This window comes from Lontra canadensis, unplaced genomic scaffold, assembly GCF_010015895.1.
Source record: "Lontra canadensis isolate GAN:19392208 unplaced genomic scaffold, GSC_riverotter_1.0 scaffold15, whole genome shotgun sequence".
Taxonomy (NCBI): Eukaryota; Metazoa; Chordata; class Mammalia; order Carnivora; family Mustelidae; genus Lontra; species Lontra canadensis.
Window position 1 is genome coordinate 19,875,990 of NW_022631009.1, and position 1,153,433 is coordinate 21,029,422.

The following is a 1,153,433-nucleotide window of genomic DNA, read 5'->3' on the forward strand; positions in this document are numbered from 1 at the left end:
CTCCTTCTCATCCTTCAGCCTTCTGCTCAAATAACCACTCCCTCCTAATTTTCTACACAGAACTTATTCTAGGAGGTATGGACATGTTCAGACATTTGTGTATGTGAGGAGGCAACTTGTTTTACAGGTTTCTCAGTTTACAACTTCTCAACTTATAATTTAGTCTTATGAATGGCTTTTTTTTTTTAATATTTCTAAGTAATATCTACACCCAGCATGGAACTTGAATTCACAACTGTTGAGGGTCAAGAGTTGCACGCTCTACTGACTGAGCCAGGAAGACACTCCTGAGACTGTTGTGTTTTTTTTTTGTCTTTTGTGGGGTTTTTTGGAGAGAGACAAACACAGAGTGGGGTGGGGTGAGGTATGCAGAGGGGAGAGAGAAAACGCTCACCTCACAACTCTGGGTTCATGACATGAGCCAAAATCAAGAGTCCAACGCTTAACTGATTACGCCAACAAGGAGCCCCAAGACTGGCCATTTCTGATTTCAGCTACTGTTTTTACATTTTTCACAACTTTAATCTCTGAAGGTAACTTCAGAGCCTCAAAGCACCATATAGACCATCATAAATCCCTCCACTTTGACCATGAAGCTTACATTAAGTGAACTGGCTAGTCACTGAGAAGCAGGGCTGGATTTGATTCAATTTCCATGCTTTCCTCATGGACATGCATGTCCATAGTCATTGGTAAACATTTTAAGCAGGGGACAAGTTACGTGTTAACTTTAAGCTCAGATTTACTGATATTTATACTTATACAACACTATTTGAAAGTCTTTTTTTAAAGATCTGCTGTTACTTGTTTTTGAAAGAGAGAAGGGAGGGGAGGAACAGAGGGAGAGAGCCTCTGCGCTCAGTGCAGAGCCTGACACTGGGCTTGATCCCACAACCCTGAGATCATGACCTGAACTGAAACTAAGAGTTGGATGCTCAACTGACTATGCCACCCAGCCACCCCCAAATCTTTTAAAGCAATTTTATATCTATTTTACCTTTTTGCCCATTAAAATTGTCCAGGTAGGCAAGAGGTAAAATCACTTCCATTTTTGTAGATGAAAGGGACACAAAGAAGTGACTGGTTGAAATGTTGGTCTTGAGTTCCAGTGGTAATACTTTTTCCACTAAACCACTGTCTAGTTAACCAAATAATAATATTCAATTAAACTAATGATACATAAAAGACCTATGATAAAATCAAAACAGCTAAGAACAATAATGTCATCCCAAGTGTTAGGGTTTGTTTAGGGGACTGTCATATTTATTGGGACTCTTTTGTCTGAAAAAGACAAGGTCAAGAAGAAACAGAGCAGAATTACAAAAGTACAAAAGGTATGGCTAAAGGAAAACCTGGACCTAGGAAGCACTCTGAAAAATTTGAGCATTGTAGTACTTTGTATAGCACTTAAAACATTTCTAGAACTTAGTATTCAAGGATGGTAATAGAAATACAAGTGCTTTTTTAAAATGGCACAGTTAATTTTTTGAATGTCAGAGACACACACAGCTAATAGTGAAGGTGGAATATACCTATCTTCAAAATGAATGTTAGGTGACATCCCATAATGATGGAATCCTGGAACAGATGGGAGTATCTGAGTATCCATATCCCTAAGATCAGGGCAAAACTTTTAAACATTTATCCATAGGCCAGTGTAAACCAGAAATATACATATTTTTTTAAGTACCCTGAAGGCAGAATTTTTTACCTTCCTGATTACACCTCAGAAACTACACCCGCCTTAATATCTTTCATCCACTTTACTGCGAGTTTTCCTTACAGATGCAACCATTAAAGTTTCTTTTCCCTCACCCAAGACTTAAAATACAGTCAAGCCTTATATACAAATACAGAAGGCCTACATCAAGTAAAAATGAAAAATTTAACTCAAAATAATGCATGCATGCTAAGTACACTGGTATACTCAATACAAAATGAAAACGGAGAGTTTACAAAGTTGGTGATGTAAAACAGTAGTTTCCAAGGAACTTACTTAATCAGACCTTCACAAGGCCCTAGAAAACATTTTTAACAAGGCCCCCAAAAGATTCTAGGCCTTAATTAGAAGTGTGGTTTAGGGAAGCACTTTAAAACTTTCACTCTGTGTCAGATCACACACAATAAAAGTTATAAATCAGGTAATTTTTTTTAAAGACTTTATTTATTTACTTAACAGAGAGAAAGAGAGGGATAGCAAGAGAGGGAATACAAGCAGGGGTAATGGGAATGGGAGAAGCAGGCTTCCCGCTGAGCAGGGAGTCTGCTGTGGGGCTCTGTCCCAGGAACCTGGGATCATGACCTGAGCAGAAGCCAGACTGAGCCATTCAGGTGGCCATAAATCACATAACTGAACAAAAAACTTCTTTATAGAAACTATCAAATAAATATCTACATACAAGATGGTTTTTAAAATGAAATGCTATTTGTATTCATAAAGATATATACACTAATCAAAAACTATGTAACATTAATAGCAAATCCAAGTACAAATGAAGATAATCCTCCAAATTCCATGTTTCATCGAGCATCAAAAACCACCACTGTATTAAAATGAGTTAAGGACAAAAAAAATATTTAAAAATTATATGAAGGATTTAACACTTCCAAGTCATTTTCTCTTTGCAATCAGCTAGTTATTTAATCCACAGCGTATAATAGATTGGAACTCAGTATTTACTATGATATTTGGAAACGGAAAAAAAAAGAAAAAGACTTCAATTTTTATTAGTCCCCTTTCCATGACACAAAAGACTAATGCACCAAAAAAAAACACTAAAGCAATGTTATCAAGGTAACTTAGCGGTTTAAAAAATATTTTAATTGTACTATTAATTACCACATAATAATATACTTTCAGTCTTGTGGCTAATTTGTAATCCTTACTTTATCCATTAAGTAGCATTCATATACAGTATTTGTATTTATTTCTCTTTGTATAATTTAGTTTGTCCATAAACTCAAAATCAAGGAGTATAAGTAAAATTCAGATCCTGTAAAACAGACTTATGAGAACTAAAATCAACTAATATTCAGATATTTAATATATGCCTCTACACTGAATTTTTATTATGAACATAAAAATTAAATGATTATGAAAATCCTAATCGAGCCCCTTTTTTGGTAGTCTGTTATTACCATTTTTTAACACCAGAAATTAGTGTTTGACTAACACAAGCATTATTCTTCACGTCCACCTACTTCATATTTACCAAATTAAAAGGATACATCTTTTAGTCCTTTTCTTGTACATTATTCTGTATCCACATTCTCTGCATCTGATTGGATCCCTGGATTTTATTTCATTTTCTGTGTGACATTCTAAAAAAGAAAGCATGTTTATTCAGTGTCTAAAGGGCAAATAGGATAAAAAGGCAAATTATCTTAACTCTATTTTTCACCCAAAGCACTAAAATGTACTCAATCTTAAGAGTAAGGTGCTATGACCATGCTGAAAAGAAAACCACAGGCCCCAAACAGCCTCACTCAGGTTAAGATGCCAAGTCAGTAAACCCAGTAAACCAAGGCTTAACACTTAACCTAACTGCAGTTTCAACCACGCAGAAATGTAACCTCTGACCAGTCACCATAGGAATTTCTTTGTCAGCATTAGGGAATTTACTGCTTTTCTGTTCCTCCTCTTAGAAAGGCCATCTTACCTCAAACAATGGATTCTTTGCTAATAATTTCCTTTTTTCCACTCCTCTCTACCTTTAAAAACCTTTCTTTTTCTGTAGCCCTTTGGAGCGCCTATCTACTTGCTAGACAGGATGTTGCCTGATTCACGAATCCATTAAATAAGCCTATTCCACCTTTAAAATGTACTCAGTTGAACTTTTATTATTTAACAACAATATACTAAGGAGGAAAGAAAAAAGAGTTATGGACAGTGCACTTTTTCTTGGACAGAAAATGAATTCTTAATGAGAGAACTCTTTTTTTTTTTAAACAGTTGATAGTATTCTGCTTTATAAATTTAAAGATGAGAGACTCATTTAAGACAAAGTTAAATGTAATTACTTCAAAACTCTGAAGTAAAACACTCCTACTTTATGTAAGTTCTATTCTTACCTCCGCAGATATATATCATAGGCTGCTGCTTTGGGGGTTGAACGTCCTTCTGCGTGTCCATCGATAACCCCTGAAATCACAGGCTCAAATACTGAGTATCTCAAAAGGGCTCTTCACAAATCCAACCAGGCCTCATTTTTCTCAGGGAAACCGAAAAAAGTCCCAATTCCTAACCTGTACTTTTTCAAACCCTATGGGTAGAGCTAATGGACGAAAAACACAACGTACTGCGCACTTACCCCCAAACTGGACACAGTAACTTTACACATACTATTTCACTATAATCTTTACAACAATCCTAGGAGCTATTACTCTTACTTTACAGATGAAGAAACCCAGCCTTGTAGAAGTCAACTTGCGCAGAGCTATTCAGCTATTAAGAGGTAGGGGGACTGGGATTTGACGGCAAAGCTCGGTTTCCATTTAACCCCAAGTTCTACTTTTCCAAAATTCAGCGGAAGGCAATAAATTATATCCTTCAACACGGGAACGTGCGAATCGAAAATAAGGGGAGAATAACCCTCAAAAGCCAAACAGGGCAAAGGATTAACATCATCTACTCAATCCCCAGCTTCTCCCAATTCTAGTTCCATACCGGACCCTTTTAACCTTGAGGGTCTTACCTGTTTGGGTTCAAATACTCACGTCTAAATACAATCCACCAAGTCCCTAACCACGCAGCCCAAAGAAACTCCGTACTCTAAAACTCTCGGCGGATTATGGCTCCTCGTAGTGTCTCACCCAACTTCCGGCGCTGGCCTATGACGCCCCTAGTCCCCGCCCCTTCCGCCCCGGGCGTGGCAGGGGAACCCTGATTGTACAGGAGCTGTAAAGCCGAGGTTTTGTGGGTTAGGCTCTGTAGGGAGGCCGTCCGTGTTTCGCCCCAGCTTATTTCGCTTTTCAGGATAGCAGAACATTTCAGTAGTTCCTCAAATAGGAGGGAGTCTGCTTTTCTGACTAGTCAGCAGAAAGTAAACTTTTCCAGGAGGGCTGAGGGTTAGAAGAAAAAGTGAAATGACAGCTGCCCCTGGAATCCTAGGCTGACCGTTACTCGGAGGAACACGGAAGGAGCGACTCCATCATTGATTTTCACTTAAAAAAGCGCTTTTCAGATTGTTTTTCCTTGGTACCTGTGCTGGGCCAGTGGAGCAGGCGCCCCCTAGCCACATAATTTCATTTTTGCTTTTTTGAAACTTTCGTAGGCTCCTGTCGTCCCTCTGACCTTCTCCTTTTACTTGTTTTAAAGGAAAGGCTAGGGGCGCCTGGGTGGCCCAGTTGGTACGGATTTCGGCTCAGGGCGTGATCTCAGGGTCCTGGGACGGATCCCAGCATCAGGCCCGGCACTCAGCATGGCGTCTGTTTGAGAGTCTCTCTTTCCCTCTCTTTCTCTGTCCCTCTCGCTCCTGCTGTCTCTCTCTCTAAAATAAATTAAAAAAAAAAAAAAAAAAAGCAAAGGCGGCATGAAGGCAGCTACATAAATTAATTCCACTTAAAACTGAGGGATATTGGTAGCAGTCACTATCCCTTGATTGACCTTTACATCGCATGTATTCCTCCCTAGATGAAACAAAACGGTCTGCGCAGTGGAGGTGTGTTTTTTGAAAGATCAAAATCAGTGAGATTAATAGAAGTTGGATTAACAATGTTTACATTCGTTTGCTTCTTTCACAGGTTTTCACTGATAACAGAAGAAGGAAGAAGAAAATAAAGTAATTAAAATTTAGAAAATATTTGTTTAATTATAGTTAAGCAGAGAAACAGACTTTCTCCCCAACATGTCTTTGATTTCTTATTAAGCAGAATATACTGCTTTCTAGTCTTCCCTCCAGCAACCTGAGAACTTTCAGCTTCACCTTTCACTTCCAGAAGGAGTTCAAATTGATTGCACCTCTACAGACCACGTTGGGAGATTTAACTTCATTTTCTTGGTCTTCCTAGCTGCCAATTTTTTAATTTCCAGGGAAACATAATGGATTTTCCTGCTGCTTCCTTCACAGACCGGCCAACATACAGCCTAAGTATTTTGACAATTAGCTCTCAACCAAAGAGAAGAGGGTAATGCAACAGAACAGTCGACACGGGCTTTCCTGCAAAAATTACTAAATAAAACTGTTGTTAAAAGAGAAAGATGATGGAGGGGCGCCTGGGTGGTCAGTCAGGTAAGTGTGTGCTTTCATCTTAGGTCATGATCCCAGGGGCCTGGGATTGAGCCCTGCATTCGTCTCCCTGCTCAGCCTCGGAGCCTGCTTCTTCCTCTCCCTCTGCTGCTGCTGCTCTCTCTGTCAAATAAATAAATAAAAATTAAATTAAAAAAAGAGAAAGATGATGGAGTGATCCAGAAAGTATAACTTAAATCATTGCACACTTTATGGGATTCTGACTCTCCAGTTGAGGTACAAAATGATTCTGGCACATAACACAGTCTATGGAGATTAGACTGGATCAGCACATGTAGGATAGAAATGGATCCTGGGACCCTGTGGAAGGGTAGGGTAATTAGAAGTGGTATCAAGGAGATCCAGAATTTCAACAAAAGTCCATGTTAATGCTAGTTCCCAATCCAACACCCTCTTTCCTATCAGCAGGATCCATTAGTCTTAGGATCACTATGGAGCATGGTCAATGGAAATTGTTAACACTGGTAACAGCTAACTTTTCTTGAGCACTTACCATGTGCAGATATCACTGCATTGCTCTCTCCAAATGAAGGCAGTTGTCTTGTTATCTTGGATACTAGTGCTTTTAATTCCTTAAAATATGGTTATGGAGATGCAAGTTGCTATTTTCCTCCCTGAATCTGTTTTTCATATTCCTTGATCCTATTTTTTTAAAGTATATCAGCATAGCTTAAGTTATCGTGATTGGAAAAGTCTTTCATTATGTTTTGCTGGATGGTCCCCAAAAGAAGAATTAGATCTTGTGGAAAACAGATGGGGTTTAGAATTCTAAGGTCAGTAATGGTATGACTTCCAATCCAGAAAGGAAGCAAAAAGGCCAAAGACTATGGTGGGCAAAGAATAGGAAAATATTGCTTAGTTATTTGTATTTGGAGTATATGAGTAAAGCCAGGACAAGCGATAGGTAACTAGATTCCTTTTTTGCCCTTTTGGTTGGGGGCAGTGGGGAGGAGAGTAAAAATTATTCTTAGGATAGAAGGGAGTTATGTTAACTTTTCTGCGCTTTAGTTATGCTAAAATAAAGAAAAATTAACTAGAGAAAGAGAAACCGCAATGTTTAAATGGTGTTTGGGATTTTGTGGATTTTTTTAAGCCATAGGCAAAATTCCCTGCCCTGTTTACATTATAGTGGGAGTGAGGATCGGACATTAAACAAGATAAGTAAGTAATATGACATTTTTATTTTTTTAATTTTTTTCTGAGTAGTTTATTTGTCAGAGAGAGAGAGTGGACAAGCAGGGGGAGCAGCAGGCAGAGAGAGAAGCAGGGTCCCTGCTGAGCAAAGAGCCCTAGGACTTGATCCTAGGACCCTGGAATCATGACCTGAGCTAAAGGCAGACACTTAACTGACTGACCCACCCAGGCATCCCAGTAATATGAGATTTTTAGAAGGTGTTAAACTACACAGAGAAAATTCAGCAGAGAACGACGATTGCAAATGCTGTCATGGAGCAAGGGCAAAATGGCTGTAATAGAGATTTGTTTGAAGAGCTAGAGAGGGCACTACTCACTCTATCTTGGTACGTGTGGGTATCTTCTAGACATAGCACCTTCTAGAGAGGTGCGATCTTGAAGCATGTATAATTTACCAGTTCCTTACCTTAAGTCCTACAGGTACCTGAAACTTAACAACCTCATACTAAATTAATCTTATTTTCTTCCAAATCTGTCCTCTGTGCTTCCTCAATCCCTGCCCCCATGAACTTGATTCTGCTAACAGAATATGTTGAGTCCAGGTTCTTCTCCAACCCCACTGGCTTCCAGAGTCATGCAATAGCTCCCTAAGTGGTCTCCTTGCAACCACCCTCACCTCTTTTCCTTCCGCTCTCCCTTCTGCCACCAGAGTGATCTTTCTAAAATTAAAATGCTCTGCAATGCTTAGAGGATCAACAGACTCTTAAATGCATCTGAAATTCTCCATGACTTGGCTTCTTCCCCTTCTCAAAAAAAAATTTTTTTTGCCCCTTTCTTCAAATAAATCTGAGTTTCTAGGTATAACAAACTATTTAGAGTTTGCCCAGCTATTCCAAGTTTCCTGCTCTTGCACATTTTGAGATTGAAATCACCTGTTATCTGACTTTTTAAATTGTCATTCATCTCAAAATCCACCTCAAATCATGGTCTTTATAAAGTTAGCCCCATCCCTTCTCCTTCCTTAGGGTTAGTTGATCCTCTTTCCTTGGTGCTACTACATCCCTCTATTACAGTGCTTGTGAGCCCCTTAAGGCCATAACTGTGCTGTGCTCATCTTTGTATTCCCAGTACCTCGCCTAGTGACTGGAAGACTTAGTGAGTTTGATATATTTCATTTTGGATGACTAAAGGGCATCCAGACAGAGAAAGAAATATCCAGTTGGAGGACAGTGGTGGTAGCTGCTATTATTGGCTTAAAAGTGATGGGAGAAGTTCTGCATAAGAATTATGTAAGCACATAATGGTAAAGTTAAACAAATGCTGAGGTAGGCCGTCTCGTTTAGGGAAAAGGCAGAGAAAAAGAAGCCAGAAAAAGGAGACTAGGAGGAAGCTGCCAAGAGTAGAAGGATGGAGCCTTGCATAGGTAGGTGTCCGGTGAATAATATAAAATACCCCCTCTAGCATAATCAAGCATAACCCCGTGTCGGGATGCTGTAACCAAGTTAGTCATACCCTTCAGACCTCATCCTGTGTATAGTTCTACTGCTAAAAGGCGTCGTTCGGTTTGTAACCTGCCTTTTATATCTCAGCGAACATTTTCAAGTGAATACTCGCCTGCATTATTTTTAATGCAGGACCCACTATAGGATTAGTGGCCTTTCTATATAATGCTCCCCGAGGTGAGAATGGGGTGAGGCGGAGCCCATGAAGTTAGAAAGGCCGGCTGAGCTTTGGGTGGGGGTGGAAGGGTGGGAAAAGGGAGGACGAGACCTCCTCTGGGGAAGCGGGAACACGGCCGCCGCCTGCAGGTCGAGGGGCGGCCGGCGGGGGCGCCGCGGAGGCGGAGGAAGGGGCGGCGCGGGGCGGGGCGGCGCGTAGCGGTTACTCAAGGCGGGCAGTTCAAACCGAAGGAGGGAAACGCGGCGGCCCCACGCGAACGTGGCGTGGGGGTTGCCATAGCCGGGCATCCCTGGGGGCGAGGCGGCGGCTTCTGCCCGGCGCTCCCAGCGGCGGCTGCCTGTCTCCCCTCCCGCCTGGCCCCTCGGCCCGGTCGGTGCGGGTGCGTCTCGGTCTCCAGGTGGGCGGGAGTGGGGGGCCCAAGTGTGTGCGGGCTTCCGGGAGGTCCCGGGTCCGGCCCCACTTTGCTTTCCAGGTGCTGGGACTAGAGAGGTGCCCGGAAGCCGATCTCTTACCCGCTCGCTCCGCTCCAGGGGACGCCCACCCACCCTCCGCCTTTCGGTGGCGTTCTGGGTCCTGGAGGCGGAGCCGAGGCGACCCCCGTTCCCCCGCTAGCTGGGCCTTGGGAAGGTCCAGGAGGGACGAACGGGGCCAAAGGACGCCCTGGTGAGACCGTTAACCCCCCACCCGCTGATAGCACCTTGGGGGAGTAAATGACAGCGGGGCGGCTTACACTGCATTTTCAGAAAACCCGAATTTGGGAAGGTTCCTCAGTTCCCAGACTAGCTGGAGAGAACAGCGTTATTGAAATTACCATTATCTGGAAAGCTGAAAGGAACTCAGAATCATTTAGGCCTTTTCATGTGTTAGGAATAATCCGTGCAGTATGTACTTTACGTATCTTTCAAATCTTAGCGGTCATCACGCTGCTGCACGTTCCAGTTGTCCAAACTAGAGTTTCTAAATGGTAATACTTTGGCATCAGTTTTAAAGGCAAAGTGAAAGATTTTCTTGTTTGGAAACTCACCTAACTGACATCTAAGAACTCAAGACTTACAGATGGTAAGATTTTCCACTTTAACAAATGAAAATTTGGTTTTAATATAGTTAAATAGTAAGTATTACATTCTCTAACTTGACAAGTGGTCTTCAATTGAATTATAGTTGACATACAATATTACATTAGTTTCAGGTGTACAGCATAGCAATTCTATATTTTTATACATTATGAAATGATCACTTTGATAGGTGTAGTTATTATTATCTAGTTATATACCTAGTATGATACATATCATTATTATATAATGTATATAAGTAATCTAGTATGATCTAGTTATTATCTAAGTTACTACAATATTATTCATTGTATTCCTTATGGTGTATACATTCCCAAGGCTTATTTATTTTATAACTGGAAGTTTGTACCTCTAATTCCCTTCACTTATTTTGACCACCCTTTACTCCCATCCCCTCTGGCAACTTGGGATTTGTTCTCTGTATCTATGAGTCTGTTTCTTTTTTGTTTGTCTGTTTTGTTTCTTAGATTCCACAGTAAGTGAAATCATATGGTATTTGTTTTTGTCTGACTTATTTCACTTAGCGTAAGACCTTATGAGTCCAGTCATGTCACAAAGGGCAAGATTTCATTCTTTTTTATGGCCGAGTAATATTTCATTGCATTATATGTACCACATTTTTATCAGTTCATCTATCAATGGACAGTTAGGTCTCTCCCATATCTTGGCTCTTTTAAATAATGTTGCAATGAACATAGAGGTACATATATCTTTTCAAATTAGTGTTTTCATTTTCTTTAGATAAATAGCCAGAAGTGGAATTGCTGGATCATATGATAGTTCTATTTTTAATTTCTAAGGAAACCACACAGTTTTCCACAGTGACTGCACCGATTTGCATTCCCAGCAGCGGTGCGTGAAGGTTCCTGTTTCTCCATATTCTTGCCAATTTTTTCTTTTTTTAGAACAAACAGAGGTGTGTTCTCAACACTCAGGAGCCTGGTGTTTAAAATATGAGTACCAAGGAGGCCCATTTGATTAATTAGTGAGCTGTTGAGTCAGTAAAATTAAGTAAGTCAATGGCCATTTCAAAATTTTGCATGAGTCTTTTAAAATGATTTAAAAATTAAGTTTTGAAGAACCAAGTTTTGTTTGAGACCAACATCTTGGGATAATAAAAAGATGGTCTTGATGACAGAAGAGAAAGCACATTGGAGGTAATTTCAGATGTATAGATGAACAGAAAAAAATTATTTTTTTCTTTACATGTGTATGTTTATATCAAGTGGCTTATGGGTGGTAGGGGGAGAGGATATCTGCCTTCCCATTCTGTTTCTAACAATTTGCTTGTTTCCCAAATTCTAGCATAGTGAGACACCTAGTGGTAAGGTAGAATAGTTACAATTGCTCTAAAATTTAAGAAGGATTTCTTGACCTAATTTTAACTTGCTTTGTAGACTGATTCTCAAAGAAGAGGAAATATTCATGGGTGGAGGTGCAATGTGAAAGCTCATTATATGTCACTAACTTAATATTTGGAAAACAAAATTGTCTTGAAACATAATACAAGTTATAGAAAGCAAAGTTTGATTATCTTGGTTGGTAAGCATGTACAGAAGATAGCAGTCATTCTTATGATCTCTGTGGTCTAGATCAGAAAATAACATGTATGAGATTTACCAGAATTGAATATAAGTTTAAAAGGTTGAAAAACACTTAGATATTTTTCCTAGTAGTAATCATCCCATGATCATTTTACCATAAAAAATCTTGTTTTGTGGTTGAAATAGCATTTGTTGTTGTTGTTGTTGTTGTTTTTAAGAACTCATTCACTTAAGCACTTAATTACTATGCATAAATATATTACTCATTCATAAATATAAACTCATTCACTTAGGCACTTAACTAACCTAAACATAAATATATTACTTTCCCCATTATAGACAACTAAAATATACTTTCCCGGGATCTTTTAATAGAGAAAAATCATGCATTTGGTCTGGAGAAAACTTTGAAAGAATGACAGTTTTCTTAGTGTTCTTTGAATAATCTGGAGAAATACCAGAAACTATGATAATTTTCTTCCTTTCACACCCTTTAAGATTTGAGTTTTGAAAAAGAAGGAATGTGATAATACTGTTAAGAAAAGATTGAGGAACAGACCTGTATCCCTGGGGCAAATAGTACATTATATGTTAATAAAAATAATTAATAAAAAATTAAAAAAATAAATTACCAGAGTTGACTGCTGAAAAGAACAAAACACTGAGGAGAAAAAAAAAATCAAAGAGAAAAAGTAAATTTAAAAAAAAAAAGAGAAGGTTGAGGAGTATTTCCTAGTGTCATTCCTTACACATATAATTACTGAATAATTCATTAAGTAATTACAAAGTAATTTACTTGAATTCTGTACTTGTAATTTCAAGAATATTATTAAGGGTGAGTTTCCCACAAAGAGTTGTCTGTTATCTGTGAATTCAAGCCTGCAACTGGACCTGATGTCTCAAAATATTTAGAAAATGAGACAAGAATAACATGCTAGGTTTGTAATGGCCTTGTATCTCTGAGGCGCTGGTTCATTTTGGTTAGCTCAAGAAGAATATTAGTAATTTATCAAACAGCCAAGGAGTCTTTGCAAAGTTATGCGTCTGGGAGCTCAGACCTTGAGAATGGTCATGGGGATTGGATTTCTGTGACAGGCCTATCTTACAAGTATGAATAACATTATCCTGGCATTGCTTGGTCAAGTTGCAGTCAAATCTTGTGGCAGCACTCATTTGACACATTTTCAAAAACTTGTTCAAAAATTGGCATAAAGTTTTTTTTTAAGATTTTATTTATTTATAGAGATCACAAGCAGGGACAGAGGCAGGCAGAGACAGAGGGGGAAGCAGGCTCCCCGCCGAGCAGAGAGCCCGATGCGGGGCTCCATCCCAGGACCCTGAGACCAGGACCCGAGCCAAAGGCAAAGGCCCAACCCACCGAGCCCCCCAGCGCCCCTGGCATAAAGTTTTTTAAACAGCTTTACTTAAATACCAGAACTTTGAAGGGAAATATCCAACTGACTAGATATAGGCCAGTATGAATAAGCTAGAATGTTAAAACTATTATTATGTTCTGTTAAAATCATAAGGTAATAAAATCTAAAAATGATGCTGCCAGATTTTTCCCTCAAGTGTAGTTTAAGAAAATATTTGTGCGTAGCACTTAGACTATGCTTAATCGAATTATCTGTGAATATGTATAACCCCCATATTTTGGTTTTTATGATGCTAAAAGTTGGGTAAAGTAATATACAAATGAGTATATAGTAGAGTAGATTTATTTTTTGTTTATTTTTTAAAAGATATTATATATTTACTTGACAGAGAAAGAGAGCACAAGCAGGGGGAGCAGGCAGAGGGAGAAGCAAACTCCTCGCTGAGCAGGGACCCCCCCACGTGGGGCTCCATCCCAGGACCCTGGGATCATGACCTGAGCTGAAGGCAGACACCTAACAACTGAGCCACCCAGGCGCCCCCTAGATTTATTTTTTAAAGTAACTTTTCTTATTGCCATAACATTTTCTATTATTATTCTTATTCCTAACAAGTAATATATTTTGGTATAAGCTGCTAGGCTACTCATTTCAAAGGAAGAATAAAATTTGTTTTCCCTTTGTAGAAACAGATTTGAAGATGTCAGAGAGACGTTCAAGTCAAGCTTGCCGTGGAGCCGGAAATGAGGTGGACCGTCCTGCTGTCAATTTCGAACACTCCAGCTTCAGAGACTTTTGCTCCACATCTTCATTTCAAGATAGTGGCTACAATGAGCTGTTACAACCTTGCAACTTTGATAATACAGATGAAGAATTTTTTGGAGAGAAAGAAAAAGGCCCAACATTAATCCATGAACATCCTGAAATTTCAAATCTGGGCTTAACTCATACTTTAGAATCTCCAACTCAAAAAAAGAGATTTTTCTTTTCTAGGAAGGAGAATGATAAAACTCCAGAACTTTGTGAAACCCCTAAAGTCAGTGGAAAAAAATGTTTACTGCGTAGAAGGTTGGACATATCTTTCTCTCTCCTAAAGGGGGACTTTGAATCACAAAGTAGTTCTTTAGAAAGTAGTATAAACCAAGTTCTCAACTTAGAAAAAAATATTCCAGGCAGTGCTTCAAGTTTTCCAAGACAAACCAGTTTTAGTCCTTTAGTTACTAGTTCTTTGAAAACAGAAGAAGCAACTTCCAGCAGTCAAAAATTGAGACTTAATTTTTCTCAACAGAAGACTTCCACAGTTGATGATTCCAAAGATGACTGTAGCCTATTTGAGGTTGAATGTATATCTCCGATTCAGGGTAATAGTTTTAAAGACTCTATCACACATGACCTTAGTGATAGCAGTCTATTTGTTAATGATGAGAATATATATCCCAAACTTCTGGGCTCTTCTGCTAGTGGAACATCTTATGGAACAAACAAAAACTTATGTGTGACTCCAGTAAGTAGTCTTGTAGCAAACATTAAATTTAATGCAAGTCAAAGGCTCTCTCCTACAGCTGAAGTGAAGGGCAATATTTCAACACCTGAAGACAGTGGTTTTAACTCACTTTGTTTGGATAAATCAGAAGATTCCCTCTCTGACCAGGAGGGTTCTTTTCGAGAACTTTGGAAACAAAAGGGAACAGTCAAAGTAGAGGACACCATAAAAAAGTCAAGGCATCTTCGAAGGCTGAGAAGATTGTCCACACTTCAGGAACAAAGCTCACAATCTGAGACAGAGAGGGACTCTGACTTGGAAGCAACACCAGCAGCTGCTTCAGACACCTCGGAGAATCAGCTGAGCAGTTACAATGAGATTTTAAGCTTTAAGAATTTATCAAAGACCCCAGCCTTGCAGTTAGTGCATGAGCTCTTCATGAGAAACAAAAGAAAAAGATTCCAGCAAACTGGTGCTCATGAATGGTTAGAAGAGAAGGATGGGGGGCAAATAGCCATACTACAGTGTGTCCTCGCAGGACTGATTGGCAAGAAAATGGGTATAGAAAAACTGGACATCTTAACAGAATTAAAATATAGAAATTTAAAACATATTCTTGCTATGGTTTTAGGTTCCTTGACTGCAGAAAACCTATGCAGGTAAGAAATAAAAATTTTTTTCTGAAGTAAAACTTCCTTCTTGTCACTTTTTTTTTTTTTTTTTTTTTTTTTTTACTTAAAGTTGGAAAGCTTTTCTATGAGTTGAGTAGTTGTCCTGTTTTTTATTTGTTTTGTTTTATTATTTCTGTCTTTGGTCGTCTTACACTTTATCAAAGTGTTTTGTGAGCCTCCTAATAGTGGTTTACTGAGCTTCCTAATAGAGCTTACTAATATGGTTACTTCTGTTTAAATTCTTGTTTTAGGGATGCCGGGGTGGCTCAGTTGGTTGGGGGTCCGACTCCTGGTTTTGGCTGGAGTCAGGTTGTGGGGTGGAGCTCTGTCTTGGGCTTGGATCTCAGTGGGGAGTCTTCTGGGGGGTATTCTCCCCCTGCCCCTCCACTCCAACCTCTGTTTCTCTCTCTTTAAAATAAATAAGTAAATCTCTAAAAAAAAAAATGAAATCCTGTTTTAGAAGCATCAATGTAGTCTTCTGGATAAAGTTCATGTCACTGTCATTTGGGAAGAGAGTTTCTAAATGTTGAACTTTAAATTTTCAAGATGGTAAGCTATATTCCACAAAAGTTATTTAATGATTTATTAGTTCATATCGTGTTTTCAGATTGCAAATTGTATTAAAGTTATGACACTTGGCCAGAAATAATGTAAAGTATTATGGTGACTAAGAAATGATAACATACAAAGGGTACCATTTAATTATTTTTTTTTTTAAAGATTTTATTTATTTATTCGACAGAGAGATATCACAAGTAGACAGAGAGGCAGGCAGAGAGAGAGAGAGAGAGAGAGAGAGAGAGAGAAGCAGGCTCCCTGCTGAGCAGAGAGCCCGATGCGGGACTCGATCCCAGGACCCTGAGATCATGACCTGAGCCGAAGGCAGCGGCTTAACCCACTGAGCCACCCAGGCGCCCACCATTTAATTATTTAATCTAAATTCTAGAATCCAAAATGATGGTTAGCTTTCATTTTAGGGCTAAGTTGTTCAAGAAACCGAGGGAATATGGATTAGTGCATTTTCATTACTAACAGGGCAGTGTAAGGTGGTTACTTTTGGGAATTTCAAGGAATTAGAAACTGCTGGATGCTGCTACATAAAGAGAAACAGACATTTAGGAGGACTGAGGACAGGAACTAGGGTTACAAAGACTAAAGTGAGACTGTGTTCATACTGGCAATTTTGGGGAGTTGCAAGACTATCAGAAGACAAGACCCTTGGGAATGCCATGGCTAGGAGGGAAGGAAGTCTGTAGAATAGGACTTCTGCAGGGCGACAGTTGGGGAAGGGTATGCAGGAGCATTTGTGAATTTGATTTTTGATAGAGATATGTCAAGAGTTTGGGTCATAGAATCCTTGCTGTTTTTATGGCTACTACTTCTATTAAAGCCCTCCTTCACCTTTCCTCCACAAATTATTTATAGGCCGTTGTAGAGAATTGTAGAATTTCATAGCTGGAAGTCTTTTGAGACATCTAGTCTATCACGTATTTTGAAGATGAGGAAACTGTGTTCCAGAGAATTTAAGTGACCTGCCAACAGTCATTCAAGGAGATAGGAATATATCTAGGTCTATAATTGAGCTCTCTGATTTTTTTTTTTTTTTTAAGAGAGGGAGAGGTAGGGTCAGGGGCAGAAGGAGAGAGAATCTTAAGCAGGCTTCATGCTGGGTGTGGAGCCCAATGCTAGGCTTGATCGCACAACCCTGAGATCATGACCTGAGCTGAAATCAAGAGTCGGACACTTAACTGACTGAGCCACCCAGGTTCCCCGAGCCCTCTGTTTTCCAATCTAATAGTGTCTCACAAACTCAAATTAAGATTTAAGGCCTTTCTAAATAAACTTGACCTAGAATGTACTTGGTGTAATCCAAGTGGGACATAGTGTACCTGTATGTATATGTCTTCTAAAAAATGTTTGAATGAGATAAATTGTTTAAGAAATCAAGGAGATGGCTGAAATATAGGAGGTTTATTTTTCTATGCTGTAGTATTTGGATAGAGACCAGTTAAAAACTTGGGTGATACTTTTGGGTGCTTGCTTGTGGGAACAGTTGATATTCAGTCATATTTTTGTAATTACCTCTTTTCCACAGCCCTCCAAATGCATAGTATTTGTACTGCAGAATGCATGTATAATGTTAGCAGAGTTGATTCTCGGTAATGTGAGAGATTATGGTCAGTTGAAATAACTGTGGCAAATACCCAATTGCATAGCTCATTTCTGCCCCATTAACAGGTGACTTCCTGCCTTTTCCTTCCCGTCAATCTGATATAAGACACATGTACTGGCTTAGGGAGAGGCAAGGCAATTGAAGTGGCCACAGTAACCGGAAGGACAGTATTATCTCCTTAAGAGCAAGCGAACTTTTTGTAATTGTCTGATCTTATTCCCTTTGATTTAAGTTAGAGTAATAAAAAAGACCAGATTAGCAGCTGAGAGATTATCTTTTCTTTCATAATTTGTATAGCCAAAGTTATTGATAAATGGGCAATCACTGGATATAATTGAGTTTTTTTGTTTGTTTGCTCTTTTATCTGCTTCATTCTTATCAACTTTGGTTTCTAAAACAGAAACTTTGTAGTGTTACCCATCATAATGATTGGCACTTAGTATGTCCATTGAATTATTGATAGTTCTAATGTTTGTTTAAACAAAATGATAAATTTGTTAAGTGCATTCGTAGGAGGAATAAACACCCCTTGCTCTGTATGGATGATAATCATTTTCTACACGTTGTGTTCCAAAGTTTTGATTTTAGTTGCACATTTGAATGTAAATCCTCTTAATCAGTCTCCCAGTGGACTTATATTGGCTTTATATGAAACTATGTTTTTCCTTTAACCATTTGTAAGATAATAACGTATTGATATAATGCTAGCATGTACTTAATATTTTAATGGGAATTCTTTTGTATGGTGAAACAATATGGGACAACAATGTAGGTCAAGTCATATTTTACTGTCCAAAATCTTTAAAACAAGTTTTTCTTATTAATTTCCATATGCAAAAATGTTAATTTTATGGAATATGTGCACTATAAAGACCAATGATTTTGTTGTAGTGTTTGGAAAGTGAGCAGAAATTGGCGTGAAATTATTGTTCAAGATAAAAAAGCAAATCGGAGGAGGAAATTCTATATCTCACAACTGAAAGCAGATTCTGAGGTAATGTATACAATATTTTCTCAAATGGATTTGTAAAAATAATAATCACAAATTGCCAGACAACCTAATTTGGTTTTCCTGCTATCTTTTAACCATTTTTCATTTAGCAAACATTCACTCATGGATGTTTTATCTCTCCCAAACTCCATTTCCTTCCAGTCTATAAGTGAAGTAGACTGCCCAGCATCAAGAGCGTCCTAGGGTTTGTTGTTGAAGTGTGTGTGCTGTTAGCAGGGTTTGAATACCAGGGCTCTGCCGGATCCTATTCATAATTAGATGTCCTTATAGCATTTTCTATCTAGTCTTTTGAGTGGATACTATGTGCCAATTGCTCAGATTACAATGGTGAACCTTTCTGAAATGGTGCCCACTCTCTTGGAGTTCATGCCCCATGGGTGATACAAATAAACAGGTGATTATAATATAAGTGTGTTAGGGGCAGCCCAGAGTTTTTTCTACCGGAACATCTTAAAGGGGCATTTGACACTTGGGAATCAAGAGAAGGCTTTTCAGAAGAAGCACAACTCTGCTGAGACCTGAAGGATGGAGTGAGTGGCTTACTGAGTGAAGATGGGGAGGAGTGTTTCTGTAGCATCGAGGAAGGCCTGGAAGTGAGTGAGTGTGGCAGACAAGCCCTGGTAAAGCATCATAAGCTTGTATTTTCTTGAAGATTTGAGAACCAGCTTTGAATTGACAGGAAAAGTTCTGCAGAAGCTGATTAATTCTTCTGAGTGACACTACTTTGTGCATCTCATAGACATCTCATAACTCTGGCACCCGTGTGTACTGTATATGCAACTTTCAGACCTTTCTTGGCCATCAGTATTAAGAGAAACCACAAGAGTTCACTCTCTCATCCTTGTTCTAGTAAAAAGCATTTAATGACATAAGTAAATTTCTAATTTGACAAAATATGATAATTGAGCTGACACATGGTTTAAACAAATATTAATACCTACATACAGATTAGTAGGTTTCTCATTATGATGAAATATCAGGGACTGCACCTAACTAAAATGTTGACTCCATTTTACTTTGAAGAAAAGTTTTAACCTTTTTCACCTATGACATTGTCTTATAGCTTATAGTTCCTGGCCACTTACCTGTTGCAGCTTCTGGCCCTGGGAGCTTATAATCGAGAAAATATAAATCGCCTTCTTAACTTCTGATCTTTTTAGAGTGCTGCTCTATGTGCTAAGGACTTATTTAAAAAACAGTTTTTTTTAAAGATTTTATTTATTAATTTGAGAAAGAGCAGCAGAGGGAGAGGGAGAAGTAGGCTCCCCACTGGGCAGTGAGCCAGACTCGAGGCGCTGGATCCTAGGACCCTGGGATCATGACCTAAGCTGAAGGTAGACTTTTACCCAACTGAGCCACCCAGGAGCCCCTTAAAAAGATAATTTTTTAAAAGATTTTATTTCTTTATTTGAGAGAGAGAGAGGGCACAAACGGGGAGAAGCAGGCAGAGGGAGAGGGAGAAGCCAACTGCCTGCTGAGCAGAGAGTCAGAGTGGGGCTGGATCCCAGGATTCTGGGATCATGATGTGAGCCAAAGGCAGATGCTTAACAAACTGAGCCACCCAGGCGCCCCCAAAAATTTTTTAAGCAAGCATCTATTAATATTAAACTGTTAGCTCCATGTATATTGTACATCCTACAAGGAAAGAAATGTGGTTGTGTTTGGCAACACTTAAGGTCATTCTAGATAAAATATTCTGTCTTCATCTCCTGGCCACCACTTCTTTGTTCCAACTTTCTTTCTTTTTTTTTTTTTTAAAGTATTTTTTTTTTTAAGATTTTATTTATTTGTCAGAGAGAGAGGGAAAGAGAGTGAGCACAGGCAGACAGAATGGCAGGCAGAGGCAGAGAGAGAAGCAGGCTCCCCGCCGAGCAAGGAGCCCAATGTGGGACTCGATCCCAGGACGCTGGGATCATGACCTGAGCTGAAGGCAGCCGCTTAACCAACTGAGCCACCCAGGCGTCCCTGTTCCAACTTTATTTCTTAAAGGACTATACTTTTTCCTTACTTGAACCTTTTTCTCTTACTATGGTTTGCTTTTTAATTTTTTTTTCAAAGTAAAACAAGTACATGGTTTAAAAAGTCAAATTGGGCTACAAGGCTTATAACAAAACACATTCTCTTGCCTGTCTCTTCCTACCCTTGATTCTTGCCCCAAGTTAATCACTTTCAATTCTTCATTTGTTCCTTTTCAGATTTACCTCTACATTTCTAAATAGCATGCCTTTCCTGCTATTTCTTCACTTTTTTTTTTTTTTAAGAATTTGTTCTCCAACCTCTCACCACTTCTACCACTACCTACCCACCCACCGACCGTCTCTCTGAACTCCTTTCTTCTTTTCTCCTGTCTCACTAATGTAACCACACCACTATTTGGGAGTGAATCAGAATTAGGTGCTGACATTATTAAGACTGTGTTGACGTTATGAGTTTTTGACAGCTGAAACATGCAGTACACTATGATTACACCTTTTTTCTATATAACTTTTTTTTCCAGAGTTAATAATTGCCTAGTTTCTTTCTTTTGTTTTGCTTAGTGTTTCTCTGTACAGATCCCCGATTCATCTTCTATTATCCACCAGAACTGGAAATCTCCTCTGTGTAAGTCCAGACAAATCAGGTATTCTTCCTGTTCCTTCCTCTCCCTAGAGACATCCTTCCTGGTGCACTTTGCCACCCTATTCTGATATGGACCGGTTGCTTTCCCCGTGAACTATCTTAATGTGTATCATTGACCCAAATAGAAACATTACAAGACAAACTTGTTTGATGGTTTTCCTCATACTTGTATAATGTCTCTGAAATCTCCTTACGTATAAAAGTTAGAAGGCAAACACCAGCTACGTGTCATAGGATCTCAATTTCATCTATTTGCTTTGCAGCCGTGAGAATGAGTGTTAAAATTGGGATACGCCTTTTCCATCGAATTTCTTAATTTACTGTATTCCTCACTATTTTCTTATAACCATGGAAATGAACAACCATACAGGGACTCCACTCTCACATTTAAATATCTTCCTGTAACATGATGTGACCATCTTTGAAAAATTTCGACCCTCACGAATATGTGCCTTGGTTGACTGCTTTGCCTCCTTTGCTCAGAGATGGAAGCACACGTTTTAAACTCTAGGAGGCCTGGGTTTAGACTGTTTTATTCACTTGGCACCTTTAGGAGTTCTATAAATATTTGTTAAATAAATGAATATTTATTCTGTAGCTGAAATGTGTTTCAACAATGTATCTCTATTCATTTTGTTGGTTCATACACAATCACTGTGTTTACCAACCACATCGAAATCCATCAAAATTTTGGTATGCTATTGTGTCGTGTTCTTGTGTCCTAGGCTGCAAGTTATTTATACAAATGTCCTATAAAGAAATGTATTGAGTCCTTGAAAAAGTTCATTTGTATTCATTCTAGTTTTAGAAAACCAATATTCATCCATTACACTTATGCCTATGTTGTTTTAACTGTTAATCACAGAATTTTTCACGACCAGCTAATCTTATTTCCTATATTTATCATTCTATAATTTCTCTTATTTTCTCTCTCCTTACTTTTAGGAGCCAGTTGTGGCAAAGGGAAACTATCAAGGGAGAGGAAGCACAGTTTTAGGTAGACACATGAGGAAATTCACTCTCAATACATTTTATTTTGCTAAATGTTCAAGAATGCCAATTTGTTAAAAAAAAAAAACAAAAACAAAAACAAAATCTTGTATTTTTCCATTATCAACCTGAACAAAATAGAGGGCTTATTGAAAATATTTCTAGGCTGAATATTTAAGTAATGTGGAAATCCAGTTCAGAGAAGAGATACCTTTTTTCTCCTTTTAAAATACCAAAGATTTTTTTATTAAAATGTAAGTATAAAAATGATTCCAGTACTTACACATATTGTAAAAACTAACTAAACTAACTAGATTTCATGGTCTAACCAGGCCCATTATTCTTCTGACATGTGGCTAAGGTAAGAAACCTTCAAAGAATTCCATGATACCCCATAGCAAACTTTACAAAGATTTGCCTCTTCTTAAACCTTGACTTAAACAATGAATCTTGGAACACCGAAAAAATAAAATAAATCTTTAAAAAAAAATTAAAAGTTCAAAAAACCAAAAAACAAACCTTGACTTAAAAGAGGGGTTTGGCCAACTCTAGTCTGTGGGCCAATCCTGTCCATCATTTCTGTTTTTAAAGTAAGTTGCTTTGGAACACAGCCTTGCCCTTTCATTTACATATCACTACAGCTTCTTTTGCTAAAATGGCAGTTGAGTAGCTGTGACTATCTGGCCTGCAAAATGTAAAATATACCCTATTTGGCCCTTTTCTGGAAAAGTTTGCCAACCCATGCCTTAATCAGAAAAATAACCAATCATGCAAGCTTAAAGCTAACATTTTTGTTTTAACATTGTTCCTCTATATTTCTTTGACATTTAAATGTTAGATAAGAGATTTTTCATCTAAAAAGGAAAGTTTAGGGAGAAAATTCTAGTGGAATTTAGTGTGAAATCACTTTCGGTGTTTAAATACACGTGCATCAGAAAACTGTTCTGGAACTTTTGATATTACGGTACTGATCCTTCTTCTCCTTTACTGCAGGGAGCTAGAGTAAATGTTGAGGATGCCGCCACTAGGCTCCATCTTTTAAATCGATCAGCTTTAAGATCCGTGCAAGCTCAGGCTAAGATACCAGGTTTTCAGAAAGGAGAAGTTTCAACATTTTCTCCTTGGGGAGAAGTTTTGACACCTATAGCAAGTTCTTCTGTTACCCCCTTAAGTAGTAAACAGGAAGCATATGTTAAGGTGAGTATTTCTCATAAGTTATTAGAAATAAATATTTAGAGTTTGAAATAAAGTGATTCTCTGGATGAAATTGGAAGATTTAGTGTGTATGCTCTCACTGCAGGTTGCCAAAACACTATTTATTGATGAAGCCTTAAAACCTTGCCCCAGGTGCCAATCCCCTGCTAAGTACCAGCCATATAAGAAAAGGGGACTGTGTAGCCGCACAGCCTGTGGTTTTGACTTTTGTGTGTTATGTTTGTGTGCTTACCATGGGTCTGAAGAATGTAGTAGAGGAGCAGCAAAGCCAAGAACTAGAAAAGATGCTCTTCCAGGAAGTGCCCAGAGTAAGCGGAATTTAAAACGCCTTTAAAGAGACTCTCAAATAAAAGAAGCATTCCCCGTAAACAACGTTTTGTCTGACTTAAAATTATGGCTATTTTGAAAGCATGCAACATTTCCCATTAATGACAGATGGTGATTTATTTCCTCTTTTGTATATATCATAATCTATGTCTGTATTCTTTAAAGTGATGAGTTTGAAAAAATTTTTATTTTACTGTGTCACATTTTCCCATTTTAGTAAGTGTTTTTAAATAAAGAGTTTTTAATGTTATATATATGTATTTAACTGTTTCATGTAACCTTTGAAAATTGTGCATTTCATCACTCTGTGTTGAAATGTTCTTCAATCACTTTTTAAAAATAGTTTTCCAAGTAATATTACAAATTTTAAACTTGAGACAGATGGCCTTATAGATTTGGAAAATAAGTATTTGACTAAAATGAAATATAAATAAAATGTTTTCAGACGTTCTATTGAATTTACTCTATAATTTCAATATTTTAATTTAGTGAGTATCATATGTGAGCAGATTAAATAAAATTTACTTAATGATTACTAAGAAGACATAAAAGTAACTTCTTAGACATAGATTGTTATTCAGAATGAGAATCTCAGTTAGTAAATCCTTATAAGTCATGTACTTCATTTAAATACTTTTTAAAATTCCAGAACTATAATCACAGATTCCATTTGTTTTCTTTTTTTAAGATTTTATTTATTCATTTGAGAGAGAGAGCATGAGAAGGGAGAGGGTCAAAGGGAGAAGCAGACTCCCTGCTGAGCAGGGAGCCTGATGCAGGACTCAGTGTTGGGGCTCCAGGACCATGACCTGAGCCAAAGGTAGTTGCTTAACCAACTGAGCCACCCAGGTGCCCCTCCATTTGTTTAATCTAGGCTCGGTATCAGTATTGTGACAAATTTGGACTAGCTAGGAAAGATTGTTGTTGGGTTTTTTTTTCCTCAACAGTTAGTTTTGGGTTGGGTTTCTTTTTGTTTGTTTTTAAGATTTTATTTATTTATTTGACAGAGAGAAACACAGTGAGAGAGGGAACGCAAGCAGGGGGAGTGGGAGAGAGAGAAGCAGGCTTCCCACTGAGAAGGGAGTGCCATGCAGGCTTGATCCCATGACCCTGGGATCATGACAGGAGCCAAAGGCAGACCCTTAATGACTTGAGCCACCCAGGTGCCTCTGGATTTGGTTTCTTAAATAACAAAATTTACTGAATTATTTATAATGTACCACTTTCCGAAAATGATTGGGGGTAGCATGTTCCATTTATAGAATAGAAGCAAGAAAGAGCTAACTTCTATTGTTGAACAAATTGCTACGACCAGCGGAAATTTGAAGACAGTTTCATATTTGTTTGTCTTGAGGTAACCAATGTGTGTATATCTCTGTGTACACACTATACACACAGATTTAAAATGTAACTCTTCTTTTTTTTAAGATTTTTTATTTATTAATTTGACACAGAGAGAGAGATCACAAGTAGGCAGAGAGACAGGCAGAGGCAGAGGGGGAAGCAGACTCCCCGCCGAGCAGAGAGCCTGATTCAGGGCTCCATCCCAGGACCTTAAGATCATGACCTGAGCCGAAGGCAGAGACTTAACCCACTGAGCCACCCAGGTGCCCCTAAAATGTAGCTCTTCCTATACAGTATTTTAATAAGATAATTTAAAAGTGTGAATTGGGTATAGATACATTTTTTTTGTTTTATTTAAAAGATTTTATTTACTTATTTTAGAGGGTGGAGGACAGGTGAGTAGGGCTAGAGGCAGAGTGAGAGGGATAAGCAGACTCTGTGTGGAGCCCGATATGGGGCTCTATCCTACCACCCTGAGATCATGACCTCAACCAACTGGGCCAGCAAGTCACCCTCAGATATAAATATTTTGGAAAAATCTGTCTTAAATTTTAATTTGTTGTTTAACTCACTGAAAATTTTAGCTGCTAAATATTACATGTTATCTATATGCTTTCTAATTCCACAAAGAATTTTTGGAGGCTAAATATAAATATAAGTAAGTTGTCAGTTGTCTTTAATAAGTTACAAAGTCTGTACATTTTCTATCAGATTTTCTGATTCAGTTGATTCTAATCAAGTTGAGTTCTCAGTGTCTGCTTAATTTCCTGAGGTATCTTCCACATCAGGGTCAATATACTTACTAACAATGTTAATAAATATTGTTAATTAAAGTTTCTTTGCATTTAGAAAACTTGTTCCCAGTCCTGATTCTTTTGATTTATGAAGACAACTCTTTGATTTAGTTTGACTGTCTTTGACCTCTCTTTCTGGGGCTTAGATCAGATCATATCCTCTTCTGTCATATGAACATTTTTGTTATTTTATGCTCTTGATTTCTGCCTGGCCTAAATGACATTCCAGAAGTGACTTTTTTTTTTTTTAAAGATTTTATTTATTTATTTAACAGAGAGAGAGATCATAAGTAGGCAAAGAGGCAGGCAGAGAGAGAGGGGAAAGCAGGCTCCCCGCTGAGCAGAGAGCCCAATGAGGGTTTGATCCCAGGACCCTGAAACCATGACCCGAGCTGAAGGCAGAGGCTTAACCTACTGAGCCACCCAGGCACCCCCAGAAGTGACTTCTTAAGTTGTAAACATCACAGATCCAGCTTCATGGTATGCTTTTTTAAAAATGAAATGCAAGATTTTCTATTTTATATAATTTAAAATGTTTATTTCCCAATGTCCTATGGATTTTTATTATTCTATTACAGAAAATGAAAAAGGAAGGACAAGCATTTCTTTTGACTCTTTATACTTGAAATTGTCAGCATTGCACTGTAAGGATCTGGACTCCTATTTCCTGTCCATTAGGGAACTAATGATTGTTTTGTGTGGTACGATCCTCCTGCCCCAGTAGTGTGATCACCTTTGTGGTCTTGTGGCTACTCAGTCTATTCCAATGTAATATTTTATCTTACTCTGCTGTTGAAAATGTAGATTTTACCACATTTCATTTTAGAAATCAATAATATCCATGTATGTATTCTTGTCTACAGCAGGTACTGTTAGCAATGGAGTTTCACATGTTTTATATTTCTAGTTTTGATTGGGATTTGAGTACTGTGATCAAGTAGTTATGAGTAAAATAGTATAAGGACTTAATACCACATATTCTAATGATTTCATAATAAAAATTCTGAAGAAAAAAGATCAGAGTAGGAATTCCAAAGGTAAACTTTTTATTGGTAGGCTTTATATTTGTGATGGGGTTAAGAAGTAGGTTAACTGGAAGAAAATCATCGGGTATTCCTGAATAACTTTAGTAAACAAAGGCTTTAGCTATCCAGAATATAATCGGCATTCTCATTATTGTGACTGATGATGTACTCTAGTAGCTGACTGGAGCTATCACCTCAGGCTGTCTGCTCCTGTAGTGCCCTGTGCTTTCCCTGTCACAGGACTGAGTTTACTTTATTCAGATCGTTTATTAATTTTCTTTCTCTGTGAGACTATCAGCTCCAGAAGACTGGAACCATATCTTATTTGATTTAAATACTGTTGCATCCCTAGCACCTCGCCCAATGCCTGGCAAGTCGAAGGTACATAGTAAGTATTTATTGAATGAGTTGATTTTTTTAGTGCGACTAGTAATTTTTATCAAGTAAACCATTACAACTCAATCCTAATGATCTGTTAATTTCATAATATTTGATCTTAGTGATTAATGCTTCATTACACAAAAAAGTGAGATCAAAATGATTTCTTTTTTAAATTTTAAAAAATATTTTATTATTTATTTGACAGAGAGACACAGGGAGAGAGGGAACACAAGCAGGGAGAGTAGAGGGAGAAGCAGGCTTCCTGCCAAGCAGGGAGTCTGATGCAGGGCACGGCCCCAGGACCCTGGGACCTGACCCAAGGGCAGATGCTTAACAACTGAGCCACCCATGTACCCCCTAAATTATTTCTTAAATTGCTTCACACATGTAATCAGTTGACTTGTTTGATTTACTCCTTTTAGCTACTGTTCTTACAGTTTGTTAGAGTGTAATGGAAAGAACGATAAACTAGGAGTCAAAAAGCCGGAGTGGGTATTCTAAACTACTTACTAGCTGTACCCTTATGCAAATCACTTAGTGATTCTGAGCTGATTTCTTCTGTCTATAAATGAGAGAAATTAAGAGAGTTGATCACTGTTGAAACTCTCACTGTTGAAAGTGTTACAGTAATCTCTATGCTATGCTTTTGGCTAAATATGGATAGAATAAAACAAAATACCATTTGTGGGGCTAGAATATATGATCTTGATATCTTTAACATTATGCTGAATGAAACTATAAAGCCAGCCTCTAACTTGCTTGTAAAAAATGCCTGCTTAAAAACAAATTAATCTAAAACAAACAGACAAATTCATCTAGGGACACCTGGGTGACTCAGTCAGTTAAGCCTCTGTCTTCCGCTCATGCTCATGTCCTGATTCCAGGGTCCTTGGACAGAGTCCCACATCAGGCTTCTTGCTCAGCAGGGAGCCTGCTTCCCCCTCTGCCTGCCACTCCCCCTGCTCAAGCTCTCTCTCCTTTCTCTCTCCCTGACGAACAAATAAAATCTTAAAAAAATTCAACTAACCATAAACTGAGTGTTTACTCTGTATAGACATTGTCCTAAATCCCTTGTGTGTTAACTCATTTATTCCTCACATTGACTCTATAAGGCAGTTATTATCTTATTCCTCTTATATATCAGGAAGTCAAGAATCAGGTTAAATAATCTAAGATCATTCAGATAACAAGTGAGGGAGCCAACATTCCAACCAGAGGTAGTCTGCCACTTGTATGATAAGACTCTGCAGAATCCCTGTTGATAAATTCAATATGCATATAATTACCATGTCTTAAATGGAAGATTGTTTTGCCATTAAAGGAAAATCTATTGGTATGTCAGGAAAAAAATTCTAACTTAAAACAGTTCTGCCCTAAAGTAGTTCCTTAGCTCCGTAGTTCCTCACAACTTTGTAATTTGGAAAACTAAATAGATTGCACAAATATACTATTATCTGAGAGCTCCGTTCCAGAGAAAGGCTACTGCTCCAGTCCCAAGGTCTTTGTAATTAAAGACACAAGTCATGAAAAATAAGTATTAACACATTCCAGTCATCACTACTTTTTTGATTATTGAGTGAAAGTAGTAAGAAAAAATTTACCAGTTATTGATAAGTCTACTCTGTGTTTCCAAGAAGATTCCAATATAAGGTTAAATTGTATGATTCAATCATTGAATGATTAAATTTGGCACTTCATTTTTGTATTTTTTCTCAGTGCTTAATAAGAACATAAGGGAAAGGAGGAGCAAACAGTTAACCTTCTACTGGTTTAGGATAATCTATCTTTCCCCACTGTCGTCTGCCCCCTTGACAGTCTTGTTAGCTAATGGATAGGAATATTTTTTCTATTTTGACTTCTACTTGTCTCCAGGAAAGACAGGAATTTCCTATTTTTCATTCCCTAGTTTGGAAAATAAATGGTCAGAAACTTGTCATAATTGATACAAAGAGAAAAAATACTTTAAAAGTTACCTGATCATTTAGGGGCCCCTGGGTGGCTCAGTGGGTTAAAGCCTCTGCCTTTGGTGATCTCAGGGTCCTGGGATCCAGCCCAGCCTCGGGCTCTCTGCTTGGTGGGGAGCCTGCCTCTCCCTCTCTCTGCCTGCCTCTCTGCCTATTTGTGCTCTCTGTCTGTCAAATAAATAAATAAAATCTTAAAAAAAAAGTCACCTGATCATTTAATACTAGCATTTTTATGGGCACAAATATGGACGTTTACAATTATTTCAGATATTTAAATACTTCATAAAGTCTATGGATTCGTTGGAAATGATTTAAGGGTAGGAGTGCTATTGAGAAAATAGTTTTGATACTTAGCATGGTGTAAAGCTAAGTTTTTCCATTACCTTTGTTTAATTTATGATTCACAAAATGACAAAAATTTACTGAACATTTTCAACATTTGGTCTCTTGTGTTTCTTGGTTGAATTAAATTATTTATATGGCCTGTTTTAAATTATGTCCCTTAGGGATGGTGTAACATATACAGAAAGTACTTTAAATGTCTTAAAATATGGAAATAACACATTACTGTTTCTGTGTGAAAGGGAAGTATTTCAAAGATCACACTAAACATTCCACAAGGGGGCATCAAAGACTCATTTATGGTGCTTTTGGCCCTTCTTCAAAAAAGTTAATTAACTTTTATATATTTGACAATAATGTACTGTGACATTGCCAGGTAGAGGAACGTGTTCCTTGACTCAATTTTAAAAATGCATACAGAATAAATTTACTTAATAGTTATTACTCAGAGTTACTAATTAAAATATTTTAGCTGGTTTGCAAGATTGCTCTGTTTCCTGGGATGACTTTTAATAGAACACCTTCTTGGCGGGTGGGTCTGTGCCTTGGCCATCTGTATTTACTTGCCCAACAGCTCTGCCCTCCTGGCTCCCTCTTCATTGACAGTGGAGCCAGAAGAGTGGAAGGAGCAGTAGAATCATGGAGGTGAGTTCTGGTTTTGAACGATGGTGGCGTGCTACCAATTACTTACTTCTGGCATTCTCATTTCTGCAGAAAAGTGGTGCTTGCTTGGTTCAGGTCCTAATCACAGTCTGCCCTAGATTCTGTAAATGCTTCCTAACAGGTCTCTTTGCTTTTACTTTGTCCCCATCTAAATCTGTCCTAAATAGCCATTGCCAGGTTATTTGTACTAAAATGTGGCTCCAATTATATTGCTTCCTATTAAAAATGTAGCTGAATTTAGGATCTCCTAATGGTTCTAACTTTCTAGCAATCTCTCTCACCATTCCACTCTGTACACTTTGTTCTGGCCAAATTAGACTCCTTACTGCTTCCTAAATTTCCCCTCTGATTTTCCCATTCCCCTCTCTCTTGCCATACTAAATCCCATTGAACCCAGCTAATCCTTAGTTCTTTCCATGAATCATCTTCGACAATCTCTCCAACAAAATGAAATTTTTACTTTCTTTGAATCTAGTGTTTATGTCTTTCTTGTACTGTCTCTGACATCTCCTTTTTGTGTTAGATTCTTATAATCTTAAAAATAAATAAATAATGAATAAATAAATAAACACATTCCTGTAGTCTTCCCCCATTAGCAAGTTCCTTAAGAGCAGAATGTCTTTTTTCACCTCTCTACCTCCTTTAGCAGAATGTCTTATACATGATAGATGATAGAGCAAATATTAATTGAATTGTTGAATTAATGATTGTCACATGATATGATAATGAACCATATAAAAATGATATTCTGAGTGGGAATTAAAATACGTACATATGTATAAGTGTATATATACATTAGCTGTTAGGGGCAGAGGATATTGCCTTTAGAGGTGAAATATGCATCACTTTAGAATTATATGGTAAAAAACTACCCATGCAGAAAGTTAACAATGCGACATTTAAATTTTTATGTGCTAGGGCAGCAAAGATATTTTTGTGTTGGCATTCAAAAGAAGGAAATATATATTCAAGACATTGCGCTTATATTAAATAAAGGAAGAAAAGTAATTTTCCTTTTTTTCCAGCTTGAGATAAAATTGACATAGAGCGTTGTGGACATTTAAGGTGTACAACATTGATTCTATACACTTCTATATTTCACAACAATCACCACCATAGTGTTAGCTAACACCTCCATCCCATCACATGATTACCATTTTTTTTCTGTGATGAGAACATTTAAGATCTACTCTCAACAACTTTCCAGTATAGTTGACCCTTTAACAACATGGATTTAAACTGGTTGGGTCTACTTTTATGTAGATTTTTTTTTATATAGTAAACTATTGTCAGTATATTTTCTTTCTTATGACCTTCTTAATATTTTCTTTTCCCTAGATTACTTTATTATAAGAATACATTATGTTATTCATAGAACATACAAAATATGTGTCATTTGACTGTTGATATTATCAGTAAGGCTTCTGGTCAACAGAAGGCCATTAGTAGTTAAGTTTTGGGGAAGTCAAAAGATATGTATAGAAAAAAAAAGATACATGTGGATTTTCAGCTGTGCAGAGGGGTTGGTGACCCTAACCCTCACATTGTTTAAGGTTCAACTGTATTCTATATTTGTAAAAACTGCAACATCCTGGAGCAATATTAGAGTTTTAAAACTTTAACTAGGGAAGGGTTAAAAATGGAATTATCTCATCAGTTTGTGCAAGAAGCAAAGTAATGTAATGGAATATATTGACAATTATAATTAATCTAAACCAGCAGGTCCAGATGGTAGTTATCTTGGATAAGTTAAGAAATTGCCTAATGAATGTATTAAACTAATTATATTCCTTTTTCAAAAAATCATGAACTGTTAAGAAATAGAAAAAAATGCTCTTTTCTAGTTAAATGTGATACGAATGTGGGCAGTTGTTATCAAATATAGATATGCAATTTCACAAAAAGGAAAGATAATGTTTATCAAAAAGAGAATGGAAATAAACAACATATAAATTTTGTGATTTGTGTTTCTGATCTTGCCGCAAGGGCAGTTACTTTAGGGACTGAGGTGGGGGTTGGTATAATATGTTACTAGACGTTGAGTTGCCATCCATCTCCTAGGAAAAACATTCTACTACACTGTTCTGTCAGTCTGGTTCTTGTGTGTGTAAAAATTAAAACATGGTTTAGCTATGTGGAAATAAATGAAAACAACCCAGAGAAGAGCAAGCAAAGGGCATTTATTCAGAGCTTGCTCTGGCAAGGGAGTCAGCCACCACCATATGCTTTTGGTAGAGACTACAAGGCAGGCATGAGGGGGAAAGCTGTGGAGTGGAGAAAGGGGAAGATTCAGGTGTGTTCTGACCGAAGGTTGCTGGCCTGGGGGCTAACTGTAATCTACAGGGCATCCTATGTGATTGGTTGGGAAGTTTTTTTGCTTTCTCTGGTTGGTCCTTAACCAGAAATAGGGACAAAAATTAGGGAAACTGACAGTTACTGACCATGACTTGACCATTCTGGGTCTACTGCTGTAGAGGCTGTGGTTTGGTTTCCAAGACTGGTTGCTGCAGAGATTTGAGAGAGTTTTATTGGCATATATGGTCTGGCCGTTGTCCATTTGTATATTCAGACTCATTACCATTAAATGAGACTCATTACCATTAAATCTCATTACCATTAAAAATTAAAATCACAGGGATATAAATTTCAGCCTTTGGTATTATTTCTGTTCACATTGAGAAAAGTTTAGAACTAGGCTTAAGTGGGACCCTACCACATCAAATTCAAGAAAAGACTAGTACTTCTAAATCATTAAACAGGTATGATGCCTGAAATCATGCTTTTGGTAGTACACACACACACACACACACACACACACACAGTACCATATCTCTTCAATAGTACTTGGGAGAATCATTGAATAAATCCTTGCAGCTTCTCCTCCTGAGCAGGCCACAGACTAGCCCTAATGCAAATAAACATTTGCAATTTAGTCAGCCCTTGAAACATTTGGTTTCAGGCTCACCTCTGAAACCTGATCATTTTTCTTTGTCCACAGCAGCTTAACATGGTATCGCTTCTGTCCCATGGTCATGTTGGCTTCTCATTAACAGTTTTAGCTGTTTTTCAGGGAGACTGAGATGCTCTCCAGAGTTCCCCAAATTGAACGACAGGTGTATTACACAGTCTGTTTCTAAATAAGGCCCTCTTGAGCACATCCTTCAAACTTCCTAATGATATGTCCAGAATCAGAATAAACAGAAACTTAATTTCATTTATGTCGATACAATTCCCATCATAAACTTTTGGTTTTGGACAGCACCCCCTTTCAACAATGATACAGACCAATTGTAAAAAAAAGGCGTTTCTGGAAAAATGAACTAGTTGGGGGGCAGAGACAGAATAAAATATTTTTAAAAGTAAATTAAATCTAGTCATCAGGAAATGCACATCAATCCCACCAAGAGATAACCACTTCACACCTGGTGGGATGGCTATAATAAAAAAGTTAGATGATAACAAATGTTAGTGAGGACGTAGCGATACCAGAACCCTTAACTCACCACTGGTGGTAATATAAAATGGTTCAGCCAATACGGAAAACAGTGTGACACTTCCTTGAAAAGCTACACAGAGAGGCCAAACAAAGAGTAGATTACCCTCGGCCCCAGCAATTCCACTCCTAGGTATATATAACTTAAGAAAGTGAAAACATATGTCCACATAAAAACTTGTACATAGATGTTCATAGAAGCATTACTCATAATAGCTAAAAAGTAGAAAACCCAATGTTTACCAACTGATGAATGGACAAACTGATATATCCACACAATGGAATATTATTCAGCAATAAGAAGGAATGAAGTACTGATTCATGCCCCAATATGGATGAAACTTAGAAACATGCTAAGTGAAAGAAACCAGTCATGAAAGCCCAACAGATGGTGTGATTCCATTTATCTGAAATGTCCAGGACAGGAAAATACATAGAGGCAGAAGATAGGTCAGTGGTTGCTTAGGGGTGGGCGAGGGGATAACAGCTAAAGGCATTGGGCTTTTTTTGAGGCAATTAATGTTCTAAAATGGATTTTTTGATATAAAATGATAGTTGGATGACTTTGATTATATTAAAAATCATTGAATACTTTAGATAGATGAATTGTATGATATATGAATTACATTTCAATAAAGCGATTACAAAAAAATTAAATCACCAAAACATTAGAATAACTTATAATCTACACATGTGGATTCAAGTTACGGTCTTTGTGATTCTTGGGTTGTTTTTTTAAATCGCGTGAGAATATTTTTAGAGGGAAAGGTTGCATAGCAGTGTTGTTAAAGAGCAAAGGCTTTGGAATCAGACTTGGATCAACTTGCGGCTTCAACACTTTAAAGCTGTTTGTCTTTGAACAAATTATCTCACCTCTGGAAGTCTCGGTTTCCTAGATTGTTGGGAAGAATAATACCAGTGTCTTAGGGGTATTGTTAGAGGCCCATAGTTAAGTGTGCAATGTTAACCACACTTGATGACAAAACAATTGACTTCTTATTGGTGTGGTTATCTGAAACAGGGATAAACAGATCTTTTCTGTGAACAGGGCACAGTGTGGATTGATTGTAAGGCAGAGAAGATATTCCAATGAATATGTACTGAGTGGCAGGCATTCAGTAAGGGTTGCTGGGGTTAGGGGTTGGGGGTAAAGTAAGACGGTTCTCTTTCGATCCCCAGGAATTTACTGTCTGCTAGATGGCATTGGAGGTAGTGGGCATACCTCTCTGTACAGATTATTTTAATATTAATATGGTTTTAAGATCGTCGTTTTTACCAAATATACAGGAACAATAGGAGAGGCCAATGAAAGGAATTCATAGGAAGCTACAGTAGGGAAGATGACAGTTAAACTGAGTACTGAAGAATGAGAAAATTTTGCTTGAAAAATGCCAGAAGAGCTTCCCTAGCAGCAGAAACAGTGCAAGCAAATAAATACCTAAAAGGCCAGCTCTCAAATTTACATCTCCTAACTTCCAGGTGTCTATAGCAACTGCAAATTCAGAATCTTCACTTGTAGGGCTCATACACTTCTTAAACTCTCCCCATCTACATTCTCTAGAATGAGTGATCCTTTTCAAATAAAAATATGATCATAGTACTTCTCTGCTCAAAATTTCTATGGTTTGCATTTCACTTGGGATGAAAGCTGAGGTCCTTACAAGAGCCAACCAAACGTTCCATGGTTTTTTGCCTCACGCCTCCCTTTGCCCTTCTATTTGCTTCCACTACTCACCCTTGACTTCATTTGGCCCTCTGATTTTGTTTGGTCCAAGTAGTGGTTTATAGTTTTATTTTTCTCTCTGTCTTTGTACTATTGAAAAGGCAGTAACTATAACTAGGCACGTACTGTGGTTCCTTGCTCTACAAGCAACCACTGTCTGACTCCATGCTTGCTCAAGCATTCACATACCTGCAGGACCCTGACGGGCTTTGTATGTCCCCCACAGTGTAGGAGGAATATGTGGAGAGACTGAAGGTTTTAAGTAGCTGAGATCCTTACTATAGAGATGGTTTCTCCTTCAGCAGGGGAAATGGATTTAAGGGGATCTCCACTGGGAGCAAACAGTGAAAGAGGGACCAGTTAAGGGACTTTTCACAACTCTCCACATGGAAGCCTGTGCTAAGGCAATGGTTGCTCATGGGAGTGGAGAGAAGATTCCAGATTCCAGAAATACTTTAATGTAGAATTGGCAGGACCTAGTGCTTGTCTAAATATGGGGTTTCTGTCTTGAGTCACCTGGTGGATGAAGGTACCACTTACTGAACACGGGATTTATGCAGAAAGAAGAAATTTGAAGATAAGTAATGGGGGGAAATGTAGATTTCCGTCTGGATATTTTGATTTTGGAACATCCAAGGACGAGCCACCACTGTGTAGGTACAGGAAGACACTGGATTTAAGGTTCTTAGGGAGCAGGGGGAGCCTGAGGTGGAAATCTGGTTGGACTGGATATTTGAGTTGACTATGACTTTTTCAAAAATCTTTTTCTCCTTCCCTTCTTCCCTTCTCCTCCCCTCAATCAGAAGTACCGTTTTTCTTTTTTCGAATTTCACTTTTTACTTCCATCATAACTTTTCTGGGAACACACACTACGGCCATCCTCGGTTTATTGTCCTTCAACAGCCTCCTCGGGTAATTTTTAAAGCTGGAATATCTTGAAAATGCAAGAGTCGTAACCGATTGAAGAAAAAACGTAGATCTCGTTCCTAAAGCTTACGAATATTTAATTTTTGACTAGGCATTTCCTACAAGTGGGAATGAGTTCAGGCGCTGTGTGTGGCTATGTCCTCCGTCGTATGAAGGAAACCCCCGAGGCCCGACTCGCCTTTCGTGCTCCTCTTCTCAGGTCCAGCCCATCTGTCCCTCTCTGTCCCTCACCCGCTCGCCGGCCGGTCATTTCTACCTAAGCAGTCACCCAATTTCTTGGACGGTGCGGCCAAGGTCTCGACGTGCGGGATCAGGCCGAGGCCGCCGGCACCGCGGCACGAGGCCCGGGAGAGTCGGGTCTCTCTCCGGGGGTGGCCGCGCGAGTCCCCCCCCCACCGGTGGCGGCGGCGTCCGCCCCTGGCCGGGAAGGAGGACTCACTGCCGCGAGCTGGTGCCCCGGGAAAGGCGCGCGCCGCCGCCCTGGCCTCGGGCGCCCGCCGGCCCGCATTGTCTCAGCTCCATAGCAACTGCGCGACGGCGGGGGCCACGCGCGCTGCGCGGCGTCGGCGCGCGCTCCGGCTCCGGCTCCGGCTGCCGTGGAGAGACGGGCGCTACCTGGGGATGGCGCCCTGACTCCCCCGCGCGGGGGGCGCGGGCTACGGCGGCGGCATGCCGGAGAAGCGGCTCACCGCGGGTAGGTGCGGCGGCGGCGGGGACCACACACCCACCTCTGGACGTGACTTCTCGTCCGGGAGTCCCCCCCCCCCCCGCCCGCAAACTTCCCCAAACCTGGCTCCCCTGCGCTTTCTCAGCGTTTTATTGCAAATCTCACCCCCCCTCCCACCACCCTCCTCCCCTCGCCCCGGACGACCCTCCGTTTGCATTGCCTCATTGGCACCGTCTTATTTTGTCTTGCTTAATTCTCCGTTTTGCAGCTGGAATAATGGAAGCCTACAAGGTTAACTTCAGGGTCACAGTGAATTAGTGACCATGCTGGATTCCAGAGGCCCTTCCTCCCCACTTCCACCTTGAATTCCAACTTAAAATTCAATCCATGTGCAGAGAATGAACAGAGGGCCAAAATCTTCCAGAGCTTGCCCGTGTACAAAGCAGGGGCTAGGTGCTGTCTCAAATTATTTCATTTACTTTAAAAGGAAATCAGATTTGAGTGAGATAATGTCATATTTTATCTTGTTTCAGAGCCACCAGATATTACAGAAGAAGGATTTGTAAGTATAATTTTAGAGGGCCATCCCCCCCCCCCGGCTTTTTAAAATCATAGTTTGTAGGAAAAAAAGCTGTATATTTTCTTTTCTCCTTTTTGCCAAATGAATATAATAGAAGCTTTGGCTTCGTAACAGCGGTGGTGAGTATAAGGCATTTTTTCTCTCTCTCTCAGGGGGTGGCCACTGCCACCGGTGGGGGCACTTTCTTGAACAGGTACCTTTTTAAGAGGAGGCCAGCGGATTTTTATGGTGGATGATATTTACTGTTCAAGTTCTTTTACATAAATGACCTCATTTAATTTATCTAAACTCTTTCATGACTCCGGGAGAGGTAGTTTTTATCTCCATGGTTTTATTGCCAGGTGGGGGTGCAGTTTCTGGTTTTCTAAACATTAGTACATGGCACTGATTGATAACAAGTGGTCAATTTATAGTTGTAATTACTTTTAAAAGGTACTAAATGTTTTCAGGCCAGACTTCTGGTGAGTTGAGTAGTAATAAGTACTTTGCCTAGTACCTGATATACATGATCATTTCCGTGAGTGCTATATTTAGGATGGGTTCTGTTGTAACTCCTGTTGGATAATTAAGGAACTTGCTCAAACAGCTAGATAGGAGGTAGCAGAGCTTCTTTCTTTCTAAGGTTGGAGTCCAATTCCAAGAGCCCTGGTTAGGGGGCCCTGTAGGGGCAGAGGGCAGGCTGCCCCAATATGGGCTGCTTTGGCATGAAGATTATTTTGGGTTAAAAAGCAGTTGAAATCTAGCAGATTCAGGAACAGCTCTTTACCTCTCCCACAACTGCCTAAAAAGGATTTAGGTAGAGAATCCAGGAAGAGAACCACCACCACCAAGAATGACATGATGGTATGAACGAGGTATGGTAGACAGGGAGGAACCTGGCAAGGCCTGTTTGATCCAAGTCTTCCATGTCCCTTTGTTTCTGAGTGTCCCAGGACACATTTGTTTACCATTTACTTGTTCATCTTCCTATGAATTGCACTCTCTCCCTTGGAAGTCCCGGACCCCTACCCTTCTCCTTAAGTCAGAACAAAATACATGCCTCATTTTGCCTGTTTTTGGAATTTCCATGTCTTTGTGGATTCTCCGTGTGTACACTATTAAATCTGATCTTCTCCCGTTAATTTGTCTCATGTAAATGTAATTCTTAGTCATGCTGGAAGACCTTGAGGGCAGACAAGAATTTTTCCTCCCCTTCACCACTTCTCTGTGCTATTTCACTTATGTCTTCTAGCACTTATTTCTCTTGTTGGCCAATTATCTTATTTGCTTTTGACTTTTTATTCAACAAACATGATGCCTCTGTATTCACAGTCACTACTACATGCCGAAGAGAAGTCTCGAAAAGTTTGCAGTCTAGCAGAAGGGGCTGTGAGAGGAGAGAGTGAGGGACTCCATCTGTTAGCACCTTCCATTTTCACCCTTCTGGACCTTTGGTCCACGACTGAGGGAGAGAGAGACATACAGAAAAACGTCAAGTTAGAGACACAAACAGCCCGCCAGAAACTCCACCCATCTTCTTGTTGCCTCAGCGTAACCCTGGGTAGCGGCAGATTTTTTTTTAAACTCCTTCCAGATTGTTCTTCATTCCCGCAGGAGGTCAAAATTTCTGGAGCCAATCTTTCCCATACAGTTCCCCCATAAACTGTCTGAGGAGCACTCATCAGCATTGAGCTTAACCGTTTGAATAGCCCGCTGACCCCTCAGGTCTTGGTAGCTGTTTGGGAACTCACAACAGCTCCAAGACTCTACTGGCCACTCCTCTTTGTCTTGGTGTCTCCAATACCACCATCTCCTGGTTTCCCATCTCTCCTGTTCATGTCCTCATTTCTGGCTTCTCTTTCTCTGCCCATCAAAGTGTTGACTTTCTTTAGGACTCTGTTCCACAGACTCCCTCTTGGGGAGCATTTCTTCTCCTATAGTTTTAGCTACTCTTACTTCCCAGAGTTTCCAGATCAATACCTCTCCAGCCCAGACACATTTTCTGATGCCAGACCTTGATAACTGTTGGGTTATGGAGCACCTTCATCAGCTGGATGCCCCTGCATCACCGCCACAGTCCTATTCCACACACTCTTTCTCAAAAGTATGATAAAATGAGCTTCTCTCTCTGCTCCCCTCAGCCCCGTGCTGTTTTTCTTCCCCTTTTTCTTGTTTTGGTTCATGGTGCCACTGCTATTCTGTTGTCCAAGAAGCCAGAACTTTCTTCCCCTTTCTTCCCTCTCACCTGCAAACATTTACCAAGTTCCTTTCTTAGCTGGGTCTCTTTCTCCATACTCATAGCTACTGTCTTATTTCAGGCCCTCATCCCTGGGCCTGAACTCTGGCAGTCGTCCTAACTGATATCACTGCCTCCAATATTCCTCTGTCGACTCCAATTTTTCTTGGCCTAAAGCTTAAAGTGCAAACTCCTGTGCATTGACTTCACTGGATAATATTGCTTTGCTCTGTCTACCTTCAGATTCTCCTCCCATCACTCCAGCCCCGGCTGTCAGATTGCTATTAACTCTTTTAAAGAATTACCATGATCCTTGATTGCTCAACTCTTTTATTAATCCTACTATTTATTGACTGCTGACTACAGGCTAGTATTTAACCTCAAAACAACTCCATTAGGTGGTTATTAATCACCCACGTTTCCCAGATGAGGAAGTTGAAGTCCACAACTGTTCACCAACTTGGCCTGAGGCCACACATCTAGGAACCGGCAGAGCCAGAATGTCAAACACCTCCCTTCTGCATTCAAAATCTTTTCTATAACTTTTTAGCCTTTTTAAACCTTACCTCCCAACACTTTCCGTGTGATAGACAATGTTCATACCATTTGAGGATTATAAAGTACTTCCACATTTCTTCTGCTCCAGCCGAACTGCAAACTGCTCCTCCTTGCCTTTGCCATGGGTTTTTGTCTCAGCTGCCCTCCCCGCCTCTTTCCCAGTCTTTCCCGTCAGGGCCCAGCTCACCTCCTCAAGGTCAGCTGACCAGCCTCTTGCCACTTGTGGTAGATACCAGTTTGTGACCAGCTTCTCCAGTTCAAGTGCTCATCCAGCATTATCAGTAGATGAAATAATTCATGCTTTGCACATCTATTTACTTCTGTTTTTCAAAAGTAGTCAAAATAATTTTTTCTCGTTAATATTCTTAGAAAAATAATGTGGCAGAGCTCTCTGAATCCCTCCAGATCGATTCTACCCTTTTCCCACAATATATGCTAGACACATTGCTTTCTATATTAGACTTCATTTTCTAGCTGATGTTTACACAGATTAAATAACCAACCACTACGTCATACAGCTAGTACCTGGTCAAGCCACAGTTAGAACCTGGGTCTAACTGACTCCATCTCACACACAAAGGGAGAAAAGATGCCCTTTTCTTCTTTCCTGCTGGCTGGAATGAGGATGTGATGATTGAGCCGAAGCAGTCAGCTGGGATCATGAGGTAGAAGTGGCATCAGCTTTCCAGAATTAAGATGCAACACGTCTGCTCACATTCCATTGACCATTTGGTTACATGACCACATTTGGTTGCAAAGAAGCTTAGAAAACGTAGTCTTTTAGAATAAATCATTTGTTGTCAGGGACACATTGCCTTGTGTCTATTTAACTTTTTATGTGTATAATTTGCAGTTTCTTCACGCAATTGTGAATTCCTGCAGGGCTGGTACTGGGTCTCAGACAACTTAATATTCCCTGTGGTGTGTAGCACAATGTCCAGAATGTGCTATTAGATGATTAATAAATTTTGGTTGATGGGTATTTTCATATATGATAGTGTGATGTGTTTATTTTTTATTTTGTTTTATTTAAAACATTTTTAGAGTTGACACTCAATGTTAACATTAGTTTCAGAGGTACAACACAGTGATTCAACTTCTCTATATGTTATGCTATGTTTCACTTATCATTTTTTGCAAAGTTTCTTTTGATACATGTTCTATATTTCTCAAGCACCTCTCTCGTCATTCTTCCATGCCGAGACACTGAAAAGTGTCTTTGTTAATTTTGTATTTGATTGGTTTTTGATAATTATCTCTTAGGGAAAATACATACAAAATGTTAATACATTCAATTTTCTCATTGGTCCCTCTGGGGGAATATTTTTTTTTTTTAAGATTTTATTTATTTATTTGAAACAGAGAGAGAGAGATCACAAGTATGCAGAGAGGCAGGCATAGAGAAAGAGGAGAAAGCAGGCTCCCCGCTGAGCAGAGAGCCCGATGCGGGCCTCGATCCCAGGACCCTGAGATCATGACCTGAGCTGAAGGCAGAGGCTTAACCCACTGAGCCACCCAGGCGCCCTCTGGGGGAATATTTTTAATTACAAAAGCAATGTATGAATATTCTTATAAATGATCCAGATAATAAAAGTGATAAAGTGAATGCTTCTTATCATCACTTCCCTCTAGTCAAGCCCCTTTCATTTTTATATTCCATAAAACCTGAAATATGAATCTGTCATGGCAAGAGAAGTAGAGTTCAGACTGCTTTATGTAACACTGGGATTTGATTACGCATTAGGTATACATTGAGAAGAGTTTCAAGTGAGAGTGACTGCTAAATTATTTTTAACTTTAAAATAGAAAATAAATTCATTTTAAAGACTTAATTACTTGACTCTTAAATCCAAAATAATCACTTTTTTTTCTTGTGCCTTCAAATATTTTTTAAAAGATTAATTTTTTAGAGGGGGAGGGGCAGAGAGAGAGAATCTTTCAAGCAGACTCCCAACTGAGCAAGGAGCCTGACCCAGACCCCTAGATCATGACCTGAGCTGAAACCAGGAGTTGACGCTTAACCAACTGAGCCACCCAGGCACCCCTAAAAAGTTGCTTGAATCTATGCAAGAGGGTAGGTCATGTCTCAAAAATAGTCTTTGTAGAGTAAAAATTTTGTAGTATGATGATTTCTTTCTTGGATGATTATCTGATACATAAAGCCTACAGTTTCATTAATTTTAAAAGCAGATGCCATTTAAAAAAGAAAAAGATTAAAAAAAAAAAAGCAGATCCCTTTATTTTTACTACCAAAACAAGAGAGACTAGCTTCATGCAGTATTTACTGTATCTTACTTGTTAAAAATGATATGCCTTTTTAGCTAATCCTTAGCTCATTCAAATTCATACTCTGTGTGGATAGGTTGAATGAAATTATAATAAACAGAGAGGTGGCATTCTGTGGGAAGGGTGGAGGGCAGGAGCCGGTAGATGTAGGTACCATTCCTTCTTTCTCCCAGTGCCCTTTCTTTTCTTAAGAGGGTGTGCCAGAAGTGTTTCTAGCAAGTCATTTGGAAACTGAGACAGGTCCTGGAGGTCCTTTGGAAAGTGTTAGGCCATTTGGAATTCTTCCATCTCTGTGGAGTCCAATTCTCTGGTTGAAATCAAATTCTCTGGTGTTTTCTGGAACTGCAGAAGCTGCATTAGAATTCCATCAGTAAGTTAGTGAACAAGTATATTGTTAAGCAACTACTTGCACATAATGCTTTATTAGGCCCTACTGGGGATCCACATTCAGTCACTATTTCCCAAAGTGGTATAGTTTCTGATTGCAGAGATGACTTTAATGTGAAACGATAAGAGGATAAGCAGTTTATATTAAAGTGTGAATTTTGAGGCTTGAAACAAAAGTGCATTAGGACTTAGGGAATCTTTTTACCCATGCGTAGGGTGTAAAATGGAAGAAGAGTTGATAAAGAGTGGAAGATGCTGTCTTTAAAATGAGAATATCAGGTTGTAAGGGCCTTTGTACAGGGTGAAAGCCTTAGGGTAGTTGGCCAAATGAACTGACTAAAGCCACGCAGGTATGATTCCAGATGAAACTGAATGAAAGGAAATGGAGAGCTTCCTTTACCTTCTCCATATCTTTGAGAGTTTCTTCCAAGGGAGAGAATCAGAACAGAAATCAAATAAGTACTGCTGGATAGGTGCTGATTGTAGTTTGTGATGATTATTCTTGGGAATGAAAGGAGGAGAGTCCATACTTCTGGTCTTCATTGTATGACCTACTCTTATTTTCTTTTTTAAGATTTTATTTATTTATTAGAAAGAGAGAGAGAGAGAGAAGAGAGTACAAGCAGAGGGATCAGGGACAGAGGGAGAAGCAGGCTCCGTGCTGAGCCAGGAACCTGATGTAGGACTCGATCCCTGGACTCCTGAACTTAGCCAAAGGTGGACGCTTAACCAACTGAGCCACCCAGGAGTCCTGAGATACTCTTACTTCCTCCCTCATTCATAGATTACATTCATAATACAGTCAATTTTGTGATCTAGAGAGGGTCAGAGAAATATACTATGTGCTCTTGAATTTCCCAAAATGCTTTGATGTAAGTAAGGTACACTTTCAGCAAGCCACTTGTGGAGTTTGTTTCATCTTGTGTCCTCCTTTTCTGACTGTTTTCATCTTTTAACAATATCTCTCTTTTTTATTTCATTAATGTTGTTTTATTAGAGTCTATTAAGTTATTAGTCTTTTCAGATTTCATGTCCTTAGTGTAATCATTCAAGTATTCATGCAACAAAAATGTTGTAATCATCTATTATCTAAAAACATTGAGAATTTATTTATTTATTTAGATTTACTTATTTATTTTGAGAGAGAGAGAGCAGGGGGAGGGGCAGAGGAAGAGAGAGAGAGAGAGAGAGAATCTCCAGCAGAGCCCACGCTGAGCACAGAGGCCAATGTGGGCTTGATTCTGGGACCCCAAGACCATAATCTGAGCCAAAATTGAGAGTCAGGTGCTTGACCAACTGAGTCACCCAGGTGCCCCTAAAAGCACTGGGAATTTCAAAAGTGAATAAAAAACAGTCTTGCATGCCTGGGTGGCTCGGTGGGTTAAGCCTCTGCCTTCAGCTTGGGTCACGATCTCAGGGTTCTGAGATCAAGCCCCGCATCGCATCGGGCTTTCTGCTCAGCAGGGAGCCTGCTTCCCCCACTCTCTCTGCCAGCCTCTCTGCCTGCTTGTGATCTTTCTCTCTCTCTCTCTGTCAAATAAATAAATAAAATCTTTTTTTTAAAAAGGTCTTTTTCTCCCAAAAGTTCACAATCCAGTGGGTGAGATGTGTAAACAGGCAGTTTTAGTATGAAGTATTAAAGATTGTGATGGGGAAACATAGATACTTTTGTTAAAGAAAAAGGATAGATAGAATAAAGTAAGAAAAGATTTTCTAGGTAGAATAATTAGCATGTGCAGAGGTGCAGAACTGTAAAAAAATTGCTATGACTGAAGTGTGGTAGTCTGAGTTGGGATTGGACAGCTCGGCAGTAGCCAAATTGCATTCAACATAAACTTTTTGTGATACAAAGGATTGGGGATTGGGGGACAGGTGGATCTCTTTGTATTATCTGAGATGTGGTTAGAAAGTCCAACTCATAGTGTGGTGTGATTAAGGAGGGGTAGGGAAGATGAGGTTTGGCATGTTATGACCAGGAGGGTGGAGCAGAGGTGCTAGGGGTCTGACCCTTAGTGGGTTGGATCCCAGGGTAGTGGTCAGAAGATGTCCAGATGTCCAGGGGTTTATTCCAGAGAGAATGATAGTGATTTGGGATCTGTCATTCAGTACGCAGGAGGCTAAGAAGGCTGTCCGTAAAGTGCCAAGAGACTTGGGTATTGTTTCCTTGTACATAAGTCTCTGCTCCTTTATACTATGAAAAAATTAAAACATACAAGGAAATTGAAAGAACTGTATAGTGAACCCCTATATACCCACCACCAAGTTGTCACAGTTATTAACATTTTGTGACATGTTTTTACATGTTTCTATCCTGTCCACCATGCCATCTATCCATCAGTCCATGTTTTAAATCTGTTTTAAAGTAAGTTGCAGGCATGCACCCTAAACAGTTCTCTCTGTTTTTTTAGAAAGAGACTGAGAGCACAAGCAGGGGTGGGGGGTAAGAGCAGAAGGTGAGGGAGTGAGAATCCCAAGCAGGCTCCATTCCCAGCGCAGAGCCCGATGCAGGGCTCGATCTCACGACCCTGAGATCATGACCTGAACCAAAATCAAGAGTCAGATGCTCAACTGACTGAGCCACCTGGGTGGCTCTGTATTCATTAGACAGTAATTTCCCATTACTGTAATTTCCCATTCCCTCATTGTGGTTTTGATTTTAATTTCTCTTATTGCTAGTGATGTTAAGTGTCTTTTTACATGCTTATTGACTATTTGAATAACTTCTTTGGAGAAATATCTATACAAGACTTGTGCCCATTTAAGAAATTTGGGTTGTTGGGGCGCCTGGGTGACTCAGTGGGTTAAGCCTCTGCCTTCGGCTCAGGTCATGATCTCAGGGTCATGGGATCAAGCCCCACATCGGGCTCTCTGCTCAGCGGGGGACTGCTTCCTCCTCTCTCTCTGCCTGCCTCTCTGCCTACTTGTGATTTCTGTCTGTCAAAAAATAAAATAAAATCTTTTTAAAAAAATTGGCGTTGTTTATCTTTTTCTTGCTTATTAGATGTATGATTTGTAAATATTTTCTTACATTCTGTAGGCAGTCTTTTCCCTTTCTTAAGAGACGCCTTCGATGCACAAAATTTTAAGATTTTCGTGAAGTCCAATTTTTCTTTGGTTACTCATGCTTTTGGTGTAATATCTAAGAATCCATTGGCAAATACAGGTCATAAGGAATTATCTTTATGTTTTTTGGAAGTATTTTATAGTTTTAGCTCTTATATTTGGGTCTCTCACCCATTTTGAGTTAATTTTTGTGTATGGTAGAAGATAAGGTTCTAACTTCATTTTTTTGCATATGAATATTTAGTTTCCTAGCACCGTTTGTTGAAAAATAGTGTCCTTTCCTCATCGAATGGTCTTAGCACCCTTGTTAAAAATCATTTGAGCATGTATGAGAGGGTTTATTTATGAACTCTATTCCAGTGGTCTGTAGCTCTGTTTTTTATGCCATACTGTTTTGATTACTATAGTTTTGTAGTAACTAAGTATTGAAATCAGGGTATGTGAGTCTTCCAAACTTGTTCTTTTTCAAGATGGTTTTGCTATTTGAGATCCCTTGAAATTCCATATGAGTTTTAGGATGAGTTTTTCTATTTCTGCAAAAAATAGTGTTATTGGGATTTTGGTGGAGATCTGCTATAAATAATGTTATTGGGATTTTGGTACTGAATCTGTAGGTTGTTTTGGGTGGTATTGTCATCTTAATAATACTGTCTTCCAATTCATAAACATGGTATGTCTTTCCAGGTATTTATGTCTTCTCTTCTTTGCAGCAAATTTCTTTGTAAATGAAATTATTTTCTTAATTTCCTTTTTGGATGTAGATAACTTTTTAATATCAAGTTGTATGGTCAAAATGTCTGCATGCAATTACTAATCAAGATTTTTTAATGGTGATCTCTTAAAATTCTTGAATAGTCTCTGCTGTTAAGAAACTATTTCACCCAATAAGAGTTAAAAAATTTTTAGACTATTTTTTGTAACCATTCCAAATTGTAAGAGTTGAAATTAAAATTTAATAGTTATTTTTCTCATGACAGATATAATGTCAGAATTTCTTAGGACAAACAAATTGATTTAGCAATCAAAGAAATGTTTGATATGATGAAACTATGTATATGAAACAGCATATGCCTACATTTTTTAAAAATTATTTTTATTAACATATACTGTATTATTTGCCCCAGAGGTACAGGTCTGTGAATCATCAGGCTTACACATTTCACAGCACTCACCATAGCACATACCCTCCCAATGTCCATAATGCATACATTATTTTTTGAGTGATCACCTTGTGTCTAGCTTGGCTAGGCATACTACAGGCACACATCCGTTGCCAATAGACAGAAATATCTGATGTATGTGAAGGTAGAGATTCAGGGTGATCATCTGCAGCCTTCCACAATCTCCCTTTCCCTCTTCCTCCAGGCTGTCAGCACCTTTGGCTGTGCACATTTTCTTGGACATCTCAAACAAACTCTTCTGGCAGCTTCGTGGGACACTGATACACTCTGCAGATAGCTAATAAATCTGTGTCTAGGAGCTTGAGCAACTCCTTGGCTATGCTCAGCGTTTTACAGAGGAGCAGTGGGTGTGGGATATAACTCATCAGTTGGCTTCTCCAGGGGAGGGAGATGGACACAAGGAGTCCCAAACCAGGTTTCTCACAACCAGAGGTCACGATCTTGGGAGCTCTAGTCACCCCTGGCTTTGCCTGGTTGCCCTGAAGGATGAAGAGGTCCACTTTGACTTGACCCATTGAATTCTGTTGTCTGCACATCACTGTGTCATTGCATCCTAGTGGGAAGCTCTGTTTAGAAAGGAGAAAAGAAAGGCTATGTGTACTTTAGGAGGAAGCAGCAAAAATAGGTGCATCCTGGTGGATGTAGTTTTGGAAATATGGTCTGTCCTATCCACTGATTGATGACAGTATTCCTAATCTAAAGTTTATCAGTACTGTATTCTGCATTGGAAATTAGATGAATGGCTTTGGTTTAATGTGTGAATGGCTTGAAAGGAAGTTGGAAACTTGGATTATTTTTCTACTTCTGCCATTAGCTAGCTGTGATCACCTTTACTATGTTTTGCTTTCCACCTTTCTTTGCTCAAGCATTTCCCTCTGTACTCTGCATTATTGCCTCTCATAAATGTATTTCTAATTATAGAATTTGAAGTTATTTCAAATGCAGTTTTTTCCACTCAAGTCTCTTCTGATTCCTCCTACCAGATAGTATGTTTCCTTCCTTTGAGAGGAAACATTTAATATTATAATTTTCCTTTGGTATGTATCATATTCTTTCTCAGACTTTGGTTTATGTCTGTCTTTGCCTTATGTCATCCTTCTCATTTACAAGGTCTTCTTTGCATATCTTGCATCTTTTAGAGTGGTGAACTAATTGTAGTTTATCTGATTTGAGGGTGCAGCAAAATACATTTTTAAGTAAAAAAATTTTTGTCCACCATAATTAGCCAGCACATAAAAACTATTTTGCTTAACCCTCTTTCAAGAAGAAACTTGAGAAGTTTGGACTAAAAACGGAAAAGCTGACTTCACTTTCACAGATGGCACACCTGTAGTACATGAAAAAACAGGTTTCAAGTGTGTATTCAATTCTGAAAAAACGTTCCTGCCTTCCATTGCATCATTCAGCAGAGAATCTGTGTTGCAAATTTTGCAGCCGGGTTCATGGAATGATGTAATGGAGGAATTGATTGCAACTCCGTGTTCTTCTTGATTGTACCATTAATAACCATCACCAGTTTATTGGTTATTTGGAATATATTAATCCCAAATATGGCGACTTAGTTCCTTTTAATAGAGCCACATGACTAGATTATGAAGACTTACTAGAGAAACTGAGCTGCTTCTTTAGATCAAGACCTTAGAAAAAAAAATTTTTAAATAAAGAGTTTTGAGAATAAAGGGTTTATTAAGATCCTTAATAAATAAGGATAAAGAAATAGTAAGTCAAGGGTTGAATCAAGATTCTTGTTATGACAAGATGTCTGAATGCATTGGTATAGAAACTTCAGTGAGAAAGTAATGCTCTTTTTTTTAGAGAAGTGCAGGCCTTCCTGTTAAAGTGCAGCAGAAGGACGGAGAAAATGGCACTCGAAGACCATGCTTCTTCTTCTTCTTTTTTTTTAAGATTTTATTTATTTATTTGTGAGAGCAAGAGCGAGAATTAGAGAGAGAGAGAGCAGGGAGAGGGGGAGAAAAGAAGCAGAACCCCCAACAGGGGCCTCCATCCCAGGACCCTGGGATCATGACTTGAGCTGAAGGCACATGCTTAACTCACTGAGCCGCCCAGGTGCCCATCATGCTTATTTCTGTTGTAGAACTTTCCTAATAGCAGCAGGAGTGCTGGTATTTCATATGGGGAGAAATTAAGATACAACTTCAGAAAAGAAATCCAAATTTTGATGTTTTTGAATACTTTGAGTTTCTGTGATTGTGGATGCAAACCCAAGGGCGTAACTGAATGTCCAGGAAAGGCCCTACCGTGTGGCTCGGTTTCAGGGGGACCCAAGGTTACTGGAAACAAACTGCTCACCAGGGTGTTGGGACACTGCTGCTTGATGAAGGTCTGTGGACCAGAGCCACCCAAGACTCTTAGTCCTTGCTGAGATGAGTCAGAAATTGAGAGAAAATCCTTAGAAACTTTATGGTGTGTTGACAGTATGCATTTATCTATGGAATTTAGTAATCAACAATTGGCCTTTTGTATTATGTATATCTTTTATTTTATTTTCTTGTTAATCCATTCTTACTGTATTTTACAAGTTATTTGTCTGAAACTTGAGGATTAGGGAAAAAAACAAAACAGTTACCTCATCACAGAGAGTTTAGAAATCACTGAGTTATAGTCTCTGAGAAGGGTGAGGCATCAGGAAATGAATATATGAATCTGAGGATTATCTAGAAGTTTCTGGCTATGTGGCCAGCCAAATTCTAGGCAATATGTAGGTCCACCTGACTCTGTGAAATATACATTCTGTTTTAGAGATGAAATTTTAAAATACGATGCTATTTTAGAGAAATTAGCAAGGGACGGTACTCCACCACTGTTATTAATTAAAAATACTCACGCTCCCCATCTGCAGATTTTTGATCATGTGCCCAGTAGTGCAGAGTTGGGTCACCCTTATGGTGGTACACAGTGCCTTCTTCTACCTTGGAGCTCCTAAAAATGTTTATTAAGTTCAGTTGATTTCTCCTAAGAGTTAGCAGAAAGTAGGTAGTTCACTAAATAAAAGTCCAGAAAATTAAAGTCACTTTGAAAGGTAAAATTTGAAAGCTTATTAGCTGTATGGAGCTTTCACCAGATGTTACCTGCTTTGTTCTTCTTTATTGGATCTTTGGGAGTCAGAGCTTTGAGAATATATTACTGAGGCACTACTATGAATGTAGAAGATTTATGAGATCCTAGGTTACTTGTTGTTGTTCTAATCAGTTGAGATTTTTAGTAAATGAAATCCTTAGTTTGGTGTGGTTTTAAAAGCTCACAGATTTTTAGTAAGTTCTTGATATACGTCCTGTTGGTTATTTATCACTCTGTTTTTCAATTGCACTACAGATACTTAAAGAAATTACCCTGAAAAATGTATTTTCCAAGTTAATATTCTACAGTATCTTCCTTTTACCACAATGTTATATTCAACAAATTTTTAAAATTGACCAATATAAGAAGAAAATAATCAGTCATATGGAAATAATAGCATTGTGACATATTGTCAACTTTCATGTTAGATTTGCAAAGTGGAAATATAATTATGAATAACAAAATAAACACATGTTCTATATAACAGAGTATGCCCTGATGTGCTTTTGACACAATGGAAACAATTGCTAACAAAATAATAAGGTGTTTTATTTGGAAGAGAGAATTTGTTCTTGGCAGTGGCTTTCCAATTTTGCCAATTTTAAAAGCAACTATGTTGGTGGGTGAGATAGTTATGGAAAAAATATACACAATCTCTATGCTTAGAACACATGCATTGTCAAAGTTTCTTCACACAAAAGTTAAGCAGGACGCAAATTACTAAGGCTATCTCATTCTGAGGAGAAAGCAGTAGAATATTTTCTTTCCTTGGTTTATCACTTCCATGGGGGCAATTTAAGAAATATACATTCTGAATTTCATTTTAACTCCGAACACTGGTTCTGCCTTTATTGATTCTGCAATGATTTTTATGAAATATATATATAATATAAATATAAATACTATATATACATCAATGTAGGAAAATAAGTTTGTGGGAAATTGTGTATGATGGTTTGTACTACATTTCGTTTAAGTACTGTACTGTATTTTTCATGAGCTCTGTTTTCTACTTTGGCATACTAGCAAAATCTTCGAAGAGTATGCTCTGTTTTATTTTGTTGTGTCTTCCTTCCAGAGATTGTAGCACTGTATTCTGTTTATAGCAAGGACTTGCTGTGGACAGACTAAAAAAAGATCTGAAGATCTACCTTACAATCTATTGATAAGCAGAATTAGAGAATAATATTGACATGTTTTAAAATACCTTAGTATAAGCATAATATTGTGTTTTATGTTTTTGCAGGAAGATTCTTTGGCAACAGATGATTTTCTTGTGGACTACTTTAATGAATTCCTAAGCCTTCCAGTGAGTGTATTATTATGTTCTATGGAATTAATTATCAAAGCAAATACTGTAATTACTGGATTATCTTGTAAGACAAATTTATCAGGGATAGTGTTTTTTAAAACCATTAATTAAAGCATTTAGGTAAAGTTTATATCTTTTTATGGAGTTAATCATTTGGGTTTGAATCATATTTAGGAATTACTGAAGAAAGCTGAGTCAGTTATACACAATAAAAATTAATGGATGGATGGATGATATGAAAGCTGGAATTTTTCTAGCCATTAAAAGTATTCTGTACAAAAATTAAATAAATAATAATAAAAAATATGGCTAAACTAGAAAAAAAAGTCTTCTGTACAAAATCTGATGCTGTTGTATTTGGCACCATTGCTGGCTTTGAACAGAGGAGGTAAGGACAAAATATCAAAAAAATTAAGAAACTATATTTCTTGCCTTTAGGCAATTGTTGGCATCCCCTTGGACAGATATTAAAGTGTAATTTGTGTTTAAGTCAACTAGCATTTTATATCATTAGTAAATAAGACATAGGTGGATGTAAAATAAAATATATATATATTTATTTATTTTAATTTTTATTTTTTCCAAATAATAGATTTTTAGTCTTAAGGAGCAGTGACTGATAGACTACGCATTACAGAGGGTTGGGAAAAGTGAGATGGAAGTGCATAAAAACACATTACTTAGTAAATAAAGTTAATCAGGAATGTCAGATAAAAGATAAGATTTTCATTATTTGTTATAAAAATGCAAAAAACTTTTTTCATTAACATATTTACCAGGGAAATTTTGGAATATAAAAAGTCACAAGTTATTTTATTTTTTTAAATTTATTTTTAAGGATTTATTTATTTACTTACTTGATAGAGGGAGGGGGGGAGAAAGTGCTGGGAGGGGGAGGGGCAGAAGGAGGAGGTGAGGGAAAGAGAGAATCCTGAAGCCGACTCCCTGCTGAGCATGGAGCCTAATCTGGGGCTTGACTCCAAGATCCCGAGGTCATGACCTGAGCCGAAATCACGAGTCGGGCACTCAACTGACTAAGCCACTCAGGCACCCCACAAGTAATTTTATTTATTTATTTATTTATTTTTAAAAAGATTTTATTTATTTATTTATTTGACAGAGATCACAGAGAAGCAGGCAGAGAGAGAGGAGGAAGCAGGCTCCCCGCTGAGCAGAGAGCAGAGAGAGGGCTCGATCCCAGGACCCTGGGATCATGACCTGAGCTGAAGGCAGAGGCTTTAACCCACGAGCCACCCAGGCGCCCCCCCCACAAGTAATTTTAAAGGGAGTGGGCCATAGTATGTAAAGCCTCTTAAAGCCTAGCCACTGAAAATGTCTTTTAAAAGGAAAGTACTAGGTGCCCTTTCTCGCCTAGATTAGTTTTTCTATGTCTGTATGTATCTATGTGTGCAGGTTTGTTATTTTGTCTTATTTTCCTTTTTCCAAAAGAATTTGTGTTCCCTCTTCCTTTTGGCCAACCTGGGCCTCTGGAACCAATATGGGGGTTGAGACACCTTTCTCTTTCCAGCAACAGGCCTGAGTGATATTGTAGGATACCTGATGGGTTCTTATTTCATCTGATTTTTCAACTTTCATCATCCAGTTTTATATTATAAAAACCCCAGCAGTATCACAAAACTGTCAGAATTTTGCTCTTCCAGATTATGTAGTCTTTCCTCTAGGCTCTGGATTCTCCATTCTTCCTCCAATTTGGGGGACATTTTAAAGAGAAAAAAAAATCCCTCTAATGGGTCTGATTGCAGCTTCTCAAGATTTCTATTTCATTGTCTCAAGATTTGTGATTATCTTGACTTTTACTTGCTCCAGAATGTAAATTCCCCTTTCTTTCTTTTTTTTTTAATCTATTTTAACCATCTGAGCCACCCAGGCTCCCCTTTAAATCTATTTTAAATTACAGAACTGATACAGGAACACTAGGGAAAACCTATCTTATATGTAAGAAAAAATCAGCCACAGTCTTGTCATCCATTCAGGATCGACGTTATCATTTTTGTGTGATTCTTTTCACAGTTTAGATGAGATGACAGAGTGTCTCTTCAGTCATGGGTTCATCCCACCCCAGCAGATCCCTGCAGTTTCACCCTTTTGTATGTCCCCTGCAGCCCACTGGGGACCCTTCTCACCTGTTTTCTGTCTCTCCAAATCCTTTTGCTTTTCATTCTCCACCCCCCAACCCCCACCATCTCCCATTCCTTTGCATCTGCATATGGTACCATACAGTCTGCCTATTAACTACCTATGCTTCGTGCCATATATGGGAGAAGGGAAAATAGGGTCACAGGTTTCCAAAGAAGAATTTAGGGACAAGAGGGGAAGGAAGATTGATGGATTCTCAAACCAAGCCCTGGGCAAGGTTCTAGAACAGATTAGTAATATGTGGTTTATAAGCACTTGAGTAAGAATTAGAAGCCTGCATGGGTTTACTGAGAAGTGTGCCAAACTGACCTCTCTTTTTTGGAGTGTCATGGACTTGCATTTTAAGGAACCATAAATTTAATGTATTATGGTTTCAGTAAAGCATAATAATAACAATAACAGCCACAATAATAATAATACAGATAAATGGAACCATGTTACTTCCTGCTCAAAGCCCTCGCAAGTGGTTTCTCACTACATTAAGAATAAAAATCCAGATTCCTATATGATCTAGCTCTTGCCCTCTCATCCCCTGGTCTTTGTCTCCTCTCCCTCTTCCCCTTGTTAATTCTTTCCCGGCCTAACTGGCCCTCTTCATGTTTCTCAACCATGAATATGCCAAGTGTACTCAGGGCCCTTCAGGCTGGGGTGCTCATCCCTGAAATACTTCTATCACCTTCTCCCTGATTTAAGTCACTTCTGTTCAGGAAACCTTCCCTCCCAACCCTGGCTAAAATAATATATGCTCCCCTTATGCTGCTTTATATGTCTCCAAACCCGTTATCATTATCTGTGAAATTTGTTGTCAAATCTTTGAACGGATTCTCTAACTATAGCCAGTAGGGTTGACTCTTATTAGCCTGCAGATTTAAGTCCACATTCCTTAGCATGGAGTTCAAGATCCTTTGCAATGTGGTCTCCATCTCACCTTCCTAGTTTTACCTCTAGCCTCATACTGCTTGTGTCACCTGCACCATCCTTCCTGCCTTACCCTAGCCCTCTCCTCCTGCCCCCACTGACCACACATATTCTTCCTGCACTCATACCCCCCAGTGTAATGGTTAGGAACAGGAACGAGGCAGAACTGTGTTTGAGCCTAGCTTCTCAGCCTACTACCCATGTGATCTTAGACACATTCTTTAATTAGAGTTCCTTAGTTTCTTCCTCTGTGAAAACAATATAACTGTCTTATAAGGTTGTAGTGAAACAAGCTAATGTTTAAGTGCCTGGCACAGAATTAGCATTTCTCTTTCTTTTTGCTTCACTGACTGGACCATCTCATCTTCCATTCCTGAAACATGAAGGCAGTCACTCCTTAATTAGACGGTGGATCATTGTCAATCTAGAGAATAATCTTCTGTGCCACCCAAATCTACCATTGGCAGATTTTTTCACAATATTTTTTTTATCAGGTTCTTGGATGAAACATTGCAAGTGAACTAGTGTTTTTCCAGCTTAAGGTCACTCAGCTTGTAAGTGACAGGGTCTATCCAGGTCCACGTGACTCAGAAACTTCTCCTACTACCTGTAATGTCAATAGAACTGATAGCAGAGGAATAAACTGGTAGTTTGAATAACAGAATCTGATCTTGTTTTTATTGCAGTAATCTGAAATGGTCTAAAACAAACCCAATGTGTTTTTAGGATGCATTAACAGAAGTATAGTTAAAATCAAGAAAAATATTAGTCTGGAGTATAGAAGGCACTCAATCAGTGTTTTCTTGAATCAAATTGAGTTGTCAGGACACAGTTGGAATATTGTGTTCCATTCTTGGTGCCCCAAGTTAAGAGTTGGTCTTTCAAACCAGATTTAGGGAGACTCAGCCAATGAACACTCTTGAAACCACATCAGATGAAGAAGTGTTGAAAGAATGTGGGTGTTGAACCCGGTTGGGGAATGGGTAGAAGGGTTGGAATAGACCAGCTTTTACCAAATATTTCAAGATCTGATTGAGGAAGAGGGGTTAACATGTTTTGTGAATCTAGACGCAGAACCAGGGCCAGCATTTATGAGGAAATTGATTTTTTTCCCCTGGAAGAAAGATGTTTGAAGTGTGCTTTCTAACAATAGAACAGCACAATAGGTCTGGCATTGTTCACAGGGGTAAACTTCCTGTGATCGGAGATATTCAGATAGAATGTTTTATGGAGATATATGTATCAGGTGGGAGATTGGACTTTTCCAGCTAAAGAAAACTTGATTAATCTTCTTCTCTGTTTATTTTTATCTCAGGAGCTACATTGTAAATTTCCTGAGGCCAAGGATAGGTCCCTTTCTTCTATATCCCCCAAAGCTTCTTGAGGATGATTCTGGTTTTTTATTTCTACGTCTTTTGTGTAAGACTTTTTTTTTTTAATAAACAAGTAAACCTTCTAATCTTCTGCCTTGCCTCCTCTACCATCTCCACCCCAAAACCCCAACAGTCTAAGCCTGAGATAGTGTAGATAAAAATGACAATATTCTCAACCTAAATGTCCCTCCAGTCAGTCATCTAGAATTTCTAAGACTTCTGAGTCTTCTTCCACATCTGTGGTGACATGCCCAAGGTCCCAGAACCGGATTGTGGCAGAAAAGGGCCTAGGAATCAGGCTTTCTGGCTCCCACCCTCCTCCTTTCCATTACCCCATTACACCCATGGGACACATTGTAAGATCCAGAAATTAATGGCTGGTAGCCTGCCTCCATGTTATTTTGATGAGGGGAATCCAGGACAGTTGCCGCTATTATAAATGATTGTGGCACTTTCCAAATCCGAGCTTTCATAACTTCATTCTGTTTGTTCTCTTGCCAGGTTCATATTCAGATATTGTTTTCATTTGGTGTCTGGGAGGTTTTTTTGTTTTGTTTTGTTTTGCTTTTTTTTGCTGTCAACTCTTTATGGGTAAGTGTTTGCTTATTAAATTTTCTTCTGTGCTATAGTGTGAAAACATTTTTTTTTTTCCTTTTGGTTTTGTTTTGTGTGTTTTATGCTCAGTGACTGTTGTGGGATTGGGTAGATGAGCCCACATACAGATTTAGGTTGGTCCTCTGTGGGTGGTTTAGAATGTTTGTGACATTTATGGTTTGCAGAAGCTAGAGGGGTGGCCTGTTCCATACCCTCCTTGCAAGGATAGGTATGTCATGTGTTTGCCAGACCATACTTAGCTATGTGCCTTTGGAATTTTACCAGAACTTCTTTTTTTGGGACTGATTCTCCACACTTTTTGTCTTTAATCTGTAAACTATTATAATTTCTTGCAGCTTTATGAAGGATTTATATGTTGGATGGATTGTTGGGTAAGTAGAAGGAGAGAGAAAGAGAGGAGAGATTTGGGGAATCTGTGGTACGGAGTGGGATGCGGGGCGCGGGTCTTCCGCTGCCAAAATTTAAATACTCAGAGATTGATTTTTAAAAGTGTTGATGGAGTCTAGGTGGTACTGCTTAGTTCAGTGTTTACACCTCTGGGTGTTTTGATAAGCCTTGTATCTCCAACATAAAGCACTCAAATGACCTAATGTAACTGCTTTTAATAACTAAGGATATTTTCCCTGCATTTTATGTAGCACACTACTCCTTCCATCCCATTGGCAAATGTGTCCAGTAAATAGTTCATGGTTAAACATCTAAAATGACAATAAAAACTAGATTGATAGAAGTCATTGGTGCCTGACTTCTTATATTCAAGTAGTCACATGTTTTTCATTGCCGACTAGGATGCATGTTTAAAATACAGCTTCAGAGCTCAATTAGTAGAGACGGAGTTGGAGCAGAGATGAACATGTATTAAATTAACCTAGTCATTAGTTTTTAATTTAAATACTGTTCAGCTAAATAATTTGGCACCCGGTAAGTTTCAGTGGTGCTCTGCTGGCAGCTTAAGCACATCACTAATTATTCACAGGTTTTTGGGGTTTTTTTTCCCCCTCCTCTTCTCAAAGAAATGTGGAACCAGCAATTTATTGTGGTAAAAATATTTTCGTGCACTTGCTTTTTCTGTGAAAATATTTTTCGCACATGGATGACTGGTACTACAAAGTTAGCTTTCACCACCTTCAGGTCAATGCGTTTTAGAACATTTGGAATATGATACCCTTGAAATAAGAAAATTAAGTAAGGGAAAGAGCAGTCTGCAACAGCTTGTGGAGGGATGGGTTTGAGGCTCAAACTGAAGATTTTTCCTGTCATATGATTAAAAGCGGAGTGTTCTCTGAATCAGCCTACTCAGCTTTTTTGGGAGAAGGACTGACTTCCTACATTGTTCATTCCTCACTCCCCAACTTTACATGTGTCTTACTGTCACATATTAACCCATCTGTAGGAGTTTTGTGGATAGGCTGAAAAATGGTGAAAACAAAGGATCTGATGCATGAGGGAGTTTTTTTTTTTTGTTTTGTTTTGTTGTTTTTTTTTTTAAAGCAGACAACAGGACTTTGCCTGATAAAAACCAGGGTTCTTTCTTCAGCATACAGAACATAGATGGCCGGCAACTCCACTTACGTGAATATGGAGCAAAGTCTATAGGAAATAGTGGGCAGAGGTGGGCGTTGAAGTTGGTGTTGACCAGGATTCTGTCTCCCCAGTTACAAACTCTTCACTGGCTTCCCATCCTCCTAAAGCAATGATTTTCGAACTTGAACATGCATAAGAGTCACCTGAGGGTTTGTTTACACAGAGTGCCGGGAATATAGGGAGGGGCCTGGGAATTGCATTTCTCGCAGGGCCCAAGGTGATGCCAATGTTGCGGGTCCAGGCACCCCAGTCTGAGAACCAGGGATTGGAGAGAATTCAGTTGAGAGTTAGGCATGTAATAGAACGTCTTTGATGAACTCGTCCTCTGCGTTTCTCTCTAGGCTTATATCTTATTCCCCCCTCGAATAGTAAGCTTCAGCAATGTCAAACTGCTGTAGTTCATCAATATACATGTGTTATTACTCAAAATGAATTATCTGTGCTCTGCAGAGAGAGTGAGGGTGATTTAAAGAGTGAGGATGATTTTGTCTGTTGTACTAATCCATAAACACACATATACCAGTCCGTGAGCATCCCGATGCGGGTGTGAGATGGAAGATGAGAACCTGCTGTTCCCTCGGGGGTCTCTTCCTGCTCTCCTCTCCTAGTGTAGTCAACTGATGGTGCTGAGGGGGATTCTAGTGTTAAACAGGCGTCTCTATATGACATGAGCTTTAAACACAAGCCCACCATTTCATCTGGTTCCTAACTGAAGAATCCACGACCCATTTCAAGACCAGAGGAAAAACTGTGAGCAGCTTCTTGAGAGGTAGGACAATATTGCACGTGATGGGTGTTCTCAAGGATTTCAAGGGGTAATTTTGACTAAATATGATTTTGCCTTATATGCCCACTGTAGGGCTCATTGCTTTGTGGGATGAGTCTCTACTGTCTCTGCGTACTTATGCATCTTTCTTCTCCTGTTGTTGGATCAGCCTGAGACCAGATCTGTGTCTCGTTCTTTTCATTTGGACCTTTGTGGAGAATGCTCTGCATTGGCTCACTCAGTGTAACAGTGTATCATCTATCATGGTATCTCATTTAATAAGGAGTCAATAAATACTTATTGTTGAATAAATAAAATAACAAAGGAACAGTGGAATTGGTTGATCTTATTAGAAAGCAGAAGATACAGACTTGGGATGCTTGGGTGGCTCAGTTGATTAGGCGTCTGCCTTTGGCTCAGGTTATGGTCCTGGGGTCTTGGGATTGAGCCCCACGTCGGGCTCCCTGCTCAGGGGGAAACCCGCTTCTCCCTCTCCTTGTGCCTGCCCCTCCCCCTGCTTGTGCTCTCTGTCACTATCTCTCTCTCTCTCTCTCTCTCTCTCTCAAATAAATAAAATCTTAAAAAACAAAGAAAGAATATACAGGGTCTTTTTTCTTCTTCTTCTTCTTCTTCTTTTTTCCCGCCTTGAAAGACCATTGTGTTTCCCGAGAGACAATAAAACAGTGTTTTATTCAGCTTGTATCCTCTTTGCTTGGTACTTGGGCATTCATGTTTTGTTTTTGTTAAAATAAGTGAACTGGGGGAAGCTTTGAATCAGTTGTTTGCCCCTTTTATAAACTTAGAATCACAGTGTTGCTATGGACCTCCAGAGATCCACTGGAAATCATAGCTTTTAAAGCAGGAAAACGCTTGGGGCACCTGGGTGGCTCAGGCGTTAAGCGTCTGCCTTCAGCTCAGGTCATGATTCCAGGATCCTGGGATCAAGCCCCAAGATGAGCCCCAAGTCGAGCCCCAAGTCAGTCGACCCCTAAGTTGAGCCCCGCGTCAGCCTCCCTGCTTGGCAGGAAGCCTGCTTTCCCTCTCCCACTCCCTCTGCTTGTGTTCCTGCTCTCACTTTCTCTCTGTCAAATAAATAAAATCTTAAAAAAAAAAAAAAAAGAAGGCAGGAAAACACTTATTTCCCTGTGGCAAAGACCCCATCACATTTCAATTCCACTGAGAAAAATTCTTAAGTTTAAAAATTGTAAATATTTTAACATATAGCTACATTTCTTTAAAAAAAAATAAATGGGGATCATTTCGTGTCATTTAATCATGAACACAATAAATGGGCTTTTTATTTTATTTTAGTTATTTTTATTTTATTTTAATTTTTCCATAAAGTATTTCTTTTTGTCCAGTTTCTTTCCTCATTTTCATGTGCTTATGTCCTTGAGCTTTCCTTCCTCAGGATGGACAGACCCTACCTCTTTCCCCACTAGACTCTCTTCAGAATTCAAGCCTTTCATGCACACAACTAGCAGAACCTGAATCACACATGAAGCGGGACCTGCAAGGGATCTGGGTGATACAGCTTTTAGTGGTCCAGATTCTACATTTCAGGAGGTTGGAACAGGTCCTGAGTGAGCTAATCCACGGCATCTGCGGACGCCTACTGATGTTATGTGTCAGGCCTGGGTTTGAAGCGGGTTGTCATCGTAAGCCCAGAGTTCTGTAGCGAGCTCACTAGAGGACTTGCTGTAAATCCACAAAGAGATCACTTAACCTTTTTCAGCAGCATTTTGGCTTTGTGAGTTGAAAATGAAAGCAGTTGCTAACCACCTGCCTTAAAGCCTGCCCTGGGCCGTGTGTGTGCTGGGGACAGGAACCCATCCAAGAGAGGCAGTAATTACCACATGGAGCCTGGTTCCCATGGCAGCAGGTGTGAGGTCCCAGCCAGCCTCCCCAGAGCACAGCCACGACTCCGCTTGTGGGATGCGAGCTTCCTGCCTCACCAACTCAGAGCCTACAAACAACACTCCAGGTTACTACCTGGAGAATCTTCCCAAAACCCAAATCAGATTATGTTACTCTCCAATTTAGGATTTTCCCATCCCACACTGTTTCCCACAGCATCAAGATAAGCCTATGCTTTTTAAAATGCCACGCACAGCCTCCCATGATCTGGTCCTATCTACCTCAGCCACCTCAAGTATTTTCTCTGTTCCTTAAACTGTTTAACAATGAACTAGTCTAGTTATATTCTAACTGGGTGGAACTGCTTACAATGACCCATGTACACCATGCTGCTTTAAGCCTCTGTGTCTTTACTGGTTAAACATCTTGGTTTGAACACCAGTTCCATGAACTGTATAAGGATATTGCTTAGTACAGTACCTGACCCAGAGAGGGTGGTGAGTGTGTGTTAGTTTTATCGTATGTGAGACAATAGGATGGTAAAGAAGGGGAAATGTGCTGTCTTTGGGACCAGATAGACCTGTTTTGATAGCCCTGATCTAGCACTTTATAGCTCTGAATCTATCGCCTATCATATAACCATCATGAGGGTCCACTTTCTATAAAGACTGATCACAGGGATGTGGAAGGATTCGAGATAGAGCATTTGAAGTGTCTGTCACACACCTGGCACGTTAGGTAGATGTCCAGTAAACAGTAGTTCTTGTCGGTCCTAGTATTCTACCCGCTGTACAGTCACTGTTTACTAGTGAGTAACACTGACTAATCAGGGGCTCAGAGTGTCACAGTCCCTCTAATTTTTTTTATTTTTAAATTTTATTTATTTATTTATTTTTTTACTGGAGCAGTATTATTTCAACTTGGGTAGCAGGAAATATTTTATTTGTTCATAGAACTAATTGGCATTCTTTGCTTTGGATTATCATAGCTTTGTGTTCCTCTGTCTACCAGGTGTGAGGGTAAGAGGCAGAAAAAAGAAAGGAAAACAAACAAAGGCCAAACCTGCTCTCTTTCCTGGATACTCAGAACTAGAAGAAATCTTTTCCAGATGGTCTTTTGCCATCGACTACACCATTTTCCCCTCTCTGGTTAATATTTTACGTCCATTTTCTACCAAGTTCAATTCAGTTCCTTTCTCCTACCCATTGAATCTTGTCTCCGTTATCAGCAGACTCATTAATCTGTTTAGTCTAGTGATAGTATAATTCAGAGATAATATTTGACATTCAGATAAGTGATGCCTGTGTGAATCTCATGTTTGAAAGACAGATGCAATCAAATATTTACTGAAGAAATCTTATACTTGTAATTGTTGGTACTTGTCCATTGAGCTATACTTGTCATTTTTGAGGGAGAAGTCTTAGTCCTGAGGCCTTTAGGCCTGTAGACTGCCATTCATATTGAACTTTTTTTTTTTTAACGTTTATTTACTTATTTGACAGAGAGAGAGATCACAAGTAGGCAGGGAGGCAGGCAGAGAGAGAGGGGGAAGCAGGGTCCCTGCTGAGCAGAAGCCCGATGTGGGGCTCCATCCCAAAGATCATGACCTGAGCCGAAGGCAGAGGCTTAACCCAGTGAGTCACCCAGGCTCTCCCATACTGAACTTTATTGTCCATGAACATTAAACTCCTCAGAAGGGGAGTCAGTCAGACTTTAGAGATGTGATGTTACCTGACATTAGAAGAATATGTATATATACACACACATATGTGGATAGTTATACATAGGCACATATATATTTCTAACTCCAATTTTATGACATCTTGCCATTCATTAAATTTTAACTATATCTAGCAATCTCTTAATAAAATTGAAAGAATTGATTCTCTCCCTAGGACAGTTATTGATCCAAGGGGAAGGGCTAGATGTCTTCTATCACCTAGCTAAAAATATATAAATTAATCTATACGAGTACGTAGCTCATGAAAGGTATTCTAGAATAAGTTCTAGAATAAGTTCATATTCTGAAAGAGGAACCTGATTCTAGATTTAGAGGGCAAAATGGGAAAAGACACAGACAGCCAATCCACTATTTATTTGTTAAGGAGATGGAGGCTCCAAACATGTTTAAAGATTCACTCAAAGTCACAGAGCTACTTATTGGCAAGCTGGCATTTAAACTCAAGATGCCTGACTGTTGTATATTAACAGTCTGACTTTAAATAAAAGTTGGCAGCATTTAGTAATTACTGAGAAATGCTCAGAAATGTTATTGTCTTTCACTCTCTCTCTCTCTTTTTTTTTTTTTTTCACAGTGACAGGAATGGTGTTGAAATAATCTTAAATGAAGAACACATTGTACTTAATTTTATCCTTTTGGGCCAGGGAGACTTTAGCTTTCATGGCTCCTGGGGATGAAAGAGATAACGGGAGTGTTATTTCTTCTTCCTTTACTCATTCTTCCCTAGTAGTCCACCCCCTCCTAAGAGAATAACATTGCTTCATAGAGACCAGGTGTGTATTTCTTTCCAGTTCCAAAAAAGCACAGGGATAATATGTTTATGCAAAGGGAATTTCTGCTGTAATACATCCTTACTTCTTGGCGTAAGTACATTGGAAAGGAAGGATTCAGTGGGTTCCCTTATCTGTAATCAAGAGATTTCCAAGCTCCTAAAGAGAAGAGCTAATGATTAAGTACACAAAACTCTGTGTGTGTGTGTGTGTGTGTGTGTGTGTGTGTCTTTGTGTGTGTGTGTGCATGCATTTATTAAGTGTCAAGTATTCTTAGAGAGTTTCTGGTTTATAGAAATTTAAGGTCTATTTTTGCAAATTTATTTTGCAGACCTTTTCAGAGGCAATTAGATTTAATGTGGATTTTGGAGTTTTTGAAATAGTTAACAATGCTCCACAACTTCTGGAAAAACAACTGAAAAAAATTCTACAAAACCAACAACCTCGAAATCCTATCTATGATGTCATAAGGAAAGGAAAGAATGATGTTAAACCCGTTCAGATGAATGACCCCTATGAAGATAAGACCATTAATATCAACTACAATATCATGGTAAGAAAGTATGTTTGAGTTTATATCTTGCTAGGTATATAAAACATTAGGATAAGACTAACATGAGGTTCCTTGGGCTTAACTTTCTGAAATTTAACTATATTTATTAAGTTTTATTGTACTTAAACTTAGTATTTGTTATTCTATCATCTTATTCATGTCAAATGGCCAATTTAATCTAGCAATTTTGTTGGTGTTAGATTTTCAATATGAGAAGATTCATATAAATCCCTTTGAATATTTAGGATATCAGGTTAATTTGGGGCAGCAGAAATATGTGTATCCTTTATAATTTAGATGCATTCTAGAAAATGTGGGTATACAGTGAATTTATCTGTTTTGGGTTCTATCCTAATAAGAAGTTGGGAATTATGATTTCTGACCCTCAAGTTACATTATGTGTCCCTGACCTCCCTGGCCTTAAATTCTACTCTCAGCTTCTGGATTTTGGATTTTGTCTCCTTAACATGAGGTTAAAAACAAAACAAAACAAAAACAAACAAACAAACAAAAAACAAGCCCAGGTTCTAATCTTGGCTCTTTAACTTACCAGCTCTGTGTTCTTGAACAAGTCATTTTGATGAACCTTATTTTCATCATCTGTCAGATGATTCCTTCACTACCTACTACTAGGTTTGTTGTGGATCAACTGAAAATAAAATGAATGTTTAACATTTTCCATGATTTGAAGTGTCTGATGAAACTAGACTAAAATATGTTCAATACTTATGATATAGCTCTTTTCCAGCCTGAAAGTTCTTCAATGTTTCTTTTATTGAATTCCAGTATATTTCTTTCTTGTTTACTTTCATCAAATTAAAGGTATTAATAATGATAAAAGTCTTTAAAATGCTTTTATAAATACTAAAAATAAAAAACCATGTTATATTTTGGCTTTTGTTTCCTTTGTCTTTGGAGACATATCTTGAAAGAAGTTGCTGTGGCTGATATCAAAGAGATTATTGCCTATGTTCACCTCTAGGATTCTGATGGATTCCTGTCTCACGTTGAGGTCTCTTATCCATTTTGAGTTTATTTTTGTGTACAGTGTAAGAGAGTGGTCGAGTTTCATTCTTCTACATATAGCTGCCCAGTTTTCCCAGCACCATGTATTGAAGAGACTGTCTTTTTTCCACTGTATATTTTTTCCTATTTTGTCGAAGATTAACTGACCATAGAGTTGAGGGTCCATATCTGGGCTCTCTACTCTGTTCCACTGGTCTATGTGCCTGTTTTTATGCCAGTACCATGCTGTGTTGGTGATCACAGCTTTGTAGTAAAGCTTGAAATCAGGTAAGGTGTTGCCCCCAGTTTTATTTTTGTTTTTCAACATTTCCTTAGTGATTCGGGGTCTCTTCTGGTTCCATACAAATTTTTGGATTATTTGCTCCAGCTCTTTGAAGAATACCAGTGGAATTTTGATTGGAATGGCATTAAAAGTATAGATTGCTCTAGGCAGTATAGACATTGACAAAGGAAACAAAAGCCAAAATAAACTTTGGGACTTCATCAAAATCAAAAGCTTCTGCACAGCAAAGGAAACAGTCAAGAAAACAAAGAGGCAGCCCACGGAATGGGAGAAGATATCTGTAAATGAGTATAGACAAAAGATTGATATCCAGGATCTATAAAGATCTCCTCAAACTCAACACACATAAAACAGATAATCATATCAAAAAATGGGCAGAAGATATGAACAGACACTTCTCCAATGAAGACATACAAATGGCTATCAGACACATGAAAAAATGTTCATCCTCACTAGCCATCAGGGAGATTCAAATTAAAACCACATTGAGATATCACCTTACACCAGTTAGAACGGCCAAAATTAGCAAGACAGGAAACAACATGTGTTGGAGGGGATGTGGAGAAAGGGAAACCCTCTTACACTGTTGGTGGGAATGCAAGTTGGTGCAGCCTCTTTGGAGAACAGTGTGGAGATTCCTCAAGAAATTAAAAATAGAACTTCCCTATGACCCTGCAATTGCACTACTGGGTATCTACCCCAAAGATACAGATGTAGTGAAAAGAAGAGCCATCTGTACCCCAATGTTTTTAGCAGCCATGGCCACAGTTGCCAAACTGTGGAAAGAACCAAGATGCCCTTCAATGGACGAATGGATAAGGAAGATGTGGTCCATATACATTATGGGGTATTATGCCTCCATCAGAAAGGATGAATACCCAACTTTTGTAGCAACATGGACAGGACTGGAAGAGATTATGCTGAGTGAAATAAGTCAAGCAGAGAGAGTCAATTATCATATGGTTTCACTTATTTGTGGAACATAACAAATAGCATGGAGGACATGGGGAGTTAGGAGAAGGGAGTTGGGGGAAATTGGAAGGGGATGAACAATGAGAGACTATGGACTCCGAAAAACAATCTGAAGGGTTTGAAGAGGTGGGGGGGTGGGAGGTTGGGGGAACCAGGTGGTGGGTATTAGAGAGGGCACGGATTGCATGGAGCACTGGGTGTGGTACAAAAACAATGAATACCGTTATGCTGAAAATAAATTTAAAAAAATGATTAATAAAAAAACCCAAAAACCATGTTATAGCATCATTTTGACATTTGAACAAGGAAATATATTCTGAACTATAAAACACTATATAAATTATTACAATATTCATTCACGATAAAAACTCTCAACAAAGTATGTTTAGAGGAAACATACCTCAACATAATAAAAGCCACATGTGAAAAACCCACAGCTAACATTATCTTCAATTGGAAAAAATTGAGAGCTTTTCCTCTAAGATCAAGAATAAGACAAAGATGTCCACTCTTACCACTCTTATTCAACATAGTACTGGAAGTACTAGCCATAGCAATTAGACAAGACAAAGAAATAAAAGGCATCCAGATTGGTAAGGAAGAAATAAAACTTCCACTAACTACAGATGACATGATACTATATGTAGAAAACCTTAAAGACTCTACCAAAAAACTACTAGCACTGACAAATAAATACAGTAAAGTTGTAGGATACAAAATTAGTATACATAAATCTGTTGCATTTCATGCAAGATCATGCCAAATAAAAACTCATTAAAAAATAAATTGCTTAAACATGTTAAAGCCTACCCCAAATCAATAGTACACACTGTATATGGTGAAATACTGTAACCATCTCCATTAGATCCTAAGAAAAGAAAAAGTATATTTTTATTACTAATTCAAAATTATTTTAGACTTCCTAGACAAAGCTTAAACACAATAAATATAAATAATTACTATCAATTTGCAAGAGTAAGCTGAATTGTCTTTATTTATATATTAATAAATAAATGGTTTTAAAAACTGAAATATTACAATAAAATCCGTTAAAATTTGTATGTAAACTTAACATCTGAGCCATCCTGTCACAAAATCAAGGACTCCAGAATCCTCAAAATAATAAAAAAAAAACCTGAACATCAAAATTAAAATATTTCACATGTTAGAAAATGACAGAAAGCAATGATTTAGAAAAAAAAAATTTCAAGTTTGAGGAAATGCATTTTACTTAATTTCTTACCCATCTTATTCAAGAAAAAGACAAGTAGTCCAGTAAAATAATTGAAGTAATTCAACAAGCTATGTACAAGAGAGTAATTAAAATGGAAAATGAGCAAATAAAAAGATGTTTAATAACACAAATGATCTTAAATATGCAAATGTAAGTAGAGCCAGAAACCATTTTTAAGACATTAAATTGACCTATAATATTTAATTTAAATTCAATTAGCCAACAAATAGTACATCATTAGTTTCAGAAGTAGAGTTTGATAATTCTTCAGTTGCATATAATACCATACAGTACTCATCACATCACATGAAATGGGCCTATAATTTAAAAAAATTAACAACATCTAGTGTTAGTAAAATATTAATTGCTACAATCTTTGGGAATTAATCTGGCACAGTTGGTTAAAATTAAAAGTACTATGACTTATGCCTGGGAAGCCACTTTGGGATTTTTATCCCATACAAATAAATGTGTATGTATAGGAGCTGACTGCAGCACTGATGTCAGTAGTATAAACACATTATATGTTTATCAACTGAAGAACTGTGGAATAGTATATGACTATTAGAAAGAATGTGTTTGCATGCAGAAAAATGAAATTGGATCATTTCCTTACATCACACACGAAAATAGACTCAAAATGGATGAAGGACCTCAATGTGAGAAAGGAATCCATCAAAATCCTTGAGGAGAGCACAGGTAGCAACCTCTTCGACCTCAGCCGCAGCAACATCTTCCTAGGAACATCACCAAAGGCAAGGGAAGCAAGGGCAAAAATGAACTATTGGGATTTTATCAAGCTCAAAAGCTTTTGCACAGCAAAAGAAACAGTTAACAAAACCAAAAGACAACTGACAGAATGGGAGAAGATATTTGCAAACGACATATCAGATAAAGGGCTAGTGTCCAAAATCTATAAAGAACTTAGCAAACTCAACACCCAAAGAACAAATAATCCAATCAAGAAATGGGCAGAAGACATGAACAGACATTTCTGCAAAGAAGACATCCAGATGGCCAACAGACACGTGAAAAAGTGCTCCATATCACTCGGCATCAGGGAAATACAAATCAAAACCACAATGAGATACCACCTCACACCAGTCAGAATGGCTAAAATTAACAAGTCAGGAAAGGACAGATGCTGGCAAGGATGCGGAGAAAGGGGAACCCTCCTACACTGTTGGTGGGAATGCAAGCTGGTGCAACCACTCTGGAAAACAGCATGGAGATTTCTCAAAATGCTGAAAATAGAACTACCCTATGACCCAGCAATTGCACTACTGGGTATTTACCCTAAAGATACAAACGTAGTGATCCGAAGGGGCACGTGCACACGAATGTTTATAGCAGCAATGTCTACAATAGCCAAACTATGGAAAGAACCTAGATGTCCATCAACAGATGAATGGATAAAGATGTGCTATATTTACCCAATGGAATACTATGCAGCCATCAAAAGAAATGAACTCTTGCCATTTGCGACGATGTGGATGGAACTAGAGGGTATCAATGCTTAGCGAAATAAGTCAATCGGAGAAAGACAACTATCATATGATCTCCCTGATATGAGGGAGAGGAGATGCAACATGGGGGGTTAAGGGGGTAGGAGAAGAGTAAATGAAACAAGATGGGATTGGGAGGGAGACAAACCATAAGTGACTCTTAATCTCACAAAACAAACTGAGGGTTGATAGGGGGAGGGGGGTTGGGTGAGGGGGGTGGGGTTATGGACATTGGGGAGGGATGTGCTATGGTGAGTGCTGTGAAGTGTGTAAACCTGGCGATTCATAGACCTGTACCCCTGGGGATAAAAATATATGTTTATAAAAAATAAAATTAAGTTAAAAAAGAAAGAAAAAAAGAAAGAATGTGTTTGAGCCATGTCTGTTGTCCTGATGAGATAGATGCTCATGTTGTATTGTTCACTGGAAAAACCAAGTTGTAAATTAAAGCATGTAATATGATTCAGTTTTTATATAAAATAAATCCTACATAAGTGTTCCCCAAAAATCTATTGCATTTCTATACACTAAAAACGAAGTGGGCAGAAAGAGAAATTAAGAAAACAATCCCATCTGCAGTTGCACTAAAATAATAAAATACCTAGGAATAAACCTAAGCAAGGAGGAGAAAGATCCATACTCTGAAAAGGATAAAACACTGATGAAAGGAATTGAAGAAGATACAAATGGGAAGATACTTCATGCACATGAATTAGAAGAACCAATTTTGTTAAAATGTCTGTGTTACCCAAAGCAGTCTACAGATTTAATGCAATCCCTCTCAGAATACAAACTACACTTTTCATAGAACTAGAACAAATAACACAGAAATTTGTGTAGAGCCACCAAAGACCCTGCAGTTAATCTACAACAAAGGAGGCAAGAATATACAATGGAGAAATGACAGTTTCTTCAACAAATGGTGCTGGGAAAGCTGGACGACATCATGAGAAACAATGAAAGTGGACCCTGTTCTTACACCAAACACAAAGATAAACTCAAAATGGATTAAAGACCTAAATCTGAAACCTGAAGAAAACATAAGCAGTAATTTCTTTGACTTTAGCCATGGAAACATTTTTTTAGGGATGTCTCCTCAGACAAGGGAAACAAAAGCAAAATTAAAATACTGGGATTACACCAAAATAAAAAGCTTCTGCACACAAGGAAAACCATCATTAAAACAAAAATGGGAGAAGATACTTGCAAATAGTATATCCAGTAAGAGGTTAATATGCAGGCTATATATAAAGAACTTGACACTGGATAAACAATCTGATTTAAAAAATGGGCAGAGGACTCTGGAAAACAGTATGGAGTTTCCTTAAAAAGTTAAAACAACTACCTTATGATCCAGCAATTGCACTACTAGGTATTTACCCAAAGGATACAAAAATAATAATTTGAAGGGATATATGCATCTTAATGTTTATAGTAGCATTATCAACAATAGCCAAATTATGGAACGAGCCCAAATGTCCATCGACTGATGAATGGATAAAGATGTGGAGTTTGTGTGTGTGTATTTATAGATATTATTCTAATATATTATCTAGTATATATATTATTCTAATATATTATCTAATATTCATATATTAGAATATTATTTAGCCATCAAAAATAATGAAATTTTGCCATTTACAACAATGTAGATGGAACTAGAGAGTATTATACTAAGCAAAATAAGTCAATCAGAGAAAGACAGATTTCACTCATATGTGGAATTTAAGAAACAAAACCAATGAATATAAGGGGGGAAAAGAGAGGCAAACCAAGAAACAGACTCTTAACTAAAGAGAACAAACTGATGGTTACTAGAGGGGAGTGGGTGGGAAGATTGGTGAAACAGGTGTTGGGGATTAAAGAGTGCACTTGTGATGAGCATCGGGTGTTGTATGGAAGGGCTGAATCACTAAATTCTACACCTGAAACTAATATTACACTGCATATCAACTAACTGGAATTTAAATAAAAACTTGAAAAAAAAAAGTGGGCAGAGAATTTAAAAATACATTTTTCCAAAGAAGACAGACAGACGGCCAACAGACACCTGAAAATATGTTCAACATCACTAACCATCAGCAAAATTCAAATCAAAATTACAGTGAGATACCTGTCAGAATGGCTAGAATCAAAAAGACAAGAAATAGTAAGTGTTGGCAAGGATGTGCAGAAGATGGAGCCCTCATGAACTGTTGGTGGGAATGCAAATTGGTGCAACCACTGTGGAAAACATTATGGAGTTGCCTCAAAAAATTAAAAAATAGAATGACCATATGATCCAGTAATGCCATAGTGGGTATTTACCGAAAGAAGATGGAAACTCTAATTCAAAAAGGTACATGAATGCTTACGTTTATTGCAGCATTATTTATAATAGCCAGATATGGAAGCAACCCATCTGTTCATTGATAGATGAATGGATAAAGAAGATATGCTATATATGGCTAAATCATTCCCATAAAAAAGAATGAAATCTTCGAGATCTTACCATTCGCAACAACATGAATGGACCTAGAGGGTATAATGCTAAGTGAAATAAGTCAGTCAGTGAAAGACAACTGTCATACAGTTTCACTCATATGTGGAATTTAAGAAATAAAACAGACAACGAAAAGAGACAAAAAACCAGACTCGACTATAGAGAACAAACTGGTGGTTGCCAGAGGGGAAGGGGTGGAAGGGTGGGTGAAATAAAAATGATTAAGGGTACACTTACTGGGATGAGTACTGAATAATGTACAGAATTGTTGAATCAGTATATAGTACACCTGAAACTAATATAACACTGTATGTTCATTATACTTCAGTTTTAAAAAACAGACATAGGATCTGAATAGACATTTCTCCAAAGAAGATGTACAGATGACAAAAATGCATATGAGAAGATCATCAACATTAATCATAAGAGAAATGCAGTCAATACTGGGAGATAGGGGTGGCGAGTTGATGTGGAATGGAGAGTGACTGCTAATGGATATGAGGTTTTCTGGAAAGTGATGAAATTTTATCATGGTGATGGTTTGGGAATATACTAAAAACCATTGGATTATATATTTTAAATGAGTGAATTGCATGAAATATGAATTATATCTCAAAGTTATAATAAAGGGCAATGTGTATGTATACACACATCCACAAATCTCAATGAACTATTTCTACACACCTTTTAGAATGAGTAAACTATGCAACACACATTGACGATACCAAGTGCCAGTCAACATGCAGAGCATTTGGAATCCTTACATTGTTGATGAGAATTCCATTTTGGAAAACAGTTTGGCAGTTAGCTTTCTAGGTTAAGCATATGCCATACTACACATTTGCCCTACTTCTGGATATTACCAAAGAAAAATGAACAGTTCTGTTCACACAAAAACCTGTATGTGAAAGTCTGTAGTTCCTTTATTTATATTCACCCAAAGCTGTAATAAACCCAATTTTCCTTTAAGTGGGGAAGGAATGAAAAAAAGTGGTTTATCCATACAGTGGAGTAGCACTCATCTAAAGAGGAATGAAGAGGAACGAACTAGCGATCCGTCTAAGAACATAGGTCAATCTCAAATGCATCATGCTAAATGAAGGAAGCTATGTCCTATATTGATTCCACTTATATGACACTTTGGAAAAGGCCCATCTGCGAAGAACCAGTTGGTGGTTCCCAGGGCCTGGGGTTAGAGGGAGTCATTGAATGCAAAGCGTCAGGAGGAAGTTTGGAGGATGTTGGAACTCTTCTCTATGATTCTAGTCATGGTTATTCAACTGTAAGTATTTGTTAAAATGTGTAGAGCTGGGTCCTAAAAAGGATGGATTTTTGCTGGGTTTTTTTTTTTTTTTAGTTTTAAGGAGTAAATAATTTTACCTTAGGTAAATTATTTCTGTGCTTTTCATAGGTATTTATTAAGTTGCCATTTTATGTTTGGCCAGATTGTTCTGGGGTTTTTTGTTTTTTTTGTTTTTGTTTTTGTTTTTTTTTGGTCTTTATATTTTAGTTATTTGTAAACCCCTTGAAGGGACATTTTGGCAGTCTGACTAAAGACTTTTCATCAGTTTTGATTTTAGTCCTTTTAAACTTTTCATTCCATTTCATTTTTGGGCCAGATAGAAACAGACATTCAAAAGGGGATGAGTTATCAGTGAACTGTTTATTAAGTAAATATTAGGCAAATTGATTTTTTATGACTGACTAGTCTTGACAACCTTTTAGTATTCCTCAAGGGGGTGTTAATATGTCTTAATATGCGGTCTGGTGTCTTTCGGGGATGCACTGAATGCATTGCTAATGAGAATCCAAGAGTCGTGTGTGGCTGTCTGTGTGTAGCGTATGTGGAGGTCTCTTTGGAGTTTTTCTGACTACAAGATGCACGTGTCCTTCAGATCTCACTCATAAGCAATAAGACCATCAACAAGACGCTACTGTTCAGGTGCTGGCTGCTTCCGAAGTTTCTTCTGTTTTTTCATTACCCAGAAGATAGTCTTTGGTCAGGGCCAAATGGATGTTTTGGGCTGAACAGAAGGAAAGCATTGTTTTCCAGCCGTGGGGAGCTTAAGGACTTCATGCCACGTGCGAGCAGTGTTGAGCACAGGTGCGCGCTCAAGAACATCAGCCCATCAGATGTTGGCAGCGCTGCTCTGTGAGCCTTTCATCTCCTCACTGCAGTGAGCAGTGGGCTGTGCTGACTGAGGTTAATATCCCAGCACAACCATTGCCTCAGCAGATAAGCAGCGGAAGTCCCATAAACGCCTCCACCCTTGCCTCACTGGGACGTGCGGTGTACCAGTGGTTTTACTTATCCAGGAACATTTGTTTAGTGTTCAAAGGACTGACATTCCTTAGATTTCTGGGGAAAAAGTGCATATAAGACAAAAAAAATCATTAGTGAGTAAAAGTTTGAGAATGAGCCGCAACTCAGTAACTCTTCCATGACTTTGTACGGTCCTCACAACCGCTAAATAAAATCTGAACACTTTAATGTCATTGGAAAGAGCATCGTAATTATGCCTGCCTGCTTCTCCAGCTGGCTTCCCGCCTTTGTTCTCTGGGAAAACCTTCGCTGTTTTCGTGCCCGGTGCTCTCCCACAGAAGCCCGAACTTGGGCACTGCACTCTACTACTATTACTTATTGAATTATCTGTAAATTCCTTAAAGACACTTCCTTCCTTCCTTCCTTCCTTCCTCCCTCCCTTCCTCCCCCCCGCTTCCTTCCTACCTTACAACCTTCCTTCCTTCCTGATTTTATTTACTTGACAGAGAGAGAGGGAGCAGCAGGCAGAGGGAGAGGGAAGAAGCAGGCTCTGCACTGACCAGGGAGACTGATAGTCTTCATCCCAGGACCCTGAGATTGTGACCTGAGCTGAAGGCAGAAGCTTAACTGAGCCACCCAGGCCCCTCAGGGCCTTATCTTTCTTGCTAACCTTGGTATTCCCAAATAGTGCATGGGGATGTTAAACAGTTAACCAAATTTTCTAAAATTGGAGGGACAGGGGCCTCTCGTGACCACAGTGGTCTTATCAAGTGTTCTGGTTAGCTCTTTTTCTGTTTGTGATTTTTTTTTTAAATCCATTTTGCAACTGTGCAAATACAGAAAGTGACTTTTTTTTTCCTCACATCTCTTCCTTCAACAGGTTACCTAACTTCTCTGGATTCAGTTTGTTAATCTATAAATGGGGCTAATAGTTGATGCAGGGTTGTTGAGAGATTAAGCAAGTAGCGGAAGGCAAGCAATGGCTTCAAATGGATTCCAAGGTCTTTGCTCTCTCTTGTGAAACAGAAGGTCGACGCAGGGCTCCGGGTAATACTACTCTAGTGACTAGGTCTTGACTGTACTGAAAGGTGATTTTCTTTGACTCTTTTTCTTTTTCACTTGTCCTCTAATAGTGTCTCAGTCGTGAAGAAGGTATTGAGTGGATCAAAAAAGAAAGACTTCCAGCGTTCCTGGAAAGTGATTGTTACTTTGAATACAGGTATTGTAGTCCCATCAACAAACCTAGTTTTTAATTACCTGTTGTTTTTTTTTTCCCCACCTAAAATCATTTTTCTGTACTTTCTTAATAAAATCGTATACTTTTAAACCCACGGGAATTTGTATCCCACCTGCTATAGTATGTGAGTGATAGAGCGTTTGTAAAAATCACTTAACTTTTCCAAAGAGAACTCACAGGGATAGTTCTTAATAAATGTACTTTAGCTGTGCTTCTTTGATCATTATGTTTTAAAAATTATCTACTTATGGGTATTAAGGAGGGCACTATTGCATGGATGGTGTGGTGCACAAACAATGAATTCTGGAACACTGAAAAGAAATTTTTAAAAATAAAAATAAAAAAATAAAAATTATCTACTTGTGATAATGGTGCAGGCTGTTAAAAAACAAATATAAGTATGTCATGAAAAACAAATATAAGTATGTCATAGTGGATCAAGTTTTTCTTTTATATTTCCTGACTTATAATGTGTAAATACCTAAACATTCTGAAATTTTACTGAAATTTGACCTATACTTAGAATCTCATTTTAAAAATCAAGTAAAATAAATTGAAAGAGTCATTATTAGTTAGTAGTTCTGTGAATAAGCCATTAATTTGAACAGATCCTAAGAGAACCATTGTGCAAAGTGAGGAGATTGACTTGAAAATAAAACAAAATAAAATTTTAAGGTTTTTTTTCCCCCTGAATTCTACCATCTTTGAAACTTACTTCAAGTTTTGTATGATTTCTAAAATGCAGATTAGCCAAATTGGTCTCACAAGTGAGATGGAGTGGATCGGGTATGAACTTCATACTCAATGCAGATTTTTCCCCGTGGGTCCTGAAAAAACCAGCCAGCCCACCACCACCTGTTGCTGAAGAAGAGAATGTTATCATCATGAAAAAGTTCTACATTTCTCTTGGCGAGGTAAAAGTATGAGTGTTTCTTCATGACTTGGCGCTTCAAGGAGACTTCTCATTTTAGGGATAAGAATTGCATTTGTACCACTTGAACAGGGGAAGCGATTTCAAGTACTTCTGAGACAGGTTTAGCAAAACTTTTTGTGGAGTTATGCTGACGCCTTTGCTCTGCACTTGTTCACTTGAAATGTAATTGGTATTATTATCTTCATGTGTACAGAGGAACAAATGAAAGATTGAAGAATAGGCTCAGAGTCACCCAGGAAGCAAGGAAGGGTAACTTGAATTGTATCCATGGTTTCATCATTCATTCCAAAATTGTCATTGTTCAGAGTCTCTAATTTTTGTACAAAATGATGATAAATTGGGTCTTCTCCTCCCTATTGTCAAGATTATTCCTCAGCAGTAAAAGACATGACCCTTTCCCTGTTATCAGATAAATTTGTCCTCCGTGAAGAAATGTTGGGTTGGTATGGGTGCACTGGAAGAGATCTAACCTAGAATCAAATGCCTTTCTGGAGAGTCACGTTGTAGTGAAAACCGTTGTTTGATCTCTGGCCTCTAATTATCAGGTCTTCTTTCTGGGAATACATTTCCTATACACAGCTCTGTACAAAACCAGGAATTGCAAATATGTGGCCCATGTGTTGCTGCTCTCCTAGCTTCCATTCACGACAGACATTGCTAATCAATCACGGCAGTTTTCCTGCTGAGCTAGGACTTGGCTCCAAATTCTTTTCAGCACAGCCCTCTAGGCAAGCACTTCCAATTGATCAAAGATGTCATACAAAAGGAAAACGATTTACCATCTCTGTTGGAATAGATAGACTTAACCTGTCTTACCTGACCATTTATTTTCTTGTGTAGTTCCTATTTAATTTTGTAGTTTGGCATTTCTATCATTAATATTTGGCAAAAGCATTTGAAATTTTGCCAGTTGCGTTATTTCCACTGAGTTCATGCTGGGAATGTATGAAAAGCATATTTTACTTCTCTCTTTATACTTATTTTTAAGTATTTTTTTTCTTATGTATTATAGAAATGTCAGGAATGTCATAAAAAATGTACTGATAGTACAGGTCAGTAAACATACAACAGGAAGAATCAATCTTGGGAAAGAAGATCTGATTCTTTACATGTAAATTAAATTGAATGTAAGAGTAAAATTTAAACTAGTTTACTTTTGCTATTTTCTGTATGAAAAAACTCAATTCTCTCCACTTGATTGATACTTTACCTAATATCCTTTTTTTTTTTAAGGTTTTATTTACTTAGAGAGAGAGAGAGTGAGCACAAGAGAGGGTAGAGTCAGAGGGAGAAGCAGGCTCCCAACTGAGCAGGGAGCCTGATGTGGGTCTTGATCCTGAAACTCCAGGATCATGCCCTGAGCCAAAGGCAGTCGCTTAACCAACTAAGCCACCCAGACACCCTCTAATATACTTTTTAAAAAAGATTTTATTTTTATTTATTTATTCTAGAGATAGAATGAGGGATAGGGGCAGAGGAGGAGGGAGAGGGACAAGCAGACTCCATGCTAAGCTTGGAGCCTGACATGGGGCTTGATCTCACGACCCTGAGATCATGACCCTAGAGGAAATCAAGAGTTGGTTGCTCAACCAACTGAGCCACCCAGTCGCCCAACTGATATTTTCTTATTAGCTTTTGAACTTGGAGGACTCAAAATTCTTTGAGCCCCTAAATCATTTAAATCATGACTATGGACAAAGATTAATCTTTATGATGATAACTGTTAATATTTCTTTGAGTCTTCAACACGAACAATTGACTCATCTCTTAAACATATTAAGTGGTTGTCTGACTGACTACTTACTACTTCTCTCCTAATTTTTACTTAGCAATCTTTTTTGCCAAGTTGAAATAGCATGGACTTTTGTATATTGGCCTCCCTCAATTCCCTGACAGGTCTTCTTTATTTTGGCCTTCTCAGTGCTTAGGATACTGCTTGGAAGAGAGTAGTCACTCAATAAATATATGTTGAATGAACATATATTAATAGTAAATGCCTTGGTTTTATTTTTTTAAAAGATTTTATTTGTATATTTGAGAGAGAGGGAATGAAATAGAAAGAGAGAGCACAGCGTGGGGGAGGGTCAGAGGGAGAAGCAGACTCCCTGCTGAGCAGGGAGTCCAAAGTGGGACTCGATCCTGGGACTTCAGGGTCATGACCCAAGCCGATGGCAGTCACTTAACCACCTGAGCCACCCAGGCACCCAAATGACTTAGTTTTAAAGGAAGGAAAAGCGAGAACAAAAGGAAATTAGAATCTTTCAAAGCTTTTATCTGTGTAGAAAACCTTACTTCTAAGAGGGGCAGTGACTACCTAGGTGACACTTTTCATTTCTCCCTCTTGCTTTTTGGTCTCCTTGTGTGGCCCAACTTGCCCTGCTAATTCTGTATCACAGTCAGAGAACAATACCTATTCCATTTGAGGCCTACCTCTTGTGCGAATTCCTGACGCGAAGGGCCAACCTGGGGACAACCTATCTGGAGAAAGGAGAAAGGAGAGTAATGCTGAGTAATGCTGGATGCTCCCCACTCTGCTTCTCTTGAACAATCTGGATTATCTTAGAAAGATTGTGAGGACATTACTGAGAGAGGCAGGCATAGGAATTTTCCTAGGACAGCTGAGAAATGGGCTTCTCAGGACTGGGATTCTGGAAGCTGAAGGTCAGCTGGGGAACTGGGTCAGCAGGCTCGAGGATGCACAAAGCGAAGGAAAAATTGAAGGCTCCATCCAGGGGCAGGTGGAGTCAGGAATCAGTTGTCAGGAAGCCTACAATCCAAGCAAAGCTGGGAAAACTGAATCAAAGGTGTGGATTGTTGAGCCTGGGCAGGGGGGTGGGTGGGGGGCCAGTACTCCTGAGAGTAAGTCTGTGATATTAGGGAGGTGTGGTAAAAAACACAGAGCCAGATCAGACAGAATTAGGGGCAGGAAATAATTGGGAAGTTATAAATGTGGGAGTAGCTGGCAAAAGATACAGCCAAGAACTGAGGAGTCAGATGACTGCCAAGACAGCGTGGGATGGTGTGACCCTATAATGCAGCCAGGAAGGAGGGCTGCAATGCCTCTGGTGGAAGAGTGGAGAAGGCTTTAGTGAACACTGGGCTCCTTTTTACCTTTGGTCATCTAATATCCAGATAATCTGAGTTGAAATTTCCTTCCCATTATTCTCAGGTAATGAACTTTTTTCTGTATGGCATTCTTTCCTTCCATGGCATCATTTTCCTTTCATGTTGTACTATGCAAATTTAACGTTCTAAGGACTAGTGGAGGTCTGCGATTGGGAGAACACTGCTAATCTCAACATTAAACAAAGGTGCTCCTTTCTTCCTAGGCCTCCTATACTCAAACAAAAGATTGGTTTGCCTTAGCGAAACAGAGTCTGCAAACAGCATCCACGTTTTCATTACCAACTTATGTAGTCCACAGCAAACTTGAAACACCGGTTGTTTCATCTGTTTCTGGTAAGCAGAAAGGACAAGAATGATTTCAGAACTCCTTTTTAAATCCTTGCTTATTGTTCTACTCTCTCAGTACAACACGTGGTGGGGGAGGGGGGAGGAAAATAATCTCCATTCCTACCACTTACCCGCTTCACTTTCTACTGTTTTTATCTTTAAAGACTTATTTGTTTGAGAGAGAGAGAGAAATCGAGCTGGGGGAGGGTCCAAGGGAGAGAGAGGATCTCAGGCTGACTCCCCATGAACGCAGAGCCCAGCGTGGGGCTCTATCTCACAACCCTGAGATTGTGACCTGAGCTGAAATCAAAAGACCAACACTTGACTGACTGAGCTACCTAGGCGCCCTTCTACTGTTTTTTAAGAGGCAGCTCGACATGGGAAAAAGATAATGGGTTTAAAGATTGTATTTATTTATTTGTCACAGAGAGATATCAAAAGTAGGCAGAGAGGCAGGCAGAGAGAGAGGGGGAAGCAGGCTCCCTGCTGAGCAGAGAGCCCAATGTGGGGCTCAATCCCAGAACCCTGAGATCATGAACTGAGCCGAAGGCAGAGGCTTAACCCACTGAGCCACCCAGGCGCCCCAAGAGAATGGGTTTAGATGGGTTAATGCTTATTAACCATGTGACTTTTTGAAGTTATTCAGAAAGCCTTGCATTTCTCATCTGTAAGATGAGAATAATAATATACTCTACATGTCTAGATTTGGCCTAGTGCCCTGTCCCTCATAGGCAGTTAGTAAATGTTTGTCTTGTCTTTATTTCCTGTGACAGTTTACAGATTCTTATTATTAACTATTTGAGTTTACGTGGGTGGAACCTTTCTCTCTTCTTGAAAGTATGTAGTCGTTCATGCAGCTTGAGTTTTCCTTCTGAGTTTAGACTTGTTTTTCTCCTTGAAAAACAGGTACATTTCTACTGTGGCGAAATGTTGTGGATGATACCAACTTTTCGTAGATAGGAAACTTGCAGAAATGGGTATCATCACCATGACATTGTTAGAGGAAAAAAATCTAGCAATGTCATTCAGGAGAGGAACTTAGCAATTCACTAAATTCTTACCTAATTCTTTTGACAAGTGTAACAACCTCTGAAGAAAACAAATCTGGGTTCTTTAGAGCTGAACATAAATCTGGGTAAAGAGGAAAATACTCTTCTTAATTGCAAATAGCTGAATTTATAGGTTTCTTGCTGTTTCCCCCAAAGAGTAAAGGAGAAAATTGGAGAGCAAAGATAGTGAAGATGATGAACAGGAAGGGGAAGGGTAGCAGGAGCCTGGTGAACAGAAACGCTAGCCTTGCTGTCTCCCTCCGCTTCTGTAGGGTTGAGTGTATACCCAGCATCGATTTGCAAAAGTCTAGTCTCTTAATACTGGGGGGACTTAGTATCTTCATTTTCAGTACAAATTGTAATAAAACCCTTCCAGCTCATTGGGATTTGAAACCCATTACTGAGAAAATGGCCATTGAAGTGGAACATAGATGACAACAGTTTTCCTGCTGTCTGGCATTTCAAGTGGTAGATTTATCACGTGGAATAAAGCACTGACATCTAATATTTCACAATTTCTAATGAAGGAGAAAACAGGAGCTAAAGACTCTGTTTTTAGAAAGAGTTTAAAACAGTCCATTTGTATTTATAAGCCTTCATAAGTACCTTATGCCATTTTGTAATTTTGATGGTAAGTTGTAAGTATGGTAGTAATTGAAGCTTTCTGATAAAATAGTGAATTTTGAAAATTACTGATATTTCAGACTCTAGTTCTGATCTGTTCACTGATTGTCTAATTTTATTTTACCTTCTAGCATGACATATTAGAATACGTACAATTGTTTAATGTACACATTCTAATTGTTTAATAGATTTGGCCTTTACATATTGACATTCTATGTCAGCCGCAAATATGACATTTTAAAAGCACATAATGTCTTCTTGAAGATCTTCTGTATTAGGGATGTCAAGTATTTTGTTCATCTGCCACCATTATTCACTTCCGTGTCCAAGGAAGACATGGCCAGTCCTGCTGGCAGTTTTTCCTCTGTGGTATCAAATGTGGCTTCAGAACTCTCTCATGGACACAGTCATGACCTGTGCCAAAACCACTTACCATTCTGTCTCTGCTCCTTTTAGTTAAAAAATAAAAGCAACTTTGTATTCATATCTGATCTAATAACCCTTTACGATTTCATGCAGACAGCTTTTTCTTTGATGATGGAATTCACCCAAGGACAAAAAGGGACTCATCTGAATCCGTTAGATTAACTTCTCGTTTTGAAGACGATGATGATATGGGCTCCATCTCTCTACAAGACACTTCTTCTCAAGCCCTTTTAAGAATATACCTTGAGAGGCAACAGGATGCTGATGAAAGCCTTACATTGAGTTTCTCAACATGGGAGGAATTTTTAAGATCTTATATAGCCTTTATTTTGAGAGTAGCAATTCATCAAATTTTTGAAGAGCCACTGATAGAAAGCCCAGATTATATAAACTTCAACAAGGTAACAGAAGTGGTGCTTGAGGAGGGGTTTGAGCCTCTCCTTGGCAGAAATATTTTGTTAAGTGAAACATTTCAAATCACAAATGAAAAGTCAAAAGAGATGTTAGAACAAGCAAGTTCAAAGAGTGAGAGCATTGGACCAGAAACCAGGGCTGACTGGTGCATGTCTCACAAAACCTATGATATTGGCAATAGAAAGGAGTTTGAAAGATTTAAGAAATTTATAAAAAATACATTAGGAGAGAGATATTGGTCATTATGGATGGATATTGAGAGGCTGAAAGTTCTTAAGGACCCCGGAAGACATCAAAGGTATGTCTAGTTTTACTTTCAATGGTTTTGTTTTTTTTTTAATTCTGGAATATTAGTTTACTTCCTAAAGCACCGACAGAAAGCCTGAAATAAAAATAAAAATGTAATTTATGCTTTTAGAGGAATGAATAATAATATTCATTTTATTATAATAATAGTAATTTTATTACTTCTGTGATTTCATAATTTTCTGATGCAAATAGAGGTAGTTGTTTGGGTTTACATAATATTTCTTCCCTTGGATTCTAAACCTGCTTTCAAGTCAATCATTCTGTTTTATTTTTATAACACTGTAGTGATAAACATTTTTGTAGAAAAAAACCACTTTTCCATTATGTAACCATGTTGGCTTCAGATATCTTATATAAAAGGTACCTTATGCCATGGTTAAGAGACTGCTGTTCCTAGCAACCTGCTCAGTTGACAAATCTCATGATCTTTGGTGGGATGCCACTTTGACAGACATATCTGAATAAGATATCTCCTAGATACACGAGATATCCTCTAAGGAGGCTCCTGGTTGTCCAATGCATCCAGGTCCTTGTTTGGCTATCCCATGTGCTTTAGATCACAGTAAGTGGACTCTTAAGTGGACTCTGCTTTAGGAACGTTTTTCTCCTGTCTCTGTTCTCCTTTCTGCTCTGAAGCAGATCAACTACAGTAGGTTGCAATTCCTAGGAAGGGTTTGACAGGGTATATACTAGTAACTGGGTTATTCCACTTATTTCAGTGGCATGCAGATCATAGAGCTCATTGTTGTACATACTTATAGGATCAGGGGTTACCCTATGGTTGATTCTGCAACCATGACTTGATGGATCATGGAGGAGAAAGCCACTACCACTTTTCAAGATGTATTAGGGAAGTTATATGCCAGCACCCTATATAAATTCTTCAGGATCAATACTGTATTAGTTCCTATTGTTGCTGTAGCAGATTGCCACAAATGTAATGGCTTTTAAAGCAACAGAAACTTATTCTGTTACAGTTTGGAATTAGGAAGTCTAACATGGGTGGGCAGGGCTACATTCTTTCTGGAGGCTCTACGGGAGAATCCATTTTCTTGCTTTTTCTGGCTTCCAGAGGTCACCTACTTTCCTCAATCTTCAAGCCAGGAACATAGCATCTTTTCTCTGACCTCTGCTTCTAGCCTTACGTCTTTTCTCAATGACTCACCCTCCTGCCTCCATCTTAGAAGGACCCTTGTAATTACATTAGGGCCATCTAGATAATCTAGAATAATCTTCTCAAAATCCTAATCGCAGTGGGACACCTGGGTGGCTCAGATGGTTAAGCCTCTACTCAGGTTGTGATCTCTAGGTCCTGGGGTTGAGCCCTGTGTCGAGGCCTACATTGGACTCTCAGTTCAGTGGGGAGTCTGCTTTTCCCTCTGCCTATCCTGTTCATGCTCGCTCTGTCCACTTCCCCGCAACAAATGGATAAATAAAATTCTTAAAAAATATATCCTAATCACATCTGCAGAATGCCTTCAACCATATAAGGTAACATTCAGAGGTTCTGGGGATTAGGACATGGACATCTTTGGAAGACCATTGTTCAACCTACCAAAAATACTCTTCCTATTCCCATAATTGTAAGAAATAGTTTTATCTCCACACTGGTCTCCCATAACTTGGTGTTGGTTTTGAGATAGTTCATTACTTATCTGAAACATTTTAGAAGTGAAAACATTTGGCTTGTTGAATGTCATAGCAATGTGTGTGGGTTTATTTTGTTTTAGACATCTTGAGAGGATGAAAAAACACTATCTGGTAAGCAATGGAGATTGCTACCTTTCTGCAGAAATATTATCAAAACTTAAGCTGCTGGATGCATCTCAGTGGAATGAAGAACACTTAAGAAATATTCAGGCTGAGGTTGTAAAACCCTTACTTCTATATTGGTAAGAAAAATAAAGTGAATCAAACTTAATTGCTTTAAATTTTTCTAGGCGAGTTACAAGTTATACATTTTTGTCTTACTGATTTATAATTTATGGAGATTTAAAATGATAAGATTATTCTATCTTTTGCCTTCCTTGAAGTCAGTCAGAGAAAGATAAATACTGTATATTTCATTCATCTGTGGAATTTAAGCAACAAACAACCGTTTAATGAATATCATGAAGCATATACTTATGTAACCACTTCGTGGGCTGGGAAATAAAACATTGCCAAGACCCTTGAAGGTCCCTTATCAATCACAACATCCTCACTCCCCCTTGGAGGTAACCACTATTCTGACTTTCATGATTATCATCCTTTTACTCTTTTTTAAATTTTTTTTTTAAAGAATCTTTTTTTTTTTAAAGATTTTTATTAATTTATTTGACAGAGAGAAAGAGTGAGAGTGAGAGAGTGCACAAGCAGGGGGCGCAGCAGGCAGAGGGAGAAGCAGGCTCCTGGCTGAGCAGGGATCCTGATGCAGGACTCTGCGCCCAGGACTTCAGGATCGTGACCTGAACTGAAGTCAGACACTCCACTGCCTGAACCATCCAGGCATCTCCTCTTACTTTTCTTTAGTTTTACCAACCATATATGCAAATAAATACCCAAGCTTATACTTATTGCTGCCTATTCTACGACTTGATATAAATGGAAACATGTTGTATGCATTCTTTTGGGTCTTCTATCAACATTACATGTGAGAATTGTCTGTAATTGTGTTTAAGAGTTTTATTGATTTTCATTGATGTATATTGGTATTCCACTTATTGAATATATGATAATTGTTATTTTTTTAAACACTTAGGTTGTTTCCTACTTTTCACAATTAAAAGCAGTACTATAATGTATATTCTTGTATACATATCCATTTTTCTACAGCAGTTGTACCCACTTATGCTCTCATAAACAGAATAAGAGAGTGCCCATTGCTGTAAATCCATGGTGACATCTAACATTGTCAGACTTCTCAATTTTTGCCTATGTGTTTGGTGTGTCATTGATGTCCTGTGGTTATAACTGGCATTTCCCTGAGTACTAGTGAGGCTGGTAATCTTTTCCATGATTGGTCATTTGGTCATTTGGATTTCAGTTTTCATGAATTGCTTATTTATCTCATTTGCCCATTCTTCTATTGGGATCTATACACACACACATATGTACATACTCACATACATACACACACCATGTTGAATACAGTTCATTTGATGGTATTATGTGACAGATACCTTCTCCCACCCTCTAGAGTTTGAGAATTAAGATGTGTACAGTGTACATGAGAGCTCATATGGTGGAAGCATGAAAAATAATACAACACCAGTTTATAATTAGCCATGAAATTTATACCACAATATTTGATGAATTTACACAGTGGCTAATAAAAAATTAATGCTATGAATGAAATAATAATTATGCAAGATTATAATGGTAGGGGCAACAGAGACTTATGGGGGTTTATATGAGTATAGTAGAATGATGGAAATCAGCAAATTGAGACACTTAGGTTTTCTGATCAGCACATGTCTGCTTTACTGGATGAGGACCTTGTAGATATTCCCACTTACTGGTTGACATAAGAATAAGAGGTCATTTGGGATATTGCCAAGTCTGCAAGTAAAGGTTCTGAAATATAGTTAGGATGACCACCCAGATCTCTGTTCTCTCTGAGTGTTCTCTCTGAATCTAAAGTAATTATGAACTTCGGATTTTCTTCCATTCCCAACCTGTGTTCACATCAGGGCAATATCTGCTTTTTTTCTATTTTAAAGGGAGTTTCTTGCCAGGACCTGAAATATGGAGTGAAAATTTGTCTTTGGGCTGTAGCATCAGGGGGAAAACCTGGTCCAAGCTGCAATTAGCATCAGGCCTGACAGCTGGGATTAGCTCTGTAGCCAATAAAGAGTTAGCCCACAGACTAAATACCAGGATAGCCATCCAATTAAGCGTGGCCTTGACATTGTGCCAAACATTCTTTTTCTTGGGCTTCTGGAAGTAGTGTTGGTCTGTCATTTATATAAATTGTTGTAAAACTAATTCTTATCTTTAAATTTAAGGCTTGAAAATAGAACATATGAATCAAAATCCACTTCAGTTGTGTAGTTAAACATTATAAAAATGTTTGTATATTTTAAAATGTGAATTTCATCTACCAGTTTTTTTATTATGTTCAATTAGCCAGCATATAGTATATTGTAAATTTTTGTTGTAGTGTTCAACGATTCATTAGTTGTGTATAACACCCAGTGTTCATCCCAACATGTACCCTCCTTCATAAACATCATCCTCCCAGTCCCCTGCCTTCTGTAACCCTCAGTTTGTTTCCCAGAGTCCAGAGGCTTTCATGGTTTGTCTCCCTCTCTGATTTCTTGCCATTCAGTTTTGTCTCCATTCCCCTGTGGTCCTCCGCTCTATTCCTTATGTTCCACATATGAGCGAAACCATACGATAATTGTCTTTCTCTGTGACTTATTTTACTCAACATAATCCCCTCCAGTTCCATCCATGGCAGTACAAATGGTGGGTATTCATCCTTTCTGATGGTTGAGTAATATTCCATTGTGTATATGAACCACAGCTTCTTTATCCATTCGTATATTGAAGGGCATCTCCGTTCTTTCCACAGTTTGGCTATTGTGGACATTGCTGCTATGAACATTGGGGTGCATGTGACCCTTCTTTTTACTGCTTTAAAATGACCACAAGTGCATTTTGTGTTCATTTTACTCGAAACTGAAAGTTATTTTAAAAAATTCCTTCATCGGGGCGCCTGGGTGGCTCAGTGGGTTAAAGCCTCTGCCTTCGGCTCAGGTCATGATCTCAGAGTCCTGGGATCAAGCCCCACATCGGGCTCTCTGCTCAGCAGGGAGGCTGTTTCCTCCTCTCTCTCTGCCTGCCTCTCTGCCTACTTGTAATCTCTGTCTGTCAAATAAATAAATAAAATCTTAAAAAAAATTCTTTCATCAATAGATACATAGATTTCTTTTTCTTATCAAGCAGATAGTAATTTGAATGTAGTTTTATTAATTAATTTTTTCCTAATGTATATTGCCTCTTTGAGTGAGTGTGATTTTAGGCAGTTGATATATCATAGAAAAACTTTTTTTTTTTTAAGGTGAGGCAGCAGAAAAAAGTGGGAATTTTTAGAAAAAGGATTTGGTAAGACATAATTGTGAGCATTGGCATTCTAGATTTTGTAGGCTTTCAAATTTTGAGGCTTATTGCCTAGCTTAATCTTAAATTTGTTTTTCCTTTGATTAGGGCACCAAGATTCTGTGTTACTCATTCGTCCTCAGTAAAACACGCTAGTGCTGAACTGAAATTCTGGCACCTCCGTCAAGAGAAACCAAGGAAGGATGTTGACCCTTTTCCACAAATGGCAACCCTCTTGCCATTAAGACCTAAATCTTGTATTCCACAGATATCTGATATGCAGGTCAGGTAGACATTGCTACTTTGATCTCTTTATTAAGTTTATGATAAAATATCTATGCTTGCATTTTGTGCACTAATACTTATGTTAACTTTTTTGGGAGTTGTTATTAATGTACATGCTGCAACAATTACGCATTAGGAAAAACCCATGATCTGTTCTTTACCAAGCAGCCAGAGTGAGCCTTTAAAAATATATGACCAGGTCACTCACCTGCTCAGAATTCCCTAGGGGCCTCCTCTCTCACTCAGAATAAATCCAAGGTCTTTACACAGCTAAACACATCCCTGCTGACCTCCTGGCCTCATTTCCTGTCTTCTCGAACCTCATCTACTCCAAACACACTGGACTCTCTCCTGTTCTTGGAACACACCAGGCAAAAATCTGGAAGTGGTGCACTTGCTGTTCCCTTCACTCAGAGCACTGTTCTTCCAGATATCCATGTGGCTCCTTCCCCCACTTACTTTAGGTGTTTCTTTGAGCATCACGTATGAGTACATGTGGGTAGGATGACCCAGATGTCCTCCATCACTGTGCAAGCTCACAAAACAAATTTAAGGTGGATGGGCAGAGTATGTTTTAGTCTCCGGCCTTTTTTTTTCCCCCCCTTTATATGGCTCATTTTTCACTTCGTGTATTATTTTACCACTTTTTAGAAAGAAGAGTCCAATTTATTACAACGTCCTAAATCTCCCAAGAAACCACCTCGAGTAAAAACAGCAGTTCAAAAACCGTGGAGGAGCAAGTCTTTGTCTCTAATTTCTTCGAAGGGCAATGTGATTGAGAAAGGGTAGGTACACCTTTGTATGTGTCAAGTGTTATTCTGCAATGATAAGATTTTTGAGGAATTGAAAATTTAAATAGAAATGAAAAACTGAATACACTGATTTTTTTAAATAGGAGTTCCTTATATTTCAGTGATAGATATTAGAGTCATGCATACTCTGAATTAGGGGCAGAACTCCTGAGACTAGCCTTTTGAAATAGATGGTGCCTCTGATCTCCACCCTCTTATGAGCTGTATGGTCAAAAGACTTCTGAGAAGATTTCCCTCCAGTTCCTACTTGACCTTATTCAGTAGTTTGGTATTGCTCAAACTTGCAAACTTGTAAGACTCTCAAGAATTTTGTCATTACTTAAGACAGCATATATTACCTTATTCATTTAGATTTGCCCACATACATACTCTTTTCACTGTTCTTTATTTCAAATGGGATTATTTTCCTTCAACCTAAAAAACACCCTTTGGTGTTAACTTTGGTGTGGGATCTGCTGGTCCATTAATTTGTTATTCCACTTTTATTCTTTTTTTTTCTTTGAGATAAAATTCATATGACATGAATTTCACCATTTTAAACTTATCTTTTTTTTTTTTTTTTAATTGTAGACTGCACCAAGGCTCAGCCTGATGTAAAACTTAGGGTCTTCTTAGGTCTTTTCTAGTATGTGCCTTTTCCTGGAATTGTGTGGTCTCTTTCTAATTTTTTCCTGCATATGCATTTTGCTTTTGAATGTCCTAATCTTTCATGTCTGGCTTCTGAAAGGAGGCAAAAGAGAAAACGAAGTAAAAAGGGCAAGGTTTCTTTAAATTCCCCGGAAGTCCCTTCAGCCCGAAGGGGACTGGGCTTGCAACCAAGAGGAGAGGAGCAACCCCAGGGGCCACGTGCCTCTTCTGCACCTCTTTGATCTGCAGCAGCAGAGATCAGAGCTCAGATCCCTGAGATTTGGTAGACAGGGTCCTTTCTGCTCGCCCTGGCTCTTGCAACTATATGCAGAACGCTCCAGAACACAGACACAACTGTCTGCCACAGGGCTGGGAGTAGGGGAAGGTTAGCTGTTGCTGTTGTGCCAGCAACTCTAATTGACCAAAATGAACCACAATTTACTCTCCAAGCCTTCCTCTGGAAGTTCAAAGCCTTAAGCAAAGACTCCAGAGTTCTAAAATAGTTACTTTAGATCCTGCCAGTGAAACTGTGGTCTGGTGGGGAAGCAGGTTCCTGGTACTTCCTACTCTGATACCTTCCCAGAATCCTTGCCTCTGGGAATTTTCCTTCCTCAATGAGTTTTAGCCCCAGAATACCTTTTTTAAAATTTATTATTACTATTATTATTATTAATTTTAACTCCAATGTAGTTAACTTACAATATTATATTAGTTTCCGTATATATTAGTTTATAGTGATTGAATAGTTACATGTATTACTCAGTGCTCACCAAGGCAAGTGTACTCTTCATCCTCTTCACCTGTTTCACCCATCCCCCCCATAATCATCAGTTTAATCTCTGTAGTTAAAGGTCTGTTCCTTTAGTTTGTCTCTTTTTTCCCTTTGTTTTTTTCCTTAAATTCCATATGTGAGTGAAATCATGGTATTCATCTTCCTCTGACTTATTTCAGTCAGCATTATATTCTCCAGATCTATCTGTGTTGCTGCACATGGCAAGACTTCACTCTTTTCTATGGCTGAGTAATATTCATTGTAAATATAAACTACCTCTTTTTTTTATATTGTCAGTTATATTACCTTTTTAAAAGTTTTTTAAATTGTAATTCTAGTATAGTTAACATACAATGTTATATTAGTTTCAGGTATACAATATAGTGATTCAGCAATTCTATACATTACTCAGTGCTCATCATTATAAATGTACTTTTTAATCCCCAACACCTCATTTCACACGTCTCCCCACCCACCTCCCCTCTGGTAACCATTAGTTTGTTCTCTATAGTTAAGTATGTGTTTCTTGGTTTGTCTCACTCTTTTTCTCTCTGCTTGTTTGTATTGTTTCTTAAATTCCACATCAGTAGAATCATTTGGTACTGGTCTTTCTTTGACTGCCTTAATTTGCTTAACATTATACTCTCTAAGTCCTTCCATGTCATTGCAAATGGGAAGATTTCATTTTTTATGAGTGAGTAATATTCCATTATGTATGTATTCCACATTTTCTTTATCCAATCATCTATTGATGGACACTTGGGCTGCTTCCATAATTTGACTATTGTATATGTACAATATACATACATGAATTAGTGTTTTTGTATTTTGGGGGTAAATACCCAGTGGCGCAATTGCTGGATTGTAGAGTAGTCTAATTTTAACTTTTTGAGAAAACTCTGTACTGTTTTCCACAGTGGTTGCACCAGCTTGCATTCTCACCAGCTTTGCAAGAGGGCTCCTTTTTCTCCACATCTTTGCCAACACTTGTTGTTTCTTGTGGTTTTGATTTTAGTAATTCTGACAGGTATGAGGTGATATTCATTGTAGTTTAGATTTGCATTTCCCTGACGCTGAGTGATGATGAGTATCTTTTCATGTCTGTTAGCCATCTGTATGTCTTCTTTGGAAAAATGTCTGTTCATGTCTTCTGCCCATTTTGTAACTGGACTCTTTTTTTTTTTTTTTAGTTTTGAGTTGTATCAGTTCCTTATATATTTTTGATACCAACTCTTTATTAGATATGTTATTTGCAAATATCTTCGTCATTCAATAGGTTGTTTCTAGTTTTTGTTGGTTGTTTTTGTTGTTGTTGTTTTGTTTTGTTTTGTTTTTTTGCTGTGCAGAAGCGTCTTATTTTGATATAGTCCCAATAGTTTGTTTTTGCTTTTGGTTCCCTTGCCTCAGAAGACATCTCCAGAAAAATGTGATTATGGCCAATGTCTGAGAAATAACTGCTTGTGCTGTCCTATAGGAGTTTTATAGTTTTAGGTCTCACATTTAGGTCCTTAATCTATTTTGAGTTTATTTTTGTGTATGGTGTAAGAAAGTGGTGCAGTCTCATTCTTTTGCATGTAGCTGTCCAATTTCCTCAACCACTTGTTGAAGAGAATGTTTTTTTTCCTATTACATGTTCTTGCCTTTTTTTGTCAAAGATTAATTGACCATGTAATTGTGGGTTTATTTCTGTTGGCCCTAGAATTCTTAACTACATTGTTAGCACTCAAATTTCTTTTAGCAGATTAATTTTTGTATTTTTCAGTTTATCTAATTAGTCTTCAAAGGGAGAGTTGGGCCAAATCACCCTGCCTGCCATTTCCAGAAATAGCACTTAATGAGCTTTGTGTACTTTGTTTGCATTATATCAGTTCTTACTGCACCTTATGAAGAAAGCATTACCTTAATTTTTCAAGTGATAAAAATATACAAGTATGAATTGAGAGAAAAGTTTAATTTTGAGAACTATGCATTGTTTTTATGTCTTTTGTGACTAGAGAATAGGGTATTACAGTGAAAAGGCAAGAAACAAGCTAAAACAATAAATGAGGTTCCGATAGTCAATTTTTTTGTGTGTCACATTAGGGAGTTTGGAGATTATTTTCTATGCAGTGGAAAATATCTAAAAGTTTTTTTGTGTCATTTTCTGAAATTAAATTATTTTCAAAATTGGAAATATATGCATAGTTGAAAATTAGTTACATGCTATCCACTTATTCTATAATTTTGTTTTTACTGAATTCATTGGAGAAGGTGTCTCATAGCAGTATATGCTATCTATTAGTTTAGTTATAGGTATACTATAATGTGTTTTTTCTGTTGTTTCTTATTATTATAATCTTATCTCTCCTTATATCTAGTTATCTTTGATTTTATGCCAAACATTGTATTTATATTCTATTGAGGGACATGGACATTATTTCCAATATTTTTCATTATTAAAAACAATGTTGCAATGGATATTCTTATACATTTGATGTATTTCATGTATGCATATGTCTGCAAGATTAATTTCTCAAAGTCAAATTTCTAAATCAAAGTTCATGTGATTTAAAAATTGTTTTAGATATCAGAAAACTATATTTCATAAGAGTTGTAACCATATACTCCTTTTAGCATGTATGAGTGCATTCAAGCCACTCTGTGTCTTTTAACTGGAGAGTTTAGTCCATTTACATTTAAAATAATTATTGATAGGTAGCGACTAACTGTCATTTTGTTAATTGTTTTCTGGCTATTTTGTAATTCCCTTATTCCTTTTTTTTTCTTGCTCTCTTCCTTTGTGATTTGATGATTTTCTGAAGAAGAAAACAATATTTTTAAGGTGGAGGAGACTTGAGCCTGTTTATATGCCTAGGGTAGTATCTAGTGGAAAGGGAAAAGTTAAAACACCAACAAGAACGAAGCAGCTCTGTATTTTCAAAGGAGAATAGAAGGAAGGATTCAAGAACAAAGGCCATGAGATTAACCTTGAATATGAGATGGGATACTTTTTCCTGAGACAGGATGGAAGGAAATAAGGATAAGTATAGGTGGATATGTTTGTTGATAGTAATTTAAGAGTGTTCAGCTGCAAATAACAGAAAACTTGACTAACAATGGCTTAGACAAATAGGCTTATTTTTCTCACAGAGCAAGAAATCTGAGCGTAGGCAACTGCCAATATTCGTTCCTTGGACTGAAAATATTAGGTCCTGAATTTTTGTAATGTTCTTGTCCATTCTTTCATATTCATTGGTGTTATAGCTCCTGATATCTGTCTTTCAAATCATAAAGAAGAAGCGCAATTTTCATTAAATATTTCCCTTTGGTCGGGAAAGCAAGCTTTCTTAGAAGCTCCCCAGCAGACTGTTTTGTATCTCATTGGTCATAACTGTGTCACATGACAATCCATTCCTGCAAGTCGGTCTTAGAAAGTGAATATTTAGCTTTCTCAGTATCTCAGTGGTGCTAGTTACAGAGGCATGTCACTGGGAATGAGTGCTGAGTTGGCCAGTCAGTCAATAGTGTCTGCTACATCGGGGAATGGAAACAGAAGCATGTCATACCTATCTTTGGTCTGAGAAGAGTCTGCAAAGCAATCTGCTGCTGGATTGGATCAGATATATTGGTGAAGTGGATCAGCATGTTTTATGGAGCTGGAAAGTAAGGCTCAGAATAATTGCAGTGAGGTAAGGAGAGGCAGCTGGATATGAAAGTATAAAAAGATAATGTGCCAAGTCATTAGTCTAGCATAGTCTTCCATTATCTCACCCTGCACTACCACATATAAATCCTTATGAATCCCACCTGTTGTGAGGATTAAATATGATAATGTGAATTGTATTTAGCACAGTGTTTGGTTTGTGTTATACAGTGTTTAGTTTGTGTTATATAGTGTTTACTTAACTGTTAGTGTCCTCTTGCCCTAAGCAAATCAGTTAACTTACTGCCTTTTAAACAAGGCTTTCCCTATCTACTTTCACATATTGCTCACTCTTCTCACCATCTCAAGAACCCCTCTAAACACACACACACACACACACACACACACACACACACACACCCTACCCATTTTTCAGGGAAATCCCATTTTTTTAATTACTAATAGACCTCAAAGGGACTTCTCATTGTTATCCATCCCAGTCATTTGACATCTATAATATATTCTTGAATTCATTCAACCAGCAGTTAATCATATCGAGAGTTCTTTCTGTAGGACTATACTTCATTTTCTCAACCACTTCTTAAAGGCTGGACTTGATAACTTGCACTTTTTCCCCCCGCTATTCTCTCACAGTGCTCAAATGCATTCCTAAGATTTGGTGTCACGTATACCAAAGGTGCTCAATACATATTGATCAATGAGTTCTTATCCTTATAATTTAGGCTGAGGCACAGGTTGGAAAGCAGCAATGTTATTCGCTTAACATCTTTTACTGACATTTCTGAATGTCTGAAGCCCCAGCTGGATAGAAGATACACTTACACAGAAGAACCTTTGGTAAGTATTTTGAGAACTGATTTATCTGATCCTTCATTTAACTGACCAATGTCCCCTGATTTTAGAGAGTTTTTATTGATTTACCGTAGTATTTTTTTCTCTACTAAACAACACATTTTATTTTTTCCTTCCAAAAAGATTTTTTTTTAAGATTTTATTTATTTATCAGAGAGAGAGAGGGAGAGAGAGCGAGCACAGGCAGACAGAATGGCAGGCAGAGGCAGAGGGAGAAGCAGGCTCCCTGCCGAGCAAGGAGACCGATGTGGGACTCGATCCCAGGATGCTGGGATCATGACCTGAGCCGAAGGCAGCTGCTTAACCAACTGAGCCACCCAGGCGTCCCCCAAAAAGATTTTTATCCAAAAATTTTCTCTGTGTTTTCTTTTGTAATACCATGTTGCTATATACTCCATTGATTACTATCTTCAAGGACAGCTGTCTTCTGGTTTGGTGTGAGAACACCTTAGGTACAAAATAAGACCATCCATTATTTTTATTAAATTGCTAGTAGTTGATAAAAAACAATTGTGATGTTATGTTTTGGAAACAGAATTTTTATAAAGCAGAGTATTTCCAGTGTGTGGCTACCTTGATAATGTGGATTTTCTACACCAGTTAGGGATGACAATTTTATATTCCCTAAGGATTATACTTTATGTAGAAACTTTGGTAGTCCCAATATAGTCTGAATACTTAGCTATAATTTTGTATAACTTTTTATTTTATTCTAAGCAAACAATTCTTCTTTACTTCTAAGAAGGGCTTTTTTCCCTACCAAAATAATGTTTTTTTTTTAGTTTTTGGAATGCCAACAGTTAAACATTATTAAAACATTACAGTTTCACTTTAGAATATGTTTAGTAGAGGAATAAAGAGAGAGGCAGAGAAACACTATAACAATACCTTAAATTGTTCATGCCACAGTTATCTTAAGATTACAAAGAAGTCTGAGTTCCACACAGCAAATACCAAAGAGTTCCTGTGAACAGTAGATGCTTTTTCGTATTCTAAAGTTACTCTTATGCTTGGAGAAGTAGCCAGCTTTCTGTGTTTCAAGAATGGTATTAGGGTTGCCAGCATTGTTGGCACAGAGGCCCCCAAATAACAGAGTTTTATGAGAACTTATATTACTATTTACATTCTGAAGGCTGTGACCTGTACAGGGGGAGACTGTCTAAGGAGGGCCCCCTGAGGACAGTTAATGAGCAGCACTGAGAGGCCTTGAAGATGGTTTTTTTTTTATCACTCTCTTGTAGCCATTACAGCATCACCTCAAGGCTAACATAACAGTAAATATGTAGGAACGAGGCCACCAACAGAGATCTGGAAGACTTCTAAAATGGTATCGCTATGCCTGAAATGTGAAAATAATAGAGGTTGAGAAGTTACCCTAACATTAAGTTTGAAATTAGATTGGTTTATAATAGAAGGCAGTCTGCTGTGGTAGTTGGCTCCATAAATGACTCTTAAATGACAGTCATATGCAAACATACTGCTTTAATTACTTATATGGTACAAAAAAAAATTTTAAAGTCCAGCAGGAAAATGACAGCCTGGCAGAATTTATGAAACTGTGTTGTACAGTGTCATAAAAAAAATCATCATGTTTCTGGATGGATCATGGACTTCTGTTTTGTTATCTAGGTTAAAACCATGGCCGATGGTGCCTTGGGAGGATTTGACATGGAAAATTTGTTGCAATCTTTGTATGTAGAAAATAGAGCTGGATTCTTCTTTACTAAATTCTGTGAGCATTCAGGAAACAAGGTAGAAGATAATGATTTTAATTTCATGCCTTTACTTCATTTTAAAGTAAGAAAAATTGAAGGAATTCAGTGCTCAAATAATTACATTTGATGTTAAAATTCCCGTTTCTTCTGGTAAGAAATTTTATGCTAACTATTTAGTAAAAATATAAACATCTCTATTGTAATTCTCTTGGTTCACTATCCTACTAGAATTACAAAGAAAACTAAAAGATTAACTTATATTATTTTTTTAAGAGACTTATTTATTTATTTTATAGAGCGAGAAAGAGTGTGCCAGTGGAGGGGAGGGGCAGAGGAAGGAAAGGGAGGGAGAGAATCCTGAAGCAGACTCCTCAATGAGCATAGAGCCAGACATGGGCTTGATCCCAGGACCCAGAGACCATCACCTGAGCTAAAATCGAGTTGGACACTTAACTAAGCCACCCAGGAGCCCCTTGACTTGCATTGTTAACAATATTTTATTCTCATGAGTTTTTGTTTCCATGTAATATATATTAAATTCAGAGTTGATTTCTATGAATCCTTTAATTTTCATTTTTAATAGCTCTTACAATTAGAAGTTGCAATGGATAGTGCATTAATTAACAAAACTCATTGCCAGTTTTGTTTTCTTTTCATTTTGCTTAAATTTAAAATATTTCACTAGCTCAATTATTAGAGTAGTGTTTGGTTTTAGTATGATATATATTTGTCCATATATATCAAAATACCTCCAGGTTTTGGTTTCATGCCAGAAATATGTGATTACTCTTCGTTAACTAGATTGCTTCCTGTTTTAATGACTAATTACATAAGAGGCATACATGTAAAAATATAATTATTTTAGTGACAATACCAATAAATATTTTCTATATTGCCAGTTTGTAATAGAAGATAAGACCATCTTAAATTGAACCTGATTTATGGTAACACCAAGAAGCTAAAAAATTTATTTACATTTGAAATTAGAGCTTTAATAATTGGGTGGTAATGATTTATATATTTTTCTCCATCTACAGTTGTGGAAGAACGGTGTGTACTTTTGGTTTGACCTACAGGCTTATCATCAGCTTTTCTACGGAGAAACACTTCACCCTTTTAAAGTATGCAAACAAGCCCAAGTAAGTAGTAACTAATTAGGGTTCAATGTGTGGCTCTAAGTACACAAAGAAATGAAAAATTTGTGTCCGGCTCCAAACAAAAGAAATCTGGGACTACAGGCAAAAAGACAGCAGTTAAATTGTTGTCATGGGGTTGCTTCATTAAATGTCAGTAGAATATTATTTTATAATCTGATTTGTGGGTTTCCATTTTATTTGTTTTATTTGGTTTGCTTTATTTTCTCTTTGCTGACAATTACTTGTTCTGCCAATAAAGGACATCCCATATTTTTTGTAATTTATGTCTCTTTGGTTTGGTTGTGAGTGATTTTTTAAAAAGAGGACCCTGAGAGAGGACTTGCCATGAGTCACTGAAGTGACGGGGAGCAGAGGCATGGACCAGAGCTATTCTCTGAGCTTACTGTGGGAATCAGCTGTTGGACATCCTCAGCCTGGTGACCTCGAGGGGGGGAAAGAATGTTGACTGTGTGGTGTAGGCTCCATGTCATCCCCTGTGCTTCTGTACTACACACCATGTAAGACAGAGACCGAGAGGTAAGGAAAGAACATCTCAAGACCACCCTGAAGCAGAACAGAGGAGGATTCTCTGCAAAGGGAGACAGAGTCAGTGGCCTCTTTTGAGGGGGGAGAAGGAAAAAGAATAGAATTATGACTCAAGCTGACTTAATCTTTTCAGTTTTTTTGTTCTTAGCATCTTAATTATCTCCCCCCACCAAAGATTTTATTTATTTACTTGAGAGAGAGAGAGAGAGAGAGAGAGAACATGAGCAGGGTGGTGGGCAGAAGGAGAGACAAAAGCAGATTTCTTGCTGAGCAGGGAGCCCAACGTGGAGCTCAATCCCAGGACCCTGAGATCGTGACCTGATCCCAGGGCAGACACTTTACTGACTGAGCCACTCTGGGGCCCCAGGATCTTATGATCTCTTATGGAGAGAAGTCTTCAAGCCTAGGAAACCGCTAACCACTTCTGTATCTGTTGACCACGTAAGTGGCTCTAGCTGGAATAACTCCATTCAGGAGACCCTCTCCCCAGATGATGCAGAGATAGTTTTGTCCTATTGTGTTTTACCTTACGCTCTTATTCAGGCTCTCAGAGAGTGCTGCTGCTGGATGTTTGTTGTTACTTCCACCACCCGGACTCTGGTGTTGTAAATCAGCTGACAGAGCTTTGTACTTTTACTATGAGAACAAGGGCTTCAGCACCTACCCAGCCCAGATCTGGCTCGATGCGGTCATGAAGTTTTAGCCCTAATTTGCCAGTACCATTTTTTGAGACCACACATGGGACTCTTTTGCTTGTTCATCCTTGACCTGTGGGTCTCTACCGCTCCTCCTCCCCCTGACATATTGCTCTTGTCTGGAAAAGTACCACCTGTTATTTATTATGTTTCCACTACTGCAAAGCCCACTCCTCCAAACATCGTCAGCTGCTCTGTCAAGTGAGTTCTCTATTGTTGTTGTTGTAGTCACCATATTTCCATGCACTGGTAAAAGTGGAAATTCTATTTAAGTTAAATCAGCTAACTAAGTTAAATTAGTTAAGTTAAATAGAATTTCCACTTTTACAAGTGCATGGAAATATGGTGACTACACTACCACTTTTTGGTAGACTTACTAGTTCTCAGTAATGATCTTATTCTATGTGCTGTAGAAGTATTGTGAAACAGGATACAGGCAGATTTTGTTTATTCTGAGATGGATTATTCTGCTTGGGGATCATCAAGGTCTGTAAGCTTTTTATCCTCCTCTAGATTATCTTCTAGACATTTTTTAAAAAATAGAAGTATAATTAGCATACCATGTTAGGTTCATTTCAGGTGTACAACATAGTGATTCAACAATTTTGTACATTACTCAGTGCTCATTATTTCAAGTATAGTCACATCCGTCACCAAACAACGTTATTACATTACTGACTCTATTACCTATGCTATGCTTTTCCTCTCCATGACTTATAACTGGAAGTTTGTATGTCTTAATTGCCTTTATCTATTTTATTCATCTCCCATTCCCGTCCCCTCAGCAACTACTAATTTGTTTTTGTATTTAAGAATCTGTTTTCTTGTCATTTGTTCATTTTGTTTTTTAGATTCTACCTATAAGAACGGACCCTAGAGGGTGTTATGCTAAGTGAGATAAGCCAGACAGAGAAATATAAATACCCTATGAATTCACTTATTCTTCTCTATGTTATCTTTTGGGGAGTCACAGCAGGTGGAAGGAGGGAAACAATGGAGAAAGTTGCCTTCAGGTGAATAGAGGGATACTGAAGGAGCAAGTCATGTGATTTTTTTCTTTTTTGGCTTGTTTGCTTTTTACTTCTATGGCTACTTTATTTTTTGGTTACTGGAGCAAGTTGTCTAGATTGGTTTAGGTTTTAATTATCCAAGATTTCTATGCCTCTAGATATAAGAATTACCTCTAATACCATAATCCTGTAGATTTGTTTCACAGTACGAAATAGCATTCATTTCTTTTCTTTTTATTAACTTATATTATTTGTTTCAGGGATACAGGTCTGTGATTCATCAGTCTTACACAATTCTTAACATTCACCATAGCACATACCCTCCCCAATATCCATCACCCAGCACCCCATCACTCTCACCCCCGTCCCCTCCAGCACCCTCAGTTTGTTTCCTGAGATTAAGAGTCTCTTATGGTTTGTCTCCCTCTCTGGTTTCATCTTGTTTCATTTTCCCTCCCTTCCCCTATGATCCTCTGTCTTGTTTCTCAATCATTTCTTTATAACAGAAATGGCATATGGCCTTCTTCAAGAGTATATTTACAGTACAGATATTTGGATCAATAATGCGAATGCAGAATGTAATCAGGTATGTTAAAGTCACTGTCAACTTGATTTTATATTGTTTTTACACATCTTACAAGTTATATGGTGGGAGACTGAGAGTTGGTTCCAAGAGACTTACATGTTTTTCCTGTATCATAGTAAGCAAATTACGTACCTTGAAGTTTTATTGACTCATAAAATATTGCAGAAGTATCTGTAGGCAGACTAGATGGGGAATCAGTTTGAACTGAAATCTTGGGTACATACTGAAGATTTTACTGCATGGTTTCAAGATAGAATAGTTCAGTTAGAACCAATGGAAATGGTCTTGGCAAGGAGAAAAGGAATCACTTATTGTAGTGCAGAGGTAAAGTCTTTGACTCTAACAAGGGTTTGCCAGGGGAACATGAACCACTGCTAAGATTTGGAACCTAGATTATTCCCACAGATAGTCCTACTGCTTTTTTTTTTTTTTTTATTTGACAGACTGAGATCACAAGTAGGCAGAGAGGCAGGCAGAGAGAGAGGAGGAAGCAGGCGCTCCGGAGAGCAAAGAGCCCCATGCGGGGCTCAATCCCAGGACCTTGAGATCATGGCCTGAGCCCAAGGCAGAGGCTTTAACCCACTGAGCCACCTAGGCGCCCCTTACTGCTTTTTTTTTGATACTACATACTCCCTTCAGTGATAGGGCACTGCAATAGAATGAAGCAGATCTGGGTAGCACTGTCTTTTATGACGTCTTCCATCTTTGTAGAAATCTTTCAAACAAAATGCATTCCAGCAAAAACTATGCATTTAGAATTTACCACTCTCTACAGCATATATGTTGAGAATTTTTTTGAAACTAGAAAACAAGTATGATCATAAATATTGCACATGTTTACACATGTGTAGACACTTATTAATCACATGCATATTTAAGTGGGAAAGAGGAAGAGAAGAAAAAAAAAACAGAGCCCAGGAGAAAAATTGTTTGGAGGATGTAGGAATTAATGAGTGGAGAGGGTAGGTAAGAAAGAAATGGAAATGAGGAATAAGAGGATTTGCTTATTTTTACTAAAAAGTGCTATTCAATATAAAGATATTCTTGCAATAGTATGAGATTTTTAGGCTTATTCAAAGGAATGTGTGTCACCTAGATCAGAGGGTATATGACATAGAAGGAATAAAAAATCACAGACTTGGAGTTGAAAGAAATGAATTTACATCACATGCTCTTATTATTATGGTAGTTGTTAGTTGGGTAAACTTAGTCAAGTCAGTCAGTTTAGTAAGCCTCAGTTTCATGTCTTATAAAATGTGGGTGGTAATAATGCTTCACATTTTATTTCCTTATTTCTGTTTTCACCTTTATAGTTTTAACATGCATACCAAAGTTAACAAAGTCTACAATTAATCATTATCTTTATCCTTTCAAATAATTTAAGGATCTTAGAACACTTTAATTCCACCACACCTTGCCCATTTTATGTATCATTTTTGTATGGCATTTAAATTTTTTAAAATATACCTACCAAGTAGCTATCATCACTTTTTTTTTTTTTAAGATTTTATTTATTTCTTTGACAGAGAGAGACAGTGAGAGAGGGAATACAAGCAGGGGGAGTGGAAGAGAGAGAAGTAGGTTTCCTGCTGAGTAGGGGGCCTGAAGTTGGGCTCAATCCCAGGACCCTGGGATCATGACCTGAACCTAAGGCAGATGCCTAATGACTGACCCACCCAGGTGCCCTTCATCACTTTTGTTTTGATACCTTTGATGGTGGTGTAGATTTATTTACACATTGATTTCATGCTTACCATTGCCCTTTGCATCATACTCCTTCCTTTGGGCTTCATTTCTGAAGGATATCTTTTAGTAAGTTTTCCATTAAGATTTACTAGTGGTAAAAATCAGGTTTTATTTGTCTGCAAATGTTTAATTCTCTCATCGGTCATGTAGCTGAATATAGAATTCTAGGTTGACGATTTTCTCTCAGCACTTAGAAGATACTACTCTAGGGGCACCTGGGTGGCTCAGTGGGTTAAAGGCTCTGCCTTCAGCTCAAGTCATGATCCCAGAGTCCTGGGATCAAGCCCTGCATCGGGCTCCCTGCTTGCAGGAAGCCTGCCTCCCCCCCTCTCTCTGCCTGCCTCTCTGCCTGCTTGTGATCTCTGTCTGTCAAATAAATAAATAAAATCTTAAAAAAAAAAAAAGAAAAAGAAGATACTACTCTATGGTCTTAGGGTTTCTGTTGCTCTTTTTGAAGAGTCTCCTGTTGCTCCTTTGCTTTTTCTCCTCATTTGATTTTTAATCTTCTCTTAGACTTCAGTGTTCCATATTTCATGTCAGTGTGTTTACCATGATTATCTTTCTTGGGTCTAAGTGGCTTCTATAATCTGAAGAATCATGTCTTGCATCAATTCTGGAAAGTCCTTAGCTGTTATTTCTTTCAGTCTTTCTACTTCTCTTTTCTGTGTTCGCCACATTCGGGATTCCCTGTCTGGTCAAGACTGTCAATCCTATATCTCTCTTAATCTCTCTTTTGAGTTTTTCTTTTTTAAAAAAATTATTTGAGAGAGAAAGAGAGCACAAGTGAGGTAAGGGGCAGAGGGAGAAACAGACTCCCCACTGATCAGGAAGCCCAATGTGGGTTCCATCTGAGGACTCTGGGATCATGACCTGAGCCGAAGGGAGATGCTTTACTGACTGAGCCTCCCCAGTGTCCATTTTTCTGTCTTTTTACAGCTTTTCAGCAGCTATTTAATCCATCCATTGAGTTCAATTATTTTAAGAATTATTTTTTTTTATTTTTAGATGTTCTGCTTGTGTTTTTCAAGACTTCTTGATGTTTTCATCTTTTTTTTTCAAGTTTTTAATTTCTTCCTTTATGTCTTTAAGCATTTTAAACATATATTATAGTCTGTAGCTGTGTTAGTTATCTATTCCTGCATAAGAGTATTACTGTAAGTTTGTGGCTTAAAATGATATGCATGTGTTATCTCACAGTTTATACAGGTAAGGAATCTGGGCACAGCTTTGCTGGATCTTCTGCAAGGCTGTAAATCAAGAAGTTGGTCAGGGATGCTTTCTCATCTGGAGCCCCACGGGGGCAGGATCTGCTTCATGGTTATCAGCAGCATCTGGGTCCTTGCAGCCACTGGCCTGAGGAGATCTTGGCTTCTCCCTGGCTGCCAGCTAGAGGCTATGCAGCTCTGTGCCATATAGTGTGGCCCTCTCTATGGTGGCAAATCACAACATGGTAGCTCGCTTCTCCAAAACCAGCAAGGAAAGGAGTTTCTTAGCAAGACAGGCATTACTGTTGTGTGTAACATAACCAGATACACATAATCACATATATCTCATCACTATGACTGTGTTCTGTTGCTCAGAAGCAAGCCCTGCATTATAGGCCCACACGGGGAGAGAATTACAAGAGGGCATGAGCACTAGGAGACACTGAGTAGTCTGATGCTAAGCATCCAATAATTCTATGATTTGTAGTTCTTGGAAGAACTAATTTTGCTATTTATTATTTCTGTGAACATGTTGGATTCCTTCTTATAGGTACTGGAAGTCTGAATTATGAGCTCTTTAGTGAGGTTTTTACCTATGGTGCTTATCCTAGGCACATTTTTATTGCTGATTTCTCACTATGAAGTTTCCTTATTTGCCAAGTATAATCTTTGAAAAACAAACTCATGAGATGGTAAATTTATAATAACAGATCCTCAGAAGTTATTCTTTTATTCTCTTGCATGGAGTCTAGGCCAGGGCAAGCAAGCTTCCATTTTGTTTCCTAGGTTTGGTCAGTGTAGATGTAGGTAGTGACAGAGATAGAGACAGACATAGAGATATACCCATGCATGCATTTTTTTTTTTTCCATTCTGCATTTCACATTGTGTATGACCCTTCAAAGACCTTGTGGTATGTATGGCTCTTAGTATAACTTTTCCACCCTAGTGAGGATCCAAGGCCTTGTCTCCTGTACCCAGTGACTCTTATAATCCATGTTCTTGCTTTGCCCCATGGTCCTCCCTTAGGCAGCTCATGCTTATCATCCTGATTTTTAGTATATTCCTTAATTTTGGCCCCTGTGCTGGTTTTCCTTCCTATCCAGCCACATGTTTAGAAGAATATTTATTATACTTTATCCAGTATTTTAGATATTTTATAGAGGAATGATTTTCAACTAATCTAGCCTGTCAGCATACCCAAAAAGGAAGCAGTCATATATTTTCCAATTTAATACCCACAGTCATTATACAGGTATTTTTATCCTATTTTTTTATAGATAAAAAGAAACTGCATCTCTGAAATGTTAACCTTGCTGAAGTTTCATAGCTAGAAACAAAATTAAGCTCAAACTTGAGATGCAGAACTGATTTCAATGCTGCACTTTGCCTCCTTTACCCTACCAAAGTTCTCGTGCCTACTTCACAGGACTTCTGTAAGGATTATGTAAGACAATGTAGGTGGGAATATCTTGTAGTAATACAGACATACCTGGAGATATGGTAGGTTTGGTCCAGACCACAGCAGTAAAGCAAATATCGCAATAAAGTGAGGCGAATGAGGGTTGTCTGGTGGTTCAGTCGGGTTAAGTGGCCGACTCTTGATTTTGGTTTAGAACATGATCTCAGGGTCATGAGATCAAACCCCGCACTGGGACTTTGTGCTCGGTGTAGAGCCTGCTTAAGATTCTATCTCCCTCTCCCTCTGCCCGTCCCCTCCCACTTGCACGCTCTCTTTCTCTCTCTCTCTCTAAAAAAATAAAATTAAATAAAGTGAGTCCAGTGAATTTTTGTGGTTTCCCAGTGCATATACAAGTAATGTTTACATTACACTGTGGTCTATTAAGTATGTAATAGTCTTATGTCTAAAAAAAATGTATATGCCTTAATTAAAATTGCTTTATTGCGAACAAATGCTAACCATCATCTGAGCTTTCAGCAAGTCATAATCTTTTTGCTGGTGGAGGGTCTTGCTTTGACGTTGATGGCTGCTGATTGATCAGAGTAGAGGTTGCTGAAGGTTGGGGTAGCTTTGGCAATTTTTTAAAACAACAGTGAAGTTTGCTGCATTCATTGATTGACTCTTCCTTTTAGTTAACACTTAGAGGCCATTGTAGGGTTATTAACTGACCTAATTCTAATTGTGTGTCTCAGGGAATAGTGAGGCCTAAGAACAGGGAGAGAGACAGGGTAATGGCTGGGTGGTGGGGCCATCAGAACACACACAACATTTATTGATTAAGTTTGCGATGTTATGTGGGCACGGTCTATCACTCTGAAATAATTACAATATCATCAAGGGTCTCTGATCAGAGATCACCGTAACAAATATAATAATAATGAAAAAGTTGGAAATATTTTGAGAATTACCAAAACATGACACAGAGGCACAAAAAGCGAGTAACTTCTGTTGGAGAAATGGTCCCAATAGACTTGCTCCATGCTGGATCGCCACAGACCTGCAGTTTGTAAAGAAAATGCAGTATCCACAAAGCACAGTTAAGTGAAGTGCAGTAAGAGAGCTTTTGCCTGTATACTGTAGAGCACTCTACGGAATAGATAAATATTATTAGAGTCCATATTAAGGTTCTCTCCATTACCTAGATAATGGGGAAGGAACAGAGGAACTTGGAGCTCCGAAAGCAAACAGGATGGAAGAGCAGCAACTCCTAAATTCATAGCTGTTCATTCAATCAATACTAGAACTTACTGAGTTTTCAAAATACACTTCATAGAATCACAACCTTTAAAGAATATCTTTTACAATATTGCTACTTACTAAATAATATTCACTGAGAGCTGCTGTGTGCCAGGCAATGTTCTATGAATAAGGACATGACTGGGACAAAGTTCTTGGCTTAGGGGCTCCTGGGTGGCACAGCGGGGAGCCTGCTTCTCCCTCTCCCACTCCCCCTGCTTGTGTTCCCTCTCTCTCTCTGTCTCTTTCTGTCAAATAAATAAATAAAATCTTCAATAAATAAATAAATACTAAAAAAAAAGCTCTTGGCTTAAAGAGCTCACTTTCTAGTGGGGGAGAGAAATAATTACTGAAGTACTTTAATTATATTTAAAATAAAACCAAATTAATAACATCTTAACTGGGGTTAAGTTTTAAGTTAAGATTAAGGTCTTAACTGGAAATCAGTTCTTTCTTCACCAGCAGGTAACAGTTGGTTATTTTTTTTCCCATTTTTTTAAGTTATTGAGGTATAATTTACATACATTGTTTTATTGGTTTCAGGTATACAACATAGTGATTTGACAATTCTATACATTACTCAGTACTCGCCATGATAAGTACAGTCACCCTACAAAGTTTTTCAATATTATTGACTATACTTCCTGTGTTATATTGTCCCTCTCTGTGACTTCTTTATAATTGGAAGTTTGTAGCTCTTAACCTTTTTTTTTTTTTTTAAATCTATTTCACCCATCCCCTCACCCATCTCCCCACTGGCAACCACCAGTTTGTTCTCTGTATTTAAGAGTGTGTTTGTTTGTTCGATCATTTGATTTTTAGATTCCACATATGAAGGAAATCATATGGGAGTTCTCTTTATCTGTGTGACTTATTTTACTTAGCATAATTCCCTCTAACTCCACCCATTTTGTTGTAAGAGGAAGTTCTCATTCTTTTTGTGGCTGAGTAATATACACACCCACCCCCCAAACATCATCTTTATCCATTCATATACCAATGAACATTTAGGTTGCTTCCCTATCTTGGCAATTGTAAGTAATGCTGCAGTTAACATGGGCGTGAGTATATCTTTTTGAATTAGTGTTTTTGGTTATTGTTTTTTTAAAAGATAATCATTGGCTTCTTCTCAAATACCCATAGGAGAAAGAGAATGGTTTCCTTTTTTTCTCACTTTTGAGCCAAAATCTTTCATGCTTTGGTCTTATTCTCACCCTGTGAAACAATACAAAATAAATCTCTTTTGGGTGACAACACTTAAAACAAAAAATTATGTCATGTTTTATTTGGATCAACAACTTTAGACTAAATCTCAAATCTTTGCAGTATCTTTTACCATAACTAGATGAAATCTTGACATTTGGAAGTCTCTCTCCTGACATATCCCTCAGTAATTTGATAGCTTGGAAATATTCCAGTCTAATGCTTTTGTGAGAGACTGTTGCTCCTATGTGTGTACCTTCTTACAAAGAAATCACTTGATGCAAATCCCGTAGCAAATAAGTCAGTCTAAGTGACTACTCCTATCTACCTAGTCTGTAGTACTGTCATTGGCTTACCCTTGGGTTTACAAAATTTCACCAGAGAGAAAGAAAACACAAAAGCTGAGTCAGTAAATGTCATCAAGACCTGTATTATGCATTAGTATTTTTAGGGAAGCCATAAGTTTATGATGTGATAGTAATGCAGAATTCATCAATATATTCATTCAGCAATTATTTATTGCTATCCATCTCATTCTCTCTGTGCCCAGATCACTCTAGTTTCCCATTAGGTGATCTTAGAAATAGTGTGGAGCCAAATGAAGTTCACACTAAATTGGGCAGCATAATCCTACCTACCTACCTACAGGTGTGTCTGTGTTTGACTTTGCTGTTACTCCTATTAGTGTGGAAGCAAAAAATCAATGTAAGCAGGATAGCTATTAGATCACCAGTTACAAGCACATTTTCCCTAGCTTGAAAACTTTTATACTGACATTCTCACAAACATCTATCAAACATCTATCAAACAACATATATACCAGGCTCTGATCGATGATGGGAGCACATTGGGGAACAAAGCACACACAGGTGTTGCCACTCAGGTTCTGTCAAGGTTCAAGAATGTACTCTTCTTCTGCCCACTTTTCCAGAAAACACTAGGGAGATTGAGAAAGAGGAGACATTGTAGCTCTTTCCCCCATAAATTCTGCATTGTCCTCACAATGCAGTTTGAGCTTGACCCAGTTTGAGCTAAGTTTAGGTAACCAAATCCTTGGGTGTTACCACAAATTCCTTTGAAAAAAACTTATAGCACAAGAGGAGCAGTGTCAAATTTTTTTTCTGATAATCAGCTTAGTTTTTTTTTTTTTTTTCCCCCATTGCTTGCTGTCATCCATGACCTTAATTGTTTAGCTCTTCTCCTTCCTTGGCATTTACAGGACTTAAATACTTCAGGGTGGTCCTGACATTTTCATTAAAGTGCTATGAGCTAAGTGCTCTCTGTCTAGGCTGATGGTGTATTTTCAGGTGCACTAACAGAGCTCATTATTTCTTTATACAGCAGCAGCCTTAAGAATCACGCTGTGTTTCCTGAAAGATGAATGGGCATGGGTGAGGGGTGAGGTTGGGATGGTGATTAAATGTGGAAAATCCTGTACCTCTTCATAGCTTTATGGTAGGTTGCAGTGTCTTTATAATTAGGCTGCTTCTTGAGTGCTGGGCACTTATTATTCAGGCTTTATTACATTGCTTTTTTTTGTTACCAGAGAGATGGTGTCCCAAGTAGCAGCCAGGCTTGGAATCGTGAGCACTATGAATCACTGAGCACAGAATCAGCAGGGTTCTCATCTTACATCCCATTTTATCATGCTTGCTAGTGAATTCAGGAAGAACACACACAACAGCTCGCTTTCTGGTGTATTCATTCATTTCTCCTATTCCTGATGTTTATACCAACTATCTACATTCAGTGTTCAGATTTTGAATATTATAGGATTATGAACCAAAAAAGGATCTCCAAAGATCCACTTTTAATCTTCTTGTTTCTGGAAAATCACCATATGAAGTTCTCTAAATCATCATTAGTATCCTACCTGACATTTATTTAATGTTTGCTATCTATTGGTTTCTCTGATGGTCACTTTAGAAGGGTAGTTTTATTTAATTCTTCCCATCCGAACAAGCAGATGTTGGTATTTTCCCCATTTTACAGATGAGGAAACTGACATTTGTAGGAATCGAAAACTTTCTTAAGGCCATCCATTCAACAATTAGTGAGCTTGGGATTAGACCCAAATATGTGGACTCCAGACTCTTAACTTCTAAAGTCTTTGCTTTCTTATTGTCTCTAGAAAAAGGAGTGTCTGTTTATCACCTTGTTTAATCTTTCAAGGTAATATCTTTATAGACACCAAATGCCAAAATACCAAATTTCACCCTTAACATTTTCCCCCACTGGACTGTAAGCTCTAAGAAGACTGTTTTTTTTACCTTGTGTCTTCAAAACTGGAGCTGGGATATAAAAGATGCTCTAATAATATTGATTAAATGACTGAATGAACTCATTAGCATATTTATATCCTTAGCAACATATTATAAATCTAATTATAAATAGTCATTGATTATATATGACTGCCAGCCAAGTGTTTTTATTTAAAAACATTAAAAAAAATAAAAATACTTTAAGGAGCCTACATATATCATCACCCAGCTTCAACCATGGTCAAGATTTTTTCTAGGCATGCTGTGTACATAGCCCAAGTTTGCTTTTATTTTTTTAATATTTTTTAAAAGATTTTATTTATTTATTTGACAGACAGAGATCACAAGTAGGCAGAGAAGAAGGCAGAGAGAGAGGAGGAAGCAGGCTCCCTGCTGAGCAGAGAGCCCGATGTGGGGCTTGATCCCAGGACCCTGGGATCATGACCTGAGCCTAAGGCAGAGGCTTTAACCCACTGAGCCACCCAGGTGCACCCCCCCCCCAAGTTTGCTTTTAAAGAAGAGCTCTTGGATGGGGCGCCTGTGTGACTCAGTGGGTTAAGCCTCTGCCTTCGGCTCAGGTCATGATCTCAGAGTCCTGGGATCAAGCCCCGCATTGGGCTCTCTGCTCAGCACGGAGCCTGCTTCCCCCTCTCTCTCTGCTTGTCTCTTTGCCTACTTGTGATCTCTCTGTCTCTCTGTCAAATAAATAAATAAATTCTTAAAAGAAAAAAAAAAAAGAGCTCTTGGGGCTCCTGGGTGGCTCAGTCAGTTAAGTGCCCGACTCTTGTTTTTGGCTCAGGTCATGATCTTGAAGTCAGTTGTGGGACTGAGCCCCACCTCAGGCTCCATGCACTGAAGCAGTGCAGAGTCTGCTTCAGATTCTTTCCCTCCTTCTACCCCTCCTCACTTGTGCACACACTCTCTCCCTCTCTCTCTCTCTCAAATATATAAATAAAATCTTTAAAAAAAAAGAAAGAGCTCTTAAGAGATTTCCCTAGAGCATCAGTGAAGTCTCCCTGTCCCTTTCCACCTTACCCAAGGAACTTAAAAATAAGGCTGTTTCCTGAAACTGAAACTGTGAAATCATTGTGTAAAACAGTATGTAAATAAAACAGAGCTATTGTCTAGAGAATGGTTTCACAGGCCTGCAAGACTTAACATGAAGGTACCGGGACATTTAAAGAAAGTATGTTCCCATCAAGGGGAAGCATTAGTCAACAGTGCATCCAGAAAGGGAAGTGTTGCAGAGGCTGACCTTGACCTTGCACTAAAAGCGCTCTGCTGAGCAGTCCACTCCTGTGAGCACCTGATTAGTCTAATAGATCCCACAGAGAGAACATTCATGGGGTCCATAGTTAATTTCCCTGACTTGACTGTAAGCAACCTCTACATTTGCTTTGTTTCTAAGGGGATGGGCTGGCTGACATAAACATCCAACCTGTCTGACGGTTGATTTTCTCATTGTTAAGTAATCCCTCAATGATCTGGTTTCATGATCAGTTGCTCTTGCTTTGTTCGTGTGGATTAGCTTCCTTGTGAGACAGGTTTGGGGGTTTTTTTTCTTAAGCCAAAAAATGTTAATATAGTCATGCTTTTCTCAGTGAATTATTCTTTGTTCACTGACTTTAAAGAAATTATTTTTATTGGAGGTGAAATGATTCCATTAGTTTAAACACATATTTTGCTTTTGTCAGTTAAAAGGCTTTTTTTTTAAATGAATCCCCAAATTACCAAAACACTTATTTTTTGCTTAGTTTGCCTTGAACTACATAGTAGTAACTTTTTTGTGTGTAATTGTTTACTTTCTTCCATTCTGTATTAATCAGTTATGTTTAAAATACCTGAAGCAATGGCCCAAGTTATTTTTTTTTCCTTCTTCTTTTTTTTTTCCAAGTTATTCTTAAGCCTCGTATATTTTGTCCCTTGAGTTTGTGGTTTGTTTTTTTGCTCTTAACATGTTCTGTTTTCCCTTCTGATTTTTCATTCTGTCCAAAATTATTCAAGTTTGTCTCATTCTTTTATCTATCCTACCAGCATTTTTTTTTCTTTAGGTTCTCTTTTGCACTGAGTTCTTCTATAATAGAGTCAGAATAATTGCCAGAAATTCTCAGATTGATTGTCATCACATTATCTTTTTGTGTGCAACTCCATTTTGTGTTGATCTCTGCAGTGGTTTGCCTCTCAGTATCAGGATGTTGCAATCTCTTGGAATCTTGAAGATTCCTAATTGAAAAACCCCAAGGTCCTTCACATGAAAAACCATTTGTGGAAAGCTCCGTCTGCAATTTATTCCCTCTCGGCGTAGCTCCTCAGTAATGTTTTTGAGCTCCTAGTGGGATTTGAGAGGTCATTAAAAACCATCATTTTTTCCTCTTTTTGCAGAAAAAAACAATACTGGATTGCCTGAACTTGCTCATTATTTTCTTTTTCTGTCTCATATGAACTCAGATAATGATGTTCTATGCCCGGTAGAGCTGTGAATGGTTATGAAAACAGACCTCACTTTTTGTTGAAGTAAATATTTTGTAATTTCTGAAAGTGTCCCGTATCAGGGCATTTATGGTCCTCTTATAAACCCCTCTGGGGACCCTTTGCCTCTAGCTGTTTGGAACACAGTTTCATCATATTGTTTCATATAAATTCCAAGGATGGAATTATTGAGCCCAGCTGAGAAGATCCTACATTACTTGCTATTTGCCTTCCAGCACAGCAATATGTTTAGGTAATGATGACCTGGGACAGCGGATGTATATTCTGCTGTGTTTGAGGTTATCTGTGAAGCCATGTGGGGCTTTTTGGGTCCAGACATTATATCAAGATGCGCTAGCATCAGTTTTCTTTCTCATGATGCTTTGTGTTTTGTACTCGTAGCTGCTCCTTATGTTCTCTCAGGAGGACGAGTTTACAAGCTTTTCCCCACTAAACTCTTACTGCCTCTGATGTACCAATGGACTGAAGGGAAATTGACGTCGAAGCTCGAAGCTCAAAGCTCGCTTTGCCCTTTTCTAAATAAGGGCTATTCAGGATGTCAGGTTTCAAAGAGGAGCTTGTTTGTTCTCTTCTTGTAGTTTAGCCTTGCTGCAATTGAACTACTAAAAAGAACTTTACCATATCCATATTTTTAAAAATTGGATGTCAGTTAAACACTATTTAGGTAAACTGTTAGAAATTGGCATATTTTGGTATGAACTGGTATTTTCCAGTATATGACTTTGCCTTCAGGGGGTATTTGAATTAATTGATGTCGATTGCCTCCCCCCCCCAACTTACTTTCTTTTTTTAAAAAAGATTTTAAAAATTGGTTTATTTTAGAAAAAAAGGGAGTGGGTGAGGGCAGAGGGGGAGGGAGAGGGACAAGCAGAATCCTCTGCTGAGTGCAGAGCCCAACTTGGGGCTCGATCCCATGACCCTGAGATCAAGGCCTGAGCCGAAATCAAGAGTCAGACGTCTGACACTCAGCTTACTGCGCCACCCACGTGCCTCTATTTGTCTTTCTTTAGCCATCATGATAGGAAAGGAGAAGTATATTTGCCTTATAATCATTGGCATGATGATAAATATTTAACGACCAGCTCTCCCAAAAGGGGAAGGTACCCCTGATTCGCAGATTTGCAGATTTGTGTATCTCTGGGTGTAAATACTCTCACCGTGGGTAATTTCAAGCTGCCGACATGATGTCACTGAATGCAGAGCTGGGAAGGGATGTGTAGTAGAAAAGGCAGTAGTATTTCCACCATTCAGTTGTAATAGAGTAAATAACCTCAAGAGCATGGATGATAGTAAAAACAGTAAAATCATTGGGAAGTGATGAGTTTTGGGTATTCATTATTCTTGTTTCCAGTTTGATTTCATTACAGGCTTATGTAATTTAGCTTTGAATAATAACTGCATTTAAAAACCTACTCATGTAATCCCTGAAAATCCGTGAACTGGTACGAGGTGGTTCCAGTGTACCATTGCTTAAGACAGAGGAAAAGAGATGATGAGAACTTCCACTCTGATTCTTTCCCCTTTTAAGTTTCTCATGTCACAGCTACCCTCCACCTTTATTTTCATCGTGTGCTATTTAGAGACTGCTTATGAATCCTTTGTCTATACCTACCAAAGAAGGCTGCATCACTTTGCTCCAGAATCTCTAGGTCCTGCACAGTTTGTTTATTATGAACTGAAAGAAGGAGCTTACTGGGAAGAAAAGAAAGAAAGAAAGAAAGAAAGAAAGAAAGAAAGGAAAAAGGAAGAAAGAAAAAGAAAGAAAGAAAGAAAGAGAGAGAAGGAAGGAAGGAAGAAAAGAAAAGTAAAGGAAAGGAAAGAAAAGAAAAGAAAAATTCTGTATATTTCAGTAGCCAAAAACTATTTTCTTCAGGGTGTTTGCAATAGTATCATGGGTTTTATGGAATATGTCTTCTTCTCAGGGAGTCAGCTAGGGCTTTGTTGATATCACCCTGTCAGTCCATCTGGCAGAACACTAAGTCTGCCTCCCAATAAGTAGAAGGCAATAGCAGCAGACAGTTTTATATAACCTGTGCTCTCGGTGGGCATCTTGGACACTCACCAGAAGAATGTGAAAGATACACATCTTCCTGCAGCCTTAGTAATTACATGATTAGAATCCCTTATTTCACCGTTGCAGCAGGGTGAGACATCTTAAGAAAAAAATGGGCTTGGAACTAGAGGGTATCATGCTTAGCGAAATAAGTCAATCAGAGAAAGACAACTATCATATGATCTCCCTGATATGAGGGAGAGGAGATGCAACATGGGGGTTAAGGGGGTAGGAGAAGAGTAAATGAAGCAAGATGGGATTGGGAGGGAGATAAACCATAAGTGACTCTTAATCTCACAAAACAAACTGAGGGTTGCTGGGGGGAGGGGGGTGGGGAGGTGGGGTTATGGACATTGGGGAGGGTATGTGCTATGGCGAGTGCGGTGAAGTGTGTAAACCTGGCGATTCACAGACCTGTACCCCTGGGGAAAAAATATATGTTTATAAAAAATAAAATTTAAAAAAAAATGGGCTTGCAAATAACACCAAAGGCTGAAGCATAAGCATGTTCTCCTAATATCTAGCAGACTTTAATAGGTTATATTGAAAATCCACTTTTTAAATGTCCCCGATTTTAGTTAACCTGTAGATAGACTCTGCTAGATTTAGTAGTTCTGACACATCTTGTTCCTGTTGTACTGAGGGACTCCCTTTAAGTCGTACACTTCTAAAGTCCAAGCTCTACGTTTTTCCCCCCTTACTTCCACTCCTGGCCTGGTGGTGACAGCAGAACATCATGCAATCAGTGTTACCAGGCAATCACAGAAAGATACATACACACGATCATTAAAACAAATCCTTCAAAACCAAATATGTGAAACTGTTCCATTAACATAACTAACAGCTGAAATGTAACATAACAAATCAACACATGTGCTCCAGCATTTGCTTTATTCTTGACTTTGCCTTTTAAGGCTACGCAGAAATTGTTCTTGTTTTCATTGGAGCACAGATGAGCATCAGGCTGAAGGTCATCAAATGGCCCCTGCTTATGGGAAAGATGCTTTCCCAAAGACTTAGCCCATCTTCCGCCCAGAAAGACTGCTTCGCCTGGGTGCTTCCACAGCATAGCAATTGGAATCTTACCCGGTAGCTGTCATCATTTTGTCTTTGGTACAATGAGAAAGCCAAATAGCACAGGCGGTTGTGGAAATCATTTTATTTTTTGCTCTTGACATTGTTAAAAATAACAAAAATAAATTCATTAAGCCTGCAGTTGTCCTGTCTTAGGTATGTTTTCCTAGGCTTTGTGATGCAGTGAGAAAACATCAGTCCATTCCAGGGCCTATGAGAATGAATCAAATGTGAGAGAAAACTAAGCCTGGAATACATTATGGTATATTTGAAAGGAGATTGGGGTCCATTTCCATCCAAGAATATGTTTATCATGTAAACTTATCATAACCATTTCAGAATGATTTTGAAAAGTACTAAGCGGCAGGGCTGAAATCTTACGTGCAAAATTACCTTAAGGTTGGAAAAAAATACAAATCACAATGGAAAATTGCATAATTTGAGCCATCTCCTGGGTTGTGTGATATGCTCGTCTCGTTTAGGATATTGGCTCTAATTAATGAAGCATCAGAGGTTTCCTTGAAGCAAGCATAGAAACATTTTTATGGTTTGTTTCTTGTAATGGCTACAAATTAACGTGTATCATAAGTAATTTAGGTGAAATACTGTCCATCATTTTGCCATTCTTTAGAAAGCAAAACAAAACGGTTGTCAAAAATGTTGTTTCTTTCTCTCTCTTTTGTCTTCATTTCTCCCAGTTTGTTTCTCCATTCCACTCTCCAATTCAGCTTTTCTTCCTCATGTCTCCAGGGTATCCATCCTACATGTTTTTCCTCTTGACAGGCTGGTTAGCTATCCTATGTTCATCGGAGATTAGTTAAACAAGAAAGTTCATTCCCAGAATTTCAAGACCGTAAGGGATTTTTTAAAGGGGAGGCATTGCTTCCCCCCGCCCCCCCATCTGATAGAGAGGCCAAGAAAGTGAGTCAGAGGCACAGGTGTAGAGCAGTCCGGGCAAGCCGCCCATCGTGCATTTCCTGATTACATAACCTTTGAGCATCTCCAGGAGAGATGGAGCCGAGAGCTGTGCAGTGTGCCGTGCCAGGCAGTCTGATCACGGACAGGCAGTGCTTCTGTCCCTTCTCAGAAACTTTCCTGTTGGGTTGTTAAAACATCACAGGTTCATGTTTAAATTGGAATCTTGTTGGCCACAGCTGTGCGTGAGTGAATCTCTGCTTTAATGTGAATCAGAGTCGCTGACCGGGCTATGAAGGGCGCATTTTCTTCTCCAACATTAGCTACATTGTTATTTCCTCAGTGGTTAGAAAGGAAGAACTGGGTGGCCAATAAAAAAGCAAATGACCCCAGACACTTAAGCAATGTTTGTAAACCACAATTAAACTCTATTTTTTAGTGATCACATAGCATAGTCTTCATATTCCTTCTTCAAGTAAGTTCACATCAACTTAAAAATGATCTTCATCGTCTTTATATGGTTTTAAAAGGTGTTCTTTGGCCTTTGTATTTGTTATATGTAGTCGGTTGTCAGTCCACTTATACATTGTCCCTGGATTATTAGAAACATACTAGAAAGACATTGTCAGATTTTAGCAGCATATTTCCGTTGAATGTACTATAAATTTACAGAGTGGCCCAATAAAGAATTGACAATCACATCCATTTTCCCCTTCTTATCCCCTTACCCATTGTTGTCCCTACCACTCTGGGAGCAGAGAGTCCCAAGACTGAGTCTCAAAAGAATAATAAACGTGCATTATGTGATCTTGTGATGTGATTATGTGATCTTGGGACACTCTGGAAAGGATGATCTTTCAAGCCCTTTTCTAATGTTTTCAGTTCTTCAATTTTATAATACTGGTAAAGAATCAGGGAGGTGGTGGGGAGTATATCCTCCTAAGGATTGTGCTGGTTATCATAGGGGTTGATACTTGAACAAAGAGAAATTGCTTATGTGATAATGAATAATGTTCAATAAACAGTGAGGAAGCCCTCCCCCCAAAACAGGAGAGAAGACAAACAAGTATCTAAAGTTAGGTGCGATGGAGAGGGGACAGATTTTTAAATTTCTGTTAAGATTTGCATTTAATGTATTCATTCTTTTTTTTTTTTTAAGATTTTATTTATTTATTTTACAGAAAGAGAGAGAGATCACAAGTAGGTGGAGAGGCAGGCAGAGATAGAGAAAGAAGAGGAAGCAGGATCCCCACCGAGCAGAGAGCCTGATGCGGGGCTCAATCCCAGGACACTGGGATCATGACCTGAGCCGGAGGCAGAGGCTTTAACCTACTGAGCCACCCAGGCGCCCCTAATGTATTCATTCTTTAAAAAACATTTTTTGGGCACCTGGGTGGCTCAGTGGGTTAAGCCTCTGCCTTCGGCTCAGGTCATGATCTCGGGGTCCCTGGATCGAGGCCTGCATCGGGCTCTCTGCTCAGCTAAAGCCTGCTTCCTCCCTCTTTCTCTGCCTGCCTCTCGGCCTATTTGTGACCTCTGACTCTCTCTCTGTCAAGTAAATAAATAAAATCTTTTCAAAATTAAAAAAAAAAAAACTTTTTTTAGTAATCTCTGCGCCTAGTGTGGGGCTTGAACTCACAACCCCAAGATCAAGAGTCATATGCTCTTCTGACTGAACCAGCCAGGTGTCCCTAATGCATTTAGTCTTAACAGAGAAGTCTGTGAAGTTCAATCCAAGTTCTAAATAAAATAGTTGGGATTTTGGCTTGGGTAACAGCTATTCAATTCACATGATTGCAATCAGATGAATGTGTGTTTCTTAGCAAGTAATATTTTCTGCCTGTCTTTCTTTTATGTTCAGCTCTAAATATGTGTCGAGCATGTCTAGGATTCTTGTTTTAGAGAAATATTGTAGTTTTATCTAACTGGTGTTGGTTAAATATGGGGGGAACATATAATTTATTATCTAAACCAGGATTCTTTTCAGAGTGAAAGGGAAACTATTAATAATTATGCCAGGACAGTAGGCTTAAACTAGAATGGGGTTATATGGCTACCCTCGTTAGAGCTTCTTGAGACTATGGGAATAGACCTTTAAATAATATGCAAAAGCCCAAACTCATCAAAAAGAGATCAGATTTGTAGTTACTAGAGGTGTAGGGGTTGGGGGAAGGGGAAGCTTAATGAAGGTGGTCAGAGGTACAAACTTCCAGGTATAACATAAGTAAGTACTGGGGAAGTAATGTACACCGTGATGACTGCAGTCAACATTGCTGTATGGTATATACAAAAGTTGTTAAGAGAGTAGATATTCCCTTCTTCACAAGGACAAATTTTTTTCTTTTTGTATCATTATAAGGTGATGGATGGTTGAACTTATGGTGGTAATTATTTCACCATATACGTAAGTCATATTATGCTGTCTACTTTAAACTTGGACAGTGCTGTATGCCAATTATTTCTCCGTAAGACTAGACAAAAATAGTTCAACAACAACAACAATAACAAAAATATGCATGGGCCCTTGGGGCTTCATAGAGAGAAGTAAGTGTGAGGTCAGGAAGGAAGGTCATAGATAGTAGCCTGAGAAGAGTCTCACTGAGCTTGGCCGAAGTCTGAATTATATTTTGTTTCTTGTGGGAATGGAACTGCTGCCTCTTATTTCCTCCTCATATTTTTATATTTGTTCTGATCAGTTACTCCTTGTTTCAATGTAGAGAGGTAAATTCATAGGACTTGCATTTGAGGAAGAAGGCAGGCAAAGTGGGAAATAGTCAAAGGCTGTGCTGTGAGTGGTATGTTATTAATGGAAACTGGAAATACAGAAGGAAGGGAGGGGCTGGGAGGCTCTGAAACAACAATTTGTTATATTATTGAGTCACAGAGTTTGAAAGTCTATAGGCTATCCATGTAGTAGTAATAAGTTAGCAACTAAAAGCAGAGATTTTAGTTTGGGAAAGAAATCGGGTCTAAAACTATATATATTTGGGTATCTCCTACAAATAGTTAACTGTTAAATCTCTGGGAGTGGACAAGTCTTTTATTCATCTGTTTGTTCATCCTAAATTTAGCATTACACGAAATGCTAGGGATATAGTAACAAAGTAGACCTAATCTGTCTTCATAGACCTTGTGGTCCAGTGGGAGAAACATGCAAGTATGAGGCCCCATCAGAGCATGTAAGAATGATCCTGAGGACAAACTGTAGGGGTCCGACTGAGCAAAAGGCAGAAAGAGGATAAGGCTGGAGTGCACAGAGAGCATAGAAGACATAGTATGAAAGTCCTGTGAGACGGTGTCTGGCATGTGTGAGAAACTGAAAGAATGTGAACTGAGAAGAAAATATAGTTGAACATAGACTTTTATGAAGATTTTATTTATTTATTTATTAGAGAGAGAGAGAGAGATCACAAGTAGGCAGAGAGGCAGGGAGAGAGAGAGGGGGAAGCAGGCTCCCCACTGAGCAGAGAGCCCGATGTGGGCCTCAATCCCAGGACCCTGAGATCATGACCTGAGCCGAAGGCAGAGGCTCAACCCACTGAGCCACCCAGGTGCCCTAAACATGGAATTTTTTTTTTTAAATTTATTTTCAGCACAACAGTATTCATTGTTTTTGCACCACACCCAGTGCTCCATGCAATCCGTGCCCTCTCCAATACCCACCACCTGGTTCCCCCAACCTCCCACCCCCCACCCCTTCAGACCCCTCAGATTGTTTTTCAGAGTCCAGAGTGTCTCATGGTTCACCTCCCCTTCCAATTTCCCTCAACTCCTTTCTCCTCTCTAACTCCCCTTGTCCTCCATGCTATTTGTTATGCTCCACAAATAAGTCAAACCATATGATAATTGACTCTCTCTGCTTGACTTATTTCACTCAGCATAATCTCTTCCAGTCCCATCCATGTTGCTACAAAAGTTGGGTATTCATCCTTTCTGATGGAGGCATAATACTCCACAGTATATATGGACCACATCTTCCTTATCCATTTGTCCATTGAAGGGCATCTTGGTTCTTTCCACAGTTTGGCGACCGTGGCCATTGCTGCTATAAACATTGGAGTACAGATGGTCCTTCTTTTCACTATATCTGTATCTTTGGGGTAGATACCCAGTAGTGCAATTGCAGGGTCAGAGGGAAGCTCTATTTTTAATTTCTTGAGGAATCTCCACACTGTTCTCCAAAGTGGCTGCACCAGTTTGCATTCCCACCAACAGTGTAAGAGGGTTCCCCTTTCTCCACATCCCCTCCAACACATGTTGTTTCCTGTCTTGCTAATTTTGGCCATTCTAAGTGGTGTAAGGTGGTATCTCAATGTGGTTTTAATTTGAATCTCCCTGATGGCTAGTGATGATGAACATTTTTTCATGTGTCTGATAGCCATTTGTATGTCTTCATTGGAGAAGTGTCTGTTCAGATCTTCTGCCCATTTTTTGATATGATTGTCTGTTTTGTGTGTGTTGAGTTTGAGGAGTTCTTTATAGATCCTGGATATTAACCTTTTGTCTGTACTGTCATTTGCAAATATCTTTTCCCATTCTCGCAAATATCTTGCCTCTTTGTTTTCTTGACTGTTTCCTTTGCTGTGCAGAAGCTTTTGATCTTGATGAAGTCCCAAAAGTTCATCTTCGCTTTTGTTTCCTTTGCCTTTGGAGACATATCTTGAAAGAAGTTGCTGTGGCTGATATCGAAGAGGTTACTGTCTATATTCTCCCCTAGGATTCTGATGGATTCCTGTCTCACGTTGAGGTCTTTTATCCATTTTGAGTTTATCTTTGTAAACATAGAATTTTAATGAATGCTTTAAGGGGAAAGAGAGGAAAAGGATTCACCAAAGGAGTCTAAGAGTGGAAATAGGCAAAGAATCAGGAGACACTGTTGAGGTCAAGGAGAGGTAATCAACAATGTAAAAGCTGCAAGGGAATACAATATAGTGAAGATTAGGGAGAGAAGCTATTGGACTGGTGTTTGTATGGTTTGTTAGTGATCTTGGAGATCAGTATCATTGGCATGAAAACCAGATTACTGCAGACAGAGAAGTGGGTGAAAAGGGAGTAAGAAGATTTGTAGAGATGGGAAATAGAGAAGGGCGATAGTTTATGGGCAAAACAGCCAAGGAACTTATTTTACAAAGGGAGAGACACCTCACCTGAACAGCTTTGTAGCGTAAGAAAGAAGATGGAATCAATGGCAACATAAATTAAGGACATGGGCACTAAGGAAATAATTGATGTTGCAAGGTTCTGGGGAGGAAGGGAGTCAAGGCCATGCATGAATGGTTTCATCTTGGAAAGGAGTCTTTCTTTGAAACATCGGAGAAAGAAAACTATTTAGAAGAAGGTTCTTGAGGAGAAAGTTGAGGGCATCCATACCAGAGTGAGTTTTTCCCAGTTAAGTGGAAGGTCAATCTTCTGAAAGTGAAGAAGCATAAGGAACAGTTGGGAGTTTTATGGAGAATGGCAAAGGTTAGAAATGGGGAGATAAGATTTTATTAGAAATATGCAAAAACTTACCAAGCTTTGTGATCATGGCTAAGGTTCCTCTTCTTCTTCTTTTTAAGTCTATGTATAATGAAGCCAGTTGTGATAGTTTTTATTGGGAGCTCGAGGACAGAGTTGAAAAAATGGATAAATGATTCAGCAGATTCAGAATTGGGCAGAAGATCAAGATGGGAGGAATTAAGGATGTTTTAAGAGTGTACTTGAAATGATGGACAAACTTCAGACCCAATCACAAAAGAAAGAAAGAGAAACTAGGTGGTGGCCCCATTGATCTGGAGGACAGGAAGAAGCTACAGATTGTGCTGAAGGTAAAGAAAAGCTTGGTGAGAGGTATAAAAGGATGAAGAATAGTGTTCAGAGAGAGAAAGTTGTGCTATTAATATAGTAATTGGTAGAGGGAACTGACACTCATTCTGAAGAAAATCATAAAGCAAAATTTCAGAAGGTAAAAGGCCAAACTGACTGGAGATAGTTACAACCTGAATGGCCTTGCCATGGCATTGTGAAATGTTCACCATAGACAATATAAATAGCACCTAGAGTTTCTCATGAGACTGTGGGTAGCAGCAGATCTTGAAAGACAAGAAGAGTGAAGGCAAGACTGGGAGAGAAAGGGAAAAGGATGGATTTGGGTGTCCACCAAAAGCTGACTGTCATTTCTATCACTGGTATTCTAGTCACCATTTCAACTTCTTTTGTACTTTACCCTCTTCACTGTTACTATGTTTTTTAAATCAAAGAAATTGTCCTGATTTCTACACGAAGAGTTTGATATGTGTCACATCAAGTGTTTATTTATACTATACTTTCAGTGTAGCTGACCCAATGATTAAGCATTTACTTTATTTTTCCATTAGAAGCTGTTCAACCCCAAATAAAACCTGACCATCAATTTTTAAATGAAGTAATTTGGGGAGTCAAATTTACCCTTCTTTGAGGTAAATTTGAAATTATTGTAGCAAATTCTAGAGACATTCTTACTGTTGTTAATTTGATCATTTTTGTCTTTAGTTTCTTAATTTACCTTAGTATGACATTATTTTAATTTATATACTTAAAAAATCTCCAGCTTAGAAAATCTTTAAGAATAGATTTCAACCTGATACAAACCTAACTTGTTAGACTGGTTAGATTACAAGTACCAATCAACTGATGAATGGCTAGAACTGATGTGGTATATATTCATGATGGAATATTACTCAGCCATAAAAAAGAATGAACTCTTGCCATCTGCAAAAACATGGATGGAGCTAGAGAGTATTACACTAAGCAAAATAAGTCAGTCAAAGAAAGGCAGATACCATATGATTTCACTCATATGTGGAATTTAAGAAAAAACCAAATGAACAAAGGGAAGAAAAAAGGGAGAGAGAGAGGCAAACCAAGAAACAGACTCTTAATTATACAGAACAAACTGATGGTTACCAGAGGCGAGGTGGGTGGGTGGGGGATGGGTGAGATAGGTGATGGGGATTAAGGAGGGCACTTGTGATGAGCACCAGGTGTTGTATAGGAATGTTGAATCACTATATTTTATACCTAAAACTAATATTACACTGTTTGTTAACTAACTGGAATTTAAATTAAAAATTTTAAAAAACTAACTCCCAATGTTAGAAAAAATTGTGTGTGTACAAAGCAAATTTCATTTTAAATATTATATATATAATCATTTGGTATGAACTATCATTTGATGGTTCAATTTCTGCTATTCTGCCCAATGGACTATGTGTCTTTGTCTTAGGGAAGGAAATTTCCAGGCTGCAGATTGCCTAATTAAATAGAACATCCAGAATGTCTTCTAAATATGCCCCTTCTCCCACATTTCACAACACTTAGGAATAAAGAGAGGTTCTCTGCTGCTGTTCAAGACTCATCTTTAAATACTTCAAAAATTTTAAGTAGCTCCATCTACTAATATCCCCTATCCTATGTCCCACTAACACTGCCAAAAGACCTTTTAAGTTCTCTATCTTTCTAGAAAGTTTCAATGAATGAATCATGAAATTTCTCTCTCTCTCTCTCTTTTTTTTTTTTATCATATGAAGCTTTTTTGGCATCTGTACAAATAACTCTTATAGCATATATGCTACAGTGCTTTTTTTTTTTTAATTTCTTTTCAGCATAACAGTATTCATTGTTTTTGCACCACACTCAGTGCTCCATGCAATACATGCCCTCCTTAATACCCACCACCTGGCTCCCCCAACCTCCCACACCCCACCCCTTCAAAACCCTCAGGTTGTTTTTCAGAGTCCATAGTCTCTCATGGTTCACCTCCCATTCCAGTTTCCTTCAACTCCCTTCTCCTCTCCATCTCCCCATGTCCTCCATGTTATTTGTTATGCTCCGCAAATAAGTGAAACCATATGATAATTGACTCTCTCTGCTTGACTTATTTCACTCAGCATCATCTCTTCCAGTCGCGTCCATGTTGCTACAAAAATTGGGAATTCATCCTTTCTGATGGAGGCATAATACTCCACAGTGTATATGGACCACATCTTCCTTATCCATTCACCCGTTGAAGGGCATCTTGGTTCTTTCCACAGTTTGGCAAACGTGGCCATTGCTGCTATAAACACTGGGGTACAGATGGCCCTTCTTTTCACTACATCTGTGCTACAGTGCCTTTTAACTCACCCAATTCCAATGTCTTTTATTTCCATTTTTCCCATGTTAACTATGGAGATAGCCATGTGTTAGAATCCATCATAATTTAGAATGACTTCAGGTTTAAATGTTGGAACTCTGAAATTCCCTTTTCAGACCATCATTTCACTTTAGGACATTAACCTTCCATTCATCCATTTAACAAATATTTATTGAGTGAGTGGCACATTATATACTGAACTTTATAAATACTCCCTTTAAAATGCTCTACATGTCCTTCTCCCTTATCTTCACACTATTTTTTTTTTTTCAGTAAGCTCTACGTTCAGCGTGGGACTTGAACTCAAAACTCTGGTGGCAAAACATGAGAGACTATTAACTTTGTAGTAAATGAACTGAGAGATGCTGGAGAATAGGTGGGTGGGGGATGGGCAAAATGGGTGAGGGGGTTAAGGAAGGCACTTGTGATGAGCACTGGGCATTAGATGAAGGGGATGAACCACTAATTCTACTCCTGAATCCAATATTACATTGTATGTTAACTAACTCGAATTTAAATAAAAACTTAAACAAAAAAGAGTCATGGCTATACTGACTGAGCCAGCCAGGTGCCTCATTCACTCTCATTCTTTGAAATTCCTCTCTGCATATTGTTATTACTATCCTGATTCTAACCTCATTTGCTTTCCTCCCTACAGTAAGCTCCCAATAGATCATTTCAGTTGCACCTTAACCTGACCTTTCAGTCTCAACTTATCTTTCTTAGGCTCTTTTACTATTTCCTCTGACTTCATTCATTGTTACTATGCTTTACTATCAGTATTTATTCATCTTTACCTATATATTTATGCATCTGTTGTTCTCTATTCCATCCTGCTCTTACCTTTGTTTCATGTGCATAGCGCAGGTCTGCTGGTGATGAATTGTCTGCGCTGCTTGTTGATTTATGACATCCTTGTTTTCTTTTCACTTTATAAGGATATTTTTGCTGGGTACAGAATTATAGGTTAGCAGTTATTTTCTCTTGGCACTTTAAAGATTCAAGACTAGAGTCTATACCTGATCCAACTCTGATATTAGGGTGTTTTGAGAGCTAAAGTATTTACAGGGGCTTCCCCAATGGCAGGCCCTGAACTATAGTCCTTGTCCTCTTGGTATTGAGAAACTTCCAAAAATCCCAATTATAGGGAGTCATAAGGTCTTTGGCTGTTTTGTGTGCAAGAGGAGAAGTCGCTGAAGAGTTGAACAGAAGAGTGATAGGCAAAAGGCCTTGTCTGTTTGCTGTAAAAAGAAAAGACACTAAGAAAGCAAAGAGGAACATTTGAGGACCAGTTAAGAGGCTATTGCAAAAAAGCAAGTGAGAGATGAAGGTGTCATATAATTTCTTGTCTGGCCATTGAAATAACTTCCAAACCTTACTTGAACTGTTTTTCTTTCCTGACGCCATAGTGATTTATTTCTAAGATTTATATCCAATGATGTCACTCCCCAGAGAGACCTCATTACATATCTTTAAGTAAAAATTCAAATTCTTCACCAAGGGACAAAAGGTCATATGCACGTTCTGGCTTCTGCCTCCCTTTCTAGCATCCCCTCTTATTCTACTTCTTTCCTTTAGCCAGTGGTATCTATTTGGAGCCCAGAATCTCTCCATAGGTCATAAAACTTCTGTAAGCCTTCACGCCTCACCCATATTTTCCTCCTCCTTAAACCATCCTTCTCATCAACTCCCTTTTCTTGCCTGATTGACTCCAACTCATCTTTAAAGATTCAGCTGAAGGATTAAGAGTAAGAGAAACTTATCTTCTCTTGGAAAAGTTTCTGAATCTTTTCCTTTCCCATTCCAAGACATAAATGAGTCTTTTCTGCGGATTTAGTAAAATTCAATAAACATTTATGGCATCTTCTCTCTGCCAAGAACAGTTTTAGGAGTTGGAGAATGACAAAAGAATAAGCTGCAGTATTTGCCCTCAAGGACCTCGTTTTAGAAGAAGATACATAGTACATAACTTCATTATAGTGTGGTGTGGATAGCAGTAGAAAATGATTTTGGGAGGAGGGTGTCAGTGAAGGTTTCCTGGAGGAGGAAAAATCCATGTTCATTTTTAAAGAATAAGAGTTTATCAAGCAGACAAGGTGCATGGGGTAAGGTGAATATCGAAGATCAAACAAACAATATATGCAATGGTATGGAATGGCAAAACAACAAGGTTTAGGAAAATAACAGAAGAATTGGTATTTGAGTGCAAATTTTAAAAGGCAATTAATGGGATGTGAGTTTAAAAAGAATGGACAGGCAATCATTGATGATCTTATTTACAATGCATACTTCTATTGTAGTATTTATCATACTGTATTGCAGTGACCGATTTTCATCTCGAGGTCACCACCAGTGGCTCCTCCGAGTAGGTATTGGGTCTTAATCATTAATCGTTGCATACATAGCAGATATCCACGTGTCCAAGATGTAATGGATACTCAGTAAAGGCTTATGTTATTAGTGCGGACCCTTTAAAACTTCTAAGAAGATTATTTTACAGAATACTATTTTTGTATTTGGTACAAGCCTATCTATCGATCTGTCATCTGTCTATTGCCTGGGTTGAATCTGGACATGATCAGGTCCAAAACTAAGTAAAAAAATAAAATTAAAATTGAATGCAATTAATTAGAGATTGTTAGTAAAACTACATTTAAATCTGATACACAGAGCATGACATATTCGGTATGTAATATTTTAAAAATAAAATGTTATTAAATTACTTCTCAGATGTAAATGGCTGTCATTTAGAGAAAAGACAAATGAGTAGAATGGAATAGACATTTATGCAGCTTTTTCCAGGAAGCTTAGAAATTCCATGTGTATCTGTGTATCTTTCCATTCACTCCTACTTCCTTCTCATATCTCTTCCACAGTATTGGACATCAGATGGAGATATTTTTACAGCAGAAAGAGATACTTGTTACAGTTTTAAGAACTCTGCAGCTCTGTTGGGTAGGGCAGGTAGTCTGTTGGGTCCCTATCCTAGAAAACTGATAGCCAGTTTTTCAGCCCCAGTGATTCTTGCCCCTTGTTTCCAAATGGGCATTTCAAGCCATTTTGGGAGGTAGCAATAATTTGTTAGAAATAGCGTGAACATAAGGGGAAAAGGACCTATAGCCTGAAATCAATCATAATAATACATAGAAGTAATCTGATAAAAAGTTGGAATATCCAAATGATATACTCTTGAGTAAGAACCACCACAAATTGACTAATTACCACTGAAGAAATAGGAAAAGTAAAGAGAATAAACACAGTGCTTTGACTTAAGTAGTTCCATGCATCTTTTCAAGAAAAAGACATCACTTGAGCTTGTTTCCCTTCTCTTACATTTTTTAAATGCCTTTACTGAGGAACCCACTCACCATTATGGCTTCTCCCAATATCCTCTCCTTTCTTTCTCCCCTTTCTCCCTTAGTATCTTTTTGCCACATACATTGCTCCTTCGGCTACTCTTGACATTGGACTCCAACAGGAAAAGAAAAAAGAAATCTATATGAAAATACAGCCACCATTTGAAGACCTTTTTGACACAGCAGAAGAATATATCCTTCTCCTCCTCCTTGAGCCCTGGACAAAGATGGTAAAATTCGACCAAGCTGCTTTTGGAAAGGTATTGTGGCACTAAGAAATGGCATGTGACCATTCAGGTTTACTACAAAACTGAGGATAAGCAACGTTATTAACTCACAAGAGAAAAACGGAAAAAGAGAAATACTGGAAAAGATCTCATATGGGCCAGGGACTCAGTTAAGATTTGGCAGGTTCAAAATTAGAGCAGCGGAAGTATTTATTAACTTCATTTTTTGCCAGTTTCTCAATTGTCTTCTAACAAAAGACTAAAATCTTTGTCATATTTAGTTCTCTGTACAATTATGTCAGCAGAGAGAAATCTGAGGTTTGGTTTCCTGTGAACCAACAAAATCTGCCGTGATAATGTCCTGGCTTTGTCCCTTTTCACCATTTCTCAGCAGTGGCCTTCATTTAGATTAATGGAAAAATCCCATTTAATTTTCTCCTGGATGAGTTATGGTAAATATGACACCCATGGAAAATAGAAATGTTCGGTATGTATTGTGGGAAATACATTCTGTAACTTCAGTGTTGCTATTTGAAGGCACTGCTTATGTTCATTATGTCGGGCTGTTTGATTGGATACGAGTTTCAACACAACTTTTTTAATTCCAAAAGAGGTCATTTTAAGTCTCAATGCTTGAATGTTTTCACTATTCTTATTGAGGGGTGGAGGAAATTTATTTCAATATTTATTTTGAACCACAGATTTGAACCATTCCTGGGCATTTTTTCCCTATGAAGTTAACGCATGGACCCTGTACATCAGGTCCCTGTGTGGAACTCTGCTGTCTTCATATTGCTGTTCTTTGTTCCTCTCTCCTCAACCACTTCTTAGTCTTGTCTTCTACCAGAAAGAATAACTTAGGTAAACTAAGATAAAATTAATACCAAAACACCATGGATAAAATTACCTTTTCAGATTGTGATTGAACAACTCTCAGGGCTTACTAAATTCAGTGATGAAAATTAAATTTTCTGTCCTAATTTCTCTTTGTCCTCAAAAATTAGCATTACAACTTTTCTACAAAAATACATCTATTACACTAGAAAAGTTAGGCTATTGTATGAGATTTTTAAAAAATTCTCTCCAGTCATTATTTTAAATATAATACATGGCATAGAGAAAAAAAAGGACCTGAGATAGGGTCCTGACATGTTAAAAAAAAAAAAAAGATTTAGAATTATAACTAACTTCCCTAAACCAAAAAGTTTTAGATTGGTGATGACTCTTATAAAATGTGTGGGAAAATGATACACTCTTTTTAACAGGAAACTAGAAACTTCCTTAAATTCAGCCCAGAGGACTTCTCTGAAAGTCCAGTTGACTTGGTTATGTAGACTTGCTCCCAAAAAGGATAATTAAGGAGACTACCAAAGCTAGTTATTAAATGTAGAAAGTTCTCAGTCCACCAAACTGATTTTTCCCTGGAATCGAGAAATTGAGAATGAGCTTGTTTTTGTGGCTCTAAAACAGTGCAAAACCTGCTCTGCAGGCTGAGATGTACAATGAGGTTAATCTGATGAATGACCTTCTCCTTTCTCGCTACAGCAAAAAACCTTAGGTCACAGACTATTACGAATGGAGTGCAGTCATTTCTTGTTCTGCTGTGGATTATTTGATTATTAACACTAGCAATGCCTGTCTTTGTGACTCTTACCCTGTTGTAATGGGTAGAAAATGGAAATGTGACCCAACATGTGTGCAGTGTTTGTTAGTTCGCATGGGGTGTCCAGAAAGGAGGAATGATCTCTGGTGTCACTATATCATTACGTAGAAATATTTTATCGCATGCACGCAAAGTCAGAATTTGCTGTAGTTAATATTTTTATGTTGGTCTTGCTGCTTTTGCTGCCAAACCAATTTATTTTATTGGCAAATGTATTCATTCTTGAGCCCACTGTTACTGGCAAATTTTGCATTCTTTCCCCACTTTTTCATAATGTACATTCTATTGATGTTATGAGCTTTATTATTATTTTATTAGGTGGAGCTGATAGAAGAAACTCGACAGTTAGATTCCACATACTTCAGAAAGCTACAGGCTTTGCATAAAGAGACATTTTCCAAGAAAACTGAGGTAAGACAGCTCTCTACTTAGAAAAATCAACTTTTTATCCTGGAGAGGATTACCACTGTATATATTGGCATGGGGCAGGGGGATCATATATTGAGGAGATCATGTCCTGATAAAGTAGGGGATAGGCAGTTTCATTTCTCTGCTACTTCTTTGCCTAGGATGCTGTGTTTGACAGGTATCACTTTATACTGACACATTAAACAACAAAACCCGAAGAACAAAGCAGATGAGGTAATGTAGTGAGCCAACCCACTTGCCTGACTTAGTTAAGAGCCTTAAAGCCACATTATTCCTTCAAATGTTTCTGGTTATTTTCTGTATGGCAACTGTTCTATTCATTGTCAATTCAAAAAAAGAGTTAAATTGAGTTTTCCAAACAGAAAGGGAACTGTCGTGTGACAGCAATAGGCAAAACAATAAAGGGAAGAATATGGAAGGGATCTGGGGGAGTCCGTAAAAAGATCATAGGATTAACTAGGATAGTAAAGTGTTATTTTGATTTATAAATTTGCAAATTTGGGATTAGCTAAATAAACCATGGTAGATCCTGAAAGTCATAAAATGAAATTTGTATATTTACATAAAAGTGAGAGTTCATATTCACATTTATCGACATGGAAAATGCCCAGGACGTATTATTATATAAAGATAATGGGGGTGGGGCCTGGGTGGCTCAGTGGGTTAAAGCCTCTGCCTTCGGCTCAGGTCATGATCCCAGGGTCCTGGGATCAGGACCTGCATCGGGTTCTCTGTTCAGTGGGGAGCCTGCTTCATCCTCCCTCTCTCTGCCTGCCTCTCTGCCTACTTATGATCTCTGTCTGTCAAATAAATAAATAAAATCTTTTAAAAAAATATGGGGAACAAAAAATACTGGTATCATATAATCCTATTTATGTAAAATTATATGTATGTATTTCTCCATGTATTCATATATGCAAAGAGAGGTATCTGGAAAGATGTTCACCAAAATGTTGAAGACCGTTAGCTCTGAGTGATAAGGTTTAATTGATCTATTTTTTTTTTCAGGTGATAGTTTTACTTTCTCCTTTGTGCCTATCTCAAATTTTTACTGTTTTACAATAAAATTTTACACAAACAGTAAATTTTTTTTTAAGCTTTCATTTGTCAAAGAGAGAGAGAGCACAAGCAGGGGAAGTGGGAGGCAGAGGGAGAGGGAGAAGCAGACTCCCCACTGAGCAAGGAGCCCAATATGGGACTCGATTCCAGGATCCTGGGATCATGACCTGAGCTGAAGTCAGACACCTAACAGACTGAGCCACCCAGGTGTCCCAGGAGAGTTTTTTAAATGTAACCTTCATGAGGGGCACCTGGTGGGCTCAGATGATTAAGTGTAATCTTCATGATAGTTGCCTTTTTAACACAGAAATTCTTTATTTGAGAAACTACTTATTAGTATCTTGGAAAGACTATATAAAAATCCAAAAAAGTAGCACATTTTGTTGCATTTTAAACAATGAAAATGTTCATAAAATTGTGTTTTAAGTTTGTGTTTTAACCTTATGAACTAAAATGTAGCATGTTAGTTGTATTTTAGGTTGTTTTTAAAAATTTATGAACTAAAATGTGTAATTCTCCCCATAATCCTTTTCCACACTGGAAATTGGTTTTTTAAATATTGGTATTCTCTCTCATGGTCTGATGCTTTTCAAACACAAATAGAGGGGCGAATTAATTATATAAGGAATTCCATAAGGAAAGGAAAGGTTTTTCAGAGAGTAAGCTTCTCTAGCTCTTTGCCCTTAAATAGAACTTATAAACTGCAAAACATCAGGTCTTAAAAGACCTAAACATTAACTTTTATATGAAGAAGTTTACATGTAAAGAATGTGCTATTAGAAAACTATGTTGCCTTATCTATAACTTTCAGAATTGCTATAAATAAAAGAACATTTTATGTTCATAATACATAGTTAAGAAAAAGAACTAAGTTACAAAACCATACATAGTTGTTCAGTCCTATCTTGGCTTTTAATAAACTACATGTGTGTACACAAAAAAGACTAGAAGATTTGTATTTTAAAATGTTAGCAGTCGTTGTCTCTGAGACGAATAGTAAGTAGAATGTATGTTTTTTGTTTTCTTATTACAAAAGATATATTACTCTTGTACTAACAAAAATAAGAAAATTAAATATTTTATAAGCAAATACATGGTAAATGTTTACTAAGTGTTCCTAAAAAGAAGCGAATGGAACAGCAAGGAACAGAATCGAATTTGAGAGGAGTTAGAGCCAGATTCTAGATTCTAGATCCTCACCTACTTCTACCATTGCGTTGTGAGATGGTGTTGGCCTAATTGTTCATTTTTATTTCAAATTCCCTTTCTAAATATGGAAAACAATTTGCTGTATTTAAGAGATTTTTTAGTGAAAAATTTCATTTCACTAGGACACTGCTAGTGAAATTGGAACTGGTATTTCACGGCTTCCTGAGGTCTCTAAAAAGCCAGAATACTGGAATAATGTTCCTGAAGAATATAAGCACTTTAATTTTAATGACCTGCTTAACAACAAACTGGAGTTTGAACATTTCCGCCAGTTTCTTGAGGCTCATTCTTCAAGGTAAGGAACATAAGCATTTTAAAATGTATTTATCCTTTAAAGCATCATTTTCTAAGCTATTTATGATTTTAAGCTACTTATTTTGATTGAACATATTATAAAAGTGATTTGGTGCAAGATTTCACCCATGATAGTAAAAAGTAATGAGCATACCTCTTTGAAATCTGTATGGTAACTTTTTGTTGGGGAGTGCATTTTGATAAGAGCAACCTCCCCAATGTTATTTCAAGTCATCGAATAAGATTTGTTAGTAGTTTTTAGCATCGGCTAAATAAAAACACCAAAGTGTTTTATTCTTTTGCTTTTCTACTTTCTTTCTTTTGCATTTTTCTAGACAGCTGCTTTAATTAGTATTTCTAAAAAGTATCTCCTTTATATTTTTCTAAACTGTTAAAATTATCACTATAATACTTGTGATTTTTATTAGCTAATACATCAATGAAATACTAGTTTTGCACAGAATCTTGGAAACTTATGACATATTTATGTAATGTAAACTGAAATATTGATCATATATTTTTCCAATAATTTTCTCCCAAGTTAGCAGAAAAGGTTTAGACCTGGGAGCCAAATTTCACATATATAGTTTCCCTTCTTATTGATGGGAATTGTGAATTTAGCATGTTGCCAAATATACATGCAGTAGATGGAAATTTTCCCAGATTTGATATAAACAATATGAGTCCAGCATTGATGGAGGAACTCTTGAGACCCTGTCAATAACAGTAGTAGATTCTTTTCTGATCCCAGTACTCCCGTGTTCATTCATATATTTATCTAGGATTAGGCATATTATTGAACTCATTAGTTTCATTACCTAATCAGTTCGCTAATTAGTTAAGACAACTTTTTGGGTGGGTTAGTAGAATTCAGAGAAAAAAAGTAAAAAGGCTTGTACTTTGTTTTTGTTTTCATTTTAGTATGGACCTTATGTGCTGGACGGACATTGAACAGTTCAGAAGAATAGTTTACGGAGACCGAAAGCAAAGGGAAGAAAAATCTATATATATTAAAAACAAATACCTTAATAAAAAATATTTCTTCGGTCCCCAAAGTCCAGCTTCTCTATATCAGCAGGACCAGGTATCAATATGTAAACATATATTCTTTGTTGAAGTATGAAAACCAGTAATTTTTTAAAATTTAAATTCAATTATTTAATCTATAGTATATTATTAGTTTCATAGAAAGAGTTCAGTGATTCATCAGTCTTAAATAATACGCTGTGCTCATTACATCATGAGCCCTCCTTAATATCCATCACCCAGTGACCCCATCCCCCTACACCCCCTTCCCTCCAGCGACCTTCAGCTTATTTCCTATGATTAAGAGACTCTTATGGTTTAGTCTCACTCTCTGGTTTCGTCTTGTTTTATTTTTTCCCTCCCTTCCCCTGTGATCCTGTTTTGTTTCTTAAATTCCACATATCAGTGAGATCATATGATAATTATCTTCCTTTGTAACATATTTTGCTTATCATAATATCCTCTAGTTCCATCCACATCATTCCAAATGGCAAGATGTCATTTTTTTTTTATAGTTGAGTAGTATTCCGTTGTATTTATATGCCACATCTTCTGTATCCATTCATCTGTTGGTGGATATCTGGGCTCTTTGTATAGTTTGGCTATCATGGACATTGATGCTATGAACACTGGAGTACATGTGCCCCTTTGGATCTCTACGTTTGTATCTTTAGGGTAAATACCCAGTAGTGCGATTGCTGGGTCATAGGATAGCTCTATTTTCAACTTTTTGAGAAATCTCCGTATGGTTTTCCCGAGTGGCAGCACCAGCTTGCATTCCCACCGACAGTGTGAGAGGGTTCCCCTTTATCCTCATCCTCACCAACATCTGTTGTTTCCTCACTTGTTAATTTTAGCCATTCTGACTGGTGTGAGGTCATTGTGGTTGAAAACCAGTAATTTATTTCTTTTTGTCAACAACTTGAAAGTCATCTATTTTGCTTTGCTTTTATGATTTATATGTTAGATACTTTGAAGATCTTAACTTTTTAAGTTATTTCTAAGTATCTACAAATTAAATGCCTTTAAAATTCACTCAAGTATACTATAAAACTGTTATTTTTTAAAGTAATTTATAGAACAAAAATAACTTTTTTTCATCCGGTCATCCATTCATTCAGCAAATATGAATGCCTGTGATATATGTTGTCATTATTTACTATATTATTACTGTCATTATTACTATATGTCATTCTTACACTATGTGGTGTCATTATTTATAGCAAAAAGGCCAGACGGGAATTCAGCAGTGTGACTTGAGTGTTTATGTAACACTTTGATCACATGAAATATGGTTCAATTTTTATGCTTTTGAAATGTAAAGAATTAAGTATTGTAATGAGTTTGAAGTTTGCTAGTACCACATTACTACCTGGAGATCAAATGTGTAGTGTTTGATATTTTTATTTTGGTAGTTTAAAAGGATATCTATTTTAATGGTATACATCTATAAAATACAAGTTTCAGATAAATGCTAAATTTAGTCAATTAAAGGAAAATACAGAAGTGTTCATAAGTAGGGCATACCACATTAAAAAGCTAGATCTTACAGGGGTAAAATAAGCAATACTTTTTGGGAGTAAGAAGGAGAAGGAATTCTGAAATTAAGCAACCTTGACAAAATGCCTTGCCATTAGTTCCCTGAGATCCAAATCTGGGCTGTATTAGCAAAAGTATTGAGTATCTCAATAAGCACAAGTATGAAATAAACACATGGAAGGCATTTGTTTTCTGTTTGGCTTGTGGTACACTGTATGAGGGTTCCTGGTATCTGATGCTACTGTGTGAACCTTCCATACTAGAACATGCTGAGAACTTCAAATTCAGTAGAAAAAGTGATTCATTGTTATCACAGCAAATGACTGTGTTTACTCCAGAGAGTGTCCTCAATGACCTTTCTTCCTCATCTCTGGCCTTACTTTTATTTTTGTTTAAGTATTTTATACTTAAGGATATTCATATCACATTACATTCCATATAGATCTTGCTAGTTCTAATTTCAGCTGGGTGGACCAAGTTTGCGTTTTGATCAGCAAAGCAGTCTTTTCCTCTTTTTCTTTTTCCTTCCTTTTTTATATTAAAAAATTCAGTATTATTAAAGGATGGCTATGAGGGTTTCTCATCTTTTAACAATTATTAGTAAGATTTGATTGATTTTATTAATCAAAGGTGAACTAGGAAGGAGGTAATTTTTTCAGTGAGGAGCCCAGAAGTTTTGAATGGTGCGTGCACAGAACAGGCAGAAAACAGAATGATTTATAGCAGGAAATAGTCACTTGTGGCTTGTTGAAGCTGAGACTTCTACAGAAGGAAGATCTGGGCCACCAAGGAATTATATTTTGTAAAAGGTGTCTCCTGTGCAGGTCAGAGACTCTTCTCTGTATAACATGGTCTCTCTCTACTTCTGCTGCTTCTGTTTTCTTCTTCAGAGTTGTTGCAGCAGCTCTGCATTGCTAGGACCATCCTCTTCCCACCACGTCCAACCCAACATTTGTTTGTGCCTATTTAGAATTTATGAGTCAAGGTTGTCTCCTAAGTAATTCATGCCCCATTTTCCTCATACACAAAAGAAAACGCTTTCTCCAACTAGTCAACTTGACCAGAATCACAGATTCACAGAATCTTAGACCTGGACGAGCCTTTAGAGAACACATAGACTAACAATTCCCCTCATTTCATAGTTGAAGATGCTGAGGCTGTGGAGAAAAAAATGGCATTGCCTGTGGTCACACAGGATAAAAACCCAACACCTGTGTTCTCTGAAATATATCACGAGCAAAATCAGACATCTAAAAAACCATCACATAAACCACAATTGTCTATTTGATGTTATAGGGGAGTTCTAGATTTTTACCATTCCACAATAGAGCCAGGAGATATCTTTCAGCAAATGAGAGTTGTGCTACCTAACACGTGCTTGGGAAACGGTTTGGGAGTAGATGGATAAATGAATGACTATTAGTGTTTCTTCACTAAAACAGGAGTTTGCAGTTTTTCAGTTTCCTTTGTATTTTCTTAGATAATGAATTTAAGTGGTGGCTGGGGAAGAATGCTCCATGAGCAGCTTGATGCCCCTGTCCTGCTTGAAGTTCAGAAGCACGTCCTCAATAAGCTGGAAAACGTGTGGTTGCCATTGTTTCTTGCAAGTGAACAGTTTGCAGCACGCCAAAAGATAAAGGTATATCAGTTATTGGAATATTTACATAGCAATAGGCAGTACCTCTTAAAACATCACATTTGTCTACCCGTGGACCCAGCCATTGAACTTCTGTGGTGCAGTGGTTAAGAGCATGGAGTCAGCCTTCCCAAGGTTTTGCCTCAACCCTGCCATGTGTTAACTGTTCACTTTCAAGGTTTGTTTTTTTTTTTTTTTAAGTATATTTCATTCATTCATTCATTCATTCATTCATTTACACTTTACGTAATCTCTACACTCAACATGGGGCTCGAACTCATGACCCCAAGATCAAGAGTCTAACGCTCTACTTGACTGAGCCAGCCAGGTCCCCCAACAGCTTTTAAGTTTTATAACCTTAGTTTCCTCATTTGAAAAATAACTGGGGTTAATAAGAGTAATTGCTTCTAAGATAATTGTGAAGATGAAATGAAAGAAGGCATGTGTAGTTTCTTAGCGTGGTACCTTGCACACAACGAAGATTCAAATAGTACTTATTAATCTAGGTGTTATTTTTTTATTGTTATGAAGTCTTCATATAAACGGGCAAGGATATACAGGGGGGAATAGTTAAATGCTTTATGATAATTCTGTGCTATGAAGATTTCTATATAAAATGGGGTTATAAAATGAGATTAAAATATATAAATGAGATTTCCGCAGGAACTGATGTGAAAGATTATTTCTTGAGGGAAACAAGCAGATGCAGAATAGCATATAGAAGATAATCCCATTACATGTTCTTATATCTCTGTATCGATTTATGTATTTATTTTTCTATCTATCTGTATTTGTGTTTATGAAAAAAGTCTAGAAGTATCTGCCTCCTGGGGAATAGGAAGGATTTTTACTTTGTGAAATGGGGTGTTTTTTGTTTTTGTTTGGTTTTTGCTTTGTTTGCACTTTATAAAAAGTTTGTGTTACTTTGATAATTTAAAATGTCATTGTCACACCAAACACAGGCAAACCTTATCTTTGCAAAAATAACATAAAGGGACAGAAGGTGAAATTTTGGGCTCTAGTATGCAAAAGTACATGCCATTAGTGTTGATCAGGAAGAATCTAAAAGAACTCTCCTCTATATTCAATTTATCAAACACTTTGAGCCTTACTTATGTGGAAATCATCCTTAGTCTTATGAGCACCTTAAATTATGGAAAACACAATACAGCTGGGAAAAATAGAATTTATAGTCTGAAGAAGAGCTGACTTGTTTTAGGCAAAAAGTTCCTAGAAATAAACTTTGAGGCAACTCAAATCTCCTCATTTCCTTTCTTTAGGCTTTGGCTTACTAATATTATTTACCACGTTTTTTCACTACGTTGACCACAATAACTTTATTGTAACTTATAACCGTTTCCTGACTGACTTAGCGTTCTTTGGGTGGCAAACAACATAAACTGATTCTGGCAACCTTCAGCCAAGGAGAAAGGAGAGAATTTGTTATAAAATGGTGCTAGAACATCTCACACACTGAGGGGAAGAGTTGACACCCAAGCTCTAGAAAGGCCAGGGGCTGGGACAGCCCTGGACATCCAGCAGAAGTTCCTGGATCTTTTCTCTAGCTGTGGCTATCAAAAAGCAGCACCTATGATCCAGTAGTGGTCTCTCTAGGTCAGTGCCTATCTATCTGCTGTGGACAGGGAGGTAGTTTCACATAGCCCAGATTTGGCAGGAGTGGTTCCCAAGGGAAGATAGTGCATATAGGCAATAACCTCAAGAAATATCCACTATATTTCCTCCCTGTGTTGAAAAACTTCTGTGCTTTTCTAAAATTAGTTGTGGCTAGAAAATAGCACAAAAATCTGGGGAATCCTAATTATCTCTCCCGCTTCAATTTCCAGGGGACCCAAAGTGAACTATTATCCACATTTGGGGAAACACACTTAGGTATTATTAGCTTAATTTTGCAGATGGGGAAACTGTTCAGAGAATTTGAGTGACTTGCCAGGCACCTAGGGAAAGCTTCCCTTTCTAAGTCTGGTCTTTTTTCTCCTAAACTGCATTATCTCTTATCCATGCTGACCTTTACCTCATTTTTAAAAGCTGTTAAATTAGGGGCACCTGGGTGGTGCAGTCAGTTGGGCGGCCAACTGTTGGTTTCCACTCAGGTTGTGTTCTCAGGATGGTGGGATTGAGCCCTATGTGGGGCTCTGTGGTCAGCATGGTGTCTGCTTGAGATTTTCTCTCTTTCTTTCTCTCCCTCTGCCCCTCACCCCACTAGTACGCACTCTCTTAAAGAAATAAATAAATATTTTTTAAAAAATAAAATAAAAGCTATTAAATTAGTAAATGATGTAAAAAAAGGTAGACATTCTGAATAATTGGGATAAAATAACTGGTTTTGCTTTCAGGTACAGATGAAGGACATAGCCGAAGAGCTCTTGTTACAGAAGCATGAAAGGAAGATCGGGGTCTGGAAGGCAAGTAGTTTGTTATAGTCTTCCTCTTGCCCCTCCACACTGTCAAAGTATTGTTTTTTTCCTCCCCTACTTGTTCAAAGACCCTCATTGTAGACACTGCTTTCTAAGCCACTGACTCTGTTTAATTGGCTGATGGAATCTGGGGGAGAGGGTGATTCTGCCATAGCCCTCTTCTTAAAGTCCTCTCGATCTGCTAAACCCTAGAAGTGTGCTTTAAATATTGGACTTAAAATATGCACTTTAGTTTAATTTGCTAGTGGTGGATTTATTGAGGCAAGCTGTTCATTTTAACATATGGTAGCTTATTGATTCCAGAGCGTGAATTGCACAAAAAGAATAGGTATGCAACAGAATGAGCAAGTTAAATTATCTTGCATTATATTCTGTTGAAAGTTACATTTTGGCTTTAAAAGGATTAAAAACTATCATTTTATAATAGGATACCTAATTAGAAATTGCCTATTTTGCTTCTTAACAAGCATGATAAACACAGTCTTCCTTTTGAGCCTATAAATTTATATGTATTCATCCTTCTACAGATCATTCTGGAATGTCAGACTAGACCCGGGTAACCCCCTACATACATAAAATTTTATTTGACTATTAGAGGATTGTATGTATCTGTTAGGATGCTCTTTTTCTATATTTTCCTCTTGAAAGGAAATAAACCATTCTTATGTTTGTCTTTTGCTATATTTTTTGTTGAAGTGCTAAGGAAGATGGGCTTACATTTCATATTATTATGCATTATAAATTATGTTATTTTCTGTTGTGTTAAATTACTAAGTTTTGTATATTAAGAAGTAGGTCTTAAAACATTATTTGCTGAGTGCATTTTAAATAAACATCCCAGTCTAATACATAATTATTCCTACTTATAGGGCTGTAATTTTAATACAGAACGTATGGTGAGGTCTTAACTTTTTGACCAGAGAGTACGTGCCTCACTAAAACATGTTAGGCGTCTAATCACTTTATCAGGGTTAAGGCACTGTTGTTCACCTCAATTGCCTAGTATTGCCTTCCCTTTTCAGTTTTCAATTCAAATGTTATCCTCAAGACTCTTCTGCAAAGCTTTTGCTCCTCTGGGCAGAATGAGTTACTCCTTTTGTGTTCCCATAGTGCTTTACATAACTTTCTTCAACACTTATGCTGATAGTCACACATGATTTGTTTCAGGAAATTTATTTTATGCATTGTCAGTAATGGATATTTATCATGTGTTTTGACTGAGAGTTACTGTAATTCCTAAATTCATTTAAAACATTGCCTTTGGAATGGTGCTTCTTTGCATGATTGTAGACTAAACTCAGATTTGGGGAACTTCAATAAAATTTATCCAGTAAAAAAAAAAATGTTCTATTCAGTAAATTCAGTAAAATCTATGTCTTATGTTTTTTAATCTGAGAGGCTAAAGAGGGATGGATATGTGATCTAAAATGGTCAAAACTGGGCGCCTGGGTGGCTCAGTGGGTTAAGCTGCTGCCTTCGGCTCAGGTCATGATCTCAGGGTCCTGGGATCGAGTCCCGCATAGGGCTCTCTGCTCAGCAGGGAGCCTGCTTCTCTCTCTCTCTGCCTGCCTCTCTGTCTACTTGTGATCTCTCTCTGTCAAATAAATAAATAAAATCTTTAAAAAAAAATAAAATAAAATGGTCAAAACTTAGAAAGTAAGCATCTTGTATTTCAAAACTGTGAAGATACAAACTAAGTAATACTTGTAAGCGTTACTAACACATCATAGGTCCATCTGGCTTTTTTGTTATGTAAAGTAAATCCTCAGTCAGAAGAAGCTTATTACTAAAAATAATGTAGTAATGATTTTTCTTCTTGTTATCAAGTACTAATATCAGTTTTTATTAAAATAATATGAAGGTGTCTCACCTAAAAATATGATTTGTTTTCTAGTTAGAATCTCCACAGCAAATTTCCTGTTTAAATTAACAGGATTAATTGGTAATTTTTTTTTGTAAGATTTAGAAAAAATATCTTAAATGTTCTAGTGGTCTTATTTTTTAAAAGGCAAGCGAGTTATATTTAATATATAACATGATACATGTATAATAATATGCAGTTTTAAAATACATAATAATAATGTAACAATATGTAATCATAAAATTATGGTTGCATTTTTCTGTTTAGGTACAGAATTCACACAATGCATTAAAATGTAGCTTTCCACCATAGTCCCAAACTGTAATGATTCTTAACATTCTTAAACAACGTAGTTATATGTTCTGAATCATTCAATCATTTCTTTTTCTCTCTACCTCTTTAAAAATTGAACAAGATCAAATAAAACTCATGGATACAGAGAACCAGAAGGTTGGTTCCCAGAGGACAGGAGGGAGGGTGGGATGTTAAGTGAAATGAATGGAGTCAAGAGGTTTCAGTTCTAGTTATGAAATAAGTAAGTCTTGGGATATAATTTTATAGGATGGTGACTAACGTCAATAACATTGTATTTCATTGCATATTTGAGAGTTACTAAAGGTAAATCTTAAATGCTATATTCATAAACAGAAATGTTCTGTATCATTGTATGAAGACTGATAGTAACTACTTATTGTGGTAAACATTTGGCAGCATACATAAATACTGAATCATTATGTTGTATAGCTGAGACTAATACAATGTTACATGTCAATTATACTTCAATAAAAATATTCATAAATGAAAAAAATTATGCCATAAAATTATGGAGACAAAAGAGAGAAGAACATAAAGGTATAAGTTGCCAAATTCTGTTGCATCCATGCCATAAATTCCAACAGCCCAAAATAAAGGAGGTTGAAGTTGGTAATTTTTAGCCTAATAAATGACCTTATTATTACTTTTTAGAATACAGCTAAATTTTCTATATTATCTACTTTGGACAGCCTGTGGAGAGTAAGTGGATATCTTCGTCTTGTGAAATCATTGCTTTTCGTAAAGCATTATTGAATCCAATTACTGCAAGACAGTTTCAACGGTTTGTGGCAGTAAAAGGAGATTTATTGGAAAATGATGTACTCTTTTGGCAAGAAGTACAAAAATATAAGGTATCATATTAGAAGCTTGAGAAAACCACCTTTATGTGTGTGTGTGTATGTGGAGTAAATGTCTTAACACATCAGATTCTTACCTGCGACTCCATAGACAAGATTTTTATGAGATATCCCAATTGTTTCATCTTCGGACCAAAACATAACTATTAAGGTGTTTATTGTTCTATGTTAGGCACATCTCTTATTATACAGTGAAAAGTAAGAGTGAGCCCTGAAATAATAGAATTAGATTTTTCAACATAGTCACATATATTACATATTCACATATATTATGATTTAATGAGATCCTTCCTGAAAAGAATTTTAACTGTATTTTTGCCTATCGCTCCTCTATAAATGGACCATACACATTTCTTCCTGAAGACATCCATATTCAGTACTTTAACCAAGATTTCTTTACCGGAATTCCTCCCAACTATATTGTCAGCAGTGGTAATCAAAGATAGACAATTATAGATAAATAAACCAACAGAGATGAGAGGAGCTTTTGTATTAGGAAGAATGGCCAAATTTTTAACAAAACAATTAATTGAAAGAACAAGTTTAGGGGCAAAGGCAGTTTATTTTTAGGTTTAAGTTTAAGTGTTTATTGAAACCATATTGCATCTTTGCGTTGAAGAAAGGAAAGGACTTTCTAGGTATTATAATCTAGACTTAAATATGCAATGTTATCAAGAAATACCTAAGAGTAGGCATCCAGACTCTGCTTCATGCTCCCACAGGGAGCAGATTCATTTCTGGGTGAGCAGCCTATTTATCCCATTATAAAGGTAAAGAATAAAAATAAAACTGGAAGTTAAGATGATAATACTTTCAATTCGTCTATACTCTAAGTATGAATTATGCAATACTAATATTCTGCAGCATTTTTATTCCATATAGTTAGTAATTGCTCGATAAAATCTATTTCCAAACTTTCTCCAACTTACCATGAAACTGTTTTCTATTCCTTTCTGTTATGAGCAATTTTTGTACTATTCTCACCTTAGAAATTTTCTCAGAAAAAAAAAAGTTTCAAGATAAAATTTTTCAAAATCTATCACAAGGTAAGCAATATTAAATTTTTTTTTGAGAATTAAGAAGGAGGTAGAGTCTGTTTTCCAGAATAGGCAGTAATACGAGTAGGCAGAATTATTTTTAAGCTGCTATGAATATGAGTAAGCCCAACCCCACTAGGATAAGAGGTAATGCAATAATCCTTGCATGAAAGACATTAAAAAACACCCATTCTGAGAATCAAACTGATGGTTTTAGAGGGGAGGGCAGTGGGGGTTTGGGTGAGCCTGGTGGTGGGTATTAAGGAGGGCATGTATTGCATGGAGCACTGGGTGTGGTGCATAAACAATGAATCCTGGAACTCTGAAAAAATAAAATTAAATAAATAAGTAAATAAAGTAAAAAAAAGAACCACCCATTCATTCAAATTCAATCCTTAGTTGTGTGACTATTTCTCCTTTAAGGTTGCTCTTGGTCTTCATTTAAAAATCTTGTCTGTGGTATAGAACGGAGGACATATAATTCTAGGTAACTAGTCAAAATCCTGCTATAGGAGGGAATTTGCTCATTCAATTAGCATTTATTAAGTACCTAATGTGCCAGCTATTATGCTAGATCCTACGAATAAAAATGTGAATGCAGTACATTGCCTTCCCTCAAGGAGGGAGACACCCATGAAAACAAATATCATGAAATAATATTGATTTGGATCCATGTTCTAACTAGATACAGTTTTGGCACCAAGGAGGGAATGATGCAGAGAGGGTTGCAGGTCAGGGAATTCTCGGCAGGGATAACATTTGAATTGGGTCTTGAGAGTGTTTGCTAGGTGGAAAGCCTTCTACCTGGTATGGTGAAATCTTACTGAGCTCACTTTATTATAGCTTAGTCTTACTAAATGTTTACTATCTGCCAGATATTGTTTTAATTCTTTTCATGTAATAATGCATTTATTATTCAGAAGAATACTATTAGGTCAAAGTTGTTATTCTTGCCATTTTACAGATGAAGAAGCTAAGGCATGGAAGGGTTAAGAAACTTCCAACATCATGTAGCTAATTAAGTGGTAAAGCTGGAATTTGAACCAAGGCATTCTGTTGCTAAAGCTCATGCCCTTAAACACTTAAGTTATGTTCCATCCTCCCAACCCAGCTGTGATTATGGTAATACGCCAAGAAATTGAGATCTAGATTCTTCCCAAATTTTCACAATTCAGAACAATGTTTGATTAACCTGTTTAAATTATTTAAACTGAGACCTTAATGATAGGTAAAAGTTCACTAGGCTAATGATATAGTAGGGCAGAACAATTAGAAAAAAAAAGTTCAATTCTGACTTTCATCCCTTCACCCTCAAAATGAAAACTCCAAAAATTTGTTTTTATTTCACAAGACATATTCCATAATTATAAATCAGGCTCACCAAATAATTATATGTGATATCTTATGAGTGATGGAAAAAAATACACTCTTGGTAACATATGAAACATATGTGGTATAAATAGGCATTTTCTGAGGTTATGCTAAATTGAGTTAAAAATGCTAACTTTTGTCTTAATGTAACATTCGTCAAGCTTGTTTCATATATAACTTATTCCGAATTATTTGCAAGATTTTATATGGCCTGCACTCAAATTTTTCTTTCTTTCGTAGTGTCATAAGATAACTATAACAATGCCCATCACACAGTGAGTAATTAATAAGTGTTAGCTCATTTCCAGCCTGGAATGATAAGTTCCAAATGTGTTTGCTTCCTAGCAATTTAGAGAACAATGTCTTTGACAACTATGACAATGCCATAATTCAAACTAAGCTACCTCTTTATTTTAAAAAATGATAGCCCCACAACTGTGACATAAAACTGGCTCTTTTTTAAAGTACAATCACTAGTTTTAAGGAGGATAATTTAATGGGTTAACTATAAGCGTTCAAATACTAAGAGATACATAATGACATACCTGTCACGGCCAGCATCCTGGTTTTGTTGCCTTTTTGTGCCTCAGTCGCCTTAGAGTAGAAGCAGTTCTTGTTGGAAAAGCTTTTGCATCCACCCCGTCAGTTGAGCTAGGTGTCTGTTTTCAGCGCTCGCCTAGGACCCTGTGTAGGCCTCTACTGTAGCACTTCCTAGCTAGCTCAGATTGAAGTTATGTGTTCTCTTGCTTCTCCTCCTGGAAGATTGAGCCTTTAAAGGGCAGGTACTGTCATGGGGCTCAATTGGTAGACAGCAGGCATTCCATATAAATTTGTTCAATGAATGAAAGTAGACATTGAAGCTGTTCCTTTGCCTGGCCATAGAAGCACTCCAGATTAAGTGAAACATGTTTTTATAGGGTATATGCATCAAAGGGTTAGGTTCCTCAAACCCAAGAGAAATAGAAGATATGTTGTTGTTGTTGTTGTTGTTTTTCTAAGATAGCCTTCACATGTTCTAGTGCCCTCTTGACCTGCAGCTAAGCAGTATATATTACTGAAAGATATGTTGGCACAATTCTATAAAGTATTCTAGGAATGCATTAATGATATATTGTTCTATCTTATCTCCTTGCTCAGGACTTGTGCCATTCACATTGTGATGAGTCCATCATTCACAAGAAGATCATGACTATTATCCACTGCTTTATTAATTCTAGTATTCCACCAGCTTTACAAATTGACATTCCAGTAGAGCAAGCCCAGAAGATTATTGAACACGGGAAGGAGTTAGGACCATATGTGTTTAGAGAGGCACAGGTAAGAGATGAGGGCATGCAGCTAAGGGTATTTTATTTTTTATTTATTTTAATTTCTATTTTTATTTTTTTTTTTTTAGCAGCTAAGCATATTTTAAAATAGATGAACAATCTAGATATCCTTTTAAGGCTTTTGCACTATTCATATTTGACAAGGTTCCAACCTTCCTAATACTGGGGTTTATTCTATTTAATTAAAATATTTTCAGGGGTGCCTGGGTGGCTCAGATGGTTAAGTGTCAGGCTCTGCATTTTGGCTCTCAGGTTATGATCTCAGGATCCTGGGGTTGAGCCCTGTGTCGAGTCCATTTCAGATTCTGTGCTCAGCAAGAAGTCTGCTTGAGATTCACACTCTCTGTCTGCCCACCCCCTAAAACAGATAGAAAAATCTTTAAAAACTTTTGCATATTCCCCAGATCATAAGAAACTAGTAACTTATTATTTTGTTGAGACTATATGGCAAATACAATTATTTAAATACTATCCTTGACTCTCCACGATTATCGTTTTTGTTTCTAACTTCTGGAACTCCAGCCAATTCCTCCTTCATTTCCCACCATCCTTATTTCCTATAGAAAAATCTGCTACCACAAATATGTGGTAAAATATGTGTGTCCCAAGATTTGTGTATTTTTAAAGATTGGAATATTCACATAGCTCATAAAGTAAGTGAGAGGAGATTTAAGTACCCGACCAGCATAAAGTACACAAGCTCATGAAAGGAAAACCATGCCTGTTAACCTGCTCAAGTTACTTCTTTTTAAGATAAATAATAGAAAACAGTGAACATAATTTATTTGCATTTTTTAAAAGCCTTTTAGTGATGTTGTTCCTGAAAAATGATTAAGAAAAATAAATTATAATAGAGGTAATAGGGAAGGCTATGTCATGATTTAAGTGATATGAAACAGAGATTTAGGATATGATTGCCCTTGAGCATGGAAAAAAGGCCCTTATTCCTTAACATTCATTTGTGAGCCAGCTGTGTTCTAAGTCCTCTAAGAAACTGAAAATGGACTCCCAATCCAAATTATACATTAAAATAAGTAAAATATAGAGGAGCCGTTGAGGATGTGCTGGAGAGAAATAGAGAAAACATGGTGCCAGAATTAGAGTATCTGTTAGTGAAAAGAGCTTAGTGATCACTTAGCCTAACCTAGGTCACTGGATATCCAGACCAGGGCTTGCCCATGTAGCTCAAAGACCTTGAGTCTCCAGGTGCTTGTCTGGAGCTGCTTATATTGGTTGGTTCCGCCATACCAGGGATTGAAGCCAGTAAACTCTACTGGAGTCCTCTAGTCTATGCCTTCTGCTTGATTTCCTAAAATGGAGTCCTGGACATGTCTTTGGAGTCTTTGGAGCATCAGAAAATAAGAGAATCTTTGTAGTCCTCACCCCACCAAACTGGGGATTCCTTCTGCATTTCCTAAGGAAGCTCAGAGAATAGCATCACCTTCTACCCAGGTGTGCAAGCCAAAGATCTGATTGCCATCTTTATGTCTTCCCTCTCCTTTATTCCTTTACCCCCATATCTGCAGTCCCTAAAATTTATCCATTGGTCTCTTTGTTATCTGTCATCCTACCTACTTTTCTCTGACTCTGTGCCATTACCTCAGCTCACATCTGCAATACTTCACATTAACTGCCAAACGTGCCTCTGGGCTCTCTCAAAACCATTTAACTCACTGCAGACCAAGCCACCTTTCTCAAAATGTCTATCTGATCATGTCGCTTCTCTGCTTTCTATTTCAGTTACTCCCTACTGTCCTCAGCATGAAGACCATCTTCATTTATCTCTCTAGGCATATCTCTTTCCACTCCCTGCTACCCGACCCCCAGTCTTCCTGACATATCTATAGTTCCACAGACAAGACTCACTCTCTTCCCTCCTGAGTTTTTTTCATTATCATCTCTCCCCTGTGCTTCTGTAAGATCCTGTGTATGTCTCTGTTTATCACACAAAACTGAAAATGCCTATTTTCATGCTGACTTTCCCACTAGATTGTAAGGTGTTTGAGGGTAGGGAATGTTTCTTATTTACCCTTGTGGCCCAAATCCTGGCACAGAATAGGCATTTTTGAACACATAGATGACTGAACACGAGAAGTGATCGTTTGTGACAGAAAGGAGTAAGATCAAATTGGAAATGAGAGCAAACTTGACTGAAAGGGCTGCATAGTAGATTTGAAAACCTGTTGCCTGTTCCGGTATTGTTATCAGTTTAGCCTTTGCCTGTCTCCCACCTGCACCCCTAATAGCTGGGTGCAAAACTTTAAAGTTTTCTTCATCCAGCCAAATTTTCACTGGCCCTTTTTATTCATACTAAAGCCATTGCGCCTGGGTGGTTCAGTGGGTTAAGCCTCTGCCTTCAGCTCAGGTCATGATCTCAGGGTCCTGGGATCGAGCCCCATATTGGGCTCCCTGTAGGGAGCCCGCTTCCTCCTCTCTCTCTGCCTACTTGTGATCTCTCTCTCTCTATCAAATAAATAAAATAAAATCTTATAAAAAAAAATAAAGCCATTGCCCATCTCCTGCTTGTGAGCAAAGTAGCTCTAAAATTATTAAAACCTTTTGTTACATACAGTTTGATTTCTTTTAAGGTTCTGGAGGCATGGGGTAATTTTCATGACTAGCACATATGTTATTAACCTAAAATCGTAATTGCAACTTTTAGGAATAAAGCAGTTTTATGTCTCCTATTGAAAAATTGTGTTCTACTTGGGTGACTTCTACTGGAAGACTTTCTAGATTGAAGTCAATGTATTTGAGAGCTAGGAATGACTCCAGTTTTGGAGAGATAACTGAGATTTAGGGTCAATAGTTGGTAAATAGAGGAGGAAGAGGGAGAGTATTTAAGTTTAAGAAGTTCGCATAAAAACCACCATAATCCCTTGACATTGGAGCAGGGACTTACTTAAATAAAGACGTGGCAGGTAAATGTAAATGAAATTTTTAAAAAAACCTATATTTCATCAAATAAAGGATCTTTAGCTTTTGTATTCAAAATACCAAGAGGCTACAGAATTCAATGATAAAACTGTCTTTTTTTTTTCCTTAATTTAAATTCAGTTATCCAACATATACACTTATATACTACATCATTAGTTTTTGGTGTAGGGCGCAAGGATTCATTAGTTGCATGTAAACTGTATTTTAAAAGGAGTAAATAATTTTAGAATTACTGATAATATCTGTGTACAGAAAAAAGGAATAATGAAATATACCAACCAGTAGAGGACTCTTGATCACTGCAGTGCTTGCTTTTTTAAAAATTCCTCCTTTCCCCTGAAGAGTTGGCTTGGAGCCTAATGGGATGGTTCATTTTTCTCTGGGGCATTAGGTAAAGGTCATTCCCAGCAACAAGATGTTGGGCTTGATCTGATGTGGCAAGTCCTACCTTCTTGGAAGTAATGTATGCCTCTGGAACTAATGGAAATACTTGGCATGGGAATTTGAGCAACAATTCTTATCTCTATAAATATCACAATTAATCACTTAATGTAGAATGTGCTCGTAGAAAGCATTTGTCCAGGATACCACCCTGCTTTTTAAATGTTACTTTTCTTGCTCTCACATAAAAGAGATTATATCATTTAAAAGTTACTCAAGATTTATTCTTAGATCTGCAGCTTTGTTTAAGAGCTTTTCCAGAGGTATTTCCTTTCTCTAAAAGAAAGAAAAGGGGGGGGGCGGGCAGAGAGGAGTTCCTCTTGATGGACCGAATATTTGGAATACTTGCATAAAACAGCAGAGTGTGTGGCAGATCAACTAGTGTATGTTTTAAAAGAAGACATAAATTTCTTATTTGAAAAGACCTAATGGATTCTTTATTAATACAATCAATTGGTTAGGGAAACATAAAGAATAAAGTAACTTTTAAGTGGTTTTTTTTTTTTTTTTTTTTTTTTTTTTTTTAAGAAAGACTTCTCATTGGTAGTAAAAAACATTGATCATAAGCATGTGCTGAGCTAAACTATACCAAGATGTCTGGAGACAATAAGTTGGAGGAAACATGCTGTATATTAAAGATAGAATAGTTAATCCATTATTATGGTGAATTAGAGTTTAAATCAGTACATTTGTATGAAATTGTAACCTGAGACATTGTTTTTTATACAGATGACAATTTTTGGGGTTCTATTTAAATTTTGGCCTCAGTTTTGTGAGTTTAGGAAGAACTTAACTGATGAAAAAATTATGAGTGTTTTAGAGAGGAGACAAGAATATAATAAGCAGAAAAAAAAATTGGCAGTCATAGAAGACGAAAAATTTGCAAAGGTAAGACAAGACTCATTTTGAGTTGAACCATACTTTTATTTTTTATTTTTTAGTTATTTTTTTCTTATGGTTTGAATCATACTTTTAAAAGGTATGTGATGTGTGTGAATTTATAGAAGAAGTTGGGCCAGGGGAAAAATTCAGAGACGTTATAGAGTACAGATTTTACTGGCTTTAATCCTTTATAAAGGTTTCAGCCTTCATTGTGAAATTTTCAAAATTCATCTCAAATATCACCTCTTCCCTGTGGAAGCTTCGTTGACCCCGATAGGCAACACAAGCAGCTCACATCCATGTAGCAGCATTCCTAACTCTCTTGGAGAATGCTTTATATAGCCTCATGAACAAATTTTTTCGTGTGTCATCCTCACAGGACTGATTCCCAAAGATAGTATCTGTCTTGTGCATCTGTGTATCATAGCACACAGACCAGTGTCCAGCACATGTTCAGTTATTAATCACTGTTTACTGAGTAAATCAGGAATAAAAAAAGGAATGAATGAAAAGATGTCATGAACTCATGGTAAAGCATTTTCAGTATTAAAATTACAGTATGATACATTCACTGTGAAATTTATAAATATGAATTATAAATTGCCCAACCTGCCTATTTGTCTGTTAGTCTGTCCATTTATTCATCCATTCATCTGTCTATCCTTATATTTATCCATTTTCCTTGAATTGAAGAAGGGTAAAGGCTCCCAACTAATGTGTTTTATTTATAAGCTTATGCTTATTCTATTTTTTAAAAGAAATTTAAAAGTTATTGAAAGATGCAGAAGTAATAGAATAATGCTCATATATACAGAGGTCAAAATAAACACTGCTAACATTTTGCTTCATTTGTGGGTTTTGTTTTTCCTCTCTAAAATATTGCAGAAAGAGTAAATCCTACAGAAAGAGAAAATTCTCTTAATCCCAGTTCTGAATTCTATTACCCTCCCTATTCCCAAGAACAACCACTAAGCTTGGGCTATATTCTTCCAGATCTTTATTTAAAGATAGTGTTTTATACATGTATGTATACAGTTTCATAAACAATATAGAGAACTATAGAGGTTCTCAAAAAACTGCCAAACTCCTCCAAAGCTGCAGAAGCAGCTTGCTCTGTTTTGATATTTTTATGGTGTATCTTTTTCTATTCAAATATACAGGATAGAGTTGGGTCATGGTGGTTTTGTAAAAACTCTATTCTGCTAATCTTCTGTCTTTTAATTGGTGTATTTAGTCTCTTTATCTTTAGTGTAGTTTTTTATATGTTAGTTAAGTCTTCCATTTTATTTCTTGTTTTGATTGTTCCTTCTGTTTTTCATTTTATTCTGTTTTCTTTGTCTGCATTCCTGTGGATTACTTGTCTATTTCTTAGAATTTTATTTGGGTGTATCTTTGTTTAGATGTTTTAGTGGTTGCTTTAGATATTACATTATAGATATGTGATTTTTCCCAGTCTATTAGTGTTGACATTTTACCAGTTTGAGTAGAGTCTAGGAATTACTCTCCCCCTTTAAGTCTTTTTCCCTCACTTGTTTATACTTATTTTAAATATTTCCTCAACCTATACTGAGAACCACATCAAACCACATCACTATTACTGGTGGTTGAGGAAAATATAAGTCATTTCAAAATGAGCAGAAAATGACAGGTGATATCTATATAAAGCCATCATAAGAATAAAACAAAATGAAAACTCTGAAATTTTATAATTTTTGCCTCAACCCTCAAACATAAATGAGGAAACTCAAAGAAAGAAGAAAAGTCTATTCTATTAACCCATACTTTTGCTCTTTCAATTTTTCTTCCTTCTTGATGCTCCAAGATCTGTTATTTTATTCTTTCTTTTCCCTATAGATAAGGTATTGTTTCTCACATACCACTTTTTTTTAACCTCTTTTTTTTTAAATTTTTTAACTTCTTTTCAGCATAACAGTATTCATTGTTTTTTGCACCACACCCATGCTGCATGCAATCCGTGCCCTCTCTAATACCCACCACCTGGTTCCCCCAACCTCCCACCCCCCGCCCCTTCAAAACCATCAGATTGTTTTTCAAAGTCCATAGTCTCTCATGGTTCACCTCCCCTTCCAATTTCCCTCAACTCTCTTCTCCTCTCCATCTCCCCTTGTCCTCCATGCTATTTGTTATGCTCCACAAATAAGTGAAACCATATGATAATTGACTCTCTCTGCTTGACTTATTTCACTCAGCATAATCTCTTCCAGTCCTGTCCATGTTGCTACAGAAGTTGGGTATTCATCCTTTCTGATGGAGGCATAATACTCCATAGTGTATATGGACCACATCTTCCTTATCCATTCATCTGTTGAAGGGCATCCTGGTTCTTTCCACAGTTTGGCGACCGTGGCCATGGCTGCTATAAACATTGGGGTACAGATGGCCCTTCTTTTCACTACATCTGTATCTTTGTGGTAGATACCCAGTAGTGCAATTGCAGGGTCAGAGGGAAGCTCTATTTTTAATTTCTTGAGGAATCTCCACACTGTTCTCCAAAGTGGCTGCACCAGCTTGCATTCCCACCAACAGTGTAAGAGGGTTCCCCTTTCTCCACATCCCCTCCAACACATGTTGTTTCCTGTCTTGCTAATTTTGGCCATTCTAAGTGGTGTAAGGTGATATCTCAATGTGGTTTTAATTTGAATCTCCAGATGGCTAGTGATGATGAACATTTTTTCATGTGTCTGATAGCCATTTGTATGTCTTCATTGGAGAAGTGTCTGTTCATATCCTCTGCCCATTTTTTGATATGATTTTCTGTTTTGTGTGTGTTGAGTTTGAGGAGTTCTTTATAGATCCTGGATATCAACCTTTTGTCTGTACTGTCATTTGCAAATATCTTCTCCCATTCTCCCAAATATCTTGCCTCTTTGTTTTCTTGACTGTTTCCTTTGCTGTGCAGAAGCTTTTGATCTTGATGAAGTCCCAAAAGTTCATCTTCACTTTTGTTTCCTTTGCCTTTGGAGACATATCTTGAAAGAAGTTGCTGTGGCTGATATCAAAGAGGTTACTGCCTATGTTCTCCTCTAGGATTCTGATGGATTCCTGTCTCATGTTGAGGTCTTTTATCCATTTTGAGTTTATCATTGTGTACTATGTAAGAGAATGGTCGAGTTTCATTCTTCTACACATAGCTGTCCAGTTTTCCCAGCACCATTTATTGAAGAGACTGTCTTTTTTCCACTGTATATTTTTTCCTGTTTTGTTGAAGATTATTTGACCATAGAGTTGGGGGTCCATATCTGGGCTCTCTACTCTGTTCCACTGGTTATATGTCTGTGTTTATGCCAGTACCATGCTGTGTTGGTGATCACAGCTTTGTAGTAAAGCTTGAAATCAGGTAACGTGTTGTCCCCAGTTTTATTTTTGTTTTTCAACATTTCCTTAGCGATTCGGCTCTTTTCTGATTCCATAAAAATTTTAGGATTATTTGCTCCAGCTCTTTGAAAAATACCGGTGGAATTTTGATCAGAATGGCATTAAAAGTATAGATTGCTCTAGGCAGTATAGACATTTTAACAATGTTTATTCTTCCGATCCAAGAGCATGGAATGGTTTTCCATCTTTTTGTGTCTTCTTCAATTTCTTTCATGAGTGTTCTGTAGTTCCTTGAGTACGGTTCCTTTACCTCTTTAGTTAGGTTTATTCCCAGGTATCTTATGGTTCTTGGTGCTATAGTAAATGGAATCGATTCTCTAATTTCCCTTTCTGTATTTTCATTGTTAGTGTATAAGAAAGCCACTGATTTCTGTACATTGACTTTGTATCCTGCCACATTGCTGAATTGCTGTATGAGTTCTAGTAGTTTGGGGGTGGAGTCTTTGGGGCTTTCCATATAAAGAATCATCACATACCACTTTCAATATTTTTTCTTTGTCTTTAGTTTTCAGAATTTGATTATGATATGTCTTGTGTGGATTTCTTTGGATTTGTGTTGAGGATTGATCGGTTCTTGAGTCTATTGGTTTATGTTTTTGCTAAGTTTTGGGGGGGATTTATACATATATTGTATATGTGTGTGCATGTATATGTATATATAAATCTTTTGATCCATATATATGATTTATATACATATTATATATCATTTATATACATTTACATGGGTCATAAATAGAGTGTACATAAATAATATGTGTTTAAATCCCCTATCCAATCAAATTTCTTCTCCCTTGACTACCTTGTACCTTCACTTTTGAGAGACTTTTATCTTTTTCTTCTGTCTTAAGTTCAGTGAACTGTCATTTTATATTTCCTTTTTATATTTTTGGTCTACTTCTGGACTGAGTTTCTGCATTTATGGTTTGGGGTATTATTTCATATATACAAATATTTTTATAGGAATAGTTTGTTTTATGGTTTTCCTCTGATTCATGACTGAATTTCTTGGACAGTACTGTCAGCAACTGAAATATGTACACAGCATCATTTATAATAATAAAAAATTTTTAATGACTTAAGTTTCTAATAGCAGGCATTGATTGAATTATCTATGGTACATACTTTCACTAGATTACTATTCACCTGTTGATGTGATGATATAGTTTTTTTTTTTTTAATCATTCAGGATTCAAGTGCATAGGATAGTTCATCATTGGAAATGATGATGTATTCATTTCATCATCCAAATATTCGGGTGTATACTATATGTTGTATGGTAGGGATACTGGTGATTGATATGAAGACCCTCCCCTTTATATTCCCATTCTATATTTATTAACATAGAAGCATTTTCACAACATTTAACGTGAAAAGGGTATTTCAGCAGAGGACATATAGTGTGATCCCATTTGCATGAAATTTAGATAATAAAAATATTAAAATTATAGATTATATCTATATCTTTCCCTGATGAGAAGTTTGGATGTATGTTTATGAAAATGTTCACAAGGGTTTTTCTTAGATGCCAGAATTTGGGAGTGATTTTTATGTTCTTCATAATTTATTATTTATTTCAAAATATTTTATGTTAGTATGAAAGAAAATTAAAGAGTTCATGAATTATGTCACAGTAGTAATATTGACTTGATGAAACCACAGGTATGGTACTCACCACAAAATATTTTTTCATCTGATGTTATGACTTCTTTACTGTAAGTTTATACTAATATAGTGTTAATCCCTTTTTTGGAATAACTTCATTTAATATAATTACAGGATGGACTCAGACAATATGCAAGTTCTTCAGCATCTGCTATCAAAACAGTTACTCTAGCCACTGACCCAGTTTTAGGCCTACAAGCATATGGTCGACAGGTAAGCAGTCAAGTTGTCTCCAGATACCACTTCTTCTTTCGAGCATTGGATAGTAGAATGCAGTCACTCAGTTATTCTGCAATAGTAGAGGTGTGCTTGTTTGCAAATGAAGGTAACTAACAAATCATTGGACACTACATCAAAAACTAATGATGTACTATACACTGGCTCACTGAACATAATAAAAAAAAAAGAAAATTAAGGTAAACTTCTATTAGGAGAGGTTGGAAGGGATTTTCCATGAGCTTTCAAAGAACATTAAAATTTCAGCTCATCTTGGACAATATAATCAATGAAAATACTTTCTGATACATACAAAGAAGATTTAAGAGGCAGAAGTTGAAATGACTCTTATTGGAAAAGGGAAAAAATTAGGCAGATAGAGAACAAGGTAGAATACATTTGGTTGATACATTCTTGGGTTTAAAAAAAGAAAGAAAAACATCAAAGGCTTAATGTCAATTTTTTTTTAAAGATTTTATTTATTTGAGAGAGAGAGTGTGAGAGAGAGCATGAGAGGGGGAAGGTCAGAGGAAGAAGCAGACTCCGTGTGGAGCTGGGAGCCAGATGCGGGACTCGATCCCAGGACCCTGGGATCATGACCTGAGCCGAAGGTGGCAGCTTAACCCACTGAGCCACCCAGGCGTCCCTTAATGTCAATTTTTTAATTCTTTGAAGTGGTCATAAAATTGGCCAGTAAATGACCATCAACAATACGTTCACAGTTTTATGTTTATATTGACGTTTATAACTTGTACATTAATATCACTTTTATGACATTTCATAAATTTAATTCATGTCTATTTTTTAATGTTTTGTGGCAAAAGCATTTGTGTCTTAGGATAACACTAGTCCAAGAAACAATTTGGCATTTAGGAATGTCAAATAAATTCAGCCACTCAGCTAAGATAACTGATAGACTATAAAACTATTTTTTTTTTATTGAGAAGAAGGGAGATGTCCATATTTTGAAAAAGGTAACATCTAAAAGTGTGTGGTATGTAATAATGCCATTTGGAAGAACATTCATTAGCAAATGACTAGCATTAAATCTCAGAAACACCATGTAAAAATAAAGGGGGAAATGTGGAATTTGTAATAACAGGCTTCTAATTTTCACTATCATTTACAAGTCAGTGTTACCTGGAAACCTGAAAAAAAAATACCACAGAATTTGCTTTAAGGCTGTTTCTTTATCTGTTAAAAGGAGAAAGGGGAGAGAGAAGGGAATGATGATGATGATGGTGATGATCTCTTGTCATATATCTTAAGAGTTTTGTAAGAAATCGTAAAAGCTTTTGGAAACCAAAGGCATTCCATAAATGTAAATTATTATTGTTGTTGCTTTTGAAGGAATCCTTGTGAATTATTCCAGCAATTGGTAGAGTAATAATACACTGCCATTTTGCAAGTGTGGATTCTCTGTATATACATTTGTTCAGTTAGATTTTGCACATTTAAGAATTGTCATTAATCCAAATGTAAAATACCCTCCCCAAACTTGGATCTCACTTAAGCATCTAAATTCACAGGGGCGCCTGGGTGGCTCAGTGGGTTAAGCCTCTGCCTTTGGCTCAGGTCATGATCCCAGGGTCCTGGGATCGAGCCCCTCATCGGATTCTTTGCTGGGCAGGGAGCCTGCTTCCCCCTCTCTCTCTCTACCTGCCTCTCTGCCTACTTGTGATCTCTGTCTGTTAAATAAATAAATAAAATCCTAAAAAAAAAAAAAGCATCTAAGTTCACAATCAAATTGAATATAAATGTAGGTGCCTGCATAGCTGTCAAGAAATCCATAAAGCTTCGCAACATTGATTCATTAAGAAATAGTTGTAACACATATAGTTATGGCACATCATTGAATAGTTATATTCAATGATCTGTTATTGAAGTTTGTTATCTTCAATAAAAGGTTTAAATGAAGAGGCTTATGAAAGCCATTTTACCTTCAGTTTATTTCCTGGTGCAAATGTTTCCAAGATTAAGTTTGAAAATTGTCTTTCTAGCCAACCTGGTGCTACTCCAAGTACATAGAAGCCTTAGAACAGGAAAGGGTTCTTCTTAAAATTCAAGAAGAGATGGAAAAAAAGTTATTTACAGGTAATGTTTGCTTTTTGCCTACAGGGTTGTTTGGTTACCTTCTACCATGGATTAGTTCTAGAGGATTTTACTAATGATTACTTCTTTCTCTTATTTTTGGACAGCCACATCATCTTTCACAAATTTTAAGACTCCTGCTTCAGCTCTGTCTTTCAAAAAGACCGTATCTTCCCACAACATCCAGAGTGAGTTTCCAGCAATAGTCTACCTGCCGTTCTTTCTTCCTTCTTAGGAATCCAGCCTTCCAGGAGGCCATCAGCACAGAGACAGCAAGAAGGGATGAAGACTGCCTCCCTCCCGCCTGACTCACAGCTTAGGAGAACTTCAGTATATGTGTGTGCATGCGTGCGAGCGTGCGTGTGTGCGTGTGTGCATGTGTGTGTGTGTTCTGTCTCCCTTTCTGTTTTTTCTCCTCTGCTGAGAACCTAACCCTTCATCCCATTTTCAAAGTGACAGTACTCATGTGGTTATAACCTATTGCTACCAAATGCAAGGTAAGTCACACACTGAAAGTTGTTCAGTGCCATACACATCCCTCTGACACACACGCTCACGCACATACACACACCATGCAGGTACCACACACACGTGCACACACATCCTGCTAACAAACTGATGGGAAGGAATGAGCACATTGTGTCCCTTCCAAGTGGCCCAGTCCCCTGAAAAGGAAAGCTTCAGGGCATGACCATTTATTGCTTCTATTTACACCTTCTCTGTTCTTTTCTTCCACGAAGAACAACAGAAGATGAGGCTCTAGCTCAGTTTCCCCAGGTTTTTTCCAGCAGAGTTTTTCCAAGCTCCATCTCCCCAAGTTGGGAATACAAGAAGAAACAAAAAACAAAGAACTGGAAATCAAGCCCAGTCCTTCTCTCCTGCAGAGACTGATAGGATCCTACAGTTGGGACTGGCTGCTAATTGAAAGATGTCAGTGCCTTTACAAAGTAGCACAGTAATATAGTGTAGCCCGTGTGTGACCCGTGGAACCAGTATTTGAAGAACCCAGTAAAGGTCCTGTTTCTCTTTTCTTCTATCTTCCTGATTAGCTTTTTGTGGATTTTGATTTTCTGGTTCTTGGGAGGATTTGATGAGCAGGCCTTTATGCTCTTAGCTGGTTCATCTTTTTTCTCTCAGTTTATCCTAGCCACTGCACCCTTCTGCAAGTTCCCTAAACCCTTAGACTACCCTCAGTGTCTCTTAACCTGGAGGGTTTGCTGACCTATCTGCTCATTTTTGGGGGGATCCTTATTACAACTCTTAGCAAGTTTTTTGTTTGTTTGTTTTCGAGTTAGATTTTCCATAGCTGTTTATGTTTTCAACCATTTATTTTTCTCTTGCAGGAATCCCTTAAACCAAATTTAACTGATATGGAAGCTCAAGTGATTTATTGATGGCCTGCTTTAGAGCAAGCCTACCATCTAAATAAAGTTTGGCATGTTGTACTCTCATAGTTTTAAAATGATATCTATTCTGTACACATGACATATGAGACCATAAGATTTTTAAAAAACTTATTTAGAATAAAATGATTTCCATCTAGGTTAGAAGAATCAAAATGGTTTGCTAGTCACTGAACTTAAGAAAGTCCCATGTTATGCTCCTTGGGTAATCTTCCAGTAAATATCCTTGGAGCATTTACTGTCTTTCGTTAGCAGACGTAATCAGCAGGGGGCTAGGGGCAAATATTCCAAGCAGGACATTCACCCAAAACATAAAGAGAAGTGACTTCGAGCCCCATCCCTTTCCCCAGCTCCAAAGGAACCTTACATTAAAGCAGTGGTTCTCAAATGCAGACTTTAGTGTGTGTAACTGTCACCTGTAGCATTTGCCCGCAGGGCAGATTTCTGGGCTCTCCCTCCGAGAGTCTGATTCAGTAGGTCTTGGGCAGAACCCATGAGTCTCCCTCCTTTAACAGTCATCCTAGGGGATTCTGATAGATGAGCTCTGCGGATCACTCTTTGCAAGGAATGTGAGGGTAAAAAAGAGGAGCTTGAAACGGCAAAAGCCCCCCTATTAACTGGAGTCACACGTGAATCAGAGAGAGCCCAGACATATACCCTCTTCTTCTCTTTCCCAGAGAGAAAGGACAAAGTGTCAGAAATGATGCAGGAGAATGAACTTCACCAGCTGTAGGTCTTGGGACGCAGAAGCTCTAAAAGACTGTGACCCGCATTACCGGATTGGAAGCAACGGACTTCCGCTCTCTCAGAATCCAGACAGTATTTTCAAAGTAAAAATTGCTATTCCTGATTCTCTAAAGTCTTCAAGAAACATTTTAAAGGGGGAAAGGATCAGGAGGCACACTTCAGATAGAGTTTTTCTTCTAAAGCAGTGGTTTGGACACTTGTGAAATCTTAAGAGCCCTTTGGTTTCCTCTGCTTCCACTCCAGTCCACACCCGCGGCGGGGAGGGCTGTGAGGTGTGTCACTTTTCTGTGCTTTGCACCTGATCATTGTTTCTTCCTTTCCTTTCCTTTCTTAGCTTTCTCCCTTCTTCCCTCCCTTCCTCCCTTCCTCCCTTCCTTTCTTCGTTTTGTTTTTTTTTTTTTGTATTTCACTTTTTTTTTTTTTTGCTTTCCTTTGGTTTTAATTGAACATTTTATAAGATTCCATTTCTCTCCTCTCTTAGCATATCAGTTATACTTCTTTTTAAACAAAGTTGCCCCAGAATTTGCAATATACATTTACAACTAATAAAAGACTGCTTTCAAGTACTACTGTACCACTTTGTGGGTGGTGCAGGTGTCTTAAGACAGATCATGTCCATTTCCTCCCTCCTGTCCCTTATTACCTTGCTATCAGTTAATTTCACTTGTCCATGAACTGTAACCACTGAATCCATTCTTGCTATTATTATTTTAAATGGTTTGCTATTAGGTCAATTAAAAATGAGAAGAATAAAACATTATTTTCCCTTCATTTATTCCTTCTCTAATGCTCTTCCCTTCTTTATGTAGATCCAAGTTTCTGACCTATTATCATTTTCCTTCTCTTCAGAATTTCTTTCATCATTTCTTGTAAGGCAGGTCTACTGGAGACAAATTCCTCAATTTCTGTATGTTTTAGAAAGTTTGTATTTCTCCTTAACTTTTGAAGGATAATTTCACCATATATAGAATTTGAGATTAGCGGTTTTATTCTTTCAACACTTAGTATGTTTCACGCCACTCTCCTCTTGCTTACGTGTTTTCAGAAGAGAAATACAATTCTTATCTTATTCCCCTGGCTTCTTTCAAGATTTTCTTTGTGACTTTGTATAGTTCAAATATAGTACGTCTAGGTGTAGATTTTCCGGTACATATCCTGCTTACGTTCTCTGAGTTTCCTAGATCCGTGGTTTGGTATCTTTCATAATTTTGGAAAATTCTTCGTCATTATGACTTCAAATATTACTTATCTTCCTTCTGATATTTCCTGTCTTTCTGATATTTCCATGACACACCTTTTGCACCTTTTGTAACTGTTCCACAGTTCTTGGATATTCTGTTCTTTTCCACTGTTTTTGGTTTTTTCCTTTCTGCATTTCAGTTTGAATGAAATGCAGAAATAGAAAATAGAATTTTCTATTGACCTTTCTTCAGGCTCACTGATTCTTTCTGTAGTTGTGTCTAATCTGTTGGGAAGCCCACCAAAAGCATTCTTCATTTCCATTACAATTTTTCAGTTTCTAGCATTTCATTTAGATTTTGTCTTAGAACTTCCATCTCTATGCTTATATGACCCATCTGGTCTAACACATTATCCACTTTTTACCAGATCTCTTAGGATATTAATCATTTTACATTTCTGGTCTGATAATTCCAAAATCTCAGACATATGAGTCTGGTTCGGCTGCTTGCTTTATCTTTTCAGACTTTTTTTTTCCTTGTCTTTTAGCATGCTTTGTAATATTTTATAGAAAACAAGACATGATAAAAGGAACTGAGGTTATATGGGCCTTTAGTGTGAGGTTTTTTGTTTATCTGGCTAGGCATTAGGTGTATTTACTGTTTGCTGTGGCTGTGGTGTTAGAGGCTGAAATTTCCCTTATGTCCTTATTTTTGTCTCCTCTGTTGTTTGGGGTTTTCCTGGAGTCTCCTTGATAGGGTCTGAGGCTTGCAGTCCTCTTAGCTGCCATCACGGTTATTACACCAGAACCCTGTTGATGAGGTAAAGTGTAGGAGGAGGGGAAGTGTTTTACATTCTGATGGTTATAGGTCAGTCTTCTGATGAGCCTGAGTTGGGTATTTCTCTCCCCCCAGGTCATTTAGGCTTTAGTATAACCCCAGTTCATTAGGCTCTGGTGAAATAGTTTCCCTTGAGGGCAGGCCTTCCTAGGAAGAGAACTCTGGGTGTATTCCAAAATGTTTACTTAACCACTCCCTCTACCAGAGGCAGGAGGGGATTTTTCTCTGATCTTTATAGTGAGAACCTGGTGTAGCTACTAGAAGTAAAACCCAAGACTGTGGGCACCCCTCCCCCGCCAAAGACAGGGCCCATTTCAAGCTGGTCTGCCCTGAGCCCTGGAGCAAGTAATCAATTACAACTTAAAGAATTTCTCCCCAAATTAACTCCAGCTGCTGGCTTCTGCTCCTGGTAAGCTGGAATTCTCTGTATCTGCCTGTCTTTCCCTCCAGTTTTAGGGGCATCAGTCTGCCCTGTTACCACAGTTCTTTGAAGGATCCAAGGAGAGCTGTTGATTTTTCAGTTTGTTCAGCTTTTTTCTTGTTGAGGACGGTAGTAATGACTTCTAGCTCTTTACCAAATCGGATGGGACCCTCAAGTTTGACACCAGTATTTTAAAGAATTCTGTAGTCTGTTTTATTTATTTTTTTTTCTATTTTAGTTTTTTTTTTAACTTTTTTTAAATTTATTTTCAGCATAACAGTATTCATTGTTTTTGCACCACACCCAGTGCTCCATGCAGTCCGTGCCCTCTCTAATACCCACCACCTGGTTCCCCCAACCTCCCACCCCCCCCACCTCTTCAAACCCTTCAGATTGTTTTTCAGAGTCCATAGTAAAGAAAATTTAAATTATTTGTTTTTATTGTGTTATATGTATGAAATTGATGGCAACCTTTATATTATAAATATTAACATGTTCATTTTGGCCTGTTCTCAAAGCATCCCCCAGCATGGGCTAATCTCAACTTTTTGGCACTAGAGACAATTTCCTTATATTAGCATGCTCAGAAGTATCTTCTGATTGTGGTTCTACTGATTCTTCTTAACATCTCTTCATTCATCTCCTTCTTCTCCCAAGCCCATTGGATGACTGCCTTATTCCAGATTCTTATCACCTTGAATCTGAGTCCTAATTAGTATCTCTCTCTTCTGCCTCACCATCCTCCAACTGTGCTTGATGATTTTTTTATAAAATCATACCTTCTTATGACATTACCTTGCCTAAGCTTCATTAAGATGATCAGTGGGGCACCTGGGTGCTTCAGTTGGTTAAATGTCTGATTCTTGATTTTGGCTCAGATCATGATCTCAGCGTTGTGAGATCAAGATCTGTATCAGGCTCCGTGCTCGGTAGGGAGTCTGCTTGAGATTCTCTCTCTCCCTTTTCCTCTGCTCCTCCTCTCTCTCTTAAATAAATAAACAAATAAATAAATCTTTAAAAAAAAAGATGATTGGTGAACTTGTTATTGATAAAATAGTTTGTTTTTGTTTTTCATTTTTTTTTTTTCTGAGAGAGAGAGAGAGAGAGAGAGTGTGTATGTGCAAGCAAAGAGGAGGGGGAGAAGGAGAGGGCGATTGAGACTCTTAAGCAGGCACTGACCCTGAGATCATGACCCTAGCCGAAATTAAGAGTTGTATGGTTAACCAACTGAGCCACCCAAGTGTTGTGTGCCCCAGGAAATTCTTTAGTTACCATGACATATGTATAAGTCCCTCCTGTCTTCTGATATAAATATTCAGATCAGGCATTTGTTTTTCTGGGAAGCTATCTTTGATATTCTTCTCTTACCCTAGCCCCCTGCCCTCAAAACTACAGTAGTTATCACTCCCTCTTCTCTCTTACCACTCTGTGACTTACTTATTCCTCTATAATAATCTTTGTCATATGGATTCTAATTTTTGTTCACATGCCTGTTTCCCCAATAAAGCTGCTATTTGAACTTTCATTCCAGCCCCTTACATAGAATATCTAGGAAATAGATGTTCATTAAATATTTCTTGGAAAAAATGAAGGAAATGTCTCTACTGTAAAAATCACAGGCAGGTAAAAATCACTGCATATGTAAGAATGGTCAACACAAGGTCATTCACAAAAATTTACCATTAGTATTTTTATAGTTAAAATACATAATAAGGTTACAATTCCATGTAAAGTATATAAACTTTGGTCTATCTATGTCATTTTTCATATTTATGAAAAAATACCTATGTGTCATCATGTCTTTCAGAAAAGAAATTAGTGCTTATTAAATTATACTAAATCACTTAAATTACTTCAGGCCTGAGTTTCTCAACCTTGGGACTATGACTTTTTTGGCCAACTAATTCTTTGTTGCAGAGGGCTGTCCTACATAGTGCTGGGTGTTTCACAGTATCCCTGGCCTCTACCCGGTAGAGGCCAGTAGTACCTCCCCAGTTGTGACAACCAAAAATATTTCCAGTATCGCCAAATCATGCCTAGTCAAGAACCACTGCTTTAGACTTTGGAACATTTTTATGTTTAATTTCTTGAGATCTCTACTTACAATGGAACCTTTAAATTCTAGTTCCCCCAGCATATCCTTTTTAAAAAAGTATCATAGTACCTAGCCCCATAATACTACCGATAGTGCATTCTAACAGATGACTTATTTCTTTTAGTGGTATCTGTATTACATCCATTTGAATAATTTCCCTTCTTTTACATAATCTTTGGACATGTAATGCTCAGTCAATATTTGTTGAATTAATAAAACTTAAATTCCTTACTTACGTTTAATGAAATATGTATGTTAGGTAATCTTAACAGTGTCCCGAAATCTGACTTGGGTTTGTACAAATAAATAAGTTAATTCTGATTGTGCCATTTATATCTGATGTGCTTCTTGGTTTTATGAGTTGAGTTCTCATAAAAAAAAAAAAAAAAAGAGCTTACTTTTGGAAGAGACTTGCATTTTAAAACACATAAACTACCATGTATACTTTGTCAACTTATACCCTTCAAAACATGGGAAAATTGATTATATTATTGTTTAGGATGAGTAAAGATATTTTGAAATAAAAATAATAGTGAAATAATCCAAAAGTTATTTGGCCAGTAGGGTCAGATTTCAGCTTGTGTATATTATTTTCTAATAAACAGATTTAGTATTAAAGGTATAATCTAGGGGCATCTGGGTGACTCAGATGCTTTTGAGCCAAAAGCATCTGCTTTTGGCTCAGGTCATGATCCCAGGGTCCTGGGATCAAGCCCTCCCTCGGGTTCTCTGCTCAGTCAGAAGTCTGCTTCCCCCCAACCCCCACCTCTACCCCTTGCTCATGCTGTCTTTTTCTTGCTCTCTATATCTCAAATAAATAAATAAAATCTTAAAAAAAAAAGTATAATCTAATTCATGTTATAGTTCTTAAATGTGTATCTTTATCATTTATCATATAATTGAAAATTACTTTATAGTATGTTATCTGTGAATAAATGTGGGTTTTTTTCTTAATTGGAATATTCTTAAAAATTACAGTGAACTTTCTGCTTCAAAAAATTTCTGTTAGGGGCACCTGGGTGGCTTAGTGGGTTAAAGCCTCTGCCTTTGGCTCAGGTCATGGTCTCAGGGTCCTGGGATTGAGCCCCGCATCGGGCTCTCTGCTCAGCAGGGAGCCTGCTTCCTCTTCTCTCTCTGCCTGCCTCTTGGCCTACTTGTGATCTCTCTCTGCCAAATAAATAAATAAAATCTTTTTTTAAAATTTTCATTCTTTTTTTATTAATTTTATTTTTTAAACATATATTTTTATAAATAAAATCTTTTTAAAAAAAATTTCTGTTAGTATATATCCAATGACTCAGTAGAAATGATTCTAATCTTGGATCTGTAACTGCCTTTCTGATGTGGGGCCATTTATTTTACACTTTGAGCCTCCATTTACTTATATTTATAGACAAAATGTCCTTTTTTAAAGATTTTATTTACTTATTATTTGAGAGAGAGAGCAATTGAGAGAACAAGTGGGAAGGAGGGCGGAGGGAGAAGCAGACTCCCTGTGGAGCAGGGAGCCTGACATGGGACTTGATCCCAGGTCCCTGGGATCATAACCTGAGCCGAAGGCAGATGCTTAACTGACTCAGCCACCCAGGCACCTCAAAGGGTCCTTATTTAAATTTTAGCTCTAATAGTATGTGATTTGTGAGTTTATAGTACTGGGGCTTTTTAATGTGTAACTCTATCAAGTTGTGGTGTATTTCTCAATGAACAACTGTTTCTATATTTTGAATTAGAACCTTGGATATGAAGATGAAAAAATTCTGCTTCTGTGCTGTTTCCTTTTCCAAAGTCAAATATTTAGTGTGTAGGTCTGTTCTGAAATAGTTACTGTTTCAGAAATCTCTTCTTTATTGTAATTATAAAATTGATATATGTACTTAGGGAAAAAAAGAAAAAATTCAACAGTGCGTGATGATATTGAATGGTAATCCCCTTCTTTACCCCCATTGTGACAGAGACTGTTTCCCAGCATCTGTCCACCTCTTATTCCTTTTAATAATGGAATCCCTAAGTTTTAGCTGTGTCCATGACTGGTGTTTTTTTCTTTTTTTTTTTTAATTTTATTTATTTCTCAGAGGGGGAGATACAGAGCACAAGCTGGGGGAGCAGCAAGCAGAAGGAGAAGCAGGCTTCCCTCTGAGCAGGGAGCCCAATGTGGGGCTCGATCCCAGGACCCCGGGATCATGACCTGAGCTGAAGGCAGACGCTTAACACCCAGGCGCCCCTGTGTCCATGACTGTTAACTGTCATTTCCCAGTCTAGCCTGCAGATAGACATTGCCATGTGAACAATGTCAGGTCAGAGGGCTTTGAGCAGAAGTGTGAAATATCCATTTGAGTTTTTTTGTTTTTGTTTTTTTTTAATGAAATATCCCACCACATAGATGGGACACCTCCCTAAGGAATTATGTAGCCTGGGTCTGTGGATGACCTCCTGAAGGAGAGATGTCTCACTCTGGACTATTATGTGAGAGAAAAATCCCTATCTTGTTTGAGTCACTTTATTTTTGTGCCTTTCTTTTTTAAACAACAGCTTATCCTAGATGTTAAGTAATATAAAAATTGCTGCTAGTAGGGTAGTGCCATAACAAAAACCTAAAATGTGAAGTCCATGAAGCAGTTAGTCATGGGCACCAGGAAACATAATTGAAGGTAAGAAAATTGGTGACCTTTGTAATGTCATGGCTAAATATTTGGTGAAGCTGTTATTTCTGGTAAGTTGGAAGGCAGACCATGTGTCTGCTGTGCCACAGCTTTCTAAAAGAAGTGGTCAAAAAAGAAAAGAAAAGGATAGAATGTTGGTGTGTTTATGCATTGTTGGTCCTTGTTGCTTTTAGCTAGGTACCATGAGAGATATATCAGACAAGAATTAACCTGTAAACAAGTAAAAATGGAAGTTAAGGAAGTTCTATTTTCTGATTATGGCTTGCAAATAAAATTGATATAAAGTCTAATAATTTGGACCCTTCAAAGTTGGAAAAGTCAACTGCAACTCTGCCTCATTAAGCAGAGTCTTTGGTCAGTGCACTTTCTGGTGTTTCTCAGTAAGACCTCTTATCTGGACAGTAGTGGCCCTGTAACAAAGGTCAAAGTGGAGGGATTGCCTTCTTAATCTAGCCTGTTGTTTTATATGACCTTACAATAGCCACCATTAAAATAACAGGGAAGTGTGCTAAGTATAGAAGTGAATAAATAAAATAAGAGAGTTGGCAGGCTTAAGAACTGAGACCAAAAGAGATTTTGACATGGAACCAACTGGTAGTAAATAGACTGAAAGCTTACTAAATTTTGATGGAATTGTATTCTCGACAAAACCACAAGCCTGGCCTGAAAATGTCTGTAATTTTTCAATCTATAAAACAACCACCAGGCCCCCAAACTTGCATCATCAGAAAGCAGGCTGTGAAATTTGTACAACCTCCAAAGAGGCCCACTTTCCAATGCCAATTACAGATGTAGCCTAGAGGATAATAGATAAGGAAAATTTATTTCAGGAAGCAAAGCCAGTGACCCCAAAGGAGTAGGGAAAAGTTGTATCCCCCATGGAGTAGCATCAGAATCCAACAAGGTATCTTAGTTCAGGCTGCTACAACAGAATACTTTAGACTGGGGGGCTTATAAACAACAGAAATTTATTTCTCACAGTTCTGGAGGCTGGAAGTCCAAGATCTAGAAGACCCCAGCAATTTTCAGTGTCAGGTGAGAACCCCCTTCTTGGTTTATAGGTGGCTGTCTTATTTTTTACTCACATGGCAGAAGGGAGAAGGGAGACTTTGGGTTATCTTTCATAAGGGCACTAATCTCACTCATTAGGGCTCTTCTCTCACACCAAAAGCCCTATCTCCTAGACTAACGTATTGGCAATAAGGATTTCAACAGAGCGATTTGAGAGGGGACATAAAAATTCAGTCTATTATGCAAGGTGTTTTCACAGTTCCTGCCAAGGAGATGAATTGTGGCTTCTATGTGTTGTCCATTCTTCCCTTTTCAAAGCATCATAATTGTAGTTTCTGTTCTCAGCTTTGTTTTTTATGTCAACATGATCCCATCAGCTTTCTACTGTCGAAATTTCTGGGCCACCGACAAGTTCCTTTACCATCCTCAATACTGTTAAATAGTCGTTCTCTTTGTGCTTCTTTATTATCATATCTGTGGGACTTTTAGAAAGAGGTGTTATAAAGCATGTATTTAGTTTTGACATATGATATTTGGTGTCTTTAGCAACTTTAAAAAAAAAAACTACTGAATTGCTAAATATGGTGGGACTTCTAGAATGGCTAAGTGAGAAGTTCAGCAAATCATCTCACCAAATAGACAACATTCTATCTCACCAAAACTAGACAACATTGTCAAAACAACCATTTGAGAATTCTAGAAATTGGAAAAAATATATACAACAAATAGTGTTTATTCAAGAAAACTCCTTAACCTCAGGAACAACTGGGATGCCCTAACTTTCAGAGCCTGGTTTAGGGTCGTTTTCATTCCCTCCATCCTGTTCCATGATACAGTAGTTCTACCAGCGTGGAGTTGGCCATAAGGACCAGCAGCCTTGCTGCTGATTTGATTTGATTTTTGAAACATGGGAAAACTCATGCCCAGGAATTTTTTCAAAACAGTAGGGCAATCTGGGAATAATAGCAAACATCTAGGAAGGCCAGGAGGTCATGCCCATTGGTTGGGCAAGCTACATACTAACAGACCAGCTAGGAATAAGACAGCCATCTGGGATGAGGGAGGCATAGTGGTCATTGGAAAATTTTTACATATCCGTAGTGGTTTGGAAGCTAGTAGGCTTGCTCAAGGCTACACACATGTTCAACAGAAATCAGAGAGTATTCTGTCTGCTCATAGTTTATTAACATGAGGCCTGTTTAGTCAGAAAGTAAAAGTTGTTTCTATCTTATAGACTGCATAAACTTTGAATGCAGTCCTTTAACTATACATCAAAGCATCAGCAATGAACAAAAGCCTTACTAAGCTCCAAGCGTTTAAGTGCAACTTCTGACCAATCATTGGCTAATCATTAAATTGTACTAATCCATATGCAATTCCTAGGAAGATGGCTTAGAAGCAAAAGCAAAAATATCATTTTAAAAAACAACAGAGACATAAGCAGCTGCACACTATAGCGGAGTCTTTTCTATAGGATTAGTCCAGGCAAGTCACTAACAAATAACAAATGTAACAACACCCCCAAAATGGGTGGTGAATCCAGAATGTGGAGATGCTACTATATATTATATAAAATGCCAAATTTTCAACAATAAAATAAAGACATGTAAAGAAATAGGGAAGTATAACCTATACATAGGAAGAAAAGTGGTCAATAGAAACTGCATGGGGACACATGTGTTAGACCTTTCAGACAAAAACTTCAAATCAGTTATTATAAACATGCTTAAATTAAAAAGGGAAACTTTAAATAATTAAAGAATTCTGATAGTAATGAAACAGAATATAAGCTTAAAATTTTTTAAACAAATGGAAATTCTAGGGTTGAAACATACAATAACTGAAATTTTAAAAATGTACCAGGAAGTTTAACAGCATATCTGAGTAGGCAGAAGAATGAATCCGTGAACTTGGAGGTAGATCAATAGACATTAGCCAATCTGAAGAACTTAAGAAAGAATGAAAATAAATGAGCCTCAGGGAATGGTGGAACACCATCAAGTTCACAATACATATATTAGAGGAGCCACCGAAAGAAAGGAGAGAAAGGTACAGTTAAAAAATAAATAAATAAGAAATAGTAGACAAAAACATCCCCCAAATAATGGAAAACACTAATCTACATATCTGAGGATCTCAAAAGCAAATTAGATGTAAATCACTTAGTGTTGTACATTTTAATTTAAAAAGGATAAAACAGCTTGATCATTTCAATAGACAAAGAAGCACTTCAAAAAACCCAATACCCATTTTAATAAAAACTCTAAACAAATTGGGAACAAAAGGGAAATTAATAAAGATCATCTACAAAAAACCTATAGCTAACATTATACTTAATAGTGAAAGGCTAAAAGCTTTCCTCCCAAGATTAGAACCAAGGCAAGGACATCCACTCTTGTCACTTCTTTTTATCATTATAGTAGAGAGCCTAGCCATTACAATCAGGCAAGAAAAATAAAATGTATTTGTACTGGAAAGGAAAAAATGAAACTGTCTATTTGCAGATGGCATGATTCTGTGTAGAACATTCTAAGGAATCCACAAAAACTAGAAGCAATAGACAGTTCAGCAAGATTGCAGAATTCATGATCAAAACACAAAATCAACTGTATCTTTGTGTACTAGCAATAAAAAGAAACCAAAACAGACACACCAAACCCATTTTATTCACCATGATGAATTAAAGATTTATGAATAATATCAAAAGGAAGTATAAGATTTGGACATTGAAAACTGCACAACATTGCTCGGAGAAATTAAAGATCTAAATAAGTGGAAATGGGGACTTAAGATGGTGGCATAGTAGGGGGATCCTACGCTTGCCTCATCCCTTGAATATAGCTAGATAAATAGCAAATCATTCCGAACACCCAAGAAATCAATCTGAGGACAAGAGAACAAATTGTACAACTAGAGGAAGAGAAGAGGCCACATCATGGAAGGTAGGAGCTATAGAGATATGATTTGGGTGTGGTGGGGGGAGAAATGAATGAGCTACGGAGGGGAGGGAGCCTGAGGGGAGAGCAGGGAATCGCACAAGAAAAACACTTCCCCCAAATCACTGACTGGGATAATGAGAGGGGATGATTATAGTGAGTTTTTATAAGCAGTGGAGCTCAAAGACTGAAGTTTTCAAAAACCACATGGTGTGGAGCCTGACGGGCGTAGTGGTGCTTTTGTGGAGAAAGAGGGCAGAGCCCCAGGAACAGACACATGGTCTGAGGATCCCCTGGTTGCTTGGGAAAAATAGTTCCCCTTCTCAGAGGGGAGAAGTTCCCCTTCTCAGAGCACTGTCTCTGAGGGGACAAGAGAGCCAGCATTTTGCTGCCCAATTCATTAACGTAGGGACAGAAACACCTGCTAAGGGCAGCTAACCTGGACACTGGCTTTTTGCCATGTTTTACTATAAACTGCAAGCCCTTGTGCATTCATGCAACTACCCTTCTGGGACAAACCAGCACCAGCCATAGTGCGGTGAGACCCTCCCCCAGAGGATCAGTGCAGATCCATACCACACCAGGTCCCTAAAATGTGGAGTTTTGAAACTCAATTGAAACACCTGAAATAAAACATAGGAGCATTGTGCCACTGGGTGGGCAGACAGAACACAGGGTGAAGGGAGGGGTCTGAGAGCTGCCTGGGACACATGTGAGGGGAGATTGTTTGCTCTTTTCTGAGGGCTTCCTGGACAGTGGTGAGTGGCAACTCCCCTCTGTGGGGACAAAAAAGCTGGTTGATGCTATTTTTCCCTGGCCCATCAGCACAGATGGACTTCAGTGAGCACCTCACCACTCACATTGGAGGCTTGAGTCGCTTACACCAAGCCCACCCCCCTGCACTCAGCAGGTACGTTTTACTAGGGTAAGTGTGCCTAAGACCCAAAGTGGCAGTGGGCCCTCTCCCAGAAGCCCAGCACAAACCCCCTTGTGCACACTACATCTACTAACCATAAAGTGTTGCAAAGTTTCAGCTTTACTGGAAATAGGATCTGACCTCTTTAACAAGCAGACCAAAGCACAAATTGGTAAACTTGCCACACACTAGACAAGATCTAAACACTCCTCACTGCAGGTAAGGAGAAACTCTGCAGAAGACTGAACTGAAAGAAAGAGCAGCCAAAACCTAATAGAGTACACACAGCATTCTCCAGAAACACACCCTGAAGCACCAGGTCCTGCATAGTGCATGACCTCTTACTAAAGTCATTATTCTCAGGAGCAGGAAATATAACAGGCATTCCTAATGCATAGAAGAAGACAGAGATCTAGACAAAATGCCAAGACAGAAGTATTCACCCCAGAAGAAAGAACAAGGATGGGTCATGGCCAGGGATCTAATAAAAGCAGTTATAATATGCCTGATCCAGAATTTTTTTAAAAAATCATAAGGATACCAGCTAGTCTTGAGAAAAGCATAGAAGACACCAGGAGGTCCCTTATTGCAGAGGTTAAAGACATAAAAACTAGTCAGACCAAAATTAAAAATGCTATAACCAAGATGCAAAACTAACTGGATGTAATGACCACAAGGATGGAAGAAGCAGAGGAACAAATAAGTATTATAAAAGACAAAATTATGGAAAATAATGAAGCTGTAGAGAGGAAGAAAAATATTGGATCACTAAGGTAGGCTTAGGGAACTCAGTGACTCCATAAAGCATAATAATATTTGTATCATAGGAGTCCCAGAAGAAGAAGAGAGGAGGAAGGGGACAGGTTTATTTGAGCAAATTATAGCTGAAAACGTCCCTAATCTGGGGAAAGAAACAGACATCCAAATCCAGAAGGCACAGAGAACTCCCATCAAGATCAACAAAAGCAGGCCAACACCAAGATATATTGTAGTAAAATTGGCAAAATTCAGATATAAGGAAAAAATCTTGAAAGCAGCAAGGAAAAAGAAATCCCTAATTGACAAGGGAAGACAAATAAGGTTAGCACCAGACCTCTCCACAGAAAACTGGCAGGCCAGAAGAAAGTGGCATGATATGTTCAAAGTGCTGAATGGGAAAAATATGCAGCCAAGAAAATTTTATCTAGCAAGGCTGTCATTCAAAATAGAAGGACAGACAGAGTTTCCCAGACAAACAAAAACTAAAGGAGTTTGTGACTATTAAACCAGACCTGCAAGAAATATTTAAGGGGACTCTTTAAGTAGGAAAGAAAGACCAAAAGCAACTAAGATGGGAAAGGAACAGAGAAAATCTCCAGAAACAATGACTTAACAGGTAATACAATGACACTAAATTCATATCTATTAATAATCACTCTGAATGTAAATGCACTAAATATTCCAATAAAAGACATAAAGTATCAGAATGGATAGAAAAACAAGACCTATCCACATGCTGCTTGAGTAAGAGACTCATTTAGAGCTAAAGACATCTGCAAGTTGAAGGTGAGGGAATAGAGAACCATCTATCATGCTAATGGATATTAAAAAAAGAAAAAGAAGCCAGAGTAGCTGAACCTAGATCAGACAAACTAGATTTTAAACCAAAGATGGTAACAAGAGATGAAAGGTACCATATCATAATAAAGGGGTCTATCCAACAAGAAGATCTAACAATTGCAAATATTTATGCCCCCAACTTGGGAACACCCAAATATATAAGTCAATTAAGGAAAAACATGAGGAAACTCATTGATGATAATACAGTAATAGTAGGGACCTTTTAAAACCCCTCTCACAGCAATGGACAGATTATCTAAGCAGAAAACCAACAGGGAAACAATGGCTTTGAATGACACACCAGACCAAATGGACTTAACACACGTATTCAGAACACTTTATCCTAAAGCAAGAGAATACATATTCTTTTCATGTGCACATGGAATATTCTCTGGAAGAGATCACATACTGAGTCACAAAGCAGGTCTCAACCAATACAAAAATATTGAGATCATACCATGCATATTTTCAGACCATAATGCTATGAAACTTGAAGTCAACCACAAGAAAAAATTTGGAAAGGCCACAAATATGTGGAGGTTAACGAACATCCTACTAAAGAATGAATGGGTTCACCAGGAAATTAAAGAATAAATACAACATACATGGAAGCAAATGAAAATGAAAACATGATAGTCCAAAACATTTGGGATGCAGCAAAGGCAGTTCTGAGAGGGAAGTATATTGCAATACAGGCCTACTTCAAGAAGCAAGAAAAGTCTCAAATACACAACCTAACCTTACACCTAAAGTAACTAGAAAAGGAACAGGAAATGAAGCCTAAAGCCAGCCGAAGAAGGGAAATAATAAAGAGTAGAGCAGAAATAAATGATATGGAAACAAACAAACAAACAAACAAAAAACCGCAGTAGAACAGATCAAAAATGAAACTAGGAACTGGTCCTTGAAAGAATTAATAATATTGATAAAACCCTAGCCAGATTTATCAAAAAGAAAAGAGAAAGGACCCAAATAAATAAAATCATGAGTGAGGAGAGATCCCAACTAATACCACAGAAATACAAATAAATATAAGAGAATATTATGAAAAGTTATATGCCAACAAATTGGGCAATCTGGAAAAAATGGATAAATTCCTAGAAACTTATAAACTACCAAAACTGAAACAGGAAGAAATAGAAAATTTGAACAGACCCATAACCAGCAAAGAAATTGAACTAATCAAAAATCTCCCAACAAACAAAAGTCCAGATGGCTTAATAAAAGAATTCTACCAAACATTGAAAGAAGAGTTTATAGCTATTCTTCTCAAACTCTTCCAAAAAACAGAAATGGAAGGAAAACTTTAAACTCTCCTATGAGGCCTAAAAGGAGAAATATAGGCTAATATCCCTGATGAACATGGATGCAAAAATTTTCAACAAGATACTAGCAAGTCAAATTCAACAGTATATTAAAAGAATTATTCACCATGATCAAGTGGAATTTACTCCTGGGCTACAAGGGTGGTTTAATATTCACAAATCAATCAACATGATACACCACATTAATAAAAGAAAGGATAAGAACCATGTGATTCTCTCAATAAATGAGAAAAAGCATTTGACAAAGTACAGCATGCGTTCTTGATAAAAACCCTCAACAAAGTAGGGCTAGGGGGAACATGCCTCAATGTCATAAAAGCAATTTATAAAAGACCCACAAGTGGTACCATCCTAGGTGGGGATAAACAGTTTTTCCTTGACGGTCAGGAACAAGAGAGGGGTTTCCACTCTTACCATTGTTATTTAACATGCTATTGAAAGTCCTAGCCTCAGCAATCAGACAACAAAAAGAAATAAAATCATCCAAATCATCAAGGAAGAAGTCAAACTTTCACTATTTGCAGATGACATTGTATTCTATGTAGAAAAACCCAAAAGACTCTGCCAAAATATGCTAGAACTGATACACAAATTCAGCGAAATCACAGGATACAAAATCAAGGTACAGAAATCTGTTGCATTTCTATACACGAATAATGAAGTGGCAGAAAGAGAAATCAAACAGAAATCAAGGAACTGATCCAATTTACAGTTGCACCAGAGACTGTAAGGTACCTAGGAATAAACCTAAACACAGAGGTAAATGGTCTGTACTCTGAAAGCTATAGAACATTATGAAAGAAATTGAAGATGGCATAAAGATATGGAAAAAATTTCCATGCTCATGGATTGGAAGAAAAGATATTGTTAAAATGTCTAAACTACTCAAAGCAATCTACACACTTAATGCAATCCCTGTCAAAATACTGCCAGCATTTTTCACAGAGCTAGATCAAACAATCTTAAAATTTCTATGGAACCAGAAAAGACCCTGATAGCCAAAGCAAACTTGAGAAAGAAAAGCAAAGCTGGAGGCATCACAATTTCAAGCTTCAAGATATTACAAAGCTGTAGTCATCAAGACAATATGGCACTGGCACAAAAACAGACACACAGATAAAGAGAACCAAATAGAAAACTCAGAAATGGACCCACAACTCTATGGCCAACTAATCTTCGACAAGGCGGGAAAGAATATCCAATGGAAAAAGTCCCTTCAACAAATGGAGTTGGGAAAAATGGCATCAATATGCAGAAGAATGAAACTGGATGACTTTCTTATTCCATACACAAAAATAAATTCAAAATGGACCTACATGTGAGACAGGAAACAATCAAAATACTGGAGGAGATCACAGACAGCAACCTCTTTGACATCAGCCATAGCAACTTCTTATTTGACATATCTCAGGAGGCAAGGGGAACAAAAGCAAAAATGAACTGGTAGAACTTCATCAAGATAAAAAACTTCTGCACAGTGAAGGAAACAACAAAACTGAAAGGCAACCTACAGAATAGGAGAGGATACTTGAAAATGACATATCTGAAAAAGGGTTAGTATCCCAAATCTATAAAGAACTTATCAAACTGAACACCCAAAAAACAATCCAGTTAAGAAATGGGCAGAAGACCTGAATAGACAGTTTTCCAAAGAAGACATACAAATGGCTAAAAGATACATGAAAAGATGCTCAACATCACTCATCATCAGGGAAATACAAATGACAACTACAATGAGATACCACCTCTCGTCTGTCAGAATGGTTAAAATTAACAACACAGGAAAACAACAGATATTGGTCAGGATGCAGAGAAATGGGAACCCTCTTATCCTGTTGGTAGGAATGCAAACTGGTGCAGCCTGTCTAGAAAACAGTATGGAGTTTAATCAAAAAGTTAAAAATAGAACCACACTATGGTGGTTTCTATATCTAAAAATAGAATCACCCTATGACCCAGCATTTATTTGCCCAAATCGTTCACGTGTGTGTGTGTGTGTGTGTGTGTGTGTGTGTGTGTGTGTGGTTCTCAGGCTCATTCTCTACTAAGTTAAATAGGATGCTACTCTGTCCCTCCACTGTAGGCATTTCATCACCCTTGCCCTGCCGGGAACTTGTGACCTGGCCTCACACCAAGGACACAGAAAAAAAGACATGTCTCTCAGCCTGCCCAGGAGGGCAGGATCTTTTTGATGTTAATTAGAAGGCCCAGACTAGAACTGCCCACCATGGAGTACATTCTAGAGTTTCTGAAATGCCAGAAACTGGTAGAGGCGGAGGAGGAAAAAACAAAAATAAAAACCATAGCCAGGAGTAGGAGGAACAGAGGCAGAAGGAAGCTGGGCTGGGAGGATGAGTACAGGACAGTGCACATGGGGTCCACCTTGGTCCTCAGATCCCCCTCCTCGATGAGCGAACAGACATTTCCTCCGATTCACATCCTTTTTTTTTTTTTTTTTACCAAAAATACACAGTATTTACCCAAAGGATACAAAAATACTGATTTGAAGGGGCATATGCACCCTTATGTTTATAGCAGCATATCAAAAAAGCCAAGTTATGGAAAGAGCCGAAATGTTCATCAACTGATGAATGGGTAAAAAAGATGGGGTGTGTGTGTGTGTGTATGTACACAATGGAATATTACTCAGCTATCAAAGATGAAATCTTGCCATTTGCAATGATGTGAATAGAGCTTATTATGCTAAGCAAAGTAAGTCAGAGAAAGACAAATATGATATTACTTCCGTCAGTGGAATTTAAGAAACAAAACAGATGAACATAGGGGAAGGAAACCAAAAAAAGAGGGAGGCAACCCATAAGAGACTATTAAGTATAGAGAATAGACTTAAGGTTGCTAGAGGGAAGGTGGGTGAGGGATGAACTAAATGGGTGATAGGGTATTAAGGAGGTGTTAAAGTTCTCTTTACTTATTGTAAAAAGAACTGATTATTATATGTGTGATAAATCACTAAATTCTATGCCTGAAATCAATATTACACTATATATTAACTAACTAGAATTTAAATAAAACTTGAAACTAACTAATTAAATGAAGATGCATTACATATTCATGGAATGGAAGACTCAATATTGTCATAACACTAATTCTCCTGGAATTTATCAACATTCAACGTAATCCCTATCAAAGTTCTTCAGATGTTTTTATAGAAATTGACAAGCTGATTTTAAAATTTATATGGAAATTTGAAGTATCCATGTCAAAATAAATTTGATAAAACCAAAATTAGAGGACTTACACTTTCCAGTTTCAAAATGTATTCTACAACTACAGTACTCAAGTCAGTATGGTATTGAAATCAGAATTTAAAGTCTAGAAATAAATCCTTATATTTATCATCATTTAATTTTCAATGAAGTTTCCAAGTGAGGAATTATCTCGTCTTATGCAAAATTTTTCTCAAAATTTTGATGATCGACCTAAATTGAAGCAATAAAACTGAAACTTTCAAAAGAGAACAGGAGAAAAATCTTCATGATCTTGGGTTAGGCAAAGAATTCCTCAATATTAAATCAACTACATAATGGATCCATAAATGAAAAAAAGAAATAGCACTTCATAAAACTGAAAACTTAGTACTTCAAAGAGATCCCATTAGATAAATGAAAAGACAAACCAAGGACTGGAATAAAATATTTCTGCCAAAGGACTTATGTCTAAATACATAAAGAATGTAATTCAATAATGAGAAGACAACGCAGTTTTCAAATCATCGAAATATTGGAATAAACATTTCACCAAGGAAATATGTGAATCACCAATAACCACATGAAAAGGTATCCAACAGGGGGCACCTCGGTGGCTCAGTGGGTTAAAGCCTCTGTCTTCGTCTCAGGACATGATCCCAGGGTCCTGGGATCGAGCCCCACATCGGGCTCTCTGCTCAGCAGGGAGCCTGCTTCCTCCTCTCTCTCTCTGCCTGTCTCTCTGCCTACTTGTGATCTCTGTCTGTCAAATAAATAAAATCTTTAAAAAAAAAAAAGAAAAGGTATCCAACATCATTAGTCATTAGGGAAATGCAAATGAAAACCACAATGAGATACCAACTGACACTCACTAGGGTAGCTATAATCAAAAAGACATTAACCAGTCAGGGCAAGGATATGGAGAAACTCATATATTGCTGGTAGGAACATAAGTGGCACTTTGAAGAAATCTGGCAGTTCCTTAAAAAGTTGAATATATATTTACTATACTCCTTAGCATTTCGACTCCTAGGAATCTACCCAAGAGAAACAAAAACATTTCCATAAAAAATTTTGCATACTTATGTACATAAGTACTTATGTACTTATTCATAATAGCCAAAATGTGAACAATTACACAAAAATCAATCAACTGATGAACAGATAAATGAAATGTTGCCCATGTATACAGTGGAATGTTACCCAGTGACAAAAAAGAACGAACAATTGATACATGTTACATATATGAACCTCAAAAACATTATGCTAAGTGAAAGAAGACAGACCAATAGCATTTATTATACGATTCCATTCATGTAAAATGTCCAGAAAAGGCAAATCTGTAGAGACAAATTAGATTAGTGGTTGCTTGGGGCCTAAGGATGGAAACAAGGATTAACTGTACATAAATGGGCATAAGGGATCTCTCTGGAGAGATGGAAATGTTCTAAAACTGGACTGTGGTGATGGCTACAATACTCAAAAGAATTAAGAAATCGTTGAATCTTAAAATGAGTGAATATTGTGGTATGTAAATTCTACCTCCATAAAGCAATGTACAAAAAATTACTGCATTACTCAATTGCACATACCAAAAAAGTATATTTATGTGTATCTTTACTTTCCATTTGTATTTAAAGTGTTTTTCTGGTATCATCAAAGGGCTATTAAAATGATTCCCTTTCTTCTAGGAAATGACCATAGGCCTTATCATGAAGTACATGCTCCTCTATCTTACACACCTTATCATGTCTATTGTCTCTCCTTGCATACAATAAAACCAGAGAATCTCCACATTTTTGCTCTCAAGTTGCTTTTATACTCCTAAAAATATTAAGGACCCCAAAGATCTTTTGATTATTTGGTTTATGTCTATTGATAGTTACTGAATTATGAATTAAAATAGAACTTTCAAAAAGATTTATCAAATCTTTTATTTAGATTTTAAATCATGTCATCATCAAGTATACATTTTTATTTTTAAAAACTGTACCTTTTGAGACAATACAATTTAGGGGGAAGAGTGGCATTGTTTTACATTTTCTCAAATCTCTTCAATGTCTGGCTTAATAAAAGATGGTTGGATCCTTACAACTGCTTCTCTTTCCAGTCTGTTGTATTATGTTGTTTTGGTCAAAGTATACAAAGAAAATCCTGCCTGACACAGATATGGAGTTGGAAAAGGGAGGGGTATTTAATAGCCTAATAGTTTTCTCAGATAAATATGGGTATTTTCTATACAACACTAACTGGTATATTCTTTAATATACTGGTATATTCTTTAAATTTAGTTGGCATATAAAATCTGAAACCATATCAATACTATCAGTATTTGGTTACATGAAAATCCATTGATCTATGTTGCTCTTTGAATGGATCTTTTATCCATGTATAATTTTGTAACCTCATATACTGGTTCTTGGGGGAAAAAAAAACAGTTTTCACTGAGTTATGGAGATGATCCAAATGTTGACATTTTATTGTACAATATCAAAGTTCACTAATCTCATCAGAAAAATCTTTTAAGTATTAGGAAGCTGTCAAACTCACAATAGTAGATGTAATTTTCGAAAATTCTGATTTTCATTTATAAGCTTGTATTTTATTATCAGAAAAAAAATATTGCCCGTTGTTTTCCTTGAAGTAAGAGTCTCACTTTGTACGTTTTTTTTTAGAAAACATATGCCAAATAACTATAATTTGTATGTTAATCCTTTCAAATGAAAATGGTGTTCCATGAAAAAAGTGGCTAGGTCAGCTGGCAACTCAAACAACTGTGCAAGTGCTTTTCAGGAAATAACCTTTATACTTTGGTATGCAGCAGGCATGCTTTCTGTTTGTTTACTTCCCTATTTTGTCAATTAGGGTATCAAAAAGATGTGTATTGGAGGGTCAACATTTAGTGAAGTTAATAATTTTGGATAATTTTCCTCCCCAATATTTATTTATTTATTTTAGAGAAAGAGAGAGCACACACACAGGGGGAGGAACAGGGGGTGAGGGAGAGAATCACAGGCAGGCTCCCTGCTGAGCACAGAGCTTGATGCAGGGCTCCATCTCACCACCCTGAGATCATGACCCAAACGAAAATCAAGAGTTGGCTGCTTAACCAACTGAGACATCCAGGTGCCCACTTCTAGACATTCTTAAGTGAAACTTATTTTTTCTTTGAAAGGAAAATATGTCATCATTTTGGTGCTACCTCCTTGATATCTAGAAAGAGGTCAGCAGTTTCACCCACTGTTGCATTAACATCTTCAGTGTAAATATCAACACAGTAAAAAAGGCACAAAACATCTTATTATGAAAATGTATTTGACTTCATGGACCCCCTTAAAGAGGAGTCTATAGACCACACTTTAAAAACCAGTGAGCATTACTTACAACTCACAAATAGGTCATGGTAATTTCATACCTCTTCCATCTGCCTGAGAATACCTTCCCTCTTCTACCTGCAGAACCATACTCATTTAAAAAAAATTTTTATATAAATTAAATTTAGTTAATGTATAGTGTATTATTAGTCTCGGGTATGATCAAGTGATTGGTCAGTTGCATATAACACCCAGTGCTCAATATATCATGTGCCCTCCTAAATGTCCATCACCCACTTACCCTATTTCTCCACCTACCTCCCCTCCAGCAACCCTCAGTTTTTTCCTTATAGTTAAGTCTTTTATGGTTTGTTTCCCTGTTTTTATCTTATTTCATTTTTCCTTCCCTTCCACTATGTTCATCTGTTTTGTTTCTTAAATTCCATATATGAGAGAAATCATAAGGTAGTTGTCTTCTTCTGGATGACTTATTCTGCTTAGCTTAAAACCCTCTAGTTCCATCCATGTTATGGCGAATAGCAAGATTGCATTCTTTTTCTTCTTTATCCATTCATCTATCAATACACATCTGGAGTCTTTCCATATTTTGGCTATTGTGAATATTGTTGTTATAAACATTGGGGTGAAGGTGCCCATTCGAATCACTATTTTTGTATCCTTTGGATAAATATCTAGTAATACAATTGCTGGGCTGTAGGCCTACTCATTTTTCAAAGGCCCAATTCAAACCTTCTCTCCTCCTTGAAGCTTTCTCTGACCCTGGTTACCCCTCACACACAATCAACTGAGTTGATCTTTTTCTTTTCTCTCTTGTGTACCTTATACGTATCTTTCTATCATACTTATCAGTTGTGTTACACTTGTTGTTTACAGGTCATATGCATATCCTTGGCACTTATTAGGCATGCAATAACTTAGTGAGGCTGAAATTTTATAATTGCCTACCAGACAATCATGGTTATGGATTTCTTCTTACTTGTGTGGGCTATTTTCTGTCTAAATACAATAGCACTGCTGTCACGTTACTCTGCACTTGCATATGTGGCTTACCCACTTCTGTATAATTGTGGCTCTCAGATGCCCTTATTTGTTAACTCTTCACATATACATTCTATAAATAAATATAAATCCACCTATTCAATTCCCATCATGAGTACTGATCACGTGTATTTTTAATCAAATCTATTTATCTTTTAGGTACTCTTCTTTTTAAGTCAAAATAACATGTATGAACTAAACTTTTCCATTTATCATCAAAAGAAAATAATTTAAATTTCTTTCCAAGAAAGAAAATAATAATTATTATGAAAAGACTCTTTATAATATAATGCTAACACTTATTCCATCTAAGAATTTCAAATGGATGTTATAAAAAGATCAGTGTGCATTTTTTCATTTTGTGTGTTATTCAGTTTTAAGAGTTGTCAGCAGACAAGAAGAAGGATACACTTAATGGATTGTGGTTCTAGTTGAAGAATTTTTTTGTCCATTAAGATTATTATGGGCATGGTCCTCCATGCCATATGTGTTTGAAGTCCTTATCCTGCCAGAAATATATTTTTTTTTCAAATCAAGAGAATTATATCTTCTCAGGAAACTATTCTTGCACACAGAAAAGCAATCATCTCATTAACTAGAACGTGAAATGAGACAAATGACAGGACAAAGAAGGAACAAACACATTGTCATCCAGGAAGAATGTGCTGGCGTGCAAAAGCTTATGCTGTTAAGACTAATAATGTGATATATCAACAAAATGTAACATACTGTGTAAAAGTTTTTATAAGTGTGCCTGTGGAAGGGGTGGTGAATGTGTTTGGACGATGGTTGTTCTTGTTCATAAGTGTTCATTATATTCTGGCCTGAGGAGAATGACGGTTTTAATTCAGATGTAATTCAGCAAAGACCACTGTGTAATCATTATAGCCATCAACAAACTGATTCATGTGCAGTTGGTCCAAAAGTTACAAAAGCTGTTTCGGAGTTCTTGTTTGTACCCACCATTTTAAGATTACATCAGAATTAAAGCATGCAAAATTTGAACTGACTTCAAAGACTAAACTAAGACTTCTAGCTAGTTTAGCTTTTTTCTTTTATTGGTTCATGTTTTCCATTTGGCTTCCATATCCTGTTCTAGCTTGATGCCCCTTCTAGAATTTCATTTACAAATCTTACAGCCTTGGTTGGTGAAACACACTAATTAATGTTGTGGTGGAGGCTGAGGATTTTAGCAATCTCATGCCTCCTGCTTGGAAAAACCTCTGCTGTTTTTCCACCCATGTCTAGCACCATATTGAACATGGCAAAATGCATCTTAACTGGAACTCTAAATGTATTTAATCAAAATACGTTTAAGGAGGACTGTTTACTCTATTTGCTGCCAATACTATTAATCATGAAGCTCAAACCTTTCAATGCAACAGAAATACAGAGATCTACTTTCTCCTAATTAGATTTTTTCAAGAAAAAACAATAAACTGAAAACAAGTCATTTTATGATTTTCTTTTAAAAGTCCCAAATAATGCTTAAACCAACAGCATTCTAGCTTTATAAAATGGACAATTCCATGACTTTGTAAATTCCTTATGAGTGTCTTAAGCAATACTAATTTAAGGGATAAATTCAGTTCCTTGGGTCTTTGGCCTACCTACGAATCCTATACAGACAACCAAGCTCAAATATGCAGCTGTATGCTTGAAGACACTTGGTCTGTGACCAAATTTAAAGGTTTTGGTTAGTGCTGTAGTACATCCATCATATTTTAGTTGAATAAACCTAAAATTAATTGTATTAATTTGCCTACCAAGATTTTAGCGGAGGGGTACCTGGGTAGATTTGTGGGTTAGGCCTCCAGCTCTTCATTTTGGCTCAGGTTATGATCTTAGGGTCCTGAATCAAGCCTAGCATCGGGCTCCAAACTCAGCAGGGATTCTGCTTGAGGATTCTTGGTCTCTCTCTCTCTCTCTCTCCGCCCCTCCCCCTGCTCTCACTTTCTCTCTAAAATAAATAAATCTTAAAAAAAAAAAAAAAGATTTTAGCAGATCCAGAAGGTACCATCTATTTTTGGTTGGTTTTAAGGTTACCTTATCTGCATGCTGTCTCGTGGTGGTGCTGGAACATGTCAGTTCAAGGTGTTTTGAGCAGCTTATGAGGTGAGCCTTTTCGTAGGTTGTAAGTCTTTGAAGAGATAGTCTGGGTGGTTTTATAAGCATTGTACTTTGTAGCTCTTGAGGTTATAGTTAAATTTTCGACTCTTGGATTTCTCCAACCCTAGTTCACTGATGAAAAGGAAAAACAAGCTACTCTTGAAATGCCAAGTTCAGTGAGCCTGGAACATAACATCCTTAGTTTGTGGGCTGACTTGGCTATGTAAGTTGGCCACCTGTAAACCAAGGGAGATGGAAAGGATACTTTGCGAATCTGTGCTGTAGATGGAACAAGCTACACTGCCAAGTTCAAAGCTCTACTTGCCAGGTTACTTTATTCAAATCCTCACATATTTGAAAGCTTTATGTGTCCCTTGAGACCTTCTGATAAATGTGATTCCACCATATTTCCAATAACTTTGGTATCCAGGATTAACTAATGAAAAGGTAATTTATAATGCATTTACCTTCAGGTTTGATTGGCTGTAATTGTGTTAATATAAGCCCTGTGTTTTGTCTAATGTGTGCAGTGTGCAGACACAAAGGAATCACAAGTTGATTCCCAAACAACTTTTTTTTTAAAGTATGAGGGGAAAAAACCCGTATACTGCTTGCTTAAGGCTGATTTCCTCACAATTTAAAAGGATCTTTCCATCATGGCATGCTCAGGTGCCATCTGAGTTTTTTCTAACATCTAACTGAAAGTTTCTTTTGAAATCTAGAGAAACCTGGTTTAGAAATGTATTCCTTGATTTCTACTTTTAAGACATTTACCAAAATTCTCAGGTGTTTAACATGTATGCTAGTTATAGTGATACTTGTGTTTTACTCAAGGAGGAAAGAAAGATCCAAAATGATGTTGCCTACATTCTTTTTTCCACATTCTTATACAAAGTGGATGACAAAGTTGTGGTCAGTACTAATAACATCTGAATTCCCTTACTAGAGTGATGATGATATTGACCCTGATGATGACTGCAACACTAAGTGGCTTTTATGCACCACCTTGTTCTCCATTTCTCACAAGAACCAGAACCATCAGCAAAAATTACTATATAAGTGAGATAACTGGGGCACAAAGAGGCTAACTTATGCACAATGACATTGCTAAAGGCTTATATCATGAAATCATGAGGCCTTCCAGCATTAACTCCCTTTTCAGCCCATCTAAGACCACCTCAAATTTGTAGCATTCTAACCACTAGCCTCAGTGTCAAGGGAGAAATCAAGTACAAGCTTGATATTAACCAAAGGAGTCTTCTCATTGGTCTTAATAATAACAGTGCTTATTTCCTAGAAATGGAATAGAGTCAACTAGTAAGTACCAATTTCATACCTCTGTGGCAGGTGAAATAATCTCCTTAGAAGTATTTGATTTTTCTAAAATGTGATGTTTGACTTTGGTTTAGACTCCAGTTTTTGGCCTAAAAATACTAACTTTGAAGACATAGTTTTTCCCCCTCTGTTACAAAATACATGGATAATACAGTGCTTGTGAGTATGACTTGTGTTACCAGTCATGTACATGATTAGCCGCTTGAACTCTCAAGGTTTGAAGTAAGAAAGTCAATCTTTTTTAAATACGGAAGTTATTTCTCAAATGATCTCTAATGATCTTTAATTGTATGGCAACTTAAATATGTGTGTATATGTGCACATGTGTGTGAGTTTTCATCTAAATACCAATACGTAGCATATACTCATGGTATTGTTCATGGATGATAACAATACGCATGCTACCTACCTTCCTTTTTACTTGTTAAAATAATCTTATTACACGCTTTGATTAATACATTAGTCAAGATAGGCCAGGCTATGCCATTGTAATAAACCCTGAAATCTCAGTAACTTAAAGTCACGTAATGTGTAGTTGTTATTGTTGTTATTTGCTCGTTTACCAATTTCAGTCTCAGTGGGACAGCCAGCTTTCCTTCATGGCTCTCCTTCAAACATTGACTCTGATTTCTAGGCTTCTTCTCTCTTATAATGTGGTCATCTTAAAAGCAGAACCTCCAGGGCTGTTGTGGAAGGAGAAGAGAGACTGATGCTTATCCAAGCATTATAGTTACCATAGTCCAACTGCTGGAAGCCAAAGGCAATGAGAGAACCTTAAGAACACCCAGAGAAAAAAAACATGATACATTTAGAAGTACAATAAGAATGATGGCTGACTTTTTTCAGACACAACGGAAGCCAGATGGACTGGCATCTTTTAAAGTGATGAATGAGAAAGGAATCTGTCAACCAGAAATTCTATATCCAGTGAAAATATCCTCTGAAATTTAAAGTCATTGTCTCACTTCTGTGGCAGGCTAGAATTCTCCTGCCACATCAGTGGGGACAGGGTCAAGGATTTGATTAGCATGGTTGGTGGAGGCAGAGGTAGGAGATGGTCGATATGTTTGAGAGACTGGTTACATTCGAGAGGATTGACACACAATATAATGAGGATAATGAGAATCATATTTTCATATTTCATATTTAATAAAGGAAGTAACAAAATATGGTTACTACAAGATACATATTACTTATTTACTTTACAGTGGAGAAACATGACATGTGCCATCTTTTTAACTGTAAAATCTATATAATATAAAACTTACATTTTAAGTGTACAGTTCAGTGACATTAAGTACATTCACATTGTTGTGCAACTATCACTACAATCTATCTCTAGAGACTTCTCATCTTCCCAAAGTAAAACTATGCACCAGTCAAAGAATAAAACCCCATTCCCCACTTCCCACAGTCCCTGGCAATCACCATTCTACTTTCTATCTTCATCGATTTGATGATTCTAGGTACTTCATATGAATGGAATCACACATTTTTTTGTCTTTTTGTGACGGGGCTTATTTTATTTAGCATAGTATCTTCAAGGTTCATCCCTGTAGTAGCATGTATCAGAATTTCCTTTCTTTTTAAGGTTGAATAATATTCAATTTTATGTATATGCCACATTTTGTTTATCCATTCATCCATCAGTGGACACTTGGGTTGCTGTCATGTTTTGGTTATTGTAAATAATACTGTTATGGTTATGAATGTACAGATATCTCTTCAAGACCCTGCTTTCAAATCTTTTGGGTATGTACCCAGAAGTAGAATCACTGTATCATATGCTAGTTTCATGTTTAATTTTTTGAGGAAATATCATACTCCATAGAGGTTGTACCGTTTTATATTCTCACCAGTAGGGTACAAGGATTCCAGTTTTTTCACATCCTCTCCAACACTTGTTTTCTCATTTTTTGTTTTTGTTTTTTTGTTTGTTTGTTTGTTTTTGATCATAGCCATCCTGGGTGTAAAATGGTATTTCATTGTGGGTTTTTATTTCCTTTTTTCATTGTTGTTTTAATTTGCATTTCCCAATGATTCGTAATATTAAACATATTTCATGTGCTTGTTGGCCATTTGGACATCTTAGAGAAGTATCTATTCATGTCCTTTCCCCATTTTGAACTTTTTTTTAATTGTTGCTTTTGTTGAGTTGTAAGAGTTCTTTATATATTCTGGATATTAACCCTTTATGAAATAGAGGATTTGGAAATATTTTCCTTTAGTCTGTAGGTTGCCTCTTTACTCTGTTGGTTATGTCCTTTGATGAAAAATTTTTAAATTTTGATGTACTAATTTGTCTAATTTTTGTTGTTGCCGCTTGTACTTTTGTACCCATAGCCAAGATTCAATATTATGAGGATTCCCTTATATTCTCTTCTGAGAGATTTATAGTTTTATAGATTTATATAGATTTATAGCTCTTACATTTGGGTCTTTGATCCATTTTGAGTTAATTTTTGAATATAATATAATTGAAGGGTCCAGCTTCTTTCTTTTCATGTAAATATCCAATTTCCCAAGGGCATTTTTTGAAAAGACTGGCCTTTCCCCATTGAATGTTCTTGGCACCTTTGAGGGAAATCATTTGACTGTATGTGTAAAGGTTTATTTTAAGGCTCTTTATTCTTTTGAAGTGGCCTACATTTCTGTCTTTATGCCAATACCACACTGTTTTGATACTGTAACTTTGTAACTGAAAAGAGACCTCGAACTTTTTCTTTTTCAAGATTGTTTTGGCTATTTAGGGACATACACCATCTTAACCAAATAGTAAACTTTAACATTATCAGTAATGAGGACAACTGTCATTGTTGTCACCCTCTGATAGGATGCACCAAGAAGAACACAACATCACTTCTATGTTATTGCTACCAAACAAACAAAAAAAACCTCTTTTGAATAATGAAGACATACCAGACAAACCCAAACTGAATGATATTCTGCAAAATAAGTGGCATAGATTCTTCAAAAATATCAAGGTCATGAAAGACAAAACCAGAAATAATCTTCCAGATTAGAGGAAATGAAAGAGACGTGATAATTAAATGCAATAAGTGATCCTGGATGGGATTATAGATTTTTAAAGAATATTATCAGGAGGGGCACCTGGGTGGCTCAGTGGGTTAAAACCTCTGCCTTCGGCTCAGGTCATGATCTCAGGGTCCTGGGATCGAGCCTCGCATTGGGCTCTCTGCTCAGCAGGGAGCCTGCTTCCTCCTCCTCCTCTCTCTCTCTCTCTCTCTCTGCCTACTTGTGATCTCTGTCAAATAAATAAATAAAATCTTTGAAAAAAATCTTTGAAAAATAAAATCTTTGTGCTTACTCTTAAAAAAAAGAGAGAATATTATCAGGATAATCAGTAAAACGTGAGTGAGATCCGTAGATTAGGTGATAGTATTGCTTCTATGTTAATTCTCTAAATCAGAGTTATTACATCCACAACTTACTCTTTTTTTCTAACAATTTACTTTCAAATGATTATAGTAGTATGTATATTATACAAAATTATTTTATGTATAAATATCAAAAATTGTAATATATATGGAGCATGTACAGAGACAGAGAGAGAGTGGGAAAGAGAAAGAGACAGATAAAATGATTAAGCAAATGTGGCAAAATGTTAACAATTAAATGTCACCAGTTAAAAATAACTCTTGGGAGTTCTTTGTACTATTCTTGCAATTTTCTGTAAGCTTAAAATTAATTCAAAGTAAAAATGTTTTTAAAATGGAAAAATGATGGCCAAATCTAAGCATTTTCAGAAAAACAAAAGCTGAGAGAATTTGTTGGCACTAGACCTGTACTGCAGGAAATACTTAGGAAGTTCCCAGGGCTGAATAGAAATGATCCCAGATGGGAGCCTGCATCTGCAGGAAAGAAAGCCGTGGAAATGGTAAGATTTCTGAACTACACTTTCAGGCCTGTAATTCAATATGGTGGATTAAGTATGTGTGTTTAGCTCCTCTCCCTCCAACCCCTAAAAATGACTGTATTCACAAATGAATGAATGAGCTCACAAAAATAAATAGAGGGCATCCGTTGACCTGAGGTTTCAACAAATTTCTGGAGACCAAAGTGGGAAATAGAGTAAATATTGAATGAGGCAGGGAGGAGGAAACATCACTTAAAAATGCATGGTGGGTGTTGTAGCAGAGGAGACTGTACAGATCTCTCTCAGAAGTTTGGAGGGTTTAGAACTCAAGAAGTTCCAGGTCTGCAGAGATAGAGTAAATGGGGCTGAAAACAGAGGAGTTACTGGAAAGTCTGTAGATAGAATATTCAACACCGGACGCATCTCTGCAGAGAATGCCTCACTCTCTCCAAGCAGGGGGAGACACAGAAGGAGTGAGAGGGAGACATTGATTGATTGATTGAGTCAGTGTCAAAAGAAATGGAAAGATACTTTTTTTTTTGCATGTATTATGAGAAAGCTTAAGGTCTAGTCTCTTAGGAAATTTTAAGAATAAAATATAATATTAATAACTATAGTCACCATGCCGTACATTAGATCCCCAGAACTTAGTCATCTTATAACTGGAAGTTTGCACCCTTTAACTGACATCTCCCCATTTCTCCTCACCCTCCACCTTGGCAACCACCATTCTTTTCTCTGATTCTATGAGTTTGACCTTTTAAAATTCCGCATATAAGTGGGATCATGTAATAGTTGTTTCTCTGCGTCTGCCTTACTTCACTTAACATAATGCTGTTAAGGTCTACCTATGTTGTCCCAGACAGCAGGATTTCCTTTCTTATTTCTGCATAATATTTCATCGTGTAAATTTAACAAAGCATATGTATATTAAATCATCACATTGTACACCTTAAAAAGACAAAAAAATCACATTGTACAACCTAAATAAATACAATTTTTATTTTTCAATCTTAATAAAGCTGGGGGGAAAAGAATTTAAGCAAATTCCTGAAACAACACAAAAGCACAAAAAAAGTAAAGAAATGGAAGAATTGTCTCACGAGAAATTGGGCGGTGAGCATGTGAATTAGTGCCTTGGCACACAGCCCTTTCTCCTTCCATTTTATGAGGCTCAAAGCTGAATGGCTGCCCCCATCTGTTCAACTAAAATGATGCTTATCAGTTGACAAGCCCTGCCACAGACACATAGCTGATGATGAGCTTTCCTACTGCTTCATTTTTTTTTAAATTTTTTTTTAAGATTTTATTTATTTATTTGACAAACAGAGATCACAAGTAGGCAGAGAGGCAGGCAGAGAGAGAGAGAGAGAGAGAGGAGAAGGCAGGCTCCCTGCTGAGCAGAGAGCCCGATGTGGGGCTCGATCCCAGGACTCTGGGATCATGACCTGAGCCGAAGGCAGAGGTTTTAACCCACTGAGCCACCCAGGCGCCCCACTATTGCTTCATTCTTAAGTATGGATGGGAAACCAAAGCCAGAAACCAAAGGCAGAACTGTGCAATATTAACAAAACAAAACAAAACAAAATTTAGTCCCTAGGAGTTGATTCATGGATAAAAAAAAAACTTTAAAAAATTATAATTAGTATCCTCAGATATATATTTTTGAGGGAGACAGAGGGAGGAGAGACAGAGAGAGGTGAGAGACAGAGTTCCCAGAAAACAAAAGAATTGAAAACAATGTCTCAAACTAGTATCTACACACCCATGTTCATAGCAGCATTGTTCAAAATAGCCAGAAAGTGGAAGCAGTCTCAATGTTCACTGATAAGATGAATGGATAAAAAAATATGGTAAATACATACAATGGCCTTACAAAGAAAGGAAAGAAAGAGAAAATTCTGACACATGGTACAACATGAATGAACCTGAGGACATTATACTAAGCGAAGTAAGCCAGTCACAGGAAGACAAATATTGTAAGGCTCCATTTATATGAGATACCTAGAGTAGTCAAATTCATAGAGGCAGAAAGTAGAATTGTGATTGCCAGGAACTTTGAGGGGTGGGGAGGAGGTTAGAGCATGGGAACATGGAACAGGGAATCGTTTGATAGAGTTTGGATTTTATTTTTATTTATTTTATATTAAGATAAAGTTTTGGAAATTGCAAAATAATGTGAAGATACATAACACTGTTGAACTGTGCACTTAAAAATGGCTGAGATGGTAAATTTTATGTTATGTGTATTTTACCATAATAAAAAAAACACAATAATTTAAAAAGACCCGTGAGGGTAGAACCACCCGCCCCCCCAACTAAAGTACAGATTCTAAAATTGGGAAGATAGGAAATAAATAAAGTTTCAAGTCTTTATTTGAAAAAAGTCTCAACACATAGAATCAATTTTACCTTCATGAATAAAAGAAGAAGGAACTTGTAAAAGAAATGTCTTAGTTATTTACACTTTTCAGAAAACAGTGATGTCAATTCAAGTATTAATATGAGGGTCCAATTTACTGAATAAGATAAGCAATAATTGCGGACTTACGGGGGTCAGAGTTATATTTCACAGGACATGAATTTTAAAGTCCACAGTTCTTGTTTTTTAAAAACAATTCTTTTTTTTTTTAAGATTTATTTATTTATTTGTCAGAGAGAGAGAAATAGCACACAAGCAGAGGGAGCATCAGGCAGAGGGAAAGGGAGAAGCAGGCTCCCCCTTGAGCAAGGAACCCCGGATCAAGACCTGAGCCAAAGGCAGACGCTTAAATCACTGAGCTGCCCAGGCACTCTGAGACAGGATTATTCACTCCCATTCTGCTCTCTTTATCATCATCCTTCTGAGATGGGTTTTTTAAAAAGTGCGAGCAATTACAACTCAAAAGAGTTGATAAGAGGGGCACCTGGGTGGCAGTGGGTTAAGCCTCAGCCTTCGGCTCAGGTCATGATCTCAGGGTCCTGGGATCAAGCCCCGAATTGGGCTCTCTGCTCTGCTTTCCCCCTTCTCTCTCTGCCTACTTGTGATCCCTCTCTGTCAAATAAATAAATAAAATCTTAAAAAAAAAAAAAAAGAGTTGATAAGAGACCAAATGATGTGAGCAAACAGAGGTGTTATAGAAAGTGTTAACTAGAATCCTCAAGTGTAAGCCCTATAGCTATGTAGAAAATACAACTCTCTAATTCTACTTTTCTCTAATTAACCCACTTGTAAGTCCTAATGGCACCAGGTGGTGGAAATTTAACTTATCAGCTGGAACACTCTCTCTATCTGGGCAGGCTGACAAGCCAATCCTGTTTCAAATCTCATCTCTTGAGCGAAGTCTCCTGGGCCAGGTTGGACATCTCCCCGTGCTTACTCAGCTCCAGCCCTGTTAGCCTTTTTGCCGTTCTGGAACACAGCAGCATCTTGTCAGCTCAATTGCCGGTCTCTTTGCAGAAAAAACTTCCAGATCTTTATGCCGCAGCTTTCCTCACATCAGTAGGGATTCTGCTCGAAGTTCATCTTCTCGGATACAGTGTTCCCAGCTTCCCTCTACAAAGGCACCACCCCAGCACTCTGTTCATTCTTCGGAGCACTTACCACTGTCAGAAGTGATAGAATGTATTTATTTGTTTTCTAGTGTGCTCTCTGCGTCCCATGTGACAACATAGACTCCAAGAGAGCAAGAACTTTGTCTTTTTCCCACCGTGTCTCTGGTGTATGGAACAGTGCTTGGCACACACTTCATGCCTGGTAAATATCTGTTGACTGAATGAATAGTCAGTGTCACACCAATCTCTCCTCTTCCAAACTTTCTTCTGAGTGAACTATTTCCATCTCATTTTGGTCCGAACTTTATTCTTTTGTATAGGATTTCATGAATCTTCTCCTTAATGAAATTACCAGCTACTAGAGTACAGAGGCTGGGTTTTACAATTTCTTACCATCTTCCATAATGGCTGGCACAGACTGGGGAACAAAGTGCAATGTAAGTTTTTTCTGAATTATAGTGGGAAGACTTGGGTTAACTTATGCTTTAAAATGAAGCTTAAAATGCCATATACTGATTGGTTTATCCTTCATATGCTATAATTTGAAATTGGGTACTTTTAAAATTCAGGCTTTTTCTAATCCAGGGAAGTCTACAGGTAAATGTGTGTGTGTGTGTTGGGAGGGGGGGTAAGTGTATAAACGGGGCCAGGTCTATCCATTTTTCAGACAGTAATTAGTGAGATGGCCTTTCAGAAAGGTTTGCTTGCCCCCCTACCGATTTTAAATGTGGCCGGCCCAGAGTCAGGATGACCATGCAACACCCCCATGGCTGTGTGCCCTAGCACACAGTGACTCTCTACCCAGAGGAGTGTCTGGATGCTACAGATATCCATGTTTACTGAATTTGATTAGTTTAACATATCCACAAATTAACATCGACACAAGTTCAAAGTGGAATCCCAAAGTAATTACTAGGAGACCCCTTTTTTCAAATGAATTAAAAAGTTACCAAGTGTCCTATCTTAGAGTGATAATTTATATCTTCTGGCTCTGTTGTGTCCTCTTAGAAGTTAAAATATGGTATTTCTGCCTTCTCATGCAAGGTTTGTTTTTTCCTTTCTACCTAGTAAACTTTGAGTTTTTCTTTTTTACCCTCTCTGTATCCTTTTTTTTTTTTTTTTTTAAGATTTACTTATTTAGTTAGAGAGAGAGAGAGGGCAGGGAGGAGGGGCCGAGAGCGGGAGGGAGAGAGAGCCAAACAGACTGCCTTGAGCACAGAGCCCACACAGGGTTCGATCTCACAACCCTGAGATCAGGACCTGAGCTGAAACCAAGAGTTGGAGGCTTAACTTACTGCACCGCCCAGGCACCCCATGCTCTCTCTGTGTTCTTAATGCAGTCAGGTTTCACATTATTCTTTCACTTAATAGCTTTGTTTCATAGAGGGCTTTCTTAGGCGAGAGTATCTCTGTGTACAGCTTCTGTGAGTGATGTCGGTTCAATTCTGGAAAAGTTGTTTTAATTACTGCTAACTCTGAAATGGTCAGAAAAGCACCTCATTACTATTCATATGAACTAATAACTTCTTAGGTTTTTCTAAGTGGGACTAGGAGGATATATCTATTCAGCAAAGGAGAAATGGATGGTTATGAAATGACCGAGTGATTTGGGGACTGTCCGCTGTGGCTTCCTAGGACTATACTTTCAGCCATTTTGGGGATAGCAACACAGAGCCCACAGCAGGTGCTCAACAAATCATCATCGACTAATGAGTGGTGCCCACTGAGATAGATTTGTTTCTCTGGAGGTACTCTTCACAGCTGTGATGTGGGAGGAATTCCACTCTAGATTCTAGTCCCAGTTCTGCTATTTTTCTACCACTGTATCTCTCAGCATCTTTTATCTAAAAGAACAAGAATCCCTGTCCATCTCACGGAATTATTGAGAGGACAAAATGAAAATACAAACATGAATGTACTTTGCAAACTACTGGGTGCTACATGGGGCTTACAGATACAGCAAGGCAGCAACTCAGCCTTGGGGTAGCCCGAAAACATGTCCCTGATTTGACATACACATTTCAGGGAGGCCAGAGTCCCCTAGAATCCAGTACCTCATCAGCCTAGGAAGACTTGAGGAGCTGATGCCTCAGGAAAAACTCTCCTGAGGGACCCACATATCCAGTGTTCCCTTGGGCTGGTAGCCAGAGGGCTTGAGCAGCAGAAGGGTTCTTTTATAAAACTCAGAGCTTCTCTGAGAACCTCGAAGCTTCCCTAGAGCTCAAGGGTGGGCCCGGGGATGCCTCTAACATGAATGAGCCATTTTGTTTCAATTTAGGAGAAGGCGTGGTGATCAACATAGCTCATTTTCAATGCCAGCTTAATGTCCCTGTTTCCTCTTCACATTCTCACAGTCTCTATCACTTACCTGTCTCAGCATCTACGCACGCATTCCCTTAACTAAATACATTTCTTAACCTCTTCTACCAGTCATGACAAGCTAAATTTGTCCATAACACCAAATAATCCCTGAATCTCAGTGGAATAATACACGACCATACCGTTTACTCCTCCCTCACTGAGTTTGGCCAGTGGAAGAGAGTAGGCAGGCTCTGCTTATCTTGATTTCTCTCAGATCCAGCAGATGTAGGTGCCAACTCACTCAATACTTCCCTTATAACAAAGGCAGGGCAAAGAGAACATGGCAAACCAGATGCTGTGGTTTTACCCGGGAGTGACACATGTCACTTCCACTAGTATTGCATTGGCCACAGCAAGTCATATCCCAACTTTCAAGATCAGGAAAGTATAGGCCTACCACATGCCTGAGAGGAGAGTAGAAATATTTGTTAGACTGTACAAATCACAACCAGGCTTTTTGTGGTAGGCAGAATAATGACCCTTCCAAGTTGTTCAGGTCCTAATTCCTGGATTATGTTATGGAGCAAAGCGGAATGGAGTTGCAGATGAAGTTGAGGTTGTTCATCAACTGACATTAAAGTAGGGAGATTATCCTTAATTATCCAGGTGGGCCCAATGTAATCACAAGGGAGAATATGGAAGAGGGAGGCAGAAAAGGAAAGTCAGAGTAAGAGATGTGACCTCAGAAGCAGGATTAGAGATAAGCAACGCAGCTGGCTTTAAAAACAGAGGAAGGGTACCATGAGCTAAGTAGGGAAGCCACTGCCTAAGTACGCAGCCACTGGAAGGTGGAAAAGGCACAGAACATTCTGCTCTAGAGCGTCCAAAAGGAGTAAAACCCTGCAGGCCCATTGATTTTAGTTCCGGGAGGCTTGTGTCAGACTTCCGTACTACAGAACTGTAAGGTAACAAATGTGTGTTGCCTTTTTTTTTTTTTTTAAGATTTTATTTATTTATTTGACAGAGAGAGATCATAAGTAGGCAGAGAGGCAGGCAGAGAGAGAGGGGGGGAAGCAGGCTCCCCGCTGAGCGGAGATCCCGAAGTGCGGCTCGATCCCAGGACCCTGAGATCAAGACCTGAGCCGAAGGCAGAGGCTTAACCCACTGAGCCACCCAGGCGCCCCATGTGTGTTGTCTCAAGGTACGTTTGTAGCACTTTGTTAGTGATAATAAGAAACAAACACATCTCTCCTTTAGAAAATCACATTTGTTTTTCTAACTATAAAAGGAAATCAAATGTAGAATACATTTGATTTGATGTTGACAAATAAAATATAGAAAAATCCCTAATACAAGTTTCTGTTGTGGACCCTTTCAACATTCTTTTCTGCACATCAGCACATATGTATATTTTCATGCATGTGTTACAAAATTAGATCATGCAGCATAGTTTTACAGCCTGCCTTTTTAGAAGATTTTGTTTGCGACACAAAGATAGAGTATGGGCGGTGGAAAGGGCAGAGGGAGAGGTAGAAGCAGGCTCCCCACCTAGCAGAGATCCCCACGCGGGTCTCAATCCCAGGATCCCAAGATCATGACCTGAGCCAAAGCTAGACACTTACTGAGCCACCCAGGTGCCCCGTAGCCTGCCTTTTTATTTAACAATTGATCTTGAGCATTCTCCTATGACTAAGGTGTTTTAACTATTACGTCCAATACAATATACACCTTTGAGAACCTGAGATGTGACTAGTCGGAATGGAGATGTACTATACTTGAAAAATAGACACCAAGACTTAGTATGGGAAAAGAATGTAAAGATCTTACTAATAAGGTTTATATTGAGTATATGTTGAAATAATAATATTTTGAAATAATAAAATTATATGCTGGGTTACATATGTCATTGAAGTAAAAAGGATACCATTTTAGAGAGGAGAAAGCAGACTTAGAAAGATTAAGAAATTTGCCAGCCAGGAGGTCATGAGCTGAGACTCAAATCCAGGTCTGATAGGCTCTAGAACAGAACCCACATAAGCCATCCTCTCTATTCACCACTATCATTTAGGTTCTATTCATGTGTCACCTTGGATTATTATGATTGGCCCTGTGCTTCACGCTATCCAGTGCTCGTAAACCACCACTCAGCATTCCATCCTGGCCAGGCTCTGTTCCCTGAGTGTATCTGTCTTTGCCACATTCTTCTGACCAATTTTGTCTCTTAGATTTCTCCACTTCTCCAGGTCTCTCCATTAGACTAAGCTTCATTTCCATCTCTTCCATGACTTCCCTAAAACTTTCCCTAATTATTCAACAGAAAACAATCCCTATGAATTCTGAAATTCACTGCTCGCTCTCTGGGCCAGTTGTAGGGGTGGGAAATGCGTACACGTTACCACATGGGCAAATCCCATGTAAAGATTTTTAGCTGGGTAGATGGTTGGTAAGAGGTCTGAAAAGAATGTTACTGAGGTAGAAACCCACTTGGACCCTCAGTGAGCACCTACCTTTACTGTGTGGCTGAAAGTTTTCACCCCAACAGTGTCTGTTGAGAGCAAAAATTCCCTGATAAGAATGTACCTCCTTGAAGATTTGTCCTACTATACAGCAGAACCTGGTACATAGTAAATGTTTCATCAATATATGTTGAATCTATACCATGTATATTTTGTATCCTAATTTATTTTCCACAGCGCTTGCTGAATTGACTTAACGCTATAAATCCAAGTTATTTCAATGAAAATCAAGCCTGACACACCTACCATACGACTGCCTTACCCTTACACACCACTTTCCATCAACTTCCAGTTGCTTTCTTTTAAAACACTCGTCTTAACAAAAACCCTCTCATAATACATACATTAGAACTTGTTCAGCTCTGCCAGACGGGTAATTGCTTCTGCAGTAGCTGGGTCATGTCTCTATGGAATTGCCCACCACTTGGGACTGATACTAATCCGTTTATGTCGGTTTCACTGGCTGGGCTCTGAGCTCCTAGAACTTGGCTGTCTTAGTAACCCTTTATCCAAACCAAACGATTCTTCGCATAAGGTTAGTTAATAATGAAAATGACAGTTTGTGCACATGGTTTGCGGGATGCGTGGGCCCAGGATGATTTGCACTGTATTTGTAAGGTACATTTAAAAATATTACATACTGAATATCCATGTATCTCTAATAAACTCAGATCAACTCTGTATATGAGTAAGATTAATATCTCCAAATTACTATGGAAACCGACTTAGAAGGTCAAGCCTTTAGTCCAAGCTCTTACAGGGAAGAAACTAACCACGCACTTCAACTAAAGCTGTGAAAATCGGGAGGCGCGCCGGAGCTCGTTTGAACTCTTCCGGCCACCGTCGCTGGGTCCTTTCCGCCGCTGCTGCTTCTGCGCCTGCGCACGGCTGGAACGCCGTCCATTTCATTATCTGTTAGGAAGGACGTTAGGTTGAGGTTGGTGTAGAGGTGAGTCGTGTTGCTTTTGCGTTCTTCCTCAGGGTTCACTTAACTGCTGCGTTCCGTTGCCTGCCCTCGCTCATCCCTGGAGTTGAGTGCTGTCCGTATTTCTGCGGTCGGGGAGCCTCACCTCTCATAGGGGTCGACCCCTGTACGCCCCCGCCGCGGCCTCAGGAGGGTTGCGGGCAGGCGGCGGGTCGCCGGGGCCGGGTGGGCTGCAGCGGCCTGGAGGAAGCAACTTGGATTCGGAGGCGGCTGGCCCGCCTGGTCTCCGCTGTGTTTTTTCCCCAGTGTGACCTTGGTTAGGTCATTTGACTTGTCTGGCGCCAGGGTTTTCACCCGTGATAAGGGAGTGGTGGTTTCTTCCTCAGAGGGTCGCGAGGCAAAGGGGCAACGTGGGGAAAACAGCAGCGTCTATCGCGGTCGGTGCTTGCTTGCTGTGTGGTAACGTTGGTGATTCGCCTGCATAAGCTGGAAAAGGGTCACCGTGCCTGATGGCGGGGAGGGGGGCGGAGGGAAAGGTGAGCGCCCTGCAGCCTCCCAGCGCTCCCACGGCCATTCATCCCAGCCCTCCAGCCTCGCGGGCCTAAGGCCGTGGGACAGCGCAGCAGTCGCTAGGTGGGCCCTGGAGGCCAGGGTTGGGTTCCTGCCCGAGTTTAAATCGTTTACCCCGTGACCTTGGAAGAGTTACACGTCACTTCTATGTGCCCTAGTTTTCTGGTCTATAAAATGGGACTAATGAGCTGATACTTAAGTTCTCAGAAGAGCAAATGGCTGTAAATGCGTTTGCACTTGTCAGTCTAGAGCCCCTGCTTATCTTAACTGAGATTGGGAGATTTTTGTTTGTAGTTTTTGCTTCCCACTTTGCCGCAGTGACCTTGCTTATTTAGGATTGTTGTTCAGCGTGTGGGGCGGGGTTGGGGGGGTGGGAGGCAGCGAAACCCTGAAGCAGACTAAACCTTTAAACACCTTAGGCTTAAAAAAATAATAAAATAAACACCTTAGGTTTTGTGGGAGGAATTATGCCTGTGCTCCTCTGGGTACTAAAATGAATTTTGTGTAAGAGTTCTTTAGATATCTTACTGTGTTCTCAGAGTTTTTATTATTTTACTTATCAAGGAGAATAACTACCATGACTTCCAGTGCTTTGACGAAACCTCAGATGCGAGGCCTTCTGGCCAAGCGTCTGCGATTTCATGTTGTTGGAGCCTTCGTTGTATCCCTGGGGGTTGCAGCTTTCTATAAGGTATGTATGTTTGATTTTTATTTTGGTCCAAAAATGTGTGTTTTAAATTTGAAAATATTTTCATAAGTAGTTCTGAATCTTTTAAAGAAACTCTTCTAATGTGCCTCCTTCCTTCCCCCACTTAACTCAGTGTGAGAGGAAAATACCTCATATTCTCCAGATAGCTTGTTCTCCACCTTTAAAGGAAGCTGTATTAGTTTGCTAGGGTCCAAAGTACAACACCTTGGGAGGCTTAAAACACAGAAATGTATTTATGTTCTAGAGGCTAGAAATCCAAGATAGTTTGGCTGCGAGGTTGATACGCTTGAAGCCTCCCTCCTTGGCCTGTAGATGGTTTCTCCCTTTGTCTTCACACAGTCTCTCTGTTACCATGTTTTTGTTTGAATTTACACTTGAAAGGATGCTAGTCATATTGGATTGGGACTCACCCTCCAAAGGTCATTTTAGTTTATCTCTTTAAAGACCTATCTCCAAATACTGTTACATTCTGAAGTACTGTGGTCTTAAGACCACATGAATTTTGGAAGACAGTTCAGCCCGTAACACAAGGATATAATTTTATTAAAGCAGAGGGATGCGGAAGGTGGTGTTTGGCAGCTTGAAGAATTTGTTGCCACAGAACTGCATTTTTTTTTTTTTTTAAGATTTTTATTTATTTATTTGTCAGAGACAGAGGGAGAGAGAGTGAGCAAGCACAGGCAGACAGAGAGGCAGGCAGAGGCAGAGGGAGAAGCAGGCTCCCCGCCGAGCAAGGAGCCCGATGTGGGACTCGATCCCAGGACGCTGGGATCATGACCTGAGCCGAAGGCAGCCGCTTAACCAACTGAGCCACCCAGGCGTCCCCAGAACTGCATTTTAATTGCTGTGCCTTCTGTGGATTTTAACATTATGCCTTTTGGGGCTTTTTTTTTTTAATATATTTTTTTATATTATGGTAAACTAGAGATAAAATTTAGCCATTTTTAAGTGTACAGTTTGGTGGTATTAAATACATTTATAATGTTGTATGACCATTCCCACAACCTGTCTCCATAACTCATCTTGTAAAACAAACTATATCCATCGGACAATAAACCCAACCCTTCTCCATCCATTCTGTCAAACATTTCTTTCTGTATCTTACTTTAACTCACTCTAGGTACCTTATGTAAATGGAGTAATATATTATTTTGTCTTTTTTAACTGGCTTATTTTAGTTAGCATAATGGCCCTCAGGTTTATCCATATTGTAGGATATGTCAGAATTTCCTTCCTTTTAAAGAGTGAATAATATTCTGTTGTATGGGGTACCTGAATGGCTCAGTTGTTAAGGTGTCTGCCTTTGGCTCAGGTCATGGTACCAGGGTGGTGGGATCGAGCCCCACGTCTGGCTCCCTGCTCATTGGGGAGCCTGTTTATCCCTCTCCCTGCTGCTCCCCCTGCTTGTGCTTTCTTTCTGTCAAATAAGTAAAATCTTAAAAACAATTCCATTATATATCTGTACCACATTTTACTTATTCATTCACTTTTGATGGACATTTGAGTTGCTTCCATGTTTTAGCTATGGTGAATAATGCTTCTATGAACATGGGTTACAGGTATCTCTTCAAGACTCTGCTTTTAGTTTTTTATAGCATATATCCAGAAGTAGAATTGGTAGGTTATATGGTAATTCTGTGTGTAATTTTTCAGGCAACCTGGTGGTTTCTGTAGTACTGTCTGACATTTTACATCCTGCTATTTTGTTGAATTTATTTATTGGTTCCAACAGGTTTTTTCCCTGTGGAATTTTTAGGGTTTTCTACATATATCATCTGTAAACAGATGATTTTGTTTCTTCCTTTCCCATTTAGATACCTTTTATTTCTCTTCTTGCCTAATTGCTCTGGCTAGAAGTTAGAAAATACTGTGTTGAATGGAAGTAACAAGAGTAGACATCATATGGGTTATGTTGAAGTAGTTTCATTCTGTTCCTATAGTTGGAGTGTTTTTATCATGACAGGATATTGAATTTGTTAAATGCTTTTTTGTATTAATTGAGATTACTGTGGGTTTTTTTTTTTTCTTTCTGTTAATATATATTACATTGATTTTGTATGTTGGACCCTTGGTATGTTGAACCATCCACGTATTCCCGGAATAAACCTCACTTGTTAATTGGATACAGTCCTTCTAATATGCTGCTGAATTGAGTTTGCTAGCATTTTGTTAAGGGATTTTTTTTTTTTTCGTTTTCTTTTTCTTTTTTTGCATCGGTGTTCATAGAGGATTTTGGTCTGTAGTTTTCTTGTAGTGTTTTGTCTGTTTTTGGTATCAGGGTAATGCTGGCCTCATAAAATGAATTAGTAAGTGTTCCTCCACTTCAGCTGCTTGGAAAGATTTCAGAAGGATTTGTATTCTTCATTCAGAAGGATTGTCAGTTTTCTTGATATTTTTAAAGAACCCATTTTTTTGGCCTTGTTGATTTCTCCCCCCCCCCCCCCCGTCTCTGTTTTGTTGATCTCTGCTCTAATATTTATTATTTCCCTCCTTCTAGCTATTTATCTTGTTCTTTTTCTAGTTCCTTGAGTTGTAATGTTAGGTTGTTGATTGAGATCTCTTGTTTTTTAATATATGTGTTTCTAGCCAAAAATTCCCCCACCTTTGCACTCCTTTCATTGTGTCCCCTAAATTTTGGTGTGTTTTGTTCTTTCATTTGTCTCTAAATATTTTCTGATTTCATTCGTTTTGTCTTCTTTCTCCCATTGGTGGTTTAAAAGTTTGTTGCTTTAATCTCCACAGTTTTGTGAATTTTCCAGTTTTCCTTCTGTATGATTTCTGGTCTCATGCCATTGTGATCAGAGAACATACTTTGTATAATATCTGTCTTTTTAAATCTTTTGAGACTTAATTTATGGCCTGATATATGGTCTGTCCTAGAAAGTATCCAGTGTGTAATTGAGAAGAATGTGTATGCTGGGGGCACATGGGTGGCTCTGTCAGTTAAGTGTCTGCCTTCAGCTGAGGTCATGATCCCAGGGTTCTGGGGAGACCTGCTCAGCAGGGGAGACTGGTTCTCTCTTTTCCTCCTCCTGCTTGTGGAGTCTCTCTCTCTCTCTCTCAAATAAATAATAAATAAATCACTGTTTTTTAAAAAAAGATTGCGTATTCTGTTGTTGGGTGGAGTGTTCTTTGTATATGTGTTAGATTTTGTTGGTGTAATGAGTTAAGTCCTCTATTTCCTTATTTAGGTCTGGTGTGGTTTTATCTGTCATCTCAATGGGGTATTTTTTTTTTTTTTAAGATTTTATTTATTTATTTGACAGAGATCACAAGTAGGCAGAGAAGCAGGCAGAGAGAGAGAGAGGAGGAAGCAGGCTCCCTGCCAAACAGAGAGCCTGATGCGGGGCTCGATCCCAGGACCCTGGGATCATGACCTGAGCCAAAGGCAAAGGCTTTAACCCACTGAACCACCCAGGCGCCCCGAGATTGGGGTATTGAAGTGTTCAGGTGTTACTGTAGAATTATTTTTTTCTTCAGTTCTGTCACTTTTTGCTTTATATACTTTGCTGGTGTTATTAGGTGAGTAAATTTTTCTAATTGAATAAATTCTTACTGTGTTGAAGCTTTTATGTATAAAGTCCTTCTTTGTCTCTTATGACCTTTTTATTTTATTTATTTATTTTTAAATGTTTAAAGATTATATTTATTTACTTGACAGAGATCACAAGTAGGCAGAGAGGCAGTCAGAGAGAGAGGGGGAAGCAGGCTCCCTACTGAGCAGAGAGCCCGATGCGGGGCTCGATCCCAGGACCCTGAGATATGACCTGAGCTGAAGGCAGAGGCTTAACCCGCTGAGCCACCCAGGTGTACTTCTTGTAGTCTTTTTTGATTTAAAGTCTATTTTGTCTGATACTAGTAAAGCCACTCTTGGTCTTTTTTTTTTTTTATTTTCATAGAATATCTTTTTGCACCCTTTCCCTTTCCATCTGTTTTTGTCTTTGGATCTGAAATAAGTGTTGCAGGCAGCATATATAGTTGGGTCATTTTTTAATCCATTCTGCAATCTCCGTGAGGAGTGTATGTGTAGATGCCTTTGAATGTGCTAGTCTTTAATGTCAGGCTCCCAAAAGGAGAAAATGAGAAAAATGAGAGAGGGGAAGAAAGGTGCTCTATCCTTTTAAGTCTGGGCCTCTGAACAAAAGCAGCAGTTAGCTATCAGAGTGCAGATCCCTGGTATAGGGAGGAGAGGGTCCTTCTTGCCCATCTTTGTTCCAGAAGGCTTCCTCTAAACCCCTCCAGGAACACCTGCACAGCTGTCTGCCTTGGGAGTTGGGAATGGTTAGCTATTAAGTTGCTAAAAGCTGAAAGTGAATCAAATTAACCTGACCACAATTTAGGATTTAAGCCTTCCTTTGGAAATTGTATGCTTTCAAGAGATCCAGAGTGTCAGGAGAGTTACATTATTATGCTAGCACAGTTGTGTTGGTGGGGAGAGATTCTTGGTGTTCCTACTCTCACTTTTTTCCCCAGAATGCTCTATGCATTTTGTGTTTCTCAAAGTCTTAATTTTATATTTACAACTTTTTTCCTATAAAATTGTTTATGATAGTAAATGTATTTATGACCATGTGTCATAATGGTCCATGAGTTAGAGCTTTGCAGTGTTTTGTACTTAATTTTTTTTGTTTATTTCTTCTGTTTTTAGTAGACTGGGAGCCTCTTTAGGGCAAGGTGCCTTTTTTGTTCACAGTAGCATCCCACTGTGTTGCCTTATATACAAATAGATGCTGTAAAGTATCTGTTGAATAAGACGTAGTGTCTGAAATTTAGTACAGTGTTAAGTGCTATAGAGTTCAGGGGCTTTGGAGTATACTGAATGTACGTATATACCTCTAAATATGTGTTTTTAAAGAAGTCAGAGTCAGGTTGGGGGGGTGAAAAATTAGATATTTATTATAAAATAGAATATAAATAAAAGGTCATTTCATTTCTCAGAGCTGTTCCTGCAGCAGATTATAGACAGTTTGCAAGAATGAGGGTGGGCAAGAAGGACCCTGTCCTCCATGTACTAGGACCTTACTCTGATAGTTGATGGCTGCTTTTGTGTTTTTCTTTCAGTAGGTGTGGGGTATTGTGGGTCATACTCTTCGGCATGCTCTTCGATAGAGCAGGTTGAGTTTATGCCTTTAAAGTTAGGGTGAATTTGAAGTGCTGAGGGGAGGGAGAACAACTTGAGCAAAAGCACTAAGGTCTGTGCTTTGGGACTCTGTGAGGATACAGGCATAAAAATGTAAACCCTTTACATACATCCTCCTTGAGATAGTTGCTACCTGGCATGTAGTGGGCATGAAATAAATGTTTATGGGAAAAGGGTGGATGGATGGATGAGTAAATGAAATGGGAGTGAGGAGAGGAATTTGGGGAAGTCATTTCTTCACTCTCATTGTCACTCTCAAACTTCAGGCCTTGGTAACTTGTGTGGATTCTTGCCACTTCTAACTTTAGCTTGTAGAATAGATCTGTTTATGGTATTGAGTTCCTGCATGTGTAGTGTGCAGTGGCTTTCAAAATTTTGACTTACAGTAAGAAATATATCAACTACTGGCTGTAGTGTTCTAAAGTGGTTTCATCACTTATTAATGGGTTCTGGGTGATAGCTGAAACTTGGTCTTGATTTTAAGATACTCTGTGATTAGCTCTTTCTGCCTTTCTGTCATCTTCCCAGTGGTCCTAATATACTCAGCCCTCCAGCCTTTTTATAACTAGTTGATATTAGAAAATTTCTTTCTCCCATGGGTTTGTACACAACAGGAATGTCTTTCATTCCATTGTGTGGCAGATTCCAGTGTATCCTCAAGGCCCACTCAAATGTTATTTTTTGGAGTTGCAGCCTTTTCTTCCAGATGTGTTGGTAGTGTTCTGGTAGGTTCTCAGTCATTTGTACCAGACTGTAAAATATTGGAAACATTGTATTTTAAGTAATATTTGCTTCGGGTTGTGTCTGTTCTACTAAATTAAGAGCCCATGTCAGACCAATTGTCAGTCTGTTCTGAATGAAAAATTTTAAAATTTGGTTGGTAGATTAGCCAGTGTTGTGATTAGTTAATTAGTGTTTGAGTGGAAGGAAAGTACACAAAGCACTGAGGGATCTAGAGTTACTAAAGAGTAAGGCGGGTGTAAACTTAGTTCTTTGGTAAATGCTTGCATCCTTCATTTCCCTTATGCACTTAGTGTTGAATGCTTTTAAAGATTTGGCCTTCATTTTGTTCTCAGTTTTAACTGATTTTTCCAATTTTAATCGGCTTCTTTGCCTTTTACATAAAGTCACCATCCATTAAATCATTTTGATTAAGTTAATCTGCTAAGTCTAAATTCCTTAATATGTTAGATTTTGAGGCAAATGAGCAGTGCTTATCCTGAATAGATCTTTTTTCCATAGGTAATTACTGTTATATGAATTAGACCTTTCCTAAATCTTCAGGTATTTGCTTATCTGTATAAGGCCTCATATATAGATTTTATGGGTTTCAAGGAACTCATGGTGTAGTGGATCTAAATTGATAGTTTGTATTCTTTTTGTTGCTGAAGTCTGGATTTTTCAGACTTAAAAAAGTCTTAAGTGTAACAGAAAACAAAATAATTTAGGTGGGGTTATAACATCCATTTGCTTTTATTTTGGGGTTCGCTGAGCCTTTTACTTTATTTTAGTCTACCATAATTTTATTATTTTTTTAAGATTTTATTTATTTATTTGACAGAGATACGAGACACAAGTAGGGGGAATGGGAGAGGGAGCCCAATGTGGAGCTCAATCCCAGGACTCTGGGATCATGACATGAGCCTAAGGCAGACAGGCTTAATGATTGAGCCACCCAGGTTCCCCATCCTACCATATTTTTAAAAGGAAAATATTCTGTTTTAACAAATACTCAGTTGCCTTCTGGGTAATATGCTGGCCTCGGTTCAGAGGGTTGCATTGGGTCTCCTGTCTCGTGGTCTTACTGGAAGAAGTTGGGAATTTTCATAGGAGGTGAGGCAGGAAAACTGGTCAGGTAAAGGACTCAGACTCTAAGTACCAAAGGTCATGATTCCATATATTTCTGCAGTACCTAAATGGAAGTAGATTGGCACTTACAGAATTTTTTTTACTGGTTTTTATATGAAGGATGGGATATGATCTTGGATTATAACCCACACATTGAAATCTACTAGGTAGTGTTTTGTGGAAAATAAAAATCTTTGCCACATGACAGACCTGGGTTTGAATCCTGATTGAACCTAGTGCTTCTTCCTAGACCTTAACTGGGTCACTTATATTCTGAGTCCCATTTCCTCCTGTGTACAACAGATCAATATATATCCTAAGGGCTTAAATGATATTGAAGTATAAATCACCCAGAACTGTTTTTGCCAGATAGAAAGCTTCGGGTGTCTTTCAGAGGCTGATGGGGACAGAATTGATCTCACTCCTTTGAAGTTAATATTTTAAGTTAATTAAGTTAAATTGAGCCAGAATATATTAGCATGTGTCAGCTTTGGAGATACTAGGTTTTGCTGGAGGGAACGCTGCTGTCTTCTCCCTAAAGCATTTTAGCTTTCTGGGTATCTTCCTTTGGCTCTTAACCAGTCTGCATACCCACACCCAGCAAAAGGAATAATCTGTCCCCAGGCGAAGAAGACCCCTTTGTTGAGTAGTTTCCATGGGGTTGCTTTATCTTCACTTGCATCTGTGTCAGTGCCTCCAACTTTGTCTTAGGAAATACAGAGTTCAAGTTAAAGGTAAACACAAACATCATGATTTATGTTGTCTTTGGATATTGTTTCTAAAATGGCTTAAAAAATAAGCCCTAATGGGATATGTTCTTTTTTAGTTTGCTGTGGCCGAACCAAGAAAGAAGGCATATGCAGATTTCTACAGAAATTACGATTCCATGAAAGATTTTGAGGAGATGAGGAGGGCTGGTATCTTTCAGAGTGCAAAGTGATTTTGGAATGTAAAGGTAATGTCGCTGTTGGAATTACTGTTTAAAATTTTTAAAAAACTATGGTAAAATACGTTGATTGTTAAGTATATTCACATTGTTGTACAACCGATTTCCAGAACTCTTTTCATCTTGCAGGATGACCTTTTGAATTACTCTCTATTCCCTCCCCTGCCCTGGCAACCACCATTCTGTTCAGTGTCTCTGAATTTGACTAAGTACTTCATTTAGGTGGAATCATGTAGTATTTGATAGGCTATAATATTTGGCTTATTTTACTTAACATAATGTCCTCAGAATTCATCCATTACAGTATGTGTCAGAATTTCCTTCTTTAAGGCTAAATAACATTCCATGGTATATATATACCACATACTGCTTATTCATTCACCTCTAATAGGCATTTGGATTGCTTCCCCCTTTTGACTATTGTAAATAATTTGCTATGTTAGGGGTGCCTGGGTGGCTCAGTCTGTTAAGTGTCTGACTCTTGATTTTCACTTGGGTCATGATCTGAGGGTTGTGAGATGGAGCAGGGTGTGGAGCCTGCCCTCTCCCCCTACCCCAAATAATAATGATGTTGCTATGATATGTGCAAATACCTCTTTAAAACCCCTTTTAATACTGGGTATGTACCCAGAAGTGGAGCGGCTGTATCATCTAGCAGTTCTGTTTTTAATGTTGAAAGGAAACACTGTGCCATTTTATACTCTGTCAGTAGTGCAGAAGGGTTCCAGTTTCACTACATGCTTGCCAATATGTTTTTTTCTGTTATTTTTCATAGTAGCCATCCTAATGGGTGTGAAGTGGTACTGGATTTTTATTTTGATTTGCATTTCCTAATGGTTAATAATGTTGACCATCTTTTCTCATGCTTGTTGCTCATTTATATGTCCTCTCTGGAGAAATAACCTAATTAAATTCTTCACCCATTTTAATTTGTTGGGGTTTTTTTTTGTTGTTGTGTTGTAGTTTTTCAAAACTCTTATCAGATATGATTTGCAAATATATTTTCCCGTCCTCTAGATTACCTTTTCATTCTGTTGATTGTCATCTTTGCACAGGCATTTAAAATTTTGATGGGGTCTATGTAATTTTTATTGTTGCCTGTGTTTTTGGTGTCCTATAAGAAATCATTGCCATATCCAATGTCATGAAACTTTTTTACATTTTCTTGTAAATTTTATAGTTTTAGGTCTTTGATCCATTTGAGTTAATTTTTGGATATGATGTAAGAAAAGGGTACAACTTTCTTTTTCATGAATATCCAGTTTCGCACTAGCATTTGTCTTGGCACATTTGCTGGTAATTCTTTTACTGTATATGTAAGGGGTTATTTTGGGCTTTGTTCTGTTGCATTTGTTTATGTTTTTATATCAGTACCACACTACTTTGACTACTATGGCTTTATAGTAAGTTTTGGAACTAGGAAGTGTTAGTTTTTCAACTTCGTTGTCTTTTTCAAGATTGTTTAGGCTATTCAGGGTCCTTTGATAGTTTATATGAATTTTAGGGTGGATTTTTTTTACTTTGGCAAAAATGCTATTGGGATATTGATAAGGGATTACATTATATTATGTAGCTCACTTTGGGTAATACGGACATCTTAGCAATTACAAGTATTCCACTCCATGAACATGAGATGCCTTTCCATTTACTTATGTCTTTAATTTTTTTCAGTAGTGTTTTGTAGTTTCAGTATGTAGGTCTTTTGCATTCTTGATTAGTATTCGTACATATTTTTTTGATGCTATCGTAATTGGGATTGTTTTCTTAATTTTTTTTTCTGATTATTCATTGTTAGTGGATAGAAACACAGCTGGTGTTTGTGTGTTGATTTTGTATCCTGCAACTTTGCTCATTTAGTTTATTCGGACAGGTTTTTTTGTTTGTTTGTTAGAGCATGCGCTTGTGGGCAAGCTGAGGGGAGAGGGAGAGGGAAGGAATCTTAAGCAGGCTCCATGCTTAGCGTGGACACTGATCCAGGGCTTGATCTCACAACCCTGAGATCATGATGAGCCAAAATCGAGTTGGATGCTGAGCCAAAATCGAGTTGGATGCTTAACCAACTGAGCCACCCAGGCGCCCCTATTCTAACACGTTTTTTGTGAGGAATCTTTAGGATTTTCTGCATGTAAGACCTGCAAACAGAGATAGTTTTACATCTTCCCTCTCAATTTGGATGTCTTTTATTTCTTTCTCTGGTCTGATCTGGCTAGAACTTCTAGTCATTTGTGGAATAGAATTGGTAAAAGTGGGCATCCTTATCTTTTTCTTGATCTTAGAGAAAAAGCTTTCAGGCTTTGACCAGTGAGTATGATATTAACTGTGGACTTTTCATATATGGCTTTTATTATGTTGCTGTAGTTTGCATCTGTTCCTAATTTATTTATTTTTTTCTCCCTGTACAGTATTTTTCATCTCCATGACTTGTTTTATAACTGGAAGTTTGTAGCTCTTAAAACCTTTCACCTGTTTTCCCATCCCCCACTCCTCTCCTTCCCCACACCCAGTTCTCTGTATTTAGGAGTCTGTTTCCTGACTTGCTTCACTTAGCATAATATCCTGTAGATTAATCCATGTTGTGGCAAATGGCAACATCTCATTCCTTTTTATGGCTTCATAGTATTTCACTGTGTATGTATGTTTGTATGCGTGCATAGTTGTGTTTACCCAATAGTGGAATTACTGGATCATATTTTTATTGTTAATTTTATTGTTTATAAATAATTTTATTGTTGTTTATAAATAATAAAATTATTTATTGATCATAATTTTATTGTTAACTTTCCGAGAAACCTCTGTATTATTTCTTTCCTTCCTTCCTTCTTCCTTCCTTTTTTATTAACACACAATGTATTATTTGTTTCAAGGGTACAGGTCTGTAAATATTAGTCTTAACCCAATTGATAGCACTCACCATAGCACATATCCTCCCCAATGTCCATAACCCAGCCACCATATCCCCCCCCCCAAGCTATCATGAGTTTGTTTCCTGAGATTAAGAGTCTCTTACAGTTTGTCTCCCTTCCGGGTCCCATCTTGTTTCATTTTTTTCCCCTCCCTACCCACCATGATACCCCCCCCCCCAAATTCCTCTTGTCAGAGAGATCATATGATAATTGTCTTTCTCTGATTGGCTTATCTCACTTAGCATAATACCCTCTAGTTTCATCCACGTGGTTGCAAATGGCAAGATTTGGGGGTTTTTTGATGGCTGCATAGTATTCCATTGTATGTATATACCACATCTTTTTTATCCATTCATCTGTTGATGGACATCTCGGTTCTTGCCATAGTTTGGCTGTTGTGGACATTGCTGCTATAAACATTGGGTGCACGTGCCCCTTCGGATCACTACATTTGTATTTTTTTTTTTTAAGATTTTATTTATTTATTTGACAGAGATCACAAGTAGACAGAGAGGCAGGCAGAGAGAGAGAGAGGGAAGCAGGCTCCCTGCTGAGCAGAGAGCCCGATGCGGGACTCGATCCCAGGACCCTGAGATCATGACCTGAGCCGAAGGCAGCGGCTTAACCCACTGAGCCACCCAGGCGCCCACTACATTTGTATTTTTAGGGTAAATACCCAGTAGTGCGATTGCTGGGTTGTAGGGTAGCTCTATTTTCAACTTTTGGGGGAACCTCCATACTGTTTTCCAGAGTGGCTGCACCAGCTTGCATTCCCACCAACAGTGTAGGAGGGTTCCCCCTTTCTCTTCATCCTCACCAACATCTGTTGTTTCCTCACTTACTAATTTTAGCCATTCTGATGGGTGTGAGGTGGTATCTCACTATGATTTTGATTTGTATTTCCCTGATGCCCAGTGATGTTGAGCACTTTTTCATGTGTCTGTTGGCCATTTGGATGTCTTCTGCCCATTTCTTGATTGGATTATTTGTTTTTTGAGATTTGAGTTTGATAAGCTCTTTATAGATTTTGGATACTAGCCCTTTATCTGGTTTGTCATTTGCAAATATCTACTCCCATTCTGTCAGCTGTCTTTTTTGGTTTTGTTGACTGCTTCCTTTGCTGTGCAAAAGCTTTTTATCTTGGTGAAGTTCCAATAGTTCATTTTTGCCTTAGCTCCCTTTGCCTTTGGCATTGTTTCTAGGAAGAAGTTGCTGCCACTGAGGTCAGATAGGTTGCTGCCTGGATTCTCTTCAAGGATTTTGATGGGTTCCTGTCTCACATTGAGGTCTTTCATCCATTTTGAGTCTGTTTTTGTGTATGGTGTAAGGAATTGGTCCAGTTTCGTTCTTATGCATGTGGCTGTCCAAATTTTCCCAACACCATTTATTGAAGAGACTGTCTTTTTTCCATTGGACATTCTTTCCTGCTTTGTCGAAGATCAGTTGATCATAGAGTTGAGGGTCTGTTTCTGGGCCCTTTCTTCTGTTCCATCGATCTGTGTGTCTGTTTTTGTGCCAGTACCATACTGTCTTGGTGATTACAGCTTTGTAATAGAGCTTGAAGTCTGGAATTGAGATGCCACCAACTTTGGTTTTCTTTTTCAACATTCCTCTAGCTATTTGGGGTCTTTTCTTTTTCCATATACATTTTAGGATTATTTGTTCCATTTCTTTGAAAAAAAAATTTACGGTATTTTGATAGGGATTGCATTAAAAGTATAGATTGCTTTAGGTAGCATAGACATTTTCACAGTATTTGTTCTTCCAATCCATGAGCATGGAACATTTTTCCATTTCTTTGTGTCTTCCTTAATTTCTTTCATGAGTGCTTTATAGTTTTCCGAGTATAGATTCTTTGCTTCTTGGACTAGGTTTATTCCTAGGTATCTTATGGTTTTGGGTGCAGTTGTAAATGGGATCGACTCCTTAATTTCTTTTTCTTCTGTCTTACTGTTGGTGTATAGAAATACAACTGATAAAAAAGCAACTGATGTCTGTGCATTGATTTTATATCCTGACACTTTACTGAATTCCTTGTACAAGATCTAGCAGTTTTGGAGTGGAGTCTTGCAGGTTTTCCACATAAAGTATCATGTCATCTGCAAAGAGTGAGAATTTGAGTTCTTCTTTGCCGATTCGGATGCCTTTTATTTCTTTTTGTTGTCTGACTGCTGAGACTAAGACTTTTAGTACTATGTTGAATAGCAGTGGTGATAGTGGACAGCCCTGCCATGTTCCTGACGTTAAAGGAAAAGCTCTCAGTTTTTTCCCATTGAGAATGATATTCGCTGTGGGTTTTTCATAGATGGCTTTGATGATATTAAGGTATGTACCCTCTATCCCTACACGGTGAAGAGTTTTGATTAAGAAAGGATGCTGTACTTGGTCAGATGCTTTTTCAGCATCTATTGAGAGTATCATATGGTTCTTGTTTTTTCTTTTATTAATGTATCACGTTGATTTGTGGATGTTGAACCACCCTTGCAGCCCAGGAATAAATCCCACTTGGTCATGGTGAATAATACTTTTAATATACTGTTGGATCCTATTGGCTAATATTTTGGTGAGAATTTTTGCATCCATGTTCATCAAGGATATTGGTTTGCAATTCTTGCTGGGGTCTTTGTCTGGTTTTGGGATCAAGGTAATGCTGGCCTCATAAAATGAGTTTGGAAGTTTTCCTTCCATTTCTATTTTTTGGAACAGTTTCAGGAGAATAGGTATTAATTCTTCTTTAAATGTTTGGTAGAATTCCTCTGGAAAGCCATCTGGCCCTGGGCTTTTGTTTGTTGGGAGATTTTTTTTTTTTTTTAATTTATTTGACAGATCACAAGTAGGCAGAGAGGCAGGCAGAGAGAGAGAGGAGGAGGAGGCGGGCTCCCTGCTGAGCAGAGAGCCCGATGCGGGACTCGATCCCAGGACCCTGAGATCATGACTTGAGCCGAAGGCAGAGGATTTAACCACTGAGCCACCCAGGCGCCCCTTTTGGGAGATTTTTGATGACTGCTTCAATCTCTTTAGTGGCTATGGGTCTCTTCGGGTTTTCTAGATCTTCCTGGTTCAGTTTTGGTAGTTTATATGTCTCTCTAGGAATGCATCCATTTCTTCCAGATTGTCAAATTTGCTGATGTATAGTTGCTCATAATATGTTCTTATACTTGCTTGTATTTCTTTAGTGTTGGTTGTGATCTCTCCTCTTCCATTCATGATTTTATTAATTTGGATCCTTTCTCTTTTCTTTTTGATAAGTCTGGCCAGGGGTTTCTCAGTCTTATTAATTCTTTCAGAGAACCAGCTCCTAGTTTCGTTGATTTGTTCTATTGTTCTTTTGGTTTCTATTTTCATTGATTTCTGCTCTGATCTTTATGATTTCTCTTCTGCTGGGTTTAGGCTTTCTTTGTTGTTCTTTCTCCTCCTTTAGGTATAGGGTTAGGTTGTGTACTTGAGATCTTTCTTGTTTCTTGGGAAAGGCTCGTATTGCTGTATGCTTTCCTCTCAGGATCGCCTTTGCTGTGTTCCAAAGATTTTGAACAGTTGTGTTTTCATTTTCATTTGTTCCCATTAATTTTTTTCAATTCTTTAATTTCCTGGTTGACCCATTCATTCTTTAGTAGGATGCTCTTTAGCCTCCATGTATTTGAGTTCTTTCCAACTTCGCTCTTGTGATTGAGTTTCAGAGCATTGTGGTCTGAAAATATGCAGGGAATGATCCCAGTCTTTGGGTACTGGTTGAGACCTGATTTATGACTCAGGATGTGATCTATTCTGGAGAATGTTCCATGTGCACTAGAGAAGAATGTATTCTGTTGCTTTGGGATGGAATGTTCTGAATATATCTGTGATGTCCATCTAGTCCAGTGTGTCATTTAAAGCCTTTATTTCCTTGTTGATCTTTTGTTTAGATGATCTGTCCATTTCGATGGTGTGTGTGTGTGTGTGTGTCTGTGTCTGTGTGTGCTAAAGTCCCCACTATTACTGTAGTATTGTTGATGTGTTTCTTTGATTTTATTAACTGGTTTATATAATTGACTGCTCCCATATTAGGGTCATAGATCTTTAATATTGTTAGATCTTTTATTGGACAGACCCTTTAAGTATTATATAGTGTCCTTCCTCATCTCTTATTAGAGTCTTTGGCTTAAAATCTAATTTATTTGATACAAGGATTGCCACCCCAGCTTTCTTTTGATGTCCATTAGCATGGTAAATCGTTTTCCACCCCCTCATTTTAAATCTGGAGGTGTCTTTGGGTCTAAAATGAGTTTCTTGTAGACAGCATATCAGTGGGTCTTGTTTTTTAATCCATTCTGATAACCAGTGTCTTTTGATTGGGGCATTTAGCCCATTTACATTCAGGGTAACTATTGAGAGATACGAATTTAGTGCCATTGTATTGCCTGTAAGGTGACTGTTACTATTTATTGTCTCTGCTCCTTTCTGGTCTGTTACTTTTAGGCTCTCTCTTTGCTTAGAGGACCCCTTTCAATATTTCTTGTAGCGCTGGTTTGGTGTTTCCAAATTCATTTAGTTTTTGTTTGTCCTGGAAGCCTTTTATCTTTCCTTCTATTTTCAGTGACAGCCTAGCTGGGTATATTATTCTTGGTAGCGTATTTTTCTCGTTTAGTGCTCGAATGTATCATGCCAGTCCTTTCTGGCCTGAGAGGTCTCTGGATAGGCCTGCTGCCAATCTGATTTAATATCCCCTGTTGTATGTGTGCTGTAAACCTTTTGTCCCGAGCTGCTTTCAGGATTTTCCTTGTCACTCTGCGACTTGTAATTTTACTATTAGATGACAGGGTGTGGACCTATATTTATTGATTTTGAAGGGGGTTCTCTGTGCCTCCTGGATTTTGATGCTTGTTCCCGTGGGCAGATTAGGGGAATTCTCTGCTATGATTTGCTCCAGTATACCTCTGTCCCTCCCTCTCTTTTACTTTTGGGATGGATCCCAGTTATTCTAATACTGTTTCATCTTATGGTATCACTTATCTCCCGAATTCTCCCCTCATGGTCCAGTAGTTGTTTGTCTCTTTTTCTCAGCTTTGTTTTCCATCATTTGGTCTTCTATATCACTAACTCTGTCTTCTGCCTCATTTCTCATAGCAGTAAGAGCCTCCATTTTTGATTGTACCTCATTAATAGCTTTTTTTATTTCAACTTGGTTAGATTTTAGTTCTTTAATTTCTCCAGAAAGGGATTCTCTAGTATCTTCCATGCTTTTTTTGAGCCTAGCTGGCACCTTGATAATCATCATTCTGATCTCTAGTTCTAACATATTATTACTGATGTCCATATTGATTAGGTCCCTAGCTGTTGGTACTAACTCTTGTTCTTTTTTGGGGGTGAGTTTTTCTGCCTTGTCATTTTATCCAGATAAGAATAGATGAATGAGCACAATATTAAGAGGGTAGCCATGACCCCAGAAAGATATACATTAACTATACAGAAGAGACCCAAAACCAGGGGGAGAAGAAGGGGGGGGGGAAGAAAAGGGAAAAAAAAGAAAGGAAAAAAAAAATATATATATATATATATATATGTTGGTGAATAGAACAGAGCCACACGTTTGATTTTGGGTGTATTTTGGTCTGTTAGAAGAAACTACCTCCCAGAATTTTACAGAAAGAAAAACTTCTATATATATACAAATAAGGGTAAACATGATGAAGGGTTGGAATAGGACTGTGAAGATGAAAATGAAAAAAGATTCTAAGAAAGGAGTTGATGAGTTGGTTAAAAAAAGAAAAAAAAAGACTGTGATCAGGCTGGAGACTGGAACAAAGCCATGCGCTAGATTTAGGGTATATTTTGATTTGTTAGAAGAAACTGTATCCCAAAATTTTAAAGAAAAAGCTATACGTATACAAAAAATTTTAAAGAAAAAGCTATACGTATACAAAAAGCTATACGTATACAAAAAGCTATACGTATACAAAAAGCTATACGTATACAAAAAATAAGTGAAGGGGTAGAATATGACTATAACAATGAAAATTTAAAAATTTTTAAAAAGGTATTAAGATAAAATAGTTAACATTAATATAGGAAAGAGGAAAAATTTAAAAAAATAAAGTGAGAAAAGTAAAATTTAAAAAATTTAACTTTGAAAGACTAGGGAAAAAGCCCTGAATTCTTTGTGTTGCTTTCCACTAGCTCTGGAGTTCCGCAGTTGTCATTGACCTGTGAACTTGGTCTTGGCTGGATGTTCTTGCTGATCTTCTGGGGGAGGGGCCTGTTGCAGTGATTCTCAGATGTCTGCCCAAGGCACTGCCCTTGCCAGGCCAGGCTAAGTAATCTCAGGTTTGCTCTCGGTAGATTTTATTCCCAGTGTGCTTTCTGTATAGCTTTGGAGGACAGGAATGAAAATGGCAGCCTCCCAATCTCCGGCCCCGCAGGAGCGGGAGAGCTCAGGGCCCCACTCCTCAGTGCGCCCTCGGAGAAAAGCAGTCAGTCACTCTTGTCTCCCTGGTCTCTGGCCACACTCCATGCTCACCTGGCCTGTGACTGAGTGTTTCTGTCTCTGGCACATGGTCCCATTTGGAGTCTCCAAACCCAGCAGATTCCTGCAGTGTGCTCCCATACCACTCCTCCTAGAGGAGGAAGGATGAGGGTCCCTTTGGATCTGCCACTTGTGGGGTTCCTGCCTGAAGAGCAGTGGCTGACTGTACCTTGGATCACGGTTTAAGGTAACCCTGAGCTGGGAGCCTACTTCTCGGCTCTGTCTCTGCAGCTGGCTTCCCCATTCTGATACTTGAGAGCTCTGCACACTCAGACACCCCTGGTCTTTTTTGGCCCCTTGGGTCCTGAGACCACACTGTCCCTGCAAGGGCTCCACCCTCCACTTAGCCTCTGGAGCGACGTCCCTCAGTGGAGAAGACTTCTAAAAAAGTCCAGTTTTGTGCTCCACTGCTGTACCGCTTGCTGGGAGCCGGCCCCTGCCCCCACGGTCTCTCTTCCTGTATTTAGCCTCAGATTCACTTCTCCGCATGTCTTACCTTCCAGAAAGTGGTCAGTTTTCTGTTCCTAGAATTGCTGCTCTTCTCTTTGATCTTCTGTTGAGTTTGTAGGTGTTCAGAATGGTTTGATAACTATCTAGCTGAACTACTGGGACCTGATGATACTTAGGTCTCCTACTCCTCTGCCATCTTTGTTCCTCCCTTCCTCTGTATTATTTTCCATAGTGGTTGCACTAATTTACATTCCCACCAACAGCGCACCAGGGTTTTCTTCTGCAAGTCCTCACCAACATTTGTTATCTTTTTTTTTTTTTGATACTAGTATTCTCACTGGTGTGAGGTGTTATCTCATTCTGGTTTTGATTTGCATTTCCCTAATGATTAGTAATATTGAACATCTTTCAATATGTCTGTTGGCCATGTGTGTCGTCTTTGGAAAAATGTCTGTTCAGATCATTTGCCTATTTTTAGTTGGATTATTTGATGTTTTGGTGTTCTTTATACACTTTTATTAACCCCTTATCAGGTACGTGGTTTGCAGATATCTTCTCCCATTCAGTAGGTTGCCTTTTTATTTTGTTGATGCTTTTCCTTTGCAGTGCAAAAGTTTGTATTTTGGTGTAGTTCTAATAGTTCATTTTTCTTTTGTTTCCCTTGCTTGAGGAGACGTCCATAAATATGTTGCTAAGGCTGACATCCAAGAGATTACTGTCTATGCTTTCTTCTAGGAGTTTCATGGTTTCAGGTCTCACATTTAGGTCTTTAAAGTTTATTTTTGTGTGTGGCATAAGAAAGTGGTCCAGTTTTCCCAGTGCCATTTATTGAAGAGATTGTCTTTTCCCTGGTATATGCTTGCCTCCTTTGTCATGTAGACTAAATGACCACATAAGTATGGGTTTATTTCTGGGCTATATTCTCGTCCATTAATCTTTGTTGTGTCTGTTTTTGTACCAGTACTATACTGTTTTGATTACTATAGCTTTGTAGTGTATTTTCAGATCTGGGATTGATATCTCTAGCTTGGTTCTTCCTCACAGTTGCTTTGGCTGTTCATGATCTTTTGTGGTTCCATACAGATTTTAGGATTTTTTTGTTCTGGTTCTGTGAAAAATGCTGTTGGCATTTTGATAGAGATTACATTGAATCTCTAGATTGCTTTTGAGGAATATGGATGTTTTAACAATTCAAGGTCTTGAATCCATGACTTTCCATTTATTTGTATCATCTTCAATTCTTTTTATCAATGTCTTATAGTTTTCAGAGTGTAGGTCTTTTCATCTTCTTGGTTAGCTTTATTCCTAGGTATTTTGTTAAGTGCTTTTATTGTGAAAACAAGTCAGAATGTTGAAAGCAATTTTAATTTTTACCTTGCCAGGAATTGGTCAGTTTCCTTCTGATCACATTGTGTTGCACCAAGGAGGGGGTGAGGCAAGAGTGAGAAAGAATTCCATGAAATTTCCTGGCCTTTTATGTTTTTTTGTTGTATTAATGTTTGGTTGCTGCAGCTTCTTAACTGGTTCCTAGTGTTCTCACAATTCTTTATATTCAGAATCATTGTACGTTATGCTATTGTTGCTTGCTAGATTGGCATTAGGAAAATGTGTTCTAAAGTACTTTTAGAAGTACTTAAAAGAATTTTGACTCCTTTTATAGTTTAGCTAGGTGTCCATTCCATAAGTGACTAGGTGGCCCTCCAGAGATTCTGATTTGGTTTGTTAAATCCACAAAGTCCTTAGGCCTCATGGATAAGATTCTGCTGACAGTGAAGAAGTGACTTGTGTGCTGATGAAGTGTCCGCTGAATCTGAAAGCATGTGAAACTTTTCATACTCTGCAGTCTTATCATTCATGTATTTAACTTTATTCAAGCTTAACATTTAGATGCTAAGCTAAGTTCTAAAAAGCGTTTAGAACAATTTAAGTAATGATTCCATCCACTACCCCTATGTGAATTTGATGTGACAAGGGAAATGTCAGTCAGCTATCTTTTTAGGCAAAATGTTCCTGAATGAGCATTCCAGCTGTGGTGTGCATTCCAGCTGTGGTGTGCATAGTGGTGTGTGGGTGTGTGTGTATGCATGTGTATGCATGTGTATGTATGTATGATTTTCCTGGGGTATGAAGACCTGCTGCAGTTGACTTTAGTTTTAAAAGACTCAAGGATAATATGAACATAGTAACTTCTACCTAATTTAAAATTAAAGGAACTATCTGAAATGCAGATAGATGCGTGCACAAAGTATGTACTTTATTACTTACAAAAAATAGGAAGAACTTTATTTCCAGCCATTGGAAAATTGATAAGGAATTAGTTTTTCATACCATGGACATGATGTCCATTAGAAATGATATTCACAAAGTAGCATGAGGTTATATAAATAGAAAATATTTTACATAAAGGTGATCTCTTTAATAAAAATTGCACAGAAAAAAGACTGAAGGTAAAAAGATCAAAATATTAATGGTTCTGTATGGACTCTTAACATTGCTGTTTTCTTGCAACTTTGATGTTTTCACAGTTTCTACAGTGGGTATGCATTTCATCATGAGATGTTAACAGTCTAATTTGTAAATGTTTGTTATATTTTTACTTTTTTTTTTTTTAAGTGAGAAGTTATAGTCTCATAAAAAAGCCAGTAAGGAAAAAAAAAAACAAAACAGTAAGAAAAACAGATTTGGAGACAGGAGTAGAAATATTGTTTAGAACAGGTGGGCTGCTGCTTTTAAGAACAGTATGTGGGTATGAGACAGGAATGGAGGAGAGTGGACTTGAGAGGGAGGAAAAAGGTAAAATTTGGTCAATGAAAAATAAGAAATTAGAGTAAGGTGTACTGTGCCCAGAAATGGTTTTCTCCTGGGCAGAACGTGAGTGAGCAAAGTGTAGGCTCCACTAGTAGGAGTAGACCTCATGTGACTTTAACGGTGGTGAGATATTAAGAGAATGCTTGTCATTAACTTAAGCCACTGTTTTTTTTCCACAGAATTTCTTTGGGTTGAGTTCAATTGAAGTTTGTCACTGACCTGTTCCTGAACTATGAAGCACGAATATTGGGTTATGGAATAGTTTGTCTTGATAAATAAACAACTAACAAATACTTTGGACAGTAGGTTTCTGTTTAATTATTCTGATAATTCAGGGTTGGAGATTTTAACTGTGTTTATGAACCTTAGGATGATTAACTTGATTTTAACATTTCTTAAAACTACCATTGTCTTCGAATATTTTTCATTGCTCTGGTGTTTTAATTTACTGAAATACTGGTAGGTGCACTTTCTTCGTCCTGGGGTCTACATGAGCCTGTAAGACCACTCACTATACTGTATCCTCTTAGAAGGGACAGAGAACATCTTTTCAGTAAAATATGTCCTTGGGCTTCATTGTCACTGTTTAGTAGCCCTGATGGATCAACCACCAGTTTCAGTAGATAATTAAAATACCAGTTTCTTTTGAAGAGTTAACAGTATGTGTATATAAGTTAGAATATATATCTGGTCTAGGAAAATACCATAATATATTTTATGGATATGGAATATATGCCTAGTCCAGAAAAAGTATTAGAGTAGTCACAGTTAATGATAAGAGTATGGGAACTTTGGGTGGAGGTCTTAGGAGGATCTTTACCCCCATATTAATTGTTAGTGCTTTTTTTGTGATCAAAGTGATACTACAGAGAGCTTTAAAAATTGTTTATTTTAACCTATGCTGATTTTATCACTGGTACTTTATTAGGATAACAAAAACTTTCTTAGACTTTTTAACTAATGCAAAATTCTTGGGTCCTAATAATGTGAGCTGTATTAAACCCAGGAATTGGTGAAAACCTGCATTTGAAAAACACCTGGTGACAATACACATTTATGTGTGGTCAGTAATTCAAGGATTCCTTTTATTTTCAACAATTTATATAACAGTTCTTACAAGTAGTATGCAAAATGACCATAAAAGATACATTAGTTAATACATATTTACATTCTTAAAAATAGTTAATTCTTGAGGTTGACAAAGCTGTGACTTTCCTAAATGAGCGTAACACAACAAACTAATGGAAAAATCAGTTTTTTTCATATTTAGCCTGAGTTCATAAACAAACAGTCTTGCTTTCCAGAAACAATTACACAGTGACTTCTTATGCCTGATGACATGTGAGACTTGATTAAAAATTAGTAGGCATTTGAAATTGAATTTTCTTAGCATCTCACAATTGTACATAATAGATTGTAGATCCGGATTTGGATGTAATCAGTAAAAATGTGTTTTAATCAGAGTGAGATTTTTACTGAATATTAAAGATGATATCTGGTGACCCAAGATCTTGATAAAAACCCATTCTTAAATGGAAAAATAATATCACGCATTGGGAATATTTTGTGGTTAAGGAATTAAAAATAAACTCTTTGGATTGGTTCACTGTTAAGGTTAACACTCCCCTGTAGTACCCCAGGGCGGTAGGACTATCCTCCTGTTAAACCCCTTCCACAAGAGGGTGTTAGTTCCTAGTAGCACGTTTTCTTTATGGAACTAGAGAAATTCACCTGAGCCCTTTGGGTCTGTTTTCTCTGGTAGACACATAAGCTTGCTTGCTAAAAGATAAACTGGCGAAACATTTTTTCTAGTGTACCTGGACAGTCATGAGAAGGTCTTATAAACTTCAGTAACCTGCAGGCTTTAAAGGAGGAATATACATAGCAGGTTTCACTTAAAGAAGAGCATCACATTTTAAGTAATAAATTTAACAAGTTAAATAAAATCCTAAGCGTTTAAAGATTCCAAACGTTTGCAGATGAAAATATAAGGAAAAGACTGTCTTAGCCTAGAAACGGATGCAGTTGGGAATGAAGTTTTTAACCAGTCTCTCCATTCTAAGGCCTGACCACATTTTTTGTTAGAGCAGAGTTAACAGATCTTAATTATAGTAAACAAACATTTTAGCAAATACCCTTAGACAGCAAAAGGTAGTATATATATGTGATGAGATGACAACATTAATCACGGCCTCCAAATTGGAAAGGAACAAGTTTTTTTTTTTTTTTTATCATTGCATTTTAAGGTGTTTTCTTAGGGAGAAGAATCTGAATTAATTTTAGAAGAGGCTGGGAAATTACCTATAATTATAGTAAAGTATTGGCTTTGTGTCCATATTAGATGTTATTAGAGCTAGTTAGGTTTCCTTTTCAAGAATAAATTGCACAAGCAGGACCAGCACCACCTTAGAGGGGACTCAAGGGAACCCTTTCCTCAGGGCTTTATTTTTCACCAGGATAAACTTACTAATGAAGACTTGAGCAAAGTGTGGCTCAACCAGATAATGGTATGTTTTCACAGTGGAGGGGAGAGGTTCCACAGCCACCACCGGGCACGGGGTCTGCATGGGAGAGCAGCTGGGAGCCAGGTGACAAGATGTCTTTGTGATGTAGTCCACAAGTCTGTTGTACTGTTGTTCCGACAGTCTCTCCCGGACTCCGTCCACCTGGGATCCAAAAATAAAGAGTCTTCAGCTGCCAAAACCTCATAATGGCATTTCGTGACAAATTATTCCTTCTGTTGTTGCCTTAATACATCCATACATTATGCCTTTAGGTACTCTAATAAAGCCATTTTGTCCCAAACAGTGCTTTTTATTTTTCCTCGGAGCTGTGGTAATGACAGCGCACTTGCAGGAGAACGACAGAAGCGCTCTGCAGGAGACTGTTAGGACGGCCTCCTTTGAATAAGCCTTTGGTGTGTAAAATTCCGATGTCTGAAGCTGACAAATTTAGTAACATTTTACTCCTTAACTGTTAAACATCTCTCACTGCTCTTTACTGAGGAGCTCAGGAACAAAGGAGAAAAGTGTCTTTCCTCTGCTTAAATCAACAAACTGGCACCTGAAATAAAAGTTCTCTTTGCTTGTCTCCTTGAACCTCTTCAGTTTGACAGAAAAAAATCGTGGAAAAGAGAACCTCTTTTCAAACCAGTGGCTTTGGACAGAGCATTTAAAAAAATAAATACCTTTTGAACTGTAACATTTTCTGTTTTTATAAACACTAGGATTTAAAGCCAGAGAAAATAAAAAAACTGGGCAGAGGAAGGGGAAATTTTTATGGAAAAAAAAGGGAGGATGCAAAGTACATTTATGGTTCATAAAAGTCTGGCTCATCTTCAGTGGAACTCGAATAGGAGAACTGAGATATACTACCCAAGTACTTAAGTGCGATTTTCTGAGAAAGCACCCATCAAAGGCAGTTGGAGCTGTATATTCTTCCCACCCTGAAATTCTGTAGCCGTCTAGTGTGTAGATCATGTGGACTGAGAAGTTTCCAGTGTAAGCCACTGATCTGTGGGAATCAGGTAGCCACTGACCTTTCAGTGGTCTGTACCTACCAAATGTTGGCAAGATCACTCTGGAAGAATTAAAAACATTTTTAACAAGGGCTTTCGAATCCTCAAGTAGTAATATAAAGAATTTCTGTGTTTCTGTGTAGGGCATGGAAACAGTGCAGCCAAGGGTGTCTTAAAAGCTGCAAAAGCCAGTGGGATGGTAAGGAGTGGAGGGGCTGCCAGAGAAGTAAGTAGGGCATCTGGTACTGTTTGGATCTCGTATTTTTAAGCCTGGGACAGAAAAGAAAAGCCCCCAAAGTTTCGCTGACAGATGAAAGCGGTGTACCACCAGGCAAAAGCCAGAGCTCCGATGATATCATTTGATGGGGTCAGAATTCAGCTGGAAAGCTTTGAATACACAGAAAGTCTTAATTGCTCCTCCTGAACAGCAGCACAGGAAAACCCGTGCTGTGAAAGGAACCTGGCCAAGGAATAAATTGACCTTCTGACTCATTTTGAGCCTCTCTCATAAGGGATTTCAATAATGTGCCAGGCATATTAAGCAATTATTACCCTAAAAATGGCTGCATTTAACCAAGAAAAGCAAATGCTGATTTAAAAAATCTGAATCCTGCCACATTTCAGTATACTGAATGATGTCATCTACAAATTAATTCCTTCCAAAATTCAAAGGAGCTGTGTTTCCTAGCATCTAAAGAAAACCAGAAAAGCCATTTTCTATAAAGATCTTAAAAATACCAGTTCTTAGTTTTCCCTGGAAGACAGCAGGTAGGCTTAAACCCAGCTTTATGTCTACGCATCAGATTGGCATGTAATGGGTATGGACTGACACAAGCATGACAACTGAGGAAAATTCACTATGTCAAGCAGCCCTGCTGAGTGATTCCCCCCCCCCCGCCCACGTTTTGCAAACACTGGATTAGGGCACTCCTAACGAATGCTGTACTGTCTCAGAAAAGAGATGAGCATTTTTTTTCCTTACAGTTTGGGTCTCCTTTGGGGTGAGTAGGGGAGGGGTTAGGCTTTGAATGCAGGACCGAGGAGGCAGTTATTTCCTGTTTCCTAGGAGGAGTTGAGGGGAGAGGTAAATTGGGATAGATTTAGAGAAAGCAGAATTTGGGGGATAAAGGCATACCGGATATCCACCTTTTCTGTCCCTTGCCAGATGCTGCCCTGCAGCATTTCTGCTTTCAGTCATCTTTTCCTGCCTCTTCTGTAGCCATCCCTTAGCCCTACCGCCCCCGCTCCCCCAGCTGATACCCCTGAGTGCCGGTGGGAAACCGGTGTTGGGCATGATGTCCAGTGTGTCAGTGGTGCTTCTGCCTCTAACTCCGTGATCCCATGGTCTCAGCCTTGGCGGCTTCTAGAAGTGGTGACTCCAGCTATCATCTCATTAGCCCCTCGAGAAGCAGAGCTGTTCCCTTCCAGCTATGATAATTCCCCAAGTATCCTCAAAAAAGCCAAAGAGAGAAGGATCACAGCTGAAGACTGTAAAGACAGTTTAACAGCAAAAGCTGACTCTCCAGTCCCAGCTTAAGATACGAAATATTTCCCAAGCAGCTAAGGAATAACGATGGCCCTAGATACTCCTTAGGGCCTTGGAAGTTTCTCGTTAAGGACCAAGGACTTGAAGATAATGATACCATGCCCTGCCAAGTCCTGTAGCCAGATCACTGCTGCTTTATTGTCAATTGGATCAGAAGATTTTGGCAGATCTAAAGTCAGCCTGGACATCTGACCTCTGTTTATTCCCAGAAAGTCATCAACTCGAGGCAGCAATGTACGCCTAGTGCCAAGCCCCAGCTTAAGGCCTGACTGATTAGGATCCAAGAAGCTAGAGAAATCTCAGAGTTGTTGTGGTTGGCCGCTTTCCATCTTCTCAGATAATTTACCCAAACAGTGGTGCGAGGGAAGCACAGGCTCCCATACCAGGGAGAAGATAATGAATTGGGCAGGATGGGGCCACCGAGTGCCCAGGTAGGACAAGGAGGCTCCAGTTTGCCACTGACTGACACTCGTCTTGCTGTGTGGAAAAAGATGTCTGTTTCTTAGGTCAACTCTTACAGCCCCCGGTGGATCAGGCAGTCAGCAGGGAGGCAGGAGCAGACCGCTGGTTTCCACCGGGTACACCTGCTCACCGAACACTGGCCTGTAGGAAGCTGGTGCCACTCCGGGCAGGGCTCCCCTCTGACCTTGGACATCACTGTGCCCTGCCTGAGCATCCGTTCCACAGCAGCTTACGTGTGGCCGGGAGCCAGCATCCAGCACGGAAGCTGTGTGGCCAGGGAGCTGTCTCAAGACCCGAAGGAGCGTCCCCAGGAGGTACCCCACAGTATTTAGGGGGCGGGAATCTGCCCTGTGGGAAAGGGGACACAGAACCACACAGAATACAGAGCAGGAAGGAAAGATCTATGTACAGAATTTTGACCCATGAAGTCTTGGGGTGGAAAGCGGGGGAGGAGGGACTGAGACCTGGTTTGTGAGCTTGTGAAGGTCTGGCCCACTGGCTGCACCTCGTTTCACGACCCCCCACTTCGGTGGCGGTCCTCTCCTGTATCTCCAGTCGGCTACAGCAGACTTGTGCCTGCTCTGTGCGGCAGCCGCAGGGGAGTGCCGCCTGGGCCCTGGCCCTTGCACAGACCGGTTTGTGCTGGAGCTCGGTTGTCCTGCCTGGTCTCCTCCAGCACCCCTGCCCCACGACAAGCAAGCCTCGTTCAGTTCCTACAGTGGCTTAACCCCGGGCCTTGAGTCCACCGGGCCAGCTGCCGCGCTCCCCTAGGAAGGGGTCCCACACACGCCTGGGCTGGGGCTTCCCAACTTCCTTCTGCATTGGCTCCCATGTCCCTTCACGCTGCTTCCTCTGACAACCCTCCTCGTCATAGCAGCCAGGCCAGCGGCTTCAGGCTCATAAACACCCGCGTCCCCGCGGCCAGCCTGCATCTCCGTTGCCGCGGCAGTCAGCCACACGGTCACCCTGTCCCCTGAAATGTACCTCCACGTCACAGGCCACTCTCGGCTGCCTGAGCTGCACGGTGAGCAGGTTGCTCTGCTTGCTGTCCTGGGCGCAGTCGATCTCTGTGACGGGGAAGGCCTGCTGCTGTGTGTCCTCGCTGACGCTCACCACGAAGAGCACCTCCGACGTCAGCAGCAAGCAGCCTTCGTGCTCCTGGCCGGAGCCCCTCACCAGAACTACTTCCAGGGCCATGTGCACCTCTGGTCTGCCCAGAGACTGAAGCATTTTCCTGTTTCCAAGAAGAAAAGTGAGGCGGGAAGCCAGTTTGGAAAAGATGGTCATACACCAGTGCTCACGGTACCAAGGGCTGGGGCGTCCCCACACACGGTTCCCCAAAGGCGGAGGGCTCTCACCGATCTGATTATAAATTTGAGCTTAAAATGTAATTGTCACTTTAATTCTCAAACTGATTCTGGTCAACAGAACCCAGCTCCTCCTGGGGATAAAGATTTCCCTTGGCTCCTTTTCTTCTCTATAGAAACATCACCCTGAGAAGAAGGCTGGTTCTCTAGGGAATCCCGGGTCCCCTCCCACCGCCTGGGCTCCTCTGTCAGTGCGCTGCCTCCCCGAGGGGTGTGCGAGAGGCCAGGAGTGTGGCCAGCCCTGCATCTGGGGGCGGCAGCCGCTCCTGGGCCCTAAGGTGCCCCGGTGCTGCCTGAGCTGCCGAACGCGGTCTGGGGCTGCCCCTGAAGCAGGGCTCATCAGCTTGAGAGCAAAGCAGGCCCCCTAACATCCATGAGCCGTGGAACAGGCGTCTAGATAATTTTACCAGACATATTTGACGTGGCTGTTTGGAGCCTGGTCAGCATGTAGATCACTTGGCTGATAGCGCTGTTTGGGAAGCTGAGAAAGTCCAGCTCCATGTAAAATACCTGTGGTAAGAGAAGTAAGGGAGTTTTACTAGTTGTTTTCTGGAAACGGGTTCCATGCTGCAGTGATGTCATCTGCTTACAGCCATCCATAAAGCGCTGCAAGATCCAAAATGATGTCAAATCCTTGGAAGTAAGTGTATAGATAATCATTAAACACCGCAGTGCTCTGACCTCTGGCGCTCTTACATTAGCTACAAACTGAAAAATGAATGAACCACAGTGCAAGCATCGACTGGACTGGCAATTAGCGGAAGCCTAACGCTCCTGGGAGTAATCAGTCCTGAGCAATGGCTCGCACACTGTTACAATTTATGTGATAAAGAAGCCATGATTGTTAGTCGACTTCCCTGCTTCATGTTACAATACTTCTGTATCGGTGCTGGGGCCGGGCACATAAACAAACACAACACACAGATTTGCACACAAAGGCACACGGTTTGCCTAGATACCGTATTTAGGTGACTTAATCCAGCTGTTAAACAGGAATCCATATACATTTATGAGCACTCTGGGGGCCTCCGGTTTATTACACGCTCTCCCCGGTGCCGGCACCAAACGAGGGCACCCAGCGGCAGCCATGCAGGCTCGGAGGAGACGCTCCAGAACCAAAGATGGTACAGCATGTGTGCTTTCCGAGGGCTTGTAAATGTTTATAAACGAGGCACAGTCATTAGACGAAGAGTTAGTGGTTTGTAAAACCTTCAGTGCAGTAATAAAACTTTTACAAGAATGATGGAGAGCAACAAGGCCATGTGAAGCTCTGTGCTGAGATGCTCTTCCGTGAGGGGGGGATCCTCAGCCCTGGGAAACCTCCTGGTGAGGAACCATGGCATTTTCCACACCAAAGGAATCGGTGAAGTCTGCGTGGACTTCGCCTCCCTGGGGTCCACAGCAAGGGAATCCCGCTTTTATGAACGCGTAAGCGGAGTCTGACTGGGCCGGCTGACGGGTGGCAGCGGTTCTGTCCCTTTCCCTGTGAGTGAAGAGCGAGAGACCCGGGAGGGGGGCGGCGAGGGGAACAGCCAAGAGGAACACATGTTCGCGCCTGTGTGGTCTCTTAAAGGAACCCTCCGGATGGCTGCCTGAGTGTGGGCATTCGTCTCCCACTCTCTCCCTCTCAGACTCTCTCCCCCTCAGACGCGGTTTCTGTGGCCTGGTCGGGCCGCCTCTGTCAGATCTGAGGTGCAGGTGCCCGCGGTGAAACGGGCCCCTCTGACTACCGCCTGACGCAGAGCGCGCGCCTGTGGTCTGGGATGGCAGCGAGGCAGCCCGCTTCCTGACCAAAGCGAGGACACCGCGATTTGGGGGAAAAAGGTGACCGTGCGAGTCCCGGTTTATGAAGTCACTTTCCTGGGCTCTGCCAAGGACGCAGAAAAGCGGCCTGGGAAGACGCGCTTCCGCTCACACGCACCCGCCACTCCCGCGTGCACGCCCAGCGGGGAGAGGCCCCAGCGCGCCCCCGGCCAGGGCCGGCGGTGCCCGCAGCCTCGCTGTCTGCTTGGGGAAGGGGTCTCAGATGTAGGTCACCTGCCTTTGCTGCCAGTGGCCAGGAACTCGGCCCGGGGGCAAGAGCACGGGAGGCTCTGGCGGCGTGGGCGTGCACGCTCTTCCTTCTCGTTCTCTAAAGCACACACACACCTCACAGATATCTTCCTGCTTTATCACCTATTTTTCCTTTCCAACTGGCCATCAGACAAGTTGTCATTCTAGTCTCTGCTTCAATATTTTCTACGTATTGCTCTCAACTGCCCTCCACCTCTAACTGGTTATTCTCATTCAAGTCTGTTTTACTCTCGGCCTTAGCCAAAAGGCCGAGAAGCGATCACTGGAGTCTATTTTTTTAGATGTACTGTAAAAAGAATCTGTGAGATAGATCTACTGAACCTGCTAATTGATTTCTTGGGTCTACAATTATTAAATTTATCATTAGTACGATTCTACTCTTCCCATAAATAAGGATAAGGAGGTGAGGAAGACAGCTATTTCTCCCTTTATGGATTTATCCATTTTATTTTTTCATTGCTTTGCTATGCGAAGGCCTAGATTATCTCCTTGGTATAATAATGCAAGTAGGTGGGTGATATCTGAGCTGGCCTGACAGGTGCCCCACGACTTACCGTAGCCAGTCTGTGACACAAGCTCAGCGGCCCCTCCGATGGGCTTTGTGAACACCCCCATGATTCCTTTCCCCACACCTGAGATGACACCCTTGGCCTTGTGTCCTGCTGAAGCATGAGCTTCAGATGTTCTCTGGAAGTTCTGCATAGGCTGATCGACTATGCCGGCAATTGCACCTGAAAAACAGCAAAAGCCCCTTGTGAGGACTGAGGCTTAAAATCCTGAAAAAGTGAAAACCTTCAATTCAGAATAGCTTTATTTGGACCAAAAATGAAAACCTACCCTCATTATAATGTTCTTTACTATACATTTATTTACCAATTACATAAGCTCACTGGGCACTGAGTTAGGCATTTATGATCTTCATCAAAACACAATGTTCAGGCTGGGTTTGGTCCATCCCAGTGAGGGTCTGAGAAGTTCAGTTCAGAATTTCATAAACACGTCAGACTATTCCAAAGTGACACTCACATGCCTTTGTCCAGAAACCAGGCAACACAGTTTAGAGGAGAGAGCTAATGATTGCTCAGGAGAGGGCAAGCCTGCTCAGCTAATCAATTCTCGCTAATTAGGAGTGTGAAGAAACTGGAAGAGGCCATCCCTTTTAATAATGATAAGACGGATTCTTTGATAATATTAATCTATTACTATGTAAGAGTGTTGATATTGCAGTTACTTCTATAAAGCTAATCTGTTTCGAGCGCTTACTATGTGCTGGGGACTGTATCCAGAGTGTTACTTGTATGAGACCATTAATCCTCATAATCTTGGGAGTCAGACATGGTTTTTATCCTCAGCTCCTAGATGAGGCGGCAGAGCACAGAGAGGTTAAGGAGTTTTGCCCCAAGGTCACACAGCTGTCCTGTGCTTGAGCCAGGATTTGAGTCTAGAGAGGCAGAGTCACAGGCCAGCTCTTCACCACCAAGCTCTTCAGTGATCCTGTTGATAAACAGGCACTTCCTTCTGCCAGTCTTACAAACACTCCCCCACTTCCCACTTCAAATGAGGTTTGGCCACTTACTCTTTACTTTAGAACAGCTACAAACCCCTGCTCTCACTACTCTGCTCTAGCGGTTTTCCCAGAGGGGAGCCGGGTCAGGTACCAAGCGGGCGGGGGAGTCCCTCAGCCTCCTGTGGCTCCCTCCTCCTTGCTCCCCTTGCCCTGAGGGGCCTGTGAGGATATCTACTAACCACCATTCCTGATTTTCTTTTTTTCCTTCAGTGATGGAGCAGGAGGTTCTCTAGCTCAGTAAGAGGTAAAAATTTCATTGCAGTTCTTGATGGAATTTTGTTTTCAACTCAAACCTGCTAGGATTAATGGAAAATGCACAGTCCCCCTGGTAGAGATTTTAGTACATGTCAAATCCCATTACACCAAATGCCACTAATTCAAAGTCTCTTGGGTAAATGGAGATTTCCAGGTCTCTGTTAATGACCTGCTAATTTCAAGTAATATTCCCCTGAACAAAATCCAGTAAAACAAAGGCTGGTTCCTTCAGGTCAGTTGTAAAGGGAATGTTCTTCGTAGATTCCATTCCTCTGAATTTGGACAGAGCCATTTAAATTTATGTATTGACAGATTAAGAATGACCTGAGGCAACAGGTCTGTTTCTCAGCCTAGACCCAGGGCTTCCCAAACCTCCTAAAGAATTGACTGAGGAGGCGGAGGGAGTTGCTTGCCCTTGGCCCCAGCCGCCCTGGCTGTGGAGGGCTGAGGGGATCACTGCATCAGGGCCCTCAACACACTCCATCCTGGCACCTGGGCTGGGGAGCGTTAATAATGGCGGTGGTGGCCGCCTTTGGTGCCCAGCGCACACAAGAACCGTGGGGTCTTCTCTTCAAATTATCTCACAGCAGACAGTTCCAAGTAAACAGCATCAAATCACAGAAGATAGCTTTTGTGACATCGTTATCTGATTTCTTTGAAAGGTCTCCATGCTTAAATTCGTAGGTAAACTGAGGTAAATAATTACAAATTCGCCAATGGATTCAATCACACGAGAAAGGCCTTTTCTCAAGTGCAGATTTCCATTAAGACTATTAAGATCCTGCCGGGGGCCAGGTGGTTACTTCACTGAGAACCTCCCACTTCCTTTAATGTGCCAGGCCCACCGCGTACCAGGAACATGGAGCCTTGATAACGGTGAGTCCCCACACCGAGCTCTGAGGCCTAAGTGCAAACAGGTATCACAGTGAAACTGCCCTTTGATCTTCTACTTTCTCCAGCCACTGGCCACACCGAAGGCTCAGTTACTGGGGCTTTAACAGATGGACTATTTGGGCAGCCCAGGGAGTGGAAAATCTGAGCCTCATGACAAGGTGTTAGATGCTGAGAGGTAGAGAAGGAGCTGTCAGACCGCATGCCCTCGCCCAGCACCAGACCCTGGAGGGGGAAAGTCTGTCACACACACCAACACCTCGCTGGTCACCAGGTGCGAGCTGGAGACCAGAGTGGCGGTGAGAGACAAGCAGCCATTCCGTGGTGTCTGCGCCGTGCCTGAGAGAGGCAGCTTCTCGGAGGGCTTCAGAAGGCTCGCTTATTAAGTCTAATCCAGCTAAATCCCACGACCGGTAAATTATTTACTGTCATCTACTCGAGGTCTGCTCCAAGGCTTTAAGTGGTGGAAACTGATCCCCAAACTTGTCTGTTGGCATCCGGCCCACGGGGTGGGCGGCCACATGGAGACGGCTGTGATGTGATGAAGGCAGGAGAGGAAGGAAGCTCGCCTCGGAGGGAGGGGAGTTTCCGTGGACTCCGGGTGTGCCGGGTGAGGCAGAAACTGGGGGGTGTCTCCTCCGCTCCCCTCTAGCTGGAGGAGGAGGCCTTTCTTTGTTAGGAGAGGGAACTGGAATGGCCCTCCCTTACCTCTTCCAGGATTCGCTCCCCAGCCTCAGGCAGAAAATACTGGCTTACTGACCTAGAAAGTTCCTCTGTGGCTTCTTCGGTGCTGCCCTCACTGCACGCTGTAATTTTATTTTGGACATTTATTTATTTATTTTTAAAATCACAACAGCAGAGGCACAGGCCTAGGCCAGGGCACTACAGCTCACCACTTCAGAGACAAACGAGGCCTACACGCAGCGGATAGTGAGTATTCCAGCCTGAGGCTAGTCTTTTAGGGCCAGAACAGATTAATTCACGGAGAAGGAAACACTTCTGTTATTCCTAAAATTCCCCACAAACTGCCGCCACTCTGCTAATGGCTGATTGTGGCAGCAGAACGGCTCAAAAGGGCCGCATCTCGGTTCCTGGCTCGCTTGCTCGCTCTCTCACTCCAGGGAGAACGTCCTGATGCACCTGGTAGAGGCCCACTTTGTGGGGGTTCCGCACGGCACACTGAGAGTGGCTGTGGAGACCGAGGGTGTGGGTACCGGAAGTCTAGTGATGCTTCATCCATCAGGCAGCAGCCCAGGAGGGCGATCAGAGAGGCGAGGGCTGACATCTGAGAGAGAAGCCACGTCTGGGAGGGAACATGGAGTATGACAGCGACACAGAGCTCACATCCTCGCTCGGCACAGGCTCCAGGGTGCAGCAGAAAGGGGGGTGTCTGGGGGAACAGTTCTGGTAAATGTGGGAAAGCCTTCGTACCAATTCTTCAGGCTAAACAGAATTTTCCCCAAAGACACTGCTTCCTCAAGACTGTGGGGGAGGCTCATCGCAGAGCCTCGGCGGCATCTCTGCGCCAGCCGACACTGCCTCCCTGACGTGGGGCGATGCGGCTGGGCATGGCGGCTGAAGGCTCCCTTTGATTTCTCAAGCACCTCCTAACACTCCACAGTGTCCCCACGAGAGCAAAACAGAGGCAAGAAGGCCCACCAATCCCATAAACATTTGGGGGAAATGTGTTTTTCCTACCCTGGAACCTTCAATTGTTCTGTCTCCCCACATCCTGATTGTTTCCAGGCTCGGAGCCCTCCAGGCTGGGGGACAGGAGGAAAAGCCCAGGCTCTTGTCCTGGTGGAGGTCTGGCCTGGGCGAGTCACTCCCCCTCATACATGCCTGGGTTTGTAGATCAAATGAGAGGACACCCGTGAAAACGCTTTGTCAATGCTGAAGTGTTCTTGAGACACATTTTTACTAGCTGTGTTGTTAGTATTTCTCATAGAGGAGGAAACTGAGGAAGTACTATTTTGATTCCACTGAGCCTGGCTTTCAAACAATATGGTAACAGCTCTAACGTCAACCGGGCACCTAACTGCATTTAGCAGTTTTAAATACCATATCTGGGGATAAATTAAATGGTGATAAATCTATGCTTTTCCAGGTGAGGGGACTTGATCGGTGCTACTCCTTCTCTTGTCTTTCTGCCCCACATGAGGTAGTTCTGGACAGGACGTTTTGAGATAAGCCAGGGATTAAGTGGGACACAGAGTGTTCTGAGAGGGAAGGAAGCAGGTTCGAGCCAGCTCTGAGACACCCACTGAGAACTAACCCATCTGAGGGGCACAGAAATGGGCACGCGGCTCAGGGCGTGCTGCTGGAGGCGGTGCTGCGCGGGGGCCCAGGGTCAGGCCACGGGGGGCAAGGGCAGTCACTGCACACCCGGGAGGGATTTAGGTCATCCACAGAACCCCTGAGTTTTTGGAAATGACCAGAGAGGCAGAAAGACCGCAAGCGCACTGAGGTTTTACAGACGAAATAAGTCCCTTGCACAGATGATGTTGTATAAGGAGTGACTACCGCAGAGATCCAAGTTTTAGGACCTTCTAGCCTGGTTAACAGTGGGCGCCGTATTAAAAAGTATGACAACATGATGGGAGGATCATGGCTCCTCCTGTAACGGGTTTCTACCATCAGGGATGATTTACAACAGTGGCAACTGGGTGGCGGGTGAGGGCGTCTCTGTGTGGAAGAGAACACACTGGTTAGAATGGACATAGCCACAGGCTGGCCAGCTCAGGTCTCCTTGAGCCTGTCAACTCCAAGAAGAGCTTGCATGGAGGGAAGGAAGCTCTTCTGCCCAGAGAAGAGGGCATGGCATGAGCAGTGCTTTTTACTAAACACAGACCCTATGCCGGGCCCATGACAGACCAGTATTATTACCTCTAATAATGTTATCACCAGCCCCAGTTTACAAAGGAGAAAGCCAGGTTCAGAGAAGGTAAGAACGTGCCTGAGGTCACAAAGAAAGGACCTGGACACCCTAGCCTGGGGTCTGCTGGCTTTTCCGGAATGTGGTCTATTCCCACGCCTTCCCCTGGCCTTCCAGACCATTCCTCTACCCGGTAGTTCCATCCCAGGTCATAAGCTCCCAGCTTCCATGCATCGCCACAGAATGTTATGACTTAAACAATTTCTAGTAACTTAATCTGAGCTTATAACATCTTACTACTTCCTTCCAGAGCCTCAGTTGGCTGTGCTGCGAGTTGAGGGCTGCGGCTAGCAGCGCAAGCTGGAGAGCGCGCAAATCCTTTCAAGCTCATCTTCTCTGACCTCCGCTCTCCCTGCTCTGGGGTACTTTGATCTGCGGGAGATGCACACTCCTTCCAATGCGAGCAGGCAGGCTGCCAAGCAATACAGTTTTAAATTCCTTCGCAAACAAATAAACAAAAGATACCCTTGAAAATCCTGCTCTGCAAAATCTCAGCTCTGAAGCTTCCTTTTTATAGGGTTTTCCAAAGCAGCTTATTTTTTGAACATTTGTAGTATTTGGAAATACCCGCAGCCATCTTCACTTCGAACTATACCATCTGGCCGCTTGACGACTGTAATTACTCTGAGTCGGGACTAGCCGGCACTCTCAAAAGAAAATAAAAGGCGAAAGTGGGCTCCTTGCTGAAGTTTACAGGACATTTGCACGTTGCTTGAGAGCTTCTCAAACAAAGGTGAGAGCGTCTGGAGGATGTGGTCGGGGCAGGGGACAGGGGCTTAGAAGGCCGGCGGCCCGTTACTTTCACAAGCCACAGGCCCTGGGCTGCTGTCCCCGTGCTGACACCCACCCCAGCCCTGCCCCCTGCCCCGTGCCACCCAATGCTCAGGGCGCCTCCTCTGGCATGAGGCTCTCTGGATACCCGCCCTGAGGACAGGGATAGGTTTCCTACCAGAAGCAAGGGAGGGCAGAGCGTGGGCGTCTGTGCAGGTGGGCCTTCCTCTCAGAGCTGCGCAAGGGCTCTGGGACGGAGGCCCTGTGCCAGCGCGCCTCAACCGGACCCCCACCCCCAGCTACCACAAGCCTCAGCCTTGTCTGCAGAAAGGATGTAGGCTTCACAACCACCTTCCCCGTCCAGTGTGGGTTCCTGTAGCCCCTTACCAAGCAGGCTGATGCCCAGCCGGGACAGGCCCTGCCGGAGCCCCTCGCCCAGGCTCTCGGGGAGCTGCCGCCGCCACTCCTCCTGCCGGTTGTAGTGCTCCTCATCTAGCGAGAGGCGGTCCATGTTCCGTGCCAGGCTTGTGGCCAGGTTGGTGATGGAGGTGAGGGTACCTGAGGGCACAAGGGAACACGGGTTGGCCTGGTCACCAATCTGGTGGACACCCCGGCAGTGGTTCCCCAAAGGGCTAGGGGGGAGCAGTGGAAGCGCATCTGTGCCTTCTTGACATGCCCACGTGGTGAGTGATGGCAGCTTCCTCTGGGCAGCTTGAAGCAAGAGCCTTAAGGAAATGAGGTGAAGGGCGCCTGGCTGGCTCAGAGTGTGCGGCTCGTGGTCTTGGGGTTGTGAGTTTGAGTGTAGAGCTTACTTAAAAATAAAATCTTTGGGCGCCTGGGTGGCTCAGCGGGTTAAGCCGCTGCCTTCGGCTCAGGTCATGATCTCAGGGTCCTGGGATCGAGTCCCGCATCGGGCTCTCTGCTCAGCAGGGAGCCTGCTTCCCTTCCTCTCTCTCTGCCTGCCTCTCTGCCTACTTGTGATCTCTGTCTGTCAAATAAATAAATAAAAAATCTTTAAAAAAAAAAATCTTTAAAAAAAAATGAGGTGAAGATTAACACTTGTTTATAAGGGTAATGGCACACCTCAAAAGGGGTAGGATAAGAATCTCTGTTGCCAGAAAAATGCCCTGAGTTTCAGATGAAACTGCCATCATTATGGTAGGATTGTCCATGCTTGGCTAACACAGTTTTGAAGTCCTCCTTGAGGCCCAGTTTGAAGGTTAGACTTTGCTCTGATTTTAAAGGTTAAGGTTATGTTGCTGAATCTGAGACAGACTGTAAAGAAACATTTCTACTTAGGAATAAAACGTATTCCCTCCTTAGTGCAAAGGATGACATTAAACTTTATCATTTGACATTCTGAGAAACCAGTGATCGGGCCACAGACAAGATGTGCAGTTTTGATTCTCAGGATTTTAGCTGGAAAAAGTGAGGACACTAAAGGAAATAAATCATGTGAAAGCCATGATTTTGTCTGGTTTTCCCAAGAACAGCTATCTCAGCAACTTGCTTAAAACAGTCCCCAACCCCTCTAAACGAGTCTGCGGAGATCTCAGTGAGGCAAGACTGAAAGACATCAATGGAAAGATCCTGAAACTGACGAATGAGCGCCTTCATTAGTGGTCACCAAGCTGTAGGAAGACACAGAGGATGTCACTTTTGCAGCTGCATCTTTACCAGCAATCTAAAAAGTCTGTGCACACACACAGATACCAAAAAAAAACAAAAACAAACAAACAAACAAAACCGAAATGGATTTTTGCTAAGAGAAGGAGAGAACAAGTGTAAAAAAAATATTCAGTGAGTCACTATGCTAAAATTACCATGGGGTTCAACTTAGCAGGTGTTGGGTGTCTTATTTGAAAATAAAAACATCGGAACCACAAAGATTCAAGTGTCAGGAGTGAGAAATCCACCAGTGACTCATCTGTGAGTTCCTTCGGCTCTCAGCTCGCAGGCCTCCCGGACGGCTGGGGCCTGGGGGAGTGGGCCTGTCCTTGCCCACACAACTCGGTTGACGCTCATGCGTTCCCCTTGCCAGTGCCCCCATCCAAGGAGGATGGGTGCTCATATTTCAAGCTCCTCTTCTTTTGAGCTTTTCAGAGACTTCTATAACCTGCCCACTCATCAGAGAGTTGCAGCACTGTTGACATTAAAAAGCCTTTTATGGGGAAGAAGCCCTTTGCCCTGTTTTCCCTGCCTCCTGCTGAGAAGAAAAGGGGACTCAGATGGCCCTTGTTAGTTCCCGAGTCACTGCCAGCCTGACCAAAATATTGCCAGGCACACACGGATAAAACAAAAACATGCCCCTTCGTGTGGGCAGCACTTTGGTTTCTGTGCCTGACGGACCCTCTGGGCCACAAGATGGCACTGTTGATGCGGCCTGCTGGCAGAGAGCGGCCTGTTAACCTCCAAAGCCATTTCCATGTCAAAATGTATCCATATTCTTCCCAAAGTTATGACAACTGTATCTACATGAAAAAAAAAAATGATGAGGCAACACAGTGTAGGGTTTCTGATATTTAGCAGAAGTCCTGAACACCTTTAATATTTCTGTATTTATCACATGGAATAACAGTTGAGCCAATCCTTGTTTTCCCAATGGGAGGTTTAAAATTCTGAAGTTTCTGAAACATTTTCACACACTGCAGGCAAACAGCGATCTGTTTAAAACATAAGACATTCTGTGTGAGCTCTGTGAAAAATCCAACAGTTCACTGCACCCTAACAGGCCCAACAAAGGTAGAGGCACCCTTCACACACCGAAAACGTCAACGTGTTCTTTAAAACATAAAAAATAAGGGGAGGAATGAAAATGAGGCATTATGAAAAGGAACTGAAACAGCTACCTTTGGAAATGTGCTTTACGAAGGATGTTGTCCCTCTGGAAACGCCACTCACAAAGGCTCCCGGGCCTCTGGTCAGCCCCTCATACGGAAGCCTGAAGAAGTCGGCAATTCCATTCCCGATGCTCCGCACCAAACTTGCGGGGCTGCCGAGGATTTCCAGAGATCCAACCACCCAGCCTGTGGGGGACCAAAGGGAAGGGGTTACCGAAACCTTAAACACAGCACTTTGAACATTTGGGAAAAGTGACCCATTTTCCCTGCAATTCATTTTTCACACTGGAATTGAGAATGTAATAAGCTCCTCTGGAGCAAAATATGGGAAATAACTCATTCACTGTGAATTCATAAATGGCAAGCTTTCATACTTTATAAATCAAAGTGATCCTTTTGGCAGCCTAGCAAATAGCTTTACTCTGACTTCCTTGCCCGAGCCTCCTGTATTCCTGCTAAAAGGGACCTGTGTGCAAGGGGACACACACGCCCCCCACCCCCCCGCCAGAAGGAAAGGGGGTCTCTTAGGGCGCAGGTGTTTGCAGGCTGGGAAGTTATCTTTAAAACCACCTCAGGGCAGCGGAGCCACCGGGAGGAGGAGGAGGTCTGGTCTGGTCAGGGGAGGAGGCAGATGCTAAATGGGGTGTTGGAAAGGAGATGCAAAGTTCTGAAAGGATGGAGGAGTTATTTTTAATCTTCCCCAATCCTACCAAGCTGAGTGCTTCCCTTTGGAGCGGAGCTGGAGCCAGACAAATGTGTCCCCTTCAGCCCCAGCTTCAGTTGTGTAAACACCGGTGACATGGACATACTGATTAGGTTAGCGAGAGGGGAGTGTTCCCTTCCAGGGTCCCGGGAGGGGAGCTTTGGATCTGGTTTCCTATTCGAGCAGGGGGCCTGCCAGGGGCTGGCCTGCTCAGTGGCCTGATTGTGGTGCCTGCTGCCTCGTGGGAATGGGGCTGTGGTGTGAACTCCGGCAGCCGCTTCCCTTCACCTTCCTCCCCTGGGAGTGGGGCTCAGCGTGCTCACGGCAGGGTGGCGGGGGGGACTGGAGGTGCAGGCAAGGCCAAGGGCTAAGTGCAGGATTCTAGATAGGGGACTTCCTCGGGGGAACCACGGGTGCCCCAGCCTGGGGCTGAGAGCGCTCTCTCGTGGGGAGGCCGTGGGGCCGGGACTCGTGTGGGAGCCAATCCTGCCTCAGCAGCAGGTTCTTGCAGGACAAGCCTGGGACAGACCCTCCGTCAAGTCACTGGTCCCAGAGGCTCAGGAAGGTATGGCTGCAAGAAGCAAGGCAGAGCCCTGACGGTTTCTAGGCCCAGCCCCTAGACAGAGAGGGACGGTCTTAAATTTGGAGCCTACTTCTCTTCTCTGGGACAGTAGGACGATGACATGAGGGAATCACTTCCAGAGACGTGAACTAAAAAGGGCCAGCCTATGGGTATCAGACTTTCAGCTTATTTAATGCGCCCAGCAACTATGCACGTGAAGTACTATTACCTCCCTTTACATAAATTCAGAGGAGCTAATGACTGAACCTCTCCCTGGGGGTCAGGGATAGCAGGCGGAGGGGAGAGAGGCGAACCTGACACGGTGTTAACCTGTCTCCACTTCCACTTTCTCCAGGCAGGATGAGGAGGCAAGTGTGGCTCAAATGTTCGCAATTTCCTGCTGCTGAGACACGGGGGCTGGGTCTCCAACCCAGGTTTTCCTGATTGCACAGCCCACCCACCCTCCGTGAGCCCAGGCTGCAGTGAGGAAGGCAGGGTATCAGGGAGGCTTGTGGAATATGGTTCCTTGGAGGGCTCTCTCTGTAGGTAAAGAAACCGCAAACTCCCTTTGGTCTGGGATAGCTGTAAGGTTCCACCTGCAGGCAGCAAATTGGTCTAGAAACATCTTAATTCTCCTCTCCATAGATTTTACACTCACAGATAAGGAAAGGAGAGTATGTAGGCTGTTGCCAAGCAAAGACCATCTACACAAACCAGTGTAGCAGGCCCAGTATGAAGAGACACCACCCAGGCTCACTGCTCACCGCTGCCCTCCACCAAGCTACTGGAAGGCGGGATGTGGGGTGTGGTCCTCCTGGGTCAGGAACACGGCCTGACAGGAGGGCTATGTGTGGACCCAAGGTACTTCTCAGAGGCATTTGAACTAGCCAGAAAAGGACAGTAAGTATCCGAGGGCACTCCTTCTTTATTTTCCTCCAAAAGCCAATATATCTCTTGCTTATCCATTTGAAAACTTTGTTCAAAAAGAGTATCTGTCTGACTTCCCATCAGTTTGAGACTTGGGTGTAGAGGAGCCCCAGGAAATTAGAAAGCTACTGCTTTCCACATGCTTTCCTTCGAATAGGGCTACTCCTATCTACTTCTAATTTATTTTTAAAACCTTTTCAAGGTGAATCCACAAACTTCCCTAGAAATGAAGTCAGGGTATTTCGACCATCCCAGGCAGGAACCTTCTAGGCAAGTTCAATGGGTGAGTCCTGCCCCACATGCAATGCAGCTGCAACTTGCTCATCCCCAGGCCAACCCTCCCCCTTCCTCTGCAAGAATGCTAGTACATTCTCTTGAATGCCCTTCTACTGGGGCACTGGTAACCTCCTACCATCTTCTCACTTTGCCTGTAGGTTTTTAGTGACAGAATTCCCAACGGGCTCTAAAAACTTGGCCCTCTGTATTAGAATTTCTTGTCCCAGTGTATAATGAGGTTGGGACAACAGCTTAGAGGATTTTAGGTGGATTACAAAAAATCCAAACAGAATGTTCTTGTGAAAGCTCATTAAGAACAAAAAACAAAACAGAAAGCGTTTTTAGCTCACAGGCTGCAGGGACATAGCTCCTTGGTGCCACAGTTGGGAGTTTCCCTGCCAGTTCATTACCTACATGGGTGCCCCCCACACCTCAGCGTTACCTGGTGGCCTGATGGGAGCCTTAGTCCTCTGCAAGCCCCAGATCAGAGCCCAGTAATTTACGTGCCTGCTACTCATGTTAAAAGAAAAAACTGCCCGAAAGGTTAAGTTTCTGGAATTGTTTATAAATATACCCATCTATTAAATGTGAAATGTTAACTGCTTATTTTTAAATGATTTCTTAGCAAGAGAGAAATATTTTCTTCATTGTTGTGCAAGCTATCAAAACAATAGTCCCAGCAGGGCCCTCCCCTGATCTTGTCATTTTCAGTTAAGAACTCCTGGGTAACCATATTAACTCTGTGAATTTCATTACAGAGAAAATGTAATCTCCCCAGTCTGGCAACAACATGGGTCATTTACTGCTACAATGTTAGCTTATATGGGAATGCTTTCACCAAGTACAATGTGATAAATGTTCTTTCCTTTGTTATTCTCTGAAAGGAAGGCTGTCATGTTCATTGCTAGGAAGAACCCACAAGACCAACTCTGGTTGGGGTTTGTTGCTTGAATTCGTGGGAACATAAGGGGCTGGATAATCACACTGAAACCGTGTTAGGGTGAATTTAGGCGAGGAACCCGTGTTTCGATGATGTCTGTTGCATAGAATGTTCTCAGACCACTCCGTCCCCTGCACTCTACCAGCACCATAGTACTCACCAACCGACCTTTTGGTATACATATTCAACACCCCCACCCCGACTTTTCCATCTCAGGTCTGTGGAGAAACTGAGACACCAACCGCTTTCTTTTTGCAATCTGTCTACACAGGCCAGATGCGTGGAAGGCTCTTTGTGCGTCTTAGGGACACACAAATCCTCTGAATTGCTCACCTATGGCTATTCATGGGCTCTAATGAGGAGACTAACAACCTTCCAGTGGGTTTCTTCCAGGCCCAGGGGCTGAGGCCTGGGCTAGTTTTCCGGACCGCACTAGCGCGCTCACCCTGAGCCTTGTACTGCAGGGAGCTGCGAGAAGGTGTCTGCTACGAGGAATTAAAGTTCTAAGTGGCGTAACAGCTAATATCGACGCTCCTGGTTGCTTGAGTGTTTCTTAAGTGCGGGGCAGAGCGTGGATGTCCATCCAGCGCTAACGGCCAATCCCGCACTCTTCCCTCCCGCCATATTGCCCCCCCGGGGTCCGCAGGTCGGTAAGCACCCCCCAAGCGGTTCCGTTCCGCCGGGGCTCTGGCTCACTGCGGCCTCACCTGCTCGGAATAGCGCGCCCGCGGCGTAGTGCATGGCCAGGGCGTGGACCAGCTGGCGGGCCGTGGTGAAGACGGGGCCGCGCTCGAACACCGAGAAGGCCAGCGGCGTGTGGTCGGACGCTATGTAGAGCTTGAGGGACGCGTGGATGCTGACGAGGAGACTCACGGGCTGGATCAGCAGCCTCCGCAGCTTGACGGGGTGCGCCAGGGCCCGGGCGTGCTGGCCCACCTGCGCGGGCAGCCCCTGCCTGCCGGCCCCCGCGCCTGCGGGGGGCGCCGCCAGGCAGCCCTCGGGAAGGTAGGTCTCGAAGAGCGTTTTGATGTAGTAAACGAACGTGTCCTCCACGTATAAGCGGGCGGGTTTCAGTTCGAAACGGAACTCGTTGATGTCTTCAAAGAAGCAGCTCTTGCCCTCGGCGAGGGTGAGGCTGAGTCTGATAAAACAGTTCTTCTTGTACTCCTCCAGGTCTCTGCTGGGCACGAGGAGGCTCTGCATCCGGAAGCACGGCACCGGCTCGGTCTTCTCCCCCTGGCAGACCAACACGGCAAAGTGGAAATTGGACTTGTTGTACAGCTGGTTGTCCAGCTGCAGGTCCCCGCAGCAGACCTCCACACAGTGAAGCTGGACGGGGGCGGTGGCCGCCTCTTCCCCGGGCAGGGCGCCGGCCAGGGGGGCCACGTGCAGGAAAACACTGTCCAGCGTGAGTCTCAGGAGCTCAGACGACACTCGGTGGTGGGTTAGGTCATCAAACACCACCAGGCTCAGCTGAGTGATGAACATTTTCAGTGTCACAATCTTCTCCAGAGTTCTGGAGGAGAAAGGGAAAAGAACGTCAGTCTTCCCCTGCTCTTCTTTTTCTTCCTTTCCTTTTCTTCTCTCCTTCCTTCCCTCCCTCCTGCCTTTTTCCTTCCTTCCTCCTGCCCCGCCTTCCAATAGTGCCTTCTTACATACCTCCTGACATCTCATCAGATTCTCGTAAGATGCAAGTAAGAACTCAACTTTCAGTTCATGGTGTCTGGACAGAACCCGTCACATTCCCAACAGCTCTGGGAAATGTTCTCTATGGGACTATTACAAGTTCTTGTCATGTTCTCTAAGTGCTTCCCTTATCAACACCAGATTTTTCCTCCATGAGTCTTCTAGTGTTTGTGCACTAATTCTCTATCACGATCATCTCAAGGCACAAAGGTAAAATCAAATAACCAAAACTCCTCATGCTGAAGTAAAGCAAACAGAAGAAAACTTACCATTCACTCCCAGGACCCTGGCCTATCTAGCCATGAATCGGCTGTGGGTTCTGCTCCTCCACCATTTCTAGAGCTGACCTGCTGTGCTCCTCGGGCCAAGCCCTCCATGGTGCATAGAACCTTCCTGCTCTCCCCTGCTCTGGGGCATCACTCCAGCCTCCCTCTCCTCCAACCTCATTTTCTTCTTCATTACTAACAATCTACAACTAGATTTCTTATAGGCCTAGGGGCTGAGGCCTGGGGCTACTACTAGCTACTGGCTACTGCTCAGTTTTCTGCTTCCCCCTCCCATAAAAACTTCTACACACACTGCTGGCTGCCTTCCATTCCCCCTTCGCCTTGCTCCAAGCGGGCTTCTGCCCCCACAGTCCACCAAAGCAACTCTCACCAAGTGACTTCCTTGTCACCTGGCCTTTCACTGGCAGCCTTTTGGGTCTGTGGCTCACTAGACCCACAATGGCATTTCACCTTGTCGATAACTCCTCCTGTCTGGAAACATTCCCTCCATTTGTCTTCTCTTAGCTCTTCTACTTGTGGTCCCCCATCAGTTGCTGTGTGACGTCCTCTTCTCCCTGATGCCTGCAGATGAAGGAGCCCAAGGCTCAGCCCTTGCCCTCCCCTTGAAGATCTCACCCAGTATCATGGCCTGATATGTCATCTCCGTGCTAAGGGCTCCCACTCACATGGTCAGCTCAGAACTACCCGACTGCCAGCCTACGATATCTAACTGCTTCTTTATATAGGCACTCGTCTCATCTCATCATGTCGCATCAAACTCCAGCTCTTACCCCCATCCCCAGCCTACATATGGTCTTTCCTATCTCAGTGAATGGCAACCACATACATCACTTGTTAGAACACGCATGCCGGAGTCCTTCTTGATACTTCTCGTTTCAACCCTTACCTAGTGCATCAGGGAAATCCCATTGGTTTTTTCTTAGAAAGCACATCCAGAATCTGACCATTTCTTCCCACTTCCACTGATCCCACCGCAGTCTAAGCCACTGGCATCTCTAGTGCGAACAACTGTACCAATCTCTTAATGAGTCTCCGCTTCCACCCTTGCTTCTCTATGGTCTACGTCAATGAGCCAGCCAGCAATTTTCTAAAAATTTAGGTCAGATCATGTCACTTCTTCACTCAAGTGAAGTGATTTCCCCAGGTCAAGAATCAAAACTAAGCCCGACACAAGTCCCGCTCTTTTAGCCTTTACCTCTCTGACCTCAGACGCTATGATTTTCGCCCACTTTGGCCCACATTGGCTTCTTCCCTGCTCCTCCAACGTGCCAGGCATGCTACTTCAGACCTTCGAACCGGCTGCGCCCTCTGTCAGGAAAGCTTTCCCACCAGATAGCCACATTATTAACCCCCTGGCACAAGCTTTTGTGTCTCTGCTCAACTGTCAACTCCGTGGTGAGGCTTACCTACACTGGTTTTTTAAAAATTATTCTCTCTCTGTCCCTAGGCCCTGGCATTCCTGGTCTTTCTACCCAGTTGTTTTTATCCCTGCAGAAAGCCAACCTTCTGCAGTACCTTCAATTTTCCTTTTTTATTATGTTTATTCTCTGTCTTCCATTCTACATCTACGAGAACGTGATCATTTTCTCAAAAGCAGGGATTTTGTTCTTTTTGGTCACCATTGTGTCCTCATCCCTAGAATAGCACCTACCATCCAGTAAGCACTTGAAAAATATTTGAATAAATGAATTAAGGGAATATTAGTAAATATCTGTCCCTTCCCTATTTCTACCACTATATGTATAATTTGTTGCTACTATGATTAATAATGCACTATTAATGCCCTAGGCAAATATTGCTGAAATTATTGTATAGGCTTGAAATTTTGTGTTATGTAATTTTTTAAAAAAGATTTTATTTATTCATTTGACAGAGAGAGAGATCACAATTAGGCAGAGAGGCAGGCAGAGAGTGAGGAGGAAGCAGGCTCCCTGCTGAGCAGAGAGCCTGATGTGGGGCTCGATCCCATGACCCTGGCCCTGGGATCATGACCTGAGCCGAAGGCAGATGCTTTAACCCACTGAGCCATCCAGGTGCCCCTGTGTTATGTAATTTTATATTACGTCTCCAATTTAGTTATGCTGTTGATTTTTTACAAACACTCCTGGGCAAAGAAAACATTCTACCCAAACTTGTTTGAAATATTGTAAGCTCAAATTAATAATAATTACACACGTTGTAACTAATAATTTCTTAACCATATAAGAAAAGCAAGGAACTTTTTTAGAAAAGGGCTTAAACAAATGATGGAAGTTGGTATTATTAGTTTACATTTTAAATACAATTTTAATAACAATAAACTGATGCTGAACTAAATTCTTCTTGTAGAAAATTAAAGTGCAGAAAATTATTAGATAATTGCTTATTACCCCTTTATCTATTAAAAATTTGGTTCCTCCTTTTGAGTTTTAGTTCCTGGAATGTTTTCTGCATGTATGTGTGAGCATGTGTGAGAAGTATTTGTGTATGTGTGTGTGTATTCATCTGTGTATGATATAGGGACTGGTCGTGTTTGTATATTCAATTTTATATTCTGTTTGCTTTATTTTAGATTTATCACCCATATTAATCTATTCCACTGTAAGCCTTGTTTTCTGTGGATATACCATTTATGTATCATCCGTTCCCCTACTGCTGGGCATTTGTGCTCTAAATATTTTGCGCCTCTAAGTGGCAATATGATAAATCTCTCTCATTCTGTCTTTGCCCACTTTTCTCACCACTGCTTTATCTCTTACACTCTCAGAATTCTTAAAAGTGGAGTTTCCAAGGGGCACCTGGGTGGCTCAGTTAAAGGTTAAAGGTTAAAGCCTCTGCCTTTGGCTCAGGTCATGATCTCAGGGTCCTGGGATGGAGTCCTGAATCGGGCTTTCTGCTCATCGGGGAGTCTGCTTCTCTCTCTCTCTCTCTCTCTGCTCCTCCCTGAGGTTCATGCAAGCACATGCACATACTCTCTTTAAAATAAATAAAATCTTAAAAAAGAAAAACAAAAAAGGAGTTTCCAAGCCAAAGGGGTTTTTTTTTTTTTTTTTTTTAAGTAGGGCCCACGCCTAGTGTGGAGCCGGCCCAGCAGGGAGCCAAGCGTGGGGCTTAAATTCAGGACCCTGAGATCAAGGCCGAGCTGAGATCAAGAGTCGGACACCTGACTGAGCCACCCAGGCACCCATAAGCCAAAGGGATTTTAAAGCTGATAACAGAGGTTGCTCAAGTGCTTTCCAGAAAATGCAGTAGTTTACACTTCCACTTGAATTGTAGGTGATGACACATCATTAAAACTTTGGTAATATCTTACTTAAAATTGCGTGTCTTTGATTCTTGTATTTCCCCTTCCTAGAACTTCCTGGTCATGCATGCACCTTCACTTTTAGAAGGAGGGGCTAGTTTCATACTATTCCAACTGGATTATAGGAGTTCCTTTAAATTAAGCATATTAACTCTTTGGTTCATGAGTGTAAAACCTCTAAGAGAGGTAACCCTCTAAGAGAGGAATTTATTTTGTAGCTCTAATTGCTAAGTCAGATTACTAACTACTAGACTGTCAACTGGATACAGAAGTATTAATTTGCATCTCATGCTAATGCTAATATATAATTCTAATGCATGTTTTAGTTTGTAAACCAGTTTATTCAATTTACCACTGGAAGGGGTACCAAAGATCATATCTTGCTACTTTTTATAGGTCGGATTTAATGCTAATAAACATATCCTATGGATTACATAATAATTCACCAAAAGCTATAATGTATATATAGAGATGATAAAGAATGTGAAATAGCAGGTTTATGACTTCACAATGGGAAAGCTTACCATACTGCCACTGGGATAATAATTAATCCTACCTGTTGGTAGTAGTTAGACCAGATTCCACTTTTCCTTCTGGGGCCACAGTGATGAAGACCGTGCCACACTGGAGGACAATGTCCACATATACGTAGCCAAAGCCAGTCAGGAACACAACCTACAAGAATAATATTCAAAATCTGACGAAAAAGAAGTAAGAACCACTACTGACGAAAAAGAAGTAAGAACCACTACTGAAATGGTTGCCTTCCAACGTCTTAAGTTCTGATTCAATACGACAAACACTTGCTGGTTATATTTCTCTCTATGTATGTGTATAGGCTATTCAGCTGACTTGTAAAAAAAAAAAAAAAGAAAAAGAAAAAAAGAAAGAAAGATCAAATCCAGATTTTTCAATATCCAGCTGTAAGGTTCATAGCAAAAAACAATGATGGATGATGACAGAACACGAGTGTCTTTATTCTCTCCTCCTTTGGAATTGGCAAATAGCTCTGTGTGGGCTGGAGTTGAGCCATGGGCCAGCCTGATGTGTGTTTATGGATCTCTGTGGAAAAGAATCTCTTGAAACTCAGGACTTGAATGCAAAATGAAAAAAACTTTCAGACTCTCGAGTGTTGACTCACTACCATGAGGAAGCCCATCTATCCGGAGGACTCAGAAACGTACCAGAAAACCTATCAATACATGCCATAATCTTCTCAAGGTCCCTCAGTCCCTCACATACTTGTAACAATGTCAGATAACTTCATTTGCTTGGAGTCAAAATTAATTCTTCTTCCATGGGAAGGTGGACTAAAGCCTCAGGAAAGTTCTATCTCAGAAGCCAGGTGCCAGGCCAGCAGAACAGATGTCCTTTCAGCATGAAATACCGAGGTTGCTTAAATGGATAAATATTTGAAAAACAGAACAGAACTATTTGAAAAACAACTCCAAGAACATCATGTTCATGGCCAGCCTTACCTGAGAGTAGAGGCAAGAACCTATGTTTGGGAATGCTGATTTTGTGATAATTTGCGGTATCAGTTCAGGCCAAATCTGGGCCCTTTATTATCGTTAGGACAGTACAGAAAAGGAAGACTGAAAATTCCTGGAGGAAGGGACAGAGCTAGGTGCCTGCCTGCCAGGGCATGAAGGTACTCTAACTCTGACCGGCTGAGGAGGCCCGGGAAAGAGTGTACGCAGAACCGCAGAGAGAGCCCCAGACGTCACTTCAATGGCACCGGGCTTCTTTGGTGCACAAGCGCTCCTCCTTCAGAAATCCTAACCAGGGGCGGCACCCCGGGGTGGGTCAGGCAGCTGGCCATGACGTCTGCCTCCTGCCCGTGTCCTGTGGCCCAGCGGCCCACAGACGCTCCCGCTCGGCCGGCTCCTTGGTAGCGCCTTCTCTTGCGCTCCATGGCCACTGCTTCAGCTTAGGCCCTTGTCTGCCACTTGGCACCCCCAGGGCCCAGAAGACTTTCCTTTCCTGCGAGTCCTTTCCAGAGCCTATTTATCTTTGCACCTGCTCCTTAAGGATACCTCTTTCCACGAAGGTACCCTCTAGTTTTCCATTCCTTTCCTCAGCTTGATACTCACTCCTATGTTCCTAAAGTACTTAAACTGCACTTGTTTGGTCACAAATCTGTATTGTTCGCGGCACAGTCACCTGTTTACACACCTGTCTCAATGATCAGACTGTCAGTTTCTTGATGGCAGGAGTGGGGTCCGTTTGTGCTCCACGGACGTGTTTCCCAAATGGACTGTTTTGCAAAAATAGGTTTCAAAAGATCCTGTATCTTGAATTTTCCTTGTCTGTTCTAAGGTAAACATTGAACCTAGGCCACCTGGGTGGCTTAGTCGGGTAAGCGTTTGCCTTCAGCTCAGGTCATGATCCCAAAGTCCCCGATTCAGGCTCCCTGCTCAGAGGAGAGGCTGCATCTCTCTCTGCCTCTCACCCCACTCGTGCTCATGCTCTCTCAAAAATATAAATGAAATCTTAAAAAAAAATGAACTTGACTTGGACAAAATCTAGAATGAAGTCAACTTAATAAATGGCTGAGCTCATGAATCTAAAACAAAACAGGTATTATTTCAAAAACACTCATATTTATCATTTTGTATGATATATAAAGTAAGTCAACTGCTTAAAAAAAAAAAAGATTATTTGAGAGAGAGCGAGAAAACCCATGGATGTGAGACAGAGAGAGAGGGGACAGAAGCAGACTCCCTGCTGAGCGTGGAGCCTGAAGTGGGCTCAGCATGGGGCTCAAATCCACGACCCTGAGATCATAACCTAAGTGGAAATCAAGAGTGGGATACTCAACTGGCTGAGCCGTCCAGGCGCCCTTAGTCAACTGCTTTTCTACTAGGTTTATAGATGTGAGATTATTCATTTGGCACAAACTTTTCTTTCTTTTTTTTTTTTTTAAGATTTTATTTATTTATTTGACAGACAGCAATCACAAGCAGGCAGAGAGGCAGGCAGAGCGAGAGGAAGGGAAGCAGGCTCCCTGCTGAGCAGAGAGCCCGATGCGGGGCTCAATCCCAGGACCCTGGGATCATGACCGGAGATGAAGGCAGCGGCTTTAACCCACTGAGCCACCCAGGCGCCTAGGCACAAACCTTTCTAAGGCCCTGTGCTCCCATCCGTATTTCCCTCTCTCAGTGACTGTTAACTTAAGTGCATGTCCCAGGGTTTTAGGAGAAAACTATCAACCCTCAAAGGAGGGCAGGAGAGGCTCAAAAAGGGAAATATTTACTGCTCTGCCCAAACTCAAAGTCATCCTTAGGCATGATGAAATGAGGAAGGATACTGGTTCCTTCTAAGACAGGAAAGATAAATCAAGCTGATGGTTTTTGTTAACTGCCCAAGAGACTTTGAAGCAAGCAAATGGACTTAAACCTTTAAGGTACTTCTTCTCATCAAAAATCTGGACTCTCTGGGGCGCCTGGGTGGCTCAGTGGGTTAAGCCTCTGCCTTCGGCTCAGGTCGTGATCTCAGGGTCCTGGGATCGAGCCCCGCATCGGGCTCTCTGCTCAGCGGGAAGCCTGCTTCCCCCTCTCTCTGCCTGCCTCTCTGCCTACTTGTGATCTCTCTATCAAATAAGTAAATAAAATCTTAAAAAAAAATCTGGACTCTGGAGAAAAATTTTTCTGGGTGTTCCTTCTATTCACCACTAGAAAGGGAGAAACATGGACTTTTTAAGTTCATGTCTTTTCCCAGGTAGAGAAGCAGCTCACAATGCCAAGCATTTTGTACAGCGGCGGCTCTAGGGATTAGGGAGTAAGGTATCTGACTGCCAGAGAAATTAGGCACCTGTACCTACCTCAGAAGTTTTAAAATAAATCCTTGTTTTGGTCTGATGGTCATTTAGTCATTCAACCAATTATTTGACACTTAAAGTGTTCTTACAAAGAGCAAGGCACTGTATTAGGGATAGGGAAGTTGTATTTTTTTTTTTTTTTTTTAAGATTTAGTTATTTGAGAGAGAGCACATGAGGTGGGGGGCAGATGAAGAGGGAGGGAGAAGCAGATTCCCTGCCGAGTAGAAAGCCTGATGCGGTGCTTGATCTCACAACCCTGAGATCATCTCATGACCCTGAGATCATGACCTGGGCAGAAATCAAGAGTTGGACGCTTAACCGGTGGAGCCACCCAGGCACCCAGGGACCGAGAAGATCTAATCATACCCTCAAACTGCTCTCACCTTAGCTGGTGAAAAAGCCAAGTACACAAATGGTGGGATAATAACTAATGATTTCAGGGCAAAGATGTATAACATGCTTCTCCCTCTTCGTATATTAATCATCATGATCTCTGTATAAGCTCATGAGGACAATGGTTTTATGTCCATCTTTTCAGCACCTGAGATGTAGTCAAGATCTGAATGGACATCATCTCAACGTAGCTGCTGGGGTAGAGACTTCTAGTGTCCATGTGTACCGAGCTCCGTCCAGCACAGAGCAGGACTCTACTCCTCAGCCCCTTGCAGTTAGGTGTGGCCACATGACTAAGTTCTGGCCAATGAGCTAAAGACAGAATTGACAAACGTTACTTCTGAGCCAAAGCATAAAAGAGCTAGTCTCCTTCCTCTGCTGTGGAGGCTGAATACAGGCTCTATGTTCTAGATCGGTGGCAGGACAAATCCAATCCATGGCCTGTTAGTTTGTAAATAAAGTTTTGTGGGGACATAGCTACGCTCCTTTATTTACATATTGTCTCTATGTAACAGCAGAGTGAAGAAATTGTGACAGAGACTGTATTGCCTGCAAAACTGAAAATGTTTACTGAAGAAAAAGAAGAAACTTTTTGAAGAAAAAGCTTGTTGCTTCCTGGTCTAGCTGGTTGTGGCAGACGGTTGCACAGTCAAGGAGCTGCATACCCAGCTTCCAGGCCTTTGCTTGGTCCCTTCTGCTGATCCAGAGCTTGGCTGTGACTGCCATCAGCCGACGGGATATCCTCAAATGAGAGGCAAGAAGCCTGATAAAGCTTGATCCCTGGGGTTTGCCCTCCTGCCAACCATGTGAAGAAGTCTGGTTTAGCCTCTCTAGAGAGGAAAGACCACATGGTGAGAGAGATGCCCAGACTTTCCAGCCGAACTCCTCCCTCGGCCAACTTCTAGCCAAACACAGCTGCATGAGTGATCCCAGGCTCATCCTGCACAAAAATCACCCAAACAAACCTTCAGACTCATGAGATGTTCTTCATTGTCAAGCCTCTAGGTTTGGGGGTGGCTTTTTACAGTGGGGCACACAGAAGGTGACGGAGATTCCATCAACCTGCATCCCTGAGTGACCATGGAAAGTGACCATGAGCCCTGGGCACACAGCAGGAGCAAGCAGTAAATGCTAGGATTCGGAAAGGCCGCAGAGCCTCGCCCAGCTAACTAATGTAATATCGATACTAGAAGTAGGGTTCCTGCAAAAACCTAAAATAGGAGTCCTTGGGTTAATGGTCAGGCAGTAAGGCAGATTATAAACCTAATCCATTTGCGCCTCCAGAAGATGAGGTTTGGGAACAAAATGTTAGTAGTGTGTGTTGGCTGCTACTGGCTGTCTCTGGCAATGTATTCAAGAAGAGATGAGCTCAGATATCAGGAAAGAATTGGCCAGTTGTTCAAGTGACTCAGAAGAAAGTTCAGCTTAAAAGTATACATTTGCCACAGAAACTCTCTTAAATCTAGAGAGAGGCGAAGAAGCAAGATAGCACAGAAATATGCTTTAAAAAGACCATGGGTGTGGTTATCAGTACATGAATCCTTGAGAATCAAATAGTTCTTGAGAAATGACTACCACCCAATAACTCACAAATCTAGACTGGAAGAGACTGTGATTGCTTGAAACTCAATATGAGCTTTAGATGGGATTGAGGAAGAGCTCTTGAGGGTAGATCCAGGGAATAGAAGAAAAATGCTAAGAAAGGAGTTCCAAGAATAGAAATGGGGCTCAGAGACGAGACCTTGCTCTAGGGTAGAAACCCCACAATTACGTGCTCAGAAAATTTTCAGAATTGTCACGGATAAGGGGCTGCTGTTACATCTCTCTTTCTTCTCCTTTCCATTCTAGAGGGGTTATAATGGTTATCCTGTCTTGTAAAATGAGGGGAGAGGGAGGAAACCACGAGCTCCCAGCTCTCCAGATGAAGGGAGTCCCGCGCAGACTCAGAGCGTTGCTCAGGAGTACTGGATTTCCAGTGGGATGTGGTGACTGGATGGAGCCCCAGGGAGGCAATTTGTTTGTTTCGCGTGTAGAAAACGGACGATGACATGACTGATGACCACGGGGGTTTTCTGTTGTTGCTGCCAAGCTGTTACTGCCGAATGAGCTAGGCCTGTCCTGATCAGTGCCATCCCTTAGGTGTTCGTTCGTTCTTCACTTCACACTGGTGTGGGGGTGGATGGGGAGGAGGCTATTGGGCAACATGTGGTAGATTTGCTGCTCTGACCACTAAACCCTGGGAGGATACTCTGTATTTTGCCGTTTGTATCTGTTTGTGTCTGTTTACTCTGATCCAGTAAACTTTCTCTCACTGGTATGCATATAAGAACATCATTCCAGGCCTATGTCCTGCCCTCCACTTGCTACATTGTCTTTTACCACGATTACAAGTAAGAAACACTTTAATAAACTTTAATAAACTTGTGCTTTCAGAAAGCACCCCAGCACAGAAGCTGAGGTAGACTTCAATAATAGGTACAACTGTTACTAAAACAACTTCTGTGCTCTCCTTCTCTAATATTTTACTCATTTCCTCTTCATCTGGGCTCAACAGCCACAGGATACACTTTGCTGGGCCTCCTCCCTTTCCAATTCTCTCTCTTTTACCTGACTCCTGTGCTCCCACCTCAGATGTTTACTTTCTTTCTGTGATGGGTAATTTTGTGTCAACCTGACTGGCCAGAGGGTGCCCAGGTTATGCATTATTTCTGGATGTGTCTGTGAGGATGTTTCTGGATGGGGTTAGCATTTGAATCAGCAGACTCAGGAGACTGCCTTCCCCAAGGTGGGGCAAGTCTGTAGAGGGCCTGAATAGAACAAAAGGTGCAGGAAGGAATAATCTGCCCCCTTTTCCCCCTGCCTCACTGGTGAGCTAGGATATCTCATTTCATCTTCTCCTCGTGAATTTAGCTGCCCTGAACCATCAGCTGCCTTGGTTGTGGGGCCTTTGGACCCGGACTGAATTACACTATGGCTTTCCTGGGTCTCCAGCCGGCAGATGGCAGACACTCAGCCTCCGTAAATAGATCTGCAGGTAATGAGCCATTCTATTTGTTCTGACCTTTGGCTAACATCTCTTTTTCATAAAAAAATTGTACTCCCTATTTTGGGAAGGAATAAATTGAGAAGGTAGTACTCCTATCTCTAGACGAAGTGACTTGTAAGAAAATATCTGAAGAGGGAAAGCCATGATGTGGACCAAGTCAAGCCTTAGGCTTTGAAGGGAAGAAGAGAGTTCCGTGTGTGCTATGGGGCCGGACAGACCCCTTACCTACAGAGGGAGTATGGAAGTAACACGCAGCCTGCTTGTCTCAGGTGGTGGCCTGTTTTAAGCAGTCTAGAGGCCTGGAGGGCCTTCTCTGGGCTGGACTCTGTGTTTTGGTAATCACTTGGGTGGTAGCTGTGGAGACCGAGTTGAAGGTGCGGAGGCTGACAACACAGAGGTCCTTTGAGGGGCTACTGCCAAACTCTGGGAGAGGGAAGACGGATAAAAGGCCTGAAGTAGGCCATGGTCACGGAGAGAAGGGGCAGACCCAGAGAAACTTCTGAGGACTTTCCGCCAGAACCTGGTGATTTACAGGATGTGTGGGAGCAGGAGGAAGAGGGAAAGGAAGGTATTGGGGTACAGCAGGAAAAATATAGGCTCAGAAGACTGACAGCTGGAGTTTGGATCCCAGGACATTTGCTTTGTGAAAGGTGACCTCCCTGGGCTTCAGGCAGTATCTGCCTTTAAGGAATGTGGCAGGGACTAAAGATCGTATTTGTAGAAGCTTGACATAAAGCAGGAATTCAATACAAATTTACAGAAATCTTATTTAAGGTTTTTATAGTGGGAAGTAGCGACTCTAAGAGAAGCTGGCTTAGGGAATGGAAAATGATCACTTTGGTTTCAGACATGCTGGGTTTGAGGTGCTTGTGAGTTTCAGGTGGAGATGTCTGGTGGTTGGCGAAGCACACAGACTTGAAGCTTAGGAGAGACGCAGGGGCCAGAGATGGATCCTAGTGACTGGATGATAGCTGGTAGCTAAAGCAGTGAGAGTTGATCTCTGAGAGGAAAAAAGGTAGACGAATTTTTAAAATGATCAATTTCTAAAATGAGAAAAGGTTGGATAAGGGCAAAAACAAAATAGCGATGTTCAGAGTATAAGTCTTCCCTCTGTATAGCTGCTGAAAAATATCTAGGGGAATCCCTACTCCCAAGTATCTTTAAGAGCAGGTGTGACTCAGCTGGAACAAACTGTAGACACATAGAAGACTCTAGACCAGAGCACTTGGCAGATATGCAGAAGTGGGTACCAACTAGCTGATGTCTGTTCTAGCCTTGATATGGGATGTAGGGGAAGGCGAGGGAACTAAACAAAAAGCCAAAATACCTTTACTGCATGTTTTAGAAATCAGATACTCCCTTGGGCTGATTAAGTCTTCTTCTATGTAAAGGTTCCCGGACAGAGGCTAAGGGTATGTTGGAAAATGACCACATGCTCTTCAAGCGTTAGTTCTCAGGGTTATTCCCTCTGTCTGATCTGCACCAAGTGGACTGATTACATTACTTGAGTCCTGGCTCATCAAGGCATTTAGCAAAGTGTCATGATAACCTTGAAAGCAAGGTAAGAAACATCTTAAACAGTATGGCTTAAAAAACGTTTTCAGGTGCATTTTCTTATTTAAGAAATGTGGCCAGATGACCGTGCATTTTGAGGTGTTAGTGGCTGACTGAACCCATGCATTCGGGAGGTACCCAGTGATTCACCACGGCCTGCAGACCTTGGACTTGCCCTGTTCGACATACTTATTAATGACTCGGACAAACACGTAGAATGCATGCTTACCACATCTATAGATGACATAAAGCTACCAACGATACTTAATATGTTGGATGACAGCATCACAAATTTTTTTTAAGTGATTTCAACAAGCTGGATGAGGCCAATAGCAACAAGATTTAATTTATTGGGGATAAATGCAAAGTCCTGTCACTGGGTTCAAAAAGTCAACTGTACAGCGAGTCATATGATAAAGACCTGGGGGATGTGGTTGACCACAAGTTCAATAATAACAAACAGTCTGAACTTGTTAATAAAAAGCTAACTCAATCTTCCACTTTATTAATGGAAGCACAGGGAGGTAATAGCTGGTTAGACCACATTTGGAATAGTATGTATAATTCTGGCTGCCAGATTTTTAAAAGGGAACATAACACACTAGTGTATTCAGACAAGGGTAACTGTGGTGATGGGTCTGGAAATCACATTTACTGAAGGAATGATTCAAGGAACCAGCAATATTTGGCCTGGATAAGGGAACACTTAGAGAAGATGTTGAGGCAGCCTTCAAATAATTGCAGTGTTGCTATATTAGAGGGGAAGTAAACAATCTGCGATGCCCCAGAGGGTAAAACAAGGATGAAGGAGTGGATGCCACGGAGGGAGGATTTTCAGCTCGACATGGGCAGAAACTTTCCGAAACTTTCCTATAGTCACTGCTGGAATGAAACTGAGCCAGAAGACTGAGGGGAGATGGCATGGGAGGGACTCTTGCTCTGGATAGAGGGGAAAGTAGAAAACCTCTTCTAACCTGTGCTTTCATGAACCTTCAGGTAGCAATATCTGTAGCCAGGGCTGGACTCCAAAGGACAGACTGTGACCTCCACTTGGTACAGGAAAAACAAGAGTGGGTCACATGTGGGCAGATCCCGGTTCCAGTCTGATCCTGCTTAGTTATAAACCACCTAGTTGATTACTCTTTAAGTCTCAGTCTTCTCATCAGGAAAAGAAACACACAAATTATTGCCCTAATGATCCTAGAATTTTTGCTGTGATCAAACGCTCTGTCTTGGGACTTATACCACTTGACTGATTTACTTACTTCTGCTCAGGTCCTTGGAGCAGGAGTAAAGCCTTGTTCAGGGCAAAGGGTTTGGCCCTGGATAGTTCCTCCATTAAACTTGTCAAATAAATGAACCGAAGAATAGAGACTGTGGATGCGCGAGTACTTTGTAAATGGCAGAGAGCTACAGAAACACGAAGGACTGTTACTCCGCCTCTTCCACACACATGGAAAAGAAAACCCTGGTGATGCTGACTCCACCGAACACTTCTGCTAAGCATCAAAGATAGTGAGAATTTACTGGATCTTTTTAGAAGAAAACTCACCTGCAAACCTTCTGGGGTTTTTACAGCTCATTTTTCTTTGCTGCTTCAATGGCTCAGAAATTGCTTTTCATAAACAAGTCAAAGACTTCCCATGGCTCTTAAGATAAAAACCTAAATCCTTGGTTGCAGATACTGAATCTGGCCGGGTTTGGCCTTGAACTGCCTGACTGGTCCCCGTCCCGGCCCCTTTTCCTTCATCTGGCACTCTGGCCACACTGGCATTTAGATCCCTGAAGGGACCAGGCTCCCTGTCTGAGCACAGAAGCTTCAAACATGTTGCTTTCTCCGCCCAGAAAAAATCTCCCACTTTCTTGTCTATTTCATGCCTGTTCAATCTGAAGTACGAGATCCCTTACTGGAGATGATCCCTTACCGGAGAGGTTCCCTTACTGGAGAGGTTCTTCTTAGCCTCGCAAGATCGTCTGCTGGACATCCTAGCAGGACCACTGACCTTCCCTTCACAGTTGCCCCCAGAGTTCCCAACACGACAGCCTTGGGAGCACTTGCTTATTTTTTGTCTCCCCAATGTGTCTTCCTGATGGGATCAAAACTGTGACTTAAAATGGTCCACATAAGCTCATTCTTTTATGTCTTTACTTATTTATTCAGAATCTAGAGATGTTTCCCCCAGAATCAGGCTCACACCTGCTAAAAAGTTAAGGCTAAGAGCACCCGCTGCTGCTTTGGGACCTCTGGTGAGTAACCAAGGAATGTCTTCTAGTCACATGTCAGCTAGTAACACAGCCCACGAAAACCCACACGAAGAATGGTCAGAATTTTATGGCCTACACACCATCAGATCTTCCCAGGAATTCCTGATCTAAAGAACACCTCTTTGTGTGATTATAAACTTATTATAAACTTACTTTCTGCCTGTCCCTTTCATATTCCATCTCAAAAGTATAGGACATGACACTGTCTTGTTTCCAGAGCTGAGGCAAGGGGCGCTCACTGGCAAAAGCTAAAGGAGTTGTCTTCCCTGAGGCAGATTGGTGATTTTATGGTGTTTTTATCCTGCCCTTTTTTTTTTTTTTTAAGATTTTTAAAATTTATTTGTCAGAGAGATAGAGTACGGGAAGGCAGAGTGGCAGGCAGAGGCAGAGGGAGAAAGCAGGCTCCCTGCGGAGCAAGGAGCCTAATGTGGGACTCGATCCCAAGATGTTGGGATCATGACATGAGCCGAAGGCAGCAGCTTAACCAACTGAGCCACCCAGGTGCCCCTATCCTGCTTTTTAAGGTAAGCTTTGAAATTTGCATCATGGGCCTCAGACCCAGGGCTGAGGAAAGGCTCCTGGAAAACGAACTCACTTCTACAGAAGGGCTGCTTCCTTTCATCAGAGGACACAGCTCCCTTTACTCCCCAGTGATTTATACATGCTAGTGTATTCCTGAGATGTCGGTGAGGCTCTGAAACACATCTTCCTGTGGAGTAGGAAACGAACCGCGGTCTGCTGGACATATGGCACACAGCTCCTCAAAGATTAATGGGAACATGAGCCTTTGCTGGGTCCTCAGACCAGGGATGATAAGGGTGTTGGAAAGAGTACCTCCTCCTAGCTTTGAAGTATCTGTGACTACAAAGGTTTGAGGAAATTTAGAGTGAATGGGAATCCCTCAAATAAAGTTTGGCAAGCAGAAGGCCTGTTGTCAAGAATTCCCTAGACACAGAGAAGCAAGCAAGGTTTGAAAAATTTTCAAACTGACGCAGAGCAGTTCTGGAACCCTTGGGAAGCTTGCAATCTTTATTTCATATGTTAATGAGACCAGGAGCTTCTCCAGGGCTGCGCAGATCTGCGGGTTCTCAGTGTGCAGCCAATGAGTGCCTCGGACAGAAACCACACCTCTCTAGGGTGGGGACCACTACAAACGCAGGTCTCCAAGGTGAATGTGGCCCGGGGCGGCTCGGCTAGTCCTGCACCGGTCCCCGGCTGCATCCTCCACCTGGTTCCGCTGCTAACTCACTCCCCCAGGCCCCCAGCCCTTTCCCTCTCCCCTCAGCAGGTGATTTACTCAGTACTTCAAACTTCAGTCCTCAGTGCATCAGTTCCCTCAATGTCCCGGTCCCTCCCTGGAAACAGCTCTTCCTAACCTCTGCCCACCTCTTTTCTGCAGGCAGAGAAGAGGACGAGGTCCTCCTGTTCCAGTACAACCTCACTCCTGGGGCCCTGGGCTTGTCTCCCTGGCACTCCTCACTGTCCTCTCCACTTCTCCTTGACCTCCTCCACCCCTGCAGCGCAGAGACCGGCCTCCTCCGCTGCATGGCCCCACTCCTGGAAAAAACAATTCTCACATGTTCCTCCATTCCCTCCCTTCCACTCACTCTGAACTTGTCATTTCCAATTGCTACCTTACTCCCCTCCTTCCACCACCTTCCAGTCTGTCAACTTTGTCCCTCAGGGCTCTCTGTCTCCCCTGCCCGGTGGTCCTCCTGCCACTCTGCCTCTTCCTCTCCGTCTCTTTTGCTGCTCTGCACTGACATGCGGGCCTTTCCCAAGGCTAGACCCGGGGCTCTCATGCCCTCCTTCACACCACCTCCCTCGCCTAGTCTCATCTTCTCATTCATTCATTCATTCATTCGGTCCTTCATTTACTGATTTGATATTTACTCTTACTGTGCCGACAGGCACTCTCTCCCAGGCCGAGGATGAATTAGGCAGGTATCTGACCACCAGGAAATCTAACTTGGTAGGAAATCACTTAAAGAAATATCTACAGAGGTGCCTGGGTGGCTTAGTCCGTTGTGGTCCTGGGATTGAGCCCCGCATCGGGCTCCCTGCTCAGCGGGGAGTCTGTTTCTCCCTCTGTTCTTCTCACCTCCTCACCCCTGGCTCAGGCTTGCTCTTGCTCTCTCTCTCTCTCTCTCTCAAATACATAAAATCTTTAAAAAAAAATGCAATTCAATGTTACTAGTGTTATATGAACAAATGGGGGGCCTGTAGTGGGGAGGAGACTTCACAGTTGGGGGAAGACAGAGAGTCTGTCAGGAGATGAGAAACAATGTGCCAGCTGGGGAAAAGGGGTGTTCAGGAATCCCAGGTGGGAAGTAGGATTCATACCATAGTGGCATGGAGCAGTGCTTTGGAGTCAGGCAGGTCTGGATCAAATCCCAGTGCCTTCTCTAGTGACGCCAGGGAATTAGGCTGTGTTACTTCTGGAGGTCTCAGTTTTCACTCGTGTAACGTGGAGACCATTGGCCCGTCTCTTACGGCTACGTGGAGTGAGAGAGGAATGAACGGCAAGAGCTTAGCACGATGCCTGGCGTGCGGTAAGCGATCCTTAAATGATAATCATTCTTACAGTAAATATATTTGTAACTTTCATCGGTGTCTTGCAACCGTTACTGTGAATGGGACCTCCTAATGAATGAATAGGAATGGAAGGCCTGTAACAAAGTATGGCACAGATCGCTCAGCCTTAAAATGGAAGGAAGCAGCAGCACACGCCACGCCACGGACCAACACCGAAGACGCTATACACTGAGTGCAGCGAGCTGGCACGGCAGGACGCGTGTGGCGTGGCTCCGCTCACAGGTGGTGCCTTGAACCTGACAGGCTCAGAGCGTCAAGGATAGCTGTGGTGCCCGGGGGCTGAGCGGAGGGAGGGTGGACTAGAGGATGGACCAGAGAGTGGTGATGGCTATATAATAGTGGGTTTTTTGTTATACACCCAAAGAGGGCAAATTTTAAGTATAGGAGACATGAAATGCTAGGTTCGTACGCCATTTTCAACAAAAATAAACCACCACCAACACGGAGAGCAAGACAGGCAAACTGGGACATTTATCTGTTCCAGGTTTTTAAATTGTACTTATGTTTGCAGACTGTTATGTACTTTTAGCAAAAATATGTCTGTTTTTAAATTAAGTTTTGAAATTTTCTAAAGAGGGGATGAATCTAAGGTTGCCGTTATGATTTTCCTAAAATCTGGACAGTAGGACTACCCTCTACGTAGAGAAGTCTAACAATTTTATTTCATTCTTGACCTTGTATTAGACCCAACAGGGGCTTGCCTTTGTAAGTACATTTGGGAAACACAGACTTGTATCTGAGAATTTATAACCTAATGAGGATGGAAAAATGGATACACCTGCATCCTCACACAAGGACAAGAAGTGCAGCATTTGGAAAAGTCTGTTTAAAAACAGACAAGCAGGGGCTGCCTGGGTGGCTCAGTGGGTTAAGCCTCTGCCTTCAGCTCAGGTCCTGATCTCAGGGTCCTGGGATCCAGCCCCGCATTGGGCTCTCTGCTCAGCGGGGAACCTCCTTTTCTCTCTCCCTCTGCCTGCCACTCTGCTTACTTGGGCTCTCTCTCTATCTCTCTGTCAAATAAATAAATAAAATCTTTAAAAACAAATGAACAAACAAAAAGAAAACAAACAAACAAACAAACAAAACAGCCCCAAAAACAAAAACAAAAAAACCAGACAAGCATGGAAGCCTTAGAGAAGGAAATCTGTTTGGGCCACGGCAGGAAGATGCGTGGCTCACTGACCTGTGTCCCCTGGTTGTTGATGTCGACGGCATCACTCCACTCGCTTGTGATGTCCTCTAGAGATTCCACTCTCAGGAAGAGGCTGGGAAGTAAGTCTTTGGTCTTGCAGTCTGGATAACTGGAAATCTGATGATACAGTTCATGATGAATTGAGCACTCAGAAGGAATTCTTCTGCAATAAACCTCGAACTTCGGAATATCTGAAATTAAAACAAAAAGGCATATGAAGACTTAGGCCTTGAAGACAAAGACAAAGAGATATCAAACATAATGCGGCAGGAGAAACTTCTGGAAGAGGGACGAATGATACTTTTATTTAAACATTTTTCACAGGATCACGGGTAGCTACTGAATTAAAAACCTCCGGAAAAAAAAAAAATAAATAAAAACCTCCAGAAAGAATACAGGCTTAATATTATTTAAGTTCAATGTGACAAAATATACCTTTGATATTTTCCTTTATGAGGATTGTTACTGGACATCTGTTGTGGAAAATTATTCGAGGACTAGGGTCTTCAGAGAGGGTTAAGTAAGTCACTCCACAGTGTTCTTGATATGTCAGTACTACTGCCCTAGAATGAAATCAAATCAGATGACAGAAGTGGTTTAGAAAAAGATGAATGCTTACTCTCCTGGTACATGTTTATTCAGGTTTGTAACATTCACCACTCCACAACAGCTTCTCTTTTATCCACCAGAGGAAATGTTTCCAGAGAAAGGAGCCCATCCTCTCATCCATTAACCATCATACACTAATCATAGCTTTACCGATTTTTTTTTTCACGGCAATGTTAGCACATGATTATCATAAAATATTCAAAGACGTAAAAAATAATTAAAAGGGAAAAAACATAACTTCTACCACTTAGAATTAGAGCTAACCTCGCACTAACAACCCTGCTTTCTGCTCTGCTTTCCTCTGGGCAAATGTGCCTTAAACTCTTCACGCAGATCCCTTCCTCCTCAACAGTGCCTGGTAAGTCTTGGCAAGAGAGGAGCTGCTGTGCTTTTAGAAGGAGTGCCGGAGAATCTGGGTCCTCGCTCTTTTTATATTCTAAAAGTAGGTAGGCTCACGACGCCTGCTGTCAATTTGCACAACACTGTCGAACTTTACATGATTTCCACTTTGACTACCAAGAGCGAAACTGTTTTAATTGGCTTTGGAAAAACTGCTGTGCGGGCATAGGCTGCCCTTGGCAATGGAGACACTGAAATTTTCCAGTTTACACCACAGACGACCGAACAACATGTCATATCAAAACAGGAAAAAAAAAAAAAATCCTCTCTGCAGTTTAAATTGCATGGACTGTTCAGATTAACGAAAGGAACTGGATATTTGCCAAAGGTGGCCCTCAGTTTACATGGGTGGAGAGGGGTGGACGGTGCACTGAAGAATTTCTCATTTGCCATTTATCCTGTTCACCGGTGTGAGTCCTCCCCAAAGATCGTATTTGTCTGAAATGCTGAAGTGAACTGTCCATTAGCATTTGGGGAAATCATATTAATAACACCATCAGGGGCACCTGGGTGGCTCAGTGGGTTAAAGCCTCTGCCTTCAGCTCGGGTCATGATCCCAGGGTCCTCGGATTGAGCCCCTGCATCGGGCTCTCTGCTCAGCAGGGAGTCTGCTTACCTTCCTCTCTCTCTCTGCCTGACTCTCTGCCTACTTGTGATCTCTATCAAATAAATAAATAAAATCTTAAAAAAAAAATAACACCATCAAATGTGCAGGGTTGGAGTGAGGGGAGGACAGAGACAGTAGGAGATGGGGCTGTAGGAAGTGAATTCACTTGCAGAGTACAGGCCTTGGACGCATACCAAAGTTCTTTTCCCAGCCTAATTTTGAAAGAGCTGGGGCAAGCCAACCTCAGAGAATTTCTTCTTGCTAGCCAAGAAAGCTGGGGGCCAGGACTAACATATGGTATTTTCAATCGAATATCTAGTTTGGTATTCATAGATAAGATTAAATTATATTAATAAAATCATGTCTTACAATTCTTAGAATTTTAAACATCAATCCCAAATGCAATTTTATTTAAGATTTTGCCTTTCCGTTTTAAAAATAAATTTTGTTTTCTCGACATAAGTTCACATCGCTTTCAAAAATGCTTCCTTAAACTCACCACACTTAACTTCTCCAGCCAGAATATAAATATAACCACTCCTCTCCAGGATCAGGGGATGAAAAGTGTTTATAAAATCAGGGATATTTCTGAATGCTGTGAAAGACGAAGGGGTGTGTATAGGGAGCAGGGCCTCACTATTAACTCATCCATGAGTTAGGAAGTTATCTTTTAAACTATGACTACTAGAAATCTCTGTAGACATCAAAAAGTTAGGGAACTGAAGTCTCAAAGTCTGTAAATCTCAATCATGGGAAGAAGGCACCTCTGGTAAGATCACAGTATGTGTTCTTTTGTCCTTTTTACATATACCATAAATAAGTTATTCCTGAGAGCTACAGAAGGAACGTACTGCATGCAAGACAACCACAGACTAAAAGTCCAGTATGCACAAACCATTACATGTCTCCAGCTAGATTCTGTGGTTGTTATTTGCATAATTGGTAATCGGTAATTGGAGCAACTTGCGTGCAGGAACAACCACAGAACAGAGTCTTCTGTGACTTGTGTTTATCTAAGTTATCTCTCTTAATGGCTTTTAAAGAAAAATTCCATTTTTGAAGTCGATGTAAAATATGGCAAAGGAGAAAGGTTTTCCAACTTGCCTCCCTCATATTTTAACCCTTGACAGAGGCTAAGAAGTCCTCACGGAAGGCGATCTTTTCCTTGTGTTGTGTTACCATCAATCTACGGGACAAACACTATCATTCCCCCGCCAAGGATAAGCTGTGTCAGCAGTAGGGGAAAAATCTTCACCGGTAGGACACCGGGCCAACCCACATGTGATCACAGCATTTGCCCAATTGCGTACAATGTCTAGAATCATGAAAAATAAAAGAAAAACCTAGTTTTACATCCGGGGAGCTCCGCAGCCGTTCCGCTGTCCCTCCCAGCACCTGGACAAAGAGCCGCACTGACAAGCAAAGAAGGGCGTTCACCCAGATGTACCTGGTGCAGAAGCCACTGTCCCCACGGTTTCGGAAGGGCACTGCTACGCTCTGTCTGGGAAACTCTTGTCTAACTACGGCCGGCAGGCTCCAGCACGGGGAGCCAGCGGCACCTGCCGCGGGAGAAAAGGCCAGCAAGATCTGTTTCTGAAGCAGGGATGTGTCCAGTGGTGACTGGCTGACATCAGGCATTAAATCCCAGCAAGGAAGGGAGCTGGATGTCACAGCAGACTGCTCTCCGCCTGGGCAAATGCTAAAAGTAGCACTGTCTGGAACATGAACATACTGAAAAAAAGAAAAAGACAATGCTGAGATAGCACAGCGGCTACAACAATGGAGAGAAGTTAAGCTTTTGAAGGCACAGCTTCTAAGAAACCATAACCGTGGATTCTCAGGAGGTGGCCAAGCAGGGCACTCGGGCATGTTAGAATCCCAGGCCCAAGAGAAAGCCCTAATGAGACCATTACAAGCAGTGGGAACAGGGTCTGCTTTTCTAGACATAATGAAACATGATAAGGCTGGGGCGATTTAGAAGGTGATGCAAAGTTCTCAATATCCCCCAGGTACTGCAAAAATCCAGATGTCGTAAGGGGAGACATGCCATGTGCTAGAGAGGGAGTCCTCTTGGATAGGGATGGGCCAAACAGAAAGGGTGAGCCCTGAGAGGCCTTGGGCAGAAGAGAGCTGATAAGCTGGGAGCTCAGAAGGTAATTTTTGTGTAAGGCTTATCCTGAGGGAGGAGGAAACTCTGACCCCAACCCTCAGTTGAAGTTCCACAGGGTTTCTGGCACAGGTAGAGAGTCTTGGGGACCTTTAGAGATACTTTATTTAAAACTCCTCTTTCACATCTGAGGAAGCTGCTTTCCAGAGAACTGATGACTTGTCCAACAAAACAGAGATGGTGAGTGGCAAAGCCCAGCCAGAGCCCGGCTTCCTGCTTCCTATTTGGTGGTTTTACCACTATCCCACATGGTGTTCCTGAGAGGCGAGGGATTACCATGTCTTTAAAGAAGTTCCCACACCTGCCTGATGCAGGGTGGGGTTGACAGAGGGGACACTCCCCAGCTGCCCAGAAGAACCTGGGCCTTCCCTTTGTCTTCAGGAAGCTGAGGTAAGTTCATTGTGATGCTTGTGGTGTGGCTGCTGCTGGGTACCACCATTTCCTGAGTGCCTCACCTGTTTACTCATATTATCTCATTTAATTGCCACCCAAACCTTGCAAGGAATGTGAAATTATGCCTATTTTCAGATGAAGAAATGTCAGCATGGAAATCCCTGACCCAATGTCTCAGAAAGCCCTAGGGTGGGAAGAAGCAGGAGAATTATCTGCACATATGCTGATTCTCTTGCCAAATCCTCACCTAAAATGCGAACATTGTTGACCTGTACCTCCCAGCTGGGGACTTCTGGTCACCCAGTTATTCTATCAGTACTTCGATGAACCAAGATGAAATTCTATTATTCCGACATTTTTGGCAATACCATAATGCACTGTGAGCTTAGAAGAATAAGACTTTCATCCTATTTTATTGTTCTAATGTAATTTTTAGGAGCTGAAAGGGATAAAAATAAATGCAGACAGAGGTAAAGAAAGAAATATGTTCCTATGTGATCGTTTCAATAGCATAAAACAATAGCAGACCACTTAGCATATTATGTGTTTAAGTCCTTTTAAAAGATCTCTCTCCCAAAACATAAGTGTTCATTTTAATTGTATAAAGAAGTGAATCAAAAAAACCCTTCTTGGATTCATTTCCTGCATATCCTGCCAGCGAGATGGCCACATAAATGAGCAGGGACATTTTCACAGTTACTCTCCTCGTGGGCAGAGAACTCTGGGCTCCTAGGTCCTGGCTCTGCGGGGCCGAGCCTCTGACCACATGGCTCCTCTCGGCCCCGCAGCCTGGGAGGCAGATGGTCTTTTCCATGAGCCCCAGGAGCCAGTCCTCAGGCCCTGTCCCTGCTGGGGGGACTCTGGGTTAGCGAGCATGCTGGAAGTATGTGCCGCAGCCCCGAGCAGATGGGGTGCAGGTGACACTGGTCCGGCTGCGTGTCAGGATCTGCTGCTTTCGTAGGATTTCTGCTCATTAATTACTTTGGAAGTGCTGACCAGGACATCTGTGCTTTAATTCAATAACAAATAAATTTCTTTTTACCTATATTCGGTCATAGTTTTTTCTAGGCTAAAAAATTCATCTTACTTATTGCTGATATATCAAAACTGAAGACGACAAATCAATCATATTCTGAACGGCTTACCTCCTTTCCAGACTGGGGTTTGGAGACAGATAACTGCGGTTTGTAGAATATCTGATATGGCATATTATTGACTATTATGGTCTTGTCTTCAATCTGAATAATTTGTATGCCCTGCTGTACCATGGAGGAGATGCAGAACTGACATAACTGTAAAACAATTGAGGAAAGAATAATTTCTATAAAATACGATAAGGCAAAAAAGTATAAGGCATAACAAACTTTCTTATTTTTAAAAGGTTATTTTATCTATTGGTTTGCCCTGGACAGTACCAATTTTACCTTTTGCTCCAGAGTATTTATTGGTGTCCCCTCTCAGTCTCAAAAATGTCCCCGCCCTTAAAAGGGGCCACTATTACAGCAGGGGATCCCAGCGAACCAGTTCTTTCTGCTGCTACGGTGCAATGACAGAGACTTGTTTTCAAGTTTTTTAACCAATTTCCTCACAAAATATTTATCTATAAACACTTTTACATAACAGATGTCACACATCTTTTCAACATAAAGAATTCAGTTAAGCATTCCTCTCCCCTTCTTCATGCTTATCACAGCAGCTCCCTCGCCAGAGGCCTAGTAGAGACCACTGGGCGTTCTGAGGACTTGAACAGTGATGAGGATTAAAAAAATCAATGCTCGGCCCTCATATGCTGCTTTCTTGTGAGCTGCTTGTTGTAAGTACTGATGTGTGTTAACTCACAGAATCCTTACAAAACCCACTTGGGGCAGCTACTATGATCTCCATTTTATAAAAGACGGAAATGAGGCTTAAAGAGGTTAGGTAACTTGCTCATGTCATAACGACAGAGATGGTCTAGTTGGGATTGGAAACCATGTAGTCTGACTCTGTGGTGTTTCTCTTACCCCCCACGTACCCTGTCATTCCCTCACCGCAGTACTGACAGGTGGTCAGAGAAGATATCTGCTGCCTGACGATCCCCACTTAGTAAGTGGTAATGTCAGGACAGCAGTTCTCAAAGAGTGGCCTGGGACTCGTGTGTGTCTGTGAGTGAGATGGGGAGTCTTTGAGATCCTTTTAGGGGGTCCAAAGGTCAAAACTGTTTTCATAATAATACCTAGATGCTCTTGTCTTTTCCACTCTAATTCTCTAATGAGTGTACCGTGGAGTGTTCCAGGGGTTTTATGACCTATGTCATCACTGTCATGGCCAGCAGAATGTATGCTTGCGTATTCTTGCATTCTAAAGTTTTTGTATTCATTTCTAGTTTGATGGATACCAATGGCTAAAACCCACATAAATAAAAGGGTTTTGGAGGTCTGCAATGATGTTTGAGAGAATAAAGGGGTCCCAGCCCTAAAATGTTTGAGAATCACTAGGAAAGAATAAGGAGACATCAATACATATAATAATGTATTTTCCAGCAGTCCGTTCATTCGTTCACATTCATGTAACACTTGGCTGTGGCCACTCTCTGAGGTGCTGGAGGTACTGGGTGTTGGATGGTGTATTGTGACATTTTTCCTAGGTTTTGATGGTCGATCTCAACTTACAAGTCTTCAGCTTTGGGTGATTCATGCTTACAGCTCTTTGCCATTTACACCCATGTTACAGTCTTCTGGCTGGCAGCGCATAAACATGTGTTGCCCAGACAACTCTGAGGAAATGGATACCAGCCTTGAATACTGAAGAGAAACAACTTCTTTGTATCGGAGAAATTTATTTTTAAAAAGTCACCAAATGACACTAACTTTTTTTCAAGAAGCTCTTCAAAGATGCCCATCAAAATTGAACTTCTCCCCGGAGTAAGGTCATTCTGAATCGCGCTACTCTGATGAAGTAGCCCTTTGTCTGACTGGGGAGGTAACGAAGATGGTAGGAAGTGCAGCATGAGACCTAATGAGACACTATGATATTGTGCTGCCGAACACACAGGTTAATGTCATTTGTGACCGTATTACTCAAATTAATTGCTTTTCATAGACTTTTGAAAAGATGGAGGCTGAAAATCACACACCATCAGTATTTAGCTCAATAACCGAAGAAGTAGGTTTTCTGTATTCGTATAGTCATGGGTACCAGTTCTCTGTTCAGGAACAGAACTCCCTCATAACCTTTGGTTCTATGGGAAGATCAGCATAGCTGTTGCTCAGCGTGCCCTTTTTCCAGGAACATAATCTTTGCTATAGGAGGTTTGCCCTTTCCCTCAGTGCTCAGAATGTTAGCAATTCTACTTCCTGCTCCAAGGAAAGGAGGCCAAGTACAATTTGTGGATATTTTGGAATAAGTTCATTTTTCCCCCACATACAATCCATCAAGTGACTGTCGAGTGTTCTGAAACAGAGCGGTTATTGGATAAATTATGTGACATGGCTTTTATCACTGGTAAAGGGGAAAAAAAACCTGTGAAACAGAGAGGTCTAAGAAATCGTGTGTTTCACTGTTATAAATTGTCTAGAGCATGTGACACCGAGAAGGGATTAAAAAGAAAAGGGTAGACTCATATTAAACCCGTTGAGGGGATGGTATGCTCTTCCCCCTGAGCCATGAAGACTTTGATCCTACCTTCTGATGTCCTGGGAAAGCACCAAGTCTTATTTCAGCATCAACAAACCCTTCTTCGTCCAATGACACAACTTCACCATTACCTCCGTCTTTCCACTTTGGAGATGTCAGGTTATGGACCAATTTAATTGCTACTGACTTGTGCACAGTGTTTGTATTTGCCCAGTATATTCCAATTTGAAAAGCCTCCTGGAAAAATAATGCCTCAATTATAAAGTATTTTTCTTAACTTTGATAGTTTTACCTCTATTCACAGGAATTTTTTATATTATATAATAGGTCTACTTAGGCAACCAAATCCCTTTATGAGTTGTGTTTTTGTTTTTGGAATGGCAACATACATTTTATTTTAGTTCTCAATGTTTTCTTTGATTCACAATGGAATTTATATTCATGGAAGGGGAAAAAAAAAAACCTAACCCAAACTGTGGCTCCCCTATAAATAACAAAGACTTAAAAATGAAGGGCTTCATTTCATTTGACTAGAGAATAATACGCAACCTTAGGTACATGTAGGTCAGCATTTCAATTCCATAAGGAAACATCATCTGATTATTTAAAAAAAAACACAAACACACACAGGAAAAATGCAATTGAATAAAGATGTTCATGAACTAGAACTCAAAAAAGGCCTCTCCAATTGTTTCCCACCAGGAAAACATTTTATTTAGGAGTTCTTTGCATTCTATTTTCCTACAGATTTATGTGCTTTCTTGAAATGGGTTAGCCTCATCAAGAAAGTTCTCTTGTGATGGAATACAGTCTTGCCGTGAAATTCTGTTTTATATTAGGGTCCCACCCCCAATGCCAGTAATGACTCCATATTGTTATTATCAACAACCGGGTAGACATCCATGATTATGGACATCCAGGTCCTTATAAGGGAAAAGGGGCTCTGACAAAAATAATTGCTCAGAAAGCCTTGCAGATCTCTGAGAATTTCTCTAAGAACCCCAAGTGTATTTAGGGAGTGGGTTAGCACAGAATATGGCTCTATATCCTTAACATACCCTGAGTAGGCCAATCATAATGCTTGTCAAATATCCTGTACAGAGTGAAAATGAAAATGAAAATGTAACTAGTACAAGTTATCAAATTTAATGATAACTCAAGTATGAATACTGCTGATGGGGGGAAAAAAAGACATCTGAAATGTCTTTGAATATCAAAGCACATTCCATACCTCTTACATATGCATCTAAGAGGAGAGTTTTCTACAGCTGATTCTGTTAAGAATATAAATGTGACCTCAGAATAAAGGCTAGTTGTTGAAAGAGAAGAATTCATATTAACTAAAAAAAAGTTATCGTACCTGAAAATTAGGAGGGATAATAACTTTGCCAGCAGGAACCTGTAGAACAATCTTCTCCCCTTCAAACAGCCAGAGGTCCCACTTGGATTGATTGATGAGCAGGGCCCAGGGTAGAAGCTCTATCAGCAAGGCTCTAACATATGGCTTCCAGACTGACAGCTTCACTCGCATTGGGCTATCCCACTGACTCAGCTGTTCACTCCTGTTCCAAATACCACATCCAAGAGACTCAATGAAATACAATGACGTCAGTATTCATGAAATATGTTTAAGGATTCCAGACACACAACGCTCTTGTATGACCCCTCTTCACACCAGAACCATCCAATGCTGAATCTGCATTCTGGAGAAACTTCTCATGCAATTATGTTCTAGATTATGAGTAAAGCAGTCCATAAAACACATCTACCCAGACGACAGAAGGTTGGAATCTGATAGATGTGTGCAAATATTTCTTTTTTTAAAAGACTTTTTGGGGTGCCTGGGTGACTCAGTGAGTTAAGTGGCTGGCTCTTGATTTTGGCTCAGGTCATGATCTCAGGGTGCTAGGACAGAGCCCCATGTCAGGCTCCATGCTCAGTGGGTAGTCTACTTGAAAGTCTCTCTCCACCCCTCTTCCTCCACCCCTCCCCTCATTTACCTACTTCCACTCTCTCTCTAAAATCAACCAATCAACGAATGAATCAATCCATCATTAAAAACCTTTTATGGTATCTAACATTTTGGTGAATGGTCATTTATTTATCAATATTGAGAAATGTTTGTAGAAAAAGGTTGCTGGGGACCGTTACCTGTCAGAATCCTTTTTATTATAGGGCCACATGGGCTGAAGGGAACTTTCTGGCCCATAGAATTCATCAAGGATCTGATTTACTGTGCCTCCAGGGTGTATCTTAGTGGCTATTTGCTTGATGAGGGAGGTTGAGATGGGAACGGCACAGTGGGAAGGATCATCTTCTTCTCTAGGAAATGGAAAAGAATAAAACAGGAGTGAATATCAGATTTCTAAAGTGAATTTATTGAAAAAAAAATCGAACTATAGACGTATCATAGACCAATACCTTTTGTGACATTGAGTCAATTTTTTTGGTGATTTAGGGATTAGTGACACAGTTTTTGGATGATCTGGGCCCTGACCCCTTTTCCCTGTCCCCCTCCCCCACATGCTTGGGTGAGAGCTCTATTCATTTCTTCTACTAGAGAAATTATGTCAATTAAATCTTCCAATCCCTCTTGTTTATATCTAAGTTTAATGAAAGAGGCTGAATTTTATCCAAAACCACTGAAGAAGATAAGGAAACACTAGGCAGGGCAATTTTAAAATAACATTCTCATAAGATAAGGGAATCAGACAAAATATTCTATCTGCCTTCTTCCCCTCAATAGTACAGGTTGCTTTTCTACTGAATTTCTCTTAGGAAAACGTAAGGATTTTTCCAGTACCTTGCTTGAAATGTTAGGTGATGCACAAGGTCAGGTTCTATGTTTTGTAGTGGTTTTTCCTGTCCTTTTCCTGGAATAATTTGTGTTTCACTCAATCCCAGACTCCTTTTCTCCAAATGTATGATAATGGGGTCTGGAAGATGACTCCTCATGATAAAAAGAGGGCTGAACACAATCTATAAAAATAAAAGGACAGAACAACTTTCATATTTGCTTTGTTGCAGTATTCCAGCTGTTTGATGCTGAAACAAACTTGTAATAAATCTCTTCCCTGGGTCACTCTGACCTTAATTTATTTCAGAACAGGAAAGGTCAGAGTCATATACCATATTTTAGGACTGGAAAGCACTCACCAGTCGTTGTTGCACTTGAGAATTGGGTTCTAATGTCAAAACTGTGCACCAGACATAAAAAATGGAACTGTTTGAAGATGGCACCTGCAAAGGAGGTAGAAAAGGGTTCTGTTAAATACCGAACAGTTTACTAATTAATCAAAATGAGGCACAGATCGAATGTCAGTTTGGAGGATTAAAAAGTTTAAAGTTATAGAAAAAAGCCATTAAAAACAGAGAATAAGCAAAACCAGACTTCATTATGGCATAAAGTGAATGTGCAGTGAGTCAACGAGGCCAACGCTTTCTTAAAGACAAAGGCATTTGTAAGAGGAGAGGCTGATACAAGACTGGGTCGGAGAATGGCGGGGAGGATTTGTCCTTTGTGGCAAGAAAAAGTGCCGATGGTGGAGTGTGAAGAGGAGATAAAAAAGGAGCAGACCTTTGTGAAGATTCTCAAGTCAGGGGGGCACTCCTTCCCCACTTCTCCCCTGCATCCCCATCCCAAGCCCTGGTGCATCAGGATCCTTCTCAAGATATAACTTGTCTCCACCTGAAAAGGGCAGCGTCTTGGCTCTCAAGGCGACTGGAACTGATACCACAGCTGTGCTGCTGTGGGGTGGGAGGAAGCAATATCCCAAGTCTTTTTATCTTACTTCAGATCTCCCTCTTTTGTACCGGCCATTTTTTAAATAAAGAGCTGTACTGAATAAAGAGCAAAAGGAGAAACTTTTAATTTTAAAAACTGCTCTACTTGGGCGCCTGGGTGGCTCAGTTGGTTGAGTGGCTGCTTTCGGCTCAGGCTCAGGTCACGATACCGGACTCCCGGGATCGAGGCCTGCATCGGGCTCCCAGCTCCACGGGGAGTCTGCTTCTCCCTCTGACCTTCTCCTCTCTCATGCGCTCTCTCACTGTCTCTCTCTCAAATAAATAAGTGAAATCTTAAAAAAACAACACAAAACTGCTCTATTCCAGATTGCCGTACATCTCGTACCTGAATGACAATGCTATACTCAGGGGACTTAGATTCCAAGCACACGTCTCTTGACCAGTCTTCATCTCCTTTGGCCTTCACACACAACTCCGTCAGCTCACTGTTTTCCAGTATGTATGAAGGCAATTTCTGTTTGGCTGTGAGGCAGTCGAAATGTTCTCGAATGACAGCTTGTCCGTCTTGACCGATGTAATGCTGAACGACTTTCAGTTCTATGCTTTGAGACAAATAACTGCAGATGATCTGTCTTCCACAGATGATAATCTAAAACATAATGAACACACACATAAAGTTTCACCCATTCGGATTTCCTGAACTGGTGACATGTTCACTGTTATTACCTGTGTTCGTTTTGAAGGAAAGAACGTGAAGCCATGAGCTTGTTTAGAGCATACAGGAAGAGAGGCTTGGGAGGAGAAAGGGATTTTGCTTTGGTCATATTAGGTTTACCGCACTCAAAGGACAGGCACAGGCAGAGCCCACAGCAGCCAGCTGGAAATGCTGGGTGTGTGCCTGAGCGTGCAGTGGGGCTGGAGACGGCCGACCAACGGAATGAAAGCCTTGCAAATGCGCACAGACGGAAAAGAGCTGACCTGGAAAAGAGGTGCAGGCTTACACCAGCAACTGACCAACAGCCTAGGGTCAGATTCAGGGGCAAAGAGTCAGGGAAGGGGCCTGAGAAAAAGAGGCAAAGGACTGTGGCGGTAAACCAGGGGAAGCTGAAGCCCCGAGAAAAGACCCACCAGGAAGGGGTAGTCAGTGATGTCACGTGATGTGGCAGTCACCAAGGATGGGGACCGAGCACAAGTCTTCAGCTCTGGTGGCTGAGAGGCCAACTGGCGATTTATGTTTCCAAGGCTGGTTTCCAAGGGTTTCTTGTAGTCTTACACAATAAGAGATCACTTTATAAATTGGTAATACAAACAACTGTTAAGTCAGATGCCTAATTATAGTTTATGTTATTCAGGTTTTCCCACAGAGTAGAAGCATGTGGCTTTGTAAAACACACAGAATGATCCAAAGATTCATGAATCACCCCATTTTTCCTCCAGCTAAGAGTACAGTTCATGGTAGGCATTAAGAAATGTTTCTTAAGTTGGTTGAAATTGAAAAGATAATGCAAAACTTTATTCCTATGCAGTGAGTCCTACTGTAGTACAAATATTCACCATGACTAGAAAATATAGGACTTTCACGTACTGGATTTTCTTATTTGTAATACTTTTTCTAGATTTTATGAATAGTAATCATTCATACGCACACCAATATATATGTGGTTTCCCAAGCATGTGATGGTTAATTTTATGTGTCGCCTTGAATGGGCCACGACTGCAGAGATACTCGGCCAAGCATTTTTCTGTGTGTGTCTGTGAAGATGTTTTTGGATGAGGTTAACGTTTGAACTGGTAAACTGAGTAAAGCAGAGTGCCCTCCCTACTGTGGGTGGGCCTCACCCTGTCAGCTGAAGACCTGACTAGAACAAAGAGCCTGTGTAAGAGGGACTCCTCCTGCTTGACTGAACCAAGACGTCGGTCTTTCCTGGCCTTTGGACCTGGGCTAAAAAATATCAGCTCTTCTTGGGTCTTTAGCCTGCTGGCTTTCAGGCGGGAACTACACGTCAGCTCTGCTGGTTTTTGGCTTCCACAGCCATGTGAGCCAATTGAAAAGAAATCTCTCCCTCTCTTTCTCTGCATATACATGTATGTACATACACACAAATCTGTATGAATAAATACACACATCATATTACAAGGCATTTTTACACACTAACTCTCTCATTCTCACAGTAACCATATAAAATAGGTGTTACTAGGACTTGTCATCTTAACAAGGAGAATGATGTCAGATGACTTGCACGGTGTTACCCAGACTCTCTGGCCCAGAGTATGACAGTCACTCTGAAGGTCTGTCTTTCATAAAATTAACACCTATGAATTAAGAAAGCCTAGAAACTATAAAAAAGAGAATGAAGACTGCCCATCATAATGTAAATGTGACAGATGTCACTGGTTCCATTCCAAAGAGGTGGTCCCTCCTTCTCCCTGGTTATTAATGACCCTGATTCAGTTTAGGTCTCAAAAAGGAGCAAAGTAATCAGGGAAGGTGGACACCTCCATGGCCTCCATAGTCTGTGTCACAGCTGGCACAAACTGATCCTTGTGATTCCATTCTCCTTTTGCCAGTGATTACTTTAGGGGTGAACACGGGGCATTGTTTGGCTAATAATATGAGAAGGAAAGACTGCTAAAAGGCTCTGGGAAAGATTTTACTCCTTGATAAGGGAGAGCATTTGAGAAGAGAAAGCCCGCTTCTTGTCTGCCATGGAAGAAGTTGTGAGAGGATATATAATGTACATACAGCTTCTGTAGCCATCTTGAGACACAAAAGGCAAATCCAAGAGGATAGCAGAGAAGCAGATACAGCCCTGAGTGGCTTAATTAACCAAAACCTAACCTGCCTTCCTCATTCTTATTATATAAGATAATAAATATAAAATAGGAACAATAATAGTGTCTGTCTCACTAGCTTACTATGAAGATTAAAAAGCCTACTTTGTTACTTCAAACTGAAAACACCCTAATGGATACATTTTCATATGTGATTAAGAATATTTTGTAAACACCACTGTAAGTAAACTATTATTTATACAAATACATATGATTATGAATGAACGGTTATTTAGTTCATTATAAAGAAACCTGCTACGATGACAGACCAAAAATTAAATGTCATTGTTGTTTCATTAGTTGAACACTAAAGTTTAGCATTTTCTTAAACATTTATTTTCCAACTATCTATTCCTTTGACTTTTCTTTAGAAGGAGTACATCTGTAAAAACCAAGCCGTGCTTAACTGTACATTACTTGTAGGCACTCCAGCCATTATAATCTTTTAAAACAATGTTTTCTCAATAACAAACACAGAAGTCAACTGAACCATGAGTCCTGAGTTAGAAAGCAAGCTTTTCTTCAGCATATGCTAGGGGTTACTAGGCACTCATGGTTAAGTCTTACGAGGCCTTAGCATCATCTAATTTTAAATAAACACGTGAAAGCTCTGAGGCAGTATTTAATTCTGTTCTTCCTCTTGATGTGCCCAGGCCTGGCAATGTATGCACACTGCTCCTGCTTTAGAACCTTTGGGCCCCATGAGATTTAGGAGAGAATTTTGCTGTCTCTCACAGAAACCACAGAATCTTTGCAACCATCTGGGACTCACTTTGTCTAAAGACAAAGATCCTCTTGGTGGGTTTTTATAGTTTCATTTTCAACTATAAAGCCTGTTAAATAGGCTTTCAAATATGATAAAAAGAAAACCCTTAAAAGTGGCCAGGGAGAGAGGGCTACTTAGATGAAGGAAAATCCAAAATGGCTCCGCCTCGGAATGGTGATCTTCAGAGCCGCTCCCACGCAGGGTTCAGTGAGAGCCATGTCTGCTTTTCTTCAAAGTGGCAACACTTACAATGCCTTTATTTTGAAAATTATGGTTAGAATTTCAAGATTAATTTATCAGTTGAGGACAGCTACTTAATTTTTTTTAATGTAGGGTTTCTCTTTAATACACATTTCCAGGTTTCACACTAATTCTCCTCTTTCCCCAAAGCCACAAAGATGTGTATGGAAGATTTCCACATATGATTTTACTTAGCAGGTTTCAGAACTCTTATTAGATCAGTGCCAAGAAGAATAGTGATATTAAAGAATAACTCCAGAGCACCAGATGTACTGGAAAATGATATCTTAGCCCTGATTAAAAGTGTATGTATAAAGATGCAATATATATACATACGTACATATGTACATTTACGTTTTTAGAGTGGTAAAGCTTTTCTCAATGAGGGGATAGGATACGTGGAAGTCACTGTGTGTACATGGGTAGCTGTGTTATGTACAAAGTTCCTGAGAAATTTTGTATGTGGTCAATTATCATTCAGTTGGAGAAATGGCAGGGCCATAAGAAAGGCAGGGTACAGACAACCAAACCTCATTGTTCAGGCATCAGCCAATTCTCCATTACCCGGGGGCGTGTTAATGCAGCTATGGTCCATCAGTGAGCTGCACACACTCACCTCCCAAAATCTTTGAAATTAGGCAGCTGTGGTTTATTGCAAATTTCCCAGCCCAGGTGGGGTAGAAGGAAAGAAGCCAAGATGTTAGAGAGGCAGGAATCCACGAAGCTCTTCTGAAAACTTGATTCCTATCTTCCTTCCCAACCTGGCTAATTGAGGAAATCCTGTGTCTCTGATATACTTTAAATGGAGCTAACCTGAATTTTAGTTAATCTACGCTGACAATAAAAAATTAAACCCAACTGAAAGACTATAAAGGGTTTTCACAACAATGCAGCAGTTATTTTGAAGTTGGTGGTCTGCTGAACCTTTCAGCATTACCTGCGTTCAGTACCAACCATTTTACATTTTGCTTCTTCCTCGGTTAAAATGAATTGCTGTTTCTGTATTCCACTTCTCACTGTTCTGCTGAGTGACTAAAATGGTCCTCATTTAGAGCCCAATCTCATTTGGCTATGACAATAAATGCTAAAAATCAAAGTGTAAATTGTGTGTATGTATGTGTGTGTGTATGTCTTCCAGGACAGAGGGATGGAAATGGACTTTGCCAGTAAGATGGCACTTCTTTCAGAAAAGTAAATAAGTAAATGCAATGGGAGGGTGGCTTATGCTTCCATTATGGATTTCTGAAAGATTCTTTCCTGCCTGGCTACATTCTACATTTTTTAAAAAATAAGATAATTTATTATAATAAGATAGAAGCGGAGAAAAGTGTGAGAGGAAGTCCCTACAGAAAATAATTACTAAACATCCAATGGTTTGAATAACATTTGGAAATCCTGAAATGCAATTTGTCACCAGATGCCTTAAAATCTGTCGATTTGACATTAACAGAGAGGATGATTAAAGGGATTCCTTAAGCTTCTAATGCATGGGAAATTTCTGTGAGTCTGATTTGAACCCCCCCCTTACACTAAGATTTTTAAGAAATTCTAATAGTCTGAAAAACTCAGAGAGTCAGTATATTGGTTGGGACAAATATATATATTTAGTTATTTCAAGGATTAATGTTGCCCTAACAAGTATCTGGTGACACAAAACAATGAATTTTGGTTAAAGAATAAAGTATATCTTTTTAGTCTGGGAAGATGTATCAAGTACCACAAAAACATTCACATCCTTTGCTCAGGTAATTAAATTTTATAGCAAATTATTTTGAGGACAGATCCAGACATTCTGACATATATATGTATACACACAGATATTTATTTAAGGATTTATTCTGGCAACCAGTTGGAAATTATCTAAAGGTGCAGCAACAAGGGGATATCTAAATGGGTCTCAACATACCATGTGGCAAATTATACAACCATTAAAAAGATAGTTCAGCTCTGTAGATAACACGAGAACATAAGCATCATATAATGTTAAGTGAAAAAACAGGTTGAAAACTAATTATAACCAGATCTCAAGTTGGCTAAAAAAAATCTGCATAGAAAAAAAGTAGAAAAAGATACACTGAAGTAGTAACAGTATTTATCTTTGGGTGGCAGAAATATGGGTACTTTTCTTTTCTACTTTAGACTTTTCTGTGTTTTCAGAAATATTTTAAAATAGTTAACACAAAAATAACAACAGTGAACTAATATTTACTAGGTGCTTTATTTTACAAAAGGAATATGATGTACAGAAAGGTTAAGAAATTTGCCTGAGATATTAGGTAATAGATATTAGGGCTGGGAAATCTCTTCTAGTCAGGGGGAAGAAAAGGTAAGTAACATTTTGTGGGAATTTTTAAAAAAGGTACTTCCCATGGCCAACTTTTCTGACTTATGACCTACTGTTGCAATATGTAGTATTGCCTCAGGAACACAGTATATATTAATTTATCCCTAAAATTTAATATTACTCCTTGAAGATATATAATATCTATGCAAGAAGGAGGCACTATCATTTTTGTCTTTTTTTTTTAAAGACTTTATTTATTTATTTGACAGACAGAGATCACAAGAAGGCAGAGAGAGGGGAGGAAGCAGGCTCCCTGCTGAGCAGACAGCCCGATGTGGGGCTTGATCCCAGGACCCTGGGACCATGACCCGAGCTGAAGGCAGAGGCCTTAAGCCATTGAACCACCCAGGTGCCCTGTCTTTTTTTTTTTTTTTTTTTTTTTAAGATTTTATTTATTTAGTTGAGAGAAGGAAAGAGAGAGTTTGAGAACGCGAGTGGGAGGAGGGGCAGAGCAAGAAGGAGAGGGAAGGCAGACTCCTCGCTGAGCATGGAGCCAGAGGCAGGGCTCCATCCCAGAACCCCAAGATCATGACCTGAGCCAAAGTCAGATGCTTAACTGACTGAGCCCCCCAGGCACCCCAGAAGAAGGCACTATTGGCGTTAAGACAACAAAGTCTAACCAATGTTATGGATTCCTGGGACTATTTCATTCTTGTAACTATAGTTTGAGTTATGACAGTAGGCCAGGTGCTACTTTTAAGCACTTTTTAAGCACTTTACATATACAAACTCACACTAACTTTATGACAAAAGCACTATTACTATCCTCATTTCCCAGGTCAGGAAACTGATTCATAAAGAGGTTAACTAACCTGAAGATCACATAGCTAGCAAGGGAATACACAGCCAGACTGGTTATGATCTTAACCACCAGTGATATTCTGTGGAAAACTATTTCTCCATGGAGTGACCCTGCCATTCCATTAATCGGTAACTGTTCTAGCAACCATATGCAAAAGAGCTGAATGAATTGGGAAAGTTCAGACCAGAGCCATGGTGGTCAAAGTGTGGTCCCCTGGACCAGTAGCATCAGTAACACCTGAGAATTTATTAGAAATATAAATTGGCACATCACACCCAAGACCTACTGAATCTGCAGCTCTGAGGGTGGGACCCAGCAATCGATGTTTTAAAAAGCCTTCTAGGTGATTCTGACATACATGCAAGTTTGAGAACCACTGGTCTAACGGAAGCTCAGGGGAAACATCTTGGCTTCCCTTGTGTTTTTGAAGGGCTGTAATACAGAGGAGAGATAACTTAGTCCTCACCATAAGCTATTGCGTACATCTCCCAAGTTCTGAAGAGTGGTAAAAACTGGCTGAACGGTGAGAGATTTGGGTCCAAAATCAGGAAAGAGCTTCCTTTAGAGATGGAAGTAATCAGTTATGGGAAGGGCTGCCATGTGAGGAAATGAGCCTCTTATCATTGGGAGTATTCAAACAGATGCTGAATGACCATTTCTCAGGAATGCTGGTGAATGGGAAGGTGGATAAGGCATTCTTCAAAGACCATGAGTGACAGAATCAGAAAACCAGAATGTATTAATTGGGCAGATATTTACTGAGAGCATATCCATTGTGACAGTTCTGAGGGCAGATGAAAGTCAGTGACACATCTTGTTCTTAGGATTCTGTAGCTCAAAGCTCATGCTCCGTTAGGTTGGTCCCATCGTGGGTCCCCATAAGACCCATATGTCCCATATTCCTATCTTCATATTACACTGTCTACCTGGAATGTCCTCTCTTAATCCAAATTCTGTTTTCCAAAGCCCAACTCGAGTCATTTCTTCCTACTGAAACTTCTAGATTCCCTTCACACTTACTGTCAGTTGTGCGACACACACACGGTGCCCGACATACAGTTGGGTTTATATAAATTTGCAGCTTAAGAGCAAAGATTGTGTCACATAGTGTCTTTCGTTTCACTCTGTTTTACTGTAGGCAATCCATAATTACTTGAGGAATAGTCAATTCATTGGGAAGATTCCTCTGCTCTATTCTTTTCACTTCTGTTGCCCACAATAATGAGAACATGATGTCCAGCTCCCTGATTAGGTGGAGATCAAGAATGTATATGGCACAGGTCCTACTGTTCACCTCACTACTTGCTTCCTGTCTGCCCCTGGCACACGGCAATGGACCAGCCCATGTTGCTTGATAAGAAAAGCCCCCCTTTTCCTTTCCCAGGGACTGAGGGCTGTTTCTATCATGTTCTCAGTTCACATAAGCTCTGGGTAGACTTACAGTCCAGATGCAGATGTATATGTTAGAACTCTTATGACAAATCCAGTTATGATGTGTGCAGTGAAGCCAGTTTTCAGATTTTAATACTTCCTTTTTTTCTTTCTACTCTTGTCATATGCGCCATGCTTGAAAAACATCTTCTAAAAACCACATTTTCACATCTTAAGAACGCAAAAAAAGTGTCAGATACTTTTTTCCCCTTTGCAGTCTTAGAACTTCAAAAACAGCCAAAAGGAAGTTTTATAAAATACGTAAAAATATGTGCTGAGAGCTGAGGTTTTATATGCCAAGAGTTAGACCGTAGTGAATTTTTACTGCAGTTAATATTAACTCCTAGGAAAAGAAAGCTTGCTGGAGACCCAGGCCCACTCTGTCATAGGAGGTATCACAACACTTTCTCGAAGATTATTCTGATATGTGTGAGAACCAACTCCTGGTTATCCGCTGTTGGATTATCCAGAGTCCCCAACACCCAGGGCTTCTTTTCTTCTTTAATAAAGCCCTTTTGGCTATTTCACAGCTCATTAGCACCTCCACCAGAAGGTAGGTGATGACAGGGAGAAGAGGTGAAACTAAAATCAGTAAATTTTACTGCTCGTTAGCAGCTCTTGTAAAAGATGTGGGACAAAGGGTTTGAAGCCATCACCATCCTCAGGATCATCAACAAGCACATACAAAGTGGGAACAAAAATACCCAGGCTTATCACTGTGGGTTTTTAAATTATGAATTATTTTCATTTCTTTAAGTTTCACTTCCATTAATTGTGTCAAAGAACTAAGAGCTGTCTGGGTCACGAACACAAGGAACTCACCTGTTTTTGCACTCCACTGAGCTGCCGAACCTTGATGACGAGGGAAGCAGTCCGACCCTTGTACTGAATAGTTCTAATAAACGTTCCTGCGTGGTCCACACTGAAGGGTTCTGACCAGCGCCAATTGCCCCAACCTTCAATACAGATGTGTAACAGCTGGAGAGAAAAACAATAATCGTCACGATGCCAAAAGTGCCAACAAAAATCTAGTCCTGAAATGAAAGTCTCATTGCTGGAAAACCTTCCTATTTGTAATATTTAGCATCTGTTTTCTTTCTAACCTGCATTATTCATCCACTTCCAGCTTATTCAAGCAGGCTAAGAATAGCAAATATGCCACAGAGAGTCAATGTGGTTTTCCAGATCACATTTTAAACCTTCTTAAAAATAATTGTCCTATCAAATGGTAAAAGGCCTGCTGAACATTTGAGAAAAGCCCATTTCATTCATCTGGAGGACAAGAAGGTCGAAGTGTGAGATCAAAGAACATGGGTCTTGGCTGATAGTTTATTCCCTCTTATGGCTAAACAGTAATTAAAGTAAAATTTCATTTGTTGCATTATTTTTGACCCTAAATTGCTGTTCCTTATTTATTCTCTTGATAAAGAACAAAACAGCAATTTGAGGATGTGGTTCATTCAATATATTCTCTCTATGAGATCACATATATCATATGAGAACTACCTTCAACATTTTGAATGTATGAAAAAATGTCTTTGTTCTACTTTTTGCTAGCCACGTATTTATTGTAGCATTTACCAAACGAGTCTCCTGATTCACATTCATATTTATTCACACATTATTGCCAATTGTGGTAATATTTAGATTTCTTCCATGATCATCAAATATTTTCTATTTCCACTCCTACCTACTAAATGCAATGAAGAAAATCAGTTTAACTGAACAAGTATTCCAAAACAACGTAACAATTACTGCTTCTTTAGGATACATGTTTAAATGAACATAAACAGTATTCTACCCAATTACGAAGAATCAGAAATAAAACTGATATTTTAGGAAAAACATTTGTATAATATACAAACTATTTCCTTCACATTGTATATAATTTTTTAAAAGAACGAACCAAAGGCTGATCGTATGAAACATTTTCCCAATTAACAGAATGAATAAAACTATAAAAACATTGTATAAGAGCGATCATAATGGGCCCTTAAAATAAATACATTAAGAATTTACATGGGAATTGTCATAATAATAATAGTCTTTTGACAGAAAGATTATTTTTCTGCTTTACCATTAGAAGGAGACTTTAGAAAGTACCTAAATTAAAACATTTCCCAAGGTCACTAGTTATCACAATATGATTTTGGTGGAAGGTTAAGGGAGGATTTTTTTGTTTGTCTGTTTTAAAACACCTTACTAAAGTATTTTTTCAAAACCTCCTAACTGATCTCCCTGCTTTTCATATGGCCCCACTCCAGTTCTTCCTCCATGCAACTTCCAGTGACGCCAGGAAATCAAAAAGCTACCATTCAGATGACTTCTAGAAAAGAAAGGTAATAAGGGAAAGGAAGAAAGAAAGAAAGAAAGAAAGAAAGAAAGGGAGGGAGGGAGGGAGGGAGGGAAAGAAAGGGAAAAAAGAAAAAAAGAAAAAAGTCCTAGACAGCAAATACCTTTAGGGAAAATTTGGTCTTATATACACTCTATAACATAAAAGTACCAGAGTTATCTTTGATCTTTAAATATTAGTTACAGAGAAAAAAAAAAGAAAAACAATAGTGGTGTTTGGAACCATTTCAGTTTTTTGTAGCAGCAACTGGGAATAAAGCTCAGGGCACACACAAAACTAAGAGAAACAAGAAAGTTGTTTTCTTTGGAGAGACTAGTAGCTGGAAATGACAAAAAAATAATGAGGCAAGGTACTTAAGGTCAAGCTCGGCTATATTTTTCCTGAGAATTCCACAGCCTCTAAAGGTTTACTGTATACAATGTAATTGGAATTGAGGAGTGCTCGCATTTGCATATGAGCTCAATTTTAGGTAGCGGCTCCCTCTGTGTACACAGCTTCAACCCACTGAATGTCACCAAGGAGTATGTTGTTGGGTTTCGCTTGGCATCTATGTGTTCTCAAAATGTTGGCATAGATATTTTCTTTGAATTATGAAAATCCGGATATGTCTGGATTAAGTTCACACAGAAAAGTTAGGTGGGAGAAAAACATCACACTTCTTCCCACATGCATCACTGGTACAATATTTGTAATGTTTGGTCGACTGTTCAAAGCATTTAAATAGCTATTAGACATATATCATTTATTAGGGAAGGAACTGCATTCCTAAGAGAGAAAACCTACAAAAAGGACCTGAGAAGGCCCAACCCTACTTGGGTCATCCTTCCCATGGTGTGTCCACTTCAGGCACTAGACAGCAGTGCGGACGCTCATGGACCTCCACTGAGTGAGGGAGTTCTGTTCTGTTGAACCAAATGACTACATTTCTTTCTTTCTTTCTTTCTTTTTCTGAAGGTTTTATTTATTTATTTGCCAGAGTAGGCAGAGAGGCAGGCAGAGAGAGAGAGAGAAGGGGAAGCAGGCTCCCCACTGAGCAGAGAACCCAATGCGGGGCTCGATCCCAGGACCCTGGGATCATGACTGGAGCCAAAGGCAGAGCGTTAAATCTGCTGAGCCACACAGGCACCCCAAATGACTACATTTCATGGCTCCAGGTACTAAGTACTCTCCATTTAAAAACAAATACTCATAGATCTACTTTTCTTTCTATACTGAAGGGATTATAAATTCAGGCATAAGAAGGTGAAATTTGTGTTAGACTACTTGATCCTAATGTGATTTCTTTCTATCATTCCTCGATATATTTTCTTACTCAGATACTGTAAGAAAGCTGATATGCTAGCTGCTATGGAGGAAGGAAGGAGGAAGAACCGTGTCTTTTGTCCTGCAAAGAGCTTATGATCTTATGGGGAAAATAAAGCACGCGCAATAAAACAAGAGGCATTTGGAGAGATACAACATGGTACAGGAGTCTAGAGAAAGGACAGCTTGTTCCAGGCTGGTGGGATTAGAAGAGCTTCCGGAAGCAGTTGGGGCTCAGAGTTACCACAGGGTTTCGACTGGCAAAGATGGCAGGTCCTTTCTGGGCCTAAGGGACAACGTGAGATGTGAAAGCCAGAGGGTATGCTTGGGGGCAAGGTTAACAATCTGGAATTGCTGGAGAAAAGGGAACATGAAAAATGGGAGTCAGGGATAAGGTCAAACAGGGAGATCTAGATTGCGGCCAGCACTGATTTACTAAGTGAGGGATTTGTGCTTTATTGAAGAATTAGCAGGTGGCCACTGAAGTCTTCTGTATAGGGGATCGGTGTGTTGAAAGGAGATTAAGAGTGGAGTATGGAAGAAGGAGGGCAACTGTCATAGTCAGGAGGAAAGGCAAGATGGGCCAGAAACTTGCAAGCACGGGAGAGATGAAGCAATGGCCTTAGGCCCCACATAGCTATCCTTTGTTGCCTGGAGCCCATGGTATTTTTACATTCTCTTATCAACTTGGAAACTTTCTTTCCCCTCTTCCCTACTAAGTTTCCCTTACTGACTCACTTCCTCTACCATCCTTTCTGTTCAGGCTTTTCATTCTTTTTGGCCTACTTAGCTAGTGCTAATACTTTCCATTGGGGGGAAAAAGCCAAGATAGGAACTACTCTTGTTTGAACTTCTCAGTGGGAACTGAAACTAAGCAATAAGGCAGGTTGTACGGTGGCCACGCTTGTTGGAAGGTCCCAACGGGCTACATTTTTTTTTTTTTTCCAGCAGCCCCACCACCCCCCAGGGCAGCCAGACTAAATTCATGGTTTTTCCACTGAAGATCTCAAATGGGAGCGTATGCAGCTCTCTGGTCATTTTTTTAAATACAAAATAAAAGTTAAAACTGAATTACTGATCAGAGGCCTTGGGGTCAGCTCTCAAGACCACCCACAGTCACCTCCAAAGGGAGAATTCCTGATTCAGTTACAGAGGAAAGAAAAATAAGACGACATCTAGGAAAACAGGATGCACCAAGGAACAGAAAGAAAAGGGGATGGCTATATTTTTAAAACTATATCCTAAACATAAGTGAAGGTACCAGATACTTGTCTGTGAACTTTATTTCACTATTCATTTTAAAACTGTCATCAAGATGATTCCTACCCAAATAATCACAAATGAAAAATGTCTTCAGGTTCACTTATACTTTTTTGTATTTTATAATTTACTGTACAGTAATATGTAATATTCTAAGAAGAAACTGAAAATTGAAATAACTTCAAAAATTTTCCCAATCCATTATACTCTTGGTAGAAATTTTAGGTGTTCTAAAAAATATTAACATTCAATCCAAGTGAAATAAACTATTAAATATATGTATATATTAATATGTATTGTTAATATATATTAAAGCTTAGGCATCATGTGTATTTTTTAAACTTCTAAACTTACACTATATCCCAAGAGCCTAGTGTATAGTAGGCATTCAACAGATATTTGTTGAATAAATAAATGAGTGAGGATTATTGAAAAATAACCCAAAGTAAACATTAAAAATTTTTAGTGATATCTGTGATATCTGTGCATAAAATGTCATAAAATACAGTATTAAATAAAAATATTTAGAAATAATTCCTATTTTTAAAATATTTTTCTTTTTGTCTCACTGTATTTTTAAAAGTTAAAAATTTTAATTTCAGTGTAGTTAATAGTGTTATTCATTTCAGGTATACAATACAGTCATTCAACAGTTACATGTATTATTCAGTGCTTATCATGGTAAGTATACTTCTAGTACTTATCAAGGTGCTTATCAAGTGCTTATCAACTGTAAGTGTACTCTTAAAAACAATCCCAAGTTTTTGAATGACCTTTCAACAAAGGAGATTTACTTTACATGGATGATGATACTAGATTAAATTAAAAATCAATGTAATCCTTCCAATCCATAATTCAGACTCAGTAATACTGATATTAAAGCCTAAAGTAGATCCCAAATGATATAGTAGGTGAGCATTTTGAAGGAATATTAAGTTAAAATACTTTTAAAATTTCTTGTCTATCTAAAATAATATCTGGAAAGCTATAGATCAAATTACACAGATCCAAGTTTAATTGCTTATTTGGAATGTGCAAGTAGAACTGATAGTACAGGGTGCCTGGGTGGCTCAGTGGGTTAAAGCCTCTGACTTCAGCTCAGGTCATGATCCCAGGGTCCTGGGATCGAGTCCCACGTTGGGCTCTCTGCTCGGCAGAGAGCCTGCTTCTCCGTCTCTCTCTGCCTACTTGTGATCTCTGTCTGTCAAATAAATAAATAAAATCTTAAAAAAAAAAAAAGAACTGATAGTACATGTCATCCCAATAAATTAACATAAAAATAAAATGAAATATGTTGCTCATTACTGTTTTGTCAAGGCAGTTACATTTCAGGATGTTCAGAGTATCTGATGTAATGCTAAAAAACCAAGTGGAAAACTTGTTAGATAATGGCTAATGCCTCACGTCACCCTGATTCAATACTGGAACTCTCAGGACCCTCTATATTCTTTTACATTTATTTATAGAACACAATCTCACAAGTAAGGAACGAGAAGAGTGGAAATAAATCATGTTGATGCAGGGTATTTTGGGGTATTTTGGAAGGAAAAGGAGAAAGAGAAAGAAAGGTTTCCAAATCAGTGGTCCAGGAGGTGAGATAACAGAGGCCACTCTGTCGTCACACAAGCGCTGGGTTGTTGGCTCTTCCATCAAAGAGGAGTTGTTGTAGGTTTTCCCTCACAACTGAATTCAAGGAAGGCCACAAATACTGTGAAATCAGCCTAGAACAACCTGTTACAAAAAGGGAAACCTGGCACACTCCCAACACACGTTAGATTGAACACTGTCGCTGGAGTCTAGTCCTTGTCAAAAATCTGAGTTTCAGATACTGACTCATCAATTCTACATAGGAATTTCTTGTAGGGTGATAATCATACACATGTGCAAAGATTTACCTGGATGTAAGCTTATTCCAGCACTGTTTTAATAATAAAAATTAGGCATTGCTAGGAAATAATATTTTGTCAAATAAAATATTGTAAAAACAATGAAAGCTATCATTTGTTAGACACGTACTATGTGCTGAGCATTGGCCTCAGTGCTTTTTATACATTTTCTCATTTATTCCTTAAAACAATCTTATGAGGTAGGTACTATTGTTCCATTTTACAGATGAAAAAGCAAACCGGGTCACAGAGAGGCTATGCGAGCTGCTCAGGACCACAGCGCTGGGAGGGCAGGGATAAGATCGGAACTCAGAGTAAATGGTGCTGACTCTGGTGTGTTTAACCACACTTAGATTGTAGAATCCTCTCGAACTACCGAAGAAAACAATCACAGCACGAAAAAACATTGAGAATGTTAGTTAGCGATAGAGTAATGGGAAAAAAGCAATTATAAAAAGACATGTGCAGTATACATTCCGTTTTTGTAAAATGAAGAAAAATTCTTGTGCATGTTTTTAGGGGAGAAAATGGCTAGAAATATGCTGAAATGCTAACAGTGGTTATCTTGGGGTTGTGTGTTTTAAGTATTCCTTTGTGTATGTGTTTTGTGTGCTTTTATGTAATTTCCAAATGTCATACTATAAATATGTATTATTTTGAAATCAGATAAACATTAATGTTATTAAAAAGAAAAATGTCTAATAGAAAGCATACAGAGCCTGCATTTTAAGGGAAAAGAAATGACACGTTTCTATTTTAGTAACTCAGATTCAGCTTCCTGCCTGAACTCTCCCCCTCTGTCCCAGGCGGTGTCACCACTTTCTCATTTGCACTGCAGCCGCTTTGCTAAAAAGGGTGACATGACGGTCAGTTCATCTCTGTAGCCTCCGAGCCCCTCCCAGAGGGTCTGGTTTGCTCTAATACTTATTCACATAATCCTTGGAGCAGTTTAATGTAATTACTTGAGCTTTCTTCCCCAGGGTGATAGTTTTTTTTTTTTCCAATATAGCAAATATTTTTAGGATCTCCATCTATTAAATGTTTACCATAAGCCAATGAACTAAGCCACACGTGGTGGATATAGAGATGAACGAGACACATTACTCACACTGGAAATGCTCACAATGGAGTGGAAGAAACAGATATTTAACAAGAAAAATTATGCTGCAAAATTTTATGAGGGGAAGGAAAATTTGTTGCAGGACTCCAGAGGTATTCTGCTTGGGGAGTTAAAAGATTGACCAGAGGACATATTAGTTACGAAAAGAAATAACATGAAAAAACCATGTTGAAATGGAGTAAATAAAAGATAGGGCTGTTGTTTCTACTAAACAAAAGCAGGCGACAGCCTAACTTGGAGTGGGTCTTTCTGCACAAAATTAACGTCCACAAAGCACACTGACTGCATTATAAACAGGGACAGGTCCTAAAAGTAGCAAGCTATAGCTTCAAACCGTTTTTGCCAACAAACAACTTCTTGTCCTACTTCTTGTCAATGTAATTTGGAAAATTAACTTTATGGTATGAACTCATCGGCTTACAATCCTCTGATAGCTTTGATCCTAACCCAAATGGAACCACTGAATTTTGATCCCGGAAAGGAAAGAGTCATACTGGAACAAAAATCATCATTTTAGGAAGCCAGATCTTGCTCTTACACAGGCAGAGGCATGCGTAGGTTCTTGGGGTTGAGGAGACGTGAGGGTCAGAAGAGGACCTGCCCTCGAGGGAGTGGTACGGAAAGAGAGGCGAAAGAGGCACAGAACTCCCCGTCAGTGGCCGCCGCTTCCCCTCCGGGCATCAGTCATCAGTAAACACCAGGGACCCGACGGAGCATTAGAGACGCGGACGGAAAGTAACTGACAGTTTCTTAGGCTGTTTGATGTCGTGCTCTTCACTATCTCCCTGGTCTTTCAACATCTACACAGAGAGAGTAGCTCCCAGGGAGAAACAGGTTGTGGCCATGCGCCACTGTATTTTATGAGCGGTCATCATGAGATAATCGTTACAGAGGAAGGAGGACTCAGGAACAACAAAAACAGATGCGAACAAGGGGAACTGTAGTTTTTCATGAAGTGTGACAGTTTGGGGTATCCGAAAACCATGAAAAGATGTAGGAAAAGGTGTTACCTCTGTATAGCTGAGAAATAGTAGGACATGCCAGCTACAAAGCGGGAAGTGAGACAGGAATTGACTTTGTCCTTCTGCCCTGCAGCTGGGGACGAGAATAACAATCTCATTGTTCCTCAAGTGATAACAGACTCTAACCAAGGACAATCCATATACTATAATCACTGACAAACACTGAAAATAACCCATGTGATCTCTGAAAAAAAATTACAAAGCAAAAGGAAGAGGATAGCATCTTAAAAAGTGAGCAGAAGAGAGTGGTTACCATAAACACCCTGTTGCAGAATTCAGGCAAAGAATATCAAGAAAGTTTTGGTCTTCTTTAAACTGTGTAAAAATACATGATTTTTGTAAAACTGTAGAAAACCACTGAGAGGAAGGAACACTCTGGCAAAAACAGAAAAAAGCCTGAGCTTAAAATAAATAGGTGATATAAAAAGGTAATTAGATAAAACAATAAATGCAAGAAAAACTAAAAAATGCATTTGCAGAATAAGGATTCCTACTGACAGAAGTAGAGCAAGTAGGAATAACTGCTACGAAAAAAACTGAAAACTTTTAAAAGCAAAATAGGACAGAAAATGTCACAGGTATGAAAGAAAAACAAAATATACACGATTAATATAAACAAGAAATAATTCAATCATATTCTCCATCTATAAGGCTCTATAGCTTTAAAACAGTGCATTGTGTCCTTCCATCGTATAGTTTACGGTGAATTATTTAAATTTCCATGGGTAAATACGATGTCAAATGTCACACATTTCTAGCAAACATTAAGGCTTATCCATGTTTCAACATATCTATAAGCAAATCATAGAATCTTTCTAAAATGAGAAAGGATTTATATTTTATAAGTAACTCTAAACAGAAATCCAAATTAAAAAATTCATTTATGGTTTTTTCACTGTTCAGGTATCAGTCTCTGTTCGGTATCTGGCTAAAAATTATATACTTATGAAAAAGAAGTTATAAAGGAAGTAAGATTAGGGTGAATAATTGTGGTACTTCTGATTTATACATTGTCTACAAAACAATGAGATGCTTCAAGTATATTCTTTACTAAAAAATTACCTAAATCCAAATTAGCTAAATTAGTGAAAAATTCTATACTTCAAAAAAATTTTTGCAAGAAGATGTCATGAGCAAATTCTCTTATATATTAAAAATATAATTTTATGGGGGCGCCTGGGTGGCTCAGTGGGTTAAGCCGCTGCCTTCGGCTCAGGTCATGATCTCGGGGTCCTGGGATCGAGTCCCGCATCGGGCTCTCTGCTCAGCGGGGAGCCTGCTTCCCTTCCTCTCTCTCTGCCTGCCTCTCTGCCTACTTGTGATCTCTCTCTGTCAAATAAATAAATAAAATCTTTAAAAAAAATATATATATATAATTTTATGTATAATTTTTGGGATATTTTAATCATAAAATCAGATACAAAGGCACATAGTAAAAGAAGTATGAAAGGACATATTGGTTTTGAAGAGCTCATTTCAGCATTACACATATATATTGTTTCCATGTCCCTAGAGGGTGTGGACTTCCCTATATTTAAATGATATGTGACTGAAAAAACATACTAATGGTGTTTTGTGAGTCTTTTAAGATGGCTTACCCCTGACAACTGCCACAAAGGGTTGAAAAGTGAAGATTCAGAAAAATGTGTGAGTCTTTTAAGATGGCTTACCCCTGACAACTGCCACAAAGGGTTGAAAAGTGAAGATTCAGAAAAATGTGATATGTACGTGTGAGTCTTTTAAGATGGCTTACCCCTGACAACTGCCACAAAGGGTTGAAAAGTGAAGATTCAGAAAAATGTGATATGTACGTGTATGTGTACGTGTGAGTACAGAAAAGGATGGTCTGTCCATAAAATATGAGATAAGTCTTATTTTCTTTTAAACTAATTAAATCAAAAAACAACTTCAATTGCTTAATCTCCAACAGCCAGGAGATTTCGGTGTTGTATAGACACACTCTTTTGACAGAATGATAGCCAATGGTCACCATGCCCTTGGTTGGACCCAACTTTTCAGTGGAAGAGAAAAGAGCATGTTGGACAGAAACAATAAAGAATAATTTAGGTGGACTGAGAAATGGAAACCTGTAAGACAAAAACTAGAGATACTGTTTAATAATCATTCAGGTTTGGAAAAATATTTGGAGTTTGTGAGCAAAACTGTTTTGTCTGAAAATCAATTTTGACTAAATATAAATATAAACAATAGAGAAACCCAACCTAAAAAACTTTCTTTTAAATTGTTCTCAAATGTAACATTCATCATTCAGCAAAGTTTCCTTTACTGTAAAATAGAAGACATGCCAACACGTGTCCTAAGAAAAGATAAAACAGTTTGACACAATCTTTATTTTTAGTCATCATGGCAATTTAGACAATTATAATTGTTATCCCTAATTTTTAATTAGGAAAAAAAAAGAATTCAACAGATGGATTTAAAGAAATCCAAATTTTTTATAGTTATTTATTTTCATTTAACTAAACTGCCTTGCCATACTAAGAAAACATTTTTGTAAAGGTTAAATAAAGTATTTCATGGCAACCGCTGCTTCTCAGTGCCTGTATAACAAGAAACATGAGCCAAAGTTGTGCAAGTTGGTTTTCTTTCCCAGTAAGGGAATGTGGTATCTAAGACCTTGTCCTAACTCATTTTATCCCCAAGTGTAAGTCAAGCAAGTCAAATATGAACTAATGCCTGAAGGGAAGTCCCTGACTCCAAAAGTATGGATTATTTCACATTTATCTTAAAATCTGCTCTCAGAGTTCTTAAAATTCACTAACTTGGCAAGTCAGGAATTATCATGAGAAATGAAATAATTTCATAACTATGAAGTCATCCAACATTCCATGCATCTGACACTCATTGGGCTTGGCCATGTCTTGGGCATTATTCTGACCTTTAGATAATAAGCTCTTCAATATCCTGTTCAGTATGGAAATAATTAAAATGTACCACAGTATAATAGGTGTGCCATTGTCCTTAACAGAGCTAATGCTTTTGTTATAGACTTGTGCTAATAGGTTATGATTAGAGACAATCACATTATGTATGCTGAAATCTTTACAACATTCTTAATCAGTATTTCTCATTACTTAAAAATGGCAAAATACCATGCTTTAATGGTCCAGCTGCATTCCCTTTCTCCAAGTACTCCGTATGAAAATTCACATTTAAAACTAGTTCAGTAAAGGACCTTTATGTTTAGACATCAAGAATTCACATTTCCAGAGCACGGGCTTGTGAAAAGCCTTTGAGTGTCTTGTAAAAAGCTTAAGGAATCTTCAGTACATTTTTCTCCAAAGCTATATTTCAATATCTAAAATTTATTGCCAGAGGAGGGACAGAGAGACCATTAGCAGCACCAGCAGTCATTCCTCTGGGTGCTTCACAGCTGAAATAATCCCCAGTTGTTCTTTTTCATGCAGGCTTGTAGAAAACTCCAGAAATCAGCCTTGGGACTGAATAAAGTGCCCTATCACAATCCTATCTTTGCCATTTCTGGGGAAAGACTTTAAAAGTCTTAACTAGGTTATACTGCAAATCATTTTTATGAAGAAACTTTGGAAAATACAGGAAAAATAAAACTCAGCCCCAAAGCTCTGCCTCTCATTTAGAGTGAAAGCATTTCCCAACAGAAAATGAAGACATTCCACGTACGCTTTAGCTACCAGATACTTAATGACCAAAACTGCTAGGGCCCCATTTACCTCTACTGGTCACTTCATAAGGCCCTCTAAGCTTCCTCAGAGAATGTAAATCTCTTGGAGCCTCTCATGAAGCTGAAATATTTGAGAGAGAAAGGTAAAAGGACAGAGTCTCCAGTCTACTACTTTGCTCTTTCAATTACTGCCTAAAACCGAAATAAAGACGCAGTTGGTGGTGACTGGACAGTAGGTTCCGGGTACTCAAACGGAGTCAGTGTTTACAGAATATTTGGGATTAAAATCTTTGCCAGATGGTCCCAAGAAGTGTTTACCTCACTGTTGATTTTAGCTATCTTAATGTCAGCAACAGTAAAAAGAAGCTTGTTACTGCCACTGGGGAGCAAAGGCACACAATCCTTCCTCCCCTCATGGAATTGCTAGTTGCAGGCAGCTGTGCCCTACACAATAAGAGCCATACTGGAGGTTTCTGGGAATTGACTTCCATGGCCAGAAAAGGAGATTATGTGTGGCAAAGTTAACTTGAAATGATTTACTTTAAATCGGGAACATTTGGTAACTATACGACAGTACTTTTAGTTTATGACAAACAATAAGAATTTTTCACAGTTAATTTGGGAAGAGTTGGGGGTGCTTGGCTGGCTCAGTCAGTAGAGCATGCAACGCTTGATCTCAGGGTCGTGAGTTCGAGCCCCATGTGTGGTGTAGAGTTTACTTAAAAAAAATGAAGAAAGAACAAATTGGGAAGACTTGGACATGCACATGGACTCGAAAGGTACTCTCCTTTGGAGACAACTGTGAATTCCCCCCTGTAGTGACGTCCTAGTTTCGTCTTTGTTTTCACTGGAAGCCACTGGGAGGTCAAGGGGGAGGAGGTGTGGGAGACCAGGGGCTACTCCTAATTAAAAGCCCAACTTCACTGACAGTATACAGAAGATACATTTTGAGATCACAAGACCTCTTTTTGTGTATCTGTACAGCACACACACAATATCCAATTGGATGGAAACAAGTTTACAATTTTCATATTCTTAAAATAATTCAGCTTTTAAGTCTATGTTCTTGAAAAATGTCAGAAACGTTATAAATAAGTAATGAAAACATTTACTCAGTGAACATTTACCAAATGCCTAATATGAGCAGGCTATAGGATTAGATGCTGTGGAAAATTCCTTTTTTTAAAGCCTCCTACTCTTTTTTTCTTTTTACTTTCAGCAAATACCCATTATGACCTTATCTCCATTCACATTCATGCTCATTCTCTCTCTCTTATTTCAAAGTCGGAGGAGGCTTTCCTGGTAAGTTGCAAATGGCCCCCAATTCTCTCAGCAACTCTCAATGAGAGGTAATACCTAGTTCCTTATTTTTTGGATCTGGCCTAACCCTGTGACTTGTCCTGCCCAAGAAGAGATGGTGACAGAAGATGCTGTGTGAGCTCCAAGCTTGGGCTCAACAGGCTTAGTAGTTTCTGCTTTGGTTTTCCTGTCTGGGCTAGTCTGCTGGGGGCAGTCACATGGAAGAGAACCAAGAGTACCCTGGCCAACAGCCTGCCAATTGCACATATGTAGGTGAGGCCATCTTGGACCATAAGTGAGCTGTGCAGACACCAGAAGAACCTCCTGAGGGCATCTAGGTTTCTGACCAACAGACTCATGAGCTAATGCATTTTTTAAAATTTTATTTATTCATTTGATAGACAGAGATCATAAGTAGGCAGAGAGGGCAGAGATAGGAGGAAGCAGGCTGCCTGCTGAGCAGAGAGCCCGATGTGAGGGTCAATCCCAGGACCCTGGGATCACGACCTGAGGCGAAGGCAGAGGCTTTAACCCACTGAGCCACCCAGATGCCCTGAGCTAATGCATTTTTTTAAGCTACTAAATTTTGACGTGCTCTGTTAAGCAGCAATGGATATCCAATATAAACATCCTCCCATGCAGGGTCAATCCTTCTACCTGTGGTCTGGATTCCTTCCTCCTCTCCCATTCTAAGACCTTATGCCATTAATCATTTTTCTTCTCTTCTGCATATCAACCTCTGCTATTTATTGTTTCCGTATAGAACATGCCCAACTTTCTTCCATTTAAAACCCTTGCTTGATCCTGCAGCTTTCTCTAGTTAACATCCAGTCAAGATTAAAAAAAAAAAAAAATTCATGTTGATTCTCTCCATTTCCTCACCTTCTGTTCATTTTCAATCCACTTCAAGTCGGCTTCTATTCATATTTTGCCATGAAGATGCTTTCTTGGAGCCATCAATGACCTCTCAGTTGCCAAATACAATGGCTTCTTCAGTTCTTCTCTTACTCAATCTCTGGATGGCACCTGATAATTCCCCCCCCTCTAGATATTCTCCTTTCTTGGCTTTTAGGACACTGTATGTCCTGCTTTTCCTATTATATCTTAGTTTTCTTATACCTCTTACCCCTTCCAGTGGATCTAATTTCTTAGCCTAATTTCCTTATGACACCTCACTTCCAAGATCACATGAGTGATCCCTATCTTCTGCTATTTGTACTTTTGCATAGTCCCCTCCCATGCTGAATAGGGCTGATCTGTGTAACCACTAAGATATCACAGAAATGACAATGAATGACTTCTGAGCTTAGGTCATAAAAGACACAATGCTTCTGTCTTGCTCTAAATTGATCTGGATCACTTGATCTGGGGGAAGCCAGCGGCTATGTCATGAGAATACTCAGCCAACTCTATGGAGAGATCCTTGTAGCAAAGAGCCAAGTCCTCCAGCCAAGAGCCACGTGAGTGAGCCATTTTGGAAATGGATTCTCCAGCCCAGTCAAGCCTTTAGATGACTACAGTTCCAGATGATGTCTTGATTGTGACCTTCTCAGGGACTCTGAGCTACAACTACCCAGTTCAACCACTCCTCAAATTCTTGGCTAATAAAATGGAGATTAAAAACAATGTCTGTTGTATTATCTACTTGGGTTTTTGGGTAATTTATTAAACAGCAATATGTAACTAATATAGATTTTGTTTTCTCCAAGTGGGGTGCTACTATAACAAAAGCCGAAAAATGCAAGGGGCTTTGGAGCAGGCAAGTGGGCAGAAACTAAAAGGACTTGAGAAGAGTGTTGGTGACTATCTAAGGTGCTTCAAAGTTACTGTTAATAGTTATTTAATGGCCTGAGAGGAGGCTGTCAATGAGGACAATGATGTTGGATAATGGAAGAAGGGACATTGCTATGTCATGGCAGAGAGCTTAGCAACACTATAAGCTAGAGTGACATGGAAAGTATAAATGTGCCTAATCAACTACGTGATGTGGCTAAGGAGATTTCCGGGCAGTGCTGAAGTAACTCCTGGCTTCTATCTGCTGTTTATATTAAAGTCTGAGAGGGGTTGACAGAAGCTTAAGAAAGAAGTGTTAGATAAAAAGGAGCCAGGACTTGCTAGTTTTCAACATTTCTAGCCTTCAGATGGCAAATGATGCTAAAATCAAGAAGTGGTTTCTATGCAAAGATCAAATCCAGGACATGACCAGGAAAGCTAGTTTAGGGTTGAAGCTAAGAATGTGGCTATGAAATCCTTTGTTAGGATTGCAGAAAGATCTAAGTTGCTGTCCCAGTAAACTATTCAAACAAGGGCTTCTAAGACACTCAGCAGCATGAGCAAATCCCAAAGCAGAAAGGAATTATCTTGAAGAGATACGTGATTTTGTCCACTGTAGTAAATCTCAGTAAGATTAACAAGAGACCCACAAAGTCATTTAAAGAATTGTATTGGCAGAAACACTACCAATTTTGACTGAAAGACACAAAGTGTAAGATGGTAAAGAGGTCTGTTGAGTCTTCAAAATTATACTGAATTTTGAAAACTATGAAAACTACTCAAAAAAATCTGAGCAGACTATGAAGTGCAAACAAAGGACACTTTTCAAGAAAAAGGATGGATGACTCAAGGAGGCTTGAGCCAAGAGTCGAAAGCCATGAGCCATGGACAATTACTCTTGAGCAGGAGTATGAATGATTACTAATCAAGAAACTTCTGACATTTATCTGGTTGGATATTAGAATTTTTATGGACCAGTAATCGGTGGGTCTCCCTTTTCTCCTTTTATGAATGGGAGTGTCTGCAGTAGCCATCTTTTTGCCTGTATACCAATGCTGTACATTGTTCTACTGCAAGAGATAACTAACAAAGTCCTCTTCTCTTAGCCCTGCCTCCTTGGGCATTCTGATCTATTCCCAGTGCTACTTAGGCACTGATGACAAACCCAATTTTTAACGTCTTAGGCCAGACTATTCTTATGACGTTCTGACTCTCATTCATTTGCCTCCTCTACATGGCCACTTGGATGTCTGGTTAGAAAGGGAAAAGGGAAGGAAAGAACCTTTGGTTATAGAGAGCTGAGTTCTTCCTTAGAAACTTTATAAATGTTATTGCATGGGATAGTCTCAAAAATCTCTTGATTTTGCAGAAGAGGAAGCTGAGGCTCCAAGGAATTAAGAAACTTTTCCAATCTTACATAGCTAAGAAGTCTTAGGAGTGAAACCCAGGCACGTATGGCTACAAATCTGTGGTTTTTCTAATATATCATCCTTTCTGCCCTGCCAAATAACCCAAAACTCAACGTGTCTGACATGGATTTTAGAGTCACCCTGTTGTGTTCTCATATCCTATTCCATCCTCTGTCTCTAAAACACTGTCTTTCTACTCAGTTCCCTGTCTTGGGCCAACAGCAACACTGCCAACTTGTCCCCTAATTCTGAAACCTCAGAGTTAAACTAGGCCCTTCCCTTCCATGACCAGTAACCAAATCCTGGTGATTGTAACTCCCAAATGACTTCCAAACAGATCACTTCCAGCACAAACCTTCCCTTCTAGCCTCTCCGATACCTAAAGAAAAGTTCATAGTTATTCCAATAGTTTTCCCTACAATTTCTCTCCAGCTAATCCTCAAGATTTTCTCTTTCTCTTTGGTTTTCAGTAGTTTCATCATGAAGTACTTCAGTGTGAGTTTCTTTGAAATATCTGTTTGGGGTTTTCTGAGCTTCTGAGGCCTGCAAATTTTTACCTTTCACAAAACTTGGGACGTTTCTTGAGTTAATTTTTTTGGCCCAACTCTCCCTCTCTCTTCTCATTCTTGGATGGTAATTACTCATATTTAGACCTTTAGAAATTGTTTCACAGGTCCCTGCAGTTCGATTCACTTTGTTTGAATCTTTTTCTCTCTCTTTCACACTGGATGATTTCTACTGAACTATCTTCCAGTTTACTGCCTTTTCTTCTCTGTCATGTTGTATTATATTTCTATTACTGAAAGACAAATTGCCACAAGTTTAGCAGCTTAAAAGAACACACATTTACCATCACTCTGTCTGTGGGTCAGGAGTCCAAGTAGGGAAGAATCCACTTCCAAGTGCACTCAGGTTGTTGGCAGAATGTCTTCCCCTGTGGCTACAGGTTGAGGACTCTGACTTACTAATGACTGGGACTGGCAGCCACCTGCAGGTCCTGGAGGCTTCCCACAGCTCCCTGCCCCCTGGCCTTCTCTGTAGGCACTCACCACATGATATTTTACTTCCTGGCCAGCAGGAGCCTATGGGTCTCTCTCTCTCTCTCCTCACAAAAGGGCCCAGCCCCTCTTTTGGAGCTTTTATCTGATTCATTTAGGTACACAAAATGTTCTCTCTTTTGATTGATTAAAAATCAACTAACTTGGGACCTTAATAACAACTGTAAAATACCCCCTCCTTTATTATAGTTGCTTTAAAGTATATGGTCATTCTAACTTCTAGGTCATCTTGGTGTTGACATCTGTTAATTATCTTTTTCTTGAAATTGAACTACTTTTGGGGGGGTGGTGATTCTTGAGATTTGTTGTATAATTTTGGTTTGCATTATGGACACTGTCAAGGTTTTGTTGTGGAAACTCTGGATTTTCTTGTAACTGCTCCAGAGTGTTAATGTTTTTGATTTAACAAGTACTCAATTCATTTAGACTCAAATGGAAAACTCTCACACCTGGGCGAGTGGCTGCTGGGTTTCGTTTGGTTCATAAAGCCTTGGGTAAAGGCTGCTTCCAGTTTTCCCCAGGCCCATGTGTTTCCACAGTCAGTGGACAGTTAGGCCGAATTATTTTCCCACTTTCTGGCTTCCCCCCATCCAAGGTTTTCTCCTCACTCTCTAGCAGCCTTGGTGGCCTGAGCTCTTTCCCCTGCTACCTGGGGCCAGGAAGACGATGGGCTACCCCTGCACTGAAATGACTGCAACTGCCATTCAGCACAGTCACCAAACAACGGGGAATTCACTCTGCAGGATGCTTGCTCCGAGTTTTGGTTCCCCTCCAAAATCTTCCTACCTTTGTTCAGTCTCCAGAAGTAGTTCTTTTTGTGTTTTGCTCAGAATTTATAGCTATTATTCACAGAAGGATGGGTCTGCTAGGCATTTACCCTAAGTGATGACTTCTCCTCTGCCTTGACTCAGTCACTATGACCTCTGTCACGCCGGGGCTCTGCGGCCAGGTCCACACTGCTCTCTGCTGGCATCCTCCGTCTCCTCCAGACTGTCTTTCCCACTACACCACAGGGATCTCTCCAGGATTCAGCTGGGATCCTGTGAGCCTTCCGCAGGCAAGAGTCGCCCATCATACAGATGGATCTCCTTGGATGGACTGCCGGGTTCTTCAGAACACAGTTCCTCTGAACTGTGGTGTGCTAGAGCTGGCTCGAACTCATTTGTGAAAAAGCACTGCTGAACAGTCAGGAATTTTGTGGTCTGGTTGTTAAATCATTGGTAGCTTGAGATCAGCTATGGTGGGAGCATTCACCCCACCAAAGTTAGCCAGCCCTCCATATCTGGACTTCCGCAACACAGCCAAGAGCACATTACCAACACACATCTCATCAGCGGGGCATACAGTTTTTATGCCTGAGTTACTGTGAACAAAATCCGAATCCCCCTGAACGTGACATGCTACCAATATATCTACATCTCCCTGGTTCTGTGTCATTTCCTTCCTCTACTACTGTTCACCGGGCCAACTTCTGCTCAACCTTCAAACCCAGCCTCCGTGGAAAGCCAACTTTGACCTCTTCAAGTATTTAGTTTCTCCTGCCTTTGTCTTATCACGGCCTCAAGACAGCACTAAAGCTGCTTAGCACAGAATAGAAGGGCTCCTCCTACCTACTTTCCGGTCCTGCGGATTCACACGCGTCCTCTCTACTGCAGTCAAGTCGGTCCAGCTGTCCTACGAGGCCCGGCTGTGTCCTCCCTCTGAAGCTTTCACACAAGCTGACTCCTTTATCTGGAACACCAGCACCGCCACCCTCACTTCATCGGCCTAACTCTTCCTTAAACATTAAACTTCCACACAACTATCTCCTCTACCAGTAAGCCTTGCCAGATTCTCATCCTCAGGTTAGACTTGGAAACATTTTCTTTGCACTCCCATCCAGACCTTGGCCATATCCAGAAGCAATGGACTGTACTTCCTGATTCTCTCACTTTTCTTCCTTATGGTTAGTATTTTAATTCAGTTACCCGTCATTTCCCCCTGCTTTGAATTACTACAATAATGTCCTGATAGATACTGATCATGTCCATAAAAATCTGTTTACTTTTCTGACTCCCTCATTAGACAGTAATTCTTTACAAAAAAAAAAAAAATGAACATATTTAATTACACACAAGAGGTCACAATAAATTAACATTTGTGGATTAAAACTGAACGGGAGGCTGGGAGACCAAATCAGCTGCTAGATGGAATTAATGGCAGACAAGAAGGCTTGTGGAGTGACTGAGTCAAGGCCTTGGATGCCAGAAACTTTGGATATTTAATAGATGATGGGGAGGTTATGAAGATTTTTGGACAAGAAATTATAACAATTAAAGCATTATTCAGGGAAGTTTCTTGAGATGTAGTCTGCAAGATAGACTGGGGTGGAGCAAAGCTGTAACTAAGAGAATATTTGAGAGAAACTTGCAGTCATTCATATGAGAATTAAGATACCACTACTGATAAGTCACTGCACTTGCCACTCTTCCAGTTAGTGTTTGAAATTCCCTGTAGTCTGTGCATAAATTTTTTTTCAGGGTTTTTCTTAATTTCTTTCTGCTTTAATAATCTATATCCCTTATTTTAAAAAGTTGAGACCTACATAAAAATGTAATAAACTGGAAAAATATCATCTTAACCTACCACCCAGATGCAACCACTGGCAACATTTTGATATATATCCTTCCAGCATTTTCTATGCATTTGTTCTTATATTGCTAAGATCATACTATATGTATCTATATCTATATCTATATTTATTTTATATTCTGTTTTCTGACTGATAGGGTATGGTAGCACTTCCTCTCTGTAAAAATCTTAAGGTCTAATAATTGTTTATCATTCAGATATGTTATATTTTACTCAAATTTAGCTTTAAAAGTGACATTTTTAAAAAAAGTTTTTATTTATTTATTTGACAGAGATTACAAGTAGGCAGAGAGGCAGGCAGGGAGAGAGAGGAGGAAGCAGGCTCCCTGCTGAGCAGAGAGCCTGATGTGGGGCTTGATCCCAGGACCCTGGGATCATGACCTGAGCCGAAAGCAGAGGCTTTAACCCACTGAGCCACCCAGGTGCCCCAACATTTTGGTTTTTAATTGACACTATAAATAAAGCTGTGATAAACATTTTTGGAATATAAACTTCTGTTTCAATTTAGATTATTTCCTGAGAGTAGATTACTAGTAGGGAATTTACTAAATCAAAGGTTGTGACCATTTTAATAGCTTTTGTGCTTATTAAATTGCTTTCTAGAGAGGAAGAATTAATTCCATTTGCATCTTCTAAACCAACTTTAACATGCACACCATGTGCCATGCAACAGAGGCAAATACCCGAAAAATTTATCACTTTAAACAGTTTTGCCAACATAGAATATCTCCTTATCTCCCTAACTCAGCTTTTAAATTTTTAAAACTGTGACTATAATAATAAGGAATGTGCTCTTTCTTTATGACATATATATATATATATGCATTATGTAAATGGATATGGAAAGAGTGAAGTGAATGAGAGTTACAGTCTAGTTAATGAGGCTGACAACAGGCTGGACTCACCGCAAGAGAGGTAGATACTCAACACCTATTACTATCCCTTTAGACAAGAGGAAAAGTGATCAGATCTCACTTTAAAATAATTTTATATACAGTGAACTGGAGGACTTTCTATCTATACAAGCCCAGAAGAAGTAAAATAAACATATCTTACTGTTATGTGGTGAGTACGGGTTGGTCATATGTGTTAGATTTAAACTATTACCTGCCACTTCGTAATTTCTGAAACATCTTTCCAAGTTTTCAAGTGACAGAAATACTACTTAGGTCAGAATGAAACAACTGACCATCAACTGAGTTTTGTCAACAGAGAGGCCTTCAAACAAGACTGGCAAGCTATGGCTTGTGGGCCAAACGGGGCACACTGCCTATTTTTGTACAGCCTGTGAGCTAAAATGGTTTTTACATTTTTAAATGGTCAAAAAAAAAAAAAAAAAGAAGGAAAAATACTATTTCGTGATGTGTGAAAGTTACTGAAATTCAAATTTCATAGTCTATAAATAAAGTTTTATTGGAACACAGCCACATCTTTCATTACGGCTGCTTTTGTGCAGAGAGGAATAGCTGTGAGAGAGACAGGAAGGCCCCAAAAGACCTAAAATATGGAGTACGTGACCCTACACAGAAAAAGTTTGCCAACCTCTGTCATGGAGTAATATACGATTTTCTATTTTCTTCACTAAATCTGACTGTTTTAATGAGTATGTCCCAGATGTTCCACTGCTCTTCAAAATTCTTACCTTGTTACATTTTGCATTTCAAAATATCTGCCATTTTTTCTATTAAGTCCCTTTTGGAGCAAAATTTTATTAACTTCTATAGCTCTGTCTAGAGCCCATTTTCACCTTGCTAGATGGTTTGATTACTGAAATTAAGTCACTGGTAGTCGAAATTCTGCAATTCTAAAAAACATATAATCTATAAATTGTGCATGTTTTGAGGATAAAAGCACATGTAATTCCTTACATCCAAGGTAGAGGCATTCCTATTTCAAGTTTAATTAGCCAATAGTGCTCTCTATCAACCAGGAAAGAAAGCCAACTTGAACAGCCTGTTCACGCATCCTACTGGCTGATGGAAGTGTCCCTATATTCAGTTTGGCTACATTAAACAAAACCTTCCTTAACCCTACGCTGCACCTACTACCCATATACTGGGGAAAGATACCATCAACTCACACCTGTAGTCCTTAGAGTCAACTTCCTACAATATGAAGCAGTTCTTTGAAGACCAGTCGCTTGCTGGTTATTCTCACCCAACTGGATCTGAAGTCTACTGAACTGGGATATCTGAGGGCCTGTGGGATGGCACTTATGATTGTGCAGTGAGTATGTTCAACTGTTCCCTGGGAATTAGTTTTGTTCTTCCTTTGTTTATTTAGGCAAGCAACAGTTGCGGGATATCCAGCATTTTAAATGATTCTGCCTCAGAGCATGTGTTAGAAACTATAAGGAGAGTTTACAACTTTTTTGATTTTAAAATCGGCTTTGGATTTCTGGAATTGGTGTGTCCATGTTTCTTCCCATTCTGTTGAGACTTACTGTTGTTAGCAACCTCCTGTGTGGTTCTAAGATCTGCTGACCTCTTTGAAACCTTTCCAGCTGTCATTGCCACTTTCTTGATCTCTGCAATATAAGCTACATTGTTTAGTGGAGTTAAGTTCTATGACCTCTGGAAATCCTCCCTGAGGCTATGAATTGACTAACACCCAAGGTAGCATAAACATGCAGACACAAATGTTCCTAAAACGCAGCCTGCTGGGCAACACAGGATATGACGTGGAGTCTGGAAAAAGCAACAGTTTGCTCACTTGCAGGGCTATGACTACCTCCAGGTGCAGTCTGAAGCTAAGCGGCTAGGTTTTCTGGGCCTCAGATGTAACCTCTCATTAGAACACAGCAGAATTTGCAATTGGGGGTGTAAGGAATTCCATGAAGACCCTGTGGGCCCATTAAGACTTCTGGCTTCAGAGGGTCCTAAAACACACTTCCTTCAACCTATAGAGTTTTGTAAAGAGACACCATTTTTTTTTTCTTAAACAAAGTTGATCTAAGTTTTAGCTTGAAGATTATAATGCTTACAGCTCATTAAAATTTGTATCCAGAGACTGCAGTTGCAAATTGAAAAGGAAAAAGAAAAGTTTAATAGATATCTGTCTTGCATCCAGTTTGTCATAAAAAGGTTATTATTTTTGGTAATAAAGTTAGGACTTTGCAAGGGATTTACTTGGACTAAGAATTCCACATTAGTCTGGCTTTAAACGTGGAGTATCAGACTAGCGATTCTCAGCCTATCTTTTGAAACCTTACAGCTTTGCTATTCTAACAGACAAACCATGTAGCCCAAACCTAGGAGAGCTGGACAATGCCTTAGAAATGACACTCTATTGAGAATCCAAAGATAGGGATTTCAGTCCCAACTTTACCACCATCTCAACCTAACATTTCCATTTGTCTCCTTAGTTATAACACACATAACAACACAAACCGCACATGGATATTGTGAAAAGAAAACTAGTAACAAATACAAAAGGACCTTGAAAACCTGCAAAAGAGTAAAATATGCAGGTGTCATGCTGGTAGCGGTCAGCCATGCTTCTTTCCTGTTTTTTTCCTTCCTACCCAGATACTGCATGTCTATAACATGAAGCCTCCTGTTTCTCCACATCTCTGAGCCAGCTGCTCTTAAGATCACCCTTCTCATCCTGGCTCCAGTATCAGGAAATCTTTTTTTTTTTTTTAAGATTTTATTTATTTGAGAGAGAGAGAGTGCTCGAGTGAGAGAGTACAAGCAGGGGGAGCGGCAGGCAGAGGGAGAAGCAGACTCCCTGCAGAGCAGGGAGCCCGATGTGGAACTCGATCCCAGGACCCTGAGATCATGACCTGAGCTGAAGGCAGAGGCTTAACCAACTGAGCCATGGGGGAATCCCCAGTATCTGGGAAACTTGAGGGTCACCAAGGGTCTCTTAAAGAGACTGGGAGGGGAGGTAAGCTTCCTGCACTTTGCTTTCTGTGGGCTGAGGCTGGATCGTGGGTGGGTGTGGGTGTGGGTGCTGTGGCCATGGGCACAGTAGAGGGCTACATGGAGCTGAGCCTTCCCAGAGGTTTCTCCCGTCCCTGAAAAATGCAATTACTGTGGAAACTTTTCGAACATCTAAAAGGCTATACGACAAGTATTAACATGGGTTGTCTCTGGATGGTTGCCATTGTAGGAGTTCTGGGGGTTTTTTTGTTTGTTTGTTTGTTTCTTTCTTTTTTTTTTTTTTTGCTTTAATTTTTTTGCCATATGTCTGTATGTTCTCACTTCTGCAATTAGTAACACAAAAACCCAAAAAGATATTTTGAAACAAACAAACAAGCAAACAAACTGGCTTTTAACTATGTTATAAGGGGCAAACAACTTAACCACTTAAGAACATGGGAATTTCTAGAGAGAAACATTAGAAAACAAGGGCATGTCATTCACTCTAAAAAGATGAGTACAACATCATCTCATCTGAGAAATTTTCCTAACAAGTTTTATTAAAAAAGGATTTATGTGGTTTTAATGTCCTGTCAGGTTTACTAGAATTAAATAAATATTCTTAAATAAGAATGTACTGTGTCTACCTTTCCAAGTTTTATTCTAGCAGTGTGGCAGTATGATGAAAAAGCGAGCAAAAAATCAGAATCTAGCTACTGGGGGCAGGGGAGAAGCAAAAGGGACCGGAGGGCATAACATATTCTGAAGCTGGTCTATAGACCAGATGGGAAAACTTGCTCTCTAATCTAATGACTTTCTTTTAATCACAAGCAGTAGTTTCCTTATTACCCAGAGTTTTAGAAATACATTATTCTTGAGATGACTTCCTAGGATTTCTTTTACTCATTTAAGACCACATCTTTGTATTTAATTCATCCTCATATTATCCCTGCAGGGCACATCCCTCTAATTATTCCCATCTAAAGTGACAGGAAAATGGAATTATACTACTTGGAAAACAGACATCCTTTGGTATGTCTTTTCTCAGTGCCCCCTTGGTCACAGATTGTGAGCTGTCCTTGGAGGGCAAGGACCATGACTTCCCTGTCTTTGCATGTCCTGTGCCCAGGCCATGCCGGGTGCAGAGTAGGTACGTAGTAAAAATCTGAACAAATGCCTAAATAATAATAGCCAATGTGTAATGCTTACAGTATCTTGAGCACTATTCTAGTGCCATTATACACAGTAACTCACTTAGTCCTCAGAACCCTACAAAAATGCGTGTTACCATTATCCGCATTTTACAGATGAGAAAACAGACGCCCAGAGAGCAAAGCAAGGTTACTGAGCTGGGATCAAAGCTTACGAACTTGGGCTCTAGAGTCCAGCTGCATCACGGCCACACCGAGCTGCCTCTGCAGCACCTGTGATAACCAGGAGACTGTTACCTTCGAAGAGAAGCAAGGTTGTGCTGGGCTCCCACCTCGAACCCTTCCTGGGTTTCAGTCAGAGGCAGCTACGCCGTGTGGTTCCTTGGGAGACTTAAAAAGTGAAATAACTGGACACAGGCACACAAACGCGGAATAAACGAATCCCCAACGTTCACAATTGCTGTGTTTGTAAGGCTGTTTCTCAAATACCTGTGGGGATTTGTGGGAGCGCCAGCTGTACTGGTGACTATGGAGACTCGCCAGCAGAATATTTTCATCAGTATCCACCTGGCCAAACCGCAGTGTCTCCTGTGTGTCATTACAGATCACAAAATGGCTGAAGACCAACTCCTCTACCTCAGGGCATTTGTTCTGAAAGAAAAAGAATACGAAAGCCAACATGCATCAGATTAATTGCAAGATGTTTGGCAGCTGTCTGCCCAGTGGCGATTGTTACAACACAGAAACACTAAAAGATCTGTTGTCATTAGCTCTGGTATACAAAGTATTCTATACTTCCAGGATAAGCACAAAAAATACCTTAAAGAGATCTTAAATGTTCCAAGAATATGTTTTGATTTATACTCCTGCAAAAGAAATCATAGGCACAGAAGAGTAAAAGAACAATGAGATCCCTCAAACTTTTAACATTTTAAAATGAATTAACATGCTACAAAGAATGCAGTACGGAGTAGTGCACGTTTCTGAGCAGAGTACTGGAGGCTAGAATTACCATGTTCCTGGCCTTCTACACTCGACAATCAAGACCAATTACCAAAGCCACAGTTTGTACCCTACAGAAAGTAAGGATCATTTAGGTAATACATCCCCAGATCCCTTAAGGGGGAGGGTGGATGTGTGTGTGTGTAAATCTGCTCAGGGAGAGATGTAAATAAAACCATAACTTTCCCTCTGTTGTTAAGAGGCTGGACACACAAAACAGACCAGCTCTGGAATCAGTGTAAGCCAAGTTGCAGTTTTTAAGAAAGATAATGTTCATTGAAAAACAGTTGTTGGTGTCTGTGTCCGCTAAGAGTCATCCATCAGCTCATGTCTTCCATTCGTCTGCTGAGGCTCAACAAATTAGTAATATGTTCCTGTGTTGAGACCTTCCTTCTCTACTTAATGGTGTCTCCGTCGGTTGCTGTTATATCCAGACACCGACAAAGTGAGCATTTCTGTGTTTCCTCTTCTATCCCTCTGGTTAGGTTATGGCTTAAAAACTAATAAACATATCTTTTTGGTACATGAAAAGAATAGTTGAATAGATGCTCAAGCTGAGAAAGCAAGAAAAAAAATCTTAATTAGCCAATCAATTTGCAGACAAGGGGAGGTCACTGGAACAGATGCTTCTTTTGTGGCCTCTATTTCGTGGTTGTGGAGCTAAATGTCATAATGCTACACTAGGTCACTTGCCATTTTCCCAAGGGGAGGGAGAGTAAAAGGGGACATATGACTCACAAGCATAGTGATTTAAGTGATTATGAGGCCTGAGGAGTCTAAGGACAAAGTACCTGGAATCCAGCCTAGAACAAGACCCAATCTAGAACCTCATCCAGAACAGGTATCTTGCGGGGCAGAATCCACTCCTAGTCATGCACAAGGCCCCCTAAGTAAGGTGGATAGTACTTTCTGGCTGCAGTTGATGAAAGGGCCCTGAAACACCTCATTCTTCCAAATACCCTTGGGGACTCACTCTGTCACCCACCGTTTCTCACCAATTTCCCTATTCTCAGAGTGGAACCTCACTTGACAGCCACACTAATCACACACAAAAAAAGGAGTCTTGGATTAAGAGAGATCAAAGTAATTAGAAGCAACAATTATCTGTTGTTTACCATACTCTACGCTGTGGCTTTTAATCATGACCTTGACTCCAGTGGGGTTGAATGTCCTGCCCGATTCAACCCCTGCCGCATCGTGAGCCAGTCCCCAATTGCTTGCTAAGCCCCAGCTGCACGAGCTCTTTCCTGTCCCTCCAACACTGCCCTAGCCCCCTTTCAACTCATTCAACACATCAAGCTCAGTCTCGCCTCAGTGCCTTTCCCTTGCATGGACCTGTTTTCCTTCACACTTAACTAACTTGTTTCTACTTAGCATTCAGGTTCCTGTTTTCAAGTCATTTTCTCTGGGTAGCCTTCTGGAAGCACCTCCAGACCAGGTCATGTCCCTCCAGTTTAGGCTCACCTCACACTCCGACTGTTTCACTATCCCTCCTGAGACTAAGAAATCATTTGATTCTCGGTTCACTCTTGTCTCCATCACTAGAGTCTTTGGTGCAAGAGGGCAGGAACCGAGTCTGTTTTTTAACCAGTTTACGTCCAGTACTCAGCATAATGGCTGACACGTAGGTACTCGGTAAACACTTATGAAGCAAATACATGAGTAATTTTAATTTTTAAAATTATAAGTGAATGCATGTTCACAGTAGAAAAATTAGAAAATATAGGAAGTAGGGATTTTTTTTTAAGTCTCTAATTTTGCACACAAATAACTCCTGTTAATATTTTGGTGGATTTTCTTCTAGCAATTTGAATCTCTTCAGAATATCCTACCTGTTTCTATTCCGGTCTATCCTATCTAATTCTGTCTTATATGTCTTACCTATTTAAAGGTTTATAAACCTTTAACCAAACTGGAGTCCAGTGTATAATTATTTTAAAGAGATTTTTCCATTTGCCTTATAAAATCAACATAAACTGCTCTCATAAACTTTTTCCTCTCCTTTAGGTCCAAGAGTGCAAACATGAAGAAAGGGATATGATTCCAAACTTTCAGTTAGATGTCCTGAGACTGAAATTCAGTTTTCTTAATGAGTTGGGATCAATCTTCTGGTAACACAGAGGTTAAGTTACCAGATGGGGTTTGAGAAGGAAAAAAAAAGAAAGCGCATATTACTTTCCCTCATCTCCAAAAACTGACCTTTAATAAATGATGAGTGTTTTAGAAAAATGTAAATGAAAGAACACAAGGGGGTTGTTTACATTTTTTTAAAGAAAACTCAAAGTCCTCAGAGAACTGTTTCTCTACTGTTCCTTCATCTGTGGAGTTCATTATAACTGTAGTAAGTTTAAGCATTTCTTGGAGTGTCTTAAATTCTGTGTATTTTTAATAAAACAGTCCATGCACATTTTATATGACATCATATAGTCAAAGTCTCAGGATGCTCATTCAGATTTGTAATTAAAAGATGGCTTATCTACATTTAAGATTCGTGCTGGAGTGTTGTACAGGCATTTGCAATTAAACAGAGACAGACATCATTCTGGTGTAAGATAAGACACATGAGCAAGACCTTCATTTTTAAATAAAAATCCCCTTTACATGTCATTTTGTCCAAACGAGGGGATACAGCATTGAAACATAAAGTGAGTTGCAAGTGGCATTTTGTGTCCTCAATCTGGTTTCACAAAACATTAATCATGTGCCAAAGAGAAAAAAAAATCACAGCCAGAGAAATCAGACACTGATGAAGGCTTCTGTTAATCTTGAGCTTGTGACCTAAAGGTGAAAGGCCAAATTGTTTCATTCTTCAACTGTCTGGTCCATCCACACTGGATACAAATGACTTGTCTCAGATACGAATCCAATAAAAGTATGCAGAGAACTTGAATAACTTATCTTGCTTATTAAATTCCTATTTCTCATTGGCAATAATTAGACTGCATACGAGACAACACACCAATAACCTCCAAGTTTGGGAAACTAATCTTCCCCACTAAGGGAATAAACCACATTCAGAACATCTTAGAAACAATGAACTTAATAACCCTCTACAAACCCATTTCAATGTCAAATGTCCTGTAATTTCAAAGTAGTGCATTTTTGTATTTACTTTAGAATGCGTAGGGTTAGATGCCTACCACATTAAAACTTGGTGGCAAGTACCCTTGACATGGGAGGAAACAAGAAAATTACAGCAACAATTACAGAAGTATATCCTCTTGTGGCTCATGTTAACATTGCCAAATCCCTGTATAAATCAGAATCAACTATTCATAGAATGTACCTGTCAGCAATATGCTACGTGACATATGGCTCTACTTAATCAAATATACAATTCCATTTAAAAAAAAAACCCAGAATATTCCTTCAAGGCACTGTGCTGGCCAGTCAGTCATTCGCACTCTGATGTGGTTTAAAACATTTAAATATTTATGCACCGTATTTTATTTATATGTATAGCTGTGTCTAAGAGAATATTTTTACCCTGGGAGGAAACTGGTATTTCTGAAGGCCATTTTGCAGTAGTTGCTACACATGAGTCCTCTTAGAATGGCCCTGATACCAAGACAAAAATATTCTGGGTTTAAATGCTCTATCAATGACTCTTTTATATTTTCTAGGTTTGTTTTTTATTAAATGCATTGTTCAAAATATGACAAAAAACAGAAATTGGAGCCATGGAGGTTTTTTTCTCATCACTATTCGAACCAGCTGCAAAGATTTAGATCACACTAGCTCTTATTTTACGCATGTCCTCTGCAACAAGAAAACCATGGAATGCCCTTAAAAAAGAATTTTAAAATAAAAAACAGATGTGTTATCTTCTTTCCCTTTGCTATTGTAGTGCCATGTTAGGTAATTAATTCCTTAGTCTTATATAGGTCTTCATGCATATAAAGAAAAGAGTTTATTCCCATAAAAATTCTTAAGTTAGAGAACTCCCAAGTCCCCCCAGCACACCCCCACCCTGGCCTGTCTCCACATGAGGTCAGCGCAGGATAGGAGAGCATTTCTCCTGGGGGGCCAGCTCCGCTCAAATGCAGGTAGCACATACGGAAGTTGGGGGTAGGGGGTAAGTTGTCCCAGCTTTAAGAGCAACACAAACTTGATGGAAATACAATATTATACCGAAAATCAGTACGGAAGTGGAAATGATTTGTTCTTAAATTACAGTATTATTCAAACATTCTGTGAAATTATTTTCATGCCTGTGGCACGGACAGGTTCCTCATCTTAAACACACCATGCAGCACAGACTTACACTTCATCCCCTTGTTTGATATGGCTAATTTCTGGCAAGAGATGAAAGGAAGAAAATAATCAGTTGAGAGTCTTTAACTGATTAAAAAATGGCAGAATGATAGTAAGGGGAAAGACTTAGACTCGGTGGGCTTGCATATTTTTTCTCACTGCTTTTTCCCTTTGAAAAGATGAAATGTTTACTATCGGCAAAGCTCACAAAGGTTCTTCATTTCTGCAATGGATGCTTAGACAACTTGATACATAACTAAGTTGAAGCTTTGGCAAAGGAAAGCCATAATACTTGGAAAAAGTTTCTGGGAATATGTTCCTTTCCACACAGATGTGGTACATTAGTCACAAAAATGTGGGCATGGGCATCTCCTATGCATGTGTAGAGAACCCATATTCTCCAAAGCTTTTAAAAATAACATGCATCACTTTGCTAAACAGAGAAAACCCCAAATATTATGGTGCCCATCAAATTCTTCATTTTCTCACATTTTGGGGGGTGCGTCGCTTACTATTAGAGGTGATAACATAAAGCGTCTAGCGAAAGATCACACGCAGACAAACTGTAAGCTGTTCTAGGATGTGCGTACCTGTTGCCAAGCTTGTACTGCAGTGTTTAGAGAATGAACCACGTGTTGCCCAAAGCTGACGAAGACAGAGTCCACGACGATGGAGCAGTCAAGCAGCTTCTCCCCCGCGTTGCGGGAAATGGCCATCTGCCCGAAGATGCCAAAAGGTTTCACCACGCTTTGCATCGTGACGTTTCTGCACTCGAGAAGTTTACAGTCCGCCTGAGCTGAGAACCGGATCTCCTGACAGACAGGACTGTTGTTCCACTGCCGGAGATACAGGTGCGGTTCTTTGAAGGAAATAATCATGTATTCTAGTTCAGACGGCACATTTTTATCGGAAATAAATGGGTGTAGGTACCGCGGTGGAGCTGTTGAGAAAATAACCAGGAGAAACAGCAGTTGGGATGAGCCAATATTTTAAGGAAAGAAAGACATGGCATTTATTCACTTTTTAAAGCTTACCAATTTTGTGATTTGCAGTTTAATAAAATGCAAACACTCTCTTGAAGGCATTTGATCTCTTGAATTACCATTTGATATTTGCCAACAAAACGGTTTTGTTCAACCGGTATGCCTCAAACATATATTATTTAAAGTTCACATTCAGTTCTACAGACAAAAATTTGATCACAGAAGATGACAGATACAATGAAGAGGAGGCAACTATCGAAGGAGAGTTTTATGAAATGCTCTGTATCTACCAACCAAATCTCAAAAACAAAAACATGACTCGAAGAGAGTTAGAAAAAGCAGGTTAAATTCCATTTTTTGCTGAAAAGGCAAGATGCTTAACAGCAGCTGTGTTTAGTTTTAATCTGATTTTTTAAATCTGATTTTTTTCCTTTTTCCATTACATGTTGGGTTGAAAACCTAAATCAAAATGTACTAACTAGGAAACATTTGGAATAGACTTTTAGGAGTAATTATTCACGAAAGACTGGCAAATTTATAAAAGACCACTTTCGGTGGTGGCAAAATTTTATAAGACTCCACCTCAACAGCTTGTAAAAATGACAGTCCTTCACATTTCTGGAGAATTTGCCCATCCCTTGTAGAATGTATTCATGCTTTTGAAATCAGGTAATATCGAATACTTTTGGAATCTCTCCATCATTAATGTAGTAGCTCAGGACACAGAACAGAAACAGATGTATTTCTTTTAAAAAGATCCCAATTGGAAAAACAGTAAAACCTGCAATTTTTGTAACTTCCTTGAAAATTCTTATTAGGAAGCATGCAAAATCATGTCAGTTCAATAGTACTGGTAATTTATATAATAGGTCCATATGGTGGTTCAAAAGTAAGGGGTACATCTGTTAGATGAAGTCAACTTCAGAATAATTTTGCCAGTGTTCACTGTTGGGGGAAATGAATGCCTCTTCCAAAAATTTCCACCACATGGGTGGTAGTCAGTGGGGAAAGAGCTTTGGGTGGTGGAGTGATTAGCAATCACAGCACTTCGAAACATCACTAATACTGTAATACACAATAAAACCCCTTCCATGTCTTTTCACTTCATGAAAAGAAAATAAATTATCTGGGTAAAAATCGATGAACTCTGTCTCCGAGAACACTCAAGAAAAACAGTAAGTATTAAGTGGGTGCTATTGAGATGCTAAAGAGAAGAGTACCTGTGCCTAGTTGATCAAGGTGATGACAAAGATGGAACTCCAGGTGAGCAAACTGGAAGGAAATGCAAAGAGATGGGACAAACCATGGGGTAAAACAGGAGTCGACTCTGGTACAGGCAGCCAGGGCTGTTGGAGTTACCAGTTGGTCACAAGTGCTTTGAGAACCAGATTCACTTGCAGAGCTATGGGAAATAAGTAATAAAAGAAGATCAACGACCTAGATTTCCCAATACCATATAAGTGAAATGTCTTTCTATAAGTGTTTTTATTTTTTTTTAAGATTTTATTTATTTATTTGATAGACAGAGATCACAAGTAGTCAGAGAGGCAGGCAGAGAGAGAGGAGGAAGCAGGCTCTCCACTGAGCAGAGAGCCCGATGCAGGGCTCGATCCCAGAACCCCGAGACCATGACCTGAGCCGAAGGCAGAGGCTTTAACCCACTGAGCCACCCAGGCGCCCCTCTATAAGGGTTTTTAAAGCTAGTACCCATTATCCTATAGTTAATATATTATCATGAAATTTTATGTATTTACTCACATAAACTAGTTGTTTTTAAAAATTAAGTTCAAGTTGATTATTGTCTATAAGTTAGCAGCAGAAAAATTTCAAAGGATTCTTCAAACCCCAGGTCATGTTGACCTACATCAAACCCAATTTTCTTCCAACCGCATCTCATGCAATTTACAGACAACTTGTTTTTCTATTAGTTCAAGACCAACACAATTAGGAGTATGACTCTGCTGTTCAAAAACTCAATACTTCCAGCATCACCATAAAGGTTTCACTTTGTTTTACTTCTCCAGATTGTCCATATCCAGAGGGCCATGAGTTAGTCACTCCTCTTTATTGAACACCCAGTAAATGCTGTAGTAGGTGCCATAAAAGTTAGGACCACCAAGGTCCCATGGACAGTTACACTCAGTTACACTGCATGGGCCCTCTATTCACTTGCCCATCTGCCTACCACCATTTGAAATAAGTAAAATCTCATTAAAAGGAATAGTGACGGCATCTGTAGGAGGGAAGAAGTTTGTACATGGCAGCTGCTGAAGTGCATAGGAGACATACTGCCTAGCTGCCAGGCCTCAGTGGTAGCAGACACATGGACCTGGGGAGTGGGATGGTGCAAGGGGTATTATGGTGATGGTGGGTCACTGAATAGCTGCTGCCCCATTCTCTCATCGTCCTCTGCCCTCTTCTTTCCAAATCCGAAATTTGTTCTAGAGCTATGGGAGCCTGGCTTCCAAGTCCATGAGGAGCCTAGAAAGAAACGTCATGATTTACAGTATCCTAGGGAGCACTATGACAGGAAAAACTAAGGAAATAAATCCTTGGTTTTATATCACCATCTAACTGGTGATATAAAATATGTAGACCTCTAGAAATCTCATCAAACAGAACCACCACCCAGGTACAGGAAGGTTGGAGGTGCTGCCAGAGTTGAAACCCAAGAGGAATGCAGGATGGAGTGAGGTGCATCACGTGGGATTCTCAGAGTGTGAATCTTCAGCTAAGTTTTGAAAGAGGTTGTGAAAAGCCTGGTGAAAATGAAAGCTAGGAGCATTCCAACACATTTACTGAGCCTTTAATTTTAAGAAATTTATAGTTATATGGTGGTGTATACAGCAATGTTAGTAAATCTCCAGTACCTACAAAGAAAATAAAAAACTCTGGGGCAATTTGTTACTGATTCAATGCTATGCACAAGAAATGCACCTAAGTATATTCTAAAGCTTCTATAAATGGGCATACTAATTTAAATAGCCTTCCAGGAATTTATCTGTGCAGTTACAAATAACAGATTTCATTGACTAGGTAAAATTAAAACTTGTATTTATTCAGGAAGAGCAAAGTGTATTAGGTGTACATGTGTTTTACACATTTGAACTACTTTCAGAAGCTGTTAGAAATAGGGTAATGTTAGTCAAAATATTATTAAAAATCCAGGCGAGAGTTCTATGAGATCAGTTTTAAAACAGTGAGTACACAATTTGAGGTGTTTAACTGAAGCATTTTTCTTGCCAACTACAATTTTTGACACTCCTGAGATTTTCCAAGATTTATTTTTCTATCTTGAGAGTAGCAGATAGTATAACATATATTGAAAAAGGCTGCTAAAACAGGAGTATGTGCTACATTTTTTATTCATAACAAATTGATTAATTCTTTAGTTCTTCCTATATTAAATATACACATAAATTTCAAAAAATAGATATTTTGGGGCTTATACAGTAACTCCTAACATACTCAAGTAGTTAGCAATACTCTTTCAATCTTAAAATCCTAACTAAAGTATTCTTGGCTGCATGTTCTTCTCATTTAGTGCCCTGAATATATCTTGCCAGCCCTTTCTGGCTTGCCAGGTCTCTGTGGACAGGTCTGACGTTATTCTGATGGGCTTTCATCTGTAAGTAGGGAGCCTCTTTGTCCTAGCGGCTTTCAAGAGATTATATCTACAATTATGATTCCTCAATTTGACTATCAGGTGCCTTGATGTTTTTCTTGAATCTCTAATCTTGGGTGGAGACCGTTCAGCCTCTAGTACATGAACGCTGGTTCCATTCATGAGATTGGGAAAATTTTCATGAAGAACTTGTTCCACTATGTCTTCTAGACTTCTTTCTTTCTCCTCCCCTTCAGGGATTCCAATAATTCTGATGTTGGAACGTTTCATGGCATCATTTATTTCCCTGATTCTGTTTTCGTGGCTTCTAAGCTGTTTGTTCCAGGCTTCCTCCTGATCCCTTCTATTTGTTTGTCCTCCAGATCACTAATTCTATCTTCTGTCTCAGTTACCCTAGCTTTGAGAGAATTTAGATTAGATTGGAACTCATTGAGAGCTTTGTGAACCTCTTCCCTGGTAGCTTTCAGCTCAGCCCTAACATTGTGAACATCTTCCCTGGTCGCTTTCAGTTCGGCCCTAATCAATTCCGTTTGGTCATCCATGGCTTTCTCCAACCTAGCTATTGCCTGGATAATTGTTAGCCTGAATCCTCTTTCCGACATATTGTCTATGTTGATAGCCATTAGCTCTGTTGCAGAAAGCCCATCCTCTGTATTTTTCTTCTGTTGGGCATTCCTCCTCCTAGTCATTTTGGTGAGAGATGACTGAACGGATGTAGCTGGATGTATCGACCGTGGTGCAGTCAAGTTGCACCCTGGAACGCTTCTGAGCAATCAGGATTCCCCACCCAAACGAGAGAAAAAAGAAAAGAAAAAGAAAAAAAAAAGAGAGAGAGAGAGAGAGAAAGACAGGAAAAAAAGGGAAGATAAAAGAGAAGGTTCAGCCCAAATGGGCCCCAAGGTAAGATTTAGGAAATATACAAACAAAAACAGACAAACAAAAAGACTGATAAAAGTATATGACAAGAGAGAAAAAAAAAAAGATATATATATATATATATATATATTTATATATATATTTATATATATATATATATTTATTTATAAGCAAATAAAGGAAGAACCTTGTCAAAAAGAACCCCAAGTATAAGATTTATATACTATCAGGACAAACACAAAAACACAGAAACACTGGCGGGAGAAAAAGATGGGAGAGTGGTAATAAATTCTCAGTGTGGGCGAGGAAGGTTGTTTTGATTCTTCCTGGATGTATCTTGATATCTTTGTTAAAGGACTCAACTTTCCTAAGATAAAGGGGGGTTAAAAATTGGTTTACCTATAGGGGTAGCATTGATTGGGGAAAGGGGATTACCTTGAAGTTTAACTCTATATGAATATTAGAAAACAAAAATAAAAAAGGAATAAACTAGACTAAGCTGAAATTAAAAAAAAATAAAAAAATAGAAATGCAAAAGAAAAACACAGGTGTATGAATCAAAAATTTCAGGTTAGAAGGTTATTATGGAGTCTGATGTACTGGACATCTCACTGTGATGGTAAATAGGTTAAAAATTTATGAATATAAAAAAAAATGAACCAGAATAGTGGGAACGAGTTAAAAATAAAAATAAAAATAAAAGTTGTCCTATGAAGTAGTGGTGGTTGTTCTCTTGTCTTTTTTTTTTTTTTTCCTTCAACGGATGAATGGATAAGGAAGATGTGGTCCATATATACTATGAAGTATTATGCCTCCATCAGAAAGGATGAATACCCAACTTTTGTAGCAACATGGACGCGACTGGAAGAGATGATGCTGAGTGAAATAAGTCAAGCAGAGAGAGTCAATTATCATATGGTTTCACTTACTTGCGGAGCATAACAAATAACATGGAGGACATGGGGAGATGGAGAGGAGAAGGGAGTTGAAGGAAACTGGAAGGGGAGGTGAACCATGAGAGACTATGGACTCTGAAAAACAACCTGAGGGTTTTGAAGGGGTGGGGGGTGGGAGGTTGGGGCAACCAGGTGGTAGGTATTGAAGAGGGCACGGATTGCATGGAGCACTGGGTGTGGTGCAAAAACAATGAATACTGTTAAGCTGAAAATAAATAAAAAAAAAATCCTAACTAAAATGGTTGTTGAGTTAAACTATATATGAAAAATTCAGACCTACTAAAAAATTAGATTCCTATCGAAATTAAAATTTCTTAATCACAAAATTAATATGGTATATACAACCTGAATATACTTTAAATGTATTTTGAATTCAGTAAAATTATAGTTTTTTGATATGTAATTTGATCATTATTATGTATCATAAAGGTAGCATATATATATATGTATATATATATATGTATATATATACACATATACACATACACACACATACCTCTTACACCAGGACTAAAATGATGTAAATGTCATTATAGCTCTCATCATCATAGAGCTAATCAGTCATGTATAGGAGAGAGATGACCCTGTTAGGGATACTTAGAGCAGCTATGCTGACATAATTTCCTTAATTGGGTACAATGAACCCTGATCCAGATGTCAAAAGGGAAAACACAACTTATGAGATGTGTAATCAGCAGAAATAGAGAAGAAAGTAAAAGTGGTGACTCCTTGGGGCAGCACCTCGCAAACATTAATACACAGAACTCAAGATTCAGTGGTTAGTTGAACTATCTCTAAGATCCTAATGGAAACTCAAATTCTTAGGATAGTGGAAATATTCTAAAAAGTGGAAAATATGGCAGGAATTTTACACAGCCATATCTGCAGTTTAGCCAAAAGGTTACTTATCATCTGTCCTATAGAGGGGTGACCTACGGAAGGGTACCAACTCTTTTTTAACCAAGGAGTATCTTAGTAAGTCTGTGTTTTGACTGATTAGTAGGCATTCCTGGGACCCAGGCATGCTCCTTGAAGATCCATCCCTGGTGCCATTCTGGGGCAAACCCCTACGGCGGTGCAGGAACCCAACAATCTGCCTTAACTGATGAAGGCTTGAGCTTTTCTCTGGACCCCTTTGTAGTAAGAAGGGTTTTATAATAGAGAGAGATTAAGCAGAGAATAACGGGGTGAAAGAACCTAGAGAAGATACTTGCACTTCTGTCTTTTATATCAGAACCTTCACCAATTTGTATCATCACCTGGATAAATCTCGTTTTTTCACATGTAAAATGAGTACAGTAATTGAATGACTCTTTGAGTATTAAAGGAGATGTTGCCTATGAACTGTTCAGCATAATATCTAACACCCATTAACAGAAAAATATGCCATCCTGCTTTCTCTGGCTGGTAAGCAGAGAACCATCCTGGTCATGTAGTTCACAACACGTTAATTGTCGGTGATTCCTTTAGTTCCCAAGACAGGTCTTGTAACGTCACACTGACATTCATGTAACTGTGGCATGGTCTCTCAATACTGGTTCACCAAACTCCCTCCTGCCTACTGCAAAAACACTGCTCTGTCCGTCCTGGGAGAGAGCTGCATGGTTAAGAAGATGCGAGGATGTGAGTTTCTTGCACCAAGTTCTCTCTAGTCATTAGAATCATCATTTTTTTTTAAAGATTTTATTTATTTGACAGAGAGAGACACACACAGAGAGTGAACACAAGCAGGGGGTGAAGAGGGTGAAGCAGGCTTCCTGTCGAGCAGGGAGCCTGATGTGGGCCTCGATCCCAGGACCCTGGGATCATGACCTGAGCCAAAGGCAGACGCTTAACGACTGAGCCACCCAGGTGCCCTAGAATCATCATTTTTAAAATGCTTTAAACCAAAGTGAAAATTTCACTTTACTGTATTCTAGGACACATATAAAATGGTGGAGGGGGGAGTTAAGTCTACTAAAAATATGATACCCGCTGACATCGTAAAAATTGTCGCAAGCTATATAGATAACACAAATTTACTGTTTTGCCCAAGTGCACATTCAGTGGCATTTAGGACATCTGCTCTGGTGGACAAATCAGTGCTCCATCTCCAGAGGTTTTTCATCTTCCTGCACTCAAACTCTATATCACTAAACCAGAACTCCCCATTCCCCTCTCTCCCACCCCCTGATGAACACACCATCTACTGTGTCTCTAAAAATTTGCTACTCTTGGTATCTCACACAAGTAGAATTATACTTATTGTCCTTTTCACACCAATATTTTTTATTTCATTAAAAAAATTCTGGCTACAACCTGCTAAATTGATTTCATGACCCACTAATTGGGTTGTAATCCATGGCTTAAAAAAATGCAACAGGCTTAAATAGGCCTTCAGGTAAAGGACTCCTTTGTATCTGACTTTAAAAAGAGAGAATCTTCCACAGCTCACAGACTAAACACCGTGACACAGAGACTTGTGAGTCATTTTAATATCACCAGCCTAGAACTTTAGATGAGCCCCGAGGAAAACTGATTACTTTAGGGAATGTGTACAGGGAAAAGGGTTAGCTGGCAGAAGACCAACCCCTGGTGTTACATGGAGTTCAATCATCAACTAAAAGGAAGTAGTAAAAGGCTTCAAAAAGACACTTGGGGAAAAATACAAGCATCCCTTCTACCTAAGGTAGAAAAGGCAAAACTCATGGTTAGCCCGGGGTAAAGAATATTCTGGTTTACACCTGAATGGTTTATGAACGTCAAAAGGTTTTTTTAAAACGGTACTCAACAAATTTAGGTACATTAAAAGTAGACATCCAAGCAGCCAAATGGAAGGAAAGAGTATCTGGAAGCCACAGTCATCTTCTGGTAGGAGAAAGTTCAACTGGTTGAGAGAAGAGAAACACTCCAGGACTTGATCATCATGATGCTCTTCGTCTAATTCTTCCACTATCTGTCTATGCAAGAATCAAGGCTTTGAAAAATGAAAAGCATCTCCTCTTTGGGAAAAAAAAAAAAAAAGCTGTTGACCATTATGTCAAAGATTGCCTAATATGAGTAGATGGGGGCTGCTTTTAAAAGATGTTTAGGGAGTAGGAGGAAATACTTTGTTGTGGCACATCTAAAAATGCAAGTACGCCAAAAAACTCCCCAGAGTTTCCATTTTCATGGTGCGAAGAAAGAGGGCCCTTAGGTCTCTTCTTTTTCTAAGATGCCTTCTTCCATTAACCAGCATGTTGGGGGTGGACATAAAAAGTCCTTTTAAGTCATCTGCTTTCATACATTCTCATGTTGGGAGAAATGACCATGCAACACGCACAACAAACCACCAAAGACTTGGTGAAGGTGAACACAGTTGACCATTATCAACTGGTAATGAAGTTAAGTGAACCTATATATCAAGATCGGCAGTTATTATCATGTTACAGATAGTTGCCTGTAATTTGTAAGACTTTACAAAGTCACAGACTTCTAGGATTAGTCATTTGGCATGAGGGTAAGGCAGGCGGGTGGGGGGGTGGTTGGGGGGGGGACGCAGAGACCAAAACAAATTAGATGGTTGCTCTGGTCCATCAGAAGACATCAAATTGATTCTAAACCCAGGGAACCTAGCAGACTGGCCCAAAACCTGAGAGCTGGGCCCACCACTCTGTTTGCCTTTTTCCCTTGTAGGACCAGTTACTGGGTAAGAAACTATATATTCCAAATAGAGTGTGTAGTTGCCGGCTACCTTCTGTTTGCTCACTGGATCCACACTTTCTAACCCTTCCCCATCCTCTTCTCTGCCAACCAACTGTCTCAACAAGCTGCTTTGTTCTTTGTCTTATTCTCCGGTTCAGCCAGTAGGAGGTGCCCATAGGAGATCAGAAAGTGAGAGGAGATGGAGGGAGGGTATGTATTCCCCAGGCTCCTTCAGGACCAAGAGTGGGATGGTTCCCCAGGATTCTTAGCCTCAGGGTACGGTACTGTCCCTTAATCCTGCCCACACTTTTGTAAAGAGTCCTTTCATTAAACTCGCCACAATCTTCAAGAGTTCTAGTGTGCCTTCTGTTTCTTGTCAGCACCTAACTGATAAAGGGGGTTTATTTAGGCTTACTCAATGGGCGTGGGCAAATGCATACATGATTAGATTAAAGATAAATAGCTGAATAATGGATTATCTTGATTCGGGCTTAAAGGTCGTATCTTTTGCCTCCGGTCCAGTGTGCTGCAAATAGGACAAGTCTCCTAAAAGGTCAATACTGTGGTAGAAACTAAGCTTGAAGTTCCTCTACTTCAAATGCTGCCTTCAAAAAAAACACAATCATTGCCAATCATTCCTCTTCATATGCGCAAGCAAACCACTGGTTAAAGATGGTGGAATGTACTTATTACAAATACAGAGGCACTGAATTAAAGATAATCTACCTCTAGGGGATAAACAGACTAAGGTTTAAGAGACTGGCTCCTTTGTCTCCAGTCCTTTTTTTTTTTTTTTTTTTTTAAAGATTTTATTTATTTATTTGACAGACACAGATCACAAGTAGGCAGAGAGGCAGGCAGAGAGAGAGGGGGAAGCAGGCTCACGCCGAGCAGAGAGCCCGACCCGGGACTCAATTCTAGGACCCTGAGATCATTACCCGAGCCGAAGGCAGAGGCCCAACCCACTGGGCCATCCAGGCGCCCCTCCAGTCCTTTTTTAATGAAGGTTAACTGCCCACCCTTTGGACTTAGCGCCTATTCATTCCTTAGGGCCTCAGCTTAGAAATTTGTTTCTCAAAGTCAAATACCCAGTTGGTGATGGGGCCAGGACTTAAATCCAGGTCTTCTAATTTGCAATTCTCCATTAAATAGTGCTTCCATTTACTTACATATAATGATGCCATTACCACGGAGTTGCCCTACACTATTGCAGCTTTACGCCAATTGTGGGCAAGATGCTCTTTGCTTTTTCTTCCTCTTTTTTCTTAAGATTAACCATGAGAGACTATGGACTCTGAAAAACAATCTGAGTGTTTTGAAGTGGGGGGGGTGGGAGGTTGGGGGAACCAGGTGGTGGGTATTGGAGAGGGCACGGATTGCATGGAGCATTGGGTGTGGTGCAAAAACGATGAATACTGTTACGCTGAAAAGAAATTAAAAAATTAAAAAAAAAACACAGTTTTTCAAACTGTTAACAAAAAAAATTTGCATACATTGTGCTTAGATTTGTAAATGATACAACTACTTTCTAATTATGTTTGGCAATTTCATATAACAATAAATATTCATTTAACTTAAAAAAAAAGATTAAGTTTCATAAGACTTGCTTTTATGAACTTTCTTCCTAGAACGTACAACAGTCTAATGCATATCCTTTTCAAACCACTGAGAATATTACTTATAAGATAATCTCTAATCATAAAGGGTCAGGTTCTAAATTCCTCATGACAGAATACACTGGAGCTAACTGTAGCAGTTTTCTTTCTGCATAAAATGCTGACATATTATTGAAGCTGTGATGTTTACTTTCTAGAAACTGGATGAAATTTATTTACTATCCCTTTTGCAAAGTGTCTTAGCAGGGTCTTACGAAGTTGACTTTTAAACCAGCTCTTTAAATTTAATTTCATTAATATCAAATTCTATCTGAAAAATGGTTAATGTCAAACAAAGCAAGATCAATTGTGAAATATTAGGTAACTTGAAAAATCCCAGGTGAGGACAAAAGATCTGTGATTACAATGTCAAAAGCTTGGTGAAAAATTGCCTGAATTTGATTGTCTGCATAAATTTCCATTCCCTAAAGGTTCCACATTTCTGTAGTGCTAAGCTTACCACAAAAGTAATTTTTATGAATGTTTCAGATTCAGAGGAATTAACCTTGTCGAAAATGCTTCTTCCAGTGCTGAAAATACATTCTTTCATAATTAGAATCAAGAAATGATTTCTAACTTGATACTATTAATGAAACTCAGATTAAAAACATTTTTGTTACTTACAACTCTATTTTCTAAGATTTCCTGGTTTCTGACTAGGTAACCTGTGCTTGGAATAGGCAGTCTTCCTATGCATTTGCTAACTTCTTGAGGGAAGGGTATTCTTTTCATTGCTGAATTCCACATATAGGTGAAATTAAGATCCCACACCTCTACTATATTTTTACTACTTATAATCAATAGGTAATATAAAAGGAAAGCAATTATTCTTAAAGAACCCACATGACCTGGAAATAGAACATATAAAGTATAAAAACACACTATTATTATTAAGCACACAGAATAATAACTGGAAAAGACAATGAAGCTACTGTTAAAATGTTAATAGAAGTTATCAGTGTGATATGATCACGGGTGACGGCATTCTCTTTATTTTCCCACTCTTCAGTGAACAGATAGTATTATTAACAAAAACAAAGAGAGAAAGCATTCACAACTCTTTATAATATAAAGAAGGAATCAGAACACTAAATGTTGTGCTATGATTATAACCTTGTAAAGGCATACACTCATGGGCAAAAATAAAGGTAACACGGAAAAGAGAAAACAGCTGATTTGTGGGATGTTACGAAGGATGGATGTTTTTTTCTCTTCGTTAGTGCCAGACTGTTGTTTGGGGAGAGAAAAGAATGGATTATATAAGAGGAGTAAGATAATGCTAAAGCCAGTTCATCAGGAGAACTGGAACAGGACATTGAGAGTGACAGATGGCAAGATAGGCCTGAGTCCATGGTACACGCATTACCATATGACCCAAGAAAACTATCCCACAGACTCTGATTTAGTATCTTTTTCTTGTCTTTTGTCGGACAGAAAGTCTTGACTAATAGGGACATGTAAATGAGAAGATGGGCTGAAGAACAGGTTACCAAAGCCAATTTTTTTCCTACTCTAAGTTAGTAGACATATTAAGCAGACAAACATTGAAAACAAAGACAGTCTGGCCCTCTTTTGCCACTAATCAGATATCCTGTAGGAGGAAGCTGTGGGGACATGATATAGAACACATGATGAAGTCTACAGTTCTAGGATTCTTTATGGCCAAATACAATGTAGAGCTACCTAGAAAGCCTGTGGTAGAAGTCATTTTGGTTAGCCAAGTTTTTTTTTTTTTTAAATGTCTACAGGTATTTTAAAGTTTTTTTTTTTTAAACCACTTAAGATGGGTGTCTGGGTGGCCCAGTCAGTTAAGTATCTGCCTTTGGCTCAGGTCAAGATCCCAGGGTGCTGGGATGGAGTCAGGCAACAGGCTCCCCACTCACTGGGGAGTCTGCTTCTCCTCCCCCCCTTCCCACCCCGGCTGTGCACACACTCTCTCTCTCTCTCTCCCCTTCTCAAATGAATAAAATCTTTAAGAAAAAAATTAAGCCACTTAAGAAATATTTCCAAAATTTACCTTTTTAGAAGGAGACAATACGATTTACTTAACCTTTCTCTTAATGTCCCAGGGTTATCATTAACACATACTATTTACTGCATCATTAAGAGTCTGTTGAAGAATTAATGGTTCTTTTCTTTATACTTTTTTGCTCAGGATGGCTCTTTTTTTCTTCTGGTAGTTTGTTTTTTGCACTTTCTGTTTTTATACTGAAGGAACAGGTTCTTATTAGGAGGGCTCACAGAGCTATATTATGCATATAACACAGGATTTTTAGTATGCAGACTTTGCTATGTCAGCTTCTGTCTTCTGTCCTATTTCTCATCTGTGGTTTGTACAGATGCAGCTGCTAGCCAGCTGAGATACAGCTAAGCAAGGGGTCACTAGATATGAGGACTTAATGACTGTTTCCCAGCATAATGTCACTATTTCATTTTTTTGCCAACTTACCTTTGGTCATCAGCACCATTTTGATTGCTGTTCAGGACAATTCTCCAAAGATCCGAGGATACCAGTTTCTTTTGGTCACTCACAAGATTGATATCTGGCAACTGTAGCTCACAAACTTTGCTTTCAGACAGACTGAATTCTTGAAATGCAACAAAAACCTTCTGGAGTTCATCCCAGTATTCCAAACTACAAGGAATCTATATTAAAATAAAGATTTTAGAAGTTGCAAATACAAACTATGATACAGTTCTATATTTGTTGAAATGCAAATTAAACCATCAAAGTTATAATATGAATAAGACTTTTAGAAAGGGATGTCTGTAAAAGACAGTAGTTCAGAATTTCTTTCATAGTTATATTTACCCTGTTTACCTACTTTATTTTAAAAGACCCATTCAAGAATATATGAAAAAAAGCCAAGAAAGTTTTTAAATAAAAGAGAAAAAAATGAGGAACAAATATCTACCAGGTGTTAAGTTTATTATAAGGCTATAGCAGTTAAAAGATAAGGTTTGAGTAGTGGCCTACAAATAGAAGAAACAGAACCAAAAAATAGTATAAGATGAAGTACTGATAAATTTTAGTATGTCAGGAAGATACCATTTCCAACAAGTAGGGAAAGACAGGAAATGAAGTTGCAAGAACTGTCCAGCCATTTGGTAAAACCAAAGTGGGTCCCTACATCATTCCTATATGAAAGTAGATTCCCAAAGGACAAAAATGTTAAAGGCCAAAACTGAAAGCAGAGGAGAAAAAAAATTGGTTAATATTTTTATAATAGGGCAGCTTTTTATAAGTATCGCATGAAACCCATAAACCTCACAAAACCACAGTGGATAAATCAAATTAAAAAAAAAAGCAAACTGGGTAAGATAGGTGATATTCTATGATAGTTCCAGGAGTAACTGTTGTGGTAGCAGAGAGAGCTTACAAATCAATGACAAAATGATAAATAAGCATGTAGAAAAAAATTTAAAAAGGAAGTATGTTGGAAAAGGCAATTAGCGATGGGCCCTGAACTTCCCTGCATGTCATTGCTAGGTATGACTAGGACGCAAGGCCCTGAAAGCCGTTAACTGGGGCCAGTTCTTAGGTAGGTCGTGTTTCCAGAGAACAACCCTGAGGCATGTGGGAAAGTCTCTCTGCAGGACAAAGAGAAGACTCACTCTAAAGGAGTGGATTTGACAAGCTCCATGTTCCTTGGCTGTCCCACATACCCACTGCACGCCTACCATCCTCGAGGGCCCTTTTGCATTGCCCTTGTGGGACCTGCGGGCAAGAGGAACCAGTACAAACATGATGCTCATGTTACTTGTGCGCGGAGTAATAATGTTCTTTGTTTCTGACCCGTGAGTCTTACATCTTCTGCCAGCAGCCACGGAACACTAACAGGCTGATTTATTAGCTGGTATATGGTAAAACCGCAGACTCTGACACTAATTAGTTCACAGCAAAATAAAAGTAATCAGCCAGTAAGCCTGAAAAGATACTCAACTTCACTAATACGTAAATTCAAATTCAGATTCACAACATAGTGTTTTTTATTTGTTACTCTGGCAGTTTTAAAAGACGGACAGCTCCAATGTCTGCACGGGTAAGGGAATAAGCATTTCCATCCAGCATTTTTGGAGGGCAATCTGGCAATATCACTTAAATGCTTGGAAGTATATGTCTAAGAATTTGTTTACAGAGATTCCAATACAAGTGTGTATTTAGTTCAGCACTGGCTATATTAGCATGAAATTAGAAATGACTCAGATATCCATTAATAGGGGATTAAATATCACATGCAGATCTATAAATGGATTACTATACAACCACTAAAATGAATAAGGAATATCTATATATACTAACACAAAAGACATCCAAGGTACATTATTAATTTTTAAAAAAAGCTTTAAAATAGAACATGTGGGTTATTCCCATTTGTCTTTGGGAAAAAAAAAAAAAAAAAGGACTGTCCTCAGGTGTGTCTTTTCTTTCAGAAGCATTCCCTAATTACCATCCTCGGAGCTGATTGCTGCCTCTTTTGTGTCACTACTATATCTAATACACTCCTCTATCATAAAACTCATCACACTTTGTAATTCCCTATTTACATGTTTGTCTCCTTTAGTCAACTCTAAGATCCTTGTATAAAAATGACACATTATGTAAAAAAATTTTTCTTAGCATCTAACAGTTTTTGGACATACTAGGATCTTAACAGAAGCTTCCCAAATGAATAGATTTCTCCTTTTCTTTTCTAAATAATGATTCCTAATCTTTCAATGGGAATAAATGTTACCTCTCCACCCATAATAGTTTCTTTTCTTTAAAGAGGGACTTGAGCATCGGTGTGGAGAGATGCTTACTGGGAAAAAGGGGGGAAGAAACTGGATATGAGTAAGAGACAGGGGGATGCAACAGAAGCGTGTGTTCTCTTTAGTGATGAGGACAAGTAACACATTCATAGTAATCCACTTTTACCCACCATTTCTTGAAATTCTCTCTCCCTTCATGCTTTCCATGACCCACATTTTTCTAACTTTCCCTTCTCTGGGTCTTTGTTCCTATATTCTCTCTCAGCCTAAAAGACCTGCATACCCCTTCATTTCTTATTGTCTCATATTTAAATCCTTCCCATCTATCAAGGTCCAAATGAAATACCACCTTATTTTGAGCCTTTTCACCTCCCCAGATGGAGAAATGCTCTCTTTTTTTCTGAACTCTAATAGTTTTTTAAAAGGGAAGCTGTTTCATAGCTCTTATGTCTGTATACCTCATGTTATAGTTATTTCTATACATGACATCTTCCCTCGTAGGCACATTCCTTGAGGGAATGATTTCCATTTGGCTGAGCTTTGGATTTTCATAGCACCTGGCAAAGTGTATACAGTGAATGTTCAAAAAAAAAAAAAGTTGCTGAACGAATAATTCATGAATGAATGAATGAATGAAGGAATATACACAAACTGGGTGATTCAGTCCTTCTCTGGCACATTAAAAATTCTCCACAAAGAAGTACAGAAGATGAAAGCATGAACTTTGGAGTCAAACCTAACGGGATTCAATTCCTAGCTCCTAGCTATGAGTTCTTGGGCAAATCAATTTCTCCAACATCATTTTCTTTATTTCTAAAAGGGAAAGAGTAACAGAACTATCTCAGGAATTGTGAGAATCAAAAGAGACAAAGCATCTCATATAATACCACATAGTAAAAGCTTAAAAAATGTTAGCCATGAATTACTTATCCTTCTCATGCTCAAAGAACACTTCTGAAACTTGGGCATCTTTACCAGGATCTATGAGTTTGTGATAAACAGTCTTACTTGCCAGATTTCTTAACGATGGGCTGGGCTTGTAAGAAGAAAATAATAAGCCTTGAACCTGGATAGGCAGGAACACTGTAATCATAGTTCAATACCGTTTTCTGCTATACGCCTATTAAAACATGGTCCTCCATGTTGGCTATGACTTGAGAGATAAAGGACTATCTCATGGCTTATCTCCCCTCAGACTGCCAGTGACTGCCAATGAGTCAGTCCTTTGGTTTAGGTTAGTAATAACCAGAGGTGGGTAAGATGTGGAAGAGGGCAAATGAGTTTAGAAAAGCATATTTAAAAACCTACTGTTTTTCTGTAATGCAAACAATACAATGTAAAGTTCAAAATTATCTTCTTGGTAGGGAGGTTACACAGAAAGTACAGTGAAAAGAAAAGACTTGTTTCTGGTACTGTCTCCAGAAGTTCTCCATTAAAATTAATATATAATAGCTTATGAAAATTGGCTGTCACATCGGAAAGCAGAGTGGGGCTTTAAGGAAAAAAAATCTAGTAATTTTTGATGTGCAAGGCGAGGGTTGGAATAGGTCCATAATATAAGGTAATCCAAGCTGGGAACCATTGTGGGAAGCCATGAGGCAGTTTAAGGGCAATGTAAGTGGACTGTACCAACACTGGCACTTAGGGGAGGAGGAGTTATGAAGAGTTCAAAAAGAAAGACTTGGAAGAGAGCCAAAGACAAACTTTATTTAGTTCACAACTTTGTGTGAGGCTGGCTCTGTGGTTACATACTTCAATTTGAACATTACAGACAACTCTGAAAATTCAGAAAACAATAGAAAACTACTAGAGAAATAAATCCCCAAATATCTCAGCTATGTGTTTGTTAGGAGTTGCCTTTGTACACCCTATTTTTCTTGGTTAACAAAGGGATATTAATAAATTCACTCCAAATAAACTTCTGTTGAAAAAAATCATACTACATTGGATGTCTGTGAGTACATTTGCTAAAGCATATTTGATCCCTTCCATCATTACAAGGATGTATTTGTCTTCAAGACTTCTGATGGAAAGCTAAAATGAGCATAACTAGTATTTTAAAGGTAATTTTAGTCAGTTATCCATTCAGATACACATTGAGTCATAAACTTATAAACCATACAGATAGAATCTTTGTGTTTTATTTCTCCATCTTAAAATGTCTTTCTGGTATGGCACTCCCATAGGATGAAATCCTTAAGTCATGGCTCTACAATTTGAGCAACTTTTTAATGAATCTGAGCCTCAGTTCCCTCATTTGTGAAATGCAGGTAACAAAAACTACTGTTTTTAGGCCATGTTAAGGATTTTTGACTTTACCTTCACATCAGTGGGATGTCTTTGAAGGGTTTTAAGCAAAGAAATAATGGGTCAAATGGATGTCTCTTTTAAAAGCTTCTGGATGTTGTATAGAGAATGGATTAAAAAGGGGCAAGCCTGGATGTGAAAGGACCAGGCAGGAAGTGAATACTATGGTCTATACCTAGAGTATAGTTGGTGGCAGCAGAGTGATGTGTGAGAGATTCTTGGGACATAAAACTTTATTGCCTGACTAGATACAAGGAGAGGGAGATGTCAAGGTTGACTCCCAGGTTTCTGGCCCAAGCAACTGAGTGAGTGCTGAGGTCATTTACAAAGTTGGGTAAGACTCATCTGTCCCACGGGGGAGTAGGTTTGTGGTATATGTGGGGTAGAGGAGGGGAGATCATGAGTTCATTTTTAGGCAAGCTGAGTTAGAAGTAGCAATGAGTTATTCAAGTGGAAATCTGCAGTAAGGAGTTGGCTATTCTAAAGAGTAGAAGAGGGAGTTAATGTGTTGATACATGGCTCTAGGTTTGCCCAGCCTTAGCCTTTTGTCTGGAGAGTGTAATGGAAAGACAGAGCATCAGAGTTCAGAGTGTTTATTTGCAAGAGGGTGTTTTAAATGATGGATTAAGAATATAAACTGGCTAAAAGGGGATGAGAAAACAGAGTGAGCTGATGGACAGGGAGAAAGAAGAGATAGGTTTCTATGTGATATTTACAGGTTTATATATAGTTTAACAAATGACCATGGTGGAGCCTGCTGAGTGAGCAGGCTGGAGAGACAGACCACAAGTGAGATAAGATGCTGGAATGAGTGATTGAGGAGGCAGAACAGTTGGGATGACTGCAAGGTCCAGGACTTGCTGTTGGCTGGGTCATTTGCAAGGATGTTGATGTCAGTTGGGGGTGGGCTAAATGGGTGATGGGTACTGAGGGGGGCACTTGTAATGAGCGCTGGGTGTTATATGTAAGTGATGAATCACTAAATTCTATTCCTGAAACTAATATTACACTATATGTTAACTAATTAGAATTTAAATAAAAAATTGAAAGAAAGAAAAAAGAAGCCATGGGCCAGAGACTTATGAGAATTTGGAAAAGTGATGAAAAAGTTAGTAGGCGACAACAACAAAGGGGTGGGGAGGACAATTAATTAGATGGAATGAGTCTCAAAGGAGCAGGGAGATTTTATACGAGGATAGAAGAGCAAAGGCAAGTGGCACTGGTGAACAAGAGTATCTTATCTCCTGATCTTGAGGTAAAAAGAGATGGAGGGAATGAAGTCTCCACCTTAGAGGGTTACAATGGTGCACAGAGTCCCAGGGTACAGCAAGACTTTTATCTAAGGTAAAGGGGCAGGGGAAATGCTTAAAGAAGAGATTGAGATTTAGAGGAGTTCACAAATCAAGTGTTCCAGAGGGCTCAGTGGAAGGGTTTGGGAGGTAGAAAGAAGGTCGGTGAGAGGAGGAAAAAGGGATGCGAGTCAGTGTCTATCCATACAAGAGGAGATCATTCTTTGGGGTTTCTGCGTGGCTCAGTTGATTAAGCATCTGCCTTCAGCTCAGGTCATAACTGCAGAGTTCTGGGATGAAGCCCCATATAGGGCTTCCCACTCAGGACAGAATCTGCTTCTCCCTTCCCCTCTGCCCCTCCCCCTACTCGTGTGCACTCTCTCCTTTTCCCTCTTTGTCAAATAAGGAAATAAATAAAATCTTTTATTTATTTATTTATTTATTTATTTATTTATTTATTTATTTATTTAAAAGAGGGGCTAAATCTCCTAGTTCAGGTAGTGACTAGGAGAGAGGGAAGAGAACCATGTGTTGAAAATGAGTCCTGATTTAGGAGGGCTAGAGACAATGGTTGTGGTTCTAAAAGTTACGCTACTATTTGCTCCTGAGGTCTGGCTTGCATCGTGTGTGTTCTCTGAGAGGGATTCTTAAAGAACTCCAGCTATTTCTCCAGTGAATTCATAGCACAAAATCTGGTATCTGGTATATGCTTAATAAAATTTTAAACTAATGAATGTAGTTAGGTGCTGAAAAGTTAACACTTTCACCTTCCTAAACAGTCTTCTATTCTACAACGATCTTGTTTTATGTATACTGAGCCCCTCCATTTTATTCTGCAATCACATCCACTTTGAACAAACTTTTCATTAGCTCACTAATCTTCCTTTGCCTTTCAGTTAGGAATTGACATTGCCCAGCTAATCTCTAGGTTAGTAGTACCACAATTAAACGGACAATTGAATGCAGTCATATTGTGCTTCATATGGTAGCAATTAATTATTCTCAAGGAATAACTCTGGGCTCTGTTTTGTGTGATCTGTTTAAATAACTTTATTATGTGCTTTTAGGTCTGAAAGAGATGATGTGAATGATCTTTAGTTACATATCTATAACTGAGGATTTATTATTAATGCCTGCACTGAATAACTTGAAGAGGACTATTCCAAGGAAGTTTGGTTGCCAAAAAATAGTTTAGAAAGCTTGAATATCTAATACTGAGTCATGGGAAGTGGGAACAAGTAAATTGGTTTCACTGGAAAACATTCCACATGTAACACATGGTACATTTCAAATGACTGTCAAGATTATATATATTTTTTATAACATTTTGTTTTCCTATCCATTATTTGACAGAATCTAAAAAATTAGCCAGCCATACATAATAAACTGTACTCTAAGCATATGTGGTCTTTGCATATGAATATATTTTAGGTTGTATATCTGCCAGTTGGTAAGAGCACATGTATTTTTGCATTTAAAATGTTATTCCACAATTTGTTTCCATTTGATGGCTAATTTGGGAAGATTTGCATGTGTGTTGGCTATTTAAAAATATTTCTGGTACAAAGAATATTTTGGCACTTAATTTGTTTTTATTACTTAATAGCACTGCCAAGACTATTAGCAAGGTTGCAAGTGCCCATCTGTCCTCATAGATAAATCACTCTTATTTCTTTGTGCAGGGCCTGCTGAAGCTGGGCCACTGCCCCTTTGCCCACACAGTCATAATAAGCAACCTAGGAAAAGGATACCAAGAAAGGGTCTTCCCTGTATTTATGTGAATAATAAAGAGTCAGTAGGGAGGAGGAGATCTAGCAAGTGATGGATTCCATCAGTCTTGCTTCAACTGTCTTTTAGTTTGTATTAGACAAAATAGAGGCAGAGTAGCTACATAGGGATGGTTAGCGAGTATAAAGCTGGAACTTTCGTTCAGGACTAGTTATTAAAGCCTGGTTGTAGCAGAGGACATCACTTTTATTACTCTCCCCACCACATTTCCAGATTTCTCAGGATGCCAAGTCAACAGGTGAGTAGGGGGAAGAATAGCTGCTTTTTTCAACATCACCTTTGTTTTGTAATAATAATACTGACAGCAGCTGTGGCAGAAGAAACTACCTTGTGAATAGTCCCTTACAATTTACAAAGATTTTTCTTATACACTACCTTAGTGAGGAAAATATTATTGCCATTTTAAGGATAAGTTAACCATGGCCCAGAGAAGTCAGGTATCATGTTCTAGAACACACATTTAGTAAGACAGACCTACTGGCTATAAATCTTACGCTCTTCAACTCATTTGACCCTTAAAGAAGAAAAACACACCTAATAATGTGTTACTTGCAATTTCCATGTTCCCATTTCTTTAAAGTGTATTCTTGGGAATAAATCTGAATGTGGGATCCATTTTGATCTTTATCATTTATCCCAGTCTTTTTAGTTACTTAATTGGGCAAATGTTTTCTCTTTTTTTTCTCTCAGCACTTTGAATATGTTATTTCTCTCCCTCTGGCCTGCATGGTTGCTGATGAGAAATCAGTTGTTGATCTTATTGATCATCCCACATATATATGATGAGTCAAAAAGTTGTCTTTTGACAGTCTGATTGGGTTTGGTGTGGAAATCTTTGAGTTTCTCCTACTTGAAGTTCTCTGAGTTTTGGATGTGTACACTAAGTTTCATCAAATTTGGGAGGTGTTCAGTCATTATTTCTTCAAATATTCTTTCTCTCTCTTTCCTCTCCTTCTAGGATTCCCATAATGCATAGCTTGATACACTTGATGGTATTCCATAGGTCTCTAAGACTCTGTTCATTTGTCTTAATTCTTTTTCTTTCTGTTCTTCAGACTCAATAATCTCAACAAACCTATCTTTAAGTTTACTAATTTTTTCTTCCATGTTCAAATCTGCTGTTGAGACCGTCCAGTAAATTTTTCATTTCAATTACTATACCTTTTAACTCTGGGATTTCTATTTGATTCTTTTTTCTTTATAATATCTATCTCTTTATTGATATATTTGGTACAAAGTCATTCTCATATTTCCCTTTAGTCCCATAAACATGGCTTTCTTTAGATTCTTGAACATATTTAAAATAGGTGGCTAAAGTTTTGTCTAGCAAGGTCAACATCTGGGCTTCTGAAGGACAGATTCTTTTGATTACTTTTCCCATCTATGGGCCATACTTTGTTTCTTTGCATATCACATAATTTTTTGTTGAAAACTAGTCATTTAAAATGATACAAAATTTTATTATATTAATGAGTATTAACTCTATTACTATTGTACTGTTAATAAACAGTGGCAACTGTGGAAATCAGATTCTCTCCCTTGCCCAAGGCTTCTTGTCATTGCTATTTGTTGTAATTGTTGTTTGTGTCTAGTAACATTTATGAACCGGTTCTAAAAAGTATGTATTCTTTATCATATGGCCACTAGTCTCTAGTTGGTGAGCTTAGTGGTCAGTTAATGATTACAGATTTCCTTAATAGTCTAGAACCAATAAGCCCCCATGTCTGCTGAGATGCTCTATGTGCTGTTGGGACATGCTTTCAACTCTGCCTTAGCCCTCCCTTCCTGCTTACGCAGAGCCTTAAGGTTAGCCAGAGGTCAGAATGCAGGACCTTCTCAGGTCAGTGCTGTGCAAGTGCAGAGCCTGGGGCAAGAACGCAGCCCTAAGCATCCATATGCTGTTGTGGTTTCCCAGGTATCTGCTGGAACTTTTCAAAGCTTCTGTAAACATCTCATTCTGCAGCTTTTCCTTTTAAACTTTTTAGTTAGCTTAAAAGTTTATCTGTTATCCACAGCCTTAAGCAGCCTTAAAATTAATCAATTTCCTCAAAGTTTCCTGACATATACCCCTGGGGTGGGGTGGAGCAGAGACTTTTCATACTGGAATATTCCTAGTTGATAACTTTTGAAAAAGTAATTGTAGTGAAACTCTTTTTCTGTAATAGACAGTTATTTTACCTTATTAACCATTAAGAGTATACACTCCACTTATAACAATATCAAAGTGGTATTAACACTAAATATATTCCACGGGGGAATGCATTGGAAAGATTAGAGATAGATAGGTTATAGAGTTTTTAAGTGATGACTGTAAGAGAGTAGGTAAGTAAATAGTTAAAATAAAGAAAGGTCTGAGCATGAAATAGTTGATTAAGGGGTGACTGGAAGAGACAATGCAAATGTAGAAATTGGTATAAATGGACAATATAATCATTAAAACCTGATAAGCTAAAAAAATACCATACAGAAGAGGTTTCTGTTTATAATTATGATTGGATGTAACTGTACTAAATATGAATAACATTTCTTATAATCAGTTATTTATAATAACAACAGGAGAAACATTCATTACTCAGAACAAATAAAATTGAGTAGAGATACTTTCCAATAGTTATTAGTTTTCAATAGTTATTAAAAATGTAAAATTTATATATTTATATTAAAAAATATTAAAAAATGTAATCTGGGGGCACCTAAAAAATGTATTCTGGGTGGCTCAGATGGTTGGGCATCTGCCTTCAGTTCAGGTCATGATCTCCAGGTCCTGGAATTGAGCCCCATGGCAGGCTCCCAGCTCAGCGGGGAGTCTGTTTCTCCCTCTCCATTTGTCTCTCCCTATGTTGTGCTCTCTCTGTCTCTGTATCTCTCTCAAATGAATAAATAAAAATCTTGAATAAAAACATATTCTGACAATGAATTTGCTGATTTTTTGGTTTCTACTTCAAAGTATAAATCTATCATTTAATTATGACACACAATACAAATATATTTGCAATCTCAAATGTTTTTAGTTTATAATACTATTTCTTTTTATATGTACCTGCTTTTTTAGTTGATTTTGAAGAAGGAAAAGAAAAGATTCTATACATCTTCAACTAATAGAAGTCATACCAAAAAAAAAAAACAACTTAAAATATTGGAACCAGTTGAGAAACCACAAGTATTCAAATGCAGGAAATCATGATTTTATAACATTTGAATGTGATCTACTCTTGGGAAACAAAGTTAACCAAACCCTATTTCTGTACAGGAAATATTCCAGCGTACAGTTGTAATACATTGTGGTGAAGGGGTACAGCTGCAGAGTTTTCACCTGTAATGCCCCACTGGTATTGTGGCTTACTGCATTGCATCAAGACTGCCTTCCTGTCCGGAAAACCCTCTAAGTACAAACAAGACTCTAAGTCCAGATTTTATTTTCCCTTGGTATCAAAATATGGTAATTTAAGAGCCCTGAGAAATACTTTTTAGCCTTTAAAAGGAAATATGTAACATTCTTTTATTAGGATCTATGTTTGGGTTGGTTTTTCAAAAAACTTAACATATGACCCAGTTATCTTATCAATTTATCAAGCTACCAAGTTTCAAGCAAATGCAGGTGTGTAATATGACATCTTTCAAGATAATATTTTTCCTTAAAGAGAAATAACAAAAATATATTAAGAATTTCTGAGTCAAAACTAACTTAAAGCAGAGGCAGTTTTACTATTTTATGGTTTCTTTTAATAAGAATACAAGTCCTAAACTCAGTACTGTGTTCTACTCTCATCTCTAACTGTTCAGGTATTTTATTCATTTGCATGAAATGATGAAATGTACATGGTATACTGTAAAGAACACTAATTGAGAATCAGGGAGAGCTTATTTCTTATCTAAGTTTAATTGCTAGCTGCTTTTGTCACCTTGAGTTGAAGTCACGTAACCAATCTGAGCCTCAATTTTCTTAACTCTAAAAAATTAGGATGATGGGTTAAGATTATTCTAGCTCTTTCCAATTCTAAAGCAATATATAAGTATATAAAGAAATACATATATATGTACAGTATTATATAAATATAAATGTATGAATATAGGGTTTGCTTCTTAAAGTTTATATTTTAGGAAGAGAGTTCATATTTTAAAGTGTACACAAAGTGGGCCAAAATTTACATGATTTTATTCCAATCCTAGTGATAATTCTGTAAGTTAGTTAAGGACATATCCATTTTAGATGAGGACAAGAAAGATCCAAAGGGTTACACAACTTGCCAAGGATCTCAGTGATAATAAATTATAGGGCTTGGACCATTGGATTCTAGAACCCATTCTATTCACTTTACTGTACTGACTCCCATATTTTAGTTACCTGATTGTGCAGGATTTAAAAACTATGCAACCTGACAAATAAGCAATGCTCATAAACCAAATACTTCTACTGCAATAATTTGCTATATGATTGTTCTTGAAACTAAAAAAGTTAAATATATAATAATCATTGATAACCACTCTTAATAACCCTTTACAATGAGAACTATCGTACAGATAGTATAACTTTCAATAATTGGAAAGAAGAAGGGATTACAGAGTAACTTTTAAAAATCTGAAAATATTTTAGAACAAAAACAAGCTTAGTGTATTTTATAAAGGCTTGTCATAAACGTTTAAGCTAGAATGGGGTCAACAAACTTGAGGTATATATACATATACACCTCAAGTGTTTGATACATATACATACATATATATCTCAATATGTATATATATACACAAATATGTGTGTATATATATGTGTGTGTGTATACACACGCACACAAATAATGTGCTATCTGTTTCAACTATATGACTTTGCCTATTATAGGAGGTAGAAAATACCTAAATGAGTATTTGTCTGTGTTCTAATGAAATTTTGTTTACAAGGACAGATGGTGGGCTGTATCTGGCCTTCAGGCCATGTAGCTTGCTGATCCCTCATTTAGATGAATATTGTTGTCTTTACAGAGGTCCTTTAGAGTATGTCTTTTGGGAAATAATTCTCCATGAGTCTATAATGTTTCCACACGTCTTGGAGGTAAAGGCATTATCTTTGTTCCAAACTATCTTTTCAAGGATATATGTACAGCAAACATCCATGGAAGACGGAGATAACGTCTCCCTACAAAAAAAGAGCAGGCATGTTTACCTCCCATTCTAAAACACTCAGGCTCCCCAAGTTCTGGGTTCCTCTCCTATAATGTAACTCGCTGTGTATGCAAGTGTCACCTGGCTCTTTTCATGTTGCCCTAAAGAAACTGGGGCTTGATAAACCAGCACATATGCACTCTGTTGTAGGTATTAAGCTGCCATTCATCCAGCACTTCTGTGTTTTCTATCAGTATCCATGGGAGTGCAGCAGGCTAAGCTGTTAGACTGCAAACGAGGTAAAACTTAGGCTCTTCACAATTTTTGACAATATTTACATTTATTTAATATATATTTTATACATTTCATATATATCACACATATACATAAATGTATGTATAAGAATGTGATTAATTAACCTCTCAATTATTCTTAATTTATTCAATGGTATTGTTTCTATGATAAAGACAAGCTACTAATAAGCAGGCAAGAGTGACTCATGATTTTGATTCTGATGGAAGTATGATGAAAAGAATTATTTGCTGACACATACAGAAAGAAAAAAGAAAAAAATATAAAAAATTAAAGATACTAAGCCTGCCTAATCAGCTCCCAATTAAGGGGAAGATTGTACTGTGTAGTTTCCCTACCTCCCTCCTTTTCTTCCTTCCCCCCTCCCTCTCTTCCCTTTTCCTTCCTTCCTTCCTTCCTTCTCTTAAGATTTTATTTATTTGAGAGGGAGAGCAAGAGCAAGCACATGTATGTGAGTGGGAGAAGGAGCAGAGGGAGAGGGACAAGCAGACTCTGTGCTGAGCACAGAGTCCCCATGCAGGGCTCAATCTCATGACCCTGAGATTGTGACCTAAGCTGAAATCAAGAGTCAGATGCTTAACCAACTGAGCCACCCAGGTGGCCCTGTGTAATTTTCAAAATAGTAACCTTAGTTGACCTCTGATATTCTGAATAAATGTCCTAGGAGAATAAATCTCAGTGTGTTAAAATGATATTATATGCAAATTCCATTAACATTCCCAAGGAATTATGCCCAAATTCTGGCCCCTCCCCATCTTCCCAGACTAATCTCCTACTTTTATACCACATATGCCTTTAGCTGCCTTCAATTTGTCTCCATCAAAGCTTCTTGAAATCTTATCCACCTTTCAAAACTATTCTCTTCACCTCCTCCCAAGAAATCAACAAAACACCCTTCTCTAATCATCCAAATTAGAAGTGATTTCTCTTCTGAACTCCCAAAACATACATAGTTTAAAGTCTTCTTATGGGATTAGGTAATACTATTTTGTGTTGTGGTTATCTATGCATATCTGTGCACACGGAACTCCAGCTTGGATATCATTGTAATTTTCTGCCTTTCCTCAAAGGAACTTTGGGTAGAATAAGTACATAACCTTAGCTGCTACTCTCTTTGTTCAAAACTTTTAACAGAACTATTGCAAGGGTCTCCTTGTCTTCACCCTGCTCATTCAGTAGGCTTCACAGACCCACAAAGAGATCATGAAAATAGTATGTAAAGCCCAGGGCCTTACTTTGGCAATTACTCTGAGGAGACAGTCTCAATGCATTAAGCTAATCTTATTCTATTTTATCTTGGACTTTTAGTCACAGTCAACAACCACTTAGTATATGACAGGTACTGGAAATCAAAGGTAGATGTCATACAAACTCTGCCCACAAGAAGTCCGATGTAAAGGAAGGAATCAGTAATATAAATAGGCCCATGGTAATATGGGTGTTCTAAAAAGGGGCAACATTCCCAGCCTGCAGGGAGATAGACAATACCAGGGAAGGCTTCCTCGAAGAAGGATCAAGAAATGAACATATAAAAGCAACAAATTCATACATGTACAAGATATGTTTTATCTTTTTAAGATTCAAGTTAAGGCATTCCCTACCTGGAAATACTACATTATAAATGTATACAAAATTCATACCATTAAATTAAATGTGAAGTGTCATTTTTTCAGATATACATAAATCTAGCTGATAAGAAGTGCCAATGTAATTGGGAGTATCTATTTTAAAAAACAGATGAAATGTATTTTACTATAAACTTGAAAATCAGGAAGTGTTAATTTTTATGTTATTAGGTATCTAATTAAATTTTGTTCACAGCACACAAAATACTTAGAATTTGAAAATATATGAATGTTCAAATCTGATAAAGCAAATGTAAGTAGACTGTATAGATTCCTAAGACAATTATATTCTCAAATGAACACCTCAACACTATAGCCCTAAAGTGGAATGCAAAAGAAAAGGAGTCAGGGATACCTGTGATATATACCCTTACCAAGAAAACGTGAATGCCTTTGACATTGATTATGATTCTTTTCCTATTATCTGTCATGTCAAATTTGCCTGAAATAATGACTTAGAGTAGTTTAGTGCCAATCACTCTTAGCCTTATACTTCTCTGATTTACCATTAAGAACAACCACAGTGTGTTAGAAAATAATGTGTATTTACATACCAACCAAATATATCTGACCACAGCTCTGTTCACTTGGTTTGTTTTCAGGTTTCAGGTGGCTAAGGGAACAAAGAAGGCTCTCATAGATACCCATAATTTTCTAAGTCTTGCAAAATCATCTCTTAGAAAATCTACAGAGAAGCAAATTTCCTGGGCTAGAATGACTGGCTCTTTCTTCATAAATTAGCAGATAGAATTTCTGGCTGTACTGACCACCATTATTTGGTGGTGACCTATGTCCTGTTAAGCGAATCATCATGTAGAAAGAATGTAATGTGGAAAAGATGAGGATTGGGAATGCTTTTTAAGACAATTTAGTTAAATTCATAACACATTATGGACTAGAAGAAAAGCCACAGACACCTAATTTGCTGTTTAGGGGTACATCACAAGCTTTGCAAATTTTTCTTTAATAAGATTCACAGAAATAAAAAACACAAAACATAGAAAACGAACAAATAGTACGGACAAGGGTTAAAAAAAAAGAGAGACCCAACAAACAGTTGTGCCCATAGGTCAATTTTTATATTCACAGAGAAATGATCAGCACCTTCGTGGGTGTTCCCCATTACGATCTTCTTACTCTGACCCTACCGCCCAAGGGAAAAAAAGTATTCTTGGAACATGTCACTCTTAAAAAAGTAAAAAAAGAAAACCCACAAAGAACAAATTCTTTTATATTCCCTAATATAAGCAGTCCTTAAAATTTTAGTAAACAATTAAAATAGATGGTATTAATTTTATAGTTTTCCATTAAAAAAGAGAATGGCTTATTTTTAGGGTTAAAAAGTATAAACATTTTTGCCTTATTTTCCATGATTAATACAATATTTAAAGGCTTTGATTTTCATTTATAATCCTTGATATGCAAAAGCTGACAATTCCAAAAGGAATCAGGATGATTTTGCCCATGACTGAAAAATATAGGATTATAGATTCTCTAAAAGGTAAAATCTGGCACAAGTCTGAGTTTCCTTGAATGTAATAAGCTATGATTTTTTTTCAAGAATATATCCTCAACCCCAGGACTTTATTATATCTCAACTGGATATTACAGCTTAATAGTTTGATCTAAGTATTTTAAAAAATTCCTTTGGCTAAAAGCCAAATTTAAAGCTCTTCTCCCCCCCCCCTTATTTTTTGTACAAAAACATATCTATTTCTAACTTCTGGCCTGCTTTTCCCTTTGGACCTCATCCCTGACAGACATCTGTATTTTGTAACTTTTCCTACATTCTGGCTCTGAAGATACTCTGAGTTTTGGCCCAATAATCCTTTCCTGTTTGAATTCATCAGTGTGAGAATCACAGGATTGTAAAGGACTTTGGGAGGTCATATAGACATCAACTTGGTGCTCTGGACACTAACCCCAAATTGTGAAGACAAATGATGTTTAAGACATGTAGAAAAGATTTCAAGATTTATCTCATCAAAAGTGGAGTGCTTAACATGCCTCGGTATTAGAAAATGCTTTACGATATAGTTTTCATTTTATAAAAATGTTATTTGGCAGACATCATGGCCTTCCATAAGATGAACTACCATAGAGCTTACATAGTCCATTAAAGCTATATTTAAGACTGAGAGAAATTAGTAGCTGGGCTCCAGTGGTACAGAACGGGGGCACAGAAGTACTTAGCTTACAGGACAGTAACATCACTTTATTGATGGTAATACAAATGCTGTAGACATTGCCATTCTGATTAAGTTTGGCCTTTAGCTTTGATCTATTTTATCTACTTCTACATATTAATGAGAATTACTATTTTCTAGGTTAATTTTTAATAAAAACAACAACACCTAGCATAACTGGGTTCCCTTATTAGCTATATGACCTTGAGTAACTTCTATTTGTAGTTTCTTTACCTATTAAACTCTAATGACAATATGGAATACCCAAAGATTTTGGAAACAGCAAACAAAAGAATGGAGGTAAACTGCCTAGCAAATCTGGCACACAGAAATTGCCCAATAAATGCAGGCTGCTTCTTCCCTCTTAGTGAAGAATGAATCAGTGAATTTTATTTCTGTGGGCTGGAGAAAATATGCTGACAAACTATGGAATAATCAATGTGTAAAAGGGTGACAGAGGACTTGATAATGACGGATCAGACTGATAATGTCTGATCAGTTTTAACATCACCAGAAGTGAAATAAGCAGACACCATGTGAGTCTGCTTGTGATGCAACAGAGGGAATATTGTGTCCCTTGGAAGGTATTCTTAAAAAAAAAAAAAAAAAAAAAAAAAAGAAAAAACACAAGTGAAATATAATCAAGCCACCACAGCCACTATTAGTTTACAGAAAATACACAGAAAACAAGAAAATTTAAACATTATAAAGATAAATTGTGAATCAAAATGTAAAATTTAGAGAATTCTATGGGTCAAATAATCCAATGTCTTCAACAAATAAATGACATGGAGGAGAAAAAACTAATGAAACTAAGGGAACTGATGTATATGTAAAAACCATACTGATCAAACAATGTGTGGACCTCAGTGGGATCTTGATTCAAACAAACCAACTCTAAAAACTATTTTTGAGATGAGAAGAGGATTAAATACAGATGACTATATGATAACAAGGAATTACTGTTAATTTTGCTGGCTATGATAAAGATATTTAAATTATATTTAAATATCTTTATCTGTTAACAATGCTTACTATAGTTTTTAATGGGTGAAGTGATATAACTGGGACTTTAAGAAAAATACTCTAGAAAAACAATATCAGCATCAACAAAAAATGCTGACGGGAACAGATGTAACACGGACAACAGGATATTGACAATTACCAAAGATATGTGAAAGACATACAGAGTTTATTATACTGTTCCCTCCATTTTGTGTATTTGAAATTTTTCATAACAGAAACTTATTTTTTTCAAAGAGAATGATCAAGTTTTTTTTCCCAACTACAATTTATCAAATGATAGATTTCCTTTTTAGGAATAATATAATAAGCATACCAATTAAAATTTTATAAAATTGCTCGAAGCTTCCTTCAAAATCAGTTTAGGAATCATGTTAGAATATGGAGCTCATATAACGGAAACAACTGATAAAACCATGCTCATATCTTAGAAAAGGTCATAATTGTCTTGAATTAAAAACAAGAAAAAAGGAAGGGGGGGAAGTGCCATCATGGGAGAAAATACTTGCAAATCATATATCCAGTAAGGAGTTAAAATCTAAAATATATAAAGAACTTATATAAGCTCACTAACAAAAAAACAAACAATCTAATTAAAAATTAGGCAGAAGACTGAATAGACACTTTTTCAAAGAAGACATTCAGATGGGCAACAGGCAGATGAAAAGATATTGACATCACTCATCCTCAGGGAAATGCAAATCAAAACCACAGTGGGTTATCACCTCATATCTGTTAGAATGGCTATAATCCAAAACATGAGAAATTACAACTGTTACTGAGGATTTAGAAGAAAGGGAACCCTCATGCGCTGTTGGTGGGAATATAAATAGGTGTAGCCACTATGGAAAATAGTATGGAAGTACCTAAAAAAATTAAAAATAAAATTACCATATGATCTAGTAATTCCACTACTTGATATATATCTGAAGAAAATGAAAGCACTAACTTGAAAAGATACATGCACCCCTGCGTTCACTGCCCCATTATTTACAATGGCCAAGATATGGAAACAACCTACGTGTCCACTGATGGTTGAACAAAGAAAATGTGGTATATATACACGATGGAAAAATATTCAGCCATCAAAGAGAATGAAATCTTGTCATCTGTGACAGCATGGATATACTTTGAGGGCATTACGCTAAGTGAAATGAGTCAGACAGAGAAAGATAAATGCCATCTGATTTCACTTATATGTAGAATCTAGAAACGAAGAAGTGAACCATAGAAGCAAGTTCATAGACAGAACAGACTAGTGGTTGTCAGAGGCAAGGGTGGGGGTGGGCAAAATGGGCAAACGGGTTAAAAGGTACCAATTTCCAGTTACAAAATAAGTATGTTGTGGGGATGTAATGTGCAGCATGGTGACTAGAGTTAATACTGTGTGGCATATTTTAAAGGTGCTAAGAAAGTAGATCTTAGAAGTTTTCATCACATACACAAAAATTTTTTTTGAACTATGTATGGTGACAGATATTAACTAGATTTATGGTGATCACTTAGCAATATATACAGCTATCAAATCATTATGTTACCTGCCTGAAACGAATATAATGTTATGTGTTAATTATACCTCAATACAAAAAATTGCCATTAATGATACTATCAAATGATACACTTTAATATACTCACAATCACATCTGAATAATTGCTTGATAGGCTGAGGTTCTTTACCAACCACCAGATGATAGCACTGGGATTAGTTATTTAGTCATTTTATTGGTCTATGTTGACTATATTAATATGACAGTATTTAGGAAGGTCTATTTTATAATCATAATAAAACAACTACTATGAGTTTCAACACTGTATATAAATTTTAAAGAGATCAAAGAATTGCTTGGGAACAAATGTAGGGTTGTGTGTCTAGATGAAGTTTAATCTCCAACAGGATAAGATGCTGGAAAGTTGATTCTTGAAGACCATTTTTTAATTCTGAATATACAAATATACTAAACACACTACAACAATCACTAAGAGTACCTTAGATCAAAGTTTAGCTCTGAATTTTCTTAATGTGCTTAATAGAGTGTTTTAAAAATGATTAAAAAAATCACTAATTTGAGTGCTCATCTTTTAAGATGAACTTTTAATGAAATAGGAAGCAAGTCTGAAAGCTTGCTATTTTACACAGATACACTGTGATTTAACTAAAGAGAAAAAGCTACTAGTCAATGTTTGGAATTAATTTCTCTTCACAGAAGAAAAAAAAGCGGTCATGATAAAGGGTGAATACATGGGTAAGATTAATGGAATTATTGTCTGTTTTCAAAGAATGGCTCAAAGTTGGCTTATGTAGCAAATATTTTTCTAAGGCAAAATATTTTTCAATCAACAAATATAAAACAGAATGTACTTTATGTACATCTCAAGATCACCGCAGTAAAATGAAGTTTGGGAGTGTGTTAACGAAGTTGGTTGGGGTGAAAATGAGTCCTTTGAGAATCCTGGTTCAGCTTATATATGGCGACACTCACGAAAGCAAAGAGCCACATCAGCCATCTCTCTTCACTGAAAATGCCCTTTGAAGAGTGTTATTTCCTTGAGATAATTCAAAGAGGCTGTCTCCTGTCCTGCAGGTAAGCAAACCATTCCAGTCCAACACGTAAGAGAACTGTTAACAAGAAAACACATTCACCAAAATTCCTTCTAATAGTAACCTAAAACCAACATATTATTTAGCTGCTTTTGGCAACATTCGGAGATCTCCACACAGTGATTCACCACGATGTGCCTGATAGAGCAGTGGAAAAATGGTTGCCATCTGCAGTTACTCTTTGACAAAAGTTTAGGCTTTTGAAACGTGACACAGAGACAGTGAAACTGTCTGACACATGCTCTGGCTTAGGTCAACTTTATAAAATGTAAGAGGATCTCTTCCACTAAAGAATAGTGTAGCTAATGACCTAGAATACTCTTTTATAATAGTAAAGCTAATAAAAATGCATTATAGAGTAGAATATAGAATCTGAATGGGAATCAAGAGGTGTTTACAAAAAGTCAGGAAGCTGCTGCTTTGGACCATCCCACAGACAGGCAATACTTAAGAAACACTGATTACATGTGAAAGTGTGTTTCACAAAGGACATCTTCAAGAGGAACCCCTGAAATACCTCCAAATCAACATGACATTGATTTTCCCCACCAATCTAAAATATCTCCATCCCTGTAGTTAAGAATGTAGATTCTAGAATCAGAAAGCCTGAGAAAGGATCCTGCCTTTGCTATTCAGCAGTGGTATGCCCTTGGGAAAGTTATTTAATCTCTCTGGCCCTTAGTTTCCTCATCTGTAAAATGGGAGTGATAACAGTTCTTATGGCCTTGTGAGGATTAAGTGAGATTATGATATAATGCTTTTAACACTATGGATTGCTCTAAATAGGAATACATTAAATGGAGGGGGGGAGTAAAGAAATTACCTCTTCCTGTCCTGAAACTGTAGGGTCTTTTCCCAACCTTTTTTTTTTTTTTTTTTGTCCTCAGCATGCTACTGCTTATCAAATTCTGTTGGCTAGTGTACAACAGCATATGGATGATATAGACCAAAACTTGGGTCTTGTCACCTCATAACTTTAAGTCATCTTGTCTCTAATATCTTCTATCTCTAAAGAATAAATCCTATCACTCAACTCTCTAATTAGAAGACCTCCTACCAATAACTTCCTCCATAGAATCAAGCATAAACTAAATTAATAACTTCTTTTCTAATTTCTAGCTTCTTCTCTCTGTCCTTCATTCCTGCCCCACAAATACTGAACAGCTACTATGTTCCATTGTCTAGGTGACTGGGAAACACGGATGAATGAGGAACAGTGCAGTTTTCTCATGGAGCTTACAGTGTAGTCAGGGTATCAAACAGTTAAACCCAATGTGACCCAATCACATAACCCAAGAAGGAGATGGGCTATCATAGGGAAATGGCTCTGCCACGGTGCCTTGGTGACTAAAGCTTCCAAGTCAACAGTGACCTCAAGTTGTCAAGCTTTCTTTTTTTCCAGTCCATGACTGTCCTCTCTAAGTAGTCATGAGACTGCTGCATCCCCCACGCTTCTTAAACTCTTCACTATGCCTGGATTTGCTGACACTGTTGTCCCTAGTCTTTTCTCTCTAACCACTTTGCTGATTCCTGTATGAGTTTCCTGAAGCTTCCATACCAAATTACCACAGACTTGCTGGTTTAAAACAAAAGAAATTTGGGGTACCTGTGTGGCTCAGTCAGTTAAGTGACAAACTCTTGAGTTTGGCTCAGGTCATGGTCTCAGGATTGTGAGATCGTGCCCCACACTGGGGTACACACTTAGCTGGGAGTCTGCCTCTCTCCCTCAGCCTCTCCCTTTGCCCTTCACCCTGCTCGTCCACTTTCTCTAAAACAAAAATAAATAAATCTTAAAAAAAAAAAGCCAACAATGAGGAATTTATTTTATCACAGTTCTAGAGGCCAAAAGTCCAGAATCAAGGTGTCAGCGGGGCCATGGTCCACTGAAGGCTCTAGGGAAGAATCCTTCATTGCCTTTTCCCAGTTTCTGGCTGCTCCTGGCAATCCTTGGTATTCCTTGGCATGTGGCTATTATCACCTCAACCTCTGCCTCTGTCTTCACATGGCCTTTTTCCTGTATTTGTCTCTGTCCAAATTTCCCTCTACTTACAAGGATACCAATCATTGCATTATGGCCCACACTAATCTAGTATGACTTCATTGTAACTTAATTACAGTTGCAAAAACCCTATTTCCAAATAAAGTCACATTCTGAGGTTCTGGGTAGAAATGAATTTTGGTGCGGGGGGGATACTATTCAAGCCCCACAATTCCTAACCTACTGTTTATTTACTGGACACAGTGAGAGTTCTCATGGTTCTATTTTCAGTTCTCTTATCTTTAAGCTCTTCACACAGAGTCTCTCTCTGTGACTTTCTCTTATTTCACTTTTGTGGCTTCAATTTTTACTTCCATGGAGATGACTTGCTAAACCATTTCTTAAATAACCTGACCCTTTTCTGAATTGGCTTCCTACATTCCCAAACTTGTGGTAGGCATTTCATCATAATTCGTCCTCTAAAATCTTACATTACTAGTGTTCAACACAGAGCTTAGTATCTCTTCCACAATCCTAGACTACCCTATTTCTTCTCTGACATTTCCAGTCCCCATTAATAGTATTCCATCTATCCAGTCACTCAGGCTAGAGTCATTTAATTTTCCCCTCCTATTATCGTCTGCATCTGGACTTTGAGACCTATTTATTTTACCTCCAGATGTCTCTCTCTTACACGCATTTCCTCCTTCCCATTCCAACCATCATTCTCATTATTGCTGAGTGATTGTGCTCTGAACAGACCTCCAGGCAGCCCAACCTCTAGTCTCTAATTCATCTTTCCTGCCGTAATCAGCCATGGTTGGTTGTTACTCAGCTCGATACCCTTAATGACTACTCTCACAGAATAAAGTGCTTATGGAATAAAGCCCAAATGTTTCAGCATGTTACTGAAAATGCTCCACTACCTGGCTTTAAGACTATTTTTCAAGCTCATCAACTATTATGTTAACTTCCTTCTCTGCACTTCCATTAAAATTTACTGTACAATGCTGGGGGATAGCTGCTGATGTAGATGCTTCATTAAGCTTGGACTGAAAGCTCTTTGAAAGAATGCTTGCAAGAACACCTTCTAAATACTATTAATCATCATCATCACCTTTGGTCCAAGTTTGTAGCACAGAACAGAGGCTAAGTAAAGCAGATGAGGATTCACAAAATGCTAACATTCAAATGTCCTTAACTGATGAACGGTAAGATGTGGTTTATCCATATAATGGAATATTATTTGACAACAAAAAGGAATGAAATACTGATCCATGATACAATATGGGTGAAGTGCAAAAACATCATGCTAAATGACAGAAGCCAGTCACAAAAGACCACAAATTAAATGATTCTGTTCATACGAAATGTCCAGAATAGATAAATATGTAGACACAGAAAGTAAATTGGTGGTTGTTTAGGGGTGGGGGTGGGGGAGGCTGGGGAGGGTGATAGCTATAGGGCATTAGGTTTCTTTCTGAGATGATAAAATGCTTTGAACTTGATTGTCATGATGATTGCACAAGCCTGTGAAGAGACTAGGAACCAGTGACTGATTCCCTTTAAATGGTTCAAATGTATGGTATGTGAATTGTATCTCAGTAAAGCTGCTAAAAAAAAAAGTGCTAGCAGCATAAGAGAACCAAGAATCTTAATTTTGATGTAGTATTTAAAGATGTTCCTACAAAACAAATAAGTTTCTCAAATTTTGTTTCTTTTTTCCCAACAAGGAGTTGAGTGAAAAAATGGTTGAAAATGTATGACAAAAGTGAATTTTCCAGGCCGATGCCTTTATGAAAAGGATGGGTAAAGGGATAAAGAATTTATAGTTTGTAATAAATACTCAGTTTTTCTCCAACATTCTAGGATAAATCTAGGATAGAACAAGAGACAAAATGGCATCTGAAGATGGTAAGCTCTTAGAGGAACGTAATAATTGTTAACATTTGTAAAGCACTATGCGTGAGAAACTATCTTAGGTGCTTTTTACATCTAGCAACATTTATTCTTCCTAGCAACTCAAAGAGGTATGAACTATTATCATGCCTAATTTATACAAAAGGAAGCTGAGGCACAGAAAAGTTATGTATCTTGCCAAGGTACTTGGATCTGGACCCCGCCACTTTAGTTCCAGAATCTTTGTTCTTAACAAATGGGCTATATTGCCTCTCTGTACTTTTCTCCTTCTGTATTTCTAATTCTCTTCAACAATGTAACTTTCAAGAAATAATTTATACTTTATGAATAATGGGGGCTTTTTTTTAAAGATTTTTTTTTTTTTATTTGACAGACAGATCATAAGTAGGCAGAGAGGCAGGCAGAGAGAGACAGGAGGAGGAGGCAGGCTCCCTGCTGAGCAGAGAGCCTGATGCGGGACTCGATCCCAGGACCCTGAGATCATGACCTGAGCCGAAGGCAGAGGCTTTAACCACTGAGCCACCCAGGCGCCCCTGAATAATGGGTTTTAATGTGACTTTCACAGAGCAAATATACTTCTGTTGGGGGAGAATAATTCATAAAAAGATGATCATAGACCATCCATTCATACTTACTATCCTTTATTCTTTCTTTTAGACCCCAAACATTTTTCAGACTGAGCAGTAAACATAAACATCAGACACATTGATTGCTAGGCACAGATAGTTCTTTGTTGCCAAAAATAAATGTTCCCCCCAACTTTTTAATGCAACAGCAATAGGAAAAGAGAAACAGACAAAATTTCTACCACCAAATAAAGTGATAGGACAAAAATGACTTCACTATTCTTCCAGTTTGCAAATATTTTCCATTTATTTTAAAAGCATGTCTTACTGACAGATTCCTTTTTTTGAAGGGCAAGGAATGCTAGCATTTTTTTTTTAATTTTTACTTATTTAAAAAAATTTATTTTCAGTGTTCCAAAATTCATTGTTTATGTACCACACCCAGTGCTCCATGCAATACATGCCCTCCATAATACCCACCACCAGGCTCACCCAACCTCCCACCCTCCGCCCCTCTAAAACCTTCATATTTTTTTTTCAGAGTCCATAGTCTCTCATGATTGTCTCCTCCTCCCATCCTTCCCAACTCCCTTGTCCTCTCCATCTCCCCATGTCCTCCGTGTTACTTCTTATGCTCCACAAATAAGCGAAACCATATGATAATTGACTTATTATCTGCTTGACTTATCTCACTCTGCATGATCTCTTCCAGTCCTACCCATGTTGATACCAAAGTTGGGTATTCATCCTTTCTGATGGAGGCATAATACTCCATAGTATATATGGACCACATCTTCCTTATCCATTCATTGTTGAAGGGCATCTTGGTTCTTTCCACAGTTCAGTGACTGTGGTCATTGCTGCTATGAACACTGGGGTACAGATGGCCCTTCTTTTCACTACATCTGTATCTTTGGGGTAAATATCCAGTAGTGCAATTGCAGGGCCATAGGGAAGCTCTATTTTTAATTTCTCAAGGAATATCTACACTGTTTTCCAAAGTGGCTGTACCAACTTGCATTCCCACCAACAGTGTAAGAGGGTTCCCCTTTCTCCATATCCTCTCCAACACACGTTGTTTACTGTCTTGTTAATTTTGGCCATTCTAACTGGTGTAAGGTGGTATCTCAATGTGGTTTTGATTTGAATCTCCCTGATGGCTAGTGAGGATGAACATTTTTTCATGTGTCTGTTAGCCATTTGTATGTCTTCATTGGAGAAGTGTCTGTTCATGTCTTCTGCCCATTTTTTGACATGATTATCTATTTTGTGTGTGTTGAGTTTGAGGAGTTCTTTATAGATCTTGGATATCAGCCTTTTGTCTGTATTGTCATTTGAGAATATCTTCTCCCATTCGTGGGTTGCCTCTTTGTTTTGTTGACTATTTCCTTTGCTGTGCAGAAGCTTTTGATCTTGATGAAGTCCCAAAAATTCATTTTTGCTTTTGTTTCCTTTGCCTTTGGAGACATATCTTGAAAGAAGTTGCTGAGGCCGATGTCAAAGAGATTACTGCCTATGTTCTCTCCTCTAGGATTCTGATGGATTCCTGCCTCACATTGAGGTCTTTTATCTATTCTGAGTTTATCTTTGTGTATGGTGTAAGAGAATGGTTGAGTTCCATTCTTCTATATATAGTTGTCCAATTTTCCCAGCACCATTTATTGAAGAGACTGTCTGTTTTCCATTGTACATTTCTTCCTGCTTTCTCGAAGATTATTTGATCATAGAGTTGAGGGTCCATATTTAGGCTCTCTACTCTGTTCCACTGGTCTATGTGTCTGTTTTTGTGCCAGTACCATGCTGTCTTGGTGATCACAGCTTTGTAGTAAAAGCTTGAAATCAGGCAACGTGATGACCACACTCTTGTTTTTCTTTTTCTTAGCAATTTGGGGTCTCTTCTGATTCCATACAAATTTTAGGATTGTTTGCTTTACCAAGAACCATAAGATACCTGGGAATAAACCTAACCAAAGAGGTAAAAGAGCTGTACTTGAGCAACTACAGAACACTCATGAAAGAACACTCATGAAAGGCACAAAAAGACGGAAGACCATTCCATGCTCATGGATCAGAAAAATAAACACCGTTAAAATGTCTATACTTCCTAGAGCAATCTGTACTTTCAATGCCATTCCAATCAAAATTCCACTGGTATTTTTCAAAGAGCTGGAGGAATGCTAGCATTTTAAATGTATTTTTAAATTTAAATCTATTTATCTATCTATCTATTCTATCACCTATCTTATCATCTATCATCTATCTACTCTATTATCTGTTTTATCATCTATCTACTCTATCATCTATCTATCTAAAATCTCATTTGCTTTTTCAGTTTTCTTTACAAATTCTGCTTCAGCAGACAGCTCACTAGTGAACTAGAAAGCGAGTTCTCTTACTGTCTCCCAGCGGGAACACTGACTCCCCAGCAGGCTAGAAGTGGGTGTGGGCCCCAGGGCTGGGCAGCACAGCAGGCGGGACCCATGGGAGTCACAGCGGTGGTGCCAGCAGGAATTGCTTATTGTGCCTCACTAGCTCTCCTTCCTTTCTTCCTCAGCAAATGAGTCCCCAATTCATTCTCCTGACACTTGGAGTGGCCAGGTACACAGTTCCAGACTCTGGGATGCTGGCAGCACAGTGTTCAGAGTGTGGGTTCCAAGTTTGGTCCCTTCCTCTTCTCATGGTTGGAATGGGGACAACATGCTAAAAGGTCATGCAGCCATATTGGATCATGAAGGAAAAGCAAGAGCCTGAGTGACAGCAGAATAGCGGGAGGCAGGAAGACGACTGGACCCTCATGACTTTGTAGAGATACTGACAGTCCTAGTCCACCTACCTTCAGACTGTCCTCACGTGGGACAGGAAAAGAAACATCAGTTTTGTTTATGTTGCTGTCATTGGGTATTTTCTGTCTCTCATATCTGAACCTAATCCTAGTTGATGCAGATCTCAATAGCTCTAATGTTTTTTCCTGTGTTGTTGGGATTCCACCTCAAGGATTCATAAAAAACTTTATAGGAATTTATAATCTATAAAGTGTCTTGAAATTGCACATTAAATCTATGTTCATTCACATACATTTCAGGGAGAAGAGGCCCATGGCAAGTCTGAATTTTTCAGATTCTCAGCTTTCTTTCCTTAATAAGGGGAGAACATTCACCTCTGCAGAGCTGATTTCAGAAGTAGATATAATCTGCCTATGGTACTTGGCATGGTGAATAGTGCCAAGCTATTTCTGTAAATAGTCTCATCCTGCTGCCTATTGATCTTAAATCTAGCAGTCATCTATGACTTTTCTTACTCCCTGTCATTAAACTACCCAATTAGTTGTCAAGAGCATAGAGCATACAGCATCTCCTCCGAACACTTCTTTTTCCTCATATCCCCGCCCTCTGACCCCACTCCAGCTTATTACAGCCTCTGTTGTCTCCTCTCTGAGATCCCCAACAGATCTTCTCATGTTTGGTCTCTTCTTTCTACCATCTACTCTTTATCAGACTTCTAAATCAATTTACCTAAAGGCCTGGACTGCCAAGGGTTCTCCAGTGCCTACTGAATTAAATACAACTCCATCCAAAAGGAGTCAAGGTAGCACAACACAGAAGAAAAAAACTCACACAAACCTAGCTTTGAGTCCTGATTTTAGCTCCTTATTTGCTTTGCACTCTTGGGAAAACTGTATGACTTCTCAGAACCTGAGTAATCCTAGCTCTAAAGTAAAGATAATAGTATGTAATATGCGGCTTCATAGTGCAGATCATTGGGACACGATATACAAAAGGACAAGTTTAGTGCCTGGTACATTCTACATTCACAGAAAATGTATTGCCTTCCTCTTTCCCTCCATGGAAAGGACACGGACTAAAAAACATACGTCTGCCGCCTACCACCCTTCCATGAATCCCTTATTTGTATAACCTATGCTAGCCAAATCAGATTGTTTGCCACCTTCCAGATATAAGTTATGTCTTCTCTTACTCACTTCTGCAATTGTGCTTAGACTGATTTTTTATCTCCCCTTTCCCTTCATTCTATGTTGAGACCCCGCTCAGCCTTCAGGGAGTCCTTTGATTGATCTCCTCTATGAAGCATTTTCCTACTGCTTCCAGGCAGATGTAAGCTCTCTTTGTTTAAAAAAGGCACATTCTCTGTTCCTTCTGTGGCACTTGGCTGTTCTACCTCACCTCATTTTGTGTACTTATCACCCTTCCTGAAAGAATAGAGATGCCTTGAGAGCAGAACCAGAGCCTCATCGACCTTTGTACCTCTCATGGCCCTAACCCAGGTCCTTTTATCTGTATTTCCAGCATTAACTTCAAAATTTTCAAGCAGAGCTCTTTTCAATATATTCCTAGATCCTTTTTTCCTTCTTTTGCAACACCACAAAGACAGAATGATTAAAAGTATCCTCAGGGAATACTCTATTTTAGGTTCCCCCCTCCTTGTCCAAAAAAGGAGGCAACGCTTCTGGATGTGGGACACTTAGTAGTCGATCCAGCCCTGTGACCTGTCGTTCAGAACCATTTATTACTGTGTCCATGGGGTACACAGAACTTTTGCTTTTCCCTTATTTCTTAAGACTCTGGCTCTGCCTCTTACTTCTCTTAAGCTCCCAGGACTTTTTTTTTTTTTAAATTTCTGCATTTCAGCAACAATGAATCTCATATCTGGGCTTTGAGCACCCCTCCTGAAGATGATGGATAGGAGCAAAGCCTTCTGGGACACATTAGTACAGCTGCCAGTGGGCTCGAGGTGCTTATAAAATAAAAAGGCTCGGGATTCTGGGAACATATTTGCAGTTCTAAGTGAACCGCCCAACACAGCTGAAAAGAAACACCCAAGAACACTTCCTTTTATTCTTTTTAAGCTGTGCATGGAAGAGGTACATCGTATTAGATTGCAAGTAAGTCTCAGAAGGATTCTTTTTATGTCATGTCACCAGGTGCTAATATCATCACCTTTGCCTATCAGGTACATGTGCTTTAGAATTACAGGAAGCTTGTAAAGTCAAGTTTAAAGCAGCAAAGTCCAGTTTTTCATTTATTGGATTATACTGAGTATCATTGCCTGACATGAGACATTTTCCCATGTAATTATGAAAAAGAATAGCACCCACATATCTATAAGGTTTAATGATGCTTTAATTCCACCTGTGGGTAAGTGTGTAAGATAGGAGAGTATCAGAAAACCAAACACGATTAAATCACCGCTAAGCGACAGGCACAAAGCATCCCATCGTAAACTTGATTTCAAAAATAGAAAACAGTTTTATATGAGAAGCTCTCATACTTCATTAGACCTGGGAGAGTAGAGAATCTGTGAGGCTGCTAATTTGCTGCTTAGTCATTGCATTAAAAAGGAAGGGCTCACCAAGAAAGGCATGGATTTGAAGCATTTGGGGGATAAGAAAATACTTCCTATGTGTCAGTAAGACATAGGAGTTTGCTGAATCAATACTTTGGGAGGATGCTAGGAGAGGACAATGAGAAGATTTAAGAAGTGATGTGAGGTTTTTCTCCAGATGCAGACAGCCTTTGATGTACAGAGAGAAACAGCTCTGTCAGATAGCAGCAAAGGGAAAAGCTGGAAAAACCAAAGCAAAAAGGAATCAAGGTTTTTTTAGTGAGGCCGTCTTTCTAGAGACCCTCTGCCCGCATTGAAGCTTCTCTAAACCTTAGACCATATGTAAAAGGTTTTCCTCTTGGAAGAACAGGACATGCAGTACAGACCTTCAGAGTTAGGCTGGAAAGAAGCAGCTGACAGTGTGAGGCCAGTACAGAGCATGAGTTTGGCCAAACCAGGCAGAGTGAAAAATGAGAAGAGTAAGAGAGATCCGATATAAAATGGATCCCTTTTGGGGTATCTACCGAGCTCACAATGACCCCTACTTCACAGCCATGTTGGGGAATGTGACCCTACCTGATGACCATAGTTGAATGAACCAAGAGCACCTGACACCCCTCTAGGTGGATGAGGAATGTGGAACTAGACTGGACGTTAGACTTGGACTTGTGACTCTTGGAGCTTGGCTCTGGGAATTGTGGGGAAACTACCAGCAGTCCTGAGAAGGAAAGCTAGTTGTTGAAAGGGAAGAATGAAGCAAACATAGGGAAAGAAGCAGAGAAAAGTGATAGTGTATAAATACTCCCCATGGTTCCTATCTTCCATTCCTGGCCTCATCCTTTGAGAGGCCCTCTTGCCCTTGACCTTGCCCTCTCCCCACTGTATCTTGAAACTAGATCCCCCCGTTTTTCTTTAAGTCAGCTTCAGAGGGGTTTCTGCTACCTGCAACCTGGAGGACTGGAGCTGACATACTACCTCAGAGGGCCTGACCATGTAGCTTCGGGAAGGTAGTGCCTCTTACAGCAACCAGTCTCTGTCAGTGAAAGCACGCTATTAATCACAGGCACAGCACTCCTAACAACTGTTATGACATTAACAGGCTATAAATACAAAAAAAGTCTTTCTCAGAAAACAGGGCTTTCTTGGTCTACACAGTAGGTTCTTTGATCAATTGCTATGATGACGATAATGATGATACTGACAGCAGCTCCCATTTACTGTGTGTTGTAATAATAACTTACTAAGTCCCGAACTATGTATATGGCTGGGTGCTTTACATACATCATATCTACTTCCCACAACTCTTCATGGTAGTGAGAGTAGAATTTTGTTTGGGAACGTTTGTGACACAGTGCACAAACAGAGATGTCATCTGGGAAGGACCAGCATGCTGGGAAGGCAGGGCTCCACAAGAGGGTACTCCACATGATGGATTTGCCATCATTCAAGATCTGGACATTGGTCTTGTAGTCTTAGGAGATTTCCATGGTGCGCCAGCACTGACTAGACTTAGGTATGCTGAGTCATGCAACACAGTTCACTAGAGACTGATATATAAACCAGATGCCAAGTTATTAATTTACCATGAGATGTATAACTGCCAAGCGGCCTGGATACTGATGCTGGCCTGAGCAATGTACGATATTCTCTCTGTAGACAGATTACATTGGGAGCCAAAGTTTTAGAAGGTTGTTTGGGTGGTTAGATGATTTGAATGTTAGGCACGGAGATCTGACAGCTGCTATATTCATCTCCAGAGACAGGATCTAGCTACCAGGTGAACCAGACGTTTGGGCACCATTTCTTTGGATGCTGCCTGGAGAGCTTTTGCCAACAAATGCTTCTGCGACCTTCCTAGGCTTCTAGAGCTGACCAGTTTTCCTTCTGAAGGGAACATTCTTTCTTTAGCTATCTTAATATCAAATCCATCTTGTGTGTCTAGGAGTCCTTTTATTTGTTTAAGGTTATTTTGCATATTTGGGGTCAGATTCATGATTTCATGCTTTCATAGTCTGAAGTAGAAGGATAATTTTATTCTCTTTCTTTCCACATTTTTGACAGAGTAGCTTACTATCACCTGAATGTATCATCTACGGTATTATTATCCCAATGTTGTATAAATAGGGTAAAAACCATAGGTTTTGGAGTCAGAAAGACCTGGGATAAAATTCTGGCTCTTCCATTTTTAAGTTTTATAGTTCAGGACAAGTTAATTCTCTTGGCCTCAGATTCCTCACTTTTTATAAAGTGGGGATAACGCGCACCTCACAGGATAAAATGAGATTTACCAAGGTTATTATGCAAAGCATCTAGCACAGTTCTAGGTGTGAAACACAGATCATAACACACTGGAGCAAAAATAACCCAGATCTTAACCATTTAGATTCTCCTTGGTTTCCAAGTATGTAATTTTTTCTTCATTATTCTTCCAATCTGGTTTCGCTTTGATTTTTATAATCGTATTAGTGTGACTTTAAAAACTAATTTCCCTGACTTTTGAGAACTGAATAAACAAAATGAACCCTACATGAGTGCACTGATTTCTTTGGCTTACTGTTCTCCTTCCCCACCAGAAATAAACAAATGACACAGCTTGCTTTTGTCTTTTTTCTTCCTGTTATCCTTGTGAAGATATCATTTATGGACTTTAGTCATGTTTTTTTCATAAGAATTCTGCACTAAATTCCCAAGCTTGAAAATGCCTTTTTCACTGAAAAAGTGCTATGAAATCCTACAGCTTTTGTCACAAATTAATTCTTTTGTTCCCAACTAATTCAGTTTACTTTCAGATGTCAGAATTTCCCAAATTACATGATTCTTCCTATATAAATGCATGGGTCTATCTTTAAATTTAGCTATTTTATCTTACGAGTTTGCAGCGTATATAATTATGCCCTCTTTTTTTTCAAGTAGATTATAAACCTTGTAAGAATAGGGACAGATCAATCTCTTTATTTCCTCATTGTCCATACATTATAGTATCCTACACTATATTGAGAAGATATCAAATAATTCTTTGTTGGGGAGAAATGCTACGAAGTGGAAATAAAAATGACAGAGATGTTTACCTCATTTGTTAATTATATGCACATTTTCTGAAGGTATAGATCTGAATCTAAGTATCTAATTAATTCTTTTGGTGTAAACTTTTGTGAACCTGTGTTAATTTTTCCTCAAGTTACTTGAACATTTTCTTTTCTTCTCCTTTGACTTTTTTAAAAAAAGATTTTATTTATTTATTTGACAGAGAGAGAGAGAGAGAGAGGAGAGAAAGACCACAGCTAGGCAAAGCGGCAGGCAGAGGAAGATGGAGAAGCAGGTCCCCACTGAGCAGTGAGCCTGATGTGGCCCTCGATCCCAGAACCCTGGGATCATGACCTGAGCAGAAGGCAGATGCTTAACCAACTGAGCCACCCAGGTGTCCCATCCTTCTCTTCTGACTTTAACACTAGGAATTTTACATACACCCTAGATGTTTCTTACATTAGACGAATTCCTGACTTTAGCTTTTACATCTTTTCCTTTAATCCACATTGTATGTTATCAATGCCAAACTCATCCTCCAATTTACTTCTTTAACTTTGCTTCCCCTCTGTTTAAATTGCTTCAGTGATCCCGCCCCTTTAGTGTTTGTCTTGAATTGTAATGTTCAAACTTTATACTCTTTTTTTTTTAAGATTTTTTATTTATTTATTTGACAGACAGAGATCACAAGTAGGCAGAGAGGCAGGCAGAGAGAGGAAGGGAAGCAGGCTCCCTGCTGAGCAGAGAGCCCGATGTGGGGCTCGATCCCAGGACCCTGGGATCACAACCCGAGCTGAAGGCAGAAGCTTTAACCCACTGAGCCACCCAGGCGCCCCAAACTTTATACTCTTAAGATCCTTGAGGAAAGATGATATTTAGTTTGGCCTATTCTCACATACCAAATGAAGATATCTAAAAATTTAGTGCAACACATAGATGAAAACATATATGAAACAAGAATAATGCAGTACTGAGAGAACAAAAGCAAGTACCATGACAGATCTGCGTGAGAATTAAAATACCCATTATCAATTTTACTCCAAAAATGGATTAAAATTTTATAATCAGGATACATGTGTATTTCCAAAATTGAATCCTGAGTAGGCAGTGTACATGACAAGATGAGGAAAGGAAAATTTAGAACATGCCAGACATAGGGCCGGAAATTGGGACATTTAAGCTCATTAAAATGATACAATATTCCTTCTAGGTTGATGGCATTATTCTACCTTACAAGTTGTAATCCTATTAATACCTAAGTATACTGTTAATACTTATAACATGATAAAATTATGAACTGACCATAAAATAAGCTCCTTTTGCTTTCTGTGAATATTAATTTCAGGGTCTTTATACAGAACCTGGTTAGTTTGATTTAATATTATAAACGTGTTTTCCAAATTTTCATTACAATTGCAAAATAAATTCCATAAACTCATATGGGGAAACTGTCTATAAATGCCATTATCAGTCATGGAAAGATATAAAAACAGACAAATCTGAAGGTGCTGTATAAGTGAACTCTATAAGGTCAGTTTTTTATGAACTAAACGGTCCTCAAGGAAGAAGTCAACCAAACTTGATTCTGTTTTCAGGACTAAAACCAAAGAGATGAACTTATCTTTGTATTTAAGAAGTAGCCTCTGTCTAGGGGGCAGTGGGCTTGGCAGTATATTCAATGATCTCACCAAAAGCCTATGTAATGTAATGACATTAGACTGTGTGTTTATGGTAGATAATACCAGTGAAGCATAACACAATGCATCTTGACATAATTCAGTTTGTAAAACCAAACTCATTCAATAGCCCCACACAATTATGACAAACAATGTAATACTTTGGAATAACACAAAACAGAAACATGGATATTCATGCATTCATTCATCCATTTGCTATACTGAGCATCTCCGGGGCAATGGCTACTATACGGGACATAATGACAGATTGGATACAATCACTGCCTTTGGAAACCTACAATCTAGGAGACAAGATATGAACACATAAAATGTGAGGAGTAAGGTAAGAAATAGCATAAAAGTGGTGCTATGGAGTGTCGCAGGACTACAGAGGAAGAGGGTACTATGTGTGGAGATGGCATCCAGGTAAGGCTTCATGGAGTTGAGGGCATCTGGGCTGTTTGGAAGTGCAGGTAGGATTTCAGCAGAGAAAGGGGAAGATTCAAATGAAGAAGGAGTAGGTGTGGAAGTGGGCTGTCATTGGCAGCTTTGGTAAATGCTGGACAGGCCAGTTTGACTGGAGGGTACGTTATGTATGTAATGGAGTGAAACGTAAAGCTGGGTGGGAGTGGGGAGGCTATGCAGGACCCTCAAGGTCAGTTGACCAGGGTGACAGAACCACTGAAAGCTTTTCTCAAGGAATTGATACAATCCACCTGTTCCTTGAAGAACTTAACAGGATAGCATGAAGGAAGAAAGACCAAAGCTGGAATTTTATTTAGAAGGTTCTTTTAGTGGTCCAGACATTTGCTTGTGAAGGAGGAGTGGCAGGAAAGAAACAAACACTTATTGAAAGCTCACTATGTGTAAGGCATTTATTTGTTTTAGCTCTAATATTTCACTCGATTTTTGCAATGTCTCTGAAAGGTAAATAACATTAACACCAGCATTCAGTTGAGGACCTGAATCCCCAGAAGCAAGCCCAAGGTCTGGCACTGCATGTGCTCAAGGAAAAAGCTGTCATATCGAATCAGAGCTGTGATTCATGCAACATATTTTCTGTTCTCCACAGAAGCTCCAAGGAAACAAAATAGTTTGTACAGTTCTAAGAATGCAACCCAGAGGGTTATTTCTACTTGTGAGGCTCGCCCCAACCCTTGGGTCAAATTCTGCTCCTCGTCAGGGGAACACAAGGGTCTGTCCCGCTTTACTCTTCCGTGCCAGTTGTTGATTCTGGGTGTTCTTACTGCTGGGATCAAGCTCTCCCTTTCAACTCACAGGAGGTCAAGCCTCTCTTCCTTCTTAGACCAGCATCCCTGTCTTTGAACTCTACCCACAAACTCAGTTCCCATCTCTTCAATAAGATGTGAAACCTCTTTGATACCAACTCTCTGCTTGTTGCCCCCTGCCAGGCTTCCTTCATGCAGTGCTTTGCTTATGTGACAAGTACAGTGTCTGGACTGTGGGACTGCCCCAGCTCTCCCGGACTGCTACTAGAATCATCGGCCCCCACTCTCTCTGGTCTAGCCTGTGCTTCTCTTAGATGAAAATACTTTGGACAATTGTCACCATGGTAGTGATTGGTAGTACTCATACTTAACTATCACATAGCACACGCTGTGTGCCAGGCATTGTTCACTGTGCCTTTCAAATATTCCCTCTTATAATCATCACATTATTGATAGCCTCATTTTATTGATTAAAAAAAAAAGCAAAACAAAAACCCAAGGCTGAGAGCTTCAGTTACTTGTCTAAGGTGACATCTAGCATTCTGGCTAGAGCTTAACCAGAATGCTCTTCTGCCTCCCCAATGTCAGTGAGAAGATATAGAACACGTCACAGGCGAATGTATTAACTCAAATGCCTTATTTAATACAACTGACACAATACTATAATAGTTACCAGACTTATGTTAGTTCACATTTAGTTACAAATATGAACCCAGAAAGCAGTTAGAAAGAAGCCCTTACATGAGGCTGAACCTTTGATATGTGAGTATTTTCATTTTAACTGAACATACTAAAGACGTTCTGCATTTGAGCAAGTCTAGTAAGGCAGAAGCAGTCAAAGATACTGCTGTTTTACATAGCAAAAATAATCCATGAATGCTGGTAGAGAACGTAATCATGAATATGATCTTAACAGGAGAGGAAACAAATTTAAGGATTTAAAGAATCAAAGCAGAATTGGTAAGAGGGTAGATTTTAAAAATTCTCATCACAAGAAAAAAAATCAAAGACTGTTGTCAACTTGGCAAATCAGATAGTTCGGCACACTCAAGTTCACTTGACAAAATGATGACACATTTTACTGTAATCAATTCAGAAGGTGAACATCTGGCTAAATATAATTAGAAATTTTAACAAGAATATAATATGTTAATGTTAATATGCTAATATGTTAGCATGAATTTTGGATTCAAATTGGATTCAGCATGGAGTCTGCTTAAGACTCTCTCTCCCTCTGCCCCTCTCCCCCATGTGTGCTCTCTCTCTCTCTCTCAAAGAAATAAATCTTAAAAAAAATAAGTAGAGAGCACACATTAAAATAATTGGGGAGGGCATCTGGGTGCCTTGGTTAGTTAAGCTTCTGACTCTTGATTTTGGTTCAGATTATAATGTCAGGGTTGTGAGATCGAGACCCATGTTGGGCTCCCCGCTGGGCATGGAGCCTGCTTAAGATTCTCTCTACCCAAGGATGTGGAGAAAGGGGAACCCTCTTACATTATTGGTGGGAATGCAAGTTGGTGCAGCCACGTTGGAAAACAGTGTGGAGATTCCTTAAGAAATTAAAAATAGAGCTTCCCTATGACCCTGCAATTGCACTATTGGATATTTACCCCAAAGATACAGATGTAGTAAAAAAGAAGGGCCATCTGTACCCCAGTGTTCATAACAGCAATGGCCACAGTTGCCAAACTGTGGAAAGAACCAAGATGTGCTTCAATGGATGAATGGATAAAGAAGATGTGGTCCATATATACTATGGAGTATTAATGCCTCCATCAGAAAGGATGAATATCCAACTTTGGTATCAGTATGGACAAGATTGGAAGAGATTATGCTGAGTGAAATAAGTCAAGCAGAGAGCCATTTATCATATGGTTTCACTTACTTGTGGAGCACAAGGAATAACATGGAGGACACTGGGAGATGGAGAGGAGAAGTGAGTTGGGGGAAATCAGAGGAGGAGACAAACCATGAAAGACTGTGGACTCTGAGAAATAAACTGAGGGTTTTGGAGGGGAGGGATGTGGGGATTAGGGAAGCCTGATGGTGGGTATCATGGAGGGCACATATTGCATGGAGTACTGGGTGTGGTGCATAAACAATGAATTTTGGAACACTGAAGAAAAATTAAATTAAATTTAAAATTAAAAAAAAAAAGATTCTCTCTCTCCATTCCCCACACTCCCTCTCTTAAAAAAAAAAAGAAAGAAAAAATTGGTGAATATACCTCTACATAACAAGGGCTAGATAAAAGTGACCAAGAAATATAAGGAGGCTTCTTTTCTTTTTAGATTTATTTATTTATTTGAGAGAGAGAGAGAGTGCGTGAACACACATGAGTGGGGGGAGGGGCAGAAGGAGAATGTGAGAGAATCCAAGCAGACTTCCTGCTGAGCACAGATCTCAGGACCCTGAGATCATGACCTGAGCCGTGAGGGTTGACCGACCTGAGGGTTGGATGCTTAATCAACTGAGCTACTTAGGTACCCCCAGGGAGCTTACTTGCTAATGGTAGAGAAAGAAAGACCATGAGCAAGTAAATAAATAAATGCATACAATAACTAAATAGTAATCAGAGTTATGATGAAAGTAAAACAAAGTAATGTAATAATTTAGAATAAAGAAGTGGTAGTGTACCCAGCCATGACCCAGAACATTTGGGCTGGCACCTAACTGACAAAGTTGGGGAACAGAGTAAGAGAAATGACTCTCAAGTGGTATGCTCAACTAGTATGGCTGGAACATAGTAAGGAGTAGGGAGACCGGCATGAGACCAAGTCAGCGAGGTGGGCAGGGCACACATCATGGGTCCTTATAGGCCATAGCAAGATGGTTGACTTTGGTTCTAAGAAGCAGAGGAAGGCACCATCAGGTTCTAAGTTAGAGGAATGATGTGGCCTCATCTTTGTTTTTAAAAGATCACTTTAACTGCTATTTGGAAAATGCATTATAGGGAGCCAAGAATGGAATCCTTGGGACCATTGAGGAAGCTACTGTAACAGTGACCAGAGAAGTGGCAGCCTGGACTCCAGTTGTACCAATAAAAAGAGGGAGGTAGATAGAATAGGGATGTATTCTGAGGCAGAACTGACAGGACTTATTGATGAGGAGATGTGGGGAGTCAGGGAAAGAGCAATTTCACTGTTCGATCTGTGATCTAGTGATAGGTGGGACACTAAGAGGAAAACACATTTTTGGAGAAATTCAGATCTGTAGAATACTGATCAGCAGAATGCTAATGTAGTGATAGCCTCAATGACATTTACATTAAACTCTGGAAAAGAGAAACAACAAACTTTCATCAAGTCACATGGAACAAGATCACTGGTTAGACAGCTTTCCTCTCAGCGACCTCAAGCCCAAGACCATTGTCAGCTCTGGAAATGAAGATGAAAACTGGGCCAACCATTCTGGCCTTACGTGGACATATTTTATTTCATAAAGCAATTCTAGAAATGCTGAAGAGTGTGACACATGGTAGGTATTTGAAAAATGTGTGGTGAACTGAATGACACCTGTCCCATTACAATTAGAGAACATGTGACATAACCTACCTATAAAAAGGGCTAAGAGCAGAATTGAGAACTCTCAAAATTGCCATGAATCATGAATCTGAATTACATTATTCCCTATTTTAAAATTTCTATTTTGTGGGTATGTATATACATATGTATGTATCCATACACACACACACACACACACACACACACACACACACACGTATATTTGTGCGCATTTTCTGATGGAAAAAATAGGAATGCTCTAATCTTTTTAAATTATTATTATTTTTAAATATTTAATTGTCAGAGAGAGAGAGACAGAGAGGACATGAACACAAGTCGGGGGAGTAGTGGGTAGAGGAGAAGCAGGCTCCCCGCTGTCTTAAAGAGCCCAATACGAGACTTGATCCCAGGACTCTGGGATCACGACCTGAGCCGAAGGCAGATGCTTAATTGACTGAGCCACCAAGGCGTTCCTCTAATCTTTTTTCCTAGTATCTAATCAGCACTATTCCACAATGCTTCTATTCGAAATGAATAGTCATTACCTACCTGAAGCATATCGCCAAGGTCTGCGGTGCTAATATCCGGATCCTCCGTGGTGTTGAAGGGCACAGGAGTTATCCGTACAAGGGTGAGCACTCTGGGTTCTGGATATCTCCATAACATCATCCCTGAGCTATCTTCAGTTTCATTGTAAAACAAGACTTCATAGACACCAGGCATTTTCAAAGGTTCTGTTAAAGGAAAAAATAACTGCATGCTTTTGAAATGGAACATGGTACAGAAAGAGAACATTATGAGGATAGAAGGTAAGAATGTAAAGAAGCTGGCTGGCCACTTTTAGATGGTTTAGGACAGGAACAAATTAAGAATTTTCCCGTAAGAGAGACTGAATGGTAATGTACTATTTTTGTACTGCAACTATTAACATACTTTTCGAGCGATCTTGATGTGTTATTTAGTGAATGTGCAGTTAAAACTCTCTTTCACGCTGAAGCTGTCGCTACTTACCAGCATCTCGTATATACTGGAACAGGCCTGTCCGTAGGTCATCTGAACTTTGTTCACTTTGAAACATCTGGTTCTTTTCCACAGGTGACGGCATGTGTGGAACTGCTTCGGGAACTTCAAAATTTCCCTCCTCGTTGAGGTACCCACTGAGTAATTCATGTAGAAGAACTAAACAGTTCAAATGTTCTTGACCCCAGAAAACCTTTAAGAATCATATGAAAAATTTTAGTGGTTTTTAAATACAAACATTTCATGAGGATAATTAGGCACAATCATACCGGAGTTAACGTGAGACCATAATTACATTCTATTTAATTATTGACAATAACTTAACTATAATTTCTAAGTGACCTATGGGATGAATTTCTATTACTTGAGTAAATACATAAAAACAAGAAAATCAATTACATCATATATTGTGTGAATAATAATCAATTTTCAATGCTGGGTTACCAATGAAATTATGTTAGTGCAAGGTAATGTTTATGAGTTAACTTGCCTAAGTGAGAAAACAGTATCTATTACAGTGCGAGAGAAGGTAATGAAGATCTTCTAGGCCGAAATGTTAATAAAAGAATAAAAATAACCTTGTGGAATAGCTTCCTACATTTTGTAATGAGATTTAACAACACCTCTTAATTATAAGTTTCCATTCTTTGCACTTTTACTCTTCAGAGAAAAAGAGAGAGAAGATGCTCAATGAACTTGAACTGACAAGGCTCCCAACTTCTGTGTTTAGTGAGAATGTGCCAACATACAGTATTCCACAGCCTCTGATAATCAACCATAGAGGAGATACAGTAGAGTTTCAGGACAAAGGCCTTGGTATTTTCTCTAATAAAGAGGATCAAATTCTCTTTTTTTCTCCATGTGAAGAGTACTAGTCCATACAGAAGTATGACCAGTGGGTAATAATGATTAATGTCAGAGGACTCAAAATGTAAATAATATTACATTTGTCTGTATATATTGGATAAAGGCAACACAACCATTCTTTCGAAGAGAACCAGATTAACACAGAAAAGAGAAAAAATATAATGAAGTAGGAAAAAATAACCCTACACCTGTGGGTAAATTTTATTTTAAGATTTTATTTATTTGTTTTTGACAGAGATGGACACAGTGAGAGAGGGAACACAAGCAGAGGGGTGCGAGAGGGAGAATCAGGCTTCCCATGGAGCAGGGAGCCCAATGTGGGGCTTGATCCCAAGTCCCCGGGATCATGACCTGAGCCAAAGGTAGATGCTTAACGAATGAGCCACACAGGCGTCCCACCTGTGGGTAAACTTTAAACCTAAGTTTGGGTCCTGCTCTCTGGAATTAAGGCAACAGAAATAAAGGTAAGAGATCTGATACTAAGTCTACTGTGTTCTCATCAATCTTGTTTTTTTTTGGATCTTGAAAAACTCCCCAAGCTGGGCAGTTGAACACTGTGCTTTAACTGTCAAGAGACAGTGACTTTATAATGTAGAGATATGTTTTTGTCTTATTGTTGATTTTAATGAGGAGTTACTTTGCTGTCTTGGGAAAATGGTAATACTGTTAACATTGTTGATAAAACAACATGAAATGATACACTTATTATTAGATACATGAAGATTTCTGATAGATGCTGAAAATCTCCAAAGCAAAACAGTAAGTTATTAGAATCCTTCCACATCTAGCTCCCTGTCAGTAAGAACACTGGTGAAAAAGTCAAGGCAACACGACCTGTAGATAAAAACAAGAAATTCATATATAATATGCCTCTGTTACTAACAAATCAGTCATCTACATTTTCATAATTGTGAATTTCTCGAGGTTTTTGGATTTAAGTTAAACTTAGGGGACATCAAATCATATAAAGAATACATTCAAATCTATCCATCTAGAAAGTTACCAAGAAATAAACTGAATATCCTCACACAGTCCATACATAGCTATAAATCAAATGTATAAAAGGTTGCAATTGATTATATGTCAAGTGTGAATCATTAGGTGTTATAATATCTAAAGAACCTACCATTGGCAAGTGGTTCTTATATATTGCTGATGACACTGTGCTTGAAACACTTATGTATTGAGATGACACTTACAACGTTGGCTACTTCGTAACTAGAAAAGTCTATAATTAGAAAAAAGTTTAATGACCCAGCAATTCCACTCCTAATCACATATCCAAGAGAAAGGAAAACATACGTCCACACAAGAGCTTATACACAAATGTTCCTAGCAACATCATTCATAATACCCAAAGGTGGAAAGAATCCAAATGTCCATCAACTGATAGATAAATGTGGTATGGCCCTACAACAGAATATTATTTGGCCCATAAAAAGGAACAGAGTATTGGCACCTGCAACAATATAGATGAATCTTGTAAACACTATGCTGTGTGAAAGAAGCCAGTCACAAAAGACCACAGATTATGTGATTCCACTTACATGAAATGTCTAGAACAATCAAATATGCAGAATCAGAAAACAATTAGTAATTGCCTAGATCTAGAGAGAGGATTAGAGGGTAATGGGGAATGAATGCTAATGGGTACAGGGTTTTGAGGGTGTTGTGTGAATGTTCTAAAGTGGAGTATAGTGATGAGCACATGTCATGAATATACTAAAAAAAACAAAAAACAAAAAAAAACACTGAATCATACACTTTATTTAGGTGAATTATATGATATGTGAAATTTATCTCAATAAAGCTGCTAAAAAAGCTCAGTAAGAGATCAGTTAGAAGCACCTGGGTGGCTCAGTCGATTAAGCATCTGCCTTTGGCTCAGGTTATGATCTCACCATCCGGGGATGGAGCCCCAGGGAAGCTGCTTCTCCCCCTCCTCCCCTCTCATGCTCTTTCTCACTATCTCTGTCTCTCTCTTTCTCCAAATAAAAAATAAATAAAATCTTAAAAAAAAAAAAAAGAGATCGGATAATACTCTTTCTCACCATATCAAGATTTAGTGAAACAGTTAAAAAAATGAAAAAAGGCTAGTTGAAAACTTATGGGAAAAATGTGGCCAATCCCCACAGACCTGTAGCAGACCTCCTCTTAAATCAATGGTTATTTTTGGTATGGACTGTTCAGGGCCCGGATTGCCACTGTGTTTACACCACTTAGCTTCCAGATGGGCAGAAGCACAGCATGGTCCTATCAGAATCCGATTTCTTTCTTTGAGACTTGTTTTAAGCAGAAAATCATTTATGCTGAGTAGAAACGAAGACCCAAGAATTACGCCTGGAAAAGAAAAAAAGGGAGAGGGGTATAGGTTATAATTATTCTTTGTCAAAAAAGTATGTTTGAGTAAGAACTATCCGCATTTTTAAAAAGCATTAATTTATCCTTTGTTAGTCTTCTTTTTCAGTTGGCTTTCTCCCACAGTTTTACGCTACTTACATAGAATTCTAGTTATGAAGCAGGTATGCCTCTTTCACATTCCTAACAAAAAAATATTTGCCAAAACATTATGACTTTTTCCATGTGTGAGCATTTTAGGTTTTATGAGTAGAGACATTTTCATTAAATTGTGCAAGTTTTTCAAACAACTACATTAAGAATAAGAACAGCTGCTTCATTTGTCTATTGTTAACATGATGGGAAAGGGCAATTTTCTGTGATTTCTTATAGTAACAGAGTAAGGATATTACTTTGCTAGACACTCAAGTTTTTGACTGGCCTATGTTAAAATTCAAAACAATCAAAATATATAACATGTGTTTTCTAAAAATTTTAGTTTAATCCAAACTTCACACATCATAACCACTTGAAGTTTACAAAGTCTTAAAAACAGATAGTGGCAGGTTAGATTTATGAGAAAAACTATATGCTATAGTTCAAAGTAAATATACCCAGAAAAGGAATACACTTTAAAATGTAGGTTTTCTTTTGAACTTAAACTAGAAGTGTAGATCAAAACCTTTTCATAAAACCAACAGCACACTTTAAGATATTTGGATGCAAAGTTAGAGTGGTGGGTTAACTTTCCCCCAAGGAGCTCATATTCTGAATTGTCATTGTGAATATTGAATTTCACCAGACCACGTTTGTAATGCCCATGGCTTATTTTTCTAATGATATTTGATCCTTAAAAGAGATGAAAGATTAAAAAACACCTTAGGCCCATAGTATACATGTTTCAAAGTACAGTACCCACACTGACTCTTCAACTCTGTGGAGAGCTGAAAACTTCACGTAGGTTGTATGCTCCTACTGCAGAAATAAGACCCTAACTTCTAATCTTCCACGGAAGACATCACACCCACGTAAGTTAGGGCTAAGACTTCTGTTAAAATTTAGGACGGCAGAAATCAGTTTCATAAATTTCAACTCTATCATGGCACTAAGATTTCCATTTCATTTATACAACTTTCTTGATTCACAACTACCCCTCATTTAGATAAAGAAAAGAGATAAAACAGAAAATTAAAAAAAAAAAAAAAGAAACAAACAGGTCCCCAAATACCCAAGAATCAACAATCATCTCCATTAATGGAGTTTAGAACACAAGCCATAACTTCCTGACCTAACTGCAATACATTTCCTGAAATATTTACTTCTCAATAGTAAATATCTGCTAGTGAAACATACCAATTAATTATTCCAAAATTTCTCATAATGGGGATTATGGAAGTATAGGCTTGATTCAGTACAGTCATCCAGCAAGTGAGTAGTAAGGGAATGTTAGAATTATATTTCCCTTTATTCCCCAATATATACATCTTCATTCTGCCCTAGAGTGAAATACCCAATTATCTGGTAGTAATCTTAATGTGAATATTCTTTTGGTTCCTCATACACAAAATGTTTAATACCAAAGGCCTTCCAGGCTGCTTACCTCATTTAAGGTTTATTATTACCTTGCCAGACACCCAGACTAAAAAAACTCAGGGCCCACTTTGGGGGCTCTTGTTCTCTTATCTCCACGACTTAATTTCTAGATCATTCTATCTATCTCCATTATGAAGAGAGACTTCGGTAAGCTAAATGATTGAAATGTAGACCACATCACTTTCAAGCTGTAGTAGACTGACCATTCCGGAGGCAAGACCATCTGATTCAGTATAGGACTGGGCACAAGAATAGCCCTTCAAGATATACCCCACCAAACTGAATTGCCGGTATAAAATGTGATCCAACGTTTATGTCTCAACATATGTTTTAATTGACAAACAAAACAGAAGAGTGCTTAAATCTTTGCCATTCTTCATTTTGTATCACTGTTTCATAGAATAATAAGATAGGATGGAGAAGACCTTAGAAGCCATCCATGCCAAGCCCCCCTCCACTAAAAAATATCACACAAAACCCTTTTTATTTTGAAACAATGTTAGAAGCATCTAAAACTTGCAAAAATGTGCGGAGTTCCCAACCATATACCTCTTACCTAGCTATGTAACCTGAGCAGAAATACAGAAATCAGGAAATCAACACTGACAGCATATCAGTAAGTAATCTACAGATCTCATGTAAATTTTGCCATTTTCCCTACAAATGTCCTATGATGGTCTGGGATCCGAACTTGGGATCCCCACTGAATTTAGCTCTCAGGTCTCCTGAGTCTCCTTTCCTTGTCTTTAATGACCTTGATGTTCTTGAACAGTCCAGGCCAATTATTTTGCCAAAAGTCTCTCCATTTGAGTGTATCTGATGTTTTCTCCTTAGAATGAAGTTATACATTTTTGGCAAGAATCCCCGAGAAGTGATGCCCTTCTCCGTGTTACCATATACTGGGGTATGTGATATTGATGTTTCACTACTGGCAATATTAACTCTGATTGTATGACTAAAGTGGCGTCTGCCAGGTTTTGCCACTGTAAAACCGCTATTTTTTTTTTTTTTTTTGAAAATAACAACTATCTTGTGGGGAGATATATGAAGATCATGCAAGTATCCTCTTTCACATCAGACTTTCACCTGCTAATGTTTTAGCAACCATCAATGGTTCGTGCATGCAATGATTATTACTGTGGTGTGTGATATGTTGCTTTTCCATTTTTCTTATTCTTTCCATTCTTATTCTTTTCTTATTCTTTCCTTTTTCTTATTCTTCTACATTTATTAACTAGCATTCTGTGGTAAAAAGAGCTGTCCTTTCTACCCCATTTATCAGTTTAACTATGTATTTGTATTAGTACGGACTCAAGGGTATTTATTTTCTTTTATGGGTTATAATCTAATACTATCATTTACTTTGTTGCTTCTGCCCAGTTCTGGGTACTAAGAACCCCTTCAAGCTGGGTCCTGTGTCCTTCTGATATACTCCCAACATTTTTTGAGAACTTCTTCACTTTCTGGCCATCTAAGATGTTTTAGGTTTATCTTGTATTTTTCCCATCTCACCTATGGCATCAGCCATTTCTCCAAAAAGAGTTTCTTTTGCTGAAGAATGGTATCTAGAAAACAAAATCTGGGTGGTAGGTAAGCTCACTGTTACTAGGGCCTCACTGCTTCTAGGCCGTCTCAGCAGAGAGGGCTAGGAAGCCTATATGCACTAGAGAGTGGTTTCTAGCCTTCTCTCTTTCCTTATTTGTACCTCTTCCTACGACAGTAAGAAACTTGCTGAACATCCCTTCTAATGTGCTGATTTCTAATCATCTCTGGAATATCACTTTGAAGTGGTGAAAATTAAAGCAGAAGAACTAAGACAGACATAAAGGACAGACATAAAGGACAAATTACCTTTGCTCATGGGACCAAAGGTAATTACCAAAGAAAAGTCTACCAAAAGAAAGGGCCAATATCTATCTCTAGGAGTCTTGTTAAGAATGGGCTTGACAACATTTTGTCTGGAGCGTACAGATGAAGGAGATTACCTTTCTCACTCTATAATACTTTTCATTTATACAAAGATATTTGCAAGCATATGATAAAATCTTTTTAGAAGTAACTTAATACATATAGAATTTGGATCTTACTAGATACTTCTACTATGCAGGAACTACTCAAATACTGATATTTTACTGTCTAAAGTAGTTCCTGAGGTTTTGCTTAAAAAAAAAAAAGACTAGTACTGGAATGACAAAATTTACATTATTACATCTTATATATATTCTCAGAAAGAATCTATCTCTTCTCAAAGAACTTAAGTAGGGTTGATAGGAGGCTTTTCTTAATTCCCCAAAGTTATACAATTAGAAGTATTTATCGCCTGGGGTGAGGAAGGACATGAGAAAAAATTCTAAACTTGAATTATTACAAATAAATATAGAAACACTGACAGCTTTTGTGTCACTGCATATACTGCTAAATGCACGAACACTTCACTGTAGTCATACAAATCCTATTCTTTTTGCTTGGGTAGAGAGAATGGGATACCTAGAATTCATGGGAGAATAAAGGTAATCTGTAATCTCAGAAAAATGGCCCAGTAGGAAGCTAATGGTCAGGCCAACACCTGGGAGCCTGCAACAAGAAGAAAGCCAGGCAGACTCAAGTGTGTGGTGAGGAGAGCAGGAGGAGGCACAAAGTACCCGAGATACAGAGACCTTACAACTGAGGCAGGCACTATTCCAGCTGTAGCTTTATTTCAGCAATAATAGAATCTAAGGACTGCTTTGCCAGAAAGTAGGCTTGTAGGGCTGGAAACTGGCCAGACTTATTGATTTTCGTGTTTGATACTCTTCGGAGTTGGCTTTGGTTCAGGCATGTGCGTGAGATTCAATGAAAATCAATGAGGTACAGTAATACTTTGGAAAAGTGACCTTTCCTCTTGCTCCCTGGCTTTGAAGTTAAGAAAATGAAGGTGCTGAAGCTGCTGGCAGCCCCTATGTGGGGTCTGAAGCCAAAGCTATGTAACATGGAGGGGAGATCGAATGGATTCTGCCATGCCTAAGGACAGTACCAAGTCCCAAATCAGCTTAGGTTGGGTTTTCTGTCATTTACAAGCCAAAGCATCCCACCTGATATACAGTCTCTAAGTAAAGGGATTGCCAAGGGTACCCACAGTCTTCTATTCTTACTCCTTACCCCTAATCCCTTATTCTAGTGAATTTCTCTACCCTCACGGCTTTAAGGATAATTTCTTAGGATAGTAATTCATAACCATGCCTAATTTCTTAAGCCAGTGCTACTCCCATGCTTCTAACTGTGAGCCTTCTGGATATCTGAGATCACCTCCACTGTGGTATTTATGTGTACATGGATTCATTACTCAACCACTCAACCAACTCAACCACTCAACCAAGATTTACTGGTTATCTACTACATGGGCATACGAAGGTAAAGTAAATAATTTGCATTTTTTTCTCACACCAGATTTTTCCTTGGCAATTTATCAGCCTCAAGTTCCAAGATCTCAGGAAGTAGAAGAGCGGAAAAAACAACCAACATCGTGTGTAATATTGACACTGTTAAAAAAGTGAACTGTTGGGGCACCTGGGTGGCTCAGTGGGTTAAGCCTCTGCCTTCAGCTCAGGTCATGATCTCTGGATCCTGGGATCGAGCCCCACATCGGGCTCTTTGCTCGGCGGAGAGCCTGCTTCCCTCTCTCTCTCTGCCTGCCTCTCTGCCTACTTGTGATCTCTCTCTGTCAAATAAATAAATAAAATCTTTAAAAAAAAAAGTGAACTGTTAAAAAACAGGGACATTACCCTACTATCAAACAAATCTTTTTTTTTTTTTTTGCTTTGTATTCTCCCTTGTGCTGTTAATTCTTTCACTTGAATCAAGTATTTGCGTACCTATATATAAGTCTCTTGTCATTTTTTTCTTTTCTTTTCCCCAATAATAAGTCTACTTCTCACTCTCTTCTTACACCTCTGTCATCCTTTTACAGTTTGAACTTGCCTCTATCGCAGGTCTACCAGCACGGATTGTGGACTTGCTTAAACACACAGGGGCCAAAGGGAATGGAAGATGCTTATGTTGGCAGTGAGGACAGAGCACAGGCATAGACATAAGTCTATCTCCAAAGGCACAGACATAAGTGTGCCCTGCTTGGTCCTTTCTGCCCCCTTCTCTGTTCTTCTGTGTCATACACCTACAAGGAAATGAGGTGTGGTTCGCTTTGGAAGCATATGCAACTGATTTAACCCATCCCCCACATGCCCCTTGGCCCAGCACACTGACTACACACACCAGTGGGCTGTGGCTTTGCTCCTCAGTCAGGGGTTCCGGTTACTGGTGACACCACAGAAAGGGTTGCCCACAAGTACCAGCTTTTAAGTTTAAAACAGAGTCTCTGTTTCCTTTTGAACAATTCCTGCTATTCTTTTTTTTTTTTAAAGCTATAACAAAATAATAAAAAAAAGTGTTAGTTCAAGTGGTTTTAATCTTGGCGTAAATGACCAGTAATAAGAGATGATGATGATCACTTAATAATAAAGAGTGGTGATAAATTTCACAAAGGGTCATTTATAAATGGTAAACCAAACTTCACACTTTTACCACAAAATATGAAAATAATCCCTGGGACCCGTGACAGGGTTATTAATTTTCCTTTTCCCTTTCTTTCACTCCGTGAGAAGCTAGCCTATGGGACATCGTCCTCTCCTGTTTGTTTTTTCATCAGGAAACATGCTAAATACCTTCCTTAGGATGAAATGAATCTTGTTTTATGTACAACCACACACATACACCCAGGGCCATGGAGAATACTCAGAGTTCATGTAAACTGGATACTTAGACATTTCAAATCTGGTAGAAATGGCAACAGAAAGTGCATTAAGGAATGTGTTCGTCTCCTTCCTAGTGGACTATGAATGCACTGTTGGATAAAATGACTACATGTAAGAACTATAAAGAGCTATCTTCTTAGCACTAGAAAAGGCCACATGATTTTGTGACATTTTATCTCATTTTATCTCTGTGTGTACGTGTGTGTGCGTGCACGCACACTGCAAATATGACAATACGTTTACATTTGTTTCAGCTGGCAAATATATAGGTGTTTGATGTGTTATTCTTTACATCTTCTGAACTGTTCGTTTTCCCCCTAAATTTCCAAAAATAATATAGAGAGAAGAAAAAAAGAACTATGCTGTGGAAATGTAAGATTTTAAACGGTCACTTAAACTTTTAAAGCATGAATATTAGTAAAGTTACTCAAACACTTATCAGGTCATTTTAAAAATCTTTTAACTTCGAAATAATATTAGGCTTTTACAGCAAAGTTGATACCCTTCACTCAGCTTCCCTTCAAGTTAACAATTACATAAGCTAACTTCCGTAAGCTATAATATGATTCTCAAAAGCCGGTAAGTTAACCTCAATACTACTAATTTATAGACGTCATTTGAATTTCACATTACTCCCCTCATGTCCTTTTCCTGTTCCAGGATCCAATCCAGGACCCCACAATGCATTTAGCAATTGTGTGATCAGGTCATTTTGACCGAGTCTATAACCTCTTCTACTTCCTTCCATTCAAAAGAATGCTTCTCTGCCTGATTTTTCCATTGGCCTCTTTCAAAAATCTGTGTTTATATTTTTAATTTCAGCCCTAGCAAACTAATGGCAGATATTTAATTAAACTAAATGAGGTGTAACAACATTGAGAAGCAATTTCAGAAACAACTGGTACCATAAACAGAAATAATCTTGCTTGGTTTGCATACTGACATACTCTTCATTGAGTGTAAAAATTTAGTTCAAGGAACAAGTAGTTTCATGACCTTTCAAATCCTCCTTCAGAAGACTAATAAATGCAAACCACTTGTTTTGGAGAATGTTTACAAAATGCTGCCAGCTCTGCATCGTCAGTCTCTACTAGACACTTGGTCAGTCTCCTATTCTCTACATGCTGACTGTGCAAAACGCAATCCGAATCAGGGCTTCTGTATGTCATGAGAAAGAGTACTCAGTGATGACATGTGCTAGCAAAACACATCCAGGTATTTTTTTATACAGCTGGAAATAATCTAAGGCTACCAGAAAATCAGCAAGCATGGGTTAGATATAGCTACAGGTCAATTTGCATAACAGAGAAGCATCAGGGTGCCTGAAAAAGTGAGGAAGAAAAAAATTTTTATGAAGACCTATGAAGAGATGATCCATAAAGAGATAACCAGAAAAAATTTTTCTCAGTATGGTTCATAAAGAGATGATTAAAACTCTTCTCATTTCTAATTCCTTCAACTAATTATGTTAAAGTACATAAAAAATGGCAGTTGAGTATTTTAACCATGAACAAAATAAATAAACCTTGTCCCCAACCCCATCAGAATATGTAAGTTGATCAGATTGTATTTAACTACATTCTATTTTATAATATGCCTATATGTTTGTACCTATTAATGTAGTAAACTAAAATGTAGCATAAGATTAATATGAACTAAAGATTAATATATATATATTATATATATAATATATATATAAACTAAGATTAATATATGAAACAGAACAAAACAAAGCTGTTAGAGAACTACATTTATGTTGAAAGTGCTGCTGATGCTCTTGAACAAATTTACTACAAAGTCTAGCCTAACCAGGTGGTCCCCTTGCTAACATGTATCCCATCCCATCTGATGATTTGCCATGGGTGGGGTTTCCAATCACCATGTACTCTCTCACCCAGTCCTCACCGCTGAATAACCGCCCGCTGCCCCCCGCCATCCTCCTGCTCTAAGGCTCTAACACAAACCTCTTCTTTTGGCCATAATAAAATGACAAGTAACAGAAATGGGACTTCTTTTTTTCCTTTCACATAAATTAAGGGGGAATTACTCATCAAAGATGAAAATGTCTACAAGTTGGTTATTTTTATTTGGTCTTTGTCTGGGAGAGGTATTTTTTGAGAAAGGTTTTAGAACTCTCAGATTCTAGAAAAAGTAAACTAAAAATACCAAAAAGGGTAATGGAGGATAAGCTTTGCCTCTTTCTTCCTCTCCAACTGCCACAATGCTCACTGTTTTCACAGTTGTGTCGGTTTATTAGAAAAATAAAACTTGATTGGACCATGTAGCCATTTCTTTCTTTTCTCCTTCCTTCCTTCCTTCCTTCCTTCCTTCCTTCCTTCCTTCCTTCCTTCCTTCCTTCCTCTCTCTCTCTCTCTTATAACCAGACCAGCAGATCCAACCGTGCATACTGGAACGTGTATAGCAACCTTCTTACAGAGGAAAGAACAACAGTAAATACACACTTCAAAAGTTCCTTAGATGAATACAGTAGCTGGTTAATTTAATTACGTGAGGAAACTGCTGTGAATCAATCTTTTTTTAAAGTAAGTTACATGGATGGAAGAATTGGTATAAACTTCCTCAAACATTGTTGAAAGCAAAATGACTTGCTTAACAATTTACTACAATCGCTTAGAAATTTGTCTTGATCTGCATAATCCAGGTGTTTTAAGACTGGTATAAGCGACCAATCAAAAGCCAGGAGACATGTTCTAGTCCTCACTCCATCTCAGAATATCGCTGGGCAAATCACTTAATCTTTCACCCTTAGCTCAAGGGGGGAGTTAGGATTAGCTCAGTGGGCCTCCACCCGGGGTACTTTGACCTGAGAGAGTTCCACATAGTAAGGGTGGTTCATGAGGTATTTTCCATATTTCAAAGACCCCGAAAGAAATCATGAATCTATCTGAAACAAGCTTGGAAGTGCAGTAAATTTTTCTTTTTGGTTACAGTCATATCGAGTTGGTGTAGTTACGTTAGCTATCTCATCCTAAATGCAATGTGTTTGGATCATGAGATTGAGGAGAGAAAAAGATAAAAAAGGGTTCTTGATAAAGAAAAGGATGATCTTTAAGATAACTTGCAACTCGAAAATTTAATGACCTATGACTTCAGCATTCACATGGTGCTGAGAGAGGGAAGGGAAGGAAGATACAAAAAAGACCAATATTTATTGAGGAATTTAATAAATTTGTGCCAAGGAATGTGTAGGGTATTCTGAGTACATTATCTCACCTAATCCTTTCAGCAGGCCTGTGAATTCAGTATTTTTGCCTTCATTTCGGAAATGAGCTGTGTTGTAACTTTTACCACCATCAACTGCCAGTAAGTAGCAGGGCTAGGATTCAGATTCTGTCTGCCTCCTTCCAGCATCCAGGTTGCTTTATAAAAACTACTGCTATTAGTTAGCTCTTAGTAATTTTAATTTTTCCAACTGGCAACAGGGTTGTGAATAAATGCTTTTTCCCATCCCCAGCTGTCCTGCATGGCCTCAGTATGTTATGCCAAGATAGCCTACAGGTCCAGATGCCCAGCCAGAAAGTAAAAGAACATCTAGGATGTGTCCCCAGTCACTCATCACTGACAACGTTGCTATGCCAGAAACTTTCCTAGCAAACAGCCTACTCATGGCTTATGTGGATGGGAGGGCAATATGCTGTGACCACAGGCAAAACTAAATGCTGTCACAAGTTCAGTAGAGTGAGGGAGAGAGATTTCCTCCTAATCTTCTCTTTTTCCACTGTCCCAGCATGGAGGGCTACAACAGTTCTTGTTCATTTCACCTACTACTGATCTATAGGGTGCTACCATTAAGATGCAGAGGAGAGGCTACTGAGAGCTCCTAATTACTGGGACTGGAAACTTTCTTCTCTAACAGCACTTTGCAGTGAGATATCTTTATGTCAACTGATAGTATTTGTGTTGTCTCAAAGGCCCTTTTTTCTCCCGTCTATAGAACATTGTTTTAAAAAGGTATATATGGGAAATTTTTATCAGTTGCCCTTGCCCCTTCCCAAATGTATCTAAAACTAGAAAAATCGTTCTTTACCATACCTTTGTTAAAACTAGGAAAAGAAATAAAGAGCATTTTTTTTCCTATACTACTTAAAATATACAAAGTCCAATGCAATGGGACACAACTCTAAAGTATCGAACCTAAGGCCAACAGTTTTCTAGCAGTCTAGATTAAGTTTAGAATCTGGTAACTAAAAATAATAGGAGGAAATAGACCAATGTGGCTAGAGACAAGATTGAAGGTGGATATACTTGGAAGAGTATAATTGTACTGGATTTCTCATTAGGAGGAAGCAGAGTCCTATGAAGACTTCACATTCCCCAAGAGAACCATATTTACATAATTAACAATTCTTTTGTTGGAAAAAAAGCTTTCATTATTGCATGTGGACACATGTGGGCTGTGTAAAAAATATAAAAGATGTGTAACACACGGTAAACAGAAAGTAATGATCTTAAACAGGCCAAATCCTTGAACTCGTCATTAATAAATGTCTCTCCTGCATTCAGCTACCCGGGCTGCTGGGAGCCTGTTTTCTTCAAGTACTTCAAACACTGAAATCCAGGAACATTTATTATTTTAATCCATTACAGGCAGTGCTTGATTTAACTTTATTGGTTGTGGTGGTGGTAGTGGTTATAAGTGGGGGTACAGCAATGTTCTTTTACACATCATTTCAAAAGGGCTTAATTATATTTTATAGTTTGGGCCAGGAATTCTGCTTGTTTTTTGTCTAACAAGGTTCAAATGGAGTTCAGGTCGATGATGAATCAGAAGAAAAAGTCAGAGATGGTTATCTCTCTGAGATGAGCTCATCTCCCTCTACGAAAGGCTGGGCAGGTACATGATGTTCACTACACAGAGCACATGACAGTGCTTGACATCTGAAGCTGCTTGCTTATTAGAGGATTTTTAACACATCAGAAATGCAACTGAGCAGTTATCAACTTAATTTCTAAAGTAACTATCCTATGTATTTTAAAGGTTTCCCATTAGAATCCAAAGCAGCTACGGTGACCACCTAAAACTAACACAAAAAAGGTATGTGAAGAATAATAATCATGTAAGACATTAAAAAAATGCACAAGGTTTTTGAAACAGAAATATTTAAGTATCCCAGTAAATGTGTCTGAACCGCATTCATCTCCCAGTGGGTTTTTGACTTTTTATTTTTTTTTAAAAAAACATCAAATATTCCTGATCTGTTACCTCTCTTTCTAAGGGTGTGAAAAAAGATCAAAGATAATAGTATTAATATTGCCTATTATTATCCAAAATTCCAGCTAATCATATATTATTGTATGTAATAATTACAACAAGGGGAATAAAATTTGCATGGTGGGATTTCTTCTCCATCGTGTGTGATTTTTCTAAGAAGAGGACAAGAGAATTACACTCCCAGATAGCATCTTATACATTTATGATTTTTATTTCCCACCATTTTAGAGAAACAATATGAAACACTAGTTTGGAAAAAAGTAATGAGAATTTTACTTTTTTCTCCTTATTTCTCATTTAATTTTTAGAACTTCCTATTCTACTTCTTTTGAATGTCTCAACAGTCCTCAGTATACATAGGAAAATATCACTGCTGAAGAGAATCCATAATCTATAGGTAATTTAAGAGTAAAGTAAGAGGGACACACTGGTTCATCAGTAGCAACTTTGAACCTTGTTATAAAGTAATAAGAGAGAATCGGACCAGGATTAATAGTGGTACTCAGTTGTGAGGTGAGGGGTGTCATGTTTCACGGACTCTAGGCCATCTGTTCTGCCTGCCTCCATTTTACTTCTGCAAAACTATAAACGCACCTCTACCTCAGGGACTATAGAAAGGCATTAGAATTCTTCTGCTTTTCATTATCACAAGATTCAGTAACTCATTTCATTGTCAAGATAATCCCCTTTTACTCTTTCTTTTGCGCTTGCGGGGTATGCCAAAATGACAAATAAAATCCCAGATGTTACAGACCCGATGAGGTCCCCACCTTTCCTTGAGTGTTGGGTTTACGCTACTTGGGATATAGTGTCAAAAATGACAGGACCCTGATGCCCACACCCAATATTCATTAAGGTTTGTTAGTGATTTGTATAGCTGTCTACAAGCTGTGCCTCCACTTCAGTCCTCAGTGGCAGCTTGAAAGTCAAGTGTGTCCTCCGGCTTTAACTGTCAAAGCATTCATCTCCTATTGTTCAGGCACTGGAAAGAGAAGCTATTTCTTAAAAGTAACAAAAGTCTTTGGGGTGTTGTAAATGGCTTGCTGTTGCGACATATCATTTTAGGTAGTCATATCTAATTTGATGTTTTATTTCCCCTTAGGCTTACTTGCATTTCTGCCGCATCCAACAGCTATGACAGGGCCTTAAGAGATTTTCCTCCGGAGATCCAGTTAACTATGGAATGAAAAGCTGGAGCTCCACTTTGTATCAATTAATGACCAGATTTCATTTTTTCAGTACATGAAAAAGAACTTTTTTCTTTATGTTTTATTGCTCTTGAATTCGGTGAACACGAGAAGAGGCATTTGTCTATGTGAAAAATAATGCGGCTATGCTTTCTTTCTCTCTATTTTTGTTTATACACATAGATAAGTGCATCTGGATGACAGAGGCGGGGGTGGTGAAAGTTATTTAAACAACAGCTCTTTGACCAGAAGGAGTTCAGCTCATTGTTTTCTGCCATGGATGACAAATCCCCTAAGTGCCTATGGATAGGGGATCCTTGCAACTTTTCTCCAATTTCTGACTAAAATGAGAACCAAGATGGCCTCACTTAGGCTCTTCCCCCAATCCTTTGTGCCACTGAACTTGTTCATATCCCATTTCCCTTTTTCTTATCTCCAGGGAGTTTGCTAATCTAAGCGTCCCTGAGCAACAGCGAGGCAGCCTAAAGCATAGCCATTCCACAGCCTGAATCGTGTACCCTCCTTTGCCAAAATCTAAAGGAGTGCCGCCCTAATAGAGCCATAATTTACTCTGACAAGGGGAGCTAAAGTCTGCAGCTCACTCCCCACCCTGCCTGTGGAAAGTGCTACACTGTGTTCACAATTTATAGCTATACACTTATGGTTTCTCCAAAATGACATACTTCAAACGGCAAAAAAAGATTGTGTTATGTGTGTGGGTTGGGGGAAGGGGGTTGTTTTTAAAAGAACACACTACAGAATGGGATGGATTTAATAGATAGCAAAAGAAAGACTATCAGCCTTTCTGAAATAAAAATGTTTCCGAAAATAAGATAGAATCTCTAAAAGAGATTCCTTTTGTTATTTTTTTCAGTATTATATACCAACTGAAAAAATCTAGGCATTACGTCTACTAGAATCAGAACTTCAGAGCCATTTTACCAAAGACATATGGGAGAACGTAAGTAATCTAGCAGAAATAAGAGTTAGGTTATTATAAGTTGCTGTTACACTAGCATCTGCAGAGTAGAATTCGGAAAAAAATTAAGTCCCTTGAAACTCTAATAGTTTAGGGTCATAGTATAGTACAGAAGGCTAAGAAGAACTTGTGGATTTTTTTCTTTTTTAAATTGAAAATATTCAACCATTTCATATTGGTTCAAATGATGAGAACATTTCAGCAAATAATTTGTACATATTTTGTTGCAAAAACCAGTAAATGAATATGAAACCATCCTAGATGTAACTGTATTGCCAGTGTCTTGGGAAGAAGATTAACCTTCCCTTCTTATGCTTTTATTATTCCCTTTCCCCCATACTCTTCCCATAAGCTTATGACAGTTTCGATGATAAAAAATACAATCATTAAATGAACTCAAATATTTTTTGTACCTTTCAGAAGCGAGGAAACATGCCTACAACACATTCCCCATTGTGTTTCTCTAAATATTACTTAGAACATAAGATTCCTCTGGCATTACAAATCTATTTCAGCTCCTAAATTAAAACTCATCTGGAAAGGACTGTTTTACCCTGTTTATATAACATTGTCACATAAAGAGTGTTAAAAAAAATATTTCACTAAAAATAGCTTGCGTAAGTTAGGGATTAGAGTAGTTTCTGCTGCTATAATTGTTCCTTTGTAGTTTTTTCCATGATGTTTTTGCAGTGTTTTTGACTGTGTTTATTAAAGTCAGCACATCAAAAAGGATCAAAGGGAAAGTGAGTGAGAACCAAAGAAACCCCAAGTGTGTTGTCTCATTGGGGAGTTATGCAGATTCGCATAAACAAGTGCAAATTGTTGAGGTTTTAATGAAAATTTTCTACAATTATTTTATCTTAAGTCATTCTATACAATAACATCTGTACAGCAGATGGCTATACTGTACCAAAGCAAAGCTCCTTTTTCTCTCTCTGTTTAATAGTACATCTGAGATGACTACTTTTGTCACTGTGCTCAATTTGGTTCAGCAAATAATTTGAAAAGTGCAGCTGCTGCAGATGGTCACAATAGTTATATAAACTGTAAAATCAAAGACACAGTTAGGTATTTCTGTATTAGATTCAAACTATAAAAATCTGACATTAACTTGGTTCAGCTCAAAGATATACTATAAAAGAGTTTAGTTCAATGCAGAACGATGTCACTTGCAGAATACAAAAAGAAATATAACTACTGGTAGGAGGGTTTTTTTCTGGGGGGGGGGCGTGAGGGATACTTTTTACCACTCATCAAAAATATATCTTGCATGTATATTTGAGTATATTTCATCCAGGTTGAAAAGCATGACTTTTTAAGGAATTCAACTATACAACGAAATTAATGTTCAAGGCTTCAAAATGATATTTGGTTTTTAAAAAGTTTTGCTAAGCTATAAATTAAATTTTGAAAAATATGTGATAATCTTGCAATTATAATTTCCCTAAAATCAGCCATTAGCAATAGCTAGAACTTAACATACTCTTATTTTGATTATAATTAATGATTATCTTGCTAACGTTGTTATCTTTTTAAACTGGGCATGCTGCTCCATGAAGAAGAAATGTAGAGAAAACAGATTTGGCATTCATTATGTTCTCATAATAAAATTGTTCCCATTAAAGAGCTAACTTCAATTTGGTTTGGTTTGTTGACACAAGTAACTCCTTGAGAACGTTTGTTGGACACTACACATTACACTTGTATACAATATGTCTTTGTAGGAGCTATAGTCTCTGTTTCTGTGTTTAACTAGATTGAAGGGCATAATTGTAAAAGGAATGGGGTATGTAGTTTTTCCAGGATGAAGGTGGGGGGGGGAAACAAGCTACAAAAGCAGAATGAGTCCGCTATCTTGTGGAGCTCAGTGAGAGGATTTTAACGACATTATAGAGATGTTTATTGAGGACAGACACCATTAAAAGCGGGTAAAATATGAGTAGCAAACGAATAAAACAAGACAGAAAAGGACCTAGAATTGAGGACAGTCCATTTAAATTCTTCCCCTCTGTTTGCATCCTAACCTTTCCCTGCTATGATTAAGGTACAACTGGAAAGGCGTGGGAACTGGTCAGTGTTGTCTGGGTTGCAATTTATTTGTGGATATATCAGACACTGCAGCCTCCAGTGTTTCATAGTCTTTCATGTCCCACGGACCTTACATTTTTCATTTCTAACTTTTAAGACAATAAAAAAAAATACAGTGCTTTTAGCTGGCTTGGTCACAAATATTTCTGGTGAGAAAGAAATAAATCATCCACTTTTTGGCCTAAAATTCATACTTCTCAACCATAAAACTTTTCCTTTATCTCTTAAACTACTGTGCCCAAACTGGCTATATGGAACTACGTTCCAGGGGGTCTCCAGCTGCCACTTAACCACTTTTTAATAAGCAACTAAGTTATAGAGAGTTTTCGGATTTACTTCATCCCCTACACCATCCCTCTAGCCCCAATTCTTTCCTGCAAATTAAAGTGGAAAAAAAGGTTTCCTTTATGCTACTTTTGCTTTTCAAAGTGAAATTTCTGGCATTGTGCCCTGGACTCCTACAGTAGCAGGTTCTATGACTGAAAACTGCTACTTCCCACCTGTACCTTGTCTTTTCTCTTCCCCTCCTCCCATTCCTTCTGCCTACCATTTTTCAGTGTGAAAAAGCACATTAACATTTCCGTCATGGTAACAAAAGAGAAAGAGGTAGATGCCTGTTAATTTCTCACCTCTCCACCCATCAATGCCATCCAGTTTGCAGAGCCCCACACCACCCTGTGCTAGGCTAGGTACTGAAGCATAGCCTTCCTCTTCCAGGTACTGCTAGGCTAGGTACTGAAGCATAGCCTTCCTCTTCCAGGTACTGCTGGCATGGTCAATGGCATTGTCCTTGCCAAGTTGAACCTTGGTTTTTGCTACACTTTGTGTAGCATAGCTGCCACCTGAACAATTTCTTTTTAAATAAACTGTTACCAGTGACTTCATATAGTGCATTAGAATCATCTGTAGAGCTTTTGGAACACAGATTTCTGGGCCCCACGCCCAGAGTTCTCGATTCAGTAGGTCAGGGGTGGGGTCTGAAACCTGGCATTTCTAACGAGTTCCTAGGTGATGCTGATGCTGTTAGTTCTGCGACCATGCTTCGAGAAACACTGCTCTAAGGGTTCACAAAACCTGATACTCTACTGTTCCACTAAGTTATCTTAGGTAAAAAGGAATTCAGAAGTGGATGATTTTACAAACATTTGTAGGAACATACCCGAAGAGATGGATACCAACAGATTCATTTAAGGTGATAAAATATTTAGGTTCAAAGGATTTGTTACAAACTTCGCTCTTAAAATAAGGTCACAAAAAATGTCCCCCTCTGTAATGGTCCTTAAAACTTTTAACCCCCAAAAAGAAAAAAAAAACAAAAAAACAAAAACAAAAAACAAAAAACTTTTAACCTCTACATTATATGAATCTTTAAAATTACGTATTTTCAGATGCCAACAAACCATATTATCATCTCCCTCTCCCCCTTTCTGCGACTTACCAGGTATTTTCTGTGTTGCTTTGACATTAAGGCTTCCACTGAGGGTTGACAAAGATGCTAACAGGCATGGTTTACTAGGATGGGGGACAGTTTCCATGGAGACCACAATCTGAGTAGTATGGACAGAAATTTTCTGAAAGCAAGAAACAGTTCTCCACATGTTTTCTTGAAATGGAATCTTCTGTGCTCCATCACCATGAACTTTAGATTTCGAGAATTTTCCACGGTAACATTTTGAGGTTGGAAACTCATCCTTATTCAGTGAGGTGTCTGAGGGCGCTGATGTCTCTTTGCTGTGTGTACTTCTTATCTTCTTTAATAAATTGTTTATCTGATCCAACTTGGTAAAACTCAGGTTTGCTTTCAAAGGCTTTGATATGTCCAAGTTGATGTCTGCTATAGAATTGAAAAAGAGAAGAAAAATCACTGAAGCTCTGTCATTGAATAGAAACCCTTGCTTCCCTGTCAAGCTCCTGTTTAAGTCTCCCCACACTTGTATGGTGGATTCATTAGGATGCCAGGTGTTGGAATTCTTTCACTCGTCATCTAACTGTTCTTCCCATGTAGTTACTTGAAGGACCACTTTCCCTGGACTACTCGCGTGCCTTCCATCGTGTCTCAATCCATGTGACTGTTCCTGATAGAGTGAAGGCCACGCGTGGACATCTATTTCCGCCCTCCCACTCTGAGCCAAAATTAAGCGGCTATTTGAGTTTGTTACTGGAACTGACATTCTTTCTTCCAAGGTAAAAGGACTTCCCCTAGGATCTAGCACAATGTTTGACACAAATATAGTGTCAATAAATATCTGTCCAACTGACTAGCTGAAGTAGCCTTCCCTGCCCCATTCCCTGATCAAGTGTATGTAGAAAAGGTTTGCTTCCCCTTTGTGCCCTGCTGAGAACCAGGAGGGTCCCTTACATTGTTCCCTACATTCCACATTCTAAAACATTTAAACACCCCATCCAATGTAACGTGTACACGGAGATCTCTTCAAACCTACAGTCCATTTTATACGCACCATATACCAGGTGTTGTCCTTATTTGCTACTCAGCACCTGACATAGAGATTGACCAACTTTTTTTTTTTTTTAACTGACCAGCTTTAATTTTCTGTTTTTGCCTTCTTACTTCTGTTTTCATTATCAGTAAGACCTAAGACTATAATTGTTGGGAAGGCAGGGCATGTCATATGTCTTTATACCCAGTGCGTGGTACACTATGTCTCGCCTATGTTTGAGCGTACTGAACCTCACAGATGTTCTTTTCACTGGAGACCGAGTATATATAAGACACAATCCCATATGAAGCTAACGGCAAGGTTATTAAGCAGATAAAGTTAGTTTCTATATCCTTCTTCATAAGGAGGACCTCTTTTCACCTTCCTCAGGTGTTAGCACCTTACAGTTTTCTCCTAGCCACCCATGTTCCCTCAGGCAATTCTTTTTAAGTATGTCTTCTCATGTGATTCTTTAATTGGGCCCAGCAAAACTCGGAGAGTCCTGCTTCTGGCTAGGTGTCCACCAGAAAGGATCAGACATCTGAGTTACCCTTTGCAATACCAAAATGCTCCCTGCTCCCCATATTTTCTTAAACAGAAAAAAACACAGTAACTTAAAGGAATTGTTTTTTTTTTTAAACCTCCTATTGACAGGTTAACTCACCCACCACAGAATTTACCTAAAGTGTACAGTTCAATGGTTTTTAGTAAACTCACAAGATTGTGCAATTTTTGCCTCTATCTACTTTCAGAACATTATCATCACCACAACAAAAATAATCCCAAACCACTTAGCAGTCCCTCCCCACACATTCCCTACCTCTAGCCTCAGAAAATCACTAATCTAATTTCTGTCTCTATAGATTTGCCTATCCTGGACATTTTGTATAAACAGAATTACATAATATCTTGCCTTGTGGGTCTGGTTTCTTTTAGTTAGTGTAGTAAAAGTTTTTAAGGTTCATTCCCATTGAAACACGTAGTACTTTCTTCCTTTTCGTGGCTGAATAATACACCCTAATATGGATACACCACATTTTGTTCATCCACTAACAGTTAATGGGCATTTCAGTCGTCTCCACTCTATGGCTATTATAAATAATGCCATTATGAACATTCATGTGCAAATTTTTATGTGATCACTTTTTTTTTTTTTAAAGATTTTATTTATTTATTTGACAGACAGAGATCACAAGTAGGCAGAGAGGCAGGCAGAGAGAGAGAGGAGGAAGCAGGCTCCCCACGGAGCAGAGAGCCCGACATGGGGCTCGATCCCAGGACCCTGGGATCGTGACCTGAGCCGAAGGCAGATGATTAACCCACTGAGCCACCCAGGCGCCCCGTGATTTTGATTTCTATTTCCCTAATGATGAATGATGTTGAGTGCTTTTTTTATTTGGTTATTGGCCATATGTATATATTCTTGGAAAAATGTTTATTCATATCCTTTGCTCATTTAAAATGAATTATTGAATTATAGGAGTTATTATTGAGTTGTAGGAGTTCTTTATATTCTGGATACAAGTTCCTACCAAATATAGGATTCACAAACATTTCCTCCCATTCTGTGGATGGTCTTTTCAGGTTTTTGATGGTATTATCTGTAGCACAAAAGACTTTAATTTTTGTGAAGTCCAATTTATTATTTTGCTTGTGCTTTTAGGGTCATATTAAGAAACCATTGCTAACCCAAGGTCACAAAGACTGACACTTAGTTTTCTTTTCTAAGTTTTATAGTTTTACCTCTTACATTTAGGTCTATGACTTATTTTTTTAAAAGATTTTATTTATTTTTGCAAGAGAGGGAGTGAAAGAGAGAGGGAGAGCATGTGTGTGCAAGCACAAGTTGAGGGGGAGGAGCAGATGGAGAAGCAGACTCCCTGCTGAGCAGGCAGCCAGAGGTGGGCAGGACTAGATCCCTTCCTGCGATCATGATCTGAGCTGAAGGCAGAGGCTTAACTGACTGAGCCACCCAGGTTCCCCAGGTCTATGATTTTGTTGCATTAACTCCTGAGTACTGTGTGAGTGTGAGTACTGTGTGAGGAAGGGGCCCGACTTTATTCTTCTTCAGGGAAGTATCTGGTTATACCAGTCCCACACATTGAAAGGCATTATTTTTGATTTGTAGATTTTGGAGTACTGAAAGAAGCTGGTGGGCAAAATACTTTAGGAGGACTGGATGGTTGAAACGACCCATACATTTATTTGCTCTGCCTCCCTACTCTTTCATGTGGGTTTCCAAATTCTGTGGCCTCACAGTAAATAATACCACCTTTACAACAATGCAAAAAAGAAGACAATCTTAAGAGACGAAAGGAACAAGAGGAAACTGAAACAAAAGCTACAGCAGATAGGAGACTCAAATGTGGTGGCCACAGCGACCTGCTTTGGTCTGGATTTGTAACACACAGACTTCAATTAAGGGTCTGAAGTATTCCTTCTGTAGCCATAGAGCCAATTTAGTGATCCATTCAGGAAGTTGCCCAAATGGCCACCTCAGCCAACTGCTGAACCAAAGGGATCCACTTCCCCTAACTGAAGATTGTCAAAGCACTAGTGGAAGGGTACGTACATATACCCGCCATATCTACGGAGAGTTGCTTGACTACTACCTTGATATGGATCCTATCTCAGGTATCACTGTGGTCCCAGTGACACAGGAGAAAAACATTTAAACCTCTGTTTTTTTGCCTATCTCACCCTTTGAGACTTAGTCCTTGAGTCAGTTCCTTCAGAAGTCTTTCTTGACCCTGCGGCCAACGAAGGTGCTGCCCATCCTCTGCTTCCAGAATACCCTGTGCGCGGTGGCTCGTCAGTCACCTATTTATATATTTTTAGAGTTAACTTCTTATGTATCTGTCCCAGGCCAGTGAACTGTGAGCTCCTGGATAGTATGGGCTCTTCTACATCTTAGTATTCTGAGTGCCTAAGCTACTGTCTAGTCCACAGTGAGTACTAAACTAAGTGGGTATTTAATGATGTGATGAAGGAAAAAATGAATGAATTTTTCCTTTCTATTGAACTCTCCTAGGCTCATCAAATCATTTTATCTAAAACATTCCATTTATTCCTCTTGGACATGCGCTATTCCCTGTCTCAGTTAATGGCTCTATAATCTACCAGGTGACTCAAATCAGAAATATGATTTTTTTAAACACATTTCATGTTCTTTTCCTGGTCCAAATCCACTCAAAGATTAAATTCTGTCAATTTTACTTCCAAAATATTGCTTGAATCCAATCTCCTCTCCAGCATTCCAGCCAGTCCCCATTTTTTCCCTCCATGGCTTTGATATTGTTCAGCTATTATAAAACCTCCTGAATGATTTCTCTGTCTAGACCAATTCCCGCTAATACAGTCTCCAGAGTAATTTCCAAATGATTTGCTTCAAATGCAATCCTGATTGGCTCACTCCTATTTAAAACTCTCTATTGGCTCTTCTTTACCTATGGTATAAAAGACCAAGCTCCTTTTAGAATGGAAAAAAAAGGCCCTGCCTTTCTTTATCTGCCACCATTGCCCGCCTCACACAATAAGGTTCCAGAAATATCAGAGTTTATAGAGCCTGCTTCTCCCAGCTCCTGCTATGTCATACCACTAGGCTTTTTCTACTGTACCCTTTCTTCACCTAATGCTGAATGTTCAGGGTACTGCTCATCATTTTCTGCAGAAGTTGGTCCCCAAACCTGGCCTTGCACAAGTATCTTTTTGTGAGATTATATCTGCCGCCAATCAACAAGTTCTGTGAGTGCTTATTTTTCATCATTAATATGCAGCACTGGGCCTCCAACTCAGCACAAGTACGTGTCTGGTCACTTCATGCAGGAGCACCTGAGAACATTCTAATCTGGTTCTGTCATAGGCAGAATTCTAAAGATGATCCCCTGCCCAAGTCCTCTCCTTTAGTGATCAAATCACACACTACTTTAGGTACTGCTGGGCTATGAAGGGATTTTATAGTTGAGAAAAAAAGCCCAGGCCAGTTGAATTTCAGACAGAAATGATTTGGTAGGCCTAAATATATAAACCGTTTAAAAGGCATATGAAGGAGGCAGAAAGGGAAGTCAGAGACATCTGAAGCCTGAAAAGGGCTCTATTATATACCACTGCTACTTTGAGGATGAGGGGGGTCATGTGAGAAGGAAGGAGTAGCTCTTGAACTGAGAGGTAGCCAATAAGGAGTTAGGGACCTCAATCCTACAACTACAAGGAACTGGATTATGCAAACAACCAGACCGAGTTTCTTCTCTGGAGCCTCCAGATTAGAGCCCAGCCCAACGGACACCCTGATTTTTGCCTGGTGAGATTGCAAGCATTGAATCCATCTGCACTGGCCTGGATTTCTGACCTAGAGGACTGCGAGATAATAATTTTGTGTTGCTACAAGCCACTACATTTGCGCTTAATCTGTTATTCATCAATAGAAAACGAACACAAATCCCAAAACATATTTACTCACATGACATTCTGAGTTTCTAATGTGAGTATAAATGAAGTTTCAAGGCTTAGGAGTGTTTGCCTCAGCTTTTTTTGAACCTTTTCTTCCAAAGCAAAAGCATCTAATATACCTTGCACTTTGCTAGTTGCCAGTTCCCTTAAAAAAAAAAAAAAAAATTTAAGGATCCCAGGGGCGCCTCGGTAGCTCAGTCAGTTAATCATCTGACTCTTGATTTCTTCTCAGGTCATGATCTCAGGGTCGTGAGATGGAGCTCTACGTTGGCCTCTGGGCTGGACAGGGAACCTCTTAGGATTCTGTCTCTCCCTCTCTCCCCTTCCCTGGCTCATGCATACTCTCTCTTAAAAATAAAATTATTTAAGGATTCCAGGGAAGATAGAATCCTATCCCTCCCACTTTATGTAGATCCCAAAGTGGAGAGAATGCAATTATAAAACCTAAAAACAAAATAGCTTTTGGAGGACACTGAAAAGTAAAGGTAACAGAAGACTGCAGAAGATGATTAGAGTGCAAAATACTACCAAAATGGAGGTGAGTTTGTCATTTTTCCCTCTGTATCCCACAGCCTGTGCTAAATGCAGTTCAAAATCTAAAAGTTCAAAACCTAAAAGCTGGAGAGAATTAAGGACAGAATACTAGGAGAAACTCTATTTCTGTCTTCAGGAAATGGGAAGATAATTCTTAGTGCTCACAACAGGGACTATGAAAATCCTTCTTTTCCTTCTTTTCTTCATTTTCTTGTTCCACAGAAAATAGAAGAGGAAAGAATATTACTCAACCCATTTTATGAAACCATCATTATTGATACTAAGACCAGATAAAGACAGTAAAACTACAGACCTTAAGAACAGAGACATAAAAGTCCTCAAAGAAAGCTAGAAATCAAACCAGAAACATGTAATACTAATAATATACCACGATCATAAACACCCATTATGAGGTTGGCTCAGTATTAGAAAATCAAAGTAATGATGTTAACAGTTTAAAAAACAAAAAGATCATACTAATTAATGCAGAAAAAGTTTGAAAAATTCAGTATCCATTTATGGTAAGAACTCTTACGTTCTTAAGAGTTCTTAAGAGGGGAGCTTCCTTAACCTGATAAAGTTCATAGATGAAAACCTACAGCTAACATCATACTTAATCATGAAGGATCAAATGCTTGTTCTCTAAGATCAGAAACAAGGCAAGTATATGCATTCTTACTACTCATACTCTATGTAATGCTAAATAATATTAAACATCCTACCCCATGTAATAAGGCAAGAAAAAGAAATAAAAGGCATAAAGACTGGGAGGAAAAAATGTCTATTCACAGATGATATGATTGCTCATGTAGAAAACTTCATGGAATATATAGAAAAACTCCTTGAATTTATAAATAAAAATTGGCAAGATTTTAGAATACAACATCACCACATAAAAACTAATTCCATTCCTAAAAACCACAGTGTGCAGATGGAATAATTTTTTTTTTAAATTACACTTATAATAGCTCTAAATAAAATAAATACTTAGGTATAATTCCAATAAAATACATACAGGTATGTATGCTGAACATTACAAAATGCTAATGAAATATCAAAAAAGACTTAAGTAAATGGAGACACATAATCTACATATATTCATAGACCAGAAGACTCAACATAGTAAAGATGTCCATCTTCTCCCGACTGATCAATAAATTTGGAAAAATTCCAATCAAAATCCCAGCAGTATTTATTCAGATATAGAAAAGCTGATCATAAAATTTTTACAGGACAGCAAACTAGAATACCCAAAACACCTTTGAAAAAGAAGAGGAACACTGGAGGACTTAAAAGATTTTAAAACTTAGCATGAAGCTCACCATGATCAAGACAGTATAGTCTTGAAGAAAGGATACACACATATGTCAGTGGAACAAAACAGAGCACACAAAAATATAGTCCAAACAAAAACTGTCAAGTGATTTTTGGAAAAGGTGCAAAGGCAGTTCAATGAAGAAAGGATAGTTTCACTAACAAATGGTATTGGCCACCCATAGGAAAAAAAAAAAAAAAGAAAAAACAAAGTGCCTGAACCCAACCTTATACCTTATATAAAATTAACTCAGAATGGATCAAAGATCATGGATCTAAATGCAAAATGTAAAATTTCAACACTTTACATAAAAACAGAGGAGAAAATCTTCGAGTCCTGGGATTAGGCAGGGTTCTTCTATACAGTACCAAAAAACCAAGATTCAATTAAAAAAATTTATAAATTGGACTTCATAACTAAAAACTTTTGCTCTGTAAAAAGTAGTAGTAAGAGAATGAAAAGAACAAGCTATATACTGGGAGAAAATATTAGCAAACTGCTTATCTTACAAAAGATTTGTATCCAAAATAAAGATCTTTCAAAATTCAGTAATAAGGAACAAATAGCCTAATTTTACAGTGGGCAAAGACCTGAATAGACACTTCACTGAAGAGGATATATTCATGACAGATAAGCACATACAAAGATGCCCAACATCATTAATCATCAGAAAAGTAAAATTAAAATGACAATGGGGTATCTATTAGAATGACAAAAATAAAAAATACTGACAATATAAAGTGCGGTAGAGAGGCTGGAGCTAGTGGGTTTCTCATGCACTTCTAGTGGTTACACCAAATGATACATCCACTCCAGAAAACATTTTAGCAGTTTCATATATGATCTATATAACCCACCAATCCCACACCTCGGCATTTATCATAAAGGAATGAAAACTTACGTGCACATAATTTACACACAAATGTTTGATGTAGCTCTATTCGTAAACACTAAAATTGGAAATAATTTCGATGCCCTTCAATGGATGAATTGTGAAACTGTGGTATATCCACACAATGGAATACTACTCAGCAATAAAAAGGCATATACTACCAATACATGTAACACCTTGGGTAAATCTCAGAGGCAGTATGTAAGCAAAAGAAGCAAGTCTGAAAAGGTTATATGCTATGGGATTCCATTTGTATGACATTCCTTAAAAGGGAAAATAAGCAAACAAAACCCCTTAAAGTGATGGAGAGCAGTAGTTATCACAGATTAGGGCTTGGGGGGGGATATAATTATGAAGAAATATGGTGAGAGGTTTTTTTTTTTTGGATGATAGAACCATTCAATATCTTGATTGTGGTAGCAATCATGTATATCTACATATGTATTAAAATTCATAGAACTGTATACCAAAAAAAGGATTTCATTGTATATTAATTTAAAAAATAAAAAAAACAATGTTATTTCAATGACTTTGTCATATGCATGATAGAATATTTTTTTTTCCATTTCATTTCATTAATTTTTAGTCTCATGTGTTCCTCAAAAGGCCAAACTGCTAGGTCCATGGCTCCAATACGTAGGGGAAGTCCACTTTAGGCCTATGTGTTAACCAAACGTGTACTAGGTTAGTTTTTGAGGTTTGCTTTCCACTCTCCATGGCCCCTCCAACAAGGGAGTAGAACATTGTTGGTGGCCCTTCTGTAGAAGGTTAAAAAAATGGAATGCTATTCCTATGTATTAGGGAAGCCACAGGACACTTCTTGATCTTACTAACACCGAATGAGGCATATTAAAATTAGGGGCTTTAAAGCTAGACTAGAATCAGTTAAGCTGGTAAAACTCAAAAGCACAGGTCAATTTGGTGCTATCTAAAATAGGTTAATTCACAAGTGAGAATATATTCTTTCAAAGGACCTAGTTTGTGTTATAAAATAAATTTTATTGTATTTTATTTTTTTAAAGATTTTTTATTTATTTATTTGATAGACAGAGATCACAAGTAGGCAGAGAGGCAGGCAGAGAGAGAGGAAGGGAAGCAGGCTCCCTGTCGAGCAGAGAGCCTGATGCATGGCTCAATCCTAGGATCCTGGGATCATGACCTGAGCTGAAGGCAGAGGCTTTAACGCACTGAGCCACCCAGGCACCTCTAAAATACATTTTAAAAGAAGGCTTCTTTTTGTCAGTAGAGTTCAAATGCTGGTAATTCAGAGAAAGAAATGTGTACTAAAATCTTATTATATTGCTGAATTTCAACTATCAATCTATTTGAGTCACATTATTGACCTTATTTTTATCAAATATAACTACTTTGACTAGTCTGAAATCAGAAAGATCCACTTTCCCGAGCAACAGTAAGGACAGTGCACAATACATACTGCATACAACTCCAACGGCCTCAAACAGAGATGGCAAGTATATAATTAATACAGTTGCCCATCTTGTCCTATCTTTAAAAGTCATGAATCTCTATTAGGTCACTAATTTATACATAACAATTCATCAGGACTCAATAAATTTTTAAGAAAAAGACATTCTTGGATTTTCCTTTCTCATACAGTTTGTCCCAAGAGTGAGGGTGTGACTTTAAACTTTAAGAACTTCAGAAGCATAAATGCCATAGATTTTTAAAATATTTTGAAAGCTTAGTTACTTAAATTTCTTTCATATTTCTTTTATTTAATGAATTTGAAATCTGAATTTTTTTTTAATGTTAATTTTTGGTGGTGCTGGTTTCTAGACAGCCCTCTCTCAAAGCAGTGGATTGGTCAAGGAAGGCTTCTTCTTTGGACACTTCGTTTGCTTGACTTATCCTTCCTGGGGGGGGTCATGTCAAAACTGATGTATACATCAGAACTTCATTCTTTGGGTGACCTTCAATCTAGAAGTACAATCTCACAGTCACTGAACAGCAGCTGGTGAAAGTTTTCATAAAGTTCAAAACTCTAATAGAACTATATATACATAGCACAAGACAGCTGTTGTTAACTTTTTATAAGAAACAAATCGAGATTTAGAACATTTAAGTAATTCACCTTAAAAAATTTTTTTTGTATGTTTGTTTGCATATGGTGCAACATTCTCAGCAGGGTGCCCCCCAAGTGGCACATGCAGTCCTTCATCCCTGCCCCTCTAGAGCTGGGTCCAGGCGTAAACAGAGGGGCTGGGCAGTCCCATTTGGACAAGCTGGAGAGTGCCATAAAGCCAAGAGCCCTAAAAGCAGAGCGAAAATGAGGCTACTCTATAATACCAGGTATTGCTTTCAAAAGTACCAGCTGCACCAAGAGACAGGAAGCATGTACCAGAATGAAAAGCACCACAAATGAAATCATGCCTGTTACAGTTTGGGTAAAGTCCATCAACATGTAGGAATCCTTCAACTAAAATCATGAAGTTACTGTCATATCCGAAAGTGTTACAAATTTGTACTGTTACATTTATTACCCACCCAGTGCCTTTAAAACTTTCACATCCTTGAACTAGCAATCACTTTTTTGGGTAGAAAAATTAGTGCCTTTATTATAAATATTATCAGTTTCATCATGACAGGAAGATGATTTTTACAAATGGGAAAAATTATGCAACAAAAGAGTCTGGCATTTTTAAACAAAAAAAATGAGCAATGTAGTTTGTATTTTCTAGTATTTATACTTGAAAAGTGATGAAAAACATTAACTTCATTATTAAGATGAAAACAGTAATAAAAATGGACTAGAAAAGTTTTCTTCAACAGAGACACAGTGGGAGCTATATGATGTTTTAGAGGAACTGAAATTATACCTGGATAAAGAACCACCCATAAATTGTCAATGTGGATTTTATTCCAGTTATTATCAGAGTGTTTTAAAAGGTTAAGAATTTTTTCATAATCCTCATCAAATTTTAATAAATGGATTACTTTCAAAGTTCAGGTTTTAAGAATATGCAGTAATAGAGAATCTGCCAGCTGAATCATCTGTTCCTTTGCCAGATAGAATTTCTCATCATCCCCAGACACAGTCTATATCTTTAAGTTACCAAGCAAACCCATGCCTGTCAATTATCAGATTCTAATCACCCTTCAAAACTTTCTGAACAGCTACCAGGAAACGGAATGATGAGATGACTATTGAGTTAAAAGGAGATTAGACAAATACAAATAAATTACACTTATTTTACGCTCCCATCACCCTAGGAGATGACTTAATAGTGAAAGCAAAAGAATCATATTGTAGTAATGAAATCAGAGAGCGAATTCAAGCCCCAGAGGTGATTCCCCTAAGTTTATGTTAATACACACCTTGTGGGGGACCAAACATCAACTGGAAAAGTTTCCTGAAAACTGTTCCAGCTATTTTCTCATTTAAAATGTTCCAACTTTACTTGACCCATTAGTCATCATATTACTTACATTTATGATGTATTTTGAAATCTATTACCAAAAACCCAATGGATTCAATATGGCTTGTTATATCCAAATCATAACATTTATGAAAGAAAACTTCTTTGTTAAGTGTTCCTTCCTTTGGAATTTTATTTGTAAGAGACAATTTTTTTTTTTTTTTAAGACCAGTAAGGCTTGCTCAGTAAACAGTACATACATGGTGGTGGCTATGTATAGGCACAGGAATGATGGTGCTTCCTACACCCTAGCCCCATTTTAGAGAGGTAAATGCAAAACAGAACAAATCTGTAATCAACCTTGACTTTATGAACTATAGCATCTCTAAGAAAAAATATTTTTTGTTATTAGGTCATAGAACATTTTTTTCTTATTCAGCAATTCAAATTCAGATTTTTACAACGGTGTCCAAGTAAACATACTCCTGATGATAATGGACAGTGGAGACTGAGTATTCACAGGTGTGAGAACTAGAAAACCTGCAAAGTTGCCCATGACAATGAGATCAATGTATTTTTATTGAAGGTGTGAAGTGTAAAGACCTCAGCGGTGGCACCTGTGACTAGTCCAGTTAACAATGGTAGACCAAAGCAACTGGGAATGAGCTGTCCCACGTGCTGTTGAGGAGGCTCAGAGACATGGCCTGACACATGTTCTTGTCCCAGTCAGCTGGGGCAGTTTACAGTGTTGACACCTGGGATGTGGGCATCATCACCACCAGCATTATTCTTGTACACATATTCTTATGATCAGGCATTGACTTTTTTGACTACATTTTATCCCCACTCTCCAATCACAACATAAATGTTCTGATTGTAGGGTAAATGTACTGGTTTTCTAAAATGAGTATATTAAATTGAACTTCTCTAAATGAACTTCCCTCTCTAAACAGTCATCAAAAAGGGCTCGCCTTTTTGGGATGGGACGCCTGGGTGGCTCAGTCGGTTAAGCCGCTGCCTTCGGCTCAGGTCATGATTCCAGGGTCCTGGGATCGAGTCCCTCATTGGGCTCTTTGCTCGGCCGGGAGCCTGCTTCTCTCTCCACCTCTGCCTGCTACTCTGCCTGCTTGTGCGCTTGCATGTGCATGCATGCTCTCTCTCTCTCTGACAAATAAATAAATTAATTAAATCTTTAAAAAAATAAGGGCTAAGCATATTCTATTGCTCTAATAATTTTGGCTGCTCTTTTGATGTCTATGTCCTTTGTTTTTCTCTTTTGCTTTTCTCAGTGATGGCTTATACTCATCCTGGGTTGGAGACAGCAGAGCTACTTTTTGGGAACAGCCAAATTTTGTTTTGCGATAAGGGAACAAAGATCCCACAGTGAGGGAAGATTAAAAACATGAAGAATCCAGTTTCTAGAGACTCCCACTTCCAATGATGAGATAATTGGTGTAGCATTAAAAATAATGACTTAAGAATAATACCAAGTAACAACTAATTGGCTACCAATGGAATATACTAGAAAAATAATTCATTTCCCCCAGCTTTATTAAGATACAAATGAAAAATGACATTTTAAGTTATTTAAAGTATACATTATGATGATCTGATACATGCATACATTGTAAAAAAGTTCTCTTCTAGAAAATCAACTCATTCTAAAAAAACTCATTTTAAATAAAGGAACAGAACTCAGTATTTATCCTACCTTCCTTAGATGAGCAATAGTATTGAGTAAACAAGTAATAGATGAAGGAATGTTTCTTTTAAGTATCTTAGTTAGTTAATACATGGACAAGGAGTGTTAGTATGAAAATATTACTATTTGCAATCTCCAATGAAATCAGGCATTTAGCATCAATGGCCTTTAACATCACAAAAAGAGACCTTCAGATATTATGTGCTTTCTGATGCAACAACCCAAACCCTTTTACAGAACAGTCTTACTAAAAAAAATAACAGTAATAAGCAAACTTGAATAGGTTAAACCAACTACCAATTTTTATGTAGCAAATACAGAAGACAGGGGAATAGACAAAATCCAAACTGTGATAGGGGCGCCTGGGTGGGTCAGTCAGTTAAGGGTCTGATTCTTGATTTTGTTTCAGGTCATGATCACAGGACTGTGAGGTAGAGCCCTGTGTGGGGCTCTGCACTCAGTGGGGAGTCTACTTGGGGTTCTCTCTCCCTCTCCCCCTTTCTCAGCTCGCTCTAACTAAATAGCTAAATACAATCTGTGGTAAGCTCTATAAGATAAATGATCTAACTTCTTCATATATAAATTACAAGAGATGAAAAATGATAGAGTAGAAAACCTAACAATTAAAAGAAACTAGAAAGACATATCAACCAATAGTCATGCACAGAACATATGTGGTTTCTGCTTAAAAAAAAAAAAAAATCCCAAGAAATACGCATGCACACAAACACCCACACATCCACATACATTTTTCCCTTTCCCCTCTCTGCACACATATGTATGAGATTAACTGGAAATTTGAACACTGACTACATATTTGATAACACTGAAGAATAATTATCTTCATGTTTCATAATAGTATTGTGGTCATGTTTTTAAAAGTTCTTACATTACAGAGATACATAATACTGAAATATTATAAATGATATGATGCACGGGATTCGCTTCGAAATAATACAGAAGGTGAGGAATTGGTGTACTAAGAAACAATACTGCCCACAGCTGACAATTTCTTACGTAGTATACTTTTGTATATATTTGAAAATTTCCATGATGTAAAAGTTAAAAAAGACACAGAGATGAGAATGCACATGGCATATGAAAAAGTCACATTGGAACATGATGTCAAGCTGTTCTGCCTCCAAACCATCATACCCTCTTGTCCCTCTTCAACTTCAATAGGTGATCTTGCTTCTAACTTCAGGGAGAAAGTTAAAGCCATTAGATTTCCACCAATTTCTTGCTACCAAACTAAAAAACTACCTGCATATGCCCCTTTCCAATTCCCTTCCTTAACCTGTTATGCAAATTAGAGAATCTGTTGCTTCTCTAATTTAAAACTGGGTCTCTCAAATATGTATTGGATACTTCTCCTTCCCTCTTTCTTGGACACCACATTGATCTTTTCTCTTTTTTAGTTTACCTAATTCTTCTCTCAACTGGATTCCTCTTGTGAATATTTAAATATGAGAAAACCCAAGTTCCTTTCATCATAAAAACAAAATCCCCAGACCATGATCCCAGGTGTTCCTTCATATACTACCCTTTATTACTACTCTTCACAAACTTCTTGAAGGAATTATTTATACTCTCGGCTTCTACTATTTTTTTTTCCTTCCCATTTATCTCAGTGCATTCTAGACTATTTTCTATCCAGGTTAACCTGATGGGGGAAACACTAGTAGTCACAATGACTGTGAATCTACAAGATATTTTCAATTCCTCATCTTTCTGTGTCTCAAAGCGCTAATGATTTGGCTTCTTGGACATTATGCTTTTCAAATTCTCCTCTTAGCCCACAGTTTCCTTCTGGCCAGTAAAATCCTGATTGGACTTCCTCAAGATGCAGTCTTAGATTCTTTTCTCTACTTCCCCTCTATTCTTCTCTTGAGTAAATTCTCATCCAGGCCCATGGCTTGACTTAGAATCTATATCCCAAAGACTCTAAAACATTCAATCCTTTATCACTGGTGTTCGTCTTGTGAGCCCCAGATCTGTATGAATAACTGCTACAAACTCAACATATCCAGGACAAAACTCATGATCTCTCCATACTCTCACAAATGAAAACCAAACCAAACCAAAAACAATGTGGTTCTCTTCAAGTATTTTCATCTTAGTAATCACGATTACCACCTGTCTTAGCTTGGGCTGCTGTAACAGAATACCAGAGCCTGGTGGCTTAAACAACAGAAATTTATTTTCCCACATTTCTAGAGGCTGGAATGCTGGGATCAGGGTGCCAGCACTATTGGTTTCTGGGGAAGGCTCTCTTTCTAGCTTGTATATAGCCACCTTCTCAATGTGTCCTCACATGGCAGAGGGAGAGAGACAGCAAGCTCTCTGGCATCTCTTCTTTTAAGTGTATTATCCCATCACGAGGGAGCCACCAGCCTCATGACTTCATCTAAACCTAATTAACTCCCAAAGGCCCCATCTCCAAATACCATCATAGTGGATATTAGAATTTCAACACATGAACTTTGTGGGGACAAACCACCATCCATCCAGTTAGACCAGTCAGAGACCCAGAAGCCATGTTTTTCTCCCTTACCCACTATCTCCCTACTCCATTACTATGGTCTGTAGATTTTGCCTTCCCAATTTCTACCAATTCTTTCACTTTTCCCTATTTCTTATCACCATTCCCTGATCTGACCTGTAATTACCTCTCACCAGTACTACTGCAATATTCTCCTAACTGCTCCCTTCCATCTACTTTAGCCCCTATTAGTGTTCTCCAGCCTGCAAATAGTTATTTTTTCAAAATGCAGATATAACCATATCAACACACATACCTCCTCCCTCCTCCACCGCATACATGTCCTGCTGACAGCTCTTTGATGATTCCTCACCACTCTTAAGATAAAAATCCCCAAATCCTTGATTATGGTCAGTAAGGCCTGGTCTCTGCCTCTCTTTATAGTCTTACTTCATAGCACTGGTTTCCTCACTCCTCCCTGTTTTCATTTCCTGTAATCTGACATGATGCCTTTCTCCATCCTGTCTTTTGCACATATCCTCCAAGAAATCCACTTGCCCCTCTGAGGTCCTTGGTCAACTCCCTTGTATCCTGTGCAAACCAGCCGCCGGGTCAGTTACTCTGGGAAGCCTTCCTGAACCTCTAATGAATCCACAGAACTTCACCACACATATATTGGTTTATCATTATATGTTACTTTGCATGATGATTTCACCAACAAACTCTGTCTTTTCTATCTGATTATGTGCATTTCTTGAGAAAAGGCACTGCTTAGAACAACACCAGGCATACTGCAATTGCTCACAATATCTGGTGTGAAAATAAATGAAGAGTTCCGTTAGGGATTACAGCCATCATTTTAGAACTTGAAGGAATCTTAAAATAGCTCTCCTATAGAAGAAAATACTGAGGCTCAAAGAAGTAAAATAATCTTACCTAGGATCACCTGCTTAGTGACAGCTAAACCAGATGATACCAGATTAGAGAGAGCCTTTAGGGCTGAGGAGAGTTTTGACCAGATGAACTGAGGGAGCTGGGTGGTCAACATCATAGGAGTTTGGCAGGGGAGGCTCATTTAGCAAGGGCACAGGGGACGACAGGATTCGTGAGTAAAAGGAGAATCTGGAGGGAAGGCTGCCAGTAAACAGACCGAGGAAGTCAATAGGGAATAAACCTAAACTAGGGAGATAGTAAACATAATGGAGGACCATTTCAAGGGAAAAATGAAGAGGACCTAAAATTAAAAAGAAAAAAGGATGAACCAAAAGTGATAGTAAAATTGTGAGAAAACATGACTGAAATAATGTTGCTATCACTAGCACATGTAAAGAAATTTGAAGACTATACCTAAGGGCAGGGATGAATAAGGAGAGGAGAGAAAAATGGTTTAATTTAATGCGAACATATTGAATTTTAAATAACTAAACACATCTAATGGGCAGATGGGGAAACAGTTCTGGAGTTGAATAAGCCAAAACCAGAGCTAGGCATTTGGGAGTTCTTAGCATAAAAGAGACAGCTGAGCTTACTGTCTATAGAGAGATGGACAGAAGGCCCCGTGCTGTGTCCCCGGGAAAGGCACAGGTTGGAGAGGAAGAAGACCTGCATACAAGCACAAAGTTGCAAGGCTATAGTCAGGAGAAGCCAAATAATGTTCTCTTTTTCTTCCACCTTCGCCTGCTGCATGATCCTAGAAAGATAGCCCCTCAATTACCCTCATTCTCTTCAGTAGAAGAAATAATCCTGACAGAATTGGGCCACATGAAGAAATAAGGAATCTAAGTAATTGACATACCACTGAGTTCCCTGCAGGAGACCTTGTACTGCCTCTTACCATCTGGCCACACCTAAAACCAGCATCCGTGACTCTTCCAGTCCCATTACATAGCCAAGTATAGTCCCCTGGAGGCACCATGGTCACCCAACTTTCAAAGAAGACTTCAAGTCCCCTCACTGTACAGTGTTGGTAAGAAAATTAATATGGTTTCCTAGTTGTACAGTAAAAAATCTGGTATTAAAATCATGTTGTTATAGGAGTAAGAGAAAAACATTTAAAAATTAGAAGTCATCCACTTTTCTCATTTCTTCCAAAGGTACAAGTTAGAGTTGGAAAAGTAAGGTTGAAATAATGAGAGGCTATCTTGGGTCACAAAATTCTTGGTCCATTCCCTATTTGACACCCTGACATCAAGTTTACCATTTCATTTTGGTAAGTCAGGGGGAAAATGAACTATGATAATGTAATGCTGATGCTGCAAATTGGAACCCATAAAACTGGGGAAATGTAAAAGTCAAGGATCCTATTGTTTTATTAACTCGGTTTACATTTCTTAAATGTAGAAGATAGCTTGCAAGTATGGTTGCAAAAGTGAATTATTAAGACAGAGACAGAACTCGAGGGCCTGGGCCTTGGCTCCATTTCTGGAAAGAGAAAAGAGGCAAAGGGTTAACTATCAGGGAAGCATGAAGAGAAATTAATTAAAATGAGCTCCTTAAGATGCTTTCTTTCACACTGAAATCTTGTGTTTAAATATTCTGTTACTTTGTCTTTATTTTCCACTCCAGAAAATGTCAAGAGGTTATTTGGGTCATCCTTTTTAGGTACCTTAATTCCTCTGAACAAGTACTTTCAAGGTATATCTGAATTAATCCCCACTGAGTATTAAATTCGTAGTAAAAGAATATAAAAGCAGAATTCACCAAGAAAAATAAAAACATTTCAAAAATACACATCTGGAGGTAAATAGCTTAAAATCTCTATTTACATAAACCTATTTGAATGGTGTGATACTGTATCTGAGTTTTTTAAAGTAATATTTTATATTATTTAATAGGTATATATTAAAATATATTTTTTTCATTCAAATCAAGGAAGTTTATGCAAATAGGATTATACTAAGATGTTCAGAAATTCTGTAAAAATAAAAATCAGAATCACAACCTATAAAACAGTAAGTTAATCCATAAAACATAAGAAAAGTGTTTAAAATAGGATCACAACCCATTAAAAGTCAAATTTTTAAAACAAAAATCAAATAAAACCAGAGCTGAAACCAATCCAAAGCCAGAATGAAATTAAAATGACGTGAAAACTATACAGGCAAATTAATGAGCAGGGTAAACAGGGAGAGGCTAAAGAAATGATTTTATTAAAAGAAAAAGATTTTAGCGGTTATGTATTTCCTCTAGAAACACCAGTATACCTACCGTATACTAAAATAAATGTGAAATTGCAGTCATAACCGTGTTTGATGCAACCCTATTACTTAAATTATACGAAGATTGCAGTATGCTAATTAATTTATAAGAAAACATAAATGATGTGGTAATGTTCTCCCAGTTTGGCACAGATTTTTCTTTGTTGTCATTTAAATGTCATTTCATTAAATGTCATAACAGTGACAGTGTTCAAAAATATGTCTGCAAAGGAACAATGAAAAAAATACCAGGGAGCTCAAATGTTTTTACAAATGACCCTGAGTTAATTAGAAAAATATGCACCCTTCCCAGTTCTTCTTCTCACGTGTCAGCTCTCATTAAATTAAAAAATTTTTTTTTCTCATTCCAAAGTTAAGGAATCCTATGGTTAACAAAACTTTTAAACTGGGATCAAGTGGGCACATTCCTACGTTTTTGTATGATGTCATACCAAGCAGTTCACAGCTGAATTTGAATTTGCAAGAACTATGAATGATTTTTCAATATAAGAAGTATCTGATCTAATGCTAATTTTTTCTCTATAGGCTAACTGTGCTGGGAACAGGTGGCCCTGCTTTCAATTACAGGGGGCTAGCATGCCAGTGTGAGGCCTGGATTAGTTCACCTTCTCACGGGGAATTCTCCTCGGTTGGGAATGGATTTATTATGGCTTCACACATGGAATAGAGCTCATGTCAGCTGAGGGCAGTGACACATCATATGATTCAAATTAACCTGCTGTGGACTGTTCCGCAGGGCTTAGATTGTGTATTAAAATGACGACATTTTAAAAACAGCTTGAAAGAAACCAGGATTGCTGAACTGCAATGGTTCCAATTTGTTCCAACTAATCTATCACCTGCTGGAGATATTATTCTAGCGGGTTTCTGGTAGCTGCTGCTTTCCAGGTTTCTCCAAGCCACTGACCTTGCTAATGGGTACAACTGTTGCCTCTGAAGGAAGGAGATGGGGGTGAGAGAACTTTGAAGGGCTTTTTGATGTAGAAGTTGGGACCTACTATTTGCTCTATGGTACTATTAAGTGAACAGAGGAAATAAGGGAATACTCAAGAACTCTGAATTATTTTTCCAAAAACAAGTGCTAAAGAGCAGCATTTGTATCACATTGTTTAGACAAATAATCCCTGCAAAAAAATCTGTATGGCTGAATTCAAAAGCTGTTAAGTTTGCACCTTAAGAAGAAAACCCAAGGTTAGGTAGTTATAATCAGTATTTCCTGTATTCTTCAGGGTCGTAACTTTTATTGCTTCTGAAATGTTAATTCAGGAGCAAGGAAAGAATAAGTGTAAATACACCATTTTAGAGCTGTAGTATAAAACTCTGGGAATGTTACTTAAATAGGATGTGCATCTAGATTAAAAAACTAACGGTAGCAAAAGATTCTTAATGATAACACCACATACAAATCAAAATACTTTATTTTTTTTAAAGGAAGGGAATGACATTAGGGAATATTATAAAGCTGAAGCTTGTTCCCATAGTCTTAGCATAAATGATATTCTTCTTAGTATACTATTTTCTAAAATCTGGAAAAAAGAGAATTTTCTTGAGTTGCCAAAAATCTATAAAATAATATAAAAAGTACTTTATGTGTCCTGTGTTTCTATTCATCTCTAAATTAATACAGAGTGGCAATTTGGCTGTCTAGTAAGAGAATATGATTAGTCTATGGACTAACATCTATTTATAGAGTTTACATGAGAAATTATTTGCATTTCGGACATTTTTGTCTAAGATAGTAAATTCTGGAGCAGTTCAAAGATGTTAGGTTAGTAGGTAGTGGAATTCCACACCACTGGATATACCATTCAAACTAATCTTCCCTCAAAGCAAACTACTCTTGGTTAAAATGTTTTAGAGTTTGAAAAACCTAAACCATTACTTAGACACTGTATTTGATTTTTCATAATAAAAGTACCATTTAAAAAAAACACTCATCATTCTTTAGAAATAATTCCCCTCTCCTGTGCCCCAAAATATCTGCAGTTTGGTCCTCAACAGCTCTGTGTGTCTGTGTGGGTGTATGTGTCTGTGTGTTTGTGTATCCATTCATTCATTCATTCACTCATGAATCATAAAAGCTTGTTACAAAAGTGTAGTCCCCAGCACTCATCCCACTTTACCTGGGAGCTTGTTAGAAATGTAGAATTTCATTCCTGCCTTCTAGAACTATTAAACCATTTGCATTTTTAATAGATTTTATGTGCTTGTTAGAGAGAGCATACAAGCAGGGGGAACAGCAGACAGAGGGAGAAGCAGGCTCCCTGGTGAGCATGAAGCCCAACATGGGACTTGATCCCAGGACCTTGGGATCATGACCTGAGCTGAAGGCAGACGCTTAACCAACTGAGCCACCAGGCATCCCAAACCGTTTGCATTTGAACATGTTCACCAGAGATGCTTCAGATGCACACTCGAGTCTGAGAAGCTCTACTATAAAATAACGCTTTCAACCCACTTGTTTAAAAGTTTGAATCTCCAGAAAGATTATCACTCTTATTGAATAAACATAAAATAAGGAATGGCATATATGTAATGTTGAACTTGAAGCATAAGAAACACAAAAGTATATCTATTTTAAAAAATCACATTTCTACTAGTCACATTAAATGCTAGAATTATAAACATGACTTTCCATTCATTCACTGACATTTCTCCTGAAATTCAATTTCTTTGGTTGCCATGAAAATATGGTACACAACTATGGATTTGCAGATCCCATTCTTTAACAAATCAATCAAATATAAACTAGAGGGGCACCTGGGTGGCTCAGGATTAAAGCCTCTGCCTTCGGCTCAGGTCATGATCCCAGGGTTCTGGGATCCAGCCCCGCATCAGGCTCTCTACTCAGTCGGGAGCCTGCTTCCTCCTCTCTCTCTGCCTGCTTCTCTGCCTACTCGTGATCTCTGTCTGTCAAATAAATAAATAAAATCTTTAAAAAAATATATATATATAAACTAGAAATGAACTTTCTATCCCGTGAATGAAGAATGTGCCTGAAAGCAAAAAATCTGAAACTAAAAAAGAAAAAAGGGAAACCCAAGTTTCTTTCTCACTTCTCCATGAACTAACCATGTGTTCGCACCCAAGTTCACCCATTCTAACACGCTCAGTCTTTTACATGTGAACAACTCTGAAGTCAGGAAGTGCCCTGAAATGTACACAATAAGAAAGCACTGTATCATAGTTTAAATAGCAGATATTTTTTTTCTTGGTATATAAAATGTTTTTCCTACAATTGATGATAGCTTGGACTCAATGAAATATGGTATTTCATACTCACTAGCCAAGTACTAGGACTCACATTACTCTCAATCTATCCATTACCTCACCCCAAAGCCTTCTTCCAACTTTAATGACTCTCTTAGCTTTCATAATCAGTTTCTCGCTCTCCTTTGAGTCCTTAAAACCATGTCTAGATACCTATAATGATTAGAAATAGTTCTTCATACTTCTACACCTTTTAAATCCCGGCACTGGGAAGAACAGGACCCGAGTGAAAGGGGCATTGTAGATGGCTTTAGGCTCTCTTTACTCCATACATACTGACAAGTGGCCTTCTTCAATCTGTTGCTACGGCTCATGAGTGCATTGGTCGGCCATGATACACACTAAACCAGGTCTACGCAGTGATATTTTCACTCATCAAAATTCATGCCTTGCAGAATATTGCTAGAGATCTCAAGACAGTTTAACACCATTGTTTTAAATTTTAAATTAAAATGAAGAAACTAATATTCCTTTAATGACTAATATGTTTTGAAGCAATACAGGTATAAAATAAATCAAAATGTAGTAATTTTTGTTAAATAATTAGTTAAGATCTCACTGAAGTGAGGGAGGGATAATAATAAAAAGAAGAGGAAGAGGAGCATGACATGAAGGACAGAGCAGGAAAAAGAAAGAAGAGGAAGAACAGAAGAGAGGAAAAATCTATGGTTATGCTAAAATCAATGTAGTACAGAAGTGATCTAGGTCTTGGAGTCATAAAGACCTAGGTTTGAATGGCTCCACTGTCATTCCTTCACATCGTTAAGTCTTAACTTCCTAATTCATAAAACAGGGATAATTACAGTGCCTCCTCCTTGGGTCTAAATGAGTGTGTAAAGTACTTAGTACCTGGGACTGATAAACACTCAGTACATTTTTTTTTTTTTTTAAGATTTTATTTATTTATTTGACAGAGAGAGAGATCACAAGCAGGCAGGGAGGCAGGCAGAGAGAGGAGGAAGCAGGCTCTCTGCAGAGCAGAGAGCCCAATGCGGGGCTCAATCCCAGGACGCTGGGATCATGACCTGAGCCGAAGGCAGAGACTTTAACCCACTGAGCCACCCAGGCGCCCCCACTCAGTACATTTTGATAACCATCTCTATCTACCTAAAACTGAGTGTTAATCTCTCAAGTGCATTGCTAAGTATTTGAAATAAGTATACTTATCTAATCAAATATATCTATGTATACTATTTTATGTATATATATCACGTATCTCATCCATCCATCCAACCACCCATCTATTTTATTCTTTTTGTTTACAGTAAGGAAACTGAGGCATAGGAGATTAGATCAACTGCCTAAGGTCACACAATTAGCAGAAAAGGTAGAAATAAAGTCTTTGGTCTTTGACTTATAGTCCATTATTCTTTGATAACTACTTTTTGTCAGAACCAAGGACATTTTTTTCTAAAGATTTTATTTATTTATTTGAGAGAAAGAGCACAAGCTGGGGAAAGGCCAGAGTGAGAGAGAGCAGCAGACTCCCCACTGAGCAGGGAGCCTGACTCCGGTCTTGATCCCAGGACCCTGAGATCATGACCTGAGCCAAAGGCAGATGCTTAACCAACTGAGCCACCCAGGCACTCCAGACCAAAGGTAATTTTAACGCATATTAATATTTGTCTTTTGATCTCTGAAATGGGCAGCCTGAGAAGCATACACTTCTGGAAAACAAACGAACTATTTGTTTTTTGCAAGGAGGTCACAATTTCTAACAGACCATAAGTACATGTTAATATACTCACATGAAAAAAGTGTATACACATTTGAATTATGACTTTCTTACCTGGTCCATTAAGAAAGTCTTTAATTTGTAGCGTTACCAGGGAGGGCGGAATACCACTTTTGCTGTCTATTTCTCCAGGCACTGTCTGCAGCCAAACTGTGCAGTAATCAAGGGCTTCGGGCAGAGTCTTCCCAGGATCTGAAGGGACAAAATTGAAATTAAAAATGTCAATCACATCACAAACATCTCATTTTGGTCTAAGAATTTAAGCTGACAAACAGGAAGGAAAAATAGTTAAATTCACTTCTGTAACTTCCATTGGTTCATCTGTTTGTACATATCCTTGTCATACAAGTACTCGTATGGACAGAGAGAAGCTCTCTCTTTCTCTCTACATTGGAACGATGAAACCATGTTTTCCAGAACCAGGCCAAAAAGGAAAAGACATTTCAAATCTTAACTCATATTATCTTTGAATGAAGGTAAAGTTTCTATACTCTGAGCTGCTGCTAATAGTTGTATAGTTGGATTTCTTTCCTTCTTCTTCTTCTTCTTTCATTTTTTTTAAACAGGATGTTGGAAACAAAATTAAAGAAAAAAAGGGAAAGCTTTTCAGCTTAAAAAAAAAAAAAGCCAAATATATGTGTTCAAAGATGCAGTGGATTAGTACTACTTAGTTTCTATTTGATCTGTTTCAGAGTTTTACTGACATTACAATCACTTTTTACTGCTAGGCTTTTGAAGTTAACTTCAGTAGCTTTCCCATAACCTTCTTTAATGATAAAGACTGGTCAATCTTTTATTAGTCCCAATTATGACTAAATATTGACTTTTTTCTGTTTTGACTTTTCTGTTACTGTGTATTTTTTAAACTTCTTTTCTGGTTTATATAGTATATTCTTTTAAAAGTATTTTTTAGCTATTGGTGAATGCAAACAGAATTTGCTTTTTACTGCTTGGCAATCCGGTTTTTATTGAAATAGCTCTTTAAATAAAAACGACTGCTATATCTTGGCATACGATGTAGTAGGCTTTTTACAAAAAAACTTCTAAATATTCACAGTTTTTCTTTAGTTTCAAGATTGTTTTATTCTCTGTGTTTTAATAGGCTCCGAATGTCAATTTTACAGGGATGTTCTTGCCACAGAGTCCATCTATTCCATTTTCAGTCGATTTGAAATGTGTTATTAAAGTGTTATTTATTTTAAGTTTTATTGATTGGATTGCTTTCAAGAATAGCATTTACATACAGTGTATTATATTCAACATATGGTTATATAGTATTACTGTCATATGTGAACTGGGCATATAAATTCTGCCTTGGAATTTGTATTTCTTGACCTTATCATGTGATTCTTATGAAATTTGGCACATATGAACCTTTATGTGATTTCAAAGAAAATACTGAAAGCGATTGATCATGACATTAGATCTATGTGGTAAAGATCAAACACCAAGCTAGTGCATTCTTCTCTTTTTATATGATCAGTGAATTTAAAGCAGTGAGAATATGCATAGTAGATCCATTACATAGTAACACTATACTATTCTCTCTTTCAAATATAACGGCCAAGTATTGTGAAATAATAGCAAAAATCTATTGCTGGTAGGTTCTATAATCAATCTGTAGGAGCTATGTAACTTGACAGGACCTGAGTGTCTTCTTCTAGGGACCCACCTGTGTAGCCATCATCAAGAAGCAGTTGTTATTAAGTAGATGGTACTGTGCTAGACCTGTATGAGGGGGTTTAATTCTTCACTTTGAAGAGAATACAATCTAGAGAGAGAACAATGACCTTACAGAGAAAACAGACATAAGTGATGTAACTAAATAAATAACATACAGAGAAGAATTAAACTGATGTAGAAATATCTATATGATGTGTAAAAAAGACTGGCAAATAAAATTTAGGATAAACAAAACAAGTTATAGGAATCACATATTCAAACTCAAGTGACAAAAAAGAGATATCATTATACAGAGCTCATACAGTCAATGTAGATATTAATAGAGAAAAATGGGTAGAGGAAAAAATAAGTGATTGTTAAATGAAGAAATTAATAAACAAATATCCGATGAAGAAAACAAATGTCATATAAACATTTTAAAATATAAACATGAGATACCAAATCTTAGTAAAAATCAAAGAAAAATTTTTTTAAATAAGTAGAAATTTTCATGTATCAGATAGGCCAAGACTAAAAAACTGATAATGCATATGTAGCTCGCACACACATGCACACACATATGTGTGTGCCCACACACACTGTAAGAATTGCTAATCATAGCAAACAGTAGAAAACAACCTAGACATTAATCAAAGGATTGATGCCTAAATAAACAACAGTAATCCATAAAATTGTTTAGAAGAATCAAGAAGATCTATATGTACTGACATAATAAGAGCCATTTTATATTGTTAATAGTAAAAAATGAAGTGGGTTAAGCATCTTTTCATAGACTGGCCATTTGATTCTTCTTCTACAAAATATTTACCCACTCTTTTTTTTTTTATTAGTTAATGAGTGTTAATGTTTGTCACATGTAGAAAGTATTTCCTCTTGGTATGGTAGCTGTCCTTAAAATAAATTCTGATGTTTTTTGCAAGCATACTTTATAGATGTGAACAAAAATCTATTAACTTTTATTTAATGGATTTATCCCTAGGTGATTACATATTTTCCTATAGTTTCTTGAAACATTTTTAACATTTTGTTTTTGCCTTTAGCTGTTTAATACTTCTAGAGAGCACTGTTGTATGAAAAATGGGAAAAAATGCTCAGCCTGACAATCAACCATAAGCATGTTAAAGCAAGAGGTTTTTAAATTCATCAGCTTAGCATAAATTAAAAATACTGATAATATCTTGCATGGGGGAGAAAGAGGATCTTCCTATGTATGGTTGATAAGAGTGTAAATACTGTATTTCTACACAAGTAGGGGAGAGGTTGAAAATGAGTGTCTACCAAAATCCTAAATATCCATGCCCTTGTAATCAGAAAGGCCACACAAAGGACTCTACCTTAAAGAAATACATCTACCTGCATACATATATATGTACATATTGGGGGGTGATCATCTTTAGGACGATCCTAAGCATATAATGATATATGGACCTATATTCACAGCTGAAGAGGAAAACAGGAAGATGCACCAAGCATCTAAAAAAAAAAAAAAAAAACAAAAAAAAAAAACAAACTGAAGTAAAGGGGAGAGGAAAAAAAGCATGTCAAAGGATATTTTGATGTTCTATGTTCATCAAGGTATAGAGGGGGGAAGCACAATATTCTGATACTGTGGATGAGGGTTTTCTAAGTAGGGAAGATAGGTTTTGTGCAGGTTGCTTCTCTTTTCATAGAAGTTACAGAGCCTGGCCATCTGGCACCCAGGCTTGGAGTCTGCACTGGGGCAATTACAGGGGGATATGACTTAATGGAGATGGAATAAACAAACTGGCAATAGTAGGAAGCAGAATAGGAATTTGGAATTTTAAAAAATGTAAAAGTCCAGGAAATCCATGCAAAGTGCCCAACTTTCAATGACTGTTTTCCCCCCAAATTACTGGTTTAATGATATTGCTGGTTTAATATGGCTACACAACTGATTTGAAAGTACAGATGTATTTATAGAGCTGACAGAAAAGAATAACTGAAATGAGGAATATTCAGGAAAATACAGGTTGCATGGTTGATGAATACTGATGTATGACAGGACAGTGGCTACTCTCCCAGTTTTACCTAAAATCTGTACTTCGGATATGCCTCTAGTCACAGCAGTTGGATGAAGCGGCAGTAGTAGCAGAAAGGTCTGTCAGAATCCCACAGAAATAGCTCAAGTCTGGAAGTCTATTTAGTCCCTCATGTTCTACTGGCTAGATGATGAGGGGCATGACTTTTAGACTTCTGTAATGTCTTCAATTTAACTTCTCCTTAATTCCATCATCAAGTCTAGAAAATGAGATTCATATTACACATTCCTCAGGGTCAATGTAGCTGGGAAAGTACCAGATAAACTAAGATTAGAGGAGCCTGTGAATATAATATAAATAGAATGACAGATAGGGATGATTACTTCATACTGGAAGCTCCTTCAGACTTTGATAGTTTTCTTCTCTGTACTGAGCAAACACCTATTTATTTGAGCACAGGAAGCTCTCGGGCAGAGTAAACTCCTGCTGATGTCAATAAGCACATTTATGCTGTTGTCCCTAAGCCTAAGAAACAGGAGAGAGTGGTATCTTTTTCTTTTTTTAAAAAAGATTTTATTTATTTATTTCACAGAGATCACAAGTAGGCAGAGAGAGAGGAGGAAGCAGGCTCCCTGCAGAGCAGAGCACCCGATGCGGGGCTGGATCCCAGGACCCTGGGATCATGACCTGAGCTGAAGGCAGAGGCTTTAACCCACTGAGCCACCCAGGTGCCCCAGATAGTGGCATCTTATTAGGAGTTGCAGAGTGGGGGAAATGGGTCAGAACAAATGACAAATTGCTCATAGCCATAAATTTTGTTCAAAATCAGTGAGAGTTCACTTCAAGACAATCGTATTGACAAAATTATACTATTTGTTTTCCTTCTGGGTTGACCTGGCCTTCAAAAGAAAATACTTCTTCATATCAAGTCACAAGAACACCCAAAGAGAAGATTCAGGAAGTCTCCAGTCCGTTCACAGATGGAACAAGATATTATTAGTTTACACAGTGACTTATTTCAGATTGTATTCTTTGTGTTCGTAGATTACTTTGCTCTTCTTCACAAACCTTCATGTCACTTAACTGCTTGGGAGGTCCTCTTCTGAATCTGATAAAAGTGGTCTTTGTACTGTTGCTCATTATTATTATTTTTTAAACCTTAGCAAATATTCACAAAGTATGTTTTTGTCTAGTATTTGAATTATATAAAATATAACATGATTCAGCATGACCAACTTTTATTTTCTTTGCAATCTTCTACTTAACAAAAAGTTTGTTTCCCAAATTCTCGTAGAACAGCTGCATGCTACAGATTTTATAAGCTTTATTTTACTACTTTATTCTACTTTGCTTTGTTGTACTGTGTGGCAAGAGTTTTTTGTTTTCTGGGTGTTTTTTTTTTTTTTCCCCCATAACTAAGCTGAATTTTTACTAAGGTCCCAACGAGAAGACATCTCCCCACAGATGTCAGTGATAATTTCCCCATTTTAAAGATTGACTTAACACTGAATGAAGTCCAGCTACTTTTATACCAGATACTTCTAAGTGTTAGCCATTGCAGAGACATGTTTTCATTTCTTTTGCCATGTGAATAATGAACTTCAAATTTTTAAAAATCCCCATGCCATAAGAATTTATTTGAAAGCTAAGTCTCTCTTTTATTTTCTTTCTCACTCTCTCCCTCTTCCACAACAGTTACTTTTATCAGTCTTAGGTTTACAAAACAGTTGATAATCTGTGCCTCTTTCTGCTCTCCCTTGGCCACTTTTGTGCTCAAGAACATCTCCATAAGGAGGCTGATTAAGGAAGGCAGAAAGTGGTTAGCCCAGTGGTGTTTTCCCTGGCAGTTCCAGGCAAAGATTTTGTTGTGCAAGATGCAATTAACTATAGTTGCAATAATGCTTTTGCCCCTTTGATTCAACTGTCTCATGATACCTTTGTCCTTTACATTTTTGCAGAAAATGAATGCTAACGCAAATACAGAGCAAGGTCAAGGATACAAAATTTTCCTTTGATGGAAAGTTCTTGTAAACTTGTGTTTCTGGAAAAAATATTATTAATTGAAATTTGGGGGATGAGTACTGAAAAATAAACATTTGATTAATTGCCTCCTGGCATCCCTCATTTTAACCATGTTTTCTCCAGTAAGTAAATAGTTTGCCATCTCCCTCTCAGTATTAGCTTCTTGCTGTATTCATCTGATTAATCTGATCCTGTTGCTGCTGGCAGTCCTGGGTAACAAAATCCTGCTCAATATTAATAACAACTTTTGAAATTACATCATGCTTTAATTACTAATCCTATTGATGCTAATGTTACCATCCCTAAATCATTATGATTAAAATTAATGTGTTCCCTAAGCTACTGTTGCAGATTTAAATTTCAGCAACTTTTTGCTCCAATGCCATATTGCACTGAGTTTTCTGACAGTACAATTCCTCCGAAGCATAAAATGCTTGTATGATGTAGCACTGCAAATAGCCTCAAGATTTAGTTCTGTCTTCATTTTGTTAGTTCCACGAAGTCCAAAAGGATCTACTGTTTGTTTTTTAAAAGAAAGAAGACTAGATTTTATTCACTTTTTGCTAAGTCTCCAATGACCTGTTATGGCTGCAAGCATGTTACAGTCTGCCATAGTTAATGAGCCCAGGCCAGTCACATCTATAGCTACTCAGGGAGACTGGTTCTCTTTGGCCTGAGGTACACTGGTTTATTATGTTTATGAAATAACATTTAAGTGACTTTTGATGAACTCTTGAGGGACAAGCAGCAGGTGAAAGGATACTGTCAAATGGAAGAGGTTTATGAAATAGATTGCCATTAACCTAGGACTTACTGAACATGGACAGTCCTACTTTCATTGAGCTTTTTCACATTTTGTTCCATAGAAGAGTTTATATCAGTTTATAAAACAGTAGAAAATTCAGGGTAATGAAAAGAACATGAACTTTAGAGGCATACAGATCTGGGTTTAAGTCCTGACTCCTTAAAGTGGGTAAATTTAATTTTAACCTCACAGAGTCTCAGTTTCTTAGTTTCCAAAAATGGGGATAATGGGCTGTGGGTTGTTGAGAATATTATATCAGATAATATGTGTAACATGGTTTGTGTGGGACACATCATGGTAAGACTTCAATGAACAGTCACTATTTTGTTTCTAAAACACAATCTTTAAAGAAAAGAGGAGTACGTGTATGCAGTGTCTTTCAATGTCTACTCCTCCCAGTTTTTGTTTTTGATTTATAATTTTGAAAAATCTTTTTTATCACTGATCTGAAGAGGAATATAACAGATAAAAAACAAAACACTGTCCATTAGTGGAAATTATATCCAATTTCGATTTTAAAAAACAGAGTAAGCTTATTTATATTTAATTCCTAAAATAATAACTACTTAGGTTTAAAATACTAGTCAACGTATTTCACTTCTCTATTAAATACTCCTGGATGAGGAGAACTTATTGACCTAAAAATTTCCCTGCACTTGGGTTCTGGTAATTATCAAAATTATAGTCTTACATTCTTTTCCATCCCTTAGAAATATCTGGCCTATGTATGAATCAAGGAAGTAAATCATCTGTAAGCCAAAACAGACTCCTTTCCATTTTTTAAACCAGAAGTTCGAGACTCCTTTTAGTAAGGTGTCTGGGTATATCAAGTTTTATACAAAGAAAAGATTGGAATGACACTTTAAAATCATTTTCAGTGTTCAATAAACATGGTCAGTGCATCAGAATTTCAATTTCACACAGCTTTCTTTTGTTAAAGAGGATCAAGCAGAGTTAACAGTTTGTCAGAGGGGAAAGGGAAAGAGTACCTAAAAGAGAAGCAGGTTAGTAGGTGAGGTCTTAGAGAGATTCCCTATTCTCCCATCCTCTCTCCAAGTTCACTGAGAAGATGCTCCTAGATGGTCTCTTACCTTAATCCTTTTGTGCAAAGCCAAGAATACATAAAGGTGTTTCTTAATGGAACTTGAATAAACTTTAAAGAAAAGCATCTACAGATGTATTTACCTCTACCTATGAAATTGATATTGTTAAAGCTCCAAAGGGGCCTCTTCTAGAAGCCACTAGGGTGCTTGGTTTGCCTGTACTCAGAGGCTGGAAGTGTCTCTCCCTACAGTGAGAAGTCATAATCAGAACAGACACCTTTTGACCACCATCTATAAAGAAAAGGCAAAGCTACACACAGGCTTACCGAATTTCTCATATTTTCTATATTTATTTCATGATCCTTAGTTTAAATGGCTATCTTTTTCTTTTCCTTTTTTTTAAAATGTAGCTACAGAAGCAAATGTAGTCCATAAAATCCTCAAAATGCCTGAAAATTAAATTGTGAAGGAACCCAGATCCTTAAAACACAGTCAAGATTCAATGTCAGAGCAACAAAATCAATCAAGAAACCAGTTCTAAATTGCTGCGGAAGCGAGGTAAGTGCCACCATCTTCTTGCTGAGACCCAGGCATTTGGCCTATGCTCTGTACCATGTGTCTCATAAGATGTGATGGGAAGGGAAAGAGGAAGTTTCCTAGTTTGAAATCCCAAGCCTGGAGCCTGGGAGAAGAGGAAGAGGAAGGATTAAAGTGGCTGCTTTAAATGTGTGTGATCATCAGTGCCCATTGGCTCTTACTTTTAGAACCAAGTCTTCCATATCTTGCTATGAGGAACTACATTATTTATATTTGATGATGCTGACCAGCAGATAATATGTGAAATATCATTTCAACGAATTCCTTTCAATTTATTTTCTATGCTGTTTTGTGGTATTCTTGATTTCTTTCCTATTTGGTTGTTTTCATGTTAAATTCTAATGTGGGTTTCAGACGTTTTACAGGACATTTGATTATATATATATATTTTTTTTTTTCAACTTAATCCTAATAGCCTTTTGTCTGTTCTGAGCAAAGTCTGAGTTCTGTAGCATTGAAAGTTAATTCAGTGGCTTTAAATAATTCCTCCTATTTTTCATTCATTTTAAGTAAATGCTGATGATTGAGATGGATGCCAAAAGGGCCAGGATAGTAGTCTTTCTCATATTCAAAAAGTGAGGTCTAGTTAGCTCTTCCTTCAACTCCTCATAACTACAGAAGTCCCCACTTGCAGTTGAATAATATTTCATAGTTCCAAGGCATTTCATAAATATCTCATTTGGAGCTAAGATTAAACCATGAAACTACAAAGACCAGGTATTATTAAACCCATTTTAGATATAAGGAAACTAAGACACCAAGAAATTTACTTATTTGCATCAAAGAATCTTGGTATTAGAGCCAAAACTAAAAGTCAAAATTTCTAATTTCCATTCCAGTATCCTTTGCCTTATGTTAATTCCCCCTGCTCGCTGGGGTCAACTTCTTATGTAACAGTCTCCCCACAACTCTCCTTGAGTGATCAACTAGAGTTCCTCTCACTTATGAGACCTACTTACTTGCTGATTTCTGTCAAAGTAATAATTTCATTTCATATTACTGGCCAGCAAGAAATGTTCCCAGCAGCTAAATTTTCAGATAAATGTTCAAGTTGTGATCATTATGACATTAAAGTCACAGGTTAATTCGAAGCCTTTCCAGAGACATTAGCAAAACCTTTAATTCTAAAGAGACATGTAATTCAATCCTTCTCTTAAAGTCACAATAACTAAATGAAATCAAGATATGATTTATGAGGTGTAAGAAGGCAGTTTATGATTTTCCAACTGTTGGTTTACTCAGATGTCTCCGGCACATTTTTGCAGACCTATTCGTGAAAGGATAAAGAAGCCAATTACTGTAAATAAAAATTTCAAAACTACACAATAGCCATAAATTGCACTAAAATGATGTGAAAAAAAATTTTTTTTTGGCTAATTACAACCACTATTTTAAACTCAACTTAAAGATGTTAAGAATGATGATAAAAGCAACAATGGCAATATTAACATTCCTGGAGCCTTGTGCTACACACTTAGCTAAGCGCTCCATCCATACATACATATCACTTAATTCTCACATCAGTTCTAGAAGGTTGCTACCACTGTTCTCTGCCTGTTCTAGATAAGTGTTAACCACCTATTCTAAATAACTTGTCTGAGGTCACATGGCTGTTAAGAAGCCAGGCTGGGATTAGAACTCAGGACTGACTGACTCCAAATCTTGAGCTCTTATTGAACTCTATTCCGTGTTTGCCTCTTAATTAGATCTGAAGTCATATATGTAATGTTTATAAGACTTTAAGATGTGGAAAGTATCCCATACTATAGATAACATGTTGTGGATATTTTTGTCATACCCAGAAATATATGATTACCTGATCTTTCAGTATAAATTCTAATCAAGTTTAATTTCTGTATTTTAGTCTAGCCGATGTTTGAAAAATTACAGGAAGGTTAGGAAGCTGCAGGATGGCTGAAGCAACTGTCTTCAAATTGGTTAGTTCCTGTTACATGATGAGTAATAAGCTACCGGACTAACTGACCATGTGCCTAGGAAGTGTGGGGGTTAGTTAAATTCCCTCAGAATGGTTCAATTCCTTCACAACTGACCAGATGGCACAGTCATTTCTCCAGAAACAAACAAAAAGCCCCAAACAAACAAGAAGAAAAATGACTTTTTACGTCTGCCCTGGGCTGCATAGTCAAGATATGAGGCAATTTCAAATCTGGACTGCATTACCTTAAAACAAAATAAATACCAAATTTTAAATATTTATAAACACAACTAATACGATTATGTTAAAAACAACTACATACATCTTTACTTAAATGAGAACTGCCAATATTACAGCTGCTGCATATAGAGGTGCTGGCAGAAGATCTCATTTCTGTTAGAGGTTGCTCCAGGTAAGGACATGGGAAAGCCCACTGTCACATTATTTTCACATTTTAAAAAGGAACTTGTTGACTCACAAATGTATTATCTACCGGGACTAGATGGAAGATCATGCACAGGATATTAAAAGTCATAAAGGAAATTCAAGTTGATAATTTAGGCTTTAGATAATCTGCCATTTTTAAAATTATATATACACTTACGGGTATAAACAAACCACCATATATACACTTAAAGGTAAAGCTGGCATAATTTAAGATCACTAAATTATGAGGCTTGGAATGGAATTATACTTTATTAATCTTTCAAAATTGTAAGTAAATGTCATCACTTCTGTTTCACTTCAGGTTTCTAAAAAAAAAAAAAAAAGGTGTAGGGATAGGTACAAATATAGATTCCATTTACCATCTGTTCTGGGTAGCCTCTCATAGAATTCAGGTTTTTCAACAGGTATGTGCATAAATGGCATATATAATACACACACACACACACACACACACACGTACGTATCAGTCACATGTGCTGAGAAGGCAGACTGACATGAAGGACAATGAATTTCACAGCACTTCTAACTTGGTTTTATAATATATGAAAGGATATCCCTGAGGACCACAGATAAAGAACATAATTACCACCCTCTGAGTATCCGAACATGTTCTCTACTTGATGGTGACATGGGCAGAATCAAGCTAATGCTGACAATTCCCTGGAAGCAGTTTATTCATTACAATATATTAATTGATCTTTGCTCACAGATGTAAAGATATTGAAGTATCACTTTTGGAGGAAATCCTGTATTAAGTTTCTCAGAAAACCATGTATTGGCAAATAGTCTACAAAACAGTTTTATTATTTTACAATTGCAGGACTTCTGATCCAGCCAGAATTATAATAAGCTCACTGCAACCTAACTCTCATGCTGCTTACAATCAAAAACTTGAGGAAAAATACAAAAAACAAATGCCTGAGGACTTGAAAAAGTAAACAACAATAATGCAGATTGAGGAGGGCAGTCAAACTTGCAGATGTGACCCCTACAGTGATGGGTTTCCTGTTTTGTTTTGTTTTTCCTCTTTTCTCTACTTTGAGAGGGTTGTGGTGCACAGCGACGGCAAGAACAGCCAAAAGTCCTTGTGTCTGGGAAACAAAGCTCCAGTTTCAAGGGCATAAGAAAACCCGCTGCCTTTTATATTTCTTTTTTTTTTTTTTTAAGATTTTATTTATTTATTTGACAGAGAGAGAGAGATCACAAGTAGGCAGAGAGGCAGACAGAAGGGGAAGCAGGCCCCCTGCTGAGCAGAGAGCCTGATGTGGGGCTCGATCCCAGGACCCTGAGACCATGACCTGAGCCGAAGGCAGATGATTAACCCACTGAGCCACCCAGGCGCCCCTGCCTTTTATATTTCTTTCTCTCTCCTGGTTTTGCCCCAAGGGTGGGCACAGTGAGTCGGGGCAGGGGGGAGGTTGGGGGCAGCTAATGTAATGGCTGGGCCATGGCGGCAGTGACACAGCATTTAAGATTCTAGCAGGTGTTATAACTATGCTTCAAGAGGTAAGGTAAACATGCTTGAAATGAATGGGAATACATAAGTTCTTGGAAGAGAAAGAGAAACTACAGAAAGGAACAAATTAAAATTTTAGAACTGGAATATTCAATAGAAATTATTTAATACGAAGAACAGAGAAGAAGAAAGAAAGTAGGAAAAAAGAAAAAAAAAAGAATGGAGTCTCAGGGACCTGTGGAATAATTATAAAATGCTAAATGTTGGTGTCCTCAAAAGAAGAGGAGAAAGATTGGTGCAGAAAAATATTTAAAGAAATAATAGCTAAGATGTTTCTGAATTTGGTTTTAAAAAGCATAAAGTTACAGAGTTAAGGAGCTCAGAGAACCTCAAAAAGGATAAATTCAAAGAAATCAAGCCTAGATGCATTATAATCAACCCATAGTAATCCAAATATAAAGAAAAAAATCTTGAAAGCAGCTAGAGAAAATCAACACATTACATATATGGAAACAATGATTGTGATTATTATGGATTTCTCATCAGAAGCCACAGAGGAAAGAAGACAGTGGAACAGTATCTTATAAAGACTCCACTAAAAAGACCATTAGAAGTAACAAATGAAGTCAGGAAAGTTGCAGGATAAAAAATTAATATACAAAAATATGTGTGTGTTGTATTTCTATACACTAATAATGAAAGTAGCAGAAAGAGGAATCAAGGAAACAAACTCATTTACAGTTGCATCAAAAAGAATAAAGTACCTAGGAATAAATTTAACCAAGGATATAAAAGACCTGTACACTGCAAACGATTAGATATTGATGAAATAAATCAATGATGATGCAAATAAATGGAAAGATATTCCATAGACTAGAAGAATTAGTATTATCAAAATGTCCATACCACCAAAGCAATCTATAAATCAGAGCAATCACTATCAAAATTCTAATGATATCTTTCACACAACTAGAACAAATAATCCCAAAATTTGTATGGAACCACAAAAGACCATGAATAGCCAAAGCAATCCTGAGAAAGAAGAACAAAGCCAGAAGTATCAGGCTCCCTGATTTCAAACTATACTACAAAAATATTGTAATCAAAACAGTAGGAGTGCTCCTGGGTGGCTCAGTGGGTTGAGCCTCTGCCTTCGGCTCAGGTCATGGTCTCAGGGTCCCGGGATCAAGCCCCGTGTCAGGTTCTCTGCTCAGTGGGGAGCGTCTTTCCCCCCTCTCTCTGCCTCTCTTCCTACTTGTTATCTGTCAAATAAATAAATCAAATCTTAAAAAAAGAAAAACAAAAAACAGTAGGGCACTGGCATAAAAACAGATACATAGATCAGGGTTAGAATAGAAAGCCCAGAAATAAACCCATGCATATATGTTCAACTTATGTTCAACAAAGGAGGTAAGAATATACAATGGGGAAAGGATGGTCTCTCCAATAAATGGTATTGGAAAAATTAGACAGCTACATGCAAAAAGAATGAAACTAGACCATTATCTTATACCATATATAAAAATCAACTAAAAATGAATTAAAGACTTAAATATAAGACCTCAAACCATAAAATTCCTAGAAGAAAACATAGACAGCAAGCTCCTTGATATCGGCCTTAGTGATGTCTTTTAGATCTGACTCGAGACAAAGGAAGCAAAAGCAAAAATAAACAAAGGACTATATCAAACTAGAGAGCTATTGCACAGTAATGGAAATCACTGACAAACTGAAAAGACAACCTACTGAATGAGAGAAGATATTTAAGTCATATATCCAATAAGGGGTTAATATCCAAATTACATAAAAACTTGTATAATTTAACAAAAAAGTAAACAATCTGATTAAGATATGAGCAGAGGATCTGAAGAGACATTTTTCCTAAGAAGACATACAGATGGCCAACAGCCATATAAAAAGATGCTCAACCTCACTAATCATCAGGGAAATGCAAATCAAAGCCACAATGAGGTATCACCTCACACCTGTGGGAAAGGTTATTCCCCAAAACACAAAGAAATAACAACTGTTGGTGAGGATATGGAGAAAAGGGAACACCTGTATACTGTTAGTGGGAATGTAAATTAGTGCAGCCACTACAGAAACCAGAATGAAGGTTCGTCAAAAAGAGCTACCACGTGTATACAACACATACACACGCACACACACACACACTCTCTCTCTTTCTCTCTCTCTGAACTACTACTCAGCCATTAAAATGAAAGAAATCTTGCTACTTGTGACATATGAATGGACCTTGAGGGTGTTATGCTAATAGAAATAGGTCAAACAGAGAAAAATACCATATAATGTCACTTAATATATGGGATCGAAATAAAACAAAACAAAACCCAGAACTCGTAGATGGGCAGTCACCAGAGGGGAGGCCTTCATGGGTGCAGGAAATTAAGAAGTACAAATCTCCAGTTATAAAATAAGTTAAGTCTTGGGGATAAAATATACAGCATCGGGAATATAGTCAACAACATTGTACTAACTCTATAAGGTGACAGATGTTAACTGGACTTACTGTGGTGACCATTTCATACTGTATACAAATGTTGACTCACTAGGTTGTATACCTCAAAGTAATATAATACTGTACTATATCTCAATAAATAAAAAAGAATATAAGTACTGCAGAAAGATATAATACATCACTTCTTTCATTTTTAACTTATAAACTTTTTCCAGACCTTTCTTAGAAAGTTAGCTTCATGAGACCAGACTCAGGAATCCAACAAATCTTGTTTTGAATTTTAGCTCTGTTTATTCCTAGGTCTGTAATCTTGAACATGTTATTTAACTTCTGCAAACTTTAGTTTCCTTTTTTCTAAGACGGGATTATATATAACATTTCCCATAGAGCTGTTAAAAGGATTAAATGAGATAATGCATTTGAAGAAGTTAGTACAACGTCTGGCACAGAATGAGTACTCAATAAGTGCTAGTTGCTTCTTCAGTTTTTTTCACTGTTCTATTTTAATTAGTTACTTTCTGATGAATGTCTCCAAATCATGAAATTCATTTTTCAGAAATGTGATCATTTATACTGATAACTCTTTTTGGATAATGTACATGTCGAAGTAGACACATTTTGTGTAGAGAAAGGCACCCACAAGGATATTATGTAAAGGATGCTCCTGGGAAGGTATGGGGAGTCGTTTTCCTCCCACATGGAACCCCCTGTAGTGAACTGGCTCATAACCTTCACTCTAAGCTTCATCTACTGAAATTAGGTTCCATGTTGGCCTATATACAAGAATTTTAAAACTTTTAAAAAAATATTTATTATTTTTTAAAAAAGATTTTATTTTAAAGTAATCTCTACACCCAACATGGTATAGAACTCTCCCAACTCTGAGATCAAGAGTTGCATGTCCCACCGACTGAGCCAGCCAGGCACCCCCCCCAAGGATTTTTTTTTTAAACAAAAAGTATATAATATTTCAGCCTAAGAACTAATTATAAATCAACTGCACATCTTTGATATGAGTCCTGATAGTTCTGCTGAATTCAGTTATTAGTATCTCCTAGTAGAGGTCAGTGAAGCCACCCACCTACAAGCAACGACAGCTGAAAGAATTTCAGGAGGGCCCTGGAATTCAGATTTATTTTCCCATTCCTGCACCTAGTTTTGGCCAATGCTGAGCAGACCCCCAAACAGGTATCAGGTACACAGGCATGTGTTCCTGAATCATATAAAACATCAACCTCAGCACCATGCCCATCTTCAGTGCCCCTGAAGTCCCCACTGCATTGTAGGCACTCAGTAAACGAGGACTTGTCTGAGTAAAGGAGGCAGTGCCTGCTGGTAAACGTTTAACAACTGGCTCTCAGAGCAGGAGAGCTGACTGACGGCATTTGCCACTATATGTGGCAGAAATATTCTCACCGTGTCCGATTTAAACTACCAGTGGTTTAACAACTGTCTTTCAAAGTTCCTAAAAATTTAACAGTGGGCCCTTGCAAGCCAGTTTGAGCTAGTTCCAGCACACCAATGGAGAGAGGGCAAGCAGGCCGTCTAGGAGGTAACCCTAGGGTATGCTCTTCCTTAGCAACAGCCTAGTTTCTCTTTTCTGAAGTAGAGGACCCGTACGATGATTCAGCAAAAGCCAAGGGCCTCTTTGACCTTATTTCCTTGGGCTGAAATGAAATCCTGATCCCCACACCTGTCACCTACTCTCCAGGAGCCTGCCGTGTAAAATGGTTCTCCTTAATGCCAAGAACGAGCCAGCTTGACTTCCAGGTTGGACAGATTCTCCAAATGCCTCACTGCTGGCTTCCATCTGCTAGATGGGACCACCTGATAGCAATAAAATGCCTGATTTATACCTGAGCTTGCTAGGACCTTCTTCCAATACTGAATCTTAGATGGCCCAACTACCTTTTCCAGTTTCCCTGCCGAATCTCTAATTCTACACTTACTCAGGGAAAAGGTCTTTATACCCTATTTGACCCTGTTTCCACTGGCCCTTGCTGTTTAATAGCCAACACGTTTTAAATCTGAACTCCTGATCACTTTCTTACTCTTAAAAGGCAACAAGCTTCAGAAGTTCAATATAATTATTACAATATAGGATTCTCTCTGGTTATAAGAAAGGTATGGATGGAGAAACAAGAGCCAGTTGGCCAATACTACAAATAAATGTGTTTGCTATACATGTAATAAACATCTTTAAACCATCCTACCTTACTAATAAACCTTCTCAAATACATTTACTATAACGCTGTTAGAGCAAGCTGATTAGATTAAAAGAATACCAAAACAATAAACTTCCATTTTCTAAGGTGTTTTTTTTTTTCAACCTGAACAGCTGCATTAATATGAAAAGCATACCTATGGGGTATTAGTACGAAAAAAAAAAAGCTTGACTTCCCAATCAGTGGAAATTCTTAAGCATTTCTATAGGCCAGAAAGAACCCGTTTCATTCAGCTCTTGAAATAAAAAATGAATAGCTCTGCCTACTTGTGCTCTATCTCTCTGTCAAATAAAATCTTAAAAAAAAAAAATGAATATTCAGAGGCACGGTAAGAACGCTGAGGCTAAACCTCGATACATTTCAAACATTTACTTAAACATGATTCAGCTGTGGGACGTGAACTTTACATATTTACGTATTCCACGGAGCAAAGAAGTCTTGTCTGGTCTGCCAGCTGTTTTCTGTTTGATTGATCTTGATACGTTGGGAATAAAACTTACTAGGTAGTAGTAGTTATTAGCACTCCAGTAAATTCGAAGGCTCTTACCTGTACATTTGTAATCAGAGGCTACCCCTTTAAGCACAGCATCAAAAATGGATATTTCCACTCGCTGCTTTCTGTGGTGACAACTTAGAAGCAAAGAAGGCTGGGACACAATAAAGTATAAAAAAGGTTCCAGCTGCAAGTCACCAGTTCCTCTCCGTCCAGGCTGCCGAACGATAGTTATACCGAGTGCTTGTCTAGCAGATGACCTTGTGGAGGCATGAAGACTTTCAAGAGAGATGACCCCTAGTTTTTTCCCCGAAGGAAAAGCTACGCTGGGGCTCAAGAGATCTTCCGCTGTTACGGTAGAAATACATGGCTGGCTGGGCTTAGCAACATCTGAATCAACTTCTGGGAGATTTAACGAACTCTTGCATGTTTTTTCATTATCCTTATGCTCTTGCGATTTTGATTTGGGTATGGCCGTACAGGAATAGGTCATTAGTGAGATTCTACTTGCAGTAATGAATATGTCAAAGGGAATAAAATTGAGATTTTTTACGATTGACGACTGGCGTGAGGGACGGGCGATGCGATGCTGGCTGGTACCGCTGTGCTGTTCTATTTGTACTATTCGGATTTTAACACTGTCACTGCCAATTCCACTATCCTGAGCGCCACTGTACCGGGAGGAGCTTTCAGCCATGCTTCCGTCAAATATATCTGTTTTTTTCTGTTCTTGTCTAGAGATCTGTAAGGAGGAAGAAAGTATTTTAAACTGGTTACGTTCCAAGTGTTATTATATATAAAGGGTGTTATAAATATGTTAAAAATGGCTCTAGCATAACTTGTACCAGAGTGATCATAAAAACAAAGGGACCGTTCAAAAAACTATTCATATTAAAATGCCAAGGAAATACTTGGGAAAAAGCATCACATTACGTTTCTACTGTTGAAGGAGACTTTGGAGTCTATTTTGAATCAGACTTCCTTTTTTTGGACTAACAGTAGTATATACTTAAAAATACCTCTTTAAAGAATTATGTTAGTATTCATTGTGATTTTTCAAGTAGTGCAATAAACTATTTCCAAATCATTATTACTATTGGTTGAAATGATATTTTAGGCAGAAGTAGTTTATATTGTTTGCCCTTGTCATCATAGAATTGTAAGATTTTGGATAGGAAGAAAGAGAGGGAAAAGTCAAGAGTCTTAAATTATGAAGGACAAAGAAAAGTAAAATAAAATTATTCAAAATGAAGTTTATTTTCCTCTGTAGTAGGACTTGGAACAAGAGTAAACCTAAGTGACGAAGCAAAATACAAGTAATTAAAGTCCTCGAAGGTGGATTTTTCTTTTGTGCACTAAAGGCTACTCGTTTTCAAAATTTTCCATTAACCACTCCCTCCATGGAGAACAGAGAACAACTTGGGGGCCACACAGCACTGAGATCTCTACTTTGCTTCTTTGGCTTCCCTTCCCTAAGTCTTCCCAGCCATCAATTTGTGATACGCTAGATGTTTCACTTGCTTTTTCCTCCAAGTAAAACAGACTCATTATTAAGAAACCATGGCCAATCTGAGAAAAAAAAACCCAAATCCTCTTGACTACAGTCTTATCACCAAACATAGCCAATGGTAATATTTTAGTGCACTGTCAGCATTTCTTCCCCACCTATGCAAAGGTGCTCCCCCTGTAGCCCCTGTTTGGTTATGATCATACCACAGAGCCAAACTGTACTCTGATCTGGCATATACTAATTATTCTTCATAGCTGTTTGAAAAAGCTGCATAATAATTAGTGTTGGGGACATTTGTTCAACCATTTTCATATAATTGGATATTTCAGTTTTTACTTTTTGACAAAAAAATCTCTATGAAAAACATCTAACATTTCTTTAGAACAGGCTTCTTTTTTTTTTTTTTAAAGGTTTTATTTATTTATTTGACAGATAGAGATCACAAGGAGGCAGAGAGGCAGGCAGAGAGAGAGGAGGAAGTAGACTCCCTGCTGAGCAGAGAGCCCGATGCGGGGCTCGATCCCAGGACCCTGAGATCATGACCTGAGCCGAAGGCAGAGGCTTTAACCCACTGAGCCACCAAGGTGCCCCTAGAACAGGCTTCTAGAAGTAGAATTATTAGGTAAATGTTATAGGAAAGTTTAAGGTTACCAATATTGTTAACACCCTTCCAAAAAAGGCTACATTAATTTATATTAGCACCATCAATGGAAAAATAGTCCCCTAGGCATTGCCTATCATTTCTTAGGCTTTTCTTTAATTTGAGCAATAAATATAGCATCATTTTTCCACATGGTACAAATTTTTATGAGTTGTTTATGAAAATGTTAAAGGGCTGTTAACTAATTCAAGACAATGATGTAACAGTCATTAAAATTTTCAAAATACTTCTTGCCTATTGATTTTTAAGTGGTTGAAGGAGATGCATATTGTTAATAAAAGCCAATATGAACTATATGAAGCAAAACAACACAGTCTTTGAAGACACTATGTCCTTTTCATCCATTCTTTCTCTAGGGTGCTACTTCCCTGTCTGGAGTGCCCCTCCTGAGCCTGCAAACATAGATTATCCCATCAAGACTCAGAACAAACATGACTTGTCTGAGAATTGTTCTCTCATTCTTTTCCTGCTGGGTGATCCTAACACTTTACACATATTTCAATTTATACCTACAAAGTTCTGTAGTGGCACTATTAGATAGTGTTAAAACATTTACAGGCTTTAGAGGCAGATGGATGTGTGGTCAAGTTCACTGCTTTCTGACTGTATGATTTTAGACAAATTACAAACCTCTCTAACATTGTATAACCTCATCTGTAACACAGGGATTTAAATTTGATCTCAAGAATATGAGGATTCAATGAGCTAATTTGTCTAAAGAGGTCAGCACAGTGCCTGGTATACAGTAAATACTCAATAATGGGCAGCTGCCACAAGCCTGTCTCTTTTACCAGGTGAAGGACTGCCAGAGGGACTGGGCCACATCATGTGGCTCCTGTGTACCACTAAGGAGTACAGGAGAGCCTGGCATGCTACAGAGAGGATCCATAAATGTTTGATGATGGTTTCTGATAGAATATTAAATAAAAAAATTGGTCTGCAGATTAGGAACACATGATTGTCAGCATATACATACATGTGGACACAGACCTCCCCATATGCTGTACTCTTTAAGGTCTTTCCAGATATATTCATGGGCTCTTTCCTGATCTGTACTCTCCACCCTGTGGGCTGATCACACTTCTGCTTGGTTATTCTCACAGTCTCTGCTGGTTCCTCAACTTCACACGGGGGACATTAATACCCAACCCACAAAGTTGCTTCAGCATTAAATGAGTTAATGTGTTGAACATAATACATAGCGGCATGCCATAAAGGGTAAGTTAAAAAAAAAAAAAAAAAGAAGTCACCTTCTTTGCGAAGACTTCTTTAACCCTTCCAGATGGTGCTAGTCTTTCCAGCTTTTACAGTTTCATAACAAGCTAATATTTATTGTCACAGCACTTTTCACACTGTGTCCTGTCTCAGAGCAATTCAAATGCAAGCAATTGAAGATAAAAAATACCACTGAGTTATGTTTGTTATTTGCCAAATGTTGTTAGCACACACCTACATTTTCTATAGTAAGTGTTATAGCCCTTTGAAGGGGGTAGTGTTATTCCCATTTCACAGGTGAGGAAACTGAGGCTTAGAAAGATTAATTAATAGGTCCAAGGTCAGTCAGATATTGGGCTATGGGTAAGACGGAACGCCATTAGTATTCTTAGCATACACCATACTCCCTATAACATAGCAGACCTTAATAATTAAGTGCTGACTGAATAAACAAGTGAACGTATTTAACTGAAAAATTCAGTAAAATAAAAAAATATGGCAATCATCAAAATAATTTAATTTTAAAGCTTTTAGTTATCCCTGTTATAAAAAGTTCAAATACACCTCCAAATCCATTACCAACTAAGAATTCTCAAATAATACATGGAAAAAACTAGTCTAGGATTTACTGGCCACATTTTCACACATTACAAACTAAGTACCTGTATACAACATAATAAAGAATTCCTTTACATTGAGTTCTGAGGCAAACTCAAATCCAGAACTCAACCATTTTCATTCCATCAGGAAAGGCGACCACACTTAAACTCCACTACTTTCTATGCATAGAGAATTGTATTTTCTTTTTCTGATTTAGAGATTTGTATTGAAAATCTGGTCTCTCCTTCCTTAAAGTAAGGGTTCCCTAATGGTGTTAATGTGACAAAACAAACTGCCCGTAGGTAGATATGCAGTGTCCAGCCCTAGTGTGTGTTGAGATTGCCACATTCAGCTCTAGTGAATGTCAAGTAGCCTGATCTTGAGATATAAATAACCAGCAAAGGCAGGATGGCAGCTATCAGCCTGGGTCACACAGGTTACTGAACAGAAGTCAGATGGTAACTAATTCTAGTCACTACTGAGCAGAATGGAATTTGAACCAATGACCTAGAGATGAAAAAACTCTGATCCTTTTTGGGGGGAGAAAAAAAAAAAAAAAAAAGTACAACTTTCTCAGTCCTAGGCAACGAAATTCTTCAAACTGGGTTAAAAGCCAAGATTTCCTCCATTTTTCTAAGTTTCCACACTATTTGCAGCACTGAAATAAATAAGCTGATGATTTTTGAGACATATTTAAAAATCCATTGGTTTGTCACCAGTTCATTGCAGATTTATCTATTATACTAAAGAGTATCTGGCCTGCTCTTGAGAAAAGTTTTATAATTAATTATGTGTGCTAAGCCCTAAACTTGGGCATCAATTTACTATTCCTTTGTGGAAAAAGAAAAGTTCACAGTGTAGTAACTCTGAAAATAACTTTTGCTTTATTATCGTCTGAAGGGACTAATAATTTAAGTTGTCAAAAAAGAGCAGTATCTGCTTGCTCTTAGTGAAGGCAGCAGAAACACGGATCTTGGGGCAGTGCTGTTATATCAGCTCGCCCACTCTTTACCTAACTCATTTAAAATGAACAATAAAAGTTTTCTTTAATTAGCTACTGGTGTGCATTAACATGATCATGATTAAACCATAAAAACCAACTGTACATTACGCTGGTCCCCTCTTCCATATGTTTTGAATTATTCTGTTTGAAAATGTACTTTGCGTCCCTTTTAAAAGTTCGACCTTCTGCTTTCAGAGAATTAAATGCATATTACTGCAGTGAAGAAGATAATGTTTCAGACCTCCAGGCATATATTAAACACACTGGCAACACTTGAGACAAAATGCTTTACTTATTAGATACTTCCTATTCTAAACAGTGTCATCAAAGGCTAAAAACAAAATCCATATAAAAGCTGCACAATGCTTCCACACAGAACCCGTGCCAAAATCCCTGTACTTTCCAACTAATGAGGAAAGGATGTGTACTCTTAACATATGAATGTAAGATTTTCCAAGCATTCACTTTAGGAAACTGGGCTATTGATTCCATATGGGTTATGTTAAATGAAACTGTATTGGTAAAATAACCTTTAAGATATCTGGCATGATAACTATAATTAAACAATATTTAAAAGGCTAAAACAAAAGGGAATTTGGTTCCACAATGGCTAATTAAAATAAAATGAAAAAACACAGCATGCCATCTATCAAGATAAATTGTTATTGTTTAAGAACTATTTAAATACTGTTAAAATATACTTTTAGATAAAATCTGAAAGAGCTGGAAAAATATTTGTGGCTTACAAATGGATAGTTTGGTGAAGAAAAAAGGAGAGGACTCTGAAATTGGATGCGGAGATAACAGCTTTAAAGCCTTGAGCACAACCAGATGGTACTTAGAGGAATTCTACAATTTCACCATCAATGGGTTTCAATATGAGAAGATTTTTCAAGGGCTGGGAAAACATGTCAAGTTGATAGTTTACTTCTTCGATCATTTCAGTGCACTTTCCCATCCTTTCACAGTTCTCCACAGCACAGATACGAGCCACCATGGAGAAGGTGCTGAAAGCTGTACTAGTAGCTGGGGAGCTGTAGCTAATTCCTCCTTCTCACGTATGGAGATAGGTAAGTGTCCAAGCTCACCCTGGAGTCTGGCAAGAGCCACAGTATCTCAGGAGCAGTGGCTAAAACCACACTCAAGTATGTGACAGTACCAAAGAAAGCATTACAATAATTTCGGTCTTCCATGGCCTTGTGGAGCAGAGAAAGATAAGGTTGATTGACTGAAACTTCCGGTTTGGTCATATTGACATTTTCAGGAGCACCTTCAAAGAATCTGCCTCACTAATAAAAATGCTGCAAATAAATGGATATTTAAAATTTTTTAAAGAAAAATATGTCGAAACCAGCCTCTTGAGAATGAACAGGTGTAAAACAAATACAATTTTTGCTTTGATGGATGACAACAAAGGGTAATTTGGCATCTACTTCAATGTTTTAATTCGCATTACTTCTTTTAATTTCTTGATCATTTTAAGGAAACCTTAACTATATATGAGCATAAATATATCTACATATTTTCCCACCTTCCTACCATAACTATGGTTCTATAACAGCAATAATGAAGTAGTATTTCCACCATGCAACAGTCATACTTTAATCCTCATCAGAGTATCATTTGCCTATCACGAGATCATTTCTCATATCTTCTAAATTATGAAAAATCAAGTGTGAAACCACAAAATCAAAGTGACAAACACATCTGTATATCACTGTGACATTTATTCTTATTTTACTGTCCTTGCTAAAATGTAGTAATGTTTTCAAAGAAGTAAAGATCTTACAAAATCAAATACAATAAAAAAAAAATCAGCTAAAAAACTGGTTATACTATTTTAATGGCTTCACATACTGGAATTACAAAGCAGTTTTTACAAACTTGAAAAAATTATATGCCTCATTGTCTAAACATTGCAAACATACTCTTCTAGCTGTATCTTATAGAAGTTTGGTTTGGGGGTTGGGGTGGGGTGGTGTTGCTGAGAGAGGGTCTTTATATATACCTTTAACACAGAGATAGCATATTCTGGAAACTTTACATAAGTAGCAAATTGTTATAACAATCAGCAAGAGAATTCAACTTGATGAATACATTTAAGCAAGTAAATAAGAAAATATATATCTTTAGGTCTCAAATTTTCAGTGATATCAGTATCGCACTTAATAAACATGTTATTTTATACATGAATTACCAGAGTAGGTCAGTGACATGCTAGGTAAAATTTATCTAAGCACATTAATTTTAAAAAATTAGAAGAATAAATTGCCTTCTGCACGAAACATCTCCGTAAGTGTCACCAATCCAAGTTATTTTTTACTTAAAAACCAAACTTGCACAAGCACTGTGTGTACTTGGTACTATGGATAAGAGTGCTTAGAAAATCAGGGCTTTTTATATTTTATTTCTCTAAGCCAAATGTTCTACCAGATCCCACATAATATAATTATTCCCAGTTGGATGGCAAAAAAAGTTTTCACAATACTGCAGTAATTATGCAAAAGAGCAGAACTAATGATACCCATCACTGCTTAACAAATAGAATGGTAAAGAGTACTATAGTTTCAAGTTTTCCTTTTCATGAAGTTACTTTTCCGGCTCTTTAAAGTAACAGTATGAGGCCACTACTGCTTGCTAAGTATCAGTTCAAATATTCACATTTCAAGACCAGCACTAAATGCAATAAAAGAAGCATGGAGATAGTTCAGGCAAGGTTGTGTTTTACTGTAGCCCATGTTTGGTCTATTGTTCTAATTAAAGTTGTAAATTACAAAAAGGGACCTGTTCTAGTGCTAAATGGACTATAATACCTTGATCATTATCAGTGTGTTTCAATATGATAAGCCAAATAAATAAAAAAAAGTATACATACCAACATACCCACACAAGTTCAAATCCTACTTATTGAGATTTTATCTGCAGTATTGACCTTTAAACTTTTGTGTCTGTCTGTCCTTTTATACATATATGATTTCATAGCATAAGCTCATTTTCAGGAGCTTCTAAGTTCATGAAAAAAAATTAGTTCCAGGTGAAACTTTGCATAAAAGGTCTCAACTCAGAAACAGAAGTTTTCATTCTCTTTCCTTCTCTTTCTCTGTCACATATAAAATTGGAATAGGTCGGTCATTTTTGTTCAAGGAGACTAGATCTCATTGATTTATACTAACTTCTGATTTTAAGTTTGACTTGTTTGCTTTTTGTAATGAATTCAGTTTTTTAAAAATAAAACTTGACACATTCTGGGAACTTGGATCGTAATCAAAACAGATGCTTTTACCTTAGAAACAACAACCAGCTTTGAAATGGCCACACTGTTAATTCTTAAAAAGTGGCTACTGTGTGTTACAAGGTAACTACTCTTCATACTGATGAAATCCAAGGTTCATTCCACTGATGTCAATGTGGAAACCATTTTGTCTCATGGCTGCTTAAAGATTTTCAATAGGATTAAATCAGCTGCAAGTCCTTATTATATCAGGGTTTACAATTGTGTCTGAGTTGGAGTCTGTTTCTCATAGAATTTTACCCAGAGACTGACTTAGATTGGTTCCTTAGAGCTAGTCTGATTTTACTAGAAACAACTGTATCACATCAGCCACTCTCATAAACTTGCCTTAAGATTGAATCAGCCCTGACCCTGAAGCAGATGAAAGTTTACCGAGCCTATGCATTCTCCGTTAAGAGTCACAGAAAAGTTTGCATTTAGTTTCTGCAGGATGGCAGTAGAGTATGCTTATTAACCATTCTAGTGGGCTTTTGCCTTGCAACTATGAACCCGATTTTCTGATAAGAAAACTACAGTTGAACTTGGAGAACTTTCTATTGATAAAAATATATACATATTCTTATTTGATTATTTTATCCTTCAAATCACATATACTCCTTTACGGAAACTATGTAGGGTTTATGGAAATGAAGCAAGAGCGTGCTCTTAAAATGAATTTTCCCCTAGGTTTAGTACAAGTTAAAAATAATGAAAATGGTTTCAGCATATCCATAATTAACTTTATCCAGTAGCTGGTTTTCACTGCCAAATAGAACATGGTTATTCAATAAAAATAGTGAACTGATTTTCATTATTATATATTTTATTTTCTAAATCTAAACAAACTTGCTTCAGTTAACTGTAGATTCTTCTCAAATTAAACCTGAATCTCAGTATTCTCTACTCTGTAGCTGATTTCATTGAAGTCCATCAAGACCTAGAATAGAGGGTCACTTACAAACTTTCTTGGCTACCCTTTAACTCCATGATAGCAGATCAAATTCACACTACATATTGATTCTCTGTGTATTGTATTGATTCTCATGCTGTCAATACCTTAATGATGCATGCAACGGGCTTGAAATGCAAAATGGTCAAGATGTTAGAGAAAAACATTTGCTTATGCCCTGCAGCCGATTCTTCTCTTCCATTAGAGGAGTTTTGTTCTGTGCTGTTACTCCATAAAAATCATCACTAGGCCAAAATACCCTTCTGCACAAACTGCTTTGATCACAGCCTCTCCCTTGAACCCTTACAAATCTGAACTATTCTCTAAGTCAGGTAAATATTCCTAACAATTGCTGAGGTCAGCTAGTCCTACACCATCAGTTAATTTTCATATGTTGATATGTCCTAAGTAATTCTTGCTGTTCTGAGAAAACAACTTTTTTTGTATATTAATGAAGGTAATCCAACACATATCTTAAGGATATCCTTGATTATGTGGAATTGTTTGAATAAATGTTCAGAAGTTAAGAAGAAAAGTATACATTAAGTCCTCCCAAGTATCAAGCATCATCTCTATAAACATTAAACTTGTAGGTAAGTCTGGAAACTCCTGAGAAAACTTTCTCAAAAAGCTTTTTAATAAATTTTTAATAAATTTTAATCATAGCTATTATATGATTTCTAGATGTCTTATCAGAATGTCTCCTGTTAATACTAAATTTCAGGGGGCGCCTGGGTGGCTCAGTGGGTTAAAGCCTCTGCCTTCAGCTCAGGTTATGATCCCAGGGTTCTGGGATCGAGCCCCGCATCGGGCTCTCTGCTCAGCGGGGAGCCTCTTCCTCCTCTCTCCCTCTCTCTCTCTCTCTTTCTCTCTCTGCCTGCCCCTTGGCCTGCTTGTGATCTCTGTCTGTCAAATAAATAAATAAAAAATCTAAAAAAAAAATACTAAATTTCAGAAGATCATATTCACAACAGTCAATTAGCATGAATTAGCAATAAATTAGCATCATTAAAGTGGAGTGTTCTTAGTATTTAAAATTTACATGTCTCTAAACTTCTTAAAGAATAAAGATTTTTTTAAATGATAGTTGGAAGATAATGTCACTCAGTCAAGTATGCTTAATGTTTGGACTTAAGCTATAATAATTCTGTTGGGATTAAAGACTTCTTGAGCTTCTTGAAGATAGAGCCAATATCAAAATTATTACTCAAAATGCGTAAAAAAATATTTCACATTATTCATTCATTCAACAGATTCTTATTGAGTATATACCATGTTCCAGGTACTGCTAGGGATACAGCAGAAACAAAGTTCTTGCCTCCATGGAGTTTACACCTTAGTGGGGGAAATCAGATCATAAAATTTATGTGAAACACACACACACACACACACACACACACACACACACACCTGTATGTGCTAGTGATTGGACTGTTGGACTATTATGAGAGAAAGACAGGAGACAAAAATGATTTGAATTTTTTTGCCTGAGCAATTATAAGAATGGAAAAGAGGATTTTCCAGGTTATGCAAGCAGCTTCCCAAACCATCTATGTGTTATGCCAATGCTTTAATAATCTGACTTCCAAACTTTGCCTATTTTCCCAAGAATCATAAATGACACAGTGATCTTCACATAGGGAGATCATAACACTCACCACCATACCCAAAGTCCCAAAGGACTCTTTAGTTTAATTATGATGCCTTCCTAGTTCTTCTAGCAAACCAAACCCCCAATCAGCTAGGAACAATTCAAGGGAGGGCTATAATTAGAGATGGTTTTCTGGGGTTGGGCCTAGACCTCATTCTGCACAAATACTTGGAGGACAGAATAGTGGGCTAAGACATGGAGTCATGCCACATCCCCAGAAAATCAAAATGAGATGTATAATATTTCTTGGGAGGATTTCGGCCCTGAGACAGCTGAGACTACTGGAATATTAGTGAAGCTGAGTTACAGAAAGGGAGAAGAGAGGGATGAACTGTTACAAGACCTTACTATTGCTGTCTTTGAGAATTTCTACTTAGATGTCCCATTATGAATATCATGCATCTAAAAGATCACCATAGGTCCAAGTTGAAAACGGCAATGGCAGGTGGGTACTGGGTTTCTGGGCTGCTAGGGTGGTCCAGGGCACAGCTGGGCGGTCCAAGTCAAAGAGTGATGCCCATGGCAAGGAGGGCTCAGCTGGCATGTGGAAGGCCCTCATCTACTTCTTAGCACTCTTCAGCGTAGGAGTGAGCATGCTGAACATCTTTCTAACCTGGCATCACAGAAAACACGAGAGACCCGAATTCATCTCCCACCCTCATCTCCACATCAGGTCCAAGCCCTTTCCCTGGAGAGATGGTAATCATACTCTATACTGTAACTCTCATGTAAATCCATGTCCGACTGGTCATGAAGATGAATAAAGAGAACCTGGACCACTACTCAATGTGGACCACAGCACTGGTTTGGACCAGGACTCTGTACATGGACTAGAAAAGTAAATGGGACCTTAAGCTCACCTTCCTTACTTATATCAAATGTTGACCAGTATACTGATCTTCCGTTCCTTTGCTCATGGCGGGAGATGGATTGAATAAATAACTTACACTGGTCCAAAAATAAATACATATAAATAAAAAAACTAAAGAAATAAAAGATCACCATAACATTCTAAAATATCTTTTCCAAAATATCATCTTTACAACTTAAGTTCCTTCCCAAAAGGCTCAAATATTAAATATACCTTCCTGGTCCCTACCAAGTATACTGTTGGTCATTCCTTCACTTCATTAGTTATTCTTGCTGTTTCCTTTGTATTTTTTATTCTCACTGGCCCTTCCATTATCCACTGGCTAATTACAAAAGTTCCTTAATTAGTTTCTTTCACTGGTCTTTCCCTTTCCTAACCTATTCCATGTAACACTGCCAGATTACTCTTCTCAAAACTTTAAAAATATTTACTTATAGTTGTCTCACTAGAATGTAAGGTCCATAAAAACAGAGGACTTTTTGCATGTTTATTTTTCTACTTTATCACCAGCACCCAGAATAGTGCTTGGTACACAGAAGGCACCCCATACATATTTAATGGATGAATTAAGAAAAAATTGAATCAATTGCAAGGTGCTTATTTAGATTCCTGCGTGAAAGAGTTGACACAAAGATGAGTTAAACTCAAAGCTTACCTTCTAGGTTAGAGATACTCTACTAAAGATGCTTTTAGAACACATCTGTTCCAAGACGGAAAGAAACCAGGATTTAGACTTGTTGAAATGGCAGTAAAGACACTGAGGCTGAAGGAACCACATAAATGAAGAGACAAAAGATAGGAAAGAGCATGGGTAAATGTATGGCAAAGGAAACGCCCCATTTAGCTCAAATAAGAGATATTTTAATGGGAATAGTGGAGGATGAGGCTGCAAAGGCAGGATAAAGCAAGATTCTAGGTGGCAGGTTAAGAAAATGGAATTCTTAGTTTTTTTGCCGGTCTTCTTGAAAGCAGAGCCTTTTGACCATCGGAATCAAAATAATCTAGGGCACCTGTTAAAATAGAGATTGTCAGGCCCCATGCCAAAAGTATCTTACCTGAAGGTGACACCTGGTGACCTACATTTATTACAAACTCTCAGTAATTTTACGCACACTAATACTTGAGAAACACTGCCATATACAAGGGGACATTAAAAGAACTTGCCAAGTAAATAAATGACAAGTGGTGCTTGAGAAAAATTAATGTGATCAAAATGTGCAGTGGGAGTAGGGACTGGGGGGCAGAGAGATCGCAGGTAGCACCGCCTATGACAAAGTTATTGGCCAGATGACCAACATGGGGATGTAAAATTAAATAATAGATGGTATAGTGGGCATTTCCTCTATGTAGCCTTCACTTTATGAGCCCACAATAACTCCTCTCTCCTACAATCCTGTAGGACATACTATATAATTTATCTGGTACTTAGCATATCTTACCTTCCACTGATATTTTCTTTTAAGCCTTTCGCTCTATCTCTTAACTAGATTGCAGGACTCTTGGGTCCAGAAATGTGCTATGTCCATTTTTTTAAAAGATTTTTTATTTATTTAATTGACAGAGAGAGATCACAAGTAGGCAGAGAGGCAGGCAGAGAGAGAGAGGGGGAAGCAGGTTCCCTGCTGAGCAGAGAGCCGGATGCGGGGCTCAATCCCAGGACCCTGAGATCATGACCTGAGCTGAAGGCAGAGGCTTTAACCCACTGAGCCACCCAGGCACCCCTATGTCCATTTTTGTAGATCCTGCGAACAAACCACGTATATAAGGTGAGATGCATATATTGGATGACAGTGATAATGGTGATTAAGATGGCAATACTGATCACCTAACTAGTTGATTCCCTAATATTCTCTAAGCAATATCAATGCACAGATAACACTTACTGCATGCTTAGAATGTGCCTGATATTTTTCTATGTGCACTTAGTATATGTTAGGCATTACTCTGTATCAACTCATTTAATCTTCAGAACTCTGTAAAGTGGGTACTATTATTATCCCCATTTTAAAGATAAAGAAACTGAGGCCCAGATAAGTAACTTGCTCAAAATTGCACAAAAATCACACAAATGTGTGTTAAATGGTGTAGCTGGGATTTGAACATGGGGAATATGTCTCCAGAGGTCACTTTAAAATCATAATCTATATACTCTCCATTTCAGAAAATTTTAAACCTTGTTGTTTTTGTTACTATGTCTTCCAACCAGATGGCAAGATCCATAATTCCAGGGACTAGTTAATTTTGTTCACTATTACATACCTAGTGTGGGCACACAGTAGATCCTCCACAAACACATGCCTTGTCAATGAATGAATGAATGAATTAATGAAAAAAATAAGGAAAAAAAAGTAGGAGAAAAGAGTAGAGGAATGAAGTAACAGATACCATTATGAGTACCTAAAGGACTAGTAAGGTTTTTATTACAGCAAATTTCAGACAGATGGCTTCCCAGAGAATGCCTTCATCAATACATGAATGTATTTTGAAATACTGAAAGGAAAAATCCATTTGCAAGGTTCTGGGCCCAGGTGTGTCTATTTTAGCAAATCACTGTATTCAAGAACAGGAAGCAGAGCTTGGAGATAGAGCACTACACTAGGAAACTGAAGACCTGGCTGAGTTCCACTGTTTCCACTAAGTCACACCTGTGTGTACTATGTGGGGAAAAAACTGTCTTTGTTCATAGCTTTCCTTTTGTCGACATGGAGTTAAAATAGGGTAATCTAGGCCAAATGCAAATTCTCAGTTCAATGTATCTGCATCATGCTTCTTAGAGCTGGAAGAGGTTCTGGAGCTCATTGTTTCCAGAGATTTTCACACTACTTTTTAGCCATAATACTCTTTCTTCAAAGAAAATCCTACGGGGTGACGGGGTAGTGGGTGAGGGACAGGTAGTCAATATGCACAATTATGGAAAACAGGTAAAAGCGAAGTTGCCCAAGGATGGTTTTATCATGAATGGGATAAGCATGTGGATTTGAGGGCCACAAAACTCAGATCTGCTATCGGCCAACCACCCCTTGATATAATTTTTAAAAAGTTTTTATTTAAATTGCAGTTAGTTAATATACAGTGTAATATTAGTTTCAGGTGTACAATACAGTGATTCAACCTTTCCATACAACACCTAGCACTCAACACACCAAGTGCACTCCTTAATCCCCATCACCTATTTTACCCTTCTCTCCACCTCCTCCTCATTCTGGTAACCATCAGTTTGTTTCCACAGTTTAGAGTCTCTTTCTTGATTTGCCTCTGTATATCTCTCTTTTTTTCCTTTGGCACAACTGTTTTGTTTCTTAAATTCTACCTTCTAGTGAAATCATATGGTATTGTCTTTCTCTGACTGACTTATTTCACTTAGCATTATACTCTCTAGCTCCATCCATGCCATTGCAAATGGCAAGATTTTATTCCTTTTTATGGCTAATACTCCATTGTATATATATGCCACATCTCCTTTATCCATTCATCTGTTGATGGACATCTGGGCTGTTTTCATAATTTGGCTATTATAGATAATGCTGCTATAAGCATTCGTGTACATGTATCCCTATGAATTAGTATTTTTGTATTCTCTGGGTAAATACCTAGTAGTATAACTGTTGGATCATAGGGTAGTTCTATTTTCAACTTTTTGAGAAACCTCCATACTATGTTCCAGAGTGGCTGCACGGGTTTGCATTTCCACCAACAGTGCAAGAAGGTTCCTCTTTCCCTATACCCTCACCAACAACTGTTGTTTCTTGTGTTGTTGATTCTAGCCTCATAGGTGTGAGGTAATATCTCACTGTAGTTTTGATTTGCATTTCCCTGATGATGAATGATGCTAAGCATCTTTTCATGTGTCTCTTCACCATCTGGATGTCTTCTTTGGAAAAATGTCTATTCGTGTCTTTTGTTCATTTTTTAATTGGGTTGTTCATTTTTGGGGTGTTGAGTTGTATAAGTTCTTTATATATTTTGGATACTAGCCTTTTATCAGATACGTCATTTGCAAATATCTTCTCCCATTCAGTAGGCTGCTTTTTAGTTTTGTTGATTATTTCCTTTGCTGTGCAGAAGCTTTTTACTTTGATGAAATCCCAATAGTCTTTTGCTTTTGTTTCCCCTTCCTTGGATAAGTCAGGAGACTTATCCAGAAAGAAACTGACTGCAGCTTATGTCAAAGAAGTTACTGCTTGTGTTCTCTTCTAGGATTTTTATGATTTCCTGTCTCACATTTAGATCTTTCATCCATTTGGAATTTATCTTTGTGTATGGTCTAAGAAAGTGGTCCAGTTTCATTCTGCCTGCTGTTGTTCAGTTTTCCCAACTCTATTTGTTGGAGACTGTCTTTTTCATATTGGATAATCTTTCCTGCTTTGTCAAAGATTAATTGAACATATAGTCATGGGTTCATTTCTGGGTTTTCTATTCTGTTCCATTGATCAGTGTGTCTATTTTTGTGTCAGTACTGCTCTGATCACTACAGCTTTGTAATATAGCTTAAGTCTGGAATTGTGATGCCTCCAGCTTTTTCTTTTTCAATGTTGCTTTGGCTATTCAGGGTCTTCTGTAGTTCCATACAAATTTGCAATCAGTAGAATTTATTTCTGGGTTGTAAGGGTGGTTCAATATTTGCAAATCAATCAATGTGATACACATTATTTAAAAAAAAGGATAAGAATCCTATGATTCCCCAAATAGATGCAGAAAAAGCATTAGACAAAGTACAGCATCATTCACGATAAGAACCCTCAACAAAGTAGGTTTGACCTACTCAACATAATAAAGACCATATATGAACAACCCACAGCAAATATCCTAAATGGGGAAAAATTGAGAGCTTTTTCTTTATGGTCAGGAATAAGACAGGGATTGCCACTTTCATCACTGCTATTTAACATAGCACTGGAATTCCTAGCCACAGTTATCAGACAACAAAAAGAAATAAAAGGCATCCAAATTGGAAGAAGTAAAACTTTTACCATTTGCAGATGACATAATATATATAGAAAACCTGAAGGATTCAACCAAAAAACTCTAACTTATCAACTAATTCAATAAAATCGCAGGATACAAAATCAATGCACAGAAATCTATTGCATTTCCACACACCAATAACAAAGCAGCAGAAAGAAAAATGAAGGAATCAACCCCATTTGCAACTGGCCAAATTATAAGAGGATCCTAGGAATATACTTAACCAAAGAGGTGAAAGACATGTACTCTGAAAACTGTAAAACACTGATGAAAGAAATTGAAGAGAAAAAAAAGAAGTGGAAAGACATTCCATGCTCATGGATCAGAAGAAAAAATATTGTTAAAATCCATACTATCCAAAGCAAATTATACATTTAATGCAATCTCTACCAAAATATCAATAGCATTTTTCACATAACTAGAACAAACAATCCTAAAATTTGTATGGAACCACAAAAGATGCTTGACATATTTTTAAATACATGCTTTATTGTGATATGCTATATGATCTATTTAAAGTGTACAAATCAATGCTTTTTTTCTTCCAAGTTTTTATTTAAATTCCAGTTTACATACAGTGTAATATTAGCTTCTGGCATACAATATAGTAATTCAGTACTTCCATCCAACACCTGGTACTCACCTCAATGCCCTCCTTAATCCCCATCATCTACTTAACCCACCCCCTGCCACCTCTCCTCTGATAACCATCAGTTAATTCTCTAGAGTTTCTTGGTTTTCTTCTTTTCACCCTCTCCATGTTTGATTTTTTCTTAAATCCCATATATGAGTGAAATCATATGGTATTTATCTTTCTTTGACCAATTTTACTTAGCAGAATATTCTCTAGCTCCATCCACATCATTGCAAATGTCAAGACTCTACTCCTTTTTATGGCTGAGTAATATTCCATTTTATGGATATACTACATTTTATTTCTTTATTCATTAGCTTGTTGGACACTTGGGTTGCTTCCACTTTTTTGTGATTATGAATAATGCGGTTATAAATATTCAGGGACAAGTTTTTGGGTGGACATATGTTTTCATTTCTATCGATTACATATGTAGGAGAAGAACTGTTAGGTTACATATACATAACTCTATTTTAATCTTTTGAGGAACTGCCAGACCATTTTCCAAAACAGCTGCAACATTTTACATTTTCACCAAGTGTATGAAGGTTCTAATTTCTCCACATCTTTACCTACCCTTGCTATCATCTCTCTTTATGATAATAGCTATCCTACTGGGTGTAAGGCAGTGTCTAATAGTGGTACTGATTTGCATTTCCCTGATGGTTGATGGTACTAATAGTTTTTTTCATGTATATATTGGCCATCTATATATTTTCTTTGGAGAAATGTCTATTTTATAACTGGGTTGTCTTTTTATTATTTACATGTAAGGATTCTTTATATATTCTGGATACAAATCTCTTACTAGATAGGTGATATGAAAACATTTCCATCCATTATGTGGGTTGTTTTTATACTCTCTTAATTTTGATGAAGTCCTATGAACTAATTAGGTTGCTTGTGCTTTTTGTGTTATATATTTAAAAAATCACTGCCTAATCCTTAGGTCACAAAAATAAATGCCTATGTTTTCTTCTAAGTTTCACAGTTTTAGCTCTTACATTTAGATCTTGATCCATTTTGTGTTAATTTTGTAAGTGGTGCTTCTTATTTCCATAAAGTTGGTATTAATATCCTCTCTTTTATTTCAGATTTTAGTAATCTGAGTCTTCTTTTTCTTGGTAAGTCTAGTTAAGAGTTTGTCGCTTTTGCTGATCTTTTTAGAGAACTGAGTTTTGTTTCTGCTATTATCTCTATTGTTTTACTATCTCCCCTTGATATTTAACACAAGTCACAGAAAAAGTGAAGAGTTTGGGGCTAAGGCAGTAGGAGTTTCCTTTCTATGACCATACTGTACGGGATGGTCCAAGCCAGTTCTTTTCCTACCTGTTGTTTTATTTATTAATAGTATGCAGTATTATTTCTCAAATTTTTGTGTTCAGATGATAAATTATATGGTCACATACAAAGAGCCCTGGAATGAAACGGGATTTCCTGCGGGTTCTAGTCAGCTTCCTCCCAGTCCCCTCTGAGTATTCTTTGTGGTCTGGCCTCAGATATAAAGTAAAAAAGTGAGATAAGGATGATATCAACCTTGAAGAGACACACTTGCGGCGAGATTCGTGGGGAAAAAAGCTTTTGAGAATGTTTGCCAACTAACAAAAAAAGTGTAAGAATTAGTCTTCATTTGGGTCTCTCTCTAACTCTTCTTTTATTCTTTTATAAACAAGTGTAAACATGGTTGAGGTCACAGAGAAATATTCTCAAGAACTTCCGTGGATGAAGCAGTCTGTGTTCATGGGTTACTGACTTCCCCATGGGGCAGGGACCTATATTCCATGCTCCAACTCTACCTGTGCACATACTCTTCTCCAGTGAAGACCGCATTCCTTAGTACGATGCCACCCTTTTGAGAGGGAAGGAATATCCTTACTCTTGAGTGAGAAGTTACAGGTCTAAGGGGTTAAGAAAAAATGGGGTCACACTACTCCCTTTTGCTACTTGCCTCCCAAACTTAATCAGAACCAAATCTATGAGATGCCAGTAATGCACTTTCTATTCTATTTGTCCTTTCCTAGTCCTACACTTTCTGTACTCTTCAAGGAGCAGGAGATGGTTTTTTGATTCCATCTATTTCAGTGCCCTGATTTTCCTAACACAGCCAAAGGCATGTATGCAGACAAACAAATACAATTTTATCAATTATTGCAGTGTATTTCATTCACAACAGGGGTCAGGAAACTGTACATTCAGTATTTCTAGAAAAACTCTCCACTAATCAAGGAACACTGAATATATTTTAATGTACTTTATTTGAACCTTAAAATCTTTTATTTGTACCTTATTAGTCTGGAAATCTGATCTGTTGTGTTGGCTTGATTACTGAACGTTACTCACAAGACTTCATTTTATTTTAACCAAATGTGCTTATTTTTCCCTGCTATATTGGTCTTTAGACTTTATTTAAGAAAGGATATTTTAGGGGCGCCTGGGTGGCTCAGTGGGTTAAGCCGCTGCCTTCGGCTCAGGTCATGATCTCAGGGTCCTGGGATCAAGTCCCGCGTCGGGCTCTCTGCTCAGCAGGGAGCCTGCTTCCCTCTCTCTCTCTCTCTCTCTCTGCCTGCCTCTCCATCTACTTGTGATCTCTCTCTGTCAAATAAATAAATAAAATCTTTAAAAAAAAAAAAAAAAAGAAAGGATATTTTAGGAACTGAAGTTTTAAAATATTTTACAAGAACTTGTTTGTTAATAAGAATTTGCTTGATATGAAAGTTAAATCACAATGAAAAATCTGGTATGTTCAAGGTTTTCACTGGAACTAAAATGCTCATTAAAAGTCATGGAAAAGTATTACTGCTATTTTTGGCAGTGAAACACAATGATGAAACGAAGCTTCCTTAACAATGTAAAGACAGTGGGACAGTGACTCAAGGCACTGGCAGATACTTTATTTTGATACTTAATGTAGTTCACAGAATACCAGCTGACTTTATTCTTAGGAACACATTTAAAAAATGGCAGTGATGGATTTTCAGGCCTGGTTACACCTACCAGGAAAATGATGCAACCATTATTCACCTCTCCCAGCTATGGTTTTTACTGGCATCTTCTATGAGTTACACTTTGGCACTCTTCTAAACATCAGGCCACAAGCTCAGTCTAAATCAAATATTTTTACAAACTAAACAATCCAGTGCTAAAAACTACCCAGGTTACAAAGACCTAATGCTGTTTCCGTTCCAAAGAATGGGCTATTTTATAGGGGGAAAAGTGCTTACTACATTAAAAGGAAAATGGTGCTTTAACCCAAAAAAACTAAGCTGTCCAGAGCATTAAAAAAACAGGATCAAACTAGCACTGGCCACCAAGTGACAGACACAACTGGCTAATGACCTTTTCCAATCTCTGTATCTTATGAGACCACATAATAGATTGCTCAGGTAAGTTAGTTCATCTAGTATTGGGTCAGTTAAGTTAGAGTCATGCAAAAAAAATTCTGTTCACAGCCATAACCTACATCCCTAATTCTGGCCAATGTTCTTACAAGTATGAGCCACCATTCACATTATTATTGCAAAAGAACGAGTCCAAGTATATGTCCTACTGATGATAGGTGAGTGCCATTACCTCTGCATGTAGAGAGTATCTTTTTTTCAAAAAGCTGAGGGAATGCAAACAAGCAATGCTGGCAACTGAAACTAATAAAACAGTGAAACTTTCATTTTCCTACATTAAGTACAGACACACTAAAGCATATTCTTTGCAGTTGCTGCAAGTTTTAATTTGAAATTAGTTATACAGTGCCTGGTACATAATAGACATGTTGAAAAATCCTTGTTGAATGAATGAATGCAAAATACCTGGTTCCCATATAAATCTGTGAAAGCGATATCATGTCAAGTGCTACATAGGTAGTATTTCAGAAGCCATAGCAATTACATCATACTTTATTCTTTCCCTTGAAAAACAAAGACCATCAGTCTTTACCTGAGAAGTTTTGCAACTGGACTAACTGTTCAGCTCTACTGATCTCTCTTACCTCTTCTTCTTCTTCTTTTTTGCTCTCTCTCACCTCTATCACCTCTATTGATGTTTTTATCAGATGGGGCGTCATGTTGGTCATCTACTTTCAGAACCAGCATACGAGCTTCTGCTATGTTCTCAATAATTTTAGGCATGGAGGATGTGTCAGTGAACAAAAAACCAAATTGAAACAAACCCCCAAAACCTGTTCTTGTGGAGCCTATATTCTAAGAAGTAGAAGAAATAAATATAATAAGCAAGTCATATAGCATGTTGGTGAATTATAGGTAGTATGAGGAAAAGAGCAGTCAGGGGACACCATGATTTCTAAGGAAGGATAGCAATTTTTAAAAGGGTAGTAGTCATGCTAGGCCTCATTAAGAAGGAGACATTTGAGCAAGTGGCTGCTGCTAACGGTCCTCACAGAGGCCTGGTGGTGGGAATCATGTCAGGCATACTCCAGAAACAGCCGGGGGCGGGGGCAGTGTGGCTGGAGCAGAGTAAGCAATGGAGAGGGCATTAGGAGAGGAGGTCAGAGACTAATGGAGGGGCCAGATCATACAGCACCTGGAAAGTCATTGTTGTAAAGGCTTTAAGTTTTCTCTGAGAGAAACAGGAGCCAGAGAATAAAGCTTTTGAGGGGACAACAGGATCATTTAGCTCAAGTTTTAAAAGGATTCCTGGCTGTGGTTTTGAGAATATGAGGCAGGGAGAATAGAATGCAAAAAAGGAGATGAGTCAGGAAGCTACCTACTTAGTAATCTAGGTGAGAAGTGATGGCTTAGACCAGGACAAAACAGCAAAGGTGGTAAGAAGTCGAATTCTGGGTTGTTGAAGGTAGAGCCCACAGGATTTCCTGACACATTAGATATGATGTATAATAGAAAAAGAGATGAGTATGACTTCATAAATTTTGGCTTCAGCAACTGGAAAAATGGGAGTTGTCAATGACTGATACGAAAAAAGACTATGGGTGGAGTAGGTCTGAAGGAAGAGAGAGATCAGGAGTTCCATTTTGAACATGTGAACCTCCTACAGTGAAATGCACAATCCTCATATTACCACCCCAGTTCATTCTCCTCATCATGCATTTATTTGTAGATTAAAAAGAAGACTGTGGCCTTTTATATTTTTAGGCCTTCTAGCTAGAATTGTATTGGAAACCTTATATATCTTTTATTCACTAGAACCAACATTTCTCTCACTGCAGTAGCTGGAAATTCTAGTCTACCAATTAGAAATGAAGAGAAGTTCCTGCTTGTCTTTCACTTACCAAAACAAATGTGTTTATAGCTTATCGTCTCCTAGATTCAAGAACAATTTGGACAAGATGAAATGGCTCTAGAATTAGAATCTGAGGATCTATAGGTCAAACTTTGGCTCTTTCACTTAGCTGTGATGAGACCTTAACATCCTTGGATCTCACTGATGACAACATAAAATAAAGAATACACCTACTTTATAGGATGGTGTGAAATTAAATTCTGTAAGTGAAAAAGTTCCATGCATTGTACAAAATTATACCAATGTTAGATTTCACACATGACTTTTCTACTGTTTTTGCTCATTCATTTATTCACTCATGCATCCCTCCATCTTACAAAAAGGAATGAAGGTAGATGGAAGTTCTTAGAATGATCTCTTAACAAACTGGTGAAAGATTTCTGAGCAACTTTCTGGGCATTTCTTCACCCTTTTCACCCTATGCCCTTCTAAGGGCTGCTTAGATAAGTTACCTTAACGATTTATCTTATGTAGGACTGATTCTTTTACAATGAATTCTGCAACCAAACAGCCACATGAAAATGAAAGGACAAAAAAGCCCTGGTGAAGTAACAGCACGCAGCCTGATAAAATAGAAACAGAAATGAAAAGCGGGCCATGTTACACATTACTGGAAGAGTCAACTGGACTGATTCCAAGTCAGAGCAAAGCAAATTCTTAAGAAGACCTGTGAAAGACAAGAACAATGATACATGGCAGGAGAGGAAGGAGTGCGGTTAACGTCAAGGTCTTGGCCCTGACTATTGTCAATTTATTTTGTAAGAACTTTGGCCTGCCCTTGATGGCCTTTTATTCTTACTTATGGAGAAGAGACAGTATGCAAGTAATCTTACTCAACCATATGATCATATGGAGGGAGACTGCGAATTTTGCTGACAAAAGAGGGTAGGTGCCCAGTTTTGGGAGGTGAAGGTTTCTTATGGATCTTAATGAGTTAGCAACAGAACAGATTCCTGTGTTATTAAACAAAATTGTGGTAAATACTCTCAAGCTTTAACAACTTTTCCCTAACTGGAGGGGTCTGTGATGAGGATCCTTTAGTAATTCTTTCTGCACTATGTTCTCAGACACAATTTTATTAGGGCATTCTTCATTTAGTTACGGATGGGGGTGTATTCTGACATAAGGTGTGAACTCTTTCAAGGCTGGGAAGATTAGAGTCATCCTTGTAACCACAGAGCCGCTGGAACATACATTATAGAGAGTTAATAAAAGTCATTTTCCTGATTCTCCTTCTATTCTCCCATCTCTTTATTTCTGAAAGGCTAACTCCAGAGCTTTTGTAGTGAGATCTTATATATACTTCATTATCCCTTTGTGTCATGGGCTGCTCACAAAAAACCGTTAATGAATGCCAAGCAATTTCAAGGCAGGAAACTCAGAATTTCAGGCCAAACATTTCCTTATAAAGAAATGAAATGCTTGAGATATAAAGCAACAGTATCATTCTGGCAATTAACCTGAATTGTCATTTAGATTACACTTTGCTGTCTTGGGAAGAGGAATTTTGGCTTGGTATTTCTGAGTCACCCTTAGTGTTTTTTATTGCAACACTGTGATTCTTGTAAATTCATTATTCTCAATATGTCACCATGAAAATATTCAAACATGCAAAAAGATGCCTTATAGTAAGCATCTGTATACCTACAACCTAGATTCTCTAAAGAACATTTTTTTGTTGTTCACTTGTTTTAATAACTATCTAGGGATGGAATGGGTCTCAGCAGGGAGAAAAAGGTACTTTTATAAACTGATTATTTATACTTTTGAAAATCAACAAAATTTTAATAATTATGCCTTTATTGAGTTCTTATGTGGTAAGTCCTATACCTACATTATTTTTAATCCCTACAAAATTCCTCGAGGGAAGCCGAGGCTTACAGAGTTAAGGAACATGGCCAAGTGCCATAGCAGCTCTCTGAAAGCTAGACTTAAGCCCAAACTCATAGTCTTTAATATTCCATACCGATCCTAAAAGCCAAAAGAGGAAAAAACCAAAACGAAACAGAACAACTGAGGCAGACATTCTTGGTTACCTGCCTGTCATCCTAGTTTCATTTCCCCTAGTTTAGGAGAAATCTAATTTTTCACCTCCCAAACCCCAGCCTCACCTGCAGTTTTCAGGGGCGCAACAAGTCCCTTTCCTGTGACTGGTTCAGAAATACAGGCTGAAGCTATTCAGACAGGGTACTTCCTAACTCACAGGGCTTGGTTCAGGAATGGGCACGTGACCCCATTTGGTCTAATAATTCATGGGAAGAAGTTTCCTCAGGACGTCTGGGGAAAAGCTTCCTCACCCCTACAGAGAGCTTTGGGAAACAACTGGATGCAAGGAAGTACAGATACAGCTATTATAGCTATAGTGCGACTATGAGGAGAACAGTCTAAGAATGAAGCCGAGAGTGTAGCAGAGGAAGCAAGAGAAAGGAAACTGTATTAGAGTGAGATAACCCTCAGGTGTACTCTAGGTCTGAAGTCCAAGTTATAAAAGCCAATAAATTTCCTTACTGGGTAATATTTTTGGTTTTTCTGTTACTTGTGGTCATAGACATCATAGCTGATTGGGAAAATCGGTCAGAGGAATGATAGTTTCAAACAAAATTAGTAACAACAACAAAAAAGATTAAACAGCTAAAAGAGAACACAGTTAAGGATTATATTCACTGAGTTGGGGAAGCTGTGGTCAGTACGTACTCTGTGCAACTTCATTCCGGGGTTGGAGTTAGCAACAGCAACAGCAGTTTCCTGAGGCTGTTCATGCACAGAACTCCCAGGCCCTCCTTAAAGAACAGTCCTTACATTTCTATCAAAGATTATAAAGGACTGAATTCTTGTCAGGTTAAAAGCCTGGATGAGTTCCAGCAGTACCCCACACAGAGACAACCACTTCGTCACCAAATCCCAACACTTTCCCTTCTACTCTTAAGAATTTAATTAAACTAGAAGTCAGCAGACCTAAGTTCTAGTACTAGCTCTACTGGATTACCCTTGACATCTGCCTTTCTAGGGTATAGTTTCCAAACCTGAAAATCCATGGGATTGCTCTATGTAGCAAAGGATTGCATATTCATGAAACACACATGTAAGGAATGATTAAGGAAATACAGTATGCCTGCTACTGCACACTGGTGTGAGTTTTCTTTTTTTTTTTAATAGGTCACTATTAAATAAGAAATAATGCTAAAATAATTGCCAAAATGTCACAGAGAGAATTTAATATTAATAGTAAAGCTAATATTTATTATTTTAGAAAGCAAAGTGTAGCTAAGATGCCTACTTTTTTGGAGAAACAGGGTATCAAAAAATAACACATGCAATAGCTCAGAGATCATGGATCAGTAGCCAGGGCTGGACATATAGTTGGTAGCCAACAAAAGTGGGATAGATAGGGAATGGACAACACATTTCTTCTGCTTAACAATTTTGTTGGAGCTAGGGCTGGCACTATTTATTCACTTGGCCTTCTTAAAACAATAAAGCCTAGAAATGAGGGTAGAAAAGTTGTTTATAAATCTTTCAGTGTGATGGATGTCTAAGTACAGGCTCATGTTGTCCTCTTGTCTCTTATAAGAGTTATACCCAACTCTATCCAGAGCAAGCTATGTATGAATAAAAAATCTAGGTTATACTATTTCAAAGCAATGTTATTTGTAGGTATATCTCATACAATCATCCTCCATTTCTAATCTTAAAGTAGATCAAACAAATATGTGAGGAATTATTTTTGAAATACAGAGAGATACAATTCTTAGCTCCAAATTTATTTACCCATTTGAGTTGTTAAATCTTATGATCTTCAATTGTCTTTTGTATCTGTTGAAATTATTTTAAAAATTAACTTATCAGAATAAGTAATATTATACTACTTTGCTTATAGTCAAGAACCTTGTAACAGTAAACTTTGATTCCTCCTCTGTCAGCTTTTGTACATTGTACAAAAATGTAATAATCAATTATGTAATGTGCTGAACAAAATGTAATGTATTATCCCTTCCATATGTGTAGAAACCCCTACTACACTGTTATTATTTTAGCTTCAGTCAGTTGTCATTGAAAGAGACTTCTAAAGTGAGGGGAAAGTAAAGGAAGGAATAGACAGCAATATCATATTAGTAGGGGACTTTGACACTTACTTACATCAACAGACTAGATCATCCAAATAGAAAATCAATGAAGAACAGCATCTTTGAGCAACACACTAAATCAAATGAACTTAACAGATATATACAGAACATTCCATCTAAAAACATCAGGATAGGGGTGCCTGGGTACTCAGCTGGTTAAGTGTCTGACTCCTGATTTTGGCTCAGATCATAATCTCAGGGTTGTGAAATCGAGCTCTATACTGGATGTGAAGCCTAATTAAGATTCTTTCTCTCCCTCTGCACCCCCTACTTTAAAAGAACAAAAACAAAAATCAAAACCAAACACCAAAACAACAACAACAACAAAATCTATCAGAATATACACATTCTTTCCCAGTGCACATAGAGCATTTCCAGGAAGAGATCACATGTTAGGCCACAACACAAGTCTAAATAAATTTAAGAAGACTGAAATTATATCAAGCATCTTTTCTGGTATGTAACTAGAAATCAAGTATAAGAAAAAAAAAGTGAAAGAAACAAATAAGTGGATGCTAAACAGTAAGCTACAAAACCACCAAATGGTCAAACATGAAATCAAAGAGGAAATTTAAAAACAACTTAGAGACAAATGGAAATGGAAATACAATAGTTCAAAATCTTTGGGATGCAGCAAAAGCAGTTTCCAAAAGGAAAGTTCACAGTCACAGAAACAAGAAAAATCTCAAATACACAATATAACCTATACCTAAAGAAGCTAGAAAAAGAAGAACAACATGAGTAGAAGGAAGGAAATAATAAAGGTGAGAGCAGAAATAAATGACATAGAGACCAAAAAGACAATAGAAAAGATCAGTGAAAGTAACAGCTGATTCTTTGAAAACATAAACAAAAATGATAAAACTTAAGCCAGAATTATCAAGAAGAAAAGAGAGAAGATTCAAATAAAATCAGAAATGAAAAGAAGTTACAACCAATGCCACAGAACTACAAAGGATTATGAGACCACTACAAAAAACTGTATGTTAAAAATTGGATAATCTAGAACAACTTGATAAATTCCTAGAAATATACAATCTTTCAAAACTGAATCAGGAAGAAATAGAAAATCTAAACAAACTGATTATTAATAATGTCACAGAATTGGTAATTGAAAAACTCCCAACAAACAAAAGTCCAGGACCAGAAGGCTTCACAAGTAAATTCTACCAAACATTTAAAGAAGAGCTAATACCTACCCTTTTCAACATGCTCCAAAAAACTGAAGACAAATGAATCCTTCCAAAATCATTATGAGGTCAGCACTACCCTGATACCAAAACCAGACCAAAAACAAAAACAAAAAACAAAACACAAAACAAAACAAAAACAAAAACAAAAACTACAAAAAAAAAAAAAAAAGAAAATTACAAGCCAATATCCCTGATTAACACAGATGCAAAAATCCTCCATAAAATATTAGCAAGCCAAGTTCAACAATACATTAAAAGGATCATCCACTAGGATTAAGTGTAATTTTTTCCAGGGATGCAAGGATGGTTTAATATCTGCAAACAAATCAAGTGATAACTTGCATGAAGAAAATGAAAGATAAAAATCATATAATCATCTCAATAGATGTAGAAAAAGCATTTGACAAAATTCAACATCTATTCATGATAAAAACTTACAACAATGTGGATTTAGAAGGAACATATTGCAACAAAGGTCATTATGAAAAATCCCACAGCTAAGAATATACTTAATGGTGAAAAGCTAAAAGGTCTTCCTTTAAGATCAGGGAGACAAGGATACCCACTCCTGTCACTTTTATTCAAGATAGTACTAGAAGTCCTAGACACAGCACCACAGCAATTAGACAAAAACAAAAAACAAAACAAAACAAAAAAAACACAAAAAAACTAAACATATGGTATGGTTAACTAACTTTATTTTAAATAAAGATCTAAAATAAAATAGAATAAAGTAAAAGGCATCCACATTGTTAAGTATCCCATGCGGAAGCAGTAAAACTGCTACTATTTACAAATGATGTGATACTATATATAAAAAACCCCTAAACACTCCATCAAAAAACTATTAGAATTAATAAATGAATTCAGTAAAGTTCCAGGATACATAATTAATATATGAAAATTGGTTGCATTTCTATACACTAAAAACAAGGTAGCAGAAAGAGAAATTAAGAAAATAATGCCACTTACAATTGAGTTAAAAAGAATGAAATACCCAAGGATAAATTTAACCAAGGAGGTGAAAGACCTGTACTCTGAAAATTATAAGAAATTTAATGAAAGAAATTGAAGACAATTAAAAAAAATGGAAACACATATCATGTCCATTGACTGGAAAGTTAGTATTATTAAAATGTCCACACTACTTAAAATAATCTATAGAGATTCAATGTAATCTCTCTCAAAATATCAATGGTACTTTTCACAGAACTAGAACAAATAATTCTAAAATTTGTGTGGCACCACAAAAGACCCTAAGTAGTCAAAGCAATCTTGAGAAAGGACAAAACTGAATGTAACGTATTACAATCCCAGGTTTTAGGTTATGCTCCCAATCTGTAGTAACCAAAACACTATGGAACAAGCACAAAATTAGACAAATAGATCAATGAAGCAGAATAGAGAGCCCAGAAATAAACCCATACTTACATGGTCAATTAATCTATGGCAATGAAGGCAAGAAGAAACAATGGGGGAAAGATAGTTCCTTCATTTAATGGTGTTAGAAAAACAGGAGAGCTAGATGCAAGAGAATGAAACGGGACCACCTTCTTATACCATATACAAAAAGAAACTCAAAATGGATTAAATACAAGACTTGAAACCATTAGACTCCTAAAAGAAAACAGTCATACCTTGGACATTAGCCTTAAATATTTTTCTGAATCTGTCTCCTCAGATAAGAGAAACACAGCAAAACTAAGCAATTGGTACTATATCAAACTAAATAGCTTTTGCACTGTGAAGGAAACCATCCATAAACCAAAAAGGCAACTTACTGATTGGGAAAAGATAAGGGATTAATACCCCCCCCCAAAAAAAAACCTCATTTAACTCAACAGCAAAAATCCTACAAACAATCCAGTTAAGTAATGGATAGAGGAACTGAACAGACATTTTCCCAAGTGGCCTGAAGACACTTGAAAAGGTACTCAAAATCCCTAATCATTAGGGAAATGCAAATAATAACCACAATGAGATATCACCTCACAGTCAGAATGGCTAGTTATCAATAAAAGAAATAATAAGTGTTGGCAAGGACGTTGGTGGGAATATAAATTGGTGCAGCCATTGTGGAAAACAGTATGGGAGTTCCTCAAAAAGTTAAAGACAGAAATACCATGAGACCAGTAATTCTACTTCTGGGGTATTTCCTGGATGAAAACAAAAACACTAATTTGAAAAGATATACAAGCATACCTCTATTTATTGCAGCATTGTTTACAATAGCCAAGATAGGAAAGCAAACTTAAATGTCCATTGATAGATGAATGGATAAAGAAGATGAGCTATATATAAAATAATGAAATATTACTCAGCCATAGGAAGAATGAAATCTTGCATTTGTGATAACATGGGTAAATCTAGAAGTGAAATAAGTCAGAAAGAAAAAGAAATACCATATAACTTAACTTATATGTGGAATCTAAAGAAAAAACAAATGAACAAACAAAACAGAAATAGACTTAAAAATGTAGAGAACAAACTGGTCCTTTTCAGAAGGGAGAGGGGTGGGGGATGGGTAAAACAGGTGAAAGGGATTAGGATGTATAAAATTCAAATTATAAAATAAATAAGTCAGGAGGATTAAAAGTACAGCATAAGGAACAATAACACTGTAAAAACTTTCTTTAGTGACAGATGGTAACCACATTTTCATGGTAAGCAATTTGTCATATATGTAACTATCAAATTACTATGTTGTACACCTGAAACTAACATAATATTGTATATCAAGCATACTTCCATTTTTAAAAAGTGACAGAAAAAAGCCTTTTACAGTTACTCACATAATTATCATATCCAATGATTTCATTCTTTTGTGTAGAGGCAGATATCTACCTATTATCATTTTCCATTTGTCTAAAGAAGTCCCCTTAACATTCCTTGTTATGTGGGTCTCCTGGTGATGAATTATTTCAGCTTTAGTATTTCTGAGAGAAATTATGATTTTTTCTCAGGTTTTAAAATATATTTTTTCTGGATACAGAATTTTAGGTTCACATGTTTTGTTTTCCTGTATTTCAAAGATGCTATTCCACTCTCTTTTGGTTTGCATTTCCAACAAGTCTGCTGGCGTTATCATTTTTATGTCTTTCCTCCACTTTGGCTACTGCAAAGACTGTTTCTTTTTCATAGCAGTTTTGTTTTTCAAGTTTTTATTTAAATTCTAGTTTGTTAACATATAGTGTAATACTGGTTTTGGGTGTTGAATAAAATAAAATAAAATTCCACAGGCCGCTGGATCTCAGCATCCAAGCGGCATATTCACTCTTCCTCTCCCCAAAACAGAGCAGAAATTAGCTTTTAGATCAAATAAGGTAAAATATCACAGCAATTCAAAGTTGGTTGATAAGAATTAGCTGGGACACATTAAACTACTGATTCCTGTGACCTTCTCTAAATGTACTGAATCAGAATTTCTAGAGATTCTTAAATAGTTTTCATGAGCATCGCTGGTGATTATCATCATGTTTAGAAAACATCCATTTACACACATTTGTATATATGTAACATATTATATAACATATGTTAGCATCAATAAAAAACATGAGCAATAAAAAACTGAAAAGAAGCTGGACCTTCAGAATGAATCAGAATAATAATATTCCAAAAATAATCAACCAATTCTAGAACTGAAAGAGGTTTTAATTTCATTTACTCCCACTCGCTTGCCCTAACTCTCCCATTTTACACTGGAGGAAACTAAAGCCCACAATGCACAAATAACTTGACCAAGATTCTACCATTAGTGGCATGCCAAAGCAAATTTTACAGCAATTTCTCCAACGCTTGTTTCAGATTTATTTCCATAATATCACAGTGTGTAAGTTTCAATTCAGTTTGGATTTTCAGAAAAGTCCAAAGGAAATTTAGTAAATTATCAAATATAAATCATTAAAACACACTTAAGTATGCAGTTTTTCTTATTAAACAAATAAACTCTAAAAAAACTTGTAGATTACCCTATGGTAGCAAATTCTAGCAGTCACAAATACTACAACATCTGAAGGTTATCTACTAAGAACTGAACCTAATTTTTTAATCACATAATATTATCTAGGCTTCACAATAATATTAAGAATTAAGGAGTATTAGTCCAAATTTACAGATGAGGAAAGAGGCTCAGGGAAATAAAAAGTATGTCTACCTTTCAAAGACATTAAATGGTAGTGCTAGAATTTGAACCCAGCTTTTCTGAGCATTCTATGCTTTTTGTACTATGCTGTATCACTGCATTTAGAAGATGACGAACAATAATAGTTGCTAATATAATGTTCAATTATTGCAGTGAGACAAAGGCAAATTTCAATAGATTTGAAAAATGTCCTCACAATGATTTTTGCAGCAAAATTTTACAATGAAACTTGGTAAAAGGCATCTGCCTTCTTTTCTACATTATCACTTTAGTATGATACAAAATAAAATAAATTTATATTTAATCCAAATAATGAAAGCATAAAATTCCATTTTAAATAATCAAATAATGTAGAGCTATTTTTAAAAAAATTTTTTAAAGATTTTATTTATTTACGTGACACAGAAAGAGAGATGGCAAGTAGGCAGAGCAGCAGGCAGAGAGAGAGGAGAAGCAGGCTCCCTGCTGAGCAGACAGCCAGATGCAGGGCTCAATCCCAGGACCCTGAGATCATGACCTGAGCCAAAGGCAGAGGCTTAACCCACTGAGCCACCCAGGTGCCCCTGTAGAGCTATTTTTAAATGATCTGGATCAAGTCCAAATCCCCATGTCACACTCAGATTAAAATCACCACAACCCATGAAGCTTCCTTCTCATAGTGAAACCCTTTTAAAAGAGTAACAATTTAAAATAAGATAAAAAAATTTTTATGCAGTTATTTTTCTCTAGTGAGATCATATTAATCTATGCAGGCTACAAGTAATATCTTAGTGTATATCTATGTATCCTTGAATTTGTCATTTAGTTTATTTTTTATTTAATTGAGGAGCAGTAGAAATTCAGTAAGTACTAAGAAGTTCCCACTCCCATAAAGAAAAACCAATACTTTTAGGAGGTCTTTGTCTCTAGGACACAAGATGGCTTGTTCAGAGTATCTACACTTTGATAGGGTGCCAACATATTAAAATAAACTGTACCTATCCAGCTTTACATTTACAGAACCTATTGTGCAGGTTCTGAAGTGCTTGCACATATATGATTCTTTACCACCAAAAAGTATGAAGGCATGAAAACATCTACACCTTTCACTTATGCTCTAGGCTCCCAATCAGTCCATTTAATAAAACATATTAAGCACTTGGGACATAAAAGGAATTATGCCATCTTCTGTTTGAAGTGCAGAGTGAAGTAGAGATGCTGCTGACAACATTTTCAGTCTTGTTGAACGAAGCAGATGATGAGCAAATGGACAGATGAATAAGAATGTAAACACGTTAAACAAACAAATAATAAATACTGCTGTATGTTTCTCAAAAATACTTTTAGTCTGTTAAGATGAGAACACTGATTTAAAAAACATGAGTTTATAACCCATTATTGGCCTGGCACTATCCAAGGCACCAGCAATGCTGAGCTGAATAAGATCATGTTTTTTACCAAAAAATTGAAGATTGGGTCTTTATCCTTCAAAAATAAATGCAAGGTGTAACAGACAGTGCTATACATTTTGGGACATTCAAAGATTAAATCAGACTTTGAGCCTTCCTTCAAAAAAGGCTGCAGGGTAGTAAATATCTCCTTCACTAAAAATAATTGCAAACAGGTATAAAAAGAGATTTAAGAAGTAAACGTTAAAAAAATATAAGAGTGGTTCATGTAGAAACTGGAGGGATCTGGGAGTATAAGTGATATTTAAACTTGGCCTTGAAGTCTAGATAAGATGGCAAAAGCCTTAGATTTGGGAGGAGAGGTAGAAAAAGTCAAATAAATAGCAGGATAAAGGAATGATGATACGAAAATCAGGAGTATGTTCAGGGATCAGGAGGTACAACAGGTTGACAACCCACATTTGAGCGAGACTTTGTGTTGAAGCTGTTATGCTTATGGAAAGACACTGAGCATCCCTGCCACAAACACTCTAAATGCTGATTGTGGATCCTCAGTAATCCTGACGACCTCAAGTGTTTCCAACATCTGTATCCTCACCCAGATGAAAACTACACAGATTTCTGTGTAAAAAAGATAAAACAAGAGAGAGAAGTTAGAGCCTTGAGTTTTAGGCTGAGTTCTTATTTAATTCAAGAGGCAAAGGGAAAGAATTGAAGGTTTTTGAATAAAGGAGTGCTATGACCCTAAATAAACTTTAGGATGATTACTCCTGGCTACTCTGTATATTGGGCTACCTAAAATGAGACAGAAGGCAGAGTCAAGAAGTTATTTAATATTGTGGCACAGTGGTAAGGGTCATATGGCTGGAGATGAGGTATGCCACAGGAGACTTCATTGAGAAAGCAAAGTGTTCAAGCAAAATTCTTTGTACACAGAAGTGCTCAGTAAATGACCATGACTATAGCAGTAATAATAATGAAACAGTCTCTTATTGCTATAGGTAATATCATTTAGCACCATGAGCACTTCTTTGTGCAAGAAATTTTGCTTTCTCATTTATCCTCACAAAGTCCCCAAAGACCCAAAACATTTGTGACCCTCAGAAAGTTATGAAATGCTAAGAACTATTCTTATTCCCATTTTATAGATGAGGAAATTGAAGAAGTTAAGATACGCCCTAAAGCCAGCATCAGGAACCTAGATTGTTAGCCTGGTGGCAAAGGTCACAAGTACTTTAGACATATAATTTGGGTTGGAATCCTGGCTTCATCACTTACCAATTATATAGTCTTGGGGAAAAAAAAAAAAACTAGCTAATAAATAAATCAGTTTCCCCTTTGAAAAACTGGACTAGGGCGCCTGGGTGGCTCAGTGGGTTAAGCCTCTGCCTTCGGCTCAGGTCATGATCTCAGGGTCCTGGGATCGAGCCCCACATCGGGCTCTCTGCTCAGTGGAGAGCCTGCTCCCCCCTCTCTCTCCGCCTGCCTCTCTGCCTCCTTGTGATCTCTGTCTGTCAAATAAATAAATAAAATATTAAAAAAAAAGGAAAAACTGGAATAAAAACAGTAACTATATTTTATGGGGTTATAGAGAGAATGGAGATAATGCTCATATAGTACTTATCATACTTGGCTAATAAGTATACAAAGAATGACTATCATCACCACCACCATCTTTACCATTTTGAGTCCTCAGATATGAACTCCTAAAATTCTTACACATTAATTTCTCCTACATCTATATTTTTTATGAAAAAAATTAAATCATATCCATTTTATGAGAATATTATTTCTGGAAAGAAAACAAATTATTTTTTAACTTTATAGAAAGGCTAGGAATCTTTCCAGTTCATTTTACTAGTGTTAAAAATAGAAACTAAAGTCAGATTATGTTAAAGAACTGATTTAAAAAATAAAAGGCAAAATACCTACCACAAAGTAATCCCTGCTCTTACAAAGAAGACTGTTTATAAGACTACTTAAGAGTGAAAAGGCTGTTTTAAGGTAAATAAATATATGCCAGAGGTTATCAAACTCAAAGTTGTGGGACTTTTGTTTATTTATTCTTAGTACTAGCTGCATCTAGCCAACATAGCTATTGGAGAACTAAATGAGATAAGGCAGTAAGTAACACAGGATAGTACATGGCATATATGGTAAGCCATTAATACATACTACGCATTGCTATCATCATCATCATCATCATCACTATTGATAACATGTGATTCTTGAGAATTTTAAGACACATACATTTGTACTTTGAAAGTCTTCCCAATAGTATCATTTCTGCCAAAAAGTACATCACAAATAAAGCACTGACAAAAATCAGATTTCAACCAGCTAATTAATATACTATCTATATACAATTTATTTGATGTTTATATTTTATAAAGAAAATTAATAGATTTTTAAAAATATATATATATTTTAAATTTATTTGACAGTCAGAGATCACAAGCAGGCAGAGAGGCAGGCAGAGAGAGAGGTGGAGGCAGGCAGAGAGAGAGGTGGAAGCAGGCTCCCCGCTGAGCACAGAGCCCAACGCAGGGCTCGATCCCAGGACCCTGAGATCATGACCCGAGCCAAAGGCAGAGGCTCAACCCTCTGAGCCACCCAGGTGCCTGAAAACTTATAGATTTTTATATAACTAATCCATTCAGCTTATTGTAAAAGTCATGTATATTTGCAGCAATTAGAAGGTTTTTAAGTAAAGGTACATCTCATTCATTTTTTTAATTAAAAATTTTTTTATTGATGTATGGTTGACATACAATGTCACATTAATTTCATATGTACCACTTAGGGACTCAAGAACTCTATGTTATGCTCTTTCCACAAGCGTAGCTACCATCTGTCACCATACAACACTATCTGAGAGAAGTAAAACTTCATTATATGCAGATGACATGATACCATATATAGAAAACCATAAAGACTCCACCAAAAAGAAAAAACTACTAGAACTAATAAATGAATTCAGTAAAGCTACAGGGCACAGAATTAATACAAAGAATACAGAAAGAGAAACTAAGAAAACAATCCCATTAACAATTGCATCAAAAGAATAAACTACTTAGGAATAAACTTAACCAAGGAGCTGAAAGACCTGTATTCTGATGAAAGAAACTGAAGATAACACAAACACATGGAAAGATATACTATGCTCATGGATTGGAAGAATTTATATTGTTATTGTTAAAATGTTCATACTACCAAAGCAAACCTAGAGATTCAACGCAACCCCTATCCCAACAGTATTTTTCACAGAACTAGAATGAACGATCCTAAAATTTGTATAGAACCACAAAAGACCCCCAAAGAGCCAAAGCAATCTTGAGAAAGAACAAAGCTGGAAATATTACAGATTTCAAGATATACTACAAAGCTACAGTAATCAAAACAGGATAGTATTGGCACAAAAACAGACACATAGATCAATGGAACAGAATACAGAGCCTAGGAATAAACACACACTTATATTTCATTCTTAAAATATTTCTTTAATCTGTTTAAATCAATTCATTTCCCATAGAACACTGCTTAGAGGAATTTAGCTTGAGAATGTTGGGATGTCAGCATAATTCATACGTAATTTCTAATCTAAAAATATTTTTTCCAGCTTTCTTAAGATATAATTGACATATAACACAGTATAAGTTTAAGCTGTACAACATGATGATTTGATACACATATACATTGTGAAATGATTACCACAGCAATGTTAGTTACCAAATCTATCACCTCATACAGTCATCATTACTTTTTTATGTGGTGAGAACATTTAAGATCTACTCTCCTAGCAACTTTCAAGTATACAATATTGTTAACCATAGTTCACCATACTGTACGTGAGGTCTCCAGAACTTATTCATCTGATAACTAGAACCTGGTCCCTTTGACCACAATCACCTATTTTCCCCAATCCGTTTCTAAGAGTATTCACGTGATCACCTTTGAAGCCTGAAAGATGATTACCTGAAGATTTTTCAATAAGACAAATGAGGCAATTTAAGCCTAAGCTTCCAACTTTTACTAAGGCATCATATTTTTTCACACAGGTTTTCCAGTAAAGTAGCCTATAAAAGCTAAAGCACTGGAGTTATGAATTAGAATGCTTGAGTTTCAACTTAAAATGTACAGCAAGCTCATTGGCCCACCTTAGACAAATAAATAAAAATTGATTTCCAATGCTATCTCATTTTAAAATGAGAGTGAAGATTATTTACTTACTAAATGTTGTTCTGATAGGAAAAGAAAACAACAGTATATTCCAAAGTCACAAAAATTTATTTGTTCCTACTTAAAATGACTACGACTTTTCATTAATCTTCACATTTCTGAAAAATATCTTTTTTTTTTTTAATAAAGAGAAACAGAGATAAAAAGTTTGGTGTTTGAGCAGCAGTTCTCAAAGTGTGGTCCACAAATCCTTCAAGGTCCCTGAGACACTATCAAAGAATCCTTAAAGTCAAAACTAATTTTGTAATAATACCAAGACGTATCCATCTTTTCTGCTATGTTGACATTTGCACTGATAATGCAATAGCAATGGTGAGTGCCTTACCAAGAATCAAGGCAGTAGTAGCAAAAGGAGCTAGTTCTTCACTATAAAATTCTAGTACAGAATGAATTAAATAACAGTTTCATGTAAAAATGTCCTTGATGAAGCAGTAAAAATTATTTATTAAATACTAGCCAATGAACAGATATTTTTTAATCTTTGGTGTGATGAAATGGGAAGTGTGCATCAAGTGCTGAAGTGCTGCTGCTACATACCAAAGAACGACAGCTGTCTTGAGGGAAAGCAGATGTGCAACTGAGTTGCTAGCGATAGTAGCTGACTCCCGAAAACACCTTTCTAACTGAAAGTGAGTGACAAGACTATGGTTTTTATCATTGCCAATAAAGATTATCTATTGTTTTCCTTGAAGTAATAATTTATTTTAGAGAAAATGCTTGTGAAATACCCAATTCTGAATATTTAAACTTTTGAGCAAAAATTAGCATTATAGAAAACTTATATTTGCTCTCATGAGTCTGACACTTCCTGATACTTAGACTTTTCTAATGAGGGCACTGGTCAAAATATCAACAAATGTGAATTTTGATGTCACGTAATAAAATGTGTCAACTTTTGGAAGATCTGCATAACTAAGTAAACAAATATTTTCCAAATGAATGATGGTAGAAAATGATGCATGGAAGGCACTAAAGTCAACTGTAAGATAACAGAACAAGAAAAGCCCATTCTTATGGCTTCACATTTCATATGTAGCTAATCTTTAAAGAAATTGCCACGATTAAACATAGAGTTACCATGTGATCCAGCAATTCCACTTATAGGTATATTCTCAAGACAAATGAAAATACGTATCTACACAAGACATCCTTGTGAATATTTATAGCAGCACTATTATAAACAGCCAAAAAATGGAAACTCACCAAAGGTCCACCAACTGAATAATGGATTAAAAAATGTGGTAAACATCTATACAATGGAATATTTGGCAATAAAAAGAAATGAAGCATCTAATAAAAAGAAAAAGGATATCGACATTATGTGAAGTAAAAGGAGTTAGCCATAGAAAACACATATAATACAATTCCATGTATATGAAATGTCCAAAATTGATAAATCCATAGATAAAGAAAGTAGATTAGTGGTTGCCTGGGCTGGGGAGGATGGGAGAATTGGGGGATCATGGTTAAGGGATATAAGGTTTCATTTTGGGGTGACAAAAATGATTTAAAATTGTGATGGCTGCACAACTCTGAATATATTAAGAGCCACAGAACTGCACACTTAAAATGGGTTAATTTTATGGTATGTGGATTATATCTCAAAAAAAACCCTTAAAAATATATTGTCAATAAAGTAGATAAAACGGGAAACTACTATATCTCAAGTTTTACTGTAATAACAAAGAATACCTACAATTATCTTAAAGGTTGTTAAAATACTCCCTCTTCTGACTCCATTATCTGTAAGAGGCTGGATTTTTCTTCCTACATTTTAATCAAAATAACATATAATAACAGATTGAATACAGAAACGGATACTGTCTTCCATTAAGGCAAACATTGAAGAGATTTATAAGAAATCAAGACAATGCCAGTAATCATTTTTGTTTTGGACAATATGATTTTCATAAAAATTTTTATTTTAAGTTAGGGACAAACTGCTACAACAGCACTAACACTAACCTCCAAATTAAAACTGGACATACAATAAACAATTTCTCACAATTTTCTCTGTATCATGTCTTCTCCCAACAGACACATTTAGGCTTTTTCTTATGTTGACTCTGGAGAAGATGCCTGGGTTTGGATGAGTTTGGTAGCTCACTGTTGGCTTTTTGAGTCAGTGAGACTAAGTCATTGGACATGATCATCAAGTGAAAAGAAGGTTGAAATCATACCCCTATGTGGTATGTTAGGCAGAAAACTGTTCTCCTGAAGATGCCTACATCCTAAACCCCAGAATCTGAATATGTTACCAAATATGGCAAAAGAGATTTTGCAGAAGTGATTAAGGTTACAGATCCTGAAATGGGGAGGTCATGTTAGATTATCTGGGTGGGCCTGATCTAATCACACGGGTCCTTAAAAGCTGAGAACTGTTCTTTGCTGTGATTAGAGAGAGATGCAATGGTAAGAGGTCATAAAGATGTCATCCGTGAAGGACCTGACCTGTCATTGCACTGAAGATGGAAAGGGGAGACAATGAGCCAAGGAATGCAGGAGGCTTCTACAAAAGGCAGTAGTAGAAAGCTGGTACAGTGGTCATGTCAGTTTTCACCCAAGACTGCGTGAGGCAGACTTACCACAAAGTTAGTAAGAAATTTCAGCTTCAAGGCTTCTTGGCTTGCACAGGACATTTTACAAGACCCTGAGTCTTTGGTTATTTTATATACGTAATTTGTATTCCTTTTTAAAAAGACCAATTTCAGGTCCCAGAAAACACAGATCCACTCCTGGAGAATGCTAAAAACAGTATTAGAGGATTTCCCCCCATAGGGAAATACCCAACTTCTGCATATTCACAGATACCTTCTGAGATTATTGGGGGTGGTGGTGGTGGAATATCTTAGAATTTATATGAGTATAGTTCCATGAGGACAGAGAAGCCTCAGGAAAAAAATGAGAAGTCAATGTCAGAAAATATTTAAGAGTACTAAAATTAATGACTATAGAAAAACCTCTACTAAATTACTGGGAGGAAATCACCAAAGTATAAAAGATATTTATGGAATGATTATATCCAGAATTAGAGTTATTTATACAAGGAAGAGAGTTTAGACTCATCTTTCCCCAAACGGTTCTAACTGCAGAACAGAAAAAAGATATTTTCACTTCTAGAAAGAAATTTCTTTAATCATATTATAGAAAAACTGAATTTGTCATTAACTATCAATAAATAAGTAAATTAGAAACTGCCTTGCTGTAAGGGTTACTTTTTCTTAACGATTTGGTTGTGTAAATTCATCTCAAGTCAACAAATAAGTATTTATTTCTTGGAGAACAGCACAGATTACCACTGGAGGTCAGTCTTGGGCTTTCCCTCAGGTCATCGAAAAAAAGTGAAAGACTAGAAAGGGAGGTGAAAGCCAAATCTTAATCTTTCATCTTGTAGGTGATACTAGAGCTCTGAGGGACTAAGAAAATGCCTGGCATATAAGGGATTAACCACAGTTGTATTTGATACTATTTATATCAATATAATTTTGAACAAGAAAGGCACACTTATTCTATTTATAATATATATCCTATATGAAGAATAGAAAACTGTCTTGTATAGAACAATTCAAAATGATTTACGTAGTTGTTATGCCCCACCCCAGCATCAGACAAATCCAATTTAAATGAAATTCTATAAAACACCTAACCAGTACTCCTCAAAACTGTTAAGGTCCTCAAAAGCAAGGAAAATATGAGAAAGTGTCATAGTCTAGAGGAGACATAACAATAAATGTAACATGGTATCATTAATGGGACCTTGGAACAGAGAAGAACATTCATAAAATTTTCTTAGGAAAACCGAGGAACTCTGAATAAAGAAAATAGACTTTAAAATAAACTTTAAAATAGACTTTAAAATAGACTTTAGTTAATAATTATATTAATATTAGTTCACCGTAAGTACTAATGTAAGATGTTAATAACAAGGAAAACTGGATGCAGGGTATTTGAGAACTCTCTATAGTATTTTAACAACTTCTCTGTAAATCTAAAACTATTCTAAAATAGGAAATGTATTTTAAAAGACCTATACATTCTAAAAGTCAGCAAACTTTTATGTAAATTTTTTTAGTATCTGAATTTCCTCTTCTTTGATATGCCAGGAAGTTAAGAGTCAAATCTGAGGTTCAGGCCTTATGGCCTGAAATTGTGTTGTATTTTTTGTTCCTCTGGTCTTAATTTTTAGCAATCTTTATATTTTACCATTATTTGTATGCCTTTCCGTAGATTCTAATCTATATTTACGAGGTAAAAAAGTTTAAATAAACAGTTTCTGCCTTCCATCTCTGAGCCCCGTATCATTATTTAACAGATATCTTACATCTTCTTTCTGGAGTAAAAAAGAATCAAATGGGCACCTCCTCATCTCCCTACTACTAAATTCTTGAATCTATTTACATCTACTTACGGCATGTGATCATGCTCTCTTCCTCCCCTTTGATTCTATTAGAAGACGTGTACTTCTTCCTAACATCAACCCTTCTGCATTTGTGGGAAATTATTTTCTCATTATTTTAGGAATGGTACACTATTGATTTTTCCTTCTCATCCCAGGATATCTCAACCTGCCTTCCAACTGAATCCTTTCCACTGACATTTAAACATCATTGTCTTTTCCATATTTAGAAATAAAACCAGTCAACAACTAAATAATAACCATTTCTTGAGTCTTTAAAAAGAACAATGGTCTGCTCCAACATTTTTCTTTGGACGCATAAATGAAATTCAGAGCTGGTTAAGAATTCAAGAAGGTACAAAATGCAGGGGAATCCTAATCTGTGGCTTCTGAATTTAGGACTAACTGATGTCTATAAGCAAACACGTAGCTGAAGACTCATTGCCATGTATCATTCAATTGAGAAAAGCTAGAGAAAGAATGATCTAGGGTACTATCTTTCCATTAACATATGCACTGAGATGAACCAGCTCACTTATCATATTTTTATTCAGAAAGGATAGTAATGAATTATTTATAACCTATTTTCCTAGGGCTTTCCTCCTTTTATACACCTTTTCAAGCAAATGCCGAGATTGCCATTTACTGGTTTTCTTCCCTTCTTCCCTAAATCAGTGCCTCAATTCAGGCTCTCATCACCTGTGTTACTCCTAGAGCATCCAGTGAGCTCCCTACCTAATCCACCTCTAACCATTCCAAATGTGAACTTGATTATGTCATGCTCTTATTTTAGATCCTTCAATGGCTTACCATTACAATAAAAGGTAAATTTTAAATAAGAACAGTTAAGATTTTCTGTAAACTAGATTTTGCTTAATTCTCCCTATAAACACCCACATACATACCAGTTAGGTCACTGAGCTACCTCTCACAACTCCTCTAACCAATACATTCTCAAGTAGCTGGGCCTGGATACTTATTTAGCTACATAACCTTGGGCAAATGATGTGACTCTCTTGAGACTCCGTTTCTATAGCTGTACAGTCTGAGACAAAGCCCCCAATTCAGAGGGTTATTGTTAGGACTAAAGGAGTTAAGCTGTATAAAACACTTAGACCATCTGGCACACAGTGAGTATCTGATGACTGGTAGCTGGTGTTACAGATTCTGGGCGGCCACCTAAGTATAACACACATTCTGACATTAATGGAAATCACTGCTGCCAGGGAGTGGACTTTGTGTCTTCCGAAGCTGGGTTCCAAAGCTGAGTGGCCACACATTTTTTAAAGCCAGGTTTACCAGAGTATAATTTATAAATAACAAAATTTACTCCTTAAAAATGTACAGTGGGTTGGGCTTTACCTAATGTATACAGTTGTGTAATCACCATCACAATCACAAACAGAATAATTCCTTCTCCCCAGTATCCTTTTGTGTCTTCCAAATGGGCATTACTGAAATGGCCAAGTTTTAGAAAGAAAGGTGGGAAGCCAACTATAGCACATTTGCAAAAGTCCAGGCATCTTCAAAAGTGTAGAAGGAAGATTATTGGGTTTAGGCTTTGGTGTTTATTTTATATACCTCTATACTCTGTGAGAAGATTTTTAGTCATTTGCTACAGAAAACCTTTGATGAAGAGCCAAAGTTTTAGAAATAAGCAATTTAAAAATGTATGAAATCTTAGATGAGAATTATATACATTCCCATGGCTCTGATGTTAATATTTTTAAAAAGTTGGTTCTTTTATGTAATAGTGACTGAAATCCCAGAAGTTTGCTTGTTAGAACAAACTGTCATATATAAAACCCAGCAAACCATGGACCCTCAGTTATTTTGAACAGTTAGCTCATTTATCATATTTTTATTCAGAAAAGATAATAATGAATCAGTTATGAACTATTTTTTAGAGTGTTTCTCCTTATATACAAACATTTTGGTAGGTCATGAGGAATAAGGTATTAAAAGGAAGCACTGGAAATTCAAAAAAATATGAGAAATGAGCACGTATTAAAGAGACAGGATTCAGAGTCAGAGAAAAGACCTATAACTTAGTACGAATAGGAAAAAATATGAAATAAAAGAACAGACGAGGAGAAATAACAATCTTGAAAGGAGAGGAGCTAATTGAGGATGAAGATAAAGCTTGGGGAGTTTTACCTGTTCTGATCAGCTTGACTATAACATTATTTTTTTGCAGTGTAACTTTATCATGCTTCATAGACAATTGGATATGGTGGTTTATGTAGTCCTTTATTCTTTAGATAGTTGTAGGCAAGCCAAATACAATAAATAATAGCAAAAAGTCTGGGGAAGTAGAAACCTTACTTCAGTGGAAATATCCATTACTTTAGAAATATTGAAGAAACATGGACTAAATACTGTTTATTTTCTGATGCCTAAAGTAATTTTTTTTTTTTTTTAAGCTATCAAAGAGACTGTCAGAACAGGTACCAAGCCTGCCCAGGATGGGTTACCAAGTCAGTCATTAGCAGAGACTGAAAGGAAAGGAGATCTAAGGAAGTGGCTAAGACCAAGTGGTTAAGAGGAGGAGGAAGGAGAGAGGGCAAAGGAAGAAATGCTCAATTAGTGTTATAATTGTCTACATTCTTCTTCAGGATATGGAGTGTGTGGATCAAAGAACCCCACCTTCAGATCCCCAGTGATGCAGTTCTATTCTTTGCCCCCTAAAAATATGGTTTTTATTTTGCTATAAAAATTTTATTTACTCTAAAACACTGATTTGAAAATGAGCATGTGTTACTCCTTATATACACTACTTCTGTAAGTAGGCTTAATAAGATGATTACTTGCTAGCCAGGAATAACACAGTAATTACTGCATCCAAGTGAACATAACCCAGGGCAATCTCAGCCTTCTCATCCTTCTGTTTAGTCAATTTTTAAGTGTGTGCATTGTTTTCCTTCCTTTTTAAAAGAATAACTCTAGTAGCTCTTGGAAATAGTGGGTGAAGTATACAGCCCATATAATATATGCTACATACAGCTGTTTCAAATCCTAACTGAAATAATCTGATACTACATTAGAATACAATATATTTATTATAGTAGAATAGAGAAAATTGTAGCTATGGTATTTGTTTGAACTACCAACATGTGAGGAAAACTGAGAGGTTCAGTCTAAAATGGATCTGAGCTTAGAAGGACATCTGTTTAAGTTATTGTACAGTTCAATCAATTTCAACTCCTCTCTATTGCTTACTTCAAACATTTCAGTCCAGTATTCAAAGCCTTCCACAATTTGTACCCAACCTGTCTCCATCAAACATACAGTTAATCACCAATACCTTCCAGTTCTTTTGATGTGTATGTTGCATAATCTATCTTTTCTATCTCTATGAACAGAAATAGGAATTCCTATGAATTAAGGAATCCATTGATCAACTCATACTGCAAGCATTTATTCAGCATCAAATTGTACGTATGCTCAGCACTTCGCTTGGGCTTTGTCATCTCCATCTTAGAACACTGAAACATACAGATTTATGTATCCACTTTGCTATCCTCAGTATGTGGTTTTTGTCCTCATGTTTGGTCATCATGTTTTGCCTCATGGTCACAAGTAGCTGGTCACTTCCATTGTCATGATTCCAAGAAGGTGGAAAAGCAAGAAGGTGAAGACTTTCCAAGAAATCTGTTGTAAAGTTCTCTTTATATCTCATTGGCTAGGACTGTGTCAAAGGATGTTAGATGATGTCAAAGACTTTTTCTCTCCATCTTTCAGGTTTCCTTATTTCTATGAGTTCAATTCCTTTCTCTTTCTCTTTAAAAATACAGGTTTTCTTCATGTGATAGTGATAAAGGAGAAGAAAGCAGCACGGTCAAAGAAATCTCCAGTATGGTAACATCTGGACTTAATGATCCACGGGAAAGAGATTTTATTCTTCTCGGTGTATTCATAGAGAACACTGCCCTGGTCTGAGTAGTGTGTCCATATCTGGGCCAGTAACTGATAGGGGGATGGAGTACAATGACTGACCAGGCCTGTGTTTCATGTCTACTCTGTAATGGGAATCCCTATTGAAACTATATAGGAGAATGTTGTTTAGCCAAAGGAAAGGAAGTTCTACTATCAGACTGAAGAGGGTTAGAAATGCTAGGCAAACACAACACTTGTCCCTATAGCAACAGTGAACAATTGGTAAACCAACATTATTTCTGCCATATCATATGGTATGTAACATTAGGCTTTAGTTGACAGTATGTTTAAAATATTGAAGAGAGCCAAAACTGCTTTCTGAGGAGTATTCTAGATCTGGCTTACCTGAGAATCCTGAAGACTCTGTGGCCCCGACTGTCAGTTGTATCCCAATATTCATCATCCTCTTCTTTCATAGTAAAATAATTTTAAGCATGGCATGTAATCACATATTAGAAGAATTATATTTCTCAGCCTCCCTTGCAGCTAGGTGTGACCACATGATTAACTTTGTGCTAATGGAAAGTGAATATATCTGATGTATGCAACTAATTGTGTGTGCATATATAACTGGATATGATTGTATATCTTGATCAAGCTCTATTATCATTGCCTATCTTCCTCATAAAATATATGAACACTAGAACTTGGAAGCACAAACTTTATCTCTTGTTTAATGATGTCACTCTAGTATCCATTATAGTGTTTGATATATAGAAAAGGTTCAATGTTTATTAAGTAAATGAATAGGTCATCCTTCTCTGCCTATTCCATTCCAACATCCCCATGAAGCTAAATCTCTGACCGCCTGGCCTAAAATCTTCTCCTCCTGTCGTGAATCACTCCTCTAACACTCATTTTCCACACAGCATGTTTAGCACTTCTTATTTACTGCTTTGAGTTCCTAGTTATCAATTCATTTATCTATGTTTTATGTCTCAACCAGATTATGAAATCCTACAGGATGGGAACAATAGTGTACTTATTTTTCATACCTTTTCCAGTCTGTATTCAGTATATCTGGTATATGGAAAGCCCTCAGCGAATACTGTTGAATACAACCAGGAAAGACAGTTTAAGAGAGCCTTAGGAAAACTTAATGCATTCACTGGATTTCTGGTCAAGAAATCTGTATGAGATAAACATAAGCATGGCTGGAAAATTAAGATTTTTATGGTTTTCTTGATGTTTAGCATGTACCCTGAAGCAACTATGATGCACTTCTCTCTAAGCATAAGCTTGTTTATCAGGAGACAATTAGGCGATTTTTAATATCTACAAGGCCTAAGTAAAATTGTGACAGGTGTGATAGTTCAATGTACCTAAGAAGTCCTTCTTTTGGAGAGGATAGGCAATAAAATACTTAATAACTTTTCCAGGTCTAGATTGTAAGAAATTCAGGGTATTTCCTCATAGGCCCTCTTGTCCATTTAAGGCTCTGCTTGAATCCATATTTTATTGGTGCCTGTGTTTATTGCTTGGTTACAAGTAGTTGATCCAGGTGCCTCTGAAGGGAAACAAATACTCAGCATAGCAACACCGATGGAAAGTCACCACATGCACATCATCCAAAATCCCTACCTCCTTTTTTAATACAGAAATATGTAACCTCTGACATGGGCTTTCCCATTCACACCTACAGAAAGACAGACAGAACAACAACATCCTCTCCCATACTGGTTTTAGTTCCTGCTTCCAATCCTGCTTCCAAACCTCACCTCTGCTCACCTGTGTTCTCAGGGTATACTTTTTGCCTCTATTTCCCTCATCTTGCCTAATGTTCTACTCCAAAAAACTTCTGTTACTATACAACCACTCAAAGTCCCTTCTTCTCTTCTTACTCTTAAGTTTCTAGTTCTAATTATTCCTAGCAATCCTTAAGTTGGTCAAGTATGTCTTGTAAAAATTTTTACCACTGACTGAAAAATAAGAATTTCCCTTCCTAAATGAGGAATAACCCCAAAGATTATTTCTATGATAAAATAGTAATAATGCCATCAAGAAAACAACTTCGAACACTACTCCATAGGGTGCATACTCAATCACAGTACATAGCAAAAAAGATCCAACATATTTTATTGTCCCATAGCAAACTGTAAAAACACCCAAGCAAACTATGTTAGACATATATCATATTAGTTACTGATAAAAATAACTGCATTATAAAAAATAAACTATTTCAAGTTAACACACTAGTTTTAGTACTTTATCTATATTGCTTATGGTTTCACAGATTTCAGATAGAACACTCAGCTTTCATCTCAGTTTAAAGTAGTCCAATACTTTAAAAATTTGATGCAAATTTTCTTCTAGCTGTATTTTTTGTATGACAGCAACTGAAATAAAATGATAGAAAGGTAGGATTTCTTGTTTGCTTGGTTTTTGAATGATTTCTTACAATGTCCTGTATACTAACAGCTTTAGAAAAACTTAGGATTTTTTAGTTTCCTTTTATCATATAAAAATGGCCTGCATTATTCTATAAATAGACTTACACAAATGAAAATTCTTTAGCTCTTTGTTTATTCATATTCTCTTTCAGAAATTTCCTGACGTTTACTGGTACATGTTACCAAACTATCTCTCTTGTTAATTATTATTGCATTAACGTCATGATTATATTACTAATAACCATTTTTGTATAATTGGGCCTTTACGAGAACAAGATTATCTTGCAAGAGGTAAAGAAACCTCTAAACTGTAAACCAACTGTGTAAATCACCACAGCCCTACCCAGAAATCAAGGATGAATAGTGGAGCTCTATTTCTGGAGAAAAGTTTGAATCGTGTATTTGGGTTTGACTGTGAAGTTATCTAGAAGCCTGACTCTGATCTCATGTAAATGGCAGAGAACTAGGATGTAAGAAACCCAAGTAAAATTCCTGTTGTTCTAGGGTTAAACAACCAATTGTTGTCATAGAGATGAATTATAGAATGGAGTATGAAAGGACATGTACTTTGTACATACGGAATGCACTTTGGGTTTTTGAATATTGAATGTTTATTTCTCTTATGTTCTTTCTTGGCCTATCATATTATGTATAGAGAAAACAATAATTTAAAAAAGAGAAATAATTCTGGAAGCCAGCAATCATGCAAGTCATAACACTCTAAAGGGACAAATGAAAATCAAAGAATACAAATACAGGCTGATTGATCCAGTGGCCTCACCTATCTAGAGTACATTTTTCTGAGTGAAAACATTGGAAAAGTTTTGATCAACATGAGAGGCAATTTGCCTGAACTATCAAGCTGGTCATTTTATTGCCTAAAGTTCTTCTCCTTAAATATGTATTTGAAAGTTTGTGTTAGTTGTCCATACAATCAAAATTAATATTAAATCTTGGCTTTCGCAATAATCCTTAGATTGTTCCACTGTTTTTCACTCCTATTTCCAAAGACTTTTCCATCTTTCTCCCCCTTTGTTTATAGTGTAAATGTTTCCTCTACTAATAAAAATCATCCACCACATTCTTGAATAACTTTTTAAAATTAATCTTTCAAATAAAACTTTGTCAAAGATTGTCTGGAAATGTCATCACCATCCAAAATAAGCAGAAGAAAAGAAATAGTAAGAATTAGAGCAAAAATCAGGGGCGCCTGGGTGGCTCAGTGGGTTAAAGCCTCTGCCTTCAGCTCAGGTCATGATCCCAGGGTCCTGTGATCGAGCCCCACATCGGGCTCCCTGCTCAGCGGGGAGCCTGCTTCCTCCTCTCTCTCTCTCTGCCTACCTCTCTGCCTACTTGTGATCTGTCAAATAAATAAATAAAATCTTAAAAAAAAAAAAAGAATTAGAGCAAAAATCAGTAAAAGCCTTTAAACAGGCTAACTAAAAAAAGGAGAAAGGAATCAAATGACTAATATCAGATCTGAAAGAGGGGACATCACTACAGATCCTATGGAAATTAAAAGGATAATAAAGGGATATTATAAACAATTCCAGGCCCATACATTTGATAACCATTTCAAGAAAATGGACCAATTTCTTGAAAAACAATCAGATAAAACTCACATAAGAGGAAACAGAGGATCTCACACAAGAAAAAACAGAGGATCTAACTGCCGAAAGTAGGTAGATAAAGAGTCAACCACAAATAGATATAGGCCTATATCTATTAAAGAGACTGAAGGAATAATTAATAACCTTCCAAAAAAGAAAGCATCAGGCCTAGATGAGTTCACTGATGATTTCTAGCACCATTTAAGGAAGAAATTATACCAATTGTCTACAATCTATTTCAGAGGACAGAAGCAGAAGAAATATTTCCTAACAATCTACGGGGCCAGCATTGCCTTAATAACAAAACCAGAAAAAGACATTTTAAGAAAAAGAAACTACAGACTGATATCTCTCATGAACAAAGAAACAAAAATCTTCAACAAAATACCAGCAAATATAATCTAACAGTGTATAAAAAGAATTACATATTACACTAAGTGGGATTTATCCCAAGTATTGCAAGGCTTGTTTAACAATTAAAACTCAATTAATATAATACATCACAACAACAAACAAAATGAAAAAAAAAAATCACAGGATCATATGAATGGATGCATAAAAAGCATCTGACAAAATCCAAACCCATTCATGATAAAAGCTCTCAGTAAACTAGGAATAGACAGAAATGTCCTCAACTTGATAAACATTATCTACAAAAAACCTGCAGTGAGAAACCCGAAACTTTCCCACTAAGATCAGATAGAAGGCAAGGATATTCTTTCTCACCACTATTTTTCTACATACTGGAAGTCCATGCTAGCAAAATAAGTCAAGGAAAGAAAATAAAATTATTACAGATTGGGACAGAAGAACTGTTTCTGTTTACAGATGGCAGGACTGTCCAAGTAGAAAATCTGAATGAATCAACATGAAAACTGTGATTATAGCAAGGTTTCAGGATATAAGGTTAAAGTGCAAAAGTCAATTACATTACATTTCTATATACTAACAATGAACAAGTGGAATTTGAAATTAAAAGCACAATAGCATTTATATTAGCATACCAAAAAATGAAATACTTAGGTAAAGTACTTAGGTAAAATCCAACAAAATACATACAAGATTTATGTAAGGAAACTCTGACAAATGAAATCAAAGAACTAAGTAAGTGGAGAGATATTCCATGTTCATGGATAAGAAGATTCAATATTGTCAAGATGTCATTTCTCAACTTGATCCATAGATTCAATACATCCCAATCAAAATTCAAGAAAGTTATTTAATGGCTATTGTCAAACCGATTCTAAAGTTTTCAGAGTCAAAAGAACCAGACTAGCTTATATAATAATGGAGAAGAACAAAAATGGAGGACTAATACTGCCATACCTTAAGACTTACTATAAAGCTACAGTAATCGAGATAGTGTGGACTGGTGAAAGAATGGACAAATAGGCCAATGGAACACAAGAGAGAGGCCAGAAATAGATCCTCAGTGTGGACTGGTGAAAGAATGGACAAATAGGCCAATGGAACACAAGAGAGAGGCCAGAAATAGATCCTCATGAATACAGTCAAATGATCTTTGACAAAGGAGCAAAAGCAATGCAATGGAACAGAGACAATCTCTTCAACAAATGGTGCTGGAACAACTAGATGTTTACATGCAAAAAAAAAAAAAAATTACATATAGATTTAACCTCTTCAGAAAAATGAACTCAAAATGGATCATAAACTTAAATGTAAAACACACACTATAAAACTCTTAAAAGAGAACATGAGAGAAAACCTAGATGATCTTGGGTATGGTGATGCCTTTTTAGATACAACACCAAAGACATGATCCATGAAAGAAACAATTAAAATTAAAAACTTCTGCTCTGTGACAGATAGTATCAAGGGAATTAGAAAACAAACCATAGACTAGGAGAAACTATTTGCAAAAGACACATCTGATAAAGGATGTTATCCAAAATATACAAAGAAACACTTAAAACCCAATAGTAAGAAAACAACCCAATTAAAAAATGAGGCAAAGAATTTTATGGACACCTCACCAAAGAAGCTATATAGATGGAAAATAAACATATGCATAGTAAAAGATGTTCCACTTCATATATCATCAGGGAGATGCATATTAAAACAATAAAATATACCATTACACACTTAATAGAATGTCCAAGGTCCAGACCACTGAAAACACCAAACGTTGGTAAGGTTGTGGAGCAACAGGAATTCCCTCCTTCAGTGCTGGTGGGAATGCAAAATGGTACAAGCTACTTTGGAAGACAGTTTGGCGGTTTCTTATAAAACTAAACATATTCTGATCATATGATCCAGCAATCACACTCCTTTTTATCTGCCAAAGGAGCTGAAAAGTTATGTCCCCACAGAAGTCTGCAGATGAATGTTTATAGTAGCTTTACTCCTAATTGCCAAAAGTAGGTAGATAAAGACTTAACAACAAATTTGCTAAGTTGTATAAATTCCTAAAGCACATCAGAAATATATGAATTCGATTTCACTGATGAATTCGATTTCACTGATTCATAAACTTGGCACAAATAATATAGGAACATAAAATATTGTTTCCAACCCAATTTGTTTCAAGAACCTCATTGAAAATGCCATGGGGAAATATTTTGTGCTCTATTTACTTTCAGGTCATATAATTACATCCTTATGGATTATCTAACATATATTAGAAAAATGCTGATATTTTAGAGAGGACATAGCTCTATAGCCCTTCTAAAAAAGATACTGAGCAAAAGGTGCCTGAATGGTTTGTCGGTTAAGCTTTGACTTCAGCTCCCGTCATGATCTCAGGGTTATGAGACCGAGCCCCACACTGGATTCCATCCTGGACATGAAGCCTCCTTAAAATTCTGTCTCCCTTTCCCTCTCCCCTGTCACTCCCCCACCAAAAACAAAACAAAAGAGAAAAAAAGAGATACTGAGCAAACAGAAATCATGGGTGGTAAAAGATGGTCTGTCAGAGAATCATTTATAAAAGTTAAACGCTTTATCATTTTTAAATATTTTTTTAAATAAAGAAGACAGAGAGATTAATGTAATAGTTATAATCCACACACTGTGATAGAATGGAAACAGCACTGACTTGAAGGACTTAAATATTAAAATTTCACTTCCACCATTTTTTAGCTATGTATGAATGATTTCAGGCAGGTCACTTACCATCTCTGAGCCCCAAGACCCTAATATGTAAAATGATAATGATGCCCATATGAACCTCACAAAGTGGTTGTGATAACACACTCAAAGATACAATGAGTTAATTTACATGAAAATGCCTGGCACAGGGCCTAGCATCTAGGAACTCTCAAAGAACACCTCTTCCTTTCCTTCTTAATAAATAGAACTCAGTCTTCTATTTATTATTATTATAGAACTCTTGACAAAAATAAAACCAATGTCTTTTTCATAGATGAATGGCTTCTTCACTTGAGTTTTTACAGGAGATACATTCTAAGTACAGATAGCATTATAGAAGTATGGAAACAAAAAGCAAAGAAAACATATCTTGAAAAGCATCTAATAAGCAGTTTTCTTTGTTTCATGCTGACATGCTTTGTGGTTTCAATGTAGGCTTCCAGTGAACACTGGGTCAAAATTAAAATTCTAGGCAGGCATTCAACTTTTATGATTGTGTCCATTCTTCACTGAGCATGGGAATCAAATGCTTTGGAAGTTATTTATTGAAGATATTCCCATAGCACTATCACAAAGGTCACTTCCAAAAGAGGCCCTAGCCCTGTAATGTATCTGAGTAAGTGAAGGCTATACCAGGTTTCTTGCATTGTACTTTAAAAAATTGAAGCAGGATACTAAAACCATATTTTTAAGAGGCTTTTCTGAGGCTAGGCCACAGCAATTTTGCAAAGGTCCATGACAGGAAAAGAGACAAAACAAATTTCAAAAATAAAGAACACCAATCTAAAAGTAATTTATGACCATATTTTGAATAAAATTAAATACAGAATAATTAGCAGAAATTATTTAATTATAGTTTTCCTATTATGAATGTAAAGTTGGGAGAGATGCAGTAAGACTAATCAAAATCAGGTAATAGTTACCTCTGTGGCCTTGGTTGATGGTTCCAGTCCAATCATATTTGCTACTATTAACTGATGTAAGAGTTGAACTTGAGCCACACTTAGGAAGAAGTCCAGGTTTGTGGTTATATTCACTTCCAAGGAATGGCCACACACTAAAATCTCCTGAAGGAACAAAAAAGTTGAATACAGATAAAGATACATGATACCCATTAGATGATAATTTATCATTCTTACTTATGTGACCTTTACCATGTTGATGAATTCTCCCGGGACTCAAGTTCATATGTTAATGAGAATAGCAGAAATGGAGAGCACAGCCACTCCACATAGTTTAATGGATTAATTTAATAAACATTTATGAGGTCCTGCTGTGCGCAGGTCCATGCACTGGTTGCAGGGAAACAAATTAACAACACAAACACAATTTTTTTTTTTTTACCATTTCATATACATTTGGCTTTTTTATACCTCAAACTACTAACATCATTCCCATATGTAAGTGATGATGTAATTCTTTAGCATAATCCTGTTCATTCATTCAAACTAACAAATATTTACTGAGCATCTCCTAAGTAACATGCAGTATACTCAGCTGCTAGGGATAGCACAAAGAGGAAGGTTAGCTTTGAATGGCAACCTGCTCTTGAGGAGATTCTAATCTTGTTGGGCAGACAGATGTAAACAGGCCAATTGTAGGCAAGGAATGACAATCACAAGTGGTATGGTTTGAGTATTCTCCAAAGTATACACTCCAAATGATTTATAACAAAATAGTGCTGAAGCCAAAGATAGCTAGACTAATTAATTTCACTTCTTCTTTGAGCTGCTAAAATCTTGGCTGCATCATGTAGACGTCCACGTTTAACTGATGCTGTTCTGCGTAACCTGAGTCACTTCAACATTCATCACTGGAAAACCATTCAGGGAGGGAAAAAAGAAGAAAAAAACCAGACCCCAAGTTTCACTTAATAAGCAGAACTTCTGCCTCCTGTCAGGAAGAGAATGTGGACAATGTTCAAATGCTTGGAAATGTCCAAAGAACCTTCTTCTTACTAGTGTCATCGAAGGGAATGGATTTAAGGAGTCTTATGATGGGTCCCAATGCAAACTACACAGCTTAGGATAGATTTTAACACAGCTCTAAAGAATAGTATGTTGGAAATGAATATTCCTTTTGCTTTTTGGGTTAAATAACCTTCTCCTCACAACAAGTTCCCTGTATTTACTTATTATAATTAGAATTCTTATTTTATTCCTCTTGCACACACGTGTGCTCTTTCCCTCTCTAAAATAAATAAATCTTTAAAAAAATAATAAAAAGAGAGAAGAAGTCAATCGATTGTTATGAGGATTAAATAATTACCTGAAAGGCAATAACAGTATTAAAAAGTATTCATTAATCTTTGGTGACAATAATAACATTAATAATAAGCAATTTGACATACTGTGCATAAAGCTAAAAAAATCCCTAATATACAAAGAGAAGCTATTCCATTAGATAGGCTAAAATGAAATCTAAATTAAGTTCTCACCTCAGTGTGCATATTTTCTGGAGAAATTATTTTGGTGAAAATGATAGCAGGTGCTCCAGTAATTCGGACAGAAAAATCTGTTAAAATGGGAGTCAGAATTGCTCTTCTTTCTTGATGTCGCCGTATGCTAAGAGATAAAGTAAAAAATTATTAGTGATTTCATTTTTCTCAAGGATTCTTTTCATTAAATTTATATAAGTCCTTCCAAAGGGGCACGTGCACTCAAATGTTTATAGCAGCAATGTCCTCTATAGCCAAATTATGGAAAGAACCTAGATGTCCATCAACAGATGAATGGATAAAGAAGATGTGGTATATATATACAATGGAATACTATGTAGCCATCAAAAGAAATGAAATCTTGCCATCTGTGACAATGTGGATGGAACTAGAGGGTATTATGCTTAGCAAAATAAGTCAATCGGAGAAAAACAACTATCATATGATCTCCCTGATATGAGGAAGGGGAGATGCAATGTGGGGGGTTTGGGGGTAGGAAAAGAATAAATAAAACAAGATGGGATCGGGAGGGAGACAAACCATAAGAGACTCTTCATCTCACAAAACAAACTGAGGGTTGCCAGGGGGAGGTGGGGAGGAAGAGGGTGGTGGGGTTATGGACATTGGGGAGGGTATGTGCTATGGTGAGTGCTGTGAAGTGTGTAAACCTGGCGATTCACAGACCTGCACCCCTGGGGCTAATAATACATTATATGTTAATAAAAAATAAAAAAATAAAAAAAATTTGTGTAAGTCTTCACTACAAACAAGTATGACAAAATTAATTATTTTGAGAGTGTTTATTTGTACATTTTATAGTCATAGTTTCATACTTCAATTCGTAACTTCAGATTAATAAAAGATAGCATAAAACTAATGAGAAATCCAGATGTACTTAATTTCATATTAGTCACATCCCTTCAACAAATTACTTGGTTTTTAATTACTTTTGTTCTTATAAACAGTTTAATCTTTTATTACCAATAATAACCTTCCTATTTTAGGATGATTTTTAATTTCCTATTTTTCCTATTTCTGACCTAGTTGACAACTGCCATCTTCTGAACCTATTAGGTTCATAAGCATCTCCTCTTAATCTCTGAATGACCTCCTTTTTTAAGCTCATGGATTATTACTGCACATATGGTTCATGAAATAGCTTTCGTGACTTTGATATCGAACGATTCTTCACAATAACTATGTAGGTGAAGTAAAATTCATTACCAGCCCCATATTACCTACAAGGAAATGAGGATCAGGGGCTATGCTAAGGCCACCTAATGCGAACAAAGTTTCCATTGTTGGACCTGGCAACAGAATAGCATTTGGTCTCTATTTTAATTTTTCCTTATACATTCTCATCTTTGATCTGTTACTTAGCACAATATTTCCACTTTACATTCAAAATTGCTAAATGCTAATGACTTCAAAGGAAGTACTGCATATATGGTAGAAGATGAAACTGGAAAACACTGTTGAGAAACTAAACCTTGTGCTAGTACAGTTCTTCAAGTCTCCCTATCCATATTCTAAGTTTTCATTTTATGAAATAATATAGTTCTACGTTTTACGAGCAATCTGCACCTCAAAAGTTTCTTGGAACCATCAACTATTCCTTATGAATATGTCCCCACTATTCACTTATATAGTGATAAATTGAGATGAGAGAACTGGCATAAATTATCTCGTGAAAAAGCCCAGATGAACTCAAGTCTTTCTACATCCTTTTCTACCAGAGTAGTCTAGAAAGTAGAAAGTGCTAGTATCTTTTGCTCAAATTTGCAATGGGCAAAGCTTTACATGGTGTCTGCCAAAAAAGCAAATTGGATCATCTGGTTCTGTGACACATAAGTATTGGATTTCAAGAAAGACAATTTTAAAGAATTAAGAGATCTGGTGAATAGAGGGTAACAGGAAGAAGTATTAAAATTTGTGAATACAGAGGAAAGGTTATGATCCTGAGAGACACCATAATTATAGCTTAATAGCTCAAGTTCCATAAAATGGTCACTGTGAGAAACATGTAACATCTGATGTGCTCTCACAGGGGAATGTTAAAATATATGATGTATTAAAAATACCTTAAAATGGAAAAGACAGCAGGAAACCAAATAAGAGCAAATATTAACGAAAACACCCAATGGGAAAAAAAAAGAGTATTTATACATATCATATTTTCCCCCATTATGTGATGAATTAAATCAGTAACACAACATATGAAAGACCTATGGCCTTAGAAATAAATTTTTTTTTTTTTTAAAGATTTTTTTATTTATTTATTTGACAGAGATCACAAGCGGGCAGAGAGAGAGGAGGAAGCAGGCCCCCCGCTGAGCAGAGAGCCCGATGCGGGGCTCGATCCCAGGACTCTGAGATCATGACCCGAGCCGAAGGCAGCGGCTTAACCCACTGAGCCACCCAGGCGCCCCAGAAATAAATTTTTTTTTTTAATCTAAGTCAATAGTCCTCTAAAATTATAATTTTCTGGTACATAACATTTTCTTTTGTGTTATTTCTTGTAAGTCTTTGAGGTAATCATATACGTTTTTTAAATCATTAAAGGTTTTTATAGATTGAAATACTTCAAAAGAAATAGATACTCAAAAAAAAATCACCATGTTTTACTAGATAAGAGAATAGGACTTAAAATTTTAAATTTTCCAGAAATGAAAAACAGACTCACTAAAATAAAATACATAATACATGGGTAAATTGCATTTTACATACAGCTCAAGAAAAAAAATCAATAATAAACTAGAATATACATTCGAGAAAATTCCAGGAATGTGCTAAAGTAAATTTTAAAATGGAAAGTTTAAAAGAAAAGTTAAGAGACATGGAGGGGCAGATCCAACATATTTAATTTGTATTCCAAAAAGAGAGAATAGAAAGTAAGGAAAAGGAACAGTATCAGAGAGTTAATGGCTGTGAATTCTCCAGAACTGATGAAATGTAAGAGCCCATGGATTCCAGAAGTATAATGAGTGCCAGTTCAGATAAATACAATAAAATTCACAATCAGGTATCTCTTAGTCAAAGAGCTATCACCTATGATGAATGAAAGATAGTAAAACCAGCTATAGAGAACAGATGATCTATAGTATGCTAAGATATAGGACGTTAGGAGAGTTGTGGAAGAAATATTTCTCTGGTATACCAGGAAAGTGACTTAATGTATTTCTATACTGTCCATAGAAACACGGAAATGGAACAGTTATTTGTACCTGTCAGCTAACACAGAAGATTAAACACACAGAAATTGGGACACCTGGGTGGCTCAATCAGTTAAAACGTTTGCCTTTGGCTCAGGCTCTGGACCCAGAGTCCTGGGATCCAGTCCCACATTAGGCACCTTGCTCAGCGGAAGCCTGCTTCTCCCTTTCCTGCTCCCCCTGCTTGTGCTCTCTCTCTTTCTGACAAATAAATAAATAAAATTTTAAAAAATGAATCTTAAACCCACAGAAATTTATAAAATCCTGTGTGAGGATAAAAAAAATTGACAATCATAAAGTGCTAAACAAGTAACAGGAAAGTAATGATCTATGTTAACAAAAACTATTCAGTTAATCTCTGAGAATAACAGATGGTAAATAAGGAAAAGTATTGTTCTCTGAAATTGTTAGTATGCAAGAAGGCATAGGTACGTGCCACCCGTACTCGTGAAAATACATGTTTAGGAAGGCTGTGGTCATTTTTCCTGGGCTCAGCAAAATAATGCTCAGTTCTTCTGCCCATCTTCCATAGATTTTGGAATGACACTATGGGAAATATTAAAGCAGTTTAAGAATCCTATTTCAAAAACTGCGTATTATGAAAGACCATATATAAATAGGAAAAACGGTACTAAGGTTTCCAAAATATTCCACTAAAAAGAATAAAAAGTGCTAGATGGTCTGTGTGTGCATCAGACAGTTTTTATTGAACATGAAGACTTTCTTGGTATGGCTTTACAGCCGAGCTTCACATAGAAGATACGTGATCAGAAGATACTTATTTAAGTCTTGTTCTGGTAAACCCCTTGTAGTGGTTATTCCTCAATATAAAAAACAGTAATATTCACAGCCATTTATTATAAACAGTCTACTATTTGGAAAGCTGTTATAATTTTATTAACTGTACTTATTTGTAGAGATTCTTCTTAGTTTTAGATAAGGAATATTTTATTTATAAAGTTTATTTGTTTAAGCAATCTCTATACCCAATGTGGGGCTCAAACTCACAAACCCAAGATCAAGAGTCACACACTTAACTAAGCCAGCCAGCTACCTAGATAGAAGGTTCCTGAAGATAATATGAATTGTTTAGAATTTAAAAATCAAATATATAATTAAGAGTTTAAACCTATTTTGGTGTTTTGGTTTTTTTTTTTTTTTCCTCCAAATGAAACACTATCCAGTGATCTAATGCAGTTAAAATAAAATCCAAACTCTCTTTGATATATAAGGCCCTTCATAATTTAGTCCCTTCCCAACCCTAAATTTTCGTTATTATTCTTTTCCTCCCAGCCAGCCATAGTCTTAAGTGTGCAAAACTGATTTCTACTCAAAGATCTCTGCTCTGCCAGTACACTCTTGACACAAACACTCCAGGAGTATTTGCATGGGTAGGTCATTCTTGCCATTAGGTATTAGACTAGGCCTAATGTAAAGAAATTTCCCAGGAATCATGGAATGCTACATCAAAAACTAATAAAGTACTGTATGGTGACTAAGATAACAAAAAAACACCCCACACTAGAGTACATCCACATCATGGAATAGTACTCAGCAATAAAAAAGGAATAAACTATTAAAAAAAAAAAAAGACATTTCCCAGGGACCTTTATCCCATAATATTGCCACATTACTCTCATGACATTTATCATTGTGTGAAATTTTGAGAACATGGACTGAGTGTCCACTGTTGAGCCAGGCCCTCTGCTAGGTGCTGCAAAGATGAATGTGTGCAGCTCAGTTTAGCATAAAAAAATAACTAGAAAGAATCATAAGGTAGGATAAGAAAAATGACAAGTAAAAAACAGGCAGGTGGGGAAACCTCCAGTAGGGGATCCAATTACCTTGTAAAGACACAAAGTATCTATGAATAATGCTACAAGAACTACAACCTGAAATGAAGATAATTTTAAAGGTATATTCAAATAAAATGCTAGTACAAATTTATTTTGGCAAAATTCAATAATGTTAAAATATTCTCATTCTCTAAACAAAACAAGGAGAAATAAACAAAAACTACCCCAAACAAACAAATCAAAAACTATGGTTAATATATTTGTGATGGAGATCACAAGTATTATATTCATTTCAGTCTCTAAAAGAAGGTCTTAAGGGTATAGCTATATTGAAATATCAACCTAATTCAATTTTACAGAGATATTCAATTGTTAACAGCTCTGGTCATAGTTTCCAGTTGTTTATATCTATAGTCTGGATTGCCTGCATCTAATTCTACTTGATAGCTCTTTTTTCAAGGAAAAACTTCAAAATAAAATTTCACGGAGGAGGGATAAATCAGGGGACTGCTAAATGTTTCTCACAGAAAAGGACATTAGAAACTGAGCATAACAACGGGAATCTACTAAGGGAAAAACAGACAGGGGATTTATGTTATTTTATTTCATTTTTAAAGCTTTAACAACATGTATTAATGTTCCAAGTGCAGTACTCACAGAATAATTCTGCATAATATGTAGAAGTTATGTCTTGTACATATATTTTTAAGTAAATGTTGACATAAGCTTCTTTGGATCCTTCACTTAAAAACAAAATGTTGAAGGAAGGCAACCTAGCTATTTAAGGCTTTGAATCAATCAGGGCATTATTATCTTTCTATCGATTTATCTATTCAACCATCCATCTAACAAGTATGATGTTAGGGACTGTAAGAACTACAAATTAATTGACATTATAGAGGGTTTTAAAATTTTATGATACACTACTGTGATGATTATATTCTGTTTAAATATGTTCTGTTTTTTTGAGTACCTACTGTCAGTAACTGTGCTAAGAAACAAAGAAGAAGACTGGCCAAGACAGATCTGTTCTTTTATCTATATGCCACCTATTCAGTTTGCCAAGGACACCCTTAGCTGATATGTATGGAAGAAAAACCACAGCCTCCTCCCCCTCACATTACATCCAAGCGCCAATCACCATGTAAAAGGGCAACAGTGATGAGGTGTGTAACCTGCATATCGTGGACACTGGTACAGTTTATTTTAGTTCTCAGTACTTCATTTCCTCAGGCTATAAAATACACTTAGACATAGTAAAAATGGCTGCTAAGAGAAAAAGAAACAAAAGCGATTCACTAACAATGAACTTTAGTCTAAGTGAAAGGTGTCAGAACACCAAGTATAAGAAAAGGAGTTGAATGAGAGGAAGCAAATCAGGGTTTATACTTAGCTCTACTTTTAAGTGACACTGCACAAGGCATGGAACCTCCTGAAACTTGGTTTCTTATCACTTATCACTCTTGTTCTGTAACAATTTGCTAAGAATGGTCCAGAGTTGAGAGAGAAAACTGCATGAGATCTAGAGGTATGAGGGAACTAAATACTGGCCAATATTTTCTCAAAGTCATGCTTTGTAAAAGAGCAAAATTCCGACTCAGTGGTGCCGGCAGATTCCAGCTTGCTTTCCTTCTTCTCGGTTCTGTGACCAGCTCTTTTTCCTGACCACTGACCCTGCTGACTATGCAGGCTCAACCCCTCCACAGAGGCGACAGCCTCCCAAGGACTTCACTCCCAAACTCTGGTGGTCCCTCCAGTGGCTGGGCGGGCCTGTGACATGTCTTTGATCCACAGTCCCCTTTAGATCCTTACTTCACAGCTTCTTCCACAATTTAGCAAGGCCATATTCCTAAATAAACCCCTTAGGCTAGAACACTTACAGTGGTTCTGCTGCCCTGACCGAATCCTAATGTATTCTCTCAACTGCAAAATTGAGGTTTTAGAAGGAAAAGATCTACAAATTTTAAAATGTGATCATTTTTATGCTTAACTTCCCTACGCCCTTCTCCCCCAACACAGAAACACGTTTTGATTAAAGACAAAAGCTGAGTAATGTGTGCAGCAGGAATGAATGAAAACCATTATAAAGGCTATTATTTAAAATTGGTCAAGAGAGGGAGCAAATTATTCTTCATGGAGTATCTTTTGGTATCTTTTGAATTTTACCTGTAATCCCTATTGAAAAGCAAAAATAGGATCATGTTAAGGTTCTGCTTATATTTCTAGCAAGATTAATTGGCACTACTAGGCTACATCAGATCTAAAATCTCTTGTCTTCATTTGAATCAGGATCTCTCAGAAACATCCCGCTACTTGATCTACTGGTTATCCTTAATCGTGTATCATTCAATCTTTCATTAATTCACTCAGCTCTTTATTAAGTAGCTATTATGTGCCAAGCATAATATTAAGTACTGGCTGTTCAGAAGTGAGTAAAACATGCCACATTTTCATACTCCTACCCTTTGGATCTACTGCTCTCTTAGTTCAAAATGCCCCTCACTTCTGCCACTCAGACTCCTTGGAAACAAATTCAGAAGTTGTATACTCTGTGAGACATTCCCTGAAAACCCACTCACAGAGTTAATCATTCATTTCTTTCTTTAATTTTCTATTTTGTACCTATGTCAATTTTAGAGTTCTTGTGTAATGTGTCGGTCATATTTATTAGCCTACGATATCCTATGTACACGGAAGGTGTTCATCCTGATTTTGATGTGGCTATTCTGTAATCCTAAACATCCTATACTTATGTTTACCACAGCATTTTACTCCCTACACTCTAATAGGTAATTAACTATTAATTCTTTGATTGGACACTGAGCTCTGCAAGGGACAGGAACATATCAGAAATTATTTCATTTTTTTTCTTTGTGTAAAAGACATTCTATGGCATATAACTGATGTCCAAGTCTTAATTTTTGATATGCATGCCAAGGTCACTCAATGGTGAAATGAACAGTCTCTATGCTGGGACAAATGGTGCTGGGACAATTGTATATCCATATGCAGAAGAAGGAAGTTGGACTTTTACCTCATACCATACACACACATACACACAAACACTCGAAATGGACCCACAATCTATAGGAACTAAACCCATAAAACTCTCAGAAGAAAACATAGACACAAGTCACTAAAAAGAAAATACCTAGGAATAAATTAACCAAAGAGGTTGAAGATCTGTACTCTGTAAACTATCAAACATTGATTAAAGAAACTAAAGATATAACAAATGAAAAGATAGTCCAGGCTGATGGATTGGAAGAATTAATATTGTTAAAATGTCCACACTACCCAAAGCAATATACAGATTCAATGCAATCCTATGAAAGTTCCCGGGGATTTTTCACAGAACTAGGACAAATAATAATAAAATTTGTATGGCACCACAAAAAAAACCCTCAATAGTCAAAGCCATCTTGAGAAAAAAGAACAAAGCTGGAGGGTTCACAATTCCAGATTTCAAGATACACTACAAAGCTGTACGTACTATCAGCACAAAACAGACAAACAGATTAATGGAGCAGAATAGAGAGCCCAGAAATAAACCAATGCTTATATGGTCAATCAATCTATGACAAAGGTGACAAGAATATACAGTGGGGAAAAGGTAGTCTCTTCAATAAATAGTACAGAGACAACTGAACAACAGAAGAATGACACTGGACTACCTTCTGACATCATATACAAAAATAAACTCAAAACAGATTAAAGACCTAAATGTGAGGGGCGCCTGGGTGGCTCAGAGGGGTTACCTTCGGCTCAGGTCATGATCCCAGGGTTCTGGGATCAAGCCCTGCATTGGGCTCTCTGCTTAGCGGGGAGCCTGCTTCCCCTTCTCTCTCTGCCTACTTGTGATCTCTGTCTGTCAAATAAATAAATAAAATCTTAAAAAAAAAAAGACCTAAATGTGAGACCTAAAACCATAAAAATCTTAGAAGAGAATACAGGCAATAGTATCTCCAATATTGGCCACAGAAGCATTTTTCTAGATAGGTCTCCTAAGGCAAGGGAAACAAAAGCAATTAAAGGCACAGCATAGGTAATGTAGGGATATTGTAACAGTACTGTATGGTGATAGATAGTAATTACATTTTTGGCGAGCACAGCATAGCATACAGAAAAGCTGAATCACTATGTTGTACATCTGAAACTAGTACAACATTGTGTGTCAACTATATGCAAATAAAAAAAATTAAAACATAGGGATAAATCTTCATGACCTTGGATCTAGCAATGGATTCTTAGATCAATTATAAAAACCTGTGCAAAGATCATTATCAAGAAAAGATCATTTATAAATTATATATCAGATAAGGATATAGCATTTAGAATAAATAAAGAACTCTTACAAATCATCAACAAAAAAACAACTCAATTTAAAAATGGGCAAATGGCTTGAGTAAACATTTTTTCCAAAGAAGATATACAAATGGCCAAAAAGCACATGAAGGGCTCAACATCATTAATCATTATGGAAATGCAAATTCAAACCATACCCAATAGGATGGTTATAGTTTAAAAAAAAAAAAAAAGTAATGTTGGTGAGAATGTGGTGGGATTGGAACCCTTGAGCATTGCTGGTGGGAATGTAAAATGGTTCAGTTGCTGTGAAAAAGAGTTTGGCAGCTCCTCAAAAGTTAAATATAGAATTAACATATGACCATAAAATTCCATTCTTAGATATATATTCCTAATACCTGAAAACAGGTACTGAAACAGGTACTGAAACTTGTACATAAATATCCACAGCAGTATTATTCATAATGGCTAAGAAGCAGAAACAGCTCAAATGTCCATCAGCAGACGAACAGATCAACAAACTGTGGTATTATTTACCTACAGTGGAATATTATCTAACAGTAACTAAGAATGAAGTGTTGATGGGACGCCTGGGTGGCTAAGTTGGTTAAGTGCCTGCCTTCGGCTCAGGTCATGATCCCAGGGTCCTGGGATCGAGTCCCCCATCAGGCACCCTGCTCAGTGGGGAGTCTGCTTCTCCCTGTGCCTACTGCTCCCCCTACTTGCGCTCTCTCTCTCTGACAAAGAAATAAATAAAATCTTAAAAAAAAAGGAAGTATCGACACATGCTTCAATGTGGAAAAACCTCCAAAATATTGCGTTAAGTGAATAAGGCAGACACAAAAGAACACCTATTATATGATTCCTTTCATATGAAATATCTAGAATAGATAAATCCATGGAAATAGAGTGCAGATTGCCATTTGCCAGGCACCATGGAGAGAAGGGAATGATGTAGAAGAAAGTACTTAATGGGTAAGGGATTTTACTTTAGGCTATAGAAAATATTTTAGAATGAGACAGAGATGGTGGTTATAAATAGGGTTGGTAGTTACACAATATTGTGAATGTACAAAATACCAGTGAATTGTCCACTTCAAATGGTTAATTTTGTGTAATGTGAATTTCAAACTCAGTTATTAAAACACACCGAAACACAAACTTTATTTCAATGAATTAAAGGAATAAATAGGACAGATACAGCTGAGTTAAGGTTAGATGGCCATAAAGTTTCCTAGGAAAATAAGGCCCAACTTTTTTGTTGACAGAATATGTAGTTTTTAAGATAATATATAAGGGCTCATGGGTGGCTCAGTCAGTTAAATGTCTGCCTCCAGCTCAGGTCATGATCCTGGGATAGAGCCCCGCACGGGGTTTTCTGCTCTTCTGCCTCTTACTCTCCCTCTGTGTGTGTGTGCCCTCTCTCTCTCTTTCTCAAGTAAATAAATAAAATCTTAAAGGAAAAAAAAAAAAAAAAGATGACCTATAAATTATGTAAGCTGAAAACTGAATGGAGTAGAGGAAAGCTAGAACTTGACCTGATGCCTACCACGTGATGTTTACAGATCAGGACTGGTATAGTGCATGTAAGGTGTGCACCAGATCCTCCATGCAGGACCAGCTGCTCGAAGTGTTGCCTGCATCCCTCTCCTGAAACGCAGGAAATTTTTCACTCAAATTTGCACCCTATTCAGGAGCATGTTCAATCACTTATCAATGAAAGGCTGTAATAATACATTTATATTTTTTATTTGAGAGAGAGAGAGTGGAGGGGGAGAGGGAGAGAGAGAACCTCCAGCAGACTCCCTGCTGAGCACGGAGCCCAACACAGGGCTTGATCCCACCACCTAAAGATCAGGACCTGAGCTGAAACCAAGAGTTGGATGCTTAACTGACTGAGCCACCCAGATGTCCCTGCTGACAATACGTTTCACACTATGAAAGTGCTCTGTACTAGGGATAAATCAATGGACAAGGATGGTGAAGATCTGTCTTCAGGATCAAGACAAAGTATATAGATAATTAGAATTAAATATTCAAATGATATGTTAAGAGCACAGAGAAGAGGTATTAACCTGCTCTTGTGGAGGCTCAGGCAAAGACTTCCTGGAAAATATGAGGCTTCCTGAGGCTTGATGAATGATGGGAGTTAGGCAAGAGAAAGAGGGGAGGGGGGAACTCTCCAGGCAGAGATCATGTATCAAGGTCTAATAGCAAGTGACAAACCTTATTTTCAGGAAGCTGAAAGAAGCTCATTATGAACAGAGCCACAGGGAAATCAGAAAAGAATGAGGGTAGCTGTATAAGAAGAAGCTCATATAGAGCCCACACTACTACTTGGGATTTGGTTTTAGGCACATTATTTATCTTGGTTAGGCCTCAGTTTCCTCATGTGGAATTAGGGAAAATAGTTCTCATCTAATATCATTACTACAAAAATTAATTTAAATAAGTTCGGTAAAGTGATAAGTATTATATAATCCATTATTAAAGTTGTTGCTATTATTAATGTCACGACATAGATAAATACAGTTTTGGTGGTAAAAGGACAGAACCCCAAAGCAATCAGCATTGCAAAAGGATTCAACAAAGTCTATATATAAACAATGTTTTAAAGAAATTCAATCAAATAAATCAGCATGGTATAAGCAACAGATGTTAGTAAATTTTACAAGCAAAAAAATAAATTAAAAAATGAGAAAATAGTTAATTTTTAAAATCATAAAGACCTCCAGGTTTACAATATACAAAAGTTTTTTTTTTTTTTTAAGATTTTATTTATTTATTTGAGAGAGAGAGAGAGAGAGAGCATGAGAGGAGAGAGGTCAGCGGGAGAAGCAGACTCCCTGCCAAGCAGGGAGCCTGATGCGGGACTCGATCCCAGGACTCCAGGATTATGACCTGAGCTGAAGGTAGTTGCTTAACCAACTGAGCCACCCAGGAGCCCCTACAAAAGTATTTTCAATGCCTAGTATCTTTGTTCTAGCAAACAGTTCTACCTAACTCTGATGAGAAACCACGAGCAGCCTGGGTGAGAGGGCAATAACTCTACAAATCGTATTGCTCTCGTTCAGGACTAATTCCTTTAAAAATGTTCTCTGTAAACATAGGTGCTTCAAGTTAAAGTGGACTAAACAAATAAAAGCAACCCAGAGCTTTTGTTACTTTTCTCCTCTTATCATCATAAACAGAAAGGAGAGACTTAGAAAAAATAATCTGACCTTGAATACAGTGGATTTCAAGGGAAAATGTGAATGTATCCTTAGCCTGAAGTGTAACCTTTCATCAAATAACAAGCTTTAAAAAAAAAAAATGCTGATATAACCTTAAATTTGTAATAAGTACAGTGTAACAGTTGGTAGGACCAGATTTCCAAGCAAAATCATTAATGCAGAAGTGGTACCCCACACTTAGGTTGGGCATGCTGAAGACTGTATCACCAACCGTTCTTCTGGCAATGAAACAGTAGAAAGTGTAGAATGTTTCTTAATCATTTCCTACCTGCTGGCCATATTCCACTCAAGGGCTGGGTTTTGAGAATTTCTTTCACTCTCGGTTAGCACCCCTCCTGTGCCACTTTCCTTCTCTGGTTTTAGTTGATCCCACTGTGCAGTACCAATATTGATGGACTGCAGGTCTATTTGGTATTGTCTGTCTTCAATTTCTGATCCAGGGTCTCGAAGAATTCCCAAGTTCGAAGCTCTCCTGTAAAGGTGATGAAAAAATGTAAACACATAAAATATTCTGTTTATTTTGTTCCTAACATAATATCATTACCATTTTTTCTTCCTTTGGATTACTGATGGACTCACTGGGTTAATCAAATCTCTGAGGCAGGTTTTAGGAAGTAACCAGTAGGATGACTTGAAAATGTACCCTAAACTTATGTACAGTAATCTACCCTACAATGATTTTTTACATTGTTCCTAGCAATGTACGGTTTTTCTAAGTACTTTCACATCCATGATTTCGGTTCTTGAGCTGCTGTGGAGGCTCTATTTTTATCACCATTTTTACTAAAGAGAAAATAATTCAGAGAGGTTGAAAGATTTAGGCAAAGGTACTGAGGTAGTTTACCGTGACAAAACCACAACTTAGACCCAGGCTTTCTAACTCAACACCCAGTCTTCTTTCCAAGGCTAATCAACTACCTTCTTCAGGCCTTTCATGTCTCCTGAGGAAAGAGAATAGAACTTTGTCAATCTACTACACTTCCCTAACCCTTGCCCTTGATTCTTTATACAACCCAGTTGCCACACAGACTGAACTGTTGAGAAGACTACACTGTTTTCATATGGAGACACACAGTGAGGATTATTGGCCCATACAGAGTTGAAACTTTGACTTTACTGGACCCAATGCTAAACAAAGAAATAAAATCATCAGTGGCATAAAGCTAAATTAGAGGAAGTAAATTATTACATTTTTTTGTGAGGGTTTTAGAATGAAAATAGCAAAGAAATACAGTAGGAAGAAAAGAACTGGGTTCAGGATTTGGAGGCTAGATAAACCTATATTTGCATGAGTTTGGGAACATTTAGTTTTGTTGGTTCACAAATGTTTTAAAGTGAGTCATCAAAAGGAAAATAATATTAGGTCCCTATGAAGGTTTCAATGAACACAACGATACAGAGATTAAAAATAACTTCACTAGTACAAGTACTAAAAAAAAAAAAAACCTGCAGCTATTTGAAAAAATACAATTAAATTAATTACATCAACTGAACACTAAAGAAATTAATTGATGGGGGTGGGGTGGGGAGAAGGAAGCATGGGTCCTGTTCTGAAAACTACAGAAACAGGTAAGGATCCAATTAAGACTGTGCTGTGGCTAAGTTAAGCAGTGTGGGTCAGACCATGTCCCCGAAGGCTGGTCAAATACTGATGGAAGGTGGATAACTGCAGCGACTCAAGATGGCAGGTGTCTAGGCCAGCTGCTGAGGAATGGAAATAGCATCTGTTGGGCCAGGCGAGGTTCTATTGCGCCAGACAAGGTACGGGCTGAGGCTAATGAATTCAAGTGAAGAAAGGGGCTGGGAAAGAACTGGAACTGAACGAGCAGGCAGTTCAGGTAGGGTGATATCAGAGAGAATTATAACAGAGAACAGGGTAACAAACAGGCATTAGTCTAGAAACCATAGTAGAAGCCAGAGAAAGAAATGGGATGAATTCTCATTTCTAAAGTTAAGAGCTCAACTTGTTGTTGTTGTTTTCCTTCTCTTTTCTAACTTAGAAGAATTGCAATCTAGGAATGGGGATGCAAAGAAAAATAGCCTAAAATTTTACTTGAAGCAAATAATTACATTAGAAATATAGCCCATAAAATGGGATATGAACCTTTTCAATTTGTCCTGATGAAAGTAAAGAAAAAAGAAAGCATGGGGGTAGAGATGGGAGGGCATAACATTTAGAATAACCCCATTTTGGTACAATGTTCTCGTTTTACCTTAGAATTGGTATAATTCTGCTTAAAGGCCCACCTCAGACTTCACTTTCTATGAAGCCTTTCCCAACCAACCTTTCTCCAAACTCATCTCTCTCAAATCTGCGCTCCTGGGGTTTCTCTATACTAAAAGCACAATAACATCACAATGACATGTCAGTTTTTCCCAATATATCATACATTTCTTGAAGTCAAGAACTAACTCTCCTATCAAGCTATCAGTAAATGCTGTTTCAGTTCACTGATTTGAACAGACACAAATCTTGACAAATCTCAAATGGAGAACCTATATGTCCATAGCCGTAAGAAAACAGCTTTTAAACAGCAAACTTTTGATTCAGATGCACATGAATTCAGATATACAGTAAACATCTTGGGCAGTTAGTGGCATAGCCTATTTCTTAGATTATTAATCCCCACACAAAAGTTACATTTCCTTATTTTAAACTAGCCAATGCCTTCTACACTTTAAATAAATTCCCTAAACATATTTTTAAGGTGAACTAAAATACTTTAAGAATCCTTGAAGAAAAAGTATGTTATGAGATACAGTCAGTGCTATATTAAAAGACAAAGTAACTCAGCCCAGCATTAACATCAGTCTATTTCCCTTGGCACATGGATGTTGTATAATTACAAGATTAAAACCACAAAACACTGAGTTTCATATCAAAGTTTTCCATGTAGGCTTGGAATATCCCACATTTTTTTTCTTAGTAAATTGAGCTATATTTCTCCATCTACCCCTGGAGAACATGACTTCCCACAGGTTCTTCTTCCCTATGCAAATAGTTTTGTATCATGAGCAACAGTCAGATACTTCTAAGTATTCTAATTTTAAAATTCCAAACTTTGGAGGCACCTGATGGCTTAGTTGGTTAAGCAGCTGCCTTTGGCTCAGGTCATGACCCCAGGGTCCAGGGATGGAGTCCCACATGGGGCTCCCTCCTCAGCTGGGAGCCTGCTTCTCCCTCTCCCTCTGCTGCTCCCCCTACTTGTGCTCTCCTGCTCTGTCAAATAAATAAATAAAATATTAAAAAAAATAAAATTCCAAACTTTTTAAGTATCAGGGTTGGAGATTTTATTTAATTTCATACAAAAGGAGAGAATATATCTGCCATTTTAACCTGATTTGAAAGTTCAGTGAAATTTATATTTGGGTATATAAGTCCAACTTAAAAGCTAATTGTAAAACCATTTAAATCTGAGTTGTAGAAAAACAGGGTAAGTGAAAGATTCACGTGAACTTTACCCTCAGACTATTTCCAATGATCATGAGCATGAAGACATTATTTAACTTCTCTGTGCTTTAGTTATTTCAATAACTAAATACAGAGATAAATAAAATATATGACTAGAAGTTATTCATAAGTAGGTCTATTATAAATTTAACGACCATTTCTGAATAGACTCTTAAATGGTTCTGAATGAATAAGATATCTAATCACCAACTAATCATAGATGCACAGGCACCAAGAATCAAACAAAGGCCACTCTTCTAATTATGAAAAACCATAATGAAAACGATAAAGGTTTAGTATTTCCAGGGTCACCTGCTTCTAAAATACGGCATATCAGAAACCCTGAATGTACCTTCTGATTGAAACAACTAGAATGCTTGACAAAAATTGAAAGTTACCTTTTTAAACACATCTTAGAGGCAGCACCAGAGAACAGAAACTTCAAAGTACCCCCCCCCAGTGCCCCGCCGACCCCACCAACCCCTCCCAAAGTGAAACCAGGAAAACTAATAAATAAGCACCTGCCAAAGCCAGCTTTTGCTCTTAGGTTTTCTGCTGAATCCTGCAGACACTGATTTTCTGCTCTGATAACTGTGTGGGAGAGAAAGCTCAAGGCCCACCCAAGACGATGAATCAACTTAATCGCAGACCCTATATATAAAGCCGGGGCCACAGCGGGCTACATACGTGGTCAAAGTGTGAATTAAAAACAGCCCTCCTGGGGAGCCTCTTGGTGATAGAGCAGTTCAGGATCTTGATTGCAATAGTGGTTACAAGAATCTACATGTGATAAAACTGCACAGAACTATACACACCTAAATACAAGGAGAACCCAGAGAACCGCTGAATCTGTATACAGCTGTGGACTCTACTGATGTCAACTTCCTGGTTTTGATACTGTACTGCAGTTATGCAGGAGGTTAGGCAAGACTTGAAATGACAAAACTCTCAGAAGAAAACATAGGGGGTAAGCTCCTTGGCATCAGTCTTGGCAATGATTTCTTGGTTTAGCAAAAGGCAACAAAAGCAAAAATAAATAAGTGGGAGTACATCAAATTAAAAAGCTTCTGTTCATCAAAGAAAAGTATCAACCAGATGAAAAGACAACCTCTGAAAATTTTGCAAACCCTATATCTGGTAAGGAGTTATATCCCAAATATACAAGGAACTCATACAACTTAGTAGCAAAAACACAACCAATTTTAAAATGGGGAAAGGATCTGAAATAAACATTTTTCCAAAGACATACAAATGGCCAACAGGGAAATGAAAAGGTGCTCAGTGTAGGGCAGTGAAAATACTCTGTATGTTACTGTAATTATGGATATGTGTCATATGTTATTTATCTGTCCAAATCCACACAACGTGTAACACCAAGAGTGAATCCTCATGAAAACCATGGAGTCTGCATGATTATGATGTGTCATCATAGTCCATCAGTTGTAACTATGTACAACTCTGCTGGGTGGGGGATGTTGGTAAAGCTCCCAAGTAATGAGCTACACATAAAAAGGTAGAATAAACAAAAAAAAAAAAAAAGAAGAAGAAAAAGAAAAAGAGGGAAGGAAATAAGAACAGAAATCAATGAAATAAAAAAGACAGGGAAGGATCAACAAAGCCTAAAATAGATAAACCTCCAGTAGTCAAAAGAAAAAAAAAAAAAGAGCTAAAGATAGAAGGCCTAAGAAACTAAATTTGCAATTAAAAAACCCACAACTATGATGCCGCAGAGACTAAACAGATAAGAGGATATTAGAAAGATTTCTAGTAACAAAGATTTTACAACTTATTGTGGAAAAAAAAATCTCTTATCTAATTTATCACTGTCCCCAAAGATATTTCTTAACCTTTTCACCATGGGATGAATATAAAGGTTGCCCTCTCATTTCTTCCACCGCATATAATGCTACTTTCCCCTTTCATAAGTTCTTTTTCTATGTAAAAATGACTACTTTAAAACTATATCCTGACAGTTAAAACTGCTGGTCATGTAATAACTAGTGAAAAGCAACCACGTACTTCCCTATTCCGTTCCTTACTCAAGACTGTCAACTCTATCTTCCTATCTCAAAGGCCACCAAGCAAACTTGCATTCCCTCATTCAGAGAGTATTTAGTGAGTACTGCATGCCAGGCCCTGTGACAGGCCCTAGGGATGCTGGATCCCTCTGAGGTCCCTGCCCTAATACAGCTTACAGTCTCACTGGGGATTTACAGGGAATAGCAAAAAGAGTTAATGCTATAAAAGGTTAGGTATAGAATGCAACTGGAAGCACAAAAACGGTACCCAGATCTAAGGGACCCAGGAAAGAGGAAGCAGTGCTTAAGGGAGTTCAAAACAGCCAAACTTCATTCCACATAATGAAAAAATTTTAAAAAAAAATTATTTCAGACAGAGGAAACAAGAGGTTCAAAGGTCCAGAGGTGTGAGAGAGCAGCATATCCAGAAAACTTGAAAATGTCCTGAACCATTGGTGTGGAGAGAAGTATGGAAGGAAGTAAAGTCACAGACTAGTGAGGCTTCAAGTCACAGACAGGGCCTTCCATCAGAAAGCGTCCGAGAACAGCACCAGGCCCAGACTTTGGGGGTGGAGGGGTGTGGCCCACAGGTCACGCTTGCCTAGCAAATTGGCATTTTCTCCTCTGCCAAAAAGGTTACAGAAATTATGTATTAGCACAGTAGTCCAGACTAGAGAAAGATCTGAGTTTCTGTCTTATTTTAAGAACTAAGTGAGATAAGGAGCCCAGCATAGAACTCGACACATCATAAAAACCTCAGTGACTATTAGAAAAAAAAAAATCATCCTACTTTGATTCTCCCTTCAGCCTCTGTAAAAAATATTAAATAACAGTGAAATAATTAGAAAGTGAGAGGAAGAAAGACTCACCGGATAAAGTACACATTTGGATTCTGAAAAAACAAAAGCCTAAAGCAAACAGCAGCACTGACCTTCCATTGAATTAATCAAACTGAGTGAATTCTACCCAAGGTATTTTTTTTTTTCTTTTTTAAGATTTTATTTATTTATTTGACAGAGAGAGGCAAGAGAAGGAACACAAGCAGGGGAAGCGGGAAAGGAAGAAGCAGGCCTCCTGATGAGCAGGAAGCCCGATGAGGGGCTCCATCTCAGGACTTTGGGATTATGACCTGAGCTGAAAGGTAGACGCTAAATGACTGAGCCACCCAAGGGCCCCTCTACCCAAGTGTTCTAATTTGTTCTGTTTCATCAATCTAAAAACATTTTAATAGTGTTCTGGGTTAGTTTGTAATAAACCCCCGACTTTCTAAGACAGAAAATAGTTCTTTAAAACTGTTTAAAAAACAGATTTTCTTCAATAATTTCTTAGTCTCCTGAGATATTAAAGCCAGGAAAGAATGTATTCTTGTACATTTTCCCAAGCATAAAATGTAAATCACTGTTACAAATAATATAGGTAGGCCATTTGGCTTATTAGCTTAGGTTAATATAAAAATGAAATATATTTTAAAGATTAGCTCTTATTTACAAACTTTGTAAGTTTGGTTTGAGTTTTCTCTGACAGAAATAAACGCAGGGTAATTTTTTTCAGACTTAGATAATAAAATCTAATTTTTCTAATTACTTGATCTGTATGACTTATTTTCAATTCTTTAAAGCCAGAAAACACACAGTGGCACATTGATTTACTTCATTTTCCACAAAGTACTTGCCTTTTTTTTTTTTCCCCCCTCAACTTGAAATACTCACTGATCTTTATTTTTTAAAGTATAAGATGCCCATTTTGGACATTCAAAGTACTTTATTTTTTAATACTAAATTTAAAAAACCATTCAAAATGTTTTCATTCAAATACCATATGTAAACTCCTACTAAGCACTCTGAGAGGAAGATGTCTTGTGAAAGATGTATTTAACTAGATCTTTTTTTTTTAACTAGATCTTTTTTAAAGGTATAAATACGTACAGTCACAACTTGAAGACAATTAATTTTCATTTTTTCAAATGCTGGAAATCATTTTACAACCTTTAAAATGTGATATTCCCTAAGCAAATGACTTTTAATTTAAAAAATAGCCAGTTAGAAGTGAAAAACAATTTTACTTCAAAGCCAAAAACAAAAATACATTTTAATCAAGAGAGCTTTGATTTAGTGCACTGCATTTTCACAGCATAAGAAACAACTGCAAAACCATCAGAGCAAAGAATTCTAATAAAATGTTACTTTATTAGAAAACTCATCGGAGGAAAAGAGCTTTGGGGCTTTAGTGAGGGTCAGGATGCCTAATATTAATAATATCTACCTTACAAAATAAAACTAACATCCCAAGTGTCCACCAATGGATGGATGGATAAAGATGTGACATACACATACATACAACAGAACAGTATTCAGCCATAAACACACACACACACACACACAAAGAAATCATTTGCAATAACCCAGATGGACCTTGAAGACATTATGCTAGTGAGTCAGAGAAAAACAAATACTGTGTGATCTCACTTATATGTGCAATGGAAACAAATGAGAGAGATCAGAGAAAGAAATCAGACTTTGGTTATCAGGGGCTAGGGACAGGAAGGAGAAATTGGAGAAACATGGTCAAAAGGTACAAACTTCCAGTTCTAACACATATCAGTGCTAGGGATGTAATATACAAGATAACTATAGCTAACACTGCTATATGATCTACAGGAAAGCTGTAAGAGAGTAAATCCTAGGAGTTCTCATCACAAGGAGAAATCTTTTCCCCGTTACTCCTTATCTTTTTATTGTATCTATATGAAAAGATTGATATTAGCTGAATCTATGGTCCTAATCATTTCACAATATATGTAAATCAAACCATCATTCTGTACATCTTACAGTGATGTATGTCAATTATTTCTCAATAAAACTGGAAAAAGCCAATATACATACAAACATAGTTATAAGATGAGTAAGTAGTTTTGGGGATCTAGTGTATAGCATAGTGATGATAGTTAATGGTATATAGTAAGAGAAGATCTTAAGAATTTTCATAAAAAAAGATAACTGTAAAATGATGGCTGTGTTTAATTAGCTTGATTGTGGTAATAATTTCAAACTATACACATATCAAATGATCCCTTGGTACACCTTAAACATATGCAAATTTTATTTCTCAATTTATCTCAATAAAGCTGGGAGAAAATACATGAAAATACCTTTTTAAAAGAAGCTTATATTATATTACTTCCTAATTAAGTTTTTTCCTAGAAATGTTTGATATCGTAAATGGAATAAAATTTTGTCTTAAATCCACATACCTCCAAAAAGCTCTATGAACTTTGCTCTTTATCCTTATTACAGTCTTTAAGAGCTTTTAGCAATTCAAATCAGGAAAGGGGGTGAGTTAAGATGCCCATAACTTCCTTGCCCTTAACACAAAAAGCTGCTTTATTGGCTAAAATGTAGGAGTTATAATTGTAATTGCTTTGCCCTTCCGAAACTCATCTCCCATACCATTTGAACCATTCAGCAGGTGGTGTAGGAGGATAAACTAAAGTCTGCAATAGTTGGTCAATAATATAATCATAAGGAACCAAAGAAGACTTTAAGTATATAACAGGAAACATAGCTTTAATGTTTTCCTTTTTAAATTGATTTAGTCTGGGTCAGGCCTTTTGTATGTTTACATAAGGAACAGCTCATGTTGAATCATTTATACTGCTCACTGCTGAATAGGCATATCTTTCGAGCTCACTGTGAAGAAATAAAATTCATTACTTACAGCTCAGTTGAGATCTACAAAACGTTAAACAAGCCAGAAAATAGGAATGTAAAAAGAAGTAAAATTTATATACATTGATTCAATTAAATTAATCTGCATTTTTATCACCAAGTATCTATAGCAACAGTAATTTTGAGAGTATACAGGGTAGGGGATATAAATAGTTGACCGGGCTGAGGACTACTGCTGATTTCCATGACCAATGGCAGGGGTTCTTGTCCTCAGAGGGTAGAAGAATGACCTGAGAGCTTGTTAAAAATGTTAAGTTCCCACCTGCAGAAATTCTGATTCAGCAGGTCTGGACTGGGACTGAGGAATATGCCTTCTCCCTTGTTTGTTTGTTTGAATGCAAACTAGCATTTTTATTGATTTTAAAACCAAATTCTAATACTGAGAGCATCACTTCTTTGACCTGGAACATCTTAAGTCTAGTATCTAATGTGAAAGGAGCAAGGACAAGAACCAGTAAACCCAAGGCTATTTCTTTTATAAACCAGAGAAATTAATACTTGTCCTGCTTCCTTCACAGAGTTGTCTCTGCTAATTCACTTCACCCTTGAAAGCTGGGTCAGTGTCTATTTTCTCACTTCCATGTACTTTGCCATAAGCCTTGACACATAGTAGGCTTTTAATATATCAAGTTGAATAAATAACTAATATTCTTCTTTCTTTCCTTTACTTCTCTTGAGGACTGTAAGCAATCATTTTTTTCCTTTTTCTCTTCTATATCTTGAACCTTCAGACAAATTATGTTGAAGTTAGTCTCCTTGGAAGAGAGAGAGGCTCTCCCTAAGACCCTGCATCCTCTCCGGCTAGCACCTTTTCTCTCACAGTCCCTTTTAACCAGAAACTTATCTTTCTCTCAGTATTTCTATTTCCTCACAATTTATTTTTCCTAACCAAGAACAATCAGGTATCACCCCTCCTTCTCCTCTGAAATATTCCTGGAAAAGATCCCCAACTGATTTTCTAATTATCAGATCCAGTGGATGACTTTTAGTCATTAACTCACCTGTCTTTGCTGGGTATTTGACAATTCAAAATGGCAGCAGAGCATGCTGGTGAAGAGCACAGACTGCATACTTAGCCTGCTGGGATGGATGATTCTAGCTCTGCCACCTACCACTGGGTACCTTTGAGCAAATTAAATTTACTGTGCTTCATTTTAATCATCTGAAAAGTGAAGTCAAATGAGCTCCTTCATGCCAAGTAATACCTGACACAGAGTAAATGATTAATATGTATTGGAAGCTCTTATTACAACAATCTTTCTCATTATTAAAATTTTCTTCCATGAACTTGTGTACTTCCACACTCCCTCACCTGTCCTTCTCTAATTTCCTTTACTGGATTCTTTTTTCTGTTTGTCCCTTCAATATTAGTGACTTCTAGGGCTCCATCTTCAGATTTTATGTGTTTTTTATATTCAGTAGCATGACTGATTCACAAATGCCACTATATGTACTCTTCAACTGTATCTCCAATGAAGGAGATAGGTTTCCTAGGATCCCCTTACATTTTCTGGCCCAGCCCATTTTATGATGGATGGCATACATATGAAAAACTGTTGGCTACCACTAGAGTTCAATGGTCAAAGAAAGCACAGTATAATTAAACTGTATTAAGAACATAAATTTTATTTTTTATTTTGTAAGATTTTACTTTTAAGTAATCTCTACACTCAACAAAGGGCTTGAACTTCGAAGGCCAAGATCAAGCGTCGCCATGTTCTTCTAGATGACTGGGTCAGCCAAGAGCTTGAATCTTAATATCAAAATTATATTCAAATACTGGTTCTATCATTTACAAGATATAGATCCTTGGAGAAGTCAGCTAACTCAAGGAATATCAGTATCTTCTCTAAGGGGATAGTGGTACCTAGTTACATAGGATTTCTTTGGGATTTAATCTTATAATTTTAATTAACATGTTTATTAATCATACATGTCACCTGGTTAATGTTATTACTACAGTGTATAAGAAAGAATCCACTGGTCTACTTTCAGGCTGAATCCACTCGTCTCACTTATAAAATCCAAAAGTAGACTGATGATATAGAGACTTTAGTTTAAACAAACAGGCCCTATGATAATTCCTTGAGTATGAACAGAACATTACATAAGAAAATGATTTCTCTAGGTTTCTAGTCCAAGTGATAAAATGAACACTAAAACATTCATCATGCATTTCACATTCTCACAAGAAAGAAGGAGCAAAAATGAGGAGTTATCCAATTATTAAATGATTTTTTAAGAATTTCATAACTTTTAGAAACTAAAATTCATTTTTAATTAATACAAACTTTTAATAAATAAATTCCACTTTAACAAATGGCTTTATGATGGGGCAATAATAAAACTCACCTTTTTTCAGTTATACAAAATTAAATGATCATGTACACAAATCCACAAAATGGAGTGTAAAGTAATAATGACAAGACAGCAGTATTTACCCGTTCTTTTTTTTTATGGGTATATTATAGGCAATTTCATTAATATAAAGAATACCTCTTTCTGAAAGTTTCTCAAAATATCCTCACTGGTTAAGAAAATAAGAAGCTAGATTTTCACCTTTTATCTTAAGGAAAATATGAGCTTTGAAGTTTTTTTTGTTTTTTTTTTTTTTTTCCCTCTAGCAGTCAGACCTGAGCTGGTAAGTCCTCTTTTGCTTACAAGTATTATAAATGGGGTATATATTTACAAGACAATGTAAGAAGATACAGGGTATACACTGTATGGTCAAAGTGAAAAGTATATCAAACTACCCCAAACAATTCTCTTCACATTAGAAATATATTCCAAAGGAATGAATTAACTGAACATGTACTGCATTGAAAAATTTGTTGATGTGATCAAAGAACCCTTATGTGATCTCAGAGAAATTACTGACAGACACACTACAATATAGAGAAATGAATATGCTACTTCCATTTTGTAAACTAATTATGTTACTGATCTATTTTTTAAAGATTGATTTATTTAAGAAGGAGAGAAGAAGAGAGAGAGCAGGGGAGAAGGGGGTAAGAGAGAGAGAATCTTAAGCAGGCTCCCTATTGAGCATGCAGCCCAATATGGAACTCAATCCCATGACCCTGAGAACATGACCTGAGCTGAAATCGAGAGCTGGATGCTTAACCAAATGAGCCACCCAGCTACCCCTATGTTACTGATCTTTAGTAACATTGATTATTCATTTATCAGAAGGTTTTTGAGCATGCAAGGATATAAAGTGATCTATATTAAGAGTTGTTTGAATTAACTAAGAATAAATCAGGCCAAACCTACTCTTTTTTTGGTTTAATGATAACATTGAAAAAACAACATCACTATTGTAAAACTTAATGTTATAAAGATGGGCGAATGACTAGGTTTAAATACTTTTAAAAATATATTGGAGAAATACAGACTTGACAAAAACATAGTAAAATGGATTTAGAGTTGGCTTATTACCAAATCCAAATAATAACTATTTGGAGTCAAGTTCCTAATAACATGACAGAGGATTTGGCTCAATTCAATAGCTTTTAGCATTAATTTTAATGAATTCATATAAATCAGCCTTATCAAATTTTCAAATGACAAATATATATAATAGTATACCTCAAAATACTGGAACAGAGTCAAAACTAATAAGATGAAATTTAAGAGGAACAAATGCAAAATTCCATATATAGGTTCAAATAGCCAACTCTACAAATACAGGATGTGAAAGAGATTGCTTGACAACACTTCACCAAAAAAAAAAAAAAAGAAAAGAAAAGAAATAAGAACAACTTAAGAAAGCGTAGAAGAGTTAGGCTGCCTTATGAGAAAGAAAAGAAATATCAAAACCATTGTTAAATGTCATTGCAGACTTTTAATTTTTAAATAGCATAACACATACCATGCATACACTATAAAGTTTCAGAGGATTAGGCAAACTCTTCCTTATTACACTAACAAAGTAGTGTAATTCTTATATACTATTCTTACATTAATTTTTAAAAACTAAATTTTAGAATAAATTTTATTTGAATACTTTCATTTCAAATAATATGCAATAATTCTTTGACAACATGAGATCAAAGTTCTTTTTTTTAGAATGTTACAATATTATATTACAGGTGTGTTTATACAAAATCCTCACAGATTTTCAAAATATCCAAGTATCTTCCATAAAAGTGAACTTCATTTATGTATTAGAACCTAGAATGGTCTTACTTAGCAGTATATTTTACTATAATTCTCACATAGGTGACTTTGAAAAATTAATTATAAATGTAGTAAAATCCTGCATTTTTCAGGTTTATTTAAATTTCATCTCTCTAGGCTTCAAAAGATGGTAATACACTAAAGAGATGAAATTTATAATGTGTGTTTATTAAAGAGACAGACCTCCTACTTGCTTCTAATATTTCTACAACATATCTCTGGCAAGATTCCTGATTTATGATTCTTCTATAATACCTACCATGGCTGCAAATCAACTCCTATTATATAAATCATGAACTGTGTGTTAACATCCTTTATTCCAACTGTTAACATCCTTTTTCATTCAGATATTCTTCAAATCTTATCAAATTTTTTTCATTTTGTTTACTCGAAATAATTGGTCTTGGTAGTTAAAGGGTTCCCTATTTATTTCTAAATCCAATTCGAGTAACCTATTTGAAACTTTCTATAAAACTCTCCTACCATTTTAACATTTCCTCTTTCTTTATTAATCCATCATTATCCATCATCTCCTACTCTTAAAATTATGTTTATAAAAATAGACTTCCTTTCAAAAGTCATTTAAATCAGGATTCATAATTGGCTCCCATTTATTCAAAATCTCCACTAATGATTTTTTCGCAATAATTGCAGCATTTAATCACACTGGTAAATAATTAAAAACAAAGCTTTGAAAGACTAATGACACAGAGAAATGTTCATAGTACATTATTAGATAGGAAAAGCAAGTTCTTACTACATTTATAAATATCTTCTGTAATAAGGAAAAAACCTTTAGCCTTATAAAAACATTTCTAAAAAAGCAAACTGCAGCTGAATTAGTTGGACTACATGTAGCATAGTCCTCATATTAAGTTGCTTGGGAAATCTTTAATACGATTCCTAACAAATCCATTTCCATTTACCTCTTACTAATCACCACCCACAGGATGTGATACGTAGACTTCATTTTATAGATGCTGATGATTTAGGGAAGGAGCCTGGGTAAAGGCAGAGTCCAAACTGGAAGCCACACTTTCTGATTATAAATTCAGACTTTTCTATACTTAACAACAGAATTGTTTTTCAAAATAAAACACAAGATTATACTTTTTTAAAATAAATGTATATAGATGGATGAAAAACTGAGAGACTTCAAATTAATAAAGAATATTTCCAAGACTATAGACTAGAGCAGATATATAATAAGACATTTGACAGGGGAGGGAGCCTTTAGACCTGGCATATAACAAATCACTGCTTTAAAAAAAAGTTGCCATATTATTTGAGCTGCTTCAGACCAATATTTATTACAAAATTGGAGACCAGGAGTCAAGATTCTCAAATTTATGTAAAATAAATATTAAGTAACACTCTACTTATAAAGGAAAATAGTAGTTTTTTAAAAAATGCATCAATAGTTTGAGAACTTAGTATGTGATCTTGAAAATATGAAGACTTCAAAATGCAAAATAATCAGAACAAAGATGGTTTAAGGAAAGGTACCAATCAACAATCTTCTAGTCAGTAACTGGTACATAGTCTCATGTTTGCTTTAACAGTTTGGTATATTTTTCCTATCGTCTGGCAGGGTACTACCCTTTCATCACCATATATTAGAGGGTACATATCTATGCATCTAATCATACCAGGGCATCACAGCTTTGAAGTACTACCTCTAGTTTTAAGGAGCAAATGTTTTTACCTAAGGGCCTTCCACTCACTTCTAGTCCTAAGACATAGTAAAATGTCAAAGTAATGTCTAAATTGTAGTTTGTAGTTGTTTATAGTGTCTAATATAACAGTACTAATAAAAAACAAAACAAAACAAACACAAAACCAGTATCAATGTTAAGTGTTTCTATCAGAATGCAGAGCAACGGTAACTCACATTGAACTACTGGAAAGGTAAGCCTGACATAATCCACTTTGAAGAATGATTTGGTGGTACCTCCTCGCAGCACGGAAGCTATGCCTAACCTAGGACTTAGCAATTCTACTCCTAGATGTACACCCCAGAGCCCAAGCTGTACAGTACAATAGCCACTAGCTGCATGTGTCTATTGAAAATTAAGTCAATTAAAATTCAACACAATTTTTAAAATTTAGTTCCTTAGTTGTAGCCATCACAGTTCAAGCACTCAATAGTCACACTCAGCTAATGGGTACTATATTAGAGCAGATACAGGAATATTTCCATGATCACAGCAAGTTCTTTTGTAAAGCACCACTCAAAAGAAAATATTATATATGTATACAAGGAGAATACTGAAGAATATTCATCACTGTATGTGATAGAGAAAAACTGAAAACTTCAATGTTCATTATTAGAGGAAAGAAAAAACACCTGGCATACTGATGCAACGGACAATTAAGAAGTAAAAATCCATGCATGAAATTAGGAATATCTGAGTGTTAAGTCTTAACATGAATAAAGGTAGAGTTTAAAAAAAAAAAAAAAAAGCAAGGTGCAGAACAGCGGTAGATAGTGGGTATCCAACATACTTTCTTATTTTGTATATTATTCTGACATAGTTGCTTCAATAAAAAGGCTAAAGAATACTATTTTGATTATTACAGATTTGTAATAGATCTTGAAATCTGGGATTATGACACTTCCAGCTTTGGTCTTAAGATTGCCTTGGTTATTCAGGTCTTCTGGGGTTACACACAAATTTTAGGACTATTTGTTCTAGTTCTGTGAAAATGCTTTGGTATTTTGATAGCGATCGCATTAAATCTATAGACTGCTTTGGGTAGTGCGGACATTTCAACAATATTGGTTCTCCCATTCCATGAGCATGGAATATCTTTCCGTTTGTATCATCGTTAACTTCTTTCATCAGTGGTTTATAGTTTCTGGAGTACAGGTCTTTCACCTCCTTGGTTAAGTTTATTTCCAGGTATTTCATTCTTTTGGTGTAATTGTAAGTGGGATTATTTTCTTAATTTTTCTTTTTGCTTGATGATTACTCTATAAAGAAATGTAAGAGATTTCTATGTAATAATTTTGTAACCTGCAACTATACTAAATTCATTTATGAGTTCTAGTTGTTTTCTGGTGGACTCTGCAGGGTTTTCTAAATAGATTATCATGCCATCTGTGGATAGTGACGGTTTTACTTCTTCCTTACCAGTCTGGATGCCTTTTACTTCTTTGCTTTCCTTGTCTGAATGCTGTGGCTAGGATTTCCAATACTAAGTTGGATAAAGTGGTGAGTGGCATTCTTTGTCTTGTTGCTGATCTTAGAGGAAGAAGTCTCAGTTTTCCACTATTGAGTACAATGTTAGCTGTGGGTTTTTCATATATGGCTTTTATTAAATTGAGGTGTGTTTCATTTAAACTACTTTGTTGAGAATTTTTATCATGAATGGATGTTATACTTTTTTTCTGCATCTATCGAGATGATCATGTGTTTTTTTATCCTTTCTCATGTTAATGTGATGTATCATATTGCTTGATTTGTAAATATTAAAACACTCTTGCATCTCTGTAATAAATCTCACCTGATTGTGGTTAATGATTTTTTTTTTTTTTTAGAGTAGTGGTAGATTTGGTTTGCTAATATTTTGTTGAGGATTTTTGCATCTCTGTTCATCTGAGATATTGGCCTATAGTTTTTGTTTTTTGTAGAGTCTTTATCTGATTTTGGTGTCAGGGTAATTCTCGGCTTGTGGAATGAATTTGGAAGCTTTTCTTTTTTTCTATTTTTGGAATACTTTGAGAAGAACAGGTGTTAACTCTTCTTTAAATGTTTAAATGTTAAAAGCAAAATTAAATCATTGGGACTACATCAAAATAAAAAACTTTTACACAGCAAAAGACATCATCAACAAAATAAGCAATCTACTGAATGGGGGGAAGATATTTGCAAATGATATATTTGATAAAGGGTTAATATTCAAAATATATTAAGAACTTATACAACTCAACACTCAAAAAACAAATACCTCAATTAAAAAAAAACGGACAACTGCACAGACATATTTCCAAAACAAGACAGAGATAACCAAACAAACACATGAAAAGATGCTCACCATCACTATTAGGGAATGCAAATCAAAACCACAATGACATATCACCTCATATGTATCAGAATGGCTAAAATCAAAAACACAAGAACTAATGAGTGTTGGCAAAGATGTGGAGAAAAGGGGACCTTCTTGGACTATTGGTGGGAATGCAGAACTGGTGCAGCCACTGTGGAAAACAGTATAGAGGTTCCTAAAAAATTAAGAATAGAATTACCATAAGATCCAGTAATTCTACTACTGGGTATTTACCAGTACAATACAAAAATACTAATTTGAAAAGATATATGTACCCCTCTTGCAGCATTATTTACAAAAGCCAAGATAGTGAAGCAACCAAAATGTCCACTGACAGATGGATAAAGAAGATGTGGTATGCCATATACATGGAATATTACTCAGTCATAGAAAAATGAAATCTTGCCATTTGCAGCAACATGGGTGGACCCAAAGGGTATAATGCTAAGTGAAGTCAGTCCGTCAGAGAAAGACAAATACCATATGATTTCACTCCTCTGTGAAAATTAAGAAATAAAATAAAGAAAAAAAAGAGACAAGTGAAAAAACAGACACTTTAAATATAGAGAACAAACTGGCGTTAGCCCGCGGGGAACTGGGTGAAGGGATGGGTGAAATAGGTGAATGGGATTAAGGAGCGCACTTATGGTGATGAGCACTGAGTAATGTATAAAACTGTATACACCTAAAACATGACACTGTTTAACTAACCTTGAATTTAAAAAAAGGAGGGGGGGCAAGCAGAATCGCAATGTAGTGGTTAAGAGCTGTATGATCTTGGGGCAACCATGAGCTTCGTTTCCTCTTTTGTGAAATATGAGTAACAGTACAAAGGAGTGCCTAGGACTGAAGTGAAAACCAAAGGAGATAAAATGTGTGAAAGTACTCTGTAAACTATAAAATGCTATGAAATGTTAGTATTAAATAGGGCTTAAACTACAAACTGGAAATTATCTGGGAACTTCAAAGTTATATAAACCATCTGAATAGGTTGGCTAAGCTATGGTTTTTTTTTATGGTATATAAAAAATTACAATTTCTTAGTTTGTCATTGAGATTTTACTTAACTTTGTATAAAGACTAAAGGTGCAATCCTTCCCCCAATTTAATCAATATGGAACAGCCAGATTAAGTAATTATTTAAAAATATTCATAATAATAATTATAGCAGCTAATACATATAAGTATTCAGTAAATATTTCTGAACACTATGTGCCAAATTCAGATGTATTTGCATGTATTAATTTATTTAACCCTCATAACAATCCTATAAGGTAGGTAGTATTATCCCTGCAGTACAGATTAGAAATTTTAGGCAACCAGTACCTTATGTTGACCAAAGACGTTCTGTTAGTGAGTGAAAAGCTGAAACTTGAATCTGGGCAGTCTCATACCAGAATCTGTGCACTTCAAATACTTATTATATGGCTGGCACTGTGTTTAATCCTCCAAAAACAGTGCAAACCGGTCATAAATACTCAGAATCTCCTCATTCACCCAGGCAATGAAGCACAAATTCCTTAACCAGGAATTCAATGCTTTTACAATCTGATCAACATCACTTACCCCACCCCTCTCTCATTACACCCCTGTAACCAGTCCTCTGATACAAGACTGCTCATATCTCTAAATGTATCTGCCTTCCTTCTTTGACCCCTTTTTTTCGTCTGGCATATTTGCTAACTCCTACTTCTAACTCCTCCATGGAGAATTTCTCTGGTTACCATGGCCCCAAAAGACTTCTCCTTGAAAAAAATCTCCCTTACCTAACATCTATAATCAAGACCTGATTAATTACATGGATATAAATTAGGACACTCTGTGATTCTAAATAGCAACGTTGCAACAAGGATATTCTAAGAATATTTCTGCCAATAATAAATGTACATAGTGCCAAGACAAGGTGCTACTTGTTTTCTAAGACTTGGCATTAGAATTTTATTCTTTTGGAAACTTTTCCTTATAGAAATTTAATCTCATGAGATGAGGTTCTAGAGAGATCTCAGTTAAAACTAGCACTGAACACAATTCAGATTTCCTGAAACAACTGAATTCAGATTATTATATATTATTATAGACAGGAATTCCAAATCCTATGCATTCAGGATTTAATGAAGCTGAAAATAAATCACTACTTTGCTCAGGAAGTGTAACACACAAGATTCCTATTATGGAAGTATTTTTTCTTTCTCTGGAAATTAAAAACATAAAAATCTTTTCCCCTATTTTATTCTCTAAGTATAAAGATATTTTTATTTACTTTGGGCATCAATGTCTTAGCATGGCAAGAAATATAAAAATATAGAGATAATAAATGTGATAGGTTTTTTCTTAACAGTACACCAAGAGTTAAATGTGCTGTCATATACAGTGTTGATTTCGGTCAGCAAAATACGAACTATTTAACCAAAATATTTAAGTCATACTATTTATTCTGCTAATAAGTTTTATGTAAGCTTTAACTGATACCAGGGAACAATAATCTTAATTTATAATCTTAAAATCAGATAAGTAATATTAATATACAGTATAATTTCAAAGTACATTACCCCTGGACATTTTCCAAGCTTTAATTAAAACAGAAAAGAAAAAGGGAAAATTAAGGCAACATATAAACAATCTAACAATGTAAATTTAGCAGTTTTTATAAACAGAACAATAATGACAAAAAATATTTAAACTTCAGTACTTGTGATTCTATACTGTAACATTTATTTTTTATTTTTTATTTATTTACTTATTTTTTAAAATATTTTATTTATTTATTTGACAGACAGAGATCACAAGCAGGCAGAGAGAGAGGAAGGGAAGCAGGCTCCCTGCCTAGCAGAGAGCCTGATGCAGGGCTTGATCCCAGAACCCTGGGATCATGACCTGAGCCGAAGGCAGAGGCTTTAACCCACTGAGCCACCCAGGCGCCCCGATATACTGTAACATTTTAAGAATAAAATCTTGAAACAGACAATGCTGAGCAATAGCATAGCTCAAAACAGGGACTCAAAACTACAGTGAAACCAGAGAACAATTATGTAGTTTTCAGATTTGGGTTATAAAATAATTATCAAAACAAAGAAGTTTTCCTCTCCCAAAGGGAATAAAAAAGAAACTGATTTAGAGGAGATACAATTTTATTTTACCAAAGAATTCTCCGAATTCAAAAATTTATTTCTGAAAAAGACATGGCATGGCCCAATGTGATGGAAGAGCTAGAAAATATTTTACCAATAAAACTAAGATATAAAAGTGGTGGAAAAAAAGTTTTTCTCTCACACCTTAGCATGTGTGCTAAGGCAAAAGCATTTAAAATAAAATTTATGAACTGAGAAATAATGAGGCCAAACAGCTGTTAAAGAGATGCTACAGAATGACTCCCAATTTAACTGGTGATGATTTTCAAATCTCCTCTTTCTGCGAACACCATAAAGAACTCCTTTAAATTTAACTGTTTATAGAAATGAAGATGTGTTTTCTGCTTTACGGTGCCAAAAAGAAGAAAGAGAATACTCCTTCACCAAGAGTGGCTGCTTCCAATAACAGAGGGCAATATTAAAGTAGCTTATAAGCATCCTTCCTATCACCAATTGCTCTAACAATTATGTACATTTACTCATTACATCAGTTTTATTAGATTAAAATCCAGAATTCTCATTTAAATTAATATGTTTTTAAATTATACATGTTGTATATCTATATCTTAACATGTTTGGAAAAAAAAGAAAAAGAATTGCAGAAAATTATTGCACCTTTTTTAGAAGGCCAATTGAATAACTGTTCACAAGTTATTGATAAAAGGTCTTAGTTATTAAAAAATTTTTAAATAAAAAAATTTAAAAAGTAACTTTTTAACTTTGTATGCTATTACACTTAAAACATAAGCATGATTATTTTGATCCTAAATATTAACATCATAACCCATGATCTGAAACTGATTTAAACTATGGTGCTAATAACTTTAATCTAAAAAACTATAGTGAAATATTTTCTGACAAGATGAAATAAATGCAGATGCTACATTAGTATAGTATGTATGTAAAAATTCAGGGAATTATTTTATATTATTAATGTACCATATATTTCTTTACCTAGAGAAAATGATGTTTCAAAATCAATATACTTTAAACATAATTATAAAGGTGACTAAACTATGTTTCATGAAGGTGAAGATTGTGAAAGTTTTTATTACATTTTTTAGATGCAGTGTATAGATCCTTACATCTAACAAATAGCTGGTAAATTGTAAGCACTCACAAATATTTTTGAAGAAATTAATAAATAACATAATAAAACTGATTATGTAAGGAAGAAGGTCAACTTATTGTCTCAATATTACAGAAAGGGCTTGTTTGGAATCTAGTACCTGCCCATTGTCTTAGTAAAATTAATGTAGTAATGATATATTCAGCAAGAGAGACAAAAGACAAAAACTGAAAATATCCAGGTACTCCTAGGAGGGGAAGAGAGTAAACTGGTTCTTCAAACAAATAAACAAAGTAATCCTCAACACACACACACACACACACACACACACACACGTGCGCGCCCAGAATAGAGCATATATTTCCTTAGAACCAACATTGTTGAGTGCTGAATAACTAATGGATGATCTAATGATATTATACTAAGAGTAAAAAAAGATCCAAAAAGCAAATATAAATGTCATAGAAAAGATAAATATGAAAGAATAAAGAAGATATTTTCATATATTTTACACTAAGGAGACAGAAAAATTAAACCCTAAAAACTTAAAAAATTATCTGAAGACTTAAAGATATACTGAATATAAAACTAACATTTTTCCTACTTTTTAAAACTGCAACTAGAGAATTCGAATTAGTCTAAAAAATCTAGAAAATGTCCATAAGTAAAAACAAGGAAAACAACTTGCCACAGACAAATGATTACAGGTAACCACCTCTGACAATCAGGTGTGTAACAATCTAGGCTATTTTCCATTAACATGTAAACATGTCTGTAGGTGAGATCATGCTATACATGCAGTTTTTTAAAACCTTCTGTTCACTTACCATATATCTAAATTATATTTCATGTTAGTAAATAGACACACAATTGTCCTTTGTGATGATGGTTGCTTAGAATTTTACTGCATTGATATACTCTTAATATATTAACCTGTCCTCTACAGCTGAGTGTTTAGATTGTTCCCAAATCTTTACCATAGAGATAATCAGCCACAGCTGCTCATTTATGTTTAAAACAAAACAAAACAAAACAAAACAGCCTAAAGCTATAGTGGGTTAGAACTTCACTGCTTTAGAAAATGTGATCTTAGAAGAATAAAGAACATGTGTAATTGTCAATTTTGTTTCATTAAAGATACATAATATTGTTGATGGCGATTCTGTCAATACTTATTCCTACTGCCTCTAAGACTCATACACCCAGGAAAACGACACTATGAGGCCAGTTTCCTTCTTAAAGTTTATATGCCCGCAGGAGACTGTGAGAAGCAAATGCGGATTTAAAAACCAGGTACAGGGGTGCCTGGGTGGCTCAGTGGGTTAAAGCTTCTGCCTTCAGCTCAGGTCATGATCCCAGGGTTCTGGGATCGAGCCCTGTATCGGGCTCTCTGCTCAGCGGGGAGCCTGCTTCTTCCTCTCTCTCTCTGCCTGCCTCTCTACCTACTTGTGATCTCTGTCTGTCAAATAAATAAATAAAATCTTTAAAAAAATAAAAAATAAAAACCAGGTACACAAGGTAAAGCGAGGAAACGTAAAGAGCTATCCATAGTGATGTTGGTACTGGCAGCTTCTAACACTGAATCATCTCTTCCGTGGGATTCAGTCCCCAGGAGGATTATCCAATTATGAAAAATAAATACTTTAATGAAAATGAGAGGTGGTTATTTAAAAGCAAACAGTATCCTTAATTATAATAATGCTGCTAGGTACAGTTAATGACCCCATACATTAAGGAACGTAGAACTTTAATGACCTGGACCACACCAGGGTCACAATTGGTAGCAGAACATTGATCAACATATGAAAGCCACCGAGCACATGAAAGGAATTACAGTACATCACACATCAAACATTTTGGCCTGGTGCTTCCTTCCTCTAATCCTACTGGCAGGAAATGCTCTACATAGCCTTTGAGGTGACCAGACACTTTTAAAAGTAGTCCCTCCTTAAAAAAGCTCTTTGGAGACTGTAGTTTTCTCCAGAGAGCACCCTCTGCTCAGCACTCCCGCGTGTCATCTGTCCTTGCGGCGCGGCACGGGAGCCCCACTGATGAGGTACTGTAACTGCATCATGCCATTTCTTCTTTGCAGGGTTAACAAAGAAGAGAAAAATGAACCTATGAAATATGTTCTCACGTTTTTATGATGCAATGTCAGGCAAAGTCACTCATAAATAGTATTGATGTAGCTGTTTTATTTTGTAATATGTCAGTAAAGTGAAACATTATGTAAGTAAATGTGTTTTGACCTACATCGTCTTGTAAGTTAGCTTTTCATCGGAATATATTTATGGGACTAAGAATAAATTGTAAAATTCTCTTTTTAATATGTCCATACCTAACCTGGAAACTGAACAAGTGATTCTGGCACACTATGCAAAATGAAGGCTGCTAAATATCTGAGGATGAATATTTTCCAATAAATGAAGTTAGAAAAAAAATACTGAGAGATCCAGATGGACAGATAACTTTTCCTGGGAAATATCTGTTCTGATATTAACTAAGATTAAAATAAAACATACTTGGACTTTATTGTTTTATTCTACAGTATAAATATTTACAGTATAATTTGACACTGTTTAACAGAATTGACAGGATATTAAGAAATTAATATTTCATTAATACTACTTTTCACCAAACTGAACCAATGGCATTGCAATTCTATAATTCTATGCATGTAATTTTTTTCCCTAGTTTGTGCATAATTCTTCAGTTTTGTGGTACTATACCTCAGTTTTATCAGGTGTTCTTTAAAATCACCTGGAAATACTGAGGTTGTGTTTCACTGAACGTAAGCTTCGTGACTTCTGTTCAGAACCTAAATGACTGGGAATCTGTTCAATGCCAAAGACACGCTGTCCACAGTGTGTTTGATAAGCTGACATGGGACAGGGACTCTTTTCACTGTTGTGTCAGTTTATCAAACCCATACCTGGACGACAGTCAATTCGGTTAGAGGACAACAGGAGTCCTGGAATACAAAGTCACACTTCCTTTTGAGAAGCTATATACCTTATGCTGTACAAAAGTCACATATGTGTATATGACAACTTGCATTAAATAACTATGGCCATAAATACAATTCATAGAAACTAGTTCAAAAGCTCACATTATAACCACAGTTATTAAAGTGTATCCTTGGAATCTAATGTGTAGAGATGTTTATTAATAAAAATTTTTAATCTTCATATGTGAAGTTTTTGTTTTCCTGGCATTCATTAATGATTCAGATGGAAACTATCATAGTGAATGAAAATGCAATTTGCTATTAAGGTATGACCAACTGACATTAAAAGTTGTACTTTAATTCTAATCAAAATCATTTATTTTTGAGTTGTATGACTGAACACTGGCTCAGAAACTATGTCAATTTATACATAAGCTATTTTGAGAAAAAAGCGTTCACAATTTAAAGTCCATGTTAACATTGATTTATGTCAAAAATAATCTATGATTACAGAGATCAGAATAATGATTACCTTTGGAGTGGAGGGCAGTGGGTGGGAAGGGAATGAGGAAAAGCTTCTGGACTTTTAAGTGGTGGTACCATGGCTGTATATGTATGTAAAAGTTCATCAAGCTTATGCAAAGGATTAACGCACTTTCCCGAATTTAAGTTATAACTCAAGATAAAGATATGAAAAAAAGTCTGAGCCAGAAAAAATAAGCTATGTGCTAATTTTTATCTATTTTGGAATCACATTTGTATTTTTATTACTTTTTTCAACATGAATAATTTTTAGGTATCTAGTGTTTGCTCAAAGCTCAATGTTAAAAATGATGGGCAAGAAAAATATTTCAGATTGAGAAAATACCTGTCTTTGGCAGAGGGTAAGTTTTCTACTACACAAACTAGGTAAAATTGGACTTTTTATTTTAGGTCAAGAAACTCAGTGAATACAGATTAATATAAGAAATACAGGGAACTGCATTTAATAGCTTTTTTTAAACTGGTACTTAAGGGAAATGAAAATTTAATTGTTCTCATGCAAAAAACTCAAGCATTTTGGGGGTAGTAGTATCTAATTTGTGGTTAGCCAGTCTTCTAACACAATGTGTAGAAGTAATTTATTATTAATTGTACATATTAAATGAATGCATAGATGCTTTGTAATTAGCTTCTTTCTATATTTATAGAGAGGATAAAAAGTGTTGGTTGAAAATAGACATAAAAGCCAATACAGAGTAAAAGGGGTCTCCCTCAAATTAAAATTACAAAGCCAACACTGCAGCTCACATGTACAAGTCTCTTCAACTCAACGCTAGTAAAACGTGATTTTTTGTTTTTAAGTAAGCTCTAGACCCAACATGGGGCTCAAACTCATGGCCCTGAGATCAAGAGTCTGCATGTTCTACCAACTGAACCAGCCAGGCAACCCAGTTTTTAAAACTACTTACTTATCTATCTTCTATCCTCTCTGTCTCCTCTTTTATACTGATGAACAGAGTACATTCTATGGATAACCATAAGAATAAAGGGTTACTTACCTCATTATCATAAGAATGAGAGTTACTTTTCAGTTACAATATGCAGTCTTTGTTTTTAAAGAGAGAAAAAAATGCAATTTCTTTACATCAGACACTTAGAGAATAGCAATTTTTACTGTTCTTTAAAGAACAGTCTTGTAAGTCAGTGGTTCTGTTAAATAATCATCATTATCCATAAACTCTAGAAATGTATCTTAAAGGTAAACTATATTTTCTCCTGTTTGTCTTTCAGCCCAGAAGGGTTGAGAGAGTAATATCCCATGGTAATGTTAGTGCCTCAGTGAAAATAAAGAAATGCATCTATTACATATCCAGCATACTTTATAGAACCAAAATGCACTTGGAAGAAATATAAGATAGATTTTCCAAGTTCATAATAAAAAACCATTATGATATGAAACTAAACATATTCTATTACTCTGCAGTTTCTTTCTAACTTGAATTTCTAGGGGACAGGATCAAAAATATCAGTAAGAAGGGTTAAATATATATAACGTTCCAAAATCTATGACAGTTAAACTTACAGTCATTTCAACACTGTTATTGAGGTAGCTTTTGGCAACAAACAGAAATACATTCATGGAAAACCTACATCCTGCTACAGGAAGCCACAAAAGACACAGTTACTTTGGAGAGGGCCAAATATAAATCCAAAGCCTTCACACTAGATCAGCTGAAGAACACGACAGGGACTAAAGTCTGCCAATGGTATTTTCGAACAAAGCTTTTAGGCAAGTTACTCTAAATACCTACTATCCCAATCTCTCTGATTTGCTAAAAGGGAGTTATTTGAAACCAACACTAAGCATTATAGGATTAGGGACATAATGTCACTAGATATGAAACATACCTTGCATGAAACCAAAAACAATGGCTATTTTGAGAACATTCATATAGAAAGAAAATTAGAAATAAATTAAGGGCTGGGAGTGGAGGGGCACAGTTGTGTGGAGATTTGTAAAATTTAATCTTTACAATGTATCTGCAAAGTATGGCTTAGAGCTAATGTAGAAGGTAAGCTATGTTTTAAGTGAAACTATAAAAAGATATGGAGAAGAAATACCACACCCTGAGCTGTAGTATTCATATTCATTAGGAATAAAGAAAGGTATTAATATTTCTGGAAAAAGAATAATTTGTTTGTAAATAAAGACAATTTTTCAAAGCATATATGCACAGTTTTTCGTGATGATAAGCTCACCTTTGAAAGGATGTTAATCTCATCTATGAATTTCTACTGGTTTTATGTTTCAATCAGTAATTATTTGGACCTATGTATATTGTTGAAATATACATGTAAATCAAGAGTAAAACAATAAATTAATCTCAACGATGAATTTCACTGGTTACATCAACTTAATGCTATTTCATATTGAGAAGTCAGAATGACCATTAGAAGATTAAAAATTACAAAAAAATTATGTCAAAGCTTTAATGTAGGTGAAATAATTCTGTTGCATGCAAACGTTTATATCTTGGATTGCATCAAGGTCTATCTATCTAAAACCTTAAGTGAGATACTTGATTCCTGAATTTTAGTAAACTATGATTTAATGATTTAAAAAATATTTATGTGATTTACATCAAAGCAAATAAAAAACTAAGACATTTTTACAGTAGTTAAAAAAAATTCTGCTTTGTTTAACAAGTTTCCAGTAAAGCTCCCATTTAGAAAAAGCATTTTTTGTGTTGAATATTTATGCTACCAAAATTGGCGTAAAACGAATTTTTGTAATGAAAGTTAATTTTTCTCATCAACTAAATAAGAACAAAGCATGTTTTAAACTCTGTGACTGGTGGTAGCAGATCAGGCTCACAGTGGACAGCAACCACTACTGCAAAAGTTGTCCATAAAAAAGGCAATAAAAGAATAACAAATTCTGTATATAATGCTGGAGGAGTACTACTAATGCAAGTCTTCTAAGAGTGAAAATGAATCAGCTCCCCTAACTTTTCTAATTCTTTCAAAGTAAAATTCCATAAGTGAAACTGCCACATACATGGTACACCTGTCAGAAACCTCATTTATGAAAGATGTCTTTAAAAAGTTAGCCAAAATTACCATGAATTTTTCATATAATGCTTGTAGACAATTTTTAAGAGAATGAAATTCTCTACGGAGAAAAACTGAAACTCAATACTAGATTCAAGTCTATTAAGTACTGAAGGCACTAAAAAGGATTAGCAAATGTCTGCAAAGAAAAAATGGCTGAAAAATTCAACAACTGACAAAGTTTTTAAAAAGCTATGGGATAAATTAGTCACAGATAAAATCCCAGAAGGGACATCAGAAGACCCACAAATATTTATGGCATGAACCAAAAGCTGTATGCAGAAGTTTGCAAATGTCCAATTATAAGAAGAATACAGTTCTCTCAAGTAAAGGATGAGCATTAAGAAACTTTGTAATTAAAAATACTACAAAAGAAAAGAATCTGTTTTGAATAATTTAAAATGCTTCTAACAAAATATTCTAGAAAAAAGTATAAAGCTTTACTGTTATAAAAATATACTTACTCAACTTTGATATAATTTTGGTATATGAAAAATACATGTGAGCTAATAGAACATAGTTGTTTTAAAATAAGAAAAGCAATACTTTCTTCCACATAATTTAGAGAAAAGTTATGATATATGTGACTACTCTGAGAAGAGAGAGAAATACAACAAAGAAAAAAGAGTTTCAATCTTTTTCCATCTCTTTCATAATTTTGAGACAGAACTACAGAAATAATTAAATTATACTAAGGTAAAGAGAAAGATTTATGTTTTATAATGACTTAAAATATCTCTTATGAAATAAAATCACAGAAATATATAGTCTATTAATCAGCAAATCTACATTAATATTTGTGTTTGGTCATGACTATTTCGGAGCTAGATGGAAGAAAAAGCTTGATGACAAAATCATTAGTTGGGGATGTGAAAGGGGAGCCATTTCCTGTAAATCAAATGTAGTATGAACTAGAACCTAATGAAAAATCTTTTAAAATAGATTATATGTTCAAGTACCCCTAAGGATCAAGGAACTCAAACATGAGGGTTATATGAGTTTTCATCATACATTATAGTTCTAACATCTATAATCTTTCTTTCTAATATCTATAATTAAGTCCATCCCTAGCTTTGAATATTTTAGGGAACCTAAGGAAAATGCACTAAAACTGCGGCCTATTAGTTTATTCAATTTACTCACTATTAACAAGAATGTTGTCAGAAGGAAAAAAAACTAACATCTAAACAGTGATAAAATTTAACGAAATATGAATGCAAAACTTAAAATTAAGTTCAAACTTAGAGTCATACATTGGTTAACTCTAAGTTAAATTAAAGCCAATGTCATACAAGAAACTCAGTTATGGGTGGCAAAACGCAGTGGTAAAGAGCATGGGTAAAGGGATCTGGTTCTGTCACTTAATTTATTTGTGACTCAGGAGAAATTACTTCCTGTCTGCAGACTCAGTTTTTGTCTCTAAAGTACAGATGCTCATGATACCTGGCTCTTGAAGGTTATAGTGAAATAAGCATTGCATTGAAACATCAGGTAGAATCCTTGACACGAGAGAAGCACTCCATCGATGCTAGCTATTACTCTTCCTATTACATCCTAAGTGCAGAAAGGTGGGTCAGGCGCTGGTATAGAAGGCCCAAGAGAGAAGACATTTAAGTGAAATGATTATGAAAGTTTTCAAAAAAGAGAAGGATTTAAGTGAGACATTAAAAGACATATGATTCTTGGGAATTTTTTTACATTAACAACGTTGAAGACCAAAGAAAAAGATTTTTAAAGGATTCATAATCTCTCCAATGTAAACTTTTTGTAACAGAAACTCTTTGAAAGGCTAAGCTGGAAGAAAGCTGTATTTCAAGAAAATTGAAAATGCATACATAAACAAGGGCCACAGAATAGAACATACTAAGCATTACTGGGTTAAACAAAATATCTAATTTGAACAAGAGTCTTATGTAAGAAAACAATTAGTGCTAAGATTTCAAATATAGGTTGAGGTCAGCTCAAGGAAGAAGATGCTTGTTGGATTAAAAGACAGAAATTCTGTCACGTTAAAAATTCGGCATTATTAGATGCTGAACAGATTTTCAAAGTGTGATGTTAAAGCCCAAATGCGCCCATTTTAATTCATGCAGTAGTACTGAATTGTGAATTACTTGGTGTTTTTTTTTTTTTTTTAAAGATTTTATTTATTTATTTGACAGACAGAGATCACAAGTAGGCAGAGAGGCAGGCAGAGAGAGAGGAAGGGAAGCAGGCTCCCTGCTGAGCAGAGAGCCCGATGCGGGACTCGATCCCAGGACCCTGAGATCATGACCTGAGCCGAAGGCAGCGGTTTAACCCGCTGAGCCACCCAGGCGCCCTACTTGGTGTTTTCAATTCAAACGGTAACAAAGAATACTTCAGCTATAATCATTTCAGTTTTCTTTAGCTGCAATAATTCAGTATTCAGGTACTGATATATTTGTTCAAGGACCACCCAGCAACCATCTCACTGAGGAAAGCAACTAAATTTTCTTTTTACAATTTCGCAGGTTCAATATCATTCTCAACTCTGGGAAGTCTTGGTCACAATATGATCTACAAAAGTTACTACAGAGCTTTCTGGTAATGGAGAACATTTTGTTGGGTTAGAAACAAAATGGTAGTCTTTAAATAGTCTTTGGATCTACACCCCTCAAACAACAAACTTTGAAAACAGTTCAAAAACAGGCAAGCATTTCTTAATATGATGACACTGAAGGGTGCCCACAGCATACTACTGAGTTAAAACCAATTTAAGCTGCAGAACACTATGTAGACCCATTATTTAAGACAAATAGAGACAGTCTCTCTCCCTTACACATAGAAATGGTCTAAAAAAAGTGTCAGTCTGTTAACAATGGCCACAGAGTAAGGAAGTAGTCAGCAATTAGAATAGCACTGGAATTCTACTCTCCAGGCACATAAAAATTCAGTATTATTTAATTCAAAAAATGAACACTATTACACTTTTATTTTTAAAAACCTTAATATAGGCTTATTTATAGAGTAAAGGTAGGTCTACTATAAAATAAATCATTCTAACAATTCATCTTATTTTTTTAAATCTTACTTTAACTTTTTATATTTCAATTTGATAACAAGATTTCTGAATAATAATAAACTAAATTATAAACAACTTTTTAAAATTTGGAATATAAAAAGGATTTAAAAAACACCATTAAAATGTCCTGCAAAAGTGATACATTTACTTAGACTCACGGATAACTAATGTTAACGTTTCTATTCTTTCTTATATATTTTTTTTAAAGACTTTATTTATTTAATTGACAGAGAGACAGAGACAGTGAGAGAGAGAACACAAACCAGGAGAGTGGGAGAGGGAGAAGCGGGCTTCCTGCTGAGCAGGGAGCCTGTTGAGGGACTCGATCCCGACTGGATCCCGGACCCTGGAATCATGACGTGAGCCGAAGGTAGATCCTTAACGACTGAGCCACCTAGGCGCCCCTCTCTCCTCTATTTTTAAACAGAAAAATCATTGAATGAAAATGAAGAAGACTTTTCTCTATTTCTTCCTATGAAAACTACAAATCTGGATGGAACTTCCGGAATCATTCTTTCCTCGTATAATAATTTTCAGAAGATGTAAGACATAATGCTGTAAGGACCCTTACAGTAAAACTGGGACCATACAAGCAGAGAGAGTCAATTATCATATGGTTTCACTTATTTGTGGAGCATAAGAAATAACACAGAGGACATGGGGAGATGGAGAGGAGAAGGGAGTTGAGGGAAATTGGAGGGGGAGATGAACCATGAGAGACTATGGACTCTGAAAAACAATCTGAGGGTTTTGAAGGGGTGGGGGGTGGGAAGTTGGGTGAGCCTGGTGGTGGGTATTATGGAGGGCACGTATTGCATGGAGCACTGGGTGTGGTGCATAAACAATAAATTCCAGTACACTGAAAAGAAATTTAAAAAATAAAAATATTTTAAAAAAATGGGACCGTAAAAAAATTTAGGGTACAAGTTCATAACTTCTGATTTTGCTTATTTCATTAATCCAGGTATGATGGGAGGTGTTGTAGACAAAGTATGAATTATTATGCTATCGAATCTATCAGAGCTTCACAATGTAATTGCATCTACTCAAAGTGGTTGAGGTCTTGAGATCAACGAAGAGAGGTACCATTAAATTCTAGTCAGAAGTATATATATATCATTGGTGTCAAGTACATCATAGGCATTCAGTAGATATCTGCTGAATAACTGAAATAAGTAATTGATGAATATTTAATAAATGAATTAAAGTAATAAATGAATTAATGCATGCATACATACATGCAATGTGACAGCATGAATGTCTCCGAAATCTCTACTATTCTCATGACTAATATAGAGCTATTTGTTCTATTTCTCTCAATTAAAGAAATTACTTAAAAATTATTTAAAACAATGGAAATCAAGTCAAACTACTTGTGCACTGTATTCAGGATCACAGTCAATGAAATTTTTAGAAAAGTCCTAGGAGGGGCACCTGGGTGGCTCAGTGGTTTAAGCCTCTGCCTTCAGCTCAGGTCATGATCTCAGGGTCGTGGGATCGAGCCCCGCATCGGGCTCTGTGCTCAGCAGGGAGCCTGCTTCCCTTCCTCTCTCTCTGGCTGCCTCTCTGCCTACCTGTGATCTCTGCCTGTCAAATAAATAAAATAAAATATCTTTTGAAAAGTCCTAGGAAGTAGAAATAATGTAAAGCCAATGTAATTTTTCTATAGCAATTGTACTATAGAATGGCTTACTGTCCTGACTGATGTATTTGCATTTTTAATAGAAATAATCATAAACACCACAGTTAATATGCTGCAGATGATATACCAGCATTTGAAGATCACAAGTTTTTAAAAACATATGTAACCATTTAGATAAGAAAAGTGTAACCAAATTTATCAAATTATGAATGTGTTTAAGTTACAAACACATTTAAAACATTTTACTTCTTTATAATCCTTATTTCAGCCTATGAAGGAACACTTTTCAGCACAGGTAATTTCTTTAAAAATCTGTCTTTATAACCTTTTATCCTTAACTGTTTCTCGGCTACCCTTCTGGCTTGAGACAAGAACCTGAACATCCTTCAGGGAATGAGGTTGTGTAAGACAGAGGAAAATCAATCAGGCCAGACTGTGCTTCAGAACATCGGTATAAGTCAGGAAAAAAAAAAAAAAAAAGCTGAACACATCATAGGAGAATCTCAGAAAGAGGTGAAAGGAAACTAGAAGATGATCTTGTCCAGGAATTAGCAGCTGGAAGCTAGGAAGATCAATTGGCTAGGAGGAAGTAGGTAAAGAGTGTAGAGGGTCAAAAGAGGAACTCATGACAATATAGAGCTGGCCATGAGCTCTAAATAAATAAATTGTTCTAGAAGTTCTGTCGTTTTCTACTGGATCAGATCTTTTGAGAGTAATAAAGTTAAAAAAATTCATATAAGGTATTAGTAATTTAATACAGGTTTTATTTTACATTTTTTGAATCACAGTTTCCAAAAGTTAACAACCACTATCAACTCCAAGTCTGTAAAAATTCTGAACTTAAAAAAGACTCCACTGAGGGGGTTCTTGCTAGGGAGCAGGAAAAGTGTGGGGATGGAGGACACTTACTTTGCTCTCATAGAGCTTTTCATAATGTTTGAATTTTTGGCATTAAAAAGTATTAGCATTTATTAAAATTATTTTTTAAAAATCTTCTTTGTTTGGAAGACTTGGAAACCCTTCACCTCATCTGCTACACAAGGTGTGGGCCTTGAAGGGGCACATCAGTATCCCTCAGTATCAGTGTCCTACTCACTTGGGTGCTGGCGGAATGTGGAATTTCAGGCACCATTCCAGACTTCCCAAGTCAAAATCTGCATTTGAACACATCCCCAGGTGATTTGTATTCACATTAAGTTTAAGAAGCACTGTTCTAATTCAACATAAATCATAATCCCCTCTAAGCCTTTAACATGGTTGATCAGTTTGCTACATCAGCATTGGGGTGGGGCGGGGCTCAGTACCTCCAAAGATAATCAACATTTTAGTTTATTTGTTTTTAAAGGTTTTATTTATTTGTCAGAGAGAAAATAAACTCCTCATCTCCACCCTCCAAACCCAAACTAAACCCTCCCATCGTTTTCCTTCCCTCAGTTAATCTCATCCTTCCAGTTGCTCAGGACATACAACGGAATTATCCTTATCTCCTTCATCTCAAATCCCATGTGCAATCCATCTGCATGCAACTTCTCCTGGCTTTACCTCTAAATTATCTCCAGAATCTGACCACTTCTCATCACCTCCTCAGCCACTACCAGCAGCCAAACCACCATCATCACCTGCCAAGATTAGCACAACAGTCACAGACCCTTGCCCTTCCCTGCCTGCTGTGTAGTCTTCACATATTGGCCTGAATGATCTGCTTAAGTATAAATTGGATCCTATCACTCCTCCAGCTCAAACCCTGAGGGTTTCTCATCTGATGGAGAAATCAACCCTTCAAAAATTAGAAGGGTTTCATATCACACATTCAGTCAATTCAAAAAATAGAGATAATCCTTACCATGACTGCCTTAGAGAGCAATATCAAACTCCCATTTGTTCTTCTGAACTGTGACTCTCTTTACTTTAAAGGCTTATTTCACCTCTTTTCAAATGTGTATTTGTAGTCCCTCCTGGTGATCCCTTCACTTCTTTTTGCAGGTAGATATTCCGTAAACAACAAAACCATTATTTCAAAATTCTGCATGTGTGGATTATCTTCCCCCACAACCACATCAAAATAATAGCCAAACTCTTCACAGTGGCCTAGCGGGTTCTTCCATGTCTCTTCCCCTGTGGCCTACCATGCTGCCTCAGGCCTGTATTGCTTCAGCTACCACTGGCTTCTTTTGCACACTCCTTCTTTAAGATCCTTGCCTTCACAGCGAGGCACTCACTCTTATTAGGCCATGATGTCCCTCTCTAACTCCCCATTTCCTATCTTCTTCCCTGTCTCCACAACATGTATTAGAATATATTAGAACATTTAACTCTCTGTCTCCCCCATTAAATCTAAGTTTCATGATAGCAGCGATTTTTCTTTGTCTTTACAGACACCTAATACCTAGAAAAGTGCCTAGTAAAAAATAAAAAGTGCTCATTAAAATATTAAATAATGAATAATGAACAAAGAGCCCCAATTATTTTTAAATTTTTATAACTGAAAGATCTTCAACCTGTTGAGCTGCAATTAGTGTCATTGCAATATCCACTTATTTAATGATCTTGGGTCTTAGTTTCAGGAGAAATAAAACCATTCCCTGTGATACATGATAGGTCAAGTATTGAAAGAATGGTCCTATGTCCCCTGGTTTTCTCACCTTCAAATTTAAGATCTTTAGTTATTCTAGTCTTTTTTTTTTTTTTAAGATTTTATTTATTTATTTGACAAAGAGAGAGATCACAAGTAGGCAGAGAGGCAGGCAGGGGTAGGGGGGAAGCAGGCTCCCTGCTGAGCAGAGAGCCCGATATGAGACTCAATCCCAGGACCCTGAGATCATGACCTGAGCCGAAGGCAGTGGCTTAACCCACTGAGCCACCCAGGTGTCCCTATTCCAATCTACTTTTGTTCCTTCAAAGGTATTTTTTTTATTGGCTGCACTTAGGAATTTTCTGTTTTCTATATATAAATATCTATTTCTATATAAAAATATTTATATATAATTTATATTTATTACCTATCTCTATCTATCTATGCATTTTTTTTTTTTTAAAGAGAGCATAAGTGGCAGGGGGCAGAAGCAGAGGGAGCATCCCAAGCAGACTCCATGCCCCACGCAGAGCCTGAAACAGGGCTTGATCCTATGACCCTGAAATCATGACCTGAGCCAAAATCAAGAGTCAGATGCTGAACTGACTGAGCTACTCATACATATATATTTTAGTAATGAAAATATCCAACCTTATTAAAAATAAAAGCATATCCTCTCTCCCAAGTACTATCTTGGGCCTTGAAACCTGTATTGGGGGAGGTAGGTGTTGCATTCTCTCTCATTCTCCTTCCGCCCATAAGGGAGAAGTCTCTCTGATTTTCAGTAATTTGACCATATTGTGTCTAGACATAGTTCTCCGTATACTTATTTCGTTTATATTGGGTATAGGGTAGTGGGTTTGTTGGATCTGCTGGTTAATGACTGTTAGTAGTTTTAGAAAAGTCTCAAGGGTTATCTCTTTAAGTTATCCTTTTGGTTCCATTCTTTCTTCTACTTAAACATCATTAGACCATTTGACAGTGACCCACATGTTTTTCATGCTCTCTTTCTTCTTCCTTTCTTTTCTATTCCTTTCTCCTCCTCTCTGTGCTTCGGTTTGGGTAATTTCTATTTAGCTATGTCTAAGTTCACTAATCCTATCTTTTGCTTTGTCCATTTGCTGTTATAGCTATCTAACAAATCCTTAACTTCAGATATTGGTATTCCATTTTAGAATTTTAAATAGATCTCATTTCGGGGCGCCTGGGTGGCTCAGTGGGTTAAAGCCTCTGCCTTCAGCTCAGGTCATGATCCCAGATGTCCTGGGATCAAGCACCGCATCGGGCTCTCTGCTCAGCAGGGAGCCTGCTTCCTCCTCTCTCTCTCTGCCTTCCTCTCTGCCTACTTGTGATCTCTGTCAAATAAATAAATAAAAATCTTTAAAAAAAAAATAAAAAAAATAAATAGATCTCATTTCTATGAAATCTCCATCTTTTCCACATTTTTCTCTAAAATACTATTAACAGTTATTTCAAACTCCTGTCTACTAATTCCAACAACCTCAGTCATCTGTAAGTCTTTTACTACTAGCTAAATTTTCTCCTGATAATGAGTCTAAAATTTTGCTTGTTTGGTATCTTATAATTTTTGATTATATATTAGACATCATGTATAAAAAGACGAGTTAACATTATTTTCTCCCAGAGAAGGCACACTTTTTCCTGCCAGGCAGAATGGGTAAGTGGGGGATAATTTCAATTCAATCATTAACTGAGCTAGGCTGGGGTTGGCTTGCAATGTTAGTTAAACGCAGTTCACCTCTAGTTTCAAGTACAAGACTTGTCCTATATTTGTTGCAAGTTTCTTCCAATAGAATTATGTTATTTGATAGAAATATAATGCAAACCACAACTGTGAGCCATGTATATAAATTAAAATTTCCTAGTAGTCACACTGAAAAGTCTTTTAAAAATCAGTGGAAAATAGTTGTAAAATGTATTTAACTTAATATATCAAAAATATTGTCATCATGGTATGTGCTATGGTGAGTGCTGTGAAGTGTGTAAACCTGGCGATTCACAGACCTGTACCCCTCGGGCTAATAATACATTATATGTTTATAAAAAAATTAAAAAATTAAAAAAAATATTGTCATCATTATATAAAATTGATATAAAAATTATTAATGAGATATTTTATTTTCTTAGTTCTTCAAAATCTTGTGTATATTTTATACTTAAAGAACATCTCAGTTTGGACTAACCACATTTCAAAAGCAGAAGAGCCATACATAGTGACTACTGTATTGAATAGTGCACCTATAACATGGCTTTATCTTTTAAGAAATGTGAAACTTTGAGAAACTCAGTTTCTTCTTACCAGCCTCCTCTCCCCACCCAACACTCAAAAAAAGCACTGTGGATGACTGTGTTTGGGATTCCTGCAGACTCCAACATGTCCCTCTAGCCCACACGACCGACAAGTGTTCCTTGGTTTCCTCCCTTCCACAAGAAAATCCCTCTGGTTATACCCAGATAAGGCAAATAATTCCAGAGGTGAGGAGCATCCAGTCTCCATGCACCTACTAGGAGGGGCATTTCTCTCCCAGGTATTTAATTCCTAGCGACCACTTTGTGACAACAATCTTTGATTTAAAAAAAATCAGCTTTATTGTGATATAATTTATATCCCATACAATTTATCCTTTTGAGGTGTATGGTTCAGTTTTACATATATTCTCTTGTACTCACTATACCTCACTCATTGTACAAGTACTCATTCTACAAATTATACATCACTACTATCTAATTCCAGACAATTATTATCACCCCAAAGAGAAATTCTATACCCATTAGTAGTCACTCTTCTCTCTTTTCTTAGCAACCACTCTTCTATTGTCCTGATGGAATTGTCTATTCTGGTCATTTCATATAAGTGGAATCACATAATACGTTGCTTTTCTCTGTCTGGTCTTCTTCACTTTACATGTCTCCAAGGTTGATCCATGTTATAATACACATTTTATTTCTCTCTATGGTAAAAACTAATATTCTTGTATGGGTATACCACATTTTGTTTAGGCCTTCGTCAGCTAACAAACCTTTGGGTGTTTTCCACTTTTGGCTATTAGGTATCCAATCCATACTGAGTTAAATTTTTGTATGGTGTAAGGTAAATGTCCATGGTCATTTGGATATCAGGTAATCTGAACACCATCTGTTGAAAAGACTATTCTTTGCCACTGAATTATCTTGGCTTCTTTATCAAAAACCAATGGATAATAAATGTGATTTATTTGTAGAATCTTAATTTTATTAATTGACATATATCTATCCTTATGCCAGTACTTCATTGTCTTGATTTCTATTTTTTTATCATAAGTTTTGAAATTACAATGTATGAGCCTTCCAACTTTGCTTTTCCTTTCTAATATAGTTTTGGCTATTCTGGGTCCCTTGAATTTCCATATGAATAATTTCCATATGAATTTTAGGATCAGTCTGTCAATTTCTGCAAAGAAGTTAGCTGAAATTTTGATGTGGACGATGTTGAGTGCAAATTTTTTGAAGGAGTACTGCCATCTAACACTAGTAAGTCTTTGGATCTATGTACATGAGGTATAATTTCATGTGTTTAGATCTTCTTTAATTTCTTTTGACCATGTTTTATAGTTTGCGAAGTGTAAGTTTTGTACTTCTTTTTGTAAATTTATTCATAAGTATTTAATTTTTTGATGAGATTATAAAAGGAATTATCTTCTTAATTTGACTTTTAGATAGTTCACTGCTTGGTGTTACTGTGAGTTGATTTTTATATATTGATTTTGTATCCTGCAACCTTGCTGAACTTATTTACTCAATGGTTTTTCAGCGGATTCCTTAGGATTTTCTATATACAAGACCATGTCATCTACTCAGAGGGCAGAGGAGGAAAGGAAGTATCTCAGGGGTTCACTTTATTGATGGTGATAGGATCTTTTAATATAAAACATATTTCTTTCACCAAAAGTAAAGCAGGACCCTCTTTGAGGACAACTTACTTCTGAAGTGGTAGACAAATGAAGTAGAAAAGACAAATATACCCGAAAAAATTTTCAAGTATTAGAAAATTAAATTATTTTCACCCAGAAAGAACTCTACTGTGATCCTTTCTCTAGATCCTGAGAGGGTAAAATAGTACGAGTTGTGGTCTTCTATCATTACTTGACTAGAGACAACTATTCTTTTGGATCCTCAGTTTCCTAATGCGTAAAATAAGGCAGTTGGATTAGAAATTCCTAAGGCCTCCTTCAGTTCTCACCTCCCAAGTTTCTACATAAGCTAGCAAAACAAAAACAAAAAGACAAAAACCTTATGTAAGGGATGAATATTATAAGCTACCAACAAAAATAATACAAGAAGGAGAACCTGCTACATAATTCAAAGGAAAAACCTATCAACTCAAATAAGAGAAAAATTTAAGAAAATAAAATCCCTAGGACCCCCACTTAAAGTAAAAATTGCTGTCAACCTCTAGGTGGTTACGTGCATTACAAAACTCAGAATCCTTCCTAACAAGAACATTTATTGGAAGACAGTAGGAATTGACACTACCTCATCTGAGAAGCAGACCAGCAGGATGAGTAAGACACTCATACATCTGTGTTTCTGTGATTTTTCTCACTTGGTATTATTTGCAACTGTACTTTTATGTCTGGCAGCAGTGCCAACTTCAGTACGAATGATGTATTATTTTTATCACGTTGATTACATATGTTCACCAGTTTAGCTGTCCATAGATGCTTGGTGTGGTTTGCAAATAGACCCAGTGACAAAATCCAGAGCATGGCATTTTCACAGAAAGTGTTTACTGTGAAATTTCTCCTTAGAAGTTTGCTTTTCTCTACAGCTTTGTTCCATATGACATCCACAGTCCTACATTTCAAATAATGGCTTATAGCTAAATTAAGAAAATGCTTCAATTTGATAAAACATGACTACAGTAGGATGTGGTAGTTCTGGAGAGAACCTCATTTTCTTATGTGATTAGAGATTTGGTCAAATTTAAAGTCTGCTAAACTTTTCCAAACTGCACTTCTTTAGCTTCATGGTGACTCGGTGCTTACATTCTGTTATTCATCAACACTTCACAGAAATACTTGATTTGTCTGAATGAATTTAAAAACCCACAACTGAAGGAAATCAGAAAAACCTGGTTTTAAATATCAAAAGATTCCAAATGAAAAGTATTTCTGCAGGCCACACGAAGCAAGTTTTATTGATCAGTGTACTTCTTTGCAGGATGAAATTGTTGCAAGATTGAATGTAAGAAAATAAACTTACTGGTAAATATCTTTCCTGAGGACAGATCTGCCAAGCGGATTGTCAGCTTGGGGAGCCATAGCAACAGAGCCAATCTTCAAAACCATGGTGTCTTCTTTTGCTGCCTGATTAACTGTAACAAAAGAAATTGACTCATGAAGTATACAGCGGGTCTGTGTGTAACTTCATGCAAACGGAGCAATCTTTGAATAATGGGGTAGAGACACATTAAGATAAAAACCAGTAAATGAGGACAAGGAAAAAAATTACATTAAAAATAAAAACATTTGATGCTTTTAAAAACTATTTCCTTTATATCCTATTTTCTCTTGTACATGATTAAAATGGCAACTAAAAAAAAACCCAACTCCAACCCAACATTAAAACATATGTTAAATACATGTAAGTAGTGCTGAAGTAGTACATTTATCAAATTTCATAAACTTAGACTACTACATCTTACTCCCAGGTGATTGTTAGCCCTAGGATTTTTAACACCGCACTGCTGTGTACAAATATACTACTGTCTACAAATATATTGAAGATCACCATAAAGTCAGGAATAGATTCGCAAAGCCATTTAAATTTACATGATAAATAATAATTAAATACAATATATACACATACATGCACACACACAGTAATAGCACTTTAAGCTCTAACATGTCAGAAGACCCAAAGGAAACACAATGGGTGCAATGGTGAAGAAAGAAAAAACCAAGGGACTGTTTACTATACAAGGATATTTCAACTTGCCATTCTAGGCACTTTTTAATTTTTATAATTTCTGCTGTGAAATTGCTTGAGAAATAGTAAGTTCACACCTATGTAAAAATTCTACTTCTAATGGAATCTATCACTAAGGCAAGTATTCTCAAAAACAATAAAAAATTAAAAAGATATTTATAAATAGATAGATAGATCCTGATCCTTTCTACTGAATAAAGCAATATTTTACCATGTTCTTATAAAGTTCAACAATTTTTCTATGATTCACTGGCTAATCCAACATCTTTTCTAAGGACTATCTGAGATGGACAGAGGTTCTTCATGGCCCCATTAATTTATATTAAATTCTACTCCCTCTTCTCCAATAGATGATCTCACTGTACTAGCTGTTTAAAAACTGTTTAAAATTGCTAACAATATACAACTTTCTGGGTTTTGAAGAAAACATGTATAAAACTCGTAATTTCTCTCAAGAAACTATCATCTGCCACACATGGAACCGAAAAGGACTGGCTGCAAGACCTCAGGAATATCCTGTACAGAACACGCCTACAAAGGCATACAATCCAGATTTCGCAAACTGCGGTGCCCGAAGAATGCAAAAGCTAAGAGATTATTTCCAGCTGCTTCAGCAGTTCACTCAGTATGGTCTGACTTGGATTAGTCTAAAAAAGAAAGTCAGAGTTAAGAAAATCAGAAAAAGTTAGAAGGGAGATACTCAGTGAGGAAAAGAAGGAACCAGAAGAAGATGAAGAAGATGTAAAGGGAGTGGCAAAACAGCAGGGAGGTGGGGGTCAGAAGGACAGAAAACGGGGAAGAGAGAGAGGAGCTATCATAATAAATATTAGCATGCAGATGCTACAATAAAGATTGTACTTTTAAATGTCTGCAGCAAAAAAGATCAAATAGAAAACTACTTCTCATACAGCTGTACTATTTTCAAATGACTAGAGGTCTGGCTTGATTATAGGTCCTTAAACTATGAACAGTGTTTACATTTCACAGATCTTGCATTTTATGCCAAGCTTATCAAATAGTTCCATGTGGGTAAAACCTCTGATTAAGCAGCAGGCATCAATTAAATCAATAAATAGTAAGCCTGGAGAATAGACCATACCACAAAAGTGCAATTAGTGTACTTGCTAACTGTTCTCCCAGGCTGCAGATACTACCCACCATATGAAGTCTAAAATGTAAGAGAAACACTGTAGTAAATGAGGTACATATGGAAGAAAAATGACGTAGTTGGTGTTACATAGAAAGCCAGATCCAAGAACAGAATTCTGTTTCTGTTGGAGCCAAAAGTGTTCTCACTAGATTATACTGACTATAAAGTTATAATAATAAAAAAGCACTTAATGCAGATCATTCACAAAGTAAATAAAAATAATCTTTTTATAGAGAGTAGTTAGCTTATCAAAATCTACCTCTGAGATATAAGAAAAATAATAAAAATAAGTATTTATCAAAAATGTCTTTATTCAGTTCTTTAGTTACTTTATAATTGGAAAAAAATAAGCTTCCCCTTTTTTGGTTTATTTCAATAGTTGGACCATATGAGGAAATGTTCCTTCTAGATGCATTTTCAACATGAAAATGAATGCCTTCCTTCTTTGCTTGAACTGTATTTTTAAAAATTTAGGCTCATGCGGAACTACTTACTCTGGAAGACTCATACTAGATCCAAAAAACAGTCCTCTATTCTGAAATAAATAGCTTAAACTGGAAGTCAAACACCTGTAGTTTCAGGATCCTGATAATGATTGCACATAATACAAACAATATTCAAGTTGAAAACCAGACTTTCAATATCATTTGTTTATATAAAATATTAGAACATTAAATATATTTTTATTATTAACTGATTTCACACATGAACTATTAAAAACTTTCACATTTAATGTAATGTGAAATATAAGTCCGAAAGATTTTATCTTTTCTTGGGGCAAGAGAGTGTGTATTGAAAATGAAAATGTTATGAACAACTCTGAAGTTATGAGCTTAAGTAACCAAGAGCTTAAATACAGAGCCGAATTTTCCCGCAACTGTCAGGTAACATAAGACTATTGCCTATAAATCAGTTTTCTCAAAGCCAACAAGAAATAAAAGTGTTTTGGAGACCTCAGCTTCCTTTTAAGATTCTCAATATAAACTCAGCACAGTAAAACATGTAGAGTCTCAAGAGTATTTGAACTTGCCACTGTGCAATGTTATAGTTTTATAAAGTCATAACTGTAGTGACAACCCTACACAAAGCTATCAACAAAAGGTTTTAGTAGTTATTGCCATATTTGCAGTTGAAGACAAAAAGAAGGTTCAAGAAAACCTTGTGACTATTATTTTACTAGTGGGAAATATAGTTGTATCTATTTTGCCAATTAACTCTGGTCTACAGAACAAATTACTTGGAGATACTGCTTATAGTATAGTTTCTGCTGAGAAGTACAGATATAGCATTATTTAGTTATGCTATCACACTCAATAAAACATGATTTACACATATACTTTCATCTGATACAAATGTAACTCAAGCAAACTTTTTAACACCTTTCTGGAGTAAAATGCTTACTACCCTCTTGACTCTTACTAGATCTTGTCATGTAAGTAATTTATTTCTAGTCGAATTGCTGTTTCAATCATGTTTTCCTTAGTGACATTATATCTTCCAAAATATGTTGAATGAAAACATTCAATCTCCCAAATAAAATATACATTTAAAAATTTGTCTATACTTTAAAGTGACTAAAATGATGAATTTTACATTATATGCATTTTACTCATTGAAAAATTTTTCATGGGTGAATTATCATTTGAATTAAGAGTAGCAACAATGAAAGGTAAAGTGTCAAAAAAATCGAATAGAATGTGCCAAAATCTTTGCACTTTTGGCACGCATTTTTATAACTGTTTATAGACAGGAATGCATTCTGGAAATTTATTACTTCTCAGAGATAGTATAGGTAGAGATATAAGTATGGCTGACCCTTGAACAACATGGGTTTGAACTGTGTGGGTCCACTTCTATGTAGATTTTTTAAAAAATAAATATACTGGAAACAATTTAGAGATACGCAACAATTTGAAACGAAGACAAATTGTGGAGCCTAGAAATACTGAAACAACTAAGGAAAAGTTAGGTATTATTGTAAGAATACTGCATGTAATACAAAATATGTGTTAAATGTTTATGTTATTGATTAGGCTTCCCATCTAAGCAATTAGTAGTTAAGTTTTTGGGGAGTCAAAAGTTATACATGGATTTTCAACTGCAGGTGTGGGAGGGTTAGTGCCCCTAACCTTTGCATTGTTCAAGGGTCAACTATAAAGATACATACATGTAGATACAGATATAGATATATACATAGACACACACAGAGGCAGAGGGCAAAAAAAAATGTATGCAATACAGTACAGGCCAGACAAAAGACTTAATACACAAAGAGCTCTTATTAAGTGATAAGGAAAAGATGAGCAACAACTTAGAAAAACAGTGCGCTTTTCATTAATGAGCCTGACAAAACCCCGGAAAACTCTGTTAGGATGAGCGGAAGGAAACAGAAAACTGGTACAGCTATTTAGAAGGGCAATTTGACATGACAGCTCCTAAACATTTTAAAGGTACATGCCCTTTGATCTAGTAATCCTTTTGCTAGCAATTTATTTATATACATTCTCACCCAAGTCATTGAAAAAATGCCTCTAAAAAGGTGTTTATTGCAAAAAGTTTATATAAGCAAAAGATCAAAATTAACCACAGGTTCATAGAGAAACACAGCAGACTGTATTTTTCAAAAATGGCCATAACAATATGCACCCCTTTCTGTATGCTCTTATTCAAGGCTACCTGCTTAGGAAGTACTTAGGCATCTGAATTTTGAAATTATTCCTTAAAAATCCCACCACAACCACCACCAAAAAAAAAAAAAAAGAGAGAGAGAGAGAAGCAACTTTAAAAAATAAGGTAGCAGAAGTCTGGAAATATTTTTGCAATTACAATCAATTGGGGATTTTTCTAGTTACAGCAGCTGAATGGGAAATTTAAAACTTATAATTTAACACAGTAAGCCAAAAAAACAACAAACAAGACAAAAATGCAAAAGAAATAAAATAATAAAGCAATTTTCCCTCCATTTTCTCAAAGAGCCAGGTTTTTAATGCCCTCTGACATGTACACAAATTACTGAAGCAGAGAACCTGTCCCAATAAACCACTGCTGCATAGCACAGAAAAACAAAGTTAGAGTTCACTACTGAACTTCTGACCTCTGTCTCATTGTGGAGGTGCTTGGGGGGCTCAGTGTACACACGCTCCCATGCTTACTAAGAGTGAGCCCTCTTATTGGCTGAACTATGCCTGCACATTAGTGTTGTTCAGAAAATGCCACAAATTCTGTCCTCATCAAAAAGGTGTCCTAAAATACTGGAGGTTCCTCAAAAACAAAGAATTCTAATACAGAATTACCGTATGATCCAGCAATGCCGTTCCTAGGTACATATCCAAAAGAAGTGAAAACAGGCTCCAAAAGACACCTGTATGCCAGTGTTCATGGCAGCATTACTCATAATAGCCAACTCAAAGCTGGAAACAACCCAAGTGTCTGAGAGATGTAAGTTAACAAACTGTGGAAAATCCCTAAAGTGAGATATTATCTAGCGATAAAGATAAAGTTGATACCATGCTACAATATGAATGGAGCTTAAAAACATCATGCTAAGTGAAATAAGCCAAATATTTATGATTCCACTTACAAGATATATCCAGAACAGGAAAATTCTCAGAGACAGAAAGTAAATTAGAGGTTATCAAGGGCTGGGAGAGTTATTGCTTAATGGGAACAGAGTTTATTTGTGATGATGAAAACATTTGGAAATAAATAGTGATTATAGTTGTAAAACACTGACAATGTAATTCATTCCATTATGTACCCCTGAATAATTATAAATGGAAAAAATTTTGTTATATGTATTTTACCACAATTAAAAAAATGAAAAAGGAAAGACTTCTAATTCAATGATCAAGACAATTTATATTTTACAGGTAACATCTGTCTTAAGAAGAAACATTTAACATTATAAATAAGATCCACCTAGTGATGACCACCTAAGGGCTATGACACTGATATGGATGGTGAAAATTAGTTTGTCAGGTAAATTTCTCTCACATGTATTGTTACAAAAATTTTATTCAAAGGATCCCTGGAATGAACATCTAAACTGAAATGAAAGAACAATTTACTGTGAAAATGTCCCCTGTATTAACAAGTACCAGTCAAAGACATCCCAAATCATTCATTACATCAAACAGATAATATTTCACAATGAATAAGCAAAAGCTGAATGCAGATCAAATGCACACACTGAGAAACAGCTATGTCTAATTCTGGAAGATGTACCAGTATAAACATTCTTGAACATCTATTTAAAAAGTCTTAGCCAGACTGGCATGTCTTGAAAAAGCAACATACTGATACTGCTTTATATTCTAGGCCCAATTTTAAACTTAAATGGGAGATGAAGCATGTACATTATGTTTTTTTTTCTTGTTATTTGTATTTGTGATCACTACTGATTATTTCAGATGTGAAATTTAATGTGTAAAACCTTATATTAAAATAGCATTAGGGACACTAGAAGAAAAAGGATTCAATTTAGGATTAGTTTACATGCAATTACTATTTAGAGACCAGTTCAGCCCCATAATTTGAAGGTCATTTGTAATTCCTGAACACTTCTATATCAGTACTAAAGCATCATGAAGTCAGATAGGTTGCTTTGCTTCCTGATTTGTCTGCACGACCTTTCCCAATTTTATCATACAGCCCTCTTTCTGTATTTCTCTCCACCTCATCCTAACTTTTCATCTCCTATAAAACTATTTTTCTTAGGGCTCAATGAAGTTTTGGCCTTACCAACTGTTTACATTCAAATGAGAATAATCAGGAAACTATGGATACATAAAATATACACTACAAAGAATTTTCAGGAAATCACAAAAGCTTACTAACATACCTTATTTTAAGTGAAATTACAGAAACCCACTCTGGTTAGGAAAATAAATGCTTTTATACTAACCAAAGAGATGTATCAGTAAAAAACCTACCATTAATTGTTTAAAAAAATTTAGAACTTTTTTATAATATAGATATGACTTCATTCTTATTTTTAACTAGATTCAAATTTTCTGCCATTTTATTTTAATGGAAAAAGTTATAGATATGGTAATACAGTGATATTTTTGAAATGTAATGGACTACTTCAAACTTTTACCAAAATAATCATGTTTCCTCTAATAACAAAGCCAAACTACTTCTGCTTTCAGTGTCTTCCCCCTACTCTCAGCTGGAAAGGCCAAAAGATGGTTTGAAAATCTCCATGACCTTTTATGTCTATTCTCTTGTGTGGTTATGAGAAAGTGGCCCAGTTGATTAAGCATCTGCCTCTCGGTTTCAGCTCAGGTCATGATCTCAGGGTCCTGGGATGGAGTCCTGAGTCAGGCTCCGAGCTCAGTGGGGAGACTGGCCTGAGATTCTTTCTCTCCTCCCTCTGCCCCTCCCTCTGCAGGTGCGTTCTCTTTCTCTCAAATAAATAAATCTTTTTAAAAAATACAGTTTTTTTTAAACTTATGTAACTTTAATATAAATTTAGATAGCAATGTTAGATAACAATCTAAACATTCATTAGATACATAATAAAGGATAACAATAAGGAAAAATCATAAATGTCAGTGTCTCTGCAGTGTACATGAGCTTTTCTGGTTTGCTGTTTCCTCTCAGATCACTTGTAATCGCTCAGTGAAGACTAACTTTATTCTTTACCATTCATGTGTTTCTACAAACTATCTGAATAAATGAAAACAATTAGGCAGTTGCTCTCAGAATATAGCAACGCAGAGAGTACTAATTTATCTCAAAGTAATCAACTTTATGATAGTTCTTTTCAAAAATCAGAAGGAAAAGAATAGGAACTAGTTTGTATTAAAAAATCCATTAAATATAATATGCTGAATTTATCTCTAGATATCTTTGTAATTAAGAACTATAAAGCTCTACAAATAATTTTTTATTTATAGATAATGTTTTTTAAAAAGGACCATTATTTTGATCAAAACTTATTTATAGTGTTAGGCAGAATAATCTTCCCTATGTATTTGGGAGACAGAACAAGAGACAGACTAGACTCCCAAGAAGAAAGAGAATGGAACTAGGTGCTTTTCTTTTTTATTTACCATCACTGATCATTCAAGCTCTTCCTCCTCCACATCACAACTAAAAGGAAAAAAGCTACTGTTCTCATGTGGCAGAAGCTATTAGTTATCCCTCTCATACCATTCTCTCTTCTTTCTCAAATTCATAGGACCTTAATTTATGAGCAAGGTGCTCTACTGCCAAGGGAAACACCGTTTCTCAGGCTCTCTCACAGTGGGGTAAAGCCATATGAATAAGTTTTGGCCAATGAAGTACAAGCAGTAGTGCAATGTGGGACTTGCAAATATTCTACCTTGAAAGCGAGGGCACACCTCCTCCTGATTCAGCTCTCATTTACTGAGAGCTTACTAAACAAGGGGTACTATTCACATAGTCTCCATGTAATCATCATTGGAAAGTAAGCTATCGGAAGACCTACTATCAAGTTAAATACCACCATTACCGTTTTGTACATAGTAACTCAGATTAACCTGCTCAAGATTTTATACGTCATAATTAGTAAAGCTGGGATTTGAACTCAGGTCTCTGTAACTCCAAAGTTCATACCATGTGAAACACTACACTCTAATTTCACTAAAAAGTTCTTAAAGTTCTTCACTGTTTCATAGTACGGGGGAAACTAAAAATTTAAAAGTTACTCTCATGGGTGGAGGCAGTAGGATTATAAATTCACTTCATTTTAAAACCTAAAATAATCTGCACCTAGAAGCCTGGAAGACGCCACAGGAGCCTTGGAGAGTTGGCCATTTTTTTTTTTTTAAACTAATTTCTAGTTACCTTAGGTATACAGAACCTAACATTTGAGTTTAATAAAATGACAATAAGCATAAGCTTTGCTACCAAAAGCCCTGATGAAAAAAAAATCCATTTCTTATTCTAGTAACTAATTGAGTCAGTAACATACCCATTATTCTGAAATAACTCCTAAAGATTTAGTTGAGAATGATTATAACATAATTACTTTTTCTAAAACACACTGAAGTGCAAAATACAACCCCCAATCATATTAAAAAATGGAAACTTAACCCCCTACATGGAAGTTTTGTAAAATCAGACCAAAAAAAATCTGAAAGACAATACCTTCAATACTTGGCTGCATTTCTTCTGTTTTTGGAACAAAAATTCTGATTACGCTTGTGTTGATATAAATCAAAGGTAAACTGCGTGAAGTTAATGTATGGCTCCTCATGGGCTGACCTGGAGATTTTCTTTTCTCTTTTTGGGTCCTTGGTAGTTTTGCTTGAAATATACTTGCAATGGCATTAAGCAAAGGAAAGCAAAGGACAATATCAAAAGCTTGTGCTGAAAGAAGAATTTCATGAAGAAAATGGGGGGAACCATCCGTTAAACCTTCAGATAACTTATGAAAACTTCTTCGCTCATTTCTTGATGTTAACTTGTGGCGGACATTTTTTGTTACAGCTTTTGTGTATGTCAAAGAGAGAAATCCATGCTGCTGATGAGAGCCATCTAGAAGTTTTGCTGTTGTCTGTTCCAGAAAAAGGAAATCATAATACACACTTCATTAAAAAGAAAAAAAAAAAACTATTTGAAAGCAGAAAATGATCTTTGTTGGTATTATAACCTCTATTATGTCTATATCCATTGATGAGCACATTACTGATCAATTCCACAGATGGGCAAAACTATCTAAAAATTAGAATGATTCAACTGAAAATTAGGAATCCTGAGTTCTAGTTCTAGATCTTGAGAGGCAATTAAACTTTGTTGTGTCTGTGTCTATGATTTCTACATTTTCTGTAACTTTCAGAATTTGGAACAAGTCATCTCTGGATTTTACCTTTTTGTTCTTCATAATTCTTCACTGACAGTACCAATTTGGTGTTGTAACATGGGTCCGAGAGAGGTTGTTTATGCAGGTGAAACTGAAATAACCATGTTACATATTTCCACTTGTAATCAACAACCTGAATAAAAAAGATGATTGACTTCCCTTGACCTAACATTTAAGAAAACAGTTTTTCCTTAGATAATCTGGCTAATTTATATGATGACCAAGCCCATAAAAAGAACCTCACTGAAACCATGCTTTGATAACTAAAACAACTACTTAATGCATGTTTACTGGAAATAGTAACGTAACACAAAAATAAAACATCTGTCTTTTAGAACCTGCTTATTTTCACTGGCTATCATACTATTTATAAAACGTAACTACCAACTCTCTTACAACTCAAACTCATATTCCTTGGGTTTAATGCTATATTAATATGTATACAACATTTGAGAAAAATTTTTATCATCATAACATCAATATTTCTGACCAAACTTGTCCAATTAACTTACATTCAAATTATACACTCTAAACAAATTATAGTAAAAGAGCATATTTTAAAGAGTGAAGTAAAATGCATACTTTGTATTTGTCAAAATATGAAAAGGACAGCTCTTGAAAGTTTTCCTGAACCATGAAATATACATAAAATCCCATTTTGTAAATTACTCAACATAAAATTACAGTTAAGCTATTATACTCCACATTTCCAACCTCTCTTCCCTGGGCCTAAAAACAAAGTTTTTAGGTTATTAGGATCCAATGTGTGATGTCAAGAGAGGAAGTAAACTGAGAAAGAAGAACAAACAGGAAAAGAGTGAGAGCGGCAAAGCAGCAATGCGTCCAGGCCTATGTTATGCCAGTACTCGTGAAGCTCTTTGGCTTCCATTTCCTTCCTCTCATGCGGCTGTCTGTCATCCAGAGACAAAGCAAGAGGGAAAATAGAATACAACGCAGCTGTTACTGTTAATTTTGCTTTTAATCTGGACTTTACAATGAAGAAAGCTGAGATTAAATTTACCTTCATATATGTTATTTTTTAACCTAATTTTCTGACCATTGAAAATAACTTGGGATGGGGTGCCTGGGTGGCTCAGTGGGTTAAAGCCTCTGCCTTTGGCTGAGGTCATGATCCCAGGGTCCTGGGATGGAGCCCCGCATCTGGCTCTCTGCTCGGCAGGGAGCCTGCTTCCTCCTCTCTCTCCCTTCTCTCTCTCTGCCTGCTTCTCTGATTTCTGTCAAATAAATAAATAAAGTATTTGGAAAAAAAAAAACTTGGGAAGTAGGCATTGAATGGTTGTACAAAATAATCATATTTCATATAACTGTCCTGCCCTCAGAACATTTCTTTAATCGTCCCCAACCTCCTTGTTGCCGTTCTGATTTCTCTTTCCTTTTGCTTTCTACATTCAAAAGGAAATACGGCAAAACAGGAAAAAGTGCCACCAGTCTTATCACCATCTTGCTGGACAGCAGGAAACACGGGATGGAGAAGGGTGGCTGGGGTATGGCCATACAGCAACATGGTCTTTGGGTCTCTAAACTGGACTCTGGGGGGCGCGGGCTACACGAAGCTGCCATCAACCACTAATCTACATAACCTAGCTCAAATAATCCTCACAACGGCAACACATGAATCCTGGAAAAAGCATAAAAGGTGTTTCACTGTATGAATGCTTTGATTTGGAAAAATATTTTAAACATATTGAATGTAGGTACTCTTGAAAGGTAAACTCCCATGAGAGGAAGTTTGTTGAAACTACTACATTCTCAAATCCCTTAATGTAAGAGGAAAAAAAAAAAAAAAAAGAATCAATGAATACTAGCTGGAGTTGAGATAATGTAAATATTACCTTTTATATAGTAATAATATCTTATACTCTTTAAGATGAAAGGTCAGAAAATTATTAAAGAAATATTAGAAAATTTTTAAAACCTTAGAAAAATTGATAAAGAAAAATTTTAAAGGGCACTAATTAGTGGGGTTTTTCATGAATATACATTAAAGTTATTCAAAGTGTAAAAAAAATTAAGAATTTTCTCATAGATACTAATAACAATCGAAGAGGTAAAAATAAATCTGAACAGAACTTTTGCTGATAGGACAGCCACATTTACAGACATCCTTCTCCAGACCAAAAATCCATAAAAACATAAAAAAAATCAAATACAAATTAGCATTTGCTATGCAAATATAATATTAAACATTAAATCTAGGAACACAATTAGTTAAAATATTTGGCTAATTTTTATCATTTTTTAAAAAGATATAGGTCTTAAATTCCTTTTGAGCTACAAAAAAAAAAAAAGAGGAAATAGTTCCCATATGCTAAGAAAATATCTAATAATGTTTGCAGGGATTTAATAAATTCTTAAGAGAATTGCTATTACCACTGTGATAATCTGGTCTTAATATTTTAAAATTACATACATTTGTATTGACTTTAAGAATGTCACTTAAAAGAATTAGCTTAATAACATATCCAGATATATTGTACCACTAGAAAAAACAGGTTTTTAAACATCTAAAAGCCACTGGTGTGCAGTCTAGTATTCATCTTCCAGCCAGTCAATGATGAGCATACAGCCTTGTCCAGTTTCAAGAGGTCACCAAGTAAGGTACTTTGAATTAGTTGCAAGAAGGAAATGGCATAATTGAAAGGGGGGAAAAAAGCAAGCTAAATAAGAATCAAAGTTTGGTCAACTCTTGATCATTCAAAGCATGCACAATTTAAAAAACATTGTACTTAATGTCCTACACTCTGATTTTCTTATGCTCATGGTAAAATTGGGTTGTAATCACAAAACCAGAGTGAAAAATAGGATATGCAAGTAACCCAGAAACAAATTAGATCGTAGTGGAAAACCAGTGTATGATTTAAAAGTACAGCTGAGTTCACTGACAAAGTGGATCATACAGAGGAAGATGAAAATCAAGAGTTGACTCTATGGATAGTTCAATTCCTCCTCTGGATTCCTGTTAGTGGGAGTTCTGTAGCATAATTTTAAAATGATTTCTTACAGAAGGAAAGAAGCCAGAGCAATTACTGAAAGGGTCCTGCTTGCTGATGGGTCGAACCAACAAGGTGCGTCTGTTCAGCTTGTCGGTACAGGAAAGGAAGACACCTCCACATTGCCCCAGAGACCAACACTCTTCCCCAAGGCTTGAGGTGATGGACAGGAGCAAAGAAGGTGAAAAGACAAAAAGCAATAAAAGCCATAAGCAAAAAAATCTAGATACTTTAAATTTTGCTCAAGTTTGCATAGGTTCAGGTTTGAGCCACGGCTATATGGCCTCTGTCTGGACTATCTTCTGCAAAAGCACTGTTAATGGAAGTAAATGAAAAATAATTGTTTTTAGTATAAAATTACTACTTTTAGTTTATGATAAAGGACAATCCAACAAGAATGCATTTATGAATAGGAGGAACTTCTAAAAAGTCAACATAATAATACATTAATGATAAAGTATTTTAATAAAAGCAATCCTACCTTTGCTGTTTGAAAAATTTTCTTAGTACCTATAACAGGAAAATGGTTACAAAACACAAACAGCTTAAAGGAACAATTTTATTTTATAATGTACTTTTGGAAGAATAGGTCAAAAAGAATTTACTTTTGAGCTCTAATTCTTATAACCATTAGTCCTATTGCATGAAAGAACAAAGATAAACAGTTTACAATATATTTTTTAAAAATCATAATTACTAAATGAGTCTCACCACAGGTTTTTCTTTGCACTGTAGAAATACTCCTTCAAAATGTCCTGACTGCCAACCTTCCCCTGGCCTGGAAAACATAAGTTCACCTTATCTGTTCTCTTCAATTTTTCTGAGTTAAAAAATTGAGCATATATAACTATTTCAAATAGTTATTATGTAAACAGCACTACACTGAACTAAAACACGGATCTGACAATGCACTCAAGAACAACTTATATTAGCACCACATGCTGGTCATTTTGCATGGAAGCATTTGTCTTAATGGTAAAACTGTATACTTACTGATTGATTATTTATTTCTATCTCAAAGAATAGACTGACGTCTATTTTTCTCAAACACTGTATCCCCAGTGCTTATTAGCACAGTGCACATAATACACACCCAATAAATATTTTGACTAAGTGAATGAATAATTACCTAAAACTTAGATAAATTTAACAGTAAAGTCACTGATGATCTAGAATATACATTATAATATTCACATCATCAGGAAATGATTTCAGCTATTAACATAATAATCATGTATCATCTGCAGAAATCACTTTCATATAAAGATATGCTATTCATGAGGACTTAAGGAACTGAACATTCCATTATCAAAGATCAATTCATGATTCATGGCTAAAGAATAAAAACAATTATCATTTGCTTTGTAACATACTACTAATAAAAAAGAGTTTAATATATAGCCAGCAAAATATTTTGAACTTCACAATTATGACACAAGGTTTTGGCTGGACAGATGTGATGGTCACTGACATAAGCAATACAATATATGTGATAAGCAATATGATAAAGAATCAAAATTCAAATGTTTTTAATGTAGAATTAGAAACATGTTCAATAAAAAACATTCTGTTTTTAAGGTCTATGATGTAACAGTAAAGGTATAGAAACATATATGCTTCTACAGGGATTCAATAAATAACTGCTGAGTGAATATTATAAATTCTGAGAAAAAATAGACTTTAAGGCTGTTTCTACACCAATATGAAATTGAAAATATGATGCTGTGTAAAAATTTTTTTTAAATGTGTGAATTTTATGGTATGTAAATTATATTTCAATTTAAAAAATACAAATTCCAGAGTCATATTCTAAAGCAAAAAACAAAACAAAACAAAAAAGCAAACAAAAAATACAAAAAGCATTTTTTTATCTTCATTTGGGAAAAATTAATGACAAAATTGCTATGCATCTTTGTGAAGATATCTAAAACTTTACTTTTTTACTACCATTATTTATTTATTTATTATTATAACAAATTTATATTTATTATTTATTATTATAACAAATATGTATATATTAAATATGTATAATTTAAGTATAAATTATAATTGTTTACACCATACTTTTGATAAAAATTTACTAGGGAAAGAAAAATTTGGTTCTAGGAATATCCACCACATGTATATTAATCATGTGTGAGACAAGAAAAGTCTCCAAAGTACAAAGGGCCATGAGATGTCACTACTCCATTTCAATCTGTGATTATTCTAGTATGGAGAGGGGATAGAGAGTACACAGCAAAAACCAAAGCCATCAATCCTGTCTCCAGCAAATTTGCAAATATACAAAATAAAAAATTGTATGAGATGACAGAAAAAGCAGCTTATTTCATTTAATATGGCAATATGGGTCTTCATGAACAGATTTGCCATCTTAGGAAACAAAACTTTGTTATATTCCACATATGAATGAATTCCAAGGAAAACTGATCAATTTATCTATTAAGAAAACAGATAAAAACAGATCAATTTATCTGTTAAGAACCCTCTTTGGAAATAAGTACAGTATTTTTTAAAAAGACCCAAATTAAAATATAAAAATTCTTATATAGACTGTGTCCAAATAAAGTACAGCTTTTCCCGCATTCATTACACATTATTTACCTGCTTCTATAGTGATCAATATTGAAACTCTCTATTTTACATTTCACTTTGGTATATACATCCTGAACGTCTATGGAAGCACTGAGGTCTTCTAGTTCACTGACCATGCAAAGCTCTGCAACAAGAGGCAAACATTAAAATCAGCATAGGCCTCACAATCAATATTAAAACCTTCTATTTTAGATTAAATTCATATATATATTCTTGACATCTACAGAGGAAGTGAGACTTTCTGTTCATTAACCACACAAGATCCTACAACACTAAGGAAAAGTAATACAAATTCAGGTATTATATTCAATATATTAGTACTGCTAATAGAACTCACCTAAGTTAGATCTAATGATGTTTAAGTAACAGTTATAAATAAAACTAAAGTCTATTATTTCTTCTAAAAATAGTGTTTAATATCTTATCTTTTCAGTAGAGAAGAGAAGTAACCCTGTACCTGTGCCTTTATTCTCAGGATCTGGAGCAAAGAGTTTTATAGTAATTTTGGGGAGCACCCACTGCATCCACAGACTAATCCGTCCACTGGCTCCACCAATGTTACTTGTAGTTTGTTCCAAAGTCACAGAATCTGAAAATGGTGAATCATCACCTGCTTGTATAGAATCTCCCTGGGATGAGAAAAAAACAACTGTGTAACAAATAAAAATAACCTTAAAAATTATATAAAATTTGAAATTACCACTGATAAGTTTTCCATAACATATATTTGCTAACAATAAACATTTAAATGCTTATGCTGATAAATGTTAATAATATATGTACTAATCACACGTTTTTTTATAGTTGAAATGTCCATGCATGTCATTCCAGTCTTCTCAAGAGTGCATAAGATCCAGAACAAGTTTGGGTTATACCAATGGGTATTTCCTTAGAGAGCAGGGTCTGCAAGCTAAGCTATAGCCAGGGGCCAAATCTTGTCTATTTTTGGAAATAAAGTTTTACTAGATCACAGCCATACTCATTCATTTACCTATTGCCTATGGCTGCCATGTAGCAGTTAGGTAGTTTCTATAGAGATGCTATGGTCCACAAAACCTAAAATATTTAAAATCCAGTCATTTATAGAAACCAGAGGTTTGTCTACCCCTGCTATGAAGTACTTATGTGAATCTACAATATCCATAGCAAATTGATTAGCATAATTAGCATGGCTTAAGAAACAGAACATTTATCATGCCTCGCATATTTTAATATAAGAAGACATTAAAAAGTTGGATTTGACAGATTTTTAAAAGAATTTAAGTAATCTCTATATCCAACATGGGGCTCAAACTTACAACCCAAGATTAAGAGTCACATGCCCTACTACTAAGCCAGGCACATGTCCCAACAATAGATTTTTAAAAATGATTCATATAGCTAAATAGTTAGAGGTAAATAGCATGAGTTTATTCAATTCAACACATACATAATGAATTATAAATATGTAAGTTCCCTCATTTGGTACTAACAGACTTTCTGTAAAAGGTTCATTTGGTCATCATTGTTTTTGTTAAATCTTTTCAGCAGCTGTTAAGTGGGCTGGAGAAAAATAAATCCTGGTATGGAATTGAATAGCTTCAGCCTCAGAAGCAGAAAGACACGGCACCAGGGACAGTGATCAGTCACTCCTGTATTCTATTCTTGTAGGATTAACTACCAAGTATTTGGGTTTTTAAAATTCCAACTTTGCTGTCCATTTAAAACCTTCAAAAACACCCATTCTCTGAGATTTGATCGAATACACTATAACATCCTTATTTTTTTAAAAGATGTGTATGTACTTTTAAACTTTAGTTATATGTACTTAAACTCAGTCTGGTAGGCAGCATGATACATTAGGGTTAAGGACTTCTTTAGACCCTAACCGTGGGATTTAATCTCTTGGAGTTTGTTTCCTCCTCTGCAAAATGGTTATTTTGATATTTATCTCTTAGAGTTGGTAAGAAGAAATAAGAACATAAATGTGAAGTGATTTACATATAATAAGCAATTTGTAACTAGTAGGTATAATTATCACCATCAAACTGAACCACTACTTAGAAATTGTATACTCACAAGTCTTACAGAATTTGGTATTCAACACTCTCTTGCCTTTCTCATTTTGTTATCTTTCTAACTTTAGCACATTTTCCTTTGCCATATGTCCTCAACTTATAATAGTTTGTTTTTGCTTTGAATGTCTCAAACAAGATGTTCACTTCCTATGCTAAGGAGTCATGACCAGTAGTCAACAGGCAGAACAAGAAATTTCTTAAAATTTGATAAGAAGATAACATAATGTGGTGAGTACACTGTTTTCTATGGAGAGTTTCTCAGAGCAGAAGCCACGAATCTGGCAACTCAGAGCAGGGACAATGAATAAAATCTCATACAAAACCAAACCACAATTTGCGCTCTCACTACCACAAACATACCATCTACTCGGGTCTATTTAGTGTCTACATGAAGTGTTTACCTGAATCTAAGTTCTATAATACCTGTCAATCAGAAGGAGATTTTAATTTCCTTGAATCCCCAGAAGGAGACCAAACGGGGATGATTTTCACAAAAGAACTGACAAGTACTTATTGTTGGAATACTTAGTCCCAGGCATAGCAAAACAAAAGTGTCCTATGATTTACTGTGACAGGAAATTATAGACTTAAATCTGAAGATAGTGTAGTCACTCCTTGTTCCACTTCACCAAGCAAAGCAGACAGCTCACTCTGATGTTCTCATATAAATTCTTTTCCAAAGTAAGTAGTCCTAACTCTGCTATCATTGAAATTCTTACAATTTGAGAAGGTATACAAAAATTCAGGGTTTTGGTTGCTGCCTGAAGTAACACAACACCTAATGAAAAGCACAAACTAATCCCAGAAAATGATGTATTTTACAAAGTCAAATTCAATAAAAGACACATAATGTAGTCAAGATGCCTTTCTTTATGGGTAGGTTCTTAGAGCAGAAGCATTCATAAATTAAATTATCCTTCAAGACTTAGAAGAACATCATAATCCCAAGAATGGAAACTGCAGAGAAAACAGCACCTCAAGTCAATATGACCTAGATTTTTAAAAAAATATTATTAGGTATATTCAGTAGGAATGTTAAGAAAACTGTGGCTTCAAATTTAATAAGTAAGCACTCCTGAAAAAGACTTTTGCTCCTTCCTCACACAGTTCCAATTTTCCTTTTGGATTTACAACATTTGGTGTGGTGTTGTTAAATATGTTTGTGCATTAATTTTCTGCTCGATTTCCAAATCTATAGCAAAAATTGAGCCAGAACTGGAGATGCTGAACTATTTTCCCACACCTCTTTATGCCAAGTTCTAAAATATACAGTTCAATTCTTTCACCGTTTTGTTGCAAATTGACCAAAAGAACTGAGTTTATTTTTCTAGCTGAATTTATCTTTGTTCATCTGGAAGAGCAAACACTGCAGCCCTTCATCCTTGGCCTGCTTCAGAGCTCAGGGATGATCATAGTTTTGGCCACACTGCTACTCTCCCTTATCAAAATAACTCCAGCATTCTTGTTCAATCACAAAACTTCCCAAAGGGCTAAACACTTCCACCACGGTTTGTACTTAAGTCAACAGTAACAAGTGGCCTGCTGTGGTTTCCACTACCTTTGGTCTCACTATTTCAATGCAAGGGTGGGAAAAATGATGAACTGTTTTTAAGCTTCGTACTTACGCGTCTTACTCCTATTTCCCCCTCTACGACCATCCAGATTGATATTCAGGAAGCTAGAGTTAAATTCACTGAAAAGTATGGTACTTCCTATCAACATGTCAACATAAAAAGAATTACTCATAGTTTAAAGTATAAATCACCCAAGGTTCATATAAACAAATACTTCTCTTCTTCTTAATACAAACAACTGTAAAGAGTATGCTTTTTAAAACCAGATTCATGTATAGTGAATTCTTTATAGCCAAAATAATTAATATATTTGACTTGACTCAGCAAGAAAAACAATACTTTAAATAGTAAATGTTTTAAAATTTTTATTAATGTTTTTGAATACAGATATTAATTAGAAATAAAAAATTCAAAACTGATTTCAAAAAATTTCCCAGATATATAATTGGTATAAATAAGCACAACAAATGTAAGGTGGCTTCACAGCAATTTCTTTCTAGATATGTCTCCCAAGGCAAAGGAAACAAAAGTGAAAATAAACTACTGAGACTTGATCAAAATAAAAAGCTTCTGCACAGCAAAGGAACAATCGAGAAAACTAAAAGGCAATCTACAGAATGGGAGAAAATATTTGCAAATGACATATCTGATAAAGGGTTCATATCTAAAGCACATAAAGAAATTATAAAATTTGGGGTACCTGGGTGGCTTGGTTAAGTGTGCAACTCTTGATTTCGGCTCAGGTCACGATCTCAGCACTGTGGTACTGAGCCCCGTGTCAGGCTCTGAGCTTAGCAAGGAGTCTACTCTAGATTCCCTTTCTCTCCCTTTGTTTCCCTCTCCCCACTCTCTCTCTCAAATAAATAAATCTTTTTTTTAAAGATTATTTATTTATTTATTTATTTGACAGGGAGAGAAGATCTCAAGTAGGCAGAGAGGCAGGAAGAGAGAGGGGGAGAAGCAGGCTCCCCGCTGAGCAGAGAGCCCGATGCGGGGCTCGATCCCAGGACCCTGAGATCATGACCTGGGCTGAAGGCAGAGGCTTAACCCACTGAGCTACCCAGTCACCCCTCAAATAAATAAATCTTAAAAAAACCCACAAAACTACTCTATGATCCCACAATTGCATTATAAGGTACTTACCCAAAAAACACAAAAATGTAAATTCAAAGGGGTACAAGCATCCCAATGTTTCAGCCAAATTATGGAAAGAGTCCAAGTGTCCATCAAGACCCTAAGATCTTGACCTAAGCCAAAATCAAGAGATAGCTGCCTAGTTGACTAAGCCACGCAGGCGCTCCATACTAAACTTACTTTCTAAAGGGTTGTTTGAAATAATAATTTGACATAGCTTACTGCTTAATATTACTCTACCATAATAAGTAAAAAACTGACAAAAGTTTTGCTATAGCAGTTAATGTAACACCTTCTCAGTCCAATATTCACTTCTGTTTTTCAATAAATGTCTCAACAGATATAACTGACATGTAACATTGTAATAGTTTCAGGTGTACAAGATCATTATTTGTATATACTGTGAATGATCACAATAAGTCTTGTTAACATCCATCACCATGCATAGTTACAGATTATTTTTCTCTTGTGATGACAACTTTTAAGACCTACTCTCTTACCGACTTTCAAACACAGAATAGAATATTATTAACTCTATAGTCCCTGCTGTACATTATATCCCCAGGACTTACTTATTTTATAATTGGTAGTTTTTGGCTTTTGGCCACATGTACCTATTTTTCCTCATAGTCACTTTAAATTTAACTGAAAATAAATGTTTTAAATAATTACTGCAGACTAAGAAATGAAGCACCTCATGTAAGATTTTTTTAAAATTTAAATTCTCATTAGTTACCATACAGTATAATGTAAGTTTCAGGTGTACAACAGAGTGATTCAGCCCTTTGCTGAGCAACACCATTTGCTCGTCACAAATGCCCTCCTTAATCCCCATCACCTCCTTCACCCATCCCCTCACCCACCTCCACCCTGCTAACCACCACTGTGTTCTCTATAGTGAAGGGTCTGTTCCTTGGTCTTCCTCCCTCTCTTTTCCCCCTCTTTGTTCCTTTGTCTTGTTTCCTAAATTCCACATATGAGTGAAATCATCTTTCTCTGACTGACTTATTTCACTTAGCATAATACTCTCCAGCTCTATCCATATTGTTGCAAATGGCAAGATTTTATTCTTTTCTATGGCTGAGTAATACTTGTGTGTGTGTGTGTGTGTGTGTGTGTGTGTATCTCACATCTTCTTTAAGCTAGGCTGCATAAAGCTATTTTAATCCCTGAATCAATGAAGAATAGAAGTCAAATTCTGCCGTGAACCAAAGCTTCCAACATGAGAGGTTAATCTGTCAATTTTTACTTTTGGTTGAGTTGTAAATCAATATTCTAACATGGACTCAGTATTTTATATTTTTTGCTGCATACTAAAGTTTTTGTTCCCCCTTCTGTATAATACCGAATTGTCTCTAGAAAACAGAATCCATTATGGACTAAATTTCCTGGTCCATCTATCTATTATGTGTGCATACATATCCATGCCCCAATTCAAATATTTTAAATTCTTCTAAGGATAAAGGATGTTATCTTAAATATTTAAAATTTTGTAAAAGGCTGAACATACATTAGGCTAAGCATCCAATTTAAGAGATTAGAAAAAACAGGAGCACCTGGGTGGCTCAGTTGATTAAGTGTCTAACTTAATTTCAGCTCAGGTCATGATCTCAGGGTTATGAGATGGAGTCCCACGTTGGCCTCTGTGCTGGGTGTGGAGCCTGCTTAAGATTCTCTCTCCCCCTCTGCCCTTCCCCGTCTCTCTCTAAATTAGAAAAAGAAAAAAAAGAAAAAAACCCTACAGGATAAAACAGGAAAAAATGCATTTTTAAAAAATTTTATTATTTCAAGAAAGAGTACGTGGAGGGGCAACAGAAGGGGGGGAAAGAGAGAGAGAATCTCTAGCAGACTCCCTGCTGACCACAGAGCCCAACATGGGGCTCAATGATTTTATACTGCCAGAATGTTTAAAAGAAACTTCTCATTACGAAATTAACAGTAAAGGGTTTTCAGGCTAGTAACCTGGATTCCCTCAAAGAAGCAAACACACAAAATCCTTTTGTGGGAAGAAGGCCTCAACCATAATATAAAAGTCTCATAGATAAAGTTCAATTAATGAAACACTCCCAATACAAGGTTACATAACACATAAGGAAACAATCTATTATGAATAAAAGTTAAAAAGACAACAAACAAACAAACAAAAGATTAGACTCTCAAAATATTCAGACAACAGATCTGATAAAAAATATAAAATAATTCTGTTTAAAACAACAATAGACAAAAAAACAAAAACCTCATTATATAGCTTTATGAATTTATATCAAAATATATTTGCAGTGACTTAGTAAATTATATACATGCCCTGTACTATAATAAATCAGATTTAACTTAGTCATAATGAGTTGACATTCCCAATTCATTTAACATCCACATATTCAATAGCAATGTGTTTGAAACCTGCTGTGCACTGTACCAATCACTTAAATTAGGGTTATCCTCTGATAGAAAGATAACAGGGAACGGATGGTAGTGGAGAGTTTTTATTTCACATCTAGTATAGTGCTGAAATAATATAATCATTATTTGACATCTTTACCTCTGAATCAATGGAAGCCTTTCAGTCTAAATCATTTTACTTCTACCTTATTAAAAACTTAACACATATTTCAGATAAAAAACAGCATAAAAAGCACATATAACATAGAAACAGAAAAAGCAACAAAGCATCAATTTTTCACTATGTCTTTTGCTATTTGTACAAAATTTATTAGAGCTAAAACATATTTCCCTTCACACAAAATTACTGGCAAAAGAGAAATTTATGTCCATCTTGAAAATATTATCTAATATTTAAAACTTTAAGGGGAATATTTATTTAATATATTACTGGAAGTCCTAGTCAGAGCAATTAGGGAAGATGAAGAAATAATGGGCACCCAAAATGGAAAGGAAGAAATAAAATTATCTTTGTTCACAAAAAACATGACCTTCTATGTAGAAAACCCTGAAGATTATACATATACACACACACATACACACAAACACACGCACACAAATTTTAGAATTAATAAATTCAGCAAAATGTGTTTCTATATACTAACAGTGAACAATCAGTAAAGGAAATTAATAATACAATCCCATTTAAACTGCATCAGAAAGAATAAAATACTGGGGCACCTGGGTAGCTCAGTCAGGTGAACGTCTGACTCCTGCTTTCCACTCAGGTCATGATCTTAATGTTGTAAAATCAAGACCTGCATTGAGCTCCATGCTAAGCATAGAGCCTGCTGAAGAATCTCTCTCTCCCTCCCTCTCAAAATAAATAAATAAATAAATAAATAAATAAATAAATAAATAAATAAAACAAAACACTTAGGAATAAACTTAACCAAGGAGGTTTAACACTTGTATGCTGAAAACTACAAAATATTGCTAAAGAAATGAAAAAAATATGCACATAAATGGAAAGATGTTCCATGTTCACGGACTGGAAAGCTTAATGGTTAAGATGGGGAGTTACTATTTAATGGGTATACAATTTCAGTTGAGTAAGATTAAAAAACTGGATGATGGTGATGGTTGCACAACAGTGCCACAGAATGGTACATTTAAAATTGTTAAAATGGTAATTTTTACATGTATTTTACAATAAAATGTAATTTTATTGGTGTATTTTACAATAAAAAATTGACATACAAAAGTTAAGTGGGACATAAAATCATAATTAACAACATATCAATATTGAACAATAGTTGACAGTAACAATAGTGAAATTGAGGAAATAACCTAGAAAGAAAACAGAGGCTTATGAATGTGAAAAAAGGGGAAAAACCAAAAACCAAAACAAAACAAAAAGTAGTTCAAAGACATGGAAAGAGAAAAAGTTCTAGAAAGAGAGACTAAAGATAATGTAGAAGTATTTTCTCAAGTGATATTGTCCGAGAACATTCCAGAACTGAAAAAATATATACCACAAAACCACAAGTGCTGAGCGGGATAAATAATACATCTATACTTAGTGGCAACAATTTACTTAAAAAAGAAAGATTTATCAAATGCACTGTGTCCCATAATTCATATGATAGTATACATTACAGACTTGGGTAGAAATGCAGAAATTTTCATTTCAGGTTTGCTACGTATTCTCTCTCTGACCTCAAGCAAATTACTTAACCTCTATAGCCACAAATTTTTTAGTCTAAAAGGGAAATGATAATATTACCCACTTCATAACATTGGTTTGAGAATTAAAAGAAATACTGCTTGCAATGTGCACAGTAGCCAAGCTATGGAAAGAACCTAGATGTCCATCAACAGATGAACAGATAAAGAAGATGTGGTATATATATACAATGGAATACTATGCAGCCATCAAAAGAAATGAAATCTTGCCATTTGCAATGATGTGGATGGAACCAGAGGGTATCATGCTAAGTGAAAAAAGTCAATCAGAGAAAAACAATTATCATATGATCTCTATGACAGGAGGAATTTGAGAGGCAGGGCGGAGGGCCATGGGGGGTAGGAGGGAAAAAATGAAACAAGATGGGATTGGGAGGACACAAACCATAAGAGACTCTTAATCTCACAAAACAAACTGAGGGTTGCTGGGGGGAGGGGAGTAAGGATCGGGTGGCTGGGTGATGGACATTGGGGAGGGTATGTGCTTTGGTGAATACTATGAAATGTGTTAGCCTGATGATTCACAGACATGTGCTCCTGGGGCAAATAATACATTATATATTAATTAAATAAAAAAAGAAATACTGCTAGTAAAGTACTTAGTTTAGTGGGTATTCCAAAATATAAAGCTAATGTAAATCTCCTCCATAAAATTTTTGCATTAGGCCCTTAGGTCAGCCATATTTCTATATATAAATTATGCAATGGCAACATTTTCAGTTTAATCAAGGGTATGCCTTTTATGCTCCCAGCTCTTACAAAGATGAAGACAATACTGGGACTTACTCAGAACTAAGCAGTCAAGTAATCAGTCAAATAACCCATGAAACTTGACAAGAGATTTTCTAAAACCTGTTTTGGATTAAATAAATATGTCATTATGATTTAACTTTTAATTTTCTCCTTGGCCCTGGCTGTATGAAGAAGAGTGTATCACAACAATTAAAGCATATATCACAATTGTCCTATGCTTTTATAATACTACTATTTTGATATAATGGGAGAGGAGGGTAGAAAATAATTATAAAACAATCTCAATGTAACAATTTTATTTAAATTTAACAACAACTAGTTATGGGGCAATAACAAAAACATTAAAAGTAAACTCAGAGCTTCCTAATTATTGTGTGGAAACACCATGGGATGTGTCACAACTGTGCTGAGACATAGATCCTTTGGCTTTCAGAATCATCGGACAGGATCTGAGGTAAATGGAACCTCCAGTGACTTAGAAATTTTTCTGATAACTTCATACACAAATATCATTTTCTATATGTGCAATGACATGAAAAAGGTAGGGAAGCACTGCTCTAACTAACCACACAATTTATACTCAAATCTGTATACAGAGACTTCTGTTGCTTACATGACAGCATTGTTCATAAAATGTCTTCTTAGAATCAAAAGATTATTAGGATGATAACTACCAAAAGGAGCAAAGGGATGCTAAGAGCTTTCTAGGAATGCCATGTCCAAATAGGAAGAAAGGCTTTTAAAATGGATTAACACAAAATATATGTGTACACTCTCCTCATTGTCCTTCCTAACCCCATTAATTAAGTAGCTTCTCCAGTGAGAAAAGAAAGTTTATTTCCATTTAGTAAGTAATATACAGGCAAATTCATCAACATTATAAAAAATTTTAAAAATGGAATTCAAGGGTTCACAGTAACATACCTAACATACTAGAACTCAAAAGTAAAGTAATGAAAATTACAAAGATCATTACACACAATTCTAGCAGCATAATAAACAAAGAAAAATCAGAAAATGAAAACTTGGGCACAAATTTTGAATTCTGGATAAATTAAACCACAAATTGAGTCATAGGTGTAGCATTCATACACACAGGAGAAAATAAGGATTGTATTTTCAGATGTCATCATTTATGAGCTAATTCTCTAAGGGGAAATTTAAACTCAAAGGATACATAGCTAACCTTGATCTCCACCTAACAACTATTATCTTGAGAGCAAGGAGAGAAATTAAATATTTAATATTTAATACACAGACACCTTTTATTTGTAAAGTTAGATTCAGCCCTAATACTGGTTATCATATCATAACAGTCTTCACAAAAATCTTCCTGCCATGTATGGAAAATAAAGCAGCTAAATTATTTTAAGATACTTCTCAGAGAACAAGTTTCACAAGTAATTGTATGTTTCAAAACCATATTGGACTACTCACCTCTTTTCTTGACCACACTATGTAAACAAGAGAAGATGGTATATTCTGAAAATATTTGCTACTTTTTCTTCCATAAGTCTGTGTTACCATCTGTAAGCTGCTTTACATGGTCTTCCTCCAATAAATAAATCTTCTGCAGTAAGATTCTTTCATTTACAGATCTTCTTCACACAGGTCAGATTAAATCCATAGCTAATCCTTTCTTGATCAAAACTTTTCACAGTGTAAGGATAGAGGGTACATACCTCAATATCATTAAAGCCATTTATGAAAACCCATAGTGAATATCATTCTCAATGGGGAAAAACTAAGAACCTTTCCCCTAAGGTCAGGAACACAGCAGGGCGGTCCACTATCACCACTGCTATTCAACACAGCACTAAAGTCCTAGCCTCAGCAATCAGACAACAAAAAGAAATAAAAGGCATCTGAATCGGCAAAGAAATCGTCAAACTCTCACTCTTTGTAGATGATATGGTACTTTATGGGGAAATCCCAAAATACTCTACTCCAAAACTGCTAGAACTCATTCAGGAATTCAGTAAGGTGTCAGGATATAAAATCAATGTACAGAAATCAGTTGCATTTCTATACACCAACAGCAAGACAGAAGAAAGAGAAATTAAGGAGTAATCCCATTTACAATTGCCCCCAAAACCATAAGATACCTAGGAATAAACCTAACCAAAGAGACAAAGAATCTATACTCAGAAAACTATAAAGTACTCATGAAAGAAATTGAGGAAGACACAAAGAAGTGGAAAAATGTTCCATGCTCATGGATTAGTACAACAAATATTGTGAAAATGTCTACGCTACCTAAAGCAATCTACACATTTAATGCAATCCCTATCAAAATACCATCAATTTTTTTTTCAAAGAAATGGAACAAATAATCCTAAAATTTATATAAAACCAGAAAAGACCCCGAATAGCTAGAGGAATGTTGAAAAAGAAAACCAAAGTTGGCAGCAACACAATTCTAGACTTAAAGCTCTATTACAAAGCTGTAATCATCAAGACAGTATGGTATTGGCACAAAAACCGACACATAGATCAATGGAACAGAATAGAGAGCTCGTAAATGGACCCTCAACTCTATGGTCAACTACTTTTCGACAAAGCTGGAAAGAATGTCCAGTGGAAAAAAGACAGCCTCTTCAACAAATGGTGTTGGGAAAATTGGACAGCCACATGCAGAAAAATGAAACTGGAAACAAACTGAGGTTGCTGGGGTTGGGGGTAAGGATAGGGTGGCTGGGTGGTGGACCCTGGGGAGGGTATGTGCTATGGTGAGTGCTGTGAATTGTGTAAGAATGATGATTCACAAACTTGGACCTCTGAAACAACACATTTTATGTTAATAAAAAAAAAATCCATAGCTAATATAAAACTAATAAATCGACTAAGAACATTTTCATTGTTAATGTTTATAACTCAATCAGAAAGAATTCTCAACATTGTAAATTTAAATTAATTTCAGTAATATATGGAATTTATTTTTAAAATCAGAATTAATTTCTTTTTATGTGATTGAAAAAAAATCTCCCCTTTTTAATCTTTCCCTTTGTTAATTTCCCCATTTTGGTTAATGAAGACATCATTCTTCTAGCTTATCATATTGTAATATATTTACTAAAACAAAATTGTTACTAATGTCGTATCATTTTTAAGATCCATCTGAAATGTCACCTTCTCTTTAAAATTCCCATAGATCTCATAGAATGAATTTGTTAATCATACTCCTACAATTACAGGCCATGTTCATCTCTATTATGTCTTGTACAGGGCCATTATGTTCTTTTGAGTAGGTTATACTGTACTTTGTGTGAATGGCAGTCCCTAGATGGGACCATTCCATGAAAGTGCTGTCCTTACTGGCCTTTCAATGTTTTTTAAATGTTTCTTTCTAATAAAAAGCCACTCCCCAAAACAGGTAGTCACATTTACCTGGACATCCCTGTAAATAAAGTACTTAGCAAACAATCATTTAATGGAATATTTTCCTTTCTGCCAGTGAAATGTCTCTATTATTTCACTTCATTTATCAATTGCACTTGTACTATCCTTTGTCTAGCAATTTATCACTCCAAGCTTTGATTACTCTTCCAAAATATTCACAAAGTGTATTCTGTGCAATGTTAATATGCAGAAAAAGTCTTTGGTTAACCAAGTTTGGACACTACTGCATTCAATACAGTGTTGTTGTTGTTGTTGTTGTTTTAAACTGTGGGAACTTTTGTGTTCTAAGAACATTAGGAATCTCTAAGAAAGAACTCACTGCTCCTACCCTAGAAAGGATATGCCCCATTAACTTCATATGGCACATTTCTAGATTCTTGACCTATGCCTCATTTGGGTGGGTGGGGGGTGAACAAAGTAATACCTATCACTCAGGTCACTGTGTTTTTCAGAATTTTGAATGAGCAGGGACAGAGAAGTTGCTTGTGCTGTTTTCTAATAAATCTATTCTGTGTTAGAGCCTCAAAACAAGTAAAAAACAATGCCCATTTAACTGAGTTTGATTGCCTTTATTGATTTGTTTGAAAAAAAAAATTCCTTTACTTGCTTCTTATTCCAATTCTGTATTTTGCCGATAACTTTATTTCCACAGGAAATGATATCTGTAGGCAGAAACAGAAACATAACTTCTACCTCTGTCTTTTCCAGTAGTTCTCAGTGGCGCAACTTCAGCCCCCTAGCTTGTGTTTTGGAAATGTATTAGGATGTTTTTCTTTGACTCAATGACTGGGTGTCACTACTGGCATTTAAAGGTTTGGAGTAGGGGAATCAAGAGGTTCTATGATGAATAAGACTGTCCTGAGAAACAAAAATTATCTTAGAGAATTTTTTTAAAAAGATTTTGTTTACTTATTCAAGAGAGACAAAGAGAATATGTGCAGGGCAGGGAGGGGACAGAGGGAGAAGGAGCAGCAGATTTCCCACCGAGCATGCAGCCCAACATGGGGCTCAATCCAAGGACCCTGGGATCATGACCTGAGTCAAAGCAGATGCTTAACTGACTGAGTCACACGGGTGCTCCCTAGCTCATGGAAATTTATACAAGTGAAAATCTTGTGTATCAACTTTGGAAATAAAATTGAACTCAGTTTTAGATCTAAACACTATTTTTTTGGCATTTTCTGCATGATTTTTTTACATACCAACAGTTCCAGAAACATAACTACTGAAATGAAAAGAATATTGTTTTGTTCAAATCTTTACCAGGGTTGCCACTATTTCAGAAAATGACACCATCAACAAATGATGCCACAACAGTACCACTTGTGATATTGGATATAGACCTTCATGAGTCTATCTGTATCACTCACATTCACAATAATTATATGTACCTAACTACTTCATCAGATCTTCTTCTAACATAGTCTTGTCTGAACATTTATACGTATAATGAAATACATGTTATTATACTTTGAATTATATTCTTTAATCCTTTATATTTTATTTAAGATATTAGATATTTTTGAACATATGTGGATTATATTATTTTTTATTTTCATTTCAGGATAGTAAAGGGACATTATGAAATATTTATTTTAAAGGGGCACTGGCATGTTGGCTGAGGTTAGGGTGCTAAAAATGAAAAGAAGGTTTTCTATGGCTGTAAGGGAGAAGGAGAGGACTTTGGGTCCGACAGGATTAAAAACCACTAATGGAAAGATGGTAAGAACACTGTGGTTTACAAAAAGGGCAGGGACAGAGGGGGCAGGGGAAAGGAGCATGAACTTCATTTTCATTCAGCTGCTAAGTTTCCATACATCTGAGGAAACATACCTTTACTGTGTCTTAGTTTTTCCATTTCAGAGAACCCCCCACTGTCCTGAACTACCCCACTACCTACTGAAAGTAATTAGGATCCTGGGACCTAAAAGGAACATTAATAAACAGCCACTGCTACCACAGCTCTCCATGAGCCTTCGGAACCTGCCAGCTTCCACAGAAGTGAGGTCATCTTCATTCTCAATCCTGGTATAGAACTCTGCTGTATATATCACCCTTCACTGGCAACAGAATTTTACAGAAACACTTACCTCAGTAGTAGTTCCAACCTCAGCAGATGGGCTGCATGTGCTGGTATCTGGAGGAATTGTGCCTACGCTGCTTCTCACCGGAGAACCAGGGGCCGGCCCTGCCATGGTTTCCGGATAGGCTGAGGAAGGACTGAGATTGCCTCTCCTCTGAATCTTATTCCAGACCTTATTCATGATCTCAGTTAGCTCATATAAGAGCTGCACCTGAGCAGAAGGAAAAAAGAAAAAAAGGGAAAATAAGCCTTTCAACTTCTAGTGACAATTAACTAAATTACTACATGTGAGAAAATTAAAACAAGTCTAAGCAAACAAGAATATATGGAAATAAAAATCTGTTAATGTACCACTAATCATATTATATTGTGATCTATAGATAATTATTATATTATATAGTATAATTATATATATGATCATATATATATTTTTTTTTTAATTTATTTGACAGAGAGAGATCACAAGTGGGCAGAGAGGCAAGCAGAGAGAGAGAGAGAGGAGGAAGCAGGCTCCCCGCAGAGCAGAGAGCCCGATGCGGGACTCGATCCCAGGACCCTGAGATCATGACCCGAGCTGAAGGCAGAGGCTTAACCCACTGAGCCACCCAGGTGCCCTATATGATCATATTTTATGATACTATGATTCTGATGAGATATACAGAGAAAATTCAGGTAACAAGTTTATAACTTTAAGCATTTTATCATGATTTGAATTTGAAGTAGATATAATGAATTTACTCATAAAGTTTGCCACATATTCATACTGTGATATTTTATGAGCAACTTACCGTTTTTGTGGGAAAATCATGTTAATATGGTAATAATGCTAACAAAACAGCTTATTATGGGACAGTGGATTGCTTTTAATATATGACTAATAGAACAAACACAAAGAAATGCCTCTGAAGCAGACGTCAATATCAGAATTTCATATCAAATATATACTAGCAAATATGATTACTTAATTACATATGAAATAATTACCATTCTTATTTCTAAATGATTTCCACATTTAAATTCTCCTTATTTTTCTGAGGGATAAAACTGAAACGGGATTTCTTGCCCAGCAAAATAAAGTGAAAAAGAATGACATAACATAGAATAGTAAAAGGAAAATGTTACATATGAAACTTTGCTATAGATAAAGAACATAAACTATCCAACCTACTATTCCCCTTGGATTTGTCATTCCAATATTCAGAGAAAAAACTGTTTAACTTGCACATTGTTTGACTAAGTTCTAAGATATTTACATAAGATTTCATAAATAAGCATTAATCATGGAATTTGTATGACAACATATTGCCATATACTGTATAAAACAAGCCCAAAGAAAAAAATGCAAACAAAATATATAAGCAAATCCACAGCTGGATACCATATTCCATTTGCCATAAAAAAAGTGAAATTCTCATATTTATAAGAAGTTTCAGCCCCGGGACACATCCAGATGATAAAGCTGGCTTCTTATGTGGGCAGAACAGATGCATAAAAACACTGTTGTCAACCCTTATTTGATATAGAACAGTACTTGGGTTACAGTTTTCTCTTGCTTTGTGTGTGATGAAGTCTCAAATCTCAGGTTATAGTTCTTTTTGCTTAAAAAAAAATCCTAATGGCTAGAGATCTTACAAAAAACCTCTTAGAAAAATTTTAGTTCAAATTCTTTTGTCCTTCATAATCAAGCCTAAGTTCTCACTAAAAAGAAAAAATTGTGTTGCTAAATATTTTGAAAAAAGATTATTTTACTTTTTCTTAAACAATAAAAACTGACAAATAAGGAAAGCATAAACCAAAGAAAACAATTTCTAAATACTTCTAAGGGCATACAGTTTATTTATTTAAGAGAACTGATGTTTTTATTGTCACTATTTCTTATTTCCTTTAACAATTAGCCTTAAATAATTTGTATGAATGTCACTAAGTACATTGTGTAGTTAATGTGCCAAGCAATCACAGACATAAACTTTATAAACATATTTTTATTTTCAAAGGAGAGAGCTGCTATCACAGAATTCAGACTTGCCAAATTCAAAGGTTTTAAAAAAATAAAAAATTTAAAGGTAAATGTTCAATTCTTATCCTCCAAGCTGTACTGAAAAGTATGCCAATTCAAGCCACAATGAGCTACCACCACCCATCTATTAAAATGGCTAACTATAAAAAGCCTAACCATACCAGTATTGGCAAAGATGTAGAACTGAAACTCTCATTTACTGCTGATGGGAATGCAAAATTCAGAATACAGTTTGGTGGCTTCTGAAAAAGACATATACCTACCATATGATCCAGCCATTTTACTCCTAAGTGTTTAACTCTAGAAAAATGAAAGTCTATGTCCACACAAAAACGTGAACACAAATGTTCATAGCAATTTTTCTATAGTAATCTAAAACTGGAAAAAAATCTCAAATGTTTACCAACAAGTAGATAAACAAAATGCAATATGTCCATACAAAAGAATGGTATCTATGAGTAAAAAGAAATCAATATGGATTCATGAAAAACAAGGCTTAGTCTCAAAATAATTATGCTGAATGAAAGAAATGAGGCAAAAAAATAAGGGAGGGGGAGCTAGAGAGACAGAATACAACTGTATGACTCTATTTATACAGTATCTTAGCAAATGACAATTAATCCATGACAGAATCAGTAGTTGTCTGGAACAGGGGAAGTAGTGAAACAGAGGATAACACAGTAGCAGAAAGATACTTTTGAAGATGATGGATGAATGCATTATCTTGATTCTGAGAATGGTTTCATGTGCCAAATCATATAGCATTAGATAATTTAAACATGTGCAGTTTATTGCATTTAAGAATATCCTAATAAAATCTTAAAAATTTCTAAAAAATGAGTGCCACATGAGGAGGTTTTATGTATATTTCTGAAAGTGACTAAATATTAAAAGCTTATATATAAAAAACCTACTGAATATAAAAAATGTAATATTTTACTTTTTAAAAATTAACTTTACATATACTTTTTCATTTAATATATAACCAATCATAAAGGAGAGTTAATTGGACTGGAGAGGCTGAGATAATTCTCAAAGAGATACATTCCTAAAGGGCAGATGCAATTTAAGTGGAGGCAAAAGCCATTCCAGTCACAAAACTAGCAAGAGCAACAGCCAAGTACAGGAAATGATATAGGGGCAATGAAAAGAAAAGTTCTATCCAGCTAGGCAGGAAGAACTTGTTTTGCAGGGTATTAGGAGAGAGACTCAGATAAAATAGTAACCAGAGATAGAAGAAGAAAACCATGGATATACAATTTCAATGGAAACCAAGCAGGAATGGAATTTCAACAAAGGATCACTAGGATCCATAGTGAACACCAGAGCTCTAAGTGAATACAAACTTAAAAAGTCTAGCGCATTTGGCAAGTAGGTTGTCACTAATTATTGGAGCTCAGTTTCAAAAAAAAAAGTTCTTGCCTTCAAAAATATTTTTAAAAAGAGTCTTCATATAAAGCATAACCCTTACCCAGTCTAATTTTGCTTAAAGATAAAAATGAAAATCGGGGATCAGAAAAATTAAGAATGAGTGAGTGGTACGAGAATACAAACCCAGTTTTGTTTAAATTCAGTGCTGTTTTCCTAGACAGTAATGTCAACTTTCAGAGCCCTTCTTAAAACTAAACATAACTTACAGCAATAAAAACTGAATAAACAGGATAAAAAGCATAAACCCATTCTTTCTCTAGTTCTACATACTCACAACCCAAAAATGTAAAGATGGTTTATGTTCCTAGAAATGCCTTATAAGAAAATAAAATATATCAATTTATTGGCTAAGGGAAATTTTTATAATATTAAAGGGAAATTTTATATTAAAAACAGGATTCTACAGGGTCTTAATTTTAGAGTAAATATAATTTTTAAGATCAAAGAAACTAGTTTCTAAAGACATTAAAGAGAATTGTGTAACTTTGGTAACTGTTAAACAGTTAAGTTAAAGGGAAGGGTTAATGAAAATCACCCTTAGGAAAAAAAAAACTCTGAATATTCAACTGGGTTAAATATTTATACTGTCTAAGGCCCTTGAACAGCAATGAGTTCTAAGAACTGACACAGTAGTTCAGTTCACCATAGTTGATAAACAGACCTACAGTAACATCTAACAGGATAAAGAATTTGTTCTGGGCATGCCCTACATGCAGAGTTTGCCCTTTATTTTAAAATATATAAACTACTTGAAGGTTTTGCATCTAAGCAATAATGAATCAAATTAATTAATATTCCAGTATCAAAACTTCTGGTATCACTAATGGGTAAACCAAAAATTGGTATTTATGAAGGAAATATTTTCTTCAAATGGAATCAAGAATCTTATGTACTGGCTATAAATCAGTACTCCACAAAGCTTCTGAGAACGTATGCAAAATTTGGTGGGTATATACATTACTTTAGGAAACAGCCTCATAGCTTTTATCAGATTCTCAAAGAAGTCCATGGCACAAAAAGAACAAGAAGCACTGTTACTCACGAAAACAAAACCAAAACAAATGGATTAGTGAGAAACCACTAAAAAAAAAAAAGGTTATTTTGAGTCATTAATCTTAAAAATAAATGATAAATTTTAGGATGCACGTGGATGCATTTTAGGGGCCCATGGTATTCTTTGTAAGGTAGGATACCCAGAAAATAAAAACAGACCTATAGATATATTTCAGTAAGAAAGATTAAACATTTTTGGTAAAAGACGCCATGAAGGCAAATAACTGCATTACAAATACAGGGTTTGTATTTATAGAGCCTAAGGGAAGCTCTTCAAATTGCTAAGAAATTTAATAGAAAATTTAGATAAATTATATAAATTATCAATTCATAAAACATTCAAAAACTGTTCAACCTTATTCATAAACAGGAAAATACAAATTAATGTAAATAATATGAACTGTCAATTCACAAACACAACGGCCAATGAACATTTAAAAAGATGCTCAGGGCGCCTGGGTGGCTCAGTGGGTTAAGCCACTGCCTTCAGCTCAGGTCATGATCTCAGGGTCCTGGGATCGAGTCCCACATCGGGCTCTCTGCTCAGCAGGGAGCCTGCTTCTCTCTCTCTCTCTCTCTCTGCCTGCCTCTCCATCTACTTGTGATCTCTCTGTCAAATAAATAAATAAAATCTTTTAAAAATAAATGAATAAATAAATAAATAAATAGATAGATAGATATAAAAAGATGCTCAAACATCCGGTTTCATTACCCCTCAGCCTGAAAGACATCCTTTATTTAAGATTTCTTTATTTTCTTTTTTTAAGATTTTTTATTTATTTGACACAGAGAGAGCACAAGTAGGGGGAGCAGGCAGAGGGAGAGGGAGGAGCAGGCTCCCCACTGAACAGGGAGCCTGTTGTAGGGCTCCATCCCAGGACCCTGGGATCATGACCTGAACAGAAGGCAGCCACTTAACCAACTGAGCCACCCAGGTGCCCTTCCTTTAAAATTTCTTACAGTGCAGTTATATTGGTGATAGATTCCTTTATGTGAAAATGTCTTTATTCATAAACATTATTATTTTTTTTTACAAATAATTGCTCCTTTATTTAACTTTTTTTTTCTTTTTTTTTTTAATTTTATTTTTTATAAACATATATTTTTATCCCCAGGGGTACAGGTCTGTGAATCGCCAGGTTTACACACTTCACAGCACTCACCATAGCACAAACCCTCCCCAATGTCCATAACCCGACCCCCCTCTCCCAAACCCCCTCCACCCATCAACCCTCAGTTTGTTTTGTGAGATTAAGAGTCACTTATGGTTTGTCTCCCTCCCAATCCCATCTTCTTTCATTTATATAAACATTATTTTTAGAATTTTGGGCTGATAGGCTGTTTTTATTTTTTTATTTTCACAATATAAAGATGTTGCTCTAGGGGCACCTGGGTGGCTCAGTCGCTAAGCAGCTGCCTTTGGCTCAGGTCATGATCCCAGGGTCCTGGGATCAAGCCCCGCATTGGGCTCTCTGCTCAGTGGAGAGCCTGCTTCTCCCTCTCCCTCTGTCTGCCGCTCTGCCTATTTGTGTCAAATAAATAAATAAAATCTTAAAAAATAAAATAAAATAAAGATGTTGCTCTTTTGATCTTTATACTCAGGAGAAGTAATCTGATAATCAAATCTTGGTTCTCTTGTAGTAATGCATTATTTTTCTCATGGTACTTTCAAGATTTGCTCTTTATCTGTGGCTTTTAACAGCTGCATTAAGATGTGTGCAGGCATGGCCTTCATCATGTTCCATGGGCCAAGGACAGGCCGCCCCACGATGGCCCACTCTGACATGAAGATTATATTGAATTAAAAAGCAATCAAAACCCGGTAGATTCAGGTAAAGCTCTTTACCTCCCCCACAACTGCCTCAAAGCATTTAGGCAGAGGACCTGCTCCAGGAAGAGAACTATGAGACTAAGAACTACAGTATGTTATGAACAAGGTATGGTAGACTGGGAGGAACATAGAACAAGGCCTGCTTGATCAAATTCCTCTATGTCCCATTGTTTCTGAGTGGCCCAGCAAATATTAATTTACTAAACATTTGCTCTTTTTCATCTTCCTATAAATTGCATTCCTTTCCTCTGAAGTCCAGACCCCTGTTCCTTCACCTTAGTCCAAGATGACATGTATACCTAATTTTGCCTATCTTTGGAATTTCTATTTCTTGTGGATTCTCCATACATATGCTATTTTTTATTGTTGTTTCAGGTTTTTATTTAAATTCTACTAAGTTAACATATAAAGTAATACTGGTTTCAGGGATAGATTTTAGTCATTCATCACTTACATATAACACCCAGTACTCATTACAAGTGCCCATTACCCATTTGGCCTACCCCTCACCCACCTCCCTCCATCAACCCTCTGTTCTCTATAGTTAAAAGTCTATTATGGTTTGCTTCCCTCTTTCTCCCTCCCCACCCTTATACTCATCTTTTTTGTTTCTTTAATTCCACATGTGGGTGAAATTATATGGTTTTGTCTTTCTCTGACTGCCTTATTTCACTTTACATAATAGACTCTAGCTCCATAGATGCCCTTGCAAATGGCAATACTTCATCCTCTTTGATGGCTGAGTAATATTCCATCATATGTATATAAGTGTGTACAACTGTGTTCTCCCCTAAGAGTTTGATGGTTTCCTTTCTCACATTTAAGTCTTTCAACCCAAATATTAAATTTGATTTTCTCCTGTTAATCTCTCTGATGTCAACTTGATTCTTAGTCCACCTAGAAGGACCTTGAAGGGACAGAATAGTCTTGCTCCCCAACAATGTGTTTATCTTATTCATCTTTGTTCTCCTCACTTCTGGATGAGGTCTATAGTATTGGACTTGTAGTACTTGAGATTCTTTCCCTCTCCCTCTGCTTCTCCTGCCTCCCCGCCCCCCACGCCACACACGGTCTAATACATTAAAACTTTATTTTTTTTAATTTTTAAAAAATGATTTTACTTCTTTGACAGAGAAAGACACAGTGAGAGAGGGAACACGAGCGGTGGGGAGGAGAGGTGGAAGCAGGCTTCCCGCTGAGCAGAAAGCCCAATGTGGGGCTCGATTCCAGGACTCTGGGATCATGACCTGAGCTGAAGGCAGATGCTTAATGACTAAGCCACCCAGGCACCCCTTAAAACTTTATAAAACAAACAAAACAAAACACTTTCTCTTAATATATGACTTTCTGCTATCTTATTGTGTCTTTCAAAGAGAAAATGTTTTTAAACTTGATTATGCCCAATATCAAAATCAATTTGGGAAGAGCTGCCCTTTGAACAATATTGACTGATCCAATCTATGAATAGGTGTATCTCTCCAGTTAGGTTCTTTAAATTCTCCCAGCAATGCTTTCTGGTTTTCACAGTAAAACTTGGACATCTTTAGTTAGATTCATTTGTTGATGTTTCTGGGCATCAATATAAGTAGAATGGATTCATTCCAGTTTCTAGTTGTTTGCTGCTACTATGCAAAAATACAACTGATTTTTATTCATTACTCTTGTCTCCTACAACCTTGATAATTTTATTAATAGGTTGTTAATTCCTCTAGGATTTTCTATAAAACATTTTATCATAAACAAATAGAAAGATCTTTACTTTTTCCTTATCTTTATGCCTTTTAATTTCCTTTGGTTTATTGGAATGTCTAGGACATCTAGTATGATACAGATTAAGTAATAAAAGCAGGCATTCTGGGCTTTTTTTGTATTTTAGTGGAAAACAATTCAATATGATATCTGATTTCCTACATATATCCTTTATCAGCTTTGAAAAATTCTCTAATATTTGTAATTTGCTTAGAGTTTTTATCATGAATGGGTGGTTAAATTTTGTCAAAAGTTTTGCTGGCATCTATGGAAATTTTCATAGGATTTTTCTCAGCTCTTCTATTGATATGGTGAATTCTTCTAAATGATTTTTTAATATTACACCAAATTTGAATTTCTAAGATGAACCCTACTTTATCACCATTTATTAACGGGGTTAAAGTGGGTTAAAGCCTCTGCCTTCGGCTCAGGTCATGATCTCAGGGTCCTGGGATAGAGCTCCTGCTCGGCAGGGGGCCTGCTTACCCCCCACCGCCTTCTGCCTGTCTCTCTGCCTACTTGTGATCTCTGTCAAATAAATAAATAAAATCTTTAAAAAAAAATAAATAAAACAATTTGGAAAGGAATCTTTCATTCTATATCTCTGGAAAAAAAATTTGTGAAAATTTCCTATTTTTTTCCCCCTGAATATTTGGTAAAATTCACCCACTGGGGCCTGAATTTTTCTTTAAAACTTATTTTGATATCACATTTAATTTCTTTTATAGAATTAAAAGGATATTCAGATTTTCTATTTTGTATATTTTTCTGTACATTAATTTTCAGGAAAAATTTCTTTTTCATCTAAATTGTTACACTTGCTGGCATAAAGTTGTTCATGTTCTATTATTTTTTTTTAAGTCTATAGGATCTGTGTGATAATCCTCCATCTTCATTCCCAAAGTGGATAATTTGTATTTTATCTTTCTCTCTTTTTTTATTGTACTAGTCTTCTCTGCTCTTATCTTTATTATTTTTGGTCTTTTACTTCTTTCGGGTCTATCTTGTTCTTTTTTTAGCTTTCTAGAGAGGACCCTTAAGTGAATGACTTAAGATCTTTTTTCCTTTCTAATGTAAATATTTAAAATTATGTTTTTCCTCTGAAGACTACTTTACTATGTCCACTTTTTTTTGGTCATTCAACCAAAATATTTTCTTATGTCCAAGTGATTTTGTCTTTGGTTCATAGATTATTTAGAAGCATCTTTATTGTCTAGATATATACAGTTTTTCTACAGTTTATTACTGATTTCTAATACATTTTGATTATGATTAGATAATATACTTTATTTTGATCTTGTAAACAAAATGAGACAATGAACATCTGAAAAAAACATGTAGTCCACGTTTGTTAGATACAGTGTTCCATAAATGTCAATTAGATCAAGATGAGTGTGTACTATTTTTCATTCTTCTAGATCTCCAATTATTTACTTTTATCTGGTTGCTTTATCAATTGCTGAGAAAGGTATTATAAACTTCCCTACTGTGTGTGGTATTTATTTTTCTTCTAGTTGCTTTATAACTGCTGAGATTGTGAAAAAAAAGTTCCTACTATGCAGTACTGAATAGAATCATCTGTTTTTTCTTTAATTCCACGCATTTTTGTTTCATGTCATTATTTATATCTGGTAATACCCCTTTTCTTGGGGCACCTGGGTGGCTCAGTAGGTTAAGCCTCTGCCTTCAGCTCAGGTTCATGATCTCAGGGTCCTGGGATCAAGCCTATTGTCAGGCTCTCTGCTCAGCAGGGAGCTGTAATTTTGTATACCCCCACCCAACCACCTCTCACCCCCCACCCACCTTGCCACCTGCCTCTCTGCCTATTTTGGTCTCTCTGTCAAATAAATACAATCTTAAAAAAAAATACCCTTTTTCTTTAGTTTATTTGATATTAAAATAAGCAAGTCCAGCCATCTTACACTGTCTGTATGGTATACTGTTCCTATGCATTTATTTATACCTGTTTCTTTATATTTCAAGTGCTTCTCTTTGAAGCAATATACAGTGGAGTCTTACTCTATGAATCTCTGCCTTTTAATAGGAATAGCTGGACCAGAGGTCAGCAAACTTTCTGCTAAAAAGTCAGATAGTAAATATTCTAGGTTTTGCGAGCCATACTGTTTTCTGGGGCTGCTACTTAATTCTGCATAATAGAAACCTCAGACAAAATATAAAAACTGGGTTTTTGGCCTGCAGGCTTTTGTTTGCTAACTCATGATCTAAACACTCCTAGTTAACATCATTAACATTTAACATTGTTGGTGAGAATAGCTCAGCTCTATCATTTTATTTATTTATGTATTTATGTTACAAGTTTTTATTTAAATACTAATTTTTTGACATACAGGGTAATACTGGTTTCAGCAGAATTCAGTGATTCATCACTTACATATATATAACACCCAGGGCTCCTCACAAGTACCCCCCTTAAAACCCATCACCCACTTAGCCCATGCCCTGCCTGCCTACACTCCATTAATCCTCAGTTTGTTCTCTATAGTTAAGAGTCTTTTATGGTTTGCCTCCCTCTTTTTTTCCCCCCTTCCCCTATGTTCACCTGCTTTGTTCCTTAAATTCCACATATAAGTAAAATCATATGGTATTTGTCTTTCTCTGATTTACTTATTTCACTTAGCATAATAGACTATAGCTCCATTTACGTCGTTGCAAATGATAAAATTTCATTTGTTTCTATCCAGTTTTTAAACTCTGTTACCATTTCTTGACTTTTTTTAAGATCATTTGAATATTTTTGGTATTCCATTTTAATACATCTCTTAGCCATATCTCTTTGTATTTTTACATTTTATTTTTAGTAGTTATTTTAGAAGATTATATGTTGAAAATCTTTTATAGTCTAATTAGAGTTTACACTGTACCAGTTCACATGATATTTAGAAATCTGGCAGCCATTAGGTCCCTTTAATCCTCCATTAACCAGGCAGGAAGAAGAGGAGAAAGGAGGATGATATCAGTAAGGAGGCTGTATAAAATATGAAATAATATTAGAACCCACTTTAAAAAAAAATACAGTCTAAAAATGAGCTTAATTAATGGCTTATAACCACTAATGCTGAGATAAACACAGATTTATCAATACTGACGTGTCAGATCGAATACCTATCTAAAAATAATTTTTTTAAGATTTTTTATTTATTTATTTGACAGACAGAGATCACAAGTAGGCAGAGAGGGAAGCGGGGGGGGGGGAAGCAGGCTCCCTGCTGAGCAGAGAGCCCGATGCAGGGCTCGATCCTAGGACCCTGGGATCATGACCCGAGCCTAAAGCAGAGGCTTTAACCCACTGAGCTACCCAGGCGCCCCTAAAAATAATTTTTTTTTACTATAATTTCAGTGGTATTCAACACTGACAATCTATGTAGAAAGTATACCACAGTTTGCTTAAGGTTAAAGAAACAAGTTAACTATACACAATAATTTGTATAAATCTGGGAGACTGGAATTCATATTACATTGTAACACTACAGAATTCAACACCCTTGGCCCATACCAACTGAAATGTTATGAGATTAGTAAAATATATTTCTTAAGTAGTAAGCAGTGCTTTTTTAAAAATATTATGTATAGAGCAAAAGAAGTTCTGAGTGAGAATCTTGTTGAAATTGTATTTGATTATGTTAAAAGACTCTTCCAGGTTGATAATAAAGCAATCCTTCAGTGTTTAAACACTTTATACCTGCAACTGATTTCGTTCTTTCAGCCAAAAGATGCATTTATGCTGCCACCATTACTTTTTCAGAAGAGTTTAAGTTACAAAACTTGAGAGAGCTTCAAATCTTAATCTAACCATTCTGATCTTGATGGCTCTGTGAAAAATCATTTAGGACACTAAACAGAAGAGAAACCTTTATAAAATTCACAATTGTCCTTAAATCACATTATTTTAAATTTCCTTTCATAAATCAACTATACTAACCTGAGGGTTCGAGCATTTTATCTGAAGTGACTCTAGTTCAACATGGAGACAGACGACAAATGAATGCCTTGTATCAGGTCCTGTAGCGAGTAGTTTTTGAGATGTAACAGCTAGAGTAGAGGTACAACCCATTGGTTCCACTAGGCAAAGTGTCACTTGTTTACTGAAAAGGGTATACATGCTGAAATGATGCAAGCTGATAGTCCAAGGAAAAGCATTACCTGGTAACAAGGACAAAGGGGGCAGATAAGCACACATATAAAAATACAGTTGTCACTTGATTATAAGGGGTCTATCATCTATTTTTGAAATATAAAACATTTAATACAGCATCAAAAAAGTGACAATACCAGAGACCAATGTGCTAAACAATTTATATGCTGTTTAAAAGTAATTTTGAAAAATGTTTATATTTGTATTTATTATACTACATATCAAGAATTATATACATCATAAAACATACAGAAATAATACATTCTACTATATCAGTAATTATATACATTATGAAACATATAGAAATAGAACTTAAGGAAATGAGATGGAGATATAAATAGAAATTCTAACTTCCTTTTCCTTCATCCTAGTGGGTTGCATTGTGCAATTGCTGGGGATGTAGTCATTATACCTTGGAGACCATAGATCTAGCTGAGGAATAAGAGAGGAAAAGAATAATCTATTATCATCTGTTGGATCACCTGCACCAAAATCATGTGGGTGCACATATAAACCATAGATTCTTGGTTTCTAATTCAGACCTTCTTAAGCAGAATCTCTGGGAGTAAGACCCAAGATGCATTTTGTTATTTTCCGCTGGTGATTGTTAGGTATAATATGTTATTTGAAAATAAAATATACTTGATGAAAAATAAGCACTCATAAATATCAGGAGTAAAAGTAAAATTCCTTCCCTTTTTTATACTTTTTTCTTTTATTTATGTATCAGAGATTAATTAATGAATATAAATTATGAGATAAAACCATTTTAATGTGGTTATAAAGTACTTTGCGAAATGATTTTTTCAAGTATACTGAGTATTGGGAGTATTTATTAACATTTACTCTTGAGATGCCAACTAATGCAAAATAGGTTTCTATGATTTACAGTTTTGAGTTTGCAATTCTACTAGCACTTGTAAGTATAGACATTATAGACATTGTTATGAGAGCTAAATTATTTTTAAGCAAGTTGAAAATACTTATTTTCTAAATAGAGAAGTAAGAATATCTCACTGCATATAAGTTAGACAATACGTAAAGAAAAATCAAAACCAGTCCTAAAAATATTTCCCTAAGCAGAAAATATTTATATATAAGAAGAAAAATCAAAACTTGTCAAAATGAGAGGTACTGATACATCGCAAAAGATAAATTAGAAAATATATAAAGGAGAAAAATCAAAACTAGTCAAAACGCTGCCACTCCCAATAACAACTATTAACACAACTAATATTTCCTTCAAGTCTTTTTATTTCCTGCATTGTGCTGGATATGCCCACACAGAAGCAGGATCATACTGTAATTTTACATTCAGGTTATCTTCCAGTGACAGTAAAAATACCAAGTGAATTATAAACTGGATCAGATTATATATTTATACATAAACACACATATATATGGAATATAAGTAACCATTTGAACTATGAATGGTGATATTGAGTAGATACTATAAGATAGGTTCTTTTAAGCTTGAATACTCAAAATGTCCTGACCAAATATAGTTCATAAGATTAAAATTAGAATCTTTGAAATTGAGACCTGGATACTAGAATAAATCTAGCTACATAGTAGGGCACAATAACTTGACTGGAAACAATGAAAACTGCATAATAGTATGTGGTCAGCACTGTGGTACTCTGCCTGTCTTAAGATTTAAAATATTTGCCCCCAAGAAAGAATGACAAACATTAAATTATCTGTAACTAATTCTAAAATTATTTTAAAACCTACACAAAGTTCCATGCTATTTTACAAAATAAACTCTTTGCCAAATTTGTCTTAAAATATTCTGGAATTATTTCAGGTTACATATTTTAAAACTGGTAGTGAGCTATATATAGTTTTTCAAATTTTATGTTATCCAAGAAATGCTAAATGGTGGGTATGTTGGATGAAGAGCACCGAATTTAAATTTGTTAAATTAAAAATAAAATCTCAAACAACAGTACTATGGCAGATGTGTCTCTGCTTCTCTTTTAGAATGAGACCAATAAATTGAAATTTGTTTTATCATATTCTAAGTCTAATATAGAACTTTTAAAGCAGTACTTTATGCCCATTTATTTAGTCTGCAGATTGTCTTTTTTTTTTTTAATTTTACTTATATATTTGAAAGAGAGAGATACAGCGAGAGAGGAAACACAAGCAGGAAGAGTGGAAGAGAGAGAAGCAGGCTCCCTGATGAGAAGGGAGCCCAATGAAGGACTTGTTGCCAGGACCCCTGAGCCAAAGACAGACACTTAACCAACTGAGCCACCCAGGCCCCCTGCAGGTTGTCTTTTAAAAAGTTGGGATCTTAACATGTAATGTCAAAAATTCCCACAATTAATCATTGTGAAGAAAATTATCAAAACACAGCAAATCATTAGCTGCACAAGTATTCCTCTTGAATACAGGTACAAACAAAATAAAAACACCTTACCTATTTATAAAACTGGGAACATAATGTTCTAGGGATTCCCTAAAATATGTTCACCTGGCACGTTCATGTTCATATTATACATGGCAGGCCAGAACCACGAACTATTCTGAGACTTTCAAGACCAGTATTTTAAAATTTAATTGTAAAGTTCTAATGCAGTAACATGTTTTATTTTAGATAAACTATTGCTGGCAGAATTCAGATATTTTCAAAGTATCTAGAGAACTAAGAAAAATGAAAAACAAAACTTATAATTCCATTTCTGTGTGAATTTGTGAAAACTCTATTATTGACAGAGAAAAAGATTCCAATAAAATAATTATCATGAAAATGACAAACACAACACTGTTTTAATTCAGATTAAATAATTTGAAAGAGAATTAATATGACTGAGGTTTGGGGAAAAATAAATACATAAAGAAAACTCAGTAAGACTGTGTTACGTGTCAAAAATGAGGAAGAGAGGGGCGCCTGGGTAGCTCAGTGGGTTAAGCCACTGCCTTTGGCTCAGGTCATGATCCCAGGGTCCTGGGATTGAGCCCCGCATCGGGCTCTCTGCACAGCAGGGAGCCTGCTTCCCTTCCTCTCTCTGCCTGCCTCTCTGCCTACTTGTGATCTCTGCCTGTCAAATAAATAAAAAAAATCTTTTATAAAAAAAAAATTTAAAAAAAAATGAGGAAGAGAGCACTACAGTTTATTAGATAACATTCACTTATTACGAGAAAAGCATTAAAAAAGTACACACAGTGGATTTCCTTACATTGTAATGATATGTTGCTGATTTTGCAGGATACTAGAAGCAGAAGATAAAAAACTGGTTTAGATAACAAAGAAAATTATATATGTATTATACACACACATTCAAACTGCACCAAGAAGAATAAAATACCTATGAGTAAACAACCATGGAGGTGCAAGACCTGTACTCTGAAAACTATAAAACACTGATGAAAGACATTTAAGATAACACAAACACAGGGAAAGATAGTTTATGCTCACAGATTGGAAGAATTAATATTGTTAAAATGTCCATAATACCTGAAGCAATTTACAGATTCAATACAATTCCTATCAAAATACCAAGAGCATTTTTTACATAACTAGAACAAAGAATAACAATATTTGTACAGATTACAGAAATCTCCCCAAAACCAAAGCAATCCTGAGAAAGAAGAACAAAGTTGCAGGTTTCACAATACCAGATTTCAAGATATGCTATAAAGCTGTAGTTATCAAAACAGTATGGTACTCACACAGAAATATTCACAAAGATTAATGGAACCAAATATACAGCCCAGGAATAAACATACTTATATGGTCAATTAATCTATGATAAAGGAGGCAACACTATACAATGAGGAAAAGACAGTATTTTCAATATATGGTACTGGGAAAACTGGACAGCTACATGCAAAAGAATGAAGGATTACTTTCTTTTTTTTTTTTTTTAAGATTTTTTATTTATTTATTTGACACAGAGAAAGAGGGATCACAAGTAGGCAGAGAGGCAGGTAGAGAGAGAGGGGGAAGCAGGCTCTCTGCTGAGCAGAGAGCCCGATGTGGGGCTCGATCCCAGGACCCTGAGATCGTAACCTGAGCCGAAGGCAAAGGCTTAACCCACTGAGCCACCCAGGTACCCCTGAAGGATTACTTTCTAACACCAAACACAAAAAATAAATTCAAAATAGATTAAAGACCTAAAAATAAAAATAGGAAAAAAGACAGTCTCTTCAATAAATGGTGCTGGGAAAATTGGACAGCTATATGTAGAAGAATAAAACTCGACCATTCTCTTACACTGTACACAAAGATAAACTCGAAATGGATAAAAGACCTCAACGTGAGACAGGAATCCATCAGAATCTTAGAGGAGAATATAGGCAGTAACCTCTTCGATATCAGCCACAGCAACTTCTTTCAAGATATGTCTCCAAAGGCAAAGGAAACAAAAGCAAAAATGAACTTTTGGGACTTCATCAAGATCAAAAGCTTCTGCACAGCAAAGGAAACAGTCAACAAAACAAAGAGGCAACCCACGGAATGGGAGAAGATATCTGCAAATGACAGTACAGACAAAAGGTTGATATCCAGGATCTATAAAGAACTTCTCAAACTCAACACACACAAAACAGATAATCATGTCAAAAAATGGGCAGAAGACATGAACAGACACTTCTCCAAAGAAGACATACAAATGGCTAACAGACACATGAAAAAATGTTCATCCTCACTAGCCATCAGGGAGATTCAAATTAAAACCACAATGAGATACCACCTTACACCACTTAGAATGGCCAAAATTACCAAGACAGGAAACAACGTGTGTTTGAGAGGATGCGCAGAAAGGGGAACCCTCTTACACTGTTGGTGGGAATGCAAGTTGGTGCAGCCACTTTGGAGAACAGTGTGGAGATTCCTTAAGAAATTAAAAATAGAGCTTCCCTCTGACCCTGCAATTGCACTACTGGGTATTTACCCCAAAGATACAGATGTAGTGAAAAGAAGGGCTATCTGTACCCCAATGTTTATAGCAACAATGGCCACGGTCGCCAAACTGTAAAAAGAACCAAGATATCCTTCAACAGATGAATGGATAAGGAAGATGTGGTCCATATACACTATGGAGTATTATGTCTCCATCAGAAAGGATGAACACCCATCTTTTGTAGCAACATGGATAGGACTGGAAGAGATTATGCTGAGTGAAATAAGTTAAGCAGAGAGAGTCAATTTTCATATGGTTTCACTTATTTGTTGAGCATAACAAATAGCATGGAGGACATAGGGAGATGGAGAGGAGAAGGGAGTTGAGGGAAATTGGAAGGGGAGGTGAACCATGAGAGACTATGGACTCTGAAAAACAATCTGAGGGTTTTGAAGGGGCGGGGAGTAGGAGGTTGGGGGAGCCAGGTGGTGGGTATTATGGAGGGCACGGATTGCATGGAGCACTGGGTGGGGTGCATAAACAATGAATTCTGTTACGCTGAAAAGAAATAAATTAAAAAAAAAAACAAAAGAGGGAGAACAGTGAGTAACTTTTGGAGAGAAAAGCAATAGACAGTGGGCATTTTAACCCAGGAACCCACAAGGGGACATCAAGAATTATTCATGTATGGAGACTGGAGCCCTGGGAGGCATGAAAACTTGGTATTTGTAGAAGAGCAGAGGGCTGGTTCAAAGATGACCTGGTGTGAGGTTGTCATGGATGAGGCTAAGAGTACATAACCCAGTGGGTGATGGAAGATGGAGAGATCATTTACTTCCTTAAATGTAGTACTGAGTAGAGAAATGACATTTTCCTTCTAGATGGGTGTCCAAATCATACCATATCTCAGAAGCAAGTATCAACATGTACATTTGATTTCAGATTTACTGTCCTGTAAGTTGTTTATGTCCTGTGTACGGATTATATAAAGCATATGTGATTAAAATTCTGCCCAGAGGGGAGAAAAAAAATAAAAATAAAAATAAAAATAAATAAAACCTGAAACCATGAATATCCTAGAAGAGAGCACTGGCAGTAATTTTTCTGACATTTGCTGTAGCAACGTTTTACTAACTTTCTCCTGAAGCAAGGGAAATAAATACAAAAGTAAACTATAGGGACTACATCAAAATAAAAAGCTTATGCACAGCAAAGGAAATAGCACAACTAAAAGGAGACCTAAGGAATGGGAAAATATATTTGCAAATGACATATCCAATAAAGGGTTTGTATCCAAAATATATAAATAAATTATACAAGACACACACACACAATGAATAACTCAATTAAAAGTGGACAAAAGACATGTATAGACATTTCTCCAAAGAAGATGTCTAGATGGCTAACAGATACATAAAAATGTTCAACCTCACTCATCAGGGAACTGCAAATCAAAAGCCACAATAAGATGTCACCTCCTACCTGTCAAAATGTAACAAAAACATTAAGAAACGAGTATTGGAAAGGATGTAGACAAAAGGAACACTCATGTGCTATTGGTGGGAAAGCAAAACCGGTGTAGTTACTGTGGACAATACTATGGAGCTTCCTCAAAAAATTAAAAATTGAAATACTATATGATCCAATTAATTTCACTATTGGGTATTTACCCAGAGAAAACAAAAACACTAACTCAACAAGATATATGCACCTCTACGTTTACTGCAGCATTATTTACAAGAGCCAAAACTGAAAGCAACCTAAGTGTCAATGAACAGATTAATTGATAAGAAACACACTTGAATATTACGTGGCCAGGAAAAAGAATGAGAGCATGTATTTGGACAATATGGATGGACACAGAGGTTATTATGATAAGTGAAATAAGACAGAGAAGGAAAAGTGCTATATTATTTCATTCATATTTAAGAAACTTATCAGGGCATCTGGGTAGAGCAGTTGGTTAAGTGACTGTTTCAGTTCAGATCATGATCTCTAAGTCATGAGATCAAGCCCTGCATTGATCTCCACGCTCGATTCTGTAGTCTGCCTGAGATTCTTTCCATCTTCCTCTCCCTCCACTCTGTCACTCTCCTTGCTCATGCTAACAAATAGAAAGAAAAGGAAAAGAAAGAAAAGGGACAGGAAGGGAAGGGAAAAGAAAAGAAAAGAGAAAGAAGGAAGGATCTTTTTAAAAATGGAGGACATATCAATAGAAATTATCCAATCTGAAAAAATTTTTTAAAAAATTAACAAAGCCTCAGAGACCTGAAGAACAACATCAAACATACTGATACAAATTTAACACAAGACCCAGAAAGAGAGAACAGAGAAAAGAAGAGAAAAATATTTGAGGAAACAATGGCTGAAGAATCCTAAAATTGATAAACAGCATTAACACATAACATTCAAATAGCTCAACCAAGCCCAAATAGGATGAATATTAACACACAAATACATAGATTTAATATAGAGAAATTGGTGAAAGCTAAAGAACCAGAGAAATTCTTGAAAGCAGTAAAAAAAAAAAATCTATATATAGGAGAAAATCAATACATTTTAAAGTTGACTTTCATGTAAAATAATGGAGTTCAGAAGGCAGAGTATCAACAATAACCAAATTAAGGAAAGAGCCCAAATGTTCACTGACTGATGAATGGATAAAGAAGACTGATAAACACACACACAGAGGAATATTACTCAGCCATCAAAAAGATTGAAATTTTGCCATTTGCAATGGCATGGATAGAGCTAGAGAGTACTATGCTAAGTGAGATAAGTCTGAGAAAGACAAATCCCATATGATTTCACTCATAAGTGGAATTTAAGAAACAAATGATCATGGGAGGAAAAAGAAGCAAAGCAAGAAACGTACTCCTAACTGTAGAAAACACACTATTGGTTACCAGAGCGGAGGTGGCGGGATTGAGTTAAATAGGTGACCTATCATTAATCCTATTAATGAGTCACTACTTGTGATGAGCACCAGCTGTCGTATATAAGTGTGAATCACTAAATTTTACACCTGAAACTAATATTACCCTGTATCTTAACTGATTGGAATTTAAGTAAAAACTGGGGGGAAAAAGACCCTAAGGGGGAAAAAAAGAAGGCAGTGAGAAATTACATTCAAATACAAGAGGCGAAAAAAAATAGGAAAGTAAATAATGAACTGTCAAGGCAAACACACTATATCCAGAAAAATTATGTTTCAAATATTAAAATAAAATCTCAGATAGACAATCTCAGATAAACAAAGAGATTCATTGCTAACAAAGTGCCTTATGAGAAATACTAAAGTAAGTCCATCGATATTAATTCAAACTGACAGGAAAAAATGAAGAGAACTGGATATGAACAAGATGTGGGTTAATATGAAAGACTTTAATGTATTATTTCCCATTTCTCTTAAGTTCTTTAAAAGGCAGAGAGTAATAAGACTATGGTTGGGTAATTATTCATGGAGATGTAATCTATATGAACAGAATGAGGTAGAGAATAAAATATGTTGAACAAATTTTCTATAATTCATAAAAATTAAGTTAAAATATATCTAAGTTAGAATGTGATAAATTCAGATGCATAATAATACAATCCCTATATAGTCACCATTGAAAAAGTACATTGTGTAAGTATTGGAGAAAAAAGAATGGTACACTAGAATACACATTTAAAATATAGAAGGTAGTAAAAGAGGATCAGAGGTACAAAATATACAAAAGAAAGAGATAATAATTAGCAAATGACCAATTTAAATATTTATTTCTTTATTTAGAAAGAGATGGGGGACAAGCAGGAAGGCGTATATATTGTATCTGCTTGGCACAGTCAGTGAGGCATCGGACTCTTGATTTTGGCTCAGGTCATGATCTCAGGGTCCTGGAATCCAGCTCCATGTTGGGCTCCATGCTCAGTAGGGAGTCTGCTTAAGATCCTCTCTCTCCCTCTTCCTCCCTTCTCCCTACTCATGCTCTCTCTCTCTCAAATAAATAATAAAATCTTTTTTTAAAAGTGAGTATTACAGAGAGAAAAAGAGACACTTAATAGTGATAATGGGGTCAATACTTTAGGAAGCTGTTACCAATTAATTACATATGCATATGCATCTAACCACAGAGCTTCAAAATACAAGAAGCAGAAACTGATAGGATTTAAAGAATAAGCAACTAAACAGTAAAACTTGAATATTTCAATACTCCACTCTCAATAATTGATAAAATAAATAGATAGGAAGTCACTGTGTCTGTAGATTAGTATACAACAGTATCAGCCCATTCAACCTTACTGACACACCACAGAAAAACCACTGAAGCACATATGGAACAGTCTCTCAAACAGACCATATGATTGATAGACCATAACACAAAGGTTAATAAATTTAAAGGGATTAAATTATTAAATCTATGTTCTAGACTATAGTGAAATTAAATCAGAAAACAGCAACAAAAAGAAATCCATGAAATTTTCAAGTATTTGGAAGTTAAACAACCCAGTGTTTCTAAATAACACAAGGGCCAGAGAAGAAAACATAAGGAAAATTACAAAATACTGTAAAGTAAATAAGAACAAAAATATTTGTGAATTTCTGAAATGCAGTTAAAGGAGTGCTTAAAGAAAAATTTATAGGCATTTAATGTCTATATCATAAAATAATAAACTGTTACATCAATAACCAAGTTTAAAAAAAAAACACCTATAAAAATTAAAAAAAAAACACCTAAGTTTTCCCCTTAAGAAATCAGAAAAAAAGAAAACCAAACAGAAAGCAAGCAGAAAAAAATTAAGATTATAGCAGAAATGAATGAAACACAACAGAAAAAAAATCAATAAAACTAAAAGTTGATCCTAAGAATAGATCAAAAAAAGATTTTTTTAACTTCAAAAAAAGATAATCCACAAATTACCAAAATCAATAACTACAGAAGGAATATGACTACCAACCCTAATAAAATTAAGAAGGATAAAAGACAGTATTATGAGCTCTGTAAACGCCAACAATTAAGAGAACTTAGATAAATGGAAAACTTTCTAGACACAATTTATTAACACTGACTAGAATTTATTAACACTGACTAGAAGAGGAATAGAAAATCTGAATAGACCTAAAAACAAAGTGACTGAATTACTAATTTAAAAACTTTTTATAAAAAAAGCAGCCCACCCATTCCCTGTGACTTCAAGAATAAACTCTATCAAACATTAACAAAATAATGCCATTCCTCCACACACTTTCAGTAACAGAGGAGGTGGAAAGACTTCCCAAGTTATTCTATAAGGCCAGAATTATCCTGTTATGAAAACTAGATAAGGAGAACTTATCTGCCAGAAAACTATAGAGTAAAATCTGTCATAAATATATATACAAAAATTAATAGAAAAAAAAAAGCATGGGGCACATGGTGGCTCAGGTGGTTAAGTGTCTGACTCTTGGTTTCAGCTCAAGTTACGATCTTGGGGTCATGAGACTGAGCTCCCTGTCTGGCTCTGGGTGGAGTCTACTTAAGATTCTCTTTCTCTCTCTTCCCCCTCTCTCCCTCCCCCACCTCTGGCTCACACACTCTTTCTTTCAAGAACTAGTAAAATCGTAAGAAAAAAAGGCAAAAGGCAAACTTCCCAGCACCATATAAAGCAATGATACTCCATAAGAAAGCAAGATACACCTCCCAAATCCAAGATTAGTTTAATCATTTAATCACTTAATTATGTAAAATTAAGCTATACACCACATTAATAGTATAAAGTGAAACACACACACACAACCAGTATCTCAATGGATCATAAGAGCATCTGAAAAAATCCAAATAATTTCATGGTAAAAAGTCTCAATAAATTGAGAAAAAAATGTATCTTTCTTAACCTGATGCAGACATCTATGAAAAGTCCACAGCTACCATAATACTGAGTGGTGACAGTCTAAAGGCTTTCTTTCTAGATTCGAGAACAAGGCAAGGACATGTGCGCTCATTGTTCTATGCAGCACTGTACTAGAGATTTAGCCAGTGTACTAAACTAAAAACAAAAATTAATAACATCCAGATTGGAAAGGAAGAATTGAAAGTCTTTATTCACAGATGGCATAGTTCATAGAAACTAGAAAGGTATATAGAAATTTTCAGAGAATCCACACTAAAAGCAACTAGAATAAACAAGTTCGGTGAGATCCCAGGATATGAGGGAAACATACAGAATTATATTTTTATATGACAATAAGAACATAATTCCATTCACAGCAAGTTCAAATAAGTAAAATGCATTTTAAAAATGTAATTAAGGATATGCGAGGCAGGTAAGACACTGACATTTGCAAAATACTACTGAATAAAATCGAAGGAATAAAAGGAGAAACATTCTATGACCACAGGCTGAAGGTTTAAATAAATAGTCTCATGATGGCAAATATCATGACATTTTATTTATAAATTAAATGCAATTCCTATCAAAGTTTTGCAGGCTTTTTGTAGAAACCCATAAACTAATGCTTAAATTTGCATAAGGATGTAAAGAACCTAAAATAGACAAAATAATTTCTAAGGAAAAAAGACAGTTGGATGACTTATATCACATAATTTTAAAGACAATATAACACACCACAGTAATCAACATCATGTGCTACAAGGACAAAGATAGCATAGAGAATAATGGAATAGAATTGAGAGTCCAGGGGAAAATAAACAAAAAACCTCAGACTTATGGTTGATTTTTTAGCAAAGGTGCCAAGATAATTCCATAAGGATGGTATTTGGAACAAATAATGCTGGGAAAATTAAATATCCACATACAATAAAATGAACTTAAGACTCTTAACTCTTACTTCATGCCACATACAAAAAATACATCAAAATGACCACATACCAAACTCAAAGGCTAAAACTAAGATACTAAAAGCAGTTAATAAAATTGATAAAAGAGGATTTTATCAAATTCTAAAATCTGTTTCAAAATTTACTATTAAGAAAATGCAAATGCAAACTATGGAAACAGCACAAGTATCGACCAACTGATGAATGGATAAAGAAGATGTGGTATATATACAAAATGGAATATTACTGTCATAAAAAAATGAAATCTCGCCATATGCAATGACATAAAAGGAGCTAAAGAATACTATGCTAAGCAAAATAAGTCCATCAGAAAGACAAATACCATATGATTTCACTCATATGTGGAATTTAAGAAACAAAACAAAGGAGTATAGGGGAAAAAAAGAGAGGCAAACCAAGAAACAGACTCTTAACTACAGAGAACAAACTAACAGTTATCAGAGGGGAGGTGGGTCGGGTGGATGGGTGAAAGAGGTGATGGGGTTAAGGAGTACACTTGCTGTAAGGAACACTGGGCACTGCATGGAAGTGCTGAACCTGAAACTAAGAGCACACAGTATGTTAACTAACTGGAATTTAAATAAAAACTTTAAAAAAGGAAAATGCAAATAAAAGCCCCAATCTACAGAAAATATTAGCAAATAATATATCTGAAAAAGAATACACATCTAGAACAACTCAAAAATAAAATAACTGAAAAATGGACAAATGATTTAAATATACATTTCCCTAAGCAAATACATTAAGTACATGAAAAAAACAGTCAGTATCATTAGTCATTACAGAAACGCAAAGGGACTCCCCAGTAAAGTACCACATACTCTCTTAGAATGGCAAAAATACCAAGTGCTGGCAAAGATATATTGAAAGTAAAACCTAACATGTTGATAGTGGAATGTAAAAATGGTACAATCGCTTCTAAAATATTTGGCCATTATCCGAAATGTTCAAAAAAAACTTACCATAAAATCCAGTAATCCCACTCCAAAGACTCTATCCATAATGGATATAACATCTGTCCATATACCACGCACCCAAATGTTCACAGCAGCATTAATCCAAATAGTCAAAAACTGGTAACAATGTAATTTAATATCAACTGCTGAATTAATAAACAAAGTGTGGTATGATTGTAGAATAAATGTTACTCAGCAATATAAACTACTGACACATGCTACATCATGAACTTTAAAAAATATTATCCTAAACGAAAAAACCCAATGTACCCTGAATACACTGATACATAAGTATATAAGGTACTAAGAAAGATGAAAAAGACCACATGTTGTATGATTCCATTATATTAAATGTCCAGAAAAGGCAAATTTATAAAGAGAGAGATCAGTGGTGCTTAGGGCTGGAGCATGTGGAACAGAAATAAATTGCAAAATGGACATAAAGGAACTCTGAGGTGACAGAAATGTTCTAAAACCGTGTTGTGGTGATGGTTGCCTAACTTTATAAATTTACTAAAAATCATTGAACTGTTCTCGTAAAATGAGTAAATGTCATGAATGTAAATTATACTTCAAAAAAGGTATTTAAAGATGTAAGGACAGTAGTAGAGAAGAAAAAAGCCCAGCCCAACGTGTCAGTGGGTACGCAGGACTACCGTTACGTCCTCATTTACATCCCACTCTCTGTCTGGCATACTTTGGCCACTAAAGATCGCTTCTGATATTCTCCTGTTGGCCATCAGAGATCACTGAACCTCCATTTCCAAAGATAACTGGACTTTCCTTCTTCCTTGCAACCCAAGAAAATACAATTTACAGAAAGGAGCAAGTCCACATTCACTAAACACTAAGAAAAAGTTAAGGCAGATTCTTTAAAATCCTCTTACTTTTAGATGGAAATGGATTCAAAATATGGTAAGCCCATGTGAAATGTGCATGATAATATAGTAAGAAAAAAAAAAACCAGTGCTGAAAATTTTGTCAGGGATTATCCTAATTGTACATTATGAATACAATCAGTTTACATAATGAAAATTTTATGTGTATATGTCTGTATATATTTATCACACAAAACAGAAAGAATAAACACTGGGAAGAAATACAAATTAAACTGTTAATAGTAATTATCACCAAAGTAATTTTTCTTTTCATCTGTATATTTTTACTTACTTTATTTATTTTTTTAAGGTTTTATTTATTTATTTGACAGAGAGATACACAGCGAGAGAGGGAATACAAGCAGGGGGAGTAGAAGAAGGAGAAGCAGGCTTCCTGCCAAGCAGGGAGCCCGATGCAGGGCTCAATCCCAGGCCTCTGGGATCATGACCTGAACCGAAGGCAGACACTTAACGACTGAGCCACCCAGGCGCCCCATGTATATTCTTACTTTAAAAATTTCCTTTAATGAGGACATTATGCTAAGTGAGCTAAGACGGAGAGAGGAAGACAAATACTCAATATCACTTGCATATGCAGTCTAAAGAAGGTGAATTCACAGAAACATAGAGTAGAATGGTGGTTATTAGGGCCTGGGGGGTGGGGAAATTGGGGATATTCTATTAAAGGTTACAAACTTACAACAAGAAAATGAAGAAGGAGGCCTAATGCATGACTCCCCAATTATGGTCAATAATATTGTATTATATACTTCAAAGCTGTTTTAGGTATTAAAAGTTTTCACCATAAAAGAGAAATGATAATTATGTGACCTACAGAAGTGTTAGCTGATACCCCGATGGTAATCATACTGCAATATATAAAGGTAGCAGCAAATCAACATGTTCTATACCCTAAATTAACCAATGCTACATGCCACTTATATCCCCATTTAAAAAAAATTCCTTTAATGAGAATATGTTACCCTGGTATCATTTAAAAAACACATTTTTATGATCTCTAGGCAATATAAATTATATATTTTATTTTAAAGGAAAAATATGACACACTGGATCTGCCATATTGGTTTTGTTTTTAAATTAAGTTTGTGTGCATGTGTGTGCGTGTTTGTGTGCGCACATAGCGGGGAGGAGGGTTGTTGGGAAATACAAAACTGATTGACAGGGAATAAATAAAGTAAGGTTCATTTTCAAGCCTTTAAGTCACAGAACCCATAGCTGAACATATGAGGTAGCAGGATGGATGTGAGCTATTATGAAAACATAATAATGTATATAACAATTATATTAACTACATTTAGGCATTTCAACAGCTTAACTTCATTTGTAATACACATATGATGGCCTCAAAGAGATTTATTCAACAGGAGCAACATCAAGAACAAATCTTAAGCTCTTTTCTGAGCTTCTTCCATTCCCCAAGGTATCTCATTTACATATGGATTAAAAACTAAACTCACAGACACTGAGTAAAACTGGAAAAAGAAAACTATTATAATAGTACAGCATCATCTTTCAGAACAAGTGGAAATTATAGTTATCAAAGTAAGATATTAAAAAATTCAAAAATGGAACAAATAAATATAAACCAGTAAGATGAAAAAAAATTACATGGAAAAATAACCTTTCTGTTTTTCACAGATGCTCAACAATTTTAACATCAGTTTCTATGTAAGTTCACTAAATCCAACAAGAGCAAAGTTTTAATTTATAAATGATCTCAATATTCCATTTCTGTCAAAATATTTTATTAAAGTTGCAGGCAACTCTTTCAAAGAAGAAAAAACAAACCTCTACTAGGCACAATGTAGAGACCCATCTGCTCAGAGGTGTGAGCTGGATGTAGCAAATTACATCTGCAAGCCTCACTGCAAATGCCTGCTAATGAAACTCAAGATGTTGATTTTGACCCAAATACCCTATATAGATTGGATCTGACTATATTAGAGATCATCTCTCCCTTTCCATGGCAATTGAAATCAGATGACAGCTCAACAAATGGTTCCTCATTTTGAACCTTAAATTCAGTACAGAGTAAGCCTGAAATCTATGAGAACCCTTCTTGTTCACCCCTTGATCATTCTGTAATTGTTTTTTTTTTTACTTTTTTTCAAATCATAATGACAAAGAATTCTTTTTCAATTATTTATGAACTTGAAGACAAGTCAGAAGTTGCCCTTTTCATTTTTAAAGGTTTTTTTTGCTCCTTAGAGTAACCAAAAACTACGTACTGAACAGCATACTCTACAATTAGTGAGCCCTATTTTGTGCCATTCATTGTGCTACGTGATAGGAATAACACCATGAACAAGACAGATATGATTCTTGCCCTTTTTACCAGAGTAGGTAAATCGGGGTCTGAATAAAAATAACTAAAATTGGGAAAGGAGTATTAAGAGTGATGAGTCAAAAGCAGTAAGAGCACAGAACAGAAGGACCTGGCAAGTGAAGTACACGGACGCCTGAAAAATGAAAAAAAAAGGCTAGAAAAGAGATCAAGAAGGAGGTTGTCACCTATGGAGTATCTGCTAAAGCCCTGCAGTAGGACAGAGATGTCCTTTGTTCAAAGAACACAGAAGATGATACTAAAGCTGGGGTTGGGTGGTAGCTAGCAATGGGAAGAGTGGCCCTACTTTTCTCTAAAGAAGTACCGCATATGAATTTCCTTTCTAAATCACAGGATGGTATGATCCACAACAACACAAACACTGTAATATAGTAAAGTATTTCCATCAAAATGTCTGTCAATAAATAAATTTAAAAAATTTTTAAAAAGAAAATATGGTGTTCATAACCAGAGTCAAATGGTGGGATTAATCTCAAAATTTTAACTAAAACTCCAAGTTGCTTTCTATAATAGAATATAAAAAGAATGAGTCATTAAGTTCCATTTTTGTTTAAATTATCCTGACTAGATTTCTGTTCCTTGCAACCTAAGAATATTGAGGCATATATACATCTAGATACCACCTGCTCTCTCCTGTCTTTTTCAAATACCTTAAAAAAACAAAGCAAAAAAACAAACCCAACCAAAACAAAACAAAACAACAACAACAACAAACCTACTGTAGACTTGTCCTACCAATTTTTCATGAGAGAGTACAAGATGGTGAAATAGGAAGACCCTGAACTCACCTCCTTCTGTAGAAACAGTAACTTAAAACTACATATGGCATCGTTTTCCTCTAAAAAGGACCTGAGACCTAGATGAGCAGCACATTCACACAAAAGTCAAAAGAGAGACATGTAGAAGAGTGGAAGAGGCAGACATGGCCTTGCCCGAAAACCACCCCAGATGAAGCACAAGTGGGAGAGGTCCTACAAATAGAACACTCCCTGGAAAAGTTAAGAGACTGTGCCCCACATCAGTAATCCTGACCTTAGGGGCAGGCACAGTAAAGACAAGGTCTAAAATGTATAGTTTTTAATATCAACAATGATTAAGACCAGGTAAATCATAGTATGTTAGGAAATAAAGTTCTGTTCTCAAAGCACTTGCCCCCAAACCTATTTGCCCTGTGATCCATTACAAAAGCAAGAAATAAAAAGCACTTAGACCATAAGAGAGGAAGACCCATTTACTAATGTTAAAGTGGCTACCAGAGAGACAGAAATCTGCAAGGAAATAAATAAATAAATAGATAAATAAATAAATTTAAGAGATTTAAAAAAGGAATCTGGAAGGATTTTAACAGTGAATAGAAAGGCTGTTGTCAACAGCCATTTTTGCAATCTCATCCTACCTTGTTGGTGAATAAGCCAAAAGGTACCATTTTAGGTGGACCCGTTTTAGTCTGCTGGAATCAGATACGGGGCTCGATCTCTCAACCCTGAGATCGTGACCTGAGCTAAAATTAAGTATGAAAAGACTAAGAGACTGAACCACACAGGCAGCCCTACCTTTTACCATTTTTTTTTAGAATGTGCTTTGGTGTGGGTGGGGATGGTCTGCCTACACTTACCATGAACAGACCAGGTAAGCCTCCTGCCCGGTCCACTCCCATGTGGCACCCAAGGTGTAAAAAAGCCAGATAAATGCCCCAAGCCATGCCCAATCCACCAAGAAAGCAAGCCACAACCAAGATAGGCAAAAGCTGGAAGCCCACTCTCCCCATGCAGTAGCCAAGATACAAAAGGCCAGGTGAGTACCCAGAGCCCTACCTTTCACACATAACAGCAGCGGCCCTACGAAAGCCAGTGGATGAACAGTCTACAGGAGGGATACCCACAGCATGTCTAGCTCTGGCAGCCACAGGAGATAGTGCTTCTGGGCCACACAAAACAGCTCCTATACAAGACTATTGCTTCAAGGCTGAGAGAAGTAGCCATTTCACCTAATACATACAGATAAACAAGCAAAATGAGTAGACAGAGGAATATATTCCAAGCCAAAAAATAAGGAAAATCTGCAGAAAAAGATCTTAATGAAATGGAGAAACACAATCTACCAGGTAGTGTTCAAAATAACGGTCATAAAGATGCTCACCTATCTAAGCAATGGAGGAACACAACAGTAGCGTCAACACAGAGATAGAAAATAAGAAAACACAAAAGAGATACTAAAACTGAACTTTTAAGTACACTAGAGGTATTCAACAGCAGAATGGATGAAACAAAGCCTGATCAGTGAGCTGGAAAAAAAAAGTAACAGAAAACACAAGATAAATCATAAAAATAAAATTTTAAAAAAAGAACTAAAAGAAGTGAGGATATCTTAAGGGACTTCTAGGACAACATCAAAAGAAGTAACATTCTCATTACCCAGGTCCCAGAAGGAGGAGACAGAAAAAAGTCAAGAAAATTATTTGAAGAAATAATGGCTAAAAACACTATAATCTGGGGGAAGGAAACAGATATCCAGGTCCAGGAATATCAGAGAGGCCCAAATAAGCTCAAAGACAAACACCCCAAGACATATTCTAATTAAAAAGGCAAAAGGTAGGGACACCTGTGTGGCTCAGTCAGTTGGGTGTTGGATGCTTGATTTCAGCTCAGGTCACAATCTATGGGTCACATGACGGAACCCCACATCTGGCTCTGCTCTCGGCAGGAAATATTCGACTGGAATATTCGACTGGAAATATTCTTTCTCTCCCTGCTCATACTCCCTCTCTCTCAAAAACAAATCTTTTAAAAATAAATAATAAAATAAAATGATAAAAAGAGAAACAGGAAATCTTAAAAGTGGCAAGAGAAAAGAAACATATTACATACAGGTAAAACCCCATAAGGCAATTAGCAGATATTTTGGCAGAAACTTTATAGGCCATAAAAGAGTGGCATGACATATTCAAAGCACTAAAAGGAAAAAATGGCCAACCAAGAATTCTCTATCCAGATGTTATCATTCAGAGAGATTAAGAATTTTCCATATACACTATGGAGTATTATGTCTCCATCAGAAAGGATGAATACCCAACTTTTGTAGCAACATGGACGGGACTGGAAGAGATTATGCTGAGTGAAATAAGTCAAGCAGAGAGAGTCAATTATCATACGGTTTCACTTATTTGTGGAGCATAACAAATAGCATGGAGGACAAGGGGAGTTAGAGAGGAGAAGGGAGTTGGGGAAAATTAGAAGGGGAAGTGAACCATGAGAGACAACGGACTCTGAAAAACAGTCTGAGGGGTTTGAAGCGGCGGGGGGTGGGAGGTTGGGGGAACCAGGTGGTGGGTATTAGAGAGGGCACAGATTGCATGGAGCACTGGGTGTAGTGCAAAAAACAAGGAATACTGTTATGCTGAAAAAAAAAATAATTTCAAATTAGAAAGGTACAGCATAGGGGAATTTAGTCAGTGGTATTGTAATAGTATTGTATGGTAATGGATGGGAGCTACATTTGAGGTGAACACAGCACAATGCACAGACTTGTCAAATCACCACGTCATACACCTGAAACTAATGTAACATCATGTGTCAACTATACTTCAATAAAAAATATTAATAAGGAGGGGCGCCTGGGTGGCTAAGTGGGTTAAAGCCTCTGCCTTCAGCTCAGGTCATGATCTCAGGGTCCTGGGATCGAGCCCCGCATTGGGCGCTCTCCTCAGCGGGGAGTCTGCTTCCTCCTCTCTCTTTGCCTGCCTCTCTGCCTCCTTGTGATCTCTCTGTCAAATAAATAAATAAAATCTTAAAAAAAATGAAAAAAAAAGAAAAAAAAAATTAATAAGGAAAAAAAAAAGAATTTTCCAGAAAAGCAAAAGCTAAAGGAGTTCATCACTACTTAAACAGCCTTATAAGAAATGTTAAAAAGACTACTCAAAACTAAAAATAAAATGTACTATTTAATAAGAAGAAAACACACAAAAGTAAAAATCTTGCTTCAAGGGGTAAATAAATGATAAAAGTAGTGGACATACCACTTACAAACCAAGTAGGAAGAGCAAAAGACAAAAGTAGCAAAATTAAGTAAAAATATAATAACTAAGTTCAGGGATACACAAAATAAAAAGATGTAAAATGTATCATTAAAAATATGAAACATAAGGTGAGGGAAAGTAAAAATATAAAGCTTTGGAACATGTTCAAAATTAAGTTACTATCAACTTTAAAAAGACTGTTATACACATAAAAAGGTTATGTAAACCTCACGGTTTACAAAGGAAAACTTACAGTAAATGCACAAAAGAAAAAAAGAAGTAAATCTAACTATAACACTAAAGAAAGGGCACCTGGGTGGCTCAGTCGGTTAAGCCTCTGCCTTCGGCTCAGGTCATGATCTCAGGGTCCTGGGATCGAGGCCCACATGGGGCTCTCTGCTCAGCAGGCAGCCTTCTTCCCCCTCTCTCTGCCTGCCTCTCTGCCTACTTGTGACCTCTCTCTGTCAAATAAATAAATAAAATCTTAAAAAAAAAAACACACTATAGAAAACAAACAAAGCATAAGAGACAAAGAGAGGAAGAAAAGGAATGGAGAGGAGATACAAAAACAGCCAGGAACCTATGAACAGTTACTTTAAAGGTAAATGAACTAAACTCTCCAATCAAAAGACACAGAATGGCTGAATGAATAAAAAAACAAAACCCATATATAAGTTGCCTACAAGAGACTCACTTCAAATCTAAAGACACACACAGACTAAAAGTGAGAGGATGGAAAAGGATATTCCATGCAAATGGTAATGAAAAGAAAGCTGGGTTAGCAATACTTACGTCAGACAAAATAGACTTTAAAACAAAGGAGAGCATTATATAATCATGATAGAGTCAATCCAACAAGAGGATGTAACATTTATCAACATTTACGCACCCAATATAGAAACACCTAAATACTCAAAGCAAATACTAACAGAAGTAAAGACAGAAATAAGTAGCTGTATAATAATAGTAGGAGACTTTAATACTCTACTCATATCAACAAAGAGATAGACCAGACAGAAAATCATCAAGGCAATATTGACTTTAAGGATCAGAAGGACTAAAGAGATAATATACAAAATATTCTATCCTAAAGCAGAAGCACCACTCCTTTTCAAGTGCACATGAGACATTCTCCAGGACTGATCACATGTTAGGCTACAACGCAAGTTGCAATAAATTCAAGAAGACTGAAATCACATCAAGTATCTTTTCCAACCACAAAGGTATGAAACTAGAAATCAATTACAAGAAAAAATATGGATAAAGCATAAACACATGGAGACTATACAACATGCTATTAGACAACCAATGAGTCAATGAAGAAATCAAAGAGGACAGCAAAAAATAACTTAAGAAAAAATGAAAACAGTAACACAAATTTCCAAACTCTTCGGAATGTAACAATTCTGCTTCTATATTTATCTGAAGGAAATAAAAATGCTAATTCTAAGAGATCTATGTACCTCTTTGTTATTCACAGCATTATTTATAATAGCCAAGTATATAAGAAACCTAAGTGTTCTCCGATAGATGAATGGATAAAGAAAATGTGATATACACATACAATGGAATATTACTCAGCCATTAAAAAGGATATTGTGTCATTTGCAACATTGTGGTTGGACCTAGAGGGTATTATGCTAAGTGAAGTAAGTCACACCAAGAAAGACAAATATCATATGATTTCACTTATATATGGTATCTGAAAAAGAAAATAATGAACACACAAAACAAGACTCAACACAGAAAACAAACTAGTGATTACTAAAAGGAGAAGAGTAGGAAGAGGGGTGAAATATGTGAAGGGGATTAGAGGTACAAACTTCCAGTGGTAAAATAGTCATGGGGACATAATGTACAGCATCATCAATAATATTGTAGTAACTTTGTATGGAGACAGATGGTAGCTAGACTTACAGTAGTGATCTCTTTTAATGTAAAAAACATCAAATCACTATCATACATCTGAAACTAATATTTTATGTCAAGTACATGTGAATAAAAAAATTCTTCATTTTCTGTTTAGTCCTTAAACCACCATAATCTGAACTGCATTAATAGCACTCTGAAAATACTGTGACAAGAGAATCAATCACCTAAAATTGTCAAATCCCTTACAAATCTTTTAGTCCTTGTCTTACTGAGCACTTCTGCCATATTTAAAATGATCGAATCATTTGTCTTCCATGATAGTACTGCATCCTGGTTTTTCCTCTACCTACCTTACCTTTTAAGATTCTCTCTCTCTTCCTTTGCCCCCACCTCCACCCCACCATCTCTAAAAAAAGAAGAAAAACTTAAGGGACAAACTATTTGAATCTTACAAAAATTATTTCAGACTTAAAACAAAAGAAGGGGGAAAGCACTCCCTGGCTCATTTTATGAGGCTAGCATATCCTTGATAGGATATACAATAGCTGCTGTGATAATAAAGATGATAAAGAACTCCTAATAACCAAAAGCAAATATCAAAGAATGGATATATCCAATATGCTAGAGAAAGAATCCTTGCATCAAGATAAACATCACACAAGAAGAGCTCTAAAGAAGCTCCTTCTAATGGTTAGAATTTTCTGATTTTATGATAATGGTATTCATATTATTAAGTATCACCATTCATTTCTGGCAGCAAAATCATTCCCACTTCTGATAAAACTAAGAAAACTACATTTCAATGCAAAGTCCAATACAGAGAAAGGGAGAGAGAAATCAACTTCAAGTCAAAGTAAAAATACTGTGTGGACTAAATCCACTTTTCAATAATAGTATGTGTAGAATCTGAATGATGTCAGCATTCATATTCTTACATCCTAATAATATGAACAAGGTGCAGAACTGTTTAGCACTGTAAAAAATTTGAACCCTGTTATTAATATATAGATTCACATTATTTACTTTGTGACTCAAAACTTTTCCAGATTCACATATTGTTTGAGATGGATATGTCAAAGTTCAAAAGGGTATAAATTTGCAACCGAAAACTCTGCAGTATCAGAAATCAAGTTTTTCTAAGGAGTCATGTTTCAAATCATCACACAATCATCCACTTTAACAAATGAGAAATCTAGAAATACATTATGCTTGATGTAAATAGTATATTCATTTTATTATATATTTCTTTTAATAAATCAAGTAGTTTAAATGAAGATCTACTTATTCTTAGTTCAGCCTAATGAAAACATCCAAAACCAACTTTCTCAATGTGTCTCTCCTTTGCCATTTTAGTGATGATTCTGTATTGCATATGATCTTTTGTAGTCTCCATTTATACATACATGAATATGATTAAAAGTTGCGGATGTCAATAAATGGCATCACCTAGTTCGTATGCTTGGTACACTTTTCTTTTTAGATCCACTTTGTAGAACACTTCATCCATTTTCATGTGGATCTTTCATTGAGAAGACTGATTTACATAAGGATTGGCATATTGAAAAAACAAAGCTAAAAATATTATTATAAAACATAACAATTATAGGAAGAATTTCATTTTTAAATGTACCTTCTTCGAGGATGGGTCGTGGAATGACAAATGGAATCTCCTGCAGAGGTTCCATATACTTGTGGCCAGCACTAATAATCTTTATTTGAGGCAAACAGAGGACAAGCATTCCTGGCATGCTGGTTTGTCCATGGTACCAACTTCTTACTGTTCCAGGAATGTCACCAGATACAATTGTACTTGGGGAAGGCAGGCTATCATTTGGAACAAACACACAACAAGACTGCACGTCAAGCTAGAGAGGAAGAAAAAAAGCAAAATTAAAATATTGGGAACGGACTAAATAAGAGAGTAACCATACCCTTAAATACCCAGTATCTTTAAGAATAAACAGGCAAGCTAAAAAAAGAAATGGGCCATACTTATGGCTTTACAAGTTATGTTTACTAAAGAACACAATAAACACTTAAAAAGATGTTGTTTCTTGCTATAAATTTGATCAAAAAGGCACAGTGACAGGAGATGAAAACATATCTGCCTTTCCACAGTTCTTTCCAAGAAACATGACTGAATTAGAAAATCTGTTGGCAAAAAAAGGTGAGAAAATCCTTCTTCTTTTGCAGTTCATTAGATTTTGTTAACACCAGCTAAGACCTTAGAACCAACTAGCATTATACTGTACTCACTTAAAACATCCATCCATCCATACATACACATACACACACACACACACACACACACACAGAGCTATTTCTATATGAATTTGGCTTTTTTTTACTTTATAGACTAAAATGTAAGAAAAAAATGTTTAAGTGTTCAGATATCTCTAGACAAACATTAAAATGTATCACATACTTTTTTTATTATACATGTACTTCAACATTCAAGTGTGTATCACATTTTATATATAAAGATACATGGTAATGAAAATTGAGAGGACTTAAAAATCAGAGCATTATTCCTTGCTACTCTCATACCTCAAATTATATTTAAATTTTGATTTCATGTGCAATTTTTATGCTTTCTTATTCCCAGTGTGGTGACTTAGGTTGCCATGCCCTTAGAGAGTTAAAAATAGGACTAAGAAAACCCAATTAAAAAAATTAAATTCATCATGAGTTCTTAGTTCAAAAGCAACGTAAAGTCTATCAGTCTTGGTTGGTTCTTACAAAGTAATATTTTGTAACCTCGTTCACAAATTATCCTAGCATTCTTAAATTATTCTTAAGAAAATGTAAAATATCATCTGTTAATTTTCTATAAAATATATGGCATACAAAGATATTATCTGAAGGTGTAATAAAATCTAAAATTTGTTTGATAAATGCTTGAATATTCTAGCAAATGATGAGACTGTATTTTATAAAAGATAACTAAGAATACAGTAATATATCTTCCCTTGGGGTTAATATAGTCCTTAGTGAGAGCATGATATGTAACAGGTCTGGAATTCCTCGATACAATAAATAATTTGCCAACCTTATAAATAAGCTAACTTACTCATCTTCACTTCAACATTTCTGTGCATGGAATGCACTGATGAATTCAGTGAAGAAAAATATAAGTAAAATTTTGCAAAAATAAATACATTGGTTCATCAAGTATGACATCATTTCTTAGTTCTAGAATTTCATCTTGCAACTTAATTTAAATGTATATATGTGAAGCAGTTCATTAAGATTACAACATTTTTTATTTTGAAATAGAAATATACACTGTCTCAGATGCATTACATTTAACTTTTAAAATATTTAATATAATTATTGATGTTCCAATGTACAAGGTAATATGGTAACTGAGAACATATCCTCCCATATTAATTATGGTTCTAGTGTCAAACTAGAAAGAGTCAGTATTTAATACTTCATGTAGATACTGAAGCCATGTTAAAAAATGTTTTCAACAATGTGAGGTAATTAGTATAATAAGCCACACCATACAGATATATACATGTGTATCCACTGAAATAAATTTAAGTTGTGCCAAGATTTCCAAAACCACAATATATTCCAAAATTCTACTAATTCAAAAATAAATTATTTCATCAAATTTAGCCTAATACACACAACTCCAAAAAATAAACTTTCTAAAATATGTGTTATGGAGAGTCCTTTAATGATAAGAACCAAAACATACACATAATCCAAAGTGCTCAAACTTATTATAATGTTACATCTATTATATATACTATAGCTATCCCATAAATCTTTTTACACTTTTAAAATAACTGTAAAACTGTATGTCTAAAATTGTGGTTTTAATGTAAAATGTTGAGTGATTTATATAAGTGAATATAAATCTGTAGCAGTAAATTTTGCATTAATGTAAGGATCTGACAATCCAAGGGAAAGAAAATGAAGTAATCTGCCAGTAAGAAGTCCTCAAACTGAGGGTCAGATCATGTTCATGGAAACCATCTGGTTGGGACCCTCTGAGCCACACCAAACACAAATGATCTTTTAAAAAAATATCCTATTCATTAATGCATCACAGCTGCACTGAGTGTTACTTCATTTTTCCATGGCAACATCCTTTCTGTTTCAAGGATCTTATTTCAGTTTTGGTAGCAACGTGTTCTTTCGCCAATATTGAACACATTCATGTGTTAAAGTGAAGGGATTATTACAAATTCTTGAAATAGAACCGCCTCTATTTTGATTCCTATTAGGTCAAGGGCTACATATCTAAGTATGATACACTGAGAATAAACCAATGAAAGTAGAAATTATTTGGTATTCTTACTTTAATAAGTGAAATGACTGTCATGCATTTTTTGAAAGTTCCAAGTTTACATTCCATTTGAAAAGATGTATGTCTTTGTGTACCCCCAACCCATCTCCCATATGTAAGGTCTGGTAAACTTAGATTCTTCTACCTTGTTTGCTATGTTACTGTAATCCCAACTTAGATAAAAAGAGGAGACTAAGGTTTCACTTATACATTAATCTGAACACTTTAATTAGCCTACTGTCTCACATATAGAACACTTTATAAGTGCTTTAAAATGTTATATATTTTCTGTACTTTTAAATAACATTCTTATTTCCTATTCCCAAATAACGTTTTCCTTCTTTAAAACTGAAACTTTAGTGATGGCTGTATTTTGTAAAATTTCTAAAGAATGCAATGTTCTCTGTATGAATTTTATTCTTCAGAAAACAGCTTCAGATAAAAACAATTATGAAGGAACATTTCAGGTTATATTTTCGTTCACTTTTTCTTTTATTCATGCATTCTTTAATACCCCACATAAACTGAAAGTCAGTTGTACAGATAGAAAAGATATAATCCCAGCACTTAAAAAACTTGAAACAAGAGGGTTTTAAAATACTAATAGCCTTACAGAGTTTTCACTAGAGCATATAAGGTCTGTAATGTCAGATACTTTGCCTATTTTGTTTACAGTCTCAGTACATAGTACAGTGTCTAGCATGTACTAGGTACTAATTATTAAATAAGTAAACACAATTATTTTTATTAGCATCAGATATTAATTAAAATAATTGTTTAGTGCATGTTGTTAATCATTCATTCTACAGAGAAAACCTAGTAATTAATAAAACTGACATGTCAGCCAGATGGGTTCAACTCCAGCTGTGGAACCTTTGACAAGTTGTTTAATCTCTCTATAACTTTAGTTTCCTTATCCGTAACGGGGGGTGGGGAGGTGTCAGCTCTGATATAAAGATGTAATGTGAGCTCCTGGGTGGCTCACTGGGTTAAGCCTCTGCCTTCGGCTCAGGTCATGATCTCAGGGTTCTGGGATCAAGTCCCGCATCGGGCTCTCTGCTCGGCAGGGAGTCTGCTTCCCTCTCTCTCTCTCTGCCTGCCTCTCTGCCTACTTGTGATCTCTGTCTGTCAAATAAATAAATAAATTCTTTAAAAAAAGTTAAAGATGCAATATATTAATTATCACCTGAAGGTTTGCTAAAAATAAAATCAGTGAACATACACTGATTATCTTCTATAACAGATCCATATATTAGCTCTCATGGACTCAGATGTTCACGGTATCTTTATTTAAAAAGACTTGCATTTATGATATAACTGTTTACATATATAGAGGCCATCAAACGTGTAGTATTCCATTTGCATGATAACAAATATATAACTATTGACTAAATCACAGTTTTCTTATTCTATAAATTCTTAATACACTATGAAAATATTTGGGGTGTCATCATATATAGTAGGAATCCAAACATACCCACTTTAGGGCATTAAGTTAAAAACCTCAAAAGTGCACCTTAGTTGTCTTTTCCAGACTGTTAAAAATCCACATTTTCCCATAAATATCTGCTAAGAGAACACATGAAAAAATGCCTACACTGAAATTCCAGACTTCTTCCTTCTAACAAACTACCCCATGCAATTGTGGTCACCTTCTCAATGCCTATAAATAAAAATATGAACCTTGCAAAATTTTAAGCATTAAATGTAAATAATCACTCTTACAAACAAGGTGGTTAGTAATTGATCTGTCTAGTCTCACATGCTTACCCTTGTTTAATCATGAAGATAGGCCAGGAAGTTCACTGGATATAAGGACATCAAGTATATCATGCAATATGATGATTGTATCACTGATCATATTCTATATGTAACTTCTTAAGAGAGAGAATTCAAGTGGTCTGGCTTAACTAGTTTATGGAACCTAAGACACATCAAAATCAAGGAATGTGGGAAGAGTTCACTAAACATTATTAGCAGAAGAAGGAGACCAAGAGGCTTGGTATAGAAAATAAAGACTCCACTCTATTATACAGTCCACTCAAAAAGCTTCAGAAATTACAAGAAACATCTAGAAAACGCCATATAACAGAAACATGATCTTTAATGTGATAAAAAGGAGTTTGGCAAAAACTAGGGCAATGCTCTCTTTTATTAGTGAATTTTAGGCCAGAATATTTCTATTTTGTTAACTGCATGCCATTGCCAATCATGTGCTTCTGGAATAAAATGTAGCTTTTTGAAGTATAATAGATAAGATCTTTGCAGATCAGCTGATAGAGAAAAACTGCAAAGAACTAAGTTTATATTAATCTTTCCAGAAAAAGGCCCTCAAACCAAGTTCACATTTTAAAAAACTGTACAAGACTACATAAAGTACTATAACATAATCCGTTAAGATGAAATGTGGAAGTTACTTTTCCCACTGAAAAACAAGTAAGTTACAGTGAATATTGTTTATGTCTAAATGCAAGATATGTCTATCATAAGTAAAAGAATACATGGGCTTAGCAAATACCAAGTTTGGCTGCAAAATAAATTTTCCAGAAATTCTGATTCCAAACACATTCAGTTGCTCAAAATTCCACTGAAAGAATAATCCTTTGATGACTTCAAGTATGATGTTCTGTTTTATCTGATGACAACTCCAGCATTTTCTGTTTTATATTTTGGTTCATAAAATATCTTGGAAAACGGACACTACTATTTTAAAACTCAGAATTTTAGGGCCTAGATTTTAATCATTTAATCGGAATCAAGTTTTATCTTTCAACCCTTCCAGAACACATTAACATGTGAAAATGTCTAAATAAACAGCATGTATAATACAGAGCTGGGACTAGGAATGAGGCAAGCAAGTGCCTAGGTCATATACAAAATAACCTATACAAAGATATAATCATTAATACTCCTGTAATTATATGTTAATTTATACTCAATAAGTTTAGTCAAATGAGGAACATCAGTCTAAACTGCACTCATAAAAATGGTGAACACAGCAAATTTTATGTTAGTGTATCTTAGCACAATTAAAAATTTTTAGAAGAAGAAAAAAAGGAGGAACATCAGTATCTCTACTTATAACTAATCCATAATAACATATAAGATTAAGTTTTTGTTGGTGACAAATCTATGAAGGCACTGTATCATTATAAAACAAGCAAAAGAACCAAAAGAATCCCACAAGGATGTTAGAATTGGAAATAATCTTAAACATCATGTAACCGTTTCATAGTGCAGATAAGGAAAATCAAGTCCATAGTTAAGATCCAGAATTTAATAAGTACAGGTTCTTTGGAATTCTACACACCATTCATTGGCTTCCATGAACTGTCTGACTTTTCCATCTACATTTCTGATCTCTCTCTCACAGTCAGCTTGAAGGACACTCTCAGTGTCTACTTTAGACATGGTATTCCCTTGGCCCACTGCTCTTTTCAACTTTACATATTTTTTGAATGACTATTCTCCTAGTTTTAACCATCTATAGATGATTCCCAAAATTATTATCTCTACTGTGAATCTCTTCCTTACTCTCCAAATTTGAATATCCTACGGTCTAATAGAAGCCTGGCTATCTCACAGGTATTTCAAATGTATGCATAAAATAAACTTCCTATTTGCCCCTAACTCTGAAAAGCTGTTTTCTTTTACCATTTCATGGCATCACCATACACCCAAAGGCTAAAACTGTTCCCTAGAGCACCACTTAGACAGCCTCTTTCCTCTCATTCCCCAAAACCAACAGTAACTAGGTCATCCTGACCTTATCTTAAATATCTCAGGGATGGGGCACCTGAGTAGCTCAGTAGGTTAAGCATCTGCCTTCAGCTCAGGTCATGATCCCAGAGTCCTGGGATGGAGCCCCACATCAGGCTCCCTGCTCAGCGTGGAGCCTGCTTCTCCCTCTCCTTCTCCCTGCTTGTGCTCCCTCTCTTTCTGTCAAATAAATAAATAAAATATTTTAAAAAACATCCCAGGGACCACTGACCACTGTCCAATGAATATCTAAAATCCTTTAAATAATGTTTAAAATAAAGAAACAGTAAAATGAATTTTTTAAGAAACAGCTCAAAATTTGTGTATTTTTATAACTTTATCAAGAAGAACATATAATATGTATTTCATATGATTCTGTTAACATGTAAAATGTGCCAAGAGTTTTCATCTAAGTTATGGAAATGAGATGGCATACACAAGTGTTAAGAGTGAGGTTACTTTTTTACCAATATTAAGTGTTACCAGTGCAATTATTTTTTACCAATATTTAAGGTACTGAAAATTATAAAAAATTACAGAAATTAAAACCATGGTTATTTCTAAGTTTTCTTTTACCTGTAGTGTGAGACTCTTTACTGCATTCCACACTAATCCAATAAATTCTTTCATTCTTTCTTCAGGACTTCGACAGCCTTCAGAGAGATTCAGCATGGCTTTCATAGGAATTGACAATGGTCGGGATTCTAAGTAGAAGAATAGTTAACACACATGGACTTTACTGTTTCACAAAAATATACAGAAAATATTTCCATGACTATTTCTTTCCTTGCTTAATACTTCCAAATAAGATTACAAAATATTATATTAGATCGTTTTATATTATAGAATTACTGATTTTTGCAACTATTCAAAAAATAAGCAAAACTGATCTGTTAAAAGCCAGGGGCACGTTGGGTTACTCTTGTCAGGAACTGGTGACTGGGAGGTGACACTGGAACAATGTTATAATCTAATATTCTACTTACTGAATACATGGATATATCCACTTAACAAAAATTCATTAAGTTGTAACCTAACAATCTGCCCATTTCTCAGTATTAAGATAATACTGCAATAAAAGCTTTACTTGAAAAAAGGTAAAGGAAATTCAACAACAAAACATTTGATTCATCTAAAATGGGTAAGAAACAAGTCTTCCTACATATGAATTCTCCTGAACAAAAGCTTATCCATAGACTCTCTCGAGTTTAAAAACTGATTTTGAAAGTAACCAAGAGAAGTACGTGATTACGTAAAAGGCCGATTTGTAGATTAAGAAAATGTGATATTCCACTCCATATAGCATGTTATCAAAATTTTATCTATCTAAATTACAAGAATCAGAGAATCTCAATAACTTTAATGTAAAATTTCAGAAATTACTCTTAATTTAATAATAATTTAACAATATTTATTATTTCCAAACAGATCCATATATATTTTATATAATATATGTTAATCTAAACACATAATTTGTATGCACCACTTTAGGTACTTTTTTTTTTAAAAGATTTTATTTACTTATTTGACAGAGAGAGAGATCGCAAGTAGGCAGAGGCAGGCGGTGGGTTGGGGGGAAGCAGACTTCCCGCTGAGCAGGGAGCCTGATGTGGAACTTGATCCCAGGACCCTGAGATCATGACCCGAGCTGAAGGCAGAGGCTTAACCCACTGAGCCACCTAGGCGCCCCTAGGTACTTTTTAAATGCATAAAATAAATCAGATCTTACTCTTTAGGAATCTGATTAAGTCTGATGGTCCTAAAATTCTCTCCAAAGTAAATGCTACCAATATCACTACTACGTGATCTACAGTTGTCGTATCTCAACTCATTCTCTCCCCATCTCCTCAACTTGGTTTACTTGGATTTGTATTAGATTAATAATATCTTAAGGGCATAGAGCATAAACCTTTTTCCTCATACTTATAAACCCAAGACTACCATATTATGCATGTTAGAAATTCAAAGAATGTTTATTTAAAAAGAGCCTGGGAGAGATCCATGGAGATATTTGGGAGCAGAGCATTCTAGGCAGATAAAACAGTAATGCAAAATTCCTCAGTTAGGGGCCCCTGGGTGGCTCAGTGGGTTAAAGCCTCTGCCTTCAGCTCATGTCATGATCCCAGAGTCCTGGGATGGAGGCCCGCATTGGGCTCTCTGTCAGCAGGGAGCCTGCTTCCTCCTCTCTCTCTCTGCCTGCCTCTCTGCCTACTTGTGATCTGTGTCTGTCAAATAAATAAATAAAATCTTAAAAAAAAAAAAAAAGTCCTCTCTTATATGTGTACTTGGGAGGGGCAGAGGGAGAAACACACTCCCTGCTAAGTGTGGAGCCTGACTTGGGGCTTGATCCTAAGACCCTGAGATACTGAGCTGAAGACAGTCACTACATGCAGCACCCAGGTACCCTGCTGTGTACTTAGGATTTTCAAGAAACAGTATGGAGGCAATGAGGGTCATAGCAAAGTAAAGAGTGACAGAAGTAGGGAATGAAGTCAGAGCTATAAATAAGGACCAATCATACAGCGTTTATATAAGCCATGGGTAGAAGTTTGGTTTTTGCCTTGAAAAAGCTAGGATATGATAATGGTTCCTAAATACAGTCATAAAATTACTGGACATATTTTAAAAGAATTTTTCTCTGGGTACTCTGCAGAAAAATAGGCTACAAGTATTAAAACAGGAAGACAATATATGAGAGATGGTGGCTACGGTAAAGGTAGTTAACAATGATGGAATTCTGTATCCATGTAAAAGCTATAGCCAACTGGACTTACTGATGGACTACAAATACATTGAGAATGGTGAAGAAAGGATGACTCCAAGGTTTTAGGTTGCAGCAGATCAAAGAATGGAGCTGTAAGAGAAAGAGAATCCAGAAGGGAAAAAAATAAACCCTTAGTTTTTTAAACCTGTCAAGTCTTTGTCAAGAGTGAATGCATACAAACAACTTCTAAAGAATGGTCAGTAACCGCGCTATTATTTGAAATAGTTTTTAAAAAAGGGGGAGGCGGGTAAGAAGGTAAGAAGAGAAGGGAAATGGAGAGAGAAAATGCTAAGCAACTTATCTGACCATTGGAAAAAAATCGTTAAATTAATTTTTGAATACCCACAATGAAGATTATGCTCATTCATTTTTTAAGGGATTTTTATTTATTTATTTGACAGAGAGAACACAAGCAGGGGGAGTGACAGGCATAGGGAGAAGGAGAAGCAGACTTCCTGCTGAGCAGGGATCCCTCAGTGGGGCTCAATCCCAGGACCCTAACATCATAACCTGAGCCAAAGGCAGATGCTTCACCTCTTGAGCCACCAAGGCACCCCTAATTCATTCATTTAAAATGAGAAACAGTTACAGGTATGATAGAAAGCATATTTTTTATTACTTGTGAAATGAGAAAAATACATATGTGTCATACAATCCAAATATATCTTTAAAATAATGTGTGGGTTTGGGTGTGATCTGTCTACCCCATGTACAAAAAGAGTTATAGAAGAGTTTTTAGAAAGGAAACCCAAAGTAGAGGTTACCTCTGAGGGGAGTAAAACAGAATTGATGAGGGGTAAGAGGAAAGGGGTATTTAACACTATATTCCATATATCTCAGAACTAATTAAATGTTTTACAACAATGAATTACCTACTATAATTTTCTTAATAAAACACACATTAATTTGCTTTCTTCTCCCGTAGACTTCATCACTTTCTTTTGTACATTAGTAGTTGTGGGAACAAAATGGTTACCTAAACCTATGGTAGAATTCTGCCAAATTAAATAACTGTCTTAAAGATAGACCAACCACACAAAACCTGAACATGGAATTTTACAGGATCTTTATTCACAATTGCCAAACTCTGGAAGCAACTAAGATGTCCTTCAGTAGGTAAATCAATAAACTGTGGTACATACAAAAAATGGAATATTATCTTTCACTTAAAAGAGATGAGTTACCAAAGCCATAAAAATACATGGGAGGAAATTTAAATGCATCTTACCATGTGAAAGAAGCCAGACTGAAAAGGCTACATACTAATTCAAAGTATATGACTTTCTGGAAAAGACGAAACTATGGAAATGGTAAAAACACTAGTTTCTAGGAGGTAAGGAGGAGAGAGCAAGGAACAGGCAGAGCACAGAAGATTGTAGCACAGTAAAACTACTCTGTAAGGTACTAGAATGGTGGATAGAGGTTCAATATAAATTTGGCCAAACCCACAGAATGAACACCACCAGTAAGTTGTAAACTATGGACTTTGGATGATAAGGAATAAGTTCATCAATGATAACAACGTAACATTTTGGTAGAGAGTGTTGATAATGGGGGGAGTCTATGCATGTGTAGGGGCAGGGGATACACTGGAAATCTCTGTACCTTCTCCTCAATTTCACTGAGCACAACTGCTTTAAAAAATAAACTCTAGGGGCACTTGGGTATTAAGCATCCTACTCTTGGTTTCAGCTCAGGTCATGATCTCACAATTGCAAGATCAAGCCCCATGTTGGGCTCTGTGCTGAGAGCATGGAACCTGCTTGAGATTCACTCTCTCCTCTCCCTCTGCCCCTCCCAGGTCCTGCTCTCTTAAAAAAAAAAAAAAATAAATTCTATAAAAATACATTTTTAGATGCAGTCAAAATTTTAAAACTCTTCAAACAATGAACACCAAAGGTTTTCAAAGAAATTTCTATGGCCAAATTTTGAAAATCTAATACAGAATATGAGTTACTTATAAATACCATTATTACAAATTCTGGTTATTAGAGATATGAAATCACATTATTTTGGATACATTAATTTTTAATCCATATTTTCTAAAAGATATGAGGAAGACAATTTAAAAAAAGGGTAATTTTTTGTAGTTATATATATTTTACAGGTAGGATATGAAAATTATCATAAATTCTGCCAATCTTATATTTTATTTAATCAAAACCTCTAACAGCTGCTACATGCCAAGTCTTTGCCTTAAAAACTTAACAAATACTACTTGGTTTAAGTCTCATAACAACCCCATGAGGAACACACCATTATTTAGACTCTTATTCTCACCATTTTTGGATAAGAAAATTGACCATACAGAGATTAAGTAACTTATTCTAAGTCACCCAGCAGGTAAGTGGCAAAACAGGGATGTAAATCTAGGAAGTCTGACTCCAAAGTCCATGTTTTTAATAACTGTGCTATGGCAGCTCTTCTGTTTTTTGAATCTTGTGTTGTAACTTTGAATTCTACCAAATACATAGTAAATGTATCATATTTTTACTCAAGATTAGGGTACCACCAATTGTTCAGAAATCATCAGATTTATTCAGTCTTCCTGGAGCTATAAAAAACCTACATTAAGCATTGAAGTCTGATACCTATTATACTTCCTGTTTGCAACAATAATAAATAACGTACTGTTAATAATAATAAGGTACTTTTGAGACTGAATATTTACTGATTAAAATGATAATCTGTTCTTGGGTATGTACTGTCCAACTTGGTGCAATATCAATCCTTTGTGTCTGTGCCATGGAAAATGCACCGCACTGGGTTTTTGGGAAGATGGTGGAGTAAGAGGGTTCTAAATTCACCTCAAACCATGGATATAGTATATAACATTCACATAAGTGCAAATAAAACAGAAAACAATCCAAAGACTGTCAGTAAAAACTCTACAACTAAAAAGAGATAAAAAGCCGCATCCAAGAAGATTTGAAATGGGCAGATACACAGTCAGGAGCTAAAGGGACCCTCAGGTCTGTCCACAGGAGGGAGGGACTCCATAGGCATAGAAAGGGGAGAGAAACAGACCCTCACATAGGGAGCCCACATAGGGAAGACAAATCCCTATATTATCTGGCTTTGAAAACCAGAGGGCCAAATTTTGTGAGTTCTTAGAACCAGTGGGACTTAAAACTTGCAACTTTAAAAAATCAGCCAGGGTGGGCTCTGGGAGATCCCAGCGGGTGAGAGACTCTGTCCCCTCCCTTAAAGAGAGAGCCCACAGAGGTAAGCATAGAAACAGCAATTTCAAAAGCACCTGGGACATAAAGTGGTTCAGCTACAAAAGCAGGATGTAAGCAATGTATATAAAAGACACCCTTGAAGTTTCAGGTTCTATGAGCAGGGTACACTGCATTGCAGGGCACTACAAGACCTATTCATCATAAAGCCATTACCTTCAAGAGCAAGAGACATAGCTGACTTTCCTAACACACAGAAGTAGACACAGTTATACAAAAATGAGAAGACAAAGGAGTATGTCCCAAATGAAAGAACATGACAAAATCACAGCAAGACACCAAAGCAAAATGGAGATAAGTAATATGCCTGATGGAGAATTTAAAGTAATTATCATATAAAGACACTTATGGGACTTGAGAAAAGAGTGGAGGACATCAGTGAGACCCTTAACACAGAGATTAAAAAAAAATATCACAGATGAAGATTGAATGAACATTCAATTTCAATGAAATTGAAAATACATTAGATGTCATAAATAGTACGCTAGAGGAAGCAGAAGAATCAGTGACCTGGTGGATAGAGTAATGGAAATTGGTCAAGCTGACCAGGTGAGAGAAAAAAATTATACAAAATGAGAACGGACTTTGGGAATGAAACGACACCATCAAACAAATAACACCTGCATTACAGAAATCTCAAAAGGAGAGGACAGAGAAAAGAGGGAAGAAAATGACTTTGAAAAAATAATAGCTAAAAACTTCCCAAATTTGGGGAAGGAAATAGAAATCCAGATCAAGGATGCATAGAGCACTTCAAACAAAGTAAACACAAGAAGGTCGACACCAAGGCATGTAGTTATTCACATGGCAAACACCAGTGGTAAAGAGATAATTTTAAAAAGCAATAAAAGAAACAAAAAACAGTTACATACATGGGAAATACCATACAGCTATCAACTGATTTTTCTTCAGAAACTCCAGCTCAGAAGAGAATGGCAGGATATAATCAAAGCACTGAAATGAAAAAAAACTGCAGCCAAGAATGCTCTATATGGCAAGGCTATCACTCAAAACAGAAGGAGAAACAAAGTTGCTAAGACAAACAAAAGTTAAAAGAATTCTTCACCACTAAATCAGTCCTACCAGAAACATTAAAGGAGACTTTCTGGATGGAAAAGAAAGACATAAGTAAGATTAAGAAAAGAAGGAAGCATGAAAGCACCAAAAATAAATATACCTGTAAAAATTAGTCAAGAGACTCACAAAATAAAAAAATGTAGAGTAGGACACCAAATACCTAAAATGTGTTGTGGAGAGAAGTAAAGACTGGGCTCAAACTTAAGCAACTATCAACTTACTATGGACTGCATATGCAGAAGATCTTATGTACAAACCTACTGGTAACTGCAAATAAAAAACCAGTAATATATAAGGAAAAAATAAACAGAAAGAAAACCATGTATACTACTAAAGAAATCCAAATAACCATGAGAGAAGAGAGCAAGGGAAGAAAGGAACAGACAAGAGCTACAAAAACAAATACTTAAAAAAGTAGCAAAATGACAATACATACCTACCAATAATTACTTTGAATATAAATGGACTAACCACTCCAATCAAAACATTGTGTGATGTAACAGACTAAAAAACCCAAAATGCATCTACATGCTGTGTACAGAGACTCATTTCAGACCTAAAGACACATACAGAGTGAAAGTGAAGGGATTGAAAAGCATTTATCATGTAAATGAATGTGAAAAGAAAGCCAGAGTAGTAATACTTACATAGGACAAAACATACTTTAAACAAAGGCTGTAACAATGGACAAAGACACTATATAATCATAAATACAACATATCAACAAGAAGATATAACAATTTTAAATATTTATGCACCCAACATGGAAGCATCCAAATACATAAAGCAGTTCACAACAAACATAAAGGAAATAATCAATAGTCAATACTGTAGTATTGATACTACATTAATAGTAGGGGACTTTTAACACCCCACTTACATTAATGGCTAGGTCATCCAAACAGAAAACCAACAAGAAAAAAATGGCTCTGAATGACACTGAATCAGATGGATTTTAACAGATATATTCACAACATTCCATTCTAAAATAGAAGAATACATCTTCTTTTCATGTGCATGTGGAATATTCTTCAGAAAAGATTGCATATGAGGCCAGAAGACCAGTCTCAACAAATTCAAAATGACTGAAGAATTACTGTGCATTTTTCTGTTCACAATGCTATAAAACTAGAAATCCAGCATAAGAAAAAATCTGCAAAAAGCACCAATACATGGACGGTAAATTACATGCTACTAAACCATGAATGGGCCAAATAAGAAATCAAAGATGAAATTAAAAAAAAAACAAAAACCGTGAGGACAAATGCAAATGAAAATCCAGTATCTTTGAGAGGAAGCAAAAGCAGTTCTAAGAGGGAAGTTTATAGCAATACAAGCCTACCTCAAGAAACAAGAAAAATCTCAAATAAACAGCCTTAAAAAAAAAAAAGGAAAAACAAAACTCAACACAAGTAGAAGGAATGAAATAATAAAGATTAGAACAGGAAATAACAAAAGATCAATGAAACCAGAACCTGTTTCTTTGAAAAGATCAAAACTGATAAGCCTTTAGCCAGACTTAAAAGAGCAAGACAGAGAGAACACTCAAATAAACAAAATTAGAAATGAAAGAGGAAAAATAAAACCATCACCACAGAAACTCAAAGGACTGTAAGAGAATATTGTGGAAAATTATATGCCAACAAATTGGGCAATCTAGAAGAAATGGATCAATTCCTAGAAATACATAACTTCTCAAAACTAAATCAGGAAGAAACAAAATATGAATAGACAAATAACCAGCAATGAAATTGAATCAGTAATCAAAAAACTCCCCCCAAACAAAAGCCCAAAACCAGATGACTTTAGAGATGAATTCTACCAAACACTTAAAACCTATTCTTTTCAAACTATTTCTCAAACCAGAAAAGAAAAGAAGAAAGAAAACTTCCAAATTCATTTGATGCTACCATTATCTTGATACCAAAACCAGATAAAGATGCTACCAAAAAAAAAAAAAAAAAAAAAAGAGAGAGAAAGAGAGAGAACTACAGGTCAAAATCTCTGATGATAGATGCAAAATTCTCAACAAAATACTAGCAAGACTGAACCCAACTATACATTTAAAAAATCAGCCATCATGATCAAGTGGGATTTATTCCTGGGTTGCGAGGGTGGTGTAATATTCACAAATCAATAAACATGATATATCACATCAATAAGAGAAAAAAAATAAAACCATATGATTATTTCAATACGTGAAGAAAAAGCATTTTACCAAGTACAACATCCATTCATGATAAAAACCCTAAAGAAGTAGACTAAAAGGAACATACCTCAACACAATAAAGGCCATATATGAGAAACTACAGCTAAAATCATCCTCAATGGTGGAAAAACTGAGAGCATTTTCTCAAAGGAGAAAAACTAAAGTCAAAAATAAGACAAAGATGTCCACTCTTACCACATTTACTCAACATAGTACTGGAAGTCCTAGTCACAGCAACTAGACAACAAAAAGGAATAAAAGGGATCCAAATTGGAAAGGAAGAAATAAAATTCTCACCAAAATATTACTAGAACTGAAAAATGAATCCAGTAAAGTTAGAGGATACTATATTAATGTCCAAAAATCTGCTGCATTCCTATATACTAATAATGAAGCAGCAGAAAGAAAAATTTTTAAAAATCCCATTTATAATTGTAACAAAAATAATAGGCTACGTAGGAATAAACATAACTAAGGAGGTGAAAGATCTGTACTCTGAAAACCACAGACACTGAAAAAAGAAATTGAAGAGGACACAAAGGAATGGAAAGACACTCCATGCTTATGGATTGGGAGAATAAACACTGTTAAAATGTACATACCATCCAAAGCAATCTACAGATTTAATGTAATCCCTATCAAAATATCAATAGATTGGACTAGAACAAATAATCCTAAAATTTGTATAGAACCACAGAAGACCCTGAATAACCAGAGCTATCTTGAAAAAGAAAACTAAAGCTGGAGGTATTACATTCCAGACTTCAAGTTATATTACAAAGCTGTAGTAATCAAAATAGTATAGTACTGGCACAAAAACAGACATACAGAACAGAGTGAAAAATCGATGTATTAAAAAAAGAAAGAAAAAAAATACAGGAATAAACCCACAATTATATGGTCAATTACCCTTTGACAAAGCAGGAAAGAATATCCAAAGGGAAAAAGTCAGTCTCTTTAACAAGTGGTATTGGGAAAACTAGAAAACAACATGCAAAAGAAAGAAATTAGACCACTTTCTTACACCATACACAAAAATAAATTCTAAACAGATTAAAGATCTAAATTTGAAACCTGAAACCACAAAAATTCTACAAGAGGCACAGGCAGTAATTTCTCTGACATGGGCTATAACAACATTTTTCTACATATGTGTGCTGAGGCAAGGGAAACAAAAGCAAAAATACACTACTGGGACTACTAAATAAATATAAAAAGCTCCTGCACAGGGGAAGAAGCAATCAACAAAACCAAAAGGCACACTACTGAATGGGAGAAGATATTTGCAAAGGGGTTAGTATCCAAAATATATAAAGAAAGAAATTATACAACTCAACATCCAAAGAAACAAATAATCCAATTAAAATGTGCAGAAGAAATGAACAGACATTTCTCCAAAGAAGACGTCCAGATGGCCAACAGACACATGAAAAGATGTTCAATGTGATTCATTATCAGGAAAATGCAAATCAAAATTACAATATCACCTCACATCTGTCAGAATGGCAAAGATCAAAAACAAAGGAAACAAGTGTTAGCAATGATATAGAGAAAAAGGAACTCTTGTGCCCCATTGATGGGAATGTAAACTAGTACAGGTAGTTTGGAGTATGGAGTTTCCTCAGAAAATTAAAAATGGAATTGCTCTATAATCTGGTAATCACACTACTGGGTATTTACCCAAGGAATATAAAAACACTAATTCAAAAGGATATATGTTCTCCTGTGTTTACTGAAGCAATATTTACAACAGCCAAATTATGGAAGTAGCCCAAGTGTCCATCAATAAATGAATAGATAAAGAAGATACAGTGTACACACACACGCACGCACACACACTGGAATATTATTCAGGATAAGAATGAAATTTGCTGTTTGCAATGACATGGATGGAGCTAAAGAATATAATGTTAAGCAAAGTAATTCAGTCAGAGATACACAAATCATATGATTTCACTCACATGTGGAATTTAACAAACAAAACACACAAGCAAAGGAGGAAAAAAAAGAAAGAGAAAGAGACAAACCAAAAAACAGATCCTTAACTTTAGAAAACAAACAGATGGTTTCCAGAGGGGAGGTGGGTAAGGGCATGTGTGAAATAAGTGAACGGGATTAAGAGTACACTTATCTGATAAGCAGTGAATAATACATAGAATTGTTGAGTCACTATATTATACACATGAAATTAATAAAACATTGTATGGTAACCATAATGGAATTACAATAAAAAAATAAAAACTAAAAGAAAGGTACTGCACTTGGACTCAATTTGAGTGCTTCAGTAGTCCCACTTGCCATAATAATGAAGGAAAGCAATTTAATCTAAATGTCAGAAATTAATACTACTACCATATAATGTCAACAATATACTATTCACTTTAAATGTGGTAATGTGTATAAAAATATTTCATTAAAGAACTCTAAGTATAGGAAAATGATGATGAAAAAATATTGACTGTAAACTGTAGAAAAGAACGGAAAAGTTATCAGATCCGTAACCCAAATACCCTCCTCTTTTATCACAATCAACCTATTGTTTTAGTTCTACCTTAAATACCACTTCCTCTGAAAAAAAGTCAGTGATTTCCCCAAATTAGATTTGGTCCTTCCTCTATTATCTCACAGAATTCTGACATAATTCTGTATAACATATTTAATTCTTGATGGTACTGTATTAAACATCTGAATATTTGTCTCTCCAAAATGAGCAGTAAAGTATAATAACATGGTATAGTAATAAATGGTAGTAGTTAATACTTGAACTTTGAAGATATTCTGAGTTCTGCCCCACTAACCACCGTACTCTTCCAATAAGAAATAATCTTAAATTCATATTAATGTAAACCAATTAGATAAAATTGGCCGAAAAATCATAAAGCTAAAAGTCCCAAGCCAAATAATTAAATGATCATATACTTTTGCTTCAACATATCATGATTTATATCAGAATATTCCTTTTCCTTCTTACTGTTGTACTAGAACCTGGTAACAATTATTCAAAGTAAGTCTGTCAAAACCCCTGTTCCTATTTTGAGGGTTTGAGTAATAATGCCAATGATTAAATGGCAACTTTAAGTATTCTATAATATACATAAACCAGCAGCACCAAATATTGCATTTGGGACCAAATAGCTTATGCTACTGAGTTCAAGACTCTCACAATAAAAAAGTTACTTCATGATTTTAAAGAGTCAAAAAATATTTGCCAGCTACAACAATGAAATTCATTTCTCATAGTAAGTGCTTCTCAGAATTTAGCCTTGTTTGGGGTTTTTATCATCTGCTGAGAAATGCCTTAAAGAGGTGCTATCACAAAAGTGGGTCAGGTTTAGTAATTAATCAAAAAAGGAGAATGACTTCTAATAAGAGAGTCAACAATAACAAATTCTTATAGCATTGTTTCTTTAACCTTAAGACATCTGACCATCAATTTATATATTTATGCACTCTATCCATCATAATGCTGATAACTAAGACAGTATTCATTTCACTGAAAAGGCAATCCATGGATCTTCTATTTCATGTAGCAGCCTGAAATAGCATAGTGGCTTACTCAGTAAATACTGGGTGATTCACTCAATTGATAAAATTTTTAATTGTAGTTGACATACAGTATTAGTTTCAGATGTATAACATAGTGATTCACCAATTATATACATTACAGTATCTTTTTTGAAAGAGAAAAAGTCCTATGTGTACTTTATTAAAATCTTTCCCTAGTGGCATATTATTTGACATTTTTGTAAAAAAAAAAAAAGCAACTTTGGGGGTACCTGAGTGGCGCGGTCCATTAAGCATCTGACACAGTTTTCGCTTGGGTCATGATCTCAGGATCCTGAAATCATTCCCCACATTGGGCTCTGTGCCCAGCATGGAGTCTGTTTGTCCCTCTCCCTCTGCTCCTCCTACTCCCACCCCTTCTATCTGGAATAAATAAATAAAACCTTAAAACAAATACAACTTTGTGTAAGGTACATAGTTTTGATTTATAGCTTCATGTTTATTTCAAATTCCAAATAATCACCAAGAAGCAAAGTACGCCAATCTTTATTTCTCCTTTATGTTCTAAAGGAAATTAAGTTGTTCACACATGTACTCATATCCATAACATTATTATGCCAAGGGGTAACTGCCTTAAACAAAGTTGAATTACCTGAAAGGAAATTTAAGGTAAAAATAAAAAACCTCCTGAGAATAAGCCTTGCAAACTCAGCCTGTAGATCATCCTGGACAGGCAGCATACTTTAAAGAATCTTAAACAAAAAGAGAAGATGACTACCAAAAAGAATCCATAAGGAAAATCAAGGCTTCCTGAAAGATAAAGAGGGGAGAGTTGTAAGCTCAGAAAGGGAGAGAAATACTTCAGTAGGACTTGAAGTAGGACTCAGGATTGGTTCATTACAAGCTCGGAAAGCTAAAGACCAAATGGAGACACTAGGCTATCTAGAGTGGCATACTTTTTTAGGTTTCTACACAGAATTTGAAAGAGAAAGAAGGGTAAATGCCCCAGAAGAGAAACAACAGTGACCTACAGCATCACATTGCATTATCTTGTTCACAAAGACATCATAAAAGTCAATGATGAATTCTGTTGATTTTTCATAGAAAATACATGTGGAAGCCTTTGAGATTTAAAAAACAAAACACAAAACTCCTCTGTGGTGAAATTTCAGACACTAATGGGATAAATATATTTATGTAAAGCTTCCTCAAAGCATAAACTAGCAACCAGGAAATCTAGGTACCACTTTTTCTACCAATTCAAGATATATGATCCTAGAATCACTTCAGCTATTTAAGTTTCAGGTTTCTCATGCATCACTTTCGAGAGAGAAGCACTGAAGGCTGCCTTCATCCCAGAGGAAACCCGTGGTGTGGCAGGCATTGTGCTACCTGTAAAGAAAGAAGAAAGGAGGGGTGCCTGGGTGGCTCAGTGGGTTAAGGCCTCTGCCTTCGGCTCAGGTCATGATCCCAGGTCCTGGGATTGAGCCCCACAGCAGGTTCTCTGCTCAGCAGGGAGCCTGCTTCCTCCTCTCTCTCTCTCTCTGCTTCCCTCTCTGCCTGCTTGTGATCTCTGTCAAATAGATGGATAAAATCTTAAAAAAAAAAAAAAAAGAAGAAAGGAGAAATAAAGTAAAGGGAAGGAAAGAAAGGGGAGAGAGAAAAAGGAAGAGAAGAGAGAAAAAGAGAAAAGGAACTACTTAGTAACACCAACTTGCCATAAGTAGTAAAGCAAGATATGAATCGCTCTAGAATCTGCCCTTCAACTTACATACAGCTTGTCACCCTGATCCACCGGACTACTAACGTTCTTTCGCCCTGGCCTTAATTCCAAAATAAAACAAATTAACAACAAGAAGTTTGCACTTCCATGAATCGTAGCATGCAGACACCCAAAACACAGCCAACGCTATCACCACCAGAAGTACAAGGCCACAGCAGAAAATGAGCAAATGAAGCATTTGCAGTTAACATCATGAGATCTTAGAGGAGCATCAAGAATTTTTAACCTGGAAGAGGCAGTCTCTTGCTTTTAGTTACAACTTTTGATAAGGCTAGTATTGTTTTTCATGTATCTTACACTCAGAACTAAGTTTGGACAAAGATTAAATTATTCAAAGTGCAACCCTAAACTAATGAAGACGGTTTCTGTCATTCTGTAAACTGGTGTTTTACTTAGTGTTTGTCCGTCAAAAATACCTCACACTGCTTCTCCTTCTGAAGTGAAGTCTTAACCTGAACTTCGATCTTTACAGTTTTAAGAGCTCAGAGAGAAACTTAACATAAACTAACCAGGGGGTTATAGAAAAGTTAAGTGAGAAAACTTGGCTTAATCAGATCACTACTAGACCTTGAATGTTCACATTTATGTTTTGGAAAGCAAAAGGAGCAAAGGGGAAAGAAAGGAGGGGAAGGCAGACAGATAGGAATCTCACTCATCATAAATTCAAAAATTTTATTCAATGTCCGTTTACTATATACAAGGATCCTGCAGTAACAGCTGCAAAATGTGGCACAATCCCCATCCTCCAAGAGCTTATAATCTAGAGAGGAGATAGAAATCAAATTAAGTACAATTGTCAAAGAGCATGATGAATGCTATGCTATGAAATATTCTGCAAATCACAGAGACTGACTAATTCAATCGAGTACTGGCAAAGTCTTCACAGGGGAGGTAACATAGATTTGGGTTCAGAAGGAATTCTTAAATTCAAGAAAGAAGGAGTTGTGGGCAGAGAGAATCATGAAGAGAGATGCAGAGGCACGAAGCACACAGTGAAGGAGGTGAGTGTGAAGCCCACTGCTGGGCAAATCAAACTGATATACTAGAGATCAGACTGGAAAGGTAAGGGTAAGGTCTAGTTGCGAAGGGCCTGAAATACCATACTGAGAAACGTAATGTTTATCCTGAGGATACTAAGAAGATGGTGAAAATTTCTAAGCAAGGAGATGTAATAAAATTTGGGTTTTAAAAGTGCAAATTCTGAGGGCACCTGGGTGGTACAGTCAGTTAAGCGCCTGACTTGGTTTTGGCTCAGGTCATGGTCTCATGGTCTCAGGGTCCTGGGATTGAGCCCCACATCAGGCTCCTCTGCTCAGAATCACTGTCTTATAATTAACTTTCACTCTGTTCTAAATTACATATGTATAGCCATAGAAAAGAAGCTATTACACATTCATAATCCAAATAATGATTTTGGTGTCACTTAGAAAGAATAAAAATATATCTCTTGCAAAAGAAAAAAAAATCAATTTTCAGGTTCATAAAGAACCTATATCTTTTTCTTTCTTTCTTTTTTTTTTTTTTGCCATTTCCATGGCTACCAACCTGCTGAAAATCTTCATCTCTGTAAAGAAGGGGACTTCACATTTCTAGAAAGGGTATTCCTCCTTCCATTCCATCCTAGACTACTCTCAACCATAGGATACTATTCAAGAATAAATAGCATCTTATATGGAAAACTCAATTTCTGCATCTGGTTTTCAAAGCCCTATATAAGCTGGTCTTGCCTCTCTGAATCTGTTCAACTTTAATTTCCACTACTTCTGCTGAAGAATCTCTACTCCACTTGATGTCTTCCCCTTGTTCTTCCCATCTAAGTGAACTGTCCCTTCCTAATTATCACAAACCCTATCTATTTAAGACCTACCTCAAGTTGTACCTCTCTAATGAAAACTTTTCCAATTCCTAAAGTCTGTAATAATGGCTCCTTTCCCTAATTTTTCCTAAGTTTTGTAAAATCTACCATATTGCAGATGACTTTTTTCTTTCCTGTTAGAACCTAAAGTTCATGAGACTAAGAGCCACGTCATCTACTACTTTCAATTTCCCAAAATACTTAACACACAGTTAAGAACACTGTAGGAATTCAAAATTATATTTACCAATTACCTGACTCAAGATAAAATCTAACATCAATATCCTGGGTTATACGTGCACTACTTCTGTCAGTATTTAACTTTTATAAAAAAACTTTTATAAAAAAAGATTGTATTTATTTATTTGACAGAGGAGAGAGATCACAAGTAGGCAGAAAGGCAGGCAGGGGTGGGGGAAGCCGACTCCCCGCTGAGCAGAGAGCCCCGTGCGGGGCTTGATACCAGGACCCTGAGATCATGACCTGAGCTGAAGGAAGAGGCTTAACCCATTGAGTCACCCAGGTGTCCCAATATTTAACATTTTGAAACATATCCAAATTTGTGATACAGTGGGGATATTCTGAAAGATTATATGCACCAACTTAAAATGTACTACATACTGCTATTTTTCCTAAGTAATTGATAAATATTCCTGGGAAATCTGGAGAGAAGCATGAAAAGTTACAGGACATTAATATAAATCAATTAAAGAACTGGGAGCAAAAAAGTTTAAGGAATGTGATATTTAAGTCCCTTCAGTGAACGTTGTTGGGGAAAACTGGTCAGCCATATGCAAAAGAAGGAAACTGGACCCTGTCTTGCACCATACATAAAAACTAACTCAAATAGATGAAAGCTTAAAAACTAAGACTTGAACCATAAAACATAGGCAGCAAGCTCTGGGACACTGATCTTGGCAATGATTTTTTTGAAGCTGACACCAAAAACAAAGGAAAGAGAAGCAAAAATAAACTACTTGGACTACATCAAACTAAAATGCTTCTGCACAGCAAAGGAAACCAGCAATAAAATGAAAAGGCAAATTACTGAATATGAGAAAATATTTGCAAATCATGTACCTGATAAAGGGTTGATATCCAAAATATGTAAAGAACTCATAAAACTCAATATCAAAAATCAATCTGATTAAAAAATGGACAGAAGATCTAAATAAGACATTTTCCAAAGAAGACATACAGATGGCCCACAGGTACATGAAAGATTCTCAAAATCATTAATCATCAGGAAAATGCAAATCAAAACCAAAATAACATACAACCTTACACCTGTGAGAATGGCTATTATCAAAGAGACAAGAGATAATAACAAGTGCTGGTAAGGATGCGGAGAAAACGGAACCCCTGTGTGTTGCTGCTGGGAATGTAAATTGGTGCAGCCATTATGAAAAATAGTGTATAGACGTTCCATTAAAAATAAAAAGCAGAACTACCATATGATCTATCAATTCCACTTTGGGGTATTTATCTAAAGAAAATGAAAATACTAACTGGAAAATATATATGCACCTCTGTGTTCATTGCAGTACTATTAATACTAGCCAATACTAGCCAAGATATGCAAACAACCTATGTGTCTGCTTTTGGATGAATGAAAAAAGAAATAAACGCACACACACACACTGATATGTACGCATATGCAAGCGTGTATATATATGTACATGATCTATACGCACACATATATATGATATATGCATACATATAACGGAATATTATTCGGTCATAAAAAAGAAGAAAATCTTGCCATTTGTAATAATAGGGATGGACCTCGAGGGAAGTATGCTAAGTGAAATAAGTCAGACAGAGAAAGACAACTACCATATGATCTCACTTCTATATGGAATCTAAAAACTAAACAAAACAAAACAAAAAACAAGCTCATGGATACATAGAACAGGCCAGTAGTTGCCAGAGGGAAGGGTTGGGTGAAACGGGTGAAGGGGGTGAAAAGGTACAAACTTCCAATATAAAATAAGTAAGTCCTGGGGGTGTGATGCACAGCATATTGTTATAGTTAACAATCTTGTGGTTGCAAATTTGATAGTCTCTCAGAAAGTAAATCAGGAAAGTTCTCATCACAAGAAAAAGAGTTTTTGGTAACTATATATAGCAATGGATATTAACAAGCCCAATTGTGATCATTCCCCAATGTACAGGTATATTGAATTATTATGCTGTATACCTTGAAATTAATATAACATATATCAATTACACCTAAATTTATAAAAAAGTGAGCAAGTCAGCTATGGTCCTTGATATACATTCTAGACAACGAGAAAGAAAAAAAAGAATGAAAACCTATAATGGGTGTTAGAAGGGCAGAAAACGGGTGCTAAGGTAGGAAATCTTGGAAGAGTGTCACAGACCTATTTGAGAAAGACTAAACAGGGAAGCTTTCTTTACTAAAAGGATAACATTTAACCTAAGACTTGGAGCATGAAAAGTACATAGCTACGAGAAGAGCAATAGCCTTTTGCCTCATTGCATCTAAGAGAGCAAGGTGGGTGGGTCTGCAGCAGCTCCACTGGGGCCATGCAAAGAACTGTGGCCAGGGTTCTCATTCTTGCTGCGTCTGCTTAAATCGGCATGGTCTGATGTGGAAACACGGCTCCACACATGCTGCCAGTGTTTCCATCAGTTTGTGACTGATAGAGGCTTCATTAAATTCAATTAAGTGAACTTCCTCAAATGGGTCATTCAAGAAACAGAGCTTAACTGCAGATATCCAAGATACCAACCTTAATGCTAATTCACTGTACATAAAATACATCAATTATGAGTGTTTTAATGTGAAAAAAATGGAAACAGTATATGCAAAAGATATCAGGCAAGAAAAAGCATGGAGTGTTTGAAGAAATGAAAAAGGATCAATGTAAGGAAAAATGACAAACGATGAATGGAAAAACCCAGCAGAAGCTAAATCAGGTCAAACTTTGTAGGCCATGGGAACAAGTTTGGATTTTACCTTAAATGCAGTAAGAAATTACTGAAGCATTTTAAGCAGGGAATTAAATGATCCAATTTAGATTTTTAATGAGATGATTCTTGCTGTCATCTGAACAATGGGCTAGAGTAACTGAGAAAAGATGATGAGATAATTTGGAAATGACACGAGTGGGACTATTTAGCAGATCTTTATTCTGTAGAAGAAACTATGTGGCTCTGATTGGGGATGCAGCATATAAACAGAAGGACAGGAAAAAAGCCACTATGAATCCAAGGTTTCATCCTTGATTAACATGGTCAGTGGTGGTGGGGTGGGGGAGGTACATAGTTGTTACAGATTTGATATTAGGCTTGAGTGGCCTTTAAGATACCTAAATTTATTTCTTTAAAGATTTATTTATTTATTTATTTATTTGAGAGGTAGAGAGAGAAAGACAGAGAACAGGGGGAGGGGAGAGGGATAGGGAGAGAGAAAGAGAGAATTTCAAGCAGACTCCACGCTGAATGCAAAGCCCAACGCAGGGCTCCATTCCAGGACCCTTGGATCATGACCTGAGTTAGAACCAAGAGTTGGACTGTTAACCAACTGAACTACCCAGGTACCCCTTGAGTGGCCTATGAGATACTTAAATGGAGATGCAGACAACTGGTTATGAAACATCGTAAAAGAGAGAAAGAGCGAAAGAAAGAAAGAGGAAGGAAGGAAGAAAACTGGTTTAGCAAAGCAACTCATTTAAGACAAAAATAAATCATCAGTGTGAAGTAAGCATGAATGGAAATACTGCATTTTAAGGCAAATGTAAGAAGATTAAAATCAAACAGAGAAAAGAAAAACTAAAATCACACTGCAACATCAGCCCCTAATAGATAAAATAAGCTTCACCTTACTTAGAGCATATACCTTCCTTATTAAAATGCAAACAAAAAGAATGTTATTTACTTTCTATCTGAATGTGTTTTACCATTTTATAGAACTTTCACATATCTTACTCTAAGTCTTACAACAATACTTAAATCTGTGAGCTATTGTTGGTATACTTATTACTATACTATAAATGAAGAAAATGCAGGTGTATGAGGTTAGCTTGACATGGGAGTGGGATAGGATCAAAAGCTAGATTTTTTGGTCCCTAGTCTACTGGTTTTTCCACTGTACCTTCCTAACTTAATGTGTATCTTACACTGATCATTATTTTTGGCAACTTATTTTGGCAACATAAATTTAAGTAACTTGAAGAAAAAGTGACTTTTATATAGTAACACTATTTTTAAATTTCTAGAGTTTAGATAGTACATAAAGCTTTAAGCAACTTGCCACAGAAACTACAATAATGCCTGAGACTTTTCATCAAAATACAAACTACATTCGATACTATCACTCTTGAAAGCCCCTTGGGAAATAATGGCTTTTTGGATACTGCAAGTCAGCGTGACATGGCATGCAAAATTGCATCTCATGCTGAGCCAACCAGGAAAATATATGTCATCACTATGTGACATTCAGAATTTCATCTGGAAACTATAATCTTGTTCTGACTGCTAAAAGAGGGGGGGAGGAAGACTGCATACAAAACAATTTGGTTGAATTTTTGCTGAATTCTTGCCAGTTCATGTAAAAACTAAAATTACTTACTTACTTCCAAAGAACTCTATTATTCAAAAACTTTTCAATGCTTTCTCAAAGAACTTTAAAATTAACTGAAATTTGTAATTCAAATTAATGAATCACTAGAAAAAATTCTTTATAATGAAACAAAGTTTCAAAATTAATAAACTGTGCAAAGTAGAACAATGAAAACACTTCCTAATTCCTTTCTCCCAAATGAATAAGCTCTAGGTTAAGAAACACACAAAACCCCACTATAGGCCACAATCTGTTTTATGCATCCCATATCTTTCTAGTCTAGATGCTTTTCCTCCTGGGCTCCTAATTCTTGTGTGTGTGATATATTCATAAAACATCTACCTTATTCCTATTAAAACAGAAACCTGTGAATGTGATTTAGTGTTATATAATCAACATTTTGTGTTTTAAATCTGTTGTGACTAATTGTAAAGTGAAAAATTAGTAGACATAAACTGGAACGGCTGACTCACAAATTACTCCCAGGAACAATGTTTCTGCTAGCCCTCTATTTTCTGGTGTCACATCTCATGCCCCTAACCTCAAAAAGGGCTGCCACTGGGCCAATCACAGTACCTAACTGCGCTGGTCACAGTGATTATCTAAGATGTATGCACATGACCTAAGGGAGGCCAAACAAAATCCTTCTTAGGTATGTTTTCAACAGATAATAGAACAGATCTTTCTCTTTGATCACAGAGAATTAAGTATGGGGGTCCAGAGAAATCACAGCTGTGTACACTGCTAAGTCAAGAAACCTATTTCAATAAAATTAAGTTAAGCCAACTGGAAAAGAAAAACAGTCCTAATGGTATGGAGTCTCTGTTTCTACATCATTCCAAGGAAAAGATCTATCTTTGCTTTTCTTACCATTTTGGTTATGCAAATCAGGAAACTATCCCCATCTTTTCAAATTTAAGATAATTTTAAAAATGTTTGTCTTTTATAATGAGAGTCCTCTGTAATTTAGAAATGTGTCAAAAATAATTTAGAAATGTGTCTTCCCTAGTAAAGGAGTCACTTATCAACTAGAAGGAAAACACCAATTTTTAAATTTTTTTTTTATTTTTTACTTAAATTCAATTAGTTAACATACAGTGTATTATGAGTTTCAGGGGTAGAGTTAAGTGATTTATCAGTTGCATAAAACACCCAGTGCTCATTACATCAAGTGCCTCTTTAATGTCCATCATTGAATTACCCCTTCCAGCAACCCTCAGTTTGTTCCCTAGAGTTAAGAGAGTCTCTTATGGTTTGCCTCTCTGTTTTTATTTTATTTTTCCTTCCCTTCCCCATAGGTGTACCTGCCCAGCCCTTGCAATATAATAACACAGCCTGCATAAACTCCAAAATGCCCAAGCACATCATGGGGTTTACTTCCCCATTTCCCAGGCTTACTTCCTCAAGAACTATTCAAACTCTGCTTCCCTTGGCTCTCAGTCCTTCCATTATCATATTCACTGGCCATTGTACTTAAGACACTCTGCCTGAACTTATGTATTTAGAGATGCTATTTTTACTCCTCTAATCTTTTCTCCACCTCCAAAAGATTTAACTACATTAGCCAATACTTTTCTCAGTTTAACCCTTGGCACTCTCCCATCTGTGCCTTATAAAAGGGACTTCCTACAGACAACCCTAATTTCCATATAGTAACACCCTTAGACAGCAGTGAACTCCAATAATGTAGGGTACAAAACTATAAGACCATCCATTGAGCTTCTGGGGACAAATATGAGAATATCTATTCATATTTACTTTTATCTAAAAATGAGAAAGACACAGTTTGTTAATATTTAGTAAAGTAGAATTACATTGAGGTCCTTCTCCATGTCATAAGGCTACAGAAAACACAATGCTAAGTATACTGAAGGAAGAGTAGACATTTAATAACAAGAACAAAATGGCAGGGTTTCACTCTTTCATTTGTTTTCAATTAATTGTGGCATATTATAATTTATATGCATACAGGTAACTAGATTTACAAATTTTATTCTCTATTTTAATTAAATTAATCCTCATAATTTAGATATACATTTTTAAAGATTCCATGTAAAACACATGTATCCAAACATATGGAATAAAGATATCACTAATTTATTTAAAAGGAAAAGGCAACACCTTTCCATTAATTTAGAAGACTATCTTATTGATATAAGGAAGATGGAAACTTACTAGCCTGATGTCAACAAAGACCCTGATAAAATGAATAGGACTGAAAAATAAGTGTCTTCAGTGCATCAATGATGTCCATTTCCCTCTTAGATAAAACGTACCTCAGTGAGGTGACTTTTCAATATCAGCTACTAAAATCAACTATTAAAATAAAGTGAATTAAGAACTAAACCTTGGGGTGCCTGGGTGGCTCATTCAGTTAAGTGTCTGCCTTGGGCTCAGGTCATAATCTCAGGTTCCTGCTCAGTGGGGAGCCTATTTCTCCCTTTTCCTCTGCAGCTCCCCCTGCTGGTGCTCTCTCTCTCATGTTCTCCCTCTCTCCAATAAATAAATAAAATCTTTAAAAATAAAAAAAAAATTTTGAAAAACACGTAAAAAAGGAACCAAACCTTTAAGTTTCTATAACACAGTATTAAAAATTATTTAAATGAAGCATATTAGTCTCACTGAAATATGATTGCTATCTTAAAACTCTATCAGAATAAAAAAATTTACATGTTAATAAAAGTAAAATTATCTTGCATGCTTTATAGTATATTGCTATAGTGATACAGACACTTAATGCATAAATCAATAAATTTTGTACTACAGATGCTTGCTCAAGGATTTTTACTGATAGGAATACACTAAGAAAAAAGAAGGCTACCAAAGACTAACTATTTTTAAATAGTTTATGTTCTCTGTACTTGTTTTAATTCTTCTCTTACTATTTAATAATGCTTTTAACAAAATATGAGCCTGCCTCAGATGTGTTCAAGGAATCCAAAAATAGTGGTTTCATGGGGTTTTTTTCCCCCTTTGTTTTGATCTAGGCTTGGATTAGGACATTTAAAAGATGAAGGAGAGAGGCAGCAGGGACAGTCGTCAAAAGAAAAATAATCCCAACAGAATGCAGAATTTAAAACTAACTTCTCAGCGTTAAATTTTTACCTTCTAAAGCCATCTCCAATGACAAAATTCATAGAGTCTATAGTCTACTCTCAAAGTAAAAACCAGAGTAAAACTTGAACATATTAAAAGAAACCATACCTAAATAAATCTTCTACTTTACAGTCCTAGAGAAATAACAAATGAGCCAAGGAAATAGGAGAACAAAAAATCTTTTCCACTTAAATATGAAATAATTACTAGTCTAATTTTCAAGAATCAAAGTTCCAAGAGGAAAAGACATTATGTGCATGCTATACAAATTGTAGTATATTTAAAAATAAAAATCAATAAGCCTAGTTTGCTTAACAAACTCTACACCAATTAAAAGACATTCTGCCAGACACACTAGGAGACACACTAAAGCAGCATAAATTACATTTCTTTATAAACTGATCAATTACTTGAGGAGTCCTCATATGAAAACTAGCAATGCAAGAAATCCAGGTATGTAGTAGTGCCAAGTGAGTAGTGTAATTACCAGGTCTGTCTATAAAAGAATATCATCAAATGATGAATGAATAGTTTATGAAACATTAAAAAATCAAAATGTTAAAAACACTCTATAGCTACAACCATCTAGACTACTATGGCTGATGCCATAAATCATCATAGGGCACCTGCTGAAAGTCTTAGAAAGATCAGCTTAGAAATTAACTTAGACATAATTTGAATTATAAAGATTATATTAAGTTCTGCAGACTGTTAATATTTTTCCTCATAAATTCTAGGTTTAGAAATAAAAATAATTGTTCTTACAAAGTACTAATGGAAGAAGCAATTTAGTAACTGTATATTTTCCTTTAAGTTCTCTGATTACTTTCTGGATGGTATTTCCAAGTTTCTTTAATTTTTTATGTACTTCATTAGATATACTTCATTTTACTTTAAACCTTTTTCTATTCCAAAAAGGGAAAATATACTTTAAACCACATTTTATCCCTGAGAGAATAAAATCAATTGCATATTATGCAATATTTTCCAATGCTTTAACATTTGCCAAAGAAATTGGATATCTAATTAATCACAAAGGAATGAAATTTTATGCTAAACTACATGATTAAAGTAAGCAACTTCTAATATACATAAGTCCAAAAAATATTTACTTCTTGTATATTAATACTAATTCCACCCTATAACTAATTCCACCTGCTCAACATTCTAGTTTAACCAAATTAAGGATGATTTAAACATTTTTAGATGAATAACTACATTGGTGTCAACCATTTTACTCATAATGCACAATTCTTAAAAGTACTCCAAAATACATTGGTGCCTTCAGAAGCAACTACTACCAGCAATAATTGGAAATCTTGCAACGTCAAACCATCCTACCAGTTATACAGCTGTGGATAAAATGATTTTTTTAAAGCCTTGACAGAATGTCAAACTTGGAGTACCACAGTAAATGTATACAAAACAAAACAAAACAAAACAAAAAAAGAAGGTAAAAAGTGTAAGGTCTTGTTTTCTTAGAAGGAACACATTCCTTGTATATGCAAAAAAGGGTCTTAGGTTGAAAACTTACACATTTCTTCATTTCTTACATTCTCAAACAGGGCAAAGAAAATAATACTTATCCTACATAACTCTTGTAGGAAAGAAAATTAACTAATTGACATATAGTCTTCTTACCTCTGTCTCAAAGGAAGAGGTAATTCTCCTATTAAGTCCTACATCTATTAATAAGATCTTATATTTTGCTTCATTTGTGATCTCACTGTATCAATTATACCCAACATTCCTGCATCTCCAATTCTTCCTTCTCTCTTTACCTCTCGATAGACATACCCAAGTGTCTGTACAGTGAAATTTCTGAAAAGAGTAGTGTACATAGTGGCTGTTTGAATTACCATTCATTTCCTAACAGCTAAAGCTTCTCTGGCCAATTTCTGCCTCATTGCTCTAAATGAAACTACAGCATCCTAGGCAGTTACCCATCCTCATCTTGAAGTGCTTTTCAATTATGCCATATGTATATATGGCATAATGTGTGTGCGTGTGTGTGTGTGTGTGTGTGTGTGTGTGTATAATATACACATGTATACATTCATATGTATACACTTACATTGCCTAATTCTCAGAAGGATGCTTCTCAATCTTTTCATTGGCTCATTCTCTTTACTCTTTAAAGAATTCAATTTTGGGCTTTCTTCTTGTTTTGCTTCTCATATGGTTTCCCGGGGAGATCACACACTTTGTGGCTTCGACTGTGTAAGATCCCAAAGACAATGAATCTTAAGCCTCTAGCACTCATTGTGAAAAACCTATGCAACATCTCAGACATTACAACACTTTTACCAGCTTTGTCTTCTGATATGCTCACTTAAAGCACAATATTTTCTACTTTTCTCACCAAACTCCAGCTTACGACATTCCATTTTAAGTTACTATGGCAGAGTAAATAACTTGTACTAAGTAACCTGTAATGAGCTACATTAACCTGTACTATCTACTCTCCTCTTTTTTTTTTTAGTTAGAACCCAAACCTTTTGGTCACACATACCCAGGCCTTAAAAAATACAGACTACATTCCTGATATCCTATACAGCTCTGGATATGATCACATATGATCAAATAAATAGGACTAGTTTTTCCGGCCAAGAGTATATATATAAGCAGAAGTGAACAGTACAACTTCTGTATAGTTTTCAAAGAGGTAAGGTGTTCTCTTCTTCTTCTTCCCTTTTTTTTTTTGTTGTTGTTGTTGTTACTGATTTCTGCTCACTGAAATGCAGGCATGATAAGCAGTTGAAGCATCCATTGTGGACCATTCATCAAGCCTAGAACAAGAGCCACTCATAGTGGAATAAGAAAGTACCTGACCTTGGAGAGCCATATACCTTGAGGAGCCATATGACCTTGGGGTGTATACCCTTAAGCTTTCACATGAGAGACAAAACTCAATCTTATTTAAACTATTGCTATTGAGACATTTCTGATATTTTCAGCCAAATTAATCATTACAACTACATTACTGAACTACTGTTTAATTTAAAAATACTATATTTTGAAATGAGATCAGAAAAAAATGCAATTAGATATTTTACCTAATAACCGAAGTTCATTGTCAAAAAAAAAAAAAATTCTTCAAAAAAAAATCTGAAACCTTTATCGGTAATATAAACAATGTGATTTTAAAATTTCATGATTTTCCATATTTAATTTTCTTTGAGAAAATAAGATAGAATTTCCATATGTCTGATAAGAAATGTAAGCATTTGAAACATCATAATATTTTTATTTCTTAAAATATATCGCTGATTCTGGGATATATATAAACATATATATTAGGGAAGAAAAAAATATGTCAGCAGTAGTGTTTCATTTCTTAGTGTCATCCAGCAAGTTAACTGCAACACTGAAGTGACATCAATTAAAGAGTGGCAGACCCTTCCATGCTAATCACAGAAGTTTAGGTGTTTCCCGCTATACCCTTGTTGGTAACTCTGATGTAAAATTCTTCACTATTTCAGTCCCATGGGACTGAACTGAAAAATTAGAACCATCCCTTGACAAAAAAGAATGCTCTGAAGTTGGCTGGTTATATATTTGGTATTAGAGGGAAAATAGTAGATGACTAAATTTGCACAGATCTGACTCCTATGGCTGGTTATGCTGTTAAGAAAAGAAAGAAGGCAACTAATAATCACAGAATGACTGTCATAATCTGGAACTTTATTTGTGTGTGTGTGAGTCTGCTACAGGTGCATTAACACATTGAGAAAATATGTTAACTAATGTAATTAGGGTGCTATTTACTTTTCAAGGGTTATACTGTGTAATTTGCTAAATAGCAAAGCACCTCATACAGCACCAGAAAACACTTTGCCAAGTGAAATCTGAAGAACAGAGTTAAACAATAATCAAATTGAGAAAGATTTTTTATAAGGATGAAATCAAGGAGAAATATAAATATTCATATCAAGAGATTTATTCTTTTTAAGTTTTTATTTATAGTGGTTCAACACTTCCATGCACCTAGTGCTGATCACAAGCGCCCTCTTTAATCCCCATTACCTATCCCACTGACTAATGAAGAGGATGATACACACACACACACACGCACACACACACGCACAGGAATATTACTCAGCCATAAAAAAGAATGAAATTTGCCATTTGTAACAACATGGATGGAGGCAAAGAGTATTATGCTAAACAAAATACGTCAGAGAGAGATAAAGGCCATATGATTTCACTCATATGTGAAATTTAAGAAACAAAGCAAATAAGCAAAAAAACAAAACAAACAACAACAACAAAACCCAACAAACTAACTCTTTACTATAGAGTACAAACTGATGGTTACCAGAGGGGAGGTGGGTGGTGGGATGGGTGAAATACACCATCTGGAACTAAATATTTTTTTTACTAAATATTTTTAACCTTTGATTCATAAAGAGGTCAAGCAACTTATCCATCTCCATAATTATAAAGTGAAAGGGTTAGACTGGGTAATTTATTCCAAGATACATAAAATCCCATATGATTTTTCCAAAGTTATTTGCAAGGCTCCCTCCTTTACTGGCTTCATATCAGTTCAAACTTTCAGTGAGACCTACTCTGACTACTCAAATTAATTATCATCCTACAGTCTACTAAAATTCGATACACTTTTTTCCCCCGTTTATTCTCTTTGTGCTTCATTTTGGCAAGTTTCTATTACTAGATCTTCAAGGTTGATTTCTTCTTCTGCAATGCCTACTCGAGTGCTAATTCTACCCAGTCAGTTTCTCCCTTCCCATATATTTTTCAACTCTAGAGTTGGGCTTGGTTCTTAATTATATCTTCCATTTCCCTCCAAAATGTACTCATCTTTCCTTAAATACCTGAATACAGTTATAATACCTGTTTGAATGTACAAGTATTTAATACACCTGCTAATTCTATCATCTATGCCATTTCTTAGTTTATTTCTATTGGCTTATTTTTCTCCTGGTCATAGATTCCTACTTCTTTGCATCTCTATGCTTCTCTATGCATCTGAATGCTTGACATTGTGATTTTAAGCTGTTACACGTCTGGATATTCTCATATTCCTCTTAATAGTGTTGGGCTTCATTTTGCCAGCACTTAAAACTACTTTTTTGTTACTTCTGAGGCTTTTTAAAACTTGGTTAAGGGGAATCTAAGGTAGCCTTTACATTTTCGATAGTTTAGCTCCACCATGGCAGGTATGGCTGTCCTGAGGTTTCTACTGAATATCCTGAATAATTGACAGGATTGTAGACTATGACAATAGGAACCTGAATGCCTTCCAGCCCTGTGTGAGCTCTGGCAATCGTTCAGATTATGGTTCCTAGGTCATCCTTTGCCCAACAATGCAGAGTGTCATCCTATGCAGGCATGTCTTAACGATTTAGCAAATACTCAATGAGAACACTATTCCTGATTTCTGGAGTTCTTTTGCTACACAGCTTTCTCTCTCTACAATTTAATCCCATGCTTTGCAATCATCTCCACCTCTTACTACTTCAGTCACTCTACCTCCCTAAACTTCAATTCAGAAAGACAGCTGAGCTCAGCTTAATACGTCGCACCCTGTTCTTTGGTCTGGAATGTGCCTTTAGCCAGAAAGCCAAGGCAATCCTAGGGCTCAACTGCTTTGTTTCCTTTCTGTGATGAATCACAGTCCTGTACAGCTTACTGTCCAATGTCTAGAAGCTTTTTTTCTCCCATATATTTGGACAAGTTTCTAATTTATTTATAGCAGGAATATAAATCTAGTCCCTATTATACCACCATGGTCAGAAGCCAAATTTCCATACTTTGAAATTGTAGCATTATCTACTAAAATTTACATCATTAATTATCATATCTTAATTTATCATTATTTTTGTGGTACTTGAGGAGTCAAATTAAAAGGCCTTCTATTATTTTAACCATATACTTATAGTGCTTTGGACTTGAGAAGTAATATCTAAACATGCAAGAGAAAAATAGCTAATATTTTTTAAAGAGCTATCATTTATAGAGCATTCTTCTTTTTAAAGTTTTCATATCCATTACATTTTCATCAAGAGTTCCAAATTAATTTTCATAACATTTCCAAAACATAGGGTAAACAGATGTTATAGTTTTTAGGAGTTTCCCTGTTTCAAAAATAGATTCTCTAGAAGATTACTTAGAATTCTGTGATAATATATTATCTTCATGTGAGACATGCTTTTATTCTGGGTTGGCCTGCCCTATGTGCCTATATCACTGAAATAGTGTTGTTCTGCTGTCAACACATTTCCAACAATCAAACATATGTTCTCCCTGCAGCCAGCTATTTAACATTGGTTAATTGTGATTGGAAGAGGAAGATGTCTGCTTTTGTTGAATAATCACCAAGCAAAAAGTGAGGCCAGTGCAGTATCACCAAGCTTTGGCCTTCATGTGCCAAAAACACTACATAATTGTTGGGAATGAACTTAAGACCAAGACTGGACCTTAGGTTGAAAATATAAAAACTCATTTTAGTAAGAATTCAGGCATAAATTAACACTGACAGTTCTCCACTATACAATTCAGTTAAAAATTTAAATGTATATTTCATAATAATATGAATATATTTAACACTAACTGAACTATACAATTTAAAGGTTAAGATGGTAATAGTAAAAAAAACAAACAAGATATGTAAAAGGCTATGAACGCATTACCAAATCCATTTCAATTTATGATGCAATGTAAATAATGAGTACAACAGTGATAATTTCATTTAGAAATAGATACAAAGGACTCATAAAACATTTTTAAATTAAAACTGAAGGAGGAACAGTGATATAGTTAAAAATACAACTGAAATTGGGGCGCCTGGGTGGCTCAGTGGGTTAAAGCCTCTGCCTTCGGCTTGGGTCATGATCCCAGGGTCCTGGGATCGAGCCCCGCGTCGGGCTCTCTGCTCAGCGGGGAGCCTGCTTCCCGTTATCTCTCTGCCTACCTCTCTGCCTGCTTGTGATCTCTGTCTGTCAAATAAATAAATAAAATCTTTAAAAAAAAATACAACTGAAATTTTTGAAATTTAATCCTAAGTAAAGAAATTAGTTAGCATAGAGCATTCTCAAGAGAGCACTACCACAAACCAAGGTTTCCAGAGAAGTAAAAATAATGAGCCTTCAAGAAGGAAGATACACAAATCATAAAGCATAAATACCTATGATCATAATTTCTGTGCCTCTGTCATGTAATTTCATTGAGATCTTAAGCATTTTCCCTCATCTATATTCATCCTTAACAATTACTTTAAATCAATTATCAACTCTGATTTAAAGAGCACAACTAAATAGTAAGCAAGAGGTCAGAATATGTGGTTGATATGCATACAAGATTAAATTGACTTTTATCAAATGATTCTTTAGTAGACATTTTATTTGTTTTATCAAGAGGTGATGGGTTCCCCGGATGGCTCAGTTGGTTGAAGGACTGCCTTCAGCTCAGGTCATGATCCCACGACCTGGGATCAAGTCCCACATCTGGCTCCCCCTGCTCTGTGGGAAGCCTGCTTCTCCCTTTTCCTTTGCCTGCCACTCTCCATGCTTGTGCTCTGTCAAATTAGTAAATAAAATCTTTTTTTTTTAAAGAGGTAATAATTATATGGGGTGCCTGGATGGCTCAGTACATATTATGTGTCTGACTCTTAATTTCAGCTAAGGTCATAATCTCAGAGTCGTAAGAACTAGCCCTGCATCAAGGCTCCTCTGTGCTGGGCATGGACCTGCTTAAGACTGTCACTTTCCCTCTCCCTCTGCCCTCCACACCCACACACAAAAAAGGTGATATTTATAAATCTTTATCTAAATTAATAGTTCAAGAGATCTAAAGTATAAAACTTAGCACAGTATCTAAAGGAAATAATACTGTATTAAAAATTCAATACTTAAGTTACAGATCAGCTTCCTACGTTACAAAAACTAAGCACTGGCATTTTTGGCATTTGATAAAGAAAATCTCGACAAAGTAAAAGGTTTGTGGATGCTGACAGGTGGAAGATGAATAATTTCACAAAATAAACATAACAACAATACTTTAGGAAAAGTAAAATAACAAGTGTAAAACTCCAGAAAAATGCATGTTACCATTTTATTGTTGTTAAATATGGCCAGAAAATAGTACTTTTCCTCTAAACTATAAATGTTAGTTTGATATATATGTTAAGTTCCTTAAGGGTGAGGATCATGTCTAATTAATGTATCTACACTCCATATCACAACAGAGTTTTGCCCAGCACAGACATTCAATAAGTGGTTTTTAATTTACTGAAAATATGAAACTTTTCCCAATATGCTTCAGAATACAGAAGTCATATGAAATAAAGCTTAGCATCTAAGGAAAAATATAAACTCTCCTGAAGATGTGACCAATCATCACAAACATTACAAGTTAACCAAGAAAATACCATTTAAATGCAATTATAAAGTGCTTTTCTTTTCAATTACACAAATGGGGATTTAAAAATTGTCTTAAGGAAGAATATTTATGATCTTTATTTGCAGAGATGATCTAGCTGACAGAATGAGAGAAGGGAGAGGGAGAAAATTGAGATATATTTTGCAAGAATTCACTTTAAGAATGAACATACTTGGTTCTTTATGGGTCTCTAGTGTTTTTGCAAGTCTTAAAAGTAAAGTAGTGAGTGCCTTTGTGCCCAGTTTTCAAGGATAGTTGTACAGCATACAGACTCAAAAGACAGAGATACAGTCCTCCTTTTGAGCAAAGGCTTAGGCCTTGCAAGTTACAAATATTGCCTCCCTCCAAAGAAAATGGCAGGCATGTTTTCTACCGATTATAGCAAGTTCAGATTCCCTGATTGAGGGTTCCTCTCCTCTAACATAATCCACTGTGTATAGGTAGCATCTGACCTCCCTGGTGCCACCCTGTGGGAATGAGGCTTAGGACAGGGACACAAGAAAATGCTAATAACCTAGGTTACTGCTAATGCTGCAAGATAATAAAGTCCTTTGTCTCCATTCCAAGAGTCTCATGTCTTTGGCTGGCATTCATGAAACTGTGGCCTGGATAACCTGATAACTTACTTGAGCTTAGAGTTAGGGTAAAAATCACAGACCCTTCAGAATTCTTGACACATACCTGTTACTGTTTTTGTTTTTATAGGGCTGCTGGCATATTCAGAGGCTTGATATGACTGCTGCTTTGCCAGGGGTGCACTTCCAACAGACACCTCATCGTCTTTCCTTCTGCTAATTGGCATAACAAGAGGAACAGCTACGACAGGCTGCTGGAGAGAGGCAAATGAAACACTGAATTATTTACTGTTTCTTAGGCAGGGAAGGTTAAACAGGATGACACTGAGGAAAAGCCTTCATAAGAGGTGTTGAAGTTTATTACTTGAAATCAATCAGTCAATCTGTACCTTTCACAGTTTTCCATCTCTCTTCATCTCTCTTATGCACACAGATTCACACAGGGACACTTAGTAGTTTCAGCGTGAAATTACAATTCTGTATGAAACTAAGATAGCTTGAAAATAAATGAAATTTAAAATAAATTTCAGTAAGAAGCATAAAGATAATACGGTAAGGGCAAACCAAAACTAGAATCAGCTTTGAAAATCGTGATTATTAGAAAACAAAAAGTTATCCTTATAAAATGATACTTTAGAGACATACTTGTATAAAGTGATTAATTACATGTTACAGTTCAACTTAATAAAGAATTGCTGAAAATCTCTACATTTTGTCTGACAAAGTGATATACGTAGCATATTTAAAAAGCACAGAAAAGTATCCACAGTTAGAGAAAGCTGGAAAACATTATGATCCTATATTGAACGCATGAGTGCTGAATTGGACAATAAAGCAGCTGTTTCATCTTTATTCACTGAAATAAAGTCTGATGTTACTGCTGATGACGCCCAATACAATCTTGTCAGATTTTTGGCAAAAAAGAAAAAAAAAAGGTATTTTTAAAGTTTGCTGCAGGATCAAAGATCAACGTTGAACTGGGTGGAAAAGAATCATAAAATGTTGGGTTTTAGCCACAAATTGAAAAGGCAATTGCAGCGTGGGCAACAACAGCTGCTAACTGTAACACAGCTGTGTCCGATGGTAGCTCTGGAGGGGCTTGAGAGCAGCACAGTCTAACGTTGCTCTCAACAGCACAACACCACGTTCTTCAAGATCCAACTTTAAGGCTCACCCAACATTTATTACTTATTTAATATTAATTCAATTATGAAAACATCCCAATCAGAACATAGGTACATTATCTAACAATGCAGCAAATCAATCAAGCCATTAGATAGAGGGGGGAAAAAGGCAAAGTATTTTAAAGTTGCTACTTCAACTGAGTAAAAGGACAAGGAAGCTGATAATGAGAAAATGGAAAGGTTAAATATATTTGTGGGAAACATCACAATGTATAGTACCTACTTGTATATTAAGAATTTAGCAAAACTGATATTTATAAAATCTAAATAGGAAATTAGTATTTTAAGACCTAGACGAGAAACGTTCGACATATTGTTAAGTTTTGATGTATTTAAAATTCCTCAACTATAAAATATGGGAGTGGAGATGTCTACTTAAAAACCCCTATATGTTCCAGTATTTAGTGATTCCATAATCCCCTGAATCTCTTGGCCATCATTTATAAACCATGTTCAAATTCAAATTAACGTAGTAGAGAAAAATTATGTTCTGTATAGTGTGATATTTAATTCAAGCAAAATAGCTGGAAGATGGGTGTCTGAGTGGCTCAGTGGGTTAAGCCTCTGCTTTCAGCTCAGGTCACGATCCCAGGGTCCTGGGATCGAGCCCTGCACTGGACTCTCTGCTCAGCAGGGAGCCCCCCTCCTCTCTGCCTGCCTCTCTGCCTACTTGTGATCTCTCTCTGTCAAATAAATAGAATCTTAAAAAAAAAAAGCTGAAGGATGAGATTCATAAGAGCCATAATATTGGTAATACCCAAAAACAAACAAACAAAAAACCCTTCCTTTTGGTAGCTGAAACTGGGTGCATTTTCACAAAGGCAACAATATATTAAAAGCCCTAACAAAACCCCTCCTAATAAGACAGCAGGCTCTGATATGTCTCCTACAGAACTGTATTCCAAATACCTACAACAGTGTCCAAAAGACTCTCCATAAATATTTGCTGAATGATTACTAATACGGAAACCACATGTCAGGCATGAAGAGATACTGGATATAGAGTAAAATGATTTGATTTCCTCCACTTTTCTGGAAATATGGCTATTCCAGTCAAAAATATAAAAATAAACAATAATTATTTTTAGCCAGCTTCCATGTTTCTACTAATATTCTTCTACCTTCTGGTACTAGATATTTCCTCAAATATCAGTGTATGCTAGCCTCAGATTTCTCCTATCCTTGATGCATCAATATCCCATGATCTCAAAATACCTAAAAGCTTCTGCTGTTCTTCTCAGAAAACTCTCCCTCTTTATTAATTTAATATAAAACTCTCCCTCTTATTAATTTAATAAATGTAAAAATATAGGAAATTATAAAGAAAAACAACATCCACATTCTCATTACATCTAATAGTTACCGGCTCTTTACATTATTATCATATTTCCTTTTTTTAAAAAAAGAGACCAATGAAGTATTACAGATATGGCTAAAATCCCTCCAACTGCTAACCACCTGCCCATTTCTCCTGCAATCAACCACTATTATAATACTGATATAATCCGTGAAATGTATGTTTTAACAACTATCTTTACTTACACATACTCATATACACAACTTATTTCACCATTTATTTATTTCTAAGGGTAGTTTTGGGAAAATGTACGTAAATACTCTCATATTACATATATCCTTGGAAAATTGGGTTTTGCGGGACGCCTGGGTGGCTCAGTGGGTTAAGCCGCTGCCTTCGGCTCAGGTCATGATCTCAGGATCCTGGGATCGAGTCCCGCATCGGGCTCTCTGCTCAGTGGGGAGCCTGCTTCCCTCTCTCTCTCTCTCTCTCTCTCTGCCTGCCTCTGTCTACTGTGATCTCTCTCTGTCAAATAAATAAAATAAAATCTTTAAAAAAAAAAAAAGAAAGAAAATTGGGTTTTGCATTAGGTATAATTTGAGACATACATATTAAAACCTATTGTATAATCTCTACTAATAAATTATCATATCATGTGAATACATCATACTTTTTTAATCTACTTCCTTACATTCATTCAAGTTGTCTCCAATTTTACATGACTGCAGTAAATACTGCACTAAGAGGCTCATCCATGACTCTTTAGGCTCCTATGAGTATATGTGTTAAAAGCATATCTTTATTAAAAAGTGGGATTTAGAGCTTAGAGGCTATGTCTATTTTCAATTTTTTTTAAATAAACTATAAGGACTAGAATGCCTATTTTCAATTTTACTGGATATTGCCAATTCATCGATTTTCACTCATAACAGTAGTATGAGTTTATCCACTTTCTATTTTTTCACCACTACTGAATATTAGCATTTTTTACCCAATAGAGTTTAAAAAGTAAAGATGAGTAGTCATGAGTGATAATTATTAAAGCTGGATGATACAGTTACAGGGATCAATTACGCTATTCTCTCAATTACCCATGTTAAAAAAAAAAAGTAAGAATAAAATAGTAGGTTAAGTATATTTTTAAAAGTATATTTTTGAGATATTGATGAACCATAGTAAAATAGTAATACTGTGAAGTGCTGGTGAAAATGTAAACTGTAAGCAATTGTGGAAGGTAAGTCACGATATAACAAAGGCTTCAAAATATTCGAAAATATATGCCTTTAACTAATTTTTTTAAAGATTTTACTTACTTATTTGAGAAAGAGAGAAAAAGGAAGCACAAGTGAGGGGGAGCGGGAGAGGGAGAAGCAGACTCCCTGCTGAGCAGGGAGCCTGACCTGGGGCTCAATCCCAGCAACCCAAGGTCATGACCGGTGCCAAAGGCAGACACTTAAATCGAATGAGCCACCCAGGCCCCTCAATACATGCCTTTAACTATTAATTACACTTTCAAAAATATATTCTAAGTGAATACGTAGAAAAAAATCCAAAGATTTAGCTATGAAGATATTTATCCCAATATAATTTTAACTCTGGATGAGTATGGTCATGGGTATTTGTTAGTATTACTTTTAAACAAAACTACTATTTTGAACTTGGAAATTTTTTAAATATATATTTACATTTAATTTTAAATAGTTATAATAAAAATAAAATTAAATATAAAAATCTTTAAAGGTGGTTGTTATCAATCAAATGCATCGATCTACTTAAGATGCTAGGACAAAAAAAAAGATGCTGGAACACTGTCTGATCTTCAGGGATATCTCTAGCATAACTTGACATAATTGCGTCATTTATAAAATAACCAATGAGAATTTACAGTACAACAGGATATTATTCAGCTATAAAAAAGAAGTCTTCTCATTTGTGACAATATGGATGGACCAGATAATAAGGTAGTTAGGCTAAGTAAAATAAGAGAAAGAAAAATACCATATTGATTTCACTTATAAATGGTATATTAAAAAAAAAAAAAGACAAACTCATGGGGCCAGTTGAGGTGAATGGGGTCAAAAGGTACAAACTTCCACTTAAAAAACAAATAAGTCATGAGATGTAATGGACAGCAATATGACTATAGTTAAAAGTACCATATTGTATATTTAAAATTTGCGAAGAGAGTGGATCTTAAGCTCTCATCAAAAGGAAAAAAACCTGTAGTTGTCTGTAGTGACGGATGTTAACTACTTATTGCGGTGATAATTTCAAAATAAACACAAATATCAAATCACTATGCTGTACACCTGAAAACTAACATATCAATATTGCTCAATTAAAAGAACTTACATCTAAAATATTTCTCAAATGCACCCTGACATTAGTGTCATTGACTGTTAAGGTGGATTTCTATGCAACTGCTGGTAAAGCAGAGATGGTGGAAAGACTAGTTTAGGTGGTCCTGTTTTTTACTGGCCTGTTTGCCCTCATAGTGCCCGGATGTTCGTTCTGAGTATCTGATGCATAAGAACTGCACAGTAAATGTTCACTTTCATTTTTATTATCTCTGTATTGCCTCTTCTTCTTTAGTTTTATTCAACATTCTGTTGAATAAACAGAATAGAAACCTCCTAAAATTCAAATCTCTTTATATCAGGCTCCTATAGTTCTTCTTTACCCTTCAGGATGAAGTCGCAAACACTCTGTATTTAAAAAAAAAATCTTTTATGAATTGGCTTCCAGTTCCTACCAGTCTCTATAACAATTGGCTCTAGTCTGGAATCACTGAAGGTTCCTTTCTTACCAAATTAGTGGGGGGGTTTTGTTGTTGTTGTTGTTTTTCCTCTGCTCACACAGTTCAGTCTAGAGCAACCTTACCGGTCTGGTTTACTGCTGTAATGCTCAACTCAACTGTCTTAATTCCTCCTTTTAACAACCTCATCTGCCTGTGAGAACTATTCTTCTTTATCTTTTTCCACATAATCCTACTTAGATCTAATATAGCAATTTCTAAAAATGGCATTACTATATTCCTTCATATTCCTAAATACAGTAAATAACTCTAGAGGAAGGGATATACTAAAAATTAACTTTTATTTCTGTAGCCCCAGTATCTAGCACAGTGCCTCATGGTCTCTAACAATTTGATTAAAAAAGAACAATGAAACTGGGGAATGGAAGCTGTAATTTCAAATTAAGACAGGGTGAAGAAAATCCTTTAAAAGATACCCCTTGAGACATGGGTTGAAATATTCAGTCCATTTTTGTCTTATTTAATTATAAAATTGTGTATTTTTCTATCACCTAGCTTTAAGTTACTTCAGAAAAAAGATGCAGCACTCACTTTGGCAGCACATATACTAAAACTGGAACAATACAGAGAACATTAGCATGGCCCCTGTGCAAGGATGACAGGCAAATTCATGAATGTTTCATATTAAAACAAATACCAAGTCATTCCAATTACACTACTATAAAATTACAATTAAGTCAATAGGAAAATGCAATGCAAGGTAGGATAAATTTGGCCTGAAAAACATTTAGTTCTGCCATTTACTACATGTGACAATATGTAGGTAAATGTCAATAAGCATCAGTTTCTTCATTTTTAAAATGGGAAAAATAAAACCCATCTCTAAGAATTCCATTTAAGCATCATGACATAGAAAATTACACTTAAGCATTCCAGGAACTACAATTAGGTACTCTTTACTTTGCAATTTATACCCTTTTAAATAAGCATACATCCCTACTCTTTTATACCAACCATCCCAATCCAGGGGTTTGGCACACTATGAATACTTGTTGAGTAAACCTAAAGATGAAGAGGAAATACAGAGATAATAAAAACAAACGCTAATGGGGCACCTGGGTGGCTCAGTGGGTTAAAGCCTCTGCCTTCGGCTCAGGTCATGATCCCAGCGTCCTGGGATCAAGCCCCACATCGGGCTCTCTGCTCTGCAGGGAGCCTGCTTCCTCCTCTCTCTCTCTCTCTGCCTGCCTCTCTGCCTACTTGTGATCTCTGTCTGTCAAATAAATAAATAAATAAATAAATCTTTAAAAAAAAAACAAACGCTAACATTTTCTACGCAATTCTTACACATCAGACACTATGAAGGAAAGAAAGTTAGTAAAATAGAACTACCTAAACTAGTCTCTCCAGTGTTTCTGCTTTACCAGCAATTGCATAGAAATTCACTTCAATAGTCAATGAAACAGTAACTTACTGTTTAGAAACGAAAGAATAGAATTGCTTGAAAGGGGTAGAATGGAGGACAAAGGAATTGTGGTACATCCATTTAAAAAAATCAATTCCAGGGGTGCCTGGGTGGCTCAGTGGGTTAAGCCTCTGCCTTCGGCTCAGGTCATGATCTCAGGGTCCTGGGATCGAGTCCCGCATCGGGCTCTCTGCTCTGCGGAGAGCCTGCTTCCCCCTCTCTCTCTGCCTGCCTCTCTGCCTACTTGTGATTTCTCTCTCTGTGTGTCAAATAAATAAATAAATAAATAAAATCTTTTAAAAAAATCAATTCTGACAATACATAACTGTAACAAATGACTAAGAAAAAGATTTATTCATTAAGAGAGAAAATTATAAAAATTTCTCACCTGCTGCATATGTCTACTGGTTCGTTTCTGTGGCTGATAAATGAGCCAGGTGTATAAGACTGGGTCAACATTAACTGCTACTCCTTGTACACTACAAAGAAGTACAGCACCTAAAAATCAAGATTTTAAAATTGTGTTAATTCCTCCTACAAAATAGTAAGCTTTATATCACTTCACACCAAGTAGGACAGCTGTAATAGAAAAGACAAATTAATAAGGGTGGACAAAACGATGTGGAGGAATTCCAGCCTCATATACTGCTCGTGGGGGCATAAAATGATGCAAATACTTTCAAAAACACTTTGGCATTTCCTCAAGAAGCAAAATATACAGTCACAATATGACCCAACAATTTTATTCTTAAGTATGTACCAAGAGAACTAAAATCCTATGTCCACTCAAAAGCTTGTACCCAACTTTTCAAAGCAGGATTCATAATAGCAAAACATGGGAATAACACAAATGTCCATGAATGGTTGAATGGGTAAGCAAAATGTGGTAGAGCCATATAATGAAAAATTATTTGTCCATCACAATGAATAAAGTACTGATCCATGCCTGCACCACACCTTGAAAACACGTTAAGTGAAAGAAGTCAGTCATAGAAAACCACAGACTGGATGATTCCACTTACATGAAATGGCTACAACAAGCAAAACCACGGAGAAAAAAGGTGGGATTAGCAGATGCCAGTGCTTGGGGAGGGGGGATGGAAAGTAACTGCTAATAGATATGCAGTTCTTTGGGGAGTGATTAAAATGTTCCAGAATTAGAAAATGGTGATTGTTGCACAACCTTGCAAATATACTAAAAACCATTAAATTACGCGCTTTAAAAATAATGAATTTTATGGAAAATGAATTATCTCATTAAAAGCGAATATGTCTACCACATGATTTCACTCATATGCGGAATTTAAGAAACAAAACAGATGAACATAGGGGAAGGGAAGGAAAAATAAAATAAGACAAAACAGAGATGGAAGCAAACCATAAGACTCCTAATTATAGGAAACAAACTGAGGTTGCTGGAGGGGAGGGGACTAGGGAATGGGGTAACTGGGTGATGGACATTGAGGAAAGCACTTGATGTAATGAGCACTGGGTGTTATATGCAACCGATGAATCACTGAATTCTATCCCAGAAATTAATTATACAGTATAAGTTAACTAAACTGCATTTAAATATTAAAAAAAATTTTAAGTGAATATGTCTTTAATAATAAGAAGCTTTATTTTTTAGGCAAAAAGCAATTTCTATATTGGTCATGAGAATAGAATATTATCTCCCTTTTTTGTTTATTTTACAAACTTAATTCACAATGTGAAAGGAAGGATTATTATAACCACTCAGTAAATCACTGCAAATCATAGCTTTTAACATACAGAAGCAAGAGATCTGCCTAGATGAAATACAGGCTAACATTCTGACATAAAACACAAAGCTGAAGTGTAACAAGTTGCAATTCCATTCTAGCAAAGTATTTTAGTCCTTCAGTGATAAAAAGCAACTCACATCGAACTTAACTAAAGCATAATATCCCATTCATAATTTATGTGCAGGTTATGTGCATTCCATGAATACATTTTTGCATTTCTACATATATTTTTTGATAAAATATTATTAGCTCTGTTGAGATATATGGAGTACCAAGTAAGAGGTATTTGTCAATGTTGCTCTCAACTATATCTCCAGTATCTAGAAAAGTAATGGCCATATGGTAGGAACAGAGAGTCATAATAAAAGGTAGATGAGTTCTTGGATTAGGTACGAAAGCCCATTCATTCTATAACATGGCAGATTATTTAAACAATACAATTACTATTAGTACCAACTCCTATGAAAAGTGAACCACACAGAGAGATAGAAAGATGGAGGAGAGTAAGCAAGAGAAATATCCTCTTTTTAAAAACTTTTGCACAGAATTTTCAAATGAGCAGAAATTGTCATATGTATTCCTATTCCACCTTTTGGTGCTTCTGAATGTTCAGTGTAGATTCTTGGGCAGCATTTGGAGACAACAGAAATCCCACCCACTTGTAACTTCCCAAATGTAACACTTCCCACATGTAACAATGCGCGTGCTCCTGAGCAATGAGTCACTCAAATACATATCAGGAAGGAATGAATAGGAGAAGATAAATACAGGATGACTGGAAAAGGGGAGTCATAACTGAAGTCAATTAGAAAATACAATTTAATATATATATTTTTCCTATAGAATATATAAGAAGTATTAAAATCTTTTAAAGAAATTAATTACATACTTTTAAATGGAGAGTTTAAAATTCTTATTTAAATTTAAAAATATATAATTCAATCTTAAAAGTTAAAAGATTTTTCTAAATTCCATATAAAGAAATGAAATTACAGTTAGGTTTAAATTACTGTGAAGAGTTTTTTGCCACATAAGCCATTGTAATATAATTTGTTTTATAATTAATATCACATAAATATTAAAATTTTTTTTTAAGATTTTATTTATTTATTTGCCAGAGAGAGAGAGAGAGAGAGCACAGGCAGACAGAATGGCAGGCAGAGGCAGAGGGAGAAGCAGGCTCCCTGATGAGCAAGGAGCCTGATGTGGGACTCGATCCCACGGTGCTGGGATCATGACCTGAGCCGAAGGCAGCTGCTTAACCAACTGAGCCACCCAGGCGTCCCAATATCACATAAATATTAAAGACACCACAAATAATACATATTTTACAATAAGAAATGTGTTCCACAAAAAGCAACTGCAATAAGAAAGAAGAATGTGGGGTCCAGGAGACAGAAGATCCAATACAGGAGAAAAGTGACAGACTCCCCAAACAACAGTAATTTAGTGACAGGTACGTGAAAAATGTAGTAACAATATTTAAGATACATTTATTATTTATTTTTGAGAGAGAGAGAGAGAGAGCAGTGGAAGGGGCAGAGGGAGAGGGAGAGTGAGGACCCCAAACAGGCTCCATGCTCAGCACAAAGCAGCGCTGAGCTGGATGCAGATCTCCATCTCGTGACCCTGAGCTGAAATCAAGAGTCAAACCCTTAACCAACTGAGCCACCCAGGCCCCAGAAAAGCAATAAAACAATTATTAAATACAGGAAAAACACATGCTATAAAGGAAATGATAACTAATCACAGCATACAACATGACTGTACCATGAATAATATTTATAAAGAGAAATATGTAAGTTCTGAAAAAAAGATGCACTGATTAATCAAACATGATATAACAATTTTGAGAGTAGGTATATATAAGAAGAATGTGAGATGTGAGCAGGACAGAGTGAAAGTTGGCTAAATATCATTTTGCAGAGTAAGAAATCAATAAATTTTGCTCTAAAGTAACCAAGAAAGAGCAAGAGAAGTCATATTATTTAAAAATATGGAAGTAAACACCAAAATAATTATTGAAAAGATTTGAGAGGTGTTACCTCTTGAAAAGGGCACATAAAAAAAGAACAATTGCCATGAGGGAGAATACAATTAGGATTCTCAAACGGGGGTCAAGAGAAAAGAGCGGTAGATGAGACTTCAATTTTCTTGCTGAGGAGTGTCTCTCTAGCCATTAGTAAAAAGCAGAATAAAATTTTCTGTTTGAAAAGTCTCCAATTCACTATCATGTAACCACCACAAATTATGATCTGTAAAGGGTTCTCTTCACCAAAAATCAGCAAGCACTACAGAAAGCAAGCCATTATGAGAGAGTCAGAAAAAGCAACAAAGAACAAATTTAGACTTTCAAGTACTGCAGATAGCCAAATATAGAAAATAAACACCTATGTATAAACTATTTAAAATATAAAAGTATGGTATCACACAGAGTATCAAAAAAGAGAAAGTACTAGGAAAGAACATACTTTAAAGAAAAACAAACTATAAAAATGACATAGTTAATTGTTGGTGTAAAAAACACATTGGGCAGGTTAGACAGATCAGCTATAGCTGAAGAGGAAAAAAAGTGAAATGGGGAAAGCATATGAGCTCATTTAGAATGCATCCAAAACAGAAAAATGAAAAATGGTTATGAAAATGAGGTTAAGAGATATGAGTACCGAGTAAGAAGATCAAACATGTCCAGAGGGAGATACCCAAAAATGGGGAAGTGGCAATATTATTAAAAACTTAACAGCTGAGAATTTTACAAAATTGTTGAAAGACAATAAGCCTCAAACCAAAAAAAAAAAACCAAAAAAAAAAAAAAAACCTCAATAAAACCAAAACATATAAAGCATTTTAAAACTACAATGAGATTATCACCTAACACCTGTGAGAATAACTAAACTCAACGACACAAGAAATAACAGTTGACAAGGATGCAGAGAAAAGGAAGCCTCCTTGCACTGCTGGTGGGAATGGAAACTGGTCCAGCCACTGTGGAAAACAGTATGAAGGATCCTCAAAAAATTGAAAATAGGGGTGCCTGGGTGGCTCAGTGGGTTAAGCCTCTGCCTCAGCTCAGGTCATGGTCTCAGGGTCCTGGGATCGAGCCCCACATCGGGCTCTCTGCTCAGCAAGGAGCCTGTTTCCCCCTCTCTCTGCCTACTTGTGATCTCTTTCTCTGTCAAATGAATAAATAAAATCTTAAAAAAAACAAGTTGAAAATAGAACAAACTACCCTATGACCCAGGAATTGCATTACGAGGTATTTACCCAAAGCATACAGAAATACTAATTTGAGGGGATACAGGCACCCCAAAGTTTACAGCAGCATTATATACAATGGCCAAATTGTGGAAACAACCCAAATGTCCACTGACTGATGAATGGAATGGAATGGAATGGAATGAACAGAAGATATGCACACAATGGAATATTACTCAGCCATTAAAAGGAATGAAATACTGCCATTTGTTAGGGAGCATTATGCTAGGTGAAATAAATCACAGAAAAACAAATACCATATGACTAAATTCAAATGTGGAATTTAAGAAACAAATAACCATTAGGGAAAAAAGAGAGAGAGAGGCAAACCAAGAAACAGACTCTTAACTATAGAAAACAAACTGACGGTTACCAGACGGGAAGTGGGTAAGGGGGTGGGTAAAATAGATGATGGGGGTTAAGGAGTTACCTGTGATGAACACAGGGTGTTGTATGGAATTGTTGAAATGCTAAATCGCACACCTGAAACTAATATTAAACTGTATGTTAACTAACTGGAAATTAAATGAAACATGAAAAAATAAACATAAACATATTTTGTTAAACTAATTAGAAAGAAGCTACAAACACTGAAGGGAAAAGAAGATTTTTTTAAAAAGCACCCTGAACAATAAGAATGATCATCTGGGGATTAAAAGCAAAGACAATCAACTTCTCAGCAAAAAAATAAATGGAATTGAGTATATGATTTTACTTCAAAATTTACGTGTTATATATATTCTTTTGTATGTACAAAGTGTTCTGTTTAAAAGATAATGAAGAAAACACAGAAATTACATGTAATTTTAAAAACGAATATATCAGGATAAGTTTGTTCTAATATTATGCATCTCAAGTACAAGGCACATACAAACATTTTTTATTTTTACTTTTTTTGGGGGGAAGAAATCATTTTTTATAATTTATTAACATTAACTACAATGTGATGTGCATCACAGAGAGTCTATCAAGAGATGCAAAGACAAAGAAATCTCACCCTTTTTCATAGCCATGCAGACAAAACTCACTACATACATATTCTCAGGATAAACACAAACTTCTTTTAATTATGATGAAAAATACACCCACAAACCCTATACAAACAAAGCAGTTTATAAATTTAATAGTATGACAACTTCAAAGGACAAAAGTAAATTAGAAAATTACAGACATTCTCCATATTGGGCAAGTTATTGTAAAAGTCCTTTCAGCTGTGTCAAAAATTAAAAGCGTTGGGTAAATTTTTTTATAAAACTTTCTCAGTGAATTAGTAGCATTCCTTTTTAATTGAGATTTTATAGAAAGGAAAAGGAAAACAAATGCATCAAATATTTTCATGTGAAAACTAACCTTAAAAGCCTTATTTTATTATAAAGAAGTTAAAATACTTCAACAAATGTTCATGAAAGTTATATGATTACATTATATCAGAGATGACTGAATGACACATAGCCAGACTGGACCTCTGTGAATGTTAAATAGGTGATAAAAGAGAAAAATCTATTAATTTAATATCAAATTAGCTGAAATTATAAAGTTCTTTTAAATTTAAAGGGATATTTTCATATTATACTCAATTCAGAGGACTTCACCTTTAAAAATAACACACAAATTCTGACATGTAAGCACACTGACAACTAGTCTGATTCTGAGTTTACTCAGAACAGATTCCTCATAAATCACTAAAACTTGGCAATATACTATTCTGTTTAATTTTAGCCTGGGAGACAACTAATAAGAAAAGTGTGCTTTATTTCTCTGCTCACTGCCAAAAATGGCTCCTTTACGCACATTCCACCCAGACTTCACAAATTAGTTAAACCAAGGCACCACTGTCATTTCAGTTACATCCTAAGCTGAAAATGAAATGAAAATGAAAAAAGAGTGAGAGACCAAAGGTACATAGAATTACAATTAAATATATATGCTTCTTGTCAGCTATAGAAACTCTGTCAAGCCAATGAGATGGTCTTGTGAAATACTGAGGTATAAAAGTGGGCAAGTACCCTGCATTTTATGTTAAACCAATGAATGAGACAAAAACACAGACATATTCATCTTCATCTAAGCTTCAGTGGCTAAAACTGACTGTTTTTCTATTACATAGCTATAGTAAATTAAGGGCATTTTAGATTCATACAGCTCTTAAGAAATTATTTGCTGCTTTAATTTTTAAGAATAATTTCAAGAATTTTAGCCTGTTAAATAAACAAAAAAGAAAGAATCAAAAACATGGGTGGAGAATAAAGGCAAGATAGAGTAATCACAGACAAGAAATGACAGAGCAGGGATGAGCTGCCAACCACGGGTAACTTTAGACAAGATAATTGTCAAGTTTAGTATAAAGGAATCATAAGATTTTTAGGTATGTGAATACGGTAGCTCATGTTACTTAATTAAAAATTATCATGCTTTCCCATAGGATATAGAAAATCACAGAACTCTATTCCATCATAGCAAAAACAAGCCATATAATGCTTTTCAACTCATCAAAGCTTTTCAACATTCATCATACAGCAGGGTTTGCAAAGAAACCTAATGAACAAAAATCCTAAAAGTGAAAGGCCCTAGGCAGGAAAGAAAGAATAGTGGCTTTCATTCTTGGCAGAAACTCCAACTTCACAGAAGTTGGAGAAGAAACATGTTAAGAAAAGAAGAGAAATGTTAACAAATGTTTAAAGATGAGTTTGGGGACTGGCACGACAATTTAGAATCCCTGAGAATACCAGACACAAGAGGAGTGTACCCACCTGACATCTCTTTTCAACAAACCTCCACCAAATACTCATGAGAATGGCAGGGCACAGGACTGGAGAAATGAGGAAGACCCCAGTAACATGCAGGCCCATGGAGCCTGATGACTTCTGAGAGCAGAGAAGGAAACTAAAGGAAATCCCACAGTCGTTGTGAACTTTTCAGTGAGCACCAATCAAGGCTATCTGTGACTAGGAGAAGAAAAGAGGAACTAAGATAGATCCCCCTGTAGGCAAATAATAACAAGCAAACAAAGCATGTTAGGTCTGCGCATACAGGTAAGAACTAAGAGCAAAATCACAAACCATACTGAAAGGAAGATTCTGATCCTGCTCTCAAAAAATGTGAAGCCTACAGTGAACTCAACATAAGTAAAGCAAGAACCAGACCCACGTCACCTAGAGAATAAAAACAAAGATCATAAAGCATAGAGAATATACTCAATACTATTTTAGTAATGTTATATGGTGATAGACAGAAACTACACTTAACATGGTAAGCATGGTATAATGTACACAATTGTTGAACCACTATGTCATGAACCTGTAAATAACAACGTATACCAACTATACTTCAATTATAAAAACTAAAAAATAAAGAGAAAAAAAAAGAAAGCAAAAGCCAGACAAAACTCAACTATACTAATTACATTACAGAAGAAGAAGCATGTTCTTTTATGGGCATAAACATTTTTCTACCACAGGCACTATTATTCCTTTTTATATACAACTTTTGGCATTCATTTTAAAAAAATATGAAACACAGTAATAGAAAAACAAATAACTCATTATCAAAAAAGAAAACAGTCAATAGCCCGAGTTCAAAAGGGAGCATAAATACTGGAATTATGAAAGATTTTAAAACAACTCTGATAAATATTTTAAAGAATATAGTGAAAAAGGTAGATGGTATGCATGAACCAAAGAAGAACTGCAGTAGAGAGAGAAATTAAGAAAAAGCAATAAACGGAAACGTTAGGATTTAAAATGTAATACTGGGGGCATCTGGGTGGCACAGTGGGTTAAAGCCTCTGCCTTCGGCTCAGGTCATGATCTCAGGGTCCTCGGATCAAGTCCCGCATCGGGCTCTCTGCTCAGTGGGGAGCCTGCTTCCCCCTCTCTCTCTCTGCCTGTCTCTCTGCCTACTTGTGATCTCTCTCTCTGTCAAATGAATAAATAAAATCTTTAAAAAAAAATAAAATGTAATATTGGAAGTGAAGAATTCTTTGAAAATTTCTTTTCAAAACTTATAAACAATATCAACTGACAGGTTAAAAGAAAAAATTAGGCAAACTCCAAGAGGAATAATTAAAAAGAAAAACAGATCTAGCCACATCACGATCAAACTGCAGGAAAGCAAAGCCAGAAAAAATTTTTTGAAGTCACTCAGGAAAAAATAAATATATAAGGGAACTATGATTAAGGATAACTCCTCATCAGGAATAATGCCGATACAGAGACAATGGAACAGTATCTTTAAAGTGCTAAAATAAGAAAAGACAACCTAGGTTTATATGCCCGCTGGACACATGCTTTAAAAATGAAGACAAAACAATGAAAACAATTTGTCTTCTAAAAACCTGCACTACTAGAAATCAAGAGAAATGCTTTAGAATGAAAGGAAATATACCAGATAGAAATTCAATTCTAGAAAAGTAATCAAGAACACCAGAAAGATTAAATATGTAAATAAAGAGTACATTAAAAATATGGTATTTTTATTTATATATACAGTTACAGTTATATTTATATACAGACACACATGCAAATATATATTATATATAAATATATATATTTAAATCTCCTTTGAAACACTCATGACTATTTAGAGTAGGAATAATAACAATGCAATATGGGGTTCAATTACACAAAAAACTAAAATATATGCCCATACAGCAGAAACAACAGGATGGTGGTAACTTGGAAGTAAAACAATGTAATGAGGCATTTGTCTTATTTTTCAGTTTATCGTAGATTCTGTCATTGTCCTCTAAACTTCCCAATTTTACCGTTAAGTCTAATTCACATCATATAAAAATATTTATCTTTTAAAGATTTTATTTACTTATTTGACAGAGAGAGCATGAGCAGGGGTAGAGGGAGAGGGAGAAGCAGGCCCCGTGGAGCAGGGAGCCCAATAAGGCACTCAATCCCAGGACCTAGGGATCATGAACTGAGCCGAAGGCAGCTATTTAACTAAGTGAGCCCCCCAGGTGCCCATAAAAATATTTATTAAGAACTTATTTATGTATGTATGTATGTACTTTCTTCTTTCCATTTATCCAAATTTCATGTACCCTTTGATTCAAATTAGCTTCCACCATTAAGACTTCCTACTACCACTGATCTTTCCATTCTCTGGCGAAGTACAACAATGAGAATACAGAGCTCATTTCAGCCACTGACTCAATTCAGCTTTCTCAGTAAATAAAAATGTCATTATTTCAGAACAAGGATGACATGGGAGGTTATGAGTGCTTTAGACAACAACCTAATGTGTGAAACACTGACACATGCTCACTTTGCAACATGAAGAACCTATCTGTATTCCTTGGTCATAAACTGAATGGGAGACAGCTCAACCTGTTGCACGTTTTTCTTCAGTCCAGTTCAGGGGCAGAGAAGGCAGAAGACTTGGAATCATCAAGACTGTGTGTGTGTTTTTCTTTTTCCTATAATAAAATTTGTTTGTTCTTTTCCATTCTCTCCAGATAAATGTTAGTCAATTTTATCAGACATTAAGTTAATAACTGGTGTCCTTCTATTTGACTCGTGTGTCTTATTTCTCAATTGACAAAGAATTCACAAATGAGATTTAATAGTAATCTCAAACTGTGTCAGCAATTAATAATTGGTGGTATTTCAAAGTTTTCTCCTCTACCTTCACATTCAAGACATAAAACTCTAAAACCATATACATATATATATACATATACATATATATATATATATATATATACACACACATATATATATAAAATAAAAAGAGCATTTTTCACAGAACTAGAACAAATAATCCTAAAATTTGCATGGAACCACAAAAGACCCTAAACTGTCAGAGCGTCACAGTTCCAGACTTCAAGTTATATTACAAAGCTGCAGTAACCAAAACAGTATGATACTGTTTGGGGCACAAAAATAGACACATAGATTAATGGAACAGAATACAAAGTCCAAAAGAAAACCCACAATTATATGGTCAATTAATCTTTAACAAAGCAGGAAAGAGTATCCAATGGAAAAAGGAGAGTCTATTCAAAAATGGTTTTGGGGGGGAGGAGTCAAGATGGCGGAGAAGTAGCAGGCTGAGACTACTTCAGGTTGTGGGAGATCAGCTAGATAGCTTATCTAAAGATTGCAAACACAAATCCAATGGGAGATCGAAGAGAAGAAGAACAGCAATTCTAGAAACATAAAATCAACCACTTTCTGAAAGGTAGGACTGGCGGAGAAGTGAATCCAAAGCGACGGGAAGATAGACCGCGGGGGGAGGGGCCGGCTCCCGGCAAGCGGCGGAACAACAGAGCACAAAATCAGGACTTTTAAAAGTCTGTTCCGCTGAGGGATATCGCTCCAGAGGCTTAACCGGGGTAAAGCCCACGCGGGGTCAGCGTGGCCTCAGGTCCCGCAGGGTCACAGAAGGATCGGGGGTGTCTGAGTGTCGCAGAGCTTACAGGTATTAGAACGGGGAAGCTGGCTCAGAGACAGAGCCGAGGAGTGAGCTCACAGCTCGGGGTTACCTTGAACCGGTCGCAGGCTCGGTTAGCTCGGAGCGCGGCCAGAGGCCAGGGTGACGGGAGTAATTGGGCGCTGTTCTCTGAGGGCGCACTGAGGAGTGGGGCCCTGGGCTCTCGGCTCCTCCGGGCCGGAGACCGGGAGGCCACCATCTACATTCCCGTCCTCCGGAACTCAACGGAAAGCGCTCAGCGAACAAAAGCTCCCGAAAGCAAACCCGAGCCAATTACTCAGCCCGGACCCTGGTAAGGGCGGGGCAACTCCGCCTGGGGCAAAGACACTTGAGAATCACTACAACAGGCCCCTCCCCCAGAAGATCAACAAGAAACCCAGCCAGGACCAAGTTCACCTACCAAGGAGTACAGTTTCAATACCAAGGAGAGCAGCGGAATTCCAGAGGAGAAAGCAAAGCACGAACTCATGGCTTTCTCCCCATGATTCTTTAGCCTTGCAGTTAATTTAATTTTTTTTTTTTCAATTTTTTTTTCTCTTCTGCTAAATTTTTTTTTAACTTTTACCCTTTTCTTTTTTAACGTTTTTTAACTAGTTTATCTTATTTTTTTTTCTTTTTTATATTTTTTCTTTATTCGTTTTCTTTTTTTAATTTTTGTTTTCCCTGAACCTCTTTTTATCCCCTTTCTCCCCCCTCACTATTTGGGATCTCTTCTGATTTGGTTAAAGCATATTTTCCTGGGGTTGTTGCCACCCTTTTAGTATTTTACTTGCTCCTTCATATACTCTTATCTGGACAAAATGACAAGGCGGAAAAATTCACCACAAAAAAAAGAACAAGAGGCAGTACCAAAGGGTAGGGACCTAATCAATACAGACATTGGTAATATGTCAGATCTAGAGTTCAGAATGACGATTCTCAAGGTTCTAGCCGGGCTCGAAAAAAGGCATGGAAGATATTAGAGAAACCCTCTCGGGAGATATAAAAGCCCTTTCTGGAGAAATAAAAGAACTAAAATCTAATCAAGTTGAAATAAAAAAAGCTATTAATGAAGTGCAATAAAAAATGGAGGTTCTCACTGCTAGGATAAATGAGGCAGAAGAAAGAATTAGTGATAGAGAAGACCAAATGACAGAGAATAAAGAAGCTGAGCCAAAGAGGGACAGACAGCTACTGGACCACAAGGGCAGAATTCGAGAGATAAGTGACACCATAAGATGAAACAACATTAGAATAATTGGGATTCCAGAAGAAGAAGAAAGAGAGAGGGGAGCAGAAGGTATATTGGAGAGAATTATTGGAGAGAATTTCCCCAATATGGCAAAGGGAACAAGCATCAAAATCCAGGAAGTTCAGAGAACCCCCCCCTCAAAATCAATAAGAATAGGTCCACACCCCATCACCTAATAGTAAAATTTACAAGTCTTAGTGACAAAGAGAAAATCCTGAAAGCAGCCCTGGAAAAGAAGTCTGTAACATACAATGGTAAAAATATTAGATTGGCAGCAGACTTATCCACAGAGACCTGGCAGGCCAGAAAGAGCTGGCATGATATATTCAGAGCACTAAACGAGAAAAACATGCAGCCAAGAATACTATAATTAGCTAGGCTATCATTGAAAATAGAAGGAGAGATTAAAAGCTTCCAGGACAAACAAAAACTGAAAGAATTTGCAAACACCAAACCAGCTCTACAGGAAATATTGAAAGGGGTCCTCTAAGCAAAGAGAGAGCCTAAAAGTAGTAGATCAGAAAGGAACAGAGACAATATACAGTAACAGTCATCTTACAGGCAATACAATGGCACTAAATTCATATCTCTCAATAGTTACCCTGAATGTTAATGGGCTAAATGCCCCAATCAAAAGACACAGGGTATCAGAATGGATAAAAAAACAAAACCCATCTATATGTTGCCTACAAGAAACTCATTTTAAACCCGAAGACACCTCCAGATTTAAAGTGATGGGGCGGAAAAGAATTTACCATGCTAATGGACATCAGAAGAAAGCAGGAGTGGCAATCCTTATATCAGATCAATTAGACTTTAAGACAAAGACTATAATAAGAGATGAGGAAGGACACTATATCATACTCAAAGGATCTGTCCAACAAGAAGATCTAACAATTTTAAATATATATGCCCCCAACATGGGAGCAGCCAACTATATAAACCAATTAATAACAAAATGAAACACATCAACAATAATACAGTAATAGTAGGGGACTTTAACACTACCCTCACTGAAGTGGACAGATCATCCAAGCAAAAGATCAACAAGGAAATAAAGGCCTTATATGACACACTGGACCAGATGGACATCACAGATATATTCAGAACATTTCATCCCAAAGCAACAGAATACACATTCTTCACTAGTGCACATGGTACATTCTCCAGAATAGATCACATCCTCGGTCCTAAATCAGGTCTCAACCGGTATCAAAAGATTGGGATCATTCCCTGCATATTTTCAGACCACAATGCTCTGAAGCTAGAACTCAATCACAAGAGGAAATTTGGAAAGAACCCAAATTCATGGAGATTAAACAGCATTCTTCTAAAGAATGAATGGGTCAACCAGGAAATTAAAGAAGAACTGAAAAAATTCATGGAAACAAATGATAATTAAAACACAACGGTTCAAAATCTGTGGGACACAACAAAGGCAGTCCTGAGAGGAAAATATATAGCGGTACAAGCCTTTCTTAAGAAACAAGAAAGGTCTCAGGTACACAACCTAACTCTACACCTAAAGGAGCTGGAGAAAGAATGAGAAAGAAACCCTAAACCCAGCAGGAGAAGAGAAATCATAAAGATCAGAGCAGAAATCAATGAAATAGAAACCAAAAAAACAATAGAACAAATCAACGAAACTAGGAGCTGGTTCTTTGAAAGAATTAATAAGATTGATAAACCCCTGGCCAGACTTATCAAAAAGAAAAGAGAAAGGACCCAAATCAATAAAATCATGAATGAAAGAGGAGAGATCACAACGAACACCAAAGAAATACAGACAATCATAAGAACATATTATGAGCAACTCTATGCCAACCAATTTGACAATCTAGAAGAAATGGATGCATTCCTAGAGACATATGAACTACTACAACTGAACCAGGAAGAAATAGAAAGCCTGAACAGACCCATAACCAGTAAGGAGATTGAAACAGTCATCAAAAATCTCCAAACAAACAAAAGCCCAGGGCCAGATGGCTTCCCGGGGGAATTCTACCAAACATTTAAAGAAGAACTAATTCCTATTCTCCTGAGACTGTTCCAAAAAATAGAAATGGAAGGAAAACTTCCAAACTCATTTTATGAGGCCAGCATCACCTTGATCCCAAAACCAGACAAGGATCCCATCAAAAAAGAGAACTACAGACCAATATCCTTGATGAACAAAGATGCAAAAATTCTCACCAAAATACTAGCCAATAGGACTCAACAGTACATTAAAAGGATTATTCACCACGACCAAGTGGGATTTATTCCAGGGCTGCAAGGTTAGTTCAACATCCGCAAATCAATCAATGTGATACAACACATTAATAAAAGAAAGAACAAGAACCATATGATACTCTCCATAGATGCTGAAAAAGCATTTGACAAAGTACAGCATCCCTTCCTGATCAAAACTCTTCAAAGGGTAGGGATAGAGGGCACATACCTCAATATTATCAAAGCCATCTATGAAAAACCCATCGCAAATATCATTCTCAATGGAGAAAAACTGAAAGCATTTCCGCTAAGGTCAGGAACATGGCAGGGATGTCTGTTATCACCACTGCTATTCAACATAGTACTAGAAGTCCTAGCCTCAGCAATCAGACAACAAAAGGAAATTAAAGGCATCCAAATCGGCCAAGAAGAAGTCAAACTATCACTCTTCGCAGATGATATGATACTATATGTGGAGAACCCAAAAGACTCCACTCCAAACTGCTAGAACTTGTACAGGAATTCAGTAAAGTGTCAGGATATAAAATCAATGCACAGAAATCAGTTGCATTTTTCTACATCAACAACAAGACAGAAGAAAGAGAAATAAGGAGTCATTCCCATTTACAATTGCACCCAAAACCATAAGATACCTAGGAATAAACCTAACCAAAGAGGCAAAGAATCTATACTCAGAAAACTATAAACTACTCATGAAAGAAATTGAGGAAGACACAAAGAAATGGAAAAATGTTCCATGCTCCTGGATTGGAAGAATAAATATTGTGAAAATGTCTATGCTACCTAAAGCAATCTACACATTTAACGCAATTCCTATCAAAATACCATCCATTTTTTTCAAAGAAATGGAACAAATAATCCTAAAATTTATATGGAACCAGAAAAGACCTCGAATAGCCAAAGGAATATTGAAAAAGAAAGCCAAAGTTGGTGGCGTCACAATTCCGGACTTCGAGCTCTATTACAAAGCTGTCATCATCAAGACAGCATGGTACTGGTACAAAAACAGACACATAGATCAATGGAACAGAATAGAGAGCCCAGAAACAGACCCTCAACTCTATGGTCAACTAATCTTCGACAAAGCAGGAAAGAATGTCCAATGGAAAAAAGACAGCCTCTTCAATAAATGGTGTTGGGAAAATTGGACAGCCACATGCACAAAAATGAAATTGGACCATTTCCTTACACCACTCACGAAAATAGACTCAAAATGGATGAAGGACCTCAATGTCAGAAAGGAATCCTACAAAATCCTTGAGAAGAACACAGGCAGCAACCTCTTCGACCTCAGCCGCAGCAACATCTAACTAGGAACATCGCCAAAGGCAAGAGAAGCAAGGGCAAAAATGAACTATTGGGATTTTATCAAGATCAAAAGTTTTTGCACAGCAAAGGAAACAGTTAACAAAACCAAAAGACAACTGACAGAATGGGAGAAGATATTTGCAAACGACATATCAGATAAAGGGCTAGTGTCCAGAATCTATAAAGAATTTATCAAACTCAACACCCAAAGAACAAATAATCCAATCAAGAAATGGGCAGAAAACATGAACAGACATTTCTGCAAAGAAGACATCCAGATGGCCAACAGACACATGAAAAAGTGCTCCACATCACTCGGCATCAGGGAAATACAAATCAAAACCACAATGAGATATCACCTCACACTAGTCAGAATAGCTAAAATTAACAAGTCCGGAAATGACAGATGCTGGCGAGGATGTGGAGAAAGGTGAACCCTCCTACACTGTTGGTGGGAATGCAAGCTGGTGCAACCACTCTGGAAAACATCATGGAGGTTCCTCAAAATGTTGAAAATAGAACTACCCTATGACCTAGCAATTGCACTACTGGGTATTTACCCTAAAGATACAAGCGTAGTGATCCGAAGGGGCACGTGCACACGAATGTTTATAGCAGCAATGTCTACAATAGCCAAACTATGGAAAGAATCTAGATGTCCATCGACAGATGAATGGATAAAGAAGATGTGGTATGTATACACAATGGAATACTATGCAGCCATCAAAAGAAATGAAATCTTGCCATTTGTGACGACGTGGATGGAACTAGAGGGTATCATGCTTAGCGAAATAAGTCAATTGGAGAAAGACAACTATCATATGATCTCCCTGATATGAGGAAGTGGAGATGCAACATGGGGGGTTAAGGGGGTAGGAGAAGAATAAATGAAACAAGATGGGACTGGGAGGGAGACAAACCATAAGTGACTCTTAATCTCACAAAACAAACTGAGGGTTTCTGGGGGGAGGTGGAGTTTGGATAAGGGGGGTGGGGTTATGGACATTGGGGAGGGTTTGTGCTATGGTGAATGCTGTGATGTGTGTAAACCTGGAGATTTACAGACCTGTACCCCTGGAAATAAAAATATATTATATGTTTATAAAAAATAAATAAACAAATAAATTTTAACAAATGGTTTTGGAATAACTGGATAGCCACATGCAAAAGAAGGAAACTCTGGCCACTTTCCTACACCATACACAAAAATAAATTCAGAAAATTCAAAATGGATTAGAGACCTAAAAGTGAGATCTGAAACCATAAAACTCCTAGGAGAGAGCACAAACATTAATTTCTCTGAATCAGCCATAGCAACAATTTTCTAGATATCTATCCTGAGGTAAGGGAAACAAAAGCAAAAATAAACTATTGGGACTACAAAATAAAAATTTTCTGCATAGCAAAGGAAACAATCAACAAAACTAAAAGGCTGCCTACAGAATGAGAGAAGATATTTGCAGATGACATATCTGATAAAGGGTTAGAATCCAAAATAAATAAAGAACTTAAAAAACTCAACACTCAAAAAAGAAATAATCCAATTAAAAATGGGCAAAGGGTATGAACAGATATTTCTCTAAAGAAGACATCCAGATGGCCAACAGACACATGAAAAGATGCTCATCATCACTTATCATCAGGGAAATATAAATCAAAAGTATGATGAGATATTACCTCATACGTGTCAGAATGGCTAAAATCAACAGCTCAAGACATGATAAATATTGACGAGGATGTGGAGGAAAAAGGAACCCTCATACACTGTTGGTGGGAATGCAAACTGGTATAGCCACTGTGGCAAACAGTATGGAGGTTCCTCAGAAGGTTAAAAATAGAATTATCCTGTGATCCAGTAATCGCACTACTGAGTATGTGCCCAAAGAACACAAAAACATTAATTTTTTTAAAAATTCAAGGTGTACATGTACCCCTGTTTATAGAAGCATTATCTACAATAGCTAAGACATGCAAGCAGCCTTAGTGTCCCTCAGTTGATGAACAGATAAAGAAAATGTAGTACATATACATATAAGAGAGTATTATTGAGCCATTAAAAAAAATAAAATCTTACCATGTGCAATGACATAGATGGAGTTAGAGTATAATGCTAAGCGAAATAAGTCAGAGAAAGACAAACACCATATGATTTCACTCATGTGTAGAATTTAAGAAACAAAACAAAGGAGCAAAGGACAAAAGAGAGAGAGAGAGAAACCAAGAAAGAGAGAATAAACTGATTGTTACCAGAGGGGCAGTCCATAGGGGGATGGGTTAAATAGGTGATGGGGATTAAGGAGTGAGGGCACTTGTCATGATGAGTCCTGGGTGATTAAAACAAAAACTTAAAGGCACCTGAGTGGCTCAGTTGGTTAAGTGACAGCCTTCAGCTCAGGTCATGATCCCAGAATTCTGGAAACAAGTCCCTCATCGGACTCCCAGCTCCTTGGGGGGTCTGCTTCTCCCTCTGATCTTCTCTCCTCTCATGCACTCACTCACTCTCTCTCAAATAAGTAAATAAAATCTTTAAAAAAAAATAAAAACTTCAAACATAAAATAAAATAAATAAAGTGAAAAAAGCTAAGTGCAGACTCAAGTATACTGCACAGAATTTTCAGGTATTACATACATGTGTATTTAGGTTTAAACCTAAAATATATAATATACATGTTTTTTTAAACATAAAATAGTGGAATGTCTGAATATATGTGTGGCAATACACAAGTAATGATTTATATTCTAAAACCAAAAAACTACACCAACACTTTTCCTGGTCAGCTTTGAATTTCAACGAAAACTTTGGTTCATAGAAGAAACAGAAGCCAAAGTTTGGTTCATCACAAGTAAAATCATTTGGAAAATTATCAGATCTCATAAAAGTCTCTCGTTTATCTGCAGTTTGGTACTGTCCTTCATTCAGGATTTTCATCATGTAGAATCCCGTCACAGTGATCCTGCACCAATCAGTATGAATAAATCTACAATCCTATAAATAAACAGAAACTTTTAAAACCAATTCTTCAATTTAAACTAAACTTAGTCTTACAGAACAATATAATCAAACTATAGATTATAAATTGATAGAATTATAAAATTTATCATCATACACCTCAGCAAAATCTCTCTTATTGTCCAATATTATGATAGTTTTATTAATGTCAAGTATTCCTTCATCTTTTATAAACAGACCCCAAACTCCAAAATATATCTTAATTGTATTAGCATATAATAAATAGCTTGAGGCTATGACCATTATAAAGCCAATATAAACATGATAATTACCTTTTGACTTAATGAAGCATAAAACATGAATTGAGGTATAATAATTTGGAATAAAAGAGTATTCGTATAGTTTAATAATTTAAAACCAATACCGATATCTCTGATCATGTTTAATTCTAAATACTTAATATATATTTTACTGATTTAGCATTTTAATTTGGCTGATTATATAGGAAGTTATCGACATCTGTCTTGAATTTTAAGCAAACAGAGTAAAAGAGCATATTGCTTTATTTCCTTTTATAGATTCTAGCAAGAAGCTTAATAAATGCTTGTTATTGGGGAACCTGGGTGGATCAATCAGTTAAGTGTCTAACTCTTGGTTTTGGCTCAGGTCATAATCTCAGTTCTGCACTGGGTCCAAGCTTGGCACGGAGCCTGCTTTTCTCCCTCTGTTCCTACCTGCCCCCACTCACGTGCTCTCCTGCTCTTTCCCCAGTAAATAAATAAATAAATAAATAAACACTTTAAAAAGAAATAAATACATGCTTGTTACTATAATGATTCTTAAAATGAACTGGAAGAATCTTCAAAGTCATCCACCCTAGGTGGTGTCAGTAGCTTTTAAGTTCCATGTACCAGTAGAAGTTGGAAAGGACTCTTGAAATCATGGTAGTACTCAAGAGACTAGCTCTGAGACAGCGTGTACATTTTGATTTAATTATGAAATCCTTGAATACTAAAAATTCTATTTATAATAATAAATCTTAACTTGGAAATGAAAAGCAATGCTTTCTTGATCAAGACCAGATAAGCATGTATTTTCTGGGTACTTAACATCATTACCTCTCATTTCATCTAAAATCTCATTGCATAAATCATAAAATAAATTTCTAGCATTTCAAAGACTCAGATACAGCCCTCTATTTCATCAGCCATCCTTTTCCAGCCAAGATATTTCTTTCAATTTCTCAGAAATTCAAGCTGCTTTTTAAATACAAGAACTGTAGGATCACCAAGTCCCAACAATAAAAAAAAATTTGGTAAATTTTTTTCCTGTATGTATCAAAAACAACCACAAAAAAACCTCCCCAATATTTGTTTTCACTAAGTAACAGATTAAAAATGACTTTTCCCCCTAATTTAAATTATCTTGGGGAGGGCGGGTGGGGAGGGGCTCCTGATGGCTGGGGCAAAAAATAAATGTGTATGTTTTAACTTAGACTACCTACTATTTTCCAAATATACTCAAGAGCACTTGATGGTTATTTAGAATCTTAATCTATTTACACCACATAGAACACCATAAAGAATAGCAAGTCTCTGAAACAAGCCAATGCTTTATTCTACCAGACCATGGTTGGTTCCAGTTTTTACATCTGTAATATAGGCATAAAACACTTTAAGATACATGTAAATTTGTCCTAGAGGAGAATGCAAGCATCAACCTCTTTGACCTCAGCCACAGCAACTTCTTGCTAGGCACCTCTCCAAAATCAAGGGAAACAAAAGCAAAAATGAACTGTTGGGACTTCATCAGAATAAAAAGCTTTGGAACAGCAAAGGAAATAGTCAACAAAAGTAAAAGGCAATCTACAGAATGGGAGAAGATATTTGCAAATGACATATCAGGTAAGGGGCTAGCATCCAAAATCTATAAAGAACTTACCAAATTCAACACCAAAAAAAACCCCCCAAAATTTATGAAACAAAACAGATGAACACACGGGAAGGGAATGAAAAATAAAACAAGACAAAACCAGAGAGGGAGACAAACCTCTTAACTTGAAGAAAAAAACTGAGTATTGCTGGAGGGGAGGTGGTTGGGGGGTTGGAGTAAATGGGTGATGGACATTAAGGAGGGCACTTGATGTAATGAGTACTGGGTGTGATATGCAACTGATGACTCACTAAATTCTACCTCTGAAACTAATAATAAGAAAAAAAAAGATACATGTAAATTTGAAGAGCAGGCAACAGTAAGCCTTATACAGAGGTTGTAAGGTTACAAAGCTTACCTGGTTGTGGGGATTAGTAACAAAATTAGAGTTCAGGTTTCTGAACAACACTGCAATATTAAATCAAATATATCCTTGCAACCATTCAAAGAGTATTTTAGATGTCATTACCATTTGGGTAGTCTAAATTGGATAACAGTCTTCTGGAACATCAAAGGTTAATATGGAACAGGTATAAAAAATATAGAACACAAGGAAAATTAATAAATTATTGCTATAGGTATTAAAACCAATCACAATTGTAAAGCATATTAATTTCAAACTACCTTATTATTTTCAAACACAAAAACAGAGCTTTGAGTGATATGATTTAAGAGTATTATAAAGTTTGCAAAATTTACTTAATTCTGTAACTCCTAGGCATACAATAAAGGGTTAAATCTAAATACTGGCAAGGATGTGGTATAACTGATAGCTCAGGCTTCAATTCACAGATAATGAGATATTTTTGTAAAATTTTTAAGTAAAGTATTTTGGAAAACAGCCATGCCTATTTATGTACATATTGTCTATGGGTGCTTTTGCACTAAAACAGGAGAACTAAGTAGTTGCTAGAGACATCATATGGCCTACAAGCTTAAAATATGCACTATCTAGGCCCTTAAGAAAAAGTTTCCCAAACTCCAGTAACATTGTTGGTTGTAGTTTAAATTACAGTTGTGCATATGTACTTAGTAATAAAAACTTAGTACTTTTTTTTTTTAAATCTTATTTATTTATTTATTTATTTATTTGACAGAGAGAGAGAGACACGGCGAGAGAGGGAACACAAGCAGGGGGAGTGGGAGAGGGAGGAGCAAGCTTCCCACTGAGCAGGGAGCCGGATGTGAGGCTCCAGCCCAGGACCCTGGGATCATGACCCAAGCTGAAGGGAGACGCTTAATGATTAAGCCACCCAGGCGCCCCAACTTAGTACCTTCTAACTAATTATTTCTATTTCCAGAAATCTATGCTAGGGAAATATAGGAATTGATTAATACTAATAATTTCATATATAGTTATTTTTATATGAAAGTATCTGTAACAATCTATATCTCCAAAAATGAGAAATAGTTAAGCTAAGTCTGACATAGTCAAGTGACAAAACAGTACATAGTGTAATCTTTAAAATTATGGATATGAAGACTACGTGATAATGGAAACATTCTTACAACATAAATTTTAAATGCAACATTTAATAACAGGTAAAATAAACTGGGATAAAACTAGAAGAATATATGTAAAAAAACTTTTACAGTTTGTGATTGGGTGATGAGTTAATAGTTTTCTTTTACTTTCTAGATTTGTTTTTTAACTTTCCATTTTACTTACTGAAGATTTAATTACTTTTACAGTAACAATTTAAAACAGTGTACCTAAACATCTACAGACCTCATGTGTTTAGGTGATAAAGCAGATTTTGTTACTTCTCTGCTTAAATAATGCCTTCCCAGCCCCCCCCTCATTAAGTCTAAACAACATAACCAAGTCATGCCCAATCTCTCACCTCTCTGCAATCACATCTCTGCCTCTCCTGATAGTAAGTATATGCAAGCTATCCTTGAATACATCAAATTCTTCACTGTCCCTTCAGTCATCTCTCTGTTAACTGCAGGGAGGCCTGTCTCTAATAACCTATCAAATTAAGGTTTCCCACAGTATTTTTTCATCAGAGATCACTGTTTCTTTTTAACATTTATGTAAGTTTTTGTTTACTCATTATCTACCTCCTCAGATGGAATGTAGTCTTATGAGATCAGAGACTATCTCTACTGTTCACACATATCCAAAGCTAAGGGCAGTGTTTGGGACATAGAAAATACTGAATTTAATGAATGAACATATGATAAATTATTACATTTATCTTTAATCTTTCAAGCACTTATTATAAAATGTAACTTCATTTCATCCAGAAGCAATTACTTGAAAATATGCTTCAAATCAAACTTTACTCCAAATACCACTTAATTTAAGACACAGTTTGATTACTGATAATAAATAGAACTGTTTCCTGGCCTGGTTTCCAATATTCCAATGTGACACTATTTTTGTGTTAAGCCTTTTATCTGATTATATAAATAATATAGGATAATTAGAGATATTCTATAGTCAACAAAAATGTAGAAAGAAAATATTTTTAATCAGTATTAACAGTTTGGTGTAGATAAGAAACCTAGTATTTGAGAATTTAAACCCCAGCTGTTTCAACATGTCTACACTGTCGCCACATGAAGCAGATATCCAAGAACAAATGTATTTTCTAAAATCATAACTGGCATCACATCCTATACACATTTCCTAATGTTTTATGCTAAGTCTTTTCTTGTGTTCATTTTAATAGATAGCTGTTATTTTTTATTCTTCAGCATTCCTTTCCCCTTAAACACCTCTAATTCTTACTTGAACCTAAACTGTCTCTTATTCCAATAGTTGCAGTAGGGACCAGCCCTGCATGGGCTCCTACCAACTCCATACAAGGTAATCTGACAGAGCCCAGACTTGTGCCCATCTAACATGTCCCTTACCTCTGGAATCATGGCCCCTCCCTCCCAGCTGACTCCTAAGATACGGAACAGTGCAGTACCTCACTCAGTGCACACGAACATACGCACCAGCTGGAAGAGTAACAAAGATAGTACCCTGCAGAGTGGAACCTTTATCAGTGCAATATGGTAGCCTTTGGAAAAAGTTTTTCCAGAAATAACTGTATTGCGAAGTAGTGTAGATGATTAGATACTTCTTGTATAGTTCACCCTCCTTTCCTGATTTATAACCTTAATCCCTCATAATGGAAACACATGGACCTTTCTCTTGGGCTCTGATTTTTTCAAGAGACTTTTTCCAAGGCTGCTTCTGGCAAAAGCTCTCTAGTCCTCTTTGGGGAATTATCACACCTTCTCCCCTGAAATCACATATAGTTTAATGGGGTTATCAATCAAGGTGTTATGTACTGCCCTGCCTGAAGAATACCCACGTGACTGAAAGCAGGTATCTTAAACTGATCTTAACATGCCTATTTAAAATAAGTATCTATTTCATTTTACTTCATGAATATAATTTAACAAAACCCCTCTTGAAAAATGAAACAGATGAAACCAGTGAGGGAGACAAACTCTTGGTCTCAGAAAACAAACTGAGGGCTGCTAGAGTGGATGCGGGTGGGAGGGATGGGGTGGTGGGGTGATGGACACTGGGGAGGGTACATGCTATGGTGAGTGCAGTGAATTGTGTAAGACTGATGCCTCACAGACCTGTATCCCTGAAATAAATACATTATATGTTAATTTTTTAGAAGTAGTTAAAAAAAAAACAGAAACAAAACCTCCTCTCTCCTTCGCTCCCCTTCCTTTCTCCCATTCTTTAGCTACCATTTACAGAGCTAATATGTACAAGAGATTGTGCTAGGTTCTCAAAGTACAAAGATAAATAGGACAAACAGCATTCTTAAGATGTCTAGGAGTCTTGTGGAAATGGGGTGGGAGAGGGGGAGAATAAACAGTTATAAAAAGGGGGAAAATTAACAGTTTTAGAGCTACGTAAATAGTAAGAATACAGGCTTCAAAAAAAGAGGGAAAGCTACACAGCACAAGTGATTTCTGAGTAGAGTTCTAAAGAAGTAGGATTCTGCCAACTAGAGAAGCAGCAAAAAAGGATATTCTGGGAATAGAGATGAGCTTGTAGAAACATGGATAACAGAGAGTATGGTAATTATTTAGGAACATCTAAGTAGCTTAAAAAGGCTAGAGTTAAGGAAATGTAGAGCCCATGAGTAGATCATGAATGCCCATTTAAGGAGTTAGTATTTTATTCTGAGAGTGTTAAATACCATTGCCAACTTTCAAAGCTGGAAGAAAGGAAATCTCAACTGTGCATTTCAGAAACATCAAAACGAATGGAGCATGGACCATGAACTGAGGGGTTAGAGACAAAATGGATAAACAACACTACTACAAACTACTTTTATAACTAACCAGAAATTCAGGAATATGCCACAAAGGTGTAAACTGAGACAGTAAAAATCAGATAGAAATATCTTATTTGAAAGGTAAAAATATTTTATAACTAAATAGATGTAAGCTATAAACAAGAATTATCTGAGCCACTCAGAGAATACAGTGGTATAATTACTGATGAAATGGACTAAAATAATAAATGGATGAAGGAAAGATGAAGGAAAAGATGAAGATAGCAATATGGGAAATGGGATATCTATAGGACACCAAGGTAAAGATATTTATTAGTAGTCAAAATATATAGGCTAATATTTTCTTGTGGGATTTCTCAGGCTAGAACTATAATTGAATTATAGAAAAGGAATAAGTTTTATTAATCAAATTATAATCATAATGTAAAACAAAAACAGAAATGAATTTAAATATGATATACTATAACAAACAATGAAAGTAAATATAGCTGAAACTGTGGCCAGAGAAAAAATAACCTAGAAACTATTCATCAAGGAAATGAGATGGTTAATGACAGAACACCAAAAGAAAGGAAAAATGTAAAAAGGAAATTAAAGAATGATCAGAAAGATAGAATTAGGATACAGAAATGTCGAGATCTATTTCTTTTTCTTCAGGACTTGCAAGAGAATGGTCCAAGCACCACATGCTGATCAAATCAATCTTTTAAAATAATTTGGTTTATGTATATAACAACAGACTTTTTACTAAAGTTTATTATTTATTTATTTCCATTGGTTCTCTTTCTTCTAAATTGGTTTCACTGTTCTCATGTAAACTCTTACAAACAGGGGCAAATGGCCACAATAAGGTTCAAAAGTATAACCTACTCATCTGAAGACACAACAGTAGTTTCTCTTTCCCAGGAACTTCAATACAAGTCTTATAAATAAATCTCCTTGGACCAGGTTGGTTCACAGAATCACGGCCATATCAATCAGGTCAAATCAGAAACAAAACAGGAGTTCCAGGCATGACCACATGTTCAGTGCTAGCACTGCCCTGTGAAATCAATCCCACTTGAGTCTTATAGCTTAGAACTATTATCAGATAAGAGGAAAATGGATCTATACAGGCAAAAACAAAAGACATTACTTCACACCTAGGGAGTCAGTAACTGGTCATATTATGAGTTTCTAAATATAAAATTTTAGTTTAATATAAGTCCAAAATTCAATGTTGCCAGAATAGCACAAGAAACTCCAAAATATACTTCAACCAAATCTACCAACTATCTGAATTTGGACCTAATTCCTTACACATATAGACACATCTATCTGTGTGGGTGTTTGTGCCCGCATGTATGTGCAGTGCACACACGATGAAAATCTTCTACTGAGCCATTTGAAAATACACTGAATATATGTTGCCCATTTACTTCTGACTATGTCAGTGTGTATTACTAAGAACAAGGACATGTTCTTACATAAATGTTACTAAGAACAAGGACATGTTCTTACATAAATGTGTTTTTTAAGAAATGTGAATTTTTAAGTCTTTCCTAATATTCAAAGCTCCTTAATTAAAAAAAAAAAAAGTCTGTCTCACAAAGTCTCTTAATATTCCTGGAAAGAAAAGATATTTCCATTACAAATAAAGAGAAAATGCAACATCACTAAAACGTATTCTTCGGTCCATTTCTTTTAAAACATGTGATTTTCATTATTGAGAATTTTTCAGTTCCTGCCAGTAGTCATAGAAGAGATTCAAATTTCATTTAAAAAGTTATTCACTCCCAGGTGAATCATAATCAATGTCCACAACCCCTGACATAGTAAACCAATTGATTATACATCTACCCTCCCAACTCCCAGAGTCTGCCAAGTCCAGCCAGTGGAGTGCCAAAGCACAAATGTTTAACATCCCAGATGGTGATGGTACATGGAAAGATGACATGAATTCTTCATAGGAATCTCAGCAGAATTCATCTGAATTTGGCACAGTCTGAGCCTCATTTTCTCCAGTTTAAAGATGAAAGAGTTCCACGTTAGGCCAAGATAGAGTAACAAGTCCAGATTTACCCTCCTGTGTGAAACAACCAAAATACTGGAAAATATATATGAAACAAAGATACGCAAGACACTGGAAATCAGGCACAAAGACTGTTACCCTGAAATACGAAAAACAGAAGAGGTGAGCCCTACAATTGTCCTGGAGACAACTTCCAGGATATGGATGCAGAAAGAGGAACCAAAGCCCAGCACGCTCCCCAGTTAGAGGAGACAGTGTTTAGAGTATAGGAAGATCAGAGTGGTTTGAGTTCTCAATAAAGAGTACCATAGGGGAGCTAACTGCATATACAGAGAACTCCACAGGTTTTCAGAGGGTCTCCTTTGGTAGTCATCAGATAAGAGAAAGAGAAATAGACATACAAATGCCCAAAAAACACATAAAAAGCAGTTCAACTTTATTAACTGTGGGAAATGCAACTCTAAACCACAAAGAAGTACCACTTCACACCCACTAGGATGGCCATAATGAAAAAAGAGAGAGAGAGAGAAACAGAAAATAATAAACGTTCGCAAAAATACAGAAAAACAGAAACCCCAGTACATTACTGGTGGAAACACAAAATGGCTCAGCTGCCAGGTCAACAACCTGGAGGTTCCTCAAAAAGTTAAACATAGACCCATTAATTCTATTCCTAGGTTTATTTCCCCCACAAACTGATAACAGGTGCTCTGATATATATGTCTATACATTTTATGTACAGTATATGCATACATATGTTCATAGCAGCACTATTCACAATTGCCAGAAGGTAGAAACAATTCAAATGCCCATAATGAATGAATGGATACGCAAATTATGGCATATACATACAATGGAGCACTATTTGGTCACAAAAAAGAAGAAGTACTAATATAGGCTACAATGTGAATGAACCTTGAAAACAGCACACCAGGTAAAAGAAGGTAGACCACAAAGACCATACATTTTGAGGGGGAAATGAAGAGGAACCAGACAATATGACTGAGAAGCACTCAGAGAAATAGAAGAGCAACCAAGAAAGGAAGGAAATGGGAAAAAGTATTTCAAGAAGAGAGTGATCAACTTTTTAAATATTGCTGCCAAGTTAGATAAAACGAGGACTGTGAACTGCCAAGTGAATATAATAATGTTTAGGTCACTAGGAACTTGGATAAGTGTTTTTAATGGAGTAGGGAGCAAATGACTGGGTGGCTCAGTCAGTTAAGCATCTGCCTTTGGCTCAGGTCATGATCTTGGGGTCCAGGAATCGAGCCCCATGTTGGGCTCCCTGCTCAGTGTGGAGCTTGCTTCTCTCTCTCCCTTGCCCCTCCACCCAGCTCATGCTCTCACTCTCTCTCTCCCAAATATATAAAATCTTAAAAAGGAAGGAAGAAAGACATGGAGACAGGTATACACAATTCTTTTGAGAAGTTTTACTGCTAAGAGGACAAAGAAATGCATAGTAGCTGGTGAGAGACGGGATTCAGGGAAAGTTTTGTTTCATTTTTTTGAGACGGGAGAAAAAAACCCCAGCATGTTTCTACACTGGAGAGAACGATCCAATTAACAGCAAAAACTAAATGATACAACTAAATGATACAACTGGAGATCCCTGGGTAGGGAGAAGTGATGGGATAGTGAAAAGCTTTACATGGGAGCACAGATATTTCATTTACAGTAACAAGAAGGCAGAGTACTAGTTATACACACTAAAAGGTAAGTAAAGGGGTTGTGTGAATGCACGACAGTCTTCTAATACCTACACTCTTTACAGAAAAGTAGGAAGTGAATTTATCATCCACAAAATGGGTTCAAAAGAGGAGAGAGTTAGGGATGCTGGATTGTAGAGAGGAAGAAGTGAGAAACAATGATTTAAGGAAAGTGCTTCTCACACCTTAGTGTGCATAAGAATCACCTGAGGAATTTCATTAAAATGCAGATTATGATTCTATAGATCTAGTGTATAGTCTGAAGATGATTCTCTGGGATTATGTCAATGTTCTGCTACAGAGAAATCACATCTAATAGTAAGGTATAGGAATGCAAAGAATAAACTGGAGGGAGGGTGGGTATTTGCCATGAAGCAGTAAGAACCTACTTTTGGGCGGTCATGAAATTACAGTGAGATGAGAAAGATACACAGTCACGTTGACTAATCTCAAAGAGTTTCCTAGAACAATAATAATCTAACTTTAAACAGCTGCTGTTGTTATTTTATCTGACTACAGAAAAGAGTAATCAAACTGTGGTTCATATATCTTCAGGGTTGCAAAGTAAAAATAATAGCACTTTTCATGAGCTAGGCACTACTCTAAACACTTAGGCTTTATCTCATTGATTTCAACAAAAAACGAAGGAACTAGCTTATACATTAAACTCATTTTATACTTGTTAAAAATGAGCCCTAAAACAATGAAGTTACATGACCAAGATCATAAAAGCAAAAAAGCTCAGAAGGTAAGATTCAAAACCAGGTCTGTCTGACTACAAAGCCCTGCACTTACAACTTTTTTCTAATTCCTCTCAAATAAGTTCTCTTTCTTCCAGTATCCACTAATGGCTTAAAAAAAAAAAAAAAGTAGTTTTTTATAAAACTTAGTTTTACAAAATAAGTAATAAATATCCTATCCTTCCCATGTCCTTTAAGTTCTATTTCCTCCAATTAATTAAATTAATGCAATTAAATTTTGCTAGAACCTCTTTCAGTTCCTACATCTTTTTTAACTTTACCTCTATTCCCATTATTTTCCATGCTCTAATGCTACGTAGTAGGGCATGAGTAATGTTTTCTGCTAAAACTTTTCCCATTTGGATTGAGGAAAAAAAAAATGTCAGTATCTACTTATTTTAACCTAAAAACCTAAAGTTAGTCTTTTTTTTTTTTTAAGATTTTATTTATTTATTTGTCAGAGAGAGAGTGCACACAGGCATGCTGAGTGGCAAACAGAGGCAGAGGGAGAAGCAAGCTCCCCACCAAGCAAGGAGCCCAATGTGGGACTCGATCCCAGGACGCTGGGATTATGACCTGAGCCGAAAGCAGCCACTTAACCGACTGAGCCATTCAAGTGTCCCTAAAGTTAAACAGTCTTTACACTACAATTTATGTTTCTTTAAATCTGTATTATTTCAGTTGTGATTGGTAAGTAGGGCAATGATATCAGCCAATATAAATAACCAAAAGTTGTGTTGATTCAGATGCAGTTTTTCCCAGCACATTTTGAAGCTTTCAGCTTTCTCAAAATTAAAGGGAAAGCTTTTACAATATATGATGATCTTAAGGAAAAGGATGATAATCCAACAGAAGTACAGAACTTTCCTTCCATGCCAGTAGTGAATGCTTCAGTGGCTTCATGAATCACTACACCTTCCGTATGCTGAGCTATTTGAAGAAGATGGGAGTGTAGATAAAGAATATGCTAAGACATGTACCCCGTGTTTTTAAAGAAATTTGATTAGGAAGTCTATATACTGATTCATATTTATTTCATTTTTATGAAACCAATCACTACTAAAAGCAAATTTCCTCAAAGATCTGCATCTCAAACAAACCATGAGCCCCAGGATTTAAGGCTATCCTGACAAGGATGCTCATTACAACGGCCAGACATTTAACTGTGCTAGTAGTTTTACTAAAACTGTTATTGTTTTTCCTAGTACTCTATTTACCACAATTACTGTTTTGAGTGGAAATTGCTGCTGCTGTTTCTTTTTCTTCTTCTTTTTGAGTGATAATTGCCTCTAACCCTATTTTCCCTATAAGCCATGTTAATTTTATGTGCCAAATGCAAAGATTTTCAGGAATATATGTATGGTGTTGTGGGGGAAATGCTTATACTACAGAATGCCTCTACAATCACACACATACACATTCACCTTTGTGTGTGACATTATACATAGGATCTAACGAAGCTTAGTGAATTTCTCATTCTAATAATCACAATCTATTAACTTTGAATTACTTGTAATCTTAAATATACATACATTTATACACACATATATATATAAATGTATATGTCTAGACATAAATGCAGAGAGAGAGAGAGAGGAAAGAAAACACTCATATGTACCCAGGTATCATCCACTATTCTAGGTCTGATCATGATTTTCCTACCTCAAAATGATATGATTAAAAAATAAACTGGGGCGCCTGGGTGGCTCAGTGGGTTAAGCCTCTGCCTTCGGCTCAGGTCATGATCCCAGAGTCCTGGGATCGAGCCCCGCATCGGGCTCCCTGCTCAGCAGGGAGCCTGCTTCCTCCTCTCTCTCTCTGCCTGCCTCTCTGCCTACTGTGATCTCTCTCTGTCTGTCAAATAAATAAGTAAAATCTTAAAAAATAAATAAATAAACTAAAACAATACTTTAGATATTTAATGATTTGACAACAGAGATAGTCTCCAAAGAGAACAGTCATGTATGATGCCACTAGAACCCCTGAGTTATAAGAAAGACTCACTTCACAGTAAGTATCTCTCTTTACTCATACTATACTATTAAGGGAAACTCCTAATTTACATAAGAACATTCTTCCCTTATTCACTATATATCAAATCTGCCCTCAGTTATTCAATCATTGATTAAATCAATATTCATTAGGCACCAACTAGAATAGGATCTAAAGATACAAAGACAAATTAAAACAGAAGACTGCTCTTATCAATATTTTAATAGAGACACCAAAGTAAATAAATAAGAAATGTTCTAAACATGCACAAAGTTTAATGGAAACATAGAAGGGCAGAAGGTTTTGGAGTCAAAGGTATAGGCCTGAATCTGTCACTGACACCAGCTGTATATATTCCTGACCATATCAATTAACTGCAGATTTTCTTAAATGTGAAATAAGACTAGCAACATGTAATTTATAGGCTTGTTATAAAGACTGAAAAGACAATGTTTATAAAATATCTATTACATAGTAGAAATGTAAAAAGTGATAGCACCTGCAACCATCATTACCATCACCATCACCACTACAATACCTTAGTGATGAAATCAGATGAAAAATTAAGAATGGTTCTGGTTTTAGATTTCCTAGAACCAGAAATGTCATTTACCAGAAGCAGAAGTGTGTTGAATTATTTGACTAAGGTATCCAATCATACAAAATGGTCTTCCAAGGGACAAATAAAAGGGAAAAAAGACTCCGCATCCTATGGGTGAGGGCATACAATGTTAAGATAGTCACATTCAAGAAATGAAAATCAGTAGGGTCAAAATGATACATAATAGTGACATACCTTCATTAAACATGCCTTCGTAGCAGTTTCTTGAGGACAGTGGCATATATATACATATATATACTTTCTTTTCCATTTCTGTATGTCTTTATGATAGATGATGGAGAACTAACTACTCTGTCCCTAACTGCTAGAATCTGAGTAGGATAATTCTGCATATTAGGTACCTAGTGGCGGAAAAAACTAATTTATCTAATAACCTAAGGAAGCAAGACTAACAATCCTGGATATTATTCTCCAAAAACTATCTTAATTAACATCAGAGTGCATTACAGCTGTACCAGAAGTACAACCCTGATACCCCTCATTTATGGGAGATACTGTCTCTGATGTTCTGCTATGAAGATTGTCTGCTATCCTGCTCTCATGTTTATACTCTAAGAAAGGTATCAGTAAACTACAGCCTGCAGCCCCAAATCAGACTCTCTGTGTTTGTGCAGATCACATGCTAAGGAAGGTTTCTACATTTTAAAAAAAGTTGTAAAAGATCAAAAGAATAATACTGTATGATATGAAGATTATATTAAAATCAAATGTCAGAGTCTGTAAGTTTTATTGGAATATAACCATATTGATTCATTTACATATGGTCTATTGTTGCCTTCTTGCTACAAGAGCAGAGATAAATATGTGAAACAGATACAACAACGGTTTGCAAAGTCTAAACTATCTTCTGGTCATTTATCAAAAGTTTGCCAACCCTTGATATGAGGCTATACATGAGAGGTAAGGCTCTCCAACCTTAATACTGAGAGGCACTAAATACCTATCAGTTCCTTAAGACTATAATTAAGAATCTAATGTATTATCCAGTAATACTGTCTGGTAAGATCACTCTGAAGACCTCTTCTGGTGATAATCTCAGGCTAATAGCCACTGTTTGGCTAAGGACTTATTACTATATGCCAGATAAATCATCTTCATTTTACAGATGAAGAAACTGAGAATCAGAGACAGGTGGTATACCCTGTTCAAGTTTACCATAGCTAGTAAGTCAATCCCAGTATCCTCTCCTCCAAAGAAAGCCATTAGGCATAAACATACTATCTGGAATAAAAGTACAGAAAATATAAGAATTGAAAGTAAGGGTCTTCTTCAAAAGAAAGGAATTTTTTGCAGTGATGTGGATAATGATGAAATAATCAACAGTCTATAGAAAACAAAACCAATGTTCCTGAAAGGCATAATCTATCCAAGAAAACCTTTTGAAAGTGCCTAAGAACTAAGTTTACATACCGAAAGTGACTCCCGCTGTTAGTTCCCTTGTTTGTGTAAGTGGTACCACAAATTCTCTTAATTTTCCAAGTTCTATAATAGACTATCTATACCACCTTTTTCTTTTGCAGTAGATCATAACTGAGTAGGCAGAGATTCATGAAAAAAGTATACTAGAAAACAGTATATATCTTTATTCCAAAATTACGCCCCTCTTATTTTTAAAATGTTAACATGTCCATTGTGTTTTATGAAATGAAGGTGATTAATAATAAAGTTTTTAAAAATTTCCTTGATGAAAATGTCCTTGATAAAAAAAAGAAAAAAGAAAGCTACATTAATTAAGGAGTCAGCACTACCTTAGATAGAATATCTTCAAGTTTATGACATAATGTTTTAGGAAAAAAAACAGTGGTTCGCCTTTGTAATCAAGTAATACTAATGCATGGGTTTGGTTGTACATGGATTCATAACCCACAGGCCATAGTTTTTTATTAGAATGACTGCTACGTGGTTAACACATGTACTGAATTAAACAAATACTATTTTAAGTCTACACTTAAATTGTTCTTTAATTTTATTACAAATATTCAAAGCTGGGGCACCTGGGTGGCTCAGCTGGTTAAGCATCTGCCTTCAGCTCAGGTCACGATCCCAGAGTTCTGGGATCGAGCCTCACACTGGGCTCCCTGCTTGGCAAGGAATCTGCTTCTCTCTCCCTCTCTCTCTCTGCCTCTCATCCCCCACTTGTGTGTGCTCTTGCTCTCCCTCTCTCTCTCTTCTCTCTCTCTAAAATAAATAAATAAATAAAATCTTTAAAATATATATTCAAGGTTGAGCAACACAGTAAATTTGGGGAACTTACTTTTTTTTAAAGTAAGTGTACATTTTTTAATTACATGGAGCACTCACCACACACTTTCCTTTTGTATCTAAATACAAAAATCATTCTAATGCCCATATTACTATGCTTCCTATCCTTTGTATTTGCCCATGATCAAAACTTATTTATTTTCTATGAATTACACAGAACCCACAATCCTAAATTTAACTGATATAACTAATTTTGCTTTCCAGCCAAGTTAGAAAAATGTAAAAATGTTCTTATGGAAGATAACATTAAGGAACCAATTGTTCAAAATATAAACATTTAAAATGCACCCTTGGAAGAAAATTAATAGTCTGACTTTCATGAAAATATTGTCTTTAAATGCCCCAAAGTTATTTTAAGACTATAAAATTCTGCTCAAGAAGTATTAAATACATATTTTAAGTTTATTTGCAAAGAACTATATGATTTTTTAAGAACTATGTATTTTTTGATCAGCTTATGTATGTTACAACAGTAATCAAGATAGAATTCACCAAATACATCATACCTAAATATTTATTTCTAAAATAACATTAAGATATGAAAGGACCTCGGGCACCTGGGTGGCTCAGTCATTAAGCATCTGCCTTTGGCTCAGGTCATGATCCCAGAGTCATTGGATCAAGTCCTGCATAGGGCTCCCTGCTTGGCCGGAAACCTGCTTCTCCCTCTCCCACTCCCTCTGCTTGTGTTCTCTGTCTCATTGTGTCTCTCTCTGTCAAATAAATAAAATCTTTAAAAAAAAAAAGATATGCAAGGACTTATTTAACATTAATCTTGTATAATTCAGAGAAAAACAAAGTAATATCTTCCAGAGTATCTCAAATATTATTTCTAACTTTTAAAGCTATCTAAGATTTTGAAGCATCTAAATCAATTATTACCATACCAGGAAAATCTGAAACTAAAAATCTTATAGAAATGTTATGAATTCAGTAGTAAAAAGTGTCCAATCATCAGAATGTGAATATGCTTTGGAAAGATAATTGCTAAATAGATGTCTTCCTTATTTTTGCCCTTCCTGGTTATCAAGATCTGTGTAATGACAGGGCACTTAAAGTAAATGGCAGGGAACAGCAGGCACCACAAGATGGTGCTAATATCCTCTTATAACTGGCTGGATAGACCACTGCCACTCTCTTCAGATGTGGCATAAGGTGAGACTCTTGGACCCACAGGGTGGATACCAAAGATAACATCCCCTGGTCTAAGAAGAAAAGTAAAACATTAACAAATTGGGGAGGTTTTTATTGTTGGTAGTAGGAAAAGGTTATGAATTTAAATTTGTCTAGAATTAACATTTGGTTTTCACCAATATTTTCTTCATACAGTCACAATATTTTATATAAAAAGAAGGTAACTGAGCAACTGTCTTTATGCTGTCAAATAAAATTACTAATTTATACTCAGTGAATAAACTAGCATCATACACAAATCAAGAGTTCTTCATAAACAGTGTTCTTATGTGGGACAATGGTACAAATGATAACAGTCCATATCATGAAACCCATTTTCATACTTTCAAAATCTGTTTCCCATATTAACACTTTTACTTATTTCTGTACAGTTACTCATCTTCTGAATGTAACGGACTCTTAGCAAAACATGTTAGGCTGTCTCAGAGCTCAGGTCCTAAAGGCACTAAACCAACTGCTGAAGTCATCCTTCCTTGAGTTGCTTTAAGTCCCTGTTAGACACATGGATAGAAGGAAAGAAAGAAGGAAGGGAGAAAGTAGTGTTCAGCTTCTAGAAATACAACAGCAATTCAGAATAAAAAGTTGCTAAAGAGAGTTACTCTATTAATTTGTATATATACTCAATACTTACAGGTTTATGATATATACATGTTTATATAGAAAATAACATTTAATTCTCAAATTAAATAATCTCCACTTTACCAATGCTCAAACTGGAATTTAGAGTGATTAAAAAAAAAAAAATAGTTGCCCAAGGTCACACAATCAGCAAGGCCTGACTTCAAAGCCTCTTTCTGCTATGCCATAAAATGACGATGCTAATATTGATGACAACAGTATTACATTGAGTGGTAAATTCGTGCCAAGTAATGTATTAAGCATTTTACATCTATCTTCCCAGTTAACCCACACAACAACCATGAAATACAGTATTTTCTTCATTAAAGATGAGAAAATTGAGGTAGAGAGGCAGAGTGACTTTGTCAACGTCTTTACAATGAGTAAGTTGGTAAAGCTGGGATCCAAGCAACATGTCTACAATAGCTCTGCCACTTAACCACGTCACAGGACTGCCACTCGTAAAATACACAACTATTTCCTCTGAGTGTAAAATAAATGGCTGTTTAATGAGAAGTAAAACAAAAACAAAAACCTTTTATTAAGCACATAAAATGAATAGAAATGATACGGCAGACACTACAGAAAGAGACCTCAAAAAGCTTGAAATCCAAGTAGAAACATACAGTTCCTCAACTTAAAAAATATAACAATTGAAAACTACAAGATAAAATAGTAGGAAAAGTAAAATGATTAATCACCAATAACTAAAAAAACAAAATAAGATGTCAGAAAGGGTAAAATACGATGAACTACAGTCAAGAGCTGACAAAAAATTAAGATCAATTTAGATACAGTAGGTTGGGAAACTCACTAGAGAAAAGGCAGATCTTAACCAAATCTTTATGGAGAGAATTATTTGAATAACTGAGAAGGGGGAAGAAAGAACATTCTGGGCTGCTGAATAACATATGAGTGAAAGTATGGATGCAGAAAAGTGCAAAGTACATTCATGCATTGATCAATATGATTAAACGTTTCTATACAGAAAAAAATAACAGAAAAAAAAAAAGAACAGACTTTGTTCTTCCCAAAGCCTTCAAAACCTAGAGATGGATAAATATATCTACATTTCTAGCTAACTATCTACATTTTCCATAATAAATATTTCATCAAGCAAAAAGAAACTAGATTCGAATTACATGAAGAATTGGTCAAAAAGAAACTGGCTGATTATGACAGGAAAAAAGGAGGAGATACAGAAATTTAAAAAAAAATCTAATGGAGAAAAACTGAAGAAATTATTTAAATAAACCAGTTTGCGACTCATAAACTATTCAACAAGCAATGCTTGAGATTCTCTAGTATTTAACACTTTGTATAAGTACATGTAGTAAAATTATATAAAACTAAAGCTCACCTTTTAAAATTATAATTAAAAAACAGGTAAAGATACTTGATCTTTTTGTGGGAAACAAGAGAAAACTTAAAGTAATCTGTATAGTGCTTCATGAAAAGATAAACTATTTCGTTTAAACCTCAGAACAACCCTATGAGAAGTTACTTTACAGAAGAACGAACATGTCACAGAAGTATGGCAACTAAATTTTGTTATACCTGAAAGTGCTACGGTTCAAACCTAGTTTTCCAGATTTCCACCTGAAAATTCTTTTACGCTATTACTATTAGGTCTCATTTTCATTACAATAAAACTTACAGTCCAAGCAAGCAAAGTTTCTGAAAATTATGTATAGTATTCCTTGGACCAGATACACTGATATTACATAGGTAACACACCAAGCCCCAGAGCAAAGGTCCATACATTCATTCACCCAACAAATACTTACTAGGCACCAACTCTATTCTGGGCACCATGGATATCGTTATTAACAGAGAAATAAAAGAGCAAGCACACAAGAAAATATCATATAGTGATAAGGATAATTCAAAGACTTAAAATACTACAATACCAAGAGCATGACTGAGTGACTCCTTAATACTGAGTGGTCATGAAGACCACTCTAGGAAACAGACATGTAAGCTGACACAGAGCTGGCCAAGTGCAAAGCAGTAAGACTACCATTCCAAACAAAAGGCACAGCTGAAACAAAAGACCTAAGCAGAAACATAAAAGCAGTGTAGCAAGAACATAGTAGGAAAGGGGGAGTATCATAGATTAGATCAGAGAGATAGGGGATTTTCAAATTAGGAAAAGCAGTTGGAATCTTCTGTACTCAAGATGAAAAGAGAGGGTAGCTAATAACATAAGCTTATTTATAATAAAGAAAAAAAATCACTCTGAGCGTGATACAAAGAAAACAGCAAATCAAGTTTGGAAACTTGAAAGCAGAGACACCAACTGGAGCTAAAAGAGTCTAGTTCTATTTAACCTTTTCCCCATCCCAAAATCTGAGGAAAATTACTCTCTCCCACAAGTAACAACTATGGAGAGAAGGTTCTGATAAAACTCCTTGCCCTCTTGCAGAGGCTCTTTCTTCTTCCACTGCTTACTTTCCAACTTCCCCTCTCCCAAGCCTAGATAGTGTTTCTTTCCTTGTTCTATATTTTTTCCTTTCCCCTGCCTCGGCTAAAAAACCATTCTGGATGTTGCTCAATCAGAACTGCATTTCTGTCTCAAAAGACTAGTGACATTGCCTGCATTAAACATTCCTGATACTTTAAAAAGTTTTGATTCTAGACAGAGGCAATTCAAAAGATTTCTCCATAAAGAGATTTCTGAAGGTTATGTTTGCCCTATATAAGAAAACTCTAAAGATAATCTAGACTAAAACAGGCAATTTTCATTTAAAAATCCAATTCTGACATGCTTTCTAAATGTAGGCAAACTTCAACACAGTTTGAGGATAAATATTTAAAGATATTCAAATTCCTAGCATGTGAACACACTAAAAACATCTATGGAAAATTAAAACCACTCTCAGGAATCTTATGAAATATCTAATTTTAGTTTAAGCTGTATTTCTTTGTATCCTAGGATATTTCTTCTCTATTGTTTAGAAAGCACAGACTTTGAAATACAAAAGGAAAAAAAAAGGCCTGGAGTAGCAAGCCCATAAAAATGATTTCCCCCCAAAGTTGTAAGTTTTTAATTATTAAGAGTGAAAATTAAAAATCATTTCTCAACTTAACCAAATATTTCCCAGTACTACTCAAGTCTCAAAAAGCAATCTGTGATGCTATTTTTATTTCTCTAAAAAAGAATGCTTCACAGTTACTGGGTGCTGTAAATTTCAAAAATGAAACTGAGTGGAAATAACAAGTCAAATCTCATTTTGTCACAGAAACAAGGTTATTTTCTTAATCACTGGTTTGATCCTTCTAGAAATCAATATTATCATATTTAGTCAGCTTTAGATAACACACCTAAGTTTTACTATGAAATAAGACTTTTAGAATGGAAAAAAATTACATATCATAGAATATCATATAATAACAATGTACTCTTCAAAGTTCTTATCTTTTTTTCTATTTTTTTTCAAATGCTACAAATCATAAAGGAGCCTTCTTCAAGGATATGGAACCCAGGACTTACTTGGAAATACATTCAAACACTTTAAAAAAAGAGACTTTGGAGGGGACTTAGGTCAAGTACACATAACAACAAGAAACAGATCAAGCACTGCCTCTAGTGCTATTTTTCCTCAGTAAGTAATAACATTAGCCAGCAAGTGCTGTGCACTGTTTTTTGGAAGAAGCTTGCTGTATTAAGAATATATCTACTCAGAGGAGCACTTCAACTTGCACCTGAGGTATGCCTTATACCTGACTTTAAAAATCAGTGAGGTAACCTTTACTGGTCCTGAAATTAATCACCCTCTAACCCCTCACTACACCACTTTACAATATCAAAGGACTGGAGTACTGGGGTTATTTCTTTTAACATCACATGATTAAATGTTTTACTATATAAGCTTTTGTTATGTAGTTTTCCTTAGAATAGTCAGTAGAACTGCTTTTCCTTTTTATCAGTTTTTCCCCCCCAGGAAAAAAATGGGTGATGATCAAGAACACAAGTTTTTGCCTGTTTTTCTGCTTTTAAGTAAATTCATTAGAAATTAGAATTTGAAAGAAAAGGCATTTAATCAAAACTATGCTTTTATTGCATAAAATTTTTTGAATTTTTCTTTTGGAATTTCTTAAAAGAAAAATCCTTCCTTAATCACATAAAAAGTTATTCTATTTTATTTGTTGGCCAAAGCTCATATTTTCTTGGTTGTATACAAGCTTTTCCTTCAACTTTTTGAAATTTAGCTTCTTTTGATTACTCTCCACTTCTAAGAATAAACTCTGTGGAGCTATTTATGAACCAAGAGCTCCTATGTGCTCAGCAGGAAGACTGCAGAAACAAAGTGAGGCTGGAAATAAGGTGATGGGACTCTTTTGAAGACACTGGATGAAGTCATTCCGTTTGTGTGAAGTCTGTCTACTACCAGTAGCAGGAATACTAATAGCATGGTATAACCTATCAGGGTCTGTAGGTTTGAAATTATTGGAAACAAAATTACTTAGAAAGAAGACTGTTCATAATCTACTAGTATCACTTTGAAATCAAAAGTTTTAAACTATGGAGGTGAACCCATTTCAGTAGTCCCTACTATATTTCCTTTATAAATGTTTGGGAATGCTAAGATTCCACAAGAAGAGGGCAGAAAAAAATAATCCATCTGCTATAACACAAGCAAGATGGATTATAATATTATTTTAAAAGAGATTAAGACCAGTTGAGCTCCTCTGTGAAGATGAACTATTCCCCAGTCAGAGCCAACCATTCCCTCTTCCACATACTCCCAAGGACACTATATCATCCCTTGTAACACTACTACGCTGATTTGTAATAAGATATGCATGTCTCTTTTCTCTCTAGATACTAAGATATTTGATGACTTTTTCTTTGCCTCCATTATAACAGGACTCAACAAAGGCTTACTGAACAATTATCACATGCCAATTTTCTTGAAAACTCACAATTAATGGGAATCAATATTTAAATAATTAAGGTACACATGATATTATGTAGTATAAATATCAATAGGATGCTATCTGCAAATTTAGAGATATTTGACCAAAACAAACAAAACAAAACAAAACTAAAAAAAAAACCTGGTAAGCCTCCCAGGCAGTAGTCATGCTTTAAGAGAGATAACGTTTGATCTGGGTCTACAAAGGTCAGTCAGTATTTTCTAAACTAAAAAGAGATTCCAAGAAGGTAGGTAGGCATTCTCCAAGATAACAAAGCAGTAAAACACATACACACACACATACACAGAGTTCAGGAACAAGAAAAGGAATGAATATAAACTGGTTAAGTGGGTGAAAGTAAACAGGTGATGTCATTATGTTAATTAAACTTAAACTCAAATCCTGTGGGCAATAGGAGGAATCCATAAATGTTGTATTTTTTTTACGATTTTATTTGTCAGAGAAAGAGAGAACACAAGCAGGGGGAGTGGCAGGCAGAGGGAGAAGCAGGCTCCCTGCTGAACAAGTAGCCTGACCATGGACTCAATCCCAGGACTGTAGGATAATGACCTGAGCCAAAGGCAGACACTTAACCAACTCAGCCACCCAGGTAACTCTGTAAATGGTTTTGAAGCAAAGGAGTTACCTGACCAGAATCTGTGTGGAAGATGGATAAATAAGTGAAAGTGATTAAAGGAGACCACCAAGACACCTAACAAAAAACCACAAGTACTATATAATAAACATTAGAATAAACAAGAGCAAAAACACATTTAGGGATTAGTTGACAAATAGTTTTTAGAATAGTATTTTCAGATCAAGAATGTATTTTTTAGGTTATGATCTCTGGGGGTCCTGGGATGGAGGCTCAGGCTCCCTGCTCAGCAGGGAGTCTGCTTCTCCCTCTCAGTTGGCGCCTCCACCTACACATGGACATGAGTGCATGCATGCGCATTCTCTCTCCCCCTCTCAAATAAATAAATCTTTAAAAAAATAATGGCAAAGCTAATAACATTTAAAATAGTCTTCTAGAGAAGTTAGCAACTAAAATGAAATCACCTAGAGTTTTCTCAAAGTGAAATTATGTATGGCGGTAGGAGGTAAATCAATCAGCAGATTGCAATATGAATCCCTTTTTAAGAATTACTTACCTTGAAATTAACTTTGGTTATTTAATAGTTCTGTTCACTTTTAAATTGATACAATTTTAAATTAGTTTTTAAATCATAAAATATTTCCATATTCTCAGAAAAAAGAACTATGATGGTAAATATAAAATTTAAAGTAGAAGTACCCTTCTCAGTTTTTTCCGGGGAGATTTTTTGGTACTTTTAATTTATTCTATCTGAAAAATAGAGTCTTTTTATTTTTTATTTATTTATTTTTCTTAAAGATTTTATTTATTTATTTGACAGACAGACCACAAGTAGTCAGAGAGGCAGGCAGAGAGAGAAAGGGGGAAGCAGGCTCCCCGCCTAGCAGAGAGCCCGATGCAGGGCCCAATCCCAGGACCCTGGGATCATGACCTGAGCCGAAGACAGAGCCTTTAACCCACTGAGCCACCCAGGCGCCCCGAGTCTTTTTATTTTTTAGAAATTATTTATTTGAGAAAAAGAGCAAAGGCGAGAACACGGGTAGGGGAAATGGGTAGAAGGATAAGCAGACTCCCTACCCCATAGGAAGCCTGATGTGCGCCTGGATCCCAGGACCCCAGGGATCAGGACCTGAGCCAAAAGCAAATGCTTAATCAACTGAGCCACCCAGGTGCACCTTTGCTCTTGCTCTAAATTGCACCCAGTGTGCAGGTCAGAAACCCAGATGTTATCTTTAATATATCTCTCTTGATGACTGCAACATATCATCACTAAATACTGAGAATGTTACCTCCTAAAATGATCCTCAGATTTTCTATACCTCTCCATCTCCAGCCTCCTTACCAAGACCAAACTAGTTATCTTTCACAGGAACTACTATAATATCCTCTCTACTAGTCCACCAGCATTCACTCTCATGCCAACACGTACTAATCACATCATTTCTTCACACTACAGCCAAAATGACCTTTTCAAAACTCAAATCTGATCCTGTCAACACCACCATTCAATGCTTTGCATTGCTCTAACGGATGGGGAAAAAGGAACTCCTTACAAGGAATACAAGTCTTAGCAGAGGGTGGTCCCTACTTTTTTTCAAGATTCTCTTCACCTACATAATATGCCTACATAACTCCTTGATATTTAAACTGATTTCTTAACTTCAGGAAAGCTTACCAAATTTTCCAAACCAAGTCATCTTCCTATTGTATAATCTCTCCTAACATGATGATTCTTTCCTCTGTGGTACTATTACAATTTCAATTTTATATTTATCTGTGTGGTTACATATCCCTCCCACTTATAAGTTTTACAAGGGCAAGTATCAGGTATTTTTGTAATCCACTATATCTTTAACACTTCTATGAAAATTCGTCAAATATATGCAATACAAAAAATGTATGCATGCTACAATAAACTAAAAAATAAATATAGAGATTATAAGAAAGAATTCAGTCTTTCCCCTTCCCCTCTAGTCACCAGAAATAACAACTGTTAATATTTTGCTGTGTGTTCTTAGGAGACATTCTGTATTTTATCACAGCTCTGATTACAAATGCATATTGTTTTGGATTTGATTTTCTCAATTATGGATTCTAGATTTTGTGTAAGATATATTTGAAAGAGATACTGAGTTATGCCTCCAATAAGGAACAATCAGTCTAAATAGCAAGAGGAAGAAAAGGCATGCTATTTTTAAATATGAAAAGTGTCCCACATTCCTTAAAAATAAACTATTCTCCTTTTCATGAGGCAAAAAATAATCTATTTTCAGTATGAAAAACTGGCAACCATCTGAGAGTTGCAAATTGTCTCAAAATAACATTTAAAGATGGCACTTGGCAGAATGTTTTCATGTTATGAAAAAAGGCCCCTAGTTTAACTTTGTGCATTTCAAGATATTTAAACTATATGCTAATGTGTTATCATTAAAATTATGGAAGAAATACAAAGAATTTATACTCAAGAACAAAATGTTCTAAGAAAAACTGAAAAATGAAGACATTTTAATAGCTTCCTCACTTTAAGTCATAGATCATGATGACTGTACTTTATTATTCCATGAAGATAAATCGTATGGCCATTCTTTAAAGCAAATTTTAAAATGTTAATGCCAAACCTAGTTCTCTGATCAAAATCACCTTATTTGACTTTTAGAATAGAGGGTTGTTTTATATGGTTCCCCAGGGAAATAGCATCATCTACTTTATGTCCATAGTGTTTAGCATTGCAGAGGTAAAACAAATAACTTCTGCATGTCGTCTGAAAAAGTTTATTTTCATCATCCTTTTATTTAACAATCTTGATTTCATCTATAATCAGAAATGTGGTGTGCTAAACATAGGCTAAAAACAGTTTATTTTGTTAGAAACTTAAAAACATAAGGCTATTTGTTAATTATATCTCAATAAAGCTGAAGGGGAAAAAAACCACATAAGGCCATAAAATTAATCCTAGTAACTAAAAAAGGAATCTTATGACATGCACTTCAGCAGTATTAGGGTCCAAGTTTTACCCTAGACAAGCAGATTATAACAATAAAATGGTAAGTGCCTGGTATAGGTAAAAGTACCAGTTCAGTAAACCCAAACTTGCTGAAATGAACAGGGGCAAGTTATATCATGATCTGAACAATATTTCCTAACTTAATTTTTTTAAAAACTTAAATATTATAGAAATTCTTACACATGTCTAAGAAGACATGCAAAAACGTTCATGAGAGGATTATTTACAATTTTTTTTAAAGATTTCTTTTTTTGGAGAGAGAGAGCGCACACAAGCAGGGGGAGGAGCAGAGGGAAAGAGAAAGAATCTCAAGCAGACCCCTCACTAAGCACGGACCCTGACGTGGGGCTCAATCCCACAACCCTGAGGTCACGACCTGAGCTGAAACCAAGAGTCAGTTACTTAACAGACTGAGCCACCCAGGCTCCTTAAGATTTGTAATTTTAAAAATGTTAACAACCTAAATAATCATGAAAAAAAAAACATTATGGTACATTCAGATAATGTAATAACATAAAGAAGATGAATGAACCACAGTTACATAGCTAAGAGATGTGTAAGTTGAATAAGAAAATGAAATTAGAGAAAGAATACAAATGTCATGATACCTTTAACAGCTAATTTTTTTTTTTTTAAAGATTTATTTATTTTAGAAAGAGAAAGAATGTGTGCACAAGTTGGGGTAGGGGCAGAAGGAGAGAACCTTCACATACAATGAGCGTGGAGCCCAACAGGGGCTCAGTCCCATGACCCCTGAGATCATGACCTGAGCCAAAACCAAGAGCTGGACACTTAACCAAATGAACCACCCAGGCGCCCCCCATTAATAGCTCATTTTTGCTATGTAACACACCACTCCAAAACTCAGAGTCTTAGAACAGCTCTCATTTACTTAGCTTGTTATTCTGCAGGTCACCCATTTTCAGCAGCCCCACCTGGAAAGTCTTTCTGGTAGCCTTGGTTGATCTCAGCTGAGGCTGACTCTGATCTCTGTAGTCAGTTGCCAGGTAAGCTGGACACTGACTGTTTATGGGTTAGGGCTCCTTAGCTCTCATCACCACGGTTTCTCATATTCTAGCTAAAAATTGTTCACATGATGATCTCAGGATTCCAAATAAAGAAAAGCAAGCTCCAGAAAGCAATTCCTTTCTAAACCTCTGCTTTGTCATGTTTTCTAGTGTCCTTTTGGCTATAGCAAGTCACATGCCAATCCAAATTAGAGGAATGAAGAAATAGACTATATATAATGTGATACTATAAGAGTTACAGAAAGAGATTTATATCAATTTTTATAATCTACCACAATATCACTTAGAATGAAGCAAAAGAATGCCGTATATATTGTTGAAGGTAACATACATACACACAAATATACCAAAGGTATAAAAATATGCATAGTAATGATATGTGCCAGGTTCAAGGCAGTGACCAACTATTGATTTGAAGAAGAAAAAATGAGAAAGGGGAAAAAATGAGAAAGGGGAAAAAATAGAGGGAGATTTAATGAAATTTGCAGTTTTCAATTTCATTAGCTAAAAAAAGGATTTATAGGTGTCCTTGTAAAATAAATGGTTTCACCTTTTAGCATGTCTAAGTTTATTTTTAAAATGATAAAAAGAATTAAAAGAAAATTCCTATAAAATAAGGATATTACAGAGGGCCTTCAACATATTACTAAACAGACTACAAAATAAAATCTTACATAGTTTTTTTAAAGCCTACTGAATTGGAGGACTAATTTTACATTATTTGCATAATTAGAAGAGGATAAAATCAATAAGGAGGAACAGGATTAGTAAAATCTGACACCTGGTAGAAAAGAAAAAAGCAAAAACTGTTAAACATACCCATGTTCAATATAGGCTACAAAATACTCATTTGGATAACGAACTTGTCAAACATGGGCTAATAATTCAAACTTGTAAAAATGTGAAGAAATAAGCCATCATGAGCTATGGTCAAAAGAATACAAGAGCAGAAACAGATCTGCCAAAACTTTAAATAACAGTATTAAATGTAGATTATAACCAAATAGTGTTTAAATAACTCAAAGATGGACTAGAAAGCTTAAGAATCAAATATAATTGAAAAGAGTACTGAAGGACATTCAAAATGAGTTTTTTGAAAATATTCAATGAAATTATAAACCCAGTGGATATGCTAAGTAGATTATACAAGAATTAGTAAATCTGAAGAAATCACCCAAAAATGTAACATAAAGAAAGAAAGATTAAAAATGTAAAAGAGGACTACAGATACAAGAATGATGAAATGATGGTATCCAACATATTTTATCACAGGTTCAGAAGGAGAGAAGAGTAGGGAACAATATTTGAGGTAATAAGCTGAGAATTTTCCAGAATTGATAAAAGACACAAATTCTCAGATTCAGACAGCAAAATTATTCCCAAGTATGATAAACAAATGAAAACCAAAACTAAGTAAATTAGGTTAAACTACATAAAAGAATGGTAAACAAAAAGATAAAATCAAGTACAGAAAAATAGACATATTACCTAAAAAGAAATGACAAACAGCAGATGTCTCAAATAAAAAAATGAAACTATAAAGCAGAGTTTTATACCCAGATAAATTATTACTTGAGTTTCAAATAAGGCAAACTTTCTAGACAGCATCCTAGAAAAAATAAATTTATCAAAACTCAAGAGGAAATGGAAAATATGAACACCCTACACCTATCAGAGAATTGAAACATTAGTTAAAAATGTTATAAGGCGGGGCACCTGGGTGGCTCAGTGGGTTAAGCCTCTGCCTTCGGCTCAGGTCATGATCCCAGGGTCCTGGGATCGAGTCCCGCATCGGGCTCTCTGCTCAGCGGGGATCCTGCTTCCTCCTCTCTCTCTCTCTGCCTGCCTCTCTGCCTCCTTGTGATCTCTCTGTGCCAAATAAATAAATAAATATTTAAAAAAATGTTATAAGGTGAGGAGGAGGTGGAAGAGGTGGAGGAGGAGAGAGGGAACAAGGAAGATGAGGCTGCTGTGGTAGAAAGAAAAAATACAGAAAGAAAACAAGATTTTTTAAAAAGCAGGAGGAGGAAGAAAGAAAGAGAAGGAGGGTAGGAGGAAATATGGAGGAAGGAGTAGGACCCAATTGTTCTGAGAAAAATTTCATAAAATTTTAAAAGGCATTCCAATCTTTTACAAACTCTTCTAGAGAACTTCTTTAGGAAGTTTTACCAATTCATAAGTCTAGCAAACTTTCATACTAAACCAAGAACAGTATAAGAATGAAAAACTTATACAGCAAGTAAATATAAGCAAAAGAAATGTACATATATGTGTTCTTTATGATGTACATAATTACTTGGGAATAAAAAATAATTTTCAAGCACTGTTTTAACTCTCTCTCAAAAATGTTGACATACACCATTCCATTATCATTTAGTAATATAAAAATAAATCATGACTAAGATAGGTTTGTTGCCGGGCTATAAGTATAGTTTAATAATGAAAATTCCTCAGTGTAATTAAGATATCTACCAGGTATCTATCTGGCTCAGTAGGTTAAGCGTCTGCCTTTAGCTCAGGTTATGATCCCAGGGTCCTGGGATGGAGCCCCACATCGAACTCCATGCTCAGTGGGGAGTCTGCTTCTTGCTCTACCTCTCCTTCACCCCCACTCATGTCTCAAATAAATAAGAATCTTTAAAAAAAAAAGGTATTTCTCAGATATGTACTTTCCATCACATCATACTTTTTTTTAAAAGATTTTATCTATTTACTTGAAAGAAAGTGAGAGCAAGAGAGAGAGAGCACAGAAGGAGAGAGAGAAGCAGACTCCCCATTGAGCAGAGCCCAATGTGGTGCTTGTTCCAGGACTCCAAGATGAGGACCTGAGGGAAAGGCAGCCACTTAACAGACTGAGCCACCCAGGCACCCCTTACTACATCATACCTACTGTAATAAAATATCATACTTTCTGGGGAAACACTAGGATTTTTTTAAAACAAAGAAATAGAAGGAGCTGACAATCACCACTTCCAGTGCTTAAAGTCCTCATCAATGAATTAAAACATAAGAAATTAAAATACTAAAATTATAGGCATAGGGTATGATAAAAAGAGACACCCAAACATATACTAACATATAGACAAGATATAATACAGATAAGTTCAATCAAATTTCAACTAAAATACAAATACAGGAGTGCCTGGCTGGCTCAGTTGGTAGAGAATCCAACTCTTAATCTTGGGGCATGAGTTCAAGGCTCATGTTTGGTGTAGAGATTACTTGAAAATAAAAAAAATAATAAAGCAATAAAATTCAAGTTCAAGATTTTTGTGGAACTCGAAAACTTCATTAAAAAAACAAAATGTATTTGTAAGGCGTAACCTAATCTTTTCTCAGTCCACAAAATAATGCCTAACAGCATATTAATGACGCAGCTGCAGAAACCTCATATACCTATATGCAGAAACATATAGCAGTAGTCCTGTACCAATGGGCCAAGTTGAGACAATCTGAGCACAATGGGTACACCTGCTGGGGAAGAACATTAACATTGTTCACAAATTATTCAATCTGCCTCTGGTCCTCTCAAAAAGATTGTGTATGACAACCTGGATGACCCCATTTAACCAGGAGATTGAGCGGGCCGGGATCTATCTGTAGCTGCATGCAGCCCAACTACAGAACCATGCAGGACATCACAGTGCAGTTCACCAGCAGTAGGTGCCCCAAATGGCCATACCATCCACCATCCACTATGACCACTTAAGACCCTCTCAGGGGAAAGAAATATCTATACCAGGACAAAGGCATAAACCAGGAAATGTACACATTTCTGGCAACTACAGTTTCCAAGAATAGCATGGGCTTCAGGAGGCTTGATTTGAAATCATTCACCAGATCATCTTGGAAAACTATGCACCCTGCAATCTTCTGATTGGCATTTACTCCCACACTCCCAACAGTGGTGGCCCGTAGAGCATTTACATTGGCACTGGGAAGCTGAAATTGTGGATGGCAAATCTGGGACTTCCTGGAAGTTAACAGTCCCCAAACAATTGGTGTGAAGCTTATCGGCATGCTCCCCAGCTAGACATCACCCACGGATATGATCCTAAAAATGGCAGTCATCCTTGGGTGAAAGGCAGCATGAATGCTATGGTGGAGTAGCATAGGTCTGGTGTAGAATCCATCTCCTACAATGACATGATGACAATTTGCACAAACCGGGGCCCTCAGTGTACTCTCACAAGCACAAAATGAAGAAGTACCTAAGTTAAGCAAGGCAAGGAGACATGGCCAATCTTGCATATAAAATCAAGTACACTTGGTACCTGACCCTGGCTGCCATTATAACCAGCTAGCTGAAATTAACTTCAACAAGCTGAAGTAGTACATTAATGAGACCTTTACCCTGTTCTGGCCCACTTTGTGGCAGAGAAGGAAGAATGTCCTCTGCACATCCAGTGGGTCTGACTGGCAGCTGCACCAACTCAAGCTATGAGAGCATGGGGACGTTCAGCAGATGTGACCAAGGCGGTGCTAGCTCACAGGCTCAAGAGCAAATCCCAGTCCACCACTGCACTGAGATTCACCTATACCACAACTGAGTGAATGGTTATGCTTAGTTCTATAGGCTACAGGTGGTATTGTCCTAGCCAACATCTGTAGCCACTGTACTGACCAGCAGAACAAAAAGGACATCAAAGAGAAGAAAACTGCAGTCATAACTCCCTACAAATAGGAACTTCACTGTCCAAAATAACATAAACCCTAAGATTCATACCTTCATTGCCTCCCCCAAACTTATCCTAACTCTGGCCACTCTTGGTATCCTTGGGTTCAACTCAGGACTGAATTCCTGAGAGGAAGAACTGCAGGAAGTTCAACCTGGAGGCTCCAGATGCAAATGAGCTTCACCAAGTAGAGCTCAACCCTCAGGCAAGATAGGTACCTGTCCCTAAGAATAGCCATGGGAGGGAGGAGGGGGTGAGGGGGAGTGTGTAAATAAGAGCCCCACCAGCAAGCACCTGCAGCTCCTGAAGCCTTTTGATAAAGAGAATGGGAAAAACCTAAATGACCTACAGATCCTTATAAAAGTCAGAGGAGAGGGGTGCCTGGCTGGCTCAGTCAGTAGAATGTGAGACTCTTGATATCAGAGTCATGAATTCAAGGCCCATGTCAGCTGTAGAGATTACTTAAAAAAACTCATTAAAAAAAAAAAAAAAGTCAAAGGAGAATATATCACTGACCATAATCTGACTGCTGGCACCTGGCTCGAGTTCTGGGGACCCCTGGACAGTATCACTAACAATCTGCTTATTGATGCTATCCAGCAAAAAGAGCACGGTTAACTCTGTGCATAGTTGTCACCCAAGAGTTTTGTCCTATTCCTGACACTGCCCAGTAGTATAAGAAACATGGCATCAGACAGGCTGTGATCAGATATGATAACCACGGTGAGAGAATAAACTGCAGTATGTTCATAAGAAAGATTACTATATAAATGACTGAATAAGAGTTCAAGGAATAAAAACTTAAAATTGAATAAAAAAGCAATTTTCAAAAAGAATACAAATGAAGAAATCAAGACATGCCAAACAATATGAAATTTCAATATTTTAAAATCATACATTTAATAGACTAAAAGTATAAAGGTATACACAGGCACAGGAATAATGACTGATAACTTTAGAACCATGGCCAATTCTAATATGGTAAAGAGGGAAAAGAATATGACTGGGAAAGAAAAAAGAGAGACCCAAAATATATTTGTAATGATTTTCTTTTCAAGCTGAGATATTTATTATATCATTCTCTATTTTTATGTCTATTTCAAAATAAAAAAGGGCCCCTGGCTGGCTCAGTCAGAAGAGCATGCAACTCTTGATCTCTGGGTTATAAGTTCAAGCCCCACATGCTGGCTATAGAGATTACTTAAAAATAAGATCTTAAAAAAAAAATAAAAGAAAAAGAAAGAAAAGAGGAATAATCATTAATCTACCATAGACAGAGTAGGATAATATGCCTTCCTATCATGGGTCTCATTATTAATCACAGGTATTAAAATGTCATGGTAACAATCTACATCAATTGTTAAAAAGTCTTAGCTTCAAAAGCAACAGAATTCAACAACATACAGTTTTCAAAATCACTACCATGAGACACTGGATTTCAAAATAATGTTTCTGTGGGATACTATAAACATCATAATGTAACAAAATAATTTGGTACGTTACTATTTTCATTAACTAGCTCTAAAAGTTACCTCATTCTTATATTCTAAGCAAAAGCAAACAACTAAATATAAAGGGCATAAAATAGGTATTCTTAATACACAATCAAGTATCTTCAAAACTACTGATTATAACTAAGTTTTTTTTCTAATTATAATTACATAAATTTGAAACATATCTTAGCAGAAAAAATATTCTGTAGGTACTCTAACAGATTACAAGATGAATGATTGGGAGAGGAAAAAAATACAATGCAGTAGGCAAGAAATAAGTAAACAACTTACTAAGAAAAATTAAAGCAGGCCTAAATAAACAGAGACAGTTACCATGTTCAGGATTTGAAAGACTCAATACTGGCAAAATATCAGTTTCTCCCTAAGTTCAAACACAAATTCAGTGAAATCCCAAATAAAACTCAAACGGGACTTTAAACAGAAATTGACAAGTTGATGCTAAAAGTTACAAGGCAAACAAAGAACTTAAAATAACCTAAACAATCTTTAAAAAAGATGAAGTTAGAGGACTCACACTACCTAATGTCAAGATTCAGGATACAAGGGTGCCTGGGTGGCTCAGTGGGTTAAGCCTCTGCCTTCAGCTTGGGTCATGATCTCAGGGTCCTGGGATGGAGCCCTGTATCAGTCTCTCTGCTCAGCAGGGAGACTGCTTCCCCCTCTCTCTCTGCCTGCCTCTCTGCCTACTTGTGATCTCTCTCTTACTCTCTCTACCAAATAAATAAATAAAATCTTAGAAAAGAAAAGATTCAGGATACAGCTACAGTAAAGACCATGGATATTGGTACAAACATAAATAGATTAATGAAATAGACATTCCAAAAATAGACCTACAAATATACTGTCAATTGATTTTTGACAAAGATGTCAATGCAATTCAATGAGGAATGAAAAGGCTTTTCAATAGACAGTGTTTTAACAACTGAATAAACAAATAGGGAAAAAATAATACCAAAAACCTTAATCCCAACCAAACACTATTCACAAAAAACTGATTTAAGATATATCACAGACGTGGGGCACCTGGGTGGCTCAGTGGGTTAAAGCCTCTGCCATCGGCTTAGGTCATGATCCCAGAGTCCCGGGATAGAGCCCCACATCGGGCTCTCTGCTTGGCGGTGAGCCTGCTTCCTCTCTCTCTCTCTCTCTCTGCCTGCCTCTCTGCCTACTTGTGATCTCTGTCTGTCAAATAAATAAATAAAATCTCAAAAAAAAAAAAAAGATATTATCACAGACCTAAAAATAAATCTGAACTATAAAGTTTTCAGGAAAAAATTTCATAAGACTATCAGAATTCTTAGAAAAAAATCTAAAACACAAAAAGCATTAATCATAGAAAACTTGATAAAATTTGACTACATCAAAATTCTTAAATTTTGGTCCTTCCTAGGACTGCCAGACTGGGAAAAAAAATCCTCCACACATATAAAAATATATAAGGAACCCTAACAACTCAGTAAAACAAACTACCAATATAAAACAACCAACTTCACAAAAGAAGGTATCAAGTACCAAGAAGCAAATGAAAAGATTAACACTATTAGTCATCAGATAAAAACAAATTAATATCAGCATGGGATACCTTTCCATGCTTTGTAGAAAAGATAAAATCAAAATGGTTACACCAAATATTGACAAAGACATGAATGGAACAAATGTAACACACATTGTTGGTGGGATGTTAAATCACACAACTCCTTGGGTAGAAGGTTTAGCATTTTGTTATAAACTTACACCTAGGGGCACCTGGGTGGCTCAGTGGGTTAAAGCCTCTGCTTTCGGCTCAGGTCGTGATCCCAGGGTCCTGGGATCAAGGCCCACATCAGGCTCCCTGCTTGATGGGGAGCCTGCTTCCCTTCCTCTCTCTCTGCCTGCCTCTCTGCCTACTTGGGGTCTCTGTCTGTCAAAAACAAAACAAAACCACCTTACACTACCCTATATTAGCAACTCCACTCCTAAATATGCATGCAACACAAATGAAAATGCATGTCTACAAAAGATCTGTACAAGAATGTCAAAGCAGCTTTAATCACAATAACCCCAAACTGGAAACAACCCAAATGTCCATCAAAAACTGTATCATATCTGTAAACTGGAATAATACTTGACAATAAAAATAATAATAATAATGCTTGACAATAAAAATAATAACTTACACACAAATCATGCATAATTTCAAAAACATTATGTTGAGCAAAAATCTTACAATGATATAGATCGATTGATCGATCGATTGATCAATCAACAGATCTCCAGAGAATTATGCTGGATGAAAAAAGCCATTCCTAAAAGGTTACACACTACATACATGACTCCATTTATATAACAATATTTAACTAGATTATAAAAATGGAGAATGGAGGGGTGCCTGGGTGGCTCAGTTGATAAGCGTCTACCTTCAGCTCAGTCATGATCCCAGGGTCCTGGAATCCAGCCCTACTTTGGACACCCTGCTCAGCAGGGAGTCTACTTCTCCCTCTCCCACTCCCCCTGCTTGTGTTCCCTCTCTCACTGTGTCTCTCTCTGTCAAATAAATAAATAAAATCTTTTTAAAAATAAAAATAAATAAAAAATAAAAATGGAGAATGGATTAGTGGTTGCCAGTGGTTAAGATGTGGGGCTGGAGTAGGATGGAAGGACAAAGCAAGAGTGAAGTGGGTATGGTTATAAAATGTGAAAGAAGGGATCCTGGTAATGGAACTGCTCTGTACTTTTCAGCAGTAGATACATAAATCTAAGAAACCTAAACATGTAGAATAATTACACAGAATACACACACACAGAAACACAAATAAAAAGAGAGAAATCTGAGTAAGATTAGAGAGCTGCCGATATCCTGATTGGGATACTGTATTATAGTTTTGAAAGCTGTTATCCTTGAGAGAAAACAGGTACAGGGTATGTATGATCCCTCTCTAGTATTTCTTAGAACTACATGCAAATCTATGGTTATCTCTAAATAAAAGGCTTAATTTTAAAAATTTTAAAAACATGTGTATGCCCTCTATTTTCCTTGTACATCTTTCCTTGCATATCTTTCTCCAAGAAACAGATTCTCTGGGCATTAATTTTATGTCTCTCTGGTGTCCCTAAGAAAGTAGTAATTTAAAGCTATAAGACCATAGGAAAGTTACACGTTTAAACATCTCATTCTTTTCTAAAATATATGAACTCTACAACCTTCCAAACTCTCCTTACTAAGTTGCCATGAATGGTACTATTTAAAGAGACAAAGCACTATTATTTAAAGAGATTCTGATACAGATATATCTAAACAATTATGATTCCTTCATATATGCATTAAATGATAAACCACTACTAGAGGGCTAAATTCTTCTCTAAGTGGCCCTGGAATTATTTGACTGCCTCTTATTAAGGAAATTACACAATGTTGCTACCTTTGACTACCCTGCTACAGAAAACATGTGACTCCCATTTTTTCTTTCCTTTACTACCAAAATGAGGTTAATGCAATACCAGTACAATTTCAAGACAAATAAATGGACACAAAAATGAAAGTTATTGAAGCCTAATATTTAAAAGTTTATAATTCACACAGGAAATTTTTTTCCTTTTTTTCACATTGGAAATTCAAAGAAGAATCTTTATTGTGGGGACTACAGAAAGGAATAGATAAACTCTTTTAATCTACATCTTTTATCTTGAATCCCACACTGTGCATTTAAGAATGTTTTGAAGGATAACCTAACTCAATGTACATAAAGCACTGAAGTTAAGTAAGGATTTGTGTTAAGTGTAACATTCACTTTGTACTTGTAAACATCCTTTCCACACTGAGCCCCTTGGGATACTTAAAGAATTTACTGAATGAATTCCTCAGAATATATCATAGAACATTTAATTTGGCCTAAAACACTTGAATAGATATAAAAAAAAAAAAATAGTTACCTGATCTCTCACTTGCATAAAATGGCCATTTAATGAAAAGACTAATGTGGTAACTGTAAATCTTAGCCTTACTGATTCTTGATTTTTCTATTTCCTTACAAATATTTAAGACCTGTTAAAAATATTTTAATCCAATGATTCTGAGTTTAAAATTCAGCCATTTCCACTGTGAACTGAAAGACAAAGAATGGAAAATGGGTAAGTCACAGGCTATTATTTAAATGATCCAATAAGTCTTTACACGATATTTAACTGACAGAGTTTCACACATCAGGATACCAGACAGGACAAATCTCTTCCACTTCATTTATCAATATTGTTGAAACTCAATTAAATTAAAAAATTTACATAGATTTCGATAGATGAGAAACAAACCTCTATGCTAATATAGGTTGCTGGGGTTGTGAAAATAATGCTACAATGATTCCCAAACTTTTGAAAAACTTACTTTGTAATTAGGCTTCAAATACTTAATTGATACTGTTAATTGATATTGTTTTATTTAGCCCTCCCCCAAAGAGGCAAAAATATACTAAGAAATAAATAAATGAAGACATTAGCAAAGATTTGGGGACAAAAGGTAAGATACTCTAATTCTACTAATTAGTAACCTAATTATAGAGCACAAAAGAAATTTTATCACTGCTTATTTCAAACTTAATTGTAAGATGACTTAACAAAATCTCACCTAGAGGCCTGAGCATGTTAACCTTTTTTGTCCTAAAAAATTATTTTAAATTAACAAAATATCCTTTGAACAAAATGGAATTTAAACTAAATATGGTGTTAATGATTCATTTCCCTTAAATTCTTAAAGTTATCCTTCTGTAGTTACAATGCGGAGCTCAAAATATTGACAATTTCTTCTGTCAAGTATCTATAAAATATAAGATCAATGTATTCTTCTGCCTCATGTACACAGGCAATAGTTAAAGTCCTGTTTTTCTGTAGCAGCTTTCAGATTTCGCTTTCAGCCTTGATTTTTACAATTTTATCTACACCATACTCCAATAAAGTCAAGACGCACTGAAAAGTTTATTGTGTTAGGGCACTGGAGTGGCGTAGTGGGTCAAGCGTCTGACTCCTGACTCTTGAGTTGACTCTCGGCTTAGGTTATAATCTAGGGTTGTGAGATGGAGCCCCACGTCAGGCTTCTCTGTGCTGGCATGGAGCCTGCTTAAGATTCTCTTTCTCCTTCTGCCCCTCCCCAAAAATAAAAAATAAAAATAAAATAAAATAATAAGAAAGAAAGGTGCACTGTGTTGATTTGTACAAAAATGCATAAATACAACCCAGATGTTTTGTTAACATAATCAGCTGCCCGTCTTCAAATTAAAATTATCCTTAATTTGCTAGTGAAAATAAAATTACCCATGTAGACATGACTAGATCAATTAACTTCTTAATGTAGCCCCTCCTACTGCTATGATTTCCTTCTAACTACTTCACTTTTCAACCCAGCACTCCATTTTCCCACAATGTGGAAGGTAGGAGACAATCACAAATTAAAATATAGGTGACAACACCTGGATATTAAAAAAAATGAAGGGCACAGGAGAGAACATTCAGGAGATACAATTAATTCTGACTGAGGGTTGGGGTAAGGGAATCAAGAAGAACCCAGGAGGAATAAGTAGAAACTTGAGTCCAGGGTTAAGAACCAAGTATATTAAATGATGTTTTGAAAGAGCAATCCTATTCCTTCACTCTGTTTACTCAGTACTTGATTAAATTCCCAAATTCTCCTTTATCTTCTGAAGTCCCACCCTTCAAATAAGAAAGCTGATTAAACACACACAAACCAACCCCATCACAGGCCCCTGACTAGTACTTCATATTTTCTACTAATGGCAATAACAACAGAACAATGAGGACCACACTATTGTTTAGTATCACATATGTGTTCAAAAGTTCTGATAAATATTTTAACTTTTATAAAACAATTCTACTACAGTGCATTCTGAATTAAAAGCTCAAGATAGCTACTCCAAATATGCCCATATTTTAAGCTCTCTTCTAAAATTCTAGGCAAACGCTTCTGAATTGGCATCTCTGTTGGCTAAAAATACATTACAGAATAAAACATGAATGCTAAAGAAGTAGTTCTCAAACAGTGGCAGTTTCCCTGGCACATTTTTGGTTATAACAACTTGGAAGGTACGACTGCTATCTAGAGATTAAAGATGTTGCAAAATCATCCTAAAATGTACTGGACAGTCCTCACGACAAAGAATTATCTGGTCCAAAATGTCAATAGAGCCACTATCAAAACATTTTTTTTGCTCTAAAAGAACACTGAAGTAACCTGAAATAACCAGTAAGTTTACTTACTGTTAGAATTTCTGTGCTGTAGTCTATTTCTAGAATCTGTCAAGATGATAAGAAAGGCACTATTTAGTGAAATCCCAGAGAGAATATTGTCATGGCATAGAACAGGAAGGTAAAGATTGCTAGGAAGGCTTAGTGGTTATGTTTAATGTAATCCACTGCAGCTGATGGCTCAGAAAGAAATCAGTTGCTTCAAAACTGAAATTGGCAGTCATGCTGCAAAAAGGTAAATTTTATTTCTAATTTAGAGCTAACAGGGGTTTTTTCCCCTTGATGCAGATGGATTTCCTTGAACTGCTAACACTACACACTGACATCAGGGCAAAAAATGTAGATGAAAAATTTTGATTCAGCATTCCCTATGGTGATTATGTCAAATAAGATATATAGATCACATTCTCCTTCCAAAATACCTTCAAAATGTATCTTCTCAATATTATTCATTTTACTAAAACATATGCTTTGAAATAGCGTAGATGCTAATCACAGTAGCTGCTTACCTTAGTATTTATTGAAGTGAATGAAGTTTAGAATAAGATGCACAAAACTAAAATACAGGGTTCTAGACCTCTCAAAAAATGCCAACAGAATTAAAATTTCACTCAGTATGTTTCACATAAAAACTGGTAAGATAATACTTCACAAGTAGAAAAATCCTTCTACAGTCCAAGAACAGCCAAACCAAGGGAACCTTAGAAACCATCCTGAGCAGGAGGGTATTTATACTCTTAGGCATACACAGTGTAAGCCAAGGGGTATTCCAAGTGACAAAATAAGCACAGGAGGTCTTAGCTGAGGAGCAACCTAAACTAGACACTAAATAAAAGAGCAATGTATGAAATTCTTTGCAGTAACCTACCACCTACTAGTGCCATTCCACTAAGGTTGTGTACTTTGGACCTTTCCATCCCTCAAAGGCACTACACTACCTAAAAATTACAACTTGGCTTCCCTGGTGGAATGCTATACCAACCCATCCTCATTGACATGCCCCCCCACCCCGTTTGCAGTCTATATCTGGTTAAAAGCAAAAGACAGCTATTAAACTTTCTGAGATTTAATGCTTTCATCCATTACTGACAGCTGTACCTCAACCTCAGGTAAATTAATGAACCTTCACCGTGGTTTCCTCACATGTTTAAAAAAGAGAGAGAAGGGGCACCTGGGTGGCTCAGTTGTTAAGCATCTGCCTTCAGCTCAGGTCATGATCCTAGTGTTCTGGGATGGAGCCCCGCATCGGGCTCCCTGCTCAGCGGGAAGCCTGTTTCTCCCTCTCCCACTTCCCCTGCTTGTATTCCCTCTCTCACGGTCTCTGTCAAGTAAATAAATAAAACCTTAAAAAAGAGAGAGAGAGAAAGAGAGAGAAGAATAAATATACCTCACAGGATCATTCTGACATTTAAGTAATCTAATGTATGCACAGAGCATGGGATGGTGTCTAGCACACAGTAAGCACTCAATGATTACTGAGTAGTTACTCATAAAGGAGTTGAATCAATTCAGAAAAATTTAAATTCAAATAGAACCTATGGTATATCTAAATATACCAACCTGACTAAAAACTAGAAGTATACTTCTTACAATACCCTCCTATAGATAGCTCAAAATTAGTGCACGCTACCAAGATGTTTTCAGGGGCACCTGGGTGGCTCAGTCTGTTAAGCACCTGCCTTTGGCTCAAGTCATGATCCCCAGGGTCCTGGAATCCAACCACTGAGTCAGGCTCCCTGCTCAGCGGGGGTCTGCTTCTCCCTCTGCCTTTCCCCCGCCCCCAGTCACACTCATACAAGTGCACACGCTCTCTCTCTTTCTCTCTCAAATAAATGAATAAAATCTTTTCTAAAAAATCTTCAGCAAGATTTGGAAGGCAGAAATGAAGTAACCGCCATATTTCACACTCAGAATGCCAGCACGGCAAGAGGTGGTATTGCTGCTCACACAGGTTTCTGCTGATCTCTGGCCACCTAGTTGGCACAGGTTGCAGGAAGTCCCATGGCAACTCCAGCTTTTGCCAAACCTCCTCCTTCAACTTACCTGACTCAGAACTAGGAGCATTGTTCTTGTTAGCTATGTAATAAAGGATACCATATTCTCTCACAAGATACTCGTATCATCAAAGTTGGAAATATTAAGAGACCTAGTGCCACAGATGCTCACAGGTTCCCATTTTATCTTTGCTTCCCCTTAATTCATGTCTACCTTCCCTTCTTGACTTTCTGCCTTGCTGATTTCAGGTAACAGCACCAAACAGGAAAGAAAAAACTTCCACAGACCATTTAAACAGTTCTCACAGTTGCGTATGGATAAATCTTTTTAATAAATCCCTTATACGTGTATCTCCTAGTGCTCTAACTTCTCTGATTAAACCTTGACTGAAGCACAATTTCTACAAGGTGCACAATATGTATTGGTTAAGAATATTCAATTACACTATAAATTAAAAAAAAAAAAAGATGAGGGGCGCCTGGGTGGCTCAGTGGGTTAAGCTGCTGCCTTCGGCTCGGGTCATGATCTCAGGGTCCTGGGATCGAGCCCCGCATCGGGCTCTCTGCTCAGCAGGGAGTCTGCTTCCTCCTCTCTCTCTGCCTGCCTCTCTGCCTGCTTGTGATCTCTGTCTGTCAAATAAATAAATAAAATCTTAAAAAAAAAAAAAGATGATAAAATTCCTAAGAAATGTCTGCTATAGACAGTAAATTAATATCTTATGAGATATATAGGTAGGTAGAACTCATAAAATGCATAAGCAAGCAGCTTATAAAACACAGGCAGAATTCACAAGACATATTAAATATAGATCATCAACTAATAGTAAGGGTCAAAGGAGAGAAAGCATAAACACCGCATGCCACAGGATGTTGGTAGTGTGGTCTGTCCCACTAGCATCCTATCCTAAACGTGCTGCCTTCTCCCTACCCTCTTGCTTCTCACTTGTGTTCTGATCTTGATCTCTGATGCAAATTTTTTGCATACATTTGACTTGCAACCTGCTTTATAGAGTTAGTGATTTATTGACTATTTTGGAAACAAGTCCATTACAGGCAGTATCTTAAGCTGAAATTCCTGTGTCAGGATTTTGTCAACCTGACACTGTAAAAAAAAAAAAAATTAAACATACACTGTAAGTAATTTAGAGTGTAAAATATATAATACGTGATCAAAAAAAGTTTTGGTAAGAGGTACTTCAACTTTTATCAAACAATTCTAGTACAGTGCATTCTGAAATAACAGCCCCATGACAACTGCTCCAAAATGCCCACATAAAACAGCCTAAAATCTGCACAACATTAAATTTGTGATCTTATTGACAGATTGGGATACCCAAGTAAAATAAGAATCCTGAAAAGCTGAATGGAATTTAAAAAAAGGCTAATATTTGGTGAGAGGAAATAGGTACTCAATAATTATTTACTTCAATAGCTTGAGAAAGTGAAAACTATCATGAGAGATTGCACTTGCTTAACTTTAATTGCTTTCCCATGTTCATACCATTGCTTGGCTTCTAAGTTTCAGAAAAAGAGTTTGATCAACTGCTGAGTTAAAAAGATCTCCTACTGCTTTTATCTTTTAGAAAAGCTACTATCTACAAAGACCTCCCCCAAGAAGCATTGAGTACTCACTATAGGACTGCTCATGTCTCATTGCTTGTATCCCAGCCTGCATTCATTACTTCACCCCATTAACATTCCACGCTGAGAGTCCTTTGCCAGTTTTATGAGGCGAAACCACAAAATGTCAGGTTAACAAAATCCTCACCCAGAAATTTCACCTTAAAATACTGCCTGTCAAGGACCTGCCTCCAAGATATTCAATAAATCACAAACTCTATAAAGCAGGTTGCAAGTCAAATAAAGGCAAAAATTTGCATCATAGCAAATCAACATTAATCAGAACACAAGCTGATTATTTAGAACTACAACTTTATGGAGGAGAATACGGCGGTATGATTTCAAGTGTATCTGGTAGCCTATCTCAGTTTTTAATTATGCATATAGTTATACATTTATACTTTCACAATTTGTACATTTATAACTCTCTTACAACCAGTTCCAACCATTCAGACACCTGATCTGAGTCAGCATGATACAGAGCACTTAGAGACATCAACACACTAGTTCAATTCCTGGTTCTGCCACTTATTAACTCTGTGTCTTTGAGATGGTTAATAACTTCCCTAAATAAGAAACCTCATCTCTGCATGTATAGTCATGGAGTTAAGAAAGTCAGAGTGAGCATGAAAGGGAAAAAGTAAGTAAAAGGAACAGTTTGTGGCATAAGCATAAGTGAAAATATGCCTATTAAATGCATTCGCTTGCACTTTTTCCTTTGCTCAACAGGAATGACAGACTATGAAATGGCCAATTGGCCAGGCCTATGTATTGTATGGTCATCCTCCAAGTTAATGGTCACTGGCATTGCTAGTATTTGGCTTTCATGACAATTATTAAACCATGTTGAATAACTATGCTATAAGCAAGTATCTTTAAGTGGAATAGCCCATGCTTGAATATGTATCTTCACACCCCTTGCTGACCATGCTACAGACCTCTGAAGAAGCTTCACAGTGGACTTTCTCCACTCTTAAACTACCAAAATGGACAGAAATTTATCCCAAAGAAACTTGAAACCTTCATTATACCCTGGACTGGAGTTCCTTCATGAAATATTTATTGGACAACTATGAAGTACCAGGCATTACAGCTTTCTCAGAACTGTCATCAGGTCCTGGAAACAATCATCACTTTTCCAGGCCTTAACTGTCTCTACCAGAAAAATGGGTAGGAAAGATGAGGGCCCCAAACTGAGTAATATACATCGCCTAGGGAACTGACATGACAGCAGGTCACATTCGCTGTCCCACACTAGTTTCCCAAAGGAAAGTAAATCATACTCTGATTCTGTTCAATACTTCTCTGATAAAAATGTATTTATATAGGTCATACTAATGACCTTTGTGATTTAGTATAGGGTGCGGAGAATAACATACATCAGAGTGAACTATAAAGGACTTAAGAATGTTTAGAACCATTGCTGTACGTTTTCCACGTATCTTTGTTTCCATGTGAATAATTATTATTCCTCTTCTTTTAATCCATTCCAACTTCTCCAAATTCCTTTGAGAATTCAGATAAAATAGAACAGGAAAAGAAACCAACATGCAACTCTTACAACAGCTAAGGCTTTGTATATTTATGCCTCCCACCTCTAATAAAAAATATACACAAATCTTTGATACAAACATGTGTACTATATTCCTACTAAATTCCTAATTCAACAATTTAGTGACCATTCATGCTCACAATCTTCTATTTTTAATTAATTTTTTAATTTTTTTATAAACCTATAATGTATTTTTAGCCCCAGGGGTACAGGTCTGTGAATCAGCAGGTTTACACAATTCACAGCACTCACCACAGCACACCCCCCCAATGTCTATAACCCCACCACCCTCTCCCGAACCCCCTCCCCCCAGCAACCCTCAGTCTGTTCTGCGGGATTAAGAGTCTCTTATGGTTTGTCTCCCTCCTGATCCCATCTTGTTTCATTTATTCTTTTCCTACCCCCCAAACCCCCCACGTTGCATCTCCACTTCCTCATATCAGGGAGATCATATGACAGTTGTCTTTCTCCAATTGACTTATTTCACTAATCATGCTCGCAATCTTATAAGCAAACAAATTTAAAAGAAAACTGCTTATATTAAAAACTCAAATAAAACACTGGGAACCAGGTGGTGGGTATTAGAGAGGGCACGGATTGCATGGAGCACTGGGTGTGGCACAAAAACAATGAATACTGTTATGCTGAAAACAAATAAAAAAATGATTATAAAAATAAATAAATAAATAAATAAAATAAAAAATTTAAAAAAATAAAAAAATAAAAAAAAACACTGTAATCATTGTTCACATTAGACTAATAGGACCAAAAACCATGAACACTCCTCAAATTAAAAATTTATTTTTATCTTTCTCTACCGTTCTCCTAAGTAAGGTTTGGAGACTATTTCTATATGCAAAGTTAGCTTTATACATCCAGAGCAACATAAAGTTCAGCAACATAGTCTTGGTTCCGCAAAACCTCGGAGAACAGAGTCTATACTTGAGAATAAATTGTCAGCTGCAATTAAGTGAAAACACTGATGATCTAGTAGAACCCTAAATCTTAATTATTTAACCTGGTCTTACTAAATGAATACATTTTAATAGAGCACCTATACATTTTAGTGAGGCAGGAGATCTTAAGTACCTTATGAAAAAATATAACTATTTAGCCATATACTGTTAGTAAAGAGCAGTCAATAATAAATGACTCTAAGAATGAAATTATATAAATAAAGACAAAAGCAAGCAAACCAACAACTGGGGTTCTCATTAGAATGATACAACTAAGGAGCACACCATTTTGGACACAGGCAAAGAGGCCCTGATTTTAATGTGTTCTCTAACACTTAAAAGCAACCTGTTTGACTTCTTACAATAAATTATGACACAAAAGGCAAAAAGAGACTTAAGAATTTACACTTTGATCAGTAATTCAAAGGACGCAAAATCCCACCTTCTTTCCTGCATACACACACAAGAAATCTAAGAAGTCTAGAAACCCCTTATTTTGCAAACATACAAAAAAATCTCATACAAATGAGATTGAATACAATCAATTATGTGTTATGGCTAAATCTTAATCCTCAAGATATCTCGTATCACATTTCCTTTATGATAGGAGTTAAATAAATGCTCCATACGCTTACCAAGCAAAACAATGTCATTTGCAAGTAAAGTGAAATTATAAATGCTACTCAAATGCACATTTAAAATTCACAGTCTCAGCAATGCAAACAAATAAAATTTTATCTGATTTAAGTGTAAAAACTAAGAATAAAGATTTATTTATTTGAGAGAAAGTGACAGAGAGGGACGCATGGGTGGCTCAGTTGGTTGGGCGTCAGCCTTCAGCTCTGGTTGTGATCCTGGGGTCCTGTGATGGAGTCCCACATCTGCTCCCTGCTCAGCGGGGAGCCTGCTTCTCCCTCTGCCTGCTGCTCCCCCTGCTTATGCTCACTCATTCTCTCTCTTGCTCTCTCTCTCTAACAAATAAATAAATAAATAAATAAATAAATAAATAAAATCTTTAAAAGGAAGGAAGGAAGGAAGGAAGAAACAGAGAGAGAAGCAGGATCCCTGCTGAGCATGGAGCCCAACAAGGGGCTTGATCTCAGCAGCCTGAGATCACGACCTGAGCCAAAATCAAGTCAGACACTTAACCAAAGGAGCCACCCAGGCACCCCAAAACTAAGAATAAAGTATTTTTAAGTTTTTAACAGGTAAAAAAACACAGTCATTATCTGAAATACTCATGACTTTTTTAAACTGATTCAGAAAATTGTACATAAAAGATTCTTCAGGTTTTAAAACAACCTAAAACAGTATGAGCCAATATGAATTTTAATCAGATAGATTTTCAGTCATTTTATAGAATGCTCCAGAATCAGACTTTGGTAACAGAATCTGCAACTGACAATATAGCTACTTTTCTTGTAGAAAAGTGACTGAATGTTTAACAATAATTGGTTAAATCATATGAATGCTAAAGATTTGTTTAGCTTTAAAGACTGCAGCAATCACCAACTCAAAACCAAACTTAAACTTTTAGTAACCAAAGGTCAAGCAAGGGCAAGCAGATTTGCAAAAGCAAAACAATAAAAAAATAAAAAACAATAAAATAAAACAAAGGCGACCTGGAAGAAAAAATGGAAGAGAAAATTAAAAATTTTAGCTTTTTCACACTGCAAATATCAAAGCAAAACGACTGCTTTAAAAACTCTTGTTCATGATGATCAAACATTTATGTGAGTTAAAATTTTAATAAACATTTGAGGAAAACCGCAGTATTTGTAAGGTTCACCATTCTATAAAATGCAGAGTAGCATTTACAGATTAAATGCTTCCTCTTTTAAATAAATGGGATGGCAATTTAAAAGGGAAGACTATGAGTTCCTTCAAACATATTCAAAGTAATTAGTCTCATTAAAACTGCCAGAAGTACTATTTCCTCTTGGTCTGTTAGTAAGTAGTTTGAATTAAGTAGGATAAAAGTTAAACAAGTCAAATAGCAGGACAAAAATAGCAAATATTTGCGCAGGAAGCACAATACATAAACTTCAAAATCACAGGAAAAAGAAAAAGAGCTAAAAAGGAGGAAGAAATTATTTGTACGTTATTTTTAAAAATCCACGTAACAAAGATCAGGATTAACAAAGGAGGGAAGGCCCTGAACCTTTTACCACAGCCTCTACCATCACCCTGACATTAGTAAAACAACATAAGCGAATAAGAAAAACATTAAGATTCTGGGAAACTAATGTACTTAGAGGTAGACCCTTACCCACAGGTCTCTTTTAAACTGAAAGCAAACCACCGTATTTTGAATTTAATGTTCTCTGGGAAACTGGAGGTCATAATCCCGAAGAGAGAGCATACTCAATTAAGACTCACAAGTTCCACAACACAAGAAGACACAGATGATAGGTCTGGAGCCTACTATAAGCAATCACTTCCTCACCTACTTTCAATACTGGAACACAGTGTGACACACAGGAGTTTTTAAATAATAATAATAGTAAGCAAGTATTTATCAAGTGCCTACTAGTACTGAAAAAACAGCATGGTGATTAAAAGAGACACAGTCATATCCACATGAAGCACATGTCAGGTACCTAAAATATAACATTTTCTCCACTTAATTCTGTAAGATACTATCTTCCCAGTTTTCCAGAAAGGAAACCAGGGCCAAGAGAGGTTGACTACCTTGCCCAATATCACAAAGTCAATAGGAAGTCAGTAAGTAGAAGAACTTAAATTCAAATCGAATACTATGACTCTTGCCTGCAGTCTGTACCATTTATTCTATAGTCAGTATATTCTATATGAGGATTGTATCACCCTCTAGGGGAATTTTTTGAAATTGGTGTTTCTGGTTGTGACAATCACTAGGAGACACTACAGACATCAGATATCAACCAAGATTGTTAAAAGCTGTTCAAAGCTCAATACAACAAAGAATGGTCCTGCATCCTCCACAGTTTTCAAACATCCTGCCTGGCACTCGTGTGAATGATAAATTTGTTCATGATTACTTGAACCTAGAATTTAACTCCGTTTTACATCAAAACTGAGAGTGGTTTTCACCCACTTTTAAAAACCCCCAAGAGTTCCAGAAATTTCACTATACAGAGAAAAAATATCAATCACTGAGAATTTGACCAAGACACATTACCATTTCAGAAAATCACTCATGACTATTTCATTTGAGTGTTTGCACTGCCAATTTATGAAACATGTAGGCAGGCAGCACTTGTAAATGTCCCAATGTAACACACATGGCAGACAAAATGTCTTATCATGTCTTCTAGTTACATTCTAAATATTAAAAAAATATATAAATTACTTTCCTCTTATTTCTCCCTTAATAGGATTACAGTATTATATTGATTTCTCCATAAGTTATCAGCTTAAAAAGGTACATTAACTATGAATTTTACATCAAGATAGTAAAAAGCCTTAGAAAATACCAGTCATAGAAAGGGGCATTAGATCTGATAGGGTGGACAACCACAACACTATATCACTGAGCCCCTAATTGTGACACAATTAGGCTATATTCTTGGCCTCACTGTAACACAATCAGAACCATCCCAATTAAAAGAATCAACTCTACTCATGAAGATTTTTTGTATGTTACCCTCAATGGCAAGACAGTTCCTTATATTGAATTAAAGTCCCTTATTCTAGAATTCAAATATGTTTATTCTCTCTCAAGATGAGATGTGTGCAGGACAGGAATAGCTAAACTAAAGGTACTATATAGAACCATTTCCTATTGCCTCCATGCAGCTGCTTTTTGGTTACATCACTGCCCCTATATTTTATTATATCTAAGATATTATTAATTATCTGATGAAGTATAATAGAAAAGTCTTGCATAAAGTTGATACATCAAAGCTGCCGGTGTAACAGGAAATAAGAAATAAAGCCACCAAGCAGAAAGATAGTTTGACTTAAGTTGTACATTGGGGAGAGATCCAAAGATCTTTGGGAATTTGAACCATAAACTAGTATTCATGTAGATGTGCAGTCTGAATCTACACTACAAGTGAAGTCCAAAAAATCCTCAAGCAGACAACTTAACTTACGGTCATCTCAAGTTGTAGTGCCACCAGATTAGTAGCAGAAGCAAACTGATATCTTCTCTGGCAGAACTTGACCTCAACTGAGGCTATTAGCAATAGCTAGAAAAAACAGATTATACAAGGACTCCTCTAAATTTAAGAGATGTTAAGACATAGAAAATTGTAAAACTAATAAGCAGTCATTACAGTATATAAGTATTTTCAGAATTAACAGGAACAAATGAAATTATAGTTAGGGAACAGACAAAAAGGGACTCAGTATCTCAACATTCAGGGCTTTCAAAAAAGAAAAAGAATAAAGTTCTAGCTCAGAAATTATACTTTCTTGTTCATAAACTGGAAGCACGTCTTTCTTAAGAAGTAAACTAAGATGGAAGTTTCAAAACCTTTCTTTGCCTTTATGTGCGTCATTTCCTGTAAAATTATATAAGTGCACGAGCTATAAAGCCCAAGGATAGTAATTTTTAACAATTTTTAAAAGTCAAACTGACAAGTTAACATTTCAAAATATAGTTAAAAAAGGAAATTAAAGCTTAATCCCATTATTTCTAACTCAAATGAATATGCAAACCTATCCATACAAGAAAAAATATAGAATACATATATGAAACTCTGAATTATTGTTGCTCTCTATCAAAAGATTAAAGATGACAGGTGAATTTTTGTGTGCCCTTTAATGTTAACCAGATTCAGATTCACAATTTTATCAGTACTGAACCCACTATTACCTCTTTGACAGATCCATAAGAGAGTGTTCTTTTACTCCTGTACTAATACTTGTTTAATTGAGTTAATTAATCACAGCCTAACCGAAATATCTCAAACAGACCTCACACAGCATTCAAAGTGTAGCTTGAAATCTAACCCTCCCTCCCTTTTCTTTAAACTGGCCCGGAGGATGAAGTCAATAAATTGTCAATTAATAACATACTTGCTTTGATGATTCTTCTGTAATTTACTGTCATCCCACTTCATAAATTTTTTAGTAAAAGTTCTGGGATTTCTAGTAAGATACTTCTTCCATGGGAAAACTCAGTTTAAGAGTTTTCTGCTGCCAATAAACCAATAAGACAAACTGGCTGATAATCCTCCCACACTATACGTGTAGGTGTAAGCACTCAACCAGTGAAAGTTTAATTTGTTCCGCCAATGGCACAGAAAACTACTCATATTTATTCACTTAATAGATCTGAACATTAGTCTCTTACTTTCAGTTACGGCCTAGGTTAAACTAGGTTATTCACAGGCAAAAACAGTCTTGAGCCAAGTAGTGTTGGTACAACACTGTATCCCATCCACTACCAGAGCTAAGGTGCTCCACTATTTCTAAGCTCTTATCAACTTCTAACAAGAATTCACTGCTACCCAAGGCCAGCCTCCCCTAAACAACATTCTCTTCCCACTGAAGTCAGTTAGCCCTAAATAATAATGAAGACATACACTCCCTACCACATTAGCCTTTCTTGCACTCTAGATACCACTTTTACCTCTTGTCCACAAAGCCCTGACCTCTGTGCTCTGATTCTCAGCCTTACCCACTCCCAGGGAAAACTCCCTAACTAACATATTTATCCTGTCCATCCAACCTCTTATCCTGTAAATGCCAATCACTGACTTCCTGTCTTCCAAGGACTAGACTTGTAACCAATTTGCCAAATGCCCTTAAATCAGCTCAAGGAACCATCTACGCATTTATTACAATGAAAATGCAACATCTGGAGGGAAACTTTTATTTTTCTAGTCATCTGATAAAACAAAATCAACAATATGTATTACTAAAATAAAAAAGTCAAGAATTAAACGGAGTGATGCTCTAAAGTAGGCTAAATGAGAGACACTTTAAGCAAGCTCTATGCCCATGATGGGGCTCGAACTCATGACCCTGAGATCGAGTTGCATGTCCTACTGAACCAGCCAGGCACCCAGAGAGACACTTTTGACAGTGACTAGTACTCATGAGAACAGACCAGAAAAAACTGTTATTGTCAAAGTGGTAAATAAATAATAGGAAGAAATGCACAGAATGACTAATGTCAAATGGGCAAAAGCTGGGCTTTTGGACCATTTCCTTATCTTTGCCTCTTGAGAATAACTATTAGCAATTAATTCTCATTATCCCCCAATAAAGACAACCTTACCATGTGACCATTATCAAAGATGTTACTCTCATTCAAAACTATTTTGTAATCGAACAAACTTTTATTGACCATCAACCATATACCTAAACCTAAATATTAAACTTTAAGAAATAAATAAAAGGGGGATCTGGCTGGCTCAATGTGCATGTGACTCTTGATCTTAGGGTCTTGAGTTCAAGCCCCAGGTTGAGTGTACAGCCTACTTTAAAAAATAAAAATAAAAAAATAAATAAATAAATAAATAAATAAATAAATAAGACAGAGTCCCTGTACTTAGGTTGCTCATAATTTAGTGGAAGACTCTGACAAAAATTAGTCATAATTTTGGTAACTGCTTTAATAAAATATTCAGAAGAGGTTATAGCATGCAAAGAAGAAGCAAACATGAGGGGCACCTAGCTTGCCTTACGTGCCTTATTTATTTGCAAAATAAATTTGCAAATCAGTTTTCAATGGAAGTAGTGCTTCAGTTGAAGTGTAGGGAAGAGAAAAGGAAGGGTAGGGAAGAGAAAAGCAGGGAGAGCTTCCCATGCACTGGAATTGTATACAAAAATGAAAATGGCATTTTGTGGAACTGAAAATGGGTCCACATAGTGGGAGAACAGTGTGCATATGAAAACACTATACAATATTAGAGTTGTAAATACTGCTAAAAAGTCTGTGAACTTTATCCAGAAAGCAGTGAGGGAGTCATTGAAGAATACTTTCAAAGGAAGTAAAAGATCGAATTTGTCTCCCAGGAAAAGTTTTAGAGAGAAGCCTTAGGATTTGGTGACTGCACAAACAGGAAAGATGAGAAATGAAGGAAGGGAAAAGTTTAGAGCAATCCCTAGGTTTCTGATTGGACTGGTAATACCATCACTCAACAATATAGAAGAATATAGGTCAAAGGGCAAGCTTGAAGTAAAATGGGAGAAATGAAGTTAGAAGTGCTGAGTCTAACATGCCTGTGAATCATCCAAGAGAAATTTTTTCACAGATAACCAAAGCTTCATTTGCTGCTCAAAAAAAATGTTGGCACTATGAATGTTAGGAGACAGTACAAATTTAAGATTTTATCTTTACAGAACTGATTGGAACAATCCATTGCTGAACACATAGTATCAACTCCTTTTAGCCACTAGAATCAATGCTTTCTTCAAGGGGGGGAAATGGTCTTCTTTTAAAGCAATCATGTATGCCAACAAAATATGAGCTTCATTAAAATTGTCCTTCTTTCCTCCTACCTGAATATCCTCTCAGAGCAAGTGATTTCAGATAAACCAGGAAATAGGGACTACTTTTTTGGGTTTTTTGAGTTCCAGATATACTTCCGTCATTACAAATAACTACTGACATTTGTATGTACCAAATCTTATTCTAAATGCTTTACTTACATGAGTTCACTTAATCTTCATGACAAGCCTATCACATAGATACTATTATTATTCCTATCTTACCAATAAGAAAAAAGGTTACTGAAGAGTCGAGAAATTTGCCAGTGATCATAGAGATAGGATAGTGGAACCAGGAATCAGTCTTGGTTTCAAAGCTCATGCTTTTAACCACTATACTATGCCATATGTCATAAATGATATTACTCTAATAAATTAGGATTATGCAAACACCAAAATTTACTCAGAGGCTATGGATAACTACAGATAGAAACAAGTAAGTAGGTATGAGCATTAATGGAAAAGCAGATCTTCCTAGTGAGAAATCCCCACCATATCTTTACTTAATGAGAATCTTTCGGGCACTGAGCCACACTCAGCACCAAGTGATCACACAAAAGAAGCGCTCTCAAGCTGCACTGTGTGGGAGGCTACACACAGAATTTCTGTAGCTGCTTCAAAATCTTATTACTACTAGAGTTTCACTTTTGGATTCACTGACCCTAGAACGCAAGAGATTTCAATATTTAAAATATTCTTCATTCTTAATGACACTTCAATTTCTTTAATGGTGATATCACTACAGAGAAAATTCAGGGAGTGATGAAGTTAAAGAACAGTATGAATTACAAGGAAATCTGAACCAGATTGGAGATGTGTGTCCATTGTCCCTAGCATCAATTTTGCGAAATAATCAGGCTTTCTCTATCTCTTCTCTTTCTTAGCTGCTTTTACATGACAAATTAAGATCTTTTCATCATGTTATTCAAATGGCCTAATTTTTACTGGTATTTGGCATCAAAATACTGAAATGCTAATATGAAGCACCAGGAATGACTAAAATTTTATAACTGGGGATTGTCCTAGTAATCTGACTGGGGACTATGGAACAATAGCCAGGTAAGGATACTAATGGGCAGAAAATTCACTCTTTTCAAACCCCTGAATGGTATCTTGATAGCAGTCTTGGTTCAGCAGAAAATCTGGATGACCCTCCCTTCTTAGACTGAGTTCCCTCAGAGACAGCTGAAGTAAGGAGCCACAGAGAGAGAGAACTACAGCTCTGCTTGATACTATGAGTAGTATTTTAGTAGATGGGAAAATATAATCAGTTAAATCGAGAAGTCATAACTGTACCTTAAACATTTTATTTAAAAATAAAACATAAATGTACATTCTTTCACAAATCTTTAGATGTAGATAAAGCTGAGAACTTCAAATTCAAGTTCTGCTTCATCTTACGTATGTGTTATGGATCACATAACAATTACTACTTTCAACTTTTTAAAAAAAACAAAGTTCCTGTTTCATAATGGAGTTACTATGCTAAAATGATACACCACCCTTAAAACAGTGCCTGACACTAATGAGCACCCAATAAAAGCATTTAATATTTTAATTATATGCACAGAAATTCATTTATGAAAAATGACCTCTATATTAACATAGCTGATCTTTTCAATAACCCTATGAAGTAGGTTAGTATTTATTAATATTCCCATTTCCCTGTTAAGAATACGTGAGGTACACACACACACACACACACACACACACACACAGAATACTTGAGGTACACAGCACATAGCGACAAATAGCCAATACGTGATAGAGGTGTGAGACCAGCACTAGGGCAATTGCCCTTGAACAGGTAGGTAAAGGAAAAGGAGAACTAGTAAGGAAATACAGAAAAAGCCATCATATCTGCAAGTCAACTCCCTTTCGTAACACTTAGGCGGGAAAGAACAATGCATTTAGGATCTGGAAACCTGTACTCTTATTCAAACATCTACCAGAGTTGGTCACAAACTGATTTGTGGATACAGCAACAACTTTAAGTTATTACTCACTGTGTTGGGTAAAGTCTAAGCAGATTTCAAAGAATCATTTGTTGGGGATACAGAAGACACCCAACATAACAATGTTACCATGCTGCAGTCACACACTGCTACAGTATTTATTCTATAGCCAACACTGAGATTTTTAACTGACAAATTATTTTTCAAAAGTTGACAGAAAATTAATTAGAATCAGTGACCTGTTTACCAAAGAGCAGATTAATGGCCCATGTGCTATTCACTGAGGTATAGCCAGAGATAGGGGAGCTTGGATAGTATTTCAGAACTGGAGTTAAAAGAGAGATTATCAAACAAGAGCACATGAACTTATGGAATCCTACATAACTGTGTTCACCCTTGGTTTTACACACAACACACAACACACACACACACACACAATTTGCTTAGAGATCTAAAATAAGACAGCTGCAGGGAAGGATATCAAAGGACAGGACTCCAAAGGAGATTTAAAGATTTAAAGATTTATAAACATACAAGTCTGATCTTGTAAATAAAACTTTTCTTTGTGGCACACGCTCCTTCTAGATTAGTTTATACATAGTTACACAATCATGTATCAAAACAGCAAAGCAAACTACTTAGCTAATGTTAATTCCAATTTTTTTTAATGTAAGGATAGACTAAGAATCTACAAATTTAGTAGCATAAACAACTAAAAACATAAATTCATATTAAATGTGGAATCATTCTGTTAATGAAAATTTAAAAAACACTAGTAATAAAAAAAAATTACCAAAACTGCATAAAGTACTTCACATAAGTAAGTTTTTGGAAGGCTTAGTTAAAATTAAGTAGTAGGTGCTAGCTCTTTATATTTACTACTTTTAATCTTCAAAACAAACCCTACAAGTGAGTGGATTTGTTTTATATATTTGACATATGGGAAAATGAACTCAGGGAGATTTAAGTATATTTTCCAAGTATGACAAGAGTAAAAGCAAATACATATTTGACAACAAGTTTGCCCAATTCTAAAGTCCAATCTCCTCCTAAATGATGCTGCAAATGAAACTGAAGAAATGATTTACTAAATAATTCTGAGGAAAGTATTAAAACCTTCTAGAAAAAAAATAATTTACATGTCAATGACTGAGCTATTTGCATGACCTCTCAGAAGGTTAAAAAAAAAAAAGAGAATCTTACTGTTAATAATGTATTAAGACAGACAAGAAAAACTCACTTGAATTCTCTGCAAACTTAACCATCTGCATTTTAAAATTTGTAGTTAGAATTGTTTAGTACTAATTAAGTATTTGAAAAATAAACTTATGTCATTCTCAAGTACAAAATAATACACCAAAATATGCTTTTAATAATTACTTTGTTAGGCAAGTTCATAAAGATGAATGTTAACAAAATTATGCCTATCATCTTTTTTTTATTAGTATAAAATTAGAAAAATTCAAATACTCACCAATCATACTACTACTATGAGGAAATTAATTATATATATTGGCATATAACAGGATGCTACAATATCATGTAAAATTAGGATGAAAAGCTGTATTTATCATAGAAAGATGGCTTTAAAACACGGGAGAGTGAAAAAGCAGATACAGAGAGAATACATGATATGAAAACTATTCATGCAGGATTATGTATTTATACATGTAATCATATAAAAAGTAAAAGCATGTGTGTCAAAATATCAACACCAGTTAATCTTTAGGTCACAGTATTTCAGATAATTGCTAATAATTCTATACATTTTTCTATTGTGTTTGAATTTTCACATTAAATATAATAAAAGAGCATTTTCATTTTGAGAAAAAGAATGAATTAGCACATGATTTTACATATTATTCAATATGAACATGGTGAATAATGGTATCTGTTATATAAGCCCTTAGAACCATAATCAACCCATACAATTTTTTTCAAAAAACCTATTTGTTAGCGTTATAACAACAAAAATAGCTACACAAGTTTTCAAATTTTACCCCCCCCAAAAAAAAGTTTAAACACAATTACAAGTTTATTAAAAATGTATGGGTAGTAGAACAACACATGCTCTTCCTATCTTTGACCTGGTCTGGCACAGAAATGCCATCTAAGTACAGATGTAGTACCTGAAAACAAAATTAAAAGAACTACGAAGAAATCAAGTGACTCAATTCTAAACCCATCTTTAGTGTTAACACTTATTTATATTATACACCTATAAACATATTTTGTTGCTTTGATTTTGACATGATTTATGACCACTTGGATTCATTCTTCCAAATTCAGAACAGGACCCTTCTGACCAAAAAAACTAATATTTAACCTTTTTAATAACACATACCAAAATATGCGTCTCTCATTACTTCTTTTCCAACTATATTGATCAGAAGCATATTAACCTGTACATAAAGTTATTACTTAAGTAAATAAGTATCATATGTATTAACAATCTATTACTTTCTGATAGATCTCCCTTTTTTCTACTGCTTAGTTATTATTTTTGCAAACTCTTCCCAGTATAGCACCAGCATAAAGCCTCTAAATATATGAACATCAATTGTCTGTCAATGAAGATATCGCACACTTTTTAATCATGAAAAATATTTTAACACATCAACTTAAATATACAAACTAGTCAAACATGGTATCTTCAATATTGTTTTATAGCCATCAACTTAGCCAAAGGGTGTTTTTCTCATTTTTACATCTATCTGTTGAATACTGTCATAGCACAATTTTGTTAGAAAGATTTTACTATCATCTACCTAAAAAACACTGTAATAAATAACAATAACAAGCAAATTCCCTTGGTTTGTAACATGAATGGTGACCTCTTTAAAGGAGTGTCTTTATACAAGGGACAGTCAACACAAAGATATTTACTGCAATCATTTAATAGACTAAGAAACAGTCAACATGAGACCAAGTGATTTATATAAAGAATGAGTTCCAGAGTTAGAACTGGAATTCACAAGTAACAGCCTCAGTGTTAGAGCTACACTTCTTCATATAACATTAATTTCTCTTAGTAATGCTCTATCACCCCGTATTTTCTAAAAATCCCCCTTGGACTTGGCATCGCAATGATAGTGAAAAGAAGATAAACAAAAAGCACAAATAATCATTAACAGTTTTGTTTATAAATAATTGTGATTAAAAATAACCCAGACTGTATTTTAGGAAGGGTAAAAATTTTGTGCACAAATGGATATATATAAAATTTACCCCAGAACAGCAAATATGTGAGCATATTTTGTTACTCTTAAAGACAAACACATTTTTTACTTCATTTAAAGTAAATAAGCTACTTCTATTAATATATTTAAATAATTTTTTATTTTTAGGGATCTGAGTACATACGGCAAACATATAAGCAAAGTATAATTATCTAGGTCTATGTGTTTAATTTTTATAAATTTTAAATGTACAATATCTAAATATGATCATTTAAGCTACAAACTTCAGAGGCTTACTTCAGAGGCTACAATCATTAAAAGTAATGGATAAAGCTGGTCGGTAATTAAATTGATCACATCTCCCTGAAGGCCAAAAACCTAATGGATGACAACAGAGCTCAACATTTTCCAGCTGCCGAGGAGTAAAGGCTTTCAACATTTGGATGTATGTAGGCATCTTATTTTCCCAGGATTTCAAAGTCCACATGCAGGCTGCTGTTCAGCTATAATAAATGAGTAATTCAAGTAGGGCATGACTGCTTCTTGTATTAACTTGATAAAGATGTTTCACTCCAAATGCATCAACAGTTGTGTTAAGTCATCCTTTTCACAGGCTGACTGAGACTTACTTATGCTATGCTTTGTTAACAATGAATCCAAAAAAAGGGGAGGGGGCTTATTAACTTCTGCATTTGTTTTTCCAAGGCTAAAAATCAAGTTCTACTTAATAATTAACTCCAAACTAAACCACATAAAAACTAAATACAATCAAATTGTCCCAATACTTATTTTAACTTTAAAAATTTGTCTGAGAAAACAAAAACAGTAATAATGTCCTAAATACTTTATATTTTATAATTACATTATGAAATAAAAAATTTTAAAAACAATTTTTTGATTATAGTTGTCTGAACACACTGAAATACTTTAAAAAGAATACTACTTCACCATAAATATATACTAAGTACTTTTTTAACAATTACACATTTTACACTTTCACAAAAATGCGGCCTTGAATAATTATCAAACATCTAAAACTAAACAGTATAGGACAATTAAAAGTACCTGTAATGCTTAGACAATAAATTTTCATCTCATATGCATTCTATCATTCCAGCAAACCCTCTTTGAAAAACCTTTGCTAATATCGTTAAATCCTCCCTTCTTGATTCAAATTAACCTTTCTTCTCCATTTTCAAATAGTACGCTTCTCCCAACCAATTGTAGCATTTGGCAAGCTTGTTCTTAGAATTAGCTGTATGTGTATACAACTTAATGGGGCTCTGTAATAAAAAAATATATTTTTTATCAGCCGCTAGCAGTGTTGTGCATGCAGCTAGAAGCCAATAAATAAAACTAAATAGAACTCAATAAACTGAATAATCAATGACTTAGGGTCTGAAATTCTCCATATCTTTGCTCTTTGGTGTAATGGTTAAGAATATAACTACTAAAGTCAAACTGCTTGGGCTCTTAGTTAAAATGCTTGGAATAATTCCTTCGACACAGGAAGAACTAAAAAAATATCAGTATTCTACCAACTGCCTCTACCACCCTAAATAAAACTCGATTCCTGTTCCTTTGTTCCTCATCTCAGTGAAAGGGGCCCTACTGTGTACCTAGCTCTTCAAACTAGGACCCTAGGTTTACCTACTGTGCCCTTTCCCTTAGCCATCATCTTGGATTAACCATCAACTCCTACTGATTCCAACACATTACAATCCCACAAATGTGTGTAACTCTTCAAAACATTACCCTTTTCTTCATTGCAACATTTTCCTACCTGCCCTGCCTCCTGTCTTTTACCTTCAACCACCCTGCTCCTTAAATTGGTTTCTGAAGTAGAAATATGATAAAAAGTTCCAAATGCTCTCTTTAGCACTCAGTCCAAAACTTTTAAAATGGCTTTCGAGGCCTTTCATAGTCCAGAGATTGCTGATCTCATCAGGCATTAACTCTTACACACTCCTGTTCCATTCTGCCATTCCAGTGAACTTAGTTGCAGGTTCCCAAAACCCGACCCATTGTTTCTCCTCTAGCTCATAATTAAGCTCTTATCTTAGACGCGGACTGATTCCAGGAAATTTTTCCCAAGTCCCAAGTCTGAGTAAAAGCTTCCTTCAATGTGAATTCATACTACCTTGTTTTATAATGATGTTTTAATACCTTTTAGTTATATGCTTTACATATATATACACACACACACACACACACACACACACACACGTGTGTGTGTGTGTGTGTGTGTATATCTCCTCAATGAACTATAAGCTCATGCATAAGTGAAAAGGGTATTTTTCATCTTTATATCCTACAGTTCTAGTACAAAGTAAATTGTGCTGAAAGAATGAAGATAACTACCTGGTTACCTGAAAGGGACCTTTAAATGAATATACATAATAAAAAGAACATCAGACAGAAGTCAGACCTCTTGACCCTGAGGACATTTGACCACCCCAAAAAGTTTGCTTTATTCTTTTCTTCTCTCCCTGAAAATTTATGTATTCTACACAAGATTAGTAATTATAACAAAATCTTATTTTAAGGATAACAGGCAAATAATAATTTAACAATATCAAATTGATTTAAGGGGGGGAAACACCTCTTACCCAGTAACTGCTAGTTTAAAGTTGCATATTTTTCCTTCCCCCTCCATTCATTGGCTGCCCATCACTTCCTTTCTTCCCCCAAAGATTATTCACTAAATTCTCCCTGCCTTTCATCAACTGTAACTCATTATATCAGAAAATTTCATGCTCATATTTGGGGGAACTTTAAATTCTTGACTTTTCTTTTTCCTATTCCTCTCCTACTTCCTATCCAGTCACTTCAAGAAAATGTTTTATTTCTGTACTGCAGTCCAGAATTAACCCCAATCATAGCTAGTAATCATACGTAATACATGAGTGAAGGAAAAAAACAAAAACAAGAACAAACTACAGTTAACCCCTGAACACAGGTTTGAACTGTGTGAGTCCACTTACATGCAAATCTTTTCAATAAATATAATACAGTTTATAAATGTATTTTCTCTTTCTTATGATCTTCTTAATAACATTTTCTTTCTCTAGTCTTCTTTATTGTCAGAACACAATATATAATGTAAAGGCTCCTTTTGGGCAACAGGCTTAAACAATGGAATATAGAACAAGGCAAAAGGGCCATCAGTGACCCCAACCCCCTGGCTGATACAGACAGGCCCAGCAAGGGACCTACTTCAAAATATCCATAGGCCCTTGCACTTGCTTTGGCAGCACATATACTAAAATTGGAACGATACAGAGAAGATTAACATGGCCCCTGTGCAAGAATGACACTCAAATTCATGAAGTTTAAAAAAAAAAAAAAAAAAGGTATTTAAAAAAAAGGCCCTAACTAACCAATGGGCTACTTAACAATCAGGCACAATTAACAAAAAAAAAAAGAAAGAAAGAAAGAAAAAAGAAAATTCCATATATACCCATAGGTCCTTCTCTCTAAATACAGTCCCCATCTACTGCATCCTGGCAGAGTCTCTCCTCTGCTGTCCTGCCCACCATTCCCCCTGAGGTGCATTCAATAAACTTCTATCTCCTTTGTTGGGCCTCAGGTGAGTTCTTTCACCACCTGCACTGCTGGCTTCCACCCAATTAGGCTGCTCCATCCCATCAGTAGAGATACCACATTATGATACATCCAACATACAAAATATGTGTTAACTCTTTATGGAATCAGTAAGGCTCCTGGTGAACCTAGCTAAATTTGGGGGGAGCCAAGTTACATATGGATTTACTATGTGGGGAATCAATGCCCCAAAACCCTGTATTCAATGGTCAGCTACAAAATCAGAGTAAAACTTAAAATCAGACTAAAAACCACACAAAGCAGCACTGTTATCAATCTCTGATGCCCATGAAATGCCAATAAATATCTTTAAATGTCTCTCTGAAAGTATCTTTTTACTATTCCATTCTCCTAAGTCTTCTTTTATCTTAAATACAATGACTTCAGATAGAAGTTTATTTATTTATTCTTAAATAAAGTACTATTTCTAATTCCTTCTAGTTTTCATTAAAAATATAGAGTATCTCAACTTCATTGTTGAGTTTAACAAAAAATTTGAGTTGGCCTTGGATTTCACCTATGACAATTCTTTGTTCCTATGTAAGAAATGCATTCAAATATTTTAAAGAGCTAACTTTCAAGTGAACACTTATATCAAATTAATTGAAGGTTTTGTTTTGTACTATCCCAGAGAGCTGACTAATGATAAAATAAAACTTCAATTATATTTAAAGAAAAAAATATATTTTAATCACAAATGAAAATAAATTATAGAAAAAATAAAGTGATTTTAAACATTTTACTCACTGGACTGAAACTACTTAAGAAGAAATCCAATTATGCTGACTTGAAATGTCGTATTTTATACAGATATACACTAAGACCCTCAAAACCCCTGTAAAAACTAAACTGTACACTCTGTGGCTTTCAAATTGAAATTTTATTTAAATATTAAAGGTTATATAAGAATTAATGTGCAGGAATGCCTACTTGTAAGGAAAATAATCATAATAACCCATGAACAACTTAGCTGTAAATAAGTATTTTGGGAGAAAAAAATATTTAAAAATATTTATGTTTGCAGAAAACATCAAATACTACAGGAGAGTATAAATATGAATGAGAAATGACTCATAATCCCATCAAGCACTGATAGTCACAAAATTCAGTAATTTTTCTATGAACGTTAATACATGAGTATATGTAAACATGTATTCATATGCTTAAAAATTTTAAAGCTACATATAACTTTATCAGATGTAGGTTTATATTTTTATTTTCTACATAAGCTTTTAATATGAATATTTTGGGACACCTGGGTGACTCAGTCAGTTAAGCATCTGCCTCGGGCTCAGGTCACAATCCCAGGACCCTGGGATCCCGTCCCCGCATCTGTCTCCTTGCTCAGTGGGGAGTCTGTTTCTCCCTCTGCCTGCTCTGACTGCTCTGCCTAAAGCCCTCTCTGCTTCCGAACTCTCTCTGACAAATAAATAAATAAAATCTTTTAAAAAATGAATATTTTCTATAATATATATTTTCTATTGGCTGATATAAAAGATGCCTTCTATGGATATACTCTATTTTATAATTTGCCTACTAGTAGACCACAAGGATGACTTATGATTACTGTAACTAAACTGACGTGAATACCCTTATGCCTTAGATTCAGGTCTTTAAATGGATCTTAGATTACTCCATTAGAATAATTACCCCATTAGATTACTCCATTAGAATATAATATGGGATTATAAAGGATGCCCACTCTTAAGGTCCTTAATAATTTTTTAATTGATTTTTGGAGAATTTGTACCAATTCATGGTCCTACCAGACATTTATGAAAGTGCTCATGTCAGAAATTTTTCAGCTTTCAGCTTTACAATTTATTACTTATCAATTTGACAGGCAAAGTGTTCCTTATTATTGTTTTAACATCCATTTTTTTCAGTAGTTATCAGTTTGAGTTTTTTCATGCGTTTTTAATCATTTGTTTCTTGTTTTTGTCTCCTTTGGACATTTTGCTGTGATGCATTCATACTTTTGTTTTGGTATTTATCTGTAACTGAGTTCTGTAGAACTTCAGTATACTCTTGCACTTACTTTCATATTATTTCAGAATTCTATATTTTCAGCAGAAAAAAAATCAGATAACACATAATTTTTTTTAAAAAGGTTTTTTTATTTATTGACAGAGATCACAAGTAGGCAGAGAGGCAGGCAGAGAGAGAGAGAGAGAGAGAGAGAGAGGAGGAAGCAGGCTCCCTGCTGAGCAGAGAGCCCGATGTGGGACTCGATCCCAGGACCCTGGAATCATGACCTGAGCCGAAGGCAGAGGCTTTAACCCACTGAGCTACCCAGGCGTCCCCAGATAACACATAATTTTTACATTTGAAGAAGGTCTCTTCTAGTTTAGCTAACATGACATAAAAGATTTAATTCTCGTAGCACCTTGGTGGCTCAGTCGGTTAAGCATCAAACTTTGGCTCAGGTCATGATCCCAGTGTCCTGGGACTGAGCCCTGCATCAGGCTCCCTGCTCAGAGAGGAATCCGCTTCTCCCTCCCTCTGCTTCTTCCCCAGCTTGTGTGCTCTCTCTCACTCTCCCTCTCAAATAAATAAAATCTTTACAAAAAAAAAAAAAAAAAAGATTTAATTCTCAAAAGAAAAAATTCAATATAATAAATAACCAACTAAAATAAAAATGTTACAATCAAGAGAACGTTACCTCTGTGACTTTCGGGAACTCCTCTCTCTTGTATACACACACCCCCTCCCCTCCTCTTTCTAATACCTATAGCAGTCCCTGACACACAGTACATATTCAAATATTTGTTGTATGAATCCTTTCCATGGGAAAGCTTTTTAATAAATTAGAACACATACTTAAAAGTCAGGTTAGAACATTTTATTTATTTAATTAACACAAAACAAAACAAAACACCTTTTTGCCTGGTAAGTGGTAGGTACTGACAAAACACCTGGCTGAAGAGAACTTAACATGACAAGGTTTCAAAAGTTAACTCAAGTTACAGTCTACAGAATTAGCCCACAATTACTCAACAATCAGTACCTCCTTTGAACATGAGGAAACTGTTACTTCATCACTGCCCTCTGCCGGTGGCATTATTTCCCTTTAATTTTCTCTCCATGTACTGAATCTTTGCCTCACAAAATTACTTCTGACCTGCCTCTATATTTAAACCACCCACAGCTAAAAATAGCCTAGCCATCTGGAATTTAGTAACGCTTATAGGAAAAAAATTGTGCTTCAATGAAAAGCTCTGCATTGTTTTGAGTACACTCCAGGTTATCGGAGTTTGAATCTGTAGACTCTACACCTTTCACTGCCTTTGAGCTTTCTTAAAAACTATTAACATTGTAGATAACTGAGAGCAATGCAAAGCAATTCTTGACTAGAGATGTAAATAAACTGTCATGCAGAACTTCAACTGACTGTCTTTCCCCACTATGGAAGAAGCCAGTTTTGTGTCCCTTTCCAATTTATTACAGTATTACTGATCTCTGTTTCTTATTTTTAGTTCTCCTTGATCTGGTTGTAACATGTGCTTGGTTCTTTCATTGATAATGATGCTAATAATCTTTAACATCTGTCCATTTTATATCTATACAAGAGTCATAATGGTATTTTTTTTTAATTATTCTTTAACACACTGGGGCCAAACTGTATCTCCCCCCACAGACCAATTTAGAAATAAAATGATGTGGGTCTGTAGACAACAAGGCTATATACCCAAAGGGCAAAAAATGATTTTCTTTGAACCATCCTGTATGTACCAAATACCCATCATGTACATGTCATGATCCTTTAAGAACTCAGTTTCTCAAGAGGAAGAAATCTTATAGTTGGGTCTGTCATGTGGTATGGTCCAAGTACTGTGGTGCTGTTTAGAAGGGAGTTACTGATTGGGAAGGGAGAAAGCAAACGAGGAGGAAGAGTAAGGACTAAAGTCAGAGGAAGGTAAAAATAAAAGAAACAAGGAGACTCCCAAAGAAGTGCTTAAACTCTCCCACATTAATGGATAGCTGACTATCATGTATTCACAAAACAAAGCAATGGCATAAGGATGATTCCTATGTATACTGTATTGACAAAAGAACTGTAAAAGCAACAGAATCAAGTTTTTCCTACAAGGGATGAGACAAATGGGGAAGAGTTAAGTGGCAAAGTCTGGTATGAATTTCACTTCTAAGTGTTTCATAAATCAATTCCTACTGGTTCTATAAGGCCACTACTTTTCTTTTGGCCTACATGACAACTACTATACAGCCAACTTCAAAACTGGATAGGAAATGCAAAGCCAAAAACTTGCTTTGAAAACATAACATTTTCTAAAATGTAAATTGAAATAATAATGCTATCTTGTTTATTCATACAAATATATAAAACATTACACATTTTCTGGTAGTATTCACTTGAAGTCCATTACAACCTGAAACACTTCTTATAATTTATTATTTACAAATGAAGCCACTACTTATTTACTTTGAATGCCAGTTTTTTATTATAGAGGCAGTAAAACATGCAAAATTTTGACCTTGTGCTATAAATGAAGGAAACAACTGGTCACCCACAAGTCTCAAGGGATATCTCCCCCTGGCTTCCCTCCAGAATCTGGGACCTTTCAAAGAAGCAAAGTAATTTCCTGTTGCTATTGAGCCTGTTCCTGACTTCTAGCATCATGGCATCCAGGAGATATTTCAATCACGAACATTCTGGGACAAGGTAAAGGATTCAGTCCTAGCTTCAAAACTGCACATACACAGGTTTATAGAACTTGAAGAAAAATTTTAATAGGGATCAGTTGAGTGTAGAGAACAAGGTAGGAAATGAGAAGACTCAAGAGAAAAACTTAAAGTTTTAAAGGAAAACATGATTAATATAGAGTAATTTCTAGACAGAGTAACTAATCGAATATGTATCAGCTTTAATATAGGTATATTTTAAATATATCTGTAAATTCCCTTTATTATCTGAGATGGAAATTTACACTTACTCTACTTGAAAACATTGTGTTTTCAAGATATGAAACATTGTATTACAAGGTATTACTAAAACTTTTCCAAAAATAATTATTGTCAAAACTCATTTGGCAAATACTCTGCCAAACCTTTCATAGTGTGTATGCATGAATGTCTAAACGGAAAAAGAAAACTTAATTAGTAGGATTAAAAAAATTCTCTACACTATAAATGCAACATTCTCAAAAGGCTATGTCCTGGTAACTACCATAATCCTTTAGAAATTGTTTATATTATGATTAAAAATCACTTTGCTCCTATATTCCCACAACTAGTTCGTATGGTAAAGAGATCAGCAAACTTACTTTTATGCGTAACATCTTTAACATTTGCTCCCCTTTCTGTGCTTGTGATTAAATGTAACATTTTGAAATCCCAAAGTTCTGAGAAAAACATAAATCCTTGTCTCACAGCTGCTGTTTGACTCTGGAAACACATGCATTTTCTTTTCAAGCATCTACCATCAAAACTCCCAAAGGGCTTGGACTGGAGAACACCTGCATCTCTTCATTTAGTTCCAATAACAGAGCCTAAACTCCAAAATTACAAAAATAGACGTTCTGTTCAGCTGTAGTTACATTTTGCCCCTAATTCCCGTGAACAAAAATGCTAGGAGCATGAAATCATTCAGGCAAGCTCTGTCATCAAGAGGATAAGATTTTTTGCACCAGAAGCCCAGTGGGAACATGATAGAAAACTGGCAACAATTACAGATAAAGTACATAGTAAAGCCCTTGGGGAGGAGAGAGGAAATGTAATAAGATAGATGGGTATAATTTTTACACATTTATGCCCAAACCACAAATGTGAATTGTCTTTAATTGCTACAATATATAAGCATTCTTACTCATGTGTCCTGTCAAAAATACTAAAAACATAACTTCAAGGCAATTCACTTAATTCTACATTATAAGGAGAATTTTTTTGGAACAAAAAACATTCCCCATAAATTAAAATTTACAATGTAAAGTACTGCCTCCATTTTAGAAACTCCTTAGCAATTCACATTCTAACCAACCAACGTGAATGGTGAAATAAGATTGTGCACATTTGTTGGTATGTTTTAATCAAGAAAGAGAACTACCCCCCAATTTAACTGAATTTCCAGACATGAGAGTTGTAATTTTGACTTCCCTTACCAATAACAGTGATCAAAAGTTGCCTATATTTGATGGATAAAATATAAAATAACTTTCACTATATAACAAACTAGCAAACTTAAAAATTTTGTATTTATTTAATCAAGCTGATTATACTGGGGACTAGGAAGATTGGCTTAAACTATTTTATTTAAATGACATTTTAAGAGGGACACTTGTTTTTCATTATTTTTTAAAAATCATAATCACATAATTCTAATTTTCTAATCTTAGGAAAAAATACTTATTTTACATTTTATATATAAAAGCAAAAATAGCATATCCAACCTACTTGTACAATTAACTACAGTCAAATAGATACTTTCAAAGATATCTTCCTTATTAATGGTTGGCCAAAATCAATTAGATGACATTTCATAGAAGTAGGTATGAAGTTCTTCAGGTAAATTCATAAGCTAATTTTCATAGAAATAAGTGTGAAGTTCTTCATGTAAATTCATGAACGATATTCATAAATAGTATAGATATATGAAATAAAAAACTGTCTTAAGAGTAGTTTATGTGAAAAATAATTCTTGTTTCCAGTGCCACATAAGCTCAAAACAAAAAGTAACTAAGTAGAAGTTCACTACACAAATCTGGAAAATATACTCTTTACTTTGTGCTATGTGGAGGATTGTGTTAAATTTTTAAAAAACACATTTTCAAACAAGTAGTGGAAGTAATCAATATCGCAATGAATCTGAACACATCATAAGGGAAATGACTAAAATAAATTTATTATGTTTAGCCTGGACTATTAAGTTTAAAAAAAGAAAAGCTTTTATGGAACATCTACCATATGCAGGGGAAAAAGAAGGAACAATTGAACTAGTGCTTAAATTTACAGCATTAAGAGGGAACTAGTGCCATTAATTGAAATAGTGAATAATGGAGTATGAAATGGGGTGGGAGGATTACACTGAATTTAGTTTTAAATGTGTTAGGCACCATTAAAATATCCACAGGGAAATGGTCAAGAGGTGGCTGAAATTTCAAGTCTGGATTTCAAAAGAAAATAAATGGAAAGAAATAAACATATGGTTGGTTGCTAAAAACAGTAGTGTCGATTACATCATCCAAGTAGAAAGAAAACCAGGAACAAAATCTCATGAATGACCTAAATTTAAGGTACAAAAGAAAAAAACATACAGTTAGTCCTCCCTTATCTTCAGGTACACTTTCCATGGTTTCAGTCACCCATGGTCAACACAGTCCAGAAGCAGATGATCCTCCTCTGACATATCCTCAGAATGTCAACAGTAGCCTGTTATTACAATGCCAACATCATTCCAATCCTCACTTCCTCTCATCACATAGGCATTTTATCATCTCTTCATCACAAGAAGTATAAGTACATTACAACAAGCTATTCTGAGAGACCATATTCATAAAATTTTTATTATGGTATATTATATATCTGTTCTATTTTATTACTCGTTATTGGTGTAAGACTCTTACTATACCTAATTTAGAACTCAAACTTTATTATATATGTATGTAAAGGTAAACACATAGTATATACAGCATTTAATACTATCTGCAGTTTCAGACCTCCACTGGGAGACTACCACAGTTGAGGAGAGACATGTAGATGGTTCGGCAAGGAAAACCGGGAAACTACATTGTTCTGGTGTCAAAAATTGTGAGCCTAAGATTTTACCCTACCACACTTATGAATGACATCAAAGACAGAAGACTCCTGAGTCAGAGACAAAGGACTTTATAACTCATGAAAGAGCAAACAGTATGACTATCAACACATTTGCATCAGTTCCCTTTGCCCCCAAGTTTCACAGAAGTGATGACAAAGATGTATCCAGATGGATGTCTGCACACGCAGAGCGATGCAGGATGAGAAATGAACCCTGAGTTGAGGAACCAAATCTTTTTTAATGGGCAGTTAACATACCCTCCACTGGCTCCAGAGGGACACTAAATCTATCTTCCAAGGCTGATGACCATACAAACATCCTTGAATAGATACTCCAGAACAAAGGGCAATCAGTGCCACCATTCACAAAATATACATAAACTCAAAAGACCTACAGAGACTCCTGTATTAACACTAGTGGCCAAGAAAGACGAAGGTTTCAACAGAAAGGATATGATCGTAAGTAAATTCTGAAGACTAAAGATGATGAAAATTGAGACAGGGAAATAAGTTAAGAAAAATAAGACATTAAGTCTTGTCAGGTTTATTGAGGGCTGATATATTATTTCATGTCATTTATAAGACTAAAATCAAACCAAGAAATGGAAGTTATAGTACAACAAACAGAGGATCTAATAATAATTAGAGCTGTCTAACAAAAAAAGATCCTAGTAGATATTCTCTCCATCAACAGATATGTACATAAAGAGAAGAAAGAGGAGTGAGAAACCTAAGGAGAGAAAGGGGGAAGGATTAACATCTATTAACGACTTACTACTTATTATGTTCATACCCCTGACCACCTGCCATAAATGTTTATTTCTTCATTCACTCAACAAATGATTTCTCAAAGCATTCCCTATGTGTCAGGCAATGCTAAGTCTTGGAGATAAAATGACAAGCAACCAGTAACTAACTCCGCCCTCCCACAAATCACTGTCAAGTAGTAAAGACAGGCAGCATTCAAATCACCCAACTATGTAAATATATACTGTCATTAAGTGTTATCAAAGTATAGTTAACTATAAAAAGGAATATAACAGAGCTACTTAATCAATTTGGGTGGTGGGAAATAGGGTAAAGAGTATCAGGGAAGGCTTCATTGAAGAGGGAGTAGTTGAGCTATGATCTTAAGACTAAGCTAGAATTAAACAGGTATAAGATGAAAAGTTAAGGGTAATTGTGAGAATCCCACACAGGAAAAACAGCATATACAAAAGCATAATCACCAATGAGAAACTGAAAGAAGGCCAAGAGATCTAGAGCATGAAGAAGGAGACACATTTTAAAAAGATCTAACATTGGCTTAGAAATTGAAATGGAAAACCCTTTGATTCTAAATTTATATAGTACTTTGTAATCATTTTATATTCTTAAACAGCAGACACTCAAAATTTATTTAGACATTAATACATAGATTAACAAGGACTCAGAACTTTTTAACAAGCAGAACCTGCTATAAACCATAGGCAAAATACAGCATATGAAAAAAAGCCGGTCTATATTAAAAAGGGAAAAATGTTTAGAACCCATCTTAAAATATTTTACATACAAGTCACCAAGTGCTTCTACCTCGGTCAAAGAAGTCAAAAAAAGAAGCTTATTTCTCTATTTTATTTCTAATATTTACACAAATGTAAAATATAAAAGCATCATAGGGCGCCTCGGTGGCTAAGTCAGTTAAGCAACCAACTCTTGATTTCGTCGGGTCCTGGGAATGAGCCCTACCTGGGGCTCCATGCTCAGCAGTGAGTCTGCTGGAGATTCTCAACTTTTCCTTCTGCCCCTCCCTGACACTATTCCCATGCTCTAAAATAAATAAATCTTAAAAAAAAAAAAAAAAAGGGAAAGAAAAGAAAAGAAATAGAAGTGTCACTAAGTGATTCCCATGAATAGTGACAATGAGTACAGAATGTGGGCTGACACACTGGACTCCCACAAGAGCCTTGAGCTACTTCACTACAATCAGAGACAGTTAAGTAGATAATGCAACAGGGCGGGGCAGGGTAAGGGGGGCAGTCGGGAGAGTGTTAAGGGAGTTGCTGAGTCTTCAAAAACAAAGCAGTACTGTGGTTCTCCCTCTCTCTCATTCTTCTTCTTCTTCTTTTTTTTTTTTTTAAACATTTATTTATTTATTCTGAGAGAGAAAGAGAGCAGGCATGCAGGAGCCAGGGAGGGGCAGAGGGAGAGCATATTTCTTATTAATACCCAATTCCTGTTAATAAAGCTGTCCATCCCTCACATTCTGAAATCAGAATCAAAAAACTCTGTCTCAAGGTGCTGGCTGGCTCAGTTGGAAGAGCATCAGTCTTGATCTCCAGGTCCTAGGTTCAACCCCCATGCTGGGTATAGAGATTACTTAACAACAACAAAACTCTGCCTCTTTATCCTAACTAACCTTTTCTCAAAACTTACTTCCTGACTTCTACAATACATCTAAAACATTTTCTGGTCCTAGTTTTAATCCCCCACCTCCAATGTGGGAGTGGGCACATAAAGGTAGTTGTCTTCCACACTTGATATTCAGAAGCCACTTATAATGATCACCAGACACCACTAAAATACACAATTTGTCTCACATCATTTGACTGATCACTTATCACTCTAAATTCAAATACTTCTCATTCAAATTCTATAAATCCATGGGAAAAGTTCATTAACAACCTTACCTGGATAGGTTTGTGAAAACAGACAGCAAGGATGACTTGTGCTTCCCTTTAATTGTTCAACTAGAAGGTTTTAACTACCCAGAATCTCTTTTTAAGAAAGATTAGCAATGACTTCTGGCTGTGTCATTTCCTTTACGTGCTCTAATCTCAAAAACCAAATAAAAGTAAATGTAATCATCACTTTCTTATTCATTCATTCATTAACTATTTGTTGACAGCCAACTGTATACTGATACTATTCTGGACACTAGGAATACAGTAACAATCAGAACAGAAAAATTCCTGCTTAAATGAAGCATAATTTCTAAGAGCAGGACAAAATAATCAATAAGATAAATCAGTAATATACATACTATGGTAAAACTGTGGTAAGTACTAAGAAAAAGTGAAGAGTAGAAAAATAAGAAGTATGTGTCAATGTGTGTGTGCATGTGTGTACATGCACCTGTTTTTAGGAGAGAAAAAAATTTTGTATCCAATGGCCATGTAAGTCTTTGCTGAAAGGGTGATATTTCAATAAGGTCTTAAAGGATTGTTAATAAAATTATTTCTTCATTTAAAATTTATTTATGATTTGCCTACTCCTGAGTTATACATAGATACACGTATACATCTCCAATTTAAATCTTGTCTTAAGAACATAAGATTAATCAATATTTCTTTAAAACTGGCTTTAAAAAATACTTCTAAGCCTTCTCATAACCATATCATAAACACCATATTATAAATACCTGAGCCATGAATGTGGGTGACAGTTAGGTAGATGGAAAATTTAAATTTAAAAGTGCCCTAAATTAAGTATGTGAATGTAGCTTAAGTGAAAACACATTTCATTTTAGGATTGAAACATACCCAAAGAAATAATTTCAAAGTATCAAATACATAATCACATTAAAATTTTACACACAAATCCAAAAACATATCACTGAACATAATAGTGATTGTGAAGATTAGGTAAATTTTCTTACAGCAAGAAAAAATGTAAAACTTTACCCTAAAAATATCATAATTTTTTTAATAGTAGTTTACTTTTAGGCCTATATACAAGAATGGAAATGCAAGTACTTTTTTATGACCCTGGAAATGGATTTCAATCACAAATAATAATATAAGATATTGTTATGAGAAAGATCAGATTATAAACTCAACTGATTACTTCTGTGTATATGGCAAAACAAAAAATAAGGAGGCCCTGTCCAACTTTAATATGTGGTAGATTCAAATAAGCTTAGTCCCTTCTTAGGTATCAAAATTCTAACTTGATGGTATGATCATTTTAATATCATTTTAATGATGTGATGATTTGAAAATAAAACCTATCAAAAATTACCAAATGGAGAGGTGCCTCAGTGGCTCAGTCTGTTAGGCATCCAAGTCTTGATTTCGGCTCAGGTCATGATCTCTGGGCTGTGAGACTGAGCCCACTGGGCTCAGCTCTCAGTGTGGCCCCTACTTGAGATTTTCTCTCTTCCTCTGCCTCTGCCCCTACCACCTCCCACTGCCTCTGTCAAATAAGTAAGTAAGCAAGTAAGTAAGTAAATAAATAAGTAAAATCTTAAAAATAAAAAACTATTTGGGTAACATATAAAGAAGTTTATCAAACAGTATATTTAAGGAACATGGTCAAATAGGCATTTTTAAAATCATGATGTTTATTTAACCTCCAATACCTTCTCCCTACAATACAAGTAAATGACATAGACTAAATCTGGCCCACACTTTGTTTTCTGTGAATAAAGCTTAACTGAAATACAGTCCTATCCATTCATTTGCATTTTATCTACAGCTATTTTTATACCATAATAGCAGAATTTGATAGCTAACAGAGAGAAAATATGGCCCACAAGGTCTTAAATATTAGTTATCTGGCTCTTTATTAAAATGTTTATCAGTCCCTACCTTAAAAGACAGATATTCTATCCATATGCAGAGTCTTAGTTTGGGTTTGGCCTCATCTTCACATTTTTCCTTTGGGTTCCATACCAATTCTCACCAGGCTGAAACTTCTTTTCGAGGAGTATCGTCTTTAGAAGCATGCTGAGGACCCTCAGGCTCACATTTCAAGATACTAATTTCAAGTTTCTAATGTGCATGCTATTCAGCTTCAAATGCTACTGTAACAAAATTCATCTTTCAAATATTTTTTATGTCTTTGTGCACGTTTCAAATATTCACCTCCATATTCTCTCTGTCTGGTGAATTAATTATAAATCATTTCATGGTCTTCCCTTTTGAACTTAATGCAGTGATGCTTAACATTTTCCATAAGTTATAATACTTGTTAAATATTAAGAGAGCTCTACTCTTAGGAAGCTATTTGAAAGCACTTCCTCACTGGCCATTTAATTCTTTAAAAAAAATTGGCACCCTTCACCCTTCTAAGAAATCTGTATATAGCAATCTTATTTCTAGACCTTTCAACCACTTTGCCTTTACTAACCTTATAGTGACTAATGGACCTCATGGGTGATAATGGTCTCTACTTACCGTATCTTTTTTTAATCCCAGTCTTTACTGATCCTTCTGGTATCTCCTTTCAACACAAGAGGTGTGGCTTTGCTATTGTGGTGTTGAATAAAATGAAATAGATTCTAGGCAAAATACTACTAGAAAAATTACTCTAAGAAATAGGATCCTGATCTCTGAGATTTTTTTCTTGGTTCTACTATCAACATTTCTTCCTTTCTGCAAAACTAGAGAAGGCTCAAATACCCAATTTTAGTATGGCAGATGGTGGGTCACAAAGTGCTACTATCCCAAGGAAAAATATTTTCTCTTTCCAATGTTTTAAGTTTCTTTTAGTCCTTTCTACCTATTATACGCTATGATAGGTTTTAAAACTCAGTTGGATTTAGGAGCTATGAATCTAAGATTGTTATAATGACAACTGAATTATTTATTTCTCATATAAAATAAAATCATTATTATTTATGAACACATGACTTATCAAAATACACAAAAACACTTCACTTGAAGTTTTAAAGAACACAACTGTAGAGAGTATCTCAATGGACACAAACTGGTTTTTCAAAGAAGTCCTTTTTAAAAGCTTTACTGGAAAAGAAAATGCAAAATAAATGAATAATGATAAATTTATACTCACCGGAATTATGGCAGTAGTCCATATACTGTGGAACTTGGACTGTGAAGGCTATCAAATCTGGAGCTAAGAGAGATTCTGGCTTTCTACTCTCATTGAGCCACTTGCTGCTATGAAGATCTTTAGTGTCAGAAGGACCCTGAAGCAATGGAATCAATTTCTCTTTTCCACTGTCACCTGAAGAGAAACATAATGAAAAAATTCCTATAAAAAAATATAGGAGTAGCTTGAGGATGCCTGATCTTAAAATATATTATCATAATATAACACTTCATTTATTTTTGGTCATTTTAGCTGTACATTTATACTCTAAAAAGCATGACTGATAAAGTTAAAAGCACTATTAACTCTTAACAAATTAAGTCTTAGTATTTAGCTAATGAATGCAGAACATGTTCAGATGATATTGTAAAAGGAAAGAACTTGAACATACTATGTTCTAAATATTCTACAAAATCTGTACCTCTTTAAACTTACCTAGAAATTTAGGTTGCACTGAAAAAACTTTAAGTTACAAGTGTTTATGGAAAATAGATTAAATAAAGTATTAGCAGGAAGGTGAAGCCAGTTTTAAAAATTGAGAAACAGTTATCCGTTTATTATACGAACATTTTAATTTAATTTTTAAGTGTCATATATATCTATACTTCCTATTTCCTCCCAAAAGTGTAAGAGTACACTTTTAGTTGTTCTCCTTCATAACCATTCTCATAACTATGCAGCTTTTTTCCTGAAATAAAAATTAATTTATTAAAGAAGTATCATCCTGGCACAATTAAAAAATTTTTAAAGTAAAAGAAGAAAAAATTAAAACCTCTGATTCATAGGAACAATGAGCAAATTCTTGTTTCAGTAACACTCCTTGTAAAATGCAAGGCCAATTCTCCTATACAGGCAATAAAGTTTTACACGGTCCAGCTGCACATACCTGGGGCTTTGGCACAAATTTTTATTGATCCCATGGTCCCAGAGGCACATTTGACCAATGATGTGCTGCAGTACTTCAATTCAACATTCTGGATTGAGCCCTCAAGAGTTGGCAGGGGATTCTTAGATTTCACACCTAATAAAAGAAAACTGCAAATGTACTAGCCGATTGAATTTAAATAATTTTTATACTCCTTCACCAAGGCATTTAAACTTAATTATACTTTAATTATCTGCCTCAGATGTTCTTACAGTATTTGTGTTAGGTTTCATGGTTTAGCATTTAGGAGGTGAAGGGATGCAATTTTAAAATAAATAGTCTGAACTCTCATAACTATACTTATGCAGTCAGCTTTTGATTAGTCAAGCTCAAGAAATACGAGTAAATATTTTAAAACAAATATTTGTTTAAAAAACAGGAAAACTTTAAAATATCATAGTTTTGAAAGAAAGAGTAAGATATTTATTTTTGAAACAAATTTAACTTCTACATTGAGTTTTAATTAGAGACACATTTAATTTAAACAAAAACTTTCTGAGTAAACAAATGTCCAGAATATCTTAATCAGATAGAATAAGGAGAGATAAACAAGACAGTTCCTAAGTTAAAATACAATAGCTTATAAGCAAAATTGAAACACCATGAGCAGATAAAGAAATCAATGGTATTCTATATCAATTAACAAAGAAGTAGATATTAACATCTCTACTATATGCTGAGGGACACTGGAGCATAGAATTATTATTATAATAATTATCATGAAATAAATGGTAGGGAAAATTTAATTCAAAAGGGAGAAACCCATTTTGCCCCTGAACAGTAGGTGAGAATTAAACAGGCAGGGGAACCTTAAGAATGACAATATTGCAAAACACTAAAATGATAATGATGAAGAACTCTAATCAACTAACATTTACTGAGGACTTATTCTGTGTTACACATGTTATCTCATTCAATCCTCTCAATGGGGCTGTAATAAAAATGTTTATTATCCTCACTTTCAGATTAAGATACATTCAATTGTAGGAGTTTAGTTAAATTTTGCTCTAAGTCCTATAGTAGCAAAAGAACTAGGATATTTAATATAACTTGATAGAGAAGACTTTACTATTCATTTTGCCTGTATTCACATCTACCATCATAATTTCCCTTTTCCATATTCCACATTTGGATCAAATATATATTATTCTCCACATCTGAAGCTCTAAGTAGAACATGTATGAATAATTAAAACCATAAACTTTCTATGACTGATCCGTTGAACACTACTCTGAAATCTTCCATCCCAATTTTAGTATGTTCAAGAAACCCCATAATTGTCCAAGTGTCTTCCTGAGACATGGCCCAGGAATCTACGGTTTAACCAGCACACTATGTGATTCGCAAATTATTAAAAAACATCATTTTGGGCGCCTGGGTGGCTCAGTTGGTTAAGCGACTACTTTCAGCTCAGGTCATGATCCCCGGGTCCTGGGATCGATTCCCGCATCGGGCTCCCTGCTCCATGGGGACTCTGCTCCCTCTGACCTCCCATTTCATGCTCTCTCTCACTGTCTCTCTCTCAAATAAATAAATAAAATCTTTAAAATGAATAAATAAAAAATATCATTTTAAGAAACACCCTCTCACATACTAACACTCACTTCAGAAGGGCCCATTCATTTACTAATTTCTATGTGGTTATTACATAAATGTGTATCGACTGGTTGCTATTTTCCAATATTCACCACCTCTGTTGTTTCCATTTGAAGTGATACCTATTATCCCCAGAGCAATAGTCTAAAATGTTGTGCATTTGTACAATATTCTACAGTGATATCAGATTTTTATCAGATCCTCAAAATCCATGACTCATACATCTAAAGCAGTATCTCAGAAAATTAAATGATGACAACAGTATTTATATAAACATAGTCATAGTAATAACGTTTTAACGGTAGTACTAGCTCTCATAGCACCTCACATTCAGTGAGCACTTACTGTCAATCCCTAGGTCTAGTTTATTATTTTATTTATTTATCTCCAAAACAAAACAAAACCTCAAGGTGACCATTACTAATTCCATTTCACATATGAGAAAACCAAGAACCAGATAGTAGGGTTTTGCCAATCTCAAGTCAGAAAGCGACAAGACCAGATCACATTTCTCCTTAAACAGGAAGCTGAGCAACCCTACATATTTCACATCTACTGCAGTTGTGGGAAGTTATAATCAATAGATACTTTACCCTGCTCTAATCATTATGTTAGATGATGAGAAGAATATAAAATAGAACGATACCTTCTCCCCTAGCCCTCAAGCCCCACAGTTAGACTTTCATTCTCTGCCAATTTTTCAAAACATATATTAAAACCTAGATAGAGGTCAGCAGACAAGAGCTACTGATAGATTCTTTCAAGGGTTGCTGATGTTGTTCAGAATGAAAAGAACTGAATTAGTTTCTGGTAGATATAAACACAGAAGAATAAGAACAGGCCAAATGGCTTTGTTTTTAAATTATTTTATAACACTGCTTCTACCACATTGAGGACTCTATCTTTAATGACAAATGGTAAATTTTTTTTATGTTTATTTATGTAAGTAATGTCTACACCCTATGTGGGGCTCAAACTCACCATCCTAGATCAAGAGTGGCATTGCTCATCTGGCTGAGTGAGCCAAGTGCCCTGAAAAATGATAGATCTTTGTTAATATTTAATGCATGTTGTATATAATACTCTTATCAGAAAAAGTTGCCTGGAACCTCTTCTGGTAAGAATCTCATATACATATATATACAAAGCATCTTGTTTTTAACTCTCACAAACTTAGTTTACATTTTTATGATTACATTTCTTAAGTATTTTAAAACTTTTTTTAATGATTAAAACACCAGGGCACCTGGGTTGATCAGTTGGTTAAGCGGCTGCCTTCCACTCAGGTCATGATCCCAGGGTCCTGGGATTGAGCCCCACATTGGGCTCACTGCTCAGTGGGCAGCCTGCTTCTCCCTCGCCTCCCTGCTTCTCCCTCGCCTCCCTGCTTGTGCTCGCTTGTGCTGTCGCTATCTTTGTGTCACTCTCTCTTAAATAAATAGATAAAATCATGAAAAAAATAACTGAAACATCATTCTGCGTAAGTTCTCCATAAAGGCTATTTTATAAAGAAACCTGTTTTAAATGCCATAAGCTAAGACTTTAAAAAATAAATTATAGACATCTCTTGATTGACTTCAACAATGGAGAAAAGCTGCTAGTAAAAAAAAAAAAAATCTTGCTAATTTAAACTACGGACTCTGGGTGATTATGATATGTGAGTGTATGTTCATCCACTGTAACAAAAACCACTCTGGTGGAAGATGCTGATACTGGGGTAGCTGTGCTTGTGTGGGTCAGGGCACATATGGGAACTAACTTCCCCTCAGTTTTACCACAAACCTGAACACATTCTTTAAAAAGATAAAGTGCTTTTAAAAAAATTTTTAGGTTTATTTATTTAAGTAATCTCTACACCCAATGTGGGGCTTGAACTCACAATCCTGAGATGAAGTCGCAGGCACTACTAACTGGGCCAGCCAGGACCCCTTAAAAAAAAAAAAAAAAAAAAGCCTTACTTAAAAATAAACTTGGTTTATTTCCATTCTACCTTCAAGTCAAAATTTGTAACATGCCCAAATGTAAGCTCTAGGAAAGCAGAAAGGAGTAAAATCTTGCCATTACATAATTCAGAGCACCATTCATACTGTGTCATACATGAATGCTGCTTCCTGAAAGTGTGAAAGGAAATCTCCTGCAACATGGTGAAACTAAAAGAGCAAAAGCTCTCAAACTAAAAAAAGCATTGCTTTGGATAGGGGCAGCATTAACAAAGTAGCTGAGTAATTAGGTAGCTTAAGACACGCTACTATTTATTATTGTTACATGGAGAGGCCAAAGTATTGTAGTCACTGTTCAACGTACTTAAACAAGAAAACGGCTCTTTACACAGAACTTAATTTAGAGAAGAGGTGCAATATTTTGGTAAGACGTACAGTCAGCTGACATGAGTCAAGAGGCCAATCACAAAGATAATGACAGTATCTAACATTTAAAATACTCCCTCTACAAAGCACTCTCACACATACATTCATTCAAATGCTGCTTCCACCAGAAGACAAAAGAAGGAATTTCTAAGACACTGCAACTAAAATATAATTTTACATTGTACACACTATCAATGAAATAATCCAAAAACATTGATTTTTTTTGTAATAGAATTTAATATAAAATAATGCACTCTTAGTTCTTCTCCTTGTGGTTCTTTTCTGGAAAATACCAACTCCTACTACATATTCCTAGTCCTGTGGTACATAATTACCTGACTCTTTTTTTTTTTTTTAATTTTTAAAAAATTTTTTATAAACATATATTTTTATCCCCAGGGGTACAGGTCTGTGAATCGCCAGGTTTACACACTTCACAGCACTCACCATAGCACATACCCTCCCCAATGTCCATAACCCCAACCCCCTCTCCCAACCCCCCTCCCCGCAGCAACCCTCAGTTTGTTTTGTGAGATTAAGAGACTTACGGTTTGTCTACCTCCAGATCCCATCTTGTTTCATTTATTCTTTTCCTACCCCCCAAACCCCCCATGTTGCATTTCCACTTTCTCATATCAGGGAGATCATATGATAGTTGTCTTTCTCCAATTGACTTATTTCACTAAGCATGATATCCTCTAGTTCCATCCTCGTTGTCACAAATGGCCAGATTTCATTTCTTTTGATGGCTGCATAGTATTCCATTGTGTATATACACCACATCTTCTTTATCCATTCATCTATTGATGGACATCTAGGTTCTTTCCATAGTTTGGCTATAGCAGACATTGCTGCTATAAACATTCAGGTGCACGTGGCCCTTCGGATCACTACATTTGTATCTTTAGGGTAAATACCCAGTAGTGCAATTGCTAGGTCATAGGGTAGTTCTATTTTCAACTTTTTGAGGAACCTCCATGCTGTTTTCCAGAGTGATTGCACCAGCTTGCATTCCCACCAACAGTGTAGGAGGGTTCACCTTTCTCCGCATCCTCGCCAGCATCTGTCATTTCCTGACTTGTTAATTTTAGCCATTCTGACTAGGGTGAGGTGATATCTCATTGTGGTTTTGATTTGTATTTCCCTGATGCCGAGTGATGTGGAGCACTTTTTCATCTGTCTGTTGGCCATCTGGATGTCTTCTTTGCAGAAATGTCTGTTCATGTCCTCTGCCCATTTCTTGATTGGATTATTTGTTTTTTGGGTGTTGAGCTTGATAAGTCCTTTATAGATTTTGGACACTAGCCTTTTATCTGATATGTCATTTGCAATATCTTCTCCCATTCTGTCAGTTGTCTTTTGGTTTTGTGAACTGTTTCCTTTGCTGTGCAAGCTTTTGATCTTGATGAAATCCCAATAGTTCATTTTTGCCCTTGCTTCCCTTGCCTTTGGTGATGTTCCGAGGAAGAAGTTGCTGCGGCTGAGGTCGAAGAGGTTGCTGCCTGTGTTCTCCTCAAGGATTTGGATGGATTCCTTTCTCACACTGAGGTCCTTCATCCATTTGAGTCTATTTTCATGAGTGGTGTAAGGAAATGGTCCAATTTCATTTTTGTGCATGTGGCTGTCCAATTTTCCCAACACCATTTATTGAAGAGGCTGTCTTTTTTCCATTGGACATTCTTTCCTGCTTTGTCAAAGATTAGTTGACCATAGAGTTGAGGGTCTATTTCTGGGCTCTCCATTTAGGTCCATTGATCGATGTGTCTGTTTTTGTGCCAGTACCATACTGTCTTGATGATGACAGATTTGTCATAGAGCTTGAAGTCCGGAATTGTGATGCCACCGACTTTGGCTTTCTTTTTCAATATTCCTTTGGCTATTTGAGGTCTTTTCTGGTTCCATATAAATTTTAGGATTATTTGTTCCATTCCTTTGAAAAAAATGGATGGGATTTTGATAGGGATTGCATTAAATGTGTAGATTGCTTTAGGTAGCATAGACATTTTCACAATATTTGTTCTTCCAATCAATGAGCATGGAACATTTTTCCATTTCTTTATGTCTTCCTCAATTTCTTTCATGAGTACTTTGTAGTTTTCTGAGTATAGATTCTTTGCCTCTTTGGTTAGGTTTATTCCTAGGTATCTTATGGTTTTGGGTGCAACTATAAATGGGATTGACTCCTTAATTTCTCTTTCTTCTGTCTTGTTGTTGGTGTAAAGAAATGCAACTGATTTCTGTGCACTGATTTTATATCCTGACACTTTTTACTAAATTCCTGTACAAGTTCTAGCAGTTTTGGAGTGGAGTCTTTTGGGTTTTCCACATATAGTATATATCATCTGCAAAGAATGATAGTTTGACTTCTTTGTTGATTTGGATGCCTTTAATTTCTTTTTGTTGTCTGATTGCTGAGGCTAGGACTTCTAGTATTATGTTGAATAGCAGTGGTGATAATGGACATCCCTGGCGTGCTCCTGACCTTAGCAGAAAAGCTTTCAGTTTTTCTCCACTGAGAATGATATTTGTGGTGGGTTTTTCATATTTGTTTCTTTTTCTATCAACTTTCTTGCCTGCCACAATTTTTCCATCCTCTTTGAGACCTTAGCCTTCAGTGTCAACTCTCCAGTGTTCAATAATCAGCTTATGACCATTCTTGTAATTATTAAAAGATAAACTAATGAGAATAACCTGCACATCTGCATGTTTATCTAAGTAAAAGATTAAGGAGCCAAACCCCATGTAGGTTTTACCTGTGTTCACTCTATTAATCATCACTAAAAGACTTAAAAATTTTTAGGCTCTTAAACTCAAAAAAAAAAAAAAGAAAGAAAAGAAAAGAAAATGAAAAGACAATAGCTGAATAAGGAACTCTCAAGAAGGCAAGAGCTATCATCAAAATTTTGAAAGAGGAATATCTGATGAACAAGTAGAAATGAGATGACTTTGTTAAATTTCCCACAGGTACTTTTATCTATTCTATTAAGGAACAAGTCAATCTGCAGTAAACCTTGAAAAATTAAAAATTATAGAAGCCAGATAGTTCAGAGGGAAGGAATGCAGATGAGGCTAAAAAGATTAGAGAATGAATTATCAGATCGCCTTAGATCCCTTCCCTTAATTCACAGAGCCATGCAACTTCCCCAGACTCATCCGGGCAAAAGACTAAGGGTTCACTATGAGAGGTTAAACCACAAGAATTTTGGACTATGGGATACAACCAAAGAAAAGCGTGCATATTAAAAACAGCAGATTGGGGGCGCCCGGGTGGCTCAGTGGGTTAAAGCCTCTGCTTTCGGCTCAGGTCGTAATCCCAGGGTCCTGGGATCGAGCCCCGCACTGGGCTCTTGGCTCAGCAGGGAGCCTGCTTCCTCCTCCTCTCTCTCTGCCTGCTTGTGATCTCTGTCTGTCAAATAAATAAATAAAATAAAAAACTAAAAAAAAGTAGATTGTCTAAAAATCTATGTGGAGTTTATGTACCACAGGCTGAGATCTTCTTTTCCTTACTAAGAACTCTGAGTGACAGGCTTATAACCTTCAGGAAGGAAATGGAAGGATTTCTCTAAGTGGAAACTGGCCAGTCCAAGAAAAAAGAACCAGAGATAATGATAACTGGCTCTCCCACAACAAAAAATAAGTAGGGTCCAATTCCCCTACAATGACACCAGCAATTCAATAAGCTCCAACCTTAAACACAGATTTAGTATTTTATTCTAAATATGAAGGACCACCAGATATCATGTGGCAATCACTATAACACATAGAGATTAAAAAACACAGAAAAGAAACAGGGTAACTAAAAATACCAAAAACAAAAATCTTAGTAATAATAATTGCTTAATAATAATAATTGCAAAAATCTTAGTAATAATAGAGAGAGTACAGAAGATACTACAACAAAAACAAGATGTTTAGTTAAAATTTTCAAAGAAGGGGTGTTTTGGTGGCTCAGTCAGTTAAGTACCTGCCTGCCGCGCAGGTCACAATCTCATGGGTCCTGGAATGGAACCGTGTTTCTGGCTCCCTACTCAGAAGGGAGTCTGCTTCTTCCTCTCCCTCTGCCCTTCCCCCTCCCACCACCATTTATGCTTCCTCTCACACACTCTCCCTCAAATACATAAAATCCTTAAAAAAATTTTTTTTCCAAAGAAAAAAATAGCCCTTAGAAATGAAAAACACGATGTTAATTCTCTTTAAATAGAAAAATTAGAAACTAGAGTTAAGGAAATTTACCATATATTAAAACATAAAATCCCAAGAGTTGAAAATGGGAGAGAAATGACAATAAAATGAAAGGATCAGCATAAACAATCAAATACCTAGAAACCAAAAATTCCAAAAAGACTATTAAATAAAATGGAGAAAATAATCAAAGAAATAATTCAAGAAGATCTCTCTAAACTACAGAACAAGAGTTTCTAATTAAAAAGGTGTACCATAAATCCAGCACAACAAAAGAAAAAGCATACGCACAGAAACCCAACACCTGAAAGAGAAGCACCTAAGGGATTCTGAGATAAAAAATAAACAAACATGCAAACATGAAACAACTGACATACAAATATACAACATACAATTAGAATGGCATCAAACTTCTGAACGGCAACACTAGAAAACAAGAAGACAACAATAAAGTAATACTTTAAAAATTCTGTAGAAAACTTACTCCCAGCCTAGAGATCTATAAACAGCGAAACTATCAATCACATATGAAGGCAGAAGAAAAATTCATCAGATATGCCAGATCTGAAAAAAATTTTACTTCCTCTGCTGGAAAGATAACTACAAAACGGTACTCCACCAAAATCAGGGAGTAAATCAGGAAAGAATCACATATGTGATCCAAGAAACAGGGGATCTAACATAAGAGAAAAGAGAATTCCCAGGACAATCTGATAAAAGAAAACTTCAAGCTAGTTCTATGGTAGGATTAGAAACAAAAAGAAATTGAAACAAGAAAAAAGTGCACTAAAAGAACAGTAACTACAAAAATTAAAACTATCTCCTCATGTATTGGAACTACTGAGAGAAGCTACATATCCAGAAGAGTTTTGCGGAATGAATGGTAAGTACATAGAACACTACTCAAATTTTAATAGGGCAGTTATTTTTTTTTTAATTTTTTTTTTAAAGATTTTTTATTTATTTATTTGACAGAGAGATCACAAGTAGATGGAGAGGCAGGCAGAGAGAGAGAGAGAGAGAGGGAAGCAGGCTCCTTGCTGAGCAGAGAGCCCGATGCGGGACTCGATCCCAGGACCCTGAGATCATGACCTGAGCCAAAGGCAGCAGCTTAACCCACTGAGCCACTCAGGCGCCCCAATAGGGCAGTTATTAACTCCTGGAATAAAAGTTGCACAAGAAAAATTATTTAATGGTAGTCTATTACAATTCATCCATATATGGTCATAACATATTAATATTAAACATAAATTTAAGCAAAATGTTATATACCTAGATAATTTAGGAGAAAAAAAAAAAGACTAAAGATGGAGACAGTGAGTGTTAACCCTAAAAGCTAAAATAAGGCTACCTGCCTCCCCTCTCCAAAGATGTCCACATCCTAATCCCAAGACTTGTGTATGTTATCTCACATGGCAAAGGAGAATTAAAGTTGCAGGTGGAATTAAGCTTGCTAATCAGCTGATCTGAAATAGGGAGTTTATCCGGCATTATCCTGGTGGACCCAATATAATCAAGATGGTCCTTAAAAATGAAAGGAAGGGGCAAAAAAGGACAGTCAGAGAAAGACACGTGATGACAGAAGCACCATCAGTGATGCTGCTGGCTTTGAAGATGGGGGCTGAATGTCACCGGCCAATGAATGCATGTGGCCTTAAGAAGGTAGAAAAAGCAAGGAAACAGATTCTAGGAAGCTTACAAAAGGAATATAGCCATGCTAACACCTTGACTTTAGTACAAGACTCATTTCAGACATTTAAACTATCGAATTGTAAGGAGATAAATTTATGTTGTTGTAAGACACTAAGTTTGTGGTAGTAGAATGTATGTAGATAATATCTAAACATGAAAGATCAGAAAATTGAGACACAAGCATTTTATTTAGAAATTTAGAGGTAAATATCTAAGAATGAGCTGAAAAGACTGGTTCTGAAAAAGAAGTGAAGATGAAAGGGGCCCAGAGGACCCTTTGTTATAAGCCTTGTAAAACTCTAATTTAAATAAAATTAAATGCCATTCAAGAAACTCAAGCAGCCAGGACTCATACTAGATAGACAAAAATAATAAAATAACGGGATAGTAAACCAATAATAAAGGTTTCTGAAGGAGGGAAAAGGAAAATTATTTTAAAATAGGCACTGACAGGATTAAAAAACGTTACACAAAATAAAGTTAAGAAGGAGCTTCCAAAGAGTTGGTATTATCACAATAGGTAAGCATTTACCCTTTCAGGGGAAGAATAAAGGGAGAAAGTGAAACTAGAGAAAGACTGATCACATGAGAAGAAAGCAGAAGTCTGAACAGCAGTGGCTGCGGAAGCAAGAACAAGACAGAACCAATCAGCTTTCTGGGTACACATAAGACACAACAGGTGACAAAGACTACATGCAAATGGCTCCCTCTGATAAGATAAGCCAACAGAAGACAGCAACCTTTAAAAGATAGCGGTCATTTTGTTGTTGATAATGATTTTGTAGTTTTTATCATGGGAAAGGAAAGGAAGTGACATTCCAGGGCTGAGTTAAGCCAAAATGTCTGGGTAACAATCATTTAGTATTTTCAACAGAATATAAAATAAAACCATTGAGCCACACTCAAATTAAATAGCACAGAAAAAAAAAAAAAAAAAAAAAAAAAAAGTGTGGTGCCCAGTGATAATTAGATGACAGGGTGAATTTTAAATAATCACAAGGAACAAAACACAAAGCCCTCTACAGCAAGAGCTTACTTTTCATTGTTCCATCCTCACTTGCATCTCAGCAATCCCTCCCTGTTCATACTGCTAGAACTACCAGCAGAAAGAATTTACCGACCAACACGTGTCTACAGATCTGCTTCTTTGATTAACTGCTTTTAAACATCAACAATGGCAAACATTTGACAAGATTCCGCTTCATGCTGAAAGAGTGATGAAAAGAGATGCCTTAATTTAACACAACATATTTCTGTCACCACGTTTAGGACATAATTCTTAATATAAAGATTAACAAAATAGCTTCTAACTCTAAAACTATGACTCGGTCTCTCTCCTACATATCTTTGTCATACTATTTAAATTAGAATACTAATCTGCATTATTAAGAATTAACATGCTTCTCTTCAAGTTTATATACTTAAATTCGATTGCTCTACCTTGTTATGATTACAGGTTGGGAATTTGGACATTTCTGGGTATAAGGAACTAGAAAAATAAATATTTTCATTTGGAAGGGGGGCAGAGCCTGGTTAAAGTACTGAGAAACTTACAAATTCTAGATACAGTCTAACAAGAAGATTCGGTTACTTATTTTGGTTGGAAAAGGGAAAATCACTGGACTGTAATGGACCTAATTGAAGAGAACATCAAATAGCTCAGCACAGTGCCTCAAGTATAATAGGTGTTCAAACACAAGTTATTTGCTTGTTGTTTGCTCCTCCACCTCTTCATTACCAAGTATGGGGAACTAAAAAATTAACATTACTGTTGGGAGATCATGTCATTAATTTCTTCCCTTTTGGGTTGCTTTTAAATGTTTATCTTTAGCACAGCAGGGTTTCATAACAATGTATCCATGTAAAAATTTATTTTTCTTGTTTGGGATTTATGATTCTTAAATCTGAAGATTCACAAAATTTTCAGTGCTATCTTTTGCTTCTTTGATACTTTTAAGCAGCCATTTTACACTATTTCCAATAATTACATTATCTGAAATTCTAGGAATCTAAATTGGTCATTGGAAGACTCTGCTAATTCTTGATCTTGGTGGATTATTTTCAAGTCCTTGGTCATTCCAGATTCTGAGTTTACATTTCACAAGGCTTTCTTCTTCAAAAACATTGCCATAGTTGAAGGTACATGCCACATCAAGTATCTGTGTTTACTACTTGGTACCCAGAGATGTAAAGAGTCCAACTGGGTCATATTTTAAGTTAAGTTATTGTATTGATGGTTCCTAGACCACACAAGAAACTAAAATCTGAGTGATGACAGGACTATGGTTATAAATTCTCAAGCAAAAGACCCTGCCCTCTTCCCCATCAAGGCCAAAACTGAGAAGTTTCTTATTAAATCAAGAGTGGGGCATATATGTGAAAACAGTCCACCTTTCTACTCAGAAGTTATAAGCTTATAGAAATGGAAATCACTTCTCAATTCCTCCCTTCCTGTCTCACCCCTTTTCGGTGATTAAAAACCAAGCCCACTGATAAATGAATTTGCCACAGCCCATTTGGAAAAAGCTTAAGTGCCTACTTTCAACTCTGGTTTTCAGTTTCCTCCTTGCTTTTTTTGGTGCAGGTTCAGCAATTAACTTAGAATTTTAAGTGTTATATATTACCCAGCATATTATATATTAATCCACCTTTGCTGAGGAAAGGTTTTCAGGTTAACTAGTATGTCATGCTGCCAAGCACAGAAGTCATGTCATGACTGATACACTATATGTTTACAAAGTAAGTAAATGCAGCTTATAAATGAATTTTCTCCACAAGATTTCATCCATGATAGATAAGGAAGCAACAAATATTTTTTAGGTTAAACAAAACAGGGTATGCAGAAATATCAAACACATTATGAACCCTGAAATAAACTGAACTATATTGTTTCAGTTTTCTTATCTATAAAGTGGTATAAATCTGTAAAGGGGCTACATAGCTATCTCACAGAATAATCCTGAGTACTGAAATGATAAATGGACGGTGGTCAACAGAGTATTTGGCATGTAAGCGTTTAATAAATGTTAGCTAGCATATTTTCAAAGTTGTTACAAACAGTACAAGCTTGGATTGGGGAAGTTTCAGTTTACATATGTTAGGGAATAATGAGGGAGTTTACTGAAAGATATACTAATCACTAGACCTTTATTCTAGTGTAAATTCTGCCATCAAATAGGTGTGTAACTTTGGATTTAAAACTTCTGTGGCTCAGTTTCTTCGCTGGAAAAAAGTGACTGATTAGACTTGATTCTATGATGTCTTTCTTTTCTTTTCTTTTTTTTTTTTTTTGTTTAGCTCTAAAAGACAATGATCAGCTGTAGAAGATGACTACTATGTGGTGGGATATAGAAAAGTAGCCTTTGAAGAAAGCGGTATTCTCTTATACTATATATATTTTTTTAAAAAGATAGAGAAAACTTTAATTGGAGCAGTTACCATGTTTTTATATATATAATAGAAAAAAATATGGACTAGATAAAGACAGTGACATTCGGGAAACATGAAAAAAATGTAAAGGGATAACTACAGATTTCTTTATAAACTGATAGTGCATGGATAACTTTTGCAAATTTCATATTTCCCCTAGCCTCCAGAGCTAAAATATCAAGTGAAGAGTGACAATTATTTCTTTGTAATACAAATAACAAAGTGATGCAATATTAGAGTGGTTTTTCTACATACAAAAGTTCTTGACTAAAATAATAAATAATGCCCAATTACTAGTTATGATCATTAAGTATTATCCATATACATGAACATTAATAAAAACACTTAAGATATGATAATAAAATGCTTAGAAAACATAAAGTGCCTGCTTCTAAGATTAAGTAATTTTATGAAACATATGGGAAGGAACTATAAGAAATTAAATTCTCAGTAAAAACCACTGGTGAAAATATCCAAAGCAAGACTACTATGCAAAAGCCACATTATATTAAACTCCATATTCTGACAGTCAAAGTGGGAAGGGAGAGAAGAAGCCATCACTCTTAGTCACAAGTAAATTAAGAAAAAAACAAAGCAACTATATAGGCATTAAATAAAAATGAAATGAGATCATTTAAAAATACCACACAGGAAGCCCAGAGTCTATTTTAAAACACTTTATTATAAACACAAGAGGGAAATTGTGGCAAGCATTTAAAAAAAACTTTTTTTTACACACATAAGGATGTTAAATGACTAGCTGGCAAAGTAAAAGAGGTCATAGTAAAGAGCAAAACTATCTTTAAATTAAGGAAATATCATGTGTGAACATGTATACGTGAACATGTATGTGTTTAAAGGGAACTGGTAAAGGACACACCAGAATAAAATTAAATACAACATTTACTCACTCTACGAAGGACAAGGTCATTCTTCTTTCCTTAGTGAATTCATACTCTGCCATAAGGCACTCTCACTTATACCACAAGGTAAAATTGCCAAGCTAATTATCTCACCATTAGGAAACATTGATCCTGACAAGCTACTCCTTTACCATTAGAACTCTGACAGCATGCAACCAAGATTCAGTCTTGCCACTTCAATCACTGACCTCCAATCTGTGATAAAATCAAAGATCTACTACCTATAATTCTGGACTATCTCACTGTGGAAGGCGATCACCCTGGCTTAAGAATATAAGTTTTGTCTACACCTAAGCATGACCATCTACTATGGTCCCTCATGCACCCACGAATTTTGACTCACATGTCTCATTCATTAAGTTTTTACTGTATACTACTATACACCAAGCACAGACTGGAGTTACAGGGGTAGACAAGACCATTTAAGAATCTTCTCCATTGAAATCCAAAATCTAGTGAGAGAAATACTATTGGTCATCAAACCAATAACTACACAAACATGTACCTACTTAATCTTGTGCAAAATGCCAAAAATGGGAAGCACAGAATGCTACAAAACCATAAGAAAGGAAAGAACTAAACCAATCTGGTGAGTCTTAAGAAAATACCACCTAAGCTATGACAAAGGAGCTACCCAAAAGAAGAAACCGGGAATAATGTTTCACACTTCTGGAATACTTCTTGTAGACACAAGGTCACAATGAGAAGAGCAAACAGATGGTCAGTGTGGACACCGCTTATTCCAAGGCCATATACCGTAAGTGCCATTTTCATAAAGGTAATAACAATGGGTAAGATCACCGACTATGTAACTACAGGTGTATCTTGTTTTATTACATTATGTGCTTCACAGATTTTTTTTTTTTTTACACATCGAATTATGTTTTTTACAAACTGAAGGTTTGTGGCAACCCTGCTTCAAGCAAGTCTACTGGTGCCATTTTTCTCCAACAGCATTTGCTCACTTCGTGTTCCTGCATCATATTTTGGTAATTCTCAAAATATTTTAAACCTTCTTCATCATTATTATATGTGTTATGGTGATCTGTGATCATTGACCTTTGACGTTACCATTGTAATTGCTGTGGGGCACCAAAAACCATACTCATATAAGATAGTTAACTTAATAAATGTTGAGTGCATTCCAACTGTTGCACTGAGCCGCCATTCTCCATCTCCCCCCGCCTCTCCTTGGGCCTCCCTATTCCTTGAGACACAACAGTATTGAAATTAGGCCAACTAATAACCTACAACAGCCTCTAGGTATTCAAGCAAAAGAGTCACATGTCTCTCACTTTAAATCAAAAGCTAGAAATGATTAAGCTTAGCAAGGAAGGCATGTCAAAAGCTAAGCTAGGCCAAAAGGTAGGCCTATTGTGCCAGTTAGACAAGTTACAAAAGTGCTAGCCCCCAGTGAATACACAAATGATAACAGCCTTATTGCTGATATGGATAAAGATTTTTAATGTTCTACACAGAAGCCCAAGCCAGCCACAGCATTCTCTAAACCAAAGCCTAATCCAGGGCAAGGCCTTAACTGCCTTTAATTCTTTGAAGGAAAGAGAGATAAGGAAGCTACATAAGAAAAACCTGAACCTAGCAGAGATTGGTTCATGACATTTAATGAAAGAAGCCATCTCCATAAAGAAGTGCTGATGTAGAAGCTACATCAAGTTATCAGAAGATCCTGTTGAATAATTAGTGGCTACACTAAACAACACATTTTCAACATAAACAAAACATCCTTTATTGGAAGAAGATGCCATGTAAGGATTTCACTAAACAACAGATTTTCAACATAAACAAAACAGTCTTAATTGGAAGAAGATGCCATGTAAGGATTTCACAGCTATAAAGAAGTGACTGCCTCACTTGAAAGCTTCAAAGGACAGGCAGAATCTTTTGTTAGGGCCTAATGCAGCTGGAGACTTTAAATTGAAGCCAATGTTCATTCACCATTCTAAAAATCACAAGGCAACAACACCTAGATGGCAGTGTATCTGTTTATAACATGGTTTGCTGAATATTTTAAATGCACCACTGAGGCCTACTGCTCGGGGAAAAAATGCCTTTCTAAATATTACTGCTCACTGACAATGTACTTGGTCACCCAAAAGTTCTGTTGGAGATGTACAAGATTGTTATTTTCAAGCCAATGAACACAACACCAATTCTGCAACCCATGGATCAACAAATAATTCTAACTTTTCAAGTCTTATTATTTAAGAAATACGTTTCAAAAGGCTATAGTTGCCATAGACAGTAATTCATCTGATGGATCTAGGCAAAAAGAAAACCTTCTGGGAAGACTGACCATTCTAGATGCCATTAAGAATTCTATCATGACTCATGGGAGGGGTCAAAATACCAACTTTAACATGAGTTTGAAAGGATTTGATTCCAGCCCTCATGGATGACTTCAAGGGGTGCAAGACTTCAATGGAGGCAACAATGGCAGATATGGTTGAAAAAAGGAGAAAAACTTGAATTACAAATGGAGCCCAACGATGTGACTGAATTGCTGCAATCTTATGATACAACTAATGTATGAGGAGTTGCTTCTTACAGAGGAGTCAAAAAAGTGGTTTCCTAAAATGGAATATAGTCCTGGTGAAATGCTGTAAAGATTACTGAAAGGACAACACAGGATTTAGAATACTACATAAACTTTGTTGATAAAGCAGCAGCATGGTTAGAAAAGAATCACTCCACTTTTGGAAGAAGTTCCACTATGGGTAAAATGCTATCAAACAGCATGGCATGTTACGGAGAAATCATTCATGAAAGGAAGAGTCACTCGATGTGGCAAACTTCATTGTTTTCTTATTTTAAGAAATTGCCAGAGGCACTTCAACCTTTACAACCATCAACCGGATCAGCTAGCAGCCATCAACATCAAGGCAAGATGCTCCAACAGCAAAAAGATTACAAACTCGCCGAAAGCTCAGATAATGTTCACCTTTTCTTTTTTCTTTTTTTTTTTTTAGCAATAAGATATTTTTAAATTAAGATATATGTGTGTGTATATATATATATTTAGATATAAGGCTATTGTACAATTAAGAAACTACAATATATTGTAAGCATAACTTTTACATGAACTGGGAAACCAAAAAATTCATTTGACAAGCTTTGTTGTCAGGGTCTAGACCAAACCTGCAATTTTTCTGAGGTATGTTATACACAAAATCTGTGGGAAAATTTACTGTTATAAATGAATGTCAAAATGGCCCTCTTTGACACTGTAACATGTTTCTATTTTGACTGTACAAATATTCACAAGGAGAAGCCATAGAGTTTACATAAACTTTCAAAAGTTCTGACAAATACACTAAAAGCTTAATGAATCACTTAAAAAAGCACTTAGATATTTGAATAAATGAATCCATGAATCAGTAAATGATAAGGAATATAAAAGCAAATTCATCTAAAAGGAAATATGAATAGTGGGAAGACATAAGAAAAAAGATCAATTTTGCCATAACTGAAGTGAATTAAAGGAAAAGTAAAGCATCGTTTGCATGTGCAGTCTACAATATTTAATGCTGTGAAGGCTTTATTAAAATAATCATTACCCTTCATTACCAGTTATATTATATATTCATGGAATTACTTGAGAAAGCAATACATACTGTATGTTACTTTTTTAAGTTCATAATCCACCACCAAATTACTCAGTCCTTGAAATTTATCACAAAAAAATAACTAAAAAGGGAAAAAATGTTTTTAGCAATATTAATTACATCAGCAAAAACCAGAAATCACTTAGATACAGTAGAAGAAGAGAACTGTTAAGTGCATTATGAAATATCAATATCTCATTATTACTAAAAACCTGTGTTATTTGATGTTTAAGTATACAAAAGGTATTTATTAAGAACTGGCAAACAATAGAACATAAAATGTTACACACAGTATGGTTACAACTACGTGAAAACCACACATGAAAAACATTAGAAATTACACAGAAATTACCACTAATGTAGAAAAATCAAACTTTTTAAAACTTCACATATAATCTAAAAATTTACTAAGTTTGGAAACTTAAATAATGTTTTACACTTAAATATTAAAGATAAATAATGCTCTGCAATCACTGTAAGTAAAATAAGGAGGCAACAACAAAAGCATCCTACTAAGAGCACCTGGTGGCTCAGTTGGTTAAGCATCTGCCTCTGGCTTGGGTCATGATCCCAGGGTCCTGGGATCTACCCCTGCATTGGGTTCCCTGCCACTCCCCCGGCTTGTGTTCCCCCTCTCACTGTCTCTCTCTCTCTGTCAAATAAATAAATAAAATCTTTTTTAAAAAATCCTACTAATTTGGTGTGTATCTATATATATCCAAAGTTATAAATGGTTTTCAAGTGAATAGAATACAAAGTATGTTTACATAAATCACTAAGATTTTCCAATAAATAACCCAAATATACAAATAAAATGGTGGAAGACATCAGAACTCTAATAAATAGATATTTAAAAGATAAGTGCAAGGAAAGAAAGAATAGAAATAATGCAATCTACAAATAAGCTGAGTTCAAAATTATTTATGAATCAGTGCCAGTCACATCCCCAAAGAAAAAGTGTTTTTACTAGAACCAAATTCAGAGTAAAATATCACGTTACATAGCTTGGGTATGAGTAAGGCAAAAAAGAAAAAAAAAGAAGAAGAAGAAGAAAGAAAAAAATTACACCATCAACAAACAGAAGGCTTCTCAAGGTCATATTCACTCTTATTCTAATAAAAAAAGTAACAAGTTTTTTTTTTTTAAGCTTCTTAATTTATTATAGAAATAAACTAGTTCCACTTCCAGGAAAATAGGGTAGACTTTTCTCTATCTCTCATGCTAAATACAACTAAAAAAACAGTATTTCATACATATACATATGTATATGTATACAAGTGTGTACACAAGAAGACTCTGAAAAGCAGAAAGAAAATGGCAGACCAGTCAGGGACACCTTAGGACCCAAAGAAAGAAACAATGGTGAGGTGAGGTGCACAGGTTGTTTTTGCCTAATATATTTCCAGACTTGGGGTACCTGGGTGGCTCAGTGTCTGCCTTCAGCTCAGGTCATGATCTCAGGTTCCTGGGATGAAGCCCCACATTGGGCTCTCTGCTCAGGTTGGGGGGCTGCTTCTCGATCTCCACCCCCACCCCTGGCCACTCGTGTGCTCTTATAAATAAATAAATAACCCAAACTTGAAGATGAAGAACACAGCAACCCAGAAATGCAAATAGGTAGAGACATAAAATCTCTCCAAAAAAGCCAATTTTCCCTAGTTAAAGGACCCAAAAGGGAGATACCAGCAAGACAGAAAATTTTTAGGCAACAACTGTTCTACTCTAGCCAAATGCCACAGCAAAAAACTATAGTCCCACACCCACCAAAACCTACACCAAGGAAGGTCAATGGGAAGTCTAGACTTCCACGTTCAACATGCTATAAAACAAGGAACCTCCAATACTCCTTACTGGGATAGCATACAGGAAAACTTACTGGTAGCCTGGACTTCCAACCCAACCTGGAAATAAGGAGGCACCCTCAACCTTCCAGCTGGGTAAATGTCAAGGAGACCTACTAGAGAATTAGGAGTTTCATCATCCCCCAGCAATAATGAGCCACCACCATCTCCACTTTTTCAGCACAAATCTCATGGAGAACAGTAATGAGGCAATCCAACTACTCCAAGACTGAAAGGTATCAATGGAGGTCTAAATGAGAGCCAGAATTTCTACCTTGGGCCAGAAGTCACAAGAACTGCCCCCCGACCCCTCACCACTCCCACCTCCAGCCATAGATTACAATGGAAACCAAGAGGAATACCTGGACTTCCATGCCCACCCAGCTGTAACAAGGGCATATGTCCCCTTCCATTGCTGGAGCATTATCAAATGAAGCCAGATAAAACAGAAGTCTAAATAAGATCCAGAGTCTCAGAAAACAATATCCAAAATAACCAGGTTTCAACTGAAAATGACTTATGCCAAAAACCAAGACCCAAAACTGAATGAGAAAAGACAATTAATAGAGGCCTCTGAGATGATAGAGATATTAGAACTATCTGACAAAAGGCTTTAAACATCCATCATAACAATATTTCGGAAAGCAACTATAAGTATACTTGAAACAAATGATCAGAAAGATCTAGGGGCACTTGGGTGACTTCGTTGAGCATCTGGCTTTTGGTTTCAGCTCAGGTGATGATCTCAGGGTCATGAAATCGAGCCCCACATCAGGCTTCACACTCAGCAAGGAGTCTACTTAAAAGCCTCTCCCTCCTTCTGCCCCTCCCCCACTCACATTCACTCTCAAAATAAATAAACAAATCTTTTAAAAAGTTAGAAATATTTTAACAGAGAAATGGAAAGTTACAGTAAGAGGAGAAGAAAGGGAAAGTGACATTAAAAAGGAACAAAATAGGTATTTTAGAATGGAAAAGTACAGTAACAGAAATAAGAAACTCAGTGGTTGGGTTCAATACCAGAATGGAGAAGACAAAGGAAAGAACTACTAAACTGGAAGACAAAACAATATAAATTACATCATCTGAATTAAAGAGAAAATAGAATAAAATACATGAACAGACTCTCAGGGACCTGTCAACCCTAACACAAAATCTAACATTCATGTCATCAGAGTCCCAGAGGAGAAAGGTAGAGCTGAAAAAAGTACTTGAAGAAATAATGGCTAAAAACTATCCAAATTTGGCAAAAGACATAACCCTAAAATTAAAAAGCTGAGTTAAACAGAGTACTCAAAGAGATAAAAATACATCATGGATAAATTTTTGAAAACTAAAGACAGAGGGGGAAAAACATCTTTGAGTAAAAGAGAAGAAGAAACCCATACAGAAGAAACAAATCAAATGACAGCAGCTTTTTCATTAGAAACCATAAAGGCCTATAGGAAGTGGCATATTTTTCAACTGCTGAAAATATCCTTCAGGACTGACAGGGAAAACCAGACATTTTCTAATGAAGGAAAAGTAAGAAACTCTGTGATATTTTGTTAAGTATTAACTTAGTAGAACTTTAAGTTGAGAGCTTTTACCCTGAAAGCAATGAAATTTCAGTAGCAGATCTACCCTAATAGAACATTAACATAAGTTGTTCAAACAGGAAGAATAAGATAAAGGTTTTTGGAATAGTAGGAAAAAAGAAAACCATAATAAGCAAAAACAGGGTAAATATAAGACTTTCCCTCATTTCTTGAGTTTAGTTCTAAACTGTGTTTCATGCTGAAGCAAAAGTAAAAATCTTTAATGTGGGTCTCAATATACATAGAGGAAATATTTAAGACAATTACATTATAAATAGGGGAGAATAAAGAAACATAAATATGAGTATGGTTTCTACTCATCACTTGAACTGAAAAACTGATACCGTTAGGCTGTAATAAGTTAGATACATGAAATGTACACTATAACAATCACTTTAAAAAGCTTCCCAACAAGATATACTAAAAATAATTACACATAAATGAAAATGGAATTCTAAATAATGTTCAAGTAATCAACATGAAGGTGAAAAAGGAAAAAAAATAAAAACAGATCCAAGGAACAAACAGATCCAAAGAACAAAGAGCTAAACTGTCAGAGTTAAGGCCTAACCTACCAATAATTAAATATAAATGGTCCTAATCTAGCAATTAAAAGACAAGACAGGTAAACTGAACTAAAAATACAATTAAACCATACGCTATCTAAGAGAAATTTACTTCAAACACAATAATGTGGGCAAGTTGAAGGGGAAAGTGCAGAAAAAGGTAGGTAGCATAAATACTACTCAAAAGAAAGGAGAACACAGTAAGATCCCACTTTACGCCAACTAGTATGGTTATTAAAAAAGAAAGAGAGACAATAACAAGTATTGGCAAGGATGTAGAAAAACTGGAACTCTTATGCATTGCTGGTGGGAATCTAAAATGGTAAAGCAGCTGTGGGAGACAATTTGGCAATTCATCAAAAAAGTTAAACATAGAGAGATACGATATCACCCAGGAATTCCACTCTTAAGTAAGTACACAAGAGAACTGAAAATGTATGTCTACACATAAGTTTGCTCATAATAGCACTGTTGTTGATAGTCAAAAAGTAGAATCTCAGATGCCCACCAACCAATGAATTGATACAAAATGTAGAAAACCAGTATTATGAGATATTCAGCCATAAAAACAAATGAAGTACTGATACATGCTACAACAGGGATGACCCTTGAAAACATGCTAACTGAAATAAGTCAGAAAAGGTTATGTATTGCATGATTGCACTTTTGGAAATACTGAGAATAGGTAAATTCAGAGACACAACAGATTAGAAGTTGCTAGAGACAAAAGTAAGTAGGAATGGGAAGTGACTAACAATGGATGTGGGGTTTCTTTTTGAGTGATAAAATGTAAACTAAAATAAAAACTAGTGATTGCTGCAAACATTACAAATATAATAAAAACTCCTCAATCGCACACTTTAAAGTGACTACATATTATAGGTTATGTGAATTTAATCTCAAATTTTTAAAAAAGCAGGAATGGGGACACCTGGGTGGCTCAGTGGGTTAAGCTGCTGCCTTCGGCTCAGGTCATGATCCCGGGGTCCTGGGATCAAGTCCCGCATCGGACTCCTTGCTCAGCAGGGAGTCTTCCTCTCTCTCTCGGTCTCTGCCTTCCTCTCTGCCTGCTTGTGTGCTCTCTCTTTCTGACAAATAAATAAATAAATAAAATCTTTAAAAAATAAAAAAGCAGGAATGGTTTTATTAAGGTCACATAAACGAGACTTAACAGAACAAAAAAACAAACAAAAATTACCAGAGTACATACTCTACAAAGACATAGCAATCAATGTGTATGAAACCAACAACATAGCTGCAAAAACTATAGCTCATAGGTGATAAAAAGATAAACTCAGAATTCTAGTTGGAGACTTCAACACCTCTTTCAACCTTTTTCAACTGACAGAAAAATTGGACAGAATACCAACAAAGATATAGGAGATGTCAAAAACACTATCAACCAATAAGCTCTTCTTGGTATTACAGAACAGAATATACATTCTTTTCAACACCCTAAAGAACATATAACACAATTGGTCATATTATTCTGAGCCATAAATGAACCTCAATAAATTTACAAGAATTGAAGTCAACAGAGTTTGTTTGCTGACCACAACAGAATCAAATTAGAAATCAGTAAGAAAAAACTGATAGGAAAATCTCCAAATATTTCTAAGTTAAACCAATCCAGATACTCCACAAGTCAAAGAGGAATACTCAGGGAAATAAAACACATACACTGAACTGAACAGAAATCAACATAACAAAATCTGTAGAACACAACTAAACCGGTACAGAGAGGGAATTTTATAGCACCAAGTGGACACATTAGAAAAGTAAAAGTCTCAAGTCAATATCCTAGGCTCTCTCCTCAAAAATGTAGACAAAGAAGAATAAAATAAACCCAAAACAATCAGAGGTAGTATAACAAGGATAGCAGAAATCAATGAAATTTATTTAAACTGGCTTTTTCAAAAAATCAGTAAAATTGACAAACCTTTAGCAAGACGAAAATAGAAAACAAAACAGAGAATTCATAAATAGCCAACATCAGGAATGAAATGGGATAGCACTACCAACTCTGCAGACATCAAAAAAATAAGAAAATATCATAAACTATACTGACAACTTTGATGATGTGAATCAATAAGTCAAGAAACAAACAAAACCTTATCAAAACGCAAAACTCCAGATGGAGAAGTACATCAAATCTTTTAAGGGGAATTAATATCCTTTCCACACAATCTCTTTCAGGACACAGAACAGGAAGAAACACTTCCCATTTCATTTTTTGAAGTTATAATTATATTGATGGCAAAACAAAGATATCACAGAAAAGAAAAATTACATACAAATATTTCTCATCAATATACATGTGAAAATACTTAACAAAATATTAGAAAATGGAATTCAGGAATAAGTTTGTAGGAGTATAAATATAAAAAATACACAATGATCAAGTAGGGTTTATTCCAGGATAAATATTTAAATAAATAAAATAAATAGTTATTCCAGGATAGATATTTAGTTCAATATTGGAAAATCAAGAGAATCTACAATATTAACAAGCTAAAGGAAAAAAATCATGATATCCATTGATGCAGAAAACACGTCTGACAAAATTCAACATCCATTCCCAGTAAAAACTTCCTGGGAAATAGGAAAAGAGAAAAACTTCCTTAACATGAGAAAGAACTACTACAAAAATACCTAAAATTACTTAATAGTGAAAGACTAAATGCTTTCGCACTAAGACTAGAAGAAAGACAAGGATGCCAATTCCCACTGCTGTTATTCAACAAACTGCTGGAAGTTCTAGCCAGCAATAAGAGAAGAAAGAGAAATAAGAGGCATATAAATGGGAAAAGGAAAACAAAAACAAAAACAAAACCTATCCCTGTCTAGTTGATATAACTAAGCATAAAAGGCCCAAGGAATATTTTTTTAAACTTCCAAAATAAGTTTAAGACTGTAGGATATAAAAGAAAAATGGAAAAAAATTGGTGCATTTATATATACTAGCAACAAATATATATGCATACTAAAATTTAAAATACAGTAACATAATTACTGAATAAAATTAAATACATGAGTAAAATCTGGACACAAGTAAAAGTATTTGGACTTATATGCTGAAAACTATAAAATGCTGATGTAGGCATAAATGAAAAGACATACAGTATTCATAGACTCAGAGACTCAACAATATTTATGGAAAGGCAAATAAACTAGAATAGCTGAAAACAATTCCCAAAAAAGTGGTAAGAATCAGTCTACTAATTTCAAGATTTATTATATAGCTATACTAATCAAGACTTTATAGTATTTGTGTGATAACAGACACATAGATCAGTAAAACTGAGTGGAGAATCTAGAAATACACACACGTGCCGAACACTTTTTAACAAAGCTGCAAATGCAATTCAATGAAAGAAAGATAGCCTTTTCAACAAAAAGTGCTGGCATAGGTGGACACCCAAAGGCAAAATAAATGAACCTCAACCTAGATCTAATATCTTATCTAAAAAATGTCAGAATGAATCATGGAACGAAGCACAAATGTGAAACTACAAAATTCAGGAGGAAAAAAAAAAAAACAACAGGGGAAATTATTTGCAATCTAGTGAGAGACAAAGAGTTCCTTAACAACAAATGTACCGTCCATGAAGGAAAAATGGGTTGTCATCAAAACTAGGAATTTGGGGGCACCTGGGTGGCTCAGTCAGTTAAATGTCTTTGGCTCAGGTCATGATCCCAGGGTCCTGGGATGGAGCCCTGTATCGGGCTCCCTGCTCAGCGGGGAATTTGCTTCTCCCCTCCCTCTAGCCACCCCCCCACACACACACACACACTTGCGTGCTCACTCTCTCTCTCATGCCTCTCGCTCTCAAATAAATAAATAAAATCTTAAAAAAAAAAAAAAACCAAAACTAGAAATTTTGCTTTGGGTAACACCCTTTTAAGAAAAGGCAAGCTACAGATCTAGAGAAGATATCTGTAAACCACTATCTGACAGAACACTCGTATTTAGAATATATAAAGAGCTTTCAAAACTCAACAGTAAAAACACAAACAACTCAGTTAGAAAATGGGCTAAAACATAAACCTCCATTTCACTCAAGGGATATACAGAGAGCAAATAAGCATTTAAAAAGATATTCAACATCATTTGTATTGCTATCAAGGAAACAAAAATTACAACCATAATAAGGTATCACTACCCACCTACCCAACCAGCTAAAACAAAATAATGACAAGATCAAATCCTGATGTGGATGTGGAAAAAATGGATCACTCATATATTGCTGGTGGGAATGTAAAATGGTTCAGCCACTCCTGTAAACAGTTTGGCAGCTTCTTTCAAAACCAAACATGCAACTTCCATATACCCTAACAACCACATTCCTGAATATTTATCCCAGAGAAATGAAAACTTATGTTCACACAAAAATGAATACACAAAATGTTTATAGCAGCTTTATGAGTAATAGCCAAAAGCTGGAAACAACCCATATGTCCTTCAACGGCTATACAGCTAAACAAACCTTGAGGTATCTATACCATGGAATGCGACACAGAAATAAAAATAGACTACTGATACACACAACAACTTAAATCTCCTGAGTATTCTGCTGAGAGAAAAAAGCCAACCCCAAAACATATTATACGATTCCTCTTATATGGTATGTCCAGAATAGGTGAACCACAGAACAGAAAGCGATTAGAAGTTACCAGGAGATATAGCAGAGGAGGGCATGAAGAATAACTACGTAAAGGGTACAGTGTTTTAACAGAGTGACAAAAAGGTTTTTAAACCAGATACAGTTGGCAGTTATCCTACACTGCAAATATACTAAATATTATTGAACTATACACTTTAGAACTGTTAACTGTATGTAATATAAATTTCACCTCTGTATTAACAGAGAGAAAGAACAGGAGAAAAGAGAAATCTATCGATCAATCAATCTAGGACAGGTTTAAAAAGAAACTCATTCACATATTTAAAACCTCAAACAAATTTGAACAACACCTGTTTATTACCCTTTCAATCTCCCCTTTAGGTTAGGTTTATGAAGATTCATTTGTGAAAGAATGTTCAGTGTTTAAAATATAAGCAGGTACCTGTTATAATAGCTAACAGGAAGAGAAATATAGGCACTTGTATGGCTGAGCCCATCAAAAATCTTTATGAACTAATTAGAATACTTTTTAATTCTTCATGATATTCTTCGACTAACTGCAGAACTACCCCCAAAATGAGTGTTTTATATCCCAAAAGTTTACTCAATCACGCCTAAAAAAAAAATCTAAAGTTCTTGAAAAACAAATATTGAAAAGCACAAAGAAATATTATTTAAGTAGTTCTTCAAAAACATTTTAAATACATACATATATCTTAAGAAATTTTAGTAAGTGCATTTCTTTATCATTATCCAAGAAAAATCTAAACATTATTCCCATGTCACTGAAAAATAATTTTTCATAACCAAGTCAGAGACAAATTTCATATACTATAAACAATGCTTATATTGATGGGTTATTACACCAAGAGAATATTAACCTTCAATCCCTGAATCATTCAAGAAATGTTTGCAGGAATACTTTCAGTCTCTATCTGGTCAAAGCACTAGAAGCTAGTGGTATCTGTACAAACCAATCATTTCACCAGCAGTTTTATATTTCTTTAAAGCCTCATATAAAAAGCACCTGCCTAAAGTGAGTAATGGAGTTTTATATTCATTGCACTTAGGAACAGCGTATGTAACCTATTCCGTTTTCCTCCCTTGTGGAATATATTTCAGCTTATATTGCACAACACATTACCGTTGCATATAAAGACTCTCTGATCAGCCATTTGGACTGCAGTCAGCAACCTGCCTGAGTGCAGTTATTTTTTTCCCTGCCCTAAATAACATACTCACTTTGTTCAACAACTCAAATGAAAAAATCTTTTAAAGATGGTGATCTTACTTTCTTAATAAATATATAACACACATATGTGTACTAACTATAATTGGGAAACAAACGCTAAGACAATGCTTGAAAAAAACTTTATGCAGTAATAGTTGAAAGCTAGTTGAATACATAATTCCAGGGGAATAAAACAGAAGCCTCTATGGGAAACCTTCATGTCTGTTTTCTCTCTTAAGCAACCCACAATTAAAAAATTACTTTAACCACATTAGTAACAAAAGCAAAGCTACCTTTGACCCATTAAAGGCCTGGAAGTAGGGCCAAACTATTATTAAAGTTGGATCAATCTCCTATCTGCCAGACCCCAAAATATTTCCAAGACATAAATATTCCAGTCACTGCCAAAAGTTCCTGAAGGAGGAATGAAGAGAAATTTTTAAAACAGTGATGATGAAAATGTAGCATGCTATTCTGTAGCTGAGACAGACCTGAAACTTAAGAGCAAATGATAAAAGGAATAATTTAGACTCAAGGGAATTAAAGAAATGTTTAAAAATAAGGATATTTGCCATAATTATAAAATTAAGGCTTGGTAATAAGTGTAAAATACTATAACATTCATTTTAACATATTGTAATATTACAGATAAACGAGTAAATAATAAATAACTGACTGTGCAAGGCAAAAGCTCCATGCTGCCCCTTGCTGGTGCCCTCATGTAATGACCTAAGGTCCACAGCTAGCATCAATTAATGAACATTTACTTGGACACAACAATGCAAGATTAAGTGTATTAAGTGTTGAGGTATTCAAAGAGCTGTAAAATATAGTGCTGTCCTCCAGCAATTCACAATCCACTAGGCAAGAAATAAAAATATAACAAAAAATCTAGCTAATTCACCAATCATTCACATCAAGATTAACATGAAAGCTAGGAGCCTGGCAAAGATGCGTGAGTCAGAACTTCCATCTAAAGCAGGGGTTGTCAAACTTTTCCTGTAGAGGGTCAGAAAGCAAATGTGTTAGGCTTTGTGAGCCACAAGGTCGTTTCTGCACTTATTCAACTCTACTGTTGTAGCACAACAGACCACAGACAGTAACTCAACAAATAACCAAATAACCATGCTGTGTACCAGTGAAAAACAGGCAAAGGTCTAGATTTGACCCATGGGCCATCCTTTGCCAATCTCTGTGCTAGAGCAGCTGTTCTCAAGCCTGGACCTACATGATAACAAAGAGTTTTTTGGTCTTTGTTTTTAAATGGACTACCTCCAGGCCCCACCCTCAGGGATTTCAAATTAAGAGGTCTGGTGGGGACATGCACATCACTGTATTTTAGAAGCTCTAACTACTGCTCTAAAGGCAAAGAGGTTTTGATATGAAAAACCTACAAGACTGAAAGTTAGTACTTGTGTGTTTACACCCTCAGTTTTTGGCCAAATAATGGAGGAAAAGGAACAACGGTAGGCCAATCTGGAGACCAAAAGGCTTATACTCACAAAATAATCTGGCATTACAAATCAGTGATATTTGAATCAAAGATCTATCTACATTAACATGCTCCTCACATCATTATTTACAAGATATGGAAACAACGAGGTAAGTGTGCATCAATGAATAAATGGATATAGATGACGTGGTGTGTCTGTGCTATATATAGGAATATTATTGAGCCATGAGAAAGAAAGAAGTCCTATTTATAACAACATGGATAGAACTTGGAAGCATTATGCTAAGAGAAGCCAAGCAGAAAAAGAGAAATACTGTAAGATATCATGTAAATGTGGAATCTTTAAATTAAAAAAAAAAAAAAAAAGTCAAACTCAAAGAAACAGTTAAAAAAAAAAAAAAAAAAAAAAAGGCAGTTGCCCAGTGCTAGAAGCAGGGAGAAGTTGGTAAATAGACACAAACTTTCAGTTAAAAGATGAACAAAGACCAAGGATCTAATGAATAGAACATAGTAACTAGAGCTGATAACACTGTATTATATCATTAGAATTTGCTAAGAGTATAATTTAAATGTTCTCATCAGATAGGTAGATAAAAATAAGTGTGATGGATGTACTAATTAATCCTTTCATAATGTATATATCAAATCATGATTTTCAAAAATACATCTCAAATCTTACAAATTTATTATCAATTACATCCCAATGAAGCTGAAAAAAATCAATGACACTTGAAAAATAACTACAATCCAGAATAAATTCTTAGTGTTAGGTAAACTGAATAAGAAAAAATTAAATACTCTTATCCCTCCATTTTGTCTATACTCAAAAAATATATCAGAATTGTTCTAATTTCTTTTTAAAGTCAAGGTATTTAAAGAAAGACTGTTATCACTAAATAAATCAGCTAAGTAGATTCTGAAATTTATAGAACCAATTATAAATTCATTTTGACTAGTTACATTCCTACGGTATTCAAGGCAATGTTGACAAATGCTTAGGAAGCAGCCAAGATCAAGACAAATACATCCCCTCTCCCCAGGATGTTTAAATTCTAGCAGAAAATAGCTAAAGTATGTTGAACCTTCAAATATGTGCAAGGAATTGTGCACAATGCTTTATATTACTTTTCCTGAAATATAAAAAAAAGTGAGTTACATAAATAGCACTATCATCACTGAAAAACAGAATTGGAGAGCTTGGCTTGTTCAAGGTCAAACAGAATGACCAAATTGGGACTTGAATAAGGCTATGTATTTAAACACAGCATTACAAAGATTCATTAACCACTAAAAACAATTACAACAACACTAAAATGATGATGAAACATGAGAGAAAGCACAAGAGACCCAGAGAATAAGAATAAATCAGTCACATTCATTTAGAGTTGCTCTCTGTATCATAGACATGAGCTCAGGTAGCTAATAACAAAGAAGGTCTTCCATGATGAAGAACTCATATGGCTAAATGTAATATATAGTTCTTCCTGTTTATTTTAGTAAGCACTTATATGGACAAATACTGATAAGTAATAAATACACTGATGATTTGGGATCTCATAACACAGTTTACCAGTTTTAAGATACATAGACAAAATGAATATTTTTAATGCAACTGTGGAACATTCTTCTAAAATGCAATTATCTTACAAACAGATGAAGATACCTTTCAGAGCCATGTGCCAGTAACCACCAGGAAAATAAAATCCAGGAATACTCTTTTTTAAATTCCTAAGTCCTCAAAATTGTTTTCTCCGTAAGAATTTTTGTTCTGTAATCACGATAGATCCTTATATCCAAAAAAAAGTTTGATATATGTGGCATATGCTTCTTTTAACATTTACATTAATAAACTTTCAAGGGAAACACCAAATAATATTTGAAAAAAGTAAACTGTAACATTCACAAATTAACAATTAACTCTAGAAACCAATATGCTTATAAAAACTCCACTGGTTCAGGTTTCATTATATTTTTATATCAGTAAATCTCAATGCAACTTGAAACATTTATAATCTTTTAAGTTTCAAAGAATTATCTTATAACTTGGCTTAATTTGTGGGAAAATAGTTTATATGAATGCCAGTTGTACTTCTTTGGAAAGACAAATGTAAACCTATTTAGTGATCTGATTTTCTCTTTCATCTTGTCTCCAGTTTCTGTGTAGATTTATAATGTTCATTGTTTCCAATTTTAACAAATCACCTAATGGCAGAAAGGAAAATATGTTAACCTTGGAATTATTTGCAGTTGGAGAAATCCCTTTTGTCTGGCCCATACAGGGCCTGCAATCTGTTTTAAACACAGATTGTCTGTCTTTCGTCTGACAGCCACCAAGCTGCACAAATTACTTTCTGCCTGTTCACCTGTTTGCAGCTGCGTCTGTAAGCTAAAGATTCTGCAGTTTGACTTGAGCAACCACTTCAGGATTGATGACATGTGCTGCTGATAAAGTGAGCAATTTGAAGAAATTACTGGCTATAGTTATTGAAAGACATCTGGGCATGAGCTGAGAACTAGAAGCCTTCAATCATGTGCTTGCAACCTGCAGTGGCGGCAGCAGTGTTTGAAGTGATACCCTACTAAAAGAAGCTGGCCCTGGCACTAAATAACCAAGCAATGTATGGAACATAATCTCTCAAATAAGTAATAAAAGGCTCTGTCTTGTAGCTGTAAAAATTTGAGGTTTGGTCCTTTTTTAAAAATATTCTTTTATTTTATTTATAATTAATCTTTTATTTATTAACAATCTTCCCTGTTTCTATTCTTTTATGAGTTAACTTTATATCTTTTACTTCCTACATTATTGATTTACTTCAAACTCCTACTACTACTGCCTTAAAAAAAAAGTCAGCATTTATTCAAAACCTTCTATATGCTCCACAACCTAACCCCAGGAAAAGTTTTATGTCTATCACCTTATTAATACATCAACTTTATTAAAATAGAATTACTATTCCCTTTCCCTGGTGGAAAAACTCAACTATAACTCTAGAAAACTGAACTAATGTCACACAATTTTGAGTAACAAGGCTACACTTTGTCTCCTTAACAAGAGCTCATTCAACTGTTCTACACTGTCTCTCTGCTCTGCCTTTTTTCAGAATTTCCTAGTCTCTTGATGTACTTCCGATGTGTGATTAACTGTACATTGTGCCAGACCCTTCTATCACTCAGGTTAGCCATAAAGAGATATGATTTGGTTTCTAGTCTACTTCTCTGTCTCATTATATAAAATTTATCCCAAATGAAGCAGTCTTTATGAATTGAGAAGCCTGATTCAATCAAAATTCATAATTTTTTTAAAGATGTATTCATTTATTTATTTCAAGGGAGAGGGAGAAAAGAAGAGGGAGCAATGTTATCTCCAGCAGACTCCCCGCTGAGGGCAAAGCGGACACAAAGGGCTCAATCCCAGCACCCTGAGATCATGATCTGAGCTGAAATCAGGAGTAGGATGCTTAACCAACTGAGCCAACCAGATGCCCCCAAAATTCATAATTTTAAGACTAAGGGACAACTATAAAAGCTCACACCCTTTTCACATTTGTTGAAATCAGATGATAAAGTTCAAGTAAACTCATGCTGGAAATAAAAGCAAATGCACATCCTTTTATGACAAAACAATAACTACTACTCAAGAAAGAGAAATCATGGGGCACCTGGGTGGCTCAGTGGGTTAAGGCCTCTGCCTTCGGCTCAGGTCATGATCCCGGGGTCCTGGGATCGAGCCCCGCATCGGGCTCTCTGCTCAGTGGGGAGCCTGCTTCCTTCTCTCTCTCTGCCTGCCTCTCTGCCTACTTGTGATCTGTCTGTCAAATAAATAAATAAATAAATCTTAAAAAAAAAAAAGAAAATCATACCTACTAAGGTGCTACTTAATAAAAGTAAAGGTATTAATAATAATTACAAGTTTAGTGTTATCAGTAATAGTAATTCTCATCATAGAAAAAATATCAGCACAAATATAATTAAATAAGGAACCATGATAAGGCAGTTCTATAAAACAAAGTCAAAACAGACTTACATCAATGCCAGAATAAGAATCAATATATTTATATGTAATATGTGAAGCACACATTCAGCATGTTTCAAATGCAAAACTGGATAGAATCAGCAAACGTATTTTTATTATTAAATTGTTCTAATTAAAATGAATGATTTGGGATGAGCACTTGAACTCTTTTTCTCTCCTTAAAAATATTTATAAACTAGTAGAGATCAAAGAGAGTGATAGAAAAAAACCATTAGAAGTTATAGGCAAAGCAAAACCAAAATATAACCATTCAGATAACCAGTTCTCATTGTGCAATGTCTAAAAAAAAATTCTTAATTTGTACACATATTTGAAATATAGTAAAAGTCAATACTTTTAAAAAATTAACTGAAACAAGCCATGATGATTAATACTAGAAATACGAAAAATTCATTAACTGGTAAGCCATGATACTTCTTCGAGGAAATGACTATATCAAACACTGATAATCAGAAGAATTCCAACTCAAATAAATCTGCAGGTAAGCAGCAGACATGAAAATTCTAATTTGCAAGTATTAATCTAAGATCAATTTTCCCAAGTATCAAATTATTATTCTTGTTTAGAATGGACACATTAAGTAAAACAGATATATTCATTTAGTTAGAGGTAACATGTTAAAAGAAACCAAAATCCTGACCCTTTCAAAACATCTGAATAAATGGCATTTCTACCATTTTTATGTTAATGTTTAAATTTCCCTAGTCTTAAAAAATATTATCCTTAGGGTGCCTGGGTGGCTCAGTAGGTTAAGCCTCTGCCTTCGGCTCAGGTCATGATCCCAGCATCAGGCTCTCTGCTCAGCAGTGAGCCTGCTTCCCCCCTTCCCCAACTCCCGCCTGCCTCTCTGCCTACTTGTGACCTCGGTCTGTCAAATAAATAAAGAAAATTTTTTTTAAAAAATTATCCTTATAAATACCAGTGTTTTGCAGAACAAATTTAAACACACTGGTAAAAATGCCACCCAAAACTATCATTTCAGCTTGTTAAAATTAAGTATACTGATAATACAGAAAGGCTAAATAAAACCTTCAAGTTAAGTAACTATATAAATTTGGCTTTCACGTTCACATTTGAATCCTGATTCATAAATTGGATTAAACACAGCCCTAACTCTAACTACAAAAAAAGGATATATATCATTAACGATTATAATCAATCAAGACTTTATTTATATAATGATACAGCAAAAATAACATTCTTCCACACAAAGATAATAGTTAAGAAATACCATGCATGTATGTCACTATCCTCCTTCCTAGTCATGTCAAGAGTTCATATTTTTAATAGCACCTTTTATTTTAAGAGACCTAAGTCGTGAGAACATTCTTATGTACCACTTCATAACTTTGACACAAAGTACGTATAAAAAGATTAGACTTTATTTGGTATAAAATCAGTTGGCAGTTTTACATCTGTGCGTGCAACATAAATATACCAGCTGGCATCTCAAGCACACACACATATGGACTTCAAAACAGAAACTTCCTTATGTGCAGCACTGCCAGGGTAATTTTGTATCCTCTGCATACTACAGCTATTTGTCAGGCCCTGCAGGTGTGCACTGCACATAAACACACAGCTGTAGTCCAGCAAGCCAAGTGTTCCATCAAACACATAAAGGGAGACCTCAGCAGTTGGATTAGTCATCCTTACAACAGGTCCAGGGAGAACAATATGGGTTAGTATTTTTGGAAAAAGCATGGATGGGAAATTTATGATTATGCTAGTCTTACCAAATAACTGGTGGATTGTGTCATTTTTAAAGCAATGCCTACTTATTAAGTTTTTGTTAGAATGGTGAGAGAAAAATGGAATTTTTTTAGCTTTAAATATAAGCAATAATCTATAAATTGGTTTATTAAGTGAAAAATGTGAAAAGGTTTTCAGATCTGTCTTAGTTTTTGGAAGCTATTGCCAACGCATACTTTGGTTATAATATTTGCAAATCATAATCGGTATACTTTAAAACATTTACCAGTTCTATAATACATTATTTTATCATACCTATAATTCTACTTTTCAATTCATATACATCTAAGATTAATGTGCAATGTATGTGATTTCTGTTCAGAATTACCGAGAACATTTAACTATAAGAAGTTACATGCTATGTTAACATTAAACTATAAACGAATATTTAGTTCTCAAATATGATATGAGAGTACATTAACCTACAAATGGCTAGGGAAATAAATGAAAATATGAGACATGAACATTTTGCACTCATGTGAAATTTCCCAACCAAATTAAATGTGACCTTATTAATATTATTTAAAATACCAGGTAAGCACTTCAGGCAGTTGATAATTATGACTACTTTAACCACATTTCCCCTAAAATGCTCAAAGTCCACCTGGCAGTTGACAAAACATGAAAGATAACTTAGAAAATGAGCTTGAATGCATTATGTCTAATATACTAATCTTCAGTGAACTTGAGGTCAAAGAGTTAGTAATCAAGAAACACCAGCAGACTCTGACATCAGGCGATTCAAATTTTCTTCTATCTGGAAGGTATAAAGGAACTTAAAATCATATTAGTCTGATATAAATCCCATTTTTCTACTAGAAGCCTAACTTTATTAAGTATATCTCTAATTTAATCACAAAAGTATAATCTAAAGTAAGAAAAGATAAAAGTAAATGAAAGGGAAGGAGTAAAAGGCTTATAATTATTGAAATTCTTTTCAGGTATATTATCTCGTCTTATTTTGTTCTTTTATGTAACGATAAATAGGAAATATTTGGAATTCAACCTGGATCCCCACATTACTGATGGGTCCCTGAGGTGTGATTCATAGCTCTTTAAAGCTTCTAGTAGCCTTAAATGCTCCAGGCTGGATCAGGCTGAGCTTTGGTTCTGAACCTCAGAGCAGCCCTTTATCTACAATCTGTGTCAAACATTTACATCAGTATCCTTTGGCCTGAAATTCTGTCATCAAGAAAAGTGTCAAAGGTAAGGATGAGTCAAGGATCAAGGCATTCAATGTCCACATTAAAATACATTTACAACAAATTTTATTTAATACTAACTGTTCCAGTTGTTTATTCCATTGGAACTACTCCGAAACTTGGTGGCTTAAAACAACCACTTATTTTTCTTACAATTGTGTAGATTTTTGGACTCATCTGGGTGGTTCTTGCCTGAGTCTCTCTCATGCAGCTCCAGTCAGATGGCTGGGGCTAAAACAATCTGAAGTCTCATTTGAGCTAAAGATTCAAGATGGTTTCATCACTCATGTCATATCCACCAGTCAAGATGACTAGAACATGTGGCAGCCAGATAGGGCAAGCATCTCTCTCACTCTCATTCCTTACAGTAGCCTCTCTATGAGGCTAGCTTCAGCTTCCTCACAACATAACAGTCTGAGGGGCACTGGACTTCTTAAATGGTGGCTAACTTCACCCAAAGCAAATATTCCAAGTGACTCAGGCAAAAGCTGCAAGGCCTCTTATAACCTACCCTCAGAAATTATACAGTAACACTTTCTCCACAATCTATTGGTCAAAAGTGAGTCATCACAGGACCAGCCCAAACTCAAGGGACAGGTCTATGAAAGGATATAAATAATGAGAAGCATGACCATGGCCATCTTTGGAGACTGGCTATAACATTATAATCATAATATTTTAAAAAAATGCTATGTGTTGCTTCCAGTTATTATGTTAATGATTTAATATTTTATTTTTATAGTTATTTTATTTATTAATGATATTAGTATGTATGGACTTGATTATAAATTATAGTAATTAAGGCATAACAAGATATGATGCACATTTCATTTTTTTCAAGTTGGTTTCACTGACTCCTTATAAGTTTAGAAGTTAAATCTACATCTAAGATTAATTCTAATTGTTTGCCTCAGTACCCAAAAATGAGACATCTCTAGGAGTTTAAAATATTCACTACAAATATTAAAAAGCTGGTCATATACCTAAATGAATCATATCTCACTTGTTTAGAAGTTCTATACTTAGTAAACTAGGACTTTTCAGACACCTTTTAAAAGGAAATGAATTAGAAGTCTAGGGAGCAGGGTTGATTAGAACAAATAACCAGCTATCTACACACACACACACACACACACACACACACACACACATGTACAGACAACACTCAGGAAAACCATAATGAGCAGAATACTCTTGTTTGCGGGAAGTAGGGAACAATTCTATAATGTTAAGAGCTAAATTAAAGAATGCATTTCTCCAGGACATAATAGAATGAAATAAAAACACGGGGGGAAAAGTGAATATTTAAAATTTTTCCATGAAAAACAAACACTAAAAACCATAAAAAGGCAAAACCCCCATAATTACATGGTTTTAAAGTTTATTAAAAAGGGGGGTATACCATACTCTACTATCCACCTCATCCATATCCTATGTTTTCCCAAAATGTAACTGGTGCTTGATTTATATGTACCATAAAACACCTTCCACACCCAACTATCAATTTACCTATCTACCTGACCTGTCTATCCATCATTAACATATACACATGTATGCGCACACATACATGAGTACAACGATCATTCTCTTACAATAAAGCTGGCATGGGGCTGTACATCTTGGTCTGCAACTCACTTTTTACTTAAAACCTATCAACCTATCCTACCTATTTTAATAAATGATGGATATTAAATAGGATGGCATAATTATACATAGCATGGATATATAGTATATATATACAACATCAATGAATCACATAAACATTCTATTGAAAAAAAGAAACCAGATACAAAACAATACATGCTATATGATTACATTTACATGAATTTCAAAGATAGGCAAAACTAACCTACAGTGATAAGAAATCAGAACAAGAACCGATCAGGAGTAACTCACAAGGGTATATAAAGAAACTCCCTGACACAGTTTGGAAAACTCTTAAATCATTTCTGGTCTAAGACACAGAAGACCATATATCAACAGATCATTTGGAAACAGCAGAGGAAGCTGAGGTTCTGAGAGGTCAAGTAACTTAACTGAACTCCCAGGACTAATCAGGAAGAAGTGACATCCACAACTCCAGTTTTCTGAGTCCTGATTCACAGCTATTTCTCCTTTCTCTTTTAATAATGTATTTTCTAGGCTATATTTCAAGTTTCATTGGAAGTTTTCACCTGTTCCAAGCAAAAATAAAGGAAAAATAAAGACAAATCTACATTTAAAACATAAGGGCCTTGAAATTACTCTGCCAAATCTTCCTCCTAAAGTAAATATAAACCTTAGCTGCTTAAACACAACTGATGTAATGAACCGGAAAAAAGGAGAGAGAGAGAAAAAAACAATTGGAAAGTTATGCTTCAATTTATCACATTGATTTTTTGCTGGTAGATTTACAGATGATTTTTATTTCATTCTTTGTGTTTTCTAGTAATTCCCATATTCTACAATGTATTTTTGTGTTTAAAGAAAAGGTATACAAAATACTATATATCTAATAAAATATCTAATATATATCTAATAAAAGAAATTCACTAAGTGGGAATACACACTCCTTTTGACCTATTGTCCCATAGTTTAGATCCATCTTACAGAAAGAATATAAAAAATAACTGGCTGTTAATATGCAAAATTATCTGTTATTACCACTATGAAGAGTGGCAAAAAGGAGGAAATATCCTAAATGTTCATCAAGAAGGAAATGACTGGAGGCGCCTGGGTGGCTCAGTGGGTTAAAGCCTCTGCCTTCCGCTCAGGTCATGATCCCAGGGTCCTGGGGTCCTGGGATCAAGCCCCACATCAGGTTCTCTGCTCATCAGGGAGCCTGCTTCCCCCTCCCTCTCTGCCTGCCTCTCTGCCTACTTGTGATCTCTGCCTGTCAAATAAATAAATAAAATCTCAAAAAATAAAAATAAAAAAAAATAAAAGAAGGAAATGACTCAATAAATAATAGTACTCAAATACTATAAAATAGTATGCTGCTGTTAAGCAGAACAAGTTACATCTCTACTATTATGCTGGAATAATAACCATAACAATGGTATTAACTGAAAAGGCAGGTTCCTAAATATATGTACAAACTCATTTAAATACCACACACAAATTCAGCACAAACCCATAATTGTGTTTGTACGAGCATAGAGAAAGTGAGATAGAAAAGGGAGGAGTGGGGACACCTGGGTGGCTCAGTGGGTTAAAGCCTCTGCCTTTGGCTCAGGTCATGATCTCAGGGTCCTGGGATCAAGTCCCGCATCAGGCTCTCTGCTCAGCAGGGAGCCTGCTTCCTCTCTCTCTCTGCCTACTTGTGATCTCTGTCAAATAAATAAATAAAATCTTAAAAAAAAGAAAGAGAGAAAGAAAGAAAGAAAGAAAGAAAGAAAGAAAAAATGGAGGAGTGGAAAGGAAATTAACTCTTTAAAAACTATTTCCTTATATATACATAAATTGCTTCCCATGTTAAAATAAATATGTATTACTTTAACTTAATAAAAAATTTAAAGATATAAAACAAATACCCAAGCTTTATATCTTTTATAAGCAATATAAAATCAAAGAATAGCCAAGAAAAAAGAAAGTTATTCTCTTATAAAGTCAATTAGAGAAATACACTACTTTATTAAAACTTTTTTTAATATTGACTATGCTTCAAAAGCCAAACTGACAGTTTACCGCCAAGGTTATTAAGACATACTCTCACGATATGGCACTGGAGGAATGCCAGAAAAACCAAAATGAACTGTACAGTATAAAGATAAATGTTACTATCATTCAGACTACTGAACATTTCAGACATCTTATAGCAATATTACTCATTTTTATTTTCCACGGACTACAATCAACAAAACCGCTTATAACATAACTTATGTTGCAAAGTTAAGTACCACAGGATGAGTATAAAGTAATCTGACTGATTTTATTAATCCAAATATGAAGCCTCATGCATTCAAATAAGTAACATCCCTTGAATGTACTTGAGTATTCTAAGTTCATGACAATATGGATATGACTGTACAAAAGAATTTCAGATTTATACAAATGTGGAAATCCTACCACTAAATGGCAAAGAGAGTAAAGGTCAATCATTAGTATCAAAACCAGATGCTTATTAAAAGTCAGACAGGAAGGACTCACACAGAAGAGTGTGGGCCTGAGAACCTGGATTTTAGCAGCACCTCCAAAGTGATTCGTAGGCAATGGAAGTCTGAGATATTTTGGGATGTTATTTGACTGAGTCAAGTAAATAGCTTCCTCTCTGAGTTGAATCTTTTGAGTGGGAGAGAGAGATTTAGTAAAATCCTAAAAATAAATTTTACTACAGGACAAATATATCTAAACATACTATTATTCACTAGACTAAATATATTATAAAACAACTAAATGCCACCATAAGGCATACTGTGCTTTGTATATAATGTTAGTTATTCTTCAATACCCAGTTAATCTCTTTGTGCTTAAAATTAGTTGTTTTAATTATTTTGATTATGAAGTGAAATTAGAAACTGGCCAACAACTGTCAGTATTAATATGAAGCATCTGCAGATTTTCAGACTTTTTTAAATTTTTCATATGAAATTAATTTCTCACGAAATTTTTATCTTTTCCAACATAAGTTTTATTACAGTCTAACATCCTTTGATTTTTTTGTTGTACTAAAATGGTGCCAGAATACACAGGAGAAAAAATTCGTGCCAAAATTTAATCTATACTTACCAGCTACCAGGTCCAGATTCACTCATCTTTCAAAACTCAGTACAAATACATTTTTTTTTTTTTTACTAACCTTGCCTCATGGCCACTTGTTCTCTCCCCTTCACCATCCCCACATGCTGGACTAAGAGGTAACATTAAAGTATTTATGTTTCCTCCATTTAAAAACTAATAAATACTAGAACCAGAATCCATTCACTCAAAACAATAGTGCTTAACTAACCACAAACACTGTCTTTTCCCACAAAAACGATCTTAAATTTATTTAAAGAAGTGAATAATTGAATAAGAAATTACGATGAAATGTAGTAAGTACTACAATAGGAGAAGCACCGGACGCTTTTCAATTATATAGAAAGGAGTGCCTGGCTTGATCTACAGAAATAATAACAAAAGATAAAGAGAAGCCAGAAAAAGTGGTGAGGGTAGGGGCGCCTGGGTGGCATGGTGGGTTAAAGCCTCTGCCTTCAGCTCAGGTCATGATCCGGGGGTACTGGGATCGAGCCCTGCATCGGGCTCTCTGCTCAGCGGGGAGCCTGATTCCCTTCCTCTCTCTCTGCCTGCCTCTGCCTACTTGTGATCTCTGTCTGTCAAATAAATAAATAAAATCTTAAAAAAAAAAAAAAACGTGGTGAGGGTAGAGTAAATTGGAATACTGCAGGCAATTAAAAAAGCATGAGTCACAGACCTAAGGAAAGAGCAAGGACTACGTTCAGGAGCTACTACAGAAGTGGAACCCCTTGGGTGGAACCCCTTGGGTGACAGAGGTGTGGAACCCCTTGGGTGACAGAGGTGAGCACTCTCATGTGACTTTCATGTCACAGGACATGAGAGCTGGAAAAATGGGGATCATGAAAAGCTTTGTGAGGAATGTGGCCATTCCTAAGTGTCAAAACCACCAACCAAAAGTACATATTGTAGTCAAGTAACTGTAGTGTAGCCTACTGTCCAAAAACATCTCTGATACTTTTTCTGTTTTGTTTTTTTTTTTTGAAGATTTTATTTATTTATTTGAGAGTGAGAGTGAGAGAGAGAAACAGAGCACACATACAAGCAGGGGGGAGCGGCAGGCAGAGGGAGAGAGAGAAGGCTGCCTGCCAAAGGCGCTACCCAGGCACCCCTGCTTTTTCTGTTTCAATCATGGCCTTTTACTAAATATTTACTCACTTCTCATTTCTCACTAACAATGTATTTTCATGACCTGTTTTCCAGTTTTCTAAAATAACCTATTATCCTGGTCACTTCCCCCACCAATTTCACAAAAAGCCTTAATTGTTACCCTTGCATTGGCAACATGCTAAAATATAATGGTGACAGAATGTTATAGTTAGGGGCACCTGGGTGGCTCAGGCGGTTATGCATCTGCCTTCAACTCAGGTCATGATCTCAGGGTTCTGGGATAAAGCCCCATGTCAGGCTCCCTGCTCAGCATGGAGCCTGCTTCTCCCTCTCCCTCTGCAACTCCCCCTGCTTGTGCTCTCTCTCTCTCAAATAAATAAAATCCTTTTAAAAAAAAGAAAGAAAAAGAATGTTATAGTTATAATCGTCAATTTTCATAACAATTTTTGAAATTCTTACCAAATAATCCAAAAAGGATCTATAAAAGCAAACAATGCACATTTATTGTTGGGGGGGGGGGAGATACCACCAAGTATCTCATTTACTCCAAAAGTTAAAATATGGTTATAAAACTGGAGTTTTTCATAACTGTTCTCATGTCCAGGACAGTTGACACAGCATTATGAAATGGCAATAGTTTCCAGAAATTTCTACATGTAGGAAATACCATCCTTTTTTCCTCCATTCTCCACTTGCCTTCTTTTAGCAGTTTTAGAGGGTGGATACAGTAGGTCATTGCTAACTATACCTAGAAACAAATCCTTCTAACTTATCTGCTCTCTTCCTCAGCAAACATGGTAAAATCATTATTGTTTCATACTTAAGTCATTAGGAACAGATTTTTAAAATTCCATTGAATTGATATCAACAAACGAATTCTATTTTAGACTTATCATTAAATCAAACTCTATAAGAACTCTTTGCCAGACCTTAGACAATGCCTCTGTGATACATTTGGTCAATGAAAATGGATGGACAACAATAGTGATTTGAAGTATCAGCCAGTAAATGCCACTGTGGTTTACCACAAGTGGGATGCACACCACAATTAGACCACAGTTAATTAAATTAAACCAGTTCTAGTATTGTTAAAATGTGTCCTGTATTATTTATTTGGATACTACACAACTGTTTTTAAACCTTAAGATCTCCATCTCCCACTGATAGCAAACACTATTCTTTGTCATCCAACTGGTAATGGAATCAATAAGAGGTTCCCATAGCGTTCTACTGTAGCAAAAACAAAAGAGCAAAATTTTGTTTATTTATGGATCACCCTCTATTTCACAATAAGTAGTTTTAATTAGTATCTTACAAAGGAACAGAGAGTAAATGTATATGCATTGACCTAAGGGAAAATGAAATAACATATAGAACATGTTTTATGGTAGTATTCTTTGTGTATAAATTATATTGGAAGGTATTTTGGTCTTTTTTTTTTTAAGTGGATTTAATGTAATGTATTATTTAGTTGAGAAGGAAAATATTTGGCAATGGTTCTGATTATATGTGTTGAAACCTCTAAGAAATCCTTCAAATTTATATATAATGTACAATCTACTAATTGTTAATTAAAATAGAAACTAGCCTTAAAAATTTTATATAATAAAATGTAGTATTTTGATGCTCTAAATCCTTTCTTCTAAAATTACCCAACATTCTGTATATTAGGGCAATTGATAAATATGTAAGGCACATAGAAGTTAAAATAAAACACACAGCACACTATTCAGCTGTGGCAAAAGCCAAATATCATCATAATAAAATACATTTCTGGAACATAAGAGTAACTATAAATTCTAATAAAGTAACTATTGCTACAAATTTTCATAACCATTTTAAGAGCTGACTTAATATGACAGTATAGTACACAAACGTCCTCTCACATTCTGTCAGCTGTTATATCTGTAGTCCCTACACATTTGCAATATTCAATATAGGCTCACTTTCAAATGAAGTAGATAGGGGAATAAGGCAAATTTTGCCTAACATTGATGATGGTAATGTTTCTACCAAGTTATTAGGGGTTTCCTTCCTCTGTAATGATAAATAGTTTAAAACCTCCATAGGAAGGGTTATAAAGTATTCTTGTTAAGAGTCCTTAATTCGGACTGGGAAAATAGGATGTGTATTAGATATCTCATTTTTCTCTAACACTTCCTCCTTTTCACCTTCTATATTTTTTCATTATTATATTTGAATCAAAGATCTTAGATATTACTGAGTATTATTTTGAGTTATCTCTCCTCAATCCTTTGGATTTCTGCCTTTAATTCAACTTTATAAGATGTAAACAATTCTTAAATAGGAATCTATATGTTATCTTTAGAGACTTATTGCTAAAAAAATTAAATAACTAGAAAATGAAAGAAAATAAATACAACTATCCATCTCTTTACCTTATCACTGAAACTTTCAAATATTACTGTTCTGATATAATTAAGTTTCACAACTATTGATCCTTGTAATATTTTACTCTTGTAATAATAAATATTGATATTCAAGTCACTGACAGAACTCCAACACATAAAACCTATGGGAAAGTGCTCATTCTTAATTATACAGAGGATGCTCACCTGTAATTGAAAGTGAAAACTGAGACATTAGTAATAAATCTAAGTGACATGCCTCACTTATTTTACTGATTTTGTTAGGCTCTTATATATGATGGTGAGTATTTTTACACGCAAATTGAAGAATGCCAGAAATGACACTGAGGTAGCCATTCTGTTGTTCAGTCTTTTAAAAGCTGAAACCAGAGCTAAAGCCGAAGAGCAGATTTTAGATGAATACCAAATTGAATCTGTACTTGCATATCACCTGAATAAAGCAATAATCTCATTTAAGTTAACAGTAAAAACAGGAACAATTTTCATTTCTAGAATAGTATGATATGCCAGACATTCTGTATTATTACACTTACTTCTCACTACAGGTTTATAAAGCAGTACCACTGGTCCTCTTCATTCTACAGAGAAGGAAACTGAGTCTGAAAGAGACCTGCCTCAGTCACATGATTAATAAATGGTTATGCTATTACTAAACACTGTTCAAACCAGCACTCACAAGGCACTTGGCAAAACTGGAACTTAATTTCCAATAAATGATTTAAGTCTTAAATAAGAGTCAAAGATAACTAAAATCATTCTCAACTAGGCAAGTTAATGTAAGGGTAGAGAGGGAGTCCTAAAAATTCCTATGGGAGAAAGGTAAACTTCTGATCCCAAGAAAAATAAGAGCAGCTCTGGAAGCCAGCAATGTGCAGGTTTCTGCTATATGCAAGAAACCTGGGATCTTTAAATTCTGTCCTGTACTACACCAGAGAGCTGTCTGGATCCAGTGAGGGACTAGTTAAACTGTAAAAATTAGCAACACATTCTCATGAAGAGTTTCAAATGCCTAAATAAAATTTCTACAAAGAAGTTTACTTGCCTTTTTCAGAGCTAAGGCCAAAAAATAAACAAGTTCTATACAGTCAACTAAAAATTAAAATTTGGTTCTTGTAATTGAATAGTTACTTAAAAACAAAAGAAATTAATGAGTTACTATTGAAATATGGAGAATGGGTAAAACAAACTGATAATGGACTTGATGTGGACATGCCTGTGTGTATGTGTATCTTTTCTATAGATGTTATACTACTGCCAACAATGTAGAATTAATTTTCCAAGTGACTACATAGTATGTTGTAAGTCAGAACTCAAGACATGTTTCCATCATGACTATTGAGTGGGGGATATGATAAGCAGGAATAAGCTTTCAAACTGTAAGTCAAATTGTCTCACTCCTTTGGTTAAAGTCCTCCAGTGACTTCTCATTACAACAGAATAAACTCCCTCCTTACTGTGGTTTGCAAAGCTCTGGTGGCTCCCACCAATTCTCTGGCCTCAACTCCTTCCCTCCCTCTTCTCAGTGAAAGCGGCCTTCTTTCTTTCTCTCTGTTTTGCCAAGCTGTTGCACATTAACAGAGGCTGTATGCTGGATATCCTTGCTTGGAATATCCTGCCACCAGATCTATGCTCTACATGAGAATAGGGACATACCTACTTTGCTTACATCATCCATGCCCAGCACTACTCCTTGCACATAGTAAGTATCTGATATTTACTGACTGACTAAATTAATGAATGACTGTTATCATCCCAAGTGCCCCACAGATCACTTTTCAACAAACGACACATTGCCCAGATGCAAGGAGTGTGATTAGCTGACAGCCTCCAGGTGTTAGCTTCATTAACGTTCGCCTCAGCTTTCCAATCACATACTCCACTCAGGAAATCCATAGCCAACACCTGAGAAATGGTGGAAGACAACCAATGAGGACTCTCCAACCTTTGTTCCAAAGGTCTCTGTTGGGTTGGTAGCAGCTTGATCAAGTCAGCATCACAACATGATGACAGCTCCTGACCAATCCTCATCCCACTCTTTTCTTTTCACAGTTGTTCCTCCCCAGTAAATCCTTAGCAATCCTAATTCCATTTCAGTGTCTGCTTCCTGAAGAACCCAACAGGCAGTGTTCCCATTTCAAAAATCACTCCTTATGCCTATGAATTAAAATGGTATTTTTAACAATGCACAGAGCTTTCATATCAAGCATCTGAGGAAACAGTTACCACAACCCTCATTCTCCACTACATTCACACAAACACACACACACTCGCTCTCTCCCCAGCCTCCCTCCCTCTCTTCAACTCCTAACAAAACTACAGGACACTTAGCAGATTGTTACTATATTTACATATAATTCTTAATTCAAATGTTATTTCCTCTAGGAAGTCTTCAAATATAATCAAATGTTCTTTTTTTGTGACTCCCTTTTGAACATCTAGCAACACCTACCACAGTATTCTTATGTGCTTCTATGTCTGTTTCCCTATTAGGGACGGAGTTCCTTCAATATACACCTGCCTCATCCTAAAAACCCCAGCACCTTATAATCACCCCTGGTTCAAGTGAGATGTTCCATAAATTCCTTAATGACAAAAGAAAATGAACTAGTTTTTTTTTAATTTAAAAGCATATAATTTTATATAGTTTTATCTGTAAGGTTAAATAACTATAGTCAGCACATTCAAACCCCAAACTAAAAATAAAATAACTTTATTCTTCTTGTGAATAAACTTCATTTTATTTTTGAGAGGCAGTTACTAACATTAAAATTTAAAGCTACTATTCAGTTTAGAGGCCTATTCATTTTGAACTTTTTAGAACACTTCCCTTACAAATAATATATTAGTTACCAAGGAAAAATGAAGCACTGCTTTTTACAACTCATTAAATTTCTTTTCAACTTCATATACCCTGTCAGTTCTCAATTACACACTCTTGGGACAACATCAAGCCAAACATTCCTAGCATTTGAGCATAAAATAAAACTAAACCATGAAAAATGCACATACACAAAAGAATAAAGTGTCTACTAAGAAAGTATTTTATGAATTGGAAATTTTAATTTTGAGAATTGTTTAACACCAATGGTTAAGCCATACTAATTTTTTTTTTAATTCAGTGAGTTAAAACGAGCAAACAGCATTACTCCTACGCATAGCAATCACAGAATAGGTGAACAATTTTTAAATCCTAGTATTTTAAAGGAAGGCTAAGCCTCCCATAGGAAATAAAAGTGGAAATGAGTCCAAGGGAGAAAATGGCTTGGTTCCACACCCTTAAAATTGCCTACAGCAATGCATCAAAAAATAAAATAAAATAAGCCCCCAGAGTCTGGGTCAGCAGCATAGTGTTACAACTTAAGCATTGGGTCATCAGTGGCAATGGTAGGCTGATTAAGGGTTGAGGTAATATATTTACTTACTGTAGTAAGGAACTGTGTAACAGTACTGCCAACAGTACAAAGAGTTCTTGTGTGGATATCATGTACAAAGAAATACTATAGCCATCTGTTTATATTTTAATATTGAAATATGAAACATACCAGAATAGTTTAAGTAAAGAAATAAACAAAGATAAACTATATTATAAACACTTATAGTTCAACTTGTTAAAAAAATAAAATTGAACTTCTCCAGCAATCTATTAATTATATTTTCCAAGGAAAAAAAAAACATTTCATTTTTATTACTCATTAAAATCTGATCCTAATTGAAATAACCTTCCTCTAACATAGGGATAAAAGCAAAAATATAATGGTAATATGGAAAAAAGCAATTTTTCAGTAATAAAGCCACTCTCAAATATAAACAAAGTTTGTTAAACTTACAGCATTAATACACTAAATTTAACACTGATTTGTCTGCATATTTAACAGGGCACTCCAATCAGTGTAATAAATGTGTATAAATTACATTATGTATATTTCTATTCAAAGCTCTTAGTAAACGTATTTTGCAACTAACCAAGAAAAGAGTCAGAGAGAAGAGTCTGACTGTATTTGTGTTCCTGGCACAAAGTGCCTGGCACAAAGACTGGCATACCTTGTTTGTGACATATATATGTTTACTAAATGCAAAAATTAATGAATATCCTAAGGCCAGTTTTTTTAACCAATAATTTTGATTTCTGGAAGTCACTATAAGTAACCTACAACATATATTTTGAGCAAGATTGACACTAAGGAGCATTACACAAAAGATGATGTCCAAGAACATAAAAAGTGCCCTATCTTGATTCAATATTTCTTAGGATATTTTTGCCAGGAAAATAACTTTTAAAAATACTAACAGGCATGAAGATGCAAAATGCTTTACCGAATAAACAACCAGCAATCACCTAAATTCCAGTTGTTAATGAATCCCTGAAAAATTAACTCAGTGGAATACTATTTAATAGTTCAATTCAAAAACATTTTTTTAAAGATTTTTTATTTATTTGACAGAGATCACAAGTAGGCAGAGAGGCAGGCAGAGAGAGAGAGAGGAGGAAGCAGGCTCCCTGCAGAGCAGAGCGCCCGGTGTAGGGCTTGACCCCAGGACCCTGGGATCATGACCTGAGCCGAAGGCAGAGGCTTTAACCCACTGAGCTACAGAGGCGCCCCCAAAAACATTTTTGAAGCATAGACTACACATCTGCCATCATGGTAGATGACACACTCTGGGAATAGAAAAGAAGTACGCCTAACTCAAACCAGGGTATATGAAGCTTCAGTTAAGTCTTAAAGAAAAATTAGTAGTTAAGCAGACAAGAGGAAGAAATGATTATGAGGGAAGGAAAACTGTTCCAGACAGATTCAACAGCATGCAACAATGAAGAAGGATGAGAGATTATGTGCGCTTGGGTAGTTGGTATTTTAAAACAGCTAAAGGAAAGGGCTTGAAGAACATTTCCAGAGATGGGTCTGAGAGATCACCAAAGGACCTTGTACTGACTTGCAACAAAGTTCCAATTTCATCTTGAAGACAAATGGGAAACCACTGAAGGACATGATTAGAATTCCATTTTATAAAGACCACAGACTGCAATAGAGAGAAAGAACTGGAAAAGAACAAGAAAGGACTGGGAGATCACTTAGTAAGATCCCAGCTGAAAATAAGACATGGTAACACAAAGTAGAGGCCAGAGGTCAGATTTTTTTTTTTTTTAAGAAAGCATTTTTCTTCTTTCTTTTTTTTTTTAATTTTTAAATTTAAATTCAACTTAGTTAACATATAGTGTATTATTAATGTCAGGGGTAGAATTTAATGATTCATCAGTTGTATATAAGACCCAGTGCTCATGACATCAAGTGCCCTCCTTAATACCCATCACCCAGTTACCCCATCCTTCCACTCAACTCCCCTCCAGCAACCCTGTTTGTTCCCTCTGATTAAGAGTCTCTTATGGTTTGCCTCTCTCTGTTTTGTCTTATTTTATTTTTCCTTCCCTTTCCCTGTTCATCTGTTTGTTTCTTAAATTCCACATGAGTGAAATCATATGGTATTTGTCTTTCTCTGACTTATTTCCCTTAGCACAATACTCTCTAATTCCATCCATGTCATTGCAAATGGCAAGATTTCATTCTTTTGATGGTTGAATAATATTCCATTGTGTGTGTGTATTTTAATATATATATATATATGTATATATATATATATATATAGACACACACCATACCTTCCTTACCCATTCATCTGTTGATGGATGGACATCTGGGCTCTTTCCATATTTTGGCTAGTATGGACATTGCCGCTTTAAACACAGGGGTGTAGGTGCCCCTTTGAATCACTTCGTTTGGATCCTCTGGATAAACAGAGGTCAGATTTAAGAGGAAGAACTGAGGGGCACCTGGGTGGCTCAGTCGGTTATGTGTCTGCCTTCAGTTCAGGTCATGATCCCAGGCCCTGGGATCATGTCCCATGTCAGGCTCCCTGCTCACTGGGAAGCCAGTTTCTCCCATTCCCTCTGCCTCTGCTCCCCTTGCTTGTGCTTTCTCTGTCAAATAAACAAAATCTTTAAAAAAAAAAAAAAGAAGAATTGACAGAACATGATGACTTCTAAGTGTTTTGTGTAAGATAACAGGTTAATAACGGTGGTACCCTTAGTTATGATGAGAGAGGAAGAGTTAAATTTCATCTTGAATATTAGTGAGTTTTAGATACCTTGGTACATGCAAATGAATTTTTCAGTTTCAGGAAGAAGATCTGGGCTAGAGAATTCAATGAAGCTGTGTCAGTGAATGAGTGGTAGGTGGAGCCACACAGAAGGAAGAGCTTACTCCAAGTGCTTTGTCAAAGTATAAAAGACAAAGGAAAAGAGCCCACAAATCAAGAATACAGTTCTAAGTGTGTCAAGTACAGAGTCAAGGAAGATAAAAACTACAAAATATACACTGGGTTCAGCACCAAAGTTAAGTAGAAAAGCAACATGTACATCATTCTAAGTTATTTCTCTGTGAAGGAAAAAAGGAAGATAAATGAGAAGTTGAGGGGGATTGAGTAAGTAAATTTTCTGTGTATGCATTTCACAATGGGAGAGACCAAAGTATGTGACCACCAAAAAGAAAAAAATTTTAATGTAATGTTATAAAAGAAAAGCATAACATAAAATGGTATGTACATAATATAGAACAATGTAAAACTTTATGTATAAGGACACAGGTTAGAAGGGAACATGGAAAATTAAAAACTCATGTTATACTTGAGGTATTTTTTCCTCTTATGATTTCCTTTAATGTTGTCCTATGCTTTTACAACTTAGAAATGAGTAAAAAGAGAATAACCACTATACATGTCCTCACCAAATTTCATCATAATATTAAAATAATTAAAGATGTACAGCCTTATGATTAATAATCTAATGAAAAATATATTCATGATTCAATCCTAATTTTCTAATAATCATCTAACCTAATCCTAAAATGTGCATTCTTTAAAGTGATCTGGTTGTTTCAAAACATCCCAGGTCTATAAGACTTCCATGTCTCACTAAACTTGGAAAATATGAGGCAAATGACATATTAACTTGAACAATCATAAAAATGCTTAGAAAGTAAAAGGTTCATTTAATGAAAAAAACTTAGAAATGTTTCCATATGTTTCTATGAAGTATTCTTTCCCCACTAAATGAACACATTCAAGATTTTGTTTCTGGCTTTGTTTCAGAAAAAAAAAAAAAAAAAAAAAAAAAAAAACATCTGCATAGTACAGCACTTACAAGTACATCTCAGTCATGCAATAGTAATGTCACAGCTCATATATCAAATAAAAAATCACATTCAAGCCCACACAACCTCACAGACCCAAAATCTTCCTTTCTATTAAGAGTATTCCTAAGAGAGCTTTCACTGCACCTCACTGCTAATGTCACATGACTTTTGTTAGAAGTTAAATCCTAAAACTAAAATATCAAACAGTTTGGAGTACAGTTGTGAATGACGTAAAAAGCCAACTTTCTCTAGGTATAAATTATGAATATTTCCTTTTTTTACAAAAATGGGTGCCAATGTGGTGAAAAGAAAACATTAACTATATCTCACTCTACTGATTTTTTAAATAAAACACATTTCATTATATTAAAGACATGATAAAATAATAATGCTTCATGTAATACTTAGAAAAACTGTGACACAGTTTGAATCCCTGTCTATTTAATCCCATATATATGTATGTGGAAATATTTCATTACATATTAGAAGTATTCAATTAACTAGAGCAGTTATCACAAATTTCATGTAGTTGTGTAACCAACATTATTGCCACCCTATCCATGAATCATTTGTGCTATGATTTAATAAAGTAAAGATGCAGCAGGACTGCACAGTGGCTAAGACCTTGGACAATGTCAAAACACATATACTGCAATTTATCACTACAAGCCATAAAAAATATATTATTATCCATATTTCACAATGAAGAAGCTGAAAGAATCTAAGCAACATGCTTAAGGATCCCACAATTAGTAAATGGCAACCGGGAGGAGGGAGTAACCTGGGAGAAAAATTTAAACCATAAGGTCTGGACTATACCAGACAGAAAAGAATTGTCATTCAAAGTGGGCATAAGTTAACTGCAACACTATATCATTGATCAAAACATTTTTGGTACTCTTCACGACTACATTAATGTTCTACAAGTCATTCTTCTAACTTGTCCCAATGATGACAAATCTTGATCATTTTAGGGATAAAACTGAATATCTGAAAGAAATACCATTTAGAATAGTAAAGTAAATGACACTGGATCTCAACAGATATTTATATTCTAACACACAGCATGACTTTAGACATTTGTACGAAATTACATTTTCTTTCTCTCCATGACACTCAATCTTTAAAAGAACTGTGTATTTAAAACTAAGGTACTAATTTCTCACATACCTGCTAAATTGCCTACAAAAACTTTTTTAAAGAAGTTTTTAAAATCTGTTAACATAGCAATGTCTACAGATTGGAAAGTATGGGCCAAAAGAATTACTTAGAAAAGCAAGAGTCACTTGGATATGTAAGTTTTGATTGCAGTATAAAAGGATAAGCTTCAAAGACATATTCTCTAGAGAACAGCCATTAAAGAGTCTCTCTGGTTTTAAGAGCTAATATTTTTCTCATTTTAGAATTTTCTTCATTTTTATCTTCAAATAGCTTATATGAAAACTGCTCATTATATCTAAAAATATTTTCTGATGTGTGATCAGCAATACTGCTCAAAATTCTGACTAGTAAAGAATAAAATTAGGAAAGTTTCTCAGTTCTTCTGGTGTATCTTTGGATTTGGAATCAATCCAAACTCATGGTAGCTCTTTCAGCAATGTACAGACTCATGTTCAAGCTACAGATTCATATTCCCTAGGTGTCCAATATAACCTGTAACTTTTCTTTTTTGTCTCAATCAAATCTTAATTTTATTACTTTAATCCAAAGCACATTTTAATCTTTACACTTCTTTTTGGCCTTAGAAATTCACGTCACACGAATAACTTCAATCAATTTAGAAATAACACCTAGATTAACGTGCATATATTTTTCATTCTTTCCATCATGACATCAATATAAATAAATGAGTCTGGGTAAAATACCAATTAATAGATATCTAGTGAAGATTCCAAACCATCAGTTATTATACTTTGTGTAATACAATGATATATATTTCCTAGGACTCATATTGGACAGAAACAGAAATCCAACCAACTTAAACAAAACACTGGGATTAACTGGCTTATAGAATACAAAGAAGGATTGAAAACCCGGTGATAATAAAGAAAAGACCAGACCTCAAAACCACTAGTATTAGAGTCTCAAAGGACTCCAGAACTCTTTTTCCTTATCACTTTAGATCGCTTTCTCTGCAGACCTGATTTCTCACCATACCAAGACACAATGATAATTCTTAATCCCTACATTCCATGTCTTCTGCCAATAGAAAAAACTAACCTCATTTTTTCTGATTCCATGTCCAAAAATCCCAGACAAGGATTCTGACCGGCCCAATTTGGGACTTACGGACTTTTAACTTATAGGTAAGCACCATTACTGACTCAGTATGGGTAAGGTACCTACCCCTAGTCAAACAGAATTAGCAAACTAAAAGGCCATACAAGGCTTGGCCACATTTTGGATTTATGTGAAAAAGGAACAGCTACCCCCAAGGGGAACCTTAACCTCCACTCCACCTCTTGAAGCAAAGCCATAGGCTTAATGGGGCATTTGATACATGGAGGTTCCCCAAAATGCCAGATTTAGTAAGGGTTCAACTGAACTGAGACATAATGGTGTCCACTGTGCTACTACAGCTATTCAACCTTGGCTCCCTCAATGTGTGAACCAGCTCAGTGAGCAGAATTCAAAGCCATTCACACAATTCTGCCTAATGGTACCTTAATAAATCATGTTTTAATTTACTGAACCTTCAGTTGTGTTTGGCCTAGCTGTTTGGTCTGCCACTGGAAAACTACAAACTGGCAGAGTAAAAGCTAAAAATTTGGTGTTGCAAGGTAAAGAAGAAAGATAGTATAGGGGCGCCTGGGTGGCTCAGTCGGTTATGCGCCTGCCTTCAGCTCAGGTCATGATCTCAGGGTCCTGAGACCAAGCCCCTCATCCAGCTCTCTGCTCAGCAAGGAATCTGCTTCTCCCTCTGTAGCTCCCTCCTGACTCATGCTTGCTCATTCGCTCTCTCTCTCAAATAAATAAATAAAATCTTTTTAAAAAATAAGAAGATAGTATAGAAGAAGAAACAATAGGAAGGGGAAAAAAAAACTACAGGGGAAAAAAAAATCACAGCTGATCAAATCATCTGTGAATCTTTTGATGCCCACAGTAGGAGCCCTTACCCTGAGACCAACTTGATTCAACCAGTATCACCCAGACTGCCCACCACTGCTGCCCAGACCCATCACCACATCAGATATGCCAAAACTTTCACCACCATAGCATGTACAGAAAGTAAGGACTCTGTTTCCAATGCAGACGTTACCACAGTATGGTCAACTCATGACCACCCAAAGTCAACAATTTATAATGTGGTGGCAAAGGCCACATTGCACTAAGTACTGCCACCCCATCCACGTGCAATGTATTTCTCCCAAACTCACTACTTCAGACCTTTAACCCCTAACTCCCATTCAGTCTGATCAGCTCTCTGGCCATACCAATTTAGCATTCAAAATTAAGCTGTTACATATTTTTTGGCTTTTAGGGCCATTTACCAGCTAACAGTGGTATGTCTTCTCTTCTAAAGGTCACAAAACAGGTCAAAAGTTAGAATATCTAATGGACACTCTGTGCTCCCTACCTAATCCACAAGAATCCAGGATTGCCAATCACTAGTATGGCCTCCTGATAAATCAACTGAAGAAGATTTCTGACTCTACCTCCCTCACCTTCTTTTGGTCCACATCATAGATATTATAAGGTGAAATATTGTTGTAAGAACAATGTAGAAAAGACTTAACAACAGCAAGCCTAAGACTGCAATCCCTAGAAAGGCCCACTTGGAAAGTAGGCCCTTCACTGGGAGCACATAGGAACTTGCCTTGCCTCCATTCTCTAATTGATAAGAATGGTTTACTGTGCTTAGTCTTTTGTACAAAAAACATGGCTTATGCTGAACACCTGCTTTTGGAGCATGCTCACGTACCCCTCACAGGAAGTAGCACATATATGGATTTCTCCTGTCTTTTCCCTTGTGATCTGACATGTACTCTTATTACCTTGCTATACTAAATCTTAACCATGAGTATAACTACATGCTGAGTCCTCTGAATTCTTCTGGAGAATCTCCAAATGTAGGGGTCTTGGAAACACCAGACATGAAAATCCACACAGCAATTCTATTTTAATAATTTTTCACAGGTAACGTAAATTTACTCTTTTCTTACAATTATCTCCCATAATTTAATTATATCCTTTATGTTGACTTTGCTCACTCACTAAAAAGGACAGACCTCCTAGCTCCCATCCACTATACTACAGATGGTGTCAGAAGTGTGGGGGAAGAACGGAGTAATCTGAGGACCTGGTGGAATTTGTGAACTATTTCTGTTCTGAATACTCATCAAAAAAAAAAAAAAAAGCAGATATACAAACACTTATCTGTAGATATTCTCCAAAGTAAATACTAGTTGCTGAACATGTAACAGGTGAGTAAATGAGATGTGGTACCTGCCCTGACGGAACCTATTTTCTACTGAAAGAAAAATCCTCTGAGGAACTGACATTTGAGCAGGGAGGATAAGTTAAAATATATTAAGTAATGAAACAGAGGGAGAGGAGCATTGCAGCAAGTTGGGATATCTTGAGAGAAGCATAGCTCTTCTGAGAAGCTGAAAGGTTAATGGAGTACAGGGCCAGATTTGAGTCTTTATCCTACAATTAACAGAAAGGCAAGAGAAGAGTGCTAGGATCACATCTGAATTTTTCAAAGCTTACTCCAGTACATGTTAGACAATGGATCAGAAGGGGAAAAAGAAATGATGAAGTCAATCTTAAGTGTCAGAGATAAAGACAGAGAGAAATGGATGTATTACAAAAGTACTTAGAGGGGTGCCTGGGTGGCTCAGTTGGTTAAGTGACTGGCTTTGGCTCAGGTCATGATCTCGGGGTCCTGGGACTGAGTCCCCCATCAGGCTCCCTGCTCAGCATGTTCTCTCTTTCTGTCAAATAAATAAGATCTTTAAAAAAAAATAGTACTTAGAAAATAAATCTGACAATACTTGACGACTGATATACTGTCGGTAAATGATTAAACACAAATAGTGAGCCATATTTGCTAAGTCCTGATATAGACAAAGGAGAAAAATGCCCAAGTTGAGATGAGTGATCAGAGCAGATGCCTGTCCAATAAGAAACAATGAAGTAAGTACCCCAACAAGCAAATGTGATGTAATCAATAATTACCTTAATAAAAAGAAGGGGGGCATAGATGCCTTCAAACAGGTCTGGTAACAGAGGGCAGTAGCACATCCAGAATTAAAAGTAAGGAAAAGCATCCAGAATCTATGGCAGTCTGGAGAGGTAAATTTATAACTTTAGTATCTGTTTTTGTTTTTAAGATTCTGAGAGAGAGAGAGAGAGAGCATACACGAGTGGGGGCAAGAGAAGAGGGAAAGGGAGCACAGAACCTGACAAGGGGCTTGATCTCACAACCCTGAGATCAGGGCCTGAGCTGAATGAAGAGTTGGAAACTCAACTGACTGACTGATCCCAGGCTTCCATGACCTTAGTCTTTGATGAGACAGGGAATGTAGCTCAGTAGAACAAACAAACATCTAGTAACTCAAACGGCAAGTAAGTATGACAATTTCCCAACTCAAGCAGAAGTTCAATCGTAAGAGTTAAAGCACATAGTCAAAACAAATTAGCTGCAAAGGTGAGCAGATACACACCCAACTGTGTTATTCCTTAAATCACCTTCAGATTAATAATAGTATCAAACTCAAGGCTGAAAAAAAAAAAATGGAGAGATGAAGTAGTTCTAGCTGTAGTGAAGAGTAAGGTGGGTATGGAATATCAAACAGGCTCTTCAAGTGAAGAATTACTAAAAAGTGACTGCTTCTTATGTGAAAAAGATCCACAAAAGCAGGTCAATCAGATAGGGAAGAAATGATGAGTTCCACTTCCCAATTTACAGTTAATATTAACCTAATATCAAATGAAATTTTCAAATGCTGTCTCTCATAGTCAATTAAACTTTAATAAAAAAGAATAAAGCTGGGGAAGATGGCGCCGAAAGCTAAGAAGGAAGCCCCTGCCCCTCCCAAAGCCGAAGCCAAAGCAAAGGCTTTGAAGGCCAAGAAAGCGGTGCTGAAAGGCGTCCACAGTCACAAAAAAAAGAAGATCCGCACATCACCTACGTTCCGACGACCCAAGACTCTGCGTCTCCGAAGGCAGCCCAAATACCCTCGAAAGAGCGCCCCCAGGAGAAACAAGCTTGATCACTATGCCATCATCAAGTTCCCCCTGACTACTGAGTCAGCCATGAAGAAAATAGAAGACAACAACACACTTGTTTTCATTGTGGATGTCAAGGCCAATAAGCACCAGATCAAACAGGCTGTGAAGAAGCTCTATGACATTGATGTAGCCAAGGTCAACACCTTAATCAGGCCTGATGGAGAGAAGAAGGCATACGTTCGGCTGGCCCCTGACTATGATGCTTTGGATGTTGCCAACAAAATTGGGATCATCTAAACTGAGTCCAGCTGGCTAAATCTAAATACAATTTTTTCATGATCAAAAAAAAAAAAAAAAAAAAAAGAATAAAGCTGGGCACCTGGATGGCTCAGTCGGTTAAGCATCTGACTTCAGCTCAGGTCACGAACTCAGGTTCCTGGAATAGAGCCCTATACTGGGCTCCCTGTTCAGCAGGAAGTCTGCTTCTCTCTCTCCTTCTGTCTTTGCCCCTCCCCCTGCTCTTGATTGAGCATGCTCTCTCAAATAAATAAAATCTTAAAAAAAAAAAAAGCTGTTTCTAATTATAAAATTTTTTTGTCAGAGGATTGTTATTTACTTTTGATATTGAAATCTGGAGTAAATGTTATTATATTTGATAATTAAGACCAGCAACTTATTACATTTATTTTAATTGGATAGCTACAACAAATTTTTCATCCAATTATTATGACTAAGTGGTAATAACTGAAAGATACTTAATGCGTCTAAATATAATCTATTACAACACACTAGATTTTGTCATAAAACTTAAGTACAAAAGTTACTACAGTATAAAATGTATGTAATCCAAACTTAAATACTATATTTAATTTAACTTCTGAAAACAGGGTCCAAAACTAGCACTTACTGGCTCTGTTGAACTAAGGTGATGTATCAATCACAATGATACCACAAAGGAGACAATAACTCTTCTTGGGTGAATGAAAAAAAGTATTTACAGGGGAAATACTAATGCTAATACTAAATACTAATACTAACATTACATTTCAAATAGAAAAGAAGTAATCAGCATTTCTGTTTTGTTTAGCAAACACAGAAGAAAATTTGAAAAGCAATGTATATGAGATTTGACCCAGTCAGAGGTGATGAATGAGGCTGAGAGGGCCCACGTCCTAAAGGGCCATGCCAGGAGTATTTTAAGTTTATCCCGAGGGCAAAGAGAAGCCACTGACAATTCTTCTTCTTCTTCTTCTTTTTTTTTTTTTTTTGAAGATCACAAGCAGGCAGAGAGGCAGGCAGAAACAGAGAGAGCGAGAGGAGGAAACAGGATCCCCTCTAAGCAGAGAGCTTGATGCGGGGCTCGATCCCAGCACCCTGGGATCATGACCTGAGCCAAAGGCAGAGGCTTTAACCCACTGAGCCACCCAGCCACCCCAGGCAATTCTTGAATAGAAAAGTGATGGAGTCACTCTTGCCTTCTGGGTGCAGCATTTACAAAGGGTGACCCCACAGGTGCTTAAGTAGACACAGGAGGGGAATGGTAGCTAAATTCAGTCTTGGCAGGAACAGCAACCAAAAGATGAAGGGCTTCAGAGGAAGGCAGGGAGCATGAAGCCACCTCCTCAGGAATCTTCCAACCACAAACCAATGAACTTACCCAGCCCCAATCCCACCATCAGGATTTGTCATGGTCTTGTCAAGAAGGTCCACAGGACAAAATGCCAGTTACTCAATCTGCTCAGTGTCTTATTGAATAAATGCTCTAACACATGACTCATCACAGCCTTCAAGCACAGTCATTCCCGTATCTGAGATTCAGAATCCAGAGGTGCATGTGTCTGATTTCACTGCTTCCATGCCATTCCTTCTTGAATATGCCAAATATTAAAATTTAAGTATTTTTTCTTACACAGATAGACACACATACACTTCAGTCTCAGGCTGTCAGGCTAACTGAAATGCTTCCCCTTAGCGATCTGTGTCCATGTGTGTGTTTAAGGCTTTGGGCATCCACAGCTACTCCACCCATCCATCATCCATCCATTCATCCATCCCTAGCAAGACAAAAAGCTCTGACCAGTCAGGCCCCAGGGTTCACAGCAAGGTTCTCAAACTCATTCAAAAAACTGAAGAGGAGGGAACACTACCAAACTCATTTACAAAGCAAGCATTACAACCTGATACAAACAAAGCCAGATAGGGACACCACAAGAAAACTAAGAGCCAATATCCCAAATGAAAATAGATGCAAATATTCTCAATTATGTAGCAGCAAATCAAATTCAACACCACACTAAAAGGATCATTCACAATGATGAAGTGAGTTTTATCCCTGAAATGTAGGGATGATTCAAAATATGCAATTCAATAGATGTGACATATCATATTAATGCAATGAAAGAAAAAATGTAATAATCTCAATCGACACAGAAAAAGCATTTGACAAAATTCAACATCTGTTCATGAAAAACTCTCAACAAATTAGGTATAGTATAGAAGAAATGTACCTCAACATAATAAACGCCTTAAATGACAAGCCCACAGCTAACATCATCTGCAATGATGAAAAGCTGAAAGCTTTTCCTCTAAGATTCAGCTTTTCATCAAAGATTAAGTCAAAGGTGCCCACTCTCATCACTTCCATTCAAAATAGTCCTGGAAGGCTCAGCCTGAGCACTTAGACAAAAGAAGGAAAGAAACAAAGGCATCAGAACTGACCAGGAACAAGTAAAATGGTCTATTTGCAGATGACATGATGTTATACAGGTTAGGTAGAAGCAAGACATGAACAGTGGAAGTCCTAAATCCTTGAGGGGAGAAAGACAAAGTAGGCAGTTAGTTAGACATGAGCTGGAGGCAAGGATGGTGACAAACAGCTTATACATTAGAAGCCCAAGGGCACAACATCCTGACCTTGTGGCTTAAAAGAACCTAGGGCTAAGAGACCAAGAGCCACAGGTGCAGAGCATTCCTCTCCTCTTCTACCTGTGCCCCAGGGTAATACCTAGACTCATTGTAATGCATGTACACTGCAGTTATAGCCCCAAACAATGGCGAAAGAAAGGCTGCCATATTGGTTCTGATACAAATCTTGTGGGGTCAAAAACTCCCCCTGCAAATCTGTAGGAGGAGTCCCCCAAAATGACTGGAAACAGCCTCCATCATAGACCACCTTGTCCATGACACAAGAACCCTGCTCACATAAAAAAAGAATTCCTGTAGCCTCAGGGCAGTTGCCACCTCTTGTTCCACTGGTTCTCCCACTTTAAGAGTATATCGTTGCTCTAATAAAGCTGCTTTCTGATTTTACTTTGGGCATCAATCTATAATTCTCTGTGCAGTGCCAAGAGCAGAGACACAACACTTTGCTCACTGACATATACAGAAAATCCTAAAGACTCCACCAAAAGACTATTAGATTTAATTAATGAACTTAGTAAAGTTGAAGGAAATTAACGTACAAAAATAAATAGCATGTCTATACACTAATGATAAATTACCTAAAAAATAAACAATCCTGTTTATAATAGCACCAAAAAACAATAAAATATAAATGAATTTTACCAAGGAAGAAAAGGATCTGTACAATGAAAACTTTAAGACAATGACAAAAGAAACAGAAGAAGAAAAATTAATAATATTGTTAAAATGTCCATACTATCTGAAGCCATCCATAGATTCAATGTAATCCCTATGAAAATTCTAATGACTTTTTTTTAACAGAAATGGAACCACAAAAGACTGTGAATAGCCAAAACAATCTAAGAAAGAAGAACAGACAAAAGTACCACACTTCCTGATTTCAAGCTCTATTATAAAGCTACAGTAATTAAAACAGTATGGTATTGCCATAAAAATGTATACATACACCAATGGAACAGAATTGAGCCCAGAAATAAACCCATGCATATACGGTCAACTAGCATTTGACAAAGGAAACATAAATACTCATAGGATAGTCTCTTCAATAAATGATGTTAGGAAAATTGGATTTTCACAGGTAAAAGAATGAAACATGACCCCTATCTTACATCACTTAAAAAAATTAATTCAAAATAGATTAAAAACTTAAATTTAAGACTTGAAACCATAAAACTCCTAGAAGAAAATGTACAAGATAAAAAGCTCTTTGACATGGGTTTTGGCAAGAAATTTTTGGATATGGCACTTAAAATACAAGCAACAAAATAAAAAAAATAAATGAGTAGAACTATACCAAACTAAAAAGCTTCTGCCCAGCAAAGGAAATGATCAACAAAATGAAAGGCAATCTATAGAATGGGAGAAAACATTTCAAATATTTGTCTGATTTATCTCATTATCAGGGGTTAATACCCAAAATATATCAAGTTCTCTTATAACTTAATAGGAGAGAAACAAATAATCCAATTAAAAATGGGCAAAAGACCTGAATAGACATTTTTTCAAAGAAGACATTCAAATGGCCAACGAGTACATTGAAAAGGTGCCAAACATCACTAATCTATAGGGAAATGTATCAAAATCAAAATAGTAAAAGTATCACCTCATACCTGTTAGAATGGCTTTCATCAAAAAGAATTGATAAATGTTGGCAAGGATGTGGAGAAAAGGGAACCTTTGTGCACTGTCATTGGGATTATAAATTGGCACAGCCACTATGGAAAGCAGTATGGAAATTCCTCTAAAAAATTAAAAATAGAACTACCATATGATCTAGAGATTCTGAGTACACATCCAAAGTAAAAGAAATCACCATGTTAAAGAGAGATCTACACTCCCATGTTCACTCAGCATTAATTACAATAGCGAAGACATGGGAACAACCTAAGTGGTACTCAACAACAAATCAAAAAGATAAAGAAAATGGTGTGTGTGTGTGTACAATACAATACTACTGAGCCATTAAAAAAAAAAGGAAATCCTGCCATTTACAACATGGATGAACCTTGAGAATATTATCCTGTGAAAGAAGTCAGAGAAAGACAAGTATTGTTTCATATCATTTATATATGATACCTGAAAATTTTATAGAAAAAGAGAACAGATTTATGGTTATCAGAGATGGAGGATGGGGTGCAGGGTAACCAGATGATAGTAGTCAAAAGGTACAAACTTCCAGCTGTAATGTGTAACATGAGGACTATAGTTAATGCTGCATGGTACATTTGAAAGTTGCTGAGAATAGTTCCTAAAAGCACTCATCACAAAGAAAAAGAGTGTGTGTGTGTGTGTGTGTGTGTGTGTGTCTGTGTGTGCATGCACGCGCATGTATGCGCATGTATGTGCGTGTGTGTGTGTGTGTATGTCAATCTGAGGTGAGAGATGCTAACTAAACTTAATGAGGTAATTATTTCACAACACAGGTTAAGTCATTATGCTGTACACAATAGACTTATATAGTGTTGTATATCCACTATATTTTAATAAAACTGAAACAAAATAAGTAAGGGGAAAAATCACCATACAAGTTTAGTAACAGAAAAGTACCATAGTTTCATATAGTCTGAACTCTTTTTTTTCCCCAAGAGTTTACTGAAATTCAAGTTAGTTCGCATATAGTATAATAATTAGTTTCAGGGGTAAAATCTAGTGATTCATCAGTTGCATATAACACCCAGTGCTCATTACATCAAGTGCCCTCCTTAATGCTCATCACACAATTATACCATCTCCCTACCCGTCTCCCCACCACACCCCTCAGTTTGTTCCCTGTAGTTAAGAGTCTCTTACAGCGTGCCTCCCTGTCTTTATTTTTCCTTCCCTTTCACCATGTCCATCTGTTTTAGTTCTGAAATTGCACATATCCGTGAAATCATATGGTATTTGTCTTTCTCTGACTTATTTCCCTTACCATAATATTCTCTAGTTCCACCCACATCATTGCAAATGGAAAAGATTTCATTCTTTTTAATGGCTGAGTAATATTCCATTGTGTATATATACCACATCTTCTTTATCTACTCATAAGTTGATGGACATTTGGGCTCTTTCCATATTTAGGTTATTGTGGATAGTGCTGCTATAAACAGTGGGGTGCATGTGCCCCTTCAAATCACTATTTTTTGTATCCTTTGGATAAATACCTAGTAGTGAACCCCTGCCCATTATATAAGGATATCTCTAAAATTAACTCCACGTGGCAAAGTTAGTCCTTTTTGCAACTGTTAACTAAAGATGATCATCTAATTCCCTCTGTAGCAGTGGCAGCCCTACCTTACTACCAAAACAACAAGGATGAGAGTGAAAAAAAATAATCAGTGGGCTTATGGAAAGTAAAGATGCCTGGCTGGTAGCCTCCTACGACCAAGTACCATCTCTTATCCCATAGTCACTAGTCATCTGAGACCGTTCTCACATATACCCTTAATTTTGTAGACCAAAGAATACCACAGCAATAAGAAAGACAAGCAAACATTTTTTTAAGGCTTTATAACATGTTCAACTCCCAGGCATTCAACTTTCTAACACATTTTCAGGAATACTGTAACTTAAGGTCACTGAATGTACATATATAATGTGTGTACACACAAACACTGCAAAAACAACTTGAGATCTGATCCAGTGAAATCAGTGGTGGCCAATACTAAGATAATGTAGAGTGCTACAGAAGTATACTCCAAGAGAACATAAGCTCAATGGAAGGGGAGTCTCAGAATACTAGGGTCAATAAAAGATTTCTAAGACAGAGTTACAGAGAACTTCTAGTGTAAAATGAACTACTCTATTCTAGAAAATTACTCAAAAGATAGAGAATACTGATTCCCAGAATATGAATGTATAAGTGAGGCTAAATAAACAGGATTCTGGCAGAGCATTCATCTGCCCTCCTTTTTACTCACTTAAACACAAAACCAGCCCAACCTGATTTATTACTCAGGATTGTGCTCATATGCAGAAAACAATTAGTACATTCTTAATTCTTTAAACTGTACTCACAGAAAAAGAATAATTATGGGGTTCATCAATTCTTAATAAATTATCATATACATACACTGTAACATTTAATACCTGAACATGAATACAAGTGAAAAGGAATCTTTAAATTCAATATTCATATCAATGCAAAATTCATACAGGGGCATTTTAAAACTCACAAAATTCATAAATCTGAAGTCTTTTTACCCCAATTTAAGTATCAAGAAATCTTACTGGTATCTCTTAATACAAATCTAACTCAACACATTTTTATTTTTAAGACACAGATAAATTTACTGTTGATGCCTTATTGGAAAGAAAATTTTTTAACAGCTCAAATATGTATTTCAGAACATACTGGAGGTGTTTTGTAGATGAGGGAAAATAAGCAGTTTGCAAACAGAGGAACAAAAAAAAGCATATCACTATACCACATCTTTTTCCTAAATAGTTAAAGAACTATTCAACAACTCCAAAACCCTTTTTATATGCACACCTGGGAAGAATACCATATCCGTAACTTTGCTCGGAGTTACACTGATGTGGTTTCAGGCCAGATGTTTAAATGTTACAGTATGTACATTTTCTTCCCCTCTTCTAAGGCAGAAGTAAAGTAAGAGGAATATTTGACTTCACTCCACAAGAGACCTATTTAATAGTTTGGCGGTTATGTAAGTAAAGGTAGCTTGGCTAAGTCAATGTTGACGACATACAGAACGACATGATCCTAATGAGTTGGAAAATATTGGCTCTCATGAGAATAGACCAGATGCTACTGAGCTGAGAAAGCTACTGTATTATTGAATTTCATTTTTATGAGGTAAAATTTATTATTCAACCATTAAGGTATCCCACATGAAATCTTGCATAAAATACTTTTACAGTTACATTCTGGAAAGTAGATTTTTATTTTAACATTAAGACATCACTTAAATGAGGGATTCAAATGTCCATTTGATCACCTTCAGCACAGATTTTAAAGTCTGAAAGCAATTTTCCTATAAATATCAGATTAATGGAACTACACTGTGAACAAAACAATGAACTACCTGAATAAGGGAAAAGTGATAGCAAGTTCTTGTTTTCCTGAACAAAAAATAGCCATGTGTGATTTTGTATTTTATCTTCTGGAGAATGACAAAGGTTAGAATTTCAATGATTTGAGTACTATCAGAAACATAAACAAAAATATGTAATTCAAAAATGCCAATTAATATATATTTAGTTCAAATTCTAACAGCTCTGCTTTATTCTTTATGATTTATTATCTTAATTAGATTCCTAATACTTGCTAGTTTTTTGTTACATAATTGCTAATAGAGTAGCAAACTAATTATCTGACTGTATTTCTAGTCTCATTTACCAGAGAGAGAGTTTGATGTAATAGAAATTATAGTAACAGAAAGGTCCAAAGGACCTTAAGCGTAACCAAATTAATCAGTGAGTATCTATGGGATAATCTTTAAGAAAAACACTAACTTGTTCTGAGCATAAATTTTCACATGTGTAACACAGGATATATAACCTGCCAACATCAATATTACTGGTAAGAAGACAATGAAATTAATGCATGAGAAACATCAACCTAAAAAAGGTAAGCCAATTCGGATGATTCAAGTAAGTTTTACAGTATCCAGTCCCTACAGCATGCAGCTCACTAGAGGAAAAATGCATAAAATTAGATGAAAAGATAAGGTTTCAAATTTCTATTATCCCACCACATTGCAATACTGTTACTCCACGCCTCTTTGGAGTCTCTAGCAGAAGAGAGAATACATTGTTCATCATTAAGTTTCTGTGAACTAGATGTGGCCTCATAAACAGCTATTTAAAGGGAGACAACGCACAGTTTCTTAGTAAGTCCCAAGAAGTACACCTAATAAATATCTTGAATTTATTCTTCAGTCATCATGTTTATTGTTCATTAACCTATTTACTCTTTTGCCTTACTCTTTGAATTTACCTTTGCCCTATATCTTCCCAGCTCAAGCAACGGATCACCAAGACCTCAATTCTGACAATGGCTATCGCAGTCTCCAAGAACCTCATATCCTAGAACAACCTCCACAGGTAATATCCCCATATGTATGATTCCAGCAGGATTCAATATCCAGGAAAAAAAAAATCAATTCCACAAACAATATCTTGTACTCACAAGAACTTTATGAGTAGGTAATAAGATATTATCACCATTGTATAGATGATAAAGTTAAATGAAACTCAGTGAAACAAATGACTTTCCTTTAGACATATAATTAGTTACTGACAGGATTTCAGTACTACATTTCAGTGCTCTCTCCTAAATTTCAATTATTAAACAAGGATAATATTCTTATCACCTGACATAGACAGTAGGACTTAAACTACACTAATATCTATAGAATACACAGATTATTAATATTCAATGCATAAAATTAAGTCTCTAAGAAGCATAAGCATAGAGTTTTGTATTAGTTATCCTAGGATCTTCTCATTTTATTCTAATTTTTAGAAGACTTGAGAAAAAAGTCTTTGTAGCTTTTAGAACATGTATTATTGTTCAATATTCCCATTTTCTCTTAGACTCTTAGATAAACCAATCACAAAATAGAAATAACTGATTCAACAAACCAAAATCATCTCTTTTTATTGTGACATATTGTCACAATAAATTGTCACATAATATTGTGACTGTAATATAGAGTTTGTTAAAGAAAACATCTTTTCTACCTAAAGGCATTTTGTAGATGTGATGCTTGAAATTAAATCTGATATTTCATTTCAGAAGCACCATTACTAATCCAACATTTAGAATGAGAAGACTGAGGCACAAAGTTGTTGTATACTGTTTTAAGAGCCAATGCAATTTAACATAACATTATTTTATTTTATACATACTTATTTAACAGCTTCAGTTATTAAAAGGAAAAATACAGCATAAAATAGGCATTTTTATAAAAATCAATCAAGATAATAAAACTATAAAATAATTCTATACTTGTAAAACAAGAATAACATTATGTTTCTATCCTTAGTTTTCCTATGCAAAAATGCAGCATAAATAGGACACATATAAAACTTGACTACCAAATTATTTCCTTTGAGGGATAAATTATTTTACTACTTACCATTGACCACTCTTCACTAAGAGTCTTACGTCATTATAATCAGGGAACCAATAACCATATTTTCTTAGCTATAAGATTTCAGAATAAACATTTTTCATTTTTAAAATTTTCTAGAAATGTCCTACACTTGATTACATACATATATTTCACCAGTGACATGGTGCCATACCCCAGCACATTTTCCAAAAAGACATAAATATCCACACTGTATCTTCTAGGTAAGGAATTTTAGAATTTGAATCATGTCACTAATTATTTATTATCAAGTATTTTGAACTCTCTCTCTTTGGAAGAACACTATATTTTCTTTTTGTTATTCAGGCATGTCTTCCATCCTGAATTTCCCAAACTCAAAACTTCAAGGGGTAATTACACAGACATTTAATTCCTATTCTCACCAATGAAAAAGTAGAGCAATAACTGTATTTACTAACAATGTACATCTTTCATGTTTATAAATATAATAACCATAATACTTTTACTACATTATATGCATTCTATTTGATTATATTTTATACTATTCAACTCTTAGTAGTAACCAACAAAGTTATTTCAAACCCAAATAGTAAGTCACAACCTGGATTTAAATGAAGTGGTAAAAGAGGAACTCAATTATAAATCTTTCTAAAAATGACAAAAATCAGTGACAGTTCAGTTCAGATATGACAATTTTGTTTTGATGGTAGTAGAGATAACACACAGAAACATCTTACTTGCAAGCAGAATATGTTGGAGAGAGAGGGAGAAGGGAAAATTTTAATCTAGAAGGTCAGCATCACAGAAATTGTTGGTCTTGTAATCAAGCTGAGTAATAAGAACAGGAAGGATTCTGTGATGTAACGAAGTCTGAAATAATTAAAAGAGCAAAAAGTAAAAGAAAATGGACTAATAACAAAGAAGAAACAAGGCATCCTTAATGATAGTAAGATTCAATGTAAAGATATACCTAAAGCTACAATTAAGAAAAAAAGACAAGTCAACATCAGAAAAGTGAAAAGACAACCAACACAACTGCAGAAAATATTTCTAAACCATACTGATAAGGGATTCATATCTTGAATATTCTTATAGCTTAAAACAAAAAGATTAAAAGACCAATTAAAAAATGAACAAACAACTTGAACAGACACATCTCCACAGAAGATACACAAATAGCCAATAAGCACATGAAAAGATATTCATCATCATTAGTCATAATAAAGATGCAAATAAGGGGCACCTGAGTGGCTCAGTGGGTTAAAGCCTCTGCCTTCGGCTCAGGTCATGATCCCAGGGTCCTGGGATCGAGCCCCGCGTCGGGCTCTCTGCTCGGCGGGGAGCCTGCTTCCTCCTCTCTCTGCCTGCCTCTCTGCCTACTTGTGATCTCTGTCTGTTAAATAAATAAAAAATATTTTAAAAAAAAAAAAAAAAACTACAATGAGGCAGCCTACTTCATATGTTCTAGGATAGCTAGAACCAGAATGACAAGTAATTACAGTATAGTGATGATGTGGAAAAATTTGGAACATTTACATACTACAGGTGGAAATATACAATGGTATAGCTGCTTTGGAAAATAGTGTAGCAATTCCTCAAAAGGTTACCTACAGACTTACTATATGATGCAACAATTCTACTTCTAGATATACAACCAAGAGAAATGAAAGCATATGTCCACACAAAAAATCAAACACAAATGCTTATGGCATTATTCAGAATTGTCAAAAATAGAAACAACCCAAATGTCAATCAACTGATGAATGGATAAACAAAATGTGGTATATATACACAAAGGAATATTACTCAACAATGAACAGAAATGATGTCCCAATACATACTACAATATAGGCAAACTTCAAAAACAACATGCTAAGTGAAAGAATTCAGTCACAAAGTGCTATATTTCATATGGCTAATTTATATGAAATGTCCAGAACGGCACATCTATAGACACCAAGAGCAGACTAGTGATTGCTTAGAGCTGGGTAGATGGGAGGCTTGGGGAATAATGGCTAAGGAAAATGGAACTTCTTTTGGAGTTAATGAAAATGTTCTAAAATTAATATTGGTAATGGAAACAGAACTCTGAATATACTATAAGGTAAATACTATATACTTGAAAAGGGTGAATTGACTGTATAGTATGTGAATTATTTTTAAGAAAAAGATTTGAGCGCTTTAATTATTTTAAAAATTATTTTTAAAAAGAAGATTTAAGCTCTTTAACTAAGGAAAAAAATAAAAAAAGATATGGAGCAACTGGGTGGCTCAGTCAGTTAAGAATCTGCCTTTGGCTCGGGTCATGGTCTCAGGATCCTGGGATCTAGCCCAGCATCAGGCTCCCTGCTCAGCAGGGAGTGTTTCTCCCTCTCCCTTGGTCCCTACCCACTCCTCAGCTTATATGTACTCTCTCCCCTTCTCCCAAATAAATAAATTAAATCTTTAAAAAAAAAAAAATGATCATTTCAATAGATGCAGAAAAAGCATTTGACAAACTGCAACATCCATTCACAATAAAAACCCTCAACAAAGTAAGTCTAGAAGGAACATACCTCACCATAATAAAGATCTTATATGAAAAACCACAATCAATACCATACTCAATGGGGAAAAACTGAGAGCTTTTTCTCTAATGTCAGGAACAAGACAAGGACGTCCATTCTCACCACTTCTGTTCAACATATCACTGAAGTCCTAGCCAAAGCAATTAGACACATAAAGAAATAAAAGGCTTCCAAATCAGTAAAGATGAAGTAAAACTCTATTTGCATATGACATAATACTATATATAGAAAGCCCTAAAGATTCCACCTAAAAGCGACTATAATTCATAAATGAATTCAGTAAAGTCACAGGATACAAAATGATCGTACGGATATCTGTTGTGTTCCTATACACTAATAATGAAGCAACAGAAAGTGAAGTTAAGGAAAAAAATCCCATTTATAATTGTACCCAAAACAATAAAATATCTAGGAATAAACTTAAAGAGGTGAAAGATCTGACTCTGAAAACTATAAAACACTGATGAAAGAAATTGAAGACAACACAAAGAAATGGATAAACATTCAATAGTCATGGGTTGGAAGAACAAATATTGTTAAAATGTCTATACTACCCAAAGCAATCTACGCATTTAATGTAATCCCTATGAAAATACCAACAGCCTTTCTCACAGAACTAGAACTAACAATCCTAAAATTTGTATGGAACCACAAAAGACCCTGAATAGCCAAAGCAATCTTGAAAAGGAAAAACAAAACTGGAGGCATCACAATTCCAGATATCAAGTTATATTAAAAGGTGTAGTAATCAAAACAGAAACGTACTAGCATAAAAACAGACACATACATCAATGAACAGAATAGAGAACCCAGAAATAAATCCACAACTCTATGCCGAACTAATCTTCAACAAAGCAGGAAAGAATATCCAATGGAAAAAAGATGGTCTCTTCAACAAATGGTGCTGGGAAAACTGGACAGCAACATGCAAAAAGAATGAAACTGGACCACTTTCTTACACCATACAAAAAAATAAATTCAAAATGGATGAAAGGCCAAAATGTGAGATAGGAAAACCATAAATATCCAGGAGAACAGGCAGTAATTTTTCTGACATCTTTTTAGATATGTCTCCTGACGCAAGGAAAACCAAAGCAAAAATAAATTTTGGGGATTCTGTCAAAATAAAAAGCTTCTACACTGCAAAGGAAACAATTAACAAAACTAAAAGGCAACCTACAGAATGGGAGAAGATATTTGCAAATGACATTTCTGCTGGAGGGTTAGTATTCAAAATATATAAATAAGTCATAAACTCAAAACCCAAAAAAACAAATAACCCTGAAAAACAAATAACTTTGAAAAATGAGGAGAAAACATGAATAGACATTTTTCCAAAGATGACATACAGATGGCCAATAGCCACATGAAAAGATGCTCAACATCACTCATCATCAGGGAAAGGCAAATTAAAACTACAATAAGAGATCACTTCACGCCTGTCAGAATGGCTAAAATCAACAACACAAGAAACAACAGGTGTTGGTAAGAAGTAGGGAAAGGGAAACCCTCTTGCACTGTTGGTGGGAATGCAAACTGGTCCAGCTACTGTGGAAAACAGGATAGAGGATCCTCAAAAGGTTAAAATTAGAACTGGGAACCTGGGTGGCTCAGTTGGTTAAGCTGCTGCCTTCAGCTCAGGTCATGATCCCAGAGTCCTGGGATCGAGTCCTACATCGGGGTCCCAGTTCCATGGGGAGTCCGCTTCTCCCTCTGACCTTCTCCCCTCTCATGCTCTCTCACTCTCTCTATCTCAAATAAATAAATAAAATCTTTAAAAAAAAAAAAAAGTTAAAATTAGAACTACCCTATAACCCAGCAATCACACTACTGGGTATTTACCCAAAGAATACAAAAACACTAATTTGAAGGGATACATGCATCCCTATGTTTACTGCAGCATTATTTACAATAGCCAAACTATGGAAGCAGCCCAAATGTCCATCCATAGATGAATGGAGAAAGAAGATGTGGTGTGTGTGGATGGATGGATGGACAGACAAAGAAAGAGAGAGGGAGAAATAGGAATACTGCTCAGCCATAAAAAGGAATGAAATCTTGCAATTTGCAACAACATGGATGGAGACTGTATAATACTAAGTGAAATAAGTCAGACAGAGAAAGACAAATACCAAATGATTTCACTCATGTGGAGTTTAAAAAACAAAACATATAAGTAAAGAAAAAAAAAGAGAGAGACAAACCAAGAAACAGACTTTTAATTACAGAGAACAAACTGATAGTTATCAAAGGGGAGATGGATGGGGGAATGGGTGAAATAGGTGATGTGAAATAGGTGATGAGGATTAAGAAGTGCACTTATTATGAGCACAGAGTAATGCATGTAATTGGTGAATCACTATATTGTACACCTGAAACTAATATAACACTGTATGTTAACACTGGAATTACAATAAAATTTAAAAAAACAGAAACAAAAGTGGACCAGTGGAATAAAAATAAATTAATTTTTAAAAGAAAAAAAGAAAGAAGCCAAGGTACAATGTTTCCAGCATAGGGGAAGGAAGTAAACATGGGCAAAGGCATGAATATGGAAAAGAATGTCATGTTTTGGAAGAACAAGTAGGATATAATTAGTATAATGATAAACCCAAAGTAAAAGGGTAGTGTTGACTTGTATCGTGTTAAACAACTAGCCATCTAAGAAAAAAGGATAATGTAGGACAATGTTATCAAACCATGATTATGTTCAATATAAAAAGAGGGAAAAGCCACGAGGGTGAAGGATGAGAGAAATTGGATGCTGTGGATTATTAACTATCAATAACAAGACAGCAGATAGCCTAGTAGGTAGGTAAGCTAGAAGCACAAGATTATGATGGAAGGTGAGGCACAAATGTTGAGAAGTGCATGGCTTATAACCAACTGTAGAATGGAACTTCACATGTTATGAGAATATTAAGTTTGAGAGGTCCAAGAACATACATTGCATAATAACTTCACTAATGTAGTAAATGAGAATTGTTGTGATGTAAAGCAAAAAATCACATGCTTAAAACAAGCATATTAAACAAAATTTAATAGTGCTGAATACTGCCTATTGACACCTCATAGATGCAAGATAATAAAATGCTAAAACTTTACACATTAAATATGTACCTCTTGGATATTAATATAGAAAATTTGAAAACACAATACTATAAGCACTCCACTAAGAATATAATAAACAGAATTAGATTTGGGGAGTGCAAAAAGATATAAGAAAACTTGACACTTGGAAATCTGGCCCTTTAAAAATGGTTTAGGTAATCCTTTTAATTCATTTATTATCAATTTTATAGCTGCTTAATTTGATAAAAAAAAAATTCCTTGGCAAAGAAGGAAAACTTCCTAACATGATTCCATTTTCCTCACTTCCTCTAATCTGAAAAATTATTTCCACCAATTTTAGGCTTCTCAATGACAAAACATCAGATTATGAATCAGTTAACCTGCAGTCACTTGTCTGATCCATTTCATAATATCTGTGCCAGTATTCTGTTAGGACAGAATATTTTCAGAGAAAGAAATTTTAAATAAGATGTTTTATGATAGCATAATTCATTTCATAAATTCAGAAAAAGAAATATAGAATTAGTTTGGTTAGAAAAAAGGGAAAATATAGCCATAAATAACACTATCATCTACCTATTAATATGAATTTTAAGGCGATCTAGGCCAGTTGACAAAAAAAAAATTTAAGTAAAGGTAGGTTAATATTGTGAGACAGTAAACCAAAAAAGCTCTGGAGAGAACACCACTTCAGAAACAGAAATTTGACACCCCCCCAAAAAAATTAGATAATTTCAGAATGTGATAAATGCTACGGCCAATGAAGGCCTGACTGTAGGCCTTATGGGTAAGGACCTAAAAGGACAGATTTTGTACAGTAATTCCACATAAGATTATGGCCATATGAATGGCAGTTAACGTAACATCTTAGTCCATTCAGGCTGCTCTAAGAAAATACTGCAGACTGGGCAAACTATAAGCAATAGAAGTTTATTTCTCATTCCTGAAGTTTGAAGTCCAAGATCAAGGTGCCAGCATGGTCAGGTTCTGACAAAAGCCTCTTCTAGGTTGCAGACTGGCAACTTCTTGGTGTGTCCTCACATTGGGTTAGGGCAAGGGAACACTCACAAGCCTCTTCTTAATTTCCTAAGCACTCCATCCTCACGATCTAATAACCTTCCAAAGGCCCCCAATTACCTAATACCATCACATTTGGCATTACAATTTCAACATATGAACTTTGGGGGCATAAAGACACTCAGATCATAGGATATAATAATGCAGTCTACCTAAATATTCAACAATTTAAATAAAGTTTTTTTCAATGAGATAAATTAATGTAACAAATATCACCTTTTTAATGTGTACAATTATGTGCAATTTAGCATATTCACAAGTGTAAAAAGTTCAACACTTCTAATTCCAGAACATTTTTACCACCCCAAAAAATATAGAACCTTACCTCTAATAGTCACTCCATTACTCCTTTTCCCCAGACTCTGGCAACCATTAATCTACTTTTGGTCTCTATGGATTTGCCTATTATAAGCATTTCATATGAATGGAATCATAATATGCGACCTTTTGGCATCTGGCTTCTTACACTTAGGAAGGTGTTTCAAGGTTCATCCACATCATAGCAGGTATCAGTACTTCATGCCTTTTTACATTTGAAAAATATTCCACTGTACAGATATAGAAGATTTTTGTTTATCCATTCATCAGTTAATAGACCTTTGTTTTGTTTCCACCTTTGCTATTAAAAATAGTGCTTTGGGGCGCCTGGGTGGCTCAGTGGGTTAAGCTGCTGCCTTCGGCTCAGGTCATGATCTCAGGTTCCTGGGATCGAGTCCCGCATCCGGCTCTCTGCTCAGCAGGGAGCCTGCTTCCCTCTCTCTCTCTCTCTCTGCCTCTCTGTCTACTTGTGATCTCTCTCTGTCAAATAAATAAATAAAATCTTTAAAAAAAAAAAAAATAGTGCTTTGTGATCTCCTTTCTATGTGGGATCTAAAAGTGTTTAATTCATGGAAGCACAGAGGAGAAATAATAATGGTTACTAGGGGCAGGAAGATGGACGAAATGAGATGTTGGTCAAAGGGTACAAAGTTGCAGTTATATAGAATGAGTAAGTCCTATAAATATGATGTACAGCCTCACATGATGATTACAGTTAATACTGTATACTGTACACTGGAAATTTGCTAAGACAGATTTTTTATACTCACACGACATTTTAAAAAACAGTAATTGTGGGCGCCTGGGTGGCTCAGTGGGTTAAGCCGCTGCCTTCGGCTCAGGTCATGATCTCAGGGTCCTGGGATCGAGTCCCGCATCGGGCTCTCTGCTCAGCAGGGAGCCTGCTTCCCTCTCTCTCTCTCTCTCTCTCTCTCTGCCTGCCTCTCTGTCTACTTGTGATATCTCTCTGTCGAATAAATAAATAAAATCTTTAAAAAAAAAAAAAAAAAAAACAGTAATTGTGAGGAAATATATAGGTTAATTATCTTGACTATAAGTAATCATTTCACCCCGTATATCAAAACAATAATATGAATACCTTAAATATATAAAATTTTTTAAAAATAATTACATGCAAAAAAATAATGCTATGAATATTCATATATAAGATTTTGGTGGACATATAGTATGTAGTCCATTTTGTGTGTATATCTGAAAGTAAAATTGCTGGGTCACACAGTAACTCTACATTAAACTTTTTTTAAAAGATTTTATTTATTTACTTATTTATTTTAGAGAGAGACAACATGCCCCTAAGTGGGGAGAGGAAAGGGAGGGAGAGAGAGAATCTCAAGCAGACTCTGGGCTGAGTGCAGAACCAGATGTGGGGCTCAATCTCACAGCCTCAAGATCATGATCTGAGCCAAAATCGAGTCAGATGCCTAACCAACTGAGTCACCCAGGTGCCCCTCAACATTTAACTTCTTAAAGATAATGACCACAAGTTTTTTCTCCCTAAGCAGCAGTTATCTTTTAAGCAATTAATTCAATATCAACATACAATTCCAAAAAGCAGAAATGGAAAAAAAAAAAAAAGGAATAGCAATTTTTTACAAAATATAGTTTAAAAAGTACAAAAAGACAAACAGTAAGATAGAAACAAAGTCACAAAACAATCACACCAACCTAAATGGATTAAATTTACTAGCTAAAAGACAGACTATAAAACTTCATTTAAAAAATCTAGCTATGGGTGGCTCAGTGGGTTAGAGCCTCTGCCTTCGGCTCAGGTCATGTTCCCAGGGTCCTGGGATCAAGCCCTGCATCGGACCCTCTACTCAGCGGGGAGCCTGCTTCCTCCTCTCTCTCTCTCTGCCTGCCTCTCTGCCTACTTGTGATCTCTGTCAAATAAATAAATAAATTTTTTTTTTAATCTAGCTATATGTTCTTTCCAAGACATACACCTAAATCATAAAAAGTTTTTAAGTAAAAGAATGCAAGAAGTATGGGCAATGCCAAAGAAAAGAAAGTTAACTGTTAACTATGATAATATAAGAAAAAATAGATTAAAGTCAAAACTGAGTTACTTATTCACTATATTTAATAAAAGAATATAAAAGAATCTATTAAAAAAGAGACTATAAATATGTATATATGTGTGGTAGGAGAGTTAAGTGTTCATACATACACTAAAATTTGGGTACTACTTCAGAAGATTCAAAGAATTTAAAGGCCTTTCATAAGCCCCAAGTTTAACAGCTTCTAGGCTAATGAAACATTTGCCTTATCATTCTTTATAGAATCCTAAAAACCTGACAACACAAAACTATATAAAATTTTATATTAGTCATTAGACTTGTCAAAAAAATGCTCTAATTATAATGCTTTTTTATTTTATGTTTTTTAGAATTTATAATATAGTCTCCCATAGTATGGTCTGAAATTAAAACCTTCAAAAGCATCATATAAAAACAAAAAGCCAATGTCTTATTTTCATGGGCAAGTGAAGTAGGAAATTCACAGGTTATTATTTGAAAGGATGATTACATTAATAAAAATATATTCTTCTTTAAAAGCTACTTTTGTGTTACTAACAAAAGAAAGATGATTATTTTAAACTGAGACAACTAAAAGAAGTGAAACTTCTGTAAATTTTTTTGTTTACCTGCAAAGTAAGTGTAAGATAAAGATAACATCTCCTATGGTGGCATCAAAGCAGACTTTTTATTTGTAGTAGTAAACTTAACCAGTCAAGGTGTAAGACTAATGTTTTTCACACAAAACAGATAATTTGTGGGGGTGGGAAGATGGGTAACTGGGTGACAGACATCAAGGAGGGCACGTGATATAATGAGCACTGGGTGTAATATAAGATTGATAAATCATTGAACTCTATCTCTGAAACTAATAATACACTATACGTTAATTAATTGAATTTAAATTTTTTAAAAAGGATAATTTGCTTACCAACTCTTAAAATATTATGATCAAGAATTTTATTCATATTTGCCAGCATAATCAGGCATACTGTAATTATGCTTGATTTGGCTATCATTTCAAACATAGATATTACATTGATCCCCTTGGAAGTTATCCATGTAAGGCGAGAGGGTTAACTGTGCAAGAAGTTGGTAAAAAAAGAACATCCTGAAAATATATCCAGAAATTGGCAGGGAATGAAACTGAATGGCTTACCTCATATCCTGAATTTTACACAGGAGCTGTAAATATCCACTTGCACAGAAATTTAGTACACGATTTAAGTTCAGCAGGCCATACTTATAAATTTGAATAATAAAATATTAGTCACCACCAATAAGAATTTTCCAAATACTTGCCAAGAAGATTGTGCTCTTACCTATAGTTTGGAAAACTTCATTCATCAAAGCTTCATTCACTGACAAAGAGTTGACATTTCCAATGTGAGACCAGCTTTGATATATTGCTTGGAGCAGAAGTGTCTGTGCTCTTGTAGCTTGAATTGTGAGATTTGGAAGTTCAAATATACCTTCAGTTACAGCAATCTGAGATCTTTTGGTCCTGCATAAGAAAAGAGAAAGAATAATAGTATAATAAACACCATTTACAAATAACAACATAAAAAATGAAGTAGGCTGTAAGAAAAAAAAAGCAGACATTCAAAATAATTTAAATATAACTAAATCAAATAGATATGCAACTCCACAATTTAAATTTCACTATTTCAAAAACTCTTACAATAAAAAATATAAATATAAAAATAATGTCCAGACATACACATTCATACACACACATATACTCTGTTCAATTATAATTTTTCAACCTAGATAATCTTCAAAGATAACAATGAAAATACTAGTTAACACTTAAGAAAATTTACTACCAGTTCTGCATTGTTCTAAATATCTTAAGAGTAAAAATACAAAAACTTATATACAGGGATTCTAATCCAGAGCCCTCTATCCTTCTCTCATAGGTCTTTATGATATATTTACATTATACCCAGGTTCCTATTTGACAGTAAGAGAAAAGTAGAACATGAAATAGGAACTGAAGAGGAAGCAATTTCATAATGTGTGTAGACTTAAAAAAAAAAAAAAAAAAAAAAACAGATCTAATTCCAAGCAAAACTTGAGCCGACTTGAAGGAAGTTAAGAGCCAGGTAAGTGAATATCTCTAGAAAGTGATTCAAGCAAACGAATAGTCAATGAAAAGTTCCTGAGGGAGAATTGGGCTGGCAAGTCCAATTGCAATGACAAGAAGGCCATGTGGTTGTTGCAGCCTGATAATAAGCTAATAATAACCAAATTCACTAAATCAATTGTTTTTCTACGGGTTCTACCCATAAGAAATACCTGAATAGGCTTTATACAGCCACTGATCTTGAGATTTCATCTAAGCCTGACTCCAGAGTGTTCAATATCCTGAATTTATTTTTATTTTTTTAAGATTTTATTTATTTGACAGAGAGAGAGAGAGAGATAACAAGTAGGCAGAGCAGCAGGCAGAGAGAGAAGGGGAAGCAGACTCCCTGCTAAGCAGAGAGCCTGATCCAGGGCTCAATCCCAGAACCCTGAGATCATGACCTGACACAAAGGCAGAGGCTTAACTCACTGAGCCACACAGGCGCCCTTATTTGTACTTTAAATCTCTAATCTTTCACCCTACTTTCAAAGTTTTTCATATAAGGTACTGGATGCAGGACATGAAATTTTAAAAATCTATTGTCCACATATGGCTAAATCACTTTTTATGCTTTTAGAAAAAGATTTACATAAACTTTACTGAGCATCACTTTCCTCTTTAAAAAACAAGTACCAAAAAAAAAAAAAAAGTATAATAACCCCTACCCAATCTACCACAGTTAACTGTGAAAATCAATAACATTTAATATTTAAAATTTGATACAAGAAGAGTCTTTGCTAAAATCTGAAGAGAGAGGAACTGTCTTTATATTCAAGGAATTCAGAGTCCACTTGTAAGACAATTAAACCAGTAATTACAATTTAACATAACAAATGCTAAAACAATGTTACATAAACGTTCCTGTGAGATACACCCAGGAGAAGGCTGGAGGAAGAATGTGGGTGTTTGATTTAAGCTGAAACCTGAAGAATATGAATCATTTCATTAAAAAAACTTTTTATTTAAAGAAAAAGCTATTCCAATTCAAAAATGGTCCAAAAACATTAACAGAAAACTTACAGACTATGAAAACAGACATGACCAATAAACATGGAAAAACTCAAAGGCTCACCAGCAAAAAGAGGAAATTCAAATTAAAACAACATAGGACTCTTTTAATTTGTCAGATTAGCAAAACCTCTCTGCCTCTAACTCATCTTCTAGGACTATCTGAAAGGAATTTTCATGAATCTAAAAGAATACTTACACCATTTGTAATACTTTTAACACTATTTGCCACAATATTTAAAATATTTAAAACACCCTAAGCCCAAGACAATCTCATTGTTGAAAAGCTAACATGAAATATGGGTGAGTAAAAAGATACATAGTTGCATTACAATATGGTCACCCATACATACAAGTATGTCTGCATGTGTCTGTATATTGACATTAAAAGTTCTGTCTAGAATTTTTTTTAATTTTTTTAAGATTTTATTTATTTATTTATTTAATTTATTTACTTTATTTATTTATTTGACAGACAGAGATCACAAGTAGGCAGAGAGGCAGAGAGAGGGGGAAGCAGGCTCCCTGCTGAGCAGAGAGCCCGATGCAGGGTTCGATTCCAGAACCCTGGGATCATGATCTGAGCTGAAAGCAGAGGCTTAACCCACTGAGCCACCCAGGTGCCCCCTGTCTAGAATTTTTAATAGTTATTTCTGTAAGATAAGAGTGGAAGATGATTCATGTCATCTTATCCTTTCCTTATATAAATGTCCATATTGTTTGGCTTCGTCCTTTGAGAAATCTGTATTATGTTTAGAGAAATCTCTTTTTTTTACTTTTTAATTTAAATTACAGTATTTCCAGAATGAATTAAGGAAATCATAAACTATGTCAAATGAATTAATTTCATAAATCATGTTTAAAATGCCAAGATATGGGCGCCTGGGTGGCTCAGTGGGTTAAGCCACTGCCTTCAGCTTGGGTCGTGATCTCGGAGTCCTGGGATCGAGCCCCGCATCGGGCTCTCTGCTCAGCGGGGAGCCTGCTTCCTCCTCTCTCTCTGCCTGCCTCTCTGCCTGCTTGTGATCTCTCTATCAAATAAATAAATAAAATCTTAAAATAAATAAATAAATAAATAAAATAAAATAAAATAAAATGCCAAGATACTGGGGTATCTGCATGGCTCAGTCAGTTAAGCATCTGACTTGATTTTGGCTCAGGGTCTTGAGTTGGAGCCCTACAAATGGCTCTACACTGGGCATGGAGCCTGCTTGAGATTCACCCTCTCTCTCTCTGCCCCTTCTACCCCGTGTGTGTATGTACACAAGTGTGCGTGCTGGCTCTCAAAAAAAAAAAAAAAAAAAAAGCCAAGATATGAGCATTAGATGTATCAATCTACCTCCACTCCCTAATCCAACACTGGATTATCAATTTCTTACCTCCTCACTGAAATAAACTTCACTTAAAACCTCCCTTAAGAGGAATGGCATCAGCAAAAACAGCAGAGTGAGGTACACTAGTCTATCCATAAAAGCTGCAAAAATCTGGCAAAACCTCTCTAGAGTTAACTTTTTCAAAACTCTGGAAACTAACTAAAATCCTGCAACAAACAGGGAACACTTAAAAAAAAAAAAAAAATGCTGCTGAATCTCAGACCAGTGAGTTTTTTGGTATTTTTACTTATCCACGTTGAATCCCCTCCCCTCAGCCCAGCAGTGGCATTTAACAGTACAAGTAAGTAGTGGTTAAGAGAGAAAACCTTATTCAGAAGGAATTGTGGTTTTTGCTTTGACCCGTCTGGTAGCTACGTGGAGGATCAACTCAATGAGCTTACTTTACCTCTTTTAATTCAGAACTCTCCCAACACTTAAAACAAACAAACAAAAAAAAAACAACAACAACAACAAAAAAAACCCACCTTGGAGCATTTGTAGAAAACATTTACAGCCAAATGTATTACATTAGCCTTTACTTCCTGGGACAAGGGATTAAAAAAGGGGGAAAAAACAGATTAACCAATATTTTGGGAGGAAAGTCTGGGAAGTGTTGCTTAGAGAATAAAAAGGTTAAAAAGTTCCAGTGTCTTCCTGGGAATACAGAAGGCCATACACACACTCGGCTCTTGCACTAGCAGAGCAAAGACCAGAGAAAGGCCTGAGGCTCTCACCTCCCATTGACTTTCACAGTCTGCACAAGAAAAGAAGGCAGAATTGTCAACTGCCTGGTTGAGTTTTGAAGGCATTCCCAATCAGAAACCACGGAGGTCTGTGGCAGTAGGTGAAATATTCACAGTGCAAAAAGAAAGACTGTCCATCAGTAATTACAATTCCAGCAAAACTATCCTCCAAAAATGAAGCAGAAGTCTCAAGAAAGTTAAGTCCAAGACCAGAAGCCTTCACTGATGAATTCTACCAAACTTCTTTCAAAGAAGAATAGCAGAAGTCCTTTTCAAACTTACGCAAAAAATAGAGGAGGGAACTTAATTCCTTCTGTAAGGCCAATGTTACCCTGAAACCAAAGCTAGACAAAGATAAGAAAATAACACACCAATACCCTTGTGAACACAAATGTAAAAATCCTCAGTAAATACTAACATATCAGAAGAAATTAAAACATTACACAATGTGACAGTTAGTACTCTTCCCAGAAATAGAAGAGTGGTTCAACATAAGAAAATCAATCAATGCAATACACCATATGTACAGAAGGGGAAAAATCATGTACATCTCAACTGACACAGAAAAAGCTTTTGACAAATATCCAATAGTCTTGCATGATTTAAACACTCAACATACTAAGAATGAAGACAAATTCTTCAACATGATATAGGACATTTATGAAAAATACACAACAAACATCATACTTAGTGATAAAAGACTGAAGGTTTGTTCTCTAAGATCAGGGAAAAGGAAAAGATCTCTGTTTTTGCCATTTATTTGCCATTTTATTCAACATTGCAGTATAGGTTCTAGCCAAGAAAAATAAGTAAAAGGCATTCAAAGTGTAAAGGAAGAGTGGCATCTGGATGACTCAGTTAGCTAAGCGTCTGCCTTCAGCTAAGGTCATGACCTTGGGGTCCTGGTATTGAGTCCCAAATCAGGCTCCCTGTTCAGTGGGGAGTCTGTTTCTCCCTTTTCTTCCCTTTCCCCCACTCATGTGCGCACACTCTCTCTCTTACTCATATAAATTAATAAAATCTAAAAAAAAAAAGTGTAAAGGAAAAGGTAAAAATATCAGTACTTACAGATGAGATAATATATTTGAAACCCTAAACGCACATGCACACGTGGCACGCACGCGCGGCACGCACACACACACACATACATCACCCCTGTTAAAGCTAATAAATTCAACTGAGTTCGAAGATACAAGGGAATTACAAAAAATTAGTTATATATTTACTTAAAATGACAACCTGAAAAGGAAATAAAGAAAAGAATTCCATTTATAATAGCAACAAAAAGAATAAAATACTTATGAATAACTTAACAAAGAAGTACAAAACTGTTGCCCTGAAATCAACAAAACATTGTTGAAAGAAATTAAAGAAGGGATCTAAATAAATGGTAAGAGATGTTTATGGATTGAAAAATTGAATATTACTAAAATGGCAGTAAACCCCAAACTCATTAATGGATTAAATTTGATCCCTATCAAAATCTCAGGTGTCTATTTTAAAAATGAATAATCCTAAAATTCATATGGACTTACAAAGAATCCTGAATAGTCAAAAGAGTCTTGAAAAGGAACAAGTTCAAAAACTAACATTTCCAAATTTCAAAACTTAGTACGAAAATAAAACAGTGCCATACTGGCATAAGGATAGACATATAAATCAGTGACCTAGAACTGTCAGTCTAGAAACAAACCCCCATATCTATGTCCAATTACTGATAAGGGTGTCAAGACCAATCAATGGGGAATGGATACACTTTTTTTAATTGATATATAGTTAACATAAAATATTACATTAGTTTCAGGGGAATAACACAGTAATTTGCCAATTCTATTCATTACTCAATACTCACTACAGTTAAGTGTAATCACCACCTGTCACTAGAGAATGAATAATCTCCTGGAACAACTGGATATCCAAGTACAAATGAAGTTGGACCCCTACCATACCGTATATATGAAAATTAACTCAAAATTGATAAAAAAAAAAAACTAAAACTATAAACTCTTAGAAAGAAATAGCTATAAATATTCATGATCTTAGATTAAGAACAGTTTCATAAATATCATACCAAAAGAAAAGCAAAAAAGGACAAAGATATATTTGACTTCATCAAAATTTAAAATTTTATATACCAAAGGCTACTATTCAAAAAGTGAGAAGATAATAAAATGGAAGAAAATATTTGTAAATCATATATGTAAAAGAGTCTACTGTCCAGAGTATGTAAAGGACTCCCAACTTGGGGCACCTGGGTGGCTCAGTCGGTTAAGTGCCTTCAGCTCAGGTCATGATCCCAGGGTTCTGGGATACAGCACCGCATCAGAATCCCTGCTCAGTGCAGAGTCTGCTTTGTGCTCTTCTCTCCCTGTGCCCCTCCCCCAACTCATGTTCTCAGACTCAAATAAATAAAATCTTAAAAAAAAAAAAAAAAAGAACTCCTACAACTTGACAAGAAGATATACATCCCAATTTTAAAAAGTGAACTAGAACAGGGGCACCTTGGTGGCTCAGTCCATTAAGCGTCTGCCTGCAGCTCTGGTCATGATCTCAGGGTGCTGGGATCAAGTTTCCAGTCAGCCTCCCTGCTTAAAGGGGACCTGTTTCTTCCTCTCCCTCTCCCCTTCTCTACTGCTCATGCTCACTCTCTCTCTCATGCTATCTCTCTCTCAAATAAATAAAATCTTTCAAAAAAAAATGAACTGGAACATGAATAGACATTTCTCCAAAGAAGATACACAAATGGCCAATACACACATTAAAAGATACTCAACATCATCTGGGAAATGAAAATCAAAACTGTACTGAGCTGCCACTTCACCCCACTAGGATGGCTATAAAGAAGGGGAAAAAAAACAGAAAATAAAAATAAAAAGTGTTGGCAAGGATGTCGAAGAATTGTAACCATCCTACAATGGAGGTAGGAATGTATAACACTAAAGCCACTGTGCAAAACAATCTGGCAGTTCATCAAAAAAGTAAATATAGAGATATTATACGACCCAGCAATTATATTTCTACATATATACCCAAGAGAACTGAGATCATGTTCATATAAAAATTCATAAATGCATGTTTATAGCAGCATTATTCTCAACAGCCCAAAAGTGGAACAACCCAACCAAACAATCCAACTGAAAAATGGATTAACAAAATGTGCTATATATCCACACAAAAGAATATTATTTGGCCTTAAAAGGAATGGAGTAGTAATAATTGCTATAGCACAGATGAACCTTGAAAGGATGCTAAATGAGAGAAGCCAGGCAAAACATGCCACATATTGTATGATTTTGTTCATATGAAATGTTCATGGAGACAGAGTTTCTTTTTTAGAGTTTTGAAAATGTTCTGGAATCAGATAATGACAATGACTGCAAAATGGTGTAAAAATACTAAAAACCAAAGAACAGTACATTTTAAAATAATTAAAATGGTGAATGTTGTATAATGTGGACTTCATCTCATTAAAACAAAAAAATCTCCCTCAAGTAGTCAGAACTCTTCCTAGGAACAGTGGTCTAAGTAAATATGCTTTCTCTCACTCAAAAATATCAAAACAACAACAAAAAAAATCACCCAGCTCTCTTAAATAGCATGCCAGGCAATTTAAATATACAACTGCACATTAATAATACACAGACCACCTTATCCATACAATTTTCAAATATGTAATAGCAATATGTAGCTCTACCTGGATTTACCCTTCAACCACAATCCTGATCACATTCTGCCAGAAAGCCAACGGACTGAAATGAACAGACCAAGAAACAAACATGCACTGAATAAAAGATTCTATAAACCAAACAGGTAAAATAGCAGGTATTAAAAGAAATAGAAGGAAAAACAAAAAGGACCCAATACACAAATTTATAATGTCACTGTTGTTCCTTTTGCATTCTTAACAATGCAACCATTTTGTAAATTATTGTTTTTATAAGCATTTAAAAAGAAGTATTTCTCTCTATATTAAGTTCTCAAAATTCCTGACCAAAAGAAATGTATTAGTGATAGCAAGTAAAGAAAAAAAATTTGGAACACCTACAATATAAAATGTACAATTAAACTACTCTATCTTTAGTTAAATACACTATAGAAAGTCCTATAGAGTAGCAAGAGCCATGTTCTTATAACTACAGCAATAATCTTTTATAAGGCAAAATTAAAGTTGGGATTCTTTTTATAAGTGAGCCTTTACTATTTCATAACAAATTAAGCTACTGTATATGGTATTTTAACTTTCAAGCCATCATATGTTATATAAAATGGTTCCCAAACGGGTAACATGGACTTGAATAAAAAGTTAAACATATGCAAATTCAAAAAGATTAATTTATTCTACATTTAATAATACCCAAGGGTAGGGAGCAATTCTCTCCTTCAGATTCAATTTAACATCAAAGGAAATAATCCACTTTGTACAAAAGCCAGAATTCAATAATAAACAAATAAATTGTATCATACACGTAGGACATGTTTTTGTGGTTTTATTTTCCAGATGTAGCCGACCACAAATAAAAGTACATTTTATTATGCTTCTGCTAAGTACTCCAGTAGCATTTGAACTAAAATAAACTATTTAAAAATAACTTGGCCAAAGATGGTAGGTTATACAATATATCTGTTAGTATCAATGAAGAGAGGTTTCATTCCCTTTTGTTTTGGTCAATTTTGAAATATTTCTAATAGGTTAACAAATATAAAAAAATAATAAATACCCATGTGTCCACTTCATCAGACCCAATTCATCTAACCGTAAAATCATACCACATTGGCTTCAGAAATTTCTTAACAGACCAACAGTTTTTACAACTTTATTTATGCTATTTGGGAGGCTCTTTAAAATGTAGTGAATATGCACAATAAAATAAAAAGTTCCTTGTGGTTTATGCCACTATATATTTATTTTTTTTTTTAAAGTTCAATCAAGTTCATATGAAAAATATCTAACAAATTCTGGAAATACCTAAAAAAAAATCACTAAACCAACTTTTTAACACATAAGTTGGTAAAAATAAAATTATTTTAACTATGCCTATTTCACATATCAGAGAAGTCCTAGTCTGAACATATGTTCACTTTACAGAATAGGTTTAAAAACTATCAATTCAAACATTACTCTCTAGGGAAAAATAAATCCTAATGTAACTAATGAAATAAACAACTCATTAAAACTCAACTTGGACAAACTCCAGAATAAATTAAGGGAAACAGAAACAAGTAGGTCTTGATTGTGTAGTACCAAAGATTGAAAATGAATATGCCCTAATTAACAAATACTTTAAAAGACTCTGCTTGTACCATCTGCTGACAAATCATAACACAGAGCTGATGAAATTTCTGGACCAATCTGGCATTTCTTTAAAGAAAATTCTACCTTCAAAATTTTAAATAAAGAATGTGGAAATAGTTTTTATTATTCGATGCAAAGGAATTAAACAATTGCCATACGTACACTTGAAGAACAGCCATCCATTCTCTTAAAATCAACACACCTCACAGCAATTGAAAGAATATCCTCAGCAACAGCTGGATCTAAAGATTTATATAGAGTCCCCAAATGCAGAGTTTGAACCTACAAATTGGTTCCAAAAATGTATTTTTGTTATTACTCATATCCTGTACAGTAAAATAAGATTAGATCACTTTTTCCAAAACAAAATGAGTACAAAACTTAACCAACTCAACTTCAAAATAAAGCAGTTTAAAAAGCTTACAAATTTGTAGTTAGTTCTGTATACCTTACACAATACATCAGTACTCGATGAAAAGGGAAAAAAATGTTTTAAATTAAATAGTAGGTAAAATGAAAGGTTAAAACTCCTCTTTCCTTCTTCTGATCCCACTCTGCCCTGATACATAATTACTTATTATAAGTTTAGCATATACAACTATAGACCTCTTTTGATTTTATGCATTCATATACACTTAAAATTTTAACGGATGTGTGAGCTTATGTATGTGTGTTTCTGTGGGGGGGGGTGTCTATAGTCTGCTTTTTTTAAACTAAATGACATTCTCAGAGATTAAGCTCTTTCTACAGTAACACACACTTCCACAGTGATCTTATGCATACTTCATAATAGTTTGAATCCCGTTTCACATTCATTAGCACTGTGTCAGAATATCCCTTTCACAACATTCTCACCAGTACATTTTTTAATCACAATGTCTATAGCATTTGCAAATAACTATAAAATGCAAATTATATCTTGTTATATTTAGATTCGAAAAGTTCAGCATTTTTCAAATTTCTAAAATACTACTTCAATTTAAATAATAAAAGAAAAAGTTAACACTAAGATAAAAATCAATTTCTGATTATTATAATATGCAATGTCCAATATTGTACAATGAACTATGGGTGACAGCAAACAAAATACAAAAGGAACAAAATGTTGTCCCTTCATTTTCTCATCATCTCCTAGACAAGTTATTCAATATAAACAATTCACCTACTTAAGTAAAAATGTCTACTCAAGAAAAAAGAGAAGGGAAGTGTGTTTATAGAATATACTTTATGTATGTAATAACATTCAAACACAACCTTAAGAATTCTGATTAGAAAAATCACTAAAATTTTAGTCAAGTTCAGTAATTAAAGTCACTGGTTTTTTTTTCCTTTGGCCAAGAGCACATTTTACACATATTATGTAAGTAAACAGGAAACAGACTTAGTTGTCAAAAACATAATCTAGGGGCGCCTGGGTGGCTCAGTCCATTAAGTGTCTGCCTTCGGCTCAGGTCATGATCCCATGGTCCTGGGATCGAGCCCCACATCGGGCTCCCTGCTCAGAGGAGAGCCTGCTTCTCCCTCTCCCTCGGCCTGCCGCTCTGCCTACCTGTGCTCTCTCTCTGTCAAATAAATAAATAAAATATAAAAAAACAAAAACAAACAAACAAAAAAACATAATCTAAAACCTCATCAATCAGACAACCAAAAAAGAAAAAAACAATGAAATCACTATAGAAATTACCAGCTGTATGTCAATAAGTTTTTATTTTTGTCTACAATAGAGTCAAGGTTTGAAAGAGAAATGTCCTCTATAGAAAAAGATGGTCCATATGGAGATTAAGTAAAAAGAAAGGAAAGCTGTTAAATAATCACATGAACCAGTATAAAATCACTTCCACGAAAAGTGCAGTGAAAAACAGAACCGATATCCAATGAAGGAATATATTAGGGGGGTATAACCTTGTCAGAGAAAAGTGTCAGTTTCCAATACCTATAGGATAAGTACAAGTCATTTAGACTATTGACTAGTGAAACAATATGGTCAAAGACCTGGTGAAAAAAGAAAGTGAAGAAGGCAAAAGGTGGAAGGGGCTAAGGAGGACATTCAGATCAACGCAGATAGCCAAGCAAGGGCTAAATCACTGAGGGTATTGCAGAATGTTTTAAAGATTTTAATCTTCACTGTAAAAGCTGTGAGAAGCAAAGTATTTTAGGCTGGAGAAGGACATAATTAGAATTATCTTTCAAAAACAAGTCAATCAAACAAACCTGGCTACAGATATAAGAGTTAGCTGGTGATTAAGACCCATGAAAAGATACTCAACATCACTCATCATCAGGGAAATATAAATCAAAAGTATAATGAGGTATCACCTCACACTTGACAGAATGGTTAAAGTTAACAACACAGGAAACAACAGATGTTGACAAAGATGCAGAGAAAAGGGAACCCTCTTGTACCGTTGGTGGGAATACAAACTGGTGCAGGCATTCTGGAAAACAGTATGGAGAGTCCTCAAAAAGTTAAAAAGAAAACAACCCCACAACCCAGCAATTGCACTGCTAGGTATTTACCCGAAGGATACAAAAATATTGATTCAAAGGGGCACATGCACCCCGATGTTTATAGCAGCAGTATCAACAAGACCCAAACTATGGAAAGTGCCCAAATGTCCATCAACTGAGCAATGGATAAAGAAGATGTGGTATGTATACACAATGCAATATTACTCAGCCATCAACAAGAATGGAATCTTGCCATTTGCAATGAAGTGAATTTAGCTAAACAATATTATGCTAAGTGAAATAGATCAGTCAGATAAAGACAAATACCATATGATTTCACTCATATGTAGAATTTAAGAGAAAAAAAAAGATGAACATAGGGGGAAGAAAAAATAAGAGAGAGGGAGACAAACCATAAAAGAGACTCTCAACCATAGAGAACAAACTGAGGGTAGCTTGAGGGGAGGTGGGCAGGGGAATGGGCTACATGGGGGATGGGTGATAAGGGGGACGCTTGTGATGAGCACTGCGTATTGTACATAAGTGATGAATCACTAAATTCTAATACTGAAACCAATATTACCCCATATATTAACTGACTGGAACTTTTTTTAGAACTTAAAACCTTAAAAAAGAAAAGAAAAGAAAAGAACACTTCTCTAAATACTTAGGTAATCAAGAAAGAAAAAGCGAAGACTGCATCTTATTCATAATGGGACTCCAGGGCCTAACAACACAAGTTTTCACATGATAGGTGCCAAAATATTATTTTTAAAACAAATAAATGAGTCATTAATCAGATGAAAAAAGCTAAGTATTAACAGATTCATCTAGGAAACTGGCAATATTTTTTAAAGTTATAAATCATAATAAAGAATACAAAGTTATTATTGAAAACTTGCTAATAGTTACCAACATGCTATTGACGGCTCATCACTAACTAATTAAAAGATGTCTAGAATCGGTGACTTATCTTTCTAGATCCACCATATCACCTTCCCTTATTCTTCATTTCCACATCCTTAAAATAAAAAACAGATGACTTGTCCATTCTGAGGTTCAAATAAATCCCTGTATGTAGTGGAATTAGTGAACTACAAATGCTATACAAGAGCATTATGATGCTATTCTTAGAGATTATCTTCTGCCACTAAGTATGCACTATACGATCTTTCGGGTTTGGGGACCTCCAATGATTATTTGTTCTTAAATTTCAAATTAATGTATTAAAAAGAGATTAAATCAAACACAGTTAAGAAATTTAGAGACAATGATTAAAAAAAAAACCTTACGCTAAACTGAGTGATTTCTAACCAAAACATTTCCCTTTTAATATACTAATAACTTAGAATTCTTTTGAATATACTCTTAAGTTTCAGTGCCCAAAAATAATGAAACACAGACGTATTTCAAAGATACTGTCACTAGAATAAAATGTTGTCACAAGATAATATTCTCCTGCTGTTGTACATAGACAAAACCAAATACTGGGGAATAGCTAGCATAATTCTTCTCATAGAAAAAGATGTACGTCTTATAATAATATTCTCCAATATCCCAAAAATCAAATTTAAAGTCAATAATCTAAGAATGAATTATAAATGTTCATTTGGGTACCTCTAAGTTTAAAACTTTTAACAAGAGACAAATCGTGTTTGCCTATACAACTTCACACCCAACTGATCATAAAATTGCATGTGGAAAATATCAAGTTTTCCAACAGGAAAATCAAAGAAAACCTTCTGTTCTCATTGGACCAACACTCTGGTTGTTAACATGTGTTGCATGCTCTTCATGCATTCAATTAAAAAAAATTCAAAGAGAAAACGGATATAAAGACAGATGTTATTTACCTATAGTGGTGTTTTTCATGTCTTTTTAATCTCCCCCCCCCACACACACATACACTCAAGAACTATAAAATCAGGTATTTTTTGACTGGTCATTTACTTAAACACATTACAAAATCAGAACCAAAACATGACAAAAAATAAAAATTGGGAGGAGTTAACATAAAAATTGTTCTTTCAAGGGAATTTTTAAAAAACAATAATGCATTAATATTCTAAATAAGTAAATGTACTTTATTAGCAAAATATAAAATCATTAGTAATGCAATGACAGGATTTATAATTTCATAATTGAAAACTGTAGCTAAAATATTTCCAAGAGTTGAAATTAACCAAACTAAATCCCAAAACAGTACAAAGCAGAGACTTAAAAGTTAGTACTAAGAAAGAGACAAAGAGAACATCTGATGAAAACATGCTCAGAACCAATCATGTTATTTTATTAAATTTAAGATTCTGGAGTATTCCTCATATAAAGATTACTTAAGAGGCATTTTTTAAATTTTTAAATATGTTATTAAAAATCACTCAAGACAAATTTACAGAAAAATCAATGACATATTTGGGGGAAAACATTCCTAATTAAAGTCTAGATTCACTTCTATTCTTTATTTCTCAACTCCCCAAAAGAGCCATAAATACAATACATATGGATTTATACAATGAAACTACTCTTTCTGATATCAACAAACTGGTAATTCATGCAAATGCAATTTAGGTCAAATTTTCACCTTGATACAAATACAAGGCTGTAAATTAATCAAATTAAAATATAACACAGGACAATAGTAAAATAAGTTTTTTAAAAGTTTAAATCTTGTTAAAGAATTAGACTATGCTTGTTGTCACTTAAAATAGAGTCCTATGGGGTGCCTGGGTGGCTCAGGTCATGATCTCAGGGTCCTGGGATCGAGCCCCAAATCGGGCTCCTTGCTCAGTGGGGAGCCTGCTTCTCTCTCTGCCTCTGCCTGCCTCTCTGCCTGCTTGTGCTCTCTCTCTCTCTCTCTCTGTCAAATAAATAAATAAATAAAATCTTTAAAAAAATAAATAAAATAAAATAGAGTCCTATGATATCTCCCATGTTAAAATTACATCTTTTTCTATTTTTTTCTTTAAGATTTTATTTATCTGAGAGAAAGAGAGCATACATGAGCAAGGAGGAGAAGTTGGGGAAGGGGCAAAGGGAGAAGCAGACTTGGCTGCTGAGCAGGGGGCCCCACACTGGGGTTGATCCCAGGACCTGGGATCATGACTTGAGCTGAAGGCAGATGCTTAACTGACTGAGCCACCCAGGTGCCCCTCTCTTTCTCTATTTTTATTATTCTCTTTAAACTATGCTTTTTAAAAACCTAAGCAAAAGATATTCAATGAAATGAAAATATGTGAATGTGTAAAAACTTATTTTTAATAAGTCTGAACTACCAGTGTGTTCATATCAGGAAGAGTAGTTTCATTGTACAAATCCATAAATTATGGCTCTTTTGGGGAGTTAAGAAATAGAGAATAGAAGTGAGTCTAGACTTTATTAATTATGAATGTTTTCACTTATGAATGTATGAAATCTATGTACAAAATCTTTTATCATGCAACTGAAAATGCTATGAGCCTCAGTCTTCGGCAGCAGTGTGCTGGAGAAATCCCAGAAGCCCGAGTGAAAAGAATCAGTTGTTTGATGGGTTTGGGTGAAGAACAGAACAACAAAGCAAGGAACAGTGGGGTTTCCCAGCTAACAAGCTAATCAGTCATCCCCTGAATCAAAACAGGCATAACTCCTTATTATGAGCCAACAGCCCTCCCCAAAAATTTGACTCACTCTAGGGAGAGAGAAAGGGACTGACTGCAAAGAGACAAGAAAGAACTTTGGTGGCTACCTGACTATACATATCTGTACGCATAAAATTGCTAAACTTTGCTATATTTAAATGTACTCTGGTTTTAAAATGAGAACTAAGTTAATGAAAACAGGGGTATAATTCATATAATAATCCATTATAGAGAACTTTATAAACCAACATCTACACGACTCTAAAGTACTATGAAAGTTTGCTATAGTCATACAGTATTTTCAGGTGTAGCCAGACCTCTAAATATTTTCCAATTTTTTTCCTTACTCACAGGGATTCTACAAATATAAGAATATTTTGAGAAATAAGTATGAAAAATTAAGTTTTCACCTTCAAATATTATTCCTCCCCAAAAACGTTAAGAACATGATGAGACTAAACAACTAATATCTAGGGGTGCCTGGGTGGCTCAGTCAGTTAAGTATCTGCATTCAGCTCAGGTCATAATCCGAGGGCCCTGGGATCAAGTCCCATATCTGGCTCCCTGCTCAGTGGGGAGCCTGCTTCCCCCTCTCCATTTGCCCCCTCCCCTGCTGATCCTCTCTCTAAGAAATAAATAAAATCTTTAAAACAAAACAAAACAGTTTGAAATGGCTAATGACACAAAAGGACATTCTCAGAAAATCCCAAGTCACAGTTACATCAGCAACTATAACACAGTTTGAAAACCCCTTAATCAACTCTGGAATTTAAACATCTCTGAGAGTATGGGTAATTATTTGCAAGACTCTGAGAGTCCTGCATACTCTGAGAGTATGGATAATTATTTGCAAGACTGAATATATTTTACTCAGTTAAGGAAAGCCACAGACAGATGTAGAAAATAAAAAACAAGTTAGCTACTCATACATGCTATGTCACAGATAACCTCAAAAACATTATCTAAGTGAAAGAAGCCAGACACAAGATACCACATATTGCATGATTCCATTAATATGCCATAAAAGATACTTTATGAAGAAAGTGGTTACCTGGGGCCAGAGATGAGAATAACTATAAACCGGCTTGAGGGATCTCACTGGAAGGGTGAAAACGTTCTAAAACTGATTTACAGTAACAATTACATAACTCAGTTAAGGTGCTAGAAATCACTGAATTACATACCTGAAATGGGTGAATTTTATGCTATATAAAGTATGCAATAAAGCTGTTTATTAAAAAATTGTAAGTTAGCAATGCTATTCCTATGGAAAGATGCCTTGGGATAAAAACTTAATGCCAACTTGCCACATACTCCTCATCAATGGTAGGTAGCAGGGACTGCTAATTTTGGGTCTTAACTCAGATCTAAAAGTGAATGCCAATTTCATTATTTACTGTATTTATAAGGATTAATAAGACAAAGATCTATATAAAATGAATAAAATAGTATCTCCGTCATGTTGTTATGAAGATTAAATGAGATAATGCATATAAAACTCTTAGTACTATTCCTGACACATATATGCTATTATTATTAATTTGGTATTAAAACTTCCCCGTCAATTTCTTACATACTACTTGCTTACATAGGTTGAAAAACAATTCTGTTCATGAGCTCTTAATATATAAATTATATGCAAGTTAAATATAACTATTTCTCAGTGAGTATAAAAATTATCAGAATGAGATTTGATTACAAAGTAATGATACAGTTTGAGTGCTGCTCCCAAAATTAATCTCAGTAATTTACAATCAAAGAGAAGCTATCTTCTCATGAATATACATATTAAAAACTTTACAATAAAAAACTTTTAATTACAAATAGTTTACATACTTCTGAGTTTTATTCACACTGTACATTATAATGGATAGTAAGAGTATAATCCAAGTATACAAATTTAAAATATACGTATTTACAAACAGACTTCAAAGGTTCTCTTATATGTTAACATCCATAAATACTGGAGACTGTAATATATGTGAAGATAAGTACTGAAAAAAAAAATCAAGTTTTTGGAAAAGCTGAAGTCCAGAATTACCAAGTACACTCTACAAAATCATTAAATAACTGCAGAATGTTGCAAAAAGCTAGAAAATAAAACAATGATAAATTTAACGAATTTTTATTTCTCTGTAAAACTTGTATTTCACCTATTACTGGTTGCTTCATCACTAAGTGGTTTTCAGTTCAAATTGGAATCACTAACAAAATTAAATAAGAAAACATAGACTAATTAAAAATATTATGCAATCAAAAACTATGTATATGCCTGAAACTAATATAACACTCTATGTTAACCACACTGGAATTAAGATTTTTTAAAAAAAGCTATGTAAAAATCTCCTTTCAAGGCTGAAGACAACAAAAAGGACAATTTTATATAATTAGATTTAAAAGACAATCTACATTGCCTCTTTCTTTAATCAATTTTCCCCCATTTTAAAATTCCCTTAACTAACCCCATAAGGGCAGGTATCTTGCTATTTTTTTTCTTCTAGAGGGCCATGCAGAGTGTCTGGCACATAGTGGGCATTGATCTCCTATCTGCGAAACATGCCTGAATGAATGGGCAAAGAACATTATCAAGTGTGCAAAAAGGCAGACAAACAGTGGGGAAAGTCACTAGAGTTTAAAAAACAAAAAACTGAAACTGACTCGGGAACACTGTTTACAAAATTGAAGAAAATATGTACTCTATTATGATCATCCTTCTCTGTTTTAATCATCCAGATTAAGGATACAAAAGAAGCATTAATGATGAAAAAATTAGTAGAGGATAAAAACAGGAAGTATGAGAAAAACAAAGAAAGGTTCTAAGAAATATGCAAGGAAATGCTTAATAATGCAAAGATAGTTATGTTAACAAGACCATGCAAGCATATCCCAAGTCCTACAACAGAGTATCCCATAAGACAGAAGACTAAGTTGTATCATGCACAGAGCCATCCAGCATGTGGTCCACATTGTTGTATGCCTGACCTGAGGTTACAGGTCAAATAAAACTATTACACCTTAGTAGAGAGTACTAATAAGACCTACTAGTCACTTGCTTTCAGAAGTTTGATGGAAACTGAGCTAATCTGCTACAAAGGGAGTTATTCCAATACAAAAGCAGAGGGGTGGGGGCACAGGGAACTATTTCAACAAGCTATCCAAATCAAGAGAGAAAGCTGGTATGAGAACAGTTTGTACTATGTAATTCCCAAATCAAATTTGCTATATGATATAATGGAGAAATTTATCAGGACACTGTATTTTCATTGTGATTATGCTTACCCATCTCTAAATGTGTAGAAATTCAAGTTTGGATGTGAAATAGATACAAGAATTGAGCCAAAGACAAATGAAGATTGCTGTATTTCTCATTCTCAACTGCCCTAAGCTTCTTTAAAAGATCTATATATTCTTAAGAACTATAAAGCCATCATATAGAAATACAATTTCAGAAGTCATTTACACATTTTGATGAGTTTGAATCTCACTTTGATGAATGAATCAAACCCTGATTCATCTGCATTTAAAGCAGAAACCTACGCCAGCAGTCTATGTCCCTTTCAAGAGAGTCTGACAGAGCTAAAAAGCAAACAATGCTGGATTGATATAAATCTCAGTCTACCCTGAAATGCCTAACTATGTGACCATACACAGAACAGTGTTTTATCTCCTGGGATTTGTTAAAATAAATTCTTTCACCAGACTGTTAAAATTAATGTTAACATCTATCATTAGAGAAATAATCTCATAATCAGAACATTAAGTGCTTTGGCTGAATTAATTTACCACTTAGTAATACCTCAAAGAGCTATATTTCAGTATTCTCTTAGATTTCAAACAGATTAACAGTGAGCACTAGGCCTGTGATAGTATCTTTTTAGTGAATAATGCTCACAAAAATTTTGGACTCCCTTAATATAACCACTTAAAAAAAAAAAACCTCCTGTTTTCCAATTATTAACAAGTACTACTACTAATAAAAAGGTGATAAAGCCAGTATGCATATGAATTTGGAAACAGAACATATGTACATATATATACACACACGTGCAACACATATACACATACATATACACATATATGTCAGTCCAGATGTATGGGAACCATGAGGTGTTTACAGATTCATTTTAAAATAGTGATGAAAATCCCAATCTTCCTACTGGTTCTGAAACCTACATCCTCCTAAAGCCTATCCTGAATAAAATAACCAGATGAAAACTCACTTGATTTAATCTTATCTCTTCATTCACTTTAATTTTCACTCTATTCAGTATTATTAAACTTGTCTGTAACGTATAGACTGTCAAGCACTGTATTTAAGTTTTTAAGAAATTAACAGTTTATCTTTTAAAATGTGTTTTTTTAAGAGAAGACAATCAAGAAAAGATCGCTCTTTACTGTAAAAAGTTATAAAATCATTCTGCAGAAAAAGTTAGCCATCCCTATAAATGTTAAGAGCAAAAACTACTGTGAAGATAAACTTGTAAACAACCCAAAGAATTCTAACAAATTTATCTTTCCCCTCCTCCCCAAAGTACAGCTATTCCAAACATGTACTTGATCACTTTTTACTTGCTCAAGTTATGCCAATTTTTAAGAAAAACTGTGTCAAATGTAAATAATAACTTTTTTAAAAAAGCCAAAGATTTATAAAGGATGTAAATTAAGCTTCTGGCTTGGGAGATAAATTAAGATAGAATCTGAACATTAAAAAGCAATGTTTTCACATAGAATTGAAAAAAAAAACTTGCAAATCATATATTTAATAAAAATTTAGTACACAGAATTCATAAGGAACACAACTCAACAAAAACAATCCAATTTAAATATGAGAAAAGAACTTGAATATATATTCCCCCAAAGAAGATATACAAATGATCAATAAGCAACTGAAAAGATGCTTAACATCACTAATTGTTAGAGAAATGTAAATCAAAACTACAAGAAATACCATTTCATATTCTTTAGGATGACTTTATCAAAAAACCTAAAATAGAAAGTGTTGATAAAGATAGAGAGAAATTGGAACTGTTGTGCATTGTTAGGAGGAATGTATAATGGTACAACTATGGTGGAAAACAGAGTGGCAGTTTCCCATAATATTAAACACAGAATTACCATATGACTTAGCAATTCCGCCTCTAGGTATATACCCAAAAGAACTGAAAACAGGTACTCAAACAAATATTTGTATACTCATGTTCAAAGCACCATTATCAATAGCTAAAAGGTGGAAAGAAGCCAAATGCCCACTGATGGTTGAATGAATAAACAAAGCATATACATACAATGGAATTTTTCAATCTTAAAATGGAATCAATTTAGAAGGAAAGAAAAGAAAGGAGAGAGGGAGGGAAGGAAGGGAGGAAGGGAAGCAAGGAGTAAGTGAGGGAGGGAAGAAAAAATTCTATCATATGCTACAACATGGATGAATCCTGAAAACTTATGCTAAATGAAATAAGTCAGACACAAAAGGACAAGTATTGAATGATTTAACGTACATGAGGTACCCAGAATAGTCAAATTCATACAAAGTAGAACAGTAGTTATCAGGGGCTCAAAGGAAGGAGTACTGGGAAGTTACTGTTTATTGGGTACAAATTATAAAATTTATGGAGATCAACAGGGGTGACAGTAGCACAACAATCTGAAGATACTTAATGAATTATACACTTAATAGTTAAAATGGTAAATCTCATGTTTTGCATCTTTTACCATGAAAAAATTAAACAGTAGTAATAATTTTTAAACAGTGTGGTAGAGTTGAAGGAGCCTGAACCAATAAAATGAGGATTTTAAAAAAAGATGATCAAATTGAGGCATTGATATTAACTGTGTGCTCTTAGGTTAGGTAATTTGAACTCTCTGGGACTCAGTTTTTTCATCTTTGAAATGAAAAGATTGTAAGACATGATTAAAGTGTTTCTTTCAGTTCAAAACATTCCATGAAAGCACATTCCAGATGCAAGAACCAAAGCTAACTATCAGGCTGCTGCCACTCAAGTGGAGATAAGAGAATTCGCATCCCAGTTAAATCTTACCAGTTTTAAGACAGTGAGTTAAAGAAAATGTTCATCACAAAAGCAGGCAGATGAAAATAATCTATGCTCTGGAAAAAAGGAAATTAAAAAGCTCTATCTCCAGGGGCATTAAAAACACTCAACTCTATGTTCTCAAACTGTGGTATTATAAAGGACAAGGCAGTTGAGCAAACCTCCTTTTGAGCCAGTGGGGTGGGTTACTTATTCTCTACATTTGCTGATAAATAAATATTGGCATTTTTTTAGACTTGAAGGGCCTAGCTTCCATTATAGTTATTCTAGTGTTATTGAGAGCTAGCACAGGAAAATGGCTGTTTCAGTTTCCATTTCAGGGAGACAAAAGGATCAGTATCTGCTCACTTCTCCTTTAGACACCATGTCAATTACAATGAGCCCACTACCACCACCAAATCCTTTATTTCCTAATTAACACTGAACTCAAACATGGATTCCACAGAAACATCTTCCTCAAGCAAATGAACTGCTCAATAACTTCATTAATCAAAACCAACCCATCTGTTACTGTGCTAAATAAGGAATGGGTACTTATAGGGATCCCTCAATTTTCCGACATTCCTACGGCTATAAAAATGACTCATGACATATATAAGCAATAATTAGGAAACAGAAGAAACATGAAAACAGATTTTAACTCGGTAAAAGAAAGAACTATAGCGCTGCCCAATAAGGCATCTGGTTACCTCACAAAGGAGCTGAGACCCTCTGAATAAAATGTTCAACCTGTGATAGACAGCTATAAATCAAAGCTATGTCATAGACTCAGAAACTTAGGATAATGCCTAAGATTCCATATGACCCTATTAAGTACAATTCTGTGAGATCATCAAAATAGTATCTATATACTGTTACCTATATACTGGGAGATACTAGGAGAGTTCAGCTTTATTAGCTGCACTATCTCAAATACCCTCACAATACATGGAAATCCACTTTTACTACAAGGCAAAAAGCACGCTGAGCCTTTGAAGATGGTTTGCAAAAGATAATGTACCTCTTCAGTCCTTCAGGTAAAAAAGGGATCAAAGACTTTAGAATCAGATAAGCTTCCATGAGAATACTTGCCTAGCCACTATGTGACTTTGGACAATTTATGTAACCTCCCTGAATTTTAGTTTTATAAGAGAATATTGGCTCACAGGATTGTCATGAAAACTTTGTTAAACACCTAATGCTTCGTTAAAAAGGATTTTCTTTCAAATCCTACATATTCTTTAATAACCTGCTTATAAGTTACTGTCTTCATGTTCTCCAGGACTTTCTAAGCTAAAGTAATAATTCTCTGAACTTCCCAAGTATGTTGTAAGTATTGTCTCTCTATAAACAAGATCAATTTTTAAACCCTCAATTACAGGAGTCAGTGAATTTAAGACTAGAGTGTAATTGTAGAATTACAAGCCTGACGAAGAAGAAATTTGGTTAATGAGTTTTTGATTACCTGGTTTAATTTTTAAGTGTTCATATTAAACTCAGACATCCTTAATCATATAAAAGTCTAGGCCCAAAAGTAGCCTTTCAAATTCCTCTCCCATGATATCCTTTCGCAGATTCAACAGAGCAGCCCTGACTTTGGTGAGACAGTATTATCCCCACAGGAAGACTCCACACCCCAAAACCAACCTCCTCATGTCTAAATACATACCCAATTCAACCAACAAAACCCAATTCTACTGCCACTTCTATGAAGCCAACCACGACATCCCAGGGCAATTTTCTACTTTCTTTAAACTAACAGGGCATTTTTCTTAAGCCTCAATTTTGACATTTAAAGACAACCGTTTTCTTATGTGTCTAGTGTCCTCTCCCACTAGAATGTAAGTTGTCATGCTCAGGGGTATCTCTTACCCTCACTGCAGTCTCCTGTATTCTTTTCCCAATCCCAAAATGTAGCACAATGTCTATCAAAATATAGAGAATCAAAAAATATTTATGAATGACATCTAATGTCTTCTAATATAATTGAAGCTGCTTAAGGAAAAGGGAAAATGGCACAGGAATAAAAAATAAACACATACTTTATGTACTTATTTTTCAATTAAAATTGCAGATTAAGGGGCCCCTGGTTGGCTGAGTCAGTTCTAAGTGTCTGCCTTCAGCCTAAGTCATGATTCCTGGGTCCTGGGATGGAGCCCCACATCAAGCTCCCTGCTAAGCAGGGAGCCTGCTTCTCCCTCTCCCTCTTCTACTCCTCTGCTTGTGAATGCACTCTCTCCCTCTCAAGTAAATAAATAAAATCTTTAAAAAAATAAATAAATAAAAACAAAATAAAATTGCAAATCAAGAATGTGCAAATGATCGATGCTCATGTAATACAATACTGTATAGTGACAAAAGCAAACAATCTAAAAACTACATTCTACCATATGAATGAATCTCACAAACACATTGAGCGACAGAAGCCAGTCAAAAAGGAGACTATGGACAATTCTATTTAAGTCCAAGAAAGACAAAACTAATCTATGTTAGAAGAAATCAGGATAATGGTTAAACTTGCCGGAAGGTAAGTAAGAGAGGCTTATGAGATGATGTTATTCTGTTTCTTAATCTTTCTGGTAGTAACCAAAGGTCCAATTCACTTATGAAATACCATAATATATGCACTTTTCTACAAAATAACATTTCAATTAAAATTTTAGAAATAGAGTAGACATATTTATTATAGTTTCTCTGTTCTGGAAAAAAGAAGTTAACTCCAAGAATGTATCTAAAAACATAAAAGCATTACAACTGTAGAAATTTTTTTAAAACTGTCTACAGAAAAAAAAAAAAAATTAAAAAAAAATAATAAAAACTGTCTACAGGACACCAAGTTTTATTCCTACTAGTCATAACAAAGTTATACTTTATTACCATTTAACCAACATTTTATTGCCCACTTTTAAACATCCCCTTACTAAAAAAGGAAGAAAATTAAAATTTGAATTAATTGCTCAAGATCTCTGTCAGTAAATATTATTGTCACTGTGTCTTTCCTTACATATTTAGTCCTGTTCTAGGGACTAAAAGATTAAGCTAACCTGATGTAAAGCAATGAAGACAAAAGTGTTTTGAAATGCTTATATTTTTATGTTTGGAAAGTGTGTAATACAGAATGAAAGATTAAATATGACCAAAATATTTTGAAAAAAATCCCAAGAAACTGGAGTTTAGTATTAGCTTGTTCATTAAAGTTAAAATATATTAACATGAACATGCAAATGGGAGAAAATAATTTATTTTCAATGTTACTTAAGCCACATTTTTAAAAATTTATTAACAAACTGATTAAAACAAATGTTAGTTTGAAGTTTCATATAAAATTAGTATCAATTTTGACATTTTTAAACAAGAAGTACGAACTATTTTTTTGTTTTACATAAAATCTAGATTTCCATCACTAACTAAAACATACCAACTAAAATTTTTTTCAATGTGATATATGTGTTGCAAAAGCTATGACCTACAGTAAACATGCTCTTCTCATCATTGAAAAAATATACAGATACAGATATAAATAGCATCGTACATGTCCTTTAAGAAACTGGAATGTGATTTTTAAAAATCCAGATGAAACAGATTCATAATTTGAGAAAGGGAAATACCATATTGGGAAGAGAGTTGACATCTAATGACACAACCAGGGTGGCTTACTAAAATAATTTTCACTCACTACCTGAATTAAATAAAATTCTCAGTTCTCATATGATTTGGATTTAACTCAGGCACTACATGATGTATTTTATCTGGTATCTTACTCATTTAACTAAGATACTTCTCAATTTAATGAGTTTTATATGTATTACTTTCAATTTAGAGTTGCTAAAAACAAATTATAGTTTATAGTCATTAAGGAAAATAATGTAAAGAAACTATTTCAAAGCAATATACTCATATAAAGCATAGAAAAGTATCATTCAAATAATATAGAAGTGGTCTTAAATACAAAAAAGCAAGTCCCATCCAAATACAAGCATTGTGTGATGTCATTCTTTTAGTATTTAAATGGAATATTTTCTTTTATATGTCAGCAGACTTATTTTATATCCCATTTGACAATATTTAAAGTAAGCCCTATAAATCTTTAAACTAACCCTTGCCTATTTGAATATTCAGATTTTTTCATATAAAGGCTATTAATTCATTTTGAAAATTCTGGCTTCTTATTTTCTAAAAAAGCCAAGTATTTTCTATAGTAAATTGCACTGTTTTTCTAAAAATCTCAGTGTTATGAAAGATAAATAAATCAGCACATAACAGATAACAGTGCTCACATTTATTAAAGTTGATATTGACATACCACTGGGACATATCTGTTGGTATTTCTTAGTAGATCAGAATATAAAATTTGGCTCAAATGCAACATGCTATGTATATACAAATAAAATGTTAAAAAGTGAATGTCTATAAAACATAATAAATAACATGTGTGGAATAGGGATGACTAAGGATAAAATTAAACTTATCAAGAGAAATAACAATGATCATTTAATAGTGGTTTCATTTTATACAAGAACTGATTTCAAGACTTGATTAACTGCAACTTCTATATTTCTTAATTTTCTGGACCAATAGGCAAAAATTTTTGAAGATGTGAGCATTTAATTTAAAAATTTCATTTTAAAAAGTTATATATTATTAAAGAAATATATTTTTAACAAATGAAGTACTTTAAAGAATATTTTCTAGAACTTCTGTTGCTTTTCAAAAATAATAGAAAATACATCCTATTAAAAAAAAAAAGCTTACTAATCAGGTGGGGAAAGCAAAGACATATTCTAAATAGTAAAAGTAACCTAATTTTAAAATATAGAAATATTTCACAAGAATTTAATTTCATGTGTTTAAACCTTATTTCATATCTTCAACAGTTTTGTTTTTAATATATTAAAAGTTTGTTCTCAACTAAAAAAAAACAAAAACAAAAACAAACAAACAAACAAACAAAAAACAAAGGGATGGTGGGTGTTGGCTTTCTTTCTATAACCCTCTTTCAATGTAAGGAAATAGGACCTCCAAATAAAGTAATCCAAAACCAAATAAAAATAAGGCCTAAAATCAGTTTCTTTCAAAATGCAGCAACTACAGACATATCAAACACTCTAAATCTATGTTATGGGTATGCTTTTCTTAGTGGCTAGGAATACACATGAAAGTGTTATTTATGTGATAAATACTTGGGCCTTGGTATTAATTTGCAACTTTTTAATATCTTTGTAGCCTCTCTCAAAAAGGAAAATAGAAGGTATTTGCCTTTGCAGTTCCTAGAACAGTGTGAAGCAGCAAGAGTTTACTATAGTTACAACATGAATTAACAGTATCCCGTCAACACTTAACACTACCACAAAAGATACTATGATCTAGTACACTTCAGGCATTAAAGAGAGATTTTTAGTGTCTCAGTAAAAGACAGTATAACTTCAGATATTTTTCTAAGGTTTTGTATAAAACTAACACACTTGCATAAGACAGACACAACTGGGTTTTCCCCCTTTCAGAATAAATGAAAATTACCATGAACCACATTTGAACATAATACTTACCAGCATGTGGGTAGTTTCAGAAGTTTACCATAAAGAGCAGTGCTGAAAGACGGAATAATTGGTACAGGTAAGCAGTAAGATCCCCTACAATCCAAAGACGTCAGTCCTGCCTGGAAACCAAATATCTGAAACAAAAAGAAAAGATCCAAATGTTCACAGAGACAAAATTCTAATAAGCACAGGATGAAATACGTCAGTTTCAATTTGCTCTACAACAGCTGCACACTAAATATGTTCCAATGTCTTTTTCCACTTCCCAAACATCAACATTTTCTTTTATTCAATTTAACACTGACTAAATCCAAATTAAGAGATTAAAATATATAGTATTTCTTTCACATCCCTGAAAGATCACTGCTTCTTACTAACTCTGTTTCACATTTTATTTCTAAACATAATTCTCATTTAGTGTTTGTCTGATACAATGCACATACTTGCTATTAATATAAACTGCCTGCATTGTGCACATTATAAAAATTAACTTTAATAAATTACTGTTAATATCACTTAATGTCTAAAAGAACAGTAATTACAGTAAAAACTATCATAAAAATGCATTTTGCCTTCAACTTACATTATGCACATACAAAAAGGATATTCAAATATAACCTAAAATGTTACATCTTTTCCCTTTCTTTTGTGAAAATTGTAGGGCTGACATTTTTCACCCCCAGAAATTTGGTACATGGCATAAATTATTCTTCATATGTTTATACTTAAAATGAGCAGATCACACTCAAAACTTTTATAAGCATTCCTGGAAATTCCTGAACAGTATACTTGGTTTAATCGGAAGAACCAATATAACATCACATTATATATGAAACACAACAGAGAACTTATTATATTTCTGCTCCAATTATTTCCAATGAGGTAAAAATAAACATCTCAAGCAAAAAACACTAACACACAGGGATACAAAATAGAGTTACTGTTTCCCAACAACATATAGAAGCCTAACACTTATCTTTAATTTTTTTTATTCCTTAGGTTCATAAAGCACTGACCTTCCTATCTCTAGCATTTATATTAACTGATTAGTTCTACAGTGAAATATGTTTAAGATTTTTCAATCACTAAATTTCAAAACATAATACTTTCATTTAATGAACTTCTAAACTAATGACTAATTTCTTAAAAAGTATTACACTACTTCCAAATGGTTTCAAAAAGCTGTTATGTCCCTATCATTCATCAAACTGAAATCACTCGCTCTAAAGTCAGTTCTAAGCAAACAAAATAATTTTTTTGGAAATGAGACATTAGTTAGAATTACATATTTTTAGAGAAAACTGCATTTCGAAGAACCTACTTACCTAATTACTATCAAAGAAAATGAAAGTGATACACCTACTATCCTGTAAGTAGTACAATCAGCCAAGTGGCAAGAAATCCAAAATTGAGAAGGAAAAATAAATGATTCTAATACTTAAATGATCACCTTAAAAATTAAGTTATTCACACACATTATCTTCAAAGACTTGTTCCGAGCAACACTGTACACCAAGAATTTCCAGGCACTGTGCAATTTCAGGAATTTCTTATTTCCTCTAAAAGGCCCATTTAAAGAATTCTGAAGTTTACAATTATTAATACCACTTAAGATAAAACATTTTTAAAACAATGTCCAATCTCTAAATATTCCTAAAGTATGAATAAGGGTAAGATTTTATATTAGATTATCTGTGTTCAACTAAGAACTCTCTCAAGCCACTTTCTAATATTCTATGAAATGTCCCAACAGTATAATCACAGACACTATCGTTAAGTTTACTCAGATGGAAACTGGGTGTAGAGGAGATCCCTGCTGGATATTTGCAGAACTGCAAAGGACTCTGGGGAAACTGTATCTTATTCTGTAATATTTTTTAAACTTTTACTAAATTTACATGCTGTCCAGAGATGCTTCTAAGGGAACATTCTGGCAAATATAAATTGTAATGAAAGAGTACCTATCTACCACATCGAAAATAATTTCAAAATAACCAATTTCTAACTCTCCTTTAAATTACAGTAAGGATACACACAGATTTATAATACCTACATAACCCACTAACTTGTCAACAGCTCTTGATCAAGATTATAAATACTTAGGGTACCCGGGTCACTCAGTGGGTTAAAGCCTCTGCCTTCAGCTCAGTAAGATCCCCTACAATCCAAAGACGGGGAACCTGCTTCCCCTTCTCTCTCTCTCTGCCTGCCTCTCTGCCTACTTGTGATCTCTGTCAAATAAATAAATAAAATCTTTTCTTAAAAAAAAAGATTACAAATACTTTACCTAGAAAAAGGAAAACCAATGCAACAGGAGTTGAAGTTGCTTTCACCAAGGATAGTTCATATATTCATAAACAGAATAAAAGCACTGAACATTGCAAACTAATAGTATGAACAGTAAGAATGTATAAAGCAGTTAAGTGTAACTACCAATAAAAATTTTAGCTGAAAGAAATGTCAACTTGAATAAGAAGACTTACACATCACACTAAATGAACAATTCAACATGCAGGGCCACCTTTTAAAAAAAATCCAATTACAAAATAAAAATATCATCTGCATCTTAACACTTTGCAATATTCTTGAATTAACATAAATAGAAAAAACTGTCGATTCAGAAATATAAAAAACTCCTAGTAAGTTTTTAATAAAAATTTGTTTGCTAAATTAGGGTTTGCAATGATGAAAGGCAAAAACTATAAAAATCACATACCAACTATAAATGAGAAGGGAAACATAGTAATTGTGATGTAAAATAAATTATTTTTATGCTGTTCTTATCATAAGACACTCAGTGTAAGAGTACAACCAGCATGCTAAAGATACATTCCTTTCTTTTAAAGATTTTTTTTTTTTAAATTTGACAGACAGATCACAAGTAGGCAGAGAGGCAGGCAGAGAGGCAGGCAGAGAGAGACAGGAGGAGGAGGCAGGCTCCCCGCTGAGCAGAGAGCCTGATGCAGGACTCGATCCCAGGACCCTGAGATCATGACCTGAGCCGAAGGCAGAGGCTTTAACCACTGAGCCACCCAGGCGCCCCAAGATATGTTCCTTTCTTAAAGGGACCAACAAAAAAATAAAAGTTAAGCATTACCTTCATGATAAAGTTAATCCATAAATATGTGACTTTTCTTTCACCAATAATGAAGAAGCAGAAAGAGAAATTAAGGATCAATCCCATTTACAACTCCACCAAAAACTATAAGGCACCTAGGAATAAACCTAACCAAAAGGGTCAAAGACCCATACTCTGAAAACTATAAAACACTAATGAAAGGAATTGAATAGGACCAAAAGAAAAGGAAAAACATTCCATTTTCATGGTTTGGAAAAACAAATATTGTTAAAATGTCTATACGACCCAAAGTAATCTACATACTTAATGCAATTCCCATCAAAATAATTTTTCACAGATCTGGAATAAATAATACTAAAATTTGTATGGAACCAGAAAAGATCCTGAATAGCCAAAGCAATCTTGAAAAAGAAAAGCTGGAGGCATCACAATTCCAGACTTCAAGCTATATCACAAAGCTGTAGGGATAAAAACACTATGGTGCTGGCATAAAAACAAACACATAGATCACTGGAACAGAACAGAAAACCCAGAAATGAACCCACAACTATATGGTCAATTAATACTTGACAAAGCAGGAAGAAATATCCAATGGAAAAAAGACAGTCTATTCAACAAATGGTGTTGGAAAAACTGGAGAGCAACATGCAAAAAATGAAACTTGCCCAGTTTCTCAAACTATACACAAAAATAAATTCAAAATTGATGCGAGACCTAAATCTAAGGTCTGAAAACATAAAAATACAAGAGAAGAACACAGATAATAATTTCCCTGACACTAGCCTAGCAACTTCTTTCTAGATATGTCTCCTGAGGCAAGGGAAACAAAAGCAAAAGTAAATAAACTTTTGGGACTCCATCAAAATAAAAAGCCTCTGCAGAGCAAAGGAAACAATCAACAAAACTAAAAGGCAACCTACAGAATGGGAGAAGATATTTTCAAATGACATATCCAATTAAGGGTTAGTATCCAAAATACATAAAAAAACTTATACAACTCAACACCCAAAAAATGAATAATCCAATTTAAAAATAGGCAGAAGATACAAGTATACATTTTTCATTAGATGATATACAGATGGCCAACAGACACCTGAAAAGATACTCAACATCACTCATCATCAGGGAAATACAAATCAAAACTACAATGAGGTACCACCCCATACCTGTCGGAATGGCTAAAATCAACAACACAAAAAAAAAAAACAACAGGTGCTGGCAAGGATATGGAGAAAGGGGAACTCTTGTGCACTGTTGATGGGAATGGAACCTGGTGCAGCCACTGTGGAAGACAGTATGGAGGTTCCTCAAAAAGTTGAAAATAGAACTACGCTACAATTCAGCAATTGTAAGACTACGTGTTCACCCAAAGAATACAATAATACAAATTCAAAGGTATACATACACCTTGATGTTAAAAAGCAGCATTACCTGCAATAGCCAAATTATGGAAATAGCCCAAATGTCCATCCACTGATGAATGGCTAAAGATGTGGTATACACACACATACAATGGAATATTACTCATCCATTAAAAAATGAACTCTTGCCATCTGCAACAACATGGATGGACCTAGAGGGTATTATGCTAAGTAAAATAAGTCAGTCAGAGAAAGAAACACCAGATGATCTCATTCATATGTGGAATTTAAGAAACAAGACAAATGACCAAAGGAAAAAAAAGAGGCAAACCAAGAAACAGACTCTTAACCATAGAGAGCAAACTGATGTTATCAGAGGGAAGATGGATGAGGGAATGGGTGAAACAAAATAGGTGATGGGGATTAAAAGTGCACTTGCTGTAATGAGGACTGGGTGTTGTATGAAGTATTGAATCACTCTATAGTACACCTGAAACTAATATTACAGTGTATGGTAACTAAATGGAATTTAAATCAAAAGTTTTTTAAAAATTTAAATGATGAAAAAACATATATATAAAATAGTACAGCTGCTATGCATAATTATATACTGTGTTTTAAAAAATAAAGTTACAATGTTATTCAGCATTTCATTTCAAACTATATACAGAAAATATCAGTGAAGTTAACATGTATTTGCATACAATGTTTATACTACCATTATATGTCTTACCCAAAATGTGGGTACAACCTAAGTGTTCATCAATAAAAGAGTGGATTAACAAAAAATATGGTATATACACAGAATGTAGTATTATTCCGACTCAAACTATAAGCAAGCTTCACAGTACACTATGACATGGATGAATCTTACAGACAGTATCCTAATAAAATACAACAGGGAAATGGATATATACTGTGTGATTCCACTAATCTGAGATACTTAAACTAATCAAATTCACAGAGAGTGAAGAACAGTGGTTACCCAGGGACAGTGGAGAGACGGGGATTATTCTTTAACAGAGATTCAGTTTGGGTTGATGAGAAGATTCTGGAGATGGATGGGAAGGACAGTTACACAATTATGAATGTAGTTACTCTCCCTGAACTATATACACCAAAAAATGGTTCCAATGGTAATTTTTATATTAAACATATTTTACAAAAATAAAAAAAGAAAAACAGTTTTAAAAAGAGTAGTTAATTCACATACAGTAATACACTGGAACATCCAAAAACTAAGTAAAAAATGATTATAATGAGAGTTCTGCATTCAGAATAATGAACATTTGGGGAAGGAAAAGCCTTCAAGAGAAAAACATGGAATCAAATCTAGCAGATTAAAAATTAGAACTTCAGAGCTAAAACTGCTTAGAGATTAAGTAAATCACTTCATTTCACATATGGGAAAAATGAAGTCCAAAAAGGATAAAGGATTTCTTCAAAATTCCATATTGCTGGAACAGCAATATGATGCTTCATTTGATTTAGCTCATCTATTAGCTCATAATTTCACTCTGCCTTGCTTCCTCCATTTTCTCCTTCCCCTCTCCAAAAAAGTATGCTTGATTCTCCATTTATTCTTAAAGAAAAAACAAATTTTCTAAACACCATCTCTCCTCTAACCAACAGGAAGATTTCCATTTCTCACTTTCAATAAGCAAGTATCTTGAAAGAAGCCTGGAGAATGCTACATTATTTTTTTCATAGTCTACTCATTCTTTAAACCCTCTAAATCTAGTTTCTGTTCATGTATCCACTAAAACAAAAAGAAACTCTGGAGTGAAATTGATAAGTATGTATTTTTCTTATGAAGAGAAATTAAATATTTTCTCTTCTTCCACTAACAATTTAACTGAGAAAATAAATTATATTTTTCTGTTGCCACTTTACAACCACTGAGATGACTGAAATCAAAAAGACAGGCAGTAATAAATGTAATGAAGATGTGAAGAAATTTAAAATTATATGGTATTAGGACAGGAAAACAATTTAACAATCCCTTTGGGAAAAAGTTCGGTAGTTCCCAAAAATGTTAAAAATAGAGTTACCATTTGACCACACAACTCCACCCCCAGGTATACTCCCAAAAGAAATGAAAACTTGCTATCACTCAAAAAACATACATTAATGTTTGTAGTTACATTATTAATAGCCAAAAATGCCCATTTTTAAAAATTTATTTCTTTGAGAGACAAAGTGCACATGAGCATGCGTGCATGCTAGCAGCAGGGAGATGGAGAGAGAGAATCCCAAGCCAACTCCTGGCTGAGCAAGGAGCTGAGGCAGGGCTTGATCCCATGACCCTGAGATCATTACCTGAGCTGAAATCAACAGTCAGATGCTCAACCAACTGAACTACCCAGATGCCCCAAAATGGCCATTTTGAAACACAATTGCCCATCAATAGATTAATGGATAAACAAAATACAGTATATTCATGTAATGGAATATTATTCAGCCATAAAAAAGGAATAAAATCCTGATACATGCTATGATATGAATGAACCTTGAAAATATTATGCTAAGTGAAAGAAATCAGTGACGAAGAATCATATGTTGTATGATTTCATTTACATGAGATGTCCAGAATAGGCAAATACATAGAAACAGAAAGTAGGCTGGTGGTTATAAGGGGTAGGAGGGGAGGAGTTTAAATTGTGAGTGAATGCTAATAGGCAGAGGGTTTCTTTTGGGATTGATGAAAATGTTCTGAAATTAGATAGAGGTGACAGTTGCATTAATTGTGAAAACACTAAATATTACTAATTTCTATTCTTTTAAAAAGGTGAATTTATGGTATGTAAATTGTATCAACAGCCATTATTTTAAAAAAGAAAACCTCAAAACATATTTAAAGTCTACTTTAACCATGACACTCATACTAGTTCCCCTGGTCCCCACACCACCCCTAAACCACTTAAACAAACTTTCAAGAATTTGGGTTGTATCTACCTTCATAGACCCTTTTATATCTGTGAACAATCTTTAGCATTTTGTTTTATTTACATAAATAGCATTATAGTTTTATATATATATATAGATATATATATATCTATATATATATCATTATGCATTCTGGTATTCCCACCAAAAATTACATTGTAGAAAGCTATCAATGTAAGCACATACAGATCTCTAGTTGTATTTATCTCCATATGCAAAATTTTCTCTGGAGCAGAGGTCAGCAAACCACAAGTCAAATTTCACTTAATGCCTATTTTTGTATTGCCTACAAGCTAAGAATAATTTTTACATATGAACACTTATAATCTGTTTGGTGATAGGAAACACTAAGCAGGAACCCCAATGAGGTGAAATGTTATGTCAAGAAAAAAAATCCCATTCTTCTCATTAGTAAAACTGAATTACAAAAAACGACTATTACATTTTTAATTTTATCAACTCAAAATTTGTGGAAATTTATTCTCTTATTAACTAAGTACCTATACTACAACCTAAATTTTGCCTCCTGGCCCACAATTCCTAAAATATTTACTCTCTGACCCTTTAAGGAAAAGTTTATTGACCCCTGTTATAGGATATACACTGAAAATTGGAATAGATAGATATAAGGTAAATTTGTTTTCAAATTATGTTAGGTCCTGCAAAAGTACTTTCCAAAATGATACCAATTTATACACCCACCGGCCACATATGAAAGCACCATTTCTCCAAATCCTGGAGAAAATTATTTTCTTGAGTTGAAAATTACCAAATCTAAGAAATCCAAAGGATTTTCACACTACTATAATCTTTGTGATCACTCTGAAGCACATGCCATGGCTGATCCTTGTGAGGTAAAAAGGCCTTAAATTCATGTACTATTCTATACCTTATAGGGTGCTTCCATGAACTTACTCATGTTTCAAACATCAGATGCTTTGCAATGACTTAGCTACATGATGCCATGTATATTCAAAGGATGGCTTTACCAGTTAAATAAAGAAGATTTGGTAAGACATGTGAAAGTTTCACCTGTGGGTTTTCTTCACACATCCATGTCAACTCTCCTAATTAATAAATTTCATTACACGAAATAGGTACTACATACCATTTTATTATATGGTCAATACAGTCGAGTTTAGGTATATAAAATTAAAACGAGCATTTGTTTCAGTATTTAACTGAAAATCACTTAGGGTCTAAAATGCCACATACATGAAATACACATTTATATCCTCTATTGTAATATTTTAACACCATAATAGGAAAATTAATCTTGGTAAACCTCCTCAAAAGTCAGAGTAATTAAGCCAAGTAATATGAACTGCTATAAACTTTACGACAAATCAGTATTTTGAGTCAGTTCCAAATAGTACAAATATAAACTAAAACTCTCTACCAAATCCTGACCGTTTAAAAATGTACCAGGCCAGGGACGCCTGGGTGGCTCAGTTGGTTAAGTATCTGCCTTCGGCTCAGGTCATGATCCCAAGGTGCTGCTGGGATTGAGCACTGCATCAGCCTCCCTGCTCAGCAGGGAGTCTGCTTCTCCCTCTGCCTGCTGTTCCCCCTACTTGTGTACGCACTCTCTCTGACAAATAAGATTAAAAAAAAAAAAAAAAAGTACCAGGCCAGGGGTGCCTTAGCGGCTCAGTCAGTTGAGCATTTGACTCTTGATTTCAGCTCAGGTCATTATCTCTCAGGTCTTGGGATCAAGCCCCTCACCCTCACCCACTGCCTCCTCCCACCACTCCCTGAGGCAGGCTCCAAGCTCAGCAGAGAGTATGCTTCTCTCTCCTCTCCTTCTGACCTTCCCGCTACCCATGAGCTCTCTAAAATAAAAATTCTTTAAAAAAAAAAAAAAAAAAAGGACCAGGTCACTAAAGAAGCATCAAAAATGCAATGATATATTTAAGATTCAAGGCTTTACTTTTTAAAATATTCAATATTCTGGGGCACCTGGGTGGCTCAGTGGGTTAAAGCCTCTGCCTTCGGCTCGGGTCGTGATCCCACGATCCTGGGATGGAGCCCCGCACTGGGCTCTCTGCTCAGCGGGGAGCCTGCTTCCTCCTCTCTCTCTCTGTCTGCCTCTCTGCCTCCTTGTGATTTCTGTCTGTCAAATAAATAAATAAATCTTTTAAAAGAAATATTCAATATTCTTTTTTTCAAGATTTTATTTATTTGAGAGAGAGAGCATGTACATGAGAGAGCATGGGGATGGGCAGGGAGAGGGAGAAGCAGGCTCCCCCCTAAGTGGAAAGCCTGACTCAGGGCTCAAACCCAGGACCCTGGGGCTCATGATCTGAGGCACAGGCAGCTACTTAAATAACTGAGTCTCCCAAGTGCCCCAAAATACTCAATATTCTTAATATCATTGACAAGTTTTTCTACATATAATATTCCTGCTCTGCCCAACACCAAACCTCCTAGAACATTTGGCTTATCCATTAAACATAGCTCTACTCAAATTAACCAAAATACAAAAGACAACTAGATAGTAGTATGCATAAAAGCAAAAGACCTGGGGCGTCTGGGTGACTCAGTGGGTTAAGCCGCTGCCTTCGGCTCGGGTCATGATCCCAGGGTCCTGGGATCGAGCCCCGCATCGGGCTCTCTGCTCAGCAGGGAGCCTGCTTCCTCCTCTCTCTGCCTGTCTCTCTGCCTACTTGTGGTCTCTGTCAAATAAATAAATAAAAATCTTAAAAAAAAAAAAAAAAAGCAAGACTTTTTCCCAAAACATAACGTTATCTGGATTACACTGTAACTAACTTTTACATTACCCTGAAAATGTTTCTTCAAGACTTTATTTATTTATTTATTTATTTATTTATTTATTATTTGAGAGAAAGACCAAGAGCATGAGCTGGGGGAGGGACAGAGGGAAAAAAGAGAGAGAATCCTAAGCAGACTCCAAGCTGAGCACAGATCTGAATAAGAGGTTCAATCTCACAACCCTGAGATCATGAACTGAGCCAAAAATCAAGAGTCAGACACTCAACTGACTGAGCCACCTACATTACCCTGGAAATTTAAGTGAGCTTTTAACATAGTAACAATAGTAGTAAACAACTATCCCAGTAACTTTTATCTCAGTATGGAGTACAATCATACTGGATCGGTGACCAATGGCTTTGGTGACCATTCTCCTTAAGGGCAGGATATGTCTTATTCATCTTCAATGCTGAGTGTCTGCAATATATAAAGAATCTAATATTTACCAAATTGATGAATCCTACCTAAGTAGAATACCTTGGAAAGATTAGTGAACTACCTAAAATTAGTCCTGTTTCAATAACAAGAAAAATATTCTCAACATTATAATCTGATATTCAAGTCATACTATTATAAAAAAAAACTCAGTGTAATAATTATGGGAGTGAATTAAAAGGCACAAATACAAAATATTACCTACATATCTAGCTTTCAAAATTACCTTCTCCTGCTCTCCATATGACATAAAATACTGTGGTGGATAATTTTAATAATGGCCCTAATGAATTACACTTTCCGGTGTCCACAGCCCTTCGCAACATGACAGTGTCACTCTCTCACCAAGGGAGTGGAGTTTCCTCCATCCTCTTAAAAATGGGCTTTGCATGGACTAGAAGAAAACGTGTTTTTCTATGCTACATGGTTTGAAAACAAATTTCACCATCTTAAAACTACAGGCGGTGTAAAACTTATATTTACATTGGTTTCCTTTTATTCTATAAATATGCAAGTATTTAAGAACTTTGAAACATGGAACAATGAAGCATGAACCAGTAAAATCTACTTTTGGATTCCTCTAATTTTGGAGTCCTTTACATGAATTTAGTGTATTTTTAGTTCTTATTCTTGAATATGTTTGTAAAGTTTTCTTTAATCTATAAAAGAATTTGATTAGATATATGCTATCTCCACTTTGACTATAGTTCTGTGTTTGCTTTGCAAAACACTTATTGCTCTACATTTGAATTTATCTTTATGTACCTACAATGGGATATTTTTATTGTTGTTTTTTGAGAGTGCACCTGTGCATGCACAACAGGGGCAGAGAAGGGGGGCACAGAGAGGAAGAAAGAGAATCTTAAGCAGGTTCCATGCTCAGTGCAGAGCCCAATGCAGAGCTGGATCTCATAACCCTGCAATCATGACCTGAGAGGAAATTGAGAGTATGATGCTTAATCAACTGAGCCACCCAGGCACCCCTGGGATGTATTATTTACCAAGAAAATAAGGAAGAGCTCAGTAAAGCCTACAATAATTAATGCTATATAACCCAATTTGACTCATTAAGCATTCTCTCTTTGTATCCAGAAATTAACATGAATTCAGTTAAGAGGAAAGAAATGACCAAAAAAAAGTGTTAAACCTTCTTTATAAAGCATTATCTCACAAAAATGTTCCCCTCAAAGAAATCAGGAGTTTTTAAAACATTCTTATAAACTAAGTATTCCTTCACAGTACTTATAATTATCATTGATGACAGATAAAATTTTCAAAAACAGGGCGCCTGGGTAGCTCAGTCCTCTGAGTGACCAGCTCTTGGTTTCAGCCCAAGTAATGATTTCATGGATCATGAGACTCTGCCTGCATTGGGCTCCACTCTCAGCAGGGAGTCAGTGTGAAGAGTCTCTCCCTCTGTCCCTTCTCCTCACTTCTAAAATAAACATTTTTTTAAAAAATCTTCACAAACCATAATTAACATTATAAACCTGTAGGTGTATTATAAACATATACACGTATAAACATCAAGCTAATCCCAAATAATTGAGTAGCTTTAAAATAGGTACACTTTCATTTAATTATGTTGAATAATGAATATATCCATTATGTATCATTTAAATCTCATCTTATGGGGGTACTAATTCCAAGAAGTTACAAATCTAAGAAAAAAGATACTTAATTTTCCCAAAGCCAAACATACTAATAAACAAGAAAATTCACTTTTCCTACCTTAAGATAGCAGTGTGCATAGCAATAATGAAGCAGATTATCAGAAGGCTGAGTAAGGCTGCTGACCACATGCACCAACTGTTCAGCATACATTGGCACAGAATGTTCCAGATTAATTTTATCCACTAATATCTGAATGGATGGCAAAGGCCGAAGAGACTGGAAGTTTGTAGCATTCAGGAAGTTACTTGAGTTCTGGAAAATAATAAAGTCACTTTATAACTCAGGAAAACAGTGACTAATGTGCAATGCCCCCACACAAGCCTCAGACTGGCACATTTTGCAATGTTATCAAATCAATCTAGAAATGATGATTTTCTATGGGACTCTCTTACCATAAACAAATACAAATGTCTTCTATATATTTTTAAGTATGTCCTAGATTTTAAAAAATGCATATTTACTGTAAAAATTTTTACTGCCCATTTGGTTAAACTTTTTATTTTTCAACCAACTGGGATAGTTCATTATGTGCTCCTCAGTACATTGAATGGTATTTTCTTAAGCTCAACCATTCCCAAATATTGACCTAGATATCCTAGAGCCACCCACCAGTTGTCTTCTTGTCCTTTATTCACATTTAGATGATGAAGGGACTAAGAGGACTACTCCAGACAGTTTCACAGACACAAGAAGCAAAACCCACAAGGAGGAATAACTTCTGATCCATATCGTATCTACAAAGCATATTGTATCTAACAATACATACGTTAAAGCCTCATAAAATCCTAAGAATCTCAAGTTAGGCTTGGTACTTTCAGTGTTACAGAACCTTTCTAAGCTTCCAAATAAATGCAAGTAGGTATCAAGATGTCCACAGTATGAACCCTGATTAGCAAACTACCTCTGCTGGTCCTAAAAAACTAACTTACTTCCTTAAAATGCCGTACTGTCATTCTCAACAAGAAACAGTATGACCTAAGATGTACATGAAAATCTGTGGGAGAGAGGTTTCACTATTCTTTCTGTCTTCCATTGTCACAACTGGGGAGCAGTACTAGCACTTAGCAGGGTAAAGCCTGGCTAAAGATAGTAAATGCTACACAATACTTTCCAAGTCCAAAAAGGCAAAAGTGCCATTACTGAGATACACTGGGCCTAAAATCGACTAAGTTGAACATACTTTTTTGAACATGCTTTTTTAACTTTTTATTAATAATTTTTAAGCCACTACTTACTAAAGCAATTGCTCTTTTAAACGACTTTACTTTGGATTATTAAGGTATAACATATGGTAAAGCACACAAATCTTAAGTGGAGAACTCAATAAAATTTTACATCTGTAACCACCACGCATTTCAGGCACTCTACAATATATCCCTTCTCAGGCAACAGATCGGCTGACTCTCTCCAGAGGCAGCCAATATTTGCACTGCAATCACCACAGACTAGTTTTGCGTGTTCGTGAACGTTATGGAATCATACAGTACATGCTCCTGACTGCCTGCTTTAATTCAACATGCCATCTGTAAGAACTATCTATGTTGTTCCATTCATAGAGTTAACACTCATTATTTTAAAACAGCTATTTCTAATAATATTTCTTGCCTTAAGCTCACACTTTCTGGTATTAAAACAGCTACACTCTATTTTCTGTGATTTGCATTTAAATTGTTTTCCATCTTTTTATTTCTGAAGTGTGTTATAGTTTTCAGTTCCAGAATGTGATTTGGTTTTTTTTTTTTTTTAATAGATTGAGGGCTCTTCTGAAATCTTCCATTTTTTTGTCTCTTTCTTTTTGTCTCTTTCTTGAACTCATTACTCATAGCTGCTTTCAAGTTAATGTCTAATACTGACATGCTTTTTCTCCACTGAAATTTTCCCAAGATGATCGCTTTACCCAGCAACATAACAATTACAAGTGGACAATATGGAGCAAATACACAACATGAAACTATCGTATCACAGTCAATTCCCTGTCATACTTCCACAAGTTCTTATTTAAAGTTAGGACATTTTTATTTCTATAATCATCATTATGTACATATCAAAAGAAATACAACCAAAAGAAACTAAAGATAACAAATAATACTTTATTATGTATATGGCAAACTCAGAAAGCAATGGCCTAATCAAGTGAAGCATCTAATAAGTCCTCATTAACAATAAAGTAGTAATTACTGTGTTCCTAATATGTACAAAAGGCTTATGTGCATTATCTCATCTAATACTAAAAATAATTCTAAGAGCTAGCTACTGTAAGGGAACAGCTCTGTGCCAACAACCTAACAATCTTACATAAATCCGTGCAGACCACAAAGCAAGATGTAGCCACAGCCGATTTAAGCCTTGGGAGAACATCCCATTACTCTCACAACACATCAAGATAGGAGGACTTGCAGAGCTTCTAAAAGACCGTGTCTCACCTTCTTCTTTTGAGGGAAACTGCAATGAGACATTTTCTCATCAGCATCCCACATTCAGGTGACATATGTGGTTTCCACTTACTATTCTCAATGTACAGCTATAATCTCTCTAACTGCTTAGACGACACATGGAATTGAATCCTTGACAAAGGGTATTCTGCTTAATGGTATGCTGCACATGTGTGCTGCAGGTCACTTTGACCTTCTGGTTTCAAGACTGTCCTGAAAGGGACACAACAAGCTGACACGATTAATGATTTGCTTTTATGTTTACAATGTAAGTAATAAACTACCTGAATCCATCTAGGCTTACTGCTTCTTTACCAGCTCAATCTGTCAGCCCACTTGACAAATGTTTTGTTTTGTTTTGTTTTTCAGAAACAGGTTTAGAGATACAAAGCAAAGTGTCATAGTTTGTATATGGACTGACTTCTAGGCCCATGTTCTCTTCACCATTTCTTGATATAGCCTTAGCTTGAGGTTATTTATATATAATATATATGTAGACACATATACACACATATAAGAATTAACAATCATAGTTACATTGTTTTAACATCACCATGGATGATTATATAAGGACATATTCTTTTACTCTATCATCTCCCTCTTACAGTATCATAGAACTTGCAAATATGCATGTATGAGAAAAAAAAGTAGTGAACTGCAAAATATACCTTTTCTCCCATAATGACAGGTAGCAAATGGTCCAACAAGTTGAATTCAGCCATGAAAATAGTGAAGGTACATTTGAGGAGAGTAACACTTGTATGTCGAGTAGGAATATATTCCTCCAAAGATGCCACTTCTTCAGGATTCAGTATTGTTTCACTTTCATCCTTAATATCTAAAATGAAATAATGAAAATTTAATAAAAAATATTTTTAAATAAGTGAATTAATTGGTTCCCAAATTTTAAGGACAAATTATATTTCTCTTTTCAACAATGAAGCAACTGCAAAATAATGTGTTACCTTTAACAAATATAAGTTATACTCATAAAAGTTACTGTAGAATGTAAATGTCTTTACTATATAAAAATTTACATATTTGATTTTAAATTACTCTTAAATATTTTAAAGAAATACTTAATCTCTTTTGTTAAAAGAATAACAGCTTCGGTTGATAAAGACACCATTAAGATGATGCAAAAGCAAGCAACAAACAGATGATATTTGCCACAGATAGATGGATACAGATATCAATACAAAGGACCCACAGCATACTAAAAATTTTTTTATGTAAAACCATTTAAAAACCAATAATAAACAACTGAATAGAAAAATGGGCTACAAAGCCTTGAACAAGCAAAGGACGGTATTTTTAAATTGCCAAAAATCCTTTGGAAAGCTAGATAACATCCCTAGGCATTAGATAAGTGCAAATAAAGTCACAGGACAGCATTACTGACCCATTAGAATGGTTAAAATGAAAAGACTAATACTAAGTGTTGGCAAGCATGCAAACCAAACATCAGCAAACCTTTTACATAAAGAGCCATTTAGAAACTATTTTAGTTTTTGTGGGCCATATAGTCTGTCACAACTACTCAACTCTTCCACTGTAGTACAAAAGCAGCCACAGATAATACCAAACTCTATGAGCATGATTATGTCCCAATAAAACTTTACCTGTAGAAAGTGAAAATTAAATTTCATATAATTTTCATGGGTCATAAAATATGATTCTTTTAATTTTTCCTAACTATTTAAAACACAAAACCCACTATCAATTCATGTGCTGCATAAAGAGGCAGTAAGTCATAGTTTGCCAGCCCTGGCAATTAAAACTCTCCAAACCACTGATAAGAATGTAAAGTAATATGGGGCGCTTGGGTGGCTCAGTGGGTTAAAGCCTCTGCCTTCAGCTCAGGTCATGATCCCAGGGTCCTGAGATCAAGCCCCATTTCAGGCTCTATGCTCAGCAGGGAGCCTGCTTCCCCCTCTCTCTCTGCCTGCCTCACTGCCTACTTGTGATCTCTGTCTGTCAAATAAATGAATAAAATCTTTGAAGAAAAAAAAAAGAATGTAAAGCGGTTCAACCACTTGGGAAAACAGTTTGTAAATACCTCCTAAAAGTGAACATATGCAATCCTTTTACCTCAGTGATTCCACTCATACATGCCCAATAGAAAGGAGTACACATGTTTACCAAAAGGCATGTACTAGAATGTCTGTGGCATCACTGCCATAGTTAACCAAAACCTAGAAACTAAATACTCAACAGTAAAATGGATAATTGGCGGTATATTCACACAATGACACACTACATCATAATGAAATGAATCTCATAAACAAGCTAAAGCCAGAGAGAGAACATACATATTGTGTGATTCCATTTATATGAATTATAAGCTAAGCAAAAACTAAATCCAAGAAGATAGAAGTAGAGAGAGAAGTTACTCTCAGGGTCAGAGGAGTAAAGACAAGAGAACACAAAGGGGACTTCTGGAGTGCTACCAAGGTTCCATTTCTTGAACAGTAACATAGATGTGGTTAAGTTTGCAAAATTCACAGAACTGTGCCCTTAGATTTTGTGCTTTCCAATATTTCCAATATTTCCAATAAATAGCTTTTAAAAAGTGGAAAACTAAGTACTTAAGATGTAATATATATGTACTCATTTACATGCAAACATGTATGCAGAAGCAGCCCTCACTTTGCACAGTTCTGGCATACATCAATTTTAGTTATCCTGTTTTAGTGAAAAAATGCCAGTTCCCCAAAAAAAGTTCAAATATCAGTTACCACTGTAAAAATGTGGAAAGTACAAACCTTACTGCAAGTTCTTCAACCCACAAATCATCACATCAGATATACATCATGATCAGTGACCCATCCCGTCACTTCTTTCAAAAGTTGGGTTACTGGTATCTCTTATCCGTTATCTAACTCGTGCACAGACAGCAAAGCATGCAGTTGTGGTGCCTCCTTGGTTACCAGTGATAAACCCATGTGACATCTCACAAAAATGGGTAAATGGAAAAGAACCAGCAATCAAAAAGGAAAGTGCAGCAAAGAAACAAAGACTGATAACAAACAAGGAGTTACAGAAGAAACAGCTGACTGTCGTAATAGCAACACTGTACCCTTGGAGAGACTCCTGACATGCAGCTAGGGGAATTAGTGAAGACAGACTAATGTCGACGAGGAAAGTGGCTGTGATAAAAAGAATGAAGATGTCTGAAGAAGTCCCAGAGGAAGTGATATAAACAAAATACTTCCCATTAAAGGAACTCTCAGTGGTTTTTATGACACTGAAAATGTATGGGAATCTGATCCAAACTTAGAAATACAACAATCTGCCCAAGTGTCGGAAAGACAGTCCTCTATATTGTAAGTTATCAGACAAGGAGATAAGCACCATTTAAAATACTTTTAAGGGGCACCTGGGTGGCTCAGTGGGTTAAAGCCTCTGCCTTCAGCTCAGATCATGATCCCAGGGTCCTGGGATCAAGCCCCGCATCGGGCTCTCTGCTCAGCGGGAAGCCTGCTTCCTCCTTTCTCTCTGCCTGCCTCTCTGCCTACTTGTGATCTCTGTCTGTCAAACAAATTTTAAAAATCTTAAAAAAAAAAAAATACTTTTAAGTTTGTTTTGGGTTTTTTTTTTAACTAAAACTCTTACTTTACTATTCCCTTTAGTATTTTCTTCATTTCTATATACATCCATACCAATAGAGAGCTTTTAGCATTTTGACAAAAATATCTGAAAGTGTGAAACAATTTCAATTTTGTCCCACTGATTATGATCACCTTCCATGATTTCAGCTGGCACATTTTTATGGTTCCTAATTACCACGGAAAGTGAGAACTATCTGTATATCAAACTAAAGTGAGCTGACAGCAGTATATATACATATATATGTATATATACAGTTTATATACATATAGATATGTATGTATACAGTTTATAAAGATATATAGATACATAGATACATATACAGATATATAGATATGTGTGTGTCACAATCTTGAGGCGTTAAACTGCTTCAGATAAAAATTCATGTTATATATACGTGTGTTTGTATATATGTATGTAGGGAATCATCCTACTGTCAAAAAGACTAATTATAATCATTCTTTTAGCAATAAAACCCTCTGAACATAAGACTGGTACTGAGGCTCTCAGAGACTACTACACTTTCCAGTATCCCTGCTGCTAGGAATAGGGACTTGTTACTAAGTTCTGGTAAATAGGATGACTGAGCCGTATTATTAAATGAAAGCACAATAACTACCATTTTCTCTTGCCCCATTTTTCCTGTTGATTCAAATTAGATATTGCAATAGTGGGCCAACACTGACCACATAGATGAGATACATCTCAAAGAATGGTAGAATAATAAGACAGAGGACACTAGAGCACCTACTGTCTTGGATTTTCACATGAGAAAAAAAAATTAGGTATTGATTTTTGTGTGAACCTAAGTTTTCATTTTTCTGGGATAAATGCCCACGAGTACAGTTGCTAGGCTATTAGTTACAGGCAATAGTTATAGTTTTAGTAGTTAGTAGTTAGTAGTTACAGGTAGTTACAGGTCTAGTTGTTAAAGAAACTGACAAAGTGTTTTCAGAAGTGGCTGTATGTTTTACATTCCCAACAGCAATGATGAGTGACATAGTTTCTTCACATTCTCCCCAACATTTGGTACTGTCACTGTCTTTTATTTTAACCATCTCATATATACTAGCCCTTTTATGATGTCTGGGATGAAGTAGGCATGTAAGCAAAGTATAAGAAATGACTACAGAAACATGCCAAGCACTTCTTATGCACTAGACACAATGTTACATGCTATTTATATGCACTGATCTTTGGAAGTTGGTCCTACCAGTGTAATACTTAGGTAACAGTAAATTTGCTATGACAAAATTCAAATAAAGTTTGAACAGCAGAAATTTATTTCATATAACAATCTAAAGAGATGACAGTGCTACCATGCTACCAAAGACCCAGGTTCTTGCTATCTTATTGCTGTTATCCTCAGCATGCAACTTTCGTTTCAGGGTCAAAGATGGCAGCTCCAGCTCCAGCCATTATAACTTTTTTCCACCCAGAAGGAAGGGTGAAGAAAAAAAAGGAAGGTATGTGTATTTCCTTTTAAAGTCACAGCCCCAAAATTCACTTAACTAAAGTTCTGCTCCCATCCCAATAGTCAGAACCTCAAGTCCTGTGACTATACTTGGAATGTGTTATCTTTAATTTTATCATAAGAACTGCTATTATAGGGGCACCTGGGTGGTTCAGTGCGTTAAGCCTCTGCCTTCGGCTCAAGGTCATGATCTCAGGGTCCTGGGATCGAGCCCCACGTCGGGCTCTCTGCTCAGCGGAGAGTCTGCTTTCCCCTCTCTTTCTCTGTCTGCCTCTCTGCCTACTTGTGATCTCTGTCAAATAAATAAATAAAATCTTAAAAAAAAAAAAGAACTGCTATTATAGGGGGCACCTGAGTAGCTCAGTGGCTTAAGCCTCTGCCTTCAGCTCAGGTCATGATCCCAGGGTCCTGGGATTGAGCCCCACATTGGGGGTCTCTGCTCAGCGGGAAGCCTGCTTCCCCCTCCCCCCCCCACCTACTTGTGATTTCTCTGTCAAATAAATAAATAAAAAATTTAAATAAAAGAACTGCTATCATAGAAACTTCTTTTACTATAAAATAAGAGAATAATAGATATTGAGGAGATAATTTAACCATCACTAGCCCAATAATTAAACTCATTACTAAGATAGAGAAATGAAAAATCAGTGATATTACTTAAATTTCCTAACACTAAAAGCAGGAGTCAGAATTCAAGCCATAGTCTAATGTCAGAGGGGTCCTTTACATGCTATTATGTCCTAATAGAGAGTGCTTTACTGTATAAAAAGTGAATTTGTATTTTAGGAAATTATGACAGCTTCATGCTACATTGAAAAAATTAGGTAAGCAACAAATTGTTTTTTACCAGTAAGAGCTATGTCTCCTTAAATCTAAGTTTGTATGTTCAGAGTCCATCTTCATGTCTGCTCTTCAGAAACCACGAAGTGGGAAAATGATCATTATTTCAGGAATATACATGAGAAAAAGTATCCAAAAGTGTGGTAATAAAATCCTGACAAATACTGGTAAATAAAGTACTTATGTAAATAATTTACAAATCTTGACCTCTCCCATAACTTCTACATACAACTAAATACATGAAAATCAGACAGGCAAATTACACAAAAAAAGTATAATTTAGCAAACTACAACAAACTGGATTATATAATCATTCAAATCAACTAGCAAGAGATTCAAAATGAGGACAAAAACAAACCTGGTTTTAGCCCACCATATGGCTCATATTCATGTTCCAAGGCACAAACAATCATTTTCAAAATTCTATGTACTGCACTGCTATCCAAACGAAAATCAAGAGGACCTATAACAAGGCTTTTTGTAGATTTCTCCTGAACCGTTCCCATATCTTCACTTTTTCCTGAAGAAAAGTCTTGTTGATTTGCAGAACCTACAAGAAACCACATCTCATATTAATATTTTAAGCAATCAGATATACCAATTGTAATATTACTCTTCTCTTTTTAGCTTATAGGTTAATGCCTTAAAACCAATTCTCCAGGGGTGCCTGGGTGGCTCAGTGTGTTATGCCTCTGCCTTCGGCTCAGGTCATGGTGTCAGGGTCCTGAGATCAAGCCCCACATCGGGCTCTCTGCTCAGCAGGGAGCCTGCTTCCCCCTTTCTCTCTGCCTGCCTCTCTGCCTACTTATGATCTCTCTCTCTGTCAAATAAATAAATAAAATCTTTTTTTAAAAAATTCTCCATTGACTGAATACATAGAACACTGTTAATCTATATATTTTCTCTACACAAATGAGATGGTGATTATTAACAAAAAACATTTTTTTCAAATAACAATTATTCCCATACTCTATTTAAAGTTACAAGAAGTGCAACAAAATTTAAATAGTCATTCTTAAGAAAATTAGTCTCTAAAATCTAACTGGCTAATATCCAATGATTCTATACACAATACTATGATGTTAATTAGGAAGGCTGAGTAGAGGGAATTGCATTTTACTATTTTATCTTAGAAATTTTGCTGAAAAAATGTTCACAGGGCACTGTGACAGTTGTATAGTGATCATGGAAAACAACAATAGGTTTTACCGGCTTTAAACTTTATCTAGAACAAAATTACTATGACCACCTACATGATACAAAACCCAAATTCTTCAATCCCTTATCTACCCATATACAGAGGTGGAAACCAAGGGCTATCTTCTAAAAAAATACTGGCTCTACTTACAGGTATTTCTGCTTAACTAATATGAACACTCCATACATTAGAGATTTGTTCTTAATACATAATTCCACATTATAAATGACGACATATGGTGATTTCTAGTTTTTTTTTTAGCTTTACTGAGATACAATTGACATAGGAACATTGTGTCACCAGGTACCCCATTCCCCTAACCCCCTTCCCCTCCATCAACCCTCAGTTTGTTTCCTATAATTAAGAGTCTCTCATGGTTTGTCTCCCTCTCTGATTTCATCTCGTTTTTCCCTTTCTTCCTCTATGATCCTGTTTTGTTTTCTAAATTCCACATGAGTGAATTCTATAATTGTCTTTCTCTGACTTATTTCAGTTAGCATAATACCCTCTAGTTCCAACCACGTCATTGCACATGGCAAGATTTTTTTTTTGATGGCTGAGTAGTATTCCATTGTATATATATATATACCACATCTTACTGTGGACATCATGCTATATAAACACTGGGGTTCAGCTGGCCCTTCAGATTACTAGTTTTGTATATTTGGGGTAAATCCCTAATAGTGTAACTGTTGTGCCATAGGGTAGCCCTATTTAGAACTTTTTGAGGAGTCTCCATAGTGTTTCCTAGAGTGGCTGTATGCCTACATGCCTACCAATAATATAAGAGGGTTCCACTTTCTACACATCCTCACCAACATCTGTTGTTTCTTTCCTTGTTAATTTTGGCCATTCTCACCAGTTTGAGGGGGTATCTCACTGTGGTTTTGATTTGTATTTCCCTGATGCCAAGTGATGTGGAGCATTTTTTCATTTGTCTGTTGGCCATTTATAGGCCTTCTTTGGAGAAATGCCTGATCACATCTTCTGCCCATTTCCTGACTGGATTTTTTGTTCTTTGGGTGTTGAGTTTGAGAAGATCTTTATACATTTTGGATACTAGCCCTTTACCTGGTAAGACATTTGTAAGTATCTTCTCCCATTCTGTAGGTTGTCTTTCGGTTTTTTTCTACTGTTTCCTTTGCTGTACAATAGCTTTTTATCTTGATCAAGTCCCAATAATTCATTTTTGCCCTGCTTCCCTTGCCTTTAGAGACATTCTAGCCAGAAGTTGATGTAGATGAGGTCACAGAGGTTGCTGCCTGTGTTCTCTTCTAGGATTTTGATGGATTCTTATCTCACTTTTAGGTCTTTCATCCACTTCGAGTCCATTTTTATATATAGCAAAAAAAAAAAAAAAGTCCAGTTTCATTCTTCTGCATGTGGCTGTCCAATTTCCCAACACTATTTGTTAAAGAGAAAGGTCCTTTTTCCATTGGATATTCTTTCCTGCTCTGTTGAAGATGATTTGACCATTGAGCTGAAGATCCATTTTTGGGTTCTCTATTCTGTTCAATTGATCTATGTGGCTGTTTTTGTGACAGTAACATAATGTCTTGATGATTCCAACTTTGTAATAGAGCTTGAAGTCCAGAATTGTGATGCCATCAAAGTTTGGTTTTCTTTTTCAACATTCCTTTGGCCATTCAGGGACTCTCCTGACTCCATACAAATTTTAGTATTTGTTATAGCCCTGTGAAAAAAGTTGACAGTACTTTGATAAGGACTGCATTGAATGTGTAGATTGCTCTAGGCAGCAAAGACATTTTAACAATATGTTTTTCCAATCCATGAGCATGGAACATTTTTCCATTTTTTGGTGTCTTCCTCAATTTCTTTCATGAGTGTTCTTTTAGTTTTCTGAGTACAGATCCTTTGCCTCTTCGGTTAGGTTTATTCCTAGGTATCTCATGGGTTTGAGGATTTTGTAATTGTAAATGGGATTGACTCCTTAATTTCTCTCTCTTCTGTCTCATTGTTAGTATATAGAATTGCAGCTGATTTCTGTGCATTGATTTTATATCCTGCCACTTTGCTGAATTCCTGTACAAGTTCTAGCAATTTGGGGCAGGAGTTTTTTGGGTTTTCCACATAGAATACCATGTCCTCTGTGAAGAGTGAGAGTCTGACTTCTCTGCCCACTTGGATGCCTTTTATTTCTTTTTGTTATCTGACTGCTGAAGCTAGGACTTCTAGTACTATGTTGAACAACACTGGTGAGAATGGACATTCCTGTGTGTTCCTGCCCTGAGGGGAAAAACTCTCAGCTTTTCTCCATTGAGAACAAGATTCTCTGTGGGCTTTTGATACATGGCTTTTATGATATTGGGGTATGTTCCCGCTATGCCTACACTGTAAAGAGTTTTAATCAAGAAAGTATGCTGTAGGGGCGCCTGGGTGGCTCAGTGGGTTAAGCCGCTGCCTTCGGCTCAGGTCATGGTCTCTGAGTCCTGGGATCGAGCCCCGCATCGGGCTCTATGCTCAGCAGGGAGCCTGCTTCCTCCTCTCTCTCTGCCTGCCTCTCTGCCTGCTTGTGATCTATCAAATAAATAAAATCTTTTAAAAAAAAAAAAAAAGAAAGTATGCTGTACTTTGTCAATGCTTTATCTGCATCTATTGAGAGGACCATACTGTTCTTGTCCTTTCTTTTATTAATGTAGTGTATCATGTTGATTGATTTGTGGATGTTGAACCACCCTTGTAGATGGGAACAAATTCCACTTGGTTGTGGTGAATAACCCTTTGAATGTACTGTTGGATCCTACTGGCTAGTATTTTGGTGAGAATTCTGCATCCACGTTCATCAGGAATATTGGTCTGTAATTCTTTCTGGTGGGGTTTTTGTCTGGTTTTGGGGATCAAGTAATCCTGGCCTCATAGAGTTTGGAAGTTTTTCTTCTATTTCTATTTTTTGAAAGAGCTTCAGAAGAATAGGTATTATTTAGATTTTTGGTAGAATTCCCCTGGGAAGCCATCCAGTCCTAGGCTCTTGTTTGTTGTGGAATTTTTGATTACTGCTTTAATTTCCTTGCAGGTTATGAGTCCGTTAAGGTTTCCTATTTCTTTCCATTTCAGTTTTGGTAGTTTATACATCTGTAGGAATGAATCCATTTCTTCCAGACTGTCTAATTTGTTGGAATATGGTTGTTCAAAATATGTTCTTATAATTGTTTGTATTTGTTTGGTGTTGGTAATAGTCTCTCCTCTTTCACTCATTATTTTATTTATTTGGGTCCTTTCTCTTTTCTTTTTGATAAGTCTGCCTAGGGGTTTAGCAATCTTATTAATTCTTTCAAGGAATCAGCTCCTAATTTCATTGATCTGTTCTGTTCTTTTGGTTTCTATTTCATTGATTTCTGCTCTAATCTTTCTTAATTCTCTTGCTGGGTTTAGACTTTATCTGCCATTCTTTCTCCAGCTCCTTTAGGTGTAGGGTTAAGTTTTTTATTTGAGACCTTTCTTGTTTCTTGAGAAAGGCTTGTATTGCTACATACTTCCCTCTTAGGACCACCTTTGTTGCATCCCAAAGGTTTGGAGCCATTTTGTTTTCATTTTCATTTGTTCCCATGAATTTTTTTAATTCTTCCTTAATTTCCTGGTTGACCCATTTATTCTTTAGTAGGATGTTCTTTCACCTCCATGTATTTGAGTTCTTTCCAAATGTCCTCTTGTCATTGAGTTCAAGTTTCAAAGCACTGTGATCTGAAAATATGCAGAGGATGATCTTTTGGTACCAGCTGAGACCTGATCTGTGACCCAAGATGTGATCTATTCTGGAGATCTTTTGGTACCAATTGAGACCTGATCTGTGGCCCAGGATGTGGTCTATTTTGGAGAATGTTCCATGTGCACTTGAGAAGAATGTGTATTCTGTTGCTTTAGGTTGAAATGTCCTGAACATATCTGTGAATCCATCTGATCCAGTGTGTCATTCAAAGCCCTTGTTTCCTTGTTGATCTTCTGCTTAGATGATCTGTCCATTGCAGTGAGGAGGGTGTTAAAGTCCTTTACTATTATTATATTATTATCAATGTGTTTCTTTAATTTTGTTATTGATTGGCTTATTTCATTGGCTGCTCCCATGTTAAGGACATAAATGTTTACAATTGTTAGATCTTGTTGGATAGACCCTTTAATTATGATACAGTGTCCCTCATCTTTTATTAGTCTTTTGTTCAAAATCTAATTTGTCTGATATAAGGATTGCCATCCCAGCTTTATTTTTATGTCCATTAGCATGATAAATGGTTTTCCACCCCCTCACTTTCAATCTGGAGGTGTCTTTGGGTCTAAAATGAGTCTTTTGCAGATAGTGTATGATGGGCCTTGCTTTTTTATCCAATGTGACACCCTGTGTCTTTTGATTGGGGCATTTAGTCCATTCACATTCAGAGTAACCACTGATGGGAAGTTAGTGCCACTGTATTACCTATAAAGTCACTGTTTTTGTATATTGTCTCTGTTCCTTTCTGGTCTGTGTTACTTTTGGGCTCTCTGATCACTTAAAGGATCCCCTTTAATATTTCTTTCAGGGCTGGTTTAGTTATCATAAATTATTTTAGTTTGTTTGTCCTGGAAGCTTTTTATCTCTCCTTCTATTTTGATGACACCCACACTGGATAAAGTGTTCTTGGCTGAATATTTTTCTCATTTAGCATCCTGAATATATCATGTCAGTTCTTTCTGGCCTGCCAAGTCTCTGAGGAGAGGTCTGCTGCCAGTCTAATGTTTCTACTCTTGTAGGTTACAGACTTCTTGTCCCGAGCTGCTTTCAGGATTTTCTCTTTGTCTCTGAGATTTGCAAGTTTCACTATTATATATTGAGGTGTTAATCTATTTTTATTGATTTTGAGAGGGGTTCTCTGTGCCTCCTGGACTTGAATGCCTGTTTCCTTCCCCCAGTTAGGGAATTCTCCACTATAATTTGCTCCAATATACCTTCTACCCTACTCTCTCTTTCCTCATCTTCTGGATCCCAATTACTCTATTGTTTCACTTTCTGGTATCACTTGTCTCTTGAATTCTCCCTTCATGATCCAGTAGTTGTTTCTTTCTCTTTCTTCAACTTATTTTTTTTTAAGATTTTATACATTTAATTGTCAGAGAGAATGATAGAGCACACAAGTAGGGTGAGAAGCAAGCAGAGGGAGAAGCAGGATCCATGTTGAACAAGGACCCTGATACAGAACTTGATCCCAGAACCCTGGGATTATGACCTGGGCTGAAGGTAGATGTTTAACTGACTGAGCCACCCAGGTGTTCCTCTCCGCTTCTTCATTCTCCATCATTTAGTCTTCTATATCACTCATTCTCTCTTCTGCCTCAGAATTGTAGTTCAAGCCTCCAATTTTTATTGCATCTTATTGACAGCCTTTCTGATTTCAACTTGATTAGATTTTAGTTCTTTTATTTCTCCCAAAGGGATTCTCTAGTGTTTTCTATGCTTTTTTCAAGCCCAGCCAATTATCTTTATCATTGTTATTCTGAACTCTAGTTCCAACATCTTGCTTATACCTATACTGATTAGGTCCCTGGCAGTCAGTGGTCCCTCTTGTCCTCTTTTCTGAGGTGGTTTTTCTATCTTGTCATTCTTGCAGAAAGTGTTTGCTTTTCTATTTGTAGAGGTGCAGCTATTCTTTTCTTAGATCTCCAGTTATGTTTGCAGGTGTTCAGAATGACTTCAAAGCTATCTAAGCTGAACTCCTGGGACTAGACAAAACTACAGTCTCCTACACCTCCATCACCTTGGACTCCTCAGCTTGGTAATTTCTAATTCTTAAGCCACTTTATTTATTCGAACAGAAATAGGCAAGTAAGGCTTCCCAGCACTTAATACCTTTAGAATCTTGGAAGGCCCATTTAAACACAAAAGTTCTGTATCCACACTTTTTTTTTTTAAGAATTTATTTATTTATTTGAGACACAGAGAGAGCATAAGCAGGGAGGAAGATCAGAAGGAGAGGGAGCAACAGACTCCCCGCTGAGCAGGAAGCCTGATGCAGGGCTTGATCCCAGGACCCTGAGATCATGACCCAAAGGCAGATGCTTAACCAACTGAGCCACCTAGGTGCCCCTGTATCCACACTTGCTAATAACTTTTTCAAAAGTTATTTTTCAAAATTACTTTTCTATAATTTCAAACAAAGGATTTCAGTTTAGTCTTTGGTCTCAGGACCACAGACAAAAAATAATTTAAATTTATTACACACAGGTATTTCCATTATAATTCTTTGTTATTCCATATATACACATATAGAAATTTCCGGTTTGCATGTTATAATCTAATAGTTGTTGGAAAAAAAGTTAAGGACTAAAATATTTGTAACATTGTATCCTATTCTTAGAAATGAAAAATATGAAAAATTTAAAGGTTAACCAATTACCAGTTTCTCACACTGAATATATATAAGCAAATATAAACTATGCTTCTATCTTTTAGAAAGTGTAGAAGCAACATATGCACATAATAAATTTTTAGTGCTTTTTTCCTTCCCCTGAAGGACAACTACTTGATATTCCACCTCCTCACAAGATATGGAATCCATAACACATGCAGAAGACTTCATACTGAACCAGAAGAAACTTACCATCCTATATTTGGTAACTACGACACTATAACAATTTGTGAAGTTCTTAGTTACCCTTTCCTATATATAATTGGTTACTGAATATCTCTACCTCAATGTCCACAGGTACCTCCAAACACAACTTTTCCTCCAAAAATCCTACTTGTATCTATCCTCCTTAGTGGTTATCACTATCCTCCAAGTAACTCAAGACCAAAATCTGGTACACAATTTAAACATTATTTTAAATAAAGCAATGCAAAGTCAGTGAGTGAGTGTTTAAAGCACAGAATTAAACTAATCTGAAAGCATGGGGAGACAGACGACAGTAAAAAGCTATTAAAATGTAGAGAGGACAACAGATCAGAAGAGAGTAGTAACAGTGGAATTTACGAGAAGTCACTGACCATCTGTAGATGAAATGTGACAAAAATGTGTTGATGGACTAGAAGCTAGGAGAGAAGTGTGTCACAATGATTACTAGGTTTCTAGCTTGAGCAACCAGAACACAGAAGAACAATTTTCCAAGACAAGAATATTGAAACTAAGGGAAAAGCAGAAGGCAGTGGACAGTCATAAGGATTTTAATATTTCTATTTGAACACATTCAGTTTTGAAATATCTGTGAGACACATAAAGAAGTAAAAATACCAAATATGCAATAGATATTTAATTCTAAATGAAGGAAACCTGGACTAAAATTATAAATATGTGCATCAACAACATATAAAAGGTACCAAATCAATGGAAAAGAATGAGAGAACCTCAGCAAAGACTTTAGGGAAAGAAGTAAACCCAAGGTTTGATCAATGAGAATACCAACATTTAGAAATCTATTACAAAAGGAGGAAGAAGAAAGTTACTGCTCTCTCCTTCTGTTTTCATCTAACAAAACTTAATGATTTTTCATGATCAACTCCTTTGTGAAGTCTTTAACCCAACCCATAAAAGTAGTCACTTTCTGACCTAGACCTCTCTTAGCTCTCCACTTTAATTATTGTTCTTAATGTGCTATATTATAATCATTTACTTAAGTGTATAAACACCACCTATTAGTCTGCTAAAAAATGCTTTGGTCTTCTTAGCATTCACTATATCAAACTCATCACCTAACTCATAAAAATCATTAATATATGAAAAATTAACAAAAAAGGATAAACCTATTTTCATAAGGTTCCAATATGAAAAAAGATGAGAATAAGCACAACAGAGTATACTGATGAACATGTAAAGTATCAATAAAATTTTTTAAAAACATGATTGCTTATAAAACATATAAGACTATATTCATAATCTCCAAAAGAATTTATTTCCACTATTCTGCTTGAAACAACAGTTTTTTAATAAAAAGATCTACATAACCTTTGAAATGTATTTAATACAGAAAGAGAAATGTTTATGCTTTTTGACAACTTAATGCAACATGAAATCTGATGTATCAAAATTTTAACATTTGGTACATAACAGAACTAAATCTGGTTGGTTATATAAAATGTCTTTTCAATCAACTACACAAAGAAAGGACTAAGAATCTAAGTGTCTAAGAAAATTATAACATGCTATTATAATTACACCATTCTCCAAAATAACAGAAGGCAAAGCTGATGTAACAGATTACAGCTGGTCAAGGACCAACTGATCCTGAACAGTCTTTTGTCTCCGTTGTTCAAGGAAAAGCAAACATAAAGGAAAGAAACTAGTACCTTTGCCACTGATGTTCTCCATTGTATACAGGTAATCCATGTAAAAAGCCCCAAACCTTTGCATTCCAGCTATCTCAGTATATGTCTCCTGCTGGCACAAAGGAAAACAAACAGAACACACATTGTATCAAAGAGACTGAGTTTAAAACCTGGTAAGTCATGAATCAAACATACATCTTTATATAGAACTCAAATGTCAACTCAAAGGATTACCAAAACAAAAGAACAGAGGCTATCCAAAGAATTCATTTCTAAGAAAGTTAATGTTAACTCTACTAAAGACAACATAAGAAAGCATCCATAATTCTACTAGACATTTTGACCACTTTATCAGTAATGTCTAGTTAATGAATACCTATAATGGAATAGGATAGTACAACCGTGACCATCACAAAACTGTCCAATGTATACTCTCAAATACATTTAAACCTTACATATTCCAGTATGCTTATATGAAACTCAAATACTAAAGATATACCTAAAATATTTAAAAGATATGGAAATATGCAAATTAAAATTAAATTATTTACAAAAGTAAATGTAGTAAAAAGCATTAAAATATGTATTATTTATTCTTTTATACTAATTTTCAGGTTACCTTTTTTGAATTTCTAAATTTATTCCCTAAAAGTACATTAATTTTACATGTAAAATTCTAATAACAGTAAGACACATACATAGTAAAATGTGAAATTCATCTCTTCCCATTAATCCCATATCCAAAAGTAACTGCAATTAAAAGATCATTCTACAAGTTTCCCCCATGACTATTTTAACAGTTGGGAACGGATAAACAAACTAACTGACTACACAGTATCCAGAAGTGGAGACCTTTGTGTACGCATCAAATTTCTCTAGATGGAGAAGCGGGACAAAAATATTAATGCTTCAATAAACTAGCATTCAAATGTATTACTTGAGAAGAAAAATGGCAATTACAAGTATTCACACAAAATGTCCACCTAAACACAGCCTAGAAATTGGCTCAAATATATATTCTCTGACCTTATGATGAGCTGCATCCAAGATAAATTCAGCACGAGTACCATTATTTTCTGGGCTTCGGTAATCAAACAATGAATTTGTAAGATATGTCAACCCTTTCATACTCAAATTTTCACCACAAATAAAGAAACAGGCTTCCTGAAAATAAATGCAAAATTTTTGAACAGGAGGAAAAATCACTGAACTGTTAAAGAAAATAAAACCTTGGTTTTATAACACCCATTCAGTAGTCAATAGAAATCACTACAACTTTAAATCCTGTAAAAAGACAAGGAATGCTGTCTCCATTTTCACTGCCTATCTTGGCAAAGAACATTTTAACAAACCAAAAAGGAACTACAAGTAGCTGCCATAAACAAGAAAGAAGAAACATTTATGAATTGGAAAGAATTTGGAACTACTGTCCAGGTGTTAAGTGCTACCAACTTTCTAAATTCCCCTGAGCTCTATAATTTCTTACAGGGGAAAACAGTAAAGTTCCTCTCTTAAGCCAAAGATATATTCAGTCTAACAGATTTTTTGGTATGGTTAAACACTTCAATAAGCACTTCATTATCCCTGTATTCTATCCAAAAAAGGGGGAAATGGGGTGAATTTGACTTACAGTTTCACTTCTATTCATATTCTCTTCAAAATCTTTAACACCCATAATTCCTTTAAGGCACAAGGCTCTGCAACCTACAAAACCAATCTGGCAATCAAAGAAAGGCTCTCCCATCATAAGGGCCTGTAAGAGGGAAGGAAACATTAGAACTAAGAATCTGAATTTCATAAAAATGTTACAGGCTCAAAAAAGTTACAGGCTTTCCTTGTAGAATTACTGAATTAGTAGAAACTTCTTTAGGATTGTGGACTTTCCAAATTTATTCTCCTCAGATCATAAACCCTACTAAATTAAGAAACATCTTACTTATCTCTGTATCCTCAATGACTGGCACCTTATGAACATTAATCCACACATACATAGGAGCTCACACAAGTTAAATGTAAAAATGAAAGAATTCATGTTGCATGTTATAGTAGAATCTGTTAAAGTAATAATTATTTCAACCCAATACTACTGATGACTAAAATAGAAAAAAACATGAATATATTTTAATGCAGGCTTTTATCATAGTGGTGTGTTTTAAAATACACACCACTATGATAAAAGCCTGCATTTATTAAATATTAACATAAGGACCATTCAAAAAAGTTTTAAATATATATGTTCAATATTGAAAGATTACCTCAACTGTAGTTCCTTCTTGTTCCCAACACAGTACTTCTCTGGATTTTACTTTCTGAGGGCTATAATAACTACTCTCAGCTTGCATTTCAGTGAGCTAAGAAACAATAAGTGAAATTAGTGAATAAGTGAAATAAGAAACAATAAATAAGTGAATTTAGTATTAGATAGCAATAAACTGTCATTACTGTGATGCATTGATGGAAACAGGGCCAATTTTAAGATTCAGGAAATTTAATTATTAAGCAGGAAAACAGGTGCAACAAAAACAGCTGTAACAGATTATCCATGGTATAAAGGTTGAATATTCTAGTGTAAGTTCAAATAGAGAATTTAAATACCATATTTTTATTTAACATCCTTGTATCATATCTATATTGCTTAAAAAGGTAAAAGCTATGTAGCTATAACAGTCTCATATATTCATATATTCTGCCAAAATTCATATAGTTCATATATTCTGTCAAAAGTTTACATATGTTTTAACCTCTATTCATTTTATATACCATACAAATTCAACCAGAGTTAGTTCAATCATTTCCAAAATTTTTCCCAAATTTTTCATCAGAAAGAAAACTAAGACAAAACAAAACACAACACAACACCCACAAATAAATTTAACAAAACTTCATCTAGCTCTATAGGGAAGTAGGTTCATGGGTTTTTACTCTCAAAGTTTTTACTCTCAAAGTATGTGTCTCACTGTGAAGTGTGTAAACCTGGCGATTCATAGACCTGTACCCCTGGGGATAAAAATACATTTTATATTTATAAAAAAATAAAAATATTTAATAAAAAAAATATAGGTGGAAAAAAAAAGTATGTGTCTCAGACTCATTCGATCATGCAAATACTTAATGAGTGACAGCTACATAACAAGTACTAATCTAGATGCTGCCAAAACAACAACCACAGCAATACCCCTTGCACCCCTCAAGCTTACAACACATTACTCGTATGTATCTAGAAAAATTAGATAAATTATTTTTTAAGACATATTTTTCTAAATGCAATGTGGTATCCTGGTTTGGATCATATTATGGAAAACAACATTATGAAATTCACTTAAAGTCTGGAATTTAACAAAAATGCACCGGTGTTGGCTTCCTAGTTTTGATACATGTACTATGATAGTATAAGATGTTAACAATGGAGAAACTGAGTAAGGAATCTATGTGAACTCTCTGTATGTTGCCAGTTTTCTGTAAACCTAAAACTGATCCAAAGTATTTATTTTTTCAAAGGTATTCTGCCCATGTTTACTAATGAGACCCTTCCTTACTCTTGTGAAAAGGATGTATTATTCAAACATTAAGGCAAAGTCAAAAATCACATTTAAAAAATAACAGTATTTAACTTAAGTCAAATAGAACTTATTAAACCAGAAAGTTTTAATTTTAAGCATGATAACTTATTTATGCTTAAAATCAACTAATTATTTTCATTTTTCTAACAAAAAGTTTATATACAAGCCGTTATTTTTTAGATGCTTCTAGAACTGGTATATACAATGTTGTTATTTTAAAGTACAATTCTATCAAATGCTCAAGTAAAATTTAGTATTTTAAACTTGATCACCCTTCAGCTGTCTACAATTATTGTACAGAAAAAGCAATTAATTGATTAAAAGGACTCAAACATTACAAGAACAATCTTCAACATGATTTTTTAAATGCTACATTTAATTTGGCATGATTTTTGTTGGATTGATATCAACTGTTCAGAATGCTAATGTAGAAATATGACCTTATTTTCTGACCAAAATATGAACCACAAATTAATTCCATACATTCTTTGAATCCAAGCTGAACAATGAATTCTAATGTTTTCCTCCTAAATCTCAACATATTTCACTTAGACAAACTTTAGAAACATAAATGTTCTAAATTTTTTAAAAGATGTATTAACTAATGACAAGTACTACTCTAAAAGTCTATAAAAATTTTATATATAATATAAACTATTCTGAATCAGTTTAATACAATTCTCATCAATGAGCAGATATATACCAGAATAATTTTAAACTGAACAAAAATATGCAAAAGTCACCAGAAAAGACAGAACTTTACTAACAATCCTTAAATTCCCTCACAAAATTCGATTAAAAATAACTTCTTTTGGATAAACTAAAACTGGCAATATACCATGTGATTTAACTCTTATGTGGAATCCACAAAGCAAAACAAATGAAAAAAAACAACAAAAAAGAATCATCAAACCAATAAATACAGACAACAAACTGATGGTTGTAAGAGAGGAAGAGTGTAGAGGGACGAGCAAAATGGATGAATAAGTATAGGATATATTGGCTTCCATTATGGAATGAACAAGACATGGGAATATAAAAGGCACAGACAGCATAGGGAATATAGTCAACGACATTATAATAGTGTTGTATGGTGCCAGATGGTAACTACACTTGTGGTGAGCATACCATAAGGTACAGAAATATGGAATCACTATGTTGTACAGCTGAAACTAATGTAACATTGTATATCAAATACACTCAAAGAAAATTACACCAAGAAAACTCATAAGTATAATTTAAGTTCTCAACAAAATGTTAATTCATGCTGCTGTTACTAAGATGTTTATATCTTTTAGAACTTAAATTTGAATATACTCCTAATTAATGCAATTAAAATCATTATTGCCAAAAACGTCTATTAAATGCAGAGACAGTATCATGAAAAAAATTTTTTTAATAAATTTAAAAAATAAAATTGACAATACATGTAATATTAGTTGGCAATGGTTGGCTATATGTGTGTGTGTGTGTGTGTGTATACACATACACACACACACACACACACACACACATATACACACACATTTTTTTTTAAAGATTTGAGAGAGAGACAGCACAAGTGGGAGGGGCCAAGGGAGAGGGAGAGAGAATCTCAAGCAGACTCCAACACTGAGTGTGGAACCCAACACAGGGCTCCACGCCAAGACCCTGAAATCATGACCTGAGCCAAAACCAGAAGTGAGATGCTCAACCAACCTTGACATCCAGACACCCCAGTTTTTCTATTATATATTTTATTTTTTTTAAACATTTTATTTATTTGACAGAGAGAGATCACAAGTAGGCAGAGAGACCCACAGAGAGAGAGGAAGGGAAGCAGGCTCCTTGCTGAGCAGAGAGCCCAATGCAGGACTTCAACCCAGGACCCTGGGATCATGACCTGAGCTGAAGGCAGAGTCTTTAACCCACTGAGCCACCCAGGCTCCCCTCTATTATATATTTTAAAGATTTGTTTTATTTTTAATTTTACAGACTGATAATTCTTTTCACCAAAGCTAGATCCATGAATTTCAATTATGAAATTTATAATAAAAAACAATTGGTTCCATAGAAAAATTCAGAAATGTAAAATAGCACAGCTAATGAATTTTTATCATTTTTGCTCCAACTTTATTACCAAAAAAATCTTTTAAATCAATCAAGCTCAACTTTTGCTAAAACTCATTTTCTACATCTTTCAGGGTTTGTCATATTAGGAAATACTTGATGATTTTAATTAGAAAAGTCTTTAAAGACTGTTTACTTAATTTAAAATATTTTTAATCTACTGTCTGGTGTAGTTATAAATTGTATACCTTTACCACTGATTTAAAAAGTTTATTTCAAGTAGTTAAGCAATCCAAGCCAAATTAAAAACACCATGAGAGCAAAAACCTGATTTTTTCTTTCCTGTGCTACATGCTACATTTCCAGTACCTAACAAGTTACCTGGAATAATACCTAGAATACTACTTCACAGGCTGGACCCAGGAGTTTATCTCCTTCAGAAAAATGGCTCTATAATAATCCAACAAAGACAAATAAAATGGAAGAAATAAAATCCTAAAGAGGATCCCAAAATTTTGGAAGACGGCAAGCAGAGATAGGCAGAAGGATGGAGGATTTATTTGTTGAATATATACTAGCAATTGCCCAGAGTTGGAGATACAAGTAGTCTTTTTAAAAATTACCACTGACTGAGTTTGGTGTACTACCAAAAAAGAATATCAACAATTTTCTGAAAAGGCTATCATTATTATTCTTTCATCCACTAACGGACATTTGGATTGTTGTTGTTCTGGTGTTTTTTTTTTTAAAAGGGTTTTTGTTTGTGTAAGTAAGCTCTACACCCAATGTGGAGCTCAAGAGTCAAGAGTCCCATGCTCTACCAACTGAGCCAGCCAGGTGCCCCAAGCTGTTTCATTTCTTTGGCCATCGTAAATATGAATATTTTTGTTCATATTTATTTCATATTTTGTTCATATCACATATGTTCATTTTATGAACATTCATGTACATCTATTTGAGTGAAGTTTAATTGTTTTGAGTATGCACCTACAAGTGGAACTGCTGGGTCATGTGATTTTAAGTTTAATGTTTTGAGGAACCACCAAACTGTTTTTCACAGTGACTGCACCATTTTAAATTTCTACCAGGTTCCCATTTGCTTTTAACCAACTCCACCTAAGATCCCACCACTGTCAAATCACTGTTCCCATCAAGATCACCAAGAATTCCCACAATGCCAAATCCAATAATCCATTCTCACAAATGACCTACTATTGTCAACTTTAAAACATTTATGGCATTCAGCTTCCAGATAGACACTCTTGGTTTTCTGCCTAACTTATTTTCAGTTTCCCACGGTATTTCTGCCTTTTCTTTCCAAATAATTAATATCACAGTGCCCCAAAACTTGTCCCCAGAACCTCTCCTTTTTAGACATATATATGCTGGTTCCGATCTTAATAAAATCCTCGGTCTCCCTTATATAACCAGGCCAAACTTCTAATCTGAACTCTAGATTCATTAATCTAACCCAACAGCTGTACTTCAATATACAGTGGGCATCTTCAACTTGTCTAAAACCAAACTCCTGATTTCATCTCTCTCACAGTCCTCCTCATGTCAAAAAATCCATCCTCAATTCTTCTAGTTGCTCAGGAACCATCCTTGGATCATCTTCATTTATGTCTCACAATAAAATCTATCAAGAAGTTCTGTCCTCTTGACCTTCAAAATACATCCAAAATCCAGCCACATTTCACCACCTCCCCTTGCTATCATCCTAGTCTGGCAATCATTATCTCCTGCTTGCAAAATCCTCTCTAGTCTGATCTTATTTCTGCTTTTGCTCCCTACAATCTATTCTTAACACAGCAACCAGAGTGATGCAATTTAAAACATAACTCAGATCATCCTGTAACTACTATGCTAAAAATTGTCCAAGAACTTCTTATCTCACCCAGGATTAATGACAAAGTCCCTAACCTAAAATGACCTACACAGTTTTACAATTTATGGATCTCTCCCCAATTCCATCTCCTCTCTGACCTGATTTTACACTATTCTCGTTTTAGCCCACTCTGCTCTGGCCCCACTGGCTTCCTTAATATTCCTTGAACTTTTGAGGTCTTCACATTTGCTATTCTTAGAATTTCATTCCTATGTATATACACAGCTTTTTCTTTCATGAGTCTTTGCTTAAAGGTTCCCCTTCCTATTAAGGCCTTCCCTGATCACCCAATTGTAAATTCTTTAATACCTTACTATCCAATGGACACATTCACTATTCCACTTCCCTCCTTATTTTTCTACTTAAACCTTATCATAAATGGGTATACTAAGTAGCTTACTTGCTTATAATAACAATTTATATTTTAAGAGATATCTACCTCATCTGTTTACTGGGTATCCTTAAAGACAAAATGGGGCCTGGCACATAGAAGACAGTAGTATTTATTGAATGAATTAGATACTATTCAAGGATATGACATGTGTGATAATATTATCAATAAAAACCAAGAAATAAATACTAGACATTAAGTTTGGGCTATAACTGAGGGGGAAATAAGACAATATATGATCCAAGAACACACATGGGGTGCCAAAGTACTAATAATTTTATATTTCTTAAAATAAAAGGGTGCTCCTAATTCAAAGGGATACATGCATTTCTATGCTTATTGCAGCATTATTTACAATAGTTAAATTATGGAAGCAGCTCAAGAAGATGTGTGTGTGTGTGTGTGTGTGTGTGTGAGTGTATGTGTGCACGCGCACGTGTGCAATGGAATGTTCAGCCTTAAAAAAGATTGAAATCGTGCCATTTGCAATGACATGAACAGAATTAGAGGGTATAATGCTAAGCAAAATAAGCCAGTCAGAGATTTCACTCACGTGGATTTTAAGCAACATATGAGTAAACAAGCAAGCAAAAGGGGAGAAAAAGAGACAGACAAACCAATATATAGACTTTTAACTATGTAGAACAAACTGATGGTTACCAGAGGGGAGGTGGTGAAAAGATAGGTGAGAAAGATGATGGGGATTATGAAGGGGACTTGTGATGAGCACTGAGTGATGTATGCAAGGGCTGAATCACTCTACTGTACACCTGAAACTAATATAACACCGTATGTTAACTAACTGGAATTAAAAACTTAATATTAAAAAATTAGTGTTCACTCTATTATTCTTTAACTGGAAAATATCTATTATATAGTCTCTTTTGACTATACACTTTACATGTATTTATTAATGGAGAAAGCAGTCTAAGTATGTGAAACACTACTGAAAACCCAAGTTAAATGAGGACGTAGAAAAGAAATAAGACTATCTCAAAGAGTAAAATGTGAGGAAAGAGTGAAATTTTAGGTAAACAGCGCTTTAAAGAAATTTTGTAATGAAAGAGCCAGAGATCAAACAGTAAGTAGAAGTATATATGAATTCAAGGGAGAGGTTTTATTGCAATTCATTTTTAATGGAAATATAAAGGCATCTTTATTTGCCAATTTGAAGAGTCAGTGGGACGAGAAACCTTCTATGAAACTGATAAAAACTAATAATAATAATAAAGTAGAAAAGGCTTAAAGAGATAGAAAAAGATTAAAATTCAGTTAGATGAAGGAACACAATTTTATGAAATAAAGATTGCTAGACTATCTTACATCTACTAAGTGTAAAACAAACTTTAAACTAGATCCTTTCCAGAAATCAAAATTTATGCATTAAAGTTGAAAGAAATATGAGAGCAAAAAAGAGAAAACCTACTTTGAAAGTCACAGTTGCCTTTGTACAGTAAAATCCTATAGACACAATGGGATCCCTCAAAGTCTGTGCTTTTTGCTGATGCAGAGTTGATGTAGGATCATTCCCAAGGAAGTCTTCCTCACCATCATCGTAACTCACAATTGCAGGCACAAATGACCAGGCCCACGACACCCATCCCTGTGACTGTTCATCCTCTTGCTGTGAATACAGGTCTTGGCCTTTGTACTGAGCAGGATACTGCATATCTATTCTTGTTTCATCCTCGGCACCTTTCAAAATAAAGTCATTTTAAATAAATCAAGAGGATTTAACTAAAAGGAAAATTAGGAATGTAAATTCTATAAAAATGTTTCTCCCACATCCTTCTTTCCACATATAAATAAGTTATACAATGGTTATTATTATTTGAAACCAATAATACAGCATTATATTCAAGTTGATTTTTTTTTTTTAAAGATTTTTTTTTTATTTACTTGACAGAGAAAGAGCACATATGCAAGAGAATGCAGGCAGGGGGAGCAGCAGAAGGAGAGTGAGAAACAGCCTCCCGGCTGAGCAGGGAGCCAGACATGGAACTCAATCCGAGGGTCCTGGGATCATGACCTGAGCCAAAGGCAGCCGCTTAACTGACTGAGCCATCCAGGCACCCCACTACTTTCAAGTTTCTATATGTTGTACTATGTTAATCCCCTTTCATAGTCCACAATTAATCTTCTATAGGGCATAGTTTATAACATAGTTCTAAATGTATTTGCTAAATACAAAGCATAAATTCATTCTTTAGCATTCCACTAATTAAAAACTTCCTCCCCAAAATAAGGCTAAAGTGCTAAAAAACTGACTTGTCAGAAACATATTCATGTCAGAAATATTCAAGAAAAGTTCTTTATTTCCTGATACACCCAATAAAAATGTCAGGCACTCCTAGACAAAAAAGCATCCCCCCTCCAAAAATAACTACCCTTAATGATGAAAGTAATTATTATAATAAAATTATTGTTATATGGGGGCACCTGGGTGGCTCAGTGGGTTAAAACCTCTGTCTTCAGCTCAGGTCATGATCCCAGGGTCCTGGGATCGAGGCCCACATTGGGCTCTCTGCTCCGCAAGGATCCCGCCTCCTCCTCTCTCTCTGCCTACCTCTCTGTCTACTTGTGATCTCTGTCTGTCAAATAAATAAATAAACTCTTTAAAAAAACTAAAATAAATAAAATAAAATTTTTAAAAAATTATTGTTATATGAAGCTAAAAAAATACTGTTGGTGATTCTTTCTTATTAGTAGGAACATATATTAGTAACTTGCCTATTCTACATATGAAAAAAATTTTAGCAAATTATTTTCATTTGGTTAGAAATTGGCAAAGGATTTAGATTCCAACCACTCCAACTCATTCTACCTTCTCCAACTCATTCTACCTTTGTAAAGACAAACTGCACCAAACTCCATTAACATTACCCCAACAATACAAACAAAAAAAAGCTCATCATGGAATTTAGAAAAACCATTACTTTTTTAGAGAATTCATGGTATAAGCAGTGTCCAGCAGATTCAAGCTATCTACTCTTCAGTAATAAATCTATAATACATACACTTGATTAAATATCATCTTCATTCAGAACCAGATTTCTGGCTAGAAAAACTTTGTAACTTTTTAAATCCTTATAGCTGGAGACTCTTGGAATATCCTAGATGTATAGTTTATGAAACGTGGCCATTCACCTTAGTTCATGTGGGAAGGAAAAGGCTTCATAAGTAGTAATAAAGAACCTAATATACAGTACTAAGACACTTTAGCCATTTTTCTTCAAAATAAATTATAAAAATTACAAATCCAAAAATATTTTGTATATTCTTTATATCCTGCTGTTTAGCCATAAACATTTTATCAGTTTCTGCTGGGGAATAAATAAAGCCTGTTATCAATGCCCCCGTAAGACCTTAAATTGGACATCATTAATGATCATCTTGGTTATAAAACAAGGCAGGTCACCTCCACCTAGGCAGTAGTGACCAGGTTGAGTCCACAGAGCTAGACTCTTGACCTCGGTTGTCTAAACCATTAAAACAGAAGAAGTATCCACTGCTTGATCTTGTGAAACAAAAGAAACATCACTAAAAATCGGCCACTATAATTTATACTTAATTAAAAATTAGGAGGGATTTTGATGAAAGATGCTTCTGAAGTTTCAAATCTTTGCTCACTGCCTTGCAGAAAGAATGAATTAGAGTCCTGAAGAGAAAAAAGCATCTCCCTAATCTCTGGGTTGAATTTCCTAAAATATTCTTTTCCTTTGGAAGAGTGCAACTTTTCTGGGGCCCTCTAATAGAATTCAGGAAATTCGTGAATTCTGATGGAAAAATACATATTAAGTATTTAAAATGTAGCACTTTCAGTTATGAATGTAGGTAACAAATTGCAGTTGCATAGTTTAATTCTAAATATAAGTAATAAATCACAGTTGCATCACCATTAACTACAAAACCTACAAAAATCAGTTCAAACATCAGTAATGAAGCTATCTCAAAATATCAAAATACGTGTTCATTCATCTCTGAACACGAAAGACCTGTTCAGAGAGAGCTCGTCCTATCTGCAGAGCATCCCACTCCAGGCCTCAGCTAAGTATTACTCAATTTCATGCAAGGAAACTACTGAGGCCACTAGAAAGAACCACCAGGAAAAAAGGCAAGAAAACAACCCCTAAGACTTACACAAAATTGGAACTAGTTTGTGATCTCAGCAGAAAGAAAGAAAAAAACCTTTAATTCATTACTCATGAAGAAAGTACTCAAGGGGAGCCTGGGTGGCTCCGTAGGTTAAGCCTCTGCCTTCAGCTCAGGTCATGATCTCAGGGTCCTGGGATCGAGCCCCGCATCGGGCTCTCTGCTCAGCAGGGAGCCTGCTTCCCCCTCTCTCTCTCTGCCTGCCTCTCTGCCTACTTGTGATCTGTCTCTCTGTCAAATAAAATTAAATTAAATTTAAAAAAAAAAAAAAAGAAAGTACTCAAAAGGCTGACTGTCAGTGGTAAGACAAAACTGGCCTTAAGCTAATGGCGGCTCTGATCCCAACTAAGAAACACTGAAAGCAAGACAAGTGAATTAAATTATTTCTAATAATTTAACTTTTTGTTAACTTTTTGCTATACACAAGTATATCCAGCATCCAACAAGATAAAGTTCACAATGCCTGGCATCAAATTAAAAATTATCAGGCATGCGAAGAAGAAAATATATGTAACACAGGTAAGGAAAAAAAGTCAATACAAAAAGATCTAGGAATGACACAGTTTAGCATTATTAAACACAGACATTAAAACAGTTATATAAATAAAATGAGATATTTAAGAAAGCATAAACAAGTTTTTTTTAACAACTAAACTTCTAGAGATGAAAAATACAGTATCTGAGGTGAAATATAAACTAGCTATGATAAATAGCAGATGAGATACAGAAGATTAGTGAACAAGAACAGAAAAAGAAACTCAACAACCAAAACAGAGAACAAAAATGAACAAGAGCATCAGAGCTCTGGAGAACTTCAAGAAACCTAATATACATGTAATTAGTCTCCAAAGGAGAGAGAGCTGAAAAACAGCTCAAGAAATAATGCCCACAAATTTTCTAAATATATACAAAAACTATAAACCCACAGACCTAAAAACCTTAATGTATTCCAAACACAAGAAACATGAAGAAAGAATACCACTGCATATCAAAATCAAGATTCTTGAAACCTTCTGCGAAGAGGTTCACAGGCTTGACCAGAGTGCCAAAGGAATCCATACACCCACAATAAAAGGATCCCTGCTTTAGAGAGATGAGAAAACTAATTTCAACTACTCTGCAAGCAAATAGAGTTGCTTTCTCCCTTTTTTAAAGTAGAGAAACCTAGTCACTTCTAAGAGGACAAATCAGTTATAAAGGAAATATTTGAAATCTACATTTAATCAAAATTTAAAACTCTTCTCAAGATACCTATTAAAAAATGAATTACTCAAGTCACAAGCCAGCAAAAAATATTCCCAAAACATGTATATGACATAGTATTTGAATTCAGAATATATTTAAAAAATACTATCTGAATTCAAATAGTATTTGAATTCAGAATATATTAAAAAAATTTTAAAAATCAGTAATGAAACCCAACAAAGGTTTAAAAATAGTCCAACAGTTAAATCCTCTTCACAAAAGTAAATACATTAACGGTCAATAACATGAAAAACTTCAAAATAACTTCTCATCAATGAAATGCAAATCAAAACCACAGTGAGATACCACAACACATCCATCAGAATGGCAAAGAATTAAAAAAAAAAAAAAGACAACACCAAATGCTGGCAAAGATGTGGAACAACTAGAACTCTCCTACAATGTTGTGGAAATGTAAAACAGCACATCCAGCACAACCTCAACATAAAATTCCACTGTTAGGTATCTACCCAAGAGAAAGTACAGCACAGATCTACAAGAGGCTTGTAGAAAAATGTCCATGACAGCTTTATTTATAATAGCCAAAACTGGAAACAACACAAATATCCATCAACAGGAAAATGGCAAAAACAACCTACGGTATATTCATACAATGTATCTAGCAATAAAAGGGAAAGAACTACTGATAAATGCAACAACACAGATGAATCCCCAAAATATTATACCTTCAGGGCAGCAAAAATATTCTGGAGAAATCATAATGATGACCATATGTCATTATGCCTTTGCCAAAACCCACAGGACGTCAAATACCAAGAATGAATCGTAATGTTAACTACACACAGGTATACACATTTCTCAAAACTTAAATAGTATACTTAAGATTTATGCATTTCACTTTGTAAACTACACCCTCAAAAAAAAATAAAAGGAACCATTAAAAAATACAAACTCTAGTTAACAATGAGCTGCTAAAGTCTAGGGGTGAAATGTACTGATGTCTAACCTACTTTGAAAGCCATCAAAAGCACTGGTTGAACTGATGGAGAAGTTGAATGAACAGCTATGTGATAAAGCAAATTTAACAAAATATTAAATATAGAATCTAGATGATGAGTATATGGGTGTCCACTGGATAATACACTTTCTACTCTTCTATATATTTGAAATTTGTCATAATAGATTGTTGGAAAAAAATTGAGCACCTTCTGGTGCTCGGTTTTGTTCTGGATGTTAGACATTATTCCTGTTTCAGGAGTTCATGGTCTTGGGGCACCTGGGTGGCTCACTCGGTTAAGGTCTGCCTTCGGCTCAGGTCATGATCTCAGGATCCTGGAACCAGGCCCTGCCTGCATCAGGGTCCCTGCTAAGCAGGGGAGTCTGCTTCTCCCTCTCCCTGTGCAGCTCCCCCTCCTTGTGTTCTCTTGCTCTCTCCCTCTCTCTGTCAAACGAATAAATAAAACCTTTTAAAAAAAAAAAAAAGGAGTTCATTGTCTAACAGGAATTCACTGTCCAGTGTGAAATAAAGGTATGTTTTCTAAGTACATACACTTATTGATGTAATTCCCTAAGCTTTTAAGGTAGTAAAAGTTTTTCATAAGCTGTAATTTAAATATAAAATTTCACATTTAGAAGTGTAAAATTCAGTGTTTTTAATATAATCACAAAATTGTGCAACCATCATCACTATCCAATTTTAGAACATTTTCATCACTCTAAAAAGAACACCTTTACCCATTAGCAGTCACTCTCCATTTCCTTCTCTCCCCAGGCCCTGGTTACTAATCTACTTTCTACTTCTATGAAATTGGCTATTATGGACATTTCATATAAATGGAATCATACAATGTGTTCCTTTCTGACTGGCTGCTTTCACCTAAGATTTTTTGAAGTTCATCATGATGTAGCATGTATCAGTTTTTCATTATTTTGTATGACTGAATAATATTCTAGGGTATGGATATATCGCAATCGTTTATCCATGCATCAGGTGATGGACATTTGGGTTGTTTCACTTTTTGGTTAGCATGAATAATGTTGCCATTTAACATTAACATGTAAATTTTTATATGGACATGTGTTATCAATTCTTTTGTATATATACCTAAGAGTGGAACTGCTGGGTCATGTGGTAATTCTATGTTCAATTTTTTTAAGGAACTAGATTGTTTTCCAAAACAGCTCTACAATTTTACATTCCTACAACCAACATAAAGGTTCCAACTTCACCACAATCTTGCCAACACTTGTCATTATGTGTCTTTTGATTATAGTCATGCCAGTGGCCTTGAAGTGATATCTCACTGTGGTTTTAAGGGAAGAGAACACTTCTTTTTATCTGTGTTTTCACACATTACCAGTGTTCAGTACATTCAGTAGACTTTAGTACAAGTATAATGAACTGAATAACTGAGGTTAACCCACTAGTATCATTCAAGGAAACATATACTCCATCAATAATGTCTAATTAACTAGGTATCCTCCAATGAGTACATAGTTAAGTGTAACTATAGTTAAATAAAATTACATATAATAATTAAGTATATCTGACTCCCGTGTAACTCTTGGCAAGCCTTTGCAAAAAATTAAGAATACCTCAATTTATTAGAAAATGTTGATGATGCATTACCTTAATTTTCATATAACATACATTCTGAACACGTATATCTATTAGAAATATTAAAGTTACTTTAAGAATATAAAAAGAAAATCACAGTAATATCCAGCATATAAAGGAAAAAAAAATCAAGTAGTGTCAAACAACCAAAATAAAATCATCCCATCATATTGAAACATTGAAAATTCAATCTAATGTTTTAGTTTTCAAAGTTTCACAATGGTGAAAAAGCATATAAACAACAGTTCAAAAATAAAGTTTTTGTTATATTTACCTGTAATGTTTCCTAACATATCTTTATTGTGACAGGTAGGCTCTTCCATTTCCCCATCTTTAAAATTGCCTATTTCGCCATAGTAAAGAGCAATCCCAAGTTGCATTATACGGATAAACATAGGCAGTTGTTGATCTGTGATAGAAAGTTTCAAACTCTCTACCAAGGTATGAATCTGTATTTGAAAAAAACAAACATCAACAAAAGCAATGTTCAAAGAAGTACCTTTTAACATAAATAGATAAATGTTAAACGTCCAAAAATGGAGAACACCATAAGAGAAAAGTAATGTCCCAAACATTTCCAATACATAAGCCAAAATAATTTACTCTAATATTTTAGGAATTAAATTTGCTACAATGACCAATCAACTTTGGATAGAAACTGTACTAAGCCAAATTAGGTTAAGTACAAATAGAAATGATGATGTTAGTCACACTAGACTTCTAGATAACTTTTCCAGAAATAAAGGTATAGAAACAAAATATCAGCTCCATAGTATGAAGAATATCATAGCACTTCCCCCAAAATCAGAGAGATTTGTGACACCAAGAATAAAAGTTTCATAATGTCATTTTAATAAAACCTTAATCACCCTTTAGATTTATTAACCAAGAAGACTACATACACATTCCAAAAGTGTAATAAGTTAAGTGAGAAAATTTCTAACATTACAACTACAGAAGTATGAACTTAATAAAATTTTGTCAAATATTGAAAACCAAGTGACCTACATGTTCAGAAAAGTTTTCCAAACAAGTTTTAAGAGATTTAAATAGGACATAAAATTTCTAACATGAATCAGTTATAATAAAGAAACAAGATTAATTACTAACAAACAGGATATATAGCAGTCAATCAAAGTTACCATTACAGAAAGAAAGATATTAATAAAATATAAAACAGTCTCAGTGTAATGTTCCCTGCTGTTATATAAACATGGAATAAAACCAATTAAGCCATAAAGTCAAGTCTCTTGGAAGGTTTATTCTGACTTCCAGGACTCCTGGAAGGTATTTGAGGGTTTATGAAACATGAAAAAATAATAGTAATCATATTTTTAGGATTAAAGGCACAAACGTTTGTATTTGAAGGGGAAGAAAACTGCAAAGGCTATATTTAATTATGAGTACAGGTTTCTTAAAACTGACTTAAAAATCATACACTGAACAGACCAAGAAAAGGTAAAAGTTTGGTACAAGGAGGAGACAGTGTATGGTGCAGGGCTGCCGAGCTCTTCTTAATTTGGTATTTCTCTACCCATCCTTTTAAAATATTGTATGGCACTGGGGCACCTGAGTGGCTCAGTGGGTTAAAGCCTCTGCCTTCGGTTCAGGTCATGATCCCAGGGTCCTGGGATCAAACCCCGCATCAGGCTCTCTACTCAGCAGGGAGTGTGCTTCCCTACTCTCTCTCTCTGCCTGCCTCTCTGCCTGCTTGTGATCTCTGTCTGTCAAATAAATAAATAAAATCTTTAAAAAGAAAAAAAAAAAAGAAAATTTTCAAAAGTAGGGGAAATGTTACATAAGTTATATACTCATAAAATCTATATCTCAGATGACACAAAACCTAGGACATATTTGTCCCAACAGATAGAAAATTATAAAAAGCCAACCCAAAATACAGATAAATTTAAAAACCACTTAAATATATGTGAGAGGTTTAAATAAATAACTACAGTATCTGGAATATTCTGGGAAATCCCCTCTCTTCTAGGTGATCAATGAGGTTACCCATGTGCTTTTAATATATACTCCTAGGACTGGGAGTTAGAAGAATAACAGATCTAACTAAAAATGGCAAATCTTACACCACAATGTTATTAATAAAAAACTCAATTTTATTTCAGCTGAACGTAATGGAACGACTATCAGGGTTAAAAACCCCATGTCAACAAACTTACTTAATATTAAGATGCTTTTTAAGATGATATATCATGCCTAATCAATTTTGAGAATACAAACTTATATGACAACACTCAGTTTCCCTCAAATTCATTTATTTTTACTTTCCTCTAATTTAGCCACATTCTAGAATGTGTAATTACATTTGTACTAGAGATCAATAAGTTTATTTTATACTGTAAGGCATCCAATATCTGCTTTCAAAATGCATCTTGAATTTACCCTTAACGTTCCCCAATGTTCCTAGCAGGTTCAAGGTGAAAGAAGGAAAGTAAGCCCATTATCCCGAGACAGAGGCAACAATACCACTGAATTAATATTTCCCTATGCTTATCTTTGGCAAAGTAGCTAATTCACAAGTAGAAGGAAAAAGTAACAGAATTTTAATAAATTGATGTGCGTTGTATACAATGGGTAGAAAACCAGAGCACCGATGACTGAAGCACTACCAAATTAAAATAAGTGGATTTCACAAATAAGTATATAGTAAAGCTACATAAAAGAGAAAGTGACATGTTTTTTAAAAAGACAGTATTAAAAAATAAGTTATACATCCAGGTATAACCAGGCACAGCAATACCTGTGTTCAGACTCAGGGGGAGCTTTTCCATTGTAGCACTTTAGTATTCAAAGGCATGAAACTCAACAATAAATATTCATTCCACATTAAAACTTAGTTATTAACAAGATCACAAGCTACTGTGTGAATTCTTTTTCAAAAACTGAGATATGGATAGAAGTTTAGAAAACTGTTATATGAGAAAAGAGGTAAGATTTACAGGAAGAGACTAACTATACACGTTGAAAATATATTCCTATTGCAGGATCTTGGAGAACAAACTTTCACATTACCTAAAAAATTTGCTTTACATTCCGATTCCATAGATCAAATACTAAAATTTCCTGAACCAATAAACTAAGATAGTAGGTCAGTATATTAAACCTTATAAAGTCATCTAAGAGGGACAATAACTATAGTTATCAGATCATGTTAAATAAATTATAAAGATTGAAATATACATTGATAGTCCACTATGTGTATAATTACACTTTTTATAGAATTTCTTCTATTCATTTAAAAGAGGAAAAAAAATGAATAAACAGTTGGACAAACTATAAAGGAAACTACAGTTTCAGGGAGGAAAAAAAAGTCCCCAAAATCTCTCTAGTACAATACACAATGCAGAAAGTTTTAATATACAATAAACAATATAACCTAAAATTATAAATAGAAATAAAACTCTTACAAAAACTAATGATATATATATTTTATGAGGTTAATTTTTTCTTTAATAGCACCTACAAGAACCAATAAAACAAAATGGAGACATGGAACTCAACTACTAGAAAAAGAAACACCTACTTTAATAACAGATGGCATCTTGGAATTTAGGTTATCATATGTGAAATGCAGACGCGTTCTGAAGGAACATTTATACAATAAAGGATCCTGGTAAAATTCTATTTTACCACTAGCATTTCGTTTATCAAGACAAACTGTACAGTCAGAAAAATTGATAACTTTTCTCAGCACCAGATCAGTTGCTAAAAAAAAGAAAAAAACATTTTAAGTAAAAAGGAAAATTAGCAAAAAAGGCAACAATTATTTATTAGTACAAATAGTAAGATTAATAGAGCATTAAATACATGATGCCAGAATCTATGCAAATAATTTCTCTATTATTTAAATCCTCCAACAACCTTATGAAATAGGCACAAAAATCCCCATTGCAAGTAGGAAGAATCAAAGTACAAAGAAGTGAGATAGTTTGTCCCCAATTTGCTCGGTATCTAACTACAAATTTAAGACAAAATTTATGAAAACTTATGCTATATTCTGCTGTCTGCAATGAGATATCAAATAACTTAAATATAATACTTGAGAAACTACATTAAAAATAACATTCTGAGGAGTCATTCATTTAATACCTAACACTAAAAAACCCACAGATTCTCTAAACCTGTACTCTCCAGTAGTAGCCACCAGCAATATCTGGCTATTTAAATTTATACATAAGTTAAAATTATACAAAAATAAAATTTCAGTTCCTTGGCTACATTAGCAACATTTCAAGTCCTCAATAGCCACATGTGGCTAGTAGCTACAGTTCTAGACTGTAAAAATATAAAACATTTCCATGACCCAGAAAATTCTAGTGGACATCACTGCTCTAAACAATTGATGAAGAAAGTACCACATTACCAATAAGAGTATACAGTTTGTTTTCAAGGGAATACAAATGAAACAACTGCCGGTAAAATATCAAACTAGAAAATGAAAACTTTAGCAACGAGAAGTTTTATTCCTAACTAATAGGCAATTCCTAGGTAAATAAATATTGGGCCCAAATCTATTATGATTTACATGGTATATAAATAAATCATTTAGTTACTGATATATTTCTTTGTGTACACATATGTAATAACAGTAGAATTAGAAATGAAAAAAACCCTCTGGTTATTTCCTTCCCTCTCTTTATGATAATAATTCACTGAGTGTTTGCTCTCAGACGATACACCAAGTCTTCTCCCCTCTGCTACCTTTTAATATTTACATCCCTCTGTTTAAAAGATGTGAAAACTGAGGCACAGTAAGGGGAAAGAGTTTAATGTTAGTTTAAAAAGGACAGAGTGGTCATTCGAACTCTGGCAACCTTACTTGAGAGTTCAGGTTTTTAATCTATTATGCTGTAAGAACATAAGGTGGTCTACATTTTGAGGGTATTTTAGAAAATTATCATTCACTGACAAAGGAAATTATTAAAGCTTTGAAAATATTTTTTTTAAAGATTTTATTTATTTATTTGACAGAGAGATCACAAGCAGGCAGAGAGGCAGGCAGAGAGAGAGGAGGAAGCAGGCTCCCTGCTGAGCAGAGAGCCCGATGCAGGGCTCGATCCCAGGACTCTGAGATCATGACCTGAGCCGAAGGCAGCGGCTTAACCCACTGAGCCACCCAGGCGCCCCGAAAATATTTTTCTTGAACAATAAATATAACAACTACCTTTTAAAAACTAACAAAATGAATTCTAGTTCTGGTACTTACTTTAGATAATGTGCTGCAATTTAATCTGAAAAATGAGAATAATAACTATGTCTACCCAACTCTAGAGAACTCTGGAAAATGACCTGGCATTATTTTGAAAACATGAAGATTTGCTATCCTCCCATCTAACAAACCCATTCCTAAGTGTATGTCCTTAAGAAATGCTTACACATATGCATCAAAAGGTATGTACAAAGATTCCTAAAAGCATTGTTTGTAATAGCAAAAATCGGGAAACATCCCAAATGCCCATCACCACAACAATTAAATTCTGGCATATTTAACATATTAAACAGTAGAATATTATTCACAAGTAAAAATAAGTGATCTATAACTACATGCAACAATATGGAAAAATATTAAAAGCATGACACTAATTGAAAACAGGAAACTTTTGAGGTTTTACTCAAACCTCAAATTCCCAACATAGAGCACTCTATTTTTACAAAGCTCAAAAATACATGTAATACATTGTTTATGTATAATCCACATCTGATACTTTTTTATTGAGATAAAATTCACGTAACATAGAATTAACAAGTTAGGGGCGCCTGGCTGGCTCAGTCAGTTGAGAATCTGCTTCAGCTCAGGTCGTGATCCCAGGGTCCTAGGATAGAGACCCACATGGGGCTCCCTGCTCCACAGGCAGTCTGCTTCTCCCCCTCTCCCTGCTCATTCTCTCTCTCTCTCCCTCTCTCTCAAATAAATAAAATCTTTTTAAAAAATTAACAATTTAAAGGGTACACAGAGTGGCACTTGGTATACTGACAATATTAAGTGTCCATCACCACAATTAATTTTAAAACTTTTACAACACGTAAGAAAAGAAAACTCTGTACCCTTGAGCTATCATCCCTCCAATCCCCTCCTTGCCCTCCCTACTTCCCAATCCTGAGACAGTCCCTAATCTACTTTCTGTCTATATAGATTTGGCTCTTCTGTGCAGTTCATAAGAAGAATCCTGCAATATACAACATACAACTTCTCTGTCTGGCTTTTAAAAACTTAGAACGTTTTCAAGGTTCGTCCACATTGTAGGATACATAAGTACTTCATTCCTTTTTATAGCACAAGTCTTTTTAAGCAATTAAATTAATAACATTTAATACAGCAGTTAACTCTAGGTGGAAAGCAGATCAGGAAAAACACATTTGTGGGGGTAAACTACTGTGTATATTCTAGATACTCAGAGGAAAGGTGCTCATTATGTTGTTTAATAACAAAATATGTGACCTAAATCTTTGTAAATATAAAATGTTTTAGTAAAAATAAAAGGGTAAATAATAGTAACTATCTCAGAAGGTAAAAGATTAAAAACAGATAATGTACAAAAGCATAGCACCAGGCCGGGCAAATAATAAGAACTCAACAAGTGAAAGATATTATTTTTGCTGTTTTTATCATCATCCTCTTCATGAACTTTCATGTGGTATGATACTTGATTTTCTTAAATACATCAGCATATTGGTAGTTATGATAATTCACATTTTACAAATGACTCACTAAAGTTATACTAAGTTAGAGTGGTGGAGGGAAGACTCAAACTAGGATGCCCCAACTCCCAACCCAAGATTCTAATTCACTATAATTTCCCAAAGTAATATTTACATTAGTTGTATAATAAACCATAGAAATTTCTTCCCATAAAATGTCAACACATTCATTCAATCCTGCATTACCCAGTCCTGCTTGTTTTCCATTTTTCTTAATGTTTCCTTGTGGTCTTTGTATGAAATCTTTTCCCCACAGAGGATGGAGGGAGGTATTAACAATGTCTCAGAGACAATGCTTGAGACTTTGCATATGCACTGATTAATGCCTCACAATAAAACTGTGAGATCAAAATTATTCTTCATTTTAATTTTGGTGGTTTTTTTTTTTTAAGATTTTTATCCATTCATGTGACAGACAGAGATTACAAGTAGGCAGAGAGGCAGGCAGAGAGAGAGATTGGAGGAAGCAGGCTCCCCGCTGAGCAGAGAGCCCGATGTGCGGCTCGATGCCAGAACCCTGGGATCATGACCTGAGCCGAAGGCAGAGGCTTTAACCCACTGAGCCACCCAGGCGCCCTTTATTCTTCATTTTAAAACATAATGACTAAGGGGCACCTGGGCAGGCTAGGTCTGTAGAGCATATGACCCTTAATCTTAGGGTTGTGAATTCGAGCCCCATGTTGGCTGTGGAGCCTACTGTTAAAAGAAAGGAGAAAAAAAAGCGATGATTGAAGCTTGGAGAACACACAAAAATGAGACTATCAAATTCTGCTAGATCCTAGTTGTATGCCTAAACTAGGCAAACTAGGCAAGTTAAGTAACCTTGAGACTAAATTTCCTTTTATTTTCCTTTAAGTAGGACTTAAGTAGGACTTAATTATTAAGTAGGACTTAAGATGAGCAAGTGAATATGTAAGTAAATGAGAAAGAGTATCACTTGATGGAGTTATGAGAATTTGAGAAAATAAATGTAAAAATTTTAATAGCTCATTTTCAGAGGTCTATGTACGAGATACTTTTATAAGTGCTTTCAGTGCACTAATGTATTTGATAAAATAACTCTATAAGGAAGCTCTTATTTTACCCCCATTTTACAAATGAAGAAACTAAGAAATGGTCAAGTGACTCACCTAAGATCATATAGTTCTACTAAGTGGGACAACCAGGATCCAAACTCAGGTCGTCTAGCTTTAGTGCCCACACTGTTAACAAATACATACCCTGGCAAGTCAGATAAAAAGTACTCACAATAGTCTCCTCACTATCTTTTCTTTTCTTCATTTTTTTAAAAAAGATTTTATTTATTTATTTGAGAGAGAAAGAGAGCACAAGCAGGGGGAGCAGGGAGAGGGAGAAGCAAACTTCCCGCTGGGCAAGGAGCCTGAAGCGGGGCTCAATCCAAGCACCCTGGGATCAAGACCTAAGCCAAAAGCAGACACTTACTAAATGAGCCACCCAGGCACCCCTCCTCACTATATTTTCAAAAAATGTCCACTCTTTACCCTATCAGAATATTTATCGATATTATGATTTATTAATCTCTTCTGACAAAAGAAGCAGTATCTCTTTCACAGCTGTATTTTCAATGCTTATTAGCACAATGCCTACTATGTAAAACATAATAAATAGTAATAATGGTAGGTACTAAAATTATATTACTTAATAGCTCTTTTAATATAAGCAGGAGGAGAGTACAGCATGTCATTCTCAAAAGAGACTTTAGGATTATCCAGAAGTCCCAAATATGCTCTGGCATATACAAACCCAAAACACAGATCAGATACATTGTTTTGCCATTATGGAGCACAAAAGCAATGTATTCCTTTTCCTCCTTCAAATATGTTAAAAATTTTAACTATTTTTATTACTACAACTGTAAAATGTAAAATGTTTTAAGATACACTTGAAACATGCATGTGGTAGGTAAGAAAGAATAAAAATTAAAAATATTAAAAATGGAGTCAGGGATTTCCTAATCTGAGGGTCTATTAAACCCCCTATAGCTGTATGCTGAATTTTTAAAAGAGTTTATTTATTTGGAGAGGGAGAAGGAGACTCCCCCCTGAGCAGGGAGCCCAGTGAAGGACTCAATCCTGGGATTCCAGGATGACTTGAGCCAAAAGCAGATGCTTAACCAACTGAATCACCTAGGCACCCCATATGCTAAACCTTATATATGTTCATTTTTCTAGGCTGAGGCATAAAGCTCTCATCAGATTTATCAAAGAGCCAACTGGCCCACAAAAGGTTTAGAAACCAAGATAACTATTCCAATAATGGAAAAATCTACACTCTTCTTAATATTTACTCACCAGAAATATCCATGAATGCACGATCCCATAATTCACCTACTGTATAGCACTCTGCAGAAGTGATATTGACTGAAAGAACAATATCATCTTCAACATATTTTAGTATGAGATTATTTATAACAATATTTACATTATTTACAACTCGTCTAATCAGACTCTGCACATAACCTATAAAATAGAGAAAAAAAATTCAATTAGCCATAGGTCTGTCAATAAAGAATTATTCTTAAAATATTACTGAACTTAACTTATATGATAGGTGGGTATCATTTAGCATATTTTGCAAAGAGGAAACAGATAGACAGGATTGCAAAACTGACACAGCTAATAAGTAGAAGATCCGCCCCCAAAAACCATTAGGAAGAAGTTCTATATAAGGAAGTGTTCATGTACTAAGAGAAATCACAGAGACTATACCTTTTTAATAACATACTAGATCCCAGTCAATGATAATCCTATACTCAGTACTTTGCCTGGTTTCTGCCTATTTTAGAAACATTTTCCCAATGAAACAATGTTACTATGTGCTGATTATACAACATATTAGAAGTGTTGCTTCTTTAAGTTTCTTCTTGAGCCATCTTTTCTTTCCACTCTAAATAGCCGTAAGAATATTCAAAAGTTATGCTGGGAGGAGGAAAAATAGGAGAAGCATGACTACCATAATGGATTCAAGTGTTTCTACTTACTAATAATACTGAAGCAGGGTAGAGGAGAGAATACAAATTAGGAAGAAAATATAGACAGAATTTAGAAACAGAGACAAAAAAACACAATGAAAGCAAAGAAAAAAGAAAAGTATGGAAGAACTGAGAAAAGCATAATGTGAACACAGGGAAATAATAAACAAATAGTTAAAAACAACAACAACAGAAGTAACTAGTGAACATTCTTTTTTGCCATAGCTTGCCTAAAATCTCCAAAATTTTCTCTTAATTTTATACTTCTATGGGATACTCCACATTCTCAGAAGTTTCTCACACAATAAATGTGTATACAGATACATTAGTAAGAAGTTTAATTGAAAATATAAATAAAAAACAAACAGCATTTTAAGAAGACACAGGAGAAAAAGATGAAAAACTTCACTTGATTCAAACGCATTTCCCACTACAAAACTTATTTAAAAAGTAACTAAAATTTTAGCTATTTCATGAACTATCCTGCTTATATTCAGAACCTGACTGGGCAAAACAGAATCAACTTCTGTCAGCAACTGACATTGTTAACAACTACAGTAAAGCCTGCTGAGAGGAAGCCTATTTAAATCCATTCAACCATAGCACCTTTGCAAAAACCAACTCCTTCATTCATTCCAAAAGGATACACATAGGAAAAAAATGTAAAACAACAAAGTTCAATTTTTTCTCTTATCTAGATGTAAACTTTTAGCAGCTTTTAGAGTACCAATTATCATATGCTACAAAACTAACAAAATATCAATAAATTTAAAGTAATATTCTTTCATGAGAGTAAACACTAAAATAATGCTTAACAAATTAAGCTTCCAAAAGAAATTTTAAAAATCGAAAGTTTCAATCTTGGAATGTATATTCCCCTATGCTATTACCACTCAACACATGTTAAAAATAAAAATAAAAATAAACATCCTGTTTCTAAGAAGTCAAGAAGCATGACTTATATTGATTTTCCCATTTCTGAAAAAAGTGGCATCCATAAAGAATTCATAAAAACCTCTTAACAGTTCATGACTTTTTATTACCGTCAAAAGAAAAAATAACTCTCAAAGATAGAACTGGAGAAAATATTAAACGCAAAGTAATAGAAACATAATACTGTTAATGTATTTTAACCAACAGAACACTAGTAATGGATTTTTTAAATCTATTTTTTAATATTTTCCCACAGTTTCTCATTATAAAACTAGCATACAAGTTGAGATAAAGAAGCCAATTCACCAAGGAATAATATATTAGAGAATAAAATATCTAAAAAGCACTACTCTCATAGATTACACTTCCTTATTTAAAATGCAATACTAAAGTAACAGTAACTAACCAATGGAAAAAATGATACACTATCACTCCAATCCTCCATAACAACTTAGTTTTAAGTAAGCTATAGAGGAGTGTCAAACAGCAGATCTACTAGCTCTCATCACTAAGTATTTAGATGCCATAACAGTAATCCAGGTCTATTCCCTAAGCATGCTGAAAAGCATCTGAAAATGCACTCTGGGGTAAGAACCCCAGGTCATACTGGAGGTCATACTGGATGGCTCTAAAACAGCCACCTGTTTCTAATCAAACTTTCCAGAAATTCCTATCATTATCCAACTCTCTCCCACCCATAAATCCCATTCCTCAAGGCATATACATCTATGCCCACAGGGTCAGATAAAACACTATGAACTTTCATGGATTGTGCTCATACTCTTCCTTCGGTTTAGAGTACACTTTGTCCATTCTCCCTTGTTACGGGCCCAGTATAAATATCTTTCTCCACTACAGACTCTTCTCCAATGTCCCCCAACCTACACAACATTCAGAAGACTGTCTCTACCACTTTCCTTGGGCTTATGTTACTATTGCCATTTGTGCGTGTTTACATAGAATTATTTTATGTGTTAAACTATGCAATCCTAGAGGGCAAAGACAATTACTTATTTATTCCCTTCATATTCTTTTTTTTTTTTTAAGATTTTATTTATTTGACAGAGAGAGATCACAAGTGGGCAGAGAGGCAGGCAGAGAGAGAGAGATTGAAGGAAGCAGGCTCCCTGCAGAGCAGAGAGCCCGATGTGGGACTCAATCCCAGGACCCTGAGATCATGACCTGAGCTGAAGGCAGAGGCTTAAGCACTGAGCCACCCAGGTGCCCCTCCCTTCATATTCTTAAATGAAATGATGTGTATCAATTTTGGTTACAAAGAGACAACATCTACAATTTATTTATCCTAATGTCACTGGGAAGCCAAGCTGCTCAAAATCAAATTCCACAATTTTGGTAACCATGACTTGGTTAACCATACCTAAAAGCATTTTGGTGTAGTTTTGGTATAAATTTGAGGGTTATGCAACATCATATAGGCAACTTAAGCTCAAATAGGGAAAAGTGAAGTTCTTTGTAACGCTCTTATCTTTTTTGAAAGGTTGAAACTATTTCAAAGTAAATTTTTTTAGAAGGTTAAGAACAAGGATTCTTTACTGTCAGTGCAGTAGGGAGATTCAGTAAAACATGAATTTAAAAAGCATCCATCATGTTTGGTAACTAGAAGATAACTTAGGGCAGTTACTGTGGGAGCTAAGAAAAACTGTAGTGAGTGCACAATACTATTAGTATTATTATTTTGATGGTCACAGAAGTTCTGAACAACTAAAGAGTAAAAAAGAAGTTTAAGTACTGACAGGGAAGGTTGCAAAATTACCATTACACAAAGATGACTATATGTTATACAGAATATTCAAAAAACACAACTGAATACTCATCAACTAACAAACAGTAAAAATTAAGCTTTCCTATATAATGAAGTGATGAAAAGAAAATAAAATGGTGACAGGAAAAAAAAAAAAAAGACTGTCATAGGAGAAAAAAGAGAGAAAGAGGCAAACCAAGTCTCTTGACTACAGAGAACAGATATGGTTACCAGAGGGGAGGTGGGTGGATGGGTTAAAAAAGTGAAGGGAATTAAGGAGCACACTTGTTGTGATAAGCACTGGGTAATGTACGGAAATGCTCAATCACTGAATTGCGCACCTGAAACTAATAGTACACTGTATGTTAACTAACTGGAATTTAAATAAAAACTTTAAAAATGGTAATCCCAATTAACAATAAAATGTATGATAGCATTTTCCATACATAAAAGTTTCCAAAAAATGTTTTAAAACAAAAGATTGAATTAGACCAAAAAAGTGCTTGAAAGAAAATGCTATTCAACTTTTCACAGCGTAATTTGGCTACACATGCCAAAACCTTAAAATTATTCACAAATTTGGATTCTATAAATTGATGGGAATTTCTCCTAAGGAGATAAACAGAGGTGTGTGCAAAAATGTTTGTTAAAGCATTTTACAAAACTGACAATAAAAGGTAACCTAAAATATCAAACAAAAAGGGACTGGTCATAAACTATGGAAGAGTTGTACTATGTAATAAATGCTAATGATTGAAATAATAATGTAAAAACATTAACATCCCAGAAAGAAGATCCTAACATTAAAAAATGCAAGTTACAAAAGAAAAATATGTGCATGTGTCTGTACACATGCACACATGCAAGCACACACAGAGAGTCTCTAAAAGCTTGTATGTCAAAATGTTAACAGGTTCCAGGTCTGGGTGAGATGAAGTAAGCATATGCCACCCTAACTGCCCCACTGAATGTAGCCATAAAAGCCTGGAAAGAATGTATGGACAACTACTTTTGGACTCTGAACATAAAGAGTAAGCATGAGAGGGGAAACTGAAGAACAACAATCAGAGCATACAAAGATATAACAATAAAATGGTAGAGATAAATTCACACTTATCAGTAATTATAGTCTAATGTAATTGTGCTCAGTCCAGAGAGAATGGTCTTCATGATCGTGATTCTTTGAAATTTGTCAAGACTTCCTTTTTGATCAAGTCTTTTACAATGTCTGTAGATGTGTAAGGTATGCATTAAAAGAATGTACACTGTCTTATCTGCTGGGTGCAGAGTTTTACATGTATACACTAAAATAATCTTAGTGATTTTGATATTCAAATACCTAGTTTGGGGATTTTGTTTTCTTGATCACATTTCATAGCCAAGTTGTTAGATCCATACAAAATCATCATACTATTTTGGGGAAAACTGTACCTGTTATAATTTAGTATCTATTACATATATCCATTAATGCTTTTGCCTTAAGGTTCATTTTGCCTGGTTTTTATGCTGTGAAGACAGATTTTTTTTGATAGTATTTATCTGTTATGCTATTTCCCATCCTTTCATTTTCAATCTTTTCTGACTGCCTGTGATACCTTTGTGTTTTGGAAGCCACATGTACCTGGACATAAACACTCCTTCCTTTTAGTACTCAAAAACTATTACTTGAGCTTCCTTACAGCTCCCCTCAGCTTTGGTTTGCAATGTGGTTAGGAGTTTACAAACTCCTAGATTAAGCAGTTCATTCTTTAACTACAAGTACAGTCTTCAGCGAGCCATTCTAGCATGCTCCCATTCACACAGAAAGATTTAGGAAATTGAAAAGCCTGCACTAAGCAATATTTTGAAATTCAATCTAATTTGAATGAAATATAAAAGCTCTCCAATTATCACCTTTTCTGTAATAAACAAAATAAGGTTATTGACAGAATAGTTTTAAGCATAACCTCCTTTTAAAAGGATCAATATATCATTATACTAAAGAACACCTGGATATCAGAAATGACTGACTATCCATGAGTATCTTGTGCTTCCTTCCAGACTGTAGAATTATTAGTGAGATAAGGACCTCTATGCCATACATAATGTCCATGCAAACAGTTTTCTTCAGTGAAATCTACGCAGAATATCACTTATAGCATGGGAGAATTTAGAGGTAAAAAGGTCTTTTCCAGACTGTCTTCTTGGAAAGGCTGAAAGCAACAGAATTCCAAGTCTGGCCTAGGGCACAGCAGAGTCTCCCAAAAAAGCAGCACAGGGGCACCTGGGTGGCTCAGTGAGTAAAGTGTCTGACTCTTGATATCAGTTTAAGTCTTGATCTCAGGGTCATGAGATTGAGCCCTGTGTTGGGCTCCATGCTGACCACAGAGCCTATTTAAAAAAAAAAAAAAAAAAAAAAAAAGCCTAGGCTTGTGGTAGAAGAATCTTTGTACTGGTATGTAAACAAAACAGCACTTTTGTTAGGTTAATGTTAACTGCTAGGAACTTAGCCAGTGGGTTAATACAACCTACACAATGTATCACTGTTATTAGAGGGGGAAAAAAGCTTCCATATTAATGGAAGGTATTAAAACAATAAAAGCATAAAAAATAGAAGATGTGAAATGCATTTCTCTTTCATTTGCCATAAGATATTCTCTACTCTTAATTGTTCCAGAAAGGAAGAGTGATCAGATAGCTTTAAAATCTTGTGGTCCCCCACAGCAGGCAGAAAGGAAATGACTATGCTATCTTCTGTAACAAGACATTGCCATTCTTGGCTCAGGTTTCTGAAAAGATGATATATTACAAATATTCCTCAATTATAACTTTTACTCTCCAATTATTATTAAACTCCCTTTCAAGAGATTTTTCAGAAAACCAAGCCCTAACAGTCTAAATGGCAAGCATTCAAGTATACATACACATCACACACAAACTATAATATTCCATTTCATATTCAATATTTTCACAGAAAAAAATTTTCACTGAATGACTACTAACTTAATACTACTATCTCTCCTCATATATACCAAAATATCTGAGTTCCCATTTTCTTATCCACAAAATGTGGGCGAGAGCCTAGAGATGGACTTCAGCAAGAATGTGAATACCTGAAGGTATGTACAGTTTCAAATGTGCATATGTGGGTCTACCACATTTTCAACAGATTTTCAAAGGGTCCATGTCCCAAAAAAGATAGACTGCTAAGCCAGAAAATCTTCAAGTAGCTTATTTCATAGCTCAATGACTATGACTCCGAATACTGAAGTCTGAAGAAAACACTGTGATTTTGCACAGCCCAGTTTCTGTGCAGTGTAGCAAACATATAAATGCCTATTGGCTGGCAAAATGAGGTTTTCGCCATCCATTTTTATAAATAAATATTATTGGAACACAGGCACAATACATTAGTTTATCATTTATGGTTGATTTCATGTGAAATCAGAAGAATGGGATAGCTGCAACAGAAAATATACAGCTTGCAAATCCTAAAATATTTAATAATAAGCCTTTCACAAAACAGGTCTTGCTGTCCTCTTTACTAGATGGTGATCAAAGATGACTAAATCATAACCTCAGACCCAGTAGGCAACATGGTTTTTAAAGTTTATCTATTTCCTTAATATTTCTATTGAACTGTGTGTATATGTATATATGTATACATATATTCTGGGTAAAAAGGCAAAAAGAAAAGGAAAAAGATAATTATATGACAAAACCAAGAAAAAGAAGCTATGCAATGGAAGACAAAGTTTATCTCTGAATTTCTTAACAGACAAATAGAAATTTTTTTAACTGAGTAGTTATTTAAAAAGAAAAAAAACAATTAAAAGATCCTGAATAAATTAAAAAACAATATCCTTTAAAGTCATTTTAGATAAAATGACCTTCAATAAAAGCCAAAGGCTGTATGCTTCAGAGAGCAAAGAACTGAATAATCTAGCTGTCTAACTTAGAAGTAGTCTCACTTTACAGAGATAAAATGCAGAGAATACAAAGGAAAGCATGAATAAATAAATAAAACATCCTTAAACTTTCTAAGTAGGAATCATCAGCATATTTTACAGAATATGCTAAAACCACAATTCAAAACTGTTAGCAATAATCAAAGGTCCTAGCCTATAGATCACTGACTGAAAGAGAACACATATACTTCAAATCACATTCCAACTATTTTGAACCCTCTCTCCCAGTAAGAAATATTACATTGTAATCCAGCACAAGTACACACATAATCACAGGTTTCTTTACTAATAACTTTACTATATGCCTTTATGCTAGGAGGTTTTCTAGTCTTTGCCATATATTTTATTTTTTTATTAACATATATTCTTTGCTTCAGGGGTACAGGTGAGTCATCAGTCTTACACAATTCACAGCACTCACCATAGCACATACCCTCCCCAATGTCCATAACCCAGCCACCCTATCCTTTCCCTCCCCACCCCCAGAAAGCCTCAGTTTCCTAAGAGACTCTTAATCTCAGGAAGTATTCTTTGCCATATATTTTAAATGCTTACTATGACCCACTAAATTGCTCTTCCAACGCACTAATTGGTCAGGATCCATAATTTAATAAAAGACTGTTCCAGATATCAAGAAAAGAGACTGGAAAGAAGATATCAGATATTGACTTATATTCTTTTCATATTCAAGAGCCACCCATCCTTCAAGGGTGTAGAACAAATGACTATTGGCAAAACCAAAACTGTTCTCAAAAAGCATCTCTGGATCTATGTAAATGCTCAAACTTCAAAATTGTAAACACAGCTTTATCTTTGCCCTAGAAAATTTTGAGACCAGAAATTCATCTCTACCATAGGAGGACCTTAATATAGTTCCCAGGCAGGATAAGGTTGCCAGAAAGGAGTCCTCAAATAACCATATGAGTCAACCTTTAAATAAAATGATTTACCATTATCCAGCTGGATTCTCAAATTATCCTTTCTTTTCCCCCTTTGGCAAGATTAACTTTAACTGCTCTGCTTCCCAGTAATTGCCCAACAAGTTCAGTTACTTCCTAAATCAACTCCTTCACTGTGATTTATGTCGGCATAAAAGAGGATACTAGTCCTCCTGTTAGGTAAGGCAGGAAAGCACATGTTAATCCAAATGCTACCTCAAGTAGTTAAGAATACAGTTCTGTTTCATGCCTCTAAAATTAGGATTTTTTCGGTTATGTTTATGTTTTTATAGTTTTATACTTTATGCTCCCCAAAAACAGACCAATTTTCCCAAATCTGATTATCAGTGTAAATGCTACTAAAGGCTCTAAAGAATCTTTTAAAAGTCTGGGACCTGTTTTGAGTACATGTGGGTTAGCCAATAGATTTTTATCTGTGAAATCAACAACCGACAAAAGCATTAAATTTATCTTATTTCTCAAAAGAGAAAGAAATGTTACAAGACTCAACAGTTAAACTTAAAACCAATTATTCTTTGCCAGGATACTGATGGAGAGAATTCAGTATAATGAGCTAGTATAGGAAGTTTTGAAAGGATATGCAGTCAGAAATTTGGAGAGGTAAAGGAGTTGCCCATTTAATAAAAAAGAACAAGATACAGTTTAACTTATACTTAAATTCACCAAGGATTTTTTCCTCAGAAGTAGTGAGAAAAAATTTAGAAAGTTCTGGAACAATCGCACCACTCTAAGGAGAATTAGAAACATTCAGAAGTAAAATTTCTTCTTCTGGCACCTTCTCTGGCTATAGCAATTAATCTATTTAAAGCCAGAGGGATTACCAAGACTTGTTGGGTTCAGAAGAACATAAAGCATCAGCAATAACATCACTACAATGCTAGTTTAAAATGTTCAATTCAAATGTAACTTGAAACATACCTGAGGGAGGATGGCTATGAAATGATTTATCTAACTCCAGCCTCTTAGTAGATGGTACCAGAAGACTATCAAAAATTAACCATGTTAAAACCAACAGAAAGCCTACAAACTTATGGTGCAGAAAACAAGTACCAATGTCAACTACACCTCTGAGGAAAAGAAGTGACTGATAAATAAAATCAAAAGAGAGGTGACTGATAAAATAACTCCTAACAACTGAGCCACCCAGAAGCCCCAAGAGTCTGCATTTATAACAAGCTATCAGGTTCTGCTGCTACTGGTCCTTTGGACACTCTCTGAGGAGCAAGGCCCTTAAAAAAATGCAGGACAAAAACACCTTGAAACCAAAGGCATAGCCACTTTATCCCTTATAATTCCTATCAGAAGCAGAATAAATATTGTAATGAGAATGGCAATAAAAACTTTCTCTGTAGGGGAATCTTGGTAGCTCAGTCAGCTAACCATGTACCTCACCAGGGAGTCTGCTTCACCCTCTGCTCTTCACCCCTACTCATGCTCGCTCGCTCTCTCTCTCTCTCTTGCTCTCTCTCAAATAAACAAAATCTTAAAAAAAAAGAAAAAAAAAAAACTCCTAATAGTAAAAGGCATTAATGCACTCTGACCACAGAGCTGACATGTCATGATCATGTTATTCTTCCTCATTAAATAGTCACTAAGGAACTGTTCTTTGTAAGCCACTACTATTCCAGGTAAATAAAAATTTCAGGAAATGAAAGAGATGGTTACAAAATTCTATGATCCTGTTGGTGACTTCTATAGTTTCCTGAAACTCAGAACAATCTAGTGTCTTTTCTACTTATCAAGAAGCAAGGGGAACAAAGAGGATACTAGTCCTCCTGTTAGGTAAGGCGGAAAAGTGAGAGTGAGTGACTGAGAAAACAGAGGCATGTCTTTACTTGGACAGGATGTAAGAAAGAAACTTAAGAAACAAACCTGTAGCAAAAGAGCATCAAAATTTGAATGAAAGACATTTTTGAGGGCTCTGGACTCAATCTGTTCTTATGTCATGAAGGAAATGCACATACACATATAGTCCAAGTATTCTATGACACTAAATACTGAAAGTATGTACACAGGTTACAACAACGATTAATAACAAATGAAATTTTGGTTTTACCAAGCTCATTAGAAATTACCTGGTGGTAAATCAGGATCTGTGGGAGCAGCCTGCTGAATTCTTCGAGGTTTTACTGATGATTTCGTGTTCTCAGTAGCACTACGGTTGGTAGAATTAGAACCACAGCTTTCATGGTCATCCTATTTTTTTTTTTTTTAAATAGAAAAGTAAAGTATCAACCACCATTTAAAAATTAGGAAAGGTTTTTCAGTTGAATATATACAATTTATGGTTACTAAATTTGATTAGCTAAGACTTATTTTTTAGCTCTAAAAAAATTCTATATAACTGAACAATTCTTATAATTTTCACTCTCAAATGGCATTTAAAAATAACAAGTAGTTTAAACCACAAATTCTTCCTTTCTTGAGTTGGTATCTAAACAAACCACTTGACAGCATAAAAAAAAAATTCTTATATATGGCTTTCACAAAAGAAGACTAATAGAAATTTTTAAACACTCTCCATCTGAATACAAAATAAATGGAAAGGGAGCAACCCTCTCAGGGCCCCTCCCTCCTTGGGAACTTTGTACTATCACTTTACTATCCCTCAATAAACCTTGCTTCACTGCCCACCACTCTGTCTGATCTATCTCTTCATTCTTTGAATCAGCGTGACCAAGAACTGCAGGCACTGATGGAGAAAAAATCCTGTAACATTCCTGGGGGCTCGTCAGGGATCTCCACCATCATTAAGGACAACTAACCAATAAAGGTCCTCAAACTACAATTGGTGGTTCAGATGGAGCCTGACATGGAAGTCAAAACCAGACATCTACAGGAAACCCCTTGACAGATCAGGATGAAAGGAACCCTGACTGCCACCCCATCCAATGCCCCCACCAACCCCCAGCAGGAAGTAGCTTCAATCTGTCATTGCCCTTCTTCCCTAACAGCAGTTAGGGTTACCTCTTCAGATGGGGGAATGACAGACAGCTGGGAGGCAGGCAGGCTGGAAAACGGGCCCCCACCCTGAAAAGGATTTTACACCACTCTGGAAGAAGCCCTCCACCCTGTCCCAAATGACAGAGACAGGTGACAAAAATCAGATTGGATGACAGATGCAGGGAGGGTTAAACAGATTAAAACAGCCCTCCAGCAAGCCTATGAAAACCCTTGGATTTAGAAACTCAGGTGGCAACCCTCTTAGGTTGCCTCCTTGGGGGCTTTGTACTATCACTTTTCTATTGCTCAATAAACCTTGTTTTGCTGCCCACCAAATAATATTAAAATAATAATAATAATAATAATAATAATAAAAAATAAATAAAAAGGATCTCAACTCTTCCCCATTTTTTTGCTTATATGTTAAGGCCCTCAGTATTTTGTGTGTTAAATTAAGAATCCAAGCTGTTTTCTTTTATCTTTTTTTTTTTTTAAGATTTTATTTATTTATTTGACAGAGAGAGTCACAAGTAGGCAGAGAGGCAGGCAGAGAGAGGAGAAAGCAGGCTCCCCACCAAGCACAGAGCCCAATGTGGGCCTCAATCCCAGGACCCTGAGATCATGACCTGAGCCGAAGGCAGAGGCTTAACACACTGAGCCACTCAGGTGCCCTCCAAGCTGTTTTCTTAATCACCTCAATGATTAATCTTAATCATCCTTAGACTCCTTTGCATCCTATTTAATTATGTTCACTGCCTTGATTCAACAAGTTTGTATAACTACACTCATATGTGCTAATTTGTTGGACATACAAAGACAAATCAGATTTCATACCGGTCCTCAAAGATTTCAGAATCTATTGAAAACATATATAACCAGTTCTACAGAGTACTTCTTGTTTAAGTTAGGAATAGAAAAAACTAGTGAGGTCAGGCTCCTAAAAGTGAGTATAGGAATGTTTAGGTTAAGATTGGTGGTTAAGATGGAGGGAAACTGTAAGCAAAAGCAAAACAGCATATATGTATGTAGCATGTACAAGGAATAATGATTATTCCAATAAAGTCAAAGTATGCGATGCTTAAGATGAAAGAACTGAAGCTGCAGGCATGAACCAGCACAATAAAAATGGGTTAACATTAAGAACTATAAAAGATGTTCTCAGTTTTCATTCTAATTGTCATGTTTCAAGATTTGGTAATTAGGATGCCAATAACACATAAGAAAGGAGATTTAGTAGCTCTACTAGAGAGACAGGAGTGGGAGCAATAAATAAATAGTTCAAAGAGTAAAAAAGAAATTAAAGTGGAAACAATAAACATAGATTTTTCTTTCAAGAAGACAAGCAATACAGGGAGGAAATAGATGGGGCAGTAACAAAGTAAAAGCATCTAGCATCTTCTTATTCCTGTTTTGGGGATAAAGAGTACATTCTGCCAAAAGAAAAGATACATATAAAGACAGACACCTGGATGGCTCAATCAGTTAAACAGCTGCTTTTGGCTCAGGTCATGATCCCAGGGTGCTGGGCTCAAGTCCCATACCAGGCTCCTTGCTCATCCGGGAGACTGTTTCTCCCTCTGCTTGCTCTGCCTGCCAATCCCCCTGCTTGCATTCTCTCTCTGACAAATAAATAAATAAAATCTTTAAAAAGAAAAAAAGATACATATGAGGAAAGATCAAAGGTAAAAATATAGGGGCACATTGGTGGTTCAGTCAGCTAAGTGTCTGACTCTTGATATCGGCTCAGGTCATGATCTCAGGGTTGTGAGATGGAACCCCGAGTCAGGCCCCACACTGGGGGGTGGAGCCTACTTAAGATTCTCCCCCACCCTCCCCCTCTCCTAAGAAAGAAAAAAAAAGGTTTCAATACAAAGGATAACTGACAGTGTACTGCGCCTCTTAATTCATTAATCAATAATAAAATTATAGCACAAGAATGGAGAGGAATTCAGTTTTTCTGTTTTACATATTTGAAGACAAAATTTCAAGATTAAGAAGGAAAATCACTAAATTTACCAATCTAATAGGATACTAGAATAAGAACAGTAAGACCTTTAGACAATAAAAATTCTTATTCAATACCATACCAAGAGAAGAAAACAATTATATAATATTATCTTTTACAAGATAACATGGCTTCAGATGCTAGTGATATATTGCAAAAGAAAATATATTTGTTTGAAACTTCAATACAAGGAGAAAATAAAAGATTTGCTATCATAAAGAAAAAAATTCTCACATGAACTTATGTTCATTTTAAGTTAATGTAAAACAAACTTCACAGTGTTTCATTCCACAAAACAACTTCACTATTCAATCTTTATAATGACATTTTCTGTTATTTTGGAGGATGTTATCGTCTCTAAATACTAAAAGACTACTACTGTGAATAAAACCTTACTGTAATTACTTTTAGTTCAGCTTACATCCTTAAAAATGTCTGTAGTCATATACTTCTGTACAACGTTAACATTAAAAGCACACTATTAATTTTTGAAACATATGGTTGTCTCAAAAGCCCAGAAGTAAAACATGTTCATTAAAGAAATATGAAAAAGTTCCAAGTGAACTGCCAAAACTAGCATAATTATGAAAATATTTAACACTAAAACCATCTGAAATCACATACTGTATATAGATTACAGTGATGTCATAATAAACATTCCAGCCAAAATGCACTAAAACTACTGCAGTCCAATAAATCTGGCATACATGAGATGACAAACATTTTAATGTAAAAGAACAAGTTATTTTTATTTTGTAAAAGTTATTAACAGCAAAAAAGGGTAAAATGCATAGACTAAACATAAAACTTCAAATAGTTTAAGAAAAAAAACTGTGAATAAAGCTTCCTACAAACTACACATTTTGATTATTTAAAAAAAAACCTAAATAATTTGCTTAAAAATTTATAATAAACCTAAAATTTTAGTATGCTTTAAAAATCATTAATCATAATACTCATAGGAATATATTCTATAAAACAAACACTACCAAATGTGCAAATGCAAACAATTCTTAATTATGGTTAGGAAATAAAGGTTGCATATACAATTAGAAAATAATTCTTTTAATAACTTGAACATGTTTTTATTTCAACTACATTTTAATTGTATCAATTATAAGTCAGCTTCCATTCAAATCCTATCCCAACTACATTAAAAATAAAGCAAAACAAGAATTACAATATTTACCATTAAAACTGGAATTATTTCCATCATTAGGAGTTCACCATCTGCTTCTAACCAGTATGCATCACTTTAGACATATTTTACTTCATCAAAAGTCTCTAATTTCTAATAAAAGAAACCCTGTTCTCAAAAATACTAGCTAAAATGTTTTGAGATAATTTTTAACCCGAAACACATTACAGTTATATCTTTCTTATTTAGGTTGCAATTTTTCCCAAAATGTCTGGTAAGTATATTTCATGGCAAAAGAATGTTTTCTCTTGGGGACCACATAGCTATTTCTGAAAATACTGCCCTTTGCTCCTCATGAAACAAGCAAGAATGTCATTTCCTTTCAAAAGTTCCTAACAGAGGGAAAATGTGGCAAACACTGTATTTAGATAGATCCATTACTTTCATACTGACAGATCATAGGATCAGGCTGCATATTTTTCACCTTAGCCCTCATAAGAGGGAGTCAATTAAAACTTGAAACCCATCAACCCCCAGATTCACAATGGTATGAATAAGATTGAGGTTATGACTTAAAACAGGTGGCTGAATCATTCTAACTCCTTGTTTAAAAAAAATAGACAAAGAGGTTAAAATGCAAGAAAAGAATTGAAGAAAAAAAATTGAAAGGTAGAACTAAGAAATGATGTGCTTCACGCTCTTTAACCTTGTGGCGTGCAGATAAGCAGAAAAGGACTGTGGCTTCCCTGGAAGCTCTGGTCTCCAAAAACTACTGAAATATAAAGTGAGGGCCTTGCAAATGAACTACTACAGACATCCTAAGGACATGCACCTTTATCTTCTCCAGTTGCAAGTACCCTAGCAATTGTCAAATGCAATAAAGAATCTCTAAGAGTAAACCTGAACTTTCAGAGACCAGACAAATAAAGTCACCAAAGCTGGGGTATACTTGGAGACCACCAGAAAGAGCCAGGGAAAACACATTCACTAACTTTCATGATAAAAATGGGAATCTCGGGGCACCTGGGTGGCTCAGTTGGTTAAGTCTCTGTCTTCGGCTCAGGTCATGATCTTGGGGTCCTGGGATCGAGCCCCGCATCGGGCTCTCTGCTTGGCAGGGAGCCTGCTTTCCCCACTCTCTCTCTCTCTACCTGCCTCTCTGCCTAACTGTGATCTCTGGCAAATAAATAAATAAAATCTTAAAAAAAAAATGGGATTCTCTGGCTCACCTTTACCCTGATAACAATATTAATCAACTTAATTTTAGTCATTAAATAAAGTACCTAGCACATTCAAGAAGGTATGTATGCCCCCAATCTCTTCACACACCAACTTTACCTACAGAAGAGGCTGCATCCATCTTCTCGCCCATCAAGAGTGAGAATAAGAGGTTGGTCTGGGCAAGAAAAGAAAGTTGATGCCCCCTTACAAGCCTTTGCTTGATCCTCCAAAAAGGAGGAATAGCTCATCTGACAAGCCAAACCTGAACACTCCTTAGGCCACATTGTTTTATTTTTTTAATTATTTTTATGAACATATATAATGTATTTATATGTCGTCACTAACTGTAAACACCTGTGTGGTGGAACTTGTCTTCTATGTTTGAGATCCACGCTACTCAAATAACAGGACCAGAGCCATTTACCCCAGATTAGCCATCTCTTCTCCTGACTTGTTCTTGTTTACACACACACACATACACACACAGACCCAACCCAAGATACTGCCCCAGCCAGAAAACTATGCTGGTTAACGGCAACACATTTAAGGAAAAATCCATCCTATATTATTGCCTAGGACATCCCCTTCCCTCATGTCACTAGACATATATTATATTGCCAACCTCTTCTCCTCCTCCTCTCTTTTTAGGTCACTGGATTGAACTGGTTAACCCACTCATATTTGATAGGTAAAATAGGCAGAAATTAACAGAGGAAAGAACAAAAGCATATACAGAGGCATTCTGGCAAAAGACACATCCTACTATCTAATTTTTCCCTTTGCTTGAGTAGATTAATAAAACCACTTCTCTTACATATAACTTCCTTCAGCAAAAAGACCCGATCAATGTGTATGTATGGGTTAGACACCTAGAGAGAAAATAACTAGTGTAAATAGATGGCCCTTATCCAGGTACTTTACTTCCCTAATTGAGGAACAATCCTTATATGCATAAAAAGGTTAAAAGCAATGTAGGTTAGTCAGCAATCATAGGTGTCACAAAGAAACAATAATGACCTTTCTTGAATACTTACTACATGCGCCAGGCCAGGCCTCAAGTATTTTAAGGATGAGGAAATTAGAGCTTAAGAGGTCCCAAGCTCAAAAAGATAGCAAGTGACTGAGCTCGGATAAACACCCAGCTCTGTCTGACCGAAAAGCCCCTCCTATAAACCCTTTCCTAAACTTGAAAGGAAGACCAAAAAGCAGGAAGAATGAAAAAGAAGAAAGGCAGAGAAAAAAATAAAAAGAAGAAGAAAGGCAGAGAGAGAGGAAAAAGACAAACAGAAAAAAAATTTTTTGTGGGACTTCTACTAATGTCACCTACTGCTAATGACATTACATTCATCTCTCTTGATGCTCTTAACAACGCTATGAATTAGACACTATTCCCCATGCAAAAGTATCTCCATTTAAAGATGAGGAAACTAAGGCATAAAGAGATTAAATGGTTCAAAATCACACTGGTATTAAATCACATAATCCTAACCATAGTTGCTTTACTTCCTCCCTATTAAAAAGGCCAAGTAACAGCACAGTACTAAGTACAGTATATTTGGAGGAGGAACTGATCACAGTGAGTTTTAGCCAGAAAAATGTCACGGACATGAGGTTTGAAAAGACTGTGTCCTACAGGACAAAAAAAGGGGGACATTGAACCAAGAAAGGTGGTAAGGAAGAAATCATGTGTCCTTATTGAAGAGAATAAGTAGTCCAATTTAGGTTAAGTAGAGAACAACAAAACATGAGGCTATAGAAAGCTAGAGTAAATGATCTCTACTGTGAGTATCTTCCTTACAGGAATTTGAGCTTTATTCTACATATTTGGTTAGTCAATGAAACTTAGGAGTGAAAGATTAACAAAATGAAATACTTCATTCAGGAAGAAGAATCTTCTGGTTGTGACAGAAAGCAAAAGCAGAGATACCAACAATTTACAGAATATTATAAACGTTTAGAAATTAGATGACGTGGGAAGTAGCAATAAGAATGCTTTTAAATGCTTGCACCTCAAAGTCAACACACATAAAATAAACTCTGCAAATGACTGTTCCTTTTCCCTTACCCCCATTTCAAAAAAAAAGAAAAAAAAATTCCTCTGTTCTTTACATCCTAATTCAGTCAACAAAACTACCATCTTCTCAGTCTAAGAAAGTAAAAGGCGAACTTTTAGATCTCTATTCTAACTTTGCAAAGTGATGCTAATGAGCTTTGAAAATTTCAGGGCAGAGTGATGCTTGACCATGAAGCATACAGGAGGACACTGCACTCCAAGCACCAGACGACCCAGGAAACATCCATGTATATAGTAGACTCATTTTTGGATATGTAGCATTTCTGGTGAAGGCACATCAACACCAATATGTACATCCACAGGGGAACTAAACATGTTTAAGTTAAGATCATAAGAGCAATCAAGAGTTAAAGATTTGGGGCTCATCCTAATAGAGGCAATATTTGAAGCCAATTTCCAATTGATTTCCAGTAAAAAGAAAGATAAGGATTAACGCTCCTAAAATATGGCAGACTAGGTAAGTGGAAACATTTGAGGCTGGGTGATGCTAACAATAAAGTTTAAAAAAAAAAAAAAAAAGAAAATTTTAGCCAGGTTCAAACAGTGAATCAGACTGAAGAGATACAGTTATGCTCAAAGTATAGGAGCTGACTGAGGCAGGTGAGGAATAAAGAGGACTCAAAATGGTCCAAGTATGGGAGGAGACCATTACCAGGCTCAACACTTGAAACCAGTAACAAATTCCAACTCTTGAAAAGAGGTCAAAAAGAGCTATTGCCAGCTCCTGCCTAGAACTGAACATGAAGCTGCAAATACGAATTGACACAAATAACTTTGTATCACCCAATATCAACACCGAGGAACCCTAAATTGCCAAAATAAGACAGCTCCAGAGGAGAAGCCAGAACAAGTTAACTATAAAACTACTAGACAAGAAGAGATGAGCAAAAGGGCTGGAGAGAGAACAGGTGGTAAAATAGATAGTGACCCTATTCAAAATAATCTTAAAAACCACTATTCTAAAACACACAAAGCAATCCAATGCCACAACAGCTAAAGAAATCAATGACATGCACTCACAGTTATGTTAATCTTCTAGAACAGATTTAGAAGGTTTTAAAATAAATGTATTAAAATCCTCACACAGTGATATGAATGAATAATATCTACACACACACACACACACACACACACCCCCACACAAAGGAGGTAGAGAGATAGCTCCTCCTTCAGCATTATGATTATAGAACTATATTAAATTTAAACAAACCAACAGCACGGAAGAGAGCCCAGAAACAGATCCAGACAGACATTAATACTTAGAATATGAGACAGGTGGCATTATAAATCAGTGGGGAAGAAAAACTATTCAAATGGTACAAGAGCCAGTTAACCACATGCCTGCCTCACACTACACATGAACACACACACACACATACACACATTCTAATAATTTAATTTCTAACCATTCAGTATTAACTTGTTTTCTTCCTGTCTCCAAACTTAATTTAAGGGTTCAAATTATTTGGGTATTACTTAAGCAAGGTATCTGAATATGTGATAATTTAGCACTAAATAATACCTTACCTCTCCCAATTATCTATTTCTACATAAAGATCATATAAAGACACAAAAACTCTACTGTCCACACTGAAAAGGTCATCTCAACATAAATGTCTGTAGACTAAATTTTCAGTAATCAAAAACATATAAATTCTCATCATACCAATTTAGAAAAAGCAATATATAGTATTCATGCTCTTTCAGTGGAATTAAATGTTAATTTGGGATGGTCACATACTTTAAAGGGAAGGCAGAGTTTTCCCATAAAAGTCTGACAATAAAAATTTAGGTTTGCAATCTGTATAGTCTGTTGCAACAAGTCAATTCTGCCATTGCCCGTTGAAAAATCAAAACAGGGATGCCAGGGTAGCTCAGTCTGTTAAGTGTCTGCCTTCAGCTCAGGTCATGAACCCAGTGTCCCTGCTCAGTGGGGACTCTGCTTCTCTCTCTCCCTGCTGCTCTGCCTACTTGTGCTCTTTTTTCTCTCTGTCAAATAAATAAAATCTTTTAAGAAAGAAAGAAAAGAAAAAAATGAAAACAGCCATAGACAATATGTAAACAAATAAGGCTGGCTGTATTTAAAAAAATTTATTTACCAAAAAAGGGGGTAGGCCCATGCACCGTAGTTTGATGACCCCTGCTTTAAAACATTTGTCCTAATAGAAATGTACAGGATAAACATTTATCCAACTTGAAATTGCATTATAACCCAGTGTTTTCATCATTTGCCTTAAGGGAAAAAATTCAGACCACCTCCACGGCTAAGAATTTTTGCTTGGCAAAAGTACTGCCAAGAAGACAAGGCATTTCTACTATTATCCTTTTGGCTAATTTCTAATGAAAGAGTAGATTCAAAAAGAGAAAGGAAAGCAAGTGGCGCTAAGAAAATAGGCTTAAGTTTCTAGGAGAAATAGAAATATATATAGAAATACATAAGCATTTCTGCAAGGAAATAATATATGTAACTACAGCATATTATCAAAACAGCATATTCCAAATATATATAAGTATATATGTGATAATGCTGCCAACATGGTAAAATAAGATCTAAAAGTAACCTGGGAAAAAACATGGGTGGAAAAAATGGAAACATCCAATCATATGTAATTCTAAAAAGAGGGAAACTCCCAGAATATCCTAATATTCTAATAAGAAAAAAAAAAGCATTTCAGATAAATTTTCAGTGAAGCACAGAATTGTCCCAATAGAATTTGAGTGCATTCTCAATAGTACTAAAACCAATTGATATTTTAAAGAATTTCAAGTGTTTTAAAGGAATGAAAAGATTAAAAAGTATTTAATTATACACTATAACAACATTAGCAAGTATAAAATTCATAAATTCTTAAATATTCAGATTATAATGAATCCTTTCGCTTTAGCTATGAAAGGGGCCCTTACTTCTAAAGAAGTGGTATAATACTAAGTATGCGGCTTTTAAAAAAAAGGAGGAGGGGGTAATAAAGGAAAAACTCAACAACCATAATGTTTACCATATTCCTCTTTCAATAAGAAATGCCTTATTTTGTATTTGAAACCCCCTAACATCTATTCTAAATTTCAGTGTCCACTTATACTCAGGCTTTAAACAATGATCAAGAAAAGATGTAATTACCTTTAACTATTCTAAGAAAACAATGTAAATTTTTTTTTTTTGACAAGCAGAGAGTTTTAGTTTAGGCAAGGGTGTTTCTTTCTCCTATTTCTTTCTTTTTTTTTTTTTTAATTAACATAGAATGTATTATTAGCCCAAGGGGTACAGGTCTGTGAATCACCAGGTTTACACACTTCACAGCACTCACCATAGCACATACCCTCCCCAATGTCCATAATCCCACCACCCTCGCCCTGCCCCCCTCCCCGCAGCAACCCTCAATTTGTTTTGTAAGATTAAGAGTCTCTTATGGTTCGTTTCCCGCCCAATCCCATCTTGTTTCATTTATTCTTTTCCTACCCCCTAACCCCCCAACGTTGCATCTCCACTTCCTCATATCAGGGAGATCATATGATAGTGATAATTGTCTTTCTCCAATTGACTTATTTCGCTAAGCATAACATCCTCTAGTTCCATCCACGTCACCGCAAATGGCAAGATTTCATTTCTTTTGATGGCTGCATAGTATTCCATTGTATATATACCACATCTTCTTTATCCATTCATCTGTTGATGGACATCTAGGTTCTTTCCATAGTTTGGCTATTGTGGACATTGCTGCTATAAACATTCGGGTGCACATGCCCCTTCGGATCACTACATTTGTATCTTTAGGGTAAATACCCAGTAGTGCAATTGCTGGGTCGTAGGGTAGCTCTGTCTGCAACTTTTTGAGCAACCTCCATGCTGTTTTCCAGAGTGGTTGCACCACCTTGCATTCCCACCAATGGTGTAGGAGGGCTCCTCTTTCTCCACATCCTCACCAGCATCTGTCATTTCCTGACTTGTTCATTTTAGCCATTCTGACTGGTGTGAGGTGGTATCTCATTGTGGTTTTGATTTATATTTCCCTGATGCCAAGTGATGTGGCATCAGGGAAAAGTACAGTATCCTTTCCTGATTAAAGGGAAAGTACAGCATCCTTTCCTGATTAAAACTCTGCAAAGTGTAGCGATAGAGGGTACATACCTCAATATCATCAAAGCTATCTATGAAAAACTCACCATGAATATCATTCTATATGGAGAAAAACTGAGAGCTTTTCTGCTAAGGTAAGGAACACGGCAGGGATGTCCATCATCACCACTGCTATTCAATATAGTACTACAAGTCTTAGCCTCAGAAATCAGGCAACAAAAAGCAATTAAAGGCATCCAAATCAGCAAAGAAGAAGTCAAACTATCACTCTTTGCAGATGATATGATACTATATGTGGAAAACCCAAAGGACTCCACTCCAAATCTGCTAGAACTTCTACAGTAATTCAGTAAAGTGTCAGGATATAAAATCAATGCACAGAAATCAGTTGCATTTCTTTACACCAACAACAAGACAGAAGAAAGAGAAATTAAGGAGTCAATACCATTGCACCCAAAACCATAAGATACCTAGGAATAAACCTAACCAAAGAGGCAAAGAATCTATACTCAGAAAACTATAAAGTACTCATGAAAGAAACTGAGGAAGACACAAAGAAATGGAAAAATGTTCCATGCTCATTGATTGGAAGAACAAATATTGTGAAAATGTCTATGCTACCTAAAGCAATCTACGCATTTAATGCAATCCCTATCAAAATCCCATCCATTTTTTTCAAAGAAATTGAATAAATAATCCTAAAATTTGTATGGAACCAGAAAAGACCTCGAATAGCCAGAGGAGTGCTGAAAAAGAAAGTCAAAGTTGGTGGCATCACAATTCCAGACTTCAAGCTCTATTACAAAACTGTCATCATCAAGACAGTATGGTACTGGCACAAAAACAGACACAAAGATCAATGAAACAGAATAGAGAACCCAGAAATAGACCCTCAGGTCTACGTTCAACTAATCTTCAACAAAGCAGGAAAGAATGTCCAATGGGATAAAGACAGTCTCTTCAATAAATGGTGTTGGGAAAATTGGACAGCCACATGCACAAAAATGAAATTGGACCATTTCCGTACACCACACATGAAAATAGACTCAAAATGGATGAAGGACCTCAATATGAGAAAGGAATACATCAAAATCCTTGAGGAGAACACAGGAAGCAACCTCTTCAACCTCAGCCGCAGCAACTTCTTCCTAGGAACATCGCCAAAGGCAAGGGAAGCAAGGGCAAAAATGAACTATTGGGACTTCATCAAGATCAAAAGCTTTTTACACAGCAAAGGAAACAGTCGACAAAACCAAAAGACAACTGACAGAATGGGAGAAGATATTTGCAAACGACATATCAGATAAAGGGCTAGTGTCCAAAATCTATAAAGAACTTATCAAGCTCAACACCCAAAGAATAATATAATCACGAAATGGGCAGAGGACATGAACAGACATTTCTGCAAAAGACATCCAGATGGCCAACAGACACATGAAAAAACAATGTATTCTTTATTAAAAAATTATAATTTATATATCTAATAAACTTGTTTTTCAGAGCCCATACTCTTTAACAGTTTAAACAGTTAGCAGTTTAAAGTCTGTCTCATTTGAAAAAGAGCAATAATGATTATTTTTTATTTCATAAAGGTGTATCCAATCTCTTATTGGCTTTTCTCTGATACATGAAAATTCTCTGTTAACAAGAACTACTTAATACAGAAAAAAGCCCTAAATAACATCTTCCCCTTTCTATGACATTGCTGTTTGCACTGTATGTATTAGAATAATTTTATATATACTCAATGATATTTCCTATTTTTCCTATAAAACAATGCAATTCAGAGGCAAATAATGTTGTTAATAAACATGATACTAAAATTGAGAATGAGATCTAATTTGCAGAGATGTCTGCATTTAGACAAACTGAAGCAAACAATAAAACCTGCCAGGAGAGTTAAAGAGTGCACTGTAATACAGGTGTGAGCCTAGACTTCGGGAGGATCTCAACAACTAAAAGAATACTGATTAGAAGAAGCACCTCTGTGTACGCAGGTGCACAAAATAGCCATGAACACAAAACAAGATGCTCTCAAAATTACTCCATCTTTGGACAATGTGGACAAATTTAACTCTCCACCAAAAAGATATCAACTCTGAATATTACAGTCTTTTATAATCACCTCAAATTAGAAGGACAAAAATTCACTTACAAGTAATACTAGCAGATCATTACAGAAGTTTAAAAGAATAGATCCATTTGAGTAGTAAGGGAAGAAGCCAGAGTACAGTGGGTTAAAGAGTAAGTGGTTGTTGAGTAAATTGAGACAGGAAAAGACTCCCTTAAGCCTAGACAAAAAAAGAGCCTGAAAATAGTAAAACAGAATGGAGGTGGTACAGAAGCATATTTAGGATACTCTGCACAGTGGATGCAGGAGACACCAGCTGATAAGTGGGAAAAGAAAGAGTCCTCAATGTCAGAACATTATTTATAAAGGAATCTTTTAAAAGTATACAGATAAGTCATACTGTAAAATAATATTCTAAGTATTGTGGGCATAAACAATGCAAGAAGCTTTATATTCATTGTTTATAATCATCACAAACATCCTATAAGATACTGTATTTTAACAAATGAGGAAATTAACGTTCGTATGGATAAACAGCTTATCAAAAGTCAAAATTTTTAACAAGTTATTAGAGTTTGTTAAAGTCTTGAAATTTTGAGTTCAAAAAAGGAAGGAATTACTTTAAGCTGTTTCTATTACTCTCACTAAAATCCTTTCATCTTCTTAGAGTTAGCCATTTTTCTCTCATTCCAATTCTTGCTGTTCTATTTTAAATACAAAGTAGGCAGAGCTGCTATTACAAAAGCCCTAGGCATAAGCAGATAACCAGGAGTTAACCCAAAGATTAAATCTAGAAATCAGAATTGTTAAGCAAAGAAAGCAGCAAAGATTTTCTCAAACAAACAAAAGCTGAAAGAATCTGCAGCAAGTTGAAATGACTACAAAAAATATTCAGGTTCTTCAAGCATAATAAAATGCTGCTAGATGAAAACTTCGATCTATATAAAGAAATTAAGAAATTGAGAACTATGTGGATAAATACAACAGACACTTTTTCCTATGTTTTAATTTCTTAAAACACAGGCTGTTCAAAGCAATCATAATAACAACATATTGCAGATTTATAATATATAGAGAGGAGTTATTACAACATTAGCACAAATGATGGCAAGGGATAAAGAGAAGCATACTGTCGTAAGCACACTAAAGAATAATATTTACATTACCCCTGAAGTGGTATATTATTATTTGAAAGTAGATGATGTAACCTAAACATGCACATTGTTAACCCTAGAGCAACCACGAAAAATTGGAGAGAGCAAATAAACCAATAACAAGGATAAAATGGAATGCTCATATATACTCAGCTTAATCCAAAAACAGCAGGAAAAGAAAAAAGATACAAGAATTAGATGGGACAAATAGGAAACAAAAAGACACTCGACTTAAGACCAAATAATAGCCACATAAAATATAAATAATCTATTACACTCCAACTAATAAACAAACTGTCAGACTAGTAAAACCCAACTCTGTCTATAGAAAACTCAGTTCAGATATAGACTCAGTAGTTTCTAAGTACTAGATATCCAGAGTTTCAAAAAAACAAACAAAAAAGACAAAATGAAGTAATTCAAGAAAAAAAGAAAATTAGCAGTATGCAATCATCAGAAGGAAAATCAGAGAACCATTACATTTTATTAATTGAAAGGGAACCTATACACTAGATCTAGGATCAAACAAAAGTAAAATAGTAGAAGCTGCAGTGTGTGTTCTTCATCATTGTTAATGCCAGACAACATACTGAGATGCCTTAAGGCTAGAAAGGAAAAGAGAACATGCAACCACCACCAAGCTGCAAAGTATCAAACCAGCATTGTTTTCTGTTTGCAGCACTGAAACATATAAATTACAGTGTCCACAACACTGAACACTGTAATTAAGGTTGCACTGGCACTTCTATTACAACCCCATATTTTCATTCATTCATTCATTCATAACATTCTTTGAAAGTCCCTCATAAAAATAAAAGACTTCATTATTTATTTGAATCCAAATGTGACTTTTCTTCTTCCTAAAGAAGAGATACAAGAGAATGAAAATACCATTTTCAGCTCAAAAGAACAAAAGGGAAAAACTTTCCAAAGATAAAACAAATATAAAAGGACCCCTCAAAAACATCCAACATAGCAAACAAAATTAAAACATCCTCAGTAAGTTTAATTTTTTTATTTAACCAAAAATCCAGTTTATGCCATGTTCGGTTTTCATATGGCATATATTTTAAGCTTATATATGCCATAATAAAAAATTCTAGGATTTAAATCAGTAGATTTTTTTTTAAAGCAAGAACAAAGCAATTTATTAAAGTAAAAGTAGGGGTACCTGGATGGATCAGCTGGGTAAGTGTCAATTCTGTTTCAGCTTAGGTCAAGATCTCAGAGTCATGAGGTCAAGTCCCAGCTCCATGCTCAGGGCAGACTCTGCTTTAGATTCTCTCTCTCTCTCTCCCTCTCCCCTGTCCTCCCCCAGCAACACTCACACATGCACACATTCTCTCTCTAAAATAAATAAAATCTTAAAAAAAAAAAAAGGCAAACTATATACAAACTGAAATACCTAATTTTGTATATCTTGGGAGATTTTTATTACTGTCAATTGCAAACAAGTGAAGTTAATAAATAATAAATCAAGTGAAGTTAAATACACTATTCTCTTTCTACCTTTTTATATGTAATACAAGTAAAATTCCATGTTCCCATAGAGAAGAATACACAATTATTACACAGAATTCTTAATCATCTATATGCCAATGGAAGAAAATAGCAGTGTTGAATTGCAATGGAAAACTAAAATAATCTGTATTTAATTTTTATTATTTGTGGGGTGCTTGGGTGGCTCAGTCGACTAAGCGTCTGCCTTTGGCTCAGGTCATGATCCCATGGTCCTGGGACTGAGCCCCACACATCGGACTCCCTGCTCAGCAGGGAGCCTGGTTCTCCCTCCTCCCTCTGCCATTCCCCTCGCTTGTGCATGCTCTCTAATAAATGAAAAAAACCCTTTTAAAAAATTATTATTTGTATTTAATTTTTGTGGATTTGCTGCTAGTAACAGATTTTCTTATACTAATATTTAAATTAATCAAAGCTCTCTAGAGAGTATTGGAAAGCCAGAGGCAAAACATAAATTTTGTGAAATTCATCCATCAAATAGATTATATATAAATAGTGAAGAATAGAATTTTTTCAATGGATTTTTATAAAGACAAAAGACATTTTAAGATACTGTTTACACTAAACTTGAAGTAAGGGTATTCTAATTTGCCAATATATTAATGGGAATCAAAGCATCTGGACTTTGTTGATAAAGCAATGAAAATTTACTCAGATAAATCATTCTCATCTATTATCCATGTCCATAAATGAGATGCTTATTTTATACATTGTATTTCTTTAGGTTCTACAGTTATCAATACAGTGTCAGTGTGATGAACTACAAATGATTTAGAGAACCCAAAACATGAGAGAAGAGAAAGTGATCCAGGAAGCCAGGCTAAAAAGATTGAGAACTACAGAAGCAACAGAAAGGTAATCATTAATAAGTTTTAAGCACAAGAGTTAAGCAATCAGGACTATAGTTTAGGAATATCCTCCCTGGAGGCAATATTAAAAATGGTTTGGAGAGAAGTACCAATGACGACTGAAAGACCTATACTCAAGAGATAGCACAGGAGTGGAATCCAGAAATGGATGAATAATTGAATAAAAGCAGTACAGAAAGTTAAGGATGACTTCAGCATTTCTGAATTGAAGGTAAATAACGGAACTATTATTTACAGGAAATATAAAAGGAGTAAAGGATTTGAGGCTTAGATTAATTCAATTTGTAATAGTCGCATAAACAGAGATCCATTTTGCTTTTAATGTTAGAGCTCAGAAAATGAAACTGAACTCTAAGAATTTTATTAATTAACAGAATAATTAAACCCACAGAAAATAAAATTATCCAAGGACAGGATTAAAATATTGAAAGCCTAGTACACTCAATTTAAATTTTGTGATGGATGGCAGAGAAGACGTCACAAGAGAAGCCAGATTGGTGCCAAGAGTTGGGGAAACAATCAGAGGAGCCACAGAAAATGAGGTTTTCAGAAAGAGATCAAAATTATGAACTATCACAGTTGAGTGAGGATCGAAAAGTAAATGAAAAGTGTCCACTGACTTTTCCAACAATGATGTTACTACTGACATTTGCTGAAGTGTTTACAATGGCATCATGGAGGCATATTAACTCAAACTGCATAACTGACTTAAACATACAACTACAAAATTCTTAGAAAAAAATGTACAAGAAAATCTTTGCTATCTTGGGCTAGGCAAAGAGTTATTAGATTTGACATCAAAAGCACAAATGCATAAAAGGAAAAACTGATAAATTGGACCTAGTCAAATTTAAAACCTTTTGTTCTCCAAAAGGCCCTGTTATGAGGATTAGAAGACAAATTACAAACTGCAGTAAATACACATTTTACTAATGCATGTGTCAAAAAAGCATATGAGAAGTGTTCAACATAATTATCCTAAAGAAAATGCAAATTAACACAAAATGAGATATCACTGCATACTTATCAGAATAGCTAAATAAAAAGTAGTTCATGCTAGTGAGGACAAACAGAAACTGGATCACTCCTATACTACTCATGGGAATGTACAGTAGGCATAGCCATTCTGGAAATCAAGTTAGCAGTTTCTTCTAATAAAAATGGACTTCCCGGGCGCCTGGGTGGCTCAGTGGGTTAAGCCTCTGCCTTCGGCTCAGGTCATGATCTCAGGGTCCTGGGATTGAGTCCCGCATCGGGCTCTCTGCTTGGCAGGGAGCCTGCTTCCTCCTCTCTCTCTCTGTCTGCCTCTCTGCCTACTTGTGATCTCTGTCAAATAAATAAATAAAATCTTAAAAAAAAAAATGGACTTCCCATCGGATGCAATGATAGTGACCTTGAGCACATATCCCAGAGAAATGAAAACTTATATAAGCATAGAAATGTGTACACAAATGTTTAGAGCAACATTATTTATAATATCAAAAATGGGAAGCTACCAAAAAGTTGTTCAATGGATGAATGGCTAACAATGAGACAACACCTGTTGATATCACAGCAATATGTCATTGGGGCCTCCTGCAATCTCTACTGATGCTGACCTCAGCTAATGGAGCTGCAGAGACTATACTATAAAGCCTACCACAGACCAAAACTACATCAATTCATCCAGCCAGGGCCCTTGGACCTGCCCACAGGTAAAGGTCTGACCCACCAAAACCATTCTGTAAAGTGTCTGGAAGAGGTGACTGCTCCGAATATGCAGACATCAGTGCAAGGCTATAACACACACACACCCAAGGAAACATGACACCATCAATAGTACACAATTTTCCAGTAACTAATGCCAAAGAAATGGAGACCTACAAATTGCCAGACAAAAAGTTTAAAAGAATTGTTCTAAGGAAGTTCAGTGAACTGCAAAAGCAGACAGATCACACAATGAACTCAGGAAAACAAAAGGTGATCAAAATGAGTTTGAGAGAAAGAAATCATAAAAAAAGAACTCAACAAATCCTGTAGTTGAAAACTTGAATCTAAAAATTCAGTATCAACACCAGACTTGATCAAGTAGAAGAATCTGTGAACTCAAAAATAAATCATATGAAATTGTCCATTCAAGGGAGAAAAAATAAGAAAGAATTTAGAAAAATGAAGAAAACTATGTGAATTATAAGATATCATAAAGCAAAATATTTACATTATTGAAGTGTCAGAAGAAGAGATGGAAAGGGGGCAGAAAGCTTAAAGAAATAACAGCAAAAACTTCCCAAATTTGAAAAAAGAAAATGGACTTCCAAGAACATAAAACTCCTATGTCTCCACACAGATTCAACCTGCAAAGGACTTCAACCAAGAGATACTATAATAAAACTGTCAAAAATTAAAGACAAAGAGAAAATTTTTAAAGCAGCTAAAGAAAAGAAACTAATCTCGTAAACACAAAGAAAATAAGTCTATCAGCTGATTTATCAGTCAAAAGAACATGGGATGGTATATTAAAAGTGTTGAATATATCTTATTTAGTGGAACTGACACACAAGAATACTTTACCAGGCAAGGCTATCCTTCAGAAATGAAAGAGAGGTCAAGATGTGCCCGGGCGGGGAAGCCAAGGGAGTTCATCACTAGGCCTACCCTATAAAAAATGTTAAAAGGAATTCTTCAAGATAAAATGAAAGGAGATTAAATAGATAACTGGTTAAATAGGTAAGTATACAGTTATAGCCAGAAAACTTTAATACCGTAATGGTGATGCATAGAAATCACTTTATTATGACGTTTAAAAGACAAAATTATTGGAGTACCTGGGTGGTTCAATCAGTTAAGCATCCAATTCTTGGTTTCAGCTCATATCATGATCATGAGTTCATGGGACAGAGCCCTGCATGTGGCTCTGCGCTCACTGCAGAGTCTGCTTCTGATTCTCTCTCCTGCTCTCATACTCTCTCTCTAAATTAAATCAATAAAATCTTTTTCAAAAAGACAAAGGTATTAAAAAATATCTACAGTAATTTGTTAGTGAATACAAAATATAAAAATGTTAATTGTGACATCAAAAACATAAAATATGGGGGAGCAATAATGAAAGACTAACATTTTTTGATGTGATAGAAGTTAAGCAGTTATTGACTTAAAACAGATTAAGATGTTTTATCAAAGCTTCATGATCACATAAAACAAAAACATATAGTATATTCACAAAGAAAAAGAGAAAGGAATCAAGGTGGCTCAGTCAGTTAAGCATCCAACTCTTGATTTCAGCTCAGGTCATGATCTCAGGGTCGTGGGATTGAGCCCCATGTTGGGCCCCTCACTCAGCGGGGAGTCTGCTAGAGATTTTCTCTCCCTCTCCCTCTACCTCTGTCCCTCCCACACACCCATGCACTCTCTCTCTCAAATAAATAAATCTTTAACAAATGGGAAAGAAAGGAATCAAAGCATGCCACTACAGAAAATCATCAAATCTAAATGAAAAACAGTGAGAGAGAAATAAAGGGACAAAGGAAATGCAAAACAACCAGATAACAATACATGGCAATAATAAGTCCATACCTATCCCTAATTACTTTAAAGGTAAATCAAATAAATTCTCTGGTCAAAAGAAATGGAGTGACTAAATGGTTGAAAAGTTAAAAAAAAAAAAAAATGGCCCAAATACATGCTGCCTAGAAGAGCATATGCCTAGCACATATGCTCAAAATTAAGGGATGGAAAAGATATTCCATGCAAGTGGAAACCAAAACACAGCAAGGGTAGCTATAGTTATAATTAGACAAAATAAACTTTAACTCAAAAGCTATAACAAGAGACACTGATAAGTCAATTCATCAAGAGAATATAATCACTGTAAATATACATGCACCCAATATTAAAACACCTAAATATATCAACAGTTCTGAAGGCAGAATTATACAGCAACATGATACTAGTAGGAAACTTCAATACCTCACTTTCAACAATGGATAGTTTATCCAGAGAGAAAACCAATAAAGAAATACTGAACTTGAACTAATCTTTATACCAAATGGAACTTACAAATATAGACAGAAAATTTTACCCAACAGTAGAATACGCATTCTTCTGCACAAATGGAACATCTTCCAGGATAGAACATATTGTTAGATTACAAAACAAGTCTTAACACATTTAAGAAGACTGAAATAATACCAAGTACCTTTTCCAACCACAATGGAACTAGAAATCAAAACATGAGGATAAGTTAAAAATTCACAAATACATGAAAATTACACAGCACACTTCTGAACAATGTGTCAAAACAAGACTTCAAAAATGAAATAAAAAATATCCTAAGGGGTGCCTGGGTGGCTCAGTTGGTTAAGCGACTGCCTTCGGCTCAGGTCATGATGCTGGAGTCCTGGGATCGAGTCCCACATTGGACTCCCTCGGCAGGGAGTCTGCTTCTCCTGCTGATCTCTCTCCTCTCATGCTCACTCTCTCTCTCTCAAATAAATAAATAAAATCATTTAAAAAAAATATATCCTAAGACAAACAAAAATGCAAAAGCATACCAAAACATATGAATGCAGCCACAACAATTCTAAGAAGGTAGTTTACAGCCACAAGCAGCTACTTAAGAAAAAAAAAAGATCTCAAATAAGCAGCCCAATATTATACTTCAAGGAACAAGAAAAAGAACTAAGCCCAAAGACAGCAGAAGGAAAGAAACAACAATGGTCAGAGCAAAAATAAGTAAAATAAAGACTAGAAAAACAATACAAAAAGATCAACAAAACAGATTGGCTTTTAAAAAGATAAAATGGACAAGTCTTTAGCTAGAAGACCAATAAACAAAATCAGAAATTTAAGAGGAGACTTTACAACTGATACCACAGAAATATAAAGGATCTTAAGAGACTACTATGAACAATTATACACCAGCAAACTGGGCAACCTAGAAGAAGTGAATACATAGCTAGAAATATAACCTAGAAACATACAAATCGTAAAGACATAAAAAACTTGAACAGACCCATAACTGGTAAGGATGTCAAATCAGTAATCTAAAATCTTAAATCTCAGAGAGGAAGATGACAGCAAAGGAGGAGGACCTAAGGCTCGCCTCATTGCACAAATACAACTAAGTAACTAGCAAATCATCCTAAATACCCCAAAAATCTATCTGTAGACTGGCAGAACGAACTCCACAACTAAAGTCAGAGAAGAGCCCACACTGAAGAAAGTAGGAAGTGCAGATGTAGGGCTTGGGAGAGAACTGGATTATGGCCACTTCTGCAGCAGGGAATGAGCCACAGTTGTGGAGAAGGGTGAGAGACAAAGGAGCACACAAGGGAGCACTGGAAGAAAATGCAATTACTTGGAAAGCAAGAGGGCCCAAATTTCTGCTATACAGCGACTCGGACTTTTATCTCTATAGAGAAGCATAGAATCAGACACCTGTTATATAATATTATATAGGAAAGCCTTGAAAAAGACAGATCAACTTTAGCAATTACTTGGAAAGCAAGAGGGCCCAAATTTCTTGAGATCTTGCCACAGCAAGGCTTAAAGGCTACAGCTTTAAAGGTCAGTGTCCTTGGCCCTTAGCTCACAGGACATCAAGGCTGTTCTTGGAGAAAAAGCAGGACAAACAGCCCATGGACATACAGAATGGAAAGAGCAATCTGAAGAGCATGTGGAGCACACAGTGGGAAGGTTAGTTGCTCATCTTGGAGCATGTCCCAGAGAGAGAGTGTTCCCAGAGACACCCCTCCAGGAACACAGGGACCAGCAGGCACCATTTTCCTCCAGGGTGACTCAACTTGAACACAGAACCACCTCCAGAAACAAGCTCAGCTCCAAGACTCACTATCTAACTTGTTTACACAAAGCTCCACCCATGACACTCCTGTGAAACTGCTCTTCCCCATCACCGTTTCCTCAGTCTGAGCCTGGTGGACGGATGCCCCAAAAAACTGGCCCAAACATCTGCCAACACAGTCTCCTGACCCAGGAATTTTGCAAGTCTTCAGGTCCAGCAGCAGAGGCAACAGGTCTCATTTCAGAACCACACCAGAGCACACCTAGTTAAAATGCATCATGTTCAGGCCAGAGCCCACAAGAGGCAAAGAGAGCCTCTGAAGATTGGCCTGAAAGAAAGCAGCCAGGACGAAACAGCAGAGCACATACAGTACACACTGGAGACATTCCAGGAGCACCATACCCTGGGGAACAGAGGACACTAAACAACAGGGCACTATATGACCTCTTCTTCATAAGGCCATTACCCTCAAGAAGAGGAAATGTCAGGACACCTGGGTGGCTCAGTCAGTTAAGCATCTGCCTTCGGCTTAGGTCATGATCCCGGGGACCTGGGATTGAGTCCGACGTCGGATTCCCTGTTCAGCAGACAGTCTGCTTCTCCCTCTCCCTGCCCTTCCCCCTGTTTTGTGCTCTCCTGACAAATTAATAAATAAAATCTTAAAAAAACAAAAACAAAACAAAACAAAACAACGGGAAATTTAGCCGCCTGTCCTAACACAGAGAAATAGGCACAAAGACTTGGACAAAATAAGAAGCCCAAGGAATTCATCCCAAATCAAAACAAAACAAAACAAACAAACAAAAAAGAACATGGTTGGAAATTAAACAAAACAGATAAAAGTAACATGCCTGATGGAGTATTTAAAGCAGTGATCATAAGGATACTCACTGGATTAAGAGTGGGGGACATTAGTGAGACCATTAAAGCAGAAACAAGGAATAACACAACAAAGACAAAGGGTACAATAAACTAAACACCTGATGGAATGAATAGCAGTCTAGAAGAAGAAATGAATTAATGACCAAAAGATAATGAAAGTAATTAAGATGAAAAGATGGAAAAAATAATTATGTAAAAAGAGAAAAGACTTAGGGAACTCAGTGACTCCAAAGGTAATAACATTCATATCTAAGGAGTCCCAGAAGAAGAGAAACAAAAGGGGGTAGAGAATTTATCTGAAGAAATAATACCTGAATACTTCCTTAATCTAGGGAAGCAACAGAGGTACAAATCAAGGAGCCACAGAAAATCCTAAACAAAAATCAACAAAATCAACTAAGACATACTGTAGTTAAGATGGCAAAATAAAGTGATAAAGAAATAGCTAAAGGATCAAGACAAGGGGCACCCTGCTGGCTCAGTCGGTACAGCATGAAACACTTGATCCTGGGAGTCATCATGAGTTTAAGCCCCACATTGGGCCTAGAGAAGACTTCAAAAATAAAAAAAGAAACTCTAAAAGAATAACAATAAAACATCATTAAAACAAAAAAACAGGAGCACCTGGGTGGCTCAGATCATGGTCCCAGGGTCCTAGGATCAAGCCCCTCATCGGGCTCCCTGTTCAGTGGGAAGCCTGCTTCTCCCTCACCCACTCCCCATGCTTGTGTTCCCTCTCTCAATACCAAATAAATAAATAAAATCTTAAAAAAAAAAAAAAAAGGCAAGACAATTACATACAAAGGAAACTCCATAACACTGTCTGCAGATTTTTCAGGAAAAACTTTCCACCAGAAAAGAATGGCAAGATATATTCAAAGTGCCGAATGGGAAAATCCTGTAGGCAAAAACATTCTATTCAGCAAGAAATAGAAAGAAATGAAGAAATAGAAGAAATGAAGACTTTCTCAGACAAAAACTAAAAGGACTTCATGACAACTAAACCAGCCCTACAAAAAAAACTGAAGGTGACCCTGAGTGACAAAGCCAAAACTGACAGTATGAAGGTAGAAAACACAAAAGCAGTAAAAAGGAATATTTCTGAAAACAAAACAAAACAAAAACAGTCAAACTCACAAAGTAAGAGGACATAAAATATGACACCAAATATCTAAAACATGGGGAGGAGTAAAGAATGGGTTCAAACTTAAACAGCCATTAATTTAATGTAGATTGCTATATACAGATGATGTTATATATAAATCTAATCGTAACCACAAAACAAAAAACTAATAAATATACCAAGACCAAAGACAAAGAAATCCAAATACATCATTAAGGAAAATTAGCAAACCACGAAAGAAAGAAAGACAAGGAGGATCAGAGAAAATCTTCAGAAACAGCTACAAAATAAGTAATAAAATGGCAATACATATCAATAACTACTTTGATTGTAAATGGAATAAACAATCCAATCAAAAGATCCAGAGAGACGGAATGGACAAAAAAAACTATAGACTCCCCTATATGCTGCCTACAAGAGATACATTTCAGACCTAAACATACCTACAGGTTTAAAGTGAAGAGATGGAAAAGCATTAATCATGCAAATGCATGTCAAAAGAAATCCAGAGTATGGAAAGACTGGGTGACTCAGTTAGCTTGGTGTCCAACTCTTGATTTCAGCTCAGGTCATGATCTCAGAGTTATGGGATCAAGCTCTGCACTGGGCCCCTCACTAAGCAGGAAGTCTGCTGGAGATATTCTCTCTCCTCTTTCTCCTCCCCACTGGGCATGCTCTCACTCTCTTTCTCTCTCTCTCTAAAGTGAATAAATATTAGAAAGAAAGAAAGAAAGAAAGAAAGAAAGAAAGAAAGAAAGAGAAAAGAAAAGAAAGCCAGAGTAGCAGTACTTTGTATCAGACAAAATAGACTTTAAAACAAAGACTGTTGGGGCACCTGGTTGGCTCAGTCAGTTAAGTGACTGCCTACAGCTCAAGTCATGACCCCAGGATCCTGGGTTTGAGCCAAGCAAGGAGGCTGCTTCTCCCTCTGTCCACTTCCTTGCTCATCTCTCTCGTTCTCCCAACCAATTCTCAAACTACTTCAAAAAAATAGAAAATGTAGGAAAACTTCCAAATTCATTCTATGAGACCAGCATACCCGGATACCAAAACCAGATAAAGACACCAAAAACAAAGAAACAAACAAACAAACAAAAAACTACAGGCCAACATCTTTGTTGAACACAGATATAAAAATCCTCAACAAAATTCTAGTGAACCAAATCCAACGACTTATTAGAAAATTTTTTTAAAAAATCAACATGATCAACTGGGATTTATTTCTGGGTTGCAAGGGTGGTTCAATATTCACAAATCAACATGATACATCACATCAGTAACAGAAATGATAAGAACTATATATTGCCATTTCAATAGATGCAGAAAAAGCATCTGACAAAGTACAACATCCATTGATGACAGAAACCTTCAATAAAGTAGGTTTAGAAGGAACATACCTCAACATAATACAGGCCATATATGAAAAACCAACAGCAAGTATCATCCACAATATGGAAAAACTGAGAGACTTTCCCCTAAGATCAGGAACAAGACACAGATGAGCACACTCACCACTTTTATTCAACATAGTAGCAGAGGTTCTAGCCACAGCAATCAAACAACAAAAATAAAAGGCATCCAAATTGGTAAGGAAGAAGTAAAACTATTATTATTTGCAGATGACATAATACTCTACACAGAGAGCCCAAAAGACCCCACCAAAAAACTGCTAGAACTGATATACAAATTCAGTAAAGGCACAGGATACAAAATCAACATACAGAAATCTGTCGCATTTCTGTATGCCAGTAATGAACCAGCAGAAAAAAATTATGAAAACAATCCTATTTATAATTGCACCAAAACCCATAAGATACCTAGGAATAAACCTAAACAAAGAGGTAAATGATCTGTACTCTGAAAACTACAGAACACTCCTGAAAGAAACTGAAGATGACACAAAGAAATGGAGAGATATTCCATGCTAGTGGATTAGAAGAACAAATACTGTTAAATTCTCTATACAACTTAAAGCAACTAAACATTAATACAATCCCTATCAAAATATCACCAGTATTTTTCACAGAGCTAAAACAATCCTGAAATTTGTATGGAACCACAAAGGACTCCAAATAGCCAAAGCAATCTTGAAAAGAAAATCAAAGCTGGAGACATCACAATTCTAGACTTCAGATTATATTACAGAGCTGTAGTGGTCAAAATTGTATGCTACTGACATAAAAACCACACACATAGATCAATGGAACAGAATAGAAAACCTAGAAATGAAACCACAATTATACAGTCAATTAATCTTCAACAACAATTAATATTCAACAAATGGTATTGGGAAAACTGGACAGTAACATGCAGAAGAATGAAACCGGACCACTTTCTTACACCATACACAAAAATAAACTCAAAACGGATTAAAGACCTAAATTTGAGACAGGAAACCATAAAAGTCCTTGAAGAAAGCACAGGCTGTAATTTCTTGGATGTCAAAAGTTTTCTCTAGCTAGATCTCCTGAGGCAAGGGAAACAGGAGCAAAAATAAAGTATTGGGACTTCATCAAAACAAAAAGTTTCTGCACAGTGAAGGAAACAATCAACAAAACTAAAAGCCTACAGAATGGGAGAAGATACTTACAAATGACATATCTGATATAACCCTGATAGAAAGTTCATATCCAAAATCCACAGAGAACTTATCAAACTCAACACCCCCCAAAACAAATAATCGAATTAAAAATGGGAAGACATGAATAGACATTTTTCCAAACAAGACGTACAGATGGCCAAGAGACACATAAAAGGATGCTCCACATCACTCATTAGGGAAAAGCGAATCACAATTAGAAGGATATCACCTCACACCTGTCAAAATGGCTAAAATCATAACACATGAAACAGATGTTTTTAGGGATGTGGAGAAAGGGAAACACTCTTGCACTGTTGCTGGGAATGCAAACCACCTTCCTACTGTGGAAGATCTTCAAAAAGTTAAAAATAGAACTATTCTATGATTCACCAAATGGACTACTAGGTATTTACCCAAAGAATACAAAAACATTAATTCAAAGGGATACATGCACCCCAGTGCTTACAGCAACATTATCTACAATACCCAAATATCCACTGATTAATGAATCAAAAAAGAAGATGTGGTATATACATACACAATGGAATGTTATTCAGCCATAAAAAAAGAATGAAATCTTGCCATTTGCAACAACTGGATGGAGCTAAAGAGTATAGTGATATGTGAAATAAGGTAGTCAGAGAAAGACAAATACCATATGATTTCATTCATATGTGGAATTTAAGAAATAAAACAAACAAGCAAAAAGTGGGGGAAAGAGCAATAAACCAAAAAATAGACTCTTAACTATAGAGAACAAACTTCCTGGTTACCAGAGGGGAGGCGGGTAGGGGAAAGAGTGAAGTAGGCAATGGGAATTAATGAGTGCACTTGTAGTGATGAGCACAAAGTAATTAAAATAAAAACTTAAATTCCCAATGAAGAAAAGCCCAAGAAAGGTACTTCACTGGTGAATTACACCATATATATACAGAAGAATTAATGCCAATCCCTCTCAAAATCCAAAAAACTGAACAGAATGGAATACTTCCAAATTCACCTTGTGAGTCCAACATTACTCAGATACCAAACCCAGACAAAGGACACTACAGGACAGCTACTGGCCAACATCCCTGAAAATATATACGTAAAAATTCTCAGTAAGGTATTAGCAAACTGAATTCAACAGCATATTAAAAAAAAAATCACAGAGCATGATCAAGTGGGATTTATCCCTGGGATGCCAGGATGGTTTAACATAATCAACACATCACATTAACAAATGAAGGATAAAAATCATATCTCATTAGATGCAGAAAAAGTATGACAATATTCAACACCCTTTCATGATAAAAGCTTTCAACAAATTAGGTATTGAAGGAATGTACTTCAACATGATAAAAGTCCTATATGATACCACAACAGCTAACATCATACTAAATGGTGAAAAGCTGAAAGCTTTTCCTGTAAGAATAGGAAAAAGATAAAGATGCCCACTCCCACTACTTTCACTTAAAGTAATTCTGGAAATCCCAGCCACAGGAACTAGGAAATAAAAGGAAACAAAAGGCACCCAAATTGGAAAGTGAGCATTAAAATTATGTTGGCAGATAACATTATCTTACATATAGAAAACTCTAAAGAATCCTACAAGAAACACTACAGGACTAATAAATTCAGTAAAATTACGGGATAAAAGTAAATACACAAAAATCAGTGTTTTATGTGCTATTAATGAGTTATCACAGAGAAATTTAAGAAGCATTCTTGCTTACAACAGCATCAAAAAACAAAACACTGTATCTAAAGTGCTCTACAGGAGCGCCTGGGTGGCTCAGTTAATTAAATGTCTGACTTTGGGTCAGGTTACAAACCCAAAGTCCTGGGAGCAAGTCCCACCTTGGGCTTCCTGATCAGTGGAGAGTCTGCTTCTCTCTTGCTCTTTCTCAAATAAATAAATAAAATCTTAAAAAAAAAATAAAGTTATCTACAGATTCAATGCTATCCCTATCAAAATTCCAATGGCATTTTTTCACATATATAGGAAAAACAATTCCAACATTCGTATGGAGCCATGAAAACAATCTCAAATAGCCAAAGTAATCTTGAGAAAGAAAAACAAAGCTGGAAGCATCACACTTCCTGACTTCAAATATATTACAAAACTACAGTAATCAAAAGAGTATGGTACTGGCATAAAAACAGACACACATCAATGAAAGAGAACTGAGAGCCGAGAAATAAACCCATACATGCACAGTCAATTAATCCTGGACAAAGGCAACAAGAACACACAATGGAGAGATGATGGTCTCTTCAATAAATCATGCTGGAGAAAATTGGATATCCAGTTACAAAATGATAAATGAAAACAGACTCGATCTTACACTACTCATACAAATTAACTCAGAATGGATGAAAGAGTTAAATATAAGACGTGAAATTGTTCAACTACTAAAAGAAAACATAGTGGAAAAGGTTCCTTGACATCAGTCATAGCAATGATTTTTAGAAACAACACCAAAAGCACAGGCAACAAAAACTAAGGAAAAAAAGGAAAGAAAAAATTAAAAAAAGAGTGGGACTACATCATATTAAAAAGCTTCTGCACAGCCAAGGAAACTATCAACAAAATGAAAAGATAACCTATGGTATGGGAGAATATATGTGTAAGCCATATATTTCGTAAGGGGTTAATATCTAAAATATAAAAAATGAACTTCTATAATATCAAAGAACAATCCAAGTAAAAATGAACAAAAGAATTGAATATTTTTCTAAAGAAGTTACATAAATGACCAACAGATACCTGAAAAGATGCTGAACATCAACAACCATAAGAAAAACACAAATCAGGGGCACCTGGGTGGCTCAGTGGGTTAAAGCCTCTGCCTTCAGCTCAGGTCTTGATCCCAGGGTCCTGGGATCGAGCCCCACATCGGGCTCTCTGCTCAGCGGGGAGCCTGCTTCCCCCTCTCTCTCTGTCTGCCTCTCTGCCTACTTGTGATCTCTCTCTGTCAAATAAATAAATAAAATCTTAAAAAAAAAAAAAAGAAAGAAAAGAAAAACACAAATCAAAACCGCAATGAAATATAACCCCAAACCTCTTAGGATGGCTATTATCAAATAGACAAGAAATAACAAATTCTGAAAATAGGGAGCCTTTGTAAAACATTGGTGGTAATGTAAATTGGTATTGTCTTTATGGAAAACTGTACAGAGGTTCCTCAAAAATTCAAAAATAAAACTACAGTATTATCCACTTCTGGCAATCCCACTTCTGGTTATATATGAAAAGAAAACACTATTATTTCAAAGAGACATCATATTCTCATGTTCACTGCCGCATTACTCACAATAGCCAAGTGGAAATAACCTAAGTGATACATACATACATACACAAACACACACGCACGTGCACATACACACACACATGCACATTAGTCAGCTGTGAAAAATAAAGAAATCCTGCCATTTGTAACAACACAGATGAACCTAAAGTACATTATGGTAAATGAAATAAGCCAGACAAAGACAAATACTATGTGCAATCTTAAAAAAAAAAAAAAAAAAAAAGCGTTGGGGCGCCTGGGTGGCTCAGTGGGTTAAGCCTCTACCTTCAGCTTGGGTCATGATCCCAGGGTCCTGGGATCGAGCCCCACATCGGGATCTCTGCTCCACAGGGAACCTGCTTCCTCCTCTCTCTCTGCCTGCCTCTGCCTACTTGTGAGCTCTGTCTGTCAAATAAATAAATAAATAAATAAATAAATAAATGTGTCAAACTCACAGAAACAATAGAATAAGAATGTTTGACAGGTCCTGGATGAAATGTCAAAGGGTACAACTCTTCAGTTATAAGCTGAACAAGATCTAAGATTCTAATGTACAACTTGGTGACTACAGTTAATACTACTATATTGTATACTTGAAATTTGCTAAGAATAGATATTCTCATCAAAAAAAATTAAAAAGTTAAAAAAAGAAAAAAGTTAACTGTGAGGCAAAAGGTATTAACTTGATAGTATGAATCCTTTCACAATGTATACTTACATCACCACATTGTGTACACTTTAAATAAATGCATTTTGTCAACTACAGCTCCATAAAAAGTGGGACTAAAATGAAAGAAAACAGCCAATAACCAAAATATATAAATATATATATAAAGGATTCCACCTACAGTGAAACTCAGAAGTATTTATTTCTCTACTACATTCCAAAACAGACTCAGAATATAATCTCCGGTATTAATTTTAAAAGATTGAAGATATACAGCAAAGAATAGGAAGCACCTTAATGCTTGCTGCACCTGACTAAACTGAATACCTCACTTACCAGAAGAATTTGGATATACCTCTCAGTACAAGTAAATTCAGGATCAGACTCATATATTTAAAATTTCTTCAGCAAAACACATTATTTTTCTGTGTATCTTAAAGAAATGTGGTTTGGCTTATTCTTCTCTCAGCTGAGAATGTGAAGGAACATTTACAACTACTACTGTCACTCCTCTACGTATTACTCGGTTTTGAATTACTCAATTTCTCCACCCTTTCCTGTGGCCTGCCACCAGGGCAGATAACTGCAGGTAACACTGCCAGGGACTTCCGGGATTCTCCTCTGCTGAATCCTCCATTCACCTTCTTTACACAAAGGTCAATGCCCCACTTTCCAGTCTTATTTCACCGCTGCAGTTACACCACCACACACAAGAACTCAAACTCAAGGTCTGAAGTTTATAGGCAGCACATATAGCCAAAGACTGGAAATTATTTACCTATATACTCCATTTATAAAATTCTTCACTAGATCAAAATGATATGAACTTACTATAATTCATTTTATCAACCATTATGTGGCTTTTCTGAACTGTTACACAGGAACCATTACATTTGTACCAGAGTATTCATCTCCTTCACAATATAAAAGGGGTTCCCTTGTGAGAGTAAAGACGATACCCATAATTTATAGGGAATTCTGTCTCACTTTTTTATATGAGGAAGCTACAGATAGAACGTAGACTACATTATCTACTATTATAATCACCACTATCATTAACCCACAGCATTGCAAGTGAGCAAATCAATAATAATACAATAAATTCCACAGTCCAAGTCAGCATTTCTGAACCCTGTTAAATTTCTGAAAAGACAGTTGTCTTCGTCCATTTGGGCTGCTATAAAAAACACCACAGACTGGTAGCTTGGTAGCTTATAACAGCAACAAATTTATTTCTCACAGTTCTGGAGGCTGGGAAGACCAGGATCAAGGTGCCAACATGGTCTGGTTTGAGACCATAGCTGGTCCATAGCTGGTACCTTTTCACTGTGTCTTCACATGGCAAAAGAGACAGGCATCTCTCTGGAGCCTCTTTAGATGACACTAATCCCATTTATGAGGGCTCATGACTTAAGCATCTCCCAAAGATCCTATCTCCTAACACCATTATCTTTGGGGAGAATTTCAATATATGAATTTTGGCAGGAGGTAGTCATTTAAATTAATCCCACCTCATTTAAGAGAATTAAAGTGTGTGTGTTTTTTTTTTCCTAAAGGCCATATAAATATTGTTAATAGCCTTACCAACACTTCCTTCTGCATAGTGCTCAAGCTTCAAGCACAAGATAGGATACTTCCCTCTTCGAGACTAACTAAACAAATAATGGATTTCCACAGCACCAAAATGTGCAAGGAGAAAGGACAACAAGATTGTCCTGTAACTCCAAACACTAACCAGCGACTAAAAGTACGTACATACATTAAGAAAACGCTGTTTGTTTATTCCCAGTTTTCACTGATAATTTTAAAGTTTTGGTTTAGGTACAAAAGATTTTTGGTTTGGTTTGGTTTGGTTTTATGAACAGTGAGTATTCTAGAATTAGCCTTGCAGTCATATTTATCAGGTCAAAAGATTTTATAGGGGTTTTTTTGGGGGGGGGTGTTGTTTTTGTTTTTTAAACTTTCTAGGTCATACAGAGGCCCAAACAAATAGTTGTTTAAAAACAAATTTACTACTGCTCTAGGTTGAAGAAGCTCTTTTGCAAGAGTTATTAATAAGATGAGCAAAGCATATACAACCATAGAATAAGAACCATGCAGCAAGTCCTGCCCTCTTTTACAGGTGAGGCCCACAGAGGCTGAAAAGCAAGAATATGCAAAAGGAGAGGAACACATAGTTAAATGTAAGTTACTAAGCTAAGTGTTGGATCCACATAATTCATTAGAGTGAACTACTTGAATAAGTCAGACCTGGACCACTGATGATGTGTCATGAATCAAATTCTGCAACCGAAGTTAAAAAAAAAAAAAAAAAGCTCACAAGTAAAATCTGAAGTGTCTAAAGGCGGGTTAGATGACAGAAATGTCTCCCAGAGTAAACAGCTAACAGTTAAGAATTTTCTGAGTGAAATATCAATGTATTAAAAAAATTCAGTGCGGATATGAGGAATTTCAGAAACAAGACAGAGGATCATAGGGGAAGGGAAGGAAAAATGAAACAAGACGAAACCAAAGAGGGAGATTAACCATAAGAGATTCTTAATTTCAGGAAACAGGGGAGTGAGGTGGGAGGGTTGGGGTAGCTGGGCGATGGACACTGGGGAGTGTATGTGCTATGGTGAGTGCTGTGAATTGTGTAAGACTGATAAATCACAAACCTGTACCCCTGAAACAAACAACACATTATATGTTAATTTTAAAATAATATAAGAATTCAGTGTGAACATCACGGTGGCCTTTATTTGACCTAACAGAACAACTTGGGGGTGCCTGGGTGGCACAGATGGTTGAGCATCAGCCTTTGGCTCAGGTCATGATCTCCAGGTCCTGGGATCAAGCCCAGTGTTGGGCTCCCAGCTCAGTGGGGAACCTGCTTCTCCCTCTCCCCCTGCTTATGCTGTCTCTCTCTCTCAAATGACTAAATAAAATCTTAAAAAAAAAATTAAACACAACAACTCAGGTCATCCTGTCATCAAAAAAAAATCTCTATAAAACTAATTACAGGGGGGCCTGGGTGGCTTGGTCAGTTAAGCTACATACTCTTGGCTTCAGCTCAGGTCCTGATCTCAGAGTAGAAAAATGGAGATCCACACTCAGCAGAGAGTCGGCTTGAGACTCTCTCCCTCCCCAAGATCATGCATGTGAACTCGCTAAAACAAACAATTCTTAATTATCATATGATCTCTCTGATACGAGGAATTTGAGAGGCAGGATAAGGGGTTGTGGGGGGTAGGGAAGGAAAAAATGAAACAAGATAGTATCGAGAGGGAGGCAAACTATAAGAGACTCTTAATCTTACAAAACAAACTGAGGGTTGTTGGGGCGTAGCGGGTAGGGATAGGGTGGCTGGGTTATGGACATTGGGGAGGGTATGTGCTATAGTGAGTGCTGTGAAATGTGTAAGCCTGATGATTCACAGACCTGTACCCCTGGGGCAAATAATACATTATATGTTAATAAAATATCGTTGCATGAAAAAATAAATAAATAAATCTTTAAAAAATGACTTATAGAGATATGCTAAGGCAGTATATTGTAATTATGACTAGAGTCACCCTCAATCAACATACATCTCTTTCTTTAAGTCTCCTTAGAAGGTTACATAAATATCTTGACAATGCTGTTCAGTGCACTGAAGAGCAGGAAATCAACAAATGTCGGTAGAATTAAACTGAACTTTACAAACTAGACATACCTTCTTATCAAGGCATTTAGCAGTATTATATTTTTGTAATGATATTTTCTGAATTAGACCTCAAATTTCTAACTTTTAAGTTGTATTTATTACATTGTAAAATATCAACAGTAGTATTTTTAAAAGATTTATATCCATAACTCTAAATGATCCCTTCATTTAACCAACCTCCCACACTAATTTATGAAATAAGTATTTTCTTCATGTGATTCTACAATGTAATAATTTGAAATAATTTAAATTAAATATGGGCTTATTCAGTTTTACTAGTACATGTGTAACTTTTTAACTTAATTTCCTACTACACTAATCAAAGCCCAAAATAGGAAAATAAACTGTTTAAAAATGTGTTTCATCTACAATGTCTTACTGAAAAATTAATTCCAATCACTAACCTAAGTATTATTCTCCAGGGATGGACACTGCTGAATAATTTGTCCAAATGTCAACTGCAATTTTCAAAAATCTTTTCTACCTCAAAATTTTAAACATCTGCAAAAAATACTTGTTTTGAGAGTAGTTTACATTCATGACACTTGACCTTTTGCTGTACACACCACAAAATTCAAGTCTCAAATACCATGCAAGCAGGAAACCTGATCATTCCTGCAGTAGCCATCTGCATGGTCCAATATCAAATATTAGTTCTAGGTTGCACTAAGTCATGTGTTACAAATCTTTTTCTGCAGCCTCTATAATTAGTTGTAATTTGCCTCTTTTAAAATGTGTTTCTTATGGGACATCTGGCCTTGAAACTTCCACCTTCGGATTGAAAAAATACTTAGTGTCTGGATTTTTTTTTTTTTCTCTTTTAATATGGAGCTCTCCATGGGTGGTATAACCAAGTCCAGACTTCAAAAAAAAAAAAAAAAAAAATTAAATTCCAGGAACAGATGATGATTAAGACCACTTAAGTATTACCTAAAATGAATGTAAAATAAAACTCTGTTGTAATAGAACTATTTCACAGATTTCTAAATACATATCCCGTGTTTTTCATGTTTACAAAATAAATTCTCATGGAAATATAGCATTGGTCTACTTACTTCCAGAAACTACATCAAATTAGATAATAAAATATTAGAATCAAAGATTTCATAAAAGGAAAAAAAGATGAGCTCAGTGGACTGATATGACAAAATATCTTCTTAAAATAGGAAATTATTTTAACATCATAAATAACCTTAATTCACAGACTGGTTATATTTAGGACACACTAAAATTGCCCTAACATTTAATAAATCATTAAATCATTAAAATTAATACTCATCTCATCATCATCAACTCATTTGGTTCTAGAAAGCATTTTTTAAACTGCAAGTGAAATATGGGCTAACAAAAAAGTAGTAAAAATGAAGAGACAATACTTTTCTATGAAAAGGAAAAATTCGTAATATACTGCTATCAGATCTATTTGCTTCCTATATTAAATAATTTTTGCTAGAAACTTCTTAAAAAATAAGTATTACACTTTTACAAAAAAGAAAAAACACTAAGAAATGTAAAATGGTCAGAAAAAATGTCAGGGAAAAAAATCAGCTTCTGATGCTGAAACTTCAAAAACACAATGAAATTTGATAGGTTTCTTAAATCCTACATATGAGTGAAATCATATGGTATTTGTCTTTCAATGACTTATTTTGCTTAGCGTAATACTCTCTACTTCTATCCACATCATTCTTTTTATGACTGAGTAATATTCCATTGTGTATATATATATATATACCACAGCTGCTTTATCCTTTCAAATCAGTAAAGAGGGAAAAAAGGAGGCAAACCAAGAAACAAACTTTTAACTAGAGAGAACACACTAATGGTTACCAGAGGGGAGGTGGATGGGGGATATGTGAAATAGATGATGGGGATTAAGGATGCACTTGTGATGAGTACCAGGTGTTGTACAGAAGTGTTAAATTACTATATGCTACACCTGAAATTACTGTAACACTGTATGTTAACTTAAATTAAAAATTCATTTCAAAAAAATGAGAAATGTTCATCTCATTTAAAAATGTCATGTAGGGGGGCACCTGGGTGGCTCAGTGGGTTAAGCCTCTGCCTTCGGCTCTCTGCCGAACAGAGAGCCTGCTTTCCTCCCTCTCTCTGCCTGACTCTCTGCCTGCTTGTAATCTTTCTCTCTGTGTCAAATGGATGAATAAAATCTTAAAAAAAAAAAAAAAAATGTCACGTAGGGGCACCTGGGTGTCTCAGTGGGTTAAGCCTCTGCCTTCAGTTCAGGTCATGATCTCAGGGTCCTGGGATCGAGCCCCACATCGGGCTCTCTGCTCAGCAGGGGGCCTGCTTCTCCCTTCTCTCTGCCTGCCTCTCTGTCTACTTGTGATCTCTCTCTCTGTCAAATAAATAAATAAAAATTTAAAAAATTAAAATTAATTTTAAAAAGTCATGTAAATATAAAAAAATCATACAGCTCTTTTGCAAAAATTCAAAAACTTCACCTGAAAATTGGACACAATCAGGTCCTACTTCTAGTAGAGACAGATAATAAGCCATCTACATGATCGCTATGATGGCTATGATTAGATTCAGTGAAATCAGTATGAAAATAACCATTAGAATGTTTTATCCAAATATAAGAATACCCTTTTGCAATTATGTTACTTTAATAGGCATGTAAGAAACTGTAAGTGTATATAAACTTTGTGTAAAAGTTTAAAGAAGTTAAAGAAATAACACCATTAACTATTAAAATACGTTAACATAAAAAACTAGGTTCAATAACTTACCTGTATTCCATCTTTAAGTTTCAAAATGCATTCCATTGTATTGATGGTAATTACTACTGGTTCTGAACCCAGTTTTGTCCAGGGTACATGGATCCTCAACTCATGAATATGTCCACTTAAAAAAGTGAATGGTAATTTCAGTTCCTTAAAACAAAAATATTAAAAGTTAGTAAGTGCTTAATTTTTTCATTATAATATCCACATTACTTTCTGAAAAGAGAAATGAAATTTCTAAAACAAAAATATTTTAAGAAATACTGTTCAACAAAAAGTACCAAATAACTTGTTAAACTATAGGTTATGATACACAACACAAACCTATTGTACAAGTTACTTTTAATAAGCTAGTTAACCTGCCTAGGCCTCCATTGCTTTATCTGCTGAATAAATATAATATAAAATATGTGGTACATAACAGAAGTTCATATATGATAGTGGTTGTAATAATCACAGTAGACAGCAGCACTAAGATAACTGAATGGCATATTGTTTAAAATCTCCAATCAAAAACATGTCTTTAAAATGTATTTTAAACTAACAGAACAGGACTGTAAGGCAAGTTAAAAGGGTATGGAGAGAGCAGAGTTAAAAGATAAGAGAGTGACCCAACAAAATAAAAATTAACCAAACTTGAAAAATAAAAAAAGTACTGAGTTTTACCTAATTAAAGATTGTACCCGGATACTATCTGGTCATAAAATTTAAATATTTTCTTACTGATTTCCATTATTATTAGAAAGAAGGTGAGAAATGAAAACATAAATGTCACCATAATCACTTTATATTACTAACTTATTACACTGACAAAATTCTTAAAAATTTACAAAGGAAAAAATTGCAGTATAGATTATACTTCAATCACATTTTAAGTTATTTCAACTATTTGTGAAAATTAAGATATACATTAAACTTATTCATCCACAATTGCCCATCTACTTAGGTTAGCAACAAAGTAAAATAGCTAAATATAGGCAATATGGCAAACCACTGGGAAACTTGTTGAATATATCTGTGTCTCAGTTTATTGTAAAATCTGGATAACAATAGTATCACTGAGAATTAACTGAATTTATACAAAGTGCTCAGAATATTATCTTCCTCTAAGAACAACTGTTACAAAAGTGCTAACTACGCTTACAAACATATGGGCCTCATGTAGGTATTCAGAAGTCTTTTGTTCCTGAAAGGGCAGAATACTTAAAATCTATTTCTACTATATTATTCTAATGGAGTGTCACATTTTAAGTATTTGCCATTAAAATTTGAAAGATCAATTTGAAGTATAAACCAATTATATTTTCATCAGCATGTATAACAAAAACATTGTTTACTCAGCACTTACTATGTACCAGGCACTTTACCAGCATACAATTATTTAATCCTTATAAGACCCCCAAAAGGTAAATATTATTATTCTACCAATTTTACAGATGAAGAAGAATCTGAGGCATGGAAAGGTCAAGTAACCTCCTAAAATGACACAACTTGGAAAACCAGGACTCAAAACTGGAAAATATGATGCCAGAACCCTTCCTCTTCACCACAACTATACTTAATACCTTTCCATTGGTTATGCACCTATTTGGACAATGAGCCCATGATAGTGCCATCTCTACGACTTCCTGACTTGTGTAACAAAGGAACACTTGTGAAATGCCTACCACAGTTGCAATTTATGGGTACAAATTGGATTTTTGCAGGAAGTAGTCAAAAGCACCTGAATCAAACCCTCAGTATCATCAGAATGCTGTTAATCAGCTTTACCACTACTACCTAAACACTAACACAAGATGCAGCATTCTATATTTGAACACGGAATTTTGAGCCATACCACCCATATCGAAATCCACTTGAAGTTCAACACTTATCATCTGACTCTAATCAAGATTATTTCCATTTCCTCAGAGTTGTGAAAAATGAGAATATATTTATGCCTTGTAAAAGACAAAACACGGATGTTGTTATAGTAGACAGACCATCCTTAATATAACTATAAAAACAAGTTTCATTCCTTTTACTTCAGGATAAACTGTACAACTTTAAAATACTTTATTTACTTATAACTTCAGAAATACATTGCAAAAAATACATTCCAAAAACCAGAACATCTATGACTGCACAAAGAATATCAGTAAAGAAGAATTTAAGAAGGGGGTTAAAAAGTTCAAAAACCTAATTCTAGGTAGGCTATAACAAAATATTCTAACAGAATACAGGCATACTTTAAAACTAAATTTTAGGGCACCTGGGTGGCTCAGTGGGTTAAAGCCTCTGCCTTTGGCTCAGGTCATGATCCCAGGGTCCTGGGATCGAGTTCCGCATTGGGCTCCCTGCTGAGCCCTCTCTCTCTCTGCCTGCCTCTCTGCCTACTTGTGATCTGTGTCTGTCAAATAAATAAATAAAATCTGGAAAAAAAATTTTTTAATTAAAAAAACTAAATTTTATAAGTAACAAAACCAAACATAGACAAATCTAAAAACCTTCATGCAGCAAAGAAAACATTCAAGAGAGCAAAACAGCAACCTATGAAATAGGAAAAAATATTTGCAAACCATTTATCTGATAAGGGTGAATATCTAAAATAAACAACAAAAAGTAATTCCAATTTAAAAGTGGTAAATGATTGAATAGATATTTCTCAAAAGAATATGTACAAATAGCCAGCAAGTATATGAAAAGATGTTCAACATCACTAATCAAGGAAATGTAAAACAAAACCACAATGACCTACCATCTCACACCTGTTGGAATGGCCATTATCAAAAGTAACAAGTGCTAGCAGGTATGAAGAGAAATTGGAATGCTTGTGTGCTGTTGGTGAAATGTAAAATGATGCAGCCACTAAAGAAAGCATTATGGAAGTTCCTCAAAAATTAATAGAATCGCCACATGAAATCAGTCCTGAGTATATATGAAAAAGAACTGAAAATAGGATCTCAAAAAGATATTTGCAGAACCATTTCACTGCAGCATTAATCACAATAGTCAAGAGGTGGAAGCAGCCTAAATGTCCACTGAAAGATAAATGGATAAAGAAGATGTGGTATATACAATCAAATATATCCAATCTTCTAAAAAAGAGGAAATTCTGTCATGTGCTACAACATGACTAAACATGTTAAAGACATTATACTAAGTGAAATAAATCAGTCACAAAAAGACAAATACTGTAAGATTCTACATATATAAGGTATCTGAAGTAGTCAAATTCTTAGAATCAAAGTAAAATGGTGGTTTCCAGGTGCTGGGGGGAGAAGGAAAAAGGAAGTTGTTAAATGGTTATAGAGTTTTAATTTTTGAAAGATGAAGAAGTTCTACAGATCTATTAAATAACAATGTGCATATAGTTAACACTAGTCTATACTACAAAATAGCTAAGATGGTAAATTTTATGTTACATGCTTTTTACTACAAAATAAAAATGAATACAGGACAGGACTTTAAAAATTCTGCGTTAGGATGCCTGGGTAGCTCAATGGGTTAAAGCTTCTGTCTTTGGCTCGGGTCATGATCTCAGGATCCTGGGATGGAGCCCCGCATCAGGCTCTCTGCTCGGCGGGGAGCCTGCTTCCTCCTCTCTCCCTGCCTGCCTCTCTGACTACTTGTAATCTCTGTCCATCAAATGAATAAATAAAATCTTAAAAAAAAAAAAAAAAAGAAGAAGAAGAAGAATTCTGAGTTAGGAAGTTGGCAAATCCTCTTTCCAAAAAGCAATCACAAAACTAGACAAAGTTGTCAAAAAAGAAAGAAAAAAATCAGGGGCAAAAAAGAAGTCTAACCTAAGGCCACAGTATTTGTTGGTACAATCAACAAAACAGCAGACTGGCCAGAAAATTAACAGACTTGCTATGATTTCACATATCCCTGATAGTCTAGGAAGCCATATGCATTTGACAGGTTGTGCTTACTTAGAGGAGAGGGACCTAACAAGCTACGCATTCATGGTTAACCAACAGGCCTTGTAACCCAGTAAGTTAAAAAAAAAGAGGGGGCAAGGATCACATTTATAAATTCCCTGAATTGTGAGCATTATCTAATATATGTATAGGAGTGGAAGAAAGTCTATGTAAAGAGTTAGATTTACTGGTTCAATGGTTTAAACAGTCTCTAGCCAGTCAATGGCTGATGACTATTATAGTGACCGAGGGTAATACCTAGAAAGCCAGAACTGAACGCACAAAGAATGGCTGGAGGTGATAGGGGGGCATCAACATTAGAGGCCACACACTACAGGGGAAACACCAAAAATGTGGTTAAGGCAAATCACTAAAAAATAAACATAAACCAATATCAACAACAATCATCCCCTGGATAGAGGAAATCAGAATTCAGAGTCGCTATAACTTACTATCTATAAAATGTCCAGTTTTCCACCAAAAATTCTGAAACAAGGAAAGTATACAAATTAAATAAAAATTATCTCTGAGGGTGCTCAACTGTTAAACTTAGTTCACAAAGACTTCATAATATCTATTATGTTCAAAAAAATGAAGGAAACCATATTTACATAATTCAAGGAATATAGGACAATGATTCATCAAATAGAAAATATCAGTGAGACAAATTGCCAAGAACAACCAAATGGAAATTATAGAATTCAAAAGTACAGTAAATTAAATGAAAAATCCACTAACAGAGCTCAACATCAACTGGCAAAAAGAATCAGTGAATCGACACCCTGACACATCACAGTGAAAAGCCAGGGACAAAAAGAAAATCTTAAAATCAGAAATAGAAAAATCGCTAACTTCTCATTACACACAATGGCAAAAAGATAATGAGATAGGCACCTGGGTGGCTCAGTGGGTTAAGCGCCTGCCTTCAGCTTAGGGAATCCTACATCAGGCTCCCTGCTCAACAGGGAGTCAGCTCCTCCTTCTCCCTCTGCCCCTCCCCCAGCTGTGCTCTCTCTCACTCACTGACTCTCAAATAAATCAAATCCTAGGAAAAAAAAAAAAAGAAGAAGAAGAAGAAGAAGAAGAAGAAAAAGAAGGTAATGAGACGACATTCAACAACAATAACCAAAAATTCTATATCCTGCAGATATCCTTCAAAAATGAAGGCAAAATAAAAGGAACACCCAAATAAAGACTCAGATAATTCACTGTTAACAGAATACTGAAAGTTCATCAGACTTGAAAGGAACACCAGACAGTAACGCAAATTCACAAAAAAGCACCAATGAATGTAATTATATAATCATTAAAGGACAATATAAACATATATTTTCTCCTGACTTAAAAGGCCATTACCTAAAACACAATTATCAAATTGTACTGTTGGACTTATAACACAAAGGTGCAATATATATGACAATAGCACAAATAAGGGGGAAGAAATGGAGCTATAACGGAGGAAGTTTCTGTATTTTAAGTAACAAATTTAGCATTAATCTGAAATAGACTAAAAAACTGGATCCATATTGCAAGATTTGGAGTAATCGCTAAAAAGTAATGTGAAAATTAAATTAAAAATGAAACATTAAAAAATATCTACTGAATATAAAAAATTGGTAAAGGATGAGAAAAACAAAAAAGAACACAAGAAATATTGATAATAGAAAATGGTAGATAGAAATCCAACCATATGATTAAAAACATTAAATGTGGAGGGATTGAATACTCCAGTTAAAAGGCAAAGATTGAGTGGAAAAAAAAAAAGGCAAAGATTGGGGGTGCCTGGGTGGCTCAGTCGTTTAAAAGTCAGCCTTTGGATGAGGTCATGATCCCGGGGTCCTAGAATGAAGCCCCACCATGGGCTCCCTGCTTAGCAGAGAGCCTGCTTCTCCTTCTCCCACTCCCCCTGCTTGTGTTTCTTCCACCTCTCTCTCCCTGCTTGTGTTTCTGTCAAATAAATAAATAAAATCTTTTTTTAAAAAATCAAATTATGTAGTACACTTAGGATTATACTTTTATTTCACTTATATGTCAATTAAAAAGCAGTAAATGGGGGCGCCTGGGTGGCTCAGTGGGTTCAAGCCTCTGCCTTCGGCTCGGGTCATGATCCCAGGGTCCTGGGATAGAGCCCCCCCATCGCGCCCTCTGCTAAGCAGGGAGTGTGCTTCCTCCTCTCTCTCTCTCTCTCTGCCTGCCTCTCTGCCTACTTGTGATCTCTATCTGTCAAATAAATAAATAAAATCTTACTTAAAAAAAGCAGTAGGGGCGCCTGGGTGGCTCAGTGGTTAAGCCTCTGCCTTCGGCTCAGGTCATGATCTCAGGGTCCTGGGATCAAGTCCCATGTCGGGCTATCTGCTCAGTGGAGAACCTGCTTCCTCCTCTCTCTCTCTCTCTCTCTCTCTCTTTCTCTGCCTACTTGTGATCTCTGTCAAATAAATAAAAATTTAAAAAATCTTAAAAAAAAAAAAAAAGCAGTAAATGAAACTCCGAGGAAGTCATGTGACCCAGTTTCTTCCCTGGAATACCTGAAATACAACATTTTCTTGCTATTTAAATGGTATAGATTCTCTTTTTGGCATACAGGGAATTTTCATTTCTATGATATTAATTTCCAGCAGTGTTTCCTCCCTCCTGTTTTGTACTTTTGGGGTTTTGGGGGGGTTGTTTGGTTTTTTTGTTTTGTCTTGTTGAGAGGGAGGCAAGGGGAAGTAGGTGAGAAAGAGAAAGAGAATCTGACACAGGGCTCAATCTCAGGACTCTGAGATCCTGACCTGAGCCAAAATCAAAAGTCAGACACTTAACCAACTGAGCCAGTCAGGTGCCCCATTCCTGTTTTTCATATGACTGTTTTCCAAAATGAATAATTTATCCCTGTCATGAGATGAAATTACAATGAACAAAATGAAGTTTGAAGAGGTAGTTAAAGCTAAATAACGTGCCAGTAAAACTTTCAAAGAGATGGTACTAGGCATGAAGAAACACAACATGAAGCAAAAGGTTAAGACAATTAAAACAGTGTACTGAGAAAAACATATATATAATGCAAACAGCAACTACAGAACAAATGGAGTATACTATTAAGAAAACAGACTTTAAGGAAAAAAATGTTATTGAAGATAACATTTGAAGGCACTTTATAACAATAGAAGGGTTGATTCAAGAAAATATAAAAATATATGTGAGCATAACAAGAGAACCCCAAAATACATAGAGTAAAAACTGACAAAAGTAAAAGGAAAGAAAGCTGGTTTAATAATTATAGAGACTGGGGCGCCTGGGTGGCTCAGTGGGTTAAAGCCTCTGCCTTCAGCTCAGGTCATGATCCCAGGGTCCTGGGATCGAGCCCCACATCGGGCTCTCTGCTCAGCAGGGAGCCTGCTTCCACCTCTCTCTCTATTTGCCTGCCTCTCTGCCTACTTGTGATCTCTGCCTGTCAAACAAATAAATAAAATCTTTAAAGAAAAAAAAAATTATAGAGACTTTAATACTCACAATAATGTACAGACAGAAAATCAACCAAGATATGGAAGACCTGAACACTACCAACCAATTAAACCTGAAATCTATAAAACACTCCAACCAACAAACACAAAAATACACATTCATCAAGGAAAATCAGAAAGCATCAGAACTGAATGAAAATGAAAATACAAAATATCAGAATTTATGGGTTGCAGCTAAAGACATTTATAGCTGTTTAAATGCCTATAATAGAAGAAATCTCCCAAAATCAATAACCTAAACTTCTACCGGAAATGGTAGAAAAACAAGCTAAACCCAGCTAAACTAAACAAGCTAACCCAAACTGAACAAGCAAAAAGAAAGACCCCAATACCAACAAAATGAAGGGAAATGGGAGGGTATATATAGTCAAACTGTTGTAAAATTGTTCAGGAAATGGTAAAAGTACTAAGTTAGACTCTAATAAGTCAAATATCCATCTGTAACCTTTGGGGTTCTGCAACTGAAGCAATTTTTAAAACATCATTATTAAAAAAAAACCTAAAGCAAAAAGAATTATTAGAGTGAAAGAGGGACACATTTAAGGATGATTTTTAAGTATGTTGAATAAGGTAACACTTAAATTTGTGTACACCTAATAACAATTTCTAGGTATATAAGGTAAAAGTTGGCAAAATTAAAAAGTAGACAAATAATCATAATTGTAGATATTAACATACCTTCATAACTGAGAGAACAGCAGATATGAAAGTCCATATGAATTCACAAGATTTTAAGAACACTATTAATTTGAAATAAGTGATATTTATGTAAGAATATAGCAACTGCAGAATATACGCTTTGTATCAATTGCATATAGAACATTTACAAAAATGACCACATACTAATTCATAAATTATAGTGGATTAAAATAATACAGAGACTATGCTGACCAAAGTGGAATTAAATTAGAAATCAGTAACAGAAAAATAATTAGCAATTCCCCAAATGTTTGGAAATTAAGCACACACTTCTAAACCCATGAATCAAAGAAAAAAGAGTCAAAATGGAAATTAATAATTTTCTGAACAAAATAATGAAAAAAACAACATACGAAATTCTATGACATAAAGTAGAGGGCAAAAAAAAATGCATTAAATACATGCATGAAATGCATGTATTTCAATAGAAAAAAGTACATGCATTAAATGCATGTATTTCAATAGAAAAAAGTAGGAAGAAAAAATAAATATGACAGAAGCTTCCACCTCAGGAAGCTAGAGAAAACAGTCAATCAAATCCAAAGGAAGTAGAATAGGAAAATAAAAAAGCAACAACAACAACAATCAGAAAAATCAGTTCTTTGCAAATAAAATTAATAAAACCCTAACAATATTGATGATGAAGATACAAATCATTAATATCAGTAAGGAAAAAATATCACAACAGTTCCTAGATTTTTTTTAAAAAATAAGTCAACTTTAAACTGCACCAAAAAACCCAACGTTATGGTTTTACATGCAGACAATTCTGAGCAGGGGCAGGAAATTTTTCAGTAAGGGCCGGATAGTATATATTTAAGGTATTTGCCATGTACTTTGTCCCAGCTACTCAACTCTTCCATTTTAGTTTTCAAAAGCTACCAAATAGCTGTGCTCCAATAAAATTTTACTTATAAAAGCAGGTCCAAGCCATTGTTTGCTGAGCACCAGTTTTGAAGAAATGGAGAAATTCAGCGAAAACATAACTAACCAAAACTAACAAAAGAAGAGATAAAAATCTAAATAGTCCTATATCTGCTAAGAAATTAAATCATGGGGGGGTGCTTGGGTAGCCCAGTCCATTAAGTATCAACTCTTGGTTTCAGCTAAGGTCATGATCTCAGGGTCGTGAGATGGGAGTCCCAAGTTGGGCTCCATGCTCAGTGCAGTCCGTTTGTCCATCTCCTCCTCCTCCTCCTCCACCCCAAACCCCTGTAAATAAATACAATCTTTAAAAATCAGGTATTTAAAACTTTCCGACTAAGAAAACCGTTGACCCACATGCCCCCAGGAGATTCATTTTTCCTAAGATTTAAAAAACTAGTAAAAGAACAAAGTTGGAGATTACACACATCTTGATTTCAAAATTTACTACAAAGTTATGGTATTCAAAACAAAGGGACACTGACCACAGACCTAGAAACCACCAAGGGAACTATATTGAGAGCCCAGAAAGAAACCCTCACATCTATGGCCAAGTGATTTTCAAGAAGGGTGCCATGGCCATTGAAAGGGGGAAAGGACAGTCTTCAACAAATGTTACTGGAAAAGTAGACACCCACTTATAAAAACAAATGAAGTTGGATCCTGTCATAGGTATGTGGCTGATTGCCAGGAGCTGGTAAGAGAGAATAGCAAGTTACTGGATCAATGGGTACAGAGGTTCAGTTTGGGAAACTAAAAAATTTCTGGAGATGGATGGTGGTAATGGTTGCACAACAACATAAATGTTACCAATGCCACATACCTATACAATAAGAAAATGGCAAAAATGGTAAATATTGGTATGTGTATTTTACCAAAATAAATACTAATACCAATCTTACACAAACTCCTATATTAAAAAAGGAAATACCTACTAATTTAACGAAGCAAAATATCTATGCTAATCCAAGTCAGATAAGGATACTGCAAGAGATCACAGATCAGAATCACTTATAAACATAGCTGCTATACAACCAAAGATTTAGCAAATCAAAGCTAACACATAAAAAGGTTAATACATAGTAAGTATGGGTTTATACCAGGAATTCATCTAAAAACTCAAATTTACCACATTAACAGAATAAAAGAAAAAATCAGATAAACTCACTAAATGTAATATTTGATAAAATTCAAACCCATTCATGATTTTTAAAAACTTGTAAAAGGAGGAACAAAAGAGCAATTCCTTACCCAGTAAAGAGTATTTACAGCTAGCAACATGTTTAATAGTAAAATATTGAGCACTTTCACACCGAAGGTGGGAACAAAAAAAGAGTATTTTCAAGATGTCTACTCCACACTGCCATAAAGAAATAAAAGGTACAAGCACTGGAAGATGTAAAACCGTCACTATTTGCAAATGGCAGGACTGTGTATATAGGCAATCTAAAAGAAAACACTAAATCATACTAGACAAGTTAGGACACTGAATGGAAGGTCAATGTACTAAAACAACTGTATTTCTGTGTACTGGTAATGTACTTAGAAAATGAAATTTAAGGGCGCCTGGGTGGATCAGTGGGTTAAGCCTCTGCCTTCGGCTCAGGTCATGATCTCAGGGTCCTGGGACTGAGGCCCGCATCGGGCTCTCTGCTCAGCGGGGAGCCTGCTTTCTCCTCTCTCTCTATGCCTGCCTCTCTGCATACTTGTGATCTCTGTTTCAAATAAATAAAATCTTTAAAAAAAAAAAAAAGAAAAAGAAAATGAAATTTAAGATGCTCCTTATAACAAATAATGCTCCTTATAACAAAAAAAAATCATATTCAATGAAATATGTGCAAGGCCTTTCTTGAAAACTTCAAATCATTGCTGAGAAAAATTGAAGACCTAGAAATACAGAAAGCAATGTTCTGTACCAGGATCAAAAAACTCAATACTATGTTAACACAATATGTGTTAATGTTAATCCATCCCAAAATAATCTACTAATTGCATGTAATCTCAACAAAAATGTCAGTGGGTTTCCCCTTTAGGGGGAGATTAATTCTAAAATTTACAAATTGAAATTAAAATGTATGGACCTACAATAGTTACAAGGGAAAAAGAACAGAGTTATACAAATTACACTATGAGATATCAAAACTTACTGTAAAAGATAGTATGGTAATGACACAAGAACAGACTTCTGAGCAGATAAAGAGTTCAGAAATAAATCCACAAACGTATGGCAACATGATTTGCAATAAGACTTACTGCAATTCAGTAGAAAAAGAATGGTTCAACAAATGGTGTGGACTGCGTATCAAAGAGAAAAAAGTGCATTTTGACCTCTACTTCACATTTGCAGAAAATTTTAAATAAATCAAAGAAAATAAAACTTCTAAAAGAAAACAAGAGATGGATAGCAATATGCAAAAGAATGAAACTGGATCACTTTCTTACACCATACACAGAAATAAATTCAAAAGACCTAAATTTGAGACAGGAAACCATCAAGATCCTAGAGGAGAACATGGGAGGCAATCTCGCTGACCTTGGCCATAGCAATTTCTTACTAGACACATGTCCAAAGAGAAAGGAAACTATTGAGACTTCATCAAATTAAAAACTTCTGCATAACAAAGGAAATCATTAACAAAACTAAAAGGCAACCTATGGAATAGAAGATACTTGCAAATGGCATATCTAATAAAGGATTAGTATCCAAAATATGTGAAGAACTTATAAAAGCCAATATCTAAAAAAAACAAATAATCTGATTAAAATGGACAGAAGACATGCATAGGCATTTCTCCAAAAAGACATACAGATAGCCAACAGACACATGATAAGATGTTCAACATCACTCACCATCAGGGAAATGCAAGTCAAAACTACACTGAGATACACCACCTCATACCTGTCAGAATGGCTACACTCAACAACATAAGAAACAACAGGTTCTACTGAAGATGTGGAGAAAGGAGAACCTTCTTGCACTGGTGCTGGGAATGTGAACTGGTGTGACCACTCTGGAAAACAATATAAAGTTTTAATAATCCACTGAGTACCCAATGATCCAGCAATTGCACTACCGGGTATTTACCCAAATGATACAAAAATACTAATTTCAAGTGATACATGCACCCCAATGTTTATAGCAGCATTATCAACAACAGCCAAACTACCTAAAGAGCCCAAATGTCCATCAACTGATGAATGGATAAAGGAAATAGATATAGCTATTTATATCTGTACATATATAATGGAATATTATTCAGCCATAAAAAGAAATGAACTCTTTTGCCATTTGCAACAACACGGATAGAGCTAGAGTGTATAACACTAAGTGAAGTAAGTCGGAGAAAGACAAACACCACATGATCCCACCGATATGTGGAACGTAAGAAACAAATAAGTAAACGGGGGCAAAAAAGCGAGGAAGGCAAACCAATTAACAGAGAATAAGCCAATGCTTATCAGAGGAGGGGTAGGAGGATGGGTTAAATAGGTGATGGGTATTAAGGAATGCACTTGTCATGATGAGCATGGGGTGATTAAAATTAAAAACAAAACAAAAAAAAAAAAGAATATCTTCATGTCCCTGGAATAAGCAAAAATTTCATAAAACAAAGGAAAAGACTGACAACTTGGACCTCAATGAAATTACAAACTTCTATTCGGCCAAAGAAAATTTTTAGTGTAAAAAGCCAAGCCACAGACTGGGAGAAGATATTGCAAAATATATCTAGTGAAGGATTCATTTCCAAAATATGTAAAGAACCTCTACACATCAATTTAAAAAAACCCATTTTTTAAAAAAAGGCAAAAGAATTATAGACTTTACAAAAGAGGATATTCAAATAACCAATAAGCAGCACATGAAAATTAGCCATTAAGGAAACGCAAATTTAAACTGAGATACCACAATACACCCACGAGAAAGGCTAAAATTAAAATAACAAATATGCTAAGTAATACCAAAAAATTGAAGTAACTAGACCTCTCATCCACTGCTGGTAAGGTTCACCATTAGTGAGAATGGAAATTGATACCATCACTTTGGAAAACTACTTGGCAGTATCCATCAAAGCTAAACATGTACATACCTCAGTAAGCACCTAAGAGAAATTAATACCTATGTCCACCAATATACACAAAGAAGATTGTTCACAAGAACGTTCTTCGTAGCAGCCAAAAGTAGAAGCCACCCAAATGTACATCAATGGGAAAATTGTGAATCTTTAGCCAACAAAATACAAGGCAATACAAAGAACTACAGCTCTTTAACAAGGGTTAATTTTAGCCATAAAGGTTAATAAGATTAACAAGGATTAATCTTAGCCATAAAGTTAGACAGCCAGACACAAGTGATTCCAATTTATTAAGGTTCAAGAACAAGTATAATTTCTTCACGTTGACAAAAGTCAGAATAATAGTCACCTGTTTTAGGGGGTGGGGACGCTGATTTGCAAAGGGAAGCCATTTAAGATGCAGGAAATACTCTATTTCATCTCCACAGTGGTTACACACGTGCATACATACATTAAAAACTGACCCATACACTTAGGACTTGTGGTCATTTCTAAAATATGAAAATATTAAGATAACTAACCTTGGAGAGAAAACGGAAAAGAACCAAGAGTATTATTTCTTAGCGATATTCTAGATTATTCAATAATAAAGGGAGCAGTGGAATATAAAAATGAGCTTTCACTATTAGATTAAGACTTCCCTTATCTCCTAAAAAGCAGTTGGTCTGGCTCTTCTGAGTTTCCACAGATAATTTTTGTATCTTCAGGCCTAAGAGAGTTGCCTGGCATATGTTAGTAATAAATGTACTCAGTAGATTAATAAACATATGAACTTTAACGTTACAGTTCATTTACATCAGACCATACTCAAGTTAAAAGAAAAAAAAAAACCTAAAAAGTGAGTAAGTAGTAAGTTTTCAGTTTTACTGGCATCCTCAATCTGTTGCTGCTCGATTCTGAGAATGTCATGTCCTCTTCCCTACTAAGAGAAGTCTCTTGCTGTCTTTCAGATCCTTCCATTCCCCAAAAAGGAAAATGGGAATATAATATTTAACAGCTTCATAGAGAAATCTTAGCAATGTATATTAGCATATCCGGTAATGCTTCCGAATTAAGCAGACCGAACAATTCTGACAAGAACAATGAAACTGTTTTCTTATCTATTGAGGCACGTTTCGGTAATCCGATTCTAACAAACCATCACTAGTAACAAACCGCGAAAAAAAAAAAAAAAAAAAAAAAAAACTTCCGTAAAGGCAGGTCTGTAGTTTCAGGGTAGTCTTAAAATACTTTAACAAAAAATTTAAGTTTTTAAAGCATAAAGCCGAAGTGCAGGAAACAAGGGATTATTACTAAACTAGGAGAAACTTGTTTCCAGTTCGTGACAGCTACACAGCTTACCTGTTCCAGCACATCCAACTTTAACTCGAGCTTGCTGAGAACCACGTCTCCACCCCATAGTGAAAGCTGCAGATCTGACGGCTTTAAATTCTTGATGTAGCGATTCACATAGCTCATTAAAATTGGAGTCACGTATGACTCCAGCATCTTTTAAGGTGCAGAGGAGTCAAAGCCAGAAGCTACAGGGGGTAAAGGCAAACATGAGAAGTAAGTGAGTCGGCAGAGAAGCGAAGGAAAAAGCATTTCTCAGGAGGGACTGAAGAGGCCGAAAAGCAACAGTCCCCACCAAAGCAGCCGCTCGCCTCCTCCCAGAAGCCGAAAACACAAGTGGATTCCCTGCTCCAGCTCCAACTTCCTCGCTAGTAAAAAATCCCCTCAATTCGCCTGGCGAAAGGTGAGGGGAATAAACTAACGAACTGAAGAGAGCAGATCCCCAAGAATGGGAGAAAGAAGTGAGCGAGATCCCCTTTGGCCGCCGCAACCCTTCACCAGCCCACCCACGAGGCCCTCGCCTGCCGGAACCCAGCCGGATCTACCACGGTAGAACCTGGGCTAGAACCAGGCCAGCTCCCGCCTCTCGAGGTCCTGCCCCCTCCGCTGACACTCACGCCGAAGAGTAGGGTGGCTTCCTCTCCACGTCCGGGTACCCCGCACCCGCCCCCGGCGGCGGTGCAGCTCGGGTACGGCACCACTTCCGGGTGTTACCCACTTCGGTGCTCCAAACAAACTGTCCCTCCACCGCCACCCCTCGGCTCCCGAGCGGGGAGGGAGTTCCCAGGCTGGGGTAGCCAGCCCCGCGTCTTGTAGGAGACCTCTTGTACCCAGCGAGCCTGCGTCCCCGCTCCGACCCCGCCGGCGTTTTAGGACAAAGCTCTAGGAAATGCGCGGGGGAGGTGGGCGGACCGGTAAAACGGGGACACCGGCGGTCCGGAAGTGGCGCTCGGCCCTGGGAGAGAGCTGCTGTAGGTAGTGGAAGTCGTGTCCGGGTGGGGAATCGCCGAGGGCCCGAGGGCAGGAAGAGAAAGAAAGTGGGTACTGGTGTTTAAAGCCCTGGAAAACAAGCGGCTGTTGTTTTTCTTGGGAAATGGAAGGTCTGGGGAGAGCAACGTGGGTTCAGTGGGCAGGGCCGCAGGTAGGAGCAGGGAGGTCGGAGGCCGGGGCAGATTTAAATTTAGATCCGAGGTTCATTTGCTGCCCAAAGGTCCGAGTACTGGAGAAAATGAAGGAATTAGGGTGCGTAATTTAGGGGAACGCATTTCGACCAAACGTGCAGACTAGTTCTCCCGTTCTTTGGCAAAGGAGTGGTTAAATATCCCTAAATGTGCTGATGCAGGGGCGGTGAAGGAATGGCCAAAGAGCAGATTTTTTTTTAAATATTTTATTTATTTGAGAGAGAGCATGAGCGAGGAGAAGGTCAGAGGAAGAAGCAGACTCCCCGTGGAGCTGGGAGCCTGATGTGGGACTCGATCTGGGACTCCAGGATCACGACCTGAGCTGAAGGCAGTCGCTTAACCAACTGAGCCACCCAGGCGCCCCGAAGAGCAGATTTTGAAGAACCATTAGATTGCAGGGTTATGTGGGACTTCAGAAACGCAGTGGGAATATCAGAAGGAAGGATAGAAAGAAAACTCCTAAAGATAAAGTGAAAAGAAATAGCTAATAAGGAATTCAAGAGTTTTAAGAGACAGTGTTGGTTTTATTAGGCTGAAATGAATGTATAAAATATTACCTTCCAATACTTTTCAAACTAACACAATCGAGAAACTCTTATTAACACATAACTCGGAAAAAACATACTGGGCTTAAAAGAGTAGCATAGGACATGCTCCCTGATTTTTTACCAGTAAGGTCTGCAGAAAACAACTACCACTGCGTTTTGAAAATGGACTTTCCTTACAAAGTAATTAAAATGCCCACCCCACCAAAAAAAATTTAAGAAACGGGCGCCTGGCTGGCTCAGTCCATACACCATGACACTCTTGATCTCTGGATTGTGTGTTTGAGCCCCACATTGAGTGTGAGAATTATTTAAAAAATAATCACCGATATTGTTGCATTTAATAAATATTCCTAAATTTTTTAAGCTCTTCACTGGAATTCAAGTTATGATTTCTTGGAAGAGCGTTAGAAAATGCAATAGAAAAGAGGCATAAGTGAGGATGCCAAGGTATTTAGATGTATTATGTTAATGAAAATAAGTTTCAAAAGAAAAAAGCAGCTAATGGCTAATTCAGAGCAATTGTCCCCTCACAAAAAGCCTTGATGAATAACCCAAGTAATCTAGGTCTTATTTAAAACTCATTGAATTAGCCAAGTGAATTAAGAAATTTCTTAGTTATCTGTTTCACTTGGAAAGCAAACAGGTTGAAGCCCTGACTCAGAAATATTGTTTAAAAAGTCTCTAAGGTTCTAGAACTACAAGTCTTGTTATTCTTCTAGAGAAAAGGGGCCTAGTCCCACATTGTCACCAACACCTGTTGTTCCTTGTGTTGCTGATTTTAGCCATTCTGACAGGTCTAAATTTAATGTGAAAGAGCAGTATACTAATACAAATTTAGATTTGCTTTACTATGCCCTATAAACGAAATAATCATAGTATATTTTTTGTTCTATGCCATTTTTCTTTTGGAACCAACAAGATAATTGCCAAATTCCTGCCTTGGGAAAATTATTTGGTCATTGATTTTTTTGTTTGTTTGGTTGGTTGGTTTTAAGACTCAAAAGTGGTGGTTTTCAACCTGTATTCTATTGTACTGTGTTCTGTAAAAAGTCAAAATAATTGTTTCTCCGAATTTTTATTTAAAGTCCAGTTAACACAGTGTAATGTTACTTTCAAGTGTAGAATGTAATGATTCATCACTTACATACAATACCCAGTGCTAATCACAACAGGTGCACTCCTGAATACTCATCACCTATTTAATCCATCCCCCCACCTCCCCTCTACTAACTGTTTGTTCTTTATATTTAAGAATCTGTTTTTTAGGCACCTGGGTGGCTCTGTCGGTTAAGCGTCTGCCTTTGGCTTAGGTTATGATCCCAGGGTCCTAGAATTGAGCCCCACATCAGGCTCCCTGCTCAGCGGAGAGCCTGCTTCCCCTTCTTCCTACTTCTGCTCTCTATCTCTCTGTCAAATAAATAAAATCTTTAAACAACAAATCTGTTTTCTTGATTTGCTTCTCTTGTTCCCCCCATGTTCATTTGTTTTGTTTCTTAGATTCCATATATGAGTGAAATCATGGTATTTGTCTTTCTCTGACTGACTTATTTCCCTTAGCATCATACTGTCTCCATCCATGCCATGCAAATAGCAAGATTTCGTTCTTTTCTATGGCTGGGTACTATCCCATTTTATCTATCTATATATATATAAAGATGTGACATATATCACATCTTTTTTTATTCATCAGTCCATGGACACTTGGGCTCCTTCCATAATTTGGGTATTGTAGATAATGCTACTATAAACATCAGGGTGGCTGTATCCCTTTAATTAGTATTTTTGTATCTTTTGGCTAAATACCTAGTAGTGTGATTGCTGCATGTATTTGATATATTTAAGAGAACTGCACATTTTTAAAAGATACCGGCATTGTTTTCAGGGGTCTCTAACAGGTACAAAAAAGACAATGAATGGTGCTAACTCTGAATTAAGAATTTTAGTACAGACTAACTGGCACACTTTGTAAGATTCTTTCATGATAATTGCTGAGAATCCCTAAGACCTGGACTGTAGAGTAGTTCTATACTTAACTTCTTGAGGAATCTCCATACTGTTATCCAGAGTGGCTGTACCAGTTTGCATTCCCACCAACGGTGCACAAGGGGTCCCTGTCTCCACATCCTCACCAACACCTGTTATTTCTTGTGTTCCTGATTATAGCCATTCTGACAGCTGTGAAGTGAGATCTCATCGTAGTTTGATTTGTAGTTCCCTAATGATGAGTGATGGTGAGCATCTTTTCATGTGTCTGTTGGCCAGCTGTATGTCTTTGGAAAAATGACTTCCTGTCTTCTGCCTATTTCTAAAATTGGATTATTTGGTTTTTCAGTGTTGAGTTCATAAGTTCTTTATATTTTTTGGATACTAATCATTCATCAGATATGTCATTTGTAAATATCTTCTATTCCATAGGTTGCCTTTTAGTTTGGTTGATTGTTTCCTTTGCTATGCAGAAATTATTTATTTTGATGAAGTCCCTATAGTTTTTATTTGCTTTTGTTTCCCTTGCCTCAGGATATATATCCAGTAAGAAGCTGCTTTGGCGGATGTCAAAGAGGTTACTGCCTGTGTTCTCGGGATTTTGATGGTTTCCTCCCTCACATTTAGGTCTTTTTTTTTTTAATATGGTTTTTTATTTTTTTATTAACGTATAATGTATTATTAGCCCCAGGGATACAGGTCTGTGAATCGGCAGGTTTACACACATCATCGCACATACCTTCCCCAATGTCCATAACCCCACCACCATCTTCCTACCCTCCTCCCCCGGCAACCCTCAGTTTGTTTTGTGAGATTAAGAGTCTGTTATGGTTTGTCTCCCTCCCAATCCTATCTTGTTTCATTTATTCTTTACCTACCCCTCCAACCCAGCCATGTTATATCTCCACTTCCTCATATCAGGGAGATCATATGATGTTGTCTTTCACCAATTTATTTTGCTAAGCGTAATACCCTCTAGTTCCAACCATGTTGTCGCAAATGGCAAGATTTTATTTCTTTTTATGGCTGCATAGTATTCCATTGTGTGTGTGTATGTGTGTGTGTGTGTGTGTACCACATCTTCTTTATCCATTCATCTGTTGATGGACATCTAAGTTCTTTCCATAGTCTGGCTATTGTGGACATTGCTGCTATAAACATTCGGGTGCACGTGCCCCTTTGGATCACTACATTTGTATCTTTAGGGTAAATACCCAGTAGTGCAATTGCTGGGTCGTAGGGTAGCTCTGTCTGCAACTTTTTGAGCAACCTCCATGCTGTTTTCCAGAGTGGTTGCACCAGCTTGCATTCCCACCAACGGTGTAGGAGGGTTCCCCTTTCTCCACATCCTCGCCAGCATCTGTCATTTCCTGACTTGTTCATTTTAGCCATTCTGACTGGTGTGAGGTGGTATCTCATTGTGGTTTTGATTTGTATTTCCCTGATGCCAAGTGATGTGGAGCACTTTTTCATGTGTCTGTTGGCCATCTGTATGTCTTCTTTGCAGAAATGTCTGTTCATGTCCTCTGCCCATTTCTTGACTGGATTATTAGTTCTTTGGGTGTTGAGTTTGATAAGCTCTTTATAGATTTTGAATACTAGCGCTTTATCTGGTATGTCGTTTGCAAATATCTTCTCCCATTCTGTCAGTTGTCTTTGGTTTTGTTAACTGTTTCCTTTGCTGTGCTAAAGCTTTTGATCTTGATGAAGTCCCAATAGTTCATTTTTGCCCTTGCTTCCCTTGCCTTTGGCGATGTTCTTAGGAAGAAGTTGCTGCAGCTGAGGTCGAAGAGCTTGCTGCCTGTGTTATCCTCAAGGATTTTGGTGGATTCCTTTCTCACATTGAGGTCCTTCATCCATTTTGAGTCTATTTTCGTGTGTGGTGTACGGAAATGGTCCGATTTCATTTTTCTGCATGTGGCTGTCCAATTTTCCCAACACCATTTATTGAAGAAGCTGTCTTTATTCCATTGGACATTCTTTCCTGCTTTGTCGAAGATTAGTTGACTGTAATGCTGAGGGTCTATTTCTGGGCTCTCTATTCAGGTCCATTGATTTATGTGTCTGTTTTTGTGCCAGTACCATAATGTCTTGATGATGACAGCTTTGTAATAGAGCTTGAAGTCCGGAATTGTGATCCCACCAACTTTGGCTTTCTTTTTCAGCACTCCTCTGGCTATTCGAGGTCTTTTCTGGTTCCATACAAATTTTAGGATTATTTATTCCATTCCTTTGAAAAAAATGGATGGGATTTTGATAGGGATTGCATTAAATGTGTAGATTGCTTTAGGTAGCATAGACATTTTCACAATATTTGTTCTTCCAATCCAGGAACATGGAACATTTTTCCATTTCTTTGTGTCTTTCTCAATTTCTTTCATGAGTATTTTACAGTTTTCTGATTATAGATTCTTAGCCTCTTTGGTTAGGTTTATTCCTAGGTATCTTATGGTTTTGGGTGTAATGGGATTGACTCCTTAATTTCTCTTTCTTCTGTCTTGTTGTTGGTGTAAAGAAATGCAACTGATTTCTGTGCATTGATTTTATATCCTGACACTTTACTGAATTACTGTAGAAGTTCTAGCAGATTTGGAGTGCAGTCTTTGGGTTTTCCACATATAGTATAATATCATCTGAAAACAGTGATAGTTTGACTTCTTCTTTGCTGATTTGGATGCCTTTAATTTCTTTTTGCTGTCTGATTGCTGGGGCTAGGACTTCTAGCCTTCCATGTCTAGACTTCTATGTTGAATAGCAGTGGTGATGATGGACATCCCTGCCATGTTCCTGACCTTAGCAGAAAAGCTCTCAGTTTTTGTCCATATAGAATGATATTCATGGTGAGTTCTTCATAGATGGCTTTGATGATACTGAGGTATGTACCCTCTATCCCTACACTTTGAAGAGTTTTGATCAGGAAAGTATGCTGTACTTTGTCAAATGCTTTTTTAGCAACTACTGAGTATCATATGGTTCTTGTTCTTTCCTTTATTAATGGATTGTATCACATTGATTGATTTGCGCATGTTGAACCAACCTTGCAGCCCTGATATAAATCCCACTTGGTCGTGGTGAATAATCCTTTTAATGTACTGTTGGATCCTATTGGCTAGTATTTTGGTGAGAATTTTCGCATCTGTGTTCATCAAGGATATTGGTCTGTAATTCTCTTTTTTAATGGGATCCTTATCTGATTTGGGGATCAAGGTGATGCTGGCCTCATAAAATGAGTTTGGAAGTTTTCCTTCCATTTCTATTTTTTGGAATAGTTTCAGGAGAATAGGAATTAATTCTTCTTTAAATGCTTGGTAGAATTCCCCTGGGAAGCCGTCTGGCCCTGGGCTCTTGTTGTTGGGAGATTTTTGATGACTGCTTCAATCTCCTTAGTGGTTATGGGTCTATTCAGGTTTTCTATTTCTTCCTGGTTCAGTTGTGGTAGTTTATACGTCTCTAGGAATGCATCCATTTCTTCCAGATTGTCAAATTTGCTGGCATATAGTTGCTCATAATGTGTTCTTATAATTGTATATCTTTGGTGTTGGTTGTGATCTCTCCTCTTTCATTCATGATTTTATTGATTTGGGTCCTTTCTCTTTTCTTTTTGATAAATCTGGCCAGGGGTTTATTAATCTTATTAATTCTTTCAAAGAACCAGCTCCCACTTGCATTGATTTGTTCTATTTTTTGTTTGTTTGTTTGTTTGTTTGTTTGTTTCTATTTCATTGATTTTTCCTCTGATCTTTATTATTTCTCTTCTCCTGATGGGATTAGGCTTTCTTTGTTGTTCTTTCTCCAGCTCCTTTAGGTGTAGGGTTATGTTGTGTATTTGAGACCTTTCTTGTTTCTTAAGAAAGGCTTGTATCACTATATATTTTTCTCTCAGGACTGCCTTTTCTGTGTCCCACAGATTTCACACCGTTGTGTTTTCATTATCATTTGTTTCCATGAATTTTTTCAATTCTTCTTTAATTTCCTGGTTGACCCATTCATTCTTTAGAAGGATGCTCTTTAGTCTCCATGTATTTGGGTTCTTTCCAAATTTCCTCTTGTGACTGAGTTCTAGCTCTGGAGCATTGTGGTCTGAAAATATGCAGGGAATGATCCCAATCTTTGGGTACTGGTTGAGATCTGATTTATGACTCAGATTGTGATCTATTCTGAAGAATGTTCCATGTGCACTAGAGAAGAATGTGTATTCTGTTGCTTTGGAATGGAATGTTCTGAATGTATCTGTGATGCCCATCTGGTCCAGTGTGTCATTTAAGGCCTTTATTTCCTTGTTGATCTTTCGCTTGGATGATCTGTCCAGTTCAGTGAGGGGAGTGTTAAAGTCCCCTACTATTATTGTATTATTGTCGGTGTGTTTTTTTGATTTTGTTATTAATTTGTTTATATAGTTGTTAGCGACATAGATATTTAAAATTGTTAGATCTTCTTGTTGGACAGACCCTTTGAGTATGATATAGTGTCCTTCCTCATCTCTTATTATAGTTTTTGGCTTAAAATCTAATTGATCTGATATAAGCTTTCTTTTGATGTCCATTAGCATGGCAGATTGTTTTCCACCCCCTCACTTTATTTTTTTTTAATTTATTCATTTGACAGACAGAGAACACAAGTAGCAGAGAGGCAGGCAGAGCAAGAGAGAAGCAGGCTCCCCACTGAGCAGAGACCCCGATGCAGGGCTCAATCTCAGGACCCTGGGATCATGACCTGAGCCAAAGGCACAGGCTTTAATCCACTAAGCCACCCAGGCGCCCCCACCCCCTCATTTTAAATCTGGAGGTGTCTTTGGGTCTAAAATGAGTTTCCTGTAGACAGCATATTGATGGGTTTTATTTTTTTATCCGTTCTGATACCCTGCGTCTTTTGATTGAGTCATTTAGCCCATTGACATTCAGGGTAACTATTGAGAGTTATGAATTTAGTACCATTGTATTGCCTGTAAGGTGACTATTGCTGTATATTGTCTCTGTTCCTTTCTGGTCTACTACTTTTAGGCTCTCTCTTTGTTTAGAGAACCCCTTTGAATATTTTCTGTAGAGCTGGTTTGGTGTTTACAAATTCTTTTAGTTTTTGTTTGTCCTGGAAGCTTTTTGTCTCTCCTTCTATTTTCAATGATAGCCTAGCTAATTATAGTATTCTTGGCTGCATGTTTTTCTCGTTTAGTGCTCTGAATATATCATACCAGTTCTTTCTGGCTTGCCAGGTCTCTGTGGATAAGTCTGCTGCCAATCTAATATTTTTAGCATTGTATGTTACAGACTTCTTTTCCCTGGCTGCTTTCAGGATTTTCTCTTTGTCACTAAGACTTGTAAATTTTACTATTAGATGACGGGGTGTGGGCCTATTCTTATAGATTATGAGGAGGATTCTCTGTGCCTCCTGGATTTTGATGCTTGTTCCCTTTGCCATATTAGGGAAATTCTCTATAATAATTCTCTCCAGTATGCCTTCTGCTCCCCTCTCTCTTTCTTCTTCTTCTGGAATCCCAATTATTCTAATATTGTTTCGTCTTATGATATCACTTATCTCTCGAATTCTCCCCTCATGGTCCAGTAGTTGTTTGTCTCTCTTTTGCTCAGCTTCTTTATTCTCTGTCTTTTGGTCTTCTATATCACTAATTCTTTATTCTGCCTCATTTATCCTAGCAGTAAGAGCCTCCATTTTTTATTGCACCTCATTAATAACTTTTTTAATTTCAACTTGGTTAGATTTTAGTTCTTTTATTTCTCCAAAAAGGGCTTTTATTTCTCCAGACAAGATTTCTCTAATATCTTCCATGCCTTTTTTGAGCCCAGCTAGTGCCTTGAGAATCATCATTCTGAACTCTAGATCTGACATATTACCAATGTCCATATTGATTAGGTCCCTAGCCTTCAGTACTGCCTCTTATTTTTTTATTTTTTTGTGGTGAGTTTTTCTGCCTTGTCATTTTATCCAGATAAGAATATATGAAGGAGCGAATAAAATACTAAAAGGGTGGCAAAGACCCCAGGAAAATGTGCTTCAACCAAATCCGAAGAAACCCCAAGTTGTGGGGGGTAGAAAGGGGGTTAAAAAGAAGTTCAGAAAAAAATAATTTAGAAAAATAAAGAAAAATATAAACAAGAAAATATATATATTAGACTTGTGAATAGAACAGAGTCACCCACTTAATTTTGGGAGTATTTTGGTCTCTTAGAAGAAACTACCTCCCAAGATTTTAAAGAATGAATACACACACACACACACACACACACACACACAAAATAAGGGTAAATACAATGAAGGAATGGAATATGTCTATAAAGATGAAAAAAAATTTTTTTTAATTTCTAAAAAAGAAGTTGATAAGATAAGTTGGTTGGGAGAATAAAGAAAAAGAAAGTGGAGAGAATTTGCTCAGGCTGGAGACTAGAGCAAAGCCGTGTGCTAGATTTAAGGTATATTTTGATCTATTAGAAGAAGTTGTATCCCACGTTTTTTTAGAAGAAAAAACCCAATGTGTATATAAAAAATAAAGTTAGATACAATGAAGGATAAAATATTACTATAATAATGAAGCTTCAAAAAATATTTTTTATGAAAGGTATTGTTTAGATAAACTAGTTTAAAAACGTTAAAAGAGGAAAGAGTAGAAGTTAAAAAAAATTAGCATAAGAAAAAATAAAATTAAAAGAAATTAACTTTGCAAGAGTAAAGAATCCTGGGGAGAAAGCCATGGATTCCATGCTTTGCTTTCTCCTCCTCTGGAATTCCACTGTTCTCCTTGGTAAGTGAACTTGGTCTTGGCTGGATTTCTTGCTGATCTTCTGGGGGAGGGGCCTGTTGTAGTGATGCTCAAGTGTCTTTGCCTGAGGCAGAATTGCACTACCCTTACCAGGGGCCGGGCTAAGAATCCGCTCGGTTCACTTCTGGGAACTTTCATTCCCTAAAGGCTCTCCATAGAGTTCCGGAGAATGGGAATGAAAATGGCGGCCTCCCAATCTCCAGCCCAGCGGAGCCAAGAGCTCGGGGCCCCACTCCTCAGTGCGCCCTCGGAGAAAAGCGCTCAATCACTCCCGTCTCCCTGGCTTCCGGCTGCGCTCCAAGCTCACCCAGCCTGGGACCAATCGTCTCTGTCTCTGGCACACAGCCCTGCCTGGAGTCTCCAAACCCAGAAGATCCCTGCACTCTTCCATGGGGGTCTCCCCAGATCTTGTGGGGTCTCTGCATACAGAGCAGTGGTCTGACTGTGCCACAGATCACAGTTTAAGGTAACCCCGAGTTTAGAGCTCACTCCTCAGCTCTGTCTCTATAGCTGGCTTCCCCGCTCTAACACCTGTGGGCTCTGCGACACTCAGACACCCCTGATCCTTCTGTGACCGCACAGGACCTGAGACCACACTGTCCCCACATGGGCTTCACCTCAGCTTAGCCTCTGGAGCGATGTCCCTCAGTGGAGCAGACTTTTAAAAGTTCTGATTTTGTAGGGGCGCCTGGGTGGCTCAGTGGGTTAAGCCTCTGCCTTCAGATCAGGTCATGATCCCAGGGTCTTGGGATCGAGCCCCGCATCAGGCTCTCTGCTTGGTGGGGAGCCTGCTTCCCCCTCCCTCTGCCTGCCTCTCTGTCTACTTGTGATATTTCTCTCTCTCTGTCAAATAAATAAATAAATAATCTAAAAAAAAAAAAAAACCCCAAAACTGATTTTGTGCTGCGTTGCTCTGCTGCTTGCCAGGAGCCGGCCCCTCCCCCTGTGGTCTATCTTCCCGATGCTTTGGATTCACTTTTCTGCAGGTCCTACCTTTCAGAAAGTGATCAATTTTCTGTTTCTAGAATTGCTGCTCTTCTTCCCTTCAATCTCCTGTTGGAATTGTAGGTGTTCAGAATGGTTTGATAAACTATCTAACTGATCTCCTGCTACCTGATGTCATCTCAGCCTGCTACTTCTCTGCCATCTTGACTCCCTCACATTTAGGTCTTTAATCCATTTTGAATTTGTTTTTGTGTATGGTATACGAAAGTGGTCCAGTGTCATTCTTTTGCATGTTATTGTCCAATTTTCCCAACACCATTTATTGAAGAGACTGCCTTTTTCCATTGGATATTTTTTCCTACATTGTGGAAGATTAATTGAGTTTATAGTTGTGGGTTCATTTCTGGGTTTTCTGTTCTGTTCCACCAATCTATGTGTCTGTTTTTGTGCCAGTATCATAGTGTCTTGATCACTATAGCTGAATTCTGAAGTCCAGAATTGTGATGCCTCCAGCTTTGCTTTTCTTTTTCAAGTTGCTTTGGCTATTCAGAGTCTTTCGTGGTTCCATACAAATTTTAGGGTTGTTTATTCTACCTCTGTGAAAAATGCTGGTGGTATTTTGACAGGAATTGCATTAAATGTGTAGATTGCCTTGGGTAGTATAGACATTTTGACAGTTTTTGTTCTTCTAGTCCATTGGGGTGGAATGTCTTTCCATTTCTTTGTGTCATCTTTGATTTCTTTCATAAGTGTTCTTTTTTTAAAAGATTCTATTTATTTTCTTGAGAGAGAATGAGAGTGAGAGAGAGAGAATGAGAGGGTCAGAGGAAGAAGCAGACTCCCCACTGATCAGGCAGTCTGATGCTTTCTTACTGTTGTCTGATTACTAAGGCTAGGACTTCTAGTACTATGTTAAATAACAGTGGTGAGAGTGAACATCCCTGTCGTGTTCCTGACTATGGAGGAAAAGCTCTCAGTTTTTCCCCATTGAGGATGATATTTGCTGTGGGTTTTTCATATATGGCTTTATTATGTTGAGGTTTTTTCCCTCTCTTCCCTACTTTGTTGAGGATTTTATCATGAACGGATGTTATACTTTGTCAAATGCTGCATCTATCGAAAAGATCATATGGTTCTTATCCTTTCTTTTATTAATGTGGTCTATGATGTTGATTGATTTGTGAATACTAAACCACCCTTGCAGCCCAGGAATAAATCCCACTTGATTGTGGTGAATGATTCTTTTAATGTACTATTGGATTTGATTTCCTAGTGTTTTGCTGAAAATTTCTGCATCCATGTTCGTCAGGGAGATTGGCCTGTAGTTCTCTTTTTTAGTGGAGTCTTTGGTTTTAGAATCACAGTAATGCTGGCCTCATAGAACAAATTTGGAAGTTTTCCTTCCCTTTCTATTTTTTGGGATAGTTTGAGAATAAGTATTAACCCTTCTTTAAATGCTTGGTAGAATTCCCTTATGAAGCTATCTGGCTCTGGACTTCTGTTTTTTGGGGAGATTTTTGATTACTGATTCAATTTCATTGCTGGTTATCAATCTGTACAAGTCTTCTATTTCTTCCTGTTTCATTTTTGGTAGTTTATATGTTTCCTAGACACTTTTCATTCATTTCTTCCAGGTTTTCCAATTTGTTGGCATATAATTTTTCATTATATTTTCTAATTATTGTTTGCATTTCTGTGGTGTTAGTTATTATTTTTCCCCTCTGTGTTTTTATTTGGGTTCTTTATCTTTTCTTTTTAATAAGTCTACCTAGGGGCTTATTAGTTTTATTATTTTTATTAATTAATATTTATTAATTTTAAGTAATTTCTATTGATTTTTAATTGATTTTTTTCAAAGCACCAGCTCCTGGTTTCACTGATCTGTTCTTCTTCTTCTTCTTTTTTTTTTTTTTTTCAGTTTCTCTATCTTTTTTTTGTTTTCTTTTCTCATCTAATCTTTATTATTTCCCCTCTTCTGCTGACTTTAGGCTTCAGTGTTCCTTTTCTGGCTCCTTTAAGTGTAAATTTAGGTTGTTTGAGATTTTTCTTGCTTCTTGAAGTAGGCCTATATTGTTTGTTTGTTTGTTTTTTAAGATTTTATTTATTTGACAGGGAGAGAGATCACAAGCAGGCAGAGAGAGAAGAGGAAGCAGGCTCCCCGCTGAGCAGAGAGCCCGATGCGGGGCTGGATCCCAGGACCTGAGATCATGACCTGAGCCGAAGGCAGAGGCTTTAACCCACTGAGCCACCCAGGCGCCCCTATATTGTCATCTACTTCCCTCTTAGAACCTCTTTTGCTGCATCCCAAAGGTTTTGGACCTTTGTGTTTTCATTTTCCTTTTATTTTTTAATTTTTGCTTCAATTTCCTGGTTGACCCATTCATTATTTAGTAGCATGCTGTTTAACTTCCTTGTATTTGTGGTCTTTCCAAATTTTTTCTTGAGGTTGACTTCAAGTTTCATAGCATTGTGGTCAGAAAATATTCATGGTATGATCTCAGTCTTTTTGTACTTGTTGAGGCCTGATTTGTGACCTAGTATGTGATCTATTCCAGAGAATGTCCCATGTGCACTTGAATAGAATGTGTTTTCTGCTGCTTTAGGATGAAATGTTTTAAATATATCTGTTAGGTCCATCTGGTCCATTGTCTCATTCAAAGCCATTGTTTCCTTTTTGATCTTCTGCTTAGATGATCTGTCCATTGATGTAATTAGGGTGTTAAAGTCCCCTACTATTAATGTATTTTAACAATGAGTTTCATTATGTGTGTTATTAATTATTTTATATATTTGGGTGCCCCCATGTTGGGGGCATAAATATTTACAATTGGTATATCTTCTTGTTGGATAGACCCCTTTATTATGTTATAGTGCCCTTCTTCATCTCATTACTGTCTTTGGTTTAAATCTAGTTTGTCTGGTACAAGAATGGCTATTCCACCTTTCTTTTTACTTTCATTTGCATGATGTTTCTCCATCCCCTCACTTCCAATATGCAGGTGGCTTAGGCCTAAAATGAGTCTCTGTAAGCAGCATATTGATGGGTCTGTTTTGGTTTTTTTTTTTAATCCATTCTGACACCCTATGTCTTTTGATTAGAGCATGTAGTCCATTTACATTCAGAGTTATTATTAATAGATATGTATTTAATGCCATTTTATTACTTGCTTTGACATTGCTTCTGAGGATTCTTTCTTTTCCTTTCTAGGTTTTTTTGTTTTGTTTTGTTTTGTTTTGTTTTTTTGTTTTTTTTTTTTTGGTCTTTCTTTGATATTTGATATTTCTTACAGGGCTGCTTTAGTGGTCACAAACTCCTTTGGTGTTTGTTTTCCTGGGAAACTCTTTATCTCTCCTTCTGTTCTGAATGATAGCTTTGTTGGATAGAGTATTCTTGGCTATAGATTTTTCTCATTCAATACATTGAAAATATCATGCTGCTCACTTTCTTCTAGCCTGCCAAGTTTCTGTAGAGAAATCTGCAGTTAGCCTTTTGAGTCTTCTGTAAGTTAGGGACTTCTTTTGTCTTCCTGCTTTTAGGATTTTTTTTTTTCTTTATCACTGTTTTGAAAATTTAACTACAATATGTCTTGGTGTTGGCCTGCTTTTGTTATTTTCATGGAAGTCTTCTCTGCCTCCTGGAGTTGGATATCTGTTTCCTTCTCCAGATTAGGGAAGTCTTCAGCTATTATTTTCTCAAATAAACCTTTTTCTCTTTTTCTCTCTCTTCTTCTTCTGAGACTCCTATGATATAAATGTTATTACATTTGATAGAGTCACTGAGTCTATTCTCATGATCTGCTTCTTCCCTCCTTGTGGCCTTTTTCAAATCTCAGTTGTTACATTTTTCATTTCTGCCTGATTGTTTTTTACTCTTTTATCTCTGTCAAGTGTCTCCCTGATGTCTTCCATGCTTTTCTAAAGCCCAGTAAGTATCCTTATGATTGTTGCATTAAATTCTCCATCAGGTATATTACTTGTATGTGTTCTAATTAGGTCTCTGACCTTTTCTTGTTCTTTCTTTTGTGATGAATTCCTTCATCTTAGCATTTTGTCTAAGTCTCTGTCTTCTTCTGTGTGTTTGAAAAGCCAGTTTTGTTTCCTTCTCCTGAGAGTGGTGGCTTTACGAAGAAGAGTGTCCAAACCCTGGCACTTCAGGGAGTGTCTCTGGTGTGTGCTGCATGCACTCTGTTGCTGTGTTTTGGCTGCTCTGTCCCTCACGCCAGTCATCTGTAGAGGCTCTCCTTGCCTGCCGTGGGCAGTGTTTGGACCTTGGCCGGAGTGTGGCAAGTTTTAACTAGGTGTGTTCTGGTCTGCTTATTAAATGAGGCCTGATGGTACGTCCACTGGAACTGAAGCCTTGCAGAACTCTCTGGTCAGGAGATGTGGTGTGTGTGTGTGTGTGTGGGATGGGGAAAGGGGATTCTGCTGGTCTTCTGGGGAAGAGACCTGCTGTGCTGGGCCTTAGGCTCACTTGTCCAAGAAAAGCAATACCAGCAGAGTACAGGTGGGTAGGACTTGGTATAAGCGTGTTAGGCAGACAATGTTGGCACTGTGCTGTTTATAGAAGTTGGTTTATCCTGAGGGTCAGTGGAGGAAATAGTGCCAGCCAGTTCCTTTGTCCCCAGAGAGGTTCTTCTGTGCTTGCTGCTTTCAGGGAGGCACTCCCAGACAAGGAGTTATTTCTCTTCATTCATCCCAGGCATTTTTCAGGTCGCTGTTTTCATGCAGTCTGCCTCCAGGTTGCTTGCCTGCCTGAAGCAACACAGCACACTTTGGGCTATATCCCAGCCCAGCCTGCTGACTTTTTTAAAACTCCAAACTTTAGGGACCTGGTGTGGTGGTCTTATGGGAGAGTGTCTCACTGCACTTGGACAGATGCAGGTTTGAATGAGAAAGGCATTCACCCCAAAGCACTGGGGTATGGGATTTGGAGCAAAGCAGGCAATATCTGGGTTAGCTGCCCTCAGCAGGTATCTCTGCACCTATGCTCAGGGGCAGGAGAGGGAAATGGTGCTTGAGGATTCTCTTGTCCCTGGAGAGGCAACTCTGTGAATGCCGCCTCTCATAGATGCACTCCACGAAGAGTGAACAGTCTCTCCCTGTATGACTTAGGTGATGCTCAAATCATGGCTTGTTTGCCTGCCTTCTCTAGGACTATGGCAGTGGCCTCAGGGCTTTATCCCAGCCAAGCCTGCTGACCTTTTAAACTCCAAACTTTGAGTCGGGCTGCTTGCAAAAGCTCACAAAAATCAGTCTCTGTTTTCCCAGCCAATGGCTCAGGGGAGGTATTCTTCTTTTGTGTATCCCTGTGTGCTCCACTCTCTGGCCTTTTTCTGCAACTAGAACTCCCTCCTCTCCACAGCATCTGTAATGTGTTTCTCCCCAAACCACATCTCAGCACTTCCTACCTTCCTGATGTGCCCTCTTCTCTCTCTTCAGTTGTGCAGTTTCTTCTCAGGTCAATTTCTTAAGTAATCAGAATGATTTGATAGTTAGTTCGTTGTGTTCAAGGGATAACACAAGCCTAGGGCCCTTCTATGCTACCATCTTAGCTCCTCCTCAAAATAAATTTAATTACTTATTACTAACATGTTTCATTCATTCCTCATGGTTTTCTTTTACTGGCAAATGAACAGCCTTTCCCAAATCTCTGATTATATCTTTATTGTAAGATTCCCCACCCCAAAAATTTATTAAATCTTCTCAAGAAGACTTTGAGGCAAATTGGTTATATAGGCAATACTTTTCCAGAGTCAAGTGATGTTTTTGCTTTCCTTAATAAACTTGTCTTTTAAAGATTTTATTTATTTATTTATTTGTCAGAGAGAGACCACACACACAAGCAGGGGGAGGGGCAGGCAGAGGGAGAAGCTTAGCAGGGAGCCTGATGTGGGATTCAATCCCAGGACGTTGGGATCATGACCTGAGCCAAAGGCAGATGCCCAACCAACTGAGCCTCTCAGGCGTCCCTTTAATAAACTCTTTTTAGAGCAATTGTAGGTTTACAGAAAAACTGAACTAAATGTACAGAATTCCCATATATTTTGTGTTCCTACACACACAAAAGTGTCCTGACTCTGGACTCTCCTCCATCATAGTGGTACATTTATTACAATCAATGAACCTACATTGACATATCATCCAAACTCCATAATTTACAGCAGGGTTTACTCTTGCTATTATACATCCTATGGATTTTGACAAATGTATAATGACAGGTATCTGCAATATACAGAATAGTTTCACTGCCCTAAATATCTTCTATGCCTCTTCATCCCTCCCTCCCCCAATCTCTGACAACCACTAAACTTTTTATTTCTCTGTCATTTTGCCTTTTCCAGAATGCCATATAGTTGAAATCACATATGTGTAGCCTTTTCAGGTTGGCTTCTTTCATTTAATAATATACTCCCTCATTTCCACATGTCCTTTCATGGGTTGACAGGTTCTTTCAGCACAGAGTAATATTCCATTGTATGGATGTACCACAGTTTATCCATTTACCTACTGAAGGGCATCTTGTATGCTTCCAAGTTTGGGCAAGCATGAATAAAGTTGTTATAAGCATCCATGTGTGGACATTTTTGTGTGGCTATAAGTTCTCAACTCCTTTGAATAAATGCTAACAAGCACCATTGCTGAATCACATGGTAAGAGTATGTTTAGTTTTGTAAGAAACTGCCAAACTATCTTCCAAAGTGTACCATTTTGCTTTCCTACCAACAATAAAGGAGAGTTTCTGTTGCTCCACATCCTTGCCAGCATTTTGTGTTGTCAGTGTTCCAGATTTTGGCCATTCTAATAGATATACAGTGGCATATTATTGTTTTGATTTGCAATTCCCTAATGACATATAACATCTTTTCATATGCTTATGTGCCATCTGTGTATCTTCTTTGGTAAGTTGTCCATTTGTGGTTTTGTCCATTTTTTAGTCAGGTGGTCTGTTTTCTTATTGTTGAGTGCTGAGTTCTTTGTATATTTTGTATTAAAGTCTTTTATCATGTGTGTTTTGCAGATATTTTCTCCTAGCCTGTAGTTTGTCTTCACATTCTCTTGAGATTTTCTTTTGCAGAGCAGTTTTTAATTTTAATGAATTCTAGCTTGTCAATTGTTTTTTCATGAATCGTGTCTTTGTGTTGTATCTAAAAAGTCTTCACCATAACCAAGGTCACCTAGGTTTTTTCCTGTTATCTTCTAGGGGTTTTATTATTTTGTGTTTTACATTTAGGTTTTCAATTCAATTTAGCTTAATTTTTGTGAATGGTATAAGGCCTGTGTCTACATTTATTTTTTTTGCATGTGCATGTTCAGTTGCTTCAGCACCATTTGTTGAAAAAACTACCTTTGGGGAGCCTGGGTGGCTCAGCAAGTTAAACGTCTGCCTTCGGCTCAGGTCATGGTCTCAGGGTCCTGGGATCGAGCCCCTCATGGGGCTCTCTGTTCAGCTGAGAGCCTGCTTCCCCCCTCTCTGCCTGCCTCTCTGCCTACTTGTGATCTCTCTCTCTGTCAAATAAATAAATGAAATCTTTTAAAAAGATTGAAAAGTTAGAGAAAGACTTATTTATTTATTTTATATTTATTTTTTTATTTACTAGTATTTATTTTTCTGTTATTTTATTATTTTTTAAGATTTTATTTATTTGAGGGAGACAGCACACACATGAGGGGGGGAGGAGCAAAAGAGGAAGGACACTCCCTGGAGAGCAGGCAGCCCAACCTGGGACTCAATCCTAGGACCCTGGGATCATGACCTGAGCCAAAGGCAGACGCTTAACTGACTGAGCCACCCAGGCACCCTTATTTTATTATTATTTTTCTATTATGTGCAGCATATTATGAGATCTTCAAGCACAGGGACTTGTATCCTAGCGCTTTGCATATTCTGTGATAGTAAGTTGTGGCAGTGATTGACTTTAACAATTATTCAGTAAATCTGTTTTCCTTTTCCTCCTGTGCACATGGCAAGATTACTATTCAGACTCTATTGCAGTCAGTTGTTGTGAAATAATTAAGTTCTAATTACCTGAATGTGGATAGAAGTGATGAAGATATAGGCCTGGCTCATAAAAGCCTTCCATGCAACAGCCTTATTCTTTTACTCTTTTCCCAATCACCAAGCTAGATAAATAGAATGCAACGGAGGACTGCCAAGATCCGCAGAAATGCCAAGGACAAAAAAATACCAGACCAAGTCTGTGAATCATTGCTAGAGAAATACAAAGTACTGATTAGTAGTATCCATAAGAATTTTGCATGATTGAAAAAAAAAAAAAGAATTTTGCATGATTGAAAAATGAACTGCTGTTTATATCACTAAAATTGGGGGGGTTATCTGTTATAGCAGGAAGTGTTAAGTAACACAAAAGTAAAAAATAATAGACAAGATGAACTTAATCTATTCAACTTTGTTACTTCAGGAACATTAAAATTATAACTTGATTTACTGATGAAATTATCACTGTAAAATTAAATTTTAAAATATACTTCCCTAGATAATCATGATTTACCCACTGAATACTCTTTATATGTTAACCTTGTTCCTGTTATAACAAAAGTATGGCAAGGTGAGGAAGCTTACAGAAAGCTTAAGTGAACTGCCTATGGTCACAGCCAATCAACCCAACTCTTATGACTTCAAGTCTCCATTTCCTTCCCTTTTGAGAAGGCAAGAAACAAACAGAAAAGAAAAAAAAAAAACATTAATTACTATAATAATAACAACAAAAGAAGTTTTCTGGGTTGAGAGTACTATATATTAAGTAGCTGCACAAAACGCTTCTGACTGCTTTAGCTTCCCAAAGAGTTATAGCACATAACGATTTTTAATGTAGTCTCAGGTTAACTGTAAACAAGTATCTGTCCAAGTCATGTACGTGTTATCCCACTTGAAAGCTGGGCACAGAATAATTCAATTGATAGAAAATCAATAACAGCAGTTGCTTCAAATTATTTAAATATATTAGTTTGGTATTCTGAATTTACTCAGAACTCACAGACATTTTTTTGAATGCCTACTATGTGGCGTACACCATGGTAAGTGCTAAGGCATGCCTTACCTGGAAGGAGCTCAGTTTCATTGGAATCACAGAGATAAATGACTAATATATGATTAAGTGAAATATGTACAAAGTGCTGTGGGATGTGGAAAAAATCATTTGGAACTATATGAGAAAATCAGTCAAGGCTTAGGAGAGGAGTTATTAGCTGCAGATGACTTTTCATGTTACTTCCTATTGATGAAGTAGTATGATTCTCATACGACTAGTCAGAGGCTAGGAGAACGAGGCAGAGTTCAACTTCTACCTAATTGCAAAACAGTGTACTGTTTCCCCTGTCATAAGTGCAACTTCCTGTTTGTAATTCTCACTGAAATAAAAGACATGACCACAAGTGGACTAGCCTAATTTAAGACCTACTTGAGGACCAATAGTCCTACAAACCTCTACTAGATCAAAATAAACTGAAGGACAGTCAAGTATACCAACAAGACTAAATGAAGGGGTCAGAAATAAAGCTCCTCATTTATGGAATCTTGATATGTGACAGAAGTAGCCTTTTAGATCAATGACAAAGTATTTGCAAATATCAATAATTAGCACTCAAGCAATTACTATCCACATGGGAAAAATTTAAATTAGACTCCTACCTCAGACCTAGGATGAAGTTCAAGTTTTATAGGGCCTGAAACTTAAAATTTGAGGATCCCTATTTAAGAAAAGAAATTGCAAAATATTTTACATTGCGAATTTTATAAAAACATACAACCCATATTGAACACATTACTTGGGCTTCTTCCAGGCACATAGAAAGGGCTTGTGCGAGTAACAGTCCTTGAAGCTTAAGCTTCATTCATTTCACAGTGAATCTACCTTTGCTTACAACAAACACAAAAATAAACTCCAGGGGCACCTGGGTGGCACAGTCAATTAAGCACCCAACTCTTGGTTTCAGCTTAGGGGCTCTTGGTTTCAGCTCAAGCCCTGATCTCAGGACATGATATTGAGCCCCACCTCAGGCTCCAGACTCAATGCAGAGTCTGCTTAAGTTTTTCTCTCCCTCTCCCTTTGCCCCTACCCACTCCTGCTCTCTGTCTCTCAAATAAATCTTTTAAAAAAATAAATTCTAGATAAATTAAAAATGAAATGTGAGAAGGAATTTTTTTTAATTTATAAAAATTGTATAGGAGAAAAATTGTTATTCCCCAGAGAGGAAGGATTTTTTAAAATAGGACAAAGAGGGGCACCTGGGTGGCTCAGTGGGTTAAAGCCTCTGCCTTCAGCTCAGGTCATGATCTCAGGGTCCTGGGATCAAGCCCAACATTGGGCTCTCTGCTCAGTGGGGATCCTGCTTCCCCCCCCACCCGCCTGCCTCTCTGCCTACTTGTGATCTCTGTCAAATAAATAAATTTTTAAAAATCTTTAAAATAGGACAAAGACACATAAAGAGGACAAACTTTTAAAAAGCTTAATAAGTTTTATACATGAAAATTAAATAAGTTTGTCAAAGAACATGATAAAGTAAAATACAAGCCACAGCCTTATAGAATATTGCAATGAAGAATACTGCAATGTATATTAGTTAACAAAAGATTAGAGCACAGATTTTATAGCGAACTACAAATTAAGAAGTTAAAAACAATCCAAGAGAAAAATGGGCAGTTCATAAAAGAAGAAACCCCAGTGTCTAATAATCACAAGAAAACATGCTCAACTTCACTAATATTTAGAGGACCACAATTTAAAACAACGATGACCAGCTATTTCATACCCATTAGGCTGACAACATTTTCAGTGTTTGATGTCAGTGATATGGAATGACTAGAATGACTACACCGCTAGTGAAAACTCCACAATGGAGAGAAATTTAGCAATATCCAGTAGAGCTGAAGATGCATGTACTCTAGCAATTCCACCTGTAAGTATAGAGAAACTCTTGCAGATGTGCACAAGGAAACATGGGTGGGGTTTTTTTTAGAATTTTTTTTTTTTTTGACAGACAGAGATCACAAGTAGGCAGAGAGGCAGGCAGAGAGAGAGACTGGAGGAAACAGGCTCCCCACTGAGCAGAGAGCCCCATGTGGGGCTTGATTCCAGGACCCTGGGATCATGACCTGAGCTGAAGGCAGAAGCTTTAACCCACTGATCCACTCAGGCACCCCACAAGGAGACATGTTTAACAGTATTTTGAAGCGTGGTTTGTAGTAATAAAACAGTAATAAACAGTAATTTAAATGTTTATTAATTTATTAATAAACTGTTTATTAAATTTAGTAATTTAACAGTAATAAAACAGAAAAATTCGAACTATCAATAGGAAAAATGGTTAACTAAACTGTAGTATATTCATATAATGAAACGTGTAGTGAAAATGAATAAGTTAGGGCTATGACTTTCAAATATTTTACCTCGATTTGGAAATATAGTTTATACCATGACTCAGTACACATATATATGTCCTAAGAACTCTCACAAAACTATACTCAAACTGAGTACATGTGATGCATTCTCCTTTTTTTTCTAAAAGAGTTCAGAACCTACAAAATGGTTTGTAACAGTCTGAAAAAACAATGAACAAAGTCACATATTAATCAACACTAATAAATCTGAAAAATATAACATCGAGAAAAAATTAGTAGCAAAATAAAATATATCACATACATAGTATGTATTTGCTATATATTCAATTGTGTATGTATGTATATGTATACATATATATGGCATTCCTTGAAATGTTATATATTGTGATAGCTACATATATATTTAGAAATAGTGTTAGATACCTTCATGACAAAAATAGCAAATTCAAGATAATTTAAACAGAGGGAAGGGAATACAGAGTACTTCAACTGTATCTGTAATGTTTCATTTCTTCCAAAATAAGTCAAAATATTAATATTTGATAAAGTTTAGTAGGTACATAGGTATTTTTATGTTTTTATATATGTATAATATACCTGATGAAAAATCAATTAGACCAGAATTTCTCAACTTCACATCACACCTTTAAAGAATCATAAATCCCACCTTTTCCAAGAAGTCTTTTATATATTTACAGATATTTGATTATCTTAATCGTTTGCAGTAAGTTTTAGAGAAACAAAAGTCTTAGTCATATTTTAGGGGCTATTTAAGGATCTCCTATTTTGCCAGTGACTAGGTGTAATGGGCTGAATGGTAGCCCCACAAAATGATATATCTAATCCTCAGAACCTATGAATATTTTTACCTTATATGGCAAAAGATTGAATATTACCTTATATGGAAAAATATGTGATTAAGAATTTTGAGAAGAGTTTCTCCTGGATTTTCCAAGTAGGCCTTAATCTGGTGACAAGTGTCCTTTTAAGAGTGAGACAAAAAATCAAAAATAGAACTACCATATAATCCAGCGGTACTTATCCACACAAAATTAAAACACCAATTTGAAGGGATATATGCACCCCTATGTTCACTGCAGCATTATTTACAATAGCCAAGATATGGAAGCAGCCCAAGTGTCCATTAATAGGTGAATGGATAAAGAAGATATGGTACATGTATACAATGGATATTATTCTATCATAAAAAGAATGAAATTTTGCCATTTGCAACAATGTAGATGAGCCTAAAGCATGTTGTGATAAGTGAAATAAGTCAAAGACAAATACCATATGATTTCACTTATATGTGGAATCTAAAAAAAAAAAAACAAGTGAACAAACAAAACACACAGACTCATAAATACAGGAAACAAACTGATAGTTACTATGCGGGAGGGTAAAATAGGTGAAGAGGATTAAGAGGTACAAACTTCCAATTATAAAGTAAGTCATGGGGATGTGATGTACAGCAGAGGGAATATAGTCAGTATTATAATAACTTTATATGGTGACAGGTGGCAACCAGACTTATGGGATTCATCTCCAAATGTAAAAAAATACTGACTCACCATGATGTATATCTGAAACTAATAGGATATTTTATGTCACTTATAAAAAATTTAAAATTCAATTTATAAAAGAGACTAATAAAAAAAATTAGTAAAAAAAATTAAAATGCAGTGTTGACTACATATAGACATTAATAATATCTAAAGGTTGCATAATTTTCACTAGTTTACAAAATCTTTGTCTGCATTACTCTATGCAGATACCCAGTTAAATTGAATTTTCTATAAATGGCTATTAATAATCAAATAAGATCAATTGACTAAAAATTGAAATTTCTAATGGGCCCACATTACCTATTCATCCATTGTAAGCAGTGAAGACTTTAAAAATAGTTGTTAGGCTTTGATAATTCCAGAGGCCTTGATTTCTTGAGCCCTTGGTGGAAACTTGGATGAAACTGGTGACAACCTTAGATGAAATTCTGCACATTTATAATTAAAATTCTGAAACTTTGAAGATGAAGTTTTGTTTTTTTTTTTTAATGAGACAAAGGAAAATAACACAGAAAAGGAGACAACATGACCATGAAGGCAAAGACTAGAGTGATAGAGCTATGTATCAAGGAATGCCAAGAGCCACAAGAAGCTGGAAGAGGCAGAAATAGATCATTCCCCCACAGCCCCTAGATGAAGTGCAACCTTGCTGACACCTTGATTTCAGACTTCAGGCCTCCAAAACTACAAGTGAATAAACTTTTTTGTTTTAATGTGCCCAATTTATAGCAATTTGTTACAGCAGCCACAGTAAACTAATATAGGAAGTCAGACTGGCACGGGAGATGTTCTTTATATAAGATGAAGATTAACCCTGAGCTAGCAGAAGAATACAAATTAAAATTCTTATTTTGAATGGCCAAGAGACTTAAGAGAGAAATCCAATGGGGACTCTTTTACAGGGAAAGTCTGGATATTTCTCCAGGTCAGGATTTTATGGTAATTAAATAATTGAAGCATTTATTTACCTGGGGCAGGCCCAAAATTTTAGGAAGAAAACTGAGGCAAAATAGATTTGTGGGGGATTTTATAGGAAATCTGTATCCAGAAACCTGGATAGGGAGACTAGTCATAAACACTTTTCTTTCCTAAGCCTGCAACACCAGAAATATCCTTAAAATCTTTTTTCTGCATAAATGTCCTCATTGGTTGCAGGGGTTTTAAAATATGTGCACATATCCTTTAATAGCACCTCTTTTAAAAAGTGGAAACTAATTGCTCTCCCTTTGAATATGGGTTGTATTTAGTGACTCACTTTGGAGAGCTATACAGTGGCCAAAGTGACAATGTGATTTCTGAAATGAGAACGTAAAAAGCATTGTGGCTTCTTCCTTGCTCTTTCCCTGGGATTACTCGCTCTGGGAAAAGCCAGATGCTATGACATGAAAACATTCAGGCTGCACTCAAGGAAAAGTCCACATGGTAAGAAACTGAGGCCTCCTGCCAAAAGCAAAGAGGAAACTGGGGTTTTCTCTCAGCAGTCGGCCTTAAAATGAGCCCTGGCTTCTTAACTGCAACCTCATGAGAGACCCTGAGCCAGAACCACCCAGATGAGCTGCTCCTGAATTCCTAAACCATAGTAGAAATTGTAAGAGAATAAATACTGATTGTTTTAATCTGCTAGATTTGGGGGCATTTTCTCACACAGTAACTAATAACACTGATGCACCTTACAAATGAAGTGCCATCTTTGTTAAGGATGCCATAATATAATGAATGTCCCAATTATCCTTGATTTACTAGAAATTATTAACAAATAATATTATAATAAATGTTTCATAACATCACTACTGTCACATGGTGAGCTCAAGAATAATATTATTTGTTGAGCATTTAATATGTACTATGAATTTTAACAGTGAGAACACTTAGACAGCCTTTAAGAACCATGCCTAATAGCGCATAACTATAAAGAGGAGTAGCTAGTATTTGAATCCATGTCTCTTTGAATATATATCCCATGCTCTTAACTAGTCTTCTTTTACTCTGCAAGACCTTCAAATTTTTAAAAATTTCTCTCTCCTTTTAGTCCTTTCACTTCTAGACTATCCCAAGTTCCTTCAATCCTTGCTCTTTTGGTCTTCTTACTATCCTAATCTACTTCCTCTGAATGTACTTAAGTTTGACAATATTCCATTTAACACTTAATCCCAGAATTGAAAATAATAATGTGATATGATCAGTACAAAGTACAATAAGAGTATTACTTCTCATTATCTACAAGATATACTCATTAGTGAATCCTGAGTTCATTAGCCACATCACACCCTTAACTTGTACTAACACCATGATTAACTAAAACTCACATGTCTTCCACATGAACTGTGGTCATACAAAGTCTTCCTTCTTTATCTACATGCAGACCTTTAATTTGATAAAAGTACTGCTAAGAAATTGAAAAGTCAAGCACAAACTGAAATATTTAAAAAATATATAACTGGCAAAGGACTTTCATTCAGAATATATTGAGAACTCACACCCCTCAATCTCAATAATAATAAGAAACAAACACCAATTTAAAAGTGGGTAAAGGATTTGAACATGCACTTCACCAAAGAAGATGCATGTATGGCAAATGAGTACATCAAAAGACGTTCAACATTATTTTTCATTAATAAAATGTAATATAAAACCACAATAAGATACTGGTATACACACAAAAATGACTAAAATTTAAAAGACTGACCATACCAAGTGTTGGTGAGGATGTAGAGCAACTAGAACTTTCATATCCTGCTGGTAGGAATGTAAAGTGATACAATAGTTGGCTACTGTGGGAAAAGCCATTGTTTTTCATTGTTGGAAAGCAGTTTGGCAGTTTCCTGAAAAGTTAAACATATATCTACCATACAAATAGGCTAGTCTTTTTTTTTTTAAGATTTTATTTATTTATTTGACAGAAAGAGCACAAGCAGGGTGTGCAGCAGGCAGAGGGAGAGGGAGAATCAGGCTCCCTGCTCAGCAATGTGGGTCTTGATCCCAGGACCCTGAGATCATAACCTGAGCCAAAGGCAGATGCTTAACTGACTGAGACACCCAGATGCCCCATAACCAGCTATTCTACTCCAAGGTATTTACCATAGAGAAATGGAAGAATAAGTCTGCAAAAAAATTTGAAAAACATTCAAACAGGATCATATGTAATAGCTTAAGTGGTAGAAAAAATTCAAATATTCAACAGATGAATGGATAAATAAGATGTGATATAGACATACAGTGGGAATACTATTCAGCAATTAATGAGAAACTATTGATATATGAAACAACATGGAAGAAAATAAAAATAATTATGCTGAATGAAAGAAACCAGATAGAAAGAACAATAAGATGTTATTCCACTAATATACAATTCTAGAATTGTTTAGTAATAGAAAATAGATCAGTGAGTGCAGGCAAACAGGGTTTCAGAGTTGCAGTGGATTACAAAGGGCATGTTGACACATTTGAGGTGATGAAAATGCTTCTATTCTTAATTATGGTGATGAATTCACAGACTTATGCATATTTCAAAATTCATTTAATTATTAGTTTTAAATATAATCAGTTCATTGTGTATCAACTTATCTAACTCAGTCCATTTTCAAAATAGAAATGAGTCCACAATGCCATAGAACATTATTTATAAGAGCCAAAAAGTGGAAATAATCCAAATGTCCATCAACTGATGGATGGATGAATAAAATGTGGTATATCATACAATGGAATACTATTTAGCAATAAAAGTGATAATGTACTGATACAGGCAACAGCACGCCCAGAAGCTCAGTGTAACTCAGAAAAGACCTGAGTGGACCCTAAAAGCTTCTATCTCTGGCTGATCTTTAGGGTCCACATGAGCAGGAGTAAAAGCTGAATCAGAATTATAGATGGCCTGTCCAAGCACTGAAGGATTGCATCTGCTCAATGCTAATCTACAAAAATAAGAAGAGTATTTTTTTTCCTTTTACATTCCAAGCATTTAAGGAAATCTCTGTCAGGTCTCTGGCTGACCACTGAGATAATGTAACAGAGACTTAGGTAATCACACATGAATAAGATAAACAGTCTTTACAAAAATAGTGTGGGGGAAAGTCACTAGAAATATGAATGACTACAGCCCTCAATAAACAACAACTGCAAACGCTGAGGAGGGGGGAGTATCTGATTCCCAGAGTTATAATATTCAAAATGTCCAGGTTTTTTTGTTTAAATTCAATTAACCAAAATATAATACATCATTAGTTTCCAAAATATCCAGTTTTTTACAAAAAAATCACAAAGGATACAAAGAAACAGTGAAGTGTGGCCCATTCACAGGACAAAAGTGATAGAAAACATCCCTGAAGAAGCCTAGATATTGGACATATTAGGCAAAGACTTTATTTGGTGGGGGGAGGGGCAAATACTTTAAATTAACTGTCTTAAAGATACTGAAAGACCTAAAGAAGTAAGATGGTGGAGTTGGAGGACCCTAAGCTTGCCTCCTCCCATGGATAACACTGACATCAGTGTAAATAACACAGAAAATCATATAAAGAATGGCAGAACTAACTCCACAACTAAGGATAGAGAAGAAACCATCAAAGAAGATAGGAAGGGAGAAGATACTATTTGGGAGTGAAATGGAAAATGGATCAGGACCATCCACATTGGGCGGGTGGTGGGGGGGTAGCCAGTGGCACGGAGAAAAGAGCAGGATAAAAAGCCTTTCACAACATGGAGCCCACAAATGGGGAGGATAAATCCCCATAATATTTTCCCTTGAAATTGAGAGGGACGGAATCCCACAAATTCTTATTGACCAGTAGGACTTAAAGCCTGGAATTTTAAAAACCTGAAGCTTAGCTCTGGGAAAACCTGGAGGGCATTAGGAAGAAGAGTCCTGCCCTTAAAGAGACAGCAGACAAACAACTATTGCACATACAGCAGAGAAGTAGTTTGAGAAACACTGGGGCAGGTGGAAGGAGAGTGATTTGCTCATCTCAGAGTGTGGCCAGAGAGACAGGGATCATGAGGAGACCCCTCCAAGAACAAAGGAGTTGGCAGGTACCATTTCTTTCTCCTGCCCCCTCAGCATAAACAACAGCCACCTGTGGGAATCAACAGGGTGCCAGCATTCCTTAACTAACTTGCTTATACCAAGCCCTGACCTCCCCTCCCCTGCCAGCTCTTTTATCTGCCCTTCCCAGTCAGACTAGCCTCAGTATCAGTGCCACAGATGCCCTCCCCCAGAAGACTGATGCAAATCCTGCCAACACCACATCCCCCCACCCACAGGTTTTGCAGGACCTCAGTTCCAGCTGTGGGGGGACAGGTCTCATTTTATAAGCAGACCACTGCATACCTTGTTAAAACATGTCCCACCTCTGCTGGGGACCAAACACTGCCAACATATGCAGAGAGTCTCTGCAAACAAATGGAATGAAGGAAAAAGAGGTCAAGACTCAATAACAGAGCACATGTAACATGCATAGGAGACACTCATGGAAACACCAGATCCTGGGGAACAGAGGACACTACACTGCAAGACACTACAGGCTCTTTTCTTCATAAGGCTATATCATTAAGAGCAAGAGAAGTAGATGAATTTCCTAACACAGAGAACAGACGGAGTTAGACAAAATAAGGAGACAGAGAAATATGTCTCACATGAAAGAACACAACCAAACCACAGCAAGGAACCTACGCAAAATGGACTTTAAGTAATATGACTGACAGAATTTAAAGTAATGATCATAAAGGGGTGCATGGGTGGCTCAGTCAGTTAGATATCCGACTCGTGGTTTCAGCACAGGTTATGATCTCATGGATTGTGAGATCAAGCCCCAAATCAGGCTCCATGCTCAACAAAGTCTGCTTGAATTCTCTCCCTCAGCCCCCTCCCCCAACTCACATGTTTGTGCTTTCTCTCTGTCTCTCAAATAAATAAATCTTTTTAAAAATGTATTAATGATCATAAAGATACTCATGGGATTTGAGAAAAGAGCGGAGGACATCAGTGAGAACCTTAACACAGAGATTAAAAAAAGAACCATCAGAGATTAAGAACACAATAATTAAACTAAAAATATACTTTATGGAATAAATAGCAGACTAGATGAAGCAGAGGAACAAATTAAGGAGCTGGAAAACAGAGTAAAGAAAAGTAACCAAGCCAAGCAAAGAAGAGGAAAGAAATTATGCAAATTGAGAATAATCTTAGGGAATCACTGACTCCATCAAGCATTATAACATTTGCATTATGGGGAGCTCAGAAGAAGAAAGAGATATAGGGGACAGAAAATTTATTTGACCAGAAAAAAAAATAACTAAAAACTTCCTTAATCTGAGGAAGGAAATAGGTATCTAGATCAGGAGGCACAGGGATCCCCCCAAAAATTCAACCCAAGGAAGTCCATGCCCAGACACATAGTAATTAAAATGGCAGAAAGTCATGATAAAGAAAAACATGTTAAAAGCACAAGAGAGGGGAGTCTGGGTGGCTCAGTGGGTTAAAACCTCTGCCTTTGGCTCAGGTCATGAACCCAGGGTCCTGGGATCAAGACCCACATCGGGCTCTAGCCCCACATCAGGCTCTCTGCTGAATGGAGAGCCTGCCTCCTCCTCTTGCTTTCTCTGCCTGCCTTTCTGCCTACTTGTGATCTCTGTCAAATAAATAAATAAAATCTAAAAAAAAAACCAGCAAGAGAAAAGAAAGACAGTTACATACAAGGGAAACCCCATAAGGCTATCAGCAAATTTTTCAGCAGAAGCTTTACAGGCCTGAAAGGAGTGGCATGATATATTCAAAGTGCTGAAAGAGAGAAATCTGCAACCAAGAACCCTCTATCCAGAAAGGTTATTATTCAGAATAGAAAGAAAGATAAAGAGTCTCTCAGGCAAAAAGTAAAGCAGTTCAAGGCCACCAAAACAGACTTACAAGAAATATCAAAGGGGACTCTGAGTGGAAAGGAAAGACCATAAGTAAGAGTATGAAAAGTAAAAAGCAAAAAAGCATAAAAATATTTCTGTAAAAATTAGTCAAGGAATTCATAAAATAAAAGGACATATAATGTGACACCAAATATCTAAAACATGGTGGGGAGTGGGGGCAGAGTAGTAAAGAATGAGTTCAAACTTAAGTGACCATCAACTTAATATAGATTGCTATATGCAAAAGAAATTATTTAACAGACCTAACAGTAACCACGAATCAAAAACCAGTAATGGATATGTAAAGGATAAAGAAAAAGTATCCAAGTATATCACTAAAGAAAGTCAACAAACCATGAAAAGAGCAAGAGAAGAAAGGATCAGAGAAAAATCTATAAAAACAAAGCAAGTTAAAAATGACAATAAATACATATCTATCAATAATTACTTTGAATGTAGTTGGACAAAATACTCTAATGAAAAGACATAGGGTATCAGAATGGACTAAAACAACAAGACCCATCTATATACTGCCTACAAGAGACTCATTTCATGCCAAAAGACACCTACAGAATGAAAGTGGGGGAGGGCGAAACATTTATCATGCAAATGGATGTCAAAAGAAAGCTGGGATAGCAATACTTATATTGGACAAAATATACTTTAAAACAAAAACAAGAGACAAAAAAGGACATTATATAATAATAAATGGGACATTTCAACAAGAAAATCTAACAATTGTAAATATTTATTCATCCAACATGGAAGCACACACACATATAAAACAGTTAATAACAAACATAAAAGAACGAATTGATAGTAATACATAATAGTAGGGGACTTTAACACTGAACTTATATCAATGGGAAGATCATTCAAACATAAAATAAACAAGGAAACAGTGGCTTTGAATGATAAACTGGACCAAATGGGTTTAACAGACATAGTCAGAATACTCCATCCTAAAACAGCAGAACACATTCTTTTCAAGTGCACATGGAACATTCTCCAGAACAGATCACATATTAGGCCACAAAACAAGCTTCAACAAATTCAAAAAAATTGAAGTCATACCATACATCTTTTTTGACTACAACACTGTGAAACTAGAAATGAACCACAAGAAAAAATCTGGGAAGAGCACAGATACATGGAGGTTGAATAACATGCCACTAAACAATGAGTAGGTCAACCAGGAAATCAAAGAAGAAATCAAAAATTACATGGAAACAAATAAAAATGAAAACACAATTGTCAAGAACTTTTAGGATGCAACAAAAGTGGTGCTAAAAGGGAGTTTATGACAATAGAGGCCTACATCAGAAGTAAGAAAAATCTCAAGTAAACAACCTAAACTTACACCTAAAGGAGCTAGAAACAGAAAAACAAATGAAACCCTAAGCCAGTAAGAGTAAAGAAGGAAATAAAGATTAGAGCAGAAATAAATTATATAGAAACTAAAAAAAAAAAAAAAAAAAAAAAAGAACAGATCAATGAAAACAAGAGCTGCTTCTTTGGAAAGGTCAACAAAATAGATAGACCCCTAGCCAACACATAAAGAGAGAGAGGACTCAGATACACAAAATCACTAATGAAAGAGGGCGATAACAATCAACCCTACAGAAATACAAACAATTGTAACAGAATATGATGAAATCCTAATGCCAATAAATTGAACAGCCTAGAAGAAGTGGATAAACTAGAAACACATAACCTACCAAAACTAAAGCAGGAAGAAATAGAAAATTTGAATAGACAAATTACCAGCAATGAAATTGAGTCAGTAATCAAAAACCCCAAAACGAAAGTCCAGGAGCAGACAGTTTCACAGGCAAATTCTACAAAACATTTAAAGCAGAGTTAATGCCTATCCTTTTCAAACTATTCCAAAAAATAGAAGAGAAAGGAAAACTTCCAAATTCAAACTATTGGGGGCCACAGGGATACCAAACCACGTAAAGATACCACAAAAAGGGGCACCTGGGTGGCTCTGTGGGTTAAAGCCTCTGCCTTTGGCTCATGTCATGATCCCGGGGTCCTGTGTACTTGTGATCTCCTTCTGTCAAATAAATAAATAAAATAAAATTTTTAAAAAAGACACCACAAAAAAAAAAAAAACCAGAACTACAAGCCAATATCTCTCATGAATATAATTGAAAATATCCTCAACAAAATCTGACAATATAGTAAAAAATCATACACCCAGTCAAGTGGGATTTATTCTCAGAATGCAAAGGTGTTTCCTTATTCACAAAACATCACATCAATATGTCATATCAATAAAAGAAAGGATAAAAACCATACGATCATTTCAATAGATGCAGGAAAAGTATTTAACAAAGTATATCATCAGTTCATGATAAAAACTCTCTGCAAAGTAGCCACCTAGAGGGAGCATACTTCAACATAATAAGGGCCTTAGATGAAAAAACCCACAGTCAACATCATATTCAATGGGGAAACACTGAGAGTTTTCCCCCTAAGATTAGGAACAAGACAGGGATGTCCACTCTCCACTTTTATTCAACATAGTGCTGGAAGTCCTAGCTACAGCAACTAGACAACATAAAGAAATAAAAGACATCCAAATCAGTATGGACAAAGTGAATCTATCACTATTTGCAGACGACATGATACTACATATAGAAAACCCTAAAGATGCCACCAAAAAAACCTCCTAGAACTCATAAATGATTCAGTCAAGTGGCAGGATACAAAATTAATCTATAGAAATCTGTTGCATTCCTATATACTGAATGAACTAGCAGAAAGAGAAATTAAGAAAATAATCCCGTTTACAATTGCACCAAAACCAGTGGAATTTCTAGGAATAAACTCAACCAAAGAGATTAAAGACCTGTACCATGAAAACTATAAAACACTGATGAAAGAAAATGAAGATGACACAAACAAATGTAAAGACATTCCATGCTCATAGGTTGGAAGAACAAATATTGTTAAGATATCTGTACTACCCAAAGCAATCTATACATTTAATGCAATCCCTATCAAAATACCCAAGCATTTTTCACAGAACTAGAACAAACAACCTTAAAATTTGTATGGAACCATGAAAGACCCCAAATTGCCAAAGCAATCTTGAAAAAGAAAAACAAAACTGGAGGTATCACAATTCCAGACTTCAAGTTATACTACAAAGTGGTAGTAATTAAAACAGCATGCTGCTGGCATAAAAACAGACACATAGATCAATAGAACAGAAGAGAAAACCCAGAAATAAACCCACAACTATATGATCAATTAGTCTTTGATACAGGTGTCCCCTCTTAGCCAAAAGGAGAATGTTCCCATGAAACCTTTTATAAGCTAAAATGGTGTAAAGTGAAGAAGCAAATACCATTAATTTATGTGGAAAAAATCTTTGAGAGTTCTCAGGCCCCAAAAATAACCTCTCTTCAGCTTCTCTGAAATCTTAGGGCACATCTTGCTAACAGATGCACAAAATAAATTGAAATAAAGCCCAGAGTGTCACAGACACAGGTCAAAGTTGTGGTGGCTTAATGCGAAGATTCTGAGTGCAGTTTCTGGAGGTTGACAGTGTTACTCTCACTGCATGGCTGCACACCGCCTCTATTCTCACTAAAGAGCAAACGCTGAACGCTATTTTAGCTTTGCACTTTTTTTTTGTAAAAGAGAAAATACTCTTTGGATTTCTTTCAGTTAGCAAAAAAATGTACTAACGTAGGTCTCTTGAAAAAACGAAGTGGTATAATGTGAACTCTCAAAAAGTGGGGGATACTTACATTGGGTGATAACTCAGAACATAAAATAAATATTCTTGAGTCTATACTGAGATTAATAAATTGAGTAAATGAATAAATTAATGAGGGAGACAAGACAAATCTCCTTTGCAGAAAAATTCCAAATAATTTATGCATATACACCACCGTCAAGGAGTAGGAGCATAACTCCCCACTCGCTAAGTGTGAGCTGCACACAATGAATTCCTCCAGACTGTATGGAACAAAAGGTGGAAGAAGGCATCAGGGAATAACTCTACAGTGGAAAAACCTGACAGACACTGCCATCCAATTAAGGTCAACACCAAAAGTGATAAGTCATATTGATAGCCTAGATCCTTGATATGATTGATAATAATGGGCCCTTTATCTCTGTGGTCTTTCTCCTGAAAAACCCAGAACAAATCTAATCATGAGAAAAATGTTAGGCAAATCTCAAATGAGGAACAGTCTGCAAAATACCTGACAGTACATTCCGAAGGTCATCAAAAATAAGAAAAGAGAAGTTTGAGAAACTGTCACAACCAAGGGGAGCATAAGGAGACATGACAACTGAATGTAATATGGGAGCCAGGATGGGATCTTAGAACAAAAAAGAGTAAGAAAATCTGAAAATGTATGTGTTTATTGATATAACAAATGTATCCATATTAACGTATAATGTAAATAATAAGGGGGACTGGGTGTGGGATGTCTGTCTCCAGAATTTTCCTATAAACCTAAAACTGTCCTAAAAAATAAATATATTGTTATTAAGGAAATATTTAATGCAGATGGAAAGCACACTGGACTTACCGATCTGAGTCCCAAACCTGACTCCTCCCATGGTTCGCTTTAAAACTTAGACATTGGTTTATTCACCTTATATTTTACAGACTAAGAAAACGAAAGTCTTTTTAACGTCTAAAGGTCTACGAATCCATGGTTTTATTCTTTCATTAATCCAGCTATATCTGAAAAGAACACATGGAAAAATGAAGAAGCATTCAAATTAATTATTGCTTAACAAAACTTCAAGTTCACTAAAATGAGAATAATTTTAAATCTCAATAATTTTAACATTTCATTATAATGATTCAGATGTTATCACACAGAACTTAGGCTGCAGAAAGTGCAGGCAGAACTCCGTAACTGAAGGTAGTAAAAACTTCTTATAAATTACCTCTGATGCAGAACTGACTTTATTTAAGCTTATATCATTTCCCATTGATGTATCACTTTGTTCATAGAAGGTATACAATTTTGGGGGTGCCTGGGTGGCCCAGTCTGTTGAATGTCCTACTCTTGATTTTGACTCAGGTCATGATCCCACCTGGGATCAGTCCGGGGTTGGGCTCCTGCTGGGCAGGGAGTCTGCCTCTCCCTCTGCCCTTCCCCCCAACTTATGTGCTCGCTCACTCTCTCTCTTAATAAATAAATAAAATCTTAAAAAAAAAGAAAGTATATAATTTTTTTCATAGTATTTTGAAAACTTATGACATGGTGTTAAAATGTAGAATTATTTGAGTACCCTTCTTTAAAATTTGTTGGCCCTAATTTTTCTAAAACAAAACCTACCTTTTCTAAGCTTAGCATTTCACCAAAAACATTTAATACATTAACTTTGAAAGTGTAAAATTTATGTGAGAGCAGCGATCAAATTTGGGGTATGGTTATCCTCCATAGTTATTATATACTTGTAATTATACCATAAATATCAGGAAAGTTTAAGGGGAACATATTTTGTCTAATGTATCTATGGCAGATTAAATAAGTTTAACAGCAACTAAATAATTTATAAAAATTCATTCTCTGGTCAGCTATCTGTGCTAAGTCTGACCTTATGGGATGCCCACAGGATGTACATTAGATTAAAACATTTCATTTCTTATTCACTCTGACAGTAATATAATCTAAAACAAGACTCAGAGGCTTACTCTGGCCTGAAAGTTCAAAGATATGATAACACTAAAATGTGAAAAGTGCAATAATATTTACCAGGTTCTTTTTTCTTCTTTTTATGTGAAAAGGAGGCACAAAATGTCTCTCATATTTTAAATTGCCATATCAAATAAAGAAAAATAATAAAGTAACCAGTGGCTAACTGTAGCTATATATAATCAAATAATCCTTTCTAATACTAAAAACTTTTAGCATGGAAAAAAGGATCATAAATAATACTATGGCAAATACCCTCAGTCAAAAAGGAAACATCATCATATTCTATTATTTGGGATGTGACCCAAAAAATTACTTTGCCTTAACTTTCAGTAAAATTAAATCTTAACATCAAAGTAACACTCACCTATCTGAATAAAAGTTTTAGAGCTATCATTGTATTTTCTTAGATTAAAGGACATAAGAACTACATTATGCTTTTTTCTATATACTTCTACACTTCCTACATTTAAAACTCTACTTTTGCTAGTGTTTTCCTTGACAAACGAAATTTTGTTTAGTATCTTCCAAAGTGTAAACATTTCTACTTTAAGTTTTGTTAATAGTCTCATGGCAACATCAAAACTTCAAAACAGGCATTCTGGTAATACTTGTTTTGTTAGGTTTGCAAATGGTTCTTTGTATTATCTCCTGCCCGCCATTTCCTTTAGTTTTAATGTTTTAAATTTCTTCAAAATGATGGAATAAAAGAAGGAAAAGTGTATTAAAGTAAACTTCTGTAAAGTCATCTTATATTCCTGATATTTTACATAGAAAAAACAGGGAAAGAGTAATATCTGACACCCTGAGAATGTACTTGGAACTGTGTTGATTTTGGGTCAGTTATTGACTACTAGACTTGGAGAACCGCTGCTCATGTGAGTAACAATGGCCAAAACTATTCAGTACCTTTACATCAAAAACACATCACAGGAAATGACTCAGCTCTGCTGACTGAAAGAATTGCACAGAGAGATGATGTCTTCAATAGGGGGTTGTATTTGGTAAAAAGAAAACAAGAATTCTAAATGTAGCTACATAGTAAATCCAAAAGCCATTCATTTCAAGAGAAATTTAAAATTATGTTTCCTACTTTCAGAATCCTTTTATCATTACAAGAGTTATTCTTTTCTGGTTCGAATCCTGCCTACCTCCTTTTTAAAGTTATTCCTGAAAACATTAGCCCGGATGACCTAATTTCAGATGGCTCATTTACCTGTTCATAGATTTATATACCACCTGCTTTTGCTTTTTCTACAGATGCAAAGTCAACCTCTGGGGCAAAATTCCACTTTTCTCTTTCTGCCACACAAGTGGTAAATAACATTACCCAATAAATTTTAGCATTTCCCCAAATGTGTAGGATACAAAAAATGTATTCATTCGTGTGAGATATAAAAATGTACACTCACACTTCTGAAATCAACAGCCAGCCATTTCACACTTGGGCCGAAGGCAAACAAACATAATTCTCACTGGCAGCTGGACAACATTCCAAGCTGCCACCACATTAATTAACTCCCCTCAATCAGATTCCACTTTGACTTGCACAGCTTGCTGCCAAGACGCCCAGCAATAAATTGTTAGGTTAAATACTGAACAAGGTAGGGAAATACCATATGGTACGTTGTTATAGAGGGTGGGATATTCTCGTTCAACACTGGTAGCAGGGTTTTCTGTTGACATTTTATTGTTCTCTTGTGATTTAAGAAAAATGAATATTTGTTCTTGTTGATAAATGATCTTGCTTGTATTATTGTGGTGGGGAATGGGACAGTAAAAAGATAACAGAATACCTTTGTCCACCAGCTTCTGTGGTTGATATTCCTTCAATTTCAACGCAACAGCTTACTCAGCAAGTACTGGGAACTTCCTAACGGTAAGTTATTAGCATCAAATTGTGAGGGGAATGTCAATGAACAAAGAACTCAAATATATTTCTTTTTCATTGAAATCTATTAGGAATTTACAAATAAATATAAACTACCTATAGTTGAAAAAAATTCAAATCTGAGAGTCAAAAGACTTGAGTCTGGTTCCGGTCTCTGACTGGTTGTGTCACTTCGGCCAAACCACTTAACTTCTCTGAGATTATGTCCTCATCTGTAATATGAAGCAATATGATGAGATGAGTGGTTTCCCAAACATTAATGTGCATATCAGTTTAAGGAGTTAACAATGCAGATTCTAGGATGCCACCACTAGGGATTGAAAATGGCTAGGTTTGACGTGGAGCCCAAGAGTCTGCATTTGTAATGAAGCAAGAAATTCTACTGCAGATAGAGGACCCACACTTTGAGAATACTGTACTACATAATATCTAAGATCCTCTTACTTCTAACAGTGTATTATTTGACTTATCAGTCCATGTCATAGCTTTTATAACTCATAGTGTGATTTTGGAAAGGGGTCTAATTGGGAGTGTTGATTCAAGACTTAATCTGCATTAAAAAGTTCAAATGCCTTAGTTAAAAAGACTGGAAACATAGGAAATGGTTACTCAGAATCATGTAAGCATTGTCTGGGGTTATGGGATAGTTGATAAGGGTAATAGCTGACTGGCTGCTCCCCCTAAAAACCCTGCCTGTCTATAAAAGAAGACTCCAAATCTAGACAAAGGAAACATTGTAAGCCATCCTGCAAATCAGCTTTATTCGTATTATCATTCACCCAACAGGAGTCTTTCGTGCTCTAAGGATGTTATTACCAATGCTCATTTCATTTATTTTGCTTTTCGTGTACCTGGTACATTCTCCTTCTATTTTAAATACTAGAAATCAGAAAAATATTTCATAGTTGTTTGCAAGTCTATAAAAGTCTAGGAACTTTTGGAAATGTCATGATTTGATAAGGAAAATAAAAGGCTCTTACTTGGGGCACCTGGGTGGCTCAGTGGGTTAAGCCTCTCCCTTCGGCTTGGGTCATGATCTCGGGGTCCTGGGATCAAGCCCTGCGTCATGGGGCTCTCTGTTGGCAGGGAGCCTGCTTTCCCCTCTCCCTCTGCCTGCCTCTCCGCCTACTTGTGATCTCTATCAAATAAATAAATAAATAAATCTTTTTTAAAAAATAAAATAAAATAAAAGGTTCTTACTAGAATACACATTGAGTGCCATGTATCTCCTTCTATCTAATCCCTCTTATAGCCAGCAGAGAGCTATTCCAAAAGACATCTGTTGGGGGATAGCCTTAAATTAGGAAAAGAGCAATTTTAACTGGCCTACATAAATTAGTATGCAACACAGGTCCTTCTCATTATGTTTATAAGCTCAACAGACTTGAAGTCTCAAATGCAGACTTCATTACTTCATTACTTAAAACTGTGAAATTACCTTTGTTCTTAGTTTCTATCGATGGCAGATGTAAAAAAGCAATGCAGTATTTGCATTATTATTCAATCTGCAAAAAAGAAACCTGATTCTCTTAGATTGAATCAGTTTCTTCCAAGCTACTCTAATCACTACAAAAATCCCCCAATTCTAATAATGTTCCTTAGGGGAGGGGTGCATGGTCTCTTATTGATCTTTGTGTTCTCCTCAGCTACTAAAATCAGTCTCTTAGTAGATGTTCAGTAAAGGAATGTTGGATTAAAGATACTTTGACAGAGTATTGAATTCTGCTGCAGACTTCTTCATCCCCTGCAGGTGGTGCTGGGAGACAGGTTCTTTGTTTATTTACTTACTCATGAAGATCTGGGCTGGTAAAGGTGTTCTCGGTACCTGGTTTAAAGCTGTTGTGATTACATTTCCTCCTTCCCTTCACGCTAGTTACTGATCACAGAAGAGAGCCAAAACACCAAAAAAGGTGACGCAAGTGAAGGGAGACACAAAAGTAATTGGTGGTGTCACCCAGGCCAGCCAGTGAAGATTCTGTAGGACTTTCATGGAAAGAGACTTTGTACATTTTTACTTTCCAAAAGAGAACATATATTCAAGAAATTATTCTGTAGTACTAAGCATTACCCCAGAATCTACTATTAACTCTGATACTGTGCTTGTCATCCTTATACTTCTAGTATTTCTCACCATGATTAGATATGACTGGTTGCTGATATTTGGGACTTCAACCTTTAAGATTTCCTCTCCACCCCACAACTTGACCACCATGCCTCCCAGAGTTAGCTGCCCTTTGCTCTGTGATTCTCCAGTTTAAGGAATGTATCACTTATCTTTTAATATCTGAATCTCCCACTTAATTGAGAACTGATATATAGGGTAGGGATTATGTCATTTTCATCTTTGTATCACTAGTTCTTACTTAATGCTTAGGCTTTAGTAGTCACCAAATAAACTGAATGAATAAAGCAATCAATAAATCAATAACCGCCAGCCACATACATTAGTATTGTCTGGAACTAAGTGTACATTTCTCTTCTATCATTCTTGCCCTGGAAATTTCTGAAGCCAAAAGTAGAGATCTGTGCCTAAAGTCATAAATAAAGAAGCTGGTATATTTTAATTGACATAATATGATTCCCCAAAACCCACATTTCCTGCCCTCTCTCACCTTCCTCTGTATGAATCTTTTACAACTACCAGACTTGTCTGCTTACTTTCTCTGATATGCCTTATGCTTTCCCAGCACTGAGATTATTCCATCCCTCTATTTTATTCCCAGTCTATTTTAATCAGTAATTCTCAAGGTGGTTTTCAGGGGGGCTCACAATATCAACAGTATATTCATAATAACACTAAGATGCTTTTTGCCTTTCACTCTCATTTTTTTGTAAGTGTACAGTGGAATTTTCCAGAGGCTATATGAGATGTAATATCACAACAGAAGCAGATAGGAGAATCCAGCTGTATTCTATTAAGCCATATATTAAAAATACAAAATGTAAAATAAACATTTTTTCATTAATTGGTTTTGTTTTGAAAAATATTGTTATTTTTCATAAGAATATATTATTTATGTTAACATGTAATTTATTTTAAAATAAATTAATAGATATTTATTGATTTTCTTGACTTTAATTTAATATAATAAATACAAAGAGATATAACTCACATAGACAAAAACTCTTTGGGGTCCTCAATAATTTTCAAGGGTATTTGAAAAGAGTCCTAAGGCCAAAGAGTTTGACAATGCTGATCTAAATCTTCTATATCTTTTAAAGTCCAAATCAAAGCCTTCCTCCTTGATAAGCTATTTGACCACTGCAGCTACAGAGAATCTCTTCTGTCTAATCTGAATACCCAGGACACATACACACTTAGAGTTCTTTTTCACCATTTACCTAGTACAGAGCTTGTGCCATAAAGGAAAATATTGTTATACTGATTAAGAATAATAATTAAAGACCTTTGTGTTTGATGGTGAATCATAAACAACCCTTCTCCAGTCTCTGATGATAGTCTTCCCAGCCTCAAAGGAAAAAAAAGGATTTTCTTGACTTTTCAATCTATGCTTTTCACTGAAGATAATAATAAACTTACACACATATATAAAACATTTGTTATGTACTTTTACTACAAACCTAATACATATTAACTGAAAAAGAATGAAACATAAATTATAAATTGAAAATTAAATTCACCCTCAAAGCCATCAACCTGAGGCAACAACTACTCACATTTTAGTACATTTTAGTATATAAGTCTCCAGTTTTCTACTCTACAGTTGTTTTTTCACTGAATTAAGTTACACTGAAAAACCACCTATCATTTTTACAATATTCTAAATTGCTTTTTTGTGTGTTTTTTGCACTTACCATCAGATAGTGTCATATAAGGAGATTTAAAAAAACTGATAATGTTCATTTTGGGGGGTAATGTTCATTTTAATAAGTTGGGGGTAGATACAGAGGTATTCATTTTTCTTTAAATTAAATACGTAGTTTAATTTCCTTTTATGTGACTTGGGGCACCTGGGTGGCTCAGTGGGTTAAAGCCTCTGCCTTTGGCTCAGGTCATGATGCCAGGGTCCTGGGATTGAGCCCTGCATCGGGCTGTCTGCTCAGCGGGGAGCCTGTTTCCCTTCCTCACTCTGCCTGCCTCTCTGCCTACGTGTGATCTATCTGTCAAATAAATAAATAAAATCTTAAAAAAAATAATTTCCTTTTATGTGAATAATAACTTTATCATAAGTGAGTTTTCATAACAAATGAGTTTTTATTTTTTTTTTATTTTTTTTTAAATATTTTATTTATTTATTTGACAGAGAGAGAGATCACAAGTAGGCAGAGAGGCAGGCAGAGAGAGAGGAGGGGAAGCAGGCTTCCTGCCGAGCAGAGAGCCCGATGCGGGGCTCGATCCCAGGACCCTGGGATCATGACCTGAGCCGAAGGCAGAGGCTTAACCCACTGAGCCACCCAGGCGCCCCACAAATGAGTTTTTAAATTATATATAATGAACATTTTCTATGTCATTAAGTATTTGTTACCTTACCTAACTCTGTAATAGTCAATTATATATTTTCTAGGATTTATTTAACCTATGTTTAACCCCAATATTAAGCACTTAAATTATTCTAACTTTCAAAACTATAAATAATGCTTGGATTTTCTTCCTTGTATATACATTTTGCATATATCTCTGGTGATTTCTTTAGAATAAATTTAGAATTACAAGGCCAGGAGATACAAACAATTTTAAGACATTCAATTAAAATGCTGCTTCTCACTAGAAGAAAAACAAAACTAAGAATTAGGAGAAAAGGAAAAGAATTTGAGTAGTAACAAGAGAAAGCTGGGAAGGCACAAAGAAGAAGCAAAACTCATAGAAAAAATGCTGCCAAGGAAGAGAGAAGGAAAGGGAATAAAAGTGAGAGGCAGGAATAGAGTTGCAGAATCCCTACAGTGGATAAAACAAGGCATACTGGAGAGAAAAGGTTTTAGGGTCAGGCAGATGAAGATTTCAAACAAGTCATCCATTAATTATCTATGTGACCCTAGGCAAGTTACATAACTTTTCTCAGCCCCCACTTTCTTAACTGCAAATGGGAAAAGCAAAGAGTTTGGCAAATAGTAGGCACATAAATGTTTGTTTTCTTCTAAGGAAATGGGATAAAAGGTGGGGAGGGCAGAGGGAGAATAAAAAGGAAATGAAAAAAATAAATAACTGAATATATGGGAAAAACACAACCTAAAGAAAATCAAATTCTATTTCACAAATTGTTACTTTTGTATAAAATTCTGATGTCACATTAATGATAAAATAGAGAAGAGAAAGAAAACACAGATAAGTGTGTGGCTTGAGAGGAATGAAAATTTGCTGACGAGAGAAGTGAATTAATATGTGATTAAAAAAATAAGAATGACAGATCTTAAAAAATCAAAAGTTGACTCAAAATATTTGCAGAGGATTTTTTTGTCTTTGTATTGCTGCTTAATAAAGTCCTTGTTATGGTTTGAAGAAAAGATATATAAGAAAGATGTTGATGAATAAAAAGATTATGATTTGGAATAGTTTATATTCATTAAGCCATTTTTAAAAAGATTTTATTTACTTATTTGACAGAGAAAGGGACACAGCAAGAGAGGGAACACAAGTAGGGGGAGTGGGAGAGGGAGAAGCAGACCCTGGGATCATGACCTGAGCCAAAGACAGATATTTAACGACTGAGCCGCCCAGGCACCGCCCCCCCGCCCCCCGTTATGCCATTTTAAGAAGTGAAACAAATTAAAAATTGGAAGCAAACCAGCTTGTACACTCATTATTTTGACCCTGAGCCCTTGAAGTCTTTTACTTTCTATCTGTGCTCCAGCACGCATGCTCACACGCACACACTTCATCTTTCTCTTCTCTCAAGCAAAGAAGCAGGTGGCAACATTTTACCACTCTGCTCTCTGTTACTTAACTTCTGGTCTTTGTTTTCTCTTTCACAAACTCTTTAAAGATAATGTTAGGAGTTAAGAATCTCCTCTTTCTTGAATTTCCTTAGTTGGACTAGAAATCTTGAGAAAACAGGTTGTCTTTTTCTCATGAAATATTTTGGCACTTCATGCTTCTAACTGTTCCAAGAATGTCTTAAGACATTTTATTTGGCTTTTTTACTTGAGAATCTAAATAGAACCTGTCTGCCCAGAGGTACATGCACATCACTAAAAATTTAATGTGACTCAGAGAGAAAGTGAATCAAATCCTTTTTTTTTCCCAATGGAAGTATAATTGGCACACAATATCTTATTAGTTTCAAGTGTATGTCATAATGATTGGATATTTTTATGCATCATGAAATGATCCCTATAATAAGCCTAGTTACCATCTGTCACCATACAAAGTTACTAAAATATTATTGACTATATTCCCTAAGCAGTTTGTCTCTTAAATGAGTTTTATTTTAATTAAGGGTAAAGACTTCAATCACTTTTTATTTACTCTACAATAATGCATTCCTGTTGTTTGGAATAGCTAACTTAGTTTCAGATTGGTGGAACTCTCACCTCTATTGTGTGGTAGAAAATTACTGTAATTGGTTTTCTTATTTGACTGCTCTTGGAGGAGAATGCTACAGATAAGGGTGATAGTGACTTTTCACATAGCAAAATTTCTTCAGGCACCAAACAAGAAACATTAAAATGTTATATAGCAAATGTATCATATACTTTCATTGAAGACAGTAATCTTCGACAAAATGAGATAATGAAGAACCAGTTGAGATAAAGAATGGGAGCAATTCAAGTGATTTTAATTCCAGTTCAACAGAAGCTCTAGGTGTGGTTAGACCATGCTTCTGATGATGATGACGATGGTAATGATGACAGCAATGGACTGCTCTAGCTATCCACCGATCTCATTTCTTCCCACTCAGCAATAGTATCTTCCACGCAATTTTTCTTTGTCTTCTCACTTTCCTAATATCCATCTTTCCAGAACTCTGAAGCAGTTGGGGATCACAACGGAGACTAGTTAAAAATCTGCACACATATTCTAGATCATGTCACAGTTCCCAAGTCAAACCAGTTTATTTACCTCATTCCTTCCTTTGCCCTTGCCCTTTAACTTTCTCCCTTCGGGAATTCCCTCTACCTTTTAAGTCCAATGTGCAGACTTCAGTTTAACAACATTGTTTGACTACATCATCATGATGGTGAAATTCTTAGATGGTGATTAGTATATAAAGTTTCTGGCTCTCAGTTTTCCAAAAACATCAACCAGGTCTTAGAGATTCTTTGCAAATATAATGAAAGAACCTTATAAAAGATGTCACTTAGTCTATACTAAAATTCTTAATTCAGAACTAGCACCATTCATGGTCTTTTTCATACCTAAGTTACAGATCCATTGAGAACAATGTCGGTATCCTTTTAAAATGTCCAGTTGTCTTAAATATATCAAATACATCCAGCAATGGCACTACTAAGTATTTACCCAGAGAATACAAAAATACTAATTCAAAGGGATGCATCCACCCTGATGTTTCTAGCAGCATAGCCAAATTATGGAAAGATTCCAAGTGTCCAAGTACTGATAAATAGATAAAAAAGATGTGGTACATATATACACAATGGAATATTACTCAGCCATAAAAAGGACTGAAATCTTGCCATTTGCAATTACATGGATGTAGCTAGAGTGTGTTACGCTAAGTAAAATAAGTCAGTCAAAGCAAGACAAATGCCATATGATTTAATTCATATGTGGAATTTAAGAAACAAAGCAAATGAGCAATGGGGGAAAAAAAGAGAGAGAGGCTAACCAAGAAATGGAATCTTAACTATAGAGAACAAACTGATGGTTATTAGAGGGGATGGAAGGGGGGGATGGGTTAAATAGGTGATGGGGATTAAGAAGTACTCTTGTTGTGATGAGTACCAGGTGATGTATGGAAGTGTTGAATCAGTATATTGTATGCCTGAAACATAAACAGTATGTTAACTAACTGGATTTTAAATGAAAACTTTTAAAAAGAGATTTTCAGGCCATGAAGGTACACAAAAATTTGCATTAGGGAACTAAGAGGAAGACACATAATCAGCATTGGAAAGAATGGATCATCTGATTATGGATGATACTTTTCTGACACCTAAGTGTTTTATTAAAAAAAAGCTTTACTGCTGGCATTGTATAGCTTAGATCACTACTATCCAATATGGTAGCTAGTAGCTCTACATGGATATTTAAATTTAAAAATTTTTTAAAGATTTTATTTATTTAATTGACAGAGATCACAAGTAGGCAGAGAGGCAGGCAGAGAGAGAGGAGGGGAAGCAGGCTCCCTGCTGAGCAAAGAGTCCGATGTGGGGCTCAATCCCAGGACCCTGGGATCATGACCTGAGCCAAAGGCAGAGGCTTTAACCCACTGACCCACCCAGGCACCCCTTAAATTTAAATTTTAATTAAAATTAAATAAAATTATAAATTCAGTTTCTCAGTCACACCAGCCATATTTCAAATGCTTGAGAGCTACAGGTAGCTATTAGCTATCCTACTGGACAACACAGAACATTTACATCATCCCCAAAATATCTGGGGAATAAGTTAAGTTCTATGAGAACAGGTGGAAGCAGAGACTAACATTAATGTACTTTCTTGGATATGTTTAAAGTTTCGTTGTCTTCTAAACATTCTTTGAGAGCTTAAACTTCTTGAACTGTAGAAATGAAGAAAATTGGCCTGATGAAAGCAACTTTTTTCTATTGCCATCTTTCCAAGAACATGGACAGTCAGAGCATTCCAATATATCTCCTGCCAAAGGCTCTTGGAGAATGACTACAGACTGAGGTTGTTCTGGAGCTGGAATTGGGTAGCTATATTTTTCTTTCTGTTGTCAGCATACACTGGGAAATACACCTGCTACACAGAGTTCATTGTTTCTAAAATAATCTGAGAGTTTATTACTCGTGCCAAAAGCTGTCCAAGTCAGACAGTTCCACAAAGCAAACAGAAAAAACTGCCTTGATCCAGAATTTTCAGGGTGTAATCCCTCATTATGAATGGATTCAGAATAGGAAAAAGTTAGAAATTTAGGCTATTGGATCAGTTGCTTTCTATCAATAAAGTTATCAGAAACCTGCAATGTGTTTTTCTTTTCACAGAATTAGTAGTTTTTTACACAGAATTGAGAAAACTTTTCTAAATTCTCAAAATATCTAAAAAATCTTTAAGAATCTCAAAATATCTAAAAAAAAAAAAAAAAGATTTTTTTACAATCCTTTCAGTCACAAAACCAACTACAATTTGGCCCCTGCCCTCAAGGAGCTCATTCTCTAGTGAATGATAGCAATAGATAAATGAGAGCTAGGAGAATCAAGGAATGACTGTGAGGACAGAGGGTCATGTGACCAGCCAGTAAGATCTGCTGGAAGTCATGATCTCTAAGCAGAGTCTCGAAAGATAAAAGCCTTCTTCCTAGCTAGGGAAAGACAAGGTAAGAAAAAGTTTTAGGAAAGGAAAAACACGAGCCAAGGTACAGAGGTGAGAAACAGCATAGTACATTCTGGGGATTACGTGAAATCTCATATTGCCAAAAATAAGGGTCAGAAAGGTAGGCCGGGGCTAGATCACTGTATTCCATGCTAAGATTAATTTTCTTCTGTAGGTGTTGGAGAGTTATTAAGTGGTTTCTTAGGATGAGTGATCTGTTCACATTTGTGTTTTAGACAGACCACTTTGTATAACAACACTGATACAGAAGTGGCGGGTTTGAGAAGTGTTAGGAAGACAGTATGATGCAGTGAGATTAAAGGAGATGCCAAATAGTTTTCGAAAGTAGTAATAATTAAGGGGAGCCTGGGTGGCTCAGTCATTAAGCGTCTGCCTTCAGCTCAGGGCATGATCCCATTGTCCTGGGATCGAGCCCGCATGGAGCCCCCTGCTCTGCTGGAAGCCTGCTTCTCCCTCTCTCTCTCTTCCTGCTTGTGTTCCCTCTTTCTCTGTGTCTCTGTCAAATAAATAAAATCTTTTTTAAAAAAGTAGTAATAATTAAGGAATGAAATAAAAGGATAAATAGATAGGGAGAGAGTCAAGATTTTCAGGAAGCTGCTGGGGCTTTTCATTTGTTTTGCTTGATTGGTTGCTTGGTTTTTATTCGAACCTCTATGAAAGATAAAGTAGGGAACAGAGATGGGAAAGTACAATACAAAAGTTTTAGGAAAGAAATCATCACATGAAACATAAAGAAAGAAAGCACTGATAGTACAGTCAGAAAAATTCTGATAATGAGTCTGAGCAAACTAAAAGTCAAGTACTAACCTGTACTAAGGAAACCCAACAGACAAAGATCTTCATTAATGATACAGAGCTGATGAGCAGACAGCAATTCTCCTGGTTATGGAGATGATGCAATTATACTGAAAAAGAAAAAAGAAAAACAGATGAAAAATTAACATCTTTAAGAAGACAGCAAGTAAGTAGGTAAAAATGTAAATTATCTCCAAATTAAGCTCTAGATCTCTATGTCTCCAAGAGCTGTGGTATTCAAACCTCAATCTACTAAAAGAATTTGTGTGTTCTTTTTTTTTTTTTTTCTTTTTCTGTAAATGGATGCCATAAATGTTTTCTTGCCAGTCAGGTACTTTAAAGAGCAGGAAAAATTTTTATTTGATTTAGAAATAAATAGAATTTCTTAAAATAGGACTGTATGGTTTCCTGTCTTCAAAACATTCATGACACCATCTGCATCTTGAGGATTTGGACAAGGATTTTTATTGCTTTTGTAGATGCTCCCAACAAAATATCACATACATACACAACTTTTCAAAACTGTTTTAATTACTTACTCTTCCAAAATGAACAGATTAATAACCAAAATAATGAAAGTAAAGTGGTGCTGAATAGGAAATCCAACCAATAAAAAAATAATGGGCAGGAATTGGAAGCAAAATCTTTTCTTGCTCTTGAAAAAACACAGCCAAAAATCTTAAACTGATGTTGGATTATTGTGCACAAACAGTTCCTGACTCGTTCACCAAGTCAAACAAAAGTTGCAAATGTTTTTCTATCCCTCTTCTAACATTTTGGGAAAGGTTCCTGAAGGGGAAAAGAGAAATAATTTAATTAAATCGCACACACGTACACACACTTGCACACACACACAGGGGGACACTTTTTTTTTTTCTCTTTAGAAAGAGGTAATAAACCGCTTGAATAACTTCCATTTAAACAATTTTAAATTGCAAAAGCATGACGTATCTTTAATGTTTAGAAAAGGAAGGCTCCAATCACTATAATGGGATCGCTTTTTTTGGTAAGTAAAACATAATTTGAAAAAAAAATATGAAGAGAGCTATAGTAAGTTATAAATAGGTAAGAAATAACTAACTGTATGCGATCTAAATTGTTAAGTTTAAATTGCTTTTGAACTTTTTTTCTTCAATTGGATAAAATTGCTCTATGTGGACAAAATACCTGTTATATATAAAAAATAATGCAATATAAAGTTTACTTATCTGCTATAGGACAAAATGTAATTAATTGAAATTATATAACTCAAAGCAACTGTTATTACTCGAGCAACCAAATGTCTTATTACATGGTTATGTATGGAATAATTCAAATTGTTATAATTCAAAATACTCAATCACACAGAACTAATTATAATTTTCATTTTCAACTACCCAATTATAAATTTTAACTATTTATATGTAAAAACTTACAAAGTGACAAATACATATTTTAAAAAAGACCAGATTTGGGGGAGGGGAGAGAATTCCAATGAAGAAATCCACATAAAATGAGAAGCATGAAAAACAAATTGACAAAAGTTTAGTATTCTTAGACTCTATTCTATTTTAAAATGTGAAATATAAAGTAATTGAAATTTATAAGCACATATACAAGTTAAATAATATTCAGAGCAGCCACAATTATTAGTACTTACTCTGTGTTAAGCACTGTGCTGGTTATTTTATGTACATTTTTTCATTTAATCACAACCATGATCAGGGGCTTCACTAAACATTATACATGTAGGATGCTTTTAAATTTTCAAAAAAAAATCCTTTTAACTATCTCATGATCTTACATTTTGCTGTGAAATAGACAAAAGGGAAAAGCAATTATTAGCCCTATATAAATTATAGATTAAAAAAATAAAAGGACAGAGATTAAATTACTGAGTTAATAAAAAAACACAATTATGTACTTAGTTCTCTAACTTCTAAGCTCAATTCGCTATCCACTAGATAATATTAATATTAGAGAGCCCTAGTGATCCTAAATGTTTTAGGGAATAACTTAGCTTAAAGTTAATCAGCAAGCATTCAATGAGTTTCAATATTGTATAAAGCACAGAAGTATTTGTGTGATACAAAAAGGAGGGGAAAAAAAGGAAAAATTGGAAAAACAAAAGAAAGGAAAGAAGATAAAATTCCATTAAAGAATTTAGCATGAGAAGAAAACATTAATTTTTAGAATAATTATAAAATACCACTAAACGTAAAATAGCAGTAGCGAAAACTCCCTGATGTATTGATGTTACCCTGCTCAAATCATATGGTAATAAAATATGTATCTTCTATTTATTTGGATTAATCATATCCCAGAAAATTTCACTGAAGTAGCCTAATTCTTTGCTAAGCAGAAACTCTAGCATACAAATTATTGCTACAAAGGAAAAGGTCAACAGCTAGAAAATACCAAGCAATCTTTTAGAAACTTCTGTTCTAATATACTTGTTATAACAGAATTTTATTTGAGTTGAACCTATAAGGAACCAAAATATTTGTCAAAACCTCCCCCCAAAAGTTATTAATGGGTATAAATGGAAAAGCTTAAGTTACTAATGACCATACTTAAAAATTAAACAGACATTACTATAGGGGGAAAAACTTTGTATGATTAGGAGGCAAAAAAGGCAAAAATATGTGATTTATTCACAAATAGTATTTGGCTCAGAATATTGTTTAAAGAATAGTAATAAAGTTTACAAGATGTAAATCTTACTTTCTTAGAAAAATAACACCTTATCAAAATTAAGCTTCATACACACACACACACACACACACACACACACACACAAGCAGCAGTTAGGAGAAAGTCACTGTATGGTCATGAGGTGATAGTTTTAAGATTAAATTATTAGAAAAATGAATACTGAGTTTAAAATAGTGGCATTTGAAAAAAAAATTCAAGTCAGCACTTGATTCTACAACTTCTTAGAGAAACAACACGTTGTTATTATGTTTTTCCTTTTTAAAGTGTGTGGTGACTCTTGCTTCTTCTCATACATGTTTTACCTTCATCTTCTAATTACTAATAATTTTCTCCTAATTTCTTTCAACAGCTTCATGCAACTGGTATAGAAAAGTGTCACTGATACTTTAATATTTCTGAAACTAGATCAAGAACAAATCACTCAAGAAACATTACCTGAGTAGCATCTATGTGCTGAGCTCAGATCTCGGCTCTGTGGAACAAAAATTAAATAGAAAATATTAACTGCCCTCAAAAAAGGATTAAGCTGAAGCTTTTCAAATGATAGGTCATGACATTTTAGAGAGTTAGGAATCAATTTAGTGGGTTTCTGACAAACTATTTCAAAAGAATAAAATAAATTAGAACATAAAAAAACCTCACTGTGCATCACACATAGTAAGGCAAGTATTATTTCATGAAAGTTTATTTCAGTTATTATATATGTATGTGGGTACCAAGTCACAGTGTACATTTATTTTATACTGTGGATAACAGTCAAAAATTTGAAAGAACCTTGTTTAGGAAAATAACCTATAAGAAGTTTTCATGAAATGGTTTATTCTGTAAAGATGGCCACAGGCTGGAAACTTTAAATGTTCTAATCTACATTAACTGCCAAGACTGAATAAATGTGTTACAGAACAGGTAGTCAAGCACCAGCAATGTCCTTCTTTTGAAAAATGTTATCTTTATTTAGATCTCCTCTGTTAAAATGTTCACCAGTCAATCACAATGCTATGTAGCTCCAACCAAATATTTTTGCCATTAGTTAATACAACATAAAGTGAAATGAATGTGATACTTCTCTAACATGTTTGGGACTCAGAAAAGGGGCTTTGGGAATATAGTTATATTATCCCAGATGATAATCAATTAGAAACATTATACTCGGGGCGCCTGGGTGGCTCAGTGGGTTAAGCCGCTGCCTTCGGCTCAGGTCATGATCTCAGGGTCCTGAGATCGAGTCCCACATCGGGCTCTCTGCTCAGCGGGGAGCCTGCTTCCCTTCCTCTCTCTCTGCCTGCCTCTCTGCCTGCTCGTGATCTCTGTCTGTCAAATAAACAAATAAAATCTTTAAAAAAAAAAAAAAAGAAACATTATACTCTGAGTTGATTTGTAAGGGTTACAATTTTCTTCAAAGATGATAAACCACTTTCATGTTAATCAAGGAGTGCACAGTATCAAAATATTTATATTATGAAATGCTAAATAATTTAAACAGTTCCAATGAAAGGCTGAATAGCCAGTCATACCACAGTTTCAAAGGCTGATTCATTACAGCTAAACATATCAAAGTTCCACAGAGCTTGTTTTGTTTACTTACTTACATTTTTAACTATTTAAAGTAAATTCTTCCTAAATCCTAGGTCAGAGAACACATCTTATTCAATGCCTTGAATGTGAAATGATTATTGTTGAATGTATTGTTGATATTTTTTGTATTTTTATAATTTTACCAAAATAGTTTAATCAATATTCCAGATATATTCAGAGATCTCTATGGAGAGGGTCCCTGCAAAACCTAAGCCCATATCACCTATCTTTTTATAATACCTAGACAATTAAATCCAGTAAGTAGTAATGGTAATTATATTGTTCAACCAAATATAGACCTAAAACTAAAATATAGAGTAAAAGAGTTTAAAGGTCACTTGACCTTTTTGGCGGGGGCGGGAATGGAAATTGAATCTCAGAGAAGTTCAGTGATTTGCACAAGGTTATCCAGTTAATCTGTGCCAGATTAGAAAAGAACTTGGGTTTTATAATTCCCAGTGGTATTCTTTCTACTATAAGACACTTATTTTTTGGTCTGCTTCCACTTCAACCCTTTTTTTCCTCATTCTATACTATGTGCAAAACACTTCTTTAGTACTGTGGGGATTTAAAAAGTTAAGACAATCCTTGACCAAGCTACTTAAAAATGCAAAATATATATATAAAAGTATAGTCAGAGATTTATGGAGATTTAAGTGTTGTGGAACTGTGATAATAATTCAATTCAAGTTTTGGCAAACTACTATAATTCAATTCAAACTTCTGAAAAGTCATTCATGACTACTCCAGATTGAAATACTATTTCCCTATGGTATTAGAAAAAGCACTAGATAGGCAACATAAAACCTGGATTTGTGCTGTGGCTCAACCACTAACTAGATGTTTGAAAAATAATTATTGAACTTCAGATCACTCATTTTTAAATAGTGTAGAGGACACAGCCATAAATTATTGTATAAAGGGTCCCTTTCAGATCCACGCAACAATATTTGTACCAGCCCGTTCCAAATCTACCCTTTACACCAAAGTGAACCACTTACTCAGCATAGGGTTGCTGCTCTATCATCCATGGCTATGGCAACTGCCCAGGACTCTCACCTTACCCTTAATCCCTCCTTCTATGCCAGTGTCTCTCTGGGTCATTTTTTAGGCCATCTCTTACTCCTGGATGACTGAATTTAGTTTCCCTGGTTTTGATCCTCTGTGCTCTCTAAAGGACTTAGTTTGTACAGATCATCTGGCTCTTCATATGCCTGGACATGTCAGGAAGAAACTCCCACATCATCTGCCTCTGGTCCCTGGGATCCAAGACTGAGTGCATGCCCAGTTGCAGGAACACCCAGCAGATACACCATGACTGTTTAAGCAGCTTACTAAGATGGGTTTGGGATATTTCTACCATTATTATATTAGTTATTTGACTATCATTTAACTTCTTGTATAAGTTGTATTTGTATTTGTATTCATAGAGATCCACAGTCCCTAAAACTCTTGAGGTTGGATGTATTTCACAAGTCAGAATTTTTCAGATTTCAAAAGGTAATATAATATATATACCATGGTGGTAATATAATAACATCATAATTAAAGGATCAATTATTTCTGAGGTAAAACATTTGAATATTCTTAAGTGGAATAAATGAATACTATAAATAGCTTCACATCAGTTCAAGTCATATTTTTATGCCAAATGACTTACTCTTGGGTTAGATTTTACTACAAAATATTACCAAAAACATAACAATATAAGTTTTCTGGGATTTTTGGACTTCATTATTATACATAAAGGATTATGAATCTAATAAATTATGTGGAACCCAGATGGACTACATGTACCACAAGGACAGAGACCATGTATTTTAATTCTTCATATTTCTAAAAAATGTTCTTCACAACACTCAATAAAAACAGTTCATGTTTAGGGGCACCTGGGTGGCTCAGTGGGTTAAAGCCTCTGCCTTCGGTTCAGGTCATGATCCTAGGGTCCTGGGATCGAGCCCTGCATTAGGCTCTCTGCTCAGTGGGGAGCCTGCTTCCCCTTCTCTCTCTGCCTGCTGCTCTGCCTGCTTGTGTTTTCTCTCTCTCTGTCAAATAAATAAATAAAATCTTTAAAAAAAAACAGTTCATGTTTATTTGAATAATTCTTCACTGAGTACATACCATACGCCAAAAGTTTCACTCAGGAGTTGTGAGGCATTAAAAAATCTAACACATAGAACCTGCCCTCAAGGGCATTATAGTCTCAAAGGAACAAAGCCTAAAACAAATGTTAAAATATAAATCTGTGACTAAGTGCCAAAAGTACTGATTCAGACAAGAAGGATGTCAGATATGGGAGTAGCAAGTTCACATGTGAAAATCGTAATCTAGTTTAACAAGAGCTGTCAATATCTCGCAACTGTCAAAGTTGGCATAATGATTTATAATCTGGAGAGGAAGTTCTGTATAATTTGGTAAGATAATTCTATTAGTCACAAAAGGTTATACAGAAAATCACTATAGCTTTTGCTTTAGACACATAGATTTTCAAGCAGAGTTTCATTCACCCTGATTCCAGAAATGGACACTCATAGGGATGACCTCACAGACTTAAAAATGAAAGAGTGTAAGACCATGGAGAATCAGCACCATACCACTACACAGAAGTGCCCTAGATGAGACAAATTCTGTGCAAAAAGGAAATTATTTTTGACAAAATTAAGTTTCAATTCCACTTTTTGTCAGTTGGGCCTATTTTGAAAGGAGTGGTAGATTCTGATTAAAAGTATCTTCTTGAGCCAAGAAAAATCAGATAAGAATAAGACACATTTAGGGGCACCTGGGTGGCTCAGTGGGTTAAAGCCTCTGCCTTCGGCTCAGGTCATGATCCCAGGGTCCTAGGATCGAGCCCCACATCAGGCTCTCTGCTCAGTGGGGAGCCTGCCTCTCTGCCTACTTGTGATCTCTGTCTGTCAAATAAATAAATAAAATCTTAAAAAAAAAAAAAAAGAATAAGACACACTCAGATCACACATTTGTAAATCACTAAAAAATTTTAAAGGTACAAGAGATCTAGCAATTGGTTGTAATATATTAAATGTATTATTATGATAGAACTTATCTGGCTTCTCTTAAACCAGAAATATTCCTCAAAGGTGATAAACAGGAGTATATCTACTCTACAGATAAAAACCTTGAACTTGGTGATATTCCATGGCTAAAGGTCAATTACATAATCAGTACATTATAATAAGTTTTAAATACAAAAAACTTAACTCCAACTTCACTGAATTAACCACTAACAATAACAAAACCTAGACAAGGTTTTCCCCTATATATAAAACTACCTGATAGGAAGTTACCAAAGTAAAAATAATGAGATTGATTTGCTCATAAAAATACTACCCAAGCCTTATTTGTCAATTCGTTCAACCTCTGGAACCTAAAAAAGTAGGAATAAGCAAGTTATCAGACAAGAGGTAAAGTCCATTCTGTACTTTTTTGTCATATCCCTTACATAGTAAAGCAGTAACATTCCAGTATGAAACTTATGATCCAAATGATGATCATTTGTTTTAGGTAAGACAACTGATTATTAACAAAGAAAAAATAACTTTGCATCATGTTCCTCTCAAGAAAGCTGAATTCATTACCTGATATCAAGTGAATTGTGAAGTGTTTTTAGATTTCCCCCCGATCAACTGAATAAAGGAAAGGAAGCATCCCAGTTGTCTAAATGGGAAGAACAACCTGGCAAAGACTATTACAGACAAAAATGAAGCCTATAAGTGATATCAGATGACATCTTCTATGGAGTTATTTTAGTGGTGATATCATCTGACGTCTTCTATAGGTTTATTTGGGTGAGTGTGACATTTTCTTAATGAGAAGATTAGGAAGTTGCCCTAAAAGAGTCTTATATAATGTATAAGGCCAAGGAACATATGGATAAAGTGTTGCTGGAGAAGTGTAAATATGACTCTTGAAGTAGTAAATGAAGGTTAAACATTAACAGCTGGTCCAGGGGAAATGAAGAGAGGGGAAAAAAAGTAAGCTGTCTGTTTCAGACTGGTATTTCACTAACCCGTAAGTCATCTTTATCTGTTTTCTATTTCAAGTCACCTGGCTGAAATATATTACATTTCAAAGTTTAAGGAAATAACTGTTAGAAGTTTCTTTCTTTAGTTAAGTTAACCGAAAAAGACATTTCAGGATTGTGACTTGAAATTTTGAGCTTCACAGTTTCTTTTCTAAGAAAGAAGTATCATTTTAACTGTAAACCTATCACACTACCGCTTTTTAAGGACTCACAATTTGTATTTTTATATATTAAATCTTATACTACAAACACCATCTACCCCACCACCACACGCACTCATTTCAAAACTGTATCACGAACTCAGTTCTGCATTATCTAGCTCAAAAATCCATTCATTTGGTTCAAGAACACCAAATTTCCCATGCAATTTGAAAGTCAAGGTATTAGTGGTTGCTGGTCACTCCAGCTGCATAGCAGAGTTAATTGAATTAAAGTCAAAAGGCCACCACTGTGAGCCTGTTTCCCCAATTATAAAACCAGCAAAATGGTATCTATGTCAAAAAGTTTACTGTGAGAGTGATGAGCACTAGGTGTTAAATGCAACTAATGAATCACTGAATCCATATCAAAAACTAATGATGTACTATATGTTGGCTAACTGAATTTAAATTTTAAAAATTTATTGTGAGAATTAAGTGAGATAAATATACCTTAAAGTACTCAATGAGTTACAAAATGCTATATAAAGGTAAGCTAATGTGATCATTACATATCTAACTTCCTATATAATTTTACTACCTAACCTAATCTTTACCAATAAAAAAGAACTATTTTATTTAACCAGGGTTTACCTTACTCTTATTTTGGGGTTAACCTGTTCAAAGAAGAGGTAGAAGCACCCTATCATAAACTTGCACCTCAGACTGAAGCACTGTATTTGAACAACACTGTAGATGTCTATCCAGGTACAATAAGCACCTGCTTACACCATCAACTCTTCCTTTTACCAAAATTTCATACCCATTTTAACTTTAATATCCTGAGGTCCTGAAATAGTTACTTGTTAGATAGAACAGCCTCACTACCAAATCACACTATCATAAAATCATAGGTTTTTTTTTTTTTTCAGTGGAAGCATTGTTTGGAAATTAATTCTTCCATATATTAGACTAATTATTAGCAGAATAAGACGTCTCTTTATATGCCATGCATTTAGTAATTTGCATTTATAATCACTCTGAATAATTTCCAAAATGACATAAATCAATTTGCAAAAACAAAGTCCAAGAATGCCAGCTTCTACTAGGACGCCAGTCTCTCTAAGGCAGATCCCTTTGAGTCTGAGAACACATATAAAATGGAGGCAGCGCCATTTAATCTCTTCATAGCTCCACCACTTACTTATACAGGGCTCGAGTGTCTACATTGGCCATATATACAATGGGTTCAGAGATTTCCTTTTCCTTCCCCTCCCCTTTATTTCTGATCAGAGTTTTCATAAGATTACTCCCTGGTATGAATTTAGTTCTACATTTTAGAGGACAATAAATGAAATAATACATTTCATTTTTGCATAACTGCCCCAGTTCCTGTGGACTAATGATTCACAGACCACTAAATATTCACAAATAGCATTGTTATAGTTTGATAAAGCACCACAAACATAATATTGTTATATTGTAATTTCAATATTGAAATTACCTCTTGCTCCTGTTACTGATGACATCTTTCAGATAGCAATAAGCAGAAAGTCTGTAAGAACCTTTATTTCAGTAAAAAAATTTAAACCCAACCCTTCAAATGGAGTAGGATCTTTAACAGCAGTATTAAGCGAGCCCTTTATAGTCAAGAATTAGAATATCTGCCTTACATCTTCCTTTTAAAACAGCGAACCTGAATTTTAAGAATTTATACTTTTCAATCTCCTTCGCTGACGTCCTATCCTTCTGACTAACCCAACACACAAACACACACACGTTAAAGACAGGGAGGAGGTGGAGAAGGTGGTCTGAATCGTGTCACTCAACTAAAGGGTCCGGTCCTAGCATGCGCAAACGCCATCCCTAAAGCCTTTGTATTGTGTTTCAATTCGTCCGCACAGCGCCTCCTGCCGGGCCCGAGGGCCGCGGCTCGCCGACGGGATGCAGGCGGCCGGGAAGGGCAGCCGCCAGGACTCGGCCACCAGCCTCCGCGCTGCCCTCCTCCAGCCGAGCGGCACCCAGCGCTCACCACCCGGCTGCGCGCGCAAGGCGGGAAAACGCCAGCGGCCTCGGCCGCCGGGTGCTGGGAGCCAGCGCCGGCCGACGGGACGCGCGGCCGGTTCCTACTTAGAGAAGGAGCAGGGGCCTTAAACGCCTGTGCGCGCCCCATTTATCCCGTGAGGCCTCCGCTCCGTCTAGGGCAAGGGTCGAGGATGTAGCGGCCTCGGCGTAGCTCCTCAGCGCCAGGCCCATCGCTCCTACCCCATCCACAACGAACGCCTCGTCCGGGGCGCTCCGCGGTCCATCCGCTCGTGCGGGCCGTCCGCGGTGGGCCCTGCGCTCCCACCCAGCTCGGCGACCCCTCCAAGCCGGGCGTCGCGCCTCCCTCCTCCTGTAACCCCCGGCTCCAGGGCCGGTCGCGAAGCCCGAGCTGAGGGGCGCTGCCCCGGCCCCCAGCTTCCGCGTGCGGCGCCGGCCCCAGCTGTCGCGAGCAGTCGACAGTCCCGTTGGAGCCTTATCTCTACTTTCCCGCCACCTCCTCGGGGGCGCTGCCGGTCCCGTTCCCTTTTGAATCCCCCAATGCGCTTATCAACGAGTAAACGGACAAAAGTAGCTCAAATAAGTGCTAACAGAGGAGACCCCAGCTTCCGGCCCCGTCGACGCCGGGCCTGTCCGCAGGGTTGGAACATTTCTCCCAAGTTTCCCAGCGTCGCCGCCGAGAATCCTTCCGCCCGGCCCACCGCACGCGGCGCCTGAGGCGCGGGGCTGAGTGCTCCGAAGGATGCGCTGGGCCTCGCTCGGGTCGAGCCCACCTGGCTTCTGGCCTCTGCGTCGGGAGGGAGGCGGTCGAGGAGGGCCGTTTGGTTTAGGCGCGAGGCCGTGTGGCTCCCGGAGTCAGCGTGGCCCCGCGACCGTGAGAGTGTGCGCGCCGCCGGTCTCCGAGGCCGAGGGGTAGCGGCCAGACGGTGCTCGCAGAGGCTGGGAGGCTGCCCGGTGCCGTATTTGGGGGCTCGTGAGACTTCTCTCACGCAAGAAGGCAGTGAGCGGAGGCCTGTAGGACCCAAACTAGGCCTCTCCCTCCCCTTCTTATGCCCGCCCACCTTCCCCCACTCCGCCCCGTTTTCCTTCTTGTCTCCCCGCTCCAGGCTCTCCTTCCTCCTTCCTCTTCTCACCTAATCCCCTGCCCACTCTCCCCTCTCGGATCGACTCCTCTCCTCTTCTCTCAACTCAGCCCGCTTGCTCTGAGTCTCTTCCGTCTAGCCTGGATCTACCCTTCCCAACCCCTCCCGCCCCACTCCCCCCCCCGCTTCTCTACTTGGGTCTGTTGGATTGCTCACTACCTCATGACTTGTTTCCTAGTTTATGTGGAAAATAAACTGTCTCTGGATGTGAGACTAATCCCATCTTTTTTTTTTTTTTTAAACCTACGGTACATAATACAGTTGCCGTATACAAGGGGCGCTGCATAAAGATCAAACTCCTAGGATGGAGGGAAACGGATCCCCCACAGGCAAGAGTTTTACAGGAGAGTTCTACCTAGACGGGTTGTAGGACCAGACCGCCCGATCTTTTACATCTCTGGCCAGGGCACTGCTAGGCTCTAGAAACCCACAGGGCTGGGCCGGAAGCAGCCCACGAAGCTGTGAGTGGCGCGCAGGAGGGGGAGAACCTGGTTGCGGGGATCCGGGCTCGTGAAACGCCCCCAGCCACGAGCGGCGCGCGGGCGGGCCTCTGCGCCCAGAGCCCCGGCGGAGCCCAGAAGCTGTGGCCCCGAAGCTGAGTGCTGACGCCCGACGGGGAGGCCCGCTTAGCTCCCCGCAGTCTCCTACTGCTGACCAGTTCCTGGAAGTGGTCTCGCACCAGGCAGGGAGCAGGGCACAGCTCCTGGTTACTCAAACCGTTCTGCCGTGCCGGAGGAAGCGGCCCAGGGTTTCCCTCCACGCGACAACTCATTCTTTGGAGAAAGACTGGGGAGAAACAGTGTCTCTCGAGGCTCGTGGTGTCCTAGAGCCTAGAGTCCTTCGGCGATCTTTTTTATTCGCCCAGGGGCAACTTGCAGAGAGCCCTGAGCGTCGCCCACGTGACTTCTTTCGGCTCTGTTAGTGTGTTGATCTTATTTGTTTAAAAATTATGTATAGCATACACTGTATATAATAAATATATTCTTACCGATTACCTGATGTTGCCTAAACAGAAATGTGTTAGCTGTGGGCACAAGGGGAGAGAGTCAGGAAGAAGAGATCGCCAAGACTGGAACAGGAGAGACGTAGGGACACAATCTAACTGGTTAAGTGGCTTTGGGCAAGTCACTAACTCCCTGTTTCCCTTCATGCCATCCTTTACTAAATAGAGTTGTTGAGTAAGCTATGTGATACGTGTGGGTTTTTTCAACCTAGAGAATCTCCCCCACAAAGAGACTTTTTAAAAAATCTGATTAGCTTTTGAGTTAGTTGGGTTTGCTTTTCTTCTTTTTAACCCTTTTTATCGCTATTACCTTCACAGAAGAAAAGCTGGGAAACAGCCAAAATTTGAAAAGGAGAACACACTCAGAGAAGTATGGGAAAAAATGGAGAAAAAGAAAATGATCAATTAATGTAATTTTTAAAAACGTACCCAGTTTCCCCAATGAAAATAAAACTAAACAGATTAGATTTTAGAGTTCTGCTTCTGGTTCAAAATTACAAAGGAACACTGGAGCTCAAGTTTGTAGAAGGCAGTGTGTGTGTATTGGCTTCCTAGGTCCCAGTCACACTCTCATCTCCCTACGCTGCTAAATGGGATACTCTCCATCTTCATTGCTTGTTTCAACAGGTGTGTCTAAAAGCTATTGTGTCTTACTCTTCTTAATGTGAGTGGTAGAACCTGGTCAAAAGTAAAATGGAGAAGAAAGGATTGGGTGGAGAAGAGAGAAATGTGATTTAAGGCGTCTCCAATAACATGCCACCTTAACTCAAAGCTCTGCCTTTGGCTTTAGGTCTACATTCAGCATACCCAAGGGTTAAAAACTCTCTTCATGAATTTACTCTTTCGTTAATAAATAGTCTGTATCTGTTATGAGCTAGGTGCTAGGGATTGGGTGCTGGGGACGAGTGTTGAACAAACTTTGGGGTCCAGTTCACAGGCTAGTGAGAGAAATGAGTAGTATGAAAACGCTATTACCTACTGAAACATGCGTATCAGGGGAACATTAAGAAAAACACCAGAGTCAAGATCAAGGAAAAGCTTTGCAGAGGAGTGCCCCTTAAGCTGATCTTTAAGGAAGGAAGGAAAGGGGCAGTTGGGCAAGGGGGTGGGGTAGAGGTAATCCGTAGGCATTCCGTTGACATTCCGTTGACATACCTGAAAGCCCAAGGATAGAAATAGCTTCCTTTAGAGAAGTTCAAGTGGTTTTCTAAAACAAATCAAATGGTAAAAATGAAAATGAGAGAATATTGGGAATATTGGGAAATATAGCTAAAGAAACAGGCAAGAAATTCTTGAAGAAATGTATGGGCTGAATCTGCACTTTATCCTGAAAGCTAGGAGGTTCTTAAAAAATTTTAAATGGAAAATAAATGATAAAATTTGCATTTTGGAAAGATCATTTTTACAGGAATGTTGAGGACACAGAGGAGGGTTGGGAAGATTGTAGGGAAACCAGTTAGGAGACTATTGCAGTAATGGTTGATAGAAGAGATGAGAATCTGAATTTAGACAGTGAGAGTGGCTATAAAATGAAATAGAGGGAGAGGGAGGGAGTGATATAAGAGATAAAAGGGGACTTGAGAGAATCTGATGACTAATTGAGTGTGAAGGATGAGTGAGAAATGAGGAATAGAGAAAGATTCCCAGGCTTTGAGTTTAGGGATCTAGAGATTTGATTAAGCCACCTACTGAGAGAGAAGCCAAGATTGGAACAGAAAGATGATGTGATCAGTTTGGGGTATGTTGATTTTGTTGTATCTTTGAGATGTCCAGGCAGAATGTCAGATGAATGGATATCTGGGTCTGGAGTTACATATGATCTGGGCTGAGGGTAAAGATTTAGAAGTCATCAGCATAAAAACAGTAGCTGAAGCCCTGGGTTTGGTGAGGTTACTCAAGAGAAGTGTTTTTAAGTAACATATTCAGGAAACACCAGTTTAGCAGGCCATCAGAGCAAGAGTAAACCTCGAAGGATACTAAGAAGGAACCACCAGAAATACAGAAGGAAAACATAACAGTAAGCATCATTTTGGGGATACCATTATCTTCTAATCAATGATCTGGGATCTTTATATACATCATTTCATTGAATCCTTACAGCAACCCTAGAAGGTAGATGTTTTCGTATAGAAAAACTCAAGGGCTGAGAAGTAATTCGACTAGAGTATGTTTAGCCCCTAGCAGATGAAACCTATATTGAAATCCCACCTCTCAATAACTACGGGATATGTGCTAATATATAATCTCTCAGACTCTCGATTTCCTCATCCACAAAATAGAACTAAAATAGAAGTTTCTTCTGAGGATTATTGTGAAGATTAGATAAGATAGCATATGTAACATGCCTGGCACAAAGTGGGTGCTAGATTCCTGATAGTTATTATCCTTATAAATAACTATAACCACATATCACTATGTAAACTTGAGTGGCTACTGTCTCTTCTTTAGTTCTTCGGCTTAAACATGAACTCCAAATTTTCACCTAAGGTCCATAGTGCACAACTGAGACCTGACCCAGACTAATGTATTATGATAAACCCTTACTAAAGATTTGGACATAGCCAGATAGGACTGAACACAGAAAGCAACAGAAAGCTAGATAAACTGAAAGTAAATCACTTCATTTCAGGATCTCCCACAGAGGTAGCACCTTGCTGCCTAACTTCTTGGGGGAAGTCATCTTTCCTAAACCACCAGGGAGCATCATCAAACAATCAATGTACTTCGAAGTCCAAAAAGACTGATCTCACAGGGAGTCAAGAGTTCTCACTGAAGTCCAAGACCCACCTTCCAAAAGACCCTGCTACCTGTCTGAGGAATTGCCCCTTGCAGATGATCGATATGGGGGATGCCACTTTCTTTAGAGGGGACATGCCTGTCTCTAGGATTATCACCTTACACTATGGCCTCAACAGTTGAGCCTTAGTAGAACACAACAAAATAAGCCCAACATTCATATAAAAGTTACATATTTTTCATAATTCTTAGAAAAGGTGAGACATTTTATATGAGCTCTTCTTAATCTTTCTTTACCCTTAGGCCATCTTCTACTCAGAAGTTACTCTGAAAAGTGAATTTGGATAAAGCCATAAACTTACCATAGTCCAAATTCAACAAAAAAGACATATAGCAAAAGAGATCTACTAGACTGAAAGTAAGAGAAAGATTTTGTCAGTGTAAATGAGAAAGAACCACAAATTTATGTTTTCAAAATTAAAAGATGTACGTAGATATAGAAATGAATAAATTATTGGTTAGTGTTCACTCATGTGTTTTTAATCCTGTAATATGATTAGGTATTTCAAAGTATAGAGACTTTTGATCATGGCTTTAGTACAATTCATAATGGCAGCTCTTCTATTTGTTTCTTCACACTTGTTTCAAGGAATGTAGAGACATATTCTGCCCCAGGGCTCCAGTTGGTTTACCTCTAAGGTGAGGATCTTATGCAGATTTTTTGAGGGCTCACAGAGCTTGAGTAAGCAAAAGACTCCAAGTTGTGGCCCTATTTGCCCATTCTAATGCAATAGCCAATAACCATTTTTTAAAAGATTTTATTTTTATTTATTTATTTGACAGAGAGATCACAAGTAGGCAGAGAGGCAGGCAGAGAGCGAGGGGAAGCAGGCTCCCTGCTGAGCAGAGTGCCCTATGTGGGGCTCGATCCCAGGACCCTGAGATCATGACCTGAGCTGAAGGCAGAAGCTTAACCCACTGAGCCACCCAGGTGCCCTGCCAGGAACCATTTTTATGGTAATAGTTACCTGTGAAACTTAGAAAAGCTAAGTTTCACAGCATCCATTTTTCATGGGAAATTATCGTCTTTAGGTTAAGAATTTTAATGGCGTCTGTCAGGAGACTGGACATCTCCCCCCAACAATAATAAAAAGATCGTTTTGGTCAGGGCCATATGGGAGATGCTGCATGATAGTTTGTTAATCAGGTCTCTTTACCACTGGGTTTTTTTAGAGACATTAACTGTTAATGTGTTTGTGAAGTTTCAGATGTTTTTGACTACAAAATCCTTTGATCTCAGAGGGTCTAAAGAGACTTTTGTGTCACAGATTATGCTTTGAAGAAAACTACCAATACTGGGATAGCATACTTCCATTGGAGAAAGTCATTTGAACTCACTGTCATCATTGAAATCACATTTACCTCCACCAGTGATTCCTCCTTATCCCCTTCCTTTCCCCCCCACACTGACAAGGGAAACTTCTACCTACTTACTGCCATACATGGCAACATATATCTGGGTCATAACATATTTACTTCTTTTTTAAAAAATGTTCTTTAGGGGCGCCTGGGTGGCTCAGTGGGTTAAGCCTCTGCCTTCAACTCAGGTCATGATCTCCGGGTCCTGTGATCGAGCCCCTCATCGGGCTCTCTGCTCGGCGGGGAGGCTGCTTCCCTCTCTCTCTCTGCCTGCTTCTCTGTCTACTTGTGATCTCTCTTTCTCTGTCAAATTAATAAATAAAAATTAAAAAAATTTTTTTTTCTTTAATTTTATTTTGTGTGTGTGTTCCAAAATTCATTGTTAATGCACCACACCCAGTGCTCCATGCAATACATGCTCTCCATAATACCCACCACCAGGCTCTCCCAACCCCCCACCCCCTTCCCTCCAAAACCCTCAGTTTGTTTCTCAGAGTCCACAGTCTCTCGTGGTTTGTCTCCCCCTCTGATTTCCCCCAACTCACTTCTCCTCTCCATCTCCCAATGTCCTCGGTGTTATTCCTTATGCTCCACAAGTAAGTGAAACCATATGATAATTGACTCTCTGCTTGACTTATTTCACTCAGAGTAATCTCCTCCAGTCCCGTCCATGTTGATACAAAAGTTGGGTATTCATCCTTTCTGATGGAGGCATAATACTCCATTGTATATATATGGACCATATCTTTTTAATCCATTTGTCTGTTGAAGGGCATCTTGACTCTTTCCACAGTTCGGCGTCTGTGGACATTGCTGCTATGAATATTGGGGTACAGATGGCCCTTCTTTTCACTACATCTGTATCTTTGGGGTAAATACCCAGTAGTGCAATTGCAGGGTCATAGGGTAGCTCTATTTTTTTAAAGATTTTATTTATTTATTTGACAGACAGAGATCACAAGTAGGCAGAGAGGCAGGCAGAGAGAGGAGGAAGCAGACCCCCTGAGCAGAGAGTCCGATGCAGGGCTCGATCCCAGGACCCTGGAACCATGACTAAGCCAAAGGCAGAGGCTTTAACCCACTGAGCCACCCAGTTGCCCTGGGTAGCTCTATTTTTAATTTCTTATGGAATCTCCACTGTTTTCCAAAGTGGCTGCACCAACTTGCATTCCCTCCAACAGTGTAAGAGGGTTTCCCTTTCTCCACATCCTCTCCAACACTTGCTGTTTACTGTCTTGTTAATTTTGGCCATTCTAACTGGTGTAAGGTGGTATCTCAATGTGGTTTTGATTTGAATCTCCCTGATGGCTAGTGATGATGAACATTTTTTCATGTGTCTGTTAGCCATTTGTATGTCTTCTTTGGAGAAGTGTCTGTTCATGTCTTCTGCCCATTTTTTTGACGCGATTATTTGTTTTTTGGGTGTTGAGTTTGAGGAGTTCTTTATAGATCTTGGATATCAGCCCTTTGTCTGTAGTGTCATTTGTGAATATCTTCTCCCATTCCGTGGGTTGCCTCTTTGTTTTGTTGACTGTTTCCTTTGCAGTGCAGAAACTTTTGATCTTGATGAAGTCCCAAAAGTCATATTTACTTCTTTATTTATGTTTTTCTTTCTCCTTATTTGTCTCTTATACAGATTAATACAGTGCTTAACACATGAAGATACTCAAATATTTGTCGAATGGCTATCAAATGAGGGAGAAGTATTGGGAAAAAAGATAAATTCAATCAGAGTAATTTCTTTGTTGCAGATATGCCTTAGGGTTCTTCATAGGACCTCAGGTTGTAGAAAGATAAAACGGACTCCCCCACCCCCACCACTGACACACCCACTAGGCAAACACCTATTCCATATTCTTTTGTCCAGGCAACCTTAATCATTACCAAGAGCTCCTGTGAGTGGAACCATAGCTATATAATTCTATTGGATTGTTTCCATAAGGTTTTAGCTCAAGAAAGAAAACATGACTAGGGAAAGGAATCCTTAATTGCATCAAAAAATATGATCAAAAGCAACATTTAAGAAAAGTGTTTCCAGGGAAGAGCTGAGGATGACACCCGGTTTATAGTAATTCATTTTCCCAAACTTCAGAACATGTGATCAAAGCTGATACACATTATCTCAGGCTCAGTACCAGGGTAACTCTTTTTTTTTTCTTACTTTTTTTGAAGTTTTTATTCAGATGAATAAATAGATGAGGAAGAGCCAAACCTGAGCCAGCCAGGTGTAGACTCTGAGAGTCCTGCTGCCTGATCTGTAATAATCCCCCCACCTTTTTTTAAAACGAAGAAGCTGTGGCCTTTGGCACCTTGAAATACTAGCATGCAATTCAGGTCCTTTTGAATCAACATAGGAATATAGCATGTTAAAACCTGCAAGAGGAGGACAATGAAACCTCCTCCTTAAATGTGGAGGAGGTTGCAAACAGATTAGTTATTAGGCAAATCAGAGTGATACAAGTACTCCTGACAACGTGTGTGCTCAGTGCTGGGATCATTCAGTTAATCTGGGCCAGGAATTTAAAAGACTCATACCCAATAAGGCTTCAGCTCTAACCAGTTAATCCTCCTTCCTACCATACCACCAGAGGAGGAAATAGGACTATGAAGTTTCTAATTCCTTCTCCCTCCTCCCATTAAGGTGTGCTAACATTGATACATTGATAATTGTTGGCAGATCTCCCAGAAAGACTGAAAATTTGCTAATTTCACTGGCATATTTGGATGAGGGAAATGAAAAATTCCTAGTGTGGAATCTGCATAAAGAAATAATAAGTGGTCTGTCTGGGTGGCTCAGTTGGTTGGTCAAGATCTTGGTCAAGATCTCAGGGTCCCGGGATCAGCCCCATGTGGGGCTCCCTGCTCAGCAGGGAGTCTGCAGGTCCCTCTCCCTCTGCCCCTCCCCCCACTCTCATGCTCTCTCTCACTTTCTCTCAGATAAATAAATACAACCTTAAAAAAAAAGAAGAAGCAATAAGCAATGTATTTTTCTGAGGAACTGATGGTGTGGTGACAGGATTTTCTAACAATTCTAAACATTTTGCGAAGTTCAACTCAAAGGTCTCATCTGTTTATATAAGAACCCTCCTCCTCCTCTCCCAAGTTTGCAACTTAGATAAAATAGAGGGCAGACATAGGATCCATCATTGGAAGGTGCAACTAGGTGGGGTTTTGGTTGAGCATAAATTTTTCTAACATTCAGAGTTATCTAAAATGCAACCTGGGGTTTCGCAAAATAGTGAGTGTTCCTCCAGTCAATATTATATGAAAGATGGATAAAGACACTAAAGTTCCTTCCAATCCAAAGACACTACTACTCTTAAAGCATAATGAAGACCACGACTTTGAAAACAGGCTAGCTGTCTTGATTAGCAAACCAGTGTCCCATCAGCTCTGATTCTTACCTTCTTTGATAATGTTTTCTTTTTTGCTGGTTCTGAGAACCTGAGAGGGAGGTGGGGTTGAAATGTAGAAAAAACATCATACCTCCCAAACAGCTGAAACATCTTGAACTCATACATACTCACTGTTGGATATTTTAACAGAAAATGTAAAAATTGTTCTCTGTTTCCAAAAGGAGGAACCATGTTGGAATAAATATTCTTTAGTCACCAGAGCTGTGAGAATCCCCATCATGAGAAGAAAGCTAATTGGGAATCACCATATTACTCCACAAAACTAATTTTCAAACTTATTAAGTCTTTTAATAACAGTCTTTGAAGAAAGGCTTAAAAAATGAATTTTAATCTGATGGTTTCCAGCCGTGTTACTTTTGTAATGGTATATATCATTAATAATATCAAAGAATAAGGTTTTTTATAACTTTAAATTCACTCCTGACTTTTTTAGGCACAGGTTAAATTCCTCAAGTTTTTGAACCCTATATTAATATATATGACTTTATCAATTGTACCTTAACTCTTCTTGTTTTTTAACATTTATTGAATACCTATTTAATGCCAGCCACTATGCTAGAAGCTTTCACATAATTTGCATTTGCATAAATAGTTCTAGAGCAGTGAGCTAGAAAGTAATTTAAATTATCAGTTTATAGGAAGGCTTCAGAGAATTTGTAAAGCTAAATAATTATGTAATAGTAATTATAATAATGATAAATATCTAGGTCCATATTGCAGTTTATAGCTTTCAAAACACTTTCAAGTAAATTTCTTTATTTTTTTTCCACTTCACTCTTTTCTGGTTTTTTGAATAATAGCTTAATTGAGATATAATCATATATTATAACCTTTACTGATTCTTAACCTTATATAAATAGTAAGAGACAAACTTGATATTAAAGAAAAGTGTTAATTGTATTATTTATTTATTTATGTATTTATTTATTTTAAAATATTTTATTTATTTATTTGACAGACAGAGATCACAAGTAGGCAGAGAGGCAGGCAGAGAGAGAGGAAGGGAAGCAGGCTCCCCGCTGAGCAGAGAGCCTGATGCGGGGCTCGATCCCAGGACCCTGGGACCATCATGACCTGAGCTGAAGGCAGAGGCCTCAACCCACTGAGCCACCTAGGCACCCCAATTTTATTTTTTAATATTTTATTTTATTTATTTTTTAGAGAGAGAGAAAGACTGGGGAGGGGCAGAAGGAGGAGGAGAGAGAGAATCTTGAGCTGGCTCCAAGCTTAGTGCAAAGCCTCACATGGGGCTGGAAGCAGGGCTGGGCTGGATCTCATGACCCTGAAATCATGACCCAAGCTGAAATGAGAGTTAACTAACTGAGCTTAACTGACGGAGCCACCCAGATGCCCCTTAAGGTTTTACTTTTTAAGTAGTCTCAACACCCAAACTGGGGCTCAAACTTAACAACCCTAAGATCAAGAGTTGCGTGTTCCACCAACTGAGCCAGCCAGGTACCCCAAAAAGTCTTAACTTTAAAACAAACAACTCTTCAAGAGTCCATATTTCATTAATATCTAAATTTATGTTTGTGAGATAAATTTGAAAAGAAGAAAACATTTTGAGGCAAAGTTAGAAAGACAAAGTTTAAGGAGAGAAAAGGCATCTGAGAAATAATAAAAGAAATACTGATGATATAATACATATATTACATATATATGTAATGTAATATAATATATCAGGGATATATATTATATATTATAAAGATAGATAGATAGATAGATAGAGCAGGAGAGTACAGGGGAAGCAAGGGAGTGTGAAGCCTATAAGTTTGGTTTGGTGAATATCAACAGGGCTCATGGGGGCTTCTGAGAGAGGATGGGAAAGATTAAGAGCCTAGCTAAGTTAATTTGGAAACCAGCCAGGTTTACATGTAATAAGCTAAAGAATTGTCTAAGAGGACAGGTAATTTAAGAAGGTGGTCAAAGAAGGCTTACTGCATAAGAAGCAAAGATAAATCAAAATAGACTGGTGTCCAAAGTTTAACTCAAGGGGAACAATAACTTGTGGTATATTCTTGTGATATAAAACAAAGACAAATGGCAGATAACCTACTAATCAAAGATTCATGCTATATTTCTGTGTTCTGTGTTTTGATTCCAGTCAGAAGTGAATGATTCACCAGGAAAACCACACTGAAAAAAGGTTGCTCCTTCAACATATACTAAATAATCTACTTCTAAAGACAAATATAATTATAGGATCCAGTTAAAGTAAGGCTTCTAAAAATCACATGCAGAGAAGAAATATGGTATTGTATTTGAACTTAAAATATGATCTCTTAAATTTTACCAACTGTTCCAAGCATAAAATGTAGCTAGAATTAGTGTAATGATGATCCTATTATTTGATATTCATTTTAAACTTTAGAAAACTTAAAAATCCCCAGTGGATTTTTCACATCAGAATTTATTTCACTTAGCGTTCTCTACAAAATGAAGTTGTTGATTTTACTCAAAGTGGATTTAAGCACAATATAAATAAATTAATTCATGCCACTTTACTATAATTAGAGCATAATTAATTAACCAAATGACAACAACTACTACTACTATTACCAAATGTAGGGGGAAAACTTCAAGCTCCTTTTTTTTTTCTTTACCACTCTGTACTGCCAATACAGTGTATTTTCACTTTTCAACCAAATTACTCCTTTTATATTATTTTTTCCAAAGAATCAGTCCGATTACTTTTATTAAACCTGATCAGATCAGAATTTGTATATGGACAATTTAGTTATAATTGAGATTTCACAAATTACCAGAATTCTGTTCATTTGTTTATATTTTAAAATTAGTGGGTGCCTGGGTGGCTCAGTGGGTTAAGCCTCTGCCTTCTGCTCAGGTCATGATCTCAGGGTCCTAGGATCAAGCCCTGCATGGGGGCTCTTTGCTCAGCAGGGAGCTTACTTCCTCCCTGAACCCCCCACCTCTGCCTGCCTCTCTGCCTACTTGTGATCTCTCTCTCTGTCAAATAAATAAATAAAATTTTTAAAAAATAAAAATAAATAAAATAAAATAAATAAAATTTAAAAAATTAAAAAGTATTTTAAAATTAGTTTACCTTATTAACATTTAAAAGTTATGTACATTTATGTATACTATGAAATCTTAGTAAAAAGAGAAAATGAAAATTCTGCTTGTTTAGATACTTTGAAATTTTTAAGATACCTAAATACATACAAAAATAAACCAACATTTCTTAACCTTTTTTGAATCACAAATGTCCCTGAAATTCTGATGAAAGCTACAGCTTCTTCTTTCCAGAAACAATAACAACAACAACAACAACAAACCAATGTGTATATGCACATGAAATTTTGCTTACAATTTTACAAAGTTTATGGACTCTCTGAAGTCTGTCTATGGGTCCACTAGAAGTCCATGAACCCTAGGTTAAGATCCTCTGCAGTAAACCCACACTCTGCTCTGGCAAGATAGAAAACTTACCATTAGAAAGTAGGACTGTTTAAGTGTTCATTCTTTAGGGGCATGTATCTGAAAGGAATGAAAAAAAAAATCCCTAAAAAACTTTGGCTCAGTTATCCCTCCTGTTTAGCCTTAAAATGAGGACCAATTTCCTTTGGGTCAAACCCCAAACTCTTAGTGTCTTGACTTTCTAAATGCTTGACAACTAAAGACACTTTAATGAAATCCAAATGGGTGAAATTCAACACTTCATTCTGATGCTCTTTACAGATGTTCTTAATAAGGACACTGAAGAAGTCCTTAGAAGCCTTGCTTCACACATCAACCAAGGGAAGAAAGAATTCATTGGAAAATGAAGATGATAAGTAATTCTGGAGTGTTCCTGTAGCAGTCAATATCAAGCACTTACAACATAAACCTATAGTCAACTTTGTAAGTAAACATGTAGTACACAGGGGTAAAGTCTATTGATAAATTCCTGTAGGAATAGTATTAGACCACACTATCTTCTGATGTTGAATATTTAAATTCCGCTCAGAATAATTTTCCCATAAGGACCTCATTTCTTCAAAGGACAGCTTTAAAAAAATGAATATAGGAAGAAGCTCAAACAATCATTTTTATCTATCATAATATTAAAACAATTACTTTAATAGAAATGAAGACAATTTCTTTAATAGAAATCTTAAAAATGCTAGGATTTTATAAGTAAATTGGATATCATAACACCATCTAAGTAGCTTAGGTCACCATAATCATTCTGTTCTTCTGCTCCCTTTGTTTGCCAACAGTGGATAAAAGCTCACCTGATATTTGTCTTCAAAGCTCTGAATAGAATAGTTGCAGTCTGGGAAATTATTTCCCTGAACATTCTTTGAGACCATCTGGAGAGAAGGGTTTGCAAACTTAGATGGACACAAAAACTTATGTTAAACATTTTTATCATATCATACGATTTTGCAACTCTGAAGTGAAAAAATACTCAATTTGTCTAACAAGATATTAATGTTATGGGCTCTTACAATTTTCAAGAGTTGTGTTGACTTTACAGGAATGTGTGGAAGTAAGGCACAGTAATCTGAAAGGAAAGATCAGAAAGAAAGGTACTCAAGATTTTGCATTAGATTAGTCAGACTTGTGAATTCTGATCCAGAACCTGTCATTTTATTTCCTATAGAGCCTTAGGCAATTTACTTCACTCCATGACTACTCCCCCATTCATCTCTTTCTTCACCTATGAAATGAAGAAAATGCTGACCTACCTAATAAAAAATTGTGTAAATTTAATGTCATATCAAAAATACTCAAATAATTTTAAAGCTTATTCAGTTAAGTTTTAGCATTTGACACATTTGTAATTTTTATCTTATATCTTAGAGATGGCTACAAAATAAGTGTGAGACATTGTCAATGTGTTTGTGCCTAACACCATCAATAATTAGAATAACATTAAGTTAGGGAGAAAGATAGGTATTTGGGAAGGCAAGACTCTACAACAGGCTTGAATCTCAGGCAAATCACTTCTCTTTTCTTTACCTCAACAGTCTCATCTTCAAATGGGGTCCTAATCAATATCCGTTTTTGTGTATTCACATTTTTTAAAAATGTAGCCTCTTTCCAAGTAGAATATATCTCCAAGGGTGTAGAGAACTTGTTTCTCTGGTAAACCAGTATATTTCTAACATCAAAGAGTAGCTGCTCATTAAATATCAATCTTAAATAGTTCCTAAAGTCCTTTTCAGCTCTAAAATCAGATTCTTTTTTGAAAAAAAAAGGCTTATTATGAAAATTTCTAAGCATATAGAAAAGTATAGAAATGAATATAATAAGCCCCTACACATATCACTCAGCTTTGTCAAGCCTTAACTATCTCAATATTTGCTTCAGATGTCTTTAAGCAATAAAATGTAAATACAATTGAAGTCCCCCTTCCATGCGTACCATTCCCTAATTTCTTTTGTCTTTCTCCCCAAAGATAACCACTATCCAGAATTTAATGTTTATTATTTCCAAGAATGATTTATACTTTTACTATATTTATCATGCCTTGTATTATGCCTTCAAACTTTACATGAATGATACATACTTGCCCCTTTTGCAGCTTGCTTTTTTGGTTAAGTTATTGCCTTTTTTCCTTTTCTTTTCCTTTGTTTCTGTGACCTGGGCAGGAAATCAAGTTGTCAAGAGCATCATCTTTCTATTTCTAACCTTTTCTAACTCTAAACCCATAGACTTGAGGAAGAATCCTTCTAGAAGTCAAGAAGATTAACATAAAATAAGGGACTTTCAGACAGGATCTAGATGAGAACCACATAAAAACATGACCAGGTCCTGTCATCACATTATATTTATAACACATCACTATGTCAATATGTGATGTTGCAAAAACACGGTGCCACATGGTAAACATTGCAGACGTCTGTGAATGGGTCCCTGAGACCTTAGGATGATGGTCCAGTTCACAAGTGAAACAATTTTTTGGATAGAGAAGTACTGACTTTTTAGACCCTAGCAAAATAATGGGAAATGTTCAATTTTGTTCCATAGTACCAATTGAACTATTGCTTACATGCCTTAAATAGGCAAAACATCTATTAGTGAAACTTGATGTTCCAAATGCTGGATCTTGGGGTACCTGGGTGGCTCAGTTGGTTAAGCGGTTGCCTTTGGCTCAGGTCGTGATCCCAGGGTCCTGGGATTGAGTCCCACATCGGGCTCCTTGCTCAGTGGGGAGACTGCTTCTTCCTGTCCCTCTACCAGCTGCTCTGCCTGCTTGTGCTCTCTCTCTCTCTGTCAAATTACAAAAAAGAAAGAAGGAAATAAATAAATAAATAAATAAATAAATAAATAAATAAATGCTGAATCTTGTGTAATTCGTTTAGCCTTGAATTTCAGATGATCAATTTGGAAAGCCAAGTTGTGGGAAAAACTTCTGTCTTGGACTTTATATTAAACAGCTACTATATTTCAACAGATATTTCCTCATTCAATCAACATTAAAATACAATAAAAACTATGAGAGCATTTGTATTACCTACTTAATGTAGTTTCTTTTTCCTAGATTATTATTTTTTTGTTGTTGTTTAAATAAAGGACACAGGGCAAGAACAGTACAGTTTCACTGGGAAGTTTACCTTGGTAAAAAGACAGGAGCTATTACATTCTATCTTGTCAATGATCCATGGATAATGGGTCACCAGGGGATTTAAGAACTGTATCTTTCAGTTCTTGCCAGGGAGGTATATCAGTGTGCACTGATGTGAACCATAATATGACACACCTTGAAGAATCTTCAAAACCCTCAGGCACTCTCTCAGCTGCTGTCATGAAGATATGGGACTACAGGTTTGTCAGTTAAGGTTAGCATTTTGTAAATAATTTCAGTAACAGAATAGTTTTCCTATTTCTTATGTTAAATTCTAATGAAAAGAATTAATCCTCAGGCTTAGAAGTCTTTAGACTTTTTTTTCTTTACCTTAGAGGAATATCTACTTATGCTGATATGGGAAAAAAGATCCAATATATATTGTTTTATTTTTAAGTGTGTGTGGGATGGGGAGAAGTTAGCAAAATAGTATTATGTTTTTACATATACACTTGCCTTTGCATATCAACAGCAAAATATCCAGAAAGACATACCAAAAATTACCTCTGGGGAATGGAACTAAGAGGGTCATTAGTGGGTGTGAGGAAATAAGAGACTTCTGCTTTCTATACTTCTATATTGTTTGAATTTTTTTACAATAAGCACGATTGTTTTCATCAACTGAAAACTATAAAGAAATATGTCTTCTTTTCAACGAAGAAACTTTACTCTCAACCAACAGTCACCTGAAGAGCCCCTAAAATTTCAGAAGTTTTAGAAAACAGATGCTATGACAGTTTGAAGTAGAAATTAATTTGTAAACCTACATTATTTTTACTTGGTTAATAACATTTTATGGGAGAGAAATGATATGATTTCTTGGCATTTTCTAGCTTTTGTGAAGTAAAATACTTATCTATCAATGCATTTATGCTTACCTCAATGAGAAACATAAATTTTATGAGCTGGAGAAGACCTTATTATGTAGTGCAAACTCTCATTTTACAGGTAAGAAACTGAGTCTTGAAGACGTTAAATGTTTTGTCCAAAAACAATTCCAGACCTTAAAAAAATTAAGTCCATCTTCTGACTTCGTGTCCATAGCTCCTTCCATCATAAAATGGCTACCTGCTTTGAAATTGAAGTGTAATAATAATATAAATAATCTAAAAAACTACTTTGTTTAGCTCTGATCTTAAAACCAGCACAAACACACACCTCAGCAGAAGCATTACTCATAGCAAATTAATGTTCTTTGTACAGAAGCTGAAGTAACAAGTCATTCGGTGACGATATTTCAATCTACTAATGGAAAAGAGAATCATTTTTACCTCTTGGTGATTTTCTCATCTTTTTTTTTTTTTTAAAGATTTTATTTATTTATTTGACAGAGAGAGATCACAAGTAGGCAGAGAGGCACGCAGAGAGAGAGAGAGAGAGAGAGAGGGAAGCAGGCTCCCTGCTGAGCAGAGAGCCCGATGCGGGACTCGATCCCAGGACCCTGAGATCATGACCTGAGCTGAAGGCAGCGGCTTAACCCACTGAGCCACCCAGGCGCCCCTTGGTGATTTTCTCATCTTAATGGATCATTACATTCTCTTTATTCTCCTGCCTCTTTAAATTAGCAAGTGGATTAAGAGAACAAAGAAGAACAAAGATATAAAATACCAAAGCCAAAGATGTCTATTAATGTGAAAAAGAAAAATCTAATTTGGAGACAGCAACAATAGAAAAGAAAAGTACATAGAGAGACCATGGAAAAGTAATAAGAATCAAGGCAGAGGAGAATTTCACCACTTCAAGGACAGTGAGTAAATAAGTAAAGAAAAGTGGGTTGAAATTTGTTTTATGTTTATTACGGTAGGCACACAGTAAATGGCTGATGGATAAGATAAAGGGAATGATGGTGTCAAAGGCTAAGGCAGAAGTTCTCAGTCAACGTTACACATAAGAACTACCTGAAGGCTTTGTTTAAAACTAGAGTCCTGAGTCTTTATCACCAGGAATTCCAAGTCATCCACTGGATTAGGAGAGCCCAGAAACAAGTACCCTGGAAAATTGTAATGATCACACCTGGAGGAACATTGAGCCAGAATTATTAACACTCTCACAAGGAAGAAAACAACCAACCAGAGTACAGAAACCTAAAGAAGAGAAGAGAAACAACAGGAAAAAGAGTTTTGAATAGAAATCAAAGAAGAAAGAAAAGGAACTAGAAAGTAAGGATGTAAATAAAGTAAAGAAATGGTTTAGAAGAAGTAAGAGGGTATATGCGGTTGTGTGTGAAAGGAGACAAGCAAAGGAGCTGGTCAGAGGCAATGAAGCAAGATGAAAAAAAATAGTGGGGAAACAAAGAATTTATCTTGAATTTTAAAAAATAATGTTTATGACCCTTTCCTTTAGAAAATTAACACATGCCTACTGTGGGAGAGTTGAAAAGAAAAGGAGAAGAAAACCACACCCTTAGTTTTTTACTCACGAATAACTGCTATTAACAATTTGGTGTATTTTCTATTAGTTTTTATTTCCGCTTAGATTTTTCAAGATTTTGTTTATATAGTTTGGGTAATATTGTATATGCCACCAAATACCCTTCTGTTATAACATAAGCATCCCCTAACATAAGATTATCAACAGAAACTTCATTTTTAACATCTGCTTAATATTTGCAATACTCAGTTCTCCTTTCTTACTTGCTAACAGAACTCAGGTTTGTTGTTTTGTTTTGTTTTTTGTTTTGTTTTGTTTTGTTTTTTTCAGGCAGTCAAGGGCTTCAGGGAAGGCTGGCTCCATTTCTATGCTTAGAAGATGACTTTTATTTAGTCTAAATCAATCATAGGATAATTCTATTGTCCTTGTCAGTAACCGGCTGAGGGAGGAGCAGGCTGACCTAATTTTGACCAATAAGCTATGAGGGCAAGTCTACAGGTTGGATTTTTTAAAACTATTTTATTGATTTATTTTGAGAGACAGAGCGAGAGAGAGAAAACGAGTGAGGGGAAGGGACGGAGGGAGAGGAAGAAGTAGACACACACATACACACACACACACACACACACACACACACACACACTGAGTGGGGAGACAGATAGAGGCTCAATTCCAGGACCCCGGATCAAGACCCGAGCGAGCAGAAGGCAGATGCTTAACCTACTGAGCCACCCAGGCAACCCTACAGGTTGGATTTATGCCAGATCCTTAGTTCTGAAAAAGTGATACAAGGAACAGATAAATCCTTTTTCTGCCCATGAAGTGTCTGTGAAAAGGAAGCACTAGAACGGGTGGTTGGAGCTGTTGGAACTATCTCGTGGCCATGAAGGGAGGCAGTTTACACACAAAGATGGAAGACAAGAGAAGTAAGAACTGGGCTCTGGATGATCTTGTCACTCCAATTAATTATACATCTCTGGACCCATCCTTGAGACTTCTTGTAATGTCAGAAAATAAATCCCCTATTGTGTAAGCCCCCTTTAGTCAGACTCTCTGTTTGCAATAGAAAGTTATACATAATAGTGGAGTATATGCCTAGTGTATAACTAGTATAATGCTATACATAATGGATACAGCATTATAATTTACCCAACAGTTTCCTATGTAGGCTATTTGTGTTACTTACAGTTTTTCACTATCATTTGTTGCCTTGGATAGTTATATAGAAAAAGTTATATAGCTTAGATGATAACACAATTTGTGTTGAGGGGGTCAAGCAATAAAGAAACAGGAATGAACTTGAAATAGCTCAGGTCATCAAAGCTGAATCATTCTGAATCTCCACTCCCTTTATTGCTCATTGCTGTCAGCAGAAGCGGCTGTCAGTGGAAAGTTACATTTCTGAAGAAAAAATTGGGAAATACAGTCTCAACATAATATATTAATAAAGGTGAACACAAATAATCCTCCAAAATACAGAAGTTATTCCTGTTCGCAATGTTATATGGTTTCATCAATTTTTTTTGTCTTTTATTATTATTATAATAATATGAAAATTACTTTGGAAATAGGAAAGTTAGCCCGTTATGCCATGGCAATACCCTTCTTGTATTAAAATTTGCTGTAGTTTCTCTTCTGTTTAATCCAAATGCATATAGTCTATCATGTTGACAGTATTCAAGAAGTAATGTCCTAAGTGTCTTCAGAATTAAAACTAGGGCCAGGGTACCTGACCGAACATGACTTAAGTGAAAAGGTTCAATGTCTATGCTAACATCTGACAAATGAACAGTAGAAGAAACTCCCAGTATATGTTTCTGATTTCATCGCTAGTAGTGACCAGGCCTATTTATAATTGAAAATTTTAGATTTGTTTGCTTTTTAAACATCTACTTGTCTTAGAGTTAAATTTTGGAAAGCTTCCTCATGTAAAAAGAGGATATGCCTGCGCAAAATAGCAATTTTAATTACTGCAATTAATTATAAAGCACTAGTACTCTGAAGACCTACATTTCAATACTAGCATCAATAAGTGCTCCTAACACACATTCATAATTTCACATTAGTAATTGATTACAATATAATAAATTTTAGATGTTATTTTTTAAAATCTCACACATGGATTGCAAAATAAGATTAAAGTCACAGCTCAATACTTAACTGCTGTACATGAAGTTCTTCAGCATTGTGGTTATGACTCGTGATATTTCCCATTCCTGGTCTCCAGCCAGGAGTATTGATTCATGAGTTGACCATGGTAGATGGTGTAAGGAAAACACAGGCTAATCTAAAACTCAAATAATGACTCTTCTCTAAACCAAACCAAACCAAACCAAAACAAAACAAAACAAAACAAAAACCCACCAAAAGAACCCTCAGTAGATTAATTTCATAAGCTACCAGATACCATTTCCCTTATGATACATTATAAGTTTTTCTCACTTAAGATTCATTTCCTGCGTACTTGAACATTCTAAAGAAGAAAACAAAACTCTGAATTTGGAGAGGAAGGAGCCCACTGTTCAAAAGTTCCCCTGAGATCATGACGACTTGTGGAAAGAGCGTGTTCACTTAGATCACTTTCTAAGTCTAGATGGATGCTGGCTATAAGAGAGCAGATTGAAGGGAGCTATTAAATTAAGCCCTGTTATAGATTTTTTAGAAGATTTTATTTTTTTATTTGGGAGAGAGAGCACCAGTTGAGGGGAGGGATAGAGGGAGAGAAGGAAGCAGACTTCCCGCTGATCAGGAGCCCCAAGTGGGGCTCCATCCCAGGACCCTGGGATCATGACCTGAGCTGAAGGCAGACACACTTAACTGACTGAGCCACCCAGGCAACCCTAGATGTTTAAGTTATCTAACTAGTCAAGATTCTAAAAGGTGTATTTGTTAAATTAATGACGGTATAAACAAATTCATGTTAACTTTTGAAATAGTGTGTATCTGGGAATAAGGAACTGCTTTCTCCAATTTATTTTTTCCTCATTCACTTCGGATTCCCATTTTTTCAACTAAAATAAATGCAGAGGAACCGTATTCTGGTTATTCTGATGTACATGTCCTTGTGACAGTGACTTCACGGATATGCCTGAGCTTGATAGCGAGCAGGGGTCTTTGATAATTGGACTGAACCCTGTGCAATGGAACTCTGCAGCGTGTAGTCAGTTGGGGTGGGTGGGGAAGCGAGACTGACTACATGGAAAATGCCTGCAGGATTAGGGGAGCTCTAGGGACAGTCAATGTGTAACCCTGCCCTAAAGTATTCAGATCTTCTGCGCCAAGGTGGGCAGGATCTTGAGAGAGTAGAGGTAGGGAGGTCACTGAGTTAATTCTGTACAAACACAAGAAAACAAACAAGAATTTCAGTCCTCTAAATACCACACACACATGCACCCTCACACTCCTTCCCTGCTCCCTCTCCTCGGTGAAGGTCTGGGCCCATCCCATGTTGAGAAATGCATTTGTGTGAGCATTAGACACACAGGCTTGGTGAGTGGACACTTTGTTGGAAAGAATACATCTCTCATGAGAAGCAGAAGTGACTTCCAGCCAGCTCCCCTGAGAACAGAGTAAGCATTGAATCTGGAACACTTTTTGAAATCTCTTTGTAAGTTGTACTGAAAAAGGCACTGGTGAAAAATTTGTGGAGTCTAGTCCTTAAATCCCCATGTACCGGGGTGCCTGGGTAGCTCAGTTGGTTAAAGCCTCTGCCTTTGGCTCAGGTCATGGTCTCAGGGTCCTGGGATCAAGCCCCACATTGGGCTCTCTGCTCAGTGGGGAGCCTGCTTCCTCCTCTCTCTCTCTCTCTCTCTCTCTCTGTCAGCCTTTCTGCCTACTTGTGATCTCTCTGTCAAATAAATAAATAAAAATCTTAAAAAAAAAAAAAAGTAAATCCCCAGGTACCGTTCTGGAGAATTCTAAAGTACAAACATAGGACGTGTTACCCTAAACATAAACATGCCATCCAACACAAATATAAAAATGAAAAAAAAAAATCCGAGAGTACCTAATTCACCCTTTTGTTCAGTATTAAGCCTGTGAGTACCTACTAGGCTACTGGGCCACGGGTTCCTCTGATGTTCTTCCTTTAATTCTAGTTATTTCCCTTCCAGCCTCTGCCTAGTACTACAGTTTATCTGTGTCCAAAACCTTCCACCTAAATCCTATCCAGGTTGTCTGTCATGATATTAGTGTCACATTCCCCAGGAACCATCTGGGAAAGGTTGAAATGCCTCAGAAGATTATTATATGCTTGCCATGAGTTCTATACAGAGTACCTATACTTCTGGCATTTTCCCAGGGGTTGAAGGCCAACCAGTGACAAGAGACTTTGCAAGTGACCCAACTCACTTTGCTTTGCAGAGAATGCTGAACCTTCTAGAAGAAAGCATCTCCATCCTAGGAAAAAAATATTTTCACAGCTAAGTAGTTCCTCTTTTCTCCTCTTATCTGCTATCTTCTGAAGGTTGTACCTTCCTGCATTCTTCTATAGGAGGATTATTAGGCTTCTCTCCTGAAACCAGGATAAAGTCTCTGTCTATAGTGCTAAATCATAGTGTTCAAAGTCTAATGGTAAGAGAAGCTGTCCACCGTAAACTTTGACACTAGGTCAGGGACTTTTCTCACCTTGTGCTTTCAGGCAGGGCAGTCTTGGAGTTGGGTGCTATTAACAATGATCATTATATTGTTTTTATCTGAAGGAATAATCCACAAAGAATTAGAATAAACAAAAGGGAATAAAACCTTAAGGGTATCAATTTTAATATTTTCAAAAAACAAAAATTCCAATTCCAAACCATCTAATTCCAAAATGCCACAATACAGAGAGGGAAGAGCTGAAGCTTCAGTAAAAGAATTGTGAAAAGTCTTACTTTAAAAACTTAGGGATAGAGAACACCCTCTATACTGAATATTGGAGGCATCCTACTCTTCCAGAACCCAGAGGAGAAGCAGCAGTTAAATAGCAAGACACTTTTGCCGAAGTGTTGAAACAAACAAGGAGTTTTATTTTGGAAATACACTCTTTAAAGATAAATTTGGCTTCCATTTTCCATACCTAGGTGCATCCAACAAGATACAAAAACAAACAAAACAACAAAACAAAGACCCACGACATTATGTACAGAGCTCTAAAATGAGCTGTGAATATCTACAAGAACTAGCATATGCTCTTTGTGAAGGGATGTACTTGTGTGGCTTTCTACAGTTCTCAGTCCTCGAGAAGAAGGGTTAACTCCCCGGGGCTGCAGGTGTGGCTGCAGCAGGGGAAGAGCTGGGGTCTGTAAGGGGTTGGGGGGCGCAACCCCTGGGTGGGAGGCGTGGAGAGGTGTCTGGGGAGGGGAGCAGCGGCGGCATGGGACACATCCTGGGCTTCTCTAGAAGTCCTGCCGCGGGGTGTGAGTCAGGCTGTGCCGCCGCAGATCACAGTTTCGCCTGAACACTTTGCCGCACTGCTCGCAGCTGTAGGGCTTGATGTCTGTATGGGTGAGAAGGTGAGTTTTCAGATTACTTCTCTGATTAAAGGTTCTTCCACATGTGGGACATTTGTGTGGAGATTCCTGTTCAGATGTGAAGCAAGCAAAGGATTAATCCTTCACACCACCACCGCACCCTTCTCAATAGTTTCTGTCTTATCGGTATCACAAGCGTTAACATAACACACGCACCACAACAAAAGAGAGGACTTGCAGGAACAAATCTGGCTCCTAATCCTCCAATCTCAAAAACACACGCGCAGGCACACACAAGGGCCCCGATTACACTGATAACTGCTGGTGGCCACCCCGGTGGGCTTTGTGATTTCCAGGTCTTTACATTTCATCACCGTGTCACAGGCAGGAAAAGGAGGAAGGAAAAACTCTAATCCTCTCTTAAGGAATGACATTCTCCCAGGCAATAAGGCTCCTCTTTGCTGGAAAATTAAACTATTCCTCAATGTTCAGAAAACTACAAATTATGAGGCCCCTGGGAGAAAGAGCATATGGGATTTCACCATGCCTCCATTATCAAAATTACCTTTATTTCCTCCCAAACACGAAAGCTTTAAATGCAGGGCAGATCAGATGGGGAAAAAAATTAATTCTAAAATTAGGATTTAGAATACAGAGAATGGCCTTTTCTTTAAGAAAAATATAATCATGTTTTGTGTTAAGTAAGATTAACTTTGGGGGGGGGATTATAAAAAAGTTGAGTGCTGTTTTCCCCACCTAGAAAACTAAATCTAAACAGAGCCTTTTAAGAGAAAGAGCCTGCCACGAAACACCTTTGTAAGGAGAAAAAAAATCATAAAACAAAACCAGCCATTGTCTTTAAACAAGAAAACAAACTTACCTGCATGTGTAAAGTTTTGTGAACTGCTAGAGTTCTAGACTGACAAAATCCTTTCCCACACTCCTGACATTTGAAAGGTTTTTCTTTGGAATGGATATACCTGTAAATCAATATAAGGTTTCATTGAAATGGTTTTATGACCACGGTGAGGAGTTTCTTTTGACAGTTACTTAAGAGGAAGTTGTGAAAAGACAAAAGAAACGGGAGTCCCATTATTTATGTTTTCAGATTGTGTTTTTTACCCCCTGTGTAATTCTGTTTATGGTTAACCTCAACTAACAGATTCTTCCAAACATTCACCGGAGGCTGGCTTTATCTACACTTGATCGCCCTCTCTGGCTGTATTCTGGAGCTCAAAATCCTGCTGAATGTGTCCTTCCTGGTCTCTTCGGCTTTCTTTGGTACTTAAACTGGCCAAATCAGGACGTTAGGCAAGGTCGAATTCAGGGCAACTGATTTTAGCAAATCCCTAAATAGCCATGGAAGATCCCAACAGAAGTCCTAACCCTGTGGAACAGCAGGCAGAGTCCAGAGAGAAGATAAACCAGCCCTTCTTCTGGGAGGTTTTCACCCGATGAAAACACTTACGTTATAGTATTTCTTCAGTTGCCGTTTAGGAATGCAGAGTTTAAGGTCGTGGAAGGGTTGTGGGGAGCTGTTTCTAAATTCAGTGATCTCAAGACCCTCATAAATAAAATAAAGTTTGCCTTGGCAGGCTCTGGGGTGCCTCTGGGCGTGGGGAGACAGTGAAGGGACAGAACCCCGTGAAGGTGGCCTGAGAGCATTAGAAATGGTCTGACTGCAACCCGGACTAATACCCACCATGGGGAGGTCTTTGGGGTCCCTGGGCTGTACCCGCTCCACCTCCCCAACAGCAACTGGGAGAAAACTGGGAAACAGATCTCAGGACCAAGGCTAACCCACAAGATTGCAACTGCCCAAGGATGAGAAAAGGCCCTCCCGCATTCCAAACAAGGACGCCGGTAAGAGACGGCAGGGAGAAGGTAAAGGTTGGGGGTTAGTTGTAGCTGGCCGGGGAGGGCCTTTGGGGATATAGTCTAGTTCAGAGGGGATTTTAGTGACCCCTGGAATGTCTCTCAGGACTCAGTACTCTGGACAAAGTCCTTTTCCCTTCCGAGGCCAACCTCTTTCCCCACCTCACCTGTGATCCCGCAGGTGATCTTGCCTCCGGAAGGCCTTGTGGCAGATGTCACACGTGTATGGCCTCTCATCCGTGTGGGTCCTCTCGTGGATGAGCAAGTTGTAGGATTTGGTAAAGTGTCTGCCGCAAAACTTGCAGATAAACTCTTTTTTCGTTTTGGAGGGCAACCTCCCTCGGGAGGGCTTTCTGTCCGGAGTCAATTTACTGAGCCCCGAGATGGGGCTACCCAGCCCCGGGCTCAGCTTGGTCAGGTCTCCCATCTTAGGGGGATCCTCTTGCGTGGCGGCCACCGCCAAGTTGGCAAAGTCAAAACGGGGCCGGTCCTTGTGCAGGGCTGGGAGGACGTGGGCAATGGCTCCCTGCTTGGGGTGGAAGAGGTGGGTGGTAAAGGGCAGAGCCGGGAAAGGGAATCGTGCGTCCACGAGGCCCTGCGCCGCCGCCATCTCGGTGATGGTGGAGCGGGTGATCTCGTGCACGTTGGGGTACCCCAGTGTCCAGTGGTTCATGTGCATGGTCTGCACGGCGCTGAGACCGTACAGGCCCTGCAGGTGGTCCACCGCGGCGGGGAAGGTGTTCACGGCCTGCAGGAAGGAGTAATTGGTGAGCTGCAGCGACGGGTGGAGTGGGATGGGCGCCGGCAGGGCCTTGCTCCCCATTCTCCCGGCTGTTGGGGGGCGGAGGGAACCGCCCCTTTCTTCCAGGACTCGGAGGCAGGTGGGCGTGGGGCTCCGGTGAAAACCCAGAGAGGCAACAGCACGCAGAGCAAACCCTAAAAATGGCAGGGGAAGAGAGGGAGAGTTGTGACTATTATCTAAGCCCCCTGGGCCCACCCTTTGGTGCCAAGGGTTACCACACCTTCCTTCAAAGTCTTCCTCCCCACTCTACTCCAGGGTCCCCAAAAGGAGTGGTGAGGGAACGGCAAGAGTGCCTGCCAGGCGAGTCTGCACCGAGCTCGGCCCCGGGGCCAGGGTGTCAGACGCGGCAGGAAGTGGCCTTCTGGCGAGCGGGTGTCCCGCGCCCCAGCAGCCTTTATGTGGGCGCCCACAGGAAGGTCGGAATGCCAGCACGCAAGGAACGGAAGACCCGGGCCTCAGGAGAAAGAAAGGTGGGGGGGGGGGGACGGGGGAGGAGTCCTGCAGCAGAAGCAGCACCCACTTCACCCCAACCACCCCACCCTGTGCGGAGAAGCTCGGGCAAATCCGACGGCCGAGACGCCAGCACCTGCAGGCCTGCGGCCGAGTGTCTGTTGCCGGGGTGCTTCCGAGCTCCCCGGGGAACGACGCGGAGGGTCCCTCCTAGCCGCGGTGCGGCTGCTCCTCCTGCGGCGCCCCCAGCCCGCTGCCCCGCCCCGTGGTCGCCTTTCCCGCGCTTACCCCCGCCACGCCGCGGGTGCCAGAGGGTACCCCCTGTGCGCTCTGTGCTGCAGGGCCCTCGGGCCCTCGGAGGGGCCAGTCTCGCCCCGCGCTGACCTCGGAGGTTTTCTTTTTCCTTCCCCTGCCTCAGTCCCATTTATCAGCGGTGACGGGCCGCAGGAAAGAAAAGTGACACCTCGGGGGCCGGGTTCAGCCTGGAATTGCCCCCTCCTCCTTCCCAGGGGCCGTTCCCTCCCACCCCCCACCAAGATCCCTTCCAGATGGTTCAGTCTCCCAGGGGGTGAGTTGCGGTGGTGGGGAATAGGGGTGGGTGGGCGGAGAACCTCCCTGAGGCCCGAACCCCTTCTCCCAGACTGAGCGCCAAGCTCTCCGGAGGCCGGAGAGGCTTCCCAGCCTGGCATTAGGAGCCGCTCCTGCACAGGCGAGGCCTCCGGGGAAGAGCAGAGAGGAGTGGAGGGGAGAGTAGGCTCCCTGAGGAGGCACAGGAAAGGGGCATCCGGTGAGCCACAGCGATAGTTCGAGCAGGTACAATGCGTCTTCGACCGCCAGGAGGAGGGTCGTTTATCTGCTCGGAGACGTGGGCAGCCTGGGGCCTAAGCAGAGTGCAAGCACTCGCATCTCTCTGCCCCCCAAATAACAACAGAGAGGTCTGATTTCAGACCCAGGTTCCCCAGGACACCTCACCTGCATTCAGGGTGGGCCCACCTTTGCCCACTTCAGCTGCCTTTTAGCAATGGTTCTGCCAGCGCTGCCGACCTGGGCCTTGCTTCTGAGGGCAGCTCCCCAGGTGCGGGACTCACAGCTAAGTGCTTTCTCTGGAAAGGGGCCGGCAGGCCGGTTAGAGCCAACGGCCTTTCAGTCTGGCTTTTGAACCCAGCGGGAAGCTGGGAAGGTTTGTCCAGTCTCTAACCCTCATCACCTACCCCTTTACATGTCTGAATCTTCTATAGGGCGCTGTGAAGTGTTGCCCGGGGCTCCTAGGGCTGACTTGGGGGACCGTGCTAATGACACAGCGCTCTGACAAAGCAGAATTTGGTAGTCTCAGTGAGGCTCACATCTTCTCTCCCTCCTCTTCTGTTTGGAATGCTCAGAGACTGGGGTTTATTAATGAACCGCTTCTGCCTGGTGGTATTTGGTCTGGGAGTTCAGACTGGGAGTTAATGAGAGGTGTGTAACAGTCAGAGGGGCTCAGTCGGACCATTCAACCGAAACTGTAAACCTCCATTAGTAATAAACTTTCCCACCACAAATCACGATTCATTTTTGTTCAGTGGCAACCCTCAAGCCCTCCTAGAAAGGCAGGGGAAAAAAAGGTACCAACATTCCTGGTAATCTATCTGTTTATTTCCTCTTCCATCAAAAATAATAAGTTATGCTTTTATTTCCTTCTTTTTGTGTAATGAGGATTTTCCAGAGAGTCAAAATATTATCTTCTCCCTAGAGTTAAAAAGTGGTCTCCCCCATAGAGAGGAAACTGAAATTAATATTTGGGTGTATTCCCAGGCTAGATTTCTTAGAAATAAATACAGGAGGCAAAGTATGACTCCTACCTCTGTTATGGGGGGGTGGGGAGAGAGGGTGTCAATTGGAGGACTATCCCACCTGTGATCTCCATTTTACGTGCACAAAGTGAAATCTGCCCTAAACGTTACATGTTAATTCTGCCAGCAGAAATTTGAGTGCCATCTCCCTTCCCTTTTCTTCAAATGGTTTATAACACAAAAATTAGCAACTCTATTACAGTTCAGCTCAAAGTGGCACAAAAGTGTATCTCATAGTAAGTTCTCATTTTAATTTGCAAGACAGAGATCTTCTTCATAGAGGAACAGCAAACCATTGGTGACTTCACCGCTTTTAGAAATAGAACAACTCTAAATATTCACCAAACACTTTTGCCATAAATAATTACAGAATTTAGATTTCCACTCTTCCACTGAGTTGCTGGAAATGTATGTCAAAAGATATTTTAAGTCCATGCAAAAGATCTAAAGTACTTTCGTTTTGTCTAGAGTTGAGCATGTAATTCCCACACTGAGTTTCAGGCAATAACAGCAGTCATCATCCTTTGCTGTCAATTCTCCGCTACCCCTTTTCGGACCATTGGTTACTTTTAATTTTACAAGGAAAGAACCAATGAAGACATTAATATTTCGGTGGAACTGAGACTAGTTTTCTTTCATCAGTCTTCTTCACAGGGATTTCCAGGCATGTACAGAAGTTTTGTAAAATTTAGTTCACTGGTTGTCAACAAGTTAAAAAAAAAGTGTACATAACTAATTTCAGTTCAGTGAAGCTTTCAAAACATTGGAGAAAAAAAAAGGTACGCGGTAATTTGATAGAGTATTGCTCTTTGGTAATGCTGTTATTACACTGAGTTGTCTAAAAATAATATACAGTCAGGGGTCATCTGCTAAAACCTGTGTGTTGGTGTGAGAGAAATGACTGATGGATCCATAGACTCGCTGAATTTCAGCCCAAGCCACGGTGGAATGTTGCATAAATCAGAGCGAAAGTCTTAGTAGATATAAGGAGATCATTTAAAAAGCAATAATGATGGCCAGCTTGGATCAGGTGAACAGAGGAAAACGGCCGCGAAGTTCCTGCCCCTTCGCAGCGCCTCTGCCTTCCCAAGGAGTTAATTAAATTAAGATGCCTTCCGCATAATCTGGGTTCTGTTTCTCTCAGCTCCCTCGCTCCCCCTGCGTGAGTAATTTTCTAGTTCTGCTCGGGACTGCAGTTCGTTCAACAGAGAAAGTAGCTGTCTGTGCCGTTTCGCTGCGGGAAGCGCCAACCCTCTTTTGTTCTCTGCTAACAGGTAGGGAGACAGATCTCGCGCTCCCTCCACAAACACCTTTTTCTCCCTCCTTCCTGCAACCACCAGTCCTTTCTCTGTAGCTCTTACTCGAGAATCTAAGCGTTTAAACCCCAGGGGAATTTGCCTTCTACATCCCCCCCCCCCATCCTTCGCCCTAGGTCTGGAGGGTAGCAGGGGGAAATCAAAAGGCCAGCAACAAAGTTGGAGAAATTACCTAGGTCTGAACTATTATTACTTCCTTCTTGAAACGCGCGGGCTAGGCAGGCAGTATGAGCCCCGGCGCGTTGGCGCTGCGCTGCGCTGCCACGGTTGCCCCGGGACCGGTGGACCAGGAATACTACGGCCCCGTCGGAAACACCACGGGATCGGGGGGGTTTTATCTCAGCGTACGTCGATCAGCTTTTATAAGAAGCCTTTCTGAATGCTTAGATTAAATGTCGCAAAACAAAACTAAAAACAGTACATAAAAGTGTGTGTCCTTAAGTGTTAGGAGGGAGTGGAGTGCGGGGGATCCGATACAGTGAGAAACACAATGCCCCAAGGTTGCATCCTTATGATTTCTTTTCACAATTTCTGAACGTGCGGCACGCCTGACCGAGAATCTGAGTGTCCCCTGCACCCCCTGCACCCTTTCTTCCTTAAGGCGGCTGCAGCTCCTTCCCAGAGCGGACACTCACCTCCCTCTGAAGGGTCCGCCCGGGCAGTGCCGATCAGACCCGGCCCAGGTGGTGAGGCGCGGAGCTCGGAAAGGTCATGGGGTCCACGCGGGGCAAACTTCTTTTTCCGAGCGGAATCCCGGGAGCCGCGGACATGATCTGGAGGACGGCGAGCAGCAAAAGCGAGAGCGGATCCCAGCCTTCGTCTGGGTCTGTGGACGTGGAGTTGGTAAAGCTCGGGGGTTGTTGGAGCCGAAGCTCAGCGCTCGCCCGGAACCCCGCGCCTCCGCGAGCCTCTCGCCGCCGACTCCGGGTAAGGTCGGAGCCTGCAGTCTCGCAGGGCCATCACCCTCCAGCAGCGAGCACTCCGAGCTCTGTCCCCGCCCGCGTCCCTCCCCAGGCTGCTCGCGGCCAGGAGTCCCGGGCTTTAGTAGCAGCCCCGCCTCCCCTTCGCGCGGGCGTCCTGCGGCAGCGCGGGGCCCACGGAGCCTGGCTCCGCCTCCGCGCCCGGCGCCCGCTAATGGTCCACTCTGTTTACTTGTGTTTGGATAGCAACTGAGTCTTAAAGGCACAGGTTTCCTCGAGGTTTCCCTGCTCCAGAGATGAGCCGAAGGTGACTCAGTTCAAAACTCACACATAAGCAAAGCCCACCCCCTTTTCCTTCTCGGTGCCACTTTTCCTTATACTGTTAGAAACTGAACAGCGGGTTCTCTGCTTCCTGAAGACCCTGCAGAGAAACCCAAAGAGCATTTTGTAGTCTTATTTGACGCTCTCGCCAGATAAATTTCCACATCTTAACACGTTTAATATAACCATATTTTTCGTAAAGTCAATCAGTGCTAGACTGGATTCTCCAAAATGTATCACATTTCCCTCAATTTTAAATACAGCTTTGTACATACTTTTTGTCAATTATGACTATATCTGTAGTCTGCTTTTGTTTGCTGTTTTCAAAACGAAGTTTGTTTTTAGAGGTGACAATTGACTAATTCCGTAATTACTGCAAAGACATACGTGGGATGCCCCAGAAGAAATTTCTTCCAACATTTATGGTTTAATCAGTCAAAGTACATTTTATAAGCAGTAAACCAACTTGGTCAAAGGGTGGGCATCTGCAACCCATTGGCAAACAATAAAGACTCCATCTGGAATGGGTGAAGAACAGTCATTTTAAAATTTTAGGAAAATTCTATTGTAGCTTCTCAAACATGTCCATCTTCATTCCCAATCCAAAACAAAAAAACAAAAACAAAAACAAAAAAGAAACACTTCATTGGTCAGTCAAAGGTAATCGAATGGATACATTTTACAGGTTCTTCTAAAGGCTTGGTCCTGTGGAAGTCTAACTGCAGAACGCACTTCAGCTACGCTGTAAATAGGGTGATCAAGTGACAGAAAGGGAATGACAGAATCATTTAACAGCCTCTTTCCAGATGAGATCTGAGAGAACATTGAGCTAAACTCCCTTCGTCCCAGACGAGTCACCAGAGGGGATTTGCGTTAACCCCTGGCAAGTTCACGCTTTGAGGGGCGCAAATCATCCAGCTAAAATGCTGTACAATATAAGTGTTCCGTCAAAAGATGGTTTTGGATGTGCAGCCCCCAAGGACAATTAAAATAATCTCATCGTGCGGGGTTAGTGGATGAATATAAGCAGAAGACTAAAACTTGTCAAAAGGTTAACCAGTGACTTCTGAGCCAAGCAGAAGCTACGAGATATTATTTTATTAATATACAATTCCTTCTATTTTACTTATGCCCAGATGGATAGAATTTTTCGTTCCTTTGGTAAAAGGTAATACAGGGATTGTAGATCTTTTTTTTTTTTTCCTTTCTTTCCAATTTCAGTTCTCGAAGGTTAAAAAGTGAGCTTGGGATGGAGACCCCAGTGTTTAATATATTTCAATATTTAAATGCTTAAAAAGTAGATTTGACAAACGGTATGGAAGTAGCAGAATGCCTAAGATTTCAGGGGTTTCAAAAAACAAAACAAAACAGGTTTTCCCTATTGGGTTCTGTAGGGGTGCTTTCATTTCAGCGCTCAGTCCTGAGCTCCAACTACCGGGATGCCTGTGGTCCCCTCTCTCTAACCACCTCATTCCTTCCGCAGCTTTTCTCAATTTGGAAAATTTGGAGGGAACTTTCTCTTCTTTCAGATCCCTAGGACACACACTCCCGGGGTGGTGACCTGAAGAGTGTTTCTACGCTTCGTATTTCCTCTTCCAAAGTGGAAGCAACTCCCCAGCGGCAGGTTTCACACCTTCCCACCCTGTACGTGTGTGCGCGAGGAACCGTCTTTTTCCTGCTGGGTGGACAGAATTTCCAACCACGCACGATCTGCACCCTCTTTCCGCAAACCTTCTGAGCCCAGGTTTTTTCATAAACGTGTTTGCCTCGCCCACCCCCGCTTGCCAAGGTCAACAATGGAGTCTGGGCTATGTTGGCCCGAGGGCTGCTGTCGCTTGAAAGGTAGGAAAGAGTCCACGAGTTCCGGGCTTTGGGGCGGGTAGCACCTCTGCAGCCTCCAGGCCCGCACCCGGCAGGTGCGCGCCTCAGGCCCGGACGGAGCCTGAGGCTGAGATCCTCGCGGCACTGTACGCAGGGCTTCTCCCGCCACCTCCGCACCCACCTCGGGCGGGCCCTTGAGTTTCTCCAGGCTCAGCCCCGGCGAGCCCCTTGCTCACCCCGGCGTCTAGAGCGCACTCATTGTGGCGCCCACCCAGGAGTAGCCTCACCCGCCGGACTCCCCCAGAGACAACGCTCCGCTGGAAAGATAGGCCACCCGGCCCACGGCGAGTTGTGGGGTCAGGGTGTGTGGAGAGGGAAATCCTGGGAGCCTATAGCGGCCCAGCTGCTGCCGGGGATCTGCATCTCTGCTGCAGCCGTCCCACTCCCTCCGCGACCCCCCCACCCCCCGGGAGCTGCGCCGCCGCTTCACTCTGACATTTCCGCGGCCACGGTCATCTGCTGTCCTCGCTCTGAGTTCTGGGTTTTCGACACCAAGGACGCTTCCAGGGAAATGGCTAACAGACTGACGAGAGGCGCGGGAACAGTTGCTGTTCCAAGCCGAACTGCCGAAAGTTTCCGCCCCCGGAGGACGGGGTGAAGGCCCGAGAGAGGAAGCGCGGAGCTGGAGGAGGAGGGGTCCGACAGAGTAGGCCCCTTTCGCCCGCGCCCTGGCCCACCCAGGAGGCTCTGCCAGTTGAGCAACGAGCAGGTGTCTGACAACAGGCTTCTTGCAGATGATTCCGAATCTCTCCCACTCTGCGCGCTGCGGTTATCCCAAAAATGTTTACCCTTTAAGACACAAATGATGAAAACCCCATCTTTTTCACCAGGGATTTCAGCTGCCGTTATTTCTGAGGGCTTGCCTCCTTTTCCCCTAGCCTTCCTCAGGCTCTTTAGGGCGGGGACCCTGTGCATTTGAACCTCCAGCACGGTTTGCCGCTTTTCCTAGATCCCGGAGGAGCTAGAAGCCCAGCTCTTCCCTGGGCGTGTGTTCTGCAGGCCGGGAGTAGAGACGAGGCCCGTGAAAAACTAGAGGAGGATCGCGGGCACTGGTCTCAGAACTGAGGGTGTGGAACAGGAACCAAAAGACTAAGAATTTTATCTTTTAGAGAAGTATGTTCCAGTGGGCGCGGTACGCTGGGATGGGATGGGAAAGCGCGGCCGCCGGCAGAGCTCCGCGGGCCGCGGGAAGAGCCGCAGCGCCCCCTGGAGGCAAGTGCCGAGCACTACCCGGCGCAGGCGCCGGGGGCGGTCACAGGCAGCCGGCTCCGCGGTGTGAGTGCGTAGCCGTCCAGCTACCCCGCGGGCGGTTGGATTCCTTCACCTCGTCCTGGGCCCCTTTGCTGCGGATGCAGAGTCCTGAGCGCTGCAGGGTTGCTGGAGAGAAGGCCTTGGCCTGCTGTCAGGGACAACAAGCCCCTCTACCTCCACCGTTGGGGCCTTGATGAGGGCCCCCCCCCGCCCCCACAGAGACTTCTCGCCTGGCGGAATTTTCCAAGGCGAGTTTTCGGACTCAACGCGCCGCTCCGGGAGACTCTGGCTTTTGCGGGCAGGGAAAGATCCCAGTTCTGACCCCGGCGCAGGGAGTTCAAGAGCGGTCCGGCGCTCATACCTCAGATTCCAGCAGATTCCAAGGCCTCGGACACTGTCCCTGTGGGAGAGGCAAGAGAGGTTTCTCTGGGGGCCGTGTTAGGAAAGCTGACCCACCCCCCTACTACTTACGCTTCCTCCTACCCCATCTTTTGAAGCCCTGTCGGGAATGGGTCTCCTGGACCCGCCATGCTCTCCTTAAGCCCGAAAGCGAGAAGAGGCGTGTGGCGAGGCGCCGGGATCGCGCGCGAGCCTTGCGGGGGCGGAGCGGTGGGGGGACCTGAGGACCCCCTCGCCGCTTCCAGCCATCCAATCCCTGGGCCCAGCCACCTCCTGAATGGACCCAGGCGGCTCAGCCTCAGGCACCAGAGGCCGGCCCAGCTTTGCGGGGCTCTTCCCTGGAGGCAGGAGGGTGAGGGATGCGTACTGGGCTCACTGGCGCTCTCCTGGCGCCTGTGCACCGCTGGCCTTCACTCAGCGGGAGGCCGCAGCCACCAACTTGCGTGGCAGCAAGGGGGGCAGCTGCCTGCGAAGGCCTTGGACCGGGTCGGAAGGTTAGCCGTGGGGCCACAGCAGGGGTGGGCAAGCCCAGGGACAGACCATCCTGGAAGCCTGGGTCCCTTCGGTGTTTGGCTTTCCCGAGGGCCGAAGCAGCAAGGCCCAGCGCGGAGTCCAGGCAGCCCCGCGATCCACCGCCCCTCTAGAGTCGCGTGATACTGCGAAGGCCCTGGCGCTGGAGAACTGCTCCGCGTCTTCAGGCTGCGCGGAGTCCCGAGAGGTGTCGTGGGCGGGGGCGGCGGTGGTTGGCAGAGGCCGGCAGCAGCGCGTGCTGGCACTGGCACGTGCTGGGCGTGAGTGGAGCTCCGAGGCCCTGAGGCAGGCGCCTCCAGCCAAGGGCACCGGCTTAGGCTCCCAGGATAGCGGGGACTGGGCGCTCTCCGCTCTGGGGGACGCCCCCACCCCCGCGTCCCCTAGAAGCGGATCTCCTGCAGTTCGCCTCAAAAGAGAAAGCCAGGTCAAGTCGTATGCTTCCGAAGGACAGCTTTGACTTCAAGGTGATTTTCTAACGGAGCCCGTTGGTGTTCGTGACTAAAGGAATCTAAGCATCGGAGGACAAGACCCAGGAGCTTCCCAAGAGGGAGGACCCTGTGGCTGGTGCTCCTCTGGGACATCTCCACCCACCTAACGTGGGACTGTCCCAGCCCTCAAATTCCGTCCGAAAAAGATCCTCAGGAAAGACTAGGACAGAATCTGTAAACCTATTTTTGTTAGGCTTTTACTTAAAAAGCAAGCAAACAAGCAAACTTACCTGCCAACGCTTTAACATTCAGAAAACTCACATGAAAATCTTGATTTTTAATTCTTATGCGATAGTGAGCGAGCTGGAGCCTAGCAGCTATGCTCTCGGTTCTCTGTCATCTGTTCTTAAAACGTCTTGGATTGCCTTTGAGTTTCCTATACTCGCTGCAAAGGTGGTTTCTATGGATGCTGGGATCGGTCTAGGTGACTGTCAAGAACAGCAATTCTTAAAGTGTGGTCCAATAGCATAAGCAACATCTGGAAACTTGTTAGAATGCAGATTCTCTGGCCCCACTTACTGAATCAGGAACTCTGAGAGTGGGGTCTGGCGATCTGTTTGGACAAGCCCATCAGGTAATTCTGATGCATGCTGTAGTCTGAGAACAACTGACTTAGATCAAATTGACATTTGGGGGGTATCGCAGGCATGTTGAATTTATCTTTCCTTCTCTTCTTCCTCTCTCTCTCCTTGCCTTCATTTCCCTTTCCATCAGAGACTGGCCTAGGGCAGCTAATTCATTCATTCTATCATTCATTCATTGGCTCTCATTCATCCATTACCTCCCGAGTCCTCGGGGATGTGACGAGTCACATGAAACCTCCCTTCAAGGAGTTGGGTCTGGACACATTGGCAAAGCGAGGGAGAAAAAGTAGTACGGGTGTCTTCCCATTTCACGGCCAGTTTTTAAATTTTTTAATTGTTTAATTGTTATTATGTTTTATTTTTTTATTGTTACTATGATTATAACTAATAGTGGAACTGATGTGATTTCAAGAAATGTCCCTGTTAGAGACCACTCAAGAGCATCGCACCTTATTTTAGTTTCTCACCTTTTGGGACTCCCCACTCTTTCCCTCGCCCAGTATTCCCGAGATAGAATTCTCTTTTTACTTTCACCACTGCCTAGTGATTCGTGAGTCTGCAGCATACGCTTCCTCTCACACCTTGACACACTGCCCACACCCTCCCTTGTCCTGCCTGCACTGGGTCAGAGTGCCTGACGCGGGCAGAGATAAGGGAGTGTCACAATCTGCAGGATCGTGTCTGGACCTGGGCTGGAAGTTTCTGTGCCTTTGGATTTCCCGGAGGCTGTATGGGACCCTCTTAGGACAGCTGAAACAGACACGAAAGTTCTGCTCACGAAATCTGCACGCACTCTAACTCATTGCCTTGTTGCCTCCTGGGTTCCCCAGCTGCCCAGCTTCCAAAGAGCAGGTGTCCCCAGGTGTTGACAGCGTGATCCTCAACCTGCAGATTTGTCACCTTAAAACTGTGTCAAATCCCATTACCTTTCACCTGGGAGTATAAGTATCGGTCTATTCCCCCGTCCCACCCCCGTGTATCTAAAAATCCAAACGAGGCCGGCACTTTGTAGTTTTCTTATGCCAAATTAACCTCCCTTAAACTTTCACTTCGCACTTTCTCTCTAGAACCTTGACTTGAACTTCTGTTCTTAGCCAGGTAAAGAGCCACCTCCACTGGACCGTTTGTTGTACTCCCCCATTCTCCTCCTCCTCCCCACCCCCACGGGAGATTTTCTGGTTGTGGGCTGTGAGAACAGTAGAAGGCACTTTGCCTTATAGGCAGTGGCAGGTCCCTAAAAAAACTGGGTCTAACTAGAAGCCTCTTGTCTATTTTTAGATTCAGGAAAAAAAAAAGTTTCATTTTAGTAAGCCAGTGCAGGGAAGCCACTGAAAATACACACAAAAATGCATATATTGACCTTAGTCATAAATTCTGTAAGGGTACTCAGGTCCATTGTGACAAAGGCTGCTATTTTAATATGTCCTTTTCTTATGGGGATTTTCAAAGTATAAAATGTATAGTGGTCAGGAACATGATAATCTCTTTACAACCTGTGATCATATTTCTTAACAGGATTTTGCTTTCCAGTGCAGATGGTTTGACATAGTAACATTCAAAGCAGTCAGTACTTAGTTAGGAAATGCCAAGGCCAATATTTGAATGCAGATACAAGTTTTAACAAAGGAAAATGTATATCCCTGTAGCTGTTTCTGTGAATATTCCCCAGAGGATTAATACACTATTTTTTAATCTAATCAAATTCAGCAAACTCTAAAAAGACTGTGAGGTGCCAGCTCATAAGGCACATAGAATTCCTTGTCACCAAATACTTCTGAGTGTCTGCTATGGACCGGGTTCTAAGCAATTGTGTTACTGTTTGAGATCCTGAATTTCATCCTGACCCGGGGGTGGGGCAAAGACAAGAAAGGTGGGATTTTAGGGTTGGTTTCCTCTGGTTTGCTAAATTGTTAAAGTATTTGTACTTAATAGCAATCTTTAAAACATTTATTGAACGTTCTCTTACATTTTTACAAGTCAAGGAGAGAAAGTCAGTATTTAAGCCAGCTCATTTATTGGAAAATGAATGCCAGCAAAGCCTTAACTTTTGGTTTCCCAATTGGAAGACCTTAATATCATGACAACATTTTACAATAATGTTATTTCCATCAGGTGGTAATTTAGCTGTAGATTCCTTATGATTGGTGACCATTGGTTCACTCAAGCCTGTTTTCACATCCCGACTCTGTGAGGAGCCATGAAACACTTCTTCTGGCACCCTTGATGGAAGGAGGGGTAAAGGAAGTGGCAGACAGCTAGGTTGGCCCCAACCTCATTGTTTCTTGGGAGAAATTAAAGTGGTATCAGCTCAGATCCAGCTGGCTTCAGAGAATCCAAGTCTCACAAGGAGCAATGAGCTCTATTATCTTTGCTTCTAAGCTCAAAATTTAGATAACGTCTACGGATCTGGAGACACATGGCTGTGAGAAGTGGAGAGGCTCCATTCTATTCTTACCCATGCATTGCGTCACAATGAGTCGTCACACTGCCTGTCTTAGCTGCATACTCCATTTCACAGTGCCTAACCCCTCTTCTTATGTCCTCCGCAGCCCATGCCTGGCAAACGGGCCTGCCTCCAGGAATCAGTCTGGGTGGATGCTATGATGTCAGGACACCAGGCAGCAGCATTTCTAACATGTGTTAGACCACGGTTGCCTTTTCCTTTCCCTGGAAAAGTACACAAAGTGCAAGTTGTCTCCCAGGCCATGAGGCACACATCCAAATGCCCTACGTGGTGGGCCCGCCCAGGCCCAGGAGAGTGTGGAGGAGAACACGAGTGTGTCATATGGGTGTGTTCACCAGTTCTGCTTCCCTCTGTCTCAGCCTTGACCACATTCTTTTGACAGGCCATATGGCCTGGGAGTGACCTGGAATATATTAGGAGCACTGACTTGTAGAACCCTTGCAGAGCAAGGGAGCAATGGCAGAGTGGGATTTTAGACTTGTGAGTTCATTTAACCTGTTTTATTTATTGGGGATATTTAGTATAGTAGGACCTGAGGTTGGTGCTGGGGATATATCAATGAATAAGGAGACAGACAACTAAACAGGTAGTTATGATATAGTATGAATCAGAAAACCTGGATCCAAGGTCCCTAATTAATAGTTTATTGTCTTGGGGAAGTCTTGCCGCTTGTTGGAGCCTCAGTTCCTGAATCTGCTAATTAAAAATACTCCGGGGGTAAAATGACAAGGGTATCTATCAGTGCTGCAAGTTGTTGTGATTCTCTCTTATCCATTAACATGAACTGACCTAATCCGCCCCAAATTATTCTTCAGACTCCTCCAAGGACTTGGAAAGGAGACCAAGGGGAAGAAATTTGACCCAGTGCCCAGTATCCAGTGGTCAAGAGTACAAAAATTAAGTCACTGCCCCAAGTATTTCAAGAGAAAAAGTCATCTGTCTTTACAGGAAGATTTTACCAAAAGAAATTTTCACTGTTTACTGAAAAGAGGGAATACTGTACTATTACATTTTGTTGTACTCAGTTGTTTCGTTTCATTGCAATTACAGAATACATGCAGTAGATCTACGAGGAGTAGATTTTTTTAGGCTTCAAAGCTAATATTTTGGAGGTTTTCTCTAGTGAAACAATGATGCAATTAATTTGGGGATGTCATTGACATGAAATCTTGAGGGGAAGGAAATGGTATCAGAATACAATTGAATTGTGAGTATCTGAAAATCTAAAATAACAGAGGTTTAAACAACAGAGAAGTTAATTTTTTTTAAGGTTTATTTATTTATTTATTTGACAGAGAGAGAAAGATCACAAGTAGGGAGAGAGGCAGGCAGAGAGAGAGAGGGAAGCAGGCTCCCCGCTGAGCAGACAGCCTGATGTGGGGCTTCATCCCAGGACCCTGAGATCATGACCTGAGCTGAAGGCAGAGGCTTTAACCCACTGAGCCACCCAGATACCCCAAGAAGTTAAATTTTTTTAAAAGATTTTATTTTTTGGAGCACCTGGGTGGCTGAGTCAGTTAAGTGTCTGCCTTTGGCTCAAGTCATGATCCCAGATCCTGGGATGGAGCCCCACATTGGGCTCTCTGCTTAGCGGGGAGTCTGTTTCTCCCTTTCCCTTTGCCTGCTGCTTTGTCTGCTTGTACTCTCTCTCTCTCTCTCTCTGTGTGAAATAAATAAATAAATAAATAAATAAATAAATAAAATTAAAAAAAATTTTTTTCAGTAATCTCTATACCCAATGTGGGGCTCAAACTCTCCACCCCCAAATCAAGAGTCTCATGCTCTACTGAGCGAGCCAGCCACATGCCCCACCAACAGAGAAGTTAATTTATCTCTCACATAAACGTAGGCAAGCCAGAATCAATATGGTGGCTAGCTCCTTGATTAGCAGGTACTTACACTCCTTCTATCTTGTTGTTCCATTAACCTAAAGAAATGATTTTCACCTTATAGTCCAAAATCATTGCATTCCAGCCAGGAGCAAGGAGGGAGGCATGAAGGTCAAGCACCATTTCTTTAAGGAGATTCTACAGAAACCAAAACCTAGACACATAGCCAACCCAGCTGCAAGGGAGGCTGGGAAATGAAATCTTTATTCTGGGTGGATGTGTGCCCCTGCGAAAATGCAGGCTTCTACTACTAAAAAAGAGAACAGATATTGGGGGATGCCCAATAGTCTTTGCCACAGGATGTCTAGGACTGGTATTTGATTATATATGTTGTTTCTATGTGTTGGTACCATAAATATTGTCATTGGTTCTGAACGGGGTTCACTATCCCCTTTGCCACTTTTCTGGTTTTAAGCACTATGTGTGGTGGCAAGATTCTGTTTTGGAACAGCTTAGCGTGTCGTCACTACTTTCTGAATTGTGGCTATTGGTGTGTGACTTTCTACTTAGAGCGGGGAGGTGTGAACAAAGACAGTGGGAGACACAAATTGTCAGGACTTGTCTGTGGATGATCTTGTTGTGTGTTGTGATGAATACCACTGGGACCCCATGGCAGCATTCTCTTTATGGGATAGGTCCTGAGGGGTCAGGCAGGCCATGCAAGTGTGGCTTTACAGGAATACTTCTTCTTCTCCTTCTTCTTCTTCTTCTTCTTCTTCTTCTTCTTCTTCTTCTTCTTCTTCTTCTTCTTCTTCTTCTTCTTCTTCTTTTTTTTTTTATATTGGAACATGAAGTGAGAAATGAGAAGAGCATACTAGAGGAAAAGTGGGAGCCTTGGATCCTTCTTGGCCCTGTCACCCTGTAAAGCAGGCCTGGGGGTGGGGGTGGGGGCAACTGTAAAAGCCAGGCCTGAGCATCCAGAGGCTGCTGCAAAAATGTGTAGCTCAGAGTGAAAACTACAAGCAGACCCTACCCCCCCCCCAACACAGCAGAGAGGTTCCTCCATGGCTATAGCCGGCAGACAATCTCCAAAGAGAAGTGTGGAGAGACTTACTTACCATTTAAAATTGTCCCGGGGGAACCTCTCTGCCTAGTGGACTTTACTTCTGAGCCTTACCCTGTGGTAATGCTTCCAGGCCTGGTTCTCCCCTCTAAGCCTAGGAGAATACTTACCAACACATGCGGCTGTCCGGGTGTAGAGGGAGGGGAGCAGGAGGGGACTCTGGATCCCCAGTCTGACCTGGGGTCTCCCTTCAGGATGCTGCTTGACTTGGGGCAAGTCTGGGCATGGATGGAGGTTACATGCAGAGCATTAACACCAGTGTGTGGGGAGAAGGATTCTTTCTCTGCAGAAACATCTGGAGTGACACGGAGGACATACTTATACACATTTACACGAGCCTCAGGGGATTCCCATGCCTGAGAGCACTGCCTAGATAGTTCCTATTACACATTTATTTCCTTAAAGGAGGTATTTTCTATTCTACCCTGTAATTCTATTCCTTTGGCTCCCCACCCTGCTAAAAAGGAAAAGAACATACAGTCCAAACAATTTTTAAAACCAAGTTTTTTTTTTTCCCCTCCAAATAGTAAATGTGCCCAATTCGTGCAGCTTTCACACACATCTGTAAGCTATGACTTGTTTATACCAGCCCCTACAATATTTTAAAAATAAAGTATAATGTTTTTCGGTCTGTATACAATAGCATTTTCTTTTATCAACCCCCCACATACAAATGTATTTACCCCTTTTTAGGTGTAATTACATGTCTAAATAGTATGTACACAATTGGTATATAGGCAGGACATGTATGTTTTATAGCAAACATACCAAAAGGATGTAAGAGACTCGTGTTGATTCTTTACAATATAGTTACTAATATCCTGCAGATTTAGAAAAGGCCACCTAAGTCGGTTTGACCCTCTTCTATCTCTGTGCTGGGGTTAGAGGATTTAGGACCATGGATGAGAAATTGTTTTAGAGACAACTTCATTTTACCCACAGGGCCTCAGAGGCCCAGGGAGGAAAGATATTTTCTCGAGCTAGCTGACTTTTCCACGGCCCAGAGCTGGAACTCCTGGTTTCAGAAGGGGCTTCTTTCTGTTTTACTTCATAGTCTCATCTAGGTTGGAGCTGCAGTTTCCCTTCAAGGAAAAAATGTTGATTTGATCCCAGCAGCCTGCCGTGCCACGTCAGGAGTCTCTGAGTCCCGGGACTCCAGCCCCAGCCAACCTCCAGACTTAGCTGTTCCAAGGGTGGTTGGAGGACAGGCAGCCTTGGCCTCACCTGGGGGCTGGTTAGACATGCAGCCTGACCTACAGAATGAGAATGTTAACAAGATCCCTAAGTGATTTCCCTGTAGATTAAATTTGGGAAAAATTGCTCTGTTAAATGTCTCTACTGCCAGATTGTCCTTAAAGACTTGTTTGATCATTTTCCTCTGATCCCTGAGGAACCAATAATGACTTCCTATTGCTTATCTGTTTCTATGCCAAATGTTTTAAAGGTCCAGTCTTGTACAGCTTTCTTGGCCATATACTAGACTTTCTCTATAGATGGATCTGAGAATCTAGATATTTAAATATCTTTCCAGGTGACTAGCCTTCATGGGTCCTTAAATTGGCTGTTTGAGAATGATTGATCCAAAATGTTGCTTTAGCATAACTTAGAATAGGAAAACCTTGGAAACCGTCAAGCACTTATCTATGCTACCTTATTTTTCTTAGAAGCCAAATCATAAAAACTGTTTTTCTTCTGACCATATTTTCTGCTCCCTCCCCCGCCCCCACTTCTTTGTTAATCATAGCTAATATGAGTGAATTCTCCTGGAGGCCCATTCTGACATCCAGTCATGGGTTGGTCTGGCTGCTTTATCTGATATCCCAGTGAACCCTGGGATTGATGTGGCCCATCTGGTTTGCTAAAGGCAAGTCTCCCCCTAGCTCATCGTTCCATTCAAGTCCCTTCTGGAGCTGTGCTTTGGTCAAAAGGAACAACATTTTCTGAGTGAGTCAAGGCTAACTCAATTAGAGAGCTCCAAATTTTACAGAAAAGAAAGCACTTAACCACAGTTCCCAGCTCTGAACTTAGGCTAACAGATTCCAGAAAAGGAGATTGTTGTGTATACTAGAGCGTAATTTATTTCCGTGTTACTGTTTTTATTCTGAGGGCTCTTCTCTTACAAGGCAATGCTTTAGGGCAGGGCCAGTCAACAGAGTTTTCTGTATGTAGAAAAGATTGTTACCAAATCCTCTGCCTCTCTGCCTGTTCACTGTTACTTCATTACAATGGTGATGTGATCTGCTGAGTATCTGGGCTTACCACTGACCACACCAGAGGCCTGGGCATTATTTGCTCAAATGCTTTTGCCCTCCTCCTTCCCTCTCTTTTTCCCTAAGTTAAATGTGTGCAAGATGGAGCAGGCTGGGGCAGGGTCGGGATGGGAGTGGTGATTCTACTGAGTACAATGTGTACTTTTTCAACTTTGTGCTACTTCCATAAAGTAGACTTTATGAGCTGTATGCTTGCATTTTTGTTTTCTGACTTATTGTTCTCTATCCTACAATTATTCTATTAATTTGATAGTATATGGTTTCAGCCAAACATTTGTTCCAAATGCTGCCAGAGGAAGGGGAAGTTTCCAGGGAAAATCCTGCTCAGGAACCTTCTGAAGCAACCAGAACTTTGTCAACCTACCACACCATCTCCTAGGGGAGACTTTGGGAGTTGAATGGGGTCAATGGTGGGACCTAGGCTCAGCTCATTGCAAGATACCCAGTCTCTCTGTGACAAGGCACATATACAGGCAATTCTGTAACTGGCTTGGCGGCAATAAACCCGGGTCAGACAGAAGCAGTGGGTTAGGAACCAGATCTGGGTGTTGAGAAATGAAGTACAAAAACTTGTGGGGTCAGCTCCTTCCTCCTTGGGCTGAGTTTTCCTTCAGGCAATGCATGGGCTGATTCACCCCAGAATGACATGCACATTCCACTCAAGAAGTCTGCTTTTGTAATTCCCTGGGGATTTTCATGAGTATAGAGGTCACTGTCTCTGACAATTAAGCTTTAAAGTTAATTCCCAAGATAAATAGAGCAAATTGACACCACTTTGGTCGTAATTTTTCTTGCTTCAAACTCTAAAAAACAACAGCAAACCAGCTGCCAGACTTGGTTCCTGGAAATTCAAGAAACATAAGGCATTTTTATTTTTTACCTTTCTAAACGAGGCAGTTTAGGGTCGTCAGAAACAACAAAAACCTGTAAACATCTTAATTCTACAATTTTGCTTGCATCTCTGAGAGGACAGAGAATCATTGTTTCTACTTTTTTTTTTAAGCTCCATAAGTAGTGGTTTCTTTTTAAGCTAGAATGATAGAGAGTTGTAATCTTTTTAATTCAGACCTTGCAGCAGAAAAGCCGGGCTTACTTGTGAGCTGTATTATTCAGTTACACCCTCTGCATGGAACAGGGAAAGTAAATAACCGAACACATACTTTATAATTACACGCAGGGGGAATTTAGAACCACAGTGGCGGGAATGGAGTTGGGGGGCCTAGGCTATCAGCTGCAGTTTCTGGCTTCTCTCTCCCATGCTGAGGGCATGGGAGAGAGAACAGGGACCTGGAGGCCCTAGCAAGAACCCCAGTAGTGAGGGGAGTTGAGGTGCACCAGGCAGAAAAATGAAGGGTCTGTCACTCTGGGCCTCAGCTAGCAGGAAAATAATTAGGATTTATAGGATAAAATGTGAACCAATGCAGGAACTCTAGAGATTTACTCTACCATTTCCTAGACAGTGTTTGGGACACCTCAAGATTTTAATAATTTTGCTGAGGAAAAAAGATTCCATTGTCATGTGTGCTTGAGATAAGTTGTAGGCTAGATCTCCTACTGGAGAATCAAAACTCCCGTTAGCACAGCCAGAGCTCTGAACCCCATTCCTACAGTTAAACCCATCTGCTTAATCTGGTCTTCCCCACCTCTACTTGATTTCTAAAGTTCCTTTATTTCAGCTACAAAGTTCTACAGGTTCCTGTTGAGGAAGAACTTTCTACTTTTTAAGCTAGTCCATCGGATGACAGGGGAAATTGTGGTAATTAATTCCGACGTTCAAACTCAGATTCCAACACGCTCGACAAGTGTAGATATTTGATTATTCTCATTGTCTACGCAAACTAAGTCCAGTACAATTTAACTGTACCAACCTGATCTTTTAACCGTGGTGTGTTACTCATGAACTGTATGACCCTGGGTACTCACTTCCCCTCAGGCTCCCCAGTTCTGATGTTTGACTTAAAAAATCTTCTCTGGCTCTACCACTCGTCCGTGTGCAGGAATATGGTTTATAATTCCTTTCTAATAGTTCATCCAGGTATTAAACCCTTCCCCACTCATTCCTCTACAGAATCTGTTCATTGGAAAAGTAGTGCCAGTTATAGAAAAATCGTTGGAAAACCAAGGAGAAGAAAAAAAGAATGGTGTTTGGTTAACGAGTACTTACTGCATGCCAGATGCTGTTCGAAGAGCTTCACTTGTGTTACTAGCTCAAGGCCAAATCACACCACCCCACACTGCTCTGTAAGTGCAGGAATCGACAAAGGCCACTTTTAACTAGTCAGAGGTGGAACAAATATTAACTCTATCTAGCTGTTCTTGAGGGACCAAGCAAACAAGCAACCAACCAATCCTTCATTCCCCCAATCTTTTAAAAGGTGTATTTCAAAGCACACGCATTGCAATTATCTTGCTTTTCACAACTTCCAAGGTTCTGCATGTGTGCGTGTGTGTGTTCAAGCAGGATTCTGCAGGTTATCTGCAGTGTGCTGTAAACCCAGGCATTGATAAGGCAGATCAAACATTTTCTCCTAGTGAGGCGATAGCCCTGCTTTATCTTCAGATTTCTCTCCAGGGGCTAGTGAACTGTGTTTGCAGAGGTACAGTCAGTATGTCTCCAGACCATCACTGAGTAGGGAGCAGGGCACACTTTCATGTTAGGACAACTGGACCTGTGTACTTGCCACAATAATTGCATGCATGTCACAGGATGCCAACCTGTTCTTAACATTCTGACTCATTTCTCCTGCTCTGATCTTCCCCAACTCCCTCCCTCCTTGTGTCAGCCGAAGTATCCTACAGACGGGCCCCTATTAATCAGGACTCTTATTTGCAAAGGACAAAAGCCTGAGTCTGACTAGTTTAAGCCAGTTTACTGATTCACGTAACTGACAAGTCCCTGGGTTGAACAGCTTCAGGCACAGCTGGATCCAAGAGCTCAAGCCATATTCTAAAGGTCTCTCTCTCTCGGTCTCTCTTTTTTTCCCTTTCCTTTTCACACTATATGGCTTCATTCTCCTCTACTGCAGACAGCTCCCACCCTGAGACCAGGGGTGTTGGTGGTTCGTATCCAGTTTACATAATCCTTATGGTTTACAATACCAGAGGAAGCGAGGTGTCTCTCCTTGCACATCCATAGCCTAAACCTTGGAACAAAACTGCCTAGTTACACAGTCTTTCTTTACCACCTAGAAGTCTGATGTTAGACAAATTATTCTATCTTTGCTTCAGCTCCTTTCTGTAAAGGGAAGATAATAATAGCATTACCTTATTGAATTGATAGGAGGATGAAACAAGATAATGCATCTGAAGCTTTTAGAACAGTTCCTGCACTTGATCAGCACTCAGCAAATGCTGGTAGTAGGAGAAGAATAGAAGGTTCGGCTGGGCTTGTGAATATGCCTATCTCTAGATAATTTGAGGTGGGAGGGGGAGTGAAGTAATCTGATCAGCCAGACTTGAGTCACATTCCCACCTTTGTGCACTGGGAGGGCAATATCCAAATCAGAGTTAATCATAGAAACATCATTCCTAAAGGAAGGGCTGTTGGGTAGACAAAGAACATATGGCCACCACAAGGCCAACACCTGCAATGATCCTCAGCAGGGCAGGAAAGAGAGAGGTAGCCTCAGCCCTGCCCTCTACTATGATCTGAAATGAAGCTGGATTGCCAGCATCATCTCACATTCAGAGGCTGAGCCCCGGGCTTCATGGAGCCCTACATCATCTTTCTCACTCTCTTAAGACAGGGCCCATCTAGATGTTTGGATACCAGCTCGATAGCTGCTTGGTGACCCAGCCTCCAACGCCTGACCCTATATATAACTGGGACACATTGTGAACTCCGTTTTCCTTGGTCGTGGCCTTTATACAGCCTGGTCTGGATTCTCATCCCATGACGCCTGTGGTTCTGACACCCACACTACTGCCCACTGCTGCTGCTGCAAACCTCTCGGGATATTTCCCTACCTACTGGTTGGGACCGGCTGATACTGACCACACTTAAGCTTGCTGTATAAGAAGACATTGTGCCTTAGATGACCTGGGGCCAGTTTTCTCATGGCATCACCTCTGCTCAACCCTAACTTCCTCTTGCGTTGCCTCAAATCCCAGCCTGTGTTGGTCCCATTTTTACAAGATGGGCTCTGCACTGTTTCTCAAAAGCCTTGCTCTTACATTGCATTTGTGTGCTCTCTTCTTTGCTGGTCATTCTCTGGTCATGGCTCTAATTCAAAAACTTCTTCCCGGGTCCCTATCCATATTATTGGGTAACGTAATTTTTAACTTTTTTTTTCCTTGAAGCGAGCATTATTTTTAATGTCTTAGCCCAGGGCACTAATATGGACACAACATGAGGCGCGATAACCTTGACTCTCCTCCATAAATGGCATCTTGAGCAGGGTGGAAAGTTCCAGATACTCTCTATACGTAATAGCCAGTTCTGTAGCTGGCTCATAAATTACATTTCCATGTCAGTGAGTAGGTATTTATTTTACAATTAATGATTCCTCAAATACAAGAACTTCTAAGGAGCAGATAAAAGCAGCTGCAAATTCGATCTCGGCATAAATATCAAGAAAGGAAACACAAGCAGCCCGCAGAGTTCCAGCTGCTCTCCCCCCCCATGCTTATCAGCGTTCTTATGGTCAGGCACATTTTGAAGTTGGAAGGCACTTTTCCAACAGCTCTTGCCCTTATACAAGGTTCTTGAAATATTGCAGACATTCTGGTTCCTATCAAAATAGTAGTCACTGTCACCAAAATTATTCATTTCCTCCCCAGCCTCTGTTCTCTCTCTGCCCCCTCTTTGGCATCTGTGTCTCCCATCCTGATGCTCCAGATGACAAATCCTAATTATGGGGAGGCAGTGACACCACATACTTTAATACGAGCTGAGTGGAGCCAAGGTTAGCATGTGATTTATGTGATCATTCTGCTCACTGGGGCACGCAAGGCTGTCTTAATCCCATACCTTTATCCTCGCCTCCTCCGAACCAGCCACATTTCCATCTCATTGTTGCAGCTGCAGCAAGTTCCTTGAAACTAAACTGCAGTTTTCCAGAGATGGTAATTCCATCTTCCTGAGTGGATTCAAAGATTAAACAGAGTGCTTTGGAGATCGCATTCTCAGCAAGCAGCAAGGACAATCAAAAAGTGGTGTTTGAGCCAACAACAATACAAATTTCAGATGGAGAGACTGAAAAAAATTAAAATTACAGGCATTTGAATGAGTTTAGATTTTTGACGTGGAGCTGCCTTCTATACCATAAAGTGCTAAGGTTTGTTTGTTGTTTTTGTTTTTTTTTTCTTTTTAAATCACTGTTTCCTAAAAACCCTGGTTCCTCAGATAAATGCTGTGAGTGAAGCATACAGTACACTAAACAGTTTCCTTTCTGGTTCTCCTGCCAATCTGCTCTATGACCTGGAAAGAGCTCATGAATTTTTTGCAGAAGGTTCATGTATCTCTCTTTAAATTTTTTCTTTCTTTCTTTCTTTCTTTCTTTCTTTCTTTCTTTCTTTCTCTCGTTCTTTCGTTCTTTCTTCCTCTCTCTCTCTCTCTTTCTTTCTTTTTAAAGTTTGATTTATTTATCTTAGAGAGAGAGAGAGAGAGCGCACGCGAGCGAGAGAGAGCAGGGGAGGGGAGGGGCAGTTGGGTGGAGAGAGAGTCCCAAGCGGGACTCTGAGTGTGAAGCACTGAGTGTGAAGCCCGACCCAAGGCTCAGTCTCACGACCCTGAGATCCTGACCCTGAGATCATGACCTGCCTGATCTGAGACACTTAATTGACTTCGCCACACAGGCGACCTCTCTTTAATTTTCAGTGAGTGTCTTTTCATGCCTTGGGATACCACAAGACTGATACCTTATTTTGTGACATTTTTCAATGAAAACCAAATGACTACTAACCCTAAGGCTACCAGGAAAATTAGGATTACTGAGCCCAAAACTGGATGCCAGCTTTGTCTTAGGGGTTGTCAGGAGAGTTCTGGCAACCTGAGGCAAAGAGATAGGGGGCAGTCGGAATCTGGGGATGACTTTGGAGAACATCAACTCTGCTCAGGCCATCTGGCCTTATTGTAGCTACCCTGGAAAGGGTTTGGATTTTGGCAACACTATTCTCATCACAGGATAATCTTCCACTGGGAATCCATCTTTGAATAATTAGTATGAGTAGTTTTTCTCCTGATCTCTTCCCTTGTCCCTTCCCACCGTATCAAAATTAGAGAATTTTATTCTCTTCCTCCTCCTTTTTTTTTTTTTTTTTTAAGAGGGAGAGAGAACAGGAATACCCGCAGGGAGAGGAGAGGGGCAGAGGGAGAGAGAGAATCCTAAGCAGGCTTGGTGCTGGATCCCATGACCCTGAGATTATGACCTGGGCCGAAATCCAGAGTTAGACGCTTGACTGACTGAGCCCCCCAGGCACCCCTGTCTTCTCCCTTCTAACTGGCATACTACTTCCTATATCACACATCAGCAACAATCCCAATGCATTAATTAATTAATTTATTTATTTATTTTTAAAAATATTTGATTTATTTATTTGACAGAGAGAGATCACAAGTAGGCAGAGAGGCAGGCAGAGAGAGAGAGGGAAGCAGGCTCCCTGTTGAGCAGAGAGCCCGACGCGGGACTCTGTCCCAGGACCCTGAGATCACGACCCAAGCCGAAGGCAGCGGCTTAACCCACTAAGCCACCAAGGCGCCCCTAATCCCAGTGCATTTTATGGCTGCAGGGCCCATCCTTGGGAGAAGTGGGAATGGTCCCTGATTCCACTCACCTATGGAAAGTGAAAGCTGGGAGCTCTCACAGCCTCTCATTGTACCTACTGCTTTCTGCAGACCTGACTTCCACTCCTGACTTTCCCTCTTTTCAGTTGTTCAACTTTGAGCCAGTTAATTAAATTCTTTGACCCTTAGTTCTGGCTTTCGTAAGGACTGTTGCCTATGTGAATTGTTTTAAAGTTCTTACTCCCAAATATAAACCTTACCTCTATGCCCCAAATTCAGTCGATGGTGATTCATTCCTTTGTCTGCATCCTTTGTCATGGTCCTTTTTTTTTTTTTTAACTTAAAAAATCCTGGACAGAAATAATCCAATGGTCACTTAATAGGTTGATGCACGACAGAAATAGTGGCTTTATGAGCATTCTGGGTCTTGAAAAGAGGGAAAAGTACCCATAAAAGAGAAGCAAGGATCCCCAAGAAATAAACTGTACAGACTTCACAACTCTCCCCAGGGCTGCCTGCTTACACAACCTTGTCATTTCTTTTTCCTGTGTACATAAAGTCTTTATATAATCGGTTAAGGTAAGGAGAAATTCAATTTAGTAGAGAAACAGTAACAGATAATGTTTGCTTATTGACAAGGGAGGCAACCAACCTTTGTTCACAAATTTATTAAACAGACAAGGGTTCTCCCTGCTGTCCAAAGTGCAGTTGGAAGAAACAAGAGGTGGGGGGCCTGCCCCTTCCTGGGCACCTTCCTTGAAGTTTTCAGGGGCAACAATGGCATTCTTATGTTCATGCTTCCTTATTTTCCTAACATGAACTCTCTGGGCCCTCAAACCTGCAGTAGCCCCTTAAAAAGCCTAACTCTTTCAGGGAACTGTGGACAGCTTTAGTGCTAGTGTTCTCCTTTTTTCTTATATCGTGAATCTAAACAACTTCCTAAGGAAGAGAAAAAAAAAAAAAAGAAAAGAAAGAACTGGTTGGCTTGGCATAAAACCATTGACATGCCTCCAAATTCTCTCTCATCACTGTCAACATACACACATGTGTTTTTCCAGAGTGGTGATCTGTGTGTGCACACAGTTTTATGTTCTGCTTTTTTCACTTTATTCCACTTATCCATTTCCACGTCTTGGCTGCTTTTCCAGACTTAAGAGTTTTAATGGGTATAGAGTAGTCCATCTCGTTCTTCGGCCCAGGCTGTATGACCATTCATCCTCCTTCTGTGAGACTCTAAGTAGTTTCAACCCAGAGAGGATCCATTTTGAGGAAATGTCCCTGGGGTTTCTCAGGCAAGTAGTGCTGGGCTGTAGTCTTGTTTGTTGTTGTTTTATGATTTCTTCTGTCATAGTTCTTATTTTGTTGGCATGCGGATATTATTTCTGGATGTGGTAGCTTTAAAAAAAAAATCTATATTCATCTTCACCAGCTATCAGTGCATTTGTTCTGAAATGCAGTCAAATCCACTCTAAAAAACCAACAAATGTAGTCACCTGTTGATGGAAAATTTATTACACTTGTTTTACTTGGGCCTTGCGAGAGAACAGCACAAAAGGAAAAGAGAAATTTTATTATAATCCCCACAAACTGAATCCCCAGATTCATTAACATAATATTTGCATTTTTTCTGTTCTTTTTTTATTTTAGAACTTCTTCTAACATGGGTCATTGGTTGTCAACTAGTATGAATTTTGCTTCATTACAATTTGCAACAGATATATTTAAAACCTTTCCATTTGATCAAGGCTCCACATTTTTTTTTAATTAGAAGCTCCAAACATCAAACATTTTGAAAACCCATGGATAGTATATATCTTAGTGCTCTAAATGAAATGATGTTAGCAAACAGCCAGGGTTTGTCAATCCTCAATGGAACCAATTGTAGCTAATTTCAAAGAAGAAAAATAGTTTCCATATTTTACAGAAACTGTTCCATTAATAAACACTATAGGGGAACAGTTATTTTTCTTCAGGCTTTAAAAACAAATGAGTATGTATGCATTAAGAAAATAAGCAAACAGCATGCACTTTGATAAACCATAATTTATACAAATCAGAGAGCAAGATCCAAGAATCATAATAGTTTGTAACCAAAACCTTATAATTAAGAGTTCTAAAATACTCAGCTAAATAATAATTCTAACAACAGCCCTCATTCAGAAACCAGCATTGCTTAGTTTATAGTAGAAGCTCAATAAATGAATTCTGCAGGAGCACCTGGGTGGCTCAGTGGGTTAAGCCTCTGCCTGCGGCTCAGTCATGATCTCAGGGTCCTTGGATTGAGCCCCAAATCTGGTTCTCTGCTCAGTAGGGAGCCTGCTTCCCCCTTGCACCCCGCCTGCCTCTCTACCTAGTTGTAACTCTGTCAAATAAATAAATAAAAATCTCTAAAAAAATGAATTCTGCAATCCCTTTTTCTTCATTTCCTGTTTTGTTCGTTCATTCATTCATTCATTCATTATTGAGCTCTTCACAATGTTCTGAACTATGTGCTTGGGAATAACAAATTGAATAAAACAGTCTCCATCCTCCTATCTAAGGTGAGGTCGGAGAAGTTACCAGCTACCAAGAATTTGAATGTAGGTGATAGAAAACAAAACGAGACTACCTGTGGCTCGAACAGTGTAAGTGTTCATATCATCTCACTTAACAAGAAGATTAGAGGCAGGTGGTTCCAGGGATGATTCCATGACTCAGTGAAGCCCAAGGGCCCTGGTTATTCTTGTGTTTCTGCTCAATAATCCTTAGATGTTGCATTTTCCTCCCCATGCTTGTCACTACTGGTTGCAAGATGACAGTCAGTCTACAGTCAGAGCAAAACGAAGGGAGGAAGGGCAACACCAACATCTCTTCTTTTGTCTTTTTTTTTTTTTTAAATCAGGAAGCAAAATCTGTCCCGGAAGTACCTCAGCAGAGTCCCTCTTTCACCTTATGGGCTAGACCCAAAGCCACAAGGGAGACTTTCCAACCTCCACAGTAGAAAGGGAGAAAGGCAGAAAGAGGCTGGGAGTGACTTCTGCCTATCCTGTTAACAGTGTCTGTCAACAAGGAGCCAAGTGCAGAATGAAACGCCTCCGGGCCCTCCTGGGTGGTGGTAACTTGCAGATTCAGTATTCAACATATTCCTTCAATCGGTAAAGATTTTTGTGATTATTTCCTCGGGGCCAGACCCTGAAAATAGAGCAGTGAATGAAAGACACTACTCCTGCCCTTGAATAACATAAAGTCTAGAAGGAAAAATAAGTGGTAAACAAATAACCATGGTAATTATGAGTTTATATCATCAGATACTAATGACCCCATTAGGATTTAACCCCAAATTCAGTCTCACCAGGCCCCACTGATCCAGGAGGGACCTTACTGATTTGATGGAGGTGGGACCCTTTTAACTCGATACACCCACCCACCCATGCCACCGACCAGCGCATTTCGAGGATGTACTTAGAACACAAGTATTACAATTAGGCTTTTTTTGCAGTTTCACAGGGATGCTCTTGTAGACCGTTTGTATTTAATTGGCACCTCCTGACTATTTACACTGTGGTAGGAATCCAGGCACGGACAAGGCAGATGAAACCGTTTGTCTGGGGAGGTTGCAGCCCTTTGCTGTTCTGACTTCAGCCTCTTGCCCTATCTCTCCAGGGACCCAAGGATGGGACCAGGAAGCAAGCCTGGCTGTAAGCCCACACAGGAGCCAGGGGGCTCACTCAGTGTACATTGGTAACATTTGAACAAATGGGAGCTGCTGGAAGAATCAGAGAGCAAAGACCCAGTCCTGGAGGAAAAAAAAAACAAAAACAAAACAAAACTGTCAGTGGACTTCGCCAGGCCCCAACAACGGCTGGGCCACTTGTGGCAACATAAAAGGCTGACATCCTGGCCATGAGTAATGTGCTCTTGGCAGCTGTTAAAAGGGGCCTAAAACCCCACTGGCTCCCGGACCCAGCCGGACAGGCCAGGTGCAAGCTGACAGGAGAGCTGTGTTGATTCTAAAGGCCAAAGATGTTATTTTGAGGTTTGACTGTTTATGTCTCATTACTGCTAATTTCCATGAGTTTGCAGGCCTGTTCTGTCAACCCCATCTCTGGTGGGGAGATCCGTGTACACACGAAGCCTGTTCACTAACCTATCCCCACCCCCGATGTTGTGTTTGATGAGAGAGTCATTTCTGGGAATACAACAGTCTTCCAGTGGAAGTTTCTTGAGCAATTTGACTTTGTGCTTGTGGGTCCTTCTCCTCTGAAGTCTCTCGCTGGATATGAACAGGACTGGCCTAGGACACATTTAAACCAGGTTTCCCTTATCCTTCGCCTCCCTTTAGTGTGCTTGTAACTATCGAAAGAGCGGCTGCACAAATACATAAAAGTATTAGCTCTCTCTGATACAGTTAGAAAAGCCAATGGAAAAGAATCGGATTAATAAGACTCCTGCCAGCTGAAAAAGTACACGTGGAATTAAGTTTGACACGAAATGTGCAGGAGACAAAGGGATCTCTCCCTGGGTGCTTAGTCCATTCCCCATGCTGCCCTTTGACTGGGATGAGGGTCCCACATAGACCCTTCCTGACCCCTGGTTGTATGTTCCTTTGCTCCTGACAAAGTTTTTTTTAAATTATTCTAAATATATATTTAATTAATATATAAATTTTAATATAAATATATATTTATATATAATATAAATATATATAAATTCTAAATATATATTAAATTAAATAAATTCTAAATATATATTAAAGGAAATCGAACAGTACAATAAACCCTAATGTACCCATCACAGGCTACCATTCTTAAATCATCTCTACTTTGACTTTCCTTCCCTACTTTGTTCTTATTTTTCTTGTAGCTTTCTAAGGCAAAACTCATGTACATTGAAATGCACGGCTCCAGGGCACCTGGGTGGCTCAGTGGATTAAGCCTCTGCCTTCAGCTCAGGTCATGATCCCAGGGTCCTGGGATCGAGCCCCACATTGGGCTCTCTACTCAGCAGAGAGTCTGCTTCCCCCTCTCTCTTTGCCTCTCTCTCTGCCTGTTTATGGTCTCTCTCTGTCAAATAAATAAATAAAAGTCTTTAAAAAAAAAAAAAAAGAAAGCCACAGCTCTTAGCTGTACAAGTCTGACAAATGGATACACCACCCATGTAACCTACACTGCATCACAGTATAAAATTTTCACATCCCCAGAAAGTTCTCTCATGCACTTTGCTGGTCAATCTCCTCAGGCAACCATTGTTCTGGGATTTTCAGGGTGGTTTTTTTGTTTTTGTTTTTTTTTTTTTTTGGCCTGTTTTAGAACTGACAAAAAGAGTTTTCTGATCTGTGCCTTATCTTTGAACTCTACCTGCAGTTTCCTAAGACAAGAGTCAGCTTATCTGCTGAGACAATACACTCTCATCTATGGGTAGGTGCTAATGGATGGATGGATGTGTTACCCCTTTCAAGTCAAATCTCAGTTTCACAAAGATCTGTGGAGATACAGACTTTAGTTGCAAAGGGTTGCTCTTCCAAAGTGAGGTCTTAGGGCCGGCTGGGGTAGGGGAGACCTAGGAGGAGGCCCTCAGCTCTTACCCATAGGGCCCTGTGTGTATGGTACTAACCGGGGGAGGATATAGGATTTGTACACAGTCACATCTCGCTTAAGAAATCTTTGCTTGTGAACTCTATTTCTTCTCTCATTACCAGGGTTTCTTCTCACTGTTTTGGGCCCATCTGCCTGAGCCAAGCTCCCCTAACCCTTCCTTCTGCTTGGCTATTGCATTGCTACTCTCTCTTATTCTGAGACCAGTCCTGACATGGCTGATAGAGGCTCCAGGCCCCCTCTTCATGTCCCAGTTGTCAGCCTCTCTGCTGAGGCATGAGTTTGAACATTAGAGATCACCACCTAAATCAAAGATTTAGATTTTGTCCTATAGTTGATAATACTCTTGCAATTGATACCAGTGTTCTCTGAGGTAAGACAGAGACCTTTTATTTTTTTTATTTTTATTTTTTTCAAAGACTTTATTTATTTATTTGGCAGACAGAGATCACAAGCAGGCAGAGAGGCAGGAAGAGAGGGTGGGGGGAATGCAGGCTCCCTGCTGAGCAGAGAGCCTGATGTGGGGCTCAATCCCAGGACCCTGAGATCATGACCTGAGCCGAAGGAAGGCAGAGGCTTAACCCATTGAACCACCCAGGCGCCCGAACAGCAACCTTTAAAGTAGTTCCTGGTTTGACAGTAAAACTGTGCTTTAGTACAGAGGAAAGAATATTTATTGAGCACCTATTATGTGCCAGGTTCTCAATCAGCTTCTAGGATAAGTTAGCGGTTAAGATACCCCAAACTGCTGGCCTCTGTAACTTACTCAGTGGGGCTTTGATCCTTCAGGTAAACTAGGGCTTGGTTTTACTGGGGGAAGACTTGATAACATTGCTATCATTATAGCTGTGATATGTTGGATACCAACTATGGGCCAAGCGCTTAACACACTTGATCTCTACTAGTGCTTTTAAAGGCAGTCATTTGAGGCTTTAAAAGAAATGGGGAAGGAAACATTTATTGTATATCAATTTTACACTTGACATCCCAGTCTATGAAGTAAGCACTATTATTATACCACCTTTACTGAACTTAAGGCTAAATGAGTTGATGCAATAAGGTCCTTAGAACAGTGCCTGGCCCATTGAAAGCACTACATAAACATTTACCTCTATTATTATTAGATAAGTTACTCAAGGTTGCACAGCTAGTAAGAAGCAAAGGAGGGGTCTTAAGCTCAGAGTCTTTCCCCTACAGTAATCCCCCAAGGGTGATTTTGAGTCTTCAGACCCAGAAGACATGGTCCAAGGGTTTAGTTCCTAGTATTTGGCAAGGGGTTGCTGGAATCTGGAAGCTACATCAAGACAGGAAAGGTTTCCGCCAGGATGGATGAGAAGCACGCTTCTGGATTCTGCTTCCTGGAATGCAATCTTCGTTGCTATCCTCTTTGAAAAAGCTATGCTGGTATTCCTCCCAGTTGTTCAGAGTCCTGGTCACTTAGATGGCTATTAATCACAGACTTATCCAAAGCATTGTGCATAGGAAGTCAATTAATCTAAATATTTATTAAGTTCCTATTATGTACTGATGCAATTAAATAGGTTCTCAGAAATGTGTGCATTTCAGCAAGTCTCTGAAATAATCCTTACCATGACCTAGATGCCCTGGCTTCCATCGATTTTCTGACTTCATCTTCTGTCTCTCCTGCATTTGCTCACCATGCTCCAGCAACACTGGCTGTCTCCCTATTCCGTTGACACGTCAAACTTATGTCCATTTCAGGACCTGTGCAGATGCTCTTCTCAGCCTGGAATGCTCTCGATCCCCATATCCACTCTTGGCTGGCTCTTTCCCAAAGCTCAGTTCTCCACAACAGTCTCCAAGCACAAAGAATGGCTAACTAACCTAGAATTACTCCCATCTCCCCTCTGACTTTTAAAAAAGATTTTATTTATTTATGTATTTGTTTATTTATTTATTTATAGACATAGCATGGGTGTACATGCACACGAGTGGGGGAAGGGGCAGAGTGAGAGGGAGAGAGAGAATCTCAAGCAGCCTCCACACCGAGCTTGGAGCCCTACTAGGGTTTCGATCTCATGCCCCTGAGATAACGACCTGAGCCAAAATCAAGAGTCAGACCCTTAACCAACTGAGCCACCCAAGTACCCCTCCCCTCTGATTTTTTACAATTACATTGTCCTATTTATTTCCCACCCAGTGCTAAGCCCTGACAGAAATTGTCTTACAGTTTCTAAGCTGCACAAGGAACGGAGATCATGGTCTGCTAATTTGATGCTGTATCCTTGAAGCCTAGAACAGTGATCTCAGTTAATATTTGTTGCATGCATGATGGTTAATAATAATGCATTCTATTTGGATAATGTTTGTTACCACATGTAGCCATGTGGTCCCCCCAATATCCAGGGGAGACATGGAGGACAATTATACTTATGTTAGAGAAAAGAAACTGTCAGTTGTAGAGACCAACTCTAGCTGTGGTCCTTATTTCCCACTTGTCTTTTTAAAATTTTTTGCATCCTTCCCTGCACGTTCAGTGCGAGGCTGGAAGCTGGGGGTTTACCACTCCCTTTATCTTGAGGAAACTTGCCCTCTGGAGCTTGTACAAGCTCATGCTACCGTGGGGAAAAAAAAGTGCATTTGGAAACAGTAAATGAAGACTCTGCAGAGCTTCCAACAGGAGATGTTGATCTGCTGCTCCTTTGTAGGTCTCTGAAACAGGAAGAATTTTCTTTTAACTTTAATGGTTTCTGGAAAAGCTATCCTAGAAGGAGGGGTAAAACGACCCTTTAACCCTCTGCTTCTGTCACTCTTGCGGTATTTCTCTGCCTTTAGTGTTTGTCCACGATTCTTGGTCATGCTGCCTTGAAGAATGAAGACGTAGACCAGATGAAGAGTGGTGGGCAGCAAAGCAAAGTTCATTGGGCATTAGTACAAAGCTCCCAAAGAGGAGGGGACCCTAGATGGTTGTCATTGGAGTTTCTAAGTTTAGGGGGTTTTATGAGCTCTTTTGCAGAACGATCTTCAGCGATCAGGGTGTGCTGAGTCATGCCGATCAGGGCTTTGGTCACGTATCTGTCTACCTATTAGGTTAACGTCTGTGTGCTGAGGGTCTTTTTTGCTGACATCTGGGGGCTGATGTCTTAACTGCCCCTTGCCTGTGATGGTGACAAATGCTTTGTGGCCTATTATTTTATTTTAGGACATTTTGCAGAAGTCATTTCTGCAAAGGCTGCAAAGCAGAATGCTAGTTCAGTCCCGTCTAAGCTGCAAAACGGGATGTTGCTGCTGTTTGATCTTAGCTGTCCTGACTCCGTATTTTCTTGTTGGGAACCCTGGCCCTGACTCCCTAACTGTCCTACTAACTGTGCAGACACTAAAAGTGTCCTCACATCACTAGTAAAGAAAGTAGGAGATACATTGTTGTCACTGGTGATGAGTGGAGAAGGATAAAGGAGTGGAGGTAGAGGTTGTAGAGGAGACTGGGAGAGAACTGTTCCTTGCAGAACTGGCTGTGTGTGTAGGAGATGGGGGACGTTATCTCCTAGCGTAGTGTGTTCTCTATGTGACAGATGACAGATAACTTTTTTATTTGTATTTTAAAAATTATTTTATTTATTTATTTATAGATTTATGTATTTGAGAGAGAGAGCTAGGGCAGGGTCAGGGGCAGAGGGAGAAGTGGACACCCCAACTGAGCAGGGAGCCCGATGCGGGGCTGGATCCCAGGACCCTGGGATCATGACCTGAGCTGAAGGCAGACGCTTAATGACTGAGCCACCCAGGCACCTGACAGAAACTTTTTAATTTTAATTTTACTTTTAAAGATTTTATTTATTTATTTGAGGGGGTTGGAGAGCAAGTGGTGGGGAGGGGCAGAAGGAGAGAATCTTCAAGCAGACTACCTGCTGAGCATGAAGCCAGAGGGAGGGCTTAATCCCACAATCCATGAGATCATGACTTGAGCTGAAACCAAGAGCCTGATTCTTAACTGACTGAGCCACCCGGGCGCACCCCCAATCTTATTTTTTATTTAAAGATTTATTTATTTATTTGAGAGAGAGAGAGAGAGAGAGGGAGGGAGAGAACAGATACTTTTAAAAATTTGAGTATAGTTGACACAATGTTAAATACTACCTTAGTTCCAGGTATGCAACATAGTGATTTGACAAATTTATACATTATTCTCGTTCCCCTGAGCATAGCTACCATCTGTTCCCATACACGGCTATTATAATATCATTGACTGTATTCCTTATGGTGTACCTTTTACAAAATGGCAAATACTCCTTACCTGAGCACATATTTTAACAGACCCTGTTTTAAAAGTCACACACACAAAATCAGTGCTGATTATGATTTGCATTTCAAAAGGATTTCTCAAATGATAAACTTTTTTTTAATTAATTTTTTAAATTATTTTTTATAAACATATAATATATTTTTATCCCCAGGGGTACAGGTCTGTGAATCACCAGGTTTACACACTTCACAGCACTCACCATAGCACATACCCTCCCCAATGTCCATAACCCCCCCCAACCCCCCTCCCCCCATCAACCCTCAGTTTGTTTTGTGACATTAAGAGTCATTTATGGTTTGTCTCCCTCCCAATCCCATCTTGTTTCATTTACTCTTCTCCTACCCCTTTAACCCCCATGTTGCATCTCCTCTCCCTCATATCAGGGAGATCATATGATAGTTGTCTTTCTCCAATTGACTTATTTCGCTAATCGTGATACCCTCTAGTTCCACCCACGTCATCGCAAATGGCAAGATTTCATTTCTTTTGATGGCTGCATAGTATTCCATTGTATATATACCACATCTTCTTTATCCATTCATCTGTTGATGGACATCTAGGTTCTTTCCATAATTTGGCTATTGTAGACATTGCTGCTATAAACATTCAGGTGCACGTGCCCCTTCGGATCACTACGTTTGTTATCTTTAGGGTAAATACCCAGTAGTGCAATTGCTGGGTCATAGGGTAGTTCTATTTTCAACACTTTGAGGAACCTCCATGCTGTTTTCCAGAGTGGTTGCACCAGCTTGCATTCCCACCAACAGTGTAAGAGGGTTCCCCTTTCTCCGAATCCTCGCCAGCATCTGTCATTTCCTGACTTGTTAATTTTAGCCATTCTGACTGGTGTGAGGTGATATCTCATTGTGGTTTTGATTTGTATTTCCCTGATGCCAAGTGATGTGGAGCACTTTTTCATGTGTCTGTTGGCCATCTGGATGTCTTCTTTGCAGAAATGTCTGTTCATGTCTTCTGCCCATTTCTTGATTGGATTATTTGTTCTTTGGGTGTTGAGTTTGCTAAGTTCTTTATAGATTTTGGACACTAGCCCTTTATCTGGTATGTCGTTTGCAAATATCGTCTCCCATTCTGTCGGTTGTCTTTTGGTTTTGTTAACTGTTTCCTTTGCTGTGCAAAAGCTTTTGATCTTGGTGAAATCCCAATAGTTCATTTTTGCCCTTGCTTCCCTTGCCTTTGGTGATGTTCCTAGGAAGAAGTTGCTGTGGCTGAGGTCGAAGAGGTTGCTGCCTGTGTTCTCCTCAAGGATTTTGATGGATTCCTTTCTCACATTGAGGTCTTTCATCCATTTTGAGTCTATTTTCATGTGTGGTGTAAGGAAATGATCCAATTTCATTTTTCTGCATGTGGCTGTCCAATTTTCCCAACACCATTTATCGAAGAGGCTGTCTTTTTTCCATTGGACATTCTTTCCTGCTTTGTCGAAGATTAGTTGACCATAGAGTCGAGGGTCTATTTCTGGGCTCTCTACTCTGTTCCATTGATCTATGTGTCTGTTTTTGTGCCAGTACCATGCTGTCTTGATGATGACAGCTTTGTAATACAGCTTGAAGTCCAGAATTGTGATGCCACCAACTTTGGCTTTCTTTTTCAATATTCCTTTGGCTATTCGAGGTCTTTTCTGGTTCCATATCAATTTTAGGATTATTTGTTCCATTTCTTTGAAAAAAATGGATGGCACTTTGATAGGAATTGCATTAAATGTGTAGATTGCTTTAGGTAGCATAGACATTTTCACAATATTTATTCTTCCAATCCAGGAACATGGAACATTTTTCCATTTCTTTGTGTCTTCCTCAATTTCTTTCATGACTACTTTATAGTTTTCTGTGTATAGATTCTTAATCTCTTTGGTTAGATTTATTCCTAGGTATCTTATAGTTTTGGGTGCAATTGTAAATGGGATTGACTCCTTAATTTCTCTTTCTTCTGTCTTGTTGTTGGTGTAGAGAAATGCAACTGATTTCTGTGCATTGATTTTATATCCTGAAACTTTACTGAATTCCTGTACAAGTTCTAGCAGTTTTGGAGTGGAGTCTTTTGGCTTTTCCACATATAGTATCATATCATCTGTGAAGAGTGATAGTTTGACTTCTTCTTTGCTGATTTGGATGCCTTTAATTTCCTTTTGTTGTCTGATTGCTGAGGCTAGGACTTCTAGTACTATGTTGAATAGCAGTCTTGATAATGGACATCCCTGCCGTGTTCCCGACCTTAGCGGAAAAGCTTTCAGTTTTTCTCCATTGAGAATGATATTGGCAGTGGGTTTTTCATGGATGGCTTTGATAATATTGATGTATGTGCCCTCTATCCCTACACTTTGAAGAGTTTTGATCAGGAAGGGATGCTGTACTTTGTCAAATGCTTTTTCAGCATCTATGGAGAGTATCATATGGTTCTTGTTCTTTCTTTTATTAATGTGTTGTATCACATTGATTGATTTGCAGATGTTGAACCAACCCTTCAGTCCTGGAATAAATCCCACTTGGTCATGGTGAATTATCCTTTTAATGTACTGTTGAGTCCTATTGGCTAGTATTTTGGTGAGAATTTTTGCATCTGTGTTCATCAAGGATATTGGTCTGTAGTTCTCTTTTTTGATGGGATCCTTGTCTGGTTTTGGGATCAAGGTGATGCTGGCCTCATAAAATGAGTTTGGAAGTTTTCCTTCCATTTCTATTTTTTGGAACAGTTTCAGGAGAATAGGAATTAGTTCTTCTTTAAATGTTTCGTAGAATTCCCCCAGAAAGCCATCTGGCCCTGGGCTTTTGTTTGTTTGGAGATTCTTGATGACTGTTTCAATCTCCTTACTGGTTATGGGTCTGTTCAGGCTTTCTATTTCTTCCTGGTTCAGTTGTGATAGTTCATATGTCTCTAGGAATGCATCCATTTCTTCCAGATTGTCAAATTTGTTGGCGTAGAGTTGCTCATAGTATGTTCTTATAATTGTCTGTATTTCTTTGGTGTTAGTTGTGATCTCTCCTCTTTGATTCATGATTTTATTTATTTGGGTCCTTTCTCTTTTCTTTTTGATAAGTCTGGCCAGGGATTTATCAATCTTATTAATTCTTTCAAAGAACCAGCTCCTAGTTTCGTTGATTTGTTCTATTGTTTTTTTGGTTTCTATTTCATTGATTTCTGCTCTGATCTTTATGATTTCTCCTGCTGGGTTTAGGGTTTCTTTCTTGTTCTTTCTCCAGCTCCTTTAGGTGTAGGGTTAGGTTGTGTACCTGAGACCTTTCTTGTTTCTTGAGAAAGGCTTGTACCGCTATATATTTTCCTCTCAGGACTGCCTTTGTTGTGTCCCACAGATTTTGAACCGTTGTGTTTGCATTATCATTTGTTTCCATGAATTTTTTCAATTCTTCTTTAATTTCCTGGTTGACCCATTCATTCTTTAGAAGGATGCTGTTTAGTCTCCATGTATTTGGGTTCTTTCCAAATTTCCTCTTGTGATTGAGTTCTAGCTTCAGAGCATTGTGGTCTGAAAATATGCAGGGAATGATCCCAATCTTTTGATACGGTTGAGACCTGATTTAGGACCGAGGATGTGATCTATTCTGGAGAATGTACCATGTGCACTAGAGAAGAATGTGTATTCTGTTGCTTTGGCATGAAATGTTCTGAATATATCTGTGATGTCCATCTGGTCCAGTGTGTCATTTAAGGCCTTTATTTCCTTGTTGATCTTTTGCTTGGATGATCTGTCCACTTCAGTGAGGGGAGTGTTAAAGTCCCCTACTATTATTGTATTATTGTGGATGTGTTTCCTTGATTTTGTTATTAATTCGTTTATATAGTTGGCTGCTCCCACGTTGGGGGCATAGATATTTAAAACTGTTAGATCTTCTTGTTGGACAGATCCTTTGAGTATGATATAATGTCCTTCCTCATCTCTTATTATAGTCTTTGGCTTAAAATCTAATTGATCTGATATAAGGATTGCCACTCCTGCTTTCTTCTGATGTCCATTAGCATGGTAAATTCTTTTCCACCCCCTCACTTTAAATCTGGAGGTGTCTTCGGGTTTAAAATGAGTTTCTTGTAGGCAACATATAGATGGGTTTTGTTTTTTTATCCATTCTGATACCCTGTGTCTTTTGATTGGGGCATTTAGCCCATTAGCATTCAGGGTAACTATTGAGAGATATGAATTTAGTGTCATTGTATTGCCTGTAAGGTGACTGTTACTGTATATTGTCTCTGTTCCTTTCTGATCTACTACTTTTAGAGCCTCTCTTTGCTTAGAGGACCCCTTTCAATATTTCCTGTAGAGCTGGTATGGTGTTTGCAAATTCTTTCAGTTTTTGTTTGTCCTGGAAGCTTTTAATCTCTCCTATTTTCAATGTTAGCCTAGCTGGATATAGTATTCTTGGCTGCATGTTTTTCTCGTTTAGTGCTCTGAATATATCATGCCAGCTCTTTCTGGCCTGCCAGGTCTCTGTGGATAAGTCTGCTGCCAATCTAATATTTTTACCATTGTATGTTACAGACTTCTTTTCCAGGGCTGCTTTCAGGATTTTCTCTTTGTCATTAAGACTTGTAAATTTTACTATTAGGTGATGGGGTGTGGACCTATTCTTATTGATTTTGAGGGGGGTTCTCTGCACCTCCTGGATTTTGATGCTTGTTCCCTTTGCCATATTGGGGAAATTCTCTCCAATAATTCTCTCCAACATACCTTCTGCTCCCCTCTCTCTTTCTTCTTCTTCTGGAATCCCAATGATTCTAATGTTGTTTCGTCTTATGGTGTCACTTATCTCTCGATTTCTCCCCTCGTGGTCCAGTAGTTGTTTGTCCCTCTTTTGCTCAGCTTCTTTATTCTCTGTCATTTGGTCTTCTATATCGCTAATTCTTTCTTCTGCCTCATTTATCCTAGCAGTGAGAGCCTCCATTTTTGATTGCACCTCATTATTAGCTTTTTTTATTTCAACTTGGTTAGATTTTAGTTCTTTTATTTCTCCAGAAAGGGCTTTTATATCTCCCGAGAGGGTTTCTCTAATATCTTCCATGCCTTTTTCGAGCCCGGCTAGAACCTTGAGAATCGTCATTCTGAACTCTAGATCTGACATATTACCAATGTCTGTATTGATTAGGTCCCTAGCCTTTGGTACTGCCTCTTGTTCTTTTTTTTTGTGGTGAATTTTTCTGCCTTGTCATTTTGTCCAGATAAGAGCATATGAAGGAGCAAGTAAAATACTAAAAGGGTGACAACAACCCCAGGAAAATATGCTTTAACCAAATCAGAAGAGATCCCAAATAGTGAGGGGGGAGAAAGGGGATAAAAAGAGGTTCAGGAAAAAAAAAAAAAGAAACAATTAAAAAAAGAAAACGAATAAAGAAAATATATAAAAAAGAAAAAATATATATATATTAGATAAACTAGTTAAAAAACGTTAAAAAAGAAAAGGGTAAAAGTTAAAAAAAATTTAGCAGAAGAAGAGAAAAAAAATTGAAAAAGAAAAAAAATTAAATTAACTGCAAGGCTAAAGAATCATGGGGAGAAAGCCATGAGTTCCGTGCTTTGCTTTCTCCTCCTCTGGAATTCCGCTGCTCTCCTTGATATTGAAACTGCACTCCTTGGTAGGTGAACTTGGTCCCGGGGGTTTCTTGTTGATCTTCTGGGGGAGGGGCCTGTTGTAGTGATTCTCAAGTGTCTTTGCCCCAGGTGGAATTGCACCGCCCTTACCAGGGGCCGAGCTGAGTAATCCACTCGGGTTTGCTTTCGGGAGCTTTTGTTCCCTGAGTGCTTTCCGTTGAGGTCGGAGGATGGGAATGAAGATGGCGGCCTCCCAGTCTCCGGCCCGGAGGAGCCGAGAGCCCGGGTCCCACTTCTCAGTGCGCCCTCAGAGAACAGCGCCCAATTACTCCTGTCACCCTGGCCTCCAGCCGCGCTCCGAGCTGACCGAGCCTGCGACCGGTTCAAGGTAACCCCGAGCTGTGAGCTCACTCCTCGGCTCTGTCTCTGAGCCGGCTTCCCCGTTCTAATACCTGTAAGCTCTGCGACACTCAGACACCCCGATCCTTCTGTGACCCTGTGGGACCTGAGGCCACGCTGACCCCGCTTGGGCTTCACCCCGGTTAAGCCTCTGGAACGATGTCCCTCAGCGGAACAGACTTTTAAAAGTCCTGATTTTGTGCTCCGTTGCTCCGCCGCTTTCCAGGAACCGGCCCCTCCCCCCGCGGTCTATCTTCCCGTCGCTTCGGATTCACTTCTCTGCCAGTCCTACCTTTCAGAAAGTGGTTGATTTTCTGTTTCTAGAATTGCTGTTTTTCTTCTCTTCGATCTCCCCTTGGATTCGTAGGTGTTTGCAATCTTTAGATAAGCTATCTAGCTGATCTCCTGCTACCTGAAGTAGTCTCAGCCTGCTACTTCTCCGCCATCTTGACTCCCTCCTCCAAAACAAACATTTTAATATCCAAATAACTGAGTATTTTAGGTGCTTTGTCAGCCATTTTTAAGCCCAGTCTTTTACTCAGTCTTCACAACCAATATTTGAGGTATGTCTTTTATCTACACTCTTTGAAGGGAAACTAAAGCTCAGGGAGAGAGCTTAAGGACCTTGCCTAAAGTTACGTGGTATGTGGCAGAATAAATTTGGAGCTAAATCCCATGTTCTTTTTAAAATGTAGTCCTAGATAGGGAATTGTCCTACAACACATACAATGTGATTCCATTTAATGAAAGATTTGTTCATCTTAAGTTTTTCAGGACATTTTCCTTCAATCAACCACTTTTATTGTCCTCGTGTCATAGATCCATCTTTCAAGAACACGTTCAGCCTATCAGTATATTTAGTTCTTACATATCCGCGAGCACACAGTGTTGGCTCAACCACCCTGTTTTGAGGACCCACATTTAGAAATCTACTCCACTTAAAGAGAGATGAGGACAGTTTGAAAGGACTAAAAACAACCTGGCATAATTAACATGTCAATAGCAGCGATGAGAAGGGCAAGGTTGAGTAATTTGGGTCTGTGTGAACAAACAATTGAAATAATTCAAGCTGCTTACCTTGTGAGTGGGGTGTGTGTGTGTGTGTGTGCAGGAGCATGCACAGCCTACCTTACAGACTTTTTAAAAAATTGCCACTGACTGAGAATAATTGCCAAAATAATTTTCACCTTCATGCATTGTATTACCATAAGAACATTGGGCTAGAAAGATGAAGGATCAGAAGTTTAAGGCAGTTCCAGCTGGATACATCCAGCCTTGGTATTTTTGAGATAAGGAAGTAGAAGCTGAAGGAGTCTGTGGGTCTCTCAGTCAAGAGAGGTGCCAGGTAACAGCCCAGCACTTCAAGCAGCAATCACTGCGGAGACTCTGTTTCCATCCCCCAACTTGGGTCTCCCCCCAAGCGGAGATCCTCCTTTGTGCCCGCTGTGGAAGATTCTTTCCCTCCGGTTTGGTTACACAGCGGTGTGGAAAGGGATTTGGTTTAATGCCTGAGTAGGCAAATGTGGTGCAAGAGACTCGAACACTGAAATACCCATGTGAAAATCTTCTCACCTGGCATCTCCTCAGAGGCACTGGGACTCCTGTGGACATCTTGTCCCAAGGAGCCTGGACGAAGGCCAGAGTCTTGCCCAGCAAGTGTGGGTGTTGAGTCAACATACCTGGTTATGACTCTTCAGGGATGAATCTTTGAAGATTAGGCAACTCTAGCTAAGAGGATGGGCTTTTCCTCACCAGGACATTCCTCACACTGGATTTTTTAAAAAACAACATTTTCTCTATTCTCTTTTTCCAGGAGTGTTTATTTCTTTGTCTCTGGCTCAAGAGTGTTTAAGGGAAGAGAGAGAGAATTCTATTCGGCACAACAGTGTTTTTCTAATTTTCGATTTAATTGGCAAGACACTTTTAATTTGTGGAATTGTGAAAGAAGCGTAAGTCAAATAAATATATCGTCGCACTTTTTAAAGAAAGCTCGTATTTGTTTTTCAAAATACAAGAGATTCTTCTGTTGAATGGCTTTTTGTGTGTGTGTGTTTACTCAACGCCAACATTTTTATTTAGTTAGTTTTAAAAATAATCAAGACTGTTTCTTAGGATCCCAGAGTCTTGGTTATCTGAATGAGGCTTTTCCCCATTTATAATGCCTACAAACAGGTTCAGATTCTTCTTTACCCCTGGGCTCATAGTTCCATGCAGAAGACTTTCCTTAAAGTAATAGTCCCAGTCTCCTTCTACTGCTGTACCTCTGGCTAAGGTTGGGTGTAAGAACTGGGCATGTATGGCTGGGTTGGACTTCACTTTCCTCTCGGCTCAGCGGCCTGCAGAAAGCATGTTCTCTGGTCGCTCTTCATGTAGGAACATTAACAGGACATGTTCCATTGTGAGGAAAGCCTTTGCTTCTCCAGCTCTTCCCGTGACCGGGAAGATAAGTTTAATTTGTGGGCACAGTGTGGGTAAGTCCACTGTGGTCATAGACCCACAGCCCACATTCTTCAGTCCAGTTTTGGCAGGAATTGAGATAAAAGTTTGGCTCTTTAACTGTCCTGCTCTTGTGTCTATCTCTTGGTTAGTTTTAAATTCAGGAGGGGAAAAAAGTGCTTAGCGCTCTAAAATTTTGACAGGTATGATGTCATATAAGCAAACTTAATTTTTTTTCTATAAGTGGGGGTAATTTTTTAAAATCCATATTTCAAAGCTAGATAGCACTGCTATCAACTGTAACCACTATGAATCATTTAGGATTAAACTTTGCTGTTTTTATTTTTTTATTTCATTTGTTTTCATTAACAAGTACATGCCCATTAAATACAGTTTGGAAACTAGAGAAAACTAGGATAATTGCTCTTATAAGACTGCCACTCAAAATATACTGAAACCAATGTTTTGGACTATATTCTTAAGAATATTTTCTATGGGTAACACACCCTTGTCTTAGTCACTCTGTAAAGGGGGCTGCTGATAGATTATCGATCACTCCAAAGGCAGAATCCTGACTCAATAATTAGTTGTGGTCCCCCTAATTTGTCTATACCAAGATAGCTTCTTTAACTTAGAGCTTCAGGGAAATCAACAAAATAATTTTTCTGAAAATGACCATACTCACTCTTTGTAAAGAGAACTAAAGATTAAAGAGTATACTTACCATGATGAGCACTGAGCAATGTATAGAATTGTTGAATCACTATATTGTACCCCTGAAACCAATATAGCATTGTATGTCAACGAAACTGGAATTAAAATAAAAAACTTAAAAAAAAAAGAGAACTAGAGTTTATATATTAGATTATATACAACAGTCTAAAAAAAAAAATGAACAGCATCATCTAACTCTGATCCCTAATTCCTTCTCTCCAAAAACGAGTGACAATCTTTTCTAGAGTATGCTCCTTCTAGCAATCTGCAAAATTGTTGGCTGCCTGTCGCCTTGCTGTGTATGGGCACCAACAGAAACCCTGTGATGCCTCTGTTCCATTTCCCTTGCTGAGTGTGCTGGCTCCCCACTAAGCTCTTTCTGGTGGGCTATACACTCAGGCTCTCCTTGGGGCTACGTTGTCTCTGTCTTGTTGGATTTCTCTCTCTCTCTCTTTTTTAAAATTATCTTATGTTAGTCACCACACCGAACATCATTAGTTTTTGATGTAGTGCTCCATGATTCATCGTTTGTGCATAGCACCCAGTGCTCCATGCCTCCTTAATACCCATCACCAGGCTAACCCATCCCCCCATCCTCCTCCCCCTCTGAAACCCTCAGCGTGTTTCCTGGAGTCCATAGTCTCTCATGTTGGATTTCTCTTGAGCACTATTACCATGGGAAGGACATCTTAAATATCCTTTGCTGGAAAGACTTGTTTCCTTTAGAGTCTGAGTCAAAGAAGGATACCCTCACAGGCAGGGCATAGACCTTGGGAACACCCTCTGTTCAATATCATTTAACACTGAAATCTCCTACAACCCAGCAACAAGGGAGGGGACTAGCAATTAATCCTCCAGTAATGCAGGCTGTATAGGGGTAAGGCTTTATTTAAAAATGTAGTTGTAAATTAAGTACTATGTATATCCAATAAAAGACAGGTTTCCTGAAAAGTATTCTTCAGAAAAGAGAGTCACCATATGTTCAAGTCTTTACAAAATGTATCATAGGTGTCCTCCCTTAATTATCTTTTCAGGGAAGACATGTTAGCTTAAAAAAAAAAAAACAACAAAACAGTTCAGTCAATGATAGTTTTCTGCATTTATTGAAGTCAACTGTTGAAATCTCTACGTTCGTAAAGAACTTCATGCAAAGTTAGTAATTCATTTGAGTGTGATGGTTAATTTTATGTGTTGACTTGACCGCCATGGGGGCCCAGATTAAACATTGTTTCCGGGTGTGTCTGTGAAGGTGTTTCTGGGATGAGATTAACATTTGGACTGTAGTCTCAGTAGACTGCCCTCCCCAGTGTAGGCTGGCATCATCCAGTCCACTGAGGGCCTGAATAAATCAAAAAGTGGAGGAAGGAAGAATTTATCACCCTTTTCCCTGCCTTTCTCCTTGAGCTTCTCTCATCTTCTCCTGTCCCCAGCTCCCCAGGTTTCCAGGCCTTCGTACTCTTCATTACATCACTGGTTTCTCTGGGGCTCCAGCTTCCACCACCATGGCAAATAGGACCTTTTAGCCTCCATGATCACGTGAGCCAATTTCTTAGGATAAATCTCCTCTTATATCCTATTGGTTCTGTTTCTCTGGAGGAGCCTGTCTAATACACTATACAAAGGTAAATGTTGGTTATATTTGTAAGTAAACCTTTAAAAAAGTAGGTCTCTCTTTAGAGATCATGAGGACACTGATGTCAATTATGTTTCTGAAGAATGAATAAAATTTTTTCATTGACTATAAGGGTGGAAGCATTTTTCTATCAGTATATTTTCTTCGTTTTATTTATTTTTTTTTAAGATTTATTTATTTGTGAGACAGGGAGTGAGAGCATGAGTGAGAGAGATCACAAGCAGGGGGGAGGGGGAGAGGGAGAAGCAGGCTCTCCACTGAGCAAGGAGCCTGATGCAGAGCTCAATTCCAGGACCCTGGAATCATGACCTGAGCCAAAGGCAGAGGCTTAATGAATGAGCCACCCAGGTGCCCTATCAGTATATTTTCTATGTATGTGATTTTGGATATATATATATGCCAATTTAAATTAATATATTAAATATTATAAGAGGATACTTAAATATTTCATTTTCATTGCTAAAAGTTTACATATTCCAGTTTTGTGCCCCCTGCCCCTGAAACTCTGTTGTTTTAAAATTTTCATTAGGATAATTTGGGGTGTAGTATTCACAGTTGCCTTTTATTCAGGCATATATAATATAAGCAATTGTGCATTTTCCTTCAATACATTCAGTGTTGCAGCCTTGTCATTTCTCCTGTTTTATGAAGTTGTGATAAACATAATTTTAATGGCTGCATAACACAGTAAATATACTAGAGTTTATTGTTAGACATTTGATCGTAATTTGTTTTTCACTATATAAATAACGATGAAATTAGGTCTTTTTGTATGAAACAACTTCTGTCCTAATATTATTTTCTTACAATAAAAGTTCCTGAAGTAGAATGATAGGATGAAGGATATAAATATTACTTGTCAAACTATTTTTGGTAAGATTCTCTTCTTTATTTTTCTTTTTTAAAATCAATGAACACTTTCACCATGAAAACATTAATGGGCCAATTTCGCCATCAACATTAAGAAGTTATATTTATTTTTTTCATTTTAGCTACTGAAATAGATGAAAAACATATATCTTATTTCCATTTCAGGCTACTTGATTTTGTAATAAGATCAAACATCACCCCATTTATTTGTTTTATTTCAATTTTGTTAATTGTCAGTTGGTATCATTTACCTATTTATCTACTGGGGAATGTAGTGTTTTTCTTACTGATGGGCATAAATAAATTATCCCATAAAGATAAATTAATTTACTTATTTAACTAATATTAATTAAGCATCTACTACTATGCTAAGCTCAGGGGATACAGGATGGCAAAATGATCATAGTCTCTGCTCTCAGGGAGTTTATGTTTATTGGAGAGATAAACATTAAACAGTTATACATTGTCTATATGCGATATATGATACAATGACACATTGTGTACATATTTTGGTAAGGACTATGATAAAAATAAAGGTTGCAATAAGAAAACATAATATAAGAAAACAGCTTAATAAGGAATTAGGGAAAGTTCTCTTGGTGAGGAAGTGATGGCAAAACTGAGTCCTGAAGGATGAGGAGGAGTTAGGCCATACACAGAGAAAAATGTTATAGAGGGACCTGCATGTGCAAACGCCCTGAGGCAGGAGAGAGCTCAGGGTATTAGAATCACTGAAAGAATGATATAACTACAACACAAAGAGCGACAGAGGTGGTGGTGGAGATGATGCTGGAGAAGTGGGTAGAGTCCTGGTCACACAGGGTCTTTTAGCCTGTGTCAGAGAGTTTGGATTAAATGAAAGGCAGAATAGTAGTAATTAAGGAGCCTAGGTTTTGGGGTCAGACTAACTAAATTCGAATCCCTAACTCAAATCCTAACTCATTCTAGTTGCCTATATGGGGAAAATTACTTCATCTCCCAGGTCCTCAGTTTCCTTGTCTATGAAACAGGCTGGAAAGTACAGGGTTTTGAGGATTAATTGAGATGATGCATGCAGGATTCTTTGCATAGCGCCTGATACTTCGGTTACTATTAAGTGCAATGGGAAGCTATTGTGTTTTGTGTAAGATAGTGACGCAACCCCATTTATTATGTTTCCAAATGATCCCTGGTTGCCACATGGGAGAGCTCAGGGAGATTAGCTAGCAGGTTAGCAGAAGAGAAGGCTTGGACTAGGATGGTGACAGTGGGAAGGTGCAAGAAATACTTTCGAGGAGGAATTGACAGGGATTTGTAATAAACTGGATGGGGCGGTGTGGGAAGAGGGTGTCGAGGATGACTCCCAAAGGGTCAGGTGTGCATGAACCACTGGGCAGATGTGGGTGTGACTGAGATTTACTGGCGGAGGAACACTGGAGGAAGGGGCCGTTTGGAGGAGTTATGTTTGGACTTACTAACTTATGGAAGATAAGTGGAAATTTGTATGTCCAGGTAGTGGATCTACAGGTGTGGAGATCAGAAGAGAGGTCCAAGCTGGAGATAAAGATTTAGGAGTCTCGACGATATAGATGGATATTTCAGATCGAAAATGGATGAGGTCACCTAGGGAGTACGAAGGCTCAGAAAGAGGACAGGGCTCAAAGCCAGGCCCTAAGGAACTGTGACGTTTAGAGGTCAAGTAGAGGAGAAACGGCTGAACAAGGTGGGTGAGCTGGAGAAGGAAGACAAAGCCCAGGAGAGGATGATGTCGTCATGGAAGCCAAGAGAATAGAGTTTCAAGAAGCAGGGAGTGCTCAACTGGGTGGAATGCTTCCGGAGTTTTCCTGGCACAGCCCCAGGGCTTCCTTGGAAGAGCAAAAATCATCTTGTGAGTTGAAGGGTGAATGGCACAAAGAAGTGGAGAGCAGCACATGTGAAGTCAATCCTCCTGAGAAGGCCTAGCAGTGACCCTTTGTCCTCTTTACTGCCCATTCTTTCCCAGCTCGCGTATTAATGATTTATTTGACTCTCAGCAGTTTCACATTTCTATGCGGGATCAGCCCTACTTTGAAAAGCTGAGGATTTCAGACAACTGAGAAGCTCTCCCAGAACACATAAAGCTGCCCTGCCCTCCCCAGCTGCCTCCCCCCCAGGCCTCTGCGGCTTCGGGCATCCCGAGGGAGCCAGGGTGGAATGAGGCTGCAGTGAGGGAGCAGGTGGGCACAGCCCACACGTCCCAGCAGCCACCAGCTCTGCCCTGTGAGCTACCTGGGAATGGAATTTCAGCCTGGGAACCCCTGCTGCTCCCACTAAGCGAGCAGGAGAGGCTGAGGCAGGCGCCATGTGCAGGCGGAGGGCCCAGCAGGGCCTCCCAGCCACCGCGCTCTCTCCTCTCTCTTTCTTTCCCCTTTCTCCTGGCTCTCTCTTAAACCTATGTAATCCCCAAGCATATTTCTGTAAAGCCATTGATTAACTGAAAATGTGAGTGGGGAGGGAGAGGAAGCTCAGAGTTAAGAACAGTTCTAGTTGGTAATAAAAGCTTATGGTGAATAATAAAAGCATAGAGGCTTCCTTGATTTTTTTTTTTTATCCCACTTAGTCCTTGCAATAATCCTATGATGCGGGAATCATCATCCCCATTTTACAAATAAATAAACAGAGGCTTAGAGAGCTAAGAAAGTTTCCTAAAGTCACATGGTGATAGAATGGTGAATCTGAGGGTTCTATTCTAGGTTTCTTTCTCACAGAGTCCAAACTTTTCGCCACCGTGCTATACCCCTCAATGACAATGAGGTGGATAGAAAAATGTTCCTTCTATTTGTAATTAGCATACATTTCAGGCCATGCTTGAATTAGCTATGCATTAGAAGGTTATAAAACTCTTTCATACTCCGTGTCCTCTTTAAAATGCAATTTTTTTGGAAAGTGATGGAATACTCTCCTATGTTTGAGGTCTTTGGATCCCAGAAGGCCTTTAAGGGAGTTAATTTTATGCATTTGTAGAGTTTCCCTCTTCTCTGTATCTACTTCTACATACTTGTATACTGAGCAGAGAGGTTAAGTTACTGCTAAGTTTCATTCTGCTGATCTTTTATTCATAATGCATATTTCTTAATACTTTTTTATCAGGGTTGGCAGTATTTGGTCAAAAAACATAAAACATTTTGGAAAAGGAGAGAGAAGTGTCCAAGGTTTGTGCCATACCTGTAGCTTCCTTTCTGAAAAGAGGGGCCCAAACTAGTTCTTTCCTACATGAAGTTGCTAGAGTATTCCCTGAGTGAAGCCAACTCTGAAACCTTGGCCCCAGCTGATTACACCAGGGACTGGTGTCCAAGCCAAAGACAATCATGTATAAACTGGAGATGTGGGAGGTTAACTGCCTTTGACAGCATTTGCTGTGAGACTCGGCAGAGTCTGTTGGATCGGGATAAACTGATGATGAGTTCACACAAGGAAGGGTAGTCAGTCACGGTCTGTGTCAGGAGCGGTTGACATGAGGCCTGGCATATGGCCCTGGCTTGGAAGTCCAGGGACCCAGAATATAGCCAGCGACATGGAGAAGGCCCTAGAACCTTCCTCATGGATTGTGTAATCTTCTTTGCCTACTGAGGACCCCACTTCCAGATGGCAGCCTGGTAATCTGAGTGCTTCTGCTCCCAGCAAACTTGAAGACCATCCCTCACACCATTCCTCAGAAATAATGTAATCAACTCCATTCTTATAGATGAGGAAGACTGAGGCCCAGGATATAGTACAGCATGTGGTTACCTAGTCGTGCTCATGGGAGAGGATCTCAGGTTTCCTGATTCTTAATGTAGTTCTTTAAGCTCATGTGTTGATGCTCTGTGGTGAACATATAAGCATGCTTTAGAAGAAACAAGTTAATATTTACTTTAATATTTATTCACCAAGTATGTATTCATTGAACACCTACTAGGAGGCTAGAGCTGAGCTAGGAATTCAAGGGAAAGAAAGAGAAAATAGAGTCTTTACTCTCCAGCCATTTATAATCTCACTGAGGAGCCATATGCATTGAACTACTTTTATAGTTAAGTGATGATCTGAGCCTAGAGAAAGATGGAATGAGAGCTATTGTTGTGACAGGGGCTAAAAAGGACATTTTTAAAAAAGGTTTTATTTATTTATTTGAGAGAGAGAGAGAGAGAGGAGAATGAAAGAGAGGGACCATGAGAGGGGAGAGGTCAGAGGGAGAAGCAGACTCCCCACTAAGCAGGGAGCCCCATGTGGGACTCGATCCTAGGACTCCAGGATCATGACCTGAGCCGAAGGCAGTCGCTTAACCAACTGAGCCACTCAGGTGCCCTAAACAGGACATTTCTTAAAAAAAAAAAAAATTGTTTTTTAATTAAAAAAATTTTTAAAAATTAAAATGTTTTAATTAACTTTTTTGTTTGTTTGTTTTGCTGCTTTTTTGTGTTTTTTGGTTGACAGTGGTTGACAGGTGTCAACGGGAAAGGATTGTGATGCTACCAGACTCAGGAAAGAATGTCTGGTGGATCAGGATTGATGGGTAATGCCCTCTCTGTGGGTGTTGGCAGCTCACATAATGTGTTATCAGGTTCCTTGTGAAGGTGGATCAGTTTTACATAGCGATGGATGGATACCCAATGTTCTTTTTTTTTTTTTTTTTTAAGATTTTATTTATTTATTTGACAGACAGAGATCACAAGTAGGCAGAGAGGCAGGCAGAGAGAGCGGGGGGGAGCAGGCTCCCTGCTGAGCAGAGAGCCCGATGCAGGGCTCGATCCCAGGACTCTGAGATCATGACCCGAGCTGAAGGCAGAGGCTTAACCCACTGAGCCACCCAGGCACCCCCACAATGTTCTTGATGCAAGAAATAACTTGAGCAAAGATTGAGAACGAGTGTATGTATTTGAAGTGTTGTGGGAAGACTGACCGAAGTGAATCAAGAAAAGGGGCAGATGATAGAAGCAGATTACTATCAAGTGGAATTTCACCCTACCACAAGATCAGTGTTTGTGAAACCATGGGAAATGAAGGCAGCATTTGAACTTCATGACTCAGGGGACTGGGTGTGTTGGGCGGGTGAAGCTGCTGGGCTGTTGAGATGGGGAGACTGTGGCTGCCCTTGACCCTTCCCTCCTTCCACAGCACAACACTGGCTTGCTTATTCATTTTAGACATTGAGACTTTGTGCAAGAAACCTTTTGCTTTTGAAGAAATAGTTTCTTGCTTTAATAAAATGAACTTGAAAATCTCTGCTATAAGCAAAAAGTATCTCTGGAGATTTTTGCCCTGTGAATTTAATGGTTGAGGAAAATTGATGTGGTATGAGTTTGTATATTAGATCTGAGGAGGGTATCATGGTATTTTTGCAATTTTCAAGTGTGAGGAGACAAAACTCTGATTTAAGATTAGGACAGTTATTTCAGGGCAATAGATGATTAAAAAGAACAATTTCAGAGCCAGAGCCAGGGGAGAAGAAGTAATCTGCATCAAAGGAAATAATATATAAAATGAAATTTCATTAATCTCATCAACTCAGACTATCAAATTAACTTATCTTCTGTACTATAAACTTTATGAGGCTAGGGATTATATTTGTCTTGTTTTCTTAAGATGGTGCCTGGGACATAGTAGATGTTCAATAAGTATTTATTGCCTTAAAAAAGGTCCAATGTAACCCTTAGGATGATTGCTGCTGCAAATAAGAGAAGTCTTGACCTCAAGTTGACTTAAACCGTAAGGACATTTACTCGATCAGGTCTCAAGTAGAGTACCTTCTAGGTTCAGGGCAGTCAGTAGCTAAGTGATAGCCTTAAAAACCCCAGTTCTCTCCCCCTCTCCACTCAGCGCCCTTGGCATTGGCTTTCTCTTAAGATGATGCTCTTCACATAGTGTGGCCAGCAGTATTGGTCAAGCCACATGTTTCTTTCTTAAAGGAAAGCAGAAGGGAAAGAAAAACCTTTCCCCTAAACATAGACTCTGCATCCTTATTTCTTATCCCTATTCTCACCCATGAATCAGCCAGAAGAAGCTTTGAGTTCAAACCCGTCTGACACTAACCCTGGGCTGACACTAGAATCACTTCCTCTGAGTTCTGGGGGTGAGATGGTTAGATACATGAAAAAAACCAGAGTCTGCTAAGGGAGAATGGGTGCTGAGTTGTTTGAGTACACATGTCACTCTTTTTTTTTTTTTTTAAAGATCTTATTTATTTATTTGACATATAGAGATCACAAGTAGGCAGAGAGGTAGGCAGAGATAGAGGGGGAAGCAGGCTCCCTGCTGAGCAGAGAGCCCGATGTGGGGCTCGATCCCAGGACCCTGAGATCATGACCTGAGCCGAAGGCAGAGGCCTAACCCACTGAGCCACCCAGGCACCCCCACTTGTTTCTCTTTTAATATGAGGTTGAGTAAGAGCAGGCCCAGCCTCACCGGGGACCTTATCAGGAATGTAAAATCTTAGGGCTCACCTCAGGTCCACTGAACTGGAATCTGTGTTTTAACAAGATGGGCCAGGTGATTGGTATGCAAGTAACATTTGAGAAACATTGCCCCATATCATACACTTTAATCCCTTCCAGGGATTTTCCTGGCATATAAAGCAGGCTAAGTCTTTAAGACCCAGGTGTGAAGCATTAACCTCAGTGCTGTTTGTTACTGCTCAGTCTCCATGGCGTTTTGTTCCTACTTCTATCACATATCTCCCTCCCAGGGTATGACAGTTAGTTGTTTAAATTATCTTTGAATCTCTAAGCACCTAGCTTAGTACTGGAAACTCAATGAGTTCCTACTCATTCATTCATTTATTCAACAGTTTTTCTTTTTTAAGAAGACTTTATTTATTTGAGAGAGAGGGAGAGAGAGAGCATGAGCAGGGAGGAGGGGGAGAAGGAGAGGGAGAAGCAGGGAGTCGAATGTAGGGCTCAATCCCAAGATCCCAAGATCCCGAGATCATGACCTGAGCTGAAGGCAGACATTTAACCGACTGAGCCACCCAGGTGCCCCGATTCAGCAGATTTTTACTGAATACCTGTGATACCTGACACTATCCAGATTTTGAAGGACAGTGATGAGCAAAACAAAGTCCCATACTACATGGAACTTAAGTTCTACTTATAGGAGAGGTATTTTATTTTTATTTTATTTTTAAAAGTTTTGTATTTTTTAAAAAAGATTTTGTTTATTTGACAGAGATCACAAGTAGGCAGAGAGGCAGGCAGAGATGGGGGAGGGGAAGCAGGCTCCCCACTGAGCAGAGAACCCGATGCAGGGCTTGATCCCAGGACCCTGAGATCATGACCTGAGCCGAAGGCAGAGGCCTTAACACACTGAGCCACCCAGGCGCTCCTAGGAGAGGTATTTTATAATATACTTCTTGTTATATATACTTGTGGAGTGGATTAATTAATTCAACAAATATTTATTTAATATTTTAACAAAAATTTATCTATTTGAGAGAGAGCATGAGTGGGGGGCAGCAGAGAAATCTCAAACAAGAGAAACAGAGCAAATCTCAAACAAGCTCCTCGCTGGAATGGAGCCCTATCTCACGACCCTGAGATCATGACCAAGCCAAAAACAAGAGTCGGATGCTCAACCGACTGAGCCACCCAGGTGCCCCCAACAAATATTTACTGAGCACTACTATATGTTAGGGACTGTTCTAGGCATTAAGTTGACATCAGTAAATAAAAACAGGCATGATTCCTAACTTCATGATGCTTACATTCTAGTAAATACTGGGGAGAGACTGATAAATAGTAAATAGATAATTACATAGTACGGTACAGAGCAGTAAGTGTTAGAAGGCAAATGGAGTAGGTGGGGGGCGGGAATCAAGAATCCTGGGGCTATAGAGTTGCAATTTCATTTTATGATTTTATTTATTTTTTTGGGAGAGAGAGAGAAAGTATGAGCAGGGAGGAGGGGCAGAGGGAGAGGAAGAAGAAGGCTCCCTCCCCCACCCTGAGCAAGGAGCCCAATGTGGGTCTTGAAGACTTAGCCTGCTCTATATGCCAGGACCCCAGGATCATGACCTGAGCCGAAGGCAGCCACCAACTGACTGAGCCACCCAGGCACCCCGAGAGCTGCAATTCTACATGGAGTAGTCAAGGTGGGACTCATTGAGGAGAAGACAGTTGATGTGCTGGTGGGGAGAGTGGAGTATTCTGACATGTGACTGGGAGAATAGTGATACCGCTGGTGAAAATAAGAACGTTGCAGCTGTGGGTCAATTTTTTTTTTGTTTTTGAGGGTGCAAGATTATGGACATGTTTAGTTGGAACTCTTGGTGAGACAAAGAAAAAAGGTCCTTAGACAGTGAAGAATGTGGGCCTGAAGTCTGCTTATAAGATCAGGGTGGAAGTTTTAGACTGAGGAATCATTAGTATGGTACCCAATTCTAAAAATGAGAGCCATGATATAAAACTAATTCACTAAGGAAAGAATCCAGAGGGAAAAAAATCAAGAGCTCATGGCTGAGGCTTGGAGAATGCTCCTAATAGTGGTGTGGGAAGAAGAAGATATTATTTCCCTTGCCCAGAAACATCACTGAGTGATTGATTGAGGTCACTAGGAAAATAAACCAACTGGTGTTACATATTATCTTCTTCTACACTGATCAGAGATAAAAGAGTGTGGTTGGGGATGGAAATATATGAGGTAGGGGTTGGTGAAATTTGAACACTGCTTTGAATGGCCGTGATAAGGAAAAAGTAGCCATCTCTGTCTAGACAAGTTCAGTCAGATTGGCCTAGATGCAACTAGTCCGTCTATCCAGTCCTCTATGACTTGCCCTTGTCGTTTCTCCATGGTATGGTTCTGGCAATAGGGCATAGCCATTGGGCTAGCCCTGGGTGAAACTACTGGGCCAAATGCAAGTATCTTGATGGTGAACCCATCCATGGAACCAATTTTTCATTAGGGATGGCCTCAGGGATGAAATCAAGGGCCAAACTCAAGTTTTGGTTGCCATTTTCTTTATACCCACGAAGGGCCCTCCATTAGTACTAGTCCTTACCTTCCTTGCCATGCCTTTTCCTTTTGGCTGGTCATTGTCTTTCTACTATCCCCTGGTTTTTCAGAGCCAGTTCTGGCTTTATTTCATTAACACTCTCAAACATACCTTAGGACAGCTAGAGTAAGGGAAATCACACAAAAGTGTAAATTCCCTAAATTAGAATGATAATAGAACCCAAGACCTTTAATAGAATTCACTTGTTCCTCTATTCTGCAAATATTTATTGAGTGACTATCATGGAACCAACGTTGTGCCGAGTCCTGGAAATACAGTAGTGCATCAGTGACCATTCCGGCGTTCATGGAATACATATGCTAATTGGGAAAAAAAATCAGACAGTGAAATAGGTAAAAAAGGGATACATTTAGGGTGATGTAGTCTTTGAGAAGATGAGTAGAAAGTGTCCTAAGCAAAGTGGATGTTGTGTCCAAAGCCCTAGAGGCAAGAAGGAGGGACCAAGAAAGGGCGAGTGTGCTGATGGGAGGCAGTGGCAGGAGGTGAGGCAGGAGCAGTCAGCAAGGGCCAGACCACATGGGCCTTGTAAACCCCGTTAAGGAACCTGGACTTCATCCTGAGGGCTCAGAGGAGCCAGTTAATGCTTTTAAGCTGATTGTCATAATCAGATTTGCATCTTAAAAGATCACATTAGTTGCAGTTCGGAGGACAGAATGAAGGCACGGAGACAAGTCAAGAGGCCATGCAGTCACGCTGGCAGAAGTTGACGGAGACCTGAGTTATCACACTGTCCGAGGGAATGAAGATAAAGGGGCAGAGTCAGGAGCTATGTAGGAGGAATTTGTGATTGATTGAATGGGGTCAGAGAACTAGAGAGAGGAGTCAAGGATGATTCCTGAGTTTTGACTTGGATGGAAATACTCCTTAATGGCAGAATTGCAGGCATCCATGACCTGGGTTGGTCTGTGGCATAGCTGTTTTTTGGGTGGGGTGCATGCTTGTCACACTTAAAATCACATTATGCAAACAGCTGCGTACTCCCAATATTTACCTTTCGGGATGGCTCTGGCACTCATTTTCCTTTACTGGCATAGGGAGGTCTTTTGTCGTGCTACAACTGTAGTGCTTGTGACCCAAGTGCTTTCAAATCTGGGGAAGGACCACAGAGTATTCCCTAGAATTATTCACGTTATTGGCAATTTTCACCTGAATGATGACTTGAGTCCAACCTCCTGTCACATTATGAAGTTTCACCTTTAAGCAATTTCTTTTCCCTCTGGATTCCAATCTTCCCACCTCGGTTTTTTTTATAATGGAAGCAGTTGACAGCTGGAAGTCTTTTAACAGCATGACATGCTGAATTGAACAAGTTACTACCGTTCAATTACTAATCAATTATTACTCTTATGTCTGAGCAATGTGTATCTCTCTCTCTCTCGCTCTCTCACTCACACACACACAGACATGGCTATAGTAAAGAAAAAATATGCATGGCTTCCAAAATCTATAACAAAGTTCCAGGCAACCTAAATAGCCATATGTATAGCTCTCCAAATATGTATCCAAAGTACTGTGTAGCACAGATATTAGATGTTACACATCCAAAGGAATCTATCTAGAAACCATTAATTATCATTAAGTTAAATGTTTTATAGGTTTCTATTATAATTTATAATGCAACGAAGAAAAGTTAATGTTGCACATAGAGAGTATTAACAACTGTAAGTGAGAATACCTGAAAAAGCAATGAGATTTAAGAAGAAAATAAGTGCACCTGGTCTGCCTTAAATGCCTTTTAAAAGACTCTTTGAGGAAAGTTCCTGTAAGTGAATTAGTCTGTTTTTCCTGGGGCTGCCAGCACTTTCTCTGGCCAATACTACAGCTGTACCACACGGAGCTTAGCAAAAGGGCTAAGCTCTTTGCAGCTGTGGTTGCTGCCCCAGCCCTCGCCCACCCACCAGCATCTCTTAGCTGGCACCTTTAAAAAGTGTCGGGAAGTTTTCCTCTTGCGCAACAGTGTATAAGCCCGTGGTCCCTGTTCATTGAATAAAGGCACTTGTAAGGGAGACAGCCTGGTCATCCTTCAAATGAAGCCTCTCAGTTCCTGGCATTGATAACCATGCTCAAGGCTAAGACAATAAAATGTGATCGTACTTCAATTCAAGGACAAACACAGTGCCTAGCTGAGTGGTATTTATCTTTACCAAAATAACGGTCTATCGAAATATCTAAGTTTTCAGATAATGGATTGTTGTGAACCCTGGCCTAAACTTCTAAATGGTTTCATGTCTCTGGCATTTAAAAAAAAAAAAAACCCAGCAACAACAAAACTAGTATTATAGGTGTTTTCTTTTCTTTTTCCAGGGCTTCTAGCTGCTGAATTATGTGTTGTGACAAAGGACTGGGGAGGAAGAGGATAGGTTTGTGAATTAGGAAGGTCTAGTGAAAACTTCTATTTCTGTGACCCCTGGTGGCTGGTGGGAGTGATTGGTGCACCTGAACAATTTTTCTTGAAGGCTAATTTCTGTTAGATTGATACGTAGGGTCTAGTTGGTGTTTGCGAAGATTCTCTCGTTGCTTGCTGTTACTTAGACAAGATAGATAGGAAAGTAAATCAATGGCTCTACATTCATTAATTCACCCACCTAAGCATTGTAACTCAAGGCTGTTGTGGTTATTTGGCTGCCTGACTTTGCCAGCCTTAGACTATAAAGGAGCTAAATAAAGAAGGAAGGGAGGATAGGAATTCCTGGGTTGGGGATCTGAGCAGAGGGATCCTACCTCTGCTAGGGCAGAGGCGACGATAAAGTAGGAGCCAGTGAAGAAATTGGTATGAATCAGAATCACGGGGGCACCCCTGGTCCTTGCCTGGTCTCCTTTCACTCTAGCGCCGGCAAGAGCTGTGGAGAGGGGAGCCATGCATGACCTCGGGTTCTTTGTGTCGGCACAACCACAGGCTGCTAGGATACTTTGCACAAACAGATTCTCTCCAAGCCTGAGTTTCCTTACTATGAAAATGAAAAGCATAGAGCCAAACACCATTAGTTTCTGGATCTTCCTGAACTCGTTGCTTTGCTTTTTACCCTTCCCAACACTGCTAGGGAAACCTAGGGTCTTCATTTCCACAGAGACTGCTAGTTCAAAACATGTAGAAATCAGAATAAGTAGAAATCAGTAACTGTGTCTGCTCCCGGCCCCGCCCCAGTTTTTCTTTTTAAAAGATTTTATTTATTTATTTGAGAGAGCAAGTACGTAAGAGAGAGCATGAGCAGGGGGGAGAGGTAGAGGGGGAAACAGACTCCCCACCGAGCAGGGAGTTCTACACAGGACCAGATCCCAGGACCCTAGGATCATGACCTGAGCCGAAGGCAGACGCTCAACCGACTGAGCCACCTAGGCGCCCTCCCCCAAAGTTTTGACATAGGCCACATAGATCATCCAAATCAATACTTCTTAACATGTGATCGGGGACCAGCAGCATTGGCATCACTTGGGAATCTGCTATGTTCCCATTCTTGGGACCCCCTCTAGAACCACTGACTCAAGGGGTGGGGTCCAGCAACCCGTGTTTTAACCAGCCCTTCAGGAGATTCTGATGCATGCTAATGTTTGAACAAAGCGTAACTTGTACAGTGAGTGTAAAAAGCACTGGACTGCTGCTCTGTTAAGTGCTGCTGATCCTGGCATAGCCCACAATTTTGGTATTTTTTTTTAAAGATTTTATTTATTTATTTGACAGAGATCGCAAGTAGGCAGAGAGGCCCGCAGAGAGAGGGGGGGAACTAGGCTCCCTGCCGAACAGAGAGCCCCATGCGGGGCTGGATGTGGGGCTTGATCCCACGATCCTGGGATCATGACCTGAGCTGAAGGCAGAGGCTTTAACCCACTGAACCACCCAGGCGCCCCCACAATTTTGGTATTTTTATCTTTAAAAACATGCCCAAGGGAACTGGTGATAAAATGAGATCTGGGGCGCCTGGGTGGCTCAGTGGGTTGGGCCGCTGCCTTCGGCTCGGGTCATGATCTCAGGGTCCTGGAATCGAGTCCCGCGTCGGGCTCTCTGCTCGGCGGGGAGCCTGCTTCCCTCTCTCTCTCTCTGCCTGCCTCTCTGCCTACTTGTGATCTCTCTCTGTCAAATAAATAAATAAAATCTAAAAAAAAAAATGAGATCTGAAATGAGCTGAAATGAAATTTTGAAACTTTCTACCTTTCTTTTTTTGGGACAATTATAGAGCGGTTGGAACTGTAGCCCCAGGCTTGAGCGAAGAGACTTCTGGGAAATGTAGTTTATTTATTTATTATGGAGGTGCTTTGTAAAGAGAGGCTTTGAGAACCGTCTCCTGGCAAGGTCTGAAGTTTTCCAGGGCACCCCCGACTCGGTGAAACAGTGCCGTTCGTGCTGTCACTGGCAGCCGCCCTAGGGTAAAAGCCCACTGCATTTTATCTTGGCGTGTTTGTTTGTTCTGCTTGTTGAACACTGGCTTTCATACCATCTTGTTCTGTAATTCAAAACTGACTTTATAATTAGGTCTGAAAAGGAATGGTTCGCAGGCAATTCCTTTATGAAACTGGTGAAGAAGTTGCTTTCCCGTTGGCTTGCTTTGGTGTAATCTGTCTGAGGCCGCCACAGGGGCGCCCTGGGCTGCTGCTAGTCTCTCCTCTGTGTGTTTGGAGCGGGAAGGAAGGAGGGCTGAGCTCTGCTCCTGGAAACCTCCTGTGGGTGAGCAGAAGATGCTGGCAGGCTTTTCTCTTTCATCTTTGGGTAGTAAGCTCCGAACTGGTTCATGCGTGTAAGCCCACCTGACTTGAGCCTAGCTGTTCACCCCGAGGAAAAGGTTTAACCAGCTAAATTACAGGGGCCATGGGGGCTGTGGAGAGAGAGATCTGAAAAGGATTATTGGTGTGCTAATTCTGTTTTCCCTTTGGGATTCCCTCCCACAGGGGCTTGAGACAGTCTAGTTACTTTGCATACTTAAGAACTGGGTTCATCTCACCTCTCAGGAGAGAAGATTCTGGCTGCATTTATGAATCATCTTTGCTTCCACATCTGGGGGTATGACCATCAGGGGGTTTCAGAGGGGGGAAGCAAGTCTAACCTGGCAGAACCCAGGGTCACCACTGCCTGCTTCCACCAGAGCAACTCTACTTTATTTGTTTTTGGTTATTTACGCTTCCCCTTAAGACCTGTGGAGAAAATGCTTCACTGCCCTTAAAAGTTTGAAAACCACTGGTTTAGACTAGAAGCGTCCAGCCCAGTGCTAGCCCTATAAATCAAGTTAGTCTACCTGCTATTCCACAAAACAAGCCTCTAACACTGGAGGCCCTGGGGACCACTTTGGTTATCTCTACTTGTTTTTGCCCACCAGGTCAGACATCAAACCCACCACTACCTCCAGATTCAGCCATCGCTCTCTCTGGACCACCCCCTGCCCTCCCACCGTGTGTGAATACTCTATTGTCTTGCTCTGTCTCACTCTGGTCTCCAATCATTTGGCATCTCATCATATTGTCAAGAACCTCACTCAAAGACAGGGACGACTTGGGGCACCTGGATGGCCTAGTTGGTTAAGCATTCCACTCTTGGTTTTGGCTTGGGTCTCGTCTTGGGGTCATGGTCTTAGGGTCCCAGGATGGAGCCCCATGTTGTCAGGCTCTGCATTCAATGGGAAGTCTGCTTCCCCTCTCCTTCTTCCTCTGCCTCCCTCCCTGCTTGTGCACTCAATCTCTCTTTAAGTAAATAAATGTTAAAAAAAAAAAAAAAAAGACAGGGAGGCCTCCTGAGCCATAAATTCCTCAAAGCGACTTGACTTTGTGGTAATTTGTCCAGGCCTACATAATATGGTGTTTTTCTTAGTGCCGTTGTCCAGAATGGTGTCACCCCTGCTGGCTGCTCCTTGCCTTAGACTCATCTCTACTGCTACATTTTCAGAGAAGCTGATTGCCAGCCTTTTACCAGAAATGAGTCATTGGGTCCTTAGTATGTTTTTTTCCCCCCATCAGTTTCATGGTTGTCCCATTTTATTTATTTATTTATTTATTTAATTTTAATTTTAATTTTAATTTTTTTTAAAGATTTATTTATTTATTTGACAGACAGAAATCACAAGGAGGCAGAGGCAGGCAGAGAGAGAGGAGGAAGCAGGCTCCCCACTGAGCAGAGAGCCCGATGTGGGGCTTGATCCCAGGACCCTGGGATCATGACCTGAGCCGAAGGCAGAGGCTTTAACCCACTGAGCCACCCAGGCGCCCCGACTTTATTTATTTTTTAAGATTTTATTTATTTATTTGAGAGAGGGAGGGAGAGAGAGAGAGAGAGAGAGAGAGCTGAGAGGGAGGAGGGTCAGAGGGAGAAGCAGACTCCACTCAGAGCCGGGAGCCTGATGCCAGGACTCTATTCTGAGACTCCGGGATCATGGCCTGAGCTGGAGGCAGTCGCTTAACCAACTGAGCCACCCAGGTGCCTGGTTGTTTCCTTTTAAATAAGGAAATGGCAACCCCCCAGGTGTCCTGCTTCTGTTTGTTATTGCCCACTGTGCCTGGCCCAGGGAAATAGCACAGTAGGAAGCACTGCTTTTGGGCAGGAAGCCATATTTTATCACCTCAACCTGGATGGTATTAAGCATGGTTCCTCAGAGCTGACAATGGAATGCCTAAGAAACTGAATGTGTCGCAGCCAAAAGTCAGACTTCGAAGTCAGGAAGACTTGAGTTCTTACCCTGACTCTGTCACTTCCTAGCTGGTGACCTCGAACACTCCTCCTGAGCCTCTGGTTCCTCATCTGTAACTATCTCATAGGATCCTTATTGATTTTCTTCTTTTTTCCTTTAGCCTTTTCCATAGCACATAGTAGGTGCTCAAAAGTGCTACAGCTACCATTGCAGAGGCCTTAGATATGGTTAGTTAGATATGGAGAATCACGTTTTGTGGTCCCAACTCTCCGTCTACATGCCAGCTCCATCTGATATCTCACTATGGTGATTAGGAGGCTCACTGAAGTTTTGTTTTGTCTTACTAGTCCTTAGTGTTCATAACATCTTCCCGCTGAATGTATATAGACTTGACTCTGCAGAATAACTGAGAATTATTTTTTTCACTTTAAGTATAGTTGTCTGTTACAATGACTCCGTGCTTAAAACACTACTGGCATCTCACTGCTTTTCCATTAAAGTCCACAATTTGGTGTGCCTGGGGGGCTCAGTTGGTTAAATGTCTGCCTTCAGCTCGGGTCATGATTCCAGGGTCCTGGGATCAAGCCCTGAGTTGGGCCCTTGCTCAGCGGGGCGTCTGCTTCTCCCTTTCCCTCTGCCCTTCTCCCTGCTGATTTGCTCTCTCAAAAAAAAAAAAAAAAAAAGGAAAGCCCACCATTTAAGATGGCCTTCTTTCCCCACCTGGTCTGGCCCCACCTCCTGTCAAACTTCATTTTGCTGTCTGCCTTCTGTCATATTTCTCAGTGGTGTCCCCACTAGCCATGGAGACTCTGCAAGTCACCACTCTGCCTAGAATGCTATCCCATGCCTGTTCCCTCTGCCTCTTTCCCCCACTGGCTTTGCCCCAGTTATTCGCCCAGATCTATTTCCTCCCTCTCTTCTGCTCTGTGTTGTAGGGGGCTGACCCTTGCAAACTCCATTTTTCCAGGCTTCCTTTCCCATCGGATTCTGCTGTATTTGGTCACTGGAATGCACCGGCAGAAAATTAGAGGGCGGAAGGAAGGAGAAAAGCCAGGTAAGCCCTCCCTGCTGAGCTCGTGCAGCAACTCTTAGTGGGCCCTGTATGGCATTATGGTTCTAGCAGCTGGCGACAGTACATCTCCACCCCAGCCCTGGTTCCTGGGCAGGACACCTTGTGACCCCAGCCCTGAGGTGGCCGCAGCTTCCTGCCTTGCTAATCTGTCAGTTACTTCACTCTCCTGTTTGCTCTTCACGCCCTAGTGATTCATAACCCATCGCCTAAATTAAGCCTCCTCTAGTGCGCTGCCAGGTATGGGCTTTGTTTTCTTATCTGATCCCTGACTAATTAAACCCTATTTGTTGTTTGAATCTCAGCTCAACTTTGACTTTTCTGGGGAAGGAAGCCTTCCCTGACCTCTCCTTCTCCTCCCGCAACCTCCAGCAACTAGAGCAAATCTCTCATTATACAATTTCAGAGCACTGGAACAAGAATAGAACTTGTTCCAGTTTTAACTTAGTATTTGTGACTATTTGACTCACTTGTCTCTGCCTTAAGAATATCAGCTTCATGAAGGTGGTCACCATGTCTTTCTTTGAGGGGGGTCACCATTATTTTCTCAGTATCTAAAATAGTATCTGGTACATGTTTCAACCTCAATGAATGAATCCTTTCAAGAAGTTTTGTGATGCTGGGAACCATTGTGTATTTGTTTCTTTGTTTTTCCTTTAAAGCATTTATTTTGGTACCACATTTTATCTATCTATCTATCTATCTATCATCTATCTATCTTAGTTTCAGAGGTAGTTTAGTGATTCATCGGTTGCATATAACACCCAGGGCTCATCCCATCACATGTCTTCCATAAGGCCCACTTACTCCATTTCCCCCACACCCCTCCCCTCCAGAAACCCTCAGTTTGTTCCCTATGGTTAAGAGTCTCTTATGGTTTGTCTCCTTCTCTGATTTTGTCTTATTTTATTTTTCCCTTCTTCCCCTGTGTTCATCTGTTTTGTTTCTTAAATACCACCAATGAGTGAAATCATATATTTGTCTTTCTCTGACTGACTGATTTCGCTTAACATAATCCTCTCTAGTTCTATCCACATCATTGCAAATGGTAAGATCTCATTTTTTTTGATGGCTGAGTAGTATTCCATTGTATATATACACCACATCTTCTTTATCCATTCATCTGACAATGGACATCTGGGCTATTTCCATATTTTGGCTATTGTGGACATGGCTGTTATAAACACTGGTGTGCATGTGGCCCTTTGAATCACTATGTTTGTATTGGGATCCATTGTTAAAACAATTGTTTTGCCTAAAGCCACAGAGAGTACTGCAGTACCATCTACCAAGTTCCCTATGTGGTTGGGCATGGCCTTATAAAGGAGATTAAATAAATTTCAAACAATTGAAGTATACTATTAACAATGAGAAATGTGTTGAATAAATCATCTATAATGCAGTTGTAACTGACCACATCATTATGGAGAATGACCTTAGGGACTTGAACAAACTCTTCATAATATACCAGAGCCTGATCTTGCCAAGAGTGTAAAATCCCTGAGTATTTAACTGAACCAAGACCAGGCCAACTTGGATAGACCTAGAGGGTATGATGCTAGGTGGAGTAAGTCAGACAGAGAAAGACAAATACCATACAATTTCACTTGTATGTGAAATCTAAAAGGCAAAACAAATGAACAACAAACAGAAAAACAGGCTCTTTTTTAAAAAAAATTTATTTTTTCAGCATTCCAAGATTCATTGTTTATGCACCACACCCAGTGCTCCATGCAATACGTGCCCTCCTTAATACCCACCATCAGGGTCTCCCAACAACCCCCCCAAAACCCTCAGAGAAGCCTTTGTTTCTCAGAGTCCACAGTCTCTCATTGTTCATTTCCCCCTCCAATTTCCCCCAACTCACTTCTTCTCTTCTTCACCCAATGTCCTCCGTGTTATTCCTTATGCTCCACAAGTAAGTGAAACCATATGATAATTGACTCTCTCTGCTTGACTTATTTCATTCAACATAATCTCTTCCAGTCCCATCCATGTTGATATGGAAGTTGGGTATTCATCCTTTCTGATAGAGGCATAATACTCCATAGTGTATATGGACCACATCTTCCTTATCCACTCGTCCGTTGAAGGGCATCTTTGGGGTACAGATGGCCCTTCCTTTTTTTTTTTTAAAGATTGTATTTATTTATTTTACAGACAGAGATCACAAGTAGGCAGAGAGGCAGGCAGAGAGAGAGAGGAGGAAGCAGTCTCCCTGCTGAGCAGAGAGCCCAATGCAGGGCTCGATCCTAGGACCCTGGGATCTTGACCTGAGTCAAAGGCAGAGGCTTTAACCCACTGAGCCACCCAGGTGCCCCTAGATGGCCCTTCTTTTTATTACATCTGTATCTTTGGGATAAATACCCAGTAGTGCAATCGCAGGGTCATAAGGTAGCTCTATTTTTAATTTGTTGAGGAATCTCCACACTGTTTTCCAAAGTAGCTGCACCAACTTGCATTCCCACCAACAGTGTAAGAAGGTTCCACTTTCTCCACATCCTCTCCAACACTTGTTGTTTACTGTCTTGTTGATTTTGGCTATTCTAACTGGTGTAAGGTGGATCTCAATGTGATTTTAATTTGAATCTCCCTGATGAAAAACAGGCTCTTAAATACAAGAATAGACAGGTGGTTACCAGAGGGGAGGTGGGGGGGGGATGGGTGAAAAAAAAGAAGGGATTAAGAGGTACAAATTTCCAGTTATAAAATAAATAAGTCACAGAGATAAAAAGTACAGCATAGGGAACATCGTCAATAATACTGTAATAATGTTGCATGAAGACAGTTGGTGACTACATGTATAGTGAGCAATGAGTAAGCAAAGTATTGTCAAATCAATATGTTATACACCTTAAACTAATATAAAATTGTATGCCAATTATATTTCAATTACAAAAATAGATGAAAGGTTTTTTTAAAAAAAGCAATATGAGGGGGGACACCTAGGTGTCTCAGTCAGTTAAGCCTCTGCCTTCAGCTTAGCTCAAGATCCTGGAGTCCTGGGATCAAGCCCTGAGTTGGGCTCCCTGCTCAGAGGAGAGCCTGCTTCTCCCTCTGCCCCTCACTGCTTGTTCTCGTCTCTCAAATAAATAAATAAAATCTTAAAAAAAAAAGCAGTATGAGGGATTTCTAGTAAAACTACAGATTCAACATATATGCTTGCGTTTACTTCCTTCTGAAATCCCACCAAATGGATAGTAAAGGAATAAAAAAGGCAAAAATTGAAAAGTATACACACACACAGACACACATACATATATGCACAATAGTATAAGAACCCATAGAAATCAACAAATATGTAATAATTTGGAAACTGGAAAACAGAGAACCGAAGTGATTGCAAGGAATAAAGCTAATAGGGAACATGCAGATTTATTCCACTGAACCTCTGAAAATTTCAAGGGTAGAAGATAGTAAGCCTCTAAGGGCAGTGGGAAAGAGGGACTGAAAAACCATGGAGATTAGCTAAAAATCTGCAGAAGAGGAATGAGACCTCCCGGTGGCCTCCCAACCCTAAGAACATCTGACAGCCTCTTGCTACCCTCCCACCTTCCAGCAGAAGGTAGGAGGTTCATCTGATGGAGAGATTGCCCCACAGATTTAATATAAATAAATTAAAATAAATTCATTTAAATAAATAAGTAAAATCTTAAAAAAAATAAATAGTAAAAAAATAAATCAGACAAAGTAGGGACAATGCAGAAGGATCAAAAAAATAAGTAAATAATATGTTTGAAGAGATAAGATAGTGTATCATGAAAGAAGAAAACATTGCTCTGATAAGCGAAGATTGAGAAAACATGAATTTTAAATTTCTTTACCAAAAATATATTCAACAGGAAGATTAGAAGTTGAGGAAATCTCTCAGCAAGTACGTGAAGAGACAAAGAATTACAGTTAGTAACACTGTATTATATACTTGAAAGTTGCTAAGAGAGTAGATCTTAAAAATTTTCATCACAAGAAAAAAATCTGTAGCTACGTATGGTGATGGATATGAATTAGACCTAACTGCAGTGATCATTTTGTGATCATTTTGTATTATACATGTGAAACATTAACATTATATATCAATGATATCTAAATAAAAATAAATTAGAAAAAAATTTATGGAAAAAAGAGACAAAGAGTAATTGGAGAGAAAGATAAGAAAACCAGAAGGTCACATATGGGCCCTAGAATCTTCAACAACTAAATAATATAAACAGAAATAGAGAGTGGTGGTGGAGGAAATGTAAATTAAGGGACTTACTAACCAAATGCAGTGTGGGTCTTCATGGAATTCTGCTTTGAACTTTAAGCCAGTTGTGAAAAAAAAAACATTAAAAAAATTAAAAGAAATATGAACATGGACTGGTTATTACATGATATTTAGAAATTATTGAGGGATGCCTGGGTGTCTCAGTCAGTTAGGTGTCTGCTTTCAGCTCAGGTCATGATCCCAGGGTCCTAGGATCAAGTCCCTATCTGGCTCCTTGCTCAGTGGGGACCCTGCTCTTCCCCTGCCTGCCGCTTCCCCTGCTTGTGTTCTCTCTCTTTCTGACAGATAAATAAAAAAAATTTTTTAAAAAGAAATTATTGATAATACCATTAACATATTAATGGTATATATGGTTACATTAAAGTCCTCATCAGGGAGCCTGGTTTGCTCAGTTGGAAGAGAAATGTGACTCTTGATCTCACGTCCTAGGTTGGAGCCTGTGTTGGTGTAGGGATTACTAAAAAAGAAGTTAATAAAACTTTTTTAAAAAGGTCATTATCTACTTGAGGTACATACTGAAGTTTTTATTTATGGCATAACTTCTGGGATTTGCTTTAAAATATGCTTTTTTAAAAAAGGTAAAATATTAATTGGAGCTGGGGGGTGGGCATATAGGGCATTACTACACTGTTCTCTCTACTTTTGCATAGTTCTGTGATTTCTATAAAAGCAGAAAAAAATTAAAGGATAACTTTAGACATCTGACTAAAAAGAATTTAAGAAAGTAAAAGCAGAAAAAATAGAAGAAAAGAGATGATCAAATAAATGATTTAAGAGGGGGTGCCTGGGTGGCTCAGTGGGTTAAAACCTCTGACTTAGGCTCAGGTCATGATCCCAGGGTCCTGGGATCGAGCCCCACATTGGCTTCTCTGCTCAGTGGGGATCCTGCTTCCCTCTCTGTGATCTCTGTCTGCCTTCTCTCTCTGCCTTCTGTGATCTCTGTCAAATAAATAAATAAAATCTTTAAATAAATAAATAAATAAATGATTCAAGAAAATCTGCCAGGACTGAAGAACATGAATTTCCAAACCTAGAGAGTTCCCTGACTCAGGACTACAAAGCAAGTGATCCCTTACAAAAGGTGGGGGTGTGTCCAGAGGAACCAGAAGGTACCCCCAATTGCCAAATCTGGGACAATTGAGCACCACAATAAAGATAAACATGGACTATAATTCATAGAATAAAATAAGAATTCATGATTCTGTACTGATATAATTAAGTACATTAATTAACTGGGAGAAGAGAAAGCTCTTTTATATAGTAGAATTACAATTAATAAATATAGAAGGGATGATGGAAAGGAAAAAGTATCTTTTTTCTTCTCCGATGAATCATTTGTTTGAACAAGACAAAAACTTCTCTGCATTTTTCCCTTTTATACAGAGATCAGAATATTTAAAATATTTTAGTTTTTATCTTTTTCAACAGAATTCATAACAATCTGGTCCCAGGAGCTGCTTCTCATTTTAGGATTCACATTTTAGTATCGACACATAGGCACCTATTACAGCCAAAAGGGCATACTTGAATTTTGGATAGTCATTCATTATTACGGTGACCATACCATCCATAGGGCGAAAACCTTATAGTTCTTTCCTCCCACATCTTCCTTTTCAAACTAATTGTGGTCTTGTTTGCATAAGCCCCTCTATCATCAACTTCACCAACTCTTTTTAAAAATTTTTTAATTTATAACTTAAAATTCAATTGGCCAACATATATTACATCATTAGCTTCAGACGTAGAGTTCAATAATTCATCAGTTGCATACAACACCCAGTGCTCATCACATCAGGTGCCCTCTTTAAAGCCCATCCCCCAATTACCCCATCCCCCTACTCATCTCCCCTCCAGCAATCCTCAGTTTGTTTCCTATAGTTAAGAGTCTCTTATGGTTTGTCTCCCTCTCTGATTACTTCCCATTCCGTTTTCCCTCTCTCCCCCTATGGTTCTCTGTGCTATTCCTTATATTCCACATATGACTGAAACCATTTGATAATTGTCTTTCTCTGCTTGACTTATTTTGCTCAGCATAATATCTTCCAGTTCAATCCACATTGATGCAAATGGCAAGATTTCATTTTTTTTTTGATGGCTGAGTAATATTCCGTGGTATATATATACCTCATCTTCTTTATCCATTCATCTTTCGATGAACATCTTGGGTCTTTCCATAGTTTGGCTTTTGTGGACATTGCTGCTATAAACATTGGGGTGTATGTGCCCCTTTGGATAATTACATTTGCATATTTAGGGTAAATACATAGTAGTGCAATGCTGGGTCATATGGGAGCTCTATATTTAACTTCTAGAGGAACCTCCATACTGTTTTCCAGAGTGACTGTACCAGTTTGCATTCCCACCAACAGTGTAAGAGGGTTCCCCTTTCTCCACATCCTCACCAACGTATGTTGTTTCCTGACTTGTTAATTTTAGCCATTCTGACTGGTGTGAAGTGGTATCTCATTGTGGTTTGGATTTGTATTTCCCTGATGCCAGGGATGTTGAGCATTTTTTCATGTGTCTGTTGGCCATTTGTATGTGTTCTTTGGAGAAATGTCTGTTCACATCTTCTGCCCATTTCTTGACTGGATTTTTTTGTTTTTTGGGTCTTGAGTTTGATAAGTTCTTTATAAATCTTGGATACTAGCCCTTTATCTGATAAGTCATTCACAACTATCTTCTCCCATTCTGCCAGTTGTCTTTTGGTTTTGTTGACTGTTTCCTTTGCAGTGCAAAAGCTTGATGAAAATCTTGATGAAGTCCCAATAATTCATTTTTGCCTTTGTTTCCCTTACCTTTAGAGACATGTCTAGCAAGAAGCTCCTGAAGCTGAGGTCATAGAAGTTGCCGCCTGTGTTCTCCTCAGGATTTTGATGGGTTCTTGTCTCACATTTAGGTCTTTCATGCATTTTGAGTTTATCTTTATGTATGGTGGAAGGAAATGGTCCAGTTTCACTTTTCTATGTGTGGCTGTCCAATTTTCCTAGGATCACTTGCTGAAGGGACTGTCCTTTTTCCTTTGGACATTGTTTCCTGCTTTGTTGAAGATCAGTTGACCATAGAGTTGAGAGGGTCCATTTCTGGGTTGTCTATTCTGTTCCATTGATCTATGTGTCTGTTATCATGCCAGTACCATAGTCTCTTGATGATTACAGCTTTGTAGTAGAGCTTGAAGTCCAGAATTGTGATGTGACCAGCTTTGGTTTTCTTTTCCAATATTCCTCTGGCTATTCGGGGTCATTGTTATTTCCGTTAGTCAGAAACCTGATGTCTTTGTTATTTTTTTCATGAACTTTGATTACTCTCTGAACTATTAGAATGTCTTATCCTTCAACTTTAAAAATGACTATTTCACCAGCTCTACTAGGGTTGTTCTGAAATTTGTCAGTAATGGAAGGCCTCTTCTGTGAAAGGCTAGCTCCATACCAGTATTAGTCAGTACTTGTCCACTGTTGTTTTCATGAGACTTTAATACAAATAGATCCCAGAAGAATATTACACCTTTTACAATACTACTCCCCTCACAGGTAACTTAAAAATTTAGTAACTCATAATATTACATTTTTTATGAATCAAGTAATGAGAAACAGCGAAGTGATTTATCCTGCTTATCACGATTTATAGCATGTTATTAAAAGGGTACATTAATTAAATTATATCAATTTAATCTTTTTAAGTAACCATAAATGGTACTTTCCTGAAGACATTTCTCAGTGGTTTTTATAATTATTTTGAGATATGAATTAACATTTTAATTTGGATTCAAACATGAAGGCAGGCTTTTTCTGAAAGTAAAAAAGGCTGATTGGTTTGACAAAGAGGACTAGCTCTTTAGGTTATTTGGTAGATATTTTCTATAACTCGAACATGATATATCTGCAGTTTCAAGTTTTGACAAAAATATACTTAAAAACACTTTACTGGGAAAAAAATGAATTGGCTAAAGTGCAATGAAATTAAGATCAACACGAGTTTCCTAATTGCAATTCTAAAAGCTTAAACGTGATGTCTTTAAATGAAACAGTAGCAAGTATAATGAATGGTTCTTTAATGCATCTTGGTAAAATATTTTTGGTGGATTTTCCAGAAATAGAGCAAGAAAGTAACTCTAGTGACCTAGTGACAAATTCCTTTGTAAATTAGGAGACTTCCAGTTCAATGCTTTCTCAAGTCTGAAGGAGAATCTAGTCCAGTTGATAGGTCATTAAACATCAGCTTAGATGAGGTATCATTTCATGATTTTTGAGATCTAATTTACAGAGAATTCAAAACTTGATCAGCATTGCAATAGCAAAATTCCTTGTTATCATCTACTTTTAACATGATCTGAATTCTCAGCATTTACATCTATTAAAAAAAAAAACAAGGGACAAAACCCCCTATTTTGTTCTAGCAATGAGTCATATTAATCAAAGGATCATGAACTAATTGGGAAAAGAAAGCCCCATTAATCTTGTTAGAGAGACACATATCTATTAAAAATTACTTTTTATGGGGCACCTGCGTGGCTCAGTGGGTTAAAGCCTCTGCCTTCGGCTCAGGTTGTGATCCCAGGGTCCTGGGATAGAGCCCTGCATTGGGATCTCTGCTCAGCAGGGAGCCTGCTTCTCCCCCTCTCTTTCTCTCTGCTTGCCTCTCTGCCTACTCATCTGTCAAATAAATAAATAAAATCTTTAAAAAATTACTTTTTATGTCTAGTGATTTTAAATCAAATATTGCATTGTATTACTGTATATTAATAGGAATTATAATGATTAATCAAATCAGAAGAATAATTTTAACACCTAAAGAATTGTCACAGAAAACAAAACAAATATTTACAAATTCAGTTTGTTCTAATACTTTCGTTACAAAGAAATATGATATGGTAATTAATAGAAGATTTTAAACAGAAAACAAAAGGTTACAATAGAAATTCTGTGTAGGAATTAGAAGGAAAGGAAAGATGTAGAATTTTCAAATGCTAAAGAAGGGATTGTTCAGTCTTTTTTTTGTTTTGTTTTTAATATATGATGTGTGATGGCAGCGAACCATTGATATTATTTTAGATACATTTAAAATTTGATGTGACCATTTTATTTTAGAATGTTTATATTTAAAATATGTCAAATTATATCCGTTTCAACTACATAAACTTATGATTAAAATATTCTTTTAGGGTATCGTGAGCGGTAGACAAACAGACTGGCAATCTTGAATACTACTGTTGTAGGTAATTCTGATACGGATGACCATAGACTGGGATAATTCATGATGACTCATTCTAACTAGGTTACCTTTGTTATACTCAGGGAGGAGATCTTTAAATTCACCTATTATAGATCCAAAATGTGTCAATTCCTCAATTATGTAGACCTTATGATAACCTATCCACAGTAAGAGGAGGGATGTGCTTGCACAAACACACTAATTTATAATGCCCATCTTTCTGAAAGAATTATCTATCAATAGACTTTTTTTGGTAATAACTTTGGCTATGATTTAATTTTACCATTTTGGGCAGGTGAGTTCACGTAGATCTCTGGGTCCAGTTTCTTCATCTGTAAAATCAAGGAATCTACTAGTTCTCTTAGATTTCCCTCAAATTCTATAGTTCTTTGTTTCCTTATTGTGTCTTAAAAAGTTCTGGAAAACATTTAAGAAATAGGGCATAGTAATTATTCCTGTATCTTTTCTAGTTATTTTTTCCCATAAAACATGGAAAGACTGAATTTAACATAGTATTATTGCTACATTTAAAAAAGTGAACCTAAAACTGAAAGCCCAAGAGATCAGTCAAAAGCATTGTCTTAACATCTTAAACTCTGAAATTTGAAAAGTAGGCTGTGCTGTCTCCTGAGCTCTAATAGCATTGATGGTGTCATTGTGACTTTTGTTTTAAATTCCAGACCCACGGCTGATGGAATTATAATGACACTATAAGTGCTGACCTAATACTGCTTTGCCTTTTCCTATTTAACTATGGGTAGCATTGCCATTACATAGCCTATATAAACTTTAAAGGAACTATTTATTTTGAGCTTCTGGTTACAACAAATGGTAAGACATGTTCTTTCAAAAATCTTTTGGAATAGATGTCATAATCCTAAATCACATTTGTCTCTCTAATCAGAGTCATCCTAGCTAAGAAAGTTTACGAAATATGTAACAAATTCTTAGATAACACTACAAGGCTATGTTAGAGTTTTAACAGAATAGCCAGGATCTTTTTGTTCTGGGCCAAATAAAAGTTCCTTTATCTGTCCTGTGAAGAGTTGGCAGTTTACTCAAGGGCATTTCTAACTTTTCAAAATGCAAATTTTCAAGCACGTTGCCTACATTTAGAAGTATGTATATTTTTCTCTTGATCTGCACAGCTGTTTTTGGCAAGAGACGGGGGTGATAATGTTAGTCACATTTTACAGAAGAAGCTGAAAGAGATAGACTGAGGCTTTCTCTCATTCACACAGCTTCTTAGAGACCATCTAGGGATGCCTGGTGGCTCAGTGGGTTAAGCGTCTGCCTTTGGCTCAGGTCATGATCTCAAGGTCCTGGGATTGAGCCCTACATCAGGCTCTCTGCTCAGTGGGGTGTCTATTTCTCCCCTCTCCCTTTGCCCCTCCCCTCTGCTGTTCTCTTTCTCCTTCTCTGTCTCTCTCTCTCTTGCTCACTCTGTCACAAATAAGTAAATAAAAAAAAAAATCTTAAAAAAAAAAAAAAACATGTAGCAATGAACTTAACTGAGCTCTACTGGCAACAAGTCCTTGTCCCAGGCCTGGAAGCTATATTTCCTGGTGCAAGAGACTTTCCCTTAATCCAGGAGACCAAAAGTTTGAGAAGCGCAGTGTGTGAGTATTCCCATAATTCTTCCCTATAAAAATGCCTTATTTTCTCTCTTGCCTATGCTGTTGGTCCATTGTTGACATTCTTGGGCACTACTTTGCTAATGGCAGCCCAGAGATGAGTGATTTCTGATTCTTGCATAGACTCCAAAGTCTGGATTTTAGGAGCATTTCTCCTTAATACGATAATGTGGTAGCTTGAGCCACTGAGATCAGTTTAGGTTTTCTGCAGTGAGAGAAAAGGGATGCATTTCTTTCTCTTGTTCCCTGATCTATCCTCCAAGCAGCCTGGGTGGTAGTGGCACTTATTAAAAGCCTTTTCCTCACCCACCCCCCCCAAACCCACCCCCCAACACCTTCCTAGTGGTGTTGGAGTTGAGTTGTTCAAGAGACAGTGGAACTCCAAGGGCTGAATGGGGCCAAGTGGACCAGCTACTCCTATGTGCGCCACAAGGGACTGGACTTCTAATGCGGATGGATAGAGAGTGGCATAGTAGTGCTGAGGACCAGAGTGAACGTAAGAGCTGTTGACTTTGGCGCACAGTGGAATCTTCCTATGACTCTGCTTGGCGCTGAGGGAGATGGACGGAAAAGGGCCACTTGCCTTTGAAGAGGGCCTGTGGGCTTGGTCAATGAGTGATAGAAGCTCTTCCGTCATTTTCTGGACATCACTTTTCCTACTCCAGCCATACTCTTTGGACTATCCACAGGAGGAGGAGAAAATTCATTCCCAGTCATATCAGACAGAGATGACAGCTACTATTCCCAGAACATTTACCATGTGCCTTGGTACAATGCTTACGTAGCAGGGCAATTTATGAAAAATTTCATGTGGCAGAATAACTTGATTACAAAATTAACTATATCTTGTGCTCAAGGCTGTAGGCTTATCAGCAAAGAATGAGAGGAATTTTTCCATATCTCTTCCAACAAAGGAGACCAGACATTGTGTTCTAAAGCCGAAATTTCTTTCATCCTCTGGGAAGAGTTGAATGGCTTTAAAAGGTCTAAATCGCAAATGGAAACCTAAAGATCTGAGCCCCTGCGGGGCCTGAAGAATGTTTCACGAGAATTTGAATTAGATGCCCATGTTTCAAAAACAGGGTGGTTCATACAAAAAAAAAAAAAAAAAGAGTTTTGAATCCAGTATCTCTTGAAAAATAAGATTTGGTAACATTCAGCCTGTCTCCTCTATGACAACAATCAGTGAGCTGAATTGGAGTTCCAGAATGAGACAACTATGTTCTTCCCAGGACTCCCCCATCCCCAATATGCCTGAATATTTTCTGTGAGATCCAATTCACTGAAAAATATACCTGCCTGGCTCCTATGGATATTTGAATTTTTCATCTCCAGTCTGGATTTATTGACGGGAAAAGAACTGGATATTTCCACATCCTTGAGGGAGACTGGCCCAGTCCCAGTAGTGATTTCCTCAAATCTGGACAAGAGGACAGGATCTGGAGCCTGTCCATAGGTGCATACATGTGTATAAAGACTTTTAATCTTTATTCTGAAAAAATACATAGTGCACTCATTGGCCAATGAATAGTAGTCATGTATTTTTTTAATAATAAAAATTACAGGGGCGCCTGGGTGGCTCAGTGGGTTAAGCCTCTGCCTTCAGCTTGGGTCATGATCTCAGGGTCCTGGGATCGAGCCCCACGTCAGGCTCTCTACTCAGCGGGGAACCTGCTTCCTCCTCTCTGCCTGCCTCTCTGCCTACTTGTGGTCTCTGTCTGTCAAATAAATAAATAAATAAAAATCTTTTAAAGAAAATAATAAAAATTAGATCATATTGTTTAAACTGGTATTTTCTATTTACTGAATGTATAAAAAATCATAAACATTTTTTAAAAAAGATTTTATTAATTTCTTTGACAGAGAGGGAGAGCACAAGCAGGGCGTGGCAGCGGGGGAGTGCTCAGTGGGGGAGGACCCAGGGATTATGACCTGAGCTGAATGCAGCCACTTAACCAACTGAGCCCCCCGTTGCCCAAGAATCATAAACATCTTGATGGGTAGTCCAGATATAGGTTATATAAGAAACAAGTGGCGTATTAGCTCCTGTGGGTGCTGTGACAAATTGCCCCCGACTCGGTGGCTTGAAACAATAAAAGTTTATTCTTTTATGGTTCTGGAGGCCAGAAGCCCAAAATCAAGGTATCGGCAAGATTGCACTCACTCTGAAGGCTCTAGGGTCAAATTCTCCCTTGCCCCTTCCAGCTTCCGGTGGCTGCAGGGTTCCCTAGATCTGGTTGCATCACTCCAACCTCTCCCTCAGTCTTCCCTGGCTTTCTCTGTGCCTTAGATCTCCCTCTGCCATTCTTTATAAGGACACCTGCCTTTATTAGGCCCACCCAGATAATTCGCGATGATCTCCTCTTGATATCCTCAACTTAATGATAGCTGCAGAGAACCCTTTTCCACAATAAATCCCATTTACAGACTCCTGGTGAACATAGCATTTTGAGGGCCTCCATTTTACCCACTGCTCTTGGATGAATGATTATCTCCTTAAAAATTATTTTAAAAAGGGGTAGTGAACTTAAATTTCCAGGTCCCTTTTTATTTGGCTACCTGGCAGGCAGATGGAACGGAAGGCAGAACCCACTTTGAGTCACTGAGTGGCTGCAGGGGTGTGTGTGGTCATGAACTACTGGCCACACAGCTAGGAAACAGGCACTGAGGGCTTAGCTCCCTGTGCTCAGCTGTCCAGAGAAAGCAGTGGTGAAATCACAGCAGCAAGGTTAAGGACCTCTCTCCCCAGGCTGCGGGATTTGGGTTACAAAACTCAGTGGAGACTTCTTTGAGAGGGGAACACCCTCCACTCATGCACTGTCCAAGGTTTCTAAAAAGCTGACTTTAGGAAAAGGTATTTTGTTTGGCAGACACAAAGGAGCTATTTTCACAGTCCTCTTTTATTTATTCTGCCTCCACAATTATGCATTTAAGGGTTAGGTGTGGTTGGCATTTGGCTCCTTTTCAGATTTCTGGAGTTACCCTGACCATCTAAAAACTGGATTTTTAAAATATTCGGGACCTAGCCATCTAGAGCCTTCATTGGTGATGAGACCACGTATATGGTATGTTGGGGAGAGGCAGAATCCTAAGGAGAGCATTTCCTGCACTGCCAAAAGTTACCATAAATGGGAGAGTTATAGGAGTAGTTAATGTTTACTAGGTGTTTACTATAGCCCTAGCACAGTGCTAGGCCCTTGGCATGGCTTGCATTTATTTATTTATTATTTTTTATTTATGTATCTTTTTATTATTTTGTTTAAACTTTATAAAAACCCTTGAGGCATATTCTAATATTATCTCCATTTTGCAAAGGAGGAAACTGAGGCACAGAGAAAATTAAATGGTAAGCAGCGCAGTTGGTGTTCTAAGCCAGCTGGGATAGTTCTAAAGAATGAATGGGTTTCATTTGTTTGTTCGTTTGTTTTTGTTTTTTAAAGATTTTATTTATCCATTTCAGAGAGAGAGCAGGGGTGAGCTATAGAGGGAGAGGGAGAAGTAAATTCCCTGCTGAACAGGGCCCTGGGATCATGACCTGAGCCAAAGGCAGACGTTTAACCGACTGAGCCACCCAGCTGCCCTAAAAACTGCTTTTTCTCAGTCACTGTATCTACATCTCTTAGTCCATTTCTCACAACACTGTGAAGTGGGTGGGACCTCTCCAGGCTCCCTCCATCCTCTCTCTGCTTTTCCTTTTGCTTCTTTTCTGAGGTGGATAATGTGATAGAAAGTATACAGATTTCTTTTTCTCTCCAAATTTTTATTTAAATTCTAGTTAGTTAACATGTAGTGTAATATTGGTTTCAGGAGTAGAAGTCAGTGATTCATCACTTACATAGAACACCCAGGGCTCATCTCAACAAGTGCCCTCCTTCATCCCCATCACCCACCTAGCCCATCTCCCACTCTCCTCCCCTCCAGCAACCCCTAGTTTGTTCTCTATCATTAAGAGTCTCTTATGGTTTGCCCTCTTTCTCTCTTTTTCCCACCTTCCATATGTCTATCTGGTTTCCCCCCCCCTAAATAAAAGTATACATATTTTTTATGCAGTCTGATCTGTTCAAATCCCGGGTATGTGAACCTAGACAGGCTAACTTCTCTGAGGCTGTTTCCTCATCTGAAAATGATGATTATAAGAACTACTTCCCAGGACTGTCATATGGATTAAACAATAGAGTGCAGTGGCAGCTGTGCTCTTCTGTCCAGACCACCCTTTCAGGACCCTCCCTCCCTTGTTCACTGTTCACAGCGGAGCTTCTTCCGGAGTCTGCCTTCCCCAATTATGCTGCCTTCCCAGAGTCAGCCAAGGTGTCCCATGACTTCTCCGTTGTGTGGAGGTCAGGGCACAAAGGCCTGATATCCCTTTGCCTCAGTTTAGGACAACTCTGAGGGACCATCCCAGCTTCAGAGCTCCTGGGTGGGGGCAGGCTGACTGAGGCCTCCGCTGCCCCGGCATCACCCCCTCCCACTTCCTCCTCTGCCCAATCCCACGTCCTCATCCCTCTCAGATGCTGCTGCTGAGATCCCTTTCCAGTGAACCTTCACCCCAGAGTCTTTCCTGAGGAACCTGACCTACAACAGTTAATGTTTACACAACCTCGGACACGCAGCGCACATTCAACAAATTCTTTCCAAGGTTTCTCCTCACCTCCTGTGTATCCCACAGCAAGGCCTCACCACTTGAGAGCATGTTGTGTCTCTGACTACTTCTGTCTCATCAAAATTTAGCAATCCCATGTCTCAGTGCCATGGAGGAACATCTTGTTAAAGGCTGTTTAGTCATGGGTTTTTTTTTTAAGATTTTATTTTTTTATTTGACAGACAGAGACCACAAGCAGGCAGAGAGGCAGGCAGAGAGAGGGGGGGAAGCAGGCTCCCCACCGAGCAGAGAACCTGATGCGGGGCTCGATCCCAGGACCCTGGGATCATGACCTGAGTCGAAGGCAGAGGCTTAACCCACTGAGCCACCCAGGTGCCCCGTTGGTGTCTCTTTTTACCTGGGTGGGGGTGTGTAAGCTCCTAGGCCCATGAAGTGGTCAGAGGGTAAACCTAACCCAGAGGAGACCCCGTTACACCACGTAGGTAGATGCCTACAGCCCGGGACATAAAAGGCTTTCAGTGAATGTTTCTTGTTGACAATGTAAGGCTGCTACTGACCCTGAGGAATGTACCCTCAGTCTTCAGAATTCCAAATAGATGGAATTCACAAACTAGACACACACTCTCTCTACACAGTAAGTGCTTTGAGAACTTCACAACATTTGGAATTTCTGCACCATCGGCAACATGCCTGAGAAATCTAAGCACCACGGGCTGACAGCTACAGGGCACAGAGCGGGGAACAGCCCCAACACGCAGCTGACAGCAAATGGTCCTTCACTCTAGGAACACTGCTTTCAGGGCCTTTGGCCACCCCAAGCTGGGGCCTGTGTGGCCAGGAGGGAGAAGCAGTTTGAGGCAACCCTGTGCCATATCCTGGGGACAGGCTCTGGGCTTGACACAAAAACTGGTGGGCTACCACAGGGCCACGGCAGGCCTTGATTCTTCACTGTACGGCAAGGTAATATGAAGATGGTCTATGATTTCTAGAAAGATGTTCTAAAGCCAATGGCACTAGCCTGCTATTTTAAAGGCATTGTGGTATCCTTTTGTTGGGGAGCACCCCAGAGCAATGGCCTATGCTCCTGCCTTAAACAACTAATAAAAATAACTTAAAAAAAAAAAGAAAAAACTAATGTGGGGTCCCTGTGTGGCTCAGTTGGTTAAACATCCAACTCTTGGTTTCAGCTTAGGTCATGATCTCAGGGTCCTGAGATCAAGACCCACATCAGGCTCTGTGCTCTGTGTGGAGTCAGTTTGAGATTCTCTCCCTCCCTCTCTCTCCCTCCCTCTTTCTCTTTCTCTAAATAAATAAATGAATACAAATCTTAAATAAAAAAACAAAACCCAAAACTCGTAATATAGAAAATTCACTTAGTACTGCCTATGTTGGCAGGCCGAGAGGTATGGCAAGAGTACAAGCTCTGGTGCAAGAGGGACCTGGTTTCAAGTTGGGGTCCACTTGCCAGCTGATAACCTTATCAGTTATTTGCCTCATGGGCCTGTTCCTTCATCTGTGAAAGAAGAACAATTTTCTTTTCTTTTTATCATATGATCTCACTCGTATGTGGATTTTTAAAAATTATTTTTTATTATGTTATGTTAGCCACCATATAGTACGTCCTTAGTTTTGATGTATTGTTCTGAGATTCATTGTTTACATGTTAACACCCAGTGTTCCATCATGCCCTCCTTAATACCCATCACCGGGCCAACTCATCCCCCCACCTCCCTCCCGTCTAAAACCCTCAGTTTGTTTCTCAGAGTCCACAGTCTCTCATGGTTCATCTCCCCCTCTGATTCCCGCCCCCCTTCATTTTTCCCTTCCTTCTCATAATGTCCTCCATGTTATTCCTTATGTTCCACAAGTAAGTGAAACCATATGATAATTGACTCTCTCTGCTTGACTTATTTCACTGAGCATAATCTCCTCCAGTCCCATCCATATTGATGCAAAAGTTGGGTAGACATCATTTCTTATGGCTGAGTAATATTCCATTGTATATATGGACCACATCTTCTTTGGCCATTCATCTGTTGTAGGGCATCTGGCTCTTTCACAGTTTGGCTATTGTGGACATTGCTGCTATGAACATTGGGGAGCATATGGCCCTTCTTTTCTCTAAATCTGTATCTTTGGGGTAAATTTTCCTTCCCAGTATTTATTATAAGGCTTAAATGAGACCATTCATTTTACAGCTCTTTGATGTGAAACACTACCCAGATGAAGGTGTTCATATATTGCATGGAAATAGTGATGTTTAAACAGTCATGTTTAATTGTTGACCAACAATTTTTGGATGCCCAGGAAGTCCTCCTTAGGCATTGTAGTGGAAGGCTGTTGTTTTTGTCCATTCTTTGGGGAAGAGAACCCATTTTCCCTGTGGGAAATTCATTTCATGTGATTTGCATGACAATGTCCTTATCTCCTCTAGCCACATTATTGGCCTTCTCTGGCCACATCAGTTGGTCCAGGGATGAACACATGACCTTACTTGGGTAAATCAGAGTCTTCTCCAGATTGTTGTTTTTTTGCTAGAGTGCTGGATTGGTAGGATATAAAGGTGGGGATGCTGGAAAATATCTTGGCACATGAAGTAGGCCTATCGGAGAGGTGGTAAGACCAAAACTTAAAAGAACCTAAGACCCTGGATCCTGGTCATGCTAGAAATTAGCTATATCCCTGTGCTTCCCAGACATGGGGACAAAAACCTTCCCCTTCTTCTTTCTTTGTTTTTTAAAAAAATGTTTATTTATTTGACAGACAGAGATCACAAGTAGGCAGAGAGGCAGGCACAGAGAGAGAGGGAAGCAGGATTCCTGCTGAGCAGAGAGCCCAATGCAGGGCTTGATCCCAGGACCCTGAGATCATGACCTGACCAAAGGCAGAGGCTTAACCCACTGAGCCACCCAGGCCCCCTTTTTCTTAAGTTAGTTCGAATTGAGTTATTGTCACTTGCAACTAACAGAGTCCTGAATAATACAGGATTTGAAGAGAAGTTAGGGGACTGGCATTCATGATACCCATCATTTCTCAAGGACTGGCCTTAATGATACCCATATGTCTTAGAGTCTCATTTCCTCACATCTAGAGTGAAGAGAATAATATCTATTTCTCAAAGCTTTTGTGAAGATTCAATGAGATAACATACGTAAAATTCCTTTTTCAGAGTTCACAAAATGCTCCCTAGGCTACATGGGGATGCAATGACTCTCTACTGGGTTTATATGACTTCCTGACATCATAGGAGTGGTTTTCACTTTGGGGAAAATATCCTGTTCATCCTGAATTCTGGGTTACCTTCTGAAGCAGATTTGCTTAGCAGAGCTTTTCCTTGGAACTGCTATGTGCATGACCAATATCGTCCCTACATGAGGCAACAACCTCCAAACAATAACTCAATGTGTACTTTGCCAGTCCTTTATCTAATGGCTGATGCTGGGAATTTTATCATCAGAGCTTTGTGTAGATTTTAGATTCATTGAAAATATAATCCATTTGCATATATGAATATAGAAGCATATGGTTTGGTGAATTTCCACAAACTGAACATGCTCATGTAGTCATCACTACAATTAAGAAACAGAAAGTTGGGCAGAGGGGGGTTGGGGGGGGAGGTTATGGACATTGGGTAGGGTATGTGCTATGGTGAGTGCTGTGAAGTTTGTAAACGTGGAGATTCACAGACCTGTACCCCTGGGGGAAAAAAAATATATATATATATATGTTTATAAAAAATAAAATTATAAAAATTTAAAAAAAAAAAAAAAAGAAACAGAAAGTTACCAGCAATACAGAAGTCTCCTCCGTGTCTCTCATCCCACGTCACAACCCCTCCAAAAGTAACCATGATCCTGATTTCTAAAGGCAGGGATTATTTTGCCTGGTTTTTGTTCTTTCAATAAATGGAATTATATGAGATATATTCTGTAGTGTCCATCTTCTTTTGTCAACATTATGTTTGTGAGATTCATTCATGTTGCTGCCTTAGTTATAGTTTATCTGTTCTCATCACTGCATAGTATTCCAATCCACGGCTTATTTATCCATTCTACTGTTAGGGAGTATTTTCATCTCCTTGGCTATAAATTAGTCACATGTTGACTCTTATTTGCAAAGAAGGCTAGGACATATAGTTTGTTATCTGCAACAAAATCACGGTGTAGTTACTAAGGAAGAAGGGAAGAATAAATATAGAAAAGGCACATAATTATCTCAATTACCTTGTAATTTCCTTCCTAAAATGTTTAGATTGTCTGTGGATAGTGGGAATATGAAAGGTAATGGGTGTTTTCCATTAAAAAAAGTTAGGGAGGCGCCCAGGTGGTATAGTCAGCTAAATGACCGCCTCTTGATTTCATCTCAGATCATGATTTCAAGGTTGTGAGTTCAAGCCCCACGTTGGGCTCTGTGCTCAGGGTGGGGTCTGCTTCAGACTCTCTCTCCTTCTCCCTTTTGGCATTCTACCCCATGCATTCTATCTCTAAAAATAAATAAATAAATCTTAAAATGTTTTTGTCTACTCTTTTATATTAAATGTATTATTATTCTAATTACCCACACAGATATCATAGCTAACTTTACTGATTATCTACCACATGCTAGGCCTACTCTAAACAGTCTATATTTTATGAATTCCTCAAAGCAAATCTTTGAGCTAGGTAATAATGTTCTTGTCATTATACCTATGTGGGGAAACTGAGGCATGGGATGATTAAGTGATTTGCCCAGTGTCACTGGGAATCTACCTGACAGTCGGTCCCTCACCTCAATGTTATAGAGCCCCCCTGAAAGGAGATTAAACAAGGAGAACAAAAAAAGAAGCCAAATGCTGCTAAGGATGACAATACCATTCTCATAATTTTCACAAATGCAAGGGCTACAGCTCTTGTGTCGTTCATATTATTTTGATGTGCTCCATGTTGGGTGAGACTGCTGACTGGAGGCCATGTGCACACACCACTGGAAAGGAACCATGCCCTCCTGAAATCAACTGTTGTCCCCACCCAGGGGGGCAGCAGGCTTGGACTCTGCTTACTTTTAAATGCATTTGACACCCCTGGCAGCTCTGGCCATCATCAATACCACTTAACATATTTCCAAGGAGTCTGGTATGTTTGGGAGTGCCTCCTTGCCTCAAACTAAATTGGCCAATCCACAGGGTGAGTGCCTGAATCTATGCTAGGCTGGTTTGAACCTGTTCTTTGTACATAAGAATGAAAAATATTAGACATCTGTCACTTTATCCAATTAAGTCCTACATTTAGCTTATTAATAGAACTAAGAGCCTAACCTAGGTCACCTGACTCCTTCAGTAGATGCCATTTCAGTGGATTTTGCAGTCCCTCTGATACCAGTATCCTTATGTCTGCCTGCTTGTTTCCTTAAGTAATTGCATTAAATAAAATCTCATGAGCAGAAATTGCACTGACTGTAACTGGTGACATTTGAGTGTTCCAGAGCCTCTCAAAAGCCATGTTCAGTCTGGCATGGAGCCATCTCCAAATGGAAACCCATTTAAAAACCGATTTTCCTGGCATGAGACAATTGATGTGAAACTAGACTAATGTGATATTAAAGAGGCCTAGGAATTGACATAGCTAGAGTTTGTTTGCTAGAATCCCAGGTCAGGCAGTGTAAATGTTTTCCCTCTTTGGATATACTGTGGATTGATTTGAGGTTAACTTGGTTTAAATTCTGGCAAGTGGAGTTGGTGGTTCTTGTGTTTGGATTTTGTTATCAAGTTTCTGGCAATAAATTATTTTAGTCCTATTATATTTTAACACCCTTGAAACCAACATCTGTGTTAGCTTCCTGCATTAAGAAGGAAGAAAATTCATTACTCTGGGGGTTCTGTAGTTTCTTCACTTGGGATTCTTTTTGGCATTCAGCTCAATTTCATCTGTTACATATCTTTTCTCTGTTGCCTAGAAATAAATACCAGATTCTCTCAGGACCCTGACTTGTTCTCCCTGGTTCCTCAGGGTCTCCCTTTGCCCCTACTCAGATCGGCATCCCTGAACACCCAGCCATACCCCTGAATTTGGGCCACAGGCTTGAGTGGGAAAGAAAGACCATTAAACATTTACGAGTCTGGCAGGCACTTTCACTTAAATTATCCAATTAAATTTCCACAACAAATCTCTAGGTCTGGCATTCTTTCAGATAAGGCAACTGGGACTCCAAATAATTAAGTAATTTTCCTCAGGTCCCACAGTGAAGCCAGACCCTGGACTTTGAACCCGGTTTCATATGGGCTTCTCTCCTGTCTCCCTAAAACTACCGATTCATTCTGATCCAAGAGATACAATTACCTCATTACTATCTCCTGCCTCATTATAAAGGGAAGAACTATATTCATCTACATAAATTCATATGAGGGTGCTGCCATCCCTTCTGAACAGAGACCTCTTGAAGATGAGATGAAGCACTAATAATACACTGCAAGGTAATTAAGTATGATGCTTTTCTCCTCCTGGGGCTCTTTGCATTTTAATTGGACAAAAATTTAAGTCAAGTGAGTGAAACTCTGAGAACTTAGTGAGTTGAGAGGCTTTCAGGGGAAAAGGGTGTGGGTGGGCTTGATTAACCTTTCAGGAGTCATTCCAATCCTACTACCTAAGAAGTTTAGCCTCCCAGCCCTGGACAGTAGCTCTGTTGCCCACCCTTGCTGCTGCTTTTACCCCTACAGGGTAGCTCCATCTTAGCTCAAGGTCTGGACTTTGGAGTGTTTGTAACATCCTTGTCCACAGTCCCTCTTCCTCAGCTTTATGTCCCTAGATCTTTCTGAAAATATAATTCATAACCAATCATCTTTAACTCCTGTTTCACACTTAAAATAAAATTGTCCCTTGTGTATCTGCATATTCCTCACATTATCATGTAATTGCTTATGTGTTCTCTTTCTTCCACAGGGCTTGATGTCTCCTCCAGGTGTTCCCCAGCCTTGTCTGTCTAACTTCTCCAGGCTCACTGGGATATAGTTGCTCTTTTTTTCTGCTTCTTAAACATGCCATGCTTCTTCCCCCCTCAGGACCTTTGCACTTGGCTGCTCCCTCTGCCTAGAAAACTGTTCACATGGCCAGCTCCTTCTCATCAATAAATCCCAAGTCAGATGCCACCTCTCTGAGAGCCTTTTTTCTGTCATCCCCTATAAAGAATCCACCAACCTCCAGCTACTCCATCACACTCATTTGTTTTGTTTTCCTCATGGTACTTATCTATCTGATATTATCAGATTTGTTTTGGTCTCTTAAAAAAAAAACTTCTTTCGTAACTGGGGAGAACCAGGAGTTGTCTTGTTCACTACTATCCCCTACACCCTAAAACACTGGCTAGCACTTAGTAAGCAATAAATAAATATGGATGTAATACATGAATGAAGAGTCATAATAAATGTTAGTTGAATGAATGAATAAATGTATAAAGGAGTTTGGTTTCCCTTCTTCTGGACGCTCATACCCATACCTTTCATATAGCAAAATTACTGTCTCCTCTGTATTGCAGTTGTCCTCTTTCCCTGGGTAGACTAGGAGCTGAAATAAATTTATCTGTGTATTTTCCCCAGCACTCAGTAGAGTGCCTTTCACATTATAGTTTCTCAGTAAATGTCTAAAGTGACTCCTTCCATTTTCTGATGTCTGATGAACTCTGAGAAATGCCAGTTGGGTTCTTATCAAAGATGAACAAACTGGTATTTTGTCTTTATGAGTAAGTACATTCACGCTGTGTGATAATCATTGCACAAGGTAGAAAAGATGTCTTGCTTGGCCAGCTCCTTCTAGTTACTATTTTGGGTCTTAGAAACAGGCGAGAGCAGTCACGACAGTAATTTGCTCATGGATAGACTAATCAACAATGTCAATTGTCTTGTCTCCAATAATCTTGGATTGACATTTTGAGCCCCAACAGCACGTCAGGATATCTTTTAAGAACAGCTTCAGTGATGCCTTGAACCCTGTGCTCCACTGTGGCTTAGCAACCAAATCCATCTATAACTGGAGCTTGGATTATTTTCCACTAATGTGTTTGTTAACTAGCACTTAGGCCAAAATTCATCTGCCATTTTTACTTTGCATAGTTTATCCCTCTCATTTTGGCATATCACTCCCTATAAAAATTCAGTATCATTTTCAAATTTAGAGATTTTACTATGCACTCTCTTGTCCAAAACATAATAAATCACTAAATCAGATTGGCCTAGGAGTGATTCCTTGGGAAATACCACAATGTACATTACCCCATTTAATAATGTTCCTTCCCTATTACCTTGATATTATCCTTTATCCATAATAAAACTCTCTGCCGAATACTAGGTTAAATTATTGGTGTGAAAAAATTTCAAAGACTTTTCCAAGAATAAAATACATTCATGACTTCCCTTTTCCCTATACATTTATTTTCCTTCAGAAAGAATTCCATCGATCAGTCAAGCACAGTTTATTCTTACAGGAGCCAACTTGGTTTTTCTCAAATTGACAAGTATTTGGTAATCTTATTTTTTCTTCCTCCCTTTCTTTCTTTCTTTCTCTTTCCCTCCCTCCCTTCCTCCCTCCCTTCCTTCCTTCCTTCTTTCCTTCCTTCTTTCCTTCTTCCTACCCTCCTCCCGAGAGAGCAACTGTGTATGCGCAAGCTGGGAGGAGGAGGCAGAGGGACAGAAGAGGGAGACAGAGAATCCCAAGCAGGTTCCATGCCCAGCTCTCCCAAGATGGGCTCAATTCCACGACCCTGAGATCATGACCTGACCCAAAATCAAGAGTTCCTGGAAGCTTAACTGATTGAGCTACCCAGGTGCCCTGGTAAGCCTATTTTTAATTTAGGATTCCACTAATGTGTGGATATCTCACTTTAAGAGGCTTAATCCCCTCCCATATTTATCAGACTGGGCAAATAATGATTAAGTCTACACCTCAATTTTCAGTCTTTTTTGCTAACACAAGAAGCAGGTACAAAGAACAGTAAAAAAAAATCACCAGGCCTACCTTATTATTTTTAAAAATTATTTTACAATATGATAAAAATTGATGTCCATGTGCATATTCAGCTATTCGGAAACCTGTGGCAAAATTAGGTAAAAGTGATGTAATCAAAATCGTCATGTTTTCAAAACACCTGCATGGCTCAGTCTGTTAAATGACCAACTCTTGGTTTCAGCTCAGGTCATGCTCTCAGGGTCTTGAGATGGCTCTGCTTTGGGCAGGGAGTCTGCGTCAGATTCTCTCTCCCCATCTCCCAATACTCTCCCCGCCCCCTGCACCCTCCCAGCCCCCCACACACCCCTGCGCACACGCATGTGCGCACTTGCTCTCTCTCTCTCTCTCAAATAAATAAATAAATAAATAAAGTCTTTTAAAAAACCTATCATGTTTTCCAGCACCCCTTAAAAGAGTTCCCACAGGGTTTCATTTCCTTTTCCTTTTTTCTCTAGATTTGTCTCCTAATTAATTCTGTCATCATCCTCTCATCCAAATATTGTTACAACTCCTTCCCTAAGCTTTATATATATTTTTCCCTTTCATCTCTAACTCACTAACTCTGTATTTGGTTTCATTGCTTATAGCCAGTAGTTGATAATAATGAATTTTAGCTTTGAAATACTCCTGTAGCCTCTACTTTATGGTCATCGATGTCACTCTTACAAGTTTTTAAATGGATGTTAGTGCATTATTCCTTTTTTAAGAACTTGAAATGCTAGTAACTCTAAAAGAAGTTTAAACCCATCTATTATTCTCTAGCATACTTCTTTAAACAATCTGAGCAAATAAAATATTTAATCTTTTTCCTTTATTCTGCTCTCTTTGATAGAAACCCAGTACTCCTGATTTGTTAATAAGGCAAATAAATTCTCCTTTGAAAGACACGGTGGTGGTGTACTTGTGCTTAGAGTTACAACTAGAAGCTCTAAGCTTCCAAGTGACAATTTTAGAGACTGCTTCTTTAACCTTCATTAATTGCAAAATAAACATATCTATGAAGGTAAACCTTCAGGAATCTGTAGTAGATGTTCAAAGCTTTTCAGTGTTTTGAAGTCATTGAATACAATCTTCGAGTGGATTTGGTTATTGTTTGTTTGTTTTTCTTTAACAGTTATATTGAGATATAATTCACATGCCATACAATACACTCTTTATGCCACTTCCTTCCATAAGCAACCACTAATGTACTTTTTGTTTCTCAAGATTTCTCTATCTGAGCCTTTCATAGAAATAGAGTGATACAGCATGTGGTCTTTTGTGACTGATTCTTTCACTTAGCATAATGCTCTCAGGGTTCAGTTATGTTGTAACAATGTATCAGTACCTTATTCCTCCCCCCAACCCCCCCCAATACTATTCCATTGCATGGATATACCACATTTTATTTATCCACTAATCATTTGATAGGCATTTGGATTGTTTCTACCTTTTGGCTATTAAGAATTATGCTGCTATAACATTTATGGACAATTTTCTCTTTGGATATATGTTTTCATTTCTCCTAGGCCCATACTTTGGAGCGGAATTGCCATATGGCAATCTTATGTTTAATCATTTGAGGAAGGCCAGACTGTTTTCCAAAGTAATTGTGCCATTTTACATTCTCACTAGCAGTGTCCGAGGGCTCTTATTTTTTTATGTACTTGCCAATGCTTGTTGTTATCTGACTTTGATTCTAGCCACCCTAGTGGGTGTGAAGTGGTATCTTACTGTGGCTTTGATTTGTGTTTCCCTGATAATAATGATGTTGAGAATCTTCTTGTGTGCTTCTTTGCCATTTGTATGTTTTCTTTGCATAAGTGTCTATTCAGATCCTCTGACCAATTTTGAGGTTTTATTATTGACTTGTAAGAGTTCATCATATATTTTAGATATACGTCCCATAATACAAAAGTTTTTTTTAATTTGATGATGTGCAGTCTACCTATTTTGTTGTTGTTGTTGTTGTTCTTGCTTTTGACATCATATCTAAAAAACCCTTGCTAAATCTAAGGTTGTGAAGATATGTCCATATGTTTTCTTCTAAGAGTTTACAGTTTTTGCTCTTATGTTTATCTTTGATCCATCTTGAGTTAATTTTTATATATGTCATAAAATAAGGATCCACATTCATTCTTTTGCATGTGACTATCCAGGTGTCCCCAACACATTTGTTGAAAAGACTGTTCTTTCCCCATTCAATGGTTTTGGCAACCTTGTTGAAATCAGTCGACTATAGATTTATGCATTTATTTCTGAACTCTCAATTCTATTCCATTGATTTATGTCTCTGTGATCATACCACATTATTTTGATTACTGTTGTTTTGTAGTAAGTCTTGAAATTGAGAATGTAAGCCCTACTTTTTCCTTTTCAGAATTGTTTTAACTATTCTGGGTCCCTTGCAACTCTATTTGAATTTTATAATCTGCATGTCAATTGCAAAAAGAAGTCATCTGGAATCTTGTTAGAATTTTATTGTATCTATAGATCATCTTGGGGATTATTTACATCTTAACAGCATTTTCTGATCTATGGACATGGGAATGTTTTCCCATTTAGCTTTTATTTAATTTATTTCAAGAATATTTTTCATTTTCAGAGTATTAGTTTTGCACTTCTTTGTTAAATTTATTCCTAAGCGTGCTATTTTTTAGATGCTATCATAAATAGATTGTTTTCTTATTTTCATTTTTAGGTTGATCATTGCAAGTATAGAGATACAATTGATTTTTATATATTGATCTTGTATCTTGCAACCTTGATGGATGAATTCATTCACTAGTTCTAATAATTTTTTAGTGGGTCCCTTAGGATTTTCTATATACAAGAGTATGTCACCTATGAATATAGTTTTATTTATTCTTCTCCAATCTGGATGCCTTTTATTTCCTTTTCCCACCTAGTTTCCTCCATATTTGTAAGAGATACTGTTCTATAGTTTTCTTTTCATGTGTTTGTCTGTCTTTGGTATCAGGGTGATATTGACTTCATGGAATGATTTGGGAAGGGTTCCCTCTTTCTCTGTTTTTTTGGAAGAATTTGTGAAGAATTTGGATTTATTCTTCATTGAATGTTTGGTAGAATTCAGTGGTGAAGACATGTGGGCCTTGGTTCTACTTTGTGGACATTTTGGGAGGTTACTGATTTGATCTCCTCACTTGTCATAGTTCTATTCCAATTCTCTATTTCTTTTTGAGTCAGTTTCAGTAGAATGTGTCTTTCTTGGTTCCTGATTCTCTGTCTGAGCTTTCCCACTTGATTTTCTGTAAGCGCTGGCGGCAGATGTGATAAATCTATGCCAGGACTGTGAACCAGAATGAGTGTGGCTGGCTGCAAGACTTGGAAAGAAAAAAAAAATCAGTCAGGGGTCAACAACCTGTGAATCAATAGAAGCCAGAATGTGCATTAGCAGGGAAGTCAGGACCAGCCATAAAATAGAGCCAGTAGGACGCTAGAGCCCAGAGGGAGGATAAGAACCAGGAGGTATGCAAATCTGGGAAGGGAAAAAAAGCAAAAAAAAAAAAAAAAAGCAGACTAAGGTTCAGACAGAAACATCAGAGCCCAGCAATGAGATTAGAGATAATGCCTGGCACTGTACCACCCTCAACCACAACCCAGGAGCTTTTCTGAGCATGTGGTGAAGGCTGGAACCTCTCCCTGAGCTTGGTGCCGTGGGACGCAAGGATGCAGACATGTGGGACTATCTGACCACATTGGGGAGTGAGAAGAGGAGAAATGAAGTAGTGGGAGAATTGTAAAATGATCTATATTGCCTGTTCAAGAGATATCCTAGAACCCAACCCCTTAACTATGACTGAGAACTACCAAAGAAAAAAATTAATTTAATTTAATATTAGTATATAGAATTTAAAATCCATTCTCAAACCATACATGACTATACCAAACAATGCACAATTAGACTGACATTTTATATGTCCCAGAAGCAAGAAATTATTTTCTCATATTTTGGAATATAAAAGCTGAGCCATTTATTCCAAATAATTCTCTTCCAAAAAGCATGGGTAACATGAGTCCATTAAATAAATAAAAGAAGTAAAATGGAAAATATTTCTGATCACATATTTGATTAAAATATTTAGTATTGTGTATCTGGAAAAAGACAATCCCTTGAGGAATACAAATTCCAAGTAAGATGGGGTTTATTTTAAAGAGAGAAAGCCACAGCTATGCTAATAATCCCTTTTAAGATTTTGTGGATAACATGAGACCCACAGTAGTATCTAACATAAACATGTAAGGAGATTTGAGAGAAACACAACAAAAATAAACTGTGAGAATCCCCCCTACAAAGTTTTTTCCACCCTCTGGCTCTTTTCGCCTCTGAAGGAAAGGACAAAAACTTCTAGGAGAGGACAGAAAGATAAAGAAGAATCAGGCAAGTGAATTTATAAACTATCTCCTTAAAGTAAACACCACATTAATTGATAGATATAGACTGATGATTTGATTTGTTATTAAATGAGTCAGGACTCTTAGGTTTAAGTCTGCAAAACCAATACAAATGAGCTTAACTCCAAAGGTAGCTTGTTGGTTCATATTAGTTGAAAAAACTAAGGGATGAGATGGAGATGGAGGCTACTCATTGCTTTCTCACTCCTTCTATCTCTTGGCTCTGATTTCTTCTTCTGTGAAGGTCCCATACCTGCCACACAGCCATGATTCAGACCTTCACCATCTCCAAAATTGTAGCTGCAGTGACCTCTTGAACAATTTGTATTCTGCAGAGCACCCTCCACATCACCATTAGAATTACCTTTCTAAAATGCAACTCGCAGCTCAGAACATGACAAACTCCTGTTTAAACCCTCCTATTACCCCCAGGACAAAATCCAGCCCTCCAGGCACACAGCTGCAGTGTGACTTTTGACCTGGCTCCTAGGTGCCTCACCAGCCTTGTTCTGGCCCCTCTCCTTGTACTGCCTGTACTGATCATACTGAGCTAATCTGTGTTCCTCCCTCATGACATGCCCTTTTGCATCTTTGTGCCTTTGCACACACTGTGCCTTGACCTGAAATTCCCTTCATTTTTTTGGTCCCCACTCCCTATCCAATGAACACTCATTCTTTAAAGACACCATCTCCTTTAGAAAACTTAGGAATCCTCCCAGACTGAGTTGGGTTTCTGTGCTAGACATGTCCAAGCACCCCGAGCTTACTTTAATTATATCACTTTATTGTCATTTTCTGTTTATTTGTGTCTTCATCTAGCAGACAGTAATTTCTCTGAAGACAGGGTCCTTATCCTAGCATAAAATCCTGGGAAGAATAGATCCATAATAAATATCTTAAAAATGTAAATGATACTCTAAAAACTACACAGAAACCCAAAGCCTAGGAGGCTAATTAAAGACAGTCTTTCAGAGAACCAAATAAATAATATGTGGGTCAAATTTGAAAAATATTTCATAGGACACAGAAAATTGATAAAGAGATAAAAATAGATATGATAAAATTGAGTATCATAGAAATAGAAAGCATAGTGGATAGTTGCTTCTTGTGTTCCAGGTCTATTTTCTCCTTTTAGAAATCTTTCATCCCATACCTAGTGTGGCTATCAATCATATGACTCCCCTCTCTGCCATGAGAACGTACATGTAACTCATGCTCATTACCCTACTCCCTTAGACCTGGAAATGGAACCAGTGAACCAGGTATAGGAATGGGCTCCCCTGACTTTGCCCCAACTCAGCAGGGCCAATTAACATTTTTATGAAGGGACTGATATGGGTCCCACTTGGAATCTCGAATCATGAGCTGCCAGGGGCCACTTCTGGTGTCAAGTAATGCAAGCCCACCTGAGAATTAAGCCAAAGTAGGACAAGGATTGCTGAAGAGTAGAGATGGCATTTGACTTACAGTTTTGAATCATTGCATCCAGACATATCTGAAATCAGATTTCACAAACTCCCAGTTACGTGAGACCTAACTTTTTAAAAAGATTTACTTATTTATTTGAGAGGGAAGAGGCTGTGGAGGAGGAAGAGGGACGAGCAGACTCCACGCTGAGTGCAGAGCCCAACATGGGGCTCAGTCACACGACCTGGAGACCACCATCCTGGCTGAAACCAAGAGTCAGTTGCTCAACTGACTGTATCACCCAGGTGCCCCATGAGACCTAAGCTTTTACTCAAGCAATCATAAGACAAAGATTGGTAACTGGAAAGCGGAATATAGCAAGCATCAAGCTCTAAAATGTAGAATTGTCTGAGCTGAGGTGTGATGAGAATTCTTTTGTTCTTCTGTTCCCACATGAGTACTGAACGTCTGGGTTATGAGGTAGACACAAAATAGACTATTATCTGTTGTAGTTTGGAATCTGATCACATGTCTCCTGTGGCTAGTGTTTTAGTGGCTTGCAGAAAATGTCAAGATATTGGAGTTAGTTAATGACTTTTTTTGATGATTTTAATGATGCCAAGAAAAAATAGTCTTCATCAAATAAACAGAGAGTCAAACATATTATTCAGCAATAAAAAGAAGTGAAGTACTAAAGCATGCCATAACATGATGAGCCTTGAGAATATGCTGAGGGAAAGAAGTCAGCCACAAAGGACCACATAATGTATGATTCCATGTATATGAAATGTCTGCAATGGGGAAGTCTATAGGGACAGAAAGTAGATTAGCACTTTGCAGGGATGGGAGGATGGGAATATCAGGAGGTGAGGGGGTGAGGTTTCTTTTTGATAATGTTCTAAAATTGATTATGGTGTTGGATGTACAACTCTGTCAATATACTAAAAGCTGTTGGTGTGTATACTTGAAATGTGTGAATTATATGTGTCCTATGAAATTCTCAATATGATATATACACTCAGATCTGGCCTCAACAGCAAACAGCAAGGCGATACCATATGGCTTTGCTGAGAGGCACTTTCGACCTCTAACCTGCAATCTCAGATACCCAAGAGTCAGCTACTCATATTCATTTGGAGAAGTCTAAGAGCGCAATTCTCTCCTTGAAGCTAAAGTTAGTGAAAGTAAAAACTGAGAGGTGAGGAGTGTAGTGGAAGATAAGCCTGACAAGGGTCGAAGCTTGACCCCTGGGCCTTACCCAGACACTTCCTGCTGTTACTTCTCTGACCAACAAAAGCAAGAGTAATTCCACTGCTAAGAGACAACCACTGTACATAATCCAGAGAAAGATTATGGGTCTTGGGGTGTTGGGCCTCATGGAGGGACAGAAGATGGGAGGAGTACAGTTAAACCAAGGACTAGGGGGTGGGCAGACAAAGTCTGTGGCGAAGAGAAAAAGCCACTGGGCTAGGGAGTTAGGTTCAAGAATCATGATCTTTCCAGATCTCTGGTTTTGGCTACTTGTTCTTAGGGTTGACAATGCAGAAGAAGTCCACTGCCAGAATAGGGTGTTTGCTCTTTCTGCCAGCAGTGAAGGTCTATGCCATAGAGTGGGGGCTGGAAGTTGGTTTCCCATTTTCAAATGAAAGTTTTTGTTGTAGTTTCTTACTTGACCTCCTGTATTGAAATCCTGAACATGTTGGGGGTAGTTATATTTCTTATCTACCCATAGGTTGCTAAATGATGAGTCATCTGGACCTGAAATCCTGGTGTTTAGAATAGTACGTGGGAACTGGATGAGTTTGGGAATTTCTTCTTTTGGGGAAGAAGAGAGTGTGTATTCATTTGTAGAAGAGGAACTTTTGTTGTCATAGGGAGGAACACTTTTTAAAATAAATGTACAGGGACGCCTGGGTGGCTCAGTCAGTTAAGTGTCTGACTCTTGATTTTAGCTCAGGTCATGATCTCAGGATTATGAGATGGAGCCCCACATTGGGTTCCACACAGGGTGTGGAGCCTGCTTAAGATTCTCTCTCTCCAGGAGGCCTGGGTAGCTCAGTTGGTTGAAGTCTGACTCTTGATTTTGTCTCAGGTCATGATGTCCGGGCCATGGGATGGAATCCTTTATCCTGCTTTGTGCTCAGCGTGGAGTCTGTTTGGGATTCTCTCCTTCTCTCTGACCCTCTCCCTCTGCCCCTTCCACACCCTCTCTCTCTCAAATAAATTTTAAGAAATCTTAAGAAGAAAAAGATTCTCTCTTTCCTTCTTCTGCCCCTCCCCACCCCTCCCTCTCTCTCTAAAAAAAAAAAATAAAAAGAAAGAAAGAATGTACAGAAATAAGGTTGTGTGTGTGTGTGTGTGTGTGTGTGTGTGTGTGTGGTATGCTGGGTAGTTTAGGGATGGAGGGGAACTTTTGTATTTTGTAACAGCTTGACCCACATCTGGTGGGCATATAATACATGCCCCTCCGTACTCGGGTCATAGGGGCATCACATATTAAAGCCAACAAGAATTACTATTTTAGTAAAATTTATATGCTTCCTGGGGGAGAAAAGTCTTTCTCCTAGTGATATCTCAAGTCATCTATAAGCCTGAAGCTCCTGGGAGCTATTTTTGCTGCCATTTTTCAGAGAATCTTCCAGAGAACAAAACTACTAGGGAAGGCAAGAAGGCAAAGACCGAGAGGCTTTTTTGTTCTTTATGGCAGCCCCAGCACTAAAAACAGTGTCTGGCACATAGCACTCAGTAAATGTTTGTTGAATGAGTAAAATCAGAACTGAAAAATAGGAAGAAAGAATGAGAGAGAGAGAGAAAAAATGCTGGTAACCTGCTTTGAACTTCTCGTTCCAGTTGTGTTTAGAGCCAACCATACCCCTTCAACTTCCCAAGTACCCCAGCCAGCTAATTCCCTTTATTTTTTAAATTAATGTGGCAAATATTAGATCGGCTCATGTGGTAAGACTCCAAGCCTGACTAGCATGACTTCGTGTACACCGGAGGCTAGAAAATGGAAGTCTGCATGACTCAGATGCCTTTGCGCTGGGGGTTTGTGCGTGTGACACGTCCCCACCAAATAGACGCGTCTGAATGAGATTTGAAAGGGGGAGACTCAGAGAGGATCATGGGTGGCTCTACAGGCTCTCCTGGCAGCCGAGGCATTTTGATACTTTTGCAGCAGCTAGGACAGAAACGCTGATGTCCAGTCAGTCCCTAGCTCCGTGTAGTCAGCCAGGATGGCAGTGATTTCCTGGTCTGGCAGCTTTGGGGACCAGGAAAGGGGCAGCATCGTCTTCATTTAAGTTAGCGATGTAGCCACTCACTGAAGTAGATTTTAGGTGTAGCTTCAGGAGTTGTTCTGAAAGTCTAGCCTGCGACTACGAGTCTTTCGATTATTCTCTAGTAAGTTCATAGTCTTGAGTAAGTATCTCCCACCTTAACCTGGCTAGAGCCAATTCTGTTTTCTCCAAGGAAACTCTGACCATGACAACAGATTTGATTTTCTGTCAGTAGCAACTGCAAGAGTCCAGAAAAGCCTCTTAGAAATTCCGAAGGTAAAAACAACAAAGGAGCAGAAATAATGAAACTATGAGAGAACTTCCAAGTATATAAACAGGGGAAATGGTATTTTTAGTGGAAAAAAAATATCGGCCTAGTCTCAGACCTCTGTACAACACCAAATCCCACAAAACAATAAAACAATATCCATAGAAACTTGAGGGTGGGGATGCTGTCATTTATGTGTAATGTCAAACAAATGGCATTCTCAGATGTAAACATCTCAGATCAGACCGTTTATATGTCCTGTCTCAAAAATTGCTCAACATGGGCTTTCTTGCAGAGAGAGCAAAACTAAAGAATGCGAAAGTTGAGAATTGGTATCAGGGGAAAAAAAATTTTTGCCAACATATAACAGAACCAAGTAAATATATAAAAATAAAATTCATAAGTATATCATAAAAGTGAATGCAAAACAAAAACAATTGTAAAGAAAATTTGTGATTTTTTTTTTTTAATAGGATGGCGTATGAAGGCTCTTTGCAAGCAATAGAAATGAACTCTTAGCAAAGACAGGAATTCATCAGAGAGCTGTGGGGTAGCCACAGAACCAAAACAAAAAACAGAATTAAGTCTCAAAAAGGGTAGGAATCAGAGCAAGCTCAGGGATCCAGAAGAAACTAATAGACCATCTCAAGTCATTAGAGCTGCAGTGCTCTGCTATCACCGTTACTAGTTTTTTTCAGGTGAAAGCAAAGTGCTTCTGGTCTACTCTGATTATTTAGAATGTGGAAAAGAGCATTTCTTAGTTCTGTCACTGTGTTCTAGTGCCTGAGACTGTAGGATTTTGTCCCTAGGTATGCGGAATTGCGCTACGGCTAGGATCACTGTCCAATCATGTCAACCATAGTCATTCTTCAAGACTGTGGGGATGCTTCCAACCTTCTAGCAGGCTTTCCCCCACATCTCATTGGTCAGAATGGCATCATATTCCCATTCCTAAACCAATTAATGCAAGGAGAATGGAATTATTTAGACTTGGATTTGGTCTAATTAAAATTCATCCCTGAGTACTGGGGAGGAGTTCAGTCTCCTTGAGGCACATGGTTGTCTTATAACTTTAAAATAAAAAAGGCATTGTGTTGAGCAAGTAAAAACAGCTGTTGGGTAAGCCACAAACAGTGGCATTAATATCTGAAATTTCCTCAGGGATATAGTATTGCCTTTGATTTACTATTTTAATAGGGAGAGAAAATTCTAGTATCTTCCATTTTGTTCTTCCTCTCATAATAGGGAAAATATCTGGGGATTTTTGCCAGTTGTTAAGAATATTCCATTCAACACAGTAACTGGAGAAAAATCCACAGGATGGAGGGGTTTAGGGTTTGTGTCAAATTTCATTTATTTTTACCTGACCCAGATATATCCTTACTCTGATAGGTAGTTCTTAGTGAATTTCTGTGTACCAGAAATTACTATCAGCTCAGAACTAGTATCTAAAAGTTTCCCAAAAGCCTTAATTATTTCTTTCATCCTAGGACATAGTTAACCTCTTAAATGACTTTTAGGAATATCTAGGGGGAATAGTCAAAGAATCAACTTTTGCTGTTATGGTTACTAGTCTCCCCTTCAAGTAAGATGTTGTGGATCTGTAGATTCAGCTCTAGAAATTGGGTGAGAAGTCATGACTCTCTACTTTCTTGGCTCAGATAAGATCCTATTCAACTTACCTAGGGTATTTGGTTCTACAAGCCAAGTAAGACTTTAGTGAGGACTCTATGCTCAAAAAGACATAGCCAGAGGTCTCTGAAAGTGAAAGAATTCTGATGACCAAGTTGCTCTTCCTACCTGTTGTAATCATGCCCACTTTGCTCTGACTGTTGATGGAGGCTATCTCACTTCTGCAGTCCCAAGATTATGCCTTCCCAAATGAAACTAGAGAACATATTTCAACTGCAAATTTCCCACTAGCAATTTCCAACATTTAGAAAATATTGAAGCATTAAAAAAAAAAAAAAAAGAAAAAGATACTGGAATTTCCCTCAGCAGTGCAGGTCTCAAGACCTTGGGGAAGGGATAGTCATTCCAGTCCTTCTTGGGGCAACATTTATGGGTATATAAGCAGGACACTCATAATGGATCTTTTCCAGCATTCCTATCTTAAGGAGTCGTTAATTTCCTTCCTGTATATATGCCAAGGGATTTTTGGCATCTCCACTTTCTTTAGTGAGGGCCAGTGTTGGAGCCTGATTTGCTTTATCCAACCCATTTAGACACCCAACTGTTTGAGCCAACACTTTGAATGCAGTGCTTCTAATAAGTGCATCTACACTGACAAATTCAGTCCAGTCTAAAATTATGTTTCACTCTTCTTGGTCGAGTGCTTTCAAAATATATTCCCACAAAAATTTCAACAGTACATATTTTTTTTTATTTTTTATTTTTTTTTATAATTTTA

The 1,153,433-nt window shown here is 37.2% G+C and overlaps 7 protein-coding genes, 1 long non-coding RNA gene, 2 other non-coding genes and 1 pseudogene across 37 annotated transcripts; 7 read left to right on the forward strand and 4 right to left on the reverse strand.

The window, feature by feature from the left end:
• Window positions 1-2,403: 2,403 nt before the first annotated feature.
• Window positions 2,404-4,763, reverse strand: POLR2K (RNA polymerase II subunit K). Of its 2 annotated transcripts, none has more exons than XM_032858588.1 (4): window positions 4,695-4,763; window positions 4,072-4,141; window positions 3,229-3,321; window positions 2,404-2,543 (listed from the first exon to the last, which is right to left on the reverse strand). In XM_032858588.1, the coding sequence occupies exons 2-4, from the start codon at window positions 4,130-4,132 to the stop codon at window positions 2,521-2,523; spliced, it is 177 nt and encodes a 58-aa protein (XP_032714479.1). In that variant the 5' UTR covers window positions 4,133-4,141; window positions 4,695-4,763; the 3' UTR covers window positions 2,404-2,520. The 2 variants fall into 2 exon arrangements, with proteins under 2 accessions (XP_032714479.1, XP_032714480.1); XM_032858589.1 differs by having other exon boundaries at window positions 4,717-4,730.
• Window positions 4,764-9,272: 4,509 nt separating this feature from the next.
• FBXO43 (F-box protein 43) lies at window positions 9,273-34,904 on the forward strand. Of its 9 annotated transcripts, XM_032858592.1 has the most exons (6): window positions 9,273-9,459; window positions 13,739-15,194; window positions 18,271-18,373; window positions 22,994-23,197; window positions 29,967-30,037; window positions 34,836-34,904. In XM_032858592.1, the coding sequence occupies exons 2-6, from the start codon at window positions 13,753-13,755 to the stop codon at window positions 34,855-34,857; spliced, it is 1,842 nt and encodes a 613-aa protein (XP_032714483.1). In that variant the 5' UTR covers window positions 9,273-9,459; window positions 13,739-13,752; the 3' UTR covers window positions 34,858-34,904. The 9 variants fall into 9 exon arrangements, 8 of the variants coding, with proteins under 8 accessions (XP_032714483.1, XP_032714484.1, XP_032714481.1 ...); XR_004382799.1 differs by lacking the exons at window positions 29,967-30,037; window positions 34,836-34,904 and adding an exon at window positions 20,929-22,007 and having other exon boundaries at window positions 22,994-23,044; XM_032858593.1 differs by lacking the exons at window positions 29,967-30,037; window positions 34,836-34,904 and adding an exon at window positions 23,461-23,814.
• A 1,942-nt stretch (window positions 34,905-36,846) lies between these two features.
• RGS22 (regulator of G protein signaling 22) lies at window positions 36,847-169,884 on the forward strand. Of its 7 annotated transcripts, XR_004382800.1 has the most exons (28): window positions 36,847-36,892; window positions 37,399-37,427; window positions 51,460-51,522; window positions 63,638-63,859; window positions 74,758-74,843; window positions 75,607-75,775; window positions 79,125-79,254; window positions 81,441-82,059; window positions 83,801-83,962; window positions 87,261-87,435; window positions 88,089-88,222; window positions 94,014-94,128; window positions 95,773-95,895; window positions 96,896-96,997; window positions 127,048-127,242; window positions 129,191-129,283; window positions 131,692-131,864; window positions 132,785-132,947; window positions 135,909-136,067; window positions 138,419-138,487; window positions 141,365-141,526; window positions 145,078-145,257; window positions 149,376-149,534; window positions 154,701-154,799; window positions 156,803-156,896; window positions 157,001-157,081; window positions 157,634-157,907; window positions 158,237-158,551. XR_004382800.1 is itself a non-coding variant. In XM_032858600.1 (27 exons), exons 1-27 carry the CDS (start codon window positions 36,868-36,870, stop codon window positions 169,779-169,781), a joined length of 3,810 nt encoding a protein of 1,269 aa, XP_032714491.1. In that variant the 5' UTR covers window positions 36,847-36,867; the 3' UTR covers window positions 169,782-169,884. The 7 variants fall into 7 exon arrangements, 6 of the variants coding, with proteins under 6 accessions (XP_032714491.1, XP_032714492.1, XP_032714490.1 ...); XM_032858600.1 differs by lacking the exons at window positions 157,634-157,907; window positions 158,237-158,551 and adding an exon at window positions 169,753-169,884; XM_032858601.1 differs by lacking the exons at window positions 157,634-157,907; window positions 158,237-158,551 and adding an exon at window positions 161,300-161,335.
• Window positions 169,885-198,120: 28,236 nt separating this feature from the next.
• LOC116868356 (cytochrome c oxidase subunit 6C) lies at window positions 198,121-220,366 on the forward strand. Of its 2 annotated transcripts, none has more exons than XM_032858615.1 (4): window positions 198,121-198,224; window positions 199,335-199,461; window positions 207,294-207,422; window positions 220,253-220,366. In XM_032858615.1, exons 2-3 carry the CDS (start codon window positions 199,348-199,350, stop codon window positions 207,405-207,407), a joined length of 228 nt encoding a protein of 75 aa, XP_032714506.1. In that variant the 5' UTR covers window positions 198,121-198,224; window positions 199,335-199,347; the 3' UTR covers window positions 207,408-207,422; window positions 220,253-220,366. The 2 variants fall into 2 exon arrangements, with proteins under 2 accessions (XP_032714506.1, XP_032714507.1); XM_032858616.1 differs by having other exon boundaries at window positions 198,126-198,224; window positions 199,338-199,461.
• A 1,934-nt stretch (window positions 220,367-222,300) lies between these two features.
• Window positions 222,301-968,838, reverse strand: VPS13B (vacuolar protein sorting 13 homolog B). Of its 9 annotated transcripts, none has more exons than XM_032858607.1 (62): window positions 968,795-968,838; window positions 968,187-968,365; window positions 953,751-953,894; window positions 916,016-916,136; window positions 905,660-905,827; window positions 900,172-900,353; window positions 896,905-897,079; window positions 890,082-890,350; window positions 883,023-883,118; window positions 882,398-882,520; window positions 881,794-881,931; window positions 880,789-880,876; window positions 871,680-871,871; window positions 866,067-866,236; window positions 863,024-863,218; window positions 850,709-850,833; window positions 823,849-824,030; window positions 745,770-745,904; window positions 744,845-745,018; window positions 650,917-651,026; window positions 643,934-644,078; window positions 611,311-611,438; window positions 604,306-604,540; window positions 580,706-580,926; window positions 568,692-568,895; window positions 554,017-554,188; window positions 553,569-553,683; window positions 550,976-551,117; window positions 547,239-547,647; window positions 538,247-538,358; window positions 497,835-498,038; window positions 485,021-485,147; window positions 483,507-483,650; window positions 429,533-430,220; window positions 412,347-412,484; window positions 388,319-388,714; window positions 370,814-371,016; window positions 367,801-368,002; window positions 367,339-367,523; window positions 327,028-327,224; window positions 315,024-315,205; window positions 313,411-313,760; window positions 308,054-308,215; window positions 282,599-282,754; window positions 273,747-274,010; window positions 272,774-272,857; window positions 272,421-272,596; window positions 271,769-271,939; window positions 270,978-271,179; window positions 269,666-269,854; window positions 267,148-267,294; window positions 264,890-265,173; window positions 262,263-262,390; window positions 261,819-262,018; window positions 247,518-247,636; window positions 242,413-243,221; window positions 238,307-238,483; window positions 235,845-236,015; window positions 229,593-229,769; window positions 227,373-227,475; window positions 226,583-226,832; window positions 222,301-222,739 (listed from the first exon to the last, which is right to left on the reverse strand). In XM_032858607.1, exons 2-62 carry the CDS (start codon window positions 968,331-968,333, stop codon window positions 222,491-222,493), a joined length of 12,051 nt encoding a protein of 4,016 aa, XP_032714498.1. In that variant the 5' UTR covers window positions 968,334-968,365; window positions 968,795-968,838; the 3' UTR covers window positions 222,301-222,490. The 9 variants fall into 9 exon arrangements, 8 of the variants coding, with proteins under 8 accessions (XP_032714498.1, XP_032714500.1, XP_032714496.1 ...); XM_032858609.1 differs by having other exon boundaries at window positions 388,319-388,711; window positions 643,934-644,081; XM_032858605.1 differs by having other exon boundaries at window positions 643,934-644,081.
• On the forward strand, window positions 440,777-441,102 carry LOC116868252 (annotated as a pseudogene).
• Window positions 649,647-649,752, forward strand: LOC116868442. Its single transcript, XR_004382836.1, has one exon. It is a non-coding gene; the product is annotated as a U6 spliceosomal RNA (small nuclear RNA).
• LOC116868441 lies at window positions 730,942-731,044 on the forward strand. The gene has a single exon (XR_004382835.1). It is a non-coding gene; the product is annotated as a U6 spliceosomal RNA (small nuclear RNA).
• LOC116868355 (60S ribosomal protein L23a) lies at window positions 803,303-803,773 on the forward strand. The gene has a single exon (XM_032858614.1). It carries the CDS (start codon window positions 803,303-803,305, stop codon window positions 803,771-803,773), a length of 471 nt encoding a protein of 156 aa, XP_032714505.1.
• Window positions 968,839-1,013,394: 44,556 nt separating the features above from the next.
• LOC116868434 lies at window positions 1,013,395-1,029,218 on the reverse strand. 3 transcript variants are annotated; one of them, XR_004382828.1, is made up of 5 exons: window positions 1,029,191-1,029,213; window positions 1,020,348-1,020,384; window positions 1,017,758-1,018,007; window positions 1,017,231-1,017,328; window positions 1,013,395-1,013,913 (listed from the first exon to the last, which is right to left on the reverse strand). It is a non-coding gene; the product is annotated as an uncharacterized LOC116868434 (long non-coding RNA). The 3 variants fall into 3 exon arrangements; XR_004382830.1 differs by lacking the exon at window positions 1,017,758-1,018,007 and having other exon boundaries at window positions 1,029,191-1,029,218; XR_004382829.1 differs by lacking the exons at window positions 1,017,758-1,018,007; window positions 1,020,348-1,020,384; window positions 1,029,191-1,029,213 and adding an exon at window positions 1,027,794-1,027,821.
• Window positions 1,029,219-1,051,351: 22,133 nt separating this feature from the next.
• OSR2 (odd-skipped related transciption factor 2) lies at window positions 1,051,352-1,058,958 on the reverse strand. Of its 2 annotated transcripts, XM_032858618.1 has the most exons (4): window positions 1,058,724-1,058,958; window positions 1,053,859-1,054,627; window positions 1,052,697-1,052,796; window positions 1,051,352-1,051,924 (listed from the first exon to the last, which is right to left on the reverse strand). In XM_032858618.1, the coding sequence occupies exons 2-4, from the start codon at window positions 1,054,512-1,054,514 to the stop codon at window positions 1,051,742-1,051,744; spliced, it is 939 nt and encodes a 312-aa protein (XP_032714509.1). In that variant the 5' UTR covers window positions 1,054,515-1,054,627; window positions 1,058,724-1,058,958; the 3' UTR covers window positions 1,051,352-1,051,741. The 2 variants fall into 2 exon arrangements, with proteins under 2 accessions (XP_032714509.1, XP_032714508.1); XM_032858617.1 differs by lacking the exon at window positions 1,058,724-1,058,958 and having other exon boundaries at window positions 1,051,352-1,051,842; window positions 1,053,859-1,054,614.
• Window positions 1,058,959-1,153,433: the final 94,475 nt, after the last annotated feature.

What these genes read in the sequence shown, in the direction of transcription:
- POLR2K (XM_032858588.1), bottom strand. Translation starts at nt 4,132, where the DNA reads ATGGACACGCAGAAGGACGTTCAACCCCCAAAGCAGCAGCCTATGATA. An exon ending in TATGATATATATCTGCGGAG is followed by an intron (nt 3,322 to 4,071) that starts GTAAGAATAGAA and finishes TTTCTTTTTTAG; the next exon opens with AATGTCACACAGAAAATGAA. An exon ending in CAAGAAAAGGACTAAAAGAT is followed by an intron (nt 2,544 to 3,228) that starts GTATCCTTTTAA and finishes ATTTTAATACAG; the next exon opens with TGGTGGTTTTTGATGCTCGA.
- FBXO43 (XM_032858590.1), top strand. Translation starts at nt 13,753, where the DNA reads ATGTCAGAGAGACGTTCAAGTCAAGCTTGCCGTGGAGCCGGAAATGAG. An exon ending in AACTGAAAGCAGATTCTGAG is followed by an intron (nt 18,374 to 22,993) that starts GTAATGTATACA and finishes CCTTTACTGCAG; the next exon opens with GGAGCTAGAGTAAATGTTGA. An exon ending in AACAGGAAGCATATGTTAAG is followed by an intron (nt 23,198 to 23,300) that starts GTGAGTATTTCT and finishes CTCTCACTGCAG; the next exon opens with GTTGCCAAAACACTATTTAT.
- RGS22 (XM_032858599.1), top strand. Translation starts at nt 36,868, where the DNA reads ATGCCGGAGAAGCGGCTCACCGCGG. An exon ending in ATATTACAGAAGAAGGATTT is followed by an intron (nt 37,428 to 51,459) that starts GTAAGTATAATT and finishes ATGTTTTTGCAG; the next exon opens with GAAGATTCTTTGGCAACAGA. An exon ending in ATCTTCCCACAACATCCAGA is followed by an intron (nt 157,082 to 158,973) that starts GTGAGTTTCCAG and finishes TCTCTTTCCCAG; the next exon opens with AGAGAAAGGACAAAGTGTCA.
- LOC116868356 (XM_032858615.1), top strand. Translation starts at nt 199,348, where the DNA reads ATGACTTCCAGTGCTTTGACGAAACCTCAGATGCGAGGCCTTCTGGCC. An exon ending in GGGTTGCAGCTTTCTATAAG is followed by an intron (nt 199,462 to 207,293) that starts GTATGTATGTTT and finishes GTTCTTTTTTAG; the next exon opens with TTTGCTGTGGCCGAACCAAG.
- LOC116868355 (XM_032858614.1), top strand. Translation starts at nt 803,303, where the DNA reads ATGGCGCCGAAAGCTAAGAAGGAAGCCCCTGCCCCTCCCAAAGCCGAA.
- VPS13B (XM_032858605.1), bottom strand. Translation starts at nt 968,333, where the DNA reads ATGCTGGAGTCATACGTGACTCCAATTTTAATGAGCTATGTGAATCGC. An exon ending in TGGATGCAGCTCATCATAAG is followed by an intron (nt 880,877 to 881,793) that starts GTCAGAGAATAT and finishes TTGTGCCAGCAG; the next exon opens with GAGACATATACTGAGATAGC. An exon ending in GGACTACTGCCATAATTCCG is followed by an intron (nt 651,027 to 744,844) that starts GTGAGTATAAAT and finishes CTTGATTTTTAG; the next exon opens with GTGCTGTACTTCTTTGTAGT.
- OSR2 (XM_032858618.1), bottom strand. Translation starts at nt 1,054,514, where the DNA reads ATGGGGAGCAAGGCCCTGCCGGCGCCCATCCCACTCCACCCGTCGCTG. An exon ending in GATCACCTGCGGGATCACAG is followed by an intron (nt 1,052,797 to 1,053,858) that starts GTGAGGTGGGGA and finishes ATTGATTTACAG; the next exon opens with GTATATCCATTCCAAAGAAA. An exon ending in ACAAAACTTTACACATGCAG is followed by an intron (nt 1,051,925 to 1,052,696) that starts GTAAGTTTGTTT and finishes ACATCTGAACAG; the next exon opens with GAATCTCCACACAAATGTCC.